Source organism: Rhamphochromis longiceps, linkage group LG3 (assembly GCF_057381845.1).
Source record: "Rhamphochromis longiceps isolate RC_006_pf linkage group LG3, R_longiceps_female_GT1.1, whole genome shotgun sequence".
Lineage (NCBI taxonomy): Eukaryota > Metazoa > Chordata > Actinopteri > Cichliformes > Cichlidae > Rhamphochromis > Rhamphochromis longiceps.
This window is the reverse complement of record NC_140559.1, coordinates 21867995-23016197: the sequence shown is the minus strand read 5'-3', so window position 1 is coordinate 23016197 and position 1148203 is coordinate 21867995. Positions and strand designations below refer to the sequence as shown.

Genomic DNA, 1148203 nt, shown 5'->3' with positions numbered 1-1148203 from the left:
AGATCTTCAAAATGAAGTGTACTGTTTGAGATTTGATGTTCTGTTTGTAACCCTCACAAGGTTATCCACTGCTGCTCATTACATGTTTTTCATGGATGTGTGGTTAAGTAATGAGCTCCCAAACAATGTGGCAGAGAGGTGGTTTGTGCTTCTACATTAAATCCTGGTGCACATGTCTGACAGTGTGCGCACTTACTGCTCTGATGTAGATCGATAATTGTGTTGTTGATTATCCAGTGCAGACCTTCTGTAGTTTATGTAGCACCAGATGAAAATGCTGAAACAGCCATGAAAGACTTCACTGACGCCATCAGCAAACTGCAAAGACTCTATCCAGAGGCCTTTGCTCTTGTCGGGTTTTAATTACTGCAGTGTTTGATCTATGCATCTATCAGAATGTTTGTGAAGATTTCTATTAATTTCATTGACTTCGAGAAGGCTTTTGACAGTGTCCACCGGCCGACTCTATGGGCTATCCTACGCCACTATGGAGTCCCTCAGCAGTTTGTAGATGCCTTTCGTTGTCTCTACTCCAACTCCCGTTGCTGCATCCGGACGGATGACGGCTGCACAGCCTTCTTCAAGATCAATACTGGCGTCCGACAAGGATGCGTGCTATCCCCTTTCCTCTTCCTGTTGGTAATTGACTTCATCATGCGACGATCAGTTGACCAAGCTGGCATCGGTGTGCCCTGGCACGAAGCGCGTAATCTCACTGACTTGGACTTCGCAGATGACATCGCCCTGCTGGGCTCGACTCAGGAAGACCTCCAAAAGTTGACCGCGGCCCTGCAGAGGGAGGCAACGAAAGTTGGATTAAGAATCAGCGCCAAAAAAACCAAGGTACTCCGAGTTGGCTATGCACGTGCCCGCATTCCTGTCATGATCAACCAACAACGTGCTGAAGAGGTGGAGAATTTTACATATCTTGGCAGCATCATCTCGAATGACGGGGTCTCTGATCGGGATGTTGACGCCAGAGTAGGGAAGGCAGTTGGTGTCCTGCGACATCTCCAACCTATTTGGAACTCGACCTCCCTGAATGTAAGGGTCAAGATCAGACTACTGAACTCTATAGTCTTCCCTACTGCACTTTACGCTAGTGAAACCTGGCGCTCAACAAGTGCAATTATTCAACACCTGAACGTGCTTCAACAACGTGGCTTGCGGCGAATCCTGAGAATTTCCTACCGGGACCGAATAACAAATGAGGAGGTCCTACGAAGAGCAGGCACCCGCCCATTAGCCGATGTTGTTGCAGAAAGGTGCTTTCGCTTTGCAGGACATATTTTACGCCTACCCCCTCATCGCCCAGCTAAGATTGCCATGACATGGCGTCCACGCACTGGCAAGCGAAAGCAAGGCCGACCAAAGACCACATGGCGTCGAACATTTATGGACGATCTGAGAACTGTCGACATTGCCTGGGACGAAGCTGAAGCAGTCGCTGCTGACCGACATCGATGGAGATCACTAGCTGCCCGATGTGCCGTTCGGCGTAGGAGGAACTAAGTCTAAGTCTAAGTAATCAGAATGTTTGTAGTTTGCACTAAAAACTGACCATCAGGTCGCAGCAAACATTAAAAACACATGCATAGATTTCAGTTTCTAATGATTTATGGTGTAGGCACCTGTCAGTCACAACTACTCATGCTGTCCTCGGTGCACGCCTTCGTTTCTTCCTCTGTGAAAGGTTTGGGTGTCATCCTCGATAGTACTCTGTCTTTCAATTCACACATTAATAATGCCACTCGTTCTGCATATTTTCAATTGTGCAACATTAATCAGCTCCGTCCTTTTCTCACTCCACATGCCACTGCCATTCTTGTTCATAGCCTTGTTACTTCCCGGATCGATTACTGTCATTCACTTATTTTTTTGTCTTACTCAAAAATCCATCCACAAGCTGCAAGGCATCCAGAACTCTGCTGCTCGTATCATCACCAGGACTCCTTCTATCCACCACATCAATACTGTCCTGCAGCAGCTTCATTGGCTCCTGGTCAAATATTGTATCATTCTCAAAATACCCGTGTATACGGCTATTCATCATCTCTCTCCTCCATATGTCTCTGACCTGGTTCAGATCACCAGCCCATCTTGGTGTCTTAGATCCTCTTCTTCTCTTTCTCTCTCTGTCCCCTCTACCCATCTTGCCACCAAGGGGATCGTAGCTCAATAGTTGGCAGTTCATCTTATAATCAGAAGGTTGCCGGTTCGAGCCCCGGCTTGGACAGTCTCGGTCGTTGTGTCCTTGGGCAAGACACTTCACCTGTTGCCTACTGGTGGTGGTCAGAGGGCCTGGTGGCGCCAGTGTCCGACGGAAAAATTAGGAGGACTTGGAGAGTGTTCATCTGTGACAGGAGGCTGTAGACAGTGGAGTGATTATAGGAAGCATTAAGCTTTCACACGAATCAGAGGGGGGGCAGGAAGTAGGTGGTTAAACAGAAAGTAAAACATTAGGCTTGTGACATACAGTTTAGATGATGTCACTTCTCTTGGGGATTTTACAGGAATTCGAGCTGCTTCTGAGAAAAGGTCAGAGCAATGTAACTGCACTGAGTGAAGATCAGGATGGTTGTGTTTGTTATTCATTGTGAAGTTTTCACAGTGAAATGTAATTGTTTCACAAAGCAGTGATTGTGTATTCAGGTTGATTCCACATGTAAGATTCACCAAAGAAGCAAAGATTTCACATCATCAGTCCCAGATGGATTTTTGGGGATCCATCTCCCAGCCACTTGGTTGTACGCTGTCCTAGCTTGCATCTCATGTGCTGGATAGTCTTTGTGACACCTTTACACAGCCTGCAGGGTCGTGTTGGCTTCTATAGATCTGGTGCTCAGGGCCTCTGTGCTGTCTTTTAGGAATGGCCTTTTTCTAGACACTAGTAAGATTTCTTCATGTTTTATCCTCTGTCTGTGTGTCAGTGATAGATTACATGATTTTGGATCCTCCTTACCTTCTGACACTCTGTCAGCTCATCTTGGAGTAACATCTTAATGATTTATTCATTGACGCTGTGCTGATGGCTCCTTGTCTTATTCCTAGTGTTGGGCTCGCTGTATTTACAAAAATAGCAACAAAAAAAAAAGGGGGGGGGGGGGGGGGGGGTGTGCGCGAGTGTTTTAATCATCTGTAGCTTTATCTAAAAATGAGAAGGAATAGTGACAATGCTTTTGTAACTGATGGTGGCTTCTCTGTTTGTCTGTGGCATAACAGAGGGTCGTGTCCCTAACAGGCCTGAGGTGTTCACACAGTTTCACTTGTCTGTTGTTAACGGTTGTAATGAGCTCATGTTGGTAAAATGAGTCATTCCTGTCACACCAAAGAAGTGGGTACTAACCATTAAGGACCCTTTGGAATCAGCTGGGTGCCCCACAACAGTGTCCAAGCTGGCACATTTATATTTGAGCTTCATTCATTGTTTGTTTGCTGACCTTTCAAAGTGAAAGTGAAACCAAGATGTGCCCACTGTGTTTTTCTCCTGTGTGTTTGCTGCTTCAGGGCCGAGTCTACATGTGCCTCCTGAAGACTCCCTGAAACTGTGAGTTGTCTTCACTGTGGTGAAAAATCTTTTTCATCACTTTCCTTTCCTCCTGTTCTTGCTTTGTTCTTTTGGCCCTTTCACCTTTACCCCTCCACGGTTCCGCATCAGCATCAAGCACACCTGTGGTTCATTGCCCCGAAAAGAGTACCCCTCTATTTTCCTCCTCACGCACACAAAGTGAAATCAGAACTGTTTGTTTATTCTACATCGATCCAACAGTGTCTATGGAAGTTTTTTTTTTTCTCGAATCTTACCGCCGAGAGACACAAACCAAGGCCAGTAACCTTCTCCTTTCACAGTTACTTTCAGCTGCTCCCCTTTTACTTCTGCCCGTTTTTGAGGCTTTGTGATTGTATAGTTCCCAAACCAGCACCTAACTTGGACAACTGGAAGAAAATGATTATCTAATTTACTTCAAACCTTTCACATGTGCACTTGATCATGTGTGAATGTACTTTATTTCAGGATTCATAATTTATATTTAGAATTCTCTGTCTACTGAAATTTATTTTCATTTTTCATCCCACTAGCAGTTTAAAACTCAGATGTATCTGGATTTCTTTTCAGCAACAAAAATAGACAAATCAGCAGAGTTGGCACGGTAGAGGAGGATGCTAGAGACGGGGTGAGATGGAGGCAGATGATCTGCTGTGGCGTACTGTGTATTTTCTTTTTCTGTATTTTCATTGTAAAAATAATAATTTTTGTTGCAAAGAAGCAGTAAACATGAGTTCATGTTAATGAACAACTGGGTCACTCTCCAGGGATAGACTGGAAACAGAAACATGTGGACATAGTCCATTTTTAGGAGTCGACTTGTTTCTGCAGCATGAAAGATAACCACAGTCCTGTTCCACTTTTTGTCCGCATCAGGAAATTGTTGTTTTATCTCCAAAGCATTAATACACAGGCAGAAGATCCACTGAAACAAAACCAGGTTTTAATATACAGATGTTTAATTCTCAGTCAGTATTTCTTTAGTTGTGAATTTTATTTGCTGAAATGCATCAATTGCATGTGTCTACCTCAAGTAATACCCTGTCCTGGTTAGGGCTGTGCGATATGATCAAAATCTCATATCCCGATATAAGAATTCTATCGTCCGATAACGATACAAATCACAAAAATGTAACATTTTTGTAAATTCTGTGAATCTCGGGCAGCTCGACTTGCAGGAAGTGTTTCCAGCTGCACGTCATGTAGCTGGAGTCGAGTGTTTTAACCGATGAAACGATACATTTTTAGACATAAGTTGTAGCTGTTTTAACCGATGTATGAAACTAGACATTTTTAGACATAAGTGGTAACGGCCGCCGTTTTCTTTGTGAGTATTTATTACACGTCGTGCTGCGGGGAAAAGACTGTTCTAACGTTTGAGTTTAAGGTTTATTTTTTAGCACCTGGCAGCTTTTTTGCTTCTCATCCGTAAATAATCTGCTCTTTCACGTGATTTATTTATTTATTTTGAAAAGTCTCAACAGGATCTTGAGCTTTATTTTGAAAGGTTTATGTGGAACATAAACAAGTGGACACGCGATGGTGTTACCGTCATTGTTGCTAACCACAACGCATAAAAACAGGCGCTTGTCTTTCCGTAGTGTGGTTATATAACATAAAAGAGAAAGAGAGAACTTTAAGAAATTAATATAGCCACTAGAGTGACTGTCAAAACGATGAAAAAATATTTCCGTAAAGTTTATTTTGCGACACCACGAAACAAATGATAGCGTAAAATGAAACGATAGATGTTTTTACATCCTCATCCGATATATATCGTTATATCGAACAGCCCTAGTCCTGATGTCCTAGATCCTCCTGTGAGCAGAGGAGGAGGCATGCGGCTCTTCTGATTCCTTCTTTTTCAATCCCTCCATTTAAAAGCACAAGTTCACACTGCAGTAGTTGTACACTGTTAAAATCTGGACATCCTCTACTGAGAAAACAACGGTGAGTAACAGGGACAGCTCCATTTAAAGTGTATTTATACAACAGTTTTGTGTGACATATGTTGGGACATTTATATATAAGAGCTAATTTGTGATATTTTGTATTATTGAATATGACACTTTACCTTGTTTGTTACTGTTCTTATTTATTGGAGGAACTGTCATCGCATACTTTGCTCTGGGATTAATAAACTTTTCTGATTTCTCTAGACTGTTTCTGCGAATCTCATTTATGCTCCAGATCAGTTTGCAGACAGTGAAAAGAAAGTAAGGTGGTTTAAACGGTTACTTAAGTCTTTAAAATGTTCACATTTTACACTCAAGCTCGCATAAAATGTGCCAGGCATGAAACACCAGCTTGGCTGCACTTCACTGTCTGGTGCGATCCATGTTCACAACCAGCAGCAAAGAGTGACACTGACTGTTGCGTCCAGCCTGCTAAACCCTGGGTTGGTTCCTTCTTGTCTGCCAACATGGGCCCCAACAGCTCTAAAACAGCCCCTCTTAATGATGCTGTACCATAAAGCTCTATTTTGGGTCTAGTCTTGTTTGCACTGTATATGTTGCCACTAGGAGTAAATGGTACTTTTGTACAGAACTTTTCATTTCACTGTTTTGCAGATGACTTGGATATTTCTTTGTCTTTAAAAGCAGAGACAGATTCATTTCAGTTGTTATTACGTTGCCTTGAAGACATTTAACAGTAGATGTTCTTAAATTTTTATACATTAAATGAAAACAAAAAAAGAAATTGTCATTTTTGGCAAGTCCAGCCAGTGCTTAATCAATGTATTTACACATTAGTATTAGACACTGTTTGGTTTTTGTAATCATCCTGCAGTTCACTGAAACTCTCCAAGGCCTTATAAATAAAAAAGATTAATTACTATGTTTGACCAAGACACCATTACAATGATCACACCAGTGTATCTAAATTCATTAAACTCCTGATATGCTGTACTAAAGTTTCCTGTCACATCATTAAAGAAGCATGAACACTTTTAAAACACATTTCATGGAACAACTTTCAATTTATTTCTAAAGCACCAACATGCTGTACAAAAAGAAAATAAAAAATAAGAGATCAAGAATAAATAAGTATGTACAAAGAGTAAAAGTTTATGACATTTAAAAACAGCAGGAGATGGAGCCTGTCTCCAGCAGCAGCTCATTCCACATTTTAGGAAAAATTTCAAAGGCTCCTCTGGATTTATACAATGTCTTTGGGAGAGTCAAAAGCACCTGGTTAGCTGATCTACAAGCACGTGACAGCATGTAAGGGTGAAATATCTCAGAAAAATAAGGCGGGGCAAGACCATTAGGAGACTTGAAAACAAATAAAAGAATTTTAAAATGGATTTGGAACTGAACATGACACTAAAACCGGGGCTATGTGCTCTGGTTTGCTTGTACCAGTTAAAAATCGTGCAGCAGCGTTTTGTACCAGCTGCTGACGTGAGGGCCCTGCTAATTCCAATCAAAAGAGAATTACAATAAGCCAGACGAGAGGTGATAAATGCATGGATCTGTGTCTCTGGGTGGCCTCTAGACAGGATGGACTTAATTTTTGACAGCTGCCTCAACTGAAAGATGGAGGACTTAACCACAGCTTTGACATGTGAGTCGAGTTTTAGGCTGGGGTCCATTTTCACACCTAAATTAGTGATGCTGGATTTTTCATGGGGGCCAAAGAGGAAAGGTCAAAGGCAGCGATACAGCTGGAGGCACTGGATTTAGCATGACCTCAGTCCATATTCTCTGTGGCAGAAGATTTAGTGTGAATCCTGAGCGTTGTTTTTTTGTCAGAGCCATCAGCTGCAGGGATGAACAACAGTATTATTTTACATGTAAAGTAACACACAGGCTGCTCTGCTCTGACTTATTCTCTGTTCTTTGGCAAAGCTGCTTTCTCCCCTCGCTCTAACTCAGAATATGAAAACATACAGCAGGTTCTCAGTGAGCGATGCACCAACCTGATCATATCATGAAAATTAATACATGCTTATGTGTAAGGGACCGTCACACAATTAAATATTTACTTTCTATCTTTAATTTAAATCAATTAAATGTAACAAGGACTTCCAAAAATAGAAACCTACTGATCTGATCTTTATTAGGAAAATAATAAATTATTATTAATAAATTATTATTAAATAATAAATTATTTATTAATGCTTTACAGCTAGCAAAGATCAACTTGATGTGGATCCAACTCTGTGAGACTGCTCTCAGACTGGTGCAGTAGTATCCTACATTATACTTACGGGGCAGAGTAAAAGCCACCGGAGAAAGAAGAAAAAAGTATTCAGCTGCAACATGAGTTTAAAATGTCTCCGTCACTACCACAGTACAGAATAATGTGACTTATAATTACACACCACGGAGCTCAATGCTACACATTAGCTGAGGAAAACTTACCCGTGCTGCTTCTGAGACTGGTTTCCTCAGCCTCGTCTTCATTACCCTCTGTTGGCAGAGGTATGAAAATGCGCAGTGAAATCTAACGCGCATGGCAAACTTCGCCGACGATATTCTAGGGAGGAAAAAATACACATCAGCCATCGACCATTTTGATGAACGCATACGCCCCCTTGAGCGCGCTAACTTTATTAACAGCCACACAAATGTAAAGCACACATCAAACATAAATAGACCATTTGACTGTCTCCATAATTGAGAGCATTTTCTCTTCTTATTTCAACACCCTCGTCTTCCTCAACCTTCTCACTGTCAGCCTCAACATTTGTTACAACCACTGCTACACTTCCTGTAAAGACAACATACATTTTGAGCTATATGAAGCAAAACGGCAAACTTTACTACCCTGACATAAAAGAGGCACTGTTACTACATAAAACACATACAGAACATTAAGACCCATCTTCTACAATCTGTTCAGTCTTAAACCAATCTGTTATGTTTATCTGAGGAAGGAGAAGGAACCATGTACCATTGCCATTAATGCTTCTTTTATTTATGAACTGCAGGGTAACGTTTAAACGTTTTCAGCACTGCTGTATAAATATTATTACATAATAATAGTATACTACTATTATTATGCTGAACACAGGTAACCATGAGTCTGGCTGCTCTAACCTTTCTCCTCATGCTTCAAGTTTCTGTCTCCTCCACTCTGTTTGCCTGTTCACCTCCTCTGCGCTACACTGAGCGTCTTTGAGCAAACACTAATCTGTTAAAGGATCGGCTCAGACTGACACGAGTCTCTGAACATCAAACTTTATAAGACAGGAAAATAAAGATGTTACCTTGGTTGTCGTTGGCTACACGTCTGCCTCCTGTAAACAGACGTAACACAGACTGTCAGTGATCATGGATGAACTCAGTGGTTTGTTCTACATGTGTGAAGCAGCTCAGTGTGCTGAGCCTCGGACCAACTCTAATATCATCAGACCTCAGTCAGCAACATGTTCAAGTCATTGACATGAATGAATGAATAACATGCTGAAGTATAATCCTACAGTTTGCTGTAATTCAGACTAAATGTTGTTGAAATGTTTCAAAGTTCTACATGCAGATGTGTCTGAGTGGAGACGGTGGAGGAAACGAGCTGCACACTATCAGCAAACAGCAATCATTTCTGTTCTGGAAAGAAAAACTACATTTATGTCCCAGAGGGGTCAAAGTTATTGGATTAGAAGCTGCAGACAGGAAAAGTCTGACATCATGTCACATGACTGACATGTGACCTTTGACCCCCTCATGGAGTCCTAATAAAATAATAACTGAAGTGTTTGAAGACTGAAAGACTGGAGCAGCTGCTGTGATGTAAATTATACACAACAGCTCACTGTACTTACTAAGACAGCCTTTTTTATGCAAGCATATCAGACCCAGACCTCCACAAACAAAAAGCGCAATCGCAGCCAAGGCTCCACCCTGTGCACTGATCAGAGCTCCAGATCCAGGTTCCTCTGGATGGTCACCGTTCTCTGAAACACAGACGTGAGTTTTAGGCTGAGGTCACTGTCAGCATGTTATTTGCTGCTGTTTGTTACTGAGATGTAGATTTGAAGCCACAGTCATGATGAAGTCAGTGATTGGACAGCAGTGATGTGCAGGAGGTCACTGAGAGGGGACGGCATTGAAACAGAAACTGTTCATATCTGGAACTTTTCAGTGATTCTCTGAAGGAGATCGCTCCTCTGCTTCTTCGAGGCTGCAGAGCTGGGCTAAATGTGACATGCTAGCTTTGTTCTCAGATGGACTGACATGGCTCTGACCACAGGACTGTGATCAGGACAGTCATGATGCAGATCTGCTGGACACAGAGAAGCTCACTGCTCTGACTGAAAAAACAAAGTTATGATCAACAACAGAGACAATAAAAAAAGTTTCTTACTCCAAGTCTTCACGACATCCACACGGGTCGCCTCATGAACGACTTCACAGCTGAACTTTGACAGGTCAGACTTCAAAATCTCCACATGGTCTCGTCTCTGGAAGGTCTCGTCGTTATTTGGAAGAACTCCTGAGCTACTCAGGCCGTCGTCTTCAGTCAGAACACGCCCGTTTCTTCTGATCCTTACAATGATGTTTTTGCTGTAGAAGCCTGTGGCGAGGCAGGTCAGGGTGAGGTTTGTCTCCACTCTGGACTTCTTTGCAAACACGTACACGTCAGGTGGAGCTGGAAGGAGGAAATGAAAACTGTGTCACTAAATATTAAAACATAATTATGTGAATATGGTTTACCTCTGAATATGAGCTGTGTTTTCTGCGGCCTTGACTGTTAAGTGAGGTATGAAAAATTGAGGGGAATAGAGTTGCAGCGTTTGGGGTTTTTGTTTCTGGGACCAATTGCAAGTAATTGCAGTGACCCCTTGGTCACCCAGAGGTCGAGCATGCAGCACCTTCAACCTCCAAGTGACCAATTTTACATTAAAAGACAATTGCACAGGTCACATGATGGGAGGCAACCTGTGTCAGTCTGACACGGACCAACTGAAATCAATCTGATCTTTTGGTAAAGGTCTGCAATCAATCACCATGTAATCCATTAACAGCAGACAGACCATGAACACAGTCAGTCTGTGCTGCGTCTGCTCTATCATTGATTTCTGCAGTGAGGTCTGAGACTGGTGACTTTACAGCAAAGTGCATGAAAGAGCTGGATTCTCCGTCCTCTAATGAATGTGGTGATAATGTAACTGTCACAGTTTAAACATGGCTGCTCTAAGACGTCCTCTGGGCCTGAGGAGCTGACATCAGCTTGGAGCTCCATCTTTCAGCAGTTGATAGATACCCACATCATTCCTGATCTTTGGAAAACCTCTGATATCATTCCTGTTCCAAGGAAACCTGATCGAGCTGAAAGTAACCACAGACCTGTAGCACGTACACCAGTGAATGACAGGATTTGAGAAATGTGTAGGTATGTTTAAGGAAATGTGTCAGACAAGAAAGGGCTACAGTTGATCACGGTTTCATTTTAAGTTTGCTTCAGACGAAAGACGATTTATCATCCTGAAGTACAGCAGTCTGTGTGATGATGTGATCACAAACCTTTAAATGTAAAGAAACTGGTTTTGATCCAAAGATGGTGACCATCACAGTGCTGTGAGCATACAAGGTCAAAGTTCAGTCTGACAAGTACCCCAGTGTTAATATTGATAACAGTTTTAGATGTTGGTCTGTTTTTCTGTTCTAGAAAGTTCAGTCAGACGGACTAACAGCATGATGTGGAAATCTTTCAGTGGCAGGAAAATGATGGTTACTAGATGGTTACTTTGAGATCCCTTCCCAGACGCCTTAACGCCCACTCACATCCTGGGCCATCTGATCTCAGAAATTCGCATGATAAGGTGGGGCCAGGTTTCACAATGAACCCACCCGAAACTCTGGCTGATTGGGGCCCACACCCAATTTCACACCTTGGCTCAGGCGATTAGAGGATCATCAGGGGGTCCTTTTGTCCCTCTGTGGGGGGTCACTCCCACTAGGTTTATATCTGGGACTCTCCACCATTTGACCTTAGAACTGAAGAAGCTTCTCGGATGAGAGGTGAAACGTCTTCAAGTAACTTAAAGAAGTCCAGACGCTTTTCTTTGCAAGCTCCTTTGACGACGATGGTTACTAGAAGTGTTGCAGACATCCATGAAAACCACAGTCAGAAACCCCATCGTCGTTCTCCATGTCTGTATGAACAGTGTGTGTTACAACAAGTCAGGAGGATCAACTGATCTCCTCTCAACATGAACGGTGACCTTCTGACAGCAGGCATAGATTTAATTAAAAAAACAAAGAAAACACTGAGCTATTACACTGAATCTATTGCTGATGTTAGTTCTATAGACTTCAGTAATAATGAATCGAAAAACACAGATCATTATGTAGGGATGGGTATTGATAAGATTTTAACGATTCCGATTCCATTTTCGATTCTGTTTAACGATTCGATTCCTTATCGATTCTCTTATCGATTCTTTTTTTTTTTTTAAAAGGAGAACACTAAAGTCGATTAGCTTAGAACTGTGTTTTATATCTTTTCTTTGAACAAGATAGAAATTTAGGAGTAACATGGCCTTACAAACCCAACAGTGAGATCTTAAGAGATCCACAGCCTACGGCTCTTCAATGGGGTGTCACAGGGTCCCCAGGAAAAAAAAATGTATATGTAAAATAATAAAATAAATATTCTCCTGTAGCAATAACAAAGTTTAACATAAATTATTCTGTAGCAATTACACAAGAATATCCAGTAATGTCCTGCCTACAATTAAACACATTCACTTACCAAAGTGAAATCGGGGGCATCTGCTGTGGCAAATGGGTGCAAGCCTTTTACCACAAACTTAGTCTCTGCTCGGTGACATTCGTCTATCCTGGCCTGAAAGGAGACGCTACCGGTAGACTGCAGCGAGAACTGCCAGCATCTGAGCCAGACTCTGTCTCTCTCATCATGGGTTATCTAAATGCAACGCACAGTAATAGCAGGTTTTGTAATAAGGTAAATCGCGCTAACATAATATGCAATGCTAATTGATTAGTTGCCTGCAGTATTAACGGGAGAGGACGTGGAAACGCTACCGCTGCTGCTGGGTTGAGCTTCGCTAGTCCGGAGCGGATCAAAAACACGACATTCGTTGAAAGCAATCGCGTGTTTTTTGAGCAAATGCTTTTGCATATTCGTAGTGTTTCCTCCCTTTGATGAAATATCTACTTTGCAAGTATTGCACGTTGCCCTGTTGTCATCCTTTCTCATAAAGTGTAACCAATCTTTTGAGCGTTTGTGCCGCTCAGGAGCCGTGTTTCCTACTGGGTAAAAGACGCTACTCAACGTGATGACGTCATTCGGGGCGACTGGAATCGATAAGGGAATCGTTTTTAAAAGTGGCAAACGATTCCAAGGAATTGAAACAGTGGGAACCGGTTCTCAACAAGAACCGGTTTTCGATACCCATCCCTATCATTATGTCATACATACGGGCTTTTTTCAGCTGCTTTTGTTCAGAAGTCACAGACTTGCACAGCCAATCGATGCACTCGTTCTCCAGGTATCCCTTGGTGTACTCTTTCAGCACCTGGTCATTGTCCCACTTTGTCTTTGAAGGAAGTGCCTCTTTAACTGGAGCGACCCAGACTCTGCTTTTATCATCAAAGGACAGGAAGTCGTTTCCATCATAGTTATACTTGCTCACGCCGTGGACAAACCTGAGCGCACCGTTAGGCTGCGTCTCACCCTCACAGCCCACCATCCACTGAAGAACATGAGGGGCTGAAAGCAGGAGGGCAAATATTAATAAATGAATGTTTAAATAAACATCAAAGGAGAAAATATGGACATGCTGATGATTCCATGATTAATAATTACACATCCTCTACAGAGAAATACTTATATGTATATATAATTGGTGTAATATACTGGGACATTTATAATTGGAGTGTTTGTATGTTTGTATATATTTTGTAACTCTGCAATATGTTGTATTGTTTAACTTAGTCAGTTACTGTGTTGGAGCAACTGTGATCACATCATTTCCTTTGGGATTAATAAAGTTTGATTCTAGTCTTGTTGTTGATTATTGGTCCTTCAGATTTCATGGATCTTACCTGAGTGAACAAATCATTGAAGCACAGCAAAGACTTACAGGCAGAGTCATTCTGTCTCATTCGCTCCATCAGGATGCCGATGTTGACCTTGAACCACTGCTGCTTGATCCTGCGGGACTGTGTGCCTTTTTCCCAGTAATCAGCAGGGAAATGCTCTCTCATCCACTCCTGTTTGGGAACTTTTGTCTGATTCTCGCTATCATAGTAATCGATCATCCTGCCGTCCAGCAAACCCATGGCTGTGAACTCGTGGATGCCCGGCAGTCCAACGGGTTTGGAGAGTCCAGTGTAGATGTAAGTGAGGGAATGAATCTCTGAAAGTCACACAGGTAGGAAAACACAGGAGGAGGATGGATGAGCTCTGATATTTTTACTGGGCAGGTATGTTTGAAGATCCATGGATCAGAAGCTCTGGCCCTTTGGTATTTCAGTCATGAACAATCAGTGAGCAGCAGTAAATAATCATCTGTGTTATTTCTGTCACAGTTTGAAACTGAATGTTTTTTCTGTTCTTGCTTCTTTCAAACTGCAGGTCAGAAATAAATCAAATATTTGGACCCAAACCGTCTCCAACATCATAAACACGTCTTTCTTTAAAGTTTCAATATGTAATGCAGTGATTTTAGTCTCAGCTGTAAATGTAAACATCCAAATACACAGTAATAACTGATATTAACTGAGAGTTCAAACTAAAGCTGAGGTTTGTGTGAAGATGTTACTGAGCTGTTTGAGACCTACAAACTTTACAGAAGTTTGAAATCAGACAGAGAACTTCCTGTTCTCATTTGGTTTTCCTGCAAGAAAATAAAGTTTTGTTAACGAGTGTTTTTACACTCCGACTCAAAAACAACCACAACTTTAACAACTTTAACAACTTTTAACAACACAACTTTAGCCTCAGTCAGAGGCTGGATTAAAGGTAGCATTTTCTTAAATGTTTAATTTTTTTAATAGTTCCAGTTTTACATGTTGAGGTGAGTTTGCATCCCTGTATGAATGAAGCCTAGGCTGGGAGCAAGGACAGAGTATTAAAACCTTTCTGTTTCTGTTGTCTTCACTGAAACTTGACTTTGTTTATTAAAACAGAAAAATGTATAATATTCCTGAACCATGAGGGAGGAACAGAGAAACTAAGAGACCACCTTTAAAAAGCAGTCAGAGCTCTTCAGCAGCACAGATGTGATCTGTGTTTGTCATTTAGTGGGAAATCTTGAGGACAGAGCACGGTGCTGTCCTATAAACAGATCTCCTTAACCCTGCAGAGAGCTGTGATCAGGGATCCTGCATCATTTTAAAACATCCGCTATAAACTTCTTAAATCCTCTGTCTGACACATAACAGCCACATTAAACCGGTAGTAACACTGAAACTAATGAATAACCTGCAAAAGTTGATTCTGTTCATCTGGATAATTAAGATTAAGGAACTGACCTCCCAATTGCCAACAGCCCATTGTTCCATCGGTGGGCTGGTTTCAGTCATTATGCAAATGTACTGTTTATAAGATCGGGGAAACCTGCAGTCAGCTGAGACTGAAGAAGTCACTTGGATGAGTGATGAAACGTTTCTCCCACAAAAAGCTACGTCCAGATGAACAGAATCAACTTTTGGAGATTTACTTACCTGGATGACTGAACATGCATCAGAATGAATAACCTCAACATTTAAACAAAACATAACTAAAAGTAAGCTTAGCTGAAAATAAATACAATAAAACTTTATAAAAGTTAAACTCGTCTGACATGTTCTTAACGAGGCCACATGTTTCTTTCGGTTTGAACCCGTCTCATCAACGTGTGCAAAAACACTAAAACTCACCGCTGTTTACCGTCACTCCTGTCCCCACAAGGACCAAAACTGAGATCACGAACATTTTAATCCAAATATTGGATTAAAAGTTCTTATCCGGAATAAACTCCGATTTATTCCCCTCTGTTGGACCAGCTTCACCTCTCCATCTCTGCTCCTCGCTGCTTCCTTCCTCTGTGATCTGAGTGATGCATTCAGGAGCCGCGGGTAAACTACTGATGCATTCAGGCCCACCCGTCTCCGTTTTTTTGTTTTTTTAAAAATAGACTTTACTTTTACTATATATATATATATATATATATATATATATATATATGCAGCCTCCTCCCTCACACCTCTCACGTGGACTCTTTTTTCTCCTTCCATCTGGCAGACGCTATCGCAGCATCTGGGCCGATCCTCCAGACTGCAAAATGCCCCCCCAAAAAGACACATCAGAGCACTTGGGGAAATATTGTATGGGAGAAGAAATGCATCAGTGATCGTGTTTATAATCACGTGAAAAAAGTCTGTTGTTAGTCTGAAAGAGCTCCAGGTCAGCATTGTATGTAGGTAAAGTCACCAGCTTGCAACGTTCTGTCTGCTGTGTCGACCATAGTCTCGTGCTGCCATCTACTGACACTTAAGTGCAACAACAGGCTCTCCAACTCCAATCTTCCACCACTGAATGTGGAGCAGCTGTTTTGTATCTGATATGGAGGGAAATTCACACAAACATACTTAAAAAAATGCCTGGCTCCTTGTCTTTGAACTGCAGGAGAGAAACAGGTGTCAGGTCTGTTGGGTAGGTGATGAGTGAAGAACAGAACAGGAACCAGCTTCACTGTGAATCATGACCTATTTCCTGATTCTCTATGAAAACCTTTTCAACCCTCAGCTAAATCTATCTACTGTGGCCTGAACTGGTTTAATGTTGCCACAGGGATTTTCAGAGTGGCCACAAAATGACTTTCACTCTCGCTTTCATTACTTTCAGTGTAACACTTGTTTTAAAGCACTCAGGGTAACACAGTGGTGGCCAGTCGGCTGGGGCCGTAGGTTCTTGACAGCTTCCTCCCACAGTTGAAAAACATCCACACGTTAGGTAAACTGGTGAGTCTAAACTGGTGTTGATGGTTTTCTGTCCGAAAGGCAACCTGTCCAACTAGTCCAGGGTGTACCTGTCTGTAGCCTTCTGGCACCTGGGATAAACTCAACCCCAACCTTGACCTCGATTTTGATAAGTGGAAGTGGGCTGGGTTAAATCTCACCAGCAGGTGGCGCTATTGCTTTGTCTGTTCATAGGTTGCATTGCGATAATCAGTCAGGGCTAGGCAGAGTCAGAAGCAGGAAATACTTCTCAATGTCCACTCTTGGAGCTCTTCACATGTCTCTAGCCCAAATCCTTCAAAGAGTAGCAGTCCTTGTAGCCTTTTTATTGACATGACAGTTCAAAATCAAATCAAATCACTTTTATTGTCACATCACATGTGCAGGTACATTGGTACAGTACATGTGAGTGCAATTCTTGTGTGCGAGCTTCACAGCAACAGAGATGTGCAAAATACAATAACGTAAACAAGCAAAATACAAGAATGGCTAATCTGAAACTAATAAATATATGTACAATATATAATAGTATATGCATTTCTGGATGTGTATACTAAATGTTTTTCTACGTGTGTGTGTGTATGTGTGTGTGTGTGTGTGTGTGTGTGTATATATACACATTTTTACAAATTAAATAGTAAGAAATAATAAAATAAAATATATAAAAATATACAGAGTTGAGACATGTGCAAAACAGTGGCATTACTGTACAGTGTGTAGTGCATAATGTTGAAGTTCCAGTAGTGAAGCTGAGGTGTCTATGAAGTGTTCAGCAGTCTGATGGCCTGATGGAAGAAGCTGTCTCTCAGTCTGCTGGTACGGGACCGTTACAGTTACAGTCAGAGGAGGAGCCAGACATTTGAAACACCCGGGGCTTAGCCCTAAAGGGTAGTATGCATGTGGGATTTTTTTTTTTTTTTTGAGGGGGGGGGGTGTAGAAATGACTGAAAGATTAATAGGCTCTGTTTTGAGTTTTGTTCAAAAAAGAATGACTTCATATAGGGAAATATATAGAACATATATATATATATCACACATGCAGGACACCTTAAACTAGTTTTTTAATTGAGCAGCAAGACAGAACGAAGTCGGGGCTGTATCAAGACACAGGGACTAAACCCCAATTCAACCAGACCCAGAACTGATCCAGAATTAAAACAGGACTACAACAGTTCAAAAGCAGGATTACTGAGGACTTAACCAAGACATAACCACAATCAGAACTAGATGATAGTAGCACTAAAAATCATCATAGACCTGCACTACACTTGTTTATTTAATTCTACCAAAGTACAATATTTAGATTGAGAAAAGTTTATATAATTATTTAGCCTTGTTGTGCAAACAAGCCTGCAGAACTTAATAAATATAGAATTTGAAAAATAGCAAACCTAAAAAGAAACACTAGGTACGAGATACATGAGTACCTATGATACAGTGATACTTTTAGTAAACAACCATTTGACTAACATGTGTGTCTCACCTGCTCTTGTTCATCTCTGTTCTGTCCTCATTCTCCATCTCAATCTCTGCTCCTCTTTGTGTTGACAATCATCAAATATACAGTTGAAACCAGATATTTACAAACTCTTCAGATCAAAACACAAACACTTTTTTAATTGTAACATCAAATCAGACTAAATGTTTATTTTTTTAGATTGATAAATATAAAAACATATTTGTTAACTTTAAGAGTAAAGAGAGAAACTGTCTGTGTTTTTTAATTGCAAATGGCACCAAATTGTATTCAAAATTGAGCCACACTTATGGAGCTCCACGATTCTTTTCCTGGTGTTTTGGTTGACATCTCTTGATTTTCCCATGTCAAAGAAACAGGCTCTGTGTTTTGCCTTATATGCATCCACAGCTGTGCCAGCAATTTACTCACATGGACTCTACTAACCTATCAGAAGCTTCTTCAGCTCAGAATGGAATCGTCTGGAGTTTTCTTATTAATTAACAATAAACTTAGTGTATATGTACTCCTAAATTTAATGAAAGTGATAAAAAATAGACAGCTCTGTCTCTCTTTATTCTGACATTTAACTAATTCAAAAATATATTTCAATATTTATCTAAAACAAAAGTTTACTCTAAATTGATGTTGTACAGAAAAAATGTTTTATGTTTTCTCCCTAAAGTGTATGTAAATATCTGGTTACAAATGTGAATATCCTGCTGTGTACTGAAATTCCTCTTGTTTTGCATAGAAATATACTGAACAACATACAAAGCATAATATATAAAATAACATTTACCTGAGTTTTTTCTTTGAAAGAACCCTCTAATGTCCATTCTTATATTTCAGTACATAACTGAAACCGATTTAGTCGGGGAGGGTAAGAACTGAAAATATGAAATAAACACATGTAAGCTAAGACTCTCTAAAAAATAGCATTTGTTCGGCTTTTCATTTCGCCATTTGTTGATTCACTTGAAGAGCAAGTAAAATAATATTGGTCAAGTGATCAGTTTCATATCAATCTTTCGTGATGCACCGTCATATTTACATTATTTGTACGGTACGAATGATTTGCTTTGGTACCTGGTCAAACTTAAGCTCTCCTTAGTATGGCTGGCTCCGTCTCTCCAACAGCGCACTCACGGGCAGCAGCTCCCCCCGCCCCCTCGCTCAGTCGCTTAGTGCCTGAGCTTGGATCATACCAATATCAGGGGGGGATTCACGCACAGTCGTAAATTCCCACAGTGTGCACTATGTGCTTCGAATATTGTGTGTACTTTTTGTTTTATACAGTTGTCAGCCAGGCATCTAACTATGAAAAAATTACACTCCAAAATACCCCGGGCTTCTGACAAAACAACCCGGGCTTAAGCCCAGTAAGCCACCCCCACGCTCCGCCCCTAGCTGAGTGGCAGTAAAAACAAATACGTGAGACGGAAGTGTTATTTTCCATGAAGACGGCACAGAGTGCAGTCGTTCGGCTGTGGTAAGTATTCGTCTTCATTTTGTTAAACATTGGGGAACAGGGGTTTTATGCGAATGTATATTTATTTCAGGTTGACGGTGTCCGTGTGAAAAATGTTTAAAAGAAGAAGAGAGCTGGTTAAAACTCCGAATTTTAACCATCCCCAGCTGCCGACTTATTACGCCTTTTTGGTGGCTTCATAATCTGTTTAAGCCGTGATGATCCTCAGAATCACCTTAGACCCAGTTAACACAAAAACAAAGCCACATAACGAGTCAGTGGCGTCATTTCACAGAAACTGGTCCTCGTTTATCACGTTTGGTCACGCGGTATTCTGAAGAACGACACGAGCTTTGTTTGGATACGCCCCCTTTGCTCAACGCATGCTTCGTTGCTCATTGTGATCGAGCTGGAACAAAGGATATCCACGCTATACCAAATCCAGGGGGCTGAATGCGAACTTGACACGATCCTCCTTGGCAAAGCTCAAACCACCGCTACTAGCGCTGAGCTAGCCGACACAGTGCACCATCCAGCTGCTGTGTCCCAAGATCCCGCCAACAGTCAACACAGGCTCTCAACTTGCGTCGCTGGTGCTTCTGCCAAGGACGAGAACTACAGGTTTCAGCTAGGGGCCAGACCCAAGGCTCTGGTCAGCTCCACTCCAACCAGCGCCATGGACCGTGGTTAAGACGCGTGGTGGCTGCAGAGGGGGCAGGAGGATCCGTCTCTCGCACCCTCACCCCTCTGGTGCGGTAGTATTGGAGAATAAATTCAATGTCCTGGATCCTGTGGACTTTCCTCCTCTGACCGCTAGCCCTCGCGATCCCGCTGTGTCGCTGAGGTCTGCGCCATCTCCACCACTACGCCCCCGGAGCCGCAGCGGGCAACCCGACGCTGTGGTGCAAACTCACCGCGAAGAGCTATGCTTTACCCTGGCTCCTCGGAGAAGAGGACCCACGGCGCGGCTACCTGGGAGTCACTCACGCAGTCCGGCTGGTGCATCTCCATCTGAACACCCCCGGTGTCGCGGCGCGGGCGTCTCAGATGGCCAGCAGCCCCCGGTGGCACCTCCTCTCTCCACGCTGGTCCTCGGGGATTCCATCGTCAGGAACGTGCGGATGAGGGTGGCGCTCACGCTGTCGTTCCCGGGAGCCACTGTTGTTGACATAGTGGACAGAATTCCCAACATTCTGGCATCCCACCCACAGGTTAACCAGCTCATCATCCACATCGGCACCAATGACATCCCCAAACAGCAATCTGAGCTGTCGAAGTTGGACTTCCTCCAACTCTTCAGCCTCCTTGGTCAGTTGCAGGTGAGTGTTTTTATCTCTGGGCCCACCCCCACCTGTGGCAGAGGGATAGGCCGTTTCAGCCGGCTGCTCAGCCTTAACACCTGGCTTTCCTCCGCCTGTGTCTCCCACGGCTTGGGTTTTATTAACAACTTTGATGCCTTCTGGGAGAGGAGGCATCTTTTTGGGGCAGACGGGCTCCACCTCAACGCCTGGGGACGCCGTTTGCTGTCCGCCAATTTGGCATTTGGCATACAGCACTCCCGCACATCGCCCTGTCACTACCCCAAACTGACATTACCTGCTGATCCGTCTGCCACTGACTGATGTTCCCCTGGTCCCAGCTCCTATATTTGTTCCACTTTTAACAGTAATACACAAAACTCTGGACTAGGACCTCTCTCTCCCACAGTCAACACAATACCTGTCATAATCACAAACAGAGAGCAACAGAATTATCATAAATCCAGTAACTCCAAAAACATTAATAACCTCCAGCCTCTTCAAAAATATCAACATCCATTCAACTCTATTGTCAAAAATCCACCAGTCTCAATCAGTATGGCACTTTTAAATGTACGCTCTCTGTCGAACAAGTCTTTTATTATTAATGATTTAATTTTAGATAATAAACTTGACTGTTTATTTTTAACTGAAACATGGCTGGGCTCGGATGCACCAGTTGTTCTCACTGAGGCCTCCCCACCAAATTTTAGTTTCTCTTTTTCTATTAGAAGTGGTAAGAGAGGTGGTGGGACTGCATCTCTGGCCAACAACACACTCACCTCCAAACAAATTTTATTTGATCATTTTACCACTTTTGAATTCCATGCTATTGTTTTCAGCAGCCCTCCAGTTTTATCTGTCACAGTTTATAGACCACCTAAAGACAGCGCTGCTTTTATCAAGGAATTCTCAGAATTTTTAACAAACATACATTCAAACTATAATATGATAATTTTAACCGGTGATTTTAACCTGCACATAGATAATCCTTCTGACCCTGCAACAAAAGAATTCTTAAACATTCTTCACTGTTTGGATTTTATCCAGCACGTCACGCAGCCGACTCACAACAGAGGACACACTCTGGACCTGGTCATCACCCATGGGCTGTCCACCAGCGTGTCCTCTGTTGTTGACTTGGCTGTCTCTGACCACTACCGTGTGTTTTTTAACATCACCGGTTTTATTCAGCGGGAGACCTCGGTGCGAACTGTGAGGAGGCGCTATCTAACCTCTGAAGTGGCTGCAAATTTTACCAGGGTTTTAGACTAATACCCCCCTGTGATTTTACCTGCACCCTGCGATTTGATTTTTAATTATTTCAACAGCAAACTGAAGAAAAGCCTTGACTCCGTTGCTCCACTCACCACCAAAAAGATTAACGTAAAACATGCATCACCCTGGAGAAACGAAGAAGTCAAAAAACTCAAAAGAAATTGCAGGGCAGCAGAAAGGAGATGGAGGAAAAATAAAAACACTATCAATCATCAAATATTTTGCGAGCAACTTAAAATGTACAATAATACATTAAGGAAGTCAAGAAATTCATACTTCGCCAAAATAATCAGTATTAACAAAAATAATCCCAAGGTCCTCTTTTCCACCATAGATCATTTATTTAACCCTGATTTTAACAGCTCCCAAAGAACCCCCACAGACTTGCTCTGTGAGCAGTTTGCAGAAAACTTCAGGGGAAAGATCAGCGCCATCAGATCTGATATTTTATCTAATCGCGATATGATTTTAAACACATCTGAGGGCTCGATTGTACCTGAGGAGACACTGGACAGCTTTGTCCTGGTTAATGCTGAGAACCTTCAGAAAGTTTTCTCCACAGTGAGACCCACCACATGTCTTTTAGATCCAATCCCTTCTTCACTCTTTAAAACACTTTATGGATTTTTTGAGGCTGAGCTTTTATACATGATGAATTGCTCTCTTCAGTTGGGTGTCTTCCCTGCTGCCTTTAACCCTTTACAGCCGATCGGAGCGGGCACGCTCTGTTTTGCGTAACTATTTTTAAATCCCGGTAGCTCTGCAACCACGTAAGCTAGCGCAATAATTTTTTTTGCATATGAAACTGGAGGAGTTGTACTTACATCTTATGCCATCAGCTTGTCCTAGGTCACAGTTTCCTTCCACATATAGCTTTGCAAAAACTGCATAAAAATCACTTGCAGCAACAAAAACATGATATTCCAGAAACACGCTTCGCCGATCCAATCAGCTGTTTGTAACACTTCCTACGTCCATCAGCGTGAACTATCACATGACCGCATGACCTGCCCGAAACCGGAAGTGATGTCATTTTGCGGAAATGTAGTTTTTTTTACCATCGTACCTCATGAGCTTATACTTGTGTTTTTAAAAGTTATGTTTGATTTCATGACTTTCTGTGTCGTTTCTGGGATGCTTAGGACTCATATTCCACTGCTGGAAATAGTTTATTGTGATGCATATGCTGTTATTTTGCAAATTTGCACTATAATATTTATTTTCGTTTTTCCTGCAGTATATAAAAATTGGTGTATTTCAAAAATAAAACTATGAAGACACTTAAAATAAATTTCCTGTGGTGGGAAACTAGTTTCTGCAACTTTTTTGTATTTACAGTTTTGAGGGATAAGCCTCTTAAATTTCTCTAACTAGAAATATATGTTAAAAAAACAAAAACGATTTTCAATTTTTTGTAGTTTATTACACTTTTTTGCAATTTATGTAATTACTATGCACCTAATGCAGACATATATTAAAGTTTGGGCTATAATGGTTGTATTGATGTATAGCAACTTGAAATGCTCCCAAAAATGGCTCCACAGCATGTAAAAATATAATATAAGCTCTGGCGGACTTGGTTCTATGGTAGGTCTTAAAGGGTTAAAACGGCGGTGGTGAGGCCCCTTCTGAAGAAGAGCAATTTGGATTGTAATGATTTTAATAACTACAGACCTGTATCCAACTTACCATTTTTAAGTAAAGTCTTAGAAAAACTTGTTTTTACTCAGATTACTGATTTTCTCAATGATAGACAGATCCTGGAGATATTCCAGTCTGGTTTTAGGGTGAACCACAGCACAGAGACTGCTCTCCTAAAGGTTTTAAATGATCTTAGATGTAACTGGGACTCCCAAAAGCTCTCAGTCCTGGTGCTACTGGATCTAAGCGCAGCCTTTGATACAGTAGACCACGCTATTCTTTTAAACAGACTGAAACACATGGTGGGCCTCTCTGGTGCTGTACACAACTGGTTCACTTCCTATCTCTCTGACAGATCTTTTATGGTAAGTATGGATACATGCTCCTCTAAGATCCATGAAATGACATGTGGTGTGCCTTAAGGGTCGGTTCTAGGCCCTGTACTTTTTAATTTGTATATGCTCCCTCTCGGCAGTGTCATCAGGAGGCATGGAGTGAACTTCCACAGTTACGCTGATGACACGCAGCTGTACATCTCCGTGTCTCCTGATGACACCAGACCAATGGATGCCCCTTTTAACTGTATCTTGGATGGCAGAAAACTTTTTACAGCTTAACCAGGACAAAACTGAAGTTTTAATTGTCGGTCCTGAGGCTCAGAGAGAGAAACTCTTGTCTAAATTAGAGGCATTTTCACTATGTCCTTCGCTACAAGTGAAAAACCTGGGTGTTATTTTCGACTCTGAGCTTGGTTTTATCCCACATGTTAAACATGTAACCAAAATTGGATTTTATCATCTAAAAAATATAGCCAGAGTCCGCCCTATTCTCTCTCGGGCCAACACGGAGATGCTGATGCATGCTTTTATTACCAGTCGCATTGATTACTGTAATGCCCTGCTCTCTGGTCTTCCTAACAAGAATATTTCAACTTTACAACTTTTGCAAAACTCGGCAGCTCGTGTGCTGACGAAGACCAGGGGGCGGGCCCACATTACACCGGTTTTAGAATCGCTGCACTGGCTCCCCGTGTGTTTCAGGATCGATTTTAAAGTTCTTTTATTGGTTTTTAAATGTCTTAATGGTCTTGGGCCTTCTTATCTCTCAGATCTGCTTTTACCATACGAACCCTCGCGGACCCTGAGGTCCTCTGGTACTGGCCTTTTGATTGTCCCTAAAGTCAGGACACATACTCACGGAGAGGCAGCTTTTCAGTGGTATGGTCCTCGTCTGTGGAACAGCCTGCCGGAGGAGCTCAGGGCCGCAGAGAACGTACATGTTTTTAAGAACAGGCTCAAGACCCACCTTTTTAATTTAGCTTTTACTTAGCGTTTATTTATTTTATGCTTATTTATTCTATCCTGTTCTATTATTAATTTAGGCTTTACCTAATATTTATTGATTTTATTCTTATTCATTTTTTAATCTTCTTACTCTATTTATATTTATATTTATATTGTATCCTGTTCTTATTTATTTTATCATTTTACCCTGTATATATCGTATTGTGTCATATCTCCAGTGTTTCCTCGGAGGGCGCTCTCTGCACCGGGGCTGTGATTGACCGTGGCTGCTGGGTCTCTGGGGTCCTCTCAGCCTGGTTGGGGGGCTCCTTGGCCTCCCTCCTGCTGTGTGCCCAGCCTGGAGGCTGCGGTCTGTGACCGGCTCCCGGTGCAGACGGCTCCCTGTTATAGTGTTTCCTCACTTGGCTCATGCGAGCCCAGCCCAATTTTTACTCTCTAAGTGTGCGCGTGTGTGTGTGTGTGTGTGTGTGTGTGTGTGTGTGTGTGTGTGTGGGGGGGGGGGGAGATATATGTGTATTGAGAGTGTGGGGAGTGAGTTGGAGGGTGGGGTGGGCTGCTTTTAACTATGTAAAGCACTTTGTGCTACTTTTTTTTTTTTTTTTTTTTTTTTTTTGTATGAAAAGTGCTTTATAAATAAAGATTGATTGATCGTTGCACAGCATGCGTGACCTACGTGATGTGAACATGGGACAGAAAAAGAAAGACAACAAAGATCCAGGTTCATCAAAGTCTTATTATTAAAAGATAGAACATTTAAAGGGTTCCCACGCTTCTCAAATATTCTCAGAAAAGATTAAAAAAAAATGGGTAACAATAAATAAAACTTGTTCAGGGGTAACTGACCTCCAACATGAAATTTTACAGAGACAAACTCCAGGCTTGAGTGTTACATTTCAATAATGAGGAACGCCTATGTAAAGATTATATTTAAATACAGCTTTATGTCAAAAGTTAAATATTTCTTACAAAATTTTAAACGTACTTTCTAAAAAGATTATTATTAATGTAGGATTATTTGATTATTTTCAAATGGTTTGTTCTTTTTGCTGTTTCTATGGTTAAACTCAGATTACCATTTGTTTTTCTCTTTTAAAAGTAGTTTTTTTTAATTTGAAAGCTTTGAAGTTAAACATTAAAAAATAATTTTATGTTATGGCTGTATAAATGTGTCAGTGCATCAGTAAAGGTTTGAAATATTAATCAAAAGCTGCTTCTAATGATTCAAATTTCATTTTGCAGGTGACAGAGAACTAAAATGGCAACAACATCTGTAATGTTCGACAGCGGGTAAGAACCAGTTTCCCCACTCTGTAATCTCACTAAGTTTTGTTCTAGTGAGTCATGTAAATAGTTTTAGATCTCAGGTTGGAACCTGCTCAGCACCAGTAGCGGTTTTTGATAGGGCGACATGGGGGGTTGCCCAGGGAAGCATCATGGTAGGGGTGGCATCACGGGCATCTCCAAAAAAAAGTTGCTCGTACTCATGCATACATCAGCCAGCGCAATTTGGAGATGTCATAGGCACTGATCGGTCTTCTGCCACCCATTTGCTGGGAGTAAGGGCGCCCTCCGTTTGCAAGGTGCGCCTGCTGCTTGCGGCAGAGTAAGGAGAGCGCGGGGCGGTGGGGGATTCTCTGGCTGGCTGGAGCAGCATCTAATATCCAACCCGCAAAATGAAACAAAATAAAAACAAACCAACAAACATGAAAACACTGGACATTATGATACAGACTTATAATTTGTACCTATGTTTTTTCGAAATTCTATAAAGTGAGCGCGAGAGCCCTCGGTGAGCCTGCTTGCTGCTGTGCTAAAGTCAAAGTAAACTTTATTGTCATCTCCACTGCATACACTACATTATATAGAGAGACGAGACGACGAGGCTCCAGTCACAGCAGTGCAAGTAAACAAACAATAAATATAAGAAGAATAGGAAAATAAATATACACTTTAGGACTAGGGGTAAGAGGGATCAATAACTATTTAAAATTTACAGTTTGATGATTTAATATCTCACACACAACCTGTCGACAGGGGAGGGGGGTGCCGGCTTTGGGTTGGGGGATGGGTGTTCTGGAGCGCAAAATTAAAAACAATGGAAGATGGTCAAGAACAGTTCAAAGCCATCAGGTGCTCAATTTAGAAAAAAGAGAAAAGAAGAGGAGGAGAAACGAGCAAAAGATACCGGAAAGCAGATGTGTCATTGGATAATGGCAGGTCATGTATCCTGAAACAATCAGAATCATATTCAGAATACTTTATTAATCCCTAAGGAAAGTATGTGTGTTACAGTTGGTACAGGAAGAAATTCTAAAAAAAGTAACAGTGACAGAGTAAACTCCAAACAATACATTGCGTTACAGATTTTGCACATTTAAGAAATAGCACTAATATATACAGATCACTCAGTTATAAATATCAAGGATTAACAGAGGTGATGATAAATAAATATCAAGATTTTGGGGCAATCAATTGTATGATATTGTGAGAACGAAGGCTGCATTGGTTGTGGTTTTTACACATATAAACACATAAATAAGTTGGAACCAGCCCAAGGAGATAAATAGATAAAGATCAACCAATAGGAGAGTCTGCGGATATGTAAAGATGGACATTTAGCAGCAGCATACAAAGAACAATGATGTACACGATTTCCATAGCCAGTGATAAAATGTAAAGCAAAATGGTACACAGTATCCAACCTCTTTAGGTAGTGAGCAGGTGCATTCATAAAAAGCAGGTCACCATAATCCAATAAAGGTAAAAAAGTTGCACGAATCAAGTGTTTTCTCATTTGGAGGGAGAAACAGGACTGATTTCTAAAAAAGTAACTTAGTTTTAGTTTTAACTTCGACACAAGCCTTTGAATGTGAGTATTTCCGATATCAGTACCAATAATTTTAAGTTTTTCAGGTCTAAAACCAGTCCTCGCTGTTTCAGAGACCCATCCGTGTAAACAAAGCAAAACCACAGATCTTTTATCTTTAACTTGTCACAAGAGAAGCCCGGCCAGGATCTTGCAGAGAGTTATTCACTCGTCACCTGAGCTCAGCCAACTCCGAACCTGATTCCCCTTGCAGCTCCTTTTATTTGAGTGAAAACAGTCATACATTCAAGGCAAGCATATGCGAGCAACGTGTGTGTGTGTGTGTGTGTGTGTGTGTGTGTGTGTGTCATTTCCTGACACCATATATGGCTTGGCCCTTCACAACATCTCCAGTCGGTCCATATAGGGCATGACCTTTTAACGAATCAACATGTGTACTAAGCATGTAAAAAGCAGAAGTGAGCAGCCCAGTTAAACTTATAAAAACAGGAACTTGTTGAAATGACAATCTTAAAATAATCAACTCTATCAGGAAGAGTTTCTGTTTCCAGCTGTGTCCAGAAATCCAGCTGTGGATGCTCAGTATCTGAGCTACGTGAGCTGCAGCACAAGAAAAGTGGAGTTTGTGCTGCTCAAACATAAACAAAAATTACATTAAATATTCTTGATGGAAAATTAAAGGTCCAAATGTCAAAGAAAGGTGACATTTCTGAGTGCACCAGAGAGCATGTAGCACACTTTCCAGGGGCTGCCATGTATTGGCTGGACGTGGACACAACGCCTCTTATTAAATGCCGCCTTTAGCTCAGAGGGAGAAGAGACGAGAAGGAACGGGATAAAACGAGTCATTCTCGACATTATATCTGTATAACGCAATAACATTTACTCACAGTAACAAACGTGGGGTGGCTGAGGATAAGAACCTAACTCACTCTGAGATGTGAAAATGAATACAGAGTGAAGCCTCAAACCAAACTGCCACACAGCACAGGATGTATGGACCCAGGATGGTTGATGGTTCAGTGCAGAGACAGCAGCTTGTAACCCCAAGCTCAAAGCTGTTGAACACACACACCAAACTACTGTGGTGCCATGACTTCAGGAGGACAGACATGAAATGTCATGACTTTGGCATTAAGCTCTATACAGTGAGGCTCACAGGCTGACTGAGGACTTGGGTAAAGGGAAGGCTGTTGTCACAAACTCTGTTAACATCATTATGTTTTCTGTCTTAGTTTGGGACATAAGGAGTCTAATGTGTCTCTTGACTCTCTGTCCAAAGGAAGGAAAGGTATGCTACAATCATCTTTGGCTCATTTAAAACAAGTCATAATGTGTTTTCCATCTTTCAAACACCTTTCAAATGTCTGCCTTGTGTTGCAGATGAGGACTTACCAGCAGCTGTTTCACAGTTTGAATCTGCAAACAAAGGCAAGTGTTTCCCCTTAGAGAAGCCAGCTGGTGCAATTTTGAGGAAAGCAGAGCTTGAGGACACCGTTTACAAAGATTATCCTGCTGATGTGAATGGCTGGGGAAAATTCTACCTTCCAACGACTGTAACCATGCAAATTATTGGCGTGGTGGAGGGCATCTCATGTCTGTGCGACCAGCTCGTTCTGATGACCTGCAAGGACAAACAGGTGTATGGCTATGATGGAGAGGAGCTTCATCTGGTGGCTTCAAGCATCAAGCAGCTACTTGATGAAGGAATGGAGTATCCAGCATCCAAGACCTACTACAAGGGGGAGGCCTTCAAAGACATGGTGAGAAATTACATTTGTTTGCTGGGAATAACTAAGATTTCATGGTTGATTATCCTTATTAGTCTGTTAACTTTCTGTGCTTTTCTTGTTTGTTTGTGTTTAGACCAAGAAGGACTGGGAACAGGTGTGGAAGAGCCCTGTGGGGAGGAGGTTGGATGAAGAGCATAAAAAACTTGTGGCAACAAGAAAGCCCAGATTACTGGACTTCATGAAACGCAATCAGATACTTAAAGGCTGTTGATTGCTTCCCTAACCCTGTGATGATTAGGGCTCCCTACACTGAAAAAATGGGAATTGGGAGGCTTTTGAATTTTCACAAATGTTTCATGTTTCATGTTTCTCTTATTTACATGATTAAATAAAGTACTATTTACTTGATTATAAACAATACTGAGACTACTCATTTTTCTTGCATTGATTTAAAGTGACTAAATTACACTCAACAAAAATATAAACGCAACACCTTTGTTACTGCTCCCATTCCCCATGGGATGGACGTAGAGACCTAAAATTCATTCCAGATACACAATATAACCATCCCTCCCAAACAGTGGTCACAAATCAGTCCAAATGTGTGGTAGTGGGCACATCTGCCATATTGAGATGATCCATCCCACCTCACAGGTGTGCCACATCAGGATGCTGATCTGACATCATGAGTAGTGCACAGGTGTACCTCAGACTGCCCACAACAATAAACCAATAAATGACTGACGTTTGGTCCGTTTACTAGATGCTGTAAACGGACCAAACGTCAGTCAGGAGAACAACTGACATAATCCATCCACAATACGAGGTTAGTCATTAATATACTGCTGCATGGGCTGTGCTGTAGTTACATCGTAAGGGTTTAAAAACTGAACTTTAAAATGATTAATGGTGATAAAAACTGAGAGAGGCCAACACTGACTGTTTTTAGGGGCTTGTTGAGATTAAATAGAACAAGATACAAAACAATAAAACATGTTAAAAACACAACAGCTTCATTAAATGCAGACTACTTTGGGCCCGGAAGCAGGATTCAGCACGTCATCACTTAAAGACCAGTGTTCTGACAAACCATCCTATTTTGGCAAAACTTAAGTACGACTGTTTGCCATGTAACTTTGCCCATCAGAGTATGCGAGTAACATTTGGTGTATTTTAATACCACATATATATTATTGAAAGCATATTAACATATTTTAGCGCAAACATGTCTTGATAGCCGGGGTTTCTTTTAAGTAACTCCACCTCAAAATAACATACAAAAAAAACCTTAAAGGTGCCCTCTAGAGGCCCAAATGGGGAAGTGAGTGAGAGCTGGCAGCAGATGGGTGCAAAGCGCCCTCCTCTAACATGTCGAACAAATGTTGTTTGTAAGTGTGATAGTGGCTTTGCCACTGGGTTGCTTAACTAAAATTGTGATAAAAATTGTAATGTGACTGTTGGAGCTGTGTGACCTCTGTGAGCTTCCTGATTCAGATTGTGGTGGAGATGTAAAAAACTACAGGACAGCTTCAGATCATAAACTTCTTTAAGAAGTCGTCCTTGGCACAGCTGGAGCTTATGTCACCACAGGTGATCAGGGCACTGAGATGAAACACTCTGCTCTATGAGGTTTCCTGCTTACTCTTTTCTGGATTTCACACAACTGAATTCACCATCATAGACACAGATGTTTACAGATGCTGTCAATGCTGATTTTTCACAAGTGTAAAGTAGCCTCTGAGGAGTGAAACTAAACAGCATCACACAGTTAATATAAATGGACAGCAGCTACATTTGAATAGAACACAGTGGTTTCAAACCTTTATGTCTCACATAAGAAGCCAAAAAAATAATTTTAACCTAAAGTTATTCATCACTGGGAACTTCACCACAGCTCTGCACTAAACTGTAGAAAGCTGCTGTAATGACACATAAAGATTATAACTCAGTTTGTTTTTCCAGATGTTCAACAACATGAAATGTGTGAATAAAGCCATTGTAAGAAAGCACTTTAAAGGCTCAACTAAAAAAGGGCAACATAAGTAGTGGTCCATGTGGTCCATGTAATATAGGAAAGTGCGTCTTTCTGTTCGGATGATATTTATTTTGGACAAGGGACATTTTCCCCACACTAAACTCTGCAGTGTGAAAATGACACTTCTTTAACCTGTTAAATTTAATTCAGCTTTCACTCTTTATCTGTAAACTTTGACAAAATTATTCTCCACACAGGTCTCTCAGTTTTTAGTCTCTGAGCAGTTGTAGACATGGTGTTTGTATGATTTAAATTCTTTTAAAAACAGGAGCAAATTCTTGATCCTGTTCTCTGCTCTCTCCACTTCCATCATCATATAAACCCTTTAATCCTTTCTAAACACATCACAAAGTGCTTCACTGAGGATACGAGCTCATGAGAAGCATTCAAATATTTTCTACTATAAGACAAACACACAGCAGTTATTTACATGATATCAGTCATGCTGATTGTTTGGTCTGACGGTGAGTCTCTGTGGAGCAGCTGTTGACAGTTGTTTGCACAGTAAACTGAAAGAACAGCAGCCAGTGCTGAACAGGTGACACCTTATACACACGTTTGCTAAATAACTGAATGAATGGGGGGAAATAGTTGTGCAAATTCTTCTGTCAAAGCGTGGAGATGATTCAGATAACCGTTGTGAAGGAATGTCATTAGCAGAACTTAATTACAGACAAATATGTGACTCTCACACCGAGGAGGGAAAATGTTCACACTAAACACTGTTTCACAATAAAAAGAAACAACCTGCAAGCAGGTCGTGTAGAAGAAAATTTGTATTGTTCATGAACATAAAGCTGATCTTATTTTCATTTAATGCCAATAAATCTTCCTGCTCAGATTATCACTGCTGTCATGTGTTACCATAGTAACTTACCTTACCTAGCTACTGTGAGCTGTTCATACAGCAGCTCTGTCTACTGGGTGGAGATTTTTCAGTTAGTTTGATATTAGTTACATTTCTGCTCCCAAAGGAAACTTTAGTGAGTCATGAACGTTCGAAAGGTTCATAAGGCAGGGCTGCATTCATGTCTGGGCCACAGGGCTTCTAGTCTATTGTTTACATCGCTTCTGCCTTCCCACGCTTTAAAACTCATTTCTGTTTTCATCAGTCTGGTCAGATAATTTCCTAGGCCTCCTTCAGTGATCATCCAATCAGCCAATCAAACCCCGCCCTGTGACTCTGAACAAACCTAAATACTTTTCCATAACCGTATATAAAAACTCTTTAATATGAGCTATGACCACACAGACCTGAGGGCAGGATTTGACTCAGAGTGTGTCTGAAGGAAGAAATGTGACAGTCAGTCTAAACAAAAGGCTCTCTGAATATCTGAGACAAGTCTGTCCCGACAGATGTGTGTGGGTAAGCAATAGTGAGTGTGTGGTTGGAGAGGGCTCTATGCCGGGAGATGATGCTCCAAACGTCAAACGACAGAAATGTTACATTCACCACTGAACGAGTGTCCCACAGAAACACACACAGACTAACCCATGTGTGTGTGAGCACAGACACACAAAGACACAGATGCACACAGAGATATTAGGTTGTTGGATTAAATGCTTATAGGGACGTTTTCTTGATGTTTGTTAAAATAAAAACTGGATAAATTGAGTATGTTCTCCTAAATCTACTTCAAAACCACAACATTTGTGTCACAGAAGGCCAAAAGACAGATCTTAAATTAAATGTGGATGTGTACATGAGAGCCTGCAACGCTCCTGCAGACTATAAACACAGCATCCGTCTGGGACCTTTAGAGGACTGAATCATCTGTGCTGCTGGAGCTGCTTAATAATAACGTTCTGCAGTCTATATGTTTTCATGGTACCGCAGTGCTCATTCAAACAGTTTTTTTTTAATATATATTTTTATTAGTTCAAACAGTTGATGTGGGTTTATTGTGCTTGAAACTAAAGGTGGTCAACATGGACTACAAAAATATCATCTTTGCTTTTATAAAACATGATAATATTCTGCTTTTGGCACATAAAATGGAAACTTCTTCACTGAATTGGACTTGTGTTTATTTCAATAAGAGATTGATATTAACCTGTATTTTTATACTTCTGGAGGTTCTTTATCGTTTTCTTTGCCCTGCTCTGTGATACAGTGTATTATTTCCGCCAAACCTTCAGACAGAAAGCTGTTCAACCTCTGCCCTCATGTTGCAACACCTTCTCACCCCATTATGTAACGTACCGACACTATGTGACAAACTGCCCCTAAACTTGTCTCGTACTCAGAAAACACCCAGTCATTACTGACACTGCTGGAGTTTCTCCGGCGGTGTTACAGCTCCCAGCAGCGTCAGTGCTTCCTTTATATATCTTTAGTAAAAACACCACAAAGTCAGATTCAGAGATTAAAGTTCTCTGTAATATTTGGAATACACAGAATACTGTTAATTGTGCTTATTCTCACGTGTTACCGCACAAATTATTTCAACAAACTGAGGGCATTTGGCCTGATAATAATTTGTATCCTTCTGTAACTTTACTGTATAAAGAGCTAAAACCTCAACAATTTCTTGAGTAATAAGTCATTATAAGAAGGGTTTGTGAACTAAAACTGAAAAATAAGGGGTACTGTTTGTCCGTAATTTGGAAAGCCCAGTGCGTGCTCATGAAGCAGGGCAAACCTGTCGGGGAAACCTCAGGAGCGCCTATAGGCGTTGCTGGGGGCGGTGCTAATTAAAGGCCATAATAGAAGTTTAAAAAGGAGAAAGTTTAGAGCTCAGTCATCAGTCATCACTCATCGTGGCCTCAGGTGTCTCCGACTGAGATTTTAGGTTTTGTTGAGCCTGTTAGTGCAGAGAGATCATGGCCAGGCTGGACCTGCTCCATCACGCACTCCTCTGGACTCTGATGTGTCTCTTTTTTTCTAGCTTCTGCCTCTGAAGGTAAGCAGGTGTTACTGTTATAATACAGGTGAGCTTAACCATAGTTTTGTCTGACCTGATAAAACACACCCACATTTATTTGCTTCATACAAAACAATGTATTTTATTGAACAAACACCTGCTTGTGTCAGATGATTTAAACCAGTTTAAACAGTGTGTTAATTCAGTTCCATGTAAAACAGACTGAACATGTGTGTGGATGAAGGAGAGTGTGTGCTGAGCTGATCCACGGCATCACAGACAAAGAGTCTGTTTATGATGTCACAGAAACACATACATTATAGTGTATTTATTTTAAATCAGTGACAGCAGTGTTGTCTGCAGATGACATTTGCATGGATTGGTGATTTTTCTTGGACTGAATGTGAGGATGCAGGCTTGGTGATCAGAGGCAGATGTGACTTTAACTATAAAGCTGTTTGTTTCACAGTGAACACTCTGTTTTTATAGTCTTCATTTTGGTGCCATTAATCCTTCACTTTATCCAGAAATATTTTCATTTTTTTTACTTTTAGATGTGTTAGCTGTTGTTATTTGCTATCTACTTTGTTAATATTAATTATTTTTGCAGCTAATTATTAATCAGTTTTTCTCCCCTTCCCTTTCTTTATTTCTTTCTCCTTTTCCTATCCCCTGGTCATGTCTGTAATAACTACCCAAATAAAAATAGATGAAATAAATAAAATCTTACTTAAAATAAGAAAAAATAGATGAAAATTCATTTCTTTAAGAAATGACTTATTTGCCATGACTGTGCTGTTGTATCGTGTGGTCTACTTGACCTCTGCTGGCAGTTCTAGTGTTGATGGATTTTTCCCATGAAAGATGGATCTGAATGTTATTGAGAAATAAACCTGTAAATAAAAGATGTAAGGACAATCCAGGCCTTAAACCTGTCCCGTGAGCCATAACTGTCTATGATAACAAACACCAGAGATTTATTGATTCATTTCTGCATCCACTGTGTGCTGTTCTTCCTCTGGTTGATCAGAAATCAGTGGTCTCTGTTTTTAGCTCATCATGATGATCAGTGCTGCACAGAAGAGTAGAAAAGCACTATATAAGAACCACTCCAAATAAACAATTGCACTTAGGATCTTTGACCTCTCCATGATCCATATTGTTTCCTCTCTTTCAGGGATAAACACCACAGCTGGACAGGACGTCACTCTGACATGTCGAGCTCCAAACAACAACAACATCATAGTTGTAGAGTGGAGCAGAGCTGACCTGGAGTCAGAATATGTCATTTTGTACCGGGACGGTCACTTTGTTCCAGATCACCAGCATCCATCTTTTAAGAACCGGGTGGATCTGCAGGACAGACAGATGAAGGATGGAGACGTGTCTTTGATTCTGAAGGGTGTCACGACTGCTGATAGAGGAACATACGAGTGTCGTGTCTTCAGGAGAAGAACAAACCGCAGGAAGAGAGCTAATCTGGAGACTGACCCTATCAGTGTCATCAGCCTGAGAGTTGTTGATCCTCCAGGTGAGTGAGTAGAGTTGAGTAAAAGTGAACAGTTATAGTTTGTCCTTTGTAACCTCTCTGCTCTGTGTTATTTCCTATTTCAGACAAGAAAATCATTACAGCTGAGTCTGGACAGAAAGTCACTCTGACATGTCGAGCTCCAAACAACAACATCATAGTTGTGAAGTGGAGCAGAGCTGACCTGGAACCAGAATATGTTCTTCTGTACCGGGATGATCTGTTTGTTCCAGACAACCAGCATCCATCTTTTAAGAACCGGGTGGATCTGCAGGACAGACAGATGAAGGGTGGAGACGTGTCTTTGATTCTGAAGAATGTGACGATTGATGATAATGGAACATTCGAGTGTCGTGTCTTCATGAGAGAAATACGCTCATGGAAACCCACCAGTGTCATCTACCTGAGTGTTGTTGATCCTCCAGGTGAGTGAGTAGAGTTGAGTGTGTGTGTGATCAGAGGTGAAGCTGCTTCCTGGTTGTTGATGTTTGTTTGTAAAGATGTTGTTGATGAGACTTTGTAGAAAGCAGCTGGTCTGAGTGATGTGATCAGAGTGCAGTAGATAATGTCTGACAGCAGTTTGAAGAGGAAATGGATTCTGTTCTGTTCTTCACTCATCACCTACCTGACAGCTGACACCTCACACCTGTTTCTCACCTGCAGGTCAGACAGGAGGAGTCATTAGAAGGCGTCATGGACTCTTAGCTGGTCTAATTTTTTTATTGTCCCTGCTGGCTTTTTTGATCTGCAGAAGACATAAGAAGCACAATCAGGAGTCACAATCAACCTCCAGCTGAAAAGCAGCCTCTCTGGAATGTTTAAGCTTTTTCGAACTGATCTATGAGAGTTTCTATCTTAGAGGTGACACTGGGCAGGGTAAAGACTTGTACTTATAGACTTGTACTTATAATAATAATAATAATAATAATAATAATAATAATAATACTTTATTGTTACTACTGAAGTGGCTCTCATACATGATATCAGCTTCAGTCATGTGACTTTGAATTTTGATGCTAAACGCAGAGCTTTGTCATCTGTTTTGTTTTTAGGTGACGAGGCAGAAAAAATCAAAATCAGTTTCCTGTTTCAGTCTTGAAAAAAGTCAAATCTGACACTTTGACAAAATAAAACTTTGCTTGTTATATATAATGTATAAATGTAATTATTTATATTGGTATAGTATTTATTTACTCAGAAAAACACATTTTTTTTCTCTTCTGTACTTTTCAAAAATACTTTTCAAGTATTTAGTCTTACTTTACTTTGTACTGTACTTTACTCTGAAGTGCCCTGATCTGACCCATGCTGTGGTTTTTACACTGTAAAAGAAAAGGTTAATTAAGCGATGCTTATGTTTTGTAATGAGATGAAGTGTTTTGTAAGTATCTGAAGGTATCCTGTAACTCGAGCTGACAGATTCATACATCATTGACCCTAAAATGACTTCTTGTATAAAATCATGGATGGATGCTTTTGTAATCTTCAGAATTTCTACAAAAAATTTGTTTGTGAAATTTCATTTTATTCTATAAACGGGTAGTTTATAGAATAAAAAAGTGAAGGAGAAGTGTTGAATGTTTTATCAGATTTTGAATGAAAGCTTTAGCAATGTACACATTAAAATATGTTTACTCTATACTTGATCGTTTTTCTTCATTTGTAATTGTGCTGAACGAGTTTTCCCACCAACGATGTGGAGATCCAACTTTTTTCAATCCAATTAAAATCAATGCATTCAAAAGGATCCTCTGGAAAAGAGTGGAATTCTCGGACCAGAGTTTAATACACTGAATCATATGAACAGCAGGAAAAAGTGGCTGGAATGACTCCTGGAAACTCCAGTGGAGACAGACGACTGGACGGCCCACTCGGAGCCACCAGCGAAGACAAAGAAGTGCTGGTATGGCACTGCAGAGTCCTCAGCGGGAACAGACGCAGGGCCGGTGCTAATTTAAAAAATCAAGTTGTTCAAAGTAGAAAAATATTTGAATATGTATTAATTTTATAGCATTTTGTGAGCATAAACATGCTTTTTCCCCCCAAAAAACAAGCTGAGACGGAGTTTTACTGTTTTTCCGTCACTGCAGAAAACAATAATAATGCATAAAAATCATTGATACTGTTAATTATTGCTATACATTTAGCAGCAAGATGGTAAGAAAATAAATCAGATGGCATGTATTATTTTGGGAAAAAATAGAGGATTTTATATCTTTGTAAATCATTATAATTATGTGATCTAACTGGTATTTAAAGATTTAAAATTCTGAATTTGAATGAAATTTTGACTGAAATGTTGCTGAACTCTGATGGACGTGTTTTTTACTTTGTCAACAAGACTGTGGTAACAAAATCAACTTGCTGAAGATCTCCTTTGAAAAATAAATACTCACGAGACAAAGTAAAAGACGCGTCCATCAGAGTTCAGCAACATTTCAGTTTGATTAAATTAACGTTTTTTTAAACTACACAGGGATTTATTTTCTCATGTATTACATGAGAAAAAATGTATTACAACACAATACTTTTTGCTTCATGTACAGGGTTTCCAAAATAAGTTTTATTTCAAGTAAACTAATACATTTGATTCAGGTAAAGCAGATCGTTACATTTGTTCTTGTTTTCTAAAAAGTTTTATTTCATGTAAAGCATTTCCAAGGCTGTTAGCCACATTGTCTTATATTGAACTTACTTACAGTGTGTCAAAACAACAACAACAACAACAACAACAACAAAACCTGTTAGCAGAGACGGGTCTTCCAGCGGAATCTGCATGAATATTGAAGATACTTATATTGTCTAGACGGAGGAATAATCACACGTGGGGCATCGGCTTTTCACCGGAACAACACTTAGTTTTTATTATTGAACTCTCGCGTGCACTCTGCAGCATAACAGGAAGCATCCTTTTGATGCTCATACATGCTTTGCAACAGTTGTGTCAAGTACAAACATTCTTGTGTTGTTGCTGCCAAAGCTATGTACTCTGCTTCACAAGTTGACAAGGCAACAGTTGGCTGCTTCTTTGTTCGCCATGACACCAAAGTACCTCCTTCATTCAGGCTTACGCAGTAACCTGTAGTACTCCTCCTGTCAGTCACATCCGCAGCCCAGTCTGAGTCACTGTGACCTTGTACTCTCAAATCTTTCTGTCACTTTTCCTGTAGCACAATGTCTTGTCTTTTGATTGTTTCAGGTACCTTAGAACATGTTTCACAGTAGTCCAATGTTCCACAGCTGGTTCTTTGAAGTGCTGTGACAGCTTACTTACAACAAAACTCAAATCTGGTCGTGTGCAAGAGGTCAAGTAAATAAGGCTACCTACTGCCTCTCTGTACATTCTGACATTGTTCATTTTCTCAGCATCATCATTGTAGTTCAACCTTTGTTCACAAGGAGTTGATCTTGGTTTACAGTCTTGCATTTGAAATCTTTCCAGTATGTTTTCTACATATCTCTCTTGTGACATTTTTACACAATCTTTGGTTTGCTCAAAATCAATACCAAGAAAATGTTTGAGTTTCCCCATATCTTTCATTTTGAATCTTGCAGTTAGCATTTCCTTCACAGTTTTCAAAACCCTTTCATCACTGGCTGCAATAATAATATCATCAACCCATATGATCATGATCACTTTTTCTTTTCCTGTTTTCCTTGTGTAAACACAATGATCTACAGGACTCTGCATGAAACCGTTCTCTATCAAATAGTCATGTAATGTCCTGTTCCAGTTTCGGCCTGACTGTTTAAGCCCATAAAGTGACTTTTCCAGCTTGTAGACCAGTTTCTCATCTGTTTTTCCTTTTACTTCATAGCCTTCTGGCTGCTCAACATACACTTCAAAATCTATTGGTGCATGCAAGTATGCGGTTTTTACATCCATCTGATGCAAAATCAGGTTTTCTTGTATTGCACACTGCATCAATACTCTTATGCTTGTCAGGTTAGCAGTCGGAGAAAAAGTTTCATCATAGTCTATCCCAAAACACTGGTTGTAACCTTTAGCTACGTACCGTGCTTTATATTTTTCTGATCCATCACCACTGTTTTTCTTCACATATGCCCATCTAACCCCCACTGCTTTCTTTCCCTCAGGTAAGATTGTTAGGGTAAAGGTGTTGTTCTCTTTTAAGGATTGCATTTCTTCATCCATAGCTGCTTTCCACTCTCTAGAGTTGGGTGACCTTGCAGCTTCACTGAATGTCACGGGTGAGTTACTTATCAGTCTGTAACAGTAGTCTATGTTAGTCAGCACTTGATCATCAATGTCTTCTCCTGACTCATATTCATTTAGATAATCTGGTTTCTTTCTTGTTCTAGAAGGATACCTTCTGGAGTTTTCAGTCTCATCACTAAGTGGCATCTGACTGTTCACTTCTGGTTGGTTGTCAGTATCTGGTTCCTGTGAACTGGTACTGGGGCTTTCCCTGTTCATGTTTGGTCTCTCCCTCACCTGTATGTCCTCATCCTCAGATGTCGTATCAGTTTGTGTTTGCTTTTCCTCATTGTGTTTGGTTACAAACTTAACCAGCCTAAACTTTTGCACTTTGGCGCTGTCTGGGAAATAAACCTTGTATGCTGGACTGTTTTTGTCGTAGCCTACAAAAATCCCTTTTGTACACTTAGAATCCAGCTTACCCTTGTTTTGCTTGTAAGCATAACACTCACACCCAAACTTTCGCATTCTGGATAGATTGGGCTTCCGCCCAGTCAGCAAAAAGTAAGGTGTCTGCCCTGTCCGGTTGTTAAAGCACCTGTTTCTCACGATAGCCGCTGTTTGAACTGCATACGTCCATAATTCCTTTGGTATGGCACTCTCAATAAGCATGCACCTCCCCATATCAAAAAGTGTTCTCCAGCCACGTTCTGCTGTACCATTCTGGTGAGGGGAATATGGGGCTGAAGTTTCATGTCTTATTCCATGTTTGTTTAACAATACCTGGTAACTCTTTGCCATGAACTCTGTGCCGTTGTCTGACCTGATACACTTTACCTTCCCGAGTGGGGCTGTATCGACCAAAAAGATTTCAGTTGCTTGCATTGTTTCACTTTTGTTTTTGAGAAAATATACAAATACTGCACCGGAAAAGTCATCGGTAAACAATAATGCATATCTGTGTCCATCTCGTGATTCTGGATCTATCGGCCCTGCTAGATCCGTATGTACCAGCTCGAGAGGTTTCTCAGCTCTCCTGTCAGGGTTTCTATTCCTAGTCTGGACAAATTTTCCCTGAATACACACCTCACAGTTCAAACTTTCTTTGTCAGTTTTCCCTTTGATTTTCATACCTTCAACCACATTTTGTAGCTTCAGAATGTCACTATGATTGCAATGTCCCAAAATTTCATGCCATGTCTGCACATCAAAACAATTATTACACTTATCATCGTACTCACTTACAGTCTCAAGGTAATAAAGTCTGTTGTGCTCATGGATGTGAAACTTTGTACCGTCTCTGTGTTGAAGGACGTTCCTTCCTTTCTTAAAGATGATAGTGGCTCCGTTCGTGGTGGCCGCTCTCACAGAGAAGATATTCTGTGGAAATGAGGGAATGCATAGGGCGTCTTTCAGTGTTGTTTTACACTGTCTCCCTCTGCTGTCTATTAAGCACACCTCTGCATCTCCTCTGCCTTCAGCCACTCCTTTACACCTGGTGCCATCAGCTAATTCCACACAGTGCGTTCCCGGCTGGAAGTCGTCATTAAATTTCTTGAACGCTGTTTTATCATTCAGGATGTGTGATGTTGCGCCAGTATCCACCATTAGGCCTTTGGTCCTGATGTCTTGTGGCTGTTGAGGTGCCGCGTAGTCATCGCTCATCCGGAAGACATAGGTGTCGTCGCTCTCTGCGTTGTCGCCCTCCTCCGAGGCTGTGCGTGCTTCATCATTCCGTTGTCGTCTCCTGCAAGTCGACTCTCGATGGGTGTTGCTCCTACAGTGACCGCACCACTGTCTGTAGCGGCATGCTCTGGCCTTGTGTCCCCGCTGGCCACACTTAAAACAGACTATGTCTGACATGTCTCTCCTGTGGTCATTAGCAGCTGCTGCGGGTCTCGCGCTGGGTTGCACTCTCGCCTTCATGATGTTATCCTCTTGTTCCATTAAGCGCATTTTCTCAGTGTCCTCATAGCTGCGGAGTTTCGTTTTAAATTCCGCAAACTTGATTTCTGATTCACTTTGCGTAATGTGAACGGAAAAAGGTTTAAATGTTTCTGGTAAACCTTTTAACACCATCGCTACAAGCAGACCATCACTAAGTGTCTCTCCAGCATTTCTCAGGGCTGTAATAAATGTCTCTGCGCGTATGATGTACTCCGTGACGCTCTCACTGCTTGCTTTCTTCAGAGAAGTCAGTTCGGTATAAAGGCTGATAATTCTTGGTTTACCTTTTCCTGCATAATAGTCTCTTAAAATTTTCAGTGCCTCGCGTCCATCATCGGCAGCTTCTCTCATCACGAGCGATAAACTCTTATCATCCAGGAACTGTATTAACTCTGCATAGGCCTGGGCATTCTTATCTTCGTCGTCCTCACTTTTCAATATTGTGTCTTTTAGACCTTGTAATCTAAGATGTCCCAAAAATTTTGTCTCCCACAGTTCATAATTCTTCTCATCTCCGTCAAAAACCAACCTTGCCCATCGGCCACTGGGTTCACCAGCAGGCTTATTCATGGTGCTAACTTAGCACGCTAGCCCTCACCGAACACGCTGTACTTTGCGACTTTTCTGGTGGTAAACTTTCCCCTGGCGTAGCTTCAATGTTTTCCTGGGCCCATAACCTGTTAGCAGAGACGGGTCTTCCAGCGGAATCTGCATGAATATTGAAGATACTTATATTGTCTAGACGGAGGAATAATCACACGTGGGGCATCGGCTTTTCACCGGAACAACACTTAGTTTTTATTATTGAACTCTCGGGTGCACTCTGCAGCATAACAGGAAGCATCCTGTCAAAATAAAATCACAACAGATGACAACGAGGGCATACCTATTAACTAGCTCAACAAAACCCCTAAAAACTAACCCCCCTTGTTTAGAGGTGATTGTCAGTTTGCTGGATTTTTACAGACGCTGAGAGAGATCATGTTCTACATTACTTTAAAAGTGATTTTCTAAATCTATAGTGTGTGAGGTTGTGTAAGGGGTGGCTTGCCCTTCTCGCCCTCGTGTGACAAACCATCTGTTGGATCATGGTTTTGAAACCTCAGCATTGTGAAAGGGAGGAAACATACTCCTGGCTGAGCATAAGATTTCTTCTTACAACTTAGAATCTCACTTCTAAATGAAATAAAAAATGTTTTTTCTAAGTATGGTTAATTTGTACTTTGACTTCTAAGTGTGACGGGTGCACGGCTGCAAGCTGGTGAGGCAAAAGCATTAGTAGAAGCAGTAACAGTCTCAATAGCAACAGCAGCAGCAGAGGTAACCCTTGTGCATCAGAAATCAGCAGCAATACAGTTAGCATCAGTAACAACAACAGCCCCAGCAGCAGCGTCTGTACAGTTAGCATCAGTAACAACAGGCTCAGAATGAGTTGGACAGGGTTTTGCAGATGTTGCAGATGTTGATGCAGGCACACTATTAAGTCTTGCAAACATAATGTCAAAATTTTTGTTTGTTTCTTCAGACCACCGTTTAAAAGCCCCAAAGTCAACCCGCCTAGCAGGAGTGGAGGTACCGTTATTACGTTTAAATAATTTGTTAGGAGGGTCCATGGTCTGGGTTTTAAAAGTCGGATCATGCATTAGACTTCTGGTGAACATGTCTAATACAGTACACGTTTTGTTTATTTCTTCGGTAATCCCAGTTAGAGCATCGATTATTTCTTGCATGTGTGCCTGTACGGCCTGGTGGTGTTGGTCGAGTTTAGCTTCAATCGAACGTAATGTATCAAGTATTTGATCTGTATGACTCTGTTCAGCAGGCTGCGTGTCTGCAACGTTCATGTAAGCGCCACACGCCGCTGGTACTTGAGAGTGCGTTCTGCCACCTTCTTCAAAATCTATGTGTGAATCGTCACTACTTCGGATACATTCTGGTGTGGTGGGTATGTGACCTAGATCGAAATCTGATGCACTCAAAGACATGACTGAAATCACGAGGCAGCCAACACAGGAAGAACTGCAGTCTGTGAAGATAGACATGTATTAAAACATTTTATGTACGCCTGTAGCCGTTTCAAACAGAATAAACGTGTCTCTTTTTTAAAATTTATTTTATTTATATATGCCCATGCTTACCTAGTGTGCGTTATTCCGAACGGCCCTGCTTCTGCACACACACGGTGCTCTGGCGTAGCTCTGCAGGTGTAAAACGGTCAGTCTTAGAACATTTGTAATTATTTCACCCCCCTTTTTAAAATACACATCTATACAGACAGTTGTATAAACACCTGTTGTAAGGTTTGACTCTGTGGTCACGGTGTCTGAATGTTTTTCTGCTCAATTTGTTAATCCTGGAACAAATCAGAGAACAAACGTTGTTATTACATAATTTAAAACATACAAGCGTTTAAAAATCCTGTAATTCTGCACACACCTAGTACCTGTTAGAGAACTCGATCCAGCTGTAAAGCCGTTTTCGCCGTTTTCCCGAACTCCGAAAAATGATGCTTTTGTTTTAGAAAAAAGTAATAAATAGTAAATAAATAATATGTTAATATAAAACCTTTAAAAATACAATAATAGGTTTGTTGTACTTACCGTTTACGATGTCCGTGTTGATCGTAAAGAAAACGGTCTGCTCCGCTGCAGGATCCTGACGCGAAAATGTCAGAGTTTCGGGCTCTGAGGCAGCTTTATATAGGATGGGTGTTTCCAAACACAATAGATGGTGTCGATCAGTCTGGGATCGATACACCTACAAGCATCAGCTTGTTATGCAAGTTTAAAACAATAAGGGTGGGGCTCGCAACTTGCCAAGATAAGGGGCCATTGATACTGGCTACAGACAATAGCAGCAACCCCCGCGTCTGCATCTGTGCAGCTTTTGCCTTCTCGAGGAATTACAAAAGAGCTGATACAGGCCACTTCAGACAATAGGCGGGGTCCCCGCTCGACTGATAGCTATACCTGTCGGCTCTTACCTTTTCCTAAGAAATCCCAACAATTAAATGATACCCGCGGTGGGCTTTTGCGTTCCTGAACAAATTCAAACAATCAGCCAGCTGTTGAGAGATGGATGGGGCTTGTGCGACTGGTTTTAGAAGTATCACTGCAGCATTTATTTCTAATGGGATGAATGGTATTTGTGATCACCCATTGTGTTAAAAACTAGCAGCCTCGGAAACCGTACAGAAGAATTCCAGTTTGAGCCGTTTTTTAAATAAATAAAAATATGTCCATCATGCTGAGACATCACAAAATTAGTGTGATTAAAACATAATTGGTTTGAAAGAGCGATACTGGCTGGAGCATTATTTTCTAAAGGGCTGAATGTTATGATCACCTATTACGTTAAAAAAAAACTTGCAGGCTCTGTCTCCCTATTGGATCAACATTCCGAAATCCCGATTTTTAAATAAAATGATCGCATCGCCCCCTTGTTCATAAGTGTTTAATTTGCGTTTAATTTAATGAAACCATTGTGTGTTTTAATTAAACTGTTTTTAAGGATCGCATATGTCTCAGCGTTCTATTATTTAGACATAGATTATTTAGTGTAACTAGTTTAGGAGCATTTCACTTTCTTTTGCGCTCCGAAAGAGACAGAGCCTAGTAGTTTTTAAACAGAATAACATTTATCCCTTTAGAAATAAACTTTTCTTGTGATACTTCTAAAAAACACATATTCACACCTAGTCAATGTTCCTTTAATGCAACTAATCCTATAATTTCTATAAGCTAACAAATTTCCCATCCGTGGGACTAATAAATGTTATCTTATCTTAATTATCTACTCACACAAACATCCTGCAACAGTAAGAGTCAATGATTAGACGCGGGGTTACAGGTGGGGCCGGAACAGTCATCAAAAACAATACATGCTGTTTCCTTATCACGAGCATCCCAAAACACAATGTTCACATAGAAAGGTGCACTCCCCAACTGCACCTCCATAGTTTCCACCTTTTTTTTCTTTACAGCCTGCTCTTTATCTCTGCATGTCAGAGACCAACTGAAACCAAGTCCACCTACATATAAAACACCTCATCAGACACACGGCGTTTTCCTCAGCACTTCACAACTGCCCTCACGATCACAGCATCCGCGAATTTAACCACGCCTCATTCTACGGATCTATGTGGGTTTCCTATATTTAGGTGATGCGTTCATTTTATTTTATTTTTTTAAATAAATAAATAAACGGTTCTAATAGGACTTTCTTCTGAAAACTCGTGTTTCACGACTTCTCATGAGAGTTTAAATTTCGGAATCGTGATCAATAGACAGAGCACGTCAGTTTTTAAACAGAGTACCGCAAATAACATTCAGCGTTTAGAAATGTTGCGACACTTCTAAAAAAAACCTTAATTGTTCTGCCCATTTAGAAATCAGCGATTGTTTCAACCGAAGGCTTCATCCGCTGGGGATGCGGGGGGTGTTGCAAAGCAGAAGGCCGCAGGGTATCTCGTTTTAACCTTTTCGGGCCCCAGACACGGCGGTGTGAGGTAGTTAGTTAGAGGGAAAAATCATTGATACTGTTAATTATTGCTATACGTTTAACAGCAATGATTGCAAGAAAATAAATCAGATTGCATGTATTATTTTGGGGAAAAATAAGGATTTTATCTCTTTGTAAATTATAACAATTATGGGATCTAACTGCTATTGAAAGGGTTAAAATTCCGAATTTGAATGAAATTTTGATTTTCATGACCAGCACTGATGCTAATTTAAACAATCAAGTCAATGAAAGTGGAATTTAGTTTTAATATATATACATTTCATAGCATTTTGCAAACATAAATGTGTGGTGGCGAACAAGCTGAGAGGAAGTTTTTTATGTTTTTTCTCTCCCTGCACCAAAATAACTTTGCATAATAATCAATGTTGATGTGAATCAATTACATGTACCAGACTCTACTATTATTAATACAAGAAATTCCAGTAGCACTGCAAATATATCAAAATGTGACTTTTGAGGTTGTTTTCGAACAACTGCATTGTACAAACAAACTGGTGTTTAAAGGTTTAAAAATGTAAAAAGTTATGACTATTTTGTATTTATGAAAAGAACTGATGTTAGTTAAAAACTTTATGCAGAAACATTTGCAAAAAAATTAAAGTAAATAAAACAAACAGACCTAATCTGTTGTTGGAAACTTTTGGCCACGAACAAGCTGAAAGGGTCGTGACTTCAAACAAACACAGAAGGTTTTAATCTTGACGGTGAATTCACAATTTTGCATCTTTTAGACTGTGTGATCCTCTGATTACTCTGAGCTGTTATGCTGTGGTTTTACACTGTAAAAGAAAAAGCCTCACAGTCTTTGAATCTGACCTCTGACCTCCAGAAGGCCTAAAGGTCCAGCTGTTTCACGTGTATTGAGTTCATTTATAGCTACTAACTCACTGCAGTAAAGCTTCTGATAATCTTTCTGGGTCATGCACAATGAGGTTTTAAATTATCTTTTTTTCACATTCATATCTAAAACAGCTGTGTAGTGATTAATACATTTGCCTCACAAGTGACAGGTTACTGATGAACTGATCCCTTAAAATAACCAGTGAAATGTGAAAGAATCACCTTAATCCTAAACAGCCTGATGGTCAAAGAAATATTTATTGTCCCCGATGGGAAACTGGTTTGCAGTGTCCACACATCATACAACACAAAAAAACGAAGAAACAAAAGAGAACAGTCCAAATCTCACCAGTAGCATCAACAAAGTCTTGCAGATGGCAACAACACTTACAGTTCAGAGTTATTGATCATGGAAACAGCAGCAGCTATAAAAGACACCTGATGTCTCTTGCTCTTCACTGCGGACGCTTTATATCGACGACCTGAGGGAAGCAGCTGAAAATCATTAAAGAGAGGATGGTCTGAACATATAATCACACAGGTCGCCTTCCTCAGCACCTGCCTGTTATAAAAGTCCACAAACTGAACCTGAGTCCTCCCTGAAATCTGATCAGCCACTTTAACCAGTTTACTAAGTCTGGTCTTATTGGTCAAAGACAAATTAGTGTACAAAGCAATGATGCAAAACATTAAAACAGATTCAATAGAAATTTCACATGAAACATTAAAAACTCTTTTAAAAAGTACAGTCACTGTTAGACCTTTTTCACTGTAGCATCAAAGTGTGACTCAAAGGACAGAGCTTTGTCAAAAACAACCACCAAATACTTAGAACTGTCCACCAGTTCAGTGGCTGCAGCCTTTACTACTGTTAGTGCAGGATGATGTTGATGTTTGTTGATCTCTAACGATGGCTGATCACACCAAGAAGCAAACATCCACAACAGGCCCATGAGAATCCTCTTCACCATGAAGGAGACTCACAATGACTGTGTGGTGATGATGATGAGCTGAAGCAATGATGAAATACAACAGAGTAAACGCACAGCATAGACTGCACACACCCACACAAACATTTGTCACGATTCCAGTCAGTCAGAGGTACGGAGCCTCTTTTATTCAGACGTCTGTGTCACTTTTAACTGTCTACTTCTCCACCCTCTGCTCTCAGCTTGTTGTTTTGGTGTAGATGTAGTAACAGTAACATATGAGGAACTTTATTCAGCACCAGCAGCAGATTTCCTCTGGTTGGTTTCAGAAACTTGATTGGTCCATTCTGCTGACAGGAAGCATCAGAGCACCTTTCTTTGTAGACAGATGCTGTTTGCAAAATAATTAAATGGCATTTCATATAATTATTTTGTTTTGCTTATAATAACTTAATATAAATGTAGCTTCATGCTTGGCAAATGAAAGGTTGCTGGTTTGATTCCAGCTATAGACACTAAACCTCTCTGGGATTGTGTCAGGATGGGTATTTAGTTTAAAACTGCCAAATCAAACGTGGAGCTTTAGCAACCTCCCGTGACACACAGTTGATATGTTACTGCAGGACTTTTGATGTAAGTTAAAGATTTTCTTTAAAAAAATAAAAATAAATAAAAAGCGAAAGAAAGCAAATACTTGCAGTGTGGGTGTGACCACACAAGCCTTTATTAATTATAGTAATGTATACTTTATCAGTCCCGGTGGGGAAATTACTCTCTACCATTGTGCCATTCACTCAGTGGGAAGCCACTAAGCAGGAGCACCAGGGAGCAGTGTGTAGAGATGGTACCGTGCTCTGGGGTACCTCAGGGTAGCAGTTCATTGAATTCAGACCCCCGACCTTCGATCACGGGCTGACCACTCTACCACTCCGTGCCCTAAAATGTTTTCGAGCCAGCCAGGAGTCGAACCTAGAATCTTCTGATCCGTAGTCAGACGCGTTATCCATTGCGCCACTGGCCCGTCGCTGTCAGATATCAGTACATCAGCACTACGATCGCAACAAATGAAACCTTGAATTTTTTTTAACCCGTTACCTGTGCTATGAGTTTAAGAAACTCTGTTAATTCAGGAAAAATTGGCTATTTTAAAGCTATAATTTGACTTTTTGGAGCCGTGTGACCTCATCTTTGTTCTGTGCTGAAAGCAGCTTCTTGATTCAGGCTGATTTTGTTTCCTCTGCTGTCTGACGGGGATTGATCCGCACAGACCACGGGTGATTTAGTGACACTGTTTGTCACAAGATGTATGAAACACTGTGCGACACACACGACTGAATTCAACATGATATAAACAGATGTTTATAGGTGCTGTAATCACTGATTTTCCACCATAGTCAGGTTTAAATTAGCCTCTGATAGTGAAGCTAAACTTCACCACACGGTTAATATAAATTTACAGCTGCTACACTTTTTTTTAACTGATAATGCATCACTGTAAACTTCACCACAGTACCGCACTGAGCTGAAGAAAACGGCCTATCTGAACTGATCATTAGTTCTGGTCTGTCAGACATTTTCTACAAGTGCTTTAAATGATTGTGCAGATAATAATCTGGTCTTTCACTGTGTTTCATGAACAGGAGGGATGTTTGCTGTTTGGCACTGATCCAGCAGGACACCTGAGAAAACAGAAAAGCAGCTTCTAAATAAATTGAGCAGAAAAGAAAAAAAACACAATATTAGTCATTTGACTGTAATCTTATAACTAATCGGTGTATGTGTATAAACTCTTTCCCAGGAAACCTGAATTCAAACGTTTCAGACTGTGTGCATTATAGCGCCCTCTGGTGGAACTCCTCTCCCTGACCTACAGTCTTTAAACCAGGAAGTCCCTCATATATTAATCAGTTTCTGGAGCTCTGAGAAAGTTTTACAAATGAAAATCATCCAAGAATTCAAAACACATCATTCAAAGTCTCATGTTTATATCAGGAGGTTTTCTTTAACAGTCTATAAATCTATGAAGGAAATTTTTTGTTTGTTTTTGTTGAAATACCAAAAGTGAACAATGCTACTGATAATATAATAGTATGATGACGGTGACAGGTGTAATGTAACCTGAAAGCAGAAGTTAGTTTAGCTGATTTAGGAAAAGTGAGTGTTGGTAAGTAGCACCAGGTTAATCTGACTGCAGGTTCAATCATGGCCTGTGCTGCCATCTGCTGAGACAGTTCACCTGGAGAGAAAGTAGGAAGAAAAACTTTGTCAGTGCGTCTCTTTCATGAGGAGGGACGGGGAAGAATGAATCCTGTGGTCAAAGGCAGAGAAGGAAATGAGATCTCTGCTCTCCTTTAAAAAAAGCGCTGTCTCTAATTTCCCTTATATTTATTTATTTTTGTGATCCTGCATTTATCAAAGCTCCTCTATGTGAATATTGAGATCGATTACTATCAATCAGTGTTGGGGAGTAACGGAATACATGTACCGCTGTTACGTATTTAAAATACAAAATATGAGTAACTGTATTCCGTTACAGTTACCGTTTAAAAAGGTGGTATTCAGAATACAGTTACTTTGTTGAAATAAATGGATTACACTGCGGTACTTTCCTGTTTCATATTGTCGCGGGTCAGGACTGTTTGGGTTTTGTTTGACAGCTACGTTCTGTTGTTCCAGGCGGCAGCGTTACGGTTGCCATGGTTACAGGGCGACGCTCTCTCTCTCTCTGCGACTGTGTGTTTCCTGGGTGAGAGAGCGCCTTTTCGTTGTTGTTGTTGTTGTTGTGCTAAGCTAACAGGCAGAATGCTACAAGCATAGCTCTAAAGAATGTAGCATCATGGGCAGTGTAGTCCGTGTTGCAGGGAGAATGGACTGCCATACACGTTATGGGTCTGTGAGCGCGAGGAGGGAGAAAAAGGGGAGTGGAAAGGTACGAGCAGTCATCGAGGAAAAACGGGAGCTGGAAGCATGTAAATATAATAATAACCACTGCAGCCAAGAAGAGTGCCTGACGAGCCCAGTTGTAAGTAAGCTATTAAGACTCGACTGTACACCGTGTTCGTGTTTTCCTCTGAAAACAATAAGTTCCGTTGGAGCAGTCTTTCAACGCCTCTCTCTGTCTCTCGCAAGAAAAATTGACCCACACAACAAAGTAAAGCTATTTTTCGGCTACGAGCCGACAGGGACCCCGCCGTATTAGTCAGAGGTCCCTTTACTACAGTTCGGAGTCGCGGACCTTCAGTAATAGTAATAAATCACACAGCAATAGTACATTCACGTTGTTGTAAAAAGCATGATAATATATTAAGTAATCCAAAGTATTCAGAATACGTTACTGTCATTGAGTAACGTAACGGAATACATTACAGAATACATTTTGGGGCATGTATTCTGTATTCTGTAATGGAATACATTTTAAAAGTAACCTTCCCAACACTGCTATCAATCTGTGAGGAAAAATCTATAGAGACATTTAACAGCAAAGTCAACCAATATGATTATTGATAGGTCTGCATCAAATTACAAAGAACTGTGCACACATTTTAAGAAACTCCTTTGATTTCCTGACACAAATATCTAAACACCAGTGGCTCCCTGGATCACTATCCTCCTGCTGTGGACCTACTTTATGAAGTCATCGCCATTATTTATGCTTGTGCATTAATTACTTTTATCCGCCCCTGCTGCCAAGCATTGACACTGTCTGTGCCAACCGGGATAACGCAAAAGTTCCCTTCTCCAATTACAAGCGAGGTACTGAGGGTGAAGCAACAGAACTCCTCCCCCCCCCGGTTGGCACAACCAGTGTCAGCGGCACAAATGATTGACAGCATCTTTATCCAAAAACAAGAATGGGTGTGGTAAAGGTTTTAGAAGATAGACTAACCTGAGGTTAGTAACCTCACTAACAATCCACATAATGGGAATCGTGCACTTTGACTGTGCTTCATGAAACATGTTTGCTGTAACATCTCCGTGGCTCTGCTGGACTTTACTGTCTGTCTCCCTCGTGGGCTTTACCTGTGCAGGTGAGTTTGGTTTTAAATCCTATCGATTTATTTCTTACACGCTGTTAGATGTTAGAGCTGCTTTAGGTTGGGCCACTCACAGAGAGGACGCAGGTCTCCTGTCAACAAAACTCTTCTGTCATGTGAGAAAGTGGATGTTAGTTTTTAAATGTACTCACACACATTTACATAACAGTTTGTATAATGAAGCTGTGAAGAGAAGAGTCTGCTGTAAAAGACTTTAAAGCGGTGTCAGATAAACATGGACAAACTGCTGTAAAGGTTTATTATTATTGATTTATCCTTCAGACACTTCTGATAATAGAAAATCTACATTTACTTCAACCATCACTCCTTAAATCCCCTCAGCTCTGTACGATTAACATGAATCACTGGTGACCCTCTGTGTAGTAGCTGGATCCCCTTTTCCCAAAAAAGCAGGAACCTGGGTGAACCACCGAAAGCAAAGGTTCCTTATTCTTTGTAGAAATGACTCTAAATTCATGCCAGTGATTATTTATCTGGAATTTGGAGATGATGAATCAGAATAATCTTTTGTGTTCGCAGCAGAATTAAGATGTAAGACGTTCATGTCAGTGTAGCTGTTTTCTGTGTTATTGCCAAGACTGCAGTGTCATATTAATGAGTACAGTACATGTTACTGATGGGAGCTGTGCATGTGATTCCCGTGTAAATACATTCAGTTGAGGAAGATGACCGAGAAGAGGACAATACTGCACATACACAGGCAGGTATTTAGATAAACACTTTATTTATCCACAGAGGGAAACTCACAGGAGCTCATTTAAAAACAAAACCCTTCAGTCATAATTGTAAAAGTACTAAACAGATAGAAATGAGTTCTCACTCAATGTGAACAAAACTACAATTATGTTATCTGGAAACTGTAGAAAATATTCTGTAGTAAAATTGTTGATAAATAATGTTAAAGTCTGTCTGTAACTATGGAAAATAGCTATAAATCCGACCGTGACCTGGATACACTGTGAGGATTCTCTCTTACTGTTACGCTCATCGCAAGATGCAGGTTAAATGGGGAAGCAGTATTTCTGCTTCCTTTGGTGTTAGCAGTGGTGTCAGACAGGGTGGGATTTTGTCTTGAATTTTATTTAATTTATGTGTTGATGACCTTTCCATACAGCTGGCAGCCTGTAACACTGGGAGTATATTAGGATAATCGGCTTAATTTGAACTGACATACTCTTGAGGTTCATAAAAAGGTGAAACACCTCAGTCACTTTAATACTGATCAAATGAAGGATGATGACATATACAGACAATACTGTAAGTTCTATGTGCAGACAAATACATTTACACACAAATTCGGCTTTTTTCAGATTCTGTTAAAGTGGCTTTGTAGCATAATGGACACCGATCTATACTGCCCCCTTGTGGTCATCTTGCTACAAACAATGCAGCATGCAGAAGCTGTATACTTTACTAATCACTTAGATTTCAATACTTAGAGGAGAGTGGTGAAGCCTGAGGCAACACATGTAAAACTTCACATCAAACTTTATGGAAACTTTAGAAAACATCTGCATGATTAAGATTTAGAGAGCACACCAACATTCTGTTTTTGAAGTTCATGGATTGCATAAAATTTAAAGTAAAATTAAAACCAAAACCTCTAAACTAAAGTTCTCAGAGTGTCTGCTCCTCTCTCTCTGTCTTTGTCTCCTCAACAGGATCATTTGTAGTGAATGTGACTCAGACCTCCTATCAGGCAGAGGAGAACCACAACATCACACTGGAGTGGACGTTCACAGTAGAAACAGGCAGATCCCCCACATATCTAATAATTTACTGTGACCTGATAACTGGTGATAAATCCTCACTCCTGTATCATGTCCACAATGGTGCTGAAGTCTCAGAGTCTCAGGATGAAAAGTTTTCAGGGCGAGTTCAGGGTGACAAAGACGCCCTCAGAGAAGGACGAATCAGACTCCAGCTGTGCAGACTCAGGACTGAGGACTCGGGTCAATACAAGTGTAAAGTAAACACAGATTATGGTCTCAGCTCTGCGAGCTGTAGACTCAACGTCACTGGTAAGTTTTAACAAGTCAAAACTGAACAATCACTTTTATATTTATGGTCTGTTCAACTTTTATGTGCAATGATTGTGATTTATGACTGAAAAACATGAAGTGTTGTTCATGTCAAATATGGTTCTCATTTTATTTGTCTGTTACAGCAGCTGCTTCACCATCACAAGAAGAGAGAGACTGGAAGATTGTTATAATTGTCCTGACAGCAGCAGCAGCATTAGTAGCTCTGCTGATGTGCGCTTTACTTTGGTCTGTGTTTAGAAAAAAGTGCTGAACTTCTGTACAGCTGTAAACATCCAGAGTCACTAAACCAAGATACTCCCTGCCTTTGACGTCTCCTTCAAGTATAACAAGTTACATGTTGATATGAACAGTGTAAATGAACTGATTCTTATATGTTGCTTTTGTAATTGACCTGAGGATTTCAAATGTTTTATATAAACGTCCTCATTCACACACATTCATACAAGAACCTTTTGTTTGTATGTCTGTTCTATACAAGTCCTTTTTGTATAACACGAATAGATAGAAATATATGTAGATATTAATAATACTCTGTTTTACAAACCCCATTTTCAAAAACATTGGGAAACTTTCTAAAACTGCAATAAAAACTAAAATGTGGTCATTCACTTTAACTTTAATTTAACAGGCAAATTAACAGAGAAAAGATTTTCAGTGTTTTTAGTAACAAACTCATTTCTATTTGATAAACACATTTAGAAATTGATGCCTGCAACCCTCTCCAAAAATGTTGGGACAGAAGTAAATTTCACCTTTACTTTTAATTTCACATCTTAATCTTTCTGAAAATGAAGAAACTCATTTTTACAATTGTACAAGTGGAAATTCTTCCTGATTCTTTTCACGAGGGCGATGGAAGCCTCAACTGATGGTGTCTTCACATATGTGGAAATCCTCCACACCAACACAGAGGCTGGTCTTTGCACCTTCCTCTGATAACAGCGTGGAGCTTTTTCTTCTTTGAAACGTTGAATTGAATGTCTGAAGTACTGCTGAGCCCATGTGGCCGTCAGTCAGTTTTTACTGATAATAATAAAAAATGTCTGTGAAAACTTTCAGTGTGGGTTTATCCACACAGGCTGTTTGTTACGTCATTTTGTTTTTAGGCCAAAAAGGAAAGTCTTTTCAGGGTTAAAGTGTTTCTTTTGATTTTAGCTGCCAGCTCTCACTCTCACATGTGTCAGCTCTTCAGTTACTACCAGAGGGTACAGAGGAAACTTCCTGCAGGAAATAAGCAAAGTGCCCTCATCTAACATGGTACACAGCAAATTCAAAAGTGTTAAATGTTTTGGTGTTAATAGTCTTCTTGCAAAAGTAGAGTTAATTTTACTCTAAGCAGAGTCACATTCTTTTAATGTAACTCTGAGGTGTAAAATTATAGTAGTTAAAATCGAGTGTTAAAAATGAGTGTTTCTCTGTCAAATCTGGAGGTGTTACAATGGAAACATTAACTCTTGACCTCTGAACTCCTAGACGGGCTATGACACCAACAGAGTAAATTCACAGACTCCGCCCCCAGCACGGCTCCAATCGAAGCTGAAGTGAAGCCGTTTCAGAACATTTTGCTCTACATATTTGAGTTGTTTGCCATGCTTGGTAAGTCATTTTTTCAAAGATTGTTTCAATTATTATTATGAGCTTTTACTTCTGTGGCTCTTTGGAGTTGAGACAAAGCTGTGTGAAAGGCATTAGCCATGTTGCTCGCTGATAGCATAATATTCTGTTTTAGCTAGCTGAAAGGTATTGTTTGCGGGCAAATACCACAGCCTTGAAAAAAAGCTTGCATGTGAATTTTCAGTCAGACTTTTGGTCAAATACACCTAAAACAATGTCTAGAATGTGAAATGTTGGTATAATGGTGCTACTTGAAGCCTGAAAACGATCGCCCATAAAAAAAAAAAATTTAAAAAGCGAGCAAACAGCAGTAGCAGACGTCCTGACTGGATTCTACGGTAGCATTTAGATCCCTCCAGAGTTTTGTGCACACGGTTTAGGTAAAAATTAAAAAGGTTGAGGTTTTACATTTAGTTCAGTATTACCTGTTGTCTGTGTCTTTGTCTTTTGGGAAAATACTTTACACAAGTAATGGCTCAAAGAGGATGTCTTTTTTTTTTTTTTACTGTGCTGCAATTGTTTACTGGATTATTTGTGCCATTAATTAGTGTCAACTAATTTTTATTCAATCTCCACACAGGATATGCTTGTGAAGATGGAATATGGGGGAGAGCAGAAGTGCGTTGAAGTTCCACAAAGGGATGAATGAAGGACATGCATATTGTATTGAAGAAATAAGTGATGAGAATGCTGTTATTTGCATTTACCAGCTCACCTATGTCAGACCTTTTGATAAACACAATTCTAATGAAAGTGAGAACATGTACACTGTTACATCTTTCAGAAAATGTTTTGAAATTGTGGTGCACAGTTCAGAATAAATGTTTTTCAAAAACCATTGCATCTTTTTAGTAAATGTTTATTTCCAAAAGAAATTTCTAGAAGTTCAGAACAGTAAAATTCCCGCTTTTTAGAATGAATTAGAAGATAACTCTTAAGTAGTTAAACTAAAATACTCTTTGAGAGTTAATATATAAACTCTTAACACTAAGTGTTAAATTATCAACTCCAGACAGATTTGGTGTTTAACACTAAATCAGAGTTAATGTACCAACTCTCCAAAAAGAGTTAAATTAACACTCTCTGGTGTGGACCCATATAGACACTTTAATAGTGTTGAAGTCAAATCTGACAGTATTAATTTGGACATGCTGGATTTGCTGTGTACAAATGTTTCTTTCATTTAGCATCATATTGGCTTTGATACAAAGTAACTCAATTGTCTGGATGGTTTGAGGCTAAGAGATGTGAGACCAACACTAACCCTGTAACACGATAAATTTGTGTTATCTTAACCCTTTATGTTTTAAGTTATGAGTTAAAGAAATGCTCTTAATTTCAGGAACAAAAATGAACTATTTTAAAAATATCATTTGACTTTTGGAGCTGTGTGACCTCTGATTCGTTCTGTGCAAAAAGCCGCTTCGTGACTCAGACTGTGCTGGAGGAGACGTAACAGAAAGGGAATCATCCACACAATAGGGGTCAGAAGGAGTGTGAAAAATGTTAAGTTCTTCCTGTACTGTGTGAATATTTGATGATCTGAGTAGAAATTTGTCCTGACATTTAAAAGAACAAGTCAGCAGACAAATACATTAAAATGCAGTGAAGCCAGAATGTTATGCAGATGCTAAATGGGGCAAAACTTTTTCTTTTTTTTCGTTTCCAAAGACTTTAATGACAAAACATCTTAAATGTGACATCAAAACGTCTGGAATAATAATTTAACTCTCAACATCAAAATAAATATTCATTACTATTTAATTAACAGCGGTTTAATTATGACGGTCAGCTGAGGGGATGGACCAAGAGCCAGGATAAAGATGGATTTTAAACTGAATTATTCAATTATTCAGCAAAGATGCCTCAGAAGATAGAAGATCAATTCTTCTTTGGGAGTTTTGGAGCAATCACAAGAAAAAAGACGAACACGAGAAGTAACAAACCAGAAGCTATCAGCCCATAACGTCCTCTACTGACGCCACCCTCCTTCCCTCCATCCTCTGTGTGTCCTCCTGGCTGACCTGCAGGTGAGAAACAGGTGTGAGGTGTCAGCTGTCAGGTAGGTGATGAGTGAAGAACAGAACAGAATCCATTTCCTCTTCAAACTGCTGTCAGACATTATCTACTGCACTCTGATCACATCACTCAGACCAGCTGCTTTCTACAAAGTCTCATCAACAACATCTTTAGAAACAAACATCAACAACCAGGAAGCAGCTTCACCTCTGATCACACACACACTCAACTCTACTCACTCACCTGGAGGATCAACACTTTACCTGATGGAAGTTTTTTATGTGTCTAATAGCTTTGCTTATATTAGTAAATGTATTTAAATAACATGTAGTCAAGATGATTTATGGATGGGTTATGTGTAAAGTAAAAAATAAAAAAAGAAGCTATAAAAGCTATTTTAAAAATTAAACTTATGGCAAATGCATTATTGTTCCCACTGTGTCTTCAGCCATCTGCCACTAGATCAGGCTGTAGCCAAAGCATTGTTAGCTGATTTTTTTTATTATTATTATTTTAGATTTTAGGTCTTATAGAGATGGTTGTCATGAATTTTGGGAGAATGTGCATCAGTCATAATGCCACACGCTACAGCTGATGATATTTCTTTTTCAGATGTTAATTTGGCAAATTTATCAGATCATATTAGATATTTTAATATTATATGACATCTTTTTCAGTAATGTTTTTTAATAATGCACAAAAACGTTTAATTTATTAAAAATGCATTTTTCTCCATTCTCTTTGTAATTTTGTATAACGTGTTTAAAGTATAATGTGACATGTTTATGCGCTATGCCGCTATGTGACATTTAAAATGTGATCATGATTGTACTAATCGATTAGTTGATTGGCTGAGTAACGTGGTATAATTTCCTTGGTACCAGGAACATCCCGATCACAGGATGTCCCTGTACCTGTCCCACAGTCACACAGCCAGTTTAGATCTGGCAACGGTTTTCCTTTGCTCTGTGTGTAAAGAGCAATTTCTTCTCCAAGCTCAAAAACATCGTTTGGGCACTTTGCTCCTAATCAGCCACCTTACTTATGTGTAAGAGAATGTGTCAGCGATGAGAGGGGGTGTGACCAGGGTGACAGCCAGTGAACCGTCGCCAGCACTTTATCCAATAACAAGCATGGGCGTTGGGAAAAATAAAAAAACAGGAATCAAAAACACGACTCCTTCCGTCACCCAACATAACTTCCGTTTGTGAACTTTAAGTGTGCTTCATGAAACATGTTTGCTGTAACATCTCCGTGGCTCTGCTGGACTTTACTGTCTGTCTCCCTCGTGGGCTTTACCTGTGCAGGTGAGTTTGATTTTAAAATCCTATCGATTTATTTTTTCCTCACAGAGATCATCCTATGTATGCAGATGACCTGGTTGTTTTTAGTCCCAGTAGTGCTGGATTACAGCAGCTTCTGAATATGTTGTGCAATATGATATAAAGAACAATGCTGATAAAAGTGTTGATATGTAGAGCCAAGCAGGACAAACAGCTAAATTTCCCTCTGTTAAAACGGTCCAAAAAACCCTCGAGGTTCATAAAAAGGTGAAATACCTCAGTCACTTTATTCCTGATCAAATAAATGATGATGACGTATAGATACAACGCTGTACGCTCGATGTGCAGGCAAATGCATTTCCACGCAAATTCAGCTTTTGTTCACTTCCAGTTAAAGTGACTCGTTTTGTTTAAAGCTTATTGCACACAGCTATGTACTACCTCCGGAGGTCATCTTACAAGCAGTAGCTGAGAGTGTTTGGATTTTTAAAGCACTTTTAAGGAAGTTAATGTTCACTTTTAGAGAACGACTGCATGGCTCCACTAACGGTAAAATTTTAACACACAGATGTGACAGTGAGTTGTTCCCGTTACTCATCCAGTCTGAGGAAGCACTGCTTGAAGTGTTTGTGTATTTACTGATTTCTTTTAAGTCATTGTGTATTTTATGTATTTTGTGGTTTTATATCTGTACAAATATTTCATATATTTTTTATTAAGGTGTATCTGTTCTGTTTTGTTTAGAACTATGGACATAAAGTCTGTCAATAAAGATTGATTGATTAAAACATGCACAAGCTTCAGTGTGAAGAAGCATCTCTGTATGGAGAGATGCTTTGTAGCAATAATTTACATTACAAATCCCTCTGTGTACTTCCCTGGTCACTTAGATTTCAATACTTAGAGGAGAGTGGAGAAGCCTGAGGCAACACATGTAAAACTTCACATCAAACTTTATGGAAACTTCAGAAAACATCTGCATGATTAAGATTTAGAGAGCACACTAACATTCTGTTTTTGAAGTTCATGGATTGCATAAAATTTAAAGTAAAATTAAAACCAAAACCTCTAAACTAAAGTTCTCAGAGTGTCTGCTCCTCTCTCTCTGTCTTTGTCTCCTCAACAGGATCAGTTGTAGTGAATGTGACTCAGACCTCCTACCAGGCCGAGGAGAACTACAACATCACACTGGAGTGGACGTTCACAGTAGAAACAGGCAGATATCTAAACATCTACTGTGACCTGATAACTGATGATAAATCCTCACTCCTGTATCATGTCCATAATGGTGCTGAAGTCTCAGAGTCTCAGGATGAAAAGTTTTCAGGACGAGTTCAGGGTGACAAAGACGCCCTCAGAGAAGGACGAATCAGACTCCAGCTGTGCAGACTCAGGACTGAGGACTCGGGTCAATACAAGTGTAAAGTAAACACAGATTATGGTCTCAGCTCTGCGAGCTGCAGACTCAACGTCACTGGTAAGTGATAACAAGTCAAAACTGAACAATCACTTTTATATTTATGGTCTGTTAAACTTTTATTTGCCATGTTTGTGATTTATGACTGAAAAACATGAAGTGTTGTTCATGTCAAACATCATGATGGTTCTCATTTTATTTCTTCACAAGTAGATATTTTCATGTCTTTTACAGCAGCTGCTGAGCAGAGATCAACTTCACCACCACAAGAAGAGAGAAAGGACTGGAAGAATATTTTAATTTTCCTGACAGCAGCAGCAGCATTATTAACTCTGCTGATGTGGAATTTATTTTCGGTCGTGCTGAGAAAGAAACGAGAGAGACCAAACTTCTATGCACCTCTAAACTCTCAGGGACAGACTCTATAAACCAAGATACTCCCTGCCTTTGACGTCTGCTTTGAGTATAACAAGTTAGTTGTTGATATGAACTGTAAATTACCTTAATTTCTTTTTAAATTTACTTTTGCTTTTGTAATTTACCTTAATTTTAATTGTCTTGACAGCAGCATCAGTATTTTTCCCAGTCAGTATTTTGCTGATGGTTTTCACTTTACTTTGGGAACTTTTTTCTAAACACAGTCCAAACTTCTGTCCAGCTTCTATCAGCAAAAGAGTCACCATGTGGGTACATGTGGGTTCAGGGGTCATATGAGTTTACATGTGTTTAATAGCGTTTTATTTAATGAAACCATTATGTGTTTTAATTAAACTATTTTTAAAGGATTGTATAGGTCTCAGAGCTCTGTTATTTAGAGATAGATGATTTAATTTAACTAGTTTAAGGGTATTTTAACTAGTTAGGATCATTCTGCTTTTTATTTAGTGCTCTGAAACACACAGAGGCTAATAGTTTTCAAACAACATGTATACCTTTAGAAATAAACTGTGATACTTCTAAAAGCACATATTCACACCTAGCCACACTAGCACTGTATCAACCCCCAATGTTCCTGTTAAGGAATATACTCCAAAACACTTCTTCAGCAAAGACTCAGAGAAGAGAAACACACAGAACTTCTTGCTAGCAAGGGCAGTCTCCAGAACTGAGACTCGCCCTAAGAAACTGCCCCGGTCTTTATTTATACTTCAGTGTGCGTGTGTGTGTGTGTGTGTGTGTGTGTGTGTGTGTGTGTGTGTGTGTGTGTGTGTGTGTGTGTGTGTGTGTGTGTGTGTCCTGCTGATCAAAGGGTCATATAACATGAAAGCACAAAAGGTACATCCTTGGTCAGGAAGAGGGTAGTCTCCCCCTCACCCTAGATGTTTCACCCTAAATAACATGGTGAGGAAGTCCAGCAGTTCATCTATATGTAAAGAAGCACTTAAACTAAAACAGACATAGCTATGTTAATCCTACCGTAAAACAATAAAACAAAGTTTACTTACTCTTTTCTGGATTTTACACAACTGAATTCACCATCATAGACACAGATGTTTACAGATGCTGTCACTGCTGATTTTTCACAAGTGTAAAGTAGCCTCTGAGGAGTGAAACTAAACAGCATCACACAGTTAATATAAATGGACAGCAGCTACATTTGAATAGAACACAGTGGTTTCAAACCTTTATGTCTCACATAAGAAGCCAAAAAAATAATTTTAACCTAAAGTTATTCATCACTGGGAACTTCACCACAGCTCTGCACTAAACTGTAGAAAGCTGCTGTAATGACACATAAAGATTATAACTCAGTTTGTTTTTCCAGATGTTCAACAACATGAAATGTGTGAATAAAGCCATTGTAAGAAAGCACTTTAAAGGCTGAACTAAAAAAGGGCAACATAAGTAGTGGTCCATGTGGTCCATGTAATATAGGAAAGTGCGTCTTTCTGTTCAGATGATATTTATTTTGGACAAGGGACATTTTCCCCACACTAAACTCTGCAGTGTGAAAATGACACACCACCATCAGACTGCAAACTGTGTTTAAAGCTAAAAACTGAGCTCTGCCTGCACTAATGCAGCGATTACACAAATAGGGAGGGAGCTGTGCATTCACGTTTGTTCTTCTTTAACCTGTTAAATTTAATTCAGCTTTCACTCTTTAACTGTAAACTTTGACAAAATTATTCTCCACACAGGTCTCTCAGTTTTTAGTCTCTGAGCAGTTGTAGACATGGTGTTTGTATGATTTAAATTCTTTTAAAAACAGGAGCAAATTCTTGATCCTGTTCTCTGCTCTCTCCACTTCCATCATCATATAAACCCTTTAATCCTTTCTAAAGACATCACAAAGTGCTTCACTGAGGATACGAGCTCATGAGAAGCATTCAAATATTTTCTACTATAAGACAAACACACAGCAGTTATTTACATGATATCAGTCATGCTGATTGTTTGGTCTGACGGTGAGTCTCTGTGGAGCAGCTGTTGACAGTTGTTTGCACAGTAAACTGAAAGAACAGCAGCCAGTGCTGAACAGGTGACACCTTATACACACGTTTGCTAAATAACTGAATGAATGGGGGGAAATAGTTGTGCAAATTCTTCTGTCAAAGCGTGGAGATGATTCAGATAACCGTTGTGAAGGAATGTCATTAGCAGAACTTAATTACAGACAAATATGTGACTCTCACACCGAGGAGGGAAAATGTTCACACCTCCCCGACACTATAAACACAGCATCCGTCTGGGACCTTTAGAGGACTGAATCATCTGTGCTGCTGGAGCTGCTTAATAATAACGTTCTGCAGTCTACATGTTTCCATGGTACCGCAGTGCTCATTCAAACAGTTTTTTTTTAATATATATTTTTATTAGTTCAAACAGTTGATGTGGGTTTATTGTGCTTGAAACTAAAGGTGGTCAACATGGACTACAAAAATATCATCTTTGCTTTTATAAAACATGATAATATTCTGCTTTTGGCACATAAAATGGAAACTTCTTCACTGAATTGGACTTGTGTTTATTTCAATAAGAGATTGATATTAACCTGTATTTTTATACTTCTGGAGGTTCTTTATCGTTTTCTTTGCCCTGCTCTGTGATACAGTGTATTATTTCCGCCAAACCTTCAGACAGAAAACTGTTCAACCTCTGCCCTCATGTTGCAACACCTTCTCACCCCATTATGTAACGTACCGACACTATGTGACAAACTGCCCCTAAACTTGTCTCGTACTCAGAAAACACCCAGTCATTACTGAAACTGCTGGAGTTTCTCCGGCGGTGTTACAGCTCCCAGCAGCGTCAGTGCTTCCTTTATATATCTTTAGTAAAAACACCACAAAATCAGATTCAGAGATTAAAGTTCTCTGTAATATTTGGAATACACAGAATACTGTTAATTGTGCTTATTCTCACGTGTTACCGCACAAATTATTTCAACAAACTGAGGGCATTTGGCCTGATAATAATTTGTATCCTTCTGTAACTTTACTGTATAAAGAGCTAAAACCTCAACAATTTCTTGAGTAATAAGTCATTATAAGAAGGGTTTGTGAACTAAAACTGAAAAATAAGGGATACTGTTTGTCCGTAATTTGGAAAGCCCAGTGCGTGCTCATGAAGCAGGGCAAACCTGTCGGGGAAACCTCGGGGGCGCCTATAGGCGTTGCTGGGGGCGGTGCTAATTAAAGGCCATAATAGAAGTTTAAAAAGGAGAAAGTTTAGAGCTCAGTCATCACTCATCGTGGCCTCAGGTGTCTCCGACTGAGATTTTAGGTTTTGTTGAGCCTGTTAGTGCAGAGAGATCATGGCCAGGCTGGACCTGCTCCATCACGCACTCCTCTGGACTCTGATGTGTCTCTTTTTTCTAGCTTCTGCCTCTAAAGGTAAGCAGGTGTTACTGTTATAATACAGGTGAGCTTAACCATAGTTTTGTCTGACCTGATAAAACAGACCCACATTTATTTGCTTCATTTAAAACAATGTGAGTGTTTTATTGAACAAACACCTGCTTGTGTCAGATGATTTAAACCAGTTTAAACAGTGTGTTAATTCAGTTCCATGTAAAACAGACTGAACATGTGTGTGGATGAAGGAGTGTGTGTGCTGAGCTGATCCACGGCATCACAGACAAAGAGTCTGTTTATGATGTCACAGAAACACATACATTATAGTGTATTTATTTTAAATCAGTGACAGCAGTGTTGTCTGCAGATGACATTTGCATGAACTGGTGATTTTTCTTGGACTGAATGTGAGGATGCAGGCTTGGTGATCAGAGGCAGATGTGACTTTAACTATGAAGCTGTTTGTTTCACAGTGTTGGGAGAAAACTCTGCAAGAAACCCAGGAGAAATAAAGACACAATGAGACAAAGTTACTTCTTTATGCTTTAACGTGTACACGGGTGAGCTGCTGAGAACAACTCACACCATGCACAGTGGCTTGGCATTTTTTATAGCCACAGATCACAGAGACAGTGAGAACAGGATAAGAAAATAATAAACAGATAAAATAAACAACTCCATATATGGTGCTAGTCTCGTCAGCAGAGAGCTGGGAGAGATAAAACAATCTAAAACAATATGTCCCAGAAACAATATGTCTTTGCTGGGAAAGTCTAAAAAGACACTTCTAAACTAATCTAACCACAGACAAAGGGCATCTTTGTACATTTAAAAGAAGGTAAAGAAACATAGAATCATTTTTCCTCTAACATATTCCCTCCTGTTTTAACTTGTTTTAAATGTGCAAAACAGTTGTCTGAAAAGGTTACTGATTAGTTACGCTTAGCAATTTTCTAATTTTCAAAATGTCAGCATAGCAGAAATGTAAATCATGTGCTAAAAGGATAAAACAAAATAAAATAATAAAAGAACAACTGCTGGGTGCTGTCCGTGCACATCCTGTCTGGTACTGAGTCTTTGTTTGTAGTGGCATCCGGTAGCTGTAGTTGGAGCGACAGTTGAGGCTCATCAGCGTCGTGTTTCTGGCACAGGTTGTGTTGGTTGAACAGGCCATACACTCCCTCTCGTTCCTCGGTGGGCAGAAAGTGTATATGTATCTACATAGGTAGATACCTACCTATCTGTCAGTGCGCCCCAGGGTGGCTGTGGCTACAATGTAGCTTGCCATCACCAGTGTGTGAATGTGTGTGTGAATGGGTGGATGACTGGATATGTAAAGTGCTTTGGGGTCCTTAGGGACTAGTAAAGCGCTATATAAATACAGGCCATTTACCATTTACCATAGGTAAGTAGGCAGCTCCCCCACTGCCCACGATCCATTGTTCATTACACATACTGGCAGTTGCGCTGCGCTCAGTTTGTTTAGTAGAATTACATCAGGCAGCGGGTCTGAGACTTGGGGCCAGGTCAGTAGGTAGGTCTGTCCGGAACAGTTCACATTCGTGAGTGACGATGACCTCCAGATTGCGTTTGCTGGGATGCTGTAGTTGGCCTTGGACCAAAGAGTACCGTAGCCTGGATGCGTTGCCAGGCCCAACAGGCACCAACTGCGATCTTCTGGTATGCTGTATGGCCATATGGAGTTAGTTTCTGGGAGCCCTGCGTTAAACGCATCCACATTTTCACTAAACCCAAACATTCAGCGGGAGACCTTGGTGCGAACTGTGAGGAGGCGCTATCTAACCTCTGAAGTGGCTGCAAATTTTACCAGGGTTTTAGACGAATACCCCCCTGTGATTTTACCTGCACCCTGCGATTTGATTTTTAATTATTTCAACAGCAAACTGAAGAAAAGCCTTGACTCCGTTGCTCCACTCACCACCAAAAAGATTAACGTAAAACATGCATCACCCTGGAGAAACGAAGAAGTCAAAAAACTCAAAAGAAATTGCAGGGCAGCAGAAAGGAGATGGAGGAAAAATAAAAACACTATCAACCATCAAATATTTTGCGAGCAACTTAAAATGTACAATAATACATTAAGGAAGTCAAGAAATTCATACTTCGCCAAAATAATCAGTATTAACAAAAATAATCCCAAGGTCCTCTTTTCCACCATAGATCATTTATTTAACCCTGATTTTAACAGCTCCCAAAGAACCCCCACAGACTTGCTCTGTGAGCAGTTTGCAGAAAACTTCAGGGGAAAGATCAGCGCCATCAGATCTGATATTTTATCTAATCGCGATATGATTTTAAACACATCTGAGGGCTCGATTGTACCTGAGGAGACACTGGACAGCTTTGTCCTGGTTAATGCTGAGAACCTTCAGAAAGTTTTCTCCACAGTGAGACCCACCACATGTCTTTTAGATCCAATCCCTTCTTCACTCTTTAAAACACTTTATGGATTTTTTGAGGCTGAGCTTTTATACATGATGAATTGCTCTCTTCAGTTGGGTGTCTTCCCTGCTGCCTTTAAAACGGCGGTGGTGAGGCCCCTTCTGAAGAAGAGCAATTTGGATTGTAATGATTTTAATAACTACAGACCTGTATCCAACTTACCATTTTTAAGTAAAGTCTTAGAAAAACTTGTTTTTACTCAGATTACTGATTTTCTCAATGATAGACAGATCCTGGAGATATTCCAGTCTGGTTTTAGGGTGAACCACAGCACAGAGACGGCTCTCCTAAAGGTTTTAAATGATCTTAGATGTAACTGGGACTCCCAAAAGCTCTCAGTCCTGGTGTTACTGGATCTAAGCGCAGCCTTTGATACAGTAGACCACGCTATTCTTTTAAACAGACTAAAACACATGGTGGGCCTCTCTGGTGCTGTACACAACTGGTTCACTTCCTATCTCTCTGACAGATCTTTTATGGTGAGTATGGATACATGCTCCTCTAAGATCCATAGAATGACATGTGGTGTGCCTCAAGGGTCGGTTCTAGGCCCTGTACTTTTTAATTTGTATATGCTGCCTCTCGGCGGTGTCATCAGGAGGCATGGAGTGAACTTCCACAGTTACGCTGATGACACGCAGCTGTACATCTTCGTGTCTCCTGATGACACCAGACCAATGGATGCCCTTTTTAACTGTATTTTAGATATAAGATCTTGGATGGCAGAAAACTTTTTACAGCTTAACCAGGACAAGACTGAAGTTTTAATCGTCGGTCCTGAGGCTCAGAGAGAGAAACTCTTGTCTAAATTAGAGGCATTTTCACTATGTCCTTCGCTACAAGTGAAAAACCTGGGTGTTATTTTTGACTCTGAGCTTGGTTTTATCCCACATGTTAAACATGTAACCAAAATTGGATTTTATCATCTAAAAAATATAGCCAGAGTCCGCCCTATTCTCTCTCGGGCCAACACGGAGATGCTGATGCATGCTTTTATTACCAGTCGCATTGATTACTGTAATGCCCTGCTCTCTGGTCTTCCTAAGAAGAATATTTCAACTTTACAACTCTTGCAAAACTCGGCAGCTCGTGTGCTGACGAAGACCAGAGGGCGGGCCCACATTACACCGGTTTTAGAATCGCTGCACTGGCTCCCCGTGTGTTTCAGGATCGATTTTAAAGTTCTTTTATTGGTTTTTAAATGTCTTAATGGTCTTGGGCCTTCTTATCTCTCAGATCTGCTTTTACCATATGAACCCTCGCGGACCCTGAGGTCCTCTGGTACTGGCCTTTTGATTGTCCCTAAAGTCAGGACACATACTCACGGAGAGGCAGCTTTTCAGTGGTATGGTCCTCGTCTGTGGAACAGCCTGCCAGAGGAGCTCAGGGCCGCAGAGAACGTACATGTTTTTAAGAACAGGCTCAAGACCCACCTTTTTAATTTAGCTTTTACTTAGCGTTTATTTAATTTATGTTTATTTATTCTATCCTGTTATTCTATTATTAATTTAGGCTTTACCTAATATTTTTTGATTTTATTCTTATTCATTTTTTAATCTTCTTACTCTATTTATATTTATATTGTATCCTGTTCTTATTTATTTTATCATTTTACCCTGTATATATCGTATTGTGTCATATCTCCAGTGTTTCCTCGGAGGGCGCTCTCTGCACCGGGGCTGTGATTGACCGTGGCTGCTGGGTCTCTGGGGGTCCTCTCAGCCTGGCTGGGGGGCTCCTTTGCCTCCCTCCTGCTGTGTACCCAGTCTGTGACCGGCTCCTGGTGCAGACGGCTCCCTGTTATAATGTTTCCTCACTTGGCTCATGCGAGCCCAGCCCAATTTTTACTCTTTAAGTGTGCGCGTGTGTGTATGTGTGTGTGTGGGGGGGGGGATATATGTGTATTGAGAGTGTGGGGAGTGAGTTGGAGGGTGGGGTGGGCTGCTTTTAACTATGTAAAGCACTTTGTGCTACATTTTTTTTGTATGAAAAGTGCTTTATAAATAAAGATTGATTGATTGATTGATTGATTGATTGATTGATTGATTGATTGATTGATTGATTGATTGATATTGGGAATGGCATAGGCACCGATCGGTTTTCTATCGCCCATTTGCTGAGAGTAAGGGCGCCCTTCGTTTGCGAGGTGCGCCTGCTGCTTGCGGCACAGGGAGGAGAGGGCGGGGCGGCGGGAGATTCCCTGAACGGCTGGAGCAGCATCTAATAATCAGCTCGCAAAATAAAACAAAATAAAAACAAACTAACAAACACGTAAACATCAGACATTATGATACAGACTTATAATTTGCACCGATGTTTTTTCGAAATTCTATATACGAAAAGTGAGCGCGAGAGCCCTCGGTGCGCCTGCTCACTGCTGAAGTCAAAGTAAACTTTATTGTCATCTCCGCTACATACAGTCCAGTATATAGAGACGAGGCTCCAGTTAAGTGCAAGTAAACAAACAATAAATATAAGAAGAGTAAGAAAATAAATATACACTTTAGGACTCGGGGTAAAGGGATCAATAACAATTTAAAATTTATAATTTACAGTTTGATGATTTAAAGTCTCACACACAAGCCGTCGAAAGGGGAGGGAGGCTGGCTGCTTCCAAATAGAGCACATTTCATTCATAATGATGTAAATCCAAGCCCATTATGTATTCATGATTTGAATCCTGGGTTGTGTGAAATCCCAGAAATGCACCCTAGACAAAGTGAATCTGTGAACTAAGGTGTAGGTGTGTTAGATCATGTTGTGGTGATCCTTGGGTTGAGGGATTTGTGTTCATACTGGAGTGCAAAATTAAAACCAGTGGAAGATGGACAAGAAAAGTTCAAAGCCATCTGGTCCTCAGTTTAGAAAAAAGAGAAAAGAAGAGGAGGAGAAACGAGCAAAAGATCCAGGTAAGCAGATGTGTCATTGGATAATGGCAGGTCATCCTGAAACAATCAGAATCAGAATACTTTATTAATCCCTAAGGAAATTATGTGCGTTACAGTTGCTCCAAGAAGAAATGGTAAAAATAGCAACAGTAACAGACTAAACTCCAAACAATACATTATGTTACAGATTTTAATATTAATTAGTCATTGTCAATTGTTGATTTGTCCTGTTCTCGTTGTATGACGAATTATGATGGCTGTTTAGTAGCTGTTTGCATACAATGCACACTCTCCCTCTCTTCATATGTGTGCCTGTGTACAACAGTTTTATGTTAATGTTCAGTCCTTAATATGTTTTGTCTGTGTGTGTGTGTGTGTGTGTGTGGGGGGGGGGGGGGGGGGGGGGGCAGAGGGAGTGTCCGCCCAGGGCTCCAAACAGGCTAGGACCGCCACTTGTAACAAAAATAGCTTTTTTGGTATTTAGTGATCAAATAATAGATTTATGTAAATAGTTTGTATACCGCAGAGAGGTGCATGCACTTAGGTCAGGGTATTTTTATTTATAAGCCAAATGCAAACCTCATCTGCCTTCTTTAGGTATTTTAAAGTAGTCATTCATTTGTTTGAACATTAAATGCTAATAAATCAAGCCCGCTAATCAGTCAAACCCTTATATGTATTAACATACACTGGGATAATATTATGACAGCTGTTGAGTGAAATAACTCACTATGACACATCATGGAAACAGTTATTAGATGGGATATATTAAGGAGCAAGTGAACATTTTCTCCTCAAAGCTGATGTGTTAGAACAGAAAAAAGTGGCCAAGTGTAAAAATTTGAGGGAGTTGTACAAAGGCCACATTGTGATTGCTAAATGACTGGATCTCACAAAACTAAAGTTATTGTCAGGTGCTCAAGGTCTGCAGTGGTCTGTATCACATCTGGTCCAAGGAAGGAAAATAGGGAACCAGTGACAGGGTCGTGGGTGGTCAAGGCTCACTGATGCATGTAGGGAGCAAAGTGTGGCTTCTGTTGTCCAATCCAAAACATAAGCTACTCTACCTCAAAGTGCCAAACAATCTAATGCTGCCTTTGGTGTAAAGGTGTCAAAATATAGAGAGCATCACAGTTTGTTTTGTACCCGGCAGTGCAATGGGCATATGAGCCTCAGACGTGCCAATGGAAGAAGAAGGGCTGGTGCTACGTTCCCCTAAAAGGTCCAGGGGATGAAGGAAAGCAACCAAAGGTCTCCAGGTTGAAAATAATAATAATGGATTGGATTTATATAGCACTTTTCAAGGCACCCAAAGCACTTTACAATGCCACTATTCATTCACTCTCACACACTGGTGGAGGCAGCTACAGTTGTAGCCACAGCTGCCCTGGGGCAGACTGACAGAAGCGAGGCTGCCATATTGCGCCAACACCAGTAGGCGGTAGTAAAGTGTCTTGCCCAAGGACACAACGACCAGGACAGAGAGGCCAGGGATTGAACCAGTGACCTTCCGATTACAGATGCGCTTCCCAACCCCCTGAGCCACGGTCTCCCCAAAAAAGGAAGACAGGGAGGCAAATTAAAGGGTTTTGATAACGTTCCTGTTACTAAATAAACTAAAAGAGATGGACAAGCTGCTATCATATTTTAAAGAAAGAAAAAAACAAAACCCAGGTGTTGGTCAACAAACTGAAAAGTAATTCACAAAATGCTGAGTCCCACCTTGCAAGTTACGGGGTTTAAAAAATCTGTTGTTAACATCTTGGTGCCAGATAAACCAGCACACATTCAGGGGCCTAGTGGAGTCCATCACTCGACAGGTCAGGACTGTTTTGAAAAGAAAATGTTCAACACAGTGTCAGATTAACTATATGTTGTGCACGGACCCCTGTAATCTCTATGTGTTTTATTAAGCAGAGAGTGATCCAGCTTCAGTCTACTCAGCAGTGAGCATAGAAGACATCACTTGTGGATATCATCAGACTACAGGACAAGAGGTAAAGTTGCCCTTTACTTTAAACTTTGAACAAAGCCAAGCTAGCCGCACAACCTGTTTTATGATGCTAAGCTGAGCTAACTATGTCCTGAGTCCTTATCAAACTTCTCTGCTGTCTTTTAGAAAGACATCAGTTTATTTAGAGCTACATGGGCAGCAGAATGTAGTCAATGATTGACTCAAAGCGATAGATACCAGACAACAAGCCCCAGTTTTGAGATGATACTTAAAGGCACAACTCTGTATGATATTTTTTCTTATTACATAGAAACTGTGTACTTTATGTCCTATATAATATAATTTTAGGAGTCGTTTTAATTTCATTCTTGCTGATGTCAAGGAGATACTCATACTCCATACTCCACTACTCATTCAGCAAAAAACTATTACTTTCATAATAGTTAGATGCCCTTAAAGTACATCGGTGATTTCTAAATGTAATATTTTCCAATCAGTACCAGTTTCTAATACATTGTTACAGACAGAAGATAAACAGATAAACATTTCAGAGCTCAAAAAACACAAATTCAATCTTTGTTAAAAATGCAACCAAGTCAATATTAGACAGAATTTAAAGACCAAATGTTTTTGTTCAGCACAAATTAAGTTAGACTACTACTACTTGGACTCTTTTGATTATTTTAGGTTCTGTGATTTAGTGTTTGTATTGCTAGTTTCCTTAGTTATTCCTTAGTACTTTAGTTATTTTCTAGTCCTTTGGTTTTGTCACTGTGCCTTCCTTGCGTTCCATGTGTTACGTCTAGCATCTAGGTTTCTATGTTCATGTATTTCCTGTTTTCCTTTGACATTCCCGTGCCTTCAGTTTTGCTCTCCTTTCCATCTCGTTATCTACGATTTGTCTCACCTGTGTTCCCCTCCTGTTTCCATTTTCCTCATTACCCTCTGTGTGTATATATATTGTGTGTTTCCCTTTGTTTCTCATTGGGTCGTCTGTGTTTCCTCCGCCATTACTCCCGATGTAGTTTCAGGTTTCTTGTTTAGCTTTTCCGGATTAGGGTTTTCTTTGTTTATCTCAGTGCCCTATTGCCTTATTTTTTCGCTTTTTGTTAATACCCACTTCATCTCTGTGTGTCTGTATTTTGGTCCACATTCACCTCACTCCAAACCATCGTCTTTGGCATATATGACAGTTAAAATAATAATCTTCAAATGTAGTCTTAATCTAAGACTCTACAAATTTTGAATTGGAAAATCACTCTTACTGCTAGCTAGTGTACCCCTAGTGCTGGTCCAGAGAACTGTGTGTAGTGACAAATCACTCCTTATAAAATAAGGGACTATTTGAAAGAAAACAGGTGCATGAAATAAAACTGAGTTTTAACCCTAGACAGATGTTAAGAGGTTAACAAATCTCCATTCAAACCTCAAATGATGCTGCTTGGCCTGCCTGTATGTCAGGGTGGAGAGAAGAGAGAGAAAGAAAAGCAGAAAGGAACAAATGTTTTGATGTAATTTAATGTAGATGATGAGGTTTTTCTTTCAGCTCTGAGCCAGACGTTGTCGAAGCTTCACTGAAGTAGTCCACCAGTCCAACCACTGACATTCCCTACTGGTCTCCCCATCACCTCCAAAAACAATCTTCTTTTTTAATGGAATTTTTAAAAGTCTGTGTAAATTCTCAGTTATGCATATCATGGTAGTCTAAGGAGCTTGAAAACAGACTGCAACTGCTTTATTTAATTTTTTAGTTTTGTTTTTTATGATGTTTCACCTCTCATTCACGAGGATTCTTCAGTTCTAAAACTACAAGGTTGAGAGTTTCAGGAATCCCGGGAAGGCAATCTGTCACTGTAGGTCCGCAGTCATCCAGAAGTAAAATTTATATTAATCATGTGATGACACACAAGTTTAATAGCGGGTCATTGACCACCTCCTAAGGGAAAAGCCCCACCCTCCCACTCCAGTAGGGTAATAAGAACCTGGGATGCTCAATTTTTTTGATGAAGCTGAAACATCTTCAAAAAAACTTAAACTTAAAGTCCACACGCCTTTTATTCAAGCTCCTCTATTGTTGTTTATATGTATTCAGTAAATTTACTGTTACTTACTGTATATTTTATTCATATGTTATTTATTTCTATTTGATCCTGTTCTTGTTCCCACATCAGCTATCTGGTAAATAAAACTTTGCTCTCGTTTGTATTTTTCGTGTTGTTGTGTCAGTTTTAATGATTGTGTGTGATGGGAAATTGTCTTGTTCCAGTTTGGTTGTAGCTAACTGATACATGCCTGACTTTGGTGGAGAAAACAAACAGTAAGCATTGAACCACAGACTAAAAACACCAGCAACACCACTAGAAGATCTTGCATTCATCCTATATCCTCACATTTGTTCTTTTAGAATTTCTATTATATTATGTTAAGTAAAAATATTAATTTAGTTTCCATCTAGTGGAGAGAGCAGCATGATGGCCCGGTGGTTAGCACTCACACTAAGAAGGCTTCATAGATACATATAACTGAGCATCATCAGCATAAAAGTTAAACTGTTTGCAGTCATTCACTATAATATTGACTAGGAAGCATGTACAATATAAAAAGAAAGAAAAAGTACTGATTCAAATAACTAAAAATCTTTACATTTTTATACTAAAATGTCCCAAAGTCAGGGATAGCAGTTGTGTTAGGCATGCTGGAGCACACCCTAGTGGATACTGGAGGATCTCTATATACACTGGTACTAATTCAAAAACCCTTATTGTGTATTTAAGGGGAGTGTGTAAGGACTTAGAGTTTGTAAAAGAACATATGACAACATATGAATCAGCCCTCTGCTATTACATCAATCTAAGTGGCAAAATTAGGTGACTATGTGCACAAGTTGAGAGATGTCTGGACTTCTTTAAGTTGCTTGAAGACGTTTCACGTCTCATCCGAGAGTCTTGATAACTTGATAACTTGTGTGAGGGAAAATCTCTTCAAATGGACAGCTAACCACATTTTCCAGACATATTCTGGCCACTTAATTCTCATCATGAATTCTTGTCCAGTTGTTCTTTATAAACAGATTCATATATTATAGGAGGAAAGGATTTCTTAGTATCCAACATGATATAAAATTATATAATGATATATGATAAAATGATATAAGGAATATAACATAAAATAAAATATATTAAATATTACAGGCTGCAGAGCACATTTGCTAAGCAGGGCAACCATAGATTATGTGCATGTAGTTCTCCCTAAAAACAGTGAAGCAATTCAGATCAGAGAGAGGAGGCTGAAGAAGAATCGATATGTTAACAGACAACTTTTCATATAGAAACTGATGAGTCTGTACCCGTGATCTTGGTGACTGAGTTTCAGGTGGAGTTCAGGATTTACCCAGAGGAGAGCTGAAATATTGCAAACTGTTCTACAGGGAGTGCAGAATTATTAGGCAAATGAGTATTTTGTCCACATCATCCTCTTCATGCATGTTGTCTTACTCCAAGCTGTATAGGCTCCAAAGCCTACTACCAATTAAGCATATTAGGTGATGTGCATCTCTGTAATGAGAAGGGGTGTGGTCTAATGACATCAACACCCTATATCAGGTGTGCATAATTATTAGGCAACGTCCTTTCCTTTGGCAAAATGGGTCAAAAGGACTTGACAGGCTCAGAAAAGTCAAAAATAGTGAGATATCTTGCAGAGGGATGCAGCAGTCTCAAAATTGCAAAGCTTCTGAAGCGTGATCATCGAACAATCAAGCGTTTCATTCAAAATAGTCAACAGGGTTGCAAGAAGCGTGTGGAAAAACCAAGGCGCAAAATAACTGCCCATGAACTGAGAAAAGTCAAGCGTGCAGCTGCCAAGATGCCACTTGCCACCAGTTTGGCCATATTTCAGAGCTGCAACATCACTGGAGTGCCCAAAAGCACAAGGTGTTGTTACGAGTTCAAAATTGGGGATGGATACAAGAGGAAAAACCACAATAACAACACTGGTCCGGCCGGGTTAAGTCAAACGATGATTTTAATGATCACACGCGTGGGAGATGGACACTGTATGCAGACAGCATCAGATCTCAAAATGGTGGAGCATTGATCAAACTTTTCTAGCCTCTGGTGCCCCCACCTTATCATAAAAGCTTAAACATTCACATGCTTTTCTCTCACACAGCGCCTAAGCTACGACCTTGGCTCCCTGTTTATCTGCTCCTGCTGAGATGGGGCAGAAAACTCCAGCATGTTCTGTTCTCTTCTAATCAGACAAATAAGGCAATGACTTTCTGCAAACAGTATTTCTTATAACTCAGCAGTATAATGCATCATAAAACAATATCATTCATTCACAATAAATCAGCAGTTTAATGTAATGCAAATCAGTTTAACTAATGCAATAGTTATCAGCTTTTTCTAATTCAGGAGAATAATGCAAACTAAAACTACATAATAATTCACAATCTTTAATTAGGGGTCTAACATGGCATAAAATAATATTATAATCTAACAGTGTGCAATACTCAGAGACATGGCCAAGGTAAGAAAGGCTGAAAGACGACCACCACTGAACAAGACACACAAGCTGAAACGTCAAGACTGGGCCAAGAAATATCTCAAGACTGATTTTTCTAAGGTTTTATGGACTGATGAAATGAGAGTGAGTCTTGATGGGCCAGATGGATGGGCCCGTGGCTGGATTGGTAAAGGGCAGAGAGCTCCAGTCCGACTCAGACGCCAGCAAGGTGGAGGTGGAGTACTGGTTTGGGCTGGTATCATCAAAGATGAGCTTGTGGGGCCTTTTCGGGTTGAGGATGGAGTCAAGCTCAACTGTGATTGGATAAGTGGAAGAACATGGATGGGTAATTTGCATTATTTATGAAGAACCAGGTAAGTGTCACATTTTATAGTGACAATAGTAGTGATGTTAAAGAGATTAAACTGTTGCCATTTATAAAGTAGCTGCTATGCTGTAAGACCCAGTTTTAAAAAATAGAAGGCAGCAAACTTTAAATGGGACTCATTTCCAGCTTGGGCTTTACACACAGCTTTAAACACATAAGTCATGTACTAAGGCTTTCTGCGCAGTTTGCAGCCACTCAAGGGTTTTCATGCTGTTCTTAGTCTGAGGTTGCGGTTTAAGAAGTTAATTCTTTATTTCCTGCACTGAAGAGAGAAGTGTAGCGGTTAGCCACAATCAAAACAAAACTACTTACATTTTTCATCTGAAACTTTGTTGAAACCCACAGAACCACACAAGAAAAAATATTGATTTTTTTTTTTTTTTGTTTTTTACTAAGCACAATCTCTACTGTGGGAATAAGAGCAGGATCAGACAAATATGAACGACATACAAGTAACATTGATCACTGAGGACAAACAACTGTAAGTTTGTATTTGTCTTTTAAATAAGTGTGTGGTTGTGCCTTTAAGTAATATGTAGGGGGTTTTTTTTTTGGTTGCGTTTATTGTAATTAACACAGGGATATAAATAAAATATACTTTTGAACATTATGATGTCCTCTGGTCTGAGGTGTTGGGGGAGTCAGTTAGAGACAAGCAGCTGGATTGCGGCAGTTGGACTGGTGGACTACTGCACCTTAGAGTAGAGGATATCTGTCAGTCGTTTAAAGCCTGAACACAAACACACAGTTCAAAGAACGGGACACATGATAACAACCTTTGGAGTTTAATCAAAAACTCCAATCCATTATTTTCTGCCACTTATCTGGGTTCAGGTCCTCTAGGGAGATAGGGTCTAGGGTCTAAGCAGAAAAGTGTAGATTTCCTTGATCACTTGATCACTGGGTCTGCACCGAAGCCTCCTCCCAGTAGAACATGCTTGAAACACCTCACCCAGGATGCATCCTATTCAGATGGCCGAACTACCTCAAATGACTCCTTTTGATGAGGAAAACCAGCTCTACTCTGCCTAACACCTAGGACGCACACTGTGGAGTCCAGGTGGGGCCCGTATGGACAGCCCAAACCCAGAGTGTGGGCATACTGTGGGTACATCGCAGGCCCACATTGACCCTTATTGTTGCCCCCCCTCCTTGCTTAGTGTAGGTAGTCTACACTAGTGTGACACCCATATTGGCCCACACAGCCATAGCATGGACCACAAAGGGACATATTTGCTGGATATTTCCCAGCTTTAGAGAAACCTGAGCTTAACATGATTCCCATGTTCCGAAGAATCTGCAGTCCATAGCAAAAGGGGTGAGCATGGCCGAAGTAGCAAACAAAAACATTCTCACATATAATGATCTAACTTACATCAAATGAAAACAAAAGGAAACACAGGCCTCTTATCTGCCCCCCTGACATAAACAGGAGAGAAGCATTAAAAATGCTTCCCATAAGGGCCACTTTCATGGTTTAAAAATTACAATTCAAGGGTAGCACCTGTGCTCTATTGACTGGTAGAAACTTTACTTCTTATCGGATAAGACTGTAGAGCTGTAATACATTCAAAATGAGAAACTGTGAAAACTGTACAGCTTCCCTCTTTTGCAGAAACAACTTTTTATACAGATTGATTATACAGATTGATTTGCTGCCCTTTTTTCCATGTTGCTTTGAAAATAAATTGATGTCTAGTAGACTGTAGTGAGCTATGAGGTTTCAGGTATGCTAGTATGAGTACATACTATTATGTGAGTTATCTATATTGATGCAAAATTGTTTGGTTTTTATTTGGTTGGTTTTCCTAAATTCAGCACAAATTCAAACATTAAGATGGGAAGCTGGCTGGTGTCAAAATAAATTCTGCATTCAAAGAAGAGGATTTTTTTCCTTTGTAAAAAACAAACAATTGGTCATGTCAAATTGTTTGAAGCGAACCTGTCCTGATCCTTTTCAGCTCTACACTTTTATCTTTAAACTGTACTGGTACATTATGTGCCTCATCCTCTGACCTGTTTTGCAGATGTTTTAATCGTTTAGGAATTACTGGTGCATACATTGACATCTTTAATTGGCACCTTAGCCACCTTAATATGAACATCTAACAGTGAAAAGCATTTGACAGGGAAGAAGAAAAGCAGAATAGGTCCACTTTTACTGGAAACGAGCACTGGCTATACCTCTCGTGCCATTTGGTCTGTTGGCTATTTGTCCATCACTGACATCTTCATATGTTCTCACTGCTGTAGACTGCATCTGCATCACTTCCTGTTCAACGAAGAACATTTAGATTACTGCAGGTCCAATAGCTGCAAACATAACAACGCTGTATTAAAATAATAATAACATACAACACTGTTAGTAAAATAATTTAAACAAATACACAACAAGCCACACCAGAGATATAAAACCTTCAATGTGTCCTGGATCTGCCCCCAGTACCTATTGCCAGAAGGGCACGCCCCAAACTCCTCACCTACTGTAGGAGGTGCCCAGGAGACATCCAGGTCAGATTCTCAATCACCTCAAATTAATACTTTCCAATGTGGAGGATTAAAGTCTCTACTCTGAGCCCTTACTGAATGATCAGATCAAGCTGTAAATTGTCAACTCTCTCTTTACTACAACAGACCAGTGTAGCATCTCAGTTACTGCAGGTACTGCAGCAATATGGTGCAATTGCTGTATTTCTGATTATTTTTGTGCCGTTACTGTTCCTGGTGAATTCCAGTATGGCTCCCATTGCCACCCACTAAACCAGGGGTGGGGGAACTCCAGTCTCGAGGGTCGGTGTCCTGCAGGTTTTAGATGTGTTCTTGATCCAACACAGCTGATTTAAATGGCTAAACTACCTCCTCAACATGTCTTGAAGGTCTCCAGAGGCCTGGTAATGAACTAATCATTTGATTCGGGTGTGTTGACCCAGGGTGAGATCTAAAACTTGCAGGACACCAAACCCACACCGTGGGAGACACAGGCGGAGGAAAGCCAGGTGTTAAGGCTGAGCAGCCGGCTGAAACGGCCTATCCCTCTGCCACAGGTGGGGGTGGGCCCGGAGATAAAAGCACTCACCTGCAACTGACAAAGGAGGCTGAAGCCTCAGCAGCTCATATTGCTGTTTGGGGATGTCATTGGTGCCGATGTGGATGATGAGCCAGTTGGCCTGTGGGTGGGATGCCAGAATGTTGGGAATTCTGTCCACTATGTCGACAACGGTGGTCCTAAACATTACAGATTACCACACAAAGATTACTACTCTCCTCGGTGACAACCATACCTACAAAGCCTTAAAACGAGACCCCACAAGCAGCTACAAAAAGAAAGTTATAGCTTGCCTTCAGGACCTTGAAAAATCATTGACCGCCTTACATATCACCGCCTTTATCCAGGGGATACCATACCCTGCATTTACGGACTTCCTAAAATCCACAAGGAAGATGTCCCACTCCGACCCATAGCCAGTAGCATAAACTCAGCCACTTATAACATTGCAAAACACCTTGCTACCATCCTTGCACCTCTTGTGGGGAACACCCCACACCACATCAAGAACTCCACCGACTTCACCGACAAGGTCCAGAAACTTACCCTGGATCCAGATGAAACCACGGTGTCCTTTGATGTAGTCTCTCTCTTCACTTGCATATTCACCACGGAGGCTGTGGAGACTGTCAGAAAACGACTACAAGAAGACAGCTCCTTGGAAGACAGGACCAACTTCACACCCAATCAGATCTGCACACTGTTAGACCTCTGCCTTACCACAACATACTTCAAATTCCCCCGTGTCACCTATTGCAGCTGTTACCGGCACCAGACCTAGGGGAATCTGGACCGGCAGCAAGCGGCACACAGGCTAGAGAGCACTGCGTAGCCAAATATGAGCAAACTGTGGATTAATAGAGAGGACACCGAAGTTAGCGTCTTGCTCAGGCCGGAGCTCATTTATTTCTCCACATATACACAATACAAATCACACTAGACCATGCATTCTTCCCATAAAATAACAGAGTTCATAAACAAAAATAAAGTTACAAAAAGCATTCTCTCAAAAGCAAAATAAATACAAACTAATTCAAAATGACTTTACATACTCACAACTTAAACAAAACACTCGCGGCTAAAGCATAGCATACCAAAATAACCCATCTCACATTCACACAACCTTTCCCCACATTCGCGCCATATACAAGCTTTCCCCTTAATACATGTACTCAGTACTGCTTGGCTAACACTAAAACAAACACTACAACACATTTTCGGAAGTCGCAGGTTGCCACTGTCATAGCATATACTTATAGTGCTAGCATTATGCCGATGATACACTAATACTCATTACAACAAAATACCACAAAACAACATCATCACTCTCATCTCAAAATATAGCCGAGCAGTTGTTACTCAACTTACATGACATTTAGAACCAGTTCGGTAACATAAAAGTTTGTTTGTCAGTACCTGTGGATTAATAGAGAGGACACCGAAGTTAGCGTCTTGCTCAGGCCGGAGCTCATTTATTTCTGAGCTGCGCATGCGCAGAGCCTATAGCTAGAGTCTCTCTGGTAGTTCCACAGCAGTGCAAGACCACCATCTACTGGCATAATGAAATATAACCATGGTCTGGCAACACATAACAATGTCAAAATAAGTCACAATAATAAACAAAAAATAAAGGGGTAATTGGTTTTCTTACAAAAATAAACATGTAGCTTTTTCAACCTGCTAGACAGCCAACCTTTACATGGAGGAAGTGGAAAGGAAGGCTCTTGGCTCTTTCAAAGGAAGAGTACCTCTTTTTTATTTTATTCCATCATATAAACTAGGCCTGATCTGATTTACAGTCTTCAAGATGAAGTTTGAGAATGCCCTTGTTGTGCAGTTGCACCCAGTAGTAAAACTCATCTGGCATTGCATGGATTCTACTATTATAGGGTACATTATCATAGTAGTGGTTAGTCAGGGGAAAGAGCTTATATGGATGATTACTAAATGGCCAGAATCCATAAAGATGAACAGTTTCACATAATTCCAAAGCCAGACTAATCATATATGCTCCAGTGCTAGGCCGATGTCCATTTACCCCCTGAGATTTCCAGAATTTGTCCATACTTTGTAAGTACTGAGGGTTTATGAAGATTGGTTGGACAGGAATTTCCATGTCCTCAATGGCATACACAGCCCGCTGACACGCTGCACGACTACCACTAGAAGAGAAGCAAGGAAAGAGGAGCAGGGAGTTGCCATACTGGTGGAGACTGTCTACAAATGCCCGTCGACGTGCCATCAGTGACCCATACCTGCAAAATAATATATTAGTTAAAGAAACAAGACAAAACTAACAGGTCACTTCAATGTTAGAGTCACTCTTGGCTCACTTCTTTGTTAAGATGCTTGGATTTGCTGTCACAAGGTTAGTCTTCATGCCAACATCACTCTTAAATTCATCTTCCAGAGGAGGAAGGTTGCACCTGAAAAAAACAACAAATATTACTTACAGAGAGAAGAGTCCTCATCATGATTTTTGTTCTTGACATCTTTCTCACCTAATAACAAAATCAGCTGAATCAATCATTTTCCCACAGCCGCTGTTTGTCAGAATCCCACCGCTCCCAACAACTGAACAAGTGTCCCATCTCTTTTTTGAGAAAGGATTCTCCTGGAATTGACACCAACAGATTATAAATTAAAAAAGAGCAAAATTTAAACAGTTTGAAATGTACTTTGTGTGAAAGAAAAGTGCTCACTGAGTTTAATGGAAGATGGCAAACATGTAGGAAGAGGTCAGTGATAAGGTTATCACGTTAAAACTTTTAGGGAAATGTATAGACCTGTTTAATCCGATTGCCTTTAAACATTAGAACTGGATTATCAGTTACTTGGAATTGAAATCTTTCATGATATAGAATAGAATAGAATAGAATTCAACTTTATTGTCATTGCACAGGTACAGGGCAACGAAATGCAGTTTGCATCCATCCAGAAGTGCTTTAGTGATATAGGTATATTACAATATATATTAGCAATAGTATAGATATGTAAGTATATTACAGAAATGGGTCTATTATGGTATGTTATAATGTACACGGTATGAAGTATGTTGTGAATATTCTATAACTAAGTATGTACAGGCTGTAGTGAGTACAAGCTATGTACAGGCTATGAACAGGATATAAATATGAAAAACTATACAGAATATGAAATAAATAACTTTACAGAAATCTGAGATATACAGCTATACAGAAATGGGAACTATGCAAGTTGTAAACAGTTGTAGGATTAAAGATTATTGAATGTACAGAATGATTATTTACACAGAGCTATACAGTAGTGCAGTTAAGATAAGTGAGGGTGTAGATAGTTTTTACAGAGGCTATATAAAGTGCTAGTGGTTGTGAGTGGTGGTTCACTCCATGTTATTATTGTGTGTTTGGGGGTACAGTTGTCCATTGTGGGGGTGTGTATGTTCAGTCCATGAGTTTAACGTGGGTCAGATGTCAGTAGGCAGAGTTCAGGAGTCTGACAGCTGTGGGGAAGTAGCTGTTCCGGTACCTGGTGGTCTTAGTCCGGAGGCTCCTGTGGCGCCTCCCAGAGGGCAGGAGGGTGAAGAGTCCATGTGATGGGTGACTGGGGTCTTTGATGATTTTCCCAGCCCTTTTCAGACACCGCTTCCTGTAGATGTCTTTTATGGCAGGAAGTGGTGCTCCGGCGATGCGCTGGGCAGTTTTCACGACCCTCTGCAACGCCTTCCGGTCCGAGGCAGAGCAGTTCCCGTACCAGACCGTTATACAGTTGGTCAGGATGCTCTCGATGGTGCAACGATAGAAGTTCACCAGGATGTCTGAGGACAGGTGGTTCTTCCTCAGAGTCCTCAAGAAGAAGAGGCGCTGGTGAGCCTTCTTGACCAGCTTGGAGCAGTTGGTCGTCCAGGTGAGATCCTCGGAGATGTGGACTCCCAGGAACTTGAAGCTGCTCACACGCTCCACAGCCGTCCCCTTAATGTGGATGGGTGGATGTGGGTCAGCATTCCTCCTGTAGTCCACGATGAGCTCCTTGGTCTTCTCGGTGTTAAGCAGCAGGTTGTTTGTGTCGCACCACTCAGCCAGACGATCCACCTCCTCCCTGTAGGCGGCCTCATCGTTGTCACTGATGAGGCCAATCACCGTGGTGTCATCTGCAAACTTAATGATGGTGTTGGAACCATAAGCAGGTCTGCAGTCGTGGGTGAAGAGGGAGTAGAGGAAAGGGCTCATCACACAGCCTTGTGGTACACCGGTGTCCATTGTGATGGTAGATGAGCAGCGGTTATCCAGCCGGACATGTTGGGGGCGGTTGGTCAGGAAGTCCAGTAACCATTTGCAGATGAGGGAACTGATGCCCAGGTCTGTCAGTTTCCTGATGAGTTGTGAGGGGTGGATTGTATTGAATGCTGAACTGAAGTCTATAAACAGCATTCTGGCGTAGGTGTTGTTGTTGTCCAGGTGTGAGAGGACAGAGTGCAGTGCGATGGAGACTGCATCCTCTGTGCTCCTGTTCTGGCGGTATGCGAATTGGTGGGGGTCCAGGGTGGGGGGGAGACAGGATTTGAAGTGTGCTAGGACCAGCTGCTCTACGCACTTAGTTATGATGGGGGTGAGTGCTACTGGGCGGTAGTCATTCAGGCAAGTTGGGTTGGAGTTTTTGGGTATCGGGACGATGGAGGTGGATTTGAAGCAGGCCGGTACCACAGCGTGGGCCAAGGACAGATTGAATATGTCTGTGAGCACTCCTGCAAGCTCCCCAGAACACGCTCTGAGAACACGCCCGGGGATGCCATCAGGACCTGCAGCCTTGTGGACATTGATCCTGCTCAGCACCGCTCCTATATCGGTGGGGGAGAGAGTCAAAGGTTGGTGGTCTGGCATCATGTCTGCTTTGGTTGTGGTTGTGGGGTTCCCTCGCTCAAAACGAGCATAAAAGTTGTTGAGCTCGTTGAGGAAGGAGACATCAGAGGATGCGGGGGAGGGTTTGGTGGTCCTGTAGTCTGTAATGGTCTGGAGTCCTTGCCACATGTGTCGGGGGTTGGAGTTGGAGAAGTGTTCTTCTACCTTCTTTTTGTAATGGTGTTTGGCTTTTTTGATGCCCTTCTTTAGATTAGCCCTGGCTGTGCTGTAGGCGTGTGCATCTCCTGACCTAAAGGCGGTGTTGCGGGCCTTCAGGAGGAGACGAACATCCCGGTTCATCCAAGGCTTCTGGTTGGGGTACATGGTGATCCGTTTCTGGGTGGTGACACTGTCTGTGGTTTTGGAGATGTAATCCAGTACAGATGAGGCGTACTGGTCCAGGTCTGTGTGGGTGAACATATTCCAGTCTGTGTTTTTAAATCTGTCCTGGAGCACTGCCTCTGTCCCCTCTGGCCACACTTTAATTGTCCTCACAGCAGGTTTCACACATTGGACTAGTGGTGAATACCTAGGTGTGAGGAACAGGGAGAGATGGTCCGATTGTCCAATGTGGGGGAGGGATGTGGCTTTGTAGGCTCCAGCCAGGTTGGAATACACATGGTCTAAAGTCTTGTCTCCTCTGGTGTGGCAGGAGACATGTTGGTGGAATCTGGGGAGGACTGTCTTTAAGTTGGTGTGGTTGAAGTCGCCAGCAACAATAAAAGCAGCCTCGGGGTGTTTATTCTGGTGTTTGTTAATGGCTGCAGAAAGTTCTTTCATGGCCAACCTAGCATTAGCGTCGGGGGGGGGGATATACACGGCAGTGAGTATGATCGAAGTGAGTTCTCTGGGGAGATAATAAGGTCTGCATTTGACCATTAAAAACTCCGCATTAGGTGAGCAGTGACTCTCAGTAGTAGTGGAGTTCATGCACCAAGCATTGTTAATATAAATGCACAAACCTCCACCTCTGGTCTTGCCGGAGTCATCTGCTAGCCTGTCGGCTCGGTGTGTGTGGCGTCCTGCTAACTCGATAGCATTGTCCGGGCAGCTGTTGTTCAACCATGTTTCGGTGAAAAACATGACATTTGAGTCCATAATCCGTCTGTTGTTAGTGATGGAGAGCCGTATCTCATCCATTTTGTTTGCCAGAGAACGGACATTGGCGAGGAAAATACCGGGTAAAGGCAGCCGGTGTGATGTTAGCTTTAGCTTAGCCCGTAGCCCTCCGCGCCTACCTCGCGGAGGGCTACATATATATATGTATTATATATGTGATATTACATATACGGTGGTTAGTTCTAGTTACTGTGCAAACCCTTTTGTTATTGAAAACAATGGATTCATGAGGTCCCTGTTATCAAAATCTGTTTTGAAAGTCAGTCCCTTTTTAAGTCCAAGTGAATCGTTGGCCCAGTATTTGTGAATCTCTCCTAGAATAGAAGGAGACAATAAGTGTAGGGCATACTTTAAAGTTGAAGTTTAAAATGATAGATAAAACAAGAAGCACTCTGACACCACAAACCAAGGCAACCTACCTTCTGGGCAGTGTTTACTTTCAACAGAATAGTACTGGATATTGTATATATTAGTTTTGTTTTGTTTGTTTTGTACTGCAGTAAAACTTAGATTAGGATTACATGACAGATGTTTATGTGGATTTTATTTTTACACAAACATTATTTAAGAGTAGGTAAATCGATAATAAACTGGTAATGTAAATATCTGTATAATAAATTGAGCTTGTTAAATATTATTGTGCCACAGTAAATTTCTAAATACGTCAGCTAATTCTTTACATTCTTTCTGTTAAAGATTTTAGGTCAATTTGAAAGAGAAGCAGATGTGAAATGTAAAGGTTAGGTCAAATGATATTTGGAAACTATAATCCCCATATACCAATGTCACTTCCTAAATGTTGCAAGTGCAAACACAAGCAGTTAGTTTTCAAGAAGAAATCCACTTTATACAAGTTTGACCTTATTTGAGCTTGAAGAAGGAGTCAAAGGTCCAAATTAATGTGAAACTTAGTGAAACCCCATATAATTCCTTACATGGGGCGATCAAGGCTCAAGAGTTGGCAGTTTGTCTTGTAATCGGAAGGTTGCCGGTTCGAGCCCCGGCTCAGACAGTGTCGGTCGTTGTGTCCTTGGGTAAGACACTTCACCTGTTGCCTACTGGTGGTGGTCAGAGGGCGCCAGTGTCTGGCAGCCTCGCCTCCGTCAGTGTGCCCCAGGGCGGCTGTGGCTACAATGTATCTTGCCATCACGAGTGTGTGAATGGGTGGATGACTGAACGTGTAAAGCGCTTTGGGGTCCTTAGGGACTGAGTAAAGTGCTATACAAATACAGGCCATACAATTGACCTTCAAGGAATGTGACTTTTTAAATCTTTATATGGTACTCTCTATATATTGACAATATAAACCACACATATAGGAATCATTGATTCTAAGTTAAATGTTTTTTGCTTTTGTTTTTTGTTTTTGTTTTTTTTTGGGGGGGGGGGGGGGGGGGGTTGTCAGTTTTCAACCAATAAATCATTAACTTAGACTTGAAGACCTTGGTGGATTTTTTTAATATACTGACAAATTTGTAGATGGCTGTGGCTCAGGTGGTAGAGCAGATCAGCTACTAATCAGAAGTTTGGTGGTTTGATCCTAAGCTTCCCCAGTCTGCATGTCAAGTGTCCTTGGGCAAGATAATAACCCCAAATCTCCCTCCAATGCGTTGAATGGAGTGTGACTGTTTGTGAATGTACTGTGTGCACTTGCGTTTAGAAGTGCTTGCATGAGTGGGTGTGAATGAGGTATATTGTATACAGTGCTTTGAGTACTCTGGGAGAGTAGAAAAGCGCTATAAAAGAATCAGTTACAAATATTAAAATATATTACAATTAATTAATTAAAGTTATAGCAGTATTACATTTCGCACAGCCTGATAACTAAATTTCAAAATTAAGCTGATGCCTGCTCTATAAATTAGCTAGTGAGTGTAAGTGTCATGATCCTGGGTCCTTTTGACCCAGCGTCTTAGTTCTTTGTGATTTTTGTATTATTGTACTTGGTGTGAGTTTCTATGGTTTCTAGTTTCGATCCCTTGCCCTTCATGTTTCTCTATGTCCCCTCTGTTCTGTGTAAGTCTGTGTCTGCATGTTTGGGTTCCCCTCTGTGTCTCTCGGTTCTTAGAGTCCTCTGCTTTATGGTTTATGTCTCTGTGTTTCTTAGTTGCTGTCTCCACTGTGTCAAGTTCGCGTCTCTGTGTGATCCTTCCTGTTTTACTTTGAAGGTCCGTGTCTTATGTGAATGTGTCCTGCTTTGCTTGTCTCGTCAGTTCTAATTTCCCCCAGCTGTGCTCTCCTTCTGTGTCTCATTCTCCTCGTTACTTCCCAGTGTATTTAGTCCCTGTGTTTCTCTGAGTCAGTGTTGCGTCGTACCCTCAACAAGCTGTGTGTGTTTTGCCTCCGTGTTACCAGTGTTTTTGTTTCCAGCTCTAGTTTCAGTTCAGTTCAGTATTTCTGCTTCAGTGTTTTAGTCCACCAGTGTTTTTGTTTGTCTTTTGGTGAGTTTAGTTAGTAAGAGGTTTTACAGCAATAAAGTTTTTTTTTTTTTTCAACTTTAAGTTGAACTTCTGTGTCTGAGTCCTGCATTTTGGATCCACCACTCCTGCTTGCCCACCTGCCACACAGCCAACCATGACAGTAAGAGGCAGAACTCAGGATGAAACAAGGAGCATCCACAAAGTTATTAATACAGATGAATTGCTGCAAAAGTACTCTAGGCAGCTAATTTCAGAAGACACTAAAGAATTATATTTGATTTAATCCATTAAGGGTAAAGGTCCCTGTTTATCAAAGATTTAACATGTGACTAAACATGTGGTTTCAACACATGGAACATGGAACAAATGTTGGAACATTTGATGAATAACGAAGACCTGAAGAAAAAATTAAGAATTTAAGAAAAACATACTTTTATTAAGATCTTGAAAAGCTCTGGAGTCACAGGGATGACGGTTCTGTCCCTGTGACAAACAATCTTAGATCCCACTGGAGTGTTTTCCTGAGTGACAATGGCATTGTTGGATCCATCGCCATTAATTCTCACCTGTAATCTTGAAAAAACAAACAAACAAATAGGACCCGACAAAAAAATAAAGTTAGCTTTAGTATTAAGCTTTGCTTGTTCCATATTCAGTTTTTCAGCAAAACTTGTTTGAGTCCATAAGAAAAGATTCATTCTTATATCTGGAGGAAGATTTTTTTTTATTAAATATTAACGTTAGCCCGCGACTTTGTTCCAGTTTTGAATTTTGGCCCACTGTGTATTTGAGTTTGACACCCCTGCTTTAGAGTAAAATACAATGTATCTGTTTTGTCATTGTCATTTCTGCTAATTCTATATAAAAGGCTTTTATTTTATTTAAAACACTATAATGTGAGACATTAAACAGATGGTGGGACTCCTTGTCCTTATCTTGGCACAACATGTAATTAAACACACTTCAAAACGACACTCCCCAGGTGTTTGCAGTTTCTTTAAAACTTCCACGACAGAAGTTTCAAAGTATGAAAGGATGATGACTGAAAGCACACTGCAAAAGGATCCAAGAGTTTCTCAAGCCAAAGAAATTGATCTCAGCCCACTTAAAAGTTATTAAATGAAAAATTGATGCAGAAGTGGTTTCTCTGGCACAAACTGCCATACAGGACACTAGCTTGTAAAACAACTGCTGATCACCACAGGCCTACTGTGGCACTATGTTACAGACAGAGACGTGAAAATAGTATTTTTCACCCACTTGTACACATCCTGAGTGTGAGTCTGTTAAACAAGTAAACCAAACCTTTATTTCTTTCTGGCTGGTCTTAGACTTTTAATTGTGGGCTGGTCAAAGGTCCCCCTTTCACGTGTCTTCTTAACTAAAACTAGTATTGACGGGAAAATTTGTTTAGCCGTTTCGTTTACCAAATGGCTCTTAGCCTTGACTGAAGAGCTTGTTTAAAGACCTTTAGGAGCAATCCTGCCTCATCTGCATTTGAGGATAAATAGCAGCTGTTTCCTGTAGTCTGCCATCTTCCATGCTCGTACTCACATACTAGCTTCAGGCAGTTTTTATTCATTTATTTATTATTAACCAGAAATTCACATAAAAATAAAACTCAACCATCAATCAATAATATCAGGATGTTAGGTCTTACTTGAATCTTTGATAATTCTCCTCATGCTTTTCCCACGTTTGATTGTAGAGCTTTGTCACTTTATCAATGACTTTCCTGTAATGCACAATCATTCCAGTACATTTAGTAAACTTCCTGCACTGGGTGTCTGTGAAGGTTCTCAGTCATCCAGGTCATCGTAGTCTAAGGAGCTTGAAAAGAAAAGCGTCTGGACTTTTAAAATTTTATTTAAGACGTTTCACCTCTCACCCGAGAAGCTTCTTCAGTTCAAAGAGCAAATGGTGGATGTGGTGGCAGTGTCCCCCAAGTTCTGACACTTTTCTTTCCAAGCGCCTTAGACCTACTCCTTCCTGCAGGGGGCTTACATGACTTAATCTTGACATAAAAATTGTAATTTCTTAATGAACAAGTCATGGCAATGTTTGCTCTTACTTGCAGCCTTTACAAAGTTCAGAGGGCTTTGGGGCACTTCTTTGAGGATTTGGTCGGTGAAGCTCGACAAAACTGTGAGAAACAAATGAGAGATAAAATTATGTTCTTATGTATGTTAAATATTTAAGATATTATTAGAGGGGTATATGAGTTGTTGGACATTTAAAGATTACAAGTAATGCCTTAATTCACTTGAGAGATGTTTGTATCAGATATTGTGTCTATAAACAATGAGGTTTTTGTTTGTTTGTTTTTGTTTTTTAATAGTCTTAAATGTCAACTCAAATATACCAACTGTGTTATTGGCAGCTGCTGTGCTATAAAGCACAGACAGTTTGGTGCAGGCTAAACAGAATAGAATAGAATAGAATAATCCTTTAATCGTCTCCACAAGGGGAAATTTGGTTAGTCTGCAGTATTGTATTGAAGTCTACAGTATTGCTGTTGTTGAGGTTGAAAAGTTGCAGAACAGCTTTAGTGTTTACAGTCATGGTTCAGTCACATCAGTGGCGCCACAGATCAGTTTCAATTTAAGATGATGAGGGTGTTTAAAAATCAGTGAGTCAGTGTAAAAAGTCAGAGCTCAAATGTGACATGATATTTGGTTACAAGCTAGAGTGTGATATTAACCATCGCTAGATACCAATAGAATTCCCTACATGCTGTCACTGCAAACAAAAGGAATTGAAGTTTTAAGTATAGTTTTAATGATAAAAGAATTTACCTTATTGGAACTTGAAGAAGCGGTCCAGAGTACGTTATTTACTAATATTAAGATATTTAGAATCCCCATTTAGCATTCCTATATGGCTATATATAATCAATATCAACAGTGACAGTAAGAAACACGTATAGTATATCTGCATATAGTAAACGGAATATGTTTCTGGTAACATTTGTGTGTAAACGTGTGCGATTGTGCCTGTAAGGACACATAAATACAGGGTAACAAAACACAGTTTGCATCCAATCAGATGTGCAAGAGCAGTAAGTGCAATACGAGCAGATTATATAAGGATAAGGATAGTATAAAAGGAGGGAATAGCTATGAACAGATTATGTACAAGTAAGTTAAGTATACACAAATAAGTATTCAGATGTTTATATTGCTATGCAGAGACCAAATATACAGATGTGATGTTGTATACAAATGTATAGATGATCTATACTGTTATACAGATGGGATACACAGATATACAGATGTACTGTGAACCAACATGTAGAAAGTACCATACAAAGATATGTGGTGTGCTGGGAGTCCCATCATCCCCCTGGGACATTGTGTTTACTCTGTTATGGTTTTGTAGCTGTTATAGGTCGTTTCTACCAATAGTGCAGTGTTGATTTGATTTACAGTTGTTGCGGTGGTAAAAAAGATTTGTTACACAATAAGTGAAGGCATGTGCAGGGTTACTGACCCCATTGGAAGCGCAGTGTTGGTTGTTTTTTTTTTTATGTGCTGAATGAAAGAAGGTCCTCTATGTCTCGCTTGAGCTACAGCAACATCTGAAGGTTCAGTACCTCTTTGTAGATTCCCCACTTTGTGGTTTCTCAGCTCTTTACAACACCATACTATAAATGAGTTTGTATTTCACTTTACATTTTACGTCTGCCTTTCTTTCAAAATGAATTCTAACTAAAAAAAAAAGTATTGTCAAAAGAAATTAAGTGCAGCCAAGTTAATTAGAAATATACTTTTGTGCAATACTACGTAATATACAAGTTATTCATGTCCAGTTATTTACAAATCAGTACCAATAATGTTGTGTAGTCAGAGTAAACCGGTCATGTGACTCTAACTTTATTTTCACTGCACAACAAAACTCGTATCAAAAGAACAATGCAAACAAAACAAACATACCAAATACTATGTTATTTCCTTAGAAGGAAATACAGAGTGAGAGCTGAGGTTTGTGGTTACGTGTGAAAGAATGAATGACAAAGACATGAAGACATGTACTTCAGCTTTTACCAGAGTATTTTTTAACAAATATGAAATGTGTATTTCTACTTAAACTAAGCATGTTTGTATTTCTGCAACCTCAGGCTTATATTAGCATTTTACACAGCTTCCCAACTGTTGGGAAGCGTTTATCACAGTGCCATAAGCTACTTTTGATCAGAATACTTTGTTTCATGACCTCTTGCTTTTATCTGTAAAATACAAAAGTACTCACTCACCTGTCCTCGAACACGTACCAGGTAATAGTGGTCAGCAGACTCCCCAAACAGAGAAAATTGATCACAATCGAGAGCTTTTTCCTCATGTCGCTCTAGTGCTTCACCTTTCTTAACACTTCGCTTTAACTCAGCTTTTTTTATGTACTTTTACCTCATATGTTGATACGGTTATCTGCCCGGTATTAAATCCGGTTCTTTTATATTCTTTACGGCCAAAAAGACAAAAGTGCTCAAAGTGGTCAAACTCAAAAAATGATCTTTAATTTTACATATTCCGGAATATGGAGACCCAGCAGACACGCAGACACGTCAGCCAAAATCTGAAGCACAAACAGGAAGCCTAGTTATATTTATATACTCCCTCTAGTCGTCACACCAGGTGAGGTGGTGAGTGACAGGAGAATGGTGGCTAAGCTGTCATCCCTGTTGGACAACATTTCCCACCCCCATGCATGAGACTCTGACAGCACTGAGCAGCTCCTTCAATGGGAGACTGCGGCACATTGCACTAGAGATTTGCATACTTTGATGAGCATACTTTTTTTACCGTGTTGTGCAAAGCAATGACCAGTAAAACAATGCACATATTGTCCTCTAGTATAATGAGGAGGGAGAATCAATGTTCAGGAAGATCCGGGGTTAGAAGATAAAGAAAATATTGTCAATATTTAGAGCACATGCTACCCTTTCTCTGAAAAATCACATCAGCCACCTGCAGAAGTGGAAGAAGGCTATGAAGTGAAGAAAAGTGATGAAGAATCTGAACTATGTTCAAGTAGGTTCTCAGGCATCCAGGACATGGTAGTCTGAGGAGCTTGGAAAGAAAGTGACTGGGCTTCTTGAAGTTTCTTGAATTTTCAGAATGTGAAACTGAAATAGAAGATGTGTCAGAGGACTACACATCTTCCATTTCAATTATGATGAATGAACTGGACATGTGTGTACTTAATAAACTGGCAAATTACAGCAGGATTTTCCTATTGCAGAAGTTGGAACAGTTTGTTGCCAGGATGGGATGGGTCCTTCAGTATCTGCGCTGCTCTAGTCCGGCATCTCCTGGTGTAGGTGTCCTGAAGCGGGGGGAGAGCAATCCTGCAGCAGTGTTCTGCTGTACGGATCACTCTCTGGAGAGCTTTTGGGTCCTTCACACAGCTGTTCCCAAACCACGATGTCATGTTCTGTGTGAGGATGCTCTCCACAGCGCCTGTATAGAAAATCCTGAGGATCTTTGGAGAGACCCTGAACTTCCTCAGTTGTCGTAGGTGATACAGGCGCTGCCTAGCCTTTTTGGTCTGGACCTGAATGTGGGCAGCCCATGTCAGGTCTGAGGAGATGTGGACACCAAGATACTTGAAGGACTGCACCCTCTCCACTGGAGCTCCATTGATGATGATGGGCTTGTAGTCTCTGTGCTGACCCCTTCTGAAGTCCACCACCAGCTCTTTGGTCTTGCTGACGTTCAGCTGGAGGTGATTGTCCTGGCACCATGATGCCAAATTCTTCACTTCATCCATGTAGGCCGCCTCATCGTTGTTGGAGATGGCACCCAACACCACTGTGTCGTCAGCAAACTTCACAATGGTGTTGGAGCCGTGGGTGGCCACACAGTCTGAAGTGTAGAGGGAGTAGAGCAGTGGCGAGAGGACACATCCCTGAGGTGCTCCTGTGTTGATGGTGATGCTGTTGGAGAAGCACCTGCCCACCCTCACTGCCTGAGTTCTGCCAGTGAGGAAGTCCAACACCCATGCACACAGACGGCTGTTAAGTCCCAGATCCCTCAGCTTTGTGAACAGTCTGCAGGGCACTATTGTGTTAAAAGCTGAACTGTAATCAACAAACAGCATTCGCACATAGTTACCCTGTTTCTTGTCCACGTGGCTGAGAGTGGTGTGTAGGACATGGGCGATGGCATCCTCTGTGGATCTGTTGGATCTGTAGGCGAACTGCAGCGGATCTGTGGTGTCTGGGATGGAGGAGGAGATGATGTTCTTCAGCAGCCTCTCAAACACCTTCGTTACTACCGAGGTCAGTGCAACTGGCCGATAATCGTTCAGGGATGAGGGTTTGCTGTTCTTGGGCACAGGGATGATGGTGGATCTTTTGAAGCATGCGGGGACCACAGACTTCACCAGGGACTCGTTGAAGATGTAAGTGAACACACCTGCTAGCTGGTCAGCACAGCAGCGCAGCAGACGGCCGGTGATGACCCGTCTGGCCCCGCCGCTTTCCTTGTGTTCACTCTCCTCAATGCCGCTCGGACATCATGCTCTGCGATGCTGGTCACCGGTCTCTCGCTGATGACGTCACTGTCCTCGGTAGTCAGGCGGTAGATAGCATTAGCCGCCTGGCTAACCTCGAAACGGGCGTAGAACTGATTCAGCTCGTTGGTGAATGATCCGACCAGAGTCGGCGTTGATCGGTGCAGTGTCCCTGGCTTTGTAGTCTCCAGAAGTGAATTCGTGTGTGGTTCTGTAAAATAACAGAAATTACAATTAGCAAACAATTAAAGTAAACCAAACTGGTCTAAATAATACAGAAAGGGTTGAACAGAAAATCTAATTCGAAAATGACTAAACACCACCCCCTGGTGGACACAAATGGGCTGCTGCACAGGGATAGACTCCATCTTTACTTTGGGCAGCTCAGTTCACAAGGGTGGCGCCATTTTGGTCAATCAGCGTGAATATACAGTGTCTCGTGGCTACACAAACCGCTGGAAAACTCTATAAAAGTATCACACAATGTACATACCAATTATATGATAAGTTACAACCATAGAGCAAACAAATACAAGGCACTTACTTATTATTCACGCACACGCACGACACATGTTCAGTACAACAGCCCAGCTCCACCAGCGCAATCACGGTGAACCAGCACAAACACAAACAAAGGATGGGAGGAATGTACCATCTTAGCAGTGGTTAGAGGGGGTCCGTGGAACAGTCCATATACACAAATCACAGGGGTTTTATACAATGAAGACAAAGAATCAAGCAAGAAAGAGGAGTCAGCTGAGACAGAGGAATATTTGCAGTAATGTGAGGAAACATTGATCTGGTCTTTTGTCCTTCCCAGTGACAGACGATGCATGAATCTCTCATGTGCCTCAGAGAAAGACAATCTACCACAGTCCAAGCACATACACCAGGTCCCATACTCCTTCAGTTGCTTTTCTACTCGAGTACTGAAAGCATTATACACCATGTATTCTGCTTGTTTTATGCTTTTTAACGTTCACATACCAATAGAAACATCAGAGACCAAGTTGGGGTTCAGTAACTTGCCCAAGGACACCTTGGTAAGAACTCCAGACTAGAGCACACAGAGATTGAACCAACAACCATCCAATTAGCAGATGACCTGCTCTACAGCCAACTGTAGAGCAAACAAGGAGGGTCAACAAGAGAGGGGAAAAAAATGGATTGAATGCAGCTGTAGGCATATGTGGGTGTGTTGATTCTTACTGCCGTACATCCAGTAAAGTCGCTACGGACAGTTTATGACAGCCTGAGACTGGTAGAGAAGTCTTAAAGGTGACACAAGATTAATCATAGAAGCACAAAAAGGATATAATTTCTTGATAAAGACACAATAGATGATCATCGTTCATGACACAAACGTGCTCCCATTTGAGGTGTATGGAACAAGTGGGTGTTTCTCCTGCTGTTGATGTAAGATCCTGGTACTGATGTGACTGTGTATGAGCACCAAGTCCCCTTCAGAGGACTCTGTCCATTCCAACAGAACATCCCAAGTAAACAGGGGGACTATGAGATAAAAACATGGGCAGTACACTGCAAAAACAGCTATACTTGAAACAAGCCAAATATTCTTAAATCTGACAAAATTTTCTTGGTTTGAGGAAAAAAATCTGCCAATGGGGTAAGCAAACGTTGCTTGACTAGAATTCTTCAAACTAGTGTAACCCCTGGTCAGCTTCTCTTTCCAGCGCTGTGTGAATAAAACTCTCTGGACTCGAAGTGGGTAGAGCTCAGGCGTGATTTATTCCCCTGCAATAACATGGGAAATGAATAACCATGGGTTTCAGCAACAGGATTCCGCCCAAACACAGCGAAAGCTTCATTGCTACTAACTATAGGCTTATGATCGTATAGTGGAACTCTTAGTTTTCCCAAATAAATAAAAACAAATATTGATTGAAAAATAAAATGGCAACAATACTTATCACGGAAAATAAAATAGAAACATTACTGCGTTGTGGTTTAGATAACAAAAGAAAAATTAATTCACTTAAATGCACATTCATGTAAATATAAATAAACCAAAGCCAAAATTCCCTTTTACGTACAATAGTAAATGGAACAATGCTGCCATCTACTGGGCAAACTTAATAAGCAATATGTCTTAAACAGAATTAGCATGCAGCTCAACCATATACATGTTTCAAAGTACACATACCTGCAATAACATGGGACATGAATAACCATGGGTTTCAGCAACAGGATTGCGCCCAAACTATTGAGAGAAGTTTCAAAATTATTAGACACGACAGCCTCCTCTAGCTGTTAGCCGCTAGCTCCACGTGTCCATTTTTCTTACCGTCTAATCTATTAACTGCAAAACACGGTCATAAACCTGAAATCTACTCAAATACTACCGTATGGGCAGTTCATGCAGTTAGTGCACTGTCATATTAGCTTCAATGAGGATTTTCAAATATGTTTTAAACTCATGCTCTGTGAGAGCGGACGGAGAGGAACTTACCACAGCGAAAGCTTCATTGCTACTAACGATAGGCTTAGGGGGTAGCCCGTTTACCAGTAGCAGACTTCCGCTGCGGATTTTCAAAATAAAAGTTCCAAAATAAACCCATGGTTGCGATCCCAAGTTTAACAGGGATTTAACAACAACAAAACCATATCCATTCTTTTACATCGTTACATACACCCCCCTTAAATTCTGTTAAACTCCAAACCAGTTCAAGGGAGTATCAAGGGCCAGAAACAAAAGAACTATGAACAGCAGGTGCTTCGGGGTAAAATCGATACACTAATATTAATCATTGTCGATACAGAATCCTTTTATATAAAAGTGTCGAGACATTGGGTGGTACCAAGCCCAATACCTTCAACAGACTAGAGAAGATGCCATCTACACCTCCTTAACATCACATATAAGAGCACCCGAAATAATACTCCAAATCACATCCTGGACCACACAGTCCAGTGTCCTGTCATGATGATCCATCTGTGTTGACCTCACAAACCCTTGGTCATCTCCACTGTTCGGGTTCCCTCCGTCCAAGTCAGCACGGGAGGCCAGACTCCCTTCCACACCTAAGCCCAGGAAGTTAACAGGGAGAAGGAGGTTCCTGTGTACAACTCTTTCCTTGCCTGTGTGGCTCTCTCTTATCCTGTACACATTGATCCCAGACCTAACTGACACAACATCATAAGGCGTGGGATCCCACTTGTCGGCTAACTTTCTTTTTCCCCTTTCACCACGATTGGCCAACAACACTCTATCACCTACAGCCAGAGGTGAGCCTTTGACTTTGCGGTTGTAGAGTCTGGCATGGCACGCTTGCTCGTGAAAAGCGTGGTTCTGGGCAATCTGTGAGGCATCAAACAGGTCTTTCCGCAACCGTGAGACAAACTCATGGTGGCTGATCACATCATCATTTTGCAGCACATGTTGGAACATCATGTCAACAGAGAGGCGTGGGACTCGCCCAAACATGACATAAAAGGGGGCCAAACCAGTCGTCTCATGCACTGTGCAATTGTAGCAGAACGTGAGAGTGCGTAACATCTGAGGCCACCTAGCCTTGGCTGTAGAAGGGAGAGTCCTCAGCATATTCCCAAGTGCACTGCAAAAAACGATTTTCAAGAAAGTAAAAAAAACCTTGTTTATGGACATTTTTTCTTATTTTTTGTCTAAAAAGAAAATATATTCTTAACAAGCAAGTTTTGGACAAGAAAATAAAGCTTATTCTAGGAAAATATGTCTAACTTTTCCTTAAAAGGATATTTCAGCTCATCTTGAGCTTTATTTACCAGTTACAAGGCATGACAATGGTTTGGTTGAATTTCCAGAATAAAAATAAGATTATTTTTCTCATTTCAAGAGTAAGGGCATTTAAACAGCTGCTCAGTTTAAGAAATGTATTTATTGACACTAAAGTTTAATATAATTGCTGTCAAGTTTGACACAATATGCAGTATATGAACAAAGGCAGGAACTAAAAGCACATGGTAAACATGAAATACAGGCCCATTTGAAAAACAGAAACAGCACAACTCATTCACTTTAGGCCATGTCAAACAGAATAATAGATCAGCATCAGTATATCTATACTATGGCAATGCTAAAATCGCATTCAACTGTCAGAATTGATAGGAAAACAACAACTTCATTTTAAAAATTGTCACAAAACTGTCCAAAACAATAACCTGAAAATACAGTTCATGCATGTAAAGCAGTGTACCTTTTATAAAACATATGTTGAGCTCACGTGTAGTCCAATTACATCACCCAGGTAATATTTCATGACCGCACATGTCATATCTTTGTGTGTGAAACTGTAATATGGAATGGAATCTCATATCATATCATTGTTGGCTGGCTTTCCACCACTGAATCAGTCCTGTATGCCCACATGTTACTCAGATTTCTGTTCACTGCTGATGAGGGTTCCCTCCTAGAACTGCAATTGAGATTGGTTGATTAATTGACTAGTTGCGGATAAGGAAATTAAATACAAGGTACACTGATAATTTCTAAAAAATTTTAATGTCAGAAATATACTGCATTTTATAATTTACTCTAAAATATGCATGTTTTCAAGCTGAGTTTAATAAATGGATATTCATTTAATGCTCATTGCTATTTGGCAGCTTAACTGTAGTTTAAAAGCCTTGAAAAATCCTCAAAAACCTAAAATGGGAAAGCTAAACTAAAGAACACAGGAAACATGGAAAATGTTGCAAAAACCTTACAACCTTGAACAAGGAACATAAGACATGAAAACATCAGGGAGGGAACACAGATGATAACACAGGAGAGAATACAGACGATCCGACAAAGAACACACTAAATATACACACACAAAAGGAAACGAGGAATTGGCAGACAGGCACGAAACACAGCTGACACTAATCAGATGAGAAGAGACCAGGAGGAAGCAAAACAGAATACACCGATGCAGGGCAGGGACTATCAAAGTAAAACAGGAATAAACACGAATATCGAACCAGGGACAATACACTGAAGACAAGGGAGGTACAGAGAACACCTAAACACTGGAAATAATTAACAAATAACTAGGAAACTAACTGACACAATGAATATTAATAAACACAAACAACCAAGGAGACTGCGGACCATGACAATCGGTTTATTTAAAACAAAAGTTTAAAAAAATACAAAATGTTGTTTTCTCTAGTAGAAGAAATTAAACACTATCAGAATATTCTTTATAAATAGATAGCATTGTTGTGGATTATAAGGAATAAGCATTAACATATCTACTGTTAAGCTGTAAAAACAAGTAGACATCTAACATGAATATTTTATATGATTATTTTCAAAGATATTAAAGTATATAGTCAGTCTCACCTTACAGATTTTTGTGTCCTAATCGATCCGCTGCATCGTCCTTTGGCAAGGTGGTCGGAGTGTGTTCGAAGAATGTGATACCAAAATTAGCTGTAAACACGATATTCTTTGACACATCCATCTATGCCACAATCTTCACGGAAATCTGGACTATGGCTATGTGCAGAATTAATATGACTCAGTAGGGATTTGAGGGTCAGACCCACAAAAACGATGTAGATAACACAGCGCCAAATCATTTTGTTTTACTGGTCTGTGAACTACTTTTCCCATAAAGTCAAGATAACCAGGATTATTCCATTATGGGGTAGGAATGGCTATCCTAATTCAGTGCCTTATAACAGCTGTAGTAAGTAACAGCACCCACACGTCAGTATTTACAGAACATAATCTAACTAAATAGTCAAATATTTAAATATATATCATTTTATAGGTATAAAAGAGCGAACTAAACCATTTCCGTACACAACCCCATACTCCTGAGTTGGTACAGCCCACCTTCCCGCCTCTAGCTCCGTGCCTAAGCGGTTGGATTGCAGGATTTTGGGGTCTGGGTGTAGATGCGATACAGTTGGTACAGTGTGAAGAAATTAAGGCACGCTATGGAAAAACTGGACGAAATAACAATTGCCAACCTGAAAGGTATGTGACTGTTTTGTTTTTTCTATGTTTTGTGTTCTGGTATGTTGCATGTTAAGTCGCTAGCATGGCAGGCTATACCTGGTTGTTAGCTTAGCTTAGCTGTGCGGTTAGCTTAGTTGCATTAGCATTTTTAAATATGCTAGTGCAGAAAGTTATGAAAGAATTCATGTCCAGTTATTAGTTTCAGTGTCTGTGAATTTATTCAACAAGTGTGCAAAGTGCCATAAGTTAATGCCAGTTTTACAGAAATTGTGGGAGTTTCAAATTTCTATTAGTGAAGTTATTTCATTATATACTTTAGCCCAGGAAGCAAAAAAAAAAAAAAACATTTATATGTATACATGCATTTAATTGATGTATCACAAATATATTACTTTTACCAGTCAATAGGAGGAAGGTAATTTAGAACCTGTGGAGCAGTGAGGAGGGAGAATAATGGAATAGAGTCATGGTTTTAAATGGTAAATATTAAATTATGTTTCCTATGTATCCTGTCTGTTACCCAAGCAAAGCTGTCAGCTGGCTTGCACATGAGGATAATGCAATGTTGTGATAATTGGAAACTCCTATTGCAGAAGCAAATGTTGGAGAAGACCTGCTCTCATCACTTTCACGAGATGACATCAAAGATCTGTTTCCTGGTCCTGAACATTGCCTCAGGCGTCGGGCTCTATGGCTTGCAGTGCACAAATGTGAAGAAGTAAGTTCTGTCCTATCGCTGTGTGACAAAACTGAGAACACACCAGCTTGTTTTATGCAGTTTCAAATAATTCCACCAATACTCACTTAACAGATAGACAGTAGAATCTTCTTTAGTTTTGATTTAAATCAAGTGGCCTACACATTTATTAAATATACATATTTTTTATTGTTCAACACTTTACTGATATTTTGTTGTACTATCTTTCATATTTAGAGACCTAAAGTTCTTGTGCAATTTTATGTGAAATTAGCCCTATGTACACTGTATTTTAGAACAAGACTGCTGCTGAAAAAACGCTAACAACTACTGGAGATGGTGACTTCTTCAGAGAGGAACCCAGCACTTACCTCCATCCAAAAACTTTGGATGGAGGTAATGCTACAGTATCTTGATTTGTCTACATTTATGCTTTGCAGATTACATTATTTGCAATGTTTAATGGTGTTGCCCTGTCTTATTTTTCTTTTTTCAAACCAGTGGAACATGCAGCAGCTGTGTTCAGAGCCCTTCCCATGCTTTTCCCTTCCAGCACAGTACCACCTAAGAAGCTGGGCATCTGTAGTGAGGCTTTTTTCCATGTCCTAAAGGTAAGGCTGCAATATTCTATGTGTATATATTGTTGAATTTTGCAGTTACTCATGTTTTCATTTTATATATTTTACTGTGGAGTCAGTCAAATATTCTTAAAGTTCAGATCCCCATAACATGTTGATGTTAATAAAACCTACAAAAAAAGTTGATCTATTTTAAACTGTAATGCAACTCAAAAATTGTGTTTCTTACAGTCTTGTTCTAATACTCTTTTTTTCTGTCATGTAGACTTCAGAAGACCCTGAAGGCTACCTGCGTCAGCGTCCCCTGGCTTGTCCAGTTCTGCTTGTCTCTGAAGGCAACTGCATGATAGCTGTTGGAACCACACCGGTGAGCACTTTTGACCGGAAGGATCTTAATGAGGGACTGCTCTATCTGATGGCATATTACTATGCCCTCCACCTCACATATCCATAGTGCATTTCCACGCTGCTGTCTGTCTTGCAAACTGAAATACTCAAAGACTCCATCCATGACCGAGATTCAACCCCCTCTTACAAGAAGGCGCTTGGTGAGTGGAAGTCATTCATTGAGTGAGTCTCCCAGATGACAGACTCCATCTGCCTTGTTTATCAGACTCAGTGTTAGTCAGTGAGGTTGTTTTTTTTTCTATAGAAAAGTTGTTCAAATGTAAAACACATGTTTGTTTGTGTGGTCGTTAAACTTGTTCTTCTAAAATGTTATGTAATATAGGATTTGAAATAGTGATTGTTTTAAGCTTCAGCAAAATTTATTTTTGATACCAGCCAAGAGTGTGTTATACTGTTATTATTCATTTTAAGAGTATCTGGAATATGCACTTCTTATATTGGCCATGTTACACAGTACCCTGCTGAAATGTATAATTTTAGGCATGATTCTCCTGGAACAGACCTCAGTGAGTTACTGACCCATTGCTGTGTCAATAAAAGCGCAAAATCTAAGAGTGCTTTTGCTGTCTTAATTTAAGATGAATTCCCTTATTTTTAGTAGCTTTTTGAAGAGATGGTGTCTTATTCTCAGGAATTTTTGCTGATTATTGTTCTCAGAGTCGAAACATAATTCTTATAGTTAGCTCAATCAAGAAAGAAACAATTCAGTTTTAAGAAAATTTGTCCTATAGTAAGGTGTTTTTTTTTAATGTGAAAAATCTAAATTAAGGTGTAGAATCTTAAAGTAAGCAAATAATTCTTGAAAACAGCTTGTTCAAGAAAGCATAATACTCATTTTAGGTGCAGATTTTCTAAATATCAAAGTGTCTTTTACTTATAATAAGTCACATTTTCTTCAAATAAGCATACATTTTAGACAATTTTGTCTAGTTAAAAGGCATATGGCAGTTAGATTAATTTGCTAGTTTTAAGAATTCTAGTCAAGCAACTTTTGCTTACCCCATTGGCAGATTTTTTTGCTCAAAACAAGAAAAATTTGTCAGATTTAAGAATATTTGGCTTGTTTCAAGTATAGCTGTTTTTGCAGTGTGTCCTGTTGAACTGTTCAGTGACCCCATTGCCCATAGGATGATATGGCGTAGTATGCGATTTCTGCACACCTGCCATCTCTAAGAGGTCCTTCAACAGTCTGCTCTCAAAGTTTGATCCCTGATCCGAATGAATCCTCTTGGGAAAGCCATAAACACAAAAGAAATCATCCCATAACCTGCGTGCGACATGTTTTGCAGACTGGTTTCGGCAGGGGAAGGCATGTGCCATCTTGGAGAAATGATCAGTTACGACCAGGACATCCACTTTCTTATTATCGCTGAGCTCAGCAGTCCAAAAGTCTATGCACACTAGCTCCATCGGCTCTGACGTCTGGATGTTCTCTAGTGGTGCACAGGCATGAGGTTCAGGTGTTTTTCCAACCACACATCTCTCACACTGTCGAACATGGTTGGTTATGTCTCTCTCCATCCCGACCCAGAAAAACCTCTCACGGGCGAGGGAAAGTGTTCGTGCCTGGCCCTGATGGCCTGCATTATCATGAAGGCTGAGGAGGACTTGAACCTTCAGGCTATCAGGAACAACAAACTGAAAAATCTTTCTACTCAAGCGGTGATGCCTTATCACCCTGTACAGGATGCCGTTCTGTACTTTAAGCTTCTTCCACTGCCTGAGAAGTCCACCAACACCACCTGGTTCTGAAGCTGCTTCTCGCCTCGTAGCCTTCCTTTTTCTTCGCACATAGAAAAGGACTCTGTTTATTGCCTGATCTTGTTGCTGAAGGCTCGAGAGCTGGCTTTGGGGAAGAGGAACGACCGGGTCCACCTCAGGGAGCTGTGATAAAGGTGGGTTGACATTGGTCAAACCATGGTCACACTGCGCACTCAGCACAGCTGACACCTCATCAGCATCGATCGAACCCCTCTCGCTCTGAAGGTCGCACTCAGAAACAGAGTCTGGTGAGTCTGGCTCTGTGTCTTGAACAATGTGGCAGTTGTTAGTCAGCCGAAAAGCATCCTGCACAGTACCTCTCACAACCCCGTTGACCTCATCTAGCAGGGCAACATAAGGTTCTTTCAGCAAACGATGACCAATACATGACTCGACAAATGGTTCACGGCTCAAAGCATCAGCAACTGTATTTCTAACCCCTGGCACATACTTTAGATCAAAATCATATGCCGCGAGCTTCGCCACCCATCTCTGCTCACAAGCATCTAAACGTGGCTTTGTCAAGATGTAGGACAAGGGGTTATTGTCTGTCCAAGCAGTGAAGTGCCTTCCTTTGAGCCAGTGGCTGAACTTGTCACACACGGCCCATTTAAGTGCCAAGAACTCTAGTCTGTGCGCTGGGTAGTTCATCTGAGACCGTGACAATGTCTTGCTGGCAAAGGCAACAGGTCGAGCCACTGTCTCGCCAGGAGAAACCTGTGAGAGTACTGCCCCGATGCCATCAAAGGAGGCATCAACCGCCAGGATGAAAGGCTCACTAAAGTTGGGATGAGCCAGGGATTTAACAACAACAAAACCATATCCATTCTTTTACATCGTTACACTAGCAACTTAATCTAACTGCCATATGTCTTTTAACTAGACCAAATTGATGAAAATGTATGCTCAATTGAAGAAAGTGTGACTTATTATAAGGAAAGACACTTTGATATTTAGAAAATCTGTACCTAAAATGAGTATTATGCTTTCTTGAACAAGCTGTTTTCAAGAATTATTTGCTTACTTTAAGATTCTACACCTTAATTGAGATTTTTCACATAAAAAAAAATACTATAGGACAAATTTTCTTAAAACTGAATTGTTTCTTTCTTGATTGAGCTAAGTATAAGAATTATGTCTCGACTCTGAGAACAATAATCAGCAAAAATTCCTGAGAATAAGACACCATTTCTTCAAAAAACTGACCGACTACTGAAAATAAGGGAATTCATCTTAAATTAAGACAGCAAAAGCACTCTTAGTTTTTGCGCTTTTATTGACACAGCAATAGGAGAATCATGTCTAAAATTACCTACATTTCAGCAGGGTACTGTGTAACATGGCCAATATAAGAAGTGCATATTCCAGATACTTTTAACATGAATAATAACAGTATAACATACTCATGGCTGGTATCAAAAATAAATTTTGCTGAAGCTTAAAACAATCACTATTTCAAATCCTATATTACGTAACTTTTTAGAAGAACAAGTTTAAAAACCACGCAAACAAACATGTGTTTTACATTTGTACAACTTTTCTAGAGAAAAAAAAACAACCTCACTGACTAACACTGAGTCTGATAAACAAGGCAGATGGAGTCTGTCATCTGAGAGACTCACTCAATGAATGACTTCCACTCACCAAGCGCCTTCCTGTAAGAGGGGGTTGAATCTCGGTCATGGATGAAGTCCTTGAGTATTTCAGTTTGCAAGACAGACAGCAGCGTGGAAATGCACTTTGGATATGTGAGGTGGAGGGCATAGTAATATGCCATCAGATAGAGCAATCCCTCATTAAGATCCTTCCAGTCAAAGGTGCTCACCGGTGTGGTTCCAACAGCTATTATGCAGTTGCCTTCAGAGACAAGCAGAACTGGACAAGCCAGGGGTCGCTGACGCAGGTAGCCTTCAGGGTCTTCTGAAGTCTGGCTCCCGGGAATGACATTGTGAGCGCTCCCCTCATCCGCATGTTCCTGACGATGGAATCCTTGAGGACCAGCGTGGAGAGAGGAGGTGCCACCGGGGGCTGCTGGCCATCTGAGACGCCCGCACCGCGGGACCGGGGGCGTTCAGATGGAGATGCGCCAGCCGGAACACGTGAGTGACCCCCAGGTAGCCGCGCTGTGGGTCCTCTTCTCCGAGGAGCCGGGGTAAAGCACAGCTCTCCGCGGTGAGTTTGCACCCGCCGCGGCTCAGGGGGCATAGTGATGGAGATGGCGCAGACCTCAGCAACACAGTGGGATGGCGAGGGCTAGTGGCCAGAGGAGGAAAGTCCATAGGATCCAGGACATTGAATTTATTCTCCAGTACTACCGCACCGGAGGGGTGAGGGTGTGAGAGACGGATCCTCCTGGCCCCTGCAGCCACCGCGCGTCTCAACCACGGTCCATGGCGCTGGTTGGAGTGGAGCTGACCAGAGTCTTGGGTCTGGCCCCTAGCTGAAACCAGGAGTTCTCGTCCGTGGCAGAAACACCAGCGATGCAAGTAGAGAGCCTGTGTTGACTGTTGGCGGGATCTTGGGACACAGCAGCTGGGTGGTGCACTGTGTCGGCTAGCTCAGCGCTAGTAGCGGTGATTTGAGCTTTGCCAAGGAGGATCGTGTCAAGTTCGCGTTCAGCCCCCTGGATTTGGATATCCAGGGGGCTGAACGCAAACGTGGATATCCTTTGTTCCAGCTCGATTACTTTTTGGCTCAGGTTGATGCAGCTTTCACAACTGGATGTTGAGGTAAGTGGTGCCATTCCGAAATCTCGTACCGGCGACAGCGTCAAAAACAAAAACAAACAGTGTCAAAAACAAAAACAGAAACTGCCACTTTAGCTTACGTTAGCTAGTTGCGGCAGTTGCTAGCATGCAACTATCCTTCACAACACTTTGCAGCTCCTTTACTGTTGGTGGGATCCCTGATGGAAGAAACAACTTCTCCATTTGGTCATCAGTGATTACATGGAGCTCCATCTCGTTCAACCTAGAATAAAATGTAAATCGGCAGAGTTAAGTTAGATTAAGTAGGGCCAACTTAGTCATTTTCTGCTGCTTCAATTTCAAAACTAGTAGTTTAATTCAATACAATCATCCATCAAAACCTATTCAAAATGCATAGTCTACATACTGATCAGCTGAATTTAAGTTGAGGGATCTTCCAACAACTAAAAAGAACACAACATTAATAACAATCTCCAAAGTAAAAAATTTACACACACAAATTGTTAAAGACAAATTTGAATTAATACTAAAAATTTTAAAGGTGAGGTTCACATATAAAACAATGAAACTCTTTATTAGAAAAAAAGGGGATAAACCCTATTTTCTGTGCTGATTTGGTGACAGATCATGACATGAAATAACACTATTTGTGTATTTATGTACTGTATATATCTTCCCATATTTGAAAAGATGTCCTTTTAATCTACACAAGGTCATCTCTGTATCCAAACACCATTGGGTGTTAAACATAGAAATTATGAAAGACTTATGTCAGATTAAACACGTATTACTATATTACTTCCTGAATGTACCTTTGTCTTGAAGATCGTTCTACAGAAACATTAACATCGTGACTGAGCATGGGGCTCATTGATACACCGACCAAGTTTAACTGGAAACTCGCATCATCCCTCTATGTGAGCTTTGCCTGCGCTAAATTCACAGGGCTTTGACAGCATATGTTTAAGAAGGAGTGTAAAGTCAAACCGTGAGTCTGACTTACAGCAAGACTGTCTGATCAATCAATCAATCAATCAATCTTTATTTATAAAGCACTTTTCATACAGAAAAAATGTAGCACAAAGTGCTTTACATAGTTAAAAGCAGCCCACCCCACCCTCCAACTCACTCCCCACACTCTCAATACACATATATCCCCCCACCCCCACCCACACACACATACACACACGCGCACACTTAAAGAGTAAAAATTGGGCTGGGCTCGCATGAGCCAAGTGAGGAAACATTATAACAGAGAGCCGTCTGCACCGGGAGCCGGTCACAGACCGCAGCCTCCGGGCTGGGCACACAGCAAAGGAGCCCCCCAACCAGGCTGAGAGGACCCCAGAGACCCAGCAGCCACGGTCAATAACAGCCCCGGTGCAGAGAGCGCCCTCCGAGGAAACACTGGAGATATGACGCAATACGATGTATACAGGGTAAAATGATAAAATAAATAAGAACAGGATACAATATAAATATAAATATAAATAGAGTAAGAAGATTAAAAAATGAATAAGAATAAAATCAAGAAATATTAGATAAATCCTAAATTAATAATAGAATAACAGGATAGAATAAATAAGCATAAAAAATAAATAAACGCTAAGTAAAAGCTAAATTAAAAAGGTGGGTCTTTAGCCTGTTCTTAAAAACATGTACGTTCTCTGCGGCCCTGAGCTCCTCCGGCAGGCTGTTCCACAGACGAGGACCATACCACTGAAAAGCTGCCTCTCCGTGAGTATGTGTCCTGACTTTAGGGACAATCAAAAGGCCAGTACCAGAGGACCTCAGGGTCCGCGAGGGTTCATATGGTAAAAGCAGATCTGAGAGATAAGAAGGCCCAAGACCATTAAGACATTTAAAAACCAATAAAAGAACTTTAAAATCGATCCTGAAACACACGGGGAGCCAGTGCAGCGATTCTAAAACCGGTGTAATGTGGGCCCGCCCTCTGGTCTTCGTCAGCACACGAGCTGCCGAGTTTTGCAAGAGTTGTAAAGTTGAAATATTCTTCTTAGGAAGACCAGAGAGCAGGGCATTACAGTAATCAATGCGACTGGTAATAAAAGCATGCATCAGCATCTCCGTGTTGGCCCGAGAGAGAATAGGGCGGACTCTGGCTATATTTTTTAGATGATAAAATCCAATTTTGGTTACATGTTTAATATGTGGGATAAAACCAAGCTCAGAGTCAAAAATAACACCCAGGTTTTTCACTTGTAGCGAAGGACATAGTGAAAATGCCTGTAATTTAGACAAGAGTTTCTCTCTCTGAGCCTCAGGACCGATGATTAAAACTTCAGTCTTGTCCTGGTTAAGCTGTAAAAAGTTTTCTGCCATCCAAGATCTTATATCTAAAATACAGTTAAAAAGGGCATCCATTGGTCTGGTGTCATCAGGAGACACGGAGATGTACAGCTGCGTGTCATCAGCGTAACTGTGGAAGTTCACTCCATGCCTCCTGATGACACTGCCGAGAGGCAACATATACAAATTAAAAAGTACAGGGCCTAGAACCGACCCTTGAGGCACACCACATGTCATTTTATGGATCTTAGAGGAGCATGTATCCATACTCACCATAAAAGTTCTGTCAGAGAGATAGGAAGTGAACCAGTTGTGTACAGCACCAGAGAGGCCCACCATGTGTTTCAGTCTGTTTAAAAGAATAGCGTGGTCTACTGTATCAAAGGCTGCGCTTAGATCCAGTAGCACCAGGACTGAGAGCTTTTGGGAGTCCCAGTTACATCTAAGATCATTTAAAACCTTTAGGAGAGCCGTCTCTGTGCTGTGGTTCACCCTAAAACCAGACTGGAATATCTCCAGGATCTGTCTATCATTGAGAAAATCAGTAATCTGAGTAAAAACAAGTTTTTCTAAGACTTTACTTAAAAATGGTAAGTTGGATACAGGTCTGTAGTTATTAAAATCATTACAATCCAAATTGCTCTTCTTCAGAAGGGGCCTCACCACCGCCGTTTTAAAGGCAGCAGGGAAGACACCCAACTGAAGAGAGCAATTCATCATGTATAAAAGCTCAGCCTCAAAAAATCCATAAAGTGTTTTAAAGAGTGAAGAAGGGATTGGATCTAAAAGACATGTGGTGGGTCTCACTGTGGAGAAAACTTTCTGAAGGTTCTCAGCATTAACCAGGACAAAGCTGTCCAGTGTCTCCTCAGGTACAATCGAGCCCTCAGATGTGTTTACAATCATATCGCGATTAGATAAAATATCAGATCTGATGGCGCTGATTTTTCCCCTGAAGTGGTCTGCAAACTGCTCACAGAGCGAGTCTGTGGGGGTTCTTTGGGAGCTGTTAAAATCAGGGTTAAATAAATGATCTATGGTGGAAAAGAGGACCTTGGGATTATTTTTGTTAATACTGATTATTTTGGCGAAGTATGAATTTCTTGACTTCCTTAATGTATTATTGTACATTTTAAGTTGCTCGGAAAATATTTGATGGTTGATATTATTTTTATTTTTCCTCCATCTCCTTTCTGCTGCCCTGCAATTTCTTTTGAGTTTTTTGACTTCTTCGTTTCTCCAGGGTGATGCATGTTTTACGTTAATCTTTTTGGTGGTGAGTGGAGCAACGGAGTCAAGGCTTTTCTTCAGTTTGCTGTTAAAATAACTAAAAATCAAATCGCAGGGTGCAGGTAAAATCACAGGGGGGCATTTGACTAAAACCCTGGTAAAATTTGCAGCCACTTCAGAGGTTAGATAGCGCCTCCTCACAGTTCGCACCGAGGTCTTCCGCTGAATAAAACCGGTGATGTTAAAAAACACACAGTAGTGGTCAGAGACAGCCAAGTCAACAACAGAGGACACGCTGGTGGACAGCCCATGGGTGATGACCAGGTCCAGAGTGTGTCCTCTGTTGTGAGTCGGCTGCGTGACGTGCTGGATAAAATCCAAACAGTGAAGAATGTTTAAGAATTCTTTTGTTGCAGGGTCAGAAGGATTATCTATGTGCAGGTTAAAATCACCGGTTAAAATTATCATATTATAGTTTGAATGTATGTTTGTTAAAAATTCTGAGAATTCCTTGATAAAAGCAGCGCTGTCTTTAGGTGGTCTATAAACTGTGACAGATAAAACTGGAGGGCTGCTGAAAACAATAGCATGGAATTCAAAAGTGGTAAAATGATCAAATAAAATTTGTTTGGTGGTGAGTGTGTTGTTGGCTAAAGATGCAGTCCCACCACCTCTCTTACCACTTCTAATAGAAAAAGAGAAATTAAAATTTGGTGGGGAGGCCTCAGTGAGAACAACTGGTGCATCCGAGCCCAGCCATGTTTCAGTTAAAAATAAACAGTCAAGTTTATTATCTAAAATTAAATCATTAATAATAAAAGACTTGTTCGACAGAGAGCGTACATTTAAAAGTGCCATACTGATTGAGACTGGTGGATTATTGACAATAGAGTTGGATGGATGTTGATATTTTTGAAGAGGCCGGAGGTTATTAATGTTTTTGGAGTTACTGGATTTATGATAATTCTGTTGCTCTCTGTTTGTGATTATGACGGGTATTGTGTTGACTGTGGGAGAGAGAGGTCCTAGTCCAGAGTTTTGTGTATTACTGTTAAAAGTGGAACAAATATAGGAGCTGGGACCAGGGGAACATCAGTCAGTGGCAGACGGATCAGCAGGTAATGTCAGTTTGGGGTAGTGACAGGGCGATGTGCGGGAGTGCTGTACGCCAAATGCCAAATTGGCGGACAGCAAACGGCGTCCCCAGGCGTTGAGGTGGAGCCCGTCTGCCCCAAAAAGATGCCTCCTCTCCCAGAAGGCATCAAAGTTGTTAATAAAACCCACGCCGTGGGAGATACAGGCAGAGGAAAGCCAGGTGTTAAGGCTGAGCAGCCGGCTGAAACGGCCTATCCCTCTGCCACAGGTGGGGGTGGGCCCAGAGATAAAAGCACTCACCTGCAACTGACCAAGGAGGCTGAAGAGTTCGAGGAAGTCCAACTTCAGCAGCTCAGATTGCTGTTTGGGGATGTCATTGGTGCCGATGTGGATGATGAGCCGGTTAACCTGTGGGTAGGATGCCAGAATGTTGGGAATTCTGTCCACTATGTCAACAACAGTGGCTCCCGGGAACGACAGCGTGAGCGCCCCCCTCATCCGCACGTTCCTGACGATGGAATCCCCGAGGACCAGCGTGGAGAGAGGAGGTGCCACCGAGGGCTGTTGGCCATCTGAGACGCCCGCGCCGCGACACCGGGGGTGTTCAGATGGAGATGCGCCAGCCGGACTGCGTGAGTGACTCCCAGGTAGCCGCGCCGTGGGTCCTCTTCTCCGAGGAGCCGGGGTAAAGCACAGCTCTCCGCGGTGAGTTTGCACCACAGCGTCGGGTTGCCCGCCGCGGCTCCGGGGGCGTAGTGGTGGAGATGGCGCAGACCTCAGCGACACAGCGGGATGGCGAGGGCTAGCGGTCAGAGGAGGAAAGTCCACAGGATCCAGGACATTGAATTTAATCTCCAATACTACCGCACCGGAGGGGTGAGGGTGCGAGAGACGGATCCTCCTGCCCCCTCTGCAGCCACCACGCGTCTCAACCATGGTCCATGGCGCTGGTTGGAGTGGAGCTGACCAGAGCCTTGGGTCTGGCCCCTAGCTGAAACCAGGAGTTCTCGACCTTGGCAGAAGCACCAGCGACGCAAGTTGAGAGCCTGTGTTGACTGTTGGCGGGATCTTGGGACACAGCAGCTGGATGGTGCACTGTGTCGGCTAGCTCAGCGCTAGTAGCGGTGGTTTGAGCTTTGCCAAGGAGGATCGTGTCAAGTTCGCATTCAGCCCCCTGGATTTGGTATAGCGTGGATATCCTTTGTTCCAGCTCGATCACTTTTTGGCTCAGGTTGATGCAGCTTTCACAGCTGGATGTTGAGGTAAGTGGTGCCATTCCGGAATCTCGTACCGGCGACAGCGTCAAAAACAAAAACAGACACTGCCACTTTAGCTTACGTTAGCTAAAAAGTCAGTCGTGACGCAGCAAGAAAAGAGTTTTCAGATCAATATCCAGCAAATGCAAAACCAAGCTTTCGTCAGCCTTGATAACTTTTAGCCGAGTAAAATATCACAGATCCGCACGGAGGTTACGGTGGAAGTCTACCTCCTCTTCATGTCACTTCATGTGACATGTGAAATGGCTTCCCAATGATCAGTGTGGGTCATCCTTCACCACTGCAGGTCAGCTTAAAAGACACAAACGAGTCCACACAGGAGAGAAACCATACAAGTGCAAGATGCATTGATAAAGACTATAAATAATTTTTGGTGCTTCCCGCTGCACCAAAAAGCAGTTCATTTGCATTTATTTATTCCATTAAACACTTCTGTGAAAATCAACTAGGTGTTTGTTAAAATAAAAATTAGAAAATTTTGAATCAGTTAGTTGTTTTCTCATAAATTTACTAAATAACCATACACAAAGAACTTTGATATTTTGGTAAGTGCAGTTCCAAAAGGTTCATTCTCCTCATCTGGACGTAGCGTTGTCAGTGGGAGAAACGTTTCGTCACTCATCCAACTGACGTCTTCAGTCTGCCATCTGCCATTTCCATTAACTTAACTATTGATTTTACAAAACTCAGTATTTTCTGTGTCAAAATCTCAAAGTATTGCATGAAATCATTAAAAAAGGGATTTTAAATAGAGAAATGTTGGACTTGTAAAAAGTATAATAATACTTATGTACTCAGTACTTGGTTTGGCCCCCTTTTGCATGAATTACTGCCTCAGTGCGCTGTGGCATGGATGCTATCAGCCTGTGGCACTGCTAAGGTGTTATGGAAAACCAGGATACTTCAATAGTGGCCTTCAGCTTTTGCGCATTGTTTGGTCTCATGTCTCTCATCTTTCTCTTGGCATAAATTCTCTATGGGCCTCAGGTCAAGCGACTTTGCTGGCCAATCAAGCACAATAATCCCATGGTCGTTGAACCAGGTTTTTGGCACTTTTGGCAGTGTTGACAGGTGCCAAGTCGTGCTGGAAAATAAAGTCAGTATTTCTATAAAGCTTGTCTGCGGAAGGATGCATGAAGTGCTCCAAGTGTGTTGACTCTGGACTTAATAGAGCACAGTAGACCAACACCAGCAGATGACTCAACACAGACTGTGTAAACTTCACACTGGACTTCAAGCATATTGGATTGTGTGCCTCTCCATTCTTCCTGCAGACTCTGCACTTTGCACTTTGGTTTCCAAATGACATGCAAAATCTGCTCTTACTGGCTTACAGCTTTTCATAAGTTGTAAGCCATAGTCATCAAAATTATAACAAATAAAGGCTTTAAATATCTGGCTTTGCAAATAACGAGTCTATATCATATATTAGTTTCACCTTTTGATATTCTATTTTTTTGAGCATCACCTGTAAGGACAATTCTTCAAAATTGTTCAAAGCATCTTTTTTGTGTCGTGAAAAATGATCATGTGTGCCGTATCTGGTTCCACCTGATTAGTACTCTAAGGTTACATTCACACTGCAGGTGAAATCCGCATCAAATCCGACTCTTCTGGCCCAATGCGACCTATCATGTCATGACAGTGTGAACGGCACAAATCCGATATTTTCAAATCCGATCTGGGTTACTTTCGTATGTGGTCCTGAATATCCAATGTTTTAGAAAGCGACTGCTGTTTGAACGGTCATGTCGCATTAAATCTGTCTTTTACGTCACCGACACAAGACAGACGCCAATTATCAGCGCCGGAGAAGACATCGCAAACACTTCCTGTTCATCCAGTGTTAGTGAAACTGTTTGGAAGACAACATGAACATTTTAGTTTTTACAATGGCTGGCTGTTTATAAAGAGAAACACTTGGTTAGCATTTTTGCGCCAGTAATTCCCACTGCTGCTTTTACTAAAGTGAACTGGTTGCACTAAAGTGTATTAGGTTAGGAATAGGTACTTTTGTGGGGGTGCCTACTGGGGTCAGCGAGGGAGCTGGCCCCAGGGAGGGGCCGCTTGCCCCTCCCTTTCTTCCCTCCCCATCCTCAGCTGCCTCCCTATTCCCGCTCTACCACACCCAACCACACACGCAGGGCTTGGGGTGCAGGTATGTCACCAGGGTGCAGGGGAGGCACTCCCCCTCTGTCCCCTTCTGGCCGCCTGTGCCTCAATTTTATTCAGCAACCTAGACATCCGCATTACTCACACTCTCACATAACACATACATATAGGGCCTTGGGGGTGGGCACGTTTTACAGCATCCAGAGGATGGTCTGTGTATTCCAACCCACCTCTGGCGCTGGTGCCCTACCCTCAATTTTGTCTGTCTCCCGAATCCAAATTGGAAGCTGGTTCCACAGAAGAGGGGCCTGAAAACTGAAGGCTCTGCCTCCCATTCTACTTTTAAATACTCTAGGAACAACAAGTAGGCCTGCAGAGCGAGAGCGAAGTGCTCTAATAGGGTGATATGGTACTACAAGGTCATTAAGATAAGATGGGGCCTGATTATTTAAGACCTTGTATGTGAGGAGCAGGATTTTGAATTCAATTCTGGATTTAACAGGAAGCCAATGAAGGGAAGCCAAAACAGGAGAAATCTGCTCTCTCTTTCTAGTCCCTGTCAGGACTCTTGCTGCAGCATTTTGGATTAACTGAAGGATTTTCAGTGAGTTTTTTGGACATCCTGATAATAATGAATTACAGTAGTCCAGCCTGGAAGTAATAAATGCATGAACTCGTTTTTTAGCGTCACTAAGAGACAGGATATTTCTAACTTTAGAGATGTTGCCCAAATGGAAGAAAGCAGTCTTACGTATTTGTTTAATATGTGCGTTGAAGGACATGTCCTGGTCAAAAATGACTCCAAGGTTCCTCACAGCGTTACTGGAGGCCAAGGTAATGCCATCCAGAGTAAGAATCTGGTTAGATACCATATTTCTAAGATTTTCAGGGCCGAGTACAATAACCTCAGTTTTATCTGAATTAAGAAGCAGAAAGTTAGTGGCCATCCAGGTCTTTATGTCTTTAAGACATTCCTGCAGTTTAACTAATTGGTGTGTGTTATCTGGCTTCATGGACAGATAGAGCTGGGTGTCATCTGCATAGCAGTGAAAATGTATGCTATGTCTTCTAATGATACTGCCTAGGGGAAGCATGTATAATGTAAACAGAATTGGTCCTAGCACTGAACCCTGTGGAACTCCATAATTAACCTCAGTGTGTGAAGAGGACTCTCCATTTATATGCACAAATTGGAGTCTATTAGATAGATATGATACAAACCACTGCAGTGCAGTACCTGTAATACCTACAGCATGTTCTAATCGCTCTAATAGGATATTATGGTCAACAGTATCGAACGCTGCACTAAGGTCTAGCAGGACAAGCACAGAGATAAGTCCACTGTCAGAGGCCATAAGAAGATCATTTGTAACCTTCACTAAAGCTGTTTCTGTGCTGTGATGAGCTCTGAAACCTGACTGAGACTCTTCAAATAAACCATTCCTCTGCAGATGATCTGTTAGCTGTTTGACAACTACTCTTTCAAGGATTTTTGATATGAAAGGAAGGTTGGAGATTGGCCTATAATTAGCTAAGACTGCTGGGTCTAGAGATGGCTTTTTGAGTAAAGGTTTAACTACAGCCAGCTTGAAGGCCTGTGGTACATAGCCGATCATTAGAGATAGGTTGATCATATTTAAGATCGAAGAATTAATTAATTCAAAGCCCTTTTCTCTGTTCACCATCTGGAGCAGCAGACCCGTTGGAGGAGTTGGCCGTCTGGTCAGGATCTGGGATTCTGGGCCTTCCTGCTACTGCAGGTCTGCTTGTCGTCACCCAAGAGCAAAGGGAAACATCTCCTGGGTCTGAGGGTTGATTGCCCTAAAATATGAAATATTTGTCTGTTTATATTTTTGGATTTTGTCAGTCTCCGTGAGTCCAGTTTATTACCTGCTGCTTTTTCCTAAATGTTTTTTAAAAACATTAAAAAGTTCAGCTGTCAAAACAAACTTTTCTTTTTAAATCTTTTTAATCTCACACACTATGAAGAGGCTTTTTTTTCTAATGAGAGCTACTACTGCAGCATTGTTTCAGTTTGACGTCATTGCAGCAGTGTTTGTTCAACACCATCAACTGTCAGCTTACAACAGAAATATCAAGAAGTACAAGCTTTTGTTCTTCCACCTGAGCCGCAGGCATAAAGCGAGTATGAACCTAACAGAATCCCTACAAAAACATGTATAGTTTGTGTTGAGAAACACACACATATAATGACAAAGGAACTAAAAAATCCATGTCCAAAAATGGGAAAATAGATCAAACCACTGATCAATAGCCACGAGTACCATTCACAGAGAGTTGGGGAATGGCTGCAATCACAGCATTGTAAGATGGCCAGGACTCTTATGTGGATGATCATATCTGCATTGGTGTTCGTCCCGCTTTGCCACTTGAGGGCGTACATGTGATTTTGGGGAATGATTTGGCTGGAAATGGAGTCTGGGCTGATAGTTCTCTGCCTGATAAATTAAGTTCTGAATGAGTCTCATGGGTTATATCAACAGGTCAACAGGTTTTTTTCTGAATTTGCAGCTTGTGCTGTTACAAGGGCTTCAGCTAAAAGGGATGCAGGGCCTGTAACTCAAGCAGAAGAGTGTCAGGTTGAACCAGATTTTCTTGTTCTTAACATTTGTCAGATTCCCAGCAAGAGTTAATTCCAGCACAGCGTGCTGATGCTTCACTGACTGAGCTGTTTGTCAAAGTGCAAGAGAAAAATAATTGAGCAGTAAGTTCAGTACATGTTGGAAAACAACATTGCAGTGTCGTTGTTCTAAAACTTATTCTGCTCTTTAACTATTTAATAAACCCAAAGAGTTGACTGACAGCAGCAGTCGTGAGAATGGAAATTTTTACAGACACACAGAAGCATTCATTACCTCTGCGTGGGTGTGACAGATGATGACAGTTTAGTGGAATGCAGTTAGTACCAGGAGGTGCTTCAGGTGTTTTACATTTCAACATATCCTAAAGGTCACAAGTCTGATGCAGGACTAACACACATTCACACCTACAACCAGTTAATAATCACAGATTAACCTAACATGTCTGTCTTTGGACTTTGGTGCCACGGTCCACAGAGACACAGGGAGAACACACTGAAAGACCCACTAGATTCAAAGGTTGGCAGCAGTTCCACTTTATTTAAAACATCTTAAATTCTATTCATCTTTTATTAGTGACAATATTAGAAAACCCCACACTGTGTACAAGCATTGAACACTTATTATTATACATACGTATATATACGTTCAGGGAAACGGGGTGGTCATGGCGGCACGTGGAGTTTCAATCACTTGCCAAAAAGCAGTAATCTGCTGTCACTCAAAAACACAATGTTCAATCTCTCTCAAAGGTCGCAGGCGTTTCTTCTGTGTTGAGATTTCAAGAAAAGCAGTAATGACTAATCATTCAGACATTTTAGACAAGTAAGGAAAGAGTCACATTACAAGTTCAGGCAGCATCAGTCACTCATTCATTATTTTATTTCCCTATTAATGTTTTTAAATCAGGCTGCATTGCTGACTGTCATCTTCAGATGAAGGTTTAATTTGTTAGTATACTTGTAGATGTTCACCTGACACAGAGACTGCTCTTTTCTATAAAACTAAACTTAGCTCTTGGAGTTGTTTTCAACAATAATATAAATAATTACTTATTAATAAATAAGCTGTCAGTGAAATCAACACACAGTCCTGAAGCAATAAGGAAATAGAAAGTTGGAGCTCAAGGAACATTTGAATGATTTAGAAAACTTCACTGCTCCACCGACACATGTCGGCTTGTGGCATTCATCAGGATCATCATCACCATTGTTAGATCTTATGCTCGTCTCCGTGGAAGGAGCTGCGATGTGGTGCCAGAAACTTCTGATCCGTTTCTGCAAAACACAAAACAGAGCCAACATGAGAGCAGAAACTTTACTTCCACATTTCAAATTCAAAGCCCGAATTATTCAGGAGCTGAAGAGCAGGTTTCCTTCTGTCTAAAAAGTTGTTGTTGTCATGTTATTTATCATAACGCACTTTGTTTTACAGCAGATAATTGACAGCTCTTAAAGAGGAAAACTCAAATAAAATATCACATGAGATGTCGACTTTTTTTTGCCTGTACCATTTGGTTCTTTAGCCGTCAGAATTGTTGTCTGAAGACCAACAAGGATACCCAATGGATTTACTTTTCCAAATGGATCATCGTGGCATTGCCGTATTGGTCCATTTGATTGACCTTTGTTTTTATTATATATTTTATTTTATTTTCAGATGTTACAGACGGGACAGACATGAGTGAGGGATAGGAAAGGGAGAAAGAAAGAGGAAGGAAAAGAAAAACAGAAGGGGAGAGGGACAGTGAGAAAGGGGGGGGGGGAATCTCCTGGATCACCTGTTGAGAGAGAAAGTGTCACGGTCTGGCTGGCAGACCGTGGGGATGTGAGAAATGAGGACCCAAAATGCAGGACTTGGCGCTGAAGGCAGTGCGTTTATTTACAGTGGTGACAATCCAAACAACAATAAATTCCCCGTGCGATCCCAACTCCCGTTCCGTGTCTTCTCCTTTATCCCGTGCTCCGTGCTCTGTCTCTGTTCCCTGTGTACTGTCCGTGTGCTGCCTCCTGGTCGCCACAATTCCTCCTGAGGAAACACACATACCAAAAGGCAGCCGTGAGTACAAAACCTAACGGCAGACTTGCACTAACCTTGCACAATAAACTAAGACTGACGGGAAGTCACTCAACGATCCAGCGTCGAGGAGCTCTCAGCCACACTGTTTTGAAGCTCCTCTGACGAGGCTTGATCGGCGCCAGGGGCCCGTTCTTCGTACCTCGCTAAGTAGGTTAGCCGGATTAGATTGTTGACGATTTCGCGTGATCCTGGATCAGTCGGTTCCCCGAAGCTCATCCGGGACTTGCTGTCATAGCAACAGAGCCGTAAGCGTAAACCTGCTCGGGAGCAGGTTTACTTTATGTAAACAGGATTAGATCGCGGCCACGCAGGTATGTCCGCTTCATTTATACGAAAGCAACAGCGATAAATAAATAACATCAATGTAACTGAAGATAATGCAGCACTTGATCCTTTTATTGATGTCACACAGATACATACAGGTCATTTCCTAAAAAAGGGAAATGTACTATTAACATTCTATTACATGTATGTGATTATTACAGATGTAATTCATATTTCAGAGTAGTAATTGTAAATTACTTCGTGTAATCAAGATGAGAAACCACGGCTATAAAAGCCAAGGTGGATTTGGGAAGCCTGTCGCAGCCATGTCCTGTCCGTTTACGCGAGCAACCCATTGCGGAAGGTGCAAGATTGATAAGGAGAGTCCTCAGAATTCAGCGTATATTGCGGGACAGACAGGATCCTTTAGCTCAGCGCGACAGTGTGCTCATTGAGAGATATCGATTTTCCCGTGAGGGTATTATTCACTTAACCAACTTGTTGACGAGGGGGTGCAGGACCACCACCTGTCTTTTTTTGCTCTGCCCTTTTCTTGGTTGCTGTTATAAACAAACAGATTATTCCAGGGTCTCTTTCCAAGAGACTAAAAGCAATATAAGTGATAAATATTACCATTCTGTAGAATATTCTTATATTTCACTTTTACTTGTTCCCATGTTCTAGTGGGTCCTGTTGTGGCTCTAATGTGAAAGAGGATATAATATAACAATATAATATAATGTAATATAATATTGGATAATATAGTGTAATATAATAAATCTACCCTACCGCCTACTGGTGTTGGCCAGAGGGGCCGATGGCGCAATATGGCAGCCTCGCTTCTGTCAGTCTGCCCCAGGGCAGCTGTGGCTACAACCGTAGCTGCCTCCACCAGTGTGTGAATGTGAGAGTGAATGAATAGTGGCATTGTAAAGTGCTTTGGGTGCCTTGAAAAGCGCTATATAAATCCAATATATTATTATTATTATTATTAAATTACTTACGAGTTTAATTTGTCAGCAACTTTCTGCCAGCCCTCTCTCCTTGCTTTTGCAGCCTTTGCAGTGTTCCCTTGCGTTCTGATTAAACTCTGAAACTCCTGAAATCCCTCACTCAAGAGTTCTTGCTCTGCTGCCGAAAAATACTGAGCCGAGCGCGCTCCTTCGACATTTTCGCCGACCAATCAGAGGGTTGCCGATCAATGTTTCTACTATCGATGCGTAGCCCCTTTTATGACACCCAGTGATGTCACATTACTGCGTCCAGCTGTACTAATCGTCAACAGCAGGTGTGTTCGGGGAACCGGATTAGCGAGCTCACGGTTAGCGCGATGATTTGATCTTGGATGTGTCATTTGATCTTGGATGTAGTAAGCGACGTACGAAGAACGGGCCCCAGGTGTGTGTGGATTCCTGGGTGGGACCGGTCAGCTGGCAGGGCCACACCCACCAGGCCTAAAAGTGCCTGCCACGACCGCACCCTCACACACCCATAAACACCTGACAGTACACCAACACGGAAAACAGGACAGCAGACACAACCATAATAACAATAACCACAATAATAATGATAATAACTACAATAGTAGTCCAGACTGCTCACGGACCCCGAATCCCTGGAACTGGGTCCGTGACAGAAAGAATAGAAAACAAGCAAAAAAGACCAAAGCAACATACCATCGCATTAATCTAGCTAAGTGTAGACAGCAGTAAATACTAAATATTCAATGTTGTTGTGCAGGACAAACAGCGCACAATGTGCTTTGAAGTAGCAGCCAAGAAAGGTGTAATTTAAGTCTACGAGCAGTGAACACCCGTGTGCATACCTGTGTGGATCAGCGCGCTTGTATTCAAATGGTTTCCACATGTAATGGTCTGCAACAGGATGTAGCGAGCCATAGCCCCGTCCCCCAGGGCATGAAGCAGGCATGGAGGAGATCAAGGCCCCAGACATCCAGAGGCCCCAGAGTGCGAGATCCCAAGGAGGACCACCGGAGGGGCATCCGTGCCACCCTCATGGGAAGGGCTGAGGATCCCCAGACGAGGGGTCACCCAGTAGCCACCGAGCAGTAGCTAGAGGGGGCTGCACCGGCGTGCCCGCCGGCTCTGCCGGCAGCCAGCTGTGCCAGAGTGAACCGAGCCGCAGGCCCAGAGGCCGGAGGCCTGAGGGCCCCCCGCACCCTGGAGGAGGCCTGACCGAGCAACAGGCGCCAGGCCCCGCCAAGTAGCCACCGGGAGTGAGCCGGTACATACCTGAGTGCCCAGCCCCGGACACCAAGAACCACCAATGCACCGACCCCTGAGGGCATCAGTCTGTGGAGCAGGGAAATTATTTTACTGCTATTGTTAAATAATCATCATCATTACCATTGCATTAATAATAGAATTTGCAGCATTGATATTGTATTCAGAGGTTTAAACAGTGTGTGTCTTTTAGAAAGACTAAGTGCAGCAGGCTGACAGGAAGTTGCAGAGAGTTTGCAGAAGCGAAAGCAGAGTCTAAGTATTCTGAGAAGCAGGCTAGACGAGGTTATTTGAAAGTCTAGGTTATTTAAATTGTCTGTTATACTTTTATATTCTTTTACTAAGCTCTTAGTAGAGGCTCTTGATTAAAACATTTATTTAGTAGATGACATATACATAGTCTCAGTTAGGATGAGCCTCTGTTCTGGTGAAAGGTCAGAAGTGCAACAGGTGGATTGAGAAAGAGCATTTAAGGACAAGACAGTAAGTGAGAGGTGACATAGAGGCTGAGTGAGGTCGTGACATACACCCACACACACACACATTAGTTAGACTCATTTATAGGTGAGAAGTTGGTCATGTTTGTCTCTGGAAAGAGGAACAGCGTCTGGCAGGATGTGGGGCTCGTGTTCCAGACGAGACGAAGACAACGTTCTTTTAAACTGTGTTAAAAGCCATTGTGGTTGATTTGACGTATGTATATATTCTGTCGGTGACGTACGAAGGGGCGTCAGTAAATCAAACCCTGATGCTATAAAAATCTGTGTATGCTTTGATTAAGTCGAAGATCGATTGCTGTCTGCGTACAGAGTCGTTCTTCCCACATGTGTGTATTCATTAAAATCATTGTTTGACCAAGATCTTCTGGACCATGGTGGTTTGTACTCTCCTTCCTCAATTTTTGAACCTTAACAAGTCACTGGCAGGGAGTGTGGTGAGGGGAGATAGGCCTTGGAGGGCCTGAGGTGGAGTCTAAGACCCGACCTGACATATAGACACAGACAAACAGGCACACACAGACACAAACATGCATTCCCACCCTCATGCACACATATACAAACACTCAGCACTCACCCAACGTAAGGATTGACATAAATGGACATGTGAACACAATCACACTCCCCAAACATACTATATACCCCGGGTCCAGGTACCCTCACCCCCAGAGGGGGAAACAGAACCCAGACCCAAGAGATGTTACCCTTCCCCCCGGGGTGGAGGCAAGCAGACCGTCCCAGGCTCCGCAGCAGCAGGGAAGCCAATCGGACAGCCAACATCTCCTCCCAGCCCCCCCGCCCCAATGGCTAGCAGAGAACGGGGGTGTGTGAAGACCCCATACCTCCCTCCTCCCGCTCATGTGTAGTGTTGCTGCGTGTTGTTCTAAAGTGCATTTAAAACAAGGGAGAGCATGGTGCTGCTGCCAGAGAGCAGCAGGTGTTAGCACGGCCCCTCCCGAGAACCCTCAATGTCTACATGGATTTAAAATTGAGAGGTGGGCACCGGCGCCAGAGGTAGGTTTGAGTACACAGACCGTCCACTGGACGCCATTAACGTGCCCACCCTCAAGGCCCTATATACAGGGAGTGCAGAATTATTAGGCAAATGAGTATTTTGTCCACATCATCCTCTTCATGCATGTTGTCCTACTCCAAGCTGTATAGGCTCGAAAGCCTACTACCAATTAAGCATATTAGGTGATGTGCATCTCTGTAATGAAAAGGGGTGTGGTCTAATGACATCAACACCCTATATCAGGTGTGCATAATTATTAGGCAACGTCCTTTCCTTTGGCAAAATGGGTCAAAAGGACTTGACAGGCTCAGAAAAGTCAAAAATAGTGAGATATCTTGCAGAGGGATGCAGCAGTCTCAAAATTGCAAAGCTTCTGAAGCGTGATCATCGAACAATCAAGTGTTTTATTCAAAATAGTCAACAGGGTCGCAAGAAGCATGTGGAAAAACCAAGGCGCAAAATAACTGCCCATGAACTGAGAAAAGTCAAGCGTGCAGCTGCCAAGATGCCACTTGCCACCAGTTTGGCCATATTTCAGAGCTGCAACATCACTGGAGTGCCCAAAAGCACAAGGTGTGCAATACTCAGAGACATGGCCAAGGTAAGAAAGGCTGAAAGACGACCACCACTTTTAACCACTTAGAATATCCAGTAATGTCCCTGCCTACAATTAAACACATTCACTTACCGAAAATTGGGAGCATCTGCTGTGGCAAATCGGTTCAAGCCTTTTACCACAAACTTAGTCACTGCTCGGTGACATTCGTCTATCCTGGCCTGAAAGGAGACGCTACCGGTAGACTGCAGCGAGAACTGCCAGCATCTGAGCCAGACTCTGTCTGTCTCTCTCATCATGGTCACCTAAATGCACAGTAATGGCAGGTTTTGTAATAAGGCAGATCGCGCTAACATAATATGCACTGTTAGTTGATTATTTACCTGCCGCATTAACGGAAGAGGACGTGCAAACGTTACCGCTGCTGCTGGGTTGAGATTCACGAGTCCGGAGCGGAATTAAAAACACGACATTCATTTAAGGTCATCGCGTGTTTTGTGAGCAAATGCTTTTGCAAATTCGTAGTCTTTCCTCCCATAAAGTTGCCCTGTTGTCATCCGTTCTCGTAAAGTATAACCAAACTTTTGAGCGTTTCAGCCACTTAGGCGCCATGTTTCCTGCCAGGTAAATGACGCTCCGCAACGTGGTGACGTCATTCGGGGCGACTGGAATCAATAAGGAAATCGTTTGCAAAAATGGCAACAATTCCAAGGAATTGAAACAGTGGGAACCGGTTCTCAACAAGAACCGGTTTTCGATACCCATCCCTATGAGCTGCAGGATTCAAACACAACTTATAAATACAAGTTCATACTTTTATTCTACAATCAGAGAGAAAGAAACAGAGAGAGAGTGCAGGACAGACAGACAGGTGACAGTCTCAGGTGTATACACTGCTACAAAACAGCACAAGAGAAGAAGGATTTAGTGTTTGTGTTATTACGAGTGCTAAACAAGAAGAGTTCCCAGATGGTGCAGTGGACACATGTGTAACTCCTGTGATTAAAGCATCTTTCTTTCAGCTTAACGAGTGAACCATCAGCTCGTTCAAACACACGTTAAAGTCTGGAATATTAAGTCACTTTTGTATGTGCAAATGTTTTGTCACAGCGAGCGGGGCAGATCGTGTGGAGAGTGCATGGAGGACCCAGGTGCGGACACAGATGAGCAGACAAAAATTTACTTTAGACAAAAGGCGAGCCTTTATTTGAGGCTGGAGTAAATTAACTAAACTAAACGAGAGCTGAACAGGGACAACAACTAAACAGGAACCTAAACTGGGAAGAAACTAAGAACAGTGAGACTATGAACACGACTGTGCCAGAACATGAAGGAACTATGAAACATAAGAATAAGCAACATGAGTCATGACCTGCACAGAGACTTGGAACCTGACATGACATAGGGCGTGGAACACAGACGACGCGACACTGACAAAGAGAAACACAGGGCTTAAATACGCTGAGGGATAACGAGGGAAATGAGACACAGAAGAAGGGCACAGCTGGGAGTAATCTGCCATGGCAAGACCTAGGGGAAGCGAAACTCAATACGCTGACATTGGACACAGACTTTCAAAGTAAGACAGGAAACATAACAGACACGGACTGGACTAGGGAATACAGCAGACCAGAGAACACAGAGACTGAAACCAAAAGACTAGAAAAGATAAACTATGACAAAATCAAAATTCAATAATGATGCAAAACTCAAAACACTGGGTCACCGACCCAGGACCGTGACATGTTCCTTTAATTAATTTCCTTCGGGATTAATAAAGTATTCTGATTCTGATTGATTCTGATGTTTAATAATGAAGAACATAAAAACTGGCACATCTCTATCACCTTTCCCCTTACGTCTTCTTTCTCAGCCTCCTTGACTCCATGTAGTCTGAGATTCCACCTCCTGGAATATCTTTCCAACTCAGAGATTCTCTGTTGGCAGTTGTCCACCCGGCCTTCCTCTTTAGTTACTTTTTTTTCCCCAGGTCGCAAACTTCCCCCTTCATGTCTTTCATTTCCGCGCACACAAAATCAATCGTTTTTTTTGAGACCCTCAATCTTGAGCGTATTCTCTCTCACCATGTTCGAGTTCTCTCTCACCATGCTCTCTATGTTATCAGACCTGGTGTTTATTAGTGCCGATAAACTGGAAATTACATCAACTGCGTCAGAGCTGCTATGTTCGTACATCATCTTCTTCGGAGCTGGTGATTTAAGAGGGGTAACAGGAAGACGTGGGAACTCAACCATTTCTTCTTCGGCTAACCCAAGTGCCATCGTAGTAGCTGCGTAGTTATGGACGCTATCCATTAGCACGTTGCTGGGTGTAGCACTCTCCTCGTTAGCATTCTCAGGCGCTATCTTAGACTTGGAACTTTCCAGTCCCCTTTTCGTGGTGGGTGTGGATCATTTTGCCAAAAAACGGCAGAGGGGCAGCCGAAGAGTAAACTTTCAAAAGTAAGTACTGAATACGATGTCACTTATTTATGTGCAAATGTTCAATAACGAAGAACATTACTGTTGGCCACATATCGGCAAAGTTATGTGACATTAGTGATGTTTGTACTTTTATCATTAACTTGGTTTTAAAGCCTTTACTGTAAAATATACGCCGTTCAATAGTCCACCTTAATCTTACAGAGAATGTGATGATTTTATGGATAATTAAAGTAATATTAACCTTGGTCTTTCATTCTTTTAGACAGCAGTGACGTCAGCTAGTGGTGGGCGGATCGATCCAAGTATCAATAGTATCGATACCAAGTCGACATCGGTATCAGATCAATACTAGCCTGGTGAGACAGATTCTTTACTTTGAGTTTTGCTTGTTTACAACGCTGTGCTTTCGGCAAAGACGAAACAGCCAGGTCTCTGGACTCGCCGCTCCTGTGTCCTCGCCGCTCCTGTGTCCTCCTCTTTCTTCCTCTTATGTTTCGGTGTTGCGCTGTCACGTCACATGACTTAGACACTTTGGGGGTTGTTAAGTTCTTTACATATTAATTATATTTATATTTTTACCAGTTGTTTTTGTTAGGGTTAGAATTTTAATTGTAATTTTTGTATTATAGTTTATCAACAGTGTTTGTTTTAATTTGTTTACTGGTTTGCGTGCACTTAGGACTTTTTTCAAAAAAAAAAAAAAAGATCGCCACCACGGCAGACCCGATGGCATTTTCGTGCTTTGCGGCTTAATTTATTCTTACAATAATCGCACGGTTGCTGTAACAGTACATTCAACAGCTGCAGCTCTCCCGCTGGCAGCCGCACACATCACCACCACCAAACCTGCAGCTCCATCGCAGAACACACCACACACCACATACCTCCATCGCGTATAGTGTGATGATGTCTGTGCTCCTTATGTGCTATGGAGTTTTTTGTCCTTTCTCCTCATGATGACTCACTTGTTGAGCCTGACTTGTCTCCCCAGTGTAAGTTTGCATATTGTATGTATGGTCATCTAGGTCTGTCATCTCGGGTGCAGGCAACTGCAATGGACAAAAAAAGCTTATCCTTATCCTTATGTAAAACAGTAAAACTCTTGCTGACACGCTTATGTCATACTCACAGGCTCACAGCAGTTGTTGTAGATCAGATATGATTGTCTGCTCAAACATGAAGACAAAGCTGCAGCTGTCGAGTGTAGATTTTATTAAAATACACCAGCAGGATGTTCTGTTATCACAACTGGCCTTTGTTCCATCTTCACTCAGCATACGTGTCCTTTTGCTCTTTACTCAGTTTGACCTCCATGTTTAATTCAGCCAGTCACAAACTGATTCAGGACCATCAATAGGTCAAGGGTCATTTTGAGACAGGAATCGGCTCTGAAATCAGTGACACATCCAGCTGTGGGGGTGAAAAAGACTCTGATGTAGAAGTTAGGCACAGGTTGGTTTTTTCAGGACTGATCGCTCGGGGCGGGGAGGGTTTATCTCATAGATGGCACTTTAGGAAGAAACCATGTCATTCCAGGAGTATAGGATAATATCATTGAATGTTAACGGTCTTCAAAACCCCATTAAGAGGAAAAAGATAGCAACGAAAATGAGAAGGGAAAGGCATGATATAGTATTTTGGCAGGAGACCCATTTAAACAATACGGAACATGAGCAGTTAAAACGCTTGGGGTTCAAACACTTATACTATTCATCATGTAGACAGAAGTGTGCAAGGGGGGTTACAATACTGATTTCCAAGAAAATAAATGTATTTTAATTTTATCTATAGGGGATAGAAAAGGACGAATAATTTATGGTAGTGGGTCAAATTGATCATAAACCAGTGACTCTGTTAAATATTTACAGGCTGCCAGGCAATGATCAGGAATTTATTAAGAAATTATTTAATCTGATCGCGGAACACACCAAGGGAACCCTTATCTGTGGTGGGGATTGGAATATACAACTACAGCCCCACTTAGATTCCAACAACAAAACTAAAAGGACGACTCGAGAGACCAAAACAGTTAAAAAGCTTCTTGTAGAAGGAAATATTATAGATGTTTGGAGGGAGTTACATCCCAAGGAAAGGGGCTATACGTTTTTCTCATACCCCCATAAAGTACACTCCAGGTTAGATTACTTTTTTATCGAGGCTAAAATCAACATATCAGAGGACAGTTGGTTAAATATATGTGGGACACAGATGGAAACCACTAGTTTGGGTTATTGGAGGGAATTCACATGGAAAAATTTTATTAGGTTTTTTATAACCCCCAAAATAAAATACAAACAAAAAGGTCAACTGACAGATTTATACTGCTGGAGAAACTGTGGGGAAAACATGGCAGATCATTTTCATATATTTTGGAAATGCCCAATAATCCAACCATATTGGAGTGAAATGGTCGAATCAATTTACTTGGTGATTTACTTGGTGACTGGTGTCAAATTTAATTTGGATTTCTGACCTGTGTATCTGGGCGATATCCCATCAACAGTCTCCTTAAGGGACAAATATCTGATAAACATCCTGTTGAGAGCGGGCAAAAAAGCGCTTATCAGGAGGTGGCTGGAGAAAGAGACCCCAACAAAGAAAGATTGGATAGGAATAATGGAGGAAATTGATAGAATGGAAAAACTTACATCTTTTTTGAACCTCAAAATGGACCAATTTTATAAAAACTGGAAGAAGTGGGAGAGGTTTGTTGAAGGTGGTAATGTGGGATGAGGGGTGGTGGGTTATATAACCAGAGCTTAGCTAAGTATTTTCACGCAACCACTGGTAGAAGGAAAGCCGCTAAGGCCGTGACCACTGTTTTCAGAAGACAGCTCATAAAATAGACTGGAAATACCCTTCCGAAATATCACCAGGGGTGGACTGTAAGAGCTGCATGGACAGTAGCAAAAACCTGATGACATGGGACCTGAAAAGAGATGGAGGGGAGCTCCCCCAGACTGGGCAGATCTGAGGGTTTCACTGTGCCAACATGTTATTGCCAGTGTGTATTATGTTTGTTTTTTTGTGTTGTTGTTGTTTTTTGTTTTATATGTGGATGATTGTCATAATTATAAAACTTTAAAATAAAACATTTAAAAAAAAGAGGGTGAAAAAGACTCAAAGTGCTGTGAGCACAGAGCTCTGTGCATATCGCAGTGTGTAACATATTCTTTTTACATTCCCGTCTTTATTGTAATCTGATTATTCTCACTGTATAAATACTCTACTCTGTAGTGTTACAAGTTGCAGTAGTATTACATTACAGGCCAGAATGATTATTTGTAGTCATTCTGCAGAACTTTAGTCCAATTTCTCCCAGGATTCAAATTTCTGAAAGTGACACCCCCAGAAGCTTCATTAGAGCCACAGCAGCCGTTAGTGTAGGAGACTCTGTCACATTTACCTACTTAAACATGCACACACACACACACACACACACACACAGAGATTATTCCCTCAGCTGAAAGCACACAGCATGGCTGATGGTTTGTGCATTCGGAGTTTTAGGAACCTTTTTTAGTCCACACTAAAACCAGTTCAGAGTCACCAATGCACCTGCACATCTTTAGAGTTGGAGGAGGACAAGAGAATCCACACAAAGACAACATGCAAAGGTATCAGCCCTCCCTCACCTGGACTCCAAAGGTGAAACTCTCTGATGTTCCTGCAAAGTAAATATGGATGAATATCGCAGCAGAGGTGTGGCTTTCCAGGGTCTTATAAAAATGTCTGCTTCTCTCTGACACACACGAGCATCCAGACCGCCGCCTCGGACTCCATCATCACGTCCAGAAAACAACGATCCAATCTGACAGCTCCTCTCTCTGAACCCAGCATCAGGATCTTCACCTGTCCAAACCTCATTCAGGTCTGCATTTTCTGTTCAAAACAATTTACAAATTTACTTTACAAAATTGAAATGTGCCTTTTTGAGTAGAAAAGGTCAGCGTAAGCATAAAGGACTGAGAATAGTGGATGCTAAAGATTACTCTAATGAGGTCGCTGTAGCTCAGGAAATGTAGCAGTTCATCCACTAATCAGAAATGTTGCGTTTTCAGATGCTAGTTTTAAAAATTAAAACTTCTCAGTCTTTTCCTTTTTTTACATAACACTATTTTAAAAGTTTGTTGACTGCATCCTATCTCTTAAAAATAGACAATGAACAAATTATATTAGCTGACAATGACGATGAATAGCTTTATTCAACCAGCTGTGATAAATTAATACATATTTCTAAACATGGACAGACAGCAAAAACAGTTAATTTTATGTCTGATCCTTATTCATTTTATTTATTTCTAAGTTCATTTTATTTTATTTTTTGAGGGGAAATAGATGATTTCATGCCTAATTCAGAACGCTTATAATGGCATACCCAGATGTTTATTTGTTTATTTATAAGGAACCCCATTAGCTTCCACAAGAGTGGTTGCTAGTATTCCTGGGGCTGTGGCAGGCAGGCAGGAGGTGGATACAAATGCAGAACTCGAACACAAAAGATTAACTTAAGGCAGCAGCTTTATTGCTGTGAAAATTTTTACAAAACATAAGCTCACAAAAACAAACCTAGAAAAATGGAAACTAGAAACAAAAACACTGAGAAATGAAAACTCAAACACCAGGAAACTAGAAATGAGGTGCTAACACTTGAAACTAAAAACGCAGCAAGACTTATACACATGAGAAGGTACGATGAGGAAAACACTGGGCTTAAATATACAAGGAGTAATGAGGGAATAGGAAACACGAGTGAAACACAGCTGGGATCAATTAGACCAGACCTTCCCAAAGTGTGGGGCCCGCCCCCGGGGGGAGGGGGTGCAGAGCCATTGCAGGGGGGGAGACAAAACGCTTTGACGTTGCTATCACGGGGCGCCCACAGAAACGCAAAGCAGGAGATGAAGCATCGCTGAATGTGTTTCCAAACCAACTTCATTCTAAGCCAAAAACTAGAAAATATGGTGAAGCAAATCTGCCCTTTGGCTTCACCTGCACAAGTGCTGAGGTAGGTCTCCCTGCAGAACTGGTTTTCCCTTCATCAGGAGCAGCGCTGGGCTCTTCAAATCACGGACAAACAATATCCCACATTGTTGATTTTTAGTTCACAAACACTTGTAATGACTAACTACTCCTGACATTTTGGAGATGTTTGCTCTTTATACAGTAAAGTTACAGGAGATACAAATAATATCAGGCTGATCCTGCCACGATTTGTTCCCTTTGTTCAAATCACCGACAAACAGCATCCCACAGCTGTTCATGTTTTTAAACCCATTTTGCACAGAGAGACATTTTTTTGAAAAATGTATTGAAAGCAATGTTGAATATTATTACTGTTGGGTCTGTGTTTCCACAAGCCCCGCTAATTCTAGAGACTTATTCATCATGAAGAAAACAAGACAGTCGATCGATCAAACACTTGCGCAAGGGAGGCCTCGTCTGTGTGTGTGTGTGTGTGTGTGTGTGTGTGTGTGTGTGTGTGTGTGTGTGTGTGTGTGTGTGTGTGTGTGTGTGTGTGTGTCAGACCACCTGCTGACCAAAGGGTCGTAACACAGGAAGCTTACATCAAAAGAAGCAGATCTTTCAGATAGAATAGAATAGAAAACTTTATTTGTCAATTTCTTCAAATGTACTTGCCATACAAAGGAATTGAAATTACGTTTCACACTGTCCCATGCGTAGACATTGACAAACAATAAAGTGCAGATGCACAACAAAAATAGACAAGACCTAAACATACATAAATAAATAAAATAAAGTGTTCGCAGCAGTAATGGTAATATAATAATATAAATAGTGCTAAAAGAAATACTAAAAATATATAGCAGCAGGTGTGTGCAATTGCAATGCAGAGGTAGTTGTTTCCATTCAGGAATGTTTTCCAGTTCTTGGTTCAGAGAGTGTTACTTGTTGGAGAGTGTGCGTGGATGGGGGGTGGGGGGTAGAGTCCAGTCTGTCTTCCTACACTTCTGCCAATCTGGTGATTCTGCTGGCTGGGAGCCAGGAGGGAAGAGAGTTCAGCAGTCTGACAGCCTGGTGGATGAAGCTGTTGGTGAGCCTGGTAGTGCGGGAGCGGAGACTTCTGTATCTCTTTCCAGAGGGCAGGAGGCTGAACAGACAGTGCGTGGGGTGGGTTGCATCGTTGACAATTGTGATGGCTTTGCGGGTGAGGCGAGTGGTGTAAATGTCTTGCAGGGAGGGGAGTGGTACACCAACTATCCTCTCAGCTGTTCTCACAATGCGTTGTAGAGCTTTCCTGTTATAGTCAGTGCAGCTACCGCCCCACACAGTGATGCAGCTGGAGAGGATACTTTCAATAGTTCCTCTGTAGAATGTAGTCAGGATGGGTGGTGGAGCACTTGCCCGCTTGAGTTTGCGCAGGAAGTAGAGGCGCTGTTGTGCTTTCTTGGCCAGTGATGCTGTGTTGGTGGTCCAGGAGAGGTCCTCACTGATGTGCACCCCCAGGAACTTGGTGCTGCTCACCCTCTCCACCGCAGCGCCGTCGATGGTCAGTGGGGGGTGACAGGTGTGGCCTCTCTGGAAGTTGACAATAATCTCCTTGGCCTTACTATTATTTAGCAGGAGGTTGTTGTCTCTGCACCACGTGGTCAGGAGCTCAACCTCTTTCCTGTAGTGGGTCTCATCGCTCTTGGTGATGAGCCCCACCAGTGTTGTGTCGTCCGCAAACTTCACAAAGTGGTTGGAGCTGTAGGTTGGTGTGCAGTGTCAGCAGGGTGAAGAGCAGAGGACTGAGCACACAGCCTTGTGGAGCCCCCGTGCTCAGGGTGATGCTGTTTGAGACCTTGTTGCCCACACGCACCGCTTGAGGCCTCTGGCTGAGGAAATCCAGCAGCCAGTTGCAGAGGGAGGTGCTGAGGCCCAGTCTGTCCAGTTTACAGATGAGTTGTTGTGGTATTATGGTGTTGAATGCTGAGCTAAAGTCTATGAACAGCATTCTCACATATGAGTCTTTCTTGTCCAGATGAGTTAGGGCTGGGTGGAGGGCAGAGCAGATTGCATCCTCTGTGGATCGTTTCGCTCTGTATGCGAACTGGTATGGGTCCAGGGTGGGAGGTAAGGTGGATTTGATGTGTGACATGACTAGTCGTTCAAAGCACTTCATTATAATGGGTGTCAGTGCCACGGGGCGGTAGTCATTGAAACAGGCTGGGGATGGTTTCTTTGGCACAGGTATGATGGTGGCAGTCTTGAAGCATGATGGGACAGTGGATTGCCTCAGGGAAGTGTTAGAGATGTCTGTGAAGACATTTTTCAGCTCCTCTGCGCAGTCTTTCAGCACTCTACCAGGGATGTTATCTGGACCCGCTGCTTTCCGGGCGTTGATGGTGATGAGTGTCCTCTTCATGCTGGCAGCAGACAGGCACAGAGGCTGGTCGTGTGGAGGTGGTGGTGTTTTCTGTGGGCGTGTGTTGTTCTGTGCTTCAAATCGTGCAAAGAAGCTGTTCAGGTTGTTGAGCAGAGTGGTGTCGCTCTCACAGCTACGCGCTGCAGGCTTGTAGTCTGTAATAGCCATGATGCCTTGCCATAGGCTTCTTGCATCCTTGCTATCATTGAAGTGGGAGGTTATCTTGTGTGTGTAGTCCTGTTTCGCTTTCCTGATGCCACGGGACAGGTTGGCTCTCGCTGTTCTCAGGCCTATTTCATCCCCAGCTCTGAAGGCCTTGTCTCTGGCCTTCAGCAGCAGGTGGACATCTCCTGTTAGCCATGGCTTCCGGTTGGCTCGAGTTGTGATACTTTTCACTTGTGTTACATCATCAATGCATTTGGTGATGTATGAGCTCACCGTGTCTGTGTACTCCTCGATGTCTATGATGTTATTGTAGGTGGCTGCTTCCTTGAATATCTCCCAATCAGTTGACCCAAAGCAGTCTTGAAGAGCAGAGGTGGCCTCCTGTGGCCACACTCTTACCTCTTTCATAACAGGTTTGATGACCTTCACTCTCTGTCTGTATGCTGGCATTAGCATAACAGTGAGGTGATCAGAGGTGCCGATATGGGGGAGGGGGATGGCTTTGTATGCTCCATTTTCCTGTGTGTAGACCAAGTCCAATATGTTGTCTCCCCTTGTTGGAAAATGTACATGCTGATGAAACTTTGGGAGAACAGTTTTAAGATCAGCATGATTAAAGTCCCCTGCGAGGATGATGAAACCGTCTGGGTGTGCTGTTTGTTGCTCACTGATGGCCTGATATAGTTCATTCAGCGCCGCATTTCTATCGCTGTTGTTGCTAGATGGAGGTATATAAGTAGCGACCAACAAGATCGAACTTACCTCCCTGGTCAAATAGAAGTGGTTGGAGAGGTGGTCAGGATCAAAGGAATGGCTTTGATCCTACTGCTTGAACTAAGACTGTATCAATAGAAAACCACCATGGTTTTCACGCCTCATGTGTCCAGGGTCAAAGCAGCTGTGGCATAGCTTGAACAGCCTACAATGCACATGGGTTGTGTGTTCATGTGAGCCACACACTCTGCACGAAACACGATGAGCACTGCGGTGCCCATGGGAATGACCTGTGGGTTGTGGGCACCTAGGACCAGTGTCTAGTGATGCAGTACACATGGACAGAACCTTGTCAAACAGTGCTACCATCTGTTGAACACCTGGCTCAGCTGGAGGAGGGCCGGAAACTGGCAAAGATGGGGGCATGACATGTAGAGTCAAAGGAGGACAAGCAGAGGGCTGCTGCACACTTACCATGCCATCAGAAGAGAGAGGCTGACATGTGGCTGCAGAGGGAACAGAGGGCATAGGGTACGAGGCTGGCTCATCTGTTACTGGGACTGCTTGATCACCGCTGGAGTGGGGCTGGCTGTTAACAGCAACAGGGCTCTGATGTGGGATGGACAGACTTGCTGTATTATGAGACAAAACACTAGACTGTCTCATTTTCCTCACACAGTTGTCCAGACGGCTCTGAACCTCAGCTGCAGTCCACTCCTCAGGAGCCTTCAGTTGAAAAGACAACGCAAGACTGTGGTCAGGACAGTGATTAATGAACATCGAAACAACCTCACTACTGAGGTCCTCTACCAGCTTGCCGCGCCTGCAGAGACACTCATCAGCAGCATCAATAGACTTGTTCAACCGGATCCAGTAATCCATGGCGTTCTCACCTGGACGTGGCACAGTACTGTAGAAGTCTTTCATGGGCAGGCTGGAATATGTCAAGTCGCTGAAGTTACACCTCAGTATGTCAAACACAGCAGTAATAAGATCATTCCGATTCAACTCAGGGTGGCAACGAAGTGACACCTTGACCACATCTCTGGCTTTGCCAGTCAGTCTAGACATTAATATGGCAAACATTTCTTCATCTGTGTCACAGCTGATTCTGTGCAGATGGGAAATAGATCTGTGTTGTCACCCTTGAAGTATGGTGGAGCTTTGGTGTCTGACTGAACAACAACCTTCAGCTGGGACTGGTCATTGCAGCTCGAGGGCACATTCTGGGGTGACTGTGGCTGGGTGGGGGCTGGCTGGTGCATAGAGTTAAGAGAGGACGTGATATTTTCCCCAATTTGCTTTGCTAAGTCAGTAATCAAGCTGCTCAAGATGTCACTAGTGACAGCCTGGGTGTGTGTTTGGCGTTCGCAAGCAGCTGGTGTGGAGCTAGCTGCTGGCATTTATGGTGAGTGCATCACTGACTGGTCTCCAGTGTGGGCACCAATACCAGGGACTACTGGCCTACCCCTCCCAAAACACTTTGGAGCAATCTGATGACCTCCTCCCCAAACCAAAGGTCATATTACTCCCCGCAGAGAACAGATCAGGCATAGCGCTTTCTGCAGTTTTCTCACCTAACATGTTGGCCCAAGTGAGATATCACTGTTTAACCCTTTAAGACCTACCATAGAACCAAGTCCGCCAGAGCTTATATTATATTTTTACATGGTGTGGTGCCATTTTTGGGAGCATTTCAAGTTGCTATACATCAATGCAACAATTATAGCCCAGATTTTAATAATATGTCTGCAGTAAGTGCATAGTAATTACATAAATTGCAAAAAAGTGCAATAAACTGCAAAAAACTTTAAGATTTAATTTAAGAGGGTTATCCCTCAAAACTGTAAATACAAAAAAGTTGCACAAAATAGTTTCCTACCACAGGAAATTTATTTTGAGTGTCTTCATGGTTTTATTTTTGAAATACACCAATTTTTATACAATGCAGGAAAAACGAAAATAAATATTATACTGCAAATTTGCAAAAAAGCAGCATCTGCATCAAAATAAACTATTTCCAGCAGTGCAATATGAGTCCTAAGCATCCCAGAAACAACACAGAAAGTCATAAAGTCAAACATAACTCTTAAAAACACCAGTATAAGCCCTGAGGCCCTGATGGTAAAAAAGACTACATTTCCGCGAAAATGACGTCACTTCCGGTTTCCATCAGGTAATGGCGGACATGCAAAAGTTCGCGCTGATGTCTATTCCAAAGTAGGAAGTGTTATGAACAGCTGATCGGATCGGCAAAACGTGTTTCTGGAATATTGTTTTTGTTCCTGCAAGTGCTTTTTATGCAGTTTTTGCAAAGCTTTATGTGGAAGGAAACCGTGACCTAGGACAAGCTGATGGCATAAGATGTAAGTACAACTCCTCCGGTTTCATATGCAAAAAAAAATTATTGCGCTAGCTTATGTGGTTGCAGAGCTACCGGGATTTAAAAATAGTTACGTAAAACAGAGCGTGCCCGCTCCGACCGGCTCTAAAGGGTTAACAGCAAAAAAACGAGCCTAACCCCCACACACAATTATGCAAAACTTCACAAAACAATGAAATGTGGGGGGGGGGGGGGGAAACATCAAAGAATCAAAACACCATAGAAAATAAAACAAAAAGTTTGTTTTCTCCTCTCAATTAAAACAGGCTGTAAAAGCCAATATCAATAGAAAAAAAATAAATTACAATCCGTGCCTGTATAATTTGAGGCAACAATATGAAACAGTGACAGAAATGATCACCTACGTATTTGCCCTTTAAGTTCACACGTGACAGAGATGCCTGCAAGCCAAATTGCGGGGCATCGACCACACATGCGGTATAAAAACCTGTGAGTCAAAGCGCAGGGCACAGGACCCTGGCACACAGCTGCAGAGAGGAGGCGGGAAAACAGCGGTAGCAGAAGGAGGAGTAGATCGCGGATTGGCGATGTGACGGGTCACGGCACCAAGTGTGACCGGTGTGATTCTGCGTTGTGTCTGATAAAAAAAAGTAAAAGAAAGAAAGACCTCCAAGTAAATAATTTGCCCACTCCAGCTCCTCCCCCCTGTTTTAAGGTGTTGGAAAGAAATGACACCCACCTCTCCCACAGGGGAATTGTAGAAAAGGGAAGAGGCAAAAGGGGTACACTGTATTTATAGGATTGCACCAAAGAAGAAGAAGAAGAAAATAATGAGGAGGGGCTCTAACTGATAATGAACATAACTACAGGCTTGGAGGTCCTAAAAGTCAGGTATAAAAGGAGCAGTTTGGGGATTTAGAACATATTTTGTGTAATTATAACAATGAGATTTATGACCCTGTTACACACACACCATTGACGTTGCGTGACAAACTCTGTATTCCTCGTTCACACGTAAACGCAAAAAAAGGGTTTTAAAAAATCGTGTGGACGAAACAGCTGCGTTTTCAAAAATACCCGTATAGGTGTGGACGTAGCGTAGAGTTAGTAGTTTATTTTATTACTACCTGTCATTTATTGCAGATTACTTGTATTTGCTTAATCCATCCATCCATCCATTCGCTTCCGCTTCTCCTTTTCAGGGTCGCAGGGGGCGCTGGAGCCTATCCCAGCTGTCATAGGGCGAGAGGCAGGGTACACCCTGGACAGGTCGCCAGTCTGTCGCAGGGCTAACACACAGGGACAGACAACCATTCACACTCACACATTCACACCTAGTGGCAATTTGGATTATCCAATTAACCTATCCCCACAAGTTGCATGTCTTTGGACGGTGGGAGGAAGCCAGAGTACCCGGAGGGAACCCACGCAAACACGGGGAGGACATGCAAACTCCACACAGAAAGACCCCGGCCTGATGGTGGAATTGAACTCAGGACCTTCTTGCTGTGCGGCAGCAGTGCTAACCACCGTGCCACCGTGCTGCCCTTGTATTTGCTTAATTATTTACTAAATGTTTGAGGTGTGAAATAACCGCAATGGAGCAAAATATGGGTTTGTGTGGTTGGAGGATGTGTTAGTGCGTGCACGCGCGGGGGTGGGGGGCGCGAACATTTTTCATGTAAAACAAAAGGGGGCCCAGTGTCATGGTCCCTGTGCCTCACCTGCTGACCCTGTATTAGGCTACATATTTTTTCTCTTTCTCTCTCTCTCTCTCACCTGCCGGGGCGGTGCTCATTATGGGCTCCCGCCCCTGGCCCACGCACCTGCTGCCTATCGGGATGATCACAAGGCCGATTTAAGACAGCAGCACTGTGTCACTCGTCGCTGGATCGTTGAGCTATCAGCGTCAGTCGCTCAGTAGTTTCTGAATCAGAATCCGTGAGTTCTTTCCGTCTGTTTGCCTCTAAAGTTTCTGTGTACAGATCTGTCCCGGACCTTTCCCTGCCTGCCCGTCATCCCGTGGGCGAGTGAGTGGCTTTGTGTTCCCCCAGTGTGGGGAGTGAAGAGAGAGAGCCTTTGGAGGGCGTCTGATTCCCGTCTTTCCCCTCACATACCCCGGAGCCCTGGACCCCCCTCCCCTCCCCTCCAGCACATTGTAAATAGCATCACCTGGTGTCGTTGTGTAAATAAATTGTAAACCCTGCAAAGAGTCCCGGTCTGTGCCTGAGTCCGTTAACTAAAACCTGACACCCAGCAAAAGTTTGGGAACCACTGAATTAGACATAACGAGACAAGGGGGACGCAAAACTAGACACACTGACAGAGGACACAGGACTGTCAAAGTAAAACAGGAAATAACATGAACATCGAACCAGGGACACAAGACACAACACGAGGCACAAAACCTAAATGCTGAAAAATCACAGAGGTGCTAAAGAATAAATAATGATTATGAAATACAAAAGACAAAACCATGAAAAGCCCAGAAAATCCCAGAACACTGAATAAACAAAACTTAAACACTAAGTCACTCGACTCCAGACCCGTTTGCTTTTTATTAAAGGTTACCTGTTACTGCAGCACCTCACAATACAAACAGTTGTCTGTGGTCAGCACTTTAAACCTATTGAACTGTTGTCTGGAGGCTCTGAAAATCTATAAACTTTTTTTTTTGCTCTCATGTTCATGGCTACAGCCGATTTGAAGGCACCAGTTAGCATAACAAGCTTGTCTTTTACAACCGTAGAACACAAACTCAGAAAGGCTCCAGCTGACAAAGACGTCTGATCTCAGCCCAAATACTGCTTTTCTTGTTTCTTTCTACAGTAACACATTCCTGTCAAACACTGCCACCTAATGGTGAAAATTTAAATACAAATTTAGCTAATTCTGAATATAGAAAGCTCCCTTAAAAAGCAGTACATAACAAGTTTAACAGCAATGTAGACAAAGTAGATTCCAGACTATAGCAGACTTTGATCAGACTTTAATGTTAGTACTTTAATCTTGAGTGCATGGAGGGTCATTTCAATTAAGAGCATGACTGTTTTATGTTAAGATAACAAAAGCTCTAATAAATGACTACATTGGGGGCGCTAGCGAGCGCGATGGAGTGAATGCGCTTACTTCAGAGCCTCTGCACATTTCAGCTTAATTTGCATCAAAAATAGGCACTTAAGTTACCAATCTGCTTTCAAAGACAATCTTAAACTTTTAAACAAAGTTCCTACGGATTTAAATCCAAGAAAGTCGCTTTTATGGCGGCAAATCTGCGGAAATACAAATACGAGGCTTCGTCGACAGCTAAGACCAGTGCAGCCGTGGGCAAAAGTTGTGACAACACCGCTAGCCAAACACCGAATTCGGCACCGATAGCTAAAATGGATGTGGCAGACCTCAAGACGGATATTCTTACCTCCTTGCGACAAGATATCGCCGCCGTCATCCAGCAGGAAGTCAGGTCTGCTCTGGCTGTCAGCTTTGATTCGTTGAAAAGGGATATCCAAGACGTGAAGGCAGAAATCAATAGCAACACTACCGCTATTCGAGCCGAGCTGGACCAGGTGAGAGCTAACGTAAAATCTGTAGAAGCAGGTCTGTCGAATTGGTCTGACGAAATGGTGGCCGTACAAGACACGATGGATTCCCTCACAAAAGAAGTGGAAGCCCTTAAACACAAATGTGAAGACCTCGAGGGACGTATGAGAAGGGGAAACATCCGGATTATCGGTGTGACTGAAACTCAGGGCTCCAGCTCACCGGCGGCGGTCTCTGCGCTCCTCAAAGAGGTGTTTCAGCTTGACAGAGAAGTCCGCGTGGAAAGATCTCATCGTAGCCTGACTCAACAGAGACCCGGGGACATTCCACGCCCTATCATTGCTAAATTAAACAGCGAAGGAGACGCGGCGGACATCCTCAGGAGAGAGCGCAGAGGAAAACTACACTTCAAAGGAAACCCAATTGCCATATTCCCCGACTACACGGCCAGCGTGGCGAAAGCCAGGGCGGCTTTCACTGACATGAGGAAGATACTCCACGATAGACCGGGAGTCCGCTTTGGCATCCTCTACCCTGCCAGATTCCGTGTCTCTTACAACAACGTTGAAAAGGAGTTTGTGGATGCTGCCAAAGCCATGGATTATGTCAAGGAAAATATACTCTCTCCAGCAGATGGGAGGGATCTATAACTGTCTTATCTTCTGTCCCAAGGTGGAAGGTAACTCAGAGTTCTCTATGTCAGTAAGCTACATCACTGTGCCTGGTCGTAACTACGTTGTGCAGGGCCTGAGTTCCAATAGTGTTTTAGCAGACAGCACTGAGATTTATTAGTGGTTCTGAGACTGCTCGCCCAGCAATTTTCCCCGAACTTCAGTTCATCATTGCATATGAAGACATCTAAACTTGAGTTAGCTGCACTCGGGGTCCCTTTGACTTTCTGTCCTGCTGTTGTTACCCCTGTTCAGGTCCCTTGTTCTCCCGGGGATCTTTTGTGGGTAAAAAACTTGTACAATGTAGTTTATATATTAGTTTCTAGTTTGTTGGTTTGATGGTTCTTTCTGTATTGTCCTATGCTAAGCAAAACTTTGGGTCATCATGGAGTGCAAAATTATTTGTGCCTCTCAGATATCTTTCAAACGTAACCCTAAACAGTCAAGATAGATTTACTTAAAGTCATAAGCTATAATGTCAATGGCCTCCACAGCCCTATCAAAAGGAAAAAAATTCTAGGCCAGTTAAAAAGTTTCAATTGTCATATAGCTTTTTTGCAGGAGACGCATTTATCTGACATTGAGCATGACAAGCTAAAAAGGTCGTGGGCACAACAAGTGTTTTATTCATCTCACAAGTCTAGCAGGAAAAGAGGTGTGGCTATCCTAGTACATAGACAGATAAACTTCACCCCACTCACTACATATAGAGACCCACATGGAAGGTACATTGTGGTCGACGGCTCTATTGATGGAGTACTGGTTTCCCTCATCAATATCTATGCCCCTAATGAGGATGAGCCAAATTTCATACATACAATTTCTAATCTAGTACTTCAAAAGTGTTCTGGTGTGTTATTGCTAGGAGGGGATTTTAATTGTGTCTTGTCACCTTATTTGGATAAACAACCAAGTTCTAAAAGCCATGCATCGCAAATGAGCAAAGCTCTAAAACATGTAACAACTGAACTGGGACTAATTGATGTCTGGAGAAATAGGTTTCCTAGAGTCAGAGATTATACTTTTTACTCGCATAGACATGCATCCTACTCCAGGATAGATTTCTTTTTTACTTCTAAAACAGAAGAGCATAGAATTGACAATATTGAAATCTTACCAATTACACTATCTGACCATGCACCATTATCACTTTCATGGGACCTAGGATTGACACCAAGACTAAAACTTTGGCGATTAAATGCCTCACTCCTAAATGATAGCCAGTTTTGTGAGTTCATACATACTGAACTAAATACTTACTTGGAGTTGAACACAACTCCGGAGATATCGCCTTTAACTCTCTGGGATTGCGCCAAGGCATACATTAGAGGTCGCATAATATCATTTGCAAGTGCCAGGAAAAAAAGAAAAGAGGCTAGGAGGCGTGAATTGGAGGCCAAAATAAAATACCTAGAGCAACAACACAAAAAAGCACAGACAGCCAATTTGCTTTCCAATCTTAAAATGTTACGTAGTGAGCTTGATAGTTTATTAAACGAGAAAATTGAGGGCAATTTAAGATTCATTAAACAAAAGTACTATGAACAGGGTAGCAGGGCTAGTAGATTGCTGGCAATAAGACTCAGGAAACAGCAAACTTGTAACATGGTCCAAAAGTTGAAGTCAGATCAAACCCTAATTACCAAACCAAATCAAATTGCAAGTTGCTTTGCCAATTTTTTCGAGTCATTATATAAAAATTCAGATACATGTAAAGATGACAATACACTATCTGATTTCTTAGAAAAGATCAATTTAAAAACACTGCCAGAATCTGTAGCAAAGGAGTTAGACGAACCAATTCAGGAACAAGAAATTTTACAGGTGATTTCAAACCTTAAAACTAAAAAAAGTCCTGGCCGTGATGGTTTTATTAACGAATTCTATAAAAAACTTAAGGACAAAGTCGCACCCTTATTACTGAAGGCTTACCACCGCGCTCTGGAGTCTGGGACTATGGCGCCATCCTGGAATGATGCTACAATTGTCGTAATCCATAAAGAGGGCAAGGACCCCACAAATTGTCAATCATACAGGCCAATCTCATTACTTAATACTGATTTGTGCATTCTCACCACGATTTTAGCCAAAAGAGTTAGTAAAATTATTACACAGGTTATAAATCCAGATCAAACGGGGTTCATTGCAGGAAGGCACTATGGGGACAATGTTCGTAGATTGTTGAACTTAATGTCCTTGTACAAGACCAAACAAGAAGAAACAATGATTCTGTCTCTTGATGCGCAAAAAGCATTCGACAGGGTTTCCTGGCAGTACTTGGGCCATATACTTGAAAGATTCAAATTTGGGCCAAACTTAATTAAGTGGATACAGATTCTTTATTCCAACCCAATGGCGGCTGTACGGGTAAATGGATCTATATCAGCCAGATTTCCACTGGAACGTGGGTGTAGACAAGGATGCCCACTGTCGCCCCTGCTGTTCGATATAAGTATTGAGCCTCTGGCGCAGTTGATTAGAGATGAACATGAAATTCAGGGCCTTTCAATTAATGGAGAACAGCATAAATTGTCCATCTATGCAGACGATGTACTTTTATACATTTCAAATCCTGCAGTCAGTGTACCTCATTTAAAAGAAATTATTAGTACATACGGTCACCTCTCTGGTTACAAAGTTAATATTGACAAAACATTGGCAATGGATATAGGAGGAAACATTTCACAAACATTCAAGGAGCGATGTGGCTTTAAATGGCCAAACGAAGGGATCAAGTATTTAAGAATTCAGATTCCTCACTCATTATCAGACTTGTTTAAAGTAAATTATGAAGTTATAGTTGCAAAAATAAAAAAAGATTTAGAGAGATGGACAGTCCTGCCTCTGTCTTTCTTAGGTCGGATCGAGAGTATACGTATGAATGTATTGCCAAGACTTCTATACCTTTTCCAAATGCTGCCTATTAACATTCCCAACTCTACATTTGATAATTTAGATAAACTTTTTTTCCAAATTTATATGGCAAGGCAAACGCCCAAGGATCAAGTTCCAAACATTAAAACTGTCAAAACTGCAGGGGGGATTGGCTGTTCCAAATCTGAAATATTATTTCTGGGCAGCTCAGATGAGACCCCTGACTGTATGGGTGCGGGATTTATCTGAAACTCAGTGGCTAAACATTGACAAGACAATGTGCGAAAGATCATTGGAATCCCTGCTTTTTTCTAACATTTCAATTAAAAATTTGCGTATGGGGGAATGGACAAGGGTCACACTGAAGATTTGGCGTAGAATCAAGCAATCATTTGGTCTTCCAAAAGAAATTTCAATTTTATCAAGCTTCTCCTCCCTGCAGGGTTTTTCTCCTATTGTGGAAGACCCTGGCTTCAGAGCATGGTCAAATAGCGGGCTTTAGAAACTGTGTCATGTTGTGAGGAATGGGCACCTGAGCTCATTTGAACAGTTGAGAGGTCAGTTTCGGCTTCCTTCTTCTGACTTTTTTAGATTTCTGCAGCTAAGAAGCTTTTTGACAAAACATAAAGAATGGAGGCAAGTTTTGGAGCCCTCACCCATTGAGGGAATATTTCTAAAAATATTTCAAAGTAATTCCTCCCCAAAATTAATCAGTAATTTTTATAACGCATTTATGAGTTTCAATACAAATGCAACTTTGGATATTAAGGCAAAGCGGGAAGCTGAGACTGGCACTCAAATCTCAGACGACACCTGGGAAGAGGTGTTCGGCGAAGCCCATCTTGTGACTAATTCTGGGCTGTGGAGAGAATTTAAATGGAAGGTGGTCATGCGATATTTTAGAACCCCAGAGATAATGGCCAAAATGAAGCCTACAAATCCTGACACCTGCTGGCGAAATTGTGGTACTTATTTAGGAACCCATTCACATATATTCTGGTCATGCCCAAAACTCTGCTCATTCTGGAATGACATATTTAAAGTTCTCAATACAGTTTTCCAACAACCATTAACGAAAGACCAACAGCTAGCCATTTTAGGAGTATTACCTAATGGTTTTGCGGGAAACGATAAAAAGTATCTCTTAAGAATCTTGCTTACAGCAGCACTAAAGTGTATTACTATTAAATGGCTGAATCTTGACCCACCTTCATATAATATGTGGCTTGATAAAGTAAGAGACATTTACCAGATGGAGGAAATAACATACGCTCTGCGGATTCAAAGAGAGTTGTTTACTGAGCGTTGGCGACCCGTACATGCTTTACTGTTTCAATAATTTAGCATAGGTCTGTTTCGTTTTGTTCATTTATGGCTAGATTTGTCACATGTTATTTAATATTACATAAAGTTTTTGTTTTTCTTTTCTTTTTGTTTTTGCTGTTGTCTGTCTGTTTGTTTGCTTGGGTTTTGTTTTGCTTTCCAGTTTTGTTTTGTGCTTCTTAATTGCAGTTCTTATTTTACATTTCTGCATTGCGGTTCCTGTAACTGTCCTACTTGTGAACATTGACAAGTACAAGTTGCAATGTTGTAAATTATAATAAAAATTGAGTTAAAAAAAAAAAAAGACTACATTTAAAAAGTATGATGTTTTGGTCTTGTGTATTTTCAGACATGGCATCTGTTGGTCCCCTGCTCCTGCTGATGATGTCAGCCTTTTTCATCATCTCCAGTGTGACCACGTCTCCGTCTGCTGACCAAAGCAAACACAAGAAACCCCTTCTGGAGAAACTAAAACAAGGCAATGAAAAACTTAAAAGTGCACTAAAAAATAAGCAGAACCTCAAAAATATTGGTGTACTTTGTCTAACATTAATCACAGGCATTGGGAATGCGTTAAAAAACACTAGTCATGATATTCTTAAATCTGCTGCGTCTGTAGCTAGTGTTGTGCCAGTGGTAGGTGCTGTATTTTCCTTACTAATGACAATAGCGATAGTGATAGACGAACATGTTAATGACAAATCATTACTGAAAGATATCAAGGAAGAATTTGAAAAAATCGATCTTAAGCTTGAGAAGCATCATCGGGAACTAAAGTGGAACATCTGGGCAGCTGCAACTTATTCTAAGCCAGAGATGAAAATTAGGACCGCCTGGACTGAATACAAAACACTGCTGGGCAGTCTCGCTGGGGCTAAAGATCAGGATGAAAGGAAAAGACATGAAAAAAGCTTTATAGAAGCCTACTCAAAATATGAGAAAGCTCCTCGGGAAATGGGAGAGTTGCTGAAAAAAACAGGAAAGAGCTTCGTTAATAACCTCGGGGATGAACTGGCTGAATATGTTAAATGTCACGAGAAGGAAATCATAGAATATACTTATCTCATTCTTACACTTATCTTCAAGGGCAACATGATGAATCAATTCTACTACAGACTGAAGAACATACAGTCTGAAGCGAGAAATGATGAGATGAAGAAGAATGTATATGAAGCAATGACAGCAATGTTTGAAATCCAAAAACAATGCATTGATAGCAGTATGACTTATGTTAAACAGGACGTGAAACCACTTATTGATAAATCTAAAAAGCGTGATGATTTGGCACAGGAAGTCTGGGATTTTCTGCAGAAGACATATGACAGGTATGACTGGATGGTTGTTGGATTTATAACCAAAAAATCCAGACATAAAACAATTAAAACCCTGAACAAACACGTGCTGACAGGATTCCAGGATGTGTCAACAGAGCGCATTACTGTGGCCGTATCCAGACAGGTGAAAGGGACTCAAAGCAAAGTACAGGAGGTCAGCACAGCCATTGAGAAGTGTATTAAAAAGAAAGTTTTGTGTTACAAGGTGGAAGAGACACTCCGCACATGTGGGGAAAAGGTGGCAGGAATTCCAATGTCTCAGACTTACACAGCAGTCCACGCCTATATTAAAAAAGCTCACCAAAGCATCAAGAAAAAGGAAGGTAACCGTAAAGCTAACGTTAAAGACCAAGCTGATGATGAAGATGAAGTCAATGCTGCTCCTGAAAACCCTTCAGATCAGACTCCTTACATTTACACAGGGGAGTGTGAGAAATCTCCAGGGGTCAAGCATGGAAAGTTTGTTGTTCTGATCAAAAGTGACGAAGAAATGATGGAAAAAGATCCGTGTGCCAAGCAGGACTGTGGGCAAATAAAAGGCAGAGGAAAATGTGTGAAAATGAAAGACATGTTCCTTGGAATTTGCCAGTGTAATTATCCATACTATGGGCTTCACTGTGAGAATGACATAAATGATTATGCCATAGAATTAGAGAAAGAAGCAGGGACACAGAAAAATAAATCAACAGTGACAGGCAAGAGGAGGCGAAACAAGAACTGAAACAGCAGAACAGACTTCATGAAGTGACATGAGCTTCTTCTCTAAAATGACACTGAAACATTCGGTAAATCATCTTTTTCCTCAGACTCAAAGTATCTAAGAAACCAAAACCACATTTCTGAATGCGACTAACACTTTAATCCACTGCTCCATTCTCAGTGCCTCAATCTGTTTGGATCACATGTTTGTGGCTGATGTGCTCACCGTCACTAAGACTAAAGCTGATTTCATGTAAACACAGGCGGTTAGAAAAACACCAGAGTAGGCTCTGATTGGTTTGAACCTCCTCTGAACATTGTTCCCTTCAAACAATCAAAGTCAGTGTCCGAGCTCATGTTCACTTCATGAGATTTTCTGCTGTTCATGTTTCTTTGAGCAGCAGCTGATGATGTGTGAACCTCTGAACAACAGTGAAGCATTTCTCAGAGTCCAAATCTGTGTGTTAAACTCACATGAATGAAATTAAGATAAAGTTTGTGTTTATCTGCCAAACTGAAAGACATCATACAGCAATCTGAGAACCAATGAAATGTGTCTGCCCTGAATAAAGCTTCTGTTTCACTGTCATACTTGTGTCTGTGATTTGAATACTCACCTTATATCCTGTCAGTGTGTCGTATCACTCATTCTAATGCACACTTTTAATGTAGTCCCTCCTGACTGGGGGAGTGGAAATTTCTAAGGAAATCCAGATTTTTATTTTGAGTGAAGTGACCCTTAAAAGTTCAGTTCACCTAATTCAGCTGTAGGTTACAGCTTAAAACACTTCAAAAACACCAACCTTCTGTTGACGCAGTGCTTTGTGAGCAAAGTTGCAGCCAACTCATTTTAATACAATACAATACAATACAATTTTATTTATATAGCACATTTAAAAACCCGAAGGCACACCAAAGTGCTTCACAGTAATATGGAGAGTCAACATAAGTCAAAAACAGGATACAAATCGGGCACAAGCACAGACAGGATAGAGGCACTAAAAGACCAGGAGAGTTAGATAAATACAAAATATGCTACGAGGACAAAAACAGCAGTAAAATTGATAAAAAATAATACATTTAATAAAAGATTTAAAAGTTTAGAAATTAAAAGATTTAAAAGGGTATTAACTGGTCGGGAAAGCCAAGTCAAATAGATATGCTTTTAATCTTGATTTAAAGGACTGGATAGAGTCCGAGGCTCGAATAGAAGCAGGGAGGCTATTCCAAAGGTGGGGTGCAGCTGAAGCAAAGGCACGATCGCCTCTGGTCTTCAGTCTAAACTTAGGTTGGGCCAGGAGTAACTGACCTGATGATCTTAATGCACGACAAGGAGTGTACAAATTGAGGAGGTCAGTGAGGTAGCTGGGCGCAATGTTATTCAGGATTTTAAAAGTGAGTAGCAAGATTTTAAACTCAATGCGATATTTGATTGGTAACCAGTGTAGATCAACAAGAGCCGGAGTAATAGGGTCAAATTTTCTAGTGCCAGCAAGAAGGCGAGCCGCAGCATTCTGAACGAGTTGCAGCCTTCGAAGAGAGAAGGCTTGGAGATCACAGTAGAGAGAATTACAATAATCTAACCTGGAGGACACAAAAGCATGGATACGTTTTTCCAGGTCCCTGTGTGGTATATAATGCTTAGCTTTAGAAATCTGGCGCAGTTGAAAAAAACTAGATTTAACTACAGATGATACTTGTTTATCGAGCTTAAAGGAGCTATCCAAATAGACACCCAGGTTACGCATAGAATCGGAGAGAGAGTTAGCTAGGGGCCCCAGCAGGGCAACAAGCTGGTCTTGAGGAATATGGTTGTCGAACACCATAACTTCAGTTTCATTTAAATTTAAAACGAGAAAATTTTCTGACAGCCAATCTTTAACCTCTCTCAGGCAATCGTACAGGGAGTTCAGTGATGCTGCCAAGTCATCAGTCAGTTGACAATAGATTTGAATGTCATCAGCGTAAAAGTGATAAGAAATATTGTATTTTTCAAATATGGAGCCCAAGGGTAGCATATACAAAGAGAATAATAGAGGGCCCAATACAGACCCCTGGGGCACACCACAACAGAGAGGGGCAACAGAGGAAGAGTATCCTCCTATCACAACAGAGAAGGATCTATCTGTGAGGTAAGAGTTAAACCAGTTAAGGGCAGAACCCTTGATGCCTACAACATGCTTTAGTCTCCTCAAGAGTATATTATGATCAACCATGTCAAAGGCTGAAGACAGATCTAATAAAACTAAAACGGCAGGGCGACCAGAGTCAGCAAATACAAGAAGATCATTATAGACTCTTAGCAGGGCCGTTTCAGTGCTATGGTGTGGCTTAAAGCCAGACTGGTATTTGTCAGTGATATTATTTGCAATTAAGCAAGCCTGTATTTGGAGAAAGACGGCTTTCTCAAAAAAATTTGATAAAAACGGAAGCTTCGAGATTGGCCATTTTAACAATGGAGGCGGAGTAACACAGCAACAGTGCAGGTCTAACTGTCCAGCTAGACGCTGACGGAGGCTGGGTGGGATCTTTCCGTGACTCCACATTCACAACATTAGGTGTTCGTGTGCCCTGACCGCCCAGGAGGGTAGTGACAATACACTATCAGACTTTTAGATGGACGTGTTTTCTGTCCACTACACTGTAAGTCAGTGCTTTCAAAAAGTTCCCTTTTCATTGGAATATACGTACAGATTTTCAACATCCTAATATCCTAACTATTAAAAAGAGTAAAACACTGACACCATTAAAAACTAAACTAAAACAAGAAAATCCAGTCTGGAAAGTGATGAAAAATACAGTAAAAGGTCAAATCTAAACAAAATAATTCAAAAATATTAAACTAAAATAACAGTTTAACTGGTTTTATGTCTACAGCAGATTTACTGATCTTTGAATATAATTCAACACTTGACCCCTGTTTCAATCCAGGCGCTCAATGTTGACATTGTGGAGGACTATAAATACCTCGAGTATACATTGACAATAAACTGGACTGGGCTAAAAACACCACAGCACTTTACAGGAAGGGCCAGAGTCGCCTCTATCTTTTGAGGCGACTCTGCCGGACAATGCTCAGGATTTTCTACGAGTCTGTTGTGGCCAGTGCGATCCTCTACGCTGTTGCATCCTGGGGGAGGAGATTGAGGGTTGCTGATGCCAAAAGACTCAATAAACTGATCCGCAAGGACAGTAATGTTGTGGGGATGGAGATGGACTCTCTTAAGGTGGTGTCAGAGAGGAGGATGTTGTCCAAGATAAAGAGGTTTAGTGTCTAGACCGGCTGGGGCGAGTGGAGGAACGGTGGCGTGAGAGAGCAGCTTCTGTTTTCCATCCTGGATCTCAGGATTAGTTTTTATTGTCCTTGTGCAGCTGCAGTGCAGTGGTTTTGTTTCTGTATTCTGAGGACTGATTCCATCTAGTGGACATCTGAAGACACTACACAGGTTAGTTTGTATGAAGTTCATGGGTCATGTGACTCTTCTCCCACAGAACATGATGCTATGAGTGCCACCAACCTCAGAGATGTAATCAGACAGTGACTAAAAATCTATGAAAGCATCAAAATCTGACAGTAATTATGGGCTCAAATTGTGGTCATAAATCATTTGTACTTGTAAATCAGTTTTGTATGTGTAAAAAGAATTTGTGTGTGCGTAAAAAAAGATTCGTGTAAAACTGCACTCAAGTTTCAGGTAGTGTACAAGTACGAATTTTGACCCTATTTTTCTTCCTTTCATCTGATTGGTCAATGTCATGTCAATCACAAATTTAACAATCCAGTCAGAGAACAGATGGGTTTGGCTATTGGAGGGGTGTAAAAACGTTTTTAGTCCAACAACACCAGGCTCCTTCTTCCTGCAAGGACTATGTTCAGGTGTGAGCACTACAGAAGTAATCAGTGACTAATTACTGATTACTTCCCCCAAAAAATAATCCAGTTACTTTATTGATTACTGATTTTCAAAAGTAATTAATTACAGAAACATGTACAAATATGTACAGTACAGCTTTAAATAGAAATAAGTTTCTCATCCAGCAGTCATAAAATCATTGAACAATCCACACTGTGTCTATATCACAGCCAAACGTGGGCCAAGAAAAATGTATGTATGGACTGGATGGGTTGTTACTGACATCTGGTGAAAAGTCAGAAGAACTTTTATAAATATATTTACTTAGAAAATTTGTAACACGTTTAATGCTTATTTTACCGGCTGTACATAACCAACACATTTTACCTCACAGCAGTGACTGTGCTATCAGAACACTTCCTCGCAATGGTTATGATTAGTATTAAAATTATTAATAAAATATATTCTTTACACTGAGGAGATGATTGTTATTCTCTCACTGATAAATTCAAAAACTGGCAAAAAAGCAGCAAGAAATATGTAGGAGTCAACAGTGCTGATCAGGCTGAATGTAAAACATTTGCTCTGCATGACTGAGGTGCTGGTTTCCAGGTTTTGTTATCACCACTGGTTGGTGGCACTGGTGCCTCACAGCAACAAGGTCTTGGGTTTGAATTCACCATAAATTTTTACACAAAACAACATGTTTGTCATGTATATTCGTTACAGGGCAAGTTTAAAAATTGTGTTTTGTGACTTTTTTGCAATGTGCTTGGTGTATAAATGCCTCAAGTCTTAGTATATCACTTAAAACTTTATTTACATAGTACTTCTCATACAGTAAAGAAGACACTCAAAATGATGTACACATTAGAAGCAGAAAACGATACACATACATCACCTTCACTACGCCCTCTCATCACCCCTCCATCCCCACTCCCACACCCAGAGATCAGCACTCACTTAGCATACAGAAACACAGGAGATGAAAAAGAAATTATAAATAACATAACAACGGTAATAAGGACAGATTAAATATAATAAAAAGTGAAAAAACAAATGGTGCAAAAAAGGAAATAAATGAATAGTAAATTACAATAAAGAGAAACAAAACCCTAAAATGGAAAAAGAAACGTAAAAGATTTTTTAACATTCTAACATTTTAAAGTTTATCCTGGCTTCTATGGTCAACCAGCTGTTGAAGAATTGGGATGATATGCAGACCAGGACCACCCGAAACAGGAACAGTTTCTTTCCCCTCGCCATCTCCCTTCTTAACAGTTGACCTGTCACACTGCTCCCACTGCCAGACTGCAACTGCACCTTATGTACATTTTGTAGTATTCATTCCACCTCATTCATTTCTGTATTTTATGTATATAAGTTTAGGTTCGTTATTTATAGTTGGTTTACATAGCTTTGTGTATGTATGTGTAATGTGTATATATAGACACTTGTGTGTGTGAGATTTACATTGCTGTGCTTGAGAGCCACCATCTACCGGAACCAAATTCCCTGTATGTGTCTGCACATATACTTGGCCAATAAACACGATTCTGATTCTGATATGGTCTCTAGTACGAGCAGTGTTGGGACTAACGCGTTATTAAGTAACGCGTTACAGTAACTACGTTATTATTGTGGTAACGAGCACGGTAACTAGTTATTATGCCAAAATCAGGAACGCGTTACTCGTTACTGGGATTTAGATAGGGTCGTTACTCGTTACTTCGTGTGGTGGCTATCGCGGAGCTTCCACAGATTCAGTAACATTAGCAAGTGGTGGAGGCCAGCAGGTGGATGAAGGAAAAGGGACGCAGAAGGAAAAGAGACCCGAAGCAGCCGCCGGTCCAAGTGTGAACTGAACTTCAGGTAAGAAGTTATGACCTGCAGTCTCTCTGGGTCAGATATGAACCAAGTTTAGGTGGAGTTTATTTTCGTTATTCTGACTTTTTCCGTACTGCGTGCTAGCTAGCATGACGGAGTTTCTATACAGCTGGGTGGTGCTATGAAGTTAATGATGTTGAACTTTATTTTGTTCATAAGTTATTAGAGTTGCCAACCGTCCCGTCTGGTATTCAGAGAAAATATTACGCGTTTCTTATTGAGGTGAAAAGGAACAGTTTGTCCCGTAATTCAGCTACAATGAAAAAGGCACAAAGCTGGAGTTATTCTGTCTTTGCTGCACAGCTGACTCTTCTCCTCTCATTCTCTCCCCTCTCTCTCCTGTTTCTACTTCAATCATGAAAACTGATCAATGATCAGCTGATCGGCTTTTCTCTCTTGTTTGTTTATCGCCCACTTTGCGCCGAAAGAGGAAACCAGCAGATGTCGCGCTAAACAACAGCAGCACGTTTAAGCTTGATCAGCTGTTGTTAGAATTTATTTAATATTAATTTCTACTATCAGCTGATGTTTGCTGGAGCCACAGCTGTAAAGCTGCTGGTCATGATATCGGTTTGGTTATCTGGTGAGAGGGAAACATGAAGATGAAACCAGGAGATGTCCTTACTGAATGTTAGAGGAAAAATGATTCTATGTAACTTTACCTTCTTTTAAATGTACAAGCTGTGTTTAAGATAAGTAGTTTAGAAGTGTCTTTCAGATTTTCCCAGCAAGGACATATTGTTTCAGATTGTTTTATCTTTCTCCCAGCTCTCTGCTGACTAGACTAGAACCATATATGGAGTTGTTTTACTTTTTCTGTTTATTATTTTCTTATCCTGTTCTCACTGTCTCTGTGCTCTGTGCCTATAAAAAATGCCAAGCCACTGTGCAGGGTGTGAGTTGTTGTCAGCAGCTCACCCGTGCGCACGTTAAAGCATAAAAAGAAACCTTGTCTCATTGTGTCTTTATTTCTCCTGGGTTTTTTACAGAGTTTTCCCCCAACACTGAATCATCAGAGCTGTGATGGAGAAACAGGTTTACCTTTTAGGTGACATGAATGAGTTGAAGTTATGAACTGTTTCTGAGAGACAAATAACACCAGGATCCTTTTTTAGGTAGCTGACAGCTGGTAACTGTGCAGGGGCGGGTCTAGCAAAGTGTTGCCAGGGGGGCAGGTAGGGCATTAACAGGGAAAGGGGGGCACAAAGAAATACTTTTCTTTCTTATTCTCATTTAAAATGTCTAGCTTTTAAAAAATAATTATCTGAATCTTACAACAAACGATTGATAGATTGATGCATATATACCATCAGAACAGTGTACATCACTGTCACAACAGCGTTTGTTTTCATTCAAAGGCTTTATGATTTTTCCTATAATGGTGGGCCGGTCTCTAGTCAAAATGTCCGGGCCAATTTTCTGTCCCAGTCCAGCCCTGTATGCAGCTCATCTGCAGTCTGGTGTTACCTACATCTTCCTATTCAGAAGGCAGAATTTCCGAGTTCTGAGTACAATCGAAAGCACCACGACTGCAGTTTTTGTGTTGGATGTAAAAGGCGCACATGACGCTGTGACGTAGGCTAGAATCATGGCAGTAGTCAATGACGGTCCAGGCGTGGGATTTCTCTCATGGAAATATGCACATTATCTTTTCCTTTCTATTGGTAGGTGGCACAGTGCACTTGTGGCAAGTAAACAAGCTAGAAGACTGGCAAAGTTATGGAAGCAACACATTAACAAGAGAATTCTGAATAAAACCAAAGTTACTTTCCCTAGTAACTAGTTACTTTGAAAGTACCGAGTAACTTGAAGTAACTGAGTTACTTTTGAGAGAAGTAACTAGTAATGTAACTAAGTTACTATTTTAAAGTAACTTACCCAACACTGAGTACGAGTAACCTAAACTTATCAGACGGTGTGGAGCTGTTACCTGATGTAATGAAATGTAACTCAAACATGTTCTGATATTAAATTAAACAAATTCACTTTCAGTCAAACAAGTCAGTCAGAGTCCTGCTTGCTGCTCTTCCTCACCCCCGTCCCTGAATCAAAATACAAACTAAAGTCTGTCCACTTGTTGTTTAACTTTCCTATTTTTCATCTTTCAGAGTGAAAATAAGAAAAAAAAGTGAAAGAAATGGGAAGGACAGCTGCTGTGTTTGTGTGTGCAGAGTTTCTACCAGAGCCAAATGTCATCTACTCCTCACTGAAGTCGTCCACCAGTCCAACCACTGGGATCCAGCTGCTGCTCTCTAACTGGTCCACACAGCAGCTCAGACCTGACACATTCACTGTAAACACACTGGTTTATATTCTGTTTGTTCTCCTCATGAAGGAACCTCATCTATCTATCTATCTATCTTTTTTATATTGTTTTTAATGTGTTCGCTCTCTCTCCTCTCATGGTGCTTTCAGATCATCTCCTTCTTTGCTTTACTTCTTCATCATGAAGAGGAAGAGCCTTCTTCTACTGTTTAAAGATCACAACAGCAACCACAACAATGATCACAGCAAGTAGCAAACCAAAAACTACCGGTCCACCATGATGATTCCTACCAACTCCATCCTCCTTCCCTCCATCCTCTGTGAGTCCTCCTGGCTGACCTGCAGGTGAGAAACAGGTGTGAGGTGTCAGCTGTCAGGTAGGTGATGAGTGAAGAACAGAACAGAATCCATTTGCTCTTCAAACTGCTGTCAGACATTATCTACTGCACTGCTTTCTACAAAGTCTCATCAACAACATCTTTAGAAACAAACATCAACAACCAGGAAGCAGCTTCACCTCTTTTCACCACTCACCTGGAGAAACATTTAAGCTGATGGTGGTGATGGGCTCAGTCTTCAGATGAGCTCTCTTCCTGCGGTTTGCTCCTCTCATGAAGACACGACACTCATATGTTCCATTATCAGCAGTCGTCACATTCTTCAGAATCAGAGACACGTCTCCATCCTTCATCTGTCTGTCCTGCAGATCCACCCGGTTCTTAAAAGATGGATGCTGCTCTTCTGGATCAAACTGTTCATCTCGGTACAAGAGGACATATTCTTCCTTCAGGTCAGCTCTGCTCCACTCTACAACAACAATGATGTTGTTGTTTGGAGCTCGACATGTCAGAGTGACATTCTGTCGAGACTCAGCTGTGATCGTTTTCTGGTCTGAAAGAGGAAACAACACAGCAGAGAGGTTAAAGGTCAAAGTTTAAACTGTTGACTGGTACAGCAGCCAATCAAAAAGATGATCAGAGACCACTGTGCTCTGGTTGATGATGGTTGAACCTCAAACCTGAGCCACAGTTCCCTCACTGCAAATGAGTATTTTGTCCACATCATCCTCTTCATGCATGTTGTCTTACTCCAAGCTGTATAGGCTCGAAAGCCTACTACCAATTAAGCATATTAGGTAATGTGCATCTCTGTAATGAGAAGGGGTGTGGTCTAATGACATCAACACCCTATATCAGGTGTGCATAATTATTAGGTAACATCCTTTCCTTTGGCAAAATGGGTCAAAAGAAGGACTTGACAGGCTCAGAAAAGTCAAAAATAGTGAGATATCTTGCAGAGGGATGCAGCAGTCTCACAATTGCAAAGCTTCTGAAGCGTGATCATCGAACAATCAAGCGTTTCATTCAAAATAGTCAACAGGGTCGCAAGAAGCGTGTGGAAAAACCAAGGCGCAAAATAACTGCCCATGAACTGAGAAAAGTCAAGCGTGCAGCTGCCAAGATGCCACTTGCCACCAGTTTGGCCATATTTCAGAGCTGCAACATCACTGGAGTGCCCAAAAGCACGAGGTGTGCAATACTCAGAGACATGGCCAAGGTAAGAAAGGCTGAAAGACGACCACCACTGAACAAGGCACACAAGCTGAAACGTCAAGACTGGGCCAAGAAATATCTCAAGACTGGTTTTTCTAAGGTTTTATGGACTGATGAAATGAGAGTGAGTCTTGATGGGCCAGATGGATGGGCCCGTGGCTGGATTGGTAAAGGGCAGAGAGCTCCAGTCCGACTCAGACGCCAGCAAGGTGGAGGTGGAGCACTGGTTTGGGCTGGTATCATCAAAGATGAGCTTGTGGGGCCTTTTCGGGTTGAGGATGGAGTCAAGCTCAACTCCCAGTCCTACTGGCAGTTTCTGGAAGACACCTTCTTCAAGCAGTGGTACAGGAAGAAGTCTGCATCCTTCAAGAAAAACATGATTTTCATGCAGGACAATGCTCCATCACACGCGTCCAAGTACTCCACAGCGTGGCTGGCAAGAAAGGGTATAAAAGAAGAAAAACTAATGACATGGCCTCCTTGTTCACCTGATCTGAACCCCATTGAGAACCTGTGGTCCATCATCAAATGTGAGATTTACAAGGAGGGAAAACAGTACACCTCTCTGAACAGTGTCTGGGAGGCTGTGGTTGCTGCTGCACGCAATGTTGATGGTGAACAGATCAAAACACTGACAGAATCCATGGATGGCAGGCTTTTGAGTGTATACAACTTGCCTAATAATTCTGCACTCCCTGTATACAAACTGATTAATTACATGTAAGACACGCCCTTAATGCTAATATGTGTCCACTATTTTCACCTGAGAGGAATTTTATCCACATTAGAGCTGCAAACTTCTGGGAATAACAAATTTATATCTATATATCTATATCTATATCTATATATATATCTATATATCTATATCTATATCAACAACTAGTGTTCACAGTCTGCTGGAGTCTGCTGGAGCTGGGAGTGTGTGGAAAATGATAAATGCACTTACAGTCATTATAAAATGCTGTCATAAACAATACCAACTTAAACAGCACACATTAATGCTGTGTTGGCAGCACTTGTCCCTCGTTCAGGTTACACACAGAAGAAACCAGGATCAGCGAAGATCAAAGATCAGAGCTCTGATGAAAGCTTTCACCACACTGAGCATCATCTTTGTCATCTTTACCAGGAGATGAGCTCACAGCTACAGGACGGCAAACACTGATCACTTTAAATGGTTGACTCGTTATCTGATTACTATGAAGGTGGACAGCCTCTGAATTATTATACAAACCTGTCTCTTATTTCTATCATCATCAAGATTATTGGCACTATTTTTGTTACCTTTTGGTCATTCTTTACAATTTTCACATAATATGTGTGTGAGTAACTATGGGAAAAGTCTGCTGTGTCATCATCCCATGAAACATCACTGCTCAGCAACAACTATTCAGTACTTCCCTCTGTCCCTCCTATCAGCAGACCAAATGTGCTGCTGATACATGTGAACGTGGTGTGAATGAGCTTTATAATTATTTTGAATGTAATAATCTAAATTGTATATATATATATAAAGTGACAATGAAAGCAATTCAGTTCCCAGCAGTAGACACAGTGATACCTGCTGGTCTCACCTGTATATGCAGCCGGGGAAAAGCAGACGAGCAGAATCCAGCAGAATATCACAGATTTGCAAGTATCCATCTCAGGTTGTCCTGCAGATCCCAAATTCATGAGTGTTACATAGTTTAAAAGAGAAGCTGAGTCGACTGAAAATACACAAGAAGTTTATGTTACCAAAGCTTCTGATATGATCCACAAACATAAACTAAGATTTACAAATGTGTACGTCCAACAGTGAATAGTGATTATTTACCCTCCAAAATGTTTATGTTCAGCAAATGTGTGAAGGAATTACCTGATATGACAGGATGTTAGATGAGAGCACAAAGTGCTAACAGTAGCAGAAATGTGGGCATCTCTGTGTCTCAGGTGATTTCTTCACACATTTAAGGTTCTGCACATCAGTTAAAAATAGAGTCACATATTTTTAGACATCTGTTCTCACAGGAAGCAAGAAAATTATCAGACTTGTGAAACTGAAAGTAAATTGTGTGTAAATTACGTAGACATTAGTAAAATGGTTTTTGCTTGTGGTCAAATTGCTTTGGATTTTGATACACAGTGTAGATTGAAACACGCGTTTATGAGTCAGAAGTTACACATCTGAGGTAAAGTCTGTAGTGAGTTCAGCACACCCAGAGTATCTTACCCCAACACTGTTGTTCAGAATAAGCAGTCACACAAAGCTCAGTTTGTTAAGTTTACCAGGGTTTACTGAGTAAGTAAAGTTAAAATATATGTTGTGTATTTTATATAAAATCAGCAGCGTGAGAGAAAAAGCTAAACTACAGTATTGTTGATCTCCAATCTGATTAAGTTACCGTGGTGATTTACCCCAGCAGTACAGAGACCCTGAAGTTACCTGGATCAGATGAAATCCTGGTTGGTAGCACAGCCTCAGGACTCACTGCTCCTCCTGCTGGATGGTGATCAGGTGGAGATTGTAAAAAGACGTATTATAACATGTCAATTAGTGCTGTAATCAGACTGCCTTTGCAAAGTGAGAACTATGGATCAGATTCTTACAATGAAATAATTTAATGCATGTTGTTCTTTTGTTTGTTTCTTTAAATGGGAAATAATCTGGTTAGCACATAGTTGTTAGCACACAGACACAAATGGCTTCTTAACACACACACACACACACACACACTACTATCACCATTTATGTCGTCATTCAGATTGAGTGTGTGCACACGTGTAATGAAAACAAAATCCATTAAATCATTATTGTCATCTCCAGTCTTTTCCTTGTGCAGTAATACAAGGAACGATTTGCTGTCAGCTCAGTTTAATCTGATGTGTTTGAAAGTTTAGTGATGACATCCTGTCTGATGGCACTTTGTTTACAGGCAGCGTTTTAATCACTATTTTAAAGACACTGTGTATGAATGTAACAGCTCAGTGCTGTCTGACAGCATTAGCATTGTTAGTTACCTTAAACAGGCTGAATCCACCGCTGCACTGTGAGGATAAAGACTCTGTGTCGCTCTACTGTCACTTCTTATTCTTCATATGTCACAGCTGGAGATTTTACAAGTGTGAATAACACGCCACGTGCAGGAACAACAGCCTGTACTCTGCAGCGCAACAAGACACTAGAGCGTAAGTAACTCTGGTGACGCGCTCTCTCTCTAACCAATCAGAGAGCTGCATAGCTCACATTCCTCCGTCCGTTGTTTCTACTGGAACGTCCAATGACTCAGCAGAACCAATAAAAGGAAAGTAAACTGCAAAGACAAAAGAAGTAAGTAAATTTTAATTGCAAACATAAAATATGATCCCTAATTTGATTTTGAATCACTTTACTTATTTTTAAAACTACATAAAACATTTCGAAAATCCTGAAAAAAATCTGAATTTTACTTTTTTGAATGGAGTTTATATTGAGTTCTTGTTTTCACCCCCCTCCCACGCACAGACAGAAAGCTGCTGTGGGAATGTCCGTCTTGTGTTTTTCAGCCCAAAGACGTGAAACATAAACATGAAAGTAAACATTGATTTCACCATGGAAACTGCAATCATGCTACTCTTGCAAAACCCCGCATGCTCACACAGCAAGAGAGAAAACACACGCGCGCAGAGACACGCGCGTGTGCATACACACACAGGGACAGGAAACAGCAGGCCACCGGACATGTACAGACATGCCTGAGCCTCCTTTGTATTGGTAATAATCAGGTACCAATATAAGTTGGTATTGATGTTTATAACATGTTTATGCCAGAGGTCTGAGGTTTAGGTGAGGATACATTCAATTCAATTCAATCATATGTAGGGGAGACCGGGGATAGTTGTAACATTTTTGACATTTCTGTCTGTAAATTGGAGCTCTTTTAAGGTAGTGGATTCAAAATGTAATGCAAAGTATTTACATGTCTCGGCTATTAAATAGTGCAGCTATTTTCTCTGCAGCACAATTACCCATTGCATGGTATGGCCTCAAACACGAAGAGTGAAATGTTACAATTAACCCCATAGTCTGGGTTAGTTGTAACATATCCTGGGGTGAAATGTAACACAATGAAATAAGGGTACTAACAAAATATTAACATGTAATCTTTGTTTATTCAACACATGAATGCACTTACATCCATTTATGTAGCTGTGTGTGTGTGTGTGTGACAGAATGCAGAAATCCAGCTTTTGAACATATTCCAACCCCCCAAAAAAGACAAATTATGGAATTTTCTGCAACTGAATATTTCATTAATTTTGGTTGGTCTTCCTTGAGTTTGGCCTCATTGGCTCAGTGGGCATTATAACCTACAACTCTTGCACCAATTTTGAACATAACAATGAAGCTGAAAAAATGTAGTTGTTCACCAGCATCGCAATTCCATTACTTTTTATCATGGCTTACCTTGGTGTGGTTTGCAAAGTGCTTCAGAAAGATGAGGAAATCTGTTTCTTGCATCCATCCTGATTTATTTCCACTACCAGTACTTCCTACTGGTCCATCTCTGACACAGTGGTCTGCATAATGTATGTGTGGGAACACAAACAGTGGGGGAATTGTGTTGCCAATGGCATTAACCGCATATACAAATGCGACCAGTGAACCTCTCTCTGCTGATGTCGTTGCCCCAACTTGTTTAATATAAGTTAAAGTAATAGTGTGGTAAGTTGTAACATCTGCATTATTGTTACAACTAACCCAGACTGTTGCTGTTACAACTGACCCAGACTCCTATAGCCATGAACTAGCTAACATTACAGCCAACGGCTAAAACATTAGCACTAAAGACCTACACAGAATATATCCCCATAGGCATACAAATAACATAATTTAAGTTTGATGAGTTTGACTGCAAAGCAGATAATGCTATTAGAATTTGAAATAAAGTAGAAAAACTTACTTTTTGGCATACAAATTACTTTTTTTCATGTTAAATTGTCTGTGTTTGACAAAATGTGCTGATTTTTCACATGTGATAGCAGAACTGAATTGGGCATGCACAGGATGAGTCACATCATTTGAAACTTAGCCCTGATTGGAGAAATTGGAAGTGTTACAAACTGACCCACGTTACAACTATCCCCGGTCTCCCCTATTATATATCGACAATTTCTAGTACCGGCTGACCCCAGATCAAACACATAAGAATAATGCAAAACATGTAAAAATATGAGGCTTTTCATTTGAAAGCAGTGCTCCACATTTAAACTTTTTTCGATGTGAGTTGTTTCAAACTGTAGACACAGATCTGTCTGTTTAAATGCTGAATAAGAAGAAACTGTGTGGCAAACCTGGCTAAAGAAGGATCCACTATCAAATATGCAATCATTTTTCACATAGTTTTCAGCTGCCAATCAGAGGCAACAAATCACTCAAACATGTTTAAATATCAAACTAAACAGAGAAAATTCACTCACTCAAACAATCATCAGGGTGGAGTCCACAGTTGTGCTGCAGCTGTAGTGCTCACACCTGAACATAGTCCTTGTTCTCAGCCAGGCTCCTTCTTCCTGCCTTCCTCAGCTCCTCTTCCTGGCTCTGCTCTGCTCTTCCTGAATGAAAGTGAGAGGACAGACTGCAGGTTTCTCATCTTTGCTCAGAAATCCAGGAAACACAGCAAACGGGCTTTAACTGTGAGATTTACACAATCCATACGGTTCTTTAAACTCTGGCGACCTTTACAGTGAACGATGGTTTGTTTTTGTTTGTTTGTTTTTTCACCACAGTCCTCTCAAATTCAAACTTTAAGCTTAATTCCTTGAGTCAGTAAAGTCGGTCAGTAAAAGTCAGTAAAAATCCATAAATAAAAAAGGGTTAAACAAAAATTCAGCTACTAAATAAAGTTGAAGAAAATCTTATTACAAATCTGTAATAAATTAAATTAAATTAAAATTAAATCTGTGAGTACTGTAAAAATAAACTTCTATAATTAATGTGATTTATTTTTGTGTTGTTGATACTTGTGAGGTTATGTCAGTGACAGGACTGCACTGTCTGCACCGATGTCCTCTGTGTGTGTTTCAGACAGGGGAGACGTCACTTATGGATGACATCATCATCGAACACAAGATAACAGTCAAAGACTACAGAGGTACAGCTGTTGATCTTTTAGTACAAAGATGAAAAATCTGTTAATCAGAATTGAACTTTTCCTTTACTATGAACAGGAAGTGAGAAAGGAAAATAAGTTAAAACAAACAAACTCAAGTTCAAAGTGAGAGGAAAAAAAGTGCGCACACATCCTCATTCTAGTAAAATGTGAGCTTATCCACAGCCGGGTCAGTGGGGCAGCAGCCTAAAAACAGACCAGACCTCCCTCTCCCAGGCCGCCTCCTCCAGCCTTTCCAAGGGAACAGGAGTTTCCAGCCAGCTGAGACATATAATCTCTTCAGTGTTTCCTGGTTCTGCTCCAGGGACTCCTCCTCTTTCTTCATCAGGGTTCAGAGTGAGTGCAGCAGTATTTAGATTTCACTCCGAGCCAAGTTGTGGTTAAAACGTATCAGAAACAACGCTGCTCGTCTCTGCAGATGCTGTGTGATCTGATACTTGTCATGTACTGCTCGTGCAGCAGCAGAAAATGTGTCCAAAGTTCAACATTTATGTGACCCAAAACAGAAAGTTGTGTTATAACTGTGATGCATTCACTGACATGTCCTTATTCTTTCACTTTGCTGTATATAAAGAGAACAGAGAGGCTCTGCTCAGCCCAGCAGTCGTCCACCAGTCCAACAACTGGAATCCAGCTGCTGCTCTCTAACTGGTTCTCACATTTATATTTAAATTCTATATATTTATATTCTGTTTGTTCTCCTCACAAAGGAGATGAACATGAAATGAAATCTCATACAACCACTGAGGGCCAGAAAGTTCAAATGGAGAGATATTCTTCTTTCTTTAATAAAGAAGCAGAAGAAGAAGATGGTGCCATAAAAAATTAATTTATCTTTCATACTTAATAGAAAATTCTTCACCAGGCCTTTCAGAATAAAAACGTGAACAATGGTAAACGATGGTGTGTTTTTGTTTTTGTTTTTCACAACAATCCTCTCAAATTCAAAGTCTAAGCTTAATTCCTTGAGTCAGGCCAAGCAGAAGCCATGTTTGTACAGTCTTTGGCTTTTCTGCTAGTGTAGAGAAATTAAACTAGTGTTTGACAGAAAGATTCAGGAAATCATTGTTGAAAATCCATGAATAAAAAAGGGTTAAACAAAATTCAGCTACTAGATAAAGTTGAAGAAAATCTTATTACAAATCTGTAATAAATTATTTGTAGACATTTTGTTGTTTGCAGCAACATGTTTGCTCTGTGACTGTTCTCTGTGAGTACTGTAAAAATAAACTTCTATAATTAAGTTGATTCTGTTCATCTGGACGATACATCCTGGACGTGGTGTTTTCAGTGGGAGAAACGTTTTGTCACTCATCCAAGTGACTTCTTCAGTCTCAGTTGACTGCAGGTTTCCCCAATCTTATAAACAGTACATTTGCATAATGACTGAAACTAGAATCACTGAAGGAACAATGGGCTGTGAGGTCAGTTTCTTCATCATAATTGTGCAAATTCTCATGACCATTGATCAGTCATTGTGCGTGTGTGTCAAATCACTACCGATTGGCATGCAGACATGATGAAGTGGATCCAGTGAAGTTGAGAACCTTTTTATATCCCTGACATTCCGCTCTGAAAAGGAAGAAGATGACTCACATAAACCAGAATCTGTTGAAAATTTAACTTTTTAGAGAATTCAATCAGAAACAGGATCATATGGATAAGTTCAGAGTTACAACACAGGTCACAGAGGAGTTTTGCAGAAGCATGATCCTGTTGCTTCTGCAGAAGGGAGAACCGGGTGCTGGTGGTGTAGTGGGGGATATTTTAATGGCACACTTTGGACCCCATACTGAGGATTGTTTAAACACCACAGCCTGCTTGAAGTATTCTAACTGACTGTGTGCATCACTTTATAACCACAGTGTCGGCTGAGGCTGATTCCTGCAGGATAAAGTGCCATGTAACTAATGTAATTTCTTGAACGTGACAACAATCCATCCATCCATCTAGCAAGGTATACCTAATAAAGTGGCCGCCGAATATATGCACTGTGTGTAAATGGGAAGATCAGTCACTTCATGATAGCAACCAGCAGATGGCAGCAGTGGAGCATTAGTTTTCACAACGCCTGACAGTTTTCATGTGACCTTTGACCTTTAATGTTACAGTAGAACAAACAGACTGTAAGTTTCCTTCTGAGACCCGAGCTTCTGGTAAGGATGTACTTTACATGTCTGGAAGCTGGAAGTATGTCTCAGGTCCTAAAATGCATCTGGAGGACAGCTGATCGAGGATGCAGAGGTTAAACAGCTGTGGCCACAGCTGGAATATAGAAACCGCAGAGGACTCCTTTAACAGCTCGCCCTCTTTATTCAGTTTATTTCAGTTCTTTAAGATGATCAAACCTTCTGCCCTTCATTGTTTCTGTGTGTGATATCTTAAGAAGATGTGATGTCTGTCACATTATCACCATTTTGAAAAGCAGTGCCAACACCTGGAAAGCAGACAGATGTGTAACTACAGATCTTCCTTATTGAACTTTTGCATAAGGTTGATTTGATTTTCAATCTGCAGGAGAATTTGAAACCTTATTTTTTGCATAAAGTCAGCAAACTTTTTAAATGTTTTTATTATAAGATGATGCACAATGATTTTATGTTCCATGACCTTTGACATAAAAGTTATCTAGATGGTTTCTGAGTGCTTCTATTTGTTTGTCGTGCACATTTACTGTTAACATTCATGCTTTGTAGGAGGGTTTATATAAAATTGAAAGCATGTGACAGCGTGCTTTATGAGCATAGTTTGGACACAGGAGGACATTTTTGACCTCAAGAGTTGCAGACTTGGTTTAGTCTGATGTTTTATTATAAGAGGACATCATGGAGCATGTGAGGAATGATTAGAGAAGTGAAATCATGGACTGGTGTGACACTAAAACAAGCATCTCACAAATTTGAACCAGGACACCCTGATGAGAAGTGGCTACTGGACAAGAAGACATTGGTGTGCAAGAGATGAAAACAGGGTGTTGTTGGAACGCTACTACACAAGTAACCCCAGCAGAAGGAGGTACATGGACAGGAAGAGGGACCTATGGGGTCTTCGATACCCAACATCCACATGGATGGTGAAACAACCAGTAGCTCAGTGTTCCAACATTCGACAGAAGGAACTGCTCTCACAGCTAGAGATTGATGAGGTACAACACAAATGCTACGGCAAGGGGGAGCCAGGACGCCAGGTCAGGGGGGACATATCATCACCCCCACCCGAGATTGGGTACAAAGCCCCAAGTGCGATAGGAGAAGGATTGTTGAGTGCGAGAGGAACTGAGCTTGAAACCTGGATCCAGTGTAGCTGGTTACCAAATCTACATGAAGTACCCTCAGAAGATCTACTAGATGATGTGAATGCAGCACGGACGTTACCTACCACCACCAATAAACACAGCTGAGGTTTTTACAGTAAAAAATAACTTTTCCCCAGTAGGTTTTTATGTTTTGTTTTGTTTTTTTATATCAGTTGTGTTAATAAAGAATGTTAATAAAAAATAGTTTGCTAAAAAAAATAAAGATAACAAAGAAGGTAAAGCACAGTTTGAAAGCTGTAAAAGTGAGAAATGTCAGACCAGTGGGAACCACGTACAGTCTATAACAACAGAAGCAGATCAGGTTAGTATTGTGTAACAGAGTGTGAAACTTAAGTTAGACTAGTGTTTGTAAATGAACCGTCTCATGTCGTGTAGCTTTCTGTATTGTATGTTTATTTATCATATAAGCTAAATAGTTCACCTTTTTTATTTAAGTGAAATGTTTAATTATGAGTGTTAAAGAAAACAATAAAGTTTTTTTATATATATAAAGTAGGCAGCAAGTATATTTCCTGTATTTTAACCATGTATATGATACATATGCAGATGTTACATTCTGTAATATGTGTAAAGAAATGACTTTGATTTTGCTACCCTGAGAAGATTTCTCTAGATCAGCTGTTGCCTCGACTCCTCCCTCTGCTGGTGACAGCTGAGTTATGAACAGAAAAATCTTGTCTTCACAACTTAATTGCACCAAACTGTTTGTGTGTGAGTACATCTAAAAACTAACATCTGCTTTGCCACATGACAGCAGAGGTTTGGTGACAGGAGACCTGCGTCCTCTCTGTGAGCAGCCAACAGCACTCAGCTGTCGTATGAAATTAATAAGATTTTGATATCAAACTCACCTGCACAGGTAAACCCCACGAAGGACAAAGACTCAAAAGTCCAAGGTTCCCTAGAGTGAAAAAGAAAGCAGCACAGGTCATACAGATGTCAGAGTGCGCCTTGAGAGATGGTTCTTTGGCACAGATCCAGTTTCTGCCATAGGTGGTGCAGGTTGTTGCTGTCCTGTCAGAGCAAGAAGGTTCTAGGTTCAAATCCTGCTGGGCTTCTTTTTTTTCTGTGTGGAGTTTGCACTCAGCTACTCTGGAGTGGAAGATTCTAGGTTGGTCGTGTATGTGAGGGAGATGAAATGCCCAGAATAAGCTGCTTTATAAATATGTGGTTAATTAAAAGCACTTTGAGGGGTTTGTAGCACAGTATGAATGTAAGTACATGACCTGCCTATTGATGCATGTAGTTTGTGCTCACAGGTACAATGTAACAAAATCTACATCCCACCTTATACTAATAGCACCACACTGATACATTGTAGACACAGCATAAAACATGGACGCCTGCATTCTCTCTGAAGGCCACCAGATGGCGATAGTTGGGAAAAAAACTCACTTTAAAAGCAGAAGCAAAGATGATTTCACACAAACTCACTTTTGACTGATTCCAGCTCAGCTTATTCAGTTTCATTTCAGATTTACTCATGAAGCAACAGGAAGCAACATTCAGGTTAAGAAAATTTATTTACAGAACAAAAACAGACTGTACAGGTGAGAAAGGGCCTTGATGCATGTTCAATCATCCAGGTAAGTAAATCTCCAAAAGTTGACTCTGTTCACCTGGACGTGGTGTTTTCAGTGGGAGAAACGTTTCGTCACTCATCCAAGTGACTGCAGGTTTCCCCAACCTTATAAACAGGACATTTACAAGCTACGTCCAGACGAACAGAACCAACGTTTTGGAATACAGGTTAGAAAATATTTTTTATAAAAGAGAATTCATGTATACAAAAACCCACTCATTTTTTTATCAATAATAACATAAAACAATAAAATCTGTACCAGGAATAATTTTAAAAGTGTATAAATAAACAGAAATAAATAAAAGCTCCGTGTAATTTAATATATACAAATATATATTATAGATGTCTATTTAAACTACAGAAACAGTCTGAGGCTTCAGCTCAGCAGGAGCAGAGGTCACGAGCTAACAGCTACACATACAGTAGAAACAGGACACGTCTGAAATTCAAGCAAACTAAAGAAAAAGAAAGAAATGTACGACATTAGTTCAATCTTCTTTTGGAATGAATCCATCTTTAAAACTGTTCAACACAACGTGATGAAATCGTTCACAAAGATGCTGAACAACAAATCCAGGATGTCCTCGTCTGTCTCTGCTCTGAGAAGCTGGAACAGCAGCAGGAGACTCAGGTCAGCTGGAAGCCCTCTGAGAGAGTTCAAGGAGGCGAATCCTGAATCCTGACTCTGTTTCTCTGTTGGACTGTTTGTCGATGTTTGCACCAAACAAAAATAACATTTAAAAACTTGTGAAAATCTTATTTTCACATTTCAAACAGGCTGCTGTTCAGCTGGAGGCTGGTATGAACCCTGACTCTGTGGTTTAAGTTTCCTGTAGATTAAAAAAACACCAACAACAACAACAACAATAAAGCCAACAGGAAGACCAAGTTTCAGTCCAACAGATCCAGCCTCCTTCCCTCCTGCTTCCTTCCCTGCCTCCTTCCCTCCATCCTCTGTGTCTCCTCCTGTCCGACCTGCAGGTGAGAAACAGGTGTGAGGTGTCAGCTGTCAGGTAGGTGATGAGTGAAGAACAGAACAGAATCCATTTCCTCTTCTAACTGCTGTCAGACATTATCTACTGCACTCTGATCACATCACTCAGACCAGCTGCTTTCTACAAAGTCTCATCAACAACATCTTTAGAAACAAACATCAACAACCAGGAAGCAGCTTCACCTCTTTTCACCACTCACCTGGAGAAACATTTAAGCTGATGGTGGTGATTGGCTTAGTCTTCAGATGAGCTCTCTTCCTGCGGTTTGCTCCTCTCATGAAGACACGACACTCATATGTTCCATTATCAGCAGTCGTCACATTCTTCAGAATCAAAGACACGTCTCCATCCTTCATCTGTCTGTCCTGCAGATCCACCCGGTTCATAAAAGATGGATGCTGCTCTTCTGGATCAAACTGCTCATCCCGGTACAAGAGGACATATTCTTCCTTCAGATCAGCTCTGCTCCACTCTACAACAACAATGATGTTGTTGTTTGGAGCTCGACATGTCAGAGTGACGTCATGTCCAGACTCAGCTGTGATGTTTTTCTGGTCTGAAAGAGGAAACAACACAGCAGAGAGGTTAAAGGTCAAAGTTTAAACTGTTGACTGGTACAGCAGCCAATCAGAAAGATGATCAGAGACCACTGTGCTCTGGTTGATGATGGTTGACCCTCAAACCTGAGCCACAGTTCCCTCACTGCTCTTTTCAAGCAGCAGACTCACTCTGTGTTTACTAATTAGAGCCAAAAATAATTCACTTTAATCACATTTATAAGAGTGTAGGCAGAGAGTTGCTTACCATAACTACAGGGAGTGCAGAATTATTAGGCAAATGAGTATTTTGTCCACATCATCCTCTTCATGCATGTTGTCTTACTCCAAGCTGTATAGGCTCGAAAGCCTACTACCAATTAAGCATATTAGGTGATGTGCATCTCTGTAATGAGAAGGGGTGTGGTCTAATGACATCAACACCCTATATCAGGTGTGCATAATTATTAGGCAACTTCCTTTCCTTTGGCAAAATGGGTCAAAAGAAGGACTTGACAGGCTCAGAAAAGTCAAAAATAGTGAGATATCTTGCAGAGGGATGCAGCAGTCTCAAAATTGCAAAGCTTCTAAAGCGTGATCATCGAACAATCAAGCGTTTCATTCAAAATAGTCAACAGGGTCGCAAGAAGCGTGTGGAAAAACCAAGGTGCCAAATAACTGCCCATGAACTGAGAAAAGTCAAGCGTGCAGCTGCCAAGATGCCACTTGCCACCAGTTTGGCCATATTTCAGAGCTGCAACATCACTGGAGTGCCCAAAAGCACAAGGTGTGCAATACTCAGAGACATGGCCAAGGTAAGAAAGGCTGAAAGACGACCACCACTGAACAAGACACACAAGCTGAAACGTCAAGACTGGGCCAAGAAATATCTCAAGACTGGTTTTTCTAAGGTTTTATGGACTGATGAAATGAGAGTGAGTCTTGATGGGCCAGATGGATGGGCCCGTGGCTGGATTGGTAAAGGGCAGAGAGCTCCAGTCTGACTCAGACGCCAGCAAGGTGGAGGTGGAGTACTGGTTTGGGCTGGTATCATCAAAGATGAGCTTGTGGGGCCTTTTCGGGTTGAGGATGGAGTCAAGCTCAACTCCCAGTCCTACTGCCAGTTTCTGGAAGACACCTTCTTCAAGCAGTGGTACAGGAAGAAGTCTGCATCCTTCAAGAAAAACATGATTTTCATGCAGGACAATGCTCCATCACACGCGTCCAAGTACTCCACAGCGTGGCTGGCAAGAAAGGGTATAAAAGAAGAAAAACTAATGACATGGCCTCCTTGTTCACCTGATCTGAACCCCATTGAGAACCTGTGGTCCATCATCAAATGTGAGATTTAAAGGAGGGAAAACAGTACACCTCTCTGAACAGTGTCTGGGAGGCTGTGGTTGCTGCTGCACGCAATGTTGATGGTGAACAGATCAAAACACTGACAGAATCCATGGATGGCAGGCTTTTGAGTGTCCTTGCAAAGAAAGGTGGCTATATTGGTCGCTGATTTGTTTTTGTTTTGTTTTTGAATGTCAGAAATGTATATTTGTGAATGTGGAGATGTTATATTGGTTTCACTGGTAAAAATAAATAATTGAAATGGGTATATATTTGTTTTTTGATAAGTTGTCTAATAATTATGCACAGTAATAGTCACCTGCACACACAGATATCCCCCTAAAATAGCTAAAACTAAAAACAAACTAAAAACTACTTCCAAAAACATTCAGCTTTGATATTAATGAGTTTTTTGGGTTCATTGAGAACATGGTTGTTGTTCAATAATAAAATTATTCCTCAAAAATACAACTTGCCTAATAATTCTGCACTCGCTGTATACAAACTGATTAATTACATTTAAGACACGTCCTTAATGCTAATATGTGTCCACTATTTTCACCTGAGAGGAATTTTATCCACATTAGAGCTGCAAACTTCTGGGAATAACAAATTTATATCTATATATCTATATCTAATCTATATCAACAACTAGTGTTCACAGTCTGCTGGAGCTGGGAGTGTGTGGAAAATGATAAATGTACTTACAGTCATTATAAAATGCTGTCATAAACAATAACAACTTAAACAGCACACATTAATACTGTGTTGGCAGCACTTGTCCCTCGTTCAGGTTACACACAGAAGAAACCAGGATCAGCGAAGATCAAAGATCAGAGCTCTGATGAAAGCGTTCACCACACTGAGCATCATCTTTGTCATCTTTACCAGGAGATGAGCTCACAGCTACAGGACGGCAAACACTGATCACTTTAAATGGTTGACTCGTTATCTGATTACTATGAAGGTGGACAGCCTCTGAATTATTATACAAACCTGTCTCTTATTTCTATCATCATCAAGATTATTGGTACTATTTTTGTTACCTTTTGGTCATTCTTTACAATTTTCACATAATATGTGTGTGAGTAACTATGGGAAAAGTCTGCTGTGTCATCATCCCATGAAACATCACTGCTCAGCAACAACTATTCAGTACTTCCCTCTGTCCCTCCTTCTATCAGCAGACCAAATGTGCTGCTGATACATGTGAACGTGGTGTGAATGAGCTTTATAATTATTTTGAATGTAATAATCTAAATTGTATATATATATATAAAGTGACAATGAAAGCAATTCAGTTCCCAGCAGTAGACACAGTGATACCTGCTGGTCTCACCTGTATATGCAGCCGGTGAAAAGCAGACGAGCAGAATCCAGCAGAATATCACAGATTTGCAAGTATCCATCTCAGGTTGTCCTGCAGATCCCAAATTCAGAGTGTTACATAGTTTAAAAGAGAAGCTGAGTCGACTGAAAATACACAAGAAGTTTATGTTACCAAAGCTTCTGATATGATCCACAAACATAAACTAAGATTTACAAATGTGTATGTCTAACAGTGAATAGTGATTATTTACCCTCCAAAATGTTTATGTTCAGCAAATGTGTGAAGGAATTACCTGATATGACAGGATGTTAGATGAGAGCACAAAGTGCTAACAGTAGCAGAAATGTGGGCATCTCTGTGTCTCAGGTGATTTCATCACACATTTAAGGTTCTGCACATCAGTTAAAAATAGAGTCACATATTTTTAGACATCTGTTCTCACAGGAAGCAAGAAAATTATCAGACTTGTGAAACTGAAAGTAAATTGTGTGTAAATTACGTAGACATTAGTAAAATGGTTTTTGCTTGTAGTCAAATTGCTTTGGATTTTGATACACAGTGTAGATTGAAACACACATTTATGAGTCAGAAGTTACACATCTGAGGTAAAGTCTGTAGTGAGTTCAGCACACCCAGAGTATCTTACCCCAACACTGTTGTTCAGAATAAGCAGTCACACAAAGCTCAGTTTGTTAAGTTTAACCAGGGTTTACTGAGTAAGTAAAGTTAAAATATATGTTGTGTATTTTATACAAAATCAGCAGCGTGAGAGAAAAAGCTAAACTACAGTATTGTTGATCTCTAATCTGATTAAGTTACCGTGGTGATTTACCCCAGCAGTACAGAGACCCTGAAGTTACCTGGATCAGATGAAATCCTGGTTGGTAGCACAGCCTCAGGACTCACTGCTCCTCCTGCTGGATGGTGATCAGGTGGAGATTGTAAAAAGACGTATTTTAACATGTCAATTAGTGCTGTAATCAGACTGCCTTTGCAAAGTGAGAACTATGGATCAGATTCTTACAATGAAATAATTTAATGCATGTTGTTCTTTTGTTTGTTTCTTTAAATGGGAAATAATCTGGTTAGCACATAGTTGTTAGCACACAGACACAAATGGCTTCTTAACACACACACACACACACTACTATCACCATTTATGTCGTCATTCAGATTGAGTGTGTGCACACGTGTAATGAAAACAAAATCCATTAAATCATTATTGTCATCTCCAGTCTTTTCCTTGTGCAGTAATACAAGGAACGATTTGCTGTCAGCTCAGTTTAATCTGATGTGTTTGAAAGTTTAGTGATGACATCCTGTCTGATGACACTTTGTTTACAGGCAGCGTTTTAATCACTATTTTAAAGACACTGTGTATGAATGTAACAGCTCAGTGCTGTCTGACAGCATTAGCATTGTTAGTTACCTTAAACAGGCTGAATCCACCGCTGCACTGTGAGGATAAAGACTCTGTGTCGCTCTACTGTCACTTCTTATTCTTCATATGTCACAGCTGAAGATTTTACAAGTGTGAATAACACGCCACGTGCAGGAACAACAGCCTGTACTCTGCAGCGCAACAAGACACTAGAGCGTAAGTAACTCTGGTGACGCGCTCTCTCTCTAACCAATCAGAGAGCTGCATAGCTCACATTCCTCCGTCCGTTGTTTCTACTGGAACGTCCAATGACTCAGCAGAACCAATAAAAGGAAAGTAAACTGCAAAGACAAAAGAAGTAAGTAAATTTTAATTGCAAACATAAAATATGATCCCTAATTTGATTTTGAATCACTTTACTTATTTTTAAAACTACATAAAACATTTCGAAAATCCTGAAAAAAATCTGAATTTTACTTTTTTGAATGGAGTTTATATTGAGTTCTTGTTTTCACCCCCCCTCCCACGCACAGACAGAAAGCTGCTGTGGGAATGTCCGTCTTGTGTTTTTCAGCCCAAAGACGTGAAACATAAACATGAAAGTAAACATTGATTTCACCATGGAAACTGCAATCATGCTACTCTTGCAAAACCCCGCATGCTCACACAGCAAGAGAGAAAACACACGCGCGCAGAGACACGCGCGTGTGCATACACACACAGGGACAGGAAACAGCAGGCCACCGGACATGTACAGACATGCCTGAGCCTCCGTTGTATTGGTAATAATCAGGTACCAATATAAGTTGGTATTGATGTTTATAACATGTTTATGCCAGAGGTCTGAGGTTTAGGTGAGGATACATTCAATTCAATTCAATCATATGTAGGGGAGACCGGGGATAGTTGTAACATTTTTGACATTTCTGTCTGTAAATTGAAGCTCTTTTAAGGTAGTGGATTCAAAATGTAATGCAAAGTATTTTCATGTCTCTGCTATTAAATAGTGCAGCTATTTTCTCTGCGGCACAATTACTCATTGCATGGTATGGCCTCAAACACGAAGAGTGAAATGTTACAATTAACCCCATAGTCTGGGTTAGTTGTAACATATCCTGGGGTGAAATGTAACACAATGAAATAAGGGTACTAACAAAACATTAACATGTAATCTTTGTTTATTCAACACATGAATGCACTTAGAGCCATTTATGTAGCTCTGTGTGTGTGTGACAGAATGCAGAAATCTAGCTTTTGAACATATTCCAACCCCCCAAAAAAGACAAATTATGGAATTTTCTGCAACTGAATATTTCATTAATTTTGGTTGGTCTTCCTTGAGTTTGGCCTCATTGGCTCAGTGGGCATTATAACCTACAACTCTTGCACCAATTTTGAACATAACAATGAAGCTGAAAAAATGTAGTTGTTCACCAGCATCGCAATTCCATTACTTTTTATCATGGCTTACCTTGGTGTGGTTTGCAAAGTGCTTCAGAAAGATGAGGAAATCTGTTTCTTGCACCCATCCTGATTTATTTCCACTACCAGTACTTCCTACTGGTCAATCTCTGACACAGTGGTCTGCATAATGTATGTGTGGGAACACAAACAGTGGAGGAATTGTGTTGCCAATGGCATTAACCGCATATACAAAAGCGACCAGTGAACCTCTCTCTGCTGATGTCGTTGCCCCAACTTGTTTAATATAAGTTAAAGTAATAGTGTGGTAAGTTGTAACATCTGCATTATTGTTACAACTAACCCAGACTGTTGCTGTTACAACTGACCCAGACTCCTATAGCCATGAACTAGCTAACATTACAGCCAACGGCTAAAACATTAGCACTAAAGACCTACACAGAATATATCCCCATAGACATACAAATAACATAATTTAAGTTTGATGAGTTTGACTGCAAAGCAGATAATGCTATTAGAATTTGAAATAAAGTAGAAAAACTTACTTTTTGGCATACAAATTACTTTTTTTCATGTTAAATTGTCTGTGTTTGACAAAATGTGCTGATTTTTCACATGTGATAGCAGAACTGAATTGGGCATGCACAGGATGAGTCACATCATTTGAAACTTAGCCCTGATTGGAGAAATTGGAAGTGTTACAACTGACCCAGGTTACAACTATCCCCGGTCTCCCCTATTATATATCGACAATTTCTAGTACCGGCTGACCCCAGATCAAACACATAAGAATAATGCAAAACATGTAAAAATATGAGGCTTTTCATTTGAAAGCACTGCTCCACATTTAAACTTTTTTCGATGTGAGTTGTTTCAAACTGTAGACACAGATCTGTCTGTTTAAATGCTGAATAAGAAGAAACTGTGTGACAAACCTGGCTAAAGAAGGATCCACTATCAAATATGCAATCATTTTTCACATAGTTTTCAGCTGCCAATCAGAGGCAACAAATCACTCAAATATGTTTAAATAGCAAACTAAACAGAGAAAATTCACTCACTCAAACAATGATCAGGGTGGAGTCCACAGCTGTGCTGCAGCTGTAGTGCTCACACCTGAACATAGTCCTTGTTCTCAGCCAAGCTCCTTCTTCCTGCCTTCCTCAGCTCCTCTTCCTGGCTCTGCTCTGCTCTTCCTGAATGAAAGTGAGAGGACAGACTGCAGGTTTCTCATCTTTGCTCAGAAACCCAGGAAACACAGCAAGCAGGCTTTAACTGTGAGATTTACACAATCCATACAGTTCTTTAAACTCTGGCGACCTTTACAGTGAACGATGGTTTGTTTTTGTTTGTTTGTTTTTTCACCACAGTCCTCTCAAATTCAAACTTTAAGCTTAATTCCTTGAGTCAGTAAAGTCAGTCAGTAAAAGTCAGTAAAAATCCATAAATAAAAAAGGGTTAAACAAAATTCAGCGACTAAATAAAGTTGAAGCAAATCTTATTACAAATCTGTAATAAATTAAATTAAATTAAAATTAAATTAAATCTGTGAGTACTGTAAAAATAAACTTCTATAATTAATGTGATTTATTTTTGTGTTGTTGATACTTGTGAGGTTATGTCAGTGACAGGACTGCACTGTCTGCACCGATGTCCTCTGTGTGTGTTTCAGACAGGGGAGACGTCACTTATGGATGACATCATCATCGAACACAAGATAACAGTCAAAGACTACAGAGGTACAGCTGTTGATCTTTTAGTACAAAGATGAAAAATCTGTTAATCAGAATTGAACTTTTCCTTTACTATGAACAGGAAAAGAAAGGAAAAGAAGTTAAAACAAACAAACTCAAGTTCAAAGTGAGAGAGTAGGAAAAAAAGTGCGCACACATCCTCATTCTAGTAAAATGTGAGCTTATCCACAGCCGGGTCAGTGGGGCAGCAGCCTAAAAACAGACCAGACCTCCCTCTCCCAGGCCGCCTCCTCCAGCCTTTCCAAGGGAACAGGAGTTTCCAGCCAGCTGAGACATATAATCTCTTCAGTGTTTCCTGGTTCTGCTCCGGGGACTCCTCTTCTTTCTTCATCAGGGTTCAGAGTGAGTGCAGCAGTATTTAGATTTCACTCCGAGCCAAGTTGTGGTTAAAACGTATCAGAAACAACGCTGCTCGTCTCTGCAGATGCTGTGTGATCTGATACTTGTCATGTACTGTTCATGCAGCAGCAGAAAATGTGTCCAAAGTTCAACATTTATGTGACCCAAAACAGAAAGTTGTGTTATAACTGTGATGCGTTCACTGACATGTCCTTATTCTTTCACTTTGCTGTATATAAAGAGAACAGAGAGGCTCTGCTCAGCCCAGCAGTCGTCCACCAGTCCAACAACTGGAATCCAGCTGCTGCTCTCTAACTGGTTCTCACATTTATATTTAAATTCTATATATTTATATTCTGTTTGTTCTCCTCACAAAGGAGATGAACATGAAATGAAATCTCATACAACCACTGAGGGCCAGAAAGTTCAAATGGAGAGATATTCTTCTTTCTTTAATAAAGAAGCAGAAGAAGAAGATGGTGCCATAAAAAATTTATTTATCTTTCATACTTAATAGAAAATTCTTCACCAGGCCTTTCAGAATAAAAACGTGAACAATGGTAAATGATGGTGTGTTTTTGTTTTTCACAACAATCCTCTCAAATTCAAAGTCTAAGCTTAATTCCTTGAGTCAGGCAGAAGCCATGTTTGTACAGTCTTTGGCTTTTCTGCTAGTGTAGAGAAATTAAACTAGTGTTTGACAGAAAGATTCAGGAAATCATTGTTGAAAATCCATGAATAAAAAAGGGTTAAACAAAATTCAGCTACTAGATAAAGTTGAAGAAAATCTTATTACAAATCTGTAATAAATTATTTGTAGACATTTTGGTGTTTGCAGCAACATGTTTGCTCTGTGACTGTTCTCTTTGAGTACTATAAAAATAAACTTCTATAATTAAGTTGATTCTGTTCATCTGGACGATACATCCTGGACGTGGTGTTTTCAGTGGGAGAAACGTTTTGTCACTCATCCAAGTGACTTCTTCAGTCTCAGCTGACTGCAGGTTTCCCCAAATCTTATAAACAGTACATAAACAGTACATTTGCATAATGACTGAAACTAGAATCACTGAAGGAACAATGGGCAGGGAGGTCTTTTTCTTCATCATAATTGTGCAAATTCTCATGACCATTGATCAGTCATTGTGCGTGTGTGTCAAATCACTACCGATTGGCATGCAGACATGATGAAGTGGATCCAGTGAAGTTGAGAACCTTTTTATATCCCTGACATTCCGCTCCGAAAAGGAAGAAGATGACTCACATAAACCAGAATCTGTTGAAAATGTAACTTTTTAGAGAATTCAATCAGAAACAGGATCATATGGATAAGTTCAGAGTTACAACACAGATCACAGAGGAGTTTTGCAGAAGCATGATCCTGTTGCTTCTGCAGAAGGGAGAACCGGGTGCTGGTGGTGTAGTGGGGGATATTTTAATGGCACACTTTGGACCCCATACTGAGGATTGTTTAAACACCACAGCCTGCTTGAAGTATTCTAACTGACTGTGTGCATCACTTTATAACCACAGTGTCGGCTGAGGCTGATTCCTGCAGGATAAAGTGCCATGTAACTAATGTAATTTCTTGAACGTGACAACAATCCATCCATCCATCTAGCAAGGTATACCTAATAAAGTGGCCGCCGAATATATGCACTGTGTGTAAATGGGAAGATCAGTCACTTCATGATAGCAACCAGCAGATGGCAGCAGTGGAGCATTAGTTTTCCCAATGCATGACAGTTTTCATGTGACCTTTGACCTTTAATGTTACAGTAGAACAAACAGACTGTAAGTTTCCTTCTGAGACCCGAGCTTCTGGTAAGGATGTACTTTACATGTCTGGAAGCTGGAAGTATGTCTCAGGTCCTAAAATGCATCTGGAGGACAGCTGATCGAGGATGCAGAGGTTAAACAGCTGTGGCCACAGCTGGAATATAGAAACCGCAGAGGACTCCTTTAACAGCTCGCCCTCTTTATTCAGTTTATTTCAGTTCTTTAAGATGATCAAACCTTCTGCCCTTCATTGTTTCTGTGTGTGATATCTTAAGAAGATGTGATGTCTGTCACATTATCACCATTTTGAAAAGCAGTGCCAACACCTGGAAAGCAGACAGATGTGTAACTACAGATCTTCCTTATTGAACTTTTGCATAAGGTTGATTTGATTTTCAATCTGCAGGAGAATTTGAAACCTTATTTTTTGCATAAAGTCAGCAAACTTTTTAAATGTTTTTATTATAAGATGATGCACAATGATTTTATGTCCCATGACCTTTGACATAAAAGTTATCTAGATGGTTTCTGAGTGCTTCTATTTGTTTGTCGTGCACATTTACTGTTAACATTCATGCTTTGTAGGAGGGTTTATATAAAATTGAAAGCATGTGACAGCGTGCTTTATGAGCATAGTTTGGACACAGGAGGACATTTTTGACCTCAAGAGTTGCAGACTTGGTTTAGTCTGATGTTTTATTATAAGAGGACATCATGGAGCATGTGAGGAATGATTAGAGAAGTGAAATCATGGACTGGTGTGACACTAAAACAAGCATCTCACAAATTTGAACCAGGACACCCTGATGAGAAGTGGCTACTGGACAAGAAGACATTGGTGTGCAAAAGATGAAAACAGGGTGTTGTTGGAACGCTACTACACAAGTAACCCCAGCAGAAGGAGGTACATGGACAGGAAGAGGGACCTATGGGGTCTTCGATACCCAACATCCACATGGATGGTGAAACAACCAGTAGCTCAGTGTTCCAACATTCGACAGAAGGAACTGCTCTCACAGCTAGAGATTGATGAGGTACAACACAAATGCTATGGCAAGGGGGAGCCAGGACGCCAGGTCAGGGGGGACATATCATCACTCCCACCCGAGATTGGGTACAAAGCCCCAAGTGCGATAGGAGAAGGATTGTTGAGTGCGAGAGGAACTGAGCTTGAAACCTGGATCCAGTGTAGCTGGTTACCAAATCTACATGAAGTACCCTCAGAAGATCTACTAGATGATGTGAATGCAGCACGGACGATACCTACCACCACCAATAAACACAGCTGAGGTTTTTACAGTAAAAAATAACTTTTCCCCAGTAGGTTTTTATGTTTTGTTTTGTTTTTTTAGATCAGTTGTGTTAATAAAGAATGTTAATAAAAAATAGTTTGCTAAAAAAATAAAGATAACAAAGAAGGTAAAGCACAGTTTGAAAGCTGTAAAAGTGAGAAATGTCAGACCAGTGGGAACCACGTACAGTCTATAACAACAGAAGCAGATCAGGTTAGTATTGTGTAACAGAGTGTGAAACTTAAGTTAGACTAGTGTTTGTAAATGAACCGTCTCATGTCGTGTAGCTTTCTGTATTGTATGTTTATTTATCATATAAGCTGTTTATTTATCATATAAGCTAAACAGTTCACCTTTTTTATTTAAGTGAAATGTTTAATTATGAGTGTTAAAGAAAACAATAAAGTTTTTTTTCATATAAAGTAGGCAGCAAGTATATTTCCTGTATTTTAACCATGTATATGATACATATGCAGATGTTACATTCTGTAATATGTGTAAAGAAATGACTTTGATTTTGCTACCCTGAGAAGATTTCTCTAGATCAGCCGTTGCCTCGACTCCTCCCTCTGCTGGTGACAGCGGAGTTATGAACAGAAAAATCTTGTCTCCATCCATCCATCCATTCACTTCCGCTTGTCCTTTTCAGGGTCGCGGGGGGCGCTGGAGCCTATCCCAGCTGTCATAGGGCGAGAGGCGGGGTACACCCTGGACAGGTCGCCAGTCTGTCGCAGGGCTAACACACAAGGACAGACAAACATTCGCACTCACATTCATTCGCACATTCACACCTAGTGGCAATTTGGATTATCCACTTAACCTATCCCCACAAGTTGCATGTCTTTGGACAGTGGGAGGAAGCCGGAGTACCCGGAGAGAACCCACGCAAACACGGGGAGAACATGCAAACTCCACACAGAAAGACCCCGGCCTGATGTTGGAATTGAACTCAGGACCTTCTTGCTGTGCGGCAAAAATCTTGTCTTCACAACTTAATTGCACCAAACTGTTTGTGTGTGAGTACATCTAAAAACTAACATCTGCTTTGCCACATGACAGCAGAGGTTTGGTGACAGGAGACCTGCGTCCTCTCTGTGAGCAGCCAACAGCACTCAGCTGTCGTATGAAATTAATAAGATTTTGATATCAAACTCACCTGCACAGGTAAACCCCACGAAGGACAAAGACTCAAAAGTCCAAGGTTCCCTAGAGTGAAAAAGAAAGCAGCACAGGTCATACAGATGTCAGAGTGCGCCTTGAGAGATGGTGCTTTGGCACAGATCCAGTTTCTGCCATAGGTGGTGCAGGTTGTTGCTGTCCTGTCAGAGCAAGAAGGTTCTAGGTTCAAATCCTGCTGGGCTTCTTTTTTTTCTGTGTGGAGTTTGCACTCAGCTACTCTGGAGTGGAAGATTCTAGGTTGGTCGTGTATGTGAGGGAGATGAAATGCCCAGAATAAGCTGCTTTATAAATATGTGGTTAATTAAAAGCACTTTGAGGGGTTTGTAGCACAGTATGAATGTAAGTACATGACCTGCCTATTGATGCATGTAGTTTGTGCTCACAGGTACAATGTAACAAAATCTACATCCCACCTTATACTAATAGCACCACACTGATACATTGTAGACACAGCATAAAACATGGAAGCCTGCATTCTCTCTGAAGGCCACCAGATGGCGATAGTTGGGAAAAACTCACTTTAAAAGCAGAAGCAAAGATGATTTCACACAAACTCACTTTTGACTGATTCCAGCTCAGCTTATTCAGTTTCATTTCAGATTTACTCATGAAGCAACAGGAAGCAACATTCAGGTTAAGAAAATTTATTTACAGAACAAAAACAGACTGTACAGGTGAGAAAGGGCCTTGATGCATGTTCAATCATCCAGGTAAGTAAATCTCCAAAAGTTGACTCTGTTCACCTGGACGTGGTGTTTTCAGTGGGAGAAACGCTTCGTCACTCATCCAAGTGACTGCAGGTTTCCCCAACCTTATAAACAGGACATTTACAAGCTACGTCCAGACGAACAGAACCAACGTTTTGGAATACAGGTTAGAAAATATTTTTTATAAAAGAGAATTCATGTATACAAAAACCCACTCATTTTTTTATCAATAATAACATAAAACAATAAAATCTGTACCAGGAATAATTTTAAAAGTGTATAAATAAACAGAAATAAATAAAAGCTCAGTGTAATTTAATATATACAAATATATATTATAGATGTCTATTTAAACTACAGAAAGAGTCTGAGGCTTCAGCTCAGCAGGAGCAGAGGTCACGAGCTAACAGCTACACATACAGTAGAAACAGGACACGTCTGAAATTCAAGCAAACTAAAGAAAAAGAAGGAAATGTACGACATTAGTTCAATCTTCTTTTGGAATGAATCCATCTTTAAAACTGTTCAACACAACGTGATGAAATCGTTCACAAAGATGCTGAACAACAAATCCAGGATGTCCTCGTCTGTCTCTGCTCTGAGAAGCTGGAACAGCAGCAGGAGACTCAGGTCAGCTGGAAGCCCTCTGAGAGAGTTCAAGGAGGCGAATCCTGAATCCTGACTCTGTTTCTCTGTTGGACTGTTTGTCGATGTTTGCACCAAACAAAAATAACATTTAATAACTTGTGAAAATCTTATTTTCACATTTTAAACAGGCTGCTGTTCAGCTGGAGGCTGGTATGAACCCTGACTCTGTGGTTTAAGTTTCCTGTAGATTAAAACACCACCAACAACAACAATAGCAGCAACAATAACGCCAACAGGAAGTCCAACTTTCAGTCCAACAGATCCATCCTCCTTCCCTCCTGCTTCCTTCTCTTCTGCCTCCTTCCCTCCATCCTCTGTGTGTCCTCCTGGCTGACCTGCAGGTGAGAAACAGGTGTGAGGTGTCAGCTGTCAGGTAGGTGATGAGTGAAGAACAGAACAGAATCCATTTCCTCTTCAAACTGCTGTCAGACATTATCTACTGCACTCTGATCACATCACTCAGACCAGCTGCTTTCTACAAAGTCTCATCAACAACATCTTTAGAAACAAACATCAACAAGCAGGAAGCAGCTTCACCTCTGATCACACACACACTCAACTCTACTCACTCACCTGGAGGATCAACAACACTCAGGTTTATGGTGGTGATGAGGCTCATAGGTTCCCCTGATTTCTGGGCAACATGACACTTGTATGTTCCAGCATCTGTAGTTGTGACATCCTTCAGAATCAGAGACACGTCTCCATCCTTCTTATGTCTTCCCTGCAGATCCACCCGGTTCTTAAAAGATGAATCCTGATAATCTGGAATAACGTGCCCATCCTGGTACAAAAAGACATATCCCTCCTTCTGGTCAACTCTGCTCCACTTTACAGCTAAGATGTTGTTGTCGTTTGGAACTAGACATGTCAGAATGGTCTTCTGTTTGGACACAGCTATGATGTTTTCCTGGACTGAAAGAGGAAACGACACAGATTAGAGAGGTTAAAGGTTTAAATGATGAATCAAAATTGTACATTTTTGAAGCCATCAGTGAAACACGATGGAGGCTCTGTTAGTTTTTGGAGTTGCGTGTCAGTCAGTGTTGTTGATCTTGTCTGAATGGATGAAATTCTGAACACAGAGAAGATCAGATTTTGATCCACCATGAAAGAATCTGATCGGTAACATCATCATTTTTCAGGCAATGATCCTGATCTTAATAGAAAAACACACGAGGGGAGGCCGGTCCGTGACTGATACCCACACGGCTTCAGCATTAATGATCATTTCCATGTAAATGTGAAGCGATTCAGACAGTTTCCTCCTGATCACTGGGACAGGAAGTACAACCCTTTTTTAAGACTAGCAGGAAAACCTCGGGCTCGTTTGTGACAGTGTTGCGTTTACTCGCTCCTTCTTCTGACGGATTTTCTAGTTTATAAAGTTTCGTTTTACCTCAGCCCTTAAAGAGATGGTAGAAACAACTTCCGAGCGAAAACTCTGCATTGTTAGAAGGTTTAACGAGGATATCCAGACGACTTAGAAGAAGTAGGACCGGGAGAGGACCAGGCCTCTGCTCTGCTTTAGAAGGTTCCGGAAAACCCCGCCCCCTTCTCTGACGTCAACCCCCCCGTGCGGGACTCTTCAGAGTAAGTACAACACTGAGCGAACATCAGCACAGATGTGGAGTTTGTTTCACACATTTGTGTCCTGCTCACAGTGACAGCGGGCTGCTGTTAGTCCAGTAGGAAATGAGTCCGCTGCATTTAACACATTCAGTCAGTGAAGCAGCGAGCAGCCACCAGTCCAGCGCCCCAGGAGCAGTGTGTACAGACGGTACCTTACTCAGGGATACCTCACGGTCGGTGAAGCCCCGACCTTCCGATCATAACACAAGCACCGCACTGATCTATCTCTGCCACCGCAGTGTGTTGTCAGTGTGTAGTTACAGTGGATCGCAGTGTGTTGTCAGTGTGTAGTTACAGTGTAAAAAACAAAAAATCAGTTGAACTCACTTGAACAGACAGCCGAGAGAAGGCAGGTGAAAATCACCGAGCAGCAGGCTGATGTCAGGTCCATTACTTGTACTTCTGTGGGTGCTGAGATCAGAGTGTTTTTAAAGTTCGCGGGAAAAGTTTCTGAAAATTTGACTGGAAAATTGTTGCCAAAGCCGGAACTGATCTACAGTCAGCGACCTGCATCTGTCAGCGACCTGCTGTTAAAATCCTTAAAACCCTTCATATAAATGAACTTTGGCGGGGACCGCCCAGCCCTTCAGCCTATCAGTTGCTAATACGTAATTTTCGGAATGTGCCAGATATCATCGCGGGAATTTAAAAGAGATTTGTTTAAATAGGTCTATATCTCTCATGAACGATATCCACTTATTTTGAGCAAGAAAGAATATTTCTGTCACTAGAATAGAACTGCAATCAGTTATATTTGATATATATATTTGATATATATTTGATATATATATTTGAGATATATATATATATATATATATATATATATATATATATATATATATATATATATATATATATATATATATATGGGTAAAAGTGTCATTAATATTAAAATGTCCTTTTAAAATGAGATGTGGCCAAGAAGTTTGAAGAAATATAACATCACAGTTGTATGAGGATATTTAACTCACCACAAAGGACTGAATTAATTACATTGTGGTACAATTACACAGTGTCATCAAGATACTTCAACAGCAGCTCATTTCTTTATTTTATTTATAACTCATTCATAAATGCTGTTCACTACAGTCTGTTTAACAATATAACTATTAGAGAAAAACACAGAAACATCAGAAATTAATTTTTGGTCCAACACACACATTTCTGTATTTCTAATGAACTCTTTCAGTCTAAATGTTCATTCTAATATAGATCCTCAGTTTGAATCAGTGAAGTAGAACATGAGCAGAGGAAAACAAAGATGTTTTATATGTACAGTCAGGGTTAAAGTGGATTCAGCAGGTGAGGAACATTCAAAGTGTTTGTAGTGGCTCAGCACAGGAAAATAATCAGAGTCGTTTCTAACGTGAGCTTCAGGTTTTCAGTGTCCAGGCTGTGATCAGCTGACCTGCTGCTCTTTGTGGATGTACACAACTGAATTCAACCAGATGTGAGCAGATGTTTCACGAGCTATCCTGCCATAGTGTCTTCACAACATGTTGCTTATAGTGTGTTTATACCAGACAGCAAACAGGTGGAGTAAAAGTAGAATTCAGTGAATGAATCCAAGCATCATGTAAATGAATCTCAGCTACAACATTGACCCTGAGCTCCACAGGACTGATGTGTGAAGCTCATTTCTCACCACAGTGCTGATTGTAGTGTGTGTGTAACGTTAGAAAGAGTCTTGGTTTTGGACCTTGTAGTAAAATGTGAGCTGCTGAAAACTGCTGCCAGTTTCTAAGAAAGATGTTTGTGATGCTACGACTCTTCTTTATATCACACGTGTGGCAGCACTGCTAACAACTGTTCTACCTGCAAAAACCTGCACTGGTTTATTTATCTTTGTGTGTCTCATGTGCAGAGAGCGATCAGCTGCAGTCTGCTCAGCAGTGGGAAAAGAAGACGTCAGTGATGGACGAATCATCGTCAAAGAGAAGAAAAACAAAGACGAGAGGTTCAGCTGCTCTTCTTTTACTACAAACATCATAAATCCCTGAACATAACCCCCCCTGTGCATAGGTGGCTTTAGACAGGGGCCAGTAGAGAACGATGTAGAGAGAGAGGATGGAGATGATGAGGAGCTGAGGAGCAGGATGACAGAGAGACAGAGGAGTTAGTTGGAGAGGATGCAGAGAGGGACAGTCCTGAGAGTGAGGAGGAAGACGAGCTGTGAGGGAGAGGAAGAGGGACAACCAGCGGTTTGTGATGTTGAACAGACCTGTGTGACTGCGAGTGTCGTGTCATTACAATTCATACAGTCATTGTAACTGACAGTAATGAACAATAATGACAGAATAAAGTAATAAGTTAACAATGATCAGTTATTGTCCTCAGTTACAGCCTCATGTTTGCTCTGCATTCATCTCTTATCAGACGTACAAAGATGATCCACCAGTGCTGCCCAGTTTGAGGACATTTCCAGTCACATTAATGGGGGACAGGAGACGCAGCTTCCATCAAAGCTGGTATGAAAGTCATCGTTGGATTCTCTGTAATTATGGACTCTGCCTGTTTCAGGCCACCAAATATGTCAGACGTGGATTTTAAACATTGTGCACATGCACAGTATGTGAAACCTTTACTTTGAAATTCATTTGGATATTTATTTTTGATTTTATGTTAGTGCCTAAAATATTTTCAATTAATATATAAAACAATGAAATATTGCTCTCCTTGTTTTGTTCGGTAACCCTGGGTGTGGGAGGTGGAATACTATACAGCAATACTGAGACTGAAGTAAAGGTATGAGGAAGAGCAGTATGTGAAACCTTTACTTTGAAATTCTTTTGGATCTTTAATAAATGAGTGAAAATAAATTCACTTAATATATTAAACATTTAAATATTAGCCTGCGGTTAGTTTGGTCTGGATCTGCCACTGCCCCGTGATAATCGTGGAATACTGAGACTGAAGTAAAAGTATAAGGAAGAGGGGAAAAACATTAACATTTCTCTTTTTATATAAACTGTGTGAGGATGGAGGGATTTTCCTCATCCTCACTCTCCAGGAAGTGTCAGCAGACAGTCAGATTCATGATTTCATGTGTTTAATCTTGTGGTTAAAACGTGTCAAACACAAAGCTTCACGTCTCTGTGGATGTTGTGATCTGAAACTTTGTCATTTACTACAAATGCATCAGCAGAAAATTGCAGTTACTTCATCCACAATAAAGACATCACACAGGTTAACTTCAGCCACAAACTAAAAGCAGGAGGAACAATTTCACTTTCACAACTGTCTTTATGTAAAATGTGTTTCAGATCTCCTAAACAGACTGTGAACATTACAAAACTGACAGTAAATGCATCACAGAGGCATCTGTTTACATTAAAGTGCCCCCTGGTTGTGGTCATTTGAATAAAGTCTGAATTTTAATGAGAAGCTGATTAAAAAACAGAGAAACTGAGTCTGAGTCGGAGCACCATGTTTTCACTGACACTGAATACAACAAAATATATGACCACAGATTTGTGTTTACAGTTTTTAAAATGTAATTATAGTAATATACACTGACTGGCCAGTTTATTAAGTACACCTTCCTAGTACTGATTTTCGGCCTCCAGAACTGTTTTAATGCTTCACAGCAGAGATTCAACAAGGTGCTGCAAACATTCCTCTGAGACTTTGGTTCATGTAGATGTGAGAGCATCACACAGCTGCTGCAGATTTATCAGCTGCACAGACATGATGTGAATCTCTCGTTCCAACACATTTGTTTGAGATGTGGAGACTGGAGGCGACCTGAGTACAGTGAACTCATCGTCATGGTCAAGAAACCAGCTGGAGATGATTTGAGTTTTGTGACATGGAGTGCAATCAGAGGATGGTTACAGATGAACGCAGTCAGCAGCAACACGCTGTGGTGTTTAATCGATGCTCTGATACGAGGCAGGATGGATCCATGTGACCGTCACAGCACAAATCAGAACTCATCAGACCTGGAAATGTTTCTCCAGTCTGCTGTTGTCAGACTTTGGTGAGCCTGTGTGAATCACAGCCTCAGTTTCCTGTTCTCAGCAGAACCAGACTTGTCCTGATGGGAACACAGAACCAGTTCTAGTTTGGTCACCAGCACTGCATCCATGGAAAAAGGGAACTGGTCCCAAATCTACAGGATGTTAACTCAGGAGAATTAACATCCTGTAGATCTGGGAGCCGTTTAGAGCAAAACATGCATTAAAGTATGTTTTTGTCACATTAGTCGAAAAGAAAACATCCAAATCAGTTTTATGTGATGTGTGAAACATCTGGATGAGGTTTCAGTGTTTACGTGTCTGCACATCAGTGCACTTGGTAAATCCTTTGTTCTTTCTCTCTGTAGTCATAAAGGACCAGGTTAACAAATTAAAACATAAACGTGTTTTACAGCATTTATAAAAGCTGTTGTGTTTATAAACTCTGTCACAATTTATGGGATTCATTATGTATTCTTAATATTTATTGGTAAAAAAAAAATATTCGTAGTAACATTGTGAAAAACTGCAACAAAAAAACAAGACATGGATTATTTTGATCCCGAGCTCAGATTTATTAAGGAAGCACCAGGAAACAACAACAATCATATCAACAGACACTTTATTTACAGTAAAAACATTAGAACCACAATCTCCTAAAAACTGCATGAACTGTATGTAAGAAGCTCCTGAGTTCAATTCCACCATTCAATTCAATTCAATTTTATTTATATAGCGCCAAATCACAACATAAGTCGCCTCAAGGCGCTTCATAGATACAGAGAAAAACCCAACAATCATATGACCCCTTATGAGCAAGCACTTTGGCAACAGTGGGAAGGAATACCAGAGGGTCATAGAGGGTTTGGAGGCCAAGAAGGTGTTGTCCATGATGGATGTTAGCTTAGACAACATCCTCTCCTCCCCAACCTGCTTGATGGACTTCAGTGGAAGCTACTCCACCCGGGCCCATGGCTTTCCTGGTTTTCATCTTCATCAGCTGACTTCGCCCCTGGTAAGTTGTGATGGAGAGGCTGCAGTGTAGGCTGTGGGTAGGTGTCTCCTGATGAATGGCACAGGGGGAGGAGGCAGTAGAGTCGTTGAAAGAAAAAGGATCAGTTGAGGTGCTGGAGGCTGGTATGAACCCTGCTTCTGTTGTTTATGTTTCTGTAGATTCAAACACCATCTCCACAAACAACAACAATACCTCCTTCAACACCACTGCTGACACCATCAACACCACCAAATCGAAAAAATCCTCCAACGGCATCATCACCAACTTCACCAACACGCACGGGACAAACGCCATCGCCAAAAACTGCCACAACAACTCCAGATCCGCCTGGTTCTCAAAAGATGGATGCTGCTCTTGTGGAAAAAAGTGTCCATTCCAGTACTTAGGGGCACATTTATGTAGGTCAGCTCTGGACCACTCTTCAATTATTATGATGTTGTTGTTTGGAGCTCGAAATGGCTGGGTGACGTTCTTCTGTCCTGACTGAGCCGTGATGGTTTCCTGGTCTAAAAGATGAAACAACAGAGAAGAGAGGAAGCGGTCACTTCTACAGCAGCCAATCAGGGTGAGGAACAGAGACAACTGCTCTCTCCTTTATGCTGGTTGAATCACATAAACATGACCATAGACCTGTTAAAATCTGCTAAGGAACCACAGAATTCAGACGAACAACAAAGCAATAAAGCAACAAAACAAAACAACTTGTGTTTAGCTCCCAGTGTCAGAAATAGAACAAAAACACAATCTGAAAAGATTTATTAAAAAAGGGAAAATAATTTTTTGCAAACGGCTTTGAACAGCTGCTTATTTGTTGTTTTGGTTCTTATGCTCAGAAACATGTGATGTTTGTCGGGTTATTAAGTTGTGACCACATGATTAAATAATGATAATAAGTTTATGTCTGTGTAGGTTTTCAGACATCCTACCTTAGAATATAAAGCGCCTCGTGGCGACTGTTGTTGTGATTTGGCGCTATATAAATAAAACTGAATTGAATTGAAAATGTGTTGACCAGGCCAACATTCGTTAGTTTTTGCTCCTGATTTCACCATCAGCTCTTCATCTACTACACTGCTCCCTCTGAGAAATCAGTGTCAGATAGATGCAGGTGACGGGGCTGACTAAATGATGCAATGAGCTCCATACATCAGGCCCACGACTCCGTGCCAACCGGGGAGCGCTGTAGTACGTACCATACTGTACACTGCCCCTATCGGTCATCGGCTCGCTCTGCAGGCACACAGGGAACGCGCTTCCGCTGCAATCTTTGTGAGCTCGCTACACGGTTTCTCTCCGTGAGAAGAGAAGCTGTTTGTGTTATTAACGTTTGTGTTATCGTTCGTGGACGGTGGAAAACAGCTTTGCTAGAAGCTTTAAACAAGGATGCCCTTTACTCGAAAACGACGTGGGCTTAACTTTGGATATTGGAGCCTGTTTTTAATCGTGACGTCGACAAAAACGAAGCTTATCAGCAGCTTTCACCGTCTTCATGTTTGCTGACGTGTGGGATCAGGCACAAAGGAGCTGCTAGTATGTTTTTAGAGCCTCTGCATGTCGGGGTAAGTAGAACACAGACACGCAGATTCATAAGAAGGTCGTGTTTCACGTCTGGTTGTAGCGCTGAAACATGGCTGCTGCTCTGGTTGAGCGTTGTGCCATTTATCACCGACGGAGCGTTCCCCAGCGTCGGGAGCGCGCACTGGTCAGGATCCAGGTTACTCCGCTTTCTTTACAACCAGCTAGTCAAGTAGTGATGTTTTAATTTGGTGACAAAGTTACAGTTGGATGTCGTTACATTACCATAAAGTGAAACCTCCTAGAAAAAGAAGTTATAGTTTTAGGAAGTCTTACATCCTTGTTGTTGGTTCAGAGGTTGTTTCAGCAAATTGCTGCGGAAATGTTAAAGTTTGAGTGCATTCTCAAGTGAGGGATTACTTCTTATTGGAACAGGAGGAACGAAGCCCAAATATCAACAGGACCTATTTTCTTTTATCCCTGACCTTCGCTGTCATCCAGTTTCTGGATGGGGAAAACTCAGATAAACTTCACTACAGTGATGTTCTCAGCAGGTACTTGATGCGAGACAAAAAATGACTGTTCCTTAACCAGGCTCTGATGGTTAAATAATCCACACACAGTGCGCGCAAACAGTGCTGCAGTTGTGCGTCTCCTCGAGTTTTAGTACTTCTTTAGTGGCTTGGTTGTTCTCCTGAGATAACGCTGTGATTTGTGCGCCGGGGTGAAGCCAGCCGACCTGTTACTCGCCGCGACCATTAAGCCTCGCGGTAGCGCTTCTCCTCCTTCGCTGATCGCTACGGAAGCACGACATCGTGTCGAAAAGTCAGTTTCGAGCTTTTTATTCTTAATTTTCTCCCGTACCAGAGCACTGCACATGCTAATAGCATTATATTAATCCCAACTTCGGGTTTGCCTGATTAAAATCCCCTGTCATGTGAAAGTAATCCGGGACAGTCCGCTTTTTCTCCGCCACTCTTGTTTGCACCGACAGGCTAACTTTAGCGTGACGTGTCGCCTTGCTGTCGCTAGCTCGGTGGGTAGCTGTGTTTTGATTGAAGAGAACGTTTTCTGTTTTCTGAGGTTTCAGCCGAAAAACGATGTCCATCATGTCTCGGTGGCTCTAACAGTAATCACTTAAACTACACACAAATGCCAACACTAAGCAAAACACACAGAAAACTCGCACCACACAGAGCCGCTTCTACTTCGCAACTAGCGAGCTAACTTGCGCTCGAAGCCCGGTAACCGGCGAGCTTCGCTAATCACGTTTACGTCCCGGTTGCGTGTGTTTAATATGCCAATAACGGAAAATCAATTCATCAGCAATCTAAGAGTTTCATACTCACCTGTTGATGCAAACGCGAAATAACAGACGAGAAGAATCCCGAAGAGCGACGTACGAACACCGCTACCCATCTTGTCGCCGTGAAGACGTTCGCTCGGGACGGTAACGGTGCCAAATACGGTTGTGCCCCGAACTGGTTTCCTGGTTTCCGCATTAAAATGATTGGCCGTATTTACATTGTTGTAAATGACTTGTTGGTGTATATGTGAAACGTGTCAAATAACGCAGGATTTAAGATACTTTGCAAAACAGCTAATTTCTAAATTTTATATATAAATCGTAATAAATCATGTTCACTGAACTCTACTTACCAATATAAGTAAAGACAATACACATAAAAATAAATAGAAACATTGGAAATGACTTCTGTTTAAATGATCAGTTTTGTAAAAACTCCAATAATCCATAAATACATTGATCGGCTCTACTTTCTAAAAGACTGTATGTTTGTTATATTTATTAATAACTGTTCATTTGTTTGTTTGTTTTTTTAAACATTGCAGTCAGATCCTTAAATGTGTTTATATATGTTGATAAAACAGAATAAATTTTCCACAGTCAGTTATTTTATACCTAATATTTTGTCTTCATTGTGTTTTCAGTCACATCATAATTGAGTTGTTGAAGACTTTCAGAAAGGACAGAATGAGGCTGACAGGTGAAAATCGATGATGACAGCTTAAGGATTCACTGTCGTTAACATAAGTGCACTGACACTTAATAATAAAAACAAAACTGCAAAATTAGAGTCCAGATGAGAGTTACAGCTGACATAAGTGACATTATAACTTTTATTTATTATTTTTATAGTTTACATGTTGTGTATATTTAAAGTACCTAAATCTATTTTTAAGAGGGCCACATGGTGACACCCAGGCTTTGCATCCACCACCTGGTCTCTGTGGGGGGTTTGCATGTTCTCCTTGTGTTTGTGTGGGTTCTCTTCAGGTTCCTCCCACAGTCCACAGACATGCAGTCAGTGGGGTTAAGTTCACTGGTGATTCTGAATCGCCCAGAGGTGTGAATGTGAGTGTGAATGGTCATCAGTACCTGGTACCAGGTATTTCTTTAGTACCTGCTCGGCCGGGTTTCCAAGCGATCTGAGCAGGTACTAAACTGTGATGTCACCGATTGGCTGGTCGGTGACGTCGCTCGATGAGTCGTAACAGCGTCATGTGTCCCTGAGACAGACTGAAGTGGATGAGAGTGGATGGGTTCATTTTAGTTTAAACATCTAATGTGAATGTGAAGAGAAAGCAGCACTTCTTCTTCATGTATGCAAAGCAGAAACCGCAGCCTGTTATTTAAAGAAGTAAACAACATGTTTAAGCTTTTCATATATATGTTCATCTGTATATGTTGGCTTTGTACAAACATCACTTCTCTGTTCCTGACATCAGCATTATAAATCCAGGGATGGAACTTTTTTCACTAGTAGGATAAGAAATTGTTGGAGGACTGCTGCATTTTCTTCTTTTTTCTCCAACTCTTAATATTTCCAATGTTTTATTCTTTAAGAAAATGATTCATAAACACAAAGTTTTTCCTTGTTAGAAAGTCTAACAGGGGTACGCAGGTGATGCTGAAGAGGTTCATCAAATGGACACTGGTGTAACATCCGTGATGTCGATCAGACGTCCATCTTGGAAATATTCTTTAAAAAAACTATCTGTGTGTTTTTGTAGCAACTTTAAGTAACAGGGCGTCCATACCACGTGTTAGAAGAGAGTAACCGTTACAGTGTGTTAATAGTTGTATATATTTCTAATGTATCTGACCTCGACTCTCTTTGTACCAACAGGAAGGAGGAAGAGGGCAACTTTACTCGGTGTCAGAGACAGAAATGAGAAAAAGCTGAAATGAGTGAGAAGGACGATGAAGGAAACATCTGTGCTGTGTCTGCTCTGTAAGTAGAATCTCTGTGTTTGTTTGAATTCTTGTACTTTGATTGATCTGGTCCTGCACTACAGAGAAAGTTTATTATACCCAGGGTATATTTCTGTTATTCAGATTAGTTGACGCTAACATTGGTAATCAGGATATTCTGTCATATGAAGCTGATATGAGTTGATAAAACTCACTCAGTTAACCCGGGGTTTCCCTCCCTGCACCTCCACATGTGCTGTTTTCACACAGTTATGGATAAATGTATCAACATCAAAGAGACTGTCTGCTGCTGATGAAGTGTGTGTGTGTGTGTGTGTGTGTGTGTGTGTGTGTGTGTGTGTGTGTGTGTGTGTGTGTGTGTGTGTGTAATATACAGTAATGTAGTACTAGCAAACCCAGTACTGTACCAGTACTCTGTTGTTTTAGTCGAGTTTTATTGTCAACCAAACAATACACACTCGGGTAACAGTGGGACAAAACATCCTCCTTCAAAGGTGAAAAACACTGTAAAATGACATGAAAATATAACAAATTCAAATATACATGTTTACAACTATACAGAAGATAAACTGAGAATAAGTTCAACAGTATTGTGCTTGGATAGAGAGAGTAAGGATGAGGGCTGTTCGATATAACCAGATATATCGTTTCAGTTTACGCTATCGTTTGTTTCGTGGTGTCGCAAAATAAACTGTTTACGTCAATATTTTTTCATGGTTTTGACGGTCACTGTAGTGGCTATGTTCATTTCTTTCTCTTATATTTAATATAACCACACTACGGACGCACAAGCGCCTGTTTTTATGCGTTGTCGTTAGCAACAACAACTGTAAAACCATCGTGTGTCCGCTTGTTTATGTTCCACATAAACCTTTCACAATAAAGCTCAAGATCCTGTTGAGACTTCTCAAAATAAACTGAATCACGTGATAGACTATGCAGTGTTTACGGATGAGAAGCAAAACAGCTACAACTTATGTCTAAAAATGTATCGTTTCATCGGTTAAAACACTCGACTCCAGCTACACGACGTGCAGCTGGAAACACTTCAAGCAAGTCGAGCTGCCCGAGATTCACAGAATTTACAGAAAATGTTACATTTTTGTGATTTATATCGTTATCGGACGATAGATGTTTTATATCGGGATATGAGATTTTGGTCATATTGCACAGCCCTAGTAAGGATAGAAAAGGATGATAATACATAAATACAATAGTACACAGAATAAATGCACTGCTCCAAAAACAAAGGGAAAACTTACACAACACAATGTAACTCCAAGCCAATCACACTTCTGTGAAATCAAACTGTCCACTTAGGAAGCAACACTGATTGACAATCAATGCCACACACTGTTGGATTAGACAACAGGTGGGAATTATTAGCAAGACATCCCAATAAAGGAGTGTTTCTGCAGGTGGTGACCACAGACCTTCTCTGTGCTGATGCTTTCTGGCTCATGTTTTGGTCACTTTTCAATGCTGGCTGTGATTTCACTCTAGTGATAGATTGAGACGAAGTCTACAATCCACACAAGTGGCTCAGGTAGTGCAGCTCATCCAGGATCACATCAATGTGAGCTGTGGCAGGAAGGTTTGCTGTGTGTCAGTGTAGTGTCCAGAGCATGGAGGCGCTACCAGGAAACAGGCCGGAACATCAGAAGGCCGTAGGAGGGCAACAACCCAGCAGCAGGACCGCTACCTCCACCTTTGTGGAAGGAGGAACAGGAGGAGCACTGCCAGAGCAAAATGACCTCCAGCAGGCCACAAATGTATACATGTCTGCTCAAATGGTCAGAAACAGACTCCATGAGGGTGGCATGAGGGCCCGACGTCCACAGGTGGAGGTTGTGTTTACAGCCCAGCACCGTGCAGGACGTTTGGCATTTGCCAGAGAACACCGAGATGGCAACTTTGCCACTGGCAATGAAAGCAGAATCACACTGAGCACATGTGACAGACGTGACAGAGTCTGGACACAGCGTGGAGAACCTTCTGCTGCCTCCAACATCCTCCAGCATGATGGTTTGGCAGTGGGTCAGTTATGGTATGGGGTGGCATTTCTTTGGGGGGGCTGCACAGCCCTCCATGTGTTCATCAGAGGTAGCCTGACTGCCATTAGGTACTAAGATGAAATCCTCAGACCTCCCTGTGAGATCATATGTTGGTGCGGGCAGCTCTGGTTTCCTCCTAATGCAAGACAATGCTGAACCTCATGTGGCTGCAGTGTGTCAGCATTTCCTGCAGGACGTCATGTCTCGCTCCGTCCACCAACTGCACCACAGACTGTCCAGGAGTTGGCAGATGCTTCAGTCCAGGTCTGAGAGGAGGTCCATCAGGAGACCATCCACCACCTCATCAGGAGCATGTCCAGGTGTTGTAGGTCATACAGACACGTGGAGGCCACACACACTGCCGAGCTTCACTTTGACTTGTTGTAAGGACATTACTGTAGAGTGTTTTTCCTCTTTGAGTGTGACTCCAAATCCAGACCTCCATGGGTTGCTACATTGGATTTCCACTCATCATTTTGTGTGATTTTGTTGTCACCACATTCAACTATCTAAAGTATTTAATGAGAATATTTCATTCGTTCAGATCTGGGATTCTTATCTTTGAGTTCCCTTTATTTTGAGCAGTGTGCAACACAGACAGAGTCAACAGTGTTGGAAATGAGAGGACCTTCAGTCGTCTCAGGAAGGAGTGTGTACTATATTACTCTTTAGGACATTAGTCCTTCGCTACACCAACGAGTCCTCAGCAGCTGTTTATTTATTGATGGTACGACTTATTTTATTACAACACTGGTAGAATAAACAGTTTTTACTGAATAAAGTTACAAGTTTAAGAGTCAGTAACTCACTTTAAATATTGTTTGTATTTGATATTGATTGAGCCTCGTCTTCATATTTGCTGCAGCCATGATTGTGACCCTTCTGTTATAATCCTGACTTCAATAATATGAAAATTATTTAAACATTATATTTAGAACAATGTAAATGTGTGAAATGAAGAATACATTGAAATGATATAAATAATGTAACGTCAAAGATGAATTATTGCTATAGAAGATTTAATACTTAACTGGTTGCTTCATGAAGGCTGAATATGAAATATTTGCTCTGTAGGACATAACATAGCATCTATAACACTTTCTAACAAACAAACATATTCTAATAATAAACTAAACAAAGGAATTCACTTTCACTCGTTCATCAGTAAAGTCAGAGGTTGAGCTGGAGCTCGTGTCCCGTCACAGCCGTCGCTCACACCAGATGTGAGAGTAGTGCGTTTGTTCGGTGCAGCATAACAAACTGGCTAATTAAAGTCTATGTTTACACTTTTTATTGGAATACTTTATTTAATTCTATATGAGTAACAATAACAAAGTGAGCTGCACTGAAAACAGGTGAGCGTGTCAGTGTTCACAGTAATATTCACAGGAAATCTTAACACTTGTTAGACTTTTTAAGCCATGAGGAGGTTTTGCTAAACTCAGAATCTCCTCTAAGCTGCACTCTGACAACAGTCCAGCTCCATCAATGATCCCATTGTAGTTCTTATTTCTTACATGATGTTTATAGTGAGTGGGCTTCTTTGCATGCTGCTCAGTGTCTTTGTCCCTTTGATGGGGTGTTGTTGTCACCCTGCTGGGTCCATAGGAGCCTCTACCAGGAGGCTGAGGGGCAGCGTTGGAGGTCATCAGTGTTTTTAGCTTGAAGTTAGCAGAGAGGCTAAACTTGACTCTGTTGCATTATAGAGACAGAAGTTTAAATAGTGTTTAACAGGACAATCGAGGCTAAAATGGTTTAAAAGATGAACTCATTAAAAAACACTAACAAATCTTCATGATTCAAATACTGAGAAGCTTCAACAACAAATATGTGTTCAAGCCAGCATGATGTTTGCTCCTGTAACTGATTGTTTTTCCATCTTGTTCTCTGAATATGTTACCAAAGGCTCCATAACTAATGTCATTCATTTTGTTTCTTATCATTGAAACTGTTGTAGAAAATCCACTTTGTTAAGAAAACAGAGAAGCGACGTCTTTATATGAGACTTCAGAAAAATGTTGTACAAGACAAACTGAACAACATCAGAGCGACATCACGACTTCCTGTAACTTTTCTCTGTCCAGCTAAACATGAGTACCTTCCATTTTCTCCTGCAGAGGATTCTGGGTAAAGTCAATCGTGCACTGACGTCCTGTGTGTGTGTTTTATTGTGCAGATGCAGCTGCAGTCGGCTCAGCAGTGAGAACTGAAGACGTCAGTCAAAGAGAAGGAAAAACAGTCAGAGCTGAGAGGTACAGCTGCTCTTCTTTTAGTACAAACACCATAAATCTGTTGCTCACAATCAAACTTTATTGTATGTTTAAGTTTGTGTCACTTTTCAAACCATCGTTACGAGTGCTTCCCAGAGACGATGAGTGAAAGAGCAAAGAGTAAAATATGAATCAAACTACAGCCACACAGACTCAAGCGTCATGTGGTGAATAACTTCCAACAGCTGGATGAATAAGATGAGTTAAAGTTTATATATTAGTCTTTAACAAGGATTTAAAAGACGACACTGATGAGGCGAGCCAGATTTCTTCAGGCAGGTCGTCCCAGGATCGAGGAGTCCTCACAGCAAACATTCAGTCGTCTTTAAGTGTGAGCTGGGAACAGTGAACAGGTTTGTGGCTGCAGCATCTCAGGATGTACACACTGACTGGGACACAAGCACCAGTTCCACTAAATATTCTGGTGCCAGTAACCTGTTAAGATGGAGCAATTTGATGTTATTTAATCAGTTTATTTTTCATCCTGCAGTTAAAATGTATCAAAACAAGATTGTGTGTCTCTGCAGATGCTGTGATCTGACACACCTGCACAAAATGTGTCAAAGTTCAATAAGTTACATTATTGTAACTGTGATGCGTTCACTGACATGTCCTGATGCTTTGCTGTTTATAAAGAGAACAGAGAGGCTCTGCTTTGTGCTTATATTCTCCTCCTGTGTGTTTGTGTGTGCAGAGTTTCTACCAGAGCCAAATGTCATCTACTCCTCACTGAAGTCGTCCACCAGTCCAACCACTGGGATCCAGCTGCTGCTCTCTAACTGGTCCCCACAGCAGCTCAGACCTGACACATTCACTGTAAACACACTGGTTTATATTCTGTTTGTTCTCCTCATGAAGGAACATGAATTCTTTGGAGTCATAGATTATGAATTTATATTTTTCTCTTATTTTAACAGCTACAGGTGTGGTTTGTAATACGATGGAGATCCTTTACTCCATTATTAAACAGCCTTCATCTACAATGTGTTAGACGTTTCTTTGAGTGAGATTATCTTGAACACAGTCATGTGTTTATATTAGTGCCCTCCAATAGAATTGGACTATTAAACAGCTCGATGACAGACTCACTGCGCATGCTCGTTAGTGCTGGTGCTTGTATTCACTGACCCACAGATTTGAAATCAGGATGTTGCTCACAGATACGAACAACATTTGTGTCTCTGAGCAGATTTTACCAACCACTGTGGAAATTCACGAGACTGTAATAAGTGCATTGATGCTTATTGCTGCTCTGTCAGCAGTGAGGGCTGGAGGCTTGTTTTCACCAGAAGTGACCACCAGAAATATCACAGTGACAGGTAACAAGTGTGAAGTCACCTGAAAGTGGACAATAGTTTAGGTGGGCATTATTTGAAAGGTTTATTTGTGTTTGTTTTTTAAAACAAACAAAAAACCTTTTCTTTAATGAGAAAGTGGCTTTTTAAGTGGCTGCTGGGTCAAGATTATGTGGTCTGTGCTGCCACCTACTGACGTTGAAGTGTAACAACACTGACTCCGCACCGCTGAAAATTCAATGTTTCCACTTTGTGAATGTGCAGCAGCTGTTTCCTGTCTGATATGGAGGAGACGTCACACTAACAGATTTAAACTTTACAAAATGTCTTCTGTAAATACTTTTTACAGGCTTGTTCACACCTGCTCATCACACAGGATCAGATTTTCACAATAAAAGCTTGTCACATGTTTTCACTGACACTGAACAGAATATGTTTTGGTTCATGTGGACGTGAGAGCGTCACACAGCTGGTCTGTGTTCTTTTTCTTACTGATTTTCAGGTGTAAATAAATTCATTTTAAGACATTTTAACTTTATGACTTCATGAAATGATGGTGATACAAATGCAAAAATTCATATCTTTGTTTTCATCCATGGATCGATCCAGACAGGTGGAAAGACTGTTCAATATTTGGAGTCACGATGGAGAAATGTTTTAACCACCAGGGTAGTGACTCGGTCACATGAATGAAAACAATAGCTAGAGCAGGGAGCGATACCAGAGTTCACTGTGAACTGGAAAAGTTCAAATCCCAATAAATAAAGCATGTTGGGGGGCGGTCGTGGCTCAAGAGTTGGCAGTTCGTCTTGTAATCGGAAGTTTGCTGGTTCGAGCCCCGGCTCCAACAGTCTCGGTCGTTGGGTCCTTGGGCAAGACACTTCACCCGTAGCCTACTGGTGGTGGTCAGAGGGCCCGGTGGTGCCAGTGTCCGGCAGCCTCGCCTCTGTCAGTGCGCCCCAGGGCAGCTGTGGCTACAATGTAGCTGCCATCACCAGTGTGTGAATGTGTGTATGAATGGGTGGATGACTGAATGTAGTGTAAAGTGCTTTGGGGTCCTTGGGGACTAAGTAAAGCGTTATACAAATACAGGCCATTTACCATGAAAAGCACAGCAGTAACAGCAGTCACACTTTGCATTGTTTTTAACACTTCAGTTCTTTGTGTGTTAGAACTCCACTAAAAAAACACGAGCAGTGGGGCTCACAGGCCGGTCGTCTCCTTCTGGTAACCGAGCTCACTGCAGGCAGACGGACAGACCCTTGAGTGGAGCGGACACTCGCTGCGCTTGGTGCTGAAACATCTGAGCCCCACTCTGAGCTTCAGCACCAATGAACCCACAGACAAAGTAATAGTCCAGTCATCATCCTCTCAGAGTGCAGGCGGCCTTGACTCTCAGTTACACCTCAGTGCTCTGAGGATGAGGTCAGCGCTCAGCTGCTGGGGCCTACAAATATGTACATTACACACTTTAAATAGAAATAAGTTTCTCATCCATCAGTCATAAAATCATTGTATAATCCACACTGATGTCTATATCACAGCCAAATGTGGGCCAAGAAATATGTATGTGTTGATTGGATGGGTTGTTACTGACATCTGGTGTTACCATATAAATATAAATAAATATATTTTCTAAGAATATTTGTAATCTGTGTTTAATAATCTTATTTTACCAGCTGTACATAACCAACACATTTTACCTTACTACAATGACCCTGTGCTATCAGAACCCTTCTTCACAATGGTTATGATTATTATTCTTTATACTGATATATTCAAAAGCTGGTGAAAATACACAGGAGGAGTCAAAAGTGCTGATCAGACCAGTCACAGCAGCAGGCTGTGTCAACTCAATGTGTTGTTACATCAGGTTACATGTAATGTCACAGCGTAGATTTCCCACTGAAGCATAAACTGGGAATGAGAAGTGAACCATCTTATTGCAGTAAAACCAGGGTTAACCCTGAAGTTACCTGGATGAGACTAAATCCTGGTTCACAGTGCAAACCTCTGATCACCGATGATGGAGGAGAAGAAAAACAAATCAGGCTGAATGTAAAACATTTGCTCTGCAGGACTGAGGTCTTTGTTATCACCACTGGGTGGTGGCACTGGTGCCTCACAGCAACAAGGTCCTGGGTTTGAATCCATCATGAATTTTACACCAAACACAACATGTTTGTCATGTATATTTGTTACAGGGCAAGTTTAAAAATTGTGTTTTGGGACTTTTTGCAATGCACTTGGTGTGTAAATGCCTCAAGTCTTAATCTCAGGATATAACTCAAAACTTTATTTATAGTACTTCTCATACAGTAAGGAAGCCACTCAAAGTGATGTACACATTAAAAGCAGAAAAAAATATACATGCATCACCTTCACTACACCCTTTCATCACCCCTCCATCCCCACTCCCACACCCAGACATCAGACACTCATCATACAGAAACACAGGAGATTAAAAAGAAACAATAAATAACATTACAAGGCTACTAAGAATAGATTAAATATAATAAAAATGGAATAAATAAATGGTGCAAAAAAGGAAATAAATGAATAGTAAATTACAATAAATAGACACACAAAACCATAAAATGGCAAACTAAAAAGAAACAGGCAGCATGATAAATAAAAGATGGTCAACAGTCTCCTGTCCTGAGGGCTCTGAAGTGCTCGTAGCATAAAAGCAAATCAGAAAGATGAGAAGGTCCTGAAACGCTAAAAAGCAGTAAATGAACCTTACAGACGACTCTGACTGGGAGTCAATACAGAGACTGTAACATTGGTGTAATTTGGGCTCTGGAGCCGAGCTTTGAAGCAGCTGCAGCAGTGACAAATTTTTTTTTTGAAAAACTAGAAAGATGAACATTGCAGTAATCAATCCTGCAGTAGATGAAAGCAGGAGTCAGTGTCTCTGCGTTGACCTGAGAGAGAGAGGCTGTTGCTACAATATTCTATAAATATGAAAATCAGTTTTAAAATATTTTTGATGCAAAATTCAAATGTGAGTTCTGGATCAAATAAGACCTGAAGGTTTTTAACCTGCTCACACAGGTTTAGTGGAAGAGTCTGAAGTTTGTTATGAAGTTTCTCTCTGAGCTTCAGAGCTATCGATACGTTTATATATTTTATATGTCAATTCTATAGTTAACCATGTTTAACTGGTTTTAATGTGCTCTCTCTCTCCTGTCATGGTGCTATGTTTCAGACCACTTCCTTTTTTGCTTCTTCATCAGGAGGAGGAGGAAGGGCAGGGTCCTTCTTGTGTTTTTTAGAGATCACAACAGGGAAAACAACAAGGATCACAACAAGTAACAAACCAAAATCTACCAGTCCACCATAATGTCCTCTAGCAACTTCATCTTTCTCCTCTCCATCTGTGGTTCCTCCTGGTGGAGCTGCAGGTGAGAAACATGTGTGAGGTGTCAGCTGATCACATCACTCAGACCAGCTGCTTTCTACAAGGTCTCATCAACACACTCAACTCTACTCACTCACCTGGAGGAAGAACTGTCAGGTAGATGATGCTGATGAGGTCAGGGTCCACATTCGCTCTCTTCCTTCGGTTTGGTTCTTTCATGAAGACACGACACTCGTATGTTCCACTATCAGCAATCGTCACATTGTTCAGAATCAAAGACACGTCTCCATCCTTCATCTGTCTGTCCTGCAGATCCACCCGATTCTTAAAAGATGGATGCTGGTGATCTGGAACAAACTGTTCATCTCTGTACATAAGGACATGTTTTGTCTCCAGGTCAGCTCTGCTCCACTCTACATCTCTGATGTTGTTGTTTGGAGCTCGACATGTCAGACTGACGTTCTGTCCAGATGCAGCTGTGATATTTTTCTGGTCTGAAAGAGGAAACAACACAGAGCAGAAACATACCGTGGAAAAATACCTTTAAATTTTTTACTTTTTTTATATTTCATTTAAAAATCCTTTATAAAGATGTGTTTAAAATGTGTAATGTTCTGTCTGCATGTTTGTCACAGTTAAATGGTTCAAATGAGCCAAACTTTAACATTAGACAGATAACTGATTCCAGACACATTGAGCTCTACTCTCTCACCTGGAGGATCAGAGACACTCAGGTAGATGCTGCTGGAGATCCATGAGCGCGTTTCTCCCATGAAGACACGACACTTGTATGTTCCAGTGTCATTAGTCATCACACCCTTCAGAATCAAAGACACGTCTCCATCCTTCATCTGTCTGTCCTGCAGATCCACCCGGTTCTTAAAAGATAGATGCTGGTTTTCTGGATCAAACTGCTCATCCCGATATGAAAGCACATATTCGTCTCCCAGGTCAGCTCTGCTCCACTCCACTACTCTGATGTTATTGTTGTTTGGAGCTCGACATGACAGAGTGACGTTCTGTCCAGACTCAGCTGTGATGTTTTTCTGGTCTGAAAGAGGAAACAACACAGAGCAGAGAGGTTAAAGGTCAGAGTGTTTAGATCAAACAAATTTTAATATTAGAAAAAGATTATTTATCCAGTTAAAAAGTCGCATTATCATAAAAACTTTGCTTTTTTAAGAGTAATCTGACCAAGAAGCCAGCAGAAAATGCAACAAATATAATAATAATATAATAGTTCTATAACGATATTTTAAGTGGCCAAAAGGGTCTTGACTGTTTATAATGTAGGCACAATAACACAGAGTCATTAAGATGCTTGAAAAACGGTTAATTTTTAACTTTTATTAATACAATCCGTTTGTATATCCTGTGCGGTAAAAGTATATTAGACGTTAAAAGATAAAAACACACTGAAATATTGGCACAGCCCCGGTGAGTTACGATTGAGGCAAGAGTGCGGCCTAACCCACGGGGAGTCATTCTCCTCCACTTTCTTGGCAGCTAGAAGCAACTTTTAGCCAAAATGCGCTGCTCCCACATTTGAGAGGAAATAAAACCCTTGCAGCGTCACGCAAAGCGGGACAGCTGATCACTGTAATCACGGCGCTGTTAGAGAGAAACGGATAAATAAGAAGAAACGGAGCAACTTGTCAAAGAGCGGCTTTCCCTCCAGCTGTGGATAAGACGAGCAGGAAGATAAACGCCAAAACGCGTTTACCACTCATTGTGTCTGAAAGAAACTCTTTCTAAAAGTATATGATTTTTAATCGTGCTGTTGGATCAATGCATGCTGGTCTGAGTAAATGTTAGTAAATAGTTTGCTCCTTTGAGCATGGTCTTCGTGGGTGAAGCCCCTCCCCCCAGCTGGAGATACAGCGTTACTGAAGTAAATGGAGATTTAAGACAGCGGCACCCGAGGCGATTAACTTTAAATCAAAACGCGGGACATGTCTTTCACGTTTGATGCGCGAGAGAAAACAAGCTAATAAAATACCTACAGTGTCGCTCAAAGCGGGACATCTGGCCACACGGCGCTGTTAGAGGGAAACTGATGAATAAGAAGAAACGGAGCAACTTCTCACCTCTAAGAGCGGCTTTCCCTCCAGCTGTGGATAAAACAAGCAGGAAGATAAACGTCAAAACGTGTTTACCACTCATCGTATCTGAAATAAAATCTTTCTGAAGCTATGTTTCAGTGGCGCTGCTGGCGGATTGTTGAGCTAATTAGTAGTTATTTTTAGACTGATGTGGGCCTTTTTTGCTTCTTCACCAGGAGGAGGAGGAAGGGCAGGGTCCTTCTTGTGTTTTTTAGAGATCACAACAGGGAAAACAACAAGGATCACAACAAGTAACAAACCAAAATCTACCAGTCCACCATAATGTCCTCTAGCAACTCCATCTTTCTCCTCTCCATCTGTGGTTCCTCCTGGTGGAGCTTCTCACCTCTAAGAGCGGCTTTCCCTCCAGCTGTGGATAAAACAAGCAGGAAGATAAACGTCAAAACGTGTTTACCACTCATCGTATCTGAAATAAAATCTTTCTGAAGCTATGTTTCAGTGGCGCTGCTGGCGGATTGTTGAGCTAATTAGTAGTTATTTTTAGACTGATGTGGGCCTTTTTTGCTTCTTCATCAGGAGGAGGAGGAAGGGCAGGGTCCTTCTTGTGTTTTTTAGAGATCACAACAGGGAAAACAACAAGGATCACAACAAGTAACAAACCAAAATCTAATCAAAGCCTAGCATAGCCTGTTATTGTGACGGACACATTTTATGAGTGAACTTGACTTAAAGCGTCTTACAGGTTTCTTTGAAAAATACTTTCTTATATCCAGGTTCTTCCTCTTTGCTGCCACCCTCCTCTCCTCCTCGCAGCGCAGGTTTGCCGCTGCTAAAACTAAACTGAGCTCCCTGAAAGGCACAGCCAATCACACTGGCCATATTTGTCACATGACGTAGGACCAGTAGAGGACGTAATTTCATTTAATTCATTCATTTATTTATTCCACACATTGTTCAACAGTGTTTCATTTCCTTCATACAAATCCTCCTTCCCATTATTATAACACCGCACCCATGGGTGAAAAGGAGCAGGAAGAAGAATACATTCTTGTTAGCACCTCCCCCCTACCTGCAATCCAATTATTCTTACATGAGGGCGCCAACAATCCAAAAAACCCTCTAACATGTATCTTTATGTAACAATGCAAACATTTTTCCTTCCACATTTAGCCCAAATTACTTTCATGTTCTTCATATTGATTCATCCTTTTAAGTATCTAACACATTTTAAAACTGTGCATATTTGTACAGCTCTTAAGATCATCTTGAAGAGAATCCATATTCTTACCCTTAACTGTCGGACACATTTGCCTTTGTGTGGTCCTACCAAACTGATGCTTAAAATCAAACTTCCTTCTACTGTCCCCACTTCCTGAACACAATATAAACAATCTTTGTACCTTGTACTGGAATCGGAATCGTGAAAATCTTATCAATACCCATCCCTAGTGGGGACATGTCCCTTCTGTCCATGTCAAATTTACACCCTGTCAGGGATCAACTTTCAGTGACTATTGAAGCATGAACTTAACTCTGAATGTTTCAGGACCGTGTTGAATCTATTCCATGAAGAATTAAGACAGTTTTGAAGGAAAAGGGGGTACATCCAAGGTGTATAATAAAGTGGCCAGTTAGTGTATTGGCGACTGTCAAGCCTTTCAGTCGCCGAGCAGCTGAATAGGGGAATAATGTTGACGCGCCCGCTGTTTAAAACGTAAGTCAAAGTTCCAGGTTAAAACTCCTTTATTTGTTATCAAATCCTTAAAATCCGTAGAAAAACAGTGATCAAAAACATTCCAAGCTTGAGCGGTCAGCAAAAGTCGACTTCCCCCATCACCCACTCATTCACAAAATTTCCCTCGGGCCATGAACAGGTGATATAGCAATCACTATTACTGACACCACGTGACCCAAAGCTACGCCTATCCACAACATTCGGGCCCCTAATTATTACATTTTTACAGTAATAATTACACATCCAACACCATAACTCACAACACACACTTCATCATATCACAGACACCCAGTGAGACAACATAACATACTCAAAAGTCCACCAAAGTTATTTTCTCATGTCTTCTCTTCTTTTCTTCTGTCTGCACATGGTCAGTCAGTCATAGGCCAGAGGTTACCAGCACTTAGCCTAAATATAGTCAGTCTGTGATGTACATCTCATAACATTAAAGTCAATTCAAAGTTAGTTATGTCACACTGTGTCAAAAAAAATGCCATAGTCATGGGTCAGAGGCCTCTTGAAGAAGGCATATCTTTGTTATGGGTCTGCACACATGGCTGGTTGGGGTCTTAATCCAGACCTGATGCACAAGCCCCTTTTCATCTGGTGCAGCTCCGGTGACTCTCCCAATGATCCAGGAACCACGAGGTGCAGAATCATCCACTATAAGGACCACATCTCCAGGAACAACGTTACGTTTAATCCTTCCCCATTTCTGGTGTTGCTGAAGTTGTGGCAAATACTCTTTAGTCCATTTTTTCCAAAACAGGTCAGATATATATTGAACTTGCCTCCATCGTTTACGTGCGTAGAGATCGTCCCTCCGGAACAGGCCAGGTGGTAAAGACGGGTTGGACTTGAGAAGAAGGAGATGGTTTGGTGTTAAGGCTTCCAAATCATTTGGATCGGTGGATTCCAGCGTAATGGGTCTACTGTTGAGGATCGACTCCACTTCACAAAGAGCAGTTTGGAGCCCTTCCTTGTCCAAATGCTGTGTTTGGAGAGTGGAATTAAGGACCTTTCTGACAGAAGGAATCAACCGCTCCCATGCTCCGCCATGATGCGATCCAGTTGGAGGATTAAAGATCCATTTCACTCCCTTCAAAGACACAGCATCAGAGATCTTTTCCTGATTCCACTGTTCCATAGCTCGTCTCAGCTCGCGGTCTGTGCTAGTCCCATTGTCTGAGCGCAGTTCTTGTACCTGACCTCGTCTTGCGATGAAACATCTTGAGGCATTAATGAAAGACTGTGTCAAGAGATGAGGCAACCTCAATATGTACTGCTCTAATTGCCAAACAAGTAAAAATAACACCATAGCGCTTCACAAGACTTCTCCCACGCTTCACTTCAAATGGACCAAAATAGTACACTCCAACAAAGCCAAATGGGGGTTTCTCAGGGGTCACTCTGCTTTCAGGCAAGTCAGCCATCTGCTGCTGGCCTGCAGCTCCATGAAATCTTCTGCAGGTCACACACCTCGACATGATAATAATGAATAATAATAATAATAATGGATTGGATTTATATAGCGCTTTTCAAGGCACCCAAAGCGCTTTACAATGCCACTATTCATTCACTCTCACATTCACACACTGGTGGAGGCAGCTACGGTTGTAGCCACAGCTGCCCTGGGGCAGACTGACAGAAGCGAGGCTGCCATATCGCGCCATCGGCCCCTCTGGCCAACACCAGTAGGCAAGTAGGGTAAAGTGTCTTGCCCAAGGACACAACGACCAGGACAGAGAGCCCAGGGATCGAACCGGCGACCTTCCGGTTACAGATACGATTCCCAAACCCCTGAGCCACGGTCGCCCTTGATGCTTCGAATCAAAGTACCAGCACCAGGAATCCAGTATTTTTGATGCAGCTTTGAGAGTATGTGGTTCCTTCCACCATGACCCACCTCTTTATGAATGTGCTGTAGAATGAGATTAGAAATGTGAAGCTCTTTAGCGATTATGACAGGACGCTTGGAATCTTCTGACATGACAGCCCTACTGAGACGTCCGCCAACCCGCAGCACATCATCCTCCAAAACAGGATTCAACTTATATATGTGGCTGATTCGTTTCACAGACTCTCCCCTTTGGAGACGAGAAATTTCTTTGGCATAACTTTTCCTCTGACAGAACTTAATTATTTGCATCTCAGTATCCTCAATCTCTCCCAATGAAAGAAAGCCATGCCGGAAATAAACCTTATGTTGAGCATCTTCAGACTGAATTGTATCAGATGCAGACTGGAAATGTATCTTCTTGCGATGCAATAGCAATGTCTTGAACCTCAAAATCCAACACATCACCCTGATGAGACAAGTCCAGGATGAGGCACGATGGATTAAAAGGGTCAGAGGATAATCATCATCGTGTGCTTGTAAGACCTCAATGGCAGCAGCCACCTTCACTTCAGGATCTTCATGTGGAAGTTCCTGCAAGTTTTCTGGGTTCACAGGCCAATTGTTCTCTGGCTGTGTAAGAAATGCAGGACCAGATATCCATTCAGTGTCACATAAAAAGGTCTCTGCCTTCATACCTCTGGAGGCAAGGTCCGCAGGGTTGTGTGGTGTTCACATTCCTCCATTGGGAGGCACTAGAAGCCTTGAGGATTTCTGACACTCTGCTCGCCACAAAAGCACGGAACCTGGAAGTCTCATTGTTTATATATTTCAACACTGCAGTGCTGTCCGTCCAAAAGACAGAGTTTAAGAGAAAGTCCATCTTGAACTGCTGTTTCCATAGCTTGTCCAGTGTGACAGCAGAAACTCTGTTGGCAGTAACTGTTGCCAAACATCCTGGCCTTCCACAGCATTCTCGATTAAGTGGCCCATTCACTGTCCAGCCAAGCACAGTCCTAATGGCAAAAGGTCCATCACCGACACTCCGGATGACCTCCAAAGGTTCTAGAGCTCTGGGCATATTCATGCCAATCAAAAGCTCAACATTGGCCTTACTTTCTGGCAAATGAACATGCTTCAAATGTGGCCAGTCATCCAGGTCCTGTTGATTTGGGATGTTACCAATATCTACAGGCATTTTATGCTGAGTGAAGAGGTTAGGCATATCACAGTACATGTCACTGTCCAATCCAGCAACTTCAAGTTCAGGTACAATGAAACTGTCCACCACTTTCTCCTGTCCCATGGTGCGTGGGAGAATCTTTGTCCTCCTCCCAGCAATATTCAGCTTGTCCATAAGACCCACTGTACAAAAGGATGCTGAACTCCCATGGTCCAGAAAGGCATACGTTTCCACTATTCTTCGACCACTCTTTGATTTTACTTTAACTGGCACAATGGCAAGCTTACAGTCCTGTTCACCGGACCCAGTAAGACCACTAGTCTGGATCGTAACAGTGTTGTGATGATCTTGAGCCCCTGTCTGATTCTGTCTCTCGACATCAGAGACTGTTGTGGCGAAGCTACTTCCTTTAGCTCTTAGGTGAGGAGAACGTTTCCCTCCATTGCTGCCCTTGACTGCTAGATGTGTTGCTGGAACGTCACATAGATTTCCAAAGATGGGATCTGTTGCAATTTTAACTTGACGCTCAAGGAAGGAAACAATGTCAATGAATGCAGCTCTGCGATGTTGCCTCTCCTGAATGTCACATGCTACTGTTCGCCATTTGTCTTTTAACTTATATGGCAGTCTTCTAATCACAGCAAGCATATTGGCAGGTGTATTTAATTCAGAGAGATCATCAATCTCTTCCATTGCATTGCAGCATCCACGTAAGAACAAACAATATGCCTGAAGAGCTTTTCCATCTTCTGATCTAATCAGTGGCCATGAGTGAACTTTGTTCAAATAAGCAGATGCAATCACATGTCCATTCCCAAAGTGCTCATACAGCAGAGTCTTTGCCTTTACATATCGAGCACTTCCAGACATATGTTGACAGCTTTTAACAAGTTCATTGGGCTGCCCCTTGGTGTACTGTGCAAGATAATGCAGGCAGTCGCCAGCATCACCAGTCTTTGCTTCTATGACCTGTTCAAACGAGCGCATAAAGGCCTGAAAATGTAAAGGGTCACCATCAAAGGTTTGAATCTCCCTTTTGGGCAGTGAAGAAAGACTTTGCTGATGGACCAACATACAAGTTAATTCATTTTGTTTTTCCATAATGGACAACAGATTTTCATTGGCTACTGGAAGAGCAGCTTGTGGCTTAGGCAAAGGTCGAATTGATCCAAAAGCGTCAGAAGGCCCCATAAGAGCTGGTGCAGGCCTTTCCCTTTTCATATTCTGTTGCACTGTTTTTACTTGAAGCTCTGCATTCCCAGTGATTGCGTTTCCTTTTGTAAGCGTCTGAGGAACAAAAGTCTCTGTATCCGCATTAAGAATTTCAAGGCTGTTTCCCTTTGTTTTAAAATATGATTCCATTCCATTAGATTTCCGTGAAGCGACGCTCCGCATAGTGGATCCAGTTCTCAGCACGTTCACCTTTGCAACAGTTGCAGCTATATCTGCTTCAAGCTGAAGTTGTTCTTTCTTTCTCCTCAATTGTTCCTCTTGTTCTTCAAGAGAGTGTTTTTCTTTCAGCATATGTTGACGTGCGAGCAAGGCGGCCATTTCAGCTTCTGCCCTGAGACGTGCAGATGAAGTAGATGATACTCTTGAGCTTGACCTACTGCCTTGATTTGACACACTGTCGGATGGCAACACGTCATCATTAACATCATTCTGAGGATTAAGAGATGATTGAGGTTCTTTTCCAGTGTGCTCTCGCACCTCCATTTCTCCTCCCAGGGAAGTTTCCTGTGACTGCGCTTTGTCAGATGATGGCCTCCCCGAACGTTTATCAGTTTCAGAAAGCCATATCTTAACATCCTCCATAAACCCTTTATTGTATTTAGCGATGCTTGAGAACCATGTATTTTGTTTATCTTTCTCATCAAATGAGATTAGAGAAAGTAAAGATTCATGCAATGCACTGGCATCCTTAAACAGGTGTGTTAACTCATCAAACTGTTTTTTGACTTGTGAATGATTTTTATCATCTTTCATTAGCTCTTTAAGAGACATAATAACACTTTTCATTTTGTTTACATGCCTTTTCCGATCTGTTTGGATGGTTTCGATTTTGTTTGCAAGAGCTTTCTCAGTGAGGGAAGTTATTCTTTTATCCTTTTCAGTTTTTCCAACAATAGATGCAGCCTGTGATCCACTCATTTTAAGCATTCAACATAAGCAGCATGCCAAAATCCAAAACAAAGGCAACAGCAATTCCTTCAAACTCAGTTGAACGCCTGCAGAGCCACAACTCACACACACCAAATCCAACAGCAAACGTAGCGGTGGGCGTGTCACAAAAACATCTTCGTATGGTCAGAATCCAAACTGCGTTCAAACAAACAACACGCAGCACAAAAACACAGTTTACATACCACCGTCGTCTTCTCCTTATCTGCCAGACTAGCCGCTTTTACGGGTGTAGTGGTGGCGGTGTGTGGGCTCGCGTCGGCGTTTATTCAGCGCTGATTGCGGGACGCTCCATTGCCGTCGCACATTTTTGCTGACAAATATTGGCGACTGTCAAGCCTTTGAGTCGCCGAGCAGCTGAATAGGGGAATAATGTTGACGCGCCCGCTGTTTAAAACGTAAGTCAAAGTTCCAGGTTAAAACTCCTTTATTTGTTATCAAATCCTTAAAGTCCGTAGAAAAACAGTGATCAAAAACATTCCAAGCTTGAGCGGTCAGCAAAAGTCGACTTCCCCCATCACCCACTCATTCACAAATTCCCTCGGGCCGTGAACAGGTGATATAGCAATCACTATTACTGACACCACGTGACCCTACGCCTATCCACAACATAGTGTATGTGCTGCACATCACTGACATCGCTCATTATTAAAAGATAACAGCCAGTAGGTGGCAGCAGAGGAGCGTCAGTTTGTCCAACACAGATGGTTTTCATCTTACCTTAAATGTCACAGGAGGACCAAAACTGTAGATACGAGGTTAGAAGTGAAAACAAACTCCAAAATCACTGCCGTGAATCTAATATAATCTAAATATTAAAAAAAGATCATGAACACTGATATCTCTGAGATCATGAACATGTAAGTTTAGTGGAGCCTTAACAAAACTGTTTGTGATGCAGTTGGTAAAACATCATTTCACTGACATCACTTTAACATGAGATTTGAAGCAAGGACGTCTCATTTTGACTCCTGTCTCTTCCTCACCTCATCGTATGTGGTGGGACACGAGGAGAAGGGTGGAAAAAATAAATAGCATGAAGCCTTTTTATAAATGCTTGTCATATTCAGAGGCATAACATTGATCTTTTATTAATTTTCATTCATTCAGAATATATATATAACCTCAGATGGAGATTTGACTCTCATTTCACTGTGAGTCATTGTGAGACAGAGGTGAGAGTTAATGTGGATACAGCTGTTTGTCTACAACACAGACTTCATTTTGTTTAATATAAATCTAATAAAAAATGTAGAAATAACAATAAACTTTGTTAAAATCAGTTTAAGAGAGAGAAATATTTAGTCTCCATCCACAGATTTGGTTCTTCAGCTACAACCAAGTACTGTCTGTCTAACTGAGACACAGAGGCTGATGTGAAGAACTCTGTGGTTTGCCGATAAACCACAAACTCTCGGAGAACAAATGACTCAGTGCTTTCTTAACAAATACAACATTTGTGGTCCTGGATAGAAAATATTCTAGTCAGTATGTGACACCGTCAAACCACAAACTGATCATGATAGAAGTGAAGTCCTCTGTTTGATGTGCTGTTTAACAGGGACGCCCCCGAGAAAATCTCGGTAAGAAATGAGACACTTGTGACTGCTCCACATCAGGACCTGCCCAACATGATCAAAATATGTTTGAAAACCAAATTCTATTCCTAAGTTTTTAAATCAGAATAAGTTCTTACTACTTTTGTCTTATTTCTTACTCAGATGTTCTCATTTTATGCTTCTCTTCTTACATTTTTACATGTCTTCAAACATTTTAAACTGTTTTAATTATTTGAAATGTACAGCACTTTGGCCAAGAGTTGCTGTTTTAAATGTGCTGTTTAAATTACATTTTGACATTCTGCAATTAAATGACAAAACTTACATTAAATAGCAAGTAAAGATGCAATATGACACTACACACACATCTGAGGCCCCTTTTGGCCCATAATCATGTAAAATAACAATAATAATAATAATAACAACAACAACAACAGAGTCAGCAGTTTAATTCCCTACTCATAGGTCTGCATAGTGATGAATCCTTGAGCAACAAACTGAACTCTAAGCTTCCCCTGATGCATCTATTGGAGTGTGAGTGTGTAAAATGCAAAGCAAGGCAGTCAGGTATGGGATGATGCTTTCAAATGTGTGTGTGAGAGTGGGTGAATAAGCAAACTGACTATGAGTGCTCAGTAAGAGTACTCCTTTCCCTCACCTATGGTCACGAGCTCTGGGTAGTGACCAAGGATGATACAAGCAACGGCACTTAGTTGCTTTATGGGCTGATTCTTTTTCCGAGATGGGGTGAAGCTCTCGGTCATTCAGAGGGACTAATGATGAAGGCTTTCCTACTGAGCATTCACAGAACTTTCAAATACTCTTTTAAATGTCCAAAACAACTCCTGTCCTACCAGGAGGAGGCCCTGGGGCAGACTCGGGACTTGTTGGAGGGATTTTATCTCTTGTCTGGTTTGAGAACACCTCTGTGCTCTCCCTGATAAGGTGGCAGAGTCTGGCTTCTTTGCTATGACTGCTAGCCCCGTGAACCAAACCCTGGAACAATGGAGTCAGGTATCCTGATATATATTTTCTTTTTTTCACCCAGAAATAAAAAGAAAATGAAAATAAAATGGATGCATAGATGCAAATCTCATCAAGTGACCCAGTAAATAAATAGTGCAATAATAATCTGGGTAGTTATTTTAACGTCTGTCTAAATGAAAAGGGAGAGAGCCGTAACTTTGTGATAGCAAACACCACAGTGGGCTAAATTTCAGCGTTGAGCTCTACGTCCTTTGGTTCAACAGGAATCAGTGGTTTCTGTTGTACCTCATCATGATGATCAGTCCTGCAGGCCGCGTTACTTTCTCTATATTCTATATTGTCTCCTCTTCTAGAAACAAATCTAGCTGGACATCACTCTGATGTGCTGAGCTTCACATAAACACATCCCAGTTTCAGAGTGGAGCAGAGCAGGGCTGACCTGTTACAACACTGGGATGAGCAGCATCTTTTAAGAACCGGGCAAATCGTCAGTTTGTGGTGCGATTTGTGTCGTGCTCGCTTTTGTGATCTTGTGAACTGAAAAAGAAGAATTCCCCACTTCCTCCTCATCATGTTCAGAGTTAGTTTTTCCAATCCTGCCCCACTTAAAAGATCAAAGTCAACAAATCAGCAGACAGATAGATCAAACTGCAGTTAACATGCAGTCACATCTATAAACATCACATGAAGCCAGAATATTATGCAGACGTTAAATTAGCTAAAATATTTTATTTTTTCAGTTCCCAAACATTTTAATGATAAAGCATCTGAAATATGACATCAAAACATCTGGAATAATAATTTGAACCGAATAAGCAAAACAAATATTTACCATCCTACAGACATGCATGAGCATGTTTGTGCTGTTTCTCTGCTCTGTTTAAATGTGCTGGTGGAACAATCGCAGTAATTATCACAAATCATTAGCAATAGTCATTACAAAGCTATATCCTGGATTCACATTCAGCCACAGAAGAAACAAGAAGGCTGCAGTCGTCATAAAACATTCAAAACGTCTCAGTAAGAAACATGATTTGTGTTGTTAGCTTAAAGGAACAAAGTCTGCAGGTTTTAAATGCAAAACTCCATCAGAAATCACACCATAAGAGCTCTACGCATTGAAATAACCTGCCCACAATCAGAATCAGGAAAGATCTGATCTGGATCTAATGCTGCAGTCATGCTGACTTATAGTAAAACTTAAACTAAACTAAACTTTAGTTTAGTCCTGCTGTGACTCTTGTTAATCCCAGTTCTTTAGTATTCTTAGGGCCAAGAAAGAAACGGCTCAAAAGTGGTCTTTTACTTTAAAATGATCTTTAATTTACATATTCGGGAATATGGAGACCTGAACACATGAACACACAAGCTCAGGTCTGAAGCACAAACAGCTTCACAAAAGGCAAGAACACTTTGCTTTCATTTTATATTCAAGACAAACTGAGGAGTTGCACCAAGTTTCAAGGTCAAGTTTCTTTATTTGTCATATGCATAGTCATACAAGTATAACACACAGTGAAATGTAGCCTGACACGCTCCTCGACATGTGCAAAAAAAGGGGGGGGGGGGGGGGGGTAGAGGAAGAACATATATATATATATATATTAGTATGTAAATTGGGTGAATGTGCAGTAGTAGCAGCAAGCAGGTGAATTCTGTACATTAATATGAATAGACCTCTGACTGTTTTACAGGATAGACAATATTAACATATTTAAAATTAAAGGAATTTGAAATGTACATTGTGCCTGGGTTTAGAGTGTCTGGAAGAGAGTCCTGTCTCAGTCAGTTATAGATGATGTGAGAGGGCGGGTGTGTGTGTTTAGGGCACGGATGGCTTGGGGATAGAAGCTCCTCTTGAGTCTCTCTGTCCTTGCCCGGATGATGCGGAACCTTCTACCAGATTGCAGAAGTTGGAACAGTTTGTTGCCAGGATGGGACGGGTCCTTCAGTATCTGCGCTGCTCTAGTCCAGCATCTCCTGGTGTAGGTGTCCTGAAGCGGGGGGAGAGCAATCCTGCAGCAGCGTTCTGCTGTACGGATCACTCTCTGGCTCTTAGAATCAAATTTCAAAATGTCATTCATTCATTAATCACAGTTAAAAATTATTCAGTAAAGACGCACCAGAGTTCTGTGCAATTCGATCCGTGGAGGAGGTTGAGTGGGTTTTATGCAAATTGAAATGTTGGTGGTTTGATTCCTGACCTCTGGAGTGTCAGATACAGAAGCCTGAGTTGCCCTGATTCATTGATCTGAGTGTGAGAGTGTGTGAGGCTACATAAGTAACAGTCCATGTGAGACTTAATGTTGTATGAGGCTGCTGTTTGCATCATCTTGGTGACACTATGGTTTCAGAACAGCTGGCAGCTGGTTCAACAGAAGGAAGATCCTTGGATAATTTTCTTTTTTGCAGTTTTGCAACAACAAGAAGAGCAGCAATGAATACAGGAAGTAACAAAAAAGAAGCTATCAGCCCATAACGTCCTCTACTGACTCCATCCTCCTTCCCTCCATCCTCCTTCCCTCCATCCTCTGTGTCTCCTCCTGTCTGACCTGCAGGTGAGAAACAGGTGTGAGGTGTCAGCTGTCAGGTAGGTGATGAGTGAAGAACAGAACAGAATCCATTTCCTCTTCAAACTGCTGTCAGACATTATCTACTGCACTCTGATCACATCACTCAGACCAGCTGCTTTCTACAAAGTCTCATCAACAACATCTTTAGAAACAAACATCAACAAGCAGGAAGCAGCTTCACCTCTGATCACACACACACTCAACTCTACTCACTCACCTGGAGAAACATTTAAGCTGATGGTGGTGATTGGCTTAGTCTTCAGATGAGCTCTCTTCCTGCGGTTTGCTCCTCTCACGAAGACACGACACTCGTATGTTCCAGTGTCATTAATCGTCACATTCTTCAGAATCAAAGACACGTCTCCATCCTTCATCTGTCTGTCCTGCAGATCCACCCGGTTCTTAAAAGATGGATGCTGGTTGTCTGGAACAAACAGATCATCCCGGTACAAGAGGACATAATCTGACTGCAGGTCAGTTCTGCTCCACTCTACCACTATGATGTTCTTATTTGGAGCTCCACATGTCAGAGTGATGTCCTGTCCAGACTCAGCTGTGATGCTTTTGTGCCCTAAAAGAGAAAACAACACAGAGCAGAGAGGATACAGATGTCTAAGTATAACTGTTCACTTTTATAGCTGCCCCCCCAGTCATCTTTTTGCCTTTGTTGTGACGATAGTTTACATCATAGCACAGAGGGAAAAGCTCATTTGCTGCCACCTTAAGTGGTGCGATATTGATTTCCGCCAGTAGGTGGCTCAGAAAAATGAATTATTGGCAAAGTAATCCCCTACAGAAGTAATGCAGGGCAGTTATTGTAATGGAAGCTGCCAGTAACACAGAACTGCTGTTTTGCTGGTTCAAGTGACAGCAGTATACGATATTACATTCATGTAAAGTTGATACTTATTTAAAGTGACATGTTTGAAGTGTAATTCCTGTTTATAAGGCCTTTAATGAGACCAAATAAAGAAGTTAATTCATATTATCCGTGGGTAACGCTAGTAACGTTTGTGTGCTAGCTAAGTGATGTTAATCTCCTGCATTAGACTGTGTAACCGTGCTGTTCCATCAGAAATGTGATAGAAAACAATTTGGTTTAAGTTAAAGTTATAAGATATGTTTTAGCAAACCAGCCAGTACATCTTATGTTGTGTATTATTAACTGGTTTATTATCTATAAATTAATCTGATTACTAAAGTTCTATTACATGTAATCCCTAAAAAAAAAGTAACGTGGCCAGTTATTGTAATGGAAGCCATGAGTAACACTGTACTGCTGTTTAGCTGTGCTTCATAGCATCCATCCATCTGCTTCAGCTTATACTTTTCATTGGCGCTGGAGCCTGTCCCCGTGTTTCATAGCAATAAATCTCAATGTGCACCTGGATGAGCCTTGTCTTCCTTCAGTGTGTAACGTACACACTGGATCTATCACATCAGGCTAAAGGGTCACCAGACACACCACAGACACGAACACACACACATGTTTATGCCAGTGTACCATCACAGTGCAAAATATTCAAAATAAATATAAATAGATATTCAACTCCAGCTTCTGTAAACCTTCATTTCTTCGCAAACAGAGTTTGCCTGAATTTTTTCCACCTTAAGAAAAAAATATGTCTATTATTTATTGTAACGCTGTTTTGTGAATTTAACTAAAAGTAGGCAAAAATACATTTTGTTTAAAAAGTCAGAATATGTTTTTATTCCATAGGAGAAAAAAAATACAGCTGCTGCAAAATAAAACCAAGACAGTGATGTTCATTTGAGTCCTGTGGCTGATCAGTTAGTGTGACCACTGTGGGACATCAACATGCTCTCAAGGTGATGATGAGCTTTTATTTCTGGCATATGAAACAAACCAATATACACACACACATGCCTGCATAATATGTACGCACATACACACAACGTAGTACACACGTTTATCACTACACCACGATCAATACTTGATTCACCATCAGCACTTTTAAGGACTCAAAAGAAAAACATCTATGTATAAATTAAAATAAAGCTAGGATTCAGCTATAATTTATATAGCACCCTCAAGGATTGACGTACGCACGATGTAGTTATAAAACAGGGTTTATTACGGTGGCCCTGAGAGGCCAAACGGACTGCAACTTCAGAAAACACTTGCAAAAAGAAAAATGCTGCAAAAAGGAAAACGCTGCAAAAAGAAAGACGCTGCACTGCAACTTCAAGAAAAACGCTGCACTGCAAAAAGAAAAACGCTGCAAAAAGAAAAGCGCTGCAAAAGCACACAAAGCACAACGGAAATAGGAAAAATGACAACGGAAATGTTCCTGGGGAGACAATAACCCGACGGACCAGCTGCACGAACCAAAACATGCTGTCACTACCCGATCCGTACCGGAAACCCGATCGGTACCCCGCATGCGCAAATCTTACGTCACTTCCTCTCTTTGCCAACATTGCGACATTCAATATATTTGAATGATTTTTATACAAATATTTTGGTTGGATTTTCATACCTGGCTTTATTCCAGTGGGATTCAAATTACCCCATTTACCTTAAATATGATAATGTTTGGAGTGTTTTTGAAAGAAAAGAAAGCTAATTATGGTGTTAATGTGTTATTAATCTTGTGTAAGTATTTTATACATAAATGTCGCTTTTTTAAGATTAAACCAACACTGGCTCACTGGAAAAACGACCTAAACCTGTTGGTTAAATCTTTGACTTTAGTTAAAAAGAAAAAGGCTGCTTTTTTTGTTTCCTTTGTAGAAGATTTTGATTTAGTGAGTTAATAATCTGTTAATTTATGTGACCCCATCTTTATATTTTATTTTCACTATATATGAAAGTTGCTAATATGTAAGAAATGTTTATTCTCTGAATCTGTAATATATGGTGCATTTTGTTTGTATGTTTATATTACTAATAAAAAAATAAAAAAATATATTTGAATGATACGGTTAGCGCCCAGTTAGCTCCTAGCATTTCTCAGCAGCTCTGCCTCCTTTTCGACTACCAGGACATTTAAACAATGAATAATCCGTATCCGCAACAAATTTTTGCTTTTCTCCTCAACAGAAAACGTCCCCCGATTGAACAACAGCGCCGTAAAATAAGAAGAATGGTGCCTAATGACAGAGTTAATAATACAGACTTTATAATATGTCACGTGAAGATTCAGCAGCCAGATGAAGTGTTTACTGGCAATTGACAGTGATAGCGGACATTATCATCACTTTTCCAACAATCCTCTCCACACAGACAAGCATAAACACACTCGATTATCACTAAATCAAATTTAACACACGTTTGTAATGACGCTAATTCAGTTTTTAATAGGGTTTATTCGCTCGGTCAGCAGGTGGCGGTATCCTCGTACACTGGGGAGTACACTGCCATTAAACGAACAGAAGAAGAAGAAAACATCTGCACATGCGCGGTACGGATCGGGTAGACTCGATTTGTACGGTCTGACTTTGCACATGCGCAGTAAGGATCGGGAGTCCCGATCCGTCACTATCTTTTAATTTTACCGTACCGATCGGGTTTCCGGTACGGATCGGGTAGTGACAAGTGACAGTACGGTCAGACTTTACACATGCGCAGTAAGGATCGGGGAGTCCTGATCCATAACTATCTTTTTATTTTTCGTTTTTGTCTACATTGTACTGAAATGCTTCATTATTGCAAACATTTTAAGATATACTTGTTATTCTTAACATCTTAACAGATACTCTGACCTTTAACTATCGTAAAACGCTATGACCGGAAGTAGAAACCTTTCGCGCATGCGGGGTACCGATCGGGTTTCCGGTACGGATCGGGTAGTGACACATGCTAACCAGTGCGCTAGGACTGGGACACGCTTCAAAGAAGTAGAGGAGAGGTAAATGTGTTGTAATCTCATGATTCTAATAATACTACAGATATCTGGAATATACATTCAAAGGTAATTCTAACAAAGATAATGTTTAATGTAGCCTTAGAAATTAAGCTTTCCGTTGTCTTTTTTCCTATTTCCGTTGTGCTTTGTGTGCTTTTGCAGCGCTTTTCTTTTTGCAAGTGTTTTCTGAAGTTGCAGTCTGTTTGGCCTCTCAGGGCCACCGTAGTTTATTCTGGTCTTGACAACCCGTGAGAACTGCTCACGGACAAAACAATAAAACAAAAACATCACATCAAAATGCGCTCTTGTACGTAGTGTCAAACAATCAAAAATCCTTAATTACAGAAAATAAAACATTTAAAATACACAAACCTCGTGAGCTGACATCCAGGAGGTGCTAAATAGTCCTTTATGGCCTTATTGCCTTATCTTCCATCTTCTTTGTCAATTATTTCCACTCTTCAAACGATATTTTCTCCATGTGTGGAGCTGCCTGTGAGCTGCAGCATGCAGACACCATGTGCGCTAGCAAAAGAAAAGTGGCTGGGTGGAGACCCAAACAGCAAAGCTGTACCCTACACAGTTCACAACCAGAGGGCGCAAAGGAACAAACCCCAAAGTCTTAACAAATATCAAATACAACAAACATCAAATGCAAAAGACCGTTACATCTACCATCTAATTATATCCACCGTTTCATTATTCTCCCAAAAGGTTTCAAAGAGTTTTTTTATGGAATATCACCTGAACATTAGTAAACTTGTTCCACAGTTTTACTCTACAAATGGAAATAAAAAAAACTGTTGTTAATGCATTAGGATTAACAACAGTTTTCTTTTCCCCCTACCTCAGCGTAGGGGGAAAAGTTAAACTTTTTTAAAGTTTAATTTTTCCTCAGGTTACAGTCCTCTTCTCTGTCAAAAAACATCTTTTGCTAGCATTATATCTGGTTCAGCTTTATACATGATTTGTGCAGTTTTATATTTTATGAGGTCCATGGACTTTGAGGTACTTGACTTCAAAACAGAAAGTTAATGTGCAAATGTGTAAATTCAGCCTAAATAACAATCCTGACAGCTGTTTTCTGAAGTTTACATAAACATTTATATGTTGCCCCAGGCTTTACCACTGTCCTCTAAGTGTGGCAAATCTAAGTGTGCATTGCAAATCCCTACTTCACCGTAGTGAAGTAGGGATTTGCAATGCAAATTCTATTAGTTATCAGTGTTTATGTTAGATTGTGTTTTTCATTGTCAAACTCAGACATTTTGTATCAAAGACATTATTTATTTACAACATTATTTATCAACATTTTGCTCTTGAGAACTCGTTTCTATCTGTTTAGTAGTTTCACAGTTATGACTGAAGAGTTTATTTTAAATGAGCTCCTGGATCTGTGAGTTTCCCTCTGTGGATAAATAAAGTGTTTATCTAAATACCTGCCTGTGTATGTGTACACCTTTTAGTACATCTAAACACTAACATCCACTTTCTCACATGACAGAAGAGGTTTGGTGTCAGGAGACCTGTGTCCTCTGTGTGAGCAGCTCACATAAACTGATAGGATTTTAAAATCAAACTCACCTGCACAGGTAAACCCCACGAAGGAGACAGACAGTAAAGTCCAGCAGATCCACGGAGATGTTACAGCAAACATGTTTTATGAAGCACACTCGGAGTGCATCCACGGGTTTATGTTGGGAGTCACTCCTCCTATTTCTAAGGCACAGCCTCCACTATGTCACTGCTACGTCACAGTCGCTCTGTTTAGTGACTGTCACTCTGTGACATAGTGTTTAAAAAAGTGTGGGCTTGAAACGTTACGGACAGCATTGTTTGACAGACTTGAAAGCAGATTAGCTAAACAACAGCTAGCTAATGAACTTAATGACACCACACTTTGATAATATAATGTAAATATGATATGAGCTTCAGGAAACATTCAAAGTGCTTTTATTTCTGTTTCTATATTCAAATATTGTTCTTTTAATATACTGGCACCACTACATTTATGTGAAAGCTGAATTATAAGAGTAAGTAAACTTTTCAAGCTCTGATCAGCTGTATGCTTCTGATAAAATGTGATATATTAAATATTCCTTTACTGTGAATCATGTCATATCATAACTGTTTTAAATCAGATGAAGAAGAGACTTAAACAGGCTGATTGTTGCTAAATCGAGCACATACACACAGCAGGACTGTCGAATGTGAAAATCCACGTTCGCCCACTACACACGCATGCGCACAGAGCATTCTCTGAGCAATTTTCAAATACCGTAAATCCCGGACTACAGAGCGCACCTGATTAAAAGCCGCATGCTCTAATTTTAGAAAGAAAATCAATTTTGTACTCGTACAGGCTGCACCGGATTTTAAGCCGTATACGTTTCACTTGTAATATGAGATATTTACACAGAAATATTACACGTGAGGATTTTTAACGTTTAATTTAATCCATAAGGTAACAAACGTTATGGTAACATACAAAAATACATACTGCAAATGCTTTTTTTCCTCGAACAGTGCCTGTAACACGGCTACCTTTAAGTATACGTACTATCAGTAACACACAGATTACGTTGCTTATGGTTTTTCTATGGAACAATGCACAAACAACATTACAACGTCTCTTAACAACCGGTAAAAATATATACCGTATATATACTACTTATCACTTTTATTGGTCTACTGTTACCAGGCAAAATGTTTTTGAAAAGAAATATGCATTAGCCGCACGTCAGTATAATGTTCACAGTGTGGGAAAAAAGTAGCGGCTTATGACCCAAAAATTACGGTAATGAAAGAATGACAATTTTGCAGATTGTTGTTCAGTTTGACACTTATATTTTTATTTCTTTTTACTTTTCATATTTATACAGATTATCTCTCGTTGTCTGCAAGTCCTTACAAATTTTGAGGAAACTTGACACGTAGAGGACAGTTTATTAATTAACTTTCTTAGCTTCTGTTTGTTCTTACTGAACTTTTGAAAACAGTCTACTGCTCTGGACCAGAAGTCCACAGAAATGGTAATGATATTAAATATTTCCCCTAAATCCCCTGAGTGGATCTACACTCTCCGGTCACACATGTCCCGGTCTCATGTAGACAGATAACCAGATAGACCCGTTACACAGGTCAGGTCTTCCTTACTTGTGCAAAGGTGACTGGTGACAGGGAGACCTTACCTTGTACAAGTGTCACAGCAGTGACTGCCAGGCCAGTAAATCTGTCCCCTGAGGCGATGGAGGGTCTTGGCGTTGCCAAATTGCCCTGCCCCGCTGAGCCATGGACCTTGAACACCAGGGGGCGTAGCGAATGGGACACCAGCAGCTGTAGGAGGTCTTTGCCCTGTCCTGAGGGCTGCCACCTCTCTTACACGATGCTATCATAAAGCTCAGGGTTGTCCCACTGGGCGTGGTAGCCTTCACCTTGGCCCCAGTGCTGACACTCCTGTCCAGCATCGGTCTCCTACTATTACTACAGCTGTTGCCTAACCAGCCCCTTAGTTGACCTCACCTCACCGAAAAGGGTGCCCAGGATCTACTCCAGTGGGCAGAGCGGTGTCAGGTGGCGTTTGTGCAGGTAAAAAAAAAAAAACATTCTCTGTGGGGAGCCGTCCCAGTAGGTAAGTGGGGTCGACCGTCGGATCCTATACAGTAGCCGGAAACTGACAGAGAAGGAGACCAAATACAGCACGGTGGAGAAGGTGTGCCTGGTGATCCAGTGGGCGTTCAAGTCTCTTCCATATTAGCTCGTTGGACGCTCATTGACCCTCTGCTCAGACCATGTCCAGGTGCAATGGATGCATGAAGGATTCCAGCGCCCAGATCACCAGACAGCTCACGGTATCTGGCTATGCAGCCCTTTAAGTTCAAGTTGGTCGACAGGGGGCGCAGATGGTCACGCTCACCCCCCGTGAGGGAGGGGAGCTCCAGTCACCAGGGATTCTGTGTAACATGAAGACGTGATCTGTGAAAAGCTGAGTGGTCTTTAAGGCCGAAGGATGCTTAGGTCGAGTAACAAAATGCACAGCCTTGGAGAAACAGTTTGCAATAGTTAGCATGGTCGTGTTACCTGGAGGCTAGTGAGAAGGAGCTAGGTTACTAATCTCTCTACAAAGAGAGATATTATCATTATCACAGATACACTTGCCTGCACAAGAGAACTCAGACTCTGGACCTCCCCCATTACTCTGTAAAGTTTCCACACAGCAGCTGCTGCATTAGACTAAATGAAAAGTTTGCTGTTGTAGAGACCCACCTTTTAGCACATCCCAGCACACCCACTCACTTCACCAGATGCACCTTGTTTAGTTCTCTCACCTTTGATTGGGTGTGGTGCTTGTCCTTGATTGCACTCACCTGTCACACATTATATGTCACACAGTATATAAGGACTGCATTCACTTTTGGCTCACTCTTTCCTCACTTCCACACGGGGCGGCAGCTGAGGTGAGGTTCTGTTTGGGTTTTTATTTTATGTATTGTTTAAGGTAATGAGTAACTTAAATCTAGTGATGGGCAGATGAAGCTTCATGAAGCACTGAAGCTTTTCATCCAATTGCTTCACCCCAACGCGAAGCTTCTTGAAGCTTCATTTGCTCTAGCAGGACACCTACTGGACGTAAAAATATTAGTTGGCATGAATTTGAAGAGTGTGGCATTTTGCACACAGCCTGCAAATGTCAACAACAAAAGGAGTGTGTAAAACATCTATATTGTAGTGATGCAGTATACTGTGTATATTTATACTGGCAGTATGGAAAATGATTATTTGGAAATGCCTAAAATGGAAATGATCATTTACTGTGAGGTGAGGTGTGGACAGTGGTTGTGCTTTTGTAACATTGAGGCAAGGACAGTGATTAGTGTTTAGGGGACACATCATTGGTTTTTATTTAAAAACAACAGTTTCTCCACTGTGGCAGGTCGTAGGTGATTTTTTTTTTTCCTAAACTGTCTCTAACTCTCTCCAAACTGTCTCTAACTCTCACTAACCGCAACTCTCCATCAAACGCCCTCATTTTGAATGAAGTCTGAGGGGTTTATATCGCTGTCATAGCTCGCGGCAAAGTTCGAACCGCTTCCTGAACCAGTCACGTGGTACAGCCGGGCAGCGAGGCTTCGGACGTCATCATTTTCAGCTCCTCCCATAAATGAAGCAAGCCTCGATACGCGCTTCGCGAAAACGCCCCCTCCATTACTCGACACACGCTTCGAAGCCTCGATACAGAACGTCACATCACTACTTAAATCTGTTTTCTTTCAGCATTGGCAGTCCATGTGTGTCTTTCTTCCTTCCTCCTTTGCCTTATTGATTTAAGAATAAAAGGCGAACCCTGTGAATAATTCTGAATCAGATGACTGCTTATTCTTATTCTAACCGGATGAGCCCATGATGCTGATTGCTTAAGCCCTGAACCTTCCTTCCTTCAAAACGTTTGCCTTGTTTTCTCTTCATAAACAGGGTTTCTTGGTAAAGAGGAACTTCTCTGCTGTCTTTGCACAAATCAGAAAAGCTTCAAATTACAGATACTCCTGTATGAAACTTTATTTTTAATCATCATCTCTCAAACTGCTGAAACTTGCACAACTGTCACTGAAGACTAAACACAGATTCACAACACAGAGAGGAACAACCAGCAGCAGGCATGTTGTAATATTCATGGATACAAAGTTGACATAATGTTCATTTGGTGCCAAGAAATATGATCCCTTCTCAGATTAGCACCAATGTCACGTGGTGTTTTACTACTCTAATGCCACAGGAGTAAATGTGACACTCAGGAATTTGCTTGAGTGAGTCAGCAACAGAGTCAACAGTTCCTGTTTTTCTCTTTTTTTAAAAAACAAAGAAGCCAAAAGTCATTGTAAACCCTCATTATGAACACAGCCACCCACTGATCCAGTGTGGAAATCTCATTCTTTGTGAGCCACGTGCTTGACTTATGTTGGGTGGATTATGTTTCCTTATTGTCTGAGTCTTATGAATTAAGTTTGTAATAAAAAACTAAATGTCATAAAAGTGGGAAAGAACAATCATCTCATTCTCATGTTCTTCATTATTGTGTCCCTGTAGGAGCATGCTCTGCTGCTTGGGCCTTATTTGGTGTTTTGCTTTCCCTGAATGTTGTTGGTGCTGCAGCATGGTACTTTTATAAACATGGATGTTTTCAAAGGTATTTCATATATTAACTTGCATGTATCTAATATCTAGAATAATATGTAGTACTTCTCATTTTAAAGCTTATGTACCTCTAGAGACCTCTACAGGCTGCCATTAGGAATCAGGATGAAATCCTTGAACACATTGTCAGGCCCTACGCTGGTTCCGTTGATCCTGGTTTCCTCCTCTTGTACAATAATGCCTGACCTTAGTAGGCGAGAATATGCAGGCAGATGAAAGAATTGGTACTAATCACCCAAACCCCTTTGATTTTCAGGGTAGTGTTGAATTCAGCCCTCTGTAGGTAGATCATTGTCATTTCTATTAAACAATGTGGCATCCATTTGTTCCTTACACATTACCCAGTCCATATCAGTATAGATATGCAGATGATTTTTTTTTCCAGTATTATAAGGGGCCAAGTCACATTTTTGTTACATTCTGTAAAAAGGAAAGTGCACTAGTTACTTTGGTGCAATAGAAATACAAAACGTTCTCTCCACCTGTCCAGCACATTCTCCTCATTGTCTAGGTTACCAGACTGTAGGTAGCTCAGAGGCTGTAGTTGCTATTCTTAGTAGGGGAAACTGTCATGTGTGGTACCCTCAGTGGTCTTGAAGAAGCGGTCTTTGGTCCAACAAGAATGCAATTGTGTTAGTCTACCCCAATTGAACCACATCCTACATGGCGTTTCCTGGCTTTATAAAAGTGAATCCCTGGACAAATATATTGTAACTGAAGACAGATGCAGTAAAAAGACTCACTGCCTGCAAAGTATTCGGCAAAGTATTCAGACTTTATTTATGATTGAAGGTAATACAGAAGTTTTGTTCAAATCCTTCAGTTGCAGCTGAGTCTGCAATTAAATTGTACCTTTATTGTTTTATTTCAAATCTACTGTTCTAGTGTGCAGAGGCTAAATTTTAAAAGTTGATTTAATGTCCACAAATTTGCAGCCTCTGTGAATACTGTGTCACTATTTTGTACGGTAGGAGGTCTTTAAACCAACATGGTGGCAAGCAGCATGACACAAAACGTCTTTTTTTTGCCTGTCCTGTTTGGCTCTTTTGCCATCAGAATGATTGTCTAAAGGCAAAGAAAGATGCCCAACGGATTTACTTTACCAAACTGACCATCCCAGCCTTGCCGTAATGGTCCATTTGATTCACCTTTTATTGTTTATTTTATTTTCACTTGCTGAATACGGGACAGACTTGACTGGGAGAAAGAAGGGGAGAAAGAAAGAGAGAGAGCTGAGAAGAGGGACTGGGGAAAAGGGCAAAAAAACAAAAACCAACAGAATGGGCAGAAAAAAAAATGCATATATCGATCACCTGGTGGCACAGTGGTTAGTACTGTGCAGCAACAGTGCTAACCACTGTGCCACCGGGGTTAGCACATTTTTAAACAATCTTTAAAAATGTAGTATAGTAGTTTAGTTTTTCATTTTTAGTTCTGTGAAAAAGTAAATAAAAAATATTAAAACACTTTAAATAAAGAAAAACTTGCCTTTTTAATCATTTTATTGGGTGATTATTTATTTTGTCCTATTTTTAGCAATTAAATATGTTGTTTGTGTTTTTGTTTCTGCTACTTTGATGTTTTATGTTTTAGTTTCTGCTGTATTTTTACAAGCTAAAGAAAATCAAAGAGACCCTTTTACAAACAGTTGATACTGACGGCTCAAAAGCTGCAGAACTGCATTCCAGATACAGACAAGCAGATTTACACTACAGTCAAAGGTTTGGACCCTTTTCATTTAATGGTTTTTCTTTATTTTCATGACTATTTACATTGTAGATTCTCACTGAAGTCAAAACTATGAATGGAATTATGTAGTAAACAAAAGCTTGTGAAATACCTCAAAATGTGTTTTATCCTTCATATTCTTAAATATTTTCTTGACTGACTGACCTTCAGTTCTTAAAGTAATGATCTGCTGTCGATTCTCTTAACTTAGCTGATTGGTTCTTGCCATAATGTGAATTTAACAATTGTCAAATAGGACTGTGTACTAACCTGGCTTCTGCACATCACAACTGATGGTCCCATTAAGAAGGCAAGAAATTCCACAAGTGAATCCTGGCAAGGCACAGCTGTGAGGGGAAACCATTCCAGGTGATTACATCATGAAGCTGACTGAGAGAAGGCCAAGGGTTTGCAGCACTGGCAACAGCGAGCCCTGCAGCACAGGATTATTTCTTCAAGTAAAGGCTGATAATAATCCTTAATACTGGCCTTCTTTGATATATAATAAATTAAATTAAAATGTAACCTCCAGAGCTCCTAATGAGCCTGTGACTGTAAGCAGAGAAGAAATTGGAGGTTGTGGTTTGCCATTCAGCTTCACCTCCCCCTCCTCTGCTGTCTCACAATAGGACACTCAGAAAGATGAAACTGAAATTTTGCTGTGGAATTTCTGTAGTTAATACAGAGAAAAAAAAGAGTCATCAACATGACTTTAGATTGCATATCAGTAATTTGATATGCAATCTGAACAGAAAATATAGAACGGAAAATATTTCTTAAATATGGAAGTAAAACCCTTTGTGACTAAAAGTTAAAACTGTGTTTCACTCAAACTTGTGTTCAGGGCTGGTTTCAACACCTCCCCCACACCACAGAAACAGCAGGGCGCTGAACAAAGAGTAATTTTTCTTTAACTCACACATAAAACAGTTGAAGTAACACAGTTTTACTATTATTTAGTGTTAGTCTCAACATATGCAGACTCAATCTATCTATATGATTCATCTACGTGGTACTAAAACCACATTGTCACACATGACAGCTACAACAGCAGCATAGTGCATGTTTGCATTTGATTCGTTTGCTGTCAGCTTCCCTCTAAAACTGCCTCCATGTTGCACAAAAACTGAATTATGGGGGTGGAGTGTAAGTACTTTCCTGTGGGGCTCAGCTGAACTCAGTTCTGGGACTTGAAATCAATAGCAAAGGTTTATTTTAAGACAAACACCCCCTTTCACTTCCATGAAGAAAATATGCTATTTATTTCACTCATACCAAACTAAAGAAGCCTTAAAGAATGTCTTTGCATGTGAGTCACATGACAGTGTTAAACTCCAGTGTCACATTTCACTGTAGGTGGAACTCACTCTGAGAAAGCACACACAGCCATGATGACTGTCTGTGTGTGCTTGTTTTATGTGTCATCGTCCCCTATAACCGAGCACAGCTCATGATAAAAGTCTGGATGTTGTATAACTGTGTTTGTGTACATAAGCAGAATACAGAACTACACTATTGCCTGTTAAACATTATTTTAATCATCTCTGAAGATGAGAAATCAGTAAGGAGAGACCATGAATTAGTAAAGTGCACAATTTGAGTAAGAAGCTGTCTGACTTGTTGCAGAAGAAGAAGCAATTTTGACAATGGACTAAATAAAGTGGAGGGTGTAGTTTGGTAACAGTCTGTCAGGTTGGGTGTTTTTTGCTCATTTGATGTCAGAGATACTGAAAATTTTTAAACAGGAAGTGAAACTGATTGTTACATTTACAGAAGTCTAATGTGTAATTTGAACAAAATAATTGTAAAACTCTGGTGAACGTAGTTAAATCGTGTATGATCTGGATGAAATTCAACAACTTAACAGTTGTGAAAATTATTATTGTTGAGGTGACGTGATACAATACAATAAGAGTGGTTAGTTGCCTCACTTCACATATCACAAGATCACATGAAATTTGAAACCACAGGTAAATCATTTCAGTTACAAGAGGCAAATTTAGCTGCTGTTGCTGTTAAAAGTACTTAAGTGAAATAAATATTATGACAACGACTTTTTTGAGAGGAAAAATTGAGAATAGAGGAGGTGAAGGATAAGTCAGGCAAATCAGTTCCACATATCTTAGTAAAACTTGAATGATTTAAATTTCAAATTTGATGCAACGTTTGTGCTGATATCATTTCTTTGTGTTGTCTGTTGCTTCAGTGCCAAGATAATCTCAGAGCAAATAAATAAAAGTAAATTCTACTGAAGCTTTTTGCAGTTCATGGGATTTCATAGTTTATTATATTAATTAATATTAATTCATTATGAATCTGAAATTTAAAAACACTCACAGAGCAAAAGAAAGTGGTCAGGTTAACTCAGAGGCTTTGCTGAGCTGATTCAACATTTCTGAGTAAAACCCAGTTTGATTCTTTAGAGTCACTTTGCACAGTTTAGTGGAACCACTTAAAATAACTTGATACAAGTAGTTTCAAAAATGTTTATTTTTTACTTTACATAACTGTAAAACATTAAAACTTTGTATTATTTTAACCCTGTTTTTATGTGATATGAGTTAAAGAAAAACTAACATCACATATAAACTATTTAAGAACAATTCAGCCTACGGTGGTTTTAAAATGTTGGAGCTGAATAGTGAGTGTGTGTGAATTACAAAAGTTCAGCTCTTTTCTAAACATAAGCGCAGTCACTTCAAATCTATAAAACACAAACAATAAGACATGTGTAGACATGCTTTTTTTTGGAGGTAAATATCTGGATTATTATCAGTACACTGCATGCTGAATCAGTTTGAATCCCCACAAAAAGGCTCATAGAAATATCTGAATTCCCACCTCTGACACACAATCCTATCATCGTGCTCATAAACAGAGCAATAAAGTGGTTGTTTCTGAGTCCATCAAAGGCAGATGTGGGACATATTTCAACAGTAGGTCAAACTAAGAAAGAGCAAACTGTGAGACTCTCAGAGACTTTGAACCAAGGAAACACAGAAGAATATTTAAATGTGACTGACTTTGATCCACAGCTCAGTTTGATCAAGTTACAGAGCCAAACTATGTCTATGAGTCCAACAGACATCACATGACATCCAACCAACAGACCAGGTTTCATGACAGCAGGACTAGGTGTCAAATTCAAGGTTAAACAATTCAAAAGTAGGAGAGACACAAATGTGCAATAACAGAGTGCACCACAGTGTCAGAGAGAGTTGCACTGCCTTTGACTCATAAGCACTGAGTCATAGCACAACAGACGGAAACAGCTGGAGCTGTTGTTTTTTTCTTTGAGTCACAGAAGAACACTGTAAAATGAATGAATAAATAAAAAGAAAAATAAACAGTGGGAGAGGTGAAGCTGAACTTTAAACCAAAACCTTTCTGCATTTAGTTTGATTACAAGATTGAGAGAAAGAATTTATCATTTTACAAACAAAGTAAATTATCTGCATAGAGTCTGACCCAAGAGTCATTTAGTTGTCAGCCCTGCATTAATCTGACAGGTCAGGTTACAGGATACCTTCAGATTCACATAGAATTCAATTCAATGTGAATAGAAAACACTTCCATCAGCTTATAAAACCCATGCATTAGTCAATTACAGCACTGGTCGCTTCTTGGCACTTCAAATAGGATCAAACATTCTTGAAGAGAGAAACGTTGTGATTTCACCTGTGAGATTATCTGTGTGCAGTAAATACTTGATGCAGAAGCAGTGCTGCGCTTGGAAAGAGTGGAAAATTCCATCCTCAGCTTTTCTTTGACTCACAAAGATTCATGTTCAGTAGTTAAGAGTTATGCCACACCCACTGATTGCAACATTCAGTCATACAGTATACAGTAATGTGGGCAAGCTACAGTCATGCTTCCTGCCTGTAGCTTGCTGACAGGTCATTAAGACTGACAAAGTGGAGTTGTGGTGTAATACCGACATTACACCACAACTCCACTTTGTCAGTCTTAATGACCCCAAAAAGCTTTTATTTATCTATTTATACACCAGTTCTGTCAAGTCAGTCAGGACTCCAGCAAACTATTATAGATGGAAGCTTGTGGAAGGATACCATAAATGTCTGGCCCAAGTGAAACAATTTCGGGGCAAATCCACCAAATACTAAGGAAATGTATGCATACTTCTGACTTTGATGAAAGTAATAAAAAGTACAAAACAATTCTCTCTCTCTTTATTCTGACACTTCACAAATACAAAAATTTGTTAATATTTATTGATCTAAAACAAAAAAAGTTTACTCTGATTTGATGTTCAATAGCAAAGACAAAATGTCTATGTGTTTGTGGGTTTGTTTTTCTTTAGTGTATGTGAATATCTGGTTTCAGCTGTGACACTGCCTCACAACCCTGTTTGGGCCCACACACCACAGAGCTTCTTCCAGCTCCTCCCTCACATACAGTGTTTTCACAAATTGCAAATCAATTTTCTTTTCATTTGGTCCATTTGTGCTAATTGAACCTTTAGTTCTGCAGCACATTTTGCATGTTAGGTTTTGCATATAGGTTTCTTTTAACTGGGCATTATAACCAGTTGGCAAAGATGTAAAGTAACTTCCATTATCTGAACCCTTTCCACTCATTGGTATTCACAGCCAATTGCTGCTCTCTAACTGGTCCACACAGCAGCTCAGACCTGAGCACATTCACTGTGAAACACACTGGTTTATACTCTGTATGTTCTCCTCATGAAGTTACCCTCACACAACCAGGTGTGGTTGTGATCCTGGCTAAGTGGCAGAAAGAAATTGTTCAAAAATTGCCTTTAAATTCTACTTGAAGGAATTTGAAATCATTTCTAAAAAAAAAAAAAAAAGCTGACACACGGTCAAACAACTGTGGCCCGAATGCCTGCCTTATATAGGAAACCTATGCCCCCTGGTGGATAGGGATAGTACTATATCACACACCTGCTACACAACAGTGTACACATCAATACGGGCAACAGATATTTTTCATGTTAAGCAGCTGCACGTGTGAATCTAAGTTCCTGTAAAGTTTGATGTGTTCTTAAGTCGTAACCATCTGTGACATGATTCAGTGTGAGAGTCTGGAGCTGATTCAATAAGATCAGATCATCAGAGCCAAAAGTTACAATTAAAGTGCCCAGCAGCAAGTTTCCATGAAGTAAGAGTTGATCTCAGACACAGTGCTGAGATGAAACTGAGCTCTGGTGCTGCCCTCTATTGGCACTGAAGTGAACTCCACCTCTCAGCAGAACCACACTTTCCCTGATGGGAAACACATAGAACAGGAATTAGTTCCAAATCTACAGGATGTTAACTCAAGGAGAAATTTCTCCTTAAGTTAAAACGGGATATAAAGTGTATATAAAAGCCGCTGTAGAGCCGCTGGATGAGCACGTGAACCATTTTCCGTTTATACTCTCCTCATAGTGTCCATGATTTGTCACTTTAAACAACAAAGTGTTTCTCACCATGTTGCTGGTTACCTCATACTGATTTACTTTGACTGTAACCCTCTGAATACTCCACCTTCACCACATCCAGTGGCAGGAGGTGGAGGACAGACAGAGATGGTGTAAAAGACGACCTGGGAGCCATTTAGGGCAAAGCATGCAAAAGGCATGTTTTTGTCACATTAGTGGAAAGAAAACATCCATCAGTGATGTGTGAAACATCTGAATGATGTTTCAGTGTTTCCATGTCTGCACATCAGAGCATGACTTACATCACATCAGTTAAATCCTTTGTTCTTTCTCTGTGGTCATAAACAACCAGGTTAACAAATGAAAACATAAACATGTTTTACAACATTTATAGCAGCTGTTGTGTTTATAAACTCTGTCACAGTTTATAGGATTCATTATGTATTCTTAATATTTATTGGTAAAATAATATTTGTAGTAAAATTGTCTGAAAACTGCAAGAAAAACAAAAAAGAAACAAGCAAAACATGGATCACTTTGATTCCAGCTTCAGTTTTATTCAGGAAACAACAACAATCAAAGGCACTTTATCTTTACAGTAGAAACATTAGAAGCACAAACCCCCTGAAACAGGAGCATAACAACTGTATGAATCGAAGTCAATTACATTTCATTTTTACAATATAATAAAAAATCCTATCATCATCAGTAATGAAGTCTGCAGTCAAAATAAATATATTCAATACAGTGTGCTCTAACAAAGTTAAATGCATGCAGTGCTTAAAGCTATATATAATAAATGTCAGACACTTTTGTAATATAAATATGTTTTATCTGTTTAAAGTGAAGCAGCAGGTAGTTTGATATAACAAGCAGAAGTAAGAACTTTCTCTTTTCAAATAAATATAAAGGCTTACAGTTCAGATTGTTGAGCAGTCAGTGAGGAGCTAAAGACACAACTTGTTCTTTGGATCATTTTTATACAACTTTAATAATAATAATAATAATGTTTAAACATAAAACCTGAAAATATCTGCTGGACTGTTTATTGATGCGTCGCACCAAATAAATAAATAAATAAATAAAACTTGAAGAAATTTGTGAAGGCACATGTGACATTTCAGTCTGCTCCTGTCTCACTTCCTTGAAAACCACTAAATATTTTCTTTAAGCACAAAAAATATACATATTTGTGATGAATATTTAGTCTAAGTTTACAAAGATGCTTAATACAAAATGTTAGATGTTATAAAATGTAATTTCAGGATATTCTAAACTGTACCATGAATGCTCAGTGTTGCTATCACAACCAAAATCCTGACACCAACGTCGGTTTTGAATAAGTTTCATTTTTGTTTAATTAAATTTATGCATTTGTTCATTGCTAAGTTGTAAGTCTACACCAGCCAAAATACTTTCTTTGGTTATTAACATTTGAAAATGATGAAGACACTTGAAAAGTAACACAAAATTACCAGAAAAACACAAAAACTTAAAATTCTTAAAGTTTGCATAAAACCTTACAGCTTACTCTTTCGCTCCCAGGCTTCTAGACTTCTGATTGGCCAACATTTCTACATGGCTAGGATGTGGCATGTTCTTGACAGCGTTTGACTTTGTTTTTGGCGTTCGCATTTGAACGGAGACATTTTTTAAAAACACATGTGTGGACGGGATTTAAAAAAAGAAAAAAAAAAAGAAAAATCGGAGTTTTCAAAAATACCCGTGTACGTGTGGACGTAGACTCAGATCTGTCGGAAAAAAACAGAAACATTGCAAACATGCTGCTGTTCAGCTGAAGGTTGGAAAGAACCCTGCTTCTGTTGTTTACATTTTCTGTAGATCACGACACCAACAAAAGCAACAACAACAACAGCAGCAACTGGAAGACCAACTTTTAGTGCAACAGATCCATCCTCCTTCCCTCCTGCTTCCTTCTCTTCTGCCTCCTTCCCTCCATCCTCTGTGTCTCCTCCTGGCTGACCTGCAGGTGAGAAACAGGTGTGAGGTGTCAGCTGTCAGGTAGGTGATGAGTGAAGAACAGAACAGAATCCATTTCCTCTTCAAACTGCTGTCAGACATTATCTACTGCACTCTGATCACATCACTCAGACCAGCTGCTTTCTACAAAGTCTCATCAACAACATCTTTAGAAACAAACATCAACAAGCAGGAAGCAGCTTCACCTCTGATCACACACACACTCAACTCTACTCACTCACCTGGAGGATCAACAACACTCAGTGTGATGTTGCAGAGAAGCCCCATTGATTCTTCTGATTTCTGGACGACACGACACTCGTATGTTCCAGCGTCATTAACCGTCACATCCTTCAGAATCAAAGACACGTCTCCAGCCTTCATCTTTCTGTCCTGCAGATCCACCCGGTTCTTAAAAGATGGATGCTGCTCCTCTGGATCAGACTGCTCATCCCGATATGAAATTACATATTCTCCCAGATCAGCTCTTTTCCACTCCACAACTGGGATGGTGTTGTTTGGAGCTTGACATGTCAGAGTGACGTTCTGCCCAGACTGAGCTGAGATGGTTTCCTGGTCTGAAAGATAAAAAAAAAAAAACAGAGCAGAGAGGAAGCAGTAACTTCTACAGCAGCCAATCAGAGTGAGAAATAGAGATAACTGGTCTCTGGTATATGCTGGTTGAATCACACAAAGGTGGCAATAGACTAGTTTAACACTGTTAAAGCACCACAGAATCCCACTGAACCCCATACTAATGAATAGCCTGCACAGGCTGCCTGTGGACCTGAGTTCACACAGTGTGCAGGACAGGGACAAAAACCTGCACTGTCCTTGTGTGGTAAACTTTACAGAAACCATCGTTGCCATGCGACTTTTCCAGTGAGGTCACACGTTGTATGCAGTCAAGATAACCCGTGCTGGGGGCGGGTTTAAGACCGACAATCTCCTCTGATTTATTCATAAATCCATTTCCTTCTGAGTGTTTAACGCAGCGTGAGCGCGCTCGCCGGCTGCTTTTGTTTTGTCTTGCCGGGGCGTCCGCGTGCATGCCTCCGTTCCAAAGGCGGGGCTGTAGCTTCTGCTTTGGGAGCCTGCGTGGCGTCGCTTCGTTTGGGTTATTAACGTTATCGTTCGTGGACGGTAGAAAACAGCTTTGCTAGAAGCTTAAACAAGGAGTACCCGAAGACAACGCGGGCTTAACTTTGGAAAATGCGTTATTTTTAACTCATGACTGAGCGTCGTTGAGAAAAAAAGAGTCTGTCAGCAGCAGCTTTCAACGTCTTAATGTTTGCTGCCCAGTGGGATCAGGCACAAAGTAGCAGGTTTTCCTGTTTAGAGCCTCTGCATGTCGTGGTAAGTACAACGGGCTGGCTACAAAAGGCTATAAAATGGCTGCTCTAGGCTCTAGTGGGTGTCGTTCCCACACCTTTGTGCGCGTCCCGGTGTAGGGCAGGCTGTACGGTTTCCTTTTCTTTTTTTTAACTGCGGGCTGCTCTACTGACCGTGACAATCCTCTGTCAGGAGAGGTCTACACCCAGGGATTCGGTGCAAGAGGTGCAGTTCATTCAACGTGATAGTATGTGAGGGTTTAATAAGGTGAGATTTCAAAAAAACAAAATCACAATCTTGTGCGCGTGTATCTACAAGTAACGGCAGTTCAACACAAGAGCAGCGGAATAGTTAGGTCTCACCTGCAAACACGAAGTGAACAATCAAGAGACAGAGACGTGACCTAGTCCATTCTAGACGCATCTTGTGAGCTCACCGGCTCCTGCCGCTACTAGTGGTGTTCGGGTCGATCCAGATATCGATATTATGGGCACCAACATTTGTATCAATATCGATCAATACGAGTTTAATGAGATCGACACTGTTGCTACTGCTCTCCTGTATGCACTGCTGCGGTTTCATGGAAGGATACTGTAAGTGCCGCTGCTTGTGCACATGCACTACTGCGTCATGTGACAGTACTGTCACATGACGCAGTAGTACTAGGCTAACAAGCCAGGCCCACTAGGCAGTGCAGTATGGCAGAGAACATTCTGCTATTATTACGACAGTTATCTTCAGAAATGACATAAAATTGTCAAAGTGCAACTGGTTGATTCTTACTTTAGCCAACTTAAAAAATATAAATTATGCTAAAACCTTGATATAACACATTTATCTCAGGGAAACATGTTATTTAAATGAAAACATTTACTGGAACTGAAACAAATATACTGAATATACCATGGTTCAGATTCGATTGAATATAAATACCCTTTTGTGTTAACTGTGAAATGGATACTGTATGATTACTGTATTTAAATTGTAAGTAGATGTGCTACGGACTAAGTAATCTTATTGTTTTGTGCCAAACTAGGTATCCCCGACAGAATTTGTTTTCCCTGCGTCGGGAGCATTCAATGGCCTTTCAAAATCATAGACAAACAGTATGCCACATTCGTGATTTTTAGTTCATCAACACTTCAAAATTTCATCAAAATTTCAAAGTTCTTTTTTATGATTTTTTTTTCAGTAATATCATGATAACTGGCTGTTATTTGAGAGTTTTGGAGAGGACAGGGTAGGGCTGACAGTTGAAAGTCACTAGCACTGCAATCTCTTGCAGACGCCAACCGCTTGTTCCACCTGAATGAGCTGGTGGTTACACTTTATGGCAAAGGTAACATTTTCTACGCTAGATTCTAGTAAAATGTTCATTAGTACATTGTGTTATTATATATAGAGATCTACAAATGCTGCAGGGAAAATTATGGCTTATGCAAATTGTTTTGGTAGCAATTGATTTTCCAAGCATCCAAGCTTTTAACATACTCGTTCAAATAGCGCCTTCAAAACTGTAAAATCCTACATGTCCTGTTATGGTTTATTATCACTGAAATATAACTTTCCATTTAGACACTCACCAATGGCCAGGTGGAGACAGTGACCAAAACACTGTAAGCGTGTTCACGCATTCAGCTGAAGTGCAAGGATGCTATTATCATCATTGTCCGTAGTGACACACACTAGATGATCCTCACGCAGTCCCCACGACTCAAGAGGTTCCTTAAGGCCTCTGGCTATCATTTCTCCTGTATGATGATATATATTGTCATATCGCACAGCCCTACTCCCCAATCTAAAATTGGTTAGTTGTCTCGGGGCAAGAATACACAATAAGGATACCAAAATGTCACAGTTTCCTGTATATACTGCTGTTTATATAGCATTTTTCTATAGAGCACTCAAAGTGCTTTATACTACATGCCACCTTCACTACATACACATTCATACAAGCACTTTCTCTACATCTAAGTGCTTTCCTTCTAGAGTTCACACTCTGCCACAAGCGATTATTTTGATAGTCGACTAGTCACCGACAGTGTTGGGAAGGTTACTTTTAAAATGTATTCCATTACAGAACACAGAATACATGCCCCAAAATGTATTCTGTAACGTATTCCGTTACGTTACTCAATGACAGTAACGTATTCTGAATACTTTGGATTACTTAATATATTATCATGCTTTTTACAACAACGTGAATGTACTATTGCTGTGTGATTTATTACTATTACTGAAGGTCCGCGACTCCGAACTGTAGTAAAGGGACCTCTGACTAATACGGCGGGGTCCCTGTCGGCTCGTAGCCGAAAAATAGCTTTACTTTGTTGTGTGGGTCAACTTTTCTTGCGAGAGACAGAGAGAGGCGTTGAAAGACTGCTCCAACGGAACTTATTGTTTCAGAGGAAAACACGAACACGGTGTACAGTCGAGTCTTAATAGCTTACTTACAACTGGGCTCGTCAGGCACTCTTCTTGGCTGCAGTGGTTATTATTATATTTACATGCTTCCAGCTCCCGTTTTTCCTCGATGGCAACTCGTACCTTTCCACTCCCCTTTTTCTCCCTCCTCGCGCTCACAGACACATAACGTGTATGGCAGTCCATTCTCCCTGCAACACGGACTACACTGCCCATGATGCTACATTCTTTAGAGCTATGCTTGTAGCATTCTGCCTGTTAGCTTAGCACAACAACAACAACGAAAAGGCGCTCTCTCACCCAGGAAACACACAGTCAGAGAGAGAGCTCGTCGCCCTGTAACCATGGCAACCGTAACGCTGCCGCCTGGAACAACAGAACGTAGCTGTCAAACAAAACCCAAACAGTCCTGACCCGCGACAATATGAAACAGGAAAGTACCGCAGTGTAATCCATTTATTTCAACAAAGTAACTGTATTCTGAATACCACCTTTTTAAACGGTAACTGTAACGGAATACAGTTACTCATATTTTGTATTTTAAATACGTAACGGCGGTACATGTATTCCGTTACTCCCCAACACTGGTCACCGATTATTTTTGCGATTAGTCGACTAATCAGATCATGCATCCATTGGACGAAAAATGTACAGCTTATTGCACCAGCAGCATCTGCTCTTATATAACTATCATTAGCTTACATCTTTAAGTGTTTAAGGTATGTAAAGTATGTAAGGTAACTAAAAATAAAGACAAGATGATAGTTTATTAAACTCAATGAAATTGTCTTGGTGGAGTTTAATAAACTCAGCCTTCTGCTCCTTGCTATCTAAAATATAACAGGACACCGGAGAATATTCTGGAGCATCTCACACTTCTGTTTAATCACTATAACTTTAATCTCAGCCAGACCGATTTACTCAGGAACAAATGAAACACTGAAAAAAGCCAAACAATAACATTTTTAAGTTATCTAAGTGACTTATATATCATGTTTTACCTGAGCTGTGTTAAGAATTCTTGGATAGGTGTTGGGCCACGAAGAATACACCCATCCCATCCTTCAAATCTGGGGAAATGAAGGACGCATTCTTTTTAGCCGCATTTAGGGAAGTCTTCGAATTTGGACAGCCTTTGTTTCATTCCTGTCACGTAGTCGGCCTACAAATGACACTACCCGATTTGTACCACGTATGTGTGAAAGGCGACCACAAAATACTTTCTAAAAAAACCTTTGAGTTTATTTTCGAGCGAGAGGTGTGTAAGCTTGAATATCTGCTTGATTTATCAAGATCTCATATATTTCCAAATGTGCTGAAAAATCTGAAAAAACAAAATCTGACATTTTTGGAGATGTCTGTTACCTGCCAGCTTGATAGCAGACCGAGATGTCAAGGATCACTAGAGCCGGCGAAAACAGTGGACTCCTGGCACATCGTTTTCAAACCCCGCCACGGTCTTTTGCTACTCAGGTTAAACATGATATATCTCTTATCGTGTTTGTTTATCATATATCTCCAAGTCTCTTAGGTAACTTCAAAATTTTAACGTTCGTTTTTTTCATTGTTTCATTTGTTCCTGAGTAATTTGGTTTGGCGGAGATATATTTCAATTCAGGAGGAAACGTTTTCACCAGGAACAAAACCAGCATGTTAATACATGGGGATTCTGAAGGATGCTTCAAAATAATCAGATATTAGATATTTATCTGACATTAGAATATCAGATAAACATTTGTTCAGCTCTCGTCCAAACCCCAGCAGCTGTCTATTGTATTGAGTGTCCACTAAAATAAAAATAAAAGCGTTTTAACATCTCACCTGTTTGTTTTTATCAAGACATACATGTACATTATTTTTTTTATTAATAGAGAGATTTCGCTACTAGGGTTAAACAGGATATATAAGTCACTTCTAAATGTTAATGTTTGGTTTTTGTCAGTGTTTTCTTAGTTCTTGAGTAAATCGGTTTGGCTGAGATTAAAGTTAAGCTTCATAATATATTATTCACAGTTAAATTAAGAGTGGACGGCAGTAAAAACTCTGGATCATCAATTACACTGGTGTTCCAGTTGTACAAATCGCGAGTCCGTGCTCGTGTTCTCATCAAGTCCGGACTCACCGAGAACGCGAATCCTTGCCGTGTGTACTTGAGAATTGAGAAAGGGCCAGTAGTTATGGACCGGGACCTGATCTGTACCGCGCATGTGCAGATGTTCTCTCGTTAGACCACAATTTGAGCCCATAGTGATCTGACATACCAGCAGAAAATATATCAAAAGTTCATTAAGTTACATAATAAAACACTGAAAGTTACATTATTGTAACTGTGATGCATTCACTGACATATAAAGAGAACAGAGAGGCTCTGCTTTGTGCTTATATTCTCCTCCTGTGTGTTTGTGTGTGCAGAGTTTCTACCAGAGCCAAATGTCATCTACTCCTCACTGAAGTCGTCCACCAGTCCAACCACTGGGATCCAGCTGCTGCTCTCTAACTGGTCCCCACAGCAGCTCAGACCTGACACATTCACTGTAAACACACTGGTTTATATTCTGTTTGTTCTCCTCATGAAGGAAACCTCACACAACCTCTGAGGGCAGAAAGTTCAAATGGAGAGTTTTTGTTATTGTTTTCTTTTATAAAGAAGCTGGAAAATTTACTTTCTTAAACTTTTTATATTAAAAAGATAACATTTTCTTCACCAAACCTTTCAGAATAAAAGTGTGACCAAGACATCATTTACACATAAACAATAATAAATGGTATTTAACTAAAATGTAGATGTAATCCATGTTTTCATGTCTTCAGTAACTTTGCTGTTATTTATGTTATTTCTAAGTGTGCTGTCGTCTCCACAGCAGTGATCTGGTTTCTCTGCAGGTTCAATAAACTTTGGTCTCACTTGATCTTCTCGTGTGCTTCTGTGGGTTTCACAAAGATGTCTGATGGAAAACGTTGAGTTGCTGTAGTGAACCCAAACACACTTCAGTCCTCTTCAGAGCAGATAACAAAGTTCATGTGAGTCACAGACTTAAAGCAGCAGGAACACTTTCACACAAGAGTCTTAGTTACTGTGAAGTTTCATGTCTGTTGACAATAGACCTGAGAGTCATCTGCTTATCAGACATTACAGATTTGATTTTAACAGATTTGATGGACAAAATCAATCTCAGGCACAGCTGGACTCAGCTTCTTCTATATCTACACGATGGATCGTAGTTCATTATAAAACATGATTTTTAAACTTATTTTATAACTAAAATGTTCAACAGCACGTTTCAATGAAGGAAGAAAAACGTGGCAACTCTATAAGGAGACTCTATAAGGAGAATAGATTGTAACAAAGTCAAACTCTTTTTTTTTAATAGATACATTAAAATTTGGGGATATGAAAGAAACTCCATTAATAAACTCCCTGTATATACAGTGTGTTGGAGTTTCTTCTAACCATATGATGAAACTGTCTTCAAAAGAAAGCTCAGTGAATGCATCACAGACACATCTGCTTGTGCCCTCTGGTGGAAGGCTGTTTGACACTGGACCTTAAACATTCGTTTGGAGACCTCGGTAACAGACTCAACAGTTCTTCTGTCTGTAATATGTGGATCACTCAGTGTTTGTCTTCACTTACCCGCAGGTTTTAATTCAGGTGGCCATACAAAACAAACAAACAAAGCAAACAAACAAACAAAGCAAACAAAAACAAAACATTTGAGGGCTCTGAGGAGCTTTTACAAACCTCCATGTACTTAAATTCATGAGACTATAATCAGTGTATTTATTGATATTGTTTATGTCTGCAGGTGTTCTGTCAGCAGTGGGGAGATTGTTTTCACTGAGGTGACCGCTGCTTCCAGAAACATTACAGCATGATGAATAAGAGGTGTTACTCACTTTCTCATTAAATCTGCTTAATAATAATTTTAAATAAGTATCACCTGCACTATCATCTGATATTTATTTTCAGTGATGATTTTTTTTTATAAGAAGCTGATTTAATGAGAAAGTGAGTTTTTTTTGGCTGCTGTTCCAAGATTAAACCATGCTCCAGTGGTGCCATCTACTGACATTAACCTGCAACAACAGGCCCTCAAACTGATTCTGCAGCACTCAAAATTTTAAAAATCCACTTTGTGAATGAGCAGCAGCTGTTTTGTTTCTGATATGGAGCAAACGTCACACTAACATATATAAGCTATGGGTCGCCTGCTCAACCCCTAGAATATGTGGCCATATTGTTGATTTAGTTATGGTGTTATACACACACGTTGTTAGGAACACCTGTCTAGTCAAGTGTCAAGTTAAACTCCCCTTTTGCCTTTGGAACTGCTTCACTTCTAATACTAATAAAAATACTACTACTAATAATAATACATTTTATTTTAGGGTACCTTTCTAAAACCCAAGGTCACCTTAAAAAGAGACAAAGATGTCAATAAAACAGTAGATTAAAATAGATTCTAATAAATTAAAATACAAAAAAACAACAAATAAAAACAAAACACACAAAAAAATAAACAAGATTTGACATCAAGTAAAATCAGTATTAAAGTGAGGAAGCCAGTTTAAACAAGTAGGTTTTGAGTTGTGACTTAAAAAAGGGAAGGGACTGAAGGAATTGAGTTTCAGAGCCGAGGAGCAGAGCGACTGAAAGCTCTGTGCCCCACAGTGATAAGGGGAGCAGAAGGAGCAACAAGATGCGTGGCAGATTAAGATCTGAGAGAGTGGAAAACAGTGGTGATATGAAGAGGATCACAGAGATAAAGGAGGGGCAAGGTGAATACACTTCTTCGTGTCATAGATTTAAAAAAAAGTGCTGGAAACATTTCTCAGATATTTTGGGCCAAACTGACATGATACCCAAAGTTACTGAAGATTTCCAGAACATCCTAAAGGTTTGTGTTTTATGTGGTGACTGCAGAGGCTGTCTGATCACAGTGAACTGATCGTGTTAAAGAAAAAGTTTAAAATAAGTGGTGTGTTATCCTGCTGGAAGCAGCCATCAGCAGATGTGGTCTGAAAGAGACGGACATGGTCAGCAAGAACACTCAGGTAGGCTGTGATGCTCAGCTGGTACTAAGGCAGGCTGGATCCATTTTCTTGTTGTTCACACGAAATTCTGATTCTTTTTTTTTTTTTTTTTTTTGTTTTTTTTTGGCCTGTCCCGTTTGGCTCTTTTGCCATCAGAATTGTTGTCTAAAGGCAAAGAAAGATGCCCAACGGATTTACTTTACCAAACTGACCATCCCAGCCTTGCCGTAATGGTCCATTTGATTCACCTTTTATTGTTTATTTTATTTTCACTTACTGAATACGGGACAGACTTGACTGGGGGAAAGAAGGGGAGAAAGAAAGAGGGAAAGAGAAACAGCTGAGAAGAGGGACGGGGGAGAAGGGCAAAAGACAAAAACCAACAGAACGGGCAGAGAAAAAAAATGCATATATCAATCACCTGGATCACCTGCTGAGAAAGAAAAAAGAAAACAAGCAGAAGAGAACAAGAGTAATAGAATAAACAACATCACAATGATATATGGGAATATGACAGTAAATACTAAATGTTAAACATTATTGTGCAGCACATAAGATCAACAGAACACAGTGTGCTTTGAGGTAGGAGCCAAAAAGGGTGTAGTTTGTGGGTGTGATCACCCGTGTGTACACCTGTGAGCATGGACGCGCTTGTTTTTTGTTTTTTTAAAAGGTTCCTTCATGTAATGATCTGCTAGAGGGTGTGGGGGGGCCACAGCCCCGTCCTCCAGGGTGTGAAGCAGGTATGGAGGAGATCAAAACTCCAGACATCCAGAGGCCCCCAGAACACAAGAGACCAAGGAAGACCAACAGAGGGGCAGCCGCGCCACTGTCCCGGAAAGAGCTGAGGAGAGTCCCAGATGAGGGCTCACTCAGCAGCCGCGGAGCAGAAGCCAGGGGGAGTTGCAGTGACGCGCCCGTGAGCTCCGCCGGCAGCCAGCTGTGCCTGAGTGACCGAGCCCCAGGCCGGGGGCACCCCACCTCCGAAGTGGCCCGAGCGAGCCCCAGGCTCCAGGCCCCGATAAGCGGCCGCCAAGGAGTGAGCCGGTGTGTACCTGGACGCCCATCCCCGGACACAAAGAACCACCAACGCACCGATGTCTGAGGGAGTCCGCCACTGGCAGGGGAAGTGGTGGTAGGGGGAGATAGGCCTCCAAACCTTGGAGGGCCTGAGATGTCCCCAGAGAGGTGGCGCCTGACACCCAACCTGACATATAGACACAGACATACAGGCACACACAGATACAAACATCCATTCCCACCCTCATGCTCTCATATGCACTTACTCCACACTCAACCAACGTGGAGACAGACATAAAGAGATGCTGTACACACGATCACACTCCCCAAGCGTACTCTACAAACCGGGTCTAGGTGCCCCCGCCCCTGGAGGGGGGAACTGCACCCAGACCCAGGTGGTGTTTCCCTTTTCCCTGCGGTGGGGGGAGGCAGACCGCCCCGACTCCGCAGCAGCAGGAAGGCTCCACACTCCAGACCGCAGTCGGACGGCCAACTCCTCCTCCTAGTCCTAGCCCCCCTGCTCCAGCAGGTCGCAGAGAACGGGGGTGAGAGAAGACTCCGAACCTCCCTCCACCCGCTCATTGTAGTGTTGATGCATGTGTGTTCTAAGGTGCATTTAAAACCCAGGAGGGCTTGGAGCTACCTGCCAGAGAGCAGCAGGTAAGCGCATGGTCCCTCCTGCTAGCCCTCAATGTCTACGTGTATTTAAAATTGAGAGGTGGGCAACGATGCCAGGGGTGAGGTGTTCACCCTGATGGTACTTTGGACTCCGTGTATCGTGCCCACCCCCAAGATCCTATATGTATGTGTAATGAGAGTGTGAGTAATGTGAATGTCTAAGTTGTGGGATAAAATTGAGGCAGAGGCAGCCAGAAGGGGACAGAGGGGGGGGGGGGGGGGGGGTAGCCTCCTCTGCACCCTGGTGACATACCCCTACTCCAAGGCCCTGCATGTGTGGGTGGTTGTGGTGGAGCGGGAAGAGGGAGGCAGCTGGAGATGGGGAGGGAAGGAAGGGAGGGGCAAGTGACCCCTCCCTGGGGCCAGCTCCCCCGCTGACCCCAGTAGGCACCCCCATACTCCGCGACCCGCCAGGGAAAGGGGGCCCAGGCCCATCCAGACCGGGCCCAGTGCAGCAGCGCCGCCCGGCCCCACAGAGCCCGGGACAGTCCACCCAACCCCACCACAGAGAAAACTGCACCCACCCCACCATCCACTCATCTTCCAGACTACATAAGACAATAAACGCCCAGGCTGAGATCTTCCTCCACCTCTCCTGTATCTCCCCCTCCTGCAGAGGGAGCTCCTGAGGAGAGGAAAGCTCCTGCAAGATGTGACAATCTCCCCCACCAGTTGAAGAGCCCCCCAGGTGGCTCGACGCACCGGCGGCACCCTGCTCCAGGGCTGGGCCCCCATGCACCCACCCGCCCACAACCCCGGCAACACACCAACCAGGACCCAAGCCCCCGAGGCCCGGTCCGGGTCCCAGCCCAGAGACGGAGCGCCCCCAGAACCTCACGCCCATCCCGGACCCACCCAGGGGCAGCCAGGCTACCAGGTCAGTAACCCACGTCCGTCAGCACAGACCCTCCCCTAGCCCCGCTGCACGCAGCCGCGAGGAAACAGTCACCGGAGAGCCAACAGAGCCCCTAACCGGACATGACCGCTACCCCGGGTTGAGCCCCCCAAGGAAGATGCCTCCGGGGAACCCCCCGACGCCCTAAGCCTGTCCCTACCCCCACACCAATCACAACAGTGAAGGCGGGACCAAACTATGACCCCCCACCCCCACTAGGTGATGGAGCTGATCAAAGGAGCCCAGAGCAATTGATCTGATGTGGTGGCAGAGGCTGTGTCAAGACTAATGTAATCTAATAGATAATTTCTATATTGGTTAGAATTAAGATTATTTTTATTTTTCCAGTTCATGAGGACTGTTTTCTTGGCTATGCATAGGGCAGTGAAAACCATATGGGCGATATTCTTTTCTGAAGTGACATTATCTAAGCTGCCCAACAAACACACTAAGGGGGAAGTTGGAATGTTACATTTCAGACACTTCGATAAGTCTTCACATATCTCGCGCCAAAACTTCTGAACTGGTGGACAGAACCAAAGAGCGTGGATATAATTGTCCGGTGAATTGGTTTGGCAGTGTGAGCAGTTGTTGGTAGACGTAAAGCCCATCTTGAACATCCGATGACTGTATAGTGCACTCTATGTAATATTTTGTATTGAATTAATTGAAGACTGGGATTTCTAATTAGATGAAAGGTTTTTAAGCAAATCTGAGACCAGAAGTTTAGGTCTAAGTTAACTGATAAATCCGCTTCCCATTTTGCAATAGGAAGTGATATTGATTCTGATTCTACAGTCTGAAAAAACAAATATTTGGTTGGTTCCTATCTTGAAATATGAACCATGTGTGTTCACAGCGAGGTAACATCCAGTCAAAGGCACCGCCTGTCGACGCTCGGCTCTTTTATTTTTCTAAAAGAGGAAACAACTCAGAGCAGCGAGGTTAAAGAGGTCAAAGGTAAACGGTTCACTACTACAGCAGCCAATCAGAGTGAGGAGCTGCAAGAGGAGATCATACAGGTCTCTGAATCCCTCCATTCAAACACAGAATATAAACAATACGCTGTGAAGCAGATCCTGACAGTCTGCAGTGAACACAAGTGTAAAACTCATTTCAATGCATATAAAACATCTTCCTGTTACCTCGACGTTCGACAGAGTCACAAATAAACCAAGATAACATTTTAAAGGATAAAAGACAAACAGGAAACCATCAGCTTATTGCAGGCACAGCTTTTGGTTATTTATTGAAAGAAGTCACAAAATCATTTGGTCATATTTAAAACAGTTTCATATTTTTTAAGTCAATAAGTTGTGTTGTGATTGTTAACATAAAAACCTGCTCTGCAGAGTTTCAGTGAAGCTGTTTGTTCCTGGTTCCTCAGTCAGCATGACGCCTGTGTGTGGTTACGCCCTCTGAGCCCTCCTACACTCCTCTGATTCAGTGAACACAGCGTGAGTCATGACTTTGATCTTGTTAGTGAAACTGAAAGTGAGTTGATACAAATATTCCTCTGGGCTGCTCACCAATAGCTGTGTGTGTCAATACATGCCAGAGAGCTTTAAAACAAAGTTAAACATATTTAAAACCCTCTCAGATTTCTTCATGACTTAATTTAAATGTTTTTGCATTTGTTGTCAGCTTCATTTCTGCTGCTGGGTTGTTCAATAAATATACAAATATGGAAGAAAGATGACATGATTTTAATGTCAGCTCTGAGATTTAGACTTTAAACTGATCTTGGTACAGGCTGTTCAGTGACTTTGGGTCTAACCCTGAAGAATCTGTAGACATGGATGACAGGTACTCTCAGGTATTCTCTGCAGCACAAACAACATGCAAAGTGACACGCAGCTTGTGCTGCTGAAACTTTAGCCCTTGGCTTTTTTGCTGGTGTCAGTAACGTGAAACTCAACAGATGCACATGAAACCTGATTCTTTAAGCAGAGAATATATCTCTCTATTATACATACATATATATATATATATATATATATATATATATATATATATATACATCTCCATGAAGTCGTCATTGGTTGTTTTTATTTCTTACATTTAATTTGGTGTGTTTTTAAACAGAAGGTCACTGACTCATTTCCTTTAAATCCTCTACCCACGGGTTTACAGTAAGTATCATTTACCAGGAAGTCTCTTTCTGTTTCACTCTGGACTCTGCTGCTCTGTGGTATTCATGCTCCTGTTAAACATGGGATATTTTAAAATCCTTCTGTTTTGTTTTCTAATTTCTGCATTAACAGGTGAGTAACGTGTTTATATTTTTACTTCTACAAGTTCTCTATCTATCTATCTATCTATCTATCTATCTATCTATCTATCTATCTATCTATCTATCTATCTATCTATCTATCTATCTATCTATCTATCTATCTATCTATCTATCTATCTATCTATCTATCTATCTATCTATCTATCTATCTATCTATCTCTAAATGTCATTTTTAAAGTTAACCATTTTCAACTAGTTTTAATGTGCTATGTATGTATGTATGTATGTATGTATGTATGTATGTATGTATGTATCTATCTATCTATCTATCTATCTATCTATCTATCTATCTATCTATCTATCTATCTATCTATCTATCTATCTATCTATCTATCTATCTATCTATCTATCTATCTATCTATCTATCTATCTCTGGCAAGCCTGGGAGCTTGAGAGTTCTGCGCAATATCTTAGCTGTTCCTAGGACTGCGCTCTTCTGGACAGAGATCTCCGATGTTCTTCTGGGAACTGCTGGAGCCACTCGCCTAGCTTGGGTAGCTCCGATTACCACAGGGACCACTGTTACCTTCACCCTCCACATCCTCTCGAGCTCTTCTCTGAGCCCTCGGTATTTCATGAGCTTCTTGTGTTCCTTCTTCCTGATGTTGCTGTCATTGGGAACCGCTACATCGATCACTATGGCCGAAGTCCCACAGGATCTTAGCTCGGTCATTCTCCACCACCCTAGGGGGCAGTCTCCCATTTTGACCTTGGGACTTCCAGGCTGTATTCAGCACAGATGTTTCTGTATACTGTGCTGGACACTTGGTTATGTGGTTCCATGTATGTTTCATGTGGCCTTCTTGTAATCAATCCACAAAGTGCACACGTTGGTCAGCCTGGTTTTACAGTCTCGGGCAATGGCTCGGTCTACCAATAGCTGGTGTATGTGCCTCTGGTATTCTTGCCAATCCTGGTGCTGTCCAGCTCTTCATACTGGAGACGCTTTCTTGGATGTCTGCCACTGTGATGGTTACTGGTCCCTGTTTAGGGAGCTTGCTGTGGTCTGCCCTCAGATCCACTAGCCACTGAGCATTGCCGTTATGGGTTGCATCCTTCTCCCACATGTTCTTCCAGTATTGCTCTATCTCCAGCCTTGGTGGTGCTGTTCCCCTGCCACTGAGAGTCCACCATGGCTGGTTCTGTGGAGAACAGCTGGTTTATTCTCCTGAGTTGTTGCTTAGCAGTTTCCAAGGCCTCAGGTATGGACAGCTTCCTGTACTTCTTAGGCACCTTCTTCATCGCACCTTTCTGCAGCTCCAATGGTTGGCTAACCTCCCTTCATGCTACCTTGACCTTGGCCTCTAGTCTCTAGTCTCCCCATGGAGGTACCGCTCCTTGTGGCTGTTCAACTTTTAGCCGAGCATCTCATTGATCACTGCTGCCATAGTATTTTTTAGCTTGTTAGTCTTGGTAATCGTGGCTGTATCGTCTGTAGTGCTGCATTCACATCATCTACTAGATTTTCTGAGGGTGTTTCACGTAGTCTTGGTAACCGGCTACTGAGGATCGAGGTTTCAAGCTTCGCCATGATTTGGTCTCTCAGGTGAGTTTCTCTCGCACTCAACACTTCTTCTTCTATTGAACTTGGGGCTTGGCACCCAGTCTTGGGTGGGTGTGATTATATCTCCCCCCGACCTGTCGTCCATGTGGGATATGGTCCTTAGTGCAGCGTTCAGTACTGCTGACCATAGTATTCTATTAGCGCGATTAGTGCACGCTGTAGATATTACAGGTACTGTGCTATCATATCTATGTAATAGACTCCAATTTGTAAATGTAAATGGAGAGTCAATTAAGGAGCTTGGAAAGAAAAGCGTCTGGACTTCTTTGAGTTGTTTGAAGACGTTTCACCTCTCATCCGAGAAGCTTCTTCAGTTCTAAGGGTCAATTGGTGGAGAGTCCCAGATTTAAACCCAGTGGGCGTTTCCCCCCAAACAGGGAAAAAGGACCCCCTGATGATCCTCTAACTAATCACATGAGCCAAGGTGTGAAAACGGGTGTGGGTCACAATCAGCCAGGGTTTCGGGGGAGCTCATTGTGAAACCTGGCCCCACCCTATCATGTGATTATGTGATTTCCTGAGGTCAGATGGCCCAGGATCCCCCCCCCCCCCCCATCATATTCCTTTTCAAGATTCACTTTCTTTAATCACTACATATATCTACATATATTTATAGATACATATATATTTAGTCATCTTTTCTCTTTTACTACGTCTCTCTAATATTTTGGTCTTTTCTATTTTTCTCTTTATTTTTTTATTATTTTATTTTATTATATTTTCTCCTACTGTACCATGCTGCTGAGTGACTGCTGCTCGTCAAACACATTTCATTGCAATGTTGACCCTGTGTGTCCGAAAGTCTCCTTATATTTCAATTGCATCGCTATAAGTGCAGTGTTAATTTCTGCCGATAAGTTCCACTTTGTTCTTACTGTTTGCTGCGGTGATGACGTCACATGCTTTTACGACGCTCCTGCCGTATCACGAGTCCGAGGAGCACTAGCCATGTTTTTCTCCATGAGTGTGGGGGAATAGCGATCTCCAGCCGTGTGCGTTCCTGTGCAAATGTGCACATCCATCTTTTCATGGCCGACCAACCTGCTGCAATTGTTAATGGACACACAGGTTAACCAGTTGCTTCTTCATAAAGACGTCCAGAATCCACAGACATTAAAGTTCATGTTTGGAAAAGTGACACAAGGAGGGAGAAACAATAAGGAACTCTGTTAAGCCTGACAACAACAGCACCACAGCTTAGCAAGAAGGGAATGAATGCAGGAAGGTTCACAATTCATTACTCAAGCCAAGTTAAAAGAGATTTTGCATGAAGTAATAAGTGCATTTCTGCCAGAAGTTTCTTCCTGTTAAAAGGGAGTTTTTCCTTCCCACTGTTGCCAAAGTGCTGCTCATAGGGGGTCATATGATTGTTGGGCTCTTGTACGATCTACTGTACAATATAAAGTGCCTTGAGGCGACTGTTGTTGTGATTTGGTGTTATATGAATAAAATTGAATTGAATTGAATATGTGGAGCATGAGTGGACACTGGACACTCCAGGACTTTTCCTTCCTGTTGAGTTTGGCATCTTTGTAAAAGGTCTCTACAGATTAGCTTTTGGAGACTGTGATTGTGTTTCTCTATGTTAAATATAAATATGGATAAAATATGAAATATGCAATGTAATTTATTTTTGTTTGATTGCCTCATTCTGTCTGAGTGAATGTTTTATTGTGGTGTGAATGGGAGCAGCTGGTAAGCCTTATTAATTAATTACCTTCGGGATTAATAATTAATAAAAAGTGTTTTGAAATGAAATGATAAAAACAAGGGAAAAACACATTATTTTCATGTATTCAGCTCTTCAGCAGGATGTTCAGGGGAGAGTTGGAGATGACGTCACTCTCCAGTGTCAGATTTCAACAGAAGAAATAATCTCAGTGCTGAAGTGGAGCAGAGCTGACCTGAACACAGACGGCTACGTCTACTTTTACAGGAACAAACGCTCCTATGAAAATTACCAACATCCATCTTTTCATGGCCGAGTGAAGCTGAGGGACCCGGAGATGAAGGATGGAGATGTTTCTCTGATCCTGATGAATGTTACATTTAATGACACTGGGATGTATGAGTGTCACATAGCAGTGAGGAAATCTGGGAGAAGTAAAAGAGTTCACACAGAGATCAGTCACTTCATTAACCTCACAGTTACAGGTGAGTTTGTGGAGCTCATCAAATGTAAACTAAAAACTCCAGCTTTATGATCCAGTTAGAATCCTCTCCATCTGTGACTTCTGCTTTCTCTGCAGCTGAAAGACATGAAAGCGTGTCGGAGAAACAAGTGATGGAAAAAGGAGATGGAAACATGCATGATGCTGAAAGGGTCAGTGCTCTGACTCAGCAGGCCATTATTCCTGTTGTTGTTGTTGTTGTTGTTGTTCTTGCTGTTGTTGTTGTTGTTGTTGCCATTGGTTTTGTGGTACACCGACGAACTTGTCAACATAAGAAGCAACGTCTAGTCAAACTTCCTACTGAGGACTCAGCTGAAGTGTAATGAAGCTGCTACAGAAATGCATAAGCTCTGTTGCTGAAAACTAAAGCACGCTGTTACAGCATGAACACATTTATTTTTATACAACTTTTAACAAATTATTAGATCATCATCATAAACCGAGAAAAAGCACCCAGCGTTACAAACTGCTTTAATACGGGCTCTTCAGTGAGTTCTTGACTGATATAATATATCTCCAAAAGTTGAATCTGTTCATCATAGCGTTTTTGTGGGAGAAAGGTCATTGAGACTGTATATTTTAGCCATGATAATTGTCCCGCATCTTCACAATGAAATGAAAACAGTTGTTTTATTATTATGTCACGATACAACCTGATGTTATAATATTTAGAGGGATTGTTGAAGCTCACTGTGAACTAAACTAAACATGAATTAAACGATGCAAACAAATGTGTACTGAATGATCCCACCCTGGGAAGTAAATAGGAATAGATAAGTTTGTAACATTGATGAAAGTCAAAACTTTAATATTTTTGTTTAATGCTGCTCAAAATTGTTAGTTCGGTTATAAGAGCTGTTGAATTTTCAGGTAACTGTTGTTTTCATATCAACACTAAGTTATTGTTTGAAAATATTAAAAAGTCATTCACACTGATGCTGGTTGCCAGATGTGGTGGAAGCTGCTCTGTGACAATGAATGTATTTATATTTGGCTTGAAAGATCTGTGAACGTTTGCATTGGTGATTTTGTCTGTCTTTAAATATACATACAAATATACTCATAAAACAGAGCAAACAAAGGAAAATTAAAAAAAGACAAGAAATAAGAAACGTTATGTACTTTGTGTACTATGCACTATGCCTAATTATAACATGTTATTGTTATTAACACACCTGTGTGTAACATATATTTATCATTAAAATGCTTTAAAAAAATAAGCTTTTTTTGACACATGGTGTGCAAAAAAAATAAATCAAGGAACATTATATTACATATGTCACATTTCCCAGTGCATCTCATCGGCTGTCCCCAACATGTGTCATGAAAGTATCGGGGAAACTTCACACAGTGAGAAGAAGAAACAGTTGGTATTTCCTGTTTCTCACCCCGTGATTTATCAGAAAACCATCACATTATAAATCACTTCTTAAAACATGCCCCTTTTCAGTGGCCACAGAGTGACAGCTGATTTTTAAATTGTTTTAAAGTCTTTTCACATAAATGATTTTGTATTTTTATTCTGTTGTTAACTTTGGTCAGCACTTGCTGTTTTAAAGAACTTTACTAATAAAGTTGGCTTGGTCTATCAAATATGTAAATTAGTTATTTACTCAGGAAGTCTGAGTAAATATTGTTTATATTCCAGCTACAGGCCAGTATTCAACACAGTCACAGATGTGCATCAGTCAGCTTTTTGTTAATATTTATTCCTGCTGGATTCTGAAGTCTGTCTTCACAGCCACATCTTTTCCTCTTTTGTTCATTTTTTTCCCTTCTCTGCATTTAATACTTTAATAATCATGCCGTCACGGTTCCTGGGCCTTTGACACAGCATTTGGCGTTTCTGTTGTGGACTCCTTCATTCTTTTTGGACTTTGAGATGTGGCTTATTTTTTTTTATTTTTAGTTCAGTCTGTTTGTTCCCTTATGTGTTGTTCTGCTTCTAAGTTTCTCTTATTCCTGTTCTATTCTCACTTTCTGGTGTCTTGCATGCTTGAGTTTAATTCTACATGCCATGTCTCCTTATCCTGAGATTATTATCAACTGTGCTCCCACCTGTTTCCTTTTCCCTCATTACCTGTTGTGTGTATTTAAGCTTTTCAGCAGCCATTCAGCCTTTTTAAAGACAGGAATAATCGTTGGGACCATTGTGTGCAACACTCCGGGAGCCGTTCAGTATGGCTTCCACTTCACAGAAAACTGTATGATGCCCATCATCATCCCGGGTCTGCTGATTTAAAATGATGCGTTCACACAATCCACCAAAATGAGATTATTTTAACCTAATTTAAGTCTGACTCTGCTTCCCTCCACGCTCAAAAGCCAGTATAAAAACTTTGTACTCAAGTGAGTTTCCATCAGCACGTCTCACACAGGCAAAGATGATGAATGACAGCTGCTGTGATCTCCTTCTGTTTTTGCTTTATATTGAAAATGCCTTCAGGTGCTTCAGCCTCGACTTTTGGCTGCATAGTTTGCATTAATCCTTAAGAGAGAACTGATGGTGCTGGCTGTTTTTCATGCACATGAAGCCCATGAAGAAAATCACAAATATTTTGACTTAACTGCATATTACCTGCCTCTTTCCTTACAGCGTCCTAAAAGTGAAAATGATCCCTTCCTTTAACAGACTCTGTAAATGGATCGTATTCCTTTGCCACGGAGTGAAGGGTGTTAGAAACTGCAGGTTGCTGAGTCTTCCTTTCCAGGTGCACTGTGGCCGATGATGCAGTTATTTCAGTCTAAAAAACACAACCTACACACTCAGTCGTTGGTCCTGTTTCTCCATCTCGTGCTTCTCCATCAGAGCAGCTGTCCCAGTTTCCTCTGTAATGCGTGCAGATGCAAACTGCCTTTACATTCGATGCACCATTCACAGGAGAAATATCCTCACCCACCTCGATTTGACTTCCCTATTTGGTCCTTACATGTGTCCCTGTGTGTAACTGAGGAAGTAACAGCTCTTGACGTTTCCAAATGTGTAACAACACAAACTACCAAAGAAGGGAATAAATGACTCTTACAACATGCAGTGAAACACAGAGGCTTCCCAGAGCTGTCTGTGGTTTCTGTCTACACATAGAAGACTCTGACACTTTGACTCATTGTCAGTTTCATTTCTTTTAAGTTTTATTGTGTTTTAGAAACTAACTGTGAAACATTTCAAACATAAATACAAAGAACAAACACACAAGTCAGACCTTTATATGATTCAGAGACAGACTTAACTGATTGTGTCAAGAGATTTTTTTCTTATGAATTTAACTTCAAGGTAAAATTTGTTATTTCACGTTGACATTTTACAGAGAAAACCATGAACCAGGTCAGACTTCAATCTCTGAGTCAGTTGTTCATTAACTTTGACAAACTTCTCCTCATTGGACCACAGATGCAAATCTATTTCAATATTCAAATAGTCAAGCAGGGACTTGACACCTTTATACTAGTGTACTTATTAAATGTGCACTCGTGAGTGAAAGAGGTGTGAACTTCTCATCTTGTGCTTTTTGGTGAAGCTGCTCTGTTTCCTTTAAATCACCACTTTCCTCTCTCAGTTTCTACCCTGCTGTCATGGATGGCTTCTCTCAGCATGCTCCTGTCCCTGTGTTTGATTTCAGCATCTGCCGGTGAGTTAAACCAGAAAACAGATTATTTCTAATTGTAAGTAATGTTTAATCTGTATCATTCTGAGTAATTTGTTTAACACGTTAAAAGATAATTTGAGGGGTTTGTTTGGAGCAGCAAATGTTGCAGTCAAATAGTCTAAAATATAACATTTTCTGTCTTCAAATCACTGTTTAATCACCTTGATGGAGATTACAACAGCTAATAATGAGACGGTAGCTGTTGTTAACAGTCTCTGTTTTGAGGATTTTTTTTTAAAGGAGTGGAGATATTTGATCAGGAAAAAGCCTCAAATTCAGCCCTTCTGGATAAGTGAGAAACAAGATTCAAGATTCTTTATTCGTCACATGCATAGTTATACAAGTACAACACGCAGTGAAATGTAACCTGACACGCTCCTCGACTGTGCAAAAAGGGAGAGAAGAACAACATTATATATTATATACATTAAGTGACTGAACAGACTGAAACATAGGACCTTAGATGACCATGACCAATTCTGAATATCTACACAACGTCTGAATTTGATATGAACTGTGACCTAACCTGGACGTCAATATGACGCTCAAAATTTTGACTTCACACTGGGTAATTTTTTTGGGGGGAGCCAGGTGCAGGGAATTTGAATGATTAATAGATCAAATATTTTTTTATTTATAAATAGCAACATCGTTATCAACATGATAAATATGATAATTTATAAACAAACACAATTTATTATGTGTTAGCCTATTGATTTATTCAGGTTTTTTCTTTCTTATTTTACACTTTTCTTTAACTGTTTTATTTATTTGGATTAATCTTAATTAAAACGGTAATTTATTAAAGTGTATTTAAATATAAAAGAATACTGATTAAAGGATTTAGAAAAACATACTGAATTCCTTTTACAGGGAGTACAATGTGTTTAATAAGTTTAAAAGAGCATTTGTATTTATATATGGTTTTTATTTTAGTGAGGTGTGCATCTCGGAGATGGTCCACTGGTCACGCTGCTCTCCTTCACACATAACTGTTTCTGTACAGAAAACATGATCTCCACTCTCTGGAAACATGGGACTACAGAGCCTATACGTGTATAAGCATCATAAAAACCATGTCTAAAATGAGTTTGAAGTTTGACGTTGAAAAGTCGTCCACCACGACCACATTTGGACTATAAATAACCCGAACATGGTGGTCCTACAGACGTCAACCCTAAAAGTGCAGTAGACAAAAAAAGGTGTTGCCTGGTGTTACAAAACAACTTCAGTGGATCGAAACCATACGTCCAAATATGACAAAATGAAATGAAATGAAAAAAATCACTTTGCTCAGTGGGTATAGTGCTTTTATACCCTACCTGAGCCATTCACGTCCTTTCATACAAGCACTGTTTTCTATGCTTAAGCACTTTCTGTCTAACATTCACACTCTGAAGACTGCACAGGAGGGAAACTTGGAGTTATTAAGAGATCAAACTACTAACCTTCCAATGGGTAGATGACCTGCTCTACCTCCTGATCATCCAACATAAAAGTAAAGTAAAAGTAAAAAAATAACCACTAACCGACAGAATCATATTCCCTGTTTAAAACAACACAAAAAACTTCATTACAGTTAGAGTTCAATAGAAGCCCCTCAGCACCTGAAGCTAACATCACGGGATGCAGAAAACCGATGTGTACGACCACTGACCTTTAAGAGCAACAGAAAAGGTCAAGTCAAAGATGAAATGCTCAGACAGAAAAGTCATCTCAGCTTTCCCTCCACAGGCCCACCTGCCTTTGAGGGGGATTTTTTTAAATGAAATCCTGCCTGAAGTATGACTATAATGTGAGACCACTTGAGAAGAAGGGGCTCATTACTGAGCATCATGTGATGAGTTGGACTGTTTCATGCTAACACATCAGGCAGAGCTAAAACCAAAAGGTTTTACAACATTAGTCGAATAACTTCTCAAATACAGGAAAGTCAAACCTCACACGAAGGGAGGTGGAGACAGTTTGTAACCATATCTGTTCAAACAAATCATATTTAACATGTTGGCCCTAAACATGCGTTTACCTAGAAATTAAAAATATATGACATAAGAAATGAAAAGCATTTCCATGAAGGTTTAATCACTGACTGTTATGTGAAAGTCATTAACATCAGTCTGAAGTCACTGTCTGACGGCCAGGAGATAATTCAAAGGAGACATGTGTTCAAGTGTCCATCTGACAGCTGGATACAGCTGTGATCACATCTGCTCGGGTCTGGTGTCAGAGAGCAACACTGGTTCATTATCTGGGTGGAGACCATTCCAGGTGTTTTAAATCTAACTCGGAAAGCTGGTGAAGGAAACTCGAAACTCGATATGTCACGAACATCTTCAGGGAATTTGATCATGTTTAACACAAATGTTTACCTGATCTGAAGGACCAGACTTTTGTTTCCAAGAGTCAAATATCACTTTAACATCAGAAAAAAAGTGTTTTTGTGTTTCCAGAGCAAATCTACAGCAAAGAGGCTGGAAAAACAGAAAAATCTGATGCTGTAGTTGCAGAGTTGTTGTGTAAACATTTCAATGAAGTGAAGTAACATTGTAAAGAGTTGCCCAAAATTCCTCCACAGAGACATGATGTCATACAGAAAAAACGTAGGGCATTCCTGTCATAAGTGGTTCTACAAGTCACTGAATCATGAGTGTGCTTACCTACCCTACTGAACTTTGTTCTTCACCACTGTGGGCGGATTAAAAGAAGCATGTTTGTTTGACTCACTAAAAAAGTTTCTGGTGTTTTCTCACCTGAGACCACGTGATTTATGTTAAATGTTCCTGTGAGTTCAGGTCACTGAGGTGTGTTAAATATTATAATATCACTTCTTCTTTTTGCTTCAGCTCTTCAGCAGGATGTTCAGGTGAAGCTTGGAGATGACGTCACTCTCCAGTGTCAGATTTCCACAGATGAAATAATCTCAGTGCTGAAGTGGAGCCGAGCTGACCTGAACACAGACGGCTACGTCTACTTCTACAGGAACAAACGCTCCTATGAAAACTATCAACATCCATCTTTTCATGGCCGAGTGAAGCTGAGGGACCCGGAGATGAAGGATGGAGACGTTTCTCTGATTCTGAAGAAGGTCACGTTTAATGACACTGGGATGTATGAGTGTCACATAGCACTGAGGAAATCTGGGAGAAAAAAGAGCGCTCACACTGAGATCAGTCACTTCATCAACCTCACAGTCACAGGTGAGTTTGTCACCTCTGAGAAACTGCAGCACCGCCCATGTTTACAGCCCTGCTAGAGTTTCCTGCACTTTTGATTTAATACATGAACATCCAATAGATGCTGAGCTAGAACGCTTCACCCACAGCCGCCTTGATGTTTAGATGTTTTCTGTGTCTAAGCTGAAACTGTTCAGAAACTGAAGCTGTTCACTTGCAGAACTCACACCTGTTAGTTTGCTGCTGTGCTGCTGTGCTGGTGTGTGAAGGACTTTGCTCTGACAGCTGCTGTTTTCTCTCCAGGTGAAACACATGAAAGCGTTAGGGAGCTGGATGGTGTGAAAGAAGAAGAGGCACAGAGAGATGTGGATGACACATTCGAGATGGAAACTTCAACCACCCTGAAAGTCGTTCTTGCCGTTGTTGCTGCTGCTGCTGTCGGTTTCGCTGTTCTTGGTTTTGCGGCACTTTGGAGATTTAAAAGAAGCAAGAGTCAGCTCACTGAGGCGGACAAGGAGGTGTGAAACCTCCTGTTCTCACCACAGCAGCGATCTGGTGTCTGTGCAGGATCAATAACCTTTGTCATTACATGTTGTAGATCATTTGGTTAAATGATCACTCCACAATGTTTGTCTGTTGAGAGCTGCTGTACCTACATCTCTTACAAACTACCTCCAACGCTTCAGTGACTGGGATGCAAGTGAAGACGGATGTAACATCGCACGAGACCACGGTTTCATCTGCCTTCATAATGACTTCTCTCACCTTCTCAACAAAATCCAACGTGTGGTGCTCAGAGCTGAGGATCGAGGCAGAAACTTAGAGATGTGACGGAGTTGATCATACAGACACCTATATAAAATGATGACCTGTTTATGTATCTTCAGTAAACCACACAGACCTGGTGTAAGTCTGATGTCATTAGCTGTTTAAGAGTCCAAACTCTGCTTCAGGTCCCAAAAGTCAAACGAACACTGCAGCATCCTTGCGAGTTAAAAACTGTCTAAATTCTAAATAAAATGATCAGTGTTGCTGCTTTAGCAGGTGTAACAATTAAGTTTAACATCCAGGATTCTATGAAAACAGAATTTATTAAATTAAACAGAGTTAGAAGTTAGCAGGGAGTTAGCTCACTCGTCTCCACCTAAACATGATTTACTATTATCTGACTGAGCGATTTCAGAAACAATTCAAACAAACAGCTCTGCTATCACTTCCAACATAAATGAGCCTTATGCCCATGTTCTGTTTTGCTTCCTGCCTGTTGCCTCATGTTTAATTAGGTTCAGATGTATTGTTTGCATGCCAATTCGTAGCTTCCCCCATACCTTGCATGTTATAGTGTGTGGATTCCTTTGTGCATCGTTGGACACTCTTGACACTCTTCAACACCCACATTCATAGTACATGTTAAAGTGAAGGTACTATTTATTGACAGATGAATGAAATACATCACTTTTAATAGGAACAGCTCAACCTGAGCCTCTCATTTCCTGTAATAAACTATGGAAGCATCACTGATGACCTGCTTGTACTCAAGAAGTACTTAAAGACAATTTTCTCCCTCTAGTGGTCATGTATGAAACAATCAGTGTGTCCCTGGACAGCTGTGAGTGGAATGATCCAGTTTGACTAAATCAATAAAAATCTAATAGATTGTTGGAATAATCTGTAATCAGAGGTGACAAATCATCAGATCTGTAGTGACTGAAAAACTGAACACAAAATGTTTAATTTTGAAAATGATCGCACAATTTACATGTGAGAACTGATTATTATGAAGCAAACTAGCATAATCTCCATGGAAATCCACACTCAGAGACAGGCGCTCATTGTAATCAGTGTTGGGAAGGTTACTTTTAAAATGTATTCCATTACAGAATACAGAATACATGCCCCAAAATGTATTCTGTAACGTATTCCGTTACGTTACTCAATGACAGTAACGTATTCTGAATACTTTGGATTACTTAATATATTATCATGCTTTTTACAACAACGTGAATATACTATTGCTGTGTGATTTATTACTATTACTGAAGGTCCGCGACTCCGAACTGTAGTAAAGAGACCTCTGACTAATACGGCGGGGTCCCTGTCGGCTCGTAGCCGAAAAATAGCTTTACTTTGTTGTGTGGGTCAACTTTTCTTGCGAGAGACAGAGAGAGGCGTTGAAAGACTGCTCCAACGGAACTTATTGTTTTCAGAGGAAAACACGAACACGGTGTACAGTCGAGTCTTAATAGCTTACTTACAACTGGGCTCGTCAGGCACTCTTCTTGGCTGCAGTGGTTATTATTATATTTACATGCTTCCAGCTCCCGTTTTTGCTCGATGACAACTCGTACCTTTCCACTCCCCTTTTTCTCCCTCCTCGCGCTCACAGACCCATAACGTGTATGGCAGTCCATTCTCCCTGCAACACGGACTACACTGCCCATGATGCTACATTCTTTAGAGCTATGCTTGTAGCATTCTGCCTGTTAGCTTAGCACAACAACAACGAAAAGGCGCTCTCTCACCCAGGAAACACACAGTCACAGAGAGAGAGAGAGAGAGAGAGAGAGAGAGCGTCGCCCTGTAACCATGGCAACCGTAACCCTGCCGCCTGGAACAACAGAACGTAGCTGTCAAACAAAACCCAAACAGTCCTGACCCGCGACAATATGAAACAGGAAAGTACCGCAGTGTAATCCATTTATTTCAACAAAGTAACTGTATTCTGAATACCACCTTTTTAAACGGTAACTGTAACGGAATACAGTTACTCATATTTTGTATTTTAAATACGTAACAGCAGTACATGTATTCCGTTACTCCCCAACACTGATTGTAATGTAATGTTAATACAATTGAAACTGGTTTAAATCTTCACTGCTGAGTGTCTGTGAGCGCTAACAATAAGAATATAATAACATATGCTTTGTTGTTGTTTTGAGGTTGTTTTGTTTGGTTTCAGATGAAGGTCATACAAATATCTCTCTCTCAATTTGATTTATATAGCACCAAATCACAACAACAGTCACCTCAAGGCGCTTTATATTGTACAGTAGACCCTACATTGTAGGGTCTACAATAATACATACAGAGAAAAACCCAACAATCATATGACCCCCTATGAGCAGCACTTTGGCGACAGTGGGAAGGAAAAACTCTTTTAACAGGAAGAAACCTCTGGCAGAAATGTATTTGTATTTGTATCTTTATTTATTTCAGACATAATAAAACAAAAAAAACAAAACAATATATACTCGTCTACATGTATTTTCATTTACGAATACGAATATATGTGTAGATATACACACACACACACGTATTTGTACAGACAAACAAGAAAGAAATATAATAAAATAAAACACATTCGTCTAACATGAGATAACAGTTGTTTGGTCTGAAAAGGAGTAGGAAGAAGTATGCACATACTTATTAACTCCTACCCCTGCTCAACATCTTATTAATCCCACATATTTACCTAATGCACTTTTACTTCATGCAAAATCTCCTTTTAACTTGGCTTGAGTAATGAATTGTGAACCTTCCTGCATTCATTCCCTTCTTGCTAAGCTGTGGTGCTGTTGTTGTCAGGTTTAACAGAGTTCCTTATTGTTTCTCCCTCCTTGTGTCACTTTTCCAAACATGAACTTTAATGTCTGTGGATTCTGGACGTCTTTATGAAGAAGCAACTGGCGAACCTGTGTGTCCATTAACAATTGCAGCAGGTTGGTCCTTGGCGCAATGACGCAATGTCACCACCAGGGGGTGGGAATCATGCAGGTCCGAGTTCGACTATCACTTCCACCTGATGATGTCATCATTAGGGGTAAGGTCTTTAAGTACTGGAGCACTACAATAATGTGCATGTGCATGAATCACCACCATCAGTATTTCTATGACGACAAAACAGCATTAATATAACTGTGATGAGTTTTGGTCTATTTAACTTCGATCTTTTTTCTTTAAATAAGACAACAACAATATTTTGTTCTCTCATCTCTAGACTACACAGTGTAGAGATCTCCATAATTTCTTTTACTATTGTGCTGAACAGACACACAACAAACATACATTCACATGAAGAATTGAATGTAATCTGTATTAAGATTTAAAGAAAACAAGGCCATTTCATTAAGAACAGCAAGCGTGCTGAGAGTGTGATTTATTCAGTTATTATAACGACCTGTAAAAGAATCAATGATCTGCTTGTATTCATGTAGTATTTAAAGTAAAACATCGCCCTCTAGTGGCCATAAACAACGCGTGTGGGAGGATTAATGTAACGTTGCAGTTATTAAATGTAATTTGATTATTTTAAAACACTTGTTTCTTCTGGATTTTTTTTTATCGTTTAATGATAAACTCATCATCTCTTGGTGTTGTGTGTTTGTTTGTCAGATCTAAGTCAGTGTTTTAATTCAAATTATTAAAAAAAATACACTTCAGGTTTTTCACTGGTGAACAGTATATTTAAATAATTGTATTCGCTTCTATCTTCAGACAAGAAAGTCAGTCTCCCACTCAATGTGTTTGAACCAATAGAAAAGCTGGTGCTCAGAGGAAGAGGGCGGGCTTTACTTGGTGTCAGTGACAGAAATGAGAAAAAGCTCAAATGAGTGAGAAGGACGATGAAGGAAACATCTGTGCTGTGTCTGCTCTGTAAGTAGAATCTCTGTTTGTTTGAATTCTTGTACTTTGACTGTCTGCTCTCCTGATAACTGATGATGGAGGAGAAGACATGAAAAACAAATCAGGCTGAATTCAAGTTCAAACACCACGAGGACCAACTGCAGGTCTGAACTGACTCTTTATCTTTGCTCAGGAGTCGAGGAAACACAGCAGGCAGTGAAAAGATCAAATCATTCACTCATTATATCAACACAGCTGCACAGTGGACACATGACTTTTAAAAGTAGTTGATAATTTTTACTCACATTAAAGTCAATGCACATAAAAAGCTGCTTTCAAGATATAAACTGTGAGAACAGTACAAAATTACATCATTACTTGTCAATAACTGTAAGATAAACCTCAAGACATGTTAATAAAAACATAATTTAAAGATATGTAAATGATATTAAAAAGTACAGGTGTGACAGATGTGCAGTGGTTAGTGTCTGTGTAGGTTTCCTCTCACAGTCCAAAGACAAGTTAGACTAACTGATGATTCTAAAGTGGCTGCAGGTGTGAATGTCTGTAATGTAATAATAATAATAATGTAATAATGTAATAACAGCTGTGATAGAGTCTGTGATAGAGTCTAAAGTGGACAAGCAGCAGAACATGGTTCTGTTTTTGTTTTTTAGTTTTATACATTTTCCAGTATTTTTTTCCAGAGAGTTTGTGTGTTTGTGTGTTTGTCGGCTGTTTGTGTGGAGTTGTTCTTTATGTTCACCTCAAATCAACCTGAGTGTCATTTCTCTTTAGTTCTGATCTCACTGCTGAGCTGCACAACAAACCAAGGTCAGTAACCTTCTTCTGTCGTCTCATCTGTAATCCTGTTCTATTTATCATTTAATATATTAATGTAAATTTTAAACACTAAAGTTGACAAGTTTCACCAACATCTAACCACTAACACCTGCTACACTTTGCCTTCACCACTTCCCTCAGACCCGTTCACTTGCATACTTTCAAATCGGAAACTTTTCGCTGTTTCTACAATTTCTGACCTTATTCAAAAATTCAAGTAATCCACTCGTCAGTTTGACCCTCTTAAAACTTACCCTGTGTTCACCATAATAACTGATATTATTCAGTTTTCCTTCACCTTTCTAATCAGCCTTTACAACACCTGTACTTAAGAAACTGCATATAAAAAATATAAAAACAATACCTCTCATCCTAAATTCAACTCTTTGTAACTAACATCCTATCTCTAAACACTCTGCGTCTCTGTGGCTTGCAAACCCTAAACATGCTGCACGAAAATTGGTCCACCCCAAGGATCGGGTCCCCCGACACAAACAAAGGAACATAGTGTTCGCTGTTATGTGCCAAAATTTATACATCGGGGAAACCAAACAACCTCTAGTGAAGCGGATGGCACAACACAGAAGAGCTACCTCGTCAGGCCAGGACTCTGCAGTCTATTCACACCTACGGGCCATCCTCTGTACACATCCTGGACAGGGAGGAACGCTGGTTTGAGGGCAGAGTAAAGGAGGCCATTTACATGAAAAGGGAAAGACCATCTCTGAATCGAGGAGGGGGCCTAAGGGGACATCTGTCGCCATCTTACAATGCTGTGATTGCAGCCATTCCCCAACTCTCTGTGAATGGTACTCATGGCCATTGATCAGTGGTTGTTGATCAATGGTCATGAGAATTTGCATATTAATGATCAAGGAACTGACCTCCCAGCCCATTGTTCCTTCAGTGGTGCTAGTTTCAGTCATTATGCAAATATAGTGTTTATAAACCTGCAGTCAGCTGAGACTGAAGAAATCACCTGAACAAGTTACAAAAAGTTTCCCCCACTGAAAACATTATGTCCAGATGAACAAAATCAACCTTTTGGGATTCTTTCCATAATTCTTCAGTTGGATTCAGGTGATTGGCTGGACCATTCTAGCAGCTTTATGTCGTTTTTGTGAAACCAGCTGAGTTTCCTTTTGTGTGTTTTTGCAATCGTTGTCTTGCTTGACTCTGTTGACCCTCGCTTCATCTTCATCACTCTGGTAGATGGCAACAGATGTTTATCAAGAATGTCATTTTTCCATTCGTCCTTCCTTCAATTACACGAGTGCGCCTGTCACAGCTGCGATGACAGTCTTGTAGGGTTGAAGGGAAAAGTGCCCAAACGCAGATGATGAGAGTGAGCTTTATTTACAAAATGGTGAGAAAACAGGCTGAGCAGAGGTTGGAGGACCGAAACTAAGATAAATGTAAACTGGGGAGAATCTAACAAATTAAACTGAAACCTAAACTCATGGGATGACATGCATGGAGAAACACAGGAAGACATGCGGAGGAAACACAGATGGACCAGTGACCAGCACAAGAGAACACACACTATAAATAAACACAGAGGGAAACGAAGAAACTGCACACAGAAGAGACACAGCTGAACTTAACGAATATGATGAGACAGGGAGGATATAAACTGGATGCACTAACATCAGATACGGACCTTCAAAGTAAAACAGGAAATACACTGACAGAATTCAGAGACAGAGTACAGACAGAGTAAGATGAGGAGCATAGAGACCAAAACCTAAGAACAAGCAATACAGAAACCAAACACTAGTAACCAAGAAGAAACTACAGACCAGTAAAACTAATAATAAAACATCAAAACACTGAGTCACACAGAGGGGGCTCTCTGAGTACAGTCGTGGCCAAAAGTTTTGAGAATGACACAAATATTAGTTTTCACAAAGCGTGCTGCTTCAGTGTTTTTAGATCTTTGTGTCAGTTGTTTCAGTGATGTATTGAAATAGAATTACAAGCACTTCAAAGTTTCAAATGCTTTTATTGAGAATTACATCACGTTTATGCAAAGAGTCAATATTTGCAGTGTTGGCCCTTCTTTTTCAGGACCTCTGCAATTCAACTGGGCATGCTCTCAACTTCTGGGCCAAATCCTGACTGATAGCAACCCAGTCTGTCATAATCAATCTTGGAGTTTGTCAGAATTAGTGGGTTTTTGTTTGTCCACCTGCCTCTTGAGGATTGACCACAAGTTCTCAATTGGACTGAGGTCTGGGGAGTTCCCTGGCCATGGACCCAAAATGATTTGTTCCCTGAGCTACTTAGGTATCACTTTGGCCTTATGGCACGGTGCTCCAGCGTGCTGGAAAATGCATTGTTCTTCATCAAACTGTTCTTGGATTGTTGGAAGAAGTTGCTGTTGGAGGATGTTTTGGTACCATTCTTTATTCATGGCTGTGTTTTTGGGCAAAATTGTGAGTGCAGCCCACTCCCTTGGATGAGAAGCAGCCCCACACATGAATGGTCTCAGGATGCTTTACTGTTGGCCTGACACAGGACTGATGGTAGTGTTCACCTTTTCTTTTCCGGACAGGCCTTTTTCCAGATGCCCCAAACAATCGGAAAGGGGCTTGATCAGAGAATATGACTTCACCCCAGTCCTCAGCAGTCCACTCGCTGTACTTTCTGCAGAATACCAGTTCTTCCCTGATGGTTTTTTGGAGAGAAGTGGCTTCTTTGCTGCCCTTCTTGACACCTGGCCATCTTCCAAAGGTCTTCACCTCACTGTGTGTGCAGATGCGCTCACACCTGCCTGCTGCCATTCCTGAGCAAGCTCTGCACTGGTGGCACTCCGATAGCGCAGCTGAATCATCTTTAGGAGGCGGTCCTGGTGTTTGCTGGACTTTCTTGAGCGCCCTGAAGCCGTCTTCACAATAATTGAACCTCTTTCCTTGAAGTTCTTGATGATCTGATAAACGGTTGATTTAGGTGCAGTCTTAGTAGCAACAACATCCTTGCCTGTGAAGCCCTTTTTATGTAACACAATGATGGCTACATGTGTTTCCTTGCAGGTAACCATGTTTAATAGGAAGAACAATGATTTCAAGCATCCAGTCTGCTATTCTAACTCAGTCAGCATAACAAAATGATCTCCAGCCTTGTGCTCGTAAACATTGTCACTTGAGTTGATGAGAACATTATTGAAATGATCTCAGCAGGTCCTTTTATGGCATGAAATGCTGAATGATGAAATGCAGTGGAAATTGAATTTTTGAGATTAAGTTCATTTTCATGACAAAGAAGGATTTTGCAATTCATCTGATCACTCGTCATAACATTCTGGAGTATATGGAAATTGCTATCATAAAAACTGAAGCAGTGTCATTCTCAAAGCTTTTGGCCACGACTGTACAGTAAAAAAACAAACACTGCATAAGAACTATTCATTGGTTTTAATCATCATGAGATGTTTCTTGTGTGACATTTTGATAATGAGACACATATGGAAGTGAACCAGCTGATATTAATTTGCACTAACTGGCAGGATTGCTTTCTAATTATTTATAGATTTCAGCTGGTTTCATGACTGCCCATGCCTTTCTACCTCTCTCTCTCCCTTTCCTCTGTCATTTCTCATTATTACGCACAATTTATGGATTTCTACGGTTTGATTTCTTTGCGTGTGTGGATCGGTTGTCACCCACACCTGGTGTCAGTAGCATCTTTGGAAATAAATTTACTGAAGAAATTATTGTACTTATTTTTACTTATTTTACCTGCTGGTAATCCTCTGTTATTAATGGTTTTATGTATTGCAAACTTAAAATATTTTGGTTTATTCGTATTGCTTTTAACTTAAGTTAATGTTTCCAGAATGGATCTCAGATATAAAACTGATGAAACAACTGATTAAGCAAAACATGCTAACAATTGTGTCAGATTTCATAAAATAAACAGATCATTGGTTTTTCATTGTAACCCTCACAGCTCGTCTGACTGTGAGTCCCAGCAGCTCTCAGTTCTTTAAAGGAGCCTTTGTGTCTCTGAGCTGTGAGGAGGACGACAGCTCTGCTGGATGGACTCTGAGGAGAAACACAAGCAAACAACAGATGAGTCAATGTGAAGATGGGTGGGGGGAGGCAGTTGGTTCCTCCTGTGACATCAATGTTTTCCCATGGGACAATGGAGTTTACTGGTGTGAGTCCAGAGAGGGTCCCATCAGTAACATGGTTAAGCTGACAGTCACTGGTAAGCTGAGTGTGTGGAGTTAGTGTTGATGAAGCTGTGTGTAAATGGATGAAATGCTGTAGTTTGTCTCTGTGTTGAGGTGGATCAGTGATCCTGCAGAGTCCTGTCCTCCCTGTGATGGAGGGAGATGACATCACTCTGCTCTGTAAAACAAAGACCACTCCCTCCAACCTCCCAGCTGCTTTCTATAAAGATGGCTCCCTCATCAGGAAGCAGCCTACAGGTCACATGACCATCCAGCATGTTTCCAGGTCTGATGAAGGCCTCTACAAGTGTGACATCAGCGGTCATGGAGAGTCTCCATCCAGCTGGATCACTGTCACAGGTGACACACTCACCTGTCTGTGTTTCTGCAGCTTTCAACATTCACAATGTGACGACAACTTAATGACTGTGTTTGCTTTATTTTAGAGAAACACACCACCACACCTCCACCTACATCCACACCTCCACCTACATCCACACCTCCATCTACAGCCACACCTCCACCTACATCCACCTGTCCTCCTGGTTCCACCTCCATCACTCTTCCTCCATCACTCTCTCCTCCTGTTCTCTCTGTGTTGTCATCTGTTGGATCAGTCTGTGTTGTGGCTCTACTGGTTTTGCTGGTTCTGCTGGTGAGACGATGTGTTCACAGGAAACCTGAAGGTGAGACTCAGACTTCCTGATGTTTCATGTCTGAGTTTGTTTATTAGAATAAATTTCACATTCATGATGACCACAGTAACAACTTTCTTACATGTAATCTCTGTTTACAGAACTTATATTATTGTTTAATTTTTATCGGATCAAGGTAATGGAGAAGATGACATCATCACTGACATCACGTGCAGTGTCATCAACATATCCAAGTGTCTGCAACAACCAATCAGAAAAAGTGAAGGTAATGCAATGTTTCAAACTTTTTTACGTCAGGATATTTGTAAATATTTTAAGACATCTTTGGGAGGAAATTTCCAAATATCATAAAAGTAGTTCTTCCTCTCCCTCCACTCATAAGCAAGACTTAAATTCTTCCATTTGGGGCTGAACTCATCCTCCTTACCCGAGGACCATGGCCTCAGACTTAGAGGCGTTAATTCTTATTCCCCTCTTGGCTGTGAACTGCTCCTGAGCGAGCATGAGTACATCACCTGATGAAGCCCTCAGTTATGAAGAGCATCTGTGACAAAGGGCCCAAGACCTTGGGCTCTTTGTCACAGAGCTATTCCAACTGTTTTACATGGACTGAATTGGTTGTAGCATTGAACAATATTCCAAGAGGTGAAGTTACATGTCCCAGTTGCAAGACTTAACAGCTGAGTATACATCCACACTTCACTGCACCACACATTAGACCTGGCCCATATGGCAGCTCCTGTGGGTGGACGACTGACAGAAAAATTCCACATATCTTGAAGCTGGCCCTCATGGCCTATGGCCCAGCCACCAGGTGCTCCATTAAGCATCCTCCCCAGGCTTGGCTCCAGGGTGGGTCCTAGTAACCCAGTCCCAGAGAGGGTAAACTGGTCCTTTGGTTTATTGCTTCTTATAGAGGGTCGCTCTTTGTCTGAACACACACTCTGGTCCAGTCAGTCTTAGGAAACCCTAACAGTCCTTGACAACACAGTCTGTGGGATCACTGGGACACACAAATACCTCCACCACAGTATGGTGGCAATTCACTGACTGAAGGTCTGTGAAAATATCGCAGTATTGCGATATTTTGGATTTTGAAAATATTTTCTACCTGTATAATAAAAAAAGGGAAAGAAGAAATGTCTAAAAAATTTTGAAAGGCAAAGGTAGGAGAAGATGTTTTCATAGCAATACACATATACTTTTGTTATGAATTCGCCTTACCTAAAATGTGCAAACTTAGTCTTTCACTCTGTGCTTACTGAGTGTTGTTCACTGTGAGCTGGACTGTGTGTTTGTGGTCTGTGGTTAACTGAAGCTAACAGCTCTGCAGTCGTCCAGCATCCTGTTTCTGATAGAAAGAAAACACTTCAGCTGCAGCTGTTTCAACACAGAGCTGTTCATTTTAAAAACACATCTCCAAGGACATGGAGACATGATCTGGAAAAGAATTTCTCTAAATCCTGCACACAGAAATTCAGCCAAAGTAGATTTAATTTTTAAAATAGTGTTCAGGCTGCGACAAGTGTTTGCTATGTGCTCTATAGTAAAGAGAGTCAATCTGCACTGAAAGCAGGTGGCAGCTTTGTGGTCGTCCAGTTTTCTTTTCCACAGAAACACCCCCACTTCTCTATTGTCAAAGCTGTGTCACAGTTGAGGTGTTAAGAACACTGAAAAGCTGCTGTGGTTTATAAAAATGATCACTTAATCTCTTCACAGTGCATCATGGTAAACAAATAATGCAGTAATCTAATATGTTTTATTCTCAGAGTGTGATTCAGCTGTGATCTACTCAGCAGTGAGAACTGAAGACGTCGGTTATGGACAAACAACCATCAGAACAAGAAGGCCCAGGTTCAGCTCCTTATCTTTGACTATGGACAGAGACAAGCGGCTCACCCTTTTTTCCAGCCATCATGGTAACCTAAGCTGAAAAAAAAAAAACACGCTATGACTCATGCTCTTTACCAGATAAAAGCTCACTTCACACTTATAAACCTTTATCTGGAAGCCTGTGAATCAAAAAAGTTGAAACTGGGGCTGATTGAACTGCAAAGCATGTAATCACTTTGCCACTGCTTCTTTTTACTGTTTAAACTGACATCCAGATAAATGCAAAGTATGTTTATTCCAGATAAACATACGTTGCATTTTTCAAGAAAACAGTATCAGCATGTTATATGTCAGAGATTGGAGGACGATTTTCATTGTGATGTTCATACAATTATATTATACTCGGCCTTAAGACAAATGGACCATAACAGGCCATTCAAAGCAGAAGTTATTACAAAATGCTCTGTAGTAACCTTTAGCCATCCAGAGGAAACAGAACGTTTCTTTTCTGGATTTTGAAGCTTGGAAATATTCAAGTCAAAATGATCTAATTACACTTAAAATAAGACACAATCAGCTACAGAGCAACATTTCTGTAAGATACAGAAACTTGTTTCAAGACAGTGAATCTTGAAACTAGAGAGAAACTAGAGAATTTTCACTTGTTTCCATGGCAGATTTTTTCACTTACTACAAGATATTTTAGGTTGAAATTCACTAGATTCACTGTCTTAAAACAAGTTAATATACAGTGGGATTCAAAAGTTTTGACAGCCTTGTTATCAATATCAGTCATTATTTTCCTGTATAAATCGTTGGTTGTTACAATAAAAAATGTCAGTGAAATATATCATATAGGAGACTCACACAGTGATATTGCAGAAGTGAAATGAAGTTTGTTGGATTTACAGAAAGTGTGCAATAATTGTTTTAAACAAATTTAGGCAGGTGCATAAATTTGGGCACCACAAAAAAAAGAAATGAAATCAATATTTAGTAGATCCGCCTTTTGCAGAAATTACAGCCTCTAAACGCTTCCTGTAGCTTCCAATGAGAGTCTGGATTGTGGTTGAAGGTATTTTGGACCATTCCTCTTTACAAAACATCTCTAGTTCATTCAGGTTTGATGGCTTCCGAGCATGGACAGCTCTCTTTAACTCACACCACAGATTTTCAATAATATTCAGGTCTGGGGACTGAGATGACTCAGATACTGAGTGGAATCCATGTGTCCCTCAGCTTTGACAAGATTCCCAGTCCCTGCACTGGCCCCACAGCCCCACAGCATGATGGAACCACCACCATATATTTTACTGTAGGCAGCAGGTGTTTTTCTTTGAATGCTGTGTTCTGTTTCCTCCATGAATAAAGCCCCTTGTTATGCCCAAATAACTCAATTTTAGTTTGATCAGTCCACAGCACCTTATTGCAGAATGAAGCTGGCTTGTCCAAATGTGCTTCAGCAAACCTCAAGCGGCTCTGTTTGTGCTGTGGGCGGAGAAAAGGCTTCCTCTGCATCACTCTCACATACAGCATCTCCTTGTGTAAATTTTCTCAATATGTTCCTAACTAGGGATGGGTACCAGTGTCCGGTGCCATGATGGCACCGGTTCTGACATAAACGGTAGTAACCAGACCAAAAAGCAGCGCACATTTTGGTGCTTTATTTCGGTGCTTTTTTTCCCTGAGCTGTGATACACTTCTAGCCAATCATTTTACGTTTCCGAGGATAGTAGGCGGGTCCAGGTACGTACGTTCTTTTATGCAGAGCTACAGATTAAAAATGTCCAAGGCAAAGCGGTCAAAAGTCTGGCTGTACTTCACAGCAAAATATGCAAACTCAGCAGTCTGCAACAAGTGCTTTAAGCTGATACTGTGATACTGTCAAAGGAGGTAACACCTCAAATCCGATGAAACACCTGGCGATGCATAGCGGGTTTTTTTTTTAAAAGCCGAGAAATGCGCCGTATTTGATGCAGCAGCAGCTTCTTCTCTGCGTGAGTAGCTTAATGTTGTTCGTGTGTAATTTACGTTGAGTAGGCTAACCACGTTATTACATTAATGCATGTAAGGTGAACTAGCAAACATCATCATAGCTACATGCGGCTGTCTTCTTGTTTGATGGCAGATACTCCCTTCACCCTGGCCAAAAAGGCTAAAATGACCAAAGAAAAAGTAGAAAACAGTTAAACATGAGAGGATTTTGGACAAAGTTTGTGTTTTTTTCCATTGTTTAAGCACTGCTTCCAGCCAAGAGTAATACCATATATGCCCCATAGCTGCAGAAAAGGCTAACATTGTTATCTTTTTACAAAAAACCAGTTAAACATGAGAGGTTTTTGGACCAATTTTGTGTTCTCCATTCTTTAAGCACCGGTTTGAGCACCGTTTGAGCACCGGCACTGTTTCAAAAGTACCGGTTTGGCACCGGTATCGGATAAAACCTAAACGATACCCATCCCTATTCCTAACTGTGGAAACAGACAGCTTGAATTTCTGAGACAGCTTTCTGTATCCTTCCCCTGAACCATGATGGTGAACAATCTTTGTCTTCAGGTCATTTGAGAGTTGTTTTGAAACCCCCATGTTGCTACTCTTCAGAGAAAATTAAAAGAGGAGGGAAATTTACAATTGACCCCTTAAATACTTTTTCTCATTATTGGATTCACCTGTGTGTGTAGGTCAGGGGTCACTGAGCTCACCGAGCCAATTTGAGTTCAATAATTAGTTCTAAACTTTTTGGAATCAATAAAATGACAACAGTGCCCAAATTTATGCATCTACCTGATTTTGTTTAAACAATTATTGCACACTTTCTGTAAATCCAATAAACTTCATTTCTCTTCTCAAATATCACTGTGTGTGTCTCCTATATGATATATTTAACTGACATTTCTTATTGAAACGACCAACGATTTATACAGGAAAACAATGACTATTAATGAGGTGGCCAAAACTTTTGCATCCCACTGTATCTCACTGAATTGTTACTCTTTAGCCTAATGTGTCTTATTTTAAGTGTAAAGAGATATTTTTGACTAGAAATGAGACAAATATACTTGGTAAGATTTTGAGTTTTTGCAGTGAGTAAATATTCTGGTTCCAGTAAACTGTCTTAAAATGGTTTGTCTAAAAATTTATCTTGTGGTTAAAATGTATGAAAATAACACTGCATGTCTATGCAGATGCTGTGTGATCTGATACATCAGCAGAAAATATGTAAAAAAGTTAAATACGTCACATGATCAAAAGCAGAACGTTAAATTATTTTAACTGTGATGCATTCGCTGACATGTCCTCATTCTATGCTGTTTATAAAGAGAAGAATGAAGCTTGGCTTTGTGCTCGTATTCTCCTCCTGTGTGTGGATTTTTTTTGTTGTTGTTTTGGCAGAGCCAAATGTCATCTAATCACTGAAGTGGTCCACCAGTCCACCCTCTGGAATCTAGCTGCTGTTCTCTAACTGGTCCACAAATCCACTGTAAAACACACTAGTTTATTTTATCTTTGTTCTCCTCATAAAGTTACCCTCACTGAGGGGCAGAACATTCAAATGGAGAGGTTTTTATTTTATATAAAGATGCAGAAAAAGAAAAAAAGAATGGCACCATAAAGATTTTTTTATGGTAACTTCACCACCACTTTCTAAGTGTGCTGTCGTCTCCACAGCAGTGATCTGGTTTCTCTGCAGGTTCAATAAACTTTGGTCTCACTTGATCTTCTCGATCTACTCTTATTTTAATAGATCCATATGAAGTTTTGGTGATCTGGAGGAAACTTTATTAATAAACTGACTTTATGTACAATGTGTTGGAGTTTCTTCTAAGCATAATTATGAAATTGTCTTCAAAGAAAACTCTGTAAATGCACCATAGGCACATCTGATTGTGTTAAAGCGCCCTCTGGTGGAGCTGGACTATAAACACTGTTCAAGCCTCAATAACAGACTCAACAGTGCTTCAGGTTCTAGAATATGTGGCCCACTGCGCATGCTCAGGAGGTGTCCTGTCAGCAGTCAGCGCTGCAGCAGTTGTTTCCACCAGAAGTGAATACTGGCATCAAAAATATTATAGCATGATCAGTAACAAGTGTGACGTCACCTGTGAGCAGATGATAGTTTAGGTTTATTTAGGTTATTTTTATTTACGCTTTTTAAGTTTCATTTTTTAGAAGCCTATTAAGCGAGGAAATTAGTCTTTGTTATACAATCTTCAATTCAACGTATTCCCGATAAAAGTGAAAGTTGGCTCCACCCACTGTGACGGTTTGCGGGACAAGATGTGTTTAGGAGAGATAAGGACCCAAAACGCAGGCACTGGCTGAGATGTGAGTGAGCTTTATTGCAGCAGGGTGACATAAGACCAAAAGCGAGAGTGGCAAGAAACAAAACCAAGAAAGAGTCTAAACTGGGAAAACTAACAAAACAAAACCGAAACCTGAATTTGAATCACCAGGGAGGACAGGAGGGAGACACGGCTGAACGTAATTAACATGACGACACAGGGAGGGTGCACGGAACACTGACATCAGACCTTCAAAATAAAACAGGACATACATAGACTGGATTTAAAGACACGGTACAGACGGAGAACAGAGGAAACACACGGGCAGACACTAAAAAGAAGGAGCACAGAATCCAAACCCTACGAACTAACAAGTCTAAACCCCTGTACATAATCAGAATACATTAGAAAACAAGATTATGATATAATAATAATGATAATAATAGCATCAGATAACCACTCGCCTTGTATTGTTTATTTATTATAATTTTGTGCTAGTCTCCATCTGGTCAGAATGGTCTTTTTTCCATTTCCTTTATCCACACATCCTCCTGAGAACCGGTAAAAATGAATCTTCACATTGAACTCTTTTGTGGTTTCATTAAAAGCTCACATATAAGAAAGGATAAGCTTTATTAGTCCCACATGTGGGAAATTTGTTGTGTCACAGCAGAAAGTGGACAGTACAAGTTACAGCAAAAATGAAGAAAAACAACGGACTGGGATAAGATAATAAGAATAAGATACTATATACAATAGAATAAAATACTATGTTAACAGAAAAAAAATTACACTTGGTGTTATTGTGGATGTGTGTGTTTGGTCAGTTGTGAAGTCTTTGTTCAGGAGTCTGACAACAGTTGGAGAGAAAGACCTGTGAAATCTCTCTGTCCCACATCGTGGGTGCCGCAGCCACTGAAGGAGCTGCTCAGTGCTGTCAGTCTCCTGCATGGGGTGGGAGATGTTGTCCAACAAGGATGACAGCTTAGCCACCATTCTCCTGTCACTCACCACCTCCACTGGGTCCAGAGGGCATCCTAGAACAGTGGTGGCCCAGGAGATGCTGTTGCCCCAGCAGACTACACCATAAAAGATGACTGAGGCCACCACAGAGTCATAGAAGGTCTTCAGGAGTGGGCCCTTCACTCCAAAAGACCTCAGCAGCAGGTACAGCCTGCTCTGTCCCACACTGTGAGTCTCTTTTCTTTAGAGAGCGTCTGAGTTATGAGTCCAGTCCAGTTTATTGTTCAGATGAACACCAAGGTACCTGTAGCTGTCCACAGTCTCAATGTCCATACCTTGGATGTTTAGTGCCTGCAGAAGTCTACCACCAGCTCCTTGGTTTTATTAGTGTTGATCTGGAGGCAGTTCAGCTGGCACCAGTCCACAAAGTCTTGGGTCAGTCCTCTGTACTCCTTGTCGTCCCCATCAGTGATGAGGCCGACTATTGCAGAGTCATCAGAGAACTTCTGCAGGAAGCACTGGGTGGAGTTGTGGGAGAAGTCTGCAGTGTAGATGGTGAAGAGGAACGGAGCCAGAACCGTTCCCTGTGGGGCCCCCGTACTGCAGACGACCCTGTCCGACACACAGCCCTGAGTCCTCACATACTGTGGTCGGTCGGTGAGGTAGTCCAGGATCCAGGTAGTGAGGTGATGGTCCACTCCAGAGTTCTCCAGCTTGTCCTTCAGGACCGAGGGAAGAATGGTGTTGAAGGCACTGGAGAAATCAAAGAACATGATTCTCACAGTGCTCCCAGCGATCTCCAGGTGAGCGAGGGAACGATGTAGGAGGTGAATGACGGCATCATCTGCTCCAATGCCAGGCTGGTAGGCAAACCGATGTGGGTCCGTGATGAGCTCACCAGGTGCTGAAGCTGAGCCAGGACCAGCCGCTCCAGGGTCTTCATCTGGTGGGATGTCAAGCCACCGGCCTGTAGCTGTTGAGGTCCTTGGGGTGTGAAGTCTTTGGCACTGGTACAACACAAGAGGTTTTCCAGAGCTGCTGGACTCTCCCCAGCCTCAGGCTCAGGTTGGAGAGGTGCTCCGTTATCCCACACAGTTGGTCTGTGCAGGACCTGATGACTCTTGAGCTGATGCCATCTGGATCCGCTGCCTTCCTAGCTCTGATCCTCCTCAGCTCCCTCCTAACCTGAGTGGTTGAGAGAGTCAGGCTGGAGCCTTGTGTTGAGTGTGTATAGGATTCTGGTGTTAGGGGTGGGGAGGAGTGAGCAGGGTGATTAGAGGTGGTGTGAAGTGTCTGAGGTGGGGCAGCAGTGGGTGTGGGTGAGTCTGCAGCTGATGTTGAAGACTGCCTCCTGGAAGAATCAAACCTGTTAAAGAAATGATTTAGTTCATTTGCCCCCTCACATCTCCCATGAGCAGTGCGTTCTGATCTCTGTGGCCTGAGATGGTTCTGAGGCCTCTCCAGACTTTGCTAACATTCTTTTGTTGAAGCCGTTTCTCCGTCTTCTGCCTGTAGCTGCCCCGATCAGACCTCTCAGCTCTCTCTGCACTCTTTTCAGCTCCTCCTTGTCTCTGGATTTGAAGGCTCTCCTCTTTTGTTTGAGGACGGCTTTAATTTCTGGGGTAATCCAGGGTTTGGAGAAACAGCGCACAGTCCTGGTGGGTGCAGTGTTATCCACTAAGATGTTATCCAGTTATGACAGTTATGATGGAAAGGTCCAAAATTTTAATATGAAAATTCTGAAGGAAGTACAGGTTCCAATAACGGCACTTTGACACAGTTCAGTGATGTGTGTAGAAATAAAAGCTGCATATAAATAACACAGAGCTGCTTATTTTCCTCCAGTTGTTTGAACTATTTGTAGAGACAGAGAGCATCAGTCTGATCACTGGAATCTGCTCTTTGTCCCTGGATTTGGACCAAGCAGACCCTGATGGACTCAAAAACACAGAAAATACAACATTCAAGAAGTTTTTATCATGTCTTCTTATGTTTCTATTTCTTTTGATTATCTTAATTGTACAGCACCTTGGTCAAAGCACCTTGTTTTAAATGTGCCATTTAAACAACTTTGACTTTGACTTTTTGCTGCACTGAGATTGGAATGAAATGACTTAATCAGACAGTTCATGAATAGAAACAACAGATAAGACAAGAAACAAAACTGTACTGAGCAACATGTGCTGACACTCACTGCTGAGCCAGTTTGTCCAGAATACTGACAGAGACACAAACAGGCATCTTTGCCACCCACACACTTCTGCTGAACACACAGCTTTGACTTTTAAAAGCCATATCAACTAAAACCTTCACTGCTGAGTGTCTGTGAGCCCTGACAGTAAAAATCATCATCATCATCATTAATATGTGCTGACAGCAGCTGCTGGACTGTGTATGGCTGTCGTTTCCAGTTCTTTTGTTTGGATCAAACTAAGATCACTGAAAGAGCTTTCACTGTGATTCGTCAAACACATGAGCTAACAGCCAATAAGAAGAAGGAGAAGTTGGATGTTATGGTGATGCTGCTGACACAGATTTGTCTTGTAAAACAGGTTAACAAGGAAACACAGGTGCATTTCCTCGTTGGTGTCTGTTCGATACAGAGGTCTCTTTACTTTCAGATTTTTAATTTTTTAAACTTTTTTGATTGTGAGGATAAAATTTTAAGGAAGTTCCTCTTGACCTCACAAATAACAACAACAGGACACATGGACCTAACACAGTTTAAAAAATATCTTTCACTGGATAATTTTAATTTTTCCATCCTGACGATCAGAAGAGTTTTTGAGGGTTTCAGAGATCCTTCAGAACAACAGTAAGTGTTCATGAGCTTGTAATAATTTTACCAAGTTTCTGTAATTTCACAGACAGTGTGGAGTGGGAATTTCTCTTTATATCTACCAGTGTTAGTGGAAAAAGGTTCTCATTCTTATACTTCTTTCTTTTCCTTTTTTATTTGAGGTATTTGTTTGTCACATGACTGGACTTGCAGCTGCTCAAACAGGACAAACAAAGGTGGGCATGAAAGTGTTGACGCAGGTCACAGATGTCTGATATAAAACAGCTGACAGGGAAACAGGTTAGTTTAGTCTGCAGCTGTTTGATACAGACACACTTTTACTTTGGGATTTTAAACTTTTACATTTTTTATGATTTGATTTTTTTTATTTGTCAAATATTTACATCTGAGTAACTTTTTACTTGTTTGTAACAAAACTTCAGTAGCTTCCTTTTCACCTACTGAAAAACTGATGGGACACACTGACCTCACAGTTCTTTTATCTGTCAGTAGATAATTTTATTTTTTCCACTCTGATGATCAGAAGAGTGTTTGAGTGTTTCAGAAAAACAGTACCGGTAAGTGTTTAAAATGACGTCTTTCAGTTTTTTAAGTAATTTGACAGGCTGACTGAAGCTGTGAGCGTTAGTGGATTAACCCGTTACTGTAACCACTCACTGGTTCTGCTGGTTAGATGAACATCATGTCACGTTAGTGTAAAACATTTGATTCACTGTTGGCTGGTTTCGTCTGTGAAAACACATCGAATTAAAGGAATTCAATGTGTTTCATCATCTGAAGAACCAAAAGCTGTCAGACTTTATCTGACGCAATATAAAGAAGAAAATCACCTCAATCACAAACAGGAAGTTTACTAAGTTACTCTCCTGTACTCTGATTACAGTGATGTATGTTTTCTCTGTGTCTGCTTCTTCGTCCTCACTGTAAACAGATGTACTGAGAGACTCCTGCACTGATGTTTCATAGGAAAGTCCAAACAGTCTCACTGGTTCTCCATAAAGAACAAAGATTTGCTCTCTGTGGCTCCAACACAACTTAAAGACAATCAAAGGTGGACAAAGTTCTCTGTGGTTTGATGGAGGCTGCAGCTAAATGCTGCCTCCTCCATAATACTATATACATTTGTATACAGTGATGTCATTTTGAAGTCCTTTGGCTGATGATGGTCTTTAGTATGTAGCTGATGGTTGATGATGAGATGTTTGTCTTGTTCTGTGGAGATCATTCAAGAACTGAACCTGTTAAACACTCAGACCTGCTTCAGATTTCACCACTTTAGTTATGACGCACTTATTTATGGTCATCCTACAGCGCAGCGTAAACACACGTGACTCTAACGTGACTTCCTGCAGAGATGATGACTTGGACGTATTGAGTTTGAACGAGTGTCTAAAAAGTCAGATCTGTTCTCAGTCAGAGACTTTCAGGATCATTTAAACCTTAAATTTAATCTCATGTAGTCAGGATTTAAACTCAGGTTCAGTTATTTCAATAAAACCATCCTGAGACATTTAGAACAATCGAAGCGTCGGAGCTCAAGAACACGGAAATGTCTGCTGTGACTGCGTCGCTCTGCTCGACTTTGCTGTTTGTCGGCCTCTTCGTGTTTGTCTCTGCAGGTGAGATTCACTCTGTGGGACAGAGAGGAAAAGCATCAGTCTGTTTACATGTTAACAACATTTCCTGAAGATTTATTTTCATATTGATTCAGTTTTTCCGTGTTTGTGAAGGAGACACGAGGCTGGGTGGAGTCTGTGTGGACCTAACATGTCGGTGTGATCAGATCTCACAGAGACAAAGAAGTGTGATGTGTGTTTTTAGCATCCACGTAGATACGAAAAATGTCCGTATTATTAACATTTATTTCCAAATAACATTTTAATTTAAAATAATACATACACAACAGTGGGAATAGATTTAACCACAGTAGATGTCTTTTTGAAAACAGTGTAACTAAGTTTAAGGATATAATTCCTCCACTCTTATCATCTTCATGTGCCAACATGGTATCTTGTTAACAGTGTTGCATCCTCACTGCAAACAACTCTGGATACTTTGGCTAATCTGAAAAGAGAAAGCATCAAGTCAGAGTTTAACTTGCAAACATGTATTTTCAATCAGATGAGGAAATTGTGTTGAATAACTTACAGTATAATAACTTCATTTTATTTGGATTCGATTCAGTTTTATTTCTATAGCAACAAATCACAACATCAGCTTTCAACACATTCTCAATAACCTGCATGAATTCTATATGACTCATTATCTACTAATTTACATCTAAACTATCAATTTGTCTTAACTTCAATATTTATGTCCTCTGAGCCATTGTGTCTGTTAGGCCCCGCCCTGCACGACTGTTCAAGTGGGTTTTTTTTTAATAGGAAGTTATGACTTGGTGCTATATAAATAAAACTGAATTAAACTGAAGTATGTGCGAGCTCAATGATCTCTTTCCCTGTAGCTCCTCACTCCAATTGGCTGCTTTAGAAGTGAACAGTTGAACTTTGACCTTTAATCTTTCTGCTCTGTGTTGTTTCCTCTTTCAGACCAGAAAAACATCACAGCTGAGTCAGACGTCAACTTTCCATTTTGTTTCCTCTGTTTCAGACATAAACACCACAGCTGGACAGGATGTCACTCTGCCATGTCGAGCACCAAACAACAACATCAGAGCTGTAGAGTGGAGCAGAGCTGACCTGAAGGAAGAACAACATGTCCTTTTGTACCGAGATGATCAGTTTGTTCATGAAGAGCAGCATCCATCTTTTAAGAACCGGGTGGATCTGCAGGACAGACAGATGAAGGATGGAGACGTGTCTTTGATTCTGAAGGATGTGACGATTAATGATGCTGGAACATACGAGTGTCTTGTCGTGCAGAGAGAGGGAGACAATTTGAAGCACGTCAGCATCATCTACCTGAGTGTTGATCCTCCAGGTGAGTGAGTAGAGTTGAGTGTGTGTGTGATCAGAGGTGAAGCTGCTTCCTGGTTGTTGATGTTTGTTTCTAAAGATGTTGTTGATGAGACTTTGTCACTTGTGTTTTGTTAAATGACATATGTCAGCCATAATGTTTCATAGGAAAGTCCAAACAGTCTCACTGGTTCTCCATAAAGAACAAAGATTTGCTCTCTGTGGCTCCAACACAACTTAAAGACAATCAAAGGTGGACAAAGTTCTCTGTGGTTTGATGGAGGCTGCAGCTAAATGCTGCCTCCTCCATAGTACAATATACATGTTTATACAGTGACGTCATTTTGAAGTCCTTTGGCTGATGATGGTCTTTAGTATGTAGCTGATGGTTGATGATGAGATTTTTGTGTTGTTCTGTGGAGATCATTCAAGAACTGAACCTGTTAAACACTCAGACCTGCTTTAGATTTCACCGCTTTAGTTATGACGCACTTATTTATGGTCACCCTACAGCAGCGTAAACACACGTGACCCTGACGTGACTTCCTTCAGAGACGATGACTTGGACGTATTGAGTTTGAGCGAGTGTCTAAAAAGTCTGATCTGTTCTCAGTCAGAGACTTTCAGGATCATTTAAACCTTAAATTTAATCTCATGTAGTCAGGATTTAAACTCAGGTTCAGTTATTTCAATAAAACCATCCTGAGACATTTAGAACAATCGAAGCGTCGGAGCTCAAGAACACGGAAATGTCTGCTGTGACTGCGTCGCTCTGCTCGACTTTGCTGTTTGTCGGCCTCTTCGTGTTTGTCTCTGCAGGTGAGATTCACTCTGTGGGACAGAGAGGAAAAGCATCAGTCTGCTTTACATGTTAACAACATTTCCTGAAGATTTATTTTCATATTGATTCAGTTTTTCCGTGTTTGTGAAGGAGACACGAGGCTGGGTGGGGTCTGTGTGGACCTAACATGTCGGTGTGATCAGATCTCACAGAGACAAAGAAGTGTAATGTGTGTGTCAGTGTGATGTGTTGTAGTTTCAGGAGTCAGTATACCGTCACGAGCAGATCTACAGACGTGGCATGTGTCACCCTGATATAATCTCTTGCCACACCGAGTGCCACCGTAGTTTTGTAAATGACAATGTTTATTAAGGGTGGCACATGCCACTCCATGCCACCTCTGTAGATCTGCTCCTGGGTTTTAAATGGTTGTACAAAAAAGTCACAATCATTGGTTACATTTTAAGGCATATTACACTATGTAAAAGCTGCATATGTGTAAAGAAACGACTTTGATTTTGCCCATTTGATTTCCATGCCACTCTAAGAACATTTCATTACATCCAGCCCTGTGACAGAGACAAAGAAGTGTAATGTGTGTGTCAGTGTGATGTGTTGTAGTTTCAGGAGTCAGTATGCAGCTACAAAGCTTTTAGTTCAGTGTATACAAACAGCTGTAGCTACAGAAAGGCAGCATGCAGAGACTCACAGTGTCTTATAATGAGAGGCTGCTTTCTCTCACACATTATGTTCACTTATTATCAGGACGTGTTTTTCTTGGTGTAAGAGTCATATTTGGGTTAGTACCTTATGTCTGCTGCCAGAGGTCACCTTTTGAGGTTTTTTTTTTTGTTATGGTGTGTTTATATGAAGGTTTTATAAGGTAGACACACGTAATTTGCCAGCACATCACAGTAGTTTTTTTTTCTACTGCTGAGTGACTGTCTTCTGCTCAAATACATTTCATTGCAATGTTGACCCTGTGCTAACTTGCATATGACAAATAAAACTGAAACTGAAAACTAATTTGCCTCAGGTGTGTTGTTGAGAAGGAGAAAGCAAACAGTTTGCGACCGCTGGGCTGTTATGGTAAGTACAGCTGGAGTTATTGGACAATATAAAATTTATTAAGTTTTAATTTATTAAGTTCATGCATATTAGTTACATCGTGTAACTCCCACCAATGAACACCACAGTGGATTCAAGCGTCGGCTTAGTATCTACACTTAAATCATTGATAGAGTTCTTAAATTAACAATCTAAGATTTAAAAAGTTAATAAAAAACAACAGCAAAAACAAACAAACATTGACCCCTTTAACCTCCCTGATTTGTGTTGTTTCCTCTTTCAGCCCAGAAAAACATCACAGCTGTGTCTGGACAGAAGAACGTCACTCTGACATGTCGAGCTCCAAACAACAACATCATAGCTGTAGAGTGGAGCAAAACTGACCCTGAGTCCGGACAAGTCCTTTTGTACCGGGACGGGCACATTGATACCTCCAACCAGCATCCATATTTTAAGAACCGGGTGGATCTGCAAGACAGACAGATGAAGGGTGGAGACGTGTCTTTGATTCTGAAGAATGTGACAGCTGCTGATAATGGAACATACAAGTGTCATGTCTTCATGAGCGGACCAAACAATGAACTCATCTTCATCATCTACCTGAGAGTTGATCCTCCAGGTGAGTGAGTAGAGTTGAGTGTGTGTGTGATCAGAGGTGAAGCTGCTTCCTGGTTGTTGATGTTTGTTTCTAAAGATGTTGTTGATGAGACTTTGTAGAAAGCAGCTGGTCTGAGTGATGTGATCAGAGTGCAGTAGATAATGTCTGACAGCAGTTTGAAGAGGAAATGGATTCTGTTCTGTTCTTCACTCATCACCTACCTGACAGCTGACACCTCACACCTGTTTCTCACCTGCAGGTCAGCCAGGAGGATCTGTTGGACTCATCATCGGTCTTTCAGTTGCTGCTGTTCTTCTGTTTGTTGCTGTTGTTGCTTTTTTGATCTACCAAAAAAAGAAGGTTAAGAAGGTGAACTATGAATCTACTTGCTCATCACAGTCCTAAATTCTGTTTCACTGAAATCAAGAAGGATGATTTTAAGACAAAGAAACTAATAATGCTGAACCTCAATCAGAGGGACATCAAACGCGTCCATATTTATTTTTGATTTCACATTTCTCTGATTTTCATCAGACTTGTTTAGACTGTTACATGAAATTTCACATGATGAACCTACAGCATTGAAATCTGTGACTTATTTTATCAGGTTAGCTGCTCATCCCAGTGTAAGTTTCAAGTCTTAAAGTTATTTTCATTTCTGCCTCACTTCATATGTGGAGCACACAGGAGGTCACATTATCAAACAAATACACATCAAACAAGATCAACGTTTTTCAAAATAAAATATTCAGCTTCTGAGTGAACTCATTTTAAACAAATCTGTGATTGTGAGCAGACTTTGTTCATCATTGGTTTGCCCTCATTATTTGTCACTTCAGTGTCCTGTATGTTACAATAACAGAGTCACTGAGTGTGTTTCATCTTCAGGTTCAGCTGTTTGTGACATCAAACTGGTTCTGTGAGGTTTGAACAACACAAATTAATCCTCATGCAGAGATCAGCTGTTACAGTATAATTATTGATACTGACTGAACCAACCTGCACCATAAACACTGCATGTGGTGAAGAAACGATGGATTACTGTGGATTATAAACAATCAGTGATCTGCCTGATAGTGTTTAGGATTTATTGATCATCTTCAACTGAATGAATGTTATATTGCACAGTGTTATAATGTACAGTGTTATGTTATTTTTCAGTGTAACTGCAGATTTAGATGTTTTCTCTGATCTTTTCTCTCCATCAATGCATTTTTTTTACTGCAGTCTACATTTCAAAATCAGGTCAAATGTTATTGATTGATTAATCAATTTATTTATTTTTTGTGACTCTGTTTATTGACAATAAAGTTTTGAAAACAATTTTATGGCATGTTGTCTTTTAATTCTTTTCATTTAGTTCAGCAGAGTTTGGACTCAAAACTCGGACTAACCAGTGGTTCCAGTTTTTATGATGATGTCATCGTTAGGTTTGTGGTGTGTTGGAGCAAAACAATGAATTGCTATAGGAGAGTGATAGGTTTGTAGCTTGAACCCATCCGCTGGAACGTTGAAGACAATATAATTACACTGCTAAGCAAGACACAAATAGGCAAAGTTCTTCATGTTACTCGTGCACGGGAGAGACCGGACAGAGCGCCGTCCCTTCGCTTGACCCCAGTCGCTCTCGTCCGTCCTCCCGTACCACTGTTCTTTTATTGAGGTTACATGAATATGCATAGGTTCATTAACATACGACGTCTACATACAAACAAAGAGTACCTTGCCTGTGTGTGTGTGTGTGTGTGTGTTGCTGATCAAAGGGTCAAACATCCTTGGTCAGGAAGAGGGTAGACTAGACCCCCCCCCCCCCCCCCCCCCCGGTGAGGAAGTCCAGCAGTTCATCTAAACAGAAAAGCACTTAGACTAGAACAGACGTAGCTACGTTAATCCTACCATAAAACAATTAAGACAAGGTACGAACTTTCCCATGCTCCCAGGATATAGGTGTGCATTCTAGTGTGGAATACACACCAAGCCTCTGTAGCCTGTTAAAGATCACACAACTTATCACTACACAATTGATTATACACCTCTAAGCATCTATGGTTAAATATTTCTAAGCATAAATGACAATCAACAATACAAAGTCTAACAGAGAGCTCCTGATTAGATCATGAACATATTCTAAAATCATTTCTCTATATCAGCCTCATCTACATGTCTGCTATCTGATCATCGTGCAACCTGCAACACTTTCACAATAAAAGCCCCCTTAAAGCTCTCTAATGTAGCCTTGCTACTTAATTATAAAGTAATGCAATATAATACATGTAAAAATGAAGGAACTGACTGCTAATGAGAACTAGGCAAAACAAACTAGAAGCATCACTGACAATTGGCTTGTATCGTTATAGACTTTAGGGTCAAACACTGCCCTCTAGTGGCCATAATTATAAATGATTTGGGAGAATAAATAAATAATAAATGTTCCATGACAGTTATGAAATATAATCAGATGATCTTAAAACACTCATGATCTTCTGGTCGTGTGTGTTGGTGTGGCAACTTTAAGCCACAGCATTTTATTTCAAAGTATTTCCAGAAAAGAAAAAAAAAACTACACTTTGTGTACACTGATGTTCTTTATATTTAATTCTATTCACTTCTATCTTTAGACAAGGCATAACATGAGTTACCTCCTCTGTGTTTGAACCAATAGAAAGCTGGTGCTCAGAGGAAGAGGGCGGGCTTTACTTGGTGTCAGTGACAGAAATGAGAAAAAGCTCAAATGAGTGAGAAGGACGATGAAGGAAACATCTGTGCTGTGTCTGCTCTGTAAGTAGAATCTCTGTGTTTGTTTGAATTCTTGTACTTTGACTGTCTGCTCTCCTGATAACTGATGATGGAGGAGAAGACATGAAAAACAAATCAGGCTGAATCTAAACTATTAACTGCAGGATGAAAGGTGTCCCATATAATCACACTGATTACTGTTCTAGCAGCTGAATGGCTGATGTTTACAAAGAGTAAAAATGTAAAATGTAAAAAATGTAAAAATTGTCATTGAATTGAAAACAGGCCCACGTTTATTTTCAGCACTGAAGCCAAGTTCAATTCAAATTATTGAATATCAAGTTCTGCATCAGATTAACTTTAACTAGTGATGACTTCATACATTTCTCTACAAACTCATTACTCTACTAATTTACATTTAATTATCTGATTTAACATCAGCAACTACTTCTGATAAACCAGCCAGAGTCTGTGCTGTAGCCCACTTAAAAAACACGAAAGTCACATGGGCCCAGTGAGCTTAAATCTTCAGTCTAATCAAAATAGAGTTTTTCTTGACATTTTTGTTAAAAACAAAACAAAACAAATACATAAATCACACAGGATATAAACTGCTAATGCTACCCAGTCATGTGCAAAGTGTTTGGGAAATTGTGAAACCCACCAGCCTGGTAATCAAACTTAAGCACAAAAGCAATAAATTTAGGTCAGAAAAATGGGTAATATCACAAACTAACCACATCCTGTTTTAATAATTATTTTGTAATATAAATATCATCATAACCCTAACCCCGGCAGCCTACACCTATTGCAGCATAACTAAGGGAGGATTCAGGGTCACCTGGTCCAGCCCTAACTATATGCTTTAGCAAAAAGGAAAGTTTTAAGCCTAATCTTAAAAGTAGAGATAGTGTCTGTCTCCCGAATCCAAACTGGAAGCTGGTTCCACAGAAGAGGGGCCTGAAAACTGAAGGCTCTCCCTCCCATTCTACTTTTAAATACTCTAGGAACAACAAGTAGGCCTGCAGAGCGAGAGCGAAGTGCTCTAATAGGGTGATATGGTACTACAAGGTCAATAAGATAAGATGGGGCCTGATTATTTAAGACCTTGTGAAGAGCAGGATTTTGAATTCCATCCAATCATCTTCATCCGCTTTATCCGGGGACGGGTCGCGGGGGCAGCAGCCTAAGCAGAGAAGCCCAGCCACCTCCTCCAGCTTATCCGGGGGAACACCAAGGCATTCCCAGGCCAGCCGAGAGATATAATCTGCCCCGGGGCCTCCTCCCAGTGGGACATGGCTGAAACACCTCACCCAGGAGCCATCCTTGTCAGATGCCCGAACCACCTCAGCTGGCTCCTTTCGATGTGGAGCAGCAGCTGCTCTACTCTGAGCCCCTCCCGGATGGCCGAACTTCTCACCCTATCTCTAAGGGAGAGGCCAGCCACCCTTCGGAGGAAGCTCATTTCTGCCGCTTGTATCCGCGATCTCATTCTTTTGGTCACTACCCACAGCTCGTGGCCATAGGTGAGGGTAGGGGCGTAGATCGACTGGTAAATTGAGAGCTTCGCTTTTACACTCAGCCCGAAGGACCGGTGGATTTGGATTAGCTGAAGGCTTTTCAGGGAGTTTTTTGGACATCCTGATAATAATGAATTACAGTCGTCCAGCCTGGAAGTGATAAATACATGAACTAGTTTTTCAGCATCACTCCGAGACAGGATATTTCTAACTTTAGAGATGTTGCGCAAATGTAAGAAAGCAGTCTTACATATTTGTTTAATTTGTGCGTTGAAGGACATGTCCTGGTCAAAAATGACTCCAAGGTTCCTCACAGCGTTACTGGAGGCCAAGGTAATGCCATCCAGAGTAAGAATCTGGTTAGATACCATATTTCCGTAACTCCATACAAACAGTTTGTCAGCTGTTTGTGTGGAGTTGTTCTTTATGTTCACCTCAAATCAACCTGAGTGTCATTTCTCTTTAGTTCTGATCTCACTGCTGAGCTGCACAACAAACCAAGGTCAGTAACCTTCTTCTGTCACAGTTTAAACCTGATAAATGCTCACTGATATGACCTGATTGAGTTTCAGAAATAAAATTGACAAAGCAAAGAGCATTTTTAATGACTGTCTAAGACAGAAGTTATAAAATATAAAATATCAACAGTCTTTCATTGTAACCCTCACAGCTCGTCTGACTGTGAGTCCCAGCAGCTCTCAGTTCTTTAAAGGAGACTTTGTGTCTCTGAGCTGTGAGGAGGACGACAGCTCTGCTGGATGGACTCTGAGGAGAAACACAAGCAAACAACAGAGGACTCAGTGTGGAGATGGGTGGGGAAGATGGTCTGGTTCTTCCTGTAACATCACTGTTTTCCCTCAGGACAGTGGAGTTTACTGGTGTGAGTCCAGAGAGGGTCCCATCAGTAACATGGTTAACCTGACAGTCACTGGTAAGCTGAGTGTGTGGAGTTAGTGTTGATGAAGCTGTGTGTAAATGGATGAAATGCTGTAGTTTGTCTCTGTGTTGAGGTGGATCAGTGATCCTGCAGAGTCCTGTCCTCCCTGTGATGGAGGGAGATGACGTCACTCTGCTCTGTAAAACAAAGACCACTCCCTCCAACCTCCCAGCTGCTTTCTATAAAGATGGCTCCCTCATCAGGAAGCAGCCTACAGGTCACATGACCATCCAGCATGTTTCCAGGTCTGATGAAGGCCTCTACAAGTGTGACATCAGCGGTCATGGAGAGTCTCCATCCAGCTGGATCACTGTCACAGGTGACACACTCACCTGTCTGTGTTTCTGCAGCTTTCAACATTCACAATGTGACGACAACTTAATGACTGTGTTTGTTTTATTTTAGGCAAACACACCACCACACCTCCACCTACATCCACACCTCCACCTACATCCACACCTCCACCCACACTTCTCCTCCTGGTTCCATCTTCATCACTCTTCCTCTATCACTCTCTCCTCCTGTGGAAGAGTCACAGGATTACTCCACCACATTCTACAACAAAACCAATCAGACAAAGAGAATGTACAGTACTGCAATGTTTTCAAAAACATTTTTATTATGTCAGGATATGAAAATATATAAAGACATCTTTGGAAAGCAAGTTTTATAATAAAATCTCATAATATTAGTTTTTCCCTTCACTCATGAACAAGATACTTAAACATGTAGGCAGAAACGCATCCCCCTTGTATGAGTACCATGCCCTCAGACATGGAGTTGCTAATTCTCATTCCTGTCCTTAAACATTTGGCTGCAAAGTGCTCCAGTGCCAGTTACCCCCCGAAGATGTCAAAAAACCTCATCATCCATAAAAAGCCCAGATGAGATTGTTTCAAAGTGGAAGCTCTCCACCACCTGCCTATGCCTTGATATTCTGTCCGTGAAAATTATGAAAAGGGTGCAACACCATGAATGAATGAGTTTGATTTATTGCACATTATTTGGACGAAGCTCTTGGAACTGTTGTACATGGTCTGAATGGCTTGTGGTGCAGTTATGTGTAAATTTATATTGTGGGAATTTCTTTATATCACAGGTTTCTGTGGCCTGTAAGTTTTTTTTTTCATTTGTAATTATTTATGCGGTAATAGAAACATTTTATAGAAACTAATTTATAGCATTTATAAAAATGAACTTCCACCTGTATACTAAACTCAGTGTTGTTCACTGTGAGCTGGACTGTGTGTTTGTGGTCTGTGGTTGAAGCTAACAGCTCTGTAGTCATTCAGCATCCTGTTTCTGAAAGAAAGAAAACACTTCAGCTGCAGGTGTTTCAACACAGAGCTGTTCATTTTTTTTAAAAAACAGGAAGGAACATGGAGACATCATCTGGAAAAGCATTTGTCTAAACTCTGCTCACAGACCATCATCTCATTTAAAGTGAATCTTAATTATATTCAGAACTTCTGTTCCAGTATTATTCAGTGTTTTCCTTTGACTTTTTCTTATATTTATGTGACTTCAACATTTTAAATCCAGTCTATCTCAGCAGCTATAATTCATTCATCACTTCTAGAAAGTTAATTTGTTTTTTTCTGTGCCATGACAACATGTTGACCACATGATTCTAGTTTCACTGTAGTCTGAAGCTGGTGACACCTCTCACCACAGTCTGAACTGGTTTGGCCAATAATAGTTTCTATGTTGTGAGAAAATAATTGCTTTGTGCTCTGTGGTAAAGACAGTCAGTCTGCCCTGAAAGCAGGTGGCAGCTTTGTGGTCATCCACCTTTTTTTTCCACAGTGTTATGACCCCACGATGTAGGTCTAGGGGTGTGTGTGGGACTGGTAACAAATGGGTCCAGAACAGAATGAAAGGAGAACAGAGAGGTGTTTAGTAAATAAAATAGTTTTTATTATAGAGAACCTTTATAGAGATTAGAGATTAGATTTATAGAGATATTATAGAGAACATAAAGAGTCGGCAACACTGTTTTACCAGTAACAATAGAAAAAGAAAAAGGTTGCAAAAACAAAGAACACAACAACCGAACAAAAAACTCCACACCACGAGGAGGCTCTTCCAAGGGCCTATAAGCTCACCCTGTCACTAGCAGCAGCTTTACTGCTGCTGAGGCCCACAAGCCCACACTACTCACATGTAGCAGCTACACTGCACACTGCTTCCACAACTCCACACCACAGGCAGGACAATAACACACTGGGGCGATTGTGGCTCAAGAGTTGGCAGTTCGTCTTGTATTCGGAAGGTTGCCGGTTCAAGTCCCAGCTTGGACAGTCTCGGTCGTTGTGTCCTTGGGCAAGACACTTCACCTACTGGTGAGGGGCTGATGGCGCGATATGGCAGCCTCGCTTCTGTCAGCCTGCCCCAGGGCAGCTGTAGCTTGCCTGTAGTGAATGAATAGTGGAATTGTAAAGCGCTTTGAGTGCCTAGAAAAGCATTATATAAATGCAGTCCATTATTATTTCCTAGAATACAAAGCAGCGACACCAGAGAAAACCACCCTCTCACATCCAGTTCATCCCCAGCTTATATGACCTCAGAGAGGAGATTGCTGACTGCACTCAGGTGGTAAATGAGAACAGCAGCTGTGTCCTGGGGAGAAAGAAGAGTGAGAAAGAGACAGGGGTGGAGCAAGAGAGGAGGAGGCGGAGAGAAAACACCACACCCACACAAGGGCAGTTTCAGGAGGCCCAGCTAGGGCCGTAACAGCCCCTCCCATAAATACAAACCAGTGGTTTGGCACAGGATGTCCTATACAATTCTTAAAATATATCACTTACCATGCACCATAATAACGGGTAGGCATAGCCTGCCGAATCTGCCAAGACCCTTTCGATGGGTCCAAAACACTGAATGGGGTTGGCTCAATTCTCTCAAAATAGCGTCTCAAGTGACAGCCAAATGTTTTTTGAGCCATAACATAAGGAGAACCCAGCGGATAGCTAGAAGGCCTTACTGAAACACTTTTCAGACGCTTCTTTGCTAGGTCATGGCGACAGGAATGCTGGTTAGCCAGAGGTGCAGGTTTGAATAGTTGTGTCACACACTATCACACTGCAGGTCATCTGGATCTGAAAGATGGTCAACAGGTGGCGGATCCGCTGCCTATAAGCTTCTGGGACCAGCTCATAAGCTAGCAGGATGGCGCTTTTCAGCCTGTCATAATTCTGACAATGAGGCACAAGCTTGCTTAGCCTTGCCTACCAGCTTTCATTGCAGTAGGATGGCCCACGCATCCTGCGGCCAGTCCAAAGCTGTAGCTATTCGCTCAAATGACTCAAAATAACTGTCAACCTCAGTGTCGCAAAACACTGGAACCAGACGACTGTTTTTTGCCACATTAAATGGTGCCTCTTTCTGCCAAATGGAGGCAGTCGCAGGAAGGGAAGCCTGCTGGAGTTCCAACTGTCGCAACTTGACAGCTGTCTCCGCCTCCACCTCTTTCAATTCAACCTCTCTGGCCTTCACAAGCCCTTCCTCTAAACGCCTAAGCTCCAACTCCTTCTTTAGCTGGAACTTCCTCTCTCGATCCTCCCTTTCAAGCTGTAGACAAGCCAGGCATACACGGAGACAAACAGCCTTCTTTGAACCCACTGATGACTCTATGGCAGGGGTAAGCAACCTTTCTGATGACGAGTGCCATCTGAAATTTCCTCAGAAGTCAATGTGCCATACGATTGCATTAGCAATAAATTTAATAACGCTCCATATGAACAGTTACACACTATATAGAACCAATTTATAGAATTATCAAATTCAAATTCAAATTTTATTTGTCAGACACACAACCATACACAGTATGACATGGGGGTGAAATGCTTGTAGCTGTGAAATGCAATGCCCGACCATTAAATGACAGTGGTTTTACAGTATTTACAATTTACAGGTTATTTAAAAAATTACAGATTTAACTTAGAAATTTACAGTAAAAATGTGCAAATAGCAGAAAGAGATTATAAATTATAGGAAGTGTGCATGAAGAAAAGTGCGTGTGGTGATGTGATGTGTGTGAGAGTCCAGTCTTATAGTGATGTGATGTGTGTGGGAGAGTCCAGTCCTACACCTGGTTCAGGGCCCGAATAGCCTGGGGGAAGAAGCTTCCCAGACCTTAACGGTGAGAAGAGTCCTTTGTTGGGATGGGAGAGATCCATCATAATCTTCCTAGCTTTGGTCTTGCACCGCTTGGTGCAGATGGACAGCAGGTCAGGGAGCTCTGATTGAATGACGCGTTCGGCTGAGCGCACCACTCTTTGCAGATCTCGTCTGTCGTGCTTGGTGCTGTTCCCAAACCAGGTGCAGATGTTTCCCGTCAGGATGCTCTCGATGGTGCAGGAGTTTTTACATTTGTTTGCAGATGTTGGCAGCTATCAGCGAATAGTTATCAGCTATTTTGAAACAAAAAAAACCATTTTTTATCCATAACAGCAAATGAACTGTGCAACAGAGAATACAAATGCTATTTATGGTCTCCTCACAACAATGATAAGAAAAATAAACTGAGCCAATATGGCATGTTTGTTAATACAGAGATACACATGTTAATGTGATCTCTGGTCTCCCACTCAGTGGGAGTGTCCAGCATTCAGACGGCTACCTGAGGACTCATGTGAGAGAAAATCTTCTCACACAGATATGTAGAGCCAAATACTGTCAATAAGGCAATGTTCTGAAGACAGTTAAACTTGTCAGTTAGTGATGTCCAGCAGGTGAAAATGCAAGCTCCATGAACACGCACAGCTGTGGATTCCAGCTGCTTCGATTAACTGGCTGAGTTAATGCCAGTTAATGCGAGACAAATCCAGCTGCTCATTAAAGATTTCTGGTTTGATCAGAAAAGAAAACATTGGTCCATACACCTGAAAGTCCCAAAAACGCATTGTGAATTGTCTCGAGTCTACAGATGTATCCGTGTATCTCCGTGGTGCTGATGCTGTGCTGAGCAGAAAGCTCCTGAAGCTTTTGAAGTGTTGGAATGTGGAGAGCTAACAACGTCCCTCTCACCAGTAGGCTAAGTTATTTTTAGCCAATTACAAGTTGAATCTGATAGTTGTGGTTGTTAGCTAAGATAGCGTCATTAAGAAGCAGCACAACTAATCTGTCTATGCGAGCTATTTGCAATGTGCACCGCTGGCGCGGCTATTTATTTTTTAATGCACCTTCTCAGATTAATTCACTGCGTGTTGTGCCCAGGGATGGACTGGGACAAAAAAAATCGTCCCACCAGGTATTATAGGAAAAGCCATAAAGCCTTTGAATGAAAACAAGTGCTGTTGTGACAGTGATGTACACTGTCCTGTTGGTATATGTATGATTTCTATACATTTTACGTCAGATAAAAACTTTGGTTGTAATCTTCAGACAATTATTTAATAAAAGCTAGATATTTTAAATGAAAATACGAAAGAAAAGCATTTGTTTGTGCCCCCCTCTCCCTGTTGATGCCCTACCTGACTCCCTGGCAAAACTTTGCTAGACCCGCCCCTGCACAGTCACCAGGTCAATTATGGTGTTCCACAGGGTTCAGTGCTAGGACCAATTCTGTTTACATTATACATGCTTCCCCTAGGCAGCATCATTAGAAGACTTAGCATAAATTGTCACTGCTATACAGATGACCCCCAGCTCTATCTATCTATGAAGTCAGATAACACACACCAATTAGTTAAACTGCAGGAATGTCTTAAAGACATAAAGACCTCGATGGCCGCTAACTTTGTGCTTCTCAATTCAGATAAAACTGAGGTTATTGTACTCGGCCCTGAAAATCTTAGAAATATGGTATCTAACCAGATTCTTACTCTGGATGGCATTACCTTGGCCTCTAGTAACGCTGTGAGGAACCTTGGAGTCATTTTTGACCAGGACATGTCCTTCAACACACATATTAAACAAATATGTAAGGCTGCTTTCTTCCATTTGCGCAACATCTCTAAAATTAGAAATATCCTGTCTCAGAGGTCTTAAATAATCAGCCCCCATCTTATCTTAATGACCTTGTAGTACCATATCACCCTATTAGAGCACTTCGCTCTTGCTCTGCAGGCCTACTTGTTGTTCCTAAAGTATTTAAAAGTAGAATGGGAGGCAGAGCATTCAGGCCGTTTTCAGGCCCCTCTTCTGTGGAACCAGCTTCCAGTTTTGATTTGGGAGACAGACACTATCTTTAAAACTTTCCTTTTTGCTAAAGCATGTAGTTAGGGCTGGACCAGGTGACCCTGAATCCTCCCTTAGTTATGCTGCAATAGACGTAGGCTGCCGGGGATTCCCATGATGCATTGAGTTTTTCCTTTCCAGTCACCTTTCTCACTCACTATGTATTAATAGACCTCTCTGCATTGAATCATATCTGTTATTAACCTCTGTCTCTCTTCCACAGCATGTCTTTTATCCTGTCTTCCTTCTCTCACCCCAACCGGTTGCAGCAGATGGCCGCCCCTCCCTGAGCCTGGTTCTGCCGGAGGTTTCTTCCTGTTAAAAGGGAGTTTTTCCTTCCCACTCTCGCCAAAGTGCTTGCTCATAGGGGGTGATAGGTTTGTAGCTTGAACCCATCCGCTGGAACGTTGAAGACAATATAATTACACAGCAAAGCAAGACACAAGTAGGCAAAGTTCTTCATGGTACTCGTGCACGGGAGAGAACCGGACAAACGCCGTTCCTTCGCTTGGCCCCAGTTGCTCTCGTCCGTCCTCCCGTACCACTGTCCTTTTATTGAGGTTACATGAATATGCATAGGTTCATTAACATATGACGTCTACATACACACAAAGAGTACCTTGCCTGTGTATGTGGGTGTATGTGTGTGTGTGTGTGTGTGTGTGTGTGTGTGTGTGTGTGTGTGTGTGTGTGTACTGCTGATCAAAGGGTCAAACATCCTTGGTCAGGAAGAGGGTAGCCTCCCCCTCACCCTAGATCAGGGGTGCTCACACTTTTTCCGCATGTGAGCTACTTATAAAATGACCAAGTCAAAATGATCTACCCACTACAAAAATCCAAAACATATACTTATTTATAAATATATTGAGGATTCTTTATATCTACAATGTATATACATGCATAACCGCAATATCCAATATTTCACAACACAATTAACTATGTAAATTTTTTGTCATTACCTGAGTTTACTCTGATGACTTGCACTGAATTGAATCAGCCAGGGATGCATAGTCCGGACAGTAGCTGCTGACGGCCAGGTTTAAGAGAAAAAACCGAGAGCTAAAAATTGGAGTTAACTCGCTGACTAGCTTGTCAGTTTTACTACACTTCGCGCCGCTGTTTGCGCATGCGCAGCGACCTAAGCGTCAGAAAAAATCTGATGTCATCTGACTGGCTTCCCTGTATCAATCAAGTGACGGGATGGATGATAGGCTGGCATCTATTTTTTTTTAATGCCATGCGATCTACCAGTACTACCTTTGCGATCGACTGGTCGATCGCGATCGACGTATTGAGCACCCCTGCCCTAGATGGTTCACCCTAGATAACACGGTGAGGAAGTCCTGCAGTTCATCTAAACAAAGAGCACTTAGACTAGAACAGACGCAACTACGTTAATCCTACCATAAAACAATAAGACACGGTACGACCTCTCATGCTCCCAGAGTGCTGTCTAATACACACAAAGTTTGCAGACTATCAAGGATCAAAACCTCTACCAATCTACAACTAATTACAAAACTCTAAGCATATATAAGTAAATATTTCTAAGCATAAATGACAATCAACAATACAAACTCTAACAGGGGGTCATATGATTGTTGGGTTTTTCTCTGTATCTATGAAGCGCCTTGAGGCGACTTTTGTTGTGATTTGGCGCTATATAAATAAAATTGAATTGGTGCCACGGTGGCACGGTGGTTAGCACTGTTGCCGCACAGCAAGAAGATCCTGAGTTCAATTCCAACATCAGGCCGGGGTCTTTCTGTGTGGAGTTTGCATGTTCTCCCCGTGTTTGCGTGGGGTCCCTACGGGTACTCTGGCTTCCTCCCACCGCCCAAAGACATGCAGCTTGTGGGGATAGGTTAATTGGACAATCCAAATTGTCACTAGGTATGAATGTGAGTGCGAATGGTTGTCTGTCCCTGTGTGTTGGCCCTGCGACAGACTGGCAACCTGTCCAGGGTGTACCCTGCCTCTTGCCCTATGACAGCTGGGATAGGCTCCAGTGCCCCCCCGCGACCCTGAAAAGGATAAGCGGAAACGAGTGGATGGATAGATGAATTGTCAGCTACTTAGAAAGGGTTCCTGGTGTTATTTGTCTCTCTGAAACAGTTCATAACTTCCCTTCAACTCATTCATGTCACCTAAAAGGTAAACCTGTTTCTCCATCACCTGTTCAGCTCTGATGATTCAGTAAGGACATCTCCTGGTTTCATCTTCATCTCACCACATATCCAAACCGATCCAAACCAAAGGACCATAACACACAGAAACACCCCCACTTTTCTATTGTCAAAGCTGTGTGACAGAGTCGAGGTGCACCAAAAAGCTGCTGTGGTTTATTATAAATCATCACTTAATCTGCTGGACTGGATGAGGATGGCACTGAAGGCAACGGCGTGGGAGCCGCAGATGGTGGCGCTGCATGCGACGGCACGGGAGCCGCAGATGGTGGCGCTGCACGCGACGGCACGGGAGCTGCAGATGGTGGCGCTGCAGGCGACGAAGGCTGGACAGGCCTCTTGGACCCTCCAGCGGAGACAGAAGGCTGAACGGACCCCTCCGACCCTTCAGCGGAGACGAGAGACGGCTGGAGCGGTTCACCGGAACCCCCAGCAGGAACAACAGATGGCAGGATGGGCCCGTCGGACCCTCCAGCAGGAACAGGTGGCTGGACGGGCCCCTCGGACCCTCCAGTGGAGACGGAAGATGGCTGGAGCAGTTCTCCAGAACCACCAGCAGGAACAGACGGCTGAATAAACGACTGACATGGTAACTGAGCAGGTGACTGAGCTGATAGGTGAGCTAATGTTTGAGCTATGGATAGAAGTTTAAGTTGTATTGACTGTTGTAACGATGGTAGTAATGGTGGGTGAGGTGGTGGATGAGCAGATGGCCGAGCTAGGTTTTCTGAGTCTATGGAACCTGAAGAAAACTGCTGGATGGGCTCACCTGAGCCTCCAGCGAGGACAGAAACAGGTGTGGGGGAATGCTGGGCCCGAGCTGCCCTGGGAGCAGGAACACAATGGGGGCGAAGGAGCAGGCTCAGCAAACAGAGACTCATCTAAAATGTTTTTCAGCTTCCTACCACCACGTCTAACAGTCTTAACAGTCTCAGTCTTTGATTTAACAGGTTTCACAGTCTCAGAATTCATGTGGCCAGGTTTAGAAAAAACAGACTTGGCAAAAGTGGGTTTTAGCTTGTTTCCACCACGATGAACAGTCTTAGGACTAAAAATCTCCGAGGAATGTATATTGTCATTAACTAGCTCGTGAGGAGCTAAACCAAAACTGGCCTCCCAATCCAAATCATCATCAAGAAAAGAGATCCCAAAGGTGTCTGAGGTGAGATTAGAGTCCTTTATGTTTATTGGCTCAGGAGTGTGGGAAATGTAGTCATTTCGACTCACCACCACAAGTTGCTCAGAATTGTTCATATGACGGCGGCGTGGGCGCCGCTTTCCTTGGGAGGAGCAACGCTGTGGCTCCAGCAAGGAATGCGTGCCCGAAGTTAAACGAAGACCTCCCACTTGTAGTGTGCAGGCGAAGCAGTTGGTGAAGCAGCTGGTGCTGCTGGCGCTCTTGCAGTTCAATGTCTGCTGGGTCCATGTTCTGGTCACGATCTTCTGTTAAGTGACAGCTGTGGGCAGGCAGGAAAAGGACCCAAGGTGCAGATAGATACTCAGAGGCAAAACTTGAACTCAAAAAAGACAACAAAACTGAGACTCCAAAAAATAAACTCAGGCAAGCAGCCAAAGCACACAGTATCGTAAACGGTAGATCGCGACACGGACTGGCCGCACTTGAAGGCCGATTACGTCACAGCCAGGCGACAAAGGCTGTCCCAATTCGTCGACTCCTTCAAATGCGGCCGAGAAATGCGTCCTTCATTTCCCCGAATTTGAAGGATGGGTCGGGCGTGTCCTTCGTGGCCCACCATATCCCAGAATTCATAGCGCGACCCAGCCAAATTTCAGCTGCCAACAATGGCGGCCCGCTCGATAGCAAGCCGGGGGATTCAATGGTCACTCCAGCCGGCGAGAGCAGCAGACTCCCGGCTTCATCGTTTTCAGACCCCCGCTCTTTCGCTACTCAGGTTAAACATGATATATAAGTCACTCGGATAACATAAAAATGTAATTTTTTACCCTTTTTCTGTGTTTTATTTGTTCCGGAGTAAATCGGTTTGGTTGAGATCAAAGTTATGGTGATGGGGGTGTGTACTTCTCTGCACCTCCGGAAGTCCACTATCAACTCCTTTGTCTTTGCGACGTTGAGGGTGAGATGGTTGTCTTGACACCAGTGGGTCAGGGCGCTGACCTCCTCCCTGTAAGCCGTCTCATCACCGTTGGTGATAAGACCCACCACTGTAGTGTCGTCCGCAAACTTCACAATGATGTTGGAGCTGTTAGTGGCTGTGCAGTCGTAGGTGTAGAGTGAGTACAGGAGAGGGCTCAGTACACACCCCTGTGGAGCACCAGTGTTCAGTGTGATGGGGGATGAGGTGATGCTGCCCAGTCTGACCACTTGGCATCTGTCAGACAGGAAGCTAAGGATCCAGCTTCAGAGGGAGCTGCTCAGTCCTAGATCCTGCAGTTTCCTGTCCAGCTTCGAGGGAACAATGGTATTGAATGCTGAGCTGTAATCTACAAACAGCATTCTCACATACGTGTCTCTCTTCTCCAGGTGTGACAGGGCAGTATGTAGTGTCAGGGCTATGGCATCATCAGTGGACCTGTTGTGGCGGTATGCGAACTGTAGAGGGTCCAGTGAGTCGGGTAGTGCAGAGCGGATGAAGTCCCTGACCAGTTTCTCGAAGCATTTGCTCACGATGGGGGTCAGGGCTACAGGTCGCCAGTCGTTCAATGAGGAGATGGTGGAGGATTTGGGTGCGGGGACGATGGTGGCCATTTTGAAGCAGGCTGGGACTACAGACAGAGAGAGGGAAAGGTTGAAGATGTGCGTGAACACTCCAGCCAGCTGAGCCGCGCATGACTTGAGGATGCGGCCGGGAATCCCGTCCGGACCAGTAGCTTTGCGCGCGTTCACCTTCCTGAAGCACTTCCGCACATCCTCCTCAGACACAGTGTGCGCACTGACGTCATCCGCGGTGCGCACACTGTCCGGTCTCATGGTGTTCGCTGTGTCGAATCTAGCGTAGAATACGTTTAGATCCTCACACAGAGAGGCCGTGGTCTGCGGTGTGCTGGGTTTCCCTCTAAAGTCTGCGATCGTGTTTAGTCCCTGCCACATACTCCGAGGGTTGTCAAACTGTTGCTCCACCCTGTCCCTGTACTCACGTTTGGCTGCTTTGATCGTCTTCCGGAGTTGGTAATGTGCGTGTTTGTAGTCCGATGTGTTCGCGGAGGCAAAGGCGGTGTTCCGTGCCGCCAGTGCCGCGCGAACATCTCCGTTAATCCAGGGTTTTTGATTTGGGAAGGATTTAACTGTTCTGGATGGGACGACATCTTCCACGCATTTCCTGATAAATCCGCAGACTGAGTCTGTGTATTCATCAATGTCTCTAGCGGCCACGTGAAACATTTCCCAGTCCGCGTGATCAAAACAGTCCTGCAGCGCAGACTCCGATTGGTCCGTCCAACAGTGCACCGCCCTCCGGGTTGGAGCTTCCTGTTTCAGCTTCTGCCTGTAGGCGGGCAGGAGCAGGATGGAGCGGTGATCTGATTGGCCGAATGGGGCGCGGGGGAGGGCTTTGTACGCATCCCGGAAAGAGGTGTAGCAGTGGTCGAGGAGCCTGTCTCCACAAGTGTTAAAATGGATGTGTTGGTGGAGTTTGGGTGAGACTTTCTTCAGGTTTCCCTTATTAAAGTCTCCGGCTGTGATAAACGCTGCCTCTGGGTGTGCGGTTTCCTCGCTGCTGATCGCGCTATACAGTTCCCTGAGTGCTCGGTCAGTGTCGGCTTGTGGGGGAATGTAAACAGCCGTAATAATCACTGCTGTAAATTCCCTCGGTAGCATATTGCCCTCATATCTGTTTATCATATCTGTTTGAACATTATTATTCCAGCCTAGTTAAACATGGTTAATATTGGCTATTGTAGATAACAATGTCAAAAAACGTTTCCAGTAAGTATAAATGTAGTCTCTCAAAAACAACTGCTCCTTAGTGTCCAAATGTGTATTGTGCAGCGGAGAGCTGCTAGCCTCAACAGAATCCTGGGGTCTGTGGTTTACGCCTGCGCAAACCAGCTCACCAGGCTGTTCAATCTCTCTCTGACTCATGCTACCATTCCCATTTATCGGAAAGCCTGCGCGATCCTTCCCATTCCCAAAAAGACTGGAACAGACAACCTCAACAAATACTAACCTATAGACCTCACTGTAGTCATAAAGTATTTTGAGTGGATAGTGTCTCAGCACATCAGCGGCAGCCTACCTCCCTCTCTCGACCCATTTGCTTAGAGAGCATATCGATCCAAAGCGGATGCCAATACCATCACCATTCACAGAGTGCTGAACCATCTGGAGAACAGGAAGAGCTATGTGAGAATGTTCTTAGTGGACTACAGCTTAGCATTCAACACAATAATCCCTTACAACCAAAGTGGACCACCTCCACATCCTTCCTTTCACCTGCTCCTGGATCAAAGTTTGCCTCACAAATAGGCCCTTATTCAGTCAGACTTGGCCCTACCTTCTCCCTCTCACTGCCACTCATTACAGATCCCTGCAGGGCTTTGTTCTCAGCCCCCTACTGTACACCCTGTACACGTATGACTGTACACCAACCCACCCAAACAACAAAACTTAATGTCCTTAAAAAAGAGGAGGCACAGAAGGGTCCACTATTATCTTTCTGACAGAACTTTTATTTTTCATTTTAGAAAAAAGCAGATGATAGTTTAGGTGATTTTTTTTAGCCTTTAATGATAAGCTGAGTCTTTGTTGTACTGCCCCATGATTAAACCGTACTCTGGTGCTGCCATCTACTGACATTAAAGTGCAACAACAGGTTTCCACCTCTGAGTCTGACCCACTGAAAGTTTAACGTCCCCACTTTGTGAATGTGCAGCAGCTGTTTTGTGTCTGATATGGAGCAAACTTCACAATAACAGATATTCGCCTGCTTAACCACCACAATATGTGGTCATATTTTTCATTCACTTAACGTAATATAGACTCACTGCCCACTTTATTAACAACTCCTTGCTAGTATCAAGTTGAAATCCCATTTTTCCTTCAGAACTGCTTCACTTCTTCATGTTTTTAGCATAGATTCAAAAGTATGCTAAAAACATTTCTCACAGGTTTTAGCCCAAATTGACATAAAACCCAAAGTTGCTGTATAAACAGAGGCAGTTTATAGAGGCTAGGAACAATTCATGCTTTCATGGTGTTTATATTCTAACTCTACAATCTGAATGTTGCAGCAGAAATTTAAACTCATTCGATCATACCGCCATCTGAAAAAACAAAAAATTCCAATCTTCTGATGTCCAATTTTAGTGAGTTTGTGCGAATTGTAGATTCAGTTTGCATTTCTCAGGGTGAAAGAGCATCACCCAGTGCAGTCTTCTGCTGCAGTAACCTATCTGCTATAAGTTTCAATGTGTTGTGTAATCAGAAATGCTCTTCTGCATACCTTGATTGTAACAAGTGTTGCTGTGTTGGCTTTGTATGATCTTGGAGCAGTCTGGCTGGTCTCCTCTGACACCAACGGGAGTTTTTCATTCAGAGAACAGCTGCTCTATTTCCTCTTTGTCAGACTCTTCTCTGTAAACCCAGGAGAGAAATCACAGCAGATCAGCAGCTTCTGAAACACTCAGACAGCTGGTCTGGCACCAACAACCATGCCATGTGACTAGTATCACCTTTTTTCACCATTACGATTACAACACAAATACATGAAAAAAAAAAAAAAGACACATTTCAGTACAAATAAAATATCTTGTGACCTCGATGGTCTCGGTTTCAGAAATAAAACAAAAACACAATTTTTAAAGGATAAAAGACAAACAGGAAACAGCTGATCGCAAACACAGCTTTGGTTACTTACTGAAAGAACTCACAAAATCATTTTGTTGTTTTTAAAAGAGTTTAATGTAAATACAAAGTCAATCTCAGCACATGGAGCTGTTAGGGTGCCTGGGTTGTCGACCCAGTGTTTTGTGTTTTTGGTTCTTTGATTTTATTTATTTCTTTATATTGTAGCTCTCTGTGCCTTATGGGTTTTTGGATTATTTTAGGTGGAGGTTCTCTGTGTGGGTTTTGTTAGACTTTTAGTGTTCTGGTTTCTGTCTGTGTTCTTTAGTTGCTGTCTCCCCCTTCTGCTTTATCCCCTTGTCAAGTCTCTGTGTTATGTTTTCAGTTTTACTTTGAAGTCCGTGCCTCAGGTCATTGTATCAGGTTTTGCTTCCTTTGTCTCATCAGCCCTGATTTGCCCCAGTTGTGTTTCCTTCCTGTTTCCCACTCCCTGATTGCTCCCTCTGTGTATTTAAGGCAAGGCAAGTTTATTTGTATAGCACAATTCAACAACAAGGTGATTCAAAGTGCTTTACAGAGACATTAGAAACAAAAACAAATAAAAAGCATGATTTAAAATTGATTAAAACAAGCAAACAAACTAATTAACAAACAAACACAGTATATAAAATCAAAACAGATAAAATCAGAACAGTAGTTAATGTAAGTTTTGAAATTTAAGCTTAAAAGTGTGGATTTGGTGCTTTACTCAAATGCAGCTGAGAACAGGTGAGTCTTCAACCTGAATTTAAATAAACTGAGTGTTTCAGCTGATCTGAGGCTTTCTGGGAGTTTGTTCCAGATATAAGGAGCATAAAAGCTGAATGCAGCTTCTCCATGTCTGGTTCTGACTCTGGGAACTGATAAAAGACCGGATCCAGGTGACCTGAGGGATCTGGAAGGTTCATACTGGGTCGGGAGGTCATTGATGTATTTTGGTCCTAAACCATTCAGAGCTTTATAGACCAGCATCAGAACTTTAAAGTCTATCCTCTGACGGACAGGCAGCCAGTGTAAAGACCTCAGAGCTGGACTGATGTGGTCCACTTTTTTGGTCTTAGTGAGGACTCGAGCAGCAGAGTTCTGAATGAGCTGTAGTTGTCTGACTGATTTTTTAGGTAGACCTGTAAAGATGCTGTTACAGTAATCAAGCCTACCATGTGTAACAGTTGAGTTTATCATCCAGGCATCCATGAAAACGAAACGGAATTTATGACATTTAACAGAGTTAGAAATTAGCAGGAAGTTAGCTCGCTAGCTTCCATCTAAATGAGGGATTTTGGAAACAAATTCAAACGTACCGCTCTGCTATCACTTCCAACATAAATGAAGACAGAAAACTAAACAGCAGTGACGTTTGTAGGGTTTCGGGTCATTGTCTTGTTGAAAGATCCAGCCCCGGCGCAGCTTCAGCTTTGTCACTGATTCCTGGACATTGGTCTCCAGAATCTGCTGATACTGAGTGGAATCCATGTGTCCCTCAACTTTGACAAGATTCCCAGTCCCTGCACTGGCCCCACAGCCCCACAGCATGATGGAACCACCACCATATTTTACTGTAGGCAGCAGGTGTTTTTCTTGGAATGCTGTGTTCTGTTTCCTCCATGCATAACGCCCCTTGTTATGTCCAAATAACTCAATTTTAGCTTCATCAGTCCACAGCACCTTATTGCAGAATGAAGCTGGCTTGTCCAAATGTGCTTTAGCAAGCGGCTCTTGCTGTGGAAACAGACAGCTTGAATTTCTGAGACAGCTTTCTGTATCCTTCCCCTGAACCATGATGGTGAACAATCTTTGTCTTCAGGTCATTTGAGAGTTGTTTTGAAACCCCCATGTTGCTACTCTTCAGAGAAAATTAAAAGAGGAGGGAAATTTACAATTGACCCCTTAAATACTTTTTCTCATTATTGGATTCACCTGTGTGTGTAGGTCAGGGGTCACTGAGCTTACCGAGCCAATTTGAGTTCAATAATTAGTTCTAAACTTTTTGGAATCAATAAAATGACAACAGCGCCCAAATTTATGCATCTACCTGATTTTGTTTAAACAATTATTGCACACTTTCTGTAAATCCAATAAACTTCATTTCTCTTCTCAAATATCACTGTGTGTGTCTCCTATATGATATATTTAACTGACATTTTTTATTGAAACGACCAACGATTTATACAGGAAAACAATGACTATTAATAAGGTGGCCAAAACTTTTGCATCCCACTGTATCTCACTGAATTGTTACTCTTTAGCCTAATGTGTCTTATTTTAAGTGTAAAGAGATATTTTTGACTAGAAATGAGACAAATATACTTGGTAAGATTTTGAGTTTTTCCAGTGAGTAAATATTCTGGTGCCAGTAAACTGTCTTAAAATGGTGCAATTTAATTTAATGTTAATTAGTTTATTTTTATCTTGTGGTTAAAATGTATGAAAATGTCGTCTAATCACTGAAGTGGTCCACCAGTCCACCCTCTGGAATCTAGCTGCTGTTCTCTAACTGGTCCACAAATCCACTGTAAAACACACTAGTTTATATTATCTTTGTTCTCCTCATAAAGTTACCCTCACTGAGGGGCAGAACATTCAAATGGAGAGATTTTTATTTTATATAAAGATGCAGAAAAAGAATGGCACCATAAAGATTTTTTTATGGTAACTTCACCACCACTTTCTAAGTGTGCTGTCGTCTCCAGAGCAGTGATCTGGTTTCTCTGCAGGTTCAATAAACTTTGGTCTCACTTGATCTTCTTGTTTGATTCTGTGGGTTTCACAAAGATGTCTGATGGAAAGCCCAGAAAGACCTTCATGTGCATTTACATGATGGATCATAATTCATTGTAAAATATCATTTTTAACACTATTTTATGACTAAAATGCTTAACAACAACTTTCCAAAAAGTAAGAGAAAAAACACAGGATGCAATTTTATAAAGAGACTCAGAATAGATCATAACAAAATCAAACTCTTATTTTAATAGATCCATATCAAGATTTGGTGATCTGGAGGAAACTTTATTATTAAACTGCCTTTATGTACAATGTGTTGGAGTTTCTTCTAAGCATAATTATGAAATTGTCTTCAAAAGAAAACTCTCTAAATGCATCACAGACAAATCTGATTGTGTGAAAGCGCCCTCTGGTGGAGCTGGACTATAAACACTGTTCAAACCTCGATAGCAGACTCAACAGTGCTTCTGTTTCTAGAATATGTGGCCCACTGCGCATGCTCAGTGTTTCTCTACACTGACCCACAAATTTTAATGCAGGGTGGGCTACACTACAAACCTCCATGGACTTAAATTCATGAGACTATAATAAGTGTATTCATTGATATTGTTTATATCTGGAGGTGTCCTGTCAGCAGTCTGCGCTGGTTGTTTCCACCAGAAGTGAATCCTGCTACCAGAAATATAATAGCATGATCAGTAACAGGTGTGACGTCACCTGTGAGCAGATGGTAGTTTAGATGGTAGTTTATTTTTATTTACGCTTTTTAAGTTTCATTTTTTTAGAAACTCATTAAACGAAAAAATGAATCTTAGTTGTACAACCTTTCTGGCATTAAACCTCTGCTCTGGTGCTGCCATCTACTGACATTAAAGAGCAACAACAGGGTCTCAAACTGAGTCTCCACTGAAACTTTAAAATCTTCGCTTTGTGAAGGTGCAACAGCCTTTTCGTATCTGATATGGAGGAAACTTCACAAATTGTCTTCTTTAAATTCTTTTTACAGGTTAGTTCACACCTGCTAATTCCAGGTGGTCTCACATCCAGATACCAACCTGGTCCAATCTGCTCATTTTCTGACATCATACAGGATGAGTGGTGCTCAGTTTTTTCTTTCTTTCTTTAAAAAAAAAAAAAACCCAACTCTGTCACACATGTTTTCACAAAGACGGAAGGCCTCAAAATATATAACCACAAATATGTGTTCACGTTTATGGTTATGGACCCTTTTGGCCACTTTAGGTACATCTCGGCAGTATCTAGTTGGACCACCTTCAAAATTGCCTCAGTTCTTCATGTCATATATTCAAAAATATGCTTGAAATATTTCTAAGAGATCTCGGTCCAGATGAAGGAATCACACACATCACACATTCCTTATGTGTTGTTCTTGTCTCTCTTTTTTTTAAATAAGAAACGAACTGTTTCTGTGTCTCTGTTTGTTTGAGTCTATCTGCTCTGGCCATTTCATCACTGGCGGTCTCAGTCGTGTGTTTGAGTGCAGCGTGTTAACGTTAGCATTCTTGATAAAAGTGAAAGTTGTCTCCGCCCACTGTCACAGTTTGCTGGGCAAGCCGTGTGAAGGACAGATAAAGACCCAAAACGCACGCAGATGTGAGTGAGCTTTATTGCAGGAGGGTGACATAAGACCAAAAGCGAGAGTGGCAAGAAACAGAACTAAGAAAGACTCGAAACTGGGAAAACTAATAAAACAGAACTGAAACCTGAATCTGCAAGAAGACACTGTTGGAGAAACTCAGGGACGTATGGAGGAACACAGACGGACCAGGGACGAGCACAAATAGCCACAGAAGGAAACGAGGAAATAGCAGACAGGAGGGAGACACGGCTGAACGTAATTAACATGACGACACTGGGAGGGTGCAAGGAACAGGGCTTTGGAGTTGACGTCACGCCGCAATGCATTGTGGGAGCGCAGCTCCATTTTCGGGGTCTACGAATCAAAACAAACACACTGTGTTGGAACGATGACGACAAGAAACATGCTTAAAAGCAGCTCAAAAGAAAACGGACGGTATAGAGACCGATTGCGTCCAGAGGCGAAGCAGCGGTACTTGAAAAAAATAGAGTGCATCGCAAATCTGGACCCATATGAAATACGGCAGTGGAGTAAAGACCCAGACGACTTACCGCCACTGTCCTAACCCGATATCTTCACGTATCTTGTTTGTGGAGTAAGCGCTTACACAGCGAACCAGTTTCGTAATTACAAGTCACTGGAGGCGCACATCCAATTTACAAATGGCTGGGTGCAAGATTTGGCTATTTTTAAGCCGCCAAACTCTGAGTACGTCGTCAAAGTAAGTCAGCTGGAGTGCATCGAGTGAAATAGCCATTTTCCACCCCCCACCATAATTAATGTTATACATTTATCATTGAACTGCTAAAATATCGTTATCATATTATATGCCCGTAATTGTAAAGTAGATGCAAATTAACACATTGATAATCGGGCAAATTATTAACGCCAATTTGTGTCCTTCCTGTCTCATTTCATTTATTGTCTTTACATCAACCAATCAAGTCACTCCATTCAATGTTTGATCGCAATTTCTATAACTTCCGAGACCACCAACGATGATATTATTCAGCTATAAAGTGTGATGTGAACATATTTAGAACTTACCGGAATGAAAATGTCTTGAGCACACCAACTGATATCTGGAGACGTAACAGAACTTGATATCAGCTCGTCTCATGGCTGCTATCCAGGCTAGACGCCTTCGTTTGGTAATATCCGATACATGAGCTCCTTCATGTTGCTTCCAGGTTGGGAAAGCATAAAAAGACAATCCAAACTTATTCCCGTGCCGGTCGTAAGATCGAACATTGCAGCCGACCACACAGCAAGTACGAACCATGGCTATGCTTTCGCTCCTTACTTAGACCCCCAAAATGGCGGATCGGGCCAAAATCCTTTCCACGCCCACCCCCGTGACATCACGCTCCAAAGCCCTACACACTGACATCAGACACGGACCTTCAAAGTAAAACAGGACATAAATAGACTGGATTTAAAGACACGGTACAGACGGGGGAAACACACGGGCAGACACTAAACAAAGAGGGAGCACAAACTCCAAACCCTAAGAACTAAAAAGTCTAAACCCCTCTACATGATCAGAATACATTAGAAAACAAGATCGGGATATAACAACAACAACAACAACAACAACAACAACAACAACAACAACAACAACAATAATAATAATAATAATAAACACAAAGTGCTGGGTCAAAAGACAGTTGTGGAGTCTGACAGCAGTGGGGAGGAAAGACCTGCGAAGTCTTTCCGTCCCACACCGTGGGTGCCGCAGCCACTGAAGGAGCTGCTCAGTGCTGTCAGTCTCCTGCATGGGGTGGGAGATGTTGTCCAACAGGGATGAAAGCTTAGCCACCATTCTCCTGTCACTCACCACCTCCACTGGGTCCAGAGGGCATCCTAGAAAAGAGCTGGCCCAGGTGACGTTGCCACCTGAGGCCGCCACAGAGTCATAGAAGGTCTTCAGGAGTGGGCCCTTCACTCCCAAAGACCTCAGCAGCAGGTACAGCCTGCTCTGTCCCACACCATGAGTCTCTTTTCTGTAGAGGGCGTCTGAGTTATGAGTCCAGTCCAGTTTATTGTTCAGATGAACACCAAGGTACCTGAAGACTGCCTCCTGGAAGAATCAAACCTGTTAAAGAAATGATTCAGTTCATTTGCCCCCTCACATCTCCCATGAGCAGTGCGTTCTGATCTTTGTGGCCTGAGATGGTTCTGAGGCCTCTCCAGACTTTGCTAACCTTCTTTTGTTGAAGCCGTTTCTCCGTCTTTTGCCTGTAGCTGCCCCGATCAGACCTCTCTGCTCTCTCTGCGCTCTTTTTAGCTCCTCCTTGTCTCTGGATTTGAAGGCTCTCCTCTTTTGTTTGAGGACGGCTTTAATTTCTGGGGTAATCCAGGGTTTGTTGTTGGAGAAACAGCGCACAGTCCTGGTGGGTGCAGTGTTATCCACACAGATGTTATCCAGTTATGACAGTTATGATGGAAAGGTCCAAAATTTTAATATGAAAATTCTGAAGGAAGTACAGGTTCCAATAACGGCACTTTGACACAGTTCAGTGACGTGTGTAGAAATAAAAGCTGCATATAAATAACACAGAGCTGCTTATTTTCCTCCAGTCGTTTAAACTATTTGTAGAGACAGAGAGCATCAGTCTGATCACTGGAATCTGCTCTTTGTCCCTGGATTTGGACCCAAGCAGACCCCGATGGACTCAAAAACACAGAAAATACAACATTCAAGAAGTTTTTATCATGTCTTCTTATGTTTATATTTATTTTGATTATCTTAATTGTACAGCACCTTGGTCAAAACACCTTGTTTTAAATGTGCCATTTAAACAAATTTGACTTTGACTTTTTGCTGCACTGAGATTGGAATGAAATCACTTAATCAATCAAAGCTGTCAGACTTTATCTGACACAAGATAAAGAAGAAAATCAACTAAATCACAAACAGGAAGTGTACTCAGTTACTCTCCTGTACTCTGATTACAGTCATGTATGTTTTCTCTGTGTCTGCTTCTTCGTCCTCACTGTAAACAGATGTACTGAGAGACTCCTGCACTGATGTTTCATAGGAAAGTCCAAACAGCCTCACTGGTTCTCCATAAAGAACAAAGATTTGCTCTCTGTGGCTCCAACACAACTTAAAGACAATCAAAGGTGGACAAAGTTCTCTGTGGTTTTATGGAGGCTGCAGCTAAATGCTGCCTCCTCCATAGTACAATATACATGTTTATACAGTGACGTCATTTTGAAGTCCTTTGGCTGATGATGGTCTTTAGTATGTAGCTGATGGTTGATGATGAGATGTTTGTGTTGTTCTGTGGAGATCATTCAAGAACTGAACCTGTTAAACACTCAGACCTCCTTTAGATTTCAGTCAGAGATTTTCAGGATCATTTAAACCTTAAATTTAATCTCATGTAGTCAGGATTTAAACTCAGGTTCAGTTATTTCAATAAAACCATCCTGAGACATTTAGAACAATCGAAGCGTCGGAGTTCAAGAACACGGAAATGTCTGCTGTGACTGCGTCGCTCTGCTCGACTTTGCTGTTTGTCGGCCTCTTCGTGTTTGTCTCTGCAGGTGAGATTCACTCTGTGGGACAGAGAGGAAAAGCATCAGTCTGCTTTACATGTTAACAACATTTCCTGAAGAATTATTTTCATATTGATTCAGTTTTTCCGTGTTTGTGAAGGAGACACGAGGCTGGGTGGGGTCTGTGTGGACCTAACATGTCGGTGTGATCAGATCTCACAGAGACAAAGAAGTGTAATGTGTGTGTCAGTGTGATGTGTTGTAGTTTCAGGAGTCAGTATGCAGCTACAAAGCTTTTAGTTCAGTGTATACAAACAGCTGTAGCTACATAAAGGCAGCATGCAGAGACTCACAGTGTCTCATAATGAGAGGCTGCTTTCTCTCACACATTATGTTCACTTATTATCAGGACGTATTTTTGTTTGTGGAACCTGCAGGAACTCAGTTCAATAAGTAAACTGTGAAAAACACAAGAAACCAAATGTCTGTGAGTTCAGACCAGCCGTTAACATGTTTACACTTAACAGCCGCTCACATTAATAATGAGGATTATGAAAAGTAATCCATACAAAGTCATGGAACAAACAGTAACACAGTTAACATCACATATATAACAGTATTATTACAGAATTTAAAAAAAACCCACACAGTAGTTTTTTTTTCTACTGCTGAGTGACTGTCTTCTGCTCAAATACATTTCATTGCAATGTTGACCCTGTGCTAACTTGCATATGACAAATAAAACTGAAACTGAAAACTAATTTGCCTCAGGTGTGTTGTTGAGAAGGAGAAAGCAAACAGTTTGCGACCGCTGGGCTGTTATGGTAAGTACAGCTGGAGTTATTGGACAATATAAAATTTATTAAGTTTTAATTTATTAAGTTCATGCATATTAGTTACATCGTGTAACTCCCGCCAATGAACACCTCAGTGGATTCAAGCGTCGGCTTAGTATCTACACTTAAATCATTGATAGAGTTCTTAAATTAACAATCTAAGATTTAAAAAGTTAATAAAAAACAACAGCAAAAACAAACAAACATTGACCCCTTTAACCTCCCTGATTTGTGTTGTTTCCTCTTTCAGCCCAGAAAAACATCACAGCTGTGTCTGGACAGAAGAACGTCACTCTGACATGTCGAGCTCCAAACAACAACATCATAGCTGTAGAGTGGAGCAAAACTGACCCTGAGTCCGGACAAGTCCTTTTGTACCGGGACGGGCACATTGATACCTCCAACCAGCATCCATATTTTAAGAACCGGGTGGATCTGCAGGACAGACAGATGAAGGATGGAGACGTGTCTTTGATTCTGAAGAATGTGACAGCTGCTGATAATGGAACATACAAGTGTCATGTCTTCATGAGCATATCAGCATCATCAACCTGAGTGTTGTTGATCCTCCAGGTGAGTGAGTAGAGTTGAGTGTGTGTGTGTGATCAGAGGTGAAGCTGCTTCCTGCTTGTTGATGTTTGTTTGTAAAGATGTTGTTGATGAGACTTTGTAGAAAGCAGCTGGTCTGAGTGATGTGATCAGAGTGCAGTAGATAATGTCTGACAGCAGTTTGAAGAGGAAATGGATTCTGTTCTGTTCTTCACTCATCACCTACCTGACACCTCACACCTGTTTCTCACCTGCAGGTCAGCCAGGAGGAGACACAGAGGATGGAGGGAAGGAGGATGGATCTGTTAGACTCATCATCAGTCTTTCAGTTGCTGCTGTTCTTCTGTTTGTTGCTGTTGTTTCTTTTTTGATCTACCAAAAAAAGAAGGTTAAGAAGGTGAACTATGAATCTACTTGCTCATCACAGTCCTAAATTCTGTTTCACTGAAATCAAGAAGGATGATTTTAAGACAAAGAAACTAATAATGCTGAACCTCAATCAGAGGGACATCAAACGCGTCCATATTTATTTTTGATTTCACATTTCTCTGATTTTCATCAGACTTGTTTAGACTGTTACATGAAATTTCACATGATGAACCTACAGCATTGAAATCTGTGACTTATTTTATCAGGTTAGCTGCTCATCCCAGTGTAAGTTTCAAGTCTTAAAGTTATTTTCATTTCTGCCTCACTTCATATGTGGAGCACACAGGAGGTCACATTATCAAACAAATACACATCAAATAAGATCAACGTTTTTCAAAATAAAATATTCAGCTTCTGAGTGAACTCATTTTAAACAAATCTGTGACTGTGAGCAGACTTTGTTCATCATTGGTTTGCCCTCAATATTTATCACTTCGGTGTCCTGTATGTTACAATAACAGAGTCACTGAGTGTGTTTCATCTTCAGGTTCAGCTGTTTGTGACATCAAACTGGTTCTGTGAGGTTTGAACAACACAAATTAATCCTCATGCAGAGATCAGCTGTTACAGTATAATTATTGATACTGACTGAACCAACCTGCACCATAAACACTGCATGTGGTGAAGAAACGATGGATTACTGTGGATTATAAACAATCAGTGATCTGCCTGATAGTGTTTAGGATTTATTGATCATCTTCAACTGAATGAATGTTATATTGTACAGTGTTATAATGTACAGTGTTATGTTATTTTTCAGTGTAACTGCAGATTTGGATGTTTTCTCTGATCTTTTCTTTCCATCAATGCAACTTTTTTACTGCAGTCTACATTTCAAAATAAGGTCAAATGTTATTGATTGATTAATCAATTTATTTATTTTTTGTGACTGTTTATTGACAATAAAGTTTTGAAAACAATTTTATGGCATGTTGTCTTTTAATTCTTTTCATTTAGTTCATCAGAGTTTGAACTCAAAACTCGGACTAATCAGTGGTTCCAGTTTTTATGATGATGTCATCGTTAGGTTTGTGGTGTGTTGGAGCAAAACAATGAATTGCTATAGGAGAGTGATAGGTTTGTAGCTTGAACCCATCCGCTGGAACGTTGAAGACAATATAATTACACTGCTAAGCAAGACACAAATAGGCAAAGTTCTTCATGTTACTCGTGCACGGGAGAGACCGGACAGAGCGCCGTCCCTTCGCTTGACCCCAGTCGCTCTCGTCCGTCCTCCCGTACCACTGTTCTTTTATTGAGGTTACATGAATATGCATAGGTTCATTAACATACGACGTCTACATACAAACAAAGAGTACCTTGCCTGTGTGTGTGTGTGTGTGTGTGTGTGTGTGTGTGTTGCTGATCAAAGGGTCAAACATCCTTGGTCAGGAAGAGGGTAGACTAGACCCCCCCCCCCCGGTGAGGAAGTCCAGCAGTTCATCTAAACAGAAAAGCACTTAGACTAGAACAGACGTAGCTACGTTAATCCTACCATAAAACAATTAAGACAAGGTACGAACTTTCCCATGCTCCCAGGATATAGGTGTGCATTCTAGTGTGGAATACACACCAAGCCTCTGTAGCCTGTTAAAGATCACACAACTTATCACTACACAATTGATTATACACCTCTAAGCATCTATGGTTAAATATTTCTAAGCATAAATGACAATCAACAATACAAAGTCTAACAGAGAGCTCCTGATTAGATCATGAACATATTCTAAAATCATTTCTCTATATCAGCCTCATCTACATGTCTGCTATCTGATCATCGTGCAACCTGCAACACTTTCACAATAAAAGCCCCCTTAAAGCTCTCTAATGTAGCCTTGCTACTTAATTAAAAAGTAATGCAATATAATACATGTAAAAATGAAGGAACTGACTGCTAATGAGAACTAGGCAAAACAAACTAGAAGCATCACTGACAATTGGCTTGTATCGTTATAGACTTTAGGGTCAAACACTGCCCTCCAGTGGCCATAATTATAAATGATGTGGGAGAATAAATAAATAATAAATGTTCCATGACAGTTATGAAATATAATCAGATGATCTTAAAACATGATCTTCTGGTCGTGTGTGTTGGTGTGGCAACTTTAAGCCACAGCATTTTATTTCAAAGTATTTCCAGAAAAGAAAAAAAAAACTACACTTTGTGTACACTGATGTTCTTTATATTTAATTCTATTCACTTCTATCTTTAGACAAGGCATAACATGAGTTACCTCCTCTGTGTTTGAACCAATAGAAAGCTGGTGCTCAGAGGAAGAGGGCGGGCTTTACTTGGTGTCAGTGACAGAAATGAGAAAAAGCTCAAATGAGTGAGAAGGACGATGAAGGAAACATCTGTGCTGTGTCTGCTCTGTAAGTAGAATCTCTGTGTTTGTTTGAATTCTTGTACTTTGACTGTCTGCTCTCCTGATAACTGATGATGGAGGAGAAGACATGAAAAACAAATCAGGCTGAATCTAAACTATTAACTGCAGGATGAAAGGTGTCCCATATAATCACACTGATTACTCTTCTAGCAGCTGAATGGCTGATGTTTACAAAGAGTAAAAATGTAAAATGTAAAAAATGTAAAAATTGTCATTGAATTGAAAACAGGCCCACGTTTATTTTCAGCACTGAAGCCAAGTTCAATTCAAATTATTGAATATCAAGTTCTGCATCAGATTAACTTTAACTAGTGATGACTTCATACATTTCTCTACAAACTCATTACTCTACTAATTTACATTTAATCTGTAGATTTATCTGATTTAACATCAGCAACTTCTTCTGATAAACCAGCCAGAGTCTGTGCTGTAGCCAACTTAAAAAACACGAAAGTCACATGGGCCCAGTGAGCTTAAATCTTCAGTCTAATCAAAATAGAGTTTTTCTTGACATTTTTGTTAAAAAACAAAACAAAACAAATACATAAATCACACAGGATATAAACTGCTAATGCCACCCAGTCATGTGCAAAGTGTTTGGGAAATTGTGAAACCCACCAGCCTGGTAATCAAACTTAAGCACAAAAGCAATAAATTTAGGTCAGAAAAATGGGTAATATCACAAACTAACCACATCCTGTTTTAATAATTATTTTGTAATATAAATATCATCATAACCCTAACCCCGGCAGCCTACGTCTATTGCAGCATAACTAAGGGAGGATCCAGGGTCACCTGGTCCAGCCCTAACTATATGCTTTAGCAAAAAGGAAAGTTTTAAGCCTAATCTTCAAAGTAGAGATAGTGTCTGTCTCCCGAATCCAAACTGGAAGCTGGTTCCACAGAAGAGGGGCCTGAAAACTGAAGGCTCTGCCTCCCATTCTACTTTTAAATACTCTAGGAACAACAAGTAGGCCTGCAGAGCGAGAGCGAAGTGCTCTAATAGGGTGATATGGTACTACAAGGTCATTAAGATAAGATGGGGCCTGATTATTTAAGACCTTGTGAAGATTATTTAAGACCTTGTATGTGAGGAGCAGGATTTTGAATTCCATCCATCCAATCATCTTCATCCACTTTATCCGGGGACGGGTCGCGGGGGCAGCAGCCTAAGCAGAGAAGCCCAGCCACCTCCTCCAGCTTATCCGGGGGAACACCAAGGCATTCCCAGGCCAGCCGAGAGATATAATCTCTCCAGTGTGTCCTGGGTCCACAATACCTCACCCAGGAGGCGCCCAGGAGCCATCCTTGTCAGATGCCCGAACCACCTCAGCTGGCTCCTTTCGATGTGGAGCAGCAGCTGCTCTACTCTGAGCCCCTCCCGGATGGCCGAACTTCTCACCCTATCTCTAAGGGAGAGGCCAGCCACCCTTCGGAGGAAGCTCATTTCTGCCGCTTGTATCCGCGATCTCATTCTTTTGGTCACTACCCACAGCTCGTGGCCATAGGTGAGGGTAGGGGCGTAGATCGACTGGTAAATTGAGAGCTTCGCTTTTACACTCAGCCCGAAGGACCGGTGGATTTGGATTAGCTGAAGGCTTTTCAGGGAGTTTTTTGGACATCCTGATAATAATGAATTACAGTCGTCCAGCCTGGAAGTAATAAATGCATGAACTAGTTTTTCAGCGTCACTCTGAGACAGGATATTTCTAACTTTAGAGATGTTGCGCAAATGTAAGAAAGCAGTCTTACATATTTGTTTAATATGAGCGCTGAAGGACATGTCCTGGTCAAAAATGACTCCAAGGTTCCTCACAGCGTTACTGGAGGCCAAGGTAATGCCATCCAGAGTAAGAATCTGGTTAGATACCATATTTCCATAACTCCATACAAACAGTTTGTCAGCTGTTTGTGTGGAGTTGTTCTTTATGTTCACCTCAAATCAACCTGAGTGTCATTTCTCTTTAGTTCTGATCTCACTGCTGAGCTGCACAACAAACCAAGGTCAGTAACCTTCTTCTGTCACAGTTTAAACCTGAGAAATGCTCACTGATATGACCTGATTGAGTTTCAGACATAAAATTGACAAAGCAAAGAGCATTTTTAATGACTGTCTAAGACAGAAGTATAAAATATCAACAGTTTTTCATTGTAACCCTCACAGCTCGTCTGACTGTGAGTCCCAGCAGCTCTCAGTTCTTTAAAGGATACTTTGTGTCTCTGAGCTGTGAGGAGGACGACAGCTCTGCTGGATGGACTCTGAGGACCAATAATAAGATCACTCAGTGTGGAGATGGGTGGGGAAGATGGTCTGGTTCTTCCTGTGACATCACTCTTTTCCCACTGGACAGTGGAGTTTACTGGTGTGAGTCCAGAGAGGGTCCCATCAGTAACATGGTTAACCTGACAGTCACTGGTAAGCTGAGTGTGTGGAGTTAGTGTTGATGAAGCTGTGTGTAAATGGATGAAATGCTGTAGTTTGTCTCTGTGTTGAGGTGGATCAGTGATCCTGCAGAGTCCTGTCCTCCCTGTGATGGAGGGAGATGACGTCACTCTGCTCTGTAAAACAAAGACCACTCCCTCCAACCTCCCAGCTGCTTTCTATAAAGATGGCTCCCTCATCAGGAAGCAGCCTACAGGTCACATGACCATCCAGCATGTTTCCAGGTCTGATGAAGGCCTCTACAAGTGTGACATCAGCGGTCATGGAGAGTCTCCATCCAGCTGGATCACTGTCACAGGTGACTCACTCACCTGTCTGTGTTTCTGCAGCTTTCAACATTCACAATGTGACGACAACTTAATGACTGTGTTTGCTTTATTTTAGAGAAACACACCACCACAACACCACCTCCACCTACCTCCACGTCTCCTCTTGTTGTCTCTGTGTTGTCATGTGTTGGATCAGTCTGTGTTGTGGTTCTACTGGTGTTACTGGTTCTGCTGGTGAGACGATGTGTTCACAGGAAACCTGAAGGTGAGACTCAGACTTGTTGATTTATAGTATAATTAAAATTAAATTAAATTAAAATTATAAAGTATAATTTTTCATGTCTGAGTTTGTTTATTAGAACAAAGTTCATATCCATCATGATCACAGTAACAACTTTCCTAGAATTAATCTGTTTTAGATATTTAATTTGTATTATTGTTTAATTTGGTTCATTTTAATCAGATCAAGATGTTGGAGGAGATGATGTCATCACTGACATCATGTGCAGTGTCATCAACATATCAACTTGTCAGCAACAGCCAATCAGACAAAGTGAAGGTAGTTCGGTGTTTTCATAATATTTTTCATAATGTGAGGATATCTCTAAATATATCCTCACATAATGTACCTTTGAAAAGATTTAAAATATCATAATATTAGTTTCTCCCTCTCTCTTCTCCTGCTTGAGGGGCGTGGGAATAATGAGGAAAATAGCAATGAACCAATGACCAAACACTTGGAAACTGGGAGCTCAAAAGGTTTTAAAATGAAACAGAAAACCCGACAACGCCACCCTGGGAATTTCATCAAGAGAATATCCAGTTATAAACTTCAGACAGAGTCGTGGTTCAGTGTAAAAATTAACAATTTATTGACAGCTATTTGATTAATTTTATTATTTTATTTTGGTATATTTATCAGATCAAGATGCTGGAGAAGTTCTGATGATCACTGTCATCAACATATCAATATATCAAACTTTCAGCAACAGCCAGTCAGACAAAGTGATTGGTTGTCACTTGTAGGGCTGGAAACGCAACCAGCGAGTGACTCCTGGAGATGGAGGGAAAAGGTGTGAGTCACTGAAAATGAGGGGGAACAGGTGTTAGTTGGAAGTTACAGATGCCAGTCCAAGGTGTACAGGGAGGCAGGCAGGTGAGCATGAGTGGGAAACTGAGCTGACCAGCGAATGAACCCAGGCAGGTTATGGCAGCGACTCAGCAACAACCAGAGGTCTCCAGCGAGCAGAAGCACAAAGGTCAAATACACAAAAATACACAAAAAACTATGACAAGAAGTAATAACTGTGGCTAGACTGACAAAGGGTTGCAGATGATCTGACGAAGTTTGAAGTTTGTGAGCGCTGGTCTTAAGAAGCAAGCAGTTCAGATTATACTCAGGTGCAGCCTGTCAGTGCCCGGTCCCCGGGACGGGGACGGGGCTTACCATTGATGGTCCGCCCAGTGGAGGAATGCCAGCACTGTGAAAAAACCCAGCCCTCACCTGGACCATGACTAGACTGACTTTAGTATGAATGTAGAATCATATTTAGATCATCATCATTGATGATATGATGGGTTATGAGGACATTATGGAGCATGTGATCAGAAGTGTAAAAATGTAGATTAGTGTTACAGTCAAAAAACAAAGTCGTGATTTGATTTAATTAAAACCTGAAATCACATATTTCAGTTCATACTTTTATTATTAATTCATTTGTCTTAACTAAAATGTGCAAACTCATGTATCTTTCACTCTGTACTTACTGAGTGTTGTTCACTGTGAGCTGGACTGTGTGTTTGTGGTCTGTGGTTAACTGAAGCTAACAGCTCTGCAGTCGTCCAGCATCCTGTTTCTGATAGAAAGAAAACACTTCAGCTGCAGGTGTTTCAACACAGAGCTGTTCATTTTTTTTAAGAACAGGAAGGAACATGGAGACATCATCTGGAAAAGCATTTCTCTAAACTCTCCACACAGACCATCATCTCATTTAAAGTGAATCTTAATGATATTCAGTATTCTGTTCCAGTGTTATTCACTGTTTTCCTCTATATTTATCCTTTGACTTTCCTTATACTTATGTGACTTCAACATTTTAAAACGAGTCTATCTCAGTATCTATACTTCATTTATGACTTCTAGAAAGTTAATAATTTGTTAGTTTCTGTGACATGATGACATGTTGACCACATGATTCTAGTTTAACTGTAGTCTGAAGCTGGTGACACCTCTCACCACAGTCTGGACTGGTTTGGCCAATCATGTGTTTATGCCGTGGGAAGGTGTTTACTTTGTGCTCTGTGGTAAAGAAAGTCAGTCTGCACTGAAAGCAGGTGGCAGCTTTGTGGTCGTCCACTTTTCTTTTCCACAGAAACACCCCCACTTCTCTATTGTCAAAGCTGTTTCACAGTCGAGGTGTTAAGAACACTGAAACACTGCTACAGTTACAATAAAGATTATCACTTGATCTCTTCATAGTGCATCATGACAGATAATAATTTAATTGTGAATTGTACTGAATTAAACAAGTGCAGTTTATGTACCTGCAGTAATTGAATGTGTTTTATTCTCAGAATGTGATTCAGCTGTGATCTACTCAGCAGTGAAAACTGAAGATGTCAGTTATGGACAAACAACCATCAGAGCAAGAAGGCCCAGGTACAGCTGCTCTTTATCTTTGACTGTGGACAGAGTCAAGCTAGCTGCTCACCCTGTTTCCAGCCATCAAGCTAACCTAAGCTAACAAAAGTCCATCACAGCTCTTTACTAGATAAAAACTTAATTCAAACTGGTAAACCTTTAACTGGGAGCATGTGTGAACCGGAGACGTGGAGATAGGAAAGGTTGATTGAAATAAAAAGCTTGTAATCACTGTAATCACAACCTTTCAGTAAGCCGCTGCTGCTGGGTGCTTTTTGCCACTTTTACTTCTTTATTGTTTAAACAGACATAACATTTTGCCCTCATACCTGTTTCTACATTAGTTATCAAGACTAATTTAACATTAATATTGATTATCGTAGATGACAAGTTCAAAAACTTTTCCAGTAACACACATTAATAAATGCCTTCCTGTGTAAATGTAGTCCGTCAAAAAGACAACCGCCCCCTACTGTCTAAATGTTTATTGAACAAAAGATGCTGTTATATTGTAACTGTGACGCGTTCACTGTCCTCGTTCTTTCACTTTGCTGTATCTAAAGAGAACAGAGAGGCTCTGCTTTGTGCTTATATTCTCCTCCTGTGTGTTTGTGTGTGCAGAGTTTCTACCAGAGCCAAATGTCATCGACTCCTCACTGAAGTCGTCCACCAGTCCAACCACTGGGATCCAGCTGCTGCTCTCTAACTGGTCCACACAGCAGCTCAGACCTGACACATTCACTGTAAACACACTGGTTTATATTCTGTTTGTTCTCCTCATGAAGGAAACCTCACACAACCACTGAGGGGAGAAAGTTCAAATGGAGAATTATTATTATTTTCTATTATTAAAAAAAAGCTGGAAAATGTAAAACCTAAAAAATTTCTCCAAAGACATTTTTTTTCTATTTTTTTTAAAAAAAAAAATCTTTACCAAGACTTTCAGAGTAAAGCAGATTAAAAAGCAGCTGTACACAGGTATCTTAGTTACTGTGCATGTCTGCTGTTCTCTATGGAGTTATAAGGAACATCTACATAAAGATGATGATGATGATGGTGACATCTGTCTCAAAACAAGTCTGAGCGAATCTGGAGACACAGACGATCATTTTCAGAAAGTTAATAAGTAAAGAAAGTTAAAAAAAAAAACTTCAGAAAAGTAGACCTGAAAGTCACCTGCTTATCAAACATTACAGACTTTGTCATAGTTATCATATTTAATTTTATGGACAGGACTAAATGCCTGCACACCACCCTCAGCTACGTGGACAAGAAGCAAGGTAACTATGTGAGACTTGACTACAGTTCAGCGTTTAACACAATAGTGCCCAGCAGACTGTTCACAAAGCTCAGGGATCTGGGACTCAACAGCCATCTGTGTGCATGGGTGTTGGACTTCCTCACTGGCAGAACTCAGGTGGTGAGGGTGGGTAGATGCATCTCCAGCAGCATCACCATCAACACAGGAGCGCCAGAGGGGTGTGTCCTCTCACCACTGCTCTACTCCCTCTACACTTCAGACTGTGTGGCCACCCATGGCTCCAACACCATTGTTAAGCTTGCTGACGACACAGTGGCGTTAGGCGCCATCTTCAACAACGATGAGGTGGCCTACATGGAGGAAGAGAAGAATCTGGCATCATGGTGCCAGGACAACCACCTCCAGCTGAACGTCAGCAAGACCAAGGAGCTGGTGGTGGACTTCAGAAGGCGTCAGCACAGAGACTACAAGCCCATTATCATCAATGGCGCTCCAGTGGAGAGGGTGCAGTCCTTCAAGTATCTCGGTGTTCATATCTCCTCACAACTGACATGGTCTGCCCACATTTAGATACAGTCCAGAAAGGCTAGGCAGCGCCTATATTACCTCCGACAACTGAGGAAGTTCAGAGTCTCTCCAGTGATCCTCAGGACTTTCTATACAGGCGCTGTGGAGAGCATCCTCACACAGAAAATCACGTCCTGGTATGGAAACAGCTGTGTTAAGGACCAAAAAGCTCTTCAGAGAGTGATACGTACAGCAGAACGATGCTGCAGGACTGCTCTCCCCTCCCTACAGGACATTTACATCTGGATGCTGGACTAGAGCAACTTAGATATTGAAGGACCCGTCTCATCCCAGCAATAAACTGTTCCAGCTTGTGCAACAATCAGGCAGAAGGTTCCGCACCATTACCACATTCTCATATCATCCTGATCCTTCCAGCTTCACTACAGCACATTGACTTTAACACCCACGCAATGTACACAAGCTGTACATTTCAGGATTGTTTTATTTTATCTTTATTTATACAACTCAGCCACTTGCTGCACATAAAGTCCTCTTTGTATATACTCATTCTCTGTATATAAAGTTCTGACTCTTTTGTGCACAGTCGAAGAACATATCAGGTCACATTTCACTGCGTGTTATATCTGTATAACCATGCACGTGACAAATAAAGAGTCTTGAATCTTGAATAAAATAAAGCTCAGCAACAGCTTCACGGAGCTTCTTCTGCATCTACAGAATGGTTCATAAATCATCAAATAAAACACTGGGCATGCTCAGTGTTTCTGAAATTGGGATCTCCAATGAGTTTTTACAAACCACTGTGGAAATTCATGAGACTTTATTATGTGTATTGATGGATACTGTTTGTATTTGGAGGTGTTCTGTCAGTAGTCAGTGCTGACAGGGAATGTTTACACCAGACATATCACAGTTTGATGGATAACAGGTGTGATGTCACCTGAAAGGAGATTATAGTTTAGGTTGATATTTTTATTTAAGTTATTACATTCTTATCCAACTGCCCTGTGATTAAACCGTACTCTGGTGCTTCCATCTGACATTAAAGTGCAGCAACAGGCTGTCTGCACCACTGATATGGAGCAAACTTCACAATAACAGATATAAACTTGCGGCTGCCTGCTTAACCACCACAATATGTGGTCATATTTTTCATTTAGTTAATGCAATATAGACTCACTGCCCACTTTATTAAGAACTCCTTGCTAGTATCAAGTTGAAATCTCATTTTTCCTTGAGAACTGCTTCATTTCTTCATGTTCAAAAATATGCTGAAAACATTTCTCATTGGTCCAAATTGATATAATACCCAAAGTTGCTGCACATTTCCAGAACATCCCAAAGATGCTCTGTTGGATTGAGATCTGGTGACTGTGGATGTCGTCTGAGTGCCGTGAACTCATCATGTAAAAGAAAGCAGTTTGAAATAAGTGGCGTGTTATCCTCCTGGAAGCAGCCATGAGCAGATGGCTACACTGTGGTCTGAAAGGGATGTACATTGCAGACACAACTTTAGTTACTCATTGAAACTCACAAAATCATTTTGTTGTTTTTAAAAGAGTTTAATGTCAATACAAAGTCAATCTCAGCAGATAGTGCACTTACAAAAACTGAAACACTGAAATAAATAAGATTATATTAGTGTCACTCAGCTCTTTATTTTTTGTCCTTTCAGCAAATTTCTATATACGTGACTTTCAACCTGTTTCTTGTTAAACACAGACCACCAGATTCCAGTAATGTATTGCTGACAGGGCACTAATCCTGAAATCCTTTTTTTTAAGATAGTGCAATAATAAAGCTGAACTTTGTTAGCTTCTTTTTTTGCTGCTGGGTGCTCTCAGAGACAAACAGCCTACAGATGCAGCTGTTCTGAGCTCCGTGAGCTGTAAAAAGTACTGCCAGCAGAATAAAATCAAACAAATTATTCTCTGCAGCACAAACTACATGTAATGTGGTTCAGCATAAGTTACTAAGATGACCTCCTGTAAAGAGACACTGAGAACTCTGTGTCCACATATCTGTGTGAAGTCAGTCAGCGCCTTCTCTTTCTGTTATTTAACCTGAGGCGGTTTAAAACAGAAATTTTGTTTTCAGCACACCTGGCAGCTACAGAAGGAGCAGCACCCACATAACATATAAAGACTTTAAGAAAATGACTTTTTTTTTTTTTTGCTGATGCTTCTGTTCATATTTTAGATCAGGATCCATTCTCAGAAAACCAACATTTTGTTCCAGTAAGTCTCAAGCTTTGTTCTTTATTTGAGAAAAAAAATAAAAGCTTGTTGATCACTCTAATCAGTCACTCAGGAGGAGGAGAGAAACAACGTGCTGTGGATTATTTAGAAACCTCTCTGTGTGATGGTTTTAATCAGGGCATGATGACATCGCTATGTCAGCCTTCCCTTTCTGGAACTTCTCATTTCAGCCACACTCATTTCTTTAACTCTATACAGGAAACTTGTTTCATGTAAGTACAATCAGCTCTGCAGCTGCTCGGTGGTCTCCATCCTCCCGTCCCAAATGGCTTCTTTCAAATTCTTCCTCTTTTTGTCTTTAATCTCAGAGTTAACAGGTGAGCAAAATGAACATTTTTATTCTTGTTTTAATTCCTTGCTTAGTCCCATGTGATCCATTTAACTGGTTAACTCTAAACCCGAACCAAGAAATAATAAGTTATAATTGTGATGTCTTCAGCTCTTCAGCAGGATGTTCAGGTGAAGCTTGGAGATGACATCACTCTCCAGTGTCAGATTTCTACAGAAGAAATAATCTCAGTGCTGAAGTGGAGCAGAGCTGACCTGAACACAGACGGCTACGTCTACTTCTACAGGAACAAACGCTCCTATGAAAACTACCAACATCCATCTTTTCATGGCCGAGTGAAGCTGAGGGACCTGGAGATGAAGGATGGAGACGTTTCTCTGATCCTGAAGAACGTCGCGTTTAATGACACTGGGATGTATGAGTGTCACGTAGCTGTGAGGAACCCTGTGAGAAGTAAAAGAGTTCACACTGAGATCAGTCACGTCATCAACCTCACAGTCACAGGTGAGTTTGTGGAGCTCACACTCAGGTGTTAAAGGTCTGATATCATCAAATGTAAACTAAAAACTTCAGCTTTATGATCCAGTTAGAATTCTCTCCTCTTGTCTTGGTGAGTTTGTAACTCCCCTAGCTCCCTCTGCACAGTGTGCTGCTGACTCAGGTGTTAATCATGTTTCTGTCATTGGGAAGCAGCCAGTTGTTAAATATTTGAATATTCTGATGAGGAACTGAAGCCGTTCTCTCCATAGCGACATTTGCAGACACACAAACTTCCAGGTGAACTGCTGCTTTGGTGCCTATCAGTTTCTTATTGCCTATTTTTTCTGCAGGTGAAACACATGAAAGCGTGTCAGAGAAACGAGTCATGGAAAGAGGAGACGCAGATGAAAGCATGGATGATACTGAAAGGGTCGGAGTTCCGACTCTTCAGGTTGTTGTTCCTGTTGTTGTTGTAGTTGCTCTTGTTGCTCTTTTTGCCGTTGGTTTTGTGATACACCAACAAACTTGTCATCATAAGAAGCAACATCCAGTCAAGTTTCCTACTGAGGACTCAGATGACGTGCTATGAAGCTGCAGAAATGTATAAACTTTCTTGATGAAAACTAAAGCATTAACATTGACTCATTTTATAAAATGTACAGATCTTAATAAATAATAATAAATTAATAATTATTATAAATTAATTAATTAATTAATTTATTAGATCACATCATAATAACAGAAACCACACACAACATTTTAATACGGAGTCTTTGGTTTCAGTGAATTTTAAAAAATAAACTTCAGACTAAATTTACATTTTAAACTCAAACCTAAACCTGCAAACCTAAACCTGTAATTATATCATATAAAAAATGTTTATGTTCGCATGAAAACAATTTCTCAACAAAGAGGTTTATGGTGGACAGAAACATAAAATAAATGATTTTAGTAATCAAACTGCAGCACTTCACATCTTTCACAGCAGTGTCAGTTTTATTAATGTAGCAGATTTTTGGAGTCTGTTTCTGAATGTTTGCACAGATTTGATTTCAGGTCAGCATGCAGCTTGTTCACAAGAATGTGACCACGGTCACTGAATGCACCTTCAGTACATTTACATCTAATACTGGGAACAGTTAAAAAATCCGAAGCCCTGACTGTAAATCCATTTATAAACACACTGCAGGCCATGATTTCCAGTCTACTTCTCCTTTTCTGGATTGAGTCAGGAAGAATGAACTTCCTTATTTTCTTTTATTAACTTTTATTAATGTGAAATCATTTAGGGGAAAAAAAGTTACGCAGCAATAGTTCAATCAACATCCATAATTAAGCACCAACCTTTAGTTTAAAATGTTGCGGAGAGAGAGCACAGAGTCCACACCTTTATTCTTAAAAGATAATCTTTGGGATGTTCTGGAGAAGACTGCAGCTGTTTGATTCTCCAGTTATCAATACTTTACATATAATTACTGAAATTTATGCCTCATCAAATGTTTCCCTTCATCATAGTTAAAGGCAGTCTATTGAAAGGTTGAAGGAAAGTGTATGTCCAGGTTATGTTATATTGCACAGCTGTTCCTGATGTGCTGATGGCAGCGTTACTACACAGAAGTTTAAATCAGGAAGTTCAAAGCATTTCTGCACCAACAGGAACTGTCCGAATGATTAAACATGTAAAAGTTTTGCAAATGTGCAAAAATGAGAGTTTGTGTTCTTTCTTTTACACTAAAGGAATCTGGGTGATTTTTAATGATAATTTATTTACTTGGATCAAAGGTACCATTGAAACATTGTGTATATGATAGCTGTCCAACATGTTCACCATAAAATGAAAAAAAAATCTGCTTTCTTACAGTTTTTCTCAAATGCTAAAACACATGTCACAAACGTTACCACCAGGTCCCCCAATGTCCAAACACAACACCCTTCTCTAAAGCTACATAAACACAACCACACCTTCCCACTGCAAAACTCAAACTCCCACACCAAGAGAGCAGCTCGAAGCTGTCAAAACTGTAAACACTATACACAGCATTACACACTACAGCAAAACAATTGAAAACACAATGCTCAATTTGTGAGAAGGTTCTTTGGTTCATAACTGCCAATGCATATTTTTATAAACTGTACAGTAACGGATCGTCATAGAACCCTGCAGAGGATTAGGCATTTAGATTTGTGAGTTTCACATGAAGACTATAAATCTATAAAAACATCCTGCATGTACGTACACTACTGTAACACAACTCAATGCAAAAACAGAAGCTATCGCACACAACAGTACTCTCGGAAACATGATCAGGGTGTGAAGTCTGTTTTTATTGTCTACACGGTCATTTTACAGTATTACACACAGTCACTGTGCGGCATCATGTCGCCGAGCTGCATTGGGCCACATCACCTCATCCACATCACAGGCTATATTGTCCCTTGCTAGGCACCGCGGGAAAAACGCCCTGGAATGGCGAATCCATCCCTGGAAGGCCTCCACTGGGATGTCAGCACAGGCCAGCTCCATTGCCCGTACGAGGTTCTCTCTTGTGTATGGCTGTCTGTCATACACCTTCCATCTCCATGATGAGAAGAACTCCTCTATAGGGTTCAGGAAAGGGGAGTAGGGTGGCAGACAGACGTTTAAAAAGTGGTCACTGTTGGTGGTGAACCACTCTCTGATTTGGTGTGTTTTGTGGAAGCGGACGTTGTCCCAAATGATCACATACATGTGATGTGCTAGCCTAGGATGGTGTTGTTGACGGTCCAGGAGGATGTCTTTTAGCTCCTCTAGGAAGGTGAGGAGACGTTGGGTGTTGTAAGACCCAAGGACAGCATGCCGGTGGAAGCCCCTCCGTACCCATAGCTGCACAAAGAGTAATATTACCCCCCCGTTGGCCAGGAACCTCAGTGATGGCTCTTTGGCCAATGATGTTACGGCCTCTTCGCCTTAGTTTCTGGAGGTTGAAGCCAGCCTCATCCAGGAAGAGGTACTCATGGAGTCTGGCCATCGCGTCCAACTGCATTATCCTCTGTGAACATGGAAAAGCGTACAGGTGTTCAGAACGGTCAATCAGGTAGCACAGTATTGTCCAGAAGTAATGTAGGCCACTAAGCAACACAGTATGTCCACTAACTGTACTGTGGACATGGATGTATACGTACTTGCACATACTCGTAACGTTGTCCTATGTGTCGCGCAGAGTTGCGCTCAAAGGGAACCCTGTAGACCTGTTTCATCCTCATCTGTTGGCGCCGGAGAACTCGGTCTATTGTGGACACGCTGACAGCATCAATGTTCTCAAAGTTTACATTATCTGCAATGACTTTGTCTCTGATCTCTCGGAGTCTAATGCAGTTGTTCTCACGGACCATATCTGCAATGAGGGTTTCTTGTGCCGCTGTGAATATGGCAACCCTCCCACCTCTATGTGGCATTCTTTCAGCTCTAAAGAAAGAAACATGTGTTGTCAATTGACTGATTTATATGTAAAACTACATGTAAAGTGACAGACCACTTTCACAGGCCTGTAAAACTGTAGTGTGACAAAGAAAGCAATAGCGTACTATACCTGTTGTGTTGTCTAAATGCCTTGATAATGGTGGCCACGGTGGACCTACTCAGGTTTGGATGTACTCTTCGTCCCGCTTCAGCCATTGTCATGCCATGGACAATGACATGATCAATTACTGTTGCTCGCATATCATCTGTTATGATGGTGCGAGGTTGTCTTCTTCTCCCACCTGGACCTTCTCCTCTCTCTTGTTGGCCTCCTTCTCTTCCTCCTCTACTCCGAACTCCTCTTCTTCTTAGGCCTTCACCTCTTCCTCCTCTGATCTCAACCCCTCTTCCTCTTTGGCCTGCAGCTCTTCTCCTTCCGCACGCTCGAATGCCTTCATCCATTGTGATTGTTTAGCATCTTCACCAAACTATGCTTTCATAGGTGGGGTCACATCATTAGCAGCAGGTGTCTTCAATTTTGAGTCGTTGTGTGTAGTGACTGACGCCAGGTGTGTTCCCTGTGTTCACAGATTGGTGACTGTGGCAAGCATTTTGCATCACATGGGCTTTCATTTGAGAATATGAGCAGAGTTGTTTTGCAACATGTGTTTTAGCAAGGAAAAATGTGTTTAGATTTGTGAGTACAGAGGGTTGTGTTTTGTGAATTGTGTCTTCATGTGACATGTGTTTATGGTACTGGAATATGGTGGCTACATTTAGTAAATGTGTTTAGACTACTGGTCATTTGGGTTACAGGATTGGCTTTTGTGTTTTAACATTTGAGAAAAACTGTAAGCACATTTTTTGTAACTATTGGCTAATTTTGCAAAACTCTACACACAAATAAGAAAACCTGTCACCCAATTATCAAAACATTTTAGTTCTCTTGCAAAAGCGAACACAGCTAGATTAACTCTTCACACCTTTGTAAAAATGGTGTTTTCGTATCAAACAGTACACACAAGCCATCATCTACTAAGCACACAATGCGCCAACTGCACACTGATGGTATGAATACAAAACACATCTGGCTTTTGCTTTCTCTGTGTACAGATGTCAATTTGAGGTCACACCTTTGTCATAGTGTCATGTAAACATACAAGGATCCAAACGTCAAGTATTGGTGTTTATTCACACTCATCAAAACCAAGACAAAGTCAGAACACAAAATAGGAATTCCACAAATAAAAGGAAAAAAAAAGACAATCAGCCTACATCATGTCGTCTTTCTGGGTCCGGCCACAAAATTTCGTCCACATCGCATGCGATATCCTCCAGTCCAAGGCACCGGGGAAAATATCTCCTTGAATGCTATATCCAGGCCTGACATGATGCCTGGTCAATATCTCCACATGCCTCCTCCATTGCCTGTAAAAGGGCCACCTGTTGATGAGGATGACGGTCATACACTTCCCAGCGCCAGGCAGAGAAGAACTCCTCGATGGGATTCAAGAATGGAGAGTATGAGCTGCTATATTTGTTTGCAGCACTTCCAGTTGAGGTTCCAGCAAAACAATTTAGGGAGTGGGATATGCATTGCTCAAGATTCATATGGGGAAACAAAAGGCCGAGAGTGAAATATGCAACAATGCAGCTGCCTGGTGAGCGGGGGGGCATGGCTCTACCGTGCTTTGAGGATTACTATCTGGCAGCCCAGATCAGACCTCTAGTGTGCTGGTGTAACTCTAAGTTTGAGGCAAAATGGAAGGACATTGAGCTTTCCTTGATGGATTTCCCAATACAGTCTGTTCTGGGGTCCCTTGAGAGTTTACCACAGGCATATCAGATGCAAAATTTATGTGTAAGTTTTTCCCTGAAAAAAATGGGCGGATGTGATTAAAATTTTTGGTCTTACAGTTTTTTCTGAATGCTTAAACCCTAACTGTGATTCCTGTAGCACAATCTCTAAAACTATTCAGACTTATAGCAAAACCACTCACTGAGTCTGCAAAACTAAAAGCACAAAAACTGCTTTGCACTCAGTTTGCAATTTTGTAACAGACACTTTGCAAAACTGTAGGCACAATTCACTGCACAACACTCAATTACCAAATTTCTAACACACTCCTAGCAAAAGTATACACATGTATGGCTATCATTAACACTAATTTGCCAACTGTCTGGCACACTTTCACATGTGAAAACTTTTTTAGATAATTAGTTCACTTTGCAATCAGCCTAAGCACTATAATACAGGTAAGCTGTGTGTGCGGAGTACAATGGAGGGAGCAGAAAGAGTGAGAAGTAGAGGAGGCCGAGGAAGAGGACGTGGAGGTGAAGAAGTAGGATGAAGAGGACGACAAGGACAAGGAGGAGCAAGAGGAAGATGAGGAGGGGGGAGAGGAAGATGAGGAGGGGGGAGAGGAAGATGAGGAGGGGGGAGAGGAAGGGTAGGAAGAGTAAGAAATAGAATTGCTGATGACATCAGAGCTACAATAGTGGACCATGTAATCAACCGTGGAATGACCCTGAGGGTAGCTGGCCAACGGGTCCAGCCTAACTTGAGCCGCTACACTGTAGCAAGCACCATAAGGACATCTTGAAATGAGAATCGGTTAGTACAGTCACTTCGCACAAAGATTTGTAGCACTGCCATATGCCAATGAGAAACACACCAATACCATTGATGTAAAAATACTGAAATTGTTACTTTACAGAATTGCTAGATGACCAGATGCTGGGGGCAGAGGAAGCATGTTCACTGCAGACCAAGTAACCCATATAGTCATTATGGCGATTGCAAATAATCCTATACTTGGAAATAAACACTTGTGTTTGTTTTGATGTGTTTGAATAAACACCAGTACTTGAAGTTTGGATCCCTCTATGCTTATGGATCTATGACAGAAGTATGAGCTCAAACTGACATAGCCTACCTTGTGCACAGAGAAAGCAAAGGCCAGATGTGTTTTGTATTCATACCATCAGTGTGCAGTTGGCGCATTGTGTGCTTAGTAGATGATGGCTTGTGTGTACTGTTTGATACGGAAACACCATTTTTATGAAGGTGTGAAGAGTTAATCTAGCTGTGTTTGCTTTTGCAAGAGAACTACAATGTTTTGATTATTGGGTGACAGGTTTTCTTATTTGTGTGTAGAGTTTTGCAAAATTAGCCAATAGTTACAAAAAATGTGCTTAAGCAATCAGAAAAAACTGTAATAGGGAAATAGGGTTGCTGGGATGGCCAGCGTATCTCCCACGCTTCCTTCCAGCATTGTTAGACCATAAATTCAGGGAGTGGTCCAGGCATGGAATCATTGCAATCTGTAAGATAGTTAAGCATGGGGAGCTGATCAATTTTGAGGACATGTGTCAGATTTACGAGATCGGCAGGGAAGATTTTTATCGTTACCTACAGGTTCAGAGCTTCTTCCGGAACGAAATTAGAATGCTTGACGCAGATGCTAGTGGGGTGATCCGAATATTTATGGATGCTTATGGTGAGAACATTATAAGAGGTACTATAGGCAAAATATACAGAAGTTTTACAGCCATGAAAAAGACCTCAACAAGATATGTCAGTCATCGCTGGGAAAAAGAAGCAGGTATAACTATCTCAGAGGAAGATTGGTTGCGGATGTGGAAGAATGTGTTATCTACCACCAATTCTTTAACATGGCGAGATTTTGGATGGAAGAATTTAATTAGATTCTTCATCACACCAAAGCAGAAATCCAAAATAAGTGGTTCAGGCGCTTCATGCTGGAGGGAGTGCGGGGAGGTCGCTGCAGGTTGCTTCCATGTCTTCTGGTCATGCCCTAAACTGAAGACCTTTTGGGAAGAGATTAAACAAATGGTGATGGATGTGCTGGAAGTAACACTGGACTTCTCCTTTAGTACCATGTACCTTGGGAATATACCTGAGGATATAAATAACAGAGATTCATACTTACTGAAAATAATTATGGTTGCATGCAAAAAGGCAATTACTAAGTGTTGGTTACAGACAAGCCCCCCCACACGGAAGCTGGTCATAGACATTATTAACACAATTCATCATATGGAACTGATTACCCTCTCACTGCAGCTACAGAAGGAGAAAGGAGAGAGACTTTGGGAACGATGGGATCGTTATACGTCAAAAGACTAGAAACTGATACCTCTGTGATGCAGAGGGACAACTGCGAATTTGTTTGAATGGAACATGCACCTGTGTAATATGTAGTATGTGTAAGTAAAACAAGACGTTGTGTATTTTGGAATATGCGAACATATGTGACTGTGTTGGTTTCCCTTGCCCTCTTTAGTTCTGTATGTAAAATAAGATGAAAATCAATAAAGAGAAAGTATTAAAAAAAAAGAAAAGAATGGAGAGTATGGAGGGAGGTTGAGTGCCATGAAGGATGGATGGTCTGTAAACCAGTTGCGGACCAAAGCAGCCCTATGGAAACTAACATTGTCCCATATGATGACATATCGGGTCTGCTCTGGTCTCTGAACAGTGAGCATGTCATGCAAGGTGTCCAGGAATGCAATAATGTGTGCAGTGTTGTATGGGCCTACGGTTGCATGATGGTGAACAACACCATTTTGGCTTATAGCTGCACACATGGTTATGTTACCACCACGTTGTCCTGGGACATTGATGATGGCACGGTGTCCAATAATGTTCCTGCCACGTCTCCTGGTTTTACTGAGGTTAAAACCGGCCTCATCTACAAAAAGTAGCTCATGTCCCATTGCATCTGCTTCTAGTTCCATCACTCTCTGGACAAGACAAAACAAATGCAACACATCAGGCCCATGCACAGCACTACAGTATGCACTTCCAACTTCTTCACCTCCACATCCTCTCCCTCGGCCTCCTCTGATTCTCACTCTTCTCACTCTTACTGCTCCTTCCATTGTACTCCACATAGACAGCTTACCTGTGGCCTGTTTATAGTGCTTAGGCTGATTGCAAAGTGGACTAATTATCTAAAACAGTGTTCACATGTGAAAGTGTGCCAGACAGTTGGCAAATTAGTGTTAATGATAGCCATACATGTGTATACTTTTGCTAGGAGTGTGTTGGAAATTTGGTAATTGAGTGTTGTGCAGTGAATTGTGCCTACAGTTTTGCAAAGTGTGTGTTACAAAATTGCAAACTGAGTGCAAAGCAGTTTTTGTGCTTTTAGTTTTGCAAACTCAGTGAGTGGTTTTGCTATAAGTCTGAATAATTTTAGCAATTGTGCTACAGGAATCACAGTTAGGGTTTAAGCATTCAGAAAAAACTGTAACCAGCCACAGCTTATTCTCATTGTAGATGAACATCTACACAGGTGTTACTCCTTCAATTTTTCAACTCCTTCAATTCTGGCATGCCAGAAGATTATTTCCTAGGTGTATTGCCCTAGATGACATAAGATGTGATGTGGATGAGAACCTGTGGCCAAATGGAGAAGACCGAGTAGATTAGCATTACTATTGTATGTGTATCAGTGGATGGTGTGTATACAAATTCTTGTATTTTGGGATTACTTAGTGCAAAAAAATAAAAAATACATAAACAAATATTAACGAATTCTGCATGATGTCTGTTTCATCCCAGTAACATATGTTGAAATTATAAACAGAGATGTGTCCTTGTTTTACACAAGAAAACACTGTGTAATGCTACATGTTAGTGTTTTTTAGGTCATTGTTTTGTGGGTGACAAAGTGTGTTTGTCGGCTGTCAACCTTTGCTAGTGTTCTGGAAGAATGAGTTTATTTGAGACCTGAATAAAGTGTTTTGGTAGTTGTAGTGCATTTTGAATGTGAAATGAACTGCTTTGCCAAGCTGAAGGTCAGTTAGGAGAATTGTGTGAAGAGTTTTGCAAAAGTGACCTAAGTATTGAGAAATGTGTCCTAGCGGCTGTAAAAAAACTGTAAAACAACACAGTTTGGCATCTAGTTACAGAGGTTACCTAAGCTCAGGTGATATTTTAGGTGTTAATTTGGGAATATTTATTATACATTTGGAACCATACATCTGGTGTGTGTGTGTGTGTGTGTGTGTGTGTGTGTGTGTGTGTGTGTGTGTGTGTGTGTGTGTGTGTATTTGCAAGCTTTGTCTCTAGAAATGTTCTTGTAACTACCCAAGATGAAACTATGATCTTGTGCTGCCACCTTCTGACACTGAAGTGCTCCAACAAACCCTGTGAAAGTGAAACAGCTGGTGCTCAAAAAATGTGACGCTAAACAATGTTAAAACAAAACAGCTCATAATGTTCTCCAGGAGACACAGATGGGTCCACTCCCCTCATTATAAATGGTGAACAGGTTAAATGTGTCTCCTCCTTTGGGTTTTTGGGCAACCACAGCACCACTTATCTCATGTGGACCCGCAACACAATCACCCTGATAAAAAAAAGCCCAGCAGCGAGTGCACTCCCCCATATCCTGAGGAACAGTAACATGAGGAAGAGTAACATGAGGAAGAGTAACATGGACCAGAAGCTGCAGCTGGTCCATGTGGAGAGTGTGTTCTCTTACTGCCTGGGTTTGGTGAGCAGCGACCACAGCTGAATACAGGAAGGCTGCACGTAGGGTAATTAATACTGCCCAAAGATCACTGACTGCCTTCTGCTGATCATGGAGGCCATCAACAGATCCTCCTGTCTCAGGAAAACCAGGTCCATGAACTGCAGTCATTCAAACTGGAAGCAGACATGCCAAGTCTCTTTCATTGGTAGGTGTGCAGTACTGTGCCAGCTGCAGTGGATGGTGCTGATGGAAATGTTTCCTGCCATAAATTAAATATTTTATTCAAATCCTATTTTATTATTTTTTTCTGGTCTTACTCATTTTCCATCTCTATTTATTTGTACTTTTTTATTTCTTTCTTTCTTTGCCCGTCCTGTCCTGTAGCAATCAGAATATTGCTGTTAGGCCCTAAGGTCAAGAAAAATGCCCGACAGATCTAGTTTCCAAGTGGACCTTTTGCTATACTGGTCCACATGATTGTCATAGTTTATTTGATCTTTATTATTTGTTTTTATTTTAAGTTATTACAATCAGAACCGACAGGATTCGGGGACGGGGAAGAATAATAATAAGAAAAGAGTAGTTGAGAAGGTAACAGGTAACAGTAGATAATAAATACTGAATCACATGAAGTAAGCATGAAGCATGAAGGAGATCCAGGCTCCAGACATCCAGAGGCCCGCCAAAGCATGAGAGCCCAGGGAGGATGACCGGAGGGGCAGCTGTGCCACCCTCCTGGAAAGAGCTGAGGAGAGCCCCAGACGTGGGGTCAGCCAGCAGCTACGATGCAGAAGCTACAGGGAGGATGCGACGACTTGACCACAGGGTCTGCCGGCAGCCGGTTGTGCCGGAGCGGACCGAGCCCCGGGGCTCGAGGCCTGAGGGTCCCACATCCACTGGAAGGGGCTTGACTGAGCCACAGGGTCAGGACCCACCAAGCAATCACCCAGATTGAGCAAGTACATACCTAAGTGCCCATCCAGGGACATCGGGAACTGGTAGAGTGGATTGTTAAATGTTGTCATTTTTATGCTTACCATCCATCTCTACATTGTTTAACTGTGGGATGAAAGAAATTCCACTGTCCTCCTCCCCAGATTCTCGAGGTTATGGGAAGGGGGGCTTTTATTACAGACACATCCTTGTGAGGGTATTTTGATGTAAGCTTCCTGCCCAGCACTAGGTCATACACACACACACACACACACACACACACACACACACACACACACACACGCGCGCGCGCACACACACACAAACACACACACATTCTTACTTACATACAGAAGTTCACACATATACATACAATGCCTTGTCTTAGAACCATGTGGGCGTTGCTTTGCTGTGATGTGTTTTGTGTGAACTGTTTCTCAATAAAAGGCAGCGAGAGGAGGCCGGATTTGGGGTCATTTTCGTGGTGGACACAGACGAGGTCTCCCTTGCAAGTAATCGATCGATCGACTGTCTTGTTTTCTTCATGATGAATAAGTCTCTAAAACCAGCGGGGCTTGTGGAAACACAGACCCAACAGGAACCACCAATGCACCGATGGCTGCGAGCATCAGCCACCAGCAGGGAGTGTGGTGGGGAGAGATAGGTCCCCACACCTGTAACCAGAGAAGTTATGGAATCAGAACGATGCCACCTTGAAACGAAACCGAAAAAAATATTGAAACCGAAAAAAAATATTGTAACTGAAATAAATGTACTGAAAAATCTTGTATTGAAACCGAAAAAAAAATTTATAGTGAAAAACAATTAATTGAAACTGTAATTTTTTTGTTTTCGCTTACAAATTTTTTTTTTTTCGGTTTCAATCCATTTTTTTTCGGTTTCAAACCATTTTTCGGTTTCAATCCATTTTTCGGTTTCAAACCATTTTTCAGTTTCAATCTGCTGGCACTGTTTTGGCGTCCGGGGGCGCGCTGGGGGGGGGGCGGGGTTTCCGGCCCGCATGTATTTGCATACATTATAGAGGCCACTAGTGCTGACCAAGCTGCCATCTTTCTCTCTTCCCGTCTTTCAATGGCTGCTTCGATTTCAGCTTGAACCTCCAAACCGCAAGTAAGTAATCATTTTTTGTCATCTTTTCTTGCTGTCCCACTGGGCTGGACATTAGTTTAGTTTTTATAGCTACATCTGGTGAAGTTGTGGTAAAATGCTGGTATTAGCCTATTCGTCGTAGCAAGCTAGCCTGAAGCTAATATTTGCTAAATTTAGGGACACCCGTGTCTCTTCAGGAGTTGGAGGCCGGTGTTCTAGGAGCGGATCTCAGGATCTCAACAGGCAGTGTTGGGCAGTAACATAATACATGCACCAGCGTTACGTATTTAAAATACAAAATATGAGTAAATGTATCCGTTACAGTTACTGTTTAATAGGTGATATTGAGAATACAGTTAGTTTGTTGAAATAAATGGATTACATGGCGGTATTTTCCTGTTTCATATGTTAGGCTATGGTCTCTCTATTTTTGGTAATTCCACGCCGGTGGAAACCCAAACAAAACACGCAATAAGAGCCTCTAAAAATTATTATACAAAAAGTATTTAATATGAAGGCAATAGCAGAGTGTTACAGGCATTGCCCTAAACAATGTAGCCTCATGGGCAGTGCTGCAGGGAGAATGGACTGCCATACACGTTATGTGTCTGTGAGCGAGGAGGGAGAAAAAGGAAAAGTACGAGCTGTCACGGAGCAGAAACGGGAGCTGGAAGCATGTAAATATAATAATAACCACTAAAGCCAAAAAGAGTGCCTGACGAGCCCAGCTGTAAGTAAGCTGTTAAGACTCGACTGTACACCGTGTTCGTGTTTTCCTCCGAAACATTAAGCAGCCTTTCAACGCCTCTCTCTGTCTCTCGCTAGCAAACTTGACCCAGACAACAAAGTAAAGCTAGTTTTCAGCTACGAGCCCGACACGAACCCGACGTATCAGCCAGAGGTCCCTTTACTACGGTTCGGAGCCGCTGACCTGTTTTATATACGTGCTGAATAGTTTTCTACACGAGATCGCTGCAAAAAGTGCAGCCTTACCTAATGTCCACCTACTGTTACTCATTTATATTAAGATTTTAACATCTAGTTGGTATTGGTATGGCGAGTAGCCTTCAGTAATAGTAATAAATCACACAGCAATTAGAGGTGGGAATCACCATACAACTCACGATACGATATTATCACAATACTCGACGCACGATACGATATTATTGCAATTTTTTAAAAATATTTTGCGATATTCAAATTCTGTACATAAAGGTAAACTTTATCAATATTCATTTTATCTAATATCAAATTCTCACACTCAGTCTTTCTCTCATTTCAGTCAGTTTTATTGTTGACAAACTGAACGGTTTGTATTACAGTCTAGTCCAACTTAACTGAATGCAACCATCTGGTACAATTATAGCTATTCTGAACTATGGAATTTATGAAAACTATGCAGCCCCTTCAGCAACTGAAGAATTTGAAAGTAAATTAAAACAAAATATAATTTTACATTAAATAAAAAAGTTTTAAACTTAATTAAAATGAAACATGTCTTAAATTAAAATAAGTAAACTGTCATGTTTATTGCTGCCAAAAAAAAGTTAAACACATTTGGACAGTGAAGGAATGTCAGGATTCTTGCTCAGAAAAAGGAGCTGATCAACATGCTCTGAAGTCAGAGCACAAAAACCTTTTTTGTAACAAAATATCGATTTCTGCTGTCCCTGTATCGATACATTATTAGCAAACAAAATATCACGATACTACACAGTATCGATTTTTTCCCCCACCCCTAACAGCAATAGTACATTCATGTAGTTGTAAAGTATTCAGAATACATTACTTCTATAATCTTTGGTGGAATACATTTTAAAATTAACCTTCCCAACACTGTCAACAGGTTAGCACCTCATACCACAGTGCATCAAAACAGTCTCATGAGCGCTGGGAAGGACGAGCCCAGAGCCCAAAACAGACAGTGCAGGAGATGACAAGGTTAGTAATTGTATGGTGAAAATTATACTTTGTTATCTTGATTGGCAAAAGAAAAGTAAATACAAAATCTGCTTCTCACATTTAGGGCATTTCCAAGATTTTTTTTTTTCAAAACTTCTTCAATTTCTTTCATTACAGCTGTCCTGTGCCAGAAGTTCTGTTGACCCACAGTGAGAGGCATCATTTCAGAAACACCAGGAAGACTGAAACTCGTCGCCGGGATCAAGCAGGGCTCGTGATCTTCACCAGCAGCTCCCTCACAAGAAGGATAAACCCAGCATTTCATGAACACTGATGGAGACCTTTGCTTTGTGTAATGTTAGAAGTACTCAGATAATCCTCAGAGGGTCTGGACTTTTACATAATATAATAGAATAGAATTCAACTTTGTTGTCATTGCACATGCACAGGTACAGGGCAACGAAATGCAGTTTGCATCCATCCAGAAGTGCTTTAGCCATGATATAGATATATTACAATATATATTAGCAATAATATAGATATGTAAGTATATTACAGAAATGGGTCTATTATGGTATGTTACAATGTACATGGTATGAAGTATGTTAAGAATATTCTATAACTATAAGTATGTACAGGCTGTAGTGAGTACAAACTATGTACAGGCTATGAACAGGATATAAATATGAAATAAAAAAAACTATACAGAAATCTGAGATATAAAGTTATACAGAAATGTGAACTATGCAAGTTATAAACAGTTGTAGGATTAAAAATTATCATATGTACAGAATGATTATTTACACAGAACTATACAGTAGTGCAGGTAAGTAATAGCTATAAGCTATAGTAATAGCTTTAAGTCCTGTAGAAAGTTAAATATATGTTGTGCTCACTGGTTACTCTGGTATGAATGACTCTGAATTACTTTATGATAAATAACACTATTGTCAAAAAACAGTGAAAGAATTCCAGATCACAAGTTTTTAGTTCAAATACAAGTAACAACCTTTGACTTTAATCAGGTTTTATTTAATTGTGTCAGAGAAAACATCATGTGCTCTTCATGTAGCTGAGTACATTCAGTGTTTAAAACAGAAGTTGTGCAGGTCTGAGATCAGCAGTTTTCTGAAACACCAAACTGAGGTACTGTTAATGCTGATGTATTGTGACACAGTTACAGGGGTGATTAATCCTTTTGACTTTTTGTCTTTAAATTTATCAATAAAACAGCTGCAGCTTTCACTGACAGCACATGTGGTGCTTTAACCTTTGTACTGTTTTCTTCAGTTAATTTTGGAGTTACTACAAAGATTGAAGATATAGGATGATCTGTCTGCTGTCACTGGGTGGTGCTGAGGTCTGAATCTGAGGACGGCTCCTGTAATCACAAACAGAACAGAATCATCACAAACTGAAATATAAAGTTTATCTCTCAAAACTGAAATAGAGCTGATCCTTCTCTGTCCTCACACACTCGGGATCTGAAGTTGTTCAGTTCTACAGTTCTGCCGACAGCTGTTTATTTTTTTTTATTTGTTTTAAAGGCCTTACTAACACATTTTCTAATATCATGTTTACCTTTGAGTTGTTGATGCTTTATAAATGGACATCTGCAAAGATGAGATGATGGAGCAGGTTTCAGTCGAGGTTCAGACTGCTGTTTGCACATATTTAATAATCAGCTCTGCACAGGAGCAGAAGCAGAGTCCAGCCTGTTGCTCTTACAGTATAATACTACTATAATAAAAGTACAGTAACCGTGGTTAGTCACTGAGCAGCCCGGTGCGTTTCTCTTGATTTCTTTAGTCAGGGTAAATTCATTCACCTGCACGGGTTAGCTAAACGAACTTTACAAAACAAGTTTCCCCGACAGCCGAGTGCTCATTTTAGCTAGCTAGGTCCTTAGGTAGCTAGCTAAGGACCTAAATTACGGATTAGTTTACAAACACATTTAACTTACCAAAAATAATGCGGTGGGGCCTCAGGTCCTCCTGTCCGGTAGTCCAATTTACTGAAGAACACCTCAGGCTGTCACTTTGAAATAGTCGGTAATGTAAACGCTGGACCTCTCGGCATCTGCCATTCCCGAACAGACACGTGCGAGTTTGTCCGTGACCGCAGCCGCGTCGTCAGTGTTTTCTCCAGTCATTGGTCAGCATTATAATATATGCAAATACATGCGGGTCGGAATCCCCGCCCCCCAGCGCGCCCCCGGACGCCAAAACAGTGCCAGCAGATTGAAACTGAAAATTGGTTTGAAACCGAAAAAACATAGATTGAAACCGAAAAATGGATTGAAACCGAAAAAAAAAAATTGTAAGCGAAAACAAAAAAATTACAGTTTCAATTAATTGTTTTTCACTATCAATTTTTTTTTCGGTTTCAATACAAGATTTTTCAGTACATTTATTTCAGTTACAATATTTTTTTTCGGTTTCAATATTTTTTTCCGGTTTCGTTTCAAGGTGGCATCGTTCTGATTCCATAAGAAGTGAAGTATAAGAAATGTCTTGACATTGTGTCTGTGTCGTCCTGTTCTGTCTAGTCTTACATTGTCTTGTTTTTTTTTTGTTTTTGTTTTTTTGCAATTTTTGTACATTGCACTTCACATAGTCCTATGTTTGTCTGTTAAATATGTCATATGTAGCACCAGGGTGTATAAAAGCATCTGCCGCAGAAAGATTAGAGCCAGCAGGTGGCAGCAGAGGAGCTTGGTTTTCATCTGACCTTTGACCTTCACAGCATCTCCTCTCAGGGTTAACTACTCCCTGCATGATATGCCTGCTCTTTGTGTCTCCTTCTGTGACTTAATGACAATGTTTTATATATTAATGTTTTATATAAATCCTGTCCACAGTGCGGGGGCCACTGTAGAAACTATACAGTTCATTCAGCTTTGCCACTTCAAATTATGTTAACTGAAATTCCTCCTTCAGTGTCCGTACTCAGGGTTAAGAAAAGCAGGATTGAAAGAGAAAACTCATGCGTGCTTGCTTTGGACAGCTGACATAACACAAACAATTGCACGAGTGCTACAGAGGACCACAAGAGCCACGCGCATCGAAATAAAAAGCTGTGCTTAAATAATGAATTGTAGAATAAAATGTGCATTTGTAAATTCATTTTTGAATTCCAATTTAATAATTTGTCACATGAGGTAGGACTCAAGTAGAGAACGTAATTTAACTCTTTCTGCACCGCTGGGTGAATGAGACGTTAACAGATCGTTTTTTTCTTTCTATCGGGTTGTTTTTCTTTACTCGAAGAGATCAAATTATTGGTGGGACAATTTAATAATCGCTGGATATTGGTGGGGACATGTCCCTTCCGTCCATGCCAAATCTACGCCATTGGTTGGCCCACGCGCCAGCAGTGATTACTACACCTGTGGTTGATCAAGCAGCCTGTACATAAATGATTACATCATCTCTTTTTAATATTTATTCAACTTTATTCTAAGCACCAGCTGTCTGTTAGAATTTTTGGGGTTTAATCAAATAAAAATAAACAAGGTTAACATATGATTTATGTGATATGTTAAATCATAAACATATGATTTATTTACCTTTAACTTTAGAACACAAAGCACATCATGCAGACTCCTGGATCTTAGAAGAAAACTAATGAGACTAAGTGCAGGAAGCTGTCTGTTATAACTAAACATGTTATGTGCACCTTGTAAGACCTTCTGTTTAACTTGATCAAACTGTCACATATTGTGGTTTATGCTGTGAAGCATAACTTTGCCCCCACCGCCCCCTCATGAAGCTTCTTTTGAAACACAGCGATGAGCCGTAGATAATGGAAACAGCTGCTGGTTCTACTCTTCTCAGAGAAAGTCATGCTGTTGTAATAGCTGCAGTTTGTGGTTTTGTGTTGTCCTGCTCAAATACAAACAATGCCTTCCCTGAAATAGAAGAGAACGAACTACTGTTCATCTTTTTCTGTGACTACAAAACAGCTTCAAACCTCCATTTTGTTTTTCTCTGCTTCCTCACAATCTGAGTGGCCATTTTAGACCCAACAAGTTTCATTTTCAAGTGGGACAAGCCAACAAAGAACATTTGCTTAAACTCATTTGTTTATGACTCACACTTTCTGTTCATCCTTCTGAGCCACAGACGGCAGTCTTTATTATAGCTTTCTATCTTTGACTAATCTGGGCCTAATTTAGCTCCTTATGGCTCAGTTATGGTTCTGGTAAATAATAATATTGTCTCTATACGGGGCGTGGGAGTTCGCCTTGTAATCGGAAGGTTGCCGGTTCGAGCCCCGGCTTGGACAGTCTCGGTCGTTGTGTCCTTGGGCAAGTTGTCTACCAGTTGTGACTGGTGGTGGTCAGAGGGCCGGTGGCGCCAGTGTCCGGCAGCCTCGCCTGTGTTAGTACACCCCAGTGCGCTACATTGTGCGCCCAGTCAGTGTCAGCTTGCCATCACCAGTGTGTGAATGGGTGGATGACTGGATGTGTAAAGCGCTTTGGGGTCCTTAGGGACTAGTAAAGCGCTATACAAATACAGGCCATTTACCATACTTGACATTCAGACACTTAATTAAAGCGTCTCTGTGAAACATGTTCTGTTCTGTAAAAGCATGTCCAGTTTTCACCCCTGCTCTGTAACTAAATATGAGTTTTAGCTCGCTGTAACCCTGCTGAGTCACCTCTGCTCTGGGTTTGTAAAACGTTTCTTAGTCCGCTTTATTGAAAACATTATACTTACAGCTTTATTCTGATCACACAGTGGCCTTAAATAAAATAACAGGAACTACTTCTTCTCATTACAAAACACTGCTGAAAATAAAACAGACACACAATTAGGTGATTTTCACGTTTGGTTTTATTTTATTTTTTGATTGATGATTTTATTTATTTATTTTTAGGTTTGCAGGAACAGAAAACATTTTAAACCGATCAAAAGTCACATAAAGATGCGAGAACACTGTTCATGTAGTCCTTTATAATTTGTTTTAGGTACATCATCATTTTTATTACGTTCATCTACAGAACATTTACTACAATTGATTTAATTTACACTTCTATGCAAAGTAAATGTAGTTTTATTTTTAATCTAAATGCTAATGATTATATAAATATTACATTTATTGTCCTTAAATTACTATTAGACTATTACCACTTTCACATGTTTTTTTGTTTTTGTTTTGTTTTTTAATGTTTGGGGCCTAGATTCATTCATTATCCGTAACCCGTATCTTCAGATGTCGCACATCCTTCTCATTGGGTGTTTTTGGACTTAACCAGCACAAATAATTTTAACTTATTCAGCACTCACTTTTTCCTCAAATATCCCGTAAACAAAAGGTAGCTGCAGTTATCATAATAAGAATACTGACTGCGTGGTTACTCTGCTACCCTCGGTATCTCCATGATTATAAAACAGTAAAGGTCGAACACAGACATCCTGATCTCCTCCATTACAAATAAAAAAAGCAAACATACCCACGAATGTACAGAGAATTTAATGCAGAAATACAGAATAAAACAATTATATGTTTAACATAAAGCCAACAGCTGTCATTTACAGACCTTGCGGCATAGTTCTCAGAACCAGAATACTTCAATAACCCCAAAGGAAATGATGTTATTTTATGTATTATTATTATTCTTATTGTTATTGTTTATTTATTTTATGTTATCACATTACATTACTTAATCTTTTTTACACATACAAATCTTTTTTACAAGTACAAAATATTTATGACCACATTTTGAGCCCATAGTCTCTGAGTTCATTTGAAACGATACTAACCTCTTACTATTTGAAGATAGATTAAAAATATTATTATTATTATTAGTAGTAGTAGTAGTATTGTTATTATATAAGAAGAAGAAATTTTAAAAAATCCCTCATTGACACGTTTAGTTTGCGGCCTCCACCTGGGTCATCCTTCCCTTTCTTGGGCCTTATCCTTCTCTCTGTGCATCTTGGCTAACAGCTAGGAGCTTAATTTGCTTCTGCAGGAAAAAAGAAAAAAAGAAACAGAGACTGTAACAAGATGAAAACAAGAAAACAAAAAAAGAAAAAAAAGGTTTTTTTTGTTTTTCCCCTCAAATCTTCGATTTCAGACAACCTGTAAATAAAGTCTAGATGAAGAATACTTTGCGCTTTTAAAAAGTTTTGGTTCATTTTCATTCCTGACCAATCAAATCTTCCAGCTAACGCAGAAAAAAGTGACAGTCACAGCAGGCTGATTGGCCACTGTCAGCATCAGTCAAGCAGTCATGAGAGCACTCTCCAGTTAGTTCCTGTTTGGACGCAGACCGACTGGAAGACTCGTAAGATGAACTAGGCCAAGCTCGACGGTCTTCGTTTTTTCTCAGCAAAATGATCAAAAGTGTCCTCTTTGTATTTGTCTCGGTTTTTGCTGCTGGAGGTGAGCTGGACTTTTATAATAATAACAAATGTATTTTAATCAATTCAAGTTGTTATTTATCTTAATAATATAACATAAGGCTGAGGATACAACGGATTTGCTCTTCTTCTTATTATTATTTGGCAATTTTTCAAAGGCCTGTTTTAATGATGGAATCCAGCTTATATTATCTTCGATGAAGATTTTTCTCCGTTTTTGTTTTAGAAACATCGTCAATTGGAAAACAAATAAATAAAAAAGAAATTTTCGCGGTTTAGAAAATAAAAAAATATTAATTTCCTGTACGTGGACATGAAGCATATAGTATAGCAGTGCATATACGAGAGAGGAAAATACTGTTCAGGGAAGGGAAAATAATAGCATGAAATGAAGTTACAAAACCCTCATAAGATCCATGTTTAGGTCCTGGTGCGAATCCACCTAATATCATTTTAATTACTTTTAAAAGAATCCCGAAAACCATCGTGAGAAACTGAATGAAAAATTAAATTAAAATAAAAACGCTTTTCTTTTCTTAAGAAAATCGAATCGAATAAATGTTTACGTGGTTCTGCGACAGCTTTTAATCATGACGACAATTGTTAAGTTAGACCTAAACGAAAACGCAACACTTTACTGTCACTCCTCTAGGGCGTGGTCGGTGTCTGGTGTTCTTCCTTGTATAATCAGCAATAATAACTTAATATTAACAGTCGTGTCTGTGCATTCAAAGGGAGCGTTACTTGTGAGAGACTCAGTTTAAAGCCAATAACTTCAGAATACATAATTCTAATTCTAACTTGATGATGGACTTGCGTGTAATATTTAACTTGTTCCTTGTCTTACAAGACACTCAAAGAGTTTTTAGCTACACGTTTCACTTTACCCTTACATTTATAGCGCAGTTTATTCTGCACTTAAATACTTTATCTATCTAGCATCCCTGGCCAATTTAGAATCACCAGTTAACATGTCTTTGCACTGTGGGAGGAAGCTCACTCTTCTTATCCTCTAAAGTGGTTCAAACGCCACACAGAAAGGGCCCCAGCCTAAATTTAACTCAGGAACTTTCTTGCTGTGAAGTGACAGTACTAAACACTGCAGCATCGTTCAGATCTCATATCATAGCAAACCCTCTGACCTCTGTCTGTTTTCTGTTACTTCTGTGTACAAAATGCTGTTTTTTCTGCAGTTTCAAAATTCCCCCATGATGTTTCAAAGATGACCAAGTGTCTGTCTCTGTGGGAACCTGTTCTCATGACAGTTTCAAAGGCCAACTAGAACTCTGTCATTACTCTCACTTAAAGAAACAAAATACACACAGACATGACACGTACCGTTTCAAGATTCCCCAGAGCAACAATTGTCACTTATTTGACCCACACACAATGACACACTTGACACCTGGGATAGACTCCAACAACGAACCTTTACGTTCTCTATTCCCTATATACTGGTAAACATGCTCCCTGACTATTTTCTCTGTTCCTGGGTTACTCATAGGTTACCCTGGTTATAAACGTACTCAGACCGTTTTAATAAAAAAAAATGTTAAAACATCATCAAATGTTATATTTAAAGAAAGAAAAAAAAAGAAAAAAAACTGTCACATTTAAAACAGCTGTTCCATCCCGGCTCCATCAACCCCTTCATGCCCTAAATGTGGCGTTTTTATCATTTAAACCAGGAACATTTAATTTCACGGACGTAGTCGTGGACTGATAAGAGGTAATAATCATAAAACAAACAACAAACAACAACAAAAAACAATACGAGGGGCGATGTGGAGAAACACGGAATACAAGTGAAAATCAGCCTGTATCTTAATTTGATGTAACATTTGACTTAAGTGAGCTACCCCACAAAGTCATAGAGCAGATACCGGGCTTTCCATTCATGTCGTACGCGTTTAGGTGGCCTCTTACAAAGAAGGAGGACTATACAAAAAAGTCCAATGGTAAATTTCACGCTTCTCATGTTCCCAAACAGTCCAGTATTATATAAATGACATTTAAATCATGACTGAAAACTAGTATGGAAATTGTTAACGTGTGTTATCCATTTGAAACCAAATTAAAATGAAAACCAGCGCAAAACATCGAACTAAAATAATAACGCTGTGAAAAAAACAACAATTGTTTAAGGTTACGCTGAACGAAAATTTCAAAGGCTGTTCAGCAGTTAAAGAGTTTCCATCTTACCGTCAGAGGCTGAAGCCAAACTTAGGCAGAAAAGCTGCTGTCCACTCTGAAACGACAAAACCGAGAAATCTCAACGAAGTCAGGGAAAGTTTTCACGCAGAGGCTGCTGAAATGTTTTCAGCTCGTCGTTTGTGGCTGCGGTAACTGAGGAGACTTCTGTGAACGACAGAACAGATGAGAGGCAACGTCATTATTTACGATAACGCCCCGGTCACTTTTCCTGTTTGTGATCTGCTGGCGAAGGTGACTTCTGCTTTCAGCTTCACATCAGCAGATCAGATTCAAACCTCATCTAATACCTGATCAAATGATTCAACATGAGCGTTTTTAAGTGTGGTTTGATTAGAGCGACATGCCGAGTAATGATGCTCATTGATGCTGATGTTAGTGTAGCTGAACGTAAAGGAGATCGTGGTTATTGGCTCCATGTGAGGCAGTCTTTGTGAAACATTGAGTTGTGAGAACATCACTTTCCCCTTGTTTCTAATTCTGTGATTTTTAATTTGATCTCTCCTGTATAAACACCAAAATGAAACAAAAGTTCCAATTTTAAATTATGAAAAAGGTCCACTACTAAATATCAGAAATCATAGTATAATTGCAGGCAACATTTATTAATTTTTTAAAACACATGTTCATTTCTTTCATCTGTCACCCATATGTACTTTTGGGATTTGCATGGAATTGACAGCTGCATTGGTTGTGAGTAGAATGGATAAGATGTGGAGAAAAGAGCTGCAAATGCAGGAATCAGTTTTTGAACTGATAACACCTCTGTATTGTAATATATCACAAATGAAACCTCAAAGTGTTAAATATTTGTAGCACACCGGATGGCAGCGATGCTTAAAATGTCCAAACCTTCTCAGTGGAAATATGTTAGTACATCATGTTATCCTGCTGATCTGGCTTCTAGGGGAGTCGAGGTACAATCTTTTCTGAAGGCTGATTCCTGGTTTAAAGGACCAAAGTGTCTTTCTGAACCAGAAATTAATTGTTCAGTGAAGCCTGGCAGTGGAAAGGTCTCTTCAAATGATCCAGAGATTAAAATGGCAATTTTAGTTAATGCTGTTAAGGCAAATGAATACATAGATGAGAATGAGAGGGTGAAGAAGAAGAAGAGCAGCAATCTCTATGAGCTTTGAGGATTGTGTGTCACAAGTTGGAAGTAGGCTCAGTAGAGCAGCTATACCTGAGGAGGCAAGGCATCCTGCTATTATAGCTAGGGATCTTCAATTTACTGACCCTGTGCTTCAACATGTACATCAGAAAACAAGGCATGGTGTACGTAACCACGTGCTGTCCAAGTTGTGGCAAAGGTATTGGATTCCAGGTGCAAGCACTGCTACAAGAAGGATTTCGAGCAAGTGCGTTGTCTGTTTGTCTGGTTGCTATAGAAGCTAACATTTGTACTTGAACGTTTAACCTCTCTGCTCTGTGTTGTTTCCTCTTTCAGGCAAGGAGATCATCACAGCTGAGTCTGGACAGAACGTCAGTCTCCCATGTCGAACTCCAAACAACATCACAATCAGACTTGTAAAGTGGAGCAAAACTGGCCTGGAAAAATATGTCCTTTTGTACCGAGATGGACACTTTGATCCTGCCAAACAGCATCCATCTTTTATGAACCGGGTGGATCTGCAGGACAGACAGATGAAGGATGGAGACGTATCTTTGATTCTGAAGGATGTGACGACTGCTGATAGTGGAACATACGAGTGTCGTGTCCTCATGAGTGGAACAAAAAATGCCCTCAGCATCACCCTGAGTGTTGTTGATCCTCCAGGTGAGTGAGTAGAGTTGAGTGTGTGTGTGATCAGAGGTGAAGCTGCTTCCTGGTTGTTGATGTTTGTTTCTAAAGATGTTGTTGATGAGACTTTGTAGAAAGCAGCTGGTCTGAGTGATGTGATCAGAGTGCAGTAGATAATGTCTGACAGCAGTTTGAAGAGGAAATGGATTCTGTTCTGTTCTTCACTCATCACCTACCTGACAGCTGACACCTCACACCTGTTTCTCACCTGCAGGTCAGCCAGGAGGAGACACAGAGGATGGAGGGAAGGAGGCTGGAGGGAAGGAGGATGGAGGGAAGGAGGATGAAGGGAAGGAGGATGGAGGGAAGGAGGATGAAGGGAAGGAGGATGGAGGGAAGGAGGATGGAGGGAAGGAGGATGAAGGGAAGGAGGATGGAGGGAAGGAGGATGGAGGGAAGGAGGATGGAGGGAAGGAGGATGAAGGGAAGGAGGATGGATCTGTTGGAATGAAAGTTGGTCTGTCAGTTTGTGCTGTTCTTCTTGTTGCTGCTGTTGTTGTTGTTGTTTTTCTGATCTATAGAAAACATCAGAAAGGTGTTTTATAACTGAATTGTTAAAAAAAGGAAGGAGGCAGGAGGACGCACAGAGGCTGTATCTGTTGGACTGATTGTCAGTCTGTCAGTTTCTGCTGTTCAAATTTGAGAATTTTCAATGTTTTCTTTGAAAATCAGTAATTATCCTAACAAACACCAACAGAGGATGCTCAATTTTACTCTGTCAGATGACAAACATGTCTAGATTTCATTTTGATTTTGCATTTCTCTGATTATTATCAAACCTCATTAGACTATTATATCACCTTCAATTTACTATATTACAGTCTAACATTAGAAACAGTGGCTCTATTTATTCAGCTTTCCAGGTTAGCTGTTCATCTCAGTGTAAAAGTTCAAAGCAAATCTTTGAAAAGTTCTTTATATTTCTTCCTCACTTATATGATGAACATCTGGGAGTTCCTATTATCAAACAAAACACATCAAACAAAATTTAGAGATGCTTTTTTGTGTTTCTCCACACAAATTCTTCAGAGTGAACTAATTTCACACAACACAACATGTTGTTCACAGTTTGATTTTACACAGTATTTATGAGTTCAGTGTCTCGTATGTTGCAGTATCAGAATAACTTCAGGTTTGGCTGTAAGATCAAACTTTTTCTGTGAGATTTGAAACACAAATTAATCCTCATGTAGAGATCAGCTGTTACAGTATAATTACTGTCACACATACTGAACCGACTGACAACACAAACACTGTGTGTGATGAAGAAAAGACGAATTACTGTCGATTATAGACGATCAATAATCTGCCTGACATTGTTCAGGACTCACTGGTCAGCTACAGCTGAATAAATGTTATGATGGACAGTGTTATGAAACCAAAGTGAAGGTAATTATTTCCATGTAGCTGCAGAGTCAGAGGTTTCCTCTCTGATCTGTGAAGCTTTGAACTTTTCCTTCCATGAAGGAGACGCTTCAGTCTGTTACCGCAGTATAAACATTTCAAGTCCAGGTCAGATATTATTAATTTATTGTCTCTGTAACTTTGGTTATTGCTAATAAAGTTTTGCAAACAGCAGTAGTGAATGTTTTTTTTCTTGAATTCAGTCTTTAATCGTTTGTTTTCTGTGGCTGTAAAGGTTTAAAGATTAAACTAAACTAAATCAAGGTTTTTGTTTTCACCTTCATCAGTTTCAAGGTTTTACAGCCTGGAGGAACACAGTTTGTTTCTCTCCATGTTGACTTATACACAAATAAGACACCTACAGTCACATATACAAATGAAGGTAATCTGTATTCACAAATAAAATACAGCAATTTCATTAAAAAATGCATTTAATATTATTATTACTACAAATTAATGAAACCTCATTGATGAGCTGCTTATATCCATGTTAGTCTTTAATCCTAAAGTAAATCCTAAAGTAAAGTTGTCAAAGACAATCAATAGAATTGAGTTGAATTTCATAATTTTGCAAAACGCCCTGTTTTTGCAAAATTAAATTTTAAATCATTTAAAATAAACTTCTTAGTCAAAGGTATGAAATTCCATTTTCATTCAGCTTTCATGCTAAATCATGTTGGAATATAAAAAGAAACATTTGCATAAAAATATTTATTTAAATGTGATTTATTTATTCTGATGTTAAGAAAGACCAGTGAAAAGTGCAAATACAGTAATATCTCTAAATGTTTTTAAGAGATGCAAATCTGAGATGGTTCTAAAAATTAGATAATTTCTGTGTTATGATTCTAATCATAGAGTCAGATTTCAAAATATTGGAGTCAAAATAGTATCGAAATACTAGAAACTTCAGTATTTTGTTCTTTTTGGATAACTCAGAACAACTTTGTCATTGTACAGTTGCTTGAAGTGAAATTAGGTAGCAAGACCACAAAAGTGTAAAAGTAAAGAAAATAATATATAAAAAATAATATAAAAAATAATATAAAAAAAATAATATAAAAATAATATATAAAAAAAGAAAAAACACAAGGGCATCATAATAAAATATAATAAATAAATAAGGGGGGGAGGGCTATGGCCAGTAAGGATAGGGATGGTATTTCCACATCTTCCAAAATGTTGCACAGGGAATGGCAGCAATATAGTCAATAGTAGCGACAGAATGACTGTATAGGAGAAGTCTACTCACACTCTTAATTTGTATAAAGAGTTCTGACAGCCCAGGTAGCAGCTGTTCTTGAGTCTGTCGGTTTTGCACCCGATGGATCTGAACTTTTTTCCAGAGGGCAGAATGTTAAAGCGGTGGTGGATAGGGGGTAGTCTTTTATAATTGCTCAGACTCTGGAGAGACATGTGATTAGTCAGTATGAAAGTTTTTGATCAATGCACATGGACCAAGTTTGTCAGCTTGTCTAAAAGAATGTCTAGAATAATGGTATTAAAAGCCGAGCTGAAATCAGTGAAAAGCATCTTTACTGAGAGTCCCAGGACTCTTCAGGTGATGCTGAGCAGAGTGGAGGGTGTTGGATGCCCTCCACTAAGACCAATACTTTCTACTGTTATTTTTTTTTTTTTTTTGTGTGTGTTACTGCTACAGTTGGTAATGAGACAACTGCTATAGTGAAGCATGAGAGATAAATGAAAATGTCCTTTCCTTCATTTTGTGAATAAAACTTTAAATAACAAATATTGATACAAGTATTTCATTTTGCAGTATTGTGAAATTCAACGTTCAGAAAATGTCATTAAGTCTTTTTTACAATGTAAAGTTTTTGTAATTTTTTTTCATTTTTATTATTAAGATGTCCTTAAATATTATACTTTTTTTCAGATTTTAACTTGTCAATTCTCTGCATTTTTTATATATAAGAACCTAACATTTTACAGTGCTCATTATATATATACATTCAAACTTTGAATCATACCATTTTTATGCAAATCAGCAATGGTAGGCAGAAACTGTTCGAGAAATTTGATGATTTCAACATCCTGTTGTAAAGAATAAACATTCTTGCTGTGAAGTTAACACAAGCTCAACGTGTGCCGCTTCTATTCTTTACTACAGCACAACATGTTGCATGCAGAGGACACTAGTGTCCTTCAGACTTGGTGAAACAACATATACATGCAGTTTTATAATTATTGTGATAAAAAAAAACCACTTTCTGGGTCAAATTTGAACTTTTATGTTGTGTACAGATGATCTGGAAACAGAATTGAATTGAATATATTTTGCGGCTCTGGCAACAGAATAGACAGACTGTTCCCTGTTTGTGAAGGACTGCTAGAAAAGTTTAAAATAACTAATTGTCTGTCCTGAATCAGTCTTATTAGGTGATGTTCAAATAATGGTATCATTCCAGTGTTTTCAGTGTGGGAGAAAGTACTCAGGGCCTTCAAGTTACACACTATGAAAGGCGGCAACAAGTTTAATGTTCAGAAACCTAAAGTCTGTATCAGCAGCAGAATGGAGCTAAAAATAAATGTTTGTTTCAGTTCTATGAAGCTTTGAGTATTTTGGATCAGTAGCACTGCTGTGTTTGTTGCATCATATTGCTGTAATTGTTTATATGCTTTATATATTCTGAGGTAAGTTGATCTATAGTGTTACATCATATTCTATAAGGATGTTATGTGTTTGTATACTTTCTGCCCAGTTTGACCCATTTAGCAGAAGTCAGCCTGTTTAAGGCTCTGATATCTATTCTCTATGACTTAAAGCTGAATATTTTGGGCTGCTCTGGCAACAGTAGAGGCCATTTAGATCGTAATATGTCTCAGTGGTGTTCTCACCAGGAGGGCCAGTATTCAACCAGAACTTCCGCCAATACACCTTAGATGAAATGGTGAACTTGGTCATCAGTGTGGCTTTTAGGTCTTCAGTGTATCATGCTCCTTCCCCATCTATTATAGTGTAAACTTCCACTATTTTCCCAAATAGCAAAGGAACCAATCAACAAGTCCACTGTCTCTCTGGCCATCTCCAACATATTCTAATATAAAACTTAAAACATTGTTCTTCTGATGACAGCTGGGATACCTTGTTTTTACTCTTAGCCTATCCTAAACTTAACTTAGCAGCTAAATTTCCAGCCATTTCTCTTATTTGTCCATGTCATGACCACCTCTTGATAATATGGCCCCTCAAAATAGATGTTAGAAATTCTTCCCATTGGATCAGTGAAATTAGAAGAGAGTGCAGAAGCTGAAGAGAAGTGAAGAAAATACAAACCTCTATGTGCAAGGAAATGAAGGATTTTCTGACTCATGCACCACCAGTCAAAAGTTTGGAATCAGCTTCTCATTTCACGATTCTACTTTATTATTATGACTATTTACATTGTGGATTCTCATTGAAGGCATCAAAACTATGAATAAACAAATATGGAATCATGTAGTAAAACAAAAAAGTGTGAAAGAATTCAAAACATATTTCATATTTTAGATTCTTCAAAATAGCCACCCTTTGCTTTGGTCACTGCTTTGCCCTCTCTTGGCATTCTCTCGATGAGCTTCATGATATAATCACCTGAAAGAGATGCTTTCCTAGAGATGCTGAGCACTTGTTGGCCCTTTATCTTCACTCTGGGGTCCATCTCATCCCAAACCATTTTGTTTAAATGTAGATCAGGTGACTGTGGAGGCCATCTGGAACAGAACTCCATCATTTGTGGGTCTCATTTAGTCTTATTTAAGAAAAATCACTAAAACCAGAACTTCACCGGCACTCAATAATGTGGAACTGCTAAAACCACTTTAATTTTCTCCCATCTCATTTACTGTAAGTCACTTTCTCATAAAATACTGTTTAAATCTCAGTTGTATAGGTAGCATTTCTCTACCCATTATCTCAACAATTCCTTTTTGTAAATCTAATCCCCTGGTCATAGATATAAGATTGTGCTCACTGATTTAATGAAGGATGATTCAAAATATAGTATGGCTGTTTCTCTAATGCTAAATAGTAAGAGCAGGCACATAACTGTGGTTTTGCAATAAAAAGATGCAGAATGGTAATGATGGTTTTAACTTTCAGAGAGGAAAGAAATGAACAGGGTGTGTTTGCAGAAGTTTCCACATTGCGTGACACGGCCACTCCATTAAACCATCACCTGATCCTGTACTCGATAAAGCTAGTTTGAATTTCAAATGTGAAGGCAAATGTCATTTCAAACTTCTCCTTTCCATCGCAGTCTAATTTTACTGTTGCCTCAGCAACCATGCTTTATGTAAAGTATGAAACAAAGACTTTGGTGAATGGTAAATGGCCTGTATTTATATAGCGCTTTACTAGTCCCTAAGGTCCCCAAAGCGCTTTACATATCCAGTCATCCACCCATTCACACACACATTCACACACTGACTTTGGTGAAGGTTTTCTGTGTTTAAAAAGCATTTACGTAATGCACATTCATGACAGTCTGCACAGTTTTCTACCAAGGAAATTGTTATATGATATTTAAAAGCATTCCTTCACCCTCCATAATCCTCATATATGCCTCTTAGAATATCACAATGTGGAAGATGAACTTTATGTTTTCATTTACATTGTCACAAATCACAAACAAAGACTTATATGAAACTGTGAATCGCCCACCGCTGGTCATTAAAAATAAAGCAGGTGTAAGGCTTCCCTTACCAAAGCTTGAAGCTACAGCCATCTGTTATCCTGTTTGCGCCAGTAGTGACAGTAGTGACAGTCACAGTGTGAGAGCAGCGAGCATTTGCTAGACTCTGATGTTTACAACTGTCTCACATTCACTACTTCTGTAGGTTTGTAAAATCCTGTTTTAGGCAATAAACTAACTGCATGTTTTGTTTTGTTTTGTTTTTCTGGATAATCCAGTGATTCTGACCTCTGTGGATTTTGTTTTGAAGCTTTTAATGTTGTCAGACAAACATGATACTGATGAAGCAGACATACAGTGGGGCAAAAAAGTATTTAGTCAGCCACCGATTGTGCAAGTTCCCCCACCTAAAATGATGACAGAGGTCAGTAATTTGCACCAGAGGTACACTTCAACTGTGAGAGACAGAATGTGAAAAAAAAATCCATGAATTCACATGGTAGGATTTGTAAAGAATTTATTCGTAAATCAGGGTGGAAAATAAGTATTATATCATATATTATAGTATTATTTATAGTATTATATATTATTTATATAATATTTAATTTATTATAATTAATTTATTTATTTATATAATATTTATTATATAAATTTAATTAAATTTAATTAAATTTAATTATTTAATATATTTATATAATATATATATTATATTATATCCAGTTTATCACCTGCTGCTTTTTCCTAAATATTTCTCAGTAACATCAAAAAGATCAGATTTCAAAACAAACTTTACTTTTTAAATCTTTTTAAACCTAAAAACTGTGCAGAAGCTCCTTTTTAATCAGACCTACTGCAGCTATGTTTCATTTTGACCTCATGGTGGCACTCAGTGGACTATGGATGGGGTCTTCAGTAAATGTCATGAATCCTGAAAATGTTCTTTTTTTACTGTTCATAACAAAGTGTGTTTAAGTCAGTGACTTTAAAAAATCTATTTCATAGTCAGTAGCAGACTGCCTGAAAAGACTGAAGTTTCCTCCTCGTTTTCTGATCCTTTCAGAGGCTCTAGGTTTTGGTTTCAGTCACATCTTTTCTCTGAGCTGCTGAGCACTGAAACTACAAGAGATTCACTGTCAACCTCTAAATCTGAGAGAGGTTGACAGCACATGCTGATTGTTGTAAACATCATCAGCATGTGTCCTCGACACAGACTTTTGTAGAGATACACAGACTTTTGTAGAGATGATTCACAGCCAGCCTGATTATTCATGGTGCACTGACCCAGCTGTGACGGAAAACTGACCTCACTCAGCTTTCAGAGATAAAGGTACAGGTTGGGACACAGGATATGTGATATTTAGATTTAAGAAGATCTCCTAAGTCTTCAGTCCATCTTCTTCCACTTACCCTTGTCAGGGACATGGGGGGCTGGAGCCTAACTAGTTACCACAGGGTGAGAGGTGGGGTACACCCTGAACAGGTTGCCAATCTGTCACGGGGTTAACACAGAGACACACAACCTCACATGTGTGGGTAATTTAGAGTGACCAATTAACATAATGCCTCTAACTGCATGTCTTTGGACTGTGGGAGGAAGCCAAAGTGAGAAAACCCACACAAACACAAGTACCGTATGTATGAATGTGTGTGAATGTTACTTAGAAAGCACTTACAAAAATGTGCTTGTGCGAATGGGTGTGAATGAGTGAATGCACAAGTTGTGTAAAGCGCTTTGAGTGCTCAGAAGAGTAGAAAAGCGCTATATAAGAACCAGTCCATTTACCATTTACAAGGAGAACATGCAAACTCCACACAGAAAGACCCCAGCCAGGTGGTGGAATCAAACTCGGGACTGTCACTGTGCCACCATTCTGCCGCTATTTTACTGTGAGTCAGAATAAAAAGGAAAATAGATTTAAATGCAAGGTTTCATTTTATTGGATTGATACATATATACCAATAAGACAGTGCACATCACTTTCACAACAGCGTTTGTTTTCAAAGACTTTATAGCTTTTCCTATAATACCTGGTGGGCCGGTCTCTAGTCAAAATGGCCAGGTCGATTTGTTTTTGTCCCATTCCAGCTCTGCATTGTGGCATGTTCCACTGTGGCAGGCAGGAAGTAGGACCCAAAATGCAGGACGCTCAGACGAGGAAGTAAACTCAAAGAGGCTGCTTTATTGCAGTTGCAATGAAAAAACTCAATAAACATTACACTTGCAAAACAAACAAACAAAAAACTAGAAACCTAAAACCACTGAGTAGAGAGGAAAACACACGTTATGAGCAGACAACAGAAGAAAACACAGAGTTTATATACACAGAGGGAGTGATCAGGGAACAGGAAACAGGAGGGAGACATAGCTGGGATTAATTGGGCATAACAAGATAGGGGAAAGCAAAACTGAATGCAGTGACATGAAACACAGACCTTCAAAGTAAAACAGGAAACACATGGACTGAACTCCAGACATGTAAACTTATCAGACTGCGGAGACAGAACATAGAGACCTGAGACGTGGGACAGAAAGGCACAGAAGCCACAACACAGATGTAATTCATTAAGTAGTTCATTTTGTGCATAATTTTATATTGTTGTTGATAATAAATTAATTAAAGCAACAAAACAACCTGAAGGGCCACTTGGGAGCCGGTTCTCTTAAAAGAGCTGGAATTCCCATCACTACTGACCATGCATGGAGGGTTTCACCCCAAGTCCAGCACCCTGAGGCTGCATGCTAAGCAAAAGAAAAGAGGCCTGGGACTAGTGAGTGTCAGTACCACAGTCCAGGATGGGACAAGAACATCAACGAGTACATCAGGAAGAGGGTTGAAACAATGTCATTGTTAGACCGCAAGTGTCCTGTGATTACGTGTAATTTTTGTGTAACATGTTTTGTAAAGAAAACAATAAAATAATAATGATAATATAAAATTCAATTAGGCATACAATGAATTGTGTACATCAATAATACTTGTTTTATTAGTCTTTCTATAATCACTTGAATACAATAAAAAAACAATCAGTATTACATGTTTGAACAGATTTTCTATTTATGAGAATTTTCGATCAACTCCTCTGTGACCTTTAGTTTTACGTTAAGTAATGAGCCATGAAGCAGAATTCCAAAGATGTAGTATCAGAAGTAGCAGCTAAACTTCATAAAATATACTGCAAGCATATTGCTAAAAATAACTGCACCAGTGTTGTGTTTGACTTTTATCCTGTTTGAATCTGGTGTGTGTGAAACCTGCTCCTGTTCATGGTTTCTGTCATGATTTACACTCTCCTCTGTGTTTGTATGATGGTCCTGTCAAGGTTTGAGTTTCAGTGTTTTTTAAATTGTGGATTTTTCGTGGAAAATGCTCAAACTTTGGGCAATTAATTAATATTTTCTGCTCTTGTAGGTTCAACGTGTTTATTATTGTAGAAATGACTATGAATAATCTTTATTTTAACCCAAATGTGTCTGTAGATGAACCCACGTGTGTCTATAAACTACACAAAAACAAGTATTTCCAGTTGCTTTAATTAAAAAGAATCAGTAACTGCTAAATTCAAAACAAATAGTTTAAATAGCTACATTGCTATAACATCTACAGACAACAAAAATTAACCAACCACTTTCTAAAAATGGTCTTACTCTGCTGTCGAGCGGCACTGAAGCGCTCCAATAACTGAGGTCAGGCGCAGACAATAAAACGAGTGTGCAGCTCTCGGCCGAACTAAGAATCTGACAGGACAGTAAACTGGTGTAAAGGATGGAGGAATCCCATCATGTTGTACAGTTCATACTCCGTATTTAGAGCAGAGTGTCACAAAAAAGCTGCTGTTTATTTCTAACATTCATTTTAATAATGAAGAACAAATAACAGTTCATGCACTGCACAATGTTCTCTGTGAGATTCACATAGCAGACCTAGCAGGTGTGTCTAAAATTGTGGCCAGTGAGTGTATGCACTGTGTAAAAAGTCACAGATGAATAAGAGCCAGTAGGTGGCAGCAGAAGAGCTTCAGTTTGCTCAACAAGTGATGGTTTTCATCACCTTGAGTCTGGCCTCAGTTTGACTGCCTTCAGCAGGCCTCATGTCCCATCAGTGATATATTAATACATAGTAACATATGAATCTCTGTGTTGCTCTTAAAATGGACGAACAGATAAATACAGTGGTGAGAAATAGTTTTTTCAGCTGAGGCAGCTCTCTAAAGTAAAACCTTTTATTTCTTTTTGTGACTTGGAGAGAGTCTTACACGCATTTGTGACCACTCGCCTTGATTATTGTAATGGACTTTATATTGGTATTGATCAGGCTTCACTATCACGCTTGCAAATGGTCCAGAATGCTGCTGCTCGCCTATTCACAGGGTTACGCAAACGTGAGCACATTACCCCTGTTCTTGCCTCTTTACACCTGTTGCCTGTCCGTTTTAGAATTCATTTAAAAATTTTATTGTTTGCTTTTAACGTTTTAAATGGCCTGGCTCCTATTTACCTGTCAGACCTTCTACACCTGTACACTCCACAAAGGTCGCTTAGATCAACTGACCAGTCACCCCTTGCTGCCCCCTTGTTTAGACTGAAACAACTGGGGGACCAAGCTTTTGCTGTTGTGGCCCCCAAATTATGGAATAAACTGCCCCTCCATATTACACTGGCCCCAACACTTGAAATGTTTAAATCACTTTTAAAAACACACTTTTTTTCAAAGGCTTTTTAGGAGTAGTACCAGAGTCAGTTTGTAGTCAGTTTTAGTCAGCTGTTGGTCACTCTTAATCTTTTTATTTTGTTAATTTTATTCATTGTAGATTTTGTCTATTTTATTTATGTTTTAATATTAAATTTTTATCTTCTTTTTCATTTGTGTATTTATTTTATATTTATTTATTTCTCTGCTTAATGTATGGCTTTTAACTGTTATCTCTGTTTATTATTGGAAAGCACTTTAGTCAACAACTTCACTGCTAATATATATATATATATATATATATATATATATATATATATATATATATATATATATATATATATATATATATATATATCTGCTGATATTAACTGACCTAGTAAGAGAGAGGCAGCAGCAGGCCTACATATTACTGCATTTAAAGCCTGAGGCCCACAAGTCCCACAAATGAAGTGAGAAGTGCTGACAGTCATTTTCTGATCAGTGTTTATGTTTTGTTTTTAGAAAAATAATTAATACATAATTGGCTCGGATCGACAATATTATGAATGAAATGTGCCCTGTGGAAGCAGCCAGCTCCCCTCCCCTTTCGACAGATTGTGTGTGAGACTTCAGCACAGCAGCAGCAGCAAGCAGAGCTGGTTATTTGGTGCCGCCTGCTGTCCGTCTCTCCCCTCTCCTCCCTGTACAAGCCAGAGGGATTTGGAGGGGGGGAGGGGGGGGTTATAAATGACTGAAAGAATAATTGGCTCTGTTTTGAGTTTTGTTCAAAAAAGAATGACTTCATATAGGGAAAAATATATATCACATGTGCAGGACACCTTAAACTAGTTTTTTAATTAAGCAGCAAGGCAGAACAAGGTCAGGGCTGTATCGAGACACAGGGACTAAACCCCAATTCAACCAGACCCAGAACTGATCCAGAATTAAAACAGGACTACAACAGTTCAAAATCAGGACTACTGAGGACTTAACCAAGACAGAACCAGAATCAGAACTAGATGATAGTAGCACTAAAAATCATCATAGACCTGCACTACACTTATTTTTTAATTCTACCAAAGTCCACTATTTAGATTGAGAAAAGTTTATATAATTATTTAGCCTTGTTGTACAAACAAGCCTGCAGAACTTAATAAATATAGAATTTGAAAAATAACAAACCTAAAAAGAAACACCAGGTACTAGATACATGAGTACCTATGATATGATTACTTTTGGTAAACAACCATTTGACTAACATGTGTGTCTCACCTGCTCTCTCTCCCTCTCTGTGCTGACAATCAAGCCAAACACCAACATCATCAAATATACAGTTGAAACCAGATATTTACAAACTCTTCAGATAAAAACACAAACACTTTTTTAATTGTAACATCAAGTCAGACTAAATGTTTATTTTATTTAGGTTGATAAATATAAAAAACATATTTGTTAACTTTAAGAGTAAAGAGAGAAACTATCTGTATTTCTTAATTGTAAATGGCACCAAACTGTATTCAAAATTGAGCCACACTTAGCTCTACTTTACTCTTTAAAGAGTTTCAGGCAAAGTTACACTAACCCTAGTTTCCTAGCTGACGCTAACAAATGCTAATGTTAGCCTCTGATTTGGGCTGCTAAAGTAAAGACTTTTAGCTAGCTGATCAGCATAGATTAATTTAATCAGCCTGTTAACCACCGTCTGTAGTGGTAATATTATTGAAAGTATAGTTTCACCTCAGCACATTTACAATTATGTCTATTTTGTAGCACATAGAAATGTTTAGGTAATAATTAAAGACACACAATTAAAATAAATAAAGACAATTGATAAGTGTATTTGGTAACACTGAAGCTTAAAGGAATTTGTTCAATTCTAAACTACCATTCGCTTTAATTTTCCGCCAAAATCTCCGGCGTCAACATGAGTCGCTTACCTTGTCCGTCACTTCCGTCCGAGTAAGAATTAAACCTGCAGTGACCGCTGGCGAACACCAGAGGGCAGCCAGTGAGCTCTGTTTGAACCATGCTAAGTTAACTTTGTTGTCTAAATGTTGATGCTGGTTCACTGATTCACACTGAAGATTCAATAAGGTTCATTGTCATTACACAAGATATTTACAAAAATACACAGACGGAAAGCAGATATTATTTCTACAGCATCTACAGTGGAATAATAAATTTAAAAAAAAAACAATTAAACAATACAAAACCTAAATAAGGATAATTTTAGGGTGTCATGAATGTGGGCTCGAGGCACTTTCCCGTGTTCACTTTGCGCTTTCTCCTACAAAAACAACAAAAACAGGAGAGAGAAACATTGAGTGCAGCTTCAGGGTTGAAAGCACGCTGTGACGGCTGATGTAGTTCAGGTGGGTGTGTCCCTGAACGCAGCAGACTGCCCCTTGCCTCAGACTGCTTTTGGCACGACACCAGATTTACACAAATCGAGTTTCCAGCAGCTTCAGGAGGGTCAGTTGTGAGTTATTCAACAGAAATGTCTCACATCCTTCTTCTTCTTCTTCTGACTTTTGAGACTGTGGCATTAGAAGGTGAGTAGCTAAAAATAAAATTAAAAATTAAAAAAAAAAACTGCTGGCAGTCTGACAAATGCTGTGACTCACAATTTTTTAGAGCACTTTTTTTTAACAGCTGTTCAAATGTAAACATCAATAGCAGCGTGTTTGCAGCAGGACTGGACGTGCGAATAGCTTGGAGGAGATTGTTCCAGAGGACCTCTGGTCTTTAGCCGTAACCTATGATTCCACCAAGAACAACTGATCCCAGTGCTCTCGTGGGAGTATACAGGTGGAGGAAATCTCCGGAGCTGGAGACAGAAATTGTTATTTGCCAGGTCTTTAATCTTGTCTGGAGTTCCCCCACCGCTATCTTACTGGAACTGAAAGAAAAGAAAAGACTGGAAAAATTACATTAACAAAACTGCTGAACTACACAGAGCAGCAGAGTTGAGTATGTGGATTTAATCTCATTTAAAAACTTGCCACATCTTCTCTAAGTCACAAGGGCTGGCTTCATTCTTCTGTTTAACTAGCGTGTCTGTCGGTAGATGCTTATGATAAGATACTATAATTAGTCAAGTCGCATCTTGCTGATCTTGTCGTGTTTGTTTTTGGGAGTTTTTTGTCTCCCTCTCAGGGATTAAACCTTTCTCAGGACATACTTCTTGCGTTGTACTTGCACACAGTCAGTGTGCATAAACACGACACAGTAGTTTTAAGTTGTCAGATTGTCAACATATTTAGATTACTGATACATCAGCTACACAAGAAATATGCAGTTATCAGAATTTTTTCCTCCCCTTTGTTTTCCCCAGTATGTTGCGTGCACTATGTTATAGGTATGATGTCACTATGAATTTTTTATAACATATCAAAAGTTTACTGGTGTAATTGCAGACATTTCTTCATGAACCCAGAAAATGACCTCATGTGTTACAACTCTATCACATGTTATTGCATTTGGCGTCATAGCTCCCAGACATAGGTTTATAGTTTGTTCATACAAGTGTGACATCAGCGTATGTGCAAGTAATCTGTCAGGTCCACAATATTGTACTTTTGTTTTCTGCAGTGGTAGAAATGAAACCATTAAGTTGGAAGGAAGCAAAGAAAAGGAAACTCTTAATTTAGGCTCTACCAATCCTCATTTTCCTGTAAAGGAACTGAGTGTGCCACGTGAAATAAAAGAGACTTCACAACCTGTTCGCTAATCCGTGACCTTTCTCTTGCTTTGTACACACTCCTCATGTTTGTTATTTGATCCTGCACTCTCGCCCAGTTGGCATGGCATACCTACAATTTCAATGTGCATGTCCAATGAGAATAAAGGTCTATTCTATTCTATTTTATTCTTATTTACAAATCTGTGTCATTGTGGGTTCTTAGCTACACATGTGGTAACAGTCAACAGAGTTGAGCAATTCAGAACAGCATGAGGAAATTAATGTGTTATTTTAAGGAAATATTCTTTTAAAATAGCCACAAAGTCTGATCCATAACACTTGGTACCGTATGATGAAAGTCTGGTTTTCCTGGAGAAGAGCTTGTTACTCAAGGCATTTCAAGATTTCAAGAAAGCTTTTGATCCCTTGAGGTGATCTTAAATAACCCAGACAAACACAAACAAACATCGAGTGCTGTAATCTAAGTCGGTAGCTTTTGCAGCCTCTTTTCTGTAAATGAACACATGGGTAGGTTAATAACCACTGAGGAGGATGAGTTTGCTTTTATTCTTTTCTCTTCTTGTGCATTCACACGAGCAGGTGACGCATGCGCATTTGTGGAGGACGCTTTCCCCAACAAGCAACAGAAAAGTAGGCCCATAACAGCCTCTGGCCTACATCTATCAAGGACATTTGTCACTGTGTGTGAAAGTGCATCATCAAGAGGAAATTTTTAAAAAAAAAATCATATTTCTCTTTGGTCCCTGGCCTTGTTTTGGAAATATGTCGAGCTGCAGGAATCCATTACTTTGATTAATCCACTGATGTTTTCTTAAGACTTCCTCGATCCAAATAGTTTCTGTCAGATGTCTCTTGATATGCTCGTCTACTGAAAAAAAAGAACTGTACAGGAGGAGTTACACCAGCATTTCTACACAATATGTCGTAAAGAAATGGATCGCAACATCTTATCAATGTTTGTTCTTTTTGTCTTTGGTCACACAGAGATAAAAGTGAGGCCTAGACAAGATGTCACTCTTCACTGTCAGGATCCCAGGGGTGTAAATATCACCCTGTTAGAGTGGAGCATACCTGAGATTAAGTCAGACGGATACGTCTTCTTCTACCGAAACGGGCGCTCATATGAAAGCTACCAGCACGAGCGTTTTAAAGGCCGAGTGGAGCTGGCACACCCGTCTATGAAAAACGGAGACGTTTCTGTGATTCTCAAGAACGTCAACGATACAGGAACATATGAGTGTCGGATTATAACCAGTAATCTCAGCAGCGGTCAGAGAGTTCATAGTGAGTCCAGGCGGTCCATCGACCTCACAGTCATAGACTCTGGTGAGTTGAGAGGTTCACCTTACTTATTCTTCTTCTGACTTGTAGGGACATGCAGAGCCAAAGTGCAGCCCTCGCTGCACTGCTAAGCACAAAAGAGCTTTTTGTGTCTGTGAACTGTGACGCTGGCTTTTTGCACCCCCACAGATGTTCTCTGAGGGAGGCATTGTCTGTCCATGCGTGGTAAAAACAGAAGACCATGCTTGTTATTTTCCACCATTTGATTTCAAAAACAAAAGAAAAGGAAAAAGAGACACAAAAAGCCCCAACTTTTGCCACTGCAGAGGATTTATTTATCTTTTTTGGTCTACTTTCCACGAACTTGACGTGGTTTATGAAAGATCACTGCAGTCTGCAGTTAACATCATCTTTCTACTTGTGTTACCTGACATATGCTGATGCTTCCTGCAGTGGCGTGTGAGTGGTGATAAATCTGATCTGACGTAGTTGTTTATTGGCCCCGTTTTATTTTCATTCAGACATCTGTTATTGCTCATTTTCCTGTGTGTGATTATACCAGCCGAGTGCATTTTACTTCTTTGACTGTCTTAGAGTTTTGAAGGTGGTGGCGCAGTGAACCGAGAAAAAGGCAAAGAGCTGATAGTCAGAGGCTCTGAGGCTGACACAGATGTCGGACATGAGAACTGTTTAAACTGAGTTTGATGTTGTAGAGTGCCTATGGCAGAGTAAATTATAATGCAGAAAAATATGCATGATATGACTGGATCATAGTTGTTGTAGCATTAATATGTGCATCCTTTTAATGTAAAAGATGGAAATTTTATTCAGTTATGCTGCTCGGTGGTTTTATCTATATTAATCCAGCAATATATATCAGTAGACTTACAACTAAAAGTGTAAAATAATGAACTAAAGTTTCAGATTTCATGTGGTGCAGTGTCACCCTGCACTCTGCTCTTTGGGTGCACCCCTGCTTTTTTTCTTTCTGTGAGGAAAATGTATTTAGAAGTATATATTTATATTTAAGTTTATATTTCGTTCTGTTGCTTGCTGTTGAGGGTTTTTTTTGAAAGGTACTTTATCTAATACACATGCAAGTGTTTGAGAGAAAAAATAAAAGCGTTGGTTTCTGAAACATGAGCACAGTGATGTGCTCAGTGTTTATGATCCAAGCGCCTGCCGATACTTTTATTACTTTTCTGACAGTTACGTCACTGTTGGACGTTATGACCTCTGCTAACTGCCAGGCGTATTTCAGTGTAAAAGAAATGCTGTCAGCATGCCTCAGGCCTCTCACCTGTTTTGTTTTTGTTTTTCTCTTCAGGAGATCCGACTGTAGAACACAAGGACACGCATGATTTAATTATCATTATTGTTGCAGTTGTAAGTTGTCTTATTGTTGGCGTTTGTGTTGCAGTATTTTTCAACAGAAAATGGAAATCATCAACACGCGGCAACTCTTATGAACATCCACCTGAAATGTTAAACAGTTGATCTGAAATGTTTGAGACGATGTGTGAAGCATTGTTATTTAGCGAGCAGACAGCATAAACAGAGCGTCTGTTGACAGCACTCAACTCACAGCAACAAGGGTTCGATGCACCGCTCCTCTGATCTCGAGTCACATTCGGGAGTCATTTTCTCCCAACAACCATTAAAAGTAACATTACATCAATACTGTGGCTGCAACAAGCTTTTTATAGACTTTAAATCTGTTTATTTTTCTTCTTTTTTCTTTTAAGTTTAACTTTATTCTGTGCATTTTTCTGCAGAGCTTGATTTTACCGTGAGAACAGCAGGTGAGCGTAGTGGAGCTTTTAGCAGGTAGAGAGGTGGAGGAGACAGACGTAGAGTAGATCAGTTTATGTAAGCTCTGATTAGACGGGGCATTAAGATGGGGCCACAGTAGCACGGTTAGCAAGTTTTCTCAGTGAGTTAAGCACTTTATTAACTTTAAGTTTTTATTTTGCACTTTTAAACACTTGATTTATTTCTGTTTGTGGCAACTGCAGCCAATCAGCCACCTTCCTGCTTTCTGTCCATCGCCCCCATTAGAAATAATGACTCAATGTAATCTAATATGTGATTATAGTATACCCATGATATTTATTTAATAAAATATAAAAACCATTATCATAATGGTTTTATTGTGTTATTATATGAGTTGTGGAAAGTTCTGAGTTGGATCTGTAAATATCAGAAACCTTATCAGTGATTTAAATTCAGCTGATCTCAAGTTCAGATCTCCACCTCGGGCGTGGCTGTTTTTAGACTTCTGTCATGACGTCTTGTTCTTGTTCCTCTGTGCAAAATACACAGTTGATCTTTCAGCGTTTTTCATTTTCAGGACTTCACATGAGCATTAATCAGGTGAATAGGGAGGATTTTCAATCTGAAGACGTTTTAACACAATCTGAGTCAGTTGGTGCTTTCAGCCCTGACAGTTTGGCTCGTTTTCTGTTCTGATGCCTCAGGATCTCGTCCTTTCTCCTGATCTGCATCCTCGTCTGTTGTGCTGCCTGAAGGTGTTGAAACTCATCAGAAAACTGCTCAGTCGTGAAGTTCCGGTTAGTTTTAAATCTAATTTGTTTGTCGTTTGTACGTTTGAGGTGTGTGGTGAGGCTGCAGAGCGCTCTGTGGCAGAGGTCAGAGAGGGACTTCCTCTGAGATCTAAAAGCAGCAGCGGCTCTGAAAACAGTCCAGAGGTTTCTGATTTTTATCGATCCGTTCTCAGGCCTTTTCAGAATTTATGTCTTTGACTAGTGTACTCAATGTTAATGTTTCACTTGTTGTTTTTTGTTTTGTTACCCACCACTGATCACACCACCGTCAGTACAAATGTTGTGGATCCAATCTGACTCTGAGTGATGAGCCGAGTCCATTGTAAATATCCACTGTCATACAAAGGATATTTGAAGATCAAAAGGGACAGTGCAATGAGCAAAATAAAAGTGGAAGAAGATGGACGGATGTTCAAAACTAAAACCTGAATAAATGAAAGTGAGCAGGACACGAGGTCGTATCAGGAATTTGAAGGAAGATCGAGGTATGAAAGCCTGTGGAGGGAAATGGAGCCTCACTCTGTTTTTTGTTATGTTTTCTTATGTTATGTGGCTCAAATTAGGAGATGATACATATTTTCTATGTATTCGTATGTATGCATTTGAACATGTTCATTTCTCTGTACCATGTTTTTATATTTCTCCTTTGTTTGTTGTGACATACTTTTATGATATCTATTGTTGTTGATCTGATCACAGAAATAAAATGAGAGCCTCACGCATCACAAGTAACAGAGTGAAGGGTTTGTTTGTTTGGTCTTATTTCCTCTGGGGCCTTTTTTCTCTGATTGAAGTAAAAATGGGGAAATTATGTCATTAACTTGAGCCTGTTTACATCTGTGTATTTCCTCGTCCTTCATTTAAGTCTGAGTAACTCTGTAATTCTCTGTTTTGTCCTAAATACTTTCCTGTAAAAATCACTTTCTTAGTTAATGTAGAAGTCCAGCATTCAAATATGTTTAGATTTCTATTTGACAAACTAAAAAACGAGTTCAATCAGCACAGTCAAGAAGTATTTCCTCTAACAGTGACTGGTACTGTTTTTGGGCTGTCGCAGGGACGGCTGCAGCTCATTTCAGATCCTCTTGGGTTATTTCCTCTCATGATTAAAACTCTGTTTACAGAAACACAACACAGTGTAAATATTAACCCTCCAGACTTAAACTGTCACTCAGTAACTCTTGTTTTTTTTTTTTTAATTTCCAGAGCTAGCAAAGCTTTTTAAAACCTTATTTTGGGCAAAGTCAGCAATTATTTTGAAAACACTTGATGTCAGGTTTGTACATGTGGTTTTTATGTCTTGGGGATAATGTCCTGTATATAATAACTACCAAAACAGCTTTTCATGAAAGCTGCAGACGTGGTGCCACAGATGAGTCTATCCTCGATGACGGCTTAGTTTCACTTTGTCCCGTTCAAAAGATCGTGACTTCCAGCACCTTCAACACTCCCTCACATCCAGACTTTAAAGGATCCATTAAGGTCTGTTTTTATCTTTCTTTTTCCAACAGGAACTGGTTTCATGTATTTATTTATTTTCTCTGTCATCATAAAGTCATGCTGGTAGTGGTGAATCTTCAGCATCTGCTATTCGCGCGGTGCCCTTTGCTTCCATAATAAAAAAAATAAAAAAACAGCTGACTGTCAATCACCTTTTTTGAACAGTCAGAAGCCACGAGTGCAGCTCGTGAACTCGGTCATAACCGCAGGCAGAGCTCAGGGGACGTGTATTGCAGTGACTTGTAGATAAACATTTATGATAAGGTGGGGACTGGTGGAGTGTGACTTTTCACTTTGGGAAACTGAAATGAGGCAGAAGGAGACTCCTCTGTGCACAGCCTGTAAATAATCGACTCAGCACAGCACAAACACTACTGGTCAGAAATTTGATTTAATCAATTTCATGACATCATCATTCCAGAATTAAAGCAGGAATAATTTAGAGGGTGAAGCTGCACATTTTCTCCTCCTGCGCTGTTTCACTAATGTTCTTTGTGGATGTTTCCTGTTTGACAAAAACAGCCACATAAACAACTGCACGACCCCCCAGAATCAGATCATCAGATTGTTGCTGTACTTTCTTTGGTTTCAGCTGATGCTGTGAACAGGATGCGGCCAGAATAAATAATTAAACTAAACCTATGGACACTGTGTGTGTGTGTGTGTGTGTGTGTGTGTGTGTGTGTGTGTGTGTGTGTGTGTGTGTGTGTGTGTGCGTGCGTGCAGGAGAGCCCCTGAACATGAACATCTGTTTCTTCCCCCTGAGTTTTAAACTTGGAGCAAAACAGAAACAGGCCTTGTAGTGAGCAGTGATGGTGGTAAAGTGGCTGTGCTCATGAGGGGAAGAGAGATGTGCTGCCACCTGTTGGCTGTAGTTTGTCACTGAAGCTTTAATTAAACATTAGACTTTATTCTCATGAATTAATTAACTTTGAAACATATTCTTTAAAAAATGTTTTTCACATGTCAGAAATAAATATCAAAAACACTCTTGGGGCTTTATTATGTACACTGTTACACCTGTCCGATTACTTTTTTCAAGTAACGAGTAAAGTCAGGGATTACTATTGCAAAAACGGTAATTAGATTACCGTTACTTTCCCGTAAGCACGCTGCTTTACTGCGTTACTAAAACCATGATTTTTTTTTTTTTGCGAGAATGTCTCATGACAGTGACGTAAGCGAGTGCGACGTTCGTGGCAACAGCTGTGTGCAGATCAACAATGGATAATGTATCAAGTGCGGGAGAGAGTATGAGCGTGCAGCGTTTAAAGCGTGGAAGCACTGACCTTACTTTGAGTTTGATTCCATAAAAAGTGACAAAAACATTAGCGTCCGTTGTTCGTGGGAAGAAAACTTCTTTTTACAGCGAAAAAAAACCCTAAACTTCCAAGCAAGCACCGAGTGCACTAGGACCTAAATTCACAGACAAACTCGCAGATTCTTCAACTGACCGTAAACCTCCGCCTACCCTGCTCCTGCTTTACAGGTGAAAATAGAGCAACAGGACCGCTAGTCTTTGACTTTATTTATTTTCTGCCGTGTTTCACTTGCATCTATTTGAAAGACTGAGTGTAAACACAAAAAATATTTTATTTTATGTGCTGGAATGTGCAGAAAATAGGTTTCAATGTTAAACTAATTTATTCAAGTCAGAGAATGTTGCATATAATTAAATTTTTGCTTGATGCATAAAGTTAAAAGATTAAAACTGATGAAACAAGTTTTAAAAAGAGACTTTTTCATTTGATTACATTTTGTATGATGGATTATGCAGAAAAAGTAGAATTGGGCTGAAAGCTCTATCGCTTTATCACCTCTTCAGGTTGTAAATCGTGTTTTAAAAAGTAACTAAGTAATTAATTACTTTTGAAAATAAGAAATCAGTAAAGTAACGGGATTACTTTTTTGGGGAAGTAATCAGTAATTAGTTACTGATTACTTTTTTCAAGTAACTTGACCAACACTGCACATCAATAGCGCCAACACATAATTTTCATTTTAAGCAGCTGCACACGTGAGTCTTAGTTCCTGTGCAGTGTGTGCTGAGGTCGGAAACATCTGTGACGTCATTCAGTGTTAGAGAGTCTGGAGACGTCGCTGGTTCAATAAGTTCAGACCAGCAGAGGTGAGAGTCACAACTGAAGTGCTCAGGAGCAAGTTTCTATAAAAATGGACCAGCAGCTCAGTGCTGTGATCAAACCGAGCTCTGATGCTGCCCTCTACTGGCAATGAGGTGAACTCCACCTCTCAGCAGAAACACACTTTTCCTGATGGGAACGCAGAACCAGTTCTAGATTAGTCACCAGCACTGGATCCATGGAGAAAGAGGATTAGTCCCAAATCTACAGGATGTTAACTCAGAAGAATTTCGCTTTAAATTATAACTGGATATGAAGTGTATATAAAGGCCTTTGTAGAGCCACGTGAACCATTTGTCCCTTTATATTCTCCTCCTAGTGTCAAAGATCTGTCACTTTAAACACCAAAGTGTTTCTCGCCATGTTGACCTCATACTGATTTACTTTGACTGTAATCCTCTGAATACTCCACCTTTCACCACATCCAGTGGCAGGAGGTGGAGGTCATTTAGAGATGGTGTAACAGCTGACCTGAGAGCCAATTAGAGCACAACATGAACATGATGTGAATCTCTCGTTCCAACACATTTGTTTGAGATGTGGAGACTGTGGAGGCGACCTGAGTACAGTGAACTCATCGTCATGGTCAAGAAACCAGCTGGAGATGCATGAAGGACGTTTTTGTCACATTAGTGGAAAGAAAACATCAAAATCAGTGTGATGTGTGAAACATGTGAATGAGGTTTTCTGTGTTTCCATGTCTGCACATCAGAGCATGATTTATATCACATCAGTTAAATCCTTTGTTCTTTCTCTCTGTAGTCATAAACAACCAGCTTAACAAATTAAAACATAAATGTGTTTTACAACATTTATAACAGCTGTTGTGTTTATAAACTTTGACAGTTTATGGGATTTATTCTTAATATTTTTTGTAAAATTGTCTGAAATCTGCAAGAAAAAAAAAAACATGGATTACTTTGATTCCAGCTTCAGATTTATTTACAACAACAATCATATCAACAGGAACTTTATTTACAGTAGAAACATTTGAAGCACAAACTCTTTGTTTGGGAAAAGTTCCTTTACAGATAAATACAAAGCTCAGCATGATTGTTGGTCAGACGTTGAGGAGTTAAAGACAAAACTTCTAATTTGGATCATTTTTATACAACTTTAAAAAAATAATCATTAATTATTGGAAATGTAAAAATAAAATGTGAAAATGTTTGCTGGACTGTTTGTCTGTGTACGGTTTTTACTAAGCTAACTACCTTTAAATTAGTAAACTCCCACCGTAAGGGTGTGTTTTAACTGATGAAACTGTGTCGTACTCAGGCATCTGATTGCTGCCTTTTATAAGTTTTATTGCACAAGCATAAACTAACACCAGTACAGTAACCGTGCCTTTACAGAAGCCAGGTAATCAACTGAAAGACACAAAATAAAACAACCATACAACATTAACAAAGCAACACTATTAATGACAGTACAGTTTAGTAATAGTCATATTTATAGCTTTAACATGTTACTCAGTTAAAACAGAAACTCACCAGCTCGGCTTCATCAGTCATAATAGCAATATCAATGAAAAGAAGATCCGGCAGGTAGGATCTATGAGCGGCTGTTAACACGTACCATCCCAGACTTGGATAAATCACTCCGTCTTAAATAAATTTGTCATTTAAAGAAAATATGAGTCTGGCTGATAATAAATCACAACAAACAAATTGGCATGTTAGTAATATGGAAAAATCCACACAGTCTGTTTTTTGCACCAAAGAAAACAATTTGAAGAAATCTGTGAAAATTGTCTTTTGGCACTTGCTGGTGTTACATTTCAGCTCGTTTGTCTTACATGATTGGAAAAAAATAACACAAGAACACTCTCTCAAAAACCGAGGGACAGCCTACACAGTCTGCTCAAATCAAAGAGTCCCCCACGAGCGAAGAATCCTCAGCCTTTTGTATTCCTAGGTAAACGCAGGCAGCCGCGTCATTGGTCCGCTGCATTCGAGGATCCCGCAGCAGCCAATGGCTCCGATCTGCATGCAGTTGGGCGGGCATAGGTCCCTGGCCAGCCAATCACCTGTGAGTCCTGGCACACTTGAATTTCCATACAGGAAGGCGGGCTGTAGATCAGGTGGCCGCTAACCAGAAGGTCGGTGGTTCGATCCCAGGCTGCTCCAGTCTGCATGCCAAATATCCTTGGGCAAGATACTAACCCCATGTTGCTCTCCGATGCATCCATTGGAGTGTGAATGTGTATGAATGTTAGATTGAGCACTTAAGAGACTGGAAGAAGTGCTCGTGTGAATGAATTTGTTGTATAAAGCGCTTTGAGTGCTCAGAGTAGAAAAGCGAGGACATGAAAATTAATTTCAGGATATCCTCAACTGTTCTCTGGGAGACTCTGATCAGCTGGAAAAACCGAAACATTTCAAACATGCTGAATTTTAACTGGAGGCTGGTATGAACCCTGTTTGTTTGGTTTAACTTTTCTGTAAATCAGAAAACCACCAACAACAACAACAACAGCAGCAACAATAGCCCCAACAGCAACTTTCATTCCAACAGATCCATCCTCCTTCCCTCCAGCCTCTGTGCCTCCTCCTGTCTGAGCTGCAGGTGAGAAACAGGTGTGAGGTGTCAGCTGTCAGGTAGGTGATGAGTGAAGAACAGAACAGAATCCATTTCCTCTTCAAACTGCTGTCAGACATTATCTACTGCACTCTGATCACATCACTCAGACCAGCTGCTTTCTACAAAGTCTCATCAACAACATCTTTAGAAACAAACATCAACAAGCAGGAAGCAGCTTCACCTCTGATCACACACACACTCAACTCTACTCACTCACCTGGAGGATCAACAACACTCAGGGTGATGCTGCAGAGGATCTTCAAACCATCTGTACGTTTCTGGATGACACCACACTCGTATGTTCCAGCGTCATTAACCGTCACGTTCTTCAGAATCAAAGACACGTCTCCATCCTTCATCTGTCTGTCCTGCAGAGCCACCCGGTTCTTAAAAGACGGATGCTGCTTGGTGGTATTAAATTTTTTGTCATAAAAAAGGACAGAGCTATCTTTCAAGTCTGGTCTGCTCCAGTCTAAAACTGTGATGTTGTTGTTTGGAGCTCGACATGTCAGAGTGATGTCCTGTCCAGACTCAGCTGTGATGTTTTTCTGGGCTGAAAGAGGAAACAACACAGAGCAGAGAGGTCACGAAGGTTAAAATGCAACTTTTCATTTCTAGAACAGTGATTATTGTGATGGGCTCCATCCAAAAACACTCAAAGAGAAACATGAAACATATGAGTCCAGCAGAATTTCAGGACCGTGTCAGCGTAACCTTAAACAATTGTTGTTTTTTTCACAGCGTTATTATTTTAGTTCGATGTTTTGCGCTGGTTTTCATTTTAATTTGCTTTCAAATGGATAACACACGTTAACAATTTTCATACTCGTTTTCAGTCATGATTTAAATGTCATTAAAATAATGGTTATTTTGCTGGTTATTGGTATCAATGCGCTTTTGCCGATACAAAAACACATATTTATTTCCCAGGTCAGGTCTTTTACACTTTACAGCTGTGATTGTGTTGTTGTTTGGAGCTCGACACGTCACATTGATGTTCTGTCCAGACACAGCTGGAAACAGCACAGATCAGAGAGGTTAAAGGTTAAAATGCAACTAGTCTCTTGTACAGCAGCCAAGCAGAGTGAAGATCAGTGACTCTCTGTCACTCCTATCAAAGACTCTCAGGGCAACATTAATACAAGAAAGATTTTTTGAGAACAACATCGAAATTTCCACATTAAAGTCCAAATTATATTTCAAGGTCCAAGGCTATCCATGACTCCACGCTGATGTTTTTTCCTCAAACTTGTTAATGGATAATACAAAGCAAAGCAGCACGTTCGGTACATGTTAGAGTCTCTGCGTGTTGTGGTAAACACGGACACACAGCGTGGGGAGGTCGTGTTTCAGCCCTGGCTGGTGAAGAGAGTAAAGACGGCGGGGCCACAGCCTGGTTTGTGTGCTGTGGAGTCGGCCCTGTAGGGCGGACTGTACACAGTGCTGCGCGTTTGTGTAACGCTGGATTGTGCTGCAGAAGAGGCTGCAAGAGGTTAACTTTACTTTATGTTCAACGTGATAGTACGTGTTTAAAAAAACTAATAACAAACATCGACAGGAAAAACATACTAAGAAGCTGCGACACCTCAATGTACAAAAATAGGAAAATACTTCCTAAACAATTCCCAAATCTGCCACAAGATGGCGATCCAGGACAAGGAATAAAAGCATTGCTGCTCAGCCATGCCTCCACCGTGACTATGGTTCATTAACCACATCACACAGTAATGTTCAAAGTACTAATCAAATTTTATCCCTGACCTTGGCTGTAATCCAGGGTTTCTGGATGGGGAGATAAACTTCACTACAGTGATGTTCTCAGCAGGTACTTGACGCCGTTAACGAGGTTCTGATTCTGATCAGTGTTCCAGTTGTGAGTGTGTTTTAGTACTTTTACTTGTTTTAGTACAAGTTTTAGTACTTCTTTAGTGGCTTGGTTGTTCTCCTGAGATAACGCGGTAAAGTGAGCTGTGATTTGTGCGCCGGGGTGAAGCCAGCCGACCTGTTACTCGCCGCGACCATTAAGCCTCGCGGTAGCGCTTCTCCTCCTTCGCTGATCGCTACGGAAGCACGACATCGTGTCGAAAAGTCAGTTTCGAGCTTTTTATTCTTAATTTTCTCCCGTACCAGAGCACTGCACATGCTAATAGCATTATATTAATCCCAACTTCGGGTTTGCCTGATTAAAATCCCCTGTCATGTGAAAGTAATCCGGGACAGTCCGCTTTTTCTCCGCCACTCGTTTGCACCGACAGGCTAACTTTAGCGTGACGTGCCGCCTTGCTGTCGCTAGCTCGGTGGGTAGCTGTGTTTTGATTGAAGTGAACGTTTTCTGTTTTCTGAGGTTTCAGCCGAAAAACGATGTCCATCATGTCTCGTTGGCTCTAACAGTGATCACTTAAACTACACACAAATGCCAACACTAAGCAAAACACACAGAAAACTCACACCACACAGAGCCGCTTCTACTTCGCAACTAGCGAGCTAACTTGCGCTCGAAGCCCGGTAACCGGCGAGCTTCGCTAATCACGTTTACGTCCCGGTTGCGTGTGTTTAATATGCCAATAACGGCAAATCAATTCATCAGCAATCTAAGAGTTACATACTCACCTGTTGATGCAAACGCGAAATAACAGACGAGAAGAATCCCGAAGAGCGACGTAAGAACTCCGGTACCCATCTTGTCCGGTGTCCCCGCTGTGACGACGTTCGCTCGGGACGGCGCCAAATACGGTTGTGCCCCGAACTGGTTTCCGGTATTTGCATAAAAATGATTGGCCAACACTGCTGTAAATGACATGTTGGTGTATAATATGTGAAATGTGTCAAATAACACAGTCTTTAAGATACTTTACTAAACAGCTTATTTCTATATTTTATATAACCCGTCATAAGTCATGTTCACTAAAGTCTACTTACCAATATAAGTAAAGACATTACACATAAAAATAAAATAAAAAAATAAATAGAAACATTGGAAATGTGGGGATGGGTTAATTGAAAAATCTAAACTGCCCATAGGTGTGAATGGTTGTCTGTCCCTGTGTGTTAGCCCTGCGACAGACTGGCGACCTGTCCAGGGTGTACCCCGCCTCTCGCCCTATGACAGCTGGGATAGGCTCCAGCTGGATGGATGGAAATGACTTCTTGGCAGATGATCAGTTTTTAAAAAAAACTCAGATCGGCTCTGTGTGTTTATCAGTGTATGTTGTATGTTTGTTATATTTATTAATAACTGTTCATTTGGGGTTTTTAGTTTTTGCACCGACACTCAATAATAAAATCAAAACTGTAAAAATTAGAGTCCAGATGAGAGTTACAGCTGACATAAGTGACATTATAACTTTCATTTATTATTATAGTTTACATGTTGTGTATATTTAAAGTACCTAAATCTATTTTTAAGAGGGCCACATGGTGACACCCAGGCTTTGCATCCACCACCTGGTCTCTGTGGGGGGTTTGCATGTTCTCCTTGTGTTTGTGTGGGTTCTCTTCAGGTTCCTCCCACAGTCCACAGAGATGCAGTCAGTGGGGTTAAGTTCACTGGTGATTCTGAATCGCCCAGAGGTCTGAATGTGAGTGTGAATGGTCATCAGTACCTGGTACCAGGTATTTCTTTAGTACCTGCTCGGCCGGGTTTCCAAGAGATCTGAGCAGGTAGTAAACTGATGTCACCGATTGGCTGGTCGGTGTGGTCATTTTTTGTGGTGAAAAGCAAGAAAAATGACCACAAACCAACTATGGATTGATTCCAGCTCACATTATGTTTCAGTTCTGTTTTACTCATGAAGCAACAGGAAACAACATTCATGTCAAGAAACTTTACTTACAGTGCAGGAGACAAACACCATCAACAGACGGTACAGGTCAGAAAGGGTCTTATAAAGTGACTCAGAACAAACAACTACATGAAGTAAAATGTATTTAATTTAAAGTTCAGAGAAAAATGAATCACTGATCATGAGTGTGATGTTTGCCTGTAAGCGTTCACAGTCTGTCTGATGCTGGTTGGCTGGAACAAACAGATCATCCCGGGGAAAAAAAGGGACATAATCTGACTTCAGATCAGCTCTGATCCATTTTACAACTATGATGTTGTTTGAAGCTCGACATGTCAGAGTGACGTTCTGTCCAGACTCAGCTGTGATGTTTTTCTGGTCTGAAAGAGGAAACAACACAGAGCAGAGAGGTTAAAGGTCAAAGTTAAAACCATTCACTTGTACAGCAGCCAATCATGGTTTGGAGCTGCATATCAGCCTGTTGTGTTGGAGATATTCTTAGAACATGACATGAATTTAAAATTCAGCCAAACAAATCCAAACTTTAAGGGTTAGCAATAACAAAAAACAAAACAAAGCAAAAACACCAACAGAGCCAAAACCAACAGCTGTAAACCTGTGTGGTGATTACACAGGATCATTACAGTGAGAGTTTCCGTTTTCGTGCTTTCACAATAAAAGTGTTTAATAGTACATAAAATGATTTATACATATAAGTCAAGCACTTTGAGATTTTAGTGTTATAAGAAACTTGTGCTTTCCATTTTATTAGCACCACTTTGTGTTAATAACGACAGCTTCTTTGCATGGATTGTATAGACATTACATACACACTACTGACACTGACAACACCCAGCAAAACTCTTTTATGCACATTTCTAGTTATTGGTATTTATTAATATTTGACATCTACTTGTTTTTGCAGCTCTGCTGTTTTTATGGTCTACCAAATACATTAAATTATTTAGATTAAGTTAGTTGTAGTTGTTGTTGTTGTGTAACCGAGGACAAAGGATGAGTAAATGGGGCAAAGATATAAATTGATTATTTATTACATAAATTAGACATAATAATTCCCAGTTATTTCCAGACAGGACTTATGACACATCCTGCTGATATCCCAGCTGCACATGAGACTTACCACACCAACGGTGCGAAAATAACACTGCAACCCGTCACACCCCGCTTAGCGACACTACAATCGTGGCACACACTGCAAACAATTCGGGTCTCAGTGCAGCTGGGAATCAGTGCTATGCATGGCCTGCGATCTGAGAGATAAAGGGAAGTGGCACAAACAATTAAACAAAAAACAAAAGAGAGGTTAGTCCGCCCTTACACAACTTACTCTCAATCAATAACCGCCTTTACGGCTGGACGGACTAACCAAAACAAAATTACAAATCAATCAAAAGAACAAAAAAAGGACAGCAGAGACAGCACAGCTGAAAAACACAAACAACATTATCGATTAAAATATTACCCAATAAAATATCAATTTTATGAAACCATTCAAAATCATGAAGCTAAAGCAAACAATATAACTACAATAGTGTTCAGTTTCCCTGCGCGCCGTCGATCTAGGGCTTGATCAATTCTTCTATTAAAATTTGTGGTCACACTAAAAAAAGTCCAACAACACATTAAAATAGGCACATACAATAGCAAATGATGTAAACAAAAATGGCAAACGTCACTTACCGACTAGTGATGGGTCCTGCAACACTGACGCACCGACGCATGTATCAAGCTCACAGAGCGAAGCCTGTATCGATGCGTGCGTCGCTTTAAGACAAAGTCACGTGATCGATCCAGCTGCTGTATCGCTCATTGCCAACGCGCCAAACTGTCTTTAAAAGGTACCGCATCTGCATCTGCCAACGGAATGAGTCGCCACCAAAAAAACCACAAAATTACTCTCACAAAAGTAAAAAAAACAAACAAACAAAAAAACAATACACATCTCTCCATAACAAAACGGAGCCCGAAAGAAAAAGAAAAGTTTCTGCTGTGTGGGATCATTTTGATCTTTTAACTGCAAATAAGGTATCTGTTTGTCTGTCTTTGTTTCAGTGCGATCTACCAGAATAGGAAAAACAGCAATGTGACTTGAAGTGTAAATTATTTATATTCATTTGATGCAGGTTAAATGTCGCATCTGTTCTGCGGAGCTTCTTACACAAACAAAATCACCTCCTCAGTGTTTAGGCATCACAGAGCCAAACATGAAACTAAGACAAACACGCTGAGAATGAACACAGGTCGGCCTATATAGACACTGAACAGCTTTATCATCTTTTTTTTATTAATATGTGTTTGATTGATGAAATCAAGCATCTAGGAAGATTGTTCTGGACCAGGCATTCCTGAATTTTATTATAAAGGACTGCCAACCCCTTAGTATTGTGGAGAGTGTCAGAGAGAAACATTCCAAGATCAGAGGATCCTTTAACGTACTGAGGGAACAGGAAGACATCTTACCTGAACTTTTTCCACCTGGGTTTACAGTTTTTGTGTACCCCAGCTTCACCTGTGCCCTGCGAGCATGTGTTTTCCAAAGCTGTGGAAATGGTGTCAAAAAACCGCAATAGACTGAATGCTAAAACATTGGATAAACTTATTTTTCTGAATAGAAGTCTTTCACTTAATGTCATTCACAATATATTTTAAAGATGTCTACAATATTTGAAATGTAAAAGATATAAAATGATTATATGGAAAGTACAATAACTTACAGTGTACAAGAATGACTAGGTCATTGAATCAGTGTCTGTTGTGAGTCTCAAGTAAGTTGCCTGCAATGATATTTAACGTCCAGCAGGTGTCAGTATGGAGCAAAACAGCAGCACTGTGTCGACACAGTATCGATACAGTTTGGGGAATGTGCTGAAACGCTTCACGAGGCCCATCACTATTACCGACAGTATACCCACTCGCACCGAGTGAATTAATTGCCTCTGGTTTTTTCCACAGAAGAGCGCCGACTTCACCCCACACACCCACTACCTTTTCACAGCTCTTCAGCCAATCACCTGGAAGAGAGCAACAAACTGCCAGGTGACACTTGTTACAATTATTTAGTCTTTAAATTGTATAGCGCATATCTAAAGATGTTTAATACTTACAGACATAAAGTGGGGCTTTAATAAAGCTTCCTGCAATAAAACAATGTACACACACACACACACGAAATCCGCTTCAAGTTATTTTAAATGAGACCTATTTGTAGAAACAAGCACGAACTTATTATTGTTTAAGTTTATGTAACACAGACAGCGGCATAAACATACAGATGTTAGCTGACAGTTTTTCAGTCATTTTAATCCAACACAAGCAACACTGCGTGTATATAAGTAACATTCATTTTGTGGTTCACTGGGGCAGGAAGTAAGTGTTATTTTTTCTTTTCGGCAAAGAGGTGGGGAAAAGAACTTGTTTCCGGTAGAGCTCGGCTTTGACAGCGTTGCGTTCACGCGCTACTTCTTTTGACGGATTCTTTCGTTTAAGAACATTTTATTTTGTCTCGGTCGTTAAAGAGACGGTAGAAATAACCTAGAGGTGGTATTCAGACGTTATTAGAAAGTTTAAGGACGATAGCCAGACGACTTTGAAGGAGAAGAAGGACCGTGTTTAGTTTTAGAGAGAAGCTTCATGAACAGGCGTCGAGCAGACATCGCCCTCTCCCTCCGCCTTTTCTCGAACGTCGAAATAGGACACTTGACACTTTGGTTGGGCCAACCCATGCCGACTAAAACGGGTTTCAAGAATTGGATATGGATAATGTTGCGCTGCACACGAATGGCCTCAATGCTGAAAAACGTTCAGTGACAGCGGGCTGCTGACCGAGTTGGCACAAAGTGGAGGACATTGGCTGATATGTGATGTGAAGGTGGGCTGCTGCAGAGTAACGCGGTATTCTAGTGTGAATAAAAAAATCTGATTCTCGCTCTAACTCACCTGCAGTCACGATCAAGAAAAAAGGACAACCAGTAGATTCCTGCAGACTGATGTTACATCCATTACGTGCAGTTTTTGGGTCCTGATCAGATGGTACAAAGTTGAAGTGAAAAGTTCCAGACCGGCTTGGAGCGCTTGCCCAGAACTAATGACGAGTGATGATGATACAGTCATAGACTCCTCCCTTTCTGAAGATACATTCAGGGGATTTCTGCTGAATTTGTGTGTTAATGTTCGTGCTGGTGTTTCATCTAGAGCAGGTTGTTTTCATGGATCCTGTTAAAAGGGAAGATTTTCTCCTGAATGACAACATTTTGATCTCTCAAAAATGTATTTCACATAATATTCCTGTAAATAATAATCACCCGGAGTATTTCTAAGCACAATCACTGTGCCATCATTTGAAAACACTGCCACTGTTTTAACATAAACATCTCATTTCCTGTTGGATTTATTTAAACACTGACTGAAATCATACAGTGAGATTTTTGACATTGATAGATCTCAATTACCCTAATTCACACATTAATCAAAAAGACAGATGAAAAATTAAATATGATAAATAAACAAAAAAATCAAATGTGGGTTTCTGACACTGTTGCAGTACAGAGAGGGACAGTCCTGAGAGTGAGGAGGAAGACGAGCTGTGAGGGAGAGGAAGAGGGACAACCAGCGGTGTTGAACAGACCAGTGTGACTGCGAGTGTCGTGTCATTACAATTCATACAGTCATTGTAACTGACAGTAATGAACAATAATGACAGAATAAAGTAATAAGTTAACAATGATCAGTTATTGTCCTCAGTTACAGCCTCATGTTTGCTCTGCATTCATCTCTTATCAGACGTACAAAGATGATCCACCAGTGCTGCCCAGTTTGAGGACATTTCCAGTCACATTAATGGGGGACAGGAGACGCAGCTTCCATCAAAGCTGGTATGAAAGTCATCGTTGGATTCTCTGTAATTATGGACTCTGCCTGTTTCAGGCCACCAAATATGTATTTTAAACATTGTGCACATGTATGTGAAACCTTTAATTTGAAAATCTTTTGGATAGCTTCTTATAATTTTTTTTCCTCCTGTGTGTTTGTGTGTGCAGAGTTTCTACCAGAGCCAAATGTCATCGACTCCTCACTGAAGTCGTCCACCAGTCCAACCACTGGGATCCAGCTGCTGCTCTCTAACTGGTCCACACAGCAGCTCAGACCTGACACATTCACTGTAAACACACTGGTTTATATTCTGTTTGTTCTCCTCATGAAGGAAACCTCACACAACCACTGAGTTCAAATCACTGAAAGTTCAAATGGAAAGTTATTGTTTTCTTTTATAAAGAAGCAGAAGCAGATACCATAAAGATTTTATTTATTTTTCATACTTGAGGGAACAATTCTTCACCAGGCCTTTCAGAATAAAAGCATGACCAAGACGTAATTTATACATAAACAATAATAAATGGTATGTAACTAAAATATAGATGCAATCCATGTTTTCATGTCTTCAGTAACTTTGCTGTTATTTATGTTATTTCTAAGTGTGCTGTCGTCTCCACAGCAGTGATCTGGTTTCTCTGCAGGTTCAATAAACTTTGGTCTCACTTGATCTTCTCGTGTGCTTCTGTGGGTTTCACAAAGATGTCTGATGGAAAACATGAGTCGTTTTCTTTTCCTGGTGGGAACATAGAACCAGTCCTAGATTGGTCACTGACTCTGTAAATACTGAGGTACGACCATGAACACAGCTGTCTGAGCCCTCGTGTAAAGTCCTGGTTGAGCCAGTTACACCGACACCTTTTTATGACCAAGTTATTTATTTTTTGTTTTCTGTTCGTAGCATCAAGAGACTACAGCTGTATAAACTTGTTATATAATGACAGTTAATGTCTAAATGTTGTCTCTCGTTACAGTTTCAGAGTCAAAGTGATTCAGTGAGCAGGTTTCCATCTCGCTTAGATCCAGTTTACACATGTGCTCAGTGAGGTATGTTTGAGTCCAGCTCACATTATTCAGTTTCACTTCAAGATTATTCATGAAGCACCAGGAAACAACAACCATCCGAAGGCACTTTTACAGTAAAAACATTAGAATCAGAAAGTCCATGAAAAATGCATGAACTGAGTCAAAGTCAGAAAGTTTCTGATTAAAAATATAAACATGAAACCTACTTAACATCCACATTACTATTTAACATGCATTAAAAAGAAATATATTATTTAAATATATATAATATAAAGTTTGCTGTAAAGTTAAGAAGTGTGTGCAATGCTTAAAGCTGTATATAATAAACATTAGAAGCTTCTGTGATATAAATATGAGTGAAGCAGCAGGTATTTTAAAATTAAAGTAAAGCTAAAGAGACATTAACTCAGCAGGAGTTTGAGAATATAATGTACGTTTAAACATAAAACCTGAAAATGCTTCCTGGATTCTTTGTCGACAATTTAAACCAAAGAAAGAGAAAATGTAAAAATTCATAAAAATCTTTTTTTGGCAGTTTTTGATGCCATTTGAGTCTACACATGATGGGAAAACCACAACTGTCTTTATCCTGAATGCTCAGTGTCACCTCTGAGAAGCTGAAACAGCAGGAGACTCAGATCAGCTGGAAAAAACTGAAACATTTCAAACAGGCTGAATTTTAACTGGAGGTTAACCCTGCTTACGTTGTTTTCGGTAGATCAAAAACAACAACAACAGCAGCAACAAGAACCACAGCAGGAACACTCAGACCAACGATCAGTCCAACAGGTCCATCCTCTGTGTCTCCTCCTGTCTGAGCTGCAGGTGAGAAACAGGTGTGAGGTGTCAGCTGTCAGGTAGGTGATGAGTGAAGAACAGAACAGAATCCATTTCCTCTTCAAACTGCTGTCAGACATTATCTACTGCACTCTGATGTTTCTCTCTGGAAGGAGTCCTGCTGTTTCCTGAGGAGTATGAGGATGAAGTAGTTCATTCTCAAGTGTCAGAGTGGCATCAGGAATCCTTGTGGAGTGTTGGTGACAGCTGTTTTCTTCCGGCTCATTTCTGTCATTGTGTTCATTAGCAGGAGATTCAGAACTCAGAAATCTCTGAGACATTTCAATCTGTGGTTCAGTGGTGGGGCAATATGAGTCCTGGCTACGTTGTTTATATTTTCTGTAGATCAAATAACCAACAAAGGCACCACCAACAAGAAGAAGGAAAATAACAACTGGAAGACCAACTTTCAGTCCAACAGATCCATAATCTGTGTCGTCTCTTGTCGGACCTGCAGGTGAGAAACAGGTGTGAGGTGTCAGCTGTCAGGTAGGTGATGAGTGAAGAACAGAACAGAATCAAACTGCTGTCAGACATTATCTACTGCACTCTGATCACATCACTCAGACCAGCTGCTTTCTACAAAGTCTCATCAACAACATCTTTAGAAACAAACATCAACAACCAGGAAGCAGCTTCACCTCTGATCACACACACACTCAACTCTGCTCACCTGGAGGATCAACAACACTCAAGTCGATGGTGCAGATAGGGTCACATGAGACTGTTTCTCTCACAATACAGCACTCGTATGTTCCAGTGTCATTAATCGTCACATTCTTCAGAATCACAGACACGTCTCCATCCTTCATCTGTCTGTCCTGCAGATCCACCCGGTTCTTAAATAATGGATGCTGATCATCTTCTTTGAGCTCCTTGTCTTTAAACACAGCTACATGTTTATCTCCCAGGTCAGCTCTGCTCCACTCTACAATGAAGATGTTGTTGTTTGGAGCTCGACATGTCAGATTGACGTTGTGTCCAGAATCAGCTGCGATGATTTTCTGGTCTGAAAGAGGAAACAACACAGTGCAGAGAGCTTAAAGGTCAAAGTACAACTGTTACACCAGCCAATCAGAGTGAAGAGTCTCTCTGGGATCCTTGGTTTACAGTGGCCGAATTAAATCTGAGCATCAGATCTGTTAAAAAACTGTCAGAACAAAAATTGAGCACAGAGAATAAAAGCTCCCGAACAGAGTATGAAACATTTCATTAGTAACAAAATCTTAAATAACATAAAAAAAAACTTAACTGTCACTTTTGTGAGCCACTTGCTGGGCTTGTGTAGACAAGAACATGCCCGAAAATTTTAATTTTTCAGTTTCACCATCAGAAATGATCATCGTCATCACATCCAGCACATTGAAATCAGTTCAAGTGAGTGATTAAATAATTAAATGAGCCTGCTGTTCATACACCAGGCCCTCTGGACCTCATACTAATGAGGTCACATTGGCCACCAGTGGCGATTTTTGATATGGGCGACATGGGCCGTTGCCCAGGGCAGCACCACGCCAGCGCATTTTTGTGATTGCACAGGTACCAATCGGTTTTCTATTCTCCATTTGTGGGGAGTAAGGGCGCCCTCGGTTTGCGTGCCTGCTGCTTGCTGCACAGAGAGGGGCGGGCCTGGCCGGTGCAGCATCTAATAACCAGCTGGCAAAATGAAACAAACCAACAAACATAAAAACACCAGACATCATGATACAGACTAGTAATTTGCACTGATGTGATTTCTAAATTCTATCACACGTGAAACGTGAGCGCGAGGGCCCTCAGTGTGCCTGCTTTCTGCTGCTGCTAAAGTCTCACACACAACCTGTCGAAACTTCTGTTTACCTTTGTTAGTCACTCGGCTATGACTGTAAACAGTAGACACTGATGTGGCTTATTGAATCTTTTGCACTGTGTTCAGCACAATATTAATTAACCATTTATTGGAAGAGCTGATTGTAGATTTTGCTGTGAACGCGGACACGCGCGTGTGAATACTCAGATCTGTAAATGTGAAATAAAGCGTAAGATGCACAGATATGAAAAAGTCAAGTGTTGCTCAAGGCTCTCGAAACAGACAAGTCACGCAGGTTTTCCCCGCTCTCTGGACACGTCATTCTCTCCACCCTCTTGTTACAGAGTTTACTGAGCCTCGCAGGCGCCTGCGGGACTAGACCGAGCGACTGCGTGCTGTTTGCGCCTCGACGCAATGCAGGCTCAGATGGACAGACTACCGTGTGCTTGCTGCAAGTGTAAGATTTATTCTTTTATTAACATATGACATACATGTATTAGAAGCTCGGTGTTATTATGACAGTGTTTTGGCAGTGGCGTTTACGGACCGATCTGTGCTGAAAACACGAGTTAAAGAATAAATAATAAAGTACCGAGCAGCTAAACCCGAGGCAGACACAGGGATTCATCTTTCATTTTGTCCTTTTTCGTTCAAACAGTCCGAACAAACGTGTTATTTCTAGAAATCTTAACCAGCTGGTCCGAGCGATGGTGAAACGGAGACGGCATCGGTTTCGTTTCTCTTTGTATTAGAATATCATCATGGCCATATATATAGGAATATCATCGCCATAATCATAGGCGGAGCCTGAATAACCCGCACCTACAGCGCTTACTCAGCTTACAAATATTGGATGACCTCTGACTAGTCACAGAGAAAATGCTCAAGTTTTTAAAGCCAACACACGTTTTTATAGATTCAACGACAAATTATATGTCTTTATATAGTTATTATACAGAGACATACACACAGTAAAAGGAAGCTTGTGTTTCAGGCCTGGTTTTAAATTTGAATCTACAGTCAAAGACGTAAAATGGCGGCTGTTTGTGCTCGTTCAGCTACCTTTGTCCTGATCCTCAGTAACATTTAATCGACTTGTAGAGTTTTAATGCCTAAAGTATTTGAAATAAGGTGTGGCCTTGGATTTAAAGTGTTCCTTCTTTAGTGCTCTAGTTACATAGTTGTAATCTGTGTGGAGGGACGGCCTCTAAAAGAATATATTAGTCTTTTGCCAACTGTATTTTCCGTGTTTCAGAACAGAACACTGGCGTGTTAAAGCTTATTCACAGTACAAACAGGGTTTTTTGTGGGTGTAATGTTGATCACGGAGCTGATAAACACGTTGAAAGTCATGTTTTAGTCTTCCTGTGCCAGCCTGTTGTGTGTTACTTTAGTTTAATGGAGCAGAAACCCTCATGTTGCTGAGCTAATCCTACCCCACAGCTAGCAGGCCGTGTTAGCGACACGGAAAGGGCGCGTCCCTTTTCCTAACGGCTGTTTCTGTTGTTGTTGGTTTTTAAATAAAAACGCAATTTTGTACTCAAGGTAGTGTTTGGGAGGATTGCTAAGGAAGAGCGTTGCTCGGAGACTCTGAACGACCACCGTGTTTAAACTGCGACAGCAAACAACGAGAATAACATGTGAAAAATAAGATTTGAATTTTTAAAGAAGACGTTGGGTTGAGTAACATCTACACCAGCGTTCAGCTTTTTTCCAAGCTAACAAGATCAAGTGTCTAACCTGTAATTTACTTATATGACTCAGAGCTGCCGCTGCAGAATCCTCACACTGAGTCAAGACAAACAAATTCATCTTCCTCAGTAACTGATGATGTAAAGCACAACTGAAAGCTCTGCTCAATTCATTCATGTAAGCTTTGCACAAACTTCTTTCTGCCTAATCTGTAACGAATAAAATCACATGTCTGAAGAAAAGCAGTTTTTAATTAGTCTGTGTTAGTGTGTTAGACTATTTCCTGATATCCAAAGCATATTGGTTTTTGCTTTATTCACTGATCTGAACTGACATGTTTTCAGAGAGAAACACATGCGTGAAACCTGAGCTTACACTGGATCAGTCAATATAGATTTTTTTTATTCCAGCAGTGTGATGTTCAGAGTTCAGTTGTGAGTTTACAGTTTTAACTGTTTTTAAAAAAAAAAAAACACCTCAAAATATATCAGCAGCGTATGGCACAAAATGGAAACTGCAGTTACAATTAATATTTACATGATGTTGCTCATTTTCACGAGTGATATAATGCTGTGGTAATACTCATGTCGCCTGATAGGAGGCAGCCTTTCTGCAATATAACAGCTTGGACTTTTTCTGATGCAGACACTCTCAGAAAGACTGTTGAAATTAGGAAAACCAATGGAACATAATAAGATGAAAAGAATAACATACTATGTATGGTCGGTCTAAGATTACGGTGAATTTAGCCAGCGGTTTAACACCGGCTACAGCTAATTGGAGCCTAAGCTAACCAGCAGCTGCTGTAGGGGCCGTTTTTGCCTGGTTTAAATACCAGCGTCCGTCTCCGATTACGAAAAATGTAGCAGCGGATGACTAGTAAGACCAAACAGTGATGGCCCTGACAGCAGCAACATCCATGTAGCTCCAATTAGCTCTAGCCCGTGCTAACTCGCTGGCTTTGGTTAGCCGGGGCTAACCCCCTGTCTCCGTCAAGGAACAGCACCTGTTAGGCCATCACTGCTCGGTATTAACACTCGTCTCGATCTCCCATTGCGGCTAGTGAATGTATTGAGCCCAGTCTCTAGACGGTTAACTGCTAATTAGCTGTAGCTATCATTTATACGACCGCGATTGCTTCGTGTTATTATCCTTGTTGGGCTCCGCTTTGTTCAGTGCTAGTTAGCTGTAGCCGGAGCTAGCTGCTGCCGCCGTGTTACGCGAGGGCTCGGTCATATTGTCAGACACCTGATACTAATGCTAACACACCAGTACGAGCTGCTAGCGATTACTTTCTCGTTTAACTTTCTGGAAGAATCCATTGTGGCCAATGTCTAAATGGATACTAACAGTAGCTGTAGGGATCATCTCCGATGCATCTGTGAGTCAAGGTAGTGAGACGGTTAAGTGCTAGTTAGCTGTAGCTACCTGGATCTAGCTGCTGTCGGGTTCGTCATTGCGCTGTTTTGATACGTTTAAAGTGTCGGTCTAAGATTACGGTGAATTTAGGCAGCGGTTTAACACCGGCTACAGCTAATTGGAGCCTAAGCTAACCAGCAGCTGCTGTAGGGGCCGTTTTTGCCTGGTTTAAATACCAGCGTCCGTCTCCGATTACGAAAAATGTAGCAGCGGATGACTAGTAAGACCAAACAGTGATGGCCCTGACAGCAGCAACATCCATGTAGCTCCAATTAGCTCTAGCCTGTGCTAACTCGCTGGCTTCGGTTAGCCGGGGCTAACCTCCGGGCTCCGCCAAGGAACAGCACCTGTTAGGCCATCACTGCTCGGTATTAACACTCGTCTCGATCTCCCATTGCGGCTAGTGAATGTATTGAGCCCAGTCTCTAGACGGTTAACCGCCAATTAGCTGCAGCTACTATCTATACGGACCGCGATTGCTTCGTGTTAATGTCCGTTTTGGTCTCCGCTTTGTTCAGTGCTAGCTGGCTGTAGCCGGAGCTAGCTGCTGGCTGCAGTTGCCAGACACTTGATGCTAACACACCAGTATGAGCTGCTAGCGATTATAGGAGTGCACTGGATTGTGCCCCCCATCGTTGCTGGGTTACAGTAAAGGCGGTTTAATCAAAATTCAGACCAAGAAAACTGTAACAGACACAATCTCAGATGCAGTTGACGGATAAGCTCGCAAAAGCCAAAAGCTGCTTTAACGGATCTCACCTGTAAACAAGGGAAGTAAGACACCGACAATCAGGCCGAATAAGAGAGAGATATTCCCCATCTTGTGGTGGGATTCAGAGGATCGAAAGATCAGTGTAATAAATGTCCAAGGATGGTGCAATTAGACCAACAAACAAACTGAGAGTGCAACAACTTAACACAGTGGTCTGTTCACTTGGGCACACCTTTTTGTGCCCAGTGGGCGTTTTGTGTATGTGTTTTTTTTTTGTTTTTGTTTTTGTTTTTGTTTCTTTACTGATCACATGTTTGTTTCAGATGTCCTACATGGGGTTTGGGGGACAAAAGACAAGACCAAGTTCTGTTAATTTATTTATTTAGATTTAACTTCAGACATGAAGTTAAATCTAAATTTATGTGACTTGCAGTGTTATCTTTCCATTACAATAAGAAAATTGATTTAACTATAGTTTGAATCTCGATGTTTAAGTAAACAGATCTTGATAACCCAGAGGAAAAACAGCAATGAAAGATCAGGTGTTGTTTTCTTGATATATCGGCAGGTGCTTGTACCTGCTTGTAATAAATAGAAACGATAGTATTAAAAACATTATGGTCTATAATTAGAAGACCCTGCCCAAATTACAGCTTTCCAAAGCCAGAATCCAGGTTTGTAACCTATTAATTCACACTGAAGAAAGTGTTTTGTTTTATTAGAATGGATAATATGAGAGTATTAAACAAAAATTGGGCAGAAACTTTTCTCTCGTTTCAAATTCTAATAAAAGCGACCAGGTAATGTTTAAGAGGTACAACAAACTGACGTTGGCAAACACTAACATGTCCGTGTCACTGCTTCTTTCCACTTTTTTCAGCCACTAGTGTTAACAAAAAATGTCACCGATTGTTAAATAACAATCAAGATTAGTAGACGTGTCGGATGATTTTCTTTAAATAAGCCATAGTCACTGTTCTTGAACCAATAACATTCTTTTAAAAAATAAGAACCTTTTTTGTCATTAAGTGTTTAATTCAGTGTTTTAAGGAAATTAAAAAGTATTGCTGTGTGATATATATTTTATATAGTTTACCTTACCAACACTGTTTTTGTACCAACAGAACGGCTTGTGCTCAGAGGAAGAGGGCGGGCTTTACTTGGTGTGAGAGTGAAAAAAAGCTCAAATGAGTGAGAAGGACGATGAAGGAACCATCTGTGCGGTGTCTGCTCTGTAAGTAGAATCTCTGTGTGAGAAAGTTTGTACTTTGACTGTTTGCTCTCCTGATAACTGATGGAGGAGAAGACATGATTTTCTTAGTAGGACAGGTGTAGATCAGGCCTGCGCAATAAATCGAAAATTTATTGGCACCGCGATATCAGCCTGTGCGATGGGCCCATCGCAAAAGATGGCAAAAACTGCAATAATTGGGTACTTTAAAATGTTTACACACGTGCTTTAAAGAATTTACCAATCAAAGAAACCCCTTTACAGATTTGACCAGTCGAATAGAGATAGATATAAATAGATAGAGCCCTTCACAGCCTTAATCAATCAAATGGATTAGAGGCCCGCCTCCTAAGCAGGTGGGGAGCGAACAACGCTGCAGCAAAGAGTCAGAGTTGTAATGGCTGAGAGCGAGATGCATGACGAGAACGCTACTGACTATGAACTCGTGGGTGAAAAAAATGTACCTCGCTTATTTGGAGGTACATTGGATTTGATAAAGACGACGTTCTCCAAACACAGGTACTCTGCAAAACTTGCCGAACACTCGTGGCAACCACCTGAGGAAACACAACTAATCTCCACCATCCTCTTCGGACGATCTGATATCCTCGTGTTGGTGTTGTTCCCACATCATCATAATAAATGTTGTTCCAGGTTCAACATTGCAAGTGACCAGTCACATTGTTGTGACGTCCCCTTTTTCTGCCTTTGAAAAATACCGCCTTAAAAAAAATCTACTTCACTTGCAAGAAGAGAAACCGCTTCTGTCCGCCGATCCAGGAACTTGAATTCTTTGCATTTCAGGATACTTTTCTTTAATAAACGGTAAGCATTATACATATTGTCCTTACAGAGGCGGTTTCTCTTCTCGCAAGTGAGGTAGATTTTTTTGAAAGCGTTTGTTTTTTTCGAGGTCGCGGATGACATCAGGAGAAGGTGATTCGTCACTTGCAATGTTGAACCTGGAACAACATTATCTGTGATGATGAGGGAACAACACCAACATGACGATATCAGATCATACATCATCTTCAATACAACCACAGAGAACTGTTTGAAGAGTTCCAGAAAGATAGCAACCTTTGTTTGGCTAACCCTAATGTTAAGACAAAGAGCACAGCAGTCCAACAGCCGTCTCTGTATCAGAGTTTTTCAAGTGGAACTCTATGAGAAAACGTCAAAGCTCTACAAAGCAATAACAGAGGCCATTACACATTTTCTGGCTTAAGACATGATGCCTATAAATACAGTTAGTAGAGAGGGCTTCACCAGTCTGATACATAAAGTGGACCGGAGATACTGCATCCCATCACCAAACTACTTTTCCCATGTCGCCATTCCACAAATGTACGAAACATGCCGCAAGACTGTCATGTTTGAACTGAGCCAAGCTGAAAACTACGCAAGCACTACAGACCTATGGTCAAGTCGTACAACGGAACCATATATGAGCTTCACACTTTGAACTGAACACATGGTGTCTAGAGACTGTGTATTTTCCAGACTCTCACAATATAATTTAAGTTATGTTTATTTAAAACTAATTATAGAGACCGGGAAGGATGTCTTTCAGAATTCAAGCCTCAGGAAAAAAATTTATGGGGACAGTGTTTCAATGTTAAAGTGCACTTTGTTGTTACACTGCTAATACAGCAGCTTTCTTTAAATAAAACTGTTGCAGTAAAACTTTAATTATGTTTTTTTTATTTAGTTTATCGCAATATTGATCACAGTTATTGCATATCGCAGGTCTTCCTAATATCTTGCAGCCCTAGTTTAGATGCTGGTCACCCATCTTTAAATATGTCAGTGGTCCTCTCCTTAAATCGCCATGGCAACTTGTGTCGTAGAACAGGTTAAACCTTTGGGGTCAACGGGTGCGCCGGCGTGTCAAAATCACATGACCAATTTAAGACTACACAGCTACAAGATGCAGCAGCTCAGTCTCCATTTCAACTTGGGTCGAAAGTGCGGACTTCAAACTATATACCAGTTTTTTAACTGTGTCGATGGGCCACGTAAAACCGGAGTTATGATAAAAAATACACACAATGTTTTTTTTCTGAAGAAAACAGTGGTGTTTACAGTGGGAAGAACGGTAAAAATGGCATTTTCTACGAACAGCGCTAGCAAACACTCTCAGCTTGCGAGTGAAAAAAGAAAAAAACACCCCTTCCCTATTGGTGTTAGAATTTACCATGCCAGCGAATCAAAAAATGATAAAGCAACATGTGACATTTGGTTGTTTAGGGAGAAGGGGAAGTTTTTAGGAGTGACACCCGCGACAGAAAGCGGGCGAGCGAAAGAAAGGGAGAGAGCAAGTTTTCATATGTGAAACATTAGTAACGTTTAGCGTGTTTGGAAGCTGTAGTTAGTGTGTTGTGTAGTTGTTGTTTTGTATTGTGTGTCAGTTATACTGCTGAATTTCACATTTTCTCCAAACAAAAGCCACCAAAGGTAAATTTCAGTGTAAACGCTGTCTCCACATGGAAAACAGGACTGATACACCTGCTGTCAGACCTGCAGGGTTTAGGCACACAAACTATTTTTTTGGACTGGCACAAATAATTTGTGTGCCTTCTTATTTGATGCAGCACACCTGATTGTTCTGTAAATAGATTTAAATTGTTATATAAAAAATGTCTGAGGTCATGGCTGCATTTTTAGGTAAATAGTACCTGATAACTTTGTTGTTTGTAAAACGTGTGCATAATTTTTAGAAATGTACAATTTACATTTCAAGTTATGAGAATGATTCATTAAACATGTTTGTGGGTTTTACAGTAAGAAATATAACTTTTTTCTACTCGGATTTTGAATTTTTTGTCTGAATTCAGATCAATTGTGCTAATATAGTATACCAAAATGAAAAAATAACTCAAATTTCAGATATTTGAGGTTGTGCTGAAAAACCCCCGATACCAAACAAGGCAAGATTAACAGTTTTTAAAGGTGAACTATAGAGGTAAAAATCAAAAGTAGTCGAAAACGGCCAATTATACCCTGAATCCCAGAGGGTTAAGATCCAGGTATGAGATCACTACCTATTGAACAATCAGTTCTCCAGAAAATGGTGTCACCATTCCCAGAAGATTCCTTGGCCTCGACAGGGTTAGTAGGAGGGTGTTTTTTAATAGTCTTTATGTTTCCCTGATCCCTGGCTTTTAACAACAGTTTGCATTAGTCTTGTTATTCTAAATGAATTAATGTATGATTCTAAAACAGGACACCTAGAGTGTACTTGATGACCTCATATCTAACATCTATGCTTTTATATTTAAACTTTCTCTCAAACCCTAATTTGGTGATTTAGAAAAGGTATATGTATTATTCTCCGTGATTCCAACCTGCTGTTGAGTCTCTTACACAGTGCTGGAAACACCAAACACAAACCAAGAATGTCTGTTCAATCAGTCACATTAATCACTTTGATCTGGAGCAAACAACAAAGATTTCCACATCTCCTTCCTCAGGGTTTAGGACAGTAAGCTTCAACCATCAGCCATCAACTTAGAACTAAACAGCAGCACTGAGCGCACCAAGTGGTTAAACTATTAGCTGCCAGTACACCAATCAGTGTGACCAAGCAGCTGAGGGGCAGATTTATAAAGGAATAATAAACTGTAACGACTGTAACGCATGTATATCTGTTCCTAACTCCTCCCAGATGTGTGAATTTATCTGAATTGAAATTTTGATATAAACTAGCTAGGGTCATTATTTTTATAACAGTCAGATCCTTACAAATTATATTTATTATTAGCTGATATCAAAACAACCTGTAACATTATGCGTACGTAGGGCTGGGCGATATGGCCTAAAATTCATATCTTGATATTCTTTAGCTGGATGCTGACACATGATATAAAGCATGTCCCAGATGTCACACAGACACTTTTATTAACATACAACGTAGATGTACATTAAAAAAAATACTCCAAAATAAATTATCAAGATTTATTAAATAATACTCCATGAATAAAATATAACAATGTTCTTTTGTGCCTAACAAAAAGATCGCAATTGTGCAGTCAAATGTAAACTAAGAAGTCATAGAGCATAATAACAAAGACAGACAGATTTTCCAGCTGCTCTGTTCCCATGTTGCTGCGTGACTGATAGCTTTGAGTTTGAAATCTACTTCGTACACATTTCTCTCAACAAGCCCCAGTTTAGGGTCCATTATGCACACACAATACGGTAATATTATGTTGACGCGCAGTACGTATTACTCTACGACGCTTCTGACTACAGTAACCGTAATGCTCCGACAATACATCAAGCAGTGCGGCTTCTTAGCTTACCATAAAATTGATTCGACATCAGTAAGCACAACGAGAATTCATACATAAGACGCACCGGATTATAAGGTGCACTGTCGATTTTTGAGAAAATGAAAGGTTTTCAAATGCACCTTAAAGTCTGAAAAATACGGTATATGAGTCTTGTAAGGTAGATTGTTTCGGGGCAGGAGGAAGTTTGTTTGCAGCCATCAAAAAGAGAAAATTAAAAAAAATAAAAAGGTAAAATTGAACTATGAAGAAAACGCGGAGATGTCAGAGGTTCATACCCAGTGGTCTACAAAGTGGTCCAAGGGATCTTCCAGGAATAGTGGCGCTAACTTTTGGAGAACTGATTGGTCAGGAGGCGATGATTTCAATCCCTGTTGATCTATAATCTAGAACGTAACTGATTCTAGGACAGTTCACAGCACAAGTTACCGTGTTGATGATACTATTTTAGGGTCTTACTTTACAAAGCCTTAAAGAATGCCTTTAGGAAACTGCTGTTGTAGCTGTTTGAAGTTATCAAACGACAAATGATTTGAATATATGCTGGTAAGCAGTGAATGACCTTTTGTAGTTAACTCTGAGGTTAGAGCAAATCCTGCTTCAGGCCTGCAGGACTACTGAGTTCAGAGGAAAAAAATCGACTCAACTCTGGGTTATTTGTCAGCTTGACAGGATGAAGGCCGACTGACATTGAAGTTTTTTTAATGTATAAAAAAGAAAATATAATAATCCTAGTCTTAATCTTAACATACAGCAAACATTTTTACTGACTAATAGATAACCAGAAAGTATAAGATGGTGTGTGATGCTACTATTGAGGTAACAAACATTTTCTAATATTAAACTAAAGAAAGGAAAATTCCCTTTCACTCAAACATCAGCCGGTGTGCTCCAATAAGAGGACTCGCACCTGAACAGCGTGCTGAACTTTGATTAGGCCAGATTGAATAATGTGACTGATTTTTGTGTTATAATTAAAACAGCAGCAGTATCAGTAGGACTGTGCCTGCTGCACTGACGTCATCTGTATGTGCTTTGTTGTGTAGACGGTGGTGGATCTGCAGGAAGAACTGAGGACGTCCGTCATGGACGAATCATCATCATCAGAGAGAAGAGAGAGAGTCCGAGCTGAGAGGTAGAGATGCTCTTGTTTGTCTCATGGTTCAGATTTCAGAGTTACAGACGATGGACAGAACTCGTGTTTCCTTTTCCTGTGATGGCCAAAAGCTGTGGTGTCAGATTGTAGTGTGATGTCAGGCATTTGATTCTCACTTGAATTCTTAAAGGAAGATTTGGGGCCAGATTCACTAACATCTACAGCAGCACACAGCCTTGTCTGAGATTAAAAAGCTGCTGGATGTACTCAGCGTCAGTTTGACTGTTGTATTGTTTCAGCTGGTTTTATGGCGTTTGTAAGAGTTTCAGGAGGAGAATATTTAAACTAGTCACATAAATATGAATTTGAAAGCCCGTGGCACACAACTCATTGCAAATTGTATAAACTTAGCCCCCCCTCAAAAAATTGTCTTGCTCCTTATCCCTAAAAGGAGGGAGGAACATTACCAGATAGAGTAATGGTTCTTTGCACAAGCATTTTAAAGCTGCTTTGGCTCAACTCAGTCCTCTCACTGAGTGTTTAGAGGCATAATACGGATTTATGCCTCTAAACACTCGGATTTTACTGAAACGGAGCAGAAATGAGCTGAGTTGTCTTTATGTCAGCGGTGTGCAAAGAGCGAGCGACTTCTCTCTGATGAATCTGTAACTTTGTGGTTCACAGACTCAAATGCTCAACTGCGGTTACAATTTTTATTTTACAACACAAGTAATCCTTAATATTGGATGGACTGTGAAGACTCTTACAAATGAAATCAACAAAAGAAACAAACCCTCAAATTTCCAAAACATTTTTCACTGCTGTAACACGTTTCGTTGTCCTCAGCTTTACTAAACATGTTAGTATCTGGGTAAAAGTGATACAGTGACACCAAATACTAAAATTATACCAAATAAATTGATCAAGAGGGCTCATCTCGCCTGAAAGGAGGCAACAATCTGCAAACAGTCAAAGACTGGACTTGAACTAACTGCAGTCACTCTCGGGAGGAGCCCATAAGTGCTCTATTATTACTGTCCGTTTTCCTTTTTGCACAGAATAATTTGCTTTGCGTTTGTCAAGTCACTGCTAATACTGTAAAACAAGAAAAGCTGCCCCACTCTGGTTTCTTGTTACGGCTGTAGGTCCGGGTCCTTATGGGACATCTGGTGGTTCCGGACCCGGATCGCAGACTCCCGTTTTATAAAATAAAGAACCAACGTCAAGAGCCAATTGAATTTCTGATTCATAGATTCAAGAGCGTAGTGTCGGCTAAGCTAGGCTAGGCTAGCCTTCAAGGCTGAAATCTCACCTGCAGACGAGGCGTAGCAGACATGGAGAACACCGAGGGAAAAGTACAGCTTTCCCGAACCCCCCATCTCGTACTGGTATCTTCTGTGAAGCTGAAGATAAGTGTTATAAATGTGTAGAGAAAGCAGGCTCGATACCGCGGTTGACCGGCACTTCTGAAGCACAGGCACTTCCTTGTTTTGCCGCCTCCTGCTTTCTTTCTTTCTTTCTTACAGTTATATTGGCGGTTGGCAAACAAGTGAAAGGTGCATTACCGCCACCAACTGGAGTATGGTGGAACGACGCCCAAAAAAAAAAAAAAAATTCTCAAATCCTGCCAAACAGGTTCCCCTCTCTTAAAAACTGAAATAAGGCCTGATAACTTTTACTTCCCGAGTCCTGCCGCAACAACTCAACCAGATCCAGTTTGATTTTTAGGTTACTAAGATTTTGAATCAAATGTCTCCTCTCAACCTGATACCTCTGACACTGCAACATGACATGTTCTACAGTTTCCTCCACCCCACAGTAATCACACTTGCCAGTACTATGTTTCCCTATCATGAACAACGTACTATTCCATTCAATATGTGGAATGGCATTTCCAGATGTTCCAGGACTAGATGTTTTCCCTGATTTTTCTCAAGGATGCCACTCACAGGCTCACCTGTGTAAATCTGTAGATTTGAGGAATAGCTGTTTTTTGCATCACAAGCTGCCATGATTTATATATCAGATTGGCCTGGATTGCTGGCCATGTATTACCAGAAGGAGCATTTTCCATGGAAATGGACTACGCTGTCACCTCTGAAGATCAGAGCTAAGAGCTTGGAACGGGCGGACTCTTTTTACATCTTTAATATATTCTGCAGGCTTATTGGGCAGTGACGTAAACAGACAGTAATTGGGGGACTGTTGAAACCTTTATTTACAGGTTTTCAGCTGAGTGTATACGTGGTGGTCGTGGTCGGTGTGTGTAAGTTCTAGTCGTACTTGTCTTCTTTGGTATCTGCGCCTCATCACTACGGTGTTGGTCTACAATAAAAAAGCACAGAGAGATCTATATCAAAATTCTACAAACTCGTCTAAGTTGTATAATTTTCATGTTAGCAATTATAAATGATACTGTTGCTCACCTGCTGCTTCCTGGTTCCGATATTGTGAAATATCTGGGGAAATGATGCCCCGGGGCCTACAAACAGTTTATTGGTTTCTTAGAGGAGGAGGAGGAGGTAAGGTATGAGTAGAAAGTGTGGGAATTTCATTTATCTTTATAGGATTATTGTTGGTTATTGTTTTCAATGTGGGGATGTTGGAAATGTTTGAGAATATTCCAGGTATTTTATAGATATTTGTTATGTAGTATTTTGTTTAATCCTGAGTGTAAACTGCAGAATGCTTTAATCCAATTAACGAATCCCAGAGACTATCAGTGGTCTTGTATTCGGATCTGTACACTACAGATACAAGAAGATGGGAATCCACGTATTCTTTATCAGTGTCATTCCAAATGTCGCCATCAACTTCTCTTCTTTCAAGATTTGTCACAGCAATGATGTCGTTCTTGTCAATGGCATAAAAAGACACTTATTCTTGTCACAGCAAACCTGGTGAGCCCAGGTTAATGCCATGTGAGCCAGGAGGTGCTGCACTTTTGGATTTGTATATTTCAGCAGAAGCAGCTTCAGCACCTGTGACCTCCTCATCAGATGTGTCTGTGTTGATGCTCTCTATCATCCTCCTCGTCAGAAACTGGCTCATCCATATTGCAATGCTGTTTTCTGTATTTTCCTTCAGCAAAGATATGATCCACAGTTTGGCTTATTGTAAATCTTCACATATTTGCGTTCTGCAGACATGCAACTCACCAAGTAAACTGAGTTGTTCTGCACATGCCGTACATGACTGACTATGTTGATCTGTACTCTACTTGTAAGTTTGAGTCACTGTCCCAGAAAGTAAGAACTTTCTGTTGGAAAATATAAACTTTTTCACTTCTCCTAGGTTTTAATTCAAATAAAAACCTGTTAAATATATATATATACTGTTTTTGTACCAACAGAAAGGTGCTCAGAGGAAGAGGGCGGGCTTTACTTGGTGTCAGCGACAGAAATGAAAAAAAGCTGAAATGAGTGAGAAGGACGATGAAGGAAACATCTGTGCTGTGTCTGCTCTGTAAGTAGAATCTCTGTGTTTGTTTGAATTCTTGTACTTTGACTGTCTGCTCTCCTGATAACTGATGATGGAGGAGAAGACATGATTTGCTCTGTAGGACTAAGGGTGTACATGCAGGTCTGGGTTTTCTGTACAACGAAGGTGGTTCCCTTCTTACTGGGGTGAGTCGCCATGGTAACTTGTGCTGTAGGGCAGGTTGTCATCCAGATGAAAGATCAAGAAACAGCTTTTTAATCGATCGATTTAATTTCCTTTTGGGACAAACTGCAGAGATTTCCACGTCTCCTTTGTCAGGCTGTGGGACAGAAAGTGTTTAAAGTTTCAGAGCTCTAATGTGCAGCTGTCACCCTAATAATACTCACTTCTTTTGCCTTACATCTTTCTGTGTGAGCAAATGTCTCCATCCAAGGTTGGGTCGGGTCACTTAAGTGAGACGTGTCTCCATGCAGTCCTCCACAATCCTGACTGCGTGGTGCTAGAAGTGGATGTTGACTGGTTGATAAGTGGGCGAGGATAGCACAAGCTGGTGATTTCATACCTGCCGATTTCTAATTGGCTCCAGAATAGGTTATGTTCACAGCACAAGTTACCATGGTGATATTATGGTAGTCTTTACCTTATTATAGCCTTATAAAGCCCACTGATGCAATTGTTGTTATGATTTGGTACTATACACACTGGAAGTGTGTTTGGGATCAGGACTTCAGGATAGGAAAGTTTGAGGACTTGACTTTAACTCTGCTTTGTTTGTCAGCTTGACAGAATGGAGACTGACACTGATGTTTATTTTTAGTATCTGAAAAGAAAATATAATCTTAATCTTAATATAAATAAAGCTTAAATGACTAATAAAATGTGTGTATGTCTGTCTTTTTCTCCGTGTTTATTTTGCCATTTCGGTTGCTTCCTTGTACTTTTACTTTAAGATGAATCATTTCAATTAACCTCAATAATTATAATAAATTCTTACAGGTGGTCCAATGTTTCTGGATTACCCACAGCCCCCTCTGTCTGCATAAAAGCAGTGCTGGAACACTGGTGTACCATGGCCTCGTGAGCATCAGGGGAACAGCATTGTCCTTGTTGCTACAGAAAATGGTGAGAAAAAGTAATTAACAATGGAGGAGAGACAGACCATCATAACACTTAGATGTAGGTCTTGTAGTCTGATGAATTGTAATCTGAAATCTTCGGTTCATCACGCAGGATCTGTGTACGCCATCGAGTAGGCGAAAGAATGGTTACACAGCATTCTGCAGCGCCATGCAGTACCCTCTGGTAAGCTTAAAATATGGAGTGGTCAGCACGGTCTCCAGACTTAAACCCCATCAAGCTGGTTTGGGATGAACTGCACCAAAGAGTGAAAGCAAAGCAACCTACAAGTGTCAAACATTGTAGAAAGAACGCCACGGCTGTGTTCTGCTGTTATATCTGCCAAAGGTGGCTACTTTGAGAAGTTGAGAATACATTTGTCTTTAAATTGATTCTGATTTCTTTTTTAACTCCAATTGCTTATTTGTACTGTGCTTTCATTTCAGAGTACAATGAGACATTAAACTGGATAATTTCCAATAAGCTCTGATGAAGCTGGATTGACTAGTTATTGTTTGTGTCGTGTTTCCATGTGTTCAGTAACTTTACTGTTATTTGTATTTTGTTTCTAAGTGCTGTCGTCTTCTCAGCAGTGATCTGGTTTCTCTGCAGTTTCAATAAACTTTGGTCCCACTTGATCTTCTGTTTGTTTCACAAAGATGTCTGATGGACAACCTGAGTTGTTGTGATGAACCCAAAACACTTCAGTTTTCTTCAAAGCAGATAAAGTTCATGTGAGCCACAGACAGCAGGAACGATTTCACACATGAATCTTAGTTACTGTGAAGTTTGTCTGTTGACAGCAGAACTGATTTGATTGCAACTCATTTAATGGACAAAATAAATTTCAGGTACAGCTGCACTCAGCTTTTTCTGTATCTACACGATGGATCATTGTTCATTATAAAATATGATGTGAAAATTTAACCCCGTTTTATAAAATGTTTAACAAGTTTGCTTGAAGGGGAAAAAAAACACAGGATACAACTTTGCAAAGAGACTTTGACTTTGTTATAATCTATTCTAACTCTTATTTTAATAGATGCATATCAAGATTTGGTGATATGAGGGAAACTCCATTAATAAACGGTCTTCATGTACAGTGTGTTGGAGTTTCTGCATACTGATGAAACTGTCTTTAAAAGAAAACTGACAATAAATGCATCACAGACACATCTGATTGTGTTAAAGCTCCCTGTGGTGGAGGGCTATTAAACCACCACAAAATGTGGTGTTATATCTGCCGAAGGTGGCTTTGGTCTCACTTGATCTTCTCGTGTGCTTCTGTGGGTTTCACTAAGATGTCTGATGGAAAACATGAGTTGTGGTGAACCCAGACACACTTCAGTTTTCTTCAAAGCAGATAAAGTTGATGTGAGCCAAGACTTAAAGCAGCAGGAACACTTTCACACATGAATCTTATGCTACGTTCACACTGCAGGCGATGCGGTGTGAATTTGGATTTAGGCAGTGTTGTCTTTAACTTCACTGAACGTACGACCCCAAAAAATGAAGGTCTGATAGGTGAGCATGTTGGGATTTTGTAAAAAGCTGAAATGTTATTATCACATGTGTTGTAATGTGTGTGTGCGCATGGTATATGTAGAATCTGGTCCAGTGATTGTAGATTGAGGATTTCTATAAATGAGTGAACTCTAAACCTTAAATAAATGTGTCTGTTCCTCCAAACTCTGATTGGGGCTGCCACCCATGGTACGTCAGCAAATTTCAGATAACAATAGTGGTACATCTACAGAAAATGAATAAATACTCATTTCAGACAAACATAAAGTTTTGCTGTTTTTATTATCATTTGCACATTTCTAAAACATTATGGGCCATTTATACATGTTATTTAATTAAATTACACACACAATACAAAATATATGAGGAAAGATGTTGTCTTTCACTTTAGTTCATTATATTCCAGTAGGCAGTATTTTTTTGGCAACTTATCAGCTCAGTGTTAATTAGAAAGACTAATTCTTGCTTGACCAGACTAATTTCTTGGGACTTTCCAACAGATGCTTGAGAATAGGGCTGGGCAAGCAGCAGGCGCACCTCGCAAACGGAGGGCGCCCTTACTCCCAGCAAATGAGCGATAGAAAACCGACCAGTGCCTGTGCCATCCCCAGTATGCGCTGGCATGACGTCGCGCAGCATGAGTAGGAGCAATTTTTTATTTTTTTTTGCCGATGCCCGTGATGCCGCCCCCACCACGATGTCGCCCGTATCTAAAACCACTAATGCTTGTGATGAATCAGCGTAAACGAGCCCCAGGTATGCGTTGAGGGCGGTTTCAGAGGTAGGGAAGCCCTGGAGGGACAGGTGAAGGCAAAAACATCCCACATCCTCTCCAGAGCCTGAGAACCATGACAAATTTGTTCATGTTTAACACAAATGTTTACCTGATCTGAAGGACCAGACTTTTGTTTACAAGAGTCAAATATCACTTTAACATCAGAAAAAAGTGTTTTTGTGTTTCCAGGCAGAGCAAATCTACAGCAGAGACGCTGAAAAACAGAAAAATCAACCAGACTGAGACGCTGTAGTGGCCGAACTGTGTGCAATCATTTCAATGAAGTAACACTGTAAAAAAGAGTGGCCCAAAATTCCTCCACAGAGACAATGGTATTCTACAGAAAGAAATGTAGAAATCTATCATAAGCGATTCTGCAAGTTGAATCACTAGTGTGCTTAGTTACCTACCTCACTTATCTTTGATCTTTGTTTTATCACCTGAGACCACGTGATTTATGTTAAATTTTCCTGTGAGTTCAGGTCACTGAGGTGTGTTAAATGTCAAAAATATCACTTCTTTCTTTTTGCTTCAGCTCTTCAGCAGGATGTTCAGGTGAAGTTTGGAGATGACGTCACTCTCCAGTGTCAAATTTCCACAAATGAAATAATCTCAGTGCTGAAGTGGAGCAGAGCTGACCTGAACACAGACGGCTACGTCTACTTCTACTTCTACAGCAGGGGTGGCCAACTCCAGGCCTCGAGAGCCGGTGCCCTGCAGGTTTTAGATCTAACCCTGTGTCAGCACACCTGAATCAAATGATTAGTTCATTATCAGGCCTCTGGAAAACTTCAAGACATGTTGAGGAGGTCATTTAGCCATTTGAATCAACTGCTGGATCAAGGACCCATCTAAAACCTGCAGGACACCGGCTCTCGAGGCCTGGAGTTGGCCACCCCCGTTCTACAGGAACAAACGCTCCTATGAAAACTATCAACATCCATCTTTTTATGGCCGAGTGAAGCTGAGGGACCCGGAGATGAAGGATGGAGACGTTTCTGTGATCCTGAAGAATATTACGTTTAATTTATGAGTATGTCGTTAGCTTCATAGCATAAGTGCCTAAGTCATTGACTTAGGCAATTATGCTATGAAGCTAACGATGTGACACTCATAAATTGGTTTTGTGGCTCTTTGGAGATTTAAAAGAAGCAAGAGTCACCTCACTGAGGCGGACAACCAGCAGGTGGTGTGGAACCTGCTGCTGCTATCACCGCAGCAGCGATCTGGTGTCTCTGCTTCTTTTTCTTCCCTTGTGGTTCTGTTGGTTTCACAAGAACATCTGATAGAAAATGTGAGTTGGTAAAGAACAAAGAGCAAATGTGTAGTAACAGTAGAAGAAAACAGGATACAGAGTAATTATATTTATTGATTGATTTGTGAAATTAAACTCAACTAATAAGCTGTGTTTATGTACAACATGTTAGATTTTTTATAAGCATACCGCTGAAATTATCTCCTTAAAATAACTGACAGTAAAACATCACAGACACCTCTTCAAAGTAAAGTTCCTTCAGTGGAAGGTCGTGATCTTTTGACAGAAATCTGCTTTTAAACGTGAAGCTGATTTAACAGGATAATTGAGTCTCAGGTGAACAGCAGCTTATTGCTGTGTGACTGTACCAAGATTAAACTGTGCTGTGGTGCTGCCATCTACTGGCACCTAAGTGCAACAACAGCCTCTTTAAATGTCAGTAACATAGACTCAATGTCTGCACTTTGTGCAGAAGCTGTTTTGTATCTGATACAGAGGAAAAGTCACACTAACAGATATAAACTTCACAACATGTATTTGTGAAATACTTTTTACAGGTTTGTTCGCACAGGTGGTGTTACATCCAGGCAGTAACCTCATCCATCCTGCTGTGACGTCACACAGTATCAGGCGTGCTCAGCTCTTTAAATTAAGAGCCCAGTCACACATGTTTTCACTGACACTGAATGCCACGATATATACAAACATAACCACATATATTTGTTCAAGTTTTTGATTTAACTATGGAAGTGTGCACAGGCGGCCACTTTATTAGGAACACCTTACCAGTATTGAGGTGGACCCCCTCTTTGTGCCCCAGTTCTTCATTTCATAGACTCAAATATACTCTGAAAACATTTCTCAGAGATTTTGCTCCTGATTGTCATGATAGCATCATCTCCATCCAGCGGAGTATACACCTAGTGTTTTGCTTGAGCCAGTTAACACTGAGCTAGTTTGTATTTCGCTGCTGACAGATATTATGCTTCCCTCCAGCGACAATCCCTCTACGGACTGTTTTGTTTCCATTTAAACTTGGAATATTCAGAAACATTGCATTTCTGCGCTAGACAGTGTGGGTCAGGATCTCGTTGCTGAACCCAGTGTTTTCTGACCTAAATGTTTCTGAGCACTATACAGATGTCAGTGAATCTGGTGTGTGTGTGAGGCTGACCAACAAGCTAGCGAAATTATCACTTCAGATCTTCGAAGTGACTTTCATGTTTTCACATATGTGGACTATGTAGTTCCTGGTACTTAGCCTGCTAGCCATCCTGTTCCCATGGACTGTTTGATTTTCCAGCCAGACTCTATTAATGCTTTTCAGGCTATACCACAGGAGAGTATTGTTGATGTTGCCTAACCTGTGTATGGTGCAGCCTCTTAACCAGTAGATACTGAGGCTGCCTGTGTTAAGACTCCAGCTTCTATAAAGATTACAAGCCCAGAGTCTGTCTATTCTGAGACTGCTTCTGTTTTTCCTAGTGGACTGTTTCAAACTGTACATTCGGTGCCTGCTAAGGTTATGAGCAACAAGATTTTGTCTGCTATACATAGACTAGACTGGCAAAAGAATTTGGTTTGGGCACTGCAGAGTTGGTTGACAAGGTTAACTTTTCCGTTCCCCGGTCATGTCAGTTTAACTCTGTGCACCATACTTTTCAGCCAGTTGTCCTGGTCCCTGTGTGTCCTAACTCTCTGGCTGTGCTTTGTAAGATAGAGTTTAGTGTGGCTTCACACCCAGTTTATTCAGACACTGTTTGTGTGAACTCTCCAGCCCCAGTGACTGCTCCTGAACTCACTTCTCCAAAGACTATTAACAATAACCTGGACAGCACAAAGCCAGCAGAGTTACTAAATATAGCACGCCTTAAATCTTTGTTTGCTAATACTGTGTTTGACTCCACTAACCTGGCTTTCCCAGTGGCTGGTACAACTGATGAGCTCCGCTCTCCACCTCCAACTCCTGCTTTGAGTGCGGCTCGGGTCTAGCTTTCCCTTGCACCTGTACCAGTTACTTGGGTGGGGATGGCAGAGGCCCGGCTGGCCCCTGCTCCAGTCCCCAGGCTGGCCGAGGCTCCGTTCCTCCCTGCACCTGTACCTGTTCCTTGGGTGGGGATAGCTGACGCCCAGTCTATGCCTGTGACTGTTCCAGGTTCCCGGGTGAAGACAATTGTGACCTTGCCGGCTCATGCACCCGTATCAGTTCCTTGGGTGCATGAGCTGGCAGGGGTCCAGTTAGCTCCTGCACCCACACCAGCTCGCAGAGTAAAGGCAGCCAGCACCAAGCTTGTCCCTGCACCTGTATCTGTTCCTCGGGTGTGGATGGCTGGAGTTCGGCCAGACCCGGTACCAGTTCCTGCTCCCTGGAGGAGAGCAGCTAAGAGTCAGTTATCTGCTCAGTCACTAGCCCTGCTACCTGCACATCCATCATCACTACAACCACCACCATCCCAACCACCACTATACCTTGCATGTTCGTCCCTGGTACACTCATTTCAGTTATTGACCCTTCCTTAGTTCAGTTCTTTCACGGACGTTTTGAGTTTGGTTTTGGATTGTTTCCTGAGCCTCAGCACTGTTGTGGGCACTTTGGTTTGAACTCTTGTTTCCCGTTTGTTTTGGACCCTGGCTCCTTGTTGTTTTGTGTTTGTTTCGGTGAGGTGTTAATCACTTCTCCTTACCTCATGTATACTACACAATGCACGATACATGATTAGGACGAAACTTGAGCCGATCTCCCAAAATGGTTGCATACCTGAAAAATCACCTCAAAAAGGACCAAAAATCACACAGTGTATGCCCAGCTTAACAGTAAAGTAAGTAAGTAAGGTATGGAGGTCTGTCTCCCCCCACCACTTCCCCTGCCACTGGCAGACGCCCTCAGACATCGGTGCATTGGTGGTTCTTTGTGTCCGGGGATGGCCATCCAGGTACACACCGGCTCACTCCTGGTGGCTGCTTGTCAGGGCCTGGAGCCTGGGGCTCGCTCGGGCCACTTCGGAGGTGGGGTGCCCCCAGCCTCTCGGCCTGGGGCTCGGTCACTCTGGCAGCTGTGCCACTGCAGCTGCCGGCGGAGCTCACGGGCGCGTCACTGCAACCCCCCCTGGCTTCTGCTCCGCGGCTGCTGAGTGAGCCCTCATCTGGGACTCTCCTCAGCTCTTTCTGGGACAGTGGCGCGGCTGCCCCTCTGTTGGTCTTCCTTGGTCTCTTGTGTTCTGGGGGCCTCTGGATGTCTGGAGTTTTGATCTCCTCCATACCTGCTTCATGCCCTGGAGGACGGGGCTGTGGCCCCCCCACACCCTCTAGCAGATCATTACATGAAGGAACCTTTTAAAAAAACAAGCGCGTTCATGCTCACAGGTGTACACACGGGTCATCACACCCACAAACTACACCCTTTTTGGCTCCTACCTCAAAGCACACTGTGCGCTGTCGATCTTACGTGCTGCACAATAATGTTTAATATTTAGTATTTACTGTTATATTCACATAGACCATCGTAGTGATGTTGTTTTTTATATTGCTCTCTTTTTCTTTGCTTGTTTTCTCTTTTTTATTTCTCAACAGGTGATATATGTATTTTTTGTCTGTTTGTTTTATTGGTTTTTGCCCTTTATCACCGACCCTCTTCCCCGCTTTCTTTCTTTCTTTCTTTCTTTCTTTCTTTCTTTCTTTCTTTCTTTCTTTCTTTCCCCCAGTCAAGTCTGTCTGTTCAGCAAATGAAAATAAAATAAATTATTCTTATTTTATTATATTATTATATTATTATAGAATATTATATTATTATAGAATTCCACGTGAAAGACCAACACAAAGTGGTGTACACGTGAGAAGTGGAACGAAAATCATACATGATACCAAACATTTTTTACAAATAAATAACTGCAAACACACACACACTGGGGCCATTGTGAGTTCATGGGAGATGTTACACAGATAGTTAGACTCCTTCTGCTTTAGGTGAGGGCTAAGCATAAAACAAGTGACATGGGCAATGTGGAATGTTTTTCTCTGTACGTGTATGAAAGATGTGAGGGTGGTGCCCATCGTCAGAGATCACCATCATCCTGCTGTTTTGGCTGGGATGTTTCTCTCTACTTTGGACTCACTGGGCGTGTTGCAGGTTATTCAAAAATTTCCACAGCAGTACAGACAAAAGTTCACTTGTTGACACATGGATCTAAGTTTTGATATGTTCATCAAATTAAAAAAGCAGGTTCTTACAATATGATTTCTTAATATAAAATTGATACTATTTTTATTTATTATTTTCTGTTGCTGGTCTGCACCTGGTCAGAAAGTCTTTTTGTCATTTGTTTGATTCACATATGATGGTTTCTGAAGGCAGAAGAACATCTGTAATCACAGCTGCACAAAAGAAAAGAAAAAATGTACTGAGCAACATTTAGTTCTGACCCTCACTGCTGATCCAACTTAACCAGGATACTGACAGATACGCAAACACGCCTCCAGCATCTACACTGTGATGAATAGTCTAGCACAGGTTTAAGATTTGTCTTGTAAATCAGGTTAACAAGGATAAACTGGTGCATTCACTTGTTGATAGCTGTTGGTACTGAGGTCTTATTACTTTTAGATTTTTATCTTGTTATATTTTAGCTTTTGGTTTTTAGTTTTGTAACATTTTATTTAACTTTCTACTTGTGTGGAATCAATTTTAAGGATGTTCCTTTAGGTCAGTGGAAAAACAACAGGGTACATGGACCTTACAAAGTGTTTTATGTTTCATTAAATATTTTAGTTGTTCCATCCTGTCAGAAGAGTGAACTAAAACAATTAAAACGTTTTAGAATAATGTAACTTGCACTTATTTTCCTTCAGTTGTTTGAACTATTTGTAGCGACAGAGAACATCAGTCTGATCACAGGAACCTGCTCTTTGTCCGCGACCCTGATGGACTCGCAGACACAGAAACTGCAACATTTAAGATGTTTTTGCTGCACTGAGATTGGAATCAAATCACTTAATCAGACAGTTCATGAACAAAGACAACAGACACAAAAAGAAACTAAAATGTACTGAGCAACACGTACTGGCACTCTGAGCCAGTTTCTCCAGAAAACTGACAGAGACACAAACACGCCTCTTTACCATCCACAAAGCTGCAAGTTCTGCTGAACACCTCCACACAACTTTAAAGAGAGAACTGATGATTATTATTATGCAGCATTATTGCAAACTCAGTGTGATTTCCATCGAAATCCACTCTATGATGAAACTACAATATCCTGTTTCTTTCTTCTTCCTATCTTTTAATTTTCCATCCAGCAGAGAGACTTTGAGGCTGTTATGTTTTAGAACTTAATGACTGCAAGTCAGTGGCAGGTTGAGTGAGATCATTAATATATTAAACCTTTACTGCTGAGTGTCTGTGAGCACTAACGATAATAATAATCATCATTAAGGCCCTCCCAGCTGGAGGGCCTTAAGAGTCAGTGGCTGCCCTGTGTCCCCCTCCTCAGTAGTTTTCCACTAAAGCTGAGGTTGAAAGTTGCGATTTGGTGTGAGCCTCCCTTCGGTTAGACTTAACCCTTAAGGACCCACAGTGACACTAGTGTCACCGCCTCTTTACACTTAGAGAAAAACTATTTATAATGGTTTGACTTTGACTTTTAACTAATAAAGTCCCTAAGTGACGTCTACTGCACAAACTAGTTCAGTCATGTGACAAGTGAGGCACTCTGGGTGTTCAAAGTTTCAAAGTCTTGGTCCACCTGGTTAGCTAATGAGACCAATATGCTAATTTTAAAAACTTTCTTTTCTTTTTGCAAAGGTAAGCTTTTACTCATTCAGCAATTCTAAACTTTAGATAAGATGTCATATGTCACTTGTAACCTAGTTTGGTAATATTTGATCTAGTTTGTTAAATATCGCTGTGACAAATATGTCACATCGGGCATTAAACTCAAAATTTTCTTAAAAAAAACTGATGTGACTTATTTGTCACAAAAATACAAAAACTGATCATTTGCTTAGTCAGTTTCGCTCATTCAGTTATTTTAAGTAAATGTATTCTCTGTTGTTAATTCTCAGTCATATTTAACTAAATTCAAGCACTACTATTTTTAAACTATTTTATTAAATTACCTAAATTTGTGATGGAACTTTACTTTAGCTTTGTCGAGGCGTTTTTCAGTTACCCCCCATTTTTTTGTCATTTTCACTCTTTTGTAGAATGGATAAAAAGAAAAAATATAGTGTTCAAGATGCGCTGGAGTTTATCACTGCAGAAGACAGTGAGTATGAGGGATGTGAAAGTAGCTCAGATGAAGATTCTGAAGACCCTAATTCGAGCATACTGGGAAAATAACACCAGATGTCCTATGGTAGCGGATAACATGTCCCGCAACTGATTTCAAACACTGTTGGGATCTCTGCATTTCACTGACAATACAGATTTATTACACAGAGATGCAGAAGAAAAGTGCTGGAAGATCCGTCCATGGCTTGAAATGTTTCGCAAACAATGCCTGGATATTGTCCCAGAGTAGTACAACTCTGTTGATGAGCAAATGGCACCCTTCAAGGGGACACACAGCCCAATAAGGCAGTATGTGAAGTGAAAGTCCCAACCCTGGGGATTGAAAATCTGGGCCCAGTGCTCATCCTGTGGTAAGCTTGTTGAAGTAAACCAAGAAGTGTTACCATCATTATCCATGTTAAGAATTTGAAAATAAAAAGGAAATTCTGTTTTTAAAAGCAAGAAAGTGTTTACAGAATTACTTTCTAAATATGGAACAAATGTACCTTGTATGCCCAATGTGACGCATATGTGACATTTCAGATCTGGGGCAGTGGGTGGAGCTATTACAAAAAAAACTTCAGAAATGTGTTATATATGATTCATTTGATATAACTTACAACCCCCGTAATTTTCATGAAAGTAGAAATAGGTCTGGGTTCTTAATTAATTTGTCATTAACAAAAGACAAGATATCCACATTTAGACAATAGAAGAGTGGGCGGGGCCACTGAGCTTCGAGCGGTCCAGCGAACCGTCTGTTTTCTTTTACGTCCGCCGAGCACAGATAATAACACGGCTCCGTGGAGTTGAGGTTCATTCGACTTTGTTCGTTCAGAGAAGAAACTTTAACCATGAGTGGAAGAGGCAAGGGTGGCAAAGGACTCGGCAAAGGAGGCGCCAAGCGTCACCGTAAAGTTCTCCGTGATAACATCCAGGGCATCACCAAACCGGCCATCCGCCGTCTGGCTCGCCGTGGCGGAGTGAAGCGTATCTCCGGTCTGATCTATGAGGAGACCCGCGGTGTGCTCAAGGTGTTCCTGGAGAACGTCATCCGCGACGCTGTCACCTACACTGAGCACGCTAAGAGGAAGACTGTGACAGCAGCTCGCTTCCACACTTTGGCTTTGATCTTAGTCTGCATTGACTCAGTTTCCTTCTACAGTTACTGACTCTACAACAACAGCAGTGAATACACACATCCACAAACTGTAATACTCAATACCTGCTAAAAACACCCAGCCATCTTACTGTTAATCACTCTTTCGCTATTAGTCAAAAATTATTTTATCCTTGTATCTATTCTATTTATTATTATCGTAATATAATAAGGTTGTTGTTGTTATTTATTTTATCCTGCTCTGCCCATGTCGGTGCATTTCCCAGCTCTGGCACTAATAAAGCTTATCTCATGCCCAGTATATCTCTGCTCCTCCTTCTGGAGGATTCTGTTATTATCCCACCTACTGAAAAATATGTGACCACAATTTTTTTGTGCATAAGTCAAATCCTGAACAATACCCCTGACCCACACCATCATGTGCTGACCAGTCACCGGAGTGTGTTTAGTGAGAGTCTGAGATGACCAAAAATCCCCTCTGAACACCACAGGAAATCATTCCTACCTACCTCCTGTACAACTCCATCTTATGCACAGCACTTACTACAATAGTTGCATTATATAAAGGCAGATAAAAAGGTGGCTATGGAGCCATCAAATTAGGAGTTAGATTGAAGAAAGCTTTGATGGAAATTCCTCTGGGAATTGCTAGGAAAGCTGGATGTGAAGGACACAGCAGGGCCTGCCTGTGGCATAGGCAAATGCTAACAGTGTCATCCATCCAGGGGCACCACAAGTGAGGAAAAAAAATACAAAAAAAAAAAAAAATGATGATACCAATTCATATCTTTCTTAGTATACACTTTGACATCTAATTAGCCATTTTTGCCCTCTAGTCCAACAAACTAGCCCTTTGTATCCTGGTTAGTCTAGTTGTGTGTTAAAGTGCACATCAAGTTAGGTGGGTTTGTCATTTCAACCATGTGCAGTGCAGTACACAGTGAAGTAGTGATGGCTCGCTTGAAGCTGACGCTCCGGTGCAGTGTAGTAACTTTGTCTTTTGACAAAGTAAAAAGCAGGAACACATTCCTGTTGACTAGGGTTCAGTACAGCGGATTAACACCACAAGATCGCAGAACAAAGCTCTGAAAGTGAAGTGTGTGTGGCTCTTAAAAGAGCCGTTTGATGGATTGGGGTGAAGGAGTTTACCCACCGAAGCCGTACAGAGTGCGGCCCTGCCTCTTCAGAGCGTACACCACATCCATGGCGGTCACAGTCTTCCTCTTGGCGTGCTCAGTGTAGGTGACGGCGTCACGGATGACGTTCTCCAGGAACACCTTGAGCACACCACGGGTCTCCTCGTAGATCAAACCGGAGATACGCTTCACTCCGCCACGGCGAGCCAGACGACGGATAGCGGGTTTGGTGATGCCCTGGATGTTATCATGGAGAACTTTACGGTGACGCTTGGCGCCTCCTTTACCGAGTCCTTTGCCACCCTTGCTTTTTTTTTTTTTTAAACACTTTATTTAAATATCAAAATTCACAATTACAAATACACATAATACAAGCACCATGCACAAATTATTCACATCTTATTTTATATTTTCCAATAATAAAAGCTCCCACGGCAAGTCATTTCCTAATTTCATATCTCTCGTTTTTCTTCTTCTCAGCTCAGTTACAATGTTTTTACATACAGTGAAACTACTTATCATTTTTTGTTCTATAACACCTTTAGCCCTTGTTTTCCATATGTGGACATTTATAATACACATCACCAGCCAAAACAATCTTCTTTTATTTTCACTCATCTTTTCTTTAAACAAACCATATCTTACTGATTTTATATTATTTTCAATATTAAAACCTAGTTTTTCCATCCTCCTTCTTATTTCAACCGTCCTGTAACATGATATCAATAGATGATCAAGAGTTTCATCTTCATCACAATTCTCCATAGGGCATTTCTTAGTAGTAACGAAGCAACTCCACAGAACTACAGCTCTTACTGGGAGATGTCCGACAGAGATAAGCCACACTGTATCTCTCATGTTCTCGGATATTACTTTGTCATATATGTTTTTAACTATTTTCTGATTTTCTTCTTTTTCCACAGCCTTATATTGTATCATACCTTCATTTTTTTTTTAGATTGATTTTATTATATATCTGTTTTGAGTTTAATTGTAGAAGATTTAAGCCATCCAATTTCCACTGATCCACAAGATCCCCAAACACAAGTTTAAAGTATGGCACTCCCGTTCGGGCTCTCCCTTTCATTTTTTTCCACAAAGATTTCTTCCCTTGGATCCAGTGGGTGCTTCGCTCAAATGCACTATATACATTTTTTAGAAAAGGAATCATCAAAATAATGCTAAGATCTGGCGCTCCTAATCCTCCATTTTCTTTTCCTTTATACATTAATTTCCTCTGCGTTACTTCGCGGTTTGTCCCCCAAATCAATTTGGTACACAATTTACTTAATTTAATAACAGTTTTGTGAGGAGGGGAAAAGACAGTAGCCAGAAACAACAACTTTGAGACTACGTGTGTTTTCACAATATTCACACGCACTTTATAGTTTGTATTTTTATTGTCCCATTTAGCTACTTCATTTTCTATTTCACTCTCTTTCTTTTTCCAATTCAAATGACATGGATCATTTTTAGTAATCCAAATACCTAAAATCTTCATCTCCTTGTTAGTTTTTAAATCAATTACAGGTTCTTTTAAGTTTTGTCCAAACCAAACTCCTTCGGTCTTTTCCTGGTTTAGCTTAGCACCAGAAGCTTGTTCGTATTTTGTTAGCAAACCCTTAAGTATTGATAGCTCCTTTTGATCTTTAATAATTACAGAGACATCATCCGCATAAGCAAGGGCAGTCACCTTGTAGGTGTCATTTAGGACATATCCAGTAAAATGGCTATCACTATTGATTGTTTTAAGTAACGGATTTATTGCTAGAACATATAGGGCTGCGCTTAAAGGACATCCTTGTTTCACTCCACATTCGACACGGAAGGGTTCGGTCAGTCGTCCGTTTACTTTAATCTGGACAAGGGATTTTTTATATAAAACTTTAATCATAGAGATGAAGGTTTCAGGCATATTATACGCTTTCATTACTTCCCACAAATAAGAGTGGGAGATGTAATCAAAGGCTTTCCTTTGGTCGAGACTTAAAATAAAAAATTCTGTATCTTTTCTACTGTAAATTATTTCACGCAGAGTACATAAGTTATCCCACATCAGACGACCTCTTATTGCACATGTTTGCTCTTTTTCTATAATTTTATCTAATACCTCTTCAAACCTATTCATAATTATTTTAGCAAATATTTTGTAATCAACATTCATTATTGTCAATTGTCTATAATTATTTATATTATCTCTTTCCCCTTTCTTATATAGCAAACACATTAATCCATTATAAAAGGAGTCACCCAAAGTTCCCTCATGCATGCCTTCATTAACCCTTTACAGCCAATCGGAGCGGGCACGGGTTTCAGAAAGAGCAGTGATGGAAAATTTGAACTGTGTTTCTAACTGATACACACCTCTGTTCAGAGCAGATAACAAAGAACAGGCAAGCGGCTGAACCTCAACCACAGAGTAAAGACAGAAGGAAAATCATTCAGTGGTTGAAAGAAAGTGTGTGTGTGTGTGTGTGTGTGTGTGTGTGTGTGTGTGTGTACAAAGAGATTTATTTCAAGGAAATCCAGTATGTAAGAATTTAGTCCTTGGCTAGTTTCGTGTTAGCGTGCTCTTCATGCAGATGTTTGCACAGAGTTAAAGTCTCGATGGCGATTTCTTTTTTTCTGTGCTGATTCTGTGCTCAATTTGAAGCAGAACAACTTTCCCATCACACTCTCAGCCTCTCGTGGTACAAAAACAAAAGTAACATCTCCACTCATCAACAGTTGTCGACCTCACCACCATTTTCCTCCTCCCTGCACACAAATTGACAGCTGATTGTAGCAGGAAGAAAAACACACATCTGATATATTTTTAATTCATTCATTGTGCAGATAATTGAAGTGCCTTTGTAATGAAATGAGCGGCAATAAAATTATTATTGATGACTTTAGTACAGTAGTGTGTCATATTATTAAATTACTCTAATGTAAAACCATTATTTTGGGAGCCATTACACCCAAGAGGAGATCAGGAGGTGTCCTGGTAAGTCGGTGCTGTAGGCGATATAAATTGTTGTAATACCAAAACTGACCACTAGTACATACAATGACACTGTTTGGACTTATGATGACAGAAGTGACCTGAGCACAGATTTTTGCAATGCTTTCAAGCACTTTTCAACTATTTTGTTCTCTAATGTATGCCTTTCTCCTATTCGTGTACATATTTATGTATATATTCTTCCTGATTTTATAATTTTATTTATTCTTTATGTTTAATATGTTATTTTATTCCACACTTGCTGTGGAACACCTAGAATTTTGTTGTACATGTACAATGATAATAAAGGTCTTTTCTATTTGGGTTATTCAGTCATTCAGTTATTATTGCTGGAGAGCAGACCTACCCGGTCTCTCTCATTTGTAAATGTGCAGTACTGCGCCAGCTGCAGTGGATTTTTTTTTTGTCTTTCAGGAGCCCATTTATGTTTTCATCAGTACTGAGGCTTTGCTGATAGTTTTGATTTAGCTTAGCAACTTTGATGAAGATGAACTAGGTTGTGTCTATGTGTCTTTTAGCAATTCTCTGGTTCAGTGCGTCATTTTCAAACATTTTTCTCCTTTATTTCTGATCTCTCTTCCCAGATGAGAAGGTGCTGAGCTAGGTGCAACCCAGTACCAGTAAGGTGTTCCTAACCCTCTGTAGAACCTGGGACCATTTCGTGGCCTTTGCGTTTTTTAATTCCACGCCATTTCCACTGTGTTTAATGGAGTATAGCCAAATTTTCAAACATGTATTTTTTTCCCATTTTATTTTAAAATTTCAGTCTGAGTTTTTTAAATGAGCTTAAATGGCTGAATAAAAGGCATACATCCACTATCGAACCTCGTGGCCGATTTGTGCCCCATTGAAACCCATTATAAATGCTATTTTTCACGCCAGAAAAATTACGGTCAAAGGTATCGTCAGGTTTCCAGCTTAGGTTTCGTTTTGGACTACAGGCCTTAGAGTTGTAATTTTTTTATTTGTCCACCGGGTGGCGCCCTTGCTTCACATTTGACCTCTGCTGGAAAACAGCGGGCTGCTTGGACAGACCTGCCGGAAATGAAGCCTCATTTCCGGCGTGCAGCAGCGGCTTCGCCCGCTGATCAGGCGGACCATTTTTTGGTCCCTAGGACCATGAGAGGGTGCATTTTTTTTTTAGTCAACAGGAAATGACGTATTTGTTGTCACGTGGTATCGGACGTGTGGGCTGGAAAAAGCAGTCCCCGGTGATCGTGCCCCGGTGATCGTCGCGACTTACCCCGGCAACATGCACTTATTTCGGCCTAGAGGAGGAGCATTTGCCGCCTGGAGACCATTTTCTGGTCCTGAAAAAAAAAATAAAAGGCGATCGAAATGAATCTTGGTGCCAATCTTTAGTCCATCTAAAGGCCTAATTATAATAACAATCAAATATTACTTCAAATGTTTTTTTGGGAAAATATTTAGTTTTTTAGTTTTTTTTTTTTTTAGTTTTTTTGTAATTTAAAGGGTTAAAACAACGAAAATATAATTAAAACTTTATATGAATATTTCAGGGAGAAGTAGTTTTAAAAGACTGACCAATTTAAAGTGAAAAAAAAATTAATATTTAATATTTTTATTGCACTTTTTGGGCGTGGTCGATAGTGTGCATTTTATGAAATGCGCTCCTGGAAAAAAAATAAAAGGCGATCGAAATGACTCTTGGTGCCAATCTTTAGTCCATCTAAAGGCCTAATTATAATAACAAACAAATATTACTTCAAATGTTTTTTTTGGAAAATATTTAGTTTTTTTGTTTTTTGGGGCTAAAAAAACAGGGCGCTCATGTAATAAAACTGGGATTTAAAGGGTTAAAACAACGAAAATATAATTAAAACTTGACATGGATATTTTAAGCAGAAGTAGTTTTAAAAGATTGACTAATTTAAAGTAGAAAAAAATATTGATATATAACATTTTTAGAGCACTTTTGGGGCGGGACCATTTTTTGGTCCCGAGGTTCACGAAAGGATGGGATTTTGAGGTCCTACCAAGGGTGGCTGATTGATATTTGCATGGTGTATAAAGGCATCAGTCACAGAAAGATAAAAGCCAGTAGATGGCTTTACTGTCAGGAAAAAAGAGAAAAAGCAGACATGTTTCTATCCTGCGCACATGTGTCAGACTTGATGGTTCCACATTCGGAGGTTTCTCCTGCTAAATCAGCTCTCTGGTTTTGTTAAAGCATTTAGAAAAAAAATGTTGAGAATGCATATGTGAATGTCCATCTTGTTTATCAGAGCAGCCTCGCAGGGTTTAAATCTGACCACCAGACTCTCTCAGAGCTCAAGTAGTTTCATTTTATAGAGCCTTTGTTCCAACAGACTCTTTTCTGTGTGTTTAACAAAGGAAACCTGCAGCAAATCTTGTGTTAATCCATGTGAGAGGGATATTTGTTATTAAAACATTTAAAACTGTGCACATGGATCTGTGCATGTGAATGGAACAGTACAGTTTAAACAAAGAGTTACACCACAGCAATATTGTCCCTCACCATGTCATCGCCCCAGATGTTTTGCTTGTGTGCAGGCAGATGAGTAATATTGTCAGCATTGCTTTATGTGTGGGAGCAGTGAGCATTTCCGTGCAGTTGCAAAGCAACTAGACTGACAAAATCCGATAAAGGGAACCCGTTAAACTAAGGGGGGTTGCTCCCACGGGACATGGGGCAAGCAACAGCATAGAAAAGTCCCAGTACTGTGCCAACATCTGCTTACCTGGATCTTTTACTTGTTTCTCCTCTTCTTTTCTCTTTTTTTCTAAACCGAGGACCGGATGGCTTTGAACTTTTCTTGTCCATCTTCCATTGGTTTTAATTTTGCACTCCAGTATGAACACAAATCCCACAACCCAAGGATCACCACAACATGATCTAACACACCTACACCTTAGTTCACAGATTCACTTTGTCTAGGGTGCATTTCTGGGATTTCACACAACCCAGGATTCAAATCATGAATACATAATGGGCTTGGATTTACAACATTATAAATGAAATGTGCTCTATTTGGAAGCAGCCGGCCCCCCTCCCCTTTCGACGGGTTGTGTGTGCGACTTTAAATCATCAGACTGTAAATTATAAATTTTAAATTGTTATTGATCCTTTACCCAGAGTCCTAAAGTGTAGATTTATTTTCTTACTCTTCTTATATATATCTGACTCCATTGCACTGTTCAAATCACGATTAAAAACCCACTTATTCAATCTTGCCTTTCCCTCTAGTTAATATTTCTTTTATGATTTTATATCATGCACTTCTATGCTCATTTAAATTCTTGTTTGCTCTGTACCTGTTGCTTTCCTATGTATTAGTGACAGTTATCTGTTTGCATATTTAGTACTTGCTTTGGTCCTATTTCTATTATCCTCCTCCTATACTCTATTTTACTTGTTAAGCACCTTGGCATACCCTTGGTTTTTAAGTGTGCTTTATAAATAAAGTTTATTATTATTATTATATATTGTTTGTTTACTTGCACTGCTGTAACTGGAGCCTCGTCGTCTCATCTCTCTATACACTGGACTGTATGTAGCGGAGATGACAATAAAGTTTACTTTGACTTCAGCAGCGAGCAGGCGCACCGAGGGCTCTCGCGCTCACTTTATAGAATTTCGAAAAAACATCGGTGCAAATTATAAGTCTGTATTATAATGTCTGGTGTTTTCGTGTTTGTTGTTTGTTTTTATTTTGTTTTATTCTGAGAGTTGGTTATTAGATGCTGCTCCAGCCGGTCAGAGAATCCCCCGCCGCCCCGCCCTCTCCTGTCTGCGCCGCAAGCAGCAGGCGCACCTCGCAAACGAAGGGCACCCTTACTCCCAGCAAATGGGCGACAGGAAACCGATCGATGCCTATGCCATTCCCAATATGCGCTGGCTGATGTCGGGGCAGCATGAGTACGAGCATTTTTTTTTTTTTTTTTTTTTTTTTTGGCCGATGCCTGTGATGCCGCCCCGGGCAACCGGGGCTCGTCGGGGGAGCTACTTAACAGAGCGGTGGAGCTTCCTCCGGCGCAGGATCGTTGAGTTAGACTCCATGTCAGTGGTTAAAGTGCTGTTCAGTGTATGCCTGGTGGAGTTGGTGCCATAACGGCTGTGTCTGTTGTTTTTCCTCAGGAGGACAGCGGAACACAGGACTGCAAGACACAGGGTGTGCGAAGGCACAGGGGCAGAGAGCACGAAATACCAGCACTTAGGAGAAGTGCTGGTCTGCCAGCCAGGCCGTGACATTTTTCCAAGCTGACTTCCAACTAGCACCAAAGGATATAATATTATAATGCAATGAAAGTGCTGACTTAATGCTAATTTAAAAAAAAAGACATTATTTTATTTTTTGCAAGCAGCATACATCACGTGTACAAAGTTCATCAACTAGAACCTTTTTGCTTTCAAATGAAGTTTCTTACATCATAATAATAATCTAATCATAATTTTAACCCAAATTGCAGCTGAACAAGTGGATTCAAGAGGCATTGAACTAAATTTAACCCAGAAAGCAATATTCTTGCATGTCTAATATGTGTTATTATTAGAACATTTCTATTTCCAACACAAAAATATACAGGTAAATTTTATGTAAAGTGAACCTAGAGATTCTCCTAACCCCAAACACATCATCTTAGTGGGTATGAAGTCATTAATCTCTAAGACCAGGCAGTCTGACAGGCTGACACCATAGTAGCCGTCCATTCCACTATCCTTCAACTTGGCTACAGCTAACCAGGAGCAATAACAATAGACTCTTCATGATGATGTCTCTGCTGGTTTGAATTTGTCCAGAGCTGATGCTGAATTTCCTACTTTTTTACTGACTATGTTCAGATAAGAGGACCAGAACAGAGTTATATAAAAAACACTAACACACAATGATGGGTTCATTGTTACCAAACCCAGACAGGTAAACAAAGCAGATTGATTGGATGGACTCTAAAGTTTTGCAAAGTTTAGTTTTTTGCAAAGCATTCAAAGCTTTATTATTTACTTTACATCAGAAGACTATAGTTTACCAAATTACGAAACTAACACAGGACAATAAGCCAATTGAGAAAATATTTATTGAGGTTATAGATCAGTTTAGCAGTACTATGGTTTTTTCAAATTGGTATTTATTTATTTTATTTTATTTTTTGCACTCAGGCAACCCGTGACCTGTTAACCTTCAGAAAGCATGCAGGTTTGAAGTGTTTAGCATGAATTTATTTTTTAGACCTGTAGGCTGTCCATCTATATTTTTACTGTGCAACTGATATCCTTTTAAGAGACCACTGATACCCCCCCCACCTCTCTTCTTTTATGTGCTTGCTGCTCTGTGTGTGGGTGTTGAGACCTAATTGGTGTTTAGACCCCAATGATTACAGTTAACATTTTAGTCAGCATGTGTCATAATAAGACAAGACTCATTTTCTTACAGTAAAGTGAATGAAAACCAGACTCATAAATGTCCATTTATTGCTTAATTTATATTCTTCAGCTAACCAATAAATGAATCTGCAACTCACCACTAATGCCGAACGTGCTTGAATGTAAGATTTTCTGAATAGTACATTCTTCTTATTTTAATTTAATTGTTGTTATTGTTCTTGTGACTGCAATTAAACGTAATCTGGGCAAAGCTGTAAATTTAAAAAAAAGAAAAAAAGAGCACAAACCAGAAGTGGTTTTAAGACTAGAGGGCCAATAGAATATTGACACAAAATTTCGATCCCCAATGTAGCACATAATGTTTTAAGAGTCATTCGATGATTTGTGAATAATATGTAGTTGCCTCACCGTTAAATGGTAAAAGCAAACCCGCACCTTTTAACTCTAGGCAAGCAGAAAATGTTATGTTTCATTGAATTAAGCTGTTAATTTGAAAGATCCCAATGTCAGTTGATCCATCATTGTTGGTGTTTTGGGCCATGGTGTTATAGTTTGACTCCCATAGGCTGACTCCATAGTAGCCATCTATCCCATTAGCCCTGAGCATGCAGGCCCATTCACAGCGCTCGAAGATTTTGGCATTGGCCGCAGCCAGGAAGAGCAAAACCAACAGGCTCCTCATGATGGTATTTTTGTTTGTCCAAATATGTCTAAAGCTACTGCTGCTTTCCCCTGTTATTGGCAAAAATGCTCAGCTGAAAATGATGTGGCTGCCCAGGCTTGCTTTTGCATCAAAGTGGAAAAGAAAAAAAAAAAATAGAGCTGTACAAACAAAGCATATCGATCCAGCAGAAAAAGATCCCCAAAGTTTGTAAAAGTTCTAGATTAGAGGACCCAAATACGCACAAGGGAAGGGTTGGGTAAGAATAGAAATACAAGCAATGGTGGATTTAGAGTTTTAAAAAAAATACAGCTGAACAAACAAAACACGTTGTTTGGGCTGAAATAGATCCCAGAGTTCTGGAAAGTTTCTTGTCTGTTTTTACTTAAGAAAAGGTCTAATCAAGGACACAAAGCATTCCATATTTACTGATTTATTTAGAACACATGAGACCACATTTTCTTAATTTTTTAAATGAGGAATGAAAAACATTGAAAGATTAGAGATTTTAACTGATTTTTAATCATTTGGGTCACCCAATATGTTTTCTTTTAAAAGTAGAAACAGAGGAGGATGGAGACAATTTACTATGTCGATGACACCCTTCTGTTTATGTGTTGATTAAAGACGACATCCGGACAAATAGGGCCTGAGATCCTGGCCCTGACAGCGAGTGCGCCAGGCAACCCTAAAACCAGATTCAAAGGTCAGTCCAATGAACACAGAACTATCAGTGCATCCCAATCACATAATGATCTGTTCTTACCAGGCTGTGATGCCTTGTTCCCTAACGATACGTTTGGCACAATTGATCGCAGAGGTGACATCATCTGTCAAAAGCACTGTGGCCGAAGGGGGAAAGAAAAAAGTTAACACTGTGGAATAATAAGGACAACATCTGGGAAAAGTGAGTGAAAGTGCTTTTATCAAAAACACTTATCCATACACAAAATCAATATTGCAGGTTGAGAAAAGAAAGTAAATAAATCAGTTTTAGAATAAATCAGTATAAATGTATTAAGCCACTGAAGATGATTTACTGCTGAAGACTTAACCTCAGATCATCACTGACCATCGCAGTCAATGTTGCATCCATTTGCTGAACGAATGCGGCGGTCATTGCACCACCAGCGGCTATTTATCTGAAAGATGCCGAAGTCAGTGGATCCATCAGTGTTACGATTTGTTGCCTTTGTGTTATAGTTTGACTCATGTTTGGTCAGGCAAACCCCTGCAGACAGAACAGAAGAGATGGAAATGCAGATTGCCTGAAAGATAAAGGACAAGAGTCCTTTGCACATCCTCAACTAACTACTTCTCACATGCTGACACTTTGTTGGAGTCCCTTCTCGTCATATTTTAACCCTCTGATTTCTTAGGGTCATCTGTGATTAACCCTAATCACAGACAATCAGAGTATGTAATTTTTTATTTTAATCATATTGCTAATTGACATGCATCAAAAATGATTCATTGGTTCAGATCACATAGATGTCAAAAGCAAGAACAAAACACCTTCACCCCAACTCACTGACTCGCTTACTCTGGAATCTTTTGCACACCATGCAAGTGAGCTGTAACACAGACTGCAAGTTTACAGAGTGGAATATTTTGTAATAAAGAAACCTTCCTCTGTCTTGGCTCTACCTGAGCTGTGAGATACGTCTATAACGCCGACGTTAACTCTAAAAAGCAGTGGGATAAAAAGTTGCATCATGATGGTTAGTGGAGGAAAGATTTGTAAGAAGTATTTAAGAATTGATGAAGCTGATCAGAAAGATGACTTTATGCTCTCTGTTTCTATCTCACATTCAATCACTTTTGCTCATGAAACCATGTACAACCTTTTGCTCTGATCATTTAATAAATAAACAAACTTGGATTGCAAAACAGAGACATTTCTCTTCAGGGTCTTACCAAAAACTCAGAAATTGTTACTGTTATATTTTCTTTCAACCTGACTTCATGACAATCAGCACCATACATGACATTAATTGATAGTTCATTGAACTCTTACTGATGCCAGAGAACCACTCAGGGAAAAAGCTACGGTAGCTTTGTTCTGATATATAATCTCCAGTTACTTGTGCCAAATATCCATATAAATGGGTAGAGATGAACCTACTCCTGACTCTTATCCCAGTCACTTCAATGGTGAACTGCTTATTTTGGTGACCATCCAGGGTTGATCACCTTAGATTGTTTAAGTAAAAGGCTGTACTCACAGTTAGCCAGGCTGACACCACCATAGCCATCCATCCCGTTTGCCTTCAGCTTACGGGCCCAGTCACAGCGCTCAAAGACTTTAGCACTGGCCACAGTTATCAAAAGCAAGAAAACAAACACACTCCTCATGATGATGTCTGTGCTGTTTCACAGTTGCTGCTGAATCTCCTTATTGCTGAAATAGCTCAGCTGAAAAAGCTGTGACTGTCTGGGTTCAGATCAGAGGATCCAAATGTGCAATAAATGATGGGTTACGTGAAAAAGCTGGGTTCATGATTACACAATCCAGAGAGACAAATAAAACACACTGAACGGGATGAAATGTATTCCAAAGTTCAGGAAAGTTAACAAACAATAAATAAAACCCAATGATGGCACTGAGCCCAAAGAAACACTAAATGGAAAAGTCCAAATTACTCATATTTGAGATGCTGCTCCACGGGGCGCACTACTGGCAGCTCATTGTGACAGCAAGAATAGGAAAGGGGTTTGTAAGGTGTAGCAGAATTCTAACAATAATGGCCAGGTATTACATGCTTTTCATTAGAAAAATGATGCCATGGGCCACTTTAAAATCAACATGTGATGTTATAAAATTGTCAGTCTGTGACTCCGTGTTTATGTTTAGTTTATTAGTATTCTGTGGTTTTGGTTACCTTGGGTGTTTGTACTCTTCTGTTCATGGTTCATGTTCCCATGTTCTGAGTCCCCCAGTCTGTGTTAAGTTGGTGTGTTATGTCATTACGTGTATGTGTTTCCTCTTTTACTTTGAAGGTCCGTGTCTGTTCTCAGTGTGTTCAATTTACTTTTCCCCTGTCTCGTCAGGTCAGATTACTCCCAGCTGTGCCCTCCTTTTGTGTCTCATCCCCTCGTTATCCTTCTGTGTATTTTAACCTCGTGTCAGCCTCTGTTAGTTGCTGGTTCGTCTGCGTTATTCCCCGCCGTCATTCTGTGTTTATTCCTCCGGCTTCCTGGTCATTCTCACTGCAAGGTACCCTCGTTCGTGTTCTGGCTTTGTGTTTAGTTTTAGTTTTCCCAGTTTAGAGTTTTTACTGTTCTGTTTCTCACCACCCTTTTTTGTTGTACTTCACCTGTTGTTAATAAAGCTCACCCTCCAATTAAGCAGTCTGCATCTTGGGTCCGTTATTAATCCACACGGCCTGCCTCGGCACCCCGTGACAAAAATAAAAAAAATGATAAAAACAGGCTCACAGAAAAGGTGACTCATGGAATAAGAGGCCAACAGGGTTTGTGCTTGAGCACCACCTGGGGTCTGTCTGTGCATGTGCCAGCCCACTTTGCTCCTTGAGGTGATGGTCAACTTGTAATGCTGGCACACTTTGCAAGCAAAATCAAAAAAAGTTGTTAGACTCCAACTGCAACAAAACTACATCCTTGGGGGAAAAAAAAGATGAATCTAGGACTATTGAGGATAGATAGGTGCATAGTTTATACTTTATGTATTTGGTTTTGGGGTTTAGTGTAAATTTCTAGTAGTAAAGTATAAGCATGGTAAAGATGACCACTCACAGTTGGTATTCTCATTAAAAATGAAAATCAGTGTTTGATTAGTAATCAGTTTTAGATTGCGTTAGCTTTGTTCCTATTTTTGTTAATGTGTGTTATGCCACAAAATGAGCTATATCACTTATGTTTTGGTCTTACATGGTATGACCATGTATCAACTGTTTTATATTGTTTCTATAATTTCTAATATGTAATTAGATTGGCATACATTAATGTATTTTAGTTTTTTTACTTATGTTTCAGCACAACTTCATGCCCAGCTAATTTAAGGAACTTGGAAAGAAAAGCGTCTGAACTTCTTTAAGTTTCTTGGAGACATTTCACCTCTCATCCGAGAAAGTCCCAGATTGAAGCCCTATCAGAGTGTCCCCAAACTTTGGTAAAGGCAGAGGATGACTGCAATCTTTACCTAAACCATATTAGGAAACAGATCCAGGTCAATGCCTCAGCCTCTGTATCACCTCTCTTTTGAGAGATTTACCATGTTTGCTACATTGTTGAGCTTTATGTCACTCATTTTACAGCATCCAGTTTGGGTTAGTTGAGATCTAGGACAGATGATATACGAATCATTTTGGGATGTTTTAAGGGTGAAATGTGCTGCAGGATCATTGAAACATTAATATTGTTTTCCCAGTTATAGCAAGTTCAAATTTATCTAAAAAAACAAACAAAACTGTTGATCAAAGTTCAGTTACCTAACACACGCAGAGACTGGGACAAAACATGTTTCAACATATTTGCTCAAATTGACCCGCACTTAAAATAAACAGCACACTGAATATGATAAACACAAAGTGGCTGCACTCAAATCTGCTGCACTTTCTGCTTAATGTGAATCCATTCTATCTGTGATAAGTATGGTTTATGTTAAAGCAACGGCTGGTCATAAAATCTCAACAGGCCTTTGAAGGCTGATGGGTAAAAAGAGGATGTTTCATGCCTTATATGACATTCCTCTTCCTGCATACAAAGATTCCTATGAGTGCCACATACTCTACTCTACTTTGCTAGACCCTCCCCTGCACAGTTCCCGCTGGTTTCCTCTTTGTGGAGCAAAGTGGGCGATAAACAAATGAGAGAAAATCCGATCAGCTGATCACTGATCAGTTTCATGATTTAATTAGCAGGGGGTGGGGAGAGGGGGGCATGAGAAGAAGAAGCACCTGCGATGTCAGGAAGTCAGTGACAGGTAAACCCACAGGAAGTTTTTCTGCCCTATCGGCTACAGGATGATGCGAACTGTTTCTACGAATATGTAACACGATCAACGATCGGAAGATAACAAGTTCCGTTAAACAAAATCAGTAACTGTGATTTAGGTTCAATACGAAAAGTTTGAGGAAAAATCTCAACGACGTGCTGTCACTGAAGGCATCACACAGTATTGACATGTTGTCATTTAAGTGTATTTGTTGGGGAGTAACGGAATACATGTACCGCCGTTACGTATTTAGAATACAAAATATGAGTAACTGTATTCCGTTACAGTTACCGTTTAAAAAGGTGGTATTCAGAATACAGTTACTTTGTTGAAATAAATGGATTACACTGCAGTACTTTCCTGTTTCATTTTGTCGCGGGTCAGGACTGTTTGGGTTTTGTTTGACAGCTACGTTCTGTTGTTCCAGGCGGCAGCGTTACGGTTGCCATGGTTACAGGGCGACGCTCTCTCTCTCTCTGCGACTGTGTGTTTCCTGGGTGAGAGAGCACCTTTTCGTTGTTGTTGTTGTGCTAAGCTAACAGGCAGAATGCTACAAGCATAGCTCTAAAGAATGTAGCATCATGGGCAGTGTAGTCCGTGTTGCAGGGAGAATGGACTGCCATACACGTTATGTGTCTGTGAGCGCGAGGAGGGAGAAAAAGGGGAGTGGAAAGGTACGAGTTGTCATCGAGGAAAAACGGGAGCTGGAAGCATGTAAATATAATAATAACCACTGCAGCCAAGAAGAGTGCCTGACGAGCCCAGTTGTAAGTAAGCTATTAAGACTCGACTGTACACCGTGTTCGTGTTTTCCTCCGAAAACAATAAGTTCCGTTGGAGCAGTCTTTCAAAGCCTCTCTCTGTCTCTCGCAAGAAAAGTTGACCCACACAACAAAGTAGAGCTATTTTTCGGCTATGAGCCGAAATTAGCCGTATTAGTCAGAGGTCCCTTTACTACAGTTCGGAGTCGCGGACCTTCAGTAATAGTAATAAATCACACAGCAATAGTATATTCACGTTGTTGTAAAAAGCATGATAATATATTAAGTAATCCAAAGTATTCAGAATACGTTACTGTCATTGAGTAACGTAACGGAATATGTTACAGAATACATTTTGGGGCATGTATTCTGTATTCTGTAATGGAATACATTTTAAAAGTAACCTTCCCAACACTTTTTATTATTGCCTGTGGCTTCCTGACTGACTTCAGCCACTCACAATGTTTGTTTTAACATTCAGTGAAGGCCTCACAGAGGTACCCATGTTCCCCTTTATGTCAGCTAATTTTGATGCTTTATAGTAAGTGTTGTTCACTTTGACCATTTGAAAGCTTTTTCTCTCTTCTTTGTTGCATTTAAATAGAGAACCCATTGCTTTCCCCAAAAACCATCCTGTCACAGGGGAAGAGGAGGAGGTTTTGACCTAAGTGACTGAACTGGTCAAATTGTCGATCTGACATCGAGAGGAGAATGAAGAACATCTCTCTTCTGTGGCTCCTCTGTAAGTACACTGTAATGATTATCTATGAAAACCTGTTGTTTCTTTATCACAAAACTTCCTGGTTGGTGTGGAATCACGGTTTTTTTCAAGGAGACCACAAAGAACAAAGAGGGTCAACAGGAGTAAGTGTAGAAAATCGGTGCAGATTATAGGTAAATGAGCTCATAGACATCTATGATATGAAAAGCTGCTACATTAAAAGTTAGAATCTTACTTAAGTATTAATAAAAATGTTTTATCATCTATAATGTAAATGTCATGCATTCTTCTCACTCATATCAACAATATTATTGAATTATAATTATTTATTTATGTGTGTATCATTATAATGTTGCTTGATGTTTGGAATAACCTATATGCTGCTGAGTAACTTTATTTACAATAAAATAAGATCATAAAGTAAGTAGTAAGTAAGCTTTACAATAAATTGCAAGGGGCACACATTGTCTAATCTAAACTACAATGGAGCCGAAGAAGAAAACTGAAAAACAAAGAAATATCTGATTGTATTATAAAGTGAGGACAATTTCAGTTAAGTGCTGTAAATGTACTGTCAGTATCACTGGTGATATTACAAGATTACCAGCACTCTAGCCCAGCACACATGTCTCTGTGTAGGACATGAGAAAAAAAAAGTTTCCTCCTCTCTCTGCTCATCAGTGCGTAACTCAACCAAATCCATGACATCTGTGTTCTCCACAGTCTGGTGGTTTTCTGTTTTCTCTGCTACATCTCACAGATGTAACATTTTCTACAGCTACTTTTAGTACCACTGATATTCATTTAGACTCTTTTTCTCCAATCGATCTTTCTGAGTTAACTTCAATAATTACTTGCTCCAGTTTCACATACTGCGCTGCAGTGGTTTGTATCACATCTATCTAATAGACTCCAATTTGTACATGTAAATGGAGAGACCTCTTCACACACTAAGGTCAATTATGGAGTTCCACAGGGTTCAGTGCTAGGACCAATTCTATTTACATTCTATGGAACATACATTCCCTTAAGCCAGGTGTGGGCAATTCCAGGCCCCGAGGGCCAGTGTCCTGTAAGTTTTAGATCTCACCTTGGGTCAACACACCTGAATCACATGATTAGTTCGTTACCAGGCCTCTGGAGAACTTCAGGACATGTTGAGGAGCTAATTAACCATTTAAATCAGCTGTGTTTGATCAAGGACATATCTAAAACCTGCAGGACACCGGCCCTAGGGGCCTGGAATTGCCCACCCCTGCCTTAGACCGTATCATTAGAAGACATAGCATAAATTTTCACTGCTATGAAGATGACACACAACTCTATCTGTCCATGAAGCCAGATAACACACACCATTAGTTAAACTGCAGGAATGTCTTAAAGACATAAAGACCTGGATGGCCGCTAACTTTCTGCTTCTTAATTCAGATAAAACTGAGGTTATTGTACTCGGCCCTGAAAATCTTAGAAATATGGTATCTAACCAGATTCTTACTCTGGATGGCATTACCTTGGCCTCCAGTAACGCTGTGAGGAACCTTGGAGTCATTTTTGACCAGGATATGTCCTTCAACGCACATATTAAACAAATATGTAAGACTGCTTTCTTCCATTTGCACAACATCTCTAAAGTTAGAAATATCCTGTCTCAGAGTGACGCTGAAAAACTAGTTCATGTATTTATTACTTCCAGGCTGGACTACTGTAATTCATTATTATCAGGATGTCCTAAAAACTCCCTGAAAAGCCTTCAGCTAATCCAAAATGCTGCAGCAAGAGTCCTGACAGGGACTAGAAAGAGAGCATATTTCTCCTGTTTTGGCTTCCCTTCATTGGCTTCCTGTTAAATCCAGAATTGAATTCAAAATCCTGCTCCTCACATACAAGGTCTTAAATAATCAGGCCCCATCTTATCTTAATGACCTTGTAGTACCATATCACCCTATTAGAGCACTTCGCTCTCGCTCTGCAGGCCTACTTGTTGTTCCTAGAGTATTTAAAAGTAGAATGGGAGGGAGAGCCTTCAGTTTTCAGGCCCCTCTTCTGTGGAACCAGCTTCCAGTTTGGATTCGGGAGACAGACACGATCTCTACTTTTAAGATTAGGCTTAAAACTTTCCTTTTTGCTAAAGCATATAGTTAGGGCTGGACCAGGTGACCCTGAATCCTCCCTTAGTTATGCTGCAATAGACGTAGGCTGCCGGGGATTGCCTTGATGCATTGAGTTTTTCCTTTCCAGTCACCTTTCTCACTCACTATGTGTTAACAGACCTCTCTGCATTGAATCATATCTGTTATTAACCTCTGTCTCTCTTCCACAGCATGTCTTTATCCTGTTTTCCTTCTCTCACCCCAACCGGTCGCAGCAGATGGGTTTCAAACATCAGAATAAAATTCTTCTGAGTTGATCCACAACCAGCTTTGTTCTTTTATCAGTATTACTCTGTATAAGCTGTGTTTGATAGAAATGTAATGATACAGGTCACAAATGACAGCATGTGTATCAGGTGAAAAACCACACTTACCGTTCTCTTACATCCCCGGTGTGTTCTTAAAGAAAATCACTTTAAGCTTTTAATTTCTTTTTCAGGTTTCCATTGTTTCTAATATAACATATAATTTGCTTTTCTTTTCTAATGTATTTATGAGAATATTTAAGTTAATGATTCAGTACAATGTTTCAATTTGACCTCATGGTGGCAGTGTTGTCACACTGGTAAGGTTACGACTGGAACAGACGAATCTAATAGTGAGCATTGAAGTAAATTTAGAGATTACAGTCTTCAAACCAGAAGTAGTTATCTCTGTTTTCATATGTCATGATCCTTAAAAATATAACCAATCATGAGAATAATGACAAAAAATAATGTAAGAATATAAATAAATGTATAAATAAAATATATACATAAATAAAAATCAATAAATAAAATATAGATGACAGACTGTTAATAATAAGAGCCTCCACAACAGTTATATTCAAAGGCAAAGGAAGGAAATAATTATTATTTATGTTTTTATTATTAACATTGTTGGCAGAACACTTTTCAAACCAAGAAGATCCTGTGTTTGAATCCACCACCTTTCAGTGCCTGCATGTTCCTGTGGGTACTTCAGATTCCTCCACCACAATCTGTCCAACACATCCAACTTATTCCATCTAAAGTGTTTGTTTGATGACCACAGTTTCTTTTTTAAATTTATGTTGACTCACTGCCAGCACAGAGAAAGGAAGTGAAAATTTAGTGGTTCCTCTTGGTTCCACCTCCTCTTTCTTTGGCTGTTCCATCACATGTTGTACTATCTTTAAATATCTTTTTGTTTTTGTCTGTTATTGAAATATAACTGTCAAACATTCACATTAGGCTGTTTGGTATATAGAACACTTTAACAAGGTGACCTCAGACACTTTTTGAAGAAATCTTTGTGTGGATTTTTTTCCATCCTGATGATCAGAAGAGTGTTTGAAGGTGTCAGAGATTCTTCAGAACAACAGTAAGTGTTTAAAATTAACGCCTTTCAGTCTTTTAGGTAATCTGACAGGTTGACTGAAGTCTGTGAGCTTCAGTCGATTAACACAAACATAAAAAAAAAAAATCACCTCAACCAAGTGGAATTGTACTCAGTTACTCGCCTCTACTCTGATTACAGTCATGTCTGTTTCTGCTATTCTTTGTCTCTCACTGTAAATATGTTTGTTTTGTTCTGTGGAGATCATTCAAGAACTGAACCTGTCCTGCTCTTTAATGATGACGCACTTTCTGATCTTCCTGCTGTCCAGCCTCGTCACTCTGATGTGACTTCATTCAGAGACTTTGAGAAGTGTTGAGTTTGGACGAGTGTCTGAAAGACAAAGTTTTATTTAATCCTTAAATTTAATTTCATGTAGTCAGATTTTAAAGTCAGGTTCTATTATTCTGTCACAGGAGATACCAAAGGTTCAGATTTTATGAAAATCAACGTGTCGGATGAAAATCAACGTGTGGGATGAAAATCAACGTGTCGGATCAGCAGACCTGGACAACATGGAAATGTCTGCTGTAACTGCATTGGCTTTGCTGTTTGTCGGTGTCTTCATGTTTGTCTCTGCAGGTGAGATTTATAAGGATGTTTTTATTAAGAGAAATAAACAACCAACCAGTGACCCCTGGGGAGTGGGATGGAGGGAAAAGGTGTGAGTCACTGAAAACGAGGGAAACAGGTGTTTTTTCAACCCTGCTAAATTGTCTCCAAAAGAAAACTCACTATGGTGGCTATTAAACCCTGGAGCTGGACCATAAACAGTCACTATGAGACCTCAATAAAAGACTCAACAACGATTGTTTCTAAAATATGTGGCCCATTGCACATGGTCAGTATTGCCCACATGCAAAAGACCCAAAACATTTTCGGACTTAAATTCATGAGACTATAATCAGTGTATTGATTGATATTGTTTATGTCTGGAGGTGTTCTGTCAGCAGTCAGAGGTGCAACGGGATCGTTTTCACCAGAAGACCAGCTGTGGCGTCACCTGGCATTTAAAAACCGTGTTGTTATGTTATGTTATGTTATGTTATGTTATGTTATGTTATGTTATGTTGCTGGCCACTTTATTAGAAACACCTGTTGAAAACGTTGAACTCTCCTTTTTCTTCAAGTGTAAAACACACATTTCAGTGCAGGTAAAACATCTTCATGTTCTCAGTTCTCAGTCCCAAATAAAATAAAATAACATTTTCAAGGATAAAAGACAAGCAGGAAAACACCAGCTTATTGCAGTCACACCTTTTGGTTATTTATCAAAAGAATTCACAAAATCAATTAGTCGTGTTAAGCTCAATTTTCAGCACCAAGGACATAGAGCAGCACCCTGAGTTTCAGCACCATTAAGTCCACAGACTGGGGAGCTGACTCAGAGGTTTCTCACACAGGAAACAGCAAACACTCACAAGCTTTAAAACAAAGTTAAAACCCTCTAAGATTTCTTCATAAATTGAACTCAGTTATTATTAACGATGATGTTCCACTCTCCTGCTGCTCAACCTGTTGTACCTAAGGGCTAAAACAGACAAACAAGAAGAGAAGAGGTATGGACAAGCCTGCACAGACTCTGGTAAATCGCAAGACTTGGGGTGTGTTTTTCTGGGGGTGGACATAGTAAGCAATGATCCAAACATCTTGATCTCAGGGTGGGAATTGTGTTGGATTTATTCACTCACACCTTGGTGGCTGAAATCAGTGTTTAAATGCAAGATCATATAAATGACATGTGCAGTGCATTATTAGTATTATTTTTTATCATTATTATCCATCCATACATCTTCTTCAGGTTATCTGGGTCCGGGTCGTGGGGGCAGCAGCCTAAGCAGAGAAGCTCAGGACTCTCTCTCCAGCCACCTCCTCGTTTAACTGACAGCACTTTAAAGTCTGAAGGATGTCTTGTTTTGCTGAATCCTGCTGTTGATGGGACAAATTGTTCGTGTGCAGTTTGGGAAATGAAAAATATGGTATTGTGCCATTTTAATCTTCGACATTTGTTTGATTTTATTTCTCATTTCTCATAAGATGAGTAACGGATTCAAAAAGGAGAAGATTCAGTTTAATCAGCTGCAACACGATCTCAGTAATGTAAGTATCGGAAAGTATCCACACAAACCTCTGAATCTCAGCTAAAAGCGCATTTAAACCATTTGTACGATCAGCAAACACAGCAAAAACAACAAACAGTTAAAAGTGCTGTTGTTGTTCCATTAAATGCCCATAAACAAACACAAAGAGCTTCGTTAACACAGATTCATGGCCAACCAAGGAAGCAATACATTTTCTAAAAGCTGAGACCAAACCAGGTTTATTCTCTCGGCTGAAATGATTAAAAAGAGGTATCAGTCATGCAAATCGGCCAATAGAAGCTGAAACAAACATATTAAGCATGTAAATAAAGTAAAATCATTTCTGCTGTTCAATACCTAAGACATTTCAACAGATGGTGCTAAAATGTCCCAAATGGCAAAATGCCTGGCTATCTCATTAATTTATTATTATTCATTAAAAGTGATGTCAATTTCCACTGTTTCCCTTCAGCAGCATCCATATTTGCACAGACAATGTTCATATGTTGATTCCTGGATTTCTGGACTTAAATGTGAAGCGAATCATATTTTGAAAGTGAAAAAAAGTGAAAAAAAAACATAAACAAAACCAAAAATAAATTAGATGAGGAAAAAATCAAGATACTCAAATATCCCAGCCTCAGTAACTTTGACACAATAATATCTGCTGTAATATTTACACCTCTGATGAACTCTCACAAGTGTTAACTTTATTTTGATACCAAGATTGTTTACACAGAGTTCGTAATTGCAGAGAAATGCTCATTTTGGACATGTGACTTTTGAGCAGGAAGCTCAGAAAGCCCCTTGGTGCTTAACATGTTTTAAACTCCGCCTGAGCAGTCAGACGGCATATTTGTAAGTCAGTACATGAAGGTGTGGCACTCTCACAGTGTTCAGGTGTTATGTTACGCCTCCTTCCAGGGAGCAGCTCAACTGTGTGTCCGTGTCCGTGTCCAGGTGTGGAGTGGAGCTTGTTGTTCGTGTGTGTTTGAAGAAACTGTAAGTTTGCTTTGGTTCCTTCTTTAATACTTTGACTGTTTTTTTCTGCTCTGTGATGTTTGGACCTGATGTTCAGCTATTATATCAAGACAAACTTTAGATCACTCTTGTGTTTGAAGACAAATCCACATGAGTATAGATTATTGATTGGCCGGAATCAAACAGTTTGATGAACATTCATTCATGTGACAGTTTCAGCTGCTGCTTACAAATCTGATAACCTGGAGAATTTGGTCCCACACTGACGGCACTGACGAGGAAGATGCTTGTCTTCTAAATCACATGACCACTACTATTTACAGTAAAACTGATGTGATCAGTTTAGCTGAAGGGCAGGTGTGACACAACTATGCTGCAAAGCCTCATTGTTCAGGAGTGAGTCAGTGTGAGAGAGAAAATGATGCGTTTGTTCATTAGGGCAGAGTTTTGAGAAGCTGCAGTTAAAATAAAGAAGATTTGTTTTCATTAAACTGACATTTTTTGTGCTTCAGCTGGAGACACTTTTGATTTGAAAGTGTTTGGAGTATTTGTTGTTTCTGAAACATCAGCTGGAGTAAATATGATCAGGAATGCTTCTATCCTCCCTTGTCTCTTTTTTACATCCTCTGTTTGTGGAAATCTCCCTCCTCTCCTTCCCGCCCCTCTTTCCATCAGAAGTGAAGCGCTGATTTGTTCAAGATAGCAGCTCATTTCTTTTTAAATACAACATACAGAAAATTTGGTCATCAACCAAGCACAATGTGTAAGTTCTGCCTTGTAGTACTTTATGTAGCGGTGATATCTGCAGTAAGCAGGACTGAGCCTAAAGGAGGCATGGGGTGTTCTTGACTATATTTATTTCAAGTGTTTAGTTATATTATTTTTAGGGCTGTCAAAGTTCATGCAATAACACAGATTAATAGTATGTATGTGTATGCATGTGTGAGAATGTATGTGTGTGTGTGTGTGTGTGTGTGTGTGTGTGTGTGTGTGTGTGTGTGTGTGTGTGTGTGTGTGTGTGAGAGTATGAGAATGTGTTTGGGTGTGCGTTTGTGTGACCTCCTGCTCACCAAAAGTGTAATAAAAGCAGGAAGCTTACCACACAAGAAACAGAACTTTCAGATAGGATGTGCCAATAGTAAAACACTTCAGCCTTCCCACCAACAGAGTGGCTGAAGAGGTGGTCAGAGACAAAGGAATGTCTTTGATCCTATGGTTTGAACTATAACTTACAAATTTAAGTAACACAACGACAATATTTAACAATTTGACTCCAACAGGTACTTTTAACGTTTCTTCCGGCAGTAATACACAGACTCAGTCTGTGGATTTATCAGGAAATGCGTGGAAGATGTCGTCCCATCCAGAACAGTTAAATCCTTCCCAAATCAAAAACCCTGGATTAACGGAGATGTTCGCGCGGCACTGGCGGCACGGAACACCGCCTTTGCCTCCGCGAACACATCGGACTACAAACACGCACATTACCAACTCCGGAAGACGATCAAAGCAGCCAAACGTGAGTACAGGGACAGGGTGGAACAACAGTTTGACAACCCTCAGAGTATGTGGCAGGGACTAAACACGATCACAGACTTTAGAGGGAAAACCAGCACACCGCAGACCACGGCCTCTCTGTGTGAGGATCTAAACGTATTCTACGCTAGATTCGACACAGCGAACACCATGAGACCGGACAGTGTGCGCACCGCGGATGACGTCAGTGCGCACACTGTGTCTGAGGAGGATGTGCGGAAGTGCTTCAGGAAGGTGAACGCACGCAAAGCTACTGGTCCGGACGGGATTCCCGGCCGCGTCCTCAGGTCATGCGCGGCTCAGCTGGCTGGAGTGTTCACGCACATCTTCAACCTTTCCCTCTCTCTGTCTGTAGTCCCAGCCTGCTTCAAAATGGCCACCATCGTCCCTGTACCCAAATCCTCCACCATCTCCTCATTGAACGACTGGCGACCTGTAGCCCTGACCCCCATCGTAAGCAAATGCTTCGAGAAGCTGGTCAGGGACTTCATCTACTCTGCACTACCCGACTCACTGGATCCTCTACAGTTTGCATACCGCCACAACAGGTCCACTGATGATGCCATAGCCCTGACACTACACACTGCCCTGTCACACCTGGAGAAGAGAGACACGTATGTGAGGATGCTGTTTGTAGATTACAGCTCAGCATTCAATACCATCGTTCCCTCGAAGCTGGACAGGAAACTGCAGGATCTAGGACTGAGCAGCTCCCTCTGCAGCTGGATCCTTAGCTTCCTGTCTGACAGACGCCAGGTGGTCAGACTGGGCAGCATCACCTCATCCCCCATCACACTGAACACTGGTGCTCCACAGGGGTGTGTACTGAGCCCTCTCCTGTACTCACTCTACACCTACGACTGCACAGCCACTAACAGCTCCAACATCATTGTGAAGTTTGCGGACGACACTACAGTGGTGGGTCTTATCACCAACGGTGATGAGACGGCTTACAGGGAGGAGGTCAGCGCCCTGACCCACTGGTGTCAAGACAACCATCTCACCCTCAACGTCGCAAAGACAAAGGAGTTGATAGTGGACTTCCGGAGGTGCAGAGAAGTACACACCCCCATCACCATCAACGGCGCTGCTGTGGAGAGAGTGAGCAGCTTCCGGTTCCTTGGCGTACACCTGGCTGAGGATCTTACGTGGTCAGTACACACAAACAAAACAGTGAAGAAGGCGCAGCAGCGCCTCTTCTTTCTCAGGAGACTGAAAAGATTCGGCATGAGCCCCCGCATCCTCAGGACCTTCTATCACTGTGCCATTGAGAGCATCCTCACTGGATGCATCACCACCTGGTATGGCAACAGCACCGCCTACAACTGCAAAGCTCTCCAGCGAGTAGTGCGGTGCTCTGAACGGATAATTGGAGGTGAGCTTCCCTCCCTCCAAGACATCTACAGGAAGCGGTGCCTGAGGAAAGCGGGGAGGATCATCAAGGACTCCAGTCACCCCAGCCATAAACTGTTCAGACTGCTTCCATCAGGAAGGAGGTTCTGCAGCATCCGGTCCCGTACCAGCAGACTGAGAGACAGCTTTTTCCATCAGGCCATCAGACTGCTGAACACTTCATAGACACCTCAGCTTCACTACTGGAACTTCAACATTATGCACTCCACACTGTATATAAATGCCACTTGTTTTGCACATATTCAACTCTGTATATTTTATATATTTTATTATTATTATTATTATTATTATTATTATTATTTTATTTTTTTTATTTTTTTTATTTTTATATATATATATATATATATATATATATATATATATATATATATATATATTTACTATTTAATTTGTAAAAATGTGTATACACACACACACACACACACACACGTAGGAAAATATTTAGTATACACATCCAGAAATGCATACACTATTATATATTGTACATATATTTATTAGTTTCAGGTTGGCCATTCTTGTATTTTGCTCGTTTGTGTTGTTGTGTTTGCACATCTCTGTTGCTTGTGGGGCTCGCACACAAGAATTTCACTCGCATGTGCTGTGCCAGTGTGCCTGCACATGTGATGTGACAATAAAAGTGATTTGATTTGATTTGATTTGATTTGATTTGATTTGATAAATATAAACAACGATAGTATTCAGGAAGAAAAAATATTACATATATTTTTTTATTATAACTCTGGTTTTACATGGCCACATTTTACACAACTTAAAAACTGGTATATAGTTTACAGTCCACACTTTTTCCGTCAAATTTTCCGTCTGTCCTGTTCACATCTCCAATGGTTGTCATTAGCGTGTCTTTGCTAGCTTTGCTAGCTACAACACCAGTGTCGGCATATGAGGACGTTGTAATAGCTTGTCAACGGTGTTGATTAGCTGCAGATATAGAAATGTGAATTGCAGTCACCGGTCACTTACTGACTCACACTACAAAATAGCACAAAATGAATTGTTATGTATTCATTTTAATTTCAATTCAGGTTGGATTTTTTGTTGTTGTTGTGTGCAACGCTGATTTTCTGTGCACGTGTCAGCAATGCGCGATTGTGCACGCACACAGCTTAGAGGGAACATTGCTGCTAGGCATTCCCAGCACACCCTCACTACACTACACTGATCAACATATTCACTTTACATTCACTATGCCTTACAAAAACTTGGATACAGCATACGAAAAGCTTGAATCTTTGCCTTTTGCATCCTAACTGTGAAAGTAAAAAAAACTATTTGTTATGTATCATCCACCCGGCTCATGCTCAGTTTTTAATCTGATTTAGTGGTGAGTTCAGAATAATCATACTAGGTGATGTTAACATCCATGTAGATGCTAGAAATGACAGCCTAAACACTGCAATTAAGTTATTATTGAAATCAATTGACTTCTGCCAAAATAAGTGCACCCACCAAATTTTAATTTAACTGTGAGTTTTACACCTGATGCCTTTCCTTAAACTAAATCCTAAGGTGAGTTTCCAAACATCAAATGAGTACTACACAGTGGAGACACCTGATCCTGACAGTCGATGTGCACATGAATGATTTGTATTTTCTCTGCAGGTGAAGGTAGAAAGTGTGTGTGAGCTGATGTGGATGTGAATTCAGCAGCATGGATCAGTGTGAGGACAGAGAGGAGGGAGTCCCTCCCTCTGAAACTACTCTGTGTGGGGAACATGAGAGTCAGACCAAAGCTCAGAGGTGAGATGACCATCTCTAACTGTCCATGACTTTTCTCCATGTCACAGCTCAGCACTCACATCACTGCTCCATCATTATCCACAGGAACCAAACTAGACCTCCACCCATTCGTGTGTCCTTAGAGAGTGACTGGTCTCATGAACGTTTCATTGATTTTAAAGACCAGCAGGTGTCTGCTGCAGAGAGGTGAGCTATTAGTGACATGAACTCCTTGATGTCAATTTGGTATCTGATTTGATGTTGTTTCCTGGCCTCTAAACTGCATCTCAAAGAAGGTCACTGAGTGAGGAATTCCTTTATTCTATAAAAAATGTCCAACATGTACTGCTGCTCATTGGACCATCAATAGTCCTGCACAGTGTAAATGACTGTGTTTACCTCTGGGTGGCGCTCTGTTTTTACCTTACCGTCACTAGTTTAGAGTTTCCTTCTGCTCATGGTCAGCCTGCAAATCAGTTTCTCTTTGGCATGATGAAGGTATTCTAAGTCTTCATCAGCTTCTGTGACTGCAAATGAAAAACACTTTTTCTTCACTTACAGGATCAATGGTAGACCTGAATCTGGACCTGAACCTGAACCTGAATCTGGACCGGCACACACTGTGTTGAATCATGTCATTAATAGATTTCAACAAAAACAGTCATCAAGAAAGATGTAACTTAAAGTCACTATTATAATGTCTAAAATTCTGTCAGCATTTTATGTTATGTGATGAGTCCTTGATTAAAGATTTGTGCTTTAATTATCAGGATTCTTCAGAAACTCAAAACTGAACCTGAACCCAGCCGTGTGTCTTTAGGAAGTGAACGGTCTAAAAGTGAACCCATTAATTTTAAACTCCAGCAGGCATCTGCTGCAGAGAGGTGAGCTGTTAGTAACATGAACTCTTTGACAACAGATTTAACTGCTTGATGTTGTTGGATATAAACTGCAGTGCAAACATGTCATTCCCTCAATCCCATTTAAACTGTCTCTTAAAAACAAGCCTTTGGTTTCTAAGCTATTGAACTTCAGCAAACAGGAAATAATGCTCGTGCTTATGTTTTCTTCCATCAGTCAAATTGTGCTGTATGTTGTAGGACGTTAGAGGAGGTAAGACTAACTTTGCTGCACAGATTTCACTTTTACTCATAAAACTCAGAGCATCATAATGACTCAAACACTGGCTATTATTTTAACTTCTAAAAAGTAAAGTCATTCTCCACTTTTTGCCACGTTTCGGAAAATCCATCAAATAAAAATCAAACTGTAATCAAATCAAATCACTTTTATTGTTACATCACATGTGCAGGTACACTGGTACAGTGTACATCATGTGAGTGAAATTCTTGTGTGCGAGCTTCACAAGCAACAGAGTTGTGCAAAAATACAATAACGTAAAACAAGCAAAATATAAGAATCGCTAAATCTGTGTGTGTGTGTGTATACATATTTTACAAATTAAATAGAGTAAACAATAAAATAAAATATATAAAAATATACAGAGTTGGTTGAGACATGTGCAAAATCTGCTAAAAAAAGGTAAAGTTTTCTCTCTTTGTTTGTGCCTTTTGAATATCAGTTCATCTTCTGCTCACTGAACTGTTGACAGAAAGAGAAATTTGAAGCTTTTTGTTCTAAATGTTTGGAGACTTCCAGCATCCATCTGTCCACACAGGCTGTGCTGTTTGACTTGCTGAGTTATGGTAGCTGGTGGCTGCTGCAGAGTCCACTGCAGATAAACAGCTTAAAGTTAGACAAACTTTTAAGGTGGGCAGGAAACTGAGAAAGCTCTAGAGTAAGATGGCCGACGTGTCAAACAGCTGTCAAGGGCAGCATGTGGTAGTAATGACGACCTGTGTAAAGCTGCTTTGTGTATGTGAGCTTTGGATAAAAGCATTTGGGGGTTTTAATGTTGTGCATTCAGATCAGAGTCATGTTCAGTTGTTGACCCTTGTAGCTCTAAATGAGGCTAGCCAGCAGCTAATGTAGCTCATGCTCAGTGTTGTTGTTTGAGTCTGTAACTGTGCAGCTCTGCTTTTGCAGCCTGTGGGGTTTGTGGTACTTGAAGGGTTCAGTTGTACTGATTGTGTTTGATTTTTGTGCCAGTTTTGATTTCTAGTTGGAGTTGTTAGCTGTAGTCATTTTGAGGCCTTCCTGCTACAACTGCAGCTCCCCATTATTCAGTGTGACACAGTTTCATACTGACCTTAGATGCAACACTGCTGCATCCTTGAGGCTCATTTACAATCAGCTGCAAATGTCTGATCAGGAGGAAATGAGGGTGTGGATAAGGCATTTACAAGCACTGGGAAGTTTTTCCAATCTTTATGAAGAAAGACTGAACTAGAGTTGGTTGAATTTCAGATGCTACATAATGTTCAGATTTCTATCAGACTACTGGTTGGGAGTTCTCCAACATGTAAGATGATACAGCTTAAAATGTGATCAGTGTTATCCAAAACAAACTTGAAGTTATTTAAGGAATAAAGATTTTGGAGTTTTTTTCAATACTAAACAGAACATACTGTCATTAATCACGATATGAATGGTAGGACACTTGAATATGATTTGTATATTTGATTTTTTTGTTCATCATCTTATTGGGAAACTCATACAAGTACAAATGCAAATAAGGCCCTGTGCAGAAATGACTATGCCCACATCTTTCACCCACAAATTCCAACAACCAACAGATGATCTAATTCATGTCAAGATGTGTGTGTTTTTTGTTTGTTTGTTTTATGGTGAAGGCTTTTTTTGTGGATTAAATCTTCATGGCTCCTCCACAGAGTGGACCAGGAGAGCTCAGAGGTTCCCAGTGGTCAGCCTGCCCAGCAGCATCAAACACACCTGGACTCCATATTTATGGTCTGTACATGTACAACAACTACCTTTACATATACTCTGTTCACAGTCATCTCCATGCTGCTCTTTGTAGACCAGTGGATTGCCAGTGTGTCCAACACAGATTTGATGTGTGGCTCCATGATTCCAGTCTGATTAGGTCATTCATAAAGTATTCTGTTCCAGCTGTTGGAGGACAACATCATCACTTTTGTGAAGAACGAGCTGCAGAAGATCCAGAAGGTTCTGAGTCCAGATTACTCAGAATGCTTAGAGAGTAAGAGGGAGGATGATGAGCAGATGAGGAGCAGCAGAGAGGCATTTGTGAAGATCACAGTGGACTTCCTGAGGAGAATGAAGCAGGAGGACCTGGCTGACCGTCTGCAGAGAAGTAAAATGATTTCTCTAAAGATTTAAGCTGCTGGTTATAACATTAACATTAACTAAAATTTCAAGAGATGAACCAACATGTATTTAAAAAGACCACATTCTGATATGGACTATGTAAAAGATGAACTGATATTCTTTCTTTATTCAGAAAGCCTTGCTGAAGTTTGTCATCGTAAACTTAAATCTGAGCTGAAGAAGAAGTTCCAGTGTGTGTTTGAGGGGATCGCTAAAGCAGGAAACCCAACCCTTCTGAATCAGATCTACACAGAGCTCTACATCACAGAGGGAGGGACTGCAGAGGTCAATGATGAACATGAGGTCAGACAGATTGAAAAAGCATCCAGGAAACCAGACAGACCAGAAAGAACAATCAGACAGGACGACATCTTTAAAGCCTCACTTGAAAAAGATGAACCAATCAGAACAGTGCTGACAAAGGGAGTGGCTGGCATTGGGAAAACAGTCTTAACACAGAAATACACTCTCGATTGGGCTGAAGACAAAGCCAACAAGGACATCCGGTTTATATTTCCATTAACTTTCAGAGAGCTGAATGCGCTGAAAGAGGAAACGTTCAGCTTGGTGGAACTTGTTCATCACTTCTTTACTGAAACCAAAGAAGCAGGAATCTGCAGATTTGAAGACTTCCAGGTTCTGTTCATCTTTGATGGTCTGGATGAGTGTCGACTTCCTCTGGACTTCCACAAAACTACAATCTTGACTGACCCTAGAAAGTCCACCTCAGTGGATTTGCTGCTGATAAACCTCATCAGGGGGAAACTGCTTCCATCTGCTCACCTCTGGATAACCACACGACCTGCAGCAGCCAATCAGATCCCTCCACAGTGTGTTGACATTGTGACTGAGGTCAGAGGGTTCACTGACCCACAGAAGGAGGAGTACTTCGGGAAGAGATTCAGAGATGAGGAGCAGGCCAGCAGGATCATCTCCCACATCAAGACATCACGAAGCCTCCACATCATGTGTCACATCCCAGTCTTCTGCTGGATCACTGCTACAGTTCTGGAGGATGTGCTGAAAACCAGAGAGGGAGGACAGCTGCCCAAGACCCTGACTGATATGTACATCCACTTCCTGGTGGTTCAGGCCAAAGTGAAGAAGGTCAAGTATGATGGAGGGGCTGAGAGAGATTCACACTGGAGTCCAGAGAGCAGGAAGATGATTGAGTCTCTGGGGAAACTTGCTTTTGATCAGCTGCATAAAGGAAACCTGATCTTCTATGAATCTGACCTGACAGAGTGTGGCATCGATATCAGAGTAACCTCAGTGTACTCAGGAATGTTCACACAGATCTTTAAAGAGGAGAAAGGACTGTACCAGGACAAGGTGTTCTGCTTCATCCATCTGAGTGTTCAGGAGTTTCTGGCTGCTCTTCATGTCCATCTGACCTTCATCAACTCTGGCATCAATCTGCTGGAAGAACAACAAACAACCTCCAAGAAGTCTAATTTATTTGGGAAAAAAAGAAATTTTAAATCTTTCTACCGGAGTGCTGTGGACAAGGCCTTACAGAGCCCATATGGACAGCTGGACTTGTTCCTCCGCTTCCTCCTGGGTCTTTGTCTTAAGACCAATCAGACTCTCCTACGGGGCCTGTTGCCAAAGACAGGAAATAACTCACGGACCAATCAGAAAACACTCCTGTACATCAAGAAGAAGCTCAGCGAGAACCTGAGTGCAGATAAGAGTATCAATCTGTTCCACTGTCTGAATGAACTGAATGATCGTTCTCTAGTGGAGGAGATCCAACAGTCCCTTAGTTCAGGAAGTCTCTCCACAGATGAACTGTCTCCTGCTCAGTGGTCAGCTCTGGTCTTCATCTTACTGTCATCAGAAAAAGATCTGGATGTGTTTGACTTGAAGAAATACTCTGCTTCAGAGGAGGCTCTTCTGAGGCTGCTGCCAGTGGTCAAAGCCTCCAACAAAGCTCTGTGAGTCATGTGGTTTACTTTTTTTCCCTTCATCCCTTAAATTCAACTTGAAAAAAAAAAATCATGTGCAACCTTAACCTTAAAAAAATGAAGTGAATGATTGTCAACAGTTGCAGACAAATTTTTGGTTTGTTTTTTTGTATATTTTTCACACTTAAATGTTTTGCGTCATTAAACGCATTGCAATATTAGACAAAAATTACTCAAGTAAATCCAAAATTCATTTTTTAAATTATGATGGCTTCTATTTCCTAATAAAATATATCAAAACTTTGTTGGCCCTGTATGCAAAAAGTAATCCAACATGCACTCTTGAAAACTGGCAATGGTGCTTTCACATTACTGTGGAGGAATTTTGAATTAATCTTCTTTGGAGAGTTTTTTTTTTTTTAATTTTATTTGGCCATTAATTGTTTAAGGACACATCCAAAGAGAAAGTGAGGTAAGTGACAGAAGTGATGGAAAGTTAAGTGATAGAAAAGAAAATGCTGTAGGTTACATCAGATACCAGAGAGTTCGCGGGAAACAAAACAGAATTTCAGCTCAGAATTAAACACTCAAAGATTACATCAACTGATGCTTCACAGATAGTTATGAAGAAGGGTGATTGATGAAGAATTCCGTCAAGTCTCTAACTGAGAATGGAGAAAATGAAAAACAAATAAAAGAGACTGTCATAGATATCCAAACTGGTGGCTGGAGACCATGTCCTATTGCAGCAAAATACTGTAATTTCAAACAGGAACAGGTGAAGAGTCACAGGGAGCAGAAGGAACAGATTTCAGCATGAGGTGGTGCAGCGGGCTCAAGGGCCAGTACCAGGGAAGCTTAGGTCCAGGTGGAGGTAATCAGACTAATGAAATTTCCGCTTTTAGTGATGCCGGCAATTGGGCTGTGGAATATGGAGAGTGGGTTCAGTGGAAAACTGATCAGTCATGGAAAACGTCAACTGGAAATATTGTGTGGAAGTTAAATAAACTGAAACTAAAGAGCCACCTGATCATTGTTTGAGGGCCAAGTCATTCACAGACAAACACACACAAGCCACTGTTCTATCGAAATTTTAAATGAATGTTCTCATATGTGGATATATGATATACGATATGATATATATGCCCTTGTAGAGCAAAATCAGGTAAAAAGATAATTCTTTGTTTTTACATTCATCAGGTCCCAATCAGCCCAAATAGCAAATAGAAATTAAAAATGCATGGCATCAAAGAGTTTGGGTCTTAGGAGGTTAACCAGCTTAAAAAACTACCACTGATGTAGATTGCCTAGTAGGAAGACAAATATCATTCCAAAGCTTTGAGGCCACAATCGAGACTGTTTGGTCTCTTCTAAGATTCAGCCATGATTTAGGAACTGAGAGCAACAGCTGCTCAGCTGACCAGAGTAAACGAGGGGGGACATAGTGCTTCAGCAGATCGGACAAATATACAGACTCCAGACCAATTAAGGATTTAAAAAACAGTAAAAGGATTTTAAAATAGATTCTAAATTCAGTTGGAAGCCAGTCTAAGGAGGCCAGAACAAGACAAATGTATACAAATGTATGCTAACGGTTTCAGATTTTCATTTGCTTAAAATTTTGAAAACCATGTATCATTTTCGTACCGCTTCACAATTATGTGCAACTTTGTGTTGGTCTATAACAGAAAATCTTGATAAAAAAGATATAAGTTTGTGGTTGTAATTCGAGAGCGTTACATTGGTTTCATCTGAGCAATTTTTCTATTTGTTCCCGACTTAACTATGAATTGTACTGCATAATAGATTTTGTTTTTGTTATTTAAGTTAAACATTAAAATTGTTTGAAGTTGTTTTTTTTAACTGTTTGTTTTCCAGGTTTAGTGAATGTTTCCTCTCAGAGAAAAGCTGTGAAGCTCTGTCCTCAGTCCTCAGCTCCCAGTCGTCTAGTTTGAGAGAGCTGGATGCAAGCAACAACAACCTGCAGGATTCGGGGGTGAAGCTTCTGTCTGTTGGACTACAGAGTCCACACTGTACACTGGAAACTCTGAGGTCAGATAAAAGGATAGTTATTTTTCATCAAATTATAATGAAACAATTAAAACTCAGCTAATAAAGGTCAAATTAATCTACTTGGTTTTGTAATTCAGTAATTTGTATTATTTCTCTTTCAAGTAAATTGCCAAATTTCTAATGTGTAAAATTAGATGATCGCAATTCTTGCTGCCTCTGAAATGACAATGAATATGGCTAAATGTACTAATTTTTTCACTGAACTATTGGTACATTTTGCATCCAGTCTTTTTGTTTTCTTTATTTTTCAAGACTGGGTGGCTGTTCCCTCTCAGAGAAAAGCTGTGAATATCTGTCCTCGGTTCTTAGCTCTCCGTTCTCTAGCATGAGAGTGCTGGACCTGAATAACAACAACCTCCAGGATTCAGGAGTGAAGCTTCTGTTAGCTGCATTGCTAAATCCAAGTTGTATGCTGCAAACTCTGAGGTCAGATCAAATAATTTTTTTATTTTTCATCAAATTATATAATTTCCTGTTTTATAAAAAGCACAGCAAATAATGGTCACCATCAGCAATCCGTTGGTGTAGTTTTGTATTTTTCACAAGTTCTAAATACTAAATTAACACATTTCTGTGTTTAAAATAAAGAAGTAATAATTCAAGCCTGTCCTGAAATAATAGTAACTATTATCAAATCTAATAAGTCATCATTGCACCACCAATACACTTTAATTTCATTGTTTTTGTTTTTGTGTTCATTTTTTAGACTGAGTGCCTGTAACCTCTCAGAGAGAAGCTGTGAAGCTCTGTCCTCAGTCCTCAGCTCCCAGTCATCTAGTTTGAGAGAGCTGGATGCAAACAACAACAACCTGCAGGATTCAGGAGTGAAGCTTCTTTCTGTTGGACTACAGAGTCCACATTGTGCACTGGAAACTTTGAGGTCAAATCAAGGACTGTTTATTTTTTATCAAATGAAATTATTATTATTTTTTTAAAAAAAAATCATAGTTACTAATGATCAGTTTCATCATTTGTATTTTATTATTTGTCTTTATTTATTAATCACTTTAAATTGCCGCAGTTATGATGTGTTTGAAATAAAGGAATAACAATTCCAGCTAGATATGAAAGATTATTATTATTATAAAACTCCCAACTCCTTAGTACTCTATCAATTCACTTTAACCCATTTTTGGTCTTTTGCTCTCTATTTCTAGACTGATTGGCTGTAACCTCACAAAGAAAAGCTGTGAAAGTCTGTCTTCAATTCTTAGCTCCCAGCCCTGCAGTCTAAGAGTGCTGGATCTAAGTGATAACAACCTACATGACTCAGGAGTGAATGTTCTGTCTGCTGGAGTGAAAAGTCCATACTGTAAACTAGAAACTCTCAGGTCAGGATTAAATCACTTCCACTCAGTATTGCATTACCAAATGAATTACTAACGCTTATAGAATTGTCAGATATTTTAGTTTCCCTTTGTTAGAGTCTAATAAGACTCTGAACTGTCTGTAAAGCTTCACCAAGCCAAACAAAAACAGCAGTGTGCTCCAGCAGATGTGACTTTTTTTTGTTGTTGCAAGCTGCCACATGTCAAGACATTCTATGAGCATTATGGATCCTTTAAAATGGTTAATGGCCTGCATTTGTATAGCACTTTTCTAGTCCCTAAGGACCCCAAAGCGCTTTACACTACATTCAGTCATTCACCCATTCACACACACTGGTGATGGCAAGCTACGTTGTAGCCACAGCCACCCTGGGGCGCACTGACAGAGCGAGGCTGCCGGACACTGGCGCCACCGGGCCCTCTGACCACCACCAGTAGGCAAACATGGGGTTAGTATCTTGCCCAAGGATACTTGGCATGCAGCCAGGAGGCAGCCTGGGATCAAACCACCGACCTTCTGATTAGTGGCTGACCTGCTCTGCCACCTGAGCTACAGCAACCACCATTTAGTTTTAGTCTTCATCTTTCACATCCTTCCCTCCTATGAAGTGTTCAAAGATAGATTGTTTTGTGTGTCTGCAGTCTGTCAGGCTGCCTGATCACAGAGGAAGGCTGTACTTCTCTGGCCACAGCTCTGAGCTCCAACCCCTCCTATCTGAGAGAGCTGGACCTGAGCTACAATCATCCAGGTCACTCGGAAATGAAGCTCTTTTCGGCTGGACGGAAGGCTCCACGCTGGAGACTGGACACTCTGAGGTATTGAGAGAATGTCTGATAGAGGTGGAAGAGCTGGAAACATTTCCTGTGTCCGTCACTCTTTGTTTGTTTTCATATGGATGTAACATGAATAATAACACTGAAGAAAATTTTTCAGGAACAGAAACACTAATCTATCTGAATGATTAAGATATTAATGTAGGGGAGTTTACAAGGAGACATTTTTCACCAACAATAACTGTCTTTTGCTCTTCACATATTCACAATTTGCATAGATATCTGCATGTTTATACTAGTTCAGTCATTTTTAAGAAAAACCGTCTTCTGTTCGACCTGATTCACATTAGATTAATCTCCCTACAGAATCATTTCTCTGACGAGGTCTGCCTAGCTTCGTAAAATGACTGGAAGCAGGGGAAGTTGTTTACCTAGCTTGACCAAAAGTTGAAAAATGAATCATTTGTAAAGTGTTAATAAAGCTAACTCTAGTTGAACCTAAAAAGAACAGGATAATGATAAGTGTTATTGTAAATTTAATTAAGATAATTAACTTGTTTGATGACCTTATGCAGGTTTATGAAACACAGAGTGAGTGAGATAAAGAGTGATGGTGGAGATGGACTACATACACAGGAGCCTGATTGTAAAATGCTCTGAATTAAATGCTGAGGATTAAAAAAATTAATTCCAGGTGAGGAAGTGATGAAAAGAAGCCTTAAATAGCCAAAAGGAAAAACTACAAAATCGGTAAACACAAGGTGGGAACAATTCAATTTTATTTATATAGCGCCAAATCACAACAACAGTCACCTCAAGGTGCTTTGTATTGTAAGGTAGACACTACAATAATACAAAATACAAAACCCCAACAATCATATGACCCCCTATGAGCAGCACTTTGGCGACAGTGGGAAAGAAAAAACTCCCTTTTAACAGGAAGAAGCCTCTGGCAGAGCCAGGCTCACGGAGGGGCGGGGCCATCTGCTGCGACCGGTTGGGGTGAGAGAAGGAAAACAGGATAAAGACATGCTTTGGAAGAGAGACAGAGATTAATAACAGATATGATTCAATGCAGAGAGGTCTGTTAATACATAGTGAGTGAGAAAGGTGACTGGAAAGGAAAAACTCAATGCATCATGGGAATCCCCCGGCAGCCTACGTCTATTGCAGCATAACTAAGGGAGGATTCAGGGTCACCTGAATTAGAGATAGTGTCTGTCTCCTGAATCCAAACTGGAAGCTGGTTCCACAGAAGAGGGGCCTGAAAACTGAAGGCTCTCCCTCCCATTCTACTTTTAAATACTCTAGGAACAACAAGTAGGCCTGCAGAGTGAGAGCGAAGTGCTCTAATAGGGTGATATGGTACTACAAGGTCATTAAGATAAGATTATTTAAGACCTTGTATGTGAGGAGCAGGATTTTGAATTCAATTCTGGATTTAACAGGAAGCCAATGAAGGGAAGCCAAAACAGGAGAAATATGGTCTCTCTTTCTAGTCCCTGTCAGGACTCTTGCTGCAGCATTTTGGATTAGCTGAAGGCTTTTCAGGGAGTTTTTAGGACATCCTGATAATAATGAATTACAGTAGTCCAGCTTGGAAGTAATAAATGCATGAACTAGTTTTTCAGCGTCACTCTGAGACAGGATATTTCTAATTTTAGAGATGTTGCGCAAATGGAAGAAAGCAGTCTTACATATTTGTTTAATATGTGCGTTGAAGGACATATCCTGGTCAAAAATAACTCCAAGGTTCCTCACAGCATTACTGGAGGCCAAGGTAATGCCATCCAGAGTAAGAGTCTGGTTAGATAACATATTTCTAAGATTTTCGGGGCCGAGTACAATAACCTCAGTTTTATCTGAATTAAGAAGCAGAAAGTTAGCGGCCATCCAGATTTTTATGTCTTTAAGACATTCCTGCAGTTTAACTAATTAACCTTGTGCACGAGAAAATGCTAACTTCCTGGTTTGAGACCGGATGTGGGGTTGTACATTTCCGGTAGCTTTACTTTGCGGTCAATCGCTACTCCGAAGATATACTCCAAAATCATGTCCAAAACTCGAAAACGGAAAGATCGCGTTAAGTTACAAAGAGGAGAAGGTGGGAACACTCACCACTGTTGTGTCATAAAAAAATCTAATGATCAATTTTGAGTTTAAAGAGTTTAGATCGATCAGTTGTTTACATCACTCAACACAAGCAGAACTGCATTACTGCAGCAGAAGACACATCATCGTCCACATTCAGAAGCATATCTCTGTATAGTGACTGGTCTTATGATTTAAACAGGCAAATGTTCAGCATTCAAACTACAGGTGAAGAATAGTCAAACCAGATGTTTCCGCCGTTATGTCGAGATCAGCTATTCAAGTACACACCTACACAGCATGTTAACAAACCGTGAAAAAAGCCACACAAAAAATGAATGATTGCTGGTAACGGTTTCTATACATTAGTATTTACGAAGGGTATGTTGTGACTTACCTTAAAAATTACAGCGGTCCCTCGCTATAACGTGGTTCACCTTTCACCTCGCTGTTTCGCAGATTTTTTAGTGCAAGTTTGCATGCTTTTTTTTACGTCACATTGTGTCCTGCGTCCTGATCGCTGCAGACAATCTCCTCCGTGACGTCTCTCCTGTACAGTACAGAATCGCTGCATCGATCGCTAGTAGTGTGACTCTGAAGTGCAGTACTGTATGTCCACGATGTCCACGAAATGCTTTGCACCGTCAAAAAATAAAATTGGCTACTTGATTTCACCTATCGCTGGTTATTTTTAGAACATAACACCCATGATAAATGAGGGACAGCTGAGAAATATAACATTTGAATCCATTTTCTCTTTTGCCCTGAGGCGCGGGGAAAAATATCACAAGTCGATGAACATCATTTACAGATATATTGGGTAAATGCCCAAAACATCTTTAGAAATGTAAATCGCCGCTTGATTCATTCACTTGCTTAACTTGTTTTGGACCGTAAACCAGCCGCGAATAGGACACCGGAAACAAAGCTCCCCACAGGAGTTTCCGCACCGGAAGTAGCATATGCTAACGTGCACATAGTCAATTGGTGTGTGTTATCTGGCTTCATGGATAGATAAAGCTGGGTGTCATCTGCATAGCAGTGAAAATTTATGCAATGTCTTCTAATGATGCTGCCTAAGGGAAGCATGTATAATGTAAACAGAATTGGTCCTAGCACTGAACCCTGTGGAACTCCATAATTAACCTCAGTGTGTGAAGAGGACTCTCCATTTACATGTACAAATTGGAGTCTATTAAATAGATCTGATACATTACAGTACCTGTAATGCCTACAGCATGTTCTAATCGCTCTAATAGGATATTATGGTCAACAGTATCGAATGCTACACTAAGGTTTAGCAGGACAAGCACAGAGATGAGTCCACTGTCAGAGGCCATAAGAAAATCATTTGTAACTTTCACTAAAGCTGTTTCTGTGCTGTGATGAGCTCTGAAACCTGACTGAAACTCTTCAAATAAACCATTCCTCTGCAGATGATCTGTTAGCTGTTTGACAACTACTCTTTCAAGGATTTTTGATATGAAAGGAAAGTTGGAGATTGGCCTATAATTAGCTAAGACAGCTGAGACTAGGGATGGCTTTTTAAGTAAAGGTTTAACTACAGCCGATTATTAGAGATTGCGCGTATATAAAACATGTCCCCGGCTCCGAACCATAGTACAGGGACCTCTGGGTAATATATAGGCTTCCGTGTCAGGGTCGTAGCCATAAAAACTAGCTTTACTGTGTTGTCTAGAGAGAGGCGTTGAAAGGCTGCTCCAGTGGAACTTGTTGTTTTGGAGGAAAACACGAACACAGTGTACAGTCGAGTCTTAATAGCTTACTTATGACTGGGCTCGTCAGGCACTCTTTTTGGCTGCAGTGGTTATTATTATTTTTACATGCTTCATACATTCTATGCTATGCTATGTAGTGTTAATTATAATTATATTTTTTTTTTTTTTTTTTTTTTTTTTTTTGTGTCCCGTTTGGATCTATAGCCATCAGAATTGTTGTCTTGAGGCCAAGAAAGATGCCAAGCGGATTTATTTTACCAAGTGGATCATCATGGCCTTGCCATATTGGTCCATTTGGTTGACCTTTATTATAATTATGAATTTATTTTATTTTCAGTTACAAACGGGACAGACATGACTGTGGGATAGGACAGGGGGAAAGAATGAAAGAAAGAGAGGGAGAGAAAGAAAACCAAAGGGGAGAAGAGACGGTGAGAAGGGGGGGGAGAAAGAAAGAAAACAAAACAAAACTCCTGGGTCACCTGTATGGAGAAAAAACAAAAAACAAAAAACAAAAAAACAGAGGAGACAGCAAACAACAAAGAGCAACATAATAATAGAAAAAAAAGCACCATCACAATAAACTAGCTAGTCATAGATATCAATAGTTACTAAATAATAGACGATATTGTTCAGCACGCAAGATAGACAGCGCACAGTGTGCTTTGAGGCAGCAGCCAAGAAAGCTTTAGTCCGCGTCTGTGAATACCCATGTGTACACCTGTGTGCATACCTGTGTGGATCAGCATGCTTGCATTCCAAAGGTTTCTCCATGTAATGATCTGCTAGGGAGTGTGGGGAGCCACAGCCCTGTCCTTTATGGTATCAAGCAGGTATGGAGGAGATCAAAACTCCAGACATCCAGAGGCCCCCAGAACACAAGAGACCAAGGAAGACCCACAGAGGGGCAGCTGCGCCACTGTCCCAGTAAGAGCTGAGGAGAGTCCCAGATGAGGGCTCATTCAGCAGCCGCGGAGCAGAAGCCAGGGGGAGTTGCAGTGACGCGCCCGTGAGCTCCGCCGGCAGCCAGCTAATTAATTATAATTTTTGAATAATAATTAAAAAAAATATTTCATCACATCATTATGTGGGCTGCAAGTAGAGGTGACATGGACGTTGTTTGGGTTTCCACTAGAGCAGGGCGATATGACCAAAAATATTTATCACGATATACATTTGAAAATTTGCAATAACGATATAACTGACGATATAATTGATGCTAGACAAAATACTTTACAACTCCACAACTTTATTATTGCAAAAAACCCCATCAATGTATTTTCACTTAAACAAGCAGCTGTTTTTTATGTGCATTAAAGTTATATAAAAAAATAACAGTGCAAATGAAAATTCCTTGCTGACAGTTTAACTACAAGGCATTTCCAGTGGAAATTGGCCGACATATCCTCAGCATAACCATGTATAATATCCACAAAACTTAAAAAGAGGTTACACACACACAATACAGTAATATTATGTTGAAGCACAGTACGTATCACTCCGCAAGGCTCCTGCCTACGATAGCTGTAATGCTCTGACAATCCATCAAGCGGTGCGAGTTCGTAGCTTAGCAAAGTCGCACTAAAATATTTGACAGATTTTCGAGCGCCATGTATGACATAAAATCGTTTCGAGGTCAGTAAACACAACCAGAATTCATACATAAGGCACACGGGATTATAAGGGGCTCCGTCGATTTTCAGAAAAATCAAGGGATTGATTTTAAGTGTGCCATATTTTCCTAAAAACACGGTAATAACAACGGCCCGCTAGTGTAACATATGTGTTAAATACTTGTGAATTTCACCCAAAACACATTTTTTTTGGATTAAATATGTCATTTTTGCATCTCGGTCTCCTACCTGTGTGATCTGAGTCTGTGTGCGTTCGAGTGTGTGCGCGCTGCGTGGTGACGTAGGCGCGTGCATTTGTGCCCCGGTCACAGCTCCTTTCAGCATGGCCGGGGGAGAGGTGTACTGGCAGGCGCGTGACACACACAGATCAGACACATATTTCTGTGTTGCAGATGTGCAGTAAAGAGCCAAAGACCCAGTACTGTCTCCTGCCTCTTACTTTCACGCCAGAACACAACGCAGCAACAACAGGTGTAACACTTGAACGGGTTACACTAGCATGCTCCACCAAAAATAGTGCTTTGTTGTGTATCTGACGGACGAAAGCCAAACCAGTTCCACACCACTGAAGTTGCAGCATTTTTACAAACCAATTCTGGTTCATTTGTTTCATTCAATGATCCGCTTTCGCTCTCCTAATTCTCTGTCGCCGCCATGCTTTTTCCGAAATGTGCGTATGAAAACAAAGGCATGCGCGTTTTACCCATATTCTGTTGCGATATTTCATTTTCTTATTGTTGCCCAATGTTATACCGGTATTACCGTGAATGGTATGATATGGCCCTGCCCTAGTTTCCACTGGCGTGGAATTACCAAAATTAGAGAGGGCATAGCCTAACATATGAAACAGGAAAAGACCACAGTGTTGAACTGCTCCTTTATCAGTGTCTAACAGTGTGTGTATGACAGCCATGTAATGTCCATGTGTTCATGCTGAAAGAGACTGTGCTGGTCTGACCCTCCTCCTCCTTTCAGGGTGGAGCCTGCTGGAGTCCGATGGTTGAGACCTGGTCTGAGGAAGTGTAAGTGTGTTTTTAATGTGATTCATGAAAACAAAGCAGCACACATTCAACCATCTTCAAATTGTCACATCACTCATTCACATCTCTGGTGTCAGGAGTCATCAAAGTGTCAATCAATGAACAGATGATGGATCAATAACTGCAGCTGGATTGTGTTTGTTCTCTCCATCAGATTTCTGTCAACTCACAATCGACACAAACACAGTACACACAAACCTCAAACTGTCTGACAACAACAGGAAGGTGACACATGCTGAGGAGGTTCAGTCATATCCTGATCATCCAGACAGATTTGATGTTTATGAACAGCTGCTGTGTAGAGATGGTCTGACTGGTCGCTCTTACTGGGAGGTCGAGTGGACAGGAGACGTTGAGATATCAGTGAGTTCCAGAAGAATCAGAAGGAAAGGAGACAGTACTGACTGTTTGTTTGGATGGAACGATCAGTCCTGGAGTCTCATCTGCTCTGATGATCGTCCTCGTTCTGTCAGGCAAAATAAGACAGAAAAACCCATCACCTCCTCGTCCTACTCTGTCTCTAACAGAGTAGCGGTGTATGTGGACTGTCCTGCTGGCACTCTGTCCTTCTACAGAGTCTCCTCTGACACTCTGATCCACCTCCACACCTTCAACACCACATTCACTGAAACTCTCTATCCTGGGTTTTGGTTCAGATCTCCTGGTTCGTCAGTGTGTCTGTGATGAGGTGAGTGTAAAGAAAGTCCTCCTGTTGGAGAAACACTCTGACTGTTGAGTAGAAAAGAGCGTGTGCAAACAGCGTGTAACTATTGCAGTGTTTAAAGTGTGTTAGATGGAGGAGTTGTACAGGGTGATGGCCGTGGGCAAGAATGATTTCCTGTGTCGTTCAGTGGTGCTGGAGTGGGTGGGAGGTATTATCCAACATTGTCTTTATCTTGGACAACATCTGCCTCTCAGACACCACTATAAGGGAGTCCAGCGCGATCCCCACAACATTACTGGCCTCAATCTGCTGCCCCAGCATGTAACAGCATAGAGGATAGTACTGGCCACAACAGATAAAACAAGATAAGCGTTTGAGCAGTTATGATATCAGGGACAATCTAGACATGTGTGACAATACTGAACATGTCACACGACACACCTTAGATGTCATGAATGATCCACTCTCAGTGCAGACTGAGAGTGGATCATTCATGGCTTCAACATGTTGAAATGAGCGTTGAAGAAACATTCAGTGAAGTAAAGTTTCCTTCATAGGATTCATGTGAGCACCAGATGAACTTTACAAAGAATCAGTGGATTTATCTTCTGTTTGAGAACAACTTTTAGCACTTAGAGCCATCTTAAGTCAATTTTTTCCACTTCTCACTCACTAACTTCTCATATGATTTCAGATCCCTGCTGTCCCCCACCTGCCCTGTAGGTGGCCTCAATGTGTTCCCACTGTCAAGAAAACAAAGAAAAAACAATAACAACAAACAGAATGAAATGACCTGAAATCACTTCAATCTGATGTTTAATGAAAACAGTTCAAAGTCAGCAGATCAAATGTTCAAACCGGAAATTTCTCTGATTGTTGAAAAGTTATTTTTTGATTTTTGATGCTAGCAACATGTTTCAAATATTTGGCTCAGGGCTAACAAAAGGCTGCATCCTCATTGGCCAACCTGCCCATGAACCCTTACTATAACCCAGACACTACCATATGCATGTTTGGATATTAACCCACATAGCAGACAGGTCTGGCCTGGATCTGGTGTCAAGCCAGCACTGCTGGCTGACTTCTGGCATGATAAGTGATATGTCATCCATATATGGGCCAGGCCTGGTGTAGATAAACCGTTTATGTGATGGCATGTCACATCTGGCCCGATTGTGGTTTGGTTTATGTTGCCCAGCTTCATAGAAAACAGGTCTGGCCCAAATCCGGCATCAAGCTGGCACTTCTCACTGTCTGGTGTCATGGCAAAGTATATGTCAACCAGATGTGGGCCAGGTCTGGCTATGATGGCACTAGTTATGTTCCTAATTTCCTATTTTAGTTAGAAGACCCAAATGCCATGTTGCAATACTACTTTGCTTTTTTGAGAAGATATTTATTACCAGATATAAACCAGAGTGAATCCTCTCACTGCTCGTGGTGTATCGTTGGTGTTTTGTGTATTTGATAGTGACAGAGATTGGAAATTTAATGAACTGCTTCTACATCCATGCAGTCTGGCATAAAAGGTAGATTTCCATCTCTACAGGAACATTTTGACATAATCACTCCCAACAAAACTGTCAGTGATGTTACTACTTATGTTTTATATTTGCAATGCAATGTACTGTAATAATAAGGGATGATGAATAAGGAAATGTGTTTGGTGATAATCTATGACAGATGTATTAAATTTTATCTGGAGTGCAGTTTGTTACCTGCAGTTAAATGGCAGCACTTACAGCCTCTAGTATTTTTGAGTATGATGCTTTAAACTTGGTACAGCTATGTTTTTAGGCCCTTTCTCCTATCATTCCTTGCCGGACCTCTTAAGTTCCACCAGGTTAATTGAGAGCATTAGTGCACAGCCACTGAATCTCAGTGAGATTTTACCTGGATAAATAAATGATTAATGATATATATAGATTTTTTTTTTTTAAAAAGGACATTCACAGATTGGTCCCAAAACCACTCCCTTGATATCTTTTGCAAGTCATTCAGTTCCCTTTTGACAAACTGTAGACAGACTATCATGTGTCTTTTCCTGAGGTGTGGCTTCCATCTGACCACTCTACCATACAGGCCTTGCTGGTGGAGAGCTTCAGAAATAGTTGTCCTTCTGGAAATCTCTTTTCTCTCCATAGAGCAAGGCTGGAGCTCTGTCAGAGTGACCATTGGATTCTTGGTCACCTACACTCAGCTCATCTTCTACCATTGCTCACATTGGTTTGGCAGTCAGCTCTAGGAAGAATCCTTCCAGACTTCTTCTATTCACAGATGATGGCAACTGCTGTGCTCTCTGGGTCTTTCAGTGCTGCAGAAATTTCTTTACTCTTCCCCAGATTTTTTTCCTAGATACAGTTCTGTCTCAGCAGTCTACATAATTAATACTGTAATTCCTTGGACTTCATGGCATGGTTTGTGCTCTGGCATGCACCGTCAACTATATGATCTTATCAAATCCTAAGTTATAAAAAATCATCACCAATCAAATGAATTTTCCACAGGTGGACTCTTATCAAGTTGGGAAAGATCTGAGAAATGATCAATAGATGCACCAAAACAGGATGCATGTGAGCTCAGTTTTTAGTGCCACAGCAAAGGCTTTACATACTCACCTGTGAACAATTAAATGAATCCATTTTGTAATAAGGCTGTAACATGACAATATGTGGAACAAGCGAAGTGCTTTGAATTCTTTCTAGATGCTCTGTGTTTTTTTTTGTTTTTTTTTTATCACTTTTAAAATGTTTAAAATTGTTTTTTATATATGTGTTTGGTTAAAGTATAAGAATGTACAAGATTTGACAGACATTTGTCAGCAAAATTCAGTCTGTGACCAACAAATATTTAAGTATTGTGTGACTAAAAAGAAAAGTACATGTACAGCAAACATATTAAATATGTGTTTATTATTTCCTCAACCTGCATTTTATAGTTATCTCTGTGTTGCAGCGCCACTCTGTGGAACGATGATGAACTTCAGTTAAAGCTTACTTCAAATCTCAAAGGTTGATGTTGGACAGCAACAGACAATTAAATAATCAATAAAATATATTCATGTGTTTAAACTCAGACTTTTCCTATGGTCTAATCATATTTGACTCAGAGGTTTTTTGGGGGTTTTTTTTTAATTTTTTTTATTTTTTTAACGGTCACCATCAGCTCACAGTGAAGCAGATCAAAAGTAGATACAAGCACCAACATGTTTGCTTGTCCAACAAAATAAAAAAGCAAAACACAGACACAAACCACGCTTTATTTATATTAATTAAGTGGATCAAAACACATCAAAAACATCACTCACCACAGGCCATAGTTATCAATGACTATAAAGTCATGTATACACTGTCTTACTATGGAACTTGCAAATGAATCCAACCTTAACCACACAGAAGCAGTCCACCAAATCATCAAGCAATGTAACTGGCAACCCATACACCTGAACAAGAAACTCTGGCTAGTTCTAAAACTGGATTGTGGCAAAGAAAAGCAGAATAAATGCAGTTTATGTCCTCGTCATGTAACCCACGACCTGATCTTTATCCTCTCAAGAATATTTGAGGGTGCCTCAGAGTTTGCCCAACCAGTCTTTAAGTGTTTTATGGAACTGAAGAAAGCATTTGACCGTGTCCATCGAGGTATCCCAACTGCTGTGGGAGTATGGCGTGTCAGCGTTCTGTTCATAGTTTTTATGGAATATTTAAGTGTAGCCAGTGTTGAAGGGTCTTCATTTTGGTGGCCTGAAAATATCAGTATATCTTTTGCTCATTATCTCTTGGTCTTGTGTGTTTTTGTGGCAGCTTTAAGTCACAGTGCTTTACTTTGACAAAAAATTAAAAATGAAATAAAATTCAAAGATTAGTAAATTATATCTAGCAGTGACACTGAGGTTTCCTCCCACAACGACATGTCAATGGAAAATGGAACCATGTTTCTGAGATCTTGCTCTATTTTGAGTTTTACGGGCTTTTTTAATACAAACTTGATTGAAACGTGTGTCTTGTATAAAAATTGAAGATGAGCAGATGTGTAAGAGAGAGACAGGTTCATGGGTTTGTCGGCTGTTTGTGTGGAGTTGTTCTTTATGTTCACCTCACATCAACCTGAGTGTCATTTCTCTTTAGTTCTGATCTCACTGCTGAGCTGCACAACAAACAAAGGTCAGTAACCTTCTTCTGTCACAGTTTAAACCTGATAAATGCTCACTGATATAACCTGATTGTGTTCATGTTTCACAGTGTAAAGTACAACAGATCATTGGTTTTTCATTGTAACCCTCACAGCTCGTCTGACTGTGAGTCCCAGCAGCTCTCAGTTCTTTAAAGGAGACTTTGTGTCTCTGAGCTGTGAGGAGGACGACAGCTCTGCTGGATGGACTCTGAGGAGAAACACAAGCAAAAAAACAGAGGACTCAGAGTGGAGATGGGTGGGGAAGATGGTCTGGTTCTTCGTGTAACATCAGCTACATTTTTACAGTTGACAGTGGAGTTTACTGGTGTGAGTCCAGAGAGGGTCCCATCAGTAACATGGTTAACCTGACAGTCACTGGTAAGCTGAGTGTGTGGAGTTAGTGTTGATGAAGCTGTGTGTAAATGGATGAAATGCTGTAGTTTGTCTCTGTGTTGAGGTGGATCAGTGATCCTGCAGAGTCCTGTCCTCCCTGTGATGGAGGGAGATGACGTCACTCTGCTCTGTAAAACAAAGACCACTCCCTTGACTCTGATCTCTCAGGTTGGACCTTCGATTAGGATAATACATTCTACAATCTTCATAAAATGTATATATATTTTATTAATATCCATCCATCCATTCCCTTTTCAGGGTCGCCCTGTGACCTTTTTAAGGTTTTTTGTATAATTATGTGTGTGCAATTTCTTTAGCGCAGCATACTGATCCCATGGATGATTAATATATCTTTTACTGCCAAGAGCTGAAACCACTGCAGTAACATTTTTTTTTAAGTTGAGGAATCAGCCAGTCGATGTCAAAGCAGCAGGAAACGGGCCATGCTCACGTCTCACACACAGCTCACATGTGCAGCAATTACCAGGCTTTTAAGCATTATTTTAAGCATTTTAAGCATTTAAGCTTATTAATATTTTTTGTTAATTTTGGATCATTTTAGAAATTAAAGTAAAATCTAGAGAAGATGAATTCACGCAGAGTGCCATCAACATATCAAGTCATCAACAACAGCCAATCAAAAAAAGAAACGGTAGTACAGTCTTTCATTTATGAGGTCAAAGATCTTTCATTAAAAATGTTCGTAAATATGTTTTTATTGTGACATATATAAAACCAACAGTTTAGCCCCCCTGTTATTGCAGCAAAGATGTAGATCCGTGTTTTTATTATTTTTCTTGGATTATTGTGTATAGAACATGAATTAATGTTGTACAGTTTAAAAGTCTGTTACTGATTTAATGTTCTGTTGTAGATGTGCAATACATAACTTCACAGTTCATACATAGTAGAAGTATAAAGTATTATATATGCAACATATATATTTCATTCAAATCAGGCACATCTGCATTTTTGGTACCTATTTGTCTGTAACAAACAAAAGCTCAGCCTCAGGTCCAGACGTATGGTGTCTTGAGAACATTAGTAGTGTCATACACTCAGAAAAATAAAGGTGCCAACTGGAACAAAAAGTGGTTCTTTAGACTGATGCCATAGAAGAACCTTTTTTGGTGCCACAAAGAACCTTTCAAACAAAAGTTCTTTGAAGAACCATTTCTTTCAGTGGTTCATTGAAGAACCTTCAAAGGTGCCCCAAAGAACCATCAAGAAATGGTTCTTTGGGGCACCTTTAAAGGTTCTTCAATGAACCACTGAAAGAAATGGTTCTTTAAAGAACCATTTTTAAAAAGATCCTTCAAATGGTTCTTTAAAAGATCCTGATTAGGCCAGCACGTGTCTAACGTCTTTTTTTCTTGGTACACATTATTTTATTCTCTCTATGAAACATTTAAAGAAACAGACTGAACATTGTTTTTTAATATAATTAATAATCTTGACTGTTTTATTTAAGTTCTGCATGTAAATCCACACCATCGACTTCCTGTTATTCAGTTTCATGTGAAACAGCTGAACGTTGTCACCGCACTGTGCTCTGGTTTGGCTAATAACAGTCATCATGTTGTGAGAACCTTTTATTTTGTTTTTGTTTTCTTGATTTCTGCAGGATCTCCCTTGCTTTTTTCACATGGTTTTGTGGGTTTCAAAAAGCTCTCAAATGAAAAACTTGATATGTTGCAGTTTGGGTGTGGCTAACCAACACATGACACTCTTCAGTGCAGAAAATGATGAACATTGAAACACAGGTGCATGCAGACTAAAAACAGCAGGGGCATCATTCGGTGGCTGTACGATGCACAGAAAAGTTTCAGTACAGGATATGCGTGTGTTTGAAACTGAAGAGTTTGATCTCTTTATTTCTGCACTAGGCACAACCAGTGAGCAGCAGCTGACATGGTAAATAAATGAATTTTTTATTGATAATTTTTTTTTTAATTTTCAAAGTAAAAATAAAAAAAAAACATCCCAAGTAGCTAGTATTGTTTTTCCTGCATATTAAATATCCGAGTGAAGCTTGAAATTGTCTTGAATGAACCAGTGTCTGTTTCAATCTTCTAATAATGCTGGGTGTTACATCAGAGAATCTGCATTATAACTGTAAATATAAAATTTTTACTAGTTCGTCATTGAATTGATTTGTGTTAAAGTTAGGTTTCATGTAACCTAACTTTAGGTTACATGAAACAAAGAAGGTTACAAAGGTTACAAAGAAGGATTTTCAGAAGTTGGAGATGCTGTGTTACAAATCAGTTCTGTTATAGGATGGCAGTCCGAACAAACTCCAAGGTGATGTAGGACAGTGGGCAGGGTGCATAGTTAAAGGTCTTAGGAGTCCAGCACATGGAGAGGTGGAGGTTTTGTTTCAGGCACCAACTGAACGAGCAGACATTACATGACTGAGACTTGGGTGAAATATAATCCTGGCATTGTGTGTGCAGTGAATTACTTGAGAGTTGACTGTGGAAGGAACAAATATACTGTTAGCAAGGTCTCTTGTAGGCTCACAGTCATCTTGTTGGGCTTCACAGACCATTGAATTGGTCTTCCTGTTTACACAGACAGGAGGTTGGTAGGATAACCTACTGGAAGCACCTATAAAGTGAAAAATGTTAGTAATAGACTTGAGCATCTGGCCTCATTTAGAGGTGCCGGGCTCTTTATTATAAATGAAAATGCACAAATACATATTAGTACATAGATGTGTCTCATACTGTTATATGCACATCTCACTTTAAACTGCTGCTGCTCCATCCTCAGGCAATTCTCCCCTCATCAGGCTCCACCTTTGCTGCTGTATTTTCTTGTAATGATCACATTTAGAGGCGATCAAGTCAGACAAAGCAGAGTGCTGCATTGCCCAATAAGGAGATGCATCACAGCTACTAATTTAAACAGGGTGTTTCACATTGTATTATATTTATCTCAGTATACTAGCAAAATAGTTTTGGGATAGTCCACATACCATGAAGAGGCCAACTTTGAGTGGGTTTAGAGACTGATGAACTTCTTACAAAGTTCACCAAACAGTGAAAAGTGCATACGGTTGTTTAGACAAGTAGTCAGTGTCTAACATGTCTTAATAACACCTTTTTCTAAACTCTTTTTTGTTTAAAATGTGTTTTAAAAAAAACAAAACCATTTGATCTGTAGTTATGAAAATGTATGTTATTCAAAAACATACACTGCATTATGTTCAAATACTAGCTTGCTAGCCGGTTCTCTTCAGTAGTAAAGTCTAAAGTCTCGAAGGTCGCAAGTAATATTTTTAATTTTATTTTATGTTATTTTATTTTTAATACAGTTATGTAATGTTCAATTATGCCCAGAATGGCCTCGCTTTGTAGTCATCCACACCAACATGCACATGAAAATTCTTTGTGTCAGTGACCTGGAGTAACCCTCTTTTGAACTGAGGCCATACCTCTGGGCCAATCACAGTTGTTCTAGAATCAGGCTCTCTGCCCTCTGCCAATCAGCACTTTTGTAGTGTGTCAGTGTCAGTGTTTTTATCACTGGCAGCACTAGTTGCCATGTTTTGGGTTTTGCCATTCATGAAATTATTTTTTCTCCTAAAGCTGTCCTGAGGAGTTTCCATGTTTTTTAGATTACCATGACTTGGATGACTGACAACCTACACGGACATATTTCTCCTAAAGCTTTTGTCTTTGTGTCTTTTGAGTGTTTTTTTTTTTAATTATTGTATGGTGTAAGCTAGTCGTTCATTCACAAAGTAAACATTATAAGAACTCCCTCATCCCCAAGTCGACTGCTGATAATATTGTGATCAGTCTACAGACAGTCTACAGAAACATAAATATATATATATATATATATATTTTTTTTTTTTAAAATATATATATGTTTTATAAATCATATAATATACTTGCTGGTCCTCTGAGCAACACAAATCTTTGAAAAATATAAATTATGAGCTCAGCCTAAATCTTGATTTTAAAAAAGTGAAAAACCAATAAAACTATAAGATATCCATTGTCAAACAAACAATTTACTTGAGAGCAGTCCTGAAAGTCCTGGATGAAGAAGTAGCATCAGTGAGTGGTTCAAAAGCAGCTGAGTGTTTTTAATTTTTGAAACCAACTGTTATTTTATACTCTGTGCACAATGACAGCTAAAAAACCCCCGTAAAGATCAGAGAGGACAACAGATTTAGTCTGAAGCTCAGCCATCAGTGAGTCATTGTTGAACTTCTTTCTCAAACACTAAAATCAGGCTCCATTTCTTTCTGTATATTTGAGATTAAAAATTATTTTGATGGAGAAATAAGTTTAAAAGTGCCATGGAAACTACTTCAGCTAGACAGAGAAGGGACATGTATAAACCTGCAAATGAATTCAGCTCAAACGCTGATGTTAATGTCCCTTAGTGAGGTTTTCCAAGTGATTACTTTCCTTTGAGGGCCTGAATAGGAACTGAGAGGGAAGTTATCTGTAAAACATAAGAGCATGGTACATCACACTTTCTTTGATCGTTCTTTTGAAATATATAAAAATGTTACAGTATCTTTTTTTAATTTTTTAATCCTTAATGTGTTTTGATGGAAATAAGTCACCGTTTCCACTTCATGATCCACTTTTTGATGATTCATGATGAAAAGGCAAGACAGTTATACTGAGTAAACATTTGCACAGAAGGACTGTTGCTTATGAGAATGGCATGTCTTTGTAGGTTCTCATTGATGCCATCATTCAAATCTCAGTGTCAATGACCCGGAGTAACCCTCTTTTGAGGTGAGGCTATACCTCTCAGCCAATCAGAGTGTGAATCGGAAACCCAGCATCCACTTCCTCAATCAGGTTCTCTGGCTCATTTTTCATTCAGTGTTTTATGCACACAGATAATAAATCAAATTAAATGTAAACACTTTATGAGCACAAAAACAGAAAAGAAAAGTTGGAGATTGATTTTCTTTAATTTATAGGTTTCATTATATAGGGTTTATATAACAACAATAACAGTCATATCAAGGCATGTGATTTTTGTGGTATAAAAACACTTGTGGAATAAAAACAGGGATATGAAGGGGGAGAGCTCCAGTAGAAACAGCATCAACAGATCAGAAAGATTCTGATAAAAGAAGGCTCATGAGTACAGAAAAAATTCTGAGTCATCTTCATCATTGCTAACATTACATTCAAAGTGGACATGTGCAGAGGAGGGAATGGGAATATACTGGCGCCAAAGATGTTGAATATGGAGCTGTCAGAAAGGAGGAAAAGACCTCAGAGAGATTCATGGATATAGTTTAGGGGGGCATGCAGCAGGAGATGGAGGTAGATGATCCGCTGTGGTGAACAGGAGCAGCTTAAAGAAGGAGATGCTAATGTGCTCTTTAACAGTACAAGTAGTGCTTAGAAAACATCTATAAATAATAGCTACATACAATAAACTTTCAATACTCTGAATTTAAACTATTTAAACTGTAAGTACAGCTTCACCTCACAGCATTCTTTTTCAAATATGAGGATTTCCAGCTGGTGTTCATGAAACTCATCGACCAGACAGTTTTTTTGGACTGTTTTTCAGATATTTTACAAATAATGCTGTTATTGAATGTTCAAACTTTGAATCTGAAAATGTTTGCTGGACAGATCGTTGATGTTTTGCACCAAAGAAAAAAGAAACGTTAAGCAATTATTTAAATTTTCTTTTCGGATGAATAAATCCTTAGTTTAAGTTCTTTAGCGTGCCTTAAAGAACAGGTTGAAGTCTTTCACAAAGATGCTGAACACCAAATACACAATGTGATGGATAATTTCAGTCAACACTGAGAGGTTGAACCACCATTAAGGTGTAAAAACCTCTGGGACATTTCAAACATGCTACAATTCATTAGGATAATTTCTCTGTTGCCGTCTTCTGTACATCAAAAAACCAACAAGAGCAGTAACAAGAAGCAAAGCAGAAACTGACAGACCAACTTTCAGTCCAACAAATCCTGCCTCCTTCCCTCCAGCCTCCTTCCCTCCAGCCTCCTTCCCTCCATCCTCTGTGTCTCCTCCTGTCTGACCTGCAGGTGAGAAACAGGTGTCAGCTGTCAGGTAGGTGATGAGTGAAGAACAGAACAGAATCCATTTCCTCTTCAAACTGCTGTCAGACATTATCTACTGCACTCTGATCACATCACTCAGACCAGCTGCTTTCTACAAAGTCTCATCAACAACATCTTTAGGAACAAACATCAACAAGCAGGAAGCAGCTTCACCTCTGATCACACACACACTCAACTCTACTCACTCACCTGGAGGATCAACAGCTCTCAGGTAGATGACGCTGATGGGGTCAGTCTTCAGATGAGCTCTCTTCCTGCGGCTTGTTCTTCTCTGGACGACACGACACTCGTATGTTCCAGTGTCATTAATCGTCACATTGTTCAGAATCAAAGACACATCTCCATCCTTCATCTGTCTGTCCTGCAGATCCACCCGGTTTTTAAAAGATGGATGCTGGTCCTCAGGATCAAACTGCCCATCCCGATAGGAAAGGACATATTCATCTTCTATATCAGCTCTGCTCCACTCTACAACTATAACGGAGATGCCCTTGTCTGGAGCTTGACATGGCAGAGTGACATTCCCTCCAGACTCAGCTGGGATGACTTTCTGGTCTGAAAGCAGGAACACCATACAAGCAGAGAGGTTAAAGGGATCAAGTGTTCACTTCTACAGCAGAAAGTCACAGTGAGGATCACAGAGAAAGAGAGCACTAGTCTCTGGTTTATAGTGGTTGAATCCTTTAAACTTGACCATCAGACCTGATGCTGACCACAATCTTGTACACTAAGTACAGAACACAGATGAATGACATTGAGCTCCAAAATAGCTCCTGAAGTCTGCAGTAAAACTAATGTAAAAAATACATATTTCAGGCCAAACGAAGTAGCTTCATAAACCTTAATGAGGACTTGTTTTTTAGTATGCACTCTAGATATAAGAATGTGTAAAAACAATACAGACAGGAAAGTGTTACGAAGTTTCCTGTCTTTAAACGCCTTTGTGAAAGTGTATATATATATATATATATATATATATATATATATATATATATATATATAAAATTATTTTTTAAAGATATTACCTTTGTTTTCAGCAGTTGCGTGTGAAAAGAGTTGATAAGCACACAGCAGGAAAATCCACACTTGAAATGATCTTCGAGTCATTGTGTGAATGGATTAAAAGCCTCTTGAGGAGTCTTTGTAATGCTGAGGCAAAGATGTAGAAGTCAGAGTGTGACTCTTTGGTAGTATTTTGTAGTGTTATTAAAGTTCACACATGCTGATCATCAGATGAGGTGCTGATTGGTCAAGCCCCGTTTGCCTGAAGCTGCTGATGTTAGTGGGGCGTGGCTTTCATTTTTTGTACGTGTGGTGTGTTTGTGTGTGATGCACTCTGGGTCCTGGATTACGTCACACACAGTTCACGTTTTATCGCTTGTCCGGACGTCGAGTAAACACCGGCGGTGCACGCGCGGAAATAGCGGAAGTGGGAAACTGATGAAGAGTGAGGCTAGGCTAAAGAGTACAACCACTCCACACCAATGACTGTAGAAAACACACACACGCACACAAAACGTAAACTCGAAGGACTGGAGCTGCTGATCGAACAACTTTATCCTCAGCTGCAGTGGTTTAGTAGAAACCTGCTAATCCCAGACACCACCGTAGAGCTAACAGACAGAGCTAGCTACCGACAGGACAGTAGTTTAGAGGAGTTGGTTATGCTACTGTCTACCCTCGACACAGCGAGGAGAGTAAGCCGCGGGATCGTAGCCAAACATGGATCCCAAGGCTCTGGTAGTAGTATGGTCAATACCACCCGTTGCTAATGCTATCTCTGAGTCGTTGTATCAGCTGTCATAAACAATCAGCTTCTAAGCATGACTTAGACCAGGTGTCATCAGTGACAGTGAAGGGCCTGCACTGGACCAGACACAGTTTAAGTAGATTTGACAACGTTTTAAAATACGTGACACTCTGGCGTGCCAGGAGAACAATGCGCAGTACAAATATGCACTGAATGTTCATATTCTTATAACAAAAATGCAGCAAAATGTTGGTATTAATTAAAATTAACACCTCATCTAAAACCAGGGGCGATTTTAGTCAGCAGGGCTGGAACGTTTATTACCGCGGGGGCGTCATTGCACTGCATTTCAGCCATAACCCGCCGCGTACCATAAAAACGCCGATGGTCCCCTTTGCCGCGGGACGTGACAAAACTATGGCAACGCCGGCATGTTACGCTTCCGGAGTGAGAATGGGCGTTGAATTAGCAACAGCAAAACATGGAAGAGCTGAGTTTGTGTCTCACAAACAGATTTTAGAGATTTTTACTTTGTTATAAGACTGGTGTAAAAAAAACACTGTGACGCGTTCACTGACATGTTCTCCTTCTTTCACTTTGCTGTTTATAAAGAGAACAGAGAGGCTCTGCTTTGTGCTTATATTCTCCTCCTGTGTGTTTGTGTGCAGAGTTTCTACCAGAGCCAAATGTCATCTACTCCTCACTGAAGTCGTCCACCAGTCCAACCACTGGGATCCAGCTGCTGCTCTCTAACTGGTCCACACAGCAGCTCAGACCTGACACATTCACTGTAAACACACTGGTTTATATTCTGTTTGTTCTCCTCGTGAAGTTAAGTACAAGCAGAGCTGAGAGTCGTCTGCTTATCAAACAGCTACACATTTTATAGGAACAGGTTTTATGGACAGAAATCTAAAACCTGTGAATCTGAAGTTCAGGAACAGATTTTCCTGCATCTACAGGATGGATCACAAATTACAGTAAAATATTATTTAAAACATCTGCTTCATTACTAAAGTGTTCAGCAGCAAGTTTCCATAAAGAATAAAGTAAAAAGTGACTCAAATTCGTAAAGCGAGTCAGAACAGACACCATGTTTAAGAAAATCTTTAATGTGCTCATTTAAAGTTTAGAAACGAATTAGTACTTTTAATGAATGTGATGTTTGCCTGTACGCTCTTAACACTGTCTGTTTCACTGTGCAATGTAATAAACAAAGAAATTAACATGATTTTTTTCATGTGAAGCAGCAGTACAGGTCATTTGTAATCATGTGGTCGTGTGGATTTGTTACACAGCTTAGTATCATACAAATTCACATTTCAAGGTCAAACTTATTTTAATAAATGCAAATCATTTTTTATGTAAACAAAATTATTTGCAGCACTAATAAACTTCCTTTATGTACAATGTGTTTGGTTTTCTCACATGAACTCTGGTGATGCATTTTCCTGACATTAAGCTGACATTAAACACCTCAAAAACACTTCTGTTTTAACATTCATTACTATGACACTGGCCTTGAACTATAATGCTGTATTGTGACACATGAACAATAGACTAAACCAGAACTGTTTCTGCAGTATGTAGCTCACTCCACATGCTCATTAGTGTTTGTCTTCACTGAACTTTAAATCACGATGTCACATAAAAACACATCACACTTTCACAAACCTCCGTGGATTTAAATTCATAACACTGTAATAAGTCTATTGATTTGGTGTGTTTACATTAGAAGATGTGGTAACAGGTGTGAAGGCACCTGACAGCAGCTGATAGTTCAAATAGTATTTTCTTCTTTTTTTTAAAGCCTGTTCTTCAATCAGAAGCTGATTTAGCAAAAAAGTTAGTTTCAAATTAGTGCACTTAAGCTGACCCCCTCTTAATCTTCTGACCAATTGTTAATAGAATAAACTGTTCGGTTGCTGCCCTCTACTGGCACTGGAGTGCTACAACACTCTTCAACTCTGAGTCTTCACCACTGAAAATGTAAAAACTCCACTTTATGAATGTGCATGAGCTATTTTGCATCTGATATGGAGGAAACTTCATACTAATACAAGTTTTATAAAATGTCTTCTGTAAATACTTTTTATAGGTTTGTTCACACCTGCTGTTCACAGCTGGTTTCACATAAAGTCCAACCTGCTCCGTGACATCACACGGGATCAGGAGTGCTCAGCTCTTTAAAATAAAAGCCTGCTACACATGAATTTTATAGACACTGAATGCAACAACAAATAAAAGCACAAATATAGGTTCAATTTTTTTGATCTATCCATAGTAATATACATTATTGGCCACTTTATTAGGTACACTTTGCTAGTACTGAGTTGCACTCCCTTTTGCTTTCAGAACTGCCGACCAATGATCAATCCAACTTCGAAATATAGTAGAAAGATAGTCTGAAAATATAAGAAATTATTAAACAGAAAAGTACTAAACAACTCACGGTGATGATGCTGATTAGAATCATAGGTCCTTCCACTCCCTGGACAACACGGCACTCGTATATTTTTATATAGTTTCCTTAATCGTCAAATCCTTCAGAATCAAAGACACGTCTCCATCCTTCATCTGTCTGCCCTTCAGACCTATTCTCCATTTCTCAGGCCTTCACTCACTCTGCAGGATCATGTTTAAATAATCTGCTAAAGGTCCACTGCCCTCCCTCCCAGACATATTCAAACCTCCACACTTATGTCATCTGAACCTTTCCAGTCCTCATCCACTTCATTGCTACCCTTATTTCCTCCTGACTAATCCTCTGCACTTCCTGATTCATTAATTGTCCTCCTCCCTCCATCGCACAACCCTGCAGAGGTTACATCTCTGTCAATGACGACATAGTACACCTATGTTGTAGTACACTTCTTAAATCCTTCTCAGTGCTAGAAGGCCTGATTCAGGACAGAAGAGAGCTGCTATTATTATTAGAGGTTAATCTGCATTAAAATAATGTAAAGTCTTTAAAGTGATAGACAGAGTGGCTGATACTTTACGTGTGCACTCAGGTTTTAGACTTCAAAAGTTTTTAATTCCTGGTTTTACTGATTAACTACTTTGTAAGTGGACAGCCTCTTTGACTACAAAATAATTCATGCACGTGACTTTGCATTTTAATCCAAAAACATTTGATTCTCATGTATTTGAATTAAAGGTTTATCCTGTCTTATTTTTTCCATTTATGAACTTTCTTATGTGAATTGTGTACCTCTCTGCAGTGTTTGGACACTTGGTCCATAGTTTAGAGGGAAGGAGTGGCGACCTCTGGGTACTGGATGTCTCCATTTTCATTTTTGGGCTGTGCTTTGTTCTGTAGTCTCTTCTTCCTTATTCCGTTGTACCTTTAAAAGCTTTTTCCCCTGCTGCAGATGAGAAGAGTGGATAAGCACACGTCAGGAAAATCCACATTAAAATTGATTTATGATTCATTGTGCGGATGAAATAAAATCCTCTTTATCATATGAAATGTCTTTTGTAGTCCATGATGATGTCGTATTGGACTCCAGTGGTGCTAACGCCCAGAGCAGCCGGCGTCGGTGGTGCGTTTTGTTGACCGTACGACTCCAGAAATGTGTAATTTTATATTTTTTAAGAGTTTCATCAGAGCTTTGAAGAGTTTCTTCTTTTCAGTCATCTTCTGATCTGCTGTAGGTCTTACTGGTGAAGCCTCCAGTGGGTGTCATGTTGCATTTCTGACCCTTGTGAGTATGTGCACGTCTGACCCATCTGGCAGTTATTATTGGTATTGGCTCAGTGTGTACTGGGAACCCAATTTGTTCTACTCATGTGGGAAAAGTGCATCTTCCACTTCCTTCCTTCCACAACCCAGGTCATGAACAGCCAAACCGAGATCTGGATGCGGATGCAGATCGTTTCTTTTTCACTCGGCGCAGCTTTTCTTGTATTTACGGTAGAGTGATTCTAATCTGCGCAGAATTTTTTCTTTGGTTTTACGACTCATGACACAAAAGCCCAAAGGAAACAGACCAATCCCGTGCACTGTAACGATGATGTTACTGAACCAGTCATATTATTTATCCAGAGTGCGTGTGAAAACCGAAAGCCCAGTTTGTTAAAGCTGAGATTAGGTTTTATATGAAATGTAGGCTAGTTAAGGAAAAAGAGAAACAGAAGCTCAATCTCGATTTTTGTGTTTATTATTATTTTAATAAGAAACCACAACTTCTTCAAAAGCTCCTTTTTTTTTAAAAACAATTTTATGAATGCAAACCTCATCTTAATTGTTGTTGTAGCTGCTTTTAGTTCCCTCATTTCTGCAGCATCTGTTTGGGACCTACACCTGTTTGACATGGTGGCCCTGAGAGATGAAATGCACTGCAACGCAAGAAAACATAAGCAAATAGAAAAACAAAAAAAATGCTGCATAAAGACACAAGTGAAGTGATTTAGGGGAGACAATAACGTAGTGGAACAGCTGTGCAAGTGACAAAAAACTGAAACATGTGAAGGAGCAGAGAGGCTCACTGAAAAGAAGCCGGGGATTTGTTTGTGTTGCGAGGGAGAAAAAGATGCCGATAATGTGTTTTCTAAATCTGAGATTCATATGTTTGTTGACCTTTTGCTTTTCTCAGCTTGCAGTGGATTTGGCCTCTCAGGGCCACCATAGTTAAATGCTTTAATCTAATTTAAACATCACAGCACAGGTACTTCTACTACTGGACGTCTAACCATAAGTTATGAATATTACATGCACAAAAATGAATAGTAAAAGCTTCCTATATTTCAAGCAAATGGCGTTTTAGTTTGTGTGTAAAGTACATGTGAGTTGTTCTGAAAATAAAAGTGTGCTGTGAAATAGTTTTGAATTTCTGACCTCGCATATCTGTAGTTATAAATTGTGATTCATGTTAAGAAATTTGGAATCTAAGAAGAAATAAGAAGAAAAAATGTGATAATCTCAAACAGTTTGTTCCTTATGCATCAGAACGATTTTCTTGGATAGTTTGTTGTTATTTGCATTTTTGTTTTCAGAGGTAACACAGTGCAGGTGTCTGCATTTCTAAAGGGAGTTCTCTGAGCGCAGCATAATTTTCCACCGGTGACGATTCATCAGAAAGTCGTCCTTCACGTCATTACAAGCAAAAACAAGTCAAAGTAATCAGCAACAATTAAAATATAAAAAATATATGATTAAAATATAAAATTAAATGTCTCTTGATTTGCTGGTTCTGGGGATCCAGCAACTGGGCAGTGAAAATGCTAAAGGTAAATTTATCACAAAGTTCTGTGTCTTGTTTAATCACGAGCGCTGTGCCAACATCTTATGAAGCGCTGGTGGCCACTCTGACGGCCACTAGGAAGAAGGTGATTGCCTTCCAGGGAGAGCTGGTTCTGCAAAGTGTCCACAACAACGTTGACATCATCCGGCTCCAAGAATGAGAAGCCGGTGCTGGGATAGGACAGCTTTCCTTCACAACACTCAGTTTTAGAACTGAACTCCAATCACCAATCGGATTTGACTTAACAGTACACACCGCCAGACTCAGCTGGCATTTCTGCATAGGATTTTTTTGCTTTTTGCTTTCAGTGTGACAAATTAAGTATTTTATGCTTCAGTGATTTGGATCAGATCAGGAATATAATACTTTTTGCTAATGCATTCACTTGCCTCTACAGTTTATTATCATGACCCCAGACCCCCACAGGACATAACTTACAGCTTTACCACCCTGAGCACACCTAAACTTGTGTGATCCTAAAAGCTAAGCAGGGTTGGGCCTGGTTAGCACTTGGATGGGAATTTGCCTGGGAATACCAGGTGCTGTAAGCTTGGGGTTACTGTAGAGCATGTCGCCTACTTACATGAAGGATATATGTAAATGAGCAATGCTCAACTTCACTTTCAGGACAGCCTGAACACAAAAAGAACTTAATAAATGAACAAAACACTAAAAATTAGAAACATACGCCACTTTTCAAAACACAATACTACATAGATTCAGAAGTCCAAAAAAGACAAAACACTGGGAACAAACCCCAGGATCCGAACGCAGTTGAGCTTCCTCACTTTTGCTCTTTAAATCATTATCAAAGATCCATTTCTTTATTTTTCCATTTTACTTTCATTGGGTTACACGGCACACTGCACTTTCCATGTGAGTCAGTGTCACATGATCCACAGCCACAAAGACAATAGGGCCATGCTGAAATCATGGGATCAGCACCTAAATGTGAAACTGCTGTTTGTTTTTTTTTGTTTTTGTTTTATTTTTCTTCTTTTTTTTTGTAAAATGTTCAATTCAATGTAGTCAATATAATTTTATTTATACAGCACCAAATCACAATAAACAGTTGCCTCAAGGCATTTTATATTGTCAGGTAGACCCTACAATAATCCATAGTGATCCATTACTTGTTATTGTAGTCTGTTACATCACATAACATGTGGGGCTAATATGCTTAAAGTGATCTCATTTGGTTACAGTAATGTCATGAAAACCTGCCATTGTGACAGCCCTAATCGAGCATAGGGTAAAAACATACCCTATGCTCGTAAAAATAGCATAAAAACAGTCTTTTCTCCAGTAACTTCAGTCTTTAGCATGGAAGCCAATCATGTTACATTCATCATGTTCACCTTCTTTTTAAGACAGTAAAAAAAAGGTCAACATGTTATTTCAGGACATTTTTAGATAAGAAAGCAGGACTCATGGTTCACCTTTCTATTCCTGCACAAATGATATTTTTAGAAACTGAAACTGGTTAACTAACTAAACAAAGGTTTCAATGGCACAAGTCAGACATTTAAAGATAATTTTGTTATTTATTTTTCTATTATTTTGTTTTAATGGGGTTCTGTATGGAGTAACATGACACTCATGTCAGTGGCACATAAGTTGATTCTGTTCATCTGGACGTAACGTTTTCTGTGAGAAAAACGTTTCGTCACTCATCCAAGTGACTTCTTCAGTCTGACCTCCCAGCCCATTGTTCCTTCAGTGGGCTGGTTTCAGTCATTATGCAAATGTACTGTTTATAAGATTGGGGAAACCTGCAGTCAGCTGAGACTGAAGAAGTCACTTGGATGAGCGACGAAATGTTTCTCCCACTGAAAACGCCACGTCCAGATGAACAGAATCAACTTTTGGAGATTTACTTACCTGGGTGATTGAGCATGCATCAAGACGTTACAGTTTTTCTTAATTGCTTTGACCTGCCTACAGAGACTGGATCCCCTCAGTTTTCATCATCACTATCTGAGCAGAGCAGGAGACACTTCTTGGAAATGTGTTAACCCTTTCTCATTGGCTTGACAACTTTTCCCCACCTTTTTGCAAAACAATTAATCTCATTCAAGCAGTCCAAACCCCATTGTTTTAGCTGTGGTAACCAAACAGAAATCACCTATTTCTAACTATTAGAAACTACCAAGATCAGTATGAAATAAATAAATCACCTGTTTTTGAAGTCCTTACCACAAACTTTCATTTCGCAATCAGTCTGCAGGCCTTCAAAGATGCCACATCTGTGTAGTTCTTTACCAGCATCAGTTGAGGAGGTCTAAGGTGAGCGATTGAGTATCAAAAGTGGCAATTTCTTATACTGTAATAGATTTTATTTTGGTTTATATGTATTTTTTTGTAATATTTCCAGTGTTTCAATATTCAGTCACAGTTTGAAAAAAAGTCATTGACTCAATAAAATTAGCATCAAACTATTTCTGATTCTGTTTCATATTTTAAATGTTTTGGCATTATTAGAGCCTTTTGCAAAGACAATGTGTCACTTTGAGCATGAGTGCCTCTGTTTAGGCCTTTGTGTTAACTGTTTGGAAAAATGTGGATTTCACAATTGGAAAATTACTTTCTGTTCACCATTTGTGTGACTAACAGTTTCACGTCCAGGTGACTGTTGTTGCAATTTGGTGATATATAGATAAAACTGAATTAAAACGTCTGGTGTACAGCTTACTGAGAGGTCCTCTCATGGGCAGTGTGCAATCACAGAAAATAACAACCTAAATGTTGTTTCACCGTAACCCTCACTGGAGAAAAGGCAGTCTGGAACAATTGTTGAACATTCCTCTAAAATCAGTGCTGTGAGAGTGACTTTACTTTACCAAAAAAGAAAAAAAAAGAAATCAGATGGTGTTTCATTTGAACAGTAAAGTACCACAACAAAGAATAAATATGTAAGAACAAGTATCACTGCTGTGGAGTTTTACATGTTTTCATGATTACACATACAATGGACAAGGTTTCTATAAAAATTACACACAGTCTAAACAAATTACAACATACTAATTATTGGAGCTTAGACAGTCCAGGCCAATATTTTACTCAAATACATCGGACCGTATTTGAGTATTTTGTTATGATCTGTAATCTGAGTTTCTAGTTACAATCTGGATTATTTTATGTTGTAATACAATATACTATGGTCCATATGCTCTAAATTTGTCCTGCTTTCTTAATCTATTGGGTTGTTGTAAAGTGGTGGTAGGTGTCATCAACACGTTCTCATTGACAAAGCGGGTGTGTTAGGCCGCAATGTGGTGGAGCAACAGTTGTTTATCGTTTAGTTATGACATAAAATAGATGTAAACGGAGCTCCACTGGAGGCATTTGTTTTGGAGTTTTCGGTTTGTGTGGAGTAAATAAACGTTTTCCTTTTTTTCTTTTTTACATTCACCTCGTTTTTGCTACCGAAAGGCCTACAGCCAAGCACGAGTCAGAAACTTTACGTCCAGCAGAAGCGACGAAGGACCGAAGATTGCCGCTACACTAATAAATGTTTTATGAAAATCTGACACTTTCAAAACAGAAGAATACATGTTTTATAAAAATCACGTTCTTTGATGATCATATTACATGTGTCACATTTTAAAAGGAATATATACTTGGAAAACTGTTCACAAAACAATTTTAGAGAAAGCAACACGCCTTTACTTTTCCACAGTGCGTGTACGCCTCTACCAGAGTTTTGTGTTTTTTACAATTTTGCAATTTTACAATCTTACAATCAGACACAATAACTCACGATTATCTAAGACCTGCCATCAAATGTCCGTCACTTCTTCACAATCATTTTTTCATTTAATTTTATTTCACACATGGTTCAACAGTGGTTCGTGTCCGCTGCTCTCCTCGGGTTTGCTGGATCAGATCCTAATGCAGAGGCGTCTGAACTGGGGGGTAAAAATGGCTCTTTGGCAGTTTATCAAAAAATATCTTAATGATTTTATTGACGGGTCTGGGAGGAGTTCGAGAGATTGCCATTGTACCCACACTGGCTGATGTGCGAGACGAAACACACTATCGCGTGGACTCTTGCTCCTGTGCGACCGACTCATGCAGAGGTGTGGCGTGTGTAAGTCTACCTGTGCTTCCTATGTTCCTTTTTTCGGATTAAGCAAAAGCAAATAAAACGAAATAATGCTTAACGGGGCGTGCAGCCTCCATCTCCCCCCATCCTGCTCTCTGTTGTTAAGAAGCAGCTGTTTTTAAGAATAACCTTTTCCATATCTAAAAATGGGGCATTTTTTGTCAGAAAAACTGCACTTTTTGTCTAAAGTTAAAAAGGGCGCAAAATAATAAATTCATTTAATAGTTTTCATTTCTATCACACACATTATATTGCATTGCAATATGTTCATGGTAATTGTTTTCGGTCATATGATTATTGATTATTACCGATGGAGAAAGAGCTGAGTCATGATGGACTGAAAGCTGAACTGAAAATCAGCGCAAACAAGTTATTATAGAGGATAAATTTGGACATTAAATTTTTTTGTTTGTTTTTTTTGTTTGTTTGCTTGAGGTTTTTTTTTAACCATTATATAGCTTTCACGGACTCGTGATTTGGTTGGTTTTTCTTTTTTGTTTTTTTTTTCAGTTTTAGGTTCTTTTCCTTCAGCAGATATTTTGTGGTTGGTTTATGTTTATATTCACGTGCTTTCTTAGTTTTTTTACTTACTTAGTTTTACTATTTCTGTCTATTGTTATACTTTGTTTATATTCCTTGATTCGCTTTATTCCTCCCGTGTGTTATGTTGTTGTTGAGTTCGTGTCACTTTGAAAAGTGTTCTTGCGTTTTGTTTCCCTGTTTTATGTTGGTTGTCTGTTGTGCTTTGTATTTAGTTTCACTTTCCTCGTCTCGTTCCTTTGATTCGGTTTAGTTCCCTTGCTGTGTTTTCCCGCTGATAAACGAGCAAAAAAAGTAAACCAGCGAACAGCACGAAAGACAGTCTCCTCCTCTCACCACGAACAGCAAATAAGACGAAAGTTGGCGCTTCCCATGCAGTTTGGCACCACCGCAACTCAGCTGTGTCACCACGTGATTTCTCCTAAAACGATATCTGCTGCTTTACTCTACCTGACTTGTTTGTTGCCGTCTTCATGTTGTCCTTCTGTAGGTGAGATTTATTTTATTTTTTTATAAAACAGAATATATATTTAAATTTTGCTTGAAGAAGTGGTAGCCTATACATTATATTTTTTTATATTGATTCAGTATGTATGAGTATGTGGATAATGGATGCTTGTGTGGCGGGTTTATGAAGCGCAGGTACTCCGAGGTGTGATTCAAAACACACATGTCACGTTGGCTGATTTAAAGTTTTTGTGCGTTTGAGTTTTTTTTTTTCAAAGTCCCTCCTGTCTCATATTCCTACTCACTTTGTTTGTGGATGAGGATAGATAAGGACTTAGGAAAAGAGGAGAACCTGAGAACGACCTTACAGTTTGACTGACAGTTAGTTTGAACTAGGTCTTAGCTTTATGGAATATGTATTTGTAAAAGTTTAACTTTCAGAATAGCAATCTGTCTCTAACAGGGGATGAAATGTTATAAAAATACTTTGTGAATTTGTTGTTTGAAAATAATCGTTAATTACGTGAGGATCGTAAGGACTGAATCTCATGAAGATTTTCCCATAAGTCTGTCCAAATGTTGCATTTTTCCAGCTACAAATGAAGTGTTTCTTCAATCTTTGTTGTCCATTCACATAGTACGATATCGAAGGGCTTGTTATTGTAGTCTGTTACATCACATAACATGTGGGGCTAATATGCTTAAAGTGATCTCATTTGGTTACAGTAATGTCATGAAAACCTGCCATTGTGACAGCCCTAATCGAGCATAGGGTAAAAACATACCCTATGCTCGTAAAAATAGCATAAAAACAGTCTTTTCTCCAGTAACTTCAGTCTTTAGCATGGAAGCCAAATCATGTTACATTCATCATGTTCACCTTCTTTTTAAGACAGTAAAAAAAAGGTCAACATGTTATTTCAGGACATTTTTAGATAAGAAAGCAGGACTCATGGTTCACCTTTCTATTCCTGCACAAATGATATTTTTAGAAACTGAAACTGGTTAACTAACTAAAAAGAAGGTTTCAATGGCACAAGTCAGACATTTAAAGATAATTTTGTTATTTATTTTTCTATTATTTTGTTTTAATGGGGTTCTGTATGGAGTAACATCACACTCATGTCAGTGGCACATAAGTTGATTCTGTTCATCTGGACGTAACGTTTTCTGTGGGAAAAACGTTTCGTCACTCATCCAAGTGACTTCTTCAGTCTGACCTCCCAGCCCATGTTCCTTCAGTGGACTGGTTTCAGTCATTATGCAAATGTACTGTTTATAAGATTGGGGAAACCTGCAGTCAGCTGAGACTGAAGAAGTCACTGATGGATGGAACAGAATCAACTTTTGGAGATTTACTTACCTGGATGATTGAGCATGCATCAAGACGTTACAGTTTTTCTTAACTGCTTTGACCTGCCTACAGAGACTGGATCCCCTCAGTTTTCATCATCACAATCTGAGCAGAGCAGGAGCACGATATCGAAGGGCTGTTGTGTTTTTTTCTTCTTCTTCAAACGATGCCAAAGGAAAAATAGCAGCAACAAAGTGACAAAGACTATTACGGTAATTATTAAAATTACTCGCAACCATGAGCTACTCAGATGTTAGCATTCTGTAATGCCAGAGGTTTAAGTACTTAGTTACTGTATTTAAGGAGAATTTACAAGGACTTCTGGGATGATTTTCATCTCTTAACCCAATTTTGATCTCAGTTGTCATCCTGGTTAATTATGTTTCACTTTCTTTCGAATGTAGGAGGAAGAAGAGATATTTCATTTTTATTATCGTCTGCTCATCTTCAACTTAACGGATTCAAGCTCATGATTAGAACCAAAAGTCAGACTGTTCAGTTAGCTTTGCACAAAAATAGCAGGCGACTTGAGGCAACTGTGACTTGGCGCTATTGTAGTGTTCAAATTTTTCAGAGGGAAATCAGGAGATTGTCTCTCTTTAATAATTGAATCGAATAGAAATGCCCTCCAAGGAGTTAATATGTTAATTAGAGAATTAACTTAAGTTAATATTCAGTTAATATGAGATCCATTTGAGTAAATTCTCATTATTTTTTAGGAACGATTGGTGGGGCTCACTTCTAAACACTCAGTATGAGGAGAGAAGAGTTTTTGGTAATGTCCCCACAGTTTTGAGCCATCCGCTCAAAATCCGATCATCACTATCGATTACACACTTCTTCTGATTGCATCTCTCCTCCTAAAAATTAAAACTCCTTGTAGCATCTATCACAACAAGCACAAGATATGATTTTTCAATTAATGACATTTCCAGTAAATTGTGTGCCATAGACTTTCACATTTGTGCTACTCATTTAAATATTCTCCTCCTGAAAGGGAAACTCCTACAAAAGGATATGTAATTCGACCAGCCTCAAAAATTCTCCTGTTCATAACTTGCTGTCACAAAACTGGAACTGTGTCTCTTTAGTAAATCTAAAAGCTTTTTAATATCAAAACAATTTAAATCTGGACCTAAACATTACTTTAAAATTCAAACCTTTCTAATAAAATATATTTTTCATAGGATATTCTCATTTTAGAAGTCACTGGAGTAAAGATATGGATTTGTATGATATGGATTTTGTAGTCCATGTTTTGCATATTGTAAGTTCAACATAGCCAACATTCAGCATCACATTGTTAGTGATGTTCCAAATTTCAGAGCATTGCTCTTCTCTTTTCTTAGTATCAATCTTCCCATCAGCATGACCTCAGTGACATTTCCATCAAGATCAAGGAAAAGAGGTTAGGAAGAGGAGACAAGAGGGAGGTTTGGAACGCAGCCAGTGTTTTGAAAAATTTGCACTTTGTCAGCTAAACACAGTGTCAAAATGTCAGTATCAAGCATCCCATCCCCAATTCTGAGCGAGCTTTAGATATTTTTGACTTTTTGCATTGTCTCAGTTTCTTCCTGAACTTTCTAAAACTCTAGATGATTGGGCATTTTTTCAGACTTCTGTCCTTCATAAAACATTTGTATTCCGCACAGTAATAACAAGCAGTGAGTGAGAGACTGTTGCAAGGTGGTGAGTTGTTATGCTCCTGCTGTTTGTATTCATCTTCTTGATAGCATTTTATACATTAATCGCTGTGTAAACCTGTTTGTGTCTCAGAATCTGTGACGTGACAATGGGACTGAGCTTTGTGCGAGCTGGAGGCATCGCTCTTTTTCTCGGCCTAGGCCAAGGTCTAGGCCAGGGTCTAGGCGTAGGCCTAGGCCTAAGCCTAGGCATCATATACCAGTTATACCAGGTAAGGAATCAGCAGGAGAAGCCTCACAGGCAGGTGGGAGGGGAATCAAGATTTATTGCAACAGGTTTTGTCTTCAGATGTTTGTTTTTTTTTTGTCTCACCTTAATGTGGATTAATTCTGATTCTTTCTCATGTTTAATCTCAGATTTGCTGATGTGCAGATATTACCTGATAATTTCAGAGAATATATTAATTTTGCCTTTCTTTTCATGTGTAAAGGTAATGACATTTTTAGAATTATACTTTAAAAACATCCCGATTAATAACTATACAAAACAAGCTTTTGTGCAAACAAGAAAGAAGACAAGAGATTAATGATATAATTTTCCACAGTCAGCAGATGCACATAAAAATCAGTCTGAGCACAAACACCCAAACTGAATGGATTGAAGCTGCTCATAATCAGATCTGCTAGGCAGGTTTTACAGTAGGATGAACATTTCTAACAGCATGTAACCAAAAATCTGTAGGTTCCCGAAATCTGTTTCATCTCCTTTTCCTAACCTTTTTTTCTTTCACCTCGATGAACGCATCAGATGTAAAGGAAGAGGGTAGGAGAATTTGTGAGGACGTAGGCAGTGAGTCCTGCACTGAGAGTTTGTCGGATTGATGCTATGACTGTAGTGATGTGGACACTGTACTGGTCCGTATGGTGAAAAGAGAGCTGAGCGTAAAAGCAGAATTTTCAGTTTACTGGCTGATCTACGTCCCTACCTTCACCTATGGTGACGAGCTTTGGATAGTGACCAAAAGAATGAAATTGCAGATAAAAGCAGCAACAATGAGCTTTCTCCGAAGGCTGGCTGGCCTCTCCGTTAGAGATGGGGTGAGGAGTTCGGCCATCCGGGAGAAGCTTATTGCTTATTCTCGACTATAATTCTGTCTTTTCTTTATGGTCACATTTTAACTATCATCCTATAGACTATGGCACAACTGCTCTTCCAGCTACTTTTCTTTCCAAGCTTCTTAGATTGCCATGACCCAGATGACAGAGAACCTACACATACATCTTTCATCCTGAATATTTTATTTGAGAAAACTGTCTCCTGCTGATGAGGACAGTATGATCCTGACATAGAGCACAGGCTGAGCCTTTGATTTGTTTCTGCTTTTGTGTTTTTCAGACAACGAGGACAGGTCAAAATAAATCTAAAAATGTTAAACTCTCTGTGTATGAACAGCGCATTGTCACTCACCGGGTTGACCCGCGGACCATGCAGGTAATGCCACTTTACATGTTGTTTAAACTGAAGCTGTAAATATAAACCACAAAGAACTGACACCACCCAGTACTGACAGAAACAGGAAGTGTGGGGTTTATCTTCGTGCATCAGCACTAGCAGGCAATATCCATCCAGATTTCTTCCTGTGTGCAGATCACATGGAGGGATATCGCAGGTCTGGAGGAGGTGATCAACGAGCTCAAGGAGAAAATGATCGTCCCCGTTCAGAAAAGACATCTGTTCAGGAAATCCCGGCTGCTGCAGCCGCCCAAAGGTCAGCAATTATTCACTTTTTTGTTGTCGTTCAGGATCCCCATTAGCATCAGCCTTTGCCTTAATTATTCTTAGATGGGATAGAAAATTGCCTTAATCAGGACACCCACAGAAACTTTAATCAAAATCTACAAAGGATGCACAGCTTTTAACCATTACATTACATCTGTATTAGATATAATCGATCAACAATAACCATTTCTTGTTTGCTGTAATTTCTATTTTGATTATATATATATACCATTTAAATTCTTTTACTTTAGTCTGTTTGTAATTGGTTGATTCTCTGTATGCGTGTCCAGAGAAATGGAAGTGTTTGTCACTGTTTATTTAAAGCATACAGGTTGTGAATGAGTTTTCAGTTTCCGACAGAGTTTAATGCACCTTAATAGTTAATAGTTTAATTATTTATATAGCACATTTAATTACAACAGGAGCGTTGACCAAAGTGCTGTACAAGAATACAACATGCATAATAAAACAACTTAGAGTATTAAAAGCAAACAACAAATATGAATTAACAAATAACTCTCATGCTGTATTAAAAGCCAGTAAATAAAAATGCGTTTTAAGATAAGATTTAAAAAGATTGACAGTATGAGCCTGTCTGATGTGTACGGGTAAATTATTCCACAGCTTAGGCGCTACGATTGCAAATGCTCGATCACCTCTATGAACCAGCCTCGACCTTGGTACAGCTAAAAGCAAAAGATCACTTGATCTAAGAGATCTAAGGGGGGTATAAGTCTGCAAGAGGTCAGACAAATACCCGGGAGCCTGTCCATTCAGGGCTTTGTAAGTTAACAATAAAATTTTAAAATTAATTCTGAAGCGGACAGGGAGCCAATGAAGGGAGGCAAGTACCGGGGAAATGTGTTCACATCTTTTAGTACGTGTCAGAAGACGAGCTGCAGCATTCTGGACCAACTGCAGCCTTGCCAGGCAGGTCTGGCTGACTCCAGCATATAAGGAGTTACAATAGTCCAGCTGGGATATAATGAAAGCATGAATCGCTCGTTCAAAGTTTTTAAAAGATAAAAATGATCTCACCTTAGATAAAAGCCTCAGTTTGAAGAAAGACCGCTGTACGACTGAGCTAATTTGTTTTTCAAAGGTGAAATTGCTGTCAAATATAACCCCCAAATTTTTGGCATGTGATTTGACAAAAGGCTCAAGACTGTGCAGGTTAAAATTAGAAGTGTTGGGATTGCCGCTTGGTTTTGCTATTGTTTGCTTGTGTGTATTGATTGTGAAAGTATTTGTTTAACAAATAATTAAACTTTCTTTAGTACTCTGGTAACTATAATTGATAGTTTCATTTTATCATAGCTTAGCAAATTAGTGTGTCTTGCATTTTGTGTGTTTGCTGTGTACAACTCTTAATACTGTAGGTGCTCTGAAAAAACTACTTGACTCCCTGATATATGCAGTAAAGGACTAGGGCTCCTGAATGCAGCGTAATCTGTAATAAGAGAACCAGAAGTAAGTTTGGCTAAGAACCCTGGGTGTGTGAATAAGACACAAACATAAACGTATTTATTATAGTGGTGTGGACTTTGTCACTTTGTTAAGGCATAAGTTCAGACAGAGGGAAAAAAAAAACTATTAAAAACAACAAAAACATAATAATAATAATAATAATAATAATAATAATAATAATAATAACAATAATAATAATAATAATAATAATAATAATAATAATAATAATAATAATAACGGTTTTCTCAATTGCTTAAACACTACAACCAATCTTGTGAACCCAAATTTCAAAACCTTAATGCCACTTCCCAAAAAGCACAGCCATTTCCCTGAACTATAAACACTATGCCGCTGCTTTACCACATGAGTCAGATATGGTGAACTGTTACTGTAAAACTCTACACACATATTCGTACATTTGTCAGTGCTGACACCATGTTGTCACTTAGAAAGCAGTCAGTAATGTTAACTCAAATCAGCACAGCTTTAGCTCAGTTACTACACAATTACGAAGTCAAAATGTATCACACACCAATCAGAAACTTTGATGGACAAAAGGGCCAAAGTCAGCTCATTCAGGTTTGAAACAATGGATCCAAAGACATGCAAAGGAAGAGGTTGAGGAGGAGGAGGTGGAGGAGTGGAAGGAGAAGGAGGTCTAGGACACCAGGGAGAAGGAGGTGGATGAACATAATTTCATGTTTTTCTGTGTTTTATCCTCAGTTACTTTGACACAAAGGCTTCTGCTGTGATTCTCACACCCCTGATGAAAACTCACAAGTGCCAGCTTTCTTCTTATATAAAAAAAAAAGATATTTCTTAAATCTGTATCTGTAACTTATTGTTAAATAGTCTAGTCTGTTACTGTCTTGGAGCAACTGCAACCCACATATTTTCCTTAGGGATTAATAAAGTATTCTGATTCTGATATGTACTAATAAATGATCAGAATTATAATATCTCTCACTGTCTGAGTCAACCTGAAATGAATTGAATCTAATCAAACTGAATCAGGAAATGGGAAAAATCGGGACCTTGTGAATCGAAATCAAATCAGTCATAGAAATCAGAGCTGATATGAGATATATCAGAGCCCTATGTGTCCACAGTGTGTGTGAGAGAGATGAGCTATTGCCATCGATGCGACATTTGAGTCCGTAGGCGAGCAACAAGCTGTTACTTTCATGGTAGTTTGATTTCTAGCAATCGGCAAAATAATACAAAATCCCACTGTCTTCACACAGGTGTGCTGCTGTATGGACCCCCAGGATGTGGTAAGACACTCATCGCCAAGGCAACAGCAAAAGAGGCGGGCTTTGCTTTCATCAACTTGAAGCCGAGCACGCTGACAGATAAATGGTACGGAGAGTCCCAGAAACTGACTGCTGCTGTGTTCTCACTGGCCTCCAAACTGGGCCCAACAATCATCTTCATCGACGAGATAGGTGAGAAAGACACACACACAGATGCGCGCACACACATACACACATACAGTTTATCTCTCTCTGATAAAGTGGAAATCATTTTGACAAATTAAGTTTGAAAAATAGTTTTTTTTTTTTGTTAAACTGTGTGTTTTGCTTACAATGCCCACTTCATGTCATGAATCGACTGTGTAGTGCAGGAAGGAAAGGATCCAAATGCAGGCCCGTAGGCAGGATGTTAAGTCAAAAATTTATTGTATACAGTTTTATTAGCTGAAACGAAAATAACCCATCCTTCAAATCCAGGGAAATGAAGGACGCATTTGGAGCGGCCTTTGAATTGGGACAGGCTTCATCGCTGGCTGTGAAGTAATCAGCCTTCAAATGCGGCCTCGGGAGGATGTGGCCTAGGTTTTGGGACACAGCTACAGGGACAAAGGGCCTTCACAATAAAACAGGAAATAGAGGAACATGATGGAGAGGAGAGGCAGACGAGAGGGAGCGATGGGACACGAGCGAGAGGAGACATGACGGGAAACATAGAATGGAACACAAGGAAGGAAACAAGTTGCTCCTAGAGAGGCTCACACAACATATATAAAGACAGACAGAGATGGAGAGCGGCACAGAGGGCAAAGACAAATAAATAAATAATATATAATGAAGGAGCTAAACAGAAAAACCTTGGCAATATAGGAATTAACTCAAGACTAACTAAAGAAACTTAACCATAAACTATAACACAAAATAACACGAAAATACAAAAACACAAAACACTGGTTCAAATGAGCCAGGACCATGACACTGTAGGATTATACAATTTAATTGGGAAGGGAAAGAAAACAAAATTCACTTGACTACAACCTGCTAACATTTAGTGGCGATATTTTCCATGTACTACCTTAAAATTTAGAATTTTCTTAAACATAAATTAAACATGTAAAGAAACTGATTCTGCTTTCAGTGAATTTGGTCTGCACAAATGGTTCAAAGAGAGATGTGAATGTATTTTAATATTTGGTCTTAACTGTATACATTTTGACAAATACCATAGAAGCAAAAAAAGAGGCAAAACATTTTCAAACAATGAAATCATAACTGAGATGATAAAACTATTCTGTGTGTTTGAACAGATTCCTTTCTGAGGAGTCGATCCAGCAGAGATCATGAAGTCACAGCTATGATGAAGGCTCAGTTTATGAGTTTGTGGGATGGACTCGAAACAGACCACCAGTGCCAGGTATAACTTAGGTTCAATATGGAGTCTTGAGAGATTCACTGAGCTGTGGATGTATTATGGAGGGGAATTCGTCTCAAAGGGTTGCAAATGCATACAGGGTGATCCGCAAGCATAAATTGATTCACAAATGTTTACAGGAATTTCTGTGTAACGTTTGAGGACTCACTTCCATAGGCCATAAAGCAAAACTGTAGTTTTTAACCATTTTTGCTCCTAGTTCAGTTAAATTTGCATCAACATTTTGCAGTCTCAGAATAAGATGTTTGCTTTCATGCCAACGGCGTGTACGAGTAAATGATTTGTGTTTTATGTTTACATCTTTTGAGAGAATCAATCCATTTACCTGCTCTTTAATCGTTTGCTCTTTTAACAGTTTGGAGGTTGTTAAAATAGTTTTATGAGCTTTAAGCTGAGATTCTGGCAAAATACATTAATATTTAAAAATTGATTTAAGGATTTAATGAATCAGTATTGGATTATTCAAATTAAAATCAATTATCCATCCATCTATTTGCTTCCACTTATATTTTTCATGGTTGCGGGGGGCTTTGGAGCCTATCCCAGATGTCAGCTGACTCCACACAGAAAGACCCTAAAGACCTAAAATCGATTAGAATTGGGATTTTTTTTTTAAAACCACCCCTATTTGCAACCCTTTTGAACCCAATTTCTCTCCATAATCTATGCAATATATGTGAATCCTGAACATAAACGATCAGATGATCAATAAAATGTTTCTTCGCAGTTTGGTCTGTATGTAAATCTGATTAAAAGTTTACTTTGTCAGGTGATCATTATGGGAGCCACCAATCGTCCTGAGGACATAGACCCTGCCATCTTGAGGAGGATGCCCACCAAGATCCACATCAAACTGCCTGTATGTCCTTTTCAAAATAAGTCTGACTGTTTTTTAAAAACAAACAAACAAACCAACAAACAAAAAGCATACTGAACGCAGCAGTGTACCCTCTGCATTGGTCGGTTTGCGTGCCGTGGCAACATCATCACACATTCATTTCTATTTATCCTGTTAAGGCTGGATGCTGCGGTATTCTCCTGAATGGCAGGTGTCACTACTCAGATAATAACACCATATTAGAAGGAATGAAGCAGTGAAGACGTCAAACCTAAAGAAAAGCATCCCAAGAAGTCTTGTGTTTCTCTAATGATACATCATTAAAATGCAGCAAAAACTGACAAAGCTCTAACACTCATGTCTTCATCTGCGGTGGTGTGCTAGGTTACAAAAACAGAGTGGTGCATGACCAGCCGAAGTGACACCGTAAAGGCGGCATGCACCAGCATATGAGACATAGTCTATGGCGCACACCACCGTCAGACAGGGGTGTGTGGTGAGGATAAAACTAGACTGACAGTGTGTTTGTTTCTGCAGAACATTGAGCAGCGCAAGCAGATACTCAGACTGATCCTGGAGAATGAAACGGTAAGTTCACAGCAAAAGGGAAAAAGTCATGTGACTGAGATATTAATCCTTATGATCTTACATTATTTTACCAACATGGTTCTTCTTCTGCTCTTTTAATGTAGTTAGTACATGAAGCCAAAGAAACATTAAATCCACAATAATAAAAATGAGTGAAGAAAAGGAAAGCTTTAGTGAAGGTTACAAATGATCTTCTTATGGCCTCTGACAGTGGACTCATCTCTGTGCTTGTCCTGCTAGACCTCAGTGCAGCGTTAGATACTGTTGACCATAATATCCTATTAGAGCAATTAGAAAATGCTGTAGGCATTACAGGTACTGTAATGTATCATATCTATCTAATAGACTCCAATTTGTGCATGTAAATGGAGAGTCCTCTTCACACACTGAGGTTAATTATGGAGTTCCACAGGGTTCAGTGCTAGGACCAATTCTGTTTACATTATACATGCTTCCCTTAGGCAGCATCATCAGAAGACATAGCATACATTTTCACTGCCATGCAGATGACACCCAGGTCTGTCTATCTATGAAGCGAGATAACACACACCAATTAGTTAAAACTGCTGGAATGTCTTAAAGACATAAAGACCTGGATGGCCTTTAATTTCCTGGCAGAGCCTTCAGTTTTCAGACCCCTTTTCTATTAAACCAGCTTCCAGTTTGGATTTGGGAGACAGACACGATCTCTACTTTTAAGATTAGGCTTCAAACGTTTCTTTTTGCTAAAGCATATAGTTAGGGCTGGACCAGGTGACCCTGAATCCTCCCTTAGTTATGCTGCAGTAGGTGTAGGCTGCTGGGGGGTTCCCATGATACATTGAGTAATTCTTCTTCTTCTTCTCACTTAATATGAGAAAATAGGGGTGGGCCTAAAGTCAACACACCTGTATTAAATGAATTAGTTCATTACCAGGCCTCTGGAGAACTTCAAGACATGTTAAGGAGGTCATTTATCGATTTAAATCAGCTGTGTTAGATTAAGGACACATCTAAAACCTGCAGGACACTAGGGCTGTGTGCCAATTAAGAGACTGCACGCTTGAAGTACGCATTTTAAGTGCGGTTACGTCTCCACCACGCGACGACGGCTGTCCCAATTCGAAGTGTGCTTCAAATGCATACTCCAAATGCGCCGTCGATTTCCCCAAATATCAAGCGTGGTCCGGTGCACGCTTCGTGGTCCCATATATCCCACAATTCATAGCGCGGCGGTGGGTGTGGATAATTTTGCCGCAAAATACGGCAGAAGGGAGCAGCCGAAGAGGGGTTTTTTTTTCCAAACTTTATTGAAATCATAAAGCGAACAGTCAGTCATTCCAGTTCAGTTTGTACAGTAGACATACAAATAAGAGTAACAATATACAGTACAATGAAATAAGAAGGATGAATAAATAAAGGCAAAAAAAAGAAAAAAAGAGGGGGAATGTGACAGACTTCATAACAACTTTGTATTTGAAAGTTGTGACAGCTCAGTCGTTAAACATTTCTGAATGAATTTCAATCAATGATAAACCTTTTTTATTGGAAGTCAATTTAAGAGAGTTTAAGTAATGTTCAATTTCAATCAAAAGCAAATTAAATGATGGGGTTGAGTTTTGAAATTTACATTTATGTACACTCAACAAAAATATAAACGCAACACTTTTGTTTTTGCTCCCATTCCCCATGGGATGGACGTAGAGACCTAAAATTCATTCCAGATACACAATATAACCATCCCTCCCAAACAGTGGTCACAAATCAGTCCAAATGTGTGGTAGTGGGCACATCTGCTATATTGAGATAATCCATCCCACCTCACAGGTGTGCCACATCACGATGCTGATCTGACATCATGAGTAGTGCACAGGTGTACCTCAGACTGCCCACAACAAAAGGCCACCCTGGAATGTGCAGTTTTTTGCGCTATTGGGGGTCTGGGGACCCAGAACCGGTCAGTATCTGGTGTGACCACCATTTGCCTCATGCAGTGCAACACATCGTCGCATGGAGTCTATCAGATTGTCAATTGTAGCCTGTGGAATGTTGGTCCACTCCACTTCAATGGCTGTGCGAGGTTGTTGGATATTCGTGGGAACTGGTACACGCTGTCGTATACGCCGGTCAAGCACATCCCGAACATGCTCAATGGGTGACATGTCCGGTGAGTATGCTGGCCATGCAAGGACTGGGACATTCTCAGCTGCCATCTGCCCTGAACAATGTGAACCATGATTCATCCGTGAAGCGCACACCTCTCCAACGTGCCAGACGCCATCGAATGTGAGCATTTGCCCACACAAGTCTGTTACGGCGACGAGCTGGAGTCAGGTCAAGACCCCGATGAGGACGACGGGCATGCAGTTTGAGCGTCCCTGAGACGGTTTCTGACAGTTTTTGCAGAAATTGTTTGGTTGTGCAAACCAATTGTTCCGGGTGGCTGGTCTCAGACGATCTTGGAGGTGAACCTGCTGGATGTGGAGGTCCTGGGTTGGTGTGGTTACACGAGGTCTGCGGTTGTGAGGCCGGTTGGATGTGCTGCCATATTCTCTGAAACGCCTGTGGAGACGGCTTATGGTTGAGAAATGAACATTCAATGCACGGGCGACACATCTGGTTGACATTCCTGCTGTCAGCATGCCAGTTGCACGCTCCCTCATTGCTTGTGGCATCTGTGGCATTTTGCTGTGAGACAAAACTGCACATTCCAGGGTGGCCTTTTGTTGTGGGCAGTCTGAGGTACACCTGTGCACTACTCATGATGTCAGATCAGCATCCTGATGTGGCACACCTGTGAGGTGGGATGGATTATCTCAATATGGCAGATGTGCCCACTACCACACATTTGGACTGATTTGTGACCACTGTTTGGGAGGGATGGTTATATTGTGTATCTGGAATGAATTTTAGGTCTCTACGTCCATCCCATGGGGAATGGGAGCAAAAACAAAAGTGTTGCGTTTATATTTTTGTTGAGTGTATATGGAATTTCCCTATGGAGCGGCCGAAGAGTGAACTGTCAAAAGTACTGAATATGACGTCACTTATTTATGTGCGAATGTGTAATAATTAAAGTCAGTCATATATATATATATATATATATCATAATAATCTGACAATACTATAATATTGGCGATATTATATTTACATTACCACAGTGAGATGACTTTAGTCTCATGAACAACATTAACTAATTGTTATTTACTAACTAATCTTAAATGACTGTTCAGTACAGACATGAAGCCCAACAATCATGTTTTACAGTCCTGTGGTCTCAGCCTCAGATACTCAACTAATCAAAGTGATGTCATGACAAAAATGAATGACCAACAAAACATTTTTCTCCTTCATTTCTGTCAAACAAAGCTGTATGTAACGTGTCTCGCGGTTAGTATCATGGTTGCTAGGCAACCTGAACAGCACGACGAAGCGTATACCGTCCCATTTCACAAGCCTCTCACTTCCGCACTTCTCGTACTTATAGTACGCACCGTACGTAGTACGCGTAGTGCGCGTACTTCAAGCGTGCAGTCTCTTAACTGGGACACAGCCTAGGTCTACGGGCCTGAAGTTCTCTCACCCATGGTTTAATAGAAGACACTACATTGAATCATTAGTTGTTATTAATCTCGGGGTCTCTTTCACAGCATGTTTTTGTCTTGTCTGGCGCTGTATGAACGAAACTGAATTGAACTGGAAAAAAATGTTTTGAGAGAGGCAATGAGGGGGAAATGAGAAGGAGTCAGGAAATGTAAGGGAAAATGGACTAGAAAAGGGTATGACGGAGGAAAGGGGTAAGGAACAAACAGTGGATGAGAACATTGGAAAAAGAAGCTAGGGAAAGAAGATGAATAACATGTAGTATTAGTCTTTTATTTATCCAGGTAAAAATCTCAATTCGAAGAGAGACCTGGCATCATGGCAGCAAAAGTCAATAATACATGTACCACATAAAAATAAAAATAAAATACAATATCAAGTAAAAAACGTGTAAAAAAAAAACATACAATAACAGATGAATTAAGAGTGGCATTAAAAAAAATTACGCTGACTAAAAGAGTTGTTCTCTCTTTCTTTTACTGAAGGTAACCATTTCTGACAATTTCAGTTCCTTTTGCAGATTATTCCAGGAGACAGAGGCGGCGTATTTCAAAGCCTAACTCCTAATTGTGTTTTGATTTGTGGGACAATCAATTGTATGATATTGTGAGAACAAGGGCTGTATTGTTATGATTTTTATGCATATAAACACATAAATAAGAGGGAGAGATTTATAGATAAAGACCAACCAATGGGAAAGTCTGCGAATATAAGAGAAGGACATGTAGCAGCAGCATACACAGAACAATAATGTAGACGATTTCCATAACCCCTTTAGTTAGTGGGCTGGTGCATCCAGAAAAAGCAGCTCACCATAATCCAATAAAGGTAAAAAAGTTGCACGAATCAAGTGTTTCTCACCTGGAGGCACACACAGGATTGATTTCTAAACTTGGTTTTAGTTTCAACTTAGACACAAGCCTTTGAATGTGAGTTTTAAATGGTAAATTCTGATTTACAATAATACCTAGATTCATTGATAGATTGATTCTGCCTCTGTAGGTGGATCCACTGACTAACCTCAGCCACATCGCCAGGGAAACTGAGGGTTTCTCAGGAAGTGACCTCAAAGAGATTTGTCGTGAGGCAGCACTGCTGTGTGTCCGAGAAATCATGGATTCTGACACGTAGGTGTTTGGTATTTCCAGGTCAGAGTGGGTAGAGTGTCAGGACGTTTCATGTTTTAAAATGGACATATTGATAAAAGTCAATATTTTGACAAATAGGTATTATCAATTACTAATAAAATAAATATTCTGATGATATTCACTTTTTCATGCTAATTAGGACAAATACAACACACCTGAAAATCATCTTTTTTTCCTTTTCACTCTCTCAGTGTGCAGGCATTTTTTATGATTGAACTGAGTGATGCAGAGCTGCTCTTATAAAGTTCAGAAGTTCACTTGGTGTTTGCTAAATGTCTGACTTCTTTCTCTCAGCCTTTCAGATGACTGCATCCGTCCAATTAGTCAGGATGACCTCCAGAAGGCCACAACAAAGATGAAGGAGTCCAAGAGTCCGGGTGGCCTGACACTGGATGAGGCATTGTCATACTATTCATAATGTAATAACTGAAACAACACATAGAAATGAATAAATAAACAAGGGGAACCTAGACTATATAGCTGCTCTTGCAAAAGTAAAATGTGTTTGGAACCACAGCATTCAGATCCCAATTCTGATTCCAAAAGCTTCCAGACAGGAGAGGGTTTAGCAGCCCTTTCCTTTGTAGGCAGTGCCTAGCTAGTGTCATTCAACCTGACCTGCAAGTCTGGAAAATCAACCCAGTCAGCTCAAGAACTGGTTAGCAGAAATCTAATCATTGACACATGAACACAAATTTTCCAGGTCAGTCAGCATGAATTTGTGAGCAATATATTTCAATAGGAAGAACGCACAGTGTGTACCTAACATTTCTTGACTTTTGCTTAATACTGCATATATACTTATATATATAAATATATAAGATGGGGCGCACCATAATGGAGGGCCAGGAGTGACAAAATAAATAATTAATTAAATGTTTCATTAATTAATTATAATTTGATTTAATTAATGACACATTTAATTTATTAATTAATTATTTAATTAATAAATTATTAACACATTTGACACTAATGACGTCAGACTTTAAGACCACATTGTTTTAGCCGAGAATGTAGTGGCGTAGTCTTCACATGTCAGGTTGTCAACAGTTTGTTTGCTCCGATGTTTTTAGCAATGTTGCTAGCTTCGCTAACAGTCAGCTGACAGAGTGTACCGAGCCCACAGCCCCAAATTTCCGCCTGGTCACATGTCTGTGTTTCTGTGACATAAATAACGAGCTGACAATTTCCTCATGACACCGGCGATCAGCTCGACGACCCTCAGTTTACCTGCATACATCCTGTTCACCTATCAGCTGTTTAACACCTGCTGCTAATTCAGAAATCAAGGCCACATGACCTGGTGATAGTCACAGTTTAACGTGGGCAGCTGCAGCTCGATATACTGTAATGTTGGTGCAATATTGTGCACAAAATATATAAATGTCATTTGTTTTCTGAGCGCAGAGCTGCTGGAGGTTGTGTTTCCTTCAGAGTGATTGATCAGGGTTAAAGATGACAAACAGGATTTAGAAGGAGGAGATGGACATTTAGAAAACTACAGAGCACTTTATAAGCGAAACCACTTTATCAGCGGCTGATGTCCAATCACCGGCACACAGGTTTAAAACCTCTGCTGAGTTTCAGCTCTCAGTGGTTAAACACTGGACTTTATTCACTCAGGTTCTGTCTGTCAGGTCACGTTTACTTCACTGTTTTATTTATAACTGAGCAAATTTGTTTTCATAACTGCATAGTTTTACTGAAGTTTAATGTCTCACTGGAGCACATGCTAGACTGAACCATTTACTTTTCTTTATTAAAACATGTTCATTTATGCTGGATTTCTTTTTAAACTGTGAATTTTGAATTTAAATTAACATTAAAAATCTTTTTTTATATACAAGGAGGAAAGAGAAAGTGCGATTCCACTGAGAGGATCAGCATCTGAACCAGCATGTTGATCATGAAGACTCCAGCCTGTACATAAATGATTAAATCATCTCTTTTTAATATTTATTCAACTGTATTCTAAGCACCAGCTCTCTGTTAGAATTTTTGGAGTTTACTCAAAAATAAAATCAGAGTAACATTTGATTTGTGTGGAGTGGATTTATTTATTTGGTCCTTTAATTGTAAAACACTTGCTACAGACTATGAAACACATCACAGACTTCTGGATCTTAAAAGAAAACTAATACTGCTCTTGAATGAGACTAGCAGAAACAGCATTAGTGAAGGTTGATCTTATGGCCTCTGACAGTGGACTCATCTCTGCTTGTCCTGATAGACAGTGCAGCGAACAATACTGTTGACCATAATATTTTATTAAAGTGATTACATGCTATAGGTATAACAGGTACTGTGCTGCAGTTGTTTATATTATTGTCTCGTATCAAATGGAAAAACCCTCTTTTCCACTTCATACGAGACCAATTGAACAATCAAACAATTGATTGTGACATGAGCTACGCTACATTAGTTTGACTTCCTTGTTGTCCATTGGAAAGCCACAGCAAAATATGGAGTGTGTCCTCAGCGGCCAGAACAAGAACATCACATCAAGAAGGCCCTGAGTAAATGTGGTTATCCCAGCTGGACTTTAGTCAAAGCTTTGATATTTGTGAAAGGCAAGAAGAGCTAACATATCAGGCCAGGACTCTGCAGTCTATTTTCACCTACAGGCCAGTGGACACTCTTTCAGTGATGAGGATGTTCACATCTTGGACAGGGAGGAACGCTGGTTTGAGCGCGGAGTCAAGGAGGCCATTTACATGAAAAGGGAAAGACCATCTCTCAATCGAGGAGGGGGCCTAAGGGGACATCTGTCACCATCTTACAATGCTGTGATTGCAGCCATTCCCCAACTCTCTGTGAATGGTACTCATGGGCATTGATCAATGAGCTTTGATCAGTGGTTGTTGATCAATGGTCATGAGAATTTGTATATTAATAATCAAGGAAATGACCTCCCAGCCCATTGTTCCTTCAGTGGGCTGGTTTCAGTCATTGTGCAAATGTACTGTTTATAAGAGTGGGGAAACCTCCAGTCAGCTGAGACTGAAGAAGTCACTTGGATTAGTGACAAAAAATTTCTCCCACTGAAAACGCTACATCCAGATGAAGAGAATCAACTTTTTGAGGAGCGGCTGTTTGGTTTCTCCAAGGTAGAGGTCTGAGCATTCCTCGCCACACTGTACAGCACATACTACGTTGTTAAGTTTGTGTTTGGGAGTTTTGCCCTTAGAACAAACCAGTTTTTGTGTGAGTGTGTGGCTGAATCTCAAGTACACTGGGATGTTGGAGAAGATTTCTCTGATAAACCTGCTACATAATGGATGATAATATTGTTCCATTTGTCCTTGTGTTTCTCCTTAGTTGATGTCTGACCTTCTTTTCTGTGTATCTTTGCTGATTTTGCCGTTTTTTTCTCTTCATATGTTTATGTTTGTGATAAATTTCATTTTAACTTTAGTTCAGAAAGCCCTCAACAATTTTACTTTAGTGCAAATGAAACAAAAAAAACAACCCAGTGTTCCTACACTCACAAAAACTTTGAGTCTTTCAGCCCTGAGGTGCACAACACAGCCTCCTCACTTACTCCTACATCTGAACTTATCAACTGAGCTTTAATGTTCACTCACAGTGACCGCTGTGTTTTATAAGTCATCCAGCAGGTGGAAGCACAGGAGCTTCCAGCATCACATGATGTTGGAAATGTCTCAGGAGGTCTAGATTAAAGGCTTGGTGACAATGGAGTGTTAAAAGCTGTGCTGTTGTTGTTAATACTTGAAGTCACATGAGGCTGGTGCTTTCATCGTCTTAATCACAGAAGAAAAAAAATACTGAGGTTTCAGAAAAGCTGATCGCGGCCACGCAGGTATGTCCGCTTCATTTATACGAAAGCAACAGCGATATTCCACCACTGTTTCACCATAAATAAATAACATCAATGTAACTAAAGATAATGCAGCACTTGATCCTTGTATTGATTTCACACAGATACATACAGGTCATTTCCTAAAAAAGGGAAATGTACTATTAACATCCTATTACATGTATGTGATTATTACAGATGTAATTCATATTTCAGAGTAGCAATTGCAAATTACTTCGTGTAATCAAGATGGGAGACCACGGCTATAAAAGCGAAGGTGGATTTGGGAAGCCTGTCGCAGCCATGTCCTGTCCGTTTACGCGAGCCACCCATTGCGGAAGGTGCAAGATTGATAAGGAGAGTCCTCAGAATCCAGCGTATATTGCGGGATAGACAGGATCCTGTAGCTCAGCGCGACAGTGTGCTCATAGAGAGATATCATTTTCCCGTGAGGGTATTATTCACTTAACCAACTTGTTGACGAGGGGGTGCAGGACAACCACCTGTCTTTTTTTGCTCTGCCCTTTTCTTGGTTGCTGTTATAAACAAACAAACAGATTATTTCAGGGTCTCTTTCCAAGAGACGAAAAGCAATATAAGTGATAAATATTACCATTCTGTAGAATATTCCTATATATCACTTTTACTTGTTCCCATGTTCTAGTGGGTCCTGTTGTGGCTGTAATGTGAAAGGGGATATAATATAATATAATATAATATAATATAATATAATATAATATAATATAATATAATATAATAAATCTACCCTACCGCCTACTGGTGTTGGCCAGAGGGGCCGATGGTGCGATATGGCAGCCTCGCTTCTGTCAGTCTGTCCCAGGGCAGCTGTGGCTACAACCGTAGCTGCCTCCACCAGTGTGTGAATGTGAGAGTGACTGAATAGTGGCATTGTAAAGCGCTTTGGGTGCCTTGAAAAGCGCTATATAAATCCAATCCATTATTATTGTTATTATTGAATTACTTACGAGTTTAATTTGTCAGCAACTTTCTGCCAGCCCTCTCTCCTTGCTTTTGCAGCCTTTGCAGTGTTCCCTTGCGTTCTGATTAAACTCTGAAACTCCTGAAATCCCTCACTCAAGAGTTCTTGCTCTGCTGCCGAAAAATACCGAGCGCGCTCCTTCGACATTTTCGCCGACCAATCAGAGGGTTGCCGATCAATGTTTCTACTATCGATGCATAGCCCCTTTTACGACACCCAGTGATCTCACATTACTGCGTCCAGCTGTACTAATCGTCAACAGCAGGTGTGTTCGGGGAACCGGATTAGCGAGCTCACGGTTAGCGCGATGATTTGGTCTTGGATGTAGTAAGCGACGTACGAAGAACGGGCCCCAGAGCTGTGGTTAAAATGCCACAAAACAAAAAAATCCTTCCTTTGTCTTTGATAAATCATTTTTCCTTGACTTTGAAAAAAAGTTGTATCACTCCCTCCAGTTAATACACGACACCACGGTTCTTCATTCACAGATGGATTTATTCTTCTGTCACACTTCTCCTCAGAAACACCATAAAATCCACCGTCAAACTGTTATTACATAAAAGTACAGAATGACCAACATAAATATTACAAATAAACATTTAAACCCAAGTTAACAAATACGCGATAAACAAACACAGTTAACGTACCTCGCTGGCTGCACGTAACCGTGAGGGAATGAGTCCGCTTCAGGAACAAAACTTAACAAAAATAATTCCCAATTTCTTCTTCTTTGCAGCTTTCTTTTACTTTAAACTGCTTATTTATTCCTTCTTCTGCCTTAGTTAACTTATTAACTTAGCTTCTTGCACATGCCTTTTACTTCCCTTTACGTCACTTAAAAAGGCCTGTGTGCAACACAGAATGAACCTTAGTTCCTACCCCAAAAGGAACAATAAATAAAGAAAATAAATAACATAAATGAACACAATAAATTAAACAAACTGACATAATTTACATTTATGGCAGTTAAACTCCCACCAAATCTCAACTTGAGATTTCTTCACAGATTTGCATCTTCAAGTTATAAGCATTTAGTTTAACACATGCTTATTCTGCTTCAACAAGTAGTACTATTTTTTGCACTGGCCTTTCAAGATAAACTGGCCTAGTTGTGCGTTTTCCCTGTTTGTCCAAAGTTGAGTCACTAACCAACAGCTTTACCTTTCTGACCCTTCCATCAGAGCTGGGGTACACCTCCGTGACTCTTGCTAGTCTCCAGTGATTTCGCGGAGCACTGTCCTCTTGAAGAATAACAATGTCATTGACATTGGTGTTCCTTTTATCCCCATGCCATATCTGTCTTTGCTGGAGCTTAAGAAGGTACTCCCTCCTCCACCTTGTCCAAAACTCATTCGCCAAGAACTGCACCTGACGCCATCTCTTACGCAGGTATAAATCTTGACTCACGAACTGACCCGGAGGTGGCAATATGATGTTAGACTTCATCAGAAGAATGTGATTTGGTGTGAGCGGTTCAAGACTTGTTGGATCATTCAGGTGCTCTGTTGTCAGCGGTCTGCTATTTATAATAGCCATCACTTCATACAAAAAAGTCCTAAGTGAGGCGGTGTCAAGTCTTTTAGCAGACTGATCAAGAATTGCTGTTAGAACACTTCTGATTGTCCTTATTTGCCTCTCCCAAATTCCTCCCATATGGCTTGATGATGGGGGATTCATTACAAACTCACAGCCATATTCCTTCACCTGCTCATGATCCCAGTTCTTCATTGAGTCCATGAACTCTCTTTTTGCACCCACAAAGTTGGTACCTTGATCACATCTCAACTGCCTTACATTCCCACGTATTGCAATGAATACGCGCAATGCATTGATGAAGGCATCTGAACTGAGGTCATCAAGCATTTCGATATGTACAGCTCTGCAACACATACAAGTGAAGAGAAGACCATACTTCTTCAGTTCCTTTCTTGCATCCCTCACATAGAATGGTCCAAAGCAATCCATGCCACAATATGTGAATGGAGGGGTCATTTCCATTCTGTCCTCTGGCAAGTCTGCCATTTTTGGATCTTGTGTGTTCCTTCTATACTTTCTGCATGTGACGCACTTAAAGATATGTGAGGCAACTGCACTGCTGCATCCAATGACCCATATCCCATTAGATCGCAACTCATTTACAGTCATACCTCTTCCTTGATGCTGTACTTTCTCATGATAATGCTTGATCAATAAAGAAGACACGTGACTTGTTTTTGGCAGAATAGCAGGATGTTTAACATGTGTATGAAGATCACTTCTTGTTAAGCGTCCGCCTACTCTCAGCACACCCTGCTCATCCAAAAATGGACTTAATTTGCATAGCTTGTTTGCTTTGTCTTTGGATTTTACGTCCTTGGATTGCTGTAAATTCTTGATTTCACTGCTGAATACTTCTGTTTGGACCAATCTGATTAGGAAAAGTTCAGCTTGTTGTCTTTCCTCAACACTTGTACTTCCATTGAGTTTGGGACTAAGACCCTTAACTTGCTTAGCATGACGTTTAAGACAAGCAATAGCCTTAACAACTCTTTTCCAGTCAGAAAACTTAGTCAGGCGGTCCAACAATGTTCTATTTATCCTTGCGCTGGTGTTGAGCACCTGAGCCCTTCGAAGTTCTGGATCAGTATCACTAACCTCTCCCACCTTAGCATCTCTTGTGGGTAGCTCCCTTTCACACAGAAAGTCTGGGCCAGTGAACCAATTTGAAGCAACGAGCCGATCTGCCGATAACCCTCTCGAAGCATGGTCCGCCGGATTGTCTTCGGACTGCACATGATACCACTGGTTGACATCTGTGGTGGCTTTGATTCTCTGGATCCTATTTGCCACGAAAACATGAAAGCGTCTGGCATCATTATTAATGTACCCAAGAACAACCTTTGAATCAGTCCAATAATATTCCTTAAGGTTGTCTATTTCGAGCTCATGTTTTAAGATGGCACCCATCTTCGCAGCAACCACTGCTGCAGACAACTCAAGCCTTGGAACTGTTGTGACCTTAGTGGGGGCAACACGTGCTTTCCCCATGACAAGTGAGCAGTGTACGCTGCCATTAGAGTCCACTGCTCTTAGATAAGTGCACTCCCCATAACCTGTGAAGCTAGCATCTGAGAAGTGATGTAACTTGTACTGCTTGACATCTATGAAGCTTGCTGGTATGTAGCACCTCTTAATCTTTACTTGACACAAGTTATGGAGATCTTGTAACCATGACTGCCACTGTGATCTGCACTCCTCTGAAAGTGGTTCATCCCAACTAGCTTTCTCTCGACTCAACTGTTGCAAGATCAACTTCCCACGCAAAACAAACGGTGCTACGAAACCCAAAGGATCGTAGATGGAAGCTACTGTGGATAGCACTCCCCTTCTCGTCATTGGGTGTTTCTTGACAGTTACTCTGAACTGAAAGTCATCAGAGGATACGCACCATTGCACGCCCAGTGCTCTTTCTAGGAGTGGCTCCCCTAAATCTATGTCCAGTTCTTTGACACTGTCTGCACACTCTTCCTTTGGTATTGACTCCAATACCTTCTTGCTGCTGGAAATGAACTTGTGTAGTCTAAGCTTGCCTGTGCTGCAAAGCTCTCTTGCTTCCTTGATCAGCTTGATTGCCTCAGCATCAGACCTTACACTCACCAGTCCATCATCAACATAAAAATTTCTTCGGATGAACTTGACAGTGCTTTGGTTAAATCGATCTTGACCTTCTGTGGCTAGATGTTTAAGTCCAAAATTGGCACAGCCAGGTGAGGAAGCTGCTCCAAACAAATGGACTTTCATCCGAAAAACTGATGGCGGAGACTCAAGATCACCATTCTCCCACCATAAGAACCTCAAGTAGTCTTGGTCTTCAGGCTTTACATGGAATTGATGAAACATTTGTTCCACATCACACATAATAGCGACTGGGCCCTTTCGAAATCTACAAAGAACTCCCACCAAGGTGTTTGTGAGCTCTGGCCCTGTAAGAAGGTAGTCATTCAATGACATGTCTTGAAATCTTGCCGAGCAATCAAAGACCACTCGCAGTTTCTCTGGCTTTTGAGGGTGGTATACGCCATGGTGGGGAATATACCAAGCTGATCGTTTATCAAGCTCTTTTTCTGGGACCTTTTCTGCTTCACCACGACTGATAATGTCTTCCATGAAGTTCATGTAGTCTCTCCGATATTTCTGGTCTCTCTTGAGCTTCTTTTCCAAGCACATGAGGCGTTGAACAGCACTTGGCTTGTTATTTGGTAGCTCTGGCCTGCTCTGTTTAAAAGGCAGAGGCATTTCAAGATGTCCGTCTTCTTTGTGCTTAATTTCTTCTTTCATTTTAGTCAAAAACCGGAGATCTTCTTGCGAGAGATTTGTCTCTTCTCCAAGCCTTTCACTGAAGTCAGATTCCAGCACCTTAAGTATGTCTTCTGGAGCAGTCATCTCCTTAATTCTTGTTTTGCAAACATAATGAACTTCGCTCTTCAACTTACTTGTTACTTTGGGTTCAGGGGTCACTTGCTTTACAATGATGCGGTGACTTACTCCTATTGCATCACTGTAGTGTTCACCTGGATCACCATAGCTCACTATGCTCCAGCCTACGTCAGTTTTCTGTGCGAAGGGCTGGTTGTCCTCACCACATACAACTTCTCTAGGCATTAGTGCTTGTGGACAGTTATACCCGATAAGAAGACCGATTTCACATTTCTTCGGCGGGGCAATGTGTTCCGCAAGATGCTCTAAATGAGGCCATGCCTTTGCAGTCTCTGGTGTTGGAATGTGTGTACGATTGGCAGGTATGAATTCACGAGTGTAGACCGTTGGCACTGTGATCTTCTTAGAAGAAGATAACCCTCTTATTTGTAGACCTTTGAGTCTTTTGCATGGTACAATTGTCTCCTTGGAAGACATTGTAGACAGCTTCAACTTGACTGGCTCTGCATTAACATCAAGAGCATCTACCACTTCTTCAAGAATGAATGAAGAATCACTTTGTGAATCTAACAGAGCATAGACAAGGACTTCTTTGTTTGAATCACTTGGCATTGATGCATAAACAGGAACTATTGCTGAAGTCTGAGCACTGTTACCATCATGCACAACTCTATTGGATGTGGTTTCGTGAGTGGTGTCTTGCGGCGATTGTGGCTTTCTTTCTTTACTGCAACTTGTCTGGTCATTTTCCTTTTGCTTTGAGCGACCCTCATGTAAGCATGTGGGGTGGCGCTTTGAGCAGGTGTCGCAGACCATCCGGTTGCTGCAATGCTTCGATTGATGGCCAGGACTCAAACAGCCAAAGCACAGTTTCTCACCTTGTATGAACTTCACTCTGTCAGCAACTGGCCTTGCAGTTAGTCTACGGCACTTGTGCAAGACATGCCCTGTTTTCTTACAAAACATACATGTGCTTATGCTCTTCTCAGTGGTGTTAGTTGTAAAAATCCTTGCATTTGCTGCTTGGTTCTTAGAGGTCACTACATTCTGAGGTTTAGATCTTGTCCTTTCTGGCTCCCCTTGCCGCAAAGCATAGTAAGATGTAACAGGGTTACAAGCAATACTAGCCTCCAAAGTCAGGAAAGTTACGAAATACTTGAAATCTGGGAACCTTCCATGCTCCAGCTGATACTGTGTGGCTTTTCGGTTCCATCTGCTGCTTAACCAATCAGGCAACTTGGCTGTCAGTTTTTGGTTTTCAATGCCATCATCAAGAATACGCAGACTCTCATTGTGAGCCATGGCACATTCACAACTGCGTAAAAAGTCCACAAATTTCCTTAAGTCAGCGCTCTCTCTTGATGCTATCTTTGGCCAGGCATGTAATTTGTCTCGGCAGGCTTTGGCAATCATAAAAGGCTGGCCGTATCGCTCATTGAGGAGTTCCCATGCAGCAACATATGCAGTATCTGAACCAATCAGAAAATAACCTTCTAATGCCTCTCTAGCTGCTCCTCCAACATATTTCTGGAGGAAGAATATTTTCTCCGAGCTTGGAATGTTTTTCTTTTCAATAAGAGTTTGGAAGGATGACTTCCAATGATTAAACTTGAGTGGATCACCACTAAAAACTGTGGGCTCTGGAATGGGTAGCCTATTTGCTGATATAGCCTCAGCTAAGACCTTCACGAGCTCTCCTGTGCTATCGTGGAGCACATGTGTTAGCACTGCATCCTTTGGTGGTTGTGAGTGCTGGTCCTCAGTCTTCACCTGATTGAGTGGCTGCATAACCTTATGTAGATCCAGGCTCTGTGCAGCATTCCCTTGGGCTGGACTGAGCTCACTCTCATCATATACTTGAAGCCTTGCTTTGGCTGCATTCAGCCTTTTCAAATTTTCCAAACGCTCAAGTTCTCTCTTTAGGTTTTCTACAGACCTTCTTCTTGCAGCATTCTCTTCTTGCTGTTTCTTTAAGAGAGCAGCCTCTTGTTTCTCTCTTTCTAGCCTACGTTCAGTTTCTTCCCTTTCTCCTTCAAGACGACGAGCTAATGCTGCTGCTTCTTGGTCTGCAATGATCAACCTCTCTTCAGCTTCAAGGTTTTGCAGTTTCTCTTCGTGGCCCTCTTGTTCAGCCATAATCTGCAGTACAGCCTGTGTAGCTGCATACTCGGCAGCAGCTTCTTGTCTTCTAAGTGAAGATACGTTTGAGTGAATAGAAGAAGCTTTAGAACCATTAGAGGCAGGAAGTGAAACACTGGAGGCTGACGATGAGAATACAGAACTATTATCTGGCCAAATCAACTCCTCCGCTGTTCCCTGCATTTCAGATTGAGCATTTTGTACTACAGTCTTTGTGATCGAGATGCAGTTATCCATCTTGCGACGCATGTCATGGGCTGGTTGATCAATTCTTCTGTAATCATCATAAGCAATGTTCAACTCAGATAATTCCCTTTGAATACTGGTGATGTGTTCTTGTAGGATGTCACTAGGATCCTGTTTTAATACAGATCTTTTAGCTACCTTAATCAGAGCTTTCCATCGTTCATATTTGCTGTCAAAGCGAAGCAATAGCCCTTTGATTTGCTCTTTCTGAAACTCTTTTCCTTTTTCTGTTAATGTTCGGGCTCTTTCACTTCTACGAGGCTCTTCAGGTGGTGCTATATTTTGCCCGATATTTGATTCACCTGTCTGTTCTAACTCAGTCTCTTCTTCCGGAGCAGCTACTGCACCCTGAGCTTCTTTACTTGTATGTGACATTTTGATTATTTAGACACAAATATACACAGGCAGCATAGAAGAGCAAGCTGCAACAACATTTGTGAATACTGAAAGAATGAGCTTAACTAAATGAAGTCACTCTCATTCAAATTAGCCCATACATGTAGAATATTACAGAGTAAGTACACTTAACAGAGTTCTTAAAAGACACTGAACCATAAATACAAACTGAATTTCTGTCAAAATGTACAAAGTTTACTTCTGCCCTTTCAGAGCCAACTATAATTATTCAGCTGAACATGAATTTACATCTCTTACGTAAATGCACATTCATATACGTGAAACAGCGTGGCTGCCAGGCTATACACAGTTCCTTTTAGTTTCCAACTCTTGTGTTACTTTTCAGACCAAAAACTTTAGAGTCTGGCTTATAGACTTCTTCATGAAAACCTTATGAACCTGTGTGTCCTAAACAGTGGCTTATCTGTGTTCCCGTCTTGATGAGCTGTCGAATTTGCGCTGATAGGGCGAGTCTGGGCAGGTCCGAGTTTGACTATCACTCCCTCCAGTTAATACACGACACCACGGTTCTTCATTCACAGATGGATTTATTCTTCTGTCACACTTCTCCTCAGAAACACCATAAAATCCACCGTCAAACTGTTATTACATAAAAGTACAGAATGACCAACATAAATATTACAAATAAACATTTAAACCCAAGTTAACAAATACGCGATAAACAAACACAGTTAACGTACCTCGCTGGCTGCACGTAACCGTGAGGGAATGAGTCCGCTTCAGGAACAAAACTTAACAAAAATAATTCCCAATTTCTTCTTCTTTGCAGCTTTCTTTTACTTTAAACTGCTTATTTATTCCTTCTTCTGCCTTAGTTAACTTATTAACTTAGCTTCTTGCACATGCCTTTTACTTCCCTTTACGTCACTTAAAAAGGCCTGTGTGCAACACAGAATGAACCTTAGTTCCTACCCCAAAAGGAACAATAAATAAAGAAAATAAATAACATAAATGAACACAATAAATTAAACAAACTGACATAATTTACATTTATGGCAGTTAAAAGTTGTTTGTTTGTTTTTTCTTAGCCGGCTGCTTCATAAAGTGGTGGTGGACGTTTTTTATGAGGTTTAACCAGGATGAAACTTCCTGAAGTTGAACTACTCATAATTCACTGATACACAAACTGTGCTGTTTCTTGCACATCATATAAACATGTACCTATAATGTCTCTATAGAGGTTAAAAGAATACATACTTGTGTTTTCCTCTCCCTGCTGATCCATTTTATCCTTTCTTATTTTAAAGCTTCAGGTATCTCTAAAGTCAAATGAGTGAATGATTAATCAACGGCACCATATATTAGACTTTGTCAATATGGCGTAGTGGGTGTAGATTCGAAGAAAGTGAGAAAAACTGCAACTGGTTGGCAGTGAGGGGAGGAAGACAAGACAAAGACACAGTGTGTAAGAGAAACAAGTATTAATAATAACTAATAATTAAATGCAGAGTTGTGTGTAAGAACAGAGTGAAACATTTGACTGCAGAAGAAACACTCAGTGCATCATGGGAATCCCCCAGCAGCCTTTTGCAGCATAACTAAGGGAGGATTCAGGGACAGCTGATCCAGCCCTAACTATGTGCTTTATCACAAATGAAAGTTATCTATCCTAAATGGGCGTCCTTAAAGTCAGCAAAGAGGCACAGACACCAGCGAGGGAGGATAAGAAGGACAGACGCAACAACATTGTCATCCCCTATGTAGCCGGTGTATCAGAAAAACTCAGGAGAGTTTTCTCCAAGCATGACATCCCAGTGTATTTCAGACCCAGCAACACGCTCAGACAAAAACTGGTTCACCCGAAAGATAAAACGCCAAAACACAGACTTAACAATGTGGTGTATGCTGTACAGTGCAGCGAGGAATGCCCAGTCCTCTACATTGGAGAGACCAAACAGCCACTTCACAAGCGCATGGCACAACATAGAAGAGCCACCTCCACAGGACAAGACTCAGCAGTTCATCTGCAGCTAAAGGATAAAGGACACTCTTTCGAGGATGCCAACGTTCACATTTTGGACAGAGAGGACAGATGGTTTGAAAGAGGAGTGAAAGAAGCCATTTACGTCCACTGTGAGCGACCATCTTTGAACAGAGGCAGTGGTCTACGACACCAACTGTCTGCCATCTATAATCCTGTTTTGAGATCCCTTCCCAGACGCTGTTGAAAACTCCCAATTCTTTTAATCTTTGGGCTGAAGGAAGGACAATACTCGGTGTATAAATGCTCAATCAACAATACTTTATTTCCATACAATTAAACACTTAAGAGCATAAGAACGTCCGGACGGGAGAGGTGCTTGCAGCACGTCTTGAAATGGTGACGGGTTACACAGCTTCTTATAGCCTCTAGTGGCCCTCACCTAGTCGTAAAAGCCTAACCTTCCTCTCGTGTTAGCTTTCTGTTATCATCTCTTATGTTAGCGGGTCGGTTTTGACCCGTGAATTAAATCAGCTATAAAATATACTAAAAACAATAAGTTATCATCCAATTTGTTTCTCGTCTCTTGGTTACCTTGTTAGGCTTCCTTATCCATGAAAATGTTGGTTTTAATACTTTTGGTGTGGGCATCTGGGTCTTTTTTTGTCACTATACCCCTCGATTTCAATAAAAAAAAAAAAAAAAGTAAAATTAACCTCAAGAGAATCATATTAATAAATACAAGTTTTCTGTGTTACCTGAGTATTACTGAGGGGTATAGGACACATCTCTTAAATAAATCTGTTTTATTGATTTTTTTCATTTTAAGATTAATAACTAAAATGACATCTATGGTGTTACGGGTCAATTCTGACCCATAGACATTTACATCAAGAAAAGACAAAAAAAGTTTTTTTTTTTTTTCAGCAGTAGACCTTTAATATAAACTGAAAAAAAGAAAAAGTCCACTCCTCCTTTGTTTTGGTTATAGCCGTGGGTAATTGTGGGCTTTTTATCACTTCCCAATGATACAGCTTCACCTCAGTTTCCTTTGTGAAGTTCTTGTCCGAGGTCATATCTGGTAAAAAATAAAATAAAATATCACAGCTGATATTGTGATCCTGCAGTCCAGTGGTCATATGGAGGACCACACATTTTCATTGTTTCTTCTCAGGGGTGCCACTCGCAGCTTTGACTGTGAAAATCTGTACATTCCAGGCATAGTTGGTTTTTGCATCACAGGCTTCCCAGATTTTTCTGCTGTTTTTCCCTGGCTTACTGGGTATATATTGCCGGAAGGGGCATTTTCCTCAAAAAGTGGACAAGACGTTCATCCACTGTCACCTCTGGCCCTGGGATGAACATCAGTGGAAGAAGCTGCACCCATCTCTCCCAGACATCCCTGATGGGAGCAAGCTTGTCAGACCTCGGTCTGGTCTCTCAGTTGTCAAATCTGAGGACTCTTGAATCAAAATGATATCAAATGTGTGAAGTGACATCGTTGCCCAGAAAATGTTTCTGCCTGTCGATGCATCCCATAGACGATCAGTGGCCTCATTGCAGCATCTGTACACTCCAGCAAGAAGAACACCATCCAGGCATTCCTCATCATGTCGCCATGGACTTTTTTTCCCTTCAAGGTTTATCATAGTAATGATGATTCTTTCTAGTGACAATGGCATAAATATCTCAAAACATCTCTTGATGTCACTGACTTTGGTCAGAGCAAACCTTGTGATTCCAGGGGTCATTTTGATGACATTTGCAGCAGCTGGCCTGTCATGAACATAATGAGGTACTGAGCTCCAAAAGATCTTACCATTTTTGGACTTGAATCTTTCAGCAGGAGTAGCTTCAGCACCAGCGACCTCCACCTCTGATCAGATGTGTCTGTGTCTTCTGGATGATAGTCCACATTGTCTTCCCCCTCAGAAACCTGCCCATCTGAATCGCTATGCTGCTCTGTGTCCTCTCCTTCATTTTCACCAAAAGTATGATCCTGAACTTAGCTCACTGTGAATCTTCTTCTCATTTTTTGTATGCTGCAAATTGTAAATGTGCACTCTGGAAGTCAAATGGCCACTCAAATAGTGAATTCACCTCACATGCCCGTGTTTATTTTGTTTTGTTTTTGTGCAGGTATACTGCAAAAAACATGCAAAATAAGAATCCCCTAAAGCTCATATGATTAGGAGAGGCGCTTGCTGTAAGTGTTTTAGCTGACAGTGCACTTATGATTTCAGTTTTGGCTTTAATTATTGCTTTATACTCATAATATTATACCTGGGTCGAAACCGACCCTAACAACACAAAGGTCATAATTTCAACTAGGGCATTTTATAATTTAGTGAAAATATTTTTTTTTGTTTGATTTTATAGAAATAGAGGTTCCTGACAAAGTCAAAAAGCCTTGATACAATAAACAAATGTATGTGATTTTTTTTATGCATTTGAAATTTAAAATGGGTCGGTGCCGACCCTAACACGAGAGGAGGGCTAAACATTCACATTCTTTTCTCTCACACGGCGCCTAAGTTATGACCTCGGCTCCTTGTTTCTCTGCCCTCTGTAAAGGTGGGGTGGAATGTGGTCTATCTCTTCTATCCTAGACACAGAGTCTCCTGCATACAACCTTTCCTTCTATGATTCAGCAGTAAAGCATGTCAAGAAAACAGTGTAAGACATTCACAGCAGATCAAGGATACAGAGTGATGCACACTTATCTAATGAACTACAAAATGATTATGTTCTTTTAACCCAAAAGTATAATAAGGACTAAACTACATACACAGCACACCATCTAAACTAAAGGATATTATATGACCTACAGCAGTTAACATAATTCAACTACTTTAACTACAGATATAAGATAACATATGATAACAGAATAATCTCACAACGCCTTAACGCCCACTCACATCCTGGGCTATCTGACCTCAGGAAATCATATGATAAGGTGGGGCCAGGTTTCACAATGAGCTCACCCGAAACCCTGGCTGAGTAGGACCCACACCTGCTTTCACACCTTGGCTCATGTGATTAGTTAGAGGATCATCAAGGGGTCCTTTGTCCCTCTTTGGGGGGAAACTCGGACTCCCCACCAATTGGACCCTTAGAACTGAAGAAGCTTCTCGGATGAGAGGTGAAACGTCTTCAAGCAACTCAAGAAGTCCAGACGCTTTCCTTTCCAAGCTCCTTAGACTATGATGACCTGAATGACTGAGAACCTTCACAGACATATTAGTAGGGATGGGTATCGAAAACCGGTTCTTGTTGAGAACCGGTTCCCACTGTTTCAATTCCTTGGAATCGTTTGCCATTTTTGCAAACGATTCCCTTATCGATTCCAGTCGCCCCGAATGACGTCACCACGTTGCGGAGCGTCATTTACCTGGCAGGAAACATGGTGGCTCAGACGCTAAAAAGTTTGGTTATACTTTACAAGAACAGATGACAACAGGGCAACTTGCAATACTTGCAAAGTAGATACTTCATTTAAGGGAGGAAACACTACGAATATGCAAAAGCATTTGCTCACAAAACACGCGATGACCTTAAATGAATGTCGTGTTTTTAATTCCGCTCCGGACTCGTGAATCTCAACCCAGCAGCAGCGGTAACGTTTGCACGTCCTCTCCCGTTAATGCGGCAGGTAAATAATCAACTAACAGTGCATATTATGTTAGCGCGATTTGCCTTATCTGCCATTACTGTACATGTAGGTGACCATGATGAGAGAGACAGACTCTGGCTGGCGCTCGCTGGCAGTTCTCGCTGCAGTCTACCGGTAGCGTCTCCTTTCAAGCCAGGATAGACTAATGTCACCGAGCAGTGTCTAAGTTTGTGGTCAAAGGCTTGCACCCATTTGCCACAGTAGATGCCCCGATTTTCGGTAAGTGAATGTGTTTAATTGTAGGCAGGGACATTACTGGATATTCTTGTGTAATTGCTACAGAATAATTTATGTTATACTTTGTTATTGCTACAGAAGAATATTTATTTTATTATTTTACATTTACAATTTTTTTCCCTGTGTCCCTGTGACACCACATTGAAGAGCCATAGGCTGGATCTCTTAAGATCTCACTGCTGGGTTTGTAAGGCCATGTTACTCCTAAATTTCTATCTTGTTCAAAGAGAAGATATAAAACAAAGTTCTAAGCTAATCGACCTTAATGTTCTCCTTTTTTAAAAAGAATCGATAAGAGAATCGATAAAGAATTGAATCGTTAAACAGAATCGAAAATGGAATCGGAATCGTGAAAATCTTATCAATACCCATCCCTACATATTAGTGTGTAGTGTAGTCAATAGTTTTGTTGTGTGTGTGTCAGAACAATGAGGCGACTGCTGAATGTTACAGGTGTTACAGCAGTGACACATCTCCTGTTGTCAGGCCTGCAGGTATCAGGCTGTTGTTCTCCTTTATCTCATAGTGGACAGAAATTATTTTTTGGAGTGGCACAAATAATTTGTGTGGCATCAAATTTGATAAAGAACACCTGATTGTTCTGTAAATACTTTTGAAATGTTTGTTTAAAAAACGCCTTGGCAGCATTTTCAGGTAAACAGCTGCAAAAACCTTTGTTGTTTGCAAAACTCAGAAACTTTTTTGAAGAAGTAACTATATAATTAATTGCCCAACGTTGGTCTTTATATACTGTATTTTGCAGACAGAGTTACAGCTATCTCTCCCAGACCAAAGACTCAGACTCATAATACAAGTCAGAGCTTTATAAAAAAAAGAAAAAAAAGAAAGTAAGTTGTGTTTTCAAAATTGGAGTTCAAGTTATTTTTACTTCCAATAGTGTTAACATACTACACAGGTCATGAACAAGATTTTTTTTACATTTTCATTGTAGTTGTGGGCTAAAGCAGTTAATTAAAAGTAGTCTAACACAAATATAAATGCTGTAATTTGATTATTTTAATAAACCATATAACTTGGATGGATTCGATGCTGGTGTGACCACAGTGCACACGTCTGATGTTGCTCACAGTGGTCCAAGGGATCGCTCAGGGAGTTTGTGTGTTCGCTCAGACACATGAAAAATTAGAGGGAACATTGGAATCATGTATGATTTTGGTTCCACTTCTCACGTGTACACCACTTTGTGTTGGTCTATCACGTGGAATTCCAATAAAATTGATTCATGTTTGTGGCTGTAATGTGACAAAATGTGGAAAAGTTCAAGGGGGCGGAATACTTTTGCAAGCCACTGTATATAGCACAAGAGTGTTACTAACTCAAGAAAACCATTTGTACTTTAGACTGACTGTGGTATCTTTGTTCATACACAAATTCTTGTATAGTATTTATCTTTTCTTTATTCAAATCAATGAAGAGACGCAGATATCCAGCGATAAAAGACTTGTCTGCATATTCAGAGATCCATTTCCTTTTCTCACAGTATGCTGCTCTTTTATTAGACTTTAACTTTTGTTCTTATATGGTTCTCTGAATGCACTGCAATCAAACCTTTGTCAGATAATTGACTCATTTGTCAACCTGAAGTGGTGAATATCTTTTTGCTGTATTTTTTAATTGCATTAATGAATTTCACAGACTGCTCCTAGTAGATACATCTGGCAAGTTCCAAGATTACCAAGACAAAGCAAAGCACAGTTATGTTTGAAATATGGTATCTCTGTGCTCTCCTCTTCTTTCCTTAAATTTAATAGAGTTAAATGATATGAGTTTAAAAAAATAAAATAAAATAAAATAAAAACAAAGACAATAAAACACACCAAAAAGATAGTTGCATACACGTAAGCTTGCACACAGTCAGAGTTAACAATGAAAATGTTTTGCGATGGGTGTAATTATAATTATGATGATGATGATAGTGAATTAAAACAGAAAATGTAAAAAAAAAAAAAAGAAAGTTGGAAGCGTTAGAATACAGTTTTAAAATGATACAAATGATTATAGACACATTCACATTAAATAGTATCTGGGACCAAAGTGTGCAAATGCTCAACATGGGAAATTATTTCATGTTTATTTTATTCAGTTAGACTTGAAACCTGCATAATATTAGCCTATAGAGTTATGTGTCATGTGTGTGTAAAACAACTGTTTCTTGTTCAAAAATTGTGTGTGTATGAGAGAGAGAATTGCCTTTATAGCCTTCAGTTTTTAATCATGTTATGAGTAGATTTGGTGTCCCACTTAGTGATTGTGGCGGGGGTGTGGTCTCTGGCCTGCTGCAGTGGAGGGGCGATATGGTGAATTGTGAGCGGCGTCGAGGTGGCAGGGGAAACAGGTGTGGGCCAGAATGAATCACTCTATTTCTCTATGTATGTGAGGAGTGGCAATGACAGGAGCTGCTCCTGGAGTTACCTGTGCTGAAACCAGGAAGCATAACTGCTGAATAAGCAACAATAAAAAGCTACAAACACAGAAATTCTGTGTGTGTGTTGGGTCCTTGCCACAGTGGTATTTTAGCTTGCCATGGAGTCACAGTTTGCAGGTGTTACATCTTACAGTTATTATTATCATGAAATATTAGTAAAACTTTACTTTGCTGAAATGGATGCTTTATCATTAATAGGTAACCAGAGAATTGTGACACTGTGGCCAACGCTTCCTAGATTAATCCCTGAGTAGTGTAAAAGCATATAAATTGTTTAACAAGGTTACGTATATAACGTGTACATATATCCTCTGGTATGTCATGTGCTTTTGCATATCGTATAAATAATCATGGTTGGCCGTCCGGCTGCGGTCTGGGGTGTGGGGCCTCCCTGCTGCTGTGGAGTCGGGGTGGTCTGCCTCTCCCCACCGCAGGGAAAAGGGTAACACCACCTGGGTCTGGGTGCGGTTCCCCCCTCCAGGGGCAAGGGTACCTAGACCCGGTTTGTAGAGTACGCTTGGGGAGTGTGATCGTGTATACAGCGTCTCTTTATGTCTGTCTCCACGTCGGCTGAGTGTGAAGTGCACATGAGAGCATGAGGGTGGGAATGGATGTTTGTGTCTGTGTGTGCCTGTATGTTTGTGTCTATATGTCAGGTTGGGTATCAGACACCACCTCTCTGGGGACACCCCAGGCCCTCCAAGGTTTGGAGGCCTATCTCCACCCACCACCACTTCCCCTGCCAGTGGTGGACTCCCTCAGGTGTCGGTGCATTGGTGGTTCTTTGTGTCTGGGGGTGGGCGTCCAGGTACACACCGGCTCACTCCTTGGCGGCCGCTTATCGGGGCCTGGAGCCTGGGGCTCACTCGGACCACTTCGGAGGTGGGGTGCCCCCGGCCTCTCGGCCTGGGGCTCGGTCACTCAGGCACAGCTGGCTGCCGGCGGAGCTCACGGGCACGTCACTGCAACTCCCCCTGGCTTCTGCTCCGCGGCTGCTGAATGAGCCCTCATCTGGGACTCTCCTTAGCTCTTACTGGGACAGTGGCGCGGCTGCCCCTCTGTTGGTCTTCCTTGGTCTCTTGTGTTCTGGGGGCCTCTGGATGTCTGGAGTTTTGATCTCCTCCATACCCACTTCACACCCTGGAGGACGGGGCTGTGGCCCCCCACACTCCCTAGCAGATCATTACATGGAGAAACCTTTGGAATGCAAGCATGCTGATCCACACAGGTATGCACACAGGTGTACACATGGGTATTCACAGACGCGGACTACAGCTTTCTTGGCTGCTGCCTCAAAGCACACTGTGCGCTGTCTATCTTGCGTGCTGCACAATATCGTTTATTATTTAGTAACTATTGATATCTACTGCTAGCTAGTTTATTGTGATGGTGCTTTTTTTTTTCTCTTATTATGTTGCTCTTCGTTGTTTGCTGTCTCCTCTGTTTTTTTTTTCTCCATACAGGTGACCCAGGAGTTTTGTTTTTTTTGTTTGTTTGTTTTTTTCTCTCTCCCCCCCCCCCCCCCCCCCCCCCCCCTTCTCACAGTCTCTTCTCCCCTTTGGTTTTCTTTCTCCATCTCTTTCTTTCATTCTTTCCCCCTGTCCTATCCCACAGTCATGTCTGTCCCGTTTACAACTGAAAATAAAATAAATTCATAATTATAATAAAGGTCAATCAAATGGACCAATATGGCAAGGCCATGATGATCCACTTGGTAAAATAAATCCGCTTGGCATCTTTCTTGGCCTCAAGACAACAATTCTGATGGCTATAGATCCAAACGGGACACAAAAATAAAAAATAAAAATAAAAAATAATCATAGTGGGCTGCCAGGGCCATTTTTTGGTCCTAGTCCAGCCCTGGCAGCATGTTCTTTCTTGTTTTCCCATCCCATTAGTTAGATTATGTTCGTTCACTCACTTGCCCTTGTGTGTACTTATGTCTGCATCTCTCTTCTGTTCGTTGTCAGAATCTCCCTTATCCCCTGGCTGTGCGTTCTGCCTGTTAGTTTAGTTTCCAGTTCCTTTCCTTTTGGTTTTGTATTTTGTAAATCTAGGAATAAAGCTGAGTTTTGAGTTTAGTTTTCATCTAAGAGTGCATTTTTGGTTCTCCAATTTGCCCACTTCACATCACTGCATAATAGATACAGTGTGTGTGAAAGATGTAACTGGGTTAAAGACATCATCTGTGCACCCCCCCCCCCCCCCAAAAAAAAAAATTAAAGTAGTACAGAGACACAATCTGTCTATACTGTCTATGGCTGAATGGACTCGGCAGGATAACAAGCAGTCTCAGGATTATGACCCTCTGGATCACACAAACAGAACCTACAATATTATGCATAGTTCTTGAATCGGAAAAATATGGTGAGTGTCCTAAGCGGCCAGATGAGAGAAGGATGCGACACCGAGGATGTGGACAACTGGGTGAAGAATTTGTCTGACAGACAGCTCACCCAAACAGAGAAAAACATACTTGCTAAAGGGTTGAATTTTGCTGTCACACTGAGACAAATCCCGCTAGTGGAACTGATCACAGCCACAGAAACAGCAATTCGAAACAACAATATTGCAGAAGTGGAAGCAGAGCAACTACGGAAGAAAGTTTCAGCCTGCTTCAGCAATGCAAAGCCAACAGCATCCAAGATCACCATGGAGGAGAGGAAGGCACGAACATCACTTAGTAATGACAAAAACATTATCATCCTTCCAGCAGACTAGGGTAGGTGCACAGTATTGCTAAACCAGAAAGACTATCATGAGAAAATCTTGTCACTACTCAGTGACGAAAATACTTATGAGCCCCTGAAACGAGACCCAGGAAGTGGTTACAGGAAGAGGGTGATAGACTGTCTGAAGCAGTTAGAACAAGACAAGGCTATCGACCGGACCTCATACCACAGGCTATACCCAGGGGAATCTACACCAAGTCTGTATGGTTTACCAAAGATACATAAACAGGGTGCACCTTTAAGACCGATTGTCTGTATGATCAACTCGGTCACCTGTAACATCTCCAAGTGTCTGGCTTCGATCCTCAACCCGCTGGTAGGCAGCTCTGAACACCACATCCAGAACACCTTGGATTTTGTTGAGAAGGTGAGAGATGTCATTATGGAGGCAGATGAAACCATGGTCTCGTACGAGGTTACATCTCTCTTCACTTGCATCCCAGTCACGGAAGCGTTGAAGGTAGTTTGTAAGAGATTACAGGATGACCCCAACCTCAGCAACAGGACCCCTCTCAGCATCAACCAAGTGTGTTTGCTTTTGGAACTGTGTCTTCATTCCACCTACTTCACATACAAGGGTCAGTTCTACAGGCAGAAACATGGGTGTGCCATGGGCTCCCCAGTTTGGCCCATCGTGGCCAATTTGTACATGGAAGAAGTGGAAAAGAGGGCTTTGCTATCCTACCCTAGAACACCACCAAGTCATTGGTTCAGGTATTTGGATGACACCTGGGTGAAAATCAAATCTCAGGAAGAACCAGAATTCATGGATCACATTAACTCGGTGGACCGACACATCAAATTCACCGGGGAGCATATGAAAAGTGGCAGGTTAGCCTTCTTAGACTGTGAGATTTCCATCAGCAATGGGGGCTGTCTAAAGCTGATGTGTACCGTAAGCCTTTGCATACGGATTGGTATTTAAGGTTTGACTCTCATCATCCACTGGAGCATAAACTGGGTGTCATCAGGACGCTACAACACAGAGCGAACACCATCCCCACAGACACAGCGGCCAGGGAAGCAGAAGAACATCACATCAAGAAGGCCCTGAGTAAATGTGGTTATCCCAGCTGGACTTTTGTCAAAGCTGGGAAGGCGCCAAAGAAAGCTCCAGCCGATCCAGGAGAGAAGGACAACCACTGCCTAAACGAAAACCTGTAGTGATTCCATATGTGTCAGGAGTATCGGAGCAGTGAGACGCATTTTTTCTAAACACCGGGTCTCTGTGGCTTTTAAACCCCAAAAAACGCTGCGCCAAATATTGGTCCACCCCAAGGATTGGGTCCCCGACACAAACAGAGTAACAAAGTGTATGCTGTTAAGTGCCAGGAGGATTGCCAGGATTTATACATTGGGGAAACCAAGCAACCTCTGGCGAAGTTGATGGCATAACACAGAAGAGCTACCTCGTCAGGCCACGACTCTGCAGTCTATTTACACCTACAGGCCAGTGGACACTCTTTCAATGATGAGGATGTAGACATCCTGGACAGGGAGGAATGCTGGTTTGAGCGCAGAGTCAAGGGCGCCATTTACGTGAAAAGGGAAATACCATCTCTCAATCGAGCAGGGGGCCTAAGGGTACATCTTTCGCCATCTTGCAATGCTGTGATTGCAGCCATTCCCTAACTCTCTGTGAATGGTACTCATGGCCATTGATCAGTGGGGTTTGGTCAGTGGTTGTTGATCAATGGTCATGAGAATTTGTATAATGATGATGAAGGAACTGATCTCCCAGCCCATTGTTCCTTCACTGGGCTGGTTTCAGTCATTATGCAAATGTACTGTTTATAAGATTTGGGGAAACCTGCACTCAGCTGAGACTGAAGAAGTCACTTGGATGAGTGACGAAACGTTTCTCCCACAAAAGGCTACGTCCAGATGACCATAATCAACTTTTGGAGTTTTACTTACCTGGATGATTGAGCATGCATCAAGACACCAACGGTAAGTTTCTTGCTACCATCCTGTGAGAACTGTCTGGTGCTGCCATCTATTGACTGGGAAATGCTCAAACAGCTGCGGTCTTTGTGCTGAACAGCAGATAATTCTGTTTCCATGATAGAGCACATCTAGTCCCACTTTTTATTATTCATTATGAAGCTAATCCTCAAGTTCAGTAAGGAAGATTTCACATGGCCTCACATGTGTCCACTCAAAGGTCCTGCTGGATAAATCCAACCTTTACCACTTCCACTTTTCCACACTCTCAAGCGGTTTGTGTCACCACTGGTGTAATCCAATCACCTTTTCCCGGCCTAGAGATACATTTTCTGAAAATCTTGTTAACTTGAGAACAAAGGAATATAGAATTTTAATATTTGAATTTGAAATTGATGCCATAGCTTTATCTACTAAGAGGATGATGGTTAGGACTGGCAGCTGCCATTATTTTTCTCCCAGTCTTTAAAATCTAATAAATATTTTTACAGCAGCCCTTGTTTTCCTATCTTTTTTCCCCCCCTCAAGCTTAATACAGTGGCTTGCAAAAGTATTCGGCCCCCTTGAAATTTTCCACATTTTGTCACATTACAGCCACAAATATTAATTAATTTTATTGGAATTCCACGTGAAAGACCAACACAAAGTGGCGTACACGTGAGAAGTGAAACGAAAATCATACATGATTCCAAACATTTTTTACAAATAAATAACTGAAAAGTGGGGTGTGCGTAATTATTCAGACCCCTGAGTCAATACTTTGTAGAACCACCTTTTGCTGCAATTACAGCTGCCAGTCTTTTAGGGTATGTCTCTACCAGCTTTGCACATCTAGAGACTGAAATCCTTGCCCATTCTTCTTTGCAAAACCGCTCCAGCTCAGTCAGATTAGATGGACAGCGTTTGTGAACAGCAGTATAAAAGATCTTGCAAAGGATTCTCGATTGGATTTAGATCTGGACTTTGACTGGGCCGTTCCTACAAAGGACCCCCTGATTAGGTAGAGGATCATCAGGGGGTCCTTTGTCCCTCTTTGGGGGGAAACTCCAACAGGGTTTAAATCTGGAACTCTCCACCATTTGACCCTTAGAACTAAAGAAGCTTCTCGGATGAGAGGTGAAACGTCTTCAAGCAACTTAAACAAGTCCAGATGCTTTTCTTTCCAAGCTCCTTAGACAGTGATGTGCAGTGTTAGTTTTCCGCCACACATAGCGTTTTGCATTTTGGCCAAAAAGTTCCATTTTGGTCTCATCTGACCAGAGCACCTTCTTCCACATGTTTGCTGTGTCCCCCACATGGCTTGTGGCAAACTGCAAACGGGACTTCTTCTGGTTTTCTGTTAACAATGGCTTTCTTCTTGCCACTCTTCCATAAAGGCCAACTTTGTGCAGTGCACGACTAATAGATGTCCTATGGACAGATTCCCCCACCTGAGCTGTAGATCAATGCAGCTCGTCCAGAGTCACCATGGGCCTCTTGGCTGCATTTCTGATCAGCGCTCTCCTTGCTCAGCCTGTGAGTTTAGGTGGACGGCCTTGTCTTGGTAGGTTTACAGTTGTGCCATACTCCTTCCATTTCTGAATGATCGCTTGAACAGTGCTTCGCGGGATGTTCAAGGCTTGGGAAATCCTTTTGTAGCCTAAGCCTGTTTTAAATTTCTCAATAACTTTATCCCTGACCTGTCTGGTGTGTTCTTTGGACTTCATGGTGTTGTTGCTCCCAATATTCTCTTAGACAACCTCTGAGGCCGTGACAGAGCAGCTGTATTTGTACTGACCTTAGATTACATACAGATGCACTCTATTTAGTCATTAGCACTCATCAGGCAGTGTCTATGGGCAACTGACTGCATTCAGACCAAAGGGGGCTGAATAATTACACACACCCCACCTTGCAGTTATTCATTTGTAAAAAATGTTTGGAATCATGTATGATTTTCATTTCACTTCTCACGTGTACACCACTTTGTATTGGTCTTTCACATGGATTTCCAATAAAATTGAGTCATGTTTCTGGCTGTAATGTGACAAAATGTGGGAAAGTTCAAGGGGGCCAAATACTTTTGTAAGCCACCATTTGCAGCCAAACATCTATTGTGTTTGGCTGTAAATAAAAATGTTTTAAATCCCTGGAATATTAATGCATTTAATTATATCAGTGTAAGTAATTGTCTTCATAGCTGATTTGAAGACTTCATTTGTTTATATTTGTGTCAGATAAAGATCACATCATTATTTCATTACCAAATAATAGCTACACTTCTCTTGTTCCATTATACTCAAGTTGTGGACAATGTAATGTAAAACAATGTTAATAAAAATGAAATTATATCCTTGAAATGTTTCCAATCACATAATGACACAATACAGATCTAACTGGTATTACATGGGCAAGGGTAACACCGTGTTCTTGTCTCATTAAACTTGTTGATAAATTACTTAATACCTTGCACACAGAGCTGTCTGTGAAGGAAAGTAACTGCCTTTAACTGTCCAGATATGTACTCAAACATAAGCTTGCATAATGTGGATTCTGTTACCATGTAAATCTTGTATAAACTATGTCTCACAAGTGCAGGGCTGCTGGTATTCTGATCAGATATTTTACATTTGCATTAAAACTGAAACGACTATCAGCTGGACACTATATAATGAATTCACTGTAACTATTCACCATCTTCAGAGCATTTCACTTTTGAGCTGGTGCTCCAGAGGACCAACTTTGCCTAACCACTGCAAGAAACCTACCACACACAAGTCAAATGAAAAATAAGGTAAGTGTCCTAATTCGACATCAAAAATGCTTGATAAATAATAAAAAGACATCCTCAATTCAAACATTACAGAGAGTTTGGTGACTTTATTCAGAGTAATTGTTACAGAAGATTAACTGAATGCAATATTTTTGACAAAGGTCAAGTGTAGTTTGACTTTAGATCTACAGGCTATTAAACAAAGATCCAGAGTTCATTTTTCCAGACTGATGTGCTTGATATATTTTTAGTCAAGAATGTAATTATGAGTTTTGCTTTATTATAATTATTGAATTATATCAAATGTAACTGAGACGGATGCCTCACAAAAAGAAAAGGGTGGTAACATTAAAGTGTAAAATCTTTTGTTTTTCTTCACAAGGGAATCATGAGGGTTCAGTGTGCCTCTTTGCTGCTGCCGCTGCTGCTGCTCTCTGCTGCTGTGCTCTCACAGAATTATGAGGAGTTCAAAAGGAAACACACTCTACAAAAGAATGGCCCTTATGATTGTGATGAACTCATGAAAAAAATAAATGACGGTGATGGACGCAATTTCAATACTTTCATTGTTTTTCACACAAAAACAGATGAAAATATAAAAGCTTTGTGTCAAGACCAAAAAAATGATTATATCCCCTTAAAAATGGAGTGGGAGTTTTTTGTGTGTAACAAAAACGGAGGAAAATGGACTAATATAGGTAAAAAAACAAATGTGGAGATAAAATGTGAAGAATTTGTACCAGTACACATTCGGGATAAGCCTTGAAACAGCTGTGTTGTTTTCTTTATGACTTGCTAAACAGAATTTCTTAGTGTGATGAAAATCATGTGACCATCTTCTGTTAAGTTATGTCTGGAAATAATGATAACCCGATGATAAAAGGGAACTGAAAGGATTTGAATCAATTGCATTAAATAAAGTGGAATAAAATCTTTCTCTTTTTCTCTTGGTTCGCAATTTTATTACCTGATTTTATTCTGAAAACATACGTTTTATGAACAGTTTCATGAATCATACTTTAAAAATGTTTTAAAAATCAAAAATGACCAATGGAAAATCTGCAAGTTGACCGTTCAAAATAATTTATCCATGATGACACCCACAATATGAGAAAACTAAAGTACGCATGAGAATTTAAAGCATGAATTTCTTTTAAATTGTTTTTTTTTGTTTAAATATATTTTATATTCTTATTGTGTGGTTTCCTAATTTAGTATGTCCAGTTCATGTTTCTAGTTCTTAGCCTCTTGTCTTAGTTGGTTCCCTCTTGTGCCCTATTCATCTTGGTCTCTTTAATGTTATTTCTCGTATCCCCTGTATGTAGTCTGTCATGTCTCCGTGTTTGTCTGTGTCAAATATGTGTGTCTTAGTGTTCACGCTTCCTGTTTTATATTGACAGTCTCTAGTCTTCTGTGTATTGTGTTTAATTTTGCTTCCCCTACCTCATTAGTTTGATTTTTCTATTCACCCTCTTGTACATATATTGTCTCGGCCTCCCTTTATCTATCGTCAGTGTGTCAGTCCTCTTTCCCTCGTGTTGTTCTATGTCAGTTTTCCTTAGTGTCTTTTCAGTTTAGGTTTAGGATTTGGTTTTCTTTTTCAGTTTCCTTTTGTATTCTTTTCTCATCTTTATTTTGTACTTTTTCATCAGCGTTAATGATGGGCGAATGAAGCCTTTAGAGCACAGGTTTTTAACCTAAGGTCCTCGAGGGGCGCTGTCCTGCTTGTTTTCTAACTAACCTGCCCTTGTAGCTTCTTATTGGCGAAGCACACCTGATCCAGGTAATCAGCACCAGGTAGGGCAGGGATATCAAGTAACTCTTGATATTCAAAGTAATCAGCAGCAGTCGTGATAAGAAAGCAGTTCAGTTTAACGAAGGAAAACTTTCTTCCTGTTCCATGATCAATCTCCAACTGTTAAATGTGTACTCAATATTACTGTAACGTTTTAACAAAGTCGTTTCTTTTTTTAAGATGAGACAGGTGTCCAATCCCAAAACATTCCTTGCACATTCCCATAGACTGAGTGGTCACCAAATTAGAATCTGTGGGACAAATAGGATTTTGGTGTGACTTGCTTTTAGAACCAGCCTTAAGTGGCCTTTAGAGGCTTAATTTTTCTCACTAGCCAATCAGAAATTTGAATGAAGACCATTGGAAACTAATGTCAGATGAAAAAAAATATGATGCTGTTTATTTGTGGTGAACGTGTCTCAAGAGTTGGGAGTTTGCCTTGTAATCGGAAGGTTGCCAGTTCGAGTCCCGGCTTGGACTGTCTTAGTCGTTGTGTCCTTGGGCAAGACACTTCACCCGTTTCCTACTGGTGGTGGTCAGAGGGCCCGGTGGTGCCAGTGTCCGGCAGCCTCGCCTCTGTCAGTGCGCCCCAGGGTGGCTGTGGCTACAATGTAGCTGCCATCACCAGAATGGGTGGATGACTGGGTGTGTAAAGCGCTTTGGGGTCCTTAGGGACTAGTAAAGCGCTATACAAATACAGGCCCTTTACAATGAACAGTAACCACTTAACTCAGTTTTTTTTCTCTGCCATGTTTCAGATTTATTCTGAAAAGAAATAATCATGTTACAAGGACTGATATGGGCAGTTTCAATACGAATTGTAACTATATAATTAATTGCCCAACGTTGGTCTTTATATACTGTATTTTGCAGACAGAGAGTTACAGCTATCTCTCCCAGACCAAAGACTCAGACTCATAATACAAGTCAGAGCTTTATAAAAAAAAGAAAAAAAAGAAAGTAAGTTGTGTTTTCAAAATTGGAGTTCAAGTTATTTTTACTTCCAATAGTGTTAACATACTACACAGGTCATGAACAAGATTTTTTTTACATTTTCATTGTAGTTGTGGGCTAAAGCAGTTAATTAAAAGTAGTCTAACACAAATATAAATGCTGTAATTTGATTATTTTAATAAACCATATAACTTGGATGGATTCGATGCTGGTGTGACCACAGTGCACACGTCTGATGTTGCTCACAGTGGTCCAAGGGATCGCTCAGGGAGTTTGTGTGTTCGCTCAGACACATGAAAAATTAGAGGGAACATTGGAATCATGTATGATTTTGGTTCCACTTCTCACGTGTACACCACTTTGTGTTGGTCTATCACGTGGAATTCCAATAAAATTGATTCATGTTTGTGGCTGTAATGTGACAAAATGTGGAAAAGTTCAAGGGGGCGGAATACTTTTGCAAGCCACTGTATATAGCACAAGAGTGTTACTAACTCAAGAAAACCATTTGTACTTTAGACTGACTGTGGTATCTTTGTTCATACACAAATTCTTGTATAGTATTTATCTTTTCTTTATTCAAATCAATGAAGAGACGCAGATATCCAGCGATAAAAGACTTGTCTGCATATTCAGAGATCCATTTCCTTTTCTCACAGTATGCTGCTCTTTTATTAGACTTTAACTTTTGTTCTTATATGGTTCTCTGAATGCACTGCAATCAAACCTTGGTCAGATAATTGACTCATTTGTCAACCTGAAGTGGTGAATATCTTTTTGCTGTATTTTTTAATTGCATTAATGAATTTCACAGACTGCTCCTAGTAGATACATCTGGCAAGTTCCAAGATTACCAAGACAAAGCAAAGCACAGTTATGTTTGAAATATGGTATCTCTGTGCTCTCCTCTTCTTTCCTTAAATTTAATAGAGTTAAATGATATGAGTTTAAAAAATAAAAAAATAAAATAAAATAAAATAAAAACAAAGACAATAAAACACACCAAAAAGATAGTTGCATACACGTAAGCTTGCACACAGTCAGAGTTAACAATGAAAATGTTTTGCGATGGGTGTAATTATAATTATGATGATGATGATAGTGAATTAAAACAGAAAATGTAAAAAAAAAAAAAAGAAAGTTGGAAGCGTTAGAATACAGTTTTAAAATGATACAAATGATTATAGACACATTCACATTAAATAGTATCTGGGACCAAAGTGTGCAAATGCTCAACATGGGAAATTATTTCATGTTTATTTTATTCAGTTAGACTTGAAACCTGCATAATATTAGCCTATAGAGTTATGTGTCATGTGTGTGTAAAACAACTGTTTCTTGTTCAAAAATTGTGTGTGTATGAGAGAGAGAATTGCCTTTATAGCCTTCAGTTTTTAATCATGTTATGAGTAGATTTGGTGTCCCACTTAGTGATTGTGGCGGGGGTGTGGTCTCTGGCCTGCTGCAGTGGAGGGGCGATATGGTGAATTGTGAGCGGCGTCGAGGTGGCAGGGGAAACAGGTGTGGGCCAGAATGAATCACTCTATTTCTCTATGTATGTGAGGAGTGGCAATGACAGGAGCTGCTCCTGGAGTTACCTGTGCTGAAACCAGGAAGCATAACTGCTGAATAAGCAACAATAAAAAGCTACAAACACAGAAATTCTGTGTGTGTGTTGGGTCCTTGCCACAGTGGTATTTTAGCTTGCCATGGAGTCACAGTTTGCAGGTGTTACATCTTACAGTTATTATTATCATGAAATATTAGTAAAACTTTACTTTGCTGAAATGGATGCTTTATCATTAATAGGTAACCAGAGAATTGTGACACTGTGGCCAACGCTTCCTAGATTAATCCCTGAGTAGTGTAAAAGCATATAAATTGTTTAACAAGGTTACGTATATAACGTGTACATATATCCTCTGGTATGTCATGTGCTTTTGCATATCGTATAAATAATCATGGTTGGCCGTCCGGCTGCGGTCTGGGGTGTGGGGCCTCCCTGCTGCTGTGGAGTCGGGGCGGTCTGCCTCTCCCCACCGCAGGGAAAAGGGTAACACCACCTGGGTCTGGGTGCGGTTCCCCCCTCCAGGGGCAAGGGTACCTAGACCCGGTTTGTAGAGTACGCTTGGGGAGTGTGATCGTGTATACAGCGTCTCTTTATGTCTGTCTCCACGTCGGCTGAGTGTGAAGTGCACATGAGAGCATGAGGGTGGGAATGGATGTTTGTGTCTGTGTGTGCCTGTATGTTTGTGTCTATATGTCAGGTTGGGTATCAGACACCACCTCTCTGGGGACACCCCAGGCCCTCCAAGGTTTGGAGGCCTATCTCCACCCACCACCACTTCCCCTGCCAGTGGTGGACTCCCTCAGGTGTCGGTGCATTGGTGGTTCTTTGTGTCTGGGGGTGGGCGTCCAGGTACACACCGGCTCACTCCTTGGCGGCCGCTTATCGGGGCCTGGAGCCTGGGGCTCACTCGGACCACTTCGGAGGTGGGGTGCCCCCGGCCTCTCGGCCTGGGGCTCGGTCACTCAGGCACAGCTGGCTGCCGGCGGAGCTCACGGGCACGTCACTGCAACTCCCCCTGGCTTCTGCTCCGCGGCTGCTGAATGAGCCCTCATCTGGGACTCTCCTTAGCTCTTACTGGGACAGTGGCGCGGCTGCCCCTCTGTTGGTCTTCCTTGGTCTCTTGTGTTCTGGGGGCCTCTGGATGTCTGGAGTTTTGATCTCCTCCATACCTGCTTGATACCATAAAGGACAGGGCTGTGGCCCCCCACACTCCCTAGCAGATCATTACATGGAGAAACCTTTGGAATGCAAGCATGCTGATCCACACAGGTATGCACACAGGTGTACACATGGGTATTCACAGACGCGGACTACAGCTTTCTTGGCTGCTGCCTCAAAGCACACTGTGCGCTGTCTATCTTGCGTGCTGCACAATATCGTTTATTATTTAGTAACTATTGATATCTACTGCTAGCTAGTTTATTGTGATGGTGCTTTTTTTTTTCTCTTATTATGTTGCTCTTCGTTGTTTGCTGTCTCCTCTGTTTTTTTTTCTCCATACAGGTGACCCAGGAGTTTTGTTTTTTTTGTTTGTTTGTTTTTTTCTCTCTTCCCCCCCCCCCCCCCCTTCTCACAGTCTCTTCTCCCCTTTGGTTTTCTTTCTTTCTCTCCATCTCTTTCTTTCATTCTTTCCCCCTGTCCTATCCCACAGTCATGTCTGTCCCGCTTACAACTGAAAATAAAATAAATTAATAATTATAATAAAGGTCAATCAAATGGACCAATATGGCAAGGCCATGATGATCCACTTGGTAAAATAAATCCGCTTGGCATCTTTCTTGGCCTCAAGACAACAATTCTGATGGCTATAGATCCAAACGGGACACAAAAATAAAAAATAAAAATAAAAAATAATCATAGTGGGCTGCCAGGGCCATTTTTTGGTCCTAGTCCAGCCCTGGCAGCATGTTCTTTCTTGTTTTCCCATCCCATTAGTTAGATTATGTTCGTTCACTCACTTGCCCTTGTGTGTACTTATGTCTGCATCTCTCTTCTGTTCGTTGTCAGAATCTCCCTTATCCCCTGGCTGTGCGTTCTGCCTGTTAGTTTAGTTTCCAGTTCCTTTCCTTTTGGTTTTGTATTTTGTAAATCTAGGAATAAAGCTGAGTTTTGAGTTTAGTTTTCATCTAAGAGTGCATTTTTGGTTCTCCAATTTGCCCACTTCACATCACTGCATAATAGATACAGTGTGTGTGAAAGATGTAACTGGGTTAAAGACATCATCTGTGCACCCCCCCCCCAAAAAAAAAAATTAAAGTAGTACAGAGACACAATCTGTCTATACTGTCTATGGCTGAATGGACTCGGCAGGATAACAAGCAGTCTCAGGATTATGACCCTCTGGATCACACAAACAGAACCTACAATATTATGCATAGTTCTTGAATCGGAAAAATATGGTGAGTGTCCTAAGCGGCCAGATGAGAGAAGGATGCGACACCGAGGATGTGGACAACTGGGTGAAGAATTTGTCTGACAGACAGCTCACCCAAACAGAGAAAAACATACTTGCTAAAGGGTTGAATTTTGCTGTCACACTGAGACAAATCCCGCTAGTGGAACTGATCACAGCCACAGAAACAGCAATTCGAAACAACAATATTGCAGAAGTGGAAGCAGAGCAACTACGGAAGAAAGTTTCAGCCTGCTTCAGCAATGCAAAGCCAACAGCATCCAAGATCACCATGGAGGAGAGGAAGGCACGAACATCACTTAGTAATGACAAAAACATTATCATCCTTCCAGCAGACTAGGGTAGGTGCACAGTATTGCTAAACCAGAAAGACTATCATGAGAAAATCTTGTCACTACTCAGTGACGAAAATACTTATGAGCCCCTGAAACGAGACCCAGGAAGTGGTTACAGGAAGAGGGTGATAGACTGTCTGAAGCAGTTAGAACAAGACAAGGCTATCGACCGGACCTCATACCACAGGCTATACCCAGGGGAATCTACACCAAGTCTGTATGGTTTACCAAAGATACATAAACAGGGTGCACCTTTAAGACCGATTGTCTGTATGATCAACTCGGTCACCTGTAACATCTCCAAGTGTCTGGCTTCGATCCTCAACCCGCTGGTAGGCAGCTCTGAACACCACATCCAGAACACCTTGGATTTTGTTGAGAAGGTGAGAGATGTCATTATGGAGGCAGATGAAACCATGGTCTCGTACGAGGTTACATCTCTCTTCACTTGCATCCCAGTCACGGAAGCGTTGAAGGTAGTTTGTAAGAGATTACAGGATGACCCCAACCTCAGCAACAGGACCCCTCTCAGCATCGACCAAGTGTGTTTGCTTTTGGAACTGTGTCTTCATTCCACCTACTTCACATACAAGGGTCAGTTCTACAGGCAGAAACATGGGTGTGCCATGGGCTCCCCAGTTTGGCCCATCGTGGCCAATTTGTACATGGAAGAAGTGGAAAAGAGGGCTTTGCTATCCTACCCTAGAACACCACCAAGTCATTGGTTCAGGTATTTGGATGACACCTGGGTGAAAATCAAATCTCAGGAAGAACCAGAATTCATGGATCACATTAACTCGGTGGACCGACACATCAAATTCACCGGGGAGCATATGAAAAGTGGCAGGTTAGCCTTCTTAGACTGTGAGATTTCCATCAGCAATGGGGGCTGTCTAAAGCTGATGTGTACCGTAAGCCTTTGCATACGGATTGGTATTTAAGGTTTGACTCTCATCATCCACTGGAGCATAAACTGGGTGTCATCAGGACGCTACAACACAGAGCGAACACCATCCCCACAGACACAGCGGCCAGGGAAGCAGAAGAACATCACATCAAGAAGGCCCTGAGTAAATGTGGTTATCCCAGCTGGACTTTTGTCAAAGCTGGGAAGGCGCCAAAGAAAGCTCCAGCCGATCCAGGAGAGAAGGACAACCACTGCCTAAACGAAAACCTGTAGTGATTCCATATGTGTCAGGAGTATCGGAGCAGTGAGACGCATTTTTTCTAAACACCGGGTCTCTGTGGCTTTTAAACCCCAAAAAACGCTGCGCCAAATATTGGTCCACCCCAAGGATTGGGTCCCCGACACAAACAGAGTAACAAAGTGTATGCTGTTAAGTGCCAGGAGGATTGCCAGGATTTATACATCGGGGAAACCAAGCAACCTCTGGCGAAGTTGATGGCATAACACAGAAGAGCTACCTCGTCAGGCCACGACTCTGCAGTCTATTTACACCTACAGGCCAGTGGACACTCTTTCAATGATGAGGATGTAGACATCCTGGACAGGGAGGAATGCTGGTTTGAGCGCAGAGTCAAGGGCGCCATTTACGTGAAAAGGGAAATACCATCTCTCAATCGAGCAGGGGGCCTAAGGGTACATCTTTCGCCATCTTGCAATGCTGTGATTGCAGCCATTCCCTAACTCTCTGTGAATGGTACTCATGGCCATTGATCAGTGGGGTTTGGTCAGTGGTTGTTGATCAATGGTCATGAGAATTTGTATAATGATGATGAAGGAACTGATCTCCCAGCCCATTGTTCCTTCACTGGGCTGGTTTCAGTCATTATGCAAATGTACTGTTTATAAGATTTGGGGAAACCTGCACTCAGCTGAGACTGAAGAAGTCACTTGGATGAGTGACGAAACGTTTCTCCCACAAAAGGCTACGTCCAGATGACCATAATCAACTTTTGGAGTTTTACTTACCTGGATGATTGAGCATGCATCAAGACACCAACGGTAAGTTTCTTGCTACCATCCTGTGAGAACTGTCTGGTGCTGCCATCTATTGACTGGGAAATGCTCAAACAGCTGCGGTCTTTGTGCTGAACAGCAGATAATTCTGTTTCCATGATAGAGCACATCTAGTCCCACTTTTTATTATTCATTATGAAGCTAATCCTCAAGTTCAGTAAGGAAGATTTCACATGGCCTCACATGTGTCCACTCAAAGGTCCTGCTGGATAAATCCAACCTTTACCACTTCCACTTTTCCACACTCTCAAGCGGTTTGTGTCACCACTGGTGTAATCCAATCACCTTTTCCCGGCCTAGAGATACATTTTCTGAAAATCTTGTTAACTTGAGAACAAAGGAATATAGAATTTTAATATTTGAATTTGAAATTGATGCCATAGCTTTATCTACTAAGAGGATGATGGTTAGGACTGGCAGCTGCCATTATTTTTCTCCCAGTCTTTAAAATCTAATAAATATTTTTACAGCAGCCCTTGTTTTCCTATCTTTTTTCCCCCCCTCAAGCTTAATACAGTGGCTTGCAAAAGTATTCGGCCCCCTTGAAATTTTCCACATTTTGTCACATTACAGCCACAAATATTAATTAATTTTATTGGAATTCCACGTGAAAGACCAACACAAAGTGGCGTACACGTGAGAAGTGAAACGAAAATCATACATGATTCCAAACATTTTTTACAAATAAATAACTGAAAAGTGGGGTGTGCGTAATTATTCAGACCCCTGAGTCAATACTTTGTAGAACCACCTTTTGCTGCAATTACAGCTGCCAGTCTTTTAGGGTATGTCTCTACCAGCTTTGCACATCTAGAGACTGAAATCCTTGCCCATTCTTCTTTGCAAAACCGCTCCAGCTCAGTCAGATTAGATGGACAGCGTTTGTGAACAGCAGTATAAAAGATCTTGCAAAGGATTCTCGATTGGATTTAGATCTGGACTTTGACTGGGCCGTTCCTACAAAGGACCCCCTGATTAGGTAGAGGATCATCAGGGGGTCCTTTGTCCCTCTTTGGGGGGAAACTCCAACAGGGTTTAAATCTGGAACTCTCCACCATTTGACCCTTAGAACTAAAGAAGCTTCTCGGATGAGAGGTGAAACGTCTTCAAGCAACTTAAACAAGTCCAGATGCTTTTCTTTCCAAGCTCCTTAGACAGTGATGTGCAGTGTTAGTTTTCCGCCACACATAGCGTTTTGCATTTTGGCCAAAAAGTTCCATTTTGGTCTCATCTGACCAGAGCACCTTCTTCCACATGTTTGCTGTGTCCCCCACATGGCTTGTGGCAAACTGCAAACGGGACTTCTTCTGGTTTTCTGTTAACAATGGCTTTCTTCTTGCCACTCTTCCATAAAGGCCAACTTTGTGCAGTGCACGACTAATAGATGTCCTATGGACAGATTCCCCCACCTGAGCTGTAGATCAATGCAGCTCGTCCAGAGTCACCATGGGCCTCTTGGCTGCATTTCTGATCAGCGCTCTCCTTGCTCAGCCTGTGAGTTTAGGTGGACGGCCTTGTCTTGGTAGGTTTACAGTTGTGCCATACTCCTTCCATTTCTGAATGATCGCTTGAACAGTGCTTCGCGGGATGTTCAAGGCTTGGGAAATCCTTTTGTAGCCTAAGCCTGTTTTAAATTTCTCAATAACTTTATCCCTGACCTGTCTGGTGTGTTCTTTGGACTTCATGGTGTTGTTGCTCCCAATATTCTCTTAGACAACCTCTGAGGCCGTGACAGAGCAGCTGTATTTGTACTGACCTTAGATTACATACAGATGCACTCTATTTAGTCATTAGCACTCATCAGGCAGTGTCTATGGGCAACTGACTGCATTCAGACCAAAGGGGGCTGAATAATTACACACACCCCACCTTGCAGTTATTCATTTGTAAAAAATGTTTGGAATCATGTATGATTTTCATTTCACTTCTCACGTGTACACCACTTTGTATTGGTCTTTCACATGGATTTCCAATAAAATTGAGTCATGTTTCTGGCTGTAATGTGACAAAATGTGGGAAAGTTCAAGGGGGCCAAATACTTTTGTAAGCCACCATTTGCAGCCAAACATCTATTGTGTTTGGCTGTAAATAAAAATGTTTTAAATCCCTGGAATATTAATGCATTTAATTATATCAGTGTAAGTAATTGTCTTCATAGCTGATTTGAAGACTTCATTTGTTTATATTTGTGTCAGATAAAGATCACATCATTATTTCATTACCAAATAATAGCTACACTTCTCTTGTTCCATTATACTCAAGTTGTGGACAATGTAATGTAAAACAATGTTAATAAAAATGAAATTATATCCTTGAAATGTTTCCAATCACATAATGACACAATACAGATCTAACTGGTATTACATGGGCAAGGGTAACACCGTGTTCTTGTCTCATTAAACTTGTTGATAAATTACTTAATACCTTGCACACAGAGCTGTCTGTGAAGGAAAGTAACTGCCTTTAACTGTCCAGATATGTACTCAAACATAAGCTTGCATAATGTGGATTCTGTTACCATGTAAATCTTGTATAAACTATGTCTCACAAGTGCAGGGCTGCTGGTATTCTGATCAGATATTTTACATTTGCATTAAAACTGAAACGACTATCAGCTGGACACTATATAATGAATTCACTGTAACTATTCACCATCTTCAGAGCATTTCACTTTTGAGCTGGTGCTCCAGAGGACCAACTTTGCCTAACCACTGCAAGAAACCTACCACACACAAGTCAAATGAAAAATAAGGTAAGTGTCCTAATTCGACATCAAAAATGCTTGATAAATAATAAAAAGACATCCTCAATTCAAACATTACAGAGAGTTTGGTGACTTTATTCAGAGTAATTGTTACAGAAGATTAACTGAATGCAATATTTTTGACAAAGGTCAAGTGTAGTTTGACTTTAGATCTACAGGCTATTAAACAAAGATCCAGAGTTCATTTTTCCAGACTGATGTGCTTGATATATTTTTAGTCAAGAATGTAATTATGAGTTTTGCTTTATTATAATTATTGAATTATATCAAATGTAACTGAGACGGATGCCTCACAAAAAGAAAAGGGTGGTAACATTAAAGTGTAAAATCTTTTGTTTTTCTTCACAAGGGAATCATGAGGGTTCAGTGTGCCTCTTTGCTGCTGCCGCTGCTGCTGCTCTCTGCTGCTGTGCTCTCACAGAATTATGAGGAGTTCAAAAGGAAACACACTCTACAAAAGAATGGCCCTTATGATTGTGATGAACTCATGAAAAAAATAAATGACGGTGATGGACGCAATTTCAATACTTTCATTGTTTTTCACACAAAAACAGATGAAAATATAAAAGCTTTGTGTCAAGACCAAAAAAATGATTATATCCCCTTAAAAATGGAGTGGGAGTTTTTTGTGTGTAACAAAAACGGAGGAAAATGGACTAATATAGGTAAACAAACAAATGTGGAGATAAAATGTGAAGAATTTGTACCAGTACACATTCGGGATAAGCCTTGAAACAGCTGTGTTGTTTTCTTTATGACTTGCTAAACAGAATTTCTTAGTGTGATGAAAATCATGTGACCATCTTCTGTTAAGTTATGTCTGGAAATAATGATAACCCGATGATAAAAGGGAACTGAAAGGATTTGAATCAATTGCATTAAATAAAGTGGAATAAAATCTTTCTCTTTTTCTCTTGGTTCGCAATTTTATTACCTGATTTTATTCTGAAAACATACGTTTTATGAACAGTTTCATGAATCATACTTTAAAAATGTTTTAAAAATCAAAAATGACCAATGGAAAATCTGCAAGTTGACCGTTCAAAATAATTTATCCATGATGACACCCACAATATGAGAAAACTAAAGTACGCATGAGAATTTAAAGCATGAATTTCTTTTAAATTGTTTTTTTTTTGTTTAAATATATTTTATATTCTTATTGTGTGGTTTCCTAATTTAGTATGTCCAGTTCATGTTTCTAGTTCTTAGCCTCTTGTCTTAGTTGGTTCCCTCTTGTGCCCTATTCATCTTGGTCTCTTTAATGTTATTTCTCGTATCCCCTGTATGTAGTCTGTCATGTCTCCGTGTTTGTCTGTGTCAAATATGTGTGTCTTAGTGTTCACGCTTCCTGTTTTATATTGACAGTCTCTAGTCTTCTGTGTATTGTGTTTAATTTTGCTTCCCCTACCTCATTAGTTTGATTTTCCTATTCACCCTCTTGTACATATATTGTCTCGGCCTCCCTTTATCTATCGTCAGTGTGTCAGTCCTCTTTCCCTCGTGTTGTTCTATGTCAGTTTTCCTTAGTGTCTTTTCAGTTTAGGTTTAGGATTTGGTTTTCTTTTTCAGTTTCCTTTTGTATTCTTTTCTCATCTTTATTTTGTACTTTTTCATCAGCGTTAATGATGGGCGAATGAAGCCTTTAGAGCACAGGTTTTTAACCTAAGGTCCTCGAGGGGCGCTGTCCTGCTTGTTTTCTAACTAACCTGCCCTTGTAGCTTCTTATTGGCGAAGCACACCTGATCCAGGTAATCAGCACCAGGTAGGGCAGGGATATCAAGTAACTCTTGATATTCAAAGTAATCAGCAGCAGTCGTGATAAGAAAGCAGTTCAGTTTAACGAAGGAAAACTTTCTTCCTGTTCCATGATCAATCTCCAACTGTTAAATGTGTACTCAATATTACTGTAACGTTTTAACAAAGTCGTTTCTTTTTTTAAGATGAGACAGGTGTCCAATCCCAAAACATTCCTTGCACATTCCCATAGACTGAGTGGTCACCAAATTAGAATCTGTGGGACAAATAGGATTTTGGTGTGACTTGCTTTTAGAACCAGCCTTAAGTGGCCTTTAGAGGCTTAATTTTTCTCACTAGCCAATCAGAAATTTGAATGAAGACCATTGGAAACTAATGTCAGATGAAAAAAAATATGATGCTGTTTATTTGTGGTGAACGTGTCTCAAGAGTTGGGAGTTTGCCTTGTAATCGGAAGGTTGCCAGTTCGAGTCCCGGCTTGGACTGTCTTAGTCGTTGTGTCCTTGGGCAAGACACTTCACCCGTTGCCTACTGGTGGTGGTCAGAGGGCCCGGTGGTGCCAGTGTCCGGCAGCCTCGCCTCTGTCAGTGCGCCCCAGGGTGGCTGTGGCTACAATGTAGCTGCCATCACCAGAATGGGTGGATGACTGGGTGTGTAAAGCGCTTTGGGGTCCTTAGGGACTAGTAAAGCGCTATACAAATACAGGCCCTTTACAATGAACAGTAACCACTTAACTCAGTTTTTTTTCTCTGCCATGTTTCAGATTTATTCTGAAAAGAAATAATCATGTTACAAGGACTGATATGGGCAGTTTCAATACGAATTGAAATGAATTGAAACGTATTGAAAATGAGAAGTCACGGTAGGAATTCCTCCTCTCTATACTTACACTCAATGAGCTCCTCTCTAACAAATGCCAAGTTATCATCTCCATACCGTTTATAAGTGTTTGGATTTATCCCATATTTCGAGTTTATAATTTCATCGCTAAATCCAATATCAGTGTACTCAAGTGCATAAAATGAAAAACTATTTTTTCTGAAAAAATACAAACCAAGAGTTGTTTGTTGACAGTATAGATAGTTTTTTTTAACCTCTTACCACCCACCGGGTCCCTGGTGACGGTCTAGCCACGTCAGATGCCAGTCATTTAACCCTCTGGGGTCCAGGGTATATTTGGCCGGTTTTGACTACTTTTGATTTTGTTCCTCTATATTTCACCTTTAAAATATGTTTTTCTTGCCTTGTTTAGTATCATTATTTTCAGCACAACCTCAAATATCTGAAATTTGAGTTATTTTTTCATTTTGGTATACTTTATTAGCACAGTTGATCTAAATTCAGACAAAAAATTCAAAATCCAAGTAGAAAAAAGTTATATTTTTTAGCGAGCTCACGGTTAGCGCGATGATTTGGTCTTGGATGTGTCATTTGATCTTGGATGTAGTAAGCGACGTACGAAGAACGGGCCCCTGCTTCACCCCTATCCACACATCTACCCACAACAAAGCCAGCCCCACCCCCCACTCCAGCCTCACATCTACTTCACAGCTGATCAGGTGAGAAATCAGCTCAAGAGTACGAGTACATAAATATATAATTGTTTTTTTTTTGTTTTCTGGGCATGAATGGAACATGTCTGTTCTCCTGAGCAGCAGTAAATGCCTAAAAATAAGGATTTTATGAAAAGACTAAATCAAAAGCTGCTTACCAACACAGATCATTCACTGCTAGGCTAAAATAGAAGGCTCCTAGTGATACTGAATGAAGAGCTATTTAAGAGCAGTAAGGCAGCCGAGCAAAAAGAGCTGAAGATCCCAGAAACACTCACTTGGAGGATCAACTCTCAGGTAGATGATGCTGATGAGCTTGAAATGTTTTCTGGTTCCCTGGATTACACGACACTTATATGTTCCACTATCAGCAGTCGTCACATCCTTCAGAATCAAAAACACGTCTCCATCCTTCATCTGTCTGTCCTGCAGATCCGCCCGGTTCTTAAAAGATGGATGCTGGTAATCTGGAACAAATTGCCCATTATCATTTAAAAGGACAAGATCTTCATCTTCCAGGTCAGCTCTGCTCCACCTTACAACTGTGATGTTGTCATTTGGAGCTCGACATGTCAGAGTGACGTCTTGTCCAGAAACAACTGTGATGATTTTCTGCTCTGAAACGGGAAACAACACAGAGCAGAGATGTTAAAGATTAGGCTTTCCACTTTCACAGCAGCCAGAGTGAAGCACAGAGACCTCTGAGCATTGCTTAAGAGGTCCCCACACACACACACACACACACACACACACACACACACACACACACACACACACACACACACACACACACACACACAGTTTTCAATAATGTAATTCATTACAGAATTCGTTCACTGTATAATGCACAATAGTAATAAACACTAAACATGCAGGTGGTGGAGTCTCCCATACACTGCATGAAGTTAATATGCAGTAGACTTTTGGTCAGATGTAGCTGAATCTTCGTGCAGCGTTAAGCCGTCTTTTTATTCTCATTATATGTCCTGCCATTAGGCCTTATTATTTGTAGTTGTAAAATTCTTTCCAGTCACCTGTATGCAGACGATATTAAATTGTACTTTTCTTTTAAACCATGTGAATTGGATAAATATCTGTTCTAACAGATTGTCTTAAGGCAATTAATGGTTGGATGACAACTTTCTGCAACTGAGAGTTTAATTCTGCCTCCAGAGAGCTATAAGCCCAAAATTAGAAAACATCTGGGTCCTTTTGTCATCCACAGTAAAAGCTGCTGCTCAGAATCTCAGGAAAAAATGTGATTAATCTTTGTCTTTTGATGCTCATATCAAATATGTGACCCACTCTTGCTTTTTACTTCTACTTACTTAATATACTGACTCCTAAAACTACAACACATCTGGGTTACAGTGACAAGTTCACACAGGCTGTACCCAGGATCATGTTGCCTGCACACACACACAGACAAAGTGCATTACTATAAAATGGTTTTCCTTTCTTACTCTTTATCTGTCATTGAAATCTTATTTAGTTCTTAACAAGTAAAACTCACCTGCAGAGGTAAGCATGCAGAGGCTGACTAACAGCAAAGTTGAGCAGAGTGATGCAGTCACAGCAGACATTTCCTGTAGCACCGATGAATTTAGTTTGTTCTAAATATCTGAGTCTGTTGGTATTTTAACTCAATAACGGAACCTGAGTTTAAACCTGAGAGACCCTACCTGAGATTAAATTTAAGGTTTAAATAAAGCTGTACAGTCCTGAAGTCCAGTGTCCATAGAATTGATTCCAGATTCAGATACTAATGCTTGATAATAATCTCTTCTATCACTTCTTAAGGCTTTTGAAATATGTGAGAGAACTGGATCATTAGTTCTGTGTGATTGTTAAAGAGGTATGTGTCTCTCAGTTTTCTAGTTGAACTGGTCCAGTAGTGTTTGTTGTTTGTTGTTGTTGTGTTTGTTGCTGTGTGTGTGTGTTTCATGTTATACAACTTCCTAGGGTGTACAGTAAGAGTACATTTATAAACTCTTAAAAATAAACTATCTTTTTTGTGGTGGTAGTGGGAACTGTTTTGCTCAGTAGGTGGTGGAGGTCATAGGAGGGAGGGAGGGTAGGCAGTTGGCAATGGTAGAGGATGTTTAAGTGAAGGTTTCCTGTGATTTATAGTTTGGCTTTGGCAGGTAAGTAGGTTCATGGGTTGGGACAGCTCCTCAGCCACACAGAGAGAGAGAGAGAGAGATTTTTTGATTTTTAAAAAATACATTTATTTCTCATGAAATAATCGACATATTGCATACTGCACGCTTTAGTTGTGCAGCGAAAATGCTGAAATCGGAGAAATAAAACGTACGAGGGGAACGATAACAACGACAAGTTTCTCCCGATCGTTTACTCTTGCTGTCCTGTGAACAAAACCGGCGTGGTGTTAATTGTTTGCTGTTTTCGCGTCGCGCATGAGGATATCACCAGGTAAATTCGCGACATTTTTAAACATTTTGTTGTTCAACAGCATCAAGACTGATGGAGTGTGTTTGAGATAACCTCACAACTGTCACAGGTGACACATTTGGCGTTTTTTTGCTGGTTTGTCGGTAGCAGCTCCTGAAACGCAAGTCAGCCACACATCTGTTGGACCAAATCCAGTTAATCTAAGCGCCAGTTAATCTGGAACAGCGGCCAGGGCTCCTGGTAGGGATACGGCGATCGCTCATGCGAAACCCGCATGGGTCTGATGAAACTGGCATTGTGAAAAGTGTTGATGGTGTAGAAATGGATCTGACTAATGACCAGTCTGCAGGTTTTTCTGACACCAGTCAGAAAGGTGACACAACTCTTGAGTCTGTTGTTGATGATTTTTGTTTGGATGACAACATGCTTGATGAGGATTTGCTGAAGTTATCTCAAAAGAGGAAGAGCTCTGAACCTGCCCACTGTAGTACAAAAATGTCAAAAGCTAAGAGAGGAAACAAAACAGGAGAGAGCAGTATGGAGTCTGAAAGTGATTTGTCCCAAAGCCAGGAACACCAGAATCTGTACTCTCCTGCTGAGATCAGGAGGTTCTTACAGAAAACCAAAGGCCTCAGGATGGTGAAAGTGGATTTTTAGTGGATCTATTTTCCAGACCTTAAGCTTTTTGTTGAGTCGTCTCGGGTCTTGACAAAAAAATCTGGAAATTTTATTGATGATGTCTTGACAGACCAAGAGATTTATCGTTTAAAGAAACTGAAGTGGGAGCTCAAGCACTTACTGCTGATGATGACGATGATGTTTAGGAACACCCTAACTCCCTGTCTTTTTTCCTCTGCCTCGCTTCTCTCATGTCTGAATTCAAAATAGGCACATTAAATTTGAATGGTGCTAGAAACGAGGTGAAAAAAGCTGCTTTTTTCAAGCTTATGGACTTAAAGAAATGAGATATTATGTTGGTTCAGGAAACTCACCTGGAGGATGGGCTGTGGGGGGTATGTTTTTTTAGTCATAAGTCCAGTTGTAGTGGAGGTGTAGGGATTGTGTTCTCTATGAATTTTTTACCTGTTTCTTGTGAAGCAGAGGAAATAATCAAGGGGTGTTTGCTGAAAGTTAAAGTCAAATATGAAAATGTGAATATTGTTTTTCTCAATGTATATGCACCAACTAAAGGAGTGGACAGAATGGGCTTTTTAGATGTCCTGTGTGATACTGTTATGGTTTCTAGCGATGATGAGTAGCCTATTTGTTTTTATGTGGGGATTTCAATTGTACTGACCACCTTTGGATAGGAACCACATCAAACCTCATCCTGCATCCTCTCGCAGGCTTAGGCAGCTGGCTGCAGCTGTGGATCTGTCAGATGTGTGGAGGTTTTTCAATGGACATCGGAGACAGTACACATGGAGTCATTCTAAGGACAATCATGTATCTTTGGCAAGACTGGATCGCATATACTCATTTAAACATCATTTGAGTATTTTTAAGGACTAGGGATGGGTATCGTTTAGGTTTTATCCAATACCGGTGCCAAAACTGTACTTTTGAAACGGTGCCGGTGCTTAACCCTTTAAAACCGGTCAGAGCGGGCACGCTCCGTTTTGTGTAACTATTTTTAAATCCCGGTAGCTCTGCAACCACGTAAGCTAGCGCAATAATTTTTTTTGCATATGAAACTGGAGGAGTTGTACTTACATCTTATGCCATCAGCTTGTCCTCGGTCATGGTTTCCTTCCACATACTGTATGCGATGCAAAAAGCTGAAAGGATGCTCTCTACATGCATTGTTCCCACCATGAAGCATGAAGGAGGAGGTATGATGTGGGGGTGCTTTGTTGGTGACACTGTTGGGGATTTATTCAAAACTGAAGGTACACAGAGCCAGCATGTCTACCACAGCATCCTGCAGCGACATGTTGTCCCATCCAGTTTGTGTTTAGTCGGACCATCATTTTTTTATTCCAACAGGACAATGACCCCAAACACACCTCCAGGGTGTGTGAGGGCTATTTGACAAAGAAGGAGAGCGATGGAGTGCTTCACAAGATGGCCTGTCCTCCACAGTCACCTGACATAAACCCCACAGAGTGAAGGCAACAGGGCCAGCAAGTGCTCAACATCTCTGGGAACTCCTTCAGGACTGTTGGAAAACCATTTCCGGTGACTCACCGAGAGAATGCCAAGAGTGTGCAAAACAGTAATTAAAGCAAAGCGTAGCTATTTTCAAGATTGTAAAATATTAAAAATGGTGAGTTGCTGGGAGTCCCCTCTCCAATTGTAGAGTATCACCGAGAGATGGCGCTGTCTTCACAACAACTTTGTCTTGGATATTTCCTAATACAAGTAACTAGTGCTTGCTCATTGATGGCTTATCTGACTGTTGTTAGTTTCTAAGGTAGGTGAGTTTTGTTGTGATTTGGTACTATATATATATATATATATATATATATATATATATATTAAACTGAGTTTAAGAAAATTTCATATTTTTTAACAGCGTTCATTTCTAAATATTTTCAGCTGTTTAAGGATAAGAACATAAACCATTCAGACATTTTGGAGTGGCTATAATGTCACTATGGATACAGTGAGTGTTTTTGTTTTCTTAAAAAAAACAGTTTCATAAACATAATTTTTTATTATTGTAATTTAGTGAAAGTTATTTCACTAAATTACAATAATAAAAAAGAAATCCTAAAAATGAGCTCTATAGAGTAACCACTGCGGTCTGAGGACACATCCACAATTTTTATTCTTGAGTATCAAATTGTTCCACTGAATGTTAGTGCGCCCAGCTGTCAGCAGTGGCAGTCCTAGCCTGTTTGACGCCCTGGGCGAACACTCCCTCTGGCGCCCCTAGTGACCGTGACTATGGCGAGGAAAACAAACGACCTCACAATGACACACGGAAAACAGAGGATAATCATAAAATGAACCACAAAATAAACAAGTCCACAGAATAATAATAATAATAAACTTAAACATAAACACGGAGTCCACAGACTCTGGAACATGACATGAGTATTCTGATTCTGATTGTTTCAGGATGACCTGCCATTATCCAATGACACATCTGCTTACCTGTATCTTTTGCTCATTTCTCCAACTCCTCGTTTCTCTTTTTTCTAAACTGAGCACCTGATGGCTTTGAACTTTTCTTGTCCATCTTGGTTGTAATTTTGCACTCCAGTATGAACACAAATCCCACAACCCGAGGATCACCACAACATGATCTAATAGACCTACACCTTAGTTCACAGATTTGCTTTGTCTAGAGTTTATTTCTGGGATTTCGTACAACCCAGGATTCAAATCATGAATACATAATGGGCTTGGATTTACAACATGATGAATGAAATGTGTTCTATTTGGAAGCAGCCCTCCCCCCCCTCCCCTTTCGATGTGTTGTGTGTGAGACTTTAAATCATCAGACTGTAAATTATAAATTTTAAATTGTCATTGATCCCTTTACCCCGAGTCCTAAAGTGTATATTTATTTTCTTACTCTTCTTATATTTATTATTTGTTTACTTGCACTGCTGTAACTGGAGCCTCGTCCTCTCGTCTCTCTGTATACTGGACTGTAGCGGAGATGACAATAAAGTTTACTTTGACTTCAGCAGCAGGCGCACCGAGGGCTCTCGCGCTCACTTTTGGCATATAGAATTTTGAAAAAACCATCGGTGCAAATTATCTGTATCACGATGTCTGGGGTTTTTGTGTTTGCTTGGTTTGTTTTTATTTTGTTTTATTTTGCGAGTTGGTTATTAGATGCCATCCTCAGTATGCTCTGGCATGACGTCGGGGCAGCATTAGTACGATCAATTTATTTTATTTTATTTTTTTTTGCCGATGCCCGTGATGCCGGCCCGGGCAACCGCCCATGTCGCCCGTATCAAAAACCGCTACTGCATGTCCTTTTGTGCATAAGCGCTAGAAGTCGCTTAATTTCAAAACATGGTTTGGTCATGAAAACGTGCTGGAATAGCTGGTTTGGAGATACTTTTTTTTTTTTCTTTGGGGGACAGTCTGGTTTTTTAACTTCTTTTTACTTTCTTGTGAAACTACTAAATTCTTTTGTAAAAATCCACCCATCTATATCAGAAAAGAAACAAAAACAAAAAAGGCACACCGAGCAAGAGGGCGGGGATTAATTTTCTTTTTCCAACCAACACTGTAAATGAGAAAACATCACATCACTGAGAGGAACGATGAAGGAAACATCTCTGCAATGTCTGCTCTGTAAGCAAAAGACCTCTTTAAATTACGTAAAGTTTATTTTTACAGACTTTTCGGTTGCTGATTGATGACAGATGAAAGAAAATGACATAAACAGTGAAACAGAATTGAAAGCAAGTTTAAAAAAAGAAGAAGACCAATTTCAGCTGTAAAGAGAAGTTTGCGCATTTTACACAAAAAACAAAAAAAACAGGATGTGAAAAACTGAATTCAGCATTTTAGTGATTTCAAAAATGGTGTTACTTGTGATGTCTTTTCAAGAGTACATACAACAAGTCTTAAGGATAAAAACAAAGTAGAACGATATTAACAAAAATGAAAAATCTTGCTTGTTTAACAAGAATCCAAAAACTCCCCAGATTAAGATAACAGTGTTAAGTTCTGCTTGATTTTGCTCAAAAGCAGAACAAATTAAATGTCTACAGATAACATCAGCAGCATCCACTAATAATACATTAATATCAAAATAATAATCTGTACCCAAACTGTATGTTACACTGTTCTTTCTACACAAAGGTAAACGTAACACTATAATCACTGATCTCTGACACATTGTTATAGAAATAATTAAAGTTAAAGGTTTCATATTATCCTGAAAATGAAACATGTTTTATGTAGAGTTTATTTCTATCAGTGTTCTGTGTTTAAGTCTGTGGATGTGATTTATGTCTGACTGCAGTCATCACATTTCACAAATCACAAGTTTCACATTTTGACATGAGGCATGCAGCAGACTTTGTAATCAAAACTTACACCACAGAATCTCTTCTCTTTATCAGACACAGCAGTACAGAAGAAAATATGACTCATCACTTGATTGACTGACTAATTGATGCAGAATAAATTTGTTTGTGAAAACTCAAACCAACCTTTCCTCTTTAGTTCTGATCTCAGTGCTGAGCTGCACAACAAACCAAGGTCAGTAACCTTCTTCTGTCCCAGTTTAAACCTGCTAAATGCTCACTGATATGACCTGATTGTGTTCATGTTTCACAATGTAAAGTACAACAGATCATCAGTTTTTCATTGTAACCCTCACAGCTCGTCTGACTGTGAGTCCCAGCAGCTCTCAGTTCTTTAAATATGACTTTGTGTCTCTCAGCTGTGAGGAGGACGACAGCTCTGCTGGATGGACTCTGAGGAGAAACACAAGCAAACAACAGAGGACTCAGTGTGGAGATGGGTTTGGAGAATCAGCTGGTTCTTCCTGCATCATCAGCTATATTGACCCACTGGAAAGTGGAGTTTACTGGTGTGAGTCCAGAGAGGGTCCCATCAGTAACATGGTTAACCTGATAGTCACTGGTAAGCTGAGTGTGTGGAGTTAGTGTTGATGAAGCTGTGTGTAAATGGATGAAATGCTGTAGTTTGTCTCTGTGTTGAGGTGGATCAGTGATCCTGCAGAGTCCTGTCCTCCCTGTGATGGAGGGAGATGACGTCACTCTGCTCTGTAAAACAAAGACCACTCCCTCCAATCTCCCAGCTGCTTTCTATAAAGATGGCTCCCTCATCAGGAAGCAGCCTACAGGTCACATGACCATCCAGCATGTTTCCAGGTCTGATGAAGGCCTCTACAAGTGTGACATCAAGGCAAGGCAAGTTTATTTGTATAGCACAATTCAACAACAAGGTGATTCAAAGTGCTTTACAGAGACATTAGAAACAAGAACAAATAAAAAGCATGATTTAAAATTGATTAAAACAAGCAAATAAACTAACTAACTAATTAACAAACAAACAAACAAACAACAGTATATAAAATCAAAACAGATAAAATCAGAACAGTAGATAAAATCAGTAGTTAATGTAAGTTTTGAAATTTAAGCTTAAAGTGTGGATTTGGTGCTTTATTCAAATGCAGCTGAGAACAGGTGAGTCTTCAACCTGGATTTAAATAAACTGAGTGTTTCAGCTGATCTGAGGCTTTCTGGGAGTTTGTTCCAGATATAAGGAGCATAAAAGTTGAATGCAGCTTCTCCGTGTCTGGTTCTGACTCTGGGAACTGATAAAAGACCGGATCCAGATGACCTGAGGGATCTGGATGGTTCATACTGGGTCAGGAGGTCACTGATGTATTTTGGTCCTAAACCATTCAGAGCTTTATAGGCCAGCATCAGAACTTTAAAGTCTATCCTCTGACGGACAGGCAGCCAGTGTAAAGACCTCAGAGCTGGACTGATGTGGTCCACTTTTTTGGTCTTAGTGAGGACTCGAGCAGCAGAGTTCTGAATGAGCTGTAGTTGTCTGACTGATTTTTTTAGGTAGACCTGTAAAGATGCTGTTACAGTAATCAAGCCTACTAAAGATGAATGCATGGACTAGTTTTTCCAGGTCCTGTTGAGACATCAGATCTTTTATCCTTGATATATTCTTGAGGTGATAGTAAGCTGATTTTGTTATTGTCTTAATGTGTTTTTCTAAGTTTAAGTCTGCATCCATCACTACACCCAAATTTCTTGCCTGGTTTGTGGTTTTTAGATGTATAGATTGAAGTTCTCTGGTGACCTGTAATCGTCAGCGGTCATGGAGAGTCTCCATCCAGCTGGATCACTGTCACAGGTGACACACTCACCTGTCTGTGTTTCTGCAGCTTTCAACATTCACAATGTGACGACAACTTAATGACTGTGTTTGCTTTATTTTAGACAAACACACCACCACACCACCTACATCCACACCTCCACCTACATCCACACCTCCTCCTGGTTCCACCTGTGTCTCTCCATCACTCTTCTCTCTTGTTATCACTGTGTCATTTGTTAAATCAGTCTGTGTTTTGGTTCTACTGGTGTTACTGGTTCTGCTGGTGAGACGACAAGTTAAAAGGAAATCTGAAGGTGAGACTGAGCCGTTTCTCTTTCAGGTTTTGTTTCTCAGAGTGAAATTATGTGAATTATTTTAACGTGATATTCATAAATCATTTAAACACATTCCCACACTATGATTATGAAACAGTGAATTATTTTGTTGTTTATTTTGGTTCTTTTTATCTGACAGGGGAGAAGTTGGAGATGATGACATCATGTACAGTGACAGAAAAAGTTGAAGTCAACAACAGCCAATGAGAAGAAGCAGAGATCATTTTTAATGCGCTGTGTGTTGAGAGTTCATGTTGATATTCAGAGGAAATATAAAACAGACTCACTTAACTCACTGAGCTTAAACTAATGTGTTAAACATGATTAAAACTTGTGAAACATTCCTTCTAAAATATGTATTGTCCACTTTCATCTTTGTTAAAGATTGAGGAATAACTCCTTGAGTCTGCTTAGCTTGAACCCAAAACACTTATACCTTATACATGGCTTTTCATCTTAGAAAAAAAAGAAATCTAAATACATCACTTTTATTCTGACCCTCCCCAAAACTGTGGAGAATCTAAGTTTGATTCATTCATTTATATTTAAACAGTTTATGATCCAGAGTAACATGAATGGGATGCCAAGCTTCAACTTTAACAGCTTTTTAATCACAAATCCACACGCATGCTGAGCATCTTACTTCCTGTCGTCTATGATGCTTTATTTTCTATCCTTTCCACTGTTTTTTTTTTTTTTTTAGTTTTTCCTTCCTTGCCTCCTTTCCTTGTGTCTTGGTTCCTCCCACCTGAGATGCAACCAGAGAAAGTAACGAAGAAACACAAGGAGAAAGAGATGTTAGACTTTAACACAATCAGACAAACTCACTTCAGAGCCTGATTTTAATTTGACATCGGTTATTTACTTTGAATTCTAACCACTCAGCCTGAAAAGCTTGGGATATAGTTGTCAGCCCACCAGGTGGTCAGGATGCCCAACTTTATGAGCACGATAACTCAAGGAGGTCATGTAAGATTTCTTAATCCTATACCATAGGTTTAGTTAGTCACAGTTTCCTTCCACATATAGCTTTGCAAAAACTGCATAAAAATCACTTGCAGCAACAAAAACATGATATTCCAGAAACACGCTTTGCCGATCCGATCAGCTGTTTGTAACACTTCCTACGTCCATCAGCGCGAACTATCATATGACCGCATGACCTGCCCGAAACCGGAAGTGACGTCATTTTGCGGAAATGTAGTTTTTTACCATCGTGGCCTCATGAGCTTATACTTGTGTTTTTAAAAGTTATCTTTGACTTTATGACTTTCTGTGTCGTTTCTGGGATGCTTAGGACTCATATTGCACTGCTGGAAATAGTTTATTTTGATGCATATGCTGTTATTTTGCAAATTTGCACTATAATATATTTTTTCGTTTTTCCTGTAGTATATGAAAATTGGTGTATTTCAAAAATAAAACTATGAAAACACTCAAAATAAATTTCCTTTGTTGGGAAACTAGTTTGTGCAACTTTTTTGTATTTACAGTTTTGAGGGATAAGCCTCTTAAATTTCTCTAACTAGAAATATATGTTAAAAAAAACATATTATTAAAATTTGGGCTATAATGGTTGTATTGATGTATAGCAACTTGAAATGCTCCAAAAAATGGCTCCACAGCATGTAAAAATATAATATAAGCTCTGGCGGACTTGGTTCTATGGTAGGTCTTAAAGGCCTGTGTTGGGTAATCTCCGGGGCGTTTTTGTGAAGCGCGTATCGACGCTTGCTTTCATTACGTATGCAGTGACATTCGAGGCCTCGCGGGCAGTCCGTACCACGTGACTGATTCAGGAACTGGTTTGCCGGTTTGCGTCAGACTCCAAATAAAATCGCAGCAAAACACAGCTGATTCCCCATCACATTGTGTTGTGGAATTGGATTAGGTACGTGCTACATAGTTACTTGAGCATTTCCTCTCTCGATGGAACCAGCAAGGAAAAGAAAATTTTCCCCTGTCTGGCAACATTTCGATCTCATCTCTCCTAATAAGGTATACACACAGTAATAAATATCACAAATGATAAGCACCATAATATACATAAACGACACCACAGATCCTATAATCGTATTTCTGTGTTGTGGTTCATTAAAAGGTGAAATGTTTGCTGTGCTCTAAAGAACTTGGATACAGCAACAACACCTCATCTATGCTGAGGCATTGCAGAGCCCTGCATGAGAACAAGGAGACTAACCAAGGTGGACCTAGCTCAGGTGAGTTTTTTTAGGTTTTAAGGATACAGTCATTTGATACATTTATATTCCCCATGTCATTCACTTATATTTGGGTTGTATTTACTGATATCTGTAATTTCTTTTTTTTTTTTTTTATCAAGGGAGAGCAATGATGTGGATGAGGCCTTGGTCAACATGGTAATAGAGGATTCCCAGCCCTTCACTATTGTGGAGGACAGTGGGTTTAGGAAGCTTGTTAAAGTTTTGAACCCTAACTATGTTCTCCCCACAAGGCAGGTGTGTATCTTAAAATATGAAGCATGTTTCCATTTTGCCTTTATTTCCATATTAAGTACTGTACCTTCTTTTGTTTAGCCTTTGAAAGCTATGGTGGACCAAAGATACAAAGAGTCCAAACAAAAAGAAAAACTGACTGTGGCCAAGGTTTCTGCAGTTAGTTTGACATCTGATATGTGGACCTCCATTAACACAGAGGCTTACCTAGCCGTCACCTGCCATTTCATTGACTCTAACACTGCATTGCATTCTGTAGTGTTAGGTGTTCAGCACATACTGCTATCAATTTGTCACAAGTAACAGAAGCACTCATGTCAGAGTGGGGCATTACAGACAAAGTTACATGATGGAGCAGCAAACATGGGTGCTTGTGCTAAGGAGCTTAGTTTGCATCACAGTAATTGTGTGGCGAATCTTTTTGACCATTGAATCTAATGGTCAAAAAGCTCTTGATCAAGTAGCAGTATAACTGCTAATGTTTGTTCCATTATTTCATTGCTGCTTTAAGGTGCTGCTGTAGTAACACAGCTTGAATTAATCAGTTTGTGTTGGCTGTTTTCTTAGGAGAGGCTGACAGAGGTGCAGGAGGAAATGGGCCGACCTGCACTGAAGTTAATTCAAGAGTTGGATACACGTTGGAACAGCACATTCCAAATGCTTCAATGTGTTCATGAACTCAGGGAACCTATTGGAGCATCGTTAGCTGGCCTGCACACTGATATTTGCCCACTATCCTCTGAACAGTATGAGCTTATGGTAAATGGCCTGTATTTGTATAGTGCTTTACTAGTCCCTAAGGATCCCAAAGCGCTTTACACATTCAGTCATTCACACACACATTTACACACTGGTGATGGCAGCTACATTGTAGCCACAGTCACCCTGGGGCGCACTGACAGAGGCGAGGCTGCCGGACACTGGCGACACTGGGCCCTCTGACCACCACCAGTAGGCAACGGGTGAAGTGTTGAAGTGAAGCTTATGGCAGAATGTCTTAGAATACTCTCCCCATTTCATGATGCCACCACTGAGCTGTCAGAGGAAAAGCGAGTGTCTGGATCCAAAGTAATTCCACTTTTAACAATGTTACACTAAATGAAGAGGAAATGGGAGTTGTCCTAACTCCAGAGAGCTCCACCATGGTTGAGTGTCTAAGGAGACAATTAAAGGAGGAGCTCTACACATTGCAGTCAATGAGCATCATGTCACTGGCAACATTGCTGGATCCAAGGTTAAAAAAAAACAGGCTTCTTAAGCGCCAATAAAGCAATGGATGCCGAGAAGAGACTCATTTTTAAATGTGCTGCTATTTTCCGGCACTTGGCTCCCTCATCATCAAAAGCTTCTCAGCCTGTGACTCAAAGTATATAAGCACATTTTGATTGTTATATTGTATTTAGTTACTTACATTCTGTTTGTTTTAGGCAGTGTTGGTCAAGTTACTTGAAAAAAGTAATCAGTAACTAATTACTGATTACTACCCCAAAAAAGTAATCGCGTTACTTTACTGATTACTTATTTTCAAAAGTAATTAATTACTTAGTTACTTAGTTACTTTTTTAAAACACGATTTACAACCTGAAGAGGTGATAAAGCGATAGATCTTTCAGCCCAATTCTACTTTTTCTACATAATCCATCATACAAAATGTAATCAAATGGAAAAGTCTCTTTTTTTTAACTTGTTTTATCAGTTTTAATCTTTTAACTTTATGCATCAAGCAAAAATTTAATTATATGCAACATTCTCTGACTTGACTAAATTAGTTTAACATTTAAACCTATTTTCTGCACATTCCAGCACATACAATAAAATATTTTTTGTGTTTACACTCACTCTTTCAAATAGATGCAAGTAAAACACAGCAGAAAATAAATAAAGTCAAAGACTAGCGGTCCTGTTGCTCTATTTTCACCTGTAAAGCAGGACTGCGGTAGGCGGAGGTTTACCCTGGTGCAGGTGTGCTGCAGCGGTCTGTTGAAGAATCTGCGAGTTTCTCTGTGAATTTCCCATTACGTCATAGTGCACTCGGTGCTTGCTTGGAAGTTTAGGGGGTTTTTTCGCTGTAAAAAGAAGTTTTCTCCCGACGCACAACGGACGCTAATGTTTTTGTCACTTTTTATGGAATCAAACTCGAAGTAAGGTCAGTACTTCCACGCTTTAAACGCTGCACGCTCATACTCTCTCCCACAATCGATATGTGATCCATTGTTGATCTGCACACAGCTGTTACAAGTAACGCGTTACTGCCCATCTCTGGTTTTAGGTAGCAAACTGTGAAATCGTTTGGATACCACTGTTATGGAGACAAAGACCCCAAATGCTACTGGTGTTGCAACAGCTGAAGTGCAGAAATACCTCCATGAACCAAACATTGGCAGACTGGAGAATCCACTGGAGTACTGGGCTGGACACAAATTTCTTTATCCAAACTTGTATAAACTTGCTGTGGTTTTTTTCTTGCAACCCCTACTTCATCTGTGCCCTGTGAGAGGATATTTCTCTCAATAAAGAGGAACCGTCTTAAGCCCAGGAAAAGCTGTGGAAAAGCTGCTATTTCTGAATAGAAACAAATGAAAACTTCTCCCTTGTGTCATAAGCACTGTTATAAAGTCATAAGCACATTCACATCACAACCCCCTCCCCTTTGTTTCCATGTACATTCCTGTGTTAAGCTGCCAATGTATTATACACAAACATTAATATAATATTAAATATAACTAATATTTAGAGTTTAGTTATTTGTGTCATGAACAACAGTAATTTCTCTATTTATTCAACTTGAGGCCCCACACACTAGTTTGTGTCATTATCCAGATGTACATAAGCATGAGTACACAGTTACACAATCATACCAAAACTCTGTCCTGATAGTTTCCAGTTTCTCTTTTGTATCAGACATCTTGAGACAATATCCGGGCTAAATAACCATAACAACAATTTATTTAGTCAGTTTATAGGTTTACACATCACATCATCAGAACATTAATCATAATTACAGAAATATACCAAAATGATGATCGAAGTGATGGGGAGGGCTGTGAGTACTCAGACTGTGCTCATTGAACACAATATGGATAAGATCTTGGAGAAGCTCACGGCTCTTTAATGGAAAATTCACTGGGATGCAGCACTCAAAACGAGAGGACCTAATCCTTCCTGCTTGTTTCTGGTTGAGGGGCTTAAGTCACTGTAGATTTTGCAAAGATGCAGATGAGGCTTAGACACAGGAGCTGATGTGCATTCAAAGCTGTCCCCAAGCAGCTTCCAGTGTGTTTTTGTATGAGTGTAGCTTACTAGTAAAGTGAGATACAAATGCACTGGGATAAAGAGCATAGCATTGTTGAGAAACAAAGAGAAATCAAAAAAGAGAAAATCCATATTTCCGTGTTTCATCGACATCTCCCAAAGAAAGTGGAACACATTACTGGAACACCCTTTCGTGCATGAAAGCTCGAGGGTGGATAATTTTAAAAGGTGGTTATTTTCTATGAAAAGGTGCTTGCTCTGGGGACATTTCTTAAAGGTAAGTTTCATTGTATTGCTTATTTTTTTCTTTCTTTAACAAGAAAGGTGGATTTAAAAATAATCCACCAAACTGTTTAAGAATAGATATAGAAAAAAAGATCCAGACATAAAAAAAGAAAGCGGGGATTCACTTTCTGCAAATGAAAAAACAAAACAAAAAACGTTACTTCTCTGAGAGGAGCGATGAAGGGAGTGAAGAGGAAGTTTGAGCTTTCTACCACAAAAAACAGGATCTGAAAAAGTGAATTTAGCAATTTCGTGATTTTAAAAAACAGAACTATATAGCGAAGAAGACAAAGTAGAAAGATGTTAACAAAAATGAAAAATCTTGGCTGTTTAACAACAATCCAAAAATCCCTCCCCAGATTAAGATAACAGTGTTTAAGTTCTGCTTGACTTTGCACAGAAGCAGAACAAATTAAATGTCTACAAATAACATCAGCAGCATTCATTAATAATACAGAAATATCAAAATAATAATCTGTACCAAACTGTATGTTGCACTATTCTTTCCACACAGAGGTAAATGTAAGACTGGAATCATTGATTTCAGACACATTGTTCTAAAAACGATTGAAGTTAAAGTTTATATTTAGTAGCAGACCTGCCCGGTCTCTCCATTTGTAAGTGTACTGTGTCAGCTGCAGATGGTTTTTCTTTCAGCTGCTCTTTAATGTTTTCATCATTACTCAGGCTTTGTTGATGATGTTGATTTAGCTCAACAACTTTGATGAACAAAGATTAACTAGGGTTTGTTTATGTATCTTTTAGAAATCCTCTGATTCTGATAGTCCTAAACTCTCTGCTGAGCTACAAAGGTGCTGAGGCAGGTGCAACCCAGTACCAGCAAGGTGTTCCTAATGCAGCGGCCGGCTGGTCTCTGCATGGTGTATAAAGACATCAGTCACAGAACAATAAGAGCCAGTAGGTGGCAGCAGAGAAGCTTCAGTTTGCCCAACATGTGATGATTTTCATCTAACCTTTGACCTTCACAGCATCTCCTCTCAGGATTGACTGCTCCCTGCTTGATATGCCTGCTGCTTGTGTATTCTTGTGTATTCCAATTCTTTTATGTAGTATTACATATATTCTGTGTACATTCCTTGAGCCAGTATAGAAAGCACAGCTCATTTAGTTCACACAGTTTCACTCAAAAGACACACAATAACTTTTCCACTCCAAATTATGTTGACTGAAATTAAATCTTGTATATTAAATGGACATATAAGGTAACCTAAGATTAGCATGTTAAGAAAGAGATATAAATTAGAAATATATCAAGTGGAAGTCTGCTGCCATCTACTGGTAATGCAGGAGCGGCGCTGCCGATTTGAATGACAATAAGAAACTTGGAAATGATTTAAAAGTGTCCAAAATATAATATAAAAGGGTAATCATTAAATGAAATTAAAGTTACTAATAGTGTTAGGTATTATTGATCTTCATTATTATATTTTTATTTATTATCTGCTATTACACCAAAACGTATAGCATACTTAAGGTAACAGGGAAATACGGAACTGTAGGAAAATATTGTTGTTCTAATGACCACGACATTACATTGTACTTAAAACTACTTATTATATTACTTATGGTGCATCTCCTTTCAAGTAATATACTTGTAATGTCAAGTGAATTGCCTTGGAATGACATTTAATTGCAGTGTAATTACAACTTGTTCACAAGCTGGGTTTTTTTGTTTGTTTGGTTTTTTAAGTATAAAATGTACATGAATCACTCTCAGTCAGGAGCTTGATGCAAGATCTTGACTCATGGAGAGGTTCGCATTTGATCTGAAGGCAATGAGGACCACAGTCAAACAAACACAACCAAAAACATAATGACGGTAAAGTAATGGTTAGGGAGAAACACTTCAAGGTCATGGAGTAGCCAGTCCCCAGACGTCACTGCTGTAAAAAATCTGTTGAGGGAGCTGAACCATTGAGACGCCAAACGGCAGCCAAGAAACCTAAAGAAGTAAAACAGTTTTCATAAAGAGAAGTGGGCCTAAGAAATACCTCACCATCTGCTTGAAGAACTAATTCTTAATTCACTCAATGACTCAATTGTTTTTCTTTTTTCTTGTATTTCTCACTGCAAGTGAGCAAAAATACAAAGAGGATCAAATAATTATTCCCCCCACTGTATACAGTATAAGGGCACATTTGTATAAACACATGAATGAGAGAGTAGGAAGGAGAATGAAAATTTCATTTGTATTCCCTTCTTTAGTTTTTTTGAATTAATTTTGTAAATCTACTGATTATTTAGTATCCACTAATAGTACTACAAGCATTAAATATAATACATAACCTTATGTTTAATGCTTTTAGTACTATAACCAGTGCTTATAAATAGAAAAATGATAATAAATACCATAAGAATAATAGCATTTATAACAATATTTTCATTACAAAATAAATTATATTAAATGAATAAATCTATACACTAACATCAGAATTAAACAGGTGCTGGGGTGAGTACAGAATATTAAGATGAAGTTAGTGGAAAGACACCAGCGTTTACATCTGCATGCACATGTTTGTAAGTTTATATAGTTTGAAGTCAAATGACAGCTGAACATGAAAAAAAAATTAAAAGAGTGCAAAGCTATACACAGTCATGTGACAGTTAATGGCTTTGCTTCACAGGAAGAAAGTTCTTCTTTTAAATCCAATGGCTGGCTGAGGTCTCTATGTGTGGGGTCTGCATAGTTCTCTCCAGGCTAATGGCATCAGTGGTTGATTGTAGGTATGAATTTTTGTCTGGCTATGGCTCTGAAAACAACAGATAACCTGTCCATGGTGTACCCTGCCTATTGCACTGAGACATTTGGGTCATGCTCCAGTAACATTATCTTGATGGTACATTTCTAAACATGAACAGGGGAAAAAAAGAAAAAGAGAAAACAATAACTTCTTTGTGAATCTATCTTGTCAGGCTTAAAATTCCTCTACTAAGTGTTGGTGCTCAGAGTTGGATGAGCTTATGTCCTGCAAAGAAAAAAAAAGAAATATGAATACAATTATGCAATTAAATTAAACAGCATGATTTTGCATTTATTTAATCTAGATTTTGGTTTAGTTTATACTGTCTGTTGTAGATTCAGTTTACACGCTTCCCCTGGGGAGTATCATTAAATGGGATTTCATACATTTTCAGTACTATGCAGGTGATACCCAGCTTTATCCATCACAGTGCTTCATATTGTAAGATAAAGAGTCAATAATAGTGACTGCAAACATAGATTACAAGTTTGTCAAGCTTACAAACAAACTGATTGTAGAGTCTAAGCCTACGCTTGAAACCACTGAGGTGTTCATTGATAGGGGTGAGGAGATGCCACTGGTATGAATGAACTTGTTAAACTTGTTACAGCCCAGTAACTTCACCCGTACTTATCTTGTCTGTTTAAAATCTTTATTCCATCAGTATGCTTTTTCAATGCTTATAATTCCAGACTGTTTGCTTACTCCCAAACAACAGCACCTGCTGCTAATTACTTGTGTGTACCTTAAACCAAAAAACACAAAAAGTGACCAATGGCAGCTAGGGGTGCAACAATACTCGTATAGATATTGAACCGTTCGATACAGTGCTTTCGGTTCGGTTCGCATATGTATCGAATAATACAATTTTTTTTATTTATTTTATCAACTTTTCTTCTGACGATGCTGTCTGTGTTGAGCGCTCAGTGGATCTGCGTTCAACTACTCCGCCTAGGCTGCAGTGTCAAGTGCAGATCCACTGAGCACAGCGCAAGGTAGCAAGACAGAAGCTAAGCTCGTTGCAACATGGCAACTGCCTCAACGCTACCAGAAACTGAACCTCCCCCACCCTCATTCAGATCTGGCGTTTGGAACTATCTTGGTTTTCATGTGAAGTATGACCCTGAAGGTAAGCGCGTCATGGACAAAAGTAAAACAGTATGTCGGATGTGCCACGCAATGCTCAACTGGTGGGAAATAGTGCAATAGCGCAGGTAGGTAACTTGTTAACGGAGATTTGCCACGTTATGGTGTTAATGTCATTTTAACGAGATTAACGCTGACAGCACCAGTGGGAACACAACGAATATGACTGCACATTTACGCCGACATCATCATAGTGCAAAGACAAGTGGAAGCAGACAAAAACAACAAGCACGCATGCTACAAACTTTATTTAGATTTATTTAGACATTTAAAAATCTAAATGTCATTTAGACATTTAGATTTTTTTTTATTATTTTGTTGTTTCAGCAACATTAAATTTAAAAACTGTACTTTTGAGTTAAAATATATATTTATAATTTTAATAAATGACAAATTAAAAAGGCATGAACATTTTTTTGTATCGAAAAAATATCGAACCGTGACACCAAAGTATTGAACCGAACTGTGAATTTTGTGTATCGTTGCACCGCTAATAGCAGCATACATAAGGTACCAACCCCCAAAAATGGCCCCTACACTGAGGCTACGTCCACACGTACACGGGTATTTTTGAAAACGGAGATTTTCCGTTTTCGTTTTAAAAAATAATCCCGTCCACACATAAAGGCAGAAATGAAGGAAAACGCTGCTATGAACATGCCAAAGCAACAGGTGGCGATATATTCCTAACCATGTAGAAATGTTGGCCAATCAGAAGTCTAGAAGCCTCGGTGGGAAAAAGTAAACAAAGCTGGGGCATAGAAGCAGAACCCAGTCGTATGTGTGGAGGGACAGTAACTGTGTGTATATGTAAGCATTTAAACACTGAGAACACAGAGAGTAGAATTAACAGTAACAGTATTGTAGAAATTCATTTCACCGAAACAATAACGTGGCGCACAGTGTGTCGTCAAAAAATGCGCACACCTTTGACGCTGCGTTTTCTGCGTTTTCCTTGTTCACACGTAAATGCAAAAACTGAGTTTTCAAAAATATCCACCCTGGCCAGAGTTTTTAAAAATCTCCGTTTTCAGTGACCAAAAACGCCGTTTACGTGTGGACGAAAGGTGCAAACGCATAGAAAAATCAGCTTTTTCAAAAATACCCGGGTACGTGTGGACGTAGCCTGACAAACATAGAGAATAAAAACAAACTAACATTTAATTCAGTTTGCTTTATAAACACCAGGTCCAACAGCAGTCATCTCCAGTTGTTTTTGTAATAAAGACTACTGTTTTAGCGTGTTTACCTGTAATTGTGCTGCACCAGCATCTTCCACTTCATCAGATGGGGAATTGGCTTCTCTTTTAATTAGTTCTTCTGAAAAACTGTTCCCATCGTCCACCATCTATCATTTCAGTCAGCAGTCAGCTTCTCTTTTGCTTTTGTCCTTAGAAGCTGTTTCCTCACCATCCCCTACTCTTCCAGAATCACTTTGTAATATGTCCTGTACCTAATTTTTGTTCATTCACGATCCCATGTGTATCTAAAGAGTCTCTGAAAGGAAATGTTGGTCCACAGCACTAAGCCAAATATTATTATACATGGCAAAAACATGTAAATGCTGCAGTCAAGCACCTGTGATTTGCAAGTGCATTCTTCCTACTAAAAAAAAATTGTGGTGATAAAAATCACAATAATAGCAATATAGGCACGTCGTTTTCCAGAAGCAAAATTTTTGATTAAGGTCTTCACTGCTGATCTTATCCATTATATCCTGCTTATATTCTTCTGATGTACAGAACTAACAGAAGATTGTACAGTTCCTGTACTGAATAAGTGGGGGCTGAGAAAGACATGACACGACAAATGCTCCGAACTGGCTTAAAGTTGTGTCTGTGCAGGGATGTCATTCATTAAACCAAAAATTGCGCAAAAGAAATTTGAAAGTATCCTAAAATCCATGAATCATTTTCACCTATTTAACTTTTTGACTCTAATTTTAATATTTATTATTTCTAATTTAATTTCTAATAAATTCAAATAAAAGAAAATGCACATATTTGACTCAGTTTAAAGAATGAATTTAGGAGCAAAAATGTGATTACCTTATCTTTATTTTCTTGCTTAAGGCCATGAATGTTCTGGTGTACAGACTTTAATAAGGTAGGGTTCTTATTTTAAGTCTGTTATATTTAGTGTGAAAACTTTTGCAAATAAAAAAATCTTATCATTTTCCTTTTCTTTTATTCACACTGAATGAAAGATTAAGATCTGTGTTGGCATATATTTACAATTCTGTATTAAATTTAGTGCATGAAGAGAGCAGGCTGGCTCGTTAAGGAAGCTTTTGAGATCCATGACCTGACTGAGTGGGTTATAGTGTTAGTGAGTTGGATTTAAACATGTCATCTATCAGTGAGCAGCATTACTGTTGTGAAGAAGTTTGTTTTAACCTAAACAATGTTTTTCTAAACCTAACCAAAACCTAGTACCAGAGTTCTTCCAGAATGAATTTAAAATTAATTATAAAGGTATGTGCATGTGAAGCATAGTCTCTTTGTTGCTAAGCCTAAAACACATGGAAAATGAGCTCATGTAGTTATTTTTTTTACATTTTTGTGTCCATCTTCCAACTCCCGCCTTTGTTCTTCATCTGTCTCTAAGTTTAACATTGCACGAAAGGGGAGCTTTCAGCAATAAAAATCCCCACCTGCAGACTTCATTCTCAACAAATATTAGTCATGCAACTCTTTCACTTTCTTTTTTTATCGAACGTATTCTGGAAAACATATGAGCTTTGTAAGATTCCACAGTCTTTGTTTTGACTTGTTCCCTTATCGTTATATATGTATCTCAGATGTGTCGTGTCACATGTTGGCAACTTTCACACACTATGTGCATCCCTGCTATGAAACTTGTGGTCTTTGTTGCTGTGGCTCCTCCACTTCCACTTTGCAGTTAATCATGGACTTGGGTAAACTATGATAGTACCACACTCAAATTCAGTGGGGAGCCTATACAGTGGCTTGCAAAAGTATTGGGCCCCCTTGAACTTTCCCAGATTTTGTCACATTACAGCCACAAACATGAATCAATTTTATTGTCTATCTATCTCAGAGTTTTCTGTTGACCAAGAGTCAACAGAAAAACAAATATCAAAACCAAAACATAAAAAATGCATCACATTCGAAACCAAAACCACTGCAGAAAGGATCCAACATTAAAAGAAAATGAATAAATAAAATTATACATATATATATGAACAAGCAAAAATTAGTGTCCAACACTGTATTACATCTAAAGAAAATGTTATTTTTATGTCATGGCTCCAATTTTTCCTAACAATGTTAATGCTAGAGGAAGTCTGGAACCGTTCTTGAGCGTTGGCAACTTTCACACACTATGTGCATCAGCGTTTCGCAACACTGCTGTGAAACTTTACGTGGTCTTTGTTGCGTTGGCTCCTCTACTTCCACTTTGCAGTTAATCATGGACTTGGGTAAACTATGAAAGTACCACACTCAGATTCAGTGAGGAGCCTCTAGATACGGTCACTTAGAATTGCTGCTTCCAGCTTTCTGGTGGTTTCCAGCTGCGGAGAGTCCCCCCTCCAATCGTAGAGTGTCACCAAGAGATTTTCTTTAAAATGTCCTGAAGAAAGCTGCACATGTTGTTTCATGTTTCATTTGACACAAAGTGACTAAAACAGAGTGGAGAAAATCCAGATTTCCATACATCCTGAAGAACATGTTATTCAAATCTCTTTTGGTGCATGACTGCTAGAGATCATTTGATTTTAAAATGTTGGTTTTGTTATGAAAACGTGTTTGCACAGGTAGTTTCAAGATTTTTTTTAAACAAGAAAAAAAAGCCCAAAAGAAATAGCAGGAGTGCACAGAGCAAGAGGGCGGGGATTCATTTTCTGTAAATCTAAAAGACGTCACATCACTGAGATGGAGGAAACATCTCTGCAAGTAAAGACCTCTTAAGGTTACATAAAGTTTATTTTTACAGATTTTTTGAATGTTGATTGATGACAGATGAAAGAAAATGACATAAGCAACAAGTGAAACAGTATTTCAAGAAAGTTTAAAACACAAAGAACACACATTTGAGGTGTGAAGAGGAAGTTTGAGCATCTTACAGAAAAACAGGATGTGAAAAACTGAATTTAGCAGTTTAGTGATTTTAAAAACAGAACTGTACTGTGGATATACATTTTACTGATACTCGGCTGTCTTTTACTCAATGCATACAAAAGGTCTACAGCATGAAAACAAAGTAGAACGATATTAACAAAAATGAATTATATTCATTTAACAATAATAAAAAAAATCCTCCATCCTCGGATTAACACCAAGACTGCTTGTTTCTGCTCAGGAGCAGAAACATTAAAATGTCTACATTCAACATAAGCAGCATTTATTAACAAAACATAAAAATCTAAATAATAATCTGTACCACAAAGGTAGATGTTAGACTACAATGACTCGACTGATCTCTGACACATTGTTATAGAAGTACTTTAATTTAAAGACTGTCTAATCTTGAAAATAAATGTGTTTTATGTTGAGTTAATTTTTATCAGTGTTCTGTTTTTTAGGTCTATGGATGTGATTCTTGTCTGACTGCAGTCATGACATTTGACAAGTTTCACATTTTGACATGAAGCATAAATCAGACTTTAAAGGAGCATTTTAATCAACACCACAGAATCTCTTCTCTTTATCGGACACAGCAGTACAGAAGAAAATATGACTCATCACTTGATTGATTGACTGATTGATGAAGAATTGATGTGTTTGTGAAAACTCAAACCAACCTTTCCTCTTTAGTTCTGATCTCACTGCTGAGCTGCACAACAAACCAAGGTCAGTAACCTTCTTCTGTCACAGTTTAAACCTGATAAATGCTCACTGATATGACCTGATTGTGTTCATATTTCACAATGTAAAGTCTAACAGATCATCCGTTTTTCATTTTAACCCTCACAGCTCGTCTGACTGTGAGTCCCAGCAGCTCTCAGTTCTTTAAAGGAGCCTTTGTGTCTCTGAGCTGTGAGGAGGACGACAGCTCTGCTGGATGGACTCTGAGGAGAAACACAAGCAGACGGCAGATGAGTCAATGTGAAGATGGGTGGGGGGAGGCAGTTGGTTCCTCCTGTGACATCAATGTTTTCCCATGGGACAGTGGAGTTTACTGGTGTGAGTCCAGAGAGGGTCCCATCAGTAACATGGTTAACCTGACAGTCACTGGTAAGCTGAGTGTGTGGAGTTAGTGTTGATGAAGCTGTGTGTAAATGGATGAAATGCTGTAGTTTGTCTCTGTGTTGAGGTGGATCAGTGATCCTGCAGAGTCCTGTCCTCCCTGTGATGGAGGGAGATGACGTCACTCTGCTCTGTAAAACAAAGACCACTCCCTCCAACCTCCCAGCTGCTTTCTATAAAGATGGCTCCCTCATCAGGAAGCAGCCTACAGGTCACATGACCATCCAGCATGTTTCCAGGTCTGATGAAGGCCTCTACAAGTGTGACATCAGCGGTCATGGAGAGTCTCCATCCAGCTGGATCACTGTCACAGGTGACACACTCACCTGTCTGTGTTTCTGCAGCTTTCAACATTCACAATGTGACGACAACTTAATGACTGTGTTTGCTTTATTTTAGGGGAACACACCACCATACCTCCACCTACATCCACACCTCCACCTACATCCACACATCCTCCTGGTTCCACCTGTGTCTCTCAATCACTCTTTTCTCTTGTTCTCACTGTGTCAGTTATTAGTTCAGTCTGTGTTATGGTTCTTGTGTTGTTACTGGTTCTGCTGGTGAGACTACAAGTTCAAAGGAAAACTCAAAGTGAGTCTGAGCCGTTTCTCTTTCAGGTTTAGTTTCTCAGAGTAAAGTTCTGTAAATTATTTTACCGTCATATTCACAAATTATTTAAACAGTTTCCTGCTGTGATTATGAAACAGTGAAATTACTTTGGTGTTCATTCTGGTTTCTTTTATCTGACAGGGGAGGAGTTGGAGATGATGACATCACGTACACCAAAGGCTCAAGTCATCAACAACAGCCAATCAAAGGAAGCAGAGGTAGTTTTTAATGTGCTGTGTGTTGAGGGTTCATGTTGATATTCAAAGGAAATATAAAAATTGGTTAAATGAACTCTGTGAACTCACTAATTAATTCATTTTGACAGTTTATGATCCAGATCAACATAAATCGGATGCCGAATTCCCACTTTAAGAGCTTTTTACCATGAAAATACACACACACACACACAGATCATCTTACTTCCTGTTACACTGGTTCATTTTTTATTCTTTACACGATGAAGATTATTTGAGTTTGTCCACCCTCTTTAAATCCAACCTCTCTTCGTCTTTCTGAGTGAAGAAACAGTCCTAGGTCAGGGACCCAGTGTTTTCTGTTTGTATTGTTATTCCTTGATTTCATGTGTCATTGTGAGTCTCTTGGTTTTGGTGTCTGTCTTAAGTATTCCTTAGTTTTTACTGAGTTCTAGTTGGTAAATGGCCTGCATTTGTATAGCACTTTTCTAGTCCTTAAGGACACCAAAGCGCTTTACAGTGACGCTTTAATAACATTCAGTCACATTCACACACACATTCACACACTGGTGATGGCAAGCTACATTGTATCCACAGCCACCCTGGGGCGCACTGACAGAGGCACCACCGGGCCCTCTGACCACCACCAGTAGGCAAACATGGGGTTAGTATCTTGCCCAAGGATATTTGGCATGCAGCCAGGAGGCAGCCTGGGATCAAACCACCGACCTTCTGATTAGTGGCTGACCTGCTCTGCCACCTGAGCTACAGCCACCAGTTCTTAGGTTTTGGTTCCATGTGTGCATATTGTTGTGTGAGTTCTTGGGCTGTGTTTACCCTCGTGCTGTTATGTTTATCTGCCCCCAGCTCCTCTGTGCACTAGTCTTAATAATCAGTGTGCTCAGTTTTGCATCCTCCTTTCTCATCATGTGTAATTATCCTCAGCTGTGTCGCCCTCCTTCTCCCTCTTTGCCCTGTTGACCTTCTGTATTTATTGTCTGTGCCTGCCTCTGTGCTTTGCTGCATTGTTAACATTCATGCCCTCAGACCTGCCTGTGTGTTTTGGTTCTTGTTCAGTTTCTAGCCCTCCTGGTTTGTTCTGTTTTTGACTGATGCCTGCAGTAAAGCAGTGGTCCTTGCGTTTAAGTTCTGCTTCCAGGAGTCTGCATGTTGGATCCTTTTCCTGCCTTCCTGCACACGGTCATAACACTTTCATTTCTCTCCTTGTCAAATACAGCAGCTGAACCTTTAGCTACAACACACTGTGAGACAAACTGTTTGTGTGTTTGATGATCTTTGAGCGTTGAACGTTTGTTGAAACGTTACATTTGAAAGAACTTGTCATTTAAAAAATCCTACTCACTTTATGCTCACACCTCTTCAGTCACTTCAGCCAGATGCTGAAATATCAACCACAACTTAAGGGCAATTTGGTACAGATTATTATTTTGATTTTGGATTTTATGTATTAATAATGAAGGGTGCTGATGTTGTCTGTAAACATTTCATTTATCTGCATCCTCACCAACATCAGCTACTTCCTCCTGTTGTTTTCAATGAGCTGACATATGAAGCTAAACTGGGATCTCTCATCACAGTGCTGATGATAGTGTGTTTCAAAGTGTGGGGCTGTTTTGTAGCTTGTGGTAAAATTAGTGTTTTTTTTCTTCTCCTACTGTTAATAACCAGTGACCAAATATAACCAGAGGGTGATTTTCCAAAGTAGAAAAAAGATGATCACATCATCTTTGTGCTATGAGGAACAATAACTCTCTTCTTTCAACACACATCCTGTACACTAACAGTGCATTTAGAAGTTGTGGTATTTGCAGTCCTCTGTGTGTGTTTTAATGAAACTGTCATGGTCCTGCGGCCATGACTCAGTGACTTTGTGTTTGTGTTCCTTATTGTTATTATTCTTGGGCTGTTTTGGGATGGTTTGTGTTTTGGGATTTTAGATACTGGGTTCTGGGTTTGTGCTCCCTCTATTGGTCCCTGGTGTTAGTGTTCCCCTGTCTCGTCAGGTTAATCAGGTCCAGCTGTGTCTCCCACCTGTGTGTGATTTCCCAGTGTCTCTCTGTGTATTTATAGTGTGTGTTTGCCTCTGTTCCTCGTCGCGTCGTCTGTGTTCATACCTGGTGTAATCCCCTGCGTGCTCTCCCTGCCGGTCTCCCTTCATGCTCAGGTTTGCTATTTCTTTGTGTAGTTTCTCCCAGTTAGTTCATCCTTAGTTCTGTTTTACCATCCCCACTTTATATTTGTTATTATCAATAAATCACCCTCACAACTGAGAAGTGCTGCGTTTTGAGTCCTCCTTTCCTCTCTTCACACGGCCGCTGCCCCGGACCATGACAGTACGACGCGACCACCAAATGGACCCAGCAGCGCTTAATCCGTCCAGGGAGCTACGAGAGACTCTCATCGATGCCACACAGGAGCTCATCAACCTGTGGCTGGAAAACCCGGGCGGGGAGTCCCAGTGCGCTATAGAGAGGCGGCTACAGCGTCTGGTGACCGGTCTCCCATGGCTTCTAGGCTCGCTATGTCCGTGGGAGCGGGAGTTTCTCCTTTTGGACCTTGGACTTCACCCCCCGTCTGCATTCACTTTCGAGCAGCCCGATGCGGTGAGTGAGCGGGACGCTTTGGCTTCCCCAGATTCCGGGACTTTATTTTCTGGGGCTATTCAGAGCGGGATGGGAGACCGTATGGATCGCTTACCTACCTTCGTGGTAACGGATCCCTCCCAAGTGGGCGTGTACAAACCCTCTGCAAAACTGACAGACTGTGTCTCTGCCGCTCCTTCTGAGCCAGGACTTTATCGCCATTCTCCGGCTCAGTTCTGTGTCCAGCCACAAGCTTCCAAGTCTGTAGCTCAACCATTAGCCTCCCTAAGGGCACAATTACCTGTTCTGCCGCTGCTCCAGTTAGCCACTCAGCCACCACCACCGCTAGCATCGCTACAACCCATTGTTCAGTTAATGGCTGAGTCACAACATGCACACTGTATTTCCACCGCTGTTTCTAAGCAGGGAGACAAACTGTTTCACAATGGACCTGTTCCTCAAAAGCTGGCAACCTTAGAGACTGTTACTCACTCCGGGGCTTCCCCAGAGGCTGGGTTACAGCCCTCAGCTTACTCTGGACCCCTGGTGGCCAAGATGCCAGCTGTGAACTGCACCGGGCTGTCACTGCCTCAGCAGGGTCAGTGCTCTGCGCAGTTGCAGCCCTCCTTATGTGTGCCAGAGGCCCGTGTGCCTACTGGTTTTGTTTCACGTGTGCCAGAGGCCCGTGTGCCTACTGGTTTTGTTTCATGTGTGCCAGGGGCCCCGGTGCCCGCTGGTTCTGCGGCTGTTTTCGCTGGGGGGCCCGAGGAGCCCGTCCAGCCTCCTGTTTCGCTAGCTGGGGGGCCCGAGGAGCCCGTCCAGCCTCTGTTTCGTTAGCTGGGGGGCCCGAGGAGCCCGTCCGGCCACCTGTGGCTGCTTTGCCACCTGTGGCTGCTTTGCCACCTGTGGCTGCTTTGCCACCTGTGGCTGCTTTGCCACCTGTGGCTGCTTTGCCACCTCAGGCAGTACCACCAACTTCATCTTCGCCTGGTCCAGCTTCAGCTTCATCCTCGTCTGGTCCAGCTTCATCCTCGTCTGGTCCAGCTTCTGCTTCATCCTCGTCTGGTCCAGCTTTCGTGTCTGCATCCTCGTCTCCGCCTGCTGCGGTCCCGGCTTCCGTGCCCTCAGCCTCGCCTTGTCCGGCCTCGTTTGGGTCTGGAGCTAATGGCCTTCCGCACAGCCGTCCCCCGGACCGCCAACGCCTGAGTGGCCGCCGTTGCCTTCCGCACGGCCGGTCCCCTGAACTTTTTGCGCGCCGCCACGGCCTTCTTCGTGGCCGGCCGCCTGAACTGTGGTTCGGACTCTGCTCCCCTGTGAGTTTTGTGAACATTTTGTTTGGGACTCTGGGGCCTCCGTTTTGGTCATGGCCCGGTCCCTCCGTCCTGGGCCCCCTGCCGCCCGCCCGGGTCTGGTGGTGTGTTTCTGTGGCTGTCAGGGGCCAGCCCTTGAGGGGGGGGGGGGGTACTGTCATGGTCCTGCGGCCATGACTCAGGGACTTTGTGTTTGTGTTCTTTATTGTTATTATTCTTGGGCTGTTTTGGGATGGTTTGTGTTTTGGGATTTTAGATACTGGGTTTTGGGTTTGTGCTCCCTCTATTGGTCCCTGGTGTTAGTGTTCCCCTGTCTCGTCAGGTTAATCAGGTCCAGCTGTGTCTCCCACCTGTGTGTGATTTTTTTTTTTTTTTTTTTTTTTTTTTTTTTTTTTTTTTTCCCCAGTGTCTCTGTGTATTTATAGTGTGTGTTTGCCTCTGTTCCTCGTCGCGTCGTCTGTGTTCATACCTGGTGTAATCCCCTGCGTGCTCTCGCTGCCGTTCTCCCTTCATGCTCAGGTTTGCTATTTCTTTGTGTAGTTTCTCCCAGTTAGTTCATCCTTAGTTCTGTTTTACCATCCCCACTTTATATTTGTTATTATCAATAAATCACCCTCACAACTGAGAAGTGCTGCGTTTTGAGTCCTCCTTTCCACTCTTCACACGGCCGCTGCCCCGGACCGTGACAGAAACTGAGTTTGTCTGTAAGATGTCAGATAAACTTCTCTTTAACATAAAGATTTGATTTTATTCTTCTTCAGACTTTAACTGTGATGCTCGGATACTTTCACTAACATTCTCCTGTTGTGTTCATTTACTTTACATAAACATGAGTTTACAGAGCTGTTTATTCTTATGTTGAACTGTGTGTGTTTGTGTTCAGACATTAAACCAGAGCCAGACGTTGTCTACTCCTCACTGAAGTAGTCCACCAGTCCAACCACTGACGTCCAGCTGCTGGTCTCAAACTGGTCCACACAGCCCATCAGACCTGAGGAATTTGACTTGTAATATTTATTTGTTTATACTGAGCAGTGTCCTCTCATTATAATATACACTCTTAATCACTCTCGTGGTTGTATAAGTCTGTCTGTATATAGTATAATTACATTAATTAGAAATATAAATGTAATGCGTTACTTTAAATGTCCCCTGTAACTTTGTGTTTTGTTCATTTCATTTATAGGCGCCATGCTGTCACTTCTGCAACATCAGTAAACTTTGCTCTCACATGTCGTTCCTGTCGTGTGGTTCTGTGGGTTTGAGAAAAAGCACTGATAGAAAATTTGTCTCTAACTGATTCACACCTCTACTCAGCAGATAACAAAGAACAGACAACCAGCTTAACCTTGATCACAGACTAAAATCAGCACAAACATCATTCAGAAAAAAAAAGATAAAAGAACAAAGTGTGGTTTTTTTTTTTTTTTTTTTTGGTTTTTTTTTGAAGTGTTTAATTCAAGGAAATCAAACCGTAAGAATTTTCTCTCTGGTTAACTTGGTGTTAGCTCTTTTTGTAGATTTTTACACAGAGTTGATGTTACGAAGGCGATTTTTTTTCTGTCCTTGATGCAGTTTACACTTTACCAACACACACTCAGCCTCTCAGTATTATATCCACTCATTCACTCATCAAAAGTTGTAGACCTCACCACCATTTTCCTTCTCCTTGCACACAAATTGACATCAGTTGATTGTAGCAGGAAAAAAAACACATCTGATATATATTTAATCTATCAATTGTGCAAATGCAAGCAGCAACAACATTTTTATATTATTACTGAATTCAGTACAGTAGTGTGTTGTATTACTACATTTTTTCTAATTTAAACACATCATTTTGGAAGGCATTACACATCGGTAAACCACTTACATCACTGGTCATAGTCAGTGCTGCAGTGGATTTTATTTGTTGTAACACCAACAGTGACCATTAGTACCTAAAATAACATAGACTGGTATCTGGTAACAGAAGTGACCTAAACACAGATGATAGTTTAGGTTAGTGTAGTTTAACTTGAAATTTTCATTATACATTTGGCACCACACCCTTTGTGTGTGTGTGTGTGTGTGTGCGTGCTTCAAGCTTGGTTTAACTGCCATCCCAAGATGAAACCATGATCTGGTGCTGCCACCTACTGACACTGAAGTGCTCTAACAAGCCCTCCAGCACTGTCAAGGTTAAGCATAGCATCTGATCGGGGATGCATGCTCATTTTGCTGTGGCAATCTTAAGATTTTTTTTTTATCAGTCTGTGTCCCCCATAGCTTCATAGAATGCTTGCTGTATTTTTTTTAATGGGTTCTATTTGCAGTGTTTTAATGATTCAGACAACATATGTCCTTCACTGTTCTTTTGCACCATCACTAATTCCAAGCAGTTTGCAATTTGCAATTTTGTTCTGTGCCTTTCTCTTATTTTTTTATGTATATTTTTGTATATATCCCTCCTGATTGAATAAATTTCTCCTGTTTGTCATTCATTCCTGCTGTCTAATATTTTATTTTATTCCACAGTTGTTGTGGAACACCTACTATTTTGTTGTAAATGTGCACTGACTATAAAAGTCTTCTATTGTTCTATTCAAGTCAGTTATTCAGTTAATAACACTGGGGAGCAGACCTGCCCGGTCTCTCTCATTTATCAGGTTGCAGTACTGTGCCAACCGCAGATGGGGTTTTTTTTCTTTTCAAGGGGGATTGTGGCTCAAGAGTTGTCTCAAGAGTTCGTCTTGTAATCCGAAGGTTGCTGGTTCGAGCCCCAGCTCAGACAGTCTCGGTCATTGTGTCCTTGAGCAAGACACTTCACCCGTTGGTGGTGGTCAGAGGGCCCAGTGGAGGAGCCTCGCCTCTGTCAGTGCGCCCCAGGGCAGCTGTGGCTACAATGTAACCATCACCATCTTTGCCATCACCAGTCTGTGAATGGGTGAATGACTGGATATGTAAAGCACTTTGGGGTCCTTAGGGACTAGTAAAGCGCTATACAAATACAGGCCATTTACCATTTCTTCCAGCCGCTCTTCAATGTTTTCATTAAAAGACTTTGCTGATGGTTTTGATTTAGTTTAGCAACTTTGATGAACAACGTTTAACAAGGTTTTGTTTATGTGTCTTGTATAGTTCTGATCTCTCTGCTGAGCTACACAGGTGCTGAGGTAGATGCAACCCAGTACCAGCAAGGTGTTCCTAATACAGCATAGTGTATAAAGGCATCAGTCACAGAAAGATAAGAGCCAGTAGGTGGCAGCAGAGGAGCTTCAGTTTGCCCAACACTTGATGGTTTTCATCTGACCTTTGACCTTCACAGCATCTCCTCTCAGGGTTGCCTACTTCCTGCTTGATACGCCTGCTGCTTGTGTCTTCTTTCCTCACTGTCTTTTATGTTGTTTACATATATTCTATCTACAGTGCTGGGGCCAGTATAGAAAGTATACAGCTCTTTCATTTCACACAGTTTCACTCAAAAGACACACAACAGTTTTGCCACTCCAAATTATGTTAAATGAAATTAAATCTTGTATATTAAATGAACATATAAGGTAACCTAAGATTAGAATATTGAGAATGAGATGAAATATATTGAGTTAATTGTATTAACCTCTTAACACTTATTCAAACTCTTAACTGAAAATCCTTTCATTCAGCTGTATAGCTCATGACTAAATGAACACAACGTGAGTCATTAAAGCTGAAATTATTAGTGGCAGCATGCATGTATGCTACTCTGTTTATGTCTTTTATGAAACACAGAGTGAGCTGATACATACGTCTCCTGACACTCTGCAGGTATTTTACTGGGCTGCTGGTCAAACGAGGCTTCTCTGGAGCTCTTTGTCCAGCTCAGGTGTTTCAGCGTGCAGCTCTCTGAGCTTCAGCAGCAGAACTGAATCCACAGACTTTAGCAGCAGCACGAGAAGTGACACCCAACTGCTCACATGCTTTTTAAATGTTCATTTATTATTGTTTTTGTTACATTCATTCATAACCAAATTTGACTTCATCAATATTTATGACCTACCGCTCAACCTGCTGTACTCAGCTTTGAGCAGCTGACATGACTTGACAGGAGTCGATGCAAGGTGATGCCACTGTTTTCACATCAGCCTTTCAGTGTGAAAAACGATCAGCATGCATGTTTTTAATACTGAATTCATTCTATTTTGTCAGTTTAACACGTCCTCTGTCAAAGTGACAGAGGTAAAGCTGAACTTTAAAATACAAACATCCTCCATTTTGTTCTGTGCTTAAACTCAAAGGCTCGTAATGAACTTTGCAGGTTTCAGTTTAATTTCGGTGTCTTGTAGCAAACTTGTGCTCTTCGGGCAGAACTGGGATCTGATGCATGTTTACATGTTCTCCCTGTACCTGTGTGGATTATCTCTGGACACTCCAGCTTCCTCCCACAGTCCAAAGACATGCAGTTAGTGGGGTAGGATAAGTCGTCATTCTAAATTGCTCATAGGTGTGAATGTGAGTGTGAATGGTTGTCTCTCACCTGAAACAGGCAGAAATATGAAATATGTGGGCCCCAATCTTGTGAAGAGCAACAAGATGGACGCTGGTTGACCGCTGTTGACCTCTAGAAATTTTTGTTAATATCTTTAAAATAATAGCGGCATAAACAACAATTTCTGCAGCACAAACCAGCACAAACGTAGCACAAACGTTTAACATCAATTTTGTTTGATTTGGATAATGTGGGGGGGCTGGTTGACATTTTGACCTTTACCTTTTCATTAATATCTTTAAAACAGAGGCAGCACAAACGAAAATTTTAGCAGCACAAACCAGCACAAACGTAGCACAAACGTTTGATACCAATGGCTAACACTGAGCAGTGCTGATTTTCTAACACTGGAATATTTCTAACATTTTGAGTTATTTTCCAGTGTTAGAAAATCAGCACTGCTCAGTGTTAGCCATTGTTAATCTTCAAAACTGACTAGGTTACTTTTAACACTTACATCACCACGGACTGCCATTTGGCTTTTTCTACCTTTAAAACCCGGAGAGCAGCCAAATGGCTTTTAGCTAAGCTTTAGCTTCAGCCAAGTGGAAGCTAAATTGGCTAGTCATTCATATGTATATTAGGTTGTTAGCTGGGAATTCTGGAGGGAGGGGAGTGGGGGTGTGTGGATGAGGGGGTGGGGGAGCTGCTAAAAGCTGTGAACTTCCTTTTGTGTTTCATCTTGATGCATTCTCAATCATCCAGGGAAATAAATCTCCAAAAGTCACCAACTTGGAGTGTTTCAGTTTGCCGTCTTAGGGAGAAATCAATACACATGGGTGTAGGTCCTTTGTTGCTGAGATTTATTGATAAAAACAGTACAAAAAACCAACCATTTGTACACATATTTACAAATAATAATAAAAAGTGAGTGAGTACATTTCAACATTATACCAGTGGTCTGATTGATGCCACAATGGAGCAAATCGAGCAAAGACTGATAAGTTCGCTGCAATTTCCAGTGTGTGGGGATCATTGGTCACCAACTGCATCACGTGCTACAACCCTGGTCTACATATCACCGTTGATGAACAGCTTTTCCCATCAAAGACCCGGTGCTGTTTCCTGCAGTATATTGCAAGTAAACCTGACAAGTTTGGGATCAAGTTTTGGGTGGCTTGCGACCTAAAATCCAAGTACATTTGCAATGTCTTCCCATATCTTGGCAAGGACCCCAATCGTCCCACTGGGGAGAGACTTTCTGAAAATGTAGTAATGAGGCTGATGGAACCATTCCTAGACAAGGGCAGAAATGTTACCACGGACAATTTTTTCACATCGCTTTCACTTGCGCAAAAACTTCTTAGACTGAAAACCACCACCCTCGGCACAGTCAACAAGATTCGCAGGGAAATTCCTCAATCCACTAGTGGATTGGCTAGTCATTCATATGTAAATGTGGTGGAGCTTGCAAGAGAGTTGGCTCACTCTCATGTAGCTGAGAAGAAGGCAAGAAAAGAACAGTTGGACACAACCCTCCACACCTAGTCCTGGAAAAAGAGCCATGTGTCAGGTCAAACACAAATGCAAGAACAATCATGCCACTGTGCGATGTGTTCACTGCTACAGATACACATGTGGTAAATGCAGACTACAGATACCATGGCAGTGCCAGGATTGTGAGTGATTGCTGAAAATGTTGAAATGTACTCACTCACTTTTTATTATTATTTGTAAATATGTGTACAAATGGTTGGTTTTTTGTACTGTTTTTATCAATAAATCTCAGCAACAAAGGACCTACACCCATGTGTGTTGATTTCTCCCTAAGATGGCAAACTGAAACACTCCAAGTTGGTGACTTTTGGAGATTTATTTCCCTGGATGATTGAGAATGCATCAAGATGAAACACAAAAGGAAGTTCACAGCTTTTAGCAGCTCCCCCACCCCCTCATCCACACACCCCCACTCCCCTCCCTCCAGAATTCCCAGCTAACAACCTAATTTACATATGAATGACTAGCCAATTTAGCTTCCACTTGGCTGAAGCTAAAGCCTAGCTAAAAGCCTACCAGCCATTTGGCTGGTGGTGGGTTTTAAAGGTAGAAAGGTAGAAGCCTGGGACTCCTAGTTAAACATATAACACTGTCAAAAGTGTTAATTTAACACTCAACAGTGTTGTATTTAACACTCAGAGGTGTGGACCCATATAGACACTCTCTAGTGTTAATTTAACACTGGAGATTTTGCTGTGTGGAAGAGTGACATAAAAACTTTAGTGACACCTTTACACAGTGTTCAGGACACCAGGGTGCTGCAGGCATTACTGTGTGTAATATGCAGTATGATGTAGTGGAGTTGGAACTCTTTTCTAAAGCTTTGCTAATCTCAGCTACCATCACAGGTTTGCATAAGTACACAGTTATGACTGAGGCCTAATCAAATTTCCAAATAAACTGATCATAAAGTCTTCTGTCTCTGCTTCATCTCAGTAAGTGATGATGAGGGTCTAACATGAAGTCACAGCAGTGTTATCTGGACAAGATGTAGCTCATTTTTTACACATTTGTACAGTTTTAGGGACGACAGGGTGCTGCACTCATTCTTCTTCAAGTGCGTGTGAGAAATAAATTCACCATAAACTGTTGAACTGCATGCCAGTGAAACAAAGAGTCAAAGGAGCTTGCAAAGAAAAGCGTCTGGACTTCTTTAAGTTGCTTGAAGACGTTTCACCTCTCATCCGAGAAGCTTCTTCAGTTCTAAGGTCAAATGGTGGAGAGTCCCAGATATAAACCTAGTGGGAGTGACCCCCACAGAGGGACAAAAGGACCCCCTGATGATCCTCTAATCGCCTGAGCCAAGGTGTGAAATTGGGTGTGGGACCCAATCAGCCAGAGTTTCGGGTGAGTTCATTGTGAAACCTGGCCCCACCTTATCATGCGAATTCCTGAGGTCAGATGGCCCAGGATGTGAGTGGGCGTTAAGGCATCTGGGAAGGGATCTCAAAACTGGATTATAGATGGCAGAGAGTTGGTGTCGTAAACCCCCGCCTCTGTTCAAAGATGGTCGCTCACAGTGGACATAGATGGCTTCTTTCACTCCTAAAGACACTTTTCTTTGCAAGCTCCTTTGACTACGATGACCTGGATGACTGAGAACCTTCACAGACAGTGAAACAAAGACATTTTTACTGTGTGTGTGTCAGAGAAGAAGAATGTTTCTGTGCTTCTCTTTACATTTCCCGTAAATACTTTGACATCGCTGTGTGTGTGCATGCGTGCCTGCATGTGTGTGTGTGTGTGAGACACTGACTCAGCTGTCAGCCACTTTTCTCCTGTACAGCTAGTGCACATCTATAAAGGAGTATCAAAAAAATAAACACAATTTTTGTCACTTACACTCTGTCATACAGATTTGGCTCCACCCTACAGTCATTTGACCCTCCAGTACTAACTCGGGAGAGCAGACCTGTTCAGTCTCTCTAATTGGTGTGCAGGACTGTGCCAGCTGTAGTTGATGGTTTTTCTTTGAGCAAGTCTTTAATGTTTCCTTTTCATCAACACTGGAGTTTTCTTGATGGTTTTCATTTGGTTTAGCAGCTTTGCCTGAAATCTTTTTTTATTGAAATCCGGTTTTAATTTTTTTTTAAAATCTGGTTCGACTCTTTTTTTTCACCTGAATGTTTGATTAGTTTCCATAAAAAGTTTAAAGGTACTTACTGGGATTTCTAAAGTATCCAGATTTTACTAATTATAGACAAAATTCATTTATAGTATAATTGATTGTTTTATTTATTTATTTATTTATTGAAATATAAGAAGCAGAACAGTGCAGGCAATCAAAACTAACACTCCTTCACAGAGAAAGGCGGAGAAAGAAGGATATATATATATATTCTACTATAAAGGCATGAGACTGTGTCCTTGGGAAGTAGAAAGCTGCAGACTCTCACTCATGCTTGCTCTTATCTATATTTTCCCAGGAAAATATAGATAAGAGGGAACTATTTTCTGTGGAGAGTTACAGGAATGCTGTTGTTTAGTCTAGAATGAGATGCTTCTGTAATAAAACTGTCAGGGGCTCGTCACCATTTTGAGATCTGCGGCAGCGTGTCATGCAGGATGCATCTCCCTTCTAGAAGTATTGTTAAAGAGAAATAAAGTGTTAAATGGTATACTGAGCAGTGTTTTGTCTTCCATCGGTTGCCTCTGAGGATTCAAAAGAACTCGGTGAAGTGCTGATTTTAACAGTACTGAGCTCGGTTCTGTCACGCTTCTCTAAACAAACATCACAGCAACTACAATGATCAGCCATGTGAGCTGATTAGAGTTAAGTTAATAAAGTGAAAATATACCTAACAGTGAGCCCTCATCTGGGACTCTCCTCAGCTCTTTCTGGGACAGTGGCGCGGCTGCACCTCTGTTGGTCTTCCTTGATCTCTTGTGTTCTGAGGGCCTCTGGATGTCTGGAGTCTTGATCTCCTCCATACCTGCTTCATGCCCTACACTGTAAACCCGAATCAGTTGACTGAACTTAAAACATTTGTGGAAACTGATTACCTCAAAAGTTTTAAGTACACAAACTCATCTTTTATAAGTATGGGGTATTCAAAATTTGTATTTATTGTTAACTTAAAAATTTTAAATTATATTTTTATTTTATTAATTGAGCTTTACTTAAAAACTATATACTTTATGTTACGTTTCGGTGTGTCAGTGTTTTGTTTTTGCATGACTTATGTATTTCCTGCTTTACTTTGAAAGTCTGTGTTATCTTAGTCTTTTCAGTTTACGTTTCCCTGTCTCGTCAGTTCTGAGTTGCCCCAGCTGTGTTTCCCTCTTGTTGTCCATTTTCCTGATTGCTCCCTCTAGGTATTTAAACCCTGTGTTTCAGTGTGTCATGGTCGCGATCTCCCTCGTGTTGTAAATAGTTTGGTGTTTTGTTGTAAATAAATAGTCTGTTGTAAATAGTTGTGAATGGGTTTGTTAATACTTTCGTCATGGGATATTTTCGTTTTGGGATTTTGGTGGAGAGCCTTCGTGGTTTTATTTTCCTTATCTTTGTTTTTCTACGTTGCACCCCGGTTGCCTAGGCCGGGGTGTAACATATGGGGGCTCGTCCGGGATCGCTGGAGGGTCCGAAGGAGGGACAGCTTCGGCCTTCTGCAGCTGGTGGGCTGCGTGTCCGTGTGTGCAGCTGGTGGGCTGCGTGTCTATGTGTGCAGCTAGTGAGCTGCTCGTCTGTCTTCGCTGGAGGATCCGAGGGACCGCTCCAGCCTTCATCCGCCTTCGCTGGAGGATCCGAGGGACCGCTCCAGCCTTCTGCAGCTGGTGGGCTGCGTGTCCGTGTGTGCAGCTGGTGGGCTGCGTGTCCGTGTGTGCAGCTGGTGGGCTGCGTGTCCATGTGTGCAGCTAGTGAGCTGCTCATCCGCCTTCGCTGGAGCGTCCGAGGGACCGCTCCAGCCTTCATCCGCCTCTGCTGGAGGGTCCGGGGGACCGCACCAGCCTTCGTCGTCTGCTGGAGGGTCCGTGGGACCGCTCCAGCCTCCATCAGCTTCGTCTGCCTTCATCCGCCTTCGCTGGGGGGAGGGTCCGTGGGACCGCCCCAGCCTTTGTCGTCGCTGGAGGGTCCGTGGGACCGCTCCAGCCTTCATCCGCCTTCGCTGGAGGGTCCGAGGGACCGCTCCAGCCTTCGTCGTCTGCTGGAGGGTCAGTGGGACCGCTCCAGCCTCCATCAGCTTCGTCTGCCTTCGTTTCAGCCTTCGTTTGTTTGAATCAAACTTTTCACTTGGGGTTACATGTTTGATTTTTGGGTAGGGGGAAATGTTACGTTTCGGTGTGTCAGTGTTTTGTTTTTGCATGACTTATGTATTTCCTGCTTTACTTTGAAAGTCTGTGTTATCTTAGTCTTTTCAGTTTACGTTTCCCTGTCTCGTCAGTTCTGAGTTGCCCCAGCTGTGTTTCCCTCTTGTTGTCCATTTTCCTGATTGCTCCCTCTAGGTATTTAAACCCTGTGTTTCAGTGTGTCATGGTCGCGATCTCCCCCGTGTTGTAAATAGTTTGGTGTTTTGTTGTAAATAAATAGTCTGTTGTAAATAGTTGTGAATGGGTTTGTTAATACTTTCGTCATGGGATATTTTCGTTTTGGGATTTTGGTGGAGAGCCTTCGTGGTTTTATTTTCCTTATCTTTGTTTTTCTACGTTGCACCCCGGTTGCCTAGGCCGGGGTGTAACACTTTAATTTTAATATTTTTGTGTTTTTTGTAGTTTACTATTTTGATCCAACACAATGCAATTATATTACAAACTAAACTCAAATTATATGATTATTAATTAAAAGATATTTATTCTTAAATGTTTGAGTGTAGACTAGTAAAAAAAATTAGAGAAATTCATTTACTTTACATTTTGTTTATTTAACATTTTTTATGGAAATGTAAAAACATCACTTAGTATTTTTATATAACCACTAACATGGACATTGGCACCATAAAGTGAGCATTATAAATTCAATGTAGAACATGTATCTTTTTATAAAATCACAAAGGACAACATCAGTCCTAATTGCATCTTACTCAAAATACATAAATTCAAAATAAAAAGTCAAATACTAATCACTTTTGTTTGAAAAAGAAATGAAAAACAATTTTATAAAATGGGTACAAATAAAGATGATCATCTTCCAAATAACCAAAGCAAAATTAGGTAAACTGATGGAGTTAAATCCACCCAAAGTCTGTAGTAAACTTAAAGTGCTTTAAATAAAGTGCTTAAAACAAAGTGCTCAGTAACAGAGTGCATGTCCTACCAAACATTGCCTTATATTCCTTCCAGAACTACTCTTTCAGCAACAAATCATTTTTAAGAGCATGTAGGCAGGGTTTCAGAGGTTTGCCGTCATCAAGCCCCATGAAGATTTTTTGGACAAAGGTAAATGTGTGAACGAGCTTCCTGGGGTAGTCCAAATGCAGAGCATAGATCAAGCCAAACAATAAGGCAAATGCATCTGCAAATCTGGGAATATCACGCATCACCAAGTCGCCTTCCACCACAACGGCCATGCTTGAGGAAGTAAAATGGACAGAACTGGTCTGGGAAGCGCCGTCGGTAACCACTGTGAGAAGGGCAACTGGAGTGTCAATGAGGGTCGACTCATCCAATGTGTCCGCCTGGAATAGACACAGTATCAATAAGTAAGGTTGGTTTGAGAGAATGTGACAAGCAAGACCTGTAATCTAGCAAAAAATTCAGCAATGTAGTGGGTTACTTTGTAACGGGTTAGGGTACTCTACTTTTTTGAAAAATGTACATTAACGCGTTAGCTTCTTGCATTACATAATTAGTATGTTTGTTATTTTTCTAAAAAAAAAAAAAAAAAAAAAAAAAAAGACGTCATTTTTTATTTTATGACTTTATCTCAAAAAGAAACTAAATCTTGACTTCAGCCTTGATTTTGGGGCCACCTGCAGCGTAGCCGAAGTGCTGTGATACGCCTGTGCCCTGCTCCTGACCCTGTGTGTGTGTGTGAGGGTTTTCTAAAGAGAGGGTATTTTGCTTGTACAATTTGGTAGCTGCTAGGGTATTAAATTCCATCCATCCATCTTCATCCGCTTTATCCGAGGCCGGGTCGCGGGGGCAGCAGCCTAAGCAAAGAGGCCCAGACCTCCCTCTCCCCAGCCACCTCCTCCAGCTTATCCGGGGGAATACCAAGGCGTTCCCAGGCCAGCCGAGAGATATAATCTCTCCAGCATGTCCTGGGTCTGCCCCGGGGCCTCCTCCCGGTGGGACATGCCTGGAACACCTCACCCAGGAGGCGCCCAGGGGGCATCCTTGTTAGATGCCCGAACCACCTCAGCTGGCTCCTTTCGATGTGGAGCAGCAGCTGCTCTACTCTGAGCCCCTCCCGGATGGCCGAACTTCTCACCCTATCTCTAAGGGAGAGGCCAGCCACCCTTCGGAGGAAGCTCATTTCTGCCGCTTGTATCCGCGATCTCGTTCTTTCGGTCACTACCCACAGCTCGTGGCCATAGGTGAGGGTAGGGACGTAGATCGACCGGTAAATTGAGAGCTTCGCTTTTACACTCAGCTCCCTCTTCACCACGACGGACCGGTGCAGCGTCCGCATTACTGCAGCTGCAGCCCCAATCCGTCTGTCGATCTCCGGCTCCCTTCTCCCATCACTCGCGAACAAGACCCCGAGATACTTGAACTCCTCCACTTGGGGCAGGAACTCATCCCCGACCCGGAGTGGGCACTCCACCCTAGAGGGTGGGTATTAAATTGGATTTTAAAAAATCCATGGTGTTTTATCTCACTGGCAGAATTTAAGTGATGCAAAAATACACTTACATTACATGTCTTAAAGAATTCTGGGTCCTCCTCCCGCAGGTATACAGGAAGGGCACGAAGCACTGCAGTGCGTTTCACGTTGATATCAGGCGCCTCCTAAAAAGGGAAAAGAAAAGTTCATTGAACACAAAGTTTTCAGGTGTCATTCTTTGGGGAGAATACATGTTTATGAAACTGCATGGCATGTGACTCTACATAATTTTGGAGACATTTCTTTTAAGACACAACCTTTCTGTCTCTTATGACAAAGAGTCTGTATCTTACTCATTTGACAAAAATCCTACACAGTATTTTAAAGTAACATACCAGATCAGAGCTGTAATCTGTATAAAACACAAATGTTCAAAGCAAGGAAAAATTGAGTTTTTATCGGTGAAACTTTTAATTTGTGTTAATTTTATCATTATCAATATTCACCTGAAGATCATAATGATTCAGGATGGTTCGCAGAGCCTCTGATATCTTGCCAGTCCGTGCAGCCTTCTGTCTGTATAGAGCCATAAGTCGTGGTGTGTGTCTGTCAAGTTCAGCGTAGAACTGGTTCCGCAGGTTGATGTTTGTGACTCGGAACTCCGCACAAATCTAAAATAAAACAGGACAAAAACATCCAACATGAAGCCAAATTACTGACCAAATTTACATCTTATCATTAAAGAGGAATTGCCCAACTTCTGTCTAACCTTGTTTTATAGATGTCCTATGAAGTTTTTTTTTTTTTCTTTTTTTTTTTTTTAAATTGGACCCGAACCACAAGCACAAGTGTATCACAAAGCTGACATATATTTTTGTTTGTTATCTATTATTTATTTATGTGTTATTTATTTATTATCTGAATCTGAAGAGATCTGCTGAACTTGCATTGTTTCATGTTAAACTGAAGAAGAAAAAAAAAAATCAAAGCACAGATACCTGAGAGTCAAATCGCAGAGCAGGCCATTTCTCTAAGAAGTTCTTTACCATTGGGTTGTCTTGAACAATTTCATGGTGACGAAGTGCAAAGGTAGTCTGCATCAGTTTTTCAATCATTACTTTGTTGGGCTCAGTCTTCTCAACCTCATTTTTTATCTGGACTCTCATATCCTCCAAACTGACCTGATCTTCTTCTGTTTCCCCTTTCAAGAACAATTTTAAAGTGCAAATCACACCTGCTTAGATGATCTATTACTTTACCATGCAAATAATTCTATTTCTATATTTATATAATTGCCAGTTTCTTGACAAACATTCAAGGAGATCTACCGTTTTTTGCAACGTGAGCCTTATGGAATGCAAAATGTTTGTTTACTCACTCACACAACTTAGGTGCTATTTTGAGTCCTTTGAGAGATATTTAGATCAATTCCTGACCAGCCTATATCCATATAATGAAAGTTGTTGGGGCACTAGACACTGCAGCTTTTACATAAAGCATAACCTGCCACAAAACGCCATTATTTTCCCACTGTTTTGTTATGAATTCCAAGCACTTGGTAGCATCTTGGTTGTGCTTTGTTGTCATCATCCGGGGACTTTTACAAATGTTTAGTCACACTAGTTGGAGCTCAACTAGATAGTGTTGAAACCAACACATAATGACTGCACGCCATTGTAGTTGTAGTGAAAGCAAAACTTTCAGTCCGTGCTCTACGATGGCAGTTGGGTAGACAGAACTTGCTACTCCAAATATCAACACGGTTTGCGTGTTTCTGGTTTACAAAATTTCCTATAATTTTGTACACAACCATTGCAGAACACAGTGAATGTTCAGCCAAGACTAAAATGACCATGGTGTCCAGCTATGACATCACAGCTTTGGACATCTTTTTAGCCAGGAGTTAACTGTAAAGGTCAGCTTTAAACATACCCGAATCATAATTATATACGCTCACAAACACCACCTACTGCCAACAGGGCATAACATACAACTCCCTTCAGTTACATCACACGTCCAGATTATGAAACTTTCAGTCAAAATTTGGGTTTCTAAACATTTTTAATTTTGAAATACCCCAATCAACGTATCAAGACGTTTTTTGGGGGACATTTTATATGCATTTCAACAACTACTGAAATCTGCACTTTAAGGTACTTAATGAATGGTTTCTTTTAAAAATTAAAAATGATTGAGTATTTTCACATCACATGAAAATATTAATTTTTAATACAAATTTGGCCCTACAAAAAAATGGAAACTCAGTAATCAATATAATGGAGATTCTCTAAACATGAGCGAATATCACAGTAAAATTGTTGATTGGGATTTACACATTCGATGTATCCTCAGTAATTTTGTACAATTATACAAAATTATTTTATAAGAACTCAACAACTGAAGAAACAACTTACTTATGTGACTAAATATGAAGTGTTATAACTTACCACAAAAGTTGAACTGTGCCACCGACCCTTGGTAGATCTGCACATGATAAAAAGATGCATTATAAATAATAACACAGCTATTAATAATTATACTGGCGGGGTACATTAAAGATGTTAATGTCACAAAATAAAATAGACTGGTTGAAAAAAGTACAAGGTAATGGTAATGGGGGGAGCCATGAAAATATATCTTTTCAACATGATTCAGTGTGACAAAGCAGGGGCATGATTAAAAAAAAACAAAAAAAAAAACAAAACAGGTCTTTTAACCTACAAATGTGGATGTAAATGTAAATGGGGTGCCGCCGGTGCATCGAGCCACCTGGGGGGCTTTTCAACTGGTGGGGGAGATTGTCACATCTTGCAGGAGCTTTCCTCTCTTCAGGAACTCTCTCTGCAGGAAGGGGAGATACAGGAGAGGTGGAGGAAGATCTCAGCCTGGGCGTCTATTGTCTTATGTAGTCTGGAAGATGAGTGGATGGTGGGGTGGGTGCAGTTTTCTCTGTGGTGGGGTTGGGTGGACTGTCCCAGGCTCTGTGGGGCCGGGAGGCGCTGCTGCACTGGTCCCCGGTCTGGATGGGCCTGGGCCCCCTTTCCCTGGCGGGTCGCGGAGTATGGGGGTGCCTACTGGGGTCAGCGGGGGAGCTGGCCCCAGGGAGGGGTCACTTGACCCTCCCTTCCTTCCCTCCCCATCTCCAGCTGCCTCCCTCTTCCCGCTCTACCACAACCACCCACACATGCAGGGCCTTGGAGTAGGGGTATGTCACCAGGGTGCAGAGAAGGCTACCCCCCCCCCCCCCCCCCCCCCCCCCTGTCTTCTTCTGGCTGCCTCTGCCTCAATTTTATCCCACAACTTAGACATTCACATTACTCACACTCTCATTACACATACATATAGGATCTTGGGGGTGGGCACGATACATGGAATCCAGGTTACCATCAGGGTGTACACCTCACCCCTGGCGTCGTTGCCCACCTCTCAATTTTAAATACACTTAGACATTGAGGGCTATCAGGAGGGACTATGCACTTACCTGCTGCTCTCTGGCAGGTAGCTCCATGCCCTCCTGGGTTTTAAATGCACCTTAGAACACACATGCATCAACACTACAATGAGCGGGTGGAGGGAGGTTTGGAGTCTTCTCTCACCTCCGTTGTCTGCAACCTGCTGGAGCGGGGGGGCTAGGAGGAGGAGTTGGCCGTCCGACTGCGGTCTGGAGTGTGGGGCCTCCCTGCTGCTGCGGAGTCGGGGCGGTCTGCCTCTCCCCACCGCAGGGAAAAGGGTAATACCACCTGGGTCTGGGTGCAGTTCCCCCCTCCAGGGGCAAGGGTACCTAGACCCGGTTCGTAGAGTACGCTTGGGGAGTGTGATCGTGTGTACAGCGTCTCTTTATGTCTGTCTCCACGTTGGTTGAGTGTGGAGTAAGTGCATATGAGAGCATGAGGGTGGGAATGGATGTTTGTATTTGTGTGTGCCTGTATGTCTGTGTCTATATGTCAGGTTGGCTATCAGACGCCACCTCTCTGGGGACATCTCAGGCCCTCCAAGGTTTGGAGGCCTATCTCCCCCCACCACCACTTCCCCTGCCAGTGGCGGACTCCCTCAGACATCGGTGCGTTGGTGGTTCTTTGTGTCTGGGGATGGGCGTCCAGGTACACGCCGGCTCACTCCTTGGCGGCCGCTTATCGGGGCCTGGAGCCTGGGGCTCGCTTGGGCCCCTTCGGAGGTGGGGTGCCCTCAGCCTCTCGGCCTGGGGCTCAGTCACTCAGGCACAGCTGGCTGCCGGCGGAGCTCACGGGCGCGTCACTGCAACTCCCCCTGGCTTCTGCTCCGCGGCTGCTGGGTGACCCCTCATCTGGGACTCTCCTCAGCTCTTTCTGGGACAGTGGCGCGGCTGCCCCTCTGTTAGTCTTCCTTGGTCTCTTGTGTTCTGGGGGCCTCTGGATGTCTGGAGTTTTGATCTCCTCCATACCTGCTTCATGCCCTGGAGGACGGGGCTGTGGCCCCCCCACACCCTCTAGCAGATCATTACATGAAGGAACCTTTTAAAAAAACAAGCGCGTCCATGCTCACAGGTGTACACACACACACAAGCTACACCCTTTTTGGCTCCTACCTTAAAGCACACTGTGCGCTGTAGATATTACGTGCTGCACAATAATGTTTAATATTTAGTATTTACTGTTATATTCCCATAGATCATCATGATGTTGTTTATTGTATTGCTCTTTTTTTTCTTCTGGTTCTTTTCTTTTCTTTCTCAACAGGTGATCCAGGTGATCGATATATGTATTTTTTGTCTGCTTATTTTGTTGATTTTTGTTTTTTGCCCTTTATCCCCGTCCCTCTTCTCCGCTGTTTTTCTTTCTCCCCTTTCAAGTCAAGTCTGTCCCGTACTTAACAAGTGAAATTAAAATAAAATAAACAATAAAGGGTGAATCAAATAGACCATTACGGCAAAGCTGGGATGGTCCATTTGGTAAAGTAAATCAGTTGGGCATCTTTCTTTGCCTTTAGACAATAATTCTGATGGCAAAAGAGCCAAACGGGACAGGCAAAAAAAGAAAATATACCTAACAGATGTTAATTTGATTGTTTGATTCATGATACAGTTCTGTGCAAGTACGTCTAATGTCATTACAGATTATTTAGAAAATGTTAAACAGGTGATTCATTGTAATGTGTAAACATACATGGATGCACAAGTTACAAGGCAAAGAGAGAGGTTGTGTGTCCAGTTTGAGTCATTCATATTTTATTTATTGTTATCATTTATTTTTATTAGTTTTAACATACAGTTAATTCTGTTTCACCAAAACGACGTCTGTGAACAACCGAGATGAAGAGGATTTGAACTTTACTGTTACTGGAGTTTCTACAGGGACGCGTCACTGGAGGCGCAGGGGCCCTTGACTCCAGCAGGGGCCCTTGACTCCAACAGGGGCCCTTGACTCCAGGGACGCATTACTGGAGGTGCAGGGCCCTTGACTCCAGCAGGGACGCGTCACTGGAGGCACAGGGGCCCTTGACTACAGTAGGGGCCCTTGACTCCAGCAGGGGCCCTTGACTCCAGGGACGCGTCACTGGAGGCGCAGGGGCCCTTGACTTCAGGGACGCGTCACTGGAGGCGCAGGGGCCTTTGACTCCAGCAGGGGCTCTTGACTCCAGCACGGGCCCTTGACTCCAGCAGGGGCCCTTGACTCCAGGGACGCGCCACTGGAGGCGCAGGGGACCTTGACACCAGGGACGCGTCACGGGAGGCGCAGGGGCCCTTGACTCCAGCAGGGGCCCTTGACTCCAGGGACGCGTCACTGGACGTGCAGGGGCTCTTGACCCCAGCAGGGGCCCTTGACTCCAGGGACGCGTCACAGGAGGCGCAGGGGCCCTTGACTCCAGCAGGGGCCCATGTCTCCAGGGACGTGTCAGTGGAGGCGCAGGGACCCTTGACTCCAGCAGGGGCCCTTGACTCCAGCAGGGGCCCTTGACTCCAGGGACGCGTCACTGGAGGCTGTCGCGAAATCAGTTTTACCCCGGTTCTTTTTATTCCTCGAGCATCCAGAGATGGCACCGGACTCAGTAGTCATTTTCACAAAATCTTTATTCATCTACATTCATCTTCATTCATCTTTAAGCATGCACTTCTAGAAGGGAAGATGAGGCCAGTGTCCCTCTGCAAAAATCTTCACTCCTTTGTTCATTACAGTCAGTTTTATAGAAGCGACCCCATCATAAAACCCCCTACGGTGTGCTGCAAACTCTGTCTGTGTCTATGTGCACGAGCACGTGAATGCCTACATGTGCACGTTCCCACGTGTCTATGTGAGTCCTCATGAGTGAGTGTGCGTGTGGATGTGTGTGCGTGACAGTTAAAACACTGTGGGTGTAGATGACTCCCTAGAGCTCATAAAACTCCCCCCACAGTTACAAATGTTAACACCCCCATCTTAAAACATCCTCTGGGGAATTTCCGCTCAATGGGGGAGAAGCCCTCTAAAATCTATTCCTAACTTCACAAGAGAGTGAGGCCTTTATTACTTTACAAACAGTGTCCCTACAATAATTCTACATTCTATGATAACATATTTCTAAACTCTAAAATAAGCTAAACATTCCTACAAGTCCCCCTTTTTTATCTGCTCCATGGCAGATAAAACTAAACTAAATCTTTCACCATAATGTTTTCATACTGTGACTCCCCATTTCCCAAAAGTGGCATCATGGTGTCGGCCTTTGTATCAGATTCTCCCACAGCACGACTGATGAGTCTTACGAACAAGGCTCTGATACAAGGCACACAACAACACCCACATGTCACTAATACTGCAATAAAAACAGACAAAGAAACCATAATTGACATAATGAAACCTTTCCATTGCCCAAAGACAGAGGTCGTCTATGCTTCCAGCAGGTCATCTAATCCCGAATGCTCATGCATTGTAATGGACAACATTCTCAGACCTTCCAGCGCTCGGGTCACAGAGCCATCGGGAGCTGTATTATTTGGAATAAAAGTACAACACATATCCCCAAACATCGCGCAAACGCCCCCTTTTTATCCCAACAACATATCTAACGCCATCCGATTTTGTACTGCCATTAAAGATGTTGGACCCAACTGCTCAGCAAGTCCTTCAACTGCGTCCCTGGTAAGGTTTGCCAATCTCAGGACATTATAGTGCACATAATTAATACGATTCACATTCTTATTTGGAGTTACTGGAAAAAATGCAGAAATTATGGGAAGATTTTCAAATCCTCCAGCAACCTGGTCAGCTAACTTAAATACATTAGGCACACCCCTAGGGACTCCAATGGCATCTACATATATCGGTGATCCTAATGTAAGGTCAAAGGATCCTGATGACCGCTTGCCCAACACATGGCGCCGCCGTCTGGCTGTCAATTGAGCGGTGCCGGGCTTACCCCCTTTTCACCTACTAGAACGAGAGGTGCACCTAAACGTACCATAGCACAGAGACCAGAAGTCCCACTAGGAATTCTAACATATAATCTGTACCCACCACAATAATAATATAAACCAGCATGTGCCACAGGCCTATTTCAGTGCCAGTGTTTTTGGATACCTTTCCTCTGGCCTGGTACGTCACAGTGCACCAATCAGCGTTTATCTCCCCGGCCTCATGTTCATGTCTGTCAGGGAAAGACACAGTAAAGTTAAAACATGTGTAGTTGGCTCTTCTTGGTGTGAAAGGACCAAGTACAGTGTCATTACCTATTGGTGGAAACAAACTAGCTAACGTAGTGCAATTACCTTCAGAAACCGCTTCTCTCGTGAGTCTAAGCATGCACTCAAACCCCCACTGGTCTTCTGGATATAGGGGAGCTGTTTCTGTGAAAAGATGTGGGCGAGCAGCTGGGCACGCCACACAATCTGAAACATTTCGTTCTCTAGCATTTTGGATGAGCCAATCTAGCCACAAACTGCTGTCACGATAGCCAGTGGCCATTGAAATAAGCTATTTAAGTTTGAGTCTTGTATACTGTTAGACTTGTTAAGTCTAGTCTTGTCTACTTCAAGTATTTGTGGGCCCGATTCAGAAAGTGACAATGGTAAGGGAGGTGTTAAAACAATTCTTCAGGTGCAGAATCTTTAGAATTAATTTTAACCAAACCGTATGGATCCTTCCCTGAGACGTCTGCTCCTAGAAATAAACACACCACAGATCGGGCAGGCCACACAGTGTCATACCAACGATTCAGTGAGAGAGTCAACAGGTCCTGCCCAGTTGAGAAGTCCCGCTGAAACCCAAGCTTCTGATTATTACACTCTATATCTACCATTGGATTGCAACCTACCCAAACATCATATCCCCGCCATGAACTATTTAAACCTTTACATTTAATGACAGCACAAAGATCGAATGTGTACGAAGTAGTGGACCCTTTAACGTAGTCCAGCTCTATACCTCCATAATAATCCAAACACTCATCAGATTTACCTTTTTCGCTGCGTTTGGTTCGCTCCGCCGTGGCCTGTGAAGGGGGTATCCCCGGAGTGGACTGTCTCTGGGCAATTCACTTTCAAGAGAAATCACAGTTACAATTACAACAGTTATCACTCCTAACACTACCATTGCTCTCCACTTTCCCCATAACCCCATTTTGGTTATTTCTCTCATCGCTTTTTGTCCAATGTAATTTCACTTGTTCTTTTTGTTTTGTTTTTTTTATTTACTTTTGTTTTTGTCGTTATTGTTATTATTATTTTTAAACCTTTATCTTCTGAGTCGGGTGATTCTCTCTTACTCTTCTTTCTTCAACTTCCGGGGTAGACTACCCTTCAGTCGTTGCATGGATCAGGGATTTATTCTGTCCCTGGGCTGGGATCCATGTAGGGGGGTCTCAGCCGAGTTCCCCCTCTTTTCCTTTGCAGAGAGCCTTTCCGACCTCTTAGGCTCTTCCGCTACAGCACACTAGCTCCAGTGGTACCAGGTTTCGCCTTTTCCTTTCAGTCGGACCGGGTGTGAGGTCCTGGTCTCCACCTCGAATGGACCTGTCCACCTGGGCTCGTTCCACTTTCGTTTGTAGACCTTCAGCCACACCCACTTTGCCTCTGGCACCTCACGACATCTACAAATTGAAAAAATAACACTCCTCTCGCCACACGGCTTTCGCCATGTGTCAACTCCCCAATGAGACATGCATAAGAATGTTGCACAGTCTCCCTAAAACAATCTAAATCAAACTTCACATTTGCAACCAACTAGAGATCATGAAAGTGATAAAGTACTCAGCATAACAGACAAGTATCATGTGCAGGTTTTCTCCAATCATTAAATCACTATTATTACCATAATTTGTCCCAAATCATGAATCATCCCAATTTATTCCACAATTTAATCTGTGACTTCCCTTAAACAATGTCACTCCACCCATTTTATCACTATGAGCTCAATAGCCCATCTTCAAATATTCCACAAAAACTGCATCCCCCATTTGTTTTCCTCATGTCACTTGTCCACCTCTGCCGAATGCCACATACACTCTTAAAGAAAACAAAACCTGTAATAAAGAAACAAACATCCACCAATTGTTCTGCTAAAAACCACATCATCAAATCACATGAAGAACTGTAATGCTGTAGAAAAGAGAATGCAAATGTTAGCGCTGCACAGGTGTGTACACACTTTCTCACAGTAACTTCTGTGAGCAACACAAGCCCATGAATAACACACCTCTGATAGATTCACAAACATAAAAATAGCATTTAAAAGGTTAAACCATCACGCAACCTCAGATGTTGCTATCATCTTTCTGCTCCTGTAACAGAGACACACACAGAGATACATCCACACCTTTGTCAGGTGGGGGTTGACTTCACACAATGGTGTTAAGTCAATCAGTCTTGTCAGCTTTTACCAGTCAGTCAGTTTGTTTTTATTTCCATTCATTCATTCATCCATTCTTTCTTTCTTTGCTGATAGTGGAACCTGTCGTCGCATTTAGTTTCCACTCTCAGCAAAATGACGTCATTTCAAAAAGAAAAAGAAGAACTTTAGATCGGATTACATCGCTGAATCCTTTTTGGACAGGGACTTGTCCCAATAAGTGGCTTTCTCCAGAGCCCATTTTAATGTGGAGAAACCCACCCGCAACGGCCCTCCCGACGACGTGTAGCACTTTCAATTCCCGACGTGCAGATCTGCCCAAAGAAAAGAAATCCACAAACAAAAATCAGTGCACTGTTCAAAAAACAAAAATAAAATGAAAAATGACAAATAAACTGAAAAAGAAAAGAAAAAGAAAAAATACAAAAGCCCGGTCTTAGGACTTGTCACAAAATGTTCTTTCTCTTATAGGTGAGAAAACACCCGTACTTCAGAAACAAAAACAAAACAAAAATCTGCTAGTTTCACTCATTTAAACTCTGGCTGCAAGATTCTGTTCACCCCTGCTATCATGTTCCCCAAAATAATACTAATTCAATCATTTATGTATCAGTTCTCAACCCACTCAATAAACCAGACAGGATGATGGTAACAGTATTGCCTACTTAAAATTGTGTTTGATCTTCATTACGTGTGTGTGTGTGTGTGTGTGTGTGTTAGTCGGGTTAATACATTTTCTGTTTTTATGTATCCTTTCATGTACCTTCCCCCTTTTTTCTGAAACAAACTCCGTTCACTCCAAAGTTTGTTTCAGAAACATCTAAATGAAAAACTCTGTCATAGTCAGGCACAGCTAAACCCCAAATGCTTGCAGGTTACCATAGGCAACCATACTGTGTGTTGTTAACCCCTTCTACAAATACCCTCTTTTAATGTGTAACACTTTGTGTATGATTTTGTGTTATCTCTGGTGGATATTAGCTGCATGTGTGGTGTCACCTTTCCATTTTTCTAACAGTACACTTGCATACCTCAGTGCTTGTCTTCCTCCCCCTTTTGTGGTGGTCTGGACACTGTGTCAAGCCTCCACTTCCAGGCAGTCGCTTGTCTCCCCGGATTCCTTAACCCCAATTTGATTCCCCACACTAAAACAGCCACCTCAGCCCTCTTCTGCTCCTTTTCTTCTCTCCCACTTTTCAGTCCAATGGCAGTCAGTTTTCTTCAGCTTTGTCCCGTGTCTCTCTTTGTCCCACTGTCTCTTTCATTGCCATCTCGCTCCAAACATGGCAAATGTCAAGCTCAGACAGTTTCCTCAAAAGTCCTTCACACACAATGAGGTTGCAGCTTGCTGGAAACGCATCTCCATCCATCTAATCTAGATGGTGGTTCTTCTCTTTCTGATGCCGTTTGCCCACAGCGCTGCTGGACCTCTCTGCTCAGAACTCTGGTTTTATCTCTTGGACTCCTGTCCATTGTTGATGTTCGTGCTCGTGCTTCTGAAACTGCACTCGGCGTCTTCAGGGAGAGATTAGCTTCCTTGGAGCTTGCTTGTTCAGGATGAGGACGGGAAGCTGCAAAACAATTCAGCCAAAAAATTCTGGCTGGGTGTTTTCTATTTTTTTTTCTAATGATTTCAACCTATAATTTTCTTCCGACTGCTGCCCGTGGAGAATTGATCCAGGTCCGTTCCCCACCTGTAAACGACAGACTGAGAGACTTTCATTATTCACTGTGACTGCATATGTTTTCATCACTCCTAAACCAACACATCTCTGCTTATTTTGTTTTGTTCTCTACTGACTTTAAACCCCAAAAATAACATTTTTATTTATTCTTAACTGCAAACACAAAAATCTTGTTGTTAATTATTTTCATCCACCACACTCCTAATTATGTTTTCTTTTGTGTCCAGCAGGGGAAGAAGGTGACCTGTAGCGTCACTGCTTCCCAGTAGGAGACAATTTCCCACTCCCACTTCCACACTTTATTTTCTTTGTTTTCATCATTTTCTTGTCTCTCTTTTTTTTTTCACCCCACATTAACCTGTTAACTTTTTGCACCCCACATTAACCTGTTAACTCACTCCTTCAACCTCATTTACTTTCAGCCCAACAGCTCTCATACAGAGCTCCAGGGACGCGTCACTGGAGGTGCAGGAGCCCTTGACTCCAGCAGGGGCCCTTGACTCCAGGGATGCTTCACTGGACGCACAGGGGCCCTTGACTCCAGCAGGGGCCCATGACTCCAGGAACATGTCAGTGGAGACGAGGGACACTCGACTCCAGCAGGGGTCCTTGACACAAGGGACGCGTCACTGGAGGCACAGGGGGCCTTGACTCCAGCAGGGGCCCTTGAATCCAGGGACGCGTCACTGGAGGGACAGCGTCCCTTGACTCCAGCAGGGGCCCTTGACACCAGGGACGCGTCACTGGAGGCACAGCGGCCCTTGACTCCAGCAGCGGCCCTTGACTCCAGCAGGGGCCCTTGACTCCAGGGACGCGTCACTGGAGGCACAGGGGCCATTGACTCCAGCAGGGGCCCTTGACTCCAGCAGGGGCCCTTTACTCCATCAGGGGCCCTTGACTCCAGGGACGCGTCACTGGAGGCATAGGGGCACTTGACTCCAGCAGGGGCCCTTGACACCAGGGACGCGTCACTGGAGGCGCAGGGGCCCTTGACTACAGCAGGGGCGCTTGACACCAGGGACGCGTCACTGGAGGCACAGCGGACCTTGACTCCAGCAGCGGCCCTTGACTCCAGCAGGGGCCCTTGACTCCAGGGACCCGTCACTGGAGGCACAGGAGCCCTTGACTCCAGCAGGGGCCCTTGACTCCAGCAGGGGCCCTTGACTCCAGCACGGGCCCTTGACTCAAGCAGGGGCCCTTGACTTCAGGGACGCGTCACTGGAGGCGCAGGGGCACTTGAGTCCAGCAGGGGCCCTTGACACCAAGGACGCGTCACTGGAGGCGCAGGGGCCCTTGACTCCAGGGACGCGTCATAGGAGGCGCAGGGGCACTTGAGTCCAGCAGGGGCCCTTGACTCCAGGGACGCGTCACTGGAGGCACAGGGGCCCTTGACTCCAGCAGTTGCCCTTTACTCCAGGGAGGAGTCACTGGAGGCACAGGGGCCCTTGACTCCAGCAGGGGTCCTTGACTCCAGGGATGCGTCATAGGAGGCACAGGGGCCCTTGACTCCATCAGGGGCCCTTGACTCAATCAGGGGCCCTTGACTCCAGGGACGCGTCACTGGAGACATAGGGGCACTTGACTCCAGCAGGGGCCCTTGACACCAGGGACGCGTCATAGGAGGCACAGGGGCCCTTGACTCCATCAGGGGCCCTTGACTCCATCAGGGGCCCTTGACTCAATCAGGGGCCCTTGACTCCAGGGACGCGTCACTGGAGACATAGGGGCACTTGACTCCAGCAGGGGCCCTTGACACCAGGGACGCGTCACTGGAGGCACAGCGGCCCTTGACTCCAGCAGGGGCACTTGACTCCATCAGGGGCCCTTGACTCAAGGGACGCGTCACCGGAGGCGCAGGGGCCCTTGACTCCAGCAGGGGCCCTTGACACCAGGGACGCGTCACTGGAGGCACAGCGGGCCTTGACTCCAGCAGGGGCACTTGACTCCAGCAGGGGCCCTTGACTCAAGGGACGCGTCACTGGAGGCGCAGGGGCCCTTGACTCCATCAGGGGCCCTTGACTCAATCAGGGGCCCTTGACTCCAGGGACGCGTCACTGGAGAATTAGGGGCATTTGACTCCAGCAGAGGCCCTTGACACCAGGGACGCGTCCCTGGAGGCATAGGGGCATTTAACTCCAGCAGGGGCCCTTGACACCAGGGACGCGTCACTGGAGGCATAGGGGCATTTGACTCCAGCAGGGGCCCTGGACACCAGGGATGCGTCACTGGAGGCACAGCGGCCCTTGACTCCAGCAGGGGCCCTTGACTCCAGCAGGGGCCGTTGCAACCAGGGACGCGTTACTGGAGGCGCAGGGGCCCTTGACTCCAGCAGGGGCCCTTGACTCCAGGGACGCGTCACTGGAGGCACAGCGGCGCTTGACTCCAGCAGGGGCCCTGGACTCCAGCAGGGGCCGTTGCAACCAGGGACGCGTTACTGGAGGCGCAGGGGCCCTTGACTCCAGCAGGGGCCCTTGACTCCAGGGACGCGTCACTGGAGGCACAGCGGCGCTTGACTCCAGCAGGGGCCCTGGACTCCAGCAGGGGCCCTTGACTCCAGGGACGCGTCACTGGAGGCATAGGGGCCCTTGACTCCAGCAGGGGCCCTTGACAGCAGGGACGCGTCACTGGAGGGACAGCGGCCCTTGACTCCATCAGGGGCCCTTGACTCCAGGGACGCGTCACTGGAGGCATAGGGGCACTTGTCTCCATCAGGGGCCCTTGACTCCAGCAGGGGCCCTTGACACCAGGGACGCGTCACTGGAGGCGCAGGGGCCCTTGACTCCATCAGGGGCCCTTGACTCAATCAGGGGCCCTTGACTCCAGGGACGCGTCACTGGAGGCATAGGGGCATTTGACTCCAGCAGAGGCCCTTGACACCAGGGACGCGTCCCTGGAGGCATAGGGGCATTTGACTCCAGCAGGGGCCCTTGACAGCAGGGACGCGTCACTGGAGGGACAGCGGCCCTTGACTCAAGCAGGGGCCCTTGACTCCAGCAGGGGCCCTTGACTCCAGCAGGGGCCGTTGCAACCAGGGACGCGTTACTGGAGGCGCAGGGGCCCTTGACTCCAGCAGGGGCCTTTGACTCCAGGGACGCGTCACAGGAGGCGCAGGGGCATTTGACTCCAGCAGGGGCCCTGGACTCCAGCAGGGGCCCTTGACTCCAGGGACGCGTCACTGGAGGCATAGGGGCACTTGACTCCAGCAGGGGCCCTTGACACCAGGGACGCGTCACTGGAGGCGCAGGGGCCCTTGACTACAGCAGGGGCGCTTGACACCAGGGACGCGTCACTGGAGGCGCAGGGGCCCTTGACTACAGCAGGGGCGCTTGACTCCAGGGACGCGTCACTGGAGGCATAGGGGCACTTGTCTCCATCAGGGGCCCTTGACTCCAGCAGGGGCCCTTGACACCAGGGACGCGTCACTGGAGGCGCAGGGGCCCTTGACTCCATCAGGGGCCCTTGACTCAATCAGGGGCCCTTGACTCCAGGGACGCGTCACTGGAGGCATAGGGGCATTTGACTCCAGCAGAGGCCCTTGACACCAGGGACGCGTCCCTGGAGGCATAGGGGCATTTGACTCCAGCAGGGGCCCTTGACACCAGGGACGCATCACTGGAGGCATAGGGGCATTTGACTCCAGCAGGGGCCCTTGACTCCAGCAGGGGCCGTTGCAACCAGGGACGCGTTACTGGAGGCGCAGGGGCCCTTGACTCCAGCAGGGGCCTTTGACTCCAGGGACGCGTCACAGGAGGCGCAGGGGCATTTGACTCCAGCAGAGGCCCTTGACACCAGGGACGCGTCCCTGGAGGCATAGGGGCATTTAACTCCAGCAGGGGCCCTTGACACCAGGGACGCGTCACTGGAGGCATAGGGGCATTTGACTCCAGCAGGGGCCCTGGACACCAGGGATGCGTCACTGGAGGCACAGCGGCCCTTGACTCCAGCAGGGGCCCTTGACTCCAGCAGGGGCCGTTGCAACCAGGGACGCGTTACTGGAGGCGCAGGGGCCCTTGACTCCAGCAGGGGCCCTTGACTCCAGGGACGCGTCACTGGAGGCACAGCGGCGCTTGACTCCAGCAGGGGCCCTGGACTCCAGCAGGGGCCCTTGACTCCATCAGGGGCCCTTGACTCCATCAGGGGCCCTTGACTCAATCAGGGGCCCTTGACTCCAGGGACGCGTCACTGGAGGCATAGGGGCATTTGACTCCAGCAGAGGCCCTTGACACCAGGGACGCGTCCCTGGAGGCATAGGGGCATTTGACTCCAGCAGGGGCCCTTGACACCAGGGACGCGTCACTGGAGGCATAGGGGCATTTGACTCCAGCAGGGGCCCTTGACTCCAGGGACGCTTCACTGGAGGCATAGGGGCATTTGACTCCAGCAGGGGCCCTTGACTCCAGCAGGGGCCGTTGCAACCAGGGACGCGTTACTGGAGGCGCAGGGGCCCTTGACTCCAGCAGGGGCCCTTGACTCCAGGGACGCGTCACTGGAGACATAGGGGCATTTGACTCCAGCAGAGGCCCTTGACACCAGGGACGCGTCCCTGGAGGCATAGGGGCATTTAACTCCAGCAGGGGCCCTTGACACCAGGGACGTGTCACTGGAGGCATAGGGGCATTTGACTCCAGCAGGGGCCCTGGACACCAGGGATGCGTCACTGGAGGCACAGCGGCCCTTGACTCCAGCAGGGGCCCTTGACTCCAGCAGGGGCCGTTGCAACCAGGGACGCGTTACTGGAGGCGCAGGGGCCCTTGACTCCAGCAGGGGCCCTTGACTCCAGGGACGCGTCACTGGAGGCACAGCGGCGCTTGACTCCAGCAGGGGCCCTGGACTCCAGCAGGGGCCCTTGACTCCAGGGACGCGTCACTGGAGGCATAGGGGCCCTTGACTCCAGCAGGGGCCCTTGACAGCAGGGACGCGTCACTGGAGGCGCAGGGGCCCTTGACTCCATCAGGGGCCCTTGACTCAATCAGGGGCCCTTGACACCAGGGACGCGTCACTGGAGGCGCAGGGGCCCTTGACTCCATCAGGGGCCCTTGACTCAATCAGGGGCCCTTGACTCCAGGGACGCGTCACTGGAGGCATAGGGGCATTTGACTCCAGCAGAGGCCCTTGACACCAGGGACGCGTCCCTGGAGGCATAGGGGCATTTGACTCCAGCAGGGGCCCTTGACAGCAGGGACGCGTCACTGGAGGGACAGCGGCCCTTGACTCAAGCAGGGGCCCTTGACTCCAGCAGGGGCCCTTGACTCCAGCAGGGGCCGTTGCAACCAGGGACGCGTTACTTGAGTTGCAGGGGCCCTTGACTCCAGCAGGGGCCTTTGACTCCAGGGACGCGTCACAGGAGGCGCAGGGGCATTTGACTCCAGCAGGGGCCCTGGACTCCAGCAGGGGCCCTTGACTCCAGGGACGCGTCACTGGAGGCATAGGGGCACTTGACTCCAGCAGGGGCCCTTGACACCAGGGACGCGTCACTGGAGGCGCAGGGGCCCTTGACTACAGCAGGGGCGCTTGACACCAGGGACGCGTCACTGGAGGCGCAGGGGCCCTTGACTACAGCAGGGGCGCTTGACTCCAGGGACGCGTCACTGGAGGCATAGGGGCACTTGTCTCCATCAGGGGCCCTTGACTCCAGCAGGGGCCCTTGACACCAGGGACGCGTCACTGGAGGCGCAGGGGCCCTTGACTCCATCAGGGGCCATTGACTCAATCAGGGGCCCTTGACTCCAGGGACGCGTCACTGGAGGCATAGGGGCATTTGACTCCAGCAGAGGCCCTTGACACCAGGGACGCGTCCCTGGAGGCATAGGGGCATTTGACTCCAGCAGGGGCCCTTGACAGCAGGGACGCGTCACTGGAGGGACAGCGGCCCTTGACTCAAGCAGGGGCCCTTGACTCCAGCAGGGGCCCTTGACTCCAGCAGGGGCCGTTGCAACCAGGGACGCGTTACTGGAGGCGCAGGGGCCCTTGACTCCAGCAGGGGCCTTTGACTCCAGGGACGCGTCACAGGAGGCGCAGGGGCATTTGACTCCAGCAGGGGCCCTGGACTCCAGCAGGGGCCCTTGACTCCAGGGACGCGTCACTGGAGGCATAGGGGCACTTGACTCCAGCAGGGGCCCTTGACACCAGGGACGCGTCACTGGAGGCGCAGGGGCCCTTGACTACAGCAGGGGCGCTTGACACCAGGGACGCGTCACTGGAGGCGCAGGGGCCCTTGACTACAGCAGGGGCGCTTGACTCCAGGGACGCGTCACTGGAGGCATAGGGGCACTTGACTCCAGCAGGGGCCCTTGACAGCAGGGACGCGTCACTGGAGGGACAGCGGCCCTTGACTCAAGCAGGGGCCCTTGACTCCAGCAGGGGCCCTTGACTCCATCAGGGGCCTTTGACTCCAGGGACGCGTCACAGGAGGCGCAGGGGCCCTTGACTCCAGCAGGGGCCCTTGACTCCAGCAGGGGCCCTTGACACCAGGGACGCGTCACTGGAGGCACAGGGGCCATTGACTCCAGCAGGGGCCCTTGACTCCAGCAGGGGCCCTTTACTCCATCAGGGGCCCTTGACTCCAGGGACGCGTCACTGGAGGCATAGGGGCCCTTGACTCCAGCAGGGGCCCTTGTCTCAAGGGACGCATCACTGGAGGCGCAGGGGCCCTTGACTCCAGCAGGGGCCCTTTACTCCATCAGGGGCCTTGACTCCAGGGACGCGTCACTGGAGTTATAGGGGCACTTGACTCCAGCAGGGGCCCTTGACACCAGGGACGCGTCACTGGAGGCGCAGGGGCCCTTGACTACAGCAGGGGCGCTTGACACCAGGGACGCGTCACTGGAGGCGCAGGGGCCCTTGACTACAGCAGGGGCGCTTGACTCCAGGGACGCGTCACTGGAGGAATAGGGGCACTTGACTCCAGCAGGGGCCCTTGACAGCAGGGACGCGTCACTGGAGGGACAGCGGCCCTTGACTCAAGCAGGGGCCCTTGACTCCAGCAGGGGCCCTTGACTCCAGCACGGGCCCTTGACTCCAGCAGGGGCCCTTGACTCAAGCAGGGGCCCTTGACTTCAGGGACGCGTCACTGGAGGCGCAGGGGCACTTGAGTCCAGCAGGGGCCCTTGACACCAGGGACGCGTCACTGGAGGCGCAGGGGCCCTTGACTCCAGGGACGCGTCATAGGAGGCGCAGGGGCACTTGAGTCCAGCAGGGGCCCTTGACTCCAGGGACGCGTCACTGGAGGCACAGGGGCCCTTGACTCCAGCAGTTGCCCTTTACTCCAGGGACGAGTCACTGGAGGCACAGGGGCCCTTGACTCCAGCAGGGGTCCTTGACTCCAGGGATGCGTCATAGGAGGCACAGGGGCCCTTGACTCCATCAGGGGCCCTTGACTCCAGCAGGGGCCCTTGACTCCAGGGACGCGTCACTGGAGACATAGGGGCACTTGACTCCAGCAGGGGCCCTTGACACCAGGGACGCGTTACTGGAGGCGCAGGGGCCCTTGACTCCAGCAGGGGCCCTTGACTCCAGGGACGCGTCACTGGAGGCATAGGGGCATTTGACTCCAGCAGGGGCCCTTGACACCAGGGACGCGTCACTGGAGGCATAGGGGCATTTGACTCCAGCAGGGGCCCTTGACTCCAGGGACGCTTCACTGGAGGCATAGGGGCATTTGACTCCAGCAGGGGCCCTTGACTCCAGCAGGGGCCGTTGCAACCAGGGACGCGTTACTGGAGGCGCAGGGGCCCTTGACTCCAGCAGGGGCCCTTGACTCCAGGGACGCGTCACTGGAGGCACAGCGGCGCTTGACTCCAGTAGGGGCCCTGGACTCCAGCAGGGGCCCTTGACTCCAGGGATGCGTCATAGGAGGCACAGGGGCCCTTGACTCCATCAGGGGCACTTGACTCCATCAGGGGCCCTTGACTCCAGCAGGGGCCCTTGACACCAGGGACGCGTCACTGGAGGCACAGGGGCACTTGAGTCCAGCAGGGGCCCTTAACACCAAGGACGCGTCACTGGAGGCACAGGGGCCCTTGACTCAAGCAGGGGCCCTGGACTCCAGCAGGGCCCCTTGACTCCAGCAGGGGCCTTTGACTCCAGGGACGCGTCACTGGAGGCATAGGGGCACTTGTCTCCATCAGGGACCCTTGACTCCAGCAGGGGCCCTTGACACCAGGGACGCGTCACTGGAGGCACAGCGGCCCTTGACTCCAGCAGGGGCACTTGACTCCATCAGGGGCCCTTGACTCAAGGGATGCGTCACTGGAGGCGCAGGGGCCCTTGACTCCATCAGGGGCCCTTGACTCAATAAGGGGCCCTTGACTCCAGGGACGCGTCACTGGAGGCATAGGGGCATTTGACTCCAGCAGGGGCCCTTGACTCCAGGTTGGCGTCACTGGAGGCACAGGGGCCATTGACTCCATCAGGGGCCCTTGACTCCAGCAGGGGCCCTTTACTCCATCAGGGGCCCTTGACTCCAGGGACGCGTCACTGGAGGCATAGGGGCACTTGACTCCAGCAGGGGCCCTTGACACCAGGGACGCGTCACTGGAGGCGCAGGGGCCCTTGACTACAGCAGGGGCGCTTGACACCAGGGACGCGTCACTGGAGGCACAGCGGCCCTTGACTCCAGCAGGGGCCCTTGACTCCAGCAGGGGCCCTTGACTCCATCAGGGGCCCTTGACTCCAGGGACGCGTCACTGGAGGCATAGGGGCACTTGTCTCCATCAGGGGCCCTTGACTCCAGCAGGGGCCCTTGACACCAGGGACGCGTCACTGGAGACACAGCGGGCCTTGACTCCAGCAGGGGCACTTGACTCCATCAGGGGCCCTTGACTCAAGGGACGCGTCACTGGAGGCGCAGGGGCCCTTGTCTCCATCAGGGGCCCTTGACTCAATCAGGGGCCCTTGACTCCAGGGACGCGTCACTGGAGACATAGGGGCATTTGACTCAAGCAGAGGCCCTTGACACCAGGGACGCGTCCCTGGAGGCATAGGGGCATATGACTCCAGCAGGGGCCCTTGACACCAGGGACGCGTCACTGGAGGCATAGGGGCATTTGACTCCAGCAGGGGCCCTGGACACCAGGGATGCGTCACTGGAGGCACAGGGGCCCTTGACTCCAGCAGGGGCCCTTGACTCCAGCAGGGGCCGTTGCAACCAGGGACGCGTTACTGGAGGCGCAGGGGCCCTTGACTCCAGCAGGGGCCCTTGACTCCAGGGACGCGTCACTGGAGGCACAGCGGCGCTTGACTCCAGCAGGGGCCCTGGACTCCAGCAGGGGCCCTTGACTCCAGGGATGCGTCATAAGAGGCACAGGGGCCCTTGACTCCATCAGGGGCCCTTGACTCAATCAGGGGCCCTTGACTCCAGGGACGCGTCACTGGAGACATAGGGGCACTTGACTCCAGCAGGGGCCCTTGACACCAGGGACGCGTCACTGGAGGCACAGCGGCCCTTTACTCCAGCAGGGGCACTTGACTCCATCAGGGGCCCTTGACTCCAGGGACGCGTCACTGGAGGCGCAGGGGCCCTTGACTCCATCAGGGGCCCTTGACTCCATCAGGGGCCTTTGACTCCAGGGACGCGTCACTGGAGGCATAGGGGCACTTGTCTCCATCAGGGACCCTTGACTCCAGCAGGGGCCCTTGACACCAGGGACGCGTCACTGGAGGCACAGCGGCCCTTGACTCCAGCAGGGGCACTTGACTCCATCAGGGGCCCTTGACTCAAGGGACGCGTCACTGGAGGCGCAGGGGCCCTTGACTCCATCAGGGGCCCTTGACTCAATCAGGGGCCCTTGACTCCAGGGACGCGTCACTGGAGGCATAGGGGCATTTGACTCCAGCAGGGGCCCTTGACACCAGGGACGCGTCCCTGGAGGCATAGGGGCATTTGACTCCAGCAGGGGCCCTTGACTCCAGGTTGGCGTCACTGGAGGCACAGGGGCCATTGACTCCATCAGGGGCCCTTGACTCCAGCAGGGGCCCTTGACTCCATCAGGGGCCCTTGACTCCAGGGACGCGTCACTGGAGGCATAGGGGCACTTGACTCCAGCAGGGGCCCTTGACACCAGGGACGCGTCACTGGAGGCACAGCGGCGCTTGACTCCAGTAGGGGCCCTGGACTCCAGCAGGGGCCCTTGACTCCAGGGATGCGTCATAGGAGGCACAGGGGCCCTTGACTCCATCAGGGGCACTTGACTCCATCAGGGGCCCTTGACTCCAGCAGGGGCCCTTGACACCAGGGACGCGTCACTGGAGGCACAGGGGCACTTGAGTCCAGCAGGGGCCCTTAACACCAAGGACGCGTCACTGGAGGCACAGGGGCCCTTGACTCAAGCAGGGGCCCTGGACTCCAGCAGGGGCCCTTGACTCCAGCAGGGGCCTTTGACTCCAGGGTCGCGTCACTGGAGGCATAGGGGCACTTGTCTCCATCAGGGACCCTTGACTCCAGCAGGGGCCCTTGACACCAGGGACGCGTCACTGGAGGCACAGCGGCCCTTGACTCCAGCAGGGGCACTTGACTCCATCAGGGGCCCTTGACTCAAGGGATGCGTCACTGGAGGCGCAGGGGCCCTTGACTCCATCAGGGGCCCTTGACTCAATAAGGGGCCCTTGACTCCAGGGACGCGTCACTGGAGGCATAGGGGCCATTGACTCCATCAGGGGCCCTTGACTCCAGCAGGGGCCCTTTACTCCATCAGGGGCCCTTGACTCCAGGGACGCGTCACTGGAGGCATAGGGGCACTTGACTCCAGCAGGGGCCCTTGACACCAGGGACGCGTCACTGGAGGCGCAGGGGCCCTTGACTACAGCAGGGGCGCTTGACACCAGGGACGCGTCACTGGAGGCACAGCGGCCCTTGACTCCTGCAGGGGCCCTTGACTCCAGCAGGGGCCCTTGACTCCATCAGGGGCCCTTGACTCCAGGGACGCGTCACTGGAGGCATAGGGGCACTTGTCTCCATCAGGGGCCCTTGACTCCAGCAGGGGCCCTTGACACCAGGGACGCGTCACTGGAGGCACAGCGGGCCTTGACTCCAGCAGGGGCACTTGACTCCATCAGGGGCCCTTGACTCAAGGGACGCGTCACTGGAGGCGCAGGGGCCCTTGTCTCCATCAGGGGCCCTTGACTCAATCAGGGGCCCTTGACTCCAGGGACGCGTCACTGGAGACATAGGGGCATTTGACTCCAGCAGAGGCCCTTGACACCAGGGACGCGTCCCTGGAGGCATAGGGGCATATGACTCCAGCAGGGGCCCTTGACACCAGGGACGCGTCACTGGAGGCATAGGGGCATTTGACTCCAGCAGGGGCCCTGGACACCAGGGATGCGTCACTGGAGGCACAGCGGCCCTTGACTCCAGCAGGGGCCCTTGACTCCAGCAGGGGCCGTTGCAACCAGGGACGCGTTACTGGAGGCGCAGGGGCCCTTGACTCCAGCAGGGGCCCTTGACTCCAGGGACGCGTCACTGGAGGCACAGCGGCGCTTGACTCCAGCAGGGGCCCTGGACTCCAGCAGGGGCACTTGACTCCAGGGATGCGTCATAAGAGGCACAGGGGCCCTTGACTCCATCAGGGGCCCTTGACTCAATCAGGGGCCCTTGACTCCAGGGACGCGTCACTGGAGACATAGGGGCACTTGACTCCAGCAGGGGCCCTTGACACCAGGGACGCGTCACTGGAGGCACAGCGGCCCTTTACTCCAGCAGGGGCACTTGACTCCATCAGGGGCCCTTGACTCAAGCGACGCGTCACTGGAGGCGCAGGGGCCCTTGACTCCATCAGGGGCCCTTGACTCCATCAGGGGCCTTTGACTCCAGGGACGCGTCACTGGAGGCATAGGGGCACTTGTCTCCATCAGGGACCCTTGACTCCAGCAGGGGCCCTTGACACCAGGGACGCGTCACTGGAGGCACAGCGGCCCTTGACTCCAGCAGGGGCACTTGACTCCATCAGGGGCCCTTGACTCAAGGGACGCGTCACTGGAGGCGCAGGGGCCCTTGACTCCATCAGGGGCATTTGACTCCAGCAGAGGCCCTTGACACCAGGGACGCGTCCCTGGAGGCATAGGGGCATTTGACTCCAGCAGGGGCCCTTGACTCCAGGTTGGCGTCACTGGAGGCACAGGGGCCATTGACTCCATCAGGGGCCCTTGACTCCAGCAGGGGCCCTTGACTCCATCAGGGGCCCTTGACTCCAGGGACGCGTCACTGGAGGCATAGGGGCACTTGACTCCAGCAGGGGCCCTTGACACCAGGGACGCGTCACTGGAGGCGCAGGGGCATTTAACTCCAGCAGGGGCCCTTGACACCAGGGACGTGTCACTGGAGGCATAGGGGCATTTGACTCCAGCAGGGGCCCTGGACACCAGGGATGCGTCACTGGAGGCACAGCGGCCCTTGACTCCAGCAGGGGCCCTTGACTCCAGCAGGGGCCGTTGCAACCAGGGACGCGTTACTGGAGGCGCAGGGGCCCTTGACTCCAGCAGGGGCCCTTGACTCCAGGGACGCGTCACTGGAGGCACAGCGGCGCTTGACTCCAGCAGGGGCCCTGGACTCCAGCAGGGGCCCTTGACTCCAGGGACGCGTCACTGGAGGCATAGGGGCCCTTGACTCCAGCAGGGGCCCTTGACAGCAGGGACGCGTCACTGGAGGCGCAGGGGCCCTTGACTCCATCAGGGGCCCTTGACTCAATCAGGGGCCCTTGACACCAGGGACGCGTCACTGGAGGCGCAGGGGCCCTTGACTCCATCAGGGGCCCTTGACTCAATCAGGGGCCCTTGACTCCAGGGACGCGTCACTGGAGGCATAGGGGCATTTGACTCCAGCAGAGGCCCTTGACACCAGGGACGCGTCCCTGGAGGCATAGGGGCATTTGACTCCAGCAGGGGCCCTTGACAGCAGGGACGCGTCACTGGAGGGACAGCGGCCCTTGACTCAAGCAGGGGCCCTTGACTCCAGCAGGGGCCCTTGACTCCAGCAGGGGCCGTTGCAACCAGGGACGCGTTACTTGAGTTGCAGGGGCCCTTGACTCCAGCAGGGGCCTTTGACTCCAGGGACGCGTCACAGGAGGCGCAGGGGCATTTGACTCCAGCAGGGGCCCTGGACTCCAGCAGGGGCCCTTGACTCCAGGGACGCGTCACTGGAGGCATAGGGGCACTTGACTCCAGCAGGGGCCCTTGACACCAGGGACGCGTCACTGGAGGCGCAGGGGCCCTTGACTACAGCAGGGGCGCTTGACACCAGGGACGCGTCACTGGAGGCGCAGGGGCCCTTGACTACAGCAGGGGCGCTTGACTCCAGGGACGCGTCACTGGAGGCATAGGGGCACTTGTCTCCATCAGGGGCCCTTGACTCCAGCAGGGGCCCTTGACACCAGGGACGCGTCACTGGAGGCGCAGGGGCCCTTGACTCCATCAGGGGCCATTGACTCAATCAGGGGCCCTTGACTCCAGGGACGCGTCACTGGAGGCATAGGGGCATTTGACTCCAGCAGAGGCCCTTGACACCAGGGACGCGTCCCTGGAGGCATAGGGGCATTTGACTCCAGCAGGGGCCCTTGACAGCAGGGACGCGTCACTGGAGGGACAGCGGCCCTTGACTCAAGCAGGGGCCCTTGACTCCAGCAGGGGCCCTTGACTCCAGCAGGGGCCGTTGCAACCAGGGACGCGTTACTGGAGGCGCAGGGGCCCTTGACTCCAGCAGGGGCCTTTGACTCCAGGGACGCGTCACAGGAGGCGCAGGGGCATTTGACTCCAGCAGGGGCCCTGGACTCCAGCAGGGGCCCTTGACTCCAGGGACGCGTCACTGGAGGCATAGGGGCACTTGACTCCAGCAGGGGCCCTTGACACCAGGGACGCGTCACTGGAGGCGCAGGGGCCCTTGACTACAGCAGGGGCGCTTGACACCAGGGACGCGTCACTGGAGGCGCAGGGGCCCTTGACTACAGCAGGGGCGCTTGACTCCAGGGACGCGTCACTGGAGGCATAGGGGCACTTGACTCCAGCAGGGGCCCTTGACAGCAGGGACGCGTCACTGGAGGGACAGCGGCCCTTGACTCAAGCAGGGGCCCTTGACTCCAGCAGGGGCCCTTGACTCCATCAGGGGCCTTTGACTCCAGGGACGCGTCACAGGAGGCGCAGGGGCCCTTGACTCCAGCAGGGGCCCTTGACTCCAGCAGGGGCCCTTGACACCAGGGACGCGTCACTGGAGGCACAGGGGCCATTGACTCCAGCAGGGGCCCTTGACTCCAGCAGGGGCCCTTTACTCCATCAGGGGCCCTTGACTCCAGGGACGCGTCACTGGAGGCATAGGGGCCCTTGACTCCAGCAGGGGCCCTTGTCTCAAGGGACGCATCACTGGAGGCGCAGGGGCCCTTGACTCCAGCAGGGGCCCTTTACTCCATCAGGGGCCTTGACTCCAGGGACGCGTCACTGGAGTTATAGGGGCACTTGACTCCAGCAGGGGCCCTTGACACCAGGGACGCGTCACTGGAGGCGCAGGGGCCCTTGACTACAGCAGGGGCGCTTGACACCAGGGACGCGTCACTGGAGGCGCAGGGGCCCTTGACTACAGCAGGGGCGCTTGACTCCAGGGACGCGTCACTGGAGGAATAGGGGCACTTGACTCCAGCAGGGGCCCTTGACAGCAGGGACGCGTCACTGGAGGGACAGCGGCCCTTGACTCAAGCAGGGGCCCTTGACTCCAGCAGGGGCCCTTGACTCCAGCACGGGCCCTTGACTCCAGCAGGGGCCCTTGACTCAAGCAGGGGCCCTTGACTTCAGGGACGCGTCACTGGAGGCGCAGGGGCACTTGAGTCCAGCAGGGGCCCTTGACACCAGGGACGCGTCACTGGAGGCGCAGGGGCCCTTGACTCCAGGGACGCGTCATAGGAGGCGCAGGGGCACTTGAGTCCAGCAGGGGCCCTTGACTCCAGGGACGCGTCACTGGAGGCACAGGGGCCCTTGACTCCAGCAGTTGCCCTTTACTCCAGGGACGAGTCACTGGAGGCACAGGGGCCCTTGACTCCAGCAGGGGTCCTTGACTCCAGGGATGCGTCATAGGAGGCACAGGGGCCCTTGACTCCATCAGGGGCCCTTGACTCCAGCAGGGGCCCTTGACTCCAGGGACGCGTCACTGGAGACATAGGGGCACTTGACTCCAGCAGGGGCCCTTGACACCAGGGACGCGTCACTGGAGGCACAGCGGCCCTTGACTCCAGCAGGGGCACTTGACTCCATCAGGGGCCCTTGACTCAAGGGACGCGTCACTGGAGGCGCAGGGGCCCTTGACTCCATCAGGGGCCCTTGACTCCAGGGACGCGTCACTGGAGGCATAGGGGCACTTGTCTCCATCAGGGGCCCTTGACTCCAGCAGGGGCCCTTGACACCAGGGACGCGTCACTGGAGGCGCAGGGGCCCTTGACTCCATCAGGGGCCCTTGACTCAATCAGGGGCCCTTGACTCCAGGGATGCGTCACTGGAGGCATAGGGGCATTTGACTCCAGCAGAGGCCCTTGACACCAGGGACGCGTCCCTGGAGGCATAGGGGCATTTGACTCCAGCAGGGGCCCTTGACTCCAGGGACGCTTCACTGGAGGCATAGGGGCATTTGACTCCAGCAGGGGCCCTTGACTCCAGCAGGGGCCGTTGCAACCAGGGACGCGTTACTGGAGGCGCAGGGGCCCTTGACTCCAGCAGGGGCCCTTGACTCCAGGGACGCGTCACTGGAGGCATAGGGGCATTTGACTCCAGCAGGGGCCCTTGACACCAGGGACGCGTCACTGGAGGCATAGGGGCATTTGACTCCAGCAGGGGCCCTTGACTCCAGGGACGCTTCACTGGAGGCATAGGGGCATTTGACTCCAGCAGGGGCCCTTGACTCCAGCAGGGGCCGTTGCAACCAGGGACGCGTTACTGGAGGCGCAGGGGCCCTTGACTCCAGCAGGGGCCCTTGACTCCAGGGACGCGTCACTGGAGGCACAGCGGCGCTTGACTCCAGTAGGGGCCCTGGACTCCAGCAGGGGCCCTTGACTCCAGGGATGCGTCATAGGAGGCACAGGGGCCCTTGACTCCATCAGGGGCACTTGACTCCATCAGGGGCCCTTGACTCCAGCAGGGGCCCTTGACACCAGGGACGCGTCACTGGAGGCACAGGGGCACTTGAGTCCAGCAGGGGCCCTTAACACCAAGGACGCGTCACTGGAGGCACAGGGGCCCTTGACTCAAGCAGGGGCCCTGGACTCCAGCAGGGCCCCTTGACTCCAGCAGGGGCCTTTGACTCCAGGGACGCGTCACTGGAGGCATAGGGGCACTTGTCTCCATCAGGGACCCTTGACTCCAGCAGGGGCCCTTGACACCAGGGACGCGTCACTGGAGGCACAGCGGCCCTTGACTCCAGCAGGGGCACTTGACTCCATCAGGGGCCCTTGACTCAAGGGATGCGTCACTGGAGGCGCAGGGGCCCTTGACTCCATCAGGGGCCCTTGACTCAATAAGGGGCCCTTGACTCCAGGGACGCGTCACTGGAGGCATAGGGGCATTTGACTCCAGCAGGGGCCCTTGACTCCAGGTTGGCGTCACTGGAGGCACAGGGGCCATTGACTCCATCAGGGGCCCTTGACTCCAGCAGGGGCCCTTTACTCCATCAGGGGCCCTTGACTCCAGGGACGCGTCACTGGAGGCATAGGGGCACTTGACTCCAGCAGGGGCCCTTGACACCAGGGACGCGTCACTGGAGGCGCAGGGGCCCTTGACTACAGCAGGGGCGCTTGACACCAGGGACGCGTCACTGGAGGCACAGCGGCCCTTGACTCCAGCAGGGGCCCTTGACTCCAGCAGGGGCCCTTGACTCCATCAGGGGCCCTTGACTCCAGGGACGCGTCACTGGAGGCATAGGGGCACTTGTCTCCATCAGGGGCCCTTGACTCCAGCAGGGGCCCTTGACACCAGGGACGCGTCACTGGAGACACAGCGGGCCTTGACTCCAGCAGGGGCACTTGACTCCATCAGGGGCCCTTGACTCAAGGGACGCGTCACTGGAGGCGCAGGGGCCCTTGTCTCCATCAGGGGCCCTTGACTCAATCAGGGGCCCTTGACTCCAGGGACGCGTCACTGGAGACATAGGGGCATTTGACTCAAGCAGAGGCCCTTGACACCAGGGACGCGTCCCTGGAGGCATAGGGGCATATGACTCCAGCAGGGGCCCTTGACACCAGGGACGCGTCACTGGAGGCATAGGGGCATTTGACTCCAGCAGGGGCCCTGGACACCAGGGATGCGTCACTGGAGGCACAGGGGCCCTTGACTCCAGCAGGGGCCCTTGACTCCAGCAGGGGCCGTTGCAACCAGGGACGCGTTACTGGAGGCGCAGGGGCCCTTGACTCCAGCAGGGGCCCTTGACTCCAGGGACGCGTCACTGGAGGCACAGCGGCGCTTGACTCCAGCAGGGGCCCTGGACTCCAGCAGGGGCCCTTGACTCCAGGGATGCGTCATAAGAGGCACAGGGGCCCTTGACTCCATCAGGGGCCCTTGACTCAATCAGGGGCCCTTGACTCCAGGGACGCGTCACTGGAGACATAGGGGCACTTGACTCCAGCAGGGGCCCTTGACACCAGGGACGCGTCACTGGAGGCACAGCGGCCCTTTACTCCAGCAGGGGCACTTGACTCCATCAGGGGCCCTTGACTCCAGGGACGCGTCACTGGAGGCGCAGGGGCCCTTGACTCCATCAGGGGCCCTTGACTCCATCAGGGGCCTTTGACTCCAGGGACGCGTCACTGGAGGCATAGGGGCACTTGTCTCCATCAGGGACCCTTGACTCCAGCAGGGGCCCTTGACACCAGGGACGCGTCACTGGAGGCACAGCGGCCCTTGACTCCAGCAGGGGCACTTGACTCCATCAGGGGCCCTTGACTCAAGGGACGCGTCACTGGAGGCGCAGGGGCCCTTGACTCCATCAGGGGCCCTTGACTCAATCAGGGGCCCTTGACTCCAGGGACGCGTCACTGGAGGCATAGGGGCATTTGACTCCAGCAGGGGCCCTTGACACCAGGGACGCGTCCCTGGAGGCATAGGGGCATTTGACTCCAGCAGGGGCCCTTGACTCCAGGTTGGCGTCACTGGAGGCACAGGGGCCATTGACTCCATCAGGGGCCCTTGACTCCAGCAGGGGCCCTTGACTCCATCAGGGGCCCTTGACTCCAGGGACGCGTCACTGGAGGCATAGGGGCACTTGACTCCAGCAGGGGCCCTTGACACCAGGGACGCGTCACTGGAGGCACAGCGGCGCTTGACTCCAGTAGGGGCCCTGGACTCCAGCAGGGGCCCTTGACTCCAGGGATGCGTCATAGGAGGCACAGGGGCCCTTGACTCCATCAGGGGCACTTGACTCCATCAGGGGCCCTTGACTCCAGCAGGGGCCCTTGACACCAGGGACGCGTCACTGGAGGCACAGGGGCACTTGAGTCCAGCAGGGGCCCTTAACACCAAGGACGCGTCACTGGAGGCACAGGGGCCCTTGACTCAAGCAGGGGCCCTGGACTCCAGCAGGGGCCCTTGACTCCAGCAGGGGCCTTTGACTCCAGGGTCGCGTCACTGGAGGCATAGGGGCACTTGTCTCCATCAGGGACCCTTGACTCCAGCAGGGGCCCTTGACACCAGGGACGCGTCACTGGAGGCACAGCGGCCCTTGACTCCAGCAGGGGCACTTGACTCCATCAGGGGCCCTTGACTCAAGGGATGCGTCACTGGAGGCGCAGGGGCCCTTGACTCCATCAGGGGCCCTTGACTCAATAAGGGGCCCTTGACTCCAGGGACGCGTCACTGGAGGCATAGGGGCCATTGACTCCATCAGGGGCCCTTGACTCCAGCAGGGGCCCTTTACTCCATCAGGGGCCCTTGACTCCAGGGACGCGTCACTGGAGGCATAGGGGCACTTGACTCCAGCAGGGGCCCTTGACACCAGGGACGCGTCACTGGAGGCGCAGGGGCCCTTGACTACAGCAGGGGCGCTTGACACCAGGGACGCGTCACTGGAGGCACAGCGGCCCTTGACTCCTGCAGGGGCCCTTGACTCCAGCAGGGGCCCTTGACTCCATCAGGGGCCCTTGACTCCAGGGACGCGTCACTGGAGGCATAGGGGCACTTGTCTCCATCAGGGGCCCTTGACTCCAGCAGGGGCCCTTGACACCAGGGACGCGTCACTGGAGGCACAGCGGGCCTTGACTCCAGCAGGGGCACTTGACTCCATCAGGGGCCCTTGACTCAAGGGACGCGTCACTGGAGGCGCAGGGGCCCTTGTCTCCATCAGGGGCCCTTGACTCAATCAGGGGCCCTTGACTCCAGGGACGCGTCACTGGAGACATAGGGGCATTTGACTCCAGCAGAGGCCCTTGACACCAGGGACGCGTCCCTGGAGGCATAGGGGCATATGACTCCAGCAGGGGCCCTTGACACCAGGGACGCGTCACTGGAGGCATAGGGGCATTTGACTCCAGCAGGGGCCCTGGACACCAGGGATGCGTCACTGGAGGCACAGCGGCCCTTGACTCCAGCAGGGGCCCTTGACTCCAGCAGGGGCCGTTGCAACCAGGGACGCGTTACTGGAGGCGCAGGGGCCCTTGACTCCAGCAGGGGCCCTTGACTCCAGGGACGCGTCACTGGAGGCACAGCGGCGCTTGACTCCAGCAGGGGCCCTGGACTCCAGCAGGGGCACTTGACTCCAGGGATGCGTCATAAGAGGCACAGGGGCCCTTGACTCCATCAGGGGCCCTTGACTCAATCAGGGGCCCTTGACTCCAGGGACGCGTCACTGGAGACATAGGGGCACTTGACTCCAGCAGGGGCCCTTGACACCAGGGACGCGTCACTGGAGGCACAGCGGCCCTTTACTCCAGCAGGGGCACTTGACTCCATCAGGGGCCCTTGACTCAAGCGACGCGTCACTGGAGGCGCAGGGGCCCTTGACTCCATCAGGGGCCCTTGACTCCATCAGGGGCCTTTGACTCCAGGGACGCGTCACTGGAGGCATAGGGGCACTTGTCTCCATCAGGGACCCTTGACTCCAGCAGGGGCCCTTGACACCAGGGACGCGTCACTGGAGGCACAGCGGCCCTTGACTCCAGCAGGGGCACTTGACTCCATCAGGGGCCCTTGACTCAAGGGACGCGTCACTGGAGGCGCAGGGGCCCTTGACTCCATCAGGGGCATTTGACTCCAGCAGAGGCCCTTGACACCAGGGACGCGTCCCTGGAGGCATAGGGGCATTTGACTCCAGCAGGGGCCCTTGACTCCAGGTTGGCGTCACTGGAGGCACAGGGGCCATTGACTCCATCAGGGGCCCTTGACTCCAGCAGGGGCCCTTGACTCCATCAGGGGCCCTTGACTCCAGGGACGCGTCACTGGAGGCATAGGGGCACTTGACTCCAGCAGGGGCCCTTGACACCAGGGACGCGTCACTGGAGGCGCAGGGGCCCTTGACTACAGCAGGGGCGCTTGACACCAGGGACGCGTCACTGGAGGCACAGCGGCCCTTGACTCCAGCAGGGGCCCTTGACTCCAGCAGGGGCCCTTGACTCCATCAGGGGCCCTTGACTCCAGGGACGCGTCACTGGAGGCATAGGGGCACTTGTCTCCATCAGGGGCCCTTGACTCCAGCAGGGGCCCTTGACACCAGGGACGCGTCACTGGAGGCACAGCGGGCCTTGACTCCAGCAGGGGCACTTGACTCCATCAGGGGCCCTTGACTCAAGGGACGCGTCACTGGAGGCGCAGGGGCCCTTGACTCCATCAGGGGCCCTTGACTCAATCAGGGGCCCTTGACTCCAGGGACGCGTCACTGGAGACATAGGGGCATTTGACTCCAGCAGAGGCCCTTGACACCAGGGACGCGTCCCTGGAGGCATAGGGGCATTTGACTCCAGCAGGGGCCCTTGACACCAGGGACGCGTCACTGGAGGCATAGGGGCATTTGACTCCAGCAGGGGCCCTGGACACCAGGGATGCGTCACTGGAGGCACAGCGGCCCTTGACTCCAGCAGGGGCCCTTGACTCCAGCAGGGGCCGTTGCAACCAGGGACGCGTTACTGGAGGCGCAGGGGCCCTTGACTCCAGCAGGGGCCCTGGACTCCAGCAGGGGCCCTTGACTCCAGCAGGGGCCCTGGACTCCAGCAGGGGCCCTTGACTCCAGGGATGCGTCATAGGAGGCACAGGGGCCCTTGACTCCATCAGGGGCCCATGACTCAATCAGGGGCCCTTCACTCCAGGGACGCGTCACTGGAGGCATAGGGGCACTTGACTCCAGCAGGGGCCCTTGACACCAGGGACGCGTCACTGGAGGCACAGCGGCCCTTGACTCCAGCAGGGGCCCTTGACTCCATCAGGGGCACTTGACTGCATCAGGGGCCCTTGACTCCAGCAGGGGCCCTTGACACCAGGGACGCGTCACTGGAGGCGCAGGGGCACTTGAGTCCAGCAGGGGCCCTTGACACCAAGGATGCATCACTGGAGGCACAGAGGCCCTTGACTCCAGCAGGGGCACTTGACTCCATCAGGGGCCCTTGACTCAAGGGACGCGTCACTGGAGGCGCAGGGGCCCTTGACTCCATCAGGGGCCCTTGACTCAATCAGGGGCCCTTGACTCCAGGGACGCGTCACTGGAGGCATAGGGGCATTTGACTCCAGCAGAGGCCCTTGACACCAGGGACGCGTCCCTGGAGGCATAGGGGCAATTTACTCCAGCAGGGGCCCTTGACTCCAGGTTGGCGTCACTGGAGGCACAGGGGCCATTGACTCCATCAGGGGCCCTTGACTCCAGCAGGGGCCCTTGACTCCAGCAGGGGCCCTTGACTCCAGGGACGCGTCACTGGAGGCATAGGGGCACTTGACTCCAGCAGGGGCCCTTGACACCAGGGACGCGTCACTGGAGGCGCAGGGGCCCTTGACTACAGCAGGGGCGCTTGACACCAGGGACGCGTCACTGGAGGCACAGCGGCCCTTGACTCCAGCAGGGGCCCTTGACTCCATCAGGGGCCCTTGACTCCAGGGACGCGTCACTGGAGGCATAGGGGCACTTGTCTCCATCAGGGGCCCTTGACTCCAGCAGGGGCCCTTGACACCAGGGACGCGTCACTGGAGGCACAGCGGGCCTTGACTCCAGCAGGGGCACTTGACTCCATCAGGGGCCCTTGACTCAAGGGACGCGTCACTGGAGGCGCAGGGGCCCTTGACTCCATCAGGGGCCCTTGACTCAATCAGGGGCCCTTGACTCCAGGGACGCGTCACTGGAGACATAGGGGCATTTGACTCCAGCAGAGGCCCTTGACACCAGGGACGCGTCCCTGGAGGCATAGGGGCATTTGACTCCAGCAGGGGCCCTTGACACCAGGGACGCGTCACTGGAGGCATAGGGGCATTTGACTCCAGCAGGGGCCCTGGACACCAGGGATGCGTCACTGGAGGCACAGCGGCCCTTGACTCCAGCAGGGGCCCTTGACTCCAGCAGGGGCCGTTGCAACCAGGGACGCGTTACTGGAGGCGCAGGGGCCCTTGACTCCAGCAGGGGCCCTGGACTCCAGCAGGGGCCCTTGACTCCAGCAGGGGCCCTGGACTCCAGCAGGGGCCCTTGACTCCAGGGATGCGTCATAGGAGGCACAGGGGCCCATGACTCCATCAGGGGCCCTTGACTCCAGGGACGCGTCACTGGAGGCACAGGGGCCATTGACTCCAGCAGGGGCCCTTGACTCCAGCAGGGGCCCTTTACTCCATCAGGGGCCCTTGACTCCAGGGACGCGTCACTGGAGGCATAGGGGCCCTTGACTCCAGCAGGGGCCCTTGTCTCAAGGGACACATCACTGGAGGCGCAGGGGCCCTTGACTCCAGCAGGGGCCCTTTACTCCATCAGGGGCCCTTGACTCCAGGGACGCGTCACTGGAGTTATAGGGGCACTTGACTCCAGCAGGGGCCCTTGACACCAGGGACGCGTCACTGGAGGCGCAGGGGCCCTTGACTACAGCAGGGGCGCTTGACTCCAGGGACGCGTCACTGGAGGAATAGGGGCACTTGACTCCAGCAGGGGCCCTTGACAGCAGGGACGCGTCACTGGAGGGACAGCGGCCCTTGACTCAAGCAGGGGCCCTTGACTCCAGCAGGGGCCCTTGACTCCAGCACGGGCCCTTGACTCCAGCAGGGGCCCTTGACTCAAGCAGGGGCCCTTGACTTCAGGGACGCGTCACTGGAAGCGCAGGGGCACTTGAGTCCAGCAGGGGCCCTTGACACCAAGGACGCGTCACTGGAGGCGCAGGGGCCCTTGACTCCAGGGACGCGTCATAGGAGGCGCAGGGGCACTTGAGTCCAGCAGGGGCCCTTGACTCCAGGGACGCGTCACTGGAGGCACAGGGGCCCTTGACTCCAGCAGTTGCCCTTTACTCCAGGGACGAGTCACTGGAGGCACAGGGGCCCTTGACTCCAGCAGGGGTCCTTGACTCCAGGGATGCGTCATAGGAGGCACAGGGGCCCTTGACTCCATCAGGGGCCCTTGACTCCAGCAGGGGCCCTTGACTCCAGGGACGCGTCACTGGAGACATAGGGGCACTTGACTCCAGCAGGGGCCCTTGACACCAGGGACGCGTCACTGGAGGCACAGCGGCCCTTGACTCCAGCAGGGGCACTTGACTCCATCAGGGGCCCTTGACTCAAGGGACGCGTCACTGGAGGCGCAGGGGCCCTTGACTCCATCAGGGGCCCTTGACTCCAGGGACGCGTCACTGGAGGCATAGGGGCACTTGTCTCCATCAGGGGCCCTTGACTCCAGCAGGGGCCCTTGACACCAGGGACGCGTCACTGGAGGCGCAGGGGCCCTTGACTCCATCAGGGGCCCTTGACTCAATCAGGGGCCCTTGACTCCAGGGACGCGTCACTGGAGGCATAGGGGCATTTGACTCCAGCAGAGGCCCTTGACACCAGGGACGCGTCCCTGGAGGCATAGGGGCATTTGACTCCAGCAGGGGCCCTTGACTCCAGCAGGGGCCGTTGCAACCAGGGACGCGTTACTGGAGGCGCAGGGGCCCTTGACTCCAGCAGGGGCCCTTGACTCCAGGGACGCGTCACTGGAGGCATAGGGGCATTTGACTCCAGCAGGGGCCCTTGACTCCAGGGACGCTTCACTGGAGGCATAGGGGCATTTGACTCCAGCAGGGGCCCTTGACTCCAGCAGGGGCCGTTGCAACCAGGGACGCGTTACTGGAGGCGCAGGGGCCCTTGACTCCAGCAGGGGCCCTTGACTCCAGGGACGCGTCACTGGAGGCACAGCGGCGCTTGACTCCAGTAGGGGCCCTGGACTCCAGCAGGGGCCCTTGACTCCAGGGATGCGTCATAGGAGGCACAGGGGCCCTTGACTCCATCAGGGGCACTTGACTCCATCAGGGGCCCTTGAGTCCAGCAGGGGCCCTTGACACCAAGGACGCGTCACTGGAGGCACAGGGGCCCTTGACTCAAGCAGGGGCCTTTGACTCCAGGGACGCGTCACTGGAGGCATAGGGGCATTTGACTCCAGCAGGGGCCCTGGACTCCAGCAGGGGCCCTTGACTCCAGCAGGGGCCCTGGACTCCAGCAGGGGCCCTTGACTCCAGGGATGCGTCATAGGAGGCACAGGGGCCCTTGACTCCATCAGGGGCCCATGACTCAATCAGGGGCCCTTGACTCCAGGGACGCTTCACTGGAGAAGCACGGGCCCTTGACTCCATCAGGGGCCCTTGACTCCAGGGACGCTTCACTGGAGGTGCAGGGGCCCTTGTCTTCATCAGGGGCCCTTGACTCCATCAGGGGCCTTTGACTCCAGGGACGCGTCACAGGAGGCGCAGGGGCCCTTGACTCCAGCAGGGGCCCTTGACTCCAGGGACGCGTCACTGGAGGCATAGGGGCATTTGACTCCAGCAGGGGCCCTTGACACCAGGGACGCGTCACTGGAGGCATAGGGGCATTTGACTCCAGCAGGGGCCCTTGACTCCAGGGACGCTTCACTGGAGGCATAGGGGCATTTGACTCCAGCAGGGGCCCTTGACTCCAGCAGGGGCCGTTGCAACCAGGGACGCGTTACTGGAGGCGCAGGGGCCCTTGACTCCAGCAGGGGCCCTTGACTCCAGGGACGCGTCACTGGAGGCACAGCGGCGCTTGACTCCAGTAGGGGCCCTGGACTCCAGCAGGGGCCCTTGACTCCAGGGATGCGTCATAGGAGGCACAGGGGCCCTTGACTCCATCAGGGGCACTTGACTCCATCAGGGGCCCTTGACTCCAGCAGGGGCCCTTGACACCAGGGACGCGTCACTGGAGGCACAGGGGCACTTGAGTCCAGCAGGGGCCCTTGACACCAAGGACGCGTCACTGGAGGCACAGGGGCCCTTGACTCAAGCAGGGGCCTTTGACTCCAGGGACGCGTCACTGGAGGCATAGGGGCATTTGACTCCAGCAGGGGCCCTGGACTCCAGCAGGGGCCCTTGACTCCAGGGATGCGTCATAGGAGGCACAGGGGCCCTTGACTCCATCAGGGGCCCATGACTCAATCAGGGGCCCTTGACTCCAGGGACGCTTCACTGGAGAAGCACGGGCCCTTGACTCCATCAGGGGCCCTTGACTCCAGGGACGCTTCACTGGAGGTGCAGGGGCCCTTGTCTTCATCAGGGGCCCTTGACTCCATCAGGGGCCTTTGACTCCAGGGACGCGTCACAGGAGGCGCAGGGGCCCTTGACTCCAGCAGGGGCCCTTGACTCCAGGGACGCGTCACTGGAGGCATAGGGGCATTTGACTCCAGCAGGGGCCCTTGACACCAGGGACGCGTCACTGGAGGCATAGGGGCATTTGACTCCAGCAGGGGCCCTTGACTCCAGGGACGCTTCACTGGAGGCATAGGGGCATTTGACTCCAGCAGGGGCCCTTGACTCCAGCAGGGGCCGTTGCAACCAGGGACGCGTTACTGGAGGCGCAGGGGCCCTTGACTCCAGCAGGGGCCCTTGACTCCAGGGACGCGTCACTGGAGGCACAGCGGCGCTTGACTCCAGTAGGGGCCCTGGACTCCAGCAGGGGCCCTTGACTCCAGGGATGGGTCATAGGAGGCACAGGGGCCCTTGACTCCATCAGGGGCACTTGACTCCATCAGGGGCCCTTGACTCCAGCAGGGGCCCTTGACACCAGGGACGCGTCACTGGAGGCACAGGGGCACTTGAGTCCAGCAGGGGCCCTTGACACCAAGGACGCGTCACTGGAGGCACAGGGGCCCTTGACTCAAGCAGGGGCCTTTGACTCCAGGGACGCGTCACTGGAGGCATAGGGGCATTTGACTCCAGCAGGGGCCCTGGACTCCAGCAGGGGCCCTTGACTCCAGCAGGGGCCCTGGACTCCAGCAGGGGCCCTTGACTCCAGGGATGCGTCATAGGAGGCACAGGGGCCCTTGACTCCATCAGGGGCCCATGACTCAATCAGGGGCCCTTGACTCCAGGGACGCTTCACTGGAGAAGCACGGGCCCTTGACTCCATCAGGGGCCCTTGACTCCAGGGACGCTTCACTGGAGGTGCAGGGGCCCTTGTCTTCATCAGGGGCCCTTGACTCCATCAGGGGCCTTTGACTCCAGGGACGCGTCACAGGAGGCGCAGGGGCCCTTGACTCCAGCAGGGGCCCTTGACTCCAGCAGGGGCCCTTGACACCAGGGACGCGTCACTGGAGGCGCAGGGGCCCTTGACTCCATCAGGGGCCCTTGACTCCATCAGGGGCCCTTGACTCAAGGGACGCATCACTGGAGGCGCAGGGGCCCTTGACTCCAGCAGGGGCCCTTGACTCCAGCAGGGGCCCTTTACTCCATCAGGGGCCCTTGACTCCAGGGACGCGTCACTGGAGGCACAGCGACCCTTGACTCCAGCAGGGGCCCTTGACTCCAGCAGGGGCCCTTGACTCCAGGGACGCGTCACGGGAGGCATAGCGTCCCTTGACTCCAGCAGGGGCCCTTGACACCAGGGACGCGTCACTGGAGGCACAGCGGCCCTTGACTCCAGCAGCGGCCCTTGACTCCAGCAGGGGCCCTTGACTCCAGGGACGCGTCACTGGAGGCACAGGGGCCATTGACTCCATCAGGGGCCCTTGACTCCAGCAGGGGCCCTTTACTCCATCAGGGGCCCTTGACTCCAGGGACGCGTCACTGGAGGCATAGGGGCACTTGACTCCAGCAGGGGCCCTTGACACCAGGGACGCGTCACTGGAGGCGCAGGGGCCCTTGACTCCCGGGACGCGTCATAGGAGGCGCAGGGGCACTTGAGTCCAGCAGGGGCCCTTGACTCCAGGGACGCGTCACTGGAGGCACAGGGGCCCTTGACTCCAGCAGTTGCCCTTTACTCCAGGGACGAGTCACTGGAGGCACAGGGGCCCTTGACTCCAGCAGGGGCCCTTGACTCCAGCAGGGGCCCTTGACTCCAGGGATGCGTCATAGGAGGCACAGGGGCCCTTGACTCCATCAGGGGCCCTTGACTCAATCAGGGGCCCTTGACTCCAGGGACGCGTCACTGGAGACATAGGGGCACTTGACTCCAGCAGGGGCCCTTGACACCAGGGACGCGTCACTGGAGGCACAGCGGCCCTTGACTCCAGCAGGGGCCTTTGACTCCAGGGACGCGTCACTGGAGGCATAGGGGCACTTGTCTCCATCAGGGACCCTTGACTCCAGCAGGGGCCCTTGACACCAGGGACGCGTCACTGGAGGCACAGCGGCCCGTGACTCCAGCAGGGGCACTTGACTCCATCAGGGGCCCTTGACTCAAGGGACGCGTCACTGGAGGCGCAGGGGCCCTTGACTCCATCAGGGGCCCTTGACTCAATCAGGGGCCCTTGACTCCAGGGACGCGTCACTGGAGGCATAGGGGCATTTGACTCCAGCAGAGGCCCTTTACACCAGGGACGCGTCCCTGGAGGCATAGGGGCATTTGACTCCAGCAGGGGCCCTTGACTCCAGGTTGGCGTCACTGGAGGCACAGGGGCCATTGACTCCATCAGGGGCCCTTGACTCCAGCAGGGGCCCTTTACTCCATCAGGGGCCCTTGACTCCAGGGACGCGTCACTGGAGGCATAGGGGCACTTGACTCCAGCAGGGGCCCTTGACACCAGGGACGCGTCACTGGAGGCACAGCGGCCCTTGACTCCAGCAGGGGCCCTTGACTCCAGCAGGGGCCCTTGACTCCATCAGTGGCCCTTGACTCCAGGGACGCGTCACTGGAGGCATAGGGGCACTTGTCTCCATCAGGGGCCCTTGACTCCAGCAGGGGCCCTTGACACCAGGGACGCGTCACTGGAGGCACAGCGGGCCTTGACTCCAGCAGGGGCACTTGACTCCATCAGGGGCCCTTGACTCAAGGGACGCGTCACTGGAGGCGCAGGGGCCCTTGACTCCATCAGGGGCCCTTGACTCAATCAGGGGCCCTTGACTCCAGGGACGCGTCACTGGAGACATAGGGGCATTTGACTCCAGCAGGGGCCCTTGACACCAGGGACGCGTCACTGGAGGCATAGGGGCATTTGACTCCAGCAGGGGCCCTGAACACCAGGGATGCGTCACTGGAGGCACAGCGGCCCTTGACTCCAGCAGGGGCCGTTGCAACCAGGGACGCGTTACTGGAGGCGCAGGGGCCCTTGACTCCAGCAGGGGCCCTGGACTCCAGCAGGGGCCCTTGACTCCAGGGATGCGTCATAAGAGGCACAGGGGCCCTTGACTCCATCAGGGGCCTTTGACTCCAGGGACGCGTCACAGGAGGCGCAGGGGCCCTTGACTCCAGCAGGGGCCCTTGACTCCAGCAGGGGCCCTTGACACCAGGGACGCGTCACTGGAGGCGCAGGGGCCCTTGACTCCATCAGGGGCCCTTGACTCCATCAGGGGCCCTTTACTCAAGGGACGCATCACTGGAGGCGCAGGGGCCCTTGACTCCAGCAGGGGCCCTTGACTCCAGCAGGGGCCCTTTACTCCATCAGGGGCCCTTGACTCCAGGGACGCGTCACTGGAGGCACAGCGACCCTTGACTCCAGCAGGGGCCCTTGACACCAGGGACGCGTCACTGGAGGCACAGCGGCCCTTGACTCCAGCAGCGGCCCTTGACTCCAGCAGGGGCCCTTGACTCCAGGGACGCGTCACTGGAGGAACAGGGGCCATTGACTCCATCAGGGGCCCTTGACTCCAGCAGGGGCCCTTTACTCCATCAGGGGCCCTTGATTCCAGGGACGCGTCACTGGAGGCGCAGGGGCCCTTGACTCCCGGGACGCGTCATAGGAGGCGCAGGGGCACTTGAGTCCAGCAGGGGCCCTTGACTCCAGGGACGCGTCACTGGAGGCACAGGGGCCCTTGACTCCAGCAGTTGCCCTTTACTCCAGGGACGAGTCACTGGAGGCACAGGGGCCCTTGACTCCAGCAGGGGCCCTTGACTCCAGCAGGGGCCCTTGACTCCAGCAGGGGCCCTTGACTCCAGGGATGCGTCATAGGAGGCACAGGGGCCCTTGACTCCATCAGGGGCCCTTGACTCAATCAGGGGCCCTTGACTCCAGGGACGCGTCACTGGAGACATAGGGGCACTTGACTCCAGCAGGGGCCCTTGACACCAGGGACGCGTCACTGGAGGCACAGCGGCCCTTGACTCCAGCAGGGGCACTTGACTCCATCAGGGGCCCTTGACTCAAGGGACGCGTCACTGGAGGCGCAGGGGCCCTTGACTCCATCAGGGGCCCTTGACTCCATCAGGGGCCTTTGACTCCAGGGACGCGTCACTGGAGGCATAGGGGCACTTGTCTCCATCAGGGACCCTTGACTCCAGCAGGGGCCCTTGACACCAGGGACGCGTCACTGGAGGCACAGCGGCCCTTGACTCCAGCAGGGGCACTTGACTTCATCAGGGGCCCTTGACTCAAGGGACGCGTCACTGGAGGCGCAGGGGCCCTTGACTCCATCAGGGGCCCTTGACTCAATCAGGGGCCCTTGACTTCAGGGACGCGTCACTGGAGGCATAGGGGCATTTGACTCCAGCAGAGGCCCTTGACACCAGGGACGCGTCCCTGGAGGCATAGGGGCATTTGACTCCAGCAGGGGCCCTTGACTCCAGGTACGCGTCACTGGAGGCACAGGGGCACTTGACTCCAGCAGGGGCCCTTGACACCAGGGACGCGTCACTGGAGGCGCAGGGGCACTTGAGTCCAGGGACGCGTCACTGGAGGCGCAGGGGCCCTTGATTCCATCAGGGGCACTTGACTCCATCAGGGGCCCTTGACTCCAGCAGGGGCCCTGGACACCAGGGATGCGTCACTGGAGGCACAGCGGCCCTTGACTCCAGCAGGGGCCCTTGACTCCAGCAGGGGCACTTGACTCCAGGGACGCGTCAGTGGAGGAGCAGGGGCCCTTGACTCCACGGACGCGTCATAGGAGGCGCAGGGGCACTTGAGTCCAGCAGGGGCCCTTGACTCCAGGGACGCGTCACTGGAGGCACAGGGGCCCTTGACTCCAGCAGTTGCCCTTTACTCCAGGGACGAGTCTTTGGAGGCACAGGGGCCCTTGACTCCAGCAGGGGCCCTTGACTCCAGCAGGGGCCCTTTACTCCATCAGGGGCCCTTGACTCCAGGGACGCGTCACTGGAGGCATAGGGACACTTGACTCCAGCAGGGGCCCTTGACACCAGGGACGCGTCACTGGAGGCGCAGGGGCCCTTGACTACAGCAGGGGCGCTTGACTCCAGCAGGGGCCCTTGACTCCAGCAGGGGCCCTTGACTCCAGGGATGCGTCATAGGAGGCACAGGGGCCCTTGACTCCATCAGGGGCCCTTGACTCAATCAGGGGCCCTTGACTCCAGGGACGCGTCACTGGAGACATAGGGGCACTTGACTCCAGCAGGGGCCCTTGACTCCAGGGACGCGTCACTGGAGGCATAGGGGCACTTGACTCCAGCAGGGGCCCTTGACACCAGGGACGCGTCACTGGAGGCACAGCGGCCCTTGACTCCAGCAGGGGCCCTTGACTCCAGCAGGGGCCCTTGACTCCAGGGATGCGTCATAGGAGGCACAGGGGCCCTTGACTCCATCAGGGGCACTTGACTCCATCAGGGGCCCTTGACTCCAGCAGGGGCCCTGGACACCAGGGATGCGTCACTGGAGGCACAGCGGCCCTTGACTCCAGCAGGGGCACTTGACTCCATCAGGGGCCCTTGACTCAAGGGACGCGTCACTGGAGGCGCAGGGGCCCTTGACTCCATCAGGTGCCCTTGACTCAATCAGGGGCCCTTGACTCCAGGTACGCTTCACTGGAGGCATAGGGGCATTTGACTCCAGCAGGGGCCCTGGACACCAGGGATGCGTCACTGGAGGCACAGCGGCCCTTGACTCCATCAGGGGCCCCTGACTCAATCAGGGGCCGTTGACTCCAGGGACGCGTCACTGGAGACATAGGGGCACTTGACTCCAGCAGGGGCCCTTGACACCAGGGACGCGTCACTGGAGGCGCAGGGGCCCTTGACTACAGCAGGGGCGCTTGACACCAGGGACGCGTCACTGGAGGCACAGCGGCCCTTGACTCCAGCAGGGGCCCTTGACTCCAGCAGGGGCCGTTGCAACCAGGGACGCGTTACTGGAGGCGCAGGGGCCCTTGACTCCAGCAGGGGCCCTTGACTCCAGGGACGCGTCACTGGAGGCACAGCGGCGCTTGACTCCAGCAGGGGCCCTGGACTCCAGCAGGGGCCCTTGACTCCATCAGGGGCCCTTGACTCCATCAGGGGCCCTTGACTCAATCAGGGGCCCTTGACTCCAGGGACGCGTCACTGGAGGCATAGGGGCATTTGACTCCAGCAGAGGCCCTTGACACCAGGGACGCGTCCCTGGAGGCATAGGGGCATTTGACTCCAGCAGGGGCCCTTGACACCAGGGACGCGTCACTGGAGGCATAGGGGCATTTGACTCCAGCAGGGGCCCTTGACTCCAGGGACGCTTCACTGGAGGCATAGGGGCATTTGACTCCAGCAGGGGCCCTTGACTCCAGCAGGGGCCGTTGCAACCAGGGACGCGTTACTGGAGGCGCAGGGGCCCTTGACTCCAGCAGGGGCCCTTGACTCCAGGGACGCGTCACTGGAGACATAGGGGCATTTGACTCCAGCAGAGGCCCTTGACACCAGGGACGCGTCCCTGGAGGCATAGGGGCATTTAACTCCAGCAGGGGCCCTTGACACCAGGGACGTGTCACTGGAGGCATAGGGGCATTTGACTCCAGCAGGGGCCCTGGACACCAGGGATGCGTCACTGGAGGCACAGCGGCCCTTGACTCCAGCAGGGGCCCTTGACTCCAGCAGGGGCCGTTGCAACCAGGGACGCGTTACTGGAGGCGCAGGGGCCCTTGACTCCAGCAGGGGCCCTTGACTCCAGGGACGCGTCACTGGAGGCACAGCGGCGCTTGACTCCAGCAGGGGCCCTGGACTCCAGCAGGGGCCCTTGACTCCAGGGACGCGTCACTGGAGGCATAGGGGCCCTTGACTCCAGCAGGGGCCCTTGACAGCAGGGACGCGTCACTGGAGGCGCAGGGGCCCTTGACTCCATCAGGGGCCCTTGACTCAATCAGGGGCCCTTGACACCAGGGACGCGTCACTGGAGGCGCAGGGGCCCTTGACTCCATCAGGGGCCCTTGACTCAATCAGGGGCCCTTGACTCCAGGGACGCGTCACTGGAGGCATAGGGGCATTTGACTCCAGCAGAGGCCCTTGACACCAGGGACGCGTCCCTGGAGGCATAGGGGCATTTGACTCCAGCAGGGGACCTTGACAGCAGGGACGCGTCACTGGAGGGACAGCGGCCCTTGACTCAAGCAGGGGCCCTTGACTCCAGCAGGGGCCCTTGACTCCAGCAGGGGCCGTTGCAACCAGGGACGCGTTACTGGAGGCGCAGGGGCCCTTGACTCCAGCAGGGGCCTTTGACTCCAGGGACGCGTCACAGGAGGCGCAGGGGCATTTGACTCCAGCAGGGGCCCTGGACTCCAGCAGGGGCCCTTGACACCAGGGACGCGTCACTGGAGGCGCAGGGGCCCTTGACTACAGCAGGGGCGCTTGACACCAGGGACGCGTCACTGGAGGCGCAGGGGCCCTTGACTACAGCAGGGGCGCTTGACTCCAGGGACGCGTCACTGGAGGCATAGGGGCACTTGACTCCAGCAGGGGCCCTTGACAGCAGGGACGCGTCACTGGAGGGACAGCGGCTCTTGACTCAAGCAGGGGCCCTTGACTCCAGCAGGGGCCCTTGACTCCATCAGGGGCCTTTGACTCCAGGGACGCGTCACAGGAGGCGCAGGGGCCCTTGACTCCAGCAGGGGCCCTTGACTCCAGCAGGGGCCCTTGACACCAGGGACGCGTCACTGGAGGCACAGGGGCCATTGACTCCAGCAGGGGCCCTTGACTCCAGCAGGGGCCCTTTACTCCATCAGGGGCCCTTGACTCCAGGGACGCGTCACTGGAGGCATAGGGGCCCTTGACTCCAGCAGGGGCCCTTGTCTCAAGGGACGCATCACTGGAGGCGCAGGGGCCCTTGACTCCAGCAGGGGCCCTTTACTCCATCAGGGGCCTTGACTCCAGGGACGCGTCACTGGAGTTATAGGGGCACTTGACTCCAGCAGGGGCCCTTGACTCCAGCAGGGGCCCTTGACTCAAGCAGGGGCCCTTGACTCCAGCAGGGGCCCTTGACTCCAGCACGGGCCCTTGACTCCAGCAGGGGCCCTTGACTCAAGCAGGGGCCCTTGACTTCAGGGACGCGTCACTGGAGGCGCAGGGGCACTTGAGTCCAGCAGGGGCCCTTGACACCAGGGACGCGTCACTGGAGGCGCAGGGGCCCTTGACTCCAGGGACGCGTCATAGGAGGCGCAGGGGCACTTGAGTCCAGCAGGGGCCCTTGACTCCAGGGACGCGTCACTGGAGGCACAGGGGCCCTTGACTCCAGCAGTTGCCCTTTACTCCAGGGACGAGTCACTGGAGGCACAGGGGCCCTTGACTCCAGCAGGGGTCCTTGACTCCAGGGATGCGTCATAGGAGGCACAGGGGCCCTTGACTCCATCAGGGGCCCTTGACTCCAGCAGGGGCCCTTGACTCCAGGGACGCGTCACTGGAGACATAGGGGCACTTGACTCCAGCAGGGGCCCTTGACACCAGGGACGCGTCACTGGAGGCACAGCGGCCCTTGACTCCAGCAGGGGCACTTGACTCCATCAGGGGCCCTTGACTCAAGGGACGCGTCACTGGAGGCGCAGGGGCCCTTGACTCCATCAGGGGCCCTTGACTCCAGGGACGCGTCACTGGAGGCATAGGGGCACTTGTCTCCATCAGGGGCCCTTGACTCCAGCAGGGGCCCTTGACACCAGGGACGCGTCACTGGAGGCGCAGGGGCCCTTGACTCCATCAGGGGCCCTTGACTCAATCAGGGGCCCTTGACTCCAGGGATGCGTCACTGGAGGCATAGGGGCATTTGACTCCAGCAGAGGCCCTTGACACCAGGGACGCGTCCCTGGAGGCATAGGGGCATTTGACTCCAGCAGGGGCCCTTGACTCCAGGGACGCTTCACTGGAGGCATAGGGGCATTTGACTCCAGCAGGGGCCCTTGACTCCAGCAGGGGCCGTTGCAACCAGGGACGCGTTACTGGAGGCGCAGGGGCCCTTGACTCCAGCAGGGGCCCTTGACTCCAGGGACGCGTCACTGGAGGCATAGGGGCATTTGACTCCAGCAGGGGCCCTTGACACCAGGGACGCGTCACTGGAGGCATAGGGGCATTTGACTCCAGCAGGGGCCCTTGACTCCAGGGACGCTTCACTGGAGGCATAGGGGCATTTGACTCCAGCAGGGGCCCTTGACTCCAGCAGGGGCCGTTGCAACCAGGGACGCGTTACTGGAGGCGCAGGGGCCCTTGACTCCAGCAGGGGCCCTTGACTCCAGGGACGCGTCACTGGAGGCACAGCGGCGCTTGACTCCAGTAGGGGCCCTGGACTCCAGCAGGGGCCCTTGACTCCAGGGATGCGTCATAGGAGGCACAGGGGCCCTTGACTCCATCAGGGGCACTTGACTCCATCAGGGGCCCTTGACTCCAGCAGGGGCCCTTGACACCAGGGACGCGTCACTGGAGGCACAGGGGCACTTGAGTCCAGCAGGGGCCCTTAACACCAAGGACGCGTCACTGGAGGCACAGGGGCCCTTGACTCAAGCAGGGGCCCTGGACTCCAGCAGGGCCCCTTGACTCCAGCAGGGGCCTTTGACTCCAGGGACGCGTCACTGGAGGCATAGGGGCACTTGTCTCCATCAGGGACCCTTGACTCCAGCAGGGGCCCTTGACACCAGGGACGCGTCACTGGAGGCACAGCGGCCCTTGACTCCAGCAGGGGCACTTGACTCCATCAGGGGCCCTTGACTCAAGGGATGCGTCACTGGAGGCGCAGGGGCCCTTGACTCCATCAGGGGCCCTTGACTCAATAAGGGGCCCTTGACTCCAGGGACGCGTCACTGGAGGCATAGGGGCATTTGACTCCAGCAGGGGCCCTTGACTCCAGGTTGGCGTCACTGGAGGCACAGGGGCCATTGACTCCATCAGGGGCCCTTGACTCCAGCAGGGGCCCTTTACTCCATCAGGGGCCCTTGACTCCAGGGACGCGTCACTGGAGGCATAGGGGCACTTGACTCCAGCAGGGGCCCTTGACACCAGGGACGCGTCACTGGAGGCGCAGGGGCCCTTGACTACAGCAGGGGCGCTTGACACCAGGGACGCGTCACTGGAGGCACAGCGGCCCTTGACTCCAGCAGGGGCCCTTGACTCCAGCAGGGGCCCTTGACTCCATCAGGGGCCCTTGACTCCAGGGACGCGTCACTGGAGGCATAGGGGCACTTGTCTCCATCAGGGGCCCTTGACTCCAGCAGGGGCCCTTGACACCAGGGACGCGTCACTGGAGACACAGCGGGCCTTGACTCCAGCAGGGGCACTTGACTCCATCAGGGGCCCTTGACTCAAGGGACGCGTCACTGGAGGCGCAGGGGCCCTTGTCTCCATCAGGGGCCCTTGACTCAATCAGGGGCCCTTGACTCCAGGGACGCGTCACTGGAGACATAGGGGCATTTGACTCCAGCAGAGGCCCTTGACACCAGGGACGCGTCCCTGGAGGCATAGGGGCATATGACTCCAGCAGGGGCCCTTGACACCAGGGACGCGTCACTGGAGGCATAGGGGCATTTGACTCCAGCAGGGGCCCTGGACACCAGGGATGCGTCACTGGAGGCACAGGGGCCCTTGACTCCAGCAGGGGCCCTTGACTCCAGCAGGGGCCGTTGCAACCAGGGACGCGTTACTGGAGGCGCAGGGGCCCTTGACTCCAGCAGGGGCCCTTGACTCCAGGGACGCGTCACTGGAGGCACAGCGGCGCTTGACTCCAGCAGGGGCCCTGGACTCCAGCAGGGGCCCTTGACTCCAGGGATGCGTCATAAGAGGCACAGGGGCCCTTGACTCCATCAGGGGCCCTTGACTCAATCAGGGGCCCTTGACTCCAGGGACGCGTCACTGGAGACATAGGGGCACTTGACTCCAGCAGGGGCCCTTGACACCAGGGACGCGTCACTGGAGGCACAGCGGCCCTTTACTCCAGCAGGGGCACTTGACTCCATCAGGGGCCCTTGACTCCAGGGACGCGTCACTGGAGGCGCAGGGGCCCTTGACTCCATCAGGGGCCCTTGACTCCATCAGGGGCCTTTGACTCCAGGGACGCGTCACTGGAGGCATAGGGGCACTTGTCTCCATCAGGGACCCTTGACTCCAGCAGGGGCCCTTGACACCAGGGACGCGTCACTGGAGGCACAGCGGCCCTTGACTCCAGCAGGGGCACTTGACTCCATCAGGGGCCCTTGACTCAAGGGACGCGTCACTGGAGGCGCAGGGGCCCTTGACTCCATCAGGGGCCCTTGACTCAATCAGGGGCCCTTGACTCCAGGGACGCGTCACTGGAGGCATAGGGGCATTTGACTCCAGCAGGGGCCCTTGACACCAGGGACGCGTCCCTGGAGGCATAGGGGCATTTGACTCCAGCAGGGGCCCTTGACTCCAGGTTGGCGTCACTGGAGGCACAGGGGCCATTGACTCCATCAGGGGCCCTTGACTCAATCAGGGGCCCTTGACTCCAGGGATGCGTCACTGGAGGCATAGGGGCATTTGACTCCAGCAGAGGCCCTTGACACCAGGGACGCGTCCCTGGAGGCATAGGGGCATTTGACTCCAGCAGGGGCCCTTGACTCCAGGGACGCTTCACTGGAGGCATAGGGGCATTTGACTCCAGCAGGGGCCCTTGACTCCAGCAGGGGCCGTTGCAACCAGGGACGCGTTACTGGAGGCGCAGGGGCCCTTGACTCCAGCAGGGGCCCTTGACTCCAGGGACGCGTCACTGGAGGCATAGGGGCATTTGACTCCAGCAGGGGCCCTTGACACCAGGGACGCGTCACTGGAGGCATAGGGGCATTTGACTCCAGCAGGGGCCCTTGACTCCAGGGACGCTTCACTGGAGGCATAGGGGCATTTGACTCCAGCAGGGGCCCTTGACTCCAGCAGGGGCCGTTGCAACCAGGGACGCGTTACTGGAGGCGCAGGGGCCCTTGACTCCAGCAGGGGCCCTTGACTCCAGGGACGCGTCACTGGAGGCACAGCGGCGCTTGACTCCAGTAGGGGCCCTGGACTCCAGCAGGGGCCCTTGACTCCAGGGATGCGTCATAGGAGGCACAGGGGCCCTTGACTCCATCAGGGGCACTTGACTCCATCAGGGGCCCTTGACTCCAGCAGGGGCCCTTGACACCAGGGACGCGTCACTGGAGGCACAGGGGCACTTGAGTCCAGCAGGGGCCCTTAACACCAAGGACGCGTCACTGGAGGCACAGGGGCCCTTGACTCAAGCAGGGGCCCTGGACTCCAGCAGGGCCCCTTGACTCCAGCAGGGGCCTTTGACTCCAGGGACGCGTCACTGGAGGCATAGGGGCACTTGTCTCCATCAGGGACCCTTGACTCCAGCAGGGGCCCTTGACACCAGGGACGCGTCACTGGAGGCACAGCGGCCCTTGACTCCAGCAGGGGCACTTGACTCCATCAGGGGCCCTTGACTCAAGGGATGCGTCACTGGAGGCGCAGGGGCCCTTGACTCCATCAGGGGCCCTTGACTCAATAAGGGGCCCTTGACTCCAGGGACGCGTCACTGGAGGCATAGGGGCATTTGACTCCAGCAGGGGCCCTTGACTCCAGGTTGGCGTCACTGGAGGCACAGGGGCCATTGACTCCATCAGGGGCCCTTGACTCCAGCAGGGGCCCTTTACTCCATCAGGGGCCCTTGACTCCAGGGACGCGTCACTGGAGGCATAGGGGCACTTGACTCCAGCAGGGGCCCTTGACACCAGGGACGCGTCACTGGAGGCGCAGGGGCCCTTGACTACAGCAGGGGCGCTTGACACCAGGGACGCGTCACTGGAGGCACAGCGGCCCTTGACTCCAGCAGGGGCCCTTGACTCCAGCAGGGGCCCTTGACTCCATCAGGGGCCCTTGACTCCAGGGACGCGTCACTGGAGGCATAGGGGCACTTGTCTCCATCAGGGGCCCTTGACTCCAGCAGGGGCCCTTGACACCAGGGACGCGTCACTGGAGACACAGCGGGCCTTGACTCCAGCAGGGGCACTTGACTCCATCAGGGGCCCTTGACTCAAGGGACGCGTCACTGGAGGCGCAGGGGCCCTTGTCTCCATCAGGGGCCCTTGACTCAATCAGGGGCCCTTGACTCCAGGGACGCGTCACTGGAGACATAGGGGCATTTGACTCCAGCAGAGGCCCTTGACACCAGGGACGCGTCCCTGGAGGCATAGGGGCATATGACTCCAGCAGGGGCCCTTGACACCAGGGACGCGTCACTGGAGGCATAGGGGCATTTGACTCCAGCAGGGGCCCTGGACACCAGGGATGCGTCACTGGAGGCACAGGGGCCCTTGACTCCAGCAGGGGCCCTTGACTCCAGCAGGGGCCGTTGCAACCAGGGACGCGTTACTGGAGGCGCAGGGGCCCTTGACTCCAGCAGGGGCCCTTGACTCCAGGGACGCGTCACTGGAGGCACAGCGGCGCTTGACTCCAGCAGGGGCCCTGGACTCCAGCAGGGGCCCTTGACTCCAGGGATGCGTCATAAGAGGCACAGGGGCCCTTGACTCCATCAGGGGCCCTTGACTCAATCAGGGGCCCTTGACTCCAGGGACGCGTCACTGGAGACATAGGGGCACTTGACTCCAGCAGGGGCCCTTGACACCAGGGACGCGTCACTGGAGGCACAGCGGCCCTTTACTCCAGCAGGGGCACTTGACTCCATCAGGGGCCCTTGACTCCAGGGACGCGTCACTGGAGGCGCAGGGGCCCTTGACTCCATCAGGGGCCCTTGACTCCATCAGGGGCCTTTGACTCCAGGGACGCGTCACTGGAGGCATAGGGGCACTTGTCTCCATCAGGGACCCTTGACTCCAGCAGGGGCCCTTGACACCAGGGACGCGTCACTGGAGGCACAGCGGCCCTTGACTCCAGCAGGGGCACTTGACTCCATCAGGGGCCCTTGACTCAAGGGACGCGTCACTGGAGGCGCAGGGGCCCTTGACTCCATCAGGGGCCCTTGACTCAATCAGGGGCCCTTGACTCCAGGGACGCGTCACTGGAGGCATAGGGGCATTTGACTCCAGCAGGGGCCCTTGACACCAGGGACGCGTCCCTGGAGGCATAGGGGCATTTGACTCCAGCAGGGGCCCTTGACTCCAGGTTGGCGTCACTGGAGGCACAGGGGCCATTGACTCCATCAGGGGCCCTTGACTCCAGCAGGGGCCCTTGACTCCATCAGGGGCCCTTGACTCCAGGGACGCGTCACTGGAGGCATAGGGGCACTTGACTCCAGCAGGGGCCCTTGACACCAGGGACGCGTCACTGGAGGCACAGCGGCGCTTGACTCCAGTAGGGGCCCTGGACTCCAGCAGGGGCCCTTGACTCCAGGGATGCGTCATAGGAGGCACAGGGGCCCTTGACTCCATCAGGGGCACTTGACTCCATCAGGGGCCCTTGACTCCAGCAGGGGCCCTTGACACCAGGGACGCGTCACTGGAGGCACAGGGGCACTTGAGTCCAGCAGGGGCCCTTAACACCAAGGACGCGTCACTGGAGGCACAGGGGCCCTTGACTCAAGCAGGGGCCCTGGACTCCAGCAGGGGCCCTTGACTCCAGCAGGGGCCTTTGACTCCAGGGTCGCGTCACTGGAGGCATAGGGGCACTTGTCTCCATCAGGGACCCTTGACTCCAGCAGGGGCCCTTGACACCAGGGACGCGTCACTGGAGGCACAGCGGCCCTTGACTCCAGCAGGGGCACTTGACTCCATCAGGGGCCCTTGACTCAAGGGATGCGTCACTGGAGGCGCAGGGGCCCTTGACTCCATCAGGGGCCCTTGACTCCAGCAGGGGCCCTTGACTCCAGGGATGCGTCATAGGAGGCACAGGGGCCCTTGACTCCATCAGGGGCCCTTGACTCAATCAGGGGCCCTTGACTCCAGGGACGCGTCACTGGAGACATAGGGGCACTTGACTCCAGCAGGGGCCCTTGACACCAGGGACGCGTCACTGGAGGCACAGCGGCCCTTGACTCCAGCAGGGGCCTTTGACTCCAGGGACGCGTCACTGGAGGCATAGGGGCACTTGTCTCCATCAGGGACCCTTGACTCCAGCAGGGGCCCTTGACACCAGGGACGCGTCACTGGAGGCACAGCGGCCCGTGACTCCAGCAGGGGCACTTGACTCCATCAGGGGCCCTTGACTCAAGGGACGCGTCACTGGAGGCGCAGGGGCCCTTGACTCCATCAGGGGCCCTTGACTCAATCAGGGGCCCTTGACTCCAGGGACGCGTCACTGGAGGCATAGGGGCATTTGACTCCAGCAGAGGCCCTTTACACCAGGGACGCGTCCCTGGAGGCATAGGGGCATTTGACTCCAGCAGGGGCCCTTGACTCCAGGTTGGCGTCACTGGAGGCACAGGGGCCATTGACTCCATCAGGGGCCCTTGACTCCAGCAGGGGCCCTTTACTCCATCAGGGGCCCTTGACTCCAGGGACGCGTCACTGGAGGCATAGGGGCACTTGACTCCAGCAGGGGCCCTTGACACCAGGGACGCGTCACTGGAGGCACAGCGGCCCTTGACTCCAGCAGGGGCCCTTGACTCCAGCAGGGGCCCTTGACTCCATCAGTGGCCCTTGACTCCAGGGACGCGTCACTGGAGGCATAGGGGCACTTGTCTCCATCAGGGGCCCTTGACTCCAGCAGGGGCCCTTGACACCAGGGACGCGTCACTGGAGGCACAGCGGGCCTTGACTCCAGCAGGGGCACTTGACTCCATCAGGGGCCCTTGACTCAAGGGACGCGTCACTGGAGGCGCAGGGGCCCTTGACTCCATCAGGGGCCCTTGACTCAATCAGGGGCCCTTGACTCCAGGGACGCGTCACTGGAGACATAGGGGCATTTGACTCCAGCAGGGGCCCTTGACACCAGGGACGCGTCACTGGAGGCATAGGGGCATTTGACTCCAGCAGGGGCCCTGAACACCAGGGATGCGTCACTGGAGGCACAGCGGCCCTTGACTCCAGCAGGGGCCGTTGCAACCAGGGACGCGTTACTGGAGGCGCAGGGGCCCTTGACTCCAGCAGGGGCCCTGGACTCCAGCAGGGGCCCTTGACTCCAGGGATGCGTCATAAGAGGCACAGGGGCCCTTGACTCCATCAGGGGCCTTTGACTCCAGGGACGCGTCACAGGAGGCGCAGGGGCCCTTGACTCCAGCAGGGGCCCTTGACTCCAGCAGGGGCCCTTGACACCAGGGACGCGTCACTGGAGGCGCAGGGGCCCTTGACTCCATCAGGGGCCCTTGACTCCATCAGGGGCCCTTTACTCAAGGGACGCATCACTGGAGGCGCAGGGGCCCTTGACTCCAGCAGGGGCCCTTGACTCCAGCAGGGGCCCTTTACTCCATCAGGGGCCCTTGACTCCAGGGACGCGTCACTGGAGGCACAGCGACCCTTGACTCCAGCAGGGGCCCTTGACACCAGGGACGCGTCACTGGAGGCACAGCGGCCCTTGACTCCAGCAGCGGCCCTTGACTCCAGCAGGGGCCCTTGACTCCAGGGACGCGTCACTGGAGGAACAGGGGCCATTGACTCCATCAGGGGCCCTTGACTCCAGCAGGGGCCCTTTACTCCATCAGGGGCCCTTGATTCCAGGGACGCGTCACTGGAGGCGCAGGGGCCCTTGACTCCCGGGACGCGTCATAGGAGGCGCAGGGGCACTTGAGTCCAGCAGGGGCCCTTGACTCCAGGGACGCGTCACTGGAGGCACAGGGGCCCTTGACTCCAGCAGTTGCCCTTTACTCCAGGGACGAGTCACTGGAGGCACAGGGGCCCTTGACTCCAGCAGGGGCCCTTGACTCCAGCAGGGGCCCTTGACTCCAGCAGGGGCCCTTGACTCCAGGGATGCGTCATAGGAGGCACAGGGGCCCTTGACTCCATCAGGGGCCCTTGACTCAATCAGGGGCCCTTGACTCCAGGGACGCGTCACTGGAGACATAGGGGCACTTGACTCCAGCAGGGGCCCTTGACACCAGGGACGCGTCACTGGAGGCACAGCGGCCCTTGACTCCAGCAGGGGCACTTGACTCCATCAGGGGCCCTTGACTCAAGGGACGCGTCACTGGAGGCGCAGGGGCCCTTGACTCCATCAGGGGCCCTTGACTCCATCAGGGGCCTTTGACTCCAGGGACGCGTCACTGGAGGCATAGGGGCACTTGACTCCATCAGGGGCCCTTGACTCCAGCAGGGGCCCTTGACACCAGGGACGCGTCACTGGAGGCACAGGGGCACTTGAGTCCAGCAGGGGCCCTTAACACCAAGGACGCGTCACTGGAGGCACAGGGGCCCTTGACTCAAGCAGGGGCCCTGGACTCCAGCAGGGGCCCTTGACTCCAGCAGGGGCCTTTGACTCCAGGGTCGCGTCACTGGAGGCATAGGGGCACTTGTCTCCATCAGGGACCCTTGACTCCAGCAGGGGCCCTTGACACCAGGGACGCGTCACTGGAGGCACAGCGGCCCTTGACTCCAGCAGGGGCACTTGACTCCATCAGGGGCCCTTGACTCAAGGGATGCGTCACTGGAGGCGCAGGGGCCCTTGACTCCATCAGGGGCCCTTGACTCCAGCAGGGGCCCTTGACTCCAGGGATGCGTCATAGGAGGCACAGGGGCCCTTGACTCCATCAGGGGCCCTTGACTCAATCAGGGGCCCTTGACTCCAGGGACGCGTCACTGGAGACATAGGGGCACTTGACTCCAGCAGGGGCCCTTGACACCAGGGACGCGTCACTGGAGGCACAGCGGCCCTTGACTCCAGCAGGGGCCTTTGACTCCAGGGACGCGTCACTGGAGGCATAGGGGCACTTGTCTCCATCAGGGACCCTTGACTCCAGCAGGGGCCCTTGACACCAGGGACGCGTCACTGGAGGCACAGCGGCCCGTGACTCCAGCAGGGGCACTTGACTCCATCAGGGGCCCTTGACTCAAGGGACGCGTCACTGGAGGCGCAGGGGCCCTTGACTCCATCAGGGGCCCTTGACTCAATCAGGGGCCCTTGACTCCAGGGACGCGTCACTGGAGGCATAGGGGCATTTGACTCCAGCAGAGGCCCTTTACACCAGGGACGCGTCCCTGGAGGCATAGGGGCATTTGACTCCAGCAGGGGCCCTTGACTCCAGGTTGGCGTCACTGGAGGCACAGGGGCCATTGACTCCATCAGGGGCCCTTGACTCCAGCAGGGGCCCTTTACTCCATCAGGGGCCCTTGACTCCAGGGACGCGTCACTGGAGGCATAGGGGCACTTGACTCCAGCAGGGGCCCTTGACTCCAGGGACGCTTCACTGGAGGCATAGGGGCATTTGACTCCAGCAGGGGCCCTTGACTCCAGCAGGGGCCGTTGCAACCAGGGACGCGTTACTGGAGGCGCAGGGGCCCTTGACTCCAGCAGGGGCCCTTGACTCCAGGGACGCGTCACTGGAGGCACAGCGGCGCTTGACTCCAGTAGGGGCCCTGGACTCCAGCAGGGGCCCTTGACTCCAGGGATGCGTCATAGGAGGCACAGGGGCCCTTGACTCCATCAGGGGCACTTGACTCCATCAGGGGCCCTTGACTCCAGCAGGGGCCCTTGACACCAGGGACGCGTCACTGGAGGCACAGGGGCACTTGAGTCCAGCAGGGGCCCTTAACACCAAGGACGCGTCACTGGAGGCACAGGGGCCCTTGACTCAAGCAGGGGCCCTGGACTCCAGCAGGGCCCCTTGACTCCAGCAGGGGCCTTTGACTCCAGGGACGCGTCACTGGAGGCATAGGGGCACTTGTCTCCATCAGGGACCCTTGACTCCAGCAGGGGCCCTTGACACCAGGGACGCGTCACTGGAGGCACAGCGGCCCTTGACTCCAGCAGGGGCACTTGACTCCATCAGGGGCCCTTGACTCAAGGGATGCGTCACTGGAGGCGCAGGGGCCCTTGACTCCATCAGGGGCCCTTGACTCAATAAGGGGCCCTTGACTCCAGGGACGCGTCACTGGAGGCATAGGGGCATTTGACTCCAGCAGGGGCCCTTGACTCCAGGTTGGCGTCACTGGAGGCACAGGGGCCATTGACTCCATCAGGGGCCCTTGACTCCAGCAGGGGCCCTTTACTCCATCAGGGGCCCTTGACTCCAGGGACGCGTCACTGGAGGCATAGGGGCACTTGACTCCAGCAGGGGCCCTTGACACCAGGGACGCGTCACTGGAGGCGCAGGGGCCCTTGACTACAGCAGGGGCGCTTGACACCAGGGACGCGTCACTGGAGGCACAGCGGCCCTTGACTCCAGCAGGGGCCCTTGACTCCAGCAGGGGCCCTTGACTCCATCAGGGGCCCTTGACTCCAGGGACGCGTCACTGGAGGCATAGGGGCACTTGTCTCCATCAGGGGCCCTTGACTCCAGCAGGGGCCCTTGACACCAGGGACGCGTCACTGGAGACACAGCGGGCCTTGACTCCAGCAGGGGCACTTGACTCCATCAGGGGCCCTTGACTCAAGGGACGCGTCACTGGAGGCGCAGGGGCCCTTGTCTCCATCAGGGGCCCTTGACTCAATCAGGGGCCCTTGACTCCAGGGACGCGTCACTGGAGACATAGGGGCATTTGACTCAAGCAGAGGCCCTTGACACCAGGGACGCGTCCCTGGAGGCATAGGGGCATATGACTCCAGCAGGGGCCCTTGACACCAGGGACGCGTCACTGGAGGCATAGGGGCATTTGACTCCAGCAGGGGCCCTGGACACCAGGGATGCGTCACTGGAGGCACAGGGGCCCTTGACTCCAGCAGGGGCCCTTGACTCCAGCAGGGGCCGTTGCAACCAGGGACGCGTTACTGGAGGCGCAGGGGCCCTTGACTCCAGCAGGGGCCCTTGACTCCAGGGACGCGTCACTGGAGGCACAGCGGCGCTTGACTCCAGCAGGGGCCCTGGACTCCAGCAGGGGCCCTTGACTCCAGGGATGCGTCATAAGAGGCACAGGGGCCCTTGACTCCATCAGGGGCCCTTGACTCAATCAGGGGCCCTTGACTCCAGGGACGCGTCACTGGAGACATAGGGGCACTTGACTCCAGCAGGGGCCCTTGACACCAGGGACGCGTCACTGGAGGCACAGCGGCCCTTTACTCCAGCAGGGGCACTTGACTCCATCAGGGGCCCTTGACTCCAGGGACGCGTCACTGGAGGCGCAGGGGCCCTTGACTCCATCAGGGGCCCTTGACTCCATCAGGGGCCTTTGACTCCAGGGACGCGTCACTGGAGGCATAGGGGCACTTGTCTCCATCAGGGACCCTTGACTCCAGCAGGGGCCCTTGACACCAGGGACGCGTCACTGGAGGCACAGCGGCCCTTGACTCCAGCAGGGGCACTTGACTCCATCAGGGGCCCTTGACTCAAGGGACGCGTCACTGGAGGCGCAGGGGCCCTTGACTCCATCAGGGGCCCTTGACTCAATCAGGGGCCCTTGACTCCAGGGACGCGTCACTGGAGGCATAGGGGCATTTGACTCCAGCAGGGGCCCTTGACACCAGGGACGCGTCCCTGGAGGCATAGGGGCATTTGACTCCAGCAGGGGCCCTTGACTCCAGGTTGGCGTCACTGGAGGCACAGGGGCCATTGACTCCATCAGGGGCCCTTGACTCCAGCAGGGGCCCTTGACTCCATCAGGGGCCCTTGACTCCAGGGACGCGTCACTGGAGGCATAGGGGCACTTGACTCCAGCAGGGGCCCTTGACACCAGGGACGCGTCACTGGAGGCACAGCGGCGCTTGACTCCAGTAGGGGCCCTGGACTCCAGCAGGGGCCCTTGACTCCAGGGATGCGTCATAGGAGGCACAGGGGCCCTTGACTCCATCAGGGGCACTTGACTCCATCAGGGGCCCTTGACTCCAGCAGGGGCCCTTGACACCAGGGACGCGTCACTGGAGGCACAGGGGCACTTGAGTCCAGCAGGGGCCCTTAACACCAAGGACGCGTCACTGGAGGCACAGGGGCCCTTGACTCAAGCAGGGGCCCTGGACTCCAGCAGGGGCCCTTGACTCCAGCAGGGGCCTTTGACTCCAGGGTCGCGTCACTGGAGGCATAGGGGCACTTGTCTCCATCAGGGACCCTTGACTCCAGCAGGGGCCCTTGACACCAGGGACGCGTCACTGGAGGCACAGCGGCCCTTGACTCCAGCAGGGGCACTTGACTCCATCAGGGGCCCTTGACTCAAGGGATGCGTCACTGGAGGCGCAGGGGCCCTTGACTCCATCAGGGGCCCTTGACTCAATAAGGGGCCCTTGACTCCAGGGACGCGTCACTGGAGGCATAGGGGCCATTGACTCCATCAGGGGCCCTTGACTCCAGCAGGGGCCCTTTACTCCATCAGGGGCCCTTGACTCCAGGGACGCGTCACTGGAGGCATAGGGGCACTTGACTCCAGCAGGGGCCCTTGACACCAGGGACGCGTCACTGGAGGCGCAGGGGCCCTTGACTACAGCAGGGGCGCTTGACACCAGGGACGCGTCACTGGAGGCACAGCGGCCCTTGACTCCTGCAGGGGCCCTTGACTCCAGCAGGGGCCCTTGACTCCATCAGGGGCCCTTGACTCCAGGGACGCGTCACTGGAGGCATAGGGGCACTTGTCTCCATCAGGGGCCCTTGACTCCAGCAGGGGCCCTTGACACCAGGGACGCGTCACTGGAGGCACAGCGGGCCTTGACTCCAGCAGGGGCACTTGACTCCATCAGGGGCCCTTGACTCAAGGGACGCGTCACTGGAGGCGCAGGGGCCCTTGTCTCCATCAGGGGCCCTTGACTCAATCAGGGGCCCTTGACTCCAGGGACGCGTCACTGGAGACATAGGGGCATTTGACTCCAGCAGAGGCCCTTGACACCAGGGACGCGTCCCTGGAGGCATAGGGGCATATGACTCCAGCAGGGGCCCTTGACACCAGGGACGCGTCACTGGAGGCATAGGGGCATTTGACTCCAGCAGGGGCCCTGGACACCAGGGATGCGTCACTGGAGGCACAGCGGCCCTTGACTCCAGCAGGGGCCCTTGACTCCAGCAGGGGCCGTTGCAACCAGGGACGCGTTACTGGAGGCGCAGGGGCCCTTGACTCCAGCAGGGGCCCTTGACTCCAGGGACGCGTCACTGGAGGCACAGCGGCGCTTGACTCCAGCAGGGGCCCTGGACTCCAGCAGGGGCACTTGACTCCAGGGATGCGTCATAAGAGGCACAGGGGCCCTTGACTCCATCAGGGGCCCTTGACTCAATCAGGGGCCCTTGACTCCAGGGACGCGTCACTGGAGACATAGGGGCACTTGACTCCAGCAGGGGCCCTTGACACCAGGGACGCGTCACTGGAGGCACAGCGGCCCTTTACTCCAGCAGGGGCACTTGACTCCATCAGGGGCCCTTGACTCAAGCGACGCGTCACTGGAGGCGCAGGGGCCCTTGACTCCATCAGGGGCCCTTGACTCCATCAGGGGCCTTTGACTCCAGGGACGCGTCACTGGAGGCATAGGGGCACTTGTCTCCATCAGGGACCCTTGACTCCAGCAGGGGCCCTTGACACCAGGGACGCGTCACTGGAGGCACAGCGGCCCTTGACTCCAGCAGGGGCACTTGACTCCATCAGGGGCCCTTGACTCAAGGGACGCGTCACTGGAGGCGCAGGGGCCCTTGACTCCATCAGGGGCATTTGACTCCAGCAGAGGCCCTTGACACCAGGGACGCGTCCCTGGAGGCATAGGGGCATTTGACTCCAGCAGGGGCCCTTGACTCCAGGTTGGCGTCACTGGAGGCACAGGGGCCATTGACTCCATCAGGGGCCCTTGACTCCAGCAGGGGCCCTTGACTCCATCAGGGGCCCTTGACTCCAGGGACGCGTCACTGGAGGCATAGGGGCACTTGACTCCAGCAGGGGCCCTTGACACCAGGGACGCGTCACTGGAGGCGCAGGGGCCCTTGACTACAGCAGGGGCGCTTGACACCAGGGACGCGTCACTGGAGGCACAGCGGCCCTTGACTCCAGCAGGGGCCCTTGACTCCAGCAGGGGCCCTTGACTCCATCAGGGGCCCTTGACTCCAGGGACGCGTCACTGGAGGCATAGGGGCACTTGTCTCCATCAGGGGCCCTTGACTCCAGCAGGGGCCCTTGACACCAGGGACGCGTCACTGGAGGCACAGCGGGCCTTGACTCCAGCAGGGGCACTTGACTCCATCAGGGGCCCTTGACTCAAGGGACGCGTCACTGGAGGCGCAGGGGCCCTTGACTCCATCAGGGGCCCTTGACTCAATCAGGGGCCCTTGACTCCAGGGACGCGTCACTGGAGACATAGGGGCATTTGACTCCAGCAGAGGCCCTTGACACCAGGGACGCGTCCCTGGAGGCATAGGGGCATTTGACTCCAGCAGGGGCCCTTGACACCAGGGACGCGTCACTGGAGGCATAGGGGCATTTGACTCCAGCAGGGGCCCTGGACACCAGGGATGCGTCACTGGAGGCACAGCGGCCCTTGACTCCAGCAGGGGCCCTTGACTCCAGCAGGGGCCGTTGCAACCAGGGACGCGTTACTGGAGGCGCAGGGGCCCTTGACTCCAGCAGGGGCCCTGGACTCCAGCAGGGGCCCTTGACTCCAGCAGGGGCCCTGGACTCCAGCAGGGGCCCTTGACTCCAGGGATGCGTCATAGGAGGCACAGGGGCCCTTGACTCCATCAGGGGCCCATGACTCAATCAGGGGCCCTTCACTCCAGGGACGCGTCACTGGAGGCATAGGGGCACTTGACTCCAGCAGGGGCCCTTGACACCAGGGACGCGTCACTGGAGGCACAGCGGCCCTTGACTCCAGCAGGGGCCCTTGACTCCATCAGGGGCACTTGACTGCATCAGGGGCCCTTGACTCCAGCAGGGGCCCTTGACACCAGGGACGCGTCACTGGAGGCGCAGGGGCACTTGAGTCCAGCAGGGGCCCTTGACACCAAGGATGCATCACTGGAGGCACAGAGGCCCTTGACTCCAGCAGGGGCACTTGACTCCATCAGGGGCCCTTGACTCAAGGGACGCGTCACTGGAGGCGCAGGGGCCCTTGACTCCATCAGGGGCCCTTGACTCAATCAGGGGCCCTTGACTCCAGGGACGCGTCACTGGAGGCATAGGGGCATTTGACTCCAGCAGAGGCCCTTGACACCAGGGACGCGTCCCTGGAGGCATAGGGGCAATTTACTCCAGCAGGGGCCCTTGACTCCAGGTTGGCGTCACTGGAGGCACAGGGGCCATTGACTCCATCAGGGGCCCTTGACTCCAGCAGGGGCCCTTGACTCCAGCAGGGGCCCTTGACTCCAGGGACGCGTCACTGGAGGCATAGGGGCACTTGACTCCAGCAGGGGCCCTTGACACCAGGGACGCGTCACTGGAGGCGCAGGGGCCCTTGACTACAGCAGGGGCGCTTGACACCAGGGACGCGTCACTGGAGGCACAGCGGCCCTTGACTCCAGCAGGGGCCCTTGACTCCATCAGGGGCCCTTGACTCCAGGGACGCGTCACTGGAGGCATAGGGGCACTTGTCTCCATCAGGGGCCCTTGACTCCAGCAGGGGCCCTTGACACCAGGGACGCGTCACTGGAGGCACAGCGGGCCTTGACTCCAGCAGGGGCACTTGACTCCATCAGGGGCCCTTGACTCAAGGGACGCGTCACTGGAGGCGCAGGGGCCCTTGACTCCATCAGGGGCCCTTGACTCAATCAGGGGCCCTTGACTCCAGGGACGCGTCACTGGAGACATAGGGGCATTTGACTCCAGCAGAGGCCCTTGACACCAGGGACGCGTCCCTGGAGGCATAGGGGCATTTGACTCCAGCAGGGGCCCTTGACACCAGGGACGCGTCACTGGAGGCATAGGGGCATTTGACTCCAGCAGGGGCCCTGGACACCAGGGATGCGTCACTGGAGGCACAGCGGCCCTTGACTCCAGCAGGGGCCCTTGACTCCAGCAGGGGCCGTTGCAACCAGGGACGCGTTACTGGAGGCGCAGGGGCCCTTGACTCCAGCAGGGGCCCTGGACTCCAGCAGGGGCCCTTGACTCCAGCAGGGGCCCTGGACTCCAGCAGGGGCCCTTGACTCCATCAGGGGCCCTTGACTCCAGCACGGGCCCTTGACTCCAGCAGGGGCCCTTGACTCAAGCAGGGGCCCTTGACTTCAGGGACGCGTCACTGGAAGCGCAGGGGCACTTGAGTCCAGCAGGGGCCCTTGACACCAAGGACGCGTCACTGGAGGCGCAGGGGCCCTTGACTCCAGGGACGCGTCATAGGAGGCGCAGGGGCACTTGAGTCCAGCAGGGGCCCTTGACTCCAGGGACGCGTCACTGGAGGCACAGGGGCCCTTGACTCCAGCAGTTGCCCTTTACTCCAGGGACGAGTCACTGGAGGCACAGGGGCCCTTGACTCCAGCAGGGGTCCTTGACTCCAGGGATGCGTCATAGGAGGCACAGGGGCCCTTGACTCCATCAGGGGCCCTTGACTCCAGCAGGGGCCCTTGACTCCAGGGACGCGTCACTGGAGACATAGGGGCACTTGACTCCAGCAGGGGCCCTTGACACCAGGGACGCGTCACTGGAGGCACAGCGGCCCTTGACTCCAGCAGGGGCACTTGACTCCATCAGGGGCCCTTGACTCAAGGGACGCGTCACTGGAGGCGCAGGGGCCCTTGACTCCATCAGGGGCCCTTGACTCCAGGGACGCGTCACTGGAGGCATAGGGGCACTTGTCTCCATCAGGGGCCCTTGACTCCAGCAGGGGCCCTTGACACCAGGGACGCGTCACTGGAGGCGCAGGGGCCCTTGACTCCATCAGGGGCCCTTGACTCAATCAGGGGCCCTTGACTCCAGGGACGCGTCACTGGAGGCATAGGGGCATTTGACTCCAGCAGAGGCCCTTGACACCAGGGACGCGTCCCTGGAGGCATAGGGGCATTTGACTCCAGCAGGGGCCCTTGACTCCAGCAGGGGCCGTTGCAACCAGGGACGCGTTACTGGAGGCGCAGGGGCCCTTGACTCCAGCAGGGGCCCTTGACTCCAGGGACGCGTCACTGGAGGCATAGGGGCATTTGACTCCAGCAGGGGCCCTTGACTCCAGGGACGCTTCACTGGAGGCATAGGGGCATTTGACTCCAGCAGGGGCCCTTGACTCCAGCAGGGGCCGTTGCAACCAGGGACGCGTTACTGGAGGCGCAGGGGCCCTTGACTCCAGCAGGGGCCCTTGACTCCAGGGACGCGTCACTGGAGGCACAGCGGCGCTTGACTCCAGTAGGGGCCCTGGACTCCAGCAGGGGCCCTTGACTCCAGGGATGCGTCATAGGAGGCACAGGGGCCCTTGACTCCATCAGGGGCACTTGACTCCATCAGGGGCCCTTGAGTCCAGCAGGGGCCCTTGACACCAAGGACGCGTCACTGGAGGCACAGGGGCCCTTGACTCAAGCAGGGGCCTTTGACTCCAGGGACGCGTCACTGGAGGCATAGGGGCATTTGACTCCAGCAGGGGCCCTGGACTCCAGCAGGGGCCCTTGACTCCAGCAGGGGCCCTGGACTCCAGCAGGGGCCCTTGACTCCAGGGATGCGTCATAGGAGGCACAGGGGCCCTTGACTCCATCAGGGGCCCATGACTCAATCAGGGGCCCTTGACTCCAGGGACGCTTCACTGGAGAAGCACGGGCCCTTGACTCCATCAGGGGCCCTTGACTCCAGGGACGCTTCACTGGAGGTGCAGGGGCCCTTGTCTTCATCAGGGGCCCTTGACTCCATCAGGGGCCTTTGACTCCAGGGACGCGTCACAGGAGGCGCAGGGGCCCTTGACTCCAGCAGGGGCCCTTGACTCCAGGGACGCGTCACTGGAGGCATAGGGGCATTTGACTCCAGCAGGGGCCCTTGACACCAGGGACGCGTCACTGGAGGCATAGGGGCATTTGACTCCAGCAGGGGCCCTTGACTCCAGGGACGCTTCACTGGAGGCATAGGGGCATTTGACTCCAGCAGGGGCCCTTGACTCCAGCAGGGGCCGTTGCAACCAGGGACGCGTTACTGGAGGCGCAGGGGCCCTTGACTCCAGCAGGGGCCCTTGACTCCAGGGACGCGTCACTGGAGGCACAGCGGCGCTTGACTCCAGTAGGGGCCCTGGACTCCAGCAGGGGCCCTTGACTCCAGGGATGCGTCATAGGAGGCACAGGGGCCCTTGACTCCATCAGGGGCACTTGACTCCATCAGGGGCCCTTGACTCCAGCAGGGGCCCTTGACACCAGGGACGCGTCACTGGAGGCACAGGGGCACTTGAGTCCAGCAGGGGCCCTTGACACCAAGGACGCGTCACTGGAGGCACAGGGGCCCTTGACTCAAGCAGGGGCCTTTGACTCCAGGGACGCGTCACTGGAGGCATAGGGGCATTTGACTCCAGCAGGGGCCCTGGACTCCAGCAGGGGCCCTTGACTCCAGGGATGCGTCATAGGAGGCACAGGGGCCCTTGACTCCATCAGGGGCCCATGACTCAATCAGGGGCCCTTGACTCCAGGGACGCTTCACTGGAGAAGCACGGGCCCTTGACTCCATCAGGGGCCCTTGACTCCAGGGACGCTTCACTGGAGGTGCAGGGGCCCTTGTCTTCATCAGGGGCCCTTGACTCCATCAGGGGCCTTTGACTCCAGGGACGCGTCACAGGAGGCGCAGGGGCCCTTGACTCCAGCAGGGGCCCTTGACTCCAGGGACGCGTCACTGGAGGCATAGGGGCATTTGACTCCAGCAGGGGCCCTTGACACCAGGGACGCGTCACTGGAGGCATAGGGGCATTTGACTCCAGCAGGGGCCCTTGACTCCAGGGACGCTTCACTGGAGGCATAGGGGCATTTGACTCCAGCAGGGGCCCTTGACTCCAGCAGGGGCCGTTGCAACCAGGGACGCGTTACTGGAGGCGCAGGGGCCCTTGACTCCAGCAGGGGCCCTTGACTCCAGGGACGCGTCACTGGAGGCACAGCGGCGCTTGACTCCAGTAGGGGCCCTGGACTCCAGCAGGGGCCCTTGACTCCAGGGATGGGTCATAGGAGGCACAGGGGCCCTTGACTCCATCAGGGGCACTTGACTCCATCAGGGGCCCTTGACTCCAGCAGGGGCCCTTGACACCAGGGACGCGTCACTGGAGGCACAGGGGCACTTGAGTCCAGCAGGGGCCCTTGACACCAAGGACGCGTCACTGGAGGCACAGGGGCCCTTGACTCAAGCAGGGGCCTTTGACTCCAGGGACGCGTCACTGGAGGCATAGGGGCATTTGACTCCAGCAGGGGCCCTGGACTCCAGCAGGGGCCCTTGACTCCAGCAGGGGCCCTGGACTCCAGCAGGGGCCCTTGACTCCAGGGATGCGTCATAGGAGGCACAGGGGCCCTTGACTCCATCAGGGGCCCATGACTCAATCAGGGGCCCTTGACTCCAGGGACGCTTCACTGGAGAAGCACGGGCCCTTGACTCCATCAGGGGCCCTTGACTCCAGGGACGCTTCACTGGAGGTGCAGGGGCCCTTGTCTTCATCAGGGGCCCTTGACTCCATCAGGGGCCTTTGACTCCAGGGACGCGTCACAGGAGGCGCAGGGGCCCTTGACTCCAGCAGGGGCCCTTGACTCCAGCAGGGGCCCTTGACACCAGGGACGCGTCACTGGAGGCGCAGGGGCCCTTGACTCCATCAGGGGCCCTTGACTCCATCAGGGGCCCTTGACTCAAGGGACGCATCACTGGAGGCGCAGGGGCCCTTGACTCCAGCAGGGGCCCTTGACTCCAGCAGGGGCCCTTTACTCCATCAGGGGCCCTTGACTCCAGGGACGCGTCACTGGAGGCACAGCGACCCTTGACTCCAGCAGGGGCCCTTGACTCCAGCAGGGGCCCTTGACTCCAGGGACGCGTCACGGGAGGCATAGCGTCCCTTGACTCCAGCAGGGGCCCTTGACACCAGGGACGCGTCACTGGAGGCACAGCGGCCCTTGACTCCAGCAGCGGCCCTTGACTCCAGCAGGGGCCCTTGACTCCAGGGACGCGTCACTGGAGGCACAGGGGCCATTGACTCCATCAGGGGCCCTTGACTCCAGCAGGGGCCCTTTACTCCATCAGGGGCCCTTGACTCCAGGGACGCGTCACTGGAGGCATAGGGGCACTTGACTCCAGCAGGGGCCCTTGACACCAGGGACGCGTCACTGGAGGCGCAGGGGCCCTTGACTCCCGGGACGCGTCATAGGAGGCGCAGGGGCACTTGAGTCCAGCAGGGGCCCTTGACTCCAGGGACGCGTCACTGGAGGCACAGGGGCCCTTGACTCCAGCAGTTGCCCTTTACTCCAGGGACGAGTCACTGGAGGCACAGGGGCCCTTGACTCCAGCAGGGGCCCTTGACTCCAGCAGGGGCCCTTGACTCCAGGGATGCGTCATAGGAGGCACAGGGGCCCTTGACTCCATCAGGGGCCCTTGACTCAATCAGGGGCCCTTGACTCCAGGGACGCGTCACTGGAGACATAGGGGCACTTGACTCCAGCAGGGGCCCTTGACACCAGGGACGCGTCACTGGAGGCACAGCGGCCCTTGACTCCAGCAGGGGCCTTTGACTCCAGGGACGCGTCACTGGAGGCATAGGGGCACTTGTCTCCATCAGGGACCCTTGACTCCAGCAGGGGCCCTTGACACCAGGGACGCGTCACTGGAGGCACAGCGGCCCGTGACTCCAGCAGGGGCACTTGACTCCATCAGGGGCCCTTGACTCAAGGGACGCGTCACTGGAGGCGCAGGGGCCCTTGACTCCATCAGGGGCCCTTGACTCAATCAGGGGCCCTTGACTCCAGGGACGCGTCACTGGAGGCATAGGGGCATTTGACTCCAGCAGAGGCCCTTTACACCAGGGACGCGTCCCTGGAGGCATAGGGGCATTTGACTCCAGCAGGGGCCCTTGACTCCAGGTTGGCGTCACTGGAGGCACAGGGGCCATTGACTCCATCAGGGGCCCTTGACTCCAGCAGGGGCCCTTTACTCCATCAGGGGCCCTTGACTCCAGGGACGCGTCACTGGAGGCATAGGGGCACTTGACTCCAGCAGGGGCCCTTGACACCAGGGACGCGTCACTGGAGGCACAGCGGCCCTTGACTCCAGCAGGGGCCCTTGACTCCAGCAGGGGCCCTTGACTCCATCAGTGGCCCTTGACTCCAGGGACGCGTCACTGGAGGCATAGGGGCACTTGTCTCCATCAGGGGCCCTTGACTCCAGCAGGGGCCCTTGACACCAGGGACGCGTCACTGGAGGCACAGCGGGCCTTGACTCCAGCAGGGGCACTTGACTCCATCAGGGGCCCTTGACTCAAGGGACGCGTCACTGGAGGCGCAGGGGCCCTTGACTCCATCAGGGGCCCTTGACTCAATCAGGGGCCCTTGACTCCAGGGACGCGTCACTGGAGACATAGGGGCATTTGACTCCAGCAGGGGCCCTTGACACCAGGGACGCGTCACTGGAGGCATAGGGGCATTTGACTCCAGCAGGGGCCCTGAACACCAGGGATGCGTCACTGGAGGCACAGCGGCCCTTGACTCCAGCAGGGGCCGTTGCAACCAGGGACGCGTTACTGGAGGCGCAGGGGCCCTTGACTCCAGCAGGGGCCCTGGACTCCAGCAGGGGCCCTTGACTCCAGGGATGCGTCATAAGAGGCACAGGGGCCCTTGACTCCATCAGGGGCCTTTGACTCCAGGGACGCGTCACAGGAGGCGCAGGGGCCCTTGACTCCAGCAGGGGCCCTTGACTCCAGCAGGGGCCCTTGACACCAGGGACGCGTCACTGGAGGCGCAGGGGCCCTTGACTCCATCAGGGGCCCTTGACTCCATCAGGGGCCCTTTACTCAAGGGACGCATCACTGGAGGCGCAGGGGCCCTTGACTCCAGCAGGGGCCCTTGACTCCAGCAGGGGCCCTTTACTCCATCAGGGGCCCTTGACTCCAGGGACGCGTCACTGGAGGCACAGCGACCCTTGACTCCAGCAGGGGCCCTTGACACCAGGGACGCGTCACTGGAGGCACAGCGGCCCTTGACTCCAGCAGCGGCCCTTGACTCCAGCAGGGGCCCTTGACTCCAGGGACGCGTCACTGGAGGAACAGGGGCCATTGACTCCATCAGGGGCCCTTGACTCCAGCAGGGGCCCTTTACTCCATCAGGGGCCCTTGATTCCAGGGACGCGTCACTGGAGGCGCAGGGGCCCTTGACTCCCGGGACGCGTCATAGGAGGCGCAGGGGCACTTGAGTCCAGCAGGGGCCCTTGACTCCAGGGACGCGTCACTGGAGGCACAGGGGCCCTTGACTCCAGCAGTTGCCCTTTACTCCAGGGACGAGTCACTGGAGGCACAGGGGCCCTTGACTCCAGCAGGGGCCCTTGACTCCAGCAGGGGCCCTTGACTCCAGCAGGGGCCCTTGACTCCAGGGATGCGTCATAGGAGGCACAGGGGCCCTTGACTCCATCAGGGGCCCTTGACTCAATCAGGGGCCCTTGACTCCAGGGACGCGTCACTGGAGACATAGGGGCACTTGACTCCAGCAGGGGCCCTTGACACCAGGGACGCGTCACTGGAGGCACAGCGGCCCTTGACTCCAGCAGGGGCACTTGACTCCATCAGGGGCCCTTGACTCAAGGGACGCGTCACTGGAGGCGCAGGGGCCCTTGACTCCATCAGGGGCCCTTGACTCCATCAGGGGCCTTTGACTCCAGGGACGCGTCACTGGAGGCATAGGGGCACTTGTCTCCATCAGGGACCCTTGACTCCAGCAGGGGCCCTTGACACCAGGGACGCGTCACTGGAGGCACAGCGGCCCTTGACTCCAGCAGGGGCACTTGACTTCATCAGGGGCCCTTGACTCAAGGGACGCGTCACTGGAGGCGCAGGGGCCCTTGACTCCATCAGGGGCCCTTGACTCAATCAGGGGCCCTTGACTTCAGGGACGCGTCACTGGAGGCATAGGGGCATTTGACTCCAGCAGAGGCCCTTGACACCAGGGACGCGTCCCTGGAGGCATAGGGGCATTTGACTCCAGCAGGGGCCCTTGACTCCAGGTACGCGTCACTGGAGGCACAGGGGCACTTGACTCCAGCAGGGGCCCTTGACACCAGGGACGCGTCACTGGAGGCGCAGGGGCACTTGAGTCCAGGGACGCGTCACTGGAGGCGCAGGGGCCCTTGATTCCATCAGGGGCACTTGACTCCATCAGGGGCCCTTGACTCCAGCAGGGGCCCTGGACACCAGGGATGCGTCACTGGAGGCACAGCGGCCCTTGACTCCAGCAGGGGCCCTTGACTCCAGCAGGGGCACTTGACTCCAGGGACGCGTCAGTGGAGGAGCAGGGGCCCTTGACTCCACGGACGCGTCATAGGAGGCGCAGGGGCACTTGAGTCCAGCAGGGGCCCTTGACTCCAGGGACGCGTCACTGGAGGCACAGGGGCCCTTGACTCCAGCAGTTGCCCTTTACTCCAGGGACGAGTCTTTGGAGGCACAGGGGCCCTTGACTCCAGCAGGGGCCCTTGACTCCAGCAGGGGCCCTTTACTCCATCAGGGGCCCTTGACTCCAGGGACGCGTCACTGGAGGCATAGGGACACTTGACTCCAGCAGGGGCCCTTGACACCAGGGACGCGTCACTGGAGGCGCAGGGGCCCTTGACTACAGCAGGGGCGCTTGACTCCAGCAGGGGCCCTTGACTCCAGCAGGGGCCCTTGACTCCAGGGATGCGTCATAGGAGGCACAGGGGCCCTTGACTCCATCAGGGGCCCTTGACTCAATCAGGGGCCCTTGACTCCAGGGACGCGTCACTGGAGACATAGGGGCACTTGACTCCAGCAGGGGCCCTTGACTCCAGGGACGCGTCACTGGAGGCATAGGGGCACTTGACTCCAGCAGGGGCCCTTGACACCAGGGACGCGTCACTGGAGGCACAGCGGCCCTTGACTCCAGCAGGGGCCCTTGACTCCAGCAGGGGCCCTTGACTCCAGGGATGCGTCATAGGAGGCACAGGGGCCCTTGACTCCATCAGGGGCACTTGACTCCATCAGGGGCCCTTGACTCCAGCAGGGGCCCTGGACACCAGGGATGCGTCACTGGAGGCACAGCGGCCCTTGACTCCAGCAGGGGCACTTGACTCCATCAGGGGCCCTTGACTCAAGGGACGCGTCACTGGAGGCGCAGGGGCCCTTGACTCCATCAGGTGCCCTTGACTCAATCAGGGGCCCTTGACTCCAGGTACGCTTCACTGGAGGCATAGGGGCATTTGACTCCAGCAGGGGCCCTGGACACCAGGGATGCGTCACTGGAGGCACAGCGGCCCTTGACTCCATCAGGGGCCCCTGACTCAATCAGGGGCCGTTGACTCCAGGGACGCGTCACTGGAGACATAGGGGCACTTGACTCCAGCAGGGGCCCTTGACACCAGGGACGCGTCACTGGAGGCGCAGGGGCCCTTGACTACAGCAGGGGCGCTTGACACCAGGGACGCGTCACTGGAGGCACAGCGGCCCTTGACTCCAGCAGGGGCCCTTGACTCCAGCAGGGGCCGTTGCAACCAGGGACGCGTTACTGGAGGCGCAGGGGCCCTTGACTCCAGCAGGGGCCCTTGACTCCAGGGACGCGTCACTGGAGGCACAGCGGCGCTTGACTCCAGCAGGGGCCCTGGACTCCAGCAGGGGCCCTTGACTCCATCAGGGGCCCTTGACTCCATCAGGGGCCCTTGACTCAATCAGGGGCCCTTGACTCCAGGGACGCGTCACTGGAGGCATAGGGGCATTTGACTCCAGCAGAGGCCCTTGACACCAGGGACGCGTCCCTGGAGGCATAGGGGCATTTGACTCCAGCAGGGGCCCTTGACACCAGGGACGCGTCACTGGAGGCATAGGGGCATTTGACTCCAGCAGGGGCCCTTGACTCCAGGGACGCTTCACTGGAGGCATAGGGGCATTTGACTCCAGCAGGGGCCCTTGACTCCAGCAGGGGCCGTTGCAACCAGGGACGCGTTACTGGAGGCGCAGGGGCCCTTGACTCCAGCAGGGGCCCTTGACTCCAGGGACGCGTCACTGGAGACATAGGGGCATTTGACTCCAGCAGAGGCCCTTGACACCAGGGACGCGTCCCTGGAGGCATAGGGGCATTTAACTCCAGCAGGGGCCCTTGACACCAGGGACGTGTCACTGGAGGCATAGGGGCATTTGACTCCAGCAGGGGCCCTGGACACCAGGGATGCGTCACTGGAGGCACAGCGGCCCTTGACTCCAGCAGGGGCCCTTGACTCCAGCAGGGGCCGTTGCAACCAGGGACGCGTTACTGGAGGCGCAGGGGCCCTTGACTCCAGCAGGGGCCCTTGACTCCAGGGACGCGTCACTGGAGGCACAGCGGCGCTTGACTCCAGCAGGGGCCCTGGACTCCAGCAGGGGCCCTTGACTCCAGGGACGCGTCACTGGAGGCATAGGGGCCCTTGACTCCAGCAGGGGCCCTTGACAGCAGGGACGCGTCACTGGAGGCGCAGGGGCCCTTGACTCCATCAGGGGCCCTTGACTCAATCAGGGGCCCTTGACACCAGGGACGCGTCACTGGAGGCGCAGGGGCCCTTGACTCCATCAGGGGCCCTTGACTCAATCAGGGGCCCTTGACTCCAGGGACGCGTCACTGGAGGCATAGGGGCATTTGACTCCAGCAGAGGCCCTTGACACCAGGGACGCGTCCCTGGAGGCATAGGGGCATTTGACTCCAGCAGGGGACCTTGACAGCAGGGACGCGTCACTGGAGGGACAGCGGCCCTTGACTCAAGCAGGGGCCCTTGACTCCAGCAGGGGCCCTTGACTCCAGCAGGGGCCGTTGCAACCAGGGACGCGTTACTGGAGGCGCAGGGGCCCTTGACTCCAGCAGGGGCCTTTGACTCCAGGGACGCGTCACAGGAGGCGCAGGGGCATTTGACTCCAGCAGGGGCCCTGGACTCCAGCAGGGGCCCTTGACACCAGGGACGCGTCACTGGAGGCGCAGGGGCCCTTGACTACAGCAGGGGCGCTTGACACCAGGGACGCGTCACTGGAGGCGCAGGGGCCCTTGACTACAGCAGGGGCGCTTGACTCCAGGGACGCGTCACTGGAGGCATAGGGGCACTTGACTCCAGCAGGGGCCCTTGACAGCAGGGACGCGTCACTGGAGGGACAGCGGCTCTTGACTCAAGCAGGGGCCCTTGACTCCAGCAGGGGCCCTTGACTCCATCAGGGGCCTTTGACTCCAGGGACGCGTCACAGGAGGCGCAGGGGCCCTTGACTCCAGCAGGGGCCCTTGACTCCAGCAGGGGCCCTTGACACCAGGGACGCGTCACTGGAGGCACAGGGGCCATTGACTCCAGCAGGGGCCCTTGACTCCAGCAGGGGCCCTTTACTCCATCAGGGGCCCTTGACTCCAGGGACGCGTCACTGGAGGCATAGGGGCCCTTGACTCCAGCAGGGGCCCTTGTCTCAAGGGACGCATCACTGGAGGCGCAGGGGCCCTTGACTCCAGCAGGGGCCCTTTACTCCATCAGGGGCCTTGACTCCAGGGACGCGTCACTGGAGTTATAGGGGCACTTGACTCCAGCAGGGGCCCTTGACTCCAGCAGGGGCCCTTGACTCAAGCAGGGGCCCTTGACTCCAGCAGGGGCCCTTGACTCCAGCACGGGCCCTTGACTCCAGCAGGGGCCCTTGACTCAAGCAGGGGCCCTTGACTTCAGGGACGCGTCACTGGAGGCGCAGGGGCACTTGAGTCCAGCAGGGGCCCTTGACACCAGGGACGCGTCACTGGAGGCGCAGGGGCCCTTGACTCCAGGGACGCGTCATAGGAGGCGCAGGGGCACTTGAGTCCAGCAGGGGCCCTTGACTCCAGGGACGCGTCACTGGAGGCACAGGGGCCCTTGACTCCAGCAGTTGCCCTTTACTCCAGGGACGAGTCACTGGAGGCACAGGGGCCCTTGACTCCAGCAGGGGTCCTTGACTCCAGGGATGCGTCATAGGAGGCACAGGGGCCCTTGACTCCATCAGGGGCCCTTGACTCCAGCAGGGGCCCTTGACTCCAGGGACGCGTCACTGGAGACATAGGGGCACTTGACTCCAGCAGGGGCCCTTGACACCAGGGACGCGTCACTGGAGGCACAGCGGCCCTTGACTCCAGCAGGGGCACTTGACTCCATCAGGGGCCCTTGACTCAAGGGACGCGTCACTGGAGGCGCAGGGGCCCTTGACTCCATCAGGGGCCCTTGACTCCAGGGACGCGTCACTGGAGGCATAGGGGCACTTGTCTCCATCAGGGGCCCTTGACTCCAGCAGGGGCCCTTGACACCAGGGACGCGTCACTGGAGGCGCAGGGGCCCTTGACTCCATCAGGGGCCCTTGACTCAATCAGGGGCCCTTGACTCCAGGGATGCGTCACTGGAGGCATAGGGGCATTTGACTCCAGCAGAGGCCCTTGACACCAGGGACGCGTCCCTGGAGGCATAGGGGCATTTGACTCCAGCAGGGGCCCTTGACACCAGGGACGCGTCCCTGGAGGCATAGGGGCATTTGACTCCAGCAGGGGCCCTTGACTCCAGGTTGGCGTCACTGGAGGCACAGGGGCCATTGACTCCATCAGGGGCCCTTGACTCAATCAGGGGCCCTTGACTCCAGGGATGCGTCACTGGAGGCATAGGGGCATTTGACTCCAGCAGAGGCCCTTGACACCAGGGACGCGTCCCTGGAGGCATAGGGGCATTTGACTCCAGCAGGGGCCCTTGACTCCAGGGACGCTTCACTGGAGGCATAGGGGCATTTGACTCCAGCAGGGGCCCTTGACTCCAGCAGGGGCCGTTGCAACCAGGGACGCGTTACTGGAGGCGCAGGGGCCCTTGACTCCAGCAGGGGCCCTTGACTCCAGGGACGCGTCACTGGAGGCATAGGGGCATTTGACTCCAGCAGGGGCCCTTGACACCAGGGACGCGTCACTGGAGGCATAGGGGCATTTGACTCCAGCAGGGGCCCTTGACTCCAGGGACGCTTCACTGGAGGCATAGGGGCATTTGACTCCAGCAGGGGCCCTTGACTCCAGCAGGGGCCGTTGCAACCAGGGACGCGTTACTGGAGGCGCAGGGGCCCTTGACTCCAGCAGGGGCCCTTGACTCCAGGGACGCGTCACTGGAGGCACAGCGGCGCTTGACTCCAGTAGGGGCCCTGGACTCCAGCAGGGGCCCTTGACTCCAGGGATGCGTCATAGGAGGCACAGGGGCCCTTGACTCCATCAGGGGCACTTGACTCCATCAGGGGCCCTTGACTCCAGCAGGGGCCCTTGACACCAGGGACGCGTCACTGGAGGCACAGGGGCACTTGAGTCCAGCAGGGGCCCTTAACACCAAGGACGCGTCACTGGAGGCACAGGGGCCCTTGACTCAAGCAGGGGCCCTGGACTCCAGCAGGGCCCCTTGACTCCAGCAGGGGCCTTTGACTCCAGGGACGCGTCACTGGAGGCATAGGGGCACTTGTCTCCATCAGGGACCCTTGACTCCAGCAGGGGCCCTTGACACCAGGGACGCGTCACTGGAGGCACAGCGGCCCTTGACTCCAGCAGGGGCACTTGACTCCATCAGGGGCCCTTGACTCAAGGGATGCGTCACTGGAGGCGCAGGGGCCCTTGACTCCATCAGGGGCCCTTGACTCAATAAGGGGCCCTTGACTCCAGGGACGCGTCACTGGAGGCATAGGGGCATTTGACTCCAGCAGGGGCCCTTGACTCCAGGTTGGCGTCACTGGAGGCACAGGGGCCATTGACTCCATCAGGGGCCCTTGACTCCAGCAGGGGCCCTTTACTCCATCAGGGGCCCTTGACTCCAGGGACGCGTCACTGGAGGCATAGGGGCACTTGACTCCAGCAGGGGCCCTTGACACCAGGGACGCGTCACTGGAGGCGCAGGGGCCCTTGACTACAGCAGGGGCGCTTGACACCAGGGACGCGTCACTGGAGGCACAGCGGCCCTTGACTCCAGCAGGGGCCCTTGACTCCAGCAGGGGCCCTTGACTCCATCAGGGGCCCTTGACTCCAGGGACGCGTCACTGGAGGCATAGGGGCACTTGTCTCCATCAGGGGCCCTTGACTCCAGCAGGGGCCCTTGACACCAGGGACGCGTCACTGGAGACACAGCGGGCCTTGACTCCAGCAGGGGCACTTGACTCCATCAGGGGCCCTTGACTCAAGGGACGCGTCACTGGAGGCGCAGGGGCCCTTGTCTCCATCAGGGGCCCTTGACTCAATCAGGGGCCCTTGACTCCAGGGACGCGTCACTGGAGACATAGGGGCATTTGACTCCAGCAGAGGCCCTTGACACCAGGGACGCGTCCCTGGAGGCATAGGGGCATATGACTCCAGCAGGGGCCCTTGACACCAGGGACGCGTCACTGGAGGCATAGGGGCATTTGACTCCAGCAGGGGCCCTGGACACCAGGGATGCGTCACTGGAGGCACAGGGGCCCTTGACTCCAGCAGGGGCCCTTGACTCCAGCAGGGGCCGTTGCAACCAGGGACGCGTTACTGGAGGCGCAGGGGCCCTTGACTCCAGCAGGGGCCCTTGACTCCAGGGACGCGTCACTGGAGGCACAGCGGCGCTTGACTCCAGCAGGGGCCCTGGACTCCAGCAGGGGCCCTTGACTCCAGGGATGCGTCATAAGAGGCACAGGGGCCCTTGACTCCATCAGGGGCCCTTGACTCAATCAGGGGCCCTTGACTCCAGGGACGCGTCACTGGAGACATAGGGGCACTTGACTCCAGCAGGGGCCCTTGACACCAGGGACGCGTCACTGGAGGCACAGCGGCCCTTTACTCCAGCAGGGGCACTTGACTCCATCAGGGGCCCTTGACTCCAGGGACGCGTCACTGGAGGCGCAGGGGCCCTTGACTCCATCAGGGGCCCTTGACTCCATCAGGGGCCTTTGACTCCAGGGACGCGTCACTGGAGGCATAGGGGCACTTGTCTCCATCAGGGACCCTTGACTCCAGCAGGGGCCCTTGACACCAGGGACGCGTCACTGGAGGCACAGCGGCCCTTGACTCCAGCAGGGGCACTTGACTCCATCAGGGGCCCTTGACTCAAGGGACGCGTCACTGGAGGCGCAGGGGCCCTTGACTCCATCAGGGGCCCTTGACTCAATCAGGGGCCCTTGACTCCAGGGACGCGTCACTGGAGGCATAGGGGCATTTGACTCCAGCAGGGGCCCTTGACACCAGGGACGCGTCCCTGGAGGCATAGGGGCATTTGACTCCAGCAGGGGCCCTTGACTCCAGGTTGGCGTCACTGGAGGCACAGGGGCCATTGACTCCATCAGGGGCCCTTGACTCCAGCAGGGGCCCTTGACTCCATCAGGGGCCCTTGACTCCAGGGACGCGTCACTGGAGGCATAGGGGCACTTGACTCCAGCAGGGGCCCTTGACACCAGGGACGCGTCACTGGAGGCACAGCGGCGCTTGACTCCAGTAGGGGCCCTGGACTCCAGCAGGGGCCCTTGACTCCAGGGATGCGTCATAGGAGGCACAGGGGCCCTTGACTCCATCAGGGGCACTTGACTCCATCAGGGGCCCTTGACTCCAGCAGGGGCCCTTGACACCAGGGACGCGTCACTGGAGGCACAGGGGCACTTGAGTCCAGCAGGGGCCCTTAACACCAAGGACGCGTCACTGGAGGCACAGGGGCCCTTGACTCAAGCAGGGGCCCTGGACTCCAGCAGGGGCCCTTGACTCCAGCAGGGGCCTTTGACTCCAGGGTCGCGTCACTGGAGGCATAGGGGCACTTGTCTCCATCAGGGACCCTTGACTCCAGCAGGGGCCCTTGACACCAGGGACGCGTCACTGGAGGCACAGCGGCCCTTGACTCCAGCAGGGGCACTTGACTCCATCAGGGGCCCTTGACTCAAGGGATGCGTCACTGGAGGCGCAGGGGCCCTTGACTCCATCAGGGGCCCTTGACTCCAGCAGGGGCCCTTGACTCCAGGGATGCGTCATAGGAGGCACAGGGGCCCTTGACTCCATCAGGGGCCCTTGACTCAATCAGGGGCCCTTGACTCCAGGGACGCGTCACTGGAGACATAGGGGCACTTGACTCCAGCAGGGGCCCTTGACACCAGGGACGCGTCACTGGAGGCACAGCGGCCCTTGACTCCAGCAGGGGCCTTTGACTCCAGGGACGCGTCACTGGAGGCATAGGGGCACTTGTCTCCATCAGGGACCCTTGACTCCAGCAGGGGCCCTTGACACCAGGGACGCGTCACTGGAGGCACAGCGGCCCGTGACTCCAGCAGGGGCACTTGACTCCATCAGGGGCCCTTGACTCAAGGGACGCGTCACTGGAGGCGCAGGGGCCCTTGACTCCATCAGGGGCCCTTGACTCAATCAGGGGCCCTTGACTCCAGGGACGCGTCACTGGAGGCATAGGGGCATTTGACTCCAGCAGAGGCCCTTTACACCAGGGACGCGTCCCTGGAGGCATAGGGGCATTTGACTCCAGCAGGGGCCCTTGACTCCAGGTTGGCGTCACTGGAGGCACAGGGGCCATTGACTCCATCAGGGGCCCTTGACTCCAGCAGGGGCCCTTTACTCCATCAGGGGCCCTTGACTCCAGGGACGCGTCACTGGAGGCATAGGGGCACTTGACTCCAGCAGGGGCCCTTGACACCAGGGACGCGTCACTGGAGGCACAGCGGCCCTTGACTCCAGCAGGGGCCCTTGACTCCAGCAGGGGCCCTTGACTCCATCAGTGGCCCTTGACTCCAGGGACGCGTCACTGGAGGCATAGGGGCACTTGTCTCCATCAGGGGCCCTTGACTCCAGCAGGGGCCCTTGACACCAGGGACGCGTCACTGGAGGCACAGCGGGCCTTGACTCCAGCAGGGGCACTTGACTCCATCAGGGGCCCTTGACTCAAGGGACGCGTCACTGGAGGCGCAGGGGCCCTTGACTCCATCAGGGGCCCTTGACTCAATCAGGGGCCCTTGACTCCAGGGACGCGTCACTGGAGACATAGGGGCATTTGACTCCAGCAGGGGCCCTTGACACCAGGGACGCGTCACTGGAGGCATAGGGGCATTTGACTCCAGCAGGGGCCCTGAACACCAGGGATGCGTCACTGGAGGCACAGCGGCCCTTGACTCCAGCAGGGGCCGTTGCAACCAGGGACGCGTTACTGGAGGCGCAGGGGCCCTTGACTCCAGCAGGGGCCCTGGACTCCAGCAGGGGCCCTTGACTCCAGGGATGCGTCATAAGAGGCACAGGGGCCCTTGACTCCATCAGGGGCCTTTGACTCCAGGGACGCGTCACAGGAGGCGCAGGGGCCCTTGACTCCAGCAGGGGCCCTTGACTCCAGCAGGGGCCCTTGACACCAGGGACGCGTCACTGGAGGCGCAGGGGCCCTTGACTCCATCAGGGGCCCTTGACTCCATCAGGGGCCCTTTACTCAAGGGACGCATCACTGGAGGCGCAGGGGCCCTTGACTCCAGCAGGGGCCCTTGACTCCAGCAGGGGCCCTTTACTCCATCAGGGGCCCTTGACTCCAGGGACGCGTCACTGGAGGCACAGCGACCCTTGACTCCAGCAGGGGCCCTTGACACCAGGGACGCGTCACTGGAGGCACAGCGGCCCTTGACTCCAGCAGCGGCCCTTGACTCCAGCAGGGGCCCTTGACTCCAGGGACGCGTCACTGGAGGAACAGGGGCCATTGACTCCATCAGGGGCCCTTGACTCCAGCAGGGGCCCTTTACTCCATCAGGGGCCCTTGATTCCAGGGACGCGTCACTGGAGGCGCAGGGGCCCTTGACTCCCGGGACGCGTCATAGGAGGCGCAGGGGCACTTGAGTCCAGCAGGGGCCCTTGACTCCAGGGACGCGTCACTGGAGGCACAGGGGCCCTTGACTCCAGCAGTTGCCCTTTACTCCAGGGACGAGTCACTGGAGGCACAGGGGCCCTTGACTCCAGCAGGGGCCCTTGACTCCAGCAGGGGCCCTTGACTCCAGCAGGGGCCCTTGACTCCAGGGATGCGTCATAGGAGGCACAGGGGCCCTTGACTCCATCAGGGGCCCTTGACTCAATCAGGGGCCCTTGACTCCAGGGACGCGTCACTGGAGACATAGGGGCACTTGACTCCAGCAGGGGCCCTTGACACCAGGGACGCGTCACTGGAGGCACAGCGGCCCTTGACTCCAGCAGGGGCACTTGACTCCATCAGGGGCCCTTGACTCAAGGGACGCGTCACTGGAGGCGCAGGGGCCCTTGACTCCATCAGGGGCCCTTGACTCCATCAGGGGCCTTTGACTCCAGGGACGCGTCACTGGAGGCATAGGGGCACTTGACTCCATCAGGGGCCCTTGACTCCAGCAGGGGCCCTTGACACCAGGGACGCGTCACTGGAGGCACAGGGGCACTTGAGTCCAGCAGGGGCCCTTAACACCAAGGACGCGTCACTGGAGGCACAGGGGCCCTTGACTCAAGCAGGGGCCCTGGACTCCAGCAGGGGCCCTTGACTCCAGCAGGGGCCTTTGACTCCAGGGTCGCGTCACTGGAGGCATAGGGGCACTTGTCTCCATCAGGGACCCTTGACTCCAGCAGGGGCCCTTGACACCAGGGACGCGTCACTGGAGGCACAGCGGCCCTTGACTCCAGCAGGGGCACTTGACTCCATCAGGGGCCCTTGACTCAAGGGATGCGTCACTGGAGGCGCAGGGGCCCTTGACTCCATCAGGGGCCCTTGACTCCAGCAGGGGCCCTTGACTCCAGGGATGCGTCATAGGAGGCACAGGGGCCCTTGACTCCATCAGGGGCCCTTGACTCAATCAGGGGCCCTTGACTCCAGGGACGCGTCACTGGAGACATAGGGGCACTTGACTCCAGCAGGGGCCCTTGACACCAGGGACGCGTCACTGGAGGCACAGCGGCCCTTGACTCCAGCAGGGGCCTTTGACTCCAGGGACGCGTCACTGGAGGCATAGGGGCACTTGTCTCCATCAGGGACCCTTGACTCCAGCAGGGGCCCTTGACACCAGGGACGCGTCACTGGAGGCACAGCGGCCCGTGACTCCAGCAGGGGCACTTGACTCCATCAGGGGCCCTTGACTCAAGGGACGCGTCACTGGAGGCGCAGGGGCCCTTGACTCCATCAGGGGCCCTTGACTCAATCAGGGGCCCTTGACTCCAGGGACGCGTCACTGGAGGCATAGGGGCATTTGACTCCAGCAGAGGCCCTTTACACCAGGGACGCGTCCCTGGAGGCATAGGGGCATTTGACTCCAGCAGGGGCCCTTGACTCCAGGTTGGCGTCACTGGAGGCACAGGGGCCATTGACTCCATCAGGGGCCCTTGACTCCAGCAGGGGCCCTTTACTCCATCAGGGGCCCTTGACTCCAGGGACGCGTCACTGGAGGCATAGGGGCACTTGACTCCAGCAGGGGCCCTTGACACCAGGGACGCGTCACTGGAGGCACAGCGGCCCTTGACTCCAGCAGGGGCCCTTGACTCCAGCAGGGGCCCTTGACTCCATCAGTGGCCCTTGACTCCAGGGACGCGTCACTGGAGGCATAGGGGCACTTGTCTCCATCAGGGGCCCTTGACTCCAGCAGGGGCCCTTGACACCAGGGACGCGTCACTGGAGGCACAGCGGGCCTTGACTCCAGCAGGGGCACTTGACTCCATCAGGGGCCCTTGACTCAAGGGACGCGTCACTGGAGGCGCAGGGGCCCTTGACTCCATCAGGGGCCCTTGACTCAATCAGGGGCCCTTGACTCCAGGGACGCGTCACTGGAGACATAGGGGCATTTGACTCCAGCAGGGGCCCTTGACACCAGGGACGCGTCACTGGAGGCATAGGGGCATTTGACTCCAGCAGGGGCCCTGAACACCAGGGATGCGTCACTGGAGGCACAGCGGCCCTTGACTCCAGCAGGGGCCGTTGCAACCAGGGACGCGTTACTGGAGGCGCAGGGGCCCTTGACTCCAGCAGGGGCCCTGGACTCCAGCAGGGGCCCTTGACTCCAGGGATGCGTCATAAGAGGCACAGGGGCCCTTGACTCCATCAGGGGCCTTTGACTCCAGGGACGCGTCACAGGAGGCGCAGGGGCCCTTGACTCCAGCAGGGGCCCTTGACTCCAGCAGGGGCCCTTGACACCAGGGACGCGTCACTGGAGGCGCAGGGGCCCTTGACTCCATCAGGGGCCCTGGACTCCATCAGGGGCCCTTTACTCAAGGGACGCATCACTGGAGGCGCAGGGGCCCTTGACTCCAGCAGGGGCCCTTGACTCCAGCAGGGGCCCTTTACTCCATCAGGGGCCCTTGACTCCAGGGACGCGTCACTGGAGGCACAGCGACCCTTGACTCCAGCAGGGGCCCTTGACACCAGGGACGCGTCACTGGAGGCACAGCGGCCCTTGACTCCAGCAGCGGCCCTTGACTCCAGCAGGGGCCCTTGACTCCAGGGACGCGTCACTGGAGGAACAGGGGCCATTGACTCCATCAGGGGCCCTTGACTCCAGCAGGGGCCCTTTACTCCATCAGGGGCCCTTGATTCCAGGGACGCGTCACTGGAGGCGCAGGGGCCCTTGACTCCCGGGACGCGTCATAGGAGGCGCAGGGGCACTTGAGTCCAGCAGGGGCCCTTGACTCCAGGGACGCGTCACTGGAGGCACAGGGGCCCTTGACTCCAGCAGTTGCCCTTTACTCCAGGGACGAGTCACTGGAGGCACAGGGGCCCTTGACTCCAGCAGGGGCCCTTGACTCCAGCAGGGGCCCTTGACTCCAGCAGGGGCCCTTGACTCCAGGGATGCGTCATAGGAGGCACAGGGGCCCTTGACTCCATCAGGGGCCCTTGACTCAATCAGGGGCCCTTGACTCCAGGGACGCGTCACTGGAGACATAGGGGCACTTGACTCCAGCAGGGGCCCTTGACACCAGGGACGCGTCACTGGAGGCACAGCGGCCCTTGACTCCAGCAGGGGCACTTGACTCCATCAGGGGCCCTTGACTCAAGGGACGCGTCACTGGAGGCGCAGGGGCCCTTGACTCCATCAGGGGCCCTTGACTCCATCAGGGGCCTTTGACTCCAGGGACGCGTCACTGGAGGCATAGGGGCACTTGTCTCCATCAGGGACCCTTGACTCCAGCAGGGGCCCTTGACACCAGGGACGCGTCACTGGAGGCACAGCGGCCCTTGACTCCAGCAGGGGCACTTGACTTCATCAGGGGCCCTTGACTCAAGGGACGCGTCACTGGAGGCGCAGGGGCCCTTGACTCCATCAGGGGCCCTTGACTCAATCAGGGGCCCTTGACTCCAGGGACGCGTCACTGGAGGCATAGGGGCATTTGACTCCAGCAGAGGCCCTTGACACCAGGGACGCGTCCCTGGAGGCATAGGGGCATTTGACTCCAGCAGGGGCCCTTGACTCCAGGTACGCGTCACTGGAGGCACAGGGGCACTTGACTCCAGCAGGGGCCCTTGACACCAGGGACGCGTCACTGGAGGCGCAGGGGCACTTGAGTCCAGGGACGCGTCACTGGAGGCGCAGGGGCCCTTGATTCCATCAGGGGCACTTGACTCCATCAGGGGCCCTTGACTCCAGCAGGGGCCCTGGACACCAGGGATGCGTCACTGGAGGCACAGCGGCCCTTGACTCCAGCAGGGGCCCTTGACTCCAGCAGGGGCACTTGACTCCAGGGACGCGTCAGTGGAGGAGCAGGGGCCCTTGACTCCAGGGACGCGTCACTGGAGGCGCAGGGGCACTTGACTCCAGCAGTTGCCCTTTACTCCAGGGACGAGTCTTTGGAGGCACAGGGGCCCTTGACTCCAGCAGGGGCCCTTGACTCCAGCAGGGGCCCTTTACTCCATCAGGGGCCCTTGACTCCAGGGACGCGTCACTGGAGGCATAGGGACACTTGACTCCAGCAGGGGCCCTTGACACCAGGGACGCGTCACTGGAGGCGCAGGGGCCCTTGACTACAGCAGGGGCGCTTGACACCAGGGACGCGTCACTGGAGGCACAGCGGCCCTTGACTCCAGCAGGGGCCCTTGACTCCAGCAGGGGCCCTTGACTCCAGGGATGCGTCATAGGAGGCACAGGGGCCCTTGACTCCATCAGGGGCCCTTGACTCAATCAGGGGCCCTTGACTCCAGGGACGCGTCACTGGAGACATAGGGGCACTTGACTCCAGCAGGGGCCCTTGACTCCAGGGACGCGTCACTGGAGGCATAGGGGCACTTGACTCCAGCAGGGGCCCTTGACACCAGGGACGCGTCACTGGAGGCACAGCGGCCCTTGACTCCAGCAGGGGCCCTTGACTCCAGCAGGGGCCCTTGACTCCAGGGATGCGTCATAGGAGGCACAGGGGCCCTTGACTCCATCAGGGGCCCTTGACTCCATCAGGGGCCATTGACTCAATCAGGGGCCCTTGACTCCAGGGACGCGTCACTGGAGGCATAGGGGCACTTGACTCCAGCAGGGGCCCTTGACACCAGGGACGCGTCACTGGAGGCACAGCGGCCCTTGACTCCAGCAGGGGCCCTTGACTCCAGGGATGCTTCACTGGAGAAGCACGGGCCCTTGACTCCATCAGGGGCCCTTGACTCCAGGGACGCTTCTCTGGAGGTGCAGGGGCCCTTGTCTTCATCAGGGGCCCTTGACTCCATCAGGGGCCTTTGACTCCAGGGACGCGTCACAGGAGGCGCAGGGGCCCTTGACTCCAGCAGGGGCACTTGACTCCATCAGGGGCCCTTGACTCAAGGGACGCATCACTGGAGGCGCAGGGGCCCTTGACTCCAGCAGGGGCCCTTGACTCCAGCAGGGGCCCTTTACTCCATCAGGGGCCCTTGACTCCAGGGACGCGTCACTGGAGGCACAGCGACCCTTGACTCCAGCAGGGGCCCTTGACTCCAGCAGGGGCCCTTGACTCCAGGGACGCGTCACGGGAGGCACAGCGTCCCTTGACTCCAGCAGGGGCCCTTGACACCAGGGACGCGTCACTGGAGGCACAGCGGCCCTTGACTCCAGCAGCGGCCCTTGACTCCAGCAGGGGCCCTTGACTCCAGGGACGCGTCACTGGAGGCACAGGGGCCATTGACTCCATCAGGGGCCCTTGACTCCAGCAGGGGCCCTTTACTCCATCAGGGGCCCTTGACTCCAGGGACGCGTCACTGGAGGCATAGGGGCACTTGACTCCAGCAGGGGCCCTTGACACCAGGGACGCGTCACTGGAGGCGCAGGGGCCCTTGACTCCCGGGACGCGTCATAGGAGGCGCAGGGGCACTTGAGTCCAGCAGGGGCCCTTGACTCCAGGGACGCGTCACTGGAGGCACAGGGGCCCTTGACTCCAGCAGTTGCCCTTTACTCCAGGGACGAGTCACTGGAGGCACAGGGGCCCTTGACTCCAGCAGGGGCCCTTGACTCCAGCAGGGGCCCTTGACTCCAGGGATGCGTCATAGGAGGCACAGGGGCCCTTGACTCCATCAGGGGCCCTTGACTCAATCAGGGGCCCTTGACTCCAGGGACGCGTCACTGGAGACATAGGGGCACTTGACTCCAGCAGGGGCCCTTGACACCAGGGACGCGTCACTGGAGGCACAGCGGCCCTTGACTCCAGCAGGGGCCTTTGACTCCAGGGACGCGTCACTGGAGGCATAGGGGCACTTGTCTCCATCAGGGACCCTTGACTCCAGCAGGGGCCCTTGACACCAGGGACGCGTCACTGGAGGCACAGCGGCCCTTGACTCCAGCAGGGGCACTTGACTCCATCAGGGGCCCTTGACTCAAGGGACGCGTCACTGGAGGCGCAGGGGCCCTTGACTCCATCAGGGGCCCTTGACTCAATCAGGGGCCCTTGACTCCAGGGACGCGTCACTGGAGGCATAGGGGCATTTGACTCCAGCAGAGGCCCTTGACACCAGGGACGCGTCCCTGGAGGCATAGGGGCATTTGACTCCAGCAGGGGCCCTTGACTCCAGGTTGGCGTCACTGGAGGCACAGGGGCCATTGACTCCATCAGGGGCCCTTGACTCCAGCAGGGGCCCTTTACTCCATCAGGGGCCCTTGACTCCAGGGACGCGTCACTGGAGGCATAGGGGCACTTGACTCCAGCAGGGGCCCTTGACACCAGGGACGCGTCACTGGAGGCACAGCGGCCCTTGACTCCAGCAGGGGCCCTTGACTCCAGCAGGGGCCCTTGACTCCATCAGTGGCCCTTGACTCCAGGGACGCGTCACTGGAGGCATAGGGGCACTTGTCTCCATCAGGGGCCCTTGACTCCAGCAGGGGCCCTTGACACCAGGGACGCGTCACTGGAGGCACAGCGGGCCTTGACTCCAGCAGGGGCACTTGACTCCATCAGGGGCCCTTGACACCAGGGACGCGTCCCTGGAGACATAGGGGCATTTGACTCCAGCAGGGGCCCTTGACACCAGGGACGCGTCACTGGAGGCATAGGGGCATTTGACTCCAGCAGGGGCCCTGAACACCAGGGATGCGTCACTGGAGGCACAGCGGCCCTTGACTCCAGCAGGGGCCCTTGACTCCAGCAGGGGCCGTTGCAACCAGGGACGCGTTACTGGAGGCGCAGGGGCCCTTGACTCCAGCAGGGGCCCTGGACTCCAGCAGGGGCCCTTGACTCCAGGGATGCGTCATAAGAGGCACAGGGGCCCTTGACTCCATCAGGGGCCTTTGACTCCAGGGACGCGTCACAGGAGGCGCAGGGGCCCTTGACTCCAGCAGGGGCCCTTGACTCCAGCAGGGGCCCTTGACACCAGGGACGCGTCACTGGAGGCGCAGGGGCCCTTGACTCCATCAGGGGCCCTTGACTCCATCAGGGGCCCTTTACTCAAGGGACGCATCACTGGAGGCGCAGGGGCCCTTGACTCCAGCAGGGGCCCTTGACTCCAGCAGGGGCCCTTTACTCCATCAGGGGCCCTTGACTCCAGGGACGCGTCACTGGAGGCACAGCGACCCTTGACTCCAGCAGGGGCCCTTGACACCAGGGACGCGTCACTGGAGGCACAGCGGCCCTTGACTCCAGCAGCGGCCCTTGACTCCAGCAGGGGCCCTTGACTCCAGGGACGCGTCACTGGAGGAACAGGGGCCATTGACTCCATCAGGGGCCCTTGACTCCAGCAGGGGCCCTTTACTCCATCAGGGGCCCTTGATTCCAGGGACGCGTCACTGGAGGCATAGGGGCACTTGACTCCAGCAGGGGCCCTTGACACCAGGGACGCGTCACTGGAGGCGCAGGGGCCCTTGACTCCCGGGACGCGTCATAGGAGGCGCAGGGGCACTTGAGTCCAGCAGGGGCCCTTGACTCCAGGGACGCGTCACTGGAGGCACAGGGGCCCTTGACTCCAGCAGTTGCCCTTTACTCCAGGGACGAGTCACTGCAGGCACAGGGGCCCTTGACTCCAGCAGGGGCCCTTGACTCCAGCAGGGGCCCTTGACTCCAGCAGGGGCCGTTGACTCCAGGGATGCGTCATAGGAGGCACAGGGGCCCTTGACTCCATCAGGGGCCCTTGACTCAATCAGGGGCCCTTGACTCCAGGGACGCGTCACTGGAGACATAGGGGCACTTGACTCCAGCAGGGGCCCTTGACACCAGGGACGCGTCACTGGAGGCACAGCGGCCCTTGACTCCAGCAGGGGCACTTGACTCCATCAGGGGCCCTTGACTCAAGGGACGCGTCACTGGAGGCGCAGGGGCCCTTGACTCCATCAGGGGCCCTTGACTCCATCAGGGGCCTTTGACTCCAGGGACGCGTCACTGGAGGCATAGGGGCACTTGTCTCCATCAGGGACCCTTGACTCCAGCAGTGGCCCTTGACACCAGGGACGCGTCACTGGAGGCACAGCGGCCCTTGACTCCAGCAGGGGCACTTGACTCCATCAGGGGCCCTTGACTCAAGGGACGCGTCACTGGAGGCGCAGGGGCCCTTGACTCCATCAGGGGCCCTTGACATAATCAGGGGCCCTTGACTCCAGGGACGCGTCACTGGAGGCATAGGGGCATTTGACTCCAGCAGAGGCCCTTGACACCAGGGACGCGTCCCTGGAGGCATAGGGGCATTTGACTCCAGCAGGGGCCCTTGACTCCAGGTACGCGTCACTGGAGGCACAGGGGCACTTGACTCCAGCAGGGGCCCTTGACACCAGGGACGCGTCACTGGAGGCGCAGGGGCACTTGAGTCCAGGGACGCGTCACTGGAGGCGCAGGGGCCCTTGATTCCATCAGGGGCACTTGACTCCATCAGGGGCCCTTGACTCCAGCAGGGGCCCTGGACACCAGGGATGCGTCACTGGAGGCACAGCGGCCCTTGACTCCAGCAGGGGCCCTTGACTCCAGCAGGGGCACTTGACTCCAGGGACGCGTCAGTGGAGGAGCAGGGGCCCTTGACTCCAGGGACGCGTCATAGGAGGCGCAGGGGCACTTGAGTCCAGCAGGGGCCCTTGACTCCAGGGACGCGTCACTGGAGGCACAGGGGCCCTTGACTCCAGCAGGGGCCCTTGACTCCAGGGACGAGTCTTTGGAGGCACAGGGGCCCTTGACTCCAGCAGGGGCCCTTGACTCCAGCAGGGGCCCTTTACTCCATCAGGGGCCCTTGACTCCAGGGACGCGTCACTGGAGGCATAGGGACACTTGACTCCAGCAGGGGCCCTTGACACCAGGGACGCGTCACTGGAGGCGCATGGGCCCTTGTCTACAGCAGGGGCGCTTGACACCAGGGACGCGTCACTGGAGGCACAGCGGCCCTTGACTCCAGCAGGGGCCCTTGACTCCAGCAGGGGCCATTGACTCCAGGGATGCGTCACTGGAGGCATAGGGGCATTTGACTCCAGCAGAGGCCCTTGACACCAGGGACGCGTCCCTGGAGGCATAGGGGCATTTGACTCCAGCAGGGGCCCTTGACTCCAGGTTGGCGTCACTGGAGGCACAGGGGCCATTGACTCCATCAGGGGCCCTTGACTCCAGCAGGGGCCCTTTACTCCATCAGGGGCCCTTGACTCCAGGGACGCGTCACTGGAGGCATAGGGGCACTTGACTCCAGCAGGGGCCCTTGACACCAGGGACGCGTCACTGGAGGCACAGCGGCCCTTGACTCCAGCAGGGGCCCTTGACTCCAGCAGGGGCCCTTGACTCCATCAGTGGCCCTTGACTCCAGGGACGCGTCACTGGAGGCATAGGGGCACTTGTCTCCATCAGGGGCCCTTGACTCCAGCAGGGGCCCTTGACACCAGGGACGCGTCACTGGAGGCACAGCGGGCCTTGACTCCAGCAGGGGCACTTGACTCCATCAGGGGCCCTTGACTCAAGGGACGCGTCACTGGAGGCGCAGGGGCCCTTGACTCCATCAGGGGCCCTTGACTCAATCAGGGGCCCTTAACTCCAGGGACGCGTCACTGGAGACATAGGGGCATTTGACTCCAGCAGAGGCCCTTGACACCAGGGACGCGTCCCTGGAGACATAGGGGCATTTGACTCCAGCAGGGGCCCTTGACACCAGGGACGCGTCACTGGAGGCATAGGGGCATTTGACTCCAGCAGGGGCCCTGAACACCAGGGATGCGTCACTGGAGGCACAGCGGCCCTTGACTCCAGCAGGGGCCTTTGACTCCAGCAGGGGCCGTTGCAACCAGGGACGCGTTACTGGAGGCGCAGGGGCCCTTGACTCCAGCAGGGGCCCTGGACTCCAGCAGGGGCCCTTGACTCCAGGGATGCGTCATAAGAGGCACAGGGGCCCTTGACTCCATCAGGGGCCTTTGACTCCAGGGACGCGTCACAGGAGGCGCAGGGGCCCTTGACTCCATCAGGGGCCCTTTACTCAAGGGACGCATCACTGGAGGCGCAGGGGCCCTTGACTCCAGCAGGGGCCCTTGACTCCAGCAGGGGCCCTTTACTCCATCAGGGGCCCTTGACTCCAGGGACGCGTCACTGGAGGCACAGCGACCCTTGACTCCAGCAGGGGCCCTTGACACCAGGGACGCGTCACTGGAGGCACAGCGGCCCTTGACTCCAGCAGCGGCCCTTGACTCCAGCAGGGGCCCTTGACTCCAGGGACGCGTCACTGGAGGAACAGGGGCCATTGACTCCATCAGGGGCCCTTGACTCCAGCAGGGGCCCTTTACTCCATCAGGGGCCCTTGATTCCAGGGACGCGTCACTGGAGGCATAGGGGCACTTGACTCCAGCAGGGGCCCTTGACACCAGGGACGCGTCACTGGAGGCGCAGGGGCCCTTGACTCCCGGGACGCGTCATAGGAGGCGCAGGGGCACTTGAGTCCAGCAGGGGCCCTTGACTCCAGGGACGCGTCACTGGAGGCACAGGGGCCCTTGACTCCAGCAGTTGCCCTTTACTCCAGGGACGAGTCACTGGAGGCACAGGGGCCCTTGACTCCAGCAGGGGCCCTTGACTCCAGCAGGGGCCCTTGACTCCAGCAGGGGCCCTTGACTCCAGGGATGCGTCATAGGAGGCACAGGGGCCCTTGACTCCATCAGGGGCCCTTGACTCAATCAGGGGCCCTTGACTCCAGGGACGCGTCACTGGAGACATAGGGGCACTTGACTCCAGCAGGGGCCCTTGACACCAGGGACGCGTCACTGGAGGCACAGCGGCCCTTGACTCCAGCAGGGGCACTTGACTCCATCAGGGGCCCTTGACGCAAGGGACGCGTCACTGGAGGCGCAGGGGCCCTTGACTCCATCAGGGGCCCTTGACTCCATCAGGGGCCTTTGACTCCAGGGACGCGTCACTGGAGGCATAGGGGCACTTGTCTCCATCAGGGACCCTTGACTCCAGCAGGGGCCCTTGACACCAGGGACGCGTCACTGGAGGCACAGCGGCCCTTGACTCCAGCAGGGGCACTTGACTCCATCAGGGGCCCTTGACTCAAGGGACGCGTCACTGGAGGCGCAGGGGCCCTTGACTCCATCAGGGGCCCTTGACTCAATCAGGGGCCCTTGACTCCAGGGACGCGTCACTGGAGGCATAGGGGCATTTGACTCCAGCAGAGGCCCTTGACACCAGGGACGCGTCCCTGGAGGCATAGGGGCATTTGACTCCAGCAGGGGCCCTTGACTCCAGGTACGCGTCACTGGAGGCACAGGGGCACTTGACTCCAGCAGGGGCCCTTGACACCAGGGACGCGTCACTGGAGGCGCAGGGGCACTTGAGTCCAGGGACGCGTCACTGGAGGCGCAGGGGCCCTTGATTCCATCAGGGGCACTTGACTCCATCAGGGGCCCTTGACTCCAGCAGGGGCCCTGGACACCAGGGATGCGTCACTGGAGGCACAGCGGCCCTTGACTCCAGCAGGGGCCCTTGACTCCAGCAGGGGCACTTGACTCCAGGGACGCGTCAGTGGAGGAGCAGGGGCCCTTGACTCCAGGGACGCGTCATAGGAGGCGCAGGGGCACTTGAGTCCAGCAGGGGCCCTTGACTCCAGGGACGCGTCACTGGAGGCACAGGGGCCCTTGACTCCAGCAGGGGCCCTTGACTCCAGGGACGAGTCTTTGGAGGCACAGGGGCCCTTGACTCCAGCAGGGGCCCTTGACTCCAGCAGGGGCCCTTTACTCCATCAGGGGCCCTTGACTCCAGGGACGCGTCACTGGAGGCATAGGGACACTTGACTCCAGCAGGGGCCCTTGACACCAGGGACGCGTCACTGGAGGCGCAGGGGCCCTTGTCTACAGCAGGGGCGCTTGACACCAGGGACGCGTCACTGGAGGCACAGCGGCCCTTGACTCCAGCAGGGGCCCTTGACTCCAGCAGGGGCCATTGACTCCAGGGATGCGTCACTGGAGGCATAGGGGCATTTGACTCCAGCAGAGGCCCTTGACACCAGGGACGCGTCCCTGGAGGCATAGGGGCATTTGACTCCAGCAGGGGCCCTTGACTCCAGGTTGGCGTCACTGGAGGCACAGGGGCCATTGACTCCATCAGGGGCCCTTGACTCCAGCAGGGGCCCTTTACTCCATCAGGGGCCCTTGACTCCAGGGACGCGTCACTGGAGGCATAGGGGCACTTGACTCCAGCAGGGGCCCTTGACACCAGGGACGCGTCACTGGAGGCACAGCGGCCCTTGACTCCAGCAGGGGCCCTTGACTCCAGCAGGGGCCCTTGACTCCATCAGTGGCCCTTGACTCCAGGGACGCGTCACTGGAGGCATAGGGGCACTTGTCTCCATCAGGGGCCCTTGACTCCAGCAGGGGCCCTTGACACCAGGGACGCGTCACTGGAGGCACAGCGGGCCTTGACTCCAGCAGGGGCACTTGACTCCATCAGGGGCCCTTGACTCAAGGGACGCGTCACTGGAGGCGCAGGGGCCCTTGACTCCATCAGGGGCCCTTGACTCAATCAGGGGCCCTTAACTCCAGGGACGCGTCACTGGAGACATAGGGGCATTTGACTCCAGCAGAGGCCCTTGACACCAGGGACGCGTCCCTGGAGACATAGGGGCATTTGACTCCAGCAGGGGCCCTTGACACCAGGGACGCGTCACTGGAGGCATAGGGGCATTTGACTCCAGCAGGGGCCCTGAACACCAGGGATGCGTCACTGGAGGCACAGCGGCCCTTGACTCCAGCAGGGGCCTTTGACTCCAGCAGGGGCCGTTGCAACCAGGGACGCGTTACTGGAGGCGCAGGGGCCCTTGACTCCAGCAGGGGCCCTGGACTCCAGCAGGGGCCCTTGACTCCAGGGATGCGTCATAAGAGGCACAGGGGCCCTTGACTCCATCAGGGGCCTTTGACTCCAGGGACGCGTCACAGGAGGCGCAGGGGCCCTTGACTCCAGCAGGGGCTCTTGACTCCAGCAGGGGCCCTTGACACCAGGGACGCGTCACTGGAGGCGCAGGGGCCCTTGACTCCATCAGGGGCCCTTGACTCCATCAGGGGCCCTTTACTCAAGGGACGCATCACTGGAGGCGCAGGGGCCCTTGACTCCAGCAGGGGCCCTTGACTCCAGCAGGGGCCCTTTACTCCATCAGGGGCCCTTGACTCCAGGGACGCGTCACTGGAGGCACAGCGACCCTTGACTCCAGCAGGGGCCCTTGACACCAGGGACGCGTCACTGGAGGCACAGCGGCCCTTGACTCCAGCAGCGGCCCTTGACTCCAGCAGGGGCCCTTGACTCCAGGGACGCGTCACTGGAGGAACAGGGGCCATTGACTCCATCAGGGGCCCTTGACTCCAGCAGGGGCCCTTTACTCCATCAGGGGCCCTTGATTCCAGGGACGCGTCACTGGAGGCATAGGGGCACTTGACTCCAGCAGGGGCCCTTGACACCAGGGACGCGTCACTGGAGGCGCAGGGGCCCTTGACTCCCGGGACGCGTCATAGGAGGCGCAGGGGCACTTGAGTCCAGCAGGGGCCCTTGACTCCAGGGACGCGTCACTGGAGGCACAGGGGCCCTTGACTCCAGCAGTTGCCCTTTACTCCAGGGACGAGTCACTGGAGGCACAGGGGCCCTTGACTCCAGCAGGGGCCCTTGACTCCAGCAGGGGCCCTTGACTCCAGCAGGGGCCCTTGACTCCAGGGATGCGTCATAGGAGGCACAGGGGCCCTTGACTCCATCAGGGGCCCTTGACTCAATCAGGGGCCCTTGACTCCAGGGACGCGTCACTGGAGACATAGGGGCACTTGACTCCAGCAGGGGCCCTTGACACCAGGGACGCGTCACTGGAGGCACAGCGGCCCTTGACTCCAGCAGGGGCACTTGACTCCATCAGGGGCCCTTGACGCAAGGGACGCGTCACTGGAGGCGCAGGGGCCCTTGACTCCATCAGGGGCCCTTGACTCCATCAGGGGCCTTTGACTCCAGGGACGCGTCACTGGAGGCATAGGGGCACTTGTCTCCATCAGGGACCCTTGACTCCAGCAGGGGCCCTTGACACCAGGGACGCGTCACTGGAGGCACAGCGGCCCTTGACTCCAGCAGGGGCACTTGACTCCATCAGGGGCCCTTGACTCAAGGGACGCGTCACTGGAGGCGCAGGGGCCCTTGACTCCATCAGGGGCCCTTGACTCAATCAGGGGCCCTTGACTCCAGGGACGCGTCACTGGAGGCATAGGGGCATTTGACTCCAGCAGAGGCCCTTGACACCAGGGACGCGTCCCTGGAGGCATAGGGGCATTTGACTCCAGCAGGGGCCCTTGACTCCAGGTACGCGTCACTGGAGGCACAGGGGCACTTGACTCCAGCAGGGGCCCTTGACACCAGGGACGCGTCACTGGAGGCGCAGGGGCACTTGAGTCCAGGGACGCGTCACTGGAGGCGCAGGGGCCCTTGATTCCATCAGGGGCACTTGACTCCATCAGGGGCCCTTGACTCCAGCAGGGGCCCTGGACACCAGGGATGCGTCACTGGAGGCACAGCGGCCCTTGACTCCAGCAGGGGCCCTTGACTCCAGCAGGGGCACTTGAGTCCAGGGACGCGTCACTGGAGGCGCAGGGGCCCTTGATTCCATCAGTGGCACTTGACTCCATCAGGGGATCTTGACTCCAGCAGGGGCCCTGGACACCAGGGATGCGTCACTGGAGGCGCAGGGGCACTTGAGTCCAGGGACGCGTCACTGGAGGCGCAGGGGCCCTTGATTCCATCAGGGGCACTTGACTCCAGCAGGGGCCCTTGACTCCAGCAGGGGCACTTGAGTCCAGGGACGCGTCACTGGAGGCGCAGGGGCCCTTGATTCCATCAGGGGCACTTGACTCCATCAGGGGCCCTTGACTCCAGCAGGGGCCCTGGACACCAGGGATGCGTCACTGGAGGCACAGCGGCCCTTGACTCCAGCAGGGGCCCTTGACTCCAGCAGGGGCACTTGACTCCAGGGACGCGTCAGTGGAGGAGCAGGGGCCCTTGACTCCAGGGACGCGTCATAGGAGGCGCAGGGGCACTTGAGTCCAGCAGGGGCCCTTGACTCCAGGGACGCGTCACTGGAGGCACAGGGGCCCTTGACTCCAGCAGTTGCCCTTTACTCCAGGGACGAGTCTTTGGAGGCACAGGGGCCCTTGACTCCAGCAGGGGCCCTTGACTCCAGCAGGGGCCCTTTACTCCATCAGGGGCCCTTGACTCCAGGGACGCGTCACTGGAGGCATAGGGACACTTGACTCCAGCAGGGGCCCTTGACACCAGGGACGCGTCACTGGAGGCGCAGGGGCCCTTGACTACAGCAGGGGCGCTTGACACCAGGGACGCGTCACTGGAGGCACAGCGGCCCTTGACTCCAGCAGGGGCCCTTGACTCCAGCAGGGGCCCTTGACTCCAGGGATGCGTCATAGGAGGCACAGGGGCCCTTGACTCCAGCAGGGGCCCTTGACTCCAGCAGGGGCCCTGGACACCAGGGATGCGTCACTGGAGGCACAGCGGCCCTTGACTCCATCAGGGGCCCCTGACTCAATCAGGGGCCGTTGACTCCAGGGACGCGTCACTGGAGACATAGGGGCACTTGACTCCAGCAGGGGCCCTTGACTCCAGGGACGCGTCACTGGAGGCATAGGGGCACTTGACTCCAGCAGGGGCCCTTGACACCAGGGACGCGTCACTGGAGGCGCAGGGGCCCTTGACTACAGCAGGGGCCCTTGACTCCAGCACGGGCCCTTGACTCCAGCACGGGCCCTTGACTCAAGCAGGGGCCCTTGACTTCAGGGACGCGTCACTGGAGGCGCAGGGGCACTTGAGTCCAGCAGGGGCCCTTGACACCAGCAGGGGCCCTTGACTCCAGGGACGCGTCACTGGAGGCACAGGGGCCATTGACTCCAGCAGGGGCCCTTGACTCCAGCAGGGGCCCTTTACTCCATCAGGGGCCCTTGACTCAATCAGGGGCCCTTGACTCCAGGGACGCGTCACTGGAGGCATAGGGGCATTTGACTCCAGCAGAGGCCCTTGACACCAGGGACGCGTCCCTGGAGGCATAGGGGCATTTGACTCCAGCAGGGGCCCTTGACTCCAGGGACGCTTCACTGGAGGCATAGGGGCATTTGACTCCAGCAGGGGCACTTGACTCCAGCAGGGGCCGTTGCAACCAGGGACGCGTTACTGGAGGCGCAGGGGCCCTTGACTCCAGCAGGGGCCCTTGACTCCAGGGACGCGTCACTGGAGGCATAGGGGCATTTGACTCCAGCAGGGGCCCTTGACACCAGGGACGCGTCACTGGAGGCATAGGGGCATTTGACTCCAGCAGGGGCCCTTGACTCCAGGGACGCTTCACTGGAGGCATAGGGGCATTTGACTCCAGCAGGGGCCCGTGACTCCAGCAGGGGCCGTTGCAACCAGGGACGCGTTACTGGAGGCGCAGGGGCCCTTGACTCCAGCAGGGGCCCTTGACTCCAGGGACGCGTCACTGGAGGCACAGCGGCGCTTGACTCCAGTAGGGGACCTGGACTCCAGCAGGGGCCCTTGACTCCAGGGATGCGTCATAGGAGGCACAGGGGCCCTTGACTCCATCAGGGACCCATGACTCAATCAGGGGCCCTTGACTCCAGGGACGCGTCACTGGAGGCATAGGGGCACTTGACTCCAGCAGGGGCCCTTGACACCAGGGACGCGTCACTGGAGGCACAGCGGCCCTTGACTCCAGCAGGGGCCCTTGACTCCATCAGGGGCACTTGACTCCATCAGGGGCCCTTGACTCCAGCAGGGGCCCTTGACACCAGGGACGCGTCACTGGAGGCACAGGGGCACTTGAGTCCAGCAGGGGCCCTTGACACCAAGGACGCGTCACTGGAGGCACAGGGGCCCTTGACTCAAGCAGGAGCCCTTGACTCCAGCAGGGGCCCTTGACTCCAGGGACGCTTCACTGGAGAAGCACGGGCCCTTGACTCCATCAGGGGCCCTTGACTCCAGGGACGCTTCTCTGGAGGTGCAGGGGCCCTTGTCTTCATCAGGGGCCCTTGACTCCATCAGGGGCCCTTGACTCCAGCACGGGCCCTTGACTCAAGCAGGGGCCCTTGACTTCAGGGACGCGTCACTGGAGGCGCAGGGGCACTTGAGTCCAGCAGGGGCCCTTGACACCAGCAGGGGCCCTTGACTCCAGGGACGCGTCACTGGAGGCACAGGGGCCATTGACTCCAGCAGGGGCCCTTGACTCCAGCAGGGGCCCTTTACTCCATCAGGGGCCCTTGACTCAATCAGGGGCCCTTGACTCCAGGGACGCGTCACTGGAGGCATAGGGGCATTTGACTCCAGCAGAGGCCCTTGACACCAGGGACGCGTCCCTGGAGGCATAGGGGCATTTGACTCCAGCAGGGGCCCTTGACTCCAGGGACGCTTCACTGGAGGCATAGGGGCATTTGACTCCAGCAGGGGCCCTTGACTCCAGCAGGGGCCGTTGCAACCAGGGACGCGTTACTGGAGGCGCAGGGGCCCTTGACTCCAGCAGGGGCCCTTGACTCCAGGGACGCGTCACTGGAGGCATAGGGGCATTTGACTCCAGCAGGGGCCCTTGACACCAGGGACGCGTCACTGGAGGCATAGGGGCATTTGACTCCAGCAGGGGCCCTTGACTCCAGCAGGGGCCGTTGCAACCAGGGACGCGTTACTGGAGGCGCAGGGGCCCTTGACTCCAGCAGGGGCCCTTGACTCCAGGGACGCGTCACTGGAGGCACAGCGGCGCTTGACTCCAGTAGGGGACCTGGACTCCAGCAGGGGCCCTTGACTCCAGGGATGCGTCATAGGAGGCACAGGGGCCCTTGACTCCATCAGGGACCCATGACTCAATCAGGGGCCCTTGACTCCAGGGACGCGTCACTGGAGGCATAGGGGCACTTGACTCCAGCAGGGGCCCTTGACACCAGGGACGCGTCACTGGAGGCACAGCGGCCCTTGACTCCAGCAGGGGCCCTTGACTCCATCAGGGGCACTTGACTCCATCAGGGGCCCTTGACTCCAGCAGGGGCCCTTGACACCAGGGACGCGTCACTGGAGGCACAGGGGCACTTGAGTCCAGCAGGGGCCCTTGACACCAAGGACGCGTCACTGGAGGCACAGGGGCCCTTGACTCAAGCAGGAGCCCTTGACTCCAGCAGGGGCCCTTGACTCCAGGGACGCTTCACTGGAGAAGCACGGGCCCTTGACTCCATCAGGGGCCCTTGACTCCAGGGACGCTTCTCTGGAGGTGCAGGGGCCCTTGTCTTCATCAGGGGCCCTTGACTCCATCAGGGGCCTTTGACTCCAGGGACGCGTCACAGGAGGCGCAGGGGCCCTTGACTCCAGCAGGGGCACTTGACTCCATCAGGGGCCCTTGACTCAAGGGACGCATCACTGGAGGCGCAGGGGCCCTTGACTCCAGCAGGGGCCCTTGACTCCAGCAGGGGCCCTTTACTCCATCAGGGGCCCTTGACTCCAGGGACGCGTCACTGGAGGCACAGCGACCCTTGACTCCAGCAGGGGCCCTTGACTCCAGCAGGGGCCCTTGACTCCAGGGACGCGTCACGGGAGGCACAGCGTCCCTTGACTCCAGCAGGGGCCCTTGACACCAGGGACGCGTCACTGGAGGCACAGCGGCCCTTGACTCCAGCAGCGGCCCTTGACTCCAGCAGGGGCCCTTGACTCCAGGGACGCGTCACTGGAGGCACAGGGACCATTGACTCCATCAGGGGCCCTTGACTCCAGCAGGGGCCCTTTACTCCATCAGGGGCCCTTGACTCCAGGGACGCGTCACTGGAGGCATAGGGGCACTTGACTCCAGCAGGGGCCCTTGACACCAGGGACGCGTCACTGGAGGCGCAGGGGCCCTTGACTCCCGGGACGCGTCATAGGAGGCGCAGGGGCACTTGAGTCCAGCAGGGGCACTTGACTCCAGGGACGCGTCACTGGAGGCACAGGGGCCCTTGACTCCAGCAGTTGCCCTTTACTCCAGGGACGAGTCACTGGAGGCACAGGGGCCCTTGACTCCAGCAGCGGCCCTTGACTCCAGCAGGGGCCCTTGACTCCAGGGACGCGTCACTGGAGGCACAGGGGCCATTGACTCCATCAGGGGCCCTTGACTCCAGCAGGGGCCCTTTACTCCATCAGGGGCCCTTGACTCCAGGGACGCGTCACTGGAGGCATAGGGGCACTTGACTCCAGCAGGGGCCCTTGACACCAGGGACGCGTCACTGGAGGCGCAGGGGCCCTTGACTCCCGGGACGCGTCATAGGAGGCGCAGGGGCACTTGAGTCCAGCAGGGGCCCTTGACTCCAGGGACGCGTCACTGGAGGCACAGGGGCCCTTGACTCCAGCAGTTGCCCTTTACTCCAGGGACGAGTCACTGGAGGCACAGGGGCCCTTGACTCCAGCAGGGGCCCTTGACTCCAGCAGGGGCCCTTGACTCCAGGGATGCGTCATAGGAGGCACAGGGGCCCTTGACTCCATCAGGGGCCCTTGACTCAATCAGGGGCCCTTGACTCCAGGGACGCGTCACTGGAGACATAGGGGCACTTGACTCCAGCAGGGGCCCTTGACACCAGGGACGCGTCACTGGAGGCACAGCGGCCCTTGACTCCAGCAGGGGCCTTTGACTCCAGGGACGCGTCACTGGAGGCATAGGGGCACTTGTCTCCATCAGGGACCCTTGACTCCAGCAGGGGCCCTTGACACCAGGGACGCGTCACTGGAGGCACAGCGGCCCTTGACTCCAGCAGGGGCACTTGACTCCATCAGGGGCCCTTGACTCAAGGGACGCGTCACTGGAGGCGCAGGGGCCCTTGACTCCATCAGGGGCCCTTGACTCAATCAGGGGCCCTTGACTCCAGGGACGCGTCACTGGAGGCATAGGGGCATTTGACTCCAGCAGAGGCCCTTGACACCAGGGACGCGTCCCTGGAGGCATAGGGGCATTTGACTCCAGCAGGGGCCCTTGACTCCAGGTTGGCGTCACTGGAGGCACAGGGGCCATTGACTCCATCAGGGGCCCTTGACTCCAGCAGGGGCCCTTTACTCCATCAGGGGCCCTTGACTCCAGGGACGCGTCACTGGAGGCATAGGGGCACTTGACTCCAGCAGGGGCCCTTGACACCAGGGACGCGTCACTGGAGGCACAGCGGCCCTTGACTCCAGCAGGGGCCCTTGACTCCAGCAGGGGCCCTTGACTCCATCAGTGGCCCTTGACTCCAGGGACGCGTCACTGGAGGCATAGGGGCACTTGTCTCCATCAGGGGCCCTTGACTCAATCAGGGGCCCTTAACTCCAGGGACGCGTCACTGGAGACATAGGGGCATTTGACTCCAGCAGAGGCCCTTGACACCAGGGACGCGTCACTGGAGGCATAGGGGCATTTGACTCCAGCAGGGGCCCTGAACACCAGGGATGCGTCACTGGAGGCACAGCGGCCCTTGACTCCAGCAGGGGCCTTTGACTCCAGCAGGGGCCGTTGCAACCAGGGACGCGTTACTGGAGGCGCAGGGGCCCTTGACTCCAGCAGGGGCCCTGGACTCCAGCAGGGGCCCTTGACTCCAGGGATGCGTCATAAGAGGCACAGGGGCCCTTGACTCCATCAGGGGCCTTTGACTCCAGGGACGCGTCACAGGAGGCGCAGGGGCCCTTGACTCCAGCAGGGGCTCTTGACTCCAGCAGGGGCCCTTGACACCAGGGACGCGTCACTGGAGGCGCAGGGGCCCTTGACTCCATCAGGGGCCCTTGACTCCATCAGGGGCCCTTTACTCAAGGGACGCATCACTGGAGGCGCAGGGGCCCTTGACTCCAGCAGGGGCCCTTGACTCCAGCAGGGGCCCTTTACTCCATCAGGGGCCCTTGACTCCAGGGACGCGTCACTGGAGGCACAGCGACCCTTGACTCCAGCAGGGGCCCTTGACACCAGGGACGCGTCACTGGAGGCACAGCGGCCCTTGACTCCAGCAGCGGCCCTTGACTCCAGCAGGGGCCCTTGACTCCAGGGACGCGTCACTGGAGGAACAGGGGCCATTGACTCCATCAGGGGCCCTTGACTCCAGCAGGGGCCCTTTACTCCATCAGGGGCCCTTGATTCCAGGGACGCGTCACTGGAGGCATAGGGGCACTTGACTCCAGCAGGGGCCCTTGACACCAGGGACGCGTCACTGGAGGCGCAGGGGCCCTTGACTCCAGGGACGCGTCACTGGAGGCACAGGGGCCCTTGACTCCAGCAGTTGCCCTTTACTCCAGGGACGAGTCACTGGAGGCACAGGGGCCCTTGACTCCAGCAGTTGCCCTTTACTCCAGGGACGAGTCTTTGGAGGCACAGGGGCCCTTGACTCCAGCAGGGGCCCTTGACTCCAGCAGGGGCCCTTTACTCCATCAGGGGCCCTTGACTCCAGGGACGCGTCACTGGAGGCACAGCGACCCTTGACTCCAGCAGGGGCCCTTGACACCAGGGACGCGTCACTGGAGGCACAGCGGCCCTTGACTCCAGCAGCGGCCCTTGACTCCAGCAGGGGCCCTTGACTCCAGGGACGCGTCACTGGAGGAACAGGGGCCATTGACTCCATCAGGGGCCCTTGACTCCAGCAGGGGCCCTTTACTCCATCAGGGGCCCTTGATTCCAGGGACGCGTCACTGGAGGCGCAGGGGCCCTTGACTCCCGGGACGCGTCATAGGAGGCGCAGGGGCACTTGAGTCCAGCAGGGGCCCTTGACTCCAGGGACGCGTCACTGGAGGCACAGGGGCCCTTGACTCCAGCAGTTGCCCTTTACTCCAGGGACGAGTCACTGGAGGCACAGGGGCCCTTGACTCCAGCAGGGGCCCTTGACTCCAGCAGGGGCCCTTGACTCCAGCAGGGGCCCTTGACTCCAGGGATGCGTCATAGGAGGCACAGGGGCCCTTGACTCCATCAGGGGCCCTTGACTCAATCAGGGGCCCTTGACTCCAGGGACGCGTCACTGGAGACATAGGGGCACTTGACTCCAGCAGGGGCCCTTGACACCAGGGACGCGTCACTGGAGGCACAGCGGCCCTTGACTCCAGCAGGGGCACTTGACTCCATCAGGGGCCCTTGACTCAAGGGACGCGTCACTGGAGGCGCAGGGGCCCTTGACTCCATCAGGGGCCCTTGACTCCATCAGGGGCCTTTGACTCCAGGGACGCGTCACTGGAGGCATAGGGGCACTTGTCTCCATCAGGGACCCTTGACTCCAGCAGGGGCCCTTGACACCAGGGACGCGTCACTGGAGGCACAGCGGCCCTTGACTCCAGCAGGGGCACTTGACTTCATCAGGGGCCCTTGACTCAAGGGACGCGTCACTGGAGGCGCAGGGGCCCTTGACTCCATCAGGGGCCCTTGACTCAATCAGGGGCCCTTGACTCCAGGGACGCGTCACTGGAGGCATAGGGGCATTTGACTCCAGCAGAGGCCCTTGACACCAGGGACGCGTCCCTGGAGGCATAGGGGCATTTGACTCCAGCAGGGGCCCTTGACTCCAGGTACGCGTCACTGGAGGCACAGGGGCACTTGACTCCAGCAGGGGCCCTTGACACCAGGGACGCGTCACTGGAGGCGCAGGGGCACTTGAGTCCAGGGACGCGTCACTGGAGGCGCAGGGGCCCTTGATTCCATCAGGGGCACTTGACTCCATCAGGGGCCCTTGACTCCAGCAGGGGCCCTGGACACCAGGGATGCGTCACTGGAGGCACAGCGGCCCTTGACTCCAGCAGGGGCCCTTGACTCCAGCAGGGGCACTTGACTCCAGGGACGCGTCAGTGGAGGAGCAGGGGCCCTTGACTCCACGGACGCGTCATAGGAGGCGCAGGGGCACTTGAGTCCAGCAGGGGCCCTTGACTCCAGGGACGCGTCACTGGAGGCACAGGGGCCCTTGACTCCAGCAGTTGCCCTTTACTCCAGGGACGAGTCTTTGGAGGCACAGGGGCCCTTGACTCCAGCAGGGGCCCTTGACTCCAGCAGGGGCCCTTTACTCCATCAGGGGCCCTTGACTCCAGGGACGCGTCACTGGAGGCATAGGGACACTTGACTCCAGCAGGGGCCCTTGACACCAGGGACGCGTCACTGGAGGCGCAGGGGCCCTTGACTACAGCAGGGGCGCTTGACACCAGGGACGCGTCACTGGAGGCACAGCGGCCCTTGACTCCAGCAGGGGCCCTTGACTCCAGCAGGGGCCCTTGACTCCAGGGATGCGTCATAGGAGGCACAGGGGCCCTTGACTCCATCAGGGGCCCTTGACTCAATCAGGGGCCCTTGACTCCAGGGACGCGTCACTGGAGACATAGGGGCACTTGACTCCAGCAGGGGCCCTTGACTCCAGGGACGCGTCACTGGAGGCATAGGGGCACTTGACTCCAGCAGGGGCCCTTGACACCAGGGACGCGTCACTGGAGGCACAGCGGCCCTTGACTCCAGCAGGGGCCCTTGACTCCAGCAGGGGCCCTTGACTCCAGGGATGCGTCATAGGAGGCACAGGGGCCCTTGACTCCATCAGGGGCCCTTGACTCCATCAGGGGCCATTGACTCAATCAGGGGCCCTTGACTCCAGGGACGCGTCACTGGAGGCATAGGGGCACTTGACTCCAGCAGGGGCCCTTGACACCAGGGACGCGTCACTGGAGGCACAGCGGCCCTTGACTCCAGCAGGGGCCCTTGACTCCAGGGATGCTTCACTGGAGAAGCACGGGCCCTTGACTCCATCAGGGGCCCTTGACTCCAGGGACGCTTCTCTGGAGGTGCAGGGGCCCTTGTCTTCATCAGGGGCCCTTGACTCCATCAGGGGCCTTTGACTCCAGGGACGCGTCACAGGAGGCGCAGGGGCCCTTGACTCCAGCAGGGGCACTTGACTCCATCAGGGGCCCTTGACTCAAGGGACGCATCACTGGAGGCGCAGGGGCCCTTGACTCCAGCAGGGGCCCTTGACTCCAGCAGGGGCCCTTTACTCCATCAGGGGCCCTTGACTCCAGGGACGCGTCACTGGAGGCACAGCGACCCTTGACTCCAGCAGGGGCCCTTGACTCCAGGGACGCGTCACTGGAGACATAGGGGCACTTGACTCCAGCAGGGGCCCTTGACTCCAGGGACGCGTCACTGGAGGCATAGGGGCACTTGACTCCAGCAGGGGCCCTTGACACCAGGGACGCGTCACTGGAGGCGCAGGGGCCCTTGACTACAGCAGGGGCGCTTGACACCAGGGACGCGTCACTGGAGGCACAGCGGCCCTTGACTCCAGCAGGGGCCCTTGACTCCAGCAGGGGCCCTTGACTCCAGCACGGGCCCTTGACTCAAGCAGGGGCCCTTGACTTCAGGGACGCGTCACTGGAGGCGCAGGGGCACTTGAGTCCAGCAGGGGCCCTTGACACCAGCAGGGGCCCTTGACTCCAGGGACGCGTCACTGGAGGCACAGGGGCCATTGACTCCAGCAGGGGCCCTTGACTCCAGCAGGGGCCCTTTACTCCATCAGGGGCCCTTGACTCAATCAGGGGCCCTTGACTCCAGGGACGCGTCACTGGAGGCATAGGGGCATTTGACTCCAGCAGAGGCCCTTGACACCAGGGACGCGTCCCTGGAGGCATAGGGGCATTTGACTCCAGCAGGGGCCCTTGACTCCAGGGACGCTTCACTGGAGGCATAGGGGCATTTGACTCCAGCAGGGGCCCTTGACTCCAGCAGGGGCCGTTGCAACCAGGGACGCGTTACTGGAGGCGCAGGGGCCCTTGACTCCAGCAGGGGCCCTTGACTCCAGGGACGCGTCACTGGAGGCATAGGGGCATTTGACTCCAGCAGGGGCCCTTGACACCAGGGACGCGTCACTGGAGGCATAGGGGCATTTGACTCCAGCAGGGGCCCTTGACTCCAGGGACGCTTCACTGGAGGCATAGGGGCATTTGACTCCAGCAGGGGCCCTTGACTCCAGCAGGGGCCGTTGCAACCAGGGACGCGTTACTGGAGGCGCAGGGGCCCTTGACTCCAGCAGGGGCCCTTGACTCCAGGGACGCGTCACTGGAGGCACAGCGGCGCTTGACTCCAGTAGGGGACCTGGACTCCAGCAGGGGCCCTTGACTCCAGGGATGCGTCATAGGAGGCACAGGGGCCCTTGACTCCATCAGGGACCCATGACTCAATCAGGGGCCCTTGACTCCAGGGACGCGTCACTGGAGGCATAGGGGCACTTGACTCCAGCAGGGGCCCTTGACACCAGGGACGCGTCACTGGAGGCACAGCGGCCCTTGACTCCAGCAGGGGCCCTTGACTCCATCAGGGGCACTTGACTCCATCAGGGGCCCTTGACTCCAGCAGGGGCCCTTGACACCAGGGACGCGTCACTGGAGGCACAGGGGCACTTGAGTCCAGCAGGGGCCCTTGACACCAAGGACGCGTCACTGGAGGCACAGGGGCCCTTGACTCAAGCAGGAGCCCTTGACTCCAGCAGGGGCCCTTGACTCCAGGGACGCTTCACTGGAGAAGCACGGGCCCTTGACTCCATCAGGGGCCCTTGACTCCAGGGACGCTTCTCTGGAGGTGCAGGGGCCCTTGTCTTCATCAGGGGCCCTTGACTCCATCAGGGGCCTTTGACTCCAGGGACGCGTCACAGGAGGCGCAGGGGCCCTTGACTCCAGCAGGGGCACTTGACTCCATCAGGGGCCCTTGACTCAAGGGACGCATCACTGGAGGCGCAGGGGCCCTTGACTCCAGCAGGGGCCCTTGACTCCAGCAGGGGCCCTTTACTCCATCAGGGGCCCTTGACTCCAGGGACGCGTCACTGGAGGCACAGCGACCCTTGACTCCAGCAGGGGCCCTTGACTCCAGCAGGGGCCCTTGACTCCAGGGACGCGTCACGGGAGGCACAGCGTCCCTTGACTCCAGCAGGGGCCCTTGACACCAGGGACGCGTCACTGGAGGCACAGCGGCCCTTGACTCCAGCAGCGGCCCTTGACTCCAGCAGGGGCCCTTGACTCCAGGGACGCGTCACTGGAGGCACAGGGGCCATTGACTCCATCAGGGGCCCTTGACTCCAGCAGGGGCCCTTTACTCCATCAGGGGCCCTTGACTCCAGGGACGCGTCACTGGAGGCATAGGGGCACTTGACTCCAGCAGGGGCCCTTGACACCAGGGACGCGTCACTGGAGGCGCAGGGGCCCTTGACTCCCGGGACGCGTCATAGGAGGCGCAGGGGCACTTGAGTCCAGCAGGGGCCCTTGACTCCAGGGACGCGTCACTGGAGGCACAGGGGCCCTTGACTCCAGCAGTTGCCCTTTACTCCAGGGACGAGTCACTGGAGGCACAGGGGCCCTTGACTCCAGCAGGGGCCCTTGACTCCAGCAGGGGCCCTTGACTCCAGGGATGCGTCATAGGAGGCACAGGGGCCCTTGACTCCATCAGGGGCCCTTGACTCAATCAGGGGCCCTTGACTCCAGGGACGCGTCACTGGAGACATAGGGGCACTTGACTCCAGCAGGGGCCCTTGACACCAGGGACGCGTCACTGGAGGCACAGCGGCCCTTGACTCCAGCAGGGGCCTTTGACTCCAGGGACGCGTCACTGGAGGCATAGGGGCACTTGTCTCCATCAGGGACCCTTGACTCCAGCAGGGGCCCTTGACACCAGGGACGCGTCACTGGAGGCACAGCGGCCCTTGACTCCAGCAGGGGCACTTGACTCCATCAGGGGCCCTTGACTCAAGGGACGCGTCACTGGAGGCGCAGGGGCCCTTGACTCCATCAGGGGCCCTTGACTCAATCAGGGGCCCTTGACTCCAGGGACGCGTCACTGGAGGCATAGGGGCATTTGACTCCAGCAGAGGCCCTTGACACCAGGGACGCGTCCCTGGAGGCATAGGGGCATTTGACTCCAGCAGGGGCCCTTGACTCCAGGTTGGCGTCACTGGAGGCACAGGGGCCATTGACTCCATCAGGGGCCCTTGACTCCAGCAGGGGCCCTTTACTCCATCAGGGGCCCTTGACTCCAGGGACGCGTCACTGGAGGCATAGGGGCACTTGACTCCAGCAGGGGCCCTTGACACCAGGGACGCGTCACTGGAGGCACAGCGGCCCTTGACTCCAGCAGGGGCCCTTGACTCCAGCAGGGGCCCTTGACTCCATCAGTGGCCCTTGACTCCAGGGACGCGTCACTGGAGGCATAGGGGCACTTGTCTCCATCAGGGGCCCTTGACTCCAGCAGGGGCCCTTGACACCAGGGACGCGTCACTGGAGGCACAGCGGGCCTTGACTCCAGCAGGGGCACTTGACTCCATCAGGGGCCCTTGACACCAGGGACGCGTCCCTGGAGACATAGGGGCATTTGACTCCAGCAGGGGCCCTTGACACCAGGGACGCGTCACTGGAGGCATAGGGGCATTTGACTCCAGCAGGGGCCCTGAACACCAGGGATGCGTCACTGGAGGCACAGCGGCCCTTGACTCCAGCAGGGGCCCTTGACTCCAGCAGGGGCCGTTGCAACCAGGGACGCGTTACTGGAGGCGCAGGGGCCCTTGACTCCAGCAGGGGCCCTGGACTCCAGCAGGGGCCCTTGACTCCAGGGATGCGTCATAAGAGGCACAGGGGCCCTTGACTCCATCAGGGGCCTTTGACTCCAGGGACGCGTCACAGGAGGCGCAGGGGCCCTTGACTCCAGCAGGGGCCCTTGACTCCAGCAGGGGCCCTTGACACCAGGGACGCGTCACTGGAGGCGCAGGGGCCCTTGACTCCATCAGGGGCCCTTGACTCCATCAGGGGCCCTTTACTCAAGGGACGCATCACTGGAGGCGCAGGGGCCCTTGACTCCAGCAGGGGCCCTTGACTCCAGCAGGGGCCCTTTACTCCATCAGGGGCCCTTGACTCCAGGGACGCGTCACTGGAGGCACAGCGACCCTTGACTCCAGCAGGGGCCCTTGACACCAGGGACGCGTCACTGGAGGCACAGCGGCCCTTGACTCCAGCAGCGGCCCTTGACTCCAGCAGGGGCCCTTGACTCCAGGGACGCGTCACTGGAGGAACAGGGGCCATTGACTCCATCAGGGGCCCTTGACTCCAGCAGGGGCCCTTTACTCCATCAGGGGCCCTTGATTCCAGGGACGCGTCACTGGAGGCATAGGGGCACTTGACTCCAGCAGGGGCCCTTGACACCAGGGACGCGTCACTGGAGGCGCAGGGGCCCTTGACTCCCGGGACGCGTCATAGGAGGCGCAGGGGCACTTGAGTCCAGCAGGGGCCCTTGACTCCAGGGACGCGTCACTGGAGGCACAGGGGCCCTTGACTCCAGCAGTTGCCCTTTACTCCAGGGACGAGTCACTGCAGGCACAGGGGCCCTTGACTCCAGCAGGGGCCCTTGACTCCAGCAGGGGCCCTTGACTCCAGCAGGGGCCGTTGACTCCAGGGATGCGTCATAGGAGGCACAGGGGCCCTTGACTCCATCAGGGGCCCTTGACTCAATCAGGGGCCCTTGACTCCAGGGACGCGTCACTGGAGACATAGGGGCACTTGACTCCAGCAGGGGCCCTTGACACCAGGGACGCGTCACTGGAGGCACAGCGGCCCTTGACTCCAGCAGGGGCACTTGACTCCATCAGGGGCCCTTGACTCAAGGGACGCGTCACTGGAGGCGCAGGGGCCCTTGACTCCATCAGGGGCCCTTGACTCCATCAGGGGCCTTTGACTCCAGGGACGCGTCACTGGAGGCATAGGGGCACTTGTCTCCATCAGGGACCCTTGACTCCAGCAGTGGCCCTTGACACCAGGGACGCGTCACTGGAGGCACAGCGGCCCTTGACTCCAGCAGGGGCACTTGACTCCATCAGGGGCCCTTGACTCAAGGGACGCGTCACTGGAGGCGCAGGGGCCCTTGACTCCATCAGGGGCCCTTGACATAATCAGGGGCCCTTGACTCCAGGGACGCGTCACTGGAGGCATAGGGGCATTTGACTCCAGCAGAGGCCCTTGACACCAGGGACGCGTCCCTGGAGGCATAGGGGCATTTGACTCCAGCAGGGGCCCTTGACTCCAGGTACGCGTCACTGGAGGCACAGGGGCACTTGACTCCAGCAGGGGCCCTTGACACCAGGGACGCGTCACTGGAGGCGCAGGGGCACTTGAGTCCAGGGACGCGTCACTGGAGGCGCAGGGGCCCTTGATTCCATCAGGGGCACTTGACTCCATCAGGGGCCCTTGACTCCAGCAGGGGCCCTGGACACCAGGGATGCGTCACTGGAGGCACAGCGGCCCTTGACTCCAGCAGGGGCCCTTGACTCCAGCAGGGGCACTTGACTCCAGGGACGCGTCAGTGGAGGAGCAGGGGCCCTTGACTCCAGGGACGCGTCATAGGAGGCGCAGGGGCACTTGAGTCCAGCAGGGGCCCTTGACTCCAGGGACGCGTCACTGGAGGCACAGGGGCCCTTGACTCCAGCAGGGGCCCTTGACTCCAGGGACGAGTCTTTGGAGGCACAGGGGCCCTTGACTCCAGCAGGGGCCCTTGACTCCAGCAGGGGCCCTTTACTCCATCAGGGGCCCTTGACTCCAGGGACGCGTCACTGGAGGCATAGGGACACTTGACTCCAGCAGGGGCCCTTGACACCAGGGACGCGTCACTGGAGGCGCAGGGGCCCTTGTCTACAGCAGGGGCGCTTGACACCAGGGACGCGTCACTGGAGGCACAGCGGCCCTTGACTCCAGCAGGGGCCCTTGACTCCAGCAGGGGCCATTGACTCCAGGGATGCGTCACTGGAGGCATAGGGGCATTTGACTCCAGCAGAGGCCCTTGACACCAGGGACGCGTCCCTGGAGGCATAGGGGCATTTGACTCCAGCAGGGGCCCTTGACTCCAGGTTGGCGTCACTGGAGGCACAGGGGCCATTGACTCCATCAGGGGCCCTTGACTCCAGCAGGGGCCCTTTACTCCATCAGGGGCCCTTGACTCCAGGGACGCGTCACTGGAGGCATAGGGGCACTTGACTCCAGCAGGGGCCCTTGACACCAGGGACGCGTCACTGGAGGCACAGCGGCCCTTGACTCCAGCAGGGGCCCTTGACTCCAGGTTGGCGTCACTGGAGGCACAGGGGCCATTGACTCCATCAGGGGCCCTTGACTCCAGCAGGGGCCCTTTACTCCATCAGGGGCCCTTGACTCCAGGGACGCGTCACTGGAGGCATAGGGGCACTTGACTCCAGCAGGGGCCCTTGACACCAGGGACGCGTCACTGGAGGCACAGCGGCCCTTGACTCCAGCAGGGGCCCTTGACTCCAGCAGGGGCCCTTGACTCCATCAGTGGCCCTTGACTCCAGGGACGCGTCACTGGAGGCATAGGGGCACTTGTCTCCATCAGGGGCCCTTGACTCCAGCAGGGGCCCTTGACACCAGGGACGCGTCACTGGAGGCACAGCGGGCCTTGACTCCAGCAGGGGCACTTGACTCCATCAGGGGCCCTTGACTCAAGGGACGCGTCACTGGAGGCGCAGGGGCCCTTGACTCCATCAGGGGCCCTTGACTCAATCAGGGGCCCTTAACTCCAGGGACGCGTCACTGGAGACATAGGGGCATTTGACTCCAGCAGAGGCCCTTGACACCAGGGACGCGTCCCTGGAGACATAGGGGCATTTGACTCCAGCAGGGGCCCTTGACACCAGGGACGCGTCACTGGAGGCATAGGGGCATTTGACTCCAGCAGGGGCCCTGAACACCAGGGATGCGTCACTGGAGGCACAGCGGCCCTTGACTCCAGCAGGGGCCTTTGACTCCAGCAGGGGCCGTTGCAACCAGGGACGCGTTACTGGAGGCGCAGGGGCCCTTGACTCCAGCAGGGGCCCTGGACTCCAGCAGGGGCCCTTGACTCCAGGGATGCGTCATAAGAGGCACAGGGGCCCTTGACTCCATCAGGGGCCTTTGACTCCAGGGACGCGTCACAGGAGGCGCAGGGGCCCTTGACTCCAGCAGGGGCTCTTGACTCCAGCAGGGGCCCTTGACACCAGGGACGCGTCACTGGAGGCGCAGGGGCCCTTGACTCCATCAGGGGCCCTTGACTCCATCAGGGGCCCTTTACTCAAGGGACGCATCACTGGAGGCGCAGGGGCCCTTGACTCCAGCAGGGGCCCTTGACTCCAGCAGGGGCCCTTTACTCCATCAGGGGCCCTTGACTCCAGGGACGCGTCACTGGAGGCACAGCGACCCTTGACTCCAGCAGGGGCCCTTGACACCAGGGACGCGTCACTGGAGGCACAGCGGCCCTTGACTCCAGCAGCGGCCCTTGACTCCAGCAGGGGCCCTTGACTCCAGGGACGCGTCACTGGAGGAACAGGGGCCATTGACTCCATCAGGGGCCCTTGACTCCAGCAGGGGCCCTTTACTCCATCAGGGGCCCTTGATTCCAGGGACGCGTCACTGGAGGCATAGGGGCACTTGACTCCAGCAGGGGCCCTTGACACCAGGGACGCGTCACTGGAGGCGCAGGGGCCCTTGACTCCCGGGACGCGTCATAGGAGGCGCAGGGGCACTTGAGTCCAGCAGGGGCCCTTGACTCCAGGGACGCGTCACTGGAGGCACAGGGGCCCTTGACTCCAGCAGTTGCCCTTTACTCCAGGGACGAGTCACTGGAGGCACAGGGGCCCTTGACTCCAGCAGGGGCCCTTGACTCCAGCAGGGGCCCTTGACTCCAGCAGGGGCCCTTGACTCCAGGGATGCGTCATAGGAGGCACAGGGGCCCTTGACTCCATCAGGGGCCCTTGACTCAATCAGGGGCCCTTGACTCCAGGGACGCGTCACTGGAGACATAGGGGCACTTGACTCCAGCAGGGGCCCTTGACACCAGGGACGCGTCACTGGAGGCACAGCGGCCCTTGACTCCAGCAGGGGCACTTGACTCCATCAGGGGCCCTTGACGCAAGGGACGCGTCACTGGAGGCGCAGGGGCCCTTGACTCCATCAGGGGCCCTTGACGCAAGGGACGCGTCACTGGAGGCGCAGGGGCCCTTGACTCCATCAGGGGCCCTTGACTCCATCAGGGGCCTTTGACTCCAGGGACGCGTCACTGGAGGCATAGGGGCACTTGTCTCCATCAGGGACCCTTGACTCCAGCAGGGGCCCTTGACACCAGGGACGCGTCACTGGAGGCACAGCGGCCCTTGACTCCAGCAGGGGCACTTGACTCCATCAGGGGCCCTTGACTCAAGGGACGCGTCACTGGAGGCGCAGGGGCCCTTGACTCCATCAGGGGCCCTTGACTCAATCAGGGGCCCTTGACTCCAGGGACGCGTCACTGGAGGCATAGGGGCATTTGACTCCAGCAGAGGCCCTTGACACCAGGGACGCGTCCCTGGAGGCATAGGGGCATTTGACTCCAGCAGGGGCCCTTGACTCCAGGTACGCGTCACTGGAGGCACAGGGGCACTTGACTCCAGCAGGGGCCCTTGACACCAGGGACGCGTCACTGGAGGCGCAGGGGCACTTGAGTCCAGGGACGCGTCACTGGAGGCGCAGGGGCCCTTGATTCCATCAGGGGCACTTGACTCCATCAGGGGCCCTTGACTCCAGCAGGGGCCCTGGACACCAGGGATGCGTCACTGGAGGCACAGCGGCCCTTGACTCCAGCAGGGGCCCTTGACTCCAGCAGGGGCACTTGACTCCAGGGACGCGTCAGTGGAGGAGCAGGGGCCCTTGACTCCAGGGACGCGTCATAGGAGGCGCAGGGGCACTTGAGTCCAGCAGGGGCCCTTGACTCCAGGGACGCGTCACTGGAGGCACAGGGGCCCTTGACTCCAGCAGGGGCCCTTGACTCCAGGGACGAGTCTTTGGAGGCACAGGGGCCCTTGACTCCAGCAGGGGCCCTTGACTCCAGCAGGGGCCCTTTACTCCATCAGGGGCCCTTGACTCCAGGGACGCGTCACTGGAGGCATAGGGACACTTGACTCCAGCAGGGGCCCTTGACACCAGGGACGCGTCACTGGAGGCGCAGGGGCCCTTGTCTACAGCAGGGGCGCTTGACACCAGGGACGCGTCACTGGAGGCACAGCGGCCCTTGACTCCAGCAGGGGCCCTTGACTCCAGCAGGGGCCATTGACTCCAGGGATGCGTCACTGGAGGCATAGGGGCATTTGACTCCAGCAGAGGCCCTTGACACCAGGGACGCGTCCCTGGAGGCATAGGGGCATTTGACTCCAGCAGGGGCCCTTGACTCCAGGTTGGCGTCACTGGAGGCACAGGGGCCATTGACTCCATCAGGGGCCCTTGACTCCAGCAGGGGCCCTTTACTCCATCAGGGGCCCTTGACTCCAGGGACGCGTCACTGGAGGCATAGGGGCACTTGACTCCAGCAGGGGCCCTTGACACCAGGGACGCGTCACTGGAGGCACAGCGGCCCTTGACTCCAGCAGGGGCCCTTGACTCCAGCAGGGGCCCTTGACTCCATCAGTGGCCCTTGACTCCAGGGACGCGTCACTGGAGGCATAGGGGCACTTGTCTCCATCAGGGGCCCTTGACTCCAGCAGGGGCCCTTGACACCAGGGACGCGTCACTGGAGGCACAGCGGGCCTTGACTCCAGCAGGGGCACTTGACTCCATCAGGGGCCCTTGACTCAAGGGACGCGTCACTGGAGGCGCAGGGGCCCTTGACTCCATCAGGGGCCCTTGACTCAATCAGGGGCCCTTAACTCCAGGGACGCGTCACTGGAGACATAGGGGCATTTGACTCCAGCAGAGGCCCTTGACACCAGGGACGCGTCCCTGGAGACATAGGGGCATTTGACTCCAGCAGGGGCCCTTGACACCAGGGACGCGTCACTGGAGGCATAGGGGCATTTGACTCCAGCAGGGGCCCTGAACACCAGGGATGCGTCACTGGAGGCACAGCGGCCCTTGACTCCAGCAGGGGCCTTTGACTCCAGCAGGGGCCGTTGCAACCAGGGACGCGTTACTGGAGGCGCAGGGGCCCTTGACTCCAGCAGGGGCCCTGGACTCCAGCAGGGGCCCTTGACTCCAGGGATGCGTCATAAGAGGCACAGGGGCCCTTGACTCCATCAGGGGCCTTTGACTCCAGGGACGCGTCACAGGAGGCGCAGGGGCCCTTGACTCCAGCAGGGGCTCTTGACTCCAGCAGGGGCCCTTGACACCAGGGACGCGTCACTGGAGGCGCAGGGGCCCTTGACTCCATCAGGGGCCCTTGACTCCATCAGGGGCCCTTTACTCAAGGGACGCATCACTGGAGGCGCAGGGGCCCTTGACTCCAGCAGGGGCCCTTGACTCCAGCAGGGGCCCTTTACTCCATCAGGGGCCCTTGACTCCAGGGACGCGTCACTGGAGGCACAGCGACCCTTGACTCCAGCAGGGGCCCTTGACACCAGGGACGCGTCACTGGAGGCACAGCGGCCCTTGACTCCAGCAGCGGCCCTTGACTCCAGCAGGGGCCCTTGACTCCAGGGACGCGTCACTGGAGGAACAGGGGCCATTGACTCCATCAGGGGCCCTTGACTCCAGCAGGGGCCCTTTACTCCATCAGGGGCCCTTGATTCCAGGGACGCGTCACTGGAGGCATAGGGGCACTTGACTCCAGCAGGGGCCCTTGACACCAGGGACGCGTCACTGGAGGCGCAGGGGCCCTTGACTCCCGGGACGCGTCATAGGAGGCGCAGGGGCACTTGAGTCCAGCAGGGGCCCTTGACTCCAGGGACGCGTCACTGGAGGCACAGGGGCCCTTGACTCCAGCAGTTGCCCTTTACTCCAGGGACGAGTCACTGGAGGCACAGGGGCCCTTGACTCCAGCAGGGGCCCTTGACTCCAGCAGGGGCCCTTGACTCCAGCAGGGGCCCTTGACTCCAGGGATGCGTCATAGGAGGCACAGGGGCCCTTGACTCCATCAGGGGCCCTTGACTCAATCAGGGGCCCTTGACTCCAGGGACGCGTCACTGGAGACATAGGGGCACTTGACTCCAGCAGGGGCCCTTGACACCAGGGACGCGTCACTGGAGGCACAGCGGCCCTTGACTCCAGCAGGGGCACTTGACTCCATCAGGGGCCCTTGACGCAAGGGACGCGTCACTGGAGGCGCAGGGGCCCTTGACTCCATCAGGGGCCCTTGACTCCTTCAGGGGCCTTTGACTCCAGGGACGCGTCACTGGAGGCATAGGGGCACTTGTCTCCATCAGGGACCCTTGACTCCAGCAGGGGCCCTTGACACCAGGGACGCGTCACTGGAGGCACAGCGGCCCTTGACTCCAGCAGGGGCACTTGACTCCATCAGGGGCCCTTGACTCAAGGGACGCGTCACTGGAGGCGCAGGGGCCCTTGACTCCATCAGGGGCCCTTGACTCAATCAGGGGCCCTTGACTCCAGGGACGCGTCACTGGAGGCATAGGGGCATTTGACTCCAGCAGAGGCCCTTGACACCAGGGACGCGTCCCTGGAGGCATAGGGGCATTTGACTCCAGCAGGGGCCCTTGACTCCAGGTACGCGTCACTGGAGGCACAGGGGCACTTGACTCCAGCAGGGGCCCTTGACACCAGGGACGCGTCACTGGAGGCGCAGGGGCACTTGAGTCCAGGGACGCGTCACTGGAGGCGCAGGGGCCCTTGATTCCATCAGGGGCACTTGACTCCATCAGGGGCCCTTGACTCCAGCAGGGGCCCTGGACACCAGGGATGCGTCACTGGAGGCACAGCGGCCCTTGACTCCAGCAGGGGCCCTTGACTCCAGCAGGGGCACTTGAGTCCAGGGACGCGTCACTGGAGGCGCAGGGGCCCTTGATTCCATCAGTGGCACTTGACTCCATCAGGGGATCTTGACTCCAGCAGGGGCCCTGGACACCAGGGATGCGTCACTGGAGGCGCAGGGGCACTTGAGTCCAGGGACGCGTCACTGGAGGCGCAGGGGCCCTTGATTCCATCAGGGGCACTTGACTCCAGCAGGGGCCCTTGACTCCAGCAGGGGCACTTGAGTCCAGGGACGCGTCACTGGAGGCGCAGGGGCCCTTGATTCCATCAGGGGCACTTGACTCCATCAGGGGCCCTTGACTCCAGCAGGGGCCCTGGACACCAGGGATGCGTCACTGGAGGCACAGCGGCCCTTGACTCCAGCAGGGGCCCTTGACTCCAGCAGGGGCACTTGACTCCAGGGACGCGTCAGTGGAGGAGCAGGGGCCCTTGACTCCAGGGACGCGTCATAGGAGGCGCAGGGGCACTTGAGTCCAGCAGGGGCCCTTGACTCCAGGGACGCGTCACTGGAGGCACAGGGGCCCTTGACTCCAGCAGTTGCCCTTTACTCCAGGGACGAGTCTTTGGAGGCACAGGGGCCCTTGACTCCAGCAGGGGCCCTTGACTCCAGCAGGGGCCCTTTACTCCATCAGGGGCCCTTGACTCCAGGGACGCGTCACTGGAGGCATAGGGACACTTGACTCCAGCAGGGGCCCTTGACACCAGGGACGCGTCACTGGAGGCGCAGGGGCCCTTGACTACAGCAGGGGCGCTTGACACCAGGGACGCGTCACTGGAGGCACAGCGGCCCTTGACTCCAGCAGGGGCCCTTGACTCCAGCAGGGGCCCTTGACTCCAGGGATGCGTCATAGGAGGCACAGGGGCCCTTGACTCCAGCAGGGGCCCTTGACTCCAGCAGGGGCCCTGGACACCAGGGATGCGTCACTGGAGGCACAGCGGCCCTTGACTCCATCAGGGGCCCCTGACTCAATCAGGGGCCGTTGACTCCAGGGACGCGTCACTGGAGACATAGGGGCACTTGACTCCAGCAGGGGCCCTTGACTCCAGGGACGCGTCACTGGAGGCATAGGGGCACTTGACTCCAGCAGGGGCCCTTGACACCAGGGACGCGTCACTGGAGGCGCAGGGGCCCTTGACTACAGCAGGGGCCCTTGACTCCAGCACGGGCCCTTGACTCCAGCACGGGCCCTTGACTCAAGCAGGGGCCCTTGACTTCAGGGACGCGTCACTGGAGGCGCAGGGGCACTTGAGTCCAGCAGGGGCCCTTGACACCAGCAGGGGCCCTTGACTCCAGGGACGCGTCACTGGAGGCACAGGGGCCATTGACTCCAGCAGGGGCCCTTGACTCCAGCAGGGGCCCTTTACTCCATCAGGGGCCCTTGACTCAATCAGGGGCCCTTGACTCCAGGGACGCGTCACTGGAGGCATAGGGGCATTTGACTCCAGCAGAGGCCCTTGACACCAGGGACGCGTCCCTGGAGGCATAGGGGCATTTGACTCCAGCAGGGGCCCTTGACTCCAGGGACGCTTCACTGGAGGCATAGGGGCATTTGACTCCAGCAGGGGCACTTGACTCCAGCAGGGGCCGTTGCAACCAGGGACGCGTTACTGGAGGCGCAGGGGCCCTTGACTCCAGCAGGGGCCCTTGACTCCAGGGACGCGTCACTGGAGGCATAGGGGCATTTGACTCCAGCAGGGGCCCTTGACACCAGGGACGCGTCACTGGAGGCATAGGGGCATTTGACTCCAGCAGGGGCCCTTGACTCCAGGGACGCTTCACTGGAGGCATAGGGGCATTTGACTCCAGCAGGGGCCCGTGACTCCAGCAGGGGCCGTTGCAACCAGGGACGCGTTACTGGAGGCGCAGGGGCCCTTGACTCCAGCAGGGGCCCTTGACTCCAGGGACGCGTCACTGGAGGCACAGCGGCGCTTGACTCCAGTAGGGGACCTGGACTCCAGCAGGGGCCCTTGACTCCAGGGATGCGTCATAGGAGGCACAGGGGCCCTTGACTCCATCAGGGACCCATGACTCAATCAGGGGCCCTTGACTCCAGGGACGCGTCACTGGAGGCATAGGGGCACTTGACTCCAGCAGGGGCCCTTGACACCAGGGACGCGTCACTGGAGGCACAGCGGCCCTTGACTCCAGCAGGGGCCCTTGACTCCATCAGGGGCACTTGACTCCATCAGGGGCCCTTGACTCCAGCAGGGGCCCTTGACACCAGGGACGCGTCACTGGAGGCACAGGGGCACTTGAGTCCAGCAGGGGCCCTTGACACCAAGGACGCGTCACTGGAGGCACAGGGGCCCTTGACTCAAGCAGGAGCCCTTGACTCCAGCAGGGGCCCTTGACTCCAGGGACGCTTCACTGGAGAAGCACGGGCCCTTGACTCCATCAGGGGCCCTTGACTCCAGGGACGCTTCTCTGGAGGTGCAGGGGCCCTTGTCTTCATCAGGGGCCCTTGACTCCATCAGGGGCCCTTGACTCCAGCACGGGCCCTTGACTCAAGCAGGGGCCCTTGACTTCAGGGACGCGTCACTGGAGGCGCAGGGGCACTTGAGTCCAGCAGGGGCCCTTGACACCAGCAGGGGCCCTTGACTCCAGGGACGCGTCACTGGAGGCACAGGGGCCATTGACTCCAGCAGGGGCCCTTGACTCCAGCAGGGGCCCTTTACTCCATCAGGGGCCCTTGACTCAATCAGGGGCCCTTGACTCCAGGGACGCGTCACTGGAGGCATAGGGGCATTTGACTCCAGCAGAGGCCCTTGACACCAGGGACGCGTCCCTGGAGGCATAGGGGCATTTGACTCCAGCAGGGGCCCTTGACTCCAGGGACGCTTCACTGGAGGCATAGGGGCATTTGACTCCAGCAGGGGCCCTTGACTCCAGCAGGGGCCGTTGCAACCAGGGACGCGTTACTGGAGGCGCAGGGGCCCTTGACTCCAGCAGGGGCCCTTGACTCCAGGGACGCGTCACTGGAGGCATAGGGGCATTTGACTCCAGCAGGGGCCCTTGACACCAGGGACGCGTCACTGGAGGCATAGGGGCATTTGACTCCAGCAGGGGCCCTTGACTCCAGCAGGGGCCGTTGCAACCAGGGACGCGTTACTGGAGGCGCAGGGGCCCTTGACTCCAGCAGGGGCCCTTGACTCCAGGGACGCGTCACTGGAGGCACAGCGGCGCTTGACTCCAGTAGGGGACCTGGACTCCAGCAGGGGCCCTTGACTCCAGGGATGCGTCATAGGAGGCACAGGGGCCCTTGACTCCATCAGGGACCCATGACTCAATCAGGGGCCCTTGACTCCAGGGACGCGTCACTGGAGGCATAGGGGCACTTGACTCCAGCAGGGGCCCTTGACACCAGGGACGCGTCACTGGAGGCACAGCGGCCCTTGACTCCAGCAGGGGCCCTTGACTCCATCAGGGGCACTTGACTCCATCAGGGGCCCTTGACTCCAGCAGGGGCCCTTGACACCAGGGACGCGTCACTGGAGGCACAGGGGCACTTGAGTCCAGCAGGGGCCCTTGACACCAAGGACGCGTCACTGGAGGCACAGGGGCCCTTGACTCAAGCAGGAGCCCTTGACTCCAGCAGGGGCCCTTGACTCCAGGGACGCTTCACTGGAGAAGCACGGGCCCTTGACTCCATCAGGGGCCCTTGACTCCAGGGACGCTTCTCTGGAGGTGCAGGGGCCCTTGTCTTCATCAGGGGCCCTTGACTCCATCAGGGGCCTTTGACTCCAGGGACGCGTCACAGGAGGCGCAGGGGCCCTTGACTCCAGCAGGGGCACTTGACTCCATCAGGGGCCCTTGACTCAAGGGACGCATCACTGGAGGCGCAGGGGCCCTTGACTCCAGCAGGGGCCCTTGACTCCAGCAGGGGCCCTTTACTCCATCAGGGGCCCTTGACTCCAGGGACGCGTCACTGGAGGCACAGCGACCCTTGACTCCAGCAGGGGCCCTTGACTCCAGCAGGGGCCCTTGACTCCAGGGACGCGTCACGGGAGGCACAGCGTCCCTTGACTCCAGCAGGGGCCCTTGACACCAGGGACGCGTCACTGGAGGCACAGCGGCCCTTGACTCCAGCAGCGGCCCTTGACTCCAGCAGGGGCCCTTGACTCCAGGGACGCGTCACTGGAGGCACAGGGACCATTGACTCCATCAGGGGCCCTTGACTCCAGCAGGGGCCCTTTACTCCATCAGGGGCCCTTGACTCCAGGGACGCGTCACTGGAGGCATAGGGGCACTTGACTCCAGCAGGGGCCCTTGACACCAGGGACGCGTCACTGGAGGCGCAGGGGCCCTTGACTCCCGGGACGCGTCATAGGAGGCGCAGGGGCACTTGAGTCCAGCAGGGGCACTTGACTCCAGGGACGCGTCACTGGAGGCACAGGGGCCCTTGACTCCAGCAGTTGCCCTTTACTCCAGGGACGAGTCACTGGAGGCACAGGGGCCCTTGACTCCAGCAGCGGCCCTTGACTCCAGCAGGGGCCCTTGACTCCAGGGACGCGTCACTGGAGGCACAGGGGCCATTGACTCCATCAGGGGCCCTTGACTCCAGCAGGGGCCCTTTACTCCATCAGGGGCCCTTGACTCCAGGGACGCGTCACTGGAGGCATAGGGGCACTTGACTCCAGCAGGGGCCCTTGACACCAGGGACGCGTCACTGGAGGCGCAGGGGCCCTTGACTCCCGGGACGCGTCATAGGAGGCGCAGGGGCACTTGAGTCCAGCAGGGGCCCTTGACTCCAGGGACGCGTCACTGGAGGCACAGGGGCCCTTGACTCCAGCAGTTGCCCTTTACTCCAGGGACGAGTCACTGGAGGCACAGGGGCCCTTGACTCCAGCAGGGGCCCTTGACTCCAGCAGGGGCCCTTGACTCCAGGGATGCGTCATAGGAGGCACAGGGGCCCTTGACTCCATCAGGGGCCCTTGACTCAATCAGGGGCCCTTGACTCCAGGGACGCGTCACTGGAGACATAGGGGCACTTGACTCCAGCAGGGGCCCTTGACACCAGGGACGCGTCACTGGAGGCACAGCGGCCCTTGACTCCAGCAGGGGCCTTTGACTCCAGGGACGCGTCACTGGAGGCATAGGGGCACTTGTCTCCATCAGGGACCCTTGACTCCAGCAGGGGCCCTTGACACCAGGGACGCGTCACTGGAGGCACAGCGGCCCTTGACTCCAGCAGGGGCACTTGACTCCATCAGGGGCCCTTGACTCAAGGGACGCGTCACTGGAGGCGCAGGGGCCCTTGACTCCATCAGGGGCCCTTGACTCAATCAGGGGCCCTTGACTCCAGGGACGCGTCACTGGAGGCATAGGGGCATTTGACTCCAGCAGAGGCCCTTGACACCAGGGACGCGTCCCTGGAGGCATAGGGGCATTTGACTCCAGCAGGGGCCCTTGACTCCAGGTTGGCGTCACTGGAGGCACAGGGGCCATTGACTCCATCAGGGGCCCTTGACTCCAGCAGGGGCCCTTTACTCCATCAGGGGCCCTTGACTCCAGGGACGCGTCACTGGAGGCATAGGGGCACTTGACTCCAGCAGGGGCCCTTGACACCAGGGACGCGTCACTGGAGGCACAGCGGCCCTTGACTCCAGCAGGGGCCCTTGACTCCAGCAGGGGCCCTTGACTCCATCAGTGGCCCTTGACTCCAGGGACGCGTCACTGGAGGCATAGGGGCACTTGTCTCCATCAGGGGCCCTTGACTCAATCAGGGGCCCTTAACTCCAGGGACGCGTCACTGGAGACATAGGGGCATTTGACTCCAGCAGAGGCCCTTGACACCAGGGACGCGTCACTGGAGGCATAGGGGCATTTGACTCCAGCAGGGGCCCTGAACACCAGGGATGCGTCACTGGAGGCACAGCGGCCCTTGACTCCAGCAGGGGCCTTTGACTCCAGCAGGGGCCGTTGCAACCAGGGACGCGTTACTGGAGGCGCAGGGGCCCTTGACTCCAGCAGGGGCCCTGGACTCCAGCAGGGGCCCTTGACTCCAGGGATGCGTCATAAGAGGCACAGGGGCCCTTGACTCCATCAGGGGCCTTTGACTCCAGGGACGCGTCACAGGAGGCGCAGGGGCCCTTGACTCCAGCAGGGGCTCTTGACTCCAGCAGGGGCCCTTGACACCAGGGACGCGTCACTGGAGGCGCAGGGGCCCTTGACTCCATCAGGGGCCCTTGACTCCATCAGGGGCCCTTTACTCAAGGGACGCATCACTGGAGGCTCAGGGGCCCTTGACTCCAGCAGGGGCCCTTGACTCCAGCAGGGGCCCTTTACTCCATCAGGGGCCCTTGACTCCAGGGACGCGTCACTGGAGGCACAGCGACCCTTGACTCCAGCAGGGGCCCTTGACACCAGGGACGCGTCACTGGAGGCACAGCGGCCCTTGACTCCAGCAGCGGCCCTTGACTCCAGCAGGGGCCCTTGACTCCAGGGACGCGTCACTGGAGGAACAGGGGCCATTGACTCCATCAGGGGCCCTTGACTCCAGCAGGGGCCCTTTACTCCATCAGGGGCCCTTGATTCCAGGGACGCGTCACTGGAGGCATAGGGGCACTTGACTCCAGCAGGGGCCCTTGACACCAGGGACGCGTCACTGGAGGCGCAGGGGCCCTTGACTCCAGGGACGCGTCACTGGAGGCACAGGGGCCCTTGACTCCAGCAGTTGCCCTTTACTCCAGGGACGAGTCACTGGAGGCACAGGGGCCCTTGACTCCAGCAGGGGCCCTTGACTCCAGCAGGGGCCCTTGACTCCAGCAGGGGCCCTTGACTCCAGGGATGCGTCATAGGAGGCACAGGGGCCCTTGACTCCATCAGGGGCCCTTGACTCAATCAGGGGCCCTTGACTCCAGGGACGCGTCACTGGAGACATAGGGGCACTTGACTCCAGCAGGGGCCCTTGACACCAGGGACGCGTCACTGGAGGCACAGCGGCCCTTGACTCCAGCAGGGGCACTTGACTCCATCAGGGGCCCTTGACGCAAGGGACGCGTCACTGGAGGCGCAGGGGCCCTTGACTCCATCAGGGGCCCTTGACTCCATCAGGGGCCTTTGACTCCAGGGACGCGTCACTGGAGGCATAGGGGCACTTGTCCCCATCAGGGACCCTTGACTCCAGCAGGGGCCCTTGACACCAGGGACGCGTCACTGGAGGCACAGCGGCCCTTGACTCCAGCAGGGGCACTTGACTCCATCAGGGGCCCTTGACTCAAGGGACGCGTCACTGGAGGCGCAGGGGCCCTTGACTCCATCAGGGGCCCTTGACTCAATCAGGGGCCCTTGACTCCAGGGACGCGTCACTGGAGGCATAGGGGCATTTGACTCCAGCAGAGGCCCTTGACACCAGGGACGCGTCCCTGGAGGCATAGGGGCATTTGACTCCAGCAGGGGCCCTTGACTCCAGGTACGCGTCACTGGAGGCACAGGGGCACTTGACTCCAGCAGGGGCCCTTGACACCAGGGACGCGTCACTGGAGGCGCAGGGGCACTTGAGTCCAGGGACGCGTCACTGGAGGCGCAGGGGCCCTTGATTCCATCAGGGGCACTTGACTCCATCAGGGGCCCTTGACTCCAGCAGGGGCCCTGGACACCAGGGATGCGTCACTGGAGGCACAGCGGCCCTTGACTCCAGCAGGGGCCCTTGACTCCAGCAGGGGCACTTGAGTCCAGGGACGCGTCACTGGAGGCGCAGGGGCCCTTGATTCCATCAGTGGCACTTGACTCCATCAGGGGATCTTGACTCCAGCAGGGGCCCTGGACACCAGGGATGCGTCACTGGAGGCGCAGGGGCACTTGAGTCCAGGGACGCGTCACTGGAGGCGCAGGGGCCCTTGATTCCATCAGGGGCACTTGACTCCAGCAGGGGCCCTTGACTCCAGCAGGGGCACTTGAGTCCAGGGACGCGTCACTGGAGGCGCAGGGGCCCTTGATTCCATCAGGGGCACTTGACTCCATCAGGGGCCCTTGACTCCAGCAGGGGCCCTGGACACCAGGGATGCGTCACTGGAGGCACAGCGGCCCTTGACTCCAGCAGGGGCCCTTGACTCCAGCAGGGGCACTTGACTCCAGGGACGCGTCAGTGGAGGAGCAGGGGCCCTTGACTCCAGGGACGCGTCATAGGAGGCGCAGGGGCACTTGAGTCCAGCAGGGGCCCTTGACTCCAGGGACGCGTCACTGGAGGCACAGGGGCCCTTGACTCCAGCAGTTGCCCTTTACTCCAGGGACGAGTCTTTGGAGGCACAGGGGCCCTTGACTCCAGCAGGGGCCCTTGACTCCAGCAGGGGCCCTTTACTCCATCAGGGGCCCTTGACTCCAGGGACGCGTCACTGGAGGCATAGGGACACTTGACTCCAGCAGGGGCCCTTGACACCAGGGACGCGTCACTGGAGGCGCAGGGGCCCTTGACTACAGCAGGGGCGCTTGACACCAGGGACGCGTCACTGGAGGCACAGCGGCCCTTGACTCCAGCAGGGGCCCTTGACTCCAGCAGGGGCCCTTGACTCCAGGGATGCGTCATAGGAGGCACAGGGGCCCTTGACTCCAGCAGGGGCCCTTGACTCCAGCAGGGGCCCTGGACACCAGGGATGCGTCACTGGAGGCACAGCGGCCCTTGACTCCATCAGGGGCCCCTGACTCAATCAGGGGCCGTTGACTCCAGGGACGCGTCACTGGAGACATAGGGGCACTTGACTCCAGCAGGGGCCCTTGACTCCAGGGACGCGTCACTGGAGGCATAGGGGCACTTGACTCCAGCAGGGGCCCTTGACACCAGGGACGCGTCACTGGAGGCGCAGGGGCCCTTGACTACAGCAGGGGCCCTTGACTCCAGCACGGGCCCTTGACTCCAGCACGGGCCCTTGACTCAAGCAGGGGCCCTTGACTTCAGGGACGCGTCACTGGAGGCGCAGGGGCACTTGAGTCCAGCAGGGGCCCTTGACACCAGCAGGGGCCCTTGACTCCAGGGACGCGTCACTGGAGGCACAGGGGCCATTGACTCCAGCAGGGGCCCTTGACTCCAGCAGGGGCCCTTTACTCCATCAGGGGCCCTTGACTCAATCAGGGGCCCTTGACTCCAGGGACGCGTCACTGGAGGCATAGGGGCATTTGACTCCAGCAGAGGCCCTTGACACCAGGGACGCGTCCCTGGAGGCATAGGGGCATTTGACTCCAGCAGGGGCCCTTGACTCCAGGGACGCTTCACTGGAGGCATAGGGGCATTTGACTCCAGCAGGGGCACTTGACTCCAGCAGGGGCCGTTGCAACCAGGGACGCGTTACTGGAGGCGCAGGGGCCCTTGACTCCAGCAGGGGCCCTTGACTCCAGGGACGCGTCACTGGAGGCATAGGGGCATTTGACTCCAGCAGGGGCCCTTGACACCAGGGACGCGTCACTGGAGGCATAGGGGCATTTGACTCCAGCAGGGGCCCTTGACTCCAGGGACGCTTCACTGGAGGCATAGGGGCATTTGACTCCAGCAGGGGCCCGTGACTCCAGCAGGGGCCGTTGCAACCAGGGACGCGTTACTGGAGGCGCAGGGGCCCTTGACTCCAGCAGGGGCCCTTGACTCCAGGGACGCGTCACTGGAGGCACAGCGGCGCTTGACTCCAGTAGGGGACCTGGACTCCAGCAGGGGCCCTTGACTCCAGGGATGCGTCATAGGAGGCACAGGGGCCCTTGACTCCATCAGGGACCCATGACTCAATCAGGGGCCCTTGACTCCAGGGACGCGTCACTGGAGGCATAGGGGCACTTGACTCCAGCAGGGGCCCTTGACACCAGGGACGCGTCACTGGAGGCACAGCGGCCCTTGACTCCAGCAGGGGCCCTTGACTCCATCAGGGGCACTTGACTCCATCAGGGGCCCTTGACTCCAGCAGGGGCCCTTGACACCAGGGACGCGTCACTGGAGGCACAGGGGCACTTGAGTCCAGCAGGGGCCCTTGACACCAAGGACGCGTCACTGGAGGCACAGGGGCCCTTGACTCAAGCAGGAGCCCTTGACTCCAGCAGGGGCCCTTGACTCCAGGGACGCTTCACTGGAGAAGCACGGGCCCTTGACTCCATCAGGGGCCCTTGACTCCAGGGACGCTTCTCTGGAGGTGCAGGGGCCCTTGTCTTCATCAGGGGCCCTTGACTCCATCAGGGGCCCTTGACTCCAGCACGGGCCCTTGACTCAAGCAGGGGCCCTTGACTTCAGGGACGCGTCACTGGAGGCGCAGGGGCACTTGAGTCCAGCAGGGGCCCTTGACACCAGCAGGGGCCCTTGACTCCAGGGACGCGTCACTGGAGGCACAGGGGCCATTGACTCCAGCAGGGGCCCTTGACTCCAGCAGGGGCCCTTTACTCCATCAGGGGCCCTTGACTCAATCAGGGGCCCTTGACTCCAGGGACGCGTCACTGGAGGCATAGGGGCATTTGACTCCAGCAGAGGCCCTTGACACCAGGGACGCGTCCCTGGAGGCATAGGGGCATTTGACTCCAGCAGGGGCCCTTGACTCCAGGGACGCTTCACTGGAGGCATAGGGGCATTTGACTCCAGCAGGGGCCCTTGACTCCAGCAGGGGCCGTTGCAACCAGGGACGCGTTACTGGAGGCGCAGGGGCCCTTGACTCCAGCAGGGGCCCTTGACTCCAGGGACGCGTCACTGGAGGCATAGGGGCATTTGACTCCAGCAGGGGCCCTTGACACCAGGGACGCGTCACTGGAGGCATAGGGGCATTTGACTCCAGCAGGGGCCCTTGACTCCAGCAGGGGCCGTTGCAACCAGGGACGCGTTACTGGAGGCGCAGGGGCCCTTGACTCCAGCAGGGGCCCTTGACTCCAGGGACGCGTCACTGGAGGCACAGCGGCGCTTGACTCCAGTAGGGGACCTGGACTCCAGCAGGGGCCCTTGACTCCAGGGATGCGTCATAGGAGGCACAGGGGCCCTTGACTCCATCAGGGACCCATGACTCAATCAGGGGCCCTTGACTCCAGGGACGCGTCACTGGAGGCATAGGGGCACTTGACTCCAGCAGGGGCCCTTGACACCAGGGACGCGTCACTGGAGGCACAGCGGCCCTTGACTCCAGCAGGGGCCCTTGACTCCATCAGGGGCACTTGACTCCATCAGGGGCCCTTGACTCCAGCAGGGGCCCTTGACACCAGGGACGCGTCACTGGAGGCACAGGGGCACTTGAGTCCAGCAGGGGCCCTTGACACCAAGGACGCGTCACTGGAGGCACAGGGGCCCTTGACTCAAGCAGGAGCCCTTGACTCCAGCAGGGGCCCTTGACTCCAGGGACGCTTCACTGGAGAAGCACGGGCCCTTGACTCCATCAGGGGCCCTTGACTCCAGGGACGCTTCTCTGGAGGTGCAGGGGCCCTTGTCTTCATCAGGGGCCCTTGACTCCATCAGGGGCCCTTGACTCCAGGGACGCGTCACAGGAGGCGCAGGGGCCCTTGACTCCAGCAGGGGCCCTTGACTCCAGCAGGGGCCCTTGACACCAGGGACGCGTCACTGGAGGCGCAGGGGCACTTGACTCCATCAGGGGCCCTTGACTCAAGGGACGCATCACTGGAGGCGCAGGGGCCCTTGACTCCAGCAGGGGCCCTTGACTCCAGCAGGGGCCCTTTACTCCATCAGGGGCCCTTGACTCCAGGGACGCGTCACTGGAGGCACAGCGACCCTTGACTCCAGCAGGGGCCCTTGACTCCAGCAGGGGCCCTTGACTCCAGGGACGCGTCACGGGAGGCACAGCGTCCCTTGACTCCAGCAGGGGCCCTTGACACCAGGGACGCGTCACTGGAGGCACAGCGGCCCTTGACTCCAGCAGCGGCCCTTGACTCCAGCAGGGGCCCTTGACTCCAGGGACGCGTCACTGGAGGCACAGGGGCCATTGACTCCATCAGGGGCCCTTGACTCCAGCAGGGGCCCTTTACTCCATCAGGGGCCCTTGACTCCAGGGACGCGTCACTGGAGGCATAGGGGCACTTGACTCCAGCAGGGGCCCTTGACACCAGGGACGCGTCACTGGAGGCGCAGGGGCCCTTGACTCCCGGGACGCGTCATAGGAGGCGCAGGGGCACTTGAGTCCAGCAGGGGCCCTTGACTCCAGGGACGCGTCACTGGAGGCACAGGGGCCCTTGACTCCAGCAGTTGCCCTTTACTCCAGGGACGAGTCACTGGAGGCACAGGGACCCTTGACTCCAGCAGGGGCCCTTGACTCCAGCAGGGGCCCTTGACTCCAGGGATGCGTCATAGGAGGCACAGGGGCCCTTGACTCCATCAGGGGCCCTTGACTCAATCAGGGGCCCTTGACTCCAGGGACGCGTCACTGGAGACATAGGGGCACTTGACTCCAGCAGGGGCCCTTGACACCAGGGACGCGTCACTGGAGGCACAGCGGCCCTTGACTCCAGCAGGGGCCTTTGACTCCAGGGACGCGTCACTGGAGGCATAGGGGCACTTGTCTCCATCAGGGACCCTTGACTCCAGCAGGGGCCCTTGACACCAGGGACGCGTCACTGGAGGCACAGCGGCCCTTGACTCCAGCAGGGGCACTTGACTCCATCAGGGGCCCTTGACTCAAGGGACGCGTCACTGGAGGCGCAGGGGCCCTTGACTCCATCAGGGGCCCTTGACTCAATCAGGGCCCTTGACTCCAGGGACGCGTCACTGGAGGCATAGGGGCATTTGACTCCTGCAGAGGCCCTTGACACCAGGGACGCGTCCCTGGAGGCATAGGGGCATTTGACTCCAGCAGGGGCCCTTGACTCCAGGTTGGCGTCACTGGAGGCACAGGGGCCATTGACTCCATCAGGGGCCCTTGACTCCAGCAGGGGCCCTTTACTCCATCAGGGGCCCTTGACTCCAGGGACGCGTCATAGGAGGCACAGGGGCCCTTGACTCCAGCAGGGGCCCTTGACTCCATCAGGGGCACTTGACTCCATCAGGGGCCCTTGACTCCAGCAGGGGCCCTTGACACCAGGGACGCGTCACTGGAGGCACAGGGGCACTTGAGTCCAGCAGGGGCCCTTGACACCAAGGACGCGTCACTGGAGGCACAGGGGCCCTTGACTCAAGCAGGAGCCCTTGACTCCAGCAGGGGCCCTTGACTCCAGGGACGCTTCATTGGAGAAGCACGGGCCCTTGACTCCATCAGGGGCCCTTGACTCCAGGGACGCTTCTCTGGAGGTGCAGGGGCCCTTGTCTTCATCAGGGGCCCTTGACTCCATCAGGGGCCCTTGACTCCAGCACGGGCCCTTGACTCAAGCAGGGGCCCTTGACTTCAGGGACGCGTCACTGGAGGCGCAGGGGCACTTGAGTCCAGCAGGGGCCCTTGACACCAGCAGGGGCCCTTGACTCCAGGGACGCGTCACTGGAGGCACAGGGGCCATTGACTCCAGCAGGGGCCCTTGACTCCAGCAGGGGCCCTTTACTCCATCAGGGGCCCTTGACTCAATCAGGGGCCCTTGACTCCAGGGACGCGTCACTGGAGGCATAGGCGCATTTGACTCCAGCAGAGGCCCTTGACACCAGGGACGCGTCCCTGGAGGCATAGGGGTATTTGACTCCAGCAGGGGCCCTTGACTCCAGGGACGCTTCACTGGAGGCATAGGGGCATTTGACTCCAGCAGGGGCCCTTGACTCCAGCAGGGGCCGTTGCAACCAGGGACGCGTTACTGGAGGCGCAGGGGCCCTTGACTCCAGCAGGGGCCCTTGACTCCAGGGACGCGTCACTGGAGGCATAGGGGCATTTGACTCCAGCAGGGGCCCTTGACACCAGGGACGCGTCACTGGAGGCATAGGGGCATTTGACTCCAGCAGGGGCCCTTGACTCCAGGGACGCTTCACTGGAGGCATAGGGGCATTTGACTCCAGCAGGGGCCCTTGACTCCAGCAGGGGCCGTTGCAACCAGGGACGCGTTACTGGAGGCGCAGGGGCCCTTGACTCCAGCAGGGGCCCTTGACTCCAGGGACGCGTCACTGGAGGCACAGCGGCGCTTGACTCCAGTAGGGGACCTGGACTCCAGCAGGGGCCCTTGACTCCAGGGATGCGTCATAGGAGGCACAGGGGCCCTTGACTCCATCAGGGACCCATGACTCAATCAGGGGCCCTTGACTCCAGGGACGCGTCACTGGAGGCATAGGGGCACTTGACTCCAGCAGGGGCCCTTGACACCAGGGACGCGTCACTGGAGGCACAGCGGCCCTTGACTCCAGCAGGGGCCCTTGACTCCATCAGGGGCACTTGACTCCATCAGGGGCCCTTGACTCCAGCAGGGGCCCTTGACACCAGGGACGCGTCACTGGAGGCACAGGGGCACTTGAGTCCAGCAGGGGCCCTTGACACCAAGGACGCGTCACTGGAGGCACAGGGGCCCTTGACTCAAGCAGGAGCCCTTGACTCCAGCAGGGGCCCTTGACTCCAGGGACGCTTCACTGGAGAAGCACGGGCCCTTGACTCCATCAGGGGCCCTTTACTCCAGGGACGCTTCTCTGGAGGTGCAGGGGCCCTTGTCTTCATCAGGGGCCCTTGACTCCATCAGGGGCCTTTGACTCCAGGGACGCGTCACAGGAGGCGCAGGGGCCCTTGACTCCATCAGGGGCCCTTGACTCAATCAGGGGCCCTTGACTCCAGGGACGCGTCACTGGAGACATAGGGGCACTTGACTCCAGCAGGGGCCCTTGACACCAGGGACGCGTCACTGGAGGCACAGCGGCCCTTGACTCCAGCAGGGGCCTTTGACTCCAGGGACGCGTCACTGGAGGCATAGGGGCACTTGTCTCCATCAGGGACCCTTGACTCCAGCAGGGGCCCTTGACACCAGGGACGCGTCACTGGAGGCACAGCGGCCCTTGACTCCAGCAGGGGCACTTGACTCCATCAGGGGCCCTTGACTCAAGGGACGCGTCACTGGAGGCGCAGGGGCCCTTGACTCCATCAGGGGCCCTTGACTCAATCAGGGCCCTTGACTCCAGGGACGCGTCACTGGAGGCATAGGGGCATTTGACTCCTGCAGAGGCCCTTGACACCAGGGACGCGTCCCTGGAGGCATAGGGGCATTTGACTCCAGCAGGGGCCCTTGACTCCAGGTTGGCGTCACTGGAGGCACAGGGGCCATTGACTCCATCAGGGGCCCTTGACTCCAGCAGGGGCCCTTTACTCCATCAGGGGCCCTTGACTCCAGGGACGCGTCATAGGAGGCACAGGGGCCCTTGACTCCAGCAGGGGCCCTTGACTCCATCAGGGGCACTTGACTCCATCAGGGGCCCTTGACTCCAGCAGGGGCCCTTGACACCAGGGACGCGTCACTGGAGGCACAGGGGCACTTGAGTCCAGCAGGGGCCCTTGACACCAAGGACGCGTCACTGGAGGCACAGGGGCCCTTGACTCAAGCAGGAGCCCTTGACTCCAGCAGGGGCCCTTGACTCCAGGGACGCTTCATTGGAGAAGCACGGGCCCTTGACTCCATCAGGGGCCCTTGACTCCAGGGACGCTTCTCTGGAGGTGCAGGGGCCCTTGTCTTCATCAGGGGCCCTTGACTCCATCAGGGGCCCTTGACTCCAGCACGGGCCCTTGACTCAAGCAGGGGCCCTTGACTTCAGGGACGCGTCACTGGAGGCGCAGGGGCACTTGAGTCCAGCAGGGGCCCTTGACACCAGCAGGGGCCCTTGACTCCAGGGACGCGTCACTGGAGGCACAGGGGCCATTGACTCCAGCAGGGGCCCTTGACTCCAGCAGGGGCCCTTTACTCCATCAGGGGCCCTTGACTCAATCAGGGGCCCTTGACTCCAGGGACGCGTCACTGGAGGCATAGGCGCATTTGACTCCAGCAGAGGCCCTTGACACCAGGGACGCGTCCCTGGAGGCATAGGGGTATTTGACTCCAGCAGGGGCCCTTGACTCCAGGGACGCTTCACTGGAGGCATAGGGGCATTTGACTCCAGCAGGGGCCCTTGACTCCAGCAGGGGCCGTTGCAACCAGGGACGCGTTACTGGAGGCGCAGGGGCCCTTGACTCCAGCAGGGGCCCTTGACTCCAGGGACGCGTCACTGGAGGCATAGGGGCATTTGACTCCAGCAGGGGCCCTTGACACCAGGGACGCGTCACTGGAGGCATAGGGGCATTTGACTCCAGCAGGGGCCCTTGACTCCAGGGACGCTTCACTGGAGGCATAGGGGCATTTGACTCCAGCAGGGGCCCTTGACTCCAGCAGGGGCCGTTGCAACCAGGGACGCGTTACTGGAGGCGCAGGGGCCCTTGACTCCAGCAGGGGCCCTTGACTCCAGGGACGCGTCACTGGAGGCACAGCGGCGCTTGACTCCAGTAGGGGACCTGGACTCCAGCAGGGGCCCTTGACTCCAGGGATGCGTCATAGGAGGCACAGGGGCCCTTGACTCCATCAGGGACCCATGACTCAATCAGGGGCCCTTGACTCCAGGGACGCGTCACTGGAGGCATAGGGGCACTTGACTCCAGCAGGGGCCCTTGACACCAGGGACGCGTCACTGGAGGCACAGCGGCCCTTGACTCCAGCAGGGGCCCTTGACTCCATCAGGGGCACTTGACTCCATCAGGGGCCCTTGACTCCAGCAGGGGCCCTTGACACCAGGGACGCGTCACTGGAGGCACAGGGGCACTTGAGTCCAGCAGGGGCCCTTGACACCAAGGACGCGTCACTGGAGGCACAGGGGCCCTTGACTCAAGCAGGAGCCCTTGACTCCAGCAGGGGCCCTTGACTCCAGGGACGCTTCACTGGAGAAGCACGGGCCCTTGACTCCATCAGGGGCCCTTTACTCCAGGGACGCTTCTCTGGAGGTGCAGGGGCCCTTGTCTTCATCAGGGGCCCTTGACTCCATCAGGGGCCTTTGACTCCAGGGACGCGTCACAGGAGGCGCAGGGGCCCTTGACTCCAGCAGGGGCACTTGACTCCATCAGGGGCCCTTGACTCAAGGGACGCATCACTGGAGGCGCAGGGGCCCTTGACTCCAGCAGGGGCCCTTGACTCCAGCAGGGGCCCTTTACTCCATCAGGGGCCCTTGACTCCAGGGACGCGTCACTGGAGGCACAGCGACCCTTGACTCCAGCAGGGGCCCTTGACTCCAGCAGGGGCCCTTGACTCCAGGGACGCGTCACGGGAGGCACAGCGTCCCTTGACTCCAGCAGGGGCCCTTGACACCAGGGACGCGTCACTGGAGGCACAGCGGCCCTTGACTCCAGCAGCGGCCCTTGACTCCAGCAGGGGCCCTTGACTCCAGGGACGCGTCACTGGAGGCACAGGGGCCATTGACTCCATCAGGGGCCCTTGACTCCAGCAGGGGCCCTTTACTCCATCAGGGGCCCTTGACTCCAGGGACGCGTCACTGGAGGCATAGGGGCACTTGACTCCAGCAGGGGCCCTTGACACCAGGGACGCGTCACTGGAGGCGCAGGGGCCCTTGACTCCCGGGACGCGTCATAGGAGGCGCAGGGGCACTTGAGTCCAGCAGGGGCCCTTGACTCCAGGGACGCGTCACTGGAGGCACAGGGGCCCTTGACTCCAGCAGTTGCCCTTTACTCCAGGGACGAGTCACTGGAGGCACAGGGGCCCTTGACTCCAGCAGGGGCCCTTGACTCCAGCAGGGGCCCTTGACTCCAGGGATGCGTCATAGGAGGCACAGGGGCCCTTGACTCCATCAGGGGCCCTTGACTCAATCAGGGGCCCTTGACTCCAGGGACGCGTCACTGGAGACATAGGGGCACTTGACTCCAGCAGGGGCCCTTGACACCAGGGACGCGTCACTGGAGGCACAGCGGCCCTTGACTCCAGCAGGGGCCTTTGACTCCAGGGACGCGTCACTGGAGGCATAGGGGCACTTGTCTCCATCAGGGACCCTTGACTCCAGCAGGGGCCCTTGACACCAGGGACGCGTCACTGGAGGCACAGCGGCCCTTGACTCCAGCAGGGGCACTTGACTCCATCAGGGGCCCTTGACTCAAGGGACGCGTCACTGGAGGCGCAGGGGCCCTTGACTCCATCAGGGGCCCTTGACTCAATCAGGGGCCCTTGACTCCAGGGACGCGTCACTGGAGGCATAGGGGCATTTGACTCCAGCAGAGGCCCTTGACACCAGGGACGCGTCCCTGGAGGCATAGGGGCATTTGACTCCAGCAGGGGCCCTTGACTCCAGGTTGGCGTCACTGGAGGCACAGGGGCCATTGACTCCATCAGGGGCCCTTGACTCCAGCAGGGGCCCTTTACTCCATCAGGGGCCCTTGACTCCAGGGACGCGTCACTGGAGGCATAGGGGCATTTGACTCCAGCAGGGGCCCTTGACTCCAGGGACGCTTCACTGGAGGCATAGGGGCATTTGACTCCAGCAGGGGCCCTTGACACCAGGGACGCGTCACTGGAGGCATAGGGGCATTTGACTCCAGCAGGGGCCCTTGACTCCAGGGACGCTTCACTGGAGGCATAGGGGCATTTGACTCCAGCAGGGGCCCTTGACTCCAGCAGGGGCCGTTGCAACCAGGGACGCGTTACTGGAGGCGCAGGGGCCCTTGACTCCAGCAGGGGCCCTTGACTCCAGGGACGCGTCACTGGAGGCACAGCGGCGCTTGACTCCAGTAGGGGACCTGGACTCCAGCAGGGGCCCTTGACTCCAGGGATGCGTCATAGGAGGCACAGGGGCCCTTGACTCCATCAGGGACCCATGACTCAATCAGGGGCCCTTGACTCCAGGGACGCGTCACTGGAGGCATAGGGGCACTTGACTCCAGCAGGGGCCCTTGACACCAGGGACGCGTCACTGGAGGCACAGCGGCCCTTGACTCCAGCAGGGGCCCTTGACTCCATCAGGGGCACTTGACTCCATCAGGGGCCCTTGACTCCAGCAGGGGCCCTTGACACCAGGGACGCGTCACTGGAGGCACAGGGGCACTTGAGTCCAGCAGGGGCCCTTGACACCAAGGACGCGTCACTGGAGGCACAGGGGCCCTTGACTCAAGCAGGAGCCCTTGACTCCAGCAGGGGCCCTTGACTCCAGGGACGCTTCACTGGAGAAGCACGGGCCCTTGACTCCATCAGGGGCCCTTTACTCCAGGGACGCTTCTCTGGAGGTGCAGGGGCCCTTGTCTTCATCAGGGGCCCTTGACTCCATCAGGGGCCTTTGACTCCAGGGACGCGTCACAGGAGGCGCAGGGGCCCTTGACTCCATCAGGGGCCCTTGACTCAATCAGGGGCCCTTGACTCCAGGGACGCGTCACTGGAGACATAGGGGCACTTGACTCCAGCAGGGGCCCTTGACACCAGGGACGCGTCACTGGAGGCACAGCGGCCCTTGACTCCAGCAGGGGCCTTTGACTCCAGGGACGCGTCACTGGAGGCATAGGGGCACTTGTCTCCATCAGGGACCCTTGACTCCAGCAGGGGCCCTTGACACCAGGGACGCGTCACTGGAGGCACAGCGGCCCTTGACTCCAGCAGGGGCACTTGACTCCATCAGGGGCCCTTGACTCAAGGGACGCGTCACTGGAGGCGCAGGGGCCCTTGACTCCATCAGGGGCCCTTGACTCAATCAGGGCCCTTGACTCCAGGGACGCGTCACTGGAGGCATAGGGGCATTTGACTCCTGCAGAGGCCCTTGACACCAGGGACGCGTCCCTGGAGGCATAGGGGCATTTGACTCCAGCAGGGGCCCTTGACTCCAGGTTGGCGTCACTGGAGGCACAGGGGCCATTGACTCCATCAGGGGCCCTTGACTCCAGCAGGGGCCCTTTACTCCATCAGGGGCCCTTGACTCCAGGGACGCGTCATAGGAGGCACAGGGGCCCTTGACTCCAGCAGGGGCCCTTGACTCCATCAGGGGCACTTGACTCCATCAGGGGCCCTTGACTCCAGCAGGGGCCCTTGACACCAGGGACGCGTCACTGGAGGCACAGGGGCACTTGAGTCCAGCAGGGGCCCTTGACACCAAGGACGCGTCACTGGAGGCACAGGGGCCCTTGACTCAAGCAGGAGCCCTTGACTCCAGCAGGGGCCCTTGACTCCAGGGACGCTTCATTGGAGAAGCACGGGCCCTTGACTCCATCAGGGGCCCTTGACTCCAGGGACGCTTCTCTGGAGGTGCAGGGGCCCTTGTCTTCATCAGGGGCCCTTGACTCCATCAGGGGCCCTTGACTCCAGCACGGGCCCTTGACTCAAGCAGGGGCCCTTGACTTCAGGGACGCGTCACTGGAGGCGCAGGGGCACTTGAGTCCAGCAGGGGCCCTTGACACCAGCAGGGGCCCTTGACTCCAGGGACGCGTCACTGGAGGCACAGGGGCCATTGACTCCAGCAGGGGCCCTTGACTCCAGCAGGGGCCCTTTACTCCATCAGGGGCCCTTGACTCAATCAGGGGCCCTTGACTCCAGGGACGCGTCACTGGAGGCATAGGCGCATTTGACTCCAGCAGAGGCCCTTGACACCAGGGACGCGTCCCTGGAGGCATAGGGGTATTTGACTCCAGCAGGGGCCCTTGACTCCAGGGACGCTTCACTGGAGGCATAGGGGCATTTGACTCCAGCAGGGGCCCTTGACTCCAGCAGGGGCCGTTGCAACCAGGGACGCGTTACTGGAGGCGCAGGGGCCCTTGACTCCAGCAGGGGCCCTTGACTCCAGGGACGCGTCACTGGAGGCATAGGGGCATTTGACTCCAGCAGGGGCCCTTGACACCAGGGACGCGTCACTGGAGGCATAGGGGCATTTGACTCCAGCAGGGGCCCTTGACTCCAGGGACGCTTCACTGGAGGCATAGGGGCATTTGACTCCAGCAGGGGCCCTTGACTCCAGCAGGGGCCGTTGCAACCAGGGACGCGTTACTGGAGGCGCAGGGGCCCTTGACTCCAGCAGGGGCCCTTGACTCCAGGGACGCGTCACTGGAGGCACAGCGGCGCTTGACTCCAGTAGGGGACCTGGACTCCAGCAGGGGCCCTTGACTCCAGGGATGCGTCATAGGAGGCACAGGGGCCCTTGACTCCATCAGGGACCCATGACTCAATCAGGGGCCCTTGACTCCAGGGACGCGTCACTGGAGGCATAGGGGCACTTGACTCCAGCAGGGGCCCTTGACACCAGGGACGCGTCACTGGAGGCACAGCGGCCCTTGACTCCAGCAGGGGCCCTTGACTCCATCAGGGGCACTTGACTCCATCAGGGGCCCTTGACTCCAGCAGGGGCCCTTGACACCAGGGACGCGTCACTGGAGGCACAGGGGCACTTGAGTCCAGCAGGGGCCCTTGACACCAAGGACGCGTCACTGGAGGCACAGGGGCCCTTGACTCAAGCAGGAGCCCTTGACTCCAGCAGGGGCCCTTGACTCCAGGGACGCTTCACTGGAGAAGCACGGGCCCTTGACTCCATCAGGGGCCCTTTACTCCAGGGACGCTTCTCTGGAGGTGCAGGGGCCCTTGTCTTCATCAGGGGCCCTTGACTCCATCAGGGGCCTTTGACTCCAGGGACGCGTCACAGGAGGCGCAGGGGCCCTTGACTCCAGCAGGGGCACTTGACTCCATCAGGGGCCCTTGACTCAAGGGACGCATCACTGGAGGCGCAGGGGCCCTTGACTCCAGCAGGGGCCCTTGACTCCAGCAGGGGCCCTTTACTCCATCAGGGGCCCTTGACTCCAGGGACGCGTCACTGGAGGCACAGCGACCCTTGACTCCAGCAGGGGCCCTTGACTCCAGCAGGGGCCCTTGACTCCAGGGACGCGTCACGGGAGGCACAGCGTCCCTTGACTCCAGCAGGGGCCCTTGACACCAGGGACGCGTCACTGGAGGCACAGCGGCCCTTGACTCCAGCAGCGGCCCTTGACTCCAGCAGGGGCCCTTGACTCCAGGGACGCGTCACTGGAGGCACAGGGGCCATTGACTCCATCAGGGGCCCTTGACTCCAGCAGGGGCCCTTTACTCCATCAGGGGCCCTTGACTCCAGGGACGCGTCACTGGAGGCATAGGGGCACTTGACTCCAGCAGGGGCCCTTGACACCAGGGACGCGTCACTGGAGGCGCAGGGGCCCTTGACTCCCGGGACGCGTCATAGGAGGCGCAGGGGCACTTGAGTCCAGCAGGGGCCCTTGACTCCAGGGACGCGTCACTGGAGGCACAGGGGCCCTTGACTCCAGCAGTTGCCCTTTACTCCAGGGACGAGTCACTGGAGGCACAGGGGCCCTTGACTCCAGCAGGGGCCCTTGACTCCAGCAGGGGCCCTTGACTCCAGGGATGCGTCATAGGAGGCACAGGGGCCCTTGACTCCATCAGGGGCCCTTGACTCAATCAGGGGCCCTTGACTCCAGGGACGCGTCACTGGAGACATAGGGGCACTTGACTCCAGCAGGGGCCCTTGACACCAGGGACGCGTCACTGGAGGCACAGCGGCCCTTGACTCCAGCAGGGGCCTTTGACTCCAGGGACGCGTCACTGGAGGCATAGGGGCACTTGTCTCCATCAGGGACCCTTGACTCCAGCAGGGGCCCTTGACACCAGGGACGCGTCACTGGAGGCACAGCGGCCCTTGACTCCAGCAGGGGCACTTGACTCCATCAGGGGCCCTTGACTCAAGGGACGCGTCACTGGAGGCGCAGGGGCCCTTGACTCCATCAGGGGCCCTTGACTCAATCAGGGGCCCTTGACTCCAGGGACGCGTCACTGGAGGCATAGGGGCATTTGACTCCAGCAGAGGCCCTTGACACCAGGGACGCGTCCCTGGAGGCATAGGGGCATTTGACTCCAGCAGGGGCCCTTGACTCCAGGTTGGCGTCACTGGAGGCACAGGGGCCATTGACTCCATCAGGGGCCCTTGACTCCAGCAGGGGCCCTTTACTCCATCAGGGGCCCTTGACTCCAGGGACGCGTCACTGGAGGCATAGGGGCACTTGACTCCAGCAGGGGCCCTTGACACCAGGGACGCGTCACTGGAGGCACAGCGGCCCTTGACTCCAGCAGGGGCCCTTGACTCCAGCAGGGGCCCTTGACTCCATCAGTGGCCCTTGACTCCAGGGACGCGTCACTGGAGGCATAGGGGCACTTGTCTCCATCAGGGGCCCTTGACTCCAGCAGGGGCCCTTGACACCAGGGACGCGTCACTGGAGGCACAGCGGGCCTTGACTCCAGCAGGGGCACTTGACTCCATCAGGGGCCCTTGACACCAGGGACGCGTCCCTGGAGACATAGGGGCATTTGACTCCAGCAGGGGCCCTTGACACCAGGGACGCGTCACTGGAGGCAAAGGGGCATTTGACTCCAGCAGGGGCCCTGAACACCAGGGATGCGTCACTGGAGGCACAGTGGCCCTTGACTCCAGCAGGGGCCCTTGACTCCAGCAGGGGCCGTTGCAACCAGGGACGCGTTACTGGAGGCGCAGGGGCCCTTGACTCCAGCAGGGGCCCTGGACTCCAGCAGGGGCCCTTGACTCCAGGGATGCGTCATAAGAGGCACAGGGGCCCTTGACTCCATCAGGGGCCTTTGACTCCAGGGACGCGTCACAGGAGGCGCAGGGGCCCTTGACTCCAGCAGGGGCCCTTGACTCCAGCAGGGGCCCTTGACACCAGGGACGCGTCACTGGAGGCGCAGGGGCCCTTGACTCCATCAGGGGCCCTTGACTCCATCAGGGGCCCTTTACTCAAGGGACGCATCACTGGAGGCGCAGGGGCCCTTGACTCCAGCAGGGGCCCTTGACTCCAGCAAGGGCCCTTTACTCCATCAGGGGCCCTTGACTCCAGGGACGCGTCACTGGAGGCACAGCGACCCTTGACTCCAGCAGGGGCCCTTGACACCAGGGACGCGTCACTGGAGGCACAGCGGCCCTTGACTCCAGCAGCGGCCCTTGACTCCAGCAGGGGCCCTTGACTCCTGGGACGCGTCACTGGAGGAACAGGGGCCATTGACTCCATCAGGGGCCCTTGACTCCAGCAGGGGCCCTTTACTCCATCAGGGGCCCTTGATTCCAGGGACGCGTCACTGGAGGCATAGGGGCACTTGACTCCAGCAGGGGCCCTTGACTCCAGGGACGCGTCACTGGAGGAACAGGGGCCATTGACTCCATCAGAGGCCCTTGACTCCAGCAGGGGCCCTTTACTCCATCAGGGGCCCTTGATTCCAGGGACGCGTCACTGGAGGCATAGGGGCACTTGACTCCAGCAGGGGCCCTTGACACCAGGGACGCGTCACTGGAGGCGCAGGGGCCCTTGACTCCCGGGACGCGTCATAGGAGGCGCAGGGGCACTTGAGTCCAGCAGGGGCCCTTGACTCCAGGGACGCGTCACTGGAGGCACAGGGGCCCTTGACTCCAGCAGTTGCCCTTTACTCCAGGGACGAGTCACTGGAGGCACAGGGGCCCTTGACTCCAGCAGGGGCCCTTGACTCCAGCAGGGGCCCTTGACTCCAGCAGGGGCCCTTGACTCCAGGGATGCGTCATAGGAGGCACAGGGGCCCTTGACTCCATCAGGGGCCCTTGACTCAATCAGGGGCCCTTGACTCCAGGGACGCGTCACTGGAGACATAGGGGCACTTGACTCCAGCAGGGGCCCTTGACACCAGGGACGCGTCACTGGAGGCACAGCGGCCCTTGACTCCAGCAGGGGCACTTGACTCCATCAGGGGCCCTTGACTCAAGGGACGCGTCACTGGAGGCGCAGGGGCCCTTGACTCCATCAGGGGCCCTTGACTCCATCAGGGGCCTTTGACTCCAGGGACGCGTCACTGGAGGCATAGGGGCACTTGTCTCCATCAGGGACCCTTGACTCCAGCAGGGGCCCTTGACACCAGGGACGCGTCACTGGAGGCACAGCGGCCCTTGACTCCAGCAGGGGATCTTGACTCCATCAGGGGCCCTTGACTCAAGGGACGCGTCACTGGAGGTGCAGGGGCCCTTGACTCCATCAGGGGCCCTTGACTCAATCAGGGGCCCTTGACTCCAGGGACGCGTCACTGGAGGCATAGGGGCATTTGACTCCAGCAGAGGCCCTTGACACCAGGGACGCGTCCCTGGAGGCATAGGGGCATTTGACTCCAGCAGGGGCCCTTGACTCCAGGTACGCGTCACTGGAGGCACAGGGGCACTTGACTCCAGCAGGGGCCCTTGACACCAGGGACGCGTCACTGGAGGCGCAGGGGCACTTGAGTCCAGGGACGCGTCACTGGAGGCGCAGGGGCCCTTGATTCCATCAGGGGCACTTGACTCCATCAGGGGCCCTTGACTCCAGCAGGGGCCCTGGACACCAGGGATGCGTCACTGGAGGCACAGCGGCCCTTGACTCCAGCAGGGGCCCTTGACTCCAGCAGGGGCACTTGAGTCCAGGGACGCGTCACTGGAGGCGCAGGGGCCCTTGATTCCATCAGGGGCACTTGACTCCATCAGGGGCCCTTGACTCCAGCAGGGGCCCTGGACACCAGGGATGCGTCACTGGAGGCACAGCGGCCCTTGACTCCAGCAGGGGCCCTTGACTCCAGCAGGGGCACTTGACTCCAGGGACGCGTCAGTGGAGGAGCAGGGGCCCTTGACTCCAGGGACGCGTCATAGGAGGCGCAGGGGCACTTGAGTCCAGCAGGGGCCCTTGACTCCAGGGACGCGTCACTGGAGGCACAGGGGCCCTTGACTCCAGCAGTTGCCCTTTACTCCAGGGACGAGTCTTTGGAGGCACAGGGGCCCTTGACTCCAGCAGGGGCCCTTGACTCCAGCAGGGGCCCTTTACTCCATCAGGGGCCCTTGACTCCAGGGACGCGTCACTGGAGGCATAGGGACACTTGACTCCAGCAGGGGCCCTTGACACCAGGGACGCGTCACTGGAGGCGCAGGGGCCCTTGACTACAGCAGGGGCGCTTGACACCAGGGACGCGTCACTGGAGGCACAGCGGCCCTTGACTCCAGCAGGGGCCCTTGACTCCAGCAGGGGCCCTTGACTCCAGGGATGCGTCATAGGAGGCACAGGGGCCCTTGACTCCAGCAGGGGCCCTTGACTCCAGCAGGGGCCCTGGACACCAGGGATGCGTCACTGGAGGCACAGCGGCCCTTGACTCCATCAGGGGCCCCTGACTCAATCAGGGGCCGTTGACTCCAGGGACGCGTCACTGGAGACATAGGGGCACTTGACTCAAGCAGGGGCCCTTGACTTCAGGGACGCGTCACTGGAGGCGCAGGGGCACTTGAGTCCAGCAGGGGCCCTTGACACCAGCAGGGGCCCTTGACTCCAGGGACGCGTCACTGGAGGCACAGGGGCCATTGACTCCAGCAGGGGCCCTTGACTCCAGCAGGGGCCCTTTACTCCATCAGGGGCCCTTGACTCAATCAGGGGCCCTTGACTCCAGGGACGCGTCACTGGAGGCATAGGGGCATTTGACTCCAGCAGAGGCCCTTGACACCAGGGACGCGTCCCTGGAGGCATAGGGGCATTTGACTCCAGCAGGGGCCCTTGACTCCAGGGACGCTTCACTGGAGGCATAGGGGCATTTGACTCCAGCAGGGGCCCTTGACTCCAGCAGGGGCCGTTGCAACCAGGGACGCGTTACTGGAGGCGCAGGGGCCCTTGACTCCAGCAGGGGCCCTTGACTCCAGGGACGCGTCACTGGAGGCATAGGGGCATTTGACTCCAGCAGGGGCCCTTGACACCAGGGACGCGTCACTGGAGGCATAGGGGCATTTGACTCCAGCAGGGGCCCTTGACTCCAGGGACGCTTCACTGGAGGCATAGGGGCATTTGACTCCAGCAGGGGCCCTTGACTCCATCAGGGGCCGTTGCAACCAGGGACGCGTTACTGGAGGCGCAGGGGCCCTTGACTCCAGCAGGGGCCCTTGACTCCAGGGACGCGTCACTGGAGGCACAGCGGCGCTTGACTCCAGTAGGGGACCTGGACTCCAGCAGGGGCCCTTGACTCCAGGGATGCGTCATAGGAGGCACAGGGGCCCTTGACTCCATCAGGGACCCATGACTCAATCAGGGGCCCTTGACTCCAAGGACGCGTCACTGGAGGCATAGGGGCACTTGACTCCAGCAGGGGCCCTTGACTCCATCAGGGGCACTTAACTCCATCAGGGGCCCTTGACTCCAGCAGGGGCCCTTGACACCAGGGACGCGTCACTGGAGGCACAGGGGCACTTGAGTCCAGCAGGGGCCCTTGACACCAAGGACGCGTCACTGGAGGCACAGGGGCCCTTGACTCAAGCAGGAGCCCTTGACTCCAGCAGGGGCCCTTGACTCCAGGGACGCTTCACTGGAGAAGCACGGGCCCTTGACTCCATCAGGGGCCCTTGACTCCAGGGACGCTTCTCTGGAGGTGCAGGGGCCCTTGTCTTCATCAGGGGCCCTTGACTCCATCAGGGGCCCTTGACTCCAGGGACGCGTCACAGGAGGCGCAGGGGCCCTTGACTCCAGCAGGGGCCCTTGACTCCAGCAGGGGCCCTTGACACCAGGGACGCGTCACTGGAGGCGCAGGGGCACTTGACTCCATCAGGGGCCCTTGACTCAAGGGACGCATCACTGGAGGCGCAGGGGCCCTTGACTCCAGCAGGGGCCCTTGACTCCAGCAGGGGCCCTTTACTCCATCAGGGGCCCTTGACTCCAGGGACGCGTCACTGGAGGCACAGCGACCCTTGACTCCAGCAGGGGCCCTTGACTCCAGCAGGGGCCCTTGACTCCAGGGACGCGTCACGGGAGGCACAGCGTCCCTTGACTCCAGCAGGGGCCCTTGACACCAGGGACGCGTCACTGGAGGCACAGCGGCCCTTGACTCCAGCAGCGGCCCTTGACTCCAGCAGGGGCCCTTGACTCCAGGGACGCGTCACTGGAGGCACAGGGGCCATTGACTCCATCAGGGGCCCTTGACTCCAGCAGGGGCCCTTTACTCCATCAGGGGCCCTTGACTCCAGGGACGCGTCACTGGAGGCATAGGGGCACTTGACTCCAGCAGGGGCCCTTGACACCAGGGACGCGTCACTGGAGGCGCAGGGGCCCTTGACTCCCGGGACGCGTCATAGGAGGCGCAGGGGCACTTGAGTCCAGCAGGGGCCCTTGACTCCAGGGACGCGTCACTGGAGGCACAGGGGCCCTTGACTCCAGCAGTTGCCCTTTACTCCAGGGACGAGTCACTGGAGGCACAGGGACCCTTGACTCCAGCAGGGGCCCTTGACTCCAGCAGGGGCCCTTGACTCCAGGGATGCGTCATAGGAGGCACAGGGGCCCTTGACTCCATCAGGGGCCCTTGACTCAATCAGGGGCCCTTGACTCCAGGGACGCGTCACTGGAGACATAGGGGCACTTGACTCCAGCAGGGGCCCTTGACACCAGGGACGCGTCACTGGAGGCACAGCGGCCCTTGACTCCAGCAGGGGCCTTTGACTCCAGGGACGCGTCACTGGAGGCATAGGGGCACTTGTCTCCATCAGGGACCCTTGACTCCAGCAGGGGCCCTTGACACCAGGGACGCGTCACTGGAGGCACAGCGGCCCTTGACTCCATCAGGGGCCCTTGACTCAATCAGGGCCCTTGACTCCAGGGACGCGTCACTGGAGGCATAGGGGCATTTGACTCCTGCAGAGGCCCTTGACACCAGGGACGCGTCCCTGGAGGCATAGGGGCATTTGACTCCAGCAGGGGCCCTTGACTCCAGGTTGGCGTCACTGGAGGCACAGGGGCCATTGACTCCATCAGGGGCCCTTGACTCCAGCAGGGGCCCTTTACTCCATCAGGGGCCCTTGACTCCAGGGACGCGTCATAGGAGGCACAGGGGCCCTTGACTCCAGCAGGGGCCCTTGACTCCATCAGGGGCACTTGACTCCATCAGGGGCCCTTGACTCCAGCAGGGGCCCTTGACACCAGGGACGCGTCACTGGAGGCACAGGGGCACTTGAGTCCAGCAGGGGCCCTTGACACCAAGGACGCGTCACTGGAGGCACAGGGGCCCTTGACTCAAGCAGGAGCCCTTGACTCCAGCAGGGGCCCTTGACTCCAGGGACGCTTCACTGGAGAAGCACGGGCCCTTGACTCCATCAGGGGCCCTTGACTCCAGGGACGCTTCTCTGGAGGTGCAGGGGCCCTTGTCTTCATCAGGGGCCCTTGACTCCATCAGGGGCCCTTGACTCCAGCACGGGCCCTTGACTCAAGCAGGGGCCCTTGACTTCAGGGACGCGTCACTGGAGGCGCAGGGGAACTTGAGTCCAGCAGGGGCCCTTGACACCAGCAGGGGCCCTTGACTCCAGGGACGCGTCACTGGAGGCACAGGGGCCATTGACTCCAGCAGGGGCCCTTGACTCCAGCAGGGGCCCTTTACTCCATCAGGGGCCCTTGACTCAATCAGGGGCCCTTGACTCCAGGGACGCATCACTGGAGGCATAGGGGCATTTGACTCCAGCAGAGGCCCTTGACACCAGGGACGCGTCCCTGGAGGCATAGGGGCATTTGACTCCAGCAGGGGCCCTTGACTCCAGGGACGCTTCACTGGAGGCATAGGGGCATTTGACTCCAGCAGGGGCCCTTGACTCCAGCAGGGGCCGTTGCAACCAGGGACGCGTTACTGGAGGCGCAGGGGCCCTTGACTCCAGCAGGGGCCCTTGACTCCAGGGACGCGTCACTGGAGGCATAGGGGCATTTGACTCCAGCAGGGGCCCTTGACACCAGGGACGCGTCACTGGAGGCATAGGGGCATTTGACTCCAGCAGGGGCCCTTGACTCCAGGGACGCTTCACTGGAGGCATAGGGGCATTTGACTCCAGCAGGGGCCCTTGACTCCAGCAGGGGCCCTTGCAACCAGGGACGCGTTACTGGAGGCGCAGGGGCCCTTGACTCCAGCAGGGGCCCTTGACTCCAGGGACGCGTCACTGGAGGCACAGCGGCGCTTGACTCCAGTAGGGGACCTGGACTCCAGCAGGGGCCCTTGACTCCAGGGATGCGTCATAGGAGGCACAGGGGCCCTTGACTCCATCAGGGACCCATGACTCAATCAGGGGCCCTTGACTCCAGGGACGCGTCACTGGAGGCATAGGGGCACTTGACTCCAGCAGGGGCCCTTGACACCAGGGACGCGTCACTGGAGGCACAGCGGCCCTTGACTCCAGCAGGGGCCCTTGACTCCATCAGGGGCACTTGACTCCATCAGGGGCCCTTGACTCCAGCAGGGGCCCTTGACACCAGGGACGCGTCACTGGAGGCACAGGGGCACTTGAGTCCAGCAGGGGCCCTTGACACCAAGGACGCGTCACTGGAGGCACAGGGGCCCTTGACTCAAGCAGGAGCCCTTGACTCCAGCAGGGGCCCTTGACTCCAGGGACGCTTCACTGGAGAAGCACGGGCCCTTGACTCCATCAGGGGCCCTTGACTCCAGGGACGCTTCTCTGGAGGTGCAGGGGCCCTTGTCTTCATCAGGGGCCCTTGACTCCATCAGGGGCCTTTGACTCCAGGGACGCGTCACAGGAGGCGCAGGGGCCCTTGACTCCAGCAGGGGCACTTGACTCCATCAGGGGCCCTTGACTCAAGGGACGCATCACTGGAGGCGCAGGGGCCCTTGACTCCAGCAGGGGCCCTTGACTCCAGCAGGGGCCCTTTACTCCATCAGGGGCCCTTGACTCCAGGGACGCGTCACTGGAGGCACAGCGACCCTTGACTCCAGCAGGGGCCCTTGACTCCAGCAGGGGCCCTTGACTCCAGGGACGCGTCACGGGAGGCACAGCGTCCCTTGACTCCAGCAGGGGCCCTTGACACCAGGGACGCGTCACTGGAGGCACAGCGGCCCTTGACTCCAGCAGCGGCCCTTGACTCCAGCAGGGGCCCTTGACTCCAGGGACGCGTCACTGGAGGCACAGGGGCCATTGACTCCATCAGGGGCCCTTGACTCCAGCAGGGGCCCTTTACTCCATCAGGGGCCCTTGACTCCAGGGACGCGTCACTGGAGGCATAGGGGCACTTGACTCCAGCAGGGGCCCTTGACACCAGGGACGCGTCACTGGAGGCGCAGGGGCCCTTGACTCCCGGGACGCGTCATAGGAGGCGCAGGGGCACTTGAGTCCAGCAGGGGCCCTTGACTCCAGGGACGCGTCACTGGAGGCACAGGGGCCCTTGACTCCAGCAGTTGCCCTTTACTCCAGGGACGAGTCACTGGAGGCACAGGGGCCCTTGACTCCAGCAGGGGCCCTTGACTCCAGCAGGGGCCCTTGACTCCAGGGATGCGTCATAGGAGGCACAGGGGCCCTTGACTCCATCAGGGGCCCTTGACTCAATCAGGGGCCCTTGACTCCAGGGACGCGTCACTGGAGACATAGGGGCACTTGACTCCAGCAGGGGCCCTTGACACCAGGGACGCGTCACTGGAGGCACAGCGGCCCTTGACTCCAGCAGGGGCCTTTGACTCCAGGGACGCGTCACTGGAGGCATAGGGGCACTTGTCTCCATCAGGGACCCTTGACTCCAGCAGGGGCCCTTGACACCAGGGACGCGTCACTGGAGGCACAGCGGCCCTTGACTCCAGCAGGGGCACTTGACTCCATCAGGGGCCCTTGACTCAAGGGACGCGTCACTGGAGGCGCAGGGGCCCTTGACTCCATCAGGGGCCCTTGACTCAATCAGGGGCCCTTGACTCCAGGGACGCGTCACTGGAGGCATAGGGGCATTTGACTCCAGCAGAGGCCCTTGACACCAGGGACGCGTCCCTGGAGGCATAGGGGCATTTGACTCCAGCAGGGGCCCTTGACTCCAGGTTGGCGTCACTGGAGGCACAGGGGCCATTGACTCCATCAGGGGCCCTTGACTCCAGCAGGGGCCCTTTACTCCATCAGGGGCCCTTGACTCCAGGGACGCGTCACTGGAGGCATAGGGGCACTTGACTCCAGCAGGGGCCCTTGACACCAGGGACGCGTCACTGGAGGCACAGCGGCCCTTGACTCCAGCAGGGGCCCTTGACTCCAGCAGGGGCCCTTGACTCCATCAGTGGCCCTTGACTCCAGGGACGCGTCACTGGAGGCATAGGGGCACTTGTCTCCATCAGGGGCCCTTGACTCCAGCAGGGGCCCTTGACACCAGGGACGCGTCACTGGAGGCACAGCGGGCCTTGACTCCAGCAGGGGCACTTGACTCCATCAGGGGCCCTTGACACCAGGGACGCGTCCCTGGAGACATAGGGGCATTTGACTCCAGCAGGGGCCCTTGACACCAGGGACGCGTCACTGGAGGCATAGGGGCATTTGACTCCAGCAGGGGCCCTGAACACCAGGGATGCGTCACTGGAGGCACAGCGGCCCTTGACTCCAGCAGGGGCCCTTGACTCCAGCAGGGGCCGTTGCAACCAGGGACGCGTTACTGGAGGCGCAGGGGCCCTTGACTCCAGCAGGGGCCCTGGACTCCAGCAGGGGCCCTTGACTCCAGGGATGCGTCATAAGAGGCACAGGGGCCCTTGACTCCATCAGGGGCCTTTGACTCCAGGGACGCGTCACAGGAGGCGCAGGGGCCCTTGACTCCAGCAGGGGCCCTTGACTCCAGCAGGGGCCCTTGACACCAGGGACGCGTCACTGGAGGCGCAGGGGCCCTTGACTCCATCAGGGGCCCTTGACTCCATCAGGGGCCCTTTACTCAAGGGACGCATCACTGGAGGCGCAGGGGCCCTTGACTCCAGCAGGGGCCCTTGACTCCAGCAGGGGCCCTTGACTCCATCAGGGGCCCTTGACTCCAGGGACGCGTCACTGGAGGCACAGCGACCCTTGACTCCAGCAGGGGCCCTTGACACCAGGGACGCGTCACTGGAGGCACAGCGGCCCTTGACTCCAGCAGCGGCCCTTGACTCCAGCAGGGGCCCTTGACTCCTGGGACGCGTCACTGGAGGAACAGGGGCCATTGACTCCATCAGGGGCCCTTGACTCCAGCAGGGGCCCTTTACTCCATCAGGGGCCCTTGATTCCAGGGACGCGTCACTGGAGGCATAGGGGCACTTGACTCCAGCAGGGGCCCTTGACTCCAGGGACGCGTCACTGGAGGAACAGGGGCCATTGACTCCATCAGAGGCCCTTGACTCCAGCAGGGGCCCTTTACTCCATCAGGGGCCCTTGATTCCAGGGACGCGTCACTGGAGGCATAGGGGCACTTGACTCCAGCAGGGGCCCTTGACACCAGGGACGCGTCACTGGAGGCGCAGGGGCACTTGAGTCCAGCAGGGGCCCTTGACTCCAGGGACGCGTCACTGGAGGCACAGGGGCCCTTGACTCCAGCAGTTGCCCTTTACTCCAGGGACGAGTCACTGGAGGCACAGGGGCCCTTGACTCCAGCAGGGGCCCTTGACTCCAGCAGGGGCCCTTGACTCCAGCAGGGGCCCTTGACTCCAGGGATGCGTCATAGGAGGCACAGGGGCCCTTGACTCCATCAGGGGCCCTTGACTCAATCAGGGGCCCTTGACTCCAGGGACGCGTCACTGGAGACATAGGGGCACTTGACTCCAGCAGGGGCCCTTGACACCAGGGACGCGTCACTGGAGGCACAGCGGCCCTTGACTCCAGCAGGGGCACTTGACTCCATCAGGGGCCCTTGACTCAAGGGACGCGTCACTGGAGGCGCAGGGGCCCTTGACTCCATCAGGGGCCCTTGACTCCATCAGGGGCCTTTGACTCCAGGGACGCGTCACTGGAGGCATAGGGGCACTTGTCTCCATCAGGGACCCTTGACTCCAGCAGGGGCCCTTGACACCAGGGACGCGTCACTGGAGGCACAGCGGCCCTTGACTCCAGCAGGGGCACTTGACTCCATCAGGGGCCCTTGACTCAAGGGACGCGTCACTGGAGGTGCAGGGGCCCTTGACTCCATCAGGGGCCCTTGACTCAATCAGGGGCCCTTGACTCCAGGGACGCGTCACTGGAGGCATAGGGGCATTTGACTCCAGCAGAGGCCCTTGACACCAGGGACGCGTCCCTGGAGGCATAGGGGCATTTGACTCCAGCAGGGGCCCTTGACTCCAGGTACGCGTCACTGGAGGCACAGGGGCACTTGACTCCAGCAGGGGCCCTTGACACCAGGGACGCGTCACTGGAGGCGCAGGGGCACTTGAGTCCAGGGACGCGTCACTGGAGGCGCAGGGGCCCTTGATTCCATCAGGGGCACTTGACTCCATCAGGGGCCCTTGACTCCAGCAGGGGCCCTGGACACCAGGGATGCGTCACTGGAGGCACAGCGGCCCTTGACTCCAGCAGGGGCCCTTGACTCCAGCAGGGGCACTTGACTCCAGGGACGCGTCAGTGGAGGAGCAGGGGCCCTTGACTCCAGGGACGCGTCATAGGAGGCGCAGGGGCACTTGAGTCCAGCAGGGGCCCTTGACTCCAGGGACGCGTCACTGGAGGCACAGGGGCCCTTGACTCCAGCAGTTGCCCTTTACTCCAGGGACGAGTCTTTGGAGGCACAGGGGCCCTTGACTCCAGCAGGGGCCCTTGACTCCAGCAGGGGCCCTTTACTCCATCAGGGGCCCTTGACTCCAGGGACGCGTCACTGGAGGCATAGGGACACTTGACTCCAGCAGGGGCCCTTGACACCAGGGACGCGTCACTGGAGGCGCAGGGGCCCTTGACTACAGCAGGGGCGCTTGACACCAGGGACGCGTCACTGGAGGCACAGCGGCCCTTGACTCCAGCAGGGGCCCTTGACTCCAGCAGGGGCCCTTGACTCCAGGGATGCGTCATAGGAGGCACAGGGGCCCTTGACTCCAGCAGGGGCCCTTGACTCCAGCAGGGGCCCTGGACACCAGGGATGCGTCACTGGAGGCACAGCGGCCCTTGACTCCATCAGGGGCCCCTGACTCAATCAGGGGCCGTTGACTCCAGGGACGCGTCACTGGAGACATAGGGGCACTTGACTCAAGCAGGGGCCCTTGACTTCAGGGACGCGTCACTGGAGGCGCAGGGGCACTTGAGTCCAGCAGGGGCCCTTGACACCAGCAGGGGCCCTTGACTCCAGGGACGCGTCACTGGAGGCACAGGGGCCATTGACTCCAGCAGGGGCCCTTGACTCCAGCAGGGGCCCTTTACTCCATCAGGGGCCCTTGACTCAATCAGGGGCCCTTGACTCCAGGGACGCGTCACTGGAGGCATAGGGGCATTTGACTCCAGCAGAGGCCCTTGACACCAGGGACGCGTCCCTGGAGGCATAGGGGCATTTGACTCCAGCAGGGGCCCTTGACTCCAGGGACGCTTCACTGGAGGCATAGGGGCATTTGACTCCAGCAGGGGCCCTTGACTCCAGCAGGGGCCGTTGCAACCAGGGACGCGTTACTGGAGGCGCAGGGGCCCTTGACTCCAGCAGGGGCCCTTGACTCCAGGGACGCGTCACTGGAGGCATAGGGGCATTTGACTCCAGCAGGGGCCCTTGACACCAGGGACGCGTCACTGGAGGCATAGGGGCATTTGACTCCAGCAGGGGCCCTTGACTCCAGGGACGCTTCACTGGAGGCATAGGGGCATTTGACTCCAGCAGGGGCCCTTGACTCCAGCAGGGGCCGTTGCAACCAGGGACGCGTTACTGGAGGCGCAGGGGCCCTTGACTCCAGCAGGGGCCCTTGACTCCAGGGACGCGTCACTGGAGGCACAGCGGCGCTTGACTCCAGTAGGGGACCTGGACTCCAGCAGGGGCCCTTGACTCCAGGGATGCGTCATAGGAGGCACAGGGGCCCTTGACTCCATCAGGGACCCATGACTCAATCAGGGGCCCTTGACTCCAAGGACGCGTCACTGGAGGCATAGGGGCACTTGACTCCAGCAGGGGCCCTTGACTCCATCAGGGGCACTTGACTCCATCAGGGGCCCTTGACTCCAGCAGGGGCCCTTGACACCAGGGACGCGTCACTGGAGGCACAGGGGCACTTGAGTCCAGCAGGGGCCCTTGACACCAAGGACGCGTCACTGGAGGCACAGGGGCCCTTGACTCAAGCAGGAGCCCTTGACTCCAGCAGGGGCCCTTGACTCCAGGGACGCTTCACTGGAGAAGCACTGGCCCTTGACTCCATCAGGGGCCCTTGACTCCAGGGACGCTTCTCTGGAGGTGCAGGGGCCCTTGTCTTCATCAGGGGCCCTTGACTCCATCAGGGGCCCTTGACTCCAGGGACGCGTCACAGGAGGCGCAGGGGCCCTTGACTCCAGCAGGGGCCCTTGACTCCAGCAGGGGCCCTTGACACCAGGGACGCGTCACTGGAGGCGCAGGGGCACTTGACTCCATCAGGGGCCCTTGACTCAAGGGACGCATCACTGGAGGCGCAGGGGCCCTTGACTCCAGCAGGGGCCCTTGACTCCAGCAGGGGCCCTTTACTCCATCAGGGGCCCTTGACTCCAGGGACGCGTCACTGGAGGCACAGCGACCCTTGACTCCAGCAGGGGCCCTTGACTCCAGCAGGGGCCCTTGACTCCAGGGACGCGTCACGGGAGGCACAGCGTCCCTTGACTCCAGCAGGGGCCCTTGACACCAGGGACGCGTCACTGGAGGCACAGCGGCCCTTGACTCCAGCAGCGGCCCTTGACTCCAGCAGGGGCCCTTGACTCCAGGGACGCGTCACTGGAGGCACAGGGGCCATTGACTCCATCAGGGGCCCTTGACTCCAGCAGGGGCCCTTTACTCCATCAGGGGCCCTTGACTCCAGGGACGCGTCACTGGAGGCATAGGGGCACTTGACTCCAGCAGGGGCCCTTGACACCAGGGACGCGTCACTGGAGGCGCAGGGGCCCTTGACTCCCGGGACGCGTCATAGGAGGCGCAGGGGCACTTGAGTCCAGCAGGGGCCCTTGACTCCAGGGACGCGTCACTGGAGGCACAGGGGCCCTTGACTCCAGCAGTTGCCCTTTACTCCAGGGACGAGTCACTGGAGGCACAGGGACCCTTGACTCCAGCAGGGGCCCTTGACTCCAGCAGGGGCCCTTGACTCCAGGGATGCGTCATAGGAGGCACAGGGGCCCTTGACTCCATCAGGGGCCCTTGACTCAATCAGGGGCCCTTGACTCCAGGGACGCGTCACTGGAGACATAGGGGCACTTGACTCCAGCAGGGGCCCTTGACACCAGGGACGCGTCACTGGAGGCACAGCGGCCCTTGACTCCAGCAGGGGCCTTTGACTCCAGGGACGCGTCACTGGAGGCATAGGGGCACTTGTCTCCATCAGGGACCCTTGACTCCAGCAGGGGCCCTTGACACCAGGGACGCGTCACTGGAGGCACAGCGGCCCTTGACTCCAGCAGGGGCACTTGACTCCATCAGGGGCCCTTGACTCAAGGGACGCGTCACTGGAGGCGCAGGGGCCCTTGACTCCATCAGGGGCCCTTGACTCAATCAGGGCCCTTGACTCCAGGGACGCGTCACTGGAGGCATAGGGGCATTTGACTCCTGCAGAGGCCCTTGACACCAGGGACGCGTCCCTGGAGGCATAGGGGCATTTGACTCCAGCAGGGGCCCTTGACTCCAGGTTGGCGTCACTGGAGGCACAGGGGCCATTGACTCCATCAGGGGCCCTTGACTCCAGCAGGGGCCCTTTACTCCATCAGGGGCCCTTGACTCCAGGGACGCGTCATAGGAGGCACAGGGGCCCTTGACTCCAGCAGGGGCCCTTGACTCCATCAGGGGCACTTGACTCCATCAGGGGCCCTTTACTCCAGCAGGGGCCCTTGACACCAGGGACGCGTCACTGGAGGCACAGGGGCACTTGAGTCCAGCAGGGGCCCTTGACACCAAGGACGCGTCACTGGAGGCACAGGGGCCCTTGACTCAAGCAGGAGCCCTTGACTCCAGCAGGGGCCCTTGACTCCAGGGACGCTTCACTGGAGAAGCACGGGCCCTTGACTCCATCAGGGGCCCTTGACTCCAGGGACGCTTCTCTGGAGGTGCAGGGGCCCTTGTCTTCATCAGGGGCCCTTGACTCCATCAGGGGCCCTTGACTCCAGCACGGGCCCTTGACTCAAGCAGGGGCCCTTGACTTCAGGGACGCGTCACTGGAGGCGCAGGGGCACTTGAGTCCAGCAGGGGCCCTTGACACCAGCAGGGGCCCTTGACTCCAGGGACGCGTCACTGGAGGCACAGGGGCCATTGACTCCAGCAGGGGCCCTTGACTCCAGCAGGGGCCCTTTACTCCATCAGGGGCCCTTGACTCAATCAGGGGCCCTTGACTCCAGGGACGCGTCACTGGAGGCATAGGGGCATTTGACTCCAGCAGAGGCCCTTGACACCAGGGACGCGTCCCTGGAGGCATAGGGGCATTTGACTCCAGCAGGGGCCCTTGACTCCAGGGACGCTTCACTGGAGGCATAGGGGCATTTGACTCCAGCAGGGGCCCTTGACTCCAGCAGGGGCCGTTGCAACCAGGGACGCGTTACTGGAGGCGCAGGGGCCCTTGACTCCAGCAGGGGCCCTTGACTCCAGGGACGCGTCACTGGAGGCATAGGGGCATTTGACTCCAGCAGGGGCCCTTGACACCAGGGACGCGTCACTGGAGGCATAGGGGCATTTGACTCCAGCAGGGGCCCTTGACTCCAGGGACGCTTCACTGGAGGCATAGGGGCATTTGACTCCAGCAGGGGCCCTTGACTCCAGCAGGGGCCGTTGCAACCAGGGACGCGTTACTGGAGGCGCAGGGGCCCTTGACTCCAGCAGGGGCCCTTGACTCCAGGGACGCGTCACTGGAGGCACAGCGGCGCTTGACTCCAGTAGGGGACCTGGACTCCAGCAGGGGCCCTTGACTCCAGGGATGCGTCATAGGAGGCACAGGGGCCCTTGACTCCATCAGGGACCCATGACTCAATCAGGGGCCCTTGACTCCAGGGATGCGTCATAGGAGGCACAGGGGCCCTTGACTCCATCAGGGACCCATGACTCCATCAGGGGCACTTGACTCCATCAGGGGAACTTGAGTCCAGCAGGGGCCCTTGACACCAAGGACGCGTCACTGGAGGCACAGGGGCCCTTGACTCCAGCAGGGGCCCTTGACACCAGGGACGCGTCACTGGAGGCGCAGGGGCACTTGAGTCCAGGGACGCGTCACTGGAGGCGCAGGGGCCCTTGATTCCATCAGGGGCACTTGACTCCATCAGGGGCCCTTGACTCCAGCAGGGGCCCTGGACACCAGGGATGCGTCACTGGAGGCACAGCGGCCCTTGACTCCAGCAGGGGCCCTTGACTCCAGCAGGGGCACTTGACTCCAGGGACGCGTCAGTGGAGGAGCAGGGGCCCTTGACTCCAGCAGTTGCCCTTTACTCCAGGGACGAGTCTTTGGAGGCACAGGGGCCCTTGACTCCAGCAGGGGCCCTTGACTCCAGCAGGGGCCCTTTACTCCATCAGGGGCCCTTGACTCCAGGGACGCGTCACTGGAGGCATAGGGACACTTGACTCCAGCAGGGGCCCTTGACACCAGGGACGCGTCACTGGAGGCGCAGGGGCCCTTGACTACAGCAGGGGCGCTTGACACCAGGGACGCGTCACTGGAGGCACAGCGGCCCTTGACTCCAGCAGGGGCCCTTGACTCCAGCAGGGGCCCTTGACTCCAGGGATGCGTCATAGGAGGCACAGGGGCCCTTGACTCCAGCAGGGGCCCTTGACTCCAGCAGGGGCCCTGGACACCAGGGATGCGTCACTGGAGGCACAGCGGCCCTTGACTCCATCAGGGGCCCCTGACTCAATCAGGGGCCGTTGACTCCAGGGACGCGTCACTGGAGACATAGGGGCACTTGACTCAAGCAGGGGCCCTTGACTTCAGGGACGCGTCACTGGAGGCGCAGGGGCACTTGAGTCCAGCAGGGGCCCTTGACACCAGCAGGGGCCCTTGACTCCAGGGACGCGTCACTGGAGGCACAGGGGCCATTGACTCCAGCAGGGGCCCTTGACTCCAGCAGGGGCCCTTTACTCCATCAGGGGCCCTTGACTCAATCAGGGGCCCTTGACTCCAGGGACGCGTCACTGGAGGCATAGGGGCATTTGACTCCAGCAGAGGCCCTTGACACCAGGGACGCGTCCCTGGAGGCATAGGGGCATTTGACTCCAGCAGGGGCCCTTGACTCCAGGGACGCTTCACTGGAGGCATAGGGGCATTTGACTCCAGCAGGGGCCCTTGACTCCAGCAGGGGCCGTTGCAACCAGGGACGCGTTACTGGAGGCGCAGGGGCCCTTGACTCCAGCAGGGGCCCTTGACTCCAGGGACGCGTCACTGGAGGCACAGCGGCGCTTGACTCCAGTAGGGGACCTGGACTCCAGCAGGGGCCCTTGACTCCAGGGATGCGTCATAGGAGGCACAGGGGCCCTTGACTCCATCAGGGACCCATGACTCAATCAGGGGCCCTTGACTCCAGGGACGCGTCACTGGAGGCATAGGGGCACTTGACTCCAGCAGGGGCCCTTGACACCAGGGACGCGTCACTGGAGGCACAGCGGCCCTTGACTCCAGCAGGGGCCCTTGACTCCATCAGGGGCACTTGACTCCATCAGGGGCCCTTGACTCCAGCAGGGGCCCTTGACACCAGGGACGCGTCACTGGAGGCACAGGGGAACTTGAGTCCAGCAGGGGCCCTTGACACCAAGGACGCGTCACTGGAGGCACAGGGGCCCTTGACTCCAGCAGGGGCCCTTGACACCAGGGACGCGTCACTGGAGGCGCAGGGGCACTTGAGTCCAGGGACGCGTCACTGGAGGCGCAGGGGCCCTTGATTCCATCAGGGGCACTTGACTCCATCAGGGGCCCTTGACTCCAGCAGGGGCCCTGGACACCAGGGATGCGTCACTGGAGGCACAGCGGCCCTTGACTCCAGCAGGGGCCCTTGACTCCAGCAGGGGCACTTGACTCCAGGGACGCGTCAGTGGAGGAGCAGGGGCCCTTGACTCCAGGGACGCGTCATAGGAGGCGCAGGGGCACTTGAGTCCAGCAGGGGCCCTTGACTCCAGGGACGCGTCACTGGAGGCACAGGGGCCCTTGACTCCAGCAGTTGCCCTTTACTCCAGGGACGAGTCTTTGGAGGCACAGGGGCCCTTGACTCCAGCAGGGGCCCTTGACTCCAGCAGGGGCCCTTTACTCCATCAGGGGCCCTTGACTCCAGGGACGCGTCACTGGAGGCATAGGGACACTTGACTCCAGCAGGGGCCCTTGACACCAGGGACGCGTCACTGGAGGCGCAGGGGCCCTTGACTACAGCAGGGGCGCTTGACACCAGGGACGCGTCACTGGAGGCACAGCGGCCCTTGACTCCAGCAGGGGCCCTTGACTCCAGCAGGGGCCCTTGACTCCAGGGATGCGTCATAGGAGGCACAGGGGCCCTTGACTCCAGCAGGGGCCCTTGACTCCAGCAGGGGCCCTGGACACCAGGGATGCGTCACTGGAGGCACAGCGGCCCTTGACTCCATCAGGGGCCCCTGACTCAATCAGGGGCCGTTGACTCCAGGGACGCGTCACTGGAGACATAGGGGCACTTGACTCAAGCAGGGGCCCTTGACTTCAGGGACGCGTCACTGGAGGCGCAGGGGCACTTGAGTCCAGCAGGGGCCCTTGACACCAGCAGGGGCCCTTGACTCCAGGGACGCGTCACTGGAGGCACAGGGGCCATTGACTCCAGCAGGGGCCCTTGACTCCAGCAGGGGCCCTTTACTCCATCAGGGGCCCTTGACTCAATCAGGGGCCCTTGACTCCAGGGACGCGTCACTGGAGGCATAGGGGCATTTGACTCCAGCAGAGGCCCTTGACACCAGGGACGCGTCCCTGGAGGCATAGGGGCATTTGACTCCAGCAGGGGCCCTTGACTCCAGGGACGCTTCACTGGAGGCATAGGGGCATTTGACTCCAGCAGGGGCCCTTGACTCCAGCAGGGGCCGTTGCAACCAGGGACGCGTTACTGGAGGCGCAGGGGCCCTTGACTCCAGCAGGGGCCCTTGACTCCAGGGACGCGTCACTGGAGGCATAGGGGCATTTGACTCCAGCAGGGGCCCTTGACACCAGGGACGCGTCACTGGAGGCATAGGGGCATTTGACTCCAGCAGGGGCCCTTGACTCCAGGGACGCTTCACTGGAGGCATAGGGGCATTTGACTCCAGCAGGGGCCCTTGACTCCAGCAGGGGCCGTTGCAACCAGGGACGCGTTACTGGAGGCGCAGGGGCCCTTGACTCCAGCAGGGGCCCTTGACTCCAGGGACGCGTCACTGGAGGCACAGCGGCGCTTGACTCCAGTAGGGGACCTGGACTCCAGCAGGGGCCCTTGACTCCAGGGATGCGTCATAGGAGGCACAGGGGCCCTTGACTCCATCAGGGGCCCTTGACTCAATCAGGGGCCCTTGACTCCAGGGACGCGTCACTGGAGACATAGGGGCACTTGACTCCAGCAGGGGCCCTTGACACCAGGGACGCGTCACTGGAGGCACAGCGGCCCTTGACTCCAGCAGGGGCCTTTGACTCCAGGGACGCGTCACTGGAGGCATAGGGGCACTTGTCTCCATCAGGGACCCTTGACTCCAGCAGGGGCCCTTGACACCAGGGACGCGTCACTGGAGGCACAGCGGCCCTTGACTCCAGCAGGGGCACTTGACTCCATCAGGGGCCCTTGACTCAAGGGACGCGTCACTGGAGGCGCAGGGGCCCTTGACTCCATCAGGGGCCCTTGACTCAATCAGGGGCCCTTTACTCCATCAGGGGCCCTTGACTCCAGGGATGCGTCATAGGAGGCACAGGGGCCCTTGACTCCAGCAGGGGCCCTTGACTCCATCAGGGGCACTTGACTCCATCAGGGGCCCTTTACTCCAGCAGGGGCCCTTGACACCAGGGACGCGTCACTGGAGGCACAGGGGCACTTGAGTCCAGCAGGGGCCCTTGACACCAAGGACGCGTCACTGGAGGCACAGGGGCCCTTGACTCAAGCAGGAGCCCTTGACTCCAGCAGGGGCCCTTGACTCCAGGGACGCTTCACTGGAGAAGCACGGGCCCTTGACTCCATCAGGGGCCCTTGACTCCAGGGACGCTTCTCTGGAGGTGCAGGGGCCCTTGTCTTCATCAGGGGCCCTTGACTCCATCAGGGGCCCTTGACTCCAGCACGGGCCCTTGACTCAAGCAGGGGCCCTTGACTTCAGGGACGCGTCACTGGAGGCGCAGGGGCACTTGAGTCCAGCAGGGGCCCTTGACACCAGCAGGGGCCCTTGACTCCAGGGACGCGTCACTGGAGGCACAGGGGCCATTGACTCCAGCAGGGGCCCTTGACTCCAGCAGGGGCCCTTTACTCCATCAGTGGCCCTTGACTCAATCAGGGGCCCTTGACTCCAGGGACGCGTCACTGGAGGCATAGGGGCATTTGACTCCAGCAGAGGCCCTTGACACCAGGGACGCGTCCCTGGAGGCATAGGGGCATTTGACTCCAGCAGGGGCCCTTGACTCCAGGGACGCGTCAGTGGAGGAGCAGGGGCCCTTGACTCCAGGGACGCGTCATAGGAGGCGCAGGGGCACTTGAGTCCAGCAGGGGCCCTTGACTCCAGGGACGCGTCACTGGAGGCACAGGGGCCCTTGACTCCAGCAGGGGCCCTTGACTCCATCAGGGGCACTTGACTCCATCAGGGGCCCTTGACTCCAGCAGGGGCCCTTGACACCAGGGACGCGTCACTGGAGGCACAGGGGCACTTGAGTCCAGCAGGGGCCCTTGACACCAAGGACGCGTCACTGGAGGCACAGGGGCCCTTGACTCAAGCAGGAGCCCTTGACTCCAGCAGGGGCCCTTGACTCCAGGGACGCTTCACTGGAGAAGCACGGGCCCTTGACTCCATCAGGGGCCCTTGACTCCAGGGACGCTTCTCTGGAGGTGCAGGGGCCCTTGTCTTCATCAGGGGCCCTTGACTCCATCAGGGGCCTTTGACTCCAGGGACGCGTCACAGGAGGCGCAGGGGCCCTTGACTCCAGCAGGGGCACTTGACTCCATCAGGGGCCCTTGACTCAAGGGACGCATCACTGGAGGCGCAGGGGCCCTTGACTCCAGCAGGGGCCCTTGACTCCAGCAGGGGCCCTTTACTCCATCAGGGGCCCTTGACTCCAGGGACGCGTCACTGGAGGCACAGCGACCCTTGACTCCAGCAGGGGCCCTTGACTCCAGCAGGGGCCCTTGACTCCAGGGACGCGTCACGGGAGGCACAGCGTCCCTTGACTCCAGCAGGGGCCCTTGACACCAGGGACGCGTCACTGGAGGCACAGCGGCCCTTGACTCCAGCAGCGGCCCTTGACTCCAGCAGGGGCCCTTGACTCCAGGGACGCGTCACTGGAGGCACAGGGGCCATTGACTCCATCAGGGGCCCTTGACTCCAGCAGGGGCCCTTTACTCCATCAGGGGCCCTTGACTCCAGGGACGCGTCACTGGAGGCATAGGGGCACTTGACTCCAGCAGGGGCCCTTGACACCAGGGACGCGTCACTGGAGGCGCAGGGGCCCTTGACTCCCGGGACGCGTCATAGGAGGCGCAGGGGCACTTGAGTCCAGCAGGGGCCCTTGACTCCAGGGACGCGTCACTGGAGGCACAGGGGCCCTTGACTCCAGCAGTTGCCCTTTACTCCAGGGACGAGTCACTGGAGGCACAGGGGCCCTTGACTCCAGCAGGGGCCCTTGACTCCAGCAGGGGCCCTTGACTCCAGGGATGCGTCATAGGAGGCACAGGGGCCCTTGACTCCATCAGGGGCCCTTGACTCAATCAGGGGCCCTTGACTCCAGGGACGCGTCACTGGAGACATAGGGGCACTTGACTCCAGCAGGGGCCCTTGACACCAGGGACGCGTCACTGGAGGCACAGCGGCCCTTGACTCCAGCAGGGGCCTTTGACTCCAGGGACGCGTCACTGGAGGCATAGGGGCACTTGTCTCCATCAGGGACCCTTGACTCCAGCAGGGGCCCTTGACACCAGGGACGCGTCACTGGAGGCACAGCGGCCCTTGACTCCAGCAGGGGCACTTGACTCCATCAGGGGCCCTTGACTCAAGGGACGCGTCACTGGAGGCGCAGGGGCCCTTGACTCCATCAGGGGCCCTTGACTCAATCAGGGGCCCTTGACTCCAGGGACGCGTCACTGGAGGCATAGGGGCATTTGACTCCAGCAGAGGCCCTTGACACCAGGGACGCGTCCCTGGAGGCATAGGGGCATTTGACTCCAGCAGGGGCCCTTGACTCCAGGTTGGCGTCACTGGAGGCACAGGGGCCATTGACTCCATCAGGGGCCCTTGACTCCAGCAGGGGCCCTTTACTCCATCAGGGGCCCTTGACTCCAGGGACGCGTCACTGGAGGCATAGGGGCACTTGACTCCAGCAGGGGCCCTTGACACCAGGGACGCGTCACTGGAGGCACAGCGGCCCTTGACTCCAGCAGGGGCCCTTGACTCCAGCAGGGGCCCTTGACTCCATCAGTGGCCCTTGACTCCAGGGACGCGTCACTGGAGGCATAGGGGCACTTGTCTCCATCAGGGGCCCTTGACTCCAGCAGGGGCCCTTGACACCAGGGACGCGTCACTGGAGGCACAGCGGGCCTTGACTCCAGCAGGGGCACTTGACTCCATCAGGGGCCCTTGACACCAGGGACGCGTCCCTGGAGACATAGGGGCATTTGACTCCAGCAGGGGCCCTTGACACCAGGGACGCGTCACTGGAGGCATAGGGGCATTTGACTCCAGCAGGGGCCCTGAACACCAGGGATGCGTCACTGGAGGCACAGCGGCCCTTGACTCCAGCAGGGGCCCTTGACTCCAGCAGGGGCCGTTGCAACCAGGGACGCGTTACTGGAGGCGCAGGGGCCCTTGACTCCAGCAGGGGCCCTGGACTCCAGCAGGGGCCCTTGACTCCAGGGATGCGTCATAAGAGGCACAGGGGCCCTTGACTCCATCAGGGGCCTTTGACTCCAGGGACGCGTCACAGGAGGCGCAGGGGCCCTTGACTCCAGCAGGGGCCCTTGACTCCAGCAGGGGCCCTTGACACCAGGGACGCGTCACTGGAGGCGCAGGGGCCCTTGACTCCATCAGGGGCCCTTGACTCCATCAGGGGCCCTTTACTCAAGGGACGCATCACTGGAGGCGCAGGGGCCCTTGACTCCAGCAGGGGCCCTTGACTCCAGCAGGGGCCCTTTATTCCATCAGGGGCCCTTGACTCCAGGGACGCGTCACTGGAGGCACAGCGACCCTTGACTCCAGCAGGGGCCCTTGACACCAGGGACGCGTCACTGGAGGCACAGCGGCCCTTGACTCCAGCAGCGGCCCTTGACTCCAGCAGGGGCCCTTGACTCCAGGGACGCGTCACTGGAGGAACAGGGGCCATTGACTCCATCAGGGGCCCTTGACTCCAGCAGGGGCCCTTTACTCCATCAGGGGCCCTTGATTCCAGGGACGCGTCACTGGAGGCATAGGGGCACTTGACTCCAGCAGGGGCCCTTGACACCAGGGACGCGTCACTGGAGGCGCAGGGGCCCTTGACTCCCGGGACGCGTCATAGGAGGCGCAGGGGCACTTGAGTCCAGCAGGGGCCCTTGACTCCAGGGACGCGTCACTGGAGGCACAGGGGCCCTTGACTCCAGCAGTTGCCCTTTACTCCAGGGACGAGTCACTGCAGGCACAGGGGCCCTTGACTCCAGCAGGGGCCCTTGACTCCAGCAGGGGCCCTTGACTCCAGCAGGGGCCGTTGACTCCAGGGATGCGTCATAGGAGGCACAGGGGCCCTTGACTCCATCAGGGGCCCTTGACTCAATCAGGGGCCCTTGACTCCAGGGACGCGTCACTGGAGACATAGGGGCACTTGACTCCAGCAGGGGCCCTTGACACCAGGGACGCGTCACTGGAGGCACAGCGGCCCTTGACTCCAGCAGGGGCACTTGACTCCATCAGGGGCCCTTGACTCAAGGGACGCGTCACTGGAGGCGCAGGGGCCCTTGACTCCATCAGGGGCCCTTGACTCCATCAGGGGCCTTTGACTCCAGGGACGCGTCACTGGAGGCATAGGGGCACTTGTCTCCATCAGGGACCCTTGACTCCAGCAGTGGCCCTTGACACCAGGGACGCGTCACTGGAGGCACAGCGGCCCTTGACTCCAGCAGGGGCACTTGACTCCATCAGGGGCCCTTGACTCAAGGGACGCGTCACTGGAGGCGCAGGGGCCCTTGACTCCATCAGGGGCCCTTGACATAATCAGGGGCCCTTGACTCCAGGGACGCGTCACTGGAGGCATAGGGGCATTTGACTCCAGCAGAGGCCCTTGACACCAGGGACGCGTCCCTGGAGGCATAGGGGCATTTGACTCCAGCAGGGGCCCTTGACTCCAGGTACGCGTCACTGGAGGCACAGGGGCACTTGACTCCAGCAGGGGCCCTTGACACCAGGGACGCGTCACTGGAGGCGCAGGGGCACTTGAGTCCAGGGACGCGTCACTGGAGGCGCAGGGGCCCTTGATTCCATCAGGGGCACTTGACTCCATCAGGGGCCCTTGACTCCAGCAGGGGCCCTGGACACCAGGGATGCGTCACTGGAGGCACAGCGGCCCTTGACTCCAGCAGGGGCCCTTGACTCCAGCAGGGGCACTTGACTCCAGGGACGCGTCAGTGGAGGAGCAGGGGCCCTTGACTCCAGGGACGCGTCATAGGAGGCGCAGGGGCACTTGAGTCCAGCAGGGGCCCTTGACTCCAGGGACGCGTCACTGGAGGCACAGGGGCCCTTGACTCCAGCAGGGGCCCTTGACTCCAGGGACGAGTCTTTGGAGGCACAGGGGCCCTTGACTCCAGCAGGGGCCCTTGACTCCAGCAGGGGCCCTTTACTCCATCAGGGGCCCTTGACTCCAGGGACGCGTCACTGGAGGCATAGGGACACTTGACTCCAGCAGGGGCCCTTGACACCAGGGACGCGTCACTGGAGGCGCAGGGGCCCTTGTCTACAGCAGGGGCGCTTGACACCAGGGACGCGTCACTGGAGGCACAGCGGCCCTTGACTCCAGCAGGGGCCCTTGACTCCAGCAGGGGCCATTGACTCCAGGGATGCGTCACTGGAGGCATAGGGGCATTTGACTCCAGCAGAGGCCCTTGACACCAGGGACGCGTCCCTGGAGGCATAGGGGCATTTGACTCCAGCAGGGGCCCTTGACTCCAGGTTGGCGTCACTGGAGGCACAGGGGCCATTGACTCCATCAGGGGCCCTTGACTCCAGCAGGGGCCCTTTACTCCATCAGGGGCCCTTGACTCCAGGGACGCGTCACTGGAGGCATAGGGGCACTTGACTCCAGCAGGGGCCCTTGACACCAGGGACGCGTCACTGGAGGCACAGCGGCCCTTGACTCCAGCAGGGGCCCTTGACTCCAGGTTGGCGTCACTGGAGGCACAGGGGCCATTGACTCCATCAGGGGCCCTTGACTCCAGCAGGGGCCCTTTACTCCATCAGGGGCCCTTGACTCCAGGGACGCGTCACTGGAGGCATAGGGGCACTTGACTCCAGCAGGGGCCCTTGACACCAGGGACGCGTCACTGGAGGCACAGCGGCCCTTGACTCCAGCAGGGGCCCTTGACTCCAGCAGGGGCCCTTGACTCCATCAGTGGCCCTTGACTCCAGGGACGCGTCACTGGAGGCATAGGGGCACTTGTCTCCATCAGGGGCCCTTGACTCCAGCAGGGGCCCTTGACACCAGGGACGCGTCACTGGAGGCACAGCGGGCCTTGACTCCAGCAGGGGCACTTGACTCCATCAGGGGCCCTTGACTCAAGGGACGCGTCACTGGAGGCGCAGGGGCCCTTGACTCCATCAGGGGCCCTTGACTCAATCAGGGGCCCTTAACTCCAGGGACGCGTCACTGGAGACATAGGGGCATTTGACTCCAGCAGAGGCCCTTGACACCAGGGACGCGTCCCTGGAGACATAGGGGCATTTGACTCCAGCAGGGGCCCTTGACACCAGGGACGCGTCACTGGAGGCATAGGGGCATTTGACTCCAGCAGGGGCCCTGAACACCAGGGATGCGTCACTGGAGGCACAGCGGCCCTTGACTCCAGCAGGGGCCTTTGACTCCAGCAGGGGCCGTTGCAACCAGGGACGCGTTACTGGAGGCGCAGGGGCCCTTGACTCCAGCAGGGGCCCTGGACTCCAGCAGGGGCCCTTGACTCCAGGGATGCGTCATAAGAGGCACAGGGGCCCTTGACTCCATCAGGGGCCTTTGACTCCAGGGACGCGTCACAGGAGGCGCAGGGGCCCTTGACTCCAGCAGGGGCTCTTGACTCCAGCAGGGGCCCTTGACACCAGGGACGCGTCACTGGAGGCGCAGGGGCCCTTGACTCCATCAGGGGCCCTTGACTCCATCAGGGGCCCTTTACTCAAGGGACGCATCACTGGAGGCGCAGGGGCCCTTGACTCCAGCAGGGGCCCTTGACTCCAGCAGGGGCCCTTTACTCCATCAGGGGCCCTTGACTCCAGGGACGCGTCACTGGAGGCACAGCGACCCTTGACTCCAGCAGGGGCCCTTGACACCAGGGACGCGTCACTGGAGGCACAGCGGCCCTTGACTCCAGCAGCGGCCCTTGACTCCAGCAGGGGCCCTTGACTCCAGGGACGCGTCACTGGAGGAACAGGGGCCATTGACTCCATCAGGGGCCCTTGACTCCAGCAGGGGCCCTTTACTCCATCAGGGGCCCTTGATTCCAGGGACGCGTCACTGGAGGCATAGGGGCACTTGACTCCAGCAGGGGCCCTTGACACCAGGGACGCGTCACTGGAGGCGCAGGGGCCCTTGACTCCCGGGACGCGTCATAGGAGGCGCAGGGGCACTTGAGTCCAGCAGGGGCCCTTGACTCCAGGGACGCGTCACTGGAGGCACAGGGGCCCTTGACTCCAGCAGTTGCCCTTTACTCCAGGGACGAGTCACTGGAGGCACAGGGGCCCTTGACTCCAGCAGGGGCCCTTGACTCCAGCAGGGGCCCTTGACTCCAGCAGGGGCCCTTGACTCCAGGGATGCGTCATAGGAGGCACAGGGGCCCTTGACTCCATCAGGGGCCCTTGACTCAATCAGGGGCCCTTGACTCCAGGGACGCGTCACTGGAGACATAGGGGCACTTGACTCCAGCAGGGGCCCTTGACACCAGGGACGCGTCACTGGAGGCACAGCGGCCCTTGACTCCAGCAGGGGCACTTGACTCCATCAGGGGCCCTTGACGCAAGGGACGCGTCACTGGAGGCGCAGGGGCCCTTGACTCCATCAGGGGCCCTTGACGCAAGGGACGCGTCACTGGAGGCGCAGGGGCCCTTGACTCCATCAGGGGCCCTTGACTCCATCAGGGGCCTTTGACTCCAGGGACGCGTCACTGGAGGCATAGGGGCACTTGTCTCCATCAGGGACCCTTGACTCCAGCAGGGGCCCTTGACACCAGGGACGCGTCACTGGAGGCACAGCGGCCCTTGACTCCAGCAGGGGCACTTGACTCCATCAGGGGCCCTTGACTCAAGGGACGCGTCACTGGAGGCGCAGGGGCCCTTGACTCCATCAGGGGCCCTTGACTCAATCAGGGGCCCTTGACTCCAGGGACGCGTCACTGGAGGCATAGGGGCATTTGACTCCAGCAGAGGCCCTTGACACCAGGGACGCGTCCCTGGAGGCATAGGGGCATTTGACTCCAGCAGGGGCCCTTGACTCCAGGTACGCGTCACTGGAGGCACAGGGGCACTTGACTCCAGCAGGGGCCCTTGACACCAGGGACGCGTCACTGGAGGCGCAGGGGCACTTGAGTCCAGGGACGCGTCACTGGAGGCGCAGGGGCCCTTGATTCCATCAGGGGCACTTGACTCCATCAGGGGCCCTTGACTCCAGCAGGGGCCCTGGACACCAGGGATGCGTCACTGGAGGCACAGCGGCCCTTGACTCCAGCAGGGGCCCTTGACTCCAGCAGGGGCACTTGACTCCAGGGACGCGTCAGTGGAGGAGCAGGGGCCCTTGACTCCAGGGACGCGTCATAGGAGGCGCAGGGGCACTTGAGTCCAGCAGGGGCCCTTGACTCCAGGGACGCGTCACTGGAGGCACAGGGGCCCTTGACTCCAGCAGGGGCCCTTGACTCCAGGGACGAGTCTTTGGAGGCACAGGGGCCCTTGACTCCAGCAGGGGCCCTTGACTCCAGCAGGGGCCCTTTACTCCATCAGGGGCCCTTGACTCCAGGGACGCGTCACTGGAGGCATAGGGACACTTGACTCCAGCAGGGGCCCTTGACACCAGGGACGCGTCACTGGAGGCGCAGGGGCCCTTGTCTACAGCAGGGGCGCTTGACACCAGGGACGCGTCACTGGAGGCACAGCGGCCCTTGACTCCAGCAGGGGCCCTTGACTCCAGCAGGGGCCATTGACTCCAGGGATGCGTCACTGGAGGCATAGGGGCATTTGACTCCAGCAGAGGCCCTTGACACCAGGGACGCGTCCCTGGAGGCATAGGGGCATTTGACTCCAGCAGGGGCCCTTGACTCCAGGTTGGCGTCACTGGAGGCACAGGGGCCATTGACTCCATCAGGGGCCCTTGACTCCAGCAGGGGCCCTTTACTCCATCAGGGGCCCTTGACTCCAGGGACGCGTCACTGGAGGCATAGGGGCACTTGACTCCAGCAGGGGCCCTTGACACCAGGGACGCGTCACTGGAGGCACAGCGGCCCTTGACTCCAGCAGGGGCCCTTGACTCCAGCAGGGGCCCTTGACTCCATCAGTGGCCCTTGACTCCAGGGACGCGTCACTGGAGGCATAGGGGCACTTGTCTCCATCAGGGGCCCTTGACTCCAGCAGGGGCCCTTGACACCAGGGACGCGTCACTGGAGGCACAGCGGGCCTTGACTCCAGCAGGGGCACTTGACTCCATCAGGGGCCCTTGACTCAAGGGACGCGTCACTGGAGGCGCAGGGGCCCTTGACTCCATCAGGGGCCCTTGACTCAATCAGGGGCCCTTAACTCCAGGGACGCGTCACTGGAGACATAGGGGCATTTGACTCCAGCAGAGGCCCTTGACACCAGGGACGCGTCCCTGGAGACATAGGGGCATTTGACTCCAGCAGGGGCCCTTGACACCAGGGACGCGTCACTGGAGGCATAGGGGCATTTGACTCCAGCAGGGGCCCTGAACACCAGGGATGCGTCACTGGAGGCACAGCGGCCCTTGACTCCAGCAGGGGCCTTTGACTCCAGCAGGGGCCGTTGCAACCAGGGACGCGTTACTGGAGGCGCAGGGGCCCTTGACTCCAGCAGGGGCCCTGGACTCCAGCAGGGGCCCTTGACTCCAGGGATGCGTCATAAGAGGCACAGGGGCCCTTGACTCCATCAGGGGCCTTTGACTCCAGGGACGCGTCACAGGAGGCGCAGGGGCCCTTGACTCCAGCAGGGGCTCTTGACTCCAGCAGGGGCCCTTGACACCAGGGACGCGTCACTGGAGGCGCAGGGGCCCTTGACTCCATCAGGGGCCCTTGACTCCATCAGGGGCCCTTTACTCAAGGGACGCATCACTGGAGGCGCAGGGGCCCTTGACTCCAGCAGGGGCCCTTGACTCCAGCAGGGGCCCTTTACTCCATCAGGGGCCCTTGACTCCAGGGACGCGTCACTGGAGGCACAGCGACCCTTGACTCCAGCAGGGGCCCTTGACACCAGGGACGCGTCACTGGAGGCACAGCGGCCCTTGACTCCAGCAGCGGCCCTTGACTCCAGCAGGGGCCCTTGACTCCAGGGACGCGTCACTGGAGGAACAGGGGCCATTGACTCCATCAGGGGCCCTTGACTCCAGCAGGGGCCCTTTACTCCATCAGGGGCCCTTGATTCCAGGGACGCGTCACTGGAGGCATAGGGGCACTTGACTCCAGCAGGGGCCCTTGACACCAGGGACGCGTCACTGGAGGCGCAGGGGCCCTTGACTCCCGGGACGCGTCATAGGAGGCGCAGGGGCACTTGAGTCCAGCAGGGGCCCTTGACTCCAGGGACGCGTCACTGGAGGCACAGGGGCCCTTGACTCCAGCAGTTGCCCTTTACTCCAGGGACGAGTCACTGGAGGCACAGGGGCCCTTGACTCCAGCAGGGGCCCTTGACTCCAGCAGGGGCCCTTGACTCCAGGGATGCGTCATAGGAGGCACAGGGGCCCTTGACTCCATCAGGGGCCCTTGACTCAATCAGGGGCCCTTGACTCCAGGGACGCGTCACTGGAGACATAGGGGCACTTGACTCCAGCAGGGGCCCTTGACACCAGGGACGCGTCACTGGAGGCACAGCGGCCCTTGACTCCAGCAGGGGCACTTGACTCCATCAGGGGCCCTTGACGCAAGGGACGCGTCACTGGAGGCGCAGGGGCCCTTGACTCCATCAGGGGCCCTTGACTCCATCAGGGGCCTTTGACTCCAGGGACGCGTCACTGGAGGCATAGGGGCACTTGTCTCCATCAGGGACCCTTGACTCCAGCAGGGGCCCTTGACACCAGGGACGCGTCACTGGAGGCACAGCGGCCCTTGACTCCAGCAGGGGCACTTGACTCCATCAGGGGCCCTTGACTCAAGGGACGCGTCACTGGAGGCGCAGGGGCCCTTGACTCCATCAGGGGCCCTTGACTCAATCAGGGGCCCTTGACTCCAGGGACGCGTCACTGGAGGCATAGGGGCATTTGACTCCAGCAGAGGCCCTTGACACCAGGGACGCGTCCCTGGAGGCATAGGGGCATTTGACTCCAGCAGGGGCCCTTGACTCCAGGTACGCGTCACTGGAGGCACAGGGGCACTTGACTCCAGCAGGGGCCCTTGACACCAGGGACGCGTCACTGGAGGCGCAGGGGCACTTGAGTCCAGGGACGCGTCACTGGAGGCGCAGGGGCCCTTGATTCCATCAGGGGCACTTGACTCCATCAGGGGCCCTTGACTCCAGCAGGGGCCCTGGACACCAGGGATGCGTCACTGGAGGCACAGCGGCCCTTGACTCCAGCAGGGGCCCTTGACTCCAGCAGGGGCACTTGAGTCCAGGGACGCGTCACTGGAGGCGCAGGGGCCCTTGATTCCATCAGTGGCACTTGACTCCATCAGGGGATCTTGACTCCAGCAGGGGCCCTGGACACCAGGGATGCGTCACTGGAGGCGCAGGGGCACTTGAGTCCAGGGACGCGTCACTGGAGGCGCAGGGGCCCTTGATTCCATCAGGGGCACTTGACTCCAGCAGGGGCCCTTGACTCCAGCAGGGGCACTTGAGTCCAGGGACGCGTCACTGGAGGCGCAGGGGCCCTTGATTCCATCAGGGGCACTTGACTCCATCAGGGGCCCTTGACTCCAGCAGGGGCCCTGGACACCAGGGATGCGTCACTGGAGGCACAGCGGCCCTTGACTCCAGCAGGGGCCCTTGACTCCAGCAGGGGCACTTGACTCCAGGGACGCGTCAGTGGAGGAGCAGGGGCCCTTGACTCCAGGGACGCGTCATAGGAGGCGCAGGGGCACTTGAGTCCAGCAGGGGCCCTTGACTCCAGGGACGCGTCACTGGAGGCACAGGGGCCCTTGACTCCAGCAGTTGCCCTTTACTCCAGGGACGAGTCTTTGGAGGCACAGGGGCCCTTGACTCCAGCAGGGGCCCTTGACTCCAGCAGGGGCCCTTTACTCCATCAGGGGCCCTTGACTCCAGGGACGCGTCACTGGAGGCATAGGGACACTTGACTCCAGCAGGGGCCCTTGACACCAGGGACGCGTCACTGGAGGCGCAGGGGCCCTTGACTACAGCAGGGGCGCTTGACACCAGGGACGCGTCACTGGAGGCACAGCGGCCCTTGACTCCAGCAGGGGCCCTTGACTCCAGCAGGGGCCCTTGACTCCAGGGATGCGTCATAGGAGGCACAGGGGCCCTTGACTCCAGCAGGGGCCCTTGACTCCAGCAGGGGCCCTGGACACCAGGGATGCGTCACTGGAGGCACAGCGGCCCTTGACTCCATCAGGGGCCCCTGACTCAATCAGGGGCCGTTGACTCCAGGGACGCGTCACTGGAGACATAGGGGCACTTGACTCCAGCAGGGGCCCTTGACTCCAGGGACGCGTCACTGGAGGCATAGGGGCACTTGACTCCAGCAGGGGCCCTTGACACCAGGGACGCGTCACTGGAGGCGCAGGGGCCCTTGACTACAGCAGGGGCCCTTGACTCCAGCACGGGCCCTTGACTCCAGCACGGGCCCTTGACTCAAGCAGGGGCCCTTGACTTCAGGGACGCGTCACTGGAGGCGCAGGGGCACTTGAGTCCAGCAGGGGCCCTTGACACCAGCAGGGGCCCTTGACTCCAGGGACGCGTCACTGGAGGCACAGGGGCCATTGACTCCAGCAGGGGCCCTTGACTCCAGCAGGGGCCCTTTACTCCATCAGGGGCCCTTGACTCAATCAGGGGCCCTTGACTCCAGGGACGCGTCACTGGAGGCATAGGGGCATTTGACTCCAGCAGAGGCCCTTGACACCAGGGACGCGTCCCTGGAGGCATAGGGGCATTTGACTCCAGCAGGGGCCCTTGACTCCAGGGACGCTTCACTGGAGGCATAGGGGCATTTGACTCCAGCAGGGGCACTTGACTCCAGCAGGGGCCGTTGCAACCAGGGACGCGTTACTGGAGGCGCAGGGGCCCTTGACTCCAGCAGGGGCCCTTGACTCCAGGGACGCGTCACTGGAGGCATAGGGGCATTTGACTCCAGCAGGGGCCCTTGACACCAGGGACGCGTCACTGGAGGCATAGGGGCATTTGACTCCAGCAGGGGCCCTTGACTCCAGGGACGCTTCACTGGAGGCATAGGGGCATTTGACTCCAGCAGGGGCCCGTGACTCCAGCAGGGGCCGTTGCAACCAGGGACGCGTTACTGGAGGCGCAGGGGCCCTTGACTCCAGCAGGGGCCCTTGACTCCAGGGACGCGTCACTGGAGGCACAGCGGCGCTTGACTCCAGTAGGGGACCTGGACTCCAGCAGGGGCCCTTGACTCCAGGGATGCGTCATAGGAGGCACAGGGGCCCTTGACTCCATCAGGGACCCATGACTCAATCAGGGGCCCTTGACTCCAGGGACGCGTCACTGGAGGCATAGGGGCACTTGACTCCAGCAGGGGCCCTTGACACCAGGGACGCGTCACTGGAGGCACAGCGGCCCTTGACTCCAGCAGGGGCCCTTGACTCCATCAGGGGCACTTGACTCCATCAGGGGCCCTTGACTCCAGCAGGGGCCCTTGACACCAGGGACGCGTCACTGGAGGCACAGGGGCACTTGAGTCCAGCAGGGGCCCTTGACACCAAGGACGCGTCACTGGAGGCACAGGGGCCCTTGACTCAAGCAGGAGCCCTTGACTCCAGCAGGGGCCCTTGACTCCAGGGACGCTTCACTGGAGAAGCACGGGCCCTTGACTCCATCAGGGGCCCTTGACTCCAGGGACGCTTCTCTGGAGGTGCAGGGGCCCTTGTCTTCATCAGGGGCCCTTGACTCCATCAGGGGCCCTTGACTCCAGCACGGGCCCTTGACTCAAGCAGGGGCCCTTGACTTCAGGGACGCGTCACTGGAGGCGCAGGGGCACTTGAGTCCAGCAGGGGCCCTTGACACCAGCAGGGGCCCTTGACTCCAGGGACGCGTCACTGGAGGCACAGGGGCCATTGACTCCAGCAGGGGCCCTTGACTCCAGCAGGGGCCCTTTACTCCATCAGGGGCCCTTGACTCAATCAGGGGCCCTTGACTCCAGGGACGCGTCACTGGAGGCATAGGGGCATTTGACTCCAGCAGAGGCCCTTGACACCAGGGACGCGTCCCTGGAGGCATAGGGGCATTTGACTCCAGCAGGGGCCCTTGACTCCAGGGACGCTTCACTGGAGGCATAGGGGCATTTGACTCCAGCAGGGGCCCTTGACTCCAGCAGGGGCCGTTGCAACCAGGGACGCGTTACTGGAGGCGCAGGGGCCCTTGACTCCAGCAGGGGCCCTTGACTCCAGGGACGCGTCACTGGAGGCATAGGGGCATTTGACTCCAGCAGGGGCCCTTGACACCAGGGACGCGTCACTGGAGGCATAGGGGCATTTGACTCCAGCAGGGGCCCTTGACTCCAGCAGGGGCCGTTGCAACCAGGGACGCGTTACTGGAGGCGCAGGGGCCCTTGACTCCAGCAGGGGCCCTTGACTCCAGGGACGCGTCACTGGAGGCACAGCGGCGCTTGACTCCAGTAGGGGACCTGGACTCCAGCAGGGGCCCTTGACTCCAGGGATGCGTCATAGGAGGCACAGGGGCCCTTGACTCCATCAGGGACCCATGACTCAATCAGGGGCCCTTGACTCCAGGGACGCGTCACTGGAGGCATAGGGGCACTTGTCTTCATCAGGGGCCCTTGACTCCATCAGGGGCCTTTGACTCCAGGGACGCGTCACAGGAGGCGCAGGGGCCCTTGACTCCAGCAGGGGCACTTGACTCCATCAGGGGCCCTTGACTCAAGGGACGCATCACTGGAGGCGCAGGGGCCCTTGACTCCAGCAGGGGCCCTTGACTCCAGCAGGGGCCCTTTACTCCATCAGGGGCCCTTGACTCCAGGGACGCGTCACTGGAGGCACAGCGACCCTTGACTCCAGCAGGGGCCCTTGACTCCAGCAGGGGCCCTTGACTCCAGGGACGCGTCACGGGAGGCACAGCGTCCCTTGACTCCAGCAGGGGCCCTTGACACCAGGGACGCGTCACTGGAGGCACAGCGGCCCTTGACTCCAGCAGCGGCCCTTGACTCCAGCAGGGGCCCTTGACTCCAGGGACGCGTCACTGGAGGCACAGGGACCATTGACTCCATCAGGGGCCCTTGACTCCAGCAGGGGCCCTTTACTCCATCAGGGGCCCTTGACTCCAGGGACGCGTCACTGGAGGCATAGGGGCACTTGACTCCAGCAGGGGCCCTTGACACCAGGGACGCGTCACTGGAGGCGCAGGGGCCCTTGACTCCCGGGACGCGTCATAGGAGGCGCAGGGGCACTTGAGTCCAGCAGGGGCACTTGACTCCAGGGACGCGTCACTGGAGGCACAGGGGCCCTTGACTCCAGCAGTTGCCCTTTACTCCAGGGACGAGTCACTGGAGGCACAGGGGCCCTTGACTCCAGCAGCGGCCCTTGACTCCAGCAGGGGCCCTTGACTCCAGGGACGCGTCACTGGAGGCACAGGGGCCATTGACTCCATCAGGGGCCCTTGACTCCAGCAGGGGCCCTTTACTCCATCAGGGGCCCTTGACTCCAGGGACGCGTCACTGGAGGCATAGGGGCACTTGACTCCAGCAGGGGCCCTTGACACCAGGGACGCGTCACTGGAGGCGCAGGGGCCCTTGACTCCCGGGACGCGTCATAGGAGGCGCAGGGGCACTTGAGTCCAGCAGGGGCCCTTGACTCCAGGGACGCGTCACTGGAGGCACAGGGGCCCTTGACTCCAGCAGTTGCCCTTTACTCCAGGGACGAGTCACTGGAGGCACAGGGGCCCTTGACTCCAGCAGGGGCCCTTGACTCCAGCAGGGGCCCTTGACTCCAGGGATGCGTCATAGGAGGCACAGGGGCCCTTGACTCCATCAGGGGCCCTTGACTCAATCAGGGGCCCTTGACTCCAGGGACGCGTCACTGGAGACATAGGGGCACTTGACTCCAGCAGGGGCCCTTGACACCAGGGACGCGTCACTGGAGGCACAGCGGCCCTTGACTCCAGCAGGGGCCTTTGACTCCAGGGACGCGTCACTGGAGGCATAGGGGCACTTGTCTCCATCAGGGACCCTTGACTCCAGCAGGGGCCCTTGACACCAGGGACGCGTCACTGGAGGCACAGCGGCCCTTGACTCCAGCAGGGGCACTTGACTCCATCAGGGGCCCTTGACTCAAGGGACGCGTCACTGGAGGCGCAGGGGCCCTTGACTCCATCAGGGGCCCTTGACTCAATCAGGGGCCCTTGACTCCAGGGACGCGTCACTGGAGGCATAGGGGCATTTGACTCCAGCAGAGGCCCTTGACACCAGGGACGCGTCCCTGGAGGCATAGGGGCATTTGACTCCAGCAGGGGCCCTTGACTCCAGGTTGGCGTCACTGGAGGCACAGGGGCCATTGACTCCATCAGGGGCCCTTGACTCCAGCAGGGGCCCTTTACTCCATCAGGGGCCCTTGACTCCAGGGACGCGTCACTGGAGGCATAGGGGCACTTGACTCCAGCAGGGGCCCTTGACACCAGGGACGCGTCACTGGAGGCACAGCGGCCCTTGACTCCAGCAGGGGCCCTTGACTCCAGCAGGGGCCCTTGACTCCATCAGTGGCCCTTGACTCCAGGGACGCGTCACTGGAGGCATAGGGGCACTTGTCTCCATCAGGGGCCCTTGACTCAATCAGGGGCCCTTAACTCCAGGGACGCGTCACTGGAGACATAGGGGCATTTGACTCCAGCAGAGGCCCTTGACACCAGGGACGCGTCACTGGAGGCATAGGGGCATTTGACTCCAGCAGGGGCCCTGAACACCAGGGATGCGTCACTGGAGGCACAGCGGCCCTTGACTCCAGCAGGGGCCTTTGACTCCAGCAGGGGCCGTTGCAACCAGGGACGCGTTACTGGAGGCGCAGGGGCCCTTGACTCCAGCAGGGGCCCTGGACTCCAGCAGGGGCCCTTGACTCCAGGGATGCGTCATAAGAGGCACAGGGGCCCTTGACTCCATCAGGGGCCTTTGACTCCAGGGACGCGTCACAGGAGGCGCAGGGGCCCTTGACTCCAGCAGGGGCTCTTGACTCCAGCAGGGGCCCTTGACACCAGGGACGCGTCACTGGAGGCGCAGGGGCCCTTGACTCCATCAGGGGCCCTTGACTCCATCAGGGGCCCTTTACTCAAGGGACGCATCACTGGAGGCGCAGGGGCCCTTGACTCCAGCAGGGGCCCTTGACTCCAGCAGGGGCCCTTTACTCCATCAGGGGCCCTTGACTCCAGGGACGCGTCACTGGAGGCACAGCGACCCTTGACTCCAGCAGGGGCCCTTGACACCAGGGACGCGTCACTGGAGGCACAGCGGCCCTTGACTCCAGCAGCGGCCCTTGACTCCAGCAGGGGCCCTTGACTCCAGGGACGCGTCACTGGAGGAACAGGGGCCATTGACTCCATCAGGGGCCCTTGACTCCAGCAGGGGCCCTTTACTCCATCAGGGGCCCTTGATTCCAGGGACGCGTCACTGGAGGCATAGGGGCACTTGACTCCAGCAGGGGCCCTTGACACCAGGGACGCGTCACTGGAGGCGCAGGGGCCCTTGACTCCAGGGACGCGTCACTGGAGGCACAGGGGCCCTTGACTCCAGCAGTTGCCCTTTACTCCAGGGACGAGTCACTGGAGGCACAGGGGCCCTTGACTCCAGCAGGGGCCCTTGACTCCAGCAGGGGCCCTTGACTCCAGCAGGGGCCCTTGACTCCAGGGATGCGTCATAGGAGGCACAGGGGCCCTTGACTCCATCAGGGGCCCTTGACTCAATCAGGGGCCCTTGACTCCAGGGACGCGTCACTGGAGACATAGGGGCACTTGACTCCAGCAGGGGCCCTTGACACCAGGGACGCGTCACTGGAGGCACAGCGGCCCTTGACTCCAGCAGGGGCACTTGACTCCATCAGGGGCCCTTGACGCAAGGGACGCGTCACTGGAGGCGCAGGGGCCCTTGACTCCATCAGGGGCCCTTGACTCCATCAGGGGCCTTTGACTCCAGGGACGCGTCACTGGAGGCATAGGGGCACTTGTCTCCATCAGGGACCCTTGACTCCAGCAGGGGCCCTTGACACCAGGGACGCGTCACTGGAGGCACAGCGGCCCTTGACTCCAGCAGGGGCACTTGACTCCATCAGGGGCCCTTGACTCAAGGGACGCGTCACTGGAGGCGCAGGGGCCCTTGACTCCATCAGGGGCCCTTGACTCAATCAGGGGCCCTTGACTCCAGGGACGCGTCACTGGAGGCATAGGGGCATTTGACTCCAGCAGAGGCCCTTGACACCAGGGACGCGTCCCTGGAGGCATAGGGGCATTTGACTCCAGCAGGGGCCCTTGACTCCAGGTACGCGTCACTGGAGGCACAGGGGCACTTGACTCCAGCAGGGGCCCTTGACACCAGGGACGCGTCACTGGAGGCGCAGGGGCACTTGAGTCCAGGGACGCGTCACTGGAGGCGCAGGGGCCCTTGATTCCATCAGGGGCACTTGACTCCATCAGGGGCCCTTGACTCCAGCAGGGGCCCTGGACACCAGGGATGCGTCACTGGAGGCACAGCGGCCCTTGACTCCAGCAGGGGCCCTTGACTCCAGCAGGGGCACTTGAGTCCAGGGACGCGTCACTGGAGGCGCAGGGGCCCTTGATTCCATCAGTGGCACTTGACTCCATCAGGGGATCTTGACTCCAGCAGGGGCCCTGGACACCAGGGATGCGTCACTGGAGGCGCAGGGGCACTTGAGTCCAGGGACGCGTCACTGGAGGCGCAGGGGCCCTTGATTCCATCAGGGGCACTTGACTCCAGCAGGGGCCCTTGACTCCAGCAGGGGCACTTGAGTCCAGGGACGCGTCACTGGAGGCGCAGGGGCCCTTGATTCCATCAGGGGCACTTGACTCCATCAGGGGCCCTTGACTCCAGCAGGGGCCCTGGACACCAGGGATGCGTCACTGGAGGCACAGCGGCCCTTGACTCCAGCAGGGGCCCTTGACTCCAGCAGGGGCACTTGACTCCAGGGACGCGTCAGTGGAGGAGCAGGGGCCCTTGACTCCAGGGACGCGTCATAGGAGGCGCAGGGGCACTTGAGTCCAGCAGGGGCCCTTGACTCCAGGGACGCGTCACTGGAGGCACAGGGGCCCTTGACTCCAGCAGTTGCCCTTTACTCCAGGGACGAGTCTTTGGAGGCACAGGGGCCCTTGACTCCAGCAGGGGCCCTTGACTCCAGCAGGGGCCCTTTACTCCATCAGGGGCCCTTGACTCCAGGGACGCGTCACTGGAGGCATAGGGACACTTGACTCCAGCAGGGGCCCTTGACACCAGGGACGCGTCACTGGAGGCGCAGGGGCCCTTGACTACAGCAGGGGCGCTTGACACCAGGGACGCGTCACTGGAGGCACAGCGGCCCTTGACTCCAGCAGGGGCCCTTGACTCCAGCAGGGGCCCTTGACTCCAGGGATGCGTCATAGGAGGCACAGGGGCCCTTGACTCCAGCAGGGGCCCTTGACTCCAGCAGGGGCCCTGGACACCAGGGATGCGTCACTGGAGGCACAGCGGCCCTTGACTCCATCAGGGGCCCCTGACTCAATCAGGGGCCGTTGACTCCAGGGACGCGTCACTGGAGACATAGGGGCACTTGACTCCAGCAGGGGCCCTTGACTCCAGGGACGCGTCACTGGAGGCATAGGGGCACTTGACTCCAGCAGGGGCCCTTGACACCAGGGACGCGTCACTGGAGGCGCAGGGGCCCTTGACTACAGCAGGGGCCCTTGACTCCAGCACGGGCCCTTGACTCCAGCACGGGCCCTTGACTCAAGCAGGGGCCCTTGACTTCAGGGACGCGTCACTGGAGGCGCAGGGGCACTTGAGTCCAGCAGGGGCCCTTGACACCAGCAGGGGCCCTTGACTCCAGGGACGCGTCACTGGAGGCACAGGGGCCATTGACTCCAGCAGGGGCCCTTGACTCCAGCAGGGGCCCTTTACTCCATCAGGGGCCCTTGACTCAATCAGGGGCCCTTGACTCCAGGGACGCGTCACTGGAGGCATAGGGGCATTTGACTCCAGCAGAGGCCCTTGACACCAGGGACGCGTCCCTGGAGGCATAGGGGCATTTGACTCCAGCAGGGGCCCTTGACTCCAGGGACGCTTCACTGGAGGCATAGGGGCATTTGACTCCAGCAGGGGCACTTGACTCCAGCAGGGGCCGTTGCAACCAGGGACGCGTTACTGGAGGCGCAGGGGCCCTTGACTCCAGCAGGGGCCCTTGACTCCAGGGACGCGTCACTGGAGGCATAGGGGCATTTGACTCCAGCAGGGGCCCTTGACACCAGGGACGCGTCACTGGAGGCATAGGGGCATTTGACTCCAGCAGGGGCCCTTGACTCCAGGGACGCTTCACTGGAGGCATAGGGGCATTTGACTCCAGCAGGGGCCCGTGACTCCAGCAGGGGCCGTTGCAACCAGGGACGCGTTACTGGAGGCGCAGGGGCCCTTGACTCCAGCAGGGGCCCTTGACTCCAGGGACGCGTCACTGGAGGCACAGCGGCGCTTGACTCCAGTAGGGGACCTGGACTCCAGCAGGGGCCCTTGACTCCAGGGATGCGTCATAGGAGGCACAGGGGCCCTTGACTCCATCAGGGACCCATGACTCAATCAGGGGCCCTTGACTCCAGGGACGCGTCACTGGAGGCATAGGGGCACTTGACTCCAGCAGGGGCCCTTGACACCAGGGACGCGTCACTGGAGGCACAGCGGCCCTTGACTCCAGCAGGGGCCCTTGACTCCATCAGGGGCACTTGACTCCATCAGGGGCCCTTGACTCCAGCAGGGGCCCTTGACACCAGGGACGCGTCACTGGAGGCACAGGGGCACTTGAGTCCAGCAGGGGCCCTTGACACCAAGGACGCGTCACTGGAGGCACAGGGGCCCTTGACTCAAGCAGGAGCCCTTGACTCCAGCAGGGGCCCTTGACTCCAGGGACGCTTCACTGGAGAAGCACGGGCCCTTGACTCCATCAGGGGCCCTTGACTCCAGGGACGCTTCTCTGGAGGTGCAGGGGCCCTTGTCTTCATCAGGGGCCCTTGACTCCATCAGGGGCCCTTGACTCCAGCACGGGCCCTTGACTCAAGCAGGGGCCCTTGACTTCAGGGACGCGTCACTGGAGGCGCAGGGGCACTTGAGTCCAGCAGGGGCCCTTGACACCAGCAGGGGCCCTTGACTCCAGGGACGCGTCACTGGAGGCACAGGGGCCATTGACTCCAGCAGGGGCCCTTGACTCCAGCAGGGGCCCTTTACTCCATCAGGGGCCCTTGACTCAATCAGGGGCCCTTGACTCCAGGGACGCGTCACTGGAGGCATAGGGGCATTTGACTCCAGCAGAGGCCCTTGACACCAGGGACGCGTCCCTGGAGGCATAGGGGCATTTGACTCCAGCAGGGGCCCTTGACTCCAGGGACGCTTCACTGGAGGCATAGGGGCATTTGACTCCAGCAGGGGCCCTTGACTCCAGCAGGGGCCGTTGCAACCAGGGACGCGTTACTGGAGGCGCAGGGGCCCTTGACTCCAGCAGGGGCCCTTGACTCCAGGGACGCGTCACTGGAGGCATAGGGGCATTTGACTCCAGCAGGGGCCCTTGACACCAGGGACGCGTCACTGGAGGCATAGGGGCATTTGACTCCAGCAGGGGCCCTTGACTCCAGCAGGGGCCGTTGCAACCAGGGACGCGTTACTGGAGGCGCAGGGGCCCTTGACTCCAGCAGGGGCCCTTGACTCCAGGGACGCGTCACTGGAGGCACAGCGGCGCTTGACTCCAGTAGGGGACCTGGACTCCAGCAGGGGCCCTTGACTCCAGGGATGCGTCATAGGAGGCACAGGGGCCCTTGACTCCATCAGGGACCCATGACTCAATCAGGGGCCCTTGACTCCAGGGACGCGTCACTGGAGGCATAGGGGCACTTGACTCCAGCAGGGGCCCTTGACACCAGGGACGCGTCACTGGAGGCACAGCGGCCCTTGACTCCAGCAGGGGCCCTTGACTCCATCAGGGGCACTTGACTCCATCAGGGGCCCTTGACTCCAGCAGGGGCCCTTGACACCAGGGACGCGTCACTGGAGGCACAGGGGCACTTGAGTCCAGCAGGGGCCCTTGACACCAAGGACGCGTCACTGGAGGCACAGGGGCCCTTGACTCAAGCAGGAGCCCTTGACTCCAGCAGGGGCCCTTGACTCCAGGGACGCTTCACTGGAGAAGCACGGGCCCTTGACTCCATCAGGGGCCCTTGACTCCAGGGACGCTTCTCTGGAGGTGCAGGGGCCCTTGTCTTCATCAGGGGCCCTTGACTCCATCAGGGGCCCTTGACTCCAGGGACGCGTCACAGGAGGCGCAGGGGCCCTTGACTCCAGCAGGGGCCCTTGACTCCAGCAGGGGCCCTTGACACCAGGGACGCGTCACTGGAGGCGCAGGGGCACTTGACTCCATCAGGGGCCCTTGACTCAAGGGACGCATCACTGGAGGCGCAGGGGCCCTTGACTCCAGCAGGGGCCCTTGACTCCAGCAGGGGCCCTTTACTCCATCAGGGGCCCTTGACTCCAGGGACGCGTCACTGGAGGCACAGCGACCCTTGACTCCAGCAGGGGCCCTTGACTCCAGCAGGGGCCCTTGACTCCAGGGACGCGTCACGGGAGGCACAGCGTCCCTTGACTCCAGCAGGGGCCCTTGACACCAGGGACGCGTCACTGGAGGCACAGCGGCCCTTGACTCCAGCAGCGGCCCTTGACTCCAGCAGGGGCCCTTGACTCCAGGGACGCGTCACTGGAGGCACAGGGGCCATTGACTCCATCAGGGGCCCTTGACTCCAGCAGGGGCCCTTTACTCCATCAGGGGCCCTTGACTCCAGGGACGCGTCACTGGAGGCATAGGGGCACTTGACTCCAGCAGGGGCCCTTGACACCAGGGACGCGTCACTGGAGGCGCAGGGGCCCTTGACTCCCGGGACGCGTCATAGGAGGCGCAGGGGCACTTGAGTCCAGCAGGGGCCCTTGACTCCAGGGACGCGTCACTGGAGGCACAGGGGCCCTTGACTCCAGCAGTTGCCCTTTACTCCAGGGACGAGTCACTGGAGGCACAGGGACCCTTGACTCCAGCAGGGGCCCTTGACTCCAGCAGGGGCCCTTGACTCCAGGGATGCGTCATAGGAGGCACAGGGGCCCTTGACTCCATCAGGGGCCCTTGACTCAATCAGGGGCCCTTGACTCCAGGGACGCGTCACTGGAGACATAGGGGCACTTGACTCCAGCAGGGGCCCTTGACACCAGGGACGCGTCACTGGAGGCACAGCGGCCCTTGACTCCAGCAGGGGCCTTTGACTCCAGGGACGCGTCACTGGAGGCATAGGGGCACTTGTCTCCATCAGGGACCCTTGACTCCAGCAGGGGCCCTTGACACCAGGGACGCGTCACTGGAGGCACAGCGGCCCTTGACTCCAGCAGGGGCACTTGACTCCATCAGGGGCCCTTGACTCAAGGGACGCGTCACTGGAGGCGCAGGGGCCCTTGACTCCATCAGGGGCCCTTGACTCAATCAGGGCCCTTGACTCCAGGGACGCGTCACTGGAGGCATAGGGGCATTTGACTCCTGCAGAGGCCCTTGACACCAGGGACGCGTCCCTGGAGGCATAGGGGCATTTGACTCCAGCAGGGGCCCTTGACTCCAGGTTGGCGTCACTGGAGGCACAGGGGCCATTGACTCCATCAGGGGCCCTTGACTCCAGCAGGGGCCCTTTACTCCATCAGGGGCCCTTGACTCCAGGGACGCGTCATAGGAGGCACAGGGGCCCTTGACTCCAGCAGGGGCCCTTGACTCCATCAGGGGCACTTGACTCCATCAGGGGCCCTTGACTCCAGCAGGGGCCCTTGACACCAGGGACGCGTCACTGGAGGCACAGGGGCACTTGAGTCCAGCAGGGGCCCTTGACACCAAGGACGCGTCACTGGAGGCACAGGGGCCCTTGACTCAAGCAGGAGCCCTTGACTCCAGCAGGGGCCCTTGACTCCAGGGACGCTTCATTGGAGAAGCACGGGCCCTTGACTCCATCAGGGGCCCTTGACTCCAGGGACGCTTCTCTGGAGGTGCAGGGGCCCTTGTCTTCATCAGGGGCCCTTGACTCCATCAGGGGCCCTTGACTCCAGCACGGGCCCTTGACTCAAGCAGGGGCCCTTGACTTCAGGGACGCGTCACTGGAGGCGCAGGGGCACTTGAGTCCAGCAGGGGCCCTTGACACCAGCAGGGGCCCTTGACTCCAGGGACGCGTCACTGGAGGCACAGGGGCCATTGACTCCAGCAGGGGCCCTTGACTCCAGCAGGGGCCCTTTACTCCATCAGGGGCCCTTGACTCAATCAGGGGCCCTTGACTCCAGGGACGCGTCACTGGAGGCATAGGCGCATTTGACTCCAGCAGAGGCCCTTGACACCAGGGACGCGTCCCTGGAGGCATAGGGGTATTTGACTCCAGCAGGGGCCCTTGACTCCAGGGACGCTTCACTGGAGGCATAGGGGCATTTGACTCCAGCAGGGGCCCTTGACTCCAGCAGGGGCCGTTGCAACCAGGGACGCGTTACTGGAGGCGCAGGGGCCCTTGACTCCAGCAGGGGCCCTTGACTCCAGGGACGCGTCACTGGAGGCATAGGGGCATTTGACTCCAGCAGGGGCCCTTGACACCAGGGACGCGTCACTGGAGGCATAGGGGCATTTGACTCCAGCAGGGGCCCTTGACTCCAGGGACGCTTCACTGGAGGCATAGGGGCATTTGACTCCAGCAGGGGCCCTTGACTCCAGCAGGGGCCGTTGCAACCAGGGACGCGTTACTGGAGGCGCAGGGGCCCTTGACTCCAGCAGGGGCCCTTGACTCCAGGGACGCGTCACTGGAGGCACAGCGGCGCTTGACTCCAGTAGGGGACCTGGACTCCAGCAGGGGCCCTTGACTCCAGGGATGCGTCATAGGAGGCACAGGGGCCCTTGACTCCATCAGGGACCCATGACTCAATCAGGGGCCCTTGACTCCAGGGACGCGTCACTGGAGGCATAGGGGCACTTGACTCCAGCAGGGGCCCTTGACACCAGGGACGCGTCACTGGAGGCACAGCGGCCCTTGACTCCAGCAGGGGCCCTTGACTCCATCAGGGGCACTTGACTCCATCAGGGGCCCTTGACTCCAGCAGGGGCCCTTGACACCAGGGACGCGTCACTGGAGGCACAGGGGCACTTGAGTCCAGCAGGGGCCCTTGACACCAAGGACGCGTCACTGGAGGCACAGGGGCCCTTGACTCAAGCAGGAGCCCTTGACTCCAGCAGGGGCCCTTGACTCCAGGGACGCTTCACTGGAGAAGCACGGGCCCTTGACTCCATCAGGGGCCCTTGACTCCAGGGACGCTTCTCTGGAGGTGCAGGGGCCCTTGTCTTCATCAGGGGCCCTTGACTCCATCAGGGGCCTTTGACTCCAGGGACGCGTCACAGGAGGCGCAGGGGCCCTTGACTCCAGCAGGGGCACTTGACTCCATCAGGGGCCCTTGACTCAAGGGACGCATCACTGGAGGCGCAGGGGCCCTTGACTCCAGCAGGGGCCCTTGACTCCAGCAGGGGCCCTTTACTCCATCAGGGGCCCTTGACTCCAGGGACGCGTCACTGGAGGCACAGCGACCCTTGACTCCAGCAGGGGCCCTTGACTCCAGCAGGGGCCCTTGACTCCAGGGACGCGTCACGGGAGGCACAGCGTCCCTTGACTCCAGCAGGGGCCCTTGACACCAGGGACGCGTCACTGGAGGCACAGCGGCCCTTGACTCCAGCAGCGGCCCTTGACTCCAGCAGGGGCCCTTGACTCCAGGGACGCGTCACTGGAGGCACAGGGGCCATTGACTCCATCAGGGGCCCTTGACTCCAGCAGGGGCCCTTTACTCCATCAGGGGCCCTTGACTCCAGGGACGCGTCACTGGAGGCATAGGGGCACTTGACTCCAGCAGGGGCCCTTGACACCAGGGACGCGTCACTGGAGGCGCAGGGGCCCTTGACTCCCGGGACGCGTCATAGGAGGCGCAGGGGCACTTGAGTCCAGCAGGGGCCCTTGACTCCAGGGACGCGTCACTGGAGGCACAGGGGCCCTTGACTCCAGCAGTTGCCCTTTACTCCAGGGACGAGTCACTGGAGGCACAGGGGCCCTTGACTCCAGCAGGGGCCCTTGACTCCAGCAGGGGCCCTTGACTCCAGGGATGCGTCATAGGAGGCACAGGGGCCCTTGACTCCATCAGGGGCCCTTGACTCAATCAGGGGCCCTTGACTCCAGGGACGCGTCACTGGAGACATAGGGGCACTTGACTCCAGCAGGGGCCCTTGACACCAGGGACGCGTCACTGGAGGCACAGCGGCCCTTGACTCCAGCAGGGGCCTTTGACTCCAGGGACGCGTCACTGGAGGCATAGGGGCACTTGTCTCCATCAGGGACCCTTGACTCCAGCAGGGGCCCTTGACACCAGGGACGCGTCACTGGAGGCACAGCGGCCCTTGACTCCAGCAGGGGCACTTGACTCCATCAGGGGCCCTTGACTCAAGGGACGCGTCACTGGAGGCGCAGGGGCCCTTGACTCCATCAGGGGCCCTTGACTCAATCAGGGGCCCTTGACTCCAGGGACGCGTCACTGGAGGCATAGGGGCATTTGACTCCAGCAGAGGCCCTTGACACCAGGGACGCGTCCCTGGAGGCATAGGGGCATTTGACTCCAGCAGGGGCCCTTGACTCCAGGTTGGCGTCACTGGAGGCACAGGGGCCATTGACTCCATCAGGGGCCCTTGACTCCAGCAGGGGCCCTTTACTCCATCAGGGGCCCTTGACTCCAGGGACGCGTCACTGGAGGCATAGGGGCACTTGACTCCAGCAGGGGCCCTTGACACCAGGGACGCGTCACTGGAGGCACAGCGGCCCTTGACTCCAGCAGGGGCCCTTGACTCCAGCAGGGGCCCTTGACTCCATCAGTGGCCCTTGACTCCAGGGACGCGTCACTGGAGGCATAGGGGCACTTGTCTCCATCAGGGGCCCTTGACTCCAGCAGGGGCCCTTGACACCAGGGACGCGTCACTGGAGGCACAGCGGGCCTTGACTCCAGCAGGGGCACTTGACTCCATCAGGGGCCCTTGACACCAGGGACGCATCCCTGGAGACATAGGGGCATTTGACTCCAGCAGGGGCCCTTGACACCAGGGACGCGTCACTGGAGGCAAAGGGGCATTTGACTCCAGCAGGGGCCCTGAACACCAGGGATGCGTCACTGGAGGCACAGCGGCCCTTGACTCCAGCAGGGGCCCTTGACTCCAGCAGGGGCCGTTGCAACCAGGGACGCGTTACTGGAGGCGCAGGGGCCCTTGACTCCAGCAGGGGCCCTGGACTCCAGCAGGGGCCCTTGACTCCAGGGATGCGTCATAAGAGGCACAGGGGCCCTTGACTCCATCAGGGGCCTTTGACTCCAGGGACGCGTCACAGGAGGCGCAGGGGCCCTTGACTCCAGCAGGGGCCCTTGACTCCAGCAGGGGCCCTTGACACCAGGGACGCGTCACTGGAGGCGCAGGGGCCCTTGACTCCATCAGGGGCCCTTGACTCCATCAGGGGCCCTTTACTCAAGGGACGCATCACTGGAGGCGCAGGGGCCCTTGACTCCAGCAGGGGCCCTTGACTCCAGCAAGGGCCCTTTACTCCATCAGGGGCCCTTGACTCCAGGGACGCGTCACTGGAGGCACAGCGACCCTTGACTCCAGCAGGGGCCCTTGACACCAGGGACGCGTCACTGGAGGCACAGCGGCCCTTGACTCCAGCAGCGGCCCTTGACTCCAGCAGGGGCCCTTGACTCCTGGGACGCGTCACTGGAGGAACAGGGGCCATTGACTCCATCAGGGGCCCTTGACTCCAGCAGGGGCCCTTTACTCCATCAGGGGCCCTTGATTCCAGGGACGCGTCACTGGAGGCATAGGGGCACTTGACTCCAGCAGGGGCCCTTGACTCCAGGGACGCGTCACTGGAGGAACAGGGGCCATTGACTCCATCAGAGGCCCTTGACTCCAGCAGGGGCCCTTTACTCCATCAGGGGCCCTTGATTCCAGGGACGCGTCACTGGAGGCATAGGGGCACTTGACTCCAGCAGGGGCCCTTGACACCAGGGACGCGTCACTGGAGGCGCAGGGGCCCTTGACTCCCGGGACGCGTCATAGGAGGCGCAGGGGCACTTGAGTCCAGCAGGGGCCCTTGACTCCAGGGACGCGTCACTGGAGGCACAGGGGCCCTTGACTCCAGCAGTTGCCCTTTACTCCAGGGACGAGTCACTGGAGGCACAGGGGCCCTTGACTCCAGCAGGGGCCCTTGACTCCAGCAGGGGCCCTTGACTCCAGCAGGGGCCCTTGACTCCAGGGATGCGTCATAGGAGGCACAGGGGCCCTTGACTCCATCAGGGGCCCTTGACTCAATCAGGGGCCCTTGACTCCAGGGACGCGTCACTGGAGACATAGGGGCACTTGACTCCAGCAGGGGCCCTTGACACCAGGGACGCGTCACTGGAGGCACAGCGGCCCTTGACTCCAGCAGGGGCACTTGACTCCATCAGGGGCCCTTGACTCAAGGGACGCGTCACTGGAGGCGCAGGGGCCCTTGACTCCATCAGGGGCCCTTGACTCCATCAGGGGCCTTTGACTCCAGGGACGCGTCACTGGAGGCATAGGGGCACTTGTCTCCATCAGGGACCCTTGACTCCAGCAGGGGCCCTTGACACCAGGGACGCGTCACTGGAGGCACAGCGGCCCTTGACTCCAGCAGGGGATCTTGACTCCATCAGGGGCCCTTGACTCAAGGGACGCGTCACTGGAGGTGCAGGGGCCCTTGACTCCATCAGGGGCCCTTGACTCAATCAGGGGCCCTTGACTCCAGGGACGCGTCACTGGAGGCATAGGGGCATTTGACTCCAGCAGAGGCCCTTGACACCAGGGACGCGTCCCTGGAGGCATAGGGGCATTTGACTCCAGCAGGGGCCCTTGACTCCAGGTACGCGTCACTGGAGGCACAGGGGCACTTGACTCCAGCAGGGGCCCTTGACACCAGGGACGCGTCACTGGAGGCGCAGGGGCACTTGAGTCCAGGGACGCGTCACTGGAGGCGCAGGGGCCCTTGATTCCATCAGGGGCACTTGACTCCATCAGGGGCCCTTGACTCCAGCAGGGGCCCTGGACACCAGGGATGCGTCACTGGAGGCACAGCGGCCCTTGACTCCAGCAGGGGCCCTTGACTCCAGCAGGGGCACTTGAGTCCAGGGACGCGTCACTGGAGGCGCAGGGGCCCTTGATTCCATTAGGGGCACTTGACTCCATCAGGGGCCCTTGACTCCAGCAGGGGCCCTGGACACCAGGGATGCGTCACTGGAGGCACAGCGGCCCTTGACTCCAGCAGGGGCCCTTGACTCCAGCAGGGGCACTTGACTCCAGGGACGCGTCAGTGGAGGAGCAGGGGCCCTTGACTCCAGGGACGCGTCATAGGAGGCGCAGGGGCACTTGAGTCCAGCAGGGGCCCTTGACTCCAGGGACGCGTCACTGGAGGCACAGGGGCCCTTGACTCCAGCAGTTGCCCTTTACTCCAGGGACGAGTCTTTGGAGGCACAGGGGCCCTTGACTCCAGCAGGGGCCCTTGACTCCAGCAGGGGCCCTTTACTCCATCAGGGGCCCTTGACTCCAGGGACGCGTCACTGGAGGCATAGGGACACTTGACTCCAGCAGGGGCCCTTGACACCAGGGACGCGTCACTGGAGGCGCAGGGGCCCTTGACTACAGCAGGGGCGCTTGACACCAGGGACGCGTCACTGGAGGCACAGCGGCCCTTGACTCCAGCAGGGGCCCTTGACTCCAGCAGGGGCCCTTGACTCCAGGGATGCGTCATAGGAGGCACAGGGGCCCTTGACTCCAGCAGGGGCCCTTGACTCCAGCAGGGGCCCTGGACACCAGGGATGCGTCACTGGAGGCACAGCGGCCCTTGACTCCATCAGGGGCCCCTGACTCAATCAGGGGCCGTTGACTCCAGGGACGCGTCACTGGAGACATAGGGGCACTTGACTCAAGCAGGGGCCCTTGACTTCAGGGACGCGTCACTGGAGGCGCAGGGGCACTTGAGTCCAGCAGGGGCCCTTGACACCAGCAGGGGCCCTTGACTCCAGGGACGCGTCACTGGAGGCACAGGGGCCATTGACTCCAGCAGGGGCCCTTGACTCCAGCAGGGGCCCTTTACTCCATCAGGGGCCCTTGACTCAATCAGGGGCCCTTGACTCCAGGGACGCGTCACTGGAGGCATAGGGGCATTTGACTCCAGCAGAGGCCCTTGACACCAGGGACGCGTCCCTGGAGGCATAGGGGCATTTGACTCCAGCAGGGGCCCTTGACTCCAGGGACGCTTCACTGGAGGCATAGGGGCATTTGACTCCAGCAGGGGCCCTTGACTCCAGCAGGGGCCGTTGCAACCAGGGACGCGTTACTGGAGGCGCAGGGGCCCTTGACTCCAGCAGGGGCCCTTGACTCCAGGGACGCGTCACTGGAGGCATAGGGGCATTTGACTCCAGCAGGGGCCCTTGACACCAGGGACGCGTCACTGGAGGCATAGGGGCATTTGACTCCAGCAGGGGCCCTTGACTCCAGGGACGCTTCACTGGAGGCATAGGGGCATTTGACTCCAGCAGGGGCCCTTGACTCCAGCAGGGGCCGTTGCAACCAGGGACGCGTTACTGGAGGCGCAGGGGCCCTTGACTCCAGCAGGGGCCCTTGACTCCAGGGACGCGTCACTGGAGGCACAGCGGCGCTTGACTCCAGTAGGGGACCTGGACTCCAGCAGGGGCCCTTGACTCCAGGGATGCGTCATAGGAGGCACAGGGGCCCTTGACTCCATCAGGGACCCATGACTCAATCAGGGGCCCTTGACTCCAAGGACGCGTCACTGGAGGCATAGGGGCACTTGACTCCAGCAGGGGCCCTTGACTCCATCAGGGGCACTTGACTCCATCAGGGGCCCTTGACTCCAGCAGGGGCCCTTGACACCAGGGACGCGTCACTGGAGGCACAGGGGCACTTGAGTCCAGCAGGGGCCCTTGACACCAAGGACGCGTCACTGGAGGCACAGGGGCCCTTGACTCAAGCAGGAGCCCTTGACTCCAGCAGGGGCCCTTGACTCCAGGGACGCTTCACTGGAGAAGCACGGGCCCTTGACTCCATCAGGGGCCCTTGACTCCAGGGACGCTTCTCTGGAGGTGCAGGGGCCCTTGTCTTCATCAGGGGCCCTTGACTCCATCAGGGGCCCTTGACTCCAGGGACGCGTCACAGGAGGCGCAGGGGCCCTTGACTCCAGCAGGGGCCCTTGACTCCAGCAGGGGCCCTTGACACCAGGGACGCGTCACTGGAGGCGCAGGGGCACTTGACTCCATCAGGGGCCCTTGACTCAAGGGACGCATCACTGGAGGCGCAGGGGCCCTTGACTCCAGCAGGGGCCCTTGACTCCAGCAGGGGCCCTTTACTCCATCAGGGGCCCTTGACTCCAGGGACGCGTCACTGGAGGCACAGCGACCCTTGACTCCAGCAGGGGCCCTTGACTCCAGCAGGGGCCCTTGACTCCAGGGACGCGTCACGGGAGGCACAGCGTCCCTTGACTCCAGCAGGGGCCCTTGACACCAGGGACGCGTCACTGGAGGCACAGCGGCCCTTGACTCCAGCAGCGGCCCTTGACTCCAGCAGGGGCCCTTGACTCCAGGGACGCGTCACTGGAGGCACAGGGGCCATTGACTCCATCAGGGGCCCTTGACTCCAGCAGGGGCCCTTTACTCCATCAGGGGCCCTTGACTCCAGGGACGCGTCACTGGAGGCATAGGGGCACTTGACTCCAGCAGGGGCCCTTGACACCAGGGACGCGTCACTGGAGGCGCAGGGGCCCTTGACTCCCGGGACGCGTCATAGGAGGCGCAGGGGCACTTGAGTCCAGCAGGGGCCCTTGACTCCAGGGACGCGTCACTGGAGGCACAGGGGCCCTTGACTCCAGCAGTTGCCCTTTACTCCAGGGACGAGTCACTGGAGGCACAGGGACCCTTGACTCCAGCAGGGGCCCTTGACTCCAGCAGGGGCCCTTGACTCCAGGGATGCGTCATAGGAGGCACAGGGACCCTTGACTCCATCAGGGGCCCTTGACTCAATCAGGGGCCCTTGACTCCAGGGACGCGTCACTGGAGACATAGGGGCACTTGACTCCAGCAGGGGCCCTTGACACCAGGGACGCGTCACTGGAGGCACAGCGGCCCTTGACTCCAGCAGGGGCCTTTGACTCCAGGGACGCGTCACTGGAGGCATAGGGGCACTTGTCTCCATCAGGGACCCTTGACTCCAGCAGGGGCCCTTGACACCAGGGACGCGTCACTGGAGGCACAGCGGCCCTTGACTCCATCAGGGGCCCTTGACTCAATCAGGGCCCTTGACTCCAGGGACGCGTCACTGGAGGCATAGGGGCATTTGACTCCTGCAGAGGCCCTTGACACCAGGGACGCGTCCCTGGAGGCATAGGGGCATTTGACTCCAGCAGGGGCCCTTGACTCCAGGTTGGCGTCACTGGAGGCACAGGGGCCATTGACTCCATCAGGGGCCCTTGACTCCAGCAGGGGCCCTTTACTCCATCAGGGGCCCTTGACTCCAGGGACGCGTCATAGGAGGCACAGGGGCCCTTGACTCCAGCAGGGGCCCTTGACTCCATCAGGGGCACTTGACTCCATCAGGGGCCCTTGACTCCAGCAGGGGCCCTTGACACCAGGGACGCGTCACTGGAGGCACAGGGGCACTTGAGTCCAGCAGGGGCCCTTGACACCAAGGACGCGTCACTGGAGGCACAGGGGCCCTTGACTCAAGCAGGAGCCCTTGACTCCAGCAGGGGCCCTTGACTCCAGGGACGCTTCACTGGAGAAGCACGGGCCCTTGACTCCATCAGGGGCCCTTGACTCCAGGGACGCTTCTCTGGAGGTGCAGGGGCCCTTGTCTTCATCAGGGGCCCTTGACTCCATCAGGGGCCCTTGACTCCAGCACGGGCCCTTGACTCAAGCAGGGGCCCTTGACTTCAGGGACGCGTCACTGGAGGCGCAGGGGAACTTGAGTCCAGCAGGGGCCCTTGACACCAGCAGGGGCCCTTGACTCCAGGGACGCGTCACTGGAGGCACAGGGGCCATTGACTCCAGCAGGGGCCCTTGACTCCAGCAGGGGCCCTTTACTCCATCAGGGGCCCTTGACTCAATCAGGGGCCCTTGACTCCAGGGACGCATCACTGGAGGCATAGGGGCATTTGACTCCAGCAGAGGCCCTTGACACCAGGGACGCGTCCCTGGAGGCATAGGGGCATTTGACTCCAGCAGGGGCCCTTGACTCCAGGGACGCTTCACTGGAGGCATAGGGGCATTTGACTCCAGCAGGGGCCCTTGACTCCAGCAGGGGCCGTTGCAACCAGGGACGCGTTACTGGAGGCGCAGGGGCCCTTGACTCCAGCAGGGGCCCTTGACTCCAGGGACGCGTCACTGGAGGCATAGGGGCATTTGACTCCAGCAGGGGCCCTTGACACCAGGGACGCGTCACTGGAGGCATAGGGGCATTTGACTCCAGCAGGGGCCCTTGACTCCAGGGACGCTTCACTGGAGGCATAGGGGCATTTGACTCCAGCAGGGGCCCTTGACTCCAGCAGGGGCCATTGCAACCAGGGACGCGTTACTGGAGGCGCAGGGGCCCTTGACTCCAGCAGGGGCCCTTGACTCCAGGGACGCGTCACTGGAGGCACAGCGGCGCTTGACTCCAGTAGGGGACCTGGACTCCAGCAGGGGCCCTTGACTCCAGGGATGCGTCATAGGAGGCACAGGGGCCCTTGACTCCATCAGGGACCCATGACTCAATCAGGGGCCCTTGACTCCAGGGACGCGTCACTGGAGGCATAGGGGCACTTGACTCCAGCAGGGGCCCTTGACACCAGGGACGCGTCACTGGAGGCACAGCGGCCCTTGACTCCAGCAGGGGCCCTTGACTCCATCAGGGGCACTTGACTCCATCAGGGGCCCTTGACTCCAGCAGGGGCCCTTGACACCAGGGACGCGTCACTGGAGGCACAGGGGCACTTGAGTCCAGCAGGGGCCCTTGACACCAAGGACGCGTCACTGGAGGCACAGGGGCCCTTGACTCAAGCAGGAGCCCTTGACTCCAGCAGGGGCCCTTGACTCCAGGGACGCTTCACTGGAGAAGCACGGGCCCTTGACTCCATCAGGGGCCCTTGACTCCAGGGACGCTTCTCTGGAGGTGCAGGGGCCCTTGTCTTCATCAGGGGCCCTTGACTCCATCAGGGGCCTTTGACTCCAGGGACGCGTCACAGGAGGCGCAGGGGCCCTTGACTCCAGCAGGGGCACTTGACTCCATCAGGGGCCCTTGACTCAAGGGACGCATCACTGGAGGCGCAGGGGCCCTTGACTCCAGCAGGGGCCCTTGACTCCAGCAGGGGCCCTTTACTCCATCAGGGGCCCTTGACTCCAGGGACGCGTCACTGGAGGCACAGCGACCCTTGACTCCAGCAGGGGCCCTTGACTCCAGCAGGGGCCCTTGACTCCAGGGACGCGTCACGGGAGGCACAGCGTCCCTTGACTCCAGCAGGGGCCCTTGACACCAGGGACGCGTCACTGGAGGCACAGCGGCCCTTGACTCCAGCAGCGGCCCTTGACTCCAGCAGGGGCCCTTGACTCCAGGGACGCGTCACTGGAGGCACAGGGGCCATTGACTCCATCAGGGGCCCTTGACTCCAGCAGGGGCCCTTTACTCCATCAGGGGCCCTTGACTCCAGGGACGCGTCACTGGAGGCATAGGGGCACTTGACTCCAGCAGGGGCCCTTGACACCAGGGACGCGTCACTGGAGGCGCAGGGGCCCTTGACTCCCGGGACGCGTCATAGGAGGCGCAGGGGCACTTGAGTCCAGCAGGGGCCCTTGACTCCAGGGACGCGTCACTGGAGGCACAGGGGCCCTTGACTCCAGCAGTTGCCCTTTACTCCAGGGACGAGTCACTGGAGGCACAGGGGCCCTTGACTCCAGCAGGGGCCCTTGACTCCAGCAGGGGCCCTTGACTCCAGGGATGCGTCATAGGAGGCACAGGGGCCCTTGACTCCATCAGGGGCCCTTGACTCAATCAGGGGCCCTTGACTCCAGGGACGCGTCACTGGAGACATAGGGGCACTTGACTCCAGCAGGGGCCCTTGACACCAGGGACGCGTCACTGGAGGCACAGCGGCCCTTGACTCCAGCAGGGGCCTTTGACTCCAGGGACGCGTCACTGGAGGCATAGGGGCACTTGTCTCCATCAGGGACCCTTGACTCCAGCAGGGGCCCTTGACACCAGGGACGCGTCACTGGAGGCACAGCGGCCCTTGACTCCAGCAGGGGCACTTGACTCCATCAGGGGCCCTTGACTCAAGGGACGCGTCACTGGAGGCGCAGGGGCCCTTGACTCCATCAGGGGCCCTTGACTCAATCAGGGGCCCTTGACTCCAGGGACGCGTCACTGGAGGCATAGGGGCATTTGACTCCAGCAGAGGCCCTTGACACCAGGGACGCGTCCCTGGAGGCATAGGGGCATTTGACTCCAGCAGGGGCCCTTGACTCCAGGTTGGCGTCACTGGAGGCACAGGGGCCATTGACTCCATCAGGGGCCCTTGACTCCAGCAGGGGCCCTTTACTCCATCAGGGGCCCTTGACTCCAGGGACGCGTCACTGGAGGCATAGGGGCACTTGACTCCAGCAGGGGCCCTTGACACCAGGGACGCGTCACTGGAGGCACAGCGGCCCTTGACTCCAGCAGGGGCCCTTGACTCCAGCAGGGGCCCTTGACTCCATCAGTGGCCCTTGACTCCAGGGACGCGTCACTGGAGGCATAGGGGCACTTGTCTCCATCAGGGGCCCTTGACTCCAGCAGGGGCCCTTGACACCAGGGACGCGTCACTGGAGGCACAGCGGGCCTTGACTCCAGCAGGGGCACTTGACTCCATCAGGGGCCCTTGACACCAGGGACGCGTCCCTGGAGACATAGGGGCATTTGACTCCAGCAGGGGCCCTTGACACCAGGGACGCGTCACTGGAGGCATAGGGGCATTTGACTCCAGCAGGGGCCCTGAACACCAGGGATGCGTCACTGGAGGCACAGCGGCCCTTGACTCCAGCAGGGGCCCTTGACTCCAGCAGGGGCCGTTGCAACCAGGGACGCGTTACTGGAGGCGCAGGGGCCCTTGACTCCAGCAGGGGCCCTGGACTCCAGCAGGGGCCCTTGACTCCAGGGATGCGTCATAAGAGGCACAGGGGCCCTTGACTCCATCAGGGGCCTTTGACTCCAGGGACGCGTCACAGGAGGCGCAGGGGCCCTTGACTCCAGCAGGGGCCCTTGACTCCAGCAGGGGCCCTTGACACCAGGGACGCGTCACTGGAGGCGCAGGGGCCCTTGACTCCATCAGGGGCCCTTGACTCCATCAGGGGCCCTTTACTCAAGGGACGCATCACTGGAGGCGCAGGGGCCCTTGACTCCAGCAGGGGCCCTTGACTCCAGCAGGGGCCCTTGACTCCATCAGGGGCCCTTGACTCCAGGGACGCGTCACTGGAGGCACAGCGACCCTTGACTCCAGCAGGGGCCCTTGACACCAGGGACGCGTCACTGGAGGCACAGCGGCCCTTGACTCCAGCAGCGGCCCTTGACTCCAGCAGGGGCCCTTGACTCCTGGGACGCGTCACTGGAGGAACAGGGGCCATTGACTCCATCAGGGGCCCTTGACTCCAGCAGGGGCCCTTTACTCCATCAGGGGCCCTTGATTCCAGGGACGCGTCACTGGAGGCATAGGGGCACTTGACTCCAGCAGGGGCCCTTGACTCCAGGGACGCGTCACTGGAGGAACAGGGGCCATTGACTCCATCAGAGGCCCTTGACTCCAGCAGGGGCCCTTTACTCCATCAGGGGCCCTTGATTCCAGGGACGCGTCACTGGAGGCATAGGGGCACTTGACTCCAGCAGGGGCCCTTGACACCAGGGACGCGTCACTGGAGGCGCAGGGGCACTTGAGTCCAGCAGGGGCCCTTGACTCCAGGGACGCGTCACTGGAGGCACAGGGGCCCTTGACTCCAGCAGTTGCCCTTTACTCCAGGGACGAGTCACTGGAGGCACAGGGGCCCTTGACTCCAGCAGGGGCCCTTGACTCCAGCAGGGGCCCTTGACTCCAGCAGGGGCCCTTGACTCCAGGGATGCGTCATAGGAGGCACAGGGGCCCTTGACTCCATCAGGGGCCCTTGACTCAATCAGGGGCCCTTGACTCCAGGGACGCGTCACTGGAGACATAGGGGCACTTGACTCCAGCAGGGGCCCTTGACACCAGGGACGCGTCACTGGAGGCACAGCGGCCCTTGACTCCAGCAGGGGCACTTGACTCCATCAGGGGCCCTTGACTCAAGGGACGCGTCACTGGAGGCGCAGGGGCCCTTGACTCCATCAGGGGCCCTTGACTCCATCAGGGGCCTTTGACTCCAGGGACGCGTCACTGGAGGCATAGGGGCACTTGTCTCCATCAGGGACCCTTGACTCCAGCAGGGGCCCTTGACACCAGGGACGCGTCACTGGAGGCACAGCGGCCCTTGACTCCAGCAGGGGCACTTGACTCCATCAGGGGCCCTTGACTCAAGGGACGCGTCACTGGAGGTGCAGGGGCCCTTGACTCCATCAGGGGCCCTTGACTCAATCAGGGGCCCTTGACTCCAGGGACGCGTCACTGGAGGCATAGGGGCATTTGACTCCAGCAGAGGCCCTTGACACCAGGGACGCGTCCCTGGAGGCATAGGGGCATTTGACTCCAGCAGGGGCCCTTGACTCCAGGTACGCGTCACTGGAGGCACAGGGGCACTTGACTCCAGCAGGGGCCCTTGACACCAGGGACGCGTCACTGGAGGCGCAGGGGCACTTGAGTCCAGGGACGCGTCACTGGAGGCGCAGGGGCCCTTGATTCCATCAGGGGCACTTGACTCCATCAGGGGCCCTTGACTCCAGCAGGGGCCCTGGACACCAGGGATGCGTCACTGGAGGCACAGCGGCCCTTGACTCCAGCAGGGGCCCTTGACTCCAGCAGGGGCACTTGACTCCAGGGACGCGTCAGTGGAGGAGCAGGGGCCCTTGACTCCAGGGACGCGTCATAGGAGGCGCAGGGGCACTTGAGTCCAGCAGGGGCCCTTGACTCCAGGGACGCGTCACTGGAGGCACAGGGGCCCTTGACTCCAGCAGTTGCCCTTTACTCCAGGGACGAGTCTTTGGAGGCACAGGGGCCCTTGACTCCAGCAGGGGCCCTTGACTCCAGCAGGGGCCCTTTACTCCATCAGGGGCCCTTGACTCCAGGGACGCGTCACTGGAGGCATAGGGACACTTGACTCCAGCAGGGGCCCTTGACACCAGGGACGCGTCACTGGAGGCGCAGGGGCCCTTGACTACAGCAGGGGCGCTTGACACCAGGGACGCGTCACTGGAGGCACAGCGGCCCTTGACTCCAGCAGGGGCCCTTGACTCCAGCAGGGGCCCTTGACTCCAGGGATGCGTCATAGGAGGCACAGGGGCCCTTGACTCCAGCAGGGGCCCTTGACTCCAGCAGGGGCCCTGGACACCAGGGATGCGTCACTGGAGGCACAGCGGCCCTTGACTCCATCAGGGGCCCCTGACTCAATCAGGGGCCGTTGACTCCAGGGACGCGTCACTGGAGACATAGGGGCACTTGACTCAAGCAGGGGCCCTTGACTTCAGGGACGCGTCACTGGAGGCGCAGGGGCACTTGAGTCCAGCAGGGGCCCTTGACACCAGCAGGGGCCCTTGACTCCAGGGACGCGTCACTGGAGGCACAGGGGCCATTGACTCCAGCAGGGGCCCTTGACTCCAGCAGGGGCCCTTTACTCCATCAGGGGCCCTTGACTCAATCAGGGGCCCTTGACTCCAGGGACGCGTCACTGGAGGCATAGGGGCATTTGACTCCAGCAGAGGCCCTTGACACCAGGGACGCGTCCCTGGAGGCATAGGGGCATTTGACTCCAGCAGGGGCCCTTGACTCCAGGGACGCTTCACTGGAGGCATAGGGGCATTTGACTCCAGCAGGGGCCCTTGACTCCAGCAGGGGCCGTTGCAACCAGGGACGCGTTACTGGAGGCGCAGGGGCCCTTGACTCCAGCAGGGGCCCTTGACTCCAGGGACGCGTCACTGGAGGCATAGGGGCATTTGACTCCAGCAGGGGCCCTTGACACCAGGGACGCGTCACTGGAGGCATAGGGGCATTTGACTCCAGCAGGGGCCCTTGACTCCAGGGACGCTTCACTGGAGGCATAGGGGCATTTGACTCCAGCAGGGGCCCTTGACTCCAGCAGGGGCCGTTGCAACCAGGGACGCGTTACTGGAGGCGCAGGGGCCCTTGACTCCAGCAGGGGCCCTTGACTCCAGGGACGCGTCACTGGAGGCACAGCGGCGCTTGACTCCAGTAGGGGACCTGGACTCCAGCAGGGGCCCTTGACTCCAGGGATGCGTCATAGGAGGCACAGGGGCCCTTGACTCCATCAGGGACCCATGACTCAATCAGGGGCCCTTGACTCCAAGGACGCGTCACTGGAGGCATAGGGGCACTTGACTCCAGCAGGGGCCCTTGACTCCATCAGGGGCACTTGACTCCATCAGGGGCCCTTGACTCCAGCAGGGGCCCTTGACACCAGGGACGCGTCACTGGAGGCACAGGGGCACTTGAGTCCAGCAGGGGCCCTTGACACCAAGGACGCGTCACTGGAGGCACAGGGGCCCTTGACTCAAGCAGGAGCCCTTGACTCCAGCAGGGGCCCTTGACTCCAGGGACGCTTCACTGGAGAAGCACTGGCCCTTGACTCCATCAGGGGCCCTTGACTCCAGGGACGCTTCTCTGGAGGTGCAGGGGCCCTTGTCTTCATCAGGGGCCCTTGACTCCATCAGGGGCCCTTGACTCCAGGGACGCGTCACAGGAGGCGCAGGGGCCCTTGACTCCAGCAGGGGCCCTTGACTCCAGCAGGGGCCCTTGACACCAGGGACGCGTCACTGGAGGCGCAGGGGCACTTGACTCCATCAGGGGCCCTTGACTCAAGGGACGCATCACTGGAGGCGCAGGGGCCCTTGACTCCAGCAGGGGCCCTTGACTCCAGCAGGGGCCCTTTACTCCATCAGGGGCCCTTGACTCCAGGGACGCGTCACTGGAGGCACAGCGACCCTTGACTCCAGCAGGGGCCCTTGACTCCAGCAGGGGCCCTTGACTCCAGGGACGCGTCACGGGAGGCACAGCGTCCCTTGACTCCAGCAGGGGCCCTTGACACCAGGGACGCGTCACTGGAGGCACAGCGGCCCTTGACTCCAGCAGCGGCCCTTGACTCCAGCAGGGGCCCTTGACTCCAGGGACGCGTCACTGGAGGCACAGGGGCCATTGACTCCATCAGGGGCCCTTGACTCCAGCAGGGGCCCTTTACTCCATCAGGGGCCCTTGACTCCAGGGACGCGTCACTGGAGGCATAGGGGCACTTGACTCCAGCAGGGGCCCTTGACACCAGGGACGCGTCACTGGAGGCGCAGGGGCCCTTGACTCCCGGGACGCGTCATAGGAGGCGCAGGGGCACTTGAGTCCAGCAGGGGCCCTTGACTCCAGGGACGCGTCACTGGAGGCACAGGGGCCCTTGACTCCAGCAGTTGCCCTTTACTCCAGGGACGAGTCACTGGAGGCACAGGGACCCTTGACTCCAGCAGGGGCCCTTGACTCCAGCAGGGGCCCTTGACTCCAGGGATGCGTCATAGGAGGCACAGGGGCCCTTGACTCCATCAGGGGCCCTTGACTCAATCAGGGGCCCTTGACTCCAGGGACGCGTCACTGGAGACATAGGGGCACTTGACTCCAGCAGGGGCCCTTGACACCAGGGACGCGTCACTGGAGGCACAGCGGCCCTTGACTCCAGCAGGGGCCTTTGACTCCAGGGACGCGTCACTGGAGGCATAGGGGCACTTGTCTCCATCAGGGACCCTTGACTCCAGCAGGGGCCCTTGACACCAGGGACGCGTCACTGGAGGCACAGCGGCCCTTGACTCCAGCAGGGGCACTTGACTCCATCAGGGGCCCTTGACTCAAGGGACGCGTCACTGGAGGCGCAGGGGCCCTTGACTCCATCAGGGGCCCTTGACTCAATCAGGGCCCTTGACTCCAGGGACGCGTCACTGGAGGCATAGGGGCATTTGACTCCTGCAGAGGCCCTTGACACCAGGGACGCGTCCCTGGAGGCATAGGGGCATTTGACTCCAGCAGGGGCCCTTGACTCCAGGTTGGCGTCACTGGAGGCACAGGGGCCATTGACTCCATCAGGGGCCCTTGACTCCAGCAGGGGCCCTTTACTCCATCAGGGGCCCTTGACTCCAGGGACGCGTCATAGGAGGCACAGGGGCCCTTGACTCCAGCAGGGGCCCTTGACTCCATCAGGGGCACTTGACTCCATCAGGGGCCCTTTACTCCAGCAGGGGCCCTTGACACCAGGGACGCGTCACTGGAGGCACAGGGGCACTTGAGTCCAGCAGGGGCCCTTGACACCAAGGACGCGTCACTGGAGGCACAGGGGCCCTTGACTCAAGCAGGAGCCCTTGACTCCAGCAGGGGCCCTTGACTCCAGGGACGCTTCACTGGAGAAGCACGGGCCCTTGACTCCATCAGGGGCCCTTGACTCCAGGGACGCTTCTCTGGAGGTGCAGGGGCCCTTGTCTTCATCAGGGGCCCTTGACTCCATCAGGGGCCCTTGACTCCAGCACGGGCCCTTGACTCAAGCAGGGGCCCTTGACTTCAGGGACGCGTCACTGGAGGCGCAGGGGCACTTGAGTCCAGCAGGGGCCCTTGACACCAGCAGGGGCCCTTGACTCCAGGGACGCGTCACTGGAGGCACAGGGGCCATTGACTCCAGCAGGGGCCCTTGACTCCAGCAGGGGCCCTTTACTCCATCAGGGGCCCTTGACTCAATCAGGGGCCCTTGACTCCAGGGACGCGTCACTGGAGGCATAGGGGCATTTGACTCCAGCAGAGGCCCTTGACACCAGGGACGCGTCCCTGGAGGCATAGGGGCATTTGACTCCAGCAGGGGCCCTTGACTCCAGGGACGCTTCACTGGAGGCATAGGGGCATTTGACTCCAGCAGGGGCCCTTGACTCCAGCAGGGGCCGTTGCAACCAGGGACGCGTTACTGGAGGCGCAGGGGCCCTTGACTCCAGCAGGGGCCCTTGACTCCAGGGACGCGTCACTGGAGGCATAGGGGCATTTGACTCCAGCAGGGGCCCTTGACACCAGGGACGCGTCACTGGAGGCATAGGGGCATTTGACTCCAGCAGGGGCCCTTGACTCCAGGGACGCTTCACTGGAGGCATAGGGGCATTTGACTCCAGCAGGGGCCCTTGACTCCAGCAGGGGCCGTTGCAACCAGGGACGCGTTACTGGAGGCGCAGGGGCCCTTGACTCCAGCAGGGGCCCTTGACTCCAGGGACGCGTCACTGGAGGCACAGCGGCGCTTGACTCCAGTAGGGGACCTGGACTCCAGCAGGGGCCCTTGACTCCAGGGATGCGTCATAGGAGGCACAGGGGCCCTTGACTCCATCAGGGACCCATGACTCAATCAGGGGCCCTTGACTCCAGGGACGCGTCACTGGAGGCATAGGGGCACTTGACTCCAGCAGGGGCCCTTGACACCAGGGACGCGTCACTGGAGGCACAGCGGCCCTTGACTCCAGCAGGGGCCCTTGACTCCATCAGGGGCACTTGACTCCATCAGGGGCCCTTGACTCCAGCAGGGGCCCTTGACACCAGGGACGCGTCACTGGAGGCACAGGGGAACTTGAGTCCAGCAGGGGCCCTTGACACCAAGGACGCGTCACTGGAGGCACAGGGGCCCTTGACTCCAGCAGGGGCCCTTGACACCAGGGACGCGTCACTGGAGGCGCAGGGGCACTTGAGTCCAGGGACGCGTCACTGGAGGCGCAGGGGCCCTTGATTCCATCAGGGGCACTTGACTCCATCAGGGGCCCTTGACTCCAGCAGGGGCCCTGGACACCAGGGATGCGTCACTGGAGGCACAGCGGCCCTTGACTCCAGCAGGGGCCCTTGACTCCAGCAGGGGCACTTGACTCCAGGGACGCGTCAGTGGAGGAGCAGGGGCCCTTGACTCCAGGGACGCGTCATAGGAGGCGCAGGGGCACTTGAGTCCAGCAGGGGCCCTTGACTCCAGGGACGCGTCACTGGAGGCACAGGGGCCCTTGACTCCAGCAGTTGCCCTTTACTCCAGGGACGAGTCTTTGGAGGCACAGGGGCCCTTGACTCCAGCAGGGGCCCTTGACTCCAGCAGGGGCCCTTTACTCCATCAGGGGCCCTTGACTCCAGGGACGCGTCACTGGAGGCATAGGGACACTTGACTCCAGCAGGGGCCCTTGACACCAGGGACGCGTCACTGGAGGCGCAGGGGCCCTTGACTACAGCAGGGGCGCTTGACACCAGGGACGCGTCACTGGAGGCACAGCGGCCCTTGACTCCAGCAGGGGCCCTTGACTCCAGCAGGGGCCCTTGACTCCAGGGATGCGTCATAGGAGGCACAGGGGCCCTTGACTCCAGCAGGGGCCCTTGACTCCAGCAGGGGCCCTGGACACCAGGGATGCGTCACTGGAGGCACAGCGGCCCTTGACTCCATCAGGGGCCCCTGACTCAATCAGGGGCCGTTGACTCCAGGGACGCGTCACTGGAGACATAGGGGCACTTGACTCAAGCAGGGGCCCTTGACTTCAGGGACGCGTCACTGGAGGCGCAGGGGCACTTGAGTCCAGCAGGGGCCCTTGACACCAGCAGGGGCCCTTGACTCCAGGGACGCGTCACTGGAGGCACAGGGGCCATTGACTCCAGCAGGGGCCCTTGACTCCAGCAGGGGCCCTTTACTCCATCAGGGGCCCTTGACTCAATCAGGGGCCCTTGACTCCAGGGACGCGTCACTGGAGGCATAGGGGCATTTGACTCCAGCAGAGGCCCTTGACACCAGGGACGCGTCCCTGGAGGCATAGGGGCATTTGACTCCAGCAGGGGCCCTTGACTCCAGGGACGCTTCACTGGAGGCATAGGGGCATTTGACTCCAGCAGGGGCCCTTGACTCCAGCAGGGGCCGTTGCAACCAGGGACGCGTTACTGGAGGCGCAGGGGCCCTTGACTCCAGCAGGGGCCCTTGACTCCAGGGACGCGTCACTGGAGGCACAGCGGCGCTTGACTCCAGTAGGGGACCTGGACTCCAGCAGGGGCCCTTGACTCCAGGGATGCGTCATAGGAGGCACAGGGGCCCTTGACTCCATCAGGGACCCATGACTCAATCAGGGGCCCTTGACTCCAGGGACGCGTCACTGGAGGCATAGGGGCACTTGACTCCAGCAGGGGCCCTTGACACCAGGGACGCGTCACTGGAGGCACAGCGGCCCTTGACTCCAGCAGGGGCCCTTGACTCCATCAGGGGCACTTGACTCCATCAGGGGCCCTTGACTCCAGCAGGGGCCCTTGACACCAGGGACGCGTCACTGGAGGCACAGGGGAACTTGAGTCCAGCAGGGGCCCTTGACACCAAGGACGCGTCACTGGAGGCACAGGGGCCCTTGACTCCAGCAGGGGCCCTTGACACCAGGGACGCGTCACTGGAGGCGCAGGGGCACTTGAGTCCAGGGACGCGTCACTGGAGGCGCAGGGGCCCTTGATTCCATCAGGGGCACTTGACTCCATCAGGGGCCCTTGACTCCAGCAGGGGCCCTGGACACCAGGGATGCGTCACTGGAGGCACAGCGGCCCTTGACTCCAGCAGGGGCCCTTGACTCCAGCAGGGGCACTTGACTCCAGGGACGCGTCAGTGGAGGAGCAGGGGCCCTTGACTCCAGGGACGCGTCATAGGAGGCGCAGGGGCACTTGAGTCCAGCAGGGGCCCTTGACTCCAGGGACGCGTCACTGGAGGCACAGGGGCCCTTGACTCCAGCAGTTGCCCTTTACTCCAGGGACGAGTCTTTGGAGGCACAGGGGCCCTTGACTCCAGCAGGGGCCCTTGACTCCAGCAGGGGCCCTTTACTCCATCAGGGGCCCTTGACTCCAGGGACGCGTCACTGGAGGCATAGGGACACTTGACTCCAGCAGGGGCCCTTGACACCAGGGACGCGTCACTGGAGGCGCAGGGGCCCTTGACTACAGCAGGGGCGCTTGACACCAGGGACGCGTCACTGGAGGCACAGCGGCCCTTGACTCCAGCAGGGGCCCTTGACTCCAGCAGGGGCCCTTGACTCCAGGGATGCGTCATAGGAGGCACAGGGGCCCTTGACTCCAGCAGGGGCCCTTGACTCCAGCAGGGGCCCTGGACACCAGGGATGCGTCACTGGAGGCACAGCGGCCCTTGACTCCATCAGGGGCCCCTGACTCAATCAGGGGCCGTTGACTCCAGGGACGCGTCACTGGAGACATAGGGGCACTTGACTCAAGCAGGGGCCCTTGACTTCAGGGACGCGTCACTGGAGGCGCAGGGGCACTTGAGTCCAGCAGGGGCCCTTGACACCAGCAGGGGCCCTTGACTCCAGGGACGCGTCACTGGAGGCACAGGGGCCATTGACTCCAGCAGGGGCCCTTGACTCCAGCAGGGGCCCTTTACTCCATCAGGGGCCCTTGACTCAATCAGGGGCCCTTGACTCCAGGGACGCGTCACTGGAGGCATAGGGGCATTTGACTCCAGCAGAGGCCCTTGACACCAGGGACGCGTCCCTGGAGGCATAGGGGCATTTGACTCCAGCAGGGGCCCTTGACTCCAGGGACGCTTCACTGGAGGCATAGGGGCATTTGACTCCAGCAGGGGCCCTTGACTCCAGCAGGGGCCGTTGCAACCAGGGACGCGTTACTGGAGGCGCAGGGGCCCTTGACTCCAGCAGGGGCCCTTGACTCCAGGGACGCGTCACTGGAGGCATAGGGGCATTTGACTCCAGCAGGGGCCCTTGACACCAGGGACGCGTCACTGGAGGCATAGGGGCATTTGACTCCAGCAGGGGCCCTTGACTCCAGGGACGCTTCACTGGAGGCATAGGGGCATTTGACTCCAGCAGGGGCCCTTGACTCCAGCAGGGGCCGTTGCAACCAGGGACGCGTTACTGGAGGCGCAGGGGCCCTTGACTCCAGCAGGGGCCCTTGACTCCAGGGACGCGTCACTGGAGGCACAGCGGCGCTTGACTCCAGTAGGGGACCTGGACTCCAGCAGGGGCCCTTGACTCCAGGGATGCGTCATAGGAGGCACAGGGGCCCTTGACTCCATCAGGGGCCCTTGACTCAATCAGGGGCCCTTGACTCCAGGGACGCGTCACTGGAGACATAGGGGCACTTGACTCCAGCAGGGGCCCTTGACACCAGGGACGCGTCACTGGAGGCACAGCGGCCCTTGACTCCAGCAGGGGCCTTTGACTCCAGGGACGCGTCACTGGAGGCATAGGGGCACTTGTCTCCATCAGGGACCCTTGACTCCAGCAGGGGCCCTTGACACCAGGGACGCGTCACTGGAGGCACAGCGGCCCTTGACTCCAGCAGGGGCACTTGACTCCATCAGGGGCCCTTGACTCAAGGGACGCGTCACTGGAGGCGCAGGGGCCCTTGACTCCATCAGGGGCCCTTGACTCAATCAGGGGCCCTTTACTCCATCAGGGGCCCTTGACTCCAGGGACGCGTCATAGGAGGCACAGGGGCCCTTGACTCCAGCAGGGGCCCTTGACTCCATCAGGGGCACTTGACTCCATCAGGGGCCCTTTACTCCAGCAGGGGCCCTTGACACCAGGGACGCGTCACTGGAGGCACAGGGGCACTTGAGTCCAGCAGGGGCCCTTGACACCAAGGACGCGTCACTGGAGGCACAGGGGCCCTTGACTCAAGCAGGAGCCCTTGACTCCAGCAGGGGCCCTTGACTCCAGGGACGCTTCACTGGAGAAGCACGGGCCCTTGACTCCATCAGGGGCCCTTGACTCCAGGGACGCTTCTCTGGAGGTGCAGGGGCCCTTGTCTTCATCAGGGGCCCTTGACTCCATCAGGGGCCCTTGACTCCAGCACGGGCCCTTGACTCAAGCAGGGGCCCTTGACTTCAGGGACGCGTCACTGGAGGCGCAGGGGCACTTGAGTCCAGCAGGGGCCCTTGACACCAGCAGGGGCCCTTGACTCCAGGGACGCGTCACTGGAGGCACAGGGGCCATTGACTCCAGCAGGGGCCCTTGACTCCAGCAGGGGCCCTTTACTCCATCAGGGGCCCTTGACTCAATCAGGGGCCCTTGACTCCAGGGACGCGTCACTGGAGGCATAGGGGCATTTGACTCCAGCAGAGGCCCTTGACACCAGGGACGCGTCCCTGGAGGCATAGGGGCATTTGACTCCAGCAGGGGCCCTTGACTCCAGGGACGCTTCACTGGAGGCATAGGGGCATTTGACTCCAGCAGGGGCCCTTGACTCCAGCAGGGGCCGTTGCAACCAGGGACGCGTTACTGGAGGCGCAGGGGCCCTTGACTCCAGCAGGGGCCCTTGACTCCAGGGACGCGTCACTGGAGGCATAGGGGCATTTGACTCCAGCAGGGGCCCTTGACACCAGGGACGCGTCACTGGAGGCATAGGGGCATTTGACTCCAGCAGGGGCCCTTGACTCCAGGGACGCTTCACTGGAGGCATAGGGGCATTTGACTCCAGCAGGGGCCCTTGACTCCAGCAGGGGCCGTTGCAACCAGGGACGCGTTACTGGAGGCGCAGGGGCCCTTGACTCCAGCAGGGGCCCTTGACTCCAGGGACGCGTCACTGGAGGCACAGCGGCGCTTGACTCCAGTAGGGGACCTGGACTCCAGCAGGGGCCCTTGACTCCAGGGATGCGTCATAGGAGGCACAGGGGCCCTTGACTCCATCAGGGACCCATGACTCAATCAGGGGCCCTTGACTCCAGGGACGCGTCACTGGAGGCATAGGGGCACTTGACTCCAGCAGGGGCCCTTGACACCAGGGACGCGTCACTGGAGGCACAGCGGCCCTTGACTCCAGCAGGGGCCCTTGACTCCATCAGGGGCACTTGACTCCATCAGGGGCCCTTGACTCCAGCAGGGGCCCTTGACACCAGGGACGCGTCACTGGAGGCACAGGGGAACTTGAGTCCAGCAGGGGCCCTTGACACCAAGGACGCGTCACTGGAGGCACAGGGGCCCTTGACTCAAGCAGGAGCCCTTGACTCCAGCAGGGGCCCTTGACTCCAGGGACGCTTCACTGGAGAAGCACGGGCCCTTGACTCCATCAGGGGCCCTTGACTCCAGGGACGCTTCTCTGGAGGTGCAGGGGCCCTTGTCTTCATCAGGGGCCCTTGACTCCATCAGGGGCCTTTGACTCCAGGGACGCGTCACAGGAGGCGCAGGGGCCCTTGACTCCAGCAGGGGCACTTGACTCCATCAGGGGCCCTTGACTCAAGGGACGCATCACTGGAGGCGCAGGGGCCCTTGACTCCAGCAGGGGCCCTTGACTCCAGCAGGGGCCCTTTACTCCATCAGGGGCCCTTGACTCCAGGGACGCGTCACTGGAGGCACAGCGACCCTTGACTCCAGCAGGGGCCCTTGACTCCAGCAGGGGCCCTTGACTCCAGGGACGCGTCACGGGAGGCACAGCGTCCCTTGACTCCAGCAGGGGCCCTTGACACCAGGGACGCGTCACTGGAGGCACAGCGGCCCTTGACTCCAGCAGCGGCCCTTGACTCCAGCAGGGGCCCTTGACTCCAGGGACGCGTCACTGGAGGCACAGGGGCCATTGACTCCATCAGGGGCCCTTGACTCCAGCAGGGGCCCTTTACTCCATCAGGGGCCCTTGACTCCAGGGACGCGTCACTGGAGGCATAGGGGCACTTGACTCCAGCAGGGGCCCTTGACACCAGGGACGCGTCACTGGAGGCGCAGGGGCCCTTGACTCCCGGGACGCGTCATAGGAGGCGCAGGGGCACTTGAGTCCAGCAGGGGCCCTTGACTCCAGGGACGCGTCACTGGAGGCACAGGGGCCCTTGACTCCAGCAGTTGCCCTTTACTCCAGGGACGAGTCACTGGAGGCACAGGGGCCCTTGACTCCAGCAGGGGCCCTTGACTCCAGCAGGGGCCCTTGACTCCAGGGATGCGTCATAGGAGGCACAGGGGCCCTTGACTCCATCAGGGGCCCTTGACTCAATCAGGGGCCCTTGACTCCAGGGACGCGTCACTGGAGACATAGGGGCACTTGACTCCAGCAGGGGCCCTTGACACCAGGGACGCGTCACTGGAGGCACAGCGGCCCTTGACTCCAGCAGGGGCCTTTGACTCCAGGGACGCGTCACTGGAGGCATAGGGGCACTTGTCTCCATCAGGGACCCTTGACTCCAGCAGGGGCCCTTGACACCAGGGACGCGTCACTGGAGGCACAGCGGCCCTTGACTCCAGCAGGGGCACTTGACTCCATCAGGGGCCCTTGACTCAAGGGACGCGTCACTGGAGGCGCAGGGGCCCTTGACTCCATCAGGGGCCCTTGACTCAATCAGGGGCCCTTGACTCCAGGGACGCGTCACTGGAGGCATAGGGGCATTTGACTCCAGCAGAGGCCCTTGACACCAGGGACGCGTCCCTGGAGGCATAGGGGCATTTGACTCCAGCAGGGGCCCTTGACTCCAGGTTGGCGTCACTGGAGGCACAGGGGCCATTGACTCCATCAGGGGCCCTTGACTCCAGCAGGGGCCCTTTACTCCATCAGGGGCCCTTGACTCCAGGGACGCGTCACTGGAGGCATAGGGGCACTTGACTCCAGCAGGGGCCCTTGACACCAGGGACGCGTCACTGGAGGCACAGCGGCCCTTGACTCCAGCAGGGGCCCTTGACTCCAGCAGGGGCCCTTGACTCCATCAGTGGCCCTTGACTCCAGGGACGCGTCACTGGAGGCATAGGGGCACTTGTCTCCATCAGGGGCCCTTGACTCCAGCAGGGGCCCTTGACACCAGGGACGCGTCACTGGAGGCACAGCGGGCCTTGACTCCAGCAGGGGCACTTGACTCCATCAGGGGCCCTTGACACCAGGGACGCGTCCCTGGAGACATAGGGGCATTTGACTCCAGCAGGGGCCCTTGACACCAGGGACGCGTCACTGGAGGCATAGGGGCATTTGACTCCAGCAGGGGCCCTGAACACCAGGGATGCGTCACTGGAGGCACAGCGGCCCTTGACTCCAGCAGGGGCCCTTGACTCCAGCAGGGGCCGTTGCAACCAGGGACGCGTTACTGGAGGCGCAGGGGCCCTTGACTCCAGCAGGGGCCCTGGACTCCAGCAGGGGCCCTTGACTCCAGGGATGCGTCATAAGAGGCACAGGGGCCCTTGACTCCATCAGGGGCCTTTGACTCCAGGGACGCGTCACAGGAGGCGCAGGGGCCCTTGACTCCAGCAGGGGCCCTTGACTCCAGCAGGGGCCCTTGACACCAGGGACGCGTCACTGGAGGCGCAGGGGCCCTGGACTCCATCAGGGGCCCTTGACTCCATCAGGGGCCCTTTACTCAAGGGACGCATCACTGGAGGCGCAGGGGCCCTTGACTCCAGCAGGGGCCCTTGACTCCAGCAGGGGCCCTTTACTCCAGGTACACGTCACTGGAGGCACAGCGACCCTTGACTCCAGCAGGGGCCCTTGACACCAGGGACGCGTCACTGGAGGCACAGCGGCCCTTGACTCCAGCAGCGGCCCTTGACTCCAGCAGGGGCCCTTGACTCCTGGGACGCGTCACTGGAGGAACAGGGGCCATTGACTCCATCAGGGGCCCTTGACTCCAGCAGGGGCCCTTTACTCCATCAGGGGCCCTTGATTCCAGGGACGCGTCACTGGAGGCATAGGGGCACTTGACTCCAGCAGGGGCCCTTGACACCAGGGACGCGTCACTGGAGGCGCAGGGGCCCTTGACTCCCGGGACGCGTCATAGGAGGCGCAGGGGCACTTGAGTCCAGCAGGGGCCCTTGACTCCAGGGACGCGTCACTGGAGGCACAGGGGCCCTTGACTCCAGCAGTTGCCCTTTACTCCAGGGACGAGTCACTGGAGGCACAGGGGCCCTTGACTCCAGCAGGGGCCCTTGACTCCAGCAGGGGCTGTTGACTCCAGGGATGCGTCATAGGAGGCACAGGGGCCCTTGACTCCATCAGGGGCCCTTGACTCAATCAGGGGCCCTTGACTCCAGGGACGCGTCACTGGAGACATAGGGGCACTTGACTCCAGCAGGGGCCCTTGACACCAGGGACGCGTCACTGGAGGCACAGCGGCCCTTGACTCCAGCAGGGGCACTTGACTCCATCAGGGGCCCTTAACTCAAGGGACGCGTCACTGGAGGCGCAGGGGCCCTTGACTCCATCAGGGGCCCTTGACTCCATCAGGGGCCTTTGACTCCAGGGACGCGTCACTGGAGGCATAGGGGCACTTGTCTCCATCAGGGACCCTTGACTCCAGCAGGGGCCCTTGACACCAGGGACGCGTCACTGGAGGCACAGCGGCCCTTGACTCCAGCAGGGGCACTTGACTCCATCAGGGGCCCTTGACTCAAGGGACGCGTCACTGGAGGCGCAGGGGCCCTTGACTCCATCAGGGGCCCTTGACATAATCAGGGGCCCTTGACTCCAGGGACGCGTCACTGGAGGCATAGGGGCATTTGACTCCAGCAGAGGCCCTTGACACCAGGGACGCGTCCCTGGAGGCATAGGGGCATTTGACTCCAGCAGGGGCCCTTGACTCCAGGTACGCGTCACTGGAGGCACAGGGGCACTTGACTCCAGCAGGGGCCCTTGACACCAGGGACGCGTCACTGGAGGCGCAGGGGCACTTGAGTCCAGGGACGCGTCACTGGAGGCGCAGGGGCCCTTGATTCCATCAGGGGCACTTGACTCCATCAGGGGCCCTTGACTCCAGCAGGGGCCCTGGACACCAGGGATGCGTCACTGGAGGCACAGCGGCCCTTGACTCCAGCAGGGGCCCTTGACTCCAGCAGGGGCACTTGACTCCAGGGACGCGTCAGTGGAGGAGCAGGGGCCCTTGACTCCAGGGACGCGTCATAGGAGGCGCAGGGGCACTTGAGTCCAGCAGGGGCCCTTGACTCCAGGGACGCGTCACTGGAGGCACAGGGGCCCTTGACTCCAGCAGTTGCCCTTTACTCCAGGGACGAGTCTTTGGAGGCACAGGGGCCCTTGACTCCAGCAGGGGCCCTTGACTCCAGCAGGGGCCCTTTACTCCATCAGGGGCCCTTGACTCCAGGGACGCGTCACTGGAGGCATAGGGACACTTGACTCCAGCAGGGGCCCTTGACACCAGGGACGCGTCACTGGAGGCGCAGGGGCCCTTGTCTACAGCAGGGGCGCTTGACACCAGGTACGCGTCACTGGAGGCACAGCGGCCCTTGACTCCAGCAGGGGCCCTTGACTCCAGCAGGGGCCGTTGACTCCAGGGATGCGTCACTGGAGGCATAGGGGCATTTGACTCCAGCAGAGGCCCTTGACACCAGGGACGCGTCCCTGGAGGCATAGGGGCATTTGACTCCAGCAGGGGCCCTTGACTCCAGGTTGGCGTCACTGGAGGCACAGGGGCCATTGACTCCATCAGGGGCCCTTGACTCCAGCAGGGGCCCTTTACTCCATCAGGGGCCCTTGACTCCAGGGACGCGTCACTGGAGGCATAGGGGCCCTTGACTCCAGCAGGGGCCCTTGACACCAGGGACGCGTCACTGGAGGCACAGCGGCCCTTGACTCCAGCAGGGGCCCTTGACTCCATCAGTGGCCCTTGACTCCAGGGACGCGTCACTGGAGGCATAGGGGCACTTGTCTCCATCTGGGGCCCTTGACTCCAGCAGGGGCCCTTGACACCAGGGACGCGTCACTGGAGGCACAGCGGGCCTTGACTCCAGCAGGGGCACTTGACTCCATCAGGGGCCCTTGACTCAAGGGACGCGTCACTGGAGGCGCAGGGGCCCTTGACTCCATCAGGGGCCCTTGACTCAATCAGGGGCCCTTAACTCCAGGGACGCGTCACTGGAGACATAGGGGCATTTGACTCCAGCAGAGGCCCTTGACACCAGGGACGCGTCCCTGGAGACATAGGGGCATTTGACTCCAGCAGGGGCCCTTGACACCAGGGACGCGTCACTGGAGGCATAGGGGCATTTGACTCCAGCAGGGGCCCTGAACACCAGGGATGCGTCACTGGAGGCACAGCGGCCCTTGACTCCAGCAGGGGCCTTTGACTCCAGCAGGGGCCGTTGCAACCAGGGACGCGTTACTGGAGGCGCAGGGGCCCTTGACTCCAGCAGGGGCCCTGGACTCCAGCAGGGGCCCTTGACTCCAGGGATGCGTCATAAGAGGCACAGTGGCCCTTGACTCCATCAGGGGCCTTTGACTCCAGGGACGCGTCACAGGAGGCGCAGGGGCCCTTGACTCCAGCAGGGGCTCTTGACTCCAGCAGGGGCCCTTGACACCAGGGACGCGTCACTGGAGGCGCAGGGGCCCTTGACTCCATCAGGGGCCCTTGACTCCATCAGGGGCCCTTTACTCAAGGGACGCATCACTGGAGGCGCAGGGGCCCTTGACTCCAGCAGGGGCCCTTGACTCCAGCAGGGGCCCTTTACTCCATCAGGGGCCCTTGACTCCAGGGACGCGTCACTGGAGGCACAGCGACCCTTGACTCCAGCAGGGGCCCTTGACACCAGGGACGCGTCACTGGAGGCACAGCGGCCCTTGACTCCAGCAGCGGCCCTTGACTCCAGCAGGGGCCCTTGACTCCAGGGACGCGTCACTGGAGGAACAGGGGCCATTGACTCCATCAGGGGCCCTTGACTCCAGCAGGGGCCCTTTACTCCATCAGGGGCCCTTGATTCCAGGGACGCGTCACTGGAGGCATAGGGGCACTTGACTCCAGCAGGGGCCCTTGACACCAGGGACGCGTCACTGGAGGCGCAGGGGCCCTTGACTCCCGGGACGCGTCATAGGAGGCGCAGGGGCACTTGAGTCCAGCAGGGGCCCTTGACTCCAGGGACGCGTCACTGGAGGCACAGGGGCCCTTGACTCCAGCAGTTGCCCTTTACTCCAGGGACGAGTCACTGGAGGCACAGGGGCCCTTGACTCCAGCAGGGGCCCTTGACTCCAGCAGGGGCCCTTGACTCCAGCAGGGGCCCTTGACTCCAGGGATGCGTCATAGGAGGCACAGGGGCCCTTGACTCCATCAGGGGCCCTTGACTCAATCAGGGGCCCTTGACTCCAGGGACGCGTCACTGGAGACATAGGGGCACTTGACTCCAGCAGGGGCCCTTGACACCAGGGACGCGTCACTGGAGGCACAGCGGCCCTTGACTCCAGCAGGGGCACTTGACTCCATCAGGGGCCCTTGACTCAAGGGACGCGTCACTGGAGGCGCAGGGGCCCTTGACTCCATCAGGGGCCCTTGACTCCATCAGGGGCCTTTGACTCCAGGGACGCGTCACTGGAGGCATAGGGGCACTTGTCTCCATCAGGGACCCTTGACTCCAGCAGGGGCCCTTGACACCAGGGACGCGTCACTGGAGGCACAGCGGCCCTTGACTCCAGCAGGGGCACTTGACTCCATCAGGGGCCCTTGACTCAAGGGACGCGTCACTGGAGGCGCAGGGGCCCTTGACTCCATCAGGGGCCCTTGACTCAATCAGGGGCCCTTGACTCCAGGGACGCGTCACTGGAGGCATAGGGGCATTTGACTCCAGCAGAGGCCCTTGACACCAGGGACGCGTCCCTGGAGGCATAGGGGCATTTGACTCCAGCAGGGGCCCTTGACTCCAGGTACGCGTCACTGGAGGCACAGGGGCACTTGACTCCAGCAGGGGCCCTTGACACCAGGGACGCGTCACTGGAGGCGCAGGGGCACTTGAGTCCAGGGACGCGTCACTGGAGGCGCAGGGGCCCTTGATTCCATCAGGGGCACTTGACTCCATCAGGGGCCCTTGACTCCAGCAGGGGCCCTGGACACCAGGGATGCGTCACTGGAGGCACAGCGGCCCTTGACTCCAGCAGGGGCCCTTGACTCCAGCAGGGGCACTTGAGTCCAGGGACGCGTCACTGGAGGCGCAGGGGCCCTTGATTCCATCAGGGGCACTTGACTCCATCAGGGGCCCTTGACTCCAGCAGGGGCCCTGGACACCAGGGATGCGTCACTGGAGGCACAGCGGCCCTTGACTCCAGCAGGGGCCCTTGACTCCAGCAGGGGCACTTGACTCCAGGGACGCGTCAGTGGAGGAGCAGGGGCCCTTGACTCCAGGGACGCGTCATAGGAGGCGCAGGGGCACTTGAGTCCAGCAGGGGCCCTTGACTCCAGGGACGCGTCACTGGAGGCACAGGGGCCCTTGACTCCAGCAGTTGCCCTTTACTCCAGGGACGAGTCTTTGGAGGCACAGGGGCCCTTGACTCCAGCAGGGGCCCTTGACTCCAGCAGGGGCCCTTTACTCCATCAGGGGCCCTTGACTCCAGGGACGCGTCACTGGAGGCATAGGGGCATTTGACTCCAGCAGGGGCCCTTGACACCAGGGACGCGTCACTGGAGGCGCAGGGGCCCTTGACTACAGCAGGGGCCCTTGACTCAATCAGGGGCCCTTGACTCCAGGGACGCGTCACTGGAGACATAGGGGCACTTGACTCCAGCAGGGGCTCTTGACACCATGGACGCGTCACTGGAGGCACAGCGGCCCTTGACTCCAGCAGGGGCACTTGACTCCATCAGGGGCCCTTGACTCAAGGGACGCGTCACTGGAGGCGCAGGGGCCCTTGACTCCATCAGGGGCCCTTGACTCAATCAGGGGCCCTTGACTCCAGGTACGCTTCACTGGAGGCATAGGGGCATTTGACTCCAGCAGGGGCCCTGGACACCAGGGATGCGTCACTGGAGGCACAGCGGCCCTTGACTCCATCAGGGGCCCCTGACTCAATCAGGGGCCGTTGACTCCAGGGACGCGTCACTGGAGACATAGCGGCACTTGACTCCAGCAGGGGCCCTTGACTCCAGGGACGCGTCACTGGAGGCATAGGGGCACTTGACTCCAGCAGGGGCCCTTGACACCAGGGACGCGTCACTGGAGGCGCAGGGGCCCTTGACTACAGCAGGGGCGCTTGACACCAGGGACGCGTCACTGGAGGCACAGCGGCCCTTGACTCCAGCAGGGGCCCTTGACTCCAGCACGGGCCCTTGACTCCAGCACGGGCCCTTGACTCAAGCAGGGGCCCTTGACTTCAGGGACGCGTCACTGGAGGCGCAGGGGCACTTGAGTCCAGCAGGGGCCCTTGACACCAGCAGGGGCCCTTGACTCCAGGGACGCGTCACTGGAGGCACAGGGGCCATTGACTCCAGCAGGGGCCCTTGACTCCAGCAGGGGCCTTTTACTCCATCAGGGGCCCTTGACACCAGGGACGCGTCACTGGAGGCACAGCGTCCCTTGACTCCAGCAGCGGCCCTTGACTCCAGCAGGGGCCCTTGACTCCAGGGACGCGTCACTGGAGGCGCAGGGGCACTTGACTCCATCAGTGGCCCTTGACACCAGGGACGCGTCACTGGAGGCACAGCGGCCCTTGACTCCAGCAGGGGCCCTTGACTCCATCAGGGTCCTTTGACTCCAGCAGGGGCCCTTGACACCAGGGACGCGTCACTGGAGGCGCAGGGGCACTTGAGTCCAGCAGGGGCCCTTGACTCCATCAGGGGCACTTGACTCCATCAGGGGCACTTGACTCCAGCAGGGGCCCTTGACACCAGGGACGCGTCACTGGAGGCGCAGGGGCACTTGAGTCAGGCAGGGGCCCTTGACACCAAGGACGCGTCACAGGAGGCGCATGGGCCCTTGACTCCATCAGGGGCACTTGACTCCATCAGGAGCCCTTGACTCCAGCAGGGGCCCTTGACTCCAGGGACGCTTCACTGGAGGTGCAGGGGCCCTTGTCTTCATCAGGGGCACTTGACTCCATCAGGGGCCCTTGACTCCAGCAGGGGCCCTTGACACCAGGGACGCGTCACTGGAGGCACAGCGGCCCTTGACTCCAGCAGGGGCACTTGACTCCATCAGGGGCCCTTGACTCAAGGGACGCGTCACTGGAGGCGCAGGGGCCCTTGACTCCATCAGGGGCCCTTGACTCAATCAGGGGCCCTTGACTCCAGGGACACGTCACTGGAGGCATAGGGGCATTTGACTCCAGCAGAGGCCCTTGACACCAGGGAAGCGTCCCTGGAGGCATAGGGGCATTTGACTCCAGCAGGGGACCTTGACACCAGGGACGCGTCACTGGAGGCACAGCGGCCCTTGACTCCAGCAGCGGCCCTTGACTCCAGCAGGGGCCCTTGACTCCAGGGACGCGTCACTGGAGGCACAGGGGCCATTGACTCCAGCAGGGGCCCTTGACTCCAGCAGGGGCCTTTTACTCCATCAGGGGCCCTTGACACCAGGGACGCGTCACTGGAGGCACAGCGTCCCTTGACTCCAGCAGCGGCCCTTGACTCCAGCAGGGGCCCTTGACTCCAGGGACGCGTCACTGGAGGCGCAGGGGCACTTGACTCCATCAGTGGCCCTTGACACCAGGGACGCGTCACTGGAGGCACAGCGGCCCTTGACTCCAGCAGGGGCCCTTGACTCCAGCACGGGCCCTTGACTCCAGCACGGGCCCTTGACTCAAGCAGGGGCCCTTGACTTCAGGGACGCGTCACTGGAGGCGCAGGGGCACTTGAGTCCAGCAGGGGCCCTTGACTCCAGGGACGCGTCATAGGAGGTGCAGGGGCACTTGAGTCCAGCAGGGGCCCTTGACTCCAGGGACGCGTCACTGGAGGCACAGGGGCCCTTGACTCCAGGGACGCGTCACTGGAGACATAGGGGCACTTGACTCCAGCAGGGGCCCTTCACACCAGGGACGCGTCACTGGAGGCACAGCGGCCCTTGACTCCAGCAGGGGCACTTGACTCCATCAGGGGCCCTTGACTCAAGGGACGCGTCACTGGAGGCACAGGAGCCCTTGACTCCATCAGGGGCCCCTGACTCCATCAGGGGCCCTTGACTCCATCAGGGGCCTTTGACTGCAGGGACGCGTCACTGGAGCCGCAGGGGCCCTTGACTCCATCAGGGGCCCTTGACTCAATCAGGAGCCCTTGACTCCAGGGACGCGTCCCTGGAGGCATAGGGGCATTTGACTCCAGGGACGCGTCATAGGAGGCGCAGGGGCCCTTGACTCCTGGTACGCTTCACTGGAGGCACAGGGGCATTTGACTCCAGCAGGGGCCCTGGACACCAGGGATGCGTCACTGGAGGCACAGCGGCCCTTGACTCCAGCAGGGGCCCTTGACTCCAGCAGGGGCCCTTGACTCCAGGGACGCGTCACTGGAGGCACAGCGGCGCTTGACTCCAGCAGGGGCCCTGGACTCCAGCAGGGGCCCTTGACTCCAGGGATGCGTCACTGGAGGAGCAGGGGCCCTTGACTCCAGGGACGCGTCATAGGAGGCGCAGGGGCACTTGAGTCCAGCAGGGGCCCTTGACTCCAGAGACGCGTCACTGGAGGCACAGGGGCCCTTGACTCCAGCAGTTGCCCTTTACTCCAGGGACGAGTCTCTGGAGGCACAGGGGCCCTTGACTCCATCAGGGGCCCTTGACTCAAGCAGGGGCCCTTGACTCCAGCAGGGGCCCTTGACTCAAGCAGGGGCCCTTGACTTCAGGGACGCGTCACTGGAGACATAGGGGCACTTGACTCCAGCAGGGGCCCTTGACACCAGGGACGCGTCACTGGAGGCACAGCGGCCCTTGACTCTAGCAGGGGCCCTTGACTCCATCAGGGGCACTTGACTCCATCAGGGGCCTTTGACTCCAGCAGGGGCCCTTGACACCAGGGACGCGTCACTGGAGGCGCAGGGGCACTTGAGTCCAGCAGGGGCCCTTGACTCCATCAGGGGCCCTTGACTCCATCAGGGGCACTTGACTCCATCAGGGGCCTTTGACTCCAGCAGGGGCCCTTGACACCAGGGACGCGTCACTGGAGGCGCAGGGGCACTTGAGTCCAGCAGGGGCCCTTGACTCCAGGGACGCGTCATAGGAGGCGCAGGGGCCCTTGACTCCAGCAGTTGCCCTTTACTCCAGGGACGAGTCACTGGAGGCATAGGGGCCCTTGACTCCAGCAGGGGCCCTTGACTCAATCAGGGGCCCTTGACTCCAGGGACGCGTCACTGGAGACATAGGGGCACTTGACTCCAGCAGGGGCCCTTGACTCCATCAGGGGCCCTTGACTGCAGGGACGCGTCACTGGAGCCGCAGGGGCCCTTGACTCCATCAGGGGCCCTTGACTCAATCAGGGGCCCTTGACTCCAGGGACGCGTCCCTGGAGGCATAGGGGCATTTGACTCCAGGGACGCGTCATAGGAGGCGCAGGGGCCCTTCACTCCAGGTACGCTTCACTGGAGGCACAGGGGCATTTGACTCCAGCAGGGGCCCTGGACACCAGGGATGCGTCACTGGAGGCACAGCGGCCCTTGACTCCAGCAGGGGCCCTTGACTCCAGCAGGGGCCCTTGACTCCAGGGATGCGTCATAGGAGGCACAGGGGCCCTTGACTCCATCAGGGGCCCTTGACTCAATCAGGGGCCCTTGACTCCAGGGACGCGTCACTGGAGACATAGGGGCACTTGACTCCAGCAGGGGCCCTTGACACCAGGGATGCGTCACTGGAGGCACAGCGGCCCTTGACTCCAGCAGGGGCCCTTGACTTCATCAGGGGCACTTGACTAAATCAGGGGCCCTTGACTCCAGCAGGGTCCCTTGACACCAGGGACGCGTCACTGGAGGCGCATGGGCACTTGAGTCCAGGGACGCGTCACTGGAGGCGCAGGGGCCCTTGATTCCATCAGGGGCCCTTGACTCCATCAGGGGCCCTTGACTCCAGCAGGGGCCCTGAACACCAGGGATGCGTCACTGGAGGCACAGCGGCCCTTGACTCCAGCAGGGGCCCTTGACTCCAGCAGGGGCCCTTGACTCCAGGGACGCGTCACTGGAGGAGCAGGGGCCCTTGACTCCAGGGACGCGTCATAGGAGGCGCAGGGGCACTTGAGTCCAGCAGGGGCCCTTGACTCCAGGGACGCGTCACTGGAGGCACAGGGGCCCTTGACTCCAGCAGTTGCCCTTTACTCCAGGGACGAGTCTTTGGAGGCACAGGGGCCCTTGACTCCATCAGGGGCCCTTGACTCCAGCAGGGGCCCTTGACTCCAGCAGGGGCCCTTGACTCAAGCAGGGGCCCTTGACTTCAGGGACGCGTCACTGGAGACATAGGGGCACTTGACTCCAGCAGGGGCCCTTGACACCAGGGACGCGTCACTGGAGGCACAGGGGCCCTTGACTCCAGCAGTTGCCCTTTACTCCAGGGACGAGTCTCTGGAGGCACAGGGGCCATTGACTCCAGTAGGGGCCCTTGATTCCATCAGGGGCCCTTGACTCGATCAGGGGCACTTGACTCCATCAGGGGCCCTTGACTCCAGCAGGGGCCCTTGACTCCAGCATGGGCCTTTGACTCCAGGGACGCGTCACAGGAGGCGCAGGGGCCATTGACTCCAGTAGGGGCCCTTGATTCCATCAGGGGCCCTTGACTCGATCAGGGGCACTTGACTCCATCAGGGGCCCTTGACTCCAGCAGGGGCCCTTGACACCAGGGACGCGTCACTGGAGGCGCAGGGGCACTTGAGTCCAGCAGGGGACCTTGACTCCATCAGGGGCACTTGACACAAGGGACGCGTCACTGGAGGCGCAGGGGCACTTGACTCCAGCAGGGGCCCTTGACACCAAGGACGCTTCACTGGAGGTGCAGGGGCCCTTGTCTTCATCAGGGGCCCTTGACTCCATCAGGGGCCTTTGACTCCAGGGACGCGTCACAGGAGGCGCAGGGGCCCTTGACTCCAGCAGGGGCCCTTGACTCCAGCAGGGGCCCTTGACTCCAGCAGGGGCCCTTGACACCAGGGACGCGTCACAGGAGGCGCAGGGGCACTTGAGTCCAGCAGGGGCCCTTGACACCAAGGACGCGTCACTGGAGGCACAGGGGCCCTTGACTCAAGCAGGGGCCCTTGACTCCAGCAGGGGCCCTTGACTCCAGGGATGCGTCATAGGAGGCACAGGGGCCCTTGACTCCATCAGGGGCCCTTGACTCAATCAGGGGCCCTTGACTCCAGGGACGCGTCACTGGAGACATAGGGGCACTTGACTCCAGCAGGGGCCCTTGACACCAGGGATGCGTCACTGGAGGCACAGCGGCCCTTGACTCCAGCAGGGGCCCTTGACTTCATCAGGGGCACTTGACTAAATCAGGGGCCCTTGACTCCAGCAGGGTCCCTTGACACCAGGGACGCGTCACTGGAGGCGCATGGGCACTTGAGTCCAGGGACGCGTCACTGGAGGCGCAGGGGCCCTTGATTCCATCAGGGGCCCTTGACTCCATCAGGGGCCCTTGACTCCAGCAGGGGCCCTGAACACCAGGGATGCGTCACTGGAGGCACAGCGGCCCTTGACTCCAGCAGGGGCCCTTGACTCCAGCAGGGGCCCTTGACTCCAGGGACGCGTCACTGGAGGAGCAGGGGCCCTTGACTCCAGGGACGCGTCATAGGAGGCGCAGGGGCACTTGAGTCCAGCAGGGGCCCTTGACTCCAGGGACGCGTCACTGGAGGCACAGGGGCCCTTGACTCCAGCAGTTGCCCTTTACTCCAGGGACGAGTCTTTGGAGGCACAGGGGCCCTTGACTCCATCAGGGGCCCTTGACTCCAGCAGGGGCCCTTGACTCCAGCAGGGGCCCTTGACTCAAGCAGGGGCCCTTGACTTCAGGGACGCGTCACTGGAGACATAGGGGCACTTGACTCCAGCAGGGGCCCTTGACACCAGGGACGCGTCACTGGAGGCACAGGGGCCCTTGACTCCAGCAGTTGCCCTTTACTCCAGGGACGAGTCTCTGGAGGCACAGGGGCCATTGACTCCAGTAGGGGCCCTTGATTCCATCAGGGGCCCTTGACTCGATCAGGGGCACTTGACTCCATCAGGGGCCCTTGACTCCAGCAGGGGCCCTTGACTCCAGCATGGGCCTTTGACTCCAGGGACGCGTCACAGGAGGCGCAGGGGCCATTGACTCCAGTAGGGGCCCTTGATTCCATCAGGGGCCCTTGACTCGATCAGGGGCACTTGACTCCATCAGGGGCCCTTGACTCCAGCAGGGGCCCTTGACACCAGGGACGCGTCACTGGAGGCGCAGGGGCACTTGAGTCCAGCAGGGGACCTTGACTCCATCAGGGGCACTTGACACAAGGGACGCGTCACTGGAGGCGCAGGGGCACTTGACTCCAGCAGGGGCCCTTGACACCAAGGACGCTTCACTGGAGGTGCAGGGGCCCTTGTCTTCATCAGGGGCCCTTGACTCCATCAGGGGCCTTTGACTCCAGGGACGCGTCACAGGAGGCGCAGGGGCCCTTGACTCCAGCAGGGGCCCTTGACTCCAGCAGGGGCCCTTGACTCCAGCAGGGGCCCTTGACACCAGGGACGCGTCACAGGAGGCGCAGGGGCCCTTGACTCCATCAGGGGCCCTTGACTCCATCAGGGGCCCTTGACTCAAGGGACGCGTCACTGGGGGCGCAGGGGCCCTTGACTCCAGCAGGGGCCCTTGACACCAGGGACGCGTCACTGGAGGCGCAGGGGCACTTGAGTCCAGCAGGGGCCCTTGACTCCATCAGGGGCACTTGACTCCATCAGGGGCCCTTGACTCCAGCAGGGGCCCTTGACACCAGGGACGCGTCACTGGAGGCGCAGGGGCACTTGAGTCCAGCAGGGGCCCTTGACACCAAGGACGCGTCACTGGAGGCACAGGGGCCCTTGACTCAAGCAGGAGCCCTTGACTCCAGCAGAGGCCCTTGACTCCAGGGACGCTTTACTGGAGGTGCAGGGGCCCTTGTCTTCATCAGGGGCCCTTGACTCCAGCAGGGGCCCTTGACACCAGGGACGCGTCACAGGAGGCGCATGGGCCCTTGACTCCAGTAGGGGCCCTTGACTCCATCAGGGGCCCTTGACTCCAGGGACGCCTCACTGGAGGCGCAGGGGCCCTTGACTTCAGCAGGGGCCCTTGATTCCAGCAGGGGCCCTTGACACCAGGGACGCGTCATTGGAGATGCAGGGGCCCTTGACTCCATCAGGGGCCCTTGACTCCATCAGGGGCCCTTGACTCAAGGGACGCGTCACTGGGGGTGCAGGGGCCCTTGACTCCATCAGGGGCCCTTGAGTCCATCAGGGGCCCTTGACACCAGTGACGCGTCCCTGGAGGCATAGGGGCATTTGACTCCAGCAGGGGCCCTTGACTCAATCAGGGGCCCTTGACTCCAGGGACGCGTCACTGGAGGTATAGGGGCATTTGACTCCAGCAGGGGCCCTTGACTCCAGGGACGCGTCACTGGAGGCATAGGGGCATTTGACTCCAGCAGGGGCCCTTGACACCAGGGACGCGTCACTGGAGGCCCAGGGGCACTTGAGTTCAGCAGGGGCCCTTGACTCCAGCAGGGGCCCTTGACTCAAGGGACGCGTCACTGGAGGCGCAGGGGCCCTTGACTCCATCAGGGGCCCTAGACTCCAGCAGGGGCCCTTCACTCCAGCAGGGGTCCTTGACTCCAGGGATGCGTCATAGGAGGCACAGGGGCCCTTGACTCTATCAGGGGCCCTTGACTCAATCAGGGGCCCTTGACTCCAGGGACGCGTCACTGGAGACATAGGGGCACTTGACTCCAGCAGGGGCCCTTGATACCAGGGACGCGTCACTGGAGGCACAGCGGCCCTTGACTCCAGCAGGGGCCCTTGACTTCATCAGGGGCCCTTGACTCCATCAGGGGCCCTTGACTCCAGCAGGGGCCCTTGACACCAGGGACGCGTCACTGGAGGCGCAGGGGCACTTGAGTCCAGCTGGGGCCCTTGACACCAAGGACGCGTCACTGGAGGCACAGGGGCCCTTGACTCAAGCAGGAGCCCTTGACTCCAGCAGGGGCCCTTGACTCCAGGGACGCTTCACTGGAGAAGCACGGGCCCTTGACTCCATCAGGGGCCCTTGACTCAATCAGGGGCCCTTGACTCCATGGACGCGTCACTGGAGGCATAGGGGCACTTGACTCCAGCAGGGGCCCTTGATTCCAGGGGCGCGTCACAGGAGGCGCATGGGCCCTTGACTCCAGTAGGGGCCCTTGACTCCAGCAGGGGCCCTTGACTCAAGGGACGCGTCACTGGAGGTGCAGGGGCCCTTGACTCCATCAGGGGCCCTTGACTCCATCAGGGGCCCTTGACTCAAGGGACGCGTCACTGGGGGTGCAGGGGCACTTGACTCCATCAGGGGCCCTTGACTCCAGGGACGCGTCACTGGAGGCATAGGGGCCCTTGACTCCATCAGGGGCCCTTGACTCCATCAGGGGCCCTTGACACCAGGGACGCGTCACTGGAGGCACAGGGGCCCTTGACTCCAGCAGGGGCCCTTGACTCCATCAGGGGCCCTTGACTCCAGGGACGCGTCACTGGATGCACAGGGGCCCTTGACTCAAGCAGGAGCCCTTGACTCCAGCAGGGGCCCTTGACTCCAGGGACGAGTCACTGGAGGCACAAGGGCCCTTGACTCCAGCAGGGGCCCTTGACTCCAGGGACGCTTCACTGGAGGTGCAGGGGCCCTTGTCTTCATCAGGGGCCCTTGACTCCATCAGGGGCCCTTGACTCCAGGGACGCGTCACTGGAGGCACAGGGGCCCTTGACTCAAGCAGGAGCCCTTGACTCCAGCAGGGGCCCTTGACTCCAGGGACGGATCACTGGAGGCACAGGCACGCTTCACTGGAGGTGCAGGGGCCCTTGACTCCATCAGGGGCTCTTGACTCCATCAGGGGCCCTTGACTCCATCAGGGGCCTTTCACTCCATCAGGGGCCTTTGACTCCATCAGGGGCCCTTGACTCCATCAGGGGCCTTTGACTCCAGGGACGCGTCACTGGAGGCACAGCGGCCCTTGACTCCAGCAGGGGACCTTGACTCCAGCAGGGGCCCTTGACTCCAGGGACGCTTCACTGGAGGTGCAGGGGCCCTTGACTCCATCAGGGGCCCTTGACTCAAGGGACGCGTCATTGGAGATGCAGGGGCCCTTGACTCCATCAGGGGCCCTTGACTCCATCAGGGGCCCTTGACTCAAGGGACGCGTCACTGGAGGCGGAGGGGCCCTTGACTCCATCAGGGGCCCTTGACTCCAGCAGGGGCCCTTGACTCCAGCAGGGGCCCTTGACTCCAGGGACGCGTCACTGGAGGCATAGGGGCACTTGACTCCAGCAGGGGCCCTTGACACCAGGGACGCGTCACTGGAGGCCCAGGGGCACTTGAGTTCAGCAGGGGCCCTTGACTCCAGCAGGGGCCCTTGACTCAAGGGACGCGTCACTGGAGGCGCAGGGGCCCTTGACTCCATCAGGGGCACTTGACTGCATCAGGGGACCTTGACTCCAGCAGGGGCCCTTGACTCCAGCAGGGGCCCTTGACTCCAGGGATGCGTCATAGGAGGCACAGGGGCCCTTGACTCCATCAGGGGCCCTTGACTCCATCAGGGGCCCTTGACTCCATCAGGGGCCCTTGACACCAGGGACGCGTCACTGGCGGCGCAGGGGCACTTGAGTCCAGCAGGGTCCCTTGACACCAAGGACGCGTCACTGGAGGCACAGGGGCCCTTGACTCAAGCAGGCGCGCTTGACTCCAGCAGGGGCCCTTGACTCCAGGGACGCTTCACTGGAGAAGCACGGGCCCTTGACTCCATCAGGGGCCCTTGACTCCAGCAGGGGCCCTTGATTCCAGGGATGCGTCATAGGAGGCACAGGGGCCCTTGACTCCATCAGGGGCCCTTGACTCCATCAGGGGCCCTTGACACCAGGGACGCATCACTGGCGGCGCAGGGGCACTTGAGTCCAGCAGGGGCCCTTGACACCAAGGACGCGTCACTGGAGGCACAGGGGCCCTTGACTCAAGCAGGAGCCCTTGACTCCAGCAGGGGCCCTTGACTCCAGGGACGCTTCACTGGAGAAGCACGGGCCCTTGACTCCATCAGGGGCCCTTGACTCCATCAGGGGCCCTTGACTCCATCAGGGGCCCTTGACTTCATCAGGGGCCCTTGACTTCATCAGGGGCCCTTGACTCCAGGGATGCGTCATAGGAGGCACAGGGGCCCTTGACTCCAGCAGGGGCCCTTGACTCCAGCAGGGGCCCTTGACTCCAGGGACGCGTCACTGGAGGCGCAGGGGCCCTTGACTCCAGGGACGCGTCACTGGAGGCATAGGGGCACTTGACTCCAGCAGGGGCCCTTGACACGAAGGGACGCGTCACTGGAGGCGCAGGGGCACTTGAGTCCAGCAGGGGCCCTTGACTCCATCAGGGGCCCTTGACTCCAGGGACGCGTCACTGGAGGCGCAGGGGCCCTTGTCTCCAGCAGGGGCCCTTGTCTCCAGCAGGGGCCCTTGTCTCCAGGGACACGTCACTGGAGGCGCAGGGGCACTTGACTCCATCAGGGGCCCTTGACACCAGGGACGCGTCACTGGAGAAACAGCGGCCCTTGACTACATCAGGGGCACTTGACTCCATCAGGGGCCCTTGACTACATCAGGGGCACTTGACTCCATCAGGGGCCCTTGACTCCATCAGGGGCCCTTGACTCCAGGGACGCGTCACTGGAGGCATAGGGGCCCTTGACTCCAGGGACGCGTCACTGGAGGCATAGGGGCACTTGACTCCAGCAGGGGCCCTTGACACGAAGGGACGCGTCACTGGAGGCGCAGGGGCACTTGAGTCCAGCAGGGGCCCTTGACTCCATCAGGGGCCCTTGACTCCAGGGACGCGTCACTGGAGGCGCAGGGGCCCTTGTCTCCAGCAGGGGCCCTTGTCTCCAGCAGGGGCCCTTGACTCCAGGGACACGTCACTGGAGGCGCAGGGGCACTTGACTCCATCAGGGGCCCTTGACACCAGGGACGCGTCACTGGAGGAACAGCGGCCCTTGACTACATCAGGGGCACTTGACTCCATCAGGGGCCCTTGACTACATCAGGGGCACTTGACTCCATCAGGGGCCCTTGACTCCATCAGGGGCCCTTGACTCCAGGGACGCGTCACTGGAGGCATAGGGGCCCTTGACTCCATCAGGGGCCCTTGACTCCAGCAGGGGCCCTTGACTCCATCACTGGCCCTTGACTCCAGGGACGCTTCACTGGAGGCGCAGGGGCCCTTGACCCAATCAGGTGCCCTTGACTGCATAAGGGGCCCTTGACTCAATCAGGGGCCCTTGACTCAATCAGGGGCCCTTGACTCAATCAGGGGCCCTTGGCTCCAGGGACGCATCACTGGAGGCGCAGGGGCCCTTGTCTCCAGCAGGGGCCCTTGACTCCAGGGATGCGTCATAGGAGGCACAGGGGCCCTTGACTACAGCAGGGGCCCTTGACTCCAGGGACGCGTCACTGGAGGCGCAGGGGCACTTGACTCCATCAGTGGCCCTTGACACCAGGGACGCGTCACTGGAGGCACAGCGGCCCTTGACTCCAGCAGGGGCCCTTGACTCCAGCAGGGGCCCTTGACACCAGGGACGCGTCACTGGAGGAGCAGGGGCCCTTGTCTCCAGCAGGGGCCCTTGACTCCAGGGACGCGTCATAGGAGGCGCAGGGGCCCTTGTCTCCAGCAGGGGCCCTTGACTCCAGGGACGCGTCATAGGAGGCACAGGGGCCCTTTACTCCAGCATGGGCCCTTGACTCCAGCAGGGGCCCTTGACTCCAGGGACGCTTCACTGGAGGCGCAGGGGCCCTTGTCTCCAGCAGGGGCCCTTGACTCCAGGGATGCGTCATAGGAGGCACAGGGGCCCTTGACTACAGCAGGGGCCCTTGACTCCAGGGATGCGTCACTGGAGGCGCAGGGGCACTTGACTCCATCAGTGGCCCTTGACACCAGGGACGCGTCACTGGAGGAGCAGGGGCCCTCCTCTCCAGCAGGGGCCCTTGACTCCAGGGACGCGTCATAGGAGGCACAGGGGCCCTTGACTCCAGCATGGGCCCTTGACTCCAGCAGGGGCCCTTGACTCCAGGGACGCTTCACTGGAGGCGCAGGGGCCCTTGACTCCATCAGGGGCCCTTGACTCAATCAGCGGCCCTTGACTCCAGGGACGCGTCACTGGAGGCATAGGGGCATTTGACTCCAGCAGGGGCCCTTGACTCCATCAGGGGCCCTTGACTCCATCAGGGGCCCTTGACTCCAGGGAAGCATCACTGGAGGCGCAGGGGCCGTTGACTCCAGGGACGCTTCACCGGAGGCGCAGGGGACCTTGACACCAGGGACGCGTCACTGGAGGCGCAGGGTCCCTTGTCTCCAGCACAGGCCCTTGACTCCAGCAGGGGCCCTTGACTCCAGCAGGGGCCCTTGACTCCAGTCAAGATGCAAGTTGTTGCTTCACCACTTTTAGTGTAAATTCACAGCAAAGAAACCAGAAAAAAATTTGAGCAGCACCATGTGTCAGACTTCAGTGGAATAGGACACAAATTCATCTTGCTGAGCTTCATAAGTCAGAACCTCATAAGCTAATTAGCTTCACCACCAGCCCCAAAGTCATTTTAGTCCAAATTCGAAATTCATCAAACGTCCTCTGAGACGTCTGTTAAAAGCAAAGCGCCATACAGCAAGAATAGAATCAGAATCATCGTATTAGGCCAAGTTTTTGCACACAGACAAGGAATTTGTCTCTATAGTCAATGTTGTGCTCTGCATAAAAATAGCAAATGCAACTTTTAAATAGACAGTTTAATACACAAGCATACCCCTTCATCATACACAAGAAGAATATAAATATAGGAGAACCATTATTATTCTTAATAGCGGTAAACAGCCTGGCCCTGAGCCAAAAAGGAGATTTCAAATAGCCTAGTGTCAAAAAAAAAAGTAATAAACAAACAAATAATTATCTCTGCTCTTCAGTTATTAAAAACTGTGTTTAGGAAGCTCTGGAGCTAATGACAGACACAGACGATTTGTCTGTATTTTGTTTTATTTGTTTTTTTAATCAAAAATGTTCACATAGAACAAACAGAAGCTGTTAATAAAAATAGTTTTCAGCTTACCTTTAGAAGCTAAAATACGAAGCGCCATCATACCGAAAGTCATAATAATAACAACAAGGCTAAATAAGTTGGTCATAATCACGGCTGTGTAGGAGCAACTGTACATTTATACTCGCCTGCGGATTGATACAGAAACATCCGATCGATATGTTTCTGTTACAGTTTGGAGGAGGACTCAAGCACAGGACTCCGGTTCTGATGCTCACAAGAAGGGTTTATTTACAATTCACCAGGTGTATATACAAGAATGTGCGGGGGGGTGCTATATACAGCTGAGTGGGGGGAGAAGGGGTCTCCAGGGAAGTCCAGGGGAAAGCACGCGTTCTTCAGATTGTCCACTCACACGATCACAGGCTCACACTCCGACACTGCCACACGGGAATCACACGGGGGAAAATCCAGGAAGCTCTGTAGACAGGGAGACAGGGTTAAGTACGACGCACAAAGGAAACCACTCTTAACTAAACTTGCTGTAGCTTGACTTCACTAACACATGGTAGACAACGATCCAGCGACGAACAGCAGTCACCTCCTGGCTTAAATGCTGCTCCCCTTAATGAGACCCAGGTGTCTCATCTCCCGAGGGCGTGGGCCGAGGGCGTGAACCCACAGTGAGTTCCGGCCCGGCGAGAGAGAAGATGAAGAGAGAGAGAGAAACAGAGAGAGTGCTGATCAGCGTGCAGCTGATCCGCCTGGCTGTGACAGTTTCACCTTATTGATCAGGATATTAGAAGATTGATGTGTAACCTCACTGATGTAAAGTAAATCTGTCTTTCATTACCAAGAAAGAGAACAGAAGAAAATAACACAAACAAAAAGATCAAGTCTAAGTCTCATTTAATATGGGAACTATTTCTCCTTCCGCCGAGATGTGTGTCCCAGGAATCATGCCACACAGCCGAGGCTTTCACTAAAAAACCTTTGAAAGAAAGAAATCATCTCGAAAAAAACCCCCAATATTTATTTACTTTAGACTCTAAGGACTTGTATTTAAAATGCCATTACAGCAGGATTTTAAATATTAAAAGATGAATATTATTCATCTTTTTTAATACACCGCCTCCTCGAGCCTGGCACGTTTCAGTGAAATCCAGATTTATTTATTAATTTTCTCGTCCTTTACCTTCTTTACAAATCTTTTTCTGATTTGCAAAGAAAATCAGAAAAAGACAAGGAAGCTCACTGTGCATATGTGCAGGTTTCATTTGAATATATTGTGTAGATAAAGAAAGCCAATATTCAGATTTAATGTCAGCAGTTTTTAACAAATGAGTTTTTTTAAAAATTTCAGATATAAAGAAACGTGTCAGAAATGTTTGCTCACTATTTGATTTTTAATAAGTAAAGATGTGAGATAAAACTGATGGACTTTTTTTAAGCCTTTAGTGCTGCAGCTTCTCTTTGAGATCTGGAGCTGAGCTCAGGTGGTTTGTTCATCTCTCTGGAACTGGAAGGGCAGGATTTCAGTGAAATTACTGTGGTCATGGGTAATGCTGCAAAGCTCTATCACGTTTTCACAGAAAAGAAACCAAACATATATCCTCATGAGAAAGAAAGAGAAAGAAAGAAAGAAAGAAAGAAAGAAAGAAAAGAAACACAGACAGATTTATGATAAGATCTACAGAGCAAGCACGAACACAACATAACATTGATGAGCATTGAAAAAGAGTAATAATGAAACATTTAAATGCTAAAATATCTTCATCTCAGTGAGTGATGAGGAGGGTCTAACATGAAGTCACAACAGTGTCCGAGCCAGATGTGACTCATTTCTTACACAACTTTAGGGACAGTAGGGGGCTGCACTCATTACTGCATTTGACTTTATATCCAGGTGAGTGTGAGAAACAAACTCACCAATAAACTGTTGAACTGCATGCTGTCATGGTCCTGGGCCATGTTGGCCCAGTATTCTTAGTTTTTGTGTGTTTTTGTATTTTGTTCCCTATTTATGCCTTGGTTCTTAGGTTATTTAGTTAAGATGTTCCTTATTTGGTTACCTCCTGTGTGCCCCTGTGTATCTGTGAGCCCTCTCTCTCCTTGTGTTTTATTCCATGTTTTCCCCAGCCTGTTATGCCTGTTATGTGTTCTCCCCGTGCTCTCTCTCCTCTTGTCTGAACCTGTGTACTCCCTGTTTTACTTTGACAGTCTCTCGTCAGTATGCGTCACGTTGTGTTTACTCCTGCCGTGTCTCGTTATGATTATCTGTGTCAGCTGTGTTCCCCGTGTGCTCCCACTTCCCTCGTTAACCCACTGTGTATTTATGTGCATGTCTCCCTCAGGTCAGTGTCGCGTCGTCAATGTCTTCTCCCCGAACCTGTGTGTCTTTCTGTGTTCCCACAGTCTTCTGTTAGTATTCCCAGTTTAGTTCTGTTCCTTTGTGAAACCTGCAATAAAGCAGTGATTTTGAGTTCAGTTCCTGCCTCCGTGAGTTTTGTGTTTGGGTCCTCATCTGCCTCCACACAGCTGGTTCATGCCAGTGAAACAAAGACATTTTTACTCTGTGTGTCAGAGAAGATGAATGTTTCAGCGCTTCTCTTTACATTTCCCGTAAATACACTGACATTCCTGTGTGTGTGTGTGTGAGACACTGACTCATCTGTCACCTCCTTTTCTCCTGCACAGCCAGTGCACGTCTATGAAGGAGTATGAGAATAATAAAACTTTTTTTTCTTTTTTTTTTTTAAATGTCACTTACACTCTATCATACAAATCTGGCTCCACTCTGCAGTCATTTGACCCTCCAGTAATAACACAAGAGAGCTAAATATATCCCAGTTTTCTAAATGTGCTTTTAGGGTGCTATATTATACACGTGTGTACAGAATTAGGGACATGGTGCTGCAGAGACTGCTGTTGGTTAGTGTTTAGCACTGTTGCCTCACAGTCAGCAGGTTTTGTGGTTTGAATCTATCGAGCCTTTCAATGTTAAAGGAGTTTCTCCTTGTGTGGATTCTCAACATGTGGCCCATGAGGTGGATCTGTGGCTGAGACAAAGCAGGCAGATTTAAAGTCAGGTTTAAAACCACCACTCACTGCTGTTTGGTGTTTTTATGATATTTTTATTTTTTTCATTTTTACCTTATTTCTCATAAATTTAAGATCTGGGCTGGTTTAACGTAGAAAAAGATTATAGAAACAGTTTCACAACAGCAAAAACAGAATCTATTCTACTTTTGTTGGTTGAACATATCCTCTGTCACACTAATAAAAAGCGGAGGAGGTGAAGCTGAACTTTAAACCACAGCCGTCTTTGCGTGTGAGAAACAAACTCATCCATAAGTTGTTGAACTGCATGCCAGTGAAACAAACACATTTTTACTGCCTTACAGAGAGAGGAATGTTTTTGTATTCCTCTTTACCGTTTCTTTCCCGTAAATTCACACCTCAAGCTGACAGTCCTCAATTCTTTTATTCTGTTAATAGTTTTTAAAAGTAGAACTGATAATGCACACAACTGTGCAGGTACATAACAATCGCATAACAGAAGAAAACAGAAATCATGCCATACACTGACATTTGAATAAAGGATCACACATGCCACCTGTATAAGTGTGGATCCGTGGCTGATTCAAGGCAGTGAAAAGAAAATGATTTAAAAACAAAGGAAAGTTTTCCAAGGCCACTCAAACAGATTTCTGATGAAACAGTTCACCCACAGAGGGTTTGATCAAATAAAACAAACAAGAACATTTAAATGTGGCTGAAACATCACTTGGCCTCCACACTTGAAATCTTAAACACACTTATTAAATTAATGAGCTACAAATAGTCACAGATTTTAGTCCAAAAGATCAGTACCATCAATTTAGCATTGCATGTTCTACAGACAGGACAAATGATCTAAAACTTTAATTGTTGATGTTTAAAGATCAGCTTGAGGATAAAAGTGATCAAGTGTTTTTCACCCCTCAGTGCTTCAGTTTGTCTCTGTGTGTTTTTCATCAGCTGTTGCCTGGAGCTCAATTCAGCTGGTTTCTGCCAGTTTGGAACTGGATCAGCAGGTTTTCAGTGAGACCTACAGGAACATGATCACGTGCTGCAAACACCGATCACATCACATGTGTTTTTCACCTCGCCAAAGCGCTTGCTCATAGGGGGTCATGTGATTGTTGAGATTTTCTCTGTACTCTTCTTGGATCTTTACCTTACAATATAAAGCGCCTTGAAGCAACCAGTGTTGTGATTTGATGGCTTTACTACGGTGGCCCCTAGAGAAAAGCATGTAGAAACTCCAAAGCATATACAAGCTCTGAAGCACGTGCAAACTCAAAAACACAACAGAAGTGCTCAAATTCAAATTCAAATCCAAATTTTTATTTGTCACGTACACAGTCATACACAGTACGATATGTAGTGAAATGCTTGGACAACTGCTCATGACCTAAAGAAAACAAAAAAGGAAAAGGCTATGAATAAGATAGGAAATAAATATGAAAAATTAAAAAGGGTAAATTTAACTAGGAAGGAATAAAATATAAATTAAGGTTAAAAATGAAATAACTGTGAAACACACTGGGAAAGAATAAGATAAAATATATGAATTAAATTGAAAATAAAATAACTGTACAACAAAATACACAATACACAATATAGAACTATATAAGAATAAATGGTGATGATTTTGCCGATTTAGAAACGCTGAAAACTAACTTAACCCTTTATAGCCAATCGGAGCGGACATGCTCTGTTTTGCGTAACTATTTTTAAATCCCAGTAGCACTGCAACCACGTAAGCTAGCGGAAAAATTTTTTTTGCATATGAAACCGGAGGAGTTGTACTTACATTTTATGCCATCGGCTTGTCCTAGGTCACGGTTTCCTTCCACATAAAGCTTTGCAAAAACTGCATAAAAAGCGCTTGCAAGAACAAAAACATAATATTCCAGAAACACGCTTTGCCAATCCGATCAGCTGTTCATAACACTTCCTACGTTGGAATAGACGTCAGCGCGAACTTTTGCATTTCCGCCATTACCTGCCCGAAACCGGAAGTGACGTCATTTTCGCGGAAATGTAGTCTTTTTTATGATCAGGGCCCCAGGGCATGTACTGGTCTTTTTAAAAGTTATCTTTGACTTTATGCCTTTCTGTGTAGTTTCTGGGATGCTTAGGACTCATATTGCACTGCTGGAAATAGTTTATTTTGATGCATATGCTGCTTTTTTGCAAATTTGCAGTATAATATTTATTTTCGTTTTTCCTGCAGTGTATAAAAAATGGTGTATTTCAAAAATAAAACTACGAAGACACTCAAAATAAATTTCCTGTGGTGGGAAACTATTTTGTGCAACTTTTTTGTATTTACAGTTTTGAGGAATAAGCCTCTTAAATTTTTCTAACTACAAATATATGTTAAAAAAGCAAAAACGATTTTCAATTATTTTGTAGTCTATTGCACTTTTTTGCAATTTATGTAATTACTATGCACTTAATGAATACATATTATTAAAATCTGGGCTATAATGGTTGTATTGATGTATAGCAACTTGAAATGCTCCCAAAAATGGCTCCACAGCATGTAATAATATAATATAAGCTCTGGCGGACTTGGTTCTATGGTAGGTCTTAAAGGGTTAAAAAGCAAAGACAAAGAAAAAGTGATCGGAGCAGTCGTGATGACAGCCGACCTCACCGGCGCCATCTTAACTCCAGGACACTAGGGGCAGTGTTGAGCTTGATTTGCAAAATAAATGGAAAGTTTGTTGGAAACACATATAGTTGGATACCAAAAACACCAAAGATAAAACAACCACACTCATATATATTCAAATTTTTAAAAAAAAAAAGTTGTGCAGCCAGTTAAGTAAGTAAGCAGCTAGGTAACAAAAGCTCATCACTGCCCCTTATCAAATCAAATCAAATCAAATCAAATCACTTTTATTGTCACATCGCATGTGCAGGCACACTGGCACAGCACATGCGAGTGAAATTCTTGTGTGCGAGCCCCACAAGCAACAGAGATGTGCAAAACACAACAACACAAACGTGCAAAATACAAGAATGGCTACATCTGAAACTAATAAATATATGTACAATATATAATAGTGTATGCATTTCTGGATGTGTATACTAAATATTATCCTACGCGTGTGTGTGTGTGTGTGTGTGTGTGTGTGTGTGTGTGTGTATACACATTTTTACAAATTAAATAGTAAAAAAATAATAATAATAATAATAATAATAAATAAAAATATAAAAATATACAGAGTTGAATATGTGCAAAACAAGTGGCATTTATATACAGTGTGGAGTGCATAGTGTTGCAGTTCCCGTAGTGAAGCTGAGGTGTCTATGAAGTGTTCAGCAGTCTGATGGCCTGATGGAAGAAGCTGTCTCTCAGTCTGCTGGTACGGGACCGGATGCTGCAGAACCTCCTTCCTGATGGAAGCAGTCTGAACAGTTTATGGCTGGGGTGATTGGAGTCCTTGATGATCCTCCCCGCTTTCCTCAGGCAGCGCTTCCTGTAGATGTCTTGGAGGGAGGGAAGCTCACCTCCAATTATCCGTTCAGAGCACCGCACTACTCGCTGGAGAGCTTTGCAGTTGTAGGCGGTGCTGTTGCCATACCAGGTGGTGATGCATCCAGTGAGGATGCTCTCAATGGCACAGTGATAGAAGGTCCTGAGGATGCGGGGGCTCATGCCGAATCTTTTCAGTCTCCTGAGAAAGAAGAGGCGCTGCTGCGCCTTCTTCACTGTTTTGTTTGTGTGTACTGACCACGTAAGATCCTCAGCCAGATGTACTCCAAGGAAACGGAAGCTGCTCACTCTCTCCACAGCAGCGCCGTTGATGGTGATGGGGGTGTGTACTTCTCTGCACCTCCGGAAGTCCACTATCAACTCCTTTGTCTTTGCGACGTTGAGGGTGAGATGGTTGTCTTGACACCAGTGGGTCAGGGCGCTGACCTCCTCCCTGTAAGCCGTCTCATCACCGTTGGTGATAAGACCCACCACTGTAGTGTCGTCCGCAAACTTCACAATGATGTTGGAGTTGTTAGTGGCTGTGCAGTCGTAGGTGTAGAGTGAGTACAGGAGAGGGCTCAGTACACACCCCTGTGGAGCACCAGTGTTCAGTGTGATGGGGGATGAGGTGATGCTGCCCAGTCTGACCACCTGGCGTCTGTCAGACAGGAAGCTAAGGATCCAGCTGCAGAGGGAGCTGCTCAGTCCTAGATCCTGCAGTTTCCTGTCCAGCTTCGAGGGAACGATGGTATTGAATGCTGAGCTGTAATCTACAAACAGCATTCTCACATACGTGTCTCTCTTCTCCAGGTGTGACAGGGCAGTGTGTAGTGTCAGGGCTATGGCATCATCAGTGGACCTGTTGTGGCGGTATGCGAACTGTAGAGGGTCCAGTGAGTCGGGTAGTGCAGAGCGGATGAAGTCCCTGACCAGCTTCTCGAAGCATTTGCTCACGATGGGGGTCAGGGCTACAGGTCGCCAGTCGTTCAATGAGGAGATGGTGGAGGATTTGGGTACAGGGACGATGGTGGCCATTTTGAAGCAGGCTGGGACTACAGACAGAGAGAGGGAAAGGTTGAAGATGTGTGTGAACACTCCAGCCAGCTGAGCCGCGCATGACTTGAGGACGCGGCCGGGAATCCCGTCCGGACCAGTAGCTTTGCGCGCGTTCACCTTCCTGAAGCACCTCCGCACATCCTCCTCAGACACAGTGTGCGCACTGACGTCATCCGCGGCGCACACACTGTCCGGTCTCATGGTGTTCGCTGTGTCGAATCTAGCGTAGAATACGTTTAGATCCTCACACAGAGAGGCCATGGTCTGCGGTGTGCTGGTTTTCCCTCTAAAGTCTGTGATCGTGTTTAGTCCCTGCCACATACTCCGAGGGTTGTCAAACTGTTGCTCCACCCTGTCCCTGTACTCACGTTTGGCTGCTTTGATCGTCTTCCGGAGTTGGTAATGTGCGTGTTTGTAGTCCGATGTGTTCGCGGAGGCAAAGGCGATGTTCCATGCCACCAGTGCCGCGCGAACATCTCCGTTAATCAAGGGTTTTTGATTTGGGAAGGATTTGACTGTTCTGGATGGGACGACATCTTCCACGCATTTCCTGATAAATCCACAGACTGAGTCTGTGTATTCATCAATGTCTTTTGCGGCTACGTGAAACATTTCCCAGTCCACGTGATCAAAACAGTCCCGCAGCGCAGACTCCGATTGGTCCGTCCAACAGTGCACCACCCTCCGGGTTGGAGCTTCCTGTTTCAGCTTCTGCCTGTAGGCGGGCAGGAGCAGGATGGAGCAGTGATCTGATTGGCCGAATGGGGCGCGGGGGAGGGCTTTGTACGCATCCCGGAAAGAGGTGTAGCAGTGGTCCAGAAGCCGTTTTCCACGTGTGTTAAAAGGAATGTGTTGGTGGAGTTTTGGTGAGACTTTCTTCAGGTTTCCCTTATTAAAGTCTCCGGCTGTGATAAACGCTGCCTCTGGGTGTGCGGTTTCCTCACTGCTGATCGCGCTGTACAGTTCCCTGAGTGCTCGGTCAGTATCGGCTTGTGGGGGAATGTAAACAGCCGTAATAATCACTGCTGTAAATTCCCTCGGTAGCCAAAATGGCCGGCACTTAATCATCAGGTACTCCAGGTCCGGTGAGCAGAAGGATTTGATCGGGTGCACGTTCGCATAATCACACCAGCTGTTGTTGATCATGAAACATACACCACCGCCTCTGCTTTTCCCAGTAAGATCCTGTGACCTGTCCGCGCGGTGCACAGAGAACCCCGGCAGTTGTATTGCGGAGTCCGGTACCTTGTCCGATAGCCAGGTTTCTGTGAGGCAGATCACGCAGCAGTCCCGCATCTCTCGCTGGAATGAGATCCGTGCCCGAAGCTCGCACAGCTTGTTCTCCAGAGACTGCACATTAGCCAGTAATAAACTGGGTAACGGTGGTCTGTTAGTGCGCCGTCTCAGTCGAACCAGAACGCCAGATCTTCTCCCTCTGCGTCGGCGTTTGCGGCCTCCAGGGACAGAGAACAAAGGCGTCTTAACCCTTTACAGCCGATCGGAGCGGGCACGCTCCATTTTGCGTAACTATTTTTAAATCCCGGTAGCTCTGCAACCACGTAAGCTAGCGCAATAATTTTTTTTGCATATGAAACCGGAGGAGTTGTACTTACATCTTATGCCATCAGCTTGTCCTAGGTCACAGTTTCCTTCCACATATAGCTTTGCAAAAACTGCATAAAAATCACTTGCAGCAACAAAAACATGATATTCCAGAAACACGCTTCGCCGATCCGATCAGCTGTTTGTAACACTTCCTACGTCCATCAGCGCGAACTATCACATGACCGCATGACCTGCCCGAAACCGGAAGTGACGTCATTTTGCGGAAATGTAGTTTTTTTACGATCGGGGCCTTATGAGCCTATACTTGTGTTTTAAAAAGTTATGTTTGAGTTTATGACTTTCTGTGTCGTTTCTGGGATGCTTAGGACTCATATTGCACTGCTGGAAATAGTTTATTTTGATGCATATGCTGTTATTTTGCAAATTTGCAGTATAATATTTATTTTCGTTTTTCCTGCAGTGTATAAAAATTGGTGTATTTCAAAAATAAAACTATGAAGACACTCAAAATAAATTTCCTGTGGTGGGAAACTAGTTTGTGCAACTTTTTTGTATTTACAGTTTTGAGGGATGAGCCTCTTAAATTTCTCTAACTAGAAATATATGTTAAAAAAACAAAAAAGATTTTCAATTTTTTTGTAGTTTATTGCACTTTTTTGCAATTTATGTAATTACTATGCACCTAATGCAGACATATTATTAAAGTTTGGGCTATAATGGTTGTATTGATGTATAGCAACTTGAAATGCTCCCAAAAATGGCTCCACAGCATGTAAAAATATAATATAAGCTCTGGCGGACTTGGTTCTATGGTAGGTCTTAAAGGGTTAAAAGACTGATGCTGGTTTTCTATGCCAAACATCTTGTTCCGAAAAACAAAGATGTGTTCTGCCTCCAGGGGCCTGTTCTTCGTACCTCGCTAAGTAAGTTAGCTGGATTAGATTGTTGACGATTTCGCGTGATCTTGGATCGTTCGGTTCCCCGAAGCTCATCCGGGACTTGCTGTCTTAGCAACAGAGCCGTAAGCGTAAACCTGCTCGGGAGCAGGTTTACTTTATGCAAACAGGATTAGATCGCGGCCACACAGGTATGTCCGCTTCATTTATACGAAAGCAACAGCGATATTCCACCACTGTTTCACCATAAATAAATAACATCAATGTAACTAAAGATAATGCAGCACTTGATCCTTGTATTGATGTCACACAGATACATACAGGTCATTTCCTAAAAAAGGGAAATGTACTATTAACATTCTATTACATGTATGTGATTATTACAGATGTAATTCATATTTCAGAGTAGTAATTGTAAATTACTTCGTGTAATCAAGATGAGAGACCACGGCTATAAAAGCGAAGGTGGATTTGGGAAGCCTGTCGCAGCCATGTCCTGTCCGTATACGCGAGCCACCCATTGCGGAAGGTGCAAGATTGATAAGGAGAGTCCTCAGAATTCAGCGTATGTTGCGGGATAGACAGGATCCTTTAGCTCAGCGTGACAGTGTGCTCATTGAGAGATATCGATATTCCCGTGAGGGTATTATTCACTTAACCAACTTGTTGACGAGGGGGTGCAGGACCACCACCTGTCTTTTTTTTTGCTCTGCTCTTTTCTTGGTTGCTGTTATGAACAAACAAACAGATTATTTCAGGGTCTCTTTCCAATAGACGAAAAGCAATATAAGTGATAAATATTACCATTCTGTAGAATATTCTTATATTTCACTTTTACTTGTTCCCATGTTCTAGTGGGTCCTGTTGTGGCTCTAATGTGAAAGGGGATATAATATAACAATATAATATAATGTAATATAATATTGGATAATATAGTGTAATATAATAAATCTATAAATAAATAATAAAGTGACTGAATAGTGGTATTGTCATGCGCTTTGGGTGCCTTGAAAAGCGCTATATAAACCCACTCCATTATTATTGTTATTATTAAATTACTTACGAGTTTGATTAGTCAGCAACTTTCTGCCAGCCCTCTCTCCTTGCTTTTGCAGCCTTTGCAGTGTTCCCTTGCGTTTTAATTACACTCTGAAACTCCTGAAATCCCTCACTCAAGAGTTCTTGCTCTGCTGCCGGAAAATACCGAGAGCGCCCCTTCGACATTTTCGCCGACCAATCAGCGGGTTGCCGATCAATGTTTCTACTATCGATGCGTAGCCCCTTTTACGACACCCAGTGATGTCACATTACTGCGTCCAGCTGTACTAATCGTCAACGGAAGGTGTGTTCGGGGAACCGGATTAGCGAGCTCACGGTTAGCGCGATGGTTTTGTCTTGGATGTGTCATTTGATCTTGGATGTAGTGAGCGACGTACGAAGAACGGGCCCCAGGTCAGGTCTGCTTCACTCTAAAACCATGATGTTGTTGTTTTGGGCTCGACATGTCAGATTGACGTTCTGTCCAGACTCAGCTGTGATGTTTCTTTGGGCTGAAAAAGGAAACACAGAGCAGAGAAGTTAAAGGATTAAACATCACTTCTACAGCAATGAAGATGTTGATGACCCTCAACTAGAGACCAGTGGTCTGTACAGAACCAAAGGAGATTCAGAACACACAAATTTCTGATATCTGGCAGACTGACGTTTGTTATTAGAGACACCTTCAAAGAATCCTCAACTGAAATCTGATAACTCAGTAACAGGTGTTTCCTACTCATATGTCAAATTAGCCAATCAAAAACAAGCACATACATATGAACCAATCATGTTTCTGCACTGACTCAGTGGAGGTATACACAACAGTTTCAACTACGACAGATGTTTTGGGGCAGACTGCTGATTTAGTGATTACATACATGCTGTTATGGTTTTCTTGTCATTCATAGAAAAGCACTGTTTCCAGTCAATAAAAACAGCATCTGTCTGCAGCCAGCTTTGTGACAGTCTATAAAAAACAAAGAGATACGATCTCTTCACACAGCTGTGACCATCTGGTGGTTGGAACAATAACCTCTCAAGGAATCCAATCACCAGTTTTAAAATGTTAAATTACACTAATATGAATTCCTCTTATAATTTTCTGAAACGTAACTGAACTAAAAGAGAATTAAAAATAAATAAATACGAGAAAACACCAAAGTACTAAGAGTGTTTGTAAGAGACTCAGCAGCTACTAACAACCAGCACTGTTTGTAGAAAGTTCAGTCAGAGCAAATAAAGCTGGTTTCTACTTACCTTTGGAGCCTGAGACAAGACCCTGGAGTAATAGGAGAACCATGAATATGCACAAGATGTTGGGTGCAGAAAGTCGATATAAGTTACGAACTGCAGCATGAAACATGATGATATACAGAACAGATATGCAGAATAGTGTCTGCTGATATTATTTTCTCACCTGTTCCTGAATCAGCACAAACCCACAGAGTCAGAAAACTCTCCTTGAACCTTCAAATGCCTTTGATCCATAGGGGAAGGCTGCTGCCATCTACTGGTAATGCGGGTGTATTACGGCAGGACTACAAAATAAAAAGATCGAGACTTTAAAAGTCTCTAAATTATAACATAAAAGTTAGTCATTAAAATTACTTTATTAGCTACTGATAATTTGATTTATTATTGATATTTATAATAATGCGGTACAAAATATTATTTTTCTTTGTTGAACAGTAATGCTCTGAAAACAACTGAAGTAAAACTATTTCGTGTGATTCCTTCATAACCAACTTCAGCTTTAGACATTTAACTTGACTTTTCACGCACCAATTTCTACTCCTGCTGATGCGTCTGCACAAGGATGTGCCAACATATACATGCATATCCATGTACTTGAACTGTGGTAGAAAGTCAGAGTACCTGCAGAGAACCCATGCAGACACAGAGAGAACGTGCATGAAGATATTCACATAGAAAGACCCCAGTCATGATTTTGCTGTCAGGCAACAATGTTAACATGTCATTGTGCTGCCTTCATTGCACTTTCTGTTTATTCATTTTTACTCAAGTCCCCAATATTGTTGTTTGTTGTTATTGTTGTTATTGTTTCTTAAATGCTCAGACACTATACACATATATTTTGCTTGATGAATATTGTACATGCTTCTTTATTTGACCATTAAACACATTGATATCAGTGTTGTAAAGAAATTACAATTATTAGTCCTTTTCCTACTGTTATCTACCTGAGACAGAGACTGTCATTCATGCTTTTATTTTATTTCTGTGTCGCGTCCAACAAAGAAAACATCATTTTGAAGTTTGCGGACAACACCCTCCTGCCCTCTGGGAGGCGCCACAGGAGCCTCCGGACTAAGACCACCAGGTACCGGAACAGCTTCTTCCCCACAGCTGTCAGACTCCTGAACTCTGCCTCCTGACATCTGACCCACGTTAACACATGGACTGAACATACACACCCCCACAATGGACAACTGTACCCTCAAACACACAATAATAACATGGAGTGAACCACCACTCACAACCACTAGCACTTTATATAGCCTCTGTAGAAACTATCTACACCCTCACTTATCTTAACTGCACTACTGTATAGCTCTGTGTAAATAATCATTCTGTACATTCAATAATCTTTAATCCTACAACTGTTTACAACTTGCATAGTTCCCATTTCTGTATAGCTGTATATCTCAAATTTCTGTAAAGTTATTTATTTCATATTCTGTATAGTTTTTCATATTTATATCCTGTTCATAGCCTGTACATAGCTTGTACTCACTACAGCCTGTACATACTTAGTTATAGAATATTCACAACATACTTCATACCGTGTACATTATAACATACCATAATAGACCCATTTCTGTAATATACTTACATATCTATACTATTGCTAATATATATTGTAATATATCTACATCACTAAAGCACTTCTGGATGGATGCAAACTGCATTTCGTTGCCCTGTACCTGTGCATGTGCAATGACAATAAAGTTGAATTCTATTCTATTCTATTCTATTAGTGTCTGCGTCGTACCCTCGCGTTAACTGTGTGATCCGTCTGCTAGCCTGCCTGTCTGCTTAGTTAGTTTTGTATTCTCAGTTTAGTTAAGTTTATGTTCTGTTACTGCCCAGCAATAAAGCTGAGTGTTTTGAGTTTACGTCTTCCACAGAGTCCTGCATTTTGGGTCCTTCCTCCCTGCCTGCCTGCCTGCACACATGACAGCTGCAGCTTGTGCACAACGGTGCTGCAAAGCTCCCTACCAGAACCTCCAAGCACTCAAACCCTGCTAAACTCACTGGGCTGGATCCCCATTAAATTTAGATTTAGGACTCATTCAAAAAAGAGTTTAAATTCTTATTTTTGTAATAATAACATTTGAGTACCAATTTACTGTTGTTGTGTTTTTAAATCTCCAGTGTTTTGGTTTCATTCTAATCCTACTGTTATGTTTTTATTTCAAGCACCTATATGACTGTCATAAGACACTTTATAAAGAAATGTAATGTAATAAATGTAATATGTAGTACCGGAGGCTACCAGTAGATGGAAGCAGACTTTAAATTTGGATCAAGGTCATTTGAAGATTGAACTGTTTTCAGACTGTTGGATTTGTGCTGACTCATGAAGTGGAAAAGAAGAAGTGCTTCAGAAGTCCAGTCTGAGTCACATGTTCATGAGTTTGACATTTATCAAACACAAATCACACAACTTTTACACGACCACTGTCCAAAGGCCTCCACACACTCAGCTTACCAGTGACTGTGACATTAACCATGTTAGTGTTTAGTTACCTGGATGACTGAGCATGCATCAAGACATGTTAGTGACGAGACCCTCTCTGGACTCACACCTGTAAACTCCGCTGTCAGGAAACATTGCATCAAAAATAGACCTGATTGTGTGTTATTGTGTGATGCTCCATGCTAATAAAAACAATTCCACACAAAAAAGTTTGCCTTCATAAAGGAGTGATATGGAGAATCAATGCAATTATAACTCACTGAACAACATGAATAGACACACAGACCTTTCTTTGAGGTGTGGGTGTCGGGGTGTCATTAGTCACCTTTGAAAAACTGAGTGTTTGAAATATTTGTTTTCATGGCTCCACCTTGTTTGTTGTCATGCTTGTGTTTGTGATTCTTTGGTCAAAGAGAAACCACAGGTCAGAACAAGCTGCTGAAAACACACATTCACATTTAGATACTGAGGATTTTTTGCTCTTGAAAAAACAACCATCTCATGGATATTTCTCACACTTTTAAAGTGGAAATGTCCTCTGTAACATCTGCATCTCTCTGCTGGACTTTACTTTTTGCTTACCTCCTCTGTGTCTCTGCAGGTGAGACTGAACGTGTTTTAAATGCAACGGGGTTTTTCTGATTTATGAAATAATACCTCATCAAGAATTCTGTTTTGTAATCATTATTAAAAAGTGTGTTTTGGTAGGCTTTGTGACAACAGTTTAAGAGTTAAGCCTGAATTGGAACTTATCTGAGTCCTGATACAGAGAGCAGACTGAGAGAAAACTGTGATGAAATGTGATGATGATCCTGAGATGAAACTGTTTAAAGAGCGCTAAGTAGAACTCAGTTGAAACATGACACTCCGATAGCCCGGGTTTGTCCTCTCCTTCAGCTTCATTTGCTTCATTTCCCCATACATGCAGATCTGTTATCTGCTAAATTTGCAGAAGTTTAAACCTTAACAAACATTACAGTAATAACTTAACATAACAGAAATTTCTGGGCAAGCTGGTTTCATCTTCAGCTCACAATACAATCTCTATTTTAATCTAACTCTGTGGACAGTAAAGCAACTCTAATTGTGTCAGGAAGTTCCTCTGCACTCAGACATTTGTCAATTGCTGATTTCTGCACAGAAATGGGCAGTAATTTATTACAGATAACTTTTTGCATTAACTTTGTAGTGTAGTTAAACCTTTACTCAAAAAGCCATCTCTAGACCCAGCAGTCTTAGCTAATTATAGGCCAATCTCCAACCTTCCTTTCATATCAAAAATCCTTGAAAGAGTAGTTGTCAAACAGCTAACAGATCATCTGCAGAGGAATGGTTTATTTGAAGAGTTTCAGTCAGGTTTCAGAGCTCATCACAGCACAGAAACAGCTTTAGTGAAGGTTACAAATGATCTTCTGATGGCCTCTGACAGTGGACTCATCTCTGTGCTTGTCCTGTTAGACCTTAGCGCAGCATTCGATACTGTTGACCATAATATCCTATTAGAGTGATTAGAACATGCTGTAGGTATTACAGGTACTGCGCTGCAGTGGTTTGTATCATATCTATCTAATAGACTCCAATTTGTGCATGTAAATGGAGAGTCCTCTTCACACACTGAGGTTAATTATGGAGTTCCACAGGGTTCAGTGCTAGGACCAATTCTGTTTACATTATACATGCTTCCCTTAGGCAGCATCATTAGAAGACATAGCATACATTTTTACTGCTATGCTGATGACACCCAGCTCTATCTGTCCATGAAGCCAGATGAGACACACCAATTAGTTAAACTGCAGGAATGTCTTAAAGACATTAAGACCTGGATGGCCGCTAACTTTCTGCTTCTTAATTCAGATAAAACTGAGGTTATTGTACTCGGCCCTGAAAATCTTAGAAATATGGTATCTAACCAGATTCTTACTCTGGATGACATTACCTTGGCCTCCAGTAACGCTGTGAGGAACCTTGGAGTCATTTTTGACCAGGACATGTCCTTCAACGCACATATTAAACAAATATGTAAGACTGCTTTCTTCCATTTGCGCAACATCTCTAAAATTAGAAATATCCTGTCTCAGAGTGACGCTGAAAAACTAGTTCATGCATTTATTACTTCAAGGCTGGACTACTGTAATTCATTATTATCAGGATGTCCAAAAAACTCGCTGAAAAGCCTTCAGCTAATCCAAAATGCTGCAGCAAGAGTCCTGACAGGGACTAGAAAGAGAGAGCATATTTCTCCTGTTTTGGCTTCCCTTCATTGGCTTCCTGTTAATTCCAGAATTGAATTCAAAATCCTGCTCCTCACATACAAGGTCTTAAATAATCAGGCCCCATCTTATCATATCACCCTATTAGAGCACTTCGCTCTCGCTCTGCAGGCCTACTTGCTGTTCCTAGAGTATTTAAAAGTAGAATGGGAGGGAGAGCCTTCAGTTTTCAGGCCCCTCTTCTGTGGAACCAGCTTCCAGTTTGGATTCGGGAGACAGACACTATCTCTACTTTTAAGATTAGGCTTAAAACTTTCCTTTTTGCTAAAGCATATAGTTAGGGCTGGACCAGGTGACCCTGAATCCTCCCTTAGTTATGCTGCAATAGATGTAGGCTGCCAGGGGATTCCCATGATGCATTGTGTTTTTCCTTTCCAGTCACCTTTCTCACTCACTATGTATTAATAGATCTCTCTGCATTGAATCATATCTGTTATTAACCTCTGTCTCTCTTCCACAGCATGTCTTTATCCTGTCTTCCTTCTCTCAGCCCAACCGGTCGCAGCAGATGGCCGCCCCTCCCTGAGCCTGGTTCTGCCGGAGGTTTCTTCCTGTTAAAAGGGAGTTTTTCCTTCCCACTGTCGCCAAAGTGTTGCTCATAGGGGGTCATATGATTGTTGGGTTTTTCTCTGTATCTATGAAGCGCCTTGAGGCGACTTTTGTTGTGATTTGGATTTTTTTAATCCTGGAAAAACCTGGATTTTTTTTTTCACATTCTGTCTCTCACAGTTGAAGTGTACCTCTGGTGCAAATTACTGACCTCTGTCATCATTTTAGGTGGGGGAACTTGCACAATCGGTGGCTGACTAAATACTTTTTTGCCCCACTGTATTCACAAGTATTTGATCAGTTGTGGCCATCTTCTTGATGTACTCATCAATGTTTTTTGTTTCATCCTGCAAAGGGCTTCTGAGACTCCTTCTTCCTTTGCTTTGAAATCTACTGTGATTTGCTAACTCCTCAGGACTTGCCTTATTCACTGCAGGTGTTTAGTGTTGTGGCTTTTCTAGCAGCCTCTTCATGGTTCTCATTTATCTGTGGGATTCAGGCCTGTAGTGCAGTCAGATGGTAACAAAGAGAGGGTGGGTAGCCAGAACTGAAGGCAACATTGGAGACATTGAGGTTATACACATGCATATAGAGACACAAAGCCTAAATCATTAACTGCTTCTGTACACCTCTGGTCCAGTTTAGATGATCTCATTGGTCTCACTGTGAAGTAAAGAGCTGTACTTAGATCCTTGTAACCTCTGTCTTGTGCCTTCTCTCAGACCAGAAAAACATCAAAGCAGGGGTTGGACAGACGGTCACTCTGCCATGTCAAGCTCCAAAAAACAACAAGTTCATCATTGCTGCAGAGTGGAGCAGAGCTGATCTGGTGGATAAATATTTGCTTTTGTACTGGAAAGAGAAGTTTGATCCAACCAAACAACATCCGTCTTTCAAGAACCGGGTTGATCTGCAGGACAGACAGATGAAGGATGGAGACGTGTCTTTGATTCTGAAGGAAGTGATGACTACAGACAGTGGAACATACGAGTGTCGTGTTGTACAGAGAGGAACAAATATGGATGATGAAACCATCAGCACCTTCTACCTTAAAGTCGTTGCTCCAGGTAATTGTGATATCAGAGGACAGGTTGATTCCCTTATGTGGCTACAGAAATGACTATACAAAGGCCAGAGACAGGACAGATCTATTTTTCTCAAATGGACATTCTAGCTAAAATACAGTAGGCAAAGAGCCACATGTCTACCAACACGCATGGTGCTCAGTGATGATTAATTTTTAATAAGACAAACAATTTCTTAGCAAGAAGCCATGTTTCAAAAAACAAATTACACTACCCATCTGCTGTATCATAGAGCTGTTAGATAAACAAGAAAACCATCTAATTAGATAAAGAAGCATTTAAGTTTCACAGTGGCTTAAAATGAGAGGAAGAAACTCATACAGATGTATCAAAGTGTGTACATGCATGTGCAGATTATCTAAACCTGAAACTAATTTATGTGCTTTATGTTTCCTTTATGGTTTTACATTTTGGTGGATAATTTCTAAGAGTTTTCTGTACATCCACATCACATTAGATTTTCCCAACTGATAACTCTCACCTGTTTCTGACCTGCAGGACAAACAAGAAGACGCAGAGAGGCTGTTTCTGATGGAGTGATAATTGGTCAGGGGGGTTATGTTGCAGCTGTTTTTGTTATTGGCTTGTTTATCTTTTACATATGTTATAAAAGAATGAACCACAGGATAAACTGATGTTCTGAGGACAGACAGAAATGAGCAGTGTGGATAATAATGGGCCTTTGGTGGTGGCAATACAAATGTAGTTAAACAGTAAGTCTGTGTTATAAATGAGCAGAAATGGGTACTCTCACCAAAATGCCAGTTATAATTTATAGTTTATACATTTTCTGTAAGCAATTCTTTGTGCCTTTTTTTTATTTTCAATAAATCATTCACATGTATTAATGTTGAGTGTCTTTTGATAGTTGTCAGCTTTTTACTGTGGATATGCTGAGTCATACATAAAATTACTTTTTAAATTTATTTTTTAAATGTCACATAGTGTCATTGTTTCTAATAAAATGTTATGTTTTAGATTATATATTTTATTCAAAGTAATTCAATTCGGTGTTTTTAGATCAAAATCATGACAACAGTTGATGTAAGATACTTTATGTTGTAGGACTGGGACCCTACAATAATACAAAGAAAATCCTAACAATCATATGACCCCCTGTGAGTAAGCAATTGGTGACAGTGGGAAGGAGAAACCCACTTAACAGGAAGAAATCTCTGTACACTCTGACATAGTGGTAGGAGAAGCAGCCAGACACAAAAAGGGTAAACAATGATAGTGAACAGACCAAACTGTTAGTGTCGGGTGCATCAATGAGGTGTGTAATTACATTTCCAGGAAGATTCTCAACAAGTGATGGTGTTAGTGAGTTGCAGTGTACAGATTTACCAGAGTTTGCATTTACAGTGTAGATTTAACACAGAAATATAAAACCACAGTTAAATGGTAGACGCCAGCTGCTAATAGATTTCTGACTTAATTTAAAGACAGGTCTGCAAACCTGAGAGGTGTACCAAGAAGCAAAGTCAAGGGGGCAACAAACTAAACTGGTAAATGGACTGTTTTCTCTTCCTATCTACAAGATAGTGGAAAACTAACCCATGTCCTGAACAGCCTGTTATGAAAATCGAATTCTTTTGAGTACAGGCGACTTCAAATAATAGTGAAGTAAAGATGAGCAAGTCAATCTGCTATTAACATGCTAACAAAATAAACTGAATGTGCTGAACAATGTTTTCTGCATTATATCAGGTTTTGGCATCACATAACTCAGCTGTAACCTCTGTGTCTCAGTACAGACTCTGTTCAGACCTGTGAATCTGAAAGTATTTATAGAATGAAGGTGGAGTTTTGTATGACTTAATTAAATTTGCTAAAGATACTCTACAAATTAAACCAGCTGATTGTGAGGAGTTGAGATGGAAGACACTGAGTTTTCATGGTATGATCCATATCTGATTGGCAGTTAACATCTGCAGCATCCGAATTAGGACATATCACACAGTTGTTTTGTTGTTGTGTGTTAAATGTTAAGCACTTGGACCTGCTATCCCCTCCTCCTCTTTTGTTATACTGTACTTATTTGTTGTCACCTCTACAGTGTCGTGTACTAAGTTTCTGTAGCTAAAATGGGAATGGCTCATGTAACTGTGTCACTCTGCTTGACTTTGCTGCTTGTCAGTGTCTTTGTTTTTGTTTCTGTAGATGGGGTTCTGTTAAAAACCAGAGTTCCCCTCTGAGATAAAGCTGAATAAACAGTATCAGCCTAGTTTTCATGTTACATAAGAAACATTTAGTTTCACATTTATTCAGTTTCTCTTTCAGTATGAAAGTGTCATGAGATTGGGTGGTGTATCTGTGAACTTAACCACTTGGTCAGCAGTGCAGTTTTCACCACAGAGACAAAGAAGTGTTAAGCTGCCATTGTAGCCTCGGCAGTGGTCACATCGCACAGTTGCAGTCACACACAGTGAGCATAAACATGTGTCTCAGTGTGATGTGTTTCAGGAGTCAGGATACAGCCATGAAGCTTTTTCTTCATTGTTAAGTTTGTTTTTTAGTGATGTTTTGTCAGATTGACCCTTTTCTTTTCCTTTAGTTTGTCTATTTAAAGATCCCAGACAGCTCATCAATCAATCAACAAAACGTTTAATGCCTGAATGAGTTCTCTGAATGTTAAAAGTGTGATCAGGTTAGTTTCTTTTTCTGCGATGTGTTATTAGTTTGACCCTTTTCTTGTAGTTGCTCCAGACTTCCCGTACACTTGCCAGCTCTTTCTTATTCTTTCTTATTCAGAGGCACCTCAAGATGTTTGCAAGCCAGCTGAAAGATGAATCTCTTCAGGAAGTCCTGGGTTTGCCCCAGGAGAACTCCTCCTAGTAAACACAGCAGGGTACCTGATCATGGGCAGGGCGTAGGTGTTGATAGCCTGGATCTTTTTTTTTTTTTCCAGCTGATTCCCATTCACCTGTGGGATCCCAGATACTCTGTATCTGCAATGTTGCTTTCTGGTAGTTCGATCCCCTCAGTTCTGACTACCTTCCCTCTCTTTGTTATCTTCCAACTACACTTCTCCAGTCTGAATGATATTCCGATGTCATTGCTGTATATCCTGGTGGTGTGGCTCAGTGAATCGATGTCTTGTTCACTCTTAGCATACAGCTTGATGTCATCCATGTACAGGAGGTGGCTGACAACTGTTCCATTCTGTAGTCGATATCCGTAGCCAGTGTTGTCAATGATCTCACTGAGGGGGTTCAGGCCTATGCAGAACAGCAGTAGGAACAGAGAATCTCCTTGGTAAATTCTGCACTTGATGGTGACTTGTTCTATGGGTTAACTTCTAGTGCTGTTCACCACATCAGTAGGGCTTTGGAGTGTGACGTTGTGGCCAGGATTTTAGGTCGAGGCCAAACAAAGGGCAAAAACACACGGATAATAGCAGCCATGGTTGGTATTTGGTTTGTTGTTGGTTGTAATGTTAGATTGCATGATTGGGAAGGGAATAAGCTGGAGAATGGGCTCTCTTTTTATCGTTTCCCCCCCCTGAAAGCAATGTCAGGGATCTCATGTATCTGATATTAACAAATGAAGATGTCAGGCCTGGATAGCAGAGGAGAGACGAACTGATACAGAGTTCTCTACCATCCGCAAATTTCTGTTGGTGTGCTCCCGACTTTTTTGTTACGGTAAGTTCTAAACAAATTCATATTGCTCTTTATAGGCTTTTAGTTTTATTTTCAATGCTGAGGTCATAGAAAAATAGAACAAACATCCTAAAGTGTGATTCTGCAGAACTACATTCTGTTTATGGAGTAGTTTATTATTTAGCATTATTGCAGGCAAATCAACCTATGAAATGGATGAAACACATCCAGACTGGGCACATGGGGCATAATGTTAGACTTTAAGTGACACACAGTTCATTTTTGAATGTATAATCTTAACTCATTCACTGCCAATTGAAAAACTTACGTTGACTGCCATGAAAATGGCTGGCAGTGAATGAGTTAATCTGACTTACCTATGTCTGAACGACAAGCTACTCACAATGTGGAGGCTTAAAAACGGCCAAATCTTGTACCCAACCGTTTGTGAATTGGATGTGCGCCTCCAGGGATTTATAATTCTGAAACTGATTTGCCGTGTATGCGCTGACTCCACAGACAAGGTACTAGAAGATATCAGGGTAGGACAATGGCGGTAGGTCTTCAGGGTTTGTACTCCAGTGCCATGTTTCATAGGGGTCCATATTATCAATGCACGCTATTTTTTCCAAGTACCATCTATTCACATTCAGGTGCAATCAGTCTTGATACAGTCCTTTGTCTGTTGAGCTGATTTTGAGCATGGTTCTAGTAATCGTCCTTCCAACACAGTGTGTTTGTTTTGATTCGTGGCCAGCTAAAATGGTGCCGCGCTCCCACCATGCATTGCGGCATTATGTCAACTTCAAAGCCCTATATTCAGTGAAGGCTCTTAGGGTCTTGTTGATCTTGTACAGTTCAGGATCCCTGCAGGGATCCTGAACTGTAACACTACCTTTAGGGATCTAACTGTAACACTGAACTGTAACACTTATTTTTAAAATTATTATATTAATAAAATGATCATATTTCATAACTCATTAATTTAAAAAAGAGATTATTATAAATATATATATATGTTTTTTATCATCAATAGCATTTTTCTCATTTCGAGCTTTTTAAGTTTTTACTTTTTTATCGCCAAAAATGCCATCTGTCCTAGTGATGGGATTTCCGGCTCTTTTTAGAGAACCGGCTCTTTCGGTTCCAAACCAGCTCTTCAGGTTGTTTTGTTGCTTTAATTAACTTATTATTAACAATAATGTAAAATTATTCACAAAAGGAATTATTAATGTAAAAAGAAAAATATATAAATGTATAGCCCCTAGAGACAAAACACGTACAACACTTCTGTTGTGTTTTGTAAACGTTTTGAGTTTTTATGTGCTTCAGAGTTTGTACGTCTTTGTCTGTAGGGGCCACCGTAAATATACTTTTATTTATTCACTCCACATAAAATGTAATAAATAAATCATATAATTCAAAAACCAACTATTCACATTTCAACTTTTAACTATTTAAATTTTCAGCTTTTTCCTTTTAAACAAATTTAAAGTGAAAGAACACAAAACACTGCAAACCACAACACAATTAAATATGAATTATAATGTGAAAACAAAAAGAACATTCATATTCTCTGTCATATGGACCTACATGAATAAACTTTCTGAATCCTTTATCATCCGCAAATGAAAATAGTTGTGGATGATTACTATACCTTTGTGAGTTGTTTAAAAAAAAACACAATGGTTTGTAACACCTACAATACACTTTTTTAAAAATATAAAAGCTTGATATTAACTCCCATCAAGGTTTATACATTACATGTCTACATCACCTATGATGGCCTCATCAGGCATCTCAGATCATCTTGGTTTTTTTTGGGGTTTTTTTCTTTCTTTTCTTCTTCTTTTTTTTTCTTCTTTCTTTTTTTTCTCTTTCTTTTTTTAGTTGGCATTTATGAATTTTTTTTGGGTGAAAGACGGGGTACATACTCGACAGCTCATGTGTCTATCGCAGTGCCAACACAAAGAGGCAGACAACACATTCACGTTACGGCAAATTTAGAATCACCAGTCAAACTAAGATTCATGTCTATTGAATGCGGGAGGAAGCCAGAGTTCCCCAGAAAAACCCACACAGACACGGGAAGAACATGCACACACTTGAAGTTGCTGAATAGCAGTTTCCCATATGTATTATTTCGTTGAGCAATTATAATTCATCCCACCAAACTACTTTCGCTTTTTGAGATCTTTTGAATCTATTTTATCTGGTGTCCGTATTTTTTGTTGCTTTCATCTGTATAAGGCTTATACTATGTCCTCGTGCTTTTGAAAAACATGGGTTAGATTTATCTGGATTACAGGTCAGGAGCAGAGAAACTTTTGCTCTGTTTATTGCACAACACTGGAGATGCCCCATAACTTTTTGCTTTGTTTTCCAGCTGCTTTTGAGTAGCCAGTCAGCTCGTTGATAAGGCTTCTGTTCATATTGATTACCATTATGAATAATGCAGTGGGGGATTGTCTGGATAATATCAACCAATAAAAATAAATCATACGTTCAGACATATTTATTTGAGTTTGTGAGTGAATATTTTAGTGCAGTCTTGTCCGGCATCAGACTTGGTTGTAAAGCGGACTCTTTAATGGAAACTAGTATAGAATTCAAAGGGGTCGGGTTGGGCCAGGCAGACTGTTGCAGTGTTACTTCTAGTCATTCTGGCCAGAAACTCTCACCAAGATCCTCAGGCAAGCAGGCAACGATCAGACGTCTTCATCGATACAGACGCTTCACTGTAGCCAGCGCATGGTAAGGATATTCTTTTGAGGGTGTTAAAGAGAGAATTAAATAAATAAAATAGAGGATTGAAACCCAAGTAGTGGGTTTGCTTGTCAGCTGTATTGTGTTTTTGAAGAGCTACAGCAGGTAGTCGTGATTGTGGATTTATTTAGTAACTCAGGCGGACCCTTATTTAGAAGTAGTTTATTTCAGGTTGTCAAAAATGTCCCTGCTCCAGGATGAGTTAGAGCTCAGGGGACTCATTTTTAAAAATAACTCATTGGTGTGGAAAGATGCCTTGGAAAAAGACCCTGAAATAACACATAAAAAAAAGATATATTAACAGGAAACAGTCCCCTTTATGTCATACCTTACATAAGGTAAAGTTTATTTATATAGCCCAATATCATGGGGTTGTCACTGCGAGCTTGCAATAAAACACACAGCAAACACTTTATTACGATAAAAGTGTGAGACCTCTCTGGAAAGCCATTTGGGATTCCAGGACCAAAACGATTGGCAGACATCCCTGTGCTGTACGTACAGAGTGTTGAAATACTCAGATGATGAAATTCACCCTTGGGGCGTGATTTCATCACAAATGTTTTAGTTTTTTTTTTTGTTTTTTTTTTTGTTTTTTGTTTTTTTAAAAAGATCATCATTTTTCAGATCATCTTGTTATTGTTATGTTATGCTCCTTTGATATTTTACTAGTTTGTGTATTTTAAAACTCTTTTTGTTTTTCTTTATATTTTTAGACTCTGATTTAAGCCAGATGTGTTAACCTGATCCCTGCGAAACACCAGCTCTGCGTGGATTTTGACCGCGAGTGACCAGATGTTGTTTCTGGCCTGAGTTTGCCTGAAATGCCGTGAGGCTCGTTTGAAAGATTGCGCCCGAGACCAACTCCGCCTCCACGGCGTGCCTACCTTTAGCTGCCACCAATGAGACATCAGAGCCAGGCTCCACATATCCAATCAGGAGCACGAGGAAGACAGCTTTTTGCAGACTCTCCAGAAATATACAAGTCCTTACCAACTGCTCTGCAACCCAGTGTTTATGGTCTCCTCACCAACATCGCTTTTTGAGATATTTTTTATGAACCACCAAAAAAGCCATTTTACCCCAGAAGACTGGATCTGAGAGCAGCAGCGGGTACAAATGATTGTGAAGAAGCAACGGACATTTCATGGCTGGTCTTAGATAATCGTGAGTTGATGGTGAAAAGTACAGTTTTGCAAGAGGCATACGAGCACTGTGGAAAAAGTAATCGTGTGTAAGTCCTCTAAAACTGTCTTTGTGAACACTTTCCTCCCTACGTTATGCTTTAAAAATGTGATACATGTAATGTGATCATCAAAGAACATGATTTTTTAAAACGTTTATTCTTATGGCTGTAGCTCAGGTGGCAGAGCAGGTCAGCCACTAATCAGAAGGTCAGTGGTTCGATCCCAGGCTGCCTCCTGGCTGCATGTAAAATATCCTTGGGCAAGATACTAACCCCATGTTTGCCTACTGGTGGTGGTCAGAGGGCCTGGTGGCGCCAGTGTCCGGCAGCCTCGCCTCTGTCAGTGTGCCCCAAGGCAGCTGTGGCTACAACATAGCTTACCATTGCCTATGGATGAATGACTGAATGTAGTGTAAAGCGCTATACAAATGCAGGCCATTTACCATTTATGCTTTTAAAGTATGTCAGATTATCATATCAAAACACTTATTTGTATGTTATAATGTTTTTCTTACACCATGTGTGTAATTTTTATAGACACCTTCATTGTATCAATGTGTAATTATGTATCTTTGATAAATAAAGTATCTAATCTTGTATTTGTGTACTTCCTGGTTATTGAATAAATAATTAGTCACATATCGCTCTGATAAACACAGATGACTGAAAGAAATGTTTAATGGAAAAAAGGAAACAAGTGTCTTGCTGCTAAACTTTTAAGTCACCAAGGTTTAAATGAGAAAATGCCAATAGGAAACTAGCAGTCCTAAGTATTTATGTAAAACATAAAAAAAACTCCATATCAGTGATACTTGTTCTTACAAACAACCAAGTTTGCTGATCTGATCAAAAAAGCAACAAATGAAGTATTTACATACTGATCAGTGCTGCAGTGCACATGAATTGCTCTTAGTCTGGCTCATCACCTGGGACCTGTTTGTCATGGGAGACCCTAATCAGGAGCTGAACGCTCCAGACAACTCAGCTCCCAGGATCGTCTGAGCTCACAAACCCCTCCACCATGAAGTTGGACACACACCTCTTCTACAGCAGAGGTCATCTTGATGAGCCATAAATGTAAGTAAGTGAGGTGTAATATTGGGTTGTGATATTTAGATTTAGGTATCATGCTGGTCGTGATGGTCAATGTGCCTGTCACGTCTTAAAAAAATGTATTCATCAGGCATCAGGTCAGATCCTATTCACTTTAAATTTAGTACGGAGGTGTTTGAAGCTCAGCATTTCAGAGTGATGTTCTGTCCAGATTCAGCTGTGATGTTTTTGTGGTCTGACATAATGTACCCAAAGTAGAGAGGTTAAAAAACAAAGTGCAACTTCTCAGATACATAGAAAGCCCTCTCAACACTGCTAATCTAGAGTCAGAGAAGAAACAGTGCAAGAATTCAGTAATAGCAAAAATGGCAATCCCCCCCCAACCCCATTCTTCAAAATAATCTAAACAGAAGTGTTACTGCTCAGTAAACGTGTAGGGTAGGCAAGTGTTCACAAGTGTTGGCTTGCTCTTGACCTCTTAAGCAGTTCTTAAATCAATTAGCTAACGTCATAAGCTAAATAATGGAAATATTTTTTCATCCAATCATTTTAGTCCACAAATTCCACAAAATTTGCCATCAAGCTCCAGTTTACTTTGCTCTCTGCATGCAAAAATAAACTCTTTTAAATAGGCAATATATAAGTGTGTCACAGTTTGTGGAGACAGACCGTGCGGAGGAGTGTGTGGTGGACCCAGGTGCAAACACAAGTGAGGAGACGGGAGTGAACTTAAACAAAAAGCAAGCCTTTTATCGTGGCTGATGAACACCAATAAAACAAACAAGAACGAGGGCAGCACAAGAGCAATAACTAAACAGAAACCTATGACAGTGACCGTGACTATGGCAAGGAAAACAGACGACCTGACAATGACACACTGAAAACAGAGCACTTAAATACACAGGAGGTGATTAGGGGAAGAGGACACACACGAGGGCAAACAGCTGACATACATGAACCTAATGACAGGACAGGGGAGAGTACAACTAAACACAGAACACAAGACCTTTTACAAAATAAAACAGGAAACAAGGAAACTAGACATGACACAAGGGGAAACTGATACACCATGAACTAAACTGCAAACTAGGCCTGACCGAATAACTAGATAACTGAAAAGAAACTGGAATACAGGTGAAATAACAAATTAGAGAGAGACTGCAGCCACACCAACTTGGATGTCACCCAGATTAATGTTGTGGAAATTTGTAAATAAAGTCTGCAACATGGAAGGAGCTGTGGTCAAGCTATTTATTACTGCGCGCAGGAGAGCCAATCACACGCATCAAACGTTACAGTTCACAGTCATACCAGCTCTGCCCTTGGGACGTCTCACTATCTTTTCCCAGGAAGCTCCTGGCACCGGTCATCTTGGGACTTTCATCCTTCTAAGCCCTAACAGTTAGCAGATAACATAATAAAACATTGTTAGGCCTAGAAAATCAGTTCTTTACAAGGTCATACTGACACATTCACACATCTAAGCATCTAATCTAAGCAAACAAAGGTTATACCAAATCCTACAGTGAAATTCTGAACACATAAATCTAAATGTGAGGATAAACTAGAATTTTTCCACAACAGTAGATTCGCCTTTCCTTCAGAACAGTCCAGCATTATTGTAAAGTTTATAAAGAAAATAGTCAAAATCTTAATAAAATCACGGGGACGAGCAACTGCGTGGGTTATTTATGCTCGACTGCAGATTGATACGGAAACATCTGTTCAACATGTTTCACTTTATTGATCAGAATATTAGAAAATCAGTGTATAACATCACTTATTAGAATCTTTATTTTCATTACCAACAATGAAAATAGAAGAAAGTAAAACAGACAAACTGATCTATTCTAAGCAATATTTGATATGGGAACTATTTGTTCCTCCGCTGAGGTGTCCTCACTCCTCACAGCTGAAGCTTTCATTCGAAATATTAAAAAGCGAAAAAAAACCAAAACCCGAAAGTGATCTTTTTTAAAAAGCAAACACAGACATGCATATTTATCTTAATATATGTTAACTCAACATATATGGATGAAAAATAAAAATGATGAAAAATAAGTTATTAAATGTTAAAACTAATACTCTGGTTTTCCTCATAAGAAGAGCTCTCTCCATCACACCAGCCAAAATCTGGCTTGCACTGACTTCACACAAACCATGTGATGAAATACATGTTTACATTTGATCATACATGCATTTTCATATTTTCTTCTTTGCATTTATAATATCTTTATTCAGATCCATTTAGAATTATTTAGTATTATCGAATAAAAAAGCTTCAGTTTAAAAGACATTTTAAACTGAAGTGGAGCGTCTGCTGTACCTTTGTGTAAGAGTGACACAGAAGCAGTTGCTTTTGCCTTTAGTGACAACATTTATCACACATATGTACAGCTTTAGAGACAGCAGGGTGCTGCAGTGATTACTCTGTGTGCCTTCATCTTCAGGTGCGTGTGAGAAACAAACTCACCCATAAGGTGTTGAACTGTTTGACAGTGAAACAAAGACATTATTACTGCCTGTCAGAGAGATGAATGTTTCTTTGTTCCTCCTTAGATTTCCTGTAAATACACACCCCAGGCTGACAGTCGTCATGTTTTCTTCTGTTAATCCATCTGAGACACACACAGTGGAATTTGTCATTGGAAGATTTAAAATCAGTGAATGAAGGCTAGAAACTTTCCACCCGACAGACTTGAGTGAATGTTGCTCTCTCTCTCTCTCTCGAGAGAGAGAGAGTTGGAGTAGAACTGTTAATACACAAAACCATGCACATAACAATCACAGAACAGAGGGGAAGAAATAAATGGGAATGGAATTAATGCCATACACTGACATTTGAATAAAGGACGTGTGATAAGTGTGGATCTGTGGATGATTCAAGGCAGTGAAAAGAAAATAATTAAAAAACAAAGAAAACTTTTCTGATGTCACTCAGACAGATTCCTGAGGAAACAGCTCACCTAGAGAGGCTGTGGTCCACTAAAATAAGCAAGAATATTTAAATCTGTGAGTCCGGTTCACCGCTTGGTCTCCACACTTGAAATTTTAAATCTTCTTATTAAATTCGTGAGTTAAAATGTATTCTGTAAATATAAGATCCAGCTTTAGCTTCCTGAAAAAAAAAGCATAAAAGCTGAATGCATCTTTCCCGTGTCTGGTTCTGACTCTGGGAACTGATAAAAGACCGGATCCAGATGACCTGAGGGATCTGGATGGTTCATACTGGGTCAGGAGGTCATTGATGTATTTTGGTCCTAAACCATTCAGAGCTTTATAGGCCAGCATCAGAACTTTAAAGTCTATCCTCTGACGGACAGGCAGCCAGTGTAAGGACCTCAGAGCTGGACTGATGTGGTCCACTTTTTTGGTCTTAGTGAGGACTCGAGCAGCAGAGTTCTGAATGAGCTGTAGTTGTCTGACTGATTTTTTAGGTAGACCTGTAAAGATGCTGTTACAGTAATCAAGCCTACTAAAGATGAATGCATGGACTAGTTTTTCCAGGTCCTGTTGAGACATCAGATCTTTTATCCTTGATATATTCTTGAGGTGATAGTGAGCTGACTTTGTTATTGTCTTAATATGTTTCTAAGTTTAGGTCTGCATCCATCACTACACCCAAATGTCTCGCCTGGTTTGTGGTTTTTAGGTGTATAGATTGAAAAACAAGCTTATCAACATTTTTAACATTCAGAATCTGCCTTCAGGCAGTGAGACATTCTTTCGATTCTTAAAGTTTGAATCATGAGTTTGTTTTGAGAAAAAAAAGATTCTGCAGATACTTTCTGTTCTCTCTGGAAAAACACAGGGTCTGAAAAGGAGGACGCTTCTGGAGGTGAAAGTGAAAGCAGCAAAGTTTCTTTGCTACAGACTTTAGTCCAAGAAAATCAGTACTGTCGATCTGACACCACTTTTTAATTGATATTAACATCATTTGTTTTACAGAGAGGATAACTCATTTAAAACTTTATTTGTGGCTGTTTTTAAGTCAGATTTGTTCATGTTTAAAGATGAGCTTGAGGATAAAAGTGATTGATTGCTTTTAACCCCTTAGTGCTTCAGTTTGTCTCTGTGTGTTTTAACTTCACCAAAGTGCCTGCTCATAGGGGGTCATGAGATTGTTGAGGTTTTCTATTTACTATTGTTGAATCTTTATTTTACAATATTAGCGCCTTGAAGCAACTGGTGTTGTGATTTGATGGCTATATACTGTATTTTCCACATTATAAGGTGCACTTAAAATCCTCTAATTTTAATTTTCTCAGAAAATCGACAGTGCACCTTATAATCAGCCTTATTTATGAACTCTGGTTGTGCTTACTGACCTCAAACCGAGTTTATGGCGTATGTGGCGCTCAAATGTCTGTCAAAAAATGTTTTAGTACGACTTTGGTAGCTACGAAGCCGCAGTGCTTGATGGATTGTCGAAGCATTACGGCTACTGTAGTCAGGAGCCTTGCGGAGTAATCTGGGTCCTAAAGTCCGTCTGTTTCAGGTCCCAAAGTCAAACGAACCTTCGGCATCCCTGAGAGTTAAAAACTGTGTACCAGGTGTAACAATTAAGTTTAACATCCAGGAACAGGAACAGACTGCAGCACACTGCAGCAGCGTGTGCCAAAATCATTGGCCTGCCTGTCAGAATTCTGGCACAGGTTTTCAGCCAACAGGCCCTTAGACAGGCAGCCAAAATCATCAGCGACCCCGCTCACATTCTTCACCCCGCATTTCAATGGCTCCCCTCTGGGCAACGCCTCCCTTGCATTTCCTGCAGGACTAAGAGGAGGAGACCCACCTTTGTCTCCAAAGCCACTCTGCTTTTCAACTCCAGCTGATAAGACCATTTCCCACACCAGAAACATAAACTAAACTCTTACCACAATACTGACACTTTATTCACTTTTATTCACTTGCAGTTATTTATTCACCTTCAGCCACTTTAATTTTAAAACTGTGTAAATTTAGAACTGTATATACTGTATATTCTGTGTATTTATTATTTCACTCCTATTGCCTGTTCTCATTGTCCTTATCTTCAACGTATGCTGCTCGGTTGTTTGTTAATTGCCCCTTGGCGATAAATAAAGTCTCTCTGATTCTGATTCTGATATAATGTTATTCTAGATATGTGACCATCAATGGTGCGAAGTTATTTACTCGGCTGCGGATTGATACTGAAACACCCAATCTAAGATTCTCCTCGTTCTGTTATACAGTAGAAGATCAGTGGATATTTACTGAGTTGAAATACACTTGTGCTTCATTAAAAATAAATGACACCGACGTCAGGAAATAAACAACCAAAACAATCTAGTTTAACCCTTTAAAACCGATCGGAGCAGCACGCTCTGTTTTGCGTAACTATTTTTAAATATCGGTAGCACTGCAACCACGTAAGCTAGCGCAATATTTTTTTTTTGCATATGAAACCGGAGGAGTTGTACTTACATCTTATGCCATCAGCTTGTCCTAGGTCACAGTTTCCTTCCACATATAGCTTTGCAAAAACTGCATAAAAAGCGCTTGCAGCAACAAAAACATAATATTCCAGAAACACGCTTTGCCGATCCGATCAGCTGTTCATAACACTTCCTACGTTGGAATAGACATCAGCGCGAACTTTTGCATGTCCGCCATGACCTGCCCGAAACCGGAAGTGACGTCATTTTCGCGGAAATGTAGTTTTTTTTTACCATCAGGGCCTCAGGGCCTATACTGGTGTTTTTAAAAGTTATCTTTGACTTTATGACTTTCTGTGTCTTTTCTGGGATGCTTAGGACTCATATTGCACTGCTGGAAATAGTTTATTTTGATGCATATGCTGCTTTTTTGCAAATTTGCAGTATAATATTTATTTTCGTTTTTCCTGCAGTGTATAAAAATTGGTGTATTTCAAAAATAAAACTATGAAGACACTCAAAATAAATTTCCTGTGGTGGAAAACTATTTTGTGCAACTTTTTTACTATGCACTTAATGAATACATATTATTAAAATCTGGGCTATAATGGTTGTATTGATGTATAGCAACTTAAAAAGCTCCCAAAAATGGCTCCACAGCATGTAAAAATATAATATAAGCTCTGGCGGACTTGGTTCTATGGTAGGTCTTAAGGGCTTAACCAATAACTGATATGGGAACTAATTGTCCTTCTGCCGAGGAGTGTGTTTCCTGTGATCACTTTACATGAGTTTTTTTCAGGTGTTTTATTCCATTTACCTCACATATATTCTTTTTAATTACTGATACATTAGATTAAAAAAAAAAAACCCAGAAACTTAAAAGATCAATATTAATGTTAGGTCCAGAATGTTTTTAATGCCCGAATGGTCCCCAGAAAATATATCTGATATCGCGGTGAAATCTGTAACTATATTCTTTTGTCCTTTCTTGTTTTTGTAAATGTCTTTTATTGATTCTATAAACATATAAATATGATTAATAAGTTATAGGTATTATGTATTTCTTGTATGAAATAAAAAATATAATGTGAGTTACTGCTAATTATTGTATGTTTTTGTAATTGTAAACTAAAAATATGTTGTTGTTTTTTAAACTAGGAGTCAGACACACAGAAAAGTATTTTAAACAATGAATTTCGGCATGGACCATTGGCCATATTTGTTCAGTGTCTCACTCAGTAATTTAAGATGAAAACAGAGCTGAGGTGTGTTGGTGTTTCATCAGCTACAAACTCATGAACATGTGAGTCAGACTTCTGATATTATTTTCTTAAAACGGTGTGATTTCTTCATAACCAGTTTTGACTTTAGAAATTTAACTTGACCTTTCACTCATAAATTTCTGCCCCTGCTGATGTGTGTGCATGAGGAGGTGCCAACATACACACTAACGGTGTGTTCACACCGAACGTGAAAGACGCGAACAGAGCGTCAGGTTTACATGTAAAGTCAATGGAGAAGCGCAATGACACGCAATTGCGGGTTCCGCGAAAATTCAGAAGCAGATTTGCGTCGCGAAAACGCGTGTCAAAGTAGCGCGTCTGGCGCGTCACTTTTTGTGTTGCATTTTGTGCATTCGCGCGTATCGCGTCTACCGCTCAAGTTGGAAAAATCTGAACTCCAGCGTCAAATCGGGCCGCGACAACCAATCAGGAGCCTGGTGACGTGGCTCTGACCTAGGTCAAAGGGGCAGATCCAGCCAAAGCCCTTCATACTTCATTCAATATGGAGGAAAGTCTCATCAATGCTGTAGCAAACAACCCAGAGCTGTATGACACCAGCTGCTTTCTGTACAGAGACAGGAATATGAAGGACCGAGCTTGGAGAAAGATAGTTATAACCCCTGCTGCAATAAATGAGAGACCACTGTATACTCTATGATTATTATATTCAACCTGTTCTTGATAGAGCCAACTGATTCTGCAGCAGAGCATCCACTGTTGCTTCTCCTGGCTCTCCAGTTCCTGGTCCCTCCGCTGCTGCTGTGTGCACCACAGGTATGTACATCAAGCACTGATAGCTTTTTACTCACTTGAATTCCCTTGTGATCACCTTTACTAAATATCTACAACCAATCTGTAAGAGCCAAAGTCAATGTTTATGTTTTTCCTTTTTGTTTTGGTGGCACAGGTGTATAGCTTTACCTGCGTCTCAGGTGATGGTATGTGGGTGTGGTCACAGTCTATTTACCTGATGTCGGTGTTCGCAGCAGGTGTGTTGGGTGAGTGGTTTGTGGGCAAACTTTTCTGTTGACTGTCATTTTGTGGCACAGCAGTTAATCCATGCGCTAGTTGGAAATTGATTGAAAGCGCAAATGTTTGTTCTTGTTTTGTTCTTAAAATAAATGCGCAAAGTACAAGTTCGACTCATTATGGATTATTGGAGGCGCGTCACAGGGACACAACCAACTCAGCCGGCCGCGGCTTTATTTACGGATGAAAGTCGCAACACAATCTGTTTATATCCTGTTTTTTTTCTCAATGTTGAAAATGAAAATCTAGTAGCAGCCTTCTCATTTCTTTGTGTTGTTTTGTGCTGTGTTTTACAGGCCCACAGAGGAGGACAGCTCTGAGGCGGATGAGGGATGGGTCCCAGGACGGTCCATCAGCGGTGGAGCTGGCCATCCTGGAGTCCCTGAAGAGGCCACGCCCGTCTCCAATGGAGCATTTCCTCCTCTGCCTTGTTCCTGCTCTGGAGAGCATGCCACCTCAGACGAGAGAATTAGTGACATTTCAAATTTATAAGTTAGTTTTTGAAAACAGCACAGCTGTGTTAAATTTGGAAACATTGGACCCTAGCGATCAGTAGTTTTATGATGAGGCAGCAGGCTCTCCAGGGCAGAAACAATGTTCTTATTTTTCTCCTCCTTCTCCCTGAGGCTCTTCCGCTTTTTTTTTTTTGTGTCCCGTTTGGATCTATAGCCATCAGAATTGTTGTCTTGAGGCCAAGAAAGATGCCAAGCGGATTTATTTTACCAAGTGGCTCATCATGGCCTTGCCATATTGGTCCATTTGATTGACCTTTATTATAATTATGAATTTATTTTATTTTCAGTTGCAAACGGGACAGACATGACTGTGGGATAGGACAGGGGGAAAGAACGAAAGAAAGAGAGGGAGAGAAAGAAAGAAAACCAAAGGGGAGAAGAGACGGTGAGAAGGGGGGGAAGAGAGAAAAAAACAAACAAACAAAAAAAAACAAAACTCCTGGGTCACCTGTATGGAGAAAAAAAAAACAGAGGAGACAGCAAACAACTAAGAGCAACATAATAAGAGAAAAAAAAAAGCACCATCACAATAAACTAGCTAGCCATAGATATCAATAGTTACTAAATAATAAACGATATTGTGCAGCACGCAAGATAGACAGCGCACAGTGTGCTTTGAGGCAGCAGCCAAGAAAGCTGTAGTCCGCGTCTGTGAATACCCATGCGTACACCTGTGTGTATACCTGTGTGGATCAGCATGCTTGCATTCCAAAGATTTCTCCATGTAATGATCTGCTAGGGAGTGTGGGGAGCCACAGCCCTGTCCTTTATGGTATCAAGCAGGTATGGAGGAGATCAAAACTCCAGACATCCAGAGGCCCCCAGAACACAAGAGACCAGGGAAGACCCACAGAGGGGCAGCCGCGCCACTGTCCCAGAAAGAGCTGAGGAGAGTCCCAGATGAGGGCTCATTCAGCAGCCGCGGAGCAGAAGCCAGGGGGAGTTGCAGTGAGCTCCGCCGGCAGCCAGCTGTGCCTGAGTGACCGAGCCCCAGGCCGAGAGGCCGGGGGCACCCCACCTCCGAAGTGGCCCGAGCGAGCCCCAATAAGCGGCCGCCAAGGAGTGAGCCGGTGTGTACCCGGACGCCCACCCCCAGATACAAAGAACCACCAACGCACCGACACCTGAGGGAGTCCGCCACCGGCAGGGGAAGTGGTGGTGGGTGGAGATAGGCCTCCAAACCTTGGAGGGCCTGAGATGTCCCCAGAGAGGTGGCGTCTGATACCCAACCTGACATATAGACACAAACATACAGGCACACACAGACACAAACATCCATTCCCACCCTCATGCTCTCATGTGCACTTCACACTCAACCAACGTGGAGACAGACATAAAGAGACGCTGTATACACGATCACACTCCCCAAGCGTACTCTACGAACCGGGTCTAGGTACCCTTGCCCCTGGAGGGGGGAACCGCACCCAGACCCAGGTGGTGTTACCCTTTTCCCTGCGGTGGGGAGAGGCAGACCGCCCCGACTCCGCAGCAGCAGGGAGGCCCCACACCCCAGACCGCAGCCGGACGGCCAACTCCTCCTAGCCCCCCCGCTCCAGCAGGCCGCAGAGAATGGGGGTGAGAGAAGACTCCAAACCTCCCTCCACCCGCTCATTGTAGTGTTGATGCATGTGTGTTCTAAGGTGCATTTAAAACCCAGGAGGGCATGGAGCTACCTGCCAGGCTCTTCCGCTTTAAGATGGATCCTTTTTATTCCTGTCTCACTGTAAATACTTATATTTTATATATTTATGTTTAATGTTTTTCTGTTTGAGAATTTTAATATTATTTGAAATAAATTGAAATTAATTTTTGTAATGACTAATGTCTCAGTTCTACTACACAGCAAATATTGGCACATGTAGAATTTATTTCATATTATACTAATGAAAAAAATATACTACTATATAGGAACATAGCGAAGACCAATTATTGAAGAGAATAAAGAGAGGTTAGTTTATTTTGGAGGCAAGCTCCATTTATTGAGAAAATTTTTAAAAAGGCAGGAACGCTCTTTAGAGGTTTGTGGGTGGCTCAGCGCCGTCGTGGGGAAGTCGCCGGCGATTTCAAATTTTCATTCATTGATAGCATACCACATCCATGTTAGCAGTGTATAAACGGATAGTTTAGCATATATTAGCACAGATATCAATAAAGGACTACCGTATTAAACACTTTTACTAACCGCAGGCAGACGGACAGGCGCTCTGCAGGTGGGATTGAGCGCCTGTAGTTGGTGTTTAGGCGGGCGATGCTTGGACCGATGTGGGACAGCAGCTCCTCAAACTGGGTGAGGGAAAGACGGTCAACCAGACGCAGCTCCTGGAGCAAGTGGTGAAACTCACCAAACTGCTCACGCTTCTGGAGGACCTGATGGACCCAGGTACGGCGAGGACGTCCTTTACGCCGCTGCTCTGCTCTCCACAGTAGATAGAGAAGGGAGACTCTCTCTTCAAACGCTAGCTCGACAGCTGCCATCTTGCAACCATACCGTCTGGCACTACTTCCTCCCACATTTCCGCTTCACGCGAATAATTCGCGTTGGACACGCGTCGAGATGTGAATGTGAATGTGCATGCGTCAAGCGTCTGGTGCATTTTGGTCGTGTCTATTGCGTTCGGTGTGAAAACACCGTAGAGTCTAAGCTTTCAGGCTGCTGATTGTAACTGAGTACTTGTACTCTGCTTTACTCACTGACAAGGGCGATTCTAGGATCAGAGCTTTGGGGGTGCTGAGCACCAGGAGAGCTGCCCAGTCAGGCAAGATAAACTTTACTCGTCACGATGAGACTTCTTCCCCATCTCTGTCAGTCCCTGCATCCTTAAATGTCTCCAGTTGTCCCGAGTTCCCTCTGACTGTCTCCTTGGTGCATTTAAACCCCTGTTCCTCCCTGTCCTCGTCGTCTGTTGTCTTCTTCTCCGTTATCAGTCATCATAATTTTACCATCTCTGTGCAAGTCTGCAAATTTTTTTATTAAATCATAAGATTCTTAAATTCATCAAGTCTCTCTGTGCCTGGGTCATCGTTTTTTTTTCCTCAAAGATTTATTTATTGCTTTTCCAACAGTATTTGAACCATATCTGTTTTCTTACCTGGTTCTTCCTGACCTTGTTCTTTCTCCTCACATTCCCCTCCTTCCTCTCTCCCTCTTCGGACTGACAATCATACACAAATAGATTGTATTTGTCATGCGCCGCAGCACGCGTGCACAAAAGGATCCAAACGCAGACCCAAGCACTAGCAGAAAATGACACTTTATTATAACAACAAAAGGCGACCCGGGAAAACCAAAGGAGAAAAACGAGGAACTAAAAAACCTGGGGAAACAATGATGCGAGGAAGCCGGAATTGGGACCATGGGAGGCTGCAACAGAAAGGGGAGAAGATTACTAGGGAGCCGGGAAGCGGAGGAAACACATCAAAACTGAGTTAGACCGGTTGGCTTACGATTAGAGCGGGACCGTGGGAGCTCGGGAGGGAAGTCCGAGAGAAGGAAATCCGTGGAGGTAGTGGATGGGCCAGATGATGTACTGGGTGGTCCAATTGAGCAGGAGGACAGGCAGGTGGCAGACGCTGAACGCCGGATCGAAACCTAGACACAAGTAGGCAGATTTAACGCAGCTCCAACAAGATATGAATGCAACGCTTTCGTGGGAGTCTAGTTACCACAGAGAGGTGATTAACGGACTGGCGTGGAGCATCCGTCAGCGGCGGGTTAAGTAGCTCTTCAGGTAATCACCCCGATGGAGAGCAGGTGTGCCGGTGATGGCCCAGCCTGGGGGTGTGGCTACCCGCGCATCACACATTCTGTTATGATATTTTGATACCACGGTTAGCATTTACAGAAGATTGTTTTATACAGGAAAACTGTTACTCAATATGGCCCATCTACTAGTTGTTTTTCTCTTTCTCTGTGACCCAAGAATTAATGTGTAAGACTCACAGGCTGGTACCCCAAGGTCGAAAACACCACAGAGACGAGACCACTTCCTTACTCCCATCCTCCCTTCCTTATCTCTTAGAAAAAGGCTCGTTAAAGGCCAGGTGGTTTGTTTCAGAATTCACTAATGAAAGAACTCTGTATTCTGTGTATTTTGCTGGGATGATCATAAATTGTAGCTGAACTGATAAACTACACACAGGATACTTCTTTGCTCACAAGGCAGGAAGACGTTTCCTTATTTGGTCTGTACCGGTTTGAACTGGGAAAGCTGACACACGAACCTTTTTTTTCCTCTATATAAACTGCTGTGTATCAAATAAACCTTTGAGTCGATTGGGAAGGCAACCTAAAGCAGTCTCTGTTTTCTTGTTCTCCCAAGCTGCTCCCGAGCTCATACTAACACGCTGAATGGCATACCTGAGTGTTACTTTAAATAATTAGGAATCTTAGAAGGAAAGGACAGAACTCTGCTTATCGCTCACGCCACGGAGGAAACCCGGGACGGCAATTTCCTTCAATTTTGTTCTCCCCTTTTATCATGAAATGATAACATAGTATAAAGACAGAATGTAATAACATAATATAAAGATAAATCATAAATGTGAAACAAATCATAAATGTAACTAGTCCTTTGAGGAAGCTTAATATCAAAATTCTAAAAAGAAGAAAAGAAAGAGAAGAAAACGTCATACTCTTCTTGAACAATCGAGTAATTCACAATCTAATGCTCAATACATACATCAGGATCATCATCGATGACATCTGACACATAATCTGGGTCAATTTGTGCCAATTGCAAATACATTGAAGTAGCTGTACTAGTAGCTATACGGGTTATCATTGAACGTACACAGGGTACCACACAACAGACAATAATCATCAAAAACATGCTGCAACGGTTACAAAGGCTACAATTAGTTCCTTCCATCTCCCAAACGTGTCCTGTAGCCACTTATGTAGCCACTGACCGTGACCTGTATTGGCAATTAGTTCTATCTGCAATGCTTCAAGTTTATTCATAGCTTGTGTGAATGAACCGTTAGGGGCGGTATTATTGGGAATGAAAGTACAGCATACATCAACGGTTACTAGACCACAGGTACCGGTCCAATTAACAGGTAAAGCTAATCTAAGAGTATTATTGCACATCCAATAAGCATGTGGGATTGCTCTAGTTAGGCGCGTGACCATGTGTGATTTAACTAACTCCCCCCAGTCAGTATCATTTAAGACACCGTCTGGGGGAACAATGATCGATTCTCTGCTCGAACTTGAACTGTGTGTGTGTTCCTCCAGATATGATAAAACTTCAGCCACAGAGACAGCTAGCCATGTCTCATTACAGCGTGCACCTGGGGAGTCAGAGAAGAATGTATAGTTATCCTTTGTATAATCTATGTGTGTGTCTGGGCCAGTTAACTTTAGTCTGCGCAGACATATCATACTAGTATTAAAATGGAGAGGGATCTGTCCTAAGGGCAGTGAGGGTTTTAACCTAGTCTTAGGGCGTTTCATTGGGGCGCAGGTCCCTGCGGTGTCATTAGATAACTTCAATAATTCGCCTAATGGAGTCTCAGGGTTAGTTGGTGTGTGTGTGTGTCTAAGTAAGCAGTCGAGAGGGCTCAGAGTCAACTGTAAAGCGTCTTTAAGGAGAGCATTATCTCCGCCGATTTTCTCTAGTCCCTCAGTGAGGGGGAAACCGGATATGGGGTATCCTACTATTACCTGTTCTGGATTAGCCTTTGAACAGACATAACAGTTACTGTTTCCTAAATCACGAGCGGCTGTTCTGGCATTTTCATACCAGGCGTTAGCTCCTGTTCTAGAGAGTGCATAAAATGGTTTATTAGTGGCGTCTATGTTGCTATTTACTGATTTTAGGGAGCGTGAGGAGTGCATTAAGTAGGTGTCTTGCAAAATGGAGCATTAGGTATAGTCAGCAAAATATAACCTGCAGAAATGTGAACATGGTTGCAGTTTACAATACAAAATAGCAAAGAGAAATCCTAAGGTTAATGCGATAGATATGATAAATAACCTAAATATATAAGAAAGACAGTTCTTCAGTCGTCTTCTGGCCTGGTCCCAGGTTCGAGAGACATTGAATAAGCGTCGTGTGATGACAATGGGCATTTCATTTTCTCCATTATCAGGATGAAATGAGTCTGGCTTTATCAGGTTAGACATCATGTGGTACTTTTGGCTTTCTGTTCCTGCTGGATGTTTGAGTACCTTGTTGTTGTTCTTTCAGACGTTGTGTGTTAATCAGTGATTGCGTGTGTGTATGTAACTTTTGGATCCGGGCGCTGGCTCGCCTGAGATGTCATCTACCCGTGTGTGTTTATTTGCTCTAGTTCCGGGCGCTGGCTCGCCGGAGATGTCGTCTGCTTGATCCGACGCCTGAGATGGTCCGATTGGGCTGGTCTTAACCCTGCTGGCATGAATCCACTGAGGTTGTCCGTCCGTAAGGATGCTGGTTCTTCGTCACTGCCAGTACAGTCTGGGGCTGGAACACGCGCGGCCTCCCAGAGAGTCCTTGGTTTTAGTGGCTTCTCCAACATGCGTCTCCTTGTCTCCACTGGTGGAACTGTGGAGGGGAAAGGCTGAGAGAGACAAACTTTCTGATAGTTATTATTCAGTTTTTCTACCAGGTTGTGAACATCAGTGGACAATGCAATATACATCACCTTCTACTAGCGGTGCCCCTCTGGAAGCTGACCATGGTGTTGGAAATAGTCTTATTTCAAATGGAAATAATTTGGTTACTGTAGATGGAGTCATTCTAATCTCACACAGGACTTGAGGAAGTAATTTGACCCAGGTCATTAAAGTTTTAGCACACTTTTGAATTACTTCTAATGTGAATGAAGATCCTCTATCACTGTTAATTTGGTGAGGTATTCCGAATCTGGGTATTATTTCATTGCTCAACTTTTGACAGACTACTTCTGCAGTTTCTTTTGATGTTGGATAAGCTTCTACTCATTTACTAAATTGATCCACTATTACCAGTAAGTACTTGATGCTTCCTTGCGCTGGCATATGTGTAAAATCAATTTGTAATGTATGAAATGGAAAATCTGGTTGTGGTAAATGCTGATGTTTCGCTTTTGAGCTACCTACATTAGTTCGTGCACATGTTAAACAGGTTGCTAATATGCTTTTTACTGCATGTGATGTTTTCTCAATTACAAATCTTAATTTTATTGCCCCTATTACCCCTCTTTGTCCGACATGACTCACACAGTGAAAATGTCGGGCAAGGACTGGCATCAGGGAATATGGGAGGGCAATCAAACCCTTAAGATTTTGTATAGGCCATCTCTGTCATCTAAGGTACAGTCATTATTCTCCCAATAGGTGTAATCACATGCAGAGGCTTGCTCTTTTATGAATTTTAAATCAACATTTGTTTCTAAATAGTCTGGGAGTGTAACAAGTGGCAGCTGTAGGGGCACAGATAATACTTCCTGCGGAGGTGGGAGCTGTGATGCAGCTGCAGCCTTGGCTGTCACGTCTGCTAAGGCATTACCTGTTGCTTCGTCTGTGTCAGCTGTACTGTGTCCTTTCGTTTTTACAACTGCAACGGCCGATGGCAGCTGTATAGCCTGAAAAAGTCTTTGAACAAAATCAGAATTTAGCAATTTATTTTCCATCAGCAGATCTAAATCCTCTCTGTCTCCACAATGTGCCAAAGTCATGCACAACGCCAAATGCATAGCGGCTGTCTGCGTAAATTGTCATACGCTTATCCAAATGTAGCTCACAGGCGCGTATTAAAGCCATGAGCTCTGCTTTTTGTGCTGAGTGAAATGGTAATGAGTGAGCCTCTAGTATGATGTCAGGCACTGTTACCACTGAATAGCCACAAAGAAATGAGTTGTCACTCGGCCTTGAACAGGACCCGTCCACATAAACCGTGGCTGAGTCTGGGATAGGTGTTTGCTCTAAATCTGGACGTGGTGCTGTGGATTCCTGTATACGTGTCATGCAGTCATGATCGTCAAGCCTGTCTGAGCCATCCTGTCGGTCAGAAGAACACAGCATAGGATCAATAAATGTGCTGGCGAATCAGGTGTGCTGCTCGCTTTTATAGTGAGATTTGCATATGTTGTGTAGTTATGTTTGCTACAATGGTCGTGACCTGGTGATTGGTGTGTAGAATAGTGTCATGTGAGAGTGTGAGCTTCTCGCAGTCCCTTATCATGATAGAGCAAGCTGCTACTGCCCTCAGGCAGGCCGGCATTCCTGAACAATTCAGGCAGCACCTTTGAGTGGCGGAGGTCAGCACTCCCTGTAATGCATTGAAAGAGGCAGTCATTTCTGTGGACCACAGTATTCGAGGAGGCTTGTCTTTTTTTTACAACAGTCACGCAGAATGTGGTCATGAAAAGAACAGTCTGGTATCCACTGTCTGCAATAGTTCACCATGCCTAAGAAGGACAGCATTTCCTTCTGTGTAGTAGGCCGAGGGACGGAGGTCACAGCTTTGACCCTGTCTGCAGTCATGAAACGTTTTCCGTGAGACAGTGTGAATCCCAAATATTGAACAGAAGTCTGACAGTACTGCATTTTCTTTGCTGATGCTTTTTGGCCAGTCTTTTCGAGGTGCTGGACAAGCATGTGTTTAGCAGTTTGACATAGTTTTTCACTCGGAGCACAGAGGAGGAGGTCATCCACATGTGGATCAGGGTGCAGCCCTGGAGGAGTGAAGCACCATTGAGAAAGCAGCAGAGCTGTCTATCATGCCTTGGGGCAAACGAGTCCAAGTGTACTGCTTATTTCTATGTGTGAATGCAAATAACGGCTGTGTGTCACAGGTACTGAGAAAAAGGAGCGGAGCATAAATCCACCACGGTAAAATGTGTATGCAATGCATGTCAATATGCTGTGAACATCTGAAACGAGAGGTGGCAGAGGAATCTTGACTGCATTAATTTGCCTTAAGTCTTGTATGAAACGCCATACGCCAGGTTTGTTAGGCTTTGGCACAGGATTGACAGGAGTGTGGGCTTTATTACTCCTGTAGTCAATAAATCTCCTATCATGACATCTAGGGCTGCGGCTTTTTCGGCAGAAATGGGATGTTGCTTGACATATACTGGCTTGTTGTGTTTTAATAGGTGTACGTGATAAAGTGTACAGTCAATAAATCCTATATCATTCTCACTTTTTGACCACAATGTCATATTCTGGTATTCAGCTGGCAACGTAAGTGCAGAAATAGTACAGTGGATAGGGTAGGTTAGATCTATGTGACGACATGGTGTAGTTATGTCATAACCTATGTCTGAGTTATGTGACAAAATCACTGTTTGACCTTCACTTGTGTGAGCAGTTATCATGTTTTTGAAAAGTGTGAGAAAAACAAAAGTGTGGCTCCCAGTCATGGGATTACCTGTTAGTGGCGTCTGTACACGTTTTTTTGGCACAGTGTGTGACATAGAGTACCGGACAAAAAGGATGTTGAGTTCATTCTCTGCTGAGGGTCCAGCTGACACAGAGGATGTTCCTTCTCCATCATGTCGGTACATAGGGCAGAGAAAACATAAGCTGTTATCAGTGTCAGCAAACATTTCACACTTTGTGTTAAATTAAATACACAAATTCATTTTTGCTCTGGGTGTCTGCGGCTGCTGGAAAACTGAGCTAAATTTGCACCTCTAGCTTGTCCAACAGTGCATAAAGCGTTTTATGAATACTAGGATAGATTCATCAGGCTTCTGTTTACACATAGTTACTGCATTTAAGTCAATTTTGTCTCTGGACATTGTTAGCAGGAATTTCTTTAGATTCTTAAAGAAATCGGTGATTTTGTCATTATTTACCCACAAAAACTCTGCAGTTGTGGATGCTTTATCATGCTTTGGGTCTGTTTGTTTACTACCGCGAGTGTTGGCGTGAGGACCTTTGTCATTCCGGCTTTGTTTTTCCTTTTTTCCTTTTAGATAAGTCTTTATTAAAGTTCGGGTAACAGGTATTTCTTTAGCTACCTCTAAACCTCTAGCTACGATATCGTGGCGTTTCATGTGGGTGTCTATTGTGGACACTGCCTGATGCAAAAGTTTTTCTTCATAGACGTCTAAATTGTTTTTCATAAGTTCCTCACATTCTTCTTTCAAAAGTTTTTCTCTCTTTCTATGTTCTGCTAATTCTTCCTCGCGGCGTATATATTGTTTTTCCTGATCCTGTTTAAAGAGATGGCTAAGATCCGTTGCATATGATTCAGGTTTTTTGTCACTGTCTTTTAAGCTGGTTGGATCAAAGCGCTGACGTTGTTTGCATGCGGCTGCGGCAGCAACTATTAATTCAGTCTCATCTTCGTAAGGCGGTGGGGCTGTGGGCTGAATGGCTGAACATGCAAGACTAGCTTTTCCTGCGGTAGGTTTATGTTCTTTGCTAGAGCCTGCACTAGTTTTATTTGATGTTAAAGCATCTACGCCTGGTTCCGGTCCTTTTGTCCATAGCGGTAACATTTGATGCATCACGTCGCGGCATTCTATCATATTTTCTACAGGACTTTTTAAGCAGACTACTTTTCTTATCACAAATGATATTCAACATTTCTACTGACCTGGTTTCTGGCGATAATCGTTCGGGATAAGGCTCCGAAAAGAGATTAGAATGCATTGTACTCACAGTCCGTAAGTTGTAAACAAAGTCAGTCACATAAGCACTTCCGCATGTTCTGGATACGTAATCATGGAAGTCTTCGCCGATTCGTGGACGTGGGTTACACGTAACTGGAAATGGGAGTCGTACTGAGCTGTTGTTTGAGACTTTAAATTTAATTTTATTAATTTTTGGTTTTACAGGTACTTTAGATTTTTTATCGGACCTGTCTGTGGTCTTTGAATAATTCTGACTCATGTTCAGTGATTTCCAGAGGGGTTTACACGCTAGGAGGATTTATGTTAGTATTTTCGCTGCGGCACAGCTGAGGTCACTTTAAATTTATTGCTAGCAATTTTTTGTTTGTGTGAGCAACTCTCACTTAGCGAGCAACTTCTCGCTTAACGAGCAACTTCTCGTAAAACAACAGGCAACTTCCTGTGTCTTTCTGCTTTTAATTTACTGCTTTTAACCCTTGTATGGTAATCGGGTCTGTGAGACCCGTTCAACTTCTCCCTGTGTCACTCTTTGGTGAGCAACTTCTCACTTAACGAGAAGTATTTAAGACAACAGGCAACTTCCTGTGTCACTCTTTGGTGAGCAACTTCTCACTTAACGAGAAGTATTTAAGACAACAGGCAACTTCCTGTGTCACTCTTTCTGAGTGAGCAACTTAAACAAAATTAAAATATTCAAGACAACAGGCAACTTCCTGTGTCCACCAACACCACACAAGGGTTAATTTACTTTATTCGGGGACTGAGGAAGTCAGTCAGTGTATCTCTCTGGATCACTAAGTGAAACTTCGTCAGCATATCCCGTTTCTTTATGGATCGATCACTGAGAGAGGCATAATACGGTCTTTATATAAATATGAAAGACGTGTATTTACCTTCTGTCAGCCATCCCACTTCTGACACCAAAATTGAAGGAAATTGCCGTCCCGGGTTTCCTCCGTGGCGTGAGCGATAAGCAGAGTTCTGTCCTTTCCTTCTAAGATTCCTAATTATTTAAAGTAACACTCAGGTATGCCATTCAGCGTGTTAGTACGAGCTCGGGAGCAGCTTGGGAGAACAAGAAAACAGAGACTGCTTTAGGTTGCCTTCCCAATCGACTCAAAGGTTTATTTGATACACAGCAGTTTATATAGAGGAAAAAAAAGGTTCGTGTGTCAGCTTTCCCAGTTCAAACCGGTACAGACCAAATAAGGAAACGTCTTCCTGCCTTGTGAGCAAAGAAGTATCCTGTGTGTAGTTTATCAGTTCAGCTACAATTTATGATCATCCCAGCAAAATACACAGAATACAGAGTTCTTTCATTAGTGAATTCTGAAACAAACCACCTGGCCTTTAACGAGCCTTTTTCTAAGAGATAAGGAAGGGAGGATGGGAGTAAGGAAGTGGTCTCGTCTCTGTGGTGTTTTCGACCTTGGGGTACCAGCCTGTGAGTCTTACACATTAATTCTTGGGTCACAGAGAAAGAGAAAAACAACTAGTAGATGGGCCATATTGAGTAACAGTTTTCCTGTATAAAACAATCTTCTGTAAATGCTAACCGTGGTATCAAAATATCATAACACATTCCACACACAGGACCACGGACCATGACAGTATTGAATTAGATGAAAAATTACATTAATATGTTAATATATTGTAAAAAAAAGTCAAAAAAGTAAGAAATCTTTGGGGGTGCTTTGATTCTAAAATCTTTCTTTTGAGGCTGGATTCAGTGGCCTCAGTTTTGATCATTGGGGTGTTGTGAGCTTACAGGTCATGTGTGCAAAACAAATATTTGTAATACAGATTATTTTAAAACAGATTTAACAGGTTTCATTAGGCACAGTGTGTGCTTGACATTTAATGATCAAAAATTTTTTGCCCATAATTAAGATAATTAACATACAATAATGATCTTTTACAGCACAAATCTATATTTTCTGTCATTTAAACGATTTATATCATATTATCGTGTGTTCAAACTTTATTTATTTTGCATAAGATACCAAAACTAAACACAGAGGAAAGAGGGGGAGAGTTTTGCTGGATGTGCCTAAGTAAAAAACAAACAAACAACTAAAACCAATTCAATAATTTGGTTTAAATTTCTTTCTTTTTGCTTTCTCTTTTCCATTCACTGCCCACCTGCTCACTCAGTGAAGCAGTCCACCTGTAAACAGATGGTTTTTTTATTATCTCAGTTTCTATATGTCAGTTATGTGGAACAAACTGATTTTATCTGGGCTTTTTTGCTATTTTCCGTGAATGAATCTCAACAAACTGGTTTCACAAAACACTTGAATGAACATAGGAATGACACTACAGCTCATCTGGAAACAGAAGTTATCATAACTGAATATTTATATATAAAGAAATTCTGGCCTTCAGTCTCTACATAGCCTTACCTGCATTTTAAAATTGTACAGTTGCTGTGACCCTTAACTCTGGCCTTCTTCTACAGTACCAAAAAGTTTTGTTTCTGTTATTGATCATCATTGTGAAAATATTCTCTGCTTAGAGAAAGCCAGTGATTTTAGAAGGGGGGAAGATTTGGAAGCTGATGAAGAGGAAGACTTTTCAGAACATGAGACCTTTTATCTTTATTGGATAGGACAGGGCAGACAGTAGAGAGAAATGTGCGAAGATAGTGAAGGGGAATGACACAGAGGAAGTGATCTAGGGCAGACTGAAACCCAGGGCCCTGCAGATAGGACTCTGATCTTCAGTACCTGGGCCATCTGCTCAACTAGGAGAGCTATGGTAGCTCCACATGGTGGAGAAACTCAGTCTAACATTGAGTTTGAAGGTGAAGATGAGACTGACCTTCAGCGAGCTCCAAAACCAGCTCATTAGTAGCAAACAAGGGAGGAATATTAATGACAGGAAATGGTGAGACTGATAGGTCTTTTTTCTCAAAGAATGAACCACACCATGTGGATGCCAAAATGGTGCAACCAAGGCCAATGCAAAGGAGCCTACTCTTGTACAGGAAATCAGATTTTTCACTCTTCATCTGAGGCACAGCCAAAAAATCCAGCCTGGTCAGGAGATGTCCCCTGATCTAAAGTCTGTTTCAGATCAAGTAGCAATACTTGCAGCCAAGCTAGACAGGAAGACAGTATACATGCAAGAAGTACATATGCAACACACACAGCAAGACTCCGCCCCTCATGTGTTTTATAGGCTGCTATGAACAGACTTTGTTCTGTGGTGCCGAGCTGTAGATTGACATGAATTCTGTTCTAATTGGCAGACAAACTCAGCAGTGATTAGAATATTTGCTTCATTTAACATGTTTTTCCAGGCCATATCTTGGTTATAGTTAATTTAACTTTTTGTATTACATTTTATGATTTTTTAAATATAAATATGTCCAAAAGATAATTCCTCCCACAGATTATCAATATTAATGGACCAATATTATGCAATTTTTTTCCTGATCACATTTCTTGCTTTTCTGTGGCTCCCCCAGCTAGATTTTAGTCCCAGTGCTACCCCATTGTATGCACTGTGATTGTGTTAGATATGACAGGCTGATGAAGCAGTTCCATAAAGCACTGCTGAACAAAGAGTTTATTTCAGCTCTGTTTGAGTCACAGCTGAGGAAAGAGGCTGCTTCACCTTGTTGAGTCACACGTGCACTGCAGATAAACTGGGTGTCTGAAGGATACATGACAAGTGTGTGAAACTGAAAGGTAAATATCAATACACAAAAATTCTTATCATTATAATGAAACCAGAACCGTCTGCATAATTGCTGTGTAAACAGAAGAACAGGTTGCACAGGAGCCTGAGGATGTACTGAAAAACTCAAACAACAATTTGACTATGAAAATGTCACGGTCCTGGGTCGGTGTAAGAGGAAAAATGATTCTATGTTTCTTTACCTTCTTTTAAATGTACAAAGATGCCCTTTGTCTGTGTTTAGATTAGTTTAGAAGTGTCTTTTAGACTTTCCCAGCAAAGACATCTTGTTTCTGGGACATATTGTTTTAGATTGTTTTATCTCTCCCAGCTCTCTGCTGACGAGACTAGCACCATATATGGAGTTGTTTATTTTATCTGTTTATTATTTTCTTATCCTGTTCTCACTGTCTCTGTGATCTGTGCCTATAAAAAATGCCAAGCCTCTGTTCATGGTGTGAGTTGTTCTTCGCAGCTCGCCCATGTACACGTTTGATAAAGAAAGTAACTTTGTCTCATTGTGTCTTTATGTCTCCGGATCTGGTCCACCTCGATCGGGCCCCACCGCCGTGGGTCGCTTTCTAAGACGTTGGCCAAGACTCGAATTTAACGCTCTTGGACTTTTATCACACACCTAGTATGTGAGCTGTCGACAGGCGAGCAACGTGGACTGGTCACGGAGATGGGACACGATGGAGGCGCTCCGGCTCAGAAGGACCAAGAAATGTTGGGAGAAAACTCTGCAAAAACCCAGGAGAAATAAAGACACAATGAGACAAAGTTACTTTCTTTATCAAACGTGTACACGGGCGAGCTGCGAAGAGCAACTCACCACCATGAACAGAGGCTCCCAACAGTCGGTGACCCAGTTTTTTGATTTTGTATTATTATTATTATTATTATTATTATTATTATTATTATTATTATTATTATCATTGATCTGTGATTTCATTGTGGTTTATGACTTCTAGTGTTTTGGTTTCTGTTTTGTAATTCTAGTTCACAAGTTCTTCTCAACTCTTTCAGATCTAGTTCTTGGTTTTGTTCCTGTGTCCTTGTGTTTAGTGTAGATTTATTTCAGTCTTCATGTTTATTATCTTCTTCACCAGTTAGTCGTGTCTTATGTCACTCCTGTGTCTGCGCTTGACAGGGGATTTCTAAGAATCACCTCACAATTCTTCAGCTGAGACACCTGCACAAACACTGCAGTTGTCTTTACTCGCGAGGACGGTCATAGAGCGCTCGTATTCCAGACTCGCGCTGTATCACTGTCTGCGTTCTTTATTTATACAAGCTTGTGTCTCTGTGTGTGTGTGTGTACAAAGATAACAGAGTTATTCTAAGAACTCAGAGCTGAGGTTCCCCTTTTCTAAGTCTGCATGTTCTTACAGAAAGAGGAAGCTGTTAGTTGTTTATCACACAAGAGTTCATGTCAAAAGTCACGTAGACATTTGCTTAGTGATCAATAAAAGAACACATTTCATGAAGCTGATCACACTATATATAATTTTCTTCTGACAGTGCTCCGTGTTCCTTTTTTGTGTGTGTCAAGTCTGCGTCTCTGCGTTATACTTTCTGTTTTTCTTTGACGGTCCCTTGTCATGTCAGTGTTTCTAGTTTTGCTTCCCCTTGGTTGCGTCATGTTTGATTACTCCCAGATTTGCTCTCTTCTCGTGTCTCATTCCCACGTTATCCCTCAGTGTATTTAAGCCCTATGTTTTCCTTGCTTTGTGTTGAGTTGTGTTGTACCCTTTCCATTCTGTGTTTCTCCCCTTGTGTCCTAACATTCTAGCTCCTGGTTTTGTTCTCTCGAGTCTCCTAGTTTTAGGTTCCAGTGTCCAGTGTTTAGTTTCATATTTGTGATTTTTGTTCATTCTGTGATGTTTATTCCTTTGAAAAGTTTTCAAACTTTTCTTTTCTTTTAAAGTTTGCCTGTAAACCGGTGTTCATACACACACACACACATACACTCACATCTACAAGCATGGAGAAAGAGCAGCAGCAACACCAAAAATACATATAATATCACAAGTCCATGACTAACCAGGGATCCTGGGTCGCTCAGACCCAGGACCCTGACACAGCCAGGCTCCACGTATGTTGAAATCTCAAGTTTCTACATCAATCACATGGGTAAAGATAACAAAATACCCCTTTTTAATTTGTAATACTTCAAAGTAATAGGTCCGAGGTCGGATCACACAAATTAGGAAACAATTTTTTCATATACTACACACTAATAAACATACAAATGTCAATTTCTTTCCTAATTTTCCCCTTGCCTTTTAAGGGGAGCCGTGTTTTTTTTTTTTCTTTTTTTTTGAGTGCTCCTGATTCTGCATTGGATGGGGTGGGGCTAGTTTTTGACAAAAAATAAGTTGCAAAATGCAAAAAAAATAAATATCTTTCTTTTAAATAGTGAGCTTTAAATGAAATGTAGAGTTAGCATCCAAAGCCAGAGGCCTGAAAGGAGTTTTATATGAAAATCTTTACTTATGATATGATTCCTCTGTTCATTCAGGTTTTTTGTGAACATTCTTACTGACACTGTTTTCAGTATAATAGAAAACAAAGAACAATGAGATCAAATTTGTTCTGATGAACTTGACATTCTAGATTCCAAACAACTGACATAACTAAAGCAAAACATCCGGCATCTAAATCTTTAAATACGTGGACAGCGCCAGTCAGTCAGTCAGTCAGTCAGTCAGTCAGTCAGTCAGTAAGCAGCTATTTCCAGCTCAGGTAAAGAGGAGTCCTCCAGCTCTGAAGTCTTGAATCTGAGGAGAACCTAAACACAGTATCCCTGTTGTAAGTCTCTCTGATGTTTCATATTTCATATGCTGTTTTGGTTTAGACATTCTGCTAACAAAACATGAAACAGTTTTGTTTTCAGTGTATATTCTGTTTTTGTGTTCATGGACATAAATATTCACATTACAAAAAAACACATATTTAGGTATTGTCTTTTATAAGGATATTTTGTCCAGATTCTTCAGGTGACACAGTAGCAACCAAGAAGATCCAGCTTTAAAAGACATTTTAACATTTGTGCACTATATTAACCAAGACCATGACCCTATTCTAAATAATAACACATTCAAAAATAACACAAAGAAAGGGGTTTTCACCAACTGCAGACATGTACCCGTGCAGTGCTCAAAAATCCATAATTAATGATGCAAGCATCTGCTAAATGCTGATTGGTTAACAAGTAGGATAGAATAGGTAAGGAGGAAATAGTGACATTCACCAGGAATGGGAGAACCATGGAAAAAACTTCAAAGATTGAAAACTACAGCATGAAAAGCACAGACAGTGGTTGCAGTGGACACTTTTCATTGTTTTTAACATTTGATTTCACTTAAGATTTCTTTATGTTAGAACATCCATTTTCTCTGCAGCTGGCTGACAGACCAACAACAGCACAAGAAACGGTGGTCTAAAGATCCTTTCTGCATCTGACAACACAGCTCTCTACAACCAGACTGGCAGAAAGTAAATGTGTCACCCACGCTGAATCATAAGTCTTTTTAGGGTCTACTCATTGGCAAAGCTTTTCCTTGTAAGTTGCTCAGCTATATACTCTTAATTATATTTCATAATTCGTAATTCGTTTAGGTCTTTCAAATGACATTGAAGTCAGTGATAAACATACATTTTGGGGGGAATTTTTCAGAAAACAGCATTTCTGGTTGGCCATTCCATGATTGGTTTTAACATCTGTGCCATTACAGGCTGCCAGTTTCTTAAAATATTAGAAATCACAGTGTCTGTTACGTTAAATCAAACGGTAATGCCTTTGTTACTTATGCCCATGCACATTTTCATTAAAACAAGCTGCAAACCCATAATAAATTTATTCTTATAATAAGGTTATGTTAAGCCTAATAATCTCTAATATGTTTCATCAGTGCATGACATTTGCATGTGATTCAGCACATCGTGCACTCTAACAGTGTTGATGTGTAGGTTACATTATGTGATAAGTTGTATATAAAGGTCATTAAGCGAATTACATAGACTAAACCTCAGAAATGCATCACTGTGCTTTGCAACATGAAATCATGAAATCACAGTGAGCCAACACCAAGTGAGAGCCAAGAGGAATAAATGCATATTTACTAGTGGTGTGCTATACTGCAAATGTTGGTATCAGCTAGTACTGATACCATTACCGACACTTATACTTCTAAGTTATGAAGCAAGCTTATGTGAAGAAGAACAGTGTGTCATGACTTATGGCATGAATCATCATCAGTTTACAAATTCTGAACACACTTCAATGGCCACTAAATCACTATAATTAGTTAAGAGAAAAAAACCTGAAAGACACTTTTTCATCCATTTTTGTGGAATTTATTTGTTTTGCTGCTGTTTTCACACAGCTGATATAGTATGAGGACAAACTCCTTTGACTTCCTTTGTATGTTTTCTCATTTTCAAACAGTTCAATTATGTGATAAATGCAAACATACCCTAAAACTAATTCTGATTTATTTATATTGTGCTTGTTTATTTAGAGACTATGGATCCAAGCAAAGAACTGTGTTCTCTCAGGTATGAATGATTGATTACCCTCTAACCAAAGGAATATATTACTTAGTATATAGCATAGCTTAGCACAAAGACTGGAATCTGTTAGCCTAGCTTTATCAGAGGAAAAATAAGCTCTTCTTTTAATCTGGTTCAAACGGTACTAGAACCTGACAATTGCAGGATAAGAGGTTAGAGATGCTATAATCATGTGGGTTTATCAAAAGGTTAGACTGTTCCCTTATCAGTCTACGACAATATAAGCGTGATGTCCATGTTAACATGCTAACAGAGAATGCTTGTCTGACCCCCCTTCTCCTTTCAGAGTGGGAAGTGTGGAAGACAATGATCTTACATCAGAGATCAAGAGGCGTAAGTCTGTTGTTAATTTGATTAGTGGAAACAAAGCAGCACATATTCAACCCAACATCACTAATTCACATCTCTGATATCAGGAGTCATCATCCTAGTGTCAATCGATGAACAGATGATGGATCAATAACTGCAGCTGGATTGTGTTTGTTCTCTCCAACAGATTCCTGTAGACTCACAATCGACACAAAATCAGTGAGCAGGAAACTCGAACTGTCTAACGGAAACAAGAAGGTGGCCTATGTGGGGGGACATAACCTACATCGTTTCCACAGACACGGATTTCATTCTCCTCAGCTGCTGTGTATAAACGGTCTGACTGATCGACATTACTGGGAGGTCGAGTGGAGTGGAGATGTTTACATAGCAGTCAGTTACAGTGGAATCAGTAGGAAAGGAATAACTGGCGACAATGAGTTTGGATCAAATTCTCAGTCCTGGGCACTTGTAGTAAAAACGGGTTCATCCTCTGTCATTGCAAAGCACGATAACACAGAAACACCCATCGTCTCCCACAACAGATTTAACAGAGTAGCAGTGTATGTGGATTATGCTGCTGGCATTCTGTCCTTTTTCAGTGTTTCCTCTGACACTCTGATCCACCTCCACACATTCAAAACCAGATTCAATGATCCTCTTTATCCCGGATTTGCAGTCTTTCCTGGTTCCACAGTGATTCTGCCCTGAGTTTAATCTAAAGAGTTTTGTTCTGTTAGAGAAACGATGACTGTTGAACAAATAGTTCAGTGTGCACATGTCTCTCTCTTTCACTCAGAGGTGTTTGATCCGTTCATATCTATATATATATATATATATATATATATATATATATATATATATATATATATATATATATATTTACAATATTATAGTTTAATCTTTATGAAGAGAATCAACAAACCTCTGAGGTTTGTAGTGGTAGTATTTCTTTTACTGTATGTCAGCAGTTGGATTGTTATTTGTTGTTCGTTATATACCATGTATTGGTGACTGTAAATTACAGTGCATTGCCTTGTCACAACATGTGCTAAACAGAAGCCTTGCCAGGGTTTATGGCTTGTCAAGCTAGCAAAGTATGAGTACTCAAAAAAAAGTCAGTCATCACTTTGCCTTTTCAAGAGATTTTCAGAGAATGTGGCAGAGCATCCAAACCATACAAGGCCCCAGCACGTATGGGCGTTTTTGACGCCTCTCTACCAGGCGCACTTGTCATTGTGTTAACTGCGTGTGTTGTGTTGTTTTTGTGTTACTGGAACTAATTATCATTAAAGTGGAGTTATATTTATAATATACCTGCTTGCATGTGGTTTATTTCCATATACTCTATTTTAATGAACATTTTATATCACAAGCATCATAAAGTGAGTGTCAGTAGTAAGTAACACCCTATCAATAGAATTTTGAAGTGTGCGTTTAATATATATACACTCTTTATATTGCCAGCTTCCTTGACTCACACACTGCCACACTTAGCATAGAGCATACAAGTATGTACAAATAGAGATCACATTGTTATTCTTTGATGGTAATTCTGTGCAAAGTAGAAGCTAACTTCTTGTTAACTTCAAACTCTGTTAAAGTTCATAAATTCTGTTTTCATGGATGCCTGGATGTTAAACTTAATTGTTACACCTGGTAAAGCAGCAACACTGATCACTTTATTAAAGATGAAAGAATTTAGACAGTTTTTAACTATCAGGGATGCCAAAGGTTCGTTTGACTTTGGGAACTGAAGTGGACGGAGTTTTGGATCCAGATTACTTCACGAGGCTCCTGACTACAGTGGCCGTAATGCTCCAACAATCCATCAAGCGGTGCAGCTATAACTAAGAATGGCACAATATCTACAGGCATATATATATAAACATAAAGGTCACTTATTAATAAATAGCTGAAAAAGAACATGTGCAAGAAGGGTGTAGCTGTTGCAGTAAACAGTGTGTTAAGTGGATGCGTTGTACAGGGAGATGGCCACAGGCAGGAAAGATTTCCTGTGTCGTTCAGTGGTGCTTTTCGTAATCTCAGTCTCTCACTGAACGAGCTCCTGTGACTGACCAGCATGTCATGGAGTGGGTGGGAGGTGTTATCCAACATTGTCTTTATCTTGGACAACATCTGCCTCTCCGACACCACCTTGAGGGAGTCCAGCTCCATCCCCACAACATTGCTGGCCTTACGGATCAGTTTATTAAGTCTGTTGGCATCTGCGACCCTCAGCCTGCTCCCCCAGCATGCAACAGCATAGAGGATCGCACTGGCCATAACAGACTCATAGAAAATCCTGAGAATTTTCTGGCAGATGTTGAAGGACCTCAGTCGCCTCAAAAAATAGAGACGACTCTGGCCCTAAAAATGTATATAAAACTTTTAGACTGATTCTGGCAAACCATTAAGCAATTCAGGAGGTGTAAGTTGTGCTGTACTTGCATTGAAGACAAGTTTGTCCAAAAACTGTTGATACTAAATCTGAAAATTCACATCTTTACCTACAGTTTTTAAAAACTGCAAGACCAAAACAGACAAAGGTTGTAGTTGAAAGTTCAGCTTCACTTGCTCTTCAGTTGACTGAGGAAGTTGAATTCTATTTTTGGTGTCATGAAACTATTTATGAAACCTGTTTCTACTTTAAATAAGGTTTGATTCAGGCACAGATCCACCTCGCTGGCCACATGTAAGGAGTAAGCAAAACTTAGCTAAGATACTATGCATGTGGCCACCTCATAAGCAACACTTACCACACAGTAGTTGCTCTAACTTCATTGTAGACCCTCCTAATGACTCACTCAGATGAAGATGAGACTGGCAGAGACAGACGACTTGATGATGAGCGATTGTAGAAACTGTGGTTACATAACTTGCATCATTTCTGGGTTGCAGCTTTTAAACACTGAACCTCTAAAACTGAGGCCACTGGTTTGACAGAGACTTAAGTTTAAGCTCAGATGAATTCAGCTTAAAGTATCTGTAAGTAAAGTAAAGCGTAAAACTACTCAGTTATATATAGCAGCCTTTATTTCTTTAAGTAACAAAATGCAGGCCCATTGCCATTATGCGTCAGGGCCAATGGGACCTCTCACTGTGGCCTGCTTTCTCTTTACTCCCTCACTCGTTTCTGTTTCTCTGATTATGTCTGTTTGTCTTTCTTTGATCTTTATCTATTTTTCTGTACTTGGTGCATGTGCTTAAGGCTCTACACCCTGGGGTTAATTTACTGTTTGGTTTCACTGTCTACTATCCTTTTGTTTTCTTTAAACAGAAGCTCAATAAACTGTTTCAAAGACTTCAGATTTTCTCCAGAGGATCTTTTTTGTGGGTTTTTTTTTTTTTTTGGTTTTAATAAGTTGAATCTACAAGTGACATTCCTGACTAAGTTTATTATTTTGGCACTAGATGTTGAGTCTAAAATGTTTTCTCCTGAGGTATATGTGCCATAATTTTATCTAAGAGTACACACTCATGTTAGACTTTTTCACTGTTTTATTTTAAATCTCTTTCTTCTGTTACTAAAAAAAGGTGGATTTCTGCACAACTCTCTTTATGAAAAACCTGTTTGTTATGGAAAACCCTACCATGTTTTCTGGGTGCAACAATGGCACTCTCTTAATGAATCCAATGTCTCCTCTTTTGATCCCATAAAGCTGTCACAAATTTTACAAAAATAAACTTGTGACAGTTTTATCAATAATCAAGTATATTGCATATAGCGTAACACCTTCCTGAATACACACAGAAACACTTGCAATGTGCTCATGATGTGCCTGTGTATTTACACGCTGCTGCAGATTTATACTCAAACATCCTATCAACAGTAAGTTTCTACCTACCGTGTGTGGTCCCTGGCTCCTTAGGCACATCCATCAATATCCATCTGAACCATTTTCTTCAGTTTTATTTCCAATTGTCAAAACCAATGAAATAAAATAAATCAATGAATCAAAAAATAGTGTGTTTGCATGAGCCAAGCATATCTGTGGCTGTTTGTATTCTTTGTTCTGAAATCATCTACCATGTGTGTCGTCAGAGTTTCTCAGTCTGCATTTTCTGTTTTTAAGAACAGAAACAGTTAATGATGTTTCTGAGTCACTTTGTTCTGCACCTTTGCAGACCAACCCAAAAACTGTTATCGTGCGTGTATGCAGGCATTCCAAATGACCATTGTGTTTAACTGCCTGCATCCCCAGAGACTGGTGCTCTGGACAGAGCCTTTCCACAGACTGAGTACCATGCACCAATCCTTGCTTTTAGGGTGGGCCCACCATGCTTCTCCACTTGAATCTTTTTCTGTGGTGAGGCCTACTGGATCCCAACCACAGCTTCATTCAGCTTTCATAGAGGTCTGCGTGTCCTGCAGCAAAGCCCAAGCTGCCAGGAGTCAGCTGTGAGCACTGACCAGCCAGTTCTACCCCAGCTGCCTTAGCTTCAAGCATCCCTCAAATCAGCTCCAGAGCCTTCAGTGCTGCTCGAGCCACCTGAGCCTCAAGACCCTACATGACCTGAGCTCTATCCAGTGTCCCCTGCAACATCTGTATATAGACCTAAGTCCAAGAGTTTGGCACCATCTAGTTCTGACTCCCTCCACCTGTGCATCTCCATCTCCTCCAATTTCATGTCCAGGGCATCTTTACCCCTGCCAGCAGACTTTGACCAAGCTACCAGATCTGTCCCGTTGCCTTCGCTGACACTGGCCTCTGGCTAAACCAGAGGTGTGCTTTTATTATTTTCCTTGTTGTATCTTTACTTTTCTGCCATTACTTTAAAGGTTTGTGGTAATTGTGCTTTCACTTTAGTTTTTCTTCCTCTGTCTCATCTCTTTGCATGTTTGCCATCAGCCTAAAATAATTTGCTTTTTGTGAAACACACTGTGTCTCTACACATCCACATTTGAGTCCTCAAACATTCGGCCTACACGTCTCACAGATCTTGACCAGTTAAAGAAGGTCAATGTTCAGATTTACTATAAGCTTGAGATACCTGTGATTTACAGGAAGGGCATTGCTTATCTGAGAACTAATATGAAGCCTCATTTAGGACTTTGTTTTTTACCACTTAGTGTCTAAAGATCTGCTGAGTGAGGGTTTTTAACTCCTTAGTGGTGTAGTTTGTCTCCATGTCTTTCACCCTGTGCAGTGAATATCACTTCTATAATAAACGGAAAATTTCAAACTAGATAAATTTGTCAGGCTTCAAACGCAAATAAAGCACAGCATGAGCAAATCTGCCATTAGATACTGATAGGTTTGTAGCTTGAACCTATTCACTGGAACGTTGAAGACAATATAATTACACAGCAAGCAAGACACGAGTTGGCAAAGTTCTTCATTTTCTCGTGCACGGGAGAGAACCGGACAAACGCCGTTCCTTCGCTTGACCCCAGTTGCTCTCGTCCACTCCCCCGTAACACTGCTCTTTTATTGAGGTTACATGAATATGCATAGGTTCATTAACATACGACGTCTACATACACACAAAGAGTACCTTGCCTTTGTGTGTGTGTGTGTGTGTGTGTGTGTGTGTGTGTGTGTGTGTGTGTGTGGGGGGGGGGGGGGGGGGGGGGTCAGAGTGTGACCCCATAAAGACTTCCCTAACCCTGCTGGTCTGGAAGTCCAGCAGTTCATCTAAACAAAAGGCACTTAGCCTAAAACAGATATAGCCACTTTTATCCTACCATAAAACAATAAGAGAAGGTACGACCTCTCCCATGCTCCCAGAGTGCTCTCTAATGCACACAAAGTTTGCAGACTATCAAGGATCAAACCTATACCAATCTACAACTAATTATAAAACTCTAAGCATATATAAGTAGATATTTCTAAGCATAAATGACAATCAACAATACAAAACCTGACAGATACCTTAATCGTATTAAAAATTTGAGTCTTGGGTCACAGTTGAATGGTCAGATAAAAAAAGGTATTTGAGATATAAAATCTCATCACATTTCATGGAGCCTCAAAGGAAAATGTGATGAGCTGAAGGCGAATTCATACAGTTTATAAAGCAAACCAACATGAATTTGCTTAAAAATGTGATGGCAGATTACTTATGCTAAAGTATTTTAATTTTATTGTATTACAACTTAAACACTTATTCTGTTTGTTCATTTGAATAGTTTCATAGGAGTGTCACAGTCCTGGGTTGGTGAACCAGTGTTTTCTGTTTTGTATTATTAATCTTTTATTTCTTGATGTTTCTTGGTTAGTTCTTGGGCTTTGCTTTTGTGTCAGTATTGTGCCTCTGAGTTCAGTCTGGGTTTCCTGTTTTACTTTGAAGGTCTTGTCTCATGTTAGTGCAGACCTTCCCAAAGTGTGGAGCCCTAGAGGGGGCGCAGAGCCATGACAGGGCGGGCGTGGTATGAAAAGGAAAAAAAACAAAATGCTTGGACACTGGCAGCATGGAGCGCCCACAGAAACGCAAAGCAGGAGATGAAGCATCGCTGAATATGTTTCCAAACTAACTTCATTCTAAGCCAAAGACTAGAAAATATGGTGAAGCATATCTGCCCTTTGGTTTCACCTGCACAAGTGCCGAGGTAGGTCTCCCCTGCAGAATTCATTTTCCCTTCGTTGGGAGCACGTGCTGGGCTCTCCAAATCACGGACAAACAGTATCCCACATTCTTGATTTTTAGTTCACAAACACCTATTGTAATGACTAACTACTCCTGAACATTTTTCTTGTAAAAAAAAGGGGGGCCCAGCAAAAAAAGTTTGGGAACCACTGATGAAGACAAAAACAAAAAATAAAAAGATAGTTATGGATCAGGACTCCCCTGTGGTGTTTCGACAGAAGAACGGAGATGGCTTGGTTTGTAATGGAACGTATATATTCAGCAGTAGCTCGCCATTTTACATCTCACCATACACTTCACTTCTTCTCTCCTTCCATCATTCTTAGTCACAGAGCCCCCTACTGGTAACTGAGTATATGTTCATATTCAGTCCCCCTTGTAAGCAACCCTTCACCATCTTAGCAGTGTATGTAAACACAACATCTCTCCTCATTCTCACAGAATTCTACTACCTCAGTATTACTTACTTAGCATGGCAACATTACTATTTGCACAGAACATTATCAGTAGTAAACTTTGCAACCAGACAGCATTTTCAATACCTATTTCACTTATAACATTACTGGGTGTTTGAACTATACCCGTGATCTTAACATACAATCTTGTTATGGTGCCTAAATCGTCCTTTATAATGAATACTTGTACCGTTAAGGTTACTGTAGTAACTTAACAACCTTAAGTCACAAAACTCACAAATAAATCACAGTAAATCAATCCTCTATTATACTTGGACCTCAGAACTAGCAGTATGGAACTTAACATTAGCACCCAACAGCTCAAGCGTGTTTTTTTTTTCACTTTTTTTTCTTTTCATTTTTTTTTTTTTAAACTCATTTCATAACATAATCCTTGGTCCAAGCTGGTAACTGTCTCGGTCTGTTAGGAACATAAGGTCTTTTAGGAGTTTCTCTTGTGTTATTTTCAACCTCGTCACCAGCCTGCAACGGCTCAGCATTCTCTGCGCGGCAGAGTGAGAGACGGGCTGCATTCCATCTCTTTCCATCACTCAAGATGAAGGTGCTCAGTCCAGTCTGTTGCTGCACTGACAGTGGATCAGTGAACTGTCTCTCTCCCTTCCCCACTCGGAAAGGTTTACGTATCCGCACCCTGTCACCGACCACAAGCTGGGGAGGTTGTGCCCCCCTCTTTGCATCAGTGTAGCGTTTACTCTTACGTTGCTGGTGAGAGACTCTGGCCCTGCATTGGTCATACTGTCCTGTGCTCCAGTCGTTGCATGAGCTGTAGCACGGTAATTCTGTAGCATCTCTGTCACGGTGGGCTTCCACAGCTTCTGGGACACCTGTGCAGCCTGAACACAGTCCTTCAGCACTCTGTTGAATCTTTCAACACACCCGTTCGCTTGAGGGTGATACACACTTGTTCTGATGTGCTTGATGCCCCTTTCCTTCAGGAAATCAGCAAAGGCAGATGAAGTGAATTGTGGTCCATTATCTGTGGTAAGCTCACAAGGGTTTCCCTCCCGTGCAAAAACTGAAGACAAGAACCTAATCACAGTGTCTGTAGTAGCTGATGAAGTAAAGGCTACTTCTGGCCATTTGCTGAAGTAATCGACCAGTGTGATGGCAAACCTGCAGTCCTGCGACCCGCGGTCAAAAGGTCCAACAATGTCAACGGCCACATGCTGAAAGGGACCATCTGGAAACTGAACCGGCTGTAAGGGAGTAGGAGCAGTTTTGGCCGTTTTGTCACACAATTGACAGACTGAGCACGATGACAGAATCGCATGGACTTGAGTATCCATGCATGGCCACCAGTAAAGCTCTCTGAGCCGCTGCTTTGTGCGAACTATGCCCTGGTGACCTTCGTGTGCGAGACATATCACCTTTTCCCGCAGGGACCTTGGGACCACCAGACGTGTCCCCCGGAAAACCAACGGTGATTCCACAGCAAGTTCATGTCGCACCAGGAAATACGGCTGCATCTCAGGTGGGAGAGACCTTTTCACCTTAGGCCAGCCTGAGCGGACAACCTGTCGCAGCAGAGAAAGGTCAGGGCAGTCCTCACATTCAGCTTTAAAATCCGTCAGCGGTGTCGCTGTCAAGAGAGGAGAAACTTCAGCTATCTCCAAGAGAAGGTCTTTTACAGCATCAATGTCAGTGCTGGAATACGTCAGGGGAACCCGTGAGAGGCAGTCTGCGATGACATTCTGAACACCAGGACAGTACTGCACATCATACTGAAAACACATCAACCTTGCAGACCATCGTGCGATTCTCATGCCCGCTCTGTTCATACCTTTGGTGCTGAGAAGGGTAGTAAGAGCTTGGTGGTCAGTACGAAGCGTGAATCTGCGGCCCCATACATATGTACGCCACCTTTCCACCGCCCAGACACAGGCTAATGCCTCCTTTTCTATGGTGGAGTACTTTCTTTCAGCAGGAGACAATGTTCGGGAGGCGAACGCCACAACCCGCTCCACTTGATCTGGGTGTAACTGTGTCAACACAGTGCCTAGCCCATAGTCTGATGCGTCTGTGGTGATAAAAGCAGGGAAGTCAGGGTCATAGACGGCAAGTGCGGGACTTTCCAGAAGGAGTTTTTTCAGGTTACTGAAGCGCTCATGTGCTGCCTCGTTCCACTGGAGTTCAACTTTCATGTCTGTTTTCAGCAACTGTCGCAGTGGCTCCACCAGTGTAGCATAATCTGGAATGAATTTACTGACCCAGGATGACAAACCCAGGAACGAGCACAACGCAGCCATATCCTTTGGAGCAGGAGCCTCGGCAATAGCAGTAAGGTGATGTTGGCTTGGACGTAGGCCTTCCTTTGAGATTACATGGCCCAGGAATGTGATGTGTGACTGGCAGAAGGAACTTTTCCCAGCATTAATCTGCAGGCCAACATCTCTGAGACGTTGGAGAACAGCTTGCAGGCGTGTATCATGCACCTCCTTTGATGTTCCGTAGACGATGATGTCATCCAAGTAGTTGCGAACACCAGGCAGATCTTTCAGGACCGTTTGCATCATTTTCTGGAACGCCGAAGGTGCTGATGCTAGGCCAAATGGGACACGCGTGAACTGGAACAGTCCCTCATGAGTGATGAAAGCAGTCAGCTTGCGGCTCTCCGGATGCAAAGGTAATTGGTGGTATGCTGAGCTGAGGTCAATCTGGCTGTAGTGAGTGGCACCTGCCAAGTCAGAAAACAGATCCTCCATATGAGGAAAAGGATGGCAGTCAGCAATAATGCTCTTATTGGGTTCACGAAGGTCAACACACAGTCTCAACTCCTTTTTTCGCTTTCTGGCCTCGACCAAAGGACTCACCCACTCAGCTGCATCGATCCTTTCAATTATGCCAGCTTTGAGTAAGCGAGAGAGTTCTGCTGACACCTCTGTACGTACACTTAATGGCAGGCGTCTCAGCTTTTGGCGTACAGGCCGCACATTGTTGTTTACCTGTACTTTATGGATGAACCCTTTAACACATCCAAGTTGAGCTGGTGGAATAGGATCAACATTGTACACAGCAGACTTCTGGTTAGACGAATCCGGATCATCTGCAGTTTCATCCTGAATGCGGTCCACTTTGCCTCCGATGATGCAGACGTTCAGTGCTCTAATGAGGTCGAGGCCTAATAGCGGGGAACCAGCTTTGACAATGTAGAAGGAAGCAGGAACTTTTTCATTCTGTGCATGCAGTGCAACTGATGCAGGCAGACAACCCATCACAGCCAACTCATCTTTAGCATAAGTAACTAGTTTGACTTTAGGTCGCACCAGTGAACAGTCTGCAAAATACTGTCTGTAGATAGTTTCTGGCAGAATAGACACAGAAGCTCCAGTGTCTACTATCAGCTCTACTGTCTTAGAGCCACCTTGTACAGTTTCAATGTCGACAGTGCAGGTAAGCTTATCTTGAATAGCTGCCATCATTTTAGCATCTTGCACGCACAGTACTGCCAATTCTGGAACCACTACTTCTCTCACTTCACTGACTGACGACTTACATACCTTGGCAAAATGTCCCTTTTTCCCGCAGTTATTGCATTTTGAAGAAGCAGCCGGGCAGTTTTTTATCATTAGCTAAGTGCTTGTGAGAACCACACCTGAAGCACTTCCGCTGCTGCTGCTTTGAACCTCCCCGTTTGCGTTGGTCTGGAGTGCAGCCTTTAGCGGGGCGAGGTCCTCTCCTCTGGTGAGAGTGGGAATTTGCCGCGTCGACTGTCTGAACAGGCGCGGTCGGACACGAGCCGGGTGTGGAGAGTAGAGTAGCGTTTTTGACTGCTGCTTCTACCTGGCTCGCAATAGTTAGAGCCTTATCCAGTGTGAGTTCATCCTCCAGTAACAGTTTGTCTTTCACAACGCTGAGATGAGCATTGGAGATCAACTGATCTCTTATCATTTCACTTTCCATTTGTCCAAAGTTACAAGATGAAGCTAACGCTCTCAGAGCCACCACATACTGAGAAACAGTCTCATCCGCTCGTTGAATACGCTGTCTGAATGTATGACGGCACGCCACGACATTCACTTTCGGCACAAAGTGCTTCTCCAGTGCGCTCATGGCATCAGCATATGTATCACCTTGCTCCGGTAATGTGTAGAATAACCGCTGTCCCTCCGGGCCCAAGCAGTGTAGCAAAACAGCGCGTTTCCTAGCATCCGGCCATGCGTCTCCCATTGATTACTAGCATGTAATTGTCGAATATTTTCCGCCATGTAGTAAATGGAATCGGCGGCTCACCCACATGTGGAAGAAAAGATGGTGGACTCGGAACTGATGCACTCATCCTCGTCGCCAATTTGTGGTGTTTCGACAGAAGAACGGAGACGGCTTGGTTTGTAATGGAACGTATATATTCAGCAGTAGCTCGCCATTTTACATCTCACCATACACTTCACTTCTTCTCTCCTTCCATCATTCTTAGTCACAGAGCCCCCTACTGGTAACTGAGTATATGTTCATATTCAGTCCCCCTTGTAAGCAACCCTTCACCATCTTAGCAGTGTATGTAAACACAACATCCCCGATCCTTACTGCGCATGTGCAGGGGTTTTCTTCTTCTTCTGTTCATTTAATGGCAGTTTACTCCCCAGTGTATGAGGATACCGCCACCTGCTGACCGAGCGAATGAACCCTATTGTAAACTGAATTAGCGTCATTACAAACGTGTATTAAATTTGATTTAGTGATAGTCGAGTGTGTTTATGCTTGTCTGTGTGGAGAGGATTGTTGGTATAGTGATGATGATGTTCACTATCACTGTCAATTGTCAGTAAACACTTCATCTGGTTGTTGAATCTTTACATGACATATTACAAAGTCTGTATTATTAACTCTGTAATTAGGCGCCATTCTTCTTATTTTATGGCGCTGTTGTTCAATCGGGGAACACTCTATATTGAGGAGAAAAGCGTGAATTTGTTTGTATACAGATTATCCATTGTTTAAATGTCCCAGTAGTCGAAAAAGGAGGCAGAGCTGTTGAGAAATGCTAGGAGCTAACTGGGCACTAACCGTATCATTCAAATATATTGAATGTCGCAATGTTGGCAAAGAGAGGAAGTGACGTAAGATTTGCGCATGCGGGGTACCGATCGGGTTTCCGGTACGGATTGGGTAGCGACACGGACCACGCTTGATATTTGGGGACGGCGCATTTGGAATACACTTCGGATTGGGACATCTGTTGTCGTGTCGCTGTGACGTAATAGGTCTCAAAATGCGTACTCCAAGTGTGCGGTTGCTAAATTGGGACACAGCCATAGTGTGTCCTCCAGTGCTTGTGGTCGTGCTGTTCTGTCATTGAACGACTGTGTGCAGGCAGGGAAGAGGACCCAAAGAGGCAAAACGTGAACTCAAAAACATTGTTTTTGTTGCAGGCTCAGAAGTAATACAAAATAATATCAAAACTAAACTGGGAGAATTCTAATATTATGGGAAGACAATGGGAGACACACAGCAAGAAGGTGAACGAACGTTAACGAGGCAACTGGAGGACACATAATGGTTAACAGGTTAAAGATATTGGTAAAGACCTCTAGCTGCTCAGCACATCCTTGAAGCACACATTCAGGAATGTTGTCAGGGCCAACAGCTTTGCGAGTGTTGTTAATGCTCAGTGCATTATGGACATATGTGATGGTAGGAGTGAGTTTTGCGACTTTATGGAGGCTCACAGTTTTTTGGGGGTAGTGTTTTCAAGAAGTCATTGGTGGTCAATCTGCATGAAGCCTTTCAGGCGTGACAGCATATCAGTGGTTAAAGCAGAGAGATGCAATCAGTCAAACAGCATTCGCACCACCTCCAACTCACTTCCTCTCAGCTGAACTGTGGTCAGCTACAGGAAGATGCGAGGTATTTCCACGAATCAGCAACACAACCAACATTTAAGATAAAAAGTAAATAAATCCTTTTTGAGATAAGAATAGTTTGCTCTATAATGACAAAGACACCATCCTGTCAGTGAAGGCGCCATGTGGGTGATCTTTAAATATAATTCTTTTGTTATTTACATGTTTTTTAAATTTTTTAAATTTTTCTTTTTTTTGGGAGGGGGAAGGGGGGGGGGGTTGTGTGTGTGGTTTCCTGACCGATTTCAGCCACTCACAATGTTAGGTTTTTTTTAAGTCAGTGAAGGCATCTCAGAGGTACCCATGTTCCCCTTAATGTCTGCTAATTTTGCTGGGGCTCATGTCTATAGTCATTAGTCAGTTTTACCATTTTTAAAGCTTTTTCTCTCTCTCGTTGTTGCAGTCAGACAAAGAAACCTTCCACTAAAAACCACAACACTGGCATCCTGTCACAGAGGAAGAGGAGGAGGGTTTGACTTTAAATGACTGTGAACTGGTCAAACTGTTGACCTGATATCGAGAGTAGAATGATGAACACATCTCTGCTGTGGCTGCTCAGTAAGTACACTGTAATGATTATCTATGAAAATCTGTTTTTTCTTCATCACAAACATTCAGGTTGGATTAGAATAGGAGGGCTAAGATGAGTTTTGATCAAGAACACTAAGAAGAAGGAAGAGGGTCAACAAGGATATCAGAATATTTTATAACAAATAAATACAGTGCAGAAAACTGACATGAATACATTGATTAACATTTTTTTGTCCAGCCCTCATACAGATGCACGACATTCAAAGTTTAAGGTTTAAATACTATTTGTGTTAAACTACTTCAGAAAGTGGTAAAATAAGTTTTAAACACTTTACTTTTGCAAATATTAGAAAGTATTAGTACAAACATTTTACTTTTCAAAAATTTAATTCCTCAAGATATAATAGTGTCATGGTGCCTGTATCTGGGACTCAGGGTTTTGAAATTTTGGGATGTTCAGATTTTCTCAGCTTTTTGTGTCTGTCGGCAAGATGGCGCCTGTGTTTGGCTTCGCCGCCTGTGCCGCTAGTACAGCTCGCTGGTATAGTTTTATATTGACCGCTATTGTCGCTTGCAATATTAATTTTACCGTTTTGTGTCTTCATTTTGTCTCTGCCACCAATATTTATGTTCGGGGCACACTGTTGTATATTAAAGACTCAATGGAGAGCTACTTTGACAGCTGGGACAGTTACAGGAAATTTTTCCCTCCACCTTTTGTGTGTTCCTCACCTGAGTGCACAGTACCATACATATCGGTGGGATTCAACACGAAGAAAAGAAGGAGGGGAACCAGGGCCGGTGTCCAAGTGCGACTGAGAAGGTACCAAAGATTAGCTTGTTGGATGTAGGAATATTCCCAGTGCCTACAACCAATTCAGCTACTGTCACCGGGTGCCGACGCTACACTTCAGTTCCAAGCCCGGAATCTATGGTCTGATGGCTGCATGCTCACCTTGTGTCTGTCATCCGACAGTCGTTTTGATGGCAGAGGTGATGTACTACCATGGATATTAGCTTCAGTTAGCCCTGAAGTCACCGCCCAGGTGTAGAGGTGCACAGGTGTTTAATTCAAGTGGCACTGCAGTCAGCTGTAGAGTGCACCAACCAAACATCATCGATCAGGTTTGCCCTGCTCAACACTCGCTCAATCACAAACAAATCGTTTATTTTAAGCGATCTTTTTATAAAGGAATCTCTCAACTTCATGGGTTTAACTGAGACGTGGCAACAAAACATGGATTATATACATCTGAAGGAAATTTGTTCGACTGGCTGCTCCGTCATTGGAACTCCACGTCTTTCGGGACGTGGCGGAGGACTCGCTGTTGTGAACCAGGACAGATTCACATGCAGACTGATGAATTCAGATTCCTTCACTTCATTTGAGCTGCAAATGATCAAGGTCGGCTCTTTGCACACCTTTTATTGTATTTTACTCTACTGACCTCCTGGAGCTGCCGAAGTCTTTCTAACTGAATTTAACGACCTCTTGTCATCCATTATTAAATTAGAGAAGGTGGTAATGTTGGGAGATTTTAACCTTCATATTGATGATGCATCCTGTAACATGGCTGCTGACTATCACAGAGTCTTTTAACTTTAGGCAGCATGTTTCTGGTCCCACACATATAAAGGGTCACACATTGGATCTTGTTTTCTCCTTGGGTTTAAATATAAATGACATTCGTGTGGAAGATGTCCATGTGAGTGACCATAGCTGCATAAATTTTAACTTGTCGTTTTATTTGGAGCCTCTGGCTATTGTTTCTCCTGATGCTCCTTGTGCATCAGTGCACTCAACCTCTGAATGCAATGAGTTTATGAACTACTTCACAAATAAGGTCACTGCCATCAGGTCTAATATCTCTCCATCATCTTCTCAATATCAAATTTACAATTTTCTCTCCTCTGATACTTGGTTCTCTTTTACTCCTGTTACATTACAAGACATCAGAGTCCTGCTTTGTCGTATAAAACAGACTTCAAGCCCCCTTGATGTCCTTCCATCTTCACTTTTCACTAGTGTGTTTGATTCCATTGGCCCCTGTATTGTGGAAATGATAAATACTTCTCTTCATACTGCCTCAGTCCCCAATTTCTTTAAACAAGCTGTTGTTGAGACAATATTAAAGAAACCCCAGATGGATCCATCTCTTCCTAACAGTTATAGGCCAATAACCAAATTACCTTTTATATCGAAGATTTTAGAAAAAGTAGTAGTAGAACAACTTAACTATTCCCTGGATAAAAATGCTGTTATGGACACTTTCCAGTCTGGTTTTCGTAAATTGCATCCCACTGAAACGGCCTTACTTAGAGTATCTAGTGATATCTTGATGGCAGCAGACTCTGGAGAATATACAGTGCTGGTCCTGTTGGATCTCAGCTCTACTTTTGACACTGTAGATCACAGTATCATGATAAACAGACTCAAGAACTTGTTTGGGATTACTGGTGTTGTTTTAAAATGGTTTATGTCATATTTGTCTGAGAGATCTTTTACTGTTTGCATGAATCATGTGATGTCAGACTTAACAGTTTTGCCTTATGGGGTTCCTCAGGGATCTGTCCTGGGTCCAATTCTCTTTCTACTTTATATATTCCACCTAGGCCAAATTATTAAGCGCTATAAAAATTAGAGTTGGGTGTCTCAAGACCAGTCTTGGTCTTTTACGTGGGGCCTTTGGGGCCCTACAAGCTCCTCAATATTTATCTGACCTGCTGAAACCACATTCATCCTCTCAAGCTTTAAGGTCATTAGATCAGAGACTGCTGGTGGTACCGCGCACTCGTTTTAAAACTCGTGGTGATCGGGCCTTTCAGACGGTGGCACCATGGTTGCGGAATTCTCTTCCATTGTACCTACGCTGCACAGACTCCATTGATTCTTTTAAAAAACAGCTGAAGACATTTTTATTTAGAAAAGCATTTTATTAATTTCCTCTTACGTTGTTTTTATTGTTTTATTGCACTTTGCGATTTTTTTTATCTGTGAAAAGTGCTATATAAATAAATTTTACTTACTAACTTACTTACTTTGTATTTTGGTTCTGTATTTAGATTTCTAGTTTTGTACTCCTGGCTCCAGAACTGCCTGTTTTGCCATTTTGTATTTTAAACAAATTCAGCGTTAAAACTATTTTGAGTTCATTTCCTGTCTTGTGAGTCCAGCATCTGGATCCTTATCCTGCCTGGTACACAAATGTTTCAATGAAATAGAGACTGCCCAGTAACTTTATCTCTAATAATATAACAACATACAGTAATGAAATCTGTAAAATAAATAGTGTGGAGTACAATGTTTGAATCCAGAATGCAGAAATCTAGAAAGCTGTGAAACAAAGAAACAAAGAAATACTTGAATATAGTATGAAGAATTTCCATTAACTACTCGAATAAATTCTTTACATTGTGTCATTCTTTACATTGTAAAAGTCATCATAACACGAGTCTTTGTTTGTGTGAACTTTGTAAATAAAGTTTTATTTGTTCTGTCAGCTCAGAGTAAATGTACTTCTTTACATTGTTTCACTGCTGATATTAACAGGTTACCAGCACTCTACTCCAGCAGACATGCCTCTGTTTCGGACATTAAAGAGAAAACTGTTTCATCCTTTCTACGCTCATCAGTGGACAACTCAGAAAAACCCGTCTGTGTTCTCCGCAGTCTGGTGGATTTGTTTTTACTCCTGTTTTGTTAAATGTCAAACTCAAATCAACCTGAGTGTCATTTCTCTTTAGTTCTGATCTCACTGCTGAGCTGCACAACAAACCAAGGTCAGTAACCTTCTTCTGTCACAGTTTAAACCTGACATGAACTAAACCTCACTAAGTGCCCAGTTCTTTTTTAACCTTTCTTGTGGCATGACATGGCAATCATACAGTAGTTGATCACTACAGCCCACTGAATATTTCAACCTCCTAAGTATAAAGGAAGTAGAGTAAAATAATCAATTTTATGTAAATAATATCATAAAGTCTTCTTCACAGCTGGTCTGACTGTGAGTCCCAGCAGCTCTCAGTTCTTTAAAGGAGACTTGAGTGTGTGGAGTTAGTGTTGATGAAGCTGTGTGTAAATGGATGAAATGCTGTAGTTTGTCTCTGTGTTGAGGTGGATCAGTGATCCTGCAGAGTCCTGTCCTCCCTGTGATGGAGGGAGATGACGTCACTCTGCTATGTAAAACAAAGACCCCTCCCTCCAACCTCCCAGCTGCTTTCTATAAAGATGGCTCCCTCATCAGGAAGCAGCCTACAGGTCACATGACCATCCAGCATGTTTCCAGGTCTGATGAAGGCCTCTACAAGTGTGACATCAGCGGTCATGGAGAGTCTCCATCCAGCTGGATCACTGTCACAGGTGAGGAGCTTCACTCTGATTTCACCTTTTATTTTGTCCACATATTCACTGACCAGAAGTCTCTGCAGGTAGACCTACAACCACAACCTCGCCCATCACCTCTTCAAACATGCCCCCGACCATATCTTTGCCCTCTTACTCCACCACGCTGAGACTGGTCTGTCACCTGGTGGTGATCTGTCCATACTTCATCTCCACTCTCCTCGTAGTGTCTTTATATCAACACAGAGCCAAAAGTAACTCTCTGAGTATCCTTGATTATTTACTAAGCACAATTGCTTTTGCCTCATTTAAATATGTCTAATAACCTCATGTTACAGGAAATGACCCCACCATCTTCTTGGCAACAGAAACTAACGCTGATGAGAGACTCTGTGAGGACTATGATGATATTGCCGAGGTGACCACTGAGCATCAGCTCTGAGCTTATTCCCCATCAGATGGTGGTTATCATAAAAGTTATCATAATACGAGTCTTTGTTTGTGTTAACTTTGTAAATAAAGTTTTGTTTGTTCTGTCAGCTCAGAGTTTGTTTGTTTTTTACATGTCAAAATGGCAAAAAGAGCTTGTTGACATCCTGATGTTGCTGTGTCACATTTTTATATTATAGGTTTTATGTTAGCACCAGTGAGAGGGAAGATATGGAGGCTTCATCAACAACAACATAAGTAATTAACGTAACATCCATATTTTTAGACTGTGGTAGTAAACCCATGCAGTCTCCCCTCTGCTGCCTTGCATGTTTGGCAGAAATAGAAAACAGTGATGTCACATCTCTAGTAACAAATTGATTACCAAAGTCAGACAAACAAATCAAAACAAAAAAAAATACATAGAATACTAGGTTGTTTTTTTGTTTTTTTTAAACACCTCTGAAAAACACATAAAGTTGTGCTCGTCACTGAGCTGTTTGGCATCTTGTAAACGAGCTGCTTTGTGACATTAATGTAGCAAAAGTTTATTCTAGCGGCTCGACCATGCAGCCCATTTTTCTTGAAGCGCCTCTTTTTTGTGCATCTTGAAAACCATATTATATGCTACCTCTGTCTGGTTTCCTTTTCATTTTATTCTGGACCTGTTTGTTACTGTTCTCCATCCCCCAGACCTCATTTGTGGGGACATAACACAGCCACAGTCAGTTTTTGTCCTCTATGTCAGCTGAAGTTATTTGTGGGTTCTTTTCATCCCAAACATTTTCTGACAGCTGTGGCTGAAATTTCTTTTTGGCCTACACTTACTGAGGCTTGGTTTCTACAGAATTCCTAATTTTCCACTTCATACTTAGAGTTTGGACATTGCTGACTGATGTTTTCACTTGTGGGATATCTTTAAACATCATTTTACTGTTTCATAGAGTTAAACTTTCTTCTACAAATTCTCTGATAATTCTTTTGCTCTCCCTTTGTCTCTGATTTCATCAACGTCAGTGCTAAAAAAACGTGCAGTGGTCTGTCTGAAGACCAGAACCTCACTGACTTTTGATAAACACAAACAAGCAAACAGATGGCAGGTAAGGATGGTTACCATAATTTATCATCATTTAGACCTGTGTGTGTGAACCTGTGTGTTATCATGCCAAAACTTCCAAGGTATGTAATCTTTTGATTGGCATCATTTAGGTGTTTTCTGATGTCATCATGATTGAAATAGGGCAAACATAACCACATTTGAAATAAAATATTTTTTTTATTTTTTCTCATATTCTCTGAAAAATATCCCCAAAAGCACAAAGGTTATGCCAGGTTATATAAATTTATGAGTACAGCTGTACCTCCGCTGTCTGCACAGTCCCATGGCAGTAGGTTGAGGATTTATATCAGTAACCAAACACCCAGTCACATGACAGCAGCTCATAAATTTTGGTAACTAGTCATTATCAAGAAACCTGATTGATAAGAATCTGAATCAAGAAGAAAGATGATAACTTTGAACTTAGGATGGTTGTGTGTGCCAGCAGGCTGGTCTGAGTGTTTCACAAACTGTTAATCTATTCGCATTATCACAACCATCTCCAGAGTTGATAGAGAACAGTCTGAAAATGGAAAATATCCAGGAAGCAGCTCTTCTGTGGGACAAAATTCCTTGTTGATGTCATAGATCTGAGGAGAACGACTAGACATCTTTCATGGCACAGTGATAATAACTGAGGTAATTCTGGAGAGACATTAACCCGACGGACCAGTTGCAGGAACCAAAATATGCTAAGAACTGCCCTGGGAGACACTTAAAAGAATTATTGGTTTTGTGAGGAAAGAAAAGATGAGAGGTAAATGTCTTAGCCTAACTATCCATCCATCGATCTTCATCCGCTTTATCCGAGGCCGGGTCGCGGGGGCAGCAGCCTAAGCAGAGAGGCCCAGACCTCCTTCTCCCCAGCCACCTCCTCCAGCTTATCCGGGGGAACACCAAGGCATTCCCAGGCCAGCCGAGAGATATAATCTCTCCAGCGTGTCCTGGGTCTGCCCCGGGGCCTCCTCCCGGTGGGACATGCCCAGAACACCTCACCCAGGAGGCGCCCAGGGGGCATCCTTGTCAGATGCCCGAACCACCTCAGCTGGCTCCTTTCGATGTCGAGCAGCAGCGGCTCTACTCTGAGCCCCTCCCGGATGACCGAACTTCTCACCCTATCTCTAAGGGAGAGGCCAGCCACCCTTTGGAGGAAGCTCATTTCTGCTGCTTGTATCCGCGATGTCGTTCTTTCGGTCACTACCCACAGCTCGTGGCCATAGGTGAGGGTAGGGACGTAGATCGACCGGTAAATTGAGAGCTTCACTTTTACACTCAGCTCCCTCTTCACCACGACGGACCGGTGCAGCATCCGCATTACTGCAGCTGCAGCCCCAATCCGTCTGTCGATCTCCGGCTGCCTTCTCCCATCACTCGCGAACAAGACCCCGAGATACTTGAACTCCTCCACTTGGGGCAGGAACTCACCCCCGACCCGCTGCTTCACACTCGGCTGCGAACCGTTCCAGTGCGAGCTGGAGGCCCTCACCCGATGAAGCCAACAGAACCACATCATCTGCAAAAAGCAGAGATGAGATTCTGAGGCCACCAAAGTGAAAGCCCTCCGCCACTTGCCAGGCCTAGAAATCCTGTCCATAAAAATTATGAACAGAATCGGTGACGAAGGGCAGCCCTGGCGGAGACCATCACCCACCGGGAACGAGTCAGACTTATTGCCGGCAATGCGAACCAAGCTCTTGCAACGCTTGTACAGGGATCGAATGGCCCGTAGCAATGGGCCAGACACCCCATACTCCCGCAACACCTCCCACAGGACACCCCGAGGGACATGGTCGAATGCCTTCTCCAAGTCCACAAAACACATGTAGACTGGTTGGGCAAACTCCCATGCACCCTTGTTACGAGATCGATCAACTTTAGACCAGACAACAAACGACGGAGGCTCCGGAAAAGTGCAATCAAATGATGAGTTTTATTATCACAGGAGAACAACCAACCATCAACATAGGGATTGTTTTTGCTCTCCCAAGAATACACTGGGTTCTGGTTTTATAGGACAAAATATCACACCTACGTCAATACAGTTCAAAAATACATGGTGACAGACGGGCAAAAGTTCAACCCGTGCAGACAAGGGTACATCACGTACACTTCTAATAACCATACACCGACATATAACTTCTCTTTTCTACATTGCTTGCCTTTTAGGGTAATAACTTCAGGTCTCACCATCTCCGAGAGCTAATAATGGACCCTCGTCATTAATCACTAAGTAGAGTACTTTTGCAGCCAGTCTCAAACTGAAGCAGAAGACGCTTAGGCCTTTGCTCAGACCTGCTACTAGATTAATATGTGTATCGTAAGCGTGCATGCAATTAACCTGCTATGTTCTCATCTCCCCTCAGCATGTATCATCTGGACACTCTCACCAGTGAAGCTTAAAACCTTCTAGAATGGAACATCAACTCTAACCAAGCACATTCATGCATTGTGTATAAAATGATCCCTGGGACACACAAACCCCTCCACCACGATAAGGTAGCGATTCACGGAGAGGATTTATCTGAATCTGAATGTTAGCCTAACTATTAGCCTAAAAATCCATCATCGGTATTATATGAATCATGAGATTAAAACACACTTACCTAGCATATTTTGGTTCCTGCAACTGGTTCGTTGGGTTATTGTCTCCCCAGAAACACTTCACTTGTGCTTTCAGAAATCTGTTTTTTCCTATTTCCATTTTTTCTATTTGTTTTCGTTTTTCCTATTACCATTGTGATGTGTGTGCTTTTGCAGCATTTGACTTATTGCTTGTGTCTTTTTGTTTTTTGTTTTTTAAGTTGCAGTCCGTTTGATGTCTCAGGGCCACCATCGATAACTTATTGTCATAATCAAAGTATGAAAGGACAATGTTTACACCTTGAATCAGAAGGGCTACAACAACATCATGAAAGAATGGATCCATCCTTCCTTTTATTAGCAGTTCAGGCTGATGATAGTCATGGTGCAGAGGTGTGGGCCACTTTGTACCCTTCCTTGAACAAGAAAATGAATTCACTGCACTCAGATTGTCTCAGCAGTGACTTTTTGCGTGGCGCACAATTTTTTTTTTTGTATGTGTAGGGTTGTCAGGAAGACCGTGACAGGTCAACCTGTATGAATAACTTCAGAAATGTGTCTCCCACACTGATGAATAGAACCAATCACAGTGTTGATCTTTGTCTCAGTAGGAGAAGTTTGATCTGTTTCTGACAGCAAGTCAGTGGTTAAAGCAGTTTGATTACTGATGCAGTCACTCATCAGAAATCAGACCACCTCCAGCTCACTTCCTGTCCGCTGAACCACAGTCAGGTACAGAAACATGCAAGTTGTTTCCACAAATCTGCAACACGATCAACACAAGATGGCAATGAAAAAATTAATGAAACCCATTGATAATTAATATTGAGATTCTCTCATTTTAAGTAAGAAAAGAGGTCCAAGATTTGAGGGAAACCTCAAATCTTGGACATGGAGAACTGTCAATGCGTCTGACAGACACTGAGATGTTTTCATGTATTCATTTGTGCAGTTTCCTGACTGATTTCAGCCACTTGCCCACAATTTTTGCTTTGTCTCAGACCATCATAGAGGTACCAATTTGTTTCTGTCCATCTTAATAGACAGTTATCAGCCAGCTTAACTATTTAAATGGGTTTTTCTCATGTTTGTTGCAGACTGACAGGGAAAACTTTGCTTTTACTACAAACCACAACACTGGCATCCTGTCACAGAGGAAGAGGAGGAGGGTTCAAGTTTGAACTGGTCAAAGTGTTAATCTGATATCACTGAGAGTTGGATAAAGAACACATGCAATGATTATCTATAAAAAATCTATTGTTTCTTTATCACAAACTTCCAGTTTGGTGTGGGATCAGACCAATGTTCCCTCTAAACTGCGCGGGTGCACAATCGCACGTCTATGCGCACAAAAAATCTACGTTGCGCACAGAAAAAAATCTAACCTGAGTTGAAATTAAAATTAAAACTTTAACAATTCTGTTTTGCAGTGTTAGTCAGTAAGTGAATGGCTACTCCCATATGGGATTAGAACGATGCCATCTTATCCCATAGTCCAGCCAATGACGCGATTCACATTTTGTAACAGTTGCTGTTGTAATGCAGTGTATCACCACATGGCGGCGCCTCCCGTCTCATGACTGGTGTGTCAACCCCTTTTTGTTCTTCTTCTCACTCTCCCTGTAATGGATGCTCCCGTGTGTACGCGGACTAGTGTGTTCTCGAGTAATGTGTGGTAGAGGTAGCACTTTTATTTTTGATATTCTAAATAAATGAGTACTTTTGGAAAGTCAGAAGCTGTTGCTCATTCGCTATCCACGTGCACACCTCCGCGGCTGGGAGTTTGTGTGTTTGCTCAGACACATGAAAAATTAGAGGGAACATTGGATCAGAGGTGTATTAGATCAGTTTTGATAGAGGAGAGCGAGACAAAGGGTCAACAGGAAATCACAACTAATTAAATACTGAATTTTACATTGCTATACAGGAACTATACAGATAGCTGCACAGAAGTTTAAACAGCGTGAAATAACCGTTTTACAAGGTGATGTTTTATGACTGGTAAAGTCAGAATTCTGCTTGAATACCATATTTTTCAAACCATAAGGCACATTAAGCAAAACAAAACAGTCAGATAAGTCAAAGTTTACTCAACTCATTCTTCTTGCCTCCTCCACTTCTGTACCATTGATTCATTCATGTTGAATTCTCTCACAGCTGCTTTATTCCCATGTTGTTGCAGTATATTAATGACTAACCTGGTATTGTGGATCTCAGTTGTTCTCCTGACTGAAGTTTGGTCCATTTACAGCATCCTGCCATGCGATTGCATTTGTCTCTAACCACCAGAAACCCTCACTTTAACTTTTATCAGGTGGAAAAGAGTTAGCATTCATCCAATTGAGATGGTTTTTAACTCTGTGATGTTGCAGTGTTTGTTTGACTTTGGGACCTGAAGCAGACTGAGTTTTAGACCCAGTTTACTCTGCGAGCCTCCTGACTGCGGTAACCGTAATGCTCCCGCAATCCATCTTCGTAGCTTACCAAAGTCATACTAAAACATGTTTTGATAGGTTTTGAGCACCGTGTACCACGTAAAATCGGTTTGAGGTCAGTAAGCGCAACCAGAATTATAAGTGCAGAGAATATAGTAATCATACAAAAGTAATATACCTAAAGAAATACTAACAGAACTTACTCTCCAAAATCATATAGATGATACAGGATCATAATTATTGATTTATGTCGGTTTTATTTTAATGTTGCAGCTTTAGATGGTTGGTACAACTTATATACTGCTGAGTCACTTTATCTATAATAATGTAGCATTACATAGTAATTAAATAAATGTCAGGGAGTACAATGTTTGAATTCAAAATACAGTAGAGCAGAAATAGAAAACTACCAAAAAAAAAAAAAAATACATCAATACGATTCAAACATACAGTATGAATTATATATAAGTACTCAAGTACATGTACAACTTTACTTTGTGTCACTGGTGGTATTAACAGATTTACAGCACTCTGTGTAAGATATAGAAGAATAAGCTGTTTCCTACTTTCTCCACTCATCAGTCTGTAACTCAACCAAACCCATAACGTCTGTGTTCTCCACAGTCTGGTGGTTTTCTGTTTTCTCTGCTGTTTTGTTGAATGTCAAACTCAAACTAACCTCAGTGGCATTTCAATTAAGTTGTGATGTCACTGCTGAGCAGTGCAACAAATCAGGGTCAGTCAATTTAAACCTGACATGAGTTCAGACATTTGATGCTTTTTAGGCTTTGCTGTAATAATTATCATGCATGACATGATAATTATTACAGTAATTGATCACTGAAACCTAACGATGTGTCGTGTGTGTCGAAGCTCCAAAGCGTGTGTCGGGTAATCTCAGGTTGTTTTTGTGAAGCACGTATCGAGGCACACTTTGATTACGTATGCAGTGACGCTCGAGGCCTCGCGGGCAGTCCGTATCACGTGACTGATTCAGGAACTGGTTTTCTGGTGTGTGCCAGATTCGAAATCAAATGGGCAGAAAAACACAGCTGATTTCCCCATCACATTGTGTTGTTGAAGTTGATTACGTACGTGCTACATAGTTGAGCTTCTTCTTCAATGTAACCAGCAAGGAAGAGCTTTTTTTTAATATCTCATCTCTCCTAATAAAGTATGCACAGAGTAATAAATATCACAAATGATAAGAACCATAATATAAATAAACACCACAGATCCTATAATCTGATTTCTGTCTTTTAGTTTATTAAAAACTGAAGCACCACACACTAGTTTGTGTCATTATCCAGATGTAAATAAGCATGCCAAAACGTTGTCCTGATAGTTTCCACTTTCTTTTGTATCAGACATCTGATGGTGTTGACAAAATACCATACTTTCTCTCATAACACATGTTTTTCTGACAGAAGCCATCTTGTTTTTCATCATTTGCTTATGGCCTCAACAATCTACCTAAATGAGGCTGTTTTTACAAGAAAAAATAATCAAATCTTGGATTACATCGACTTGACGCACGATTTTAATCACTTAAAAAATATGTAAAAATAAATTTTCAATTGCATATTTTGATATAAGGTATTGACTTTAATACTTAGTGACGAGAGCCATGATGTTTAATTACTTTTAATTTTTTTTCTGTATTTTAATATTATCACACCTGCTTCAGGACAATGGATTTTTAAGGTACTGGTAATGTATTGTACCATTTAAAATAAATATATATTTATAAAAAAATCATAGTTTTGTAGTATAAACATTGCCTTGGTTTGTCTTTTAGGCAGTTGGGTTAACACTTGTATGCATATTTTTAACCACAAAATTGGGTTTTATCTGCTGGACATGTTTTGTCCCTTATCTCAAGAATCACTGGTTTATTAAAAAGTGAAGCGCCACACAGTTTGTGTGATTATCCAGATGTACATAAGCATGATTACACAGTTACACAATCATACCAAAGCTCTGTCCTGATAGTTTCCACTTTCTCTTTTGTATCAGACATGCTGAGACAATATTCGTAATAAATAACCATGAAAACAATTTATTTATTCAGTTTAGAGGTTTACACATCCCATCATTACAATCAAAGAGCCTTTTTCACTTGAATCGTCCACTTGATGGCGCAGTAGAGCAAATGAATCATCACAATGCTTTGAACCATGAGTCGACCAGTTGGATGGAAACCTTCAGTTCCTCACGAGGCTTCATCTTACCATCACTAGGAGTCATCATCTAATGACGCCTTCCCTACTTCAGTAGAATGCCAGGACCTAGAAAGGAAGAGGGGAGAGCTTAGTGCAGGACGAGCAAGCTAGGTAAGGAAGCAGTGTGTACAACAGTGTTTACGGCAGCTTGAAATAAGCTGCATTAATAAGGCCACAAGCATCACAGCTAAACCACTGTGTGTGCGTCGTGCTAGGTACCCCTGTAACACATCTCTTGCTAAACAGTTTTTGGACTAACTTGTGCTCTGCAGCCAGAGCTTTGTTAGACTGCTAACTGACATATTAACAGTTTTCTTTATATTGACGCAGAGCCAAAGGTAACACTATGAGTATCTTACATTATTATTATTTTGTCAACAGAGAGATTGTCTGAGGACTATGATGACATTACGCAGGTAACCACTGAACATCAGTTCTGGGCCTGTGCTCCATCAGTTAGATGGTGGCTCTCAGATCACTGTAATTGAATTACGTGTGCCACTATAATATATATAAATATATATACTATAATACCTGGTTGTTTGTGTAAACTTCGTACATAAATTTTATTTGTTCTGTCAGCTCACATTCTCTACATGTCAGTCTGAGGGAAAGCGCTGATCCTGATGTTGGTGTGTCAAATTTGTATTTCACCAGTTGACATCACATGCGTACCTTTAGAATGTGGTAGTAAACCCATACAAGGTCCTCTCTGCTGCCTCGTACTCGAATCAGAGTTTGATCGATGTCAAGTGATCTATTGATGTCAAATCACAAGATTTGATATATCAAAAATCCTTGTACATCGAATCAGAGTGTAATCGATGTCAAGTGATCTATTGATGTCAAATCACAAGATTTGATATATCAAAGATACTTGTACATCGAATCAGAGTTTGATCGATGACAAGTGATCTCCATCCATCCATTCGCTTCCGCTTATGCTTTTCAGGGTCGCGGGGGGCGCTGGAGCCTATCCCAGCTGTCATAGGGCGAGAGGCAGGGTACACCGTGGACAGGTCGCCACTCTGTCGCAGGGCTAAAACACAGGGACAGACAACCATTCACGCTCACATTCACACCTAGTGGCAATTTGGATTATCCAATTAACCTATCCCCACAAGCTGCATGTCTTTGGACGGTGGGAGGAAGCCGGAGTACCCGGAGGGAACCCACGCAAACTCCACACAGAAAGACCCCGGTCTGATGGTGGAATTGAACTCAGGACTTTCTTGCTGTGCGGCAACAGTGCTAACCACTATGCCACCATGCTGCCCTATTGATGTCAAATCACAAGATTTGATATATCAAAGATCCTTGTACATCGAATCAGAGTTTGATCGATGTTTGATGTTTTAGAGATACTTTTGATTTTACATAACACTATTTAAAAATTTTAGTAATATCAATTTGATATAGATATTGTTATGTTATTATATGCTGTATGTGTTTTTACTTTTGTTGTCATCTTGCTAGGTCTCTCTAGGAAATGTGATTTGAATCTTAATGAGATTTTTACATGGATAAATAATGGTCTAATAATATAGTAAAGATTAATTATAAATTAACCTGAGTAGCGAAAGACCGCGGTAGGTTTGAAAATGATTTGTCGGGAGTCCGGTGTTCTCACCGGCTCTGGTGAGCCTTGAACCCCAAACACCAGCTATCGAGCTGGTGGGTAACAGAAGACGTCGGGGCGCTTTTGAAAATATGTGGTGTCTTGATAAACTGAGCAGATATTTGAGGTTTACACAGCTACATTCTCGCCTGAAAATATGTTAAACATTTATTTTGTGACCCAGAAAGAATAATAAGAGTAATATTAAAACTAACTAGCTGCTGCCATTGTTGTAAACTGAGCAGGGCCGCACTATGAATTCTGGGACACAGCTTCTTCTTCTTCGGGGTTTAACGGCAGCTGGCATCCTCGTACATGCAGTGCTGCCATCTTCTGTTTCAGTCCGTTATTACCCTCTTAAATCCTACTACTTATTCCTGCGTCTTTTGGGATCTTACGAAGCTTCAAACGACGCGTCGACTATTTAATTAGTTGTCAATGATTTTGATAGTCGACGTAATCGTGGCAGCCCTAATGTCAACGCAGAGATTGTTCAGTAAACTTCATTTCCTACTTCATCAGTCAGAGGAGTAGGAAGTGGGGGATTATTTTTGTTCTTTTTTTTACAGATCAAAATAACAGCCACAAGAGCTGGTACAAGAAACAAAACAAAATATATCACTTTATATCTAATGACTCCATCCTCTGTGTCTCCTCCTGTCTGACCTGCAGGTGAGAAACAGGTGTGAGGTGTCAGCTGTCAGGTAGGTGATGAGTGAAGAACAGAACAGAATCCATTTCCTCTTCAAACTGCTGTCAGACATTATCTACTGCACTCTGATCACATCACTCAGACCAGCTGCTTTCTACAAAGTCTCATCAACAACATCTTTAGAAACAAACATCAAGTCTAATGAGCGTCTGAACTTCTTTAAGTTGCTTGAAGACATTTCACCTCTCAATCGAGAAGAGTGTCCCCCCAAAAGGGACATGGACCCCCTAATGATCCTCTACCTAATCACAATAGCTAAGGTGTAAAAACAGGTGTAGGTCACAATCAGCCAAGGTTTCAGGTGAGTTCATTGTGAAATCTAGCCCCATAAGACCCTAGTCCTATTATGAGAGGTCAAAAGGCCCAGGATGTGCGTAGGTGTTAAGGTGTCTGGGAAAGGATCTCAAAACTGAATTATAGATGGCAGACAGTTGGTGACAGACAGTTTTTCACTATGGCTGAATGTTAAATTACTGTTTGAAGAGTTGAGTGAGAGATCTGATTTTTGTAGTTTTGTCCATTTTGGAAGTTTTTTGTTACTTTTCTAAGTGAATGCCATGCTTTTGGGACTTCTGAATTGATTTGAATTCCTTTTAGATTATTGAACGTGTTGCACAACACATATAATTAAATGTGTGTTGGAAATATTTGATTAACCTTGGATAATGTTTATTACTCTTATTGCTAAATTACTTTACTTTGATGGGACCCATGCAAATGGTTTTCTATAACATTATTTTTGAATGAAATTCATTATAAGAATCAAATGTTATGTCTTTGGTTATTGGTTTATTGGCTGTTATATAAAATATGACATTAATTATTTGACTTTTCTATTTATGGATTTATTTTTCAATTGTAATGGCAGTAGAACGCTGTTCCAATTTAACTGTGAATGCTAATTTATGTTTTTAACCTTGATTAAGTCAGAGTTTTTTCCCCATTATCAAACCCCTGATCAGCGCAGGATGGCGAGCCACCTGACCACCGCTGTATTGCGGTAGGACTGATAAATCTATATAAACTGATAAATGGACTTCAACTTCCTACCTGTTTGGAAACACGGCTTATTGCAGGTCAACTAAACTGAACTGACTAAACCTTGTTCAACTTCCTCTTGGGACTAAATTAGTTGTTTTGTATTATTATTATTGTTATTATTATTATTATTATTATTATTATTCTTGTTATTATTATCACTATCATTGTGTTTTTTATAATATATATGCTGTTGGGAATAAATAATTTTTCAGTGTCTCAACAATGCTATGCTTATTTATTAATAAGTGTTATGAAGTTATATAGTGTAGTATTAAGTCGACACAGCCCTGAAAAATAAAGGCATTAGACCATGTGTCCTTGGGGAGTAGAAAGCTGCAGGCTCTTGCTCACGCTTGCCTGGGAAAATTAGACAAGAGGGGACTGTCTCTAGTGGAAAGTTACTGAGACACTGTTGTTTAGACTAGAATGAGAGAGCTTCTGTAATAAAACTGTCAGGGGCACACCACCAATTTGAGATCTGCGGCAACGTGTCATGCAGGACGCATCTCCCTTCTAAAAGTAATAAAGTGTTGAATGGTCTACTGAGCAGTGTTTTGTCTTCCATCGGATGCCTCTGAGGAATCAAAAGAACTCGGTGAAGTGTTGATATTTACAATGTATATATATTTTTCTTTTGTTTATCTGTTTATAAATTTCATCTCACCATAAGATACATAATACATGTATATTTGAGCTCTACTTCTGTTGTTTGTATTTTATCCGCACACTCAGGCTCCGTAGTCGAAGCACTTCTGACTAGCTTATTATCAAGCTGCAGTCAGGCACCCTGATCCTTTACTGCGTTACATTGTGCCATGCGTTTATGAAGTGGCTGTTTGGTCTCTCCAATTTAGAGGTCTGAGCATTCCTCATTACATTAAAGTATACACTAGGATTTTAAGTTTGTGATTAGGAGTTCTGTCTTTGGGAAGAACCAGTTTTTTTCTGGGTGTGTTGCTGGGTCTGAGGTACACTGGGATGTTCTCCCATCGGGCTTAAGTCTGGGACTCTCCGCCATTTGAACCTAGAACTGAAGAAGCTTCTTGGATGAGAGGTGAAACATCTTTAAGCAACGTAAAGAAGTCCAGATGCTTTTCTTTCCAAGCTCCTTAGATTACGATGACCTGGATGACTGAAAACCTTCACAGACAAACAAACATCAACAAACAGGAAGCAGCTTCACCTCTGATCACACACACACTCAACTCTACTCACTCACCTGAAGGAACAACTCTCAGGTTGACAACAGTGATGAGGTCACTATCCAGTTTTGCTCTCCTTCTGTGTTTTGCTCCCTTCATGAAGACGCAACACATGTATGTTCCAGTGTCATTAACTGTCACATTGTTCAGAATCAAAGACACGTCTCCATCCTTCATCTTTCGGTCCTGCAGATCCACCCGGTTCTTAAAAGATGGATGCTGGTCATCTGGAATAAACTTCTGGTCCTGGTAAAAGAAGACATGTTCTGCCCCCAGATCAGTTCTGCTCCACTCTATAACCACGCTGCGATCGCTGTTGAGGTTTGAAACTTGACATGGCAGAATGACTGTCTGTCCAGCTGTCGTGTTTATCTGGACTGAAGGACAGGAAACACCACAGAGCAGAGAGGTTAAAAACATAATAGAAAACATCAGCAACTAGGAAGCAGCTCGTTTTTTGATCAAAAACAATTGTAATAACTCACCAAGAGGAAGAATATTTAGCTCTATGGTACAGGTGTGCTCTGTTGCTCTCTCCCTCTGGTTTGCTCCTCGCATGACGACATGGCATTCATATGTTCCACTATCAGCAGGCGTCACATTGTTCAGAATCAAAGACACGTCTCCATCCTTCTTCTGCCTGTCCTGAAGATCCACCCGATTCTTAAAAAACGGATGCTGATGATCTGGAACAAAGTGCCCATCCTGGAACAACAAGGCATAACCTGCCCCCAAATCAGATCTGATCCACTCTACAACTATGATGGGCTTCTGATTGTTGTGAGCTCGACATGGCAGAGTGATGTTCTGTCCAGACTCAGCTGTGATGTTTATCTTGTCTGAAAGAAGAAATAAAAGATAGCTAAAGTAAGAGAGAGAGAAAACAGAGATAAAGCTAATGGTATCTATTTAAAAAAATCCAATGTTGCCTTGTTCTTGAGTTACCGCACTCACAAGATTTTTGGAAAACTTGACTTCTGACCAAGGTCTGGTCAAACTTATCGTCATTCTCACATTCACATACTTCGTTCTCCAGGCCGCTGCCCACCTGCCTAACCAGTTGACAACAATACCCCATCAGCCTTTTAAAGCTGAGGTATCAGTTTGAAAGTCCTCTTTCTCAAGTTATCTTACTCACAAGGCTTGGTGTCCCCACCAGCTGCCTTTACCAAAGTTAAAACAGATAAACCCACCCACCCTCAGACCCCACATTGTGAGATGTGCACAAAGGTAAAGTTTATGCAGACTAGAAATAAGGAGCCTGATGTAAGAGTATAGGTAATGATCATTCCAGTGCAGTGTTTGTGTATTATCTCGAAAGTAAGAGTGACAAGGTGCAAGCAACACAAAAGTTTCTGGCTGATACAGCCACGTATGGGCAGATTAAATATATCAGATCAGAACAGACTTTATGGGGAAAACTTATCAGACTCTTCTTAGCAAAACTGGGATCAGACATGAGACCTAAGAACCACACACAAAAGAGTACTGCTAAGTAGGGATGGGTATTGATAAGATTTTCACGATTCCGATTCCATTTTTGATTCTGTTTAACGATTCGATTCTTTATCGATTCTTTTTAAAAAACATGAGAACACACAGGTCGATTAGCTTAGAACTTTCTTTTATATCTTCTCTTTGAACAAAATAGAAATTTAGGAGTAACATGGCCTTACAAACCCAGCAGTGAGATCTTAAGAGATCCAGCCCACGGCTCTTCAATGGGGTGTCACAGGGTCCCCAGGAAAAAAATATATAAATGTAAAATAATAAAATAAATATTCTTCTGTAGCAATAACAAAGTATAACATAAATTATTCTGTAGCAATTACACAAGAATATCCAGTAATGTCCGTGCCTACAATTAAACACATTCACTTACTGAAAATCATCTGCTGCGGCAAATGGGTGCAAACCTTTGACCACAAACTTAGTCACTGCTCGGTGACATTCGTCTATCCCGGCCTGAAAGGAGAGGCTACCGGTAGACTGCAGTGAGAACTGCCAGCATCTGAGCCAGCCAGACTCTGTCTCTCTCATCATGGTCACCTAAATGCACAGTAATAGCAGGTTTTGTAATAAGGCAGATCGCTCTAACATAATATGCACTGTTAGTTGATTATTTACCTGCCGCATTAACGGGAGAGGACGTGCAAACGTTACCGCTGCTGCTGGGTTGAGATTCACGAGTCCGGAGCGGAATTAAAAACACGACATTCATTTAAGGTTATCGTGTGTTTTGTGAGCAAATGCTTTTGCATATTCGTAGTGTTTCCTACCTTTAATGAAATATCTACTTTGCAAGTATTGTAAGTTGCCCTGTTGTCATCCGTTCTCGTAAAGTGTAACCAAAGTTTTGAGCGTTTGAGCCGCTTAGGCGCCGTGTTTCCTGCCAGGTAAATGACGCTCCGCAATGTGGTGACGTCATTCGGGGCGACTGGAATCGAGAAGGGAATAGTTTGCAAAAATGGCAAACAATTCCAAGGAAATGAAACAGTGGGAACAAGAACCGGTTTTCGATACCCATCCCTACTGCTAAGCAAAACTGGCGTACAGTCTTTGACGTGGCCAGATGTATGCTAACAGAGAGAGAGTTACTTAAGGAGTTTGCATGTACTACAAACAGCAGCTGTGGTGATTAACAGATGTTTTAACAAACTCACAAAACAGACATCGTATTTGATGCTGACAAGAAGAAAGCCAAACCTTTTCAAGATGCAAAAATTTGGAACAGCATATTATGTTTATAAACAGAACAAGAGAAAACTAGACTAAAGGTGTGCAAAGGGAATGTTAGCTGGAAATGACAAAAATATTTCAGCATTCTGGGTCTTTTATCCTAACAGTGGGAAAGTGCTCAGCCACAGACTTGTCATGTCTGTGATGAAAACAACTGTGGGAAGACAAACACAAACTGACATGATGCCATGTGATAAAGATGACTTAGATATAAAATAGGACTAAAAAGACGAAGTCAAAAGATGGGTGTAGACTTTGAAGAAACTTTCTCCCCCACTGCTTATCTGACCACTATCATGGTATCTATGCAAAGAGCAGTACAATTAAACATGGTTTTACATCAGATGGATGTTAAAACTGCCTATCTACGCACACCACTAAATTGTGAGACAAACATGAAACAACCAGAGAGCTAAAAGGTAGCTGAATGTGATGCAAATGAAAGGTTGAAATAGTAACTGTATGGGCTAAAACAATCAGGCAGAAGCTGGAATAAGATGTTACATGAACATAAGAGTGGGAACAACTTTGTGCTCCTCAATTTTATGGTTACACATGAACACCAAAGAATGAAAAGGTAATCTAGGCAGGAAATGTATGCAGGAAAATTCTAAATGAAAGAGTTAACTGAAACATTTTACTGGTATTGATTTTGACCAGAGAGATAACTATGTGAGGATGTCACAGAAAAAAGAAAAATATGTGGGGAAAAAAATCCTTGAAAGGTTTAATATGCAAGGTTACAAAGCTAGAGCGACACCTTGTGAGCAAAAACTGAACTACACTGATGGTGTAGAAAAGATGAACGATTTCCAAAGGTACAGAGAGGCTGTCTGATCAGTGCTGCAGTAAAACCAGAGTTCTGAGCACATAGTGATACAGATTGTGGGGCTGATGTAACAGACAGAATGACACAGCAGAACTGGTTACTGTATAGGCCTGACTGTGAATGATCATTTAATGTAATAGAAAACTAAAAAGCAAACCACTGTTGCATTATCAAGCTGTGAAGCTGAGTACATGGCCTTAGCTACAACTGTACAAGAGAGTATGTACTCATATAGCTGTTCGAAGGTATCGATGGACCTATGCACCACCTAAGGTTTATGAAGACAACCAGGGTGTGATAGCATTGGCAATGAATCCTTTAACCGGACAGAGATGCAAGCATAGTGACATAAACTATCACTTTATAAGGTCAACTGTAAATGAAAGGAAAATTATTTTGGATAGCTGTCCGATGGGATGGTAAAAGATGTGATGACAAAACCTGCTACAAAAGTTAAGTTGTTTAAATTTGAATGGTTCATGTTCATACCATGCATAAAAAAGTTTTGTATGATACTGGGTGAGAAACCTCGTGTTTTTAGGAGAATGACAAAGTGAGAGCAAGTGGAGGTGTTAGATAAAAATATGCTCTAAACTGTAAGAAGGTCATCTTTCTTTAGTATTTTCTAGACACAGACAATGTTTGAGCTGATGTAGAGAGCATATAGAGGAAAATGGAAACAGCCAATAAAATTATTGTTTGGCATGTGACGTGCATGTGCCTGTCAATAAAGTTACTCTCTCTCTCTCTCTCTCTCTCTCGGAGCATGTTAAGTCTAAAAATGGCGGAAGGCTGTTGTGTGTTTATTCCTCCGTAATAATCCTCGGCGCAGTCTCGATATTTACACCAGAATTCCTGCGCATTTCTCCTTCGCTAACACTTTCAAATAAGAAAATATGAATGCTGCAGAAAATCGTTAATGTGGTGATTTATCGCACAAAGCGGTAAAACAAAGATTTTAATTAGTTAATTATTTTATCACTGAGCGCGCTTCAGTGCTGCTGTGAAGGTGGCGGCAGCACATCAGCGCTCTGAAACCATTTAAAGATAAAAGCTGACTGTCCCACCGCCAAACGTGGAAATCACTCGTTTGCAGAACAAAGTCAGTTGAATGTGACTGATTGAACACATATGTGTGTGTTCTGCGTTCTTGCAACTGCGACAGCAGTAGAGTAAGGGCGTTTCCACACCTAAAGCTCGTTTACTCGGGTCCGAATCCCAGTTTCTAAACTGGTGGTTTGGTTTGTTTTCACACAGAAAAATCAAAGTGAACTCCAAACAAAATGCTTCACTACAAACAACGTGAACATGTCTGCAAAAGGTTCCGTCAGAACAACATTTAAATGAGATTAGATTAAAACAAACTGTCACTTACCATTGGAGCCTGAGGCGAGAGTCACAGAGAGTATGATCCACGGCACAAATCCTGCGCGGAAGATGTTACACATGTTCTCGGTGACATCTCTATAAACATCAAACAAAGTTTCCAAAGTTTATTCCAAATACAACTCCATGTTTCAGCTTCTGTTTTACAGCGTACCGGAGGATCAATACTAGGCTGCGTATTGATACCGAAACTTTAGACTTGTAAGTTCCTGCTCTGAACTTGATTTGGATGTTCGAAACTCAATTTTTAACGTCACTGATTTGAGCTAAATGTGTATTTTGTTATCAAAAGAGGACACAGAAGGAGATGAATACAATAAGAAGAAACTCCAGTGTAAAAAATACCTGATATAAGAACTATTTATCCTTCCGCTGAGACGCCTCCTCATGGGATCACCTCACGGCGCGCAGCGGAGTCTTACAAATGCTTTTGTTCGAGTTGCGTCATTTTTTTTTCTATTTCCTTGCAGTTTTCTGACTCTTTGGTGACTCACAGTTGTTGTTGTTTTGTTTCTTTCGTTTCGTGTTGTGGGGGGGGGGGGGCTGTGTCAGGAAATTATTGATCAGTGAGCAGATTAATGGTCAACATGCACGAAGCTTTTCAGCCTCAGTGGGAAGTTATTAAAGCAGAGAGATGCAGTCGATTAAGCAGTATTCACACAACGTTTCCGCTCACTTCCTCTCAAACCGCTTTCAGCTACAGGAAGATGCAAGCTGTTTCCACGAATCTGCAACACGATCAACACAAGTCACGTTAAGATAAACATTAAACAAAGTCATTGGTAGTCATTCAGGTTCAAAAAGAAAAGTTTTGCTCTGTAATCTCAGAGGCATCATACTGTCAGTGAAGGCATCGCACAAGTACTGACATGTTTTCATTCATGTGGATTTACTGTCTGCGGCTTCCTGAGTTAATTCAGCCACTCACAATTTGTTTTAACAGTCAAAGAAGGCATCAAATTATTCCTTTATAGTTAGTTATCATTCTGTTTGAGCATTTGAACGCTTTCTGAAAGCTTTGTCAAACAGTCGAACCATTGCTTTCATGATAACCACAACAACGACATCATGTCACAGAGGAAGAGGAGGAGGGCTTGAGTGACTTTGAACTGGTCAGTGTTGATTTGATATTACCGAGAGTGGCATGAAGGGCACTGTCCTGTCCTCCCTGTGATGGAGGGAGATGACGTCGCTCTGCTTTGTAAATCAAAGACCACTCCCTCCAACATCACAGCTGCTTTTTATCAGTGATGGCCAAATGAGGCTTTCTGACGCATTGAAGCTTGTATTGAAAAACGGCTCATTGGTGACATCTGGTGGCCAAAAATATGACGAGCAGCTTGAATCTACAAAATAAAACGAACTGCTTCATTATGACTGCTCACTCTATAGAATGGAGTTCTGTTTGATATTGGGCCACCGCTGTGTTGCTTTGAACTTTGAAAAAAATCGTTGTCCATTTCTTTAATAAATAATTTTGCTCAGTAAATTTTCCTTGTTTAAACATGCGCCATGGTGTGGTTCTGTTTTACTTGTGACTTCTTGATGAAAAATACATATAACATACATATAATTCACTGGACAGCTGGACAAGTATGTTTATAAATATAATATTAGGCCAATTTTCTTACACATATTTTTGACCTAGGGGTTGAATTGATTGTGAACTGGAAAGGGAGAATGCTTATGAACTTGCAAAATAAAAACTTGACGCATTTAAGGTAACACTTTTTCATTTTTCTTTAAGAAGAGAATTTGTTCTGCTGTGCGATGGCCGAGGCTGTTTCTTTTCTTGGAGATAATTTCTCCTGCCTTAGAGAAAATTCTTTCCCATGAAACGGAAGAGGCTGGAGTGCAGAGAAACTGCAATTCAAGTTGGTAGAGATGCAGTTATACGGTCTTCCTGGGTCCCACAGAGGATCACCTTAAAAGAATAAACAAATTAAATTGCTGGACATCTTGTAGAATAACATTTTAAGATTATTTAAAAAAAAATGTTATTATATTAAATTCATGTCTTTCTAAATGTGTTTATAAGTTATATAATGATATTTATATTATGAAAAGCGTATTTTTGACATTTTAAGTTTTTCACATTTTCAGATAGAAACACGCACATAAATAAGCACAAAACCAAAGTAAACAAAAAAACCTAAAACCTGGCAAACCCACCTGATTGACCAGAATCAACTCACATACACGACAGGACCTCCTCTCTTCTGGCTCCATATCTCTCCACAGAATGATCAGTGGTTCGCCATCTCTGTTTCATTCTTCAACTGTGGATCTGCCTTGTCATTTTCCCAAACCAACTCGGACTCAGCTCTTTCAGTGCCACTCCATCACCACTGTTCCCCTTGCTGAGCTGCGTCTATCACAGTTTATGTTCAAAGTTTACAGTAATCTCATAGCTTCTGTTCATAGTACATCACACTCACTTTGTCTGAGACCTCATACTTCATGTTACAGTAACTTCATTTTTACTTCATGTAAATATTATTGTCACAACATCACTGTGAATTAAATTCTTGTTCACTTCATTCTGGGCCTCCGTTTTAAGTCTGCTTTTAGGACCACCTCACGTTCTGGCTTCAGCCACATGTCACCAGTAATGACATGCATATCTTTACACTGTGGTAGGAAACCCACACATGCTCCTGTCTGCTGTCTGGTTTTCCACAGACTCGTGTACATCACAGCCAGCAGACTCACATGTGACACCTTTCTTTGTAACTGACACGTTGGCTGTGGCTTAACTTTAGCCATCTGTGGTGTGTTTGCTCTCAGCTTTGTCTGCAGCACGCCTCACAACAAACATCTACTACAACTGCAGTGCTATTCAGGTCTGTGGCAAAGCAGATCAAAGCAGAAATAAAAAAATAATGATGTTGCATCATTAACAACAAATTGATTAACATGAATTGCTACTTTATTGTGCTGCAGGGCCCTAGTTCATGGGGCCTGGCCGGCACAGCACAAACAAGGTCCTAAAGGATGGTTCCGACCCTCCTTTAGGCCCACCACCCATATGAGGCACTATAGGGGTAGGTGCAATGCGTGCTGGGCGGCGACAAGAAGCGGGAGACCCTGGCAGACTGATCCCTGGCTACTGACACTTGCTATTCGGACAATGAATGTCACCTCTCTGGAAGGAGCCCGAGTTTAGGCAAAGAGGTTGAGAGGTACTGGCTAGATATAGTCGGTGTGCTGAAAGGTGTTCCACCTGTGGACTCTGTTGTCCTACTGAAAGATTTCAACACTTATGTGGGAAACGATAGCGAGACCTGGAGGAAGGCTCTGCCAGATCTGAACCCAAGTGGTGTTCTGTTACCAGATCACGTGGATCATGTGGTGGGGAGGATGCTGGACAGACCTGAGGCACCCAAACGTATACTCAGGGTACACTGGGAACATCTGACAGATGCCCTGATCTCCAAAATCTTCAACTCCCACATTCAGTAGAGCTTCAACAGCATTCCGAGGGAGACTGGGGATACTAAACTCAAACGGACCATTTTCCACACCTCCATTGCTGCTGCTGTACTCAGCTATGGCCGCAAGGTGGTTGGTGCTTGTTGTGGTGGTAACCCCCGAACAAATGGTGGACATCAGAGGTGAAGGGAGCAATCAGGCTGAAGATTGCTCCCTTCAATCTCCGGAGGCAGCAACTGGGACCGACAGGCAGAGTGGAACAGCTTTAGGTAGTGACTGAAAGAACAAGGTCGCAGATACAAGCAGTGGAAATAAGCTTTCTCCTAAGGGTAGCTGGCTTCTCCTTTAGAGATAGGATGAGGAGTTTGACCATCCAGGAGGAGCTCAGAGTAGAGCCGCTGCTCGTCCACATTGAAAATAGGTATTTCTGGGATCTGAAAGGTACGCTTCCTCGGTGAGGTGTTTCAGACCGTCCCATCACGAGGAGGCCCCGGGGCAGAGCCAGGACACCCTCGAGAGATTATGTATCTTGGCTTGCCTGGGAACGATTTCTTGTTCCCCTGGACAAGCTGGAGGAGGTGCCCAGGGGAGAAGGAGGTCTTAGGCTTCTCTGTTTAGGCTGCTGCCCCAATGTAATATTTAAGGGTGCAGTGTTGTCAGAAAGACAGTGACATCTCAACGTGCATAAAACCTTTCCTGTTTTCTTCACAGTCAGGGGTTAAAAAAAGACTTTATAAATGTGTCTCTCCCACACTGATGACTTTGGATAAACAGAACCAATCACAGTGTTGGTCTTTGTCTCAGTAATAGAAGTTTTACCTGTTTTTGACAGCAAGTCAACGGTTTAAGCAGAGAGAAGCAGCAATCAAAACAACTGCAGGTCACTGTCTCTCAGATGAGCTGCAGTCAGCTACAGAAAGAACCACATTGTTTCCACAAATCTGCAACACGACCAACACAGGAGATGATTAAGATCAAAGTTAATCAAATACACAGATAATCACTTTTGAGATTCTCTCATATTATATAAGAAACGTTTGCCACACAGAACACAGGGAACTGTCAATGAAGGCATGAGGCAGGTACTGACATGTGTTCATTTATATGTGTTTATTGTTGTCTGTGGTTTCCTGATTGACTTCAGCCACTTTCAATGCTTGGTTTAACATTTAGTGATTTTATTTTATTTTTTTTTTGCAGTCTGACAGAGAAACCATTTCACTGATGACCGTAACACTGGCAACCTGTCACAGAGGAAAAGGAGGAGGGTTTGACTATAAGTGACTGTGAGCTGGTTAAACTATTGATCTGTTATCACCGAGAGCAGGATGAAGAACAGATGTCTGCTGTGGCTGCTCTGTAAGTGCACTCTAATGATCTATGAAAATCTGTTGGTACTCCAATTTAAACAGTGAGTTTCGTGTAGAATCGGAGAGGTATTAGATCATGTTATTATTATTGAGACAAGGAAAAGGGGTCAACAGGAAATCAAAGATTTTCTTTACAAATAAATACAGTGTAGAAAACTGATGTGGAAACACTGAGTTATCAGTTAATATGCTCCACCTATGCAGATGGCTGCACAAGACTTTAAACAAAGTTAATAAGTTAAGTTTTTTGACTCTTTAGTAAAAGTCGGAATCCTTCTTGAATAATGATAAACAGGCAAAAAAAAGTAATATACCTAAAGAAATAGTACTTATTCTTCCAAATTATATCAGTGATATTGGATATCATTTATTTGTGTGTGTTTTGTTTTAATGTTGCAGCTTGAGATGGTTAGAACAACTTATATAATGATGTGTAACTTTATCTATTATAAATGTTGAGGAACACAGTGATTGAATCCAAAATGTGTGGGAGCTGAAGTATAAAACTACAAAACAAAGAAATACCTCAAAAACATTCAGACACGTGGTATGAATTGTACTCTATAAAGTGCTACTTTCTTTGCTTTCACTTTCTTTACTTTTCTTTGCAGTTATATTAACAGATTGCCAGCACTCTGTGTAGTATATAGAAGTTTCCTACTTTCTTCACTCATCAGTGTGTAACTCAACCAAACACATAACGTCTGTGTTCTCCACAGTTTGGTGGTTTTCTGTTTGTTCTTCTGTTCTGTTGAATGTCAAACTGAAACTTACCTCAGTGTCATTTCTCTTTAGTTCTGATCCCACTGCTGAGCAGCTCAACAAATCAAGGTCAGTCCATTTAAATCAGTTAATGGGTTATACCTTTGGTCCTTTTTATGCTTTGCTGTAGCATGAGATGATAATTACTACAGTAATTGATGGCTGAAGCCTGCTGATTAATTGACCTTCCAAAGTATAAAGGAAGTATATTCACCCTTAAAAATTCCAGTTTCTAAATATACTGATCAGTATTTAATTTAACCACAGGAAGCAGACAGTCTGAATCTCGAGTGGTTCTAACAGACTACAAGAAGATAATTTATTTTGCTTACATAATCCCAAAACATCCCCCTCACAGCTCGTCTGACTGTGAGTTCCAGCAGCTCTCAGTTCTTTAAAGGAGACTTTGTGTCTCTGAGCTGTGAGGAGGACGACAGCTCTGCTGGATGGACTCTGAGGAGAAACACAAGCAAACAACAGAGGACTCAGTGTGGAGATGAGTGGGGAACATCAGTTAACTCTTCCTGTGACATCAGCTACACCGTTGAACGAGACAGTGGAGTTTACTGGTGTGAGTCCAGAGAGGGTCCCATCAGTAACATGGTTAACCTGACAGTCACTGGTAAGCTGAGTGTGTGGAGTTAGTGTTGATGAAGCTGTGTGTAAATGGATGAAATGCTGTAGTTTGTCTCTGTGTTGAGGTGGATCAGTGATCCTGCAGAGTCCTGTCCTCCCTGTGATGGAGGGAGATGACGTCACTCTGCTCTGTAAAACAAAGACCACTCCCTCCAACCTCCCAGCTGCTTTCTATAAAGATGGCTCCCTCATCAGGAAGCAGCCTACAGGTCACATGACCATCCAGCATGTTTCCAGGTCTGATGAAGGCCTCTACAAGTGTGACATCAGCGGTCATGGAGAGTCTCCATCCAGCTGGATCACTGTCACAGGTGAGCGGCTTCACTCTGATTTCATCTTCCTTTGTCCATATATTCAGTGAACAAAAGTCTGCAGGGAGACATACAACCACAACCTTGCCCACCAGCTCTACAAATAGGCCCCCTACCTCTTCTTTGACCCCTTCCTCCACCACACTCCACCTTGTGATGAGACTGGTCTGTCACCTGGTTATGTTCTCTCCATACGTCATCTCCACTCTCCTTGTGGTGTCTTTATATCGACACAGAGCCAAAGGTAACTCTCTGAGTAGCTTTTGTTATTTACTAAGCTCAATTGCTTTTGCCTGATTTAAATATGTCTTATGATTTCATGTTACAGGAAATGACCCCACCATCTCCTTGGAAACAGCAACCAATGATGAGGAGAAATCGTCTGAGGACTATGATGATATTGCCGAGGTGACCACTGAGCATCCGTTCTAAGCTTATTCTCCATCAGATGGTTTTTATCAGGTCACTGTGACTAAATGATTTCATAAAAGTTATCATAATACGAGGCTTTGTTTGTGTGAACTTTTAAATAAAGTTTTGATTGTTCTATCAGCTCACATCCTTTTCTTCTTTTTTAATGTGTCAGTTTGACAGAAAGAGCTCGTTGATGTTGATGTTACTTTGTCCCATTTTTATATTATAGGTTTTATGTTAGCGTCAATGAGACAGAAGATATGCAGGGTTGATCAACAAAAACACAAGTACATGTCAGCAGTTAAGATGACTGTGGTATTAAACCCAAACAGGCTCTGCTGCCTTGTATGTTTGGCAGAAATAGAAAACAGTGATGTCACATCATTAATAACAAATTGATTACCTGATTACCAAAGTCAGAAAAATAAATCAAATCAAAACAATATATATATATACACAAACACAACATTTACACCTTGAGTCAGATGGGCTACAACAATGTCATGAAAGCACTGATCCATCCTTCCATTTATCAGCAGGTCAGGCTGCTGATGGTGGAGATGTAGAGGTGTGGGCCATATTTTCTTGGCACACTTTGTACCCTTCCTTGAACATTAAAATGAGGTCACTGCACTCAGATCGTTTCAACAGTCACCAGATCTCAACAGACGACCTTTGGAATGTGGTTGAACTGGAGGAAGACAAATCTGAAGCAAATATGTGACACTATCATGTGAACATGACTGAAAAATGTTTCCAGCATCTTGTTGAATCAGTGCCATGAAGACACAGTTCTGAAGGCAAAAAACGGAGTTCCATCCCAGTAGAAGTGAAGTGTACCTAATATAACGACCTATACATAATAATTTTTGATCTTTTTGGCTGTTTACATTCTCGCACTTTGTTGGTCTTGTTTAACTCCAGCATATCATCTGGTGCACTTTATCAATTATTAATTCATTTATTCAATATTAAGACAGAAAGATATTAAATGTTTAAATATAAATAATTAATTATACTGTGCACTACCATATGGAGCACATATCTGATATGCTTGGGCATACCAGAGTCTGCAGCTCACTGACATCAGCAGCTACAGAGCATCTCCTCTGCTGCAGCATCTTCAGGACAGAAGCAGCTCCCAGTGTTGGTGAACTTCATTAGAGCAGATGATCCACACTCTTCATGGTTTACCTGTATCATCTAACAGCACAATCTCAATTGCCAGGTACAAGGTCCAAAACAAACTATGTGTAAAAGAGAATGTGGGTGTGACAAAGGAAAGACAACTCTGGCAAAAATGCCAGTCACTATAACAGATGAATTTAATTTTCTTGGGGATGGCGTCCATCATATTCTACAGAAACTTGCACAGTTTTGTTTCCTTGTCTTGGCTCAATATCTTTTGTGTAGTGTTGGCAGGAAGACCGTGACAGGTCAACCCATATGAAGCCTTCCCTGTTTTCTGGATAAAAAAGACTTTAGAAATGTGTTTCCCACACTGATGACTAATCACAGTGTCGGTCTTTGTCTCAATAAGAGTTTTATCTGTTTCTGACAGCAAGTCAGTGGTTAACACAGCCTGATTACTGCAGTCACTCATCAGAAATCAGACCACCTCCAGCTCACTTCCTGTCAGCTGAACCACAGTCAGGTACAGAAACATGCATGTTGTTTCCACAAATCTGCAACACGACCAGCACAACAGATGGCTAAGACAAAAATTAATCAAACTATTTGATAATTAATGTTGAGATTCTCTCATAGAGGCAGGATACACCCTGGGCAGGTTCGCCAGTCTTTAACTATTTTAAAAGGTTTTTTTTCTCATTTTTGTTGCAGACTGACAGAGAAACCTTTGCTTCCACTGAAAACCACAACACTGGTATCCTGTCAGAGAGGAAGAGGAGGAGGATTTGACTTTGAACTGGTCAAAGTGTTGATCTGATTTCACCAAGTGTGGGATGAAGAACGCGTCTGTGCTGTGCCTGCTCTGTAAGTACACTGTAAAACATCTACTGGTTCTTCATCACAAACATCCATTGTGGTGTACAATCAGAGGTGTTTTAGATCAGTTTTGATTGAGGAGACTGAGGCAAAGATTCGGGTCAACAGGAAATATTTAACTATAAGTAAATACAGTGCAAGTGACTGATATAGAAATATTGCAGCAATCATACAGATGGGTGCACAGGAGTTTAAACAAAGTCTGAATACAGTTTTCAAATGTGATGAATTATGTTGGGGTTTTTTTGTTAAAGTCAGAATCCTGCAGAAGCAATATACTTAAAGAAATGATACTTATTCAACAAAATCATATAGATGATATTATTGCATCATATTGTTTTACTTAATTGTGTTTCAATGTTTGAGATGGTTAGAACAACTTACATACTGCTGAGTAACTTTATAGTTATAGTTATAGCATCACATAGTAAGTAAATGAATGGCAAGGAGTACAATCTTCAAAATATAGTGGAGGAGAAATAGAAAACTACAAAACAAAGGTTTAAACATATGGTATGAATCATACTCTGTAAGTACTTTATATTCAGTCATGTCAACACTCTGTGTAGGATATAGGAGAATAAACTGTTTCTTCCTCTCTCCACTTATTAGTGTGTAATTCAACCAAACCCATGACGTCTGTGTTCTCCACAGTCTGGTGGTTTCTCTACTGTTTCGTTGAATGCCAAACTCAAAATTACATGAGTCTCATTTCTTTTTAGTTCTGATGTCACTGCTGAGCAGCTCAACATGTCAAGGTCAGTCAATTTAAACCATAACTGAGTTACACCAATGGTCCTTTTTTATGCTTTGCTGTAGCATGAGATGATAATTATTACAGTAATTGATGGACTGCTGAATATTTGACCCTCAAAAAAATGAAGGACGTATATTCACCCTTAAAATAATTCCAGATACGAAAAACTGATCAGTATTTGATAGAGCTAATTTAATCAGGAGGCAGACAGTCTGAGACTTGAGATTTAAGTGGTTTTAACAGACTAGAAGAAGAAAATAATTTTTCTTGCATAATATCCCAAAACATCCCCCTCACAGCTCGTCTGACTGTGAGTCCCAGCAGCTCTCAGTTCTTTGATGGAGACTTTGTGTCTCTGAGCTGTGAGGAGGACGACAGCTCTGCTGGATGGACTCTGAAGAGAAACACAAGCAAACAACAGAGGACTCAGTGTGGAGATGAGTGGGGAACATCAGTTAACTCTTCCTGTGACATCAGCTACACCGTTGAACGAGACAGTGGAGTTTACTGGTGTGAGTCCAGAGAGGGTCCCATCAGTAACATGGTTAACCTGACAGTCACTGGTAAGCTGAGTGTGTGGAGATAGTGTTGATGAAGCTGTGTGTAAATGGATGAAATGCTGTAGTTTGTCTCTGTGTTGAGGTGGATCAGTGATCCTGCAGAGTCCTGTCCTCCCTGTGATGGAGGGAGATGACGTCACTCTGCTCTGTAAAACAAAGACCACTCCCTCCAACCTCCCAGCTGCTTTCTATAAAGATGGCTCCCTCATCAGGAAGCAGCCTACAGGTCACATGACCATCCAGCATGTTTCCAGGTCTGATGAAGGCCTCTACAAGTGTGACATCAGCGGTCATGGAGAGTCTCCATCCAGCTGGATCACTGTCACAGGTGAGGAGCTTCACTCTGATTTCACCTCTTTTTTCATCCACATATTCATTGAACAGGTGGGCTTCTCTCTGCAGGTAGGCCCTCTGGCTTCATTTCCCTTCATCTTGTGATGAGACTGGTCTATTACATGGTGGTTTTCTGTCTATGTCTCATCTGCACTCTCCATATGGTCTCTTTATTTCGACACAGAGCCAAAGGTAACACTCTGAATATCCTTGATTATTTGCTAAGCTTGTTAGCTTTTGACTCATTTAAATATTTCTGATGACTTCATATTACAGGAAATGACTCCCCCATCTCCTTGGCAACAATTAATAATGCTGAGGAAAGACTTTCTGAGGACTATGTTGATATTGTGGAGGTGACCACAGAGCATCGGTTCTGAGCTAATGCTCCATCAGATGGTGGAGATCATAAAAGTCATCATAATACGAGACTCTGTTTGTCGAACTTTGTGAATACATTTTTGGTTGTTCTGTCAGCACACAGCATGTTTGCTACATGTTAGTATGAGAAAAAGAACTTATCAACTTCTTTTATGTTCATGTCAGTGAGACAGTGGAAGATATGCAGGCTTCCTTAACAGCAACTTGAGTACATTTCACCAGTTAACATGTTATACATATATTTAGACTGTGGTTGTTAACCCACACAGGCTGTTTGGTTTTCCACAGACTCGTGTACAGCCTGCAGCCTTACGTGTGACACCCTTTTGTGCAACTGAAAATCTGATTGTGGCTGTTTTAGCCATCTGTGGTATCTTTGCTCTCAGCTATTTTAATACTCTTTTAGATACTCTAGGAACAACAAGTAAGCTTGAACTGTGAGAGTGAAGTGCTCTAAAGGGGTGATATGGTACTACAAGGTCATTAAGATAAGATGGGACCTGATTATTTAAGACCTTGTATGTGAGGAGCAGGATTTTGGATTCAATTCTGGATATATTTCTTAGATTTTCAGGGCCGAGTACAATAACAAGTTTTATCTGAATTAAGAAGCAGAAAGTTAGCAGCCATTACTCTTTCTAGTCCCTGTCAGGACTCTTGCTGCAGGATTTTGGATTAACTGAAGGCTTTTCAGGGAGTTTTAGGGCATCCTTATAGTAAGAATGACAGTAGTCCAGCCAAGAAGTAATAACTGTATGTACTGAAGGGCACAATAATGGTCAAAAATTATTCCAAGATCCCTCACTGTGTGGTCATCCCCATAATCCTTCTGGCGAAGAAAGGTGGGGCTCTATGGGTCTTTACTGTAAGGTTAATGAGGTCTCACAGTTTGATGCCTACCCCTGACCTGATTCGACAACTTCCTTTTTACAAAACCGGTGTCATGTATTTAATATATATATATTGCTGATTATATTTGCTGATTATATTGCATTATATAAGAAAGGCCTAACTCTGAGTACACTCTGTGCCAAAAAGTGCTGACAGGAAACTGCATGCTTTTGCAGAGCGTGCTTTTGCATCCAGAAAGTGAAACTAAGCAGAGTGTATGTGACGTCTGAAGTACCAAAATATATAATATAATAACACCATATAAGACACACGTGGAGCTTGTAATGTTAGAGATCCTGCAACTGGCGTTTGGGCTGTGCAGGGGTCTCTCTCTTCCGGAAGATGATTGAATAAAAAAGAAATATAAAATGTTTTGACCACTATGAGTCGGGTTTTGTCTGTTCTATCATGGGGACAAAAGAATCGGGGTTAATACCGGACATCGACATGGACAAGGCTACTGACAGATTCCCTTCTCGCCATAGTCTAAGGAAAAAATGTCCTTCTCCACTCCATACAGGTTGTAACAATCCATCACACTTCCCTTTGGATGCTCGGGGACCCCGTCAACTTTCCAGGACCACATTTACTTCCCACATGCTGCCTATGCTGCCACCTAACTTGATGATGTCATCATCAATAGTGACATCTAGGCAGATTATTTGTAGTGGGTGGCTGCAGTTCTGCAGTTCCTGAAGCAGATGGGGCTCACACTGAATCTGAAAAAGTGTGCTGTTTGACTGAGGGCATTACATTAAGCTGCAGGGGAGGGGTTTATGCGGTGGTTTCAGGGGGCGGTGTCAGACATGACTGGCCAATGATTGATGATTCCTACTCATCCAAAGGTCACCCCCCCACACCCGTATATGACTTAACTTTAATGGATCACCATTTACAGCATAGGATAGCCCCTAAATGGCCAGGAGTGAACATCCTTTACCAGGGCCCTGTGCTTCGTACGTCGCTTACTACATCCAAGATCAAATGAAACATCCAAGATCAAATCATCGCGCTAACCGTGAGCGCGCTAATCCGGTTCCCCGAACACACCTGCTGTTGACGATTAGTACAGCTGGATGAAGTAATGTGCGATCACTGGGTGCCGTAAAAGGGGATACGCATCGATAGCAGAAACAGTGATCGGCAACCCGCTGATTGGTCAGCGAAAATGTCGAAGGAGCGCGCTCGGTATTTTTCGGCAGCAGAGCAAGAACTCTTGAGTGAGGGATTTCAGGAGTTTCAGAGTTTAATTAAAACGCAAGGGAACACTGCAAAGGCTGCAAAAGCAAGGAGAGAGGGCTGGCAGAAAGTTGCTGACAAATCAAACTCGTAAGTAATTCAATAATAACAATAATAATGGAGTGGATTTATATAGCGCTTTTCAAGGCACCCAAAGCGCTTTACAATGCCACTATTCATTCACTCTCACATTCACACACTGGTGGAGGCAGCTACGGTTGTAGCCACAGCTGCCCTGGGGCAGACTGACAGAAGCCAGGCTGCCATATTGCGCCATCGGCCCCTCTGGCCAACACCAGTAGGCGGTAGGGTAGATTTATCATATCACACCATATTATCCAATATTATATTACATTATATTATATTATAATATGTTATATTATATCCCCTTTCACATTAGAGCCACAACAGGACCCACTAGAACATGGGAACAAGTAAAAGTGAAATATAAGAATATTCTACAGAATGGTAATATTTATCACTTATATTGCTTTTAGTCTCTTGGAAAGAGGCCCTGAAATAATCTGTTTGTTTGTTCATAATAGCAACCAAGAAAAGGGCAGAGCAAAAAAAGACAGGTGGTGGTCCTGCACCCCCACGTCAACAAGTTGGTTAAGTGAATAATACCCTCACGGGAAAATCGATATCTCTCTATGAGCACACTGTCGCGCTGAGCTAAAGGATCCTGTCTGTCCCGCAATATACGCTGAATTCTGAGGACTCTCCTTATCAATCTTGCACCTTCCGCAATGGGTTGCTCGCGTAAACGGACAGGATATGACTGCGACAGACTTCCCAAATCCACCTTCGCTTTTATAGCCGTGGTCTCTCATCTTGATTACACGAAGTAATTTACAATTACTACTCTGAAATATGAATTACATCTGTAATAATCACATACATGTAATAGAATGTTAATAGTACATTTCCCTTTTTTAGGGAATGACCTGTATGTATCTGTGTGAAATCAATAAATGGATCAAGTGCTGCATTATCTTTAGTTACATTGATGTTATTTATTTATGGTGAAACAGTGGTGGAATATCGCTGTTGCTTTCGTATGAATGACGCGGACATACCTGCGTGGCCGCGATCTAATCCTGTTTACATAAAGTAAACCTGCTCCCCAGCAGGTTTACGCTTATGGCTCTGTTGCTATGACAGCAAGTCCCGGATGGGCTTCGGGGAACCGAACGATCCAGGATCATGCGAAATCGTCAACAATCTAATCCAGCTAACTCACTTAGCGCGGTACGAAGCACAGGCCCCAGATAAGGAAACCAGAATCTCACATGAAATGTGCCTGCAGTTAAACACTTACAGCTATTGCGTCCCCCACCTAGATGTAGGAGAGGAACAGAAAAAATATCTAAGCATGCAGTTCAAGGCAAGGTTTACAAATTTAAGTACATTAAGTAAAGTAAATTTTTGTGTCAAATATAAAGAAAAATGTCAGATATGTGTGGTTAGTATTTGAATTCTAATGACTTAATTATCAGCATTTAGGGCTGCAGCTTCTCTTTGTGATTTTCAAAAAGCTGAGCTTAGGTGGTTTGTTCGGCTCACTTTAACTGGTTTACCATGATTCAAGCGAGAGCAGGCTTTTGTGACCACAGGTAATGATCCGAATGTTTTCTTTTTTATGATATTCACTTTAACAGAAAAGGAACCAAACATAAATCCAGACAAAGAAGCTGTGCAGCTCCAAAAAAAAAAGTATTTTTCTTCTTGTGTTAACATAAATTTTTTGCATCTTTAGTTTTCCACACCCTAGACTCAGTATTAGTTACTTACCTGTTTACACACCTGGTCTCTCGATGCTGGCCTACTTTGCTTCCAAGTTCATACTGGACACTCACCTGCCTGCCCTCCTGTTCTCAACAATCCTCTGGACTTTGGAAAGAACAATATTGGACATCTTGGATTCTCACTCCTCTGCTCCATCAGACACTCTCCTGGACTCCTCTTCCTCAATATCACTGCTCTCCATTTTCCCAATTTAAAAATTGTGCCATGCACAATATCTTTGTAGCTTACCTTAAGTCTGCATTTTATTCTGCAACTTGGCCTACTTCCTTTTTTTTTGCATTTACGTATGATTTTAGGTTTCTTCAATGATTTCTTCATTCACTCTTACTGACTTCTGATTTTTTTCAGTCTGTGGCTATTTAGAAGTATCGTTACTATAGTTGGAATAAAAGCCAAATATAATTTAAGATGTTTTAAACTCAGGTGTGACGCTACTGTCCCCGCCCCTTGCAGGTTCTGACAGGCTCATGACAGAGAAGCAGAGATTATGATAGGTTGGTCGGTAGTGTTGGCTACTGAAAACTTGTGACTCTCAGGTACTTCTGAGAAAATGACTCATCCATGAGGTGCTAAACTGCATGCCAGCCAAACAAAGACTGTTTTCTGGGCATGTGTGCTCGTGTGTGAGATGATAAATGTTTGCATGTGTCACCTGAAATGTTTCATCAATAGACACCCCACCCTTACACTTCTCATGTCAGTCAACTCTCTGGGCCAGTGTTTTGTGTTTATTAATATTATCATTATTATTCTTATTATTGATTATATATTCTAGTTGAGAAGTTTTCTTCCTGTGTTTCCTTGTGTGTCTAGTTTAGAGATGGACCGGTCCGATATTACGTATCGGTATCGGTCCGATACTGACCGGATCGGATATCGGAGAGAAATAAAAAATGTAATCCGATCCATTAAATATCAACAAAAGCACCTCACAAAACTTGCGACATGGCATAACTCGGCTCATAACCGTAGCACGTCGGAGCAGTATGCATCACGTGATAGAGCGGCTGTGTGTATTTGTAGCCTCGCTACCAAACCAGCATTTCATCTCCAATGATGTTATCCCAGAGAGAAGTAAAGCAAGTGTGTAAGTTCATCTCTGAATGTTTGTAAAGCATTCCCACATTAAGCTTAACAACCGATATATGGAGCGACTGCCTCTCTCTTTCCCTCTCCTGCTGCTACTTCAATTATGAAACTGATTAATGATCAGCTGATCGGCTTTTCTGTCCCAAGTCTCTCTTGTTTGTTTTTGGTCAACTTCGCACCAGAAAGAGGAAACCAGCAGCTGAACAACAGCAGCACGTTTAAGCTTGATAAGCTGTTGTTAGAATTTATTTAATATTACTTCCTACACCAGGATCCTTTTCTAAGCAGCTGACGGCTGGTAACTGTGCAGGGACGGGTCTAGCAAAGTTTAGCCAGGGGGGCCGATAGGGCATGAACAGGGAAAAGGGGGCACAAAGACATACTTTTCTTTCTTATTCTCATTTAAAATGTCTAGCTTTTAATAAATAATTATCTGAATCTTACACCCAAAGTTTATGTAATCTTATGTAAAATATATAGAAGTCCATTACTGTATATAGTAACTGTTAAGTCTAATATACCCTAGTAAGCTATAGTACTTTTTCCTCTGGGAAGGTGCCATCTGTGCAGTCTGCACTTCTGTTGAAGAAAGATGTTGAATCTATTTAATTATTCTTGAAAAATAATTGATTTCTGTGCATTTTTTTTCCACACTGCATCAAATTAAACTTGATTACGTTGATTAAGCATCATGAGGTGGAGGGTGGGGGGTGGTTCCCTATTTTTTTTTTTTTTTTTGCTGGGAGTTTGCAACCCTATTAGTTAGTTTATTGATTAAGAGAGAGTTTGATTTAAAATTAGAGATCTATCAATTGCAAATATCACAAATCTGAAATATCAAAGATCCTTGTACATTGATTCAGAGTTTGGTCTATACCATTCAGTGAGCTATTAATACCAATCATAGAGAGTAGAAATAGGTTGAGGTAAGTGAAAGAAAACAGCAAACATTTCAGAATGCTACGTCACCTTGTTCCCAAGTTATCACAGTCAAAGAATTTTTGGAAAACTTGACCACTGACCTTGTGGTCAATGTCTTTGAGATTTGAATCCTTGTGAGAGTTTTCTTAGATGCACCAGTGGTATCAGTTTACAATCCTAGGTGACTTCCTCGAGTTATCACATTCACAAGATTTTCATAAAACTTGACCTGTGAACTAGATTTTGAGATTGAGGTCGCTGAGATTTAAACTCATCTGGAATTTTTAGTAGATGCACATATACCTGCACATGTCCATACATATAAAAGGTGCATTATGCATGAAGTGGTGACCGTGGATGTCCACAGTGTCCAGTGACTCATGACATTGTGATTGAGGAGTTATAGAGTCTAACTGCTGTCGGGATGAATGAAATGTGAAAACGCTCCTTCCTGCAGCGAGGGTGTTTCAGTCTCTGACTAAAGGAGCTGCTCAGCTCACTCACATACTCATGCAGAAGGTGATGTGGGTTGTTCATGATAGACAACCAGCTTTACTAATATCGTCCTCTCATCCACCGCCTCCACCGCCTCCACAGACTCCACAGACTCCACAGACTCCACAGACTCCAGAGCACATGTTTAACCCCAAGTTAATTATGAAAAAACATGAAAGTGGTGAGTGGCGCTATAAAAGAACCAGTTAATTTACCATTACCATTTACTAATCCACCCCTGTGACTGTCCATAAATTAAATCTGCCAGTTGGCATAAACAAGTTTTCTGTTTGTTTATAATTCTAGTGCCATCTGTCATTTTAACACAAAACGGATAAAACAGCTAATCTGTTAAATTGATTAGATTTTGATGTCTCAGCTGTGTCAACTGATGTGATGTTTTTTCTGCTGTAAGTCATTTTCTCAGCTTACCTACTGCAGAGACTCAAATCGTATTAAAGTACATGAAAGTATTTCTGTGTGAGCAACAGAACATCTGTGGGAGAGATTCACATCAGAACTCATGTAAAGGTCCATTTAACAAATCCACTCTGTGTTTGTTCACAACAAGGTGCATTTCTGCCACCATAAATGTAGAGACTCCACACAACTGTCATACGGCCTCATTATCTGGCAAACTTGAGGATGCAGCTTTGTTGGATAACTATTACACTACAATTTGATGTTAACATGAAAAGATATTTTCTGATACACTGTTATAAACTTGAGTTTCTCACTGCAGCATTTTACCAAATGTGCATAGTGTGGTCTCCTTATAATGAAAGAAATTCAGCATACCATTTCTCACTGTCCCTTTCCCCTTCTGTTTTTGTTGTGAGGTTTAAGTTAGCTGTACATGAAAAACTGGAACGCACACACAAACACACGCAGGATCTTACCCATAGTAGCCTTTAGTGATGTAGTAGAAAACTTCTTTATAGTTCAGAGGATAATCCCACATGTGGACGTCTGTCAGCTGACCATCAAAACCCGGGAAGTCAATGACAGGCTCACCTGCCCCCACACACACACACCTGAACACACAAACACAAACGCACACACAGTGAAGGTTTTATTGGCTAACAGGGGTGTTTGCTTGTGTTTTTTTTTTTTAGAAGAAAATGCTAACTGCTGTAGACCTGAAATATGATATTTTTATATATATATATATATATATCTGTATAGTTTGTTACCTATACCCAAAAATGGCTTTTAAACTTTTAGAAAGGTTACAGCTTCCTCACTGTGTCATCATTTATTAGATGTTATGGATGCAGTAACTTTTCCACTCGCCTCAAGTCTGAAAGATGTTAATAAATAAAAGTGTTTCCTTTTTTATGCTAAAAAAAAAAAAAAGAAAAAAGAAAAAAAAGAAATTCAGCATAATGAAAATGTGCTGTAGTTGGGTTTTTTCTGATTATTTACAAAAACTGAGCATAAATTGTGGATTTATTTACATCCCCAGGAAACAATAAACAAACACATACATGAAGAAAATGAGAGGGAGAAGAGGAGCAGGCCTTGGCATCAACACTGCAATCAGCAGCTGAGTCCCACGTATTAATGTAGCCATCTCTCCCATCAGTCTTACATCTCACACTGTTAAGCTTGTGCTCATAGTAAGATTTCCCTTACAGTTCCTACTGGCAGGGATAGCTCAGTAGGTAGAGTGGTGGCCCCATGATCGGAAGGTCGGGGGTTTGATTCCCCTGAACAGCTACCCTGAGGTACTCCTGAGCAAGGTACCGTCCCTACACACTGCTCCCCGGGTGCCCAGTGGCTGCCCACTGCTTCACTGAGTGAATGGGTTAAATGCAGAGAGGGATTTTCCCCACGGGGACCAATAAAGTACACTTTCTTCTTCCTTGGACCATTGCCTGTTCCAAGCTGCCTTTGGTGACATGGAACGCTGTTTTTTGTCCCCTCTTGAAACACAATAATACCCACTGTTCTTCACTCATGCATGTTGCTCTACCCAAACTGTCCACAACTTTCAAAACTGCCAGGTGGTCACTCCCTGTCATTCTCAGACTCCAAGCTAAGGGGTCACTTCCTCTTCTGACACCGTCTAGACCCCAACCTGGCAGCATGTTACTGTGACTCACCTTCTGTATAATTTCCACTGAAGAGGATGTGAGATGTGGGCAGTGTGTGTGAAACAAAAGCAGTGTATGAAATGAGGTATTATTCTGCTTGGAGGAGGAGACTCTGTTATCTGAGCTTTTTAAGGTTCACTTTCACTGGCATGATAAGAAGTCTGTTTTATATAAGGAAAGATGAGGAGCGTGTAGACGACCTGTGTCGACATATTGTCACAGCCTTTCCAAATGACAGAACTGGAGGAAATATTTTAAATAGGTCATAATTAAAGACCTATAGTGCCTGAGGATAAAATAAGCATTTCTGGGTTTTTACAGCAGTTTTGGAGTCCAGTAGAAGAGAAAGACACCAACTGGAACACAGACAGATCAGCCAAATAAACAAATCAGGTGAGCATGGATGCTTTGTTAACAGTAACATCACCAATATGTATGTTATTAAGTATTATTTTTGGATATTTAATTGAAAATGAAAAGATGATTACTTCAGTGAAGTTTATAAAAGTGTTATTTAATTTTAACAGCTACAAAATATTCACAATTAAAATGCTTTTCAGGCCAAAGAGAAATGTAATGATTTTAATGTTTGAAGTAATTTATTATGTTGTAAAATCAAGTTGGATTACTGATTGCAAAAATTACAAACAAGACCATTTCAAAATAATTTGACCAAGCCCTGATAAAGCCCTGCTGATAACAATAATAGAATAAAATAATTTTAACTGTAGCCAACTGACTCCAGACTGTAGTTTTAGACAATAATTTAGAACCAGAAGTGGCTACAGCTAGATTGTAGTTCCCTTAGCACTTGGTACATGATTCTGGTCACAGTAAAGGTTAACTGGAACAAGAGAACTGTGAAAAAAACTTCAAAGATCAAAAAAGAGCATAAAGCACAGACAGTGGCTGCAGTGGATACTGCGCTTTTAACACAAGGTTTCAGTTTAGATCTTTGTATGTTATAAGTTTGCTGTTTTCCACAGCTGACAGATGTGGAAAACTGATGACTTAAGTGCGACAAAAGTAAACATGAGCAAACCCCCACTAGGTTTTGGATAAAGTGTACACTCACTTCCTCTCTTCCTCACTTCCTCCACTTGTATCTCTGGTAGAACTAAAAGGAGGACGTGAGGATGTGAAATTTGAGAAATGAAAAAAGTGGAAAGACATACTGCCATGGTCCTGGGCAGAGCGTTCTCACTCCCGAGGCGTAACATGTCGACGTTTTGTCACGTCCCGCGGCGTTCCTGGGGAACGCGAAAGGAGACCTTCGGCGTTCTTATGGTACGCGGCGGGTTATGGCTGGAATCCAGTGCAATGACGCTCCCGCGGTAATAGACGTTCCAGCCCTGTATTCCAGCCCTAAACCTAACCTTATCCCTAGCCCTAACCATAACCTTATTCCTGACCTTAACCAGGTCTTTAATGATGTTAAATAGCGTGTTTCTAAGCGATTTGAAGAAAAAGAGCGAACATGTGTAGATTCAGTCCAGACGGTTCTCATATGTCCTCTTTTTTCCGAGGTCGTCATTTAGGAACGTGGTGGGTAGCCGAAAACGTAATATGGTGACGATTTGTCACCTAGCGTAAAATGTTACGCTTTGGGAGTGAGAACGGGTTGTCCTGGGCCATCTGAACCAGTGCTTTGGATTTTTATGCATTTTTGGTTTTTCTATATTATTTTTAGGTTCACTTGTTCTCTGTGGTTATTCTGTGGTTCCTAGGTTGTTTTTTTCTGTATTGTTTATTAGATTTCCTCTCGTGTCTTTGCCCTATGTGCCTCCCTCCGTGTGTCTGTGTTTATATTGTTTGAGTTTTTGTACCTTGTTTCCCCTTGTTTTATTCCATCTTGTTTCCCCAGCCCATCATGTCTGCCTCTCTCCCCATCCACTCTACGTCTCTGTTTTACTTTGATATTCTCCATCAGTGTATGTCATATTGTGTTTGTTCTTCCCCTGTCTCATTATTATTATCCATCTGTGCTGTGCTCCAGCTTCCCTCGTTGTCTTCCTGTGTATTTATGTCAGCGTCTTCACCCAGCTCTGGTTGACCTGTTATCATAATCCTTCTCTTTCTTTTTGATGTATGCCAACTTCTGCTTTGTCAGCATTTAAATAAGGATCAAATTTACTTTGACTTGCCTTTTTTAACAACTGACTCACAATCTAAACACATTTTTCACCTATACTGTTTGACTGATTTGAAGTCCTTTGCTCAAAGTCATAATCAGTATTTTCTTTATAGTTATAGCGTGAACCGTTACAACTGATGGTATTCTTTGGTGATGGTTTATGAAGTTTGTTATCATTCTGCTCTTTCCGAGCCAGCAATTACAATTTTTTTGAACCTGTCAACCCAGAGTCTGTGCATTGTTCGGCTAAGTCGGGCCACCAAGACCTTTTTTGCTGCCGCCGCAGCTTCCTCCATGGTCGGCCTCCAGATTTCATTCCCCACCGCTTCCCACATGGTTGTCTGCCGGATTTGATTCACCACTGCTGCGGCATTTCCTACATGGTCAGCCCCCTGAACTGTTTTGTTGCCACTGCTTTCATGTGGGCAACCCCGGGAACTGTGTTTTTCTCTGTTATCGGCTCTGTTTTGCTTTGTGTTTTCATTTGATCTCACACATTGACTCTTCACTTCTGTCTCCTCTCACAGGGAAAAGATGTTCTGCAGGATCCTGCTGCTCATCATCCTCACCTCATGTGTCTCTGGTTAGTTTATGGCTTCACTTTATGAACTCCAAGTAAAGCTCAATAACATATTTGTTACAGTTTTCAGAGTGTCTGCTCCTCTCTTTCCCTCTCTGTCTCCGCAACAGGATCATTTATAGTAAATGTGACACAGACCTCCTATCAGGCAGAGGAGAACCACAACATCACCCTGGAGTGGACGTTCACAACCAAACCTGACCCCAAATACATTTTTATCAACTGTGACCAGAAAAGTAGTGGCAAAGTCCATGAAATTTTCAGTAACAAAATCCAGTATCATATACGTGATGTTGTTGAGGTGTCAGTGTCTCAAGATGAAAGGTTTTTAGGACGTGTCCAGAGTGACAAAGATGCCCTCAGAGAAGGACGAATTAAACTTCAACTGTCCAGACTCAGGACTGAGGACTCGGGCATGTACACGTGTCATGTGAAAACCGATTATGGGTCTGGCTCTGCCAGCAGTGAACTCGAGGTCACTAGTAAGTTGAGTTGACTTTTCTTTCTAAAATCTGATTATCTTGTAAACTGTGTGGGTTATTTAACTTGACTTAATAGAGTTTTGCTGCTCAAATCACTTTTGCTGCTTTTAGCCTGTTCCAGTTCTTAGTGTGTCTGCTCCTCTCTTTCCCTCTCTGTGTCCTCAACAGAATCATTTGTAGTGAATGTGACACAGACCTTCTATCGGGCAGAGGAGAACCACAACATCACACTGGAGTGGACGTTCACCACCACACATGACAGCTCCTGGAGCTACCTTTTTATTCACTGTGTTCAAATGACTGATAGCGAAATCTCAGACTTGTATCATTTCTATGATGGTGTTGAGGTATCAGTGTCTGAAAAGTTTTCAGGACGAGTCCAGAGTGACAGAGATGCCATCAGAGAAGGACGAATCAGACTTCAACTGTCCAAACTTAGGTCAAACGACTCTGGGCTGTACAAGTGTGAAGTGAGGGACGATAATGGCTCTGGTTCTGCGCGTTGCAGTCTCAGTGTTATTCGTAAGTGTTAATAGAATTTATTTTCTAATAGTTGGTTATCTGTAACACTGGCTGCCATGTGTATTTGTGTAGACTTTTTGAAGTTGAGGATTTTTTAATTTGAGTAATCTACATGCCAGCAACCATTTTGATGATTAACAAAGAATTTTTTGTTTTTCCTTGATAGCCATTGTTGAAAATCGTCAAACTCCAAAACCATCTTTAATTCCACCTCAAGAGACTAAAGACAGGTCTGGTCGTGTTGGACTGGGAATGGGAATATCCTCGGCTGCTTTGGTTGTCTGTGCTGCTCTTTGTTTTATTTTGAGAAACAACAAAAAGAGAAAAAACCTGATGTTAAATGTCTCAGAGACACAACTGATCTGCACCAACATGAAACCTTCTGGAGGACGAACTTTCTATCAAGAGTTAGTCAAACTTCAAATAAATACCTGAGTCACAAAATCAATCAAGACTTATTCAAGTCCTAAACTAAGTTATGAAATAAAACCCAATAAACAGATGTCAGTAGTTTTTTTACTACAGTGCGAGGAACACACACACACACACACACACACACACACACACACATGTGTGTATATATATATATATATATATATATATATATATATATATATATATATATATACACACACACACTCAACAAAAATATAAACGCAACACCTTTGTTACTGCTCCCATTCCCCATGGGATGGACGTAGAGACCTAAAATTCATTCCAGATACACAATATAACCATCCCTCCCAAACAGTGGTCACAAATCAGTCCAAATGTGTGGTAGTGGGCACATCTGCCATATTGAGATAATCCATCCCACCTCACAGGTGTGCCACATCAGGATGCTGATCTGACATCATGAGTAGTGCACAGGTGTACCTCAGACTGCCCACAACAAAAGGCCACCCTGGAATGTGCAGTCTTTTGCGCTATTGGGGGTCTGGGGACCCAGAACTGGTCAGTATCTGGTGTGGTCTCTACGTCCATCCCATGGGGAATGGGAGCAGTAACAAAGTTGTTGCGTTTATATTTTTGTTGAGTGTGTGTGTATATATATATATATATATATATATATATATATATATATACACACACACACCAGAGGACTGGGAGCTTGAGTGTCCTGCGCAGTATCTTAGCTGTTCCTATGGACTGCACTCTGGACAGAGCCGATGTTGTTACTGGGATCTCCTGGAGCCACTCGCCTAGCTTGTCTACCACCACTATGTCCTGTTATCCATCAGCATTTGTCCATCTGTATCTGGAAGTCCCACAGGAACTTACACATTCTCCACCACCCTTGGAGGCATCTCCCAAGAAGGCATCAGTGGGCAATGTATGTATATATATATATATATATATATATATATATATATATATATATATAACAAAATTAACATGTTTGAACAATTAGAACAATTTTAACAAAATATAATATTGTGAATAAAGATAATGGGTCGGTGAGGGTCTTGTTTTGGGAATGATGCATTTCTTGTCCTTACATTTGTGTTTTTACGACATGAAATTTTGTATGGTTTATTGTTAAACAACAACACAAAAAATACATAATTTTATACAAATAGAATAAAGATGGGAATATTTCCATGCGATGCAGATGGCTCTGTGGGTGCTGATTTGATGTATTAACTCAAGTGAAACTATAATATCTTTCAAAAAGTGAAATGTCACTATTTCTGTAGAACTGATCTCCTCATTGTTTAACTTATAACACATGTCTTTAAATGTGTTACTGACACTGGACTACCATTTATATCCACAGAGTTTCCTGATGCTACAATAGAACAGCACACAATTCAACCCTATAATGCCCTTTGTGTCATATTTGATACATGAGTTTCTGAGACCTCTATCTCTTCAACATGATCAATACTTGCTATAATTTCAAAATGTTATGGACAATTCTTTTTTTTGTCTAAAATTGATGTTGTTGTCAACCAAAAGCAGCAAAAAAAATGCCTGCTGTATCAAAAGCGATACAAAAAATGCAGAATAAATATGTAATAAAAATTTATCATACACAACATGATATAGCAAAAACATTTTTCCAAAAAATCTGAATTTGCTGGCTATTTTTTAATGTGTTGGGTCTTAGAGTGTTAAAATACAATTCCAAATGTTATGTTATATTTTCAGGATTTCTGCTGCCAGCTGTAATAAATATATAAAAACAACAAATAAAAATCATGATGACATGGTTTTAATGATGATTTTCTGGTTTTAATCCTGTAATTGAGAATTCAAATTAGCAATAAACACTTTTCACTTTAATCTTTTTACTAAATCAAAGATGAACTATTATCAAAACAATTATTTCCTGAAGCATGTTTTTCAATTCATTCAAGAGCAAAATAATAGCAGCAGTGTGTTAAGCACTGTATACTGTATACTATACACTGTTTGAAAATGTAGTAATTGAGATCAATAAGTTTCAGGATCCTGGGTTTTTTGACCAAGTGTTTTGAGTTTCCTGTGTTTTTTGTCACTCTGTTTTGTGAATTATGTTCTCATTGTTGGTCTTTTGTTACTTCCTTGAGTCTATTTTCTTGTGCTCCATGCCTAGTATTTCCCTCTGTGTATTTTGGTTCTTAGAGTTTTCTGCCATATGGTTTATGTCTCTGTGTTTCTTAGTTGCTCTGTCCATACCGTATCCAGTTCGCGTCTCACTGTTGTACTTCCTGTTTTACTTTGAAGGTCTGTCTCATGTGAGTGTATCCTGCTTTGCTTCCTTGTCTCATCAGTTCTGATTTCTCACAGCTGTGCCCTCCTTCTGTGTCTCATTCCCTCGTTACTTCCCAGTGTATTTAAACCCTGTGTTTCCCTAAGTCAGTGTCGTGTCGTCCCTCTATGCTATGTGTTGCTTGCCCCCTGTGTTTCCTTATGAGCTTAGATTTCCAGTGTAGTTTTGTTTTGTATGCTTTTCCCCTGCCAGCAAATAAAGCTGAGTATTTTGAGTTCATCCCTCGAGTTTAAGTGCCTGCATTTTGGTAGTGATGGGCAGATGAAGCTTCATGAAGCACTGAAGCTTTTCATCCAATTAGTTCACCCCAGTGCAAAGCTTCTTGAAGCTTCATTTGCTCTAGTAGGACACCTACTGGACGTAAAAATATTAGTTGGCATGAATTTGAAGAGTGTGGCCTTTTGCACACAGCCTGTAAATATCAACAACAAAAGGAGTGTGTAAAACATGTATATTGTAGTGATGCAGTATACTGTGTATATTTATAGTGGCAGTATGGAAAATGATCATTTGGAAATGCTTGAAATGGAAATGATCATTTACTGTGAGGTGAGGTGTGGTTGGGGTGTGGACAGTGGTTGTGCTTTTGTAACGTTGAGGTATGGACAGCTACACACTGAGGCGTCAGTCCTGCCTGTTCACATTTTATTCAGTAAAAACTAAATTTTCACTGCTTTTATGACCTTTTTAGTGGGGAGAACATAGCTAGGATTTAATGATTTAACAAATCTTTTGAATCCTTTGTCCTCCACAATGCTAACTGGCTGGGAGTCCTCAATCACCATGCTGACCAGGTCTTCATCTATTTGAGATTGTTCTCCTGAGGAAAGACAATAAAGATAAAGCACAAATATAAATATCACACACGTAACTTATAACAGTTGTATAATATTGTTATATCATTTAATAACATTACTGCATGCTATATTATCATGACATTTGATGGCTCACCTGGTCTTGCTCCACAATCGCTGTTCCCCTTATTCTCATGCAAAGCTCTGTAGTGCCTAAGCATGGATGAGGTGTTGTTGTTATATCCCAGCTCCCTGGCACATAGCAAACACTTCACCTTGTACAAAAGTAAAGACAGCTTAACATAAATTGTATTGCACCATCAGTATTATGAAAATACATCTTCTGTAGAAATTTACATACCTTGTTGGGAGGAATAAGATCAAAATGTTCCCACACAGGGGAGGACATCCTCCTCTTCTTAGCTGGCTCCATTCTCTCCTGACTTTCTCTCCTCACTCTCATAAACCTCCAAACTGTCTCCAAACTCTCACTAACCGCAACTCTCCATCAAACACCCACATTTTTGAATGAAGTCTGAGGGGTTTATATCGCTGACATAGCTCGCGGCAAAGTTCGAACCACTTCATGAACCAGTCACGTGGTACAGCCGGGCAGCGAGGCTTCGGACGTCATCATTTTCAGCTCCTCCCATAAATGAAGCAAGCCTCGATACGTGCATCGTGGAAACGCCCCCTCCATTACTCGACACAAGCTTCGAAGTCTCGATACAGAACGTCACATCACTACATTTTGGGTAGTATATGAACACTGCTGAATTTCCTTCTTCACTGGTATTAGTTTAAGTCTGTTGAGCATTTGACGAGGAGTTAAGTGCTAATGGAAAAGGTTTGAGGAGGACTCTAGTGTAGCAGGTCCAACTACTACCTGCCACACAGTGCTTCCTGACAGTAAGTAACCTTTGATTGTGTTATGACCAACTGTGACAAGTTCAAACAGAGTTAATTCAGCTTGGCACTGCTAAGTGTGCCTTTCTCGGTGATCATATTTATTGCCCGGTGTACTGTCCAGCCCTTTCTTTGCCTATACAGTAAACAAACCTGGACCTGGGGATGCACCAGGGATTCTGTTTTCTCTTCTCACCTGCCTGAAGGTAAGAAAAACCATTTGTTAGCATAGATAGTAGTGTACTTCTGGCCAATGCACCTGACAAAACTGTCAAATTTCTTAACTATTAACTGCTCTCTGACTCACTTTGGCTATAAAACTGACAACGGGACACATTTCAAAATGATGGATGTAAGATGATGGATGCTCAGGAAGTTATGGGGTAGTTCCAGAAAGTTATGTACAGTCATGTGAGAAAATTAGGAAAGCGTTTGTATTTTAAAATATATTTGGACATATGGATATTTAATATCAATTTTAATGAATTGCAATTAAGTCACTTTCATTTCCAGTTATACATAAAAAAACATGATTGGAAATTGATATGTGAACAGTTCACAATAAAGAGCTGATTATTTAATGGGGTGTTCTAATTTTCTCACATGACTGCATATAAATGAGGGTCTGAAATGCCCCAAGCTTTTTTTTTTCCCCAGTCTGTCATTTTGTGTCTTTGCTGTTTGTGCTTTAAGGCTCTTCACTCTGGGGTTTGCTTCGCTTTACTTTTCTTGCTTTCTATGTCATTTTGCTGTAAAATGCACTGTTCTGCTCTTCATATGACAGTTTGATGAACTCTGTTCTAACAATTGTATTTTTTTTCCAGAGGATCTTTTTGAGTGATTTGATTTCAATTAGATCTGAAAAGCTGGACCCACACCGCACTGGTGTGATAATGTTATCATGTTGGCTTCAAAATTTGCAACCCAAAAGCTGGGGGTGGTGTGGAGGGTGTCATCTGACTGTCATTATTTTCTAGGTTTAAAATTTTAAGTACCTTGAGATGACTTTTGTGATTTGCTGCTATATCACTAAAATTTGATTGAACTGAATTTCACATATTTTAACAGCATTGTTTTTTTAAAAAAAAATATTTTCTGTTGTTTAAAGATTAAAGATTAAAAACTCCAACACTCCTCTTATTGTCTTACTCCTCAGGCCACTCAGCCACCTCCTCTTTGAGTGAAGTGATTGTCACGGCGGGGTGCGCCGATGTATGTGGAAACAGGACCCAAAAGCAGATGATGACGAGGAATTGTAATGATTAACAGAAAAGTGAACCTTTATTGCGATGATGGCAGGGAAATGAACCAAGAGACCAAAACAAACAGGCAAAACACTAAGAAACAAAACACTGAACTGACAAAACACTAAACTGGCAAAAACACTAAGAAACAAAACACTAAAGGTACTAAGACCAAAAACTATAACTATGACTGAGGTGGAAAATAAACAGGCTAAGACTATGACTATAACTATAACTATAACTGTAACTCTGGTGAGATAAACAGACGAAAACTAGAACTATGACTGCGGTGATGTAAACAGACGAACCGACAAAGGCATGAAGAAAACAAAAGGCTTAAATACAGACATGAGGTGATCAGGGGAAGTGGCGACACATGGGGGAAAACAGCTGACAGACATAAACCTAATGACAGGACCAGGAGAGGAAAGCTAAATACAATGAACAAAGAACACATGACATTGTCAGAATAAAACAGGAAATGACAACACAACTTAACAGACCTAATACGTGATGAAATAAATAGAAAACCCCAAAACATAGAAAACCCAGGAACAATAACTGCCTAAACTAAAGGCAAATAGGAAATAACACAAACTAATAACATATCAAAAAATACAAAGAAAACTCAGAGTGCTGGGTCGGAGACCCAGCCTGTGACAGTGATGCTCTGCGATCCTCCTCTTCTTACTTCTTACTTCGACCTCCCAGGTAGACTACTGGTTAGTCGTTGCACGGGTGAGAGGGTTTATTCTGCCTCTATTCCTTTTTTGGAGATGAGCTTGTCTCCACCAAGCTCTCATCCGCTACGGCACACTGAGACCAATGGAACCAGGTCTCGCCTTTCCCCTTCATCGGCCTCGTCCTCGCCCATGCTCCTCGGCTCTTCCACACCCCCTTCTCATCATGGCACCTGCAGATCAAAAATCGACCCTCTTGTGCCACACGGTTCTCGCCATGGGTCAACTCCCCAATGAGACATGTACAAGAATGTATTAGAGAGAATGTGCAACAATCTTCAGGGTTTCCCACTTGGAGCAGCCATACTCCAACCTGTAACCTTGTGTAAAAACATTAGTCAGCAGTTACATGTTCAGCCTGTTTAACTCCCAGCTCCACCTGGAGCCTGTATCCTGGAAGACAAATCTGTTAAATCAAACTTCTTATTCACAACCAACTATAGATCATGAGAGTAATAAAGTATTCAGCATAACAGACAAGTATCATGTGCAGGTTTTCTCAAATCATTAAATCACTATTATTACCATAATTTGTCCCAAATCATGAATCATCCCACTTTATTCCACAATTTAATCTGTGACTTTCCTTAAACAATGTCACTCCACCCATTTTATCACTATGAGCTCAATAGTGGGCAGCTAGTACCCCATATTAAACTATTCCATCAACACTGCATCTCTTATTTGTTTTTCTCATGTCACTTGTCTGTTTTCTACTGAATCCTCCACATGCACTCCTAACAAAAGCAAAACAAACATTAGCAACACACATTGACTATCCCGGTGGTCAGGCGCAGGTCGACAGGTTCCAGAGGTGCTATAAAAAGACCATAAAGTTAACCATCCATAGCTGTGGAAAGAAGTGACACTAGTTTCAACACAGGGAATGTCTCACATGTTATTCACGTCCCTGTAGTATTCAACATTTTCCCAAGAACACAGTGTAATAGCATCACCAACTCATAACCTATAAACACAGTTTCTTCACACATAAGCCCAGAAATCCTGTAGTAGAAAAACATTAACTAGTTGTCCTGTTATAAATCACATGATCAAACCACATGAAGAACTGTAAGAAGAAAATGCAAATGTTAGCGCTGCGCAGATGTATACACACTTTCTCACAGTGACTTCTGTGAGCAACACAAGGTAGTGAATAACACCCCGTGGTAGATTCACAAACAGAGAAAGTGGCATTTAAAAGTTAAATCAGTACGGTCAAAGCTCACACAACCTCGGATGTTGCTGTCATCTTTCTGCTCCTGTAAAAGAAACACATAAATTCATCCACCCTTTTGTCCTGTCTAGGTGGAGGTTAACCTTGAGTCGTGGTCAAGTCTTGTCAGCTTTTGTCAGCTTTTACCAGTCAGTAAGTTTGTTTTTATTTCCATTCATTCATTCATCCATTCTTTCTTTCTTTGCTGATAGTGGAACCCATTGCCGCATTTGATCTCCACCCTCAGCAAAATGACGTCATTTCAAAAAGAAAAAGAAGAACTTTAGATCGGATTACCTCGCTGAATCCTTTTTAGGCTGGGACTCTCATTTTCTAATTGTCCCAGATAAGTGGCTTTCTCCAGAGCCCATTTTAATGTGGAGAAACTCACTCACTTGAGAAAATAACTTCCTTGGAGCTTGCTTGTTCAGGATGAGGATGGGAAGCTGAAAAACAATTCAGCCAAAAATTCTGGCTGAGTGTTTCTATTTTTTCTAATGATTTTAACCTATAATTTTCTTCCGACTGCTGCCCGTGGAGAATTGATCCAGGTCCGTTCCCCACCTGTAATCGACAGACTGAGAGACTTTCATTATTCACTGTGACTGCATATGTTTTCATCACTCCTAACGCAACACATCTCTACTTATTTTGTTTTGAACTCTACTGACTTTAAACCCCAAAAAATGAAATTTTTTATTTGGTCTTAACCGCAAACACAAAAATCTTCTTGATGTTGTTGTTAATTATTTTCATCCACCACACTCCAAATTATGTTTTCTTTTGTGTCCAGCAGGGGAAGAAGGTGACCTGTAGCGTCACTGCTTCCCCCAGTTGGAGACAATTTCCCACTCACACTTCCACACTTTTTATTTTCTTTGTTTTCATGATTTTCTTTCTCTTTTTTTATTACCCCATTGTTTTACACCCACACATTAACCTGTTAACTCACTCCTCCAACCTCATTTTCCTTTCACCCCAACAGCTCTCATACAGTCAGCAATCAAATTCTCCATTCATCCTTGAGTACTTGACACACACATGCACATTTTACTTGTCGTTCGTCCCACCTGTGAACCCGCCCCTCGAGGCTGGCTCACGCACACTTCATGCTTCTCGCGGTTCCATTCAAACTTTCTGCGAGACACTTCTGCTGATTAAGGACAACGCCCCAAGCGGCACACAGAGCGGGTACCGTCCGCTCTCGTACACTTCACAAATCATTCAAACTGCGCCATGGACTCGATACCGCGGCTACTCTTCCCCAAAAAATATAAAACCAAATTAAACCCCCCAATTGACTTAACAGTTTGTGATGCCAGTGAGGATGGGTATGGAACAGTGACCTATCTGCTGATTGAAAAAATCTGTTCAGAATGACACTGTGCGTTTGTTATGGGAAAGGCTCGTGTTGCTCCTCTTAAATTCTTTACCATCCCGAGAATGGAGCTCATTGCAGCAACCATGGCCAGTCGATTGGATGTACTCTGGAGGAAAGAGCTGCAGATGGAACTTCTGGATTCTGTGTTTTGGACAGACAGTGCTTCTGTTCTTAAATACATCAGGAGTGAGACTTCAAGATTCAAGATTTTTGTGGCCAACAGAGTTTCACAAATCTTAAGAGTTTCATCTTCCTCACAATAGAGATATGTGGACACAGCCAGTAATCCAGCAGATATGGCCTCAAGAGGAGTGAAAGTCGATGTTTTTATGAAGAATACAAAATGGTTGTCTGGGCCTCAGTATCTTCTACAATCTAGGAGTGAATGGCCTGTCTACCCAGATGACATCAGTCTGCTTGCATCTGATGATCCTGAGGTAAAAACAGTTGCCACAGTGAGTGTTGAGCAAGCTGGAGAAAATTCTGTTACTCGCTTGTTTAAACATTTTTCCACCTGGACACGTCTTAAGAAGTCAGTGGCATGGCTGTTAAAATTTAAGGACTTGCTTCTGTCCTTGGTGAAGAAAAGGAGAGAATTGTGTTCAAGCTTACCACAGTCAGAGGTCAGTAAAGAGCAACAGAAATCATTTGTGGAAGAAAAGCTGAGGAACTTTAAGAGGACATCTGTGATTAAGAATCTTACAGTGGAAGATCTGAACAAAGCTGAGGTTGTCATTATCAAGTTCTGTCAGAGGAGGAGATTTTCCTTGGAGCTTGTGAGTCTGAAGAAGGGACAACCATTATAAAATCAAGTCCTCTAAGAAGACTCTGCCCACAGCTACAAGATGGAATTCTCAGAGTCGGTGAGAGACTCAATAGATCATCGATGCCGGTTGAGGTGAAACATCCCATAAAACTAGCAAAGGATCAACACATTTCCGAGCTCTTGCTTAGACACATACATCAGGAAATTGGACATGGTGGTCGTAACCGCATGCTGTCTAAGCTAAGAGAAAAGTATTGGTTGATTGGAGCTAGTACAGCAATAAGAAAAGTGTTATCTAAATGTGTCATCTGTCGACATCTTAATGCTCCACCAGTGAATCAACAGATGGCGGATTTGCCCAATGAAAGAATCATTTCAGATGAACCTCCATTCACGTGGGTGGGAGTGGATTACTTCGGACCCTTCAGTGTAAAAAGTAGTCAATGCAAGAAGAGGTCAGGTTCGAGAACTGCGTTCTGACAATGGAACCAATTTTGTAGGTGCTGAACGTGAACTTAGAACTGCCATTGAACATTGGAACCAGGCAAAAATCAATGACGTCTTTCTGCAAAAGGGAGTTTAATGGACCTTTAATCCACCTGGAGGTTCACATCACGGAGGAACCTGGGAGCGACTGATAAGACTGGTTCGCAAAGTACTTTATTCCATAATGAAAGTACAAAACCTGGATGAAGAAGGTCTTCATACAGTTCTTTGTGAGGTTGAAGCTATCATTAACAGCCGCCCAATTACGAAAGCCTCAATGGATCCTAACGACCTGGAAGCTTTGACCCCTAATCATCTTCTTCTGTTAAAGACCTCACCGATATTACCACCAGGAGTATTCCATTCCAGTGATAGGTACACACACAGAAGATGGAAACAAGTCCAATACATATCTGACTTGTTTTGGAAAAGATGGGTGAAGGAATACCTACTACAGCAACAGGAACGTCAGCAATGGATTGGAGTAAAAAGGAATCTCGTCATGGGAGATCTGGTTCTCATCAGTTTGGCACCTCGAAACTCTTGGCCAATGGGACGTGTGATAAAGACTTTTCCTGACCGAAGAGGATTTGTTCGTCAAGTTCGGATTAAGACTCAGACTAGTTTCCTGGATCGACCTATTGCCAAACTGTGTTTACTGCTGGAGGCAGATCACAGTTAAAGACTTCTGGGTCCAATTATCAGACTTTGATTGTATTTGGACGTAAAATGTCTCTCATTTTTCTTTAAAGATAGACTTTAAGATTACCTATAGGATTCCTGTGGGTAATATTGAAATACAGTAAATGATTGACTTTTCTCTGCATGTTTTATGTCTCCTACTTGGTTAATTATGGGTAATTATTAGAAGGGATCCTAATAATTAGGGGCTGGTGTGTAGGAGCCATAATTGAATGTATTGAATTTTTTGATGATCACTGGGTTTTATTTGTTTGGCTGCTATGGTGATGTGTAATGGTAGTCACGTGGGTGCCAGCGGTGACATTAAGAGGGCGTTGTCAGTCTGTCATTCACTGGTTTTGATTTTGACAGAGAGGAGGGCTGGGTAGCCGTAGTTTTTGTTGAACGCTGCACAACATGTTTCGCCTTGTTACATTAGAGCCTGTGATGTTTTAAGAGTCTGAATCAGGAGCCGATGACAGTACTCTGTAAACTCTCAAAGCACTTTAATAAACAAGTGTTACGCCCCAGTCTAGGCAACCGGAACGCAACACAAGATTGAAAGAATTGCCCCGCCCTGGTCCCCAAAACCATACACAAAGGGAAACCAATTTCTTAGTGAATCGTGGTTTAGGTCAGGAATAAGGTTATGGTCAGGGCTAGGGATAAGGTTAGGTTTAGGGCTGGAATACAGGGCTGGAACGTCTACTCCCGCGGGAGCGTCATTGCACTGGATTCCAGCCATAACCCGCCACGTACCATAAGAACGCCGAAGGTCTCCTTTCGCGTTCCTCAGGAACGCCGCGGGACGTGACAAAACGTCGACATGTTACGCCTCGGGAGTGAGAACGCTCTGGTCTGACAGCAGTGGGGAGGAAAGACCTGCGAAATCTCTCCGTCCCACACCGTGGGTGCCGCAGTCTCCCACTGAAGGAGCTGCTCAGTGCTGTCACAGTCTGCTGCATGGGGTGGGAGATGTTGTCCAACAGGGATGACAGCTTAGCCACCATTCTCCTGTCACTCACCACCTCCACTGGGTCCAGAGGGCATCCTAGAACAGAGCTGGCCCTTCGGATCAGCCTGTTCAGTCTCTTCCTGTCCCCAGCAGAGATGCTGCCGCCCCAGCAGACCACACCATAAAAGATAGCAGAAGCCACAACAGAGTCATAGAAGGTCTTCAGGAGTGGGCCCTCCACTCCAAATGACCTGAGTCTCCGCAGCGGGTACAGCCTGCTCTGCCCTTTCCTGTAGAGGGCGTCTGAGTTATGAGTCCAGTCCAGTCTATTGTTCAGATGAACACCAAGGTACCTGTAGCTGTCCACAGTCTCAATGTCCATACCTTGGATGTTCAGTGGTTGCAGTGGAGAATGCTTGTGCCTGCGGAAGTCTACCACCAGTTCCTTGGTTTTACTGGCGTTGATCTGGAGGTAGTTCAGCTGGCACCAGTCCACAAAGTCTTGGGTCAGACCTCTGTACTCCTTGTCGTCCCCATCAGTGATGAGGCCGACTATTGCAGAGTCACTGGGTGGAATTGTGGGAGAAGTCTGCAGTGTAGATGGTGAAGAGGAACGGAGCCAGAACCGTTCCCTGTGGGGCCCCGTACTGCAGACGACCCTGTCCGACACACAGCCCTGACTGAGTCCTCACATACTGTGGTCGGTCGGTGAGGTAGTCCAAAATCCAGGTAGTGAGGTGATGGTCCACTCCAGAGTTCACCAGCTTGTCCTTTAGAACCAAGGGAAGAATGGTGTTGAAGGCACTGGAGAAATCAAAGAACATGATTCTCACAGTGCTTCCAGCGGTCTCCAGGTGAGCGAGGGAACGATGTAGGAGGTGAATGACGGCATCATCCGCTCCAATGCCAGGCTGGTAGGCAAACTGAAGTGGGTCCAGTGATGAGCTTATTAGGCGCCGAAGCTGAGCCAGGACCAACCGCTCCAGGGTCTTCATCAGGTGGGATGTCAGAGCCACCGGCCTGTAGCTGTTGAGGTCCTTGGGGCGTGAAGTCTTTGGCACTGGTACAACACAGGAGGTTTTCCAGAGCTGTGGGACTCTTCCCAACCTCAGGCTCAGGTTGAAGAGGTGCTCCATCACCCCACACAGTTGGTCTGCGCAGGACCTGACGACCCTCGAGCTGATGCCATCTGGACCCGTTGCCTTCTTGCCATTAATCCTCCTCAGTTCCCTCCTAACCTGGGTGGTTGAGAGAGACAGGCTGGAGCCTTGTGTTGAGTGTGTATTGGATGCTGTTGTTGGGGGTGGGGAGGAGTGAGCAGGGTGAATAGAGGAGGTGTGAAGTGTCTGAGGTATCAGAGGTGGAACAGCAGCAGTGGGGGTGGGTGAGTCTGCAGCCGATGTTGCAGACTGCCTCATGGCTGAATCAAATCTGTTGAAGAAATGATTCAGTTCATTTGCCCACCTCACATCCCTCCCAGGCAGAGAGTTCTGCTGTTTGTGGCCCGAGATGGTTCTGAGGCCTCTCCAGACTTCACCAACGTTGTTTTGTTGAAGCTGGTTCTCCATCTTCTGCCTGTAGCTCTCCTTCCCATTCCTTATCAGTCCCCTCAGCTCTCTCTGCACTCCTCTTTGTCTCTGGATTTGAAGGCCCTCCTCTTCTGCTTGAGGACAGTTTTAATTTCTGGGGTAATCCAAGGTTTGTTGTTGGAGAAACACCGTACAGTCCTGGTAGGTACGGTGTTATCCACACAGAAATTTATATAGTCAGTAATGCATGCATATTATATCCTCTTTCACATTAGAGCCACAACAGGACCCACTAGAACATGGGAACAAGTAAAAGTGGAATATAAGAATATTCTACAGAATGGTAATATTTATCACTTATATTGCTTTTCGTCTCTTGGAAAGAGGCCCTGAAATAATCTGTTTGTTCATAACAGCAACCAAGAAAAGGGCAGAGCCAAAAAAGACAGGTGGTGGTCCTGCACCCCCTCGTCAACAAGTTGGTTAAGTAAATAATACCCTCACGGTAATTTCGATATCTCTCTATGAGCACACTGTCGCGCTGAGCTAAAGGATCCTGTCTATCCCGCAATATACGCTGAATTCTGAGGACTCTCCTTATCAATCTTGCACCTTCCGCAATGGGTGGCTCGCGTAAACGGACAGGACATGGCTGCGACAGGCTTCCCAAATCCACCTTCGCTTTTATAGCCGTGGTCTCTCATCTTGATTACACGGAGTAATTTACAATTACTACTCTGAAATATGAATTACATCTGTAATAATCACATACATGTAATAGAATGTTAATAGTACATTTCCCTTTTTTAGGAAATGACCTTTATGTATCTGTGTGAAATAAATAAATGGATCAGGTGCTGCATTATCTTTGGTTACATTGATAATATTTATTTATGGTGAAACAGTGGTGGAATATCGCTGTTGCTTTCGTATAAATGAAGCGGACATACCTGAGTGGCCGCGATCTAATCCTGTTTACATAAAGTAAACCTGCTCCTGAGCAGGTTTACGCTTACGGCTCTGTTGCTATGGCAGCAAGTCCCAGATGGGCTTCGGGGAACCGAACGATCCAAGATCACACGAAATCGTCAACAATCAAATCCAGCTAACTTACTTAGCGAGGTACGAAGAACGGACCCCAGGACAGCTTGTCAAGCTCCTGTCAAAGACCAGAGGTTTATCTACCATATAAATGTAACCAGAAAACATGTCCTCTCAGCTTCAAAAGCTGAAACCATTAACAGGTTAAGGATTTTCCCTTCAAAAACAACAAATAAGTGGTATACAGTTAGCCTTTTCCATAAACCACAGGAAACAGCATCGACAAGATGTAGTAATAGATGAAGATGAAGTAATAAAATGAAGGGCAGTTCACCTGAACAGGTGAGAAGCAATTTTTTTCAAGACAAGCACTGTTTGCCTTGTTTTCCCTGACAGAATAAGTACTTTTAAATGTGCATTAAGTTCTTATAAATGTGTGTATGAGTCACGTGCTGTGATTATGTTGTTTCAGCCACAGCAAAAAAGTAGCAGAACAGAAACTATATGACCCACCAGAATGTCTTCTGTCCAAATTACTTACAGACATGCCATAGAAGCTGCGTGTGTGTCACAGAAGCCACAACAGGGAAAAACAGCAGAACAAAAACTAGACAAGACAAACTGTGGTTGGAAGTCTGTCTGACTTAGACATTAAATAAACTGCATTTGTAAATGTACTAGATAGATCTTTTCAAGACATTAACAACTGCAGTAAAATTTTACCTTATCACTGAAGTAAAATTTAAGAAAATGCAAGCCACATATCCAAGATACTGCTTAGGGTTTTACTGTGTGTGTGTGTGTGTGTGTGTGTGTGTGTGTGTGTGTGTGTGTGTGTGTGTGTGTGTGTGTGTGTGTGTGTGCGCGTGTGTGTGTGCGCATGTTAACATTTGAACATTTTTCTCATTGTGTCTTTCACAAGAGCCAGGAGAATAATTCATAAGAGCCAGGAGACTATGTATTTCACCATCTTAACCGGAATGAGTCACTACATTTAAGTCAAGCAAAAACTTTATGAAACTATGAAAATCGTGTTTTCCTTCACTTCCTTAAAACGTGGAGGTTTTTATACCATTTTTGAAGCAGACAAAGAACTCGAAAACATTTCCTGCCAGCAATTCTGGGAAGTGGTAAAAAAAAAATGCTGATTTGTGGGCATTCTTTGCACAATATCACACTTAAACATTGTGTGGTTGTTAGCACTGCTTCTGCTTTTATTAACTAATAATCACAATGATGATGGGTATTGTTACATTTATATGTATTTTTTTGCACAAAAAGTTGCATTTTTACTCCATCATTTATAGACTTAAAGGAATATATGCAATCTGACCAAAACCACACAGTGAAAATGTTTTATTTAAGTTTACTGTTTAGATTACTCAATGAGCTAATCACACTGTAAGGTATAATGAGATATTTCTAAATGTTTAAAATGTGATTTTGTTTAAAAAAAAATATGAAATAATAGTGACAGGACCTCTTTAAAATCAGAGTATAGCATTAAGTCTGTTAAACTTCTGGGACATTGATCAGGTCAGTGAAGTAGTAGAGGGGATTGTTAATTAGTTTCAGTGATATCGTGGAAACAAAAAAGACTTGTATACACTACTAACCTTCTTAATTTTTATTTATTTTTTTTCTTTTTGTGTCCCGTTTGGATCTATAGCCATCAGAATTGTTGTCTTAAGGCCAAGAAAGATGCCAAGCGGATTTATTTTACCAAGTGGATCATCATGGCCTTGCCATATTGGTCCATTTGATTGACCTTTATTATAATTATGAATTTATTTTATTTTCAGTTTCTACAAACGGGACAGACATGACTGGGGGATAGGACAGGGGGAAAGAATGAAAGAAAGAGAGGGAGAGAAAGAAAACCAAAGGGGAGAAGAGACGGTGAGAAGGGGGGGAAGAAAGGAAAAACAAAAAACAAAAAACAAAAAAAAAAACACCTGGGTCACCTGTATGGAGAAAAAAAACACAAGAGAAAGCAAACAACTAAGAGCAACATAATAAAAAAAAAAAGCACCATCACAATAAACTAGCTAGCACTAGATATCAGTAGATACTAAATAATAAATGATATTGTGCAGCACGCAAGATAGACAGCGCACAGTGTGCTTTGAGGCAGCAGCCAAGAAAGCTGTAGTCCGCGTCTGTGAATACCCATGTGTACACCTGTGTGCATACCTGTGTGGATCAGCATGCTTGCATTCCAAAGGTTTCTCCATGTAATGATCTGCTAGGGAGTGTGGGGAGCCACAGCCCTGTCCTTTATGGTATCAAGCAGGTATGGAGGAGATCAAAACTCCAGACATCCAGAGGCCCCCAGAACACAAGAGACCAAGGAAGACCCACAGAGGGGCAGCTGCGCCACTGTCCCAGTAAGAGCTAAGGAGAGTCCCAGATGAGGGCTCATTCAGCAGCCGCGGAGCAGAAGCCAGGGGGAGTTGCAGTGACGCGCCCGTGAGCTCCGCCGGCAGCCAGCTGTGCCTGAGTGACCGAGCACCAGGCCGAGAGGCCGGGGGCACCCCACCTCCGAAGTGGCCCAAGCGAGCCCCAGGCCCCAGGCCCCGATAAGCGGCCGCCAAGGAGTGAGCCAGTGTGTACCCGGACGCCCACCCCCAGACACAAAGTGTCTGATATATAACCTTCTTAATTATTGATTATTAAGCCACTGCTGCAAATGCAATGTTTAAAAATCTTTACTTGTCTAAATTTTGAGCTACATGCAAAATCTTTGGTTCAGTTGTATTTATGTTTGAATGACTTGAAAAAAATTATTCTTGTTTCTTTGAAATCATGTGACCACAGAATCCCGCCCTCCTCTGATGGCGTATAAAACCTCTGAACACAATCTCCTCTCTGCTCTTTCCTCCTCAGTTCTACCAGAGCTTCCTGAAAACAACACAGGTAAGAGCAGTTCATGTTAGAATGAGGACATCTTCCAACTGATTAAAGAAAATCAGTCTATTTCCTGCTTTTTATTCTGATAAACTGCTTAACCCAAAACTTAATCCAAAACTGTACATACTGTTTTTTACTACAAATAAATATAATTCATTTTTTGTTTTCTTTATGTATCAATCCATTTATGTATTGTTGTGGGTTGTTTGTTTTTTTTTTTTGTTTGACTCCTTAACCACAGCTTCTGTGGTAGCACAGCACATTATTGCTTTATTGTCCCTATTAGGACAATAAAGCACAGCTAGACTGGACATTGGGCATAAAAGCCATTTGCCCATTTTGCCGATGATGATTTTTTGTTTTTATTTTATTTTTATTTTTTTAATGTTATAAACAATGAAAGGTAGTGAATTGGACAATTGGTCATGATCGACTATGGGCTGGACCAATTACAGCCGATGAGGTCGGCTGCACCCTCCCACCTTTCTTGGACTCTGAAGAAAATGGTATTGAGGTGAAAAGGAATGTGATTTGTCCCGTACTTCAGCTAGAATGAAAAACAGACACAACGCTTGAGTTATTTTACGCTGCACAGCTTCTTCTGTCATTCTCTCTCCCTCCCTCTCCTGTTGCTACTTCAATCAAACTGATCAATGATCAGCTGATCGGCTTTTCTCTCTTGTTTGTTTATCGCTCACTTTGCACCATAATAAGGAAACCAGCAGATGTCGCGCTAAACAACAGCAGCCCATTTAAGCTTGATCAGCTGTTTTTAGAATTTATTTAATATTAATTTCTAGTATCAGCTGATGTTTGCTGGAGCCACAGCTGTAAAAGCTGCTGGTCATGATATCGGTTTGGATATGTGGTGAGAGGGAAACCATCAGAGCTGAACAGGTGATGGAGAAACAGGTTTACCTTTTAGGTGACATGAATGAGTTGAAGGGAAGTTATGAACTATTTCTGAGAGACAAATAACACCAGGATCCTTTTCTATGTAGCTGACAGCTGGTAACTGTGCAGGGGTGGGTCTAGCAAAGTTTTGTGAGGGGGGCAGGTAAGTTATTAACAGGGAGAGTGAGGCACAAAGAAATACTTTTCTTTCTTATTCTCATTTAAAATATCTAGCTTTTAATAAATAATTATCTGAATCTTACAACTAAAGTGGTCATCTGGTGTAAAATGTATGGAAATCATACATATATGCCAAGAAGACCGTGTGCCTCACTGTCACAACAGCATTTGTTTTTATTCAAAGGCTTGAATATCAAGAGGTTCAGGACTTTAACTAACTTCTTCCAGATCTTTAGTATTTACAGATGAAATGTGGTAATTTCATCTGTAAGTGGCAGTGATTTAATCAAAATGTGCACTAGAAAGGATGCAGCACTAGATAAATTATGAAGACATTACCTCTAATACTCTAAACTTTACTCTGGAATATGATAAAATATAATACTTTATTGCAGGGCTGGACTGGGAGAAAAAATGGGCCCGGGCATTTTGACTAGAGACTACCCCACCAGGTATTATAGGAAAAGCCATGAAGTCTGTGTTAACAAAAAAATAAATAAATTCTCCTTCATTTCTGTCAAACACAGCTGTATGAAACGTTTCTTGCAGTCAGTATAATGGTTGCTAGGTAACCTGAGCAGCCTGACGAAGGCCAGACCATTCCATTTCACTTCCACCCTTCTCGCACTTCGTAGTACCTGCCCCACGTAGTCCGCGAAGCGTGCAGTCTCTGGATTGGGACACAGCTACAGGGACCATGACACTGCATCTCAGTGTGTTTTATTTTGATAGTCTCTCATCCTGTGTTCAATGTGTTCATTTTTGCTTCCCCTGTAGCATTATCTAATTCATCCCAGCTGTGTTACCTCCTAATCACCTTCTTGTGTATATATGGGCTGTATCCAATTCAGGGTCTGCAGCCTTAAAGTACGCATTTCAAGGCCGATTACGTCACAGCGGCGCGCCAAAGGCTGTCCCAATTCGAAGGCTGCTTGAAATGCGGCCCTCAAATGCGTCCTTCATTTCCCTGAATTTTAAGGCTGTGGCGGTGTAGACTTCGTGGCCCAACATATCCCAGAATGCATAGCGCGGTGGTGGGTGTGGATAATTTTGCAGAAAAAAACGGCGGATGAGGGGCGGCCGAAGAGTAAACTTTAAGTAAGTACTGAATATGATGTCACTTATTTATGTGCAAATGTTTAATAATGAAGAACATTAAAACATTACTGTTGGCCACATGTCGGCAAAGTTATGTGACATTAGTGACGTTTGTACTAACTTGGTTTTAAAGCCTTTACTTTAAAATATACGGCGCTGAGCTTAATCTTACAGAGAATGATCAAAGCTCATGTAGAAACAAACAAACAAATGAACAAAAGATTTTCTCCTTCATGTCTGTCAAACAAAGCTGTATGAAAAGTTTCCAGCTGTTAGTATCATGGTTGCTAGGCAACCTGGACAGCTCAATGGAGGCTAGACCGTCCCATTTCACAAGCATCGCACTTCCGGCCTTAGTGGTCTTTGAGTACGCGGCCCTTGAGGATTGTTGAGGCTGCGTACTTTAAGGCTACAGACCCTGAATTGGGATACAGCCATGGTGTCTGTTTTCCCTTTGTACTTGTCAAGTTCTGTACTTTTCTTTTTCCATGTTCCATTTTACCATGTTCTTAGTGTTCTGTGTTTAGTATTAGTTTTTCTCAGTTTAGGTTGTAGTTAGTTTCCTTTTGGCATTGGTTTATATCATTTATAAATTCAGCCGATTTATGGCTGAATTTTGATATGATCCTGTTTCACACCTTTATTTATCTATATTTGACATTACCAAAAACTGTTCACTTATGGTCCACTAGGCCCCAGAAAGCCAGGCCTGTAGAATTTGTTAACCATACGAATGAATATTACTATTGAACAGTCTTTCCCATTTAATATGGTGGGGTGTTTCGCCGTATGCAGCAGCATAGCACTCCCAACTACTGTGCACCTTTTTGTATTTTTTAACAACAATAACAATAACTGTACACTAATCCATACAACCAACTCAAGTATTCTGATGACACCAACGTGGTTGGGTATGTATAGGGCAAAGGTAGAAATTTGTCCTGCTGGTGCTCAGAAAACAACCTAAAACTGTTTGTCTTGGAATAGATCTGGAATAGATGTATTACACCGTTTAGCACTATTTAGCACTGTCTTGCTGAAATATGGAAGAATTTCCTGGATGGGAACATGTATTGCCCTAAAGCAGGGTTTCTTAACCTTATGTCATGGCTACTGAACGGACTCACGCGCAGACAGTTCTTCCTAAGAGAACAAAAGGAGATTTATTCACAACAGGGATCACCTCAGTGCTATATATATGTACAGTGAGTTGGGAGGGGGGTCCAGGGCTCCAGGGAGAGAAGGGGGGGGGGGGGGGGGGGGAATCCACACACACACTTCCTCTTCCACACAGTCACCGCCACAGCTCCTCCGCACACACGCACTCCTCTTCAGCCGCACTCGCTCCAAAACTCCACACACGCTGCCACACTTGGGCCAACACAGGTCCCGTGATTTGGTCCAGAAGAGGGATATCTACACACAGAAGTTAAGGTTAGTTCCAATATGAGTTCTAAACAACACAGAAAGTCATAAAGTCAAAGATAACTTTTAAGAACACCAGTATAGGCTCATGAGGTCCTGATGGTTAAAAAACTACATTTCCGCTAAAATGACGTCATATCTGGTTTTGGGCAGGTCATGGCGAACATGCGATTGTTCACGCTGATGGACTTAGGAAGTGTTATGAACAGCTGATCGGATCGGCAAAGCGTGTTTGTGGAATATTATGTTTTTGTTGCTGCAAGCGCTTTTTATGCAGTTTTTGCAAAGCTATATGTGGAAGGAAACTGTGACCTAGGACAAGCTGATGGCATAAGATGTAAGCACAACTCCTCCAGTTTCATATGCAAAAAAAATTATTGCGCTAGCTTACGTGGTTGCAGTGCTACCGGGATTTAAAAATAGTTACGCAAAACGGAGCGTGCCCGCTCTGACCAGTTTTAAAGGGTTAAAAAAGTGCAAATTAAAATATATCCTCATCAACTGTGAGTGAATCTGAAAGTTTCTTTAGGAGTAAACCTTTTTTCATTGGCAGAACCAGAAGTTACTCTTTATATTTGAGACAAATGACCAACAACAAACAGTCACAACAGTCCATTTCTTGAGCCTCTGAGACACGATCAGATCAGTCTGGGTGGACAAAGGCTCATTCTCAGAGTACTTTCCAGTGTTGCTTTGAGTCTGTTTTGGTCTTTGATCTTGATTGTGGCCACAATGAAAATCCCAACTTTGATCCTGATTGTGAATGGGAAAAAAGGTTTCACAGCTCTCAGTGCCAGAAATGGGTAATCCTTTGAGACAGCAATCCAGAAGGAGCCCAGGTCAGGTTTTCCCCACTGCAACTTTAGAGAGCTGTCAGTGGGAACATGATCCGAGGGCATAGCAACATCATTTTCAGTGGGATCCACAGAAAATGTGTCAAACATCCACAAATGTCCTTCTCTGGGATCCTGAAGGAAATATTAATCAGATTTTCTGTCAGTTGTGAAAGGTGCTGACAGACAGACAGACTCACCTGAGGGGTTAAGATCTCAGCGATAATGAACAAAAACCAGCAGTAATCAGAATCAGAATCAGAAAGGGGTTTATTGCCAAATGTTGAGCAGGTTTACAACATTAGGAAATTGCTGCGGTGCTTCAGTGCAAACATAGTGTCATAAATAGCACTTAAATAGACATGAAAAAATAAAAGTAAGAATAAGAATTAAAAGTGCTACGTAGAAAGATATGTGCATGAGATATACATGAGATATATACATGAGAATAAGAATTAAGAGTGCTACGTAGAAAGATATATACATGAGTGCAGGTGGTGATCAGTGCCAAACATGGAATGATGCAGTGAACACAGCGTAGGGTCATGTGTTAGTGGTGGGAACAGTCATATGGTTATTGTTCATGTGTCCAACAGCAGAGGGGAAGAAACTGTTCTTATGGCGAGAGGTTCTGGTGCGAATGGACCGGAGCCTCCTGCCTGAGGGGAGCAGGTCAAACAGACTGTATCCAGGGTGAGAAGGGTCAGCTGAGATCCAAGCTGCACGCCGCAATGTCCTGGAGGTGTACAGGTCCTGCAGAGATGGGAGTCTGCAGCCAATCACCTTCTCAGCAGAGCGCACAACACGCTGCAGTCTCTGTTTGCACCATTTGTGACATCACTGGAATTGTCTAGCTGCCAAGGGGAAAACTGGCTACTTTTTATTCTTTCCAAAAGTTGATGCTGTATGTCTAAGGCCAAGTCCTTGATTCAGTGTCTCACAGTGTCATTTGCGAGTGGGATGGCAGTTGCTAGCTTTTTTGCAGCAGCCTCTCCAGTTATCTGATGCACATGTACAGCAGCATGCAAAATCAACTCTTCCGCTGTAGCAAAAACGTTCTACTCTGTACCACAAATCTGGATATGAGGTAGCTAGCTTTTAAAGCACATTTAGAGTTACCAGTCAGTGACACAACAGACCGTTTCTGCATCTGCAGTCCGTTTATTTTTCTCTTGAAATATTTCACCAGCTTTCTTGCGAGTGTGGGATGTTTGGTTTCAAGATGCCGTTTTTAATTTTGAAGGCTTCAATGCTTAGTTGGGTGGCAATAGTCTACACCCCACACATTGGGCTCTCGGGTCTGCCTCTTTTTCTCCATTCACAAACCCATATTTCAAGAAGTCAGGGTTGTACTTGTGCAAAAACTTTTCCTTTTGGGAGTTGTCACTTTGAGTTGAGTTGAGGGGTTGTCACTTTCATCTTCATTTTTGCGTATTAAGAACTTCTCCATATTTTGCTAACTGCAAACAGCGGGCAGAGTGTCTTCTTTGCTTACTTATTGAGGCTGATTTAACAACTTCCACAAAGTGGTAGGAAGCTGTATTGTAACTGAGGTTTTTATGTATAACAGTAGTCCCTGGTGTCTTCAATTGATAACTTCTGATGTCCCGCAGCCCTTTTAGAGGTGTAAAGCTCAAATTCCTTTGTGGCCCTCAAGGTGTGGCTCGCGGCCTATTGGTTAAGAATCACTGCTCTGAAGCCATTAGAGATGCAGGCTATGAAGTGACCACTGATAAGAAGCCAGAGGACACAGCATCCATGTTTTCCAAAAAAGAATTCAAAATTTTGATTCCTCTGACTTTTCCACTTTGCAATTCTTGGACTCCATTTTAAATAATCTTTGGTCCAGAGAAGATGTGGCAGAGATGTGATTTGCAATAAACACTCCTCAGTATGATACAGTGTGTCGGGTCAGTCACTGCAGCTGTGTTTCTGTATCATGTTCACATTTGGCTTCTGTGCATGAGGAAGCTTTAACCTGCAAGTGTGAATGGTTGAGAGAACGGTTCTCACAATGAACTCTTGTCACATAGAGAGAGAGAATAGAGAACAGTCTGTCTCTTATGAACAGAACATAAGAGACAGACTGACCGAACAACTGAATGGCTCAACACTGACCACGCTGAAAGTCCATGCAATAATTTTTATGACAGAATCATTAGAATTAAAAATAGAATAACTTTATAGACAGGGGTGCACATAAGTGGTCTGCAGGTGCGCATTCGCAAAATAAAAGACGCACACCAGATAAGAAGTTTTAACGCACATTTGCATACCGTAATTGTCGGGCTATAAGCCGCTACTTTTTCCACAAGCTTTGAACCCTGCGGCTTTTAGTCAGGTGCGGCTTTTCTATGGATTATCCATGATTTTTGTTATATCGTAAGACGATTTGTTTTGTTTGTTCCGCTGTTGTACGGCACTACGTTGCCTGGCGGAAGGGCATGTGATCAGACACACAGTATCGGGGTTCAAGAGTGGTATGTTGGTCACGTGTCCATCCGCCAGGCAACATAGTGCCGTACAAGTAGCGCGAAAAACAAACTTCAAAGTAGCGCTACGCGTTCAGCAGGAGTCGTGGATGATGTGCGGCGATAAACTTGCGAAAAGCAAGTTATGCTCAACTCCACCGGTGGAATCTGACAGCGTGGAAAAGTGTGAAAACATCAATGATCACCAACGGAGGAGGACACCGCCATGGCCCTTCAGAGGGTGTTCGACTCTGACACTGACAACGAGGATTATCTTTGGTTTTGTAAGTGACAACGAAGGAAAGAAGCTGAGAGTGGATGACGAAGCCACCCTGAGCCTGTTCGTTTCCAACACTGGAGAAGAGGACTTTGGTGGTTTTAGTGCGCAGGAAGAAGAGGAAGATGGTGGTGAATGACTGACTTTTCTTCTTGTTAAAGCCGTGTCACTGCACCTGAGCCTAAAAGGTAGTCTGAATCTATTTTTCTGGTGTGCTGTAGGTTATTGTTATGTACTACATTTGTTACTCATTTATGAAGCACAGCACATGTTTCGTACTTGTAATTACCGCTACTTGTACATATACCTAAAAGGTTATGCAAATATGTACCCATAACTTGTTTTTCAAAATATTAATAAAAGGGGTGTGTCTCCAAACAGCCATCTCTTTCCTGACAATTCCCTTTGTGCATATTCTCTTACATATGATAAGTCAACATTGAAACACCTGCGGCCTTTAGTCAGGTGCGGCTAATGTATGTACAAAACAGGATTTTCCCCTGATTTTAGCTTGTGCGGCTAATATTCAGGTGCGCTTTGTAGTCCGGGAAATACGGTACATATAAAAGACACTGTTTTTGTCTGCTAGAGTACGATTTTCATGGCATATTCTGCACCACTTCTCTGTGCAATCATCATTTGTTTGAAGCCAGCTCACCTCCTGCAAACACTTTTCCGAGAATATGCGCTTCTTTTGCGCTTCTTCTGACATTTTTCTGGAGGTGGAGGAACATCAAAGTAATTGCTTAAAGGAGCTTGCTTCTTCGACATCTTTGAGTTCTAAATAAATGTCTGTCTTCCTCCAGAAAATCTTATGTATGCAAACGCGCATTGCAATTTCTCATCTGGTGTGCATCTTTTATTTTGACACCGAATGTGCACCTGCGGACCACTTATGTGCACAAAACAAAACAGTATAACAAAAGTAAAAATGTCAATCCGAGCTGTGCACATTCATGAAAATTCCTCTTTTAATACAGTGCTTCTCAAGGGAGTTAAGAGCACGTCCATTCAGTATTAATTTCCAGCCTTGTCCCTTGCACACAGAGAATTGTATGTTTGTATTTGTTTGTATGTCGAGACATTCAAAGCCTTAGCAATTTCATTTATGAACATTTCACATTTATGAACATTATTGTAAAATTGTTGTATATAGATGTGCATGCTGTGGAGAAATTATCTTCCCGATGTTTCTTTTTAACACATTTCATCTAGTCTTTTGTTATTTCCATTTTTTTAATCAAATTCAAAATGAGCAAATATTTGTTCTTAAAATGGCACATTTTCTCAGTTGAAATATTTTGTATATTTTCTGTGTTGATAAGATTTGCAAATCATTGAATTCTGTTTAGATTTTACACATCATTCCAACTTTTTCAGACCTCAGGTTGTAAATTATTATTGTGTAAATGTCTCCATTTTATGTGGATGCTCAATTTTTTTAAAAATAAAACATTACTGTGGCAGCACCAAAACTTTACTCTCTTGAATTTTTCTGCAAAACAAACATGTTTTCTTTTTTTTCACTGTGTGACATTGCAACACATATTGATTGTCGGACTGGAGTAAAATTCAGATTAATGAAATACCAACTGTTATGAAGAATAATATTCCAATATTGTAAATTATACTCCATCACAGAAACTAATTGGCTGACTTTGCTAAGTCAAGGAAACCACCAGTTTACTAAACTTTTTTCTCTTTTCTCTTCAGGCCTTCATCACAGTTTAAAGCTTGATCTCAAGTTTTTATCATGGCAAAGTAAGTCATTGCTATATGTTCATCAATCTATTCATTTTCTACCACTTGTCTGTGAGTGTACACTACCTACTGAGAGTTTACTCATGTTTATCACTCATGTTAATGGCTGTAGCTCAGGAGGTAGAGCAGGTCACTTACTGATCACAAGGTCATCTCTTTGGTAGTGACTTATGGTGATTTATGCTATTGATTTGAATTTGGCCTCCAGTGTTGTCTGACACATTCCATTGAGTCCACTGAGTAGATCATGATCCATGTGTGGGGCATTGAGTCATAGGCCTTCTTGTAGTCAATCCAGGCAGTGCACAGGTTGGTTTGTCTGGTCTTGGAGTCTTAGGTACTGTCACGGGGGTGGAACGGACTCAGGCGCAGACTGAGGTAGCACAGTTCAACGACACTTTATTAATCACACTGGTGCACTATATACACGTGAAGGGGGGGGGGGGGGACACCAGGGTCCCGGGGATCAATAGGCTGGGGAGACACACTTCTTTGCACTCGCTCTGCTCCTCATCCAAACAGTCTCCACACAAGCAGCTCAGCTCACTCTCCTACTCACGGGGTCCAGGGGTCACAAAAGGGCTGATCCAGGTAAACCTGTTTACACAGACGAGGATAAGTCGAAGGCAAACACGGGAACAGTAGAATCGCAAGGAAGCCAGGCAATACTAACGAGAGTTACTCAATATTCCAGCGACGAATAGCTCAGAGCCCCAGCCTTAAGAGCCAGAGAACTGCAATTCGCTCGAGATCAGCTGCAGGTGCGTGGGCCAAGGGCAGGAGCCCAATCAGAGCTCCGCCCAGGCAGACAGGTAGGGGAGAGAGAGCGAGAGAAAAACAACAAACACTTGTGGCCACACTGGGCTGGCCGAGGAGGCACAGGGACCATAACAGGTACCTGGTGTTTTGAAGTGTTTCAGGCATGTCCTTCTAAGAGGACCCACCCCAGGCCAAATCCAACTTGAGCGATTATATCTTTCAGCTGACTTGGGCTTCTCTGCTTAGACTACTGTCCCTATGACCCAAACCCAGATAAGTGGCAGAAAATGGATGGATGGATTAAAAGCTCTGCTCATTACACATTTGTTTTAAAATCAAGTTTAGCAATTTGCTAATAAGAAATACACATTAAATTTAATCACTCTTAAAGTTTACTGTATTTGTTTTATGGCAGGGATATGCAGTCATCAAAACTAAAGAGCATCATCTCAAAATGTGATTTGATCAAAAAAGGATCTCCTAGTTGTTACAAGCTGACAACAACGACTGACATAGTTGGCACTTTAAGAAGAGTTACCTTTGGCAAAAAAAATCCAAGCAAGCCAAATAAAACCATCTTACTTGTGGGAGAAACAGGAGCAGGAAAATCTAGTCTGATCAACGCTCTGGTAAACTACACCATGGGAGTGAAGTGGGAGGATGAAGTCTGGTTTCAGATCATAGCTGACAAGAATCAAAGTACTTTTCAGAGTCAGACATCAGATGTGATTCTGTATGAGGTCTTTGATTTTGAAAATAAAACTCTGCCTTACTCTCTGACCATTATTGATACTCCTGGATATGGAAACACCCAAGGGATCGAACATGACGTCATCGTCACTCAACGATTGTTTGACTTATTTCGCTCTCAGGAAGGATTTCATGAAATTGATGTGGTGGGTCTGGTGGTGAAGGCAAGTGAATGTAGACTTAATGACCGCCTTGTGTACATCTTGAATTCAGTGATGTCTCTGTTTGGAAAAGACTTGGAGAAAAACATTGTTACCCTCATTACATATTCAAATGGAGTGACACCGATGAATCTCATTCAAGCTCTTGAAGCTGCAAATATTAAATGTGCCAGAAATGAAATAAATGTACCTCTTCACTTTATGTTTGATAACTGCCAGCATCAAGATCGAACTAAGCAAAGAGGGAACTTGCAGCATGCTCATGAAATTTCAGCACAAGAAATGAGACAGTTTACAGACTTTCTAGAAAATATCACACCTCAAAAACTGGAGACAACTGTGGAAGTTATGAAGGAACACATCAGACTAACAGCCTGCATCCAAAATCTGCAAGACCGCCTCATGTTAATTGCACTAAAACAGGCAGAACTCAAACAGACTCAGCAAGCTCTGAAGCAATATGAACAAGAGATGAAGATGAATAAAGAGTTTGAAGTAGAAGTCAATGAGCCATACAAAGAAAAAGAGCTTATTAATGGTGGAATGTGGGGGCTGTTTTTTTTTGAAGGAGCCGTCTGCTGCACATTCTGTGAGGAGAACTGTCACTACCCTGGCTGCACAATAGCCTGGAAACCTGAACACTGTGAGGTCATAAAAGATGGGCGCTGCACTGCTTGTACCAGGAAGTGTCTTGCATCCGCTCACATTAAAGAAAAATACATCTATGTTACAAAGACAAAGAAAGTTCAGAAAACTCTAACAGATGTGAAGGAAAAGTACGAAAAGAGCAAAGCAGCATCTGTGGATGCATCAAGCCTTTTGGATGATCTCCAAAAAGAAATAGAAAACCTTGAAGCAGATAAAGAAAAGTGGATTAATTTGGCCTGCCAGCATGTTGACAGACTGAATGAAATTGCCTTGAAAGTAGATTCAGTGTCCACTTATGTCCACTTGGACTTCCTGATTGAGAAGATGAAGGAGAAAGGCGAAACAGAAAAGTTGCAGAAGCTGAAGAGGCAGGCAAATCTGGTCAACGAAATAGTTCGAAGTGGAGTAAAGTATGCTTATGCAGGTCTATGTAAAATCTTCACAAAAAACAATGACAACAAAGTTTACACTAATGTCTAGGCTTCAGAATAAATATGTTTGTGATGTACAGATATAATTTAGATGTGTATTGTATTATATCTGTCTGAATTAACATGGGGTGCATAACACTAACACTGTATCAGAAATGAAAAAAAAAAAACATTAAATCTGTAATAAAATTATATCTGGAGATATCTACTGTACTAAATCAAATCTAGGTAGAAATATCTAACAAATAATATATATCTTTAATCACACTCTAGATCTTGTTTTAACATATGGCATCGAACCTGAACATTTAACAGTGTTTCCTGAAAACCCTCTCCTGTCTGATCATTTCCTGATAACATTTACATTTACAATAATTGATTACACAGCGGTGAAGAGTAGACTTTATCAAAGTAGATGTCTTTCTGAAAGCACTGTAACTAAGTTTAAGAATATAATCCACCCACTGTTATCATCTCCAATGCCCTGTACCAACACAGAGCAGAGCAGCTATCTGAAGGCTACTCCAACAGAGGTCGATTATCTTGTTAATAATTTCACCTCCTCACTACGTACGACTCTGGATACTGTAGCTCCTGTGAAAACTAAGGCCTCAAATCAGAAGTACCTGACTCCGTGGTATAATTCTCAAACACGTACCCTAAAGCAGATGACTCGTAATCTGGAGAGGAAATGGCGTGTCACAAATCTAGAGGATCATCATTTAGCCTGGAGAAATAGTTTGCTGCTTTATAAGAAAGCCCTCCGCAAAGCCAGAACATCTTACTATTCATCACTGATTGAAGAAAATAAGAACAACCCTAGGTTTCTCTTCAGCACTGTAGCCAGGCTGACAAAAAGTCAGAGCTCTTTTGAGCCAACCATCCCTTTAACGTTAACTAGTAATGACTTCATGAACTTCTTCACAAATAAAATTTTTATCATTAGAGAAAAAATTACCAATAATCATCCCACAGATGTAATATTATCTACAGTTACTCTTAGTACCATTGATGTTAAGTTAGACTCTTTTTCTCCAATTGATCTTTCTGAGTTAACTTCAATAATTACTTCCTCCAAACCATCAACGTGTCTTTTAGACCCCATTCCTACAAAACTGCTCAAAGAAGTCCTGCCATTAATTAATTCTTCGATCTTAAATATGATCAACCTATCTCTAATAATCGGCTATGTACCACAGGCCTTCAAGCTGGCTGTAGTTAAACCTTTACTCAAAAAGCCATCTCTAGACCCAGCAGTCTTAGCTAATTATAGGCCAATCTCCAACCTTCCTTTCATATCAAAAATCCTTGAAAGAGTAGTTGTCAAACAGCTAACAGATCATCTGCAGAGGAATGGCTTATTTGAAGAGTTTCAGTCAGGTTTCAGAGCTCAGCACAGCACAGAAACAGCTTTAGTGAAGGTTACAAATGATCTTCTTATGGCCTCTGACAGTGGACTCATCTCTGTGCTTGTCCTGCTAGACCTCAGTGCAGCGTTCGATACTGTTGACCATAATATCCTATTAGAGCGATTAGAACATGCTGTAGGTATTACAGGTACTGCGCTGCAGTGGTTTGTATCATATCTATCTAATAGACTCCAATTTGTGCATGTAAATGGAGAGTCCTCTTCACACACTGAGGTTAATTATGGAGTTCCACAGGGTTCAGTGCTAGGACCAATTCTGTTTACATTATACATGCTTCCCTTAGGCAGTATCATTAGAAGACATAGCATACATTTTCACTGCTATGCAGATGACACCCAGCTCTATCTGTCCATGAAGCCAGATAACACACACCAATTAGTTAAACTGCAGAAATGTCTTAAAGACATAAAGACCTGGATGGCCGCTAACTTTCTGCTTCTTAATTCAGATAAAACTGAGGTTATTGTACTCGGCCCTGAAAATCTTAGAAATATGGTATCTAACCAGATTCTTACTCTGGATGGCATTACCTTGGCCTCCAGTAACGCGGTGAGGAACCTTGGAGTCATTTTTGACCAGGACATGTCCTTCAACGCACATATTAAACAAATATGTAAAACTGCTTTCTTCCATTTGCGCAACATCTCTAAAATTAGAAATAGCCTGTCTCAGAGTGACGCTGAAAAACTAGTTCATGCATTTATTACTTCCAGGCTGGACTACTGTAATTCATTATTATCAGGATGTCCAAAAAACTCACTGAAAAGCCTTCAGCTAATCCAAAATGCTGCAGCAAGAGTCCTGACAGGGACTAGAAAGAGAGAGCATATTTCTCCTGTTTTGGCTTCCCTTCATTGGCTTCCTGTTAAATCCAGAATTGAATTCAAAATCCTGCTCCTCACATACAAGGTCTTAAATAATCAGGCCCCATCTTATCTTAATGACCTTGTAGTACCATATCACCCTATTAGAGCGCTCCGCTCTCGCTCTGCAGGCCTACTTGTTGTTCCTAGAGTATTTCAAAGTAGAATGGGAGGGAGAGCCTTCAGTTTTCAGGCCCCTCTTCTGTGGAACCAGCTTCCAGTTTGGATTCGGGAGACAGACACTATCTCTACTTTTAAGATTAGGCTTAAAACTTTCCTTTTTGCTAAAGCATATAGTTAGGGCTGGACCAGGTGACCCTGAATCCTCCCTTAGTTATGCTGCAATAGATGTAGGCTGCCGGGGGATTCCCATGATGCATTGAGTGTTTCCTTTCCAGTCACCTTTCTCACTCACTATGTATTAATAGACCTCTCTGCATTGAATCATATCTGTTATTAACCTCTGTCTCTCTTCCACAGCATGTCTTTATCCTGTCTTCCTTCTCTCACCCCAACCGGTCGCAGCAGATGGCCGCCCCTCCCTGAGCCTGGTTCTGCCGGAGGTTTCTTCCTGTTAAAAGGGAGTTTTTCCTTCCCACTGTCGCCAAAGTGCTTGCTCATAGGGGGTCATATGATTGTTGGGTTTTTTTCTCTGTATCTATGAAGCGCCTTGAGGCGACTTTTGTTGTGATTTGGCGCTATATAAATAAAATTGAATTGAATTGAATATCTATCTAACAAATATCTAGGTAGCACAAATTCCATGCTTCTTCAAATGCATATATTATTCATTTAAAATCAATGATAGGCATTTACATCAGCATTATCCAAAGACTTGGATCAACAATACAAGAGGTGATGCTAGTGTGCAGTCCTTAGGTGCTGCACTGTCCAGGTACAGAGGAAGAAAATGTGGAGCTGTTGGCGATGTGTAGCACTGACGTTTGGAAAGGGAGTTACGCCAGGCTTAGGTTTTTGTTTCAATGTTAAGTTAAGGTTGTAGAGTAGAGCATTTAAAGTGGATTATATAGACTAGGTATCGCTAAAATATTTTTTTCTTGTATAATAAACAAGAAAATAAAATGAAATACTTTTGATTTAGCTTTAAAATGACTCTGAAATTAGCCTGACTCCAAATAGAAAACCAAACAAGTGTTTTTTTATACAAGTCTCAGACTGATACAGTTTATCACTATTTTAAACAACATTTCTGTAAATTAGAACCTGTGTAGTCTTCTGAAGCTGTCTAGCATTTACAAAATCAAAGAAATAAACAAAACAAAACAAAAAACTAAATCTATGTAACCTATATTTGCTTGTTTTTAAAGGGGCTTCTATTTTCTTTTCTCTATTTCTGTTTTAGCATGTAACATGTTTTAGAATTTCTTTCATCTATGTGTTGATCACATTGTATATTAGTAATTTTAAGTCATTGTTTTAGCATGTCTGCCTCATACCCTATTTAAGCAGTTAGACAGATGGTGGGGGTCTGGTAAGGAAATGGGGACACTGACACAGCAAGCCTGGCACCACAGGCCTTTTGTCTAAATGTTTTCTACCTTTCTATATGATGAACTGTAAAGCGTGTGGTGGTTTTATCAATAAAAAGATTCCACATACACATTCATCTGGTTTCCTGGTTTCTGACTCACATCATAAATTTTCATCAACAAGCATGAGAATCATTGTTGGGATTCAAAAATAACTTTGAAAAGAGAGAAATGGTCTAATAAAAACTGTTTCGTGATGGGACTTTTAGGATAAACTGGTTGGTTACTGTGTTTGCAGGACTCTAACATGTAATTTGAACCAAAATAAATTTATGTTTCTAAGGTGAAAGTAGTAATATACCTGCACTTTTTTTGTGCAACCTCAATCAACCTCAATGTGGCTTTAATGCAACTAGTCTTATAATTATCTACTAGTCTGCAACAGTTAGACTCGCTGATTACACATAGATGATTTAACTACTTTAGGGGCATTTCACTTTTCTAAAAGTTTCACAGACCAATAGTTTTAAATAGAGCACCGCAAACAACATGTATTCTTTTAGAAATAAACTGTGATAGTTCTAAAAAACACATATTCACACACCTAGTCACACTCTGTAACAGTTAGACAGAGGGGGTCAGCTTCACTCTGCTATCAGACAATCACTTTTTGACAAAACACCGGGAACGAGCAGAGTGAAGCTGACCCCCCACCCACTTGAAACGTAAAGGCAAATAGGCGGAGCGGTTAGTGCTACGTTTGTGCAGATTTGTGCAGGTAAAATGAGTGTTTGTGCTGCTACGGTTTTTGAGATATTAAACATTATTTTATAGGTCATTCAAAGGTCACCATCCCCCCAGACTGCTCCAAAACGGGCCAAAATGGTCTACTTTTTAGTGCTACGTTTGTGCTGATTTGTGCAGCTAAAATTAGCGTTTGTGCTGCTACAGTATCTGAGATATAATGATTTTAATTATTACGGCCTACGCTGTATAACACCAGTGTCTGTGGCAGTGAGTTTCAGCAGCTGTGGAGTTTTGCACTTTTTCTAGGCTTGCTGCATATTAGCTTTTATTAGTTTACACTTTAGTAACACAATTTATTCAGCGGAAAGGTCGATATTTCTTTTGTTACTAGTGCAGAAACGTACACAAGGTAGGCTAAAGTTTTTATTTTTTCTGTGGCAAAACTGAGTTTCATGTGAAGTGATTCACGTATACCTAAATTATTATTATTTTTTACATACCCAGTTGGCCTCTATGATTTTGTTTTGAATTATATATGTTCATTATTATTAATGTAGCTGTCTCAGAAAAAATGAAGTGTTTGCTTTGATAGATTGTTACCTACGTGTAGAAAACTGAATATTCCACAGCACCTAGGCGAGGGATCTTCAACCTGCGGCTCTAAAGCAACATGTGGCTCTCCGGCCCCTCCACTGTGGCTCTTATAAGACCAAGTAAGTCATTTTTTTATTATAAAGACAACAAGAAAGGGTTGTGTTAACAGTTTTTTTTTTTATGAAATATCTGCATTGACTATTCACTGAATGTACAAGGCTTTTTAAAGTGATTTAATGTTTCTTAGGTTCAAATCGTTTACTGTAATTTTCAAGTTGGTTGCCCATCTTTCCTAATTTTCAATTATTATGGAAAGGACTCACGTAGCTGGCTACATTTTAACAAATACTTTTTTTCCGTTATAAAGCTTTGATGATTCATTGTCTTATCAAATCTAAAAATAAACATTTTTATTTACATTTCCATAGCTTACACGATACAACAACTCATTTTCTAGATATTTATAGGCTCTTTCTTTTTTTAGGCTCTAGACAGGTTTTGTAGCAGCAGGGGGAAAAGGGGCCCTTTGAAATGAAAAGGATGCTGACCCCTGACTTAAGCCACCAGGTAAACACACAAAACAAATACAGAAAAATTATTAACAGATAAATGGAACGGTTACTTTCAAGGCTACGGGTGAAGGTGACTGGGTGTGTAAAAGCAAATATACATCAGACTGACAAAGAAAAGAGTGTTAAAAGATTTTTAATTTAGAACTTTATGTGCAAAACTGAACTTACTGATAACACACACTAGCCATTTGAACATATGTAACTGTAATGAACCAAATAAAACAGAAAAATGCAGGCAGCACTCATTATACTGTGTATAACACAGCATGGGGTTGTATTTTTTTCTTTTCAGATGCTCCTGTCACTCCATTTCCCAGGTCATCATAGCACTCCCACACACATGGAGCTCTCCTGCAGTATGCAGTGTAATGACCCATGTGAAGTAGCATAACATAAGCAGCATGAAAGGTGATAGGAAGACAGCATCTGCAGACCGTTCAAGTTTCTTTTAAGTGTTCTTTATTTTCTGGCGTCGCCCTTCAACAATTATCTCACAAAACATAAGAAACCGTGAGTCAAAATCTCACCTGCTTTATATAGAATTCCACTCACACCTGGATCTCATTAACCTCTACCATTGGGAAAACAGGGTAGACTAAATAAAACAGTCTAGACAAAGAAACAGGAATAAAATCATTTTCCCACTTAACAAACTCATTCACCCAACTAAACAGTTTGAAAAGTCAATCTCTTCACCTAATCTGACTCATGAGGTTATTTTAAATGAAATAAACAATTTTACACAAAATAAACACCCCTTCATTTGGTTACACCCAATTGACATGATCAGTGACATCATATCCCATATGGAAAAGATATATATAAATCTTATAAAGTTTGTATCTGTCTTGTGTGAAACTTGTATGAAAAGCATATAAGAGTGAAAACAGATATAAGATCCCTTGAAAAATTATATAATGAAACTTGTATGTTTTGGATACTTACTAAAACAATGTATGAAAGTAATGCGAAAGTGGCCACTTTCATGAGTAAATCATGTAAGCCTTATATGATTTACTCATGAAAGTGGCCACTTTCATGAGTAATCACATATAAGTTTTTACTATTTCTTTTCCGTATGGGATCCTATAAAATCAGGAAGTACTGGGGCGGCTCTTCCCACATACCTGTTTTACACATAGGACCTGTCCAAAGGAACACACAATGGTAAGTATAACCAAACTACATAAACAAATGAAAGATTCAAATCAATTAATGATGAAGTGACATTTAGCTTTAAGTACATTTGCACAGATGGCATAAATATAACCAATGCTACCACAAACAGACCCGGGATAGTATGTAGAGCTAAGGTTACATGTGCTGTGTTTACATTAAAGCATTATGATAGACTATAGGATAACAGAACAAATGGCAAATGAATTCTGTCCTAGCCACTTTGTCACAACCCAAACCATCAGTGGTCATCTTTCCATGGAAAGCAATTAATGCCCTCAAAGTGAACGACTTTCCTTGGAGAACCAGGTTGGAGGGAAATTCATTCAGTGGAAATTCTGTTTGGTTTGCAAGGTCAGTATCAATCCACACGATATCTCCAATGTTGTAGCTGTGAGTAACTGTCCCTGCACAGAGCTCATTTCTTGTGGTGCTGTCTTCTGTTTTGAATTCTGATGGACACAGAGATGGATTGGAGAGTGGCCTGAGGCAGGTAGACTCAGGTAGGCCAAGTCCTGCTTCCACAGCCATGCCAAGATGAGCCATACCAGACTCTTTGAGGACAGAGATGGCAGGAGAAACAAATGGCACTTCCCTTGTCATCCCTTTGCTGAGCTAGCAGTGCTGTGAAGAGCAGTGTTTGGTAAAATAAACACTTGAGATGTTCCTCATTGTCTTAGCAATTACAGCGGAGATATTACACTGAGCATCGATTTGGATCGCAGCAGACCTCAACGAGACAGCTTCAAACATTACACTAAGCAGCTCTGCTCTCCTTCTGTAGGTTTGTTGGGTCACACCATCTGTGGCAATGGCTTTCACCAGCTGCAGGACTGGGTTTTCACTGTCTTTCAGAACAGCATTTTGAAATGTGGAGCTGTCACAGAAGGCACAACATAATAGTGATGGGATTTCCGGCTCTTTTTAGAGATCCGGCTCTTTCGGTTCGGCTCACTAAAAAGAGCCGGCTCTTTCGGCTCCGAACCGGCTCTTCAGGTTGTTTTGTTGCTTTAATTAATTTATTATTAACAATAATATAAAATTATGCACAAAAGGAATTACTAACGTAAAAAAAAGTGGTTTTATTTGTATGTGTTTATATATAAATATATGCGGTGGCCCCTAGAGACAAAACACGTACAAACTCCAAAACACATTTCTAGCATGAACTGAACTTCCAAAGCAGAGCTACTAGATCACTTAAATTACACAATTGAAAGCATGTGTGTATTGTTTGTGTATTTATACACAGGCACTCATATATATTCAAATAATTTTAAAAAAAGTTCATTTACCTGTTACTACCACACACCAAATCCGGTCGTTGGTACTTGCTGGCTTGTGTAGCCACTAGGTAACAAAAGCTCAACACTGCGCCCAGCATCCTGGAGCACTTCTGTTGTCTTTTGTACGTGTTTTGAGTTTTTATGTGCTTCTGAGTTTTTTGTACGTGTTTTGGAGTTTTTACGTGTTTTGGAGTTTGTACGTGCTTCAGAGTTCGTACGTGATTTGAAGTTTGTACGTGCCTTGTCTGTAGGGGCCACTGTAAATATACTTTTATTTTTTCATTCCACATAAAATGTAATAAATAAATCATATAATACAAAAATCAACTATTCACATTTCAAATTTTAACTATTTAAATTTTCAGCTTTTTCCTTTTACAAATTTAAAGTGAAAACAACACAAAACACTGCAAACCACAACACAATTAAATATAAATTATAATATGAAAACAAAAAGAAGATGCACATTCTCTGCCATATGGGCCTGCATGAATAAACTTTCTGAATCCTTTATCATCTGCAACCGAAAATAGTTGTGGATGATTACTATACCTTTCTAATGTGACGTTGTTGTCCCTGGCTCTCTTTCTCTCTCTCTCCCTCCTGCTCTGTTCCTGTGCTACTGAGTGTAACTACCGCCCCTCCCCCCTCTGCCCAGCATAAAGCACAAGGCTCAGGTGCGAAGTGAAGCGGAAAAAAAGTGCGAGAGAGAGAGAGAGAGAGAGAGAGAAAGAAAAAAAAAACAAACCACGTGACGGCTCGCGATAAGGAGCCGGCTCGCGTCGTTCACGTCAAAGAGCCGGCTCTAAGAGCCATTTCGTTCGCGAACGACCCATCACTACAACATAAGCACTGAAAAAATGCATCAAATGCACAGGTATTGAGCACAGAGATTGTCGATTCCCCTAATCTAATAGGCTGACGGAGGTTTCCATTTTTTAATAATCCCACTTTCACTCTTTTGGCCCCAAAGGTTTCATCTGCATGAAGAGAGGTAGGAAGTCCTCTTCCTTTTTTTGGGTGGAACAGCTAGGCCCCTCCAGTTCTCAACTGCATCCCCATCAGCCGGAAGAATGTTTGTGGTAGCATCAGATCCCACAAACGGGTGAGCATCCATTTTTATTTTGTCTTCTGCATTGTAAATGGACTGGTTCTTATATAGCGCTTTTCTACTCTTCTGAGCACTCAAAGCGCTTTACACAACTTGTGCATTCACACCCATTCGCACAAGCACATTGTTCTAGGTGCTTTCTAAGTAACATTCACACACATTCATACTCCGATGGATGCATCGGAGAGCAATTTGGGGTTAATATCTTGCCCAAGGATATTTGGCATGCAGACTGGGGGAAGCCAGGAATCGAACCACCAACCTTCCGATCAGTAGATGACCTGCTCTACCACCTGAGCTACAGCCACCATATTTCCCTCGATGAAGGAAAGATGACGAGCAATGAAGCGATCGACTCGAAGAGGCAAGTTGTCATGTTTGAAAAGGCTTTATTGTTTTATGTTTTTGAACTCAGCTTCAACAGTGGCTAAACTTGCTGTGATGCTGGTGCTTTGGAAGAGAGGGACCATTATTCCTGTCCAGAGTGGCAAGTAACTTGCCAGTCTTATTATATGAGGAATAATCTCAGGGAGAAAGTGAATATTATCTCTATCCCCGTTTGCTGCAGCAAGTGACCTGCTCTCCTCACATATTTCTGTTACCCACTGTCGTAGGTCAGTCTGGATCTCATCCACTGAATCCACTCTCTCACTTTCCTCCGTCTGTTCATCTGGAATGATGATGGAGTCTTGAGCAATTTGGGCTTTCAAGTATTTCTTGCACCTTTCTGAAGGAAGAGGGGCTCCAGAACTGTCATCACCTTCTGCCTCACTGAGGGCCACAACAGTGATAGCATGTAGGAGCTGTTTTGCATGGTCCAAACATTGAGACTGAAGAAGTTTTGCTAATGACCTGACAAAGAAATCTTTAACACGATGTGTTTTCTTCTTCAGGCAATCCCACTGGCATAGCATCTTGATGCAGTGCGCAACATCAACCCTGATATAACAAGGGGGGAGTTTGGCAGACTGGGTTCCAAGAAGGACATGAAAGCATTCATTAAGGTAGGACTTCAGATCAGGATGAGGAGTGAAAGCCTTGACCAGAGCTCCCAGAATTGCCAGAGAAAAGTCACTCACAGCTTCCTTTGGCACAGGTGCACCTGCACGAATCCATTCTGTCAACCAGTTTGCGATGGCATTAACATCATGTTTCTCTGACAGCATTTGCACCACTGGGACACTGGGGCAATTGTTTTCTTTCAGAATACCTTGATAAAGGAAGATATGGCCAGATTTGCCATTTGGTCTCAGCAGTTTTTTCACAACTGAACTGGTTGCATCAAAACACACAGTTGGGGGAGATTTTTTTGACAATGTCTTATAAACATGCATCTGTGTTTGACTCCAGTAGTGACAGAAAAACCTGTCCAGTCCAATATCTCGGATGCTACCACTGTGAGGAACACTATATTTTAACAATTGCAGAGATGCAATGGGGTCCTTATCTCCTAATTCCAAGTCTTTTCTCTCTTGTTTGGCTTTTCGCAGAGTGGCCAAATTTGGAAGGTGGCTTGGCTCAGGATCTCCAACATCCATCAGATCTGCTGCCCTCGCTGACCTCCATACAGCTGGTTCCATTCTGCCCTCACACAGCTCTTTAGCGATCTGTTCACGCAGGTTTCCAGACATGAACCGCTTGGAGTGGCCAGTGTGCAGGGAGAAATCTGTATTTCTCATGAAACACTGGAGCACCATTGGACTATTAATTGCTGGCTGTCTGTCACATGACATTTCTAACTGGCCATGACACTCCTTACAGTCGCCTCTGATGTCCAGATAATTATTGTTGACAGTTGGATGGACCTTTGCTCTACGGAACACAAGTGTACATGTATTTTTGATCTTCTTCCATATAAGATCGTTGATGATATGAGTCCAAGTGCCAGGTTTCAAAATTGTGTATTCCCTTTTTTGGGTAGGAGAAAACTTGTCATTGTATTCAACCTTTTCAGGAATAAATTTAACCCAGTCCTCAAAAGGGACTTCTAGTTCAAAAGCTTGACAGTTTTCTTGTCCAGGAGAAATGCAATGTGAATCTAACTCTCCTTCACTATTACTTTCCTGATCACTGATTTCCAAAGCTGACCAGATGTTGTGTCTATTTAGCTTCACAAAAGTGTACAGGGCCTTTGCTGACATCTTGTCTTCTAGCTGCTGACTCAGCTCTTTCCAGACTGATGCAGCTGGAGTGGCTATTTTGCCATTTTGGACTATGGCCTCTTTTGAATTGCAAAGAATTGCAAAAATGGAAACCTTGTCTACAGATGGCTTTCGAGGCATCTTTAAAAAAACAAAAACAAAAGAAAAACCACACTATGATTATGATGGAGCAAAACGCGATTTCTGAACTATATATACAGCCAGGAGCAACCCCTCCCCCAAGTTCTCCACCAATCTACACTTTCATATTTTGTTGAATTATTGTTTTTAAGATGGAGCTATTGAATTTGTGAGTTTATTAAAGAGTCTGAGTATTTAACCCATGTACTGTACAGCACTTTAGTCCAGTGTGCTACATGTTTTAAAGTGCTTTAGAAACTTTTTTCTTGGACATTTTTGAAAATGTTTAACATTGAAAAAAAAATCCTTTTGATCCAAACAGTTAGTTATCATGTTAGTTAGTTATCATGTATTAACTCAGTAACTAAAATCTCAGTATTTTAAATGTAAGCTTACCTTGTTCACTTGTTCACTGCATCATTCCATGTTTGGCACTGATCACCACCTGCACTCATGTATATATATCTTTCTTTCTACGTAGCACTTTTAATTCTTATTCTTATTTTTTCATGTCTATTTAAGCGTTATCTGACAGTATGTTTGCACTGAAGCACCGCAGCAATTTCCTAATGTTGTAAACCTGCTCAACATTTGGCAATAAAACCCTTTCTGATTCTGATTCAGAAATCAGATGAACGCTGTTCTAAGAATCCTTCAGACACAGTAATGCCAAATAATAGTTTTTTCTGCCAGAAAATGTGTATTTGATGCAAAAGACTGCTAGCTTGTTCGTTTCTCAAAAAGTGTTCATGGGAGTGTAAAATGTTCAAATGTAGTTTTCAATAAAGTTTTTTTAATCCACTCTAAAAAAAATAAATACTCAAGCATTTGCATCGTGGTTTTGAGCAAAAAGTGATTGAAGTAAAGAAATTGAAGTTTAAAAAAAATACACTCATTACAAATTTAGCTGATTAAATACAACAAGAGGGTTTTTTAACAGAACTTTATTGAACAAGTGAACACACAAAGTGAAAGGTCATTTGAAAAAGACATTTTTCAGCAGTAAACCATAACAGAATATCTCAAATCGTAGCAGCACAAACGCTAATTTTAGCTGCACAAATCAGCACAAACGTAGCACTAAAAAGTAGACCATTTTGGTTTGTTTTGGAGCAGTCTGGGGGGATGGTGACCTTTGAATGACCTATAAAATAAAGTTTAATATCTCGGAAACCGTAGCAGCACAAACGTAAATTTTACCTGCACAAATCAGCACAAACGTAGCACTAAAAAGTAGACCATTTTGGCCCGTTTTGGAGCAGTCTGGGGGGATGGTGACCTTTGAATGACCTATAAAATAATGTTTAATATCTCAAAAACCGTAGCAGCACAAACGCTAATTTTAACTGCACAAATCTGCACAAACGTAGCACTAACCCGCTCCGCCTATTTGCCTTTACGTTTCAAGTGGGTGGGGGGTCAGCTTCACTCTGCTCCGGGAGCGAGCTCACGAAGAGCACGCGCATTTTTTGCGGTCCGGAGCTGTAGGAGAAACACAAGTTAACTCAGAGACACAGACTGACGCGACAAAACCAGTAAGTAGGTGTACAGCGCACACTGTAGTGTGTAGCACCCAGGAGTATAAGCTTATTACGTACACATTGGTAAGCTGTCTTGTTGCAACTGACGAACTGAAACAAATGAGCGTGCTGTGTGTGCAACAGCGTGACAAACATTACCTGTCCTTTTATTAACTCCAGGAGTAGTGCTGGTCACAGCTGCTAGCTCACTGTGTAAGGCTGTCATGGGTCTGTAGCTCTGTCACCGTTTTAGGGAACATATTTAGTTTTAAAGTAAGTTACAGAGCTTTTCCTGCCTTTCTGGAGGGATTATATTTCACTAAAAACGATCTAATATGCATGTCCACATAATTATGCATTATTATAATTATAATATATTAAAAACACACGCTGTATTTTAAAGAACATACATTAAGAAGCAGATTATATTAGATTTATATTTTAAATAAGACAAAATTTGGATTTTACAGCAGTAAAATGATTGTATCTCTACAGTTTAAACATGTAATAAGCTTTGCCCCTGCACAGAGTGGATAGTGAAACAAATGGAATCATCATAAATACATTATTTCATATTTATTACTTCCCCCTCCTCATTGCTTTATTATTGTAGCTCTAGTAATGAATAATAATGTAAGGATTCTGGATCAGCACCATGATGCCCATAGTATATACAGTATTCTGAAGAAGGTCTAAAATGTCACAGTGTGTGTGTGCATGTGTTTGTTTTATGTATATGGATTTTTTTAAATTATTACTCATGATATAACATTGTGCAGACATGGCTGGTAAGGACATGAGGAAGAAACAGCAGGAGCTGTGTGAGGCTACTAAAGGCAGTGCTATAACATTTTTCTGTCATCACTTTATTATAGATTAAGTGCAAGAGTTGTTAGGTGTGGATAACTAGATTATAGTTTATTGCAATAGCAAGTTGTGCCTTGTTCTCACATAGCAAGTGGAGAGATATATATGAAATGATGGGATGGAAGGAAGAAGAGAAGCAAAGAGTGATTCACAGGCAGAGCCTAAATTATTTCTCACAGTTTTTGTTGCCTTATGGTTCCAAGCGCTGTCACCAATCTTTGCATTTTGTTATTATCTCATGACACTTGTTTAATCAGCTACCATCTCTCCTGTGGACTTTTTAATGTCTACAGTCTCAGATCAGCACAGCCCTGCCCTCCAGCACTATCAGCAGCAGGAGCAGCAGCAACCCCTCAACAGCAACATTGTACCCATCAGGTACGTTTGCTTTGCCTTGTTGCCCATATTAGATTCTTGATGAATGTGTGTTGTTGTTATTCAGCCTGGTTCAATGTGCCCCTTTTTAACTTTGAGCACGGCCCTGCAGAGAGGTGCAATCACTCAAACAGCATTCACACTCCGCCTCCGCTCACTTCCTCTCAGCCGAACCACGGTCAGTTACAGGAAGATGCAAGTTGTTTCCACGAATCTGCAACACGACCAACACAAGTCACGTTTAAGAAAATCTTTAAACCAAAATCACTGGTCATTCAGGTTAGAAAAGAAAAGTTTGCTCACAAATCTCATAGACATCATACTGTCAGTGAAGGCATCACACAGGTACTGAGATGTGTTAATTTACCTGTATTTATTTTTGTCTGCGGCTTCCTGAATTATTTCAGCCACTCACAATGCTTGTTTGAACATTCAGTAAAGGCATCATAGAGGTCTCCACGTTCCCTTTTATGCCAGCTAATTTTGTTGCTTTAGAGTTAGTTATTGTTCAGTTTGACCATATTAAAGCTTTCCCCGTCCTCTTTGTTACAGTTAAAAAGAAACCGTTGCTTTGAAGAAAAACCACAACAGTGGCATCCTTTCACAGAGGAAGAGGGTTTGACTTTAAGTGACTGTGAACTGGCCAAAGTGTTGCGCTGATATCACCAAGAGTAGGATGAAAAACACATACCTGCTTTCGCTGCTCTGTAAGTACACTTTAATGAACAGGATAGAAAATAAAATGCATTTTATTGTCACTATACACGTGTACAATGAGATTAAGAGCAACTCCTACCCAGTTCAGACATGTAGAAAAAAAGGGGGGAGGGGTAAGGGGAACAGTTCTGCAGCGTTATATAGAAATTTCAAAAGTAAATAAGGATTTTATATTTACAGTGTTGGTTATTGCACATATTAAATCTTGCACAGTAATGATCAACTCAGTGTATAGAGGGGTGTCCTTGGGTTTGGAGGTTAAATTGTGTTGTCAGTGTAAGATTATGGCTTTTGGAAAGAAACTGTTCTTGAGTCTTTTTTCTAATGCACCTGTAGCGCTTCCCTGAGGGTAGCAGGTTGAAAAGGTCAAAACCAGATTTGGAGCTGCCCTTGATGATGTCTTATGCACTGATGAGGCAGCAGGAGGTATAAATGTCCATCATGGAGGGCAGCTGATGATCCTCTGTGGGGCTGAGTCTAACAGTCTGGGTCTAGTTGGTGTGAAGTCCTTTATCCAGGCTCATGTGAGAAGTGGGGAGGCAAAGAGTGACCAGTTTGGTGATGAGAAAGTCAGGATGAGAATGATTGTACTGAAAGCTGAGCTGTAATCCACAAAGAGCATTCAGTTGTAGCTTTGCCGCTGCTCTGGGTGGCTCAGCACAGAGTGGAGAGCTACGACAATGGCATCTTCTGTGTTTCTGTTCGCCCGATATGCAAACTGTTTGGATTAGAGGTCTGGGGGAAGATAGCCCCTGATGTTCTGAAGGACTAGCGTCTTGAAGCATTTCACCAAAGTGAGGGCCACAGGACGATAATCATTCAGGCTAAGAAAATCCATTGTTTCAACATTTGGTGTAGAATCAGAATTGTTTTAGGTGACTTTTCGACGAGACCAAGAACAGGATTGATTAGAAATACAGATACATTGAATTATAGGTGAATATGCAGAGCTCATAGAGATGTAAGATATGGGAAGCTGCAGCAGTAAAAGTTAGAATCAAGTATTAATAAAAAGGTTTTGCCATCTATTAAGTAAAATAGCTAAAGTAATTGTACTTATTTTGCTGAATCATATCAATTATAATATTGGATTATAAATATTTATTTACTTATTTATGGTTGGAATAAATTACATGCTGCTGAAGTTCTTTATTTATATCAAAATAAGACCATAAAGTAAGTAAAGATTTAAGTCTTAAATATGATGGATCTGAAGTTAAAAATTGCAAAATAAAGAAATACCTGAATGTGATATAAAGTGAGGAGCATTTCCGTTAAGTACTCAGGTAAGTGTATTGTCAATATCACTGATGATATTAACCACACTCTAGCTGAGAACACAGCACTCTGTGTAGGAGATAAAAGAGAAAACTGCTTCTTCCTCTCTCTGCTCATCAGTGCGTAACTCAACCAAACCCATGACGTCTGTGTTCTCCACATTCTGGTGGTTTTCTGTTTTCACTGGTGTTTTGTTGAATGTCAAACTCAAAATAACCTCAGCATCATTTCTCTTCAGGTCTCTCACTGCTGAGCCACTCGACAAATCAAGGTCAGTCCATTTAAACTCTAAATGAATTATACCTCTGGCTATTTTTAATGTTTTGCTGTAGCATGATAATTATTACAGTAATTGATGGCTGAAGCCTGCTGAATATTTGACCTTCATAAGTATGAAGGAAGTATATTCATCCTTAAAAATTCCAGATACACAAAACCTATCATTTTGCCAGAGGAGGCAGACTGAGAATTTTGGTGGTTCTGACAGATTGCAAGAAGATCATTTATTTTGTGTGTTTGTTATAAGTCTTCCTCACAGCTCGTCTGACTGTGAGTCCCAGCAGCTCTCAGTTCTTTAAAGGAGACTTTGTGTCTCTGAGCTGTGAGGAGGACGACAGCTCTGCTGGATGGAGTCTGAGGAGAAATACAAGCATAGACACCGGGGTTGAGTGTGAGGAGTGGGGAAAACCAGCTGGTTCTTCCTGTAACATCACTGGCTCCCACAAACTGGACAGTGGAGTTTACTGGTGTGAGTCCAGAGAGGGTCCCATCAGTAACATGGTTAACCTGACAGTCACTGGTAAGCTGAGTGTGTGGAGTTAGTGTTGATGAAGCTGTGTGTAAATGGATGAAATGCTGTAGTTTGTCTCTGTGTTGAGGTGGATCAGTGATCCTGCAGAGTCCTGTCCTCCCTGTGATGGAGGGAGATGACGTCACTCTGCTCTGTAAAACAGAGACCACTCCCTCCAACCTCCCAGCTGCTTTCTATAAAGATGGCTCCCTCATCAGGAAGCAGCCTACAGGTCACATGACCATCCAGCATGTTTCCAGGTCTGATGAAGGCCTCTACAAGTGTGACATCAGCGGTCATGGAGAGTCTCCATCCAGCTGGATCACTGTCACAGGTGAGGAGCTTCACTCTGATTTCACCTCTTACTTCATCCACATATTCACCTGAACATGTGGGATTCTCTCTGCAGGGAGACCTACAACCACAACCTCGCCCACCACTTCTACAAATATGCCACCTACCTCTGCTTCGTCCCCTTACTCTACCACCCTCCATCTTGTGATCAGAGTAGTCTGTCACCTGGTGGTGTTCTGTCCATACTTCATCTCCACTTTCATCGTGGTGTCTCTATATCGAGGCAGAGCCAAAGGTAACTCCCTGAGTCTCCTCGATAATTTATCATTATCATTTATGATTGCTTTTGTATTATTTCTCTGATGACCTCATGTTACAGAAAATGACCCCACTATCCCCATGGCAACAGCAACCAATGCTGAGCAGAGATTGTGTGAGGACTATGACGATATTGGGGCGGTGACCACTGAGCATCAGTTCTAAGCTCATGCTCCATCAGAGGGAGTTCACTGTGACTGAATTACATGTGATATCATAACACCTGGCTTTGCTCATGTGAACTTTATGAATAAAGGTTTTCCTTGTTGACATCCTGGTGTTGCTTTTTCACATTTTTGTAGTTTTTAAGTTTTATGTTCGTGTCAGTTAGAGGGAAGATATGATCGAGAACAGCATAAGCACATGTAAGAAGTTAACATGACATTCGTGTTTTTAGACTGTGGTAGTGAACCCACACAGGCTCCTTTTCTGCTGCCTCGTATGTATGTTTTTCTACAGACCCAGGCTCTATTTTAGCCGTCTGTTGTGTGGTTACTCTCAGCTGCAGTACTCGACTTTCAGATCTGTGTTTCTGATCTGGTCGCGTTTCCCCACACAACCATGTATAGAGTTTACAGAGAATGGTCTGAAAAGAGAAACCCGATGTTGAACTGTGTTCCAACTCTGAAGGTGATGACAGTCTGCTTCTCCTCTGTTTTATTTACTGCAACTGAATCAATGAAAACAACCTGAATCACAGACACAGTCCTCAGACAGGGATAGAGACCAAAGTTGAACAAGTTTATCTTTTGGATCAGAGATGAGCTTGTCTGAGGTAGAAATGATCAAATAATGAAGGAATAAATGTTCTAAGGTTCCTGTTGAACATGCGATTTCATACTTATCAGAGATGAATGGAGTAGTGTTCTTGTTTCCCTGTGTTTTTAGTAAATACCGACCTCATGATGTTTTAGCACTAGTTACAATTCACTGACTCTCAGCTCCCTGGAGTTCCTCTAAGTGTTTGTTATTAACAGTTTTCAGGTGTGAAGTCACAAGCTTTCTTTCTCAAACTGTCTTAAAAAGAAAAAAATGTGTTTAGGTATTTTTCCCCCTTTTTTTAAATCACAGTGTTGTTTTACTGCTGTGATAACTGTGTTAAAATGTTAAACTAGGCTTGTTTACACTCATCCAGCCATTGGCAGGAATTTGAGGAGGAAAAACAACACAAGCAACATGCTGACTCATCTATGCATGTTAGAGCAGGTTAAAGGTTTGAGTGGTTTGGCTGTCTACTCTATCACATAGTAGAAAGTGTACTCAGCTTTTCTTTTTTCTTTTCTTTTTTGTGATTTTTGTGATTTGAACAACACACAAAAAATCAATTGTACTAAATAATATTTACAAACCAAATGTCATTTAAACACATGGACACAGTTTCAAACATGACCCACTTGTCATACTGATGTTTGTTTTGTTTTTTTTGGTTAAAAAGAGACTTTTAAAAAAGTCTTTGTTCACTCACCTACAGACTGCAGTGTGTTACAATGTTACAATCCAAATCAGAAACAAAAACACGACTTTGACAGAATTCATCTCGCACACTCTAAGGAGTGTCGTAGTCTGAACGAAACAGAGAAGTTTTAGTGAACAGCTCTGAGGATATGGGAGGAGGAAAGTAGGGCGAGAGTAAGTCTTGTAATTCAAGAAAATTCTGCTTACAAAAAAGAGGGGGAAAGAGAAAGCTACGAAAACTACGTGTATGTCTCTTGCACCTAAACAGAAGAGCAAAAGCAGGAAGGAAGTTGGCTTTGCTATTTAAGTACCACAAAAAATAAGACCAACAATGGCTTATGAGGAGACTCTACAGTATAACCTGGTGTTGGGGTTCCTCTTTTCTTTGCGATGTTAATCGCTGCACAGAAACACCAGCTGGAGTCCTGTTAAACAGTCCCCTCAATGCTTCTAAAGGAAACTAAGTGTCATTGCAGGGAGCGCCGTTGTGTTTAAGGAACGGATCCAAATGCAGACCATATAATATAGTAAACAGAAACAAACTCATAACCAAGATTAAATAGAATAAACTAGACTTAAAACTCAAGGCAACCTGATAACAATACAAGAATTTAACATCCTTTCAATGTACCTAAGAAATCACAAATATAACAATCAACTCAAAATGCTAGGTCACAGATCCCAGCCCCTGACACTAAGAGGGTGACAGGCAGCCAAATAAGATCACAGTCTCTGTTTAATATGTTAAATATTAAAGTTCAGGAAATGAATTCAAGTCACTGCTCCTTAAGTTGGATCTGCAAACCTATGTATCATGGGATTCACTTAATTTTCACAGAACTTCAAAGATGCCTGGAAGGTTTTTACACAAATGAAGCATGCAGATAGGGATGGGTATCGAAAACCGGTTCTTGTTGAGAACCGGTTCCCACTGTTTCATTTCCTTGGAATTGTTTGCCATTTTTGCAAACGATTCCCTTATCGATTCCAGTCGCCCCGAATGACGTCACCACGTTGCGGAGCGTCATTTACCTGGCAGGAAACATGGCGGCTCAAACGCTAAAAAGTTTGGTTATACTTTACAAGAACGGATGACAACAGGGCAACTTGCAATACTTGCAAAGTAGATACTTCATTTAAGGGAGGAAACATTACGAATATGCAAAAGCATTTGCTCACAAAACACACGATAACCTTAAATGAATGTCGTGTTTTTAATTCCGCTCCGGACTCGTGAATCTCAACCCAGCAGCGGTAACGTTTGCGCGTCCTCTCCCGTTAATGCGGCAGGTAAATAATCAACTAACAGTGCATATTATGTTAGCGCGATCTGCCTTATCTGCCATTACTGCCATTACTGTGCGTTTAGGTGACCATGATGAGAGAGACAGACAGAGTCTGGCTGGCGCTCGCTGGCAGTTCTCGCTGCAGTCTACCGGTAGCGTCTCCTTTCAAGCCAGGATAGACTAATGTTACCGAGCAGTGACTAAGTTTGTGGTCAAAGGCTTGCACCCATTTGCCACAGCAGATGCCCCCGATTTTCGGTAAGTGAATGTGTTTAATTGTAGGCAGGGACATTACTGGATATTCTTGTGTAATTGCTACAGAATAATTTATGTTATACTTTGTTATTGCTACAGAAGAATATTTATTTTATTATTTTACATTTACAATTTTTTTTCCTGGGGTCCCTGTGACACCACATTGAAGAGCCGTAGGCTGTGGATCTCTTAAGATCTCACTGCTGGGTTTGTAAGGCCATGTTACTCCTAAATTTCTATCTTGTTCAAAGAGAAGATATAAAACAAAGTTCTAAGCTAATCGACCTTAGTGTTCTCCTTTTTTAAAAAGAATCGATAAAGAATCGAATCGTTAAACAGAATCGAAAATGGAATCGGAATCGTGAAAATCTTATCAATCCCTAGATGTTAACCTCGCAACCTGCTTCTAGCCTTGTTCAGCCTGTTTGGTGTTGAAGCATGTCAAAGGTCAAACGAGATTACGAGGTCACACCACAATAACTATGAATAATAATTATGGTATTTTGGTTGAAAAGGATGAATAGCAGTATGTAGCAACACATTTATTGTATGTGCAATGAAAGGAAATGTGATAGACATTTTCTGTTGTTCCTTTAAAGTTATCATATAAGTAACAACATCCAGGCTGTTCAGCTTTCAATGCTTTGTGACTGTGGTATTTTAATGTCTTATTTCATCAGTCTGAAACTTCCTCCTGCTCATGTTCAGTTCAACCAGTCTGTTCAGACAATATTCTAGCAATAGAAAAAGATCTTACAGAGAAATATCATTGCTGGAGAAACAGTCAGTGGAATAAAAGTGACACAAACAACATGCTGATCCCTCGACACAAGTTAGAGCGACTTAAACATTTAAGTATTAGATAATTAAAACAGTTGTTGATTTTTTTATACTGTTTTCTGCCCTTTCAAACCTGGAAGAACTGATTCAAAATACACTGATATTCAACTAAACTTTAAAACTTCAGCAATGCAAAATTTGAAATACCATAGATGAAGTAAGCTGCTCTTACACAAACAAACATGAAACACATTAGATGCTCATTTTCACTCACATGTAGCGTCACAAATCCCAAACAAAAACAAAAGGACTTCAAGAGAATCCATCCATGACAAATGGAGAGTTCGTGACATGACTGTAGTCTGAACTGAACAGAGAGGTTTCATCAACAGCTTTGTCTGTGGGTGGAGGAAAGAGGAGGAGGAATCACCAGTGTGTGAATGTGTGTGTGAATGGGTGGATGACTGAATGTAGTGTAAAGCGCTTTGGAGTCCTTAGGGACTGAGTAATGTGCCATACAAATACAGGCCATTTATCATTTACTATTTAAAGAAGAGACTGATTATAAAAAATATAGCTGATGAATTTTGTTGATGTCTTGAAGATTTCAGAGTCATTTAGCCTCAACTCTGAAACATCTCTAAGAAAGGATTGTGGGAAACACTGAAGAGACATGACCGAGGAAGCTGGTTCTGTTTTGTATCCAGAGTGCAGGAAGTACTGCAATCTGCTGCACAGCTTCCAACCACAAAACCATCATGGCGACTCAGTATTTCTCTGCTGTCTTACAGGGACAGGCCTAAACTGTGATTTAGAGTCAAATGCATTTAATTTCCCTTCTTATTCACACAATGAATTTTTTGCAGTTATCTTTACTAAATACTAACAGAGCAGATTTGTAGCCTGAGCTGAAAATCTTCTTCACCCACCTGCAGATTGGAAAATCACCAGTGTTGGTCAAGTTACTTGAAAAAAGTAATCAGTAACTAATTACTGATTAGTAACTAATTACTGATTACTTCCCCCAAAAGTAATTCCGTTACTTAACTGATTACTTCTTTCAAAAGTAATTAATTACTTAGTTACTTTTTAAAAACACGATTTACAACCTGAATAGGTGATAAAGAAATAGATCTTTCAGCCCAATTCTACTTTTTCTGCATAATCCATCATACAAAATGTAATCAAATGGAAACGTCTCTTTTTAAAACTTGTTTTATTAGTTTTAATCTTTTAACTTTATGCATCAAGCAAAAATTAAATTATATGTAACATTCTCTGACTGGAAGAATTTTTTTTAACATTTAAACCTATTTTCTGCACATTCCAGCACAAAAAATGTAATATTGTTTGGTGTTTACACTCAGTCTTTCAAATAAATGCAAGTGTAACACAGCAGAAAATAAATAAAATAAATAAAATCAAAGACTCAGCGGTCCTGTTACTCTATTTTCACCTGTATAGCAGGCGGATGTTTACCCTGGTGCAGTTGTGCCGCATGTCAGTGGAAGAATTCGCGAGTTTGTCTGTGAATTTCCCATTCCTTAGCAGCGCACTCGGTGTTTGCTCGGAAGTTAAGGTGTTTTTTTTGCTGTAAAAAGACGTTTTCTTCCCATGCAGTGAACAACGGACCCTAATGTTTTTGTCACTTTTTACGGAATCAAACTCAAAGTAAGGTCAGTACTTCCACACTTTAGAAGCTGCACGCTCATACTCTCTCCCGCACTCGATATATTATCCAGCTGTTGCCACGAGCGTCGCACTCGCTTACGTCATTGTCATGAGACACTCTCGCAAAAAAAATCACAGTTTTAGTAACGCAGTAACGCAGCACAGTAGCAGCACACTTGTAACGCGTTACTGCCCATCTCTGAAAATCAGACCCAAAAACCTGACTTTAAGAGAATTTATCCCTGGAGAGAAAACTGTCTGCAGTCTGAACCAAACAGAGAAGTTTTTTGCGAACAGCCCTGAGAACATGGGAGGGAAGGAGGGCGTGAGTAAATCTTGTGATTTAAAGCACTTCTGCTAAGCAAGAGAGGAGAAAGAGAAAGCAACTGAGATATCACAACTTTTGCACATCTTCCTGATTCATGAAATGGAAATATAAATACTTGATTATGTAAATACTGGAACACAGCTTTGCTGTTGTGCAGAACAAAAGTCATGAAGTGGCCTAAGTCCAACATAACTTTCTTGATGTGACTGGTTGTTGTTGTTATGACCATGAATAAAAAAAACATCCCACATTGAAAGTTTATTTATATACAAGCAAGCACCTGCAAGCAGTGGGGAGGACAAACTCCCTTCATAAATCTATGGCAGAACCAGGCTCAGGGAGGAGAAGCAATCTTGCACGAATCTTTGAGGTGGTGAAAAGAAACAAACACAAACAGTGGAAGAGAAAATAGAGACTATCTAGCATAGTTGAGATATGTAAACATCTGCAGAATGAAAAAGTGAAAATGGTGAGTGGAAAATAAATGCTCAGTGCATATAGGGGAAGTCAGCAGCAGCTTGGTGGATGGGCCTGAAAGCTAAAGCTGAAGGTGAATAGAATTAATGATAAATAAAATGATCAGTAGCTAAAACTCTAGTGTGAATCGTAACGTTGACTTTGTCCTGTAGGCCTAGCTGTTGCCTCGAACGGCCTTCACAGAACACAATAACATCATCTTCATTAGCACATAGACAACTCAGGATCTGATGGTGAAAGATAATTTTTGACATGTTTTACTGGCCAGGTAACATGTTGTTACCTTCCTTCACATCCATAGAATTAGTTTTGGGTTAAACTGAAGTGACAGCCCTGCAGATCAAAGTATCGGATTATTTCCTGTCACAGAGTGAGAGACATGGTACATCCTGGACCTTCACAGGGCTGACACAGAGAGACAAACAACTAGACCAGGCAACAACTAGAACAACTCCAGGCCTCGGCAGCCTGAATCCAATTATTAGTTCATTGGCAGGCCTCTGAAGAACTACGAGACATGTTGAGGAGGTCATTTAGCCATTTAAATTAGCTGTGTTGAATCAAGGACACATCTAAAACCTTGGGGCCTGGAGATCCCCTGAGCTTGCTTATCGTGTTTACATTTTACATCTTTAGATTATAAGAGGAAACCCACACACGCACGCATTTTGCTGCTCTACATGCACATTTTTCCACAAACTTCAAATACATCACAGCTTCCAAAGTTTCAGGTGACAAAAAGGCGTCAAACATGTAACAAGCATCTTATACCTAATAAAGTGGCCACAAGTAGAAACTATAAAATTCTGTTTATATTTTTGACCTTGTGTCAGTCTGAGTGAGTCCAGTTTATCACCAGCTGCTGTTTTTTTCCTACTTTTCTTCCTCAGTAACATTGTTCATCTTTCACGACAAACGTTAATTTTTTAATCTTCATTTGAATCTTACAAACTTTGCAGAAAAGGAAAGAAAAATGTTTCAGTTTGACCTCTAGGTGGCAGTGTTGTCTTAGTGCTACCATAGCCACCTACAGAGGACTGCAGTAACAGTGTCAATATGTTGGAGCTGTAAAATAAATATGTGTGTGACTGAAAACTGACCTTGATCAGCCGCCAGTGTTCCAGCCAAAGTGTGGGACACAAACACTATTAAAATATGTTTCATTTGGATTTCAGACTTAAATTTTCCCAAATGTTAAAAATAGAAGAAATAAAAGACATATTACGTGAAATATATACAATTTTTGACATTGTAAGAAACACCTGTCAGTTTGCACATAAGATTTTAGTCATACTGACAATAATTTAACCCTCTTATATGGTCACTTTGTGTTTTCTTTGCTAAATACTTCAATCCTCTACACACGCAGGCATAAACATCCATTAAAGATCCAGACCTACATGAAATATAGGCTAAGATATATCTGCAAGACAAATGGGAGATAATCATCATCACGTGGTATTTGATATGTTCCTGTGAGTTGGTAATCTATCTATCTATCCATCCATCCATACATACATACATACATACATAACAAAGCACACACACATAATCTGGGCTTTCACTCCCTCGCATTGGACCTGTTACTGTAATCAGAGACAACATGAAGCTCTGATCAAAGAGTGTAGCTGCTACAGCTCTGCCACCACAGTCTGAAGCAGGAATAAGGTTTGACAGAGAGCTTCCTCTGTGACAGGATAATATGTTGAAGTTTCTTCTTGTTTCTGCTTTATGTTCACAGAGTAGGTGAATTTATCACTCAGTGTAATGCAGACAGCAGCGTGTGGACACACTGAGAGGCCCACTCCTGTTTTTCTCTGTTACTGACTCACAGGAACATCCCAGATGTCTCAATCCACCCGAAAGCATGAGTCACGATCAGTCACTGAGAACCACGTGACGATGATCTTTCCATCCATCTGACAAACATCTCTCAGAATATGTTTTCAAAGCTGAATCCAGGTCTCCTTGACTTCTGTCACCACACACAGACATGGCATGTATAGTTTCAACACTCCCTCAAACCCCCATCTTCTTTTATTTGAGCCACACTGGTTCATCTAAAGCTGATCTCAATAGCTACAAAACAAATTTGACCCAGAAGAGACTTTGTGTGCTTTTGATCGGTAGGCCCACCAAACTCCTTCACAGGAAGCTGATTTCAGCTCTCTGACAAACAACGTCTTGATCCCTGATCCGATGAATCTCACGCAGTAGATAATGCAGGGTTCTGGAGCTGAGGTGGGTGAGAGGACTCGCCCAGCCTGACTGCCTTGTTGCACAGGAGTCTTTGCTGCTTGGCCTGATACGAAGAAACCTGAGTAGCCCTGCAGGCCAATTCTGAGTCACACCTCTTATGGCAGCTCCCCTCTCGATCGTGACGATGATGATGATGAACACCTCTGGGCATCCAAGTTTATACTTTACCCCATTCACATCCCATTCTCTTGCTCTCCCTCTAATATCAAGTCAACCAATTAGGTTTTGACATAAGATTCACTGATCTTCAGCCCCACCTTATTATCCTCTCCATCTCTGACCTTTCACCCACTTTTAACTAAGACAAAGGTCATTTCATGCCTTTATTCGGTTCATTAGCATTTCATTCACTTTAGCAGAATCCCTTTAAAACCAATTTTTCCCTTTTAAAACTACTCAGACTTCAGCAGTTTATTTGATCACGTCAACAAAGAGACTCTAAATGTAAGAAGAAACAGCACGATAAGTGACACTTTTCACATTTACTTTTTATTCTTTCAATTCAGCTTTCCAAAAAGTATTAATGCCTGAACATTCACACAATGTAATCAAATAAAGTTTCACTTTACATTTCAGACTGCAATAACCTGAGAGAGAGAGAGAGATAAGATAAAACTTTATCAATTCCTCGGGTGGGTTCCTCTGGGAAATTCGGTTCACAAACACATTTTTTATTTGCTTTTTACACACACAAGAAACTGTAAAACCCAGAGCGCAAAAACAGAGGTTCAGGAAAATCTGTGTCCACAATCAGCGAAGAAGTGTAAAAACTGTTGAAAGGGAGAAAAGAGGAAAAACTTTGTTTAAAAAAAAAAAAACCCGGAAAAGATCGTAAGAAAAAAAAAAAAAGAAAAAAAGTTGGAAAAAGTCTAAAATCCCTGTTCACAAAAGGTGAAGAAGCGTAAAAACTGTTCAAAAAGTGAAAAAACAGTGTTTAAAAAAAACAGCAAAAAAGTGTGAAATGCTTCTCCAAAAATAGAAAAAAGGTTAGAAAAGTGTAAAAACTGTAAAAAAACAGACAAAAAAACAACAGCAAAAACAAAAACGTGTAAAGCGATTGCCCAAAAAGAGACAGAATATTGGAAAATGTCCAAAACGAAATCAAAGGTTGAGAAAACTGTAAGAACCGTATCCAGAAAAGTTGAAAAAGTGAAAAAACTAGGTTGAGAACCCCCCCACCCCCCAAAAAAGACCGAAATCTGTGTGGCAAAACGGGAAGAAAGCTGCCAAAGTCGTGTCTCCGTCTTTGGTGTGGATACGATTTTTAATTAGGGCCTCCAAGCTAAGACTGAAAACCAAAAATCATATAAACTACAGTGAAATGAGCAAAAGTCGAAGTGGAACCCATCTGAAAAGAATTGTGTTTAAGGGTTCAGCAGGACTAGAGAACAATACCTGAACAAGTCTGCTGAAGCCCTTAAACACAGCCTCTCAGTGGGTAAAGAGGTTTCAACTTACCGTCAGAGGCTGAAGAAAAACTTGGGCACATAAGAGCCGATGTGTCCACACCGAAGCTGAGAGAGGCTGCTGAAGTGTTTTCAGCTTCGTATGAGGCAAAACAGACAAGCCGCTATTCCCGAAGCTGAGCGGTCCCGAGAAATTTCAGTTTATTAATGTTGCATGTGTGAGCAGCATGTATGAGACACCTCTTTGCTCTCCGCTCGAATGGCTACACTCCGAATTACGTCACTGTTCGGGGGCGTGCTCTGCGCATGCGTCCTGGCTTGCACTGCTGAAGGCGAGCTCAGCGGTTCTTCACACACACGTGACAAAAAAGTCCCAGCTGAGTCTGGAAACAACGTCACTCTGACATGTCGAGCTCCAAACAACAAGTTCATAGTTGTGAACTGGAGCAGAGCTGATCTGGGAGAAGAATATGTGCTCTTGTACCGGGACGAGCACTTTGATACCACCAAGCAGCATCCATCTTTTAAGAAGCGGGTGGCTCTGCAGGACAGACACATGAAGGATGGAGACGTGTCTTTGATTCTGGAGAATGCGACGACTGCGGATGCTGGAACGTACGAGTGTCGCGTCTTCATGGAAGAAACACGCTCGTGGGAATCTATCTGCACCTCACACCTGTTTCTGCTAGAAGATCAACCAGGAGGACTGAGAGGGGACGGAGTCAGAAGAGGACGTGCTGGACTGATAGCGAGCGCGTCACTTTGTGTTGTGCTTGTTGTTGTTGCTGTTGTTGCTTTTCTGACCTACAGAACACATGGACAGAGTCAGGATTCAGAGCGTCCTCCTGCTGAACTGCAGACTGTCTGAAATGTCTCAGAGCGTTTTGCAGATGAACTTTGAGTCTCCTGCTGCTGAGCAGAGACAGACAGCATTCAGCAACACTCCACACAGACCACTGATTTCACTCTGACACTACAGGAAGGACTTCATCATCCTGCGGGCTGACGAGTACATTTACTGTAAATATTTTTCCCCTATTGTCTATGAGACTGACCAATAGGAGCAGAAAGTACTCAGCTGAGCCAAACTTTAAGCAGCTGTTACTGAACCCAGCCTCAGTGAGAATGAACTGTTCTGTCCAACACAAGCTTCATGTTGGAAACATCAGCAGGTCTCTTCTCTGACTCAGTCCAGCTGATTATTTGTCTTTGCAGGCTGATAATCCAGATGTTTCTACACTAATGTGTAAAACATCAGTTTCTCGGTTTCAGATTATTATTTATTTGTACCACTTTGTTATTTTCCATTTTAAAGGATTCAATAACTGTCAGATAACCCAGGAAATTACACGAACGTGTCAGTGTGCAGCAGTTATTAGTTTTATTGTGTTCTCTGTTGTGAGTTGTAAAGATTTAAAGCAGAATATATTGTTGTAAATGATTATTTGTGGATTATCAAATTTTCCTTCACAATAAAGTCAAATGTAACTAAAGTATTAGACAAACTGCAGCAACTCCTTTAGGAATACTTTCACATCCTGATGTAAAAGTTGTGTTTTTAAATCAAATATGAATGGTTGAGACACTTATGATGCACATTTGCTGATGAATGCAGCTTGAAGCTTTGATGAGACTGTTTCATTACTTGTTTAGGATTTTATTCATGTTTTTCATTCAAAATGTAAAAGAATAAAGAGAATAAATGTGACAATCATCACTTGACTGGTTTGCTTCTGCTTCATGTGTTATTTTTTGTTGTCTTTGTTAGCACCCTTCATGCTTGGGGTCGATTCTGTAGGAGTCAATTTGACAATTGTTTTCTGATTGTACAGAAAAACTGCATTTAAACCAAGTGCTCCTTGAGATATCTTTGTCTAATAATTACGTTTATCTGATGTTCCGAACAATGTAAATGTATAAAAAAAAAAAAAAATTTTTTTAAAAGAACTCTGGAAATGGGGAATACTTTTCAAAACCACTGTACTCCACCGACTGTAGTGGATCGTCACGCAGGCACCCACTAATCATGACTCATGCTTTCAGGTGGATTGAGAGATTTGGGATGTTCCTGGGGGTTGGTAATATATATTAAAAAGGAAAACCCACCCAGTCTCTCACGTTGGACCTGTTACTGTAATCAGAGACAACATGAAGCTCTGATCAAAGAGTGTAGCTGCTACAGCTCTGCCACCACAGTCTGAAGCAGGAATAAGGTTTGACAGAGAGCTTCCTCTGTGACAGGATAATATGTTGAAGTTTCTTCTTGTTTCTGCTTTATGTTCACAGAGTAGGTGAATTTATCACTCAGTGTAATGCAGACAGCAGCGTGTGGACACACTGAGAGGCCCACTCCTGTTTTTCTCTGTTACTGACTCACAGGAACATCCCAGATGTCTCAATCCACCCGAAAGCATGAGTCACGATCAGTCACTGAGAACCACGTGACGATGATCTTTCCATCCATCTGACAAACATCTCTCAGAATATGTTTTCAAAGCTGAATCCAGGTCTCCTTGACTTCTGTCACCACACACAGACATGGCATGTATAGTTTCAACACTCCCTCAAACCCCCATCTTCTTTTATTTGAGCCACACTGGTTCATCTAAAGCTGATCTCAATAGCTACAAAACAAATTTGACCCAGAAGAGACTTTGTGTGCTTTTGATCGGTAGGCCCACCAAACTCCTTCACAGGAAGCTGATTTCAGCTCTCTGACAAACAACGTCTTGATCCCTGATCCGATGAATCTCACGCAGTAGATAATGCAGGGTTCTGGAGCTGAGGTGGGTGAGAGGACTCGCCCAGCCTGACTGCCTTGTTGCACAGGAGTCTTTGCTGCTTGGCCTGATACGAAGAAACCTGAGTAGCCCTGCAGGCCAATTCTGAGTCACACCTCTTATGGCAGCTCCCCTCTCGATCGTGACGATGATGATGATGAACACCTCTGGGCATCCAAGTTTATACTTTACCCCATTCACATCCCATTCTCTTGCTCTCCCTCTAATATCAAGTCAACCAATTAGGTTTTGACATAAGATTCACTGATCTTCAGCCCCACCTTATTATCCTCTCCATCTCTGACCTTTCACCCACTTTTAACTAAGACAAAGGTCATTTCATGCCTTTATTCGGTTCATTAGCATTTCATTCACTTTAGCAGAATCCCTTTAAAACCAATTTTTCCCTTTTAAAACTACTCAGACTTCAGCAGTTTATTTGATCACGTCAACAAAGAGACTCTAAATGTAAGAAGAAACAGCACGATAAGTGACACTTTTCACATTTACTTTTTATTCTTTCAATTCAGCTTTCCAAAAAGTATTAATGCCTGAACATTCACACGATGTAATCAAATAAAGTTTCACTTTACATTTCAGACTGCAATAACCCGAGAGAGAGAGAGATAAGATAAAACTTTATCAATTCCTCGGGTGGGTTCCTCTGGGAAATTCGGTTCACAAACACATTTTTTTATTTGCTTTTTACACACACAAGAAACTGTAAAACCCAGAGCGCAAAAACAGAGGTTCAGGAAAATCTGTGTCCACAATCAGCGAAGAAGTGTAAAAACTGTTGAAAGGGAGAAAAGAGGAAAAACTTTGTTAAAAAAGAAAAAACCCGGAAAAGATCGTAAGAAAAAAAAAAAGAAAAAAAGTTGGAAAAAGTCTAAAATCCCTGTTCACAAAAGGTGAAGAAGCGTAAAAACTGTTCAAAAAGTGAAAAAACAGTGTTTAAAAAAAACAGCAAAAAAGTGTGAAATGCTTCTCCAAAAATAGAAAAAAGGTTAGAAAAGTGTAAAAACTGTAAAAAAACAGACAAAAAAACAACAGCAAAAACAAAAACGTGTAAAGCGATTGCCCAAAAAGAGACAGAATATTGGAAAATGTCCAAAACGAAATCAAAGGTTGAGAAAACTGTAAGAACCGTATCCAGAAAAGTTGAAAAAGTGAAAAAACTAGGTTGAGAACCCCCCCACCCCCCAAAAAAGACCGAAATCTGTGTGGCAAAACGGGAAGAAAGCTGCCAAAGTCGTGTCTCCGTCTTTGGTGTGGATACGATTTTTAATTAGGGCCTCTAAGCTAAGACTGAAAACCAAAAATCATATAAACTACAGTGAAACGAGCAAAAGTCGAAGTGGAACCCATCTGAAAAGAATTGTGTTTAAGGGTTCAGCAGGACTAGAGAACAATACCTGAACAAGTCTGCTGAAGCCCTTAAACACAGCCTCTCAGTGGGTAAAGAGTTTTCAACTTACCGTCAGAGGCTGAAGAAAAACTTGGGCACATAAGAGCCGATGTGTCCACACCGAAGCTGAGAGAGGCTGCTGAAGTGTTTTCAGCTTCGTGTGAGGCAAAACAGACAAGCCGCTATTCCCGAAGCTGAGCGGTCCCGAGAAATTTCCGTTTATTAATGTTGCATGTGTGAGCAGCATGTATGAGACACCTCTTTGCTCTCCGCTCGAATGGCTACACTCCGAATTACGTCACTGTTCGGGGGCGTGCTCTGCGCATGCGTCCTGGCTTGCACTGCTGAAGGCGAGCTCAGCGGTTCTTCACACACACGTGACAAAAAAGTCCCAGCTGAGTCTGGAAACAACGTCACTCTGACATGTCGAGCTCCAAACAACAAGTTCATAGTTGTGAACTGGAGCAGAGCTGATCTGGGAGAAGAATATGTGCTCTTGTACCGGGACGAGCACTTTGATACCACCAAGCAGCATCCATCTTTTAAGAAACGGGTGGCTCTGCAGGACAGACACATGAAGGATGGAGACGTGTCTTTGATTCTGGAGAATGCGACGACTGCGGATGCTGGAACGTACGAGTGTCGCGTCTTCATGGAAGAAACACGCTCGTGGGAATCTATCTGCACCTCACACCTGTTTCTGCTAGAAGATCAACCAGGAGGACTGAGAGGGGACGGAGTCAGAAGAGGACGTGCTGGACTGATAGCGAGCGCGTCACTTTGTGTTGTGCTTGTTGTTGTTGCTGTTGTTGCTTTTCTGACCTACAGAACACATGGACAGAGTCAGGATTCAGAGCGTCCTCCTGCTGAACTGCAGACTGTCTGAAATGTCTCAGAGCGTTTTGCAGATGAACTTTGAGTCTCCTGCTGCTGAGCAGAGACAGACAGCATTCAGCAACACTCCACACAGACCACTGATTTCACTCTGACACTACAGGAAGGACTTCATCATCCTGCGGGCTGACGAGTACATTTACTGTAAATATTTTTCCCCTATTGTCTATGAGACTGACCAATAGGAGCAGAAAGTACTCAGCTGAGCCAAACTTTAAGCAGCTGTTACTGAACCCAGCCTCAGTGAGAATGAACTGTTCTGTCCAACACAAGCTTCATGTTGGAAACATCAGCAGGTCTCTTCTCTGACTCAGTCCAGCTGATTATTTGTCTTTGCAGGCTGATAATCCCGATGTTTCTACACTAATGTGTAAAACATCAGTTTCTCAGTTTCAGATTATTATTTATTTGTACCACTTTGTTATTTTCCATTTTAAAGGATTCAATAACTGTCAGATAACCCAGGAAATTACACGAACGTGTCAGTGTGCAGCAGTTATTAGTTTTATTGTGTTCTCTGTTGTGAGTTGTAAAGATTTAAAGCAGAATATATTGTTGTAAATGATTATTTGTGGATTATCAAATTTTCCTTCACAATAAAGTCAAATGTAACTAAAGTATTAGACAAACTGCAGCAACTCCTTTAGGAATACTAATTTATTAATGCCTGAACATTCACACAATGTAATCAAATAAAGTTTCACTTTACATTTCAGACTGCAATAACCTGTTCACAAACACATTCTTTATTTGCTTTTTTTTTTTTTTTCACAAGAAACTGTAAAACCCAGAGCGCAAAAACAGAGAGGTTCAGGAAAATATGTGTTCACAATCAGCGAAGAAGTGTAAAAACTGTTGAAAGGGAGAAAAGAGGAAAAACTTTGTTAAAAAAATGGAAACATTTTGTAAAACATTTGTCCAATAAGACAAAAAAAAAAGTTCGAAAGAGTCTAAAGTTCCTGTTCACAAACGGTGAAGAAGTGTAAAACTGTTCAAAAAGTGAAAAACAGGAAAAACTGTTTAAAAATAGCAAAAACCTGCGAGGAGGAGTGGAGGATGGCAGCACAAAGGAAGAACCTGGATTTAAGAAAGTATTTTTCAAAGAAACCTGTAAATCACTTAAAGTCAAGCTCACTCATAAAATGTGTCCGTCACAATAACGTTACAGGCTATGCTAGGCTTTGGCTCACATCAGTCTAAAATTGTATCTTACCAACGTTTTTTGGAAACTAACTGCACAACATGCAGCACTATTAGTTCTCTCAGTCTCAGAGCAGCATTTCTAATTTTGATTGAAAGTGTCAGAAAAAACGGCAGCCTTGAGCAGCCAGGATATTAGTTTACAGAGGCTGTTAAAATTATATGTCTAACGTTAAAATGTTTGTCATACAATAATTTCATCCTAATGGTACTGACGTATTCATAGGGTTAATTTTTTGACACAAAATATCATGAGGTAGTCATGATATTCCACCTTTTAGTGCAGTTTGCACGACAATTGTTAGGCTGCTGATGTAAATTGATTGATTAGTGTAGATTTGACAAATAATCTGAATTGACATTTCTCACTTTTTATATGGCACGAATCAATGTGTTATTTTATCAAGAGGCAATATGTCCTAGTGCAGTCAGAGGGGGAAATCCAGGGCCAAAGGTCAGGCATATCAAGCACATAATAATAATTTTGTGGTCATCTTAGATGAGTAGTTTTATGGACAAAAACCACCAGTTCATTTAGTGTTCCCTTAGTGCTAATGCATAAGAGAAGTTGGTGTACTATAACTGAAGTAATCTTGTTAAGATAAGATAAGATAAGATAACCTTTATTAGTCCCACACGTGGGAAATTTGTTTTGTCACAGCAGAAAGTGGTCAGTGCAAAGTTATATACCGGTACCAAAAATTTGAATACAATAAGAATAATATACTGTACACAACTGTACAGAATAGAATAGAATAAAATAGTAGAATAAAATAGAATAAAATATATATTAGGATAAAAATAGAATACAAATGTTATATACAACTGAGTAAAAATACAACTTACAAAAATACTCAGAAAAGAGTATTGCACTTAGTCTTATTGCACATGTGTGGGTTTGTGTGTGATCACCTGCAAAAATCTTTGTTGTGGAGTCTGACAGCAGTGGGGAGGAAAGACCTGCGAAATCGCTCCATCCCACATTTAAGTCCTTAAAGTCATATTCTTTTATTGTCTTGACTGTATTTGAAGCTGTTTTTATTTTTGTATGATACCTGATTTATATGGAATATGGCTGAAGTAAACTAAAGTCTAAAATACTTAGTGAGTCATTTGTTTAATAGTAATTTAACATTATATAATTCACATATAAAACTATGAATTGTAATTTTAAATGGTTTAATAGCATGTAGAATAGCATATGTAGGCAAGTATATTTCTCCTTTTTTATCAAGAAGCAAAGACAAAAAGGAAAAAAAAAGAAACAGGGCAGGGTTCGGTGGTTGAAACACCCGTCCCCACCAATGCCAAAACCAAATCTACGCCCTTGCGTTGACAGATCGTTTTTATAATTATAATTAGCTAAGCAAGCTGGGCCAAGTGATGGTTTTTTAACTGGTGGTTTAATTTCTTCCAGCTTGAAGGCCAGTGATATGTAGTACAGTACTGACAAGAAACTTAGGGTTTAAAGTATAAGAAATCTGCTATTGTAAGGAAATAGTAACAATGTTAAAACAGCCAGCTGATTCACAGATATGAATTGTTTGGAATTCTGAGCAGTAACATATATTTACAGACACAGTTAAAAAAGGGTCATGTAAACTACTTAAATGTATATCTTTCAAATTACAAAAGAACTATGTAAAACCAGTAAAAGATTTAAACAGCACACTCTCTCCATCTGTTTGTGGCTGTATAGACATCCTCTTATTCATGCCATACTTTGCTAATGCAATATTACTGAGAGAAAGGAAAAAAAAAGGACAGATCACATAACTTTAACTTCCATGGCTAAGAGATAAATAGGATAACTTACGAGTATCTTCAATGATGGCAGCATTACTTTGGTGTGTGATGCTACCTGAATCGCTTCTTCCTCTGCAGTGGTAGATACCTCCTTGTGACACATTAATAGCTTTCTTCCCTTCATATTCTGTCATAGGCTCATCTTTAGAGCCATATGTGGCAGCTCTGTACCACAAAATGGTCCAGTTGTCAGAGCCGTCCACAAAGCAGCTCAGTGTCACGTTGCCCCCTAGTGGTATCTCATACCTCGTTGGTCTCAGTGTGGCAGTGGGTGTGTCAAAAAGGTACTTCGCTTTTCCAGTAGTATTTAGAGAAAAGCAGAAAGAGAGAGATTTATTTTAAAAGCTGTTGTTTCAGTTATTTCATCTTCACAACAAACGCAAGAGAGTTCAAACAAGCGTCATAAAAGACAATGTTTGATAGGTTTGTAGCATAAACCTATTCGCTGGAACGTTGAAGACAATATAATTACACTGCAAAGCAAGACACGAAGTAGGCAAAGTTCTTCATGTTACTCGTGCACGGGAGAAAACCGGACAAAGCGCCGTCCCTTCGCTTGACCCCAGTTGCTCTCGTCCGTTCTCCCGTACCACTGTCCTTTTATTGAGGTTACATGAATATGCATAGGTTCATTAACATATGACGTCTACATACACACAAAGAGTACCTTGCCTGTGTGTGTGTGTGTGTGTGTGTGTGTGTGTGGGGTACTGCTGATCAAAGGGTCATAAAAGCACACAAGCAAACATCCTTGGTCAGGAAGAGGGTAGACCCTCCCCTCATCCTAGATAACACAGTAAGGAAGTCCAGCAGTTCATTTATACACAAAAAGCACTTAGACTAGAACAGACGTAACTACGTTAATCCTACCATAACACAATTAAACAAGGTACGAACTTTCCCATGCTCCCAGGATGTAGGTGTGCATTCTAGTGTGGAATGCACACCAAGCCTCTGTAGCCTGTTAAAGATCACACAACTTATCACTACACAATTGATTATACACCCCTAAGCATCTATGGTTAAATATTTCTAAGCATAAATGACAATCAACAATACAAACTCTAACAATGTTCAACTTGATCAGCTAAAATAATAGCTTGAATTAGAATTGTCCAAATTCGGATGTTAGAGGTATGTATAACTCTGAGTGTGTTAGCTTTCCCTAATACCACATATAACAGCTGCTGTTTTATCGTGAGTCCAGCTGGGTCTAGGACCTCAATAAACTGAATATGAACTGTTTACATGAAAATATCTATTTAGGAGATAAAAACTAATCTTTGGTCTTCATAACATGAGAATAAATGCAAGACAGCTAGCTGGGTCACAGACAAACTGTATAAAATGCATAAAAAATTATGTAAGCAACTTAAATTTATAGTCTTTATTTTGTAATAGGTTTTTTTCTTCTTTTTATTTGTTCTCATATTTACTCTGCACCCAATATTAGTTTTTATCTGACAGGAAGAGGTCTTTCCAGAGGCTTTTGGTGTTATTGTCATGATAGCACACTTTAGACAGTGTTAGAAATATCGTCATGCAGCCACAATTTGAGACAAGCTAGTCATCTTACAGTGCAGGTACAGAGATTAATTGTTACATATGTATAAATAGATATGTATATATCTATGACAATGCTCAAGGTAAGATATATATATATATATATATATATATATATATATATATATATATATATATATATCATACCTTGAGCATTGTCAGAGAAAAGTGCTGCAAGCTCTATAACAATTGTTAAATCAAGACATTATCACATTAGCAGACAATCAAAATCATTAAACAATGGAAAAAAAGAAAATTAAAAAAGATTGCTATACACACACACACTCTCACACACACACACACACACACACACACTGGTATGGGTTGTATGCTTTGCCATTTTCTCAAACCTTAATCACTTAATTTTAAATACATCTGTGTGTCGTCGGCATAACATTGATGTGCAATGTTATACTCCTCAAAGATTGTGCCTAAGGGGAGCATATACAGTGAGAAGAGCAGGGGGCCAAGGACAGATCCTTGAGGCACGCTGCAGGGTTAGGGTTAGGTGCAGCAGAGGAGAAATAAGGGCAAAAATTGATCGAGAAGGACCTATTAGAAAGGTATGACTTAAACTAATCTAGGGCGGCACCTCCAATGCCAACTGTGTGTTCAAGCCTCACTAATAGGATGTTATGATCTACCATATCAAAGGCCGAGGATAGATCTAGTAGGACCAAGAATGAAGAGCGTCCAGAGTCAGTATTCAGAAGGAGATCATTGAGGACTCTGAGCAAGGCCGTTTTAGTACCATAACAGGGTTTGTAAGCAGACTGAAATTGATCATAAATGGCATTCACATCCAAATACGGCCGGAGTTGTGAAAGAACGATCCTCTCCAGTATTTTGGACAGGAATAGAAGCTTAGAGATCGGCCTATAGTTCCCAAGATTGTTATAACATCTACAGGTGATTTTTCATTCAGATTGTGTAATATAATTTTTCACAATCTATTCAGAGATTATGTGGAGTTAAAAAGCTGAAGTCACTTAAGATCATCTATTTCAGTTTTTTCTTACTTCATGGGCCATCACACTGAGTGATGTCTGAATGACATCTTTTATAAGTCATTTTTGGAGGTCCAATTTTGGTCCATTGGAAGGGTTGTTTTGTAACACCAGGCAATGTCTTTTTTTCGACATCTGCTGAACATCTAGTGTTGTTATTGCTAGGATCTTTATGTTTACGAGCTATTATTGTTCAAATGTAGTGGTTGTGGACGTCTTTTCAACACATTTTAATAAATGACAATTTCAACCTGGTTACAAACAAATAACTTGATTAATTAACATAAACAAACCAGTCAAAGAAAAGCAAGAAAATGTTAAATAACCAAAACAATTACCCACGTGTACTTATTAAATATATAGGCTAACACGTAATTAATCATGTTTGTTTATACATAACCCACATTCATATGCATCATGTTGATAACACCACATTAATGTTTATATTTGTAAATTAATAAAAATACATTTATTAATCATGTAAATTCCCTGCACCTGTAATAGACATCCATAACATCCAAAAGATTACTCAGTTAAAATCCAAATGTTGAACATCATATTGACCTTCAAGTTGGGTCACGGTTGGGCTTGGTTGTGTATAGATGTACAGAATTAGTCTTCGACCAACGGACCCAATAAAGACATGATCTGCAAGTCTAGAGCTGGAATTCCTTTTTTGTGCCATATTTGTAGATAATAGTGTATAGAGTATGAGGTCTGTATTTAATGTGCTATCTTCAAACAAACTAACTGTGGAAAATCTGAAGCGTTACTGATATTTGTGTAGCAGAGGAGCAACAGTGGGTTCACAAAAGGATTCTTTTTTGCTTCGCAGCTACGGCTCTCCTCACTGACCTGTAAAACATCCACATAAAGACATAGAAAGTTTTATGATGCCATGATGAGCCAAAACCTGAAATCCTTTAATCAAAAATACTTTTATATATATATATATATATATATGTATATATATATATATATATATATATATATATATATATATATATATATATATATATATATATATATGTATATATATATATATATATGTATATATATATATATATATATATATATATATATATATGTATGTATGTATGTATGTATGTATATATATATATATATGTATGTATGTATGTATGTATGTATATATATATATATATATATATATATATATATATATATATATTTGTGTGTGTCTGTACTGTACCATTTCCAGTGTCTTCCATTTTTGTTTGCTGATTCATAGACAGCGGCACTACCTAAAAAAATAAATAAATCCAGCAACAATTATTTTAAAGTCATTAGACTGAATAAACAACAACAACAACTTTTATGGTATAAATAAATCCAGAACTATGCAATTTTTCATAATTCAAAATATTTTCATACTGTGAGTCTTTTTAAATTAAAATATTCTTCATTTGGCTGCCGGCTGCCAACACATTATCACATGGTCACCACAACACATTATCTGACTCCATCTCAGCCTTCCTGTCATTCTCCACAGTCACACCAACCCTCTACATACTCGACTAGTTATGGATAGATGACACCTTATGCACCTTATCCCCCTTACTGTGTCGATACTGTGTTGGCGTGTTACTCGATATGTGCTGAATTGTAAAAAACAAAACAAAAACCCCCCAAAACATTTCAGGCTACTGGGATCCCAGATGATACCAGACTGGAGAAAATCATGTTTTCTGTCTACTTGCATTGTTTAATGGAGGATAAAAAGCTAGCACCTCTCCTCTTGGTGATTTGGAAATTGCAGTCAATTTGGCTCAGTCATATGATTTTTTTTTTAAAGCTATACACACACTAATCTTCTTCTATGGTTGTCTGCTTTACCTCCTCTAGGGCAGCTCCATCTTCAACTTCCTTTGTCCACTATGCCCACTGTCCTCTGCACATATCCAAACCATCTCAGTCTCACCTTCAATCTTGTCAACCTGAGCTGCCCCTCTGATGTACTCATTTCTACTCTTGTCTATCCTGGTCACTCCCAATGAAAATCTTAATATCACAAATCACCCCTAACACATTGTCAAACATGTCCTGCTCCACCCTCACAAACTTCTCTGTCACTTCTGACTTCCTCCAGCAGAACCACAGTTGCTCTCTTGACACCATATCATGTCACATAAAAATTTGACTTGTAACGCAGCCTCAATCAAAATTAAAAATTTAATAATAACAAATTTAAGTACTGACCAGGATGAAGGGGGCTGTTTTCACTACTTTCATTCTGGCTGAAGATTTCAGGTGGTACAGTAGCTAGTGTGATAACAAACATTTAAACAGTATTAAGTGACACTATATGAGACATTTTTCAAAATACAATTTTAAAACCATTCTCCCAAAAAAGAACAAGATTATTTCGATGCTCATATATGTGCTAATACAACAAATGACAAGTGAGTTCCTTCTCAAAGATTACGATTATTTAAAAAGAAGTCACATTTTCAAATGCTACTCACATTTAACCGTCATGTAACGCGATGGTGACTCTTTTCCTGAGTACTGACACTTGTAGAAACCTTCATCAGACTTTGACACTGCCAAGAAGTTCAGCTCCTCTCGGGAATCATTTTGGACAAGTTTGTCATTGTGATAAAAAGCCACATTGGGAAAGATTTTTTTTCTTCTCAAGTTGCAACTAAGACTAACAAAAGTTCCCTCATTCACAGGATCAACAGGGACCACCATGAGAGGACCAGAATAAAAGTCTGCAAAACATACAGAAGATATTATTTCAAATGGATCAGCTGGTGCTGGATTTTAGAAAATAAAAAAGAGGAAAAAAAACATGTGCAATAATAATTACTGATTGATCAAATGTGTTATAGCTTATAGCTAAAGATCTGATATGTGACTTATAAAAAAAAACAACAAAATCGTCCTTTCTTTTAGCTCATAGAGCCCTTTCAACTGTCAAGTGTGTCTCAGCGAGATGCTATTCAGCCTCAGCTGAATGGGGAGTACAATTACATCATAATCATATATATATATATATATGTTCTTGAAAAATGTTGGTAAATTAATTTATAAAACATGGAATGAAATAAAACTAATAACGAAGAGTATTATGCTGCTGAGTTGAGATTCCAAAAATAAAATAATCTTTACATTTCTGCCTCTTTTTCCATGAAAGAATTGCTTAACATACATAGTGATAGAAATATTCATGAAACGTTATAACACAAAAGGGAAAAAAAAACATTCTACAAACCCTGTAAAGTGATGTTGACTGCATTGCTGAACTCTTTTAACATAGACTCACACCAGTACACTCCGTCATCTGAATATGTTGTGTCGATTGTGCATACAGATTCTCCTGACAGCCAAAAGTTGCTACAATATGGCCGGCCATTCTCTGGGAACTTCCTCACTCTCCATGAAGAAGAGTTTCCCTTACAAGTCAGTTTGACAAAGTCAGAGCCTAAACTTTGCACTACAGGGCCGACTGTGAGAGACGCTGCTGATGAAGCATCTGAAAAACAACATGGATCAATAAGTGAAAGCACAGGAAGAACACATAAAAACTAAGCATCATTACAAGTATTGAGAGACAGAAAGAAACTGACCAGCAGACCAGACAAACTTTGGATCGCTGTAGTAGGTGTAGTAGTAGTTGCTTCCTCTTTCCGCTCTGCACACATATGCTGCTGTGCTTGTCTGCCCAGTAATGATGTACAAACTCTGAGCAGTCTTGCTGCCATCAGGTAGCAGCTCATACGTGTAGGGCTCCTCTGTTATTTTATAATAAGGAACAGCTTTATACCAGGAGAAGCTCCATCCTTCAGAAGGATATTCAACCTCACAGTTCAGAGTTACTGAGGCTCCAGGACTGAGCCATGAGGGAGACAGAGTGAGGACAGGATGCAGTTTAACTGTTGAAACAAGATTTTTAGATTAGGCTTTTTTATTTATGTATTTTTTTAAATAAAATTGCTATATGATGGGTCCACAAATCAGGCCAGGTTCACTCTGCCCTTTTGAGCAAAAACATTTAAATAACTGGATGAAAACATGTAAATAAATATCACCAAATCTTGACAGTGGAATTACAAACTGTACCACTGTCATACATAATACTAATTTTATTGTTGTCATTTGAACCACACCATGTCACAATACGCTGTGTGTGGCACACATAAAGTTACACACTGGAGAACACAATAACAGACACTGAGATACAACTGGAAAAACACGACATTTAGATGTGACAGACTGAGAGGGAGTAAAAAAAGGGAAATATGCACAAAGATGCTGAAGACAGAACATGGAGATCAGACAAGGACAGACTAGGCATGAAAAAGGGAACCAACATAAAACAAGAAATCCAGTGCTATAGCTACCAAATTCAGAGAAAACACACACATTCTAGAACTGGAACATAAATAATTTCTTAACTCCAAGGCAAAGAATCACATGTTCAGAACAAACTCAAAATACTGGGTCATTATTTAATTAATCAGTCAAGTGACTGGACTTCTTTAAGTCCATTCAAGAAACTTAAAGAAGTCGAGTTGCTTTTCTTTCCAAGCTCTTTAGGTTACCATGGCCTGGATGAATGAGAATCTGCACAGACAAGTTATCGTATGTCTTTTTTTTTGGGTTTTTTTGTTTTTTTACTAATTTGAATGAAGCAGTTTATATGGATGAAAGATGCCCAACTTACATGATACAGTTACTGGAATGACATTACTCCACTGTGTGAAGGAAAGATCCGTTTTGCCTCTGCACTGATAATCTCCATTGTCATCCCAACCAACATTGTAGAATGTTCTTTCATTGGTTGTATAATATGTGGTAAACCTTTTTGGTCTCCAATCATAGCTCCAGTAAGTTCCTTCACCTCCCTGGATGTCACATCTGACAGTGAATGTTTCACCCATGTATATCTTAGTCCAGTTGGGCTTCAGGGTCAAAATGGCCGTAATAGGAACTGTTCACATAAAATATGAAATTAAAAGAAACACAGAAGCATCATGTAATTCAGTCCAATTAAATTTATTTACATAGCACCAAATGATGCCAACAATTGCCTCAAGGCTCTTTATATTGTGATGTAAATACCCTGATATATATATATATATATATATATATATATATATATATATATATATATATATATATATATATATATATACACACACACACACACACACACAAAGTCTCTCTATCTGTCTGGCTGAGAGGAAGACAAAACGAAGGACAGATCACATAACTTTAACTTCCATAACTAAGGGATAAATAGGAGAACTTACGAGTGTCTTCAATGATGGCAGCATTACTTTGGTGTGTGATGCTACCTGAATCGCTTCTTCCTCTGCAGTGGTAGATACCTCCTTGTGACACATTAATAGCTTTCTTCCCTTCATATTCTGTCATAGGCTCATCTTTAGAGCCATATGTGGCAGCTCTGTACCACAAAATGGTCCAGTTGTCAGAGCCGTCCACAAAGCAGCTCAGTGTCACGTTGCCCCCTAGTGGTATCTCATACCTCATTGGTCTCAGTGTGGCAGTGGGTGTGTCAAAAGGGTACTTAACTTTTCCAGTAGTATTTAGAGAAAAGCAGAAAGAGAGAGATTTATTCTAAAAGCTGTTGTTTCAGTTATTTTATTTTCACCACAAAAACAAAACAGTGTGAAAAAGCAGCATAAAACACAATGTTCAACTTATTCTGCTAAAATAATAACTTGAATTGAAATTGTCCAAATTCGGATGTATAACTCTGAGTTTGTTAGCTTTGCCTAGCACCACATATAACAGTGTCTGTTTTATCATGAGTCTAGGACCTCAATAAACTGAATATGAACTGTTTACATTAAAATATCCATTTAGGAGATAAAAAACAAAACAAAAAAAAACTTTGGTCTTTATAACATAAGAATAAATGCAAGACAGCTAGCTGGGTCACTATTTATGCATGTGTTGTTGTCTTACCTTTTTTAAGACAACTTAAATTTAAAGTCTTTATTTTGTACTAGGTTTCTTTCATCTTTTTCTTTCTTTTCATATTTCCCCTGCCCAATAGTAGTTTTTATCTGACAGGAAGAGGTCTTTCCAGCGGCTTTTGGTGTCTTTGTGATAATAGGACACTTTAGCCAGTGTTAAAAATACTCTTCATGCAACCGCAATTTGAGACAAGCAACTCATCTTACAGTGAAGGTACATAGAATTAACTGTTACATATGTACAATATAAATACAGAGAAAATGTAACTTTAATTGTAACTTAGAGTGCAGATAGTTTATATATTATAAAAGAGAAAGAAAACAACTTCTTACCTTGAGCATCGTCAGAGAAAAGTGCTGCAAGCTCTGTAGCAAAGATTAAATCAGGACATTATCAAATTAGCAGACTATCAAAATCATTAAACGATGGAAAAAAGGAAACTTTACAAAAGATTGCCTGCCACACACACACACATACACGTACATACATACGCACACACATACTGGTATGGGTTGTATGCTTTGCCCTTTTCTCAAACCCTGCTAATCGTTGGTCTAGACGGAGTAGTCTTTCCACAGGTCCTGGACTCCTGAACGTATGGCTGCGCTGTTCTAAAAAGTATGGGGAAAAAAGTCACTTCAGACCTCTTACACTGTGTGTGGAAGTCAATAAAATCTAAAACACACCAACTGGACATTTTGAATTTGGGCAAATATGTGGTTCACAAGGTCAAAATAAACAGTTTATAAGGACTTTAAAGGGACAATGAGGCCATTTATTAAATCCCACCTCATTAACATAAATACACCTTTGACATAACTGTGTTACTGGAACAGCAGTATTTTAATAACAAAAATCTGGTTTTGCTAAACATAACCCTAAAATATGTGAATCAAAATATATTCAAAAATTTTATGAAAATAAAGAAAAAAAAATTACTCTTGTTTTACAAAAGCTTTTTTCTTGTTTGAAGAACAGCTGGAGGGCTGTAGTCACAGTGGGTTCTTGTTCCCATCTCCACACAGCATCTTTGGATTTCAGAGTGGTCATCGGGTTCTTGGTCAGCGTTCTCACTAAAGCCAGTCTATGTCAACTGCTCAGTTTGGGCAGCTGAATAGTTCTCACAAGGGTCCTATTTGTGCCGAACCTCTTCCATTTGAAAATTATGGAGCTCACTACACTCTTGGGAACCGTCAGTAGAGCAGAACATTTTCTGCAGCCTTGCACACAGCTTTGCATTGTAAAACCTCATCTCTGACCTCTGCAGAGAGTTCCTTTGACTTTATGGCCTTATTTTTGCTCTGATGTGGATAATCAGGTGTGAAGCCTTCTATAAAGAGGTGTATGCTTTTCCACATCATGTCTAATCAGTTTTGGTCCACAGGTGTACTCCAGTCAAGCTTTGGAAGCATCTTATAGCAATGATCAATTCATTTATTTCATTTTGATTACAGTTTGTCATCATGAGATACTGATAGTAGATTATTAAGAAAAAATGAGACTGAATAACTCTGGGAAAAAAAGTAAACAAGGATATAGACAAAGTCATGTAACTCAATGGAAAGTTAAATCATAATCCAACCCTCCTGATTCGCTTTTCCTCTTTTCTCTGTAAGGACACATTCAAAACGACTGGTGCATGTGTTTACCTGAAAGTGTAATGAGAGCAGACAGGAAGAGCAGGGGGTGGAGCATCTTGTAGGGAGCCATCTAGCGGATAGGGAACTATAAGACAACAAAGATCGAAACCACTAAACAGAAAGTTAAAGACACATTCTGAACAGTGCACATTATTAAAAAAATCATAACATGCGAACAGACTCAGTGTTTGAACAAAGAAAGTGTAGTGATTGTAATTCATCTCTAAAATCTGATTCCTCACACTTATATTTCACACATTTCTCTAGACTGGAAGAGAACTCAGTTTGCTATTTTTGTTTTTATTTAATAATCAAATCCAAAAGTTTAAAGTGTTCCTCGCCCAGCATATTTACTATAAATAGTCTGTCACACAGTCACTAGATTTTTTTCAATAAATACCAGGCATGTTTCATTTCTGGGATGTAGAGTTTGGAGTTTACCTCAAACATAACCAGCTGTGTGTCTGTGATAAACACACTTGTGTTGTGGGTAAAGAAGTCACTTCTTGATTCTGCCTAAAACAACATGGATAAAAAAAAAAGTTGCATTTTTTAAATGGGTCACTTAGTGCAAATCTCCTGGAGTTTCAGTCTTTGCAGAGCAAACAATCATTTTTAATGCCATCCTTCCTTACAAACAAAACTGGGATTAAGCAATTATGAAAAATTATAATTTGTTTATAATTAAGCAATTATAAACAAATTATGAAAACTAACATAAAGATGTAAGCAGCCCGAGGCTCCTTTTGCAGGAACATTACAAAATAACATTTTGAATAAGTTGCATTTGAAGGTTGTACATTTAATAACATTATATTTTACATTCACCTGACTTTACATCATTATCATCACATGGTTAACTACGTTAACATTACGGCAACAATGCATAAAAGAACCATTATTATCTGCTCTACTAGTGTTTGAACTAAAATGCTAAACTGGCTGTATGTTCTTGTAAGATCTACATATACCTTTACTGACTCTGTTAAAAGTCACAGATTAATTTCAGGCAATCATTAAAATATACTTTTACACAGAGGGATGGAGTTCAGTAAAGTATTTTCATTATTTAAAAGTGTTTTTAAAAAGTCACTTCCTGTTATTTCTCCGGATGACACCACAGAGCTGCATTTGGATCTCTGTGTTTTTATTGTTTTGCTTGTGCAGCTTGTTTACAGTCCTGATGTGTTTCAAGTAGAACTTTGCAATGTGGATGTAAGTAAGTAGGTAAAGTTTATTTAAATAACGCTTTTCACATATTTCACATATAAAAGTGTCAAATTAAAAGACAATATTGAAAAGAGATTCATGTTAAAATTGTATTAGAATAAATAAAGTACAGGTGCCGGCGTGCTGAGGAGTAGATTGCGGCTCATCTTACCTTGGCTCTGATGAAGGCTGCTGTTCAGAAGGCGATCCTGGTGCAGCTGGACAGATTTGTCTGTGAGGACAGCTCTGTTTATGTGAGTCCTCACCTTTGTTCATGCCCAGGATAGGATGGGTGGAGGTGTAGTTCACAGTTGAGCTGCCTGATGGGAACCTCCCACTGATGATTCATTATGTAAAAACGAGGCCTTGACTGCTCCAATCAGAGAGCATAATTAATTGCACCACTGCCTGAAATGGTAGCAACAGAGTTAGCTGGGAAACGTCTATAACTCACAGTACTGTGATTCTTGCCTGATGTCGGTGTAATCACAGTTAAAGTGGGATTTGGCAGATTTCCAACCCTTACCCGTATTATGAAAAGTTTAACCTGCCGAGCACTGTGACGACCTGAGCGGCAGCATTCTGTCGCTCTGAAGATGCTTCAGTGATAAGTCAGCGACGACAGAGCTCATACCTGGAGCAGGGGTGCATTCCTTTTACTCGTGCTAAAGTGAGCAGTAGCGCTGTGTGCATAAACCCTGCTTTTCACCTGCTGTATGTGTAATATATATGTGTGGTATTTATTAAACTTAAAGCAAAGGCTTTAAGTTTAATAAAGCCAGGCTGACAAACCATCTGTCAGCCTGGCTGTGGCACAACAGACACTGTGCTACAACACTGTGCCAGTTTGTGCCTCTTTATGAGGTTCATGAGTCCTACAGCTTTGGTGTCACTATTGCAAATAAAGTTAAACGTCGAACTGCAGTGTGAACTAACCAAGAACTGCAGTTTGCCAATCGTGGCTGCTCAGGAGCTCTTTGCCAGCATAAAGCCAATGTAAAGGGAGAATCTGCCAAATCATAAAATTATTACAAACTGGTAGTTGTCGTTCTGTTAACAGCTGCACTGCAAACAAATAAGTCAAATCAGAGCCTGATGTTCCACTCCTTGTAACTCGTGTAGTTTTGATGCCAAGCAACAACACGTACAGTCATACAGTGCTGTGCAAAACTCTTGAGCCTCCTCTCACTTCATAATTGTCATCTTCCAAAACAGCATTTTTGTAACTTTTAAAGTGCTCTTGAGTGATATTTATAGGCTTTCTAAAGGTTTTTCAGTTTTTTCTTTGGACATTAGCAGGGTTTTCACTTTGTTCCAGTCCCATCCATGTATCCAGCTATTTTCAGAAGACTGTTTCATACAGTTTGGCAGGAAGGTGCACAAGTTGATTCCTAAAGAGCTGAAGACTATCACAGCATAGTGTGCAGGATTTCCTTAAGAACTTTGAGAAAAAATGACCAGTGGAGGAGTAAAGAAGTGTCAGGCTTGAAAAACAAATTTAATAAATACAAGTGTAGGCTGGTTCTCAGGAGGATATATAATATAATCTTTAACAGAAAAGGAAAAAAAAGAAATTAAGAATATGATCGAGTAGAAGGATGATATGGAAAATTAATAAAATAAATCAGACGATATCCAAAGAAACACTTTGAAAGACCTCCAGAAACCCGGTGGAACTACTTATCAAAACTACTTGAAAACATAGAGAAGAATGTCTGGCTTCTTGGTAGGAAAAGATGAAGAAGTGACAAGTGAGGGGTGGATCAAGAACACTGAACACTACTGTGCATTTCTTTGCTGTACATTCTTCCTGGGTGAAACATTTGACTTCAGTGCTATGTACCAAAACAAAGTGCAACACGAACTATGTCATGCCAAGCTTGTACACTTTGTCAACTCTGAGTGGCAGCATTCAGTCACTCAGAGATAAGTCAGTGGGGGGACAACTCATTCCTGGAATTCAGTTTGCCATCATTTGCTCTATTTTCCTGAAGAGAACAACAGGAGACAAAAGTCTAAAGCTCATGTTTGTGTCTTTCTAATTTTTTCCAAGCAGCCAGCTGTTCTAGTAGATTTGTTTAAGTGATCTTCAGTAATAGTTCTTACCTTGACTTACAGTCCTGACAGTTGTGCTATTTAAAAAAAGCAATGTTTGTTGCCACATGAAGAATGCATTGGGGTTTCATTGATACTGAAGTTGCATTAAACTAAGTCACGGGGTGCAGCACTGTATCCTGGGAATAGATGAACTACATGTGGTCATTGTGAACTTACAGAGTTTGTCATGATTAGGCTGTGTGCAGGCACGATGAGGACCCAAACACAAGCTCACGGAGGCAGGAATGAACTCAAAACACAGTTTTATTGCTGAGGGAAGTTAAGGCGATACAAAATAATATGAAACTAAACTGGGAAGTCATAAAGGAGGACTCACGAGGAAACACACGAAGGGGCACACAGTCATGACAGAGAACACAACCCTGAACTGAGGGAGACGCGGACATAAATACTCAGAGGGTTAACGAGGGAAGTGGGAGCACACGGGGAACACAGCTGACACAGATAATCGTAACGAGACAGGGCAGGAGTGAACACAACATGACGCATACTGACGAGAGACTGTCAAAGTAAAACAGGAAGTACACAGAGGTTCAGACAGGAGGCGAGAGAGCACGGGGAGAGCACAGACACAAGGGCTGGGGAAAACATGGAATAAAACACAAGGAGAGACGAGGGCTCACAGATACACACAGGGCGTAATCAAATAAGGAACATCTTAACAGAACAACCAAGGCAGGAATAAAGAACAAAATACAAAACACACGACAACTAAGAATACTGGGCCAACATGGCCCAGGACCATGACATTGTTTCTCATTATTACGTGTACATTTTTCACCTCAATACACAGACTCAGATTTCACTCGTTATCTAAGTAGGCAATATCACCAGTGAGTTAAACTGTCCAAATGCACAGCAGACATAAACATATTTGTAGGTTGGTTAAAAAATAATAATTTGGACCTCTGTGTAATTTTTGCCTTTCACAATTAATTGAATATTTTTTTTCAATAACTCTTTCAATAACAGAGAATAGGCTCCTGTAAGAAACTATGTGCTCAGTATTGCTTCTTGCTTCTTTTCCACTAATCAGGTGCCTGCCTTGTTTTTTTTTTAAAGTAATATTAGAGAAAGAAGTGGGAGTAATGTTAGTAGATATATTTCTACAGCAAGAAGACATTAAACACTTGTAGACTAAACACCTCTTTTGCAATGCACCATGTTTTTGACTTTGTCTGTTGAAGGTCCATTGCATTTTGTTAAGCAGGTAAAGTTTTCAAACTTTAGGATTTATTACAGCTAATTTATGCTCAACGTAACAGATTTGGTGGTGAGTCAGTGGAGCGACAAACAGATCTCTAAAAGGTAGATAACCTGACTGCCACTAGGTATTATAAATTATAAATTATTGCCAGACAACAAAAACAAACCAAAACACATTGTGGGTGAGTGGCTGAAGTCAGTTGGGAGACCGCACACGAAATTAAATACATGAAAACATGTCAGTACCTGTAAGATGCCTTCATTGGCAGTTCTTTATGTTCACTATTTGATAGCAAACCTTTCTGTTTTAATATAAGAGAATTTCAACAGTACTTATTAGTTACTTTGATTAAGTTTTGTCTTAGTATTTTCTTGTGTTGCACATTTTTAACACATTTTTTTTTCTGCTTGACTGTGGTTCAGCACAGAGGAAGTGAGCTGGAGGTGGTTTGATTACTGATGAGTGACTGCATCAGTAATCAGTCTGCTTTAACCACAGACTTGCTGTTAGAAAAACTGAGACACTGCGACAAAGACCAAAACTGTGACAGGATCTTGCCATCAATGTGGGAGAAACACATTTCTAAAGTCTTTGTTTTAGCCAGAAAACAGGAAACGCTTCATGCAGGTTGACCTGCAGCAGTCTTCCTGCAAACACTACACAGAAAAAAAAAGAAACTATGGGCTCAAATTGGGTCATAAATATTTTGTACTTGTAAATCAAATGCATATTTTTGTTTTGTAACCTCCTAAAACAAAATATGTGAAAATTCAATGTTTGTGCGTCTATAGATGAGAATTTGTGTGTTTGTAAAAAATATTTACACGAGTTACACATTTTTTGCTTAAGGTCTGGTTACAGATACAAAGCAAAAACCTGCATGTAAAACATCTGCGCTCAGGTTTCCTGGCTGCGTGTGGCTTTCAACTTAGACGTACAAATTTTGACTTGATTTTTCTTCCTTTCAGCTGATTGGTCAATGTCATGTCAATCAGAAATTTAACAATCCAGTCCGAGAACAGATGGGTTTGGCTGTTGGAGGGGTGCGTTAGGTAGAGTTTTACACTCAGGTTTTTACAAAATATTTATGACCACACTTTGAGCTCATGCAAAACAGACTGTGAGCCACCACAAAGTCACGAAACTATGCAAATTTGTGTAAAATATGATGGACGCCATCTCAAAGAAAATTATACTCATCTTATACTCAGACTGCAAAACTCTGGGGTTGACATTTTTGCCAGAGTTAGGGTACAAAGTGTGCCAAGAAAATATGGCCCACACCTCTACACCATGACCATCATCAACCTGAACTGCTGATAAAAGGAAGGATCCATGATTTTATAACATTGTTGTAGTGTAAACGTTGTCATAGATGCTATCCTGCATACTTTGATTGTAACAAGTGCTTATCTGAGTTATTATGAACCTACTGTGCCATCAAAGCAATCAGATCACTCACGTCAGACCTATGACATCAATAAGGCATTTTCTCCCACAGAACACTGTTTTCTACTTCTGCTTTGTATTTTGATTTACTAAAATATAAATGTTTTAGGGTCCCAGGGGAGTCTAGGTCACAGCTTTGGAAGGTGCTTCAGGTCAAGAGGAAGTTAGGTGTAAGTGGTGGTGCTACAGAAAAAGCTGAGAGCAAACACACCACAAATGGCTAAAATAGAGACACATTCAAAGTTTCAGTTACACAGAGAAGTGTCAAACGAGAGTCTGCAGGCTGTGATGTACATGAGTCTGTGGAAAACAACACAGGTTATGTGCATTTACTACCACAGTATAAAGATACGGGCGTCATGTTAACTGCTGACATGTACTTGTGTTGTTGTTGATCAAGCCTGCCTGGTGCTAACATAAAACCTATAATATAAAAATGTGCCACAGCAACATCAGGATGTCAACAAGCTCTTTCTGTTATACTGACATGTAAAAAAAAGCTGACAGAACAATCAAAATTTATTCATAAAGCTCAGACAAACAAAGACTCGCATTGTGATGTCACATAAAATTCAGTCACAGTGACCTAATAACCACAATTTGATGGAGCTCAGAACTGATGCTCAGAGGTCACCGCAGCAATATCATCATAGTCCTCAGACATTCTCTGCTCAGCATTGGCTGCTGTTGCCAAGATGACGGTGGGGTCATTTCCTGTAACATGAGGTCATCAGATATTTTTGAGGCAAAAGCAATTGAGTTTGATAAATAATCAAGGATACTCAGAGTCTTACCTTTGGCTCTGTGTTGATATAAAGACACCAAGACGAGAGTGGAGATGAAGTATGGACAGAACACCACCAGGTGACAGACCAGCCTGATCACTAGAGGGAGGGTGGTGGAGGAAGGGGACAAAGCAGAGGTAGGGTACATATTTGTAGAGGTGGTGGGCAAGGTTGTGGTTGTAGGTCTCCCTGCAGAGAGTTCTGGTCAGTGAATATATGGACAAAATAAGAGGTGAAATCAGAGTGAAGCTCCTCACCTGTGACAGTGATCCAGCTGGATGGAGACTCTCCATGACCGCTGATGTCACACTTGTAGAGGCCTTCATCAGACCTGGAAACATGCTGGATGGTCATGTGACCTGTAGGCTGCTTCCTGATGAGGGAGCCATCTTTATAGAAAGCAGCTGGGAGGTTGGAGGGAGTGGTCTTTGTTTTACAGAGCAGAGTGACGTCATCTCCCTCCATCACAGGGAGGACAGGACTCTGCAGGATCACTGATCCACCTCAACACAGAGACAAACTACAGCATTTCATCCATTTACACACAGCTTCATCAACACTAACTCCACACACTCAGCTTACCAGTGACTGTCAGGTTAACCATGTTACTGATGGGACCCTCTCTGGACTCACACCAGTAAACTCCACTGTGTGATGTGTAAATGTAACTGATGTTACATGAAGAACCAGCTGCTTCTCCCCACCCATCTCCACACTGAGTCCTCTGTTGTTTGCTTGTGTTTCTCCTCAGAGTCCATCCAGCAGAGCTGTCGTCCTCCTCACAGCTCAGAGACACAAAGTCTCTAATAAAAAACTGAGAACTGCTGGGACTCACAGTCAGACGAGCTGTGAAGAGAATATTTAGTAATTTCTATCACATAAAATAAATGATGTGACTCTACTTCCTTTATACCTATGAGGGTTACCGTAAGTATTTAGCAGGCTGAAGTGATCTGTTTCTGCATGATTGTCATGTCATGCTACAAGAAAGCTCAAAAAAGGACGAGGCACTTAGTGAGGTTCAGTTCATGTCAGGTTTAAACTGTGACAGAAGAAGGTTACTGACCTTGGTTTGTTGTGCAGCTCAGCAGTGAGATCAGAACTAAAGAGAAATGACACTTAGTTTAATTTGAGTTTGACATTTAACTAAACAGGAGTAAAAACAAATCCACCAGACTGTGAAGAACACAGTCTGAGTTGATACTGATAAGCATAGAAAGGATGAAACAGTTTTCTCTTTCGTGTCCTACACAGAGGCATGTGTGCTGGACTATAGTGCTGATAATCTGTTAATATCAGCAGGGACACGGTGTAAAGCAGTACATTTACTCGAGTGGTTAATGGAAATTCTACATACTTTATACTATGTTTAAGCATTTCTTTGTTTTGCACCTTTCAACTTCAGCTCAGCTGTATCTTGGATTAAAACATTGCACTGCACACCAGATATTTTAAAGATTTAAGTACCATATGTTGTTATATTATTATAGATAAACTTACCGAGTAGTACATATTAAGTCGGTTTTTCATTAAAACAGTTGGTTGGACACATATGCTGGACTCACAACAAGGGAAACAAACTCAAAACAGCTTTAATGCTGAAATTGTTCAAAATACAAAAAACAAAACAAGGCAGTGCTGGAGCCAGGAGTACAAAACTAGGAATCTAGGGAAAGACACAAAAAACAGGAGCACACTGCATTGCAGGCACGATGACAGACAAGGGGAGAGTATAAAGGTGGGAATAAATCAGGAATAACAAGAACAGGGTGAATTAACTAGAGACTTAAGAGACAAAAGTCAACCAAAATGAAATAAAATACAACAGCAAGTAACAGATGATAAGGCAAGGCAAGGCAAATTTATTTGTATAGCACAATTCAACAACAAGGTGATTCAAAGTGCTTTACAGAGACATTAGAAACAAAAACAAATAAAAAGCATGATTTAAAATTGATTAAAACCAGCAAACAAACAAACTAACTAAACACACACATTCACATTCACACCTGTTCGCGCGATCTGAACCCTTATCGTAAGGGGAGCTACCAGTCCTTCTGTGGACGAGCTACTTTCTATTTTAAATTCCCTGAATTTAAAATACTCTCTAGATAAGCTCACATATGTGAATTTAACATAGAGAGAGAAGACAAACATGGAGGCAAGACTGAATGAACAGAATAAGAACACAAAAGGCTCGTCATAAAATGTCAAGGAACTAGAAGCATAACAAGAAATTAAGAAGCATCAGAAAAGCAAAACTAAAATCATGAACAAAGACTATGGAGCACAAACATAACATCTATCTTAAAACCAAAAATAAAGCCACAAACCCACGACACACAGAATAAATGAGCATCAGGACAGAAGAACTGAAATAACAGCAAAAGGAACTAGTATCAGGTAAACTGATATAAAGACCAATGAACCATAAGAAATAATAACAAGCTAAATGTCAACAGTGCAAAATACAGAACCAAGATACAAATACACAAAAAACTGAGAAATTCAAACAGAGGAATTTTACTTTTTGGATAGAGAAATCTTTGTACCTTTATACCTTCTGATATTTATGAAAGTAGCTTCTTTTAGAATTTTTTTAAAATTGCTGTTGAACAAAAACCACATTAAGCTACACTAAATGTCATGCATCTGTATGACGGATGTACACAAAACTGTAAATCAGTGTATCCATGTCAATTTTCTGCACTGTATTAATTTATTATGAAATATTCTGATTCCCTGTTGACCCTCTTCCTTCTTTTTGGTGTCCTTGATAAAAACTCATCTACTGCCATCCTATTCTAATCCAACCTGAATGCATGTTCCTGAAGAAATGACAGATATTCATAGATAATCATTTCAGTGTACTTACTGAGCAGCCACAGCAGAGATGTGTTCTTCATCCTACTCTCTGTGATATCAGGTCAACACTTTAACCAGTTCACGGTCAGTTAAAGTCAAACCGTAATCCTCTGCTCTGTGACAGGATGTAAGTGTTGTGGTTTTTAGCGGAAGCAAAGTTTCTTTGTCTGACTGCAACAAATACAAGAGAAAAAAAGCTTTAAAATGGTCAAACTGACTGTTAAGTGACTGTAGACATGGGCCCCAACAAATTTAGTTGACATAAAGGGGAGCAGATCCCTTCACTGACTTTAAAAAACAAACAAACAAACATTGTGAGTGGCTGAAGTCAGTCAGGAAACCACACACACACAAATCCCCACCAAAAACATGTAAATAACAAAAAAAAAAAAGATATTTATAGATCGCCCACATGGTGCCTTTACTGACAGGATTATGTCTTTGTCATTACAGGGCAAACTATTCTTATCTCAATAATGATCATCATCAATGATTTAGTTAATTTTTATCTTAGACATTGGTTGTGTTGATCATGTTGTTGATTCGTGGAAACAACTTGCATCTTCCTGTAGCTGACCACAGTTCAGCTGAGAGGAAGTGAGCTGGAGGTGGTACGAATGCTGTTTGACTGATTGCATCTCTCTGCTTTAACCACTGATGTGCTGTCATGGCTGAAAGGCTTCAGGCAGGTTGACCACCACTGACTTCCTGAAAACACTACCCCCAAAAAACTGTGAAAAAACTCACTCTTACCATCACAGATGTCCATAATGCACTGAGCAGAATCAACACTCGCAAAGGTGCTGGCCCTGACGACATTCCTGAATGTGTGCTTCGAGCACTTGCTGAGCAGGGGGTCTATACAGACATCTTTAACCTCTTGCTTGCCCAGGCAGTATTACCAGCATGCTTCAAGACCACCTCCATTGTGCCAGGGAAAACGTTAAATGGATCAAAGGCATCATATTATTTTCCATTTTTTAATATTTCCATTTCTGTGTGTTCAGTGTAAACTTAAACAGTGAAAGAATGGATTACAGAACATTAAAACACTCACCATGTGCTGTGAAAAACATGCACATTTAAGTTCCAGAACATAATCATAATACACAAAATGATCAATGAAATGATGACCAGAGTCCCTGTTTTTATTTTAGGCACTAATTTTTAAGTCAGAGTCCATGTGTATTGTAAAAGACACTATGAGCATAACTGCAACAATGTCCCCTCTAACCTCTAAGTGTGCGCAATTGCGCAGTGCTGGTCTCTGCGAACAGAAAATCTGCGCTGCACACCAAAAAAATCTAACCTGCATTGAAATTAAAATGAATACGTAACAATTCTTTCTGTGCTGTTATGTAGTATGAGTCAGTAAATGACCGGTGACTGGCTGGCTGCTCCAGCCAATAATGCGGTTTACATTCGTATATACGCAGCTAAATAAAGTTGTTGACAGCGTCCTTATGTGCCGCTTCCGTTGTTTTAGCTACCAAAAGTGGCCAATGTGGAGTGAAGACTCTTATCTGTCAGCTGTCGAAGTAAGTAAAAAAACAAACAAACAAAAACAAATAGGACTGAAAGAAGACAGGCTATATTGAACTCAGCAAAAGAGCAATTACCCAACTTTTTGGATATTATATCTCATTACTATTTAACAACAATAAGTTATTTAATTTTAAATATCCACATGGTTAGTAGCGGCAGCTTTATTGCTGGAATTTGTCCACTGTTATACATCAATCTAAAAAGTTACACCTGGCAGATGTTGATGGCCCCAGTGCGAGACTACGATGGGACCCCAGGCCCCAGAGAACTGCTACACATCCAACTGAGCTCCCACTACACAACAAAGAGAACCATGAAATGAAATGTAAGTGTCCTGAGGTCAGTACACACCAGCTGCTGGAAAGATAGCTTCTTTTTTATTTAATTCTTTTTTATTTTTTAATGCTTGTACTGCACCCAGGCCCCACCCTCCAGCATAAGCAGCTCCAGTTAACAATATCACAGTTGTAAAGTGGGGCTGAGACCATGGACAACAATATTTCCTGACAACCAACATTCATCTATTAGGGTTGTCAGGACATAGTGAATGGTAGATGGACTGATTCTTATATAGCACTTTTCTACTCTCCCAGAGTACTCAAAACACTGTATACAACATGCCTCATTCACCCCACTCACACTCCGATGAACTCATCGGAGATGCAACTTGGGGTTCGTATCTTGCCCAAGGATATGGGGCATGCAGACCGGGGAAGCCAAGGATCAAACCACCAACCTTCCAATCAGTAGCTGATCTGCTCTACCACCTGAGCCAAAACCACCCCAGACTCAAGCACACATATGTGTGTGTTTGAGTGTGTGTTTGAGTCAAACACACATATGTGTGTGTTTGAGCCAAACAACCTTGGTGAATGTTTTACTGCCATTAATAAGTGTCATTAAAAAGAATGCAGGCGTGAGGCTTCACCTACCAGAACTTGTCTGTGTCATGGATTCAGTTGTGACAGTCACAGTGTAAAAGCAGCAAGCTGTTGCCAGACTCTGATGTTTTAACTTTCACTACACTTGCATGTTTGTAAAATCCTGTAATAGGAAATAAACTAACTGAATGTTTTTTTTTTTTTTTTTATCTCTATAGTCCAATGATTCCGACTCTTTAGATTTGTTTTGAAGCTTATAATGTTGTCAGCCTAAAATAAATCATTGGACTGATAAAGTATTGTGTCGGTTGTTTGCAAAACTGGCAATATTTAAATACCCAGTAAGATAAATCAGTTACAAAACACATATTCATGGAAAAATAAATGTTTCCAAAATGCCTGAAAGTATAATTTGCAACCGTAGCGGATAAAAATCACAATATACCCCAAATCAGTGGACACACACAAGTTTAGGCCTCTCTTCCTGTTTAGCCCAATGAAACATGGGTGGGGGCCATCATGGCTCAAGAGTTGGCAGTTTGTCATGTAATCGGAAGGTTTACAAGGTCAGAGGGCCTGGTGGCGCCAGTGTCCGGCAGCCTCGCCTCTGTCAGTGCGCCCCAGGGCATTTGCTTTACAAAAGATTCAATAGAAAATATCCATCCATTCATCCATCTTCATCCGCTAAATCCGAGGCCGGGTCGCGGGGGCAGCAGCCTAAGCAAAGACGCCCAGACCTCCCTCTCCCCACCCACCTCCTCCAGCTTATCCGGGGGAACACCAAGGCGTTCCCAGGCCAGCCGAGAGATATAATCTCTCCAGCGTGTCCTGGCCTCCTCCCAGTGGGACATGCCTGGAACACCTCACCCAGGAGGCGCCCAGGGGGCATCCTGGTCAGATGCCCGAACCACCTCAGCTGGCTCCTTTCAATGTGGAGCAGCAGCTGCTCTACTCTGAGCCCCTCCCGGATGGCCGAACTTCTCACCCTATCTCTAAGGGAGAGGCCAGCCACCCTTCGGAGGAAGCTCATTTCTGCCGCTTGTATCCGCGATCTCGTTCTTTCGGTCACTACCCACAGCTCGTGGCCATAGGTGACGGTTGGGACGTAGATCGACCGGTAAATTGAGAGCTTCGCTTTTTTTTTTTTTTTTTTTTTAAATAACATCAGAAACAGCAGTATGCGACATTACGTGATGGCAGAGCTTCAGTTCATCCTTTGTCTTTTTTTTTTTTTTAATAAATAGGACAGGGGGAATGAATGAGAGAAAGAGGGGGAGAGAAAGAAAGAAAACCAAAGGGGAGAAGAGACGGTGAGAAGGGGGGGAAGAGAGAAAAACAAACAAACAAACAAACAAACAAACAAAAAAAACAAAACACCTGGATCACCTGTATGGAGAGAAAAAAAAACAGAAGAGAAAGCAAACAACAAAGAGCAACATAATAAGAAAATAAGAAAAAAAAAAAAGCACCATCACAATAAACTAGCTAGCAATAGATATCAATAATAACTAAATAATAAACGATATTGTGCAGCACGCAAGATAGACAGCGCACAATGTGCTTTGAGGCAGCAGCCAAGAAAGCTGTAGTCCACGTCTGTGAATACCCATGCGTACACCTGTGTGCATACCTGTGTGGATCAGCATGCTTGCATTCCAAAGGTTTCTCCATGTAATGATCTGCTAGGGAGTGTGGGGAGCCACAGCCCTGTCCTTTATGGTATGAAGCAGGTATGGAGGAGATCAAAACTCCAGACATCCAGAGGCCCCCAGAGCACAAGAGACCAAGGAAGACCAACAGAGGGGCAGCCGCGCCACTGTTCTAGTAAGAGCTGAGGAGAGTCCCAGATGAGGGCTCATTCAGCAGCCGCGGAGCAGAAGCCAGGGGGGGTTGCAGTGACGCGCCCGTGAGCTCCGCCGGCAGCCAGCTGTGCCTGAGTGACTGAGCCCCAGGCCGAGAGGCCGGGGGCACCCCACCTCCGAAATGGCCTGAGCGAGCCCCAATAAGCGGCCGCCAAGGAGTGAGCCGGTGTGTACCCGGACGCCCACCCCCAGACACAAAGAACCACCAACACACCTACACCTGAGGGAGTCCGCCACCGGCAGGGGAAGTGGTGGTGGGTGGAGATAGGCCCTCCAAGGTTTGGAGGCCTGAGATGTCCCCAGAGAGGTGGCGTCTGATACCCAACCTGACATATAGATACAAACATACAGGCACACACATATACAAACATCCATTCCCACCCTCATGCTCTCATATGCACTTACACCACACTCAACCGACGTGGAGACAGACATAAAGAGACGCTGTATACACGATCACACTCCCCAAGCGTACTCTACCAACCGGGTCTAGGTACCCTTGCCCCTGGAGGGGGGAACTGCACCCAGACCCAGGTGGTGTTACCCTTTTCCCTGCGGTGGGGGGAGGCAGACCGCCCCGACTCCGCAGCAGCAGGGAGGCCCCACACCCCAGACCGCAGTCGGACGGCCAACTCCTCCTAGCCCCCCCGCTCCAGCAGGCCGCAGAGAATGGGGGTGAGAGAAGACTCCAAACCTCCCTCCACCCGCTCATTGTAGTGTTGATGCATGTGTGTTCTAAGGTGCAATTAAAACCCAGGAGGGCATGGAGCTACCTGCCAGAGAGCAGCAGGTAAGCGCATAGTCCCTCCTGTTAGCCCTCAATGTCTACGTGTATATGCTGCCTCTTTTCTACAATCTCATGGGTGTCTTGGAATACAATGCTTTTGTCCCGTGAAATAATTTAACAGGAGTGGGATTCCTCTAAAACCTACAAATGAAGAGTGATCCTGGACGTCTGAGCCAGTGTGACCCTCACCTTACCAGCAAAATGAGAAGAAGGTGTAGAATGCAGGATTAGAACAGCAACCACTTGCTCCAGCTGTGGAGAGTGTGCCTACAAAAACCACTCTACTGTGTTTAGTGCACCCTACAGCTAACAAGAATGCACACACACGCGCACAAAATGAAAAACAAATTTAGGTCATTTTAGTGGTCATTTGGCCCTTAAACGGCAATTTCTGGTCACTAACGTGCCACATAGGAGATTCGTTTTGGTCATTCATCAAAAATGATGAATAAAGTAAAAATAAAATAATTGTTACAGTTACTGAGCTGTAATCAGTGTTGGGCAAGTTACTTGACCAACAACTAACTTGAAAGGAATCAGCGAATAATTACTGATTACTTCCCCAAAAAAGTAATCCGATAACTTTACTGATTACTTATTTTTGAAAGTAATTAGTTACTTAGTTACTTTTTAAAAATATGATTTACACCCTGAACAGTTTTTTTGTATTTACACTCAGTCTTTCAAATAGATACAAGTAAAACACAGTAAAAAAATAAAAATAAAATCAAAGACTCAGCGATCCTGTTGCTCTATTTTCACCTGTTTAGAATGGGTGGGGCAGGTGGAGGTTTGCCCTGGTGGAGGTGTGTTGCAGAGGCCATTGGCAGGATCCAGGAGTTTCTCTGTGAATTTTATATTCCCGTGACAGCGCACTCGGTGCTTGCTCAGAAGTTTAGGGGTTTTTTTCACTGTAAAAAGAAGTTTTCGTCCCACGCAGTGAACAGCGGACGCTAATCTTTTTGTCACATTTTAAGGAATCAAACTCAAAGTAAGGTCAGTACTTCCACGCTTTAAACCCTGCACAGTCATACTCTCTCACGCACTCATTATATAATCCATTTTTGATCTGCACACAGCTGTTGCCATAAACATTTCACTCGCTTACGTCATTTTACAGAAAATAATAGGCCTTTATGTTCCAGGGATAAAGAGATTAAACGTCAAAGACGATGAAGACAACATTTCCAAATACAAATGTGAAATATATGATTTTATTAGCTGAGCTTTGTACATTTCCAGACTGGTATTTATGAAGGTACAAGTAACTTCAACAAGTAATGGAATCTCAATGTGCAGTATTATAATTACTGTGAAGTGGAGTTGCAGCTGGAATTGGCTGTCAGTGGCAGGGCTGAAGGAGCTAGCCTGGACAGTCACCTGCCCCCTACTGCGTACCATTCCCTCACTGCTTTACTCTGTTCAGGACAGGTCATGACAACGATCACCCAAGAAACCCCTCCCTAGTAAACCCCCAGACACAACCAGCAGGACAACAGCTGCACTTTAACAGATTCAATTCACTGACATGAAACAAGATTAGAAATAAAATCATCCTTAACTCATCTGCTCCACTGACACTGACACCTTCAACGGCAACACCTTCACTTTACCATTAGTGTAAATGTATGGAATTATTTTATGAGTGAAAGTGTTATTGAAGGTGTGTATGTGTGTGTTAGTGTCAGGATCACAGAACAACAGCTTTCCATTGTTCCAGTCAAGATTCACACTGATTTTCTGGAACTTCTTCTGAACTGAGAGAGGAGTTTTTGGAGCCAATGGTGAGACTGCGTAGTATTTATCTAATATGTGCCGTATTCCCCATAATCCAGACAGTTTATCTCCCTTCCTCTCATCAGATTCTGCTAACAGACCCAGTACCCACCCTGTACTGTCTCCAATTTCCATATTCCAGCTGTGAGTCCCTGAGGTAAAGCCCACAGAGCCCAGGATAGAGATGTAATAATCAAACCTCTCTGGATTATCAGGAAACTGCTGCCTCTCTTCTCGTCGTCTCACACTGGTCAGATCTTTAGACAGGATGAGTTGTGGATGAGCAGTGTTTGGGTCCAGAATGAGAGGAGTGTAGGAGACCATGTCGTTCATGTTGTTCCAGATGTTGAAGGTCAGGTTGCCCAGGTGTTTGGCCTGGTCTATCAGAGCTCCTGAGGGCAGCTGTGGATCATCCAGCAGTGAACAGCGCTGGACTCTTTCCACTGCAGCCTTGTAGTTGTGCAGTAATGAAACATCTTCAGCTCTCAGCTCCTCCTCTGTGGCTCTGACTGTGTCTGAAAGAGCTGCTATCTCTCTGCTCAGAGCCTCCATCTTCTCCTTCATCATCCCACTCTTCTGCTCCTCTTCCTCCCTCAGTGCAGCCAGCCTGGCCTCCTCTTCCTCTGCTAGAAACTGGTGAAGCTTCTTAAACTGCTCCTTAATCTGCCTCTCTGTGTGTCGGGCCTGGACCTTAATGTGTTTTGCTGTTTGATCAAACTTCACTTGAACGTCTTCACAAATCTTTAACTTCTTCTTTAAGGCCTCCAGAGTTTCCTGTAGTTCCTTCTTGTGTTGTTGTGCAGCCTCATCGATGGGTCTGAATCTGTGGTTGGTGTGTTTGTCTGAAGCACAGCAGACAACGCACACTGGCTGCTGATGGTCCAGACAGAAGAGTTTGAATTTTTCAGAGTGCAGACTGCAGAGAGCCTCTGGAGCTCTCTGATCTCTGTCCTCTAAGAACAACTCACACAGGTTTTTTAAAGCCCGGTTTAAAGGAGGTTCTGGCCTTGAAGACCTTCTCTTACAAATTGGACACTCGTGTGTTGGTCTCTCTTTCCACCATCTCTTCAGACAGTCTTTACAGAAGCTGTGGCTACATGACAGAATAACAGGATCTGTAAAGACCTCCTGACACACTGGACAGCAAAGATCCTCCTCTGATCTGGAAGCCATTCTGTGAGTAAAGCTAAAAACAGCAGATAGGAAGTACAGTCAGTCCTGGCTCCTCTCCCGTCAACAGCTTCAAGCAGCAGTGTTGGAGTTTTCCACTTTTCTGTCCTTTAGCTGGACTCACTCAGAGGAAGCTGATAGTGTTGTCTGAACTCAGTTTGATCATCTGTGTGTCTTTACTAAGACAAATAGCCTGTTTCCTGGTTAGAGTCGGTTAAGGGCTGTGGAGAAAAATGTTGTTTCACTTGTAACTCAGGTGTTTCATTCCAGACTTTAAATGTCATCCTGCAAGTAGCTAAAACTATGTAAACTAGTTTTTTACAGCTTTTGCTTCACCCATAAACAAGGTTCAAGGATTCAACACATTCGCATCACATGTCAACATGAGGTGGAACAAAATTGTGTACACATGGTCCCGGAATGAAAAGAAACAAAAATAATGACGAAAAAGATTTTTTTTAAGTAATAAATAATTTTTTTTTTTTTTGAACAAACAGAAATGACAAGTAATAAAACAATACAATAAATAATGCTATAAGTAGAGTGTAACAACCTGAGTACCAGTGTGGAGTATGGGTATAGAGTGTAGATATAAATATAGGTGTAAAGAAAGACTTCAGCAGCAAAGGGCACGATGACCTGCATTGATAAAGTGATAATAAGTGTCAATAATGGTTAAGGTGCTACAATATCAGCTCTTGTCCATTTATGCATTGAGAAGTGGTGGGTTTGCATGTGATGCTCCTCAGCCTCCTGCCTGAGGGGAGTGGGATAAAGAGTGTGTGTGCTGGGTGAGTGGGGTCCTTCATGATACAGGCGGCCCTCTTCCTGCATCTGGAGCTATATATGTGACTGTTGGGAGGCTGCCTCCGACAACTCTCTGAGCAGCCTTCACCACCCTGTAGAGCTTTCCTCTCTGCCACGGTGCAGTTTCCGTGCCACGCATTGATGCCAGAGCACAGAACACTCTCCACCGCACAGCTGTAAAAGGAGATGAGGACTGAGCTCTCATTTCCTGCACGCTTCAACCTCCTCAGGAAGTAACTTTACTGATCAGGCTGAAAGTGTTATTTTTCCAGGTGAGGCTGCTATCCAGGTACGTACTCAGGTACTTCTAGCTGGGTACTACTTTGACTACAAATCCTCCGATTGTGTGTGTGTGTCTTCCCCTCCTGAAGTCCACAATCATCTCCTTTGTGTTCTTCTCATTTAAACAGAGATCGTTTTGGTTGCACCAGTCCTCCAAGAGTTCCACTTCCTTCCTGAAGCCAGTCTCATCATTGTTTGTGATGCAACCAACCACAGCTGTGACGTCCACAAACTTTACAATATGACAGCCTGGATGGTTGGGCGAGCAGTCACATGTAAGCAGCGTAAACAGGAGGGGACTTAGCTCACAGCCCTGAGGGGAGCCAGTGCTGAGGACTCTGGAAGATGAGGAGACATTGTGGATCCTCACAGACTGCAGTTTGTAGTCAGGAAGTCCAGGACTCAGTTACAAAGAGAGGAGCTCAGTCCCAGGGTTAGTAATTTGTCAACAAGTTAGTTGTATTTAAAGGGTCCTCAAAGTGGGCGTAGAAGCGGTTGAGAGTCTCAGGCAGAGAAGGGTCCTGGGGCATTGTACATCCCTGGTTTTGTAGTCAGTGTTGCACTTGATACCCCTCCACATACTGTGGGTCCTGGGAAGAAAGATGACCGTGAGTCTTCCGTGCGTATATGGCTTTGGCTCTTGTTACACCTGCAGTCAGTTCTCTGCTAACCAGAGTCTCTGTGCATCACCAGACCTGAAGGTGGCGTCCCCGGCTTCAGCAGGGCACGGACTCCTGCATTCAGCCAGGGTTTCTGGTTTGGATAGCACATCACAGACTTGATGGTGGTAACATCCTCCACACACTTACTAATGTAGCCTAGGACAGCAGACTCCTCCAAATCCAGCTTCTCCTTATACACCGCAGCATCCCTGAAGACACCACATAGACAAGTTTTTTATGAGAACGTGCAACTAAGAAGTGGCCCTACAACGGCAACTGCCAGGGCTGGCAGTCATTAATAGGTTATTATGAAAGGGTGAGTTTTGAGTTTAGACTTAAAAGAGAGAGGGAAGTGATATTTTCTTATATCAAGAGGAAGGGAGTTCCAAAGTCCTGCACCCCATGGTGGCTAAATGAGGGGACGGGATGGAAAAAGAAAGAGAGGACGAGGATCTAAAACTCTGAGAAGCAATGGTGATCTGAACCATATCAGCGTGGTATGAAGGGATGATGAATAGCATTAAATGTATACAAGAGTATGTTGAAATTGATGTGATATCTGACTGGAAGTAAATGGAGCTGCTGCAGTACAGGGGTGACGTGGTGAATAGAAGGGGTCCTGGTGATAATACAGGCAGCAGAGTTGTGGGCACGTTGAAGTTCATAGATGGACTTTTGACTAAGACAAAAAAGAAGAGATTTGCAGTAATTGATCCGGAAGGTGACCATGCCAACCATGCGATCGGAAAGTCTTTGAAGAAATGATTCAAGCCATACCTTGGATATCAAATGAGCCCTATCAGTCCTACCCAGGTAGTTGACAATAGTTTGGGTTTACTCTAAAGGACAATTCATACTACAGGATGGGAAAACTTTAATTTGCTTCTATTGGCACTCAGTTAAGGGAGCACCAATTTAAGTATTTTCATTAGCTTCTTATTTTATTGTATTTTTTATTTTCTTTTTAAAAAGCACTATTACTGTGCAAACTTTGTTTACTGCAATTGATTGTGCAATTGTGAGTGTTTAGGAGTTTTACTGAGACAAATTGGTCCTTAATTGTTCACTTAAGCCCCTTGTGTGAAATCAAAACCTTCTGAACCTAGCTTCAGTAAATGTCTGGGGTCTCTATTTGAATTGATATTGTACTGGTCCTGAGTAGAGGCACTACACAGTCAAGACTTTTAATCTGTTGATTCACGTTGCAAACACACTTTCTCCATTTTTTTCTGTTTCCAGACAAGAGTTTGATCCCTTATTGTGATTTCTCTGAACACTATTTTCCACATGAGCTCTTATAGATGTACTGTTTCATGTTAATGTACAGAAAATGACATTTTCCACTTTTAAACAGTGAAACTTCATAGTCCGGGTTGAAAGGCTTGGCTGGAGACCAGAATCAATAGTTTGAGTCTTAAATGCGTGTAACAAGCTGTCTGAAAGTAGGTGACAAGCGGGGAGTTCACACACAAAGTTTACTTAAATATAAAATAATGTATTACGTGCACATGGAGGACCATGGGGGAATCCGCAGCCAGTGAAACAATTAAACAGCATATGAGTGATCATATACTGTACATAGAAAGAGCAGAGGCCATACTAGCAGAGGTCAGAGAGGGCCTTGACATAAAGAAAAGATCTGTAACTGGTTGGGATGCTGGTGGAGTAGTTAGCGATGGTTAAAATGTCAGTTGGGGTCTTTTTGTGTGTGCTTCCTCACGTGTTCATCTTCGGCCCACAGTTCACACGTGTGCATGTTAGGTTAACTGGTGATTCTAAATTACATATGTATGTGGTGGAAGTGTGTAGTCAAAAGGATTTTGACTACAAAGCATAATACATTTACTCTGAGCTCAGAGTGGCCTTTCAGTAGATCACAGCAGGTTCCACTCCTGTCAGCTAACTGGAAGCTGAGGTTACATTTCTCACTGACTCACAAAAAATGCACGGGAGTAGATTAAAGAATGAATAATTCTCAGTTCCTGCTACAATAAAACGCATGAGATCAAACACATTGGTCTTTTTTAATGTTTAAAAAAATGTGTGAATGTCTTCTTTTAATGGCAGTTTGTTTGATAAGAGCTGTCAGGTGTCATGTTCAAGTTTGACCTCGTGGTGGCAGTGTTGCTTCTGTTTTAATGGCTGCACCCAGCCAGCAGAAAATCACGATAACAAAATTGTCAAAGTGCTTGAGTGTTTTCTAAACTTCAATGCTTTAATGATCAAATATAGATGTACCACAAAAAAATTAAAATAAATTTTTTTTATAATAATTCAAAAACCTTCAGAGATTAATATGTGCAGCTTTCACTGTTTTCAAACCAGGAATGTGATTCATAAAATCCATAATATTTCTATACAATTTTTTTCTTTTTATGTTAATTCAGCATGAAAGCTGCATGAAAATGTAATTTCATGTTTTGATTAAACAGAAAAAAATCAACTAAATGTGATTCTTTGCTCCAGTTTTGTTAAGTCTGCTAGTAAGATTTTATTTGAATGCATCAATTGACACATATGTGTGTCTGTGTAGCAGACAGCACTTTTATTTTAGATACGACTTTACTGATATGATGCACTTAAAGGGAATGAGGGGTGATTTCTGAGAATAAATCACAAATTTGCAGGAAGCAAATTGCAAAAAAATGTTGAGAGTCAAGAAATAAATGTTAATTTAGACAAAAATAATTTTAGGGATGAGAAACTCATCAAAATAGTCAGTGATATGATCATGATGATATCTCTCTTTATAGCTGATATAAAAACTGTCAGCAATCTATTTTAAAGGTTTACAGTAAACATAGATATACTCTTTGCTGTGAAAATAATTAAAACTCAAAAACATTACTGGGGCAAAAATTGTCAGTTCAGCAAATATGAACCATATCTCCTATAGACATACTTATTTTATTGGATCTTAATTTAGACTGTCACATATCTTAGTTACTATGGCAATAGTATTCTTTTTAATTACTTTGGATTTTTGCCATTCTGAATCACAGTGGCAGTTTTTTTTCTTGTTGATTTGTTTGTTTTTTAAACCATCACAGATCACCATAATCATAAGAACTGAAAGACGTTACCAGATCCATTTTCTCCAAAGATTTCAAACAGGCTGCATTTCAACTGGAGGCTGGTATGAATCCTGACTCTGCTGTTGTTTATGTTTTCTGTAGATGAGAAAACCAACAACAGCAGCAACAAGAAGCACAGCAGAAACTGACAGACCAACGACCAGTCCAACAGATCCATCCTCCTTCCCTCCAGCCTCCTTCCCTCCATCCTCCTTCCCTCCATCCTCTGTGTCTCCTCCTGTCTGACCTGCAGGTGAGAAACAGGTGTGAGGTGTCAGCTGTCAGGTAGGTGATGAGTGAAGAACAGAACAGAATCCATTTCCTCTTCAAACTGCTGTCAGACATTATCTACTGCACTCTGATCACATCACTCAGACCAGCTGCTTTCTACAAAGTCTCATCAACAACATCTTTAGAAACAAACATCAACAACCAGGAAGCAGCTTCACCTCTGATCACACACACACTCAACTCTACTCACTCACCTGGAGGAACAACAACTCTCACGTCCATGATACAGATAGGCTTGTTGTTAATGAGTCTCTTCTTGAGGCTGGGTTCTCTCTGGACGACATGACACTCGTATGTTCCAGTGTCATTAATCGTCACATCCTTCACAATCAAAGACACGTCTCCATCCTTCATCCATCTGTCCAGCAGATCCACCCGGTTCTTAAAAGATGGATGCTGCTCTTCAAGTACAGACCCCTCATCTCTGTACAAAAGGACATACTCATCCAAGTCAGCTCTTCTCCACTCCACAACTATGGTGTTGTTGTTTGGAGCTTGACATGGCAGAGTGACGTCCTGTCCAGACTCAGCTGTGATGTTTTTCTGTTCTGAAAGAGGAAACAACACAGAGCAGAGAGGTGAAAGGTCGAAGTACAACTGTTCACCTGAACAAGGTGGAAACACCAAAGAGCAGAGTTGCAGACTATGTTTTTCTCTGTTATCACTAATCATTTATTTTTAATTCTAACTTATTTGGGAGGCTTTCTCTTTAACGCATGAGATAGTTGATGGCACTGAGTGTGCCTATGGTGAGGTAATAAAGAGGAGGTGCCAGGACTCGAGACTGGAAATAAGTAGAAAGAGGAGAAAATGTGAATTGTTCATTGTGACTGTCAGCATCAGGGCAAATGCTACCAATGCATTGCAGTGCAAAGGCACCCCGACCTCCTTGCATCAGCAGATCTGCTGATACTGTAGTCCTGTTGACAGTGAAGTATTCTCTTCTTGTTAAAGGACAACCTGTAGTTACTTTTTTTTTTAAAATTATGTGCAAGAATTTTTGTTAGTTAGTTTGGAGAACATTTTTTAAAAAGCCAAAAATGTCACACTTTGACAGCACAGGCTGAGAGTTTTGAAGGATGCTCAATCATCCAGGTAAATAAATCCCAAAAGGTTGATTCTGTTCATCTATAAATGCTACGTCCAGATTAACAGAACAGAACCATCTTCGCATCAATGCCAGCAAGACGAAGGAGCTGGTGATTGACTTCAGCAAGGAGCCACCCCCTATTACACCTATTACACCAGTAAACATCCAGGGTTACAGAGGAGTACAAATAACTGGGTATTCACCTCAATAACAAACTGGACTGGTCTACAAGCACACATACATTTTACAAAAAGGGTCTAAGTCGTCTCCATCTGCTACGGCTGAGATCCTTTGGCGTGAACAGGACTCTCCTAAGGACATTTTAAAAAATGTCATTTTAGGACACTGTGGTGGCGTCTGCTATTTTCTATGCTGTGGTCTGCTGGAGTGGTGGAATGGCAGAGAGGGACGGGAGGAAACTCAAAAAACTGGTCAGGAGGGCCAGCTCTGTGCTGGACTGTCCGCTGAAGTCCATTGAGCAGGTTGGGGAGAGAGGATGTTGTGTAAGCTAACATCCATCATGGACAACACCTCCCACCCGCTGCATGAGACTGTACGAGCTCTGAGCAGCTCGTTCAGCAGGAGACTTTTACACCCACAGTGTAGGAAGGAGCGCTGCTGCAGGTCATTCTTACCAGCACCTGTCAGACTCTATAACACAGTTTAACACTGTTATCTTACTCATCACCTGTTTAATTGACGGATCCCATGTTTTTTTATTGCTGCTACTTATTTGCAGCTTGTTTGTACACTGTTTATTTCACCAGGAGCATCCATACACCCCCCACACTCACATGTACAAATCTCTGTACATTTTTATCTGTGCATACGGTTGCTTATCTATATAAGACCACTTTGTGTCTTCCTTCTAAATGTCATATTCATCTTGCTATAAGAGCTGTGCGACGGCCAAATTTCTCATTCGTGGGATATTAAAGGTTTTCCAAAAGTTGATTCTGTTCATCTGGACGTAGCGTTTTGTGGGAGAAATGTTTCGTCACTCATCCAAGTGACTTCTTCAGTCTCAGCTGACTGCAGGTCAGATATTAAAGGTTTATTCTATTCTATGTCCAGCAGGGGGCGTTGCGCTCGTTTGCTATATATTTGTGATGCATGTTTTTCTGTAATCCCCCCCAAACACACACACACACAGACACACACACACACAGACACACACATAAATTTATGATAATCAATAAAGCAAAGGCCATAACTAATGCAAACTGTATCGTACAACTGAACAGATGGTCTGATAAACAACTGATAGCCCCTGTACTACACTGCGCAATAAAGGAATAATGAAGCTCCTTAAGATTAGGAGAACAGAACCGCCACGTACACAGTTTCTGTTCTCTCCACAGGAAGCATCATAACTAATCAATCCACTGATTCAATCATTTGTATTCTCTGATCAGCAAATGAATGAATGGACGTCAGTAACCTCCTGGCGGGTTATGTAGGTAAAATATGTCAAGTGCTCACTACCGCAGGCCATTCTTACCAGCAGCTGTCAGACTCTATAATACAGTTTAACATTCTTTTGGTCATCTTACTCACCAGCTTGTTTGTTTACTGTACATTTTATAAATAGCTCTATAGATTTTATACATTACCCTGTACATTTTACACATATCTCCGAACAATTTTCTAAAATTTTGCTTTACATATTCTGTACACTGTTACCTGTATATACGAACTCCAGTTGCTTATGTTTATAGGACCACCCTGTGTCTCCCTTTTATATTTTATTTTCCTTTGCTTTAAAGGCTCTGTAACACCGAAATTTCTCATCTGTGGGATTATAAAGGTTTTTTTTTCTATTCTATTCTATTCTTTTGGGTACAGGCTGAGCGGTAACTGTGATTCCCCCTGGGTACCTCAGAGGGTTGATGCAGAGCTTTCTATGACAATATCTACAAAAACTACAATTGTTGTTTTACATGCAACTGCACAGGTTAAATTTATACTGTAGAACATGAAGAAAAAGCTTTGTAGCTGTATACTGACCCCTGAAACTACAACACATCACACTGACGCAGACATCTTTGTCTCTGTGGTAAAAGCTGCACTTGACCAAGCACTTACATCCACACTGATGCCACAAGACCTCATGATGCCTTCACAGACATAAACAAACTTAATATGAAATATGAAAATAATTATTTGGGAAGTAATGTGTAAACGAGGCCGATACTGTTTATTTTTCTTACTAAGAACATGCTTCGGTCTATAAATCTCACCTGCAGTGACAAATGTGAAGACGCCGACAAACAGTAAAGCCAACGCAGTTACAGCAGGCATTTCCATGTTGTCCAGGTCTCCTGATCCAACACATTGGTTGTCATAAACGTGGGCAGGTTGGTATTTTCTATGATAGAATAACAGAAATTGAGTTTCAAATCTGACTACATGAGACTAAATTTAAGGATTAAATAAAGCTGAACGATTTGTCTATAATATAGTCGCTCAAACTTGACGCTTCTGTATCAGTTCTCTTAAAGAAGTCACATTAGAGTGATGTTTGGTAGCATGGAGGAGGCTCAGAACATGTGTCATCTTTGAAGAGCAGGACAGGTGCAGTTCTTGAATGATCTCCACAGAACAACACAAACATAACCTTTGGCTACACTCATCAGCCAAAGGACTTCAGCATGACGTCACTGTATAAAATGTATATTGTACTATGGAGGAGGCAGCATTTAGCTGTAGCCTCCATAAAGCCACAGCTGTTCTGGAGAACTTTGTCGACCTTTGATTGTCTTTAAGTTGTGTTGGAGCCACAGAGAGCAAATCTTTGTTCTTTATGAAGAACCAGTGAGACTGTTTGGACTTTCCTATGAAACATCAGTGCAGGAGTCTCTCAGTACATCTGTTTACAGTGAGAGACAAAGAAGCAGCAGAAACACACACAGAGAAAAAATTCATAACAGTAATCAGAGTACAGGAGAGTAACTCAGTACATTTCCTGTTTGTGATTGATGTGATTTTCTTTTTTAGATTGTGTCAGATAAAGTCTGACAGCTTTTGGTTCTTCAGATGATGAAACAACAGTCATCCACCCATTCACACACACAGTCACACACTGGTGATGGCAAGCTACATTGTAGCCACAGCCACCCTGGGGCGCACTGACAGAGGCGAGGCTGCCGGACACTGGCTCTGACCACCACCAGTAGGCAACGGGGGAAGTGTCTTGCCCAAGAACACAACGACCGAGACCGTCCAAGCCGGGGCTCAAACCTTCCGATTACAAGGCAAACTCCCAACTCTTGAGCCACGATCGCCCCTAATAGGCATTTGTCCCTTCACACAAAATACTACGATCACCCCAGATGATAAAACGCATTGAATTCATTTCATATGATGTGTTTTCATAGATGAAACCAGCCAACAGTAAATCAAATGCTTCACACTAACTACACATGACATTCATCTGTAACCAGAAAAGTGAAGCTTTAATCCTGGTTCAGATGGATTAACATTAACAATCTGCTAATCCACTGAAGCTCACAGACTTCATTCAACCTGTCGGATTAGCTAAAAGACTGAAAGACATCATTTTAAAGACTTACTGTTGTTCTGAAGGATCTCCAAAAACTATCCACTGACAGGTTAACTAAACTGTGTAAGGTTAATTTATCCTGTTGCCTTTTAATCGGTTCAAAGGATTGATTCCAAGTAAAAAGTTAAATAAAAGTGAAAGGTTTAAAAACTAAAAACCAAAAAGATGAAATACATCAAGTTAAGAATCCAAAAGTAAAGATACCTCTGTACCAAACAGCCACCAACAAGTGCACCTTTATTTCCTTGTTAACCTGGTTTACAAGACAAAACTTTGACCTGTTTTAGGCTACTCATCATTATGTGGATTTCTACGTCTCTGCATCCTGGACAAACTGGCTCAGCAGTGACTAATAATAATAATAATAATAATACATTTTATTTAAAGGTGCCTTTAAAGACACTGAAGGTCACCTTAAATAAGTAGAACAAAATAGAAACATGTAAAAATAAAAGAACGCAAGTATGAAAGCATAAAAGCTGACCAAGGTGGGAAAAAAAGACTATGATCATAATGAAGGATATGCAATTATTAAAACATTGGTTTTAAGGCGTGATTTAAAAGTTAAGAAAGAGTTTGTAGATCTGTTGGAAGTGGACTGCGTTCTAAACCCAATCTGCCAAACCTTGAACCAGCTTGTTAAATGAAGTGCATAGTTGGCTCATATGTTTCATTTGCTCTTTTGCCAAAGAGCCGGGAAACACATGTCACGAAGGTTTCCCAGGTTTCAACTGAGTGTTCTTTGAATGAAAGTCTCTCTCTGATAACAAAAAACACACTGTGCCAAATACTAGAATCCAATGTATATTTGGTGGGTGATGAAGTCTTACAAGTATATGATATTTCTGAACACAACTTTATAAACTTCATAGTACAATAGTAGTCAAGGGCGTAGATTTGTCATGGAGGGTCCCCACCAATAATTTGATCTCTTCGAGTAAAGACAAACAAAACAGATAGGAAGAAGAAAAAAAAAAGATCTGTCAAGGTCTCGTTCAGCCAGCGGTGCAGAAAGAGTTAAATTACGTTCTCTACTGGAGTCCTACCTCATGTGACAAATATGTGTTTGGCTGTACATTTTCACCTATTTTAGTTTTAAAACTAAACAGCAAGACAAATGCCTATATATATATATATATATATATATATATATATATATATATATATATATATATATATATATATATATAAACACCCAGCACGCCCCTGCGGGCGGTTTATCCTTCAAGCTCGGGTCCTCTACCAGAGGCCTGGGAGCTTGAGGGTCCTGCGCAGTATCTTAGCTGTTCCCAGGACTGCGCTCTTCTGGACAGAGATCTCCGATGTTATTCCCGGGATCTGCTGGAGCCGCTCGCCTAGCTTGGGAGTCACCGCACCTAGTGCTCCGATTACCACGGGGACCACCGTCACCTTCACCCTCCACATCCTCTCGAGCTCTTCTCTGAGCCCTTGGTATTTCTCCAGCTTCTCGTGTTCCTTCTTCCTGATATTGCTGTCATTCGGAACCGCTACATCGATCACTACGGCCGTCTTCTTCTGTTTGTCTACCACCACTATGTCCGGTTGGTTAGCCACCACCATTTTGTCCGTCTGTATCTGGAAGTCCCACAGGATCTTAGCTCGGTCATTCATCCTGGACTGTGGTGCTGACACTCACCAGTCCCCGGCCCCCTTCCTTCCGCTTAGCGTACAGCCTCAGGGTGCTGGACTTGGGGTGAAACCCTCCATGCATGGTAAGGAGCTTTCTTGTCTTCATGTCAGTGGCTTCTATCTCCTCCTTTGGCCAGCCTATTACCCCAGCAGGGTACCTGATCACGGGCAGGGCGTACGTGTTGATGGCCCGGATCTTGTTCTTACCATTCAGCTGACTCCTCAGGACTTGCCTGACCCTCTGCAGGTACTTGGTGGTTGCAGCTTTTCTAGCGGCCTCTTCATGGTTCCCATTCGCCTGCGGGATCCCCAGGTACTTGTAACTGTCCTCTATGTCTGCAATGTTGCTTTCTGGTAGTTCAATCCCCTCAGTTCTGACTACCTTCCCTCTCTTTGTTACCATCCGACTACACTTCTCCAGTCCGAATGACATTCCAATGTCATTGCTGTATAGCCTGGTAGTGTGGATCAGTGAATCGATGTCTCGTTCACTCTTGGCATACAGCTTGATGTCATCCATGTACAGGAGGTGGCTGACAACTTACATATATATATATATATATATATATATATATATATATATATATATATATATATATATATATATATATATACATATATATACATATATATATATATATATATATATATATATATATATATATATATATATATATATATATATATATATATACCACTCCCCCCACCAACAGCCCTTTTGAATGACTCCCTATCTGAGGTCTCAAGGTTGGCAAGTATGTGCAAAGCTTTGGCCCACATCAGTCTAAAATTGTATGTAACCATGAATAACATGTTGCCATGTCCACCAGGAGAGACTGGACAGTATAGATGTAAAACAAATATGCCAGCAGTTTATCTCAGTTAACGAGAGGAGAAGGCATGTGTTTGGCTCCTTCACATAGTGAACATTGAGTTGTTGTGTGGGCACCAGTAGTCCATGTCTGTTCCTGTAACAGTAGTTCATGTTTAGAATATAAAATCCCAGCTCACTGATCTGATAGGGGCAATAGTGCCAACAATGTTGCATAATTTTGCTGAGAGATCTTAGATGAGTAGTTTTATAGACAAAAACCACCAGGTCATTCAGTGTTCCCTTAGTGCTAATGTGTAACTTCTTTGGCTCTCGGAGGAGGCGGACGCACTTTTTCTCCTCTCCTCTCCCTTATCTTCCCTGCTTAGCTCTTATGTCCTTGTCTAGTCTCGTGTTTTTTGTATTACTTTTCCCTGGATCACTCTCTCACAGTCTGTTTCTAAAATCTAAAAGAGAATTATGGATTTGATCAACTAGTCTCTGAATGCTATTGACACCCTTTTCTCAACGAGAAGTCTGGGCTCGGGAGAGCCCGAGTGCCCTGGAGGGACTTTCCCTGCCGGATACACGATGGACAGGTGGCAGACGTGGAGGATCATGTGCCTGGCGGGACTGTCGATCGAGGACGCTGAAGATATCTACCTATTCGGAACCATGATAACAGGGTTCTTGCTGATCGGAGCTGGCTTGGCCCAGGCTTATCAGAGAATTAAGAAAGCGGAACTGGCTGTTCAAACCCCCCAAGGCTGCCCGCTGGGATTGAAACGATGGGACGAGGCGCGACTTCTCAGAATGGGCTCACTGAGTGCAGCATGGTTAAGACCTTGGAGAAGCTTATGGCTGCCGTGAATACTCAGAATAAGACCTTTGAGCGTACATTGAATTACATCAAGGAGAAGTTCACTCAGATTAACACCTCTGAGCGAAAGTTGGATCACATCTTGGAGCAGCTCACTGCAGTCGTGAGGTCTCAGAATCTGCTCTTTGAGCACAAGAATGACAACATCACGGAGCGTAAGTTTGATAACATCATGGAGAAACTCACAGCTATTAACGGGAGATTGAGAGACCAGTGTCGGAGTGTTAAGGAACAGCTTTGAAATTCTCATGAGTTGTTGCAAAAGAAAAATCACCATCATAATGCGGCTACCCCTTCGGCGCCAGCTGTGGGCTCAAGGCTGGAGCCGAACAAAAACTCCCTGATAACGACTGTGTTTAGACTGTTCTTCCCATTCCATGCAAGGCCACCTGGGTTGGCTGGAAGACTGTTTACTTAGCCTGGCAGGGCGAAGGACACTGTCTCAGCTGAACTATGGACACGCACACACATACATATACACTGATAAGCACTCACTCATCCCCCCTCCACATGCACACGCACGAAACATGTACACTGATATGCCCTCACTATCACCCTCCCCACCCCGGATCCAACTCCTCCTCCCATGCTTACCTCCCATCCGATCTGGACACCGGATCAGTTGGAGGCGCAATCGAAGATTGCAGCGGTCCCAGATCAGCTGTACACACTGGAATGCTCTCCCATGTTGCTTGTCTGTGTTTATTGTGCTATGGTGTGTCAATATCTGTGCATTCCTGTATTATTATCCTTTTGTGTTACACATTTCAATGTTTTTTTTCCCCCTTGCTACCTAGCCTGACCTGTCTCCCCAATGTAATGTTTGTGTATTGTATGTACGGTTGGCAAGGTCTGTCATCTCTGTTTTGGGCAACTGCAACTGACATATAAAGGCTATCTCATCTCATCTAAGAGATGTTGGTGTACTATAACTGAAGTAATGTTGTTAAGTCCTTAAAGTCATATTCTTTTATTGTCATGACTCTATTTGAAGCTATTTTTATTTTTGTATGACACCTGATTTATATGGAATATGGCTGAAGTAAACTAAAGTCTAAAATACTTAGTCAGTCATTTGTTTAATAGTAATTTAACATTATATAATTCACATATAAAACTATGAATTGTAATTTTAAATGGTTTAAAAGCATGTAGAATAGCATATGTAGGCAAGTATATTTCTATTTTATTTATGTATTTATTTAAATTTATTTATCTGTTTTTATCAAGGCAATCATAATGAAGCGCTTCGTTTTATTTTGTAGATTCGAGCTGCTCTTTGTATTTTTGGCCACCAGATGTCACCAGACAGGACTGTGTTTTAAAGCTTCGGGTAATGAACCATTTTTAGATACGAGGTTGAATGCTTCAGAAAGCTTCATTTGGCCATCACTATCAGACAAGAAGTGGTGACTGTGAGTCACCACTTCTTGTCATTAAAAAGAATCCAGGTGTGAGGCTTCAATTACAAGAACGGGATGGTACAGCCAACTTTTATCCTATGGCAGGAAATCAGTAGTGACAGTCAGAGTGTAAGAGCAGCAAACTGATGCCAGACTGATGTTTACAACTGCGTCACCTTCACTACCCCTGTATGTTTGTAAAATCCATAATAATAATAATCCAGTGTGGAGTCTATGCCAGTCTTACAAGATATAAAATTATTATCAATAAATAAACAGCCACTGAAACTAATATGAAGAAAAGTACTGTTTACTGTACACTACTATTCTTAGTGTATATATTGTATATCGTATATCTTATTCATCTGTTCCTCTGTCTCTCCTGCTGCTTTGAGCATGTACATGACAAAATAATTTCCCTCGGGATAAATAAAGTTGTTCTTATTCTTATTTACTCAAAAATGAATTAAACAGATAATCACTTTTAATATTTAAATACCCTGTAAGATAAATCAGTTACAAAATATATATTCATAGAAAATAAATGTTTCCATAATATCTGAAAGTACAACTACATATGTGACTAAGTGATGGTGTCCCACTGATTAATGCCCCTCTACATCAGTGACTCGTGAAAGCTTTGCATTGCAAAGGTTAATAATAATAATAATAATAATAATAATAATAATAATAATAATAATAATAATAATAATAATAAAGAAATAAATAAAATGTATTTTTGAGGAAGTTCATTACAACTCATGTCTCAGCTACACTTCCTCTGATCCTCATCACAACTCTCTGTCCACACAAACAAAGAAATAAAAGAGTTTGTGTTGACACTTCTGTTTGATGCATTTCTGCAGCTCATTCATGATTCAGGCTGTGAAAGTTTGGGCGATTATCAACAGGTTTATCTACTTAATGTCAGCACGTCATTGCTCGTTGCATCTTTGCCATCTTTCTGTTTATGTCTGTAAAAACTACAAACTCTTTTAGAAACATGCTTTCTTTAAGTCAGTGTCAAAGGTGCGAAAACTGACTGCTACTAAATGAATATGGAGAGAGCCAGAACTTTATTTTTATTGGTCACCTGAAACCTAAATACGTAGTCAACAACTTTTATGTGCTCTAATAAGCAGCTTGCCATGTGAAAATCCTCCAGGCACCTTCTGTACAGAGTGTAGAAATAAGTGTCAAAATGATCCGGAAACTATATTCTATGGAACGCCAGGACTGCCATAATGAATTAATTAAATACACCATTAAATAATTAATTAAATGTGGCAATAATTAATTTAAATTGGAATTAATTAATTAAATAAATAGTTATGACACATGTAATTAATTAATTATTGACACATTTAATTAATTATTTATGTATTTCACATTTTAATTCATTATTGACACATTTAATTAATTATTGACACATTTAATTAATTATTTAATGATATATTTATTTATTTCATTTTGGCAGTCCTGACGCCTGGCTCTCATCATGAAATAATTTTATCTGTCAGCCTCACCCATCAAACTCAGGGGGCGGGGTTAACGCTGCCCATGCAGCTTCTCTAACATTTGATTGGTTGCCGTGCAAAGTAAGTCAAAACAGGTTGATCCTAGATAATCGATTGCTTGTGTAGACTTGGGGCAGCCAGGTATCCCAGAAAGCAGATCAAATCACAGGCAGCAATGGTGGTGGTGTAGTTTTAAAATACCCCGTTTTTCTGTCACCAGCTACACTTTTAACAGTGTTTTAGCCGCGAATGTCGCGACGTATGTCTGGTCAGGTTGTCAACATAGAACATGTTTGCAAAAGTGCTCAGATGTTTTCAGAGATTTCACTAGCTCTGCTAACAGTTAGCATGCAGAGTGCACCGAGGGGGTTACGTTAACCGGTTTGTTTACATATTCCACTCTCCGTGTTCCACATGTTGCATTCGCAGATTCTCATTTTCACCGAACGATCGTCTCTTTCCGCCTGGTCTTGTGTCTCTGTGCTTCTGTAACATAAAGAACGAGCTGACATTTTTCTCACGAAACCAGCGATCAGCTCAACAGACCCTCAGTTTACCTGCATGCATCCTCCTCCTCATCTGTCAGCTGTTTAACACCTGCTGCTAATTCAAGAAACACGCCTACGTTACCTGGTGATAGTCACAGTTTAACTGGGCAGCCGGTGCTCGATATAAAGCAATGTCAGCGCATTTTTCTGCACAAGATAAGTAAATATAGTGTTTTCCCCGAGCGCAGAGCTGCTGGAGCTTGTTTCCTTACAGAGCACTTCATCAGCGGCTGATGTCCAATCACCGGCACACAGCTTTGAAACCTCAGCTGAGTTTTAGCTCTCAGTGGTTAAACGCTGGACTTCATTCACTCAGGTTCTGTCTGTCGGGTCACGTTTACTTCGCTGTTTTATTTACAACTGAGCAAATCGGTTTGGCTGAGGTTAAAGTTATGTTTCATAACTGCATAGTTTCACAGACGTTTAATGGTTCACTGGCACATGTGTTAGACTGAACTATCATCTAAATATCATCTGTTTTTTAATAGTTATTCAACTGTATTCTAAGCACCAGCTGTCTGTTAGAATGTGATTTTTTTTCTCTGTCTGTTGGCAGAGGTATAAAAATGCGCTTTCGTGGATTCATTTGGTGATTTATTAAATGTATAACTGTTATTCTAATCTGCTGCTGAGTCTCTTACACTTTTCTTGATGCTGTATATTTTCACGTCTCTGGAATAGTTGGCAGTTAGATAGTCAGCTGGGAAACTTTGTGTTAACTCATGGAGCTGAGGATATCGTGGATATGCTGACCTCGCTGCGTGGTGTACAGAGCGAGGTCAGCAGGATTAATATTCACAATAAAAATATTAGCCGAACATCATGAAGTCTGTATGTGTTTCATAGTGTCGAACAACCTTTGTACAGTTAAAGCCAGCAGTTACTACATGACGGAAACACCAACGTTATCTCTTTTATGTGTTTATACACAGGTCACGCTGATTACTGAACAAAAACCCAAAGATCAGATGTTAAACAGATTTATTTGCTCTCTCTCCTCCTTAAACATGTTTTTAATGTTAGTTATAATTCAGAATTGGCGACTGAAACACGTAGGACACATAAGAACATCAGGAAATAAAACATCGATAAATATAACCTCAGTAAAAGAAGTCAGCGGGGGTTACTACAGCTGTGTACCGGGGCCTGCGCTTTGTCGGTGGGATTGCTTGCGAGGCGAGCGGGTCTATCCCACGCTTTGCCGTGAGACTGGGCAGACATCTCCGAAATCATCGAAGCACTTTTGCAAAGAGGCTGTATCTTGACAAACCGACCAGACACATGAAGATTAAACCACTACATTCTCGGCTAAAAAAATATTAAAACAGTATTTGGTAACACACAAACAGGGTTTTTCAAAGCTCAGTTCTGTTAGCTTCCACATGCCGGTTGTTGTGTGCTAGAAACAATGGCCACCAGGCCAAAGCAATGGTTTTGACTCGATCAGCGTTAACCCCGCCCCCTGAGTTTGATGGGTGAGGCTGACAGATAAAATTATTTCAAGATGAGAGCCAGGCGTCAGGAATGCCAAAATGAAATAAATAAATATATCATTAAATAATTAATTAAATGTGTCAATAATTAATTAAAATGTGAAATACATAAATAATTAATTAAATGTGTCAATAATTAATTAAATGTGTCAATAATTAATTAAAATGTGAAATACATAAATAATTAATTAAATGTGTCAATAATTAATTAATTACATGTGTCATAACTATTTATTTAATTAATTAATTCCAATTTTAATTAATTATTGACACATTTAATTAATTATTTAATGGTGTATTTAATTAATTCATTATGGCAGTCCTGGCGTTCCATAATATTCAGAGTCAGAGAGACAATTACTCAGCAAAAAATAAAAACCATGAAACAGTTTCACAGTTAAAGGGTTTTCATGTGGAGATCACATTCATTACTGCACCTCCTTAAACTCAGCAGATTTCAAGCTTTCAGTCCTTAATATTTAATATCATCTTTCTTTAAAGATTAGGCCTTTCCAGATTACACATAAATTATTGTTTTCTCAGATATTCCACTTTATATTATGTACTTTAAAATAGCAAATTTCCACAGAGCACAGAGAATTGATTTTTGTTACTTTGATTTAAAGCCAGTATCATGTCACGCCATCATCAAATAGAGGGCACTCTAACATAAATAGATGTGGATCTTTGTGTTTTCTTTTTCAGCTCCAACAACAATTCTTTAATCTGCACCTCCTTCATGAGCCTCATTGTACTCTTACTGTTTTTAGACATACAAGCTGCAAAGTTCCTTCATCTAACTTTTCATCTTACATGTGTAAGAGTGAATGGTCTGGAAAAAAGAAAATATCCAGTTAGCGTGAACATGCCTTGTTGATGTCAGACGACAGAGGAGAATTGCCAGAATGCAAAAGGGACTCAAATAACCAGAAGACCACACGAGTTTCACTAAGAACAAAAGACGGGAAATACATGTCCTGGTCTAATGAGTCTGTGATAATGATTACTGCTGTGACCTTCATTGTGACATGAACTAGAGTAAGGAACAGTGGTGAACCAGCAACTAATGCACGCAGGGAGTGAAGGGTGGTCTGTGTGGTTCCATCGAACGGAAAATTGACTGTGGCTCAAACAACCAAAAAGGTTGATGCTGGTTCTGAAAGAAAGGTGTCAAAATGCATGGTGTATTGCAGTTCATGTGAGGAGGAGGCTAACAAATTTGAGATGTTGACTTGGCCTTTAAATTCCTCAGATCTCAGCACACCTTCAGAAGTCCAATGGAGTCTATACCTCAGTGGGTCAGGGCTGTTTGTCAGTAATAACACCAGTGCACCAATTAGATCTGCAGAGGACTGAAGTAATTATAAGCCAAGGAGTTGAGATGTTGGAACACTGCACATAGTGTATTATGTGTATGTGGGCTCCACCCTGTGAAACACTAGAGACAAAACCTGAGCACAATAAACAACTGTTGGGGGAAAACTCTGTAAAAAACCCAGGAGAAATAAAGACACAATGAGACAAAGTTACTTTCTTTATCAAACGTGTACACGGGTGAGCTGCTAAGGACAACTCACACCATGCACAGTGGCTTGGTAATTTTTATAGGCACAGAGCACAGAGACAGTGAGAACAGGATAACAAATAATAAACAGATAAAATAAAACAACTCCATATATGGTGCTAGTCTCGTCAGCAGAGAGCTAGGGAAGATAAAACAATCTAAAACAATATGTCCCAGAAACAAGATGTGTTTGCTGGGAAAGTCTAAAAAGATAATTCTAAACTAATCTAACCATAGGGAGAGGGCAGACAAAAGGCATCTTTGTACATTTAAAAGAAGGTAAAGAAACATAGAATCATTTTTCCTGTAACATTCCCTCCTGTTTTAACTTATTTTAAATGTATACAACAATTGTCTGTGAAGGTTATTTATTAAGTATCTTAAGCAATTTTTTAATTTTCAAAATGTCAGCATAGCAGAAATGGAAGTCATCTGGTCTAAAGAATAAAACAAAAGAAAATAATAAAAAGAAAAACATAGTAATTGAAATAACAAGTGGAATAAACAAGAAAAAATAATAAAACTAAAACTACAAAAAATAAAAGATAAAAACCTTATATTTTAAAACGAAAACTACAAAAAATAAAAGGATGAAAACTAAAATGAAAACTTTGTATTTAAAAATGATGAAAACTTCATATGTAAAATGAAAACTTCAAAAAAAATACAAGGATGAAAACCTTATACTTAAAATGATGCAAACCTTAAATTGAAAACTTTATATGTAAAATAATGAAAACTTCATATTTAAAATGAAAACTTCAAAAAATAAAAGCATGAAAACTTGCATAACCTACTAATGTTTTAATCAGTGCATGATCACTTGACAAGTCATTTTTAATCACCACGTCATTTATTAGCAGCTAGTACAAGTTCTCCTCTAACAGAATTGCAACGGGATGTTGTTCTTCTTCAGGCACGGCAACATAAGCAGTCATTGTAGTTGTTATCATCTGTGAAATCATTACTCTTAGGCATGGCAACACACACAACACTAATATGAGCAGTGCTATCATGATGAGACCTAGAAGGAAAAATGGCTTTGCTACAGCAGCCAGCCATGAACCGCTGAACAGCCAGTCCAGCCAGCTTTGTGCTGTAGCTGCTCCAGGTGTGTGGTCAGTGACATATTTTTGCAGAGCGGTCAAATTCTGCAAAGCTTCATAAATGTCTCCTCCAGTTTCGTATCCATCAGGGATAAAAGTGCAACATGTTTCCCCGATCAGCTTGCAAACTCCTCCTTGTGATGCTGTTAGCAGGTCTAGTGTCAGTCTGTTCTGCAGCACCATCGTTCTGATGGCCTGCTGTTCTCCTGCTAAGGCGGTTCCCAGGGTCTTAGTCAAGTTGATGTGTCGTAGCAGAGCATATCGGTTGATTTCCACATGATCCCGCACCTCGGCAACTCCAATGCCGGGGATCAAGCTCTGTAAGAATTTCACTCCTCCTCAGATGCGAAACTCTGGTTCCTTTACTGCTTGGTGCCGTCCGTGCACATCCTGTCTGGTAATGAGTCTTTGTTTGTAGTATCATTCGGTAGCTGTAGTTGGAGCGACAGTTGAGGCTCATCAGTGTCGCGTTACTGGCACAGGTTTCGTTGAGTGAACAGTCCATACACTTCCTCTCGTTCCTTGGTGGGCAGAAAGTGTATATGTATTTGCATAGCAGTCAGTTTTATTATTCAAGTAAGCTGTAGTGTTCATAAACTGCCACCAGAAATTAGTGGCATATCCATGGGGAAACTTGGTGTACTTTCCTTTGTCATACAGTGTCTGCCTTTTCTTCATATAACGTGACTTGTTGTCCCTCACGGAAGCAAAGGTGAGGAGCCCGGCCATGGTCAGGGCCGCTGCAGTTGTTAAGAGCCACCACCTCATGACGACGGGACACACCCTCCTGTCGCGAGTAGACCCCCCGGCCAGGAAAGCTGACCCCTCCACCGGGCGAGATCACAACAAGTAGGCAAGCCTGCCGTCAGCTGTGTTTAGATGGCTTCACTTACTGGCTCTGATGGATGCAAGATGGTCGTTCCGCTATTTTGCAAGCTCCAGTTTTTCCTTTGGAGCACTTTGATCAGAACCCAGTCACCGGGCTGTGATCTGCAAGACACTTGATAGACATCATTACATTCTTCGTCATTTACAATCATCTCTTTATTTTCCTACAACTTAGACATACATTTTGCTACTGAAATTGTATCTGCCTTTTTCACTGGGTAGATTTCTGGCCACTTTGAGAATACATCTATAATTGGCATTCATTTAGCTCAATAAAGTCCATATGGATTGTGTGGTCTCAGGTTTCCCTGAGCATTACATTTTTGACACGTCATGCATGTTCTGACAAATTGTTTTGCTGAGGTTTCAAAATTTACAGTGTAGAATTTACAGTGTAGAAATGAGAGTTGATAATACTGGTCAGTCCCCCCGTTGACAAATGCGTACAGCCATGAGTCACTAATGCCGCCATTTTGTGGAGGAATTTTGGCAACACTGGCTTGCCATAACACATCATTAAGTCGTTTGTCAGAACTGCACCGTGTTTTAGCCATTTTGCCTGCTCTGCTGTGCTTGCTGTTTTTGTTCATTTTTCAACACATCCAGTGGAATCTGATGTGTGTTTACTGCCATCAATGTGATGTTTGCCTGTTGTGCCGCCTATTTTGCTGCTCTGTCAGCAAAATTGTTGCCTGTAGTAATGAAAGAGTCAGTAGGCGTTGTAAGAGGTTGGCATGCTGGTTTGCCAGTTGGTGTAATCATTCCTCTGGTTTTCCAGATTTTTTGCAAAATGATGCACAGCAGAGAAAACATACTGGCTGTCTATATAAATGGTTATTTGTTTATCTTTGTGTATTTCACATGCGCAACAATCTCGTGTGAAGTGACCTTCCTCTCCACGGTTCTAGCAGGCGTTGTCTCTATGTTATCTGCTGTTTCTGCGTGGCTGTCTGCGGCCTTGGTGTTTGTGACTTTGCTCGCCTCTCTGTTCCTGATAGCCACCTGCGAATTAGTGTTTTAGTCTGTTGTCAACAGTCAGCCTTATTTTTAAGTTACAGAATGCTTCTCCCTTTTTTTGTTTTTTGTTTTTTTGTTTGGGAGAATAGATGCAACTCTACATTTTCACTTAAGGCAGTTTTAGATAATTTCTAGTTCTTCAAACAATGCATGGATCTCACACATTTCAAACTTTCAAGTTAGGGTTGTTTCCCATTTATACAAATATATATATTTAACTTTGCATTGCTCACAGCTCATAGCTCACAGCTCTAAACCTAGGCATTTTTCAATCATATGCCTAATCACTATGTGTCACTGTGATTCTCAAGTATTGTCACAAGTTCGTTTAAATTCGTTTCCAAAACCAACAAAATAATCAAACAAAAACAAAAAACATAAACGTGTCAGGACACAAAAGAAAAAAAAAAAAATGCTGCCACCCGAACAAGGCAGAAGTCTGCATATGTTGGCTTGTAATAGCATGCAGCTTGTAACATGGTAGACTAATGTGCCTGTGTTAATTCAGCTCCATATTATTGTGTGAAGTTGCACTGGGTTGGGAGTGGTGTTGTGTGTGTCACATTTTTGGTGAGCCAATGGCTGGAATGGGGTTGGACTAATTAGAGGCAGGTGTACTTGATTGCACTGATACACTGGTCTACTTATAACACTGCTGTGTTGTTTTGTCTCTCTGTGCAGGTATGTAATGTGATGAAATCAGATATGTTTGGGATGGATGGGTTTTGCCCTATGAATTTTATATTAGGTGTGTCGTTTTGTCTCTCTGTGCAGGCCAGGGCCTATTATATGCCACAGCCTAAAGGCAGCAGGGTTGCAGAGGCTTGAGTGACCACTGACTATATGCTTGCAGGGTGGTGGGTCTCCAAGGACAACTTCTAACCCTGTTAAAGGCAACATGTGGAGTGCAACTTGGCCGTGTGGCATAGCTGGCTCTGGCCTTGGGACTGTGTGTTTTTATACAATTCTTAAGTGGGACACTGGACTGTTTTATCTTTTATCTCTTGATATATTTTTCGTCAATAAATTATCTTTTAGAATTTTATTGACTGACATCTTTTTGCCCACGACTGAGACGGTTGGTCAGACCTAGAGTCTTTCTTTGGGTGTGTTACAGCAGCTTCTGCTCTAAAAGAAACAAATAAATAAAAAGAAAAGAAAATGTGTAACATGCTCATCAGCTTAGCAGTGTCTACATATTTAATTCAGCTTCTCAATCCTGTAGTTTTAGCTGTTGTCTACAGGGTTTTGCTTATTGGTTGTTATTATAGGTGTGCTCTATATCTCAGCAATGTGTCATTCTAGGATGATAGGTTTCAAGCTGGTCAAGTGCCTCTATGCACTTCATTAGTGTAGTTATTCTCTGTATTGTCTTCATCTCACATGTCATTACACTGAGTTTCAGCAAACCTTAAGCTTGATGCAGACTACTGCTTAACAATTATCCACCTCACATCATAACCGATTAAGGTGCCTCTTCATATTAATATTATGTCATTGTTAATATTATCCTCTTTGTCTTATATAACAGCAATAGCATATTATATTTTATCAGTGTGTACCACTATATTACTACTGAGCCAATTTGATAGTTAGGATCATCGTATTCAGCAAACAGATAATTTTGAATTCATCCAATCTGCGGTCACATTTGTTCTCTCTGTTGCATGGCGGACCAGGCAGTTCTATTATAATATATTATTTATATTTTATTTTGTATCCATCAAGGGCTTCAGATGACCTGCAGAATCATCCTTTTCCCAGGGTGGAGACAGTTACCTTTTCACACACTGTCCTTGGCTGAACAATGACACAGCCTTAATATACCTTATTTATTTTATTAAAATATTTTCGTGTGAATTATTTGCTTTATATTCATTTTATACATGCTGGGCATGGTCATCATGCCAACTGTGTTTCATTGTTAATATCACTTTACAGGTTGTTATCCTTGCTATTATTAATTTCAAATACTCTAAAGATCATTTCTACTGTAATTTTCCCTTTGTTTATCTTTATTTCGTACTTTTTATATTTATATCTACTCAGTGGGGTCTGTTTTCAACCCTTTTAAACTACTTCAAACTACTTTGATCTCTAGTTTTCACCTAATAAGGGATTATGTTCTTCCTGATATGGGTGTTGCTGCAGATGCGGCTGCAGGAATGAGTGATGGTTTACTAAAAGGATTGTGGGAACTGCACAGTGTCTCGTCTTCTGGTTTTACTAAACTGGCAGTTGAGTTCTGTTCTTCTGACTGTTTATATTTTGTTTTCTTAAATCTCTCAGTTTACAGACACTGTTTTTGTCCGGCGTCTGGACTTTTCTTTTCTCACCACTGCTCGTCAGCAGGAGTGAGTTTTAATTTCACTTGCTTGATTACCCATCTTATTTATGTATTTACTTATTTTTGTTTAAGTAATATATACACAATACAGCTGCTATCACCTTCGCTGGTATTAGAGACGAGAGTGGTTGCTCACACGCCCTTCTACTTTCGGACTATTTCCAAAAGCGGTGTGAACTTTACGAGACGGAACTCGACCGTTCTCTCAACTCACCAGCACGTCAGTGAATAGCAGTAAAAGAAAAACACAGTAGGAGCAGCTCAGTCTCTTATCGGACCGTGAAAATTCAGCTTGCTCCGTTAGTTACAACAATACACACGCATACATTCACATTCACACTTATTCGCGCGATCGGAACCCTTATAATAAAGGGGAGCTGCCAGTCTTTCTGTAGACGAGCTACTTATTCCCTTGACCCAGCTGGGGGAGCTACCCAGAGCTCCAAACCTAACCCACAAGAGTGGGGAGCTTCCAGTCGACGAGCTCCAAGCTACCAGCCGACGAGCTACTTTAAACCCACAGAAGTGGGGAGCTTCCAGTCGCGACGAGCTACTTTCGCTATTTTAAATTCCCTGAATTTAAAATACGATTTTACGCAAGATTGTGTCAGTGTGTCTGTATCTACCTGGTCAGTGTCGCCGGGTCTGGTCCACCTCGATCGGGCCCCACCACCGTGGGTCGCTTTCTAAGAACGTTGGCCAAGACTCGAATTTAACGCCCTTGGTCTTTGACCACACACCTAGTGTGTGGGCTGTCGACAGACGAGCAACGTGGACTGGTCACGGAGATGGGACACGATGGAGGCGCTCCGGCTCCGAAGGACCAAGAAATGTTGGGGGAAAACTCTGTAAAAAAACCCAGGAGAAATAAAGACACAATGAGACAAAGTTACTTTCTTTATCAAACGTGTACACGGGTGAGCTGCTAAGGACAACTCACACCATGCACAGTGGCTTGGTAATTTTTATAGGCACAGAGCACAGAGACAGTGAGAACAGGATAACAAATAATAAACAGATAAAATAAAACAACTCCATATATGGTGCTAGTCTCGTCAGCAGAGAGCTAGGGAAGATAAAACAATCTAAAACAATATGTCCCAGAAACAAGATGTGTTTGCTGGGAAAGTCTAAAAAGATAATTCTAAACTAATCTAACCATAGGGAGAGGGCAGACAAAAGGCATCTTTGTACATTTAAAAGAAGGTAAAGAAACATAGAATCATTTTTCCTGTAACAACAACCATTTTGGATCTGACCTTTATATACAGTACAACCAGAAAAATCACAAGGACATTTGTTTTGTTTTTTTTAAATTACAAATTAACAGATATTGGACAAAAACTTAAACAAATAAACAGTAAAGACTAAAAGTACAAGTTGTATGGGTGCATGTATGCTTATTGTATGTTTGTTGATTATGCTGTTTTATAATCACGTTCCTTTAAATGTTAAAAAAGCCACAAATAACTGCTACAGCAGCAAAAATTAAACACAACTCCTTAATGTTAATGTCAAATAACAACTTAAAAATGCAAAATACATATAGGGTATACACTGTCTTTTGAATGGGTTTTTTCCTGTGCAGCCAGTTGTATTTAGTTTCAGGCAGTAACACGTTAGTGCTCCAGTTCTGCCCTCGTGCAGATTGTAACACGACTACTGTTGGAAATGTTTCAACAACCTGACTTACAGTGAGCTCAAACTGCACCCGTCTCACAGTCTGCGAGTTGAAGTAAAACATGGTTACACACAATTTCTGTACCTTTAGGAAATTCTGCAGAAGTAAATCAACACTGCTTAAAATAGATTATTATGAAGGTGTAATTTTACATTACATATTTTGAAATATTAGGTAATTGTTATTTTGTTTCATTATGTATTTGTTTTAATTAAAATTTACCCTCCAAAAATAAAGATATAATTTTTTTAGAGAATTGATTGCTGATGTACAAAGCTCCAAAATATTGCATCTTCATAGTTTTTAGTGCAAACCACTTTTGCTTAAAAACAAAAAACACAACAACATCATCAACAACAAAATAAAGCAACAAAGAGCAATAGCAGATACACACCTGCACCACTTGATTGTTCTGTTTTTACATTGTTACCCCAGTAACAAGCCAAGCGTTCAGACCGTGACCTCTGAGTCAGCTACAGAGCCACGTCCCCTGAATGCTGCCCATCCTCTTCTGTTCCCATTTGGAAGACACAGGTAGTTTGTTATTATTACCTGTTATTACTCCCAAGCCTGGATAATAGGAGGAAGCATACAACACTTTCAAAGCTGCTGAGGACATGACTGAAGGTCACATATATATTAGGGATGCAACGATACACAAAATTCACGGTTCGGTTCGGTTCGATACTTTGGTGTCATGGTTCGATATTTTTTTGATACAAAAAAAAATGTTCATGCCTTTTTAATTTGTCATTTATTAAAATTATAAATATATATTTTAACTCAAAAGTACAGTTTTTAAATTTAATGTTGCTTAAACAACAAAGTAATAAAAAAATAAATCTATCTCATCGAGAAAACATTCATCTTTGGAAAAGAGAGTTTATTACAGAGAAATGGCTCTTTCCAAACTAAAAGCTATACTATACGCTTCTTCTGGGCTATACTCTCAGCAGCATATTAAACATATCAGGTCCCCATAAGGAGAATCATGTGCTAACAGCTGTCTAAATGACTCGGGTAAAGTTTGTAGCATGCGTGCTTGTTGTTTTTGTGTGCTTCCACTTGTCTTTGCACTAGGATGATGTCAGAGTAAATGTGCAGTCATATTCGTTGTGTTCCCACTAGTGCTGTCAGCGTAAATCTGGTTGAAATGACGTTAACGCCACAACACGGCAAATCTCCGTTAACGAGCTACCGCGGATCGCCCGTGCGTGGGGCTGGACGGCGTCAACACGTTAACGAGCTAACTGCGCTAACACACTAGCTCCCACCCATGTAATTGAGCATTGCGTGGCACATCCAACATACTGTTTTCCTTTAATCCATGACGCGCTTACCTTCAGGGTCATATGTCACATGAAGACCAAAATAATTCCAAACACCAGATCTTAATGAGGGTGGAGGATGTTCAATTTGCCATGTTGCAAGGAGAGCTTAACTTCTGTCTGCTAGCTTGTCCTGCACTCAGTGAATCTGTGTTCGACTACTCCGCCTAGGCTGCACTCTCGAGCGCAGATCCACTGAGCGCTCAACACAGACAGCATCGTCAGAAGCAAGGTTGATAAAATAAATTAAAAATTTTGTATTGTTCGATACATATGCGTACCGAACCGAAAGCACTGTATCGAACGGTTCAATATCGATACGAATATCGTTGCACCCGTTAAATAAATATATATATATATATATATATATATATATATTCAGTGTTGGGGAGTAACGGAATACATGTACCGCCGTTACGTATTTAAAATACAAAATATGAGTAACTGTATTCCATTACAGTTACCGTTTAAAAAGGTGGTATTCAGAATACAGTTACTTTGTTGAAATAAATGGATTACACTGCGGTACTTTCCATGTTTCATTTTGTCGCGGGTCAGGACTGTTTGGGTTTTGTTTGACAGCTACGTTCTGTTGTTCCAGGCGGCAGCGTTACGGTTGCCATGGTTACAGGGCGACGCTCTCTCTCTCTCTCTCTGCGACTGTGTGTTTCCTGGGTGAGAGAGCGCCTTTTCGTTGTTGTTGTTGTGCTAAGCTAACAGGCAGAATGCTACAAGCATAGCTCTAAAGAATGTAGCATCATGGCCAGTGTAGTCCGTGTTGCAGGGAGAATGGACTGCCATACACGTTATGTGTCTGTGAGCGCGAGGAGGGAGAGAGAACAGGGGGAGTGGAAAGGTACGAGTTGTCATCGAGGAAAAACGGGAGCTGGAAGCATGTAAATATAATAATAACCACTGCAGCCAAGAAGAGTGCCTGACGAGCCCAGTTGTAAGTAAGCTATTAAGACTCGACTGTACACCGTGTTCGTGTTTTCCTCCGAAAACAATAAGTTCCGTTGGAGCAGCCTTTCAACGCCTCTCTCTGTCTCTCGCAAGAAAAGTTGACCCACTCAACAAAGTAAAGCTATTTTTCGGCTATGAGCCGACAGGGACCCCGCCGTATTAGTCAGAGGTCCCTTTACTACAGTTCGGAGTCGCGGACCTTCAGTAATAGTAATAAATCACACAGCAATAGCACATTCACGTTGTTGTAAAAAGCATGATAATATATTAAGTAATCCAAAGTATTCAGAATACGTTACTGTCATTGAGTAACGTAACGGAATACGTTACAGAATACATTTTGGGGCATGTATTCTGTATTCTGTAATGGAATACATTTTAAAAGTAACCTTCCCAACACTGTATATATTACACATCGAGCAAACAGATCACCAACAAGTTAGAGAAATAATATCTTTTACAGACATTCACAGACATTTATTTTACTGCAGAAAAAGAAACTTCTGCTATTTTATTTTTGAATTTTTTTTGCAAAGGTCTGCCACAAGACATTTTTGTTGGATGTATCAAAAACAAACAAATAATATGTTTGTAATAATAAACAACATTGCATGATGTAGATAGTGGCCATTTGATTCCCAATTATAAAGAACAGAGGTTTCCAAGAGCCACTGCAGGGGTGCGTGGTATGAAAAGAAAAAAAAAAAAAAGAATGCTTGGACACTGCTAGCATAACTGACAGGTTATTGATGGGGCGTCTTATAAAGTTTGTATCTGTCTTGTGTGAAACTTGTATGAAAAGCATACAAGAGTGAAAACAGATATAAGATCCCTTAAATTATATAAATGAAATGCAACTAAACGTAAGTACTCCTGAAATTTTGGAGATAATTTGTAATACTTTTGGAGATATAATAAGCCACATGGAAAAAAAGATATATAATGATATATTTAACCCTTTAAGACCTACCATAGAATCAAGTCCGCCAGAGCTTACTTTATATTTTTACATGCTGTGGAGCCATTTTTTGGAGCATTTCAAGTTGCTATACATCAATACAACCATTATAGCCCAAATTTTAATAATATGTCTGCATTAAGTGCATAGTACTTACATAAATTGCAAAAAAGTGCAATAAACTACAAAAAAATTTAAAATTGTTTCTGTTTTTTTAACATATATTTCTAGTTAGAGAAATTTAAGAGGCTTATCCCTCAAAACTGTAAATACAAAAAAGTTGTACAAACTACAGTGGGGCAAAAAAGTATTTAGTCAGCCACCGATTATGCAAGTTCCCCCACTTAAAATGATGACAGAGGTCAGTAATTTGCACCAGAGGTACACTTCAACTGTGAGAGACAGAATATGAAAAAAAAAAAAAATCCATGAATCCACATGGTAGAATTTGTAAAGAATTTATTCGTAAATCAGGGTGGAAAATAAGTATTTGGTCAATAACAAAAATACAACTCAATACTTTGTAACATAACCTTTGTTGGCAATAACAGAGGTCAAACGTTTACTATAGGTCTTTACCAGGTTTGCACACACAGTAGCTGGTATTTTGGCCCATTCCTCCATGCAGATCTTCTCGAGAGCAGTGATGTTTTGGGGCTGTCGCCGAGCAACACGGACTTTCAACTCCCGCCACAGATTTTCTATGGGGTTGAGGTCTGGAGACTGGCTAGGCCAGTCCAGGACTTTCAGATGCTTCTTACGGAGCCACTCCTTTGTTGCCCGGGCGGTGTGTTTTGGATCCTTGTCATGTTGGAAGACCCAGCCTCGTTTCATCTTCAAAGTTCTCACTGATGGAAGGAGGTTTTGGCTCAAAATCTCACGATACATGGCCCCATTCATTCTGTCCTTATTACGGATCAGTCGTCCTGTCCCCTTGGCAGAAAAACAGCCCCATAGCATGATGTTTCCACCCCCATGCTTCACAGTAGGTATGGTGCTCTTGGGATGCAACTCAGTATTCTTCGTCCTCCAAACACGACGAGTTGAGTTTATACCAAAAAGTTCTACTTTGGTTTCATCTGACCACATGACATTCTCCCAATCCTCTGCTGTATCATCCATGTGCTCTCTGGCAAACTTCAGACGGGCCTGGACATGCACTGGCTTCAGCAGCGGAACACATCTGGCACTGCGGGATTTGATTCCCTGCCGTTGTAGTGTGTTACTGATGGTGACCTTTGTTACTTTGGTCCCAGCTCTCTGCAGGTCATTCACCAGGTCCCCCCGTGTGGTTCTGGGATCTTTGCTCACCGTTCTCATGATCATTTTGACCCCACGGGATGAGATCTTGCGTGGAGCCCCAGATCGTGGGAGATTATCAGTGGTCTTGTATGTCTTCCATTTTCTGATGATTGCTCCCACAGTTGATTTTTTCACTCTTCCCAGTCTGGTGCATGTCTACAATACTTTTCCTGGTGTCCTTCGAAAGCTCTTTGATCTTGGCGATGGCGGAGTTTGGAGTCTGACTGTTTGAGGCTGTGGACAGGTGTCTTTCATACAGATGATGAGTTCAAACAGGTGCCATTCATACAGGTAACGAGTGGGGGACAGAAAAGCTTCTTACAGAAGACGTTACAGGTCTGTGAGAGCCAGAGATTTTCCTTGTTTGAGGTGACCAAATACTTATTTTCCACCCTGATTTACGGATAAATTCTTTAAAATCCTACCATGTGAATTCATGGATTTTTTTTTCACATTCTGTCTCTCACAGTTGAAGTGTACCTCTGGTGCAAATTACTGACCTCTGTCATCATTTTAAGTGGGGGAACTTGCATAATCGGTGGCTCTTTTGCCCCACTGTAGTTTCCCACCAAAGGAAATTTATTTTAAGTGTCTTCATAGTTTTATTTTTGAGATACACCAATTTTCATATACTGCAGGAAAAACAAAAAAATATATTATAGTGCAAATTTGCAAAATAACAGCATATGCATCAAAATAAAAATATTTCCAGCAGTGCAATATGAGTCCTAAGCATCCCAGAAACGACACAGAAAGTCATAAAGTCAAAGATAACTTTTAAAAACACAAGTATAGTCTCATGAGGCCACGATGGTAAAAAACTACATTTCCGCAAAATGGCGTCACTTCCGGTTTCGGACAGGTCATGCCGGACATGTGATAGTTCACGCTGATGGACGTAGGAAGTGTTATGAACAGCTGATCGGATCGGCAAAGCGTGTTTCTGGAATATTATGTTTTTGTTGCTGCAAGTGCTTTTTATGCAGTTTTTGCAAAGCTTTATGTGGAAGGAAACTGTGACCGAGGACAAGCTGATGGCATAAGATGTAAGTACAACTCCTCCGCTTTCATATGCAAAAAAAATTATTGCGCTAGCTTACGTGGTTGCAGCGCTACTGGGATTTAAAAATAGTTACGCAAAATGGAGCGTGTCCGCTCCGACCGGCTTTAAAGGGATAATAGATATACATATGTAACGTGAGGGTTCACTAGATGGTTGGGAATCTCTCTGAATAATTAGGTACAGCAAGACGGAGACGGATAACTTTTTAGCAGCCTCTTTACTTTTTAGCACACTGCAACAATAACCCACACTTCCTGTGTGCCGCCCTCATGAGTACTTCACTGGCCTCTCAGGAGCCAGGAAATCTTATACTCAGATCAAAACAGGGAAAACAACCAGGTAGATATAACACATACTTATTACTGGTTTGAACATGCATGTCTAAACATTCAAACATGTAAACATGTAAATATCAAAACACGTAACCACCAAATACATAACTAGTTTTATAACCTTTGTAAACACCTCTTTGTATATCAAAGTAGATTTAAATTTACTTCTACACTTTACATTTTCCTCCCCCCCTCACATAAGAAACGTCCCCGTTTCCCTACAGAAAAGGAAGAAAAAAAACCCCCAACATGCTGCGAGCAAAGGGGACAACAATAAAACAACAGCAAAACCAAAAACAAGTTCAGTTCAAAACATAGTCCTTGAGGTATCTGGGAGGCACAACTTGACGTCTCACACATCGCCGTGAAACACCAGATACACGATGAGGAGTTGAAGGGACAATGTCTGATTGGTGTATCACCACATGGCCAGAGGGGGAAGTCGTTACAGTCTCAGACCGAGGAGAAGGGGACAAAGGAGAGTGGGAATGGGGTCTTGACTGGTTTAGAGGTGGTGGCTGACAAACCTGAGGGTCTGATGAGGTTGCAGGGCTGCGGCACTGAACATTCCAGCTCCCTTCAGCTGCAGATTTTGAAGCTGTGAAGGGCAACGCACCTGATAATGCAGTCAACTGTGGAATCTGGGGCTGTACAGGTATGTCACCAGCAGGTGAGTTGGTTCCACCTTTAGGAACAGGTGCTTTGTACGGCCTGAGACGATTGTAGTGAACGATTTGAGTCTTGTCTGATTGGTCCAGGAGGTAGCGAATCCTGTACGTGACACCAGGGTTTTCTCCATCTGTTCCAAGGCACTCCAATATCTCAAAGGGGCCCTTCCAATGTGGAGCAAGTTTCTGCTTTGCTGTAGTGGGGTCATTTAACCACACCAAGTCACCCGGAACATAAGGAGTGTGTTTGATGCCCCTATCGTACAATTGTTTCTGCTGGTTGTGGGCACAATCTCTGTTCCATGCAGCAGTGCTGAAGGCAGACTGAAGTCTCGGAGTCAACTGGGTGACGTAGTCAGCAGGAGAAACAGAAGTAGATGATGCTGACATGTTGGTAGGCAACAGCATATTAGCAGGCATCCGTGCCTCATGTCCATGTGTGAGAAAAAATGGCGTAAATCCCGTGGTAGAGTGAGGACTGGTGTTGTAAGCCAAAGCAACTTGATTGAGGCAGTCATCCCATTCGCCAGGCTGCTGAAGGAGTAACTTAGCTAACTGGTCAATAAGTGTTCGATTGAACCTCTCGACCATCCCGTCGCATTGAGGGTGATATGGGCTGGTCCGTGTCTTCTGGATGCCTAGCAGCTGACACAGATGTTTCACCAGGTCAGATTCAAACTGACGTCCTTGGTCTGTGTGTAGCATTTCAGGGACGCCGTGCTGACAGATGAAGTTGTCAAACAGGCATTTTGAAACTGTTGTGGCACGTTGGTCTGCGATAGCATAGAGATTGACATATTTCGAGAAATAGTCTTGAACAACGAGCACGTACCTGTTGCCACGACTCGTAATGGGGAGTTCAAGTATGTCAGCTGCCACCTTTTGAAATGGCTCCGCAGCAACAATTGTTTTCATTGGAGCTCTGTGATGAGGTGTGGGATTCCGTCTGGCATCACATGGGGTGCATTGTGTGCACCATATTCTGATGTCACGTGACATGAATGGCCAGTAATATAGCTGCTGAGCACGTTTCAGGACCTTATCTGCTGATAGGTGACCGGACACTGGGTTGCCATGCAGCAGCTGTAGGACAGTGTCTTTTAAAGATTCAGGAACAACCAACTGATGCAACACTGACTTTTGGGACGGGTTGAAAGCTTTACGACAGAGTAAGCCATTGTGAAAGGTAAGTCTAGAGTACTCGTGCCATAGCACTTTTTCCTGAGGTGGGCATTTTTTCATACGCCAGTAGGGTGGTTTCTGACCCTTAGCTTTCCAGCCAATGACTTCTGACAGTACAGGATCTTTTTGTTGTTCACTTTTGAGATCATCTTCAGGCAGCTCAAGCACAAATGTGGATGAAACAGATAGCGCTGCACACTGCAGTCGTGGATCAGGAAGGTCATTGCATGGAATGTGTTTTTGGTCAGTACTGCAGGGACTATGGTTGGGCGGGCCTGCAGGACCCACGCACCTCTCTTCAGGTTTCAAGGTAGCAGAAGCAGTGCAGACTGTGTCCTGCTCTACGGTTTCACCAGTGACAGGGCGACGTGACAGTGCGTCCGCATTGAGGTGGCGGTGGCCATCTTTATGAATCACAGTCCACTCAAAAGGATCAAGTTCAAGAGCCCAGCGAGCACGGCGACCAGTTCTATCACTGTCAATGGGTATTTTCCGAAGACCCAGGAGGGGCTTGTGATCCGTGACAATAACAAATGGCTGCTTATAGAGGTAGTGCCGAAAATGTCTAACTGCCCAAACAATGGCCCAGAGTTCTCGATCATAAGTCGGCCACTTTCTTTCTGCCTTTGTAAGCGCATGGCTAGCATAGGCAATGACTTTCTCTTGCTGTCCCTGTTTTTGAGCTAGTACACTGCCAATAGCTGTGCTAGAAGCATCAGTATACAGAGAAAATGGCAATGTGAAGTCAGGGAATGAAACCACTGGAGGGTTTGAGAGGGCATGTTTCAGATACATGAATGCATCCTGGCACTGAGAAGTCCATTGAAAAGGTGCATGCTTCTCAGTGAGAGCATGTAGGGGGACACTGTGGTGCGCAAAGTTTTGAATAAACTTGCGATAATATGAACAAAGTCCAAGGAATGATCTTACTTCTGTCGCTGTTTGTGGAATAGGCCAGGCTTGCACACTGTTCACATTTCTGGGGTCAGGCTGGATGCCATGTTTTGATACAATGTGGCCCAAAAATTGTACCTGATCTTTGGCAAAACAGCATTTTGAGGGGTTTAGCTTCAAGCCACTTGCCCGGAATCTGCCGAAAATTTCTTCCAGATGCTGGAGATGTTCTGCGAAAGAGCGGCTGTAAATGAGGACATCATCCTAAGCAGGTTTTCCAGGGAAGGCCACGAAGTACCATCTCCATTAACCGCTGACATGTGGCTGGAGCGTTTGTGAGTCCCATGGGCATAACAGTGAAGTGGTAAAGTCCACTGCCGGTTGTGAAAGCAGTTTTCTCACGATCCTTCTCTTCCAGTTCAACCTGCCAATAGCCATGTTGAAGGTCCATTGTGGAGAACCAGGCAGAACCTGACAGCGCATCCAGTGCATCATCAACCCTTGGAAGAGGATGAGAGTCTTTGATTGTCACTGCATTGAGTTTCCTATAGTCGAGACAGAAACGCCACGTACCATTTTTCTTTCGCACCAGAACCACTGGGGCGGCCCATGGGCTGTAGCTTTCTTCGATGACACCTGCCTTTAAAAGGTTGTCAACTTGAGTCTGTATTTCAGCTCTCTGTTCAGGTGTCACTCTATAGGCTCTTTGTTTAATCGGTGTAGCATCACCTGTGTGAATATGATGCTTAATTATGCCTGTGTGACCTCTGTCCTCTGAGTGCTTACTGAAGATTCCTGAATACTTCTGGAGAAGTGATTTCAGGGACTGAACCTGGGAGTGTGACAAGTTTGTTTCATCTATTTCTACCGGCAGAGTCGAATCATACACAGGTGAAGTAGCACAACATGTCTGCTCCAGTGGAATGATATCAACAGATGAGCCTGAATGAAACTCACCAAGATGCTGTCCAGGGTACAGTTCGATTTCATCACTGGAGGGATTAAGCATTCGAACCACTGTAGTACCATTCTGAACTTCACTGAGAGTGTGAGCCACAACAATGTCACATGTTGGATTAGGGACCAAGAAACCACAGTAGTCTGTTGGAACAGGAGAAGCCGGTGTGGCTGCTGACACACAGGCTGTGATCAGAGTTTCGCTCATAGCTGGAATTTTGGTTGGTGCTAACACGGAAACATTACAGCAGGCAGCCACCTCATGTCCTTTGGGCAACAGGGGAATTTTCATGTCCCACAGTTGCAGCACTTTGTTTTTGAGGTCGAGAAGAGCATGGTGCCTCTGCAGAAAATCCCAACCTAGAATGACTGGCTGGTAAGCACCTCTGAGGACTTCAAAGTCCTGCTGCCATACCTGAGTCCCAAGCCTAATACCAACGGTTAACTTGCCTAAGATTTCCAGACGTTCTCCATTGACCGAACGAGCTGGCACAGAGGATGCTACCATAGGCCGTTTTTTCAAAGCTGGATGAGCGTTTCGAAAATCTTCACTCACAAGGGAGACAAAGGAACCAGAGTCAATTAGAGCACACACTTCAATGCCCTCGACAATAGCCAAGACGTTAGAGGAGACTGAGCCATCAGATTCTGAGGGGAACTGGGGGATGTGGTTTTGGGGCCCTGATACTGTAGCTGATGTTTGCCCCTCAACAGCAGCTAATGAAAGTTTCCCTGTGGGCCGGAGGTGAAATGTGCAGGCCTTCCCGGGGACTGGAAACGAACACCGGTCCTACTGTAGGACGCAGCATCTCTAGCTCTACGTGGAGCAGGACTGGGACTGCGTCGGTATCTGTTATTGTCAGGGTAATTGTACCTGGAATACTGGGGGGGCTGTTGGGAAGGGTATGTGCGTTGATCGTGTTTCTCACATTTGTCCCACTCATTGAACCTCTGGGGAACAGGGGAAGAAGGACGTTCACGGTGAGACTCTGGATCACGATGATAACGCCTCTCAGGCGAGCAATAGTCTCTGGAATGTTGTCTGGCATGATAAGGCGACGGGGACGCACTGCTGGTGCTGTACTGAACATTGGAAGAGGAGGATCTATCACGACTGGAGTCCAAACGTTGGGCAAGGTAACTCTGTTTCTCCCGTAACTGCTGTATTTCATGTTTCAGGCCGGTTACAGTAAGCGTGAGCTCCTCAACCGCTTGAAGAAGTTTAGCATCAGTCTAAACATTCAAACATGTAAACATGTAAATATCAAAACACGTAACCACCAAATACATAACTAGTTTTATAACCTTTGTAAACACCTCTTTGTATATCAAAGTAGATTTAAATTTACTTCTACACTTTACACATATATAATTCCATAATTTGTTCCCCCTGTCCAAATCATGAACAAACAGTATCCCATAGTTGTTTATGTTTTTAAACCCATTTTTCAAGAAGATTTTTCTTGTAAAACAAAGTAAATGTGTGTGTGTGTGTGTGTGTGTGTGTGTGTGTGTGTGTGTGTGTGTGTGTGTGTGTGTGTGTGTGTTTTTTAGAAGACCTGGAAACGGAGACATTGGTTACACATTGCTATCCTTACCATGCTGTCCTCTGGGGCCTCCGTGTTAGATTTGAGTGGGATTCCTCCAGTGTCTCCAGAGTCATAAAGCTGCAATTTCTCTCTCTTTTTTAGACAGAAAAATGCAAGGACTAGGACTGCAACAAAAAGCAGGCATATTCAAAATCAGAGCTCACAGAGTGCTTTTATGTGTGGTATACCTACACTATTGTATGCAGCATTGTTCACTTCCTAATATGCAATGAGCAAACTACAAGAGAACCCCCATCTAACCCTTACAACTTAATCACAGTGGGAGACTCACAAAGCAGTAGGAGGAGGACCACAGGACACAGTATAGTCATAATTCCCAGTAGTCCGAAGGACACAGACCTGCAGGAAAAGGTGAATCAGTCATTTTTCCAAGTGTCCAAAAAGCAACCACACCCCATCTTACCCTGAATCCATATGTAACAAGTGTCACCTGGCAGTTTGTTGCTCTCTGCCAGGTGATTGGCTGAAGAGCTGTGAAAAGGTAGTGGGTGTGTGCGGTGAAGTCAGTGCTCTTCTGTGGAAAAAAACCAGAGGCGATTAATTCGCTTGGGTGTGAGTGGGTATACCAAGCCTATTCAAATGGCGGCCCAGAAGCAACCTGCGAGTGGCCCTGCCTGTGGTCCTGGCAGAAACACAGAGAAAACGCAAAAAATTAGTTAATTTAAAAAAAAATTAAAAATTCCTACAGCGTAGTGTAGACTGTGAATGCAACACTCCTAGTAGCCTAGCAATATTTAACCCACAATGCACCGTGATGTAAACATATTAAACAATCATCGTAATATATGATGCGACAACAGCATGTCTTTCTCACTCCAAAAGCGCAAAATTGACAATGAAAACTGTCGGTTTAACCCTGCCTGGACTGACACTTATTCATTTTACCGAGTTGAATAATCTTACAACCGGAGTTGCACTACCATGGTGAGGGTCCTGTACAGCCCAAGAGAGAGCGGCAGCATCTTCCCTTCGTGTTTGCTTCTTGGCGAAGAAGAAAAGGCCTTTCACAGATTCTGAAACAATGAAATACTGCATGCTGGCCGTGGTGGATGCGGTGAAAAGTGATGAAAAAATTAAAGTAAGTGTGACATCTGCTATTAAAAACGTACCCCTGTAGGACAGTTCAAATATTTGTAGAGTTGAAGTTCTGGCATCAGACGAGTTTGAAATGCTGTTAGATGACCTGAAGAAAACTGATGTAATGTCTATAGCAGGGGATCACTGACAGAACTGATAATGCACAGTTGTGTGTATATGTCCGTTTTTTGGATGGGAAATTGCTCGACTTGCTACCGTTAGAGGGACACACAGCTGGCGAAATGATGTTTGAGAAGATTTAAGCTCTTTTTGAGGAAAATGGTCTGGATATGAAGCGTGTCTGTATACTTGTGACGGATGGGGCTCCATCCATGGCAGGAAAAGTGAGTGGTCAGCGAAATATTTATTTTAATTTGAAAGGGAATTATCAAAATGTTTTTTTGTTATTATTATTATTATTTCAAATGTGCAAAAAATAGTTTAGTTATAGCTCCCTTTTTTAAAAATGGACCTTTTGGTGTGCATTTGTGAGAGGTCACCAGATTTACAGGGGAATAGGAATAAAAAAAAATACTTGTTTTTCAATACAGTTGTGTGGGTTTGAAATTGATCATGATCTGCTGCTTACTGGCTTCAAAAAAAAAATCTGGCCCAGATAAATTCCTCGGTTTGAAAAATCTGGCCAAACTAACTTCGTAGTTGAATAGGCATGGGGTATACTGTTGGTAAGAGTCTTTTGCCATTTTGTTTGGATCATTTGTTATTGTAGGGGCCCATTTTTAATGTGTGTCGTTGGACTTTTTTAGTGTTTTAAAAGAAGAATTGAATTTAATAGAAGAAATGGCCCTAGATCGACTGCGTGCAGGGAAACTGATCAATATTGTAGGTATATTGATTGTTTTTTTTTAGCTTTGTGATTTTGAATGGTTTGAAGTCCCGTCTCTCTTGTTTATCACCCAATTTGCACCAGAACGGGGAAACCGGCAGATGTCACGCTAAACAACAGCAGCAGGTTTAAGCTTGATCAGCTGTTGTTAGAATTCATTTAATATTAATTTCTAGTATCAGCTGATATTTGCTGGAGCCAACAGCTGTAAAAGCTGCTGGTCATGATATCAGTTTGGTGAGAGGGAAACATGAAGATGAAACCAGGAGATGTCCTTACTGAATCATCAGAGCTGAACAGGTAATGAAGAAACAGGTTTACCTTTTAGGTGACATGAATGAGTTGAAAGGAAGTTATGAACTGTTTCTGAGAGACAAATAACATCAGGATCCTTTTCTAAGTAGCTGACAGCTGGTAACTGTGCAGGGGTGGATCTAGCAAAGTTTTGCCAGGGGGCCAGGTAGGGCATTAACAGGGAGAGGGGGGCACAAAGAAATACTTTTCTTTCTTATTTTCATTTAAAATGTCTGGCTGTTATTAAATAATTGTCTGAATCTTACAACCAAAGTTTTTATCTGATGTAACATGTATAGAAATCCTGCATATATACCAACAAGACTGTACATCACTGTCACAACAGCGTTTGTTTTCATTGACAGGCTCTATTGCTTTTCCTATAATACCTGGTGGGCGGGTCTCTGGTCAAAATTCCCGGGCTGATCTTTTGTCCCAGTCCAGCCCTGACTGCATCCACTTTTTCAACATTGACATTCACAGGGATAGACTGCCACGTGGCACTGCTGCCATTCAGTGATGCTACATTTTGTGCAGTGATCTGAAGCTGGACATCATTGGTCTTCTCATAGTCTAATGGCTGGAAAAAAGAAAGACATTTTAAAGTTTATAAATATAAATCAGTTGTATATAGGCTGACTTTGCATTAGATGTGATCCATGCAAAATGCTTCCACCAACATCACTAAATGATAATAATGAATTGAATAATAATCCAGTCTCACCTTTGAGATGTACAAAAGCCCTTCGTTTGTTTGCGAGTCAGTAACTATCCTAAAATTTCCATTTTCATTTCCTTTAGTAATGACAAACTTTGACATCCAGTTCGATGTGTTTATCGAATCTTTATCTTGAACAGGAATTCGAAGTAAAAGTTTTTCACTTTCATCTTCTTGCACAGTGACATTATACTACAAGAAAAAAAGCAGAGGGGGTTAATTGCTGTTTACTTATGTTAGTAAAAAGTATTTTGGTGAAATAAGTAGAAAAAGGACGCCAAAATCAATCGATATGATTTCAGTTATTCAGCCAAATTACAAACTGACACTTCTTTCAAACACTTACAGTTGATTTCATGAAGGTTGGTGGATTGTCATTAATATCACTCACAGCAATTGTTGCTGTCGATGTGGCAAACAGACCATTTGGTGCACCGTTCATATCCTGGATTTTTACAGTCACCACATGGTTGTCTTTTAACTTTAAAAGAAATGTTAGAAAAGTATTATAATAAAAATATGTTGTAAAGCACGTGCATCATCAATTTCAATGATGCAAGTTTTCAATTACATAAAGTTCACAGGTATCAGTGATGCAGAGGCAGTGCTCACCTCTCTGTCTAGGGTGTTGGTTGTTGTTGTGATGACACCTGTTTCTGGATGAATGGTAAACATGTCTGATCCAGATACGAGTGTATATTTAATCTTCACATGGTCGGTGCCAATTTGGTCTCTGTCAGTTGCACTCACCACTCCCACCACAGTCCCTGTATTGTAACCCATAATCATTTAGAGCAACTGCACTGAAAGTCAAATACCACAGAATCAACTATTACTGTATGTTGTCTTTCTCACCTGCACTACAGTGCTCAGGAACTGTAAAGTGTAAAGGACCTACGAACTCTGGAGCATTGTCATTGACATCATCTACAAACACTCTCAGGGGGAATTTCTCCTCTAGCTCCACATTGGTATGCTTGTCAAAAGCACGCACTACAAACTATAGAGGGAAAAAAAACAAACGTTTGACTAGTTTGATGCACACAAATATAGAAAGCAGAGTCAGGAACATAACAAGACTCCATATGTGAACTGTGCCAGTTCCAGGTTTGAATGAAAACATAAATAAACAAACATGCTCAGTAGAGGATTGATTACGCTGCAACTATTTGAATGATTAATAAATCACTCCTTAAAGATGACTGTGGAACATTATTGGAACTCTTTACAAATCTTCTAAATCAGCGTCATCTTCACACTCACATTATATGCTGGGAACTCCTCACGATCCACCGCTTTGAGCAAGAACAGATCCCCCGTGTCTCTGTCTATACTGAACACTCCAGTTGGATACGTATCGACTCCTTCTCCTTCAATAAAGTACCAATAACGTCTGTCTGAGGAATACGGCCCCACCTACAGCAGAAACCAAATAAAATGATACATATTAAGGAAAAGAAAAAAAAAGGATTCTGTTATTCATAAAGTCTTTACAATCTGATGTGTATTGACAATAAACATTTGTATACCACAGTGATCATAAATGATGAAAATTAAACATTCAATTCACCCTGTCAATTAGTTTTGGATAGCTCCCTTCATAATTCTCCACTATCGTTTCCGACGGGAAAACACGAAAACATCTTCTAGAGCGGTTCAGGGAGCCTTGGCCTCGTCGCTATGACATTCCAACAAGTTTGGACATGTTAGAAAAAAGATGCACTGTTCCTGCTGACCTGTATAAACGACTCACAATATGCAGTTGCCTTACATGTCTTTTCGGCATTGTACTGCGGACAAGGTGAACTTCCATCTTTCTTTCGAGTCCACTATTGTCCCGAGCAGACACAGAAAATGTCCGTCCTCCTTCTCCCACTGAGACAGATGTTAAAGCTACGACTGCTCCGTTACTTTTTATTGTGAAACTCGGGTCCTTCACAGTTAACTGCACTGATTTTGCATCACAGCCGACAGTTTCAACTGAAAAGCGAGAAAGTGAAAGTTAAAAAGAGACATAAAACACAAAACATTCGGCTTACAACACTTTTTCAAACTGAAGGAATAACACAAATATACAGAGCGGCACCTTTTGCTACTTGGTATCCAGGTGGAATTATTTCAGGTACAATTACGTAGAGAGATCTCAGCAGAAAGCACGACTCCACACAGGACAGGATCTGGAGGTGAAAGTGAGTTTCAAACTGACTTGTCACATTTAATGTTTTAATGCTTCTGGGCATGACAAAAGTGACAGAAAGTAAACATGTATCAATCATGTAGGAGTGCTACATGACCAAACTAGAAGCACTTACCAGCATTAGGTAGGTGGAGGAAATCAAAATGTTCCCCATCTTAGAAAAAAAAAACAGAGACTGACTTTCTCCTGCGTCAAAGTGTTGGGAGTCTGGTTAGTGTAAGTGTGTTAACTCAAGAGCTTCTTCTCTGGTCTATTGCTTCACTTCTCTATCAATGTAAAAAGGCAGGCGTTTCTCAGACAGCACACCCCACTATCGCATGAGTTCTGCTGTTTGACTGAGGATAAATAAAGTAGTCGTGGTAAACCAATCACATGACTACTTCAAGATGACAAAGCAAAAAGATGATATATAACAGTTTTTCAGTTGTGTTGATAGGCCACGTAAAACCAGAGTCATGATAAACAATATATACGTGGCATCTTTTCCTCACCTGTAATGTCTAAGGACAGCTCTAGCAAGCATTCTCAGCTTATGAGCATAAAAAAAAAGAAACAAAACAAAGAACACCTGTGTTGGTGGAAAAATGTAAAATGTTGACCAATCAAAAAATGTTCTGGCAACATGACATTTGGATGTTTAGAAAGAGGGGGGAATTTAAGGAGTGATGGTGAGAGAGAGACAGAGAGACAGAGAGAGTTTGTGAGAGATTTAGCGTGTTTGGAGTGTGTATATGCGGTTGTTACAGTAAAAAATGTACCTTTTTCTAATCAGTTTCTTTTTTGTCTGACTTTAGATCAGTTGTGCTAATACAGTATGTCAAAATGAAAACATAACTGTAAATTCAGACATGTGAGGTTATGCTGAAAAGAATGATATAAGTGAAACCTAAAATAGGACTGAACTAAACAAACTATGACGACAATGACACTAAGCCAGGCCACTGAGTGTTTGCTTTCAGCAGTTCAGGTTCATGCTCATGTCATGTTTAAAGTACTTTGTTGTGTTTACAAGGTTCTATAATAAGGGAAGAAAATTAGTACATGCTGTTACCCTGTCAGACCAGGGGTGTCGCTAATGAGGCTGGGTAAGAGAAAGAGGAGAAGAAGAAAGTAGAGAGCGAGAACAAGATGGAGCTCCGCTGTAAAGCCTAAAATAAAATGTTGAACCCAGACGTCGCCTCCGCTGCCTGATTACACACCCAACAAATTGGCGACGAAGATGAGCGCTTCAGTGCCGAGCCCACCGCCCTTTTTGCAACATGCGGGTGAGCCGCCAATACTGTTTATGACGTGGCGCAAATTCTTTGAGAACTACATGCTAGTGATAAATGCTACGGGAGATGCATGGCCGGAGGCAAGACGACGAGCCGTCTTATTACATTGCTTGGGACCAGAGGGACAACGACTGTTCTACACACTGCCGAATCAAGGTACAACGTTTGCTGAAGCCATGACTGCGCTTGAAAACCACTTTGTCCCTAAAGTGAATGTAGTGGCATGCAGGCACACATTCAGACAGCGAGTTCAGCGGGCTGATGAAACGGTGACCCAGTATGTTGCCGCCCTCAGAGCATTAGCTGTTCCATGTGGTTTTGGAATAATGGAGGGTGAAATGATTCGGGATCAACTTGTTGCTAATGCTAATCTCAGTGTTGTTAAAGAAAAATTGCTGCTGGAGGAGGACCTTACATTGGACAAGGCAGTTACTATTGCATGTCAGGTGGAGGCTGCGGTCAAGAATGCTACACTCCTCTCTGCTGCGCCCACGGCCCAGACTGCGGCAGTACAAGCTGTGGAGGTGAAGGACGCACGTCTTCGGGGAAAAAGAGGAGCGCGACCGGCTCAAGCTCGGGGACCTACATCTAAAGAATGGCACAAAAAGGCAAGTGATAAAGAGCAACAGCGTCATTGTTTCAGATGTGGATCCGAGAAACACCTGGCTAATGATAAAAACTGTCCAGCAGCAACAGTAAAATGTGATAAATGCAACAAAAAAGGGCACTTTGCCAGAGTTTGTAAATCAGCTGTAGCAGTGGTCAGGGAAGTAGTTGTTCCTGAGTTTACAGTTTTATGTGTCGATGATCACAAACTGATGACTGCAGCATGTGATAAGATTACATGCAAAATGAACATTGAAACACCACAGGGAAACTCTCAGGTTCTGGAGTTAATTGTGGATACAGGAGCTTCAGTATCTATCCTCCCAGAAGCCATCTACAAAGAACATTTTGCACCCTGCGCTTTGACTGAACCGAAAGTTAAGCTTGTCACTTATGCAAAAGGTGACTTGCCTGTCATTGGCTGCCTACAGGCTTCAGTGAGGGTTGCAAACAATGACAGAAAAGTGCCAGGATCATTCTTCATAGTTAAAGATGGATCACCGTTGCTGGGGTTGGACTTAATTAAAGCACTTAACATTGATATCATTGCTGGAAAAGTCATCAACAAAGGAGAGGATCCTGCAAGAGGAGCACCAGCCAGTAAACAAACATGCATGGTGAATAACATTGATTCCTCTTCTTCCCATCATCTCGGCCCGGCTCTGCTAGGCGGCAGCGGACGTAACATAAACGAGCCCAGAGACCAAGGAGTTAGATAGGACGACAAACATAAGGTTTATTAACACAACTGAACTCCGTTAGTGAAACAACTCACTAGGCAGCAGAGAAACTTTAAACAAACACCACGATTAATAGCACCAGTAGAGCACTGCTCTACTAAACGTCTCGCAGGAGGCAACACAAAACACAGGCAAAAGGCAAAAGGGAGGGACTCTCTGTACAGTCTGTTCAAATCAACAAGTCCCTCGACGAATGAAGACTCCTCAGCCTTTTATACTATCAGTTAACTGCAGTCAGCTGTGTCACTTGTCATAACTGCAGACAGCTGTGTCACTTGTCCGTCGTACTCCAGGCTCCTGCGGCAGCCAATGGTGTGCGTAGTCTGACAGGCTCGGATCCGCATGAAGTTGGGGCGGGCATATGTCCGGGCCAGCCAATCCCCCGTGAGTCCTGGAGCACTGTAGCTTCCATGGAGGAAGGCGGGGCCACCTGAGGCCAGCGGCCGTAACAAGCTGTTAAAGGGTTTATCCACAAAGTTCGAGTGAACAAGACAGTACAGCCGGTTCGCCAAAAACTGCGGCGTCTACCACTCAGCATACGTGAGGAGGTGTCAGCTGAATTGAAACGTCTACTCCAAGCAGGCATCATCGAACCAGTGGATGCAGCTGAATGGGTGAGTCCTCTGGTGGTTGGAAGAAAAAGTAAGGGAGACTTAAGACTTTGTGTGGATCTGCGTGAACCTAACAAGAGTGTGATCATGGACTGTTACCCTCTTCCTCACATGGAGGATTTGTTCGCACAGCTGGCTGGGGCTACACAATTTAGCCAGATTGATTTAAGTTCAGCTTATCACCAACTACCTCTTCACCCTGATAGCCGAAGCCTCACAGCATTCATAACCCATGAAGGACTCTTCCAGTTTACCCGAGTTCCATTTGGACTTGCTTCAGCCCCTTCTGCCTTCCAAAAGATGATGCAAACAGTCCTAAAAGACCAGACAGGAGTACAGAACTACTTGGATGACATAATAGTGTATGGACATTCCAGAGAAGAGCATGATGAATGGTTACAGGCTGTCCTCCAACGCCTGAAGGATGTCGGTCTGCAGATCAACTTCAACAAAAGTTCATTTGGACAGACATCTATTCCGTTCTTGGGACACGTCATTTCCAAGGATGGCCTGAGCCCCAGCCCAGACCACCTGACTGCCATTGCCAAAGCCCCTGCACCAAAGGACATGGCTGCTCTTCGTTCCTTCTTAGGCTTGACTTCGTGGTTCAGCAAATTCCTAGCAAACTATGCAACTGTGGTTGACCCACTCCGTGAGTTACTTCGGACAAGCCAGACGGCTGAACTTCAATGGACTGATACAGCAAATGAAAGCTTCAACAAACTGAAGGAAATGCTACTAAAAAGCCCAGCACTGGCAATCTTCAACCCAAATCTGCCAACGTTCATCACCACTGATGCGTCAGATTATGGTCTTGGAGCTGTTCTGACCCAGATCAACTCAAACAATGAGGAACGTGCTGTTGCTTTTGGCTCCCGCACCCTGTCCCCAGCCGAGAGGAAATATTCAACAATTGAAAAAGAAGCCCTCGCCTGCGTATGGGCCGTTGAAAGATGGAGGACGTACATATGGGGACGCAGATTTACTCTGAGAACTGATCACCAGGCCCTCACCACCCTGTTAAGTACTAAGGGGATGAACAGAGCTGGCATGAGGATAGCACGTTGGTCAGCCAGACTGATGTGCTTCCAGTATGACTTAGAGTACCGTCCAGAAAGCCAAAATGTTATAGCTGACTGTATGTCCCGTGTTCCCCTGCATACCACAAACACAAGTGAAGACTCTGAACAGGACTTAATTACAGAGATTGCTGAAATTTCTCCTCAGCTAACAGCGCTTCCACTGGCTGACTTCAAAGCAGAATGTGAAGACTGTCCTGAATTAACAAAACTAAGACAGATCGTTCTTTCGGGCTGGCCGAAAGTAAGAAAATCCTTACCAGATGATGTCAAACCCTACTTCCTGGTCCGACATGAACTGGCAGCAGAGTCACCGCTGATATTTAGAGGAACACGGCTGATTGTTCCTAAATCTCTGCGAGGAAAAGTAGTGCACCTAGCCCATGAAGGACATCAAGGCATGGTCCGAACCAAACAACGCCTGAGAGATCTATATTGGTGGCCAAACATGGATGAACTGGTCCACGAAATATTGTCCACATGCACAACCTGCCAATCGTGTGACAAGACTGCAGCTGTTTCACCTGCACCGTTACAACCCATCAAATTCCCAGAGGGTCCGTTTCAACATGTTGCTGTCGACATTGTTGGTCCGTTTGAACAAGGAACCTATGACTGCAGGTTTGCCATCACACTAGTTGACTATTTCAGTAAGTGGCCTGAAGTCGCATTCACACCAAACGCCTCAACTGCGACAGTGATTGCATTCCTGACTTCCATTTTCGTAATTTCATAAGGAAACCCTTATGAAATTACAACTGATAATGGTCCGCAGTTCACCTCAGCTGCCTTTGCTGAGTTTCTCGCTGAAAGGGGCATAAAACACATCAGGACAAGCGTCTATCATCCTCAAGCAAATGGATGTGTGGAGCGCTTTAATAGAGTACTGAAGGACTCCATACAGACAGCACAAGCTACTCAGCGACCATGGAAAACTGTGGTTACAGAACTGCTTCAAAGTTATCGAGCGACTCCCCACGCGACAACCGGTGAGTCCCCTTTCCAGCTCCTCAGAGGAAGAGCCATGCGGACTAAACTCAACATTCTGCCACCACCAAAGGATGCTGGACAATATGACCACATCAGATCCAAAGTGACACTGACACAGAAAAGAAGTGCACTTTATACAGACAGAAAGAGAGGTGCTAAACCTACTAAAGTGACTGTGGGTGCGTCAGTGAGAGTACGAAAGCCATTCCATGTGGGAAAAGGAGAGCCACAATACACCAAGCCGCTGGAGGTACAGCAGCAGACGGGTGAGAGTTCTTTCATCCTCAGCGATGGGAGAAGATGGAATGCAGCACGTCTCTCACTTGTCCCAGAGAACTCAAAACACACACAAAGAGCTGATACAGAGACAGAAAACATCAGCTCAGCATAGACTGCTACACGTCCCACACTGCAGAGGGACAGACAACCACCAAGATGGACAAAAGAATTTGTTATGAAATAGTTCAGAGGTAAAAAGAAAGGAGAAATATGCAGATGTGAGAAATGACTGTGAAGGGAAAGTGCATTTGAGTTTCATTAGTTATCTTTAATTCCAGCTGTGACTTCTGATAAGCTGAGAAGAGGGCACATGGTTGTTCCTTTTGATTCAGGGTTGATCCGGGGCACGTTTACTTTGCCATTACAGTTCTTTTATCAGGATATATATATAATACTATTCTGAAGTTACTAATTCCCTCAAAAGTAAAAGGCTGTCGAATGTTTCAGGTTGTGCTACAAGGGAAAGAGTATTATTTGAGAAAAGGGGGAGATGTTGTGTTTACAAGGTTCTATAATAAGGGAAGAAAATTAGTACATGCTGTTACCCTGTCAGACCAGGGGTGTCGCTAATGAGGCTGGGTAAGAGAAAGAGGAGAAGAAGAAAGTAGAGAGCGAGAACAAGATGGAGCTCCGCTGTAAAGCCTAAAATAAAATGTTGAACCCAGACGTCGCCTCCGCTGCCTGATTACACACCCAACATACTTCACGTTCAAGGTTTTTCATTCACCTGTTCGGGTTTCATCTTATGTCTCGTGTCATTGTCTCCATAGTTTGTTCAGTTCAGTCCCAGATTAGGTTTCACTTTTGTTTGGTCTCGCCTTGTTTTTCTGTTTTGTTTTTTCTATTTTTTATCAGCCGTAATAAAGGCTCACTCTTTGTTTGATCATCAGTTTATTTCTCCTATGCTGTCTTTTGGGTCCGCTCCACAAACACATCGGCCATGACGGCCGTGACAATTTTGTTTTTTCTGGGACTTCTTTTATACCACTGTGGTTGTGAATCTTACTTCACAGCACAGGTAGTCTAAATCTCAAAAAGCAACAAGCAAGGTTAGAGAGTGCATTAAAGGTGAAAGTGAGTTTCAAACTGACTTGTCACCTTTAAATGTTTTAATGCTTCCTGGCATGACAAAAGTGACAGAAAGTAAACATGTATCAATCATGTAGGAGTGCTATAAAACCAAACTAGAAGCACTTACCAGCATTAGGTAGGTGGTGGAAATCAAAAGTTTCCCCATTATTGGAAAAAAAAAGACTGACTTTGTCCTGCGTCTGGGAGTCTGGTTAGTGTAAGTGTGTTAACTCAAGAGCTTCTTCTCTTGTCTATTGCTTCACTTCTCTATCAATGTAAAAACACAGGCGTTTCTCAGACGGCACACCCAAGTGGAATTTTAAACAAGCGAAATAGCTTCGGGCTGTGCTTGCTGGTGTCTGCTGAGAAACCTCCCTGAAAGTTGCAGATATTCAAGTGTTTTTTCCCCACCAGCAGGGGCAACATGTCTATTTTACTGCAAGACATTAAACCGCGACTAAATGCTTTACTATTTCCCCATGTAGCATTATTTATATAAATCTGTGCATATGGAGTATAAACAATATTCTTATAACACTACAGCATGCTGCAGGTACACGTATTTGAAGAAATACTGGTCTGTCTGCTTTTTTTGTCAAGACTTGTCTGCAGTAATGAATTAGTCATTGCTCATCAGGACTAATACAGTTTCCTAATACAACACATCTACCAGGATTCACAGTTGTGGCCAACCAGCAAACCAACACTAGTATCAACACTAAGATTTTGCTTAAACTCCACCAAAAACTAACCTTAGACCGAACCAGTTGTCACAAACAATTTTTCTTGTTGCCACCTGGAAAAAGTAAAAGAAAGTCAATAATGATAACACTATCTATGCACTTCCTAGGAAAATGTTTTAAATAAGTCAGTGTTTTATAGCTTTTCTCATTGCCAATAAAGCCAGCATTTACAAAAAAAACCCCCAAAAAACTAATCTGTATGTTGTTAGGTGGGACATAAGCTGTGCTTGTTACTTGTGATACCACATATAACAACCCATTGTATAGGTGGCTGTGAAAAATATGCATATAGGCAAGGTAAGTTTATTTGTATAGCACAATTCAACAACAAGGTGATTCAAAGTGCTTTACAGAGACATTAAAAACAAAAACAAATAAAAAGCATGATTTAAAATTGATTAAAACAAGCAAACAAACAAACAAACTAATTAACAAACAAACAAACAAAACAGTATATAAAATCAAAAATCAGAACAATAGGTAAAATCAGTAGTTAAAATGTTAGTTTTGAAATTTAAGCTTAAATGTGTGGAATTGGTGTTTTATTCAAATGCAGCTGAGAACAGGTGAGGGCACACAACATCAGGCCTGACATTAGAAAGTGATCATGGCTGTCATGAATGGATATAAATGTTGATAATATAATATACTCAGGTGGCTCAAGCCATGTACATTTATTATTTTTTGGAATTTTTGTCTGGGGCCGGGACTGTGACCAGGCGTTTTGAGTTTTTTTTTTTTTTTTTTTTTTTTTTATTTCCTTATGTTAGATTGTGATTATATTAAGTTCTTGTGTTATAATTCAGTTAGGGAGTAATTGAGTTTCATTCTAGATTTTGTTTCATCTATGTCTCCTGATATGAGTCTTTTCCTCTCCTCTATGTAGTCTGTCTTGTCCTCAGTGTTTTTACTTTCAGTTATCTCAGTGCGTTATTCTCTCCCTGTGTTATATTTTCTAAGCTTGTGTTGTCAAGTCTCCATTATGTTTCCTGTTGTATTTTGCAAGTGGTTTTTGTAAATTATTATTTTCAGTGGGTTTAGTTTTGCTTCCCCTGTGGCATCATGTTCATTTGTGTCAGCTGTGTTTCCACTTCCCTCATTACCCTCCTGTATATTTAAGTCCTCTGTCGTCCTCTCCTCCTTGTCATGTCACCATGTCAAGTCAGGTCAGGTCACTGAGTGTTTCCTTTCAACAGTTCAGGTTCATGCTCATGTCATGTTTGAAGTACTTCACGGTTTTACATACACCTGTTGAGTTTTCATCTTATGCCTCGTGTCATTGTCTTCATAGTTTGTTTAGTTCAGTCCCAGAATAGGTTTAGTTTCACTTGTTTTACTGTTTGTTTGTTTTTTTCTTAATATCAGCCGTAATAATGGTTTGATCATCAGTTCATTTCTCCTGTGTTTGCTTTTGGGTCTGCTACACAAACATGCAGGGCATGACGATTCTTTCTTTTTTCCTGGCACTTTTTTTTTATATATACCACTGTGTTTTCGAATCTTACTTCATGGGGTAGGTAGTCTAAATCTCAAAAAGCAACAAGCAAGGTTAGAGAGTGCATTAAAGGAATGCCACAGTTATTACTCATGTTTCCTGAGTAGAATATTTCTCATTTCTTTTTTTTTTTTTTTTTTCTTTCGCCTGTCCCATTTGGTTCTTTAGCCATCAGAATTGTTGTCTGAAGACCAACAAGGATCCATAATGGATTTACTTTGCCAAATGGATCATCGTGGCATTGCCGTATTGGTCCATTTGGTCGATCTTTGTTTTTATTATTTATTATATTTTATTTTCAGATGTTACAGATGGGACAGACATGAGTGAGGGATAGGAAAGGGAGAAAGAAAGAGGAAGGAAAGGAAAAACAGAAGGGGAGAGGGACAGTGAGAAAGGGAGGGAGAAAAAAAATAAAAATCTCCTGGATCACCTGTTGAGAGAAGAATAGAAAACAAGCAAAAAAAGACAAAAAAACCAAAAAACAAAGCAACATACTAAACACAACACCATCGCATTAATCTAGCTAAGTGTAAACAGCAGTAAATACTAAATATTCAATGTTGTTGTGCAGCACGCAGGACAGATGTGCTTCGAAGTAGCAGCCAAGAAAGGTGTAATTTGGGTCTACGAGCAGTGAACACCCGTGTGCATACCTGTGTGGATCAGCGCGCTTGTATTCCAAAGGTTTCTCCATGTAACGATCTGCTAGGGAGTGTGGGGGGGCCACAGCCCCGTCCTCCAGGGTGTGAAGCAGGTATGAAGGAGATCAAAACTCCAGACATCCAGAGGCCCCCAGAACACAAGAAACCAAGGAAGACCAACAGAGGGGCAGCCGCGCCACTGTTCCAGTAAGAGCTGAGGAGAGTCCCAGATGAGGGTTCACTCAGCAGCCGCGGAGCAGAAGCCAGGGGGAGTTGCAGTGACGCGCCCGTGAGCTCCGCCGGCCGCCAGCTGTGCCTGAGTGACCGAGCCCCAGGCCGAAAGGCCGGGGGCACCCCACCCCCGAAGGGGCCCGAGCGAGCCCCAGGCTCCAGGCCCCGATAAGCGGCCGCCAAGGAGTGAGCCGGTGTGTACCTGGACGCCCACCCCCAGACACAAAGAACCACCAACGCACCGACACCTGAGGGAGTCCGCCACCGGCAGGGGAAGTGGTGGTAGGTGGAGATAGGCCTCCAAACCTTGGAGGGCCTGAGGTGTCCCCAGAGAGGTGGCGTCTGATACCCAACCTGACATATAGACACAGACATACAGGCACACACAGACACAAACATCCATTCCCCCCCTCATGCTCTCATATGCACTCACTCCACACTCAACCAACGTGGAGACAGACATAAAGAGACGCTGTACACACGATCACACTCCCCAAGCGTACTCTACAAACCGGGTCTAGGTACCCTTGCCCCTGGAGGGGGGAACTGCACCCAGACCCAGGTGGTGTTACCCTTTTCCCTGCGGTGGGGAGAGGCAGACCACCCCGACTCCGTAGCAGCAGGGAGGCCCCACACTCCAGACCGCAGTCAGACGGCCAACTCCACCTAGCCCTCCCGCTCCAGCAGGCCGCAGAGAATGGGGGTGGGAGAAGACTCCAAACCTCCCTCCACCCGCTCATTGTAGTGTTGATGCATGTGTGTTCTAAGGTGCAATTAAAACCCAGGAGGGCATGGAGCTACCTGCCAGAGAGCAGCAGGTAAGCGCATAGTCCCTCCTGATAGCCCTCAATGTCTAAGTGTATTTAAAATTGAGAGGTGGGCAACGACGCCAGGGGTGAGGTGTACACCCTGATGGTAATTTGGACTCCGTGATTGTGCCCACCCCCAAGATCCTATATGTATGTGTAATGAGAGTGTGAATAATGTGAATGTCTAAGTTGTGGGATAAAATTGAGGCAGAGGCAGCCAGAAGGGGACAGAGGGGGGGGGGTAGCCTCCTCTGCACCCTGGTGACATACCCCTACTCCAAGGCCCTGCATGTGTGGGTGGTTGTGGTGGAGCGGGAAGAGAGAGGCAGCTGGAGATGGGGAGGGAAGGAAGGGAGGGGCAGGTAACCCCTCCCTGGGGCCAGCTCCCCCGCTGACCCCAGTAGGCACTCCCACACTCCGCGACCCGCCAGGGAAAGGGGGCCCAGGCCCATCCAGACTGGGGCCCAGTGCAGCAGCGCCTCCCGGCCCCACAGAGCCCGGGACAGTCCACCCAACCCCACCACAGAGAAAACTGCACCCACCCCACCATCCACTCATCTTCCAGACTACATAAGACAGTAAACGCCCAGGCTGAGATCTTCCTCCACCTCTACTGTATCTCCCCCTCCTGCAGAGAGAGTTCCTGAAGAGAGGAAAGCTCCTGCAAGATGTGACCATCTCCCCCACCAGTTGAAGAGCCCCCCAGGTGGTTCGACGCACCGGCGGCACCCTGCTCCAGGGCCGGGCCCCCATGCACCCACCCGCCCACAACCCCGGCAACACACCAACCAGGATCCAAGCCCCCGAGGCCCGGCCCGGGCCCAGAGACGAATATTTCTCATTTCTAACTTTTGTTTTTTTTTAAATATTCAAGTTTATTCAACAAAACATTATAATGTATTTCAACTGAGAGAATCTCCACCTCCCTTTTCAACTTTACTTCCACATACGTTGACCTACAGACACCATTCAAACTTTAAAACAAAGCCAAGACATTGAGCCATTCAGCTTGCATGTCTCTTTTCAATGTCTTTTATAGCTTTTCCTTCAGTTCCTGTTCAAGTTCCATGTTTTATTCCCACATTTCAGAATTTATAGTAGGTGCCTATATGACGGTATGTTGGCAGTTAATTCCCTGTTCCATTAGTACCTACTTGGATCAACTCTGCGTGGTTTGCGGGGTTTGCCATCAGGTTATAGTACATGCTCAGCCAGATTTCCAAGTGATCCAAACAGGTACTAAAGTGTGACACCGTCAGACTGCATGCCACTGATTGGCTGGTCAGTAGCATCATTCGATGAGTCACTAGAGCATCTTGTTCACGGAAATAGCATTTTTGAAAGTAAGCAATAAAGGAAATGGTTACAAAAAACAAATTTAAGTTCAGATAGTGGAACATTACACACACTGTAATGCTCAATTTGTTTTTAATTTTTTTACTGTGTTTTCACTGTGCAGCCAGTTGTATTTAGTTTCAGGCAGTAACACTTTACCTCTCCAGTTCTGCCCTTGTGCAGATTGTAACAGGAGACTGTTGGAAATGTTTCAATAACCTGCACCCATTTGACAGTCAGGGAGTTGAAATAAAATACAGTAACACAGTATTTCTGTGCCATTAGGAAATTCAGCAGGAGTAAATCAACACTGAGTAAAATAGATCATTATGATCGTCTAATTTTACATTACATATTGTGAAATATTAGGCAGTTATTTTCTTTCGTTATGTATTTGTTTTACTTCAAATATATCTGCAAAGATGAAAATTAATAACAATAAAAACCAGCAACAAGGCGAAAAAAGAAATGCACTTTCTTACTGCAGACAATGATTTAAATAAAAAAAGAGTAAAACATACCATAGTTGCTACTAACTAATATACAGACAAACACGAGTAGCTGAATTTCAACCCAAATTAACCAGAACTTCTAGTCCATGAACTAAGAGCTAAAAGGTTACCTTAAGGTGGTTTTGTATGTTCTCCCACCAATAGCTTGTGTGCAAGAAAACACAGTTTTGTTTTTGTTTTGTTTTTCCCATTTCCCTTCACAGCTTTCTGAATTAATTTAAGTTGGTGATAATCAACAATTTATGTCGTATACTCCGAAAACAGCTGGATTTTTATGAGAAATCGCGTTCCAACAAGAAACGTGTCTTCACCAAAGACTCCTGAAGTGTAAGAAGGTGCTGTCCTCCAAAAATAAAGATATGATTTTTTTTTAGATCTTGAGGTACAAAGCTCCAAAAGATTGCTTGGTAAGGAGCTCCTGTGGTGGAAATGTTGCTAAAGCCATACAGCACACAGTATGCACAACTAACAGCATCTGCTTAGTTTTTAGAACAAAACCACTTTAACATTAAAAAATATAAACAAAGGAACAACAAAAAACTCACAACAACAATAACAGTAAAGAAATAAAGCAAAAAACAGCAATAGCAAATACACACCTGCACCACCTGCTTGTTCTTTTTTTATATATATATTCTTACCCCAGAAACAAGCGAAGCATTCAGACCCAATCTGCATCTTTTACAGCTTAAAGTAAACAACATTAATCTGGAGTGACTGTTTTCATTTCTTTCTGCAGACCTTTGCAAGAGTTTTTAACTTTCATCCAAATGTGTTCAGAAAGTCAATGTTATCGTTTTCATTATTATCACTGCAGCATTTGATAGAGCCAGTTACACAGCCACATCCTTAGAACCTTAGAAGTGAATGATTTTGTCTGTGTATTGCCCTTTTGTTCCCATTTGGATCAGTTTCTAGAAGACAAAGGCAGTTTGTTAATATTTCCTGTTATTACTGACGGTCAGATATTGCACATCAGGCTAACAGATCACCAACAAGTTAAAGACAAAATATATTTTACTAAAAGCTAAGGAATGCTGAGGTTTGCACAGGATACTATCCAGACTTAGAGAAAAAGATGATATTACAAATGGGATTTAACTCATGTTTGTAATCATAAAAGAAAATTACCTGATGTAGATAGTGACCATTTGTTATACAGAAAACCTCTTTAGAAAACCACTACCAACAGGCTGACCAATGGTGCTTGAGGTTTTTCTTTCAAGCCAAGATTAATCATTACACCCTTAACATAAACCATATAGTGTTTGGTCAGTCTCGAAACGGAGACGACTGATGAGACTTGCATCAATCAAAGCAAAAGCAGCAATAAAACAAATAAAGCCAAAGGGGGGAAAAAAGAAGCAAATATGGTTTCTTTGTGAATAACTGTAAGCCGAGACGGTGCTTCCACATTACTAACCTTACCGCGCTGTCCCCTGGGACCTCTATGTTGGATATGAGTGGGATTCTTCCTGTGTTTCCTGGTTCATTAAGCTGCAATTTCTCTCTCTTTGTTAGACAGAAAAATGCAAGAAGCAGGACTGCAACAAAAAGCAGGCGTGTTCAAAATCAGAGGTCACAGAGTTCTTTTATGTGTGGTAGGCATCACAAGAATGAGCATAGCAGCATTATACCCTACTATTGTATGCAATAGTGTTCACATCCTAATATGCAATGAGCAAACTACAAGAGAACCCCTATCTAACCCTTACAACTTAATCACAATGGGAGACTCACAGAGCATCAGGAGCAGGACCACAGGGCACAGCATTGTCATTATTCCCAGTAGTCCGAAGGACACAGAGCTGCAGGAAAAGGTGTATCAGTCATTTTCCAAGAGTCCAGACAAAGGAAACAACCATACCCATCTTACCCTGCATCCACTTTTTCAACATTGACATTCACAGGGATAGACTGCCACGTGGCACTGCTGCCATTCAGTGATGCTACATTTTGTGCAGTGATCTGAAGCTGGACATCGTTGGTCTTCTCATAATCTAATGGCTGGAAAAAAGAAAGACATTTTAAAGTTTATAAATATAAATCAGTTGTATATAGGCCGACTTTGCATTAAATGTGATCCATGCAAAATGTTTCCACCAACATAACTAAATGATAATAATGAATTGAATAATAATCCAGTCTCACCTTTGAGATGTACAAAAGCCCTTCGTTTGTTTGGGAATCAGTAACTATCCTGAAATTTCCATTTTCGTTTCCTTTAGTAATAACAAACTTTGACATCCAGTTTGATGTGTTTATCAAATCTTTATCTTGAACAGGAATTCGAAGTAAAAGTTTTTCACTTTCATCTTCTTGCACAGTAACATTATACTACAAGAAAGAGGACAAAGATGGGGAAGAGAGGGGGTGTCTTTAGTATTTCTTTAATTATGTCAGTAAAAAGTATTTTGGTGAAATAAGTAGAAAAAGGACGCCAAAATCAATCGATATGATTTCAGTTATTCAGCCAAATTACATGCAGACAGTTTTTTCAAACACTTACAGATGATTTCATGAAGGTTGGTGGATTGTCATTAATATCACTCAGAGCAATTGTTGCTGTTGATGTGGCAAACAGACCATTTGGTGCACCATTCATATCCTGGATTTTTACAGTCACCACATGGTTGTCTTTTAACTTTAAAAGAAATTTTGGAAAAGTATTATAATAAAAATATGTTGTAAAGCACTTGTTTTCAATTACATAAAGTTCACAGGTATCAGTGATGCAGAGGCAGTGCTCACCTCTCTGTCTAGGGTGTTGCTTGTTGTTGTGATGACACCTGTTTCTGGATGAATGGTAAACATGTCTGATCCAGATACGAGTGTATATTTAATCTTCACATGGTCGGTGTAAATGTCGTCTCTGTCAGTTGCACTCACCACTCCCACCACAGTCCCTGTATTGTAACCCATAATCATTTAGAGCAACTGCACTGAAAATCAAATACCACATGTGGTATTTGATCAACTATTTGAATCAACTATTACTGAATGTTGTCTTTCTCACCTGCACTACAGTGCTCAGGAACTGTAAAGTGTAAAGGACCTACGAACTCTGGAGCATTGTCATTGACATCATCTACAAACACGCTCAGGGGGAATTTCTCCTCTAGCTCCACATTAGTATGCTTGTCAAAAGCACGCACTACAAACTATAGAGGGAAAAAAAACACACACATTTGACAAGGTTAATGCACACAAATATCGAAAGGAGAGGCAGGGACATAACAAGACTCCATATGTGAACTGTGCCAGTTCCAGGCTTGAATGAAAACATAAATAAATAAAAAAAATAAATAAACAAACATGCTCAGTAGAGGAACAAATACTCTGTAACTATTTGAATGATTGATAAATCACCCATTAAAGATGACTGTGGAACATTATTGGAACTCTTTACAAATCTTCTAAACCAGCGTCATCTTCACACTCACATTATATGCTGGGAACTCCTCACGATCCACCGCTTTGAGCAAGAACAGATCCCCCGTGTCTCTGTCCATACTGAACACTCCAGTTGGATACGTATCGACTCCTTCTCCTTCAATAGTAAAGTACATATCATGGCTTGCTGAGGGCTCTGACACCAGCTACAGGAGAATCCAAATAAAATCATAAACAAAAACAAAAACAAGGATTCTGTTATTCATAACGTGTTTATCATGAAGCAGTCTGCTGTGGGCTCTTTCAGCTCACAGGGTCATGAAATAGATCAAAAGTGTACGCAGTTTACAATATGGTACTGTAGCTCAAACACATAACATCAAGGAAAATAATAACTTTGTCAGCTGAATGTAACCTGAATCAGATCAAATGAAGGGGGGGTGTATATAAATTTAGCATTCAATTCACCTTCTCAAGGAGTATTGGATAGTTCCCTTCATAATTCTCGACTACAGACGTCGGAAAACGACAGGCCGGTCTTTTAGAGCGGTTCAGGGAGCCTTGGCCTCGTCGCTGTGACATTCCAACAAGTTCAGACATGTTAGATAAAAAAAAAAAAAAGACTGTGCCTTCTGACCTGTATAAACGACTCACAATATGCAGTTGCCTTACATGTCTTTTCGGCATTGTACTGCGGACAAGGTGAACTTCCATCTTTCTTTCCAGTCCACTATTGTCCCGAGCAGACACAGAAAATGTCCGTCCTCCTTCTCCCACTGAAACAGACGTTAAAGCTACGACTGCTCCGTTACTTTTTATTGTTAAACTCGGGTCCTTCACAGTTAACTGCACTGATTTTGCATCACAGCCGACGGTTTCAACTGAAAAGCGAGAAAGTGAAAGATAAAAAGAGACATAAAACACAAAACATTCGGCTTACAACACTTTTTCAAACTGAAGGAATAACACAAATACACAGAGCGGCACCTTTTGCTACTTGGTATCCAGCTGGAATTATTTCAGGTACAATTACGTAGAGAGATCTCAGCAGAAAGCATGACTCCACACAGGACAGGATCTGGAGGTGAAAGTGAGTTTCAAACTGACTTGTCACATTTAATGTTTTAATGCTTCCTGGCATGACAAAAGTGAGAGAAAGTAAACATGTATCAATCATCTAGGCATGCTCTAAAACCAAACTAGAAGCACTTACCAGCATTAGGTAGGTGGAGGAAATCAAAAGTTTCCCCATGTTTGGAAAAAAAAAGACTGACTTTGTCCTGCGTCAAAGTGTTGGGAGTCTGGTTAGTGTAAGTGTGTTAACTCAAGAGCTTCTTCTCTTGTCTATTGCTTCACTTCTCTATCAATGTCAAAACACAGGCGTTTCTCAGACGGCACACCCAAGTGGAATTTTAAACAAGCGAAGTAGCTTCGGGCTGTGCTCGCTGGTGTCTGCTGAGAAAGCTCCCTGAAAGTTGCAGATATTCAAGTGTTTTTTCCCCACCAAATCAAATCAAATCACTTTTATTGTCACATCACATGTGCAGGCACACTGGCACAGCACATGCGAGTGAAATTCTTGTGTGCGAGCCCCACAAGCAACAGAGATGTGCAAAACACAACAACACAAACGAGCAAAATACAAGAATGGCTAATCTGAAACTAATAAATATATGTACAATATATAATAGTGTATGCATTCCTGGATGTGTATACTAAATGTTTTCCTACGTGTGTGTGTGTGTGTGTGTGGTGTGTGTGTGTGGGTGTGTATACACATTTTTACAAATTAAATAGTAAACAATAATAAAATAAAATATATAAAAATATAAAAATATACAGAGTTGAATATGTGCAAAACAGCGGCATTTCTGTACGGTATGTAGTGCATAATGTTGAAGTTCCAGTAGTGAAGCTGAGGTGTCTATGAAGTGTTCAGCAGTCTGATGGCCTGATGGAAGAAGCTGTCTCTCAGTCTGCTGGTACGGGACCGGATGCTGCAGAACCTCCTTCCTGATGGAAGCAGTCTGAACAGTTTATGGCTGGGGTGACTGGAGTCCTTGATGATCCTCCCCGCTTTCCTCAGGCAGCGCTTCCTGTAGATGTCTTGGAGGGAGGGAAGCTCACCTCCAATTATCCGTTCAGAGCACCGCACTACTCGCTGGAGAGCTTTGCAGTTGTAGGCGGTGCTGTTGCCATACCAGGTGGTGATGCATCCAGTGAGGATGCTCTCAATGGCACAGTGATAGAAGGTCCTGAGGATGCGGGGGCTCATGCCGAATCTTTTCAGTCTCCTGAGAAAGAAGAGGCGCTGCTGCGCCTTCTTCACTGTTTTGTTTGTGTGTACTGACCACGTAAGATCCTCAGCCAGATGTACGCCAAGGAACCGGAAGCTGCTCACTCTCTCCACAGCAGCGCCGTTGATGGTGATGGGGGTGTGTACTTCTCTGCACCTCCGGAAGTCCACTATCAACTCCTTTGTCTTTGCGACGTTGAGGGTGAGATGGTTGTCTTGACACCAGTGGGTCAGGGCGCTGACCTCCTCCCTGTAAGCCGTCTCATCACTGTTGGTGATAAGACCCACCACTGTAGTGTCGTCCGCAAACTTCACAATGATGTTGGAGTTGTTAGTGGCTGTGCAGTCGTAGGTGTAGAGTGAGTACAGGAGAGGGCTCAGTACACACCCCTGTGGAGCACCAGTGTTCAGTGTGATGGGGGATGAGGTGATGCTGCCCAGTCTGACCACTTGGCGTCTGTCAGACAGGAAGCTAAGGATCCAGCTGCAGAGGGAGCTGCTCAGTCCTAGATCCTGCAGTTTCCTGTCCAGCTTCGAGGGAACGATGGTATTGAATGCTGAGCTGTAATCTACAAACAACATTCTCACATACGTGTCTCTCTTCTCCAGGTGTGACAGGGCAGTATGTAGTGTCAGGGCTATGGCATCATCAGTGGACCTGTTGTGGCGGTATGCAAACTGTAGAGGGTCCAGTGAGTCGGGTAGTGCAGAGCAGATGAAGTCCCTGACCAGCTTCTCGAAGCATTTGCTTACGATGGGGGTCAGGGCTACAGGTCGCCAGTCGTTCAATGAGGAGATGGTGGAGGATTTGGGTACAGGGACGATGGTGGCCATTTTGAAGCAGGCTGGGACTACAGACAGAGAGAGGGAAAGGTTGAAGATGTGCGTGAACACTCCAGCCAGCTGAGCCGCGCATGACTTGAGGACGCGGCCGGGAATCCCGTCCGGACCAGTAGCTTTGCGCGCGTTCACCTTCCTGAAGCACTTCCGCACATCCTCCTCAGACACAGTGTACGCACTGACGTCATCCGCGGTGCGCACACTGTCCGGTCTCATGGTGTTCGCTGTGTCGAATCTAGCGTAGAATACGTTTAGATCCTCACACAGAGAGGCCGTGGTCTGCGGTGTGCTGGTTTTCCCTCTAAAGTCTGCGATCGTGTTTAGTCCCTGCCACATACTCCGAGGGTTGTCAAACTGTTGCTCCACCCTGTCCCTGTACTCACGTTTGACTGCTTTGATCGTCTTCCGGAGTTGGTAATGTGAGTGTTTGTAGTCCGATGTGTTCGCGGAGGCAAAGGCGGTGCTCCGTGCCGCCAGTGCAACATCTCCGTTAATCCAGGGTTTTTGATTTGGGAAGGATTTAACTGTTCTGGATGGGACGACATCTTCCACGCATTTCCTGATAAATCCGCAGACTGAGTCTGTGTATTCATCAATGTCCCTAGCAGCCACGCGAAACATTTCCCAGTCCGCGTGATCAAAACAGTCCCGCAGCGCGGACTCCGATTGGTCCGTCCAACAGTGCACCGCCCTCCGGGTTGGAGCTTCCTGTTTCAGCTTCTGCCTGTAGGCGGGCAGGAGCAGGATGGAGCAGTGATCTGATTGGCCGAATGGGGCGCGGGGGAGGGCTTTGTACGCATCCCGGAAAGAGGTGTAACAGTGGTCCAGAAGCCGTTCTCCACGAGTGTTAAAATGTATGTGTTGGTGGAGTTTGGGTGAGACTTTCTTCAGGTTTCCCTTATTAAAGTCTCCGGCTGTGATAAACGCTGCCTCTGGGTGTGCGGTTTCCTCGCTGCTGATCGCGCTGTACAGTTCCCTGAGTGCTCGGTCAGTGTCGGCTTGTGGGGGAATGTAAACAGCCGTAATAATCACTGCTGTAAATTCCCTCGGCAGCCAGAATGGCCGGCACTTAATCATCAGGTACTCCAGGTCCGGTGAGCAGAAGGATTTGACCGGGTGCACGTTCGAAAAATCACACCAGCTGTTGTTGATCATGTTGATCATGAAACATACACCACCGCCTCAGCTTTTCTTTGCTCAAAATAAATTTCTCCTCAAAATGCTACACTTGCACCTGCAATTTTTTTTTACGTGTGCTCAGAATAGTGGCACAAAACTAACGGCATACGTAAAAAGTCCAAAACACGTAAAAACTCCAAAACATTTAAAAACTCCATAGCACGTACAAACTTCGAAGCACGTGCAAAACACAACAGAAGTGCTTCAGGATGCTAGGCGCAGTGTTGAGCTTTTGTTACCTAGTGGCTACACAAGCCAGGAAGTACCAACGACCGGATTTGGTGTGTGGTAGTAACAGGTAAACAAAGATTTATTTTTTTTTGTAATTATTTGAATATATATGAGTGCTTGTGTATAAATACACAAACAATACACATATGCTTTCAATTGTGTAATTTAAGTGATCTAGGTAGCTCTGTTTTGGAAGTTCATTAGATCTGACATTAAGACAATCAGGTTGAAATCAAGGAATGTAAGAAGTCACTTACATCCAAGCTGTCTACTCTGAATATCAAGATAACAAGTATGGAGGGAGGCACACAATATTTTGCATCTACAGAAAGTACACAGCCCATCTGCAGGGACTCGTGTGCTACAAAATAGGTTTGATGATTTACAAGTCTGATTGCAGAGGAAAAATGTTAGTTGTCAAAAATGTGTTTATTCTTCTAAATTGTATGTAGCTTCATATCTCCCATACTAGTGTTGAGTTGTTACTGTGGTTTAACTGTTGTAAATCATAAGATGGTAAACAATACAGAGCTGTGTAATCACAGTCCTACACTCCATTTAATTTAGATACAAACTAGTGTGGCTTCAGGGCAGTAACCAGCTAAAATAAACAAGACATCACTGAGCCAGTTAAACCTACTATGCAATCCTACAGCTGACTCCTTATCAAAGTGAAAGTGACAAAAAGAGAAAACAAAGAAAAAGTCTACACATTCTCTTAGGGCAGCAGATCAGCAAGTCCCATGAAAGAAAGAAAAAAAATTGCACCACAGCAGTTGTAAATCCGAGTTAAGTTTTGTGACGATAATAACTTCAATAATAAAACCTGCATGCACTTTTTTTTGCATATTTATTATTTTTTTAGATACCTTTCTGAACTACAGAAATAATTGTTATGTTTTGATTTGATTTTTCACCTTCTACCATAACAAAATCATTATTGATTATGTATTAATATATATATTTATTTATTTCATGACACAATATATAAACATTTTGTATTAAATTTAAATGTTAATTACTTAGCGTTATTACATTTGGGTAACTGTTAATATTAGAGATATTTTTATCCAGAGTCCAGTTTGCAGGTGCTGGATCTTCATTCTTGCTCTCAGTTTTTATTGTGTAGCCTGTGTAGGTGTTTGGTTCTTCAAGATCACCACTTTTACACTCTTCAGGGGTTTCCAACTCTAGGCCTCCAGGGCTGGTGTCCTGCAGGTTTTAGATCTCACCCTGGGTCAACACACTTGAATCAAATGATTAGTCCATTCCCAGGCCTCTGGAGAACTGCAAGACATGTTGAGGAGGTCATTTAGCCATTTAAATCAGCTGTGATGGATCAAGGATACATCTAAAACCTGCAGGACACTGGCCCTCAAGGCCTGGAGTTCGACTCCTGTGCCTTAGGGGTTCCTCTTGTTTTCATGGAGCCTGCAGTGCAACAGTAATGTGGGCATGTTGGCACACAGGAACAATTGCAAATATAAAATGTAACCTACAGCCTACTTTATGTGAAGAACTGTAGACTTTAACCAGTTTATTGAATAATCTGAAACTTTTGAGAAAGAGTTTATTAATGGAATGACCCCAGAGAGAATGGTTTGTGAAAATTGAAGAAAAAGTAACAAATCATCCACATAAAAACAGATTTTATGTTCTACACTCTTGCATCATATGCACTTAATAATTATAGCCTGTCTAATTGCTGCTAGTGGTTTGATAAAAATTGCAAACAGTGAAGAGGAGAGTGGGCATCCCTGCCTGGTGCCCCTCTAGAGACAAAAATTGGAGGATGTTTGGTCATTCAGCCTGACAGATGCTTTTGGGGAATTATATAATATTTTTAATCAGTTTATGAAACAGTTTCCAAAACCAGATTTGTGTAGAGTTACAAATAAAAACTTTCCAGTGTACTCTATCCAATGCTTTTCCCGCATCTAGAGACAATATTGTAGTTTCAGTGCTTTTATTACATGAACAGTCTATTAAATTAAATAATCTATGTGCATTTTTAATGAATGGCTCCCTTTTAAGAAACCAGTTCGTCAGGATGTATTGTGAGATGGGTTATCTTCTCTAATCTTTTTAGAGAGCTTTGCAGATTGTTTTAAGATCAACATTAAAATGGTAGGAACGTCTTTGCTTTGGTTTTAGCAGGAGAATAATGATGGCTGAATTCATATTTAATGGTAGTCTGCCATATTCCTTGATTTCCTGCAACATTCTGTGGAATAATGGTGCCAGAATTGTCCATACTTTTCAGGGCTTCCTGGAGTTCACCTGATGTCAGCGATGAACCTAGTGCCATTGCTTGACTGTCACATACCAACCATGCCACTGCACACATCAGACATACAGATGCTGCTCCTGCTTTTTGGGGGTTGTTGTGGTGGAAGGTGATTCTCCTCTAATTGGCCCACAGTACCTCCAAAACAGTTTCTTGTCATCTCCCTGTCATTTACCCAGTAGTTAGAATTTCTACTGTGGGGTCCTGAATGGTCAAAAGATCCATTCTCATTCATTCAAACAACTTTGACATAGTGGACATAATTAAAATGTCTGCTGCCCTATTCTTGCTCAAAAAAGAACACATTACAGGCCATTGTAAGGCATTTGTCTCATGGGCGATCGTGGCTCAAGAGTTGGGAGTTCGCCTTGTAATCGGAAGGTTGTCGGTTCGAGCCCCGGCTTGGACAGTCTCGGTCATTGTGTCCTTGGGCAAGACACTTCACCCGTTGCCTACTGGTGGTGGTCAGAGGGCCTGGTGGCGCCAGTGTCCGGCAGCCTCGCCTCTGTCAGTGCGCCCCAGGGTGGCTGTGGCTACAATGTAGCTTGCCATCACCTGTGTGTGAATGTGTGTGTGTGAATGGGTGAATGACTGGATATGTAAAGCGCGTTGGGGTCCTTATGGACTAGTAAAGCGTGTTATACGCACATCAATCCCAGTCTGTGGAGACAAGCCGTGTGGTGGTGTGTGGTGGGCCCAGGTGCGAACACAGGTGAGGAGACAGGAGTGAATTTAAACTGAAAGTGAGCCTTTATTATGGCTGATGACATAGAGGTTAAACAAGGCAGAAGCACAGTGACTAAACTAAACCGGGAAACTGATACTGCGATAACCTATGAAGACTCAGAAAACTAAGAATGCAAAGACTGGCCATGAAAACATGGAGGGTAGGAACACAGACGATGCGACACAGACTGAATGAAACACAGGGACTAAATACACATAAGGGATGATCAAGGGAAGTGGAAACGCATGAGGGGGAACAGCTGATACACATGAACCTAATGACATACACTGACATTAGACACAGACTTTCAAAGTAAAACAGGAAACATAGGGATTAAATGGACGTGACCTGAACTGAACATAATCACGCAGACATGACGCATGACAGGTAGACGCACGAACCAGGGAGACTGAGTACAGGAGGAGATGACATAAACAACTAAGAAACAAAGGGCTAAACAGCACCCTAGAAATTAACTAGACGAACTAAGCTAGAGCATAAATGAATACAAAAGATACATAAAACTCAACACTGGGTCGCACGACCCAGGACCATGACACTATTAAAATCCACACAATAAAATCTTAGCTTAGTAACTTTAATTTTGTCTTGAGTCCCCTTTCTATTTCTATGCATCTAAATCTAACTTCTGATCTTTTCTGTCACTGAAGCTTAATTAAGTGTCCACACATAAACCAAATCCACTTTGCTGCATTCAGATTCTGACATGGCTCAGACATGGAGTTTACCTCAGTGAGGCTGTTCTGTGCTCAAGAAAAATTTTGTTGTTGAGCCCAGGAAACAGTCACTGCTTCAGTCTCTCTTCCTCTGTCTCCATCGTCACTGTATCCAAACAGACGGAAAAAGAGCCATTAGGCTGAGCGCACACATCTGCCTCGCTGCCACACCTCCACGCCACCCTGAGAGCTCACTGTGCCACCCCTACCCTACAGCAGGCCAAAGACCACCACACACCTGCCACAACCTCATTGACTAAATTCAATCCAGATCTTCATAACTGTAACAATGAACTTCACTTCATCTCTCAAGACTGCCTTCTTTCCCAAACAAAGTAAAACTAAGCAGGCAGACAGTCCTAATTCCATATTTTATTTGAAGATAACTCTGTCTTGACCCTTTACAAGTCGTTGTCCTTTACCTCCAGCTTTCTCCTGAAGTTGTTCTGAAATATGCCAAGTCTCCATCAACAGTTAAACATTTTAAAACAGTGAAATCATTCATAATTTTGGAGCATCTTGTTTCATCCGGATCAATGCTCATCTTATTGTTTTAATATGACCAAAAATTTGCCCAGAAAGTCACCGGGAAACTGAGACTGCTGCCATGATTGTGAGTTGCTCCCTGCTTGTCAATAAAAAGAATGCAGGTGTGAGGCCTCACTTATCAGAGCTGGAAGCTGCATCTGCATCAGGTCTGCGCTGAAGAATCATTAATGACTTCAGACTGTAGTTCGCAACTGCCTCACCTTCACTACTTCTGTATGTATGTAAACTAGAGCATTAGGCAGCAATTCACTTTAAATAATGCATTAATTCTGACCTCTCTAGATTGTTTTGAAGTGTTTAATGACGTTAGCCTTAAAGAAGACATCACACTCACTCTGATCATGATCCCAGCACTCTTCCTGCACAAACAGACAAATAAATGAATGAGTTGGTTTGTGTGGACATGTCACTTTAAATCTTCTCTGTAGCTCTTACACTTTAGTTTACTGCAGCAGAAAAAATGTAATTTAATTTTTGAGTTTAGCAGGTGTATCTACTTGACTGCATGCTTCGTTTAAGAAAAAGAGGACATTATGTAAATGTTTGTCCTAAATTCCTCTGTGTGGTTTGATGCTCATTAAAAAAATCATGGATGATCATCTCACAGTCTTATTTTCCTGCCTCATTACTCTTCATGTTTCAAATGCCGGGTCTTTACCTTACAATACAAAGCACCTCTGGGCAACACTTGTTGCAATTTATCACCTTATGATTAAAATTGAACTAAATGGTCAGAAACTTTGATCTTTAGATGTTATTAGTGTTTACAAATGTGTGGAGGTATTTTTTTAATAAACATTTGGAGGATGAGAATTATCTGGTGTAATGTCCCAGTTTGACCTCATGGTGACAGTGTTGTCTCACTGTTACCAATGCTACACTGAGGTGAAAAGATGACTGAGAGAGCAGTGTTACAGTGTTGGAGCGTGTTTTATGGCCAAAGTTATCAAAGCAATTACTCAAAGATTTTCAAATCAACATATTTATTATTAAACGTCATTTATGATAACACAGCACTGGTGTTAACAGAACTGGTATTAGAATCTGGTATATCTGATGATACAGAGTGTGTTTTTTAGGAAGGGAAGCCCAGTAACAGACTTAGGATTAAAGGTGTTACATCTCATTCACTGAGAAGAAGAATGAAGTGTCTGGTACAACGTACAGGAACATGTCTAAACCCACTTACTTTAAGTGCTTTAAGAACATACAGCAGATTTTTTAACTAATTAAATTTGTTTTTCACAAATAGGAAGTTCATTTGTGTTTAGCTGATTATTTCTTTGTTGTAACAAAGCTTCTTGGCAGTAAACCTTATAGCATGGACAATCATATAACTTAGAAAATGTAGAATTTAGACGCTATGATTCTTAAAAGTTGGGTATGTGTTGTCAACATATAGCACAGTTTGAAGGTTTAAAATATTGTATGACCTTTACCTCCTTCAAGGTCAAGAGATTGTTCTCAACTATCTGCTATGTCAAAACTGGTTCTCACTGCCAGTGCTTGTATTGACAACATGCATAAAGGGAATGATATATGCGGATCCTAAATACTTTGGACCAACGTCACATTAAGGTCAAACTTTTATAAAGTCTATTGTATCTTTAAAAATGAGTTCCCTTTGTTTGTATTGGAAATGTTTTAGTAAGAAGCACTGATATATGTCCGGTCTAAACATCACCTTATAGTCTGCATTCAAATTTGACAGTTTGACATAACCAGTTTCAATGAAACTGGTTTGGATTATTTGGGGACATGGGTGAACTTACATTACTGCTACTGAGTCACAATGTAATAAAGAAAACAGGGCTAACACAGAGAGCAGAGTGTAAATACAGGACATGATAGAAGAAACTTTGGATCCGTGTTTGAAATTCAAAAATGATTCAAATTACTACGAGTCCCTTCTGCTCCATGTTTTTAGTCTGGGTACATAATGGTATTATTTTCAGTATGTATAAGTGTGGAGAACCTGGTGAAAAATATCACTTTATTAAAAACCAAAGGTGGCTGTGAATGGAAAAGAATCTGCAGTAAAAACATCAGTTCTTCTTACTGATGTGACTGACCTTTAGTTTCTGATTAACATGTATTATGTTTTTAACTGTTTAACTATGTAATAACTACATAACCCTCAGCAGAAAAAGTCCACTTTATAAACCTTCTCAGCAGAGGAAACACTGTTGTTTATCTGTGTGGAGTGGCTCAAGAGTTGGCAGTTTGTCTTGTAATCGGAAGGTTGCTGGTTCGAGCCCCGGTTCCATCAGTCTCGGGGGTTGTGTCCTTGGGCAAGACACTTCACCCGTTGCCTACTGGTGGGGGTCAGAGGGCCCGGTTGGTGTCAGTGTCAGCAGTGGCGGTCCTAGCCTGTTTGGCGCCCCGGGCGAACACTCCCTCTAGTTCACCTTAGTTCAGAGATTCACTTTGTAATCATCAAACTGTAAATTATACATTTTAAATTGTTATTGATCTCTTTACCCCGAGTCCTAAAGTGTATATTTATTTTCTTACTCTTCTTATATATATTGTTTGTTTACTTGCACTGCTGTAACTGGAGCCTCGTCGTCTCGTCTCTATATGCTGGACTGTATGTAGCGAAGATGACAATAAAGTTCACTTTGACTTCAGCAGTGAGTAGGCGCACCGAGGGCTCTCGCGCTCACTTTATAGAATTTTGAAAAATACATAGTCTGAGAAAAAAAAAAAAAAAAACAAACATAGAAGAGCCACCTCCACGGGACAAGACTCAGCAGTTCATCTGCATCTAAAGGACAAAGGTCACTCTTTCGAGGATGCCAACTGTTACGACCCGGCTCAAAAGCCGCAACATAAAAAAGGAGATGAATACCAGAGTATGTGTGGCCAATTAGCACCAGCTGAACACACTGAGCAGATTAGAGGCTGCAGAGGGACGTAACACCTCCCTTAAAAGGGTTCCTCTAGGACCCCTAAATTTATTAAAAGCCCCTCTGAAGCCTTCAGGCCCTTGACCCACAAACCTGGAATAAAAGTTAAAGCTAACAGAAGCACAGTGTTCACATTATAGTTGGCATCTCTAAGAATGGATGGGCATGAGGATTTGAAGTTGCCACACTGAACACACACACAAAGTAACATGTGACCAACACAAAGGAGCACAATGGTCACAAACCCAAAATGATTACCTGATCTGCTACAACACAAAACCAAAAGTAGCTTCAAATAATCACAAGTGATCTGTTGTCTCCACCACACAAACAGTCACATACAAGTGGCCCTATACCACAACAAGTTACTTTAATCCAAAAAGTTCAGTAAATCAAGCACACTAGTGACCAACCACAAAATGGAGAGCTATGGCCACACAATGATCACATCAAGGGTGGCTCAGCACCCCACAGTGTTATTGCCATCACCTGGCCAACAACACTCACAAGTGATCCAACAAAATAGCCATATTCCCCACAACACTAAAGGTCACAGCACAAAACCCTCACCTCACAAGGATCTCATTAGCATCCATCAACACTGACATATGCACACACATGGTGTGCACACAATGCCAACCTAAAAACAGCCTACCTGCCTCAGCTACAGACCATAATCAAATCAGTCTCAAACCTCCTACCAAGTTTGGTGCCACTGATTTACTATGTGCAACTCCCAGCCTAAAACACTAAAAACAACAAAACCCTAACTTTACCTACCCTAGTCTTCAGTGGTGTACCAGGCTCGAGGCAACTTTAAACGCGAACTCGAGAGCAGGCAGCAGACCAGAGATATAGTCTCCTACCAAACTCTGAAGCGTACCCCCACCCAGGATAGCCACTAAAGGGACTAAAGGGAGTTTGCTCAATTACAGTGACCACCATCACTCACCCACTTAAAACTAAAACAAACTGACATTCAGTCTCCACTAGTGATGTGACGTTCTGTATCGAGGCTTCGAAGCTTGTGTCGAGTAATTGAGGGGGCGTTTCCGCGATGCGCGTATCGAGGCTTGCTTCATTTATGGGAGGAGCTGAAAATGATGATGTCCGAAGCCTCGCTGCCCGGCTGTACCACGTGACTGGTTCATGAAGTGGTTCGAACTTTGCCGCGAGCTATGACAGCGATATAAACCACTCAGACTTCATAGAGATTGAAAATGTGATGTCACTCAGGGGTAAAACCTCAAAGAATTCTGGGAACTCGTGGCAAGAGGTACTAGCGCACGCAGGCTTTCAATTGAAATCAGTTATACAGCGATAAAAAGAAACACAAAAAATGGCAAGAAGCTGTTGTATTATTAACTGCAATAGCCGGTCGCATGACAGTCACGGAAAGCCGACGGGTAAAGAGATCGGCTGTTATCGGATTACGTCGTTGAAGAGAAATTGTTCGAGCCATGTTTCCGAAGTAACAAAGAGGCGACTGGATTGCAGCCATTCAAAGACAAAATATAACGTCCCAGAACACCCCAGCTCACAGGTTAGTCTGCTCCAAGCATTTACACAAAGGTCAGTCTGCTGTTGTAGTTAATGCGTCATTTTTCTTAACATAATTGGTGATATAGGTTACAAGCAAGTCTGGCGCTGAACAGAAATTGTCGCGCTATGCTCCTTTATTTATTGTGCATAAATAGTGAATTGTCCTGACACAATATTGTGTTTCGCTTCTGTTATTACCATGGTACATTGACAAAAACATATACTTTCATTCACAGGATAAAACAGTTGTTTTGTATCACTAATTGCCCAGTACGATTACAACATACAATATTATTGTCACTGCTACATTTCTGTAATGCTACCAGAAATTATTTCTATTACTAATTAATTACCGTTGAGCTCAAAGGTCTTATCAATAAACGGTTAACGAATGTGTATTCATGACGACGATTTGTGAGACTGGTAAACTTATGTTGTGTCCTTGGGCAAGACACTTTACCCTACTTGCCTACTGGTGATGGCCAGAGGGGCCGATGGCGCGATATGGCAGCCTCGCTTCTGTCAGTCTGCCCCAGGGCAGCTGTGGCTACAACTGTAGCTTGCCTCCACCAGTGTATGAATGTGAGAGTGAATGAATAGTGGTATTGTAAAGCGCTTTGGGTGCCTAGAAAAGCGCTATATAAATCCAATCCATTATTATTATTATTATGATATGTACGATGGTCTTTCGTTCTACACGGTGCATTTCAAGGTCCTGTACCCATCCGTCGGTAAACTGTACCTGGGCTTGTTGCAGTGACCTGAAGTTACTAAACTTCACGAGTGTATGCACTCACTTCAAGAACCGTATAATTATAAATATGAGCGTGGTGAAAGTTGGGCAGCACGCTAACGTATTTTGTCCCTCTGTGTGCTCGTAAGGGTCTGACCCTTTCACTGGTTTGATTTTTTTCCTCGTATCTTTTCTTTGACTTTTCATCAAGTCTGTCTTTGTACGGACCGGCATTGTTCTCCTTTGTTTTGTACATACCTTTTTGGGGGACAAAGTAAAAGCAAGAATTTATTGGAACCGAAGAATGAACGTTTTGCGGTGCTGCAAATGCTTGCATTTGATGCGGTACTTGGATTGTTTTGCCACGAGTTACCGGCATGCAATGCGCGAAAGTCACGTGGTCTGTCAATCTCTATTCAAAAATGTGGGTGTTTGATGGAGAGTTGCGGTTAGTGAGAGTTTGGAGACAGTTTGGAGGTTTATCAGAGTGAGGAGAGAAAGTCAGGAGAGAATGGAGCCAGCTAAGAAGAGGAGGATGTCCTCCCCTGTGTGGGAACATTTTGATCTTATTCCTCCCAACAAGGTATGTAAATTTCTACAGAAGATGTATTTTCATAATACTGATGGTGCAATACAATTTATGTTAAGCTGTCTTTACTTTTGTACAAGGTGAAGTGTTTGCTATGTGCCAGGGGGCTGAGATATAACAACAACACCTCATCCATGCTTAGGCACTACAGAGCTTTGCATGAGAATAAGGGGAACAGCGATTGTGGAGCAAGACCAGGTGAGCCATCAAATGCCATGATAATATAGCATGCAGTAATGTTACTAAATGATATAACAATATTATACAACTGTTATAAGTTACGTGTGTGATATTTATATTTGTGCTTTGTCTTTATTGTCTTTCCTCAGGAGAACAATCTCAAATAGATGAAGACCTGGTTAGCATGGTGATTGAGGACTCCCAGCCATTTAGCATTGTGGAGGACAAAGGATTTAAAAGATTTGTTAAATCGTTAAATCCTAGCTATGTTCTCCCCACTAAAGGTTATAAAAGCAGTGAAAATTTAGTTTTTACAGAATAAAATGTGAACAGGCAGGACTGAGGCTCAAAGCCTCAGTGTGTAGCTGTCCATACCTCAACGTTACAAAAGCACAACCTCTGTCCACACCCCAACCACACCTCACCTCACCTCACAGTAAATGATCATTTCCATTTTAAGCATTTCCAAATAATAATTTTCCATACTGCCAGTATAAATATACACAGTATATTGCATCACTACAATATACATGTTTTACACACTCCTTTTGTTGTTGACATTTACAGGCTGTGTGCAAAATGCCACACTCTTCAAATTCATGCCAACTAGTATTTTTACGTCCAGTAGATGTCCTACTAGAGCAAATGAAGCTTCAAGACGCTTTGCGCTGGGTTGAACCAATTGCATGAAAAGCTTCAGTGCTTCATGAAGCTTCATCTGCCCATCACTAGTCTCCACTAAAATGTCCAAATATCCTGGACGAGCCGCCACTTATGTTACGACCCGGCTCAAAAGCCGCAACATAAAAAAGGAGATGAATACCAGAGTATGGATGAGAAGAGGTTTTATCTTAAATTGGAATAGCAGGTTGGCTCAAATGGCTGATGCCACCAAGGCAAAGACAAGTGAGCTCCCTGGGAAGCTTGCCTCAGGTATGCTTTTATCCACACCTGACTAGGTGTGGCCAATTAGCACCAGCTGAACACACTGAGCAGATTAGAGGCCGCAGAGGGACGTAACACAACGTTCACATTTTGGACAGATGGTTTGAAAGAGGAGTGAAAGAAGCCATTTACGTCCACTGTGAGCGACCATCTTTGAACAGAGGCAGTGGTTTACGATACCAACTCTCTGCCATCTATAATCCAGTTTTGAGATCCCTTCCCAGACGCCTTAACGCCCACTCACATCCTGGGCCATCTGACCTCAGGAAATCACATGATAGGGTGGGGCCAGGTTTCACAATGAGCTCAGCCGAAACCCTGGCTGATTAGGTCCCACACCCGTTTTCACCCGTTTTGGCTCATGTGATTAGTTAGAGGATCATCAGGGGGTCCTTTGTCCCTCTTTGGGGGGAAACTCCCACTGGGTTTAAATCTGGGACTCTCCACCATTTGACTCTTAGAACTGAAGAAGCTTCTCGGATGAGAGGTGAAACGTCTTCAAACAACTCAAAGAAGTCAAAAAGGTTGATGGTTGATTCTGCTTCAGGCAAGAAAACTGACTTCAGTCTTCTTGTCTGTGCCTGCAGAGCTCATCTTTAAAAACAGCTGCTGTAAGCCTCTACAGTTCCCAGAAACTGAGACGTGTTTTCTTGTGGATACTTGTTCACTGTGATTTATGGTTAAAAGAAGCTACACACAGAAAAAACTCAGTGTATGCGTTAAATGCAGAGACAGGAGGGAAGCACCACAAGTACAGACTTAGATCTAAAGATCTAAGTTGAAGTAAATCGAATTGATTATCTGAACCCAATCATACTCAACATTATATTTTTAAACATGTAACCTCCTATAAGCTAGCAGCTGTGATCTTATATTATATCCAGTAAACATGACATTTGTAACACTGCATTATTCTTGTACGCCAAAACACAGACTTAACAATGTGGTGTATGCTGTACAGTGCAGTGAGGTATGCTCAGACCTCTACATTGGAGAGACCAAACAGCCACTTCACAAGCACATGGCACAACACAGAAGAGCCACCTCCACAGGACAAGACTCAGCAGTCCATCTGCATCTAAAGGATAAAAGGTCACTCTTTGAAGGACGCCAATGTTCACATTTTGGACAGAGAGGACAGATGGTTTGAAAGAGGAGTGAAAGAAGCCATCTATGTCCACTGTGAGCGACCATCTTTGAACAGAGGCGGTGGTTTACGACACCAACTCTCTGCCATCTATAATCCAGTTTTGAGTTTCCTTCCCAGACGCCTTAACGCCCACTCACATCCTGGGCCATCTGACCTCAGGAATTCGCATGATAAGGTGGGGCCAGGTTTCACAATGAACTCACCCGAAACTCTGGCTGATTGGGACCCACACCCAGTTTCACACCTTGGCTCAGGTGATTAGAGGATCATCAGGGGGTCCTTTTGTCCCTCTTTGGGGGGAAACTCCCACTGGGTTTAAATCTGGGACTCTCCACCATTTGACTCTTAGAACTGAAGAAGCTTCTCGGATGAGAGGTGAAACGTCTTCAAACAACTCAAAGAAGTCAAAAAGGTTGATGGTTGATTCTGCTTCAGGCAAGAAAACTGACTTCAGTCTTCTTGTCTGTGCCTGCAGAGCTCATCTTTAAAAACAGCTGCTGTAAGCCTCTACAGTTCCCAGAAACTGAGACGTGTTTTCTTGTGGATACTTGTTCACTGTGATTTATGGTTAAAAGAAGCTACACACAGAAAAAACTCAGTGTATGCGTTAAATGCAGAGACAGGAGGGAAGCACCACAAGTACAGACTTAGATCTAAAGATCTAAGTTGAAGTAAATCGAATTGATTATCTGAACCCAATCATACTCAACATTATATTTTTAAACATGTAACCTCCTATAAGCTAGCAGCTGTGATCTTATATTATATCCAGTAAACATGACATTTGTAACACTGCATTATTCTTGTACGCCAAAACACAGACTTAACAATGTGGTGTATGCTGTACAGTGCAGTGAGGTATGCTCAGACCTCTACATTGGAGAGACCAAACAGCCACTTCACAAGCACATGGCACAACACAGAAGAGCCACCTCCACAGGACAAGACTCAGCAGTCCATCTGCATCTAAAGGATAAAAGGTCACTCTTTGAAGGACGCCAATGTTCACATTTTGGACAGAGAGGACAGATGGTTTGAAAGAGGAGTGAAAGAAGCCATCTATGTCCACTGTGAGCGACCATCTTTGAACAGAGGCGGTGGTTTACGACACCAACTCTCTGCCATCTATAATCCAGTTTTGAGTTTCCTTCCCAGACGCCTTAACGCCCACTCACATCCTGGGCCATCTGACCTCAGGAATTCGCATGATAAGGTGGGGCCAGGTTTCACAATGAACTCACCCGAAACTCTGGCTGATTGGGACCCACACCCAGTTTCACACCTTGGCTCAGGTGATTAGAGGATCATCAGGGGGTCCTTTTGTCCCTCTGTGGGGGGAAACTCCCACTAGGTTTATATCTGGGACTCTCCACCATTTGACCTTAGAACTGAAGAAGCTTCTCGGATGAGAGGTGAAACGTCTTCAAGTAACTTAAAGAAGTCCAGACACTTTTCTTTGCAAGCTCCTTTGATTATTCTTGTATGGTGTTCGGGTCTGTGAGACCCGTTTTCATTTTTTTTTCCAAAAGAAAAATTAAACAATTAATTATTTTTTCAATCTGAAATTCATTGGCTTTGGCTTATTTTCTGGGAAGAACATAAATCCGAACATATTTTCAATGACCTCATACTGTACCTCCCCCCACGCATTTACATTACATACAAGGTGTTCGGGTCCACTGGACCCAGGTCTAGTAAAAGTGTTGAAAGTGTAGGTCCTGTGTTCCCACACTCTGTCTTCCTCCTTTCTGGTGCTGCTGATAGTGTTTCCTTCCCCTCCTGCTCCCACAAAAAGTTCAACTATTCAACTATCAACACCGTCTGCTCTTACATTCCCAAACATTTTACCCTCTTTCTTGAGGGATCCAAATTTTATTTTCTCATACCCTGTCCCACCTGCAAATTAGGGGCATAATACTATAAATAAGACTTTGCCAATATGGTTCCTTCTCACAAATGATCAAGATGAGAGTAGACGAGTACCCCATCAGCAGCCAGCTCGTCAGCAGTCAGCTCCGGGACCATAACAAGCCCACAACACAGCAAGTAAAGAGAAATGGATGTCAAAAAACGGTGAAATTGAATGTTCTTCTTGCCCAAGAAATGAGCCACCCTGCAGAGCTGCTAATGTGATAAGGATGCAACCAGGGCCAACACAGGTGGCAGTTACTCATGTGCAGGACATAAAGTCTTCATTTGAGCTTTTCATCCCAGATTCCATCCAGAAAATTATTCTGGATTGCAGTAATCTAGAAGGAAGGTGTGTTTTTGGAGAGAGGTGGAAGGAGATGGACCACGTTGATCTACAGGCCTATTGGGGTTCTTATACTTGCTGGAGTTTTCAGGTCCAAAGGGGAATCCACAGAATCTCTGTGGGATGCAGAAACCGGCAGAGAATTTTTCTGTGCATCAGTGTCTCTGGAAAACTTCCACAAAAATGTGTATGAGGATTAATAGATGTTGGCGTGTTCTCTTTACTCTTCACCACTATCGAAAATTCCTCTTGTCACAGCAAAATGAATGTCATAGATTATATCTGGCCTCCAGAGGGCCACAAAACTTCAGCTTCCTCCCACTTTGGTCTGAGCCCCTCAGTCCTCCAGTTTGTCCTTCTGACAGATTAACGCACACTCAAATCGTGCTGACTATCATCTTCTGCTCCTTCCACTCAATTTTTTCTAAAGTCAAATGACATACATCCATAACAGTGGCCTACTATGAGGCAAAAACAAAGACGGAGCATGTGTTTTTCTTCATTATCCTTGGTTTACGTTAAAGGATATCCCAAGTTTTAAAACACACAGGACACTAAGAATGGTCAAGTCAAACATGTTAATTTTATATAAGCCAAGGAAATAAAACATGCACCTCTTTCAAAGCAGTACTTTCACATTACTGTCAGACGGGGGTAAAATGTTCTGAAATTTTTGCCATGGGTGTGGTCTCTGGTCTTCTGCAGTGGAGAGATGAAGCAGGGCACTCGTTGGGCAGTGTCAGGATGGCGGAGGGGACATGTGTTTATATTCAAATAAATTTTATTTATATAGCATCAAATCACAACAACAATCAAGGCACTTTATATTGTAACGTATACCCTACATTAAAATATACAGAGAAAAACCCAACAATCATATGACCGCCTATGAGCAAACACTTTCGTGAGAGTGGGAATGAAAAACTCTCTTTTAACAGGAAGAAACCTCCAGCAGAACCAGGCTCAGGGAGGGGCGGGGCCATCTGCTGCGACTGGTTGGGGAAAGAGAAGGAAAACAGGATAAAAGACATGCTGTGGAAGAGAGACAGAGATTAATAACAAGTATGATTCAATGCAGAGAGGTCTATTAACACATAGTGAGTGAGAAAGGTCACTGAAGAAACAATACTTAATGCTTCATGAGAATCCCCAGCAGCCTACACCTATTGCAGCATAACTAAGTAACTGAGCGTCACTCTGAGACAGGATATTTCTCATTTTAGAGATATTGTGCAAATGGAAGAAAGCAGTCCTACATATTTATTTCAAATTGTGCTTTGAAGAACATATTCTGGTCAAAAATGACTCCAAGGTTCCTCAAAGTGTTACTGGAGACTTCATACTGTAACATAAAAATGCTACAGTATGAATTGAACATGGATGCTGCAGAATGTAATATGCTGAACTGATTTTAAAGTGTAAAGTAACCCGATTCTGTAGACCTTTACTTTGTTCAGGGATGAACGCAGGTGATGACTTATAACACCACCTATTATTCACGGTCAGTGCAGTCTTGAGATCCCTACTTGGGGGTTTCAACCTCCACTCACCCCTTGCCTCATGTGACTTCAACAACTCATGTAGGGTGGGGTAATGTTTTACTAAGGTTTTACATCTTGTTCTCAGTGACGTTTTCCATACCTTGGTTCATGTGATGACTCACATAATCAAAAGTGGGCCAGCGACTCTCATGACCACCTCCAAGAGGAAAACCTCCAATAGCTTTTTTTTAAATTTTTTTAAATCATCTGGAATGCTCTAGCAATTACTGTAAAAGTGAAGAAGCCTCTTGGATAAGGGTCTATGTTTTCAATAAAAACACAAAACTAGTGCAGTTTTCTTCTTTTCGATCTCTCATGGATATATTAAAAAGAAATAACTCATTTTATTTCACAAGCTACGTTGGAGTTCTCTTACTTCTACATTGTTCTGCTGCATTGTTCCAGGGGTCTCCATTCTCGTTCATGCCCTATAATGGGCAAAGACATTTAAGGACCTTTGCAGAGTGGCCCTGGCAGAGTGACATGGCAGAATCAGTTGTGATCTCTTGTGGGAAAATGTTCCAAGCATCTTGCCCGGGATGATGATTTATCCAGTCAGGCAGAAGAGGGGGGTTGTTCAAAGCAAATAAACCGCTCAGCCAGCGGCACTTCAAGAGGAGGTTATTCAAGCTAGCATCACAAATTTCACCTTCCTGTCCATGGAACCCCTGCCATTGAGAAATTATTCAAGTTTAAATGACAAACATTTAATTCAAAAAAGAGCTGTTGTGTTTAAGTTACAGTTTCTTATTGAACAAACAATTTAATAACCTGGGTTTGGTTTCATGTCCCACAAATGCACAGTGTAGTGTATTTACAATGTGTGCAATGTCCAACAAACCTGAGCAGCAGTGTCTATGAAACTGTAGTAAAAAGCAAGCTGAAGGTTGTGAAGGGTTAGGTTCGTGTATTCATTAACCTGAAACAAATAATGAAACCTGTCATTGATCTTTATCACAAAAGCTTCAGTGATCATGTTTAACACATCCCAAACACATCAGTACCTTCTGAGATGCTTGAGCGTGGTCTGCATTTAGGTTAAATGCTAACTCTATCAGTTTCTTCTTCTGTTCCATATCCCCTGTCCCACACAGAAAGCTGCGCTATAATTCGCAGAGCAGAGGGAATAAAAATATTTTTTATAAGAATAAAGTTCATACTACACTATAATCTCACTCTAATGCCCCACCTGAATCCAGGCTTTGATTCTCTCTGGGGTGCTGTGAACTTTCTGCAGTTGAGCGCGCACAGACAGAAATGTTGAGAGCGCGAGCAACACATTGCGAGCGAGCGCAAATGCAAAAATAGAGCGAGAAGGGCTGCTATTGTGAGTGTGTGTGGATAATAGCAAACACTGAAATACATTTTTTGCACACAGCAATGAATTTTGTTCACTCAAATTCAGCTTTTCTTTGCTCAAAATAAATTTCTCCTCAAAATGCTACATTTGCACCTGCAATTTATTTTACGTGTGCTCAGAATAGTGGCACAAAACTAACGCCATACGTAAAAAGTCCAAAACACGTAAAAACTCCAAAACACTTAAAAACTCCAAAGCACGTACAAACTTCGAAGCACGTACAAACTTCGAAGCACGTACAAACTTCGAAGCACGTGCAAAACACAACAGAAGTGCTCCAGGATGCTAGGCGCAGTGTTGAGCTTTTGTTACCTAGTGGCTACACAAGCCAGCAAGTACCAACGACCGGATTTGGTGTGTGGTAGTAACAGGTAAACAAAGATTTTTTTTTTAAATTATTTGAATATATATGAGTGCTTGTGTATAAATACACAAACAATACACATATGCTTTCAATTGTGTAATTTAAGTGATCTAGGTAGCTCTGTTTTGGAAGTTCATTAGATCTGACATTAAGACAATCAGGTTGAAATCAAGGAATGTAAGAAGTCACTTACATCCAAGCTGTCTACTCTGAATATCAAGATAACAAGTATGGAGGGAGGCACACAATATTTTGCATCTACAGAAAGTACACAGCCCATCTGCAGGGACTCGTGTGCTACAAAATAGGTTTGATGATTTACAAGTCTGATTGCAGAGGAAAAATGTTAGTTGTCAAAAATGTGTTTATTCTTCTAAAGTGTATGTAGCTTCATATCTCCCATACTAGTGTTGAGTTGTTACTGTGGTTTAACTGTTGTAAATCATAAGATGGTAAACAATACAGAGCTGTGTAATCACAGTCCTACACTCCATTTACTTTAGATACAAACTAGTGTGGCTTCAGGGCAGTAACCAGCTAAAATAAACAAAACATCACTGAGCCAGTTAAACCTACTATGCAATCCTACAGCTGAGTTCATTGTGAAACCTGGCCCCACCTTATCATGCGAATTCCTGAGATCAGATGGCCCAGGATGTGAGTGGGTGTTAAGGCGTCTGGGAAGGGATCTCAAAACTGGATTATAGGAATTCGCATGATAAGGTGGGGCCAGGTTTCACAATGAACTCACCCGAAACTCTGGCTGATTGGGACCCACACCCAGTTTCACACCTTGGCTCAGGCGATTAGAGGATCATCAGGGGATCCTTTTGTCCCTCTGTGGGGGGTTACTCCCACTAGGTTTATATCTGGGACTCTCCACCATTTGACCTTAGAACTGAAGAAGCTTCTCGGATGAGAGGTGAAACGTCTTCAAGTAACTTAAAGAAGTCCAGACGCTTTTCTTTGCAAGCTCCTTTGACTACGATGACCTGGATGACTGAGAACCTTTACAGACATGTGTTTTTCTTCATTTTCCTTGGTTTACGTTAAAGGATATCCCAAGTTTTAAAACACACAGGACACTAAGAATGGTCAAGTCAAACATGTTAATTTTATATAAGCCAAGGAAATAAAACATGCACCTCTTTCAAAGCAGTACTTTCACATTACTGTCAGTCGGGGATAAAATGTTCTGAAATTTTTGCCATGGGTGTGGTCTCTGGTCTTCTGCAGTGGAGAGATGAAGCAGGGCGATCGTAGGGCAGTGTCAGGATGGCGGAGGGGACATGTGTTTATATTCAAATAAATTTTATTTATATAGCATCAAATCACAACAACAATCAAGGCACTTTATATTGTAACGTATACCCTAGATTAAAATATACAGAGAAAAACCCAACAATCATATGACTGCCTATGAGCAAACACTTTCGTGAGAGTGGGAATGAAAAACTCTCTTTTAACAGGAAGAAACCTCCAGCAGAACCAGGCTCAGGGAGGGGAGGGGCCATCTGCTGCGACTGGTTGGGGAAAGAGAAGGAAAACAGGATAAAAGACATGCTGTGGAAGAGAGTCAGAGATTAATAACAAGTATGATTCAATGCAGAGAGGTCTATTAACACATAGTGAGTGAGAAAGGTCACTGAAGAAACAATACTTAATGCTTCATGAGAATCCCCAGCAGCCTACACCTATTGCAGCATAACTAAGTAACTGAGCGTCACTCTGAGACAGGATATTTCTCATTTTAGAGATATTGTGCAAATGGAAGAAAGCAGTCCTACATATTTATTTCAAATTGTGCTTTGAAGAAAATATTCTGGTCAAAAATGACTCCAAGGTTCCTCAAAGTGTTACTGGAGACTTCATACTGTAACATAAAAATGCTACAGTATGAATTGAACATGGATGCTGCAGAATGTAATATGCTGAACTGATTTTAAAGTGTAAAGTAACCCGATTCTGTAGACCTTTACTTTGTTCAGGGATGAACGCAGGTGATGACTTATAACACCACCTATTATTCACGGTCAGTGCAGTCTTGAGATCCCTACTTGGGTGTTTCACCTCCACTCACCCCTTGCCTCATGTGACTTCAACAACTCATGTAGGGGGGGTAATGTTTTACTAAGGTTTTACATCTTGTTCTCAGTGACGTTTTCCATACCTTGGTTCATGTGATGACTCACATAATCAAAAGTGGGCCAGCGACTCTCATGACCACCTCCAAGAGGAAAGCCTCCAATAGCTTTTTTTTTTTTTTTAAATCATCTGGAATTCTCTAGCAATTACTGTAAAACTGAAGAAGCCTCTTGGATAAGGGTCTATGTTGTCAATAAAAACACAAAACTAGTGCAGTTTTCTTCTTTTCGATCTCTCATGGATATATTAAAAAGAAATAACTCATTTTATTTCACAAGCTACGTTGGAGTTCTCTTACTTCTACATTGTTCTGCTGCATTGTTCCAGGGGTCTCCATTCTCGTTCATGCCCTATAATGGGCAAAGACATTTAAGGACCTTTGCAGAGTGGCCCTGGCAGAGTGACATGGCAGAATCAGTTGTGATCTCTTGTGGGAAAATGTTCCAAGCATCTTGCCCGGGATGATGATTTATCCAGTCAGGCAGAAGAGGGGGGTTGTTCAAAGCAAATAAACCGCTCAGCCAGCGGCACTTCAAGAGGAGGTTATTCAAGCTAGCATCACAAATTTCACCTTCCTGTCCATGGAACCCCTGCCATTGAGAAATTATTCAAGTTTAAATGACAAACATTTAATTCAAAAAAGAGCTGTTGTGTTTAAGTTACAGTTTCTTATTGAACAAACAATTTAATAACCTGGGTTTGGTTTCATGTCCCACAAATGCACAGTGTAGTGTATTTACAATGTGTGCAATGTCCAACAAACCTGAGCAGCAGTGTCTATGAAACTGTAGTAAAAAGCAAGCTGAAGGTTGTGAAGGGTTAGGTTCGTGTATTCATTAACCTGAAACAAATAATGAAACCTGTCATTGATCTTTATCACAAAAGCTTCAGTGATCATGTTTAACACATCCCAAACACATCAGTACCTTCTGAGATGCTTGAGCGTGGTCTGCATTTAGGTTAAATGCTAACTCTATCAGTTTCTTCTTCTGTTCCATATCCCCTGTCCCACACAGAAAGCTGCGCTATAATTCGCAGAGGGAATAAAAATATTTTTTATAAGAATAAAGTTCATACTACACTATAATCTCACTCTAATGCCCCACCTGAATCCAGGCTTTGATTTTCTCTGGGGTGCTGTGAACTTTCTGCAGATAAGGCTTGATTCTAGCCCAGTCCTTCCTCAGCTCTTTATACATCTCTTTCAGTCTGGTTTCATTCACTGGGTTGTTCATGTTTTCAGAGTTCCCGGCCTGTAGTGCAATGTCAACCTCTCCTGCCACTCTGGTAATAGTAATAGATAATGTTGAAATTGTAAAAAAACCAGATGGTGTTAAATCCACGTTTCAGTACAGTACCTGTCTTTGAATGATTTCAATTCTTCTTCAGTTTCTTTATGTGCAGATCTGTGGAATAGTGTTTGGTACAAATAAGTGATTTGTTTCTGTTTACATTAGGATTAGGATTGGATATATATAAATAATAATGGATTGCATTTATATAGCGCTTTTCGGGACCCCTCAAAGCACTTTACAATTCCACCATTCATTCACTCTCACATTCACACACTGGTGAAGGCAAGCTACAATTGTAGCCACAGCTGCCCTGGGGCAGACTGACAGAAGCGAGACTGCCATATCGCGCCATCGGCCCCTTTGGCCATCACCAGTAGGCAGTAGGTGAAGTGTCTTGCCCAAGGACACAACGTCCGAGACTGTCTGAGCCGGGACTCGAACCGGCAATCTTCCGATTACAAGACAAACACCCAACTCTTGAGCCACGATTGCCGTATTGGATATTTTTGGTTCCCCAGGTGGTTCAAATTTCCTGTATCATCTGAAAATGATGAATTAATAATTTGTCATGACTTTTGAATTCCTTAGTTGCCAAAGAAGCTATTTTGAATCTAAAAATAAGAATACATCCACCAAACTAATTCTTTGTTCACAAGCATACAGCCACACCAACAGAGGAGTTCCTTAAAGATGAAAACTGGGGAAAATCAAATTTAAAGGCAGCAAGTAGTCATAGAGGTAACACATTTAATAATAAGTTATGAACATGAATACCTAGATACGACACATTGTCGTGCTCTAACATTAAGGTATTACATTAATGTATCTCTGTGCCAAGATTGTTGTCTGTTAATAAAATCATAAATAAAATAATAAAAGTTGACTGTCACCACAGCCTGGATGTGGATTTGAAACATTTTTAAGTCTTTTATGCATTGAAATGTGTTTACCTTTCTTCTTGGAGTTTCTCTTTATAAAACTGTTCCATTGCAGCCAAACTGTTAAAACAAATAAAAAAAAATGTATATATATATATATATATATATATATATATATATATATATATATATATATATACACATATATGTGTGTGTGTGTGTGTGTGTGTGTGTGTGTGTGTGTGTGTGTGTGTGTGTGTGTATGTTGATTGACAGCGGATACAAATACTGTTTCATGGGTGTCTATAAATATTGCAGAAATATAATTACCCTGCTTTTCTGAGGCTCAATTTGTAAAATGTGTTCACCTCCGTCAAACTATTTAAAAAAGTAAACAGATTAATCTGTTAAAACACATCAGATCACAAATTCATCATTAAACAATAACAGATCAACAATTTTAAACATAATGCCAAACATATAGAAACCAACACTAACTGTTTAAATTCTACATTTGTCTTTCAAATCAATTTTGTTGTTTTTGTAGGCCACTGTTAATAAGCAATATTGCAAAGTTATTGATCAGTCACACCACTCTGCAAAAGACTGCAAAATTTCACAGTTTAATACTTTAACAATGTAAGTGCAAATATGTTATGTGATATTTCACCAGATTATACCAACAGTACCTCTCTTTGACTGAATTCAGTTCCTCCTCATGACGTTTCACCATCATACTGTGAGACAAATATAAAGCATGAACAGATAAAACAGGATGAAATACAAAGAGGAAATGAGAAACTTCAGGCACTTGTGAAATATGAGAAAAAAAAGAATGTTTACTTTGCCTCACAAAGTTTTTCTCCCATCTCAGCCAAACTGTTTAAAAACATCATAGAGAAGTTATTCACAATATACAATATATTCACTCAGCCCCTTGGTTAGAAATGCATCTGTATCTACAGTTTTGTGTACAAGTCCACCACCGGATTCAGCAGCTTGTAGAACAAACTTTAGCAGCAGTAACCTGCAGTGATGTGATTTATCAAGTCTTGTGCTTTTTTCACCCCTAGATTTGCAAACCTAAGCCATTTAGTTATGTTATTTTAGATAGAAGAGGATTTCTCTTGCAATCCTTACAAGCAGCCGTGCTTGTTCAGTCTTTTTCTAATTGTGATCAGAATCAGAATCAGAATACTTTATTGATCCCTGGGGGAAATTATTTTTTGTTACAGTGCTCCATTTTAAACCAACATTAAGACAAGACAGACAATACACTAACTAAGAATAGTACAATATATACATATATATACATACATACATACATAAGTCACTCATAAATAAATAGTTGGAAAAGAAACGTGTAGTTGTAGCTGCAAACAGTGTGTTAAGTGGATGCGTTGTACAGGGAGATGGCCACAGGCAGGAATGATTTCCTGTGTCGTTCAGTGGTGCTTTTTGGTAATCTCAGTCTCTCACTGAACGTGCTCCTGTGACTGACCAGCATGTCATGGAGTGGGTGGGAGGTGTTATCCAACATTGTCTTTATCTTGGACAGCATCCGCCTCTCCGACACCACCTTGAGGGAGTCCAGCTCCATCCCCACAACATTGCTGGCCTTACGAATCAGTTTATCGAGTCTGTTGGCATCTGCGACCCTCAGCCTGCTCCCCCAGCATGCAACAGCATAGAGGATCGCACTGGCCACAACAGACTCATAGAAAATCCTCAGCATTTTCTGGCAGATGTTGAAGGACCTCAGTCGCCTCAAAAAATAGAGACGACTCTGGCCCTTCCTGTAAAGTGCTGTGGTGTTTTTAGCCCAGTCCAGTTTATTGTCAATGTGTACTCCAAGGTATTTATAGTCCTCCACAATGTCAACACTGACCCCCTGAATTGAAACAGGGGTCAAGTGTTTCCTGGTCTTCCTGAAGTCCACGATCAGTTCCTTGGTCTTTGCCACGTTGAGCTGCAGATGATTCTGCTCACACCACGTGACAAAGGAGTCGACCACAGCCCGGTACTCTGTCTCATCATCCCTGCTGATGCATCCAACCACCGCAGAGTCATCAGAAAACTTCTGAAGATGGCAGGTCTCTGTGCAGTGGCTGAAGTCTGTGGTGTAGAGGGTGAAGAGGAAGGGGGAGAGGACAGTCCCCTGTGGTGCCCCTGTGTTGCTAATCACCTTGTCAGACACACACTGTGGGAGACGTACATATTGTGGTCTTCCTGTCAGGTAATCAACAATCCAGGACACCAGAGAAGCATCCACCTGCATCGCTGCTAACTTATCACCCAGGAGGGTCGGCCTGATGGTGTTGAAAGCACTGGAAAAGTCAAAAAACATGACCCTCACAGTGCTCGCCGGCTGGTCCAGATGGGTGTAGACACGATTGAGCAGGTAGATGATGGCGTCCTCAGTTCCGAGACGAGGCTGATAAGCGAACTGAAGGGGATCCAGGTGTGGTCTTACTATGGGTCGCAGCTGGTCCAGGATGAGCCTTTCCAGGGTCTTCATGATGTGGGAGGTCAATGCCACGGGCCTGTAATCCTGGGGGCCACTGGGACGTGGCGTCTTTGGTACAGGGACGAGGCATGATGTCTTCCACATCACCGGGACCCTCTGCAGACTCAGACTCAGCATAAACAGTTTATGAAAGACTCCACACAGCTGGGGGGCACAGGTCTTGAGGACAAGGGGACTCACTCCGTCTGGTCCAGCAGACTTGCCTGAGTGAAGTCTCCTCATTTGCATCTCAACCTGGTATTGAGTGAAGGTGATGGGTGGGGGAGGGGTGTCAGGAATCTCACAGGAGGCAACATGTGAAGAGAGAGGCTGGCACAGTGGTGTGGCTCTGGATTCCAGGCTGACTACAGGTGAGGTTGTGGGGGTGGGAGCAGACACTGTGGTGTTGAATCTATTGAAAAACAGATTCAACTCATTGGCTCTGTTCTCACCTCCCTCAGCTCCCCTGCTGTTGGTTGGCCTGAATCCAGTGATGGTCTTCATGCCCCTCCACACCTCTCTCATGCTGTTCTGCTGGAGTTTCCACTCCAGCTTCCTCCTGTAATTGTCCTTAGCCTCTCTGATCTTGTCCTTCAGTAACACCTGGATCTTCCTCACCTCCTCTTTGTTGCCCCCTCTGAAAGCCCTCTTCTTGTTGTTGAGGAGGGCTTTGATGTCCTTAGTCACCCACGGCTTGTTATTTGGGTAACAATGAACCGTCTGAGCTGGAACAATGGAGTTGGTGCAGAAAGTTATGTAGCCTGTGATACACTCAGTAAGCCCATTGATGTCCTCGGCGTGAGGCTCACAGTGTGTTTCCCAGTCGGTCACCTCGAAACAGCCCTGTAGTTCTGCTAAGGCCTCCTCTGACCACCTCCTGACAGTCCTGGTGGTCACAGGTTCCCTCCTCACAATTGGCACATAGCAGGGGGTGAGGTGAATCAGGTTATGATCTGACCTACCAAGTGGGGGGAGGGAGGAGGAGCTGTATGCATCCTTGACGTTAGCATACAGTAAGTCTAAAGTTTTCTCTCCCCTGGTGGGACAGTCCACATATTGTTTGAATGTTGGTAGTGTATTGTCCAGTGATACATGGTTGAAGTCACCCGAGATCACAATAAAGGCACTCGGGTGCTGAGTCTGTAGCCGAGCTATGGCAGAGTGGATAGTGTCACATGCAGCTGTGGGGTTAGCAGAGGGGGGAACATAAACAGCCACCAAGATGACGTGAGAGAATTCCCTGGGTAAATAATACGGCCTGAGTCCAACAGCACACAGTTCAGTGTCGGGGCAACAAATCCTTTCTTTGATTGTTATGTTGGCAGGGTTACACCACCGGTTGTTAACTAAAACAGCAAGCCCACCTCCTTTCCGCTTACCGCTAGCGATGCTGTCCCTGTCCGCCCGAACAGTGTGGAAGCCTTCCACGGAAGCATTCTCATCGGGAATGTCCTGGTGCAGCCATGATTCGGTGAAACACATCAGGCTACACTCTCGGTATTCCCTCTGACTCCGTACCAGTGCTGAGAGCTCGTCGATTTTAATTGCCAACGATCGCACATTACCCATCACGATAGACGGCAGACACGGTTTAAACCTCCTCCTCGCTTCGAGCCTCCGCTGTCTCACCGTCACCTTTTTTCTTCTCTTCTGTCCTTGACCTCTGCATCCCCGATGTGTTTTCCTCCAAATTTCAGCTGGTACTTCTGCGGGCCTGGCCAGCGAACCGGCCGGCATCAGGGCGATCAGCTGATCTCTGGAGTAAACAGTCCGTGCGTGTAGGAGATGTGCCGCGGTCCCGTTCCTTGATAAAAGTAACAGTTCCACGGCCACCAGAAGAACAAAAACTCTCTCAATCCACATGATTGAGTAAGAGATAGAAAACGGAGGAAAATACAAGTCAGAAAAAAAAAGAATACGTAAGAAAAAAGAGCTAAACTAAGAGAAAAGCAGGAGCGACTGTAACAGGCTGCACGCTGGTTGGCGCATGCGCACTATTATATGATGTCATTAATGTTAACCTTTAACCTGCTCACTGAGGCCTGTAGAGTTCCTGGGTTTGTTGCACAACCTTGTGATGAATTTGCTGCAACACACACTCCTAGGAAGAATGTGTTGTTCTCTAGCATATTGACATGAACTCTCCATATGTAATGATCCCCCACCCTTTGGTTTTGTTACCTGGATATTTCTTTAACCTCCTAAGACCCAGACTCCTCCACGACATGCATTTTTAATTTCTCTTTGATATTTGGGCATATTGGGACCCGATGAATGTAAAAACCAAGAATTTCCAGATTTTTTTTTTACCTATTTTATGTTTCTAAGAAAAATGAGATCCACATATGAGGATATTCGTTTAAAATTTCAATAGAACAGTAGCATAATAATGTATGTATCACCTGTATGTATCATCAAACCATCTTTGAACAGAGGCGGGGGTTTACGACACCAACTGTCTGCCATCTATAATCCTTTTTTGAGATCCCTTCCCAGATGCCTTAACGCCCATTTACATCCTGGGCCATCTGACCTCAGGAAATCACATGATAGGGTTTCACAATGAGCTCACCCGAAACCCTGGCTGATTAGGACCCACACCCGCATTCACAACTTGGCTCATGTGATTAGGTAGAGGATCATCAGGGGGTCCTTTGTCCCTCTTTGGGGGGAAACTCCCACTGGGTTTAAATCTGGGACTCCCCACCATTTGACCCTTAGAACTGAAGAAGCTTCTCGGATGAGAGGTGAAATGTCTTCAAACAACTCAAGAAGTCCAGACGCTTTTCTTTGCAAGCTCCTTAGACCACACTTCCTGATGCTCAGTAACACAGGTCTGGATTTTTGGAATGTTTCTTTTCTTTTACTTACTGAAACCAGTAAAACTAAGTTTAAAAATCAATATTGTCAGGTTTCAGGGGTGGATCTCATCCATCTCTCCACCCTCATGGGAAGGGCTGAGGATCCCCAGACGAGGGGTCACCCAGTAGCCACCGAGCAGAAGCTAGAGTGGGCTGTACCGGCGTTCCTGCCGGCTCAGCCGGCAGCCAGCTGTGCCAGAGTGAACCGAGCCGCAGGCCCAGAGGCCCGAGGGCCCCCCGCGCCCTGGAAGAGGCCTGACCGAGCAACAGGCACCAGGCCCCGCCAAGTAGCCACCGGGAGTGAGCTGGTACATACCTGAGCGCCCAGCCCCGGACACCAAGAACCACCAATGCACCAATCCCTGAGGGCATCAGTCACCGGCAGGGAGTGTGGTGAGGGGAGATAGGCCTTGGAGGGCCTGGGAGTTCCCAGAGAGGTGGAGTCTAAGACCCGACCTGACATATAGACACAGACAAACAGGCACACACAGACACAAACATGCATTCCCACCCTCATGCACACATATACAAACATTCAGCACTCACCCAACGTAAGGATTGACATAAATGGACATGTACACACAATCACACTCCCCAAACATACTCTATACCCCGGGTCCAGGTGCACAGCAAATCCAGCATGTCCAAATTAACACTGTCGGATTTGATTTCAACACTATTAAAGTGTCTATATGGGTCCACACCAGAGAGTGTTAATTTAACTCTTTTTGGAGAGTTGGTACGTTAACTCTGATTTAGTGTTAAACACCAAATCTGTCTGGAGTTGATAATTTAACACTTGGTGTTAAGAGTTTATATATTAACTCTCAAAGAGTATTTTAGTTTAACTACGTAAGAGTTACCTTTAATTCATTCGAAAAAGTGGGAATTTTACTGTTCTGAACTTCTAGAAATTTCTTTTGGAAATAAACATTTACTAAAAAGATGCAATGTTTTTTGAAAAACATTTATTCTGAACTGTGCACCACAATTTCAAAACATTTTCTGAAAGATGTAACAGTATACATGTTCTCACTTTCATTAGAATTTTGTTTATCAAAAGGTCTGACATGGTAAATGCAAATAACAGCATTCTCATCACTTATTTCTTCAATACAATATGCATGTCCTTCATTCATCCCTTTGTGGAACTTCAACGCACTTCTGCTCTCCCCCATATTCCACCTTCACAAGCATATCCTGTGCGGAGATTGAATAAAAATTAGTTGACACTAATTAATGGCACAAATAATCCAGTAAACAATTGCAGCACAGAAAAAAAAAAAAAGGAATCCTCTTTGAGCCATTACTTGTGTAAAGTATTTTCCCAAAAGACAAAGACACAGGCAACCGGTAATACTGAACTAAATGTAAAACCTCAACCTTTTTCATTTTTACCGAAACTGTGTGCACAAAACTCTGGAGGGATCTATGCTAACGTAGAATCCAGTCAGGACGTCAGCTACTGCTGTTTGCTCGTTTTTTTATGGGCGATCGTTTTCAGGCTTCAAGTAGCACCATTATACCAACATTTCACATTTTAGACATTGTTTTAGGTGTATTTGACCAAAAGTTTGACTGAAAATTCACATGCAAGCTTTTTTTCAAGGCTGTGGTATTTGCCCGCAAACAATACCTTTCAGCTAGCTAAAACAGAATGTTATGCTATCAGCGAGCAACATGGCTAATGCCTTTCAGACAGCTTTGTCTCAACTCCAAAGAGCCACAGAAGTAAAAGCTCATGATAATAATTGAAACAATCTTTGAAAAAATGACTTACCAAGCATGGCAAACAACTCAAATATGTAGAGCAAAATGTTCTGAAACGGCTTCACTTCAGCTTCGATTGGAGCCGTGCTGGGGGCGGAGTCTGTGAATTTACTCTATTGGTGTCATAGCCCCTCTAGGAGTTCAGAGTTAAGAGGTCAAGAGTTAATGTTTCCATTGTAACACCTCCAGATTTGACAGAGAAACACTCATTTTTAACAGTCGATTTTAACTACTATCATTTTACACCTCAGAGTTACATTAAAAGAATGTGACTCTGCTTAGAGTAAAATTAACTCTACTTTTGCAAGAAGCCTATTAACACCAAAACATTTAACACTTTTGAATTTGCTGTGTACCCTCGCCCCCAGAGGGGGAAACAGCACCCAGACCCAAGAGATGTTACCCTTCCCCCCGGGGTGGAGGCAAGCAGACCGTCCCAGGCTCCGCAGCAGCAGGGAGGCCAATCGGACAGCCAACATCTCCTCCCAGCCCCCCCGCCCCAATGGTTAGTAGAGAACAGGGGTGTGTGGAGACCCCATACCTCCCGCTCATGTGTAGTGTTGCTGCGTGTTGTTCTAAAGTGTATTTAAAACTAGGGAGAGCATGGTGCTGCTGCCAGAGAGCAGCAGGTGTTAGAACGGCCCCTCCCGAGAACCCTCAATGTCTACATGGATTTAAAATTGAGAGGTGGGCACCGGCGCCAGAGGTAGGTTTGAGTACACAGACCGTCCACTGGACGCCGTTAACGTGCCCACCCTCAAGGCCCTTTATATATGCGTGTGTTATGAGAGTGTAAGTAATGTGGATGTCTAAGTTGTGAGATAAAATTGAGGCACAGGTGGCCAGAAGGGGGCAGGGGGGGGGGATGTCTCCCCTGCACCCTGGTGACACACCCACACCCCAAGGCCCTACCTGTGTGGGTGGGTGCGGTGGAGCGGGAAGAGGAAGGTAGCCGGGGATGGGGAGGAAAAGAAGGGAGGGTTTTTATCGTTAACTCGGTTTTCCTGGGTCTTTTCACGTGTCTTATGAATAAATCTTCTTTTTTTCGGTACCAGTACTAGTTTTATTTTGTTGTATTTATCCGCAACACCTTAAAGGCCGGTCCATGAAAATATTGTCGGGCATAAACCGGTCCGTGGCACAAAAAAGGTTGGGGACCGCTGCCCTACATGCTTGTACCTTTGAAAATGTTTGTCTTTGTGAATATTAATGTGTTCAGAAACAACTTTTATAAGTGTTTACATGAAGTGAACTGTGATGCTAATGCAACACATGTGTTAAGCTAGGCTAATCATTAAGTTTGTAAATTAAGATGTGTATTAGCTAGCAATTTATTTTTACTTTCTGTATATTTCAGTTACCAAAAAGAGATGGCAAGGAGAAGCCTCGAGAGAGGAAAAGGCTTAAAAAGATCTTCATTAAAATCACAAAAAGCAAGCCTTGTGTAGAGATCTCATCTATTTTGTTCACTGGCTGTCTAGCTTCACATGGTCACATGTCGTGAAGGCAGTGTACAGTGTTGTTTATTAAAATAAGATAGCATTAACACTTTGAGCGGATTCACAGTTAACAGTGAATATAAATGCTAAAACTAAATATATATTGCACAGTGTCCCCCCCCCCCCTCCCACACACACCATTAACAAATGGTTCAGCCTTGTTTTCAGTAGCAAGCGATGCTTATGATTGTGCCAGAGCACATTTTGAACAACATCGTGGGAATTTCAGATTTCACATGTGGTTGGTTGTTACACTCTGGAAATGGAATGAAGGTGAGTGTTATTAACCCTGGGGTCTGGGGTCCACAGAAACACTGCACCTCCAAATCACATGACTGATTTAACCTGACATGTGAGTTTGAAAAAAAAAAGGTTTTGATTTTGCCACCCCATTTGAAATCTGCAGCACAGAAAATATGTACAAAAAAACATGTACAAAATTCAGTAAACATAAACCTGAACTCACCAGAAATAATGAGTGATGTTCTACAAAACTCTTCAATGACAATAAACTACCAAACTATATTAAGTATGTGATTACATGTCTGTGTTGGCCTGTATGCTAAATGGTCACTTCTGCTGTTTGTGTTACTATCTGGTGTATTAGGAAATTGTATTCCAGAATTATGAAGAAATATTCATGCCCAAAAATATTAATTTTACATTAAAAAATTATAAGCATTAATTTCAGAGTAAGGTTTATTGAGCTTTTTTTTCTTTTCTTTTTTTTTCTTTTTAAATAAAATCTTATGATGAGATGATCACATAGCAAAATATAGTATAATTCATGTAATCTATCCTATGTTCAGCTGTGGAAACCAGGTAAATGAAGCAATTTTTAAAATTCCTGATCAGAAACATCAAATAATATTAAAAAGAGTGAATCCTTACCTCAGCTCCTGTGGAGCTGCTGATTGATTCCGATCTCTAATTTGAAGGTAAAGAAACAGGGATATCACAGATATCTAGGCAGATGTCCAGAGAGGCAAAATACTAAACCTAAGCTATGGACTACATACTCATCATATCATTTCAAACTAAGGAAAACTGATGAACAAAACTTTAAATTACATTCAGTCATTTTCATGTTTATATACTTTTAACTTGTATAAACATTTAAATCTGACAGTTTATGCAGTGACACAGGTTGATATAATGTATTTACCTGCGGAACTTTTGAATACTCATCGTGGTGTCTCCTGTCTTGTTTAATGAAAATCTTTTTCCAGTCTGACACAAGTACGACTGTTACACTGAACTCCACAGACCAGGGGGTGGAGTTCAGTGAGGTCCGCCCCCTGGTTTGTCCATAAATACTCTGTAACTGTTGCTGTTCAGCACAGTTTCCACAATGGATAACTCATATAACTCATACATCATAGCGATAGACTTTGGCACTGCGTACAGTGGATATGCTTTCAGTCTGACAAAAAGAGAAGCAGAAATTGAACCTCGTTTAAAATACTGGGGTCAACAGGTTTCACTGAGGACCCCAAAGACTCCGACCTGCATCCTTTTTGATGAGCATGAAAAATTTCTCAGCTTTGGTTATGAAGCCCAGTCAGCTTATTTTAGAACACGAGGTGATGAAGCCAGAAAGAAATTCTTCTTTGAATGCTTCAAGATGTCCCTCTATGGCAAAGTAAGTGTGACGATCTGATTATATCAATAATCTTATATTATGGTTTAACACTTTCTGCGTTGTGTTGAGTGTGTTATAGATGATTCTAGTTAAATACTTTTAGCTCTTGCATTTTCCTGATCAACCTTATTAATTGTGATATAATGTAAGATGATAGCTACAAGAACATAAACATAAATACATCAATTTTAAACATAAATATCATCTTTTGTCATTTTTGAAAAATATTTTAAATCTCTGTAAATTGCTGTTTGATTTAGACATAGGAAGTTACAAACCTATTAACTAATATCCAGTCTGCCATCATAGAAAGTTAATAGTGATGTGACAATTGAAGCTGCAAATGGACGGTCAATGAAGGCACTGAAGGTGTTCACAGAAGCTCTGAGACACCTGAAGGAGGACGCTCTGAAGTTCATCTCAGAAAATGCTGGTGGGAAGCAGTTCATAGCCTCTGACTTCACCTGGGTGGTGACTGTACCTGCCATCTGGGATCCTTCAGCAAAACAGTTCATGAGAGAAGCTGCGACACAGGTAAAACGACAATAAACAGATCAACTGTTCTGCTTAAAGTGAAAAATTTATTTACCTTTGATTTATAGGCAGGGATTGTTACCACAGGCAAGGAAGACAGACTGGTTATTGCACTGGAACCAGAAGCAGCCTCAGTCTGGTGTAAGAAGCTGCCAGCTGATGGTTTTAAAACAGAAAATAACAGTGAAGTCACATTCGAACAGGCTTCAGGAACACAATACATTGTGGTGGACTGTGGAGGTACTCTATGTTTTCATTTCAAAGTGCAATTTTTTTTACTTTTACATTTTACTAACACGAGGATGTTTTTGTCAAAGTTTACAGGAATTCAGAAAATTTAAGTTTATCAATGTATCATTAATAAGATGAAGATTATTTAGACAGAACACCTCTCCCACATAATGTAGTTTTTTCGATATTTATTTATGTTAGCCTGGGAGGATGAAACTAAAACCATTCATGTCATGATCCTGGGTCCTTTTGACCCAGCGTTTTGTGTTTTCTCTTCGCGATTTTGGTTCTGTTCTCCTCTAATTGGTGTTTACCCTGTTCCCCCCCGTGTGTTCCTGTTTTATTGTGAAGGTCTGCGTCTTATGTGAGTGTTTTCAGTTTGCCTCCCTGGTCTCGTCATGTTAATCACTCCCAGCTGTGTCTCCCACCTGTGTGTAATCTCCCTGTGTTCTCTGAGTGTATTTAAGTTGTATTTTCTGTCTTAGTAATTGCTGGTTCGTCTGTGTTGTTTCCCCTCGGTCTCCCTGCGTCTCTCCGTATGTATTTCCCCGGACCTCCCTGCATCTTCGTTTCTGGTTTGTGTTGTTAGTTTACCCAGTTTAGGTTTCAGTTTCATGTTCCCAGTGCCTTGTTGTTTGTATTTCTTTCGTTTAATAAATACTCCCCTGCACCAGAGCTGCCGCGTCCTGGTCCTACATAATTCCACACGGCTTGCCCCGGCAAACCGTGACAATTCAGGACTCCCATTTAAAACATTGAATGGAGTGGTGTTAGTCAGAATTGATACCAGATAACTAAATTTATATTGCTCCAAAACTTATGGAATCAATTACAGTGAAGTCAAACTAAGGAATCATTCTTTTCAGCACAACCGCACGAGTTTTGTGTTTGTTAGTGTTTGTTTTTACAGTTATGTTTTCATTTTGACATACTGTATTAACACAGTTGATCTAAAATCAGACAAAAAACATAAAATCGGAGTAGAAAAAGTACTGTTTATAACCACAAACATGTTTATTGAATCATATTTCACAACTTTTAATGCAAATATAAATTGTCAATTTTGAAATCATATGCATCAGTTTTGCAAACAACAAAGTTATTTGTGGCCGTTTACATTTACCCCCTTTTTAAATAACCATTTCAAACTATTTACAGAACAATCAGCTCTGGATTCAATAAGATGCCACACAAATTATTTGTGCCACTCCAAAAAAAAATAATTTCTGTCCACTATAAAGGAGAACATCACAGCCTGATACCTGCAGGACCGACAGCAGCAGGTGTAATCAGCAGTCGCCTCATTGTTCTGACACATAACACAAAACTATCCACGCTACACACTAACTACACAAGTCAACAAATTTAACTACACACTACAAACGCTAAACATCACAAATCTCACACATCTCAAAACACTCTCTCTCTTTTTCTCTTCTTTCTTTCTTTCTCTCTCTCTCTCTCTGTTGCAATTACAGCTGCCAGTCTTTTAGGGTATGTCTCTACCAGCTTTGCACATCTAGAGACTGAAATTCTTGCCCATTCTTCTTTGCAAAACAACTCCAGCTCAGTCAGATTAGATGGACAGCATTTGTGAACAGCAGTTCTCAGATCTTGCCACATATTCATAAAGGTTTCCAACCCCTGGTATAGATGCTATCACTTGTCACTTTTAATTAATTCCTGTGTTTTGCAGGTGGAACCATTGACATCACTGTTCATGAAGTCCTGGAGGGAGGAGCCCTGAAAGAGCTGCACAAGGCCTCAGGAAATGATTTTGGGGGACAGACTGTGGATAACAAATTCAAAGAGTTTCTCAGAGAAATCTTCAGTGATAGTTTGTGGGATGAATATGAAAAAGAGCATCCAGCAGAGCTGCAGAAGATGATGTATGATATCTCAATTTTAAAAGAGTATGATGATGATGTGGACATCAGCTGCCCATATAACCTGGGTGAAATGGCAAAAGAAAAGCAGAAAATGGAAAAGTTTTTTGAATCCCTGAGAGGTGTTTCCTGGAATCAAGGATCCATCAAAATCTCAAAACAGAAAGTACGATCTTTCTTTGCTGAGAGTCTGAATGGCATCACCAAGAGTCTCAGAGAAATACTGAAGAAAGGTTTCACCATTAAGTACATTCTGTTATTGGGGGGCTACGCTCAAAGCCTGATTCTGCGTCAGCATATTACCAATCAGTTTGGTGATCAGTGTAAAGTTCTGTGTCCTTCTCATCCTCAAGAAGCAATCATGAAGGGAGCTGTGATGTTTGGAAGAAACCCAGCATTGGTGGCATCTCGAATAAGTGCCTTTACTTACGGGGTTTCTTTGTCTCATAGGTTTGATGCATCCAAGCATAGGCCAGACAAGAGATACACAAACAAAGAGGGCGAGTGGTGTGATGGTATTTTCTGTGTACTGGTGAAGGAAAATGAGGAAGTGGGCTGGGATAAAACCAGTGAGCACAGCTTCACTCCAGTAGAAAGAGATCAGACAGCGATTACCTTTGCATTTTATCGCACAGAGAGAAAAATCCAAGGTCTAATATATGTGGATGAGTGGGGAGTAGAGAACATTGGTTCTATTATTCTTGAGTCACCTGACACAGCACGCGGCATGAATCGTGAAATCAAACTACAAATCAAGTTTGGTGCCACAGAAATGACGGCCACAGCCATAGACGTAGATTCAGGTTCCACAGTTAAAATTGACCTCGATTTTATGGCTAAATCAATAAAATCATTCAGAAACAACGTGTGGCAGAAGTGAATTCATGAAACATCAGGCAAACAAATAGATACATTGTTGTTAGAGCCACTGCTGTATTTAAGTTATAATAGGTACTCCAACAGTTTATCTTTAGTCACGGAAGTATTGAAAACATCCTTCTTCTTATGAAATCTGATGAGAACCAATGTGAAGTTACATTGTGGTTATGTTGCTTTTTTTTAAATTACCGTTAAACTTTATAAATAAAACTTTTGTATAATCCAATCCAATTTTAATACACCTGGAATTTTAATTTCTTTGTTTCTTTTCTTCATAAAAATTCTAACCTGTGCCTTAAAGTCCAAAGACACTGCATAAATTTTAATCCTTCAAAGTGTATAATTTAAAATATTTTCATTAGTGTATAATTCCTGTTTATATGTTTTATGATCTATCCAGGGCATTTTCAGTGAACAATTCTTAAATAATTTTACCGAAATCATATAGAAGAAAGTTTTGAAAATGTTACTTTGAAGTTATTTGTAGCATTACTTTATTAATTGTAATTTGAATGATAATTGGGGGATTCATCAAATCTGGAAAAGAAATGTCCTAAAATGTTGATGTTTTTTCTTCCAACATGAGTGTTAAAAGGTTTTTCCCATTGGAAGGTACACAGTTATCATCGTTCATTGTTAATAGCTAATAATAAGTAGACCCTGTATCTTAATGAGCCTGTACAACACCTATTAATGCTTGTTCGACCACAATAAAGGGCTTTCATATGTTGTTTTAAAGCCATTGTTCAATAAAATATTTTATTTTTTTACGATATAAACCTGTTTCTTCCTGTAAGACAGGGGTCCCCCATCCCAGTCCACGAGTGCTGGTGTCCCTGCAGGTTTCAGATCTCACCCTGGGTCAACACACCTGAATCACATGATTAGTTCATTCCCAGGCTTCTGGAGAACTTCAAGACATGTTGACAAGCTAATTTATCCATTTAAATCAGCTGTGATGGATTAAGGACACATCTAAAACCTGCAGGACACCGGCCCTCGTGGGATTCGGGACATTACTGTAAGGAAATCAGTTGTCTGTAAAACCTGTGGACTCATCGCATTCACCTGTATTGGAGTTGGAGGATGAAGGTCTTCATCTACCTCCGGTAACAATAGCAAACTAATTTCCTGGTTAATTTTGTAAACATTAAAAATACACACAATTTTGTCATTCCATGACAAAATGACCAACACATCACATTTTCTAACACATCATGACACACAAAACTGTACTTTACCATAATTCCCATTATTATAAGTATCAAACTATGCTGTAAACAACAGGTGGAAAGAAAATTATTTTAGAATATTGCTGTAAATAATGTTTTGCTTTATTTTACACTCCTAATGACTCTGGAAGTGAAATTTGATGGTGGTAGAGTTACCTGTTAACCAACTGCTAAAAGAAGTTTCAGGCTTGATATCCGGTGGAGACTGATCTCTACTCTCCTTACCTGCTGAACTGCTAACAGACACATTTAATGACGGTCATCAGATGCGATTTAACTAAAAGCTCAGCTAAAAACAACTGCAAGCTTTTAACCCTTACTTGTTCATTAAATATGTTCAATTTCTCTCATTCATTTTAGAAACGAAAATAGTAATAAGTAACTAAATTTGTTTAACATTTAAACCGATTTTCTGCATATTCCAGCACATAAAATAAAATAGTTTTTTGTGCTGACACTCACTCTTTCAAATAGATGCACATAAAACACAGGGGAAAATAAATAAAATCAAAGACTCAGCAGTCCTGTTACTCTATTTTCACCTGTATAACAGGCAGGTGGAGGTTTGCCCTGGTGCAGGTGTGCCGCAGGGGTCAGGGGAAGAATCTGCGTGTTTCTCTGTGAATTTCACATTCTCGTGGTAGCGTAGCCTAGTCGGTGCTTGCTCAGAGGTTTAGGGTTTTTTTTCACTGTAAAAAAAGTTTTCTTCCCACACAGTGAACAGCGGACGCTAATGTTTTTGTCACTTTTACAGAATCAAACTCAAAGTAAGGTCAGTTCTTCCATGCTTTAAACACTGCACGGTCATACTCTCTCCCACACTTGTTATAATATCCATTGTTGATCTGTACACAGCTGTTGCCACAAATGTCGCACTCGCTTATGTCACTGTCATGACGTAGTAATGCAGCGTGGTTATGGGAAAGTAACAGTAATCTAATTACATTTTATGCAATAGTAATCCCTTATTTTACTCGTTACTTGAAAACAATTATGCATTACAATTAATGCGTTAATGCCCATCTCTGTTCAGAAATGTTCACTGCGGCAGATGCCCAGTTGTGTGTTTTGCGTAACTAAGAAAAATGTGGCACCAGGATGTCCTACAGGAAGAAGGCGGGCTGATGGGGGGATGTGACACTTTGGGCAGTGTTATGGGAAACCTTGGATCTACCTAAGAACTGTTGCAGAAACCCTTTCATTGCAACAGTACTCCCTGATGACCCCTTTCAGCAGGATAATGCGTCCTGCCACAAAGCAAACATGGTTTATAAATAGGTTGAGGAGTACAACAACCGATTTGGGATGTCGACTTGGCCTCCAAATTCCCCAGATCTTAATCCAATTGAGCATCTGTCATGTGTTTGACAGACAAGTCTGTTGCATGCGGGCTCACCTCAGAGCTTACAAGACTTAAAGGATCTAAAATCTTGGTATAGATGCTACAGAATACCTCCACGGGTCTAGAGGAGTCCATGCCTCAACAGGACAGGGCTTTTTGGCAAGCAAATTGGGGACCAACACAATGGTAGGTAGGTGGTCATAATGTTATGCCAATTTGATGTAAAAACATATACATAAATAAACAAAACAAAAAATCCAAAAAAGCCCAAACTTTCTTGTTTTCTTTGTTTTTAATTGATTTCAATATAAAACATATAAACAGCAAATCGCCACTTTTTGTTTCATTACAATAGAAATTTAAGTTATATAAGTTTAAAAACGTATTGTTGATTGATTAGAATAAAATTCCTTACTGAAGAAGGACTTCTCAGTTGATTTCTTTTTTTTTTTTTTTTTTCTAACAGCTGTACTGTTACTCAACATCCAGCACTATAAAACATTGTAAAGCAAAGCGAAAACAAACAGTGAAGCAATGACTTCCATCAGTATCTGATCCTAGCACACAATCGCAAAACAACAAATAGAGACATCTTAGATTCATAAAACCTCTTTTTCACATGCTATAAACTTTTCAATTCAATTTTATTTATATAGCGCCAAATCACAACATCAGTTACCTCAATGCGCTTTATATTGTACAGTAGATCGTAAGATAACAGATACAGAGAAAAACCCAATAATCATGATCTCCTATGAGCAACCACTTTGGCGACAGTGGGAAGGAAAAACTCCCTTTTAACAGGAATAAACCTCCGGCAGAACCAGGCTCAGGGAGGGGTGTCACTCTGAGACAGGATATTTCTAACTTTAGAGATGTTGCGCAAATGGAAGAAAGCAGTCTTACATATTTGTTTAATATGTGCATTGAAGGACATGTCTTGGTCAAAAATGACTCCAAGGTTCCTCACAGCATTACTGGAGGCCAAGGTAATGCCATCCAGGGTAATAATCTGGTTAGATACCATATTTCTAAGCTTTTCAGGGCCGAGTACAATAACCTCAGTTTTATCCGAATTAAGAAGCAGAAAGTTAGCGGCCATCCAGGTCTTTATGTCTTTAAGACATTCCTGCAGTTTAACTAATTGGTGTGTGTTATCTGGTTTCATGGACAGATAAAGCTGGGTGTCATCTGCATAGCAGTGAAAATGTATGCTATGTCTTCTAATGATGCTGCCTAAGGGAAGCATGTATAATGTAAACAGAATTGGTCCTAGCACTGAACCCTGTGGAACTCCATAATTAACCTCAGTGTGTGAAGAGGACTCTCCATTTACATGCACAAACTGGAGTCTATTAGATAGATGTGATGCAAACCACTGCAGCGCAGTACTTGTAATACCTACAGCATGTTCTAATCGCTCTAATAGGATATTATGGTCAACAGTATCGAATGCTGCACTAAGGTCTAGCAGGACAAGCACAGAGATGAGTCCACTGTCAGAGGCCATAAGAAGATCATTTGTAACCTTCACTAAAGCTGTTTCTGTGCTGTGATGAGCTCTGAAACCTGACTGAAACTCTTCAAATAAACCATTCCTCTGCAGATGATCTGTTAGCTGTTTGACAACTACTCTTTCAAGGATTTTTGATATGAAATGAAAGTTGTAGTCATGTGTCGGTTGCGAACGAAACGGCTCATAGAGACGGATCTTTGACGTTAATGACGCGAGCCCGTGGATTTTTTTTCCCCTTTCTCTCACCCTCTCTCTCACTAATTTCCGCTACACTCTGCACGCGAGTCTTGTGCTTTGCGCTGGGAAGGGAAGGGGGCGGGCGGGGGGGGGGGGTAGTTACACTCTCAGTAGCACAGGAGCAGAGTAGGAGGGAAAGAGAGAGAAAGACAGCGAAGGACAACAATGTCACATTAGAAAGGTATAGTAATGATCCACAACTATTTTCAGTTGCAGATGATAAAGGATTCAGAAAATAGGCTTAATAGGATTAATAGGCTGGTGTGAAAAATTGCTGCCACACCGCCCCCTCGGCCTGTGTTTCGAAATTTCTGGTAGTTAGAATGACTCGGGAGTGTTGATTCATTTAAACTAACATAATCATCCTGCTGCAACCAGGTTTCTGTAAGGCAAAGTAAATCAATTTGTTGATCAATTATTAAGTCATGTACTAACAGAGACTTGGAGGAGAGAGACCTAATATTTAATAATCCACATTTCACTGTTTTACTCTTTGGTTCAGATGTGGATACTGTATTGTTCTTTCTTTGGGATTTTTTTATGTTTAAGTTGTTTGTTGCTGGTTTTTAGTTTATTTTTCGTCTGTTTGGGAGCTGACACAGTCTCTATGGAGATGGGTTTTGCGGGGGTAACAGGAGGAGAGAAGCTGCAGAGAGGTGTGTAACACTGCAACTCTGCTCCCTGGTCCCAGCCGTTCCTGGTGTACAGCCGTTAAGTATTTAAAATACAAAATATGAGTAACTGTATTCCAATACAGTTACTGTTTAAAATGGTGGTATTCCGGATACAGTTACGTTTTGTTGAAATAAATGGAATACACAGTGGTCTTTTCCTGTTTCATATGTCAGTCCATCCCCTCTCAATTTTTGGTAATTCCACCCTGTTGGAAACAAACAAAATACAAACTTGAGACCAAGGCTCTGTCTCAATCTCGTGGCACATGTCACCTCAACTTGCGGCCCGAATAATGACGTGACCAAACATTTTCAAAAATAATTCTTCAAAAAATAACTTAATATGAAGGCAATAGGCAGAGTGTTAGGCATTGCCCTGAAGAATGTAGCCTCATGGGCAGTGTAGCCCAGGTGTAAGTAAACTACTAGACTGAACTGTACACTGTGTTCGTGTTTTCCTCTGAAACGGTTCCATTGGGGCAGCCTTTCAACGCCTCTCTCTCTCTTTTTTTTCCCCCTGCCTGTCCCGTTTGGTTCTTTTGCCATCAATTTTATTTTATTTTTACTTGCTAAGTATGGGACAGACTTGTATGGGGAAAAGAAAAGGGAGAAAGAAAGAGGGAAAGAAAAAGAGTGGGGAAGAGGGACGGGGATAAAGGGCAAAAAACAAAAGCCAACAAAACAAACAGACAAAAAAAACCATATATCAATCACCTGGATCACCTGTTGAGAAAGAAAAAAGGAGAAAACAAGCAAAAGAAAGAGAGCAATATAATAAACAACATCATCGCAATTATCTACAGTGGGGCAAAAAAGTATTTAGTCAGCCACCGATTGTGCAAGTTCCCCCACTTAAAATGATGACAGAGGTCAGTAATTTGCACCAGAGGTACACGTCAACTGTGAGACACAGAATGTGAAAAAAAAAAAATCCATGAATTCACATGGTAGGATTTGTAAAGAATTTATTCGTAAATCAGGGTGGAAAATAAGTATTTGGTCAATAACAAAAATACAACTCAATACTTTGTAACATAACCTTTGTTGGCAATAACAGAGGTCAAACGTTTACTATAGGTCTTTACCAGGTTTGCACACACAGTAGCTGGTATTTTGGCCCATTCCTCCATGCAGATCTTCTCGAGAGCAGTGATGTTTTGGGGCTGTCGCCGAGCAACACGGACTTTCAACTCCCGCCACAGATTTTCTATGGGGTTGAGGTCTGGAGACTGGCTAGGCCACTCCAGGACTTTCAAATGCTTCTTACGGAGCCACTCCTTTGTTGCCCGGGCGGTGTGTTTTGGATCATTGTCATGTTGGAAGACCCAGCCTCGTTTCATCTTCAAAGTTCTCACTGATGGAAGGAGGTTTTGGCTCAAAATCTCACGATACATGGCCCCATTCATTCTGTCCTTAACACGGATCAGTCGTCCTGTCCCCTTGGCAGAAAAACAGCCCCATAGCATGATGTTTCCACCCCCATGCTTCACAGTAGGTATGGTGTTCTTGGGATGCAACTCAGTATTCTTCGTCCTCCAAACACGACGAGTTGAGTTTATACCAAAAAGTTCTACTTTGGTTTCATCTGACCACATGACATTCTCCCAATCCTCTGCTGTATCATCCATGTGCTCTCTGACAAACTTCAGACGGGCCTGGACATGCACTGGCTTCAGCAGCGGAACATGTCTGACACTGCGGGATTTGATTCCCTGCCGTTGTAGTGTGTTACTGATGGTGACCTTTGTTACTTTGGTCCCAGCTCTCTGCAGGTCATACACCAGGTCCCCCCGTGTGGTTCTGGGATCTTTGCTCACCGTTCTCATGATCATTTTGACCCCACGGGATGAGATCTTGCGTGGAGCCCCAGATCGAGGGAGATTATCAGTGGTCTTGTATGTCTTCCATTTTCTGATGATTGCTCCCACAGTTGATTTTTTCACACCAAGCTGCTTGCCTATTGTAGATTCACTCTTCCCAGTCTGGTGCAGGTCTACAATACTTTTCCTGGTGTCCTTCGAAAGCTCTTTGGTCTTGGCCATGGCGGAGTTTGGAGTCTGACTGTTTGAGGCTGTGGACAGGTGTCTTTTATACAGATGATGAGTTCAAACAGGTGCTATTCATAAAGGTAACGAGTGGGGGACAGAAAAGCGTCTTACAGAAGACGTTACAGGTCTGTGAGAGCCAGAGATTTTCCATGTTTGAGGTGACCAAATACTTATTTTCCACCCTGATTTACGAATAAATTCTTTACAAATCCTACCATGTGGATTCATGGATTTTTTTTTCACATTCTGTCTCTCACAGTTGAAGTGTACCTCTGGTGCAAATTACTGACCTCTGTCATCATTTTAAGTGGGGGAACTTGCACAATCGGTGGCTGACTAAATACTTTTTTGCCCCACTGTATGTGAATATAACAGTAAATACTAAATATTAAACATTATTGTGCAGCACGTAAGATCGACAGCGCACAGTGTGCTTTGAGGTAGGAGCCAAAAAGGGTGTAGTTTGTGTGTGTGAGCACCCGTGTGAAACACCTGTGAGCATGAGCATGCTTGTATTTAACAGGTTCCTTCATGTGATGATCTGCTAGAGGGTGTGGGGAGACACAGCCCCGTCCTCCAGGGCATGAAGCAGGTATGGAGGAGATCAAAACTCCAGACATCCAGAGGCCCCAAGAGCGCAAGAGACCAAGGAAGACCAACAGAGGGGCAGCCGCGCCACTATCCAAGAAAGAGCTGAGGAGAGTCCCAGATGAGGGGTCACTCAGCAGCCGCGGAGCAGAAGCCAGGGGGGGTTGCAGTGAAGTGCCCGTAAGCTCCGCCGGCAGCCAGTTGTGCCTGAGTGACCGAGCCCCAGGCCGAGAGGCCGAGGGCACCCCACCCCAGAAGGGGCCCGAGCGAGCCCCAGGCTCCAGGCCCCGAGAAGCAGCAACCAGGAGTGTGTCGGTGTGTACCTGGATGCCCATCCCCGGACACAAAGAACCACCAATGCACCGATATCTGGGGACGTCTGTCACTGGCAGTGGGGGGGAGGGGTAGGCCTCCATACCATGTTTTTAAAAAAAAAAAACATATTTCTTGTCTTCTTTGTAGAAAAGAGCGGTTAAATGTAGGCTCTTCAGTACAGACTTAACCTTTGTGGAAGTTTTTTTTAAATAAATTTTTTATAGTGAAATAAAGACAGTCCAGTTCCAGGATCTTGGAATCTTGGAATATGTTTGCAGTTTCAAAATCATCATAATACAGTAAAATGTGTAGAGCATATTTCTGTTGTGGAAACAGAATGGTTTTGGAAATATAATCCTTCGTTAATGTCTTTGTATAACCCAGTTTGTCTTTCAAATTCATGCAAGAAATATTCTCTATTTTTCGTTATACTTGAAAATCAATTTATTGTAACTAAAATGGGCACATACATGTTTTTGTCTCTGACAGGTATTTCACTACAAACACCTGTAGTTCTAAGTCTATGTGTATCCAATCTTACACCAAGTACAAATTCATTAACCTCCTAGGACCTGGCGTCCACATATGAGGACATCACATTTTGGGTTATTTAGACCAAAATACTAAATTTTGCTCAACAAGGGCCTGATATCCACTTATAAGGACATTATACTGCTACTGTTCTATCAAAATTTTAAATGAATATCCTCATATGTAAATGTTCTGTATTTGTATAGCGCTTTACTAGTCCCGAAGGACCCCAAAGTACTTTACACAACCAGTCATCCACCCATTCACACACACATTCACACACTGGTGATGGTAAGCTACATTGTAGCCACAGCCACCCTGGGGCGCACTGACGGAGACGAGGCTGCCGGACACTGGTGCCACCGGGCCCTCTGACCACCACCAGTAGGCAACGGGGGAAGTGTGTTGCCCAAGGACACAACAACCGAGACTGTCCAAGTTGGGGCTCAAACCTTCCGATTAGAAGGCGAACTCCCAACTTTTGAGCCACGATCGCCCGTCCTATGTGGCTCTTATTAATCTTAAAAACAAAAATAAGGTAAAAAAAAATCTGGTAATTCTTTGTTTTTACATTCATCGGACCCCAATATGCCCAAATATCAAAGAGAAATTAAAAATGTGGGTCTTAGGAGGTTAAGCGCAACTATTTCACATTTTTAATCATAATATATCTGTCTTTTTTTTCTCAGTGTTAATTTTGAAAATCAGTTATCTAATTGGTTTAAAATGTGCTCAACTCTTTTGTAAATGTCTGATTCCTTACTATGAGAGGAAAATGTTTGGAGTACTACTTCTCTTCCTTGACTCTGAATGTCACTGACAACTTCCTCAACGAAACAGCTTTTTTGAGCAGCACTTTCAGTAAGAACAGAATCTTGTAAAAGAGCAACAATAAATCCACACATTCCAACAAGCAAGTCCTTTGAAATAACAGTGGGAACCTGAACCTGTTTTGTGTTTGTTTCTCCAGTAAAGCGTTCATGTGTGCCTTATTTTCTGTAATGAACAGGGTGTGTATTCCTGGGGATGGCGGTTAAAGGTATTTAACCACTGAAAAACTGACACACAAACAGACTTATTCGGAAAATAGTCTCTGCATGTGTCAGTTTCCATGACGTGCATGAATGGGAACTGAAATTCACCTGTTTGAAAGTGGAAAAGTGGAATAATTTCCAAGAAAAGGCACTTTCTAAAGTGTAATAAGAAGTGTATAATGTTTCAAAGAATTACTGCTAATTAACAGTGTAATTTTGATGTACTCAGTATATTCTAAGGAGCTTGGAAAGAAAAGGCATCTAGACTTCCAATTTAAAGAAGTCCAGATGTTTTGTCTGGTAATTTAAGATCTTTTTAAATGAAGTCAAACTGCTGCTTTAAATTTCCCAGGCCTTTCAGTGTGGAGTTTGCATGTTCTCCCTGTGCCTCTGTGAACTTTCTCTGCGACCAACGTATTCTCCCAAAGGCCAAATACAAACATGTTAAATCCTGTCCAAGGTCTGGGATATGTTGAAATGTGAAACACCTGAAGCACTTTCAGGTACTTTCTGTCACTCAGTTGAACTGCCACTAAACTGTCATTATTTCTGACACCCACTCAGATATAACGAATGCTTCTGTGTGTCTCCAGTAGCGGTTTTTGATATGGGCGATGGATGGTTGCCCTGGGCGGCATCATGGCATTGGCACAAAAAATGTTGCTCACACCCATGCTGCCCCGACATCATGGCAGCACTTTTCTTTTTTTTTTTTTGCATGGGCACCGATTGCTTTTGTGTTGCCCATTTGCAGGGAGGAGGCCCTCCATTTGCGAGTTGCGCCTGCTGCGTGCTACACAGGGAGGAAGGGGTAGGACGGATGGCGGGGCATTTTCTGGCTGGCTGGAGCAGCACCTAATAACCAGCTCACAAAATCAAACTAAATAAAAACAAACCACCAGACTAGGGCTGTTAGAGTATATTGTTAAATGTTGTCATTATTATACTTAAATGTGTAAACCTTCTTTTAAACTATATGATCAAAGACATTCTTTTGGTTGTATTCTCCTCCCCAGCCTGTTGAATGGTGGGGGAGGCTATAATGTTTAACTGCAGGCACATCCTATGTAAAGGTTCTGTTTTCTTATTTAGTAAGGGCGTTCACTTCTTTCTTATATATGTTGGACCGTTAAAGGGGTTAAGCCATGTACGGGGTGAAGGGAGATGACCCTTTTTATGACCAGGGATGTTGTTAAAATGTTTGTAACCAGGAAGTCACACACACGGACATGCATACTCGTGTGCTCATGCACACGTGCATACACACACACACGCTCGTGTTTTAAACTTTTATGACCATATCGGTTTTATAATGGGTGGTGTTTGTTTGTCACTGAATAAAAGGCGGCAAGAGGACACTGGGAGTCGGAGTCGTCTGAGGTCGGGTACAGAATTGCAGCCTGATCCGATCGACCTCCCTTCCAAGTTAAAATGGATCGCTGTTTGTCTTGCTTTGTTCACAGGTGATAAGTCTCTGACACAGCTGGGCCTGCAAACACAGAAAATCTCACTTTTATTTTTCTTTCTAATAACGTAAAAACTGATCAGCCAAGGACTGTCAGCATCACTTCACTGTATGATCTGCGGGGCTCAGACGTTAAATGCAGTAATGTGTAGACCTGCTCCTGCTGCCTCTCTCTTACTAGGTCAGTAGATACCAGCAGTTATATATATATATATATATATATATATATATATATATATATATATATATATATATTAGCACTAAAGTAACACAGAGATTCACATATTACTGTATATAAATATATCACTGATGGGACATGAGGCCTGTTGGGGGCAGCCAAGCTGGGGACAGTCTCCAGTTCAGATGAAAACCATCATGTGCTGAGCAAACTGAAGCTCTGGTGCTGCCACCTAGTGGCTCTTATTTTTATTTTTTTTCTTGACTTTTTACACAGTGCATACACTCATTGGCCACACAACTTGCAAGGTGTGCTATGTGAATCTCACAGAGAACATAAAATGCATTCCACACACAGGGACAGTCCTAGCCTGTCTGGTGCACTGGGCAAACACTCCCTTTAAAAAACACTGAAACTCTGAAACTGACAGGACCATTATACATACACCGAGGAGAGTGTAAATAATGACAAACACCATGAACCCTGCAGGAAACAGGATTCATACAAACCAGATTCAAACAGGATAAAAAACAATCAAACTAAGCACTGATGCTCTTATTTGTATAATTTAGTAATACGCTTGCAATATATTTTATGAAGTTTAGCTGCTACTTGTAATACAAAATTGTTGGTACCCTTTGGTCAATGTAAGAAAACCCACAATGGTCACAGAAATAACTTTAATTTGACAAAAGTAATAATAAATAAAAATTCTATAAATCTTAACCAATGAAAGTCAGACATTGCTTTTCAACCATGCTTCAACTGAATTATTTTAAAATATATGTATGAAACAAGCCTGGACAAAAATGATGGTACCCACAACTTAATATCTTGTTGCACAACCTTTTGAGGCAATCACTGCAATCAAACAAATTCTGTAACTGTCAATGAGACTTCTGCCCCTCTCAGCAGGTATTTTGGCCCACTCCTCATGAGCAAACTGCTCCAGTTGTTTCTGGTTTGAAGGGCTCCTTTTCCAGACTGCATGTTTCAGCTGCTTCCAAAGATGCTCAATAGGATTGAAGTCAGGTCTCACAAAAGGGCCACCTTAAAATAGTCCAATGTTTTCCTCTTAGCCATTCTTGGGTGTTTTTAGCTTTGTTTTGGGTCATTGTCCTGTTGTAAGACTTATGACCTGCAACTACCTTGCACAGATTCAAGACACCCTGTGCCAGATGCAGCAAAACAGCCCCAGAACATAACCGAGCCTCCCCCATGTTTCACAGTTGGGACAGTGTTGTTTTCTTGATATGCTTCATTTTTCCATCTGTGAACATAGAGCTGATGTACCTTGGCATTATTTCATATCATCAGACATCAAATTGATTTAAAGCCAAATACAGGAAACAGTAACACAGGTTAAATGTTAACTTCGACTGCCTGTCTCACTACAGTGAATAACTGCTCTTCTTGATTTGTTTGGATCTGATTTTACAGATTCATTTAGATATATAAACATGTCTCTTCTTCATTGTTTTATAAGTGTTCCATAGACTGCAGCAATAAATAATAAATCAAAGGCTTCACAGTCTGTGGGCCCACTGTGGGTGTCATGTAGTGGCTGGTCTCTGTGACAGAATTAGTTTCCCCTGTGTCAGGAGCACATGCTGTTGTTTAGGTGGGGGTGGTGGTGGTGGGCGGTGCGCGCACGGGGGGCAAACATTTTCTTGTAAAACAAAGGGGGGCCCAGCAAACAAAGTTTGGGAACCACTGCCTTATGCAGAGATCACCATGGAAACCACACCTTACCCTCCCTCCATCTACTTCTAAAATTACCCTGCAATACTTAACTGCGTGGAATAAAGTATAAAACAAGGAAGAGATGTCATTATTACAACTGTAGCTGCCTCCACCTGTGTGTGAATGTGAGAGTGAATGAATAGTGGAATTGTACAGCGCTTTGAGGTTCTCGAAAAGCGCTATATAAATACAATCCATTATTATTATTATTATGAGGTAGTTGTGAGATATATAATAATAATAAGGTATGTTTGTATTAAATTACTAAATTCCAACAGCAGAATCTTTAAACTTAGTTTGTAGTTACTGATATTTACTGTACTAGTGTTAACGTGTCACCGCGTTTGTAATGTTTCGCAATGACTGTAAAGAGAATACAGACAGAATTTATAATGTCCATGAGTACTGAGGCAGTTACACAATACACACTACATTCGTTTTATCTGTATCTTTCATTTCCTAGCAGCATGTCTTCATTATCTTTCTGTCTGCAAACACGCTGATTTCACTGGTTTAGCTCACTTTTTCTCTCGCATTGGTACAAATTTGTCATCACATCACAAGACCTTTTATTGTGTTTTTACTGTTTTTACACAAGTAGACAACACACCTTGATCAATGTCAATATGCTTCTTAGTAAACAAGCCAGCAATCTGCATGTATGTGTTGTAAAACCAGCATATTAATCATGAGTCATGTTTTCCTGTATGTTTAAATAACTGAAATTAAACTTGCTGATTGATTGGTAAACATAGCCCATTTTGGGGTGCTACACACACATAAACACACACACAAACACACACATACAGTACACTGGCACTCAGTGTCTGACACATGCATCTGGTTGCTTTAGCAGTTCTCTGGGTTTTAGGGAGACCAATCCTGACTGATAGTTCATCTATCCGGGTATGTTTTTACTTGATTGGCAATAGGTCAGTAGGTTATTGTCATGGCTACTGAACGGACCCACGCGCAGACAGTTCTTTCAAGGAAACAAAAGGGGATTTATTTACAATAGGGATCACCTTAGTGCAAAATATATGTACAGTGAGTTGGGAGGGGGTCCAGGGCTCCAGGGAGAGAAGGGGGGGGGGGGGGGGGGGAATCCACACACACGCTTCCTCTTCCACTCAGTCACCGCCACCGCTCCTCCGCACACACGCACTCCTCTTCAGCCGCACTCGCTCCAACACTCCACACACTGCCCCACTTGGACAGGTCCGGTGATTCGGTCCAGAATTCAGGTGGTTCGACGTTCCAGCGGTGAGCTGCTCTGTGCCACTGCCTTAAATAGCAGCTGGGGAAATCAGCCAGATCAGCCGCAGGTGGACACCATCCACAGGGGTGCGTGGGCCAAGAGTGAGAGCCCGTAATGAGCTCCACCCAGGCAGAGAGGAGGAGGAGAGACAAAAAACTAAAACTAACAACAACAAAACCTGTAGCCAGCGTGGGCCAACCAGAGAGACACGGGGACCGTGACAGTACCCCCCCCTTAACGGGAGCCTCCCGGCGACCCACCAGGCTTATCCGGATGAAGGCGATGAAAGTCGGCAACCATCCCGGGATCCAACACAGCGGAGCGGGGAACCCAGCAACGTTCCTCAAGGCCATAACCCTCCCAGTCCACCAGATAGTGAAGACCCCTCCCGCGACGGCGAGAGTCCATGATGCGGGAGATCGTGTAGGCAGGGAGGCCACCAATGACCCGAGCGGGCGGAGGGGGCCTGGAAGGAGGGCACAATGGACTGGAGAGACACGGCTTAATCTGAGACACATGGAAGACATTGTGTATCTTCATGTTGCGCGGCAACTTAAGGCGAACAGAAACAGGGTTTATCAAAGCAGCAATTTCAAAAGGCCCGATGAAAGTTGAGGTGAGCTTCTTCGATTCGGCATGAACAGGAACGAAGCGTGTGGACAACCAAACCTTTTGACCGATGGTGTACTCAGGAGCGTGAGTGCGGCGCCGGTCAGCCAGACGTTTGTAGCGTTCTTTCGTGCGCAGCAAGGCCGCACGGGTGGCCCTCCAAACCCGGCGACACCTACGAAGGTGAAACTGGACCGAAGGGACAAAGTGCTCACCTTCCAGAGCAGGGAACAGAGGAGGCTGATACCCCAGGGAGGCCTCAAACGGAGATTGCCCTGTAGCTGAAGACGTCAGGCTGTTGTGGGCATATTCCACCCAGGGCAGTTGGTCGCTCCAGATGGTTTGGTTGGAAGCAACTATGCAGCGCAGAGCGGTCTCCAGCTCCTGGTTAGTGCGCTCAGTTTGTCCGTTGCTCTGTGGGTGGTAACCAGAGGAGAGACTGACCTTGGCTCCTAGCGCCGAGCAGAACTCCTTCCACAGACGAGAGGTGAATTGCGGCCCACGATCCGAGACCACGTCCTCCGGGATGCCATGGAGGCGGAACACATGATGCGTGAGATGCCGAGCCGTCTCCAGGGCTGTCGGGAGCTTGGGGAGTGCAACAAAATGCGCAGCCTTTGAAAAGCGGTCAACAATAGTCATTATAGTGGTGTTACCTGCTGACTGTGGGAGGCCGGTAACAAAATCCACCGCGATATGGGACCACGGCCGAGACGGTGTGGGTAAAGGTAGCAGCAACCCGGCCGGAGGTTGATGTCCCAGCTTGTTGCAGGCGCAGGTTGAACAGGCAGAGACGTACTCCCGAACGTCTCGTGATAATGTGGGCCACCAGAAGTAGCGCTGAAGGAAGGTGATCATTCTGTGTACTCCTGGGTGACATGTGAAGCGGGCAGTGTGAGCCCAATGCAGTACCTGAGACCGAGTGGCCGATGGAACAAAGAGCCGCCCCGCTGGTCCTCCTCCTGGATCTGGTTCAGCCCGCTGAGCCTCACGAATGGCCGACTCGATTTCCCATGTTATTGTACCAACGGCACAAGTCGCTGGCAGGATGGGCTCAGGGTCCTGCCTCTCCTCAGGCACCGAGAACTGCCGTGATAGGGCATCCGGCTTCACATTCCGCGAGCCCGGTCTGTAAGAGATTGAAAAGTTGAAACGGGTGAAAAAAAGAGCCCACCTGGCCTGTCGAGCGTTGAGACGTTTTGCTGTTTGCAGGTAAGCCAGGTTTTTGTGGTCCGTCCATACAATGAATGGCTGAGCCGTGCCCTCCAACCAGTGCCTCCATTCCTCCAAGGCCAGTTTTATAGCCAAGAGCTCCCGGTCTCCCACGTCATAGTTGCGTTCGGCTGGGGAGAGGCGGCGAGAGAAGAAGGCACAGGGCCGTAGCTTACCCTCTTGCTGTTGTGAGAGCACCGCGCCGACCCCCGAGTCGGAGGCATCCACCTCCACAATGAATTGGAGTCGCAAGTCAGGCTGAGCCAGGATGGGTGCGGTGGTGAATCGGTCCTTGAGCTGTGTGAAGGCCTTTTGGGCCGCCTGATCCCACTGAAAAGAGAACTTAGGAGAGGTTAAGCGGGTCAAAGGCAGAGCGATTTTACTGAAGTCCCTAATGAACCGGCGATAAAAGTTGGCAAAGCCGAGGAACTGCTGAAGCTGTTTTTACACAAGTAGACAACACACCTTGATCAATGTCAATATGCTTCTTAGTAAACAAGCCAGCAATCTGCATGTATGTGTTGTAAAACCAGCATATTAATCATGAGTCATGTTTTCCTGTATGTTTAAATAACTGAAATTAAACTTGCTGATTGATTGGTAAACATAGCCCATTTTGGGGTGCTACACACACATAAACACACACACAAACACACACATACAGTACACTGGCACTCAGTGTCTGACACATGCATCTGGTTGCTTTAGCAGTTCTCTGGGTTTTAGGGAGACCAATCCTGACTGATAGTTCATCTATCCGGGTATGTTTTTACTTGATTGGCAATAGGTCAGTAGGTTATTGTCATGGCTACTGAACGGACCCACGCGCAGACAGTTCTTTCAAGGAAACAAAAGGGGATTTATTTACAATAGGGATCACCTTAGTGCAAAATATATGTACAGTGAGTTGGGAGGGGGTCCAGGGCTCCAGGGAGAGAAGGGGGGGGGAATCCACACACACGCTTCCTCTTCCACTCAGTCACCGCCACCGCTCCTCCGCACACACGCACTCCTCTTCAGCCGCACTCGCTCCAACACTCCACACACTGCCCCACTTGGACAGGTCCGGTGATTCGGTCCAGAATTCAGGTGGTTCGACGTTCCAGCGGTGAGCTGCTCTGTGCCACTGCCTTAAATAGCAGCTGGGGAAATCAGCCAGATCAGCCGCAGGTGGACACCATCCACAGGGGTGCGTGGGCCAAGAGTGAGAGCCCGTAATGAGCTCCACCCAGGCAGAGAGGAGGAGGAGAGACAAAAAACTAAAACTAACAACAACAAAACCTGTAGCCAGCGTGGGCCAACCAGAGAGACACGGGGACCGTGACAGTACCCCCCCCTTAACGGGAGCCTCCCGGCGACCCACCAGGCTTATCCGGATGAAGGCGATGAAAGTCGGCAACCATCCCGGGATCCAACACAGCGGAGCGGGGAACCCAGCAACGTTCCTCAAGGCCATAACCCTCCCAGTCCACCAGATAGTGAAGACCCCTCCCGCGACGGCGAGAGTCCATGATGCGGGAGATCGTGTAGGCAGGGAGGCCACCAATGACCCGAGCGGGCGGAGGGGGCCTGGAAGGAGGGCACAATGGACTGGAGAGACACGGCTTAATCTGAGACACATGGAAGACATTGTGTATCTTCATGTTGCGCGGCAACTTAAGGCGAACAGAAACAGGGTTTATCAAAGCAGCAATTTCAAAAGGCCCGATGAAAGTTGAGGTGAGCTTCTTCGATTCGGCATGAACAGGAACGAAGCGTGTGGACAACCAAACCTTTTGACCGATGGTGTACTCAGGAGCGTGAGTGCGGCGCCGGTCAGCCAGACGTTTGTAGCGTTCTTTCGTGCGCAGCAAGGCCGCACGGGTGGCCCTCCAAACCCGGCGACACCTACGAAGGTGAAACTGGACCGAAGGGACAAAGTGCTCACCTTCCAGAGCAGGGAACAGAGGAGGCTGATACCCCAGGGAGGCCTCAAACGGAGATTGCCCTGTAGCTGAAGACGTCAGGCTGTTGTGGGCATATTCCACCCAGGGCAGTTGGTCGCTCCAGATGGTTTGGTTGGAAGCAACTATGCAGCGCAGAGCGGTCTCCAGCTCCTGGTTAGTGCGCTCAGTTTGTCCGTTGCTCTGTGGGTGGTAACCAGAGGAGAGACTGACCTTGGCTCCTAGCGCCGAGCAGAACTCCTTCCACAGACGAGAGGTGAATTGCGGCCCACGATCCGAGACCACGTCCTCCGGGATGCCATGGAGGCGGAACACATGATGCGTGAGATGCCGAGCCGTCTCCAGGGCTGTCGGGAGCTTGGGGAGTGCAACAAAATGCGCAGCCTTTGAAAAGCGGTCAACAATAGTCATTATAGTGGTGTTACCTGCTGACTGTGGGAGGCCGGTAACAAAATCCACCGCGATATGGGACCACGGCCGAGACGGTGTGGGTAAAGGTAGCAGCAACCCGGCCGGAGGTTGATGTCCCAGCTTGTTGCAGGCGCAGGTTGAACAGGCAGAGACGTACTCCCGAACGTCTCGTGATAATGTGGGCCACCAGAAGTAGCGCTGAAGGAAGGTGATCATTCTGTGTACTCCTGGGTGACATGTGAAGCGGGCAGTGTGAGCCCAATGCAGTACCTGAGACCGAGTGGCCGATGGAACAAAGAGCCGCCCCGCTGGTCCTCCTCCTGGATCTGGTTCAGCCCGCTGAGCCTCACGAATGGCCGACTCGATTTCCCATGTTATTGTACCAACGGCACAAGTCGCTGGCAGGATGGGCTCAGGGTCCTGCCTCTCCTCAGGCACCGAGAACTGCCGTGATAGGGCATCCGGCTTCACATTCCGCGAGCCCGGTCTGTAAGAGATTGAAAAGTTGAAACGGGTGAAAAAAAGAGCCCACCTGGCCTGTCGAGCGTTGAGACGTTTTGCTGTTTGCAGGTAAGCCAGGTTTTTGTGGTCCGTCCATACAATGAATGGCTGAGCCGTGCCCTCCAACCAGTGCCTCCATTCCTCCAAGGCCAGTTTTATAGCCAAGAGCTCCCGGTCTCCCACGTCATAGTTGCGTTCGGCTGGGGAGAGGCGGCGAGAGAAGAAGGCACAGGGCCGTAGCTTACCCTCTTGCTGTTGTGAGAGCACCGCGCCGACCCCCGAGTCGGAGGCATCCACCTCCACAATGAATTGGAGTCGCAAGTCAGGCTGAGCCAGGATGGGTGCGGTGGTGAATCGGTCCTTGAGCTGTGTGAAGGCCTTTTGGGCCGCCTGATCCCACTGAAAAGAGAACTTAGGAGAGGTTAAGCGGGTCAAAGGCAGAGCGATTTTACTGAAGTCCCTAATGAACCGGCGATAAAAGTTGGCAAAGCCGAGGAACTGCTGAAGCTGTTTTTACACAAGTAGACAACACACCTTGATCAATGTCAATATGCTTCTTAGTAAACAAGCCAGCAATCTGCATGTATGTGTTGTAAAACCAGCATATTAATCATGAGTCATGTTTTCCTGTATGTTTAAATAACTGAAATTAAACTTGCTGATTGATTGGTAAACATAGCCCATTTTGGGGTGCTACACACACATAAACACACACACAAACACACACATACAGTACACTGGCACTCAGTGTCTGACACATGCATCTGGTTGCTTTAGCAGTTCTCTGGGTTTTAGGGAGACCAATCCTGACTGATAGTTCATCTATCCGGGTATGTTTTTACTTGATTGGCAATAGGTCAGTAGGTTATTGTCATGGCTACTGAACGGACCCACGCGCAGACAGTTCTTTCAAGGAAACAAAAGGGGATTTATTTACAATAGGGATCACCTTAGTGCAAAATATATGTACAGTGAGTTGGGAGGGGGTCCAGGGCTCCAGGGAGAGAAGGGGGGGGGAATCCACACACACGCTTCCTCTTCCACTCAGTCACCGCCACCGCTCCTCCGCACACACGCACTCCTCTTCAGCCGCACTCGCTCCAACACTCCACACACTGCCCCACTTGGACAGGTCCGGTGATTCGGTCCAGAATTCAGGTGGTTCGACGTTCCAGCGGTGAGCTGCTCTGTGCCACTGCCTTAAATAGCAGCTGGGGAAATCAGCCAGATCAGCCGCAGGTGGACACCATCCACAGGGGTGCGTGGGCCAAGAGTGAGAGCCCGTAATGAGCTCCACCCAGGCAGAGAGGAGGAGGAGAGACAAAAAACTAAAACTAACAACAACAAAACCTGTAGCCAGCGTGGGCCAACCAGAGAGACACGGGGACCGTGACAGTACCCCCCCCTTAACGGGAGCCTCCCGGCGACCCACCAGGCTTATCCGGATGAAGGCGATGAAAGTCGGCAACCATCCCGGGATCCAACACAGCGGAGCGGGGAACCCAGCAACGTTCCTCAAGGCCATAACCCTCCCAGTCCACCAGATAGTGAAGACCCCTCCCGCGACGGCGAGAGTCCATGATGCGGGAGATCGTGTAGGCAGGGAGGCCACCAATGACCCGAGCGGGCGGAGGGGGCCTGGAAGGAGGGCACAATGGACTGGAGAGACACGGCTTAATCTGAGACACATGGAAGACATTGTGTATCTTCATGTTGCGCGGCAACTTAAGGCGAACAGAAACAGGGTTTATCAAAGCAGCAATTTCAAAAGGCCCGATGAAAGTTGAGGTGAGCTTCTTCGATTCGGCATGAACAGGAACGAAGCGTGTGGACAACCAAACCTTTTGACCGATGGTGTACTCAGGAGCGTGAGTGCGGCGCCGGTCAGCCAGACGTTTGTAGCGTTCTTTCGTGCGCAGCAAGGCCGCACGGGTGGCCCTCCAAACCCGGCGACACCTACGAAGGTGAAACTGGACCGAAGGGACAAAGTGCTCACCTTCCAGAGCAGGGAACAGAGGAGGCTGATACCCCAGGGAGGCCTCAAACGGAGATTGCCCTGTAGCTGAAGACGTCAGGCTGTTGTGGGCATATTCCACCCAGGGCAGTTGGTCGCTCCAGATGGTTTGGTTGGAAGCAACTATGCAGCGCAGAGCGGTCTCCAGCTCCTGGTTAGTGCGCTCAGTTTGTCCGTTGCTCTGTGGGTGGTAACCAGAGGAGAGACTGACCTTGGCTCCTAGCGCCGAGCAGAACTCCTTCCACAGACGAGAGGTGAATTGCGGCCCACGATCCGAGACCACGTCCTCCGGGATGCCATGGAGGCGGAACACATGATGCGTGAGATGCCGAGCCGTCTCCAGGGCTGTCGGGAGCTTGGGGAGTGCAACAAAATGCGCAGCCTTTGAAAAGCGGTCAACAATAGTCATTATAGTGGTGTTACCTGCTGACTGTGGGAGGCCGGTAACAAAATCCACCGCGATATGGGACCACGGCCGAGACGGTGTGGGTAAAGGTAGCAGCAACCCGGCCGGAGGTTGATGTCCCAGCTTGTTGCAGGCGCAGGTTGAACAGGCAGAGACGTACTCCCGAACGTCTCGTGATAATGTGGGCCACCAGAAGTAGCGCTGAAGGAAGGTGATCATTCTGTGTACTCCTGGGTGACATGTGAAGCGGGCAGTGTGAGCCCAATGCAGTACCTGAGACCGAGTGGCCGATGGAACAAAGAGCCGCCCCGCTGGTCCTCCTCCTGGATCTGGTTCAGCCCGCTGAGCCTCACGAATGGCCGACTCGATTTCCCATGTTATTGTACCAACGGCACAAGTCGCTGGCAGGATGGGCTCAGGGTCCTGCCTCTCCTCAGGCACCGAGAACTGCCGTGATAGGGCATCCGGCTTCACATTCCGCGAGCCCGGTCTGTAAGAGATTGAAAAGTTGAAACGGGTGAAAAAAAGAGCCCACCTGGCCTGTCGAGCGTTGAGACGTTTTGCTGTTTGCAGGTAAGCCAGGTTTTTGTGGTCCGTCCATACAATGAATGGCTGAGCCGTGCCCTCCAACCAGTGCCTCCATTCCTCCAAGGCCAGTTTTATAGCCAAGAGCTCCCGGTCTCCCACGTCATAGTTGCGTTCGGCTGGGGAGAGGCGGCGAGAGAAGAAGGCACAGGGCCGTAGCTTACCCTCTTGCTGTTGTGAGAGCACCGCGCCGACCCCCGAGTCGGAGGCATCCACCTCCACAATGAATTGGAGTCGCAAGTCAGGCTGAGCCAGGATGGGTGCGGTGGTGAATCGGTCCTTGAGCTGTGTGAAGGCCTTTTGGGCCGCCTGATCCCACTGAAAAGAGAACTTAGGAGAGGTTAAGCGGGTCAAAGGCAGAGCGATTTTACTGAAGTCCCTAATGAACCGGCGATAAAAGTTGGCAAAGCCGAGGAACTGCTGAAGCTGTTTTTACACAAGTAGACAACACACCTTGATCAATGTCAATATGCTTCTTAGTAAACAAGCCAGCAATCTGCATGTATGTGTTGTAAAACCAGCATATTAATCATGAGTCATGTTTTCCTGTATGTTTAAATAACTGAAATTAAACTTGCTGATTGATTGGTAAACATAGCCCATTTTGGGGTGCTACACACACATAAACACACACACAAACACACACATACAGTACACTGGCACTCAGTGTCTGACACATGCATCTGGTTGCTTTAGCAGTTCTCTGGGTTTTAGGGAGACCAATCCTGACTGATAGTTCATCTATCCGGGTATGTTTTTACTTGATTGGCAATAGGTCAGTAGGTTATTGTCATGGCTACTGAACGGACCCACGCGCAGACAGTTCTTTCAAGGAAACAAAAGGGGATTTATTTACAATAGGGATCACCTTAGTGCAAAATATATGTACAGTGAGTTGGGAGGGGGTCCAGGGCTCCAGGGAGAGAAGGGGGGGGGGGGGGGGGGAATCCACACACACGCTTCCTCTTCCACTCAGTCACCGCCACCGCTCCTCCGCACACACGCACTCCTCTTCAGCCGCACTCGCTCCAACACTCCACACACTGCCCCACTTGGACAGGTCCGGTGATTCGGTCCAGAATTCAGGTGGTTCGACGTTCCAGCGGTGAGCTGCTCTGTGCCACTGCCTTAAATAGCAGCTGGGGAAATCAGCCAGATCAGCCGCAGGTGGACACCATCCACAGGGGTGCGTGGGCCAAGAGTGAGAGCCCGTAATGAGCTCCACCCAGGCAGAGAGGAGGAGGAGAGACAAAAAACTAAAACTAACAACAACAAAACCTGTAGCCAGCGTGGGCCAACCAGAGAGACACGGGGACCGTGACAGTACCCCCCCCTTAACGGGAGCCTCCCGGCGACCCACCAGGCTTATCCGGATGAAGGCGATGAAAGTCGGCAACCATCCCGGGATCCAACACAGCGGAGCGGGGAACCCAGCAACGTTCCTCAAGGCCATAACCCTCCCAGTCCACCAGATAGTGAAGACCCCTCCCGCGACGGCGAGAGTCCATGATGCGGGAGATCGTGTAGGCAGGGAGGCCACCAATGACCCGAGCGGGCGGAGGGGGCCTGGAAGGAGGGCACAATGGACTGGAGAGACACGGCTTAATCTGAGACACATGGAAGACATTGTGTATCTTCATGTTGCACGGCAACTTAAGGCGAACAGAAACAGGGTTTATCAAAGCAGCAATTTCAAAAGGCCCGATGAAAGTTGAGGTGAGCTTCTTCGATTCGGCATGAACAGGAACGAAGCGTGTGGACAACCAAACCTTTTGACCGATGGTGTACTCAGGAGCGTGAGTGCGGCGCCGGTCAGCCAGACGTTTGTAGCGTTCTTTCGTGCGCAGCAAGGCCGCACGGGTGGCCCTCCAAACCCGGCGACACCTACGAAGGTGAAACTGGACCGAAGGGACAAAGTGCTCACCTTCCAGAGCAGGGAACAGAGGAGGCTGATACCCCAGGGAGGCCTCAAACGGAGATTGCCCTGTAGCTGAAGACGTCAGGCTGTTGTGGGCATATTCCACCCAGGGCAGTTGGTCGCTCCAGATGGTTTGGTTGGAAGCAACTATGCAGCGCAGAGCGGTCTCCAGCTCCTGGTTAGTGCGCTCAGTTTGTCCGTTGCTCTGTGGGTGGTAACCAGAGGAGAGACTGACCTTGGCTCCTAGCGCCGAGCAGAACTCCTTCCACAGACGAGAGGTGAATTGCGGCCCACGATCCGAGACCACGTCCTCCGGGATGCCATGGAGGCGGAACACATGATGCGTGAGATGCCGAGCCGTCTCCAGGGCTGTCGGGAGCTTGGGGAGTGCAACAAAATGCGCAGCCTTTGAAAAGCGGTCAACAATAGTCATTATAGTGGTGTTACCTGCTGACTGTGGGAGGCCGGTAACAAAATCCACCGCGATATGGGACCACGGCCGAGACGGTGTGGGTAAAGGTAGCAGCAACCCGGCCGGAGGTTGATGTCCCAGCTTGTTGCAGGCGCAGGTTGAACAGGCAGAGACGTACTCCCGAACGTCTCGTGATAATGTGGGCCACCAGAAGTAGCGCTGAAGGAAGGTGATCATTCTGTGTACTCCTGGGTGACATGTGAAGCGGGCAGTGTGAGCCCAATGCAGTACCTGAGACCGAGTGGCCGATGGAACAAAGAGCCGCCCCGCTGGTCCTCCTCCTGGATCTGGTTCAGCCCGCTGAGCCTCACGAATGGCCGACTCGATTTCCCATGTTATTGTACCAACGGCACAAGTCGCTGGCAGGATGGGCTCAGGGTCCTGCCTCTCCTCAGGCACCGAGAACTGCCGTGATAGGGCATCCGGCTTCACATTCCGCGAGCCCGGTCTGTAAGAGATTGAAAAGTTGAAACGGGTGAAAAAAAGAGCCCACCTGGCCTGTCGAGCGTTGAGACGTTTTGCTGTTTGCAGGTAAGCCAGGTTTTTGTGGTCCGTCCATACAATGAATGGCTGAGCCGTGCCCTCCAACCAGTGCCTCCATTCCTCCAAGGCCAGTTTTATAGCCAAGAGCTCCCGGTCTCCCACGTCATAGTTGCGTTCGGCTGGGGAGAGGCGGCGAGAGAAGAAGGCACAGGGCCGTAGCTTACCCTCTTGCTGTTGTGAGAGCACCGCGCCGACCCCCGAGTCGGAGGCATCCACCTCCACAATGAATTGGAGTCGCAAGTCAGGCTGAGCCAGGATGGGTGCGGTGGTGAATCGGTCCTTGAGCTGTGTGAAGGCCTTTTGGGCCGCCTGATCCCACTGAAAAGAGAACTTAGGAGAGGTTAAGCGGGTCAAAGGCAGAGCGATTTTACTGAAGTCCCTAATGAACCGGCGATAAAAGTTGGCAAAGCCGAGGAACTGCTGAAGCTGACGGCGATCAGTTGGTTCCGGCCATTCCACAACAGCTTTGATCTTGGCCGGATCCGGTTTGAGGTTACCCTGGTCAATTATGTAACCCAGGAACGCCACTGTTTGAACGTGGAATTCACATTTCTCCCCCTTTACAAAGAGTCTGTTCTCCAGCAGCCGCTGCAGGACCTTTTTTACATGGGTTACATGTTCGGTTTCAGTCTTAGAGAAAATCAGGATGTCGTCCAGATAGACGAAAACGAACCGATCTAGGAAATCACGGAGCACGTCGTTAACCAACGCTTGGAAGATGGCTGGGGCGTTGGTTAGCCCGAAAGGCATCACCAGGTACTCGAAATGACCGAGGTGTGTGTTAAAAGCGGTTTTCCACTCATCGCCGTCTCGGAGTCTGACCAGGTGATATGCATTTCGGAGGTCCAGTTTGCTGAACATGGTGGCCCCGTGAAGGAGTTCGAATGCAGATGAGAGAAGCGGGAGAGGATATTTATTCCTGACTGTAATTTTGTTCAGCCCCCGGTAATCAATGCAAGGACGTAGCGATTTGTCCTTCTTCTCAACAAAGAAAAAACCAGCCCCTACTGGGGACGAGGAAGGGCGTATTATGCCAGCAGCCAAGGATTCTGAGATGTAAGTCTCCATTGCTTCCCGCTCAGGCCGCGAGATGCTGTACAAGCGGCTCGTAGGTAACGGAGCCCCAGGAAGCAATTCAATGGCGCAGTCGTACGGCCGGTGGGGGGGGTAACGACCTCGCCCTGTCTTTGCAAAACACCTCGGCCAAGTCGTGATAAACTGGCGGCACAGAGGAGAGGTCCGGTGGTTCCAAAGCCGGGGGCGGTTCGACAATAGAGGCGAGGGGAGGGGCTGATCTAAGACAGTTCATATGACACTCCTCCCCCCACCCAGACACGCACCCCCTCTTCCAATTTATGCGCGGATTGTGTTGCTGCAACCAGGGGTGGCCCAAAACCAGGGGGGCGTGCGGAGCCTGAAACACAAAAAGGCTGATTGTCTCAGAATGATTGCCAGATAACGTGAGGGTAACCGGCTCCGTAACATGAGTGATGTCTGGTAGGCGCTGCCCCGACAAAGCAGAAACACGAAGGGGGTGTGGCAACGGGTCGGAGACCAAGTTTAAGCGTTTGGCGAGGTGTGAGTCAATGAAGTTTTGTTCGGCGCCAGAGTCTATTAAAGCGGAGAGAGAGTGTGTCATGGTTTGCTTAGTTATCTTGGCTGGCAGCAGAAGACGTGGAGGAGAATCTTGAGAGAGCCCGCCCACCAGTATTCCTGCCTTTACTGGCGGGCGCGCCCTTTTGATCGCAACGGGCAGGTTGCCACGAAATGGCCTGTCTTGCCACAAAACAAGCACTCACCCGAAACCAAACGGCGATGGCGCTCAGTGGCGCTAACCCGGGAGTGCCCCAACTGCATGGGTTCCTCCTGGTCCAACTCCTCCCTTCGCTCACGGAGCTCTGTCTGGGCTCCTCCGGGCACCGTCTTGGGCTGCCCCGAAGGCTCATGAAAGGGGTGGAGCCGGGAACTCCGTCGTGCACGCAGGCGGCCGTCTACTTTCACACACAAACTCATTAAAGCATCTAGCGAGGAGGGCAATTCCCGCAGGGCTAATTCATCTTTTAACTCCTCACAAAGGTTATTTAGCAGGGTACAACATAATGCATCCTCACCCCAGCCGGTCTCCTCAGCCAGAATCTGGAAGTCAATGGAGTAGTCTGCCATACTCCGCTTCCCCTGCTTCAGGTTCAGCAACCGATGAGCTGCTGCTTCGGCGCCGGATCCCTTCTCAAAAACATTTTTAAATTTCGAGAGAAAAACAGCATAGGTTATGTCTGGATTGGCTTTAAGCGCTGCCTGTGCCCACAGCAGCGCGCGGTCACGTAACAGCTGTACAAAGAATGGGATTCTTGCTCCATCATCTTCAAACAAACGTCTCTGTTGGCGGAAAACCAAAGAGCACTGCGTCAAAAATCCTGCACATTTTGACAGCTCACCAGAGAAGGGCTCAGGGGCAGGTAGACTGAGTCCTGCGGTGCCTGGCTCCAGAGCAGAGGGGGCTGTTACTTCAGCTGCTGCCGGCTCCACAGCTTGGGCTTCGGCGCCTTGCGGGGCGGGGTGAGCCGCCGAGGGCGTTCCTTCCAGCGGTGTAAGCCGAGCCACTGCCTGGGTGAGGGACGCAATCTGGCCAAGCAGGTGTGAGAACATCGCCTCGTGGCGGACCAGCACCGTCTCCTGTGACGCAAGGGCTCGCTGGACTGGGTCAAGGTCTGCTGGGTCCCTATTCTGGCTGGAACGTTCTGTCATGGCTACTGAACGGACCCACGCGCAGACAGTTCTTTCAAGGAAACAAAAGGGGATTTATTTACAATAGGGATCACCTTAGTGCAAAATATATGTACAGTGAGTTGGGAGGGGGTCCAGGGCTCCAGGGAGAGAAGGGGGGGGGAATCCACACACACGCTTCCTCTTCCACTCAGTCACCGCCACCGCTCCTCCGCACACACGCACTCCTCTTCAGCCGCACTCGCTCCAACACTCCACACACTGCCCCACTTGGACAGGTCCGGTGATTCGGTCCAGAATTCAGGTGGTTCGACGTTCCAGCGGTGAGCTGCTCTGTGCCACTGCCTTAAATAGCAGCTGGGGAAATCAGCCAGATCAGCCGCAGGTGGACACCATCCACAGGGGTGCGTGGGCCAAGAGTGAGAGCCCGTAATGAGCTCCACCCAGGCAGAGAGGAGGAGGAGAGACAAAAAACTAAAACTAACAACAACAAAACCTGTAGCCAGCATGGGCCAACCAGAGAGACACGGGGACCGTGACAGTTATCCTGAATAATGATGTCACATCCAATCAGATGCTTTTACATGGTGGCTAAAAATTTGGCTTTCATAATTTCAGCAGGTTAGATTGATTATTCGATAAAATCTTAGTGCTTCCTTATTTGGTATAAATGGATGTTGTTGTTGGTGCATGAAGCATTCCCTCTGCCTGAAATGTATATGCTGGCTGAAGAAATTGGAGCTCCTGACGTAGACACGTTACTGTGAGGCTACAGAGTGAACCACTGAGGAACAAAACACTTTGCTCTGAATTATTTACACATCACATAAAAATGAGAGCAATTAAAACAGCACTTAGTTTCATGTTTGCTGAGTTTAAAAAAAGCATAGAGATTAGTGTGACAGTTTTAATCAGGTTCTGAGATGAAAACATTTCCTTCTAAATTCTCAGTATTCATTTATCAGCATTAAATCAAACATTTTTTTTATTTCTGTGTCTAAAAAAACTCAGAACTTTCCACAGCAGCTGGTTGATCAGATACTGTGAAGATGTAATCTATTACTCTTCTGAGAAATGAGATCTTCCTGAGATGTACTAACAGTGATCGTGTTTGTGTCAAATTTTTGTTTTACACACCAGATTGAGACCATGATTATAACTCCTCCTGAATTATATTCTAAAGACAGCCGGGCATTTGATTCGTTTTGTTTAAATGCTTAAGTCCAGTGTTCCTAAACTCTTTATCTTTGCTTCACATGTAAAATCTAGTTCTCTTCCTTCTTTCTTTTATTTAAGAGCAAATTTTAAATTGTGACGTATGATGTTATTCGTTAATCTGGAAGAAATTATTCATGGATTTGTGTCGTCATGCGTAGATTACTGTGGCTATTATAAATCATCTCCTTCACACCTCCAAGCTGCACTAAATGCTGACACCAGAGAATTAACACATTTTAATAAGGGTTCTCTTTGTCATGGTCTCCGCTCCTCGTCAGCTGACAGCCGTCAGGTGTTTTGTTTTTGTTTACCTTTCTCTCTCACCTCTGCTCTCCCTTTCTCTCTCGCCCTCTTCCATTCTCTCTTTCTCCTGCCGGGGCGGAGCTCAGTATGGGCTCCTGCCCCTGGCCTACGCACCTGGAGGTGATCAGCACATCTGTCGCTGATCATGAAAGATTGGAACCCTTCTTAAGAGGGCGAGTCTGCTCTACTCGTCGCTGGATCGTTGAGTCATCAGCGTCAGTCGTCCTGTATTTTGTAAAGTCAGTTTATGAGCATGTCTGAACCAGGAGACTAATGGTTTTTTTCTGCCTGTGCATAGATTGCCTCTGGACTTGTTCTTCCCCTGTGCCTGGCGACTGAACGGGAGCAAGAGAGATAAAGGAGAGGAGATGTGCTAGGACTGAATGGAAACCTTCCCTTCCTGGACTCCTGCCTCTTTCACTCCTGGACCCTGGAACCCCGGCCCCTTTTTCCTTTGACACCATTATGTGTATATATGAATTCCACTGTAGGAAACACTGTAAATAAATGCACCTTTTGAAGACACTAGTGGTCTGCGCGTGAGTCCGATCTACGAAACCTGACAGAACGATCCAGCCACAACATGGACTCAGCAGATCAGAATACCATCGGTCAGGCACTGGCTGCCCAAGAAGCGGCGCTGACTCGCCACGAACAAATGTTACATCAGCTGCGAGGTGAGATCGCTGCACTAACTCAAGCTGTTTCCGGTTTGACTACGCCAGGAGGAGTACAGCCAGGGACCTCCCAGCCGGCTCGCCCTGCCCCGCAGGAGACACTCGCGGCGGCTACGGCCGGTCCCTCATCGGCAGCCACCCCATCCTCTGACGGTCCTCTGTCTTCGCCTGAGCCCTTTTCGGGGGAGACAGAGAAGTGCCCTGGCTTTCTGGCCCAGTGTTCATTGATTTTCCGCGAACAGCGGCGTTTTCATAACAATGACGGGGCAAAGATTGCATTCTTGGTACAGATGCTTCGTGACCGGGCTTTGAAATGGGCCCAGGTCGTGTTAAACTCCAACCCGGAGATCTCTTTTGAGAGGTTTGTGATTAACTTTAAGACTGTGTTTAATCAGGGCTCTGGAGTCGAGGCTGCGGCGCTCCGCCTCCTTAACTTTAAGCAAGGTAAGCGGAGTATGGCAGATTATTCAATCGACTTTTGGATTTTGGCAGAAGAAACCGGCTGGGGACCGGATGTGCTCAGGAGCACATTGTTAAATAACATCCGGGAAGATCTGAAAGATGAATTGATTATGCGGGACCTACCCACTGCTTTTGACGAATTGATGTCGTTATGTATTAAGGTGGATGAGCGGCTACGAGCTCGTCGGCAAGCACGGAACTCCAGTTCCCAGGAGGCCGCAGGGCCGCGAGGGGCGGAGGCTTCGGCTGATTACCAGTCCTCCCGGACATCAGGGGGCGCCGACGGAGAGGTACAGCCCATGCAAATCGGCAGCTCTCACCTAACTGCTGCAGAACGTCAGCGACGCATCACGGCCGGTGAGTGTCTGTATTGTGGTAATAAGGGACACATGATTGCCTCCTGTCCGTCGCGAGCAAAAGGCCGCGCCCACCAGTGATGGTAGGAGTACTGGTGGGCGGTTTGAATCAGGATAAATCTCCTCCACGTTTAGCCCTGCCGGCTAAGCTTCTGGTCCATTCCGAGTGTCATTCACTTTCTGTGCTTATTGATTCTGGAGCAGAACAAAATTTCATTGACTCTGAACTAGCTAAACGACTCTGTGTGACTGTGGAGTCACTACCCCACACCTTACGCGTCACGGCTTTATCAGGGCAGCGCCTCCCCGACATCACACACATCACTGAACCGCTCACCCTCACACTGTCTGGCAATCATTCGGAGGAGATTAGTTTTTTTGTTTTTCACTCCACTCAGACGCCGTTAGTTCTCGGTCATCCCTGGCTCCAGCAACACAACCCCACGATTAATTGGCAGAAAGGAGGCATTACGGGCTGGGGAGAGGAGTGTCATATGACTTGCCTTAAGGCTGCCGTACCTCCTAACAAATCTGTCACCGGCCCAGAGCCACCGCGGTCTTCCGACTTAGCAGATGTGCCGTCTGCTTACCACGATCTCGCTGAGGTGTTTCGGAAGGACCGAGCCCAGTCGCTGCCACCCCATCGGCCCTATGACTGCGCCATAGACCTGCTGCCGGGAGCTCCCTTACCAACCAGCCGCCTCTATAGCCTCTCGCTGCCGGAACGGGAGGCTATGGAGAAATATATAACTGAATCCCTCGCTGCCGGCATTATCCGTGCCTCTTCCTCACCCGTCGCAGCAGGTTTCTTCTTTGTGGAAAAGAAGGATAAGACCCTCCGACCCTGTATTGACTTTCGGGGACTCAATAACATTACGGTCAAGAATAAATATCCACTGCCCCTGCTCACCTCCGCTTTCGAACTTCTCCAGGGCGCTGTCATTTTCAGCAAGCTGGACTTGAGAAACGCTTACCACCTGGTCCGGATTCGGGATGGCGATGAATGGAAGACGGCGTTTAATACCCACCTTGGACATTTTGAGTATCTGGTCATGCCGTTCGGCCTCACTAACGCACCTGCAGTATTCCAGGCTCTGGTCAATGATGTTCTAAGGGACTTTATTAACCGATTTGTGTTTGTCTATCTAGACGACATTCTGATCTTCTCTTCCTCCCAGGCGGAACACGAGACCCAGGTCCGGCTGGTGCTGCAACGCCTTCTGGAGAACCGGCTGTTCGTCAAGAGCGAGAAATGTGAGTTTCATGTGCCCTCGGTTGCCTTCCTAGGGTACATAATCGTGCGGGGAGATCTTCGACCCGACCCTGTGAAAGTCAAGGCTGTTGTGAACTGGCCAGAACCAAACAACCGTCGCCAGTTGCAACGCTTCCTTGGCTTCGCTAACTTCTACAGGAGATTCATACGGGACTTTAGCAGGATTGCCTTACCATTAACCCAGTTAACCTCTCCCAAGCTTGCTTTTCAGTGGAGTGACGCTGTCCAATCAGCCTTTCAGGAGCTCAAGAAACGGTTTGCTTCAGCGCCCATCCTGGTCCAACCTGATACCACTCTTCAGTTCGTGGTAGAGGTCGACGCATCCGACTCAGGGGTGGGGGCCGTCCTTTCCCAACAGAGGGAAGGTAAGATGCACCCTTGTGCCTATTTTTCCCGTCGTCTCACCCCTGCAGAACGTAACTACGACGTGGGCGATCGGGAGCTCTTGGCGATTAAGCTCGCCCTGGAAGAATGGCGGCATTGGCTGGAGGGCACCACTCAACCCTTCGTGGTCTGGACCGATCACAAAAACCTGGCCTACCTTCAAACGGCGAAACGTTTCAACGCTCGACAGGCCAGATGGGCCCTGTTTTTCACCCGTTTTCACTTCTCAATCACCTACAGACCCGGTTCCCGAAATGTCAAGCCGGACGCTCTCTCCCGTCAGTTTTCCGCTGCTGACGAAAAGGCGGATCTGGATTCCATTCTGCCGGCAACCTGTACTATTGGGGTCATCACCTGGGAGATCGAGGCGGCCATCCGGGCGGCTCAGATAGCCGAACCGGATCCGGGAGGGGGGCCCGTCCACCGACTCTATGTTCCGCGCTCTGTCAGATCCCAGGTTCTGCAATGGGCTCACACGGCCCGGTTCTCATGCCACCCAGGGATACATCGCACCGTCAAGTTTCTCCAGCGGTACTTCTGGTGGCCCTCACTCACCCAAGATACTCGGGAATACATCACTGCTTGTACGGTCTGTGCCCGAAACAAACCATCGAACCAACCCCCGGCGGGTCAGCTCCATCCGTTATCCACTCCTTCCAGGCCATGGTCTCACATAGCACTGGACTTCATCACCGGGTTACCTCCATCAGCAGGTAACACTGTCATTCTCACCATAATCGATCGTTTCTCTAAAGTGGCTCATTTCATTGCTCTGCCTAAGCTTCCCACAGCTCTAGAGACTGCACGCCTACTCGCCACTCACGTCTTCCGCCTGCATGGGATCCCGGAAGACATAGTGTCCGACAGAGGGCCTCAATTTACTTCTCGGGTCTGGAAAGAGTTCTGCAACTCCCTGGGCGCAAAGGTCAGTCTATCCTCGGGTTATCATCCTCAGAGCAACGGCCAATCCGAGCGGGCCAACCAAGAACTGGAGACCGCCCTGCGCTGCGTCGCCTCCACCAATCAAACCATCTGGAGTGAGGAGTTGCCGTGGATCGAGTACGCCCATAACAGCTTGACTGCCTCTGCCACCGGCCGGTCTCCATTCGAAGCTTCCTTGGGATATCAGCCTCCTCTTTTTCCTGCTGTGGAAGGTGAGCACTCTGTACCCTCCGTCCAGGCTCATCTGCGCAGGTGTTGCAGAGTTTGGCGGGCAACTCAAGCGGCCCTACTGCGCACGAAGGAGAACAACAAACGCATCGCAGACCGGCACCGGACTCCAGCACCCGAATACTCTGTCGGCCAGAAGGTATGGCTTTCTACCCGCTTTGTTCCGGTCAGGACTGAATCTAAGAAACTTACACCCACCTTCATTGGCCCTTTTGAAATCTCCGCCTTGGTCAATCCTGTCTCTGTGAAGTTAAAACTCCCTCGCAATATGAGAATCCATGATGTTTTCCATGTTTCACAACTCAAACCTGTCCGGT

General features: G+C 45.5%; 41 protein-coding genes, 13 long non-coding RNA genes, 1 other non-coding gene and 4 pseudogenes across 72 annotated transcripts; 31 read left to right on the top strand and 28 right to left on the bottom strand.

Moving 5' to 3' along the window:
- Positions 1 to 7240: 7240 nt before the first annotated feature.
- Positions 7241 to 15436, bottom strand: LOC146673481 (class I histocompatibility antigen, F10 alpha chain-like). Its single transcript, XM_085400962.1, has 8 exons — positions 15382 to 15436; positions 13602 to 13877; positions 12938 to 13228; positions 9857 to 10141; positions 9315 to 9446; positions 8763 to 8792; positions 7915 to 7962; positions 7241 to 7311 (listed from the first exon to the last, which is right to left on the bottom strand). The coding sequence occupies exons 1-8, from the start codon at positions 15434 to 15436 to the stop codon at positions 7241 to 7243; spliced, it is 1188 nt and encodes a 395-aa protein (XP_085257088.1).
- Positions 15437 to 19307: 3871 nt separating this feature from the next.
- On the top strand, positions 19308 to 29889 carry LOC146673480 (uncharacterized). Of its 2 annotated transcripts, none has more exons than XM_085401982.1 (5): positions 19308 to 19409; positions 26149 to 26196; positions 28972 to 29027; positions 29120 to 29499; positions 29603 to 29889. In XM_085401982.1, exons 2-5 carry the CDS (start codon positions 26165 to 26167, stop codon positions 29738 to 29740), a joined length of 606 nt encoding a protein of 201 aa, XP_085258108.1. In that variant the 5' UTR covers positions 19308 to 19409; positions 26149 to 26164; the 3' UTR covers positions 29741 to 29889. The 2 variants fall into 2 exon arrangements, with proteins under 2 accessions (XP_085258108.1, XP_085258109.1); XM_085401983.1 differs by lacking the exon at positions 19308 to 19409 and adding an exon at positions 20137 to 20707.
- A 4389-nt stretch (positions 29890 to 34278) lies between these two features.
- Positions 34279 to 37484, top strand: LOC146673479 (myelin-oligodendrocyte glycoprotein-like). Its single transcript, XM_085401957.1, has 4 exons — positions 34279 to 34407; positions 35546 to 35899; positions 35983 to 36321; positions 36560 to 37484. The coding sequence occupies exons 2-4, from the start codon at positions 35737 to 35739 to the stop codon at positions 36691 to 36693; spliced, it is 636 nt and encodes a 211-aa protein (XP_085258083.1). The 5' UTR covers positions 34279 to 34407; positions 35546 to 35736; the 3' UTR covers positions 36694 to 37484.
- Positions 37485 to 42782: 5298 nt separating this feature from the next.
- Positions 42783 to 44823, bottom strand: LOC146673478 (uncharacterized). The gene is made up of 5 exons (XR_014910478.1): positions 44603 to 44823; positions 44446 to 44511; positions 44293 to 44355; positions 44141 to 44200; positions 42783 to 44028 (listed from the first exon to the last, which is right to left on the bottom strand). It is a non-coding gene; the product is annotated as an uncharacterized LOC146673478 (long non-coding RNA).
- A 4420-nt stretch (positions 44824 to 49243) lies between these two features.
- Positions 49244 to 49316, bottom strand: trnar-acg (transfer RNA arginine (anticodon ACG)). The gene has a single exon. It is a non-coding gene; the product is annotated as a tRNA-Arg (tRNA).
- Positions 49317 to 80924: 31608 nt separating this feature from the next.
- LOC146673476 (alpha-N-acetylneuraminide alpha-2,8-sialyltransferase-like) lies at positions 80925 to 82587 on the bottom strand. The gene is made up of 3 exons (XM_085401990.1): positions 82272 to 82587; positions 82104 to 82196; positions 80925 to 82025 (listed from the first exon to the last, which is right to left on the bottom strand). Exons 1-3 carry the CDS (start codon positions 82298 to 82300, stop codon positions 81548 to 81550), a joined length of 600 nt encoding a protein of 199 aa, XP_085258116.1. The 5' UTR covers positions 82301 to 82587; the 3' UTR covers positions 80925 to 81547.
- Positions 82588 to 88551: 5964 nt separating this feature from the next.
- Positions 88552 to 90294, bottom strand: LOC146673475 (uncharacterized). Its single transcript, XR_014910520.1, has 3 exons — positions 90258 to 90294; positions 89847 to 89921; positions 88552 to 88759 (listed from the first exon to the last, which is right to left on the bottom strand). It is a non-coding gene; the product is annotated as an uncharacterized LOC146673475 (long non-coding RNA).
- A 29982-nt stretch (positions 90295 to 120276) lies between these two features.
- Positions 120277 to 120619, bottom strand: LOC146673474 (uncharacterized). The gene is made up of 3 exons (XR_014910511.1): positions 120552 to 120619; positions 120396 to 120463; positions 120277 to 120322 (listed from the first exon to the last, which is right to left on the bottom strand). It is a non-coding gene; the product is annotated as an uncharacterized LOC146673474 (long non-coding RNA).
- Positions 120620 to 130280: 9661 nt separating this feature from the next.
- LOC146673473 (uncharacterized) lies at positions 130281 to 148103 on the top strand. The gene is made up of 2 exons (XM_085400961.1): positions 130281 to 130388; positions 145867 to 148103. Exon 2 carries the CDS (start codon positions 145869 to 145871, stop codon positions 147570 to 147572), a length of 1704 nt encoding a protein of 567 aa, XP_085257087.1. The 5' UTR covers positions 130281 to 130388; positions 145867 to 145868; the 3' UTR covers positions 147573 to 148103.
- Positions 148104 to 155487: 7384 nt separating this feature from the next.
- LOC146673465 (junctional adhesion molecule-like) lies at positions 155488 to 238373 on the bottom strand (annotated as a pseudogene). Its single transcript, XR_014910342.1, has 5 exons — positions 238163 to 238373; positions 169333 to 169689; positions 156091 to 156447; positions 155729 to 155895; positions 155488 to 155547 (listed from the first exon to the last, which is right to left on the bottom strand). The product of XR_014910342.1 is annotated as a junctional adhesion molecule-like (transcript).
- LOC146673472 (uncharacterized) lies at positions 159002 to 162692 on the bottom strand. The gene is made up of 4 exons (XR_014910477.1): positions 162549 to 162692; positions 160110 to 160402; positions 159535 to 159591; positions 159002 to 159066 (listed from the first exon to the last, which is right to left on the bottom strand). It is a non-coding gene; the product is annotated as an uncharacterized LOC146673472 (long non-coding RNA).
- Positions 172350 to 174082, bottom strand: LOC146673471 (uncharacterized). The gene is made up of 3 exons (XR_014910494.1): positions 173770 to 174082; positions 173201 to 173257; positions 172350 to 172430 (listed from the first exon to the last, which is right to left on the bottom strand). It is a non-coding gene; the product is annotated as an uncharacterized LOC146673471 (long non-coding RNA).
- LOC146673470 (uncharacterized) lies at positions 182121 to 185210 on the bottom strand. 2 transcript variants are annotated; one of them, XM_085401987.1, is made up of 3 exons: positions 184801 to 185210; positions 183415 to 183756; positions 182121 to 183176 (listed from the first exon to the last, which is right to left on the bottom strand). In XM_085401987.1, the coding sequence occupies exons 1-3, from the start codon at positions 184862 to 184864 to the stop codon at positions 182962 to 182964; spliced, it is 621 nt and encodes a 206-aa protein (XP_085258113.1). In that variant the 5' UTR covers positions 184865 to 185210; the 3' UTR covers positions 182121 to 182961. The 2 variants fall into 2 exon arrangements, 1 of the variants encoding a protein (XP_085258113.1); XR_014910448.1 differs by lacking the exons at positions 182121 to 183176; positions 184801 to 185210 and adding an exon at positions 184241 to 184379 and having other exon boundaries at positions 183667 to 183756.
- On the top strand, positions 183775 to 187882 carry LOC146673469 (uncharacterized). Its single transcript, XR_014910483.1, has 3 exons — positions 183775 to 184434; positions 186338 to 186430; positions 186850 to 187882. It is a non-coding gene; the product is annotated as an uncharacterized LOC146673469 (long non-coding RNA).
- Positions 190628 to 200180, top strand: LOC146673468 (uncharacterized). Its single transcript, XR_014910479.1, has 4 exons — positions 190628 to 191003; positions 194109 to 194213; positions 198425 to 198500; positions 199213 to 200180. It is a non-coding gene; the product is annotated as an uncharacterized LOC146673468 (long non-coding RNA).
- Positions 202687 to 206134, bottom strand: LOC146673467 (uncharacterized). Of its 3 annotated transcripts, none has more exons than XM_085401815.1 (4): positions 205981 to 206134; positions 203890 to 204228; positions 203315 to 203671; positions 202687 to 203214 (listed from the first exon to the last, which is right to left on the bottom strand). In XM_085401815.1, exons 1-4 carry the CDS (start codon positions 206117 to 206119, stop codon positions 203021 to 203023), a joined length of 1029 nt encoding a protein of 342 aa, XP_085257941.1. In that variant the 5' UTR covers positions 206120 to 206134; the 3' UTR covers positions 202687 to 203020. The 3 variants fall into 3 exon arrangements, with proteins under 3 accessions (XP_085257941.1, XP_085257942.1, XP_085257943.1); XM_085401816.1 differs by lacking the exon at positions 205981 to 206134 and adding an exon at positions 205181 to 205365; XM_085401817.1 differs by lacking the exon at positions 205981 to 206134 and adding an exon at positions 205265 to 205365.
- LOC146673466 (uncharacterized) lies at positions 216348 to 224631 on the bottom strand. The gene is made up of 5 exons (XM_085384435.1): positions 224547 to 224631; positions 224356 to 224461; positions 217513 to 217907; positions 216768 to 217274; positions 216348 to 216594 (listed from the first exon to the last, which is right to left on the bottom strand). The coding sequence occupies exons 1-4, from the start codon at positions 224629 to 224631 to the stop codon at positions 217051 to 217053; spliced, it is 810 nt and encodes a 269-aa protein (XP_085240561.1). The 3' UTR covers positions 216348 to 216594; positions 216768 to 217050.
- Positions 238374 to 253392: 15019 nt separating the features above from the next.
- LOC146673464 (uncharacterized) lies at positions 253393 to 255082 on the top strand. Its single transcript, XM_085401954.1, has 2 exons — positions 253393 to 253862; positions 253958 to 255082. Exons 1-2 carry the CDS (start codon positions 253466 to 253468, stop codon positions 254200 to 254202), a joined length of 642 nt encoding a protein of 213 aa, XP_085258080.1. The 5' UTR covers positions 253393 to 253465; the 3' UTR covers positions 254203 to 255082.
- A 2374-nt stretch (positions 255083 to 257456) lies between these two features.
- Positions 257457 to 261522, top strand: LOC146673463 (uncharacterized). The gene is made up of 4 exons (XM_085400960.1): positions 257457 to 257508; positions 260370 to 260723; positions 261003 to 261217; positions 261343 to 261522. The coding sequence occupies exons 1-4, from the start codon at positions 257457 to 257459 to the stop codon at positions 261520 to 261522; spliced, it is 801 nt and encodes a 266-aa protein (XP_085257086.1).
- A 3323-nt stretch (positions 261523 to 264845) lies between these two features.
- LOC146673462 (uncharacterized) lies at positions 264846 to 273589 on the top strand. The gene is made up of 7 exons (XM_085402085.1): positions 264846 to 265352; positions 266121 to 266156; positions 270114 to 270374; positions 270454 to 270699; positions 270786 to 271025; positions 271171 to 271260; positions 272765 to 273589. Exons 1-7 carry the CDS (start codon positions 265322 to 265324, stop codon positions 272926 to 272928), a joined length of 1068 nt encoding a protein of 355 aa, XP_085258211.1. The 5' UTR covers positions 264846 to 265321; the 3' UTR covers positions 272929 to 273589.
- A 6968-nt stretch (positions 273590 to 280557) lies between these two features.
- On the top strand, positions 280558 to 353720 carry LOC146673456 (uncharacterized). Of its 2 annotated transcripts, none has more exons than XM_085402043.1 (3): positions 280558 to 280889; positions 351716 to 352045; positions 352284 to 353720. In XM_085402043.1, exons 2-3 carry the CDS (start codon positions 351883 to 351885, stop codon positions 352613 to 352615), a joined length of 495 nt encoding a protein of 164 aa, XP_085258169.1. In that variant the 5' UTR covers positions 280558 to 280889; positions 351716 to 351882; the 3' UTR covers positions 352616 to 353720. The 2 variants fall into 2 exon arrangements, with proteins under 2 accessions (XP_085258169.1, XP_085258170.1); XM_085402044.1 differs by lacking the exon at positions 280558 to 280889 and adding an exon at positions 280902 to 281425.
- On the top strand, positions 284315 to 287559 carry LOC146673461 (putative butyrophilin subfamily 2 member A3). The gene is made up of 3 exons (XM_085402093.1): positions 284315 to 284608; positions 285922 to 286257; positions 286496 to 287559. The coding sequence occupies exons 1-3, from the start codon at positions 284539 to 284541 to the stop codon at positions 286639 to 286641; spliced, it is 552 nt and encodes a 183-aa protein (XP_085258219.1). The 5' UTR covers positions 284315 to 284538; the 3' UTR covers positions 286642 to 287559.
- On the top strand, positions 288915 to 294162 carry LOC146673460 (low affinity immunoglobulin gamma Fc region receptor III-like). Its single transcript, XM_085400958.1, has 6 exons — positions 288915 to 289014; positions 290959 to 290994; positions 291163 to 291423; positions 291503 to 291748; positions 291835 to 292019; positions 293926 to 294162. Exons 1-6 carry the CDS (start codon positions 288984 to 288986, stop codon positions 294160 to 294162), a joined length of 996 nt encoding a protein of 331 aa, XP_085257084.1. The 5' UTR covers positions 288915 to 288983.
- LOC146673459 (Fc receptor-like protein 4) lies at positions 317555 to 323683 on the top strand. The gene is made up of 8 exons (XM_085400957.1): positions 317555 to 317610; positions 319593 to 319628; positions 319789 to 320040; positions 320120 to 320365; positions 320533 to 320601; positions 320800 to 320895; positions 322911 to 322995; positions 323599 to 323683. The coding sequence occupies exons 1-8, from the start codon at positions 317580 to 317582 to the stop codon at positions 323681 to 323683; spliced, it is 900 nt and encodes a 299-aa protein (XP_085257083.1). The 5' UTR covers positions 317555 to 317579.
- Positions 327293 to 328432, top strand: LOC146673458 (uncharacterized). Its single transcript, XM_085401948.1, has 3 exons — positions 327293 to 327344; positions 327467 to 327820; positions 328147 to 328432. The coding sequence occupies exons 1-3, from the start codon at positions 327293 to 327295 to the stop codon at positions 328383 to 328385; spliced, it is 645 nt and encodes a 214-aa protein (XP_085258074.1). The 3' UTR covers positions 328386 to 328432.
- Positions 330138 to 331281, bottom strand: LOC146673457 (uncharacterized; annotated as a pseudogene).
- An 11478-nt stretch (positions 353721 to 365198) lies between the features above and the next one.
- Positions 365199 to 371044, top strand: LOC146673455 (myelin-oligodendrocyte glycoprotein-like). The gene is made up of 3 exons (XM_085402005.1): positions 365199 to 365326; positions 367462 to 367803; positions 369086 to 371044. The coding sequence occupies exons 1-3, from the start codon at positions 365272 to 365274 to the stop codon at positions 369253 to 369255; spliced, it is 567 nt and encodes a 188-aa protein (XP_085258131.1). The 5' UTR covers positions 365199 to 365271; the 3' UTR covers positions 369256 to 371044.
- Positions 371045 to 389254: 18210 nt separating this feature from the next.
- LOC146673448 (uncharacterized) lies at positions 389255 to 472874 on the top strand. Of its 2 annotated transcripts, XR_014910465.1 has the most exons (6): positions 389255 to 389327; positions 393818 to 393927; positions 399263 to 399351; positions 402665 to 402777; positions 403750 to 403875; positions 403984 to 405042. It is a non-coding gene; the product is annotated as an uncharacterized LOC146673448 (long non-coding RNA). The 2 variants fall into 2 exon arrangements; XR_014910466.1 differs by lacking the exons at positions 403750 to 403875; positions 403984 to 405042 and adding an exon at positions 472242 to 472874.
- On the top strand, positions 414537 to 414860 carry LOC146673454 (histone H4 type VIII-like). The gene has a single exon (XM_085384426.1). The coding sequence runs from the start codon at positions 414543 to 414545 to the stop codon at positions 414858 to 414860; it is 318 nt and encodes a 105-aa protein (XP_085240552.1). The 5' UTR covers positions 414537 to 414542.
- On the bottom strand, positions 415936 to 424995 carry LOC146673453 (histone H4-like). Its single transcript, XM_085384415.1, has 2 exons — positions 424885 to 424995; positions 415936 to 416271 (listed from the first exon to the last, which is right to left on the bottom strand). Exons 1-2 carry the CDS (start codon positions 424993 to 424995, stop codon positions 415954 to 415956), a joined length of 429 nt encoding a protein of 142 aa, XP_085240541.1. The 3' UTR covers positions 415936 to 415953.
- On the bottom strand, positions 425387 to 427444 carry LOC146673452 (lysozyme C-like). The gene is made up of 4 exons (XM_085402054.1): positions 427200 to 427444; positions 426047 to 426205; positions 425741 to 425816; positions 425387 to 425662 (listed from the first exon to the last, which is right to left on the bottom strand). Exons 1-4 carry the CDS (start codon positions 427327 to 427329, stop codon positions 425596 to 425598), a joined length of 432 nt encoding a protein of 143 aa, XP_085258180.1. The 5' UTR covers positions 427330 to 427444; the 3' UTR covers positions 425387 to 425595.
- On the top strand, positions 430286 to 435495 carry LOC146673451 (uncharacterized). Its single transcript, XR_014910523.1, has 3 exons — positions 430286 to 430702; positions 431297 to 431434; positions 435336 to 435495. It is a non-coding gene; the product is annotated as an uncharacterized LOC146673451 (long non-coding RNA).
- LOC146673450 (uncharacterized) lies at positions 437872 to 462226 on the top strand. 4 transcript variants are annotated; one of them, XM_085401667.1, is made up of 16 exons: positions 437872 to 438002; positions 442551 to 442688; positions 442773 to 442874; positions 443229 to 443342; positions 443438 to 443551; positions 445460 to 445538; positions 445701 to 445905; positions 446053 to 447856; positions 449705 to 449878; positions 450152 to 450325; positions 450606 to 450779; positions 451057 to 451230; positions 451870 to 452043; positions 458441 to 458487; positions 458660 to 459193; positions 459864 to 462226. In XM_085401667.1, the coding sequence occupies exons 2-15, from the start codon at positions 442600 to 442602 to the stop codon at positions 459187 to 459189; spliced, it is 3954 nt and encodes a 1317-aa protein (XP_085257793.1). In that variant the 5' UTR covers positions 437872 to 438002; positions 442551 to 442599; the 3' UTR covers positions 459190 to 459193; positions 459864 to 462226. The 4 variants fall into 4 exon arrangements, with proteins under 4 accessions (XP_085257793.1, XP_085257792.1, XP_085257794.1 ...); XM_085401666.1 differs by having other exon boundaries at positions 458660 to 462226; XM_085401668.1 differs by lacking the exon at positions 443229 to 443342 and having other exon boundaries at positions 442773 to 442857; positions 443535 to 443551; positions 458660 to 462226.
- On the bottom strand, positions 468717 to 471004 carry LOC146673449 (programmed cell death 1 ligand 1-like). Of its 3 annotated transcripts, none has more exons than XM_085401940.1 (3): positions 470849 to 471004; positions 470013 to 470378; positions 468717 to 469805 (listed from the first exon to the last, which is right to left on the bottom strand). In XM_085401940.1, exons 1-3 carry the CDS (start codon positions 470928 to 470930, stop codon positions 469594 to 469596), a joined length of 660 nt encoding a protein of 219 aa, XP_085258066.1. In that variant the 5' UTR covers positions 470931 to 471004; the 3' UTR covers positions 468717 to 469593. The 3 variants fall into 3 exon arrangements, with proteins under 3 accessions (XP_085258066.1, XP_085258067.1, XP_085258068.1); XM_085401941.1 differs by having other exon boundaries at positions 468717 to 469787; XM_085401942.1 differs by having other exon boundaries at positions 468717 to 469781.
- A 3873-nt stretch (positions 472875 to 476747) lies between the features above and the next one.
- Positions 476748 to 476979, top strand: LOC146673447 (costars family protein ABRACL pseudogene; annotated as a pseudogene).
- Positions 476980 to 481791: 4812 nt separating this feature from the next.
- LOC146673446 (outer mitochondrial transmembrane helix translocase-like) lies at positions 481792 to 498974 on the top strand. Of its 3 annotated transcripts, none has more exons than XM_085401814.1 (11): positions 481792 to 481950; positions 485042 to 485180; positions 486305 to 486400; positions 486557 to 486677; positions 489400 to 489600; positions 490713 to 490819; positions 491607 to 491696; positions 492213 to 492263; positions 496848 to 496972; positions 497288 to 497412; positions 498841 to 498974. In XM_085401814.1, exons 2-10 carry the CDS (start codon positions 485058 to 485060, stop codon positions 497409 to 497411), a joined length of 1038 nt encoding a protein of 345 aa, XP_085257940.1. In that variant the 5' UTR covers positions 481792 to 481950; positions 485042 to 485057; the 3' UTR covers position 497412; positions 498841 to 498974. The 3 variants fall into 3 exon arrangements, with proteins under 3 accessions (XP_085257940.1, XP_085257937.1, XP_085257939.1); XM_085401811.1 differs by having other exon boundaries at positions 481792 to 481954; XM_085401813.1 differs by lacking the exon at positions 498841 to 498974 and having other exon boundaries at positions 481792 to 481954; positions 497288 to 497561.
- A 4691-nt stretch (positions 498975 to 503665) lies between these two features.
- LOC146673445 (uncharacterized) lies at positions 503666 to 509865 on the bottom strand. The gene is made up of 3 exons (XM_085400956.1): positions 509709 to 509865; positions 504445 to 509607; positions 503666 to 503689 (listed from the first exon to the last, which is right to left on the bottom strand). Exons 2-3 carry the CDS (start codon positions 508984 to 508986, stop codon positions 503666 to 503668), a joined length of 4566 nt encoding a protein of 1521 aa, XP_085257082.1. The 5' UTR covers positions 508987 to 509607; positions 509709 to 509865.
- A 4343-nt stretch (positions 509866 to 514208) lies between these two features.
- On the top strand, positions 514209 to 976168 carry LOC146673433 (uncharacterized). Its single transcript, XR_014910515.1, has 3 exons — positions 514209 to 514601; positions 972119 to 972293; positions 973675 to 976168. It is a non-coding gene; the product is annotated as an uncharacterized LOC146673433 (long non-coding RNA).
- On the top strand, positions 546498 to 565381 carry LOC146673443 (Fc receptor-like protein 4). The gene is made up of 6 exons (XM_085384380.1): positions 546498 to 546528; positions 547408 to 547443; positions 547567 to 547830; positions 564580 to 564825; positions 564912 to 565106; positions 565266 to 565381. The coding sequence occupies exons 1-6, from the start codon at positions 546498 to 546500 to the stop codon at positions 565379 to 565381; spliced, it is 888 nt and encodes a 295-aa protein (XP_085240506.1).
- LOC146673444 (zinc finger BED domain-containing protein 4-like) lies at positions 552340 to 554767 on the top strand (annotated as a pseudogene).
- LOC146673442 (uncharacterized) lies at positions 580515 to 583119 on the bottom strand. The gene is made up of 4 exons (XM_085402073.1): positions 582937 to 583119; positions 582445 to 582609; positions 582028 to 582123; positions 580515 to 580847 (listed from the first exon to the last, which is right to left on the bottom strand). The coding sequence occupies exons 1-4, from the start codon at positions 583102 to 583104 to the stop codon at positions 580515 to 580517; spliced, it is 762 nt and encodes a 253-aa protein (XP_085258199.1). The 5' UTR covers positions 583105 to 583119.
- LOC146673441 (uncharacterized) lies at positions 849965 to 854876 on the bottom strand. Its single transcript, XR_014910471.1, has 3 exons — positions 854862 to 854876; positions 853422 to 854766; positions 849965 to 851641 (listed from the first exon to the last, which is right to left on the bottom strand). It is a non-coding gene; the product is annotated as an uncharacterized LOC146673441 (long non-coding RNA).
- Positions 880790 to 881507, top strand: LOC146673440 (uncharacterized). Its single transcript, XM_085384366.1, has 3 exons — positions 880790 to 880997; positions 881066 to 881233; positions 881318 to 881507. Exons 1-3 carry the CDS (start codon positions 880790 to 880792, stop codon positions 881419 to 881421), a joined length of 480 nt encoding a protein of 159 aa, XP_085240492.1. The 3' UTR covers positions 881422 to 881507.
- On the bottom strand, positions 889165 to 900498 carry LOC146673439 (junctional adhesion molecule-like). Of its 2 annotated transcripts, XM_085401872.1 has the most exons (7): positions 900406 to 900498; positions 899617 to 899999; positions 899261 to 899349; positions 894803 to 895156; positions 894335 to 894694; positions 891985 to 892028; positions 889165 to 889810 (listed from the first exon to the last, which is right to left on the bottom strand). In XM_085401872.1, the coding sequence occupies exons 2-7, from the start codon at positions 899658 to 899660 to the stop codon at positions 889793 to 889795; spliced, it is 909 nt and encodes a 302-aa protein (XP_085257998.1). In that variant the 5' UTR covers positions 899661 to 899999; positions 900406 to 900498; the 3' UTR covers positions 889165 to 889792. The 2 variants fall into 2 exon arrangements, with proteins under 2 accessions (XP_085257998.1, XP_085257999.1); XM_085401873.1 differs by lacking the exon at positions 891985 to 892028 and having other exon boundaries at positions 889169 to 889810; positions 899617 to 900460.
- LOC146673438 (Fc receptor-like protein 5) lies at positions 904032 to 910233 on the top strand. Of its 2 annotated transcripts, none has more exons than XM_085401919.1 (6): positions 904032 to 904062; positions 904869 to 904904; positions 905194 to 905457; positions 905537 to 905782; positions 905847 to 906026; positions 906111 to 906214. In XM_085401919.1, the coding sequence occupies exons 1-6, from the start codon at positions 904032 to 904034 to the stop codon at positions 906212 to 906214; spliced, it is 861 nt and encodes a 286-aa protein (XP_085258045.1). The 2 variants fall into 2 exon arrangements, with proteins under 2 accessions (XP_085258045.1, XP_085258046.1); XM_085401920.1 differs by lacking the exons at positions 904032 to 904062; positions 904869 to 904904; positions 905194 to 905457; ... (1 more) ...; positions 905847 to 906026; positions 906111 to 906214 and adding exons at positions 908161 to 908191; positions 908926 to 908961; positions 909260 to 909523; ... (1 more) ...; positions 909923 to 910045; positions 910130 to 910233.
- LOC146673437 (uncharacterized) lies at positions 925694 to 926735 on the bottom strand. Its single transcript, XM_085402072.1, has 3 exons — positions 926403 to 926735; positions 926199 to 926316; positions 925694 to 926067 (listed from the first exon to the last, which is right to left on the bottom strand). The coding sequence occupies exons 1-3, from the start codon at positions 926502 to 926504 to the stop codon at positions 925907 to 925909; spliced, it is 381 nt and encodes a 126-aa protein (XP_085258198.1). The 5' UTR covers positions 926505 to 926735; the 3' UTR covers positions 925694 to 925906.
- On the top strand, positions 948747 to 951836 carry LOC146673436 (uncharacterized). Its single transcript, XM_085401727.1, has 2 exons — positions 948747 to 948835; positions 950010 to 951836. Exons 1-2 carry the CDS (start codon positions 948828 to 948830, stop codon positions 951631 to 951633), a joined length of 1632 nt encoding a protein of 543 aa, XP_085257853.1. The 5' UTR covers positions 948747 to 948827; the 3' UTR covers positions 951634 to 951836.
- Positions 956345 to 957656, top strand: LOC146673435 (uncharacterized). Its single transcript, XR_014910508.1, has 3 exons — positions 956345 to 956827; positions 957193 to 957275; positions 957573 to 957656. It is a non-coding gene; the product is annotated as an uncharacterized LOC146673435 (long non-coding RNA).
- Positions 966574 to 969459, top strand: LOC146673434 (low affinity immunoglobulin gamma Fc region receptor III-like). Its single transcript, XM_085401916.1, has 6 exons — positions 966574 to 966604; positions 968131 to 968163; positions 968431 to 968691; positions 968771 to 969016; positions 969092 to 969271; positions 969356 to 969459. Exons 1-6 carry the CDS (start codon positions 966574 to 966576, stop codon positions 969457 to 969459), a joined length of 855 nt encoding a protein of 284 aa, XP_085258042.1.
- Positions 976169 to 979470: 3302 nt separating the features above from the next.
- Positions 979471 to 981371, top strand: LOC146673432 (butyrophilin subfamily 2 member A2-like). Its single transcript, XM_085400954.1, has one exon. The coding sequence runs from the start codon at positions 979471 to 979473 to the stop codon at positions 980077 to 980079; it is 609 nt and encodes a 202-aa protein (XP_085257080.1). The 3' UTR covers positions 980080 to 981371.
- A 2305-nt stretch (positions 981372 to 983676) lies between these two features.
- On the top strand, positions 983677 to 985401 carry LOC146673431 (butyrophilin subfamily 2 member A2-like). The gene has a single exon (XM_085400953.1). It carries the CDS (start codon positions 983677 to 983679, stop codon positions 984283 to 984285), a length of 609 nt encoding a protein of 202 aa, XP_085257079.1. The 3' UTR covers positions 984286 to 985401.
- Positions 985402 to 989748: 4347 nt separating this feature from the next.
- Positions 989749 to 998930, bottom strand: LOC146673430 (sialoadhesin-like). The gene is made up of 13 exons (XM_085401713.1): positions 998858 to 998930; positions 997918 to 997992; positions 997486 to 997561; positions 996340 to 996447; positions 996169 to 996201; positions 995146 to 995427; positions 994557 to 994823; positions 993460 to 993765; positions 993105 to 993365; positions 992353 to 992601; positions 992087 to 992149; positions 991080 to 991131; positions 989749 to 990724 (listed from the first exon to the last, which is right to left on the bottom strand). Exons 3-13 carry the CDS (start codon positions 997544 to 997546, stop codon positions 990676 to 990678), a joined length of 1731 nt encoding a protein of 576 aa, XP_085257839.1. The 5' UTR covers positions 997547 to 997561; positions 997918 to 997992; positions 998858 to 998930; the 3' UTR covers positions 989749 to 990675.
- A 2132-nt stretch (positions 998931 to 1001062) lies between these two features.
- Positions 1001063 to 1007223, bottom strand: LOC146673429 (uncharacterized). Its single transcript, XM_085402087.1, has 6 exons — positions 1007120 to 1007223; positions 1005311 to 1005346; positions 1004827 to 1005090; positions 1004502 to 1004747; positions 1004242 to 1004433; positions 1001063 to 1004173 (listed from the first exon to the last, which is right to left on the bottom strand). Exons 1-6 carry the CDS (start codon positions 1007148 to 1007150, stop codon positions 1004070 to 1004072), a joined length of 873 nt encoding a protein of 290 aa, XP_085258213.1. The 5' UTR covers positions 1007151 to 1007223; the 3' UTR covers positions 1001063 to 1004069.
- Positions 1007224 to 1013356: 6133 nt separating this feature from the next.
- Positions 1013357 to 1015292, bottom strand: LOC146673428 (nuclear factor 7, brain-like). Its single transcript, XM_085401764.1, has one exon. It carries the CDS (start codon positions 1015131 to 1015133, stop codon positions 1013742 to 1013744), a length of 1392 nt encoding a protein of 463 aa, XP_085257890.1. The 5' UTR covers positions 1015134 to 1015292; the 3' UTR covers positions 1013357 to 1013741.
- A 36875-nt stretch (positions 1015293 to 1052167) lies between these two features.
- LOC146673427 (desmocollin 2-like protein) lies at positions 1052168 to 1058362 on the bottom strand. Its single transcript, XM_085402080.1, has 14 exons — positions 1058309 to 1058362; positions 1058083 to 1058173; positions 1057768 to 1057976; positions 1057567 to 1057674; positions 1057260 to 1057412; positions 1056852 to 1056996; positions 1056609 to 1056763; positions 1056343 to 1056477; positions 1056003 to 1056188; positions 1055668 to 1055858; positions 1053491 to 1053574; positions 1053332 to 1053399; positions 1053049 to 1053164; positions 1052168 to 1052683 (listed from the first exon to the last, which is right to left on the bottom strand). The coding sequence occupies exons 1-14, from the start codon at positions 1058345 to 1058347 to the stop codon at positions 1052168 to 1052170; spliced, it is 2196 nt and encodes a 731-aa protein (XP_085258206.1). The 5' UTR covers positions 1058348 to 1058362.
- Positions 1058363 to 1069722: 11360 nt separating this feature from the next.
- On the bottom strand, positions 1069723 to 1075358 carry LOC146673426 (desmocollin 2-like protein). Of its 2 annotated transcripts, none has more exons than XM_085401731.1 (13): positions 1075219 to 1075358; positions 1074993 to 1075083; positions 1074678 to 1074886; positions 1074474 to 1074578; positions 1074056 to 1074211; positions 1073629 to 1073773; positions 1073364 to 1073518; positions 1073122 to 1073256; positions 1072764 to 1072949; positions 1072489 to 1072619; positions 1072353 to 1072420; positions 1072036 to 1072156; positions 1069723 to 1071526 (listed from the first exon to the last, which is right to left on the bottom strand). In XM_085401731.1, the coding sequence occupies exons 1-13, from the start codon at positions 1075255 to 1075257 to the stop codon at positions 1071520 to 1071522; spliced, it is 1548 nt and encodes a 515-aa protein (XP_085257857.1). In that variant the 5' UTR covers positions 1075258 to 1075358; the 3' UTR covers positions 1069723 to 1071519. The 2 variants fall into 2 exon arrangements, with proteins under 2 accessions (XP_085257857.1, XP_085257858.1); XM_085401732.1 differs by having other exon boundaries at positions 1072041 to 1072156.
- Positions 1075359 to 1093880: 18522 nt separating this feature from the next.
- LOC146673425 (uncharacterized) lies at positions 1093881 to 1095805 on the bottom strand. Its single transcript, XR_014910498.1, has 4 exons — positions 1095699 to 1095805; positions 1095536 to 1095613; positions 1095071 to 1095362; positions 1093881 to 1094145 (listed from the first exon to the last, which is right to left on the bottom strand). It is a non-coding gene; the product is annotated as an uncharacterized LOC146673425 (long non-coding RNA).
- Positions 1095806 to 1097496: 1691 nt separating this feature from the next.
- Positions 1097497 to 1110590, bottom strand: LOC146673424 (uncharacterized). Its single transcript, XM_085401888.1, has 12 exons — positions 1110538 to 1110590; positions 1110264 to 1110299; positions 1101580 to 1101615; positions 1101426 to 1101473; positions 1101067 to 1101114; positions 1100809 to 1100856; positions 1099922 to 1099969; positions 1099670 to 1099847; positions 1099490 to 1099588; positions 1099327 to 1099404; positions 1098862 to 1099153; positions 1097497 to 1097941 (listed from the first exon to the last, which is right to left on the bottom strand). Exons 1-11 carry the CDS (start codon positions 1110558 to 1110560, stop codon positions 1098914 to 1098916), a joined length of 882 nt encoding a protein of 293 aa, XP_085258014.1. The 5' UTR covers positions 1110561 to 1110590; the 3' UTR covers positions 1097497 to 1097941; positions 1098862 to 1098913.
- A 280-nt stretch (positions 1110591 to 1110870) lies between these two features.
- Positions 1110871 to 1115251, top strand: LOC146673423 (heat shock 70 kDa protein 12A-like). Its single transcript, XM_085401745.1, has 4 exons — positions 1110871 to 1111014; positions 1111324 to 1111548; positions 1111617 to 1111788; positions 1113476 to 1115251. Exons 1-4 carry the CDS (start codon positions 1110997 to 1110999, stop codon positions 1114543 to 1114545), a joined length of 1485 nt encoding a protein of 494 aa, XP_085257871.1. The 5' UTR covers positions 1110871 to 1110996; the 3' UTR covers positions 1114546 to 1115251.
- Positions 1115252 to 1148203: the final 32952 nt, after the last annotated feature.

Excerpts from the sequence above, each read along its gene's own strand:
- LOC146673481 (XM_085400962.1), bottom strand. The coding sequence starts at position 15,436 with ATGTTCGTGATCTCAGTTTTGGTCCTTGTGGGGACAGGAGTGACGGTA. Across the intron at positions 13,229-13,601 it reads GAGACAGAATGACTCTGCCT|CCCCTCATGTTCTTCAGTGG; the intron begins GTAAGTCTTTGC and ends TCCTGCTTTCAG. Across the intron at positions 7,312-7,914 it reads CAGTCTCAGAAGCAGCACGG|CTGATGGCTCTGACAAAAAA; the intron begins GTAAGTTTTCCT and ends TCATCCCTGCAG.
- LOC146673480 (XM_085401982.1), top strand. The coding sequence starts at position 26,165 with ATGGCAACAACATCTGTAATGTTCGACAGCGG. Across the intron at positions 29,028-29,119 it reads TCTGTCCAAAGGAAGGAAAG|ATGAGGACTTACCAGCAGCT; the intron begins GTATGCTACAAT and ends CTTGTGTTGCAG. Across the intron at positions 29,500-29,602 it reads GGGAGGCCTTCAAAGACATG|ACCAAGAAGGACTGGGAACA; the intron begins GTGAGAAATTAC and ends GTTTGTGTTTAG.
- LOC146673479 (XM_085401957.1), top strand. The coding sequence starts at position 35,737 with ATGAAGGATGGAGACGTGTCTTTGATTCTGAAGGGTGTCACGACTGCT. Across the intron at positions 35,900-35,982 it reads GAGAGTTGTTGATCCTCCAG|ACAAGAAAATCATTACAGCT; the intron begins GTGAGTGAGTAG and ends TTCCTATTTCAG. Across the intron at positions 36,322-36,559 it reads GAGTGTTGTTGATCCTCCAG|GTCAGACAGGAGGAGTCATT; the intron begins GTGAGTGAGTAG and ends TCTCACCTGCAG.
- LOC146673476 (XM_085401990.1), bottom strand. The coding sequence starts at position 82,300 with ATGATTGATTCAGCTGATTTTGTTATTAG. Across the intron at positions 82,197-82,271 it reads TCAGCTGATTTTGTTATTAG|GTGCAACCTTCCTCCTCTGG; the intron begins GTGAGAAAGATG and ends TGTTTTTTTCAG. Across the intron at positions 82,026-82,103 it reads CCAAGCATCTTAACAAAGAA|GTATGGGTCACTGATGGCAC; the intron begins GTGAGCCAAGAG and ends ATTATTTTGCAG.
- LOC146673473 (XM_085400961.1), top strand. The coding sequence starts at position 145,869 with ATGGCATCTGTTGGTCCCCTGCTCCTGCTGATGATGTCAGCCTTTTTC.
- LOC146673470 (XM_085401987.1), bottom strand. The coding sequence starts at position 184,864 with ATGGACCTGACATCAGCCTGCTGCTCGGTGATTTTCACCTGCCTTCTC. Across the intron at positions 183,757-184,800 it reads TCTCTCGGCTGTCTGTTCAA|TCCAGGAAAACATCATAGCT; the intron begins GTGAGTTCAACT and ends TTCCTCTTTCAG. Across the intron at positions 183,177-183,414 it reads GAGTGTTGTTGATCCTCCAG|GTCAGCCAGGAGGACACACA; the intron begins GTGAGTGAGTAG and ends TCTCACCTGCAG.
- LOC146673467 (XM_085401816.1), bottom strand. The coding sequence starts at position 205,340 with ATGAGTGGTAAACACGTTTTGACGTTTATCTTCCTGCTTGTTTTATCC. Across the intron at positions 204,229-205,180 it reads GTCCCGCTTTGAGCGACACT|ACCAGAAAAACATCACAGCT; the intron begins GTAGGTATTTTA and ends TTCCTCTTTCAG. Across the intron at positions 203,215-203,314 it reads CCTGACAGTTCTTCCTCCAG|CTCCACCAGGAGGAACCACA; the intron begins GTGAGTGAGTAG and ends TCTCACCTGCAG.
- LOC146673466 (XM_085384435.1), bottom strand. The coding sequence starts at position 224,631 with ATGCTGGACAGGAGTGTCAGCACTGGGGCCAAGGTGAAGGCTACCACG. Across the intron at positions 224,462-224,546 it reads GAGCTTTATGATAGCATCGT|GTCCATGGCTCAGCGGGGCA; the intron begins GTAAGAGAGGTG and ends CTGGTGTTCAAG. Across the intron at positions 217,275-217,512 it reads CAGCTTAAATGTTTCTCCAG|GTCAGACAGGAGGAGACACA; the intron begins GTGAGTGAGTAG and ends TCTCACCTGCAG.
- LOC146673464 (XM_085401954.1), top strand. The coding sequence starts at position 253,466 with ATGATAAAAACAAGGGAAAAACACATTATTTTCATGTATTCAGCTCTT. Across the intron at positions 253,863-253,957 it reads CATTAACCTCACAGTTACAG|CTGAAAGACATGAAAGCGTG; the intron begins GTGAGTTTGTGG and ends CTTTCTCTGCAG.
- LOC146673463 (XM_085400960.1), top strand. The coding sequence starts at position 257,457 with ATGGCTTCTCTCAGCATGCTCCTGTCCCTGTGTTTGATTTCAGCATCT. Across the intron at positions 257,509-260,369 it reads TTTGATTTCAGCATCTGCCG|CTCTTCAGCAGGATGTTCAG; the intron begins GTGAGTTAAACC and ends TTTTTGCTTCAG. Across the intron at positions 261,218-261,342 it reads TCACTGAGGCGGACAAGGAG|CTGCTGTACCTACATCTCTT; the intron begins GTGTGAAACCTC and ends GTCTGTTGAGAG.
- LOC146673462 (XM_085402085.1), top strand. The coding sequence starts at position 265,322 with ATGAAGGAAACATCTGTGCTGTGTCTGCTCT. Across the intron at positions 270,375-270,453 it reads GGTTAAGCTGACAGTCACTG|GTGGATCAGTGATCCTGCAG; the intron begins GTAAGCTGAGTG and ends CTCTGTGTTGAG. Across the intron at positions 271,261-272,764 it reads ACCAATCAGAAAAAGTGAAG|AGTGTGATTCAGCTGTGATC; the intron begins GTAATGCAATGT and ends TTTTATTCTCAG.
- LOC146673461 (XM_085402093.1), top strand. The coding sequence starts at position 284,539 with ATGTCTGCTGTGACTGCGTCGCTCTGCTCGACTTTGCTGTTTGTCGGC. Across the intron at positions 284,609-285,921 it reads CTTCGTGTTTGTCTCTGCAG|CCCAGAAAAACATCACAGCT; the intron begins GTGAGATTCACT and ends TTCCTCTTTCAG. Across the intron at positions 286,258-286,495 it reads CCTGAGAGTTGATCCTCCAG|GTCAGCCAGGAGGATCTGTT; the intron begins GTGAGTGAGTAG and ends TCTCACCTGCAG.
- LOC146673460 (XM_085400958.1), top strand. The coding sequence starts at position 288,984 with ATGAAGGAAACATCTGTGCTGTGTCTGCTCT. Across the intron at positions 289,015-290,958 it reads ATCTGTGCTGTGTCTGCTCT|TTCTGATCTCACTGCTGAGC; the intron begins GTAAGTAGAATC and ends ATTTCTCTTTAG. Across the intron at positions 292,020-293,925 it reads TCAGACAAAGAGAATGTACA|AATACAAAGCAGCGACACCA; the intron begins GTACTGCAATGT and ends ATTATTTCCTAG.
- LOC146673459 (XM_085400957.1), top strand. The coding sequence starts at position 317,580 with ATGAAGGAAACATCTGTGCTGTGTCTGCTCT. Across the intron at positions 317,611-319,592 it reads ATCTGTGCTGTGTCTGCTCT|TTCTGATCTCACTGCTGAGC; the intron begins GTAAGTAGAATC and ends ATTTCTCTTTAG. Across the intron at positions 320,602-320,799 it reads TGTTCACAGGAAACCTGAAG|ATCAAGATGTTGGAGGAGAT; the intron begins GTGAGACTCAGA and ends CATTTTAATCAG.
- LOC146673458 (XM_085401948.1), top strand. The coding sequence starts at position 327,293 with ATGGCTTCTTTCAAATTCTTCCTCTTTTTGTCTTTAATCTCAGAGTTA. Across the intron at positions 327,345-327,466 it reads TTTAATCTCAGAGTTAACAG|CTCTTCAGCAGGATGTTCAG; the intron begins GTGAGCAAAATG and ends TGATGTCTTCAG. Across the intron at positions 327,821-328,146 it reads CATCAACCTCACAGTCACAG|GTGAAACACATGAAAGCGTG; the intron begins GTGAGTTTGTGG and ends TTTTTTCTGCAG.
- LOC146673456 (XM_085402043.1), top strand. The coding sequence starts at position 351,883 with ATGAACCGGGTGGATCTGCAGGACAGACAGATGAAGGATGGAGACGTA. Across the intron at positions 352,046-352,283 it reads GAGTGTTGTTGATCCTCCAG|GTCAGCCAGGAGGAGACACA; the intron begins GTGAGTGAGTAG and ends TCTCACCTGCAG.
- LOC146673455 (XM_085402005.1), top strand. The coding sequence starts at position 365,272 with ATGTCTCACATCCTTCTTCTTCTTCTTCTGACTTTTGAGACTGTGGCA. Across the intron at positions 365,327-367,461 it reads TGAGACTGTGGCATTAGAAG|AGATAAAAGTGAGGCCTAGA; the intron begins GTGAGTAGCTAA and ends TTGGTCACACAG. Across the intron at positions 367,804-369,085 it reads CCTCACAGTCATAGACTCTG|GAGATCCGACTGTAGAACAC; the intron begins GTGAGTTGAGAG and ends TTTTCTCTTCAG.
- LOC146673454 (XM_085384426.1), top strand. The coding sequence starts at position 414,543 with ATGAGTGGAAGAGGCAAGGGTGGCAAAGGACTCGGCAAAGGAGGCGCC.
- LOC146673453 (XM_085384415.1), bottom strand. The coding sequence starts at position 424,995 with ATGAGGAGCCTGTTGGTTTTGCTCTTCCTGGCTGCGGCCAATGCCAAA. Across the intron at positions 416,272-424,884 it reads GGATAGATGGCTACTATGGA|TGTTTAAAAAAAAAAAAAAG; the intron begins GTCAGCCTATGG and ends ATTTAAATAAAG.
- LOC146673452 (XM_085402054.1), bottom strand. The coding sequence starts at position 427,329 with ATGAGGAGTGTGTTTGTTTTCTTGCTTTTGATAACTGTGGCCAGTGCT. Across the intron at positions 426,206-427,199 it reads TGGTGTCAGCCTGGCTAACT|GGGTTTGCCTGACCAAACAT; the intron begins GTGAGTACAGCC and ends TTCTGTCTGCAG. Across the intron at positions 425,817-426,046 it reads ATGCAACATTGACTGCGATG|TGCTTTTGACAGATGATGTC; the intron begins GTCAGTGATGAT and ends CTTCGGCCACAG.
- LOC146673450 (XM_085401667.1), top strand. The coding sequence starts at position 442,600 with ATGGATCAGTGTGAGGACAGAGAGGAGGGAGTCCCTCCCTCTGAAACT. Across the intron at positions 445,906-446,052 it reads GGCTGACCGTCTGCAGAGAA|AAAGCCTTGCTGAAGTTTGT; the intron begins GTAAAATGATTT and ends TTCTTTATTCAG. Across the intron at positions 452,044-458,440 it reads TGGAGACTGGACACTCTGAG|GGTGGAGCCTGCTGGAGTCC; the intron begins GTATTGAGAGAA and ends TCCTCCTTTCAG.
- LOC146673449 (XM_085401940.1), bottom strand. The coding sequence starts at position 470,930 with ATGACTCGAAGATCATTTCAAGTGTGGATTTTCCTGCTGTGTGCTTAT. Across the intron at positions 470,379-470,848 it reads CGCAACTGCTGAAAACAAAG|ACCAGAAAGTCATCCCAGCT; the intron begins GTAATATCTTTA and ends TCCTGCTTTCAG. Across the intron at positions 469,806-470,012 it reads GAGAGCTGTTGATCCTCCAG|CTGACACCTGTTTCTCACCT; the intron begins GTGAGTGAGTAG and ends CCTACCTGACAG.
- LOC146673446 (XM_085401811.1), top strand. Across the intron at positions 486,678-489,399 it reads GCTGCTGCAGCCGCCCAAAG|GTGTGCTGCTGTATGGACCC; the intron begins GTCAGCAATTAT and ends GTCTTCACACAG. Across the intron at positions 491,697-492,212 it reads AGATCCACATCAAACTGCCT|AACATTGAGCAGCGCAAGCA; the intron begins GTATGTCCTTTT and ends TTGTTTCTGCAG.
- LOC146673445 (XM_085400956.1), bottom strand. The coding sequence starts at position 508,986 with ATGTCACATACAAGTAAAGAAGCTCAGGGTGCAGTAGCTGCTCCGGAA. Across the intron at positions 503,690-504,444 it reads GAGATGCTAAGGTGGGAGAG|AGCTGTACATATCGAAATGC; the intron begins GTTAGTGATACT and ends TATGTGTTGCAG.
- LOC146673443 (XM_085384380.1), top strand. The coding sequence starts at position 546,498 with ATGAAGGAAACATCTCTGCAATGTCTGCTCT. Across the intron at positions 547,444-547,566 it reads GAGCTGCACAACAAACCAAG|CTCGTCTGACTGTGAGTCCC; the intron begins GTCAGTAACCTT and ends TAACCCTCACAG. Across the intron at positions 565,107-565,265 it reads AGTTCAAAGGAAAACTCAAA|GGGAGGAGTTGGAGATGATG; the intron begins GTGAGTCTGAGC and ends TTTATCTGACAG.
- LOC146673442 (XM_085402073.1), bottom strand. The coding sequence starts at position 583,104 with ATGAGAGTCCAGATAAAAAATGAGGTTGAGAAGACTGAGCCCAACAAA. Across the intron at positions 582,610-582,936 it reads CTCTGCGATTTGACTCTCAG|ATTTGTGCGGAGTTCCGAGT; the intron begins GTATCTGTGCTT and ends GTTTTATTTTAG. Across the intron at positions 580,848-582,027 it reads AATTCTTTAAGACATGTAAT|GCGGACACATTGGATGAGTC; the intron begins GTAAGTGTATTT and ends TGTCTATTCCAG.
- LOC146673440 (XM_085384366.1), top strand. The coding sequence starts at position 880,790 with ATGGAGGGAGATGACGTCACTCTGCTATGTAAAACAAAGACCCCTCCC. Across the intron at positions 880,998-881,065 it reads CAGCTGGATCACTGTCACAG|GTAGACCTACAACCACAACC; the intron begins GTGAGGAGCTTC and ends AAGTCTCTGCAG. Across the intron at positions 881,234-881,317 it reads ATATCAACACAGAGCCAAAA|GAAATGACCCCACCATCTTC; the intron begins GTAACTCTCTGA and ends CTCATGTTACAG.
- LOC146673439 (XM_085401872.1), bottom strand. The coding sequence starts at position 899,660 with ATGAGGAGGCGTCTCAGCGGAAGGATAAATAGTTCTTATATCAG. Across the intron at positions 899,350-899,616 it reads ATAAATAGTTCTTATATCAG|AGATGTCACCGAGAACATGT; the intron begins GTATTTTTTACA and ends TGATGTTTATAG. Across the intron at positions 894,695-894,802 it reads GCTAAATATTCTTCCTCTTG|TCCAGATAAACACGACAGCT; the intron begins GTGAGTTATTAC and ends CCTGTCCTTCAG.
- LOC146673438 (XM_085401919.1), top strand. The coding sequence starts at position 904,032 with ATGAAGAACAGATGTCTGCTGTGGCTGCTCT. Across the intron at positions 905,783-905,846 it reads CAGCTGGATCACTGTCACAG|GGAGACATACAACCACAACC; the intron begins GTGAGCGGCTTC and ends AAAAGTCTGCAG. Across the intron at positions 906,027-906,110 it reads ATATCGACACAGAGCCAAAG|GAAATGACCCCACCATCTCC; the intron begins GTAACTCTCTGA and ends TTCATGTTACAG.
- LOC146673437 (XM_085402072.1), bottom strand. The coding sequence starts at position 926,504 with ATGAGAGTGAGGAGAGAAAGTCAGGAGAGAATGGAGCCAGCTAAGAAG. Across the intron at positions 926,317-926,402 it reads ATCTTATTCCTCCCAACAAG|GTGAAGTGTTTGCTATGTGC; the intron begins GTATGTAAATTT and ends CTTTTGTACAAG. Across the intron at positions 926,068-926,198 it reads CGATTGTGGAGCAAGACCAG|GAGAACAATCTCAAATAGAT; the intron begins GTGAGCCATCAA and ends GTCTTTCCTCAG.
- LOC146673434 (XM_085401916.1), top strand. The coding sequence starts at position 966,574 with ATGAAAAACACATACCTGCTTTCGCTGCTCT. Across the intron at positions 968,692-968,770 it reads GGTTAACCTGACAGTCACTG|GTGGATCAGTGATCCTGCAG; the intron begins GTAAGCTGAGTG and ends CTCTGTGTTGAG. Across the intron at positions 969,017-969,091 it reads CAGCTGGATCACTGTCACAG|GGAGACCTACAACCACAACC; the intron begins GTGAGGAGCTTC and ends TTCTCTCTGCAG.
- LOC146673432 (XM_085400954.1), top strand. The coding sequence starts at position 979,471 with ATGGCTACACTCCGAATTACGTCACTGTTCGGGGGCGTGCTCTGCGCA.
- LOC146673431 (XM_085400953.1), top strand. The coding sequence starts at position 983,677 with ATGGCTACACTCCGAATTACGTCACTGTTCGGGGGCGTGCTCTGCGCA.
- LOC146673430 (XM_085401713.1), bottom strand. The coding sequence starts at position 997,546 with ATGGCTCCCTACAAGATGCTCCACCCCCTGCTCTTCCTGTCTGCTCTC. Across the intron at positions 995,428-996,168 it reads TTTCTCTGACGATGCTCAAG|TTAAGTACCCTTTTGACACA; the intron begins GTAAGAAGTTGT and ends CTACTGGAAAAG. Across the intron at positions 991,132-992,086 it reads AAACAGCCCCCTTCATCCTG|GTAGTGCCGCTGTCTATGAA; the intron begins GTCAGTACTTAA and ends TTATTTTTTTAG.
- LOC146673429 (XM_085402087.1), bottom strand. The coding sequence starts at position 1,007,150 with ATGAAGAACACATCTCTGCTGTGGCTGCTCA. Across the intron at positions 1,005,091-1,005,310 it reads GAGCTGCACAACAAACCAAG|CTCGTCTGACTGTGAGTCCC; the intron begins GTCAGTAACCTT and ends TTCTCTTCACAG. Across the intron at positions 1,004,174-1,004,241 it reads AGCCAAAGGTAAGACTCTGA|GAAATGACCCCACCGTCATC; the intron begins GTATCCTTGATT and ends CTCATGTTACAG.
- LOC146673428 (XM_085401764.1), bottom strand. The coding sequence starts at position 1,015,133 with ATGGCTTCCAGATCAGAGGAGGATCTTTGCTGTCCAGTGTGTCAGGAG.
- LOC146673427 (XM_085402080.1), bottom strand. The coding sequence starts at position 1,058,347 with ATGGGGAACATTTTGATTTCCTCCACCTACCTAATGCTG. Across the intron at positions 1,057,977-1,058,082 it reads TGGATACCAAGTAGCAAAAG|TTGAAACTGTCGGCTGTGAT; the intron begins GTGCCGCTCTGT and ends CTCGCTTTTCAG. Across the intron at positions 1,056,997-1,057,259 it reads AGGAGTTCCCAGCATATAAT|TTTGTAGTGCGTGCTTTTGA; the intron begins GTGAGTGTGAAG and ends TTCCCTCTATAG.
- LOC146673426 (XM_085401732.1), bottom strand. The coding sequence starts at position 1,075,257 with ATGGGGAAACTTTTGATTTCCTCCACCTACCTAATGCTG. Across the intron at positions 1,074,887-1,074,992 it reads TGGATACCAAGTAGCAAAAG|TTGAAACCGTCGGCTGTGAT; the intron begins GTGCCGCTCTGT and ends CTCGCTTTTCAG. Across the intron at positions 1,074,579-1,074,677 it reads GTACAATGCCGAAAAGACAT|CGACGAGGCCAAGGCTCCCT; the intron begins GTAAGGCAACTG and ends GGAATGTCACAG.
- LOC146673424 (XM_085401888.1), bottom strand. The coding sequence starts at position 1,110,560 with ATGAGTATTCAAAAGTTCCGCAG. Across the intron at positions 1,099,970-1,100,808 it reads GAGAAACTCCAAGAAGAAAG|ATCTGCACATAAAGAAACTG; the intron begins GTAAACACATTT and ends ACTATTCCACAG. Across the intron at positions 1,099,154-1,099,326 it reads TCATAGACACTGCTGCTCAG|GGGTTCCATGGACAGGAAGG; the intron begins GTTTGTTGGACA and ends TCTCAATGGCAG.
- LOC146673423 (XM_085401745.1), top strand. Across the intron at positions 1,111,549-1,111,616 it reads TGAGAGAAGCTGCGACACAG|GCAGGGATTGTTACCACAGG; the intron begins GTAAAACGACAA and ends TTTGATTTATAG. Across the intron at positions 1,111,789-1,113,475 it reads CATTGTGGTGGACTGTGGAG|GTGGAACCATTGACATCACT; the intron begins GTACTCTATGTT and ends TGTGTTTTGCAG.